Source organism: Cuculus canorus, chromosome 2 (assembly GCF_017976375.1).
Source record: "Cuculus canorus isolate bCucCan1 chromosome 2, bCucCan1.pri, whole genome shotgun sequence".
NCBI classification, from domain to species: domain Eukaryota; kingdom Metazoa; phylum Chordata; class Aves; order Cuculiformes; family Cuculidae; genus Cuculus; species Cuculus canorus.
Genome location: NC_071402.1, coordinates 108656406 through 109751492, shown reverse-complemented (window position 1 = coordinate 109751492; position 1095087 = coordinate 108656406). Strand labels below are relative to the sequence as shown.

At 39.6% G+C, this 1095087-nt stretch overlaps 8 protein-coding genes and 2 long non-coding RNA genes across 26 annotated transcripts; 5 read left to right on the top strand and 5 right to left on the bottom strand.

The window, feature by feature from the left end:
- Window positions 1-39326: 39326 nt before the first annotated feature.
- Window positions 39327-49813, bottom strand: LOC128851508 (uncharacterized). The gene is made up of 3 exons (XR_008448875.1): window positions 49751-49813; window positions 47411-47539; window positions 39327-43332 (listed from the first exon to the last, which is right to left on the bottom strand). It is a non-coding gene; the product is annotated as an uncharacterized LOC128851508 (long non-coding RNA).
- Window positions 49814-54517: 4704 nt separating this feature from the next.
- On the top strand, window positions 54518-77511 carry HERPUD2 (HERPUD family member 2). Of its 5 annotated transcripts, none has more exons than XM_054058207.1 (10): window positions 54518-54654; window positions 55369-55698; window positions 61357-61434; window positions 64757-64870; window positions 66974-67131; window positions 71181-71267; window positions 71892-72014; window positions 73552-73875; window positions 75117-75231; window positions 75562-77501. In XM_054058207.1, the coding sequence occupies exons 2-10, from the start codon at window positions 55552-55554 to the stop codon at window positions 75721-75723; spliced, it is 1308 nt and encodes a 435-aa protein (XP_053914182.1). In that variant the 5' UTR covers window positions 54518-54654; window positions 55369-55551; the 3' UTR covers window positions 75724-77501. The 5 variants fall into 5 exon arrangements, with proteins under 5 accessions (XP_053914182.1, XP_053914185.1, XP_053914187.1 ...); XM_054058209.1 differs by having other exon boundaries at window positions 54545-54654; window positions 55373-55698; XM_054058210.1 differs by lacking the exon at window positions 61357-61434 and having other exon boundaries at window positions 75562-77504.
- Window positions 77512-138790: 61279 nt separating this feature from the next.
- Window positions 138791-168561, top strand: LOC128851485 (uncharacterized). The gene is made up of 3 exons (XR_008448858.1): window positions 138791-143174; window positions 157907-158106; window positions 168462-168561. It is a non-coding gene; the product is annotated as an uncharacterized LOC128851485 (long non-coding RNA).
- A 120583-nt stretch (window positions 168562-289144) lies between these two features.
- TBX20 (T-box transcription factor 20) lies at window positions 289145-329301 on the top strand. Its single transcript, XM_009567849.2, has 8 exons — window positions 289145-289383; window positions 291411-291645; window positions 292780-292944; window positions 298160-298268; window positions 303785-303943; window positions 307340-307416; window positions 318712-318821; window positions 321964-329301. Exons 1-8 carry the CDS (start codon window positions 289257-289259, stop codon window positions 322302-322304), a joined length of 1323 nt encoding a protein of 440 aa, XP_009566144.2. The 5' UTR covers window positions 289145-289256; the 3' UTR covers window positions 322305-329301.
- Window positions 329302-349249: 19948 nt separating this feature from the next.
- Window positions 349250-397081, top strand: DPY19L1 (dpy-19 like C-mannosyltransferase 1). The gene is made up of 23 exons (XM_054059471.1): window positions 349250-349616; window positions 350871-350939; window positions 355766-355790; window positions 357048-357135; window positions 357738-357875; window positions 362410-362530; window positions 364157-364250; window positions 367538-367595; window positions 371061-371152; window positions 376026-376125; window positions 377402-377479; window positions 379455-379541; window positions 381021-381080; window positions 383591-383671; window positions 384427-384528; window positions 385265-385336; window positions 386738-386787; window positions 387906-387930; window positions 389046-389165; window positions 392216-392390; window positions 393200-393299; window positions 394684-394809; window positions 395814-397081. Exons 1-23 carry the CDS (start codon window positions 349418-349420, stop codon window positions 395968-395970), a joined length of 2217 nt encoding a protein of 738 aa, XP_053915446.1. The 5' UTR covers window positions 349250-349417; the 3' UTR covers window positions 395971-397081.
- A 25248-nt stretch (window positions 397082-422329) lies between these two features.
- Window positions 422330-483045, bottom strand: NPSR1 (neuropeptide S receptor 1). Its single transcript, XM_009567851.2, has 9 exons — window positions 482567-483045; window positions 469142-469274; window positions 444132-444235; window positions 443694-443787; window positions 439175-439376; window positions 429442-429518; window positions 427439-427528; window positions 425140-425320; window positions 422330-425019 (listed from the first exon to the last, which is right to left on the bottom strand). The coding sequence occupies exons 1-9, from the start codon at window positions 482711-482713 to the stop codon at window positions 424926-424928; spliced, it is 1122 nt and encodes a 373-aa protein (XP_009566146.2). The 5' UTR covers window positions 482714-483045; the 3' UTR covers window positions 422330-424925.
- A 77464-nt stretch (window positions 483046-560509) lies between these two features.
- On the bottom strand, window positions 560510-711890 carry BMPER (BMP binding endothelial regulator). Of its 5 annotated transcripts, none has more exons than XM_054059623.1 (15): window positions 711625-711890; window positions 709724-709809; window positions 686286-686385; window positions 675890-675972; window positions 674307-674397; window positions 673429-673511; window positions 634593-634692; window positions 631150-631259; window positions 630376-630516; window positions 628060-628164; window positions 622906-622951; window positions 613935-614264; window positions 607741-608077; window positions 570750-570880; window positions 560510-564655 (listed from the first exon to the last, which is right to left on the bottom strand). In XM_054059623.1, the coding sequence occupies exons 2-15, from the start codon at window positions 709736-709738 to the stop codon at window positions 564474-564476; spliced, it is 1854 nt and encodes a 617-aa protein (XP_053915598.1). In that variant the 5' UTR covers window positions 709739-709809; window positions 711625-711890; the 3' UTR covers window positions 560510-564473. The 5 variants fall into 5 exon arrangements, with proteins under 5 accessions (XP_053915598.1, XP_053915597.1, XP_009566140.2 ...); XM_054059622.1 differs by lacking the exon at window positions 711625-711890 and adding an exon at window positions 711273-711345; XM_009567845.2 differs by lacking the exon at window positions 711625-711890 and adding an exon at window positions 710575-710811.
- A 5685-nt stretch (window positions 711891-717575) lies between these two features.
- On the bottom strand, window positions 717576-1021191 carry BBS9 (Bardet-Biedl syndrome 9). Of its 3 annotated transcripts, none has more exons than XM_054059480.1 (23): window positions 1021051-1021191; window positions 1019239-1019359; window positions 1015564-1015714; window positions 1014302-1014366; window positions 1011803-1011916; window positions 991588-991762; window positions 986644-986728; window positions 984712-984895; window positions 983562-983691; window positions 964836-965017; window positions 961405-961481; window positions 959057-959110; window positions 957595-957697; window positions 956521-956625; window positions 954416-954430; window positions 950585-950725; window positions 948288-948383; window positions 943405-943577; window positions 941148-941300; window positions 888835-889017; window positions 869691-869913; window positions 839833-839943; window positions 717576-729365 (listed from the first exon to the last, which is right to left on the bottom strand). In XM_054059480.1, the coding sequence occupies exons 2-23, from the start codon at window positions 1019348-1019350 to the stop codon at window positions 729325-729327; spliced, it is 2673 nt and encodes an 890-aa protein (XP_053915455.1). In that variant the 5' UTR covers window positions 1019351-1019359; window positions 1021051-1021191; the 3' UTR covers window positions 717576-729324. The 3 variants fall into 3 exon arrangements, with proteins under 3 accessions (XP_053915455.1, XP_053915457.1, XP_053915456.1); XM_054059482.1 differs by lacking the exon at window positions 717576-729365 and adding an exon at window positions 733353-733425; XM_054059481.1 differs by lacking the exon at window positions 717576-729365 and adding an exon at window positions 758025-758192.
- A 307-nt stretch (window positions 1021192-1021498) lies between these two features.
- Window positions 1021499-1049725, top strand: NT5C3A (5'-nucleotidase, cytosolic IIIA). Of its 7 annotated transcripts, none has more exons than XM_054058686.1 (11): window positions 1021499-1021814; window positions 1022421-1022538; window positions 1036502-1036608; window positions 1044004-1044102; window positions 1044552-1044621; window positions 1045342-1045388; window positions 1045773-1045858; window positions 1046118-1046207; window positions 1047539-1047701; window positions 1048160-1048360; window positions 1049103-1049725. In XM_054058686.1, exons 1-11 carry the CDS (start codon window positions 1021677-1021679, stop codon window positions 1049202-1049204), a joined length of 1221 nt encoding a protein of 406 aa, XP_053914661.1. In that variant the 5' UTR covers window positions 1021499-1021676; the 3' UTR covers window positions 1049205-1049725. The 7 variants fall into 7 exon arrangements, with proteins under 7 accessions (XP_053914661.1, XP_053914664.1, XP_009566141.1 ...); XM_054058691.1 differs by lacking the exons at window positions 1021499-1021814; window positions 1022421-1022538 and adding exons at window positions 1036104-1036129; window positions 1039198-1039248; XM_054058689.1 differs by lacking the exon at window positions 1022421-1022538 and having other exon boundaries at window positions 1021500-1021821.
- A 6687-nt stretch (window positions 1049726-1056412) lies between these two features.
- Window positions 1056413-1077693, bottom strand: FKBP9 (FKBP prolyl isomerase 9). The gene is made up of 10 exons (XM_054059991.1): window positions 1077404-1077693; window positions 1072230-1072375; window positions 1071429-1071618; window positions 1070569-1070714; window positions 1069181-1069370; window positions 1066740-1066885; window positions 1065294-1065480; window positions 1063253-1063398; window positions 1059350-1059513; window positions 1056413-1058064 (listed from the first exon to the last, which is right to left on the bottom strand). Exons 1-10 carry the CDS (start codon window positions 1077616-1077618, stop codon window positions 1057882-1057884), a joined length of 1713 nt encoding a protein of 570 aa, XP_053915966.1. The 5' UTR covers window positions 1077619-1077693; the 3' UTR covers window positions 1056413-1057881.
- Between the last annotated feature and the right edge of the window lie 17394 nt (window positions 1077694-1095087).

The following is a 1095087-nucleotide window of genomic DNA, read 5'->3' as shown; positions in this document are numbered from 1 at the left end:
AAGCCCTGAGTTAATGTAAGAGACTAAGACACATTAAGATATAGGCAATCCACATTTTTAAAAATCCCTGAATTTTAAGAGTATGGAAATAACAATACAAAGGGGAAACTCATCAGCTCTAGGTGTAAAGTTAAACTTGAACTGAACATCTACAAACATGCTTCTCCTTTTGCTATTCAAAGTAAAGTGAAAATATCTGTCGAGTCAATAACATATGCTATAATCTGCAAAGTAGAAGCCTAGTACTGAAAGAAAGGAAATTAGCACTTTTATTCCCCCAAACAGGCATCAGCTGCAGACAGCAGTACCTACTGAAAGCCTTCTTTTATAGCAGGACAACTTGGCTTCCAAGTGCAAACTTAGGGTCTTGCCTATATTAGAAAAAATTAAAATTATCCTCAAAGTGCCAAAAAAAGAAAATAATTTACACGTGTAACCACAATTAAGAAATCAGGATGCCCTTCAATCCCTAGAAGCAAGCTGCTTGGGTCAATGATCTATAACTTGGATCACTGATCCAGTGAATGTGCTTTCAATTGAACTGTTCCTCAAAATCTCACCAGGCATACTGAGTCAGTATAGGTAACCAGTGATCTTTAGACTCTCCCTTTTTTCCTGTGCCAGATACTATCATCTTCTTTAACAGACACTGTTGAAACACACATGATGTCTAAAAGCAAAAGGATTCTGGAAGAAGTATTCCGCACTGTAAAAGATCAGAAAGAGCAGACGGTACAGTCCATCTGCTGAGGTACAGGCAGCATATCCAGGGGGAAAGCAGAAAACCAAAGAAAAACAAAGCAGATTTTGCAGGCACACTAGCAACCTTTAACTTGCCTGTTAGAAACAAATTCCCAGCCTTCAGAGCCAGGGTACAGTATAGAAGGGCATGCCCGAGCAAACTGTGCACAGACCGCAGCCACTACAGTGAACAGAGCCAGCACTGCAGTTCTTACATTGGCCAAAGATGTGCAAGAAAGCAGACGACGACAGGAAAATGAAGTCGGTTAACTATTTAGAAAAACAAAACTAATTATAGATAGTCAGGGGGAGGGAGGGAAAAAAAACAAACAAACATTAAAAAAGGCCAAAGCAGGTCCGCAAAACTACCGCACACAATATCAGAATATATTCTAGCCATGATGACTCTACAAAGCATTCAGGCCAGTTGCAAATATTAACAGTTTTTATGTAATAGCTCATCCGTCACTGGAATTAGCTACACAGCAAATTCCTTGAAGGAAAAGTAAACCTTTTTTGTGCATTTTAAATACAATCTATAAAGTACAGTAACACAATTTTAAAGCTTCTGTTTCTTTTCATGCATTTCCCCCTATATTCTGGCTTTAAAAAAAGCTTTGGCCTGCTTGCAGAAAGCAGCAAACCACCATCAGACAGCATCTGGCATCTAACTGAAATGATCAACACGAAATCAAATTTGACAGTAAAGTGTCCCATTATTTTCCACTCCATGAAGCAGAGTTCAAAACGACTACAGCAAGAAATGGCACAGGAGACAGGAAAGCTTGCAGAAAGAGGTCACCAAAATAACAAACTGGGAACTAGTGTCAGGAACAGCAGCAGATCAAACATCAACCACGCAACCCCTGGTGTGCCTACCACCACTTTTAATAGTAGTAGTAGAGTCTACCACTACTTCCTTCCTACCTCCTTCTTGGCTTTGCCATCATTGAATGTTTATTCCAATATAAACCCTGAGCCAAGGGTTGAAAGTTAGAAGTGTCAAGGAAAAATATTTTGTAAAGAAATTAACCAAAAAAAAAAAAACCCAAAACGCTAACAAATAAATCCCAAAATTGAGATATAAATAACAGATTTTAAAAGAATTTCAAAAAAACACACACGCACTACTTCCATCTCCTATGAAATCAATTAAATCATGGATTTGAAAAGAGCCATTTTTAAGGACAGAGATATCCTCCACAAACTAGGGGATGCCCTCAACCTGGAGACCATTTCAGGAGTCTTTGCACTGGAAACAGCAGAAAGACACAATAAAGCATACTAAGAAACACAAACTATCATGTTGTAATGTATCATTTAGTTTCTTTGACATTTCCTTTTAATCGAAGTTACTGTTAAGTATTTTTCAGCTCCTTCAGGTTCACCTTAAGGTGGCATTTTCCTTCAAAGTTTGCATACAGATCGGCCAGTTAACACAAAGGACTCAGCAGGCGGTGCTAAATTATGGGTCATAGGTTTAGATCTGTTTAAAAAAACAAAACCCCCAAACCAATTGGGTGAAGTCACAGCAAGAGCATCTTACATAAGCCCAAGCACAGGAGGGAATTTTTCAGGAAGCATGGATTCCTGCAATCCAACTGGCAACATTTCAGCAGAGGGACTCAGAAAAAGGCACCTGCAGGTGTGCACTCTGCTCTCCCTTCTGTTCTATGCCTTGAATACCAAGAGAAGTGAACTCCCCATCAATATATCCCATTCTCCTCATCAAGCAGTCATAAGGATGGCAGTACAAAAAACTGCATTGTTACCCTTGTAGCCTTAAGGGCTACAGATCTAGTAATATTTCTTGAACATGTAGATGCAGAAACACTAATGAGAGGTGAATCACTCATGGAGAAATACTGCAGTATGTTCAATGCAGCAAACTAAGCAAAGCGTGTTTGCCTTAAAACCATGAGAGAAATTACAGCATCTCACCTCTGGTGCTTCTGTTAACATGAGGAATTCTCATTTAAAGTAACTAAGGTGAAGGACTTTAATCATGCATTTCTTTATGGTGGATGCAACTTCTTCCCATATGGAAGCCATCTGTTTTTCTGTATATTCTCTTATTTTCCTATACCAGTTTTTATGCTGAACACCTCAAGCTCCTACTCACAGAAGGCTTCAGAAGAAGCCTGGCAGGTTTCACCAAGACATTTTGAGCTAAAATTTTCTGAGAAACAAGTCCTTGTCAATTTTAAGGGTTATTTTATTTTTGTGCTGCAGCAAACCAACCAGCACCCTAGAACAACGAAACCCAAGTACTTCTGAAAGTACTGATCCTTTTGTCTCAGATAAGCAATTTCTTTGGAAAAAATAAAATATATCTTAAGACTATCTCATCATTAACGAGCTGTTACCAAGCAATCATTTTAAACACATTTTTATGAAAAAAAGCATAGTGGTAGTTTAAAGTTAAGTTAGGGGGTTTTTTTACCACTTGAAGTGGGTTAGGTAATTTTCTACAGCATTCATTTCCCCCCATAACAGCATATTTTAATGACATCAAGAGACAGAAGTTAAGACTTCCAATCATAAACCAAATTTTCAGGGCACTCTGAAATAATGTTCATTTTTGTTTCAATACAACCCTTCTCCTATAAGATTCATCAAACTAACAGTGGACACCTTTAGGGATATTGTTACTTTAGTAACACTTGGGGTATTTCACATTTTAACTATTGCCACACCTGAGGAGTTCTGTATTTATAACATAAAAGAACTCTAGTGAGACCAAGAACATAGAAAATGAGACACAGATGCTATTTTAAAGAATTATGTAAACTAATAAAAACCTCTCCATGTGTTAAACTTCCATGTTTTGAAACACAGCTATCTGGGTACATTGTTTTTAATTGTCTTTATTTTAAGCTAGAGAGATACCACAGACAGATAGCTCCTATTATAATTACTGTTTAAGGAAGATAGTAAATAAAATGCAAGATTGTTTCCCTGCGGGTTGCAATGGCAACTAATACAAAAATATGGTCCCTACTGATAATAAAATGTATCTTCCAGGCTTAATATCAAGGTTATTACAATATATAATTGGCATAATTATCACTAATCTGTAGTATAAGTTAGCAGTCAGAAACCCTAACTTTTTATTTAATTTACTCAGTGTCAAGGAATTAATTTTTAAATTGGTATTTACAGCATACAATTTTCAAAGAGGAAGCCAACCCATCTGAGAGCATCCAGAACACCAGTGGTCTAGTTGCCTTGGATGACAAAACTAAAGACTGGGAGGACTAAGGCCACAGCTTGATAGTGAACCATCCCAGTGATCAACAGCAGCAAATCTGTCGGTTTCTCAACTTCCAAAGTACTTTTCGTTTTGGCTTTAGTAACAAAGCTGGCTGTGAAGGGCATGCATTACCATGAATACCAGCAGAGCAGCTCTCCTGCATGATTAGCCATAATAAATTCTGTAGTGGGAGTTAAAACCTCTCCATACCTGGCTGCCACAGCAGAGTATTTGATAGCCAAGATTCAGAAGAACAAGAAACTCAGAATTATTTTTGCTACCCACAACGACAATGACTTGAACGTACCAGAAGAGACTCACCTTTATCTAAGGGGATACTGGCTGTCTTGCAGGCATATTGCTAGGCAAGAGACCAGAGACACAAACCTAGGGCCTAGTGAAATTCATTCAGCAACTAGTTTAAAGGTCATCCATTGAACATTTCTTTGGAGTAGCTGTGTCTTAATCACTTTTGAAGTCTTCTCCGAAGTCAACTCTTGCATACTTTTGGACAAACAAGGTGTCAGTATCCCTCCATTACTAAGGTATTAACACTCAAAAAACTACACTCAGTCTGCATAAAATACTGAGCACTGATGTAATTTTGAACTCACAAGCTAAAAATTTCAACTATTTAAGGATTCAGTACACCACGAATCTCAAAGACCTTTTACACAGGCCCTGTTAAACACCTAAAAAGGAACAAACACCAGTCTTCTCAAAAATAAACTTCCTAATTAAATTCAAAAATGTTCATTAGGAAAAACTCCCTGCTGAAATTCCCAGCTTCCCTTGTAAGGGTTATAGGATGGGGGCTCATTATCACTACTTGTTCCTCCTTTCAAGCATCTAGTCTTCAGGTTTTGAACTTGTGACGTCAAGACATTCTTCTTTTAACTGATTAAAAAGGAGGTTCCTTTTATTCACAATCCCCAACTTCACAACACCTGAAAAGGGGCGGAACAACCATATCCTCTAGTTTTTGCCTCATTTCCTGTAAGCTTTTGTTCCCCATTGCTTCAGCCCTTACTTACAAATTGCAGGTTTCTTCCACTGCTCTGAAAACTTACAGGTTTGCAGATGCCGCCAGAATTGCAAATAAGAGCACTGAAGGTCAATACTTGGCACAGCTGAACAGCAGGAGATAACTGCGAGCTTCAATAACTAATACTGCAGCAGTCTGCAGGCTGTTCTCCTGTAAGTTCTCCCTCAACTAAGTGCCAAAAAAAACTAAAGAACACAGACAACAGCAGCAACAGGATGGCTTCCATTTACCCATCATCAAGAGATTACTTGGACCTTGATTTCACACCATCTGGCAAAACCTTCCAAGAGGAACCAATTTAATCTCAGATCTCGATTTATCAGCATACCTTCACTAACTACAGTTAGGAAGCGTTTATTTCCAGAAGCAGGGTGTGGGGGGAAGAAATAAGAAGATGGGCTTCTTGGCCTCATATTACTTCGGAAATTTTCACCATCCCAAACTCAAACCCATTCAGTTACATTTAAGCCAGCAGCTGGAACTCAGATTTTGAGTCACTTACTCTTGAGTTTGCGTTCCTGTTTTAAAAAGCTACAGAGAGCATTGGTAAGATTCCACAGCCAAAAAAAAAAAAAATCTTTGCTGTCATAAAGCTTCCAGAAAAGTTATATTTCTCCAGCAACAGCTTTTAATGTCTCATAACTGCTTTGTTTTTGACAGGTCAGCTAAAACTGGTATCTCAACTTAAACTTAAGATATCATGACAGTTTTGGTCCTGATCAGACCCTAAGACCCTCTGCAGCCATCATTAGCCAGGGCTTTGGTTTTGCACATGACTCAAGAAAGCTCTGATGCTAACACTAGTATTACCACAAACATCTTAGATAATGATACAACAGCAGATAATAAAAAGCAAGCCAGCTCACTCCTCCAGTGCCCATAGAGTAAATGACAGCAGCAGAAAACAAGAGCCATTAAACTTAGCTAAGGACAAACACAAGTGGACAAAGTTACCAGCTCAGTAGTGAGTGGAGAATACTACTACCTTCTTAACCACTAGCATTCATATCTCCAACATAAGAGGGTTTCCTCTTTCCCTATCTTAACCACTGGTGGAGTAGAAATAAACAAGTTGTGCAACTCGATCAACTACCATGTATCTCTTCTGCCCTGGGCACAGTACCACAACTTTCAGCCTACCTTAAGGTTCAGTGTAAGGAGTAGGAAGAGTAAAATCAAGCTCGCTTGTCTTTGAAGCGGTGCCACCCTGCACCAGCCTACAGAGGCACTAAACCAGGATTGTGCGTACCTGTCTGCCACTGGAATGGTTGACTCAAGTTTCATCTCTTGCCTAGAGCACACTTACACTTCTTTTATCACGCCAACACTTCTGTGATCCCATGATATGAAAGGTTCAGGGAACTCAAGTGATAGAAAGAAAATCAATCTTGGGGAAGAAAAATCAGGCAGCTCCTGTTAGTTTAGCTCCATGAACTGACTCACTGCCAGGTCAAAGAAGCAGCACAAGAAGGGTGAGGAGAGCAGCAGAATTGCCTCCTTTCAAGCAGCTGGCCAACAGATTCACACAGCAACTGTACTGCCAGGGGTGAGCTTAGGCTTCCCTTGCATCAGTTCTGGGAACCACATGGAGGCAGGGAACAAACCAGACTGGCTCACATAGCCAGATGAAAACTACTCTACCCCAAGGTTAATTTTCCTGTTACGCCAGCAAACTCATCGAATCATATCAGTATATGAACGCTACAGGTAACACAAAAGAGAGAAAAATACACAATCTGCTGCACTCCAGTTACACCAGCATAAGATATGGAACTGCATGATAACCATCTCTTAAGAAAGAACAAAAAGGAAAGTAGAGAATACCGTTTGAAAATACTGTTGGGCATACTGAAACTTCTGGAGAACTGTGACATAATTACACATACATGAGTGTAAAACACTCCAACTGCCCAACACTGCAAAAGGTATGATTTAAGCTTTATACCATCATTAACTTAAGCATTCTTGGCAATCTTGACCATTTCATTACACCAAATTTCATTTTAGTTAAAGTTCAACTTGAATCATTACATGAATGGTCTTTTAATGTATGAGGTATGAAAAGAGGTAATATTTCATACAATATTTTTCTAATAATCTGCCCACCCATAATATAGTGACAACCACTGGCAACAACACCAACATTCATGCCATCTTGCATTTTTCTCAGCATCACCTTAAGCATGACTTATAATACTTTTTCAGTCAAATGTCACACTAGAAATCCCACCATCAATGACTTCACTTCAGCTGCCTTTCCAAAAGGTCTCTTTGTAATAACATTACTGTATGATAGACTGATTTCTGCATACAGTAAGACTATTTTTATTAGAATTTGATAAACTGCTACTCTGTGGCTCAACATTCAACAACATTACACAGTGTGCCTTATATATCTAGTTTGCACTTCTCTTTTTCTCATCGCTGTTCCTGACATGCTTTACCCCAAAGCACTGGAAAAAGTTTAGTGTGTGGTATTCTCTGCTTTGGCAGCATGTTTTTAAGACCACTGTCACCTCTTGGTCATTTTTGTGGTCTAATGAAAAATGAGTGTAAACTACTACATATTTATTTTCTCTATCTCCAGGTCTCACATCTTTTGAGAGCATGATGCAATCTTTCACTTTAAAGAGCTCTATTTTAAAAATGCTGACACTAAACCTAGGTGCTGTATCTTAATATTGATTCACCTACAGCTACAGTGGGTCAAAAGAGGGAGAAATCTCCCTGACGTTTTAATCAATCCTCCCCCTGCTTGTAAGTTGTGTCATCTGTAATATTCAGGTTAAAAAAAAAAAAAAAGAACAAAAAAAAACCCAAGAAGCACACAAATGTTAAGAGTAAAACAGGCAAAAGAAAGTAATTAAAAACACCTACATCCTAAGACGTGATTTCAATGTTGACAAAAAAGATTCTAAATCTTCTGTGCTAAGAAATAATTCAGTTTTATTTTAGTTGCTTAAGTGCTTCTGAATGCAACACCCATAGTGTTATTGTTCTGTAATACAGCCTCCAAAATTATTTGCAAATGTACTCTGAACTATCATTGCATTACATGACAGAAATCTGGCATGAAAATGGCCACACAAAGAGCCATTTGAAAATAAGATACAGCTCTGGAGCCACTGAAGAACAGACTCCCCATAAGTAGTTTTAAGAAGGGCTACAGGGCAACACACTGCTCTGTGCAGCAGCCCTACCAGGCCACACACTGAAGTCAGTGTGCACCTGGTGCGTTTCTGCAAGGCAGATTTGGAAGCATGGAACAGCACTGATGCACAACAAGCAGAAGTAAGATAAGTGGCTTTTGTGGGAAGTCCAGGATGTACATCAGAATAAGGTTTAGTCAGGCGTGTGTTTTACATACCTCTAGCTCAAACTCTGTCAAAAGGAAAGTGGCAACATATTGTCTTCTCAAGTGCTTATGAGCCTACTGATTTGTCATGTAACACAAAGAATGTCATAACTTACAATAGCTTCACATCCATGCTTGTGCAGTGCAGCAAATACCTGGTTTTGCAGAAAAGCTGCATTAAACTAAAGCAGAAGGCAAACCTATAAGTTATGTAAGTAGATATTGATTTGTTTCTTTCCTATTAAAAAATAGCCTGACACACAAATAGAAAAGAGCTACCTAATGACATTAAAGAGCTATCATGATGCTACCATTAAACCAGGGCTGGAAAAAAGTCCAATTTTACTCACCTCCTGATATACAGGAAACTCACTCTGGCAAGGTGAACAAGAAGTCATTGGTTTCTGTGAACCAAGTTTCTGCCCCTCAAAGTTGAGAAATGTCTTTATGCCACCTATGCAAGACATCTATTCTATTAAAAATCAGTTCAGGATATTCAAACCCTCCTAGGGAATAGTTTGTGACTGCCTACAGTTTAACACTACCCTGAATTTGAATTACTAATTTAAACGAGACTTAACTAAACTACTTAAATGGTGACTAAATGCCATTCTAATTACAGAGAACACATTTGCAATTAACCAGCTTGTTACAGGAGCAAGAGCACCAACTCACAGAAAACAGAACGTCGCTCATACATATGCACTGCTGGTCTAGACAGGTTAAGTGAATAGTCTGGCAATAAATTAAAGCTAAAACTGTATGTCACACTACAGTTCTGAGTAGAAATCTCCTACACCTTCTTCAAGGCAAATTTTCCTTCAAAGACTTTCTGCTTAAAATCAGATTTTGACTCGATAGCCATTGTATTTTGTAACTACTTGTTGCCTTAATGGGTATTTTAAAGTAGTGTTAAAAACACCACCACAGCAGCAATGAGCTACTAGAAATGAAGAAGTTAAAAGTAGAACTATGAGCCTGACCCATGGAAGAGTAATGAAAAGTACCACTAAGCTGACAGCCAGTTAACAAAAAAAAAAAAAAAGAAGAGTTCTACTGTGCACGTTTAGACATTTTTATGCCAAAAGAAAGCAAATTCTATTGTATTTCACCTTACAAAGAAGACAAATCTGATCCTTTATTTCCACATAAGAGAAACAATCAAGTTTTTATCCCTATTTACACAAAACCACATTTGTTTGTCACACTGAGTATACATCTGAAGCACCATTTCACTGAAACTAGTCGCTTGTCCTTGTGGATAAACTGAAGGAAATGCTGTGAGCTATTATCAGCACACAGACTGACAGGGACAGTTCTGGGTGCATTTGCTTCAAGTTCAGAATAACCAAGTAGCAACTCCTTCTTCCATAGCAGCAAGTGCAGAAAAAGTGATGTCCTTGTATTTTCATTCAGGTTTCAACACAGACAAGGCAGTAACTGTAAAGTCATTTAAAGCAACGGCTTTTGGAAATCTGCTCTTCTAAGTAAAATTTTTATTTACTGGTTTTCATTATTCACATGTTAGCTTAAAAAAAAAAAAGTCATCTAAAGCCAGAAAGAAGTAATGCTCTTATGTTCACAAGTCACCCAGCCAAAGATGTCACAGAGCAAACAAGATAGAAAACTACAAATGAAGTAGGTATCGAGAAAAAGATGTTAAACACCACATAAAAATAATTTTCCCCAACTTCCTAATGTTTCAGCAGGCAAGAACTTTAAAATATACGTAGAAATAATTAAAAAGGAGAAACACTTTACAAAAATATTAGAAATTGAGCTCTTGCAGAAGAAGGCATAGTATACTATGGTCTAGCCAAGATATACAGCAGTGGCCCATCTAACATTCAAGGGAGCTGAGCCTTCGTATTCACACACGCTAAAATTTTTTTTGTCCTGATATTAATACAGACTGTAGGTATTTCTACATATGGAAGTGTTTCTTTCACTGAACACAACCTAAAGCCACTGTCAGTCAGAGGGAGATTCCAATAGCCAAGAAAAAACATTCAGTGAATGGGTGCTTCTGACAGCCTTCAGTTCACTGATTTCTCATCCGCAGGAGGCGGCACACAAACTGCATGCAGAAGATTCTTGAACGTTGCCTTTCACAGAATTATGTTTGTACATAACTGGTTCAGCGTGAAGTCAACAACTTCACGCTAAAATAAGTTTAGCTGCTTTTCCTTAAGTTGTGTCCTAAAAACCTTCATACATAACCAGTCCTTTTCCCCTGCCACCCTCCTCTCGGATTCATTTTGCAGGGCTGCTTGGCTACACACGGAGGGGATCCCACAGAAACTGCTCATCTGCTTTCACGCAGATTTCCGCCGAGGAGCCGCTGGTGAACTATAATTTTTAATGCTTTTTGTTTCCAAAACGCCCGGCCGGGGCAGGAGGCGGGCGAGGACCAGGCGCCCCGCGGAGGCGGCCACCGGCAAATAAAACCCAGACCCGAGCGGCACAAAGCCCTCCAACAAAAAAAAAGCAGCTCTCAAAAAAGGCAAAAGCTACCGAGGCGGGCAAGCGCGCCGCGGGGCCGTCGGCCCTCTCCCACTGCCACACACGCACACACCCACTCATCCATCCCTTTCCTCCCCTTCCTCCTTCTCCCGCCGCCGCCGCGATTTCAGTCCCACCCGCTTCTATCCCGCATATTTGAAGGCTGCTTTAATCCCTACAGCAAATTCCTCCCTCCCAAATTTGGGCGCAAAAGGACGGAAGGCGGAGGAGGGGTGGGAGGGGGAGAGGGAAGAGGGGTGGGAGGGGGAGAGGAGGGGAGAGGGATGGGAGGGGGAGAGGAGGGGAGAGGGATGGGAGGGGGAGAGGAGGGGAGAGGGATGGGAGGGGGAGAGGAGGGGAGAGGGATGGGAGGGGGAGAGGGAGGGGAGAGGGATGGGAGGGGGATGTGAAGGGGAGAGGGGGAAAGGAATGCAGGGGAGGGAGGAAGAGGGATGGAAGGGGGAAAGAGGGATGGGAGGGATGGAAGGGGGAAAGAGGGATGGGAGGGAAGGAAGGGGAAAGAGGGATGGGAGGGAAGGAAGGGGAAAGAGGGATGGGAGGGAAGGAAGGGAGAAAGAGGGATGGGAGGGAAGGAAGGGAGAAAGAGGGATGGGAGGGAAGGAAGGGAGAAAGAGGGATGGGAGGGAAGGAAGGGAGAAAGAGGGATGGGAGGGAAGGCAGGGAGAAAGAGGGATGGGAGGGAAGGCAGGGAGAAAGAGGGATGGGAGGGAAGGAAGGGGAAAGAGGGATGAAGGGGGGAAGGAAGGGGGAAAGAGGGATGAAGGGGGAAGGAAGGGGGAAAGAGGGATGAAGGGGGAAGGAAGGGGGAAAGAGGGATGAAGGGGGAAGGAAGGGGGAAAGAGGGATGAAGGGGGAAGGAAGGGGGAAAGAGGGATGAAGGGGGAAGGAAGGGGGAAAGAGGGATGAAGGGGGAAGGAAGGGGGAAGAGGGATGAAGGGGAAGGAAGGGGGAAAGAGGGATGAAGGGGAAGGAAGGGGGAAAGAGGGATGAAGGGGAAGGAAGGGGGAAAGAGGGATGAAGGGGGAAGGAAGGGGGAAAGAGGGATGAAGGGGAAGGAAGGGGGAAGAGGGATGAAGGGGGAAGGAAGGGGGAAAGAGGGAGGAAGGGGAAGGAAGGGGGAAAGAGGGAGGAAGGGGGGAAGGAAAGCTGGAAATGGGGTGGAATGGGGAAAATGCAGGGGTGGAAGGGGGGAATAGGGTGGAAGGGGGGGAGGAAAGGTGGGATGAAAGGGGAAAATGCGGGAGGGGCGGGAGGAAAGGGGGAAATGGGACGGAAAGGGGGGAGGAAAGGGGGAAATGGGATGGAGGGACGGGAGGAAAGGGGGAAGAGGGATGGGGAATGAGAGGGATGGTGGAGGAGGAATGAGGATGAGAATGGCAAGGGGAAAAAGCGAGGGAGAAGGAGCATCTCCGGCATTTTCGCTCCCCAGCTCCGTGCCCGCATTATACAATTTCGCCGAGGCAGGAAGTGACTGCAGGCAGGGGGGGAGGGAAAAGGGACGGGGCGAGGGGGCTGGAGCCGCAGCCGAGGAGGAGGAAGGCGTGCGGGGGGGGTATGGCGACGACAGGGACGGGGGCCCCGCCGCGGGGACGAGGGTCTCGGCGGTTCCCCCATCCCCCCCGGTCTGTCAGCGCCCCCCGCGCCTCGGCCCCGGGCTGGAGACTCACCCATGGTGCCGGGCGCTGCTGTGGCTGCTGCCGCTGGGCTGCGCGCCTGCCCTGCTCCCGCCCGCCCTCGGCGGCTCCGCGCGGGGCCGCCCCCTCCGCGCGCCTCCCGCCGCGCCGATTCACCAACGCCCGCTACGCCGATTGCGCACGGCGCCCGCGCTCCTTCGCCGCCTCCGCCTCGCTTCGAGCGCGCAGCGGGCGGCTTCCGGCTGGCCCCGCCCCGCGCTCCGCACACGTCTCTACCCCTCCCAGCCCCGGGCTCTTCACTGTTATTTCCTCCCGCTCCGTGTCAGAGGAAGGGGAAAAATGAAAAACAGGGACTCCTCGGCGGCCATTTAGAAACCGGGCACGCTCAGCGGCGCGAAAACTCTGCGGCTAGGCTTTGCCCGAAACAAAGATGTCCGCCGCGTGAGGCGGCTCCGGCGCCCCCGCTTTCTCCGGGGCTATTCTCGGAGCGCTGCTAGTGCGTAAGCGCCTTGCGGAGCGCCGTGAGCGCTGCGGCACCTTACGACATCTCCGCCCGCTCGCTTACGCAGTTGGCGTGCGAGGGGACGGCTGGAGAGGGAGGCACGTGGGGAGGCGCCGGGGGGGGCGCTGGGTTGAGAACCCGACGGCCGCCTTTTTCCCCGGGGAGTGTTGCGGGTGCCGGCCACGCGCCCCTCTTTCTGCTTCGGCCCTCCTTCTGCTTCGCCCCTCCGCCTACTGAGGGTCCCCGCGGCGGCGCCAGCCTCTCGCGTCCTGGCTCCGGTGTGCGCACCCCCCGAACGAGGCGCTTGGGTCCCATTCATTCATTCATTCATTCATCGCCGCCGCCCGGGGCTCTCTTCCCGCAGGACAGCCGGAACGTTCCCGCTGGCTCTTCCCGAGCCGAGCCGGTGCTTTCCCTACAAATGGGCCCGAAGCGTGGGCTTTTCTTGCTAGCAACTAGCGCGGCCAGCAGGTCGAGGGTGGCGGTTCTCTACCTGTCGTTGGGTCCCACTTGGAGTACTGTGTCCGATTCGGGAATCCCCAACATAAGGAGGATATGGAACTTTTGGAACGGGTCCAGAGGAGGGCTATGAAGATAATCAGAGGGCTGGAGCACCTCTGCTGCGAGTACAGGCTGAGGGAGTTGGGGTTGTTCAGCCTGGAGAGAGATTCCAGATAGACCTTAGAGCAGCTTCCAGCACCTGAGGGGGCTACAGGAAAGCTGGGGAGGGACTTTTTACAAAGGCTTGTAGTGACGGGATGAGGGGGAATGTCTTTAAGTTGGAAGGGGGGAAAATTGGATTGGACACTAGGAAGAAATTTTTCACTATGAGAGTGGTGAGGCACTGGCACACATTGCCCAGGGAAATTGTGGATGCCCCATCCCTGGAGGTGTTCAAGGCCAGGTTGGATGGGGCCTCAAGTAGCCTGGTCTAGTAGAACCTGTCCCTGACTATGGGGTTGGTACTGGATGGTCTTTAAAGATCCCTTCCAACCCAAACCACTCTATGATTCTGTGACTCTATTTTGTGCACAAGTACCCCCACGTGAATGAGAACTCATTTTCAAACAAATGAAATCTCATCTGCTGGCAGGTGCCAGATAAAACCCTGGAATAAAAGGCAAAGGGGTGCTCGTATGCACTAGGAGTCACTATGACAAGCCCTACTGCTCAGGCTGGTCTAGCACATCCTGAGATGTAGGCTCCTCTGAAATGCTGCTACAAGTCAGGGTAGAGTCCCCTGCCGTAAGGAGGTGACACTGGAAAAGGATGTATCCTTTTCTGTCTCCAAGAGAGGCAGAAAAATTACATCTGCCTTGCCTATTCCAGTACAACTCAACATTGTATTTGTTTTTTATCTCTGGGACAGGTATCTTTGGAGCCTTTTGAACTCTGGGGTATTTTATGTCCAAACTGAAATACTGGAGAGCCATATTTATAATTTACGATTTGAAACTTAATGTGTTTTCTTTTGTGTTGGGGATTTCCAGTTATTGTCTGTTCCTTGCCTTTTCTTTCATACAGGCACAGTGCACTTCTCTAATAGAGAAATGTACTTGGCCAAAAATGGTAAAATTATATGACTGTATCATTTGTTATATAATATTTGTTTCTGCCACTATTAAGAGTACATCTTAAGAGCATGCCCTCATGCTAGAAGGATAAAAATAGCCATTTTTATTTCAGCAGCAAAAGGGAAACGTCCTATATTGCAATATTTTTGTAGGCAAAATCATAGCAAAGCAGATGGGAGCGACAATGAAGATGTTAAGATTGTCTTTGCTTCTCACCAATTTCCATCCAATTTTCGTTTGTCTAATATTGGACTTTCTTTTTTTGTGTGCATTCAATAAACAAGCACTTTCTATGACAACGATGAAAATGCATCGTCTTTTCAGGAAGGTATGCAGCCTGCACAATGTGGTTCAGCAGTGTTTAAGAACTGGAAGTGTTACAATGTACTGTGGTTTTTGGATGCCCAAGGGAAAGAGATTTTTATTATCGTTGGTCGCAGAACTGCCAAATGTTATCTCATAATTCTGTCTTTCACAATGGATGAGGTAAGAAATAACCTTTTTTTTTCCAGTCTGGTTTGTTTAGGTGGTAATGTCCATGGCAATGAGATATAGCTACATTGCTTTCGTGGTTATCTGAATACCAAAAAGAGACATTTCACACCACAGAAGCTGTTCACTGAATACAAAATATGATCCCCACAGCTCTCCCATAAAAATACGTTGTGGAAAACTGAACAATACAAATAATACTTGTTTTCTTTCTTGTAGACTTTACTTCATGGATTGATCATTAGGAAAACAAAAGTGAGCTTGCACCTTTGAAATCCGCAAAACTAGCACAGGTTTAATGAGGAAGCGAGATACAAGCCAATGGGTTTTATGTGAGGTTAATGTCCCATTTTTCTGCGTTGTGAATAGCGGGCAGGGGGAGTTCTCTTTTCATACGGTAATTTACAGGGTTAGGAAGATTCTGCAAAATTGTGTTCATTTTGAGAAGAAATAAAGCAAATGCAAATAGGTCCCTGATGTTTCAAGAGTGCTGTGTTCTGTGTACGATATAATAAATCCAAACTTTTCCATTCCTGTAGTGAGCTGCTGTTCTTCCCTCAAAAGGAAAAGACTTTGCTAAATCTGTCACTAAACTTTAAAAGCCTGAACTCGACAAGTAAATTTCAGGGCTCTTTAGATTCTTTTGATTTGATTATTTTGAAAGAAGATACAGTTTTGTGACTGCTTTTTGTGAAATTAATAAAAAGGTCTGCAAACTTAAATGTAGACCACAACCTCCTGTAACTCAGATTCCATTTGTGTCCTTCTTGCCTTCAGATACAGGAGCAAAACCTACTCACCTTATTTACAAGATCTGCTAACTAGAGTTGCCGCCAGGTTGGTTCCCAACCAGCCTAGCCAGTTTCAGTGTCTTCTTGCCAGTGAGACATACCAAGACTATTTTGGTTTTGTTGTTTTGTGTTTCTTTTTAATGTAAGCAGATGTGACTCACTACATGAATTTGCACATAGTATTAACTCCACCATGAGATGTGGTACAATTACTGTGTTTGTACTGTGTTGACTTGCTCCTGTTTGGTAACTCCAGTACCTCCTGGGTTCGTGGGGCACGTGGTGCATCTCCAGACCAAGTCACACTAGCTCAGTCAGTCCAATGTATGCAGTATGCAGTTGAGCAGCTGTGCAAGTATGACAGATCTTTGCATACCAAGAGATACTTTGCCAAAGCAATCCATTTCATTACACCAACTGAACAAACTGATCTATTTGCAGATGTCCCTGCTCACTACAGGGAAGGGTGGACTAGGTAACCTTCATGGTCCCTTCCAATCCAAATCATTCTGTGATTCTATGATTTTAACTGGATGAAGTCCTAAACTCCCACTCCTGTAACCCAGCTCTTGCAAGATGGGAGGCTGAGGATGTTCAACATTAAATAATAAGTGCAGCATCCTCCTTGAACCCATCCTTAAATCTCAGATTTGCAGAAATGCCTACCAGCATCTTGACCACTCTTTGACCACTGTTCGTTGTGCTGACCAGAAATGTCTCCTGTTTATACTTTGTTGCCTCTTTGACATCTGTTGCCTTTCATATTAAATGATCTTTTTGTAAATGCTACCATTTTTCTTTGTTTGCTAGCACAAGAAATGGCCCAACACAGTAGTAACACAAATGCTAACAATTGTATGAGGCATCTGGTGTCGCATCTGATTGGGCCCTGATGTTTTGTCCATCAACCCTTTTCCTATTTTGAGATATACTGAGTCAGTAGGACCTCTTGTTTGAATAAAGGTTTCCAGAATCAGGCCTCTATTTGTGATGCTCTTCTGTGTGCCCAGGAGGGCTGTTATGTTACAGAAAACCCTTGCAACCTCACAAGTAGCACAGTAACCAACTATCCTCTCATTTTTACTGCCATCATGGCAGTAGTCTTTGGCTGCCACCTACAACATTATCCTATGAACATGCAAATAAAGCAACCTAAAATGTGTACCTCTTAGCCCCCTTTAAGTTTTGCCATTTGCTGTTTAAAAAAAATGCTCTGTAACAGCAAGAAAGAGCTATATTCATCAGCGAATGGTGATAAAATGCTGTAAAAGTTATGAACGCGGGCTTCTGTTGAACAATTGCTATGGGAAAAATACAGCATCTCTTGTTTTGTAGTGTGTTTACTGTATCGTCCTGGTATACATCCATTACTTCAATTATCTAAAGAAAGGGGCTTTGATAGATTACAACCCAATGATGTGATCCTTGTGAGAGGCACACACATGCACTTATTGTTTAAGGTAGAAAATGGTTGCTTTGTGCAGTTATAGTTGTGTAGCGGGAAATATAGATCAGTAGAAGGAGGAAGGCAGCCTAATCCTTAGTCATGTACTCATACCAATAACAATGACTTCCTTAAGTGAGGTGAGATGCAGCCCTCATGGTAGTTTCCTTCGTTCTTGTGAAGAACTCGCAGATTGGGAAACAGAGCAGATTTCTTGTAATGTAATTTTTTTCTTTTAATGTTTTTTGTAACTATGTAAAGAATGCACCACCTAATACGGTGTTTGTACAGCATTCACAGATGCGAGTCAGTGAGCTGACAGATTGAAAGGTGCATTTGCTATGCCAGGGATTTGGAGCCTGAAGCAAAGGCCTCTCTTGCCCTTCTGCCCCTCTGTTTGCAGGCAGAAGCAGCGACTGCTCAGATGACCAGGAGCAAGGCAATCGTACGAAGCACACGTCCTGTCATTCCAGTTCTCTGTTTGTTTATTTGTTAATAAGTAAACCCCACTGGGGCTGGGCAGGTCTTGGTAAATCCTTAAGAGGCTTTCTGTATAGCCAGAGGTGTAATCATTAATAACCACTGCTGTGGCCAGATGTATACTGGTGAACCATTGTGTCTAAGCAGAGTCTGGTGAGCGTGAAGAGTCTGCTCATACTGCCACTGCCGCAAGAGCAAGGCCTTCGCAGAGACGGGCTTAGTGCCTGTTTACATTAGCAAGTGCTTCCTAGGATAGGATAAGGTACTGCCGTCATACTTCGCGTATTGCATTAGAAAAAAAAATACTGACACAGGTAACATGATGTGGCATTTTATTACAATTTTTATTTAAGGAAAGGACTTACAGCCTCGAAAAGAAAAATATTTTTTCTTAAAATGAATTAATGAGCCTGAAATTTAAATGCTAGGCAGATGGGGGTTTTCATTTCAGAAATAAAATATAATAGAATAAATAGTAGTAAATACAGAATGAAAGCACATGAATTCTATATGTACAATAGCCAGTTCTATACTCTCTTTACTCATGTTGTAACATTGATTTTACCAAAAGTAAAGTCATTGAAGGGTTCTGATACGAAAATAAATACTGTGTACCCTGGGCTGCTGTGGTCCCAGCAGTCTAGCCTTATATTTTCCAGTTGTCCTCTTTTGATTAAAGGGCATCTACATCATCCTAAGAACACTGAGTCAGGCTTTGACCTTGCAAACTAAAGCGATAGTATGCCTAGTACTCGATATTAGACTTGAGGTAGCAGTATGCCACATCAAGGCCTTGGGTACAAATGTTTAAACTGTAGGGAAGTGTTGCAGATTGTGCTACTTACTGGCATTTTAACCACTTTTTCACTTTGTTCCATTTCCTTTACCTGTGAAAATGTGACTCTAGATCCCGACATGGTAATTGATCTACTTACAATTTGGAGTCCTCTCCAAATTCGTCCCAAAGCAAGGGGTCTCTCCCTTTGCACAGCAAGCTGGACCAGCCTGGACCCTGCTCCCTCTGGGTAGAGAGGTCCCAAGTCCAAGCTGTGCTTACTCTTCTGACCTGCACATGACCTGGCATCCACATCCACCCTTTGAGGCTGCACTTGGCACTTAAATGAATCAGTTAAGCAAAATGAATTGCTTATTTTGACCATCTCTTCACGGAGAGGGGAATTTAAACCTCCACACCTGTCTAATCTACCATGCATACACATGTAACTCACCCAAGGCAGTCAGACTATCCTTCCCACTTTTTTCCTGACCAGCTGCTTTGTATGAACAAAAATTATTGGTGCCTTGGCTTCCTGAAAATCACTTTTCAGTTATTCAGTTGCACTTTTCAATTTCAGATATTTTATTTGCTTTTGATCTTTAGGTTCCAGTTTAAAACTGGTCGAACCCTTGGGCTAAAATCAATGGATACAGTCTTTACAGTTCACTGCTTGGCTTTATCTACTGCTTATGTCAGAAGATGTCTTATTTGCACCTGTCTTTTGGGCTTTGGTGATAGTTTATCTAGCAGTAGGCATTAAGCTGAACATGCCTATGTATATAGCTATAATTAATCCAATAGAGGTACTCACTTGTCCCTTGCAACAAAAGGTGAAAGCAAACACCTATCAAAAAGTAAAAAAAAAACCTAAACCCTATGGGTTTTTTTAAGCCGTGTGTAAGGATTGGTGCCTGTTTACATGTGAAACTGACTGAAGACTACTGCCAGTGATGACGGTGGGAATTTTGCAGTTGGTTATACGATCTTCTACCTTCTAATCTTCTATATAATCTGTCTGTGATTAGGGGAAAAAAAATCTTAAAACTATGTTTTCTAAGAAGACCGTGCACAGGTAAAATATGAATGTAACAGTATAGAAATACTCAAAACACATTATAGTTCAATACAGTTCATTAAATCAGAGGTACATAATGTGGAAAATGCTGAAACTTAATTCAGATTACTTTTTCATATTTGTATTCTGGATTACAGCATGCTGAACTGCTTTTCTACATAAGGAGAACAGTACTTTGTGATTTTGCTATGATGACTAAGCAATACTAGAAACAGAGCATAGTTCTGAAAGACTCAGTTATGTAGACGTTTGGGATTCATAATGGAAGATAATGGTCTTTTTGATGATGAATCCACTATATAAGCCAAGAATATTTGAAGAGCTTCTTTCAAAATAGATCCATTAGTATAACCCAAGACATCCTTGGTCTTCCAGATAAGAAAAGGTCTCGTATTGTCATAATAACAGAAAGCTAGTGTTAGAGAGTTTTTTAAGAAATTATGTGATTGTTACAGAGACAAACTTCAGGTTCAGTTCTTCCACTGTATCATTTTAATGCAACATACATAATAATGTATAATCACATAATATCATAACATAATTTGTGTTAGTGTAGAAAAATTAAGGTCAGGGTTATTTACATAATATCATAGATGTATTTGATGAGGTCATTAAATGTCCTTGGACTAACTAGCAGAGTGGACTCTTTCTACACAGGGTGTTTTTAAGCTCCTTGCAAACACGTCTTGTATTTATTTCTTTTTTCCCTACCAGCTGCATGTAATGCCCAATGTTCTGTAAAAACTGTGGTTAAAAAAACTGTGGCTGAATATATGAGAAGCATGTACTGCTTGGTTATACATTAATAGTGCTTTTTGATAGTTAATCTTGTGCTCTACAGAGTGCATAGGAACAACTCTGTTATATAATATGCTAAATAAAACCACTTTATTTTATACCTGTAATGACTAGTTGCATGACTTTGCATTTTATGTATACACTAGTATTTGAAATGCCTCTGCCTGTTTTCAGATATTACTCATCTTCACCAAAGACATTGGGATAGAAGTAGTCTATTGGATATGACACTTGGTTACAGACTAGGTAGGGAACATTCTTTATTTCCTCGAAATATCTAGCTGAAAAATTGAGTGTTAGTGTAAGACAGTTCAGTTGTGTTGGAAGCAAATATTTGCAAATGTTATCCTTCTTTTAAAAGTGTTTTGACTACTTTTATAGCAAAAAGAATCATAGTATTTTTCTACCTATAGCATATTATTTCATAGGTCATGTAGTTACTGCTGTGTTGAGTAGCTGCTTGAAAATGTATTTCATTCCAGTTCGCAAGCCAGTGATCTCCCATTTTATATCAATTTATTTATTGATGTTTTTCTAGTTTAATGTATTTATCTCAACTATTTAAAATGTCTGCAAATATCCCCATCATAAGGGAATTCACTTGGCAGCGATATATAGTTATAAAAATCATAACTAGATAGTAAATTAATAGTTCGAGGCATAACTAAATATCAAATTAAAGTTAATATGTTTGGTAACAGCACAAGGTATTTAATATGAATATACCTCAACACCACTAATATTCTTCCCTGGAAAACCCTAGTTCTCAAAAAAAGTTTGTGTTGATGCGTTTGAGAGTTTGCTTCTGATATTTTAGAAGATGTCCCCCAAAAGAAACCCTTTCCCTGTGGTGGGTCAATCACCCTGTAATTCTGTTGTGCCTGAGTCCAGAAAGCAGAGGTAGCTATTGGATTTCTATATGAAAGAATTCGGGATCATTGCATTTTTATGATTATGGATCTATTAGTGCTATGGGCTGTCCATAGCAGATAAGTGGAAAAGTAACCCTTTAGAAGGATTCTTAGCTTGAGCCTATGCCTTTGGCAGAGAGCAGGCTAAAGCAGCATTCTTTAGCATTTAAAGCATGGACTTTCAAAAGATCTAGTGTATGTGCATGTAACTTCCAATGAATAAACAAGCTACTGGTTTTTGTAATGATATGTAATGGAATAAGATGGCTGAATACTTGCAGAGCATTTTTTGCAGCAGAACAGTATTTGTTTTTCTTGGGCTACAATTGGCAAAGAAGCCTTTTTCAGAGCATTCATAATTACCACAGCTATGAAAAACCTGTCCATTCAACTTAATGTCTTAGATGGACCCATTAGCTACTGATGTCTTGTTGCATAAATGCACACAGTTGCAAAAGTGACACAGGTTTTTAATGCAGGACATCTTAATCCATTGCGATAGCTACATGACTTCTCCTTCGAACACAGAGGGAAGCCTGTGCAATCAAGGGTATTTTAATTCCATATCTAAAGTTCAGCAAATGGAAGAGAGAGCACGGGAAGACTTAAATAAACCACAATGTGATAAATCATAACAAAGTACAAAATGAAAACATTTAGTTTATTTAGAGAATGTTCTCAAAGAATGGAATACATCAGTCTTGAACCAAAGCATACATTTATCCAGACTGCTGTTAATTCACAGTTTATTTATAAAATGATTCCATTTTTGATAACATCTGTACATGGCAAGGTGCCTAACCTCTGGGGCACAATGGGGAGAAGTTATTAAGCTAGCATCCTCCTTCCTCTTTATCTACAAGTGAAGAAGCTGGAAGGAATTGCAGTGTTATTCTGCTGACTGAACTCAGGCAGCAGCACCAGGTGGGTCTTACTAAATTCCACTCATCAAAGAAAAGACAGAGCTCCTCTAAAACGGAGACAACAGGAAATCTTGGGATAGGAGATTCCCAAACGGCCAACCAAAAGCAAGCTAGGTACAAGACCGTAGACCTGTTGCAATACAGTCAACACTTCGGCTTCAGTCATGGAGGAAACTAAACAACAGTAATCACATGAAGTGACAAAATTAAATCAGAAATTACCGTCTATGTTATTTGTCAATTTGAGGTAAAACACCAGCTGTTTATAGGCAGCACAAAACCTACTGTTATTATAATTCTGCTTTTCTCTCTGATTATTAGATGGGGAAAATACTAAAACATCATTTCTGTTTCTACAAATTTTTGGAAGAGCAGTGAGTGCTTATGAATAGAATGCAGCTATAAGATGAAATACTGACATGGACTAAAATAAAGTTATTAAAATGCGTTTTTCTGTACAGAAATTCCATTTGCTGTACATCACTGACAAATTTAGTACGGCTGAAAAAATATATCTGATTGGCCACAAAATGTTGTTCTGTAATAGTTATGACCTAAAATATATTTTTTACATTGGAAAAAATAACATATTGGTCATTTTGCCTGATAGATTTTACCACTTCCTGCCTGATTGTTGAGGAATTCAGAATGCTTTTTGGCCAACAAGAAATATGTCTACACTAGGGAATTTCTTGCTCTCCTTTCAGGAAACACAGCTACATTAGTGCTATTAATGCAAGCTTTCTCACCACTATTTATCTAATGCTGTCTGGCCTCCATCGCTTTTCTAGATCCCTCTTATCTGCTCCACAGTTGGCCTCTATCCTGCAATTAATTCCACTTGGTACAGAGGTTGGCAGTGTTCACTGTGGGGTCCCAGCCATTACAGATATCTGTACATAAACACGAAAGAGATAACAGTACCTGAGCTAGCAAATACCATGCCAGCAGCTTTCTCACATTTGCATGGAGATCAAATTGAACTCCTTCAGATACAGTTACACAAGGTGACCATATGAGCCTTTGGGGCAGAGCCCATGCAGTCCCAGGGAGATGATGGGGTCCCCATTCTCACTGGGGCATAATTAAAAAAGAAAGATGAGACCTGGCTGACCTGATTTCCATTAGCTGCTGCTGCCTTCTCTCAACATGAGCTGCAGAGATACTTCACTCTCCACCTTCAGCTGTTTGTTTGTTTCTAAATAAAATCTTTAATTTTCTAAAACGTAACAATTTTTTTTTTTAATAACAACACACTAGCAAACGTAAGGGTTTTTTTAAGACTTTTCTCTTCAGCAAATTGGCTTTCACTGAGCATTACACATGCTCCTGCTAAATAAATAAGGAGATAAAGAGCATTAAACTCATAAAACAATTGCTGTATTTTGCTGATGGTTGGCATCTCTGCAATACAGCTGCTTTTCCTGGACTTCTGGGAGTAGAAAAGGGACAATAGTGAGCTATGCAGTGTGACTGACATCTCTTCTACCACACCAATCTAAAGGCACACACATATTTACCCATACTCACCATCAGATCAGAGTAATTTCCATAGGCTTGATATCATCTTAAAAGATTTACTGTCACCCAATCAGAGGTCAATGGATGGTCAACGTAGGAGGTCACATGAGATGGTCTTAAGAAATTCTTTTGGCCATGCAGTCCATCACTGATTAGACAATCAACCTGTATCTGTCAGAACATGTCTTTTTTCTTAGTATCTAGTCTAACAGGTGCAGCTCTGCCTGTAAATAGCCCCAAACAGACAGCTGACCTTGCAATGAAACATTACAATCTATGATCATCAGAGGAAAGGACTCCTTGCTGAAGGCCATAAATGAAAGGAGAAGAATGTAGTGGCTTTGGGCTTTCTGCCCAAGCAGATAAACCTTGACTACTGTTGCGCCTTTGCTTTCTCAAGAAGCCCCAAGTGCTGTTTCTGATTGGAGAAGAAATAAGTCCTCTGCTGTGACCGTTGCCATTTGCTTTGGCTGTTCCAAGCTGGTGTTCACACCAAAGGCCAGCAGAACCAGGACCGAGTCCACAATGTAACTCCCTTCCATGTGCAATCCCCCATGCTGTTGTCCACGTGTGGCCTCTGATCACACTAGTCTGGTCCTAAGTGTTTCCTCCTCTGCTGCTGATTTGTGAAGGCTTTTCATTAGTCACACACAGTTTCCCAGTGTCTGAGTCCTGTGAGGAGCCCTCTGCATTAAAGTAGGTGTTGAAAAGGCGAGAGGCAACAGGAAGGTAATAAGTAACTGGGTGATGGTTAATTCAATTAGCCTTCGAGGAGCTAAGAGACAAGAAATCTCACACACTTAAAGCAGAAGTCACTCCTCAGGAAATCCTTATGGATCATTGTTCCTATGGAGCAGGAAAACAAGCCTCTCACAATAGAAAATATCTTCCCATCAGCAGCATTAGAAAATGATAAAGCAACCAAACTGTGGTAGAGTGAGTCATCACTCAACAATTTTTCTTCAGTGCTTTCTGAGCGATTGCTATCAAAGGTCATGGATTGCTAAGACAGAGTTTGGAGGCTCTGAGGTGGGAAGGGCCATCAGGAAGCCCTGACGCTGACAAAGATGCTTACTTCTAAATTTCAGTCAAGCTCAGAAGAAGAGTATCAGGGGAAAGATCCATCTTCCTTGTTCTAAAATAAAGGCTTGTGTTTTAGGAAATCTGAGGGAAGTGTTGTGGTTGCTATGGATAAAATATGTGTAGAGTCCAAAACTCAGAATTCACTCTTTCAGTAGCCAGAGAGCAAAGAAGACACAGAAAGGTAAAAGAGTGTAGTCCTGTCACATCTTCTGCTGAGACATTCAGTTCAAGGTTAACTCGAGGTTATGGTGCAGAAAGTAGCTTTGATTGCAGTGTTCTTCTGCCTGTTGTAATAATCTGGCCCTAACATCCTTCTAGTCTACCAAAGTGACTAAACTACAGAAGGTCTTAAAGCCATTATTCCTCTCCCTCTTCATTCTCTATTTGAACTGTCGAAGTAATTAATTTACCATGTGTAAATCTGTGATAGCAGGAGGAATTAAGTTCAAAAAAGGAAAACTGCGGCTTTCTACTTCATTTATCTTAAAACTAAAGTCCTGCAGTGTTTTCACATTCCTTTCCTTCCTACAGATGTAGGCTTGTCTAAAAACCCACCCTTTCCTAACATTCAGTTATCTCTGGTGTAGCACCATTGCCTGTAGCCACACTGAGAACAATTAAGATAAGACATCAGTGTTTTATCATGGTGTGGCCTAACCTTACTCAAAGTAAGTCTGGTTGATGTAGTAATAAAAAAAAATACCAACGCCTAACAGTACCTCTCCTGCCCTAAAGATCACATAGCTATCAATAGTCCAGCCACAAGGGAAGTCCCAACAATGGAAGACGTTATGAAGGAGAGTCCAGTGGAGGCTCGGGTTGTGGAGTTACATTGGAGCTGCAGGTATAAATACTGGAAATAAACTGGAACTTGATTTCATGTCCATTGTAATCCTGTCTTTCTGTGACAGAACTATGAAAAAATGATAGAAAAGTGCTCAAGTAGTGTTAATCAACCACTAATGACTTCCTGTGCTCTAGAGAATCAACGCCTTTCATGGAAGTCTCTTTGGCTCTTTTTTTCCTCAAGATTGCAGGGAGATTGTGTCATTTCTGTGTTTCATGGCAGTTTGATTCTCTGGGATTTCCCTCTGCAAGGGTAGAGCGACAGACTGTGCTCAGGTAGAGCTTCTATCCTGACAATGTCCAGACATGCTTCATACCCCTAATGAGATTATTTTCACTCTGTCTTAAGGGTATTTTAGGTCTTCACAGAAACTGGGTTTTAGCTGCATACCTTACAGGCATATTACATATATAAAGGCTGTTGTCGGCTGCATACAGTACTGCCTAAACTATGTGAGAAATACATAATGTGTGATAAACAGAAAGATGTGCTTGGGGTTTCAATCATTTTTCTTCTTAGTGAGGTATTTCAGGACTTCAACTAAACGCACGTCTTAGATCGGAGAAGCTTAGCAGGCTCAGAATACGTATATCCTCATTTCTCTTCATTACTACCAAAGCTGAGTAAAGTATCTTTATTGAGTCAATGTAAACAGCTCCTATTCAGCTCTCAGCCCTACAATCACAGTAGTGAGTGGGTTTTTTTCCTGCAGCTTTTTTTCTTTTTCGGAAGTAAGAACCTTCTTATGCCTGTTGATTTCATCATTCAGGAATTTAATTCAGCAGTCACCTTAAAAGGCCATTCATTTAGACATTAGGGAGGAGCGCATTTGCTTCCTCTGCAAAATGTGATGTCAAGGCTCCTATTTTTTCCCCCTCAATTCATCTTAAAATAGGAAATGCAGAAAGAGGAGGGTCCATAGTAGAACACAGTGCACATTTATATGGTCACCTAAATGAACAGGGTTGAAGGGCTCACAAGTGATAAGCTTCTTACTGAACGTGAGTACACTGGATGCTTTTTCTGAGGGTCACAGGTACAGAAAAAGGTGTACATATTTTGGCAGGGTGCTGATTCAAGCTTCTTAATTATCCAGCTAGAGAGATCAAAGAGCAAAAATAAGTTAGATGAAAGCTAGGTACTGGTGTGGCTGTAATTCCTCTCCTAACTATCTGGTTCCAAGATTACAATGATGTCAGGCTGTATCTGTCACAATTAACATGGGGAGGAGAAGCATAAAATAACAGCCTGTTCACTCTAGGCTTCACCAAAATAGTTTCTGTATAGATTTCTCCAAATGAAATCAGTTCTTGTAGGTGAGGCTGGTGGCTCCAGGTGTTATTAAAGCTGTCTGCACATCTCATTACAAAGCCTTGTTTCCCACCAGTTATAGCTTTGAGTTCAGCTCCTAGAATGGAGCCATTCAGAGCTGTCTGACTGCACTAGGTATGTACACATGGCTGTGCTTTTCAGATACAGGAGAAAAGTGAAACTTGTATCTTGCTCAGGTCAAAGGGATTTGGAGTGAGGTTTGGCTCTTGCAGTCAGGAGGTGTTGGGGGAGGAGGGAGAAGTGGTCTTTCTGAAAGGGCTCTCTTTTACCCTCCTTCAGCAAATTCAGCCACAGTTAGCTCAGGCAGAGAGAGGCCTTTTAAAAGTCTGCAGCTCACATATGTTCAACAGAAACCTTTACAGCCTCCCCAGTGATTTTGTCTGTCTTGAGCAAGCACCACTCCATGTTTAAGATTTCTTTCTCCCCCATGCAGTTGTCATAAGCCTCTGTGGCAGGTCACGCTTAGTGGTGAGGGTGGGTGGTGTGCACAGCATCCCCTGGCTGGCACTGGGGAGGAGAGAGAAAGCTGCTGGGGGCAAGGAGCTTCAGAGCAGTGGAAACTGGATCCGTAGGTGGCAGGACGAGTGGTTTAAATTAGCAGCAGAGATGGGGGAGAACGCTGATGCTGAAGCAAACTGCAAGGCAGAAGTCAGAAGGGAGCTGAGAAGAAAGCATCACATCTGGGGCGCGCAGGGAGTACTCATGAGTAGAGCCTGAGCCTGAACCCACGTGAGGTGGCATGGGAGAAAAGGAGATGAGCAGGAGGGACAGTGATTCTGAGCCAAGGAGAGGATAATGGTGCTAGTCCAGGCGACGAGTTGTACATAGGGCTGTTGTCTGCAGTCCACTTATCTTGGATTTGCTAGGGCCTAGGATTTGCTAAGCAAGAAGATTAGGACCGGGTGGGAGGTTTACAGAGTGGAGGTGAGGACTGGCTCAATCAGAAGTACAGGACTTAAAGCTGAGGACAAAGAGAAGATGTGGTGCGGATAAATTACCCCTGGGGTTTAAATGCTGCCTTGGACTCTGTGCCACTGCTCCAGAACGCCTTGCACATTGGGCAAACTTTGCATATGATTACCTGAAAGCTCCTGATTTCCCCAGTGATCAACATGATGCCTGGTGTAAGAAAACACTGAGTGTTCAGAGCTATAGCTAAAGTCAACAGGAGCTGTGTTTTTACTGTATACAAAGAAAAGTCAAGTGCTTAGAAGGATCACGTTTTAATATCTCAAACTGGATGACAAAATTAATGTATCTTTTCCTCCATTTTTCATCCACTCATCACATAGTTGTATATAAAAAAATCCATCAATATTTGTAAAGTACTCAGATTTTTTAAAGTCAAATGCCAGTAAATAAGTCTCTTGGAGAACAATTCTTCCTTCAGAGGAAAATAAAATAGTATTGCACAGTAAAGTCTGAAGCCTCATTAAACATCCAGGAGAACATAAATCATTGAACAGTTGCTTATTAGAGGGCCAGTTCTTGTTCTGTGTATTGGCTGAAGGAAAATTACTCTGAAGAAATAGTTAATGTGTCATGCTACTAGGAGCCTAGTCACCCATAGTAGTACTAATCGGAAAAATACCATCCATTTCTTTTCATCTAACAGTACTAGTGTAAAAGCAGAGGTTTTGAGCTTTCTTCACTTGTAGATCACTATAAACTTTGCAAAAGAAGAAGTCCCCTTGTCCCCTTGGATAGGGACAAGGCAACAGCTTGTTCTTGAGTTGCCTCTCCTGCAGCCCATGGAAGTGTGGATCCTTAGGAGTCTGTAGACCACATGTTGTAAACCACTGCCTCTGTATAGCTCACAAAAGAGAAAAAAAACCTGTTAAATCAATAATCATTCTCCATCTTTCCAGTAAAATGCCCTGGATAATAAAAAAGTGTATGAAACATTCAATACCTTGCTGCTAGCTGTATTCTTGAAAGAATGGAATGAGGGGTTTTGGGTTTTTTTTTGGCTTTGCCTTATCAGATGGTTTGCCTAAGACTCTTTCTCCATGTTTTCTTTGTTTTCTCTCCCTTTACTGCCACTGCCATATCTTGCATTTTTCTAGTCAATACTGTACCCCCAGTCTGGGTTAGGATAACAGTACACTAGCTCTTCTCTGCCAGTTTAGTCTAGCTCTTAAGGTAGGACTGCAATCTGTTTCAAAGGCTCACATACTCAATTTCCATTCCATTGCAAGTTGAAAGTGGTATCTGATTCTGCAAAATCAAACATTATGAAGGTGTTTCTCCTCAGAGTTTGAGAACTCTGTCACCGATGTGCAAGGATCTATAATTACAGCAATGTTCTCTTCCATCCACCACAGCTGTCTCTGGCAATGTTTCCTCTCATTAGAAAACTATCCTATAATTTAAGATTAGAACTGGAACATAAGGCAGTAATTGGCCTTTTCTGTTTGGGTCTCTGTAAAATTTATGTTGTCAAGCTGAGGCATTTGTTGTGCTTAAACCTTTCCACCCGTCGGCAATAGGTCTTTACTTGAACTTCATTTTGCTTTGCCTCATTTGCATCAGCAGTTCCCCCTAGTTTAAATACCGTGAGAGCTGGTTGTAGATGGCATTTACTTCAGGGAAGCATAAGCCTCTGATTTTCTTGATAATATTACAGCCACTGATGACTTTTTTTTTTTTTTTTTTTTTTTCCAGAACATCCAATATGCAGCTTTTTGCTCTGTCAGTGACTTGTGTCGCTTTCCCACTAAGTTATTCTGGCTGTGAAAATTATAGAAGGAGAATTGAAAGTGATGTAAAGTGATAGGTTTATTCAGTTTCTCGTTCTGAATATCTGCTCATCTCTGGAATATGGAACAAGGCACATCTTTCTTTATTCATTATCTTCTAAAATGACACATCTTTAAAAATTTTGTTAGTTCCATCTATGTGATATATGATTTTCCTGAGCTCAGAATATGTCACTGCTGCCTTTTTTATGGCAATCTTAGTAGTATAGGTGCTTCACTGGTGTTATAGGATGTAGCTCCCTACTCCTTTATTTCTGCTTCTTTGTTCTTCAAAGCCTTGAGCCCTGGCTACTCTTCTCTGAAAAACTCTGTGTTTGCTAGCAGAATTATAACAACACATAGATAATATAAATTTGCCAGTAAGCCCTTTTTAGATATTCATTTATTTTTATTTCAGTTTACAAAACATAAAAAGTGTGCATTCCAGGCTGTGAGCACATTTAACAAAGGATAGAAAAAGCAGACCAACCCCTAAGAGCTTTAGCAAACCACTAAGTTTTTCCCACGTGCCAGAGCTCTTAATCAGATTTTTCAAGACTAGCAGAGTGGGCTAAAGGGGCTCTGCGTGGGTGGTCTTGAGACTGAGGTCTAACACATGTAAAATGGGCTCACACCTCTTAAGCTGCTCGCTTCTCCAGTCTTTCTGCTTCTTGCCTCAGTGTCTGCATGGCAGAGGTGTGCACATAAATACACGTCTTGCTTCAGGTGTATGTGTAACATACACATATTGGGAATTATGCTGTGAGTAGCTACTCACTGCATTAGCTGATCCTGGTGTTTCCTGTTCCATCTTTCCTCCTGAACCACCAACAAGAAGTTACTTTTGCTTTTGCTTTACTGCCAACACATGACACAACACAAAAGATACATTTCAAAGTTTCACAGATAATTTATAATGATTTATTTCCTTTTATTCCAAGTTAGTGTGGATAAACATCTCTCCAGAAGACAAAACACTAAACGACATTCTGGTATTTGCCTTGACTTTCTGGGAGAGGTTGACTCCTACAAAGTGATCTGGAGCTTCATAGGAAGAAAAAAAAATCCATTTCTGAAAATCAAGCCTTTCTTTTAGAGAAACCCGTGCAGTTCCCATTTGATGTCTCTCTTCATGTGTTGCCAATGAGTAGGGATGGCCTGAGCCTGACTTTTGCTTTCTGATTATATTTGGTACACGTTTGCTTCCCTCATGGGCTGTGTTTTGAATGTGTTTGTTTAGTTTCTCGCTGTTTGCCATACTGCCTTCTTTATGCTTTCTGTCTGAGTTTGCTGCATATTTTTATGTCTTGCATCTGCACTCTGCTTTGCTCAGCTGGGTTTAGCATCCTGATTGTATGGGTATATGACCTTTCTGTCACTTTAACCTTTTGAGGGTTAGTGCTCTGTTGAAGAGACAGATTGCGGAGATGAAGTCCGAAAATTAAAACCCTAAAATAAAGTCCTACTGACAGCAAAAAGAAAATTAAAACAAAAAATGAACACAAAAAAAAATATAAATTAATAAAATGAATAAAATCAATAAAACAGGCACAGGATTAAAAAAGCTGCATAATTTCTTCCCATGGGCATAATCCAGAGGTTATTCAATAAAAGAATCATGTTTGAATATAAAAGAAATATTTATTGCATTGTATAATGACTGTGGGTTTTAGTTCAAGAAAAATATGAAAAATTCAGCTTTAGTAATGCACACCTTTTACAGGAATCCAAACATTTCTTAGCATGGTTTATGGCCATTGTGCAATATGTTCGTCTTATCTCTGGTAAAAGTCTGCAAGGTTTATCACCAGCTTTTGGCACAAATGAACTTAAGCTCTACCTGCTTTTCCACAGAAGATATCTGGGATCAGTGGGGTCATTCTAAAGATGAAAACTATCTGCTCTAGCTGCAGAAATATCTGAGAGGGTCATATTAGTTTTCTCCCTTGCTTCACATCCCCTCATGGAAAGCTATTTGTCAATATTTCTATCAATGGGATGTCACTTGATGAGGTACCTCAGATTTTTAAAATAAACAGTTATATATGTCTCATTGTCTGTATTGAACCTAGAATCATAGAACCATAGAATTATAGAATAGTTTGGGTTGGAAGGGACCTTAAAGATCATCCAGTTCCAATCCCTAAATCAGGCTGCCCCATCCAACCTGGCCTTGAACACCTCCAGGGATGGGGCATCCACAACCTCCCTGGGCAACCTGTTCCAGTGTCTCACCGCTCTCACAGTGAAGAAATTCTTCCTTATGTCTAGTCTAAATCTACTCCTCTCCAATTTATACCCGTTCCTCCTGGCCCTATCCCCACAAGCTTGTGTCAACATCACAATCATCCAACTGTAGCTAAGCCTGGGTATAGTGGATGTCAGAAGGAGTAAAGAAGCTAAGTCAAAATAAGTTTGAAGAAAAGATTAGTAGAGCTGACAGATGGTATAACACTTCAAGGAAATCACGACTTTCCCCTCCTTCCATCAGTTGCTAAGGAGAGATTATATATGAGAGAGTATCAAGAATATCAACATTCAAGTAATACTTAATTCTGGCCAATGTATGAACACCCATGAAGCCATGTTACATTACTTCCATTTTAATCCATCCTGCTTCTTGGGACTGCAGCATTCATCCCTGTGACTTTCTGTTTCTAAGATGGAAGATGGGAATGCTGTCTTTTAAACTGACTGGAAAGCTGCTCAGAAACATTAGCCAGTATGCCATGCAGTTATGAATCTTTTGAGCTGCAAAGGCAAATGGGAATGTGTCAGAACACATTTTCCTGGAGCTTAGTGACTCCACATTCAGTAGCTGCTCTAAACCAGAACAATGATCTTTCTCTTTTCAGCTTTCCACAAGATAGAGTTCAGCCCCATTAATGAGTGTATTTCCCTCCCTACCACTCCAAGGATACTTGCTGTGAGAGGATGATGTGATTGTCATGACTAAAATGAAACTCAGATAAGTTGAGGAGAAGGGGTGTGAAGAGCACACACTTGCTACAGAAATTCATCTGGCTAACAAAAAACCGCAGAAAATAATTGCTTGCTTTTCTTGAAAAAGATTGCAAGATGCATGTTGTTCACTCAGGCTTTAACTGGCTGAAGGGCAGAACTCAAAGGGTTGTAGTGAATGAGGCTACATCTGCCTGGCGACTGGTCACCAGCACTGTTCCTCAGCAGTCAATCCTACGGCCAGTTTTGTTCAATACTTTTATCAATGAACTGGATGCAGGAGTTCATTGCACCATTAGCAGACTTGGTGATGATACCAAACTGGGAGGTGCTGTTGTCTTTCTCAAGTGACAAAAGGCCTTGCAGAGGGATCTGAAAGATAGAGCAGTCATCAGTGGCATGAAACTGAACAAGAATGAATTCCAGATTCTGTACCTGGAATGGAGCACTGCCAGATTCAAGTATGAATTGAGAGAAGAGTGGCTGGAGAGTTGCCATGCAGAAAGGGCTCTGGGGTGCTGGTCAACAGCAGGCTCAATATGAGCCAGCAGTGCATCCTGGCATCCAAGAGGGCAAACTTCATTGTGGGGTGCATCAAACACAGCATGACAAGCTGGTCCGGCTGGTCAAAAGATTATCCTTCTGTATTCAGTGTTTGTACAGCCTCGCCTTAAGTATTGTGTGCAGCTCTGGGCTCTACGATTAAAAAAGTATATGACGATCCTTGAATGTGTCCAGAGGAGGACACCAAAGCCAGGAAAAGGGCTGGAAGGCATGTCCTCTGAGGAGCAGCTGAGGAGACAGGTTTGTCTAGTTTGGACAGAAGGAGGTTGAGGGGTGACCACACCGCTCTCTGCAGCTTCCTGAGGAGGGGAAGCCGAGACGGAGCTGTTGAGCTCTTCTCCCTGGTACCCAGAGCACCAGGGAAGGTTTAGACTGGTCAATAGGAAGCATTTCTTTACCAAAAAAAGTGGTCAAATCCTGCAACAGGCTTCCCAGATAGGTGGTTAATGCCCCAAGCCTGTCAGTGTTTAAGAGGCATTTGGAAAATGCCCTTAATACCATTCTTTAGCCTTTATTGAGCCCTGAAGCGATCAGGCAGTTGGACTAGAGATCCTTCTGGGTCCCTTCCAGGTGAACTGCGCTGGCTTATGCTCGTCTGTGCTAATGTATTCTTCTTCCTACCTCCTCTTCCCCTTGCAGTACATGCTGAGGAAATCGCTGATGCCACCTCTTCCCAGCCCTGCCTGAGCAGAAGGCATGGAATGGGCAGCCATGCCTCAGCCCGGGCATTGGCTCAGTCATGCTGTGGGAAAGAAGCACGGAGCCGCTGGTGGAGGAGACAGCTGCGGATCACCTTGAGGTAATTGGAGCATCTGACAAATTGGCAAAAAGCATGTGTGGAGTGCAGTTTTTGAAAGGCTCTCTATTCATCCAGTTGAGGTGGGTTTCCAGAGGACAGCAAACCTGCCCCATCTCTGGCACGAGTGAGGCCCAGTCTGAAGCACGATGTGCTCCTTCATTAAATGGTTCCAGATGTTGTTGAGGTGAGCAAGAGCTGTTGGTCAGGGTCCTGGCAGGGCTCACAGGCCTCCGTGGCTGGCCTTGTGCTCCCCTGGGACCCCGACCCTCACTGTCTCCTGCCAAGGGCCCAGGGGAGGTGGTGTCTCAGCTCAGCCCCTGCCTGAGCGATGCTGCAGGGGTGCCCGTCTCTGCCCCTGTGCCCTGGATGGACCTGGAGCGTGCATTGCAAAGAGCCTCTCTCCTGGATGGAGCCCTCAGTCCTAACTCAGAGCTTGTCCTGCATATCATTAGGTGTAGCATCACATAAACTTTCCCTTTTCCCATTTTTTTCCCCCCTTTCCCCCTCCTTTTCCCCTTTTTTCCCCTTCCCCTTTTTCCCCCTTCCCCCTTTTCCTTTTCCCCTTTTTTCCCCTTCCCCTTTTTCCTTTTCCCCTTTTCCCTGCTTTTCCCCTTTTCCCTTCTTTTCCCTTTTTCACCTTCTTTTCCCCTTTTCCACCTTCTTTTCCCCTTTTCCCCTTCTTTTCTCCTTTTCCCTCTCCCCTTGAGTCAACTAATAATGAGATTATTTGCCTGAAATGCCAGGAGATTTCATCTCCAAAATCTCTTTCAAGGACACATAAAACAAGCAATACAACTGGAAACGGGATTTTATTTTATGTACTTTTCTGTTATTTTTCTGACTCTCTTTCAGAGCCGATGGTCACAAGCATTAACACAATGCACATGCATAGCCAGGAACTGGCTGATGTGCTTTTTAGCTTGAAAAACATCCCTGGCAGCCTGGCAAAAGGCAAGCCATGGAGCTACAGAAAGTAGCAACAGGAATAGAGACCAAACAGTCCCTGTTTCCTGAAGAGCAAGAATGGGACAAATGAGGATCAGGAATGACCACACACACAGAAGAGAAGGAAGAATTAGTAGAAGTAATGTGTGGTACCATGTGATATTTTCCGAAGTCTAAGATGGATTGATGACAAGCATACTTTTTGCCTTCCAAAACTTGCTCCACCATGCGCGCTTCTTCGCCAGTGGTGCATGAAAAGCGCTCTCGTGCCTGTCCGGTGCTTGTATTGTAGGCAGGGAGGGCTGTAAAGTGTCAGCTCCTGATGGTGGGGCGAGCCTGGGCCCTTCCAAGCGTAAGGTGGTTTGCACGAGCAAGAACCCGTGGGGAAATGCAGCCAAGGGAAGAGCAGAGCTCACTCCTGCTGGAAATTTGCAACGGGCAAGAGAGCCAGAGAAAGCCCGGGCACAAGTGGTGCCTTGGGGATGCAAGAGCAGCGGGCAAGAAGCCAGCTGGAAAGGCTCAAAGGAGCCCTGACTAGGGGCTGTGCTCAATGCTACAGAGGAAAAGAAGCAATTCCCACGGGCCACCCTTGGGGCCTGCGCTGGGACTCTAAGAAAGATTCCTCCCCCCAGATGTGGGGCACGAGGGCCACGTGTGTGGAGCGTGAGCAGCAGGCACTCAGCCAAAACGGCCCAAAGAAGCCCTGGCGAGGGCCTGTGCTCAGTGCTGCAGAGGAAGGCAAAAAAAACCCGGGGACACTGGCTAGCTGACCGTGGGGAAAAAAAGCCTTCCTCCACCCAGCTGCAGGTCACGACAGGCCACCTTCGTGGTGCATGAGCAGCAGGCGGTGACCCAGCCACAGTGGACCAGAGGAGCCCTGACAAGTGGTCATGCTCAGTGCTGCAGAGGAAGGCAAAAAAACCCCAGGGACCAATCTGCCCTGGGGGAAAAAATTCCTTCCTGACCCCAGAGCTGGTGATGGGCTATTCCCTGAGCACGTGAGCAAGACCTGCTTCCTCATCCCACAGCCTGGTCACGCCTCCCAGGAGATGCCCAAGCCCTGGTCTCCCTCAACCTGGAGCCATATCAGGGATTTTCCAAGAGTAGCCTGATGCCCCTGGCCTGGTCGACCTTTTCTGATCCTCCTCCAAGTCCAATCTGACCTTCTGCCCATCTTGTGCCAATCCTCTTCTTGTCTCTGCTCTTCTGTTCCACTCTTCTCCTCTAGGTTCCTTGCTTCTACTCCACTCCTGTCCTTTTCTACATACCTCTGCTTCTCTGTTCCTATGTTTTCAGTGCTCTTTTGTCTTCCTCCATCCTTTACTGCTCTTCTGATCCCTTTCTCAATGCTCTGACCGTTCTTCTCACTTCTGATCTTAGCTTTGCATTCCTCTTGCTTCTTCTGTAGGCTCATCACTACTGCTCTGCTCATCTTTTCTGCCACCTGCTCCTCACTCTTGTCATTTTCTGTGGTCCATTGCTTCTCTGTTCACCTATTACCTGTAGTCCTCTCTGTGCTCCTACCTCCTCTCCTCTCCTCTCCTCTCCTCTCCTCTCCTCTCCTCTCCTCTCCTCTCCTCTCCTCTCCTCTCCTCTCCTCTCCTCTCCTCTCCTCTCCTCTTCAATCCTCTGCGGTCCTCTGCTTTCCTTCCTGCTCTCTTGCACTCCTCTCTGTGATTTTATCTGCTCCTTTTTGCTTTTCTGCATTCCTCTCTGCTCCTTCGTGCCCCTACCTGCACCTCTCTCCACTCCGACCTGCTCTTCTGCGCTGCAAGCTGTGCTCCGCTCTGGTCCTCTGCTCTCTTTCCTGTACTCCCTCCTGCACTCCTCTGTGTGGTTTTCTCTGCTCCATCATGCTCCTCTCTGCACTCGTACTTGCTCCTCCATGCTCTTACCTGCACTCCTCCCTTCTGTTCTGCTCTCCTCTCTGCTCTCCTCTCTGGGCCTCTGCTCTACTCTCTGTGCTCCTTCCTGCATTCCTCTGCACTTTTCTCTGCTCCTCTTTCCTCCTCTGCGTTCCTCTCTGCTCCTTTGTGCTCCTCCATGCTCCTCTCTGCACTCCTACCAGCTCTTCTGTGCTCCTATCTGCGCTCCTCGTTGCTACTCTGCTCTCCTCTCTGCACCCATCTCTGATGCTCTGCATTCCTCTCCAATCCTGTTCTCTCATTCCTGCACTTCTTCCTGCATTTTTCTTTGCTTTTCTCTGCTCCTGTTTGCTCCGCCGTGTAATTCTCTGGTCTTTCGTGCTCCTCTAAGTTTCTCTCTGTGCTCTTACTGAATCCTCTGTGCTCCTACTTGTGCTCCTCTTCGGTCCTCTGCTCTCTTTCCTGCTGTCTTTGCTGCACTCTCCTGCATGGTTCTATCTTCTCCTCTGTGTTCCTTTCTGCTATTTTGTGTTCCTCAATGCTCATCTCTGCACTCCTGCTGGCTCCTCCACGCACTTACCTGCACTCTTGCCTCCTGTTCTGCTCTCCTCTCTGCACTCCTCTCTGGTACTCTGCTCTACTCTCTATGCTCCTCCCTGCACTCCTTTCCACTTTTCTCTGCTTCTCTTTTCTTGTCTGCATTTCTCTCTGCTCCTTTGTGCTCCTCCATGCTCCTCTCTGCACTCCTGCCTATTCTTCTGTGCTCCCCTCTGTTCTCCCTTCTGTTCTCCCCTCTCCCACTATCAGTCCCCTCTTTGAGAAAGCATAAGCTACTATAAAAAAGAAGTTTTAAAACCTAAGATATGACAAAATAGAGTTTTAAAACTTAAACCCCAAAGTAACCTCAAATGCCATAAGAGTCTCTGAAAAATGAAAAGTACTATAAGAGACTGAAAAAGCCCAGCATCATCATGGATGAGTCTAAAATAACTGAAAACACCATAAAAGCCTCAGAAAATAGCCTAATATAATATGGGTCTAAAGACATTTAAAAGGCTGTCAGAGTCATAAAATAAATTAAAGCACCAGATGACTCTGAAAATAACATGAAGTAGTGTAAAAGAGTCAGAAAACAAACTAAAATATCATAAATCATCAAAAAACCTTCTTAAAACATCATTAAGGATTGTAAGAAAAACTCCTAAAATACCACAAAAGAGTGAGAGAGAGCATAAATACCATAGAAAAATCAAAATAACCTGAAAAGGGGGGCAAGAGCAGCAGGCAAGGAGCCATGTGAAAAGGCCCAGAGGAGCCCTGGCAAGGGGCTGTGCTCCAGAAACAAATCTCAGGGGCTGCTATTGGGGCCTTTGCTGGGACTCTAAGAAAGATTCCTCCCCCAGGATGTGGGGCACGAGGGCCACCTTTGTGGACAACAAGCAGCACGCACCCAGATAAAATGGACCAAAGGAGCCCTGGTAAGGGGTTGTGCTCAGGTCCCCTCAAAAAGGCATTCCTTTGCTCTCCAATCCTATCCAACTGAAGAAGCCTGAGAGCCTCAGGCACCTCCATGAGACAATGGTTCTCCTCACCTCCATCACCTTTGCCCAGCCTCTAACTGTCCTTCATCATTCCACTCCATGTAATTCCACTGGCATTTCTAGGACTCCCTCTCTGATGTGTTCAGGCTGCCTGCCTGGACAAGGTCTGGCAGCAGAGCACAGGCTGATGCCCATTTCTTTTCCCCCAAGGCATTGTGATATCTGCGCTGCCGGGTGACAGCCTTGAGACATGGAGGTGACTGGCCACCCCCATGTACAGCCCCATGTGCCCACTACCCTTCTACCCAGCATCCTTCAGAAGAAGGACTATGGTGTCCTCACTGCACTCCTTGCTGTGCTCCACTGCCCTCCTCTGTGCCCTTTGCTGCTTTTCACTGCTCCTTGCTGCAGTTCCCCATGCTCCTCTCTGCCCTGCTCTTCTGCACCCCTCTCCTCTAAAAATCCTGTCTAACTCATGATGTCCTTCTGCAAAGGCAGAGGATGTAATTTTTCTGGATTTTAGCATGGCTTTTGATAATGACCCTCTGAGCACTCTTCTGTACAACTGTGAGATGAGCAGATACGTGGCTGAAGGACAGGGCTGATGGCCTGTGATGAAAGGGGCTACATCTACCTGGCAACCCGTCACCAGCAAGGTACCTCAGACCTCAATGCTAGGGCCAGTTCTGTTCCATATTTTTATCAATGAACTGGATGCAGGAGTTGAATGCACCCCTAGGAAGTTTGCTGATGATACTGGCATGACATTTAACAAGAACAAGTCCTGAATTCTGCACCTGGGACAGAGTAATGCACAATAACGAACGAATTGCACAAATAGATTAAAAAAGGGTAGGACATAGAACTTGTGCTTGTGGAATGGCTCCTGCAGCAGGATTGGAATACTAGTGTAGCAGGGTTTTTTTTTGAAAAAGTAGTGGTAAAAGAAAGTTACTTTTAGTTTTGAGAGATTCCCTTGTGCAACAAATCCTCTGTATGTTATGAGCATGCAGAAGGGAGTGGTGCCATCGCAACAATACAATGAACCAGATGCGCTTGAGCTCTGGTCAAATTAAGATGCAGCCAAGAATTTTAAACATTATGCTACACATTCTGTCTAAAGAATTTCATAGCACACAGAAAAACTCTTCACTTGGTGAGAAGCTGTGATGTATTTCTAAAGCAAGAAATATCACAGACAGAGCTGTCACCAGTGAAAAACAATTTGGACTTAAGTGAAAGAAATGGTGAAAAAAAGATGATACGAAGCCATTATAGGATGGGGGTGGGGGTGGATGAGAAAGAAGAACAGGAAATGTTTATGTAGATAAAGGAAGCCTGCAAAACAACTACAACAGGGATCGTAGGAATTTCAATCAGGCTGTCACTGAGGGGAATTGTAATTAGGAAATATCAAATAACCGTAAAAAGCTGAAGACTTTACGTAGCCTTAAACTGTGTTTAGACAGTTTATGAATGTGCAACTACAGATAGAGAAGTAATGGCCTTAGAAAGCTCACATCCTGGCTTTTATCTCCAATTCCAAAATAATGCAGGTCTGAAAGGAACAGTTTATTGACCTTCTGGATCATACTACTAACTATTTTCTCAGGCCTTCTGCAGATGTCTGGGGGCTGGTATATTCACAAAGGATGCGGCTCATTTAACTTCTGGGATTGACTCTTGTCATGTCTGTGGAAGGCATGAACTATAAATTGTTGGGAAGTTGAACTTGCAAGCTCTGAGATGGTTAAGTGGCTGCATGTTCTTAAGTAAAATTGGAGTATATGATAGGCAATAACTAGTCAATTTTGGACATTGCAATATATACTACAAAAGTTTATTTCCATTTTCGGTTAAAAAAAAAAAAAGGTACAAAACTCATTCTGTTGCCAGCAGTACCATCTTGGTTTCTGTGAGGTTTAAATCCTCCACTACAAAAGTGCTGCTAAGAATGTAAGGCTTTGGCAAAATTTCTCTGTGTTGCAGCTGTAAGAAAGAACAGTTAAGTGAAAATTACTGGATGTTAGTCAGATGATGTTAAAGCATCAGGTCTGGCAGCATTGGTTTTCTATCCATTCCCAGCTTTTGCTTGCTTTCTGCTCAGGCTCTTTGCACCCTCTGCCCCACTGCAGGCCTTCTTTTGCATGGGGTTTCCATCTGATCCCTCCAGTTGCCACTCAAATGCCCTCGATGCTTGCCTTGTCCAAACCCATTGTGTTCTGTTGCGGGGCCAGCATAAAAGAGGTGGAAGTCCCCTCTGATGCGGAACTTAAGTAGACTCAAGGAACATCTTCTCATACTAGCAGGACTGCAGCCAGCAAATAAGAAGAGTTGCAAATATTTACAGGTGGTACTTCAAAGTGTGTTCATCTGAGAAGCCGAAGCTTTAAAATTTATTGTGTTAATAAAGAGTTAATCTTTGCAAAGATTAATCTGAACAAGCATCTGGTATGTTCTGATTCGTAGCACGCACGTCTGCTAGCATATTGTTCTGCACAACAAAAATCACTTTAAGATTAGCCCTGACTTCTTTCAGCGTTACTATTGTAACATGTATTATTCCTTTACATCTGCTTAAACGGATAACATACTTTTACAGTATTTTATCTTTTCTGGTCTTTATTTGTCCGGGTGAAAGATGATCTAACTTGATATTTCTCAAGACATAATTGTTGTGTCTGGAGTCATCCTTGTTTGTGCAACAGGGATTGTACTTGCAAGACTTGCAGGGGATTAGAGTGATTCACTAAGTTTTTCATGAAACCGTGGGAGAAAAATGCTGATACTTAATTCTACTTTCCTCTGTTTCCATGTGTATACTGGTCTCCAAAAGCTGTGCAGAGAGGTTTTCAAGAACAAATTCTAATCAAACCTTTTCCTAGCAAACTCTCATTAGCATCCTGTAGAAATGCCTGCTTTATGAGCCATTTCAGCAGTATCACACAACTGATTTCATAATCTCAAAACATATTTAATTAGCTGTGACAATCAAGCCAATTATTCTCCCATGGACCAACTTTTAGTTATCTTTGGTCGGCTTCCACTAAAAACATATTTGTGTCCCTTTGCTGTCAGCCAAAATATTTTTTGGAGTTCAGTATTATTTAGCTCACTAATTACTCTTTAACTTGCTTTTGCTTATTTTTACAAATTTCCCCCCCCCCCCAGTTTATTTATTTTTTTAAGGCTTACCACTTATTGTTTCTACTGATCTCTGGATCCATGAGCCTTAAGAGGCTCTGGGATATTTTTCCTATTTAAAATCCAAAATGAGACATTTCAGTTTCCTTTTTTCCCCAAAACCAATATTTTCTGCCAGCAATTCCCTCTTATACAACTGCTTAATTTTGTTTCCCCAACTCATAGAAATTCATGTTAAAAGAGGAGTAGAGGAGATTCTTTTGGCAGCCTGCCTGCTGAACTCTAGAAATGCCACTTCACATAGTCCATGCTTGGGATGGTTGAGTGAGTCCCAGAGTATATAGCTGGGAAGACAAACCTGTGGACTGAAGCTTGTTAATCTGAGGAGAGGGGAAGCCATCCTCTAAATTGCTTCATCCTGATCATCACATGCCTGTTTTATTCTGAGTGTTTCATCTTGGCAAAATAATTCATTCTTTTCACTGCTTCATTTGTTGGTCACTGTGATAACTCAGGGAGCGGGCACTAATGGTGCCCATGAATCTTATGACAGTGACATCCATCTACATAATAAGCATATTAAGATATGGCCTACAGACATCTATACAGTTATTAGATAGTAATGACTTTAGACCTATGCTTACCTGAGCATTCTTTAGGACAGGAATCTGCCTGGGAAAGGATGGGTGTTAGCCACTTCAAAACAAGACAATCCCAATAATACAACTGAGAAGTCCTTAAAGCATTTTAGCCTTTACTAAGTAAAATTAGTAAACTGCAAGTTTATACGCGATCTTTATATGGAAAATGCTAACATTCACGGCAGGTTTCCAGACGTCTGCCTCCCAACAGTTTTTAAAATCTAGGTCATTATATATAGGTGGCATCAGATAGGTCTCCAAGTTAGTCTCAGAATATTTTAAACAGCAAAATGGGTCAGCTTTCTTCAAAGCTTGTAACCATCTCACACAAGTTTTTCATATGCATACAGTCCCAGAAAGGTTAAATATCTCTCTTGACCCCTCATTGACTGTGAATTTTTAACGTTCCATGTTCTCATAGCTCTGTAAGGCAGCATTTTCTAGGTAAATTCCCCTGCTATTTCGATCTGTTTGCAGGCTTTTGCTATCCAGTATGAAACCTATGGCGATATAAACCAAACCATATTCCAGACCTCAGTCGTTCATTTCCACATGCTGTGCAGTCATTCCTTGACTGTAGGCATTTTCCACGAGCTGAAATGTTTTATGTGCCTCAGCCACAACTGTTCCTTTGATTTTGTTATTATTATTCTCCTCATTATATTGGCTCAGACTGGGAGTGAAACAACGCTTCCAAAAGGTGCCTCATGCCCTGTGTGCAATTTTATACATGCTTGCAAACAACCTTCAGACTGGTGAGCAACACACATTACTCAACCACAGAAGAGCGGAGGTGCGAGCTAGTGCAGTGCTGGAGAGGGCTGCTGGATGGATGCTGCTGGGAAGTAGCAAAGGGATTGATGGAGAGAGATGATTGCCACGGCTGATAGTTCTGTTGGTAGGGAAGCAAAGAGACATTGGACCCAGATGATTTCAGTGGCAGAAGGATGTTGTATGGGTAAGACACTGCTGGATAAGGAAAGCAGTGTATGTGCTGGATCTTGGACATTCTACAGGTAGAAGCTTCTTTACCTGTGGAGCAAAATATTAGAGGGGACCATGCCATAATTGTTTACAGACATGTCAGCTTGGGAACACTTATCCCGATTCCCTTGGCCGGGACCAGGTCCTCTGCTTAAGGGCATAACCCAATTACAGTCAGGATCCAATTATGTGCCTCAAGAATAGAGCCACAGGGGCCTCTAGCAGCCCCAAGACAGAATTACAATCGAAAAGCCTGCCACATTTTCCCACCACCAGCCTGAGCGCCTGAGAACAGAGCGGAAGGCCAGGCCAGAGTGAGAAGGTCGCCGCTAGCCTGAGTGAAATGCATGAGATTTGGCAGCTCGTTTGCTTTATGGGCTATTGAGATCCATAGTAACATTCCCACTGCTTTCAGGGGACTTCAGATCCTGCCTAGAGGCTGCTTTCCTTGTGCCATGACAGTACTCCAAGAACTCAGATAATATCACCACCTTCCGAACATAAACCCACCTACATCTGAAAGGTTTTACTATTTTATTGCTGAGATTTTCACATCTGCTGCTTATTTTCATATGCTTGCCCACAATTGCTGAATAATAAACTTGTCTCTTTTTTCATTTATTTCCATTGTGGCCAGTACAATCTTCTTGTGCCTGTTGCAAACTCCTCCACCACTAAACTCTTCTGACATCATGCTGGCTTGTGTTTTAGGGCAGAGAGGAAGAGGGTTTTGTGTGGTCATTTAATGCATGAGAAAACTCATGAATAGATTTTCTGGGTAACTGAAACGTTGTGTTGATCTGCGGAATAGAGAGTGCCCAGCACTGCAAGCTTCCTCCTGCTGTCCTGGCAGTCTTCTGCAATTCCAATTTGGTGTGACTGTTTTTTTGGAAGGAAAGAGTAGCTCGGACTTTGTCCTTATTCAATCTCATTGCTGGGCTAATCAATGAAGCAATTGTACTTTTTGGTGATGAGTCAGCCTGTTTTAAACTGACAGGAAACCATCCGCACCTACTATGGCTAGGCCACTAGGTGGGAGTGAGAAGGAAGCAGGACAGTGACTATGAAGATGGACCAGGTCTGAGCCCAAAACACAGCTAAAGAAACTCACAGCCCACTCTTAAAGAGCTGAAATACCCAGTTCCTCCATAATGGCTTATTTGTGATTTTGCAACCTGTTGCTGTGAAATAAAGGCAATTTCAAGAGCAGATGATAATCACTTCAGCTAAGTTGTATAGAAGCAACAGACAGACTCCTCACCTGAAGTAGCAAAAGGAGTTTGTGCAACTAACAAATAATTACATAAAAATAAATAAAGGTACAATATTGTGTGCAAATTGAACCATTTTAAAACAATAAAGTGCAAGGGTCTGCATATACTGTCAGTGGTTCCTTATATCCCTGGGGCAAGACACTCTCTTGACCATGGAAATGCAATTTTCTTCCCTGAAGATGGCAAGCAATACAGCCATCTACTGACTGACAAGGTTAACCACAATGTGTTTATGTGCTTGTCATTTAACTCACTATCCTAAAGTTGTGGAAAACTGGCTTTCAGCAGAAGCTAATTATGGAAGCACACACTTAATAGCTGGTTAGTAACTTGCTGACCCTCCTTATTACTCACTACTTTGACATCTGGTTAGGTAGCTGTGTATATAAGCACTCCAAAGCATGTGCCATATATTTCCCTGAGGGTAAGATGGCCTCACATCACGCAGTCAACATGAAAGGGCTCCATTCCCACATCTCTGCTGCTGTGCAGGGCTAAGAGAAAATCATAATCACCATGCATTTTGACTGACAAATTAAACAAGAATCTGTGATGTCTGTGGCTATCCTGTTCCATTTTTGACACTTCACATTGGTGTTTGCTCAACACTGATCACTTTGTAGAAGTCAGAGAAATACTTTGGACACAACCACAATGTTGACAAAGAAACCTGGCAAAACAAGGGGATGGCAGTCTGACTCAGGAATTATTCAGGATGTTTAACTGTGTTTAAGAGCTGGTCGTAGGTTGTATGATGATGCAAGCATTTGGAAATGGAGCCTGACATGCAATACTCTGTGCGTTACGCGACTTGAGGGCTCACATGTCCTAAGACCATGGAATCTTGCAGGAAGTCCATGTCTTGCCACAGAATCTCATTAGAACAAACTAATGAAAAACACTTCAAGTTCATACAACTATAATTAAAGATGCAAAAATGGAGAGGGAATGAAACTGGATGAAATACTGCTTCTAAACACAGTTGGTATTCCAGTAACACCTAGATCCTGAATGGATGTCAAGAAGTTCCCTTTTATCAGAAGGCTTTTGTAATCCTTGAAGGAAAATGAAGTGTTGGTTAATAATCATACAAAGCTCAGCAGTAACAGTGTATGTGTCAGCAAACTGAAATAAATACCAGGCATATCTGGTGCACAGGTAGCTGGCTGAGCGGTCCAAAAGGCACTCACAAAAACAGAGTGAGGCAGCAGACTACGTGTAAATATAAAACCGATCTTACACTGTTATGAAATGGCTGTAGGGATCAAGATTGATCAGAGCAACCGACTCTGTACCATGAGCCTCATGACAGCCCACAGAACATGGTTTTCATAAACGGTGAATGAAGTCCCACAATCCTCCTTAGGCTCGGGAGGAGTCAGGTAACCTGCAGTGCTGCTGTGAAAGCTCTAAACACTCAGTAGGCAAAGGCTGATGGCAACTGTTGGAGCTAGCTGACCTACATATACACATATGGATCCTACCCTTGCTGGAACTGGAGCATCCAGACTGACACAACTAAAACTTTTCTTTGAAGTGTGACTATGAGGGTATTGGACCTTTCTTCCTCGTGCAACCACTTCAGCAAGGCTTGAATGAAATTTTAACTATGTTTAATCCCTATTGCGTACATAACATACAGGCTGAAATCATCCTTTGCAATTTTTAGAACAACCAAAAACCAAGGCATCAAGAATGACAGGCAAAATGCCACTCCTAGGCAATTTTATTCTATCTTGCTATTGTAAATGAGACATTACTATAGATTATCAGAACATGGCATAAAGCTCACATTCGAGCAACAAGTATTTGAGACTTTAACCTGAGAGTCAAGACTCTCCTTATGATATTTAAGAACTTGTAGAAACTATGCTTCATAAAAGTATGCTATTTAACGGACAGAGATAAATATTATGCTATTATAAAATCTTATAGCTACAAGAATAGCATTTCAGGCTGAGAAGGTTACATTTTTCCAGAGTACAGATGTCGGGATGACACCTAAAAAGACAAACGTACAGAGAAGCATTTGGAAACAAAATATTTAGAAGCATTTGAAGGAAGCAAAACCTAAACCAGCTTCTTTCCACTCAAAACCAAATAAGAGTGTCATCACAACAGACATGAGACAATAGCTTAGACAGAACAAATACAAATATACAAAATATATGGCTTTCCAGAACAATTGGATCTAGTTTCTGTAAACACTATGTACATGAGTTGAATGCATTGAGTTTTCTGGGATCATTCATGTCTAAAGCTATTAGTTAGACTTTGTAAGTGCAGCAGTCATGTGCAGCAATATTTGCAAACCTGTAGGACTGGAGCTTAAAAAACGATAAATTCTTCTTGAAGAGTGAGGGTTTCTTTTCTATGAACTGGATAATACTTTGCCAGCATTTGGTCATTTCTGTTATTAATAATAATAAATCTTATATGTAAAGCTATAAAGCAGAGGCTGAGAAAAGATTAGACATTTCATAATCATTAGACTGGCAGTTCTTAAGATGTTTCTTCTTCCCCTTCGTGAAGGCATGTTCTCAGCCTTGCATTCTCTCCCAACAATTTGTGAATTATTTATATGGCTATTTTAAACCTATGCAGCAGTGACACAGGGCATATGGCAGTGGGGGAGAGAGAAATGCTGCGGGCAGTGCTGGGAGGGATAGGGCCAGGAGGCAATGGGAGGGATACTACCCGGAGGCAATGGGGAGGTACACTGCCAGCATACCAATGGCTACACCAAAGCTGGAAGCAGGGAGGAGCTGCCTTGCTAATTCCACTTATTGTGTTCTTCCTACCCTATTAACACCCTGACGTTTCTGCCATAACCCTGCTCCCAGTGACATCACCTGTGCCTTAGATGCCACTGGAAGAAGGCAATGGTGCTGGGCCATGCTGTGACCACAGTGTGGTGAAGAGGTCTTGGAACTTGCAGTGCTGCTCCGCCCTTTCCATTTCCTCACACTATGTCCCAGGAGCTGGGGAGGCATGTGGAGACAAAGAACACTGTAATGGTTAATGGAAGAGCAACCCTTTCTGTAATAAAAAGCTGGGTATTCACATCCATATCTTAATTCTTTCCATGGATGTCCTTTCTTGCCCTCACCCCCTACATTTTGTTCAAATAGAAAAAACAGTAATTTTGCTTCATGTCTAGGATTTCTGGATACCTAGAAACCTGACTGAAACTGCGATAGTGCATATCAAATGATGGCTGCCATAATAGATCGCCAGTGCAAATGCACAGATCAACTGCATTTCAAATGAATATAAATCTGAGGTATCTGGAGCATGTCACGCTTACTGCACAGGTGCTAGTTATCTGAGTATGTGCCGGAAATGCCTGTATCCACATTTCTGCCTGTGTTGTCCTGAGCAGAAATTACAGATACTGGCACAAACTTTACACAAGATAAGATAAAACACGTGTAAAATATCTGACAGAGCTCTGTATTGTAAATCAGCAACCTATCAGGTTTCAAAAGAACATTTAAGCATTAAAAATTCTGGCTACCATGAAGTCACTTGTTTTTTTTCCTAGGTTTCTAATCCTGAACACAGTCAGAGAAAAATTTAGACTATAGGAAGGAGTGATCTTTCCAATGACGGTAAATTTTACATTGCCATTGATCCAGATGAGTCCATCACTGCTTCTTGGAGGTGGAAGGGATGATATTCTTATAGGCAATGCCTCAACTTAGCTTGTATAGTGTCGAGAATAAAGCAGGCGTCTTTTCAGACTGCACTTGGGCAATTCTTAGATGAGGAAGAAGTTATTCCATTCCCCCTCCAAGTCACGTACTTCTCTAATAAAATCCTTGACACTACCTCCCCCACTGGGGTTTGGCAGTGCCCTGACGTACTAAGTTCCATGGGCTAATTATACACTATTGTAAAAAGAGCTAAGGAAAACAGTCACATTGGTTTTAACTTTGTGTGCTCTTAGCTTAATGAAATATCATTTTGTTCTCAAATTTATGAGCAATCCCTTAGGATTTATTATTTCTACAGTTACAGGACCTAGAACTCTGGGGCACCATACACTGTGCCAAGACATAATGCACAAATAAGCCCTGATTCTGTAGACAGTTATGCACCTTCCTCATTTCATACATATCCCTGAAGGACAGTGGGCTGCCTGCTCAGCCTCCAGCTAGGCACTGCAGAGAATGATCTCTGCCCCAGAAGGCTTATAACCCCAAAAGAACATCAAGGAAGTAACAGAAAACAAGGAAGCATTTAGAGTGAGGAATAATAATTCAGGTCTCAGTGACACTTCATCCTATATTACCCTGTCGGTGCCTGTGTAGAAACTGACTTCAATTTCTTTCATGTGGGCAGACTGGTAGTTCCCTTAATGTTAATGGGTCATCACATGAATAAAGAATGCTGTGGATGAAGGCAGAAGCTGGATCACAGCACTGATCTCCTCTGTAGCCTCTGGTGAGTAGTAAGGTCAAAGGCTTTTTCAAAGTTAAAAATCAATTATACTAGCAGATCTTCTTTTGTAGTAATGCCAGTTTGTCTCCAGTTTTTCTCGTTAGGGACTTAGAATTATATTAAATGTGAAAAGACAAGGAATTTGCTAAATGGAAACAGTATTTTTTACAAAGACGAATGCTCTTCTAAAAAAAATCATGACAGCTCCTGGTTTTGCTAGATTTCCCATGGCGATTGGAGCAATTTGTTTTAAACGAAATATGGTGTTTAAATTAAATATTAAATAGTATTTCTTTAGCATTCTGCAACAAAACAATTTATAGACATTTTAACAATGGTTTTGATAATTCTCTCAATGTTTAAAATAGATGAGAAATGATTGGAAAAATATGTCTACTTTGAACCCATACTTATGAAGAATTAATAGCACACAAAAAAGATTCCAGTTGCTAAATCTGTAAGCAAAAACACTCCACCTGTAAGACTCCATGCTGTATCTGTAAGTAAAAAGCCATTCTGTACAACCATAGTCCATATCTGAGATTAACTCAGAGATCTGATCTGAGACCATGTAACACAGCAGTCTAGCCCTTTTATAATGCAGTTTTAGAGGATAGGAAAGCTTCCTTCAAGTCCTGTTCCAGAAAGCTGCTGCTCACCTAAAACTTTTCTATCCCTGTGGCTGTTTAACCAGCATATTTACTGTTTGATTTTCTTTGAAACAATAGGATATCAAGACATTCTCTTACCTGTATATCTCTTTTGAAGCACCTCACATCTAAGAGGGAAAATTTATGGGTACCTGCTACTCCTCTTCAGTCTTGAAGATGTCATCAGGGCAAAAATATTTGCAGATGAATCACACTTTCATTTAACCATTTCAAGAAGTTATTCCTTAGACATGCGTCACCAACCAGATTCCCACCGCTAGAAACACTGCACCCAGTTGTGTTTTTTCAGTATTTTCAATAAAACTATCTTCACGCTTCTGCTAGAAACCAGATATTGATCTTGCAGGATTTTATTCCTGAAGTCAATTGTTGAAACTGCATAACCCAGACGTATTCATTCAAAGTCCAATCCATGTTGCAGTCCCTGCACCAGTCACCTGTCGCAGGCTGGTGGGGCCTTAAACTGCCACGTTCTGCACAGGTGATTTGCAAGAGAAAGCAAGTAGTGTTGTATTTCCCTCTCAGCCTGCTCCATTTGAATTCTCGGGTGCTAGAGAGGGGAAAGCTTATTAGCTTTCTTATTAGCTGTTATGTTTACAAGGTGTCTCTCTCTCTTTCTCTTAATAGATCCTTAGTTCTGGAATCTTTCAGTATTGTGGAATCCAAGACGGCTACCCTTTGTGATTTTTGATGGAAATTGGCCACTGGGCTTAAAGGCTAAGGGGAGGCTCAACTGGTGCATAAAGAAAGCCTCAGCCTGTAAGTCCTGACAAACAACTGAGAAGTCCATTATTATATATAAATACATATGCATTTCAGCTTGTTTGCTTATAGAAATATCAGGACTGACAAACTGTATACCTCTTGTTGAAAGACATGTAGTCAAACCTGTCTGTCAGTGTTGCTAATATGGCCACAAAAAGACTTCCAGAACCATCCACATGGCAATCCATTATGGAAACTCCTACAGTATTGCTGGGAATTAGCAAAATTTCTGATAGAGAAGAGATGATATGCACTTCCAGAGTGAGAAAACTCATGTGAACATGACCTTTCCCTTAGTTTTCTTCAGGAATAAACCTCTCCAGCTTCATGTATACAACTGAAGGCAGCACAAACAACAGAAACCCACTCTTTCCTCCTTGTACATCAAGTTTTACCAATCATTAAATGAAATGTAAATCCTGTGATTTAGAAAAAAAAAAGAAAAAATCCTGGCAGGGGCCAAGATACTGATTTTCTCAAAGCAGTTTGATCTGAAGAAGGAATGTGGGAATCCTTGTCACTGTTCCATGATAAGGCGGAGTTTTTAAAAAGCCTTGGAGAAAACTGATCTGTCTGAGCATACAGATTCTCAAGTTCTTTCTGGTTGTCATCCCACATACAGGTCAGTAATTTCACATGACCCCAACTATTAGTATAAATAGCAGAAGAGACTGGATTCGTTACTTAAAGTCCAGTTTGTAGCCTGTGTGATTTTCCTTCATGGTACAGTGCCTGGGCTGAGCCCTGCTTCACGCAGAGGAATGAAACAAAAAGGTGATCCATAATTTTTAGACTGTATGCTTACTACTCAGTCAGAAAACAAATAAGTAAATTCATAAATAAATAAAATTAAGAAACAGAGAAGATATTTTACTGGCAATAACTTGAGGTTTTGATCTATTCCAACTTGATAGATGGGTATCAGCACAGATTAATTGCACAATGTATCTTCTGTGCCCAACTTAGTTAAGGATTTAGAGATGCAGCATCCTATGTGCTCTGAAATTTCCCTTGGAGAGCCTAATGGCCGTATAAGAAGCCGCAGCTCTGAAATCAGATACCTGTTTTAGACATTTCAAGAGTCAGATGATCTTTCAGCCCTTCATAACATTTTAATGCATGGATTCTTTTTAAATAATTAATAAAGTTTTGGATTCCTAAAGATGATCTACCATAAGTTTTCCTCTGAACTACAGGGATGTCACAAGTATGCAAAAAGATTACTGTGGCTTTGTCAAGGAACGTCAAGTCAGACAAGAATAACATCATTTATTGCATGTTAAAATATTAAATTGTCTTTCAGTGCTATACTTTGCAATACTTCACAAACCTCACAATGTACTTTCATAATATGTTTTCTGGAACATAAACTCATGTCAAAGTGTTTTTACTAGGTTTTTAGTCCTAACATGAGATCACTGCAAGTGCAATTCTGACCCCCAATGGCCCGTGCACAGTACAGGGATTGGCTTATAGAGCTGGCACAGCAAACAGCTTCTAAAATGACAGCACAGAGGAGATCTTACTGTTCTTAAGTTGTGACTCTGGAGATTTCTTGGTCATTCCAAGTCTAGATTTTTTTAAAGTAGATAATGGGTCTGTTATAGAAATATTATGTGTATGTAGACTGTCAAATTGTCAAACAACAACATCCAACCCTCCTAAACGCAAAGTTTAAAACTTACCGTTTGCCTTGATTTTTGTGTATTAAGCCTTGCAAGTACGTGTCTAGCTGATCCACTTTGGTGCATCACCCCTTGCACAAATATTTGCCTAGTGCTTAGAAATTCCATTCTATTCTTGGAAATTCCTGGGAATTCCAAGTTACATGGCCTGGTAATGACAGCATGTTCAGAATTTCAAGTGCAAATAATTGTTTTTATATAACAAGGGAGGCAGCTGGGAAACCGATACGTCAATATTACGTTTGAAGGCGTTGTCAAGTACCTGTTGTCCACATTTACAATTTGATAAGACATCTCAAGGACAACAGGTGCTGTAGAAACACAGAGGTCCCATGTTCCACTTCAAACATGAGGTTTGTGAAGGAGCGGTTGTAGAGGAAAATAATTTGAAGCCAATAATCAGAAAAAGTATGACTATTTTCTCTGCTTTTGCAAATTTTCGTATTAGCTGATGTTTGCATCCAAGTTTTGTTTAAAAGGAAGAATTATGTGCTAACAATATTCCTTCACGCTCTTCTTTTTATCTTTCCCTGCAGACACTAGAGTTCACAGGGACCCCTCTTTATTAGCAAACTTTTTTGTGCCTCACTCATACCACAGAGCTTAATGAAAGCTATGATTCTTTAGCATTAAACGGACACTTCTTGAAAAATCAAATGCATCTGAAACTTTTGTGCCATCTGTAGTTACACACACCATTTCAAGACTGAAGCAAATAGAAGGAAAATATTGTTTCTTTTCAAAAGACAATTTGAATCTGAAGTATTTTTTATAAGTAATTTATTACTTTTATCAAGCAAACAAAGCAAACTTTTACAGCATAAATCTTTAGCAGAAGTATCATGAACTGATCTTTTCCCTTATTCAAAGTCATTTTATCTGTGAAACTCCAAGGTTATCCTTTAAACGGATTTTCTTCACAGAAACTGAAAATCACATAAGATGATTAGAAGTTTACAGCATTAACCTGGGACTTCCAAAACTTGATTTATGATTTTAGACAGGTCTTTTGTGCAACATAAGGGAAATCTTTTCCTATGCCTCAATTCTGGTTATAAAATGGTACTTCCTGACCTCACAAGGATGTCTCGGACAAATACAGAGGTGTTCATACACTATGGTGATGGAGGCAAGACACACAACAAGTTTTTAAGAAGTATTCAACCTTTTGAGACTGTCTTGTGAAGCAACATCTTGACAGAAGAAGCTGGCAGACACCCCACATCCTGTGTCACAGGCCTCCATCTACAGCCACAACCCCAGAGCCTGATGAAACCGAGGATGCCCATTTCATAGAATCACAGAATGGTTTGGGTTGGAAAGGACCTTAAAGATCATTTAATTCCAATTGCCCTTGCATAGGCAGGGACATCTCTCACCAAATCAGGCTGCTCAAGGCACCATCCAACCTAGCCTTGAACACTTCCAGGGATGGGGCACCCACAGCTTCCCTGGGCAACCTGTTCCCATGTCTCATCACTCCCACCGTGAAGAATTTCTTCCTAATGCCCAATATAAATCTTTCTACTTCCAACTTAAAGCCAATTCCCCCTTGTCCTATCACCACAGGCCCTTGTAAAGTCCCTCTACAGCTTTCTTGTAGGCCCCTTTCAAGTAAGTACTGGAAGGTTGCTATAACGTATCCTAGGAGCCTTCTCTTCTCCAGCCTGAACAACTCCCACTCTCTCAGCCTGCCTTCGTATGGGAGGTGCTCCAGCCCTCTGATCATCTTTGTAGCCCTCCTCTGGATCTGTTCCAACAGCTCCATATCCTTCTTATGTCATCCTTCTTATGGACACAATACTACAGGTGAGGTCTCATGAGACCAGAGTAGAGGGGAAAATCACGTCCCATGAGCTGCTGACCACACTTCCTTTGATGCAGCGCCAGGATGCGGATGGCCTTCTGGGCTGCCAGCATGCACTGCCCGCTCATGATGAGCTTCTTATCAATCACTGTAAAGTCGCTCTAAGGTCTCCTCGGAGCCTTTAAACAGCACTGTTCCCATGATGGGCCCTAATCCTTCCTAATATCTAATCTAAATCCCTCCTCTTTCACCTAAAACGGTTCTCCCTCATTTTGACCCTCCCCTGCCCCTTTAAGCCCTCCCGCCCCCGCTTTCCCCACGCACCGCCCCGGGTCCGCGCTTCCCTTCAAACCCGCCCCGCCAACACAGCTTTTCCTCCTCGTTTTCTTTAACCACGCCCCGGCAAAGCGCGGCCGGAGCTCGGCGCGGTCCCGCGGCAGCCACACGCCACCTCCCTCGCCGCCATAGCACCACTACGTCTTGACGTTAGTGCGTCATTACATCTTTACGTCGTTGCGTCATCCGTACCCCCTCCCGCCCCTGCGGCCGAGCGTGGCGCGCGCCCCGCGGGCGCCCCCCAGCGGCGCGCGCCGGGAGGCGCGCGAAGGGCGGGGGGGAAAGCGCGGGCGCTTCCGGTCTCCATTTTACGCCGCCGCCCGAGCCGGACGGAGGTCGGGGCGGCGCCGCCGCGCGCGGAGGGGCCCAGCCCGGGCGGCGCCATCGCGGTACCGACGGCCCTGCGGGTCCCCTTTGTCTGTGTGCGGGGCGGGGCCCGGCCCGGCGGCTGTGATTACCGGGGAGGGGGTCTGCGAGTGCGTGTGTCTGTGAGTGCGGGGAGGGAGTGTGAATGGGTCTGAGTGTGTGGGGAAGGGTTGCGAGTGTGTTTGTCAGTGTGTGTGTCTGTGAGTGTCTGTGTCTGTGAGAGTGTTTCTGTGAGTATTGGGAGGAGGCCTGAGTGTGTGGGGAAGGGCTGTGAGCGTGTGAGTGTGTGTGAGTGAGTGTGGGGAGGGGGTGTGAGTGTGTCTGAGTGTGCGTCAGGACTGAGTGTGTGTGTCAGTGTGGGGAGGGGCTCTGAGTGTGTGTGAGTCTGGGGAAGGGCTGTGAGTGTGTGCGTCTGTGTGAGTGTGCGGGTGTGTTTGTGAGTGCATCGGGAAGGGGTGTGTGTGAGTGTGTGCCTGAGAATGTGTGCAAGTGTCTGTGAGTGTGTCAGGAAGGGGTGGTGTATGAATGTGTTTGTGGGTGTGTATGGGAATGTCTCCGAGTGTGTGTGTCTGACTGTGCACACGCACCTGTGTGAGAATATGTCTCTGTGTGTGTGTGTATACACTAGTGGTTACTGGAGGTAGAGGGGGGACTGTGGTTCCTGGAGGGGGTGTGTGTACCTGTAGGTGATGTGCTGAGCTGTCTCTCTCTCTGCTTATTCCTCCCTCACCTGGCAGGCAGACCCCAGCTGCCACCCTGCCCACAGTGTGAGCACCAGGACCAAGATGGGCTCCCCCAGTTTCCCCAGGGAGTTCGCCCCCGGACGCTGAAGACCCACCTCCCTGGAGCACCTGGAGGTTCAAGCTTCATCTCCCTGGGAAGAAGAGAGGGGGTAGGGCTGCCCCCCCCCCCCAAGCAGCATGGACCAAAGCATTGTGGGTCAGCCCGTGACCCTCATCATTAAAGCTCCTAACCAGAAATACACCGACCAGACCATTAACTGCTTTATGGACTGGACTGTGGGCAAGCTAAAATCCCACCTCTCTAAAGTCTACCCCAGTAAGCCGGTGAGTTGTTGGCCAGCCCTTTTCCATCATCTTGTCAGTAAGACTGGTGTTGCAGTAACTTCTGGACAGTTGGTCAAGACTTTCCTTAGGTACTCTGCAAAATAAACAAGGAAGAGCCCTGACCCCAAAGAGCCGTCTATGCAAAGGGAATGGATAGTGCTCTGCCTTCAGGGAAGTTGGCAATATAAATAGCAGGTCTTTTGTGTGGTTTAAGAAGATCACAGCATGGGATCGTGGAAGGTGGTATCACCAAAGACGCCTAATGCTCTGTTTAACTTTTTTAGTAACTGGAATTTAGATATTTCAGTTAACTGAATTTAAGACAAATTTCTCTGAAAGAAAGGGTTCTGTCAAAAGTAATTACAGTGTAAGCAGTACAGTTAAAAGTTACCACCATTGAGGGAATTCACTGAGATATGAAACAGGTAGATGATTATTTGTAATATTATTTGAAAGATGCTATTGAGCAACCTCTCGTATTTCATTTTTTTGTTTGCTCTTTGAGAAGCTGATTGTTTTGAGATTGTGCTGAAAACTGCTTTCAGATGTCCTACAGACTTGTATGACAGTTGTGAATGTATTTTGAAACTTAAAGACCTATAGCTTTTTTGTTCCCTGAGGAAAATGTGGTTTATTTGCAAATTCTTTTAGGTTCTAAATTGGGCAGTTAAAAAGAGGCTATGAAAAACCACATGGATAGAAAGATAACCAGAAAGGTAATACAGTACCTGTGTAGAACAGCAGTCTTTTTAACGTTTGTTCCAGAAAGCTGTGTAAAGGGAGTGACTTTGCCTTAATGCTGCAGCAGCGTGTAGGGCCTAGACCTTGCTGTTGAAAACATTAGACAGAGGTTGCATTTATATTGTAAAGGGTTAGTATTCACTTAATTCAGTAGAAGAGTTATTGGCAGTGTTGATTTCTATTTTTTTTGAGGAGGGGAAAGTAAAACTAGTTTTGTGCCTCAAACAGGTTTTCTGCCTTTTGGAGAAGAAAAGCAGTCAACGGCATAGGTTGTGTCACTGGTACATTGAGTTCTGTGAAGCTGTATTTGAGAGTTTGTGGGTTTAGTTATTGCTGTGAGTAATTCTCTGCTAAGGGACCTTATATTCTGTGAAAGAAACAAATGTGTGACTTCAGTTGATTGATGCTGCTTCTTCCTTGCTGGAGTCTCCTCCAGTGGTGTATTTGTGTTTAAATACTAGTCTTCTGACTCATCCTGTGATCTTGCTAAATTTGGCTTCTAGGAAGAATCCTTAATGAACCAGAAGTTTTTATCTTGCACTGTCGGTTTTTAACCAGTGGTGTAATATTAAATTTCAGTTTCCTGGAACGTCTTTCTTCTGTTGAAAATTTAATTCCTCAACATGCTTCTTGTTATTAAGTGACTAGTTCAGAATCCCTAGAATTGTGCTGGGTTAAGGATCGTTGAGTTTCTTTAGCAAGAATTATTTTCAGGAGTTCAAATATAGTTTAGATTTACTCTACTTGTAATTGAATTAGTAACTGAACACAATATTTCTGTTTCTTAGAACTTTTCAAATTAAAGTAATAACATGGGAGGTGGGAGATGTTTAGTAAGATGTTTCCTATATATAGTAAAATTGGAATATGTATTTTTGGCTTGATATGTTTTTGACATTTAGCATCACTGCTTTTTCAAATTTCTTTAAATATTTGTTGCGATTTTAGGAGCTTCACTCCCCTATTTTTTCTTTTTAAATTAGATCAGTGTCAAAAGCTAGTCAATGGAATTTCTACATTCCCTGAAATTGTTAGGTACTGCAAATGGCTTCTGTTACAGTGCTATTTTGAGAGTGCAAGAATATGTCAGAACATAGATGCCCTATATGGGTATTGCTGTGTTCTTGAAATCAAAGGTGTAACGTAGAAATCTATTGCTGTCATTGCTGTACCCAGTCTTTCAAGTTTTCACAGGTGACTTGTGCCTCATTCTCCTATATGCATCTGTACGTTAGTCAGTGAACTGATGGTAACTGTAAATGTCGTTAAATTTACAACTTATTTCCTTAAGATATATATATTCCTTAATGGCTAAAATAGGCAAATGAGAAGTTAGGCCTCAAGGTTATTTGTGATTTTCACAGGTTAATTTGTCTAAATGCCTTAGGTAAGTATGTACAGATTTCAAGTACAGTCAGATTTAAATTGGTTTAGTTGTTTAATTAAAGTTGGTACCCTTACTCAAGGAAGTCACTGAGTAGGGTAAATGGGTTTAAAACAATGTTAAGTTAGTTTTTGGGTCTACACTAAGGTTTGTGTTTGTCAGTATTTTTGGACCAGTTTTTCATAGCTATAGTACTGCAGTCATAGTGTACCTAAATGAAATGTTTATTTAAGAAAAGAAAACTTGGGAGATCAGCCTGTGTCTCTCAGTCTGGCAGAACTTACATTAGATGCATCAACTCTTGCATCGATTACACCCATAAACATTAATTTAGAACTGCTGTTTCTCATTTCCTGTGATACCTGTCAATTAGCATGTACTTAGCCCACAGTTCTAACCAGATGTGGTTTTAGGATTTTTGTTTCCTGTGAAAGAGAGAGAGGCTGACCAAAATAATGGACATGTTTTTTAGTTGAAACGGGATAACTTTGAGATTGTCTTAACGTTTCTAAAGGAAGTGGCTGCATTAGCTTAGATTTGGTGGTTTTGGCAGTGTGCTGGGTGCAGCTAACTTGGACTAAGCGTTGCAGATGGAGTCTTGCTTGAAAAATAGAATCAAAAAACCTGATGAATTCTTAGTTTTTAAATGCATACCTTTTGCATTATGATCTGAAAACTGTCTTCCACCTCACTCTAAACTTTAGGTTCTAGAATAACTTGATTTGATGCTATGTAGTTGCTTCCGAAAATGGGGCCACACTAATAATAGGTTTTCTTAGGTCTTTTTCCATCTCAATTCAGTGTTTGGGCAAGCAGCATGCTGTTCCTTGAAGCAGGAGGTATTGTAGTGAACCTCCTCTGGCAGAGGATAAGTTGAATGCCTTTTCCGTTTGCTTTGGCACGTATGTGAGTTACTGTGTTTTCACATTTATCACCTCTTTGTCCATCCGCGTTTAAAGAAATCCTACATTTCAGAATTCCAAAATGGCTTTCACCCTGAGAATTGCAAGTGATAATCCTGTAGTGCACTGTTAGGTATTTAAGTTATGTAGGGAGGACTATGGAGTTTAAGACCTCGTCTTCCCCCATTAATTTTTCTAGCTTAATGTGATTAAAAGCACTCAGTGTATGTGTGCCCTTTTCTTCTTTTGTGGTTTTGTAGAGACCTGGAACACATTGCTGTGTGGTAGTGAAGCTATGTGGTAGTGAGCTTTGAGGGGTCATTTTAATCTGCAATTTCTTCTTTGTAAAGTATTCATATTAAAAAATAATTTGTACTTTTTGTATTATATTTGAGAAAGTACTTAATTAGATTGGGTTGGGGGGGGCTTTCATATGTAAGGTACTCAAGGGAAGAATCTGAATTTGACTGCTTTGAAAGTTATGAGTGGGACAGGCAAAACAGCACTCCATTGCCGTGTTGGAAGATAGTACAAAGATTTAGAGTTTGCAGAGTGGCTGTTGTTGTTTAGCTTGTTTTAACTGCTTGTCTGTTCTAATTAATCTCCAGATACTCTTATCTTGGGACCCAGAAGCAAGGCTTCTGCAACTTCAGTTGTGGCTCCCTTGGTCACTTTAAAGAATCAAGTTTATAATTTACAGGAAATGGAAGTTTTCTGTAATCTCGATGCGTGCTGCAGATTGTAGTATTTCTAAGAAGGCCTTTCCCAAATACAAAATGCAAATAAGCTTGGATTCCATTAGCAGTCTTTTTCTCCTTGAAAGGAGCAACCAGAATGATAAGAATGAAAGATACATGAGATATACAGGCATTTTTCCTTGTTGTTTTAAACATAAGTAGAAATAGGACAGCATTGATATTGAATTCATGAAAGTATTTTATCCATTGGAGATGCGAATAACTAGTTCCCTGTGTTGTGAGACATAGGAAAATAGTGTATTATATCACTGATTAAAAATATAGAAAAATATAGAAAATGATTCTTCAGTAGGAGAAACAGCTCTTACTATATGGAGCTGTTTGTGCACTCATTTTTTAAAAGAGTTATTTAATCATGAATAGGTAGTACGAGTTTGTGAGAAAAAGTCAAAGCAAAAGCTTCTTGAATTTAATGTGTACTTTTTATAATTATTTGCTTAGATTATAATTTTTTTCTGGTGATACGACTAGCTTTTTTCAGGGAAAAGAAGTTCTGGACTCTTCTAAGTTCTGCTGAGTTATTGGGAATCTGTAAGAGGCTATTGCAAGACAAGATCTCAAAACTTCTGTGAAAGCTTTTTCTAATCACAGAGATCTGCATCTCAGGGTATCTTTGTCTTAGTATAAGCATGAATTAGGCTGCAGAGTGGGCAACAGAAGGCTGGGTGAGAAAAAGGAGGGATGTTGTAAGACTAGCTGTTTGCACGATGGAGAAATTCTTTCAATAATTCACGCTGATAATGCGTATCTGTTGTAATGATGTTAGATTCCATTTAGCATTTGCTTATGTTAGTGCTTTCTTTCACATCATAAATGCTATTATTAATTTAGGATGCAAGAAGTAGTTAAACTGAAAATAGAAGACTGTCTTTAAAAAGTAGAATTCTCTTTAAAGCTCTTTCAATGAAAGAATATTTGGGAGCTTTTTTAAAAATAAAAACCAACCAAACACCAAAACCCGAACTGTTTATTTGCAGTTATGGTGTGCTAGTGACCTGCTAGTATTAAGTCTATTTAGAACTCTCTGACAGTACAAACTAAACAGAGTGGCATTAGAGTGTTTTTGTTTAACCAAGGAAGGTATGAATTGCTTTAGTGTAGTCAAGGTCTTGCTGTACATAGGCACCCCAAATGATTTTCTTTTAAAAATAATTTAATCATTATCTCTTATGTGTGAAATAGTTAAAAGTTCTTACCTTATGAATAGAGTATCATTTATTTTAATAATTTTTTTTTTTATTGCTAATGTATTTTAGACTGTGGGAGCCTAAGAACAGGTAAAATGCTTCCCCAAGTTTGAAGGCTACTTTAAAACAAAAAAAAAACCCAACCCCCTTTTTGCTGCTTTTTAGTGCTTTCCTCCTTTCTTCCTCTTGTGATATGGGTTTGGTTTTTTTGTGGTGGAGTGGGGGCCAGGGACTAATAACATAAATTTCATGTCAAAAAAGACTGAAATTTGTGCCTTCCTTCTGCATGTTTTAATTATCATTTCATCATTTTACTATTTTGGGGTTTTTTTCTTTGCCCCACTTACTTTTCCCTCTACCTTTTCAGCAAGTGCCTGGGAAGGGGAACATGGTAAAGAACAAACCCTCTTTAAAAGAAAGGAATTTTTGAATGTACTTGATAGTTGTCTTGAACAGGATTTGCCAGTCACATGTTTAATTGTTATGGTCCTCTTCGGTGTATAATAACAGAATTCTTTTTCAGAATTAATTTGCAAGTCAGGTTTGTGAAGCCTCTGTAAAGTTTTTAAGGCTGTTTCTTGGTGGTTGGAATAACAAGGGTTTTTCTCATCTGCACATGTTATCTCCAGCTGTATTATCTGTACAGCAGGAAAAAGCTAAATTCCTTTCTTTGTCCCATCTCCTAGTCTACAAAGGATCAGAGACTGGTGTATTCTGGCAGACTGCTTCCTGATCATCTGCAGCTGAAAGATGTTCTCAGAAAAGTAAGCTTTATATCAACACAGTATGATATTTGATGAAAACCCCTTTTTGGGAAATAGAAACTTAGATCTGTTTTATTTAGCGTTTTCATTGTTGTATTGAGAGATATAACTGTATAACGTTGTGTTCAGGAGAATGTATTTTCAAGTATCCCTTGTGTGTAAGATTCTGGTACTTGTGAATTGAGGTATGTTTCTGATTGCTGGGAGAGTAAGTAGGCTACGTAAGTCCCAAACAAGCGATATATAGTGTAGAGTGACTTCTTTGGACAGTTCCCACTAATGACCTAAGGAGAGTCATTTAACAGATTTCTGTTGGTTTAGGACATCATTTCATTTCTTCTATGTGCTTAAATCCAAGAACTTGCCTTAAAAACTTAACTTGCCCTAAAAATGACACTTGTGTAAGCTAAATTAAGGGTAATGTATTTATATGTAAAACCAGAATTATAAATTCCTAAGTGGTTTTGCTGGTGAAGCTATTTCTTTGTCCTGGTTTTATTTGTCACCTATCAGCTTTTCCTGATGGTGTCTGAAAGTTCTTGGCTTTTTTTTTTAATATTATTTTGTTTTCCTGTTTCATCTTGAAGAAAAATAGTTTTGCTAATCTATCTCTGGAATCTCCAGTCAACAGTTAAATGAATTCCAAATCCTGAATACGCATGGTATCTGATGTAGATCTTTAAATACATGCACTTTGTTCCCAGATTGGTTCAGATAGTTTGCACTGATGCTACCAAAAAATAGGGGCTTTGTTAAGTTAGTAAAGTTCTTAAAAACGTGTAGTATAAATTCATATTTAGGGCAGCTTATCAAGAACTTTGTTTCATTTTTGATAGAAGCAGAAAGCAATGTGTTATATATGTGGAGTAATCTTGAAACTCCTTGTAAACAGATCAGGATGCAGCAGTAGCAGTATTTGGAAGATACTCTAGATCATTAAACAATTATGCAGTTTTTAATCCTAGGTAATAGGTAAGCTTTGAAGCACAGAACCTGGTTGTTGGTAATGATACATTTTTAATGATGTATTAAGGTAAAAATCAATGTACAGACTGCAAGAGTGGGTTACATTTTAATATTAAGTATGGGTGATGGTCTCTAAAGGAGAATAGTGCCTTAGTGAAAGTGGGCAACTGAACTTCTGTGTTAAGTGTGAAGAAACCAACACAGAGGAATCTTGAGCAGACTGACACTATTGTTACTTTATAATATTCATGCTGAAATAGATTTTTATTCAGTTGAACTGCTTATCAAAAAAAATGATTGAAACTTCTTACTACATACAGGTTTGCTAGAAAACCACAGCTGAACTATTGTCAAGCATTGTATCTTGTACCACTTAAAAGGCCGTGAAAAATGCTTATATAACTTACCTCAAAGCTCCATTTGGCTTGTTAAGGACAAAATGAAGTCTGAATCTCTTGAATTTGCTTGGCCTGCTTACAGCAATCTAGCTCTAGGAAATGCTATTTCAAATTTTACTTAAGTACTAGAGGAGAAATTTTGCCAAAATAATGTCATCTTCTACCATACAGAGGCTGTAATTGACTTCAAAGACATTTTAGTAACTATAGGCCTTGGATTTCATTAAAGAAATTTAGTGAATTTAGAAACATTCTCATCATTTTTAAGCACAAAGTGAAAAATTGTGTTTGCAGAAGAGTATTTTTTGTGTTCAAGATTTTCAGCAAGGTATGATTAGTTTTTAAGTTCAATCTCATTCTCTGCCATATTTTTCCTACTTGATAAGCTACAAATTCCAAATGTTATCTGAGGATTTACCAAATCTCTCAGTTTAACTTTGTGATGCTTACTTTTTTGATACTGAGTAGTGTTGTTTCACTGATATAAAATACCTTGAGACTGTGAGTTGTGGCACTCTTCAAGCATAGTGATGTTTAACAGTTTATGTATAAGTAGAAATATATTACAATAAACACAGTGTGATTACTAAACTTTGAATAAAGCTGTACCTGTATGCTTACCAAGTAGTAATACCTAGCTTCTTTTGCCTAAGTGGATTAAGTTCCAGAAAGAGGGTAACTAATTATGTTAAAGGCTGTTAATGTGGTCAGAATGGTGATGTCTGTGTTCAGTGGTCTCTGATTAATTGCTTACTATCACTAGCCAGTAGGAAGCTATGCTTAGTGTAATAATGAAGGCTGTGCTTGGGACTAGAAACTGATACGTGCAAAGGAGTTCAAATGAGTGTAGATATGGATAGGCTATGCTAGCAGTAGTGCACAGTTGTGTATAAAAGCAGTAATCCAGTTCTCTTTATTTCTAAAGATTAAAACTTAAAAATGAATAACTGTATGTTTTAACATTTTTAATAGTTTAGAAAAAACTTCCAAGCCTGTTAGTTCTAAATGTCATCTCATTAAAAACTGCAGCTTGGTTGTAACGCGTGGATTTCAGAAGAGGACAAATTTTTTTTGTTGTTTTTCTTATTTAAGATTTGATTACTGAGGTAGGTATAGTGTGCAAACTAAACAGTCATAGCTGTTCTTGTTGCTGTGGCCATATAAGCTTCAAGCATGCTGATATAATGGGGTGTTTTCATTTGGTATGGTGAAATTGCTTCAGGTTGATGTTGTTTAGGCATCCATGGTTGGTGGGGGACATATTCACGAAGAACTGGTGTGAGCTGATTACTTGCATACTGATGTGACTTCAAGTGGTGCTTCCTCACTTTCAAATCTTTAGGAATACTCAAATCCCATCTAGTGCTTCAAATAGCATTCCCTGAGTGTGGAATATCTGTAGGTGCTCCTCAGTTGAGTGTCTGCAGGTTAGGCTTGGGTCAAGACTGCAGTGAGGTAGACTTAATGGTTAGGATATTTTTCATATCTTGGTCTGCCTGTGTAATTCCAGTGCCTACATTTTTTATTTAGTTTGATGCCTTTATTGAATAACACTCTTCATTAGAACTCAGTGCAGATATTAGCATTCTTAACTTTAGGGAAACTGAGCCCTGCAAAGGATTTGAGATTTTTCCAAAATACAAGGTAAAACTTATGATATGCTTCCTCATGTTTCTCTGTGTGATCTTCCATTGGTTCTGATGTGCTGCAGTTCTAGGGAAAACAATGTTAAGTGAATGTTCAGTGTATTATTGTGTACAATTGCTAAGAAAACATTGGTTGTGAAACAGTAGACTTCTCTTATGCTAGGCACAAGTTTTACTTTATGATCTCCCCTTTTTGTATAATGTTTCTCTACTAATTGCAAATGCAACTTTGAAAGTAGCTTTATAAGGACATTTTGCTTGTAAATTTCTCAAATATTGTTGCTTTAGCTCTGCAATTTCTTTAATTTTTAGCAAGATGAATATCATATGGTTCATCTGGTATGTACTTCCCGGACACCCCCAAGTTCTCCAAAACCCAGCACCAGTAGAGAAGGTCACGGAGCTTCAACCTCCAGCAGTAATTCTGTGAGTTTTTTCATGTACAGGACATGAATTTCTCCTACACTGAGGAAGCTTTCCAAGAATTTATCTTAATTTAAAAAATTTGACTGTAAAATGATGTGGTGAAAGTAGAGCATGCTGTATGAATTTGTACAGTTTGACTTCATTATTTAAGGGTGTCATTTTATTTAAAGAAAGGTGACCTTTCTTCAAATTGTAACACAATTATGTTTGCTAGATGATAAAGCACTACTTTTTCTAAGCTATTCTTTATTTTTAACACTTTATCAAAAAATACATTTTCCTTTCTCTGTAAGTCTCTGCATCTTTGGCAGAAATTGAGCAATGTAGTCAGCTTTTTTTTTAAAAAAAAAAAAAAAACCCTCCAAGTTCTGATTTGTTTCATGAAAATTCATACCACTGAAGAGAGACCAGTCAAATTAGTGCCTTTGCTGTGAGATGGATAGGTGGAGCTTGGCCGGCATTCATTCTACTTGACAGGAATCGACTGGTATTTAAGGAGTATCTTCAGGGCCGTCATAGTGTCTGTAAGATAGTGAGAAAGAGTGTTCTTAATGTTTTATTAGCCAAGTTGTTCACAGAACACTTGTGTAGGGTGTTTTGAGTCTTCCCCTCTTCAGGCTCTGTGCAAAAATGGTTGTGTTATTTCGTTCCGTTCTGTTTTAACAGAAAGGCAGTTAGTGTTTCTGTTGATGACTTGGTGGTCATCGCTGTAATTCTCTTAGCTTTTTCCAGAGCTGGCAGTATCACTAAGTGACCCTTGAGGGTTAGTTAGAAAGGAATGTATACAGTACTGTTGTAGGTGCTTTTCATCTGTGCTGTGTTGATCAGCACATACCCTTCCAGTAATAAGGTATCTGTTTTCATTCCTCTGGAGATAGGATACTGTTTCTGACTGCTGTCTGACAAACAGGAGCAGTTAAGCAGCAGTTGAAAGTGGACAGTGGTTACATTATCTTTTCAAAGGCTGTATTCTTGTCTCTTTGTAAGCAGGACATGGGGCCTCCTTTGTGATTTTAGTGCTTCATAGATGAGTTGTAAATGTCATATATAAATGACCATATTAATGACTACTTAAAGTAGTCATTATGCTCAGTGTTAGGTTCATAATACTTTGAAGGAAACAACCTAAACCCAAAGCTTGAATGGCCTTTATTCTTCCATTTGTTTTTTTTTTGTTGTTGTTTTTATTTCCGCCACTGTCTAGTGTTAAATTTTTCTTGTTTTCCTTTGTAGGGCAAATGTGATATGGATGTCTTAAGTAATTGCAGCTCCTCACTTCCTGAGTTGTCAAAGTTGAAGAGGATTTTCTACTGAGTAAACATTACAGTAATGCTTAGCAATAGGATATGGGGGTTTATTAAAACTAAAATAATGCATCTCAGTGGCCAAGTAGAAGTCTTGTTGTGGTGACAAATAATGTAGGAGAGTCAGCTGTTGTCCTGCTTACAGGGTTAAGTATTGATTTTGGAAAGCGTTGAGGGTCTGCCACGCTGGTTTTTAAAGTGTCTGGAAGCCTGAGTAGTTCCTTGCTACTTGCCTATTACCACCGTTTGCCCTCTCCCAGCAGTGAGCACAGCAGTTTGGATTGGGCAGATGGCATAGTGAAGGGGACGATGTATAGGAGAGTAGAAGGGGAAATTGAGGACAAGAGTAGAGGAATGGTGTTTTAAGCCACTGCAGACACAGCTGTCTCTGATTATAAAGTTGTATCCTGATGTTGTGGTTACTTTTGTTGATGGTAGCCACTAGAATTTTAGTTGCTGATGAATATTGTTTGGATTAAGCTTTAGTTTGATTCAGCTTTTTGAAACTTTGATTCCCAGTTACTTGTGGTTTTCTCTGGGAGCTATCAAATGTTGAGTCCTTCTGAAAATTTCCCTTTTTTTAGATGTGCACCTGAGTGCAATTTTGGATTTGTTTTCACTAAAGGCTTGCGAGAACCATTAAAACCACAGAAGACTTGCCTGGTGCTTATATTTTTAGAAAACATGTGACAAAACATTAAAGCAAATAGTTTTTTTTTGGTTTTTTTTAAAGACACAGTAGTAAATCTTTTAACTGTGGCAAAGAGATCTCCAACCTCAATTTTATTTATTTTTTAAGAATTTGGAACGTTCTGGATCAACTGCTGCCTCACCCACAAACCAAGAAGCTTCATCTACATCTTTGAACACTAGTGCAGATGGAGTGAGGCATCGTAACCTTCCACAAGCACAAAGCAATCCCATACTAAGCCACCAGTTCCCTTATTTAATGCAAGGGTAAGTGAGATTGAAGCAATCCTCAGCTTTTTGATAATCTTTAAAGTACTTTAAATGTTCAGCTACGATTGTTTTGTTCACAGCCTGCAAAATGATTTGTCTAGTTCAACTGGAAGCATAAGTCAGATTTAGGAACATTTTTAATATGAACATTAATGTTTTTAGCCAGGAGTCAAAGAGTAAGTGTTCTTGATGTTTCCCTTCAGGATGTTTTTTATTTTTTCTTCATGTTTTCTGCTCTCAGCTTTCAGTTAAATGCAGCTGTAGTATTTATCTAGTGGATGTAGTTAGTAATTTAACTGATAAAATTATTGCTTCTGGTTGCTTTTTCTAGTCTTTTGTTGTAATCATCAACACTAAATTCTTAAAAGAACATGATGGTTCTTAGTTTTTGACACAACAACTCTTCATATTGAGTTCAACTGTAGAAGTGATATGCAGGTGTTTTGAGTATGTATATGCACTTGTGTATCTACAACAGAATTTTTAGGCATTTTCATACATACCAAGGAAATGTAAACTATACGTTTCTAGATCAGTTCTGTTATTAGGTAATTTTCAAAACACTGGGGGTTTTTTTGTGCTTAAAAAGCAGCTTTAGGAATTTTTAACCTATGCAGTTTCTTAAACATTTTTTTATTATTTCATTCCAGTGGGAAAATGGGAGGGTAGTGTGTTCTGAGATGATAGCTGTTTCCCCAGGGAATGCCTTCAAGATTTCTTTTGGATAAGGCATTCTCCCTGTACTGTGTAGATTCTGGAGATTTTCTTTGGAGAATGTTAAAACAAAAAAACCCAACTTATGAACCTGATAACAGTAACAATTGTTTCTGTCACTTGAAAGAAAACAGATAGCAAGAACTGTCAAAAATTTGTTTAGTTTCAGTTCAATTTAAATGCTCTCTTCTTAAAGTTAACTTAGACTTTACTAGTCTGAATAGTTTTCATCCTGAATTCTTTCACATCCTTTTTGTTTATCTGAAATGTACTCTCAGCTCGGAAGGAATTGCCTTTGCAATGAGTGGAGCACTGAATGTTATTCTGACCACGTGCAACTTAAATAAAAATGGTAAATCTTTGTATTTAATATGGATTGAGAGAAGTGGATCTATAGACTGAGTTGCTGAGAGCTTGACATAAACGCTGCACGTATTTCAGCGTTTTCTGCCTTATCTGTAGTTTGATCACCCGGAATAGGTGCCTGTTTGTGGCTACAGTGCATTAGCAGTGCACCTAGATGGCATCTTTCGGTTCAGTGTGATCCAAAAGGAATCTAGATGGTGAGCCAAGAGCATTCTGTGGTGCAAACAAATCTGTAGTAAGAGGAAACGACTGGAGATGTGCTTCAGAAGTGCATTCCTGATCTGAACAGAAATGCCAAAATAAATGAATCCTAAATAATCCTCAGTCTTTTTTGTAGAAGTAATTTAATGGAAGGTTGTCAAAACTTAAGATAGATCTTTGCAGGCTGCTGGGCACTGGCTCTGCTCAATTCCAAATAGTCTGTGCCGGTGCCTGTTGTGGTCTGCTGTCTCCTTGAAAAAGCCTTTTTAATGCTTTCAGTAGTCTTCAGATTCACCTGTTTTTGCTTCAGGGCCCTGCTGCCTGTATTCCAGCAATATGAAATGCCTTCTCTTTTTTGGCTGCTTTATTAAACATCATTTGGGGCAATGAAACCTAGCTCTAAAGTAATTTATACATGGATTGAGACTTGTTGGGAACAGTGAAGATTTGTAGCTGAAATTTGCATTGCCTTATCCGTTTTTCTTACTGTTTCCTGAACAGACACTGTTATTCTAGCTGCATGATGAGCTATAGCCTCTGCTGTTAGGGAAGGGTGTCTCCATTGTTTGAAAGTGTATGTGAGGGTCAGTTTTCTTGAGTGTTTTGCAACATACACATTAATAATTTTTTCAGACAATAAGAAGAATGTTAGATGATCAAATGATGGTTTCGGTGGTTTATCAGTTCCCGGCACAAAGTTTTGTTGTGTGAATAGAATGTCCTTTGAGAAAACAGCTAATTTGGATTGTTAAAATATACAGAGAAAACAGTTTAAAACTTTCTGTTGATTTCAAGCTTATTTTGAGAAATAAATGTGTTTTTTTAAAAAAAACTAAACTTGAGGTTGGAGTGGGCAAGTAGTCCATGTACCAAGCTGATCTTTTGCTGTGGGAGAGCAAGCACAGCATTGTCTGCTCCTGTGCACTTCGTTGTGGATCAGTGCGCTGCTGTGCTACTATGCAGGTATAAACAGAACAGATGGGCTCAGTCCTGAACTGGCTTGCATTTCAGATTGGAGAGTATGTGGAAGCAGTAAACAGGCAGGAAACATCAAAGCAGTGAAATTACTTGTCAAGTGTGAGCAGCCCATCTAGTGAAATGTTTATGAATTGTGTACCTAGTAATGCTTGAAAGTGAAGAGCAAAATGACATACTGACAGCATGGAGTATGTTCTGGCACATAAATACTGTGCTTCATCAATAGCCTTTGCTCACTGTATTTTTTTGACTTGGCAAATAACATAGTGGAGAATATTGAAATATCACTTGAAGTTAATATCTCAGACACATATGTGGTGTACACTAAATGAGATCTCTTTGTGGGTCAAGGTCATTAAACAAATGCAGTTATTATCGTTCATGCATAAGACAGAGATTGAGCTTTTAATTCTGCATAAAACCCCTCCATTTTTCCACTAGCAGTGAGCAGTATCTTCATGGTGACACTAGGTAACTAGTCTGACCTTATCCTCAAATTGAATGCCACTTAGCTCGTTTTCAGTGTCTTCCATTGACCAAGAGAAGTAATTCTGAGCTTCCTAGGCAATTAAGGAGTAGCATGCATCTTACTTTTTCAAAATACTCTGAAGCTAACTCTTATCACTTGAACCTTAAAAACTGTTTTTTGAATTGCCTGACTGTTCTTCTTCTGCCTGTTTCTCCAATCTTGGAATGCCTGTGCATATCCAATTTGCTTCTCTGCTCTTTTGCTGTTGCTGCCATTCTTTTGAAACTCTGCTTTCTGCCTCTTTCTCCTTCTTTCGGAAAAAGATGAGGAGAAAGTGTGTGCTACTTCGGTTTTTCCTTCTAGCAGCAACCCAGTTTGCTTTGCTGAGAAGAGCTGCTTCCTTTGAAGAGGTTCTTCTCACTGAAATACGTTACACAGATTAGAGTTGTTCCCAAATTTCGTAAGCTAGTTGGGTAGCACTGCTTATTAGTGACTGAACTGGAGAAACAGGAGTGGTTGAACAGTGAGTGGCTTGCCTGTTTGCATCCCTGTATGTCATTCTACCTGCTTGAAGTTGAGACATTGCCCAGTGATTTCTCACCGTTCAGTACTTAACACCACCATGCAGAATATTTGGATCATCTTTATATTTTAAGGGTCATATGTTTTATGAGGGTCGGTGTCTAATGAATTTTGGAGGAGGCTTAGTTCTCAGTGTTTGCCAGTTCAGGTACAGAAAACCACTTTCTTATAGTTTGCAGCCATAAAGATAAAAGCATGACTGATGTTTTTCAGTAGGAGCTTGACAGTTTTGCTGTTCTAACACGTTAATTATGCAAAAATAGGTAGTATCAGCAGGGCTGCTGCTTCACCCTTGCAGATTTTGAAAGAAACCTAGACTACTGCCTGTGATTATCTGGGTTTTTATTTTGATATTGGGAAAGTAGTTTCTGTTTTCTCCCCCCACCCTCTGTAGGCTATTGTCAAAGCAGGTCATGACTAAACACAAACATAACAGTTGTAGCAAAGATAATGGAGTTGCATGACAGGCTCTTGTCCAGAATTATATTGAAATACTTACTCATGTGTAACATGAAAAAAGATTTTAATGTCTTCCTCCCATCTTTCTTTCTGGGCATGTCTTGTATATCTGAATGCCTGGTAGACTAATGAAATCTCTTGGTGATATCTTTGCAGGGAGTGCCTTACTTAGGGAACAGGTGTAGTCTGCAGTACAATTACAGCAGTCTCAGCTTTTGCTACCTGCAGTCTGAATAAACTTTTCTTCATGTTTTATACTCTCATGCTGTCCTGAAAGATGTCCTGGTTTACTACAGTTCACTACATCAAAATCTTTGGGGAAAGAGTTGGAAATCTTGCCAAAACATGCTATGTACTCTAGGAGGTAAGAGAGGCTAAGAAGTCTAAAAGCAGACAAAACCAAACCCAAAACTTATGTATAGGAGCTTTATGTCTCTTGCATGTGAACCAGAGTTAAAAGCCCATAGGAAAGAGAATCACTTCTGCTCAAAATGTTGAAGGGGGGAAAGTAAATCACAGCGTTCTTAGTTGCAGTCTTCAGAGGCTGTATCTGAAAGATTGTTTTTTCGCCTTTGCTCATGTTCGTTTCCTTGTGTCTTTGATTACAGTGGTATTTCAGGTATTGCTTCTAAAAGAAAGCCATAGAAGATAGCACTTTTAAGGGTGACTTCTGAACTTAAAAGGAATTTTATGGAAGAATTTCTGCAGTTACACACAATTTTGAAAAATTTTCTACATGTTTTTGTCCCAGAGTTGCAGCTAGCCTTCTAAGCACAAACACATAAATCTTCTTTCTGTAGAAATAACTTTGTTTATTAATTTCTTGATTAAACATATAGTGTTTTTTGGAATGGGTTGGATCTCGCTGCATGTGGTTTCAGTGTTGTTTCAGTGTGTTATTGTAGGGGGACAAATGAGAGGGAAAATGCTTGTATTTTGTAAATGTGGCAATTTAGAACTGAATATTTTTCTTTAAATCCTTTTCTAGCAATTTAGGCAACCAGTTTCCAGGCCAGGGTGTTCCTGCTGGCTTTTCTATGTATCCTGCATTCAGTCCCTTACAGATGATCTGGTGGCAACAAATGTATGCACGTCAGTACTACATGCAATAGTAAGTCTGCATTATCTTAGCTAGTACTGAGTTACGGTAATGAAAGAAAGGTATTAAAAACTTCGGTGTTGTTTGCAGGATCAAAATGTCTTTTATTTATCTTGTTTGACTGTGCTATATTACTCTAAGTTTTGTCCTGCAAATTTTTTTTCAATGACAAAGTGGAACGCCTACTGCATAAGGGCAAGGCTGTGGATGTAGTCGTCTTGGACTCCTGTAAAGCCTTTGACACAGTTTCTCACAGCATTCTGCTTAGGAAACTGGCTGCCTCTGGCCTGGACAGGCGCACACTCTCCTGGGTGAAAAACTGGTTGGATGACCGGGCCCAAAGAGTTATGGTAAATGGAGTTAAATCCAGTTGGAGGCTGGTCACAGGTGGTGTCCCCCAGGCCTCGGTGCTGACTCCAGCCCTGTTCAATGTCTTTATCAATAACCTGGATAGGGGGATCGAATGCACCCTAAGTAAGTTTGCGGACAACACTAAGCTGGGTGGAAGTGTCAATCTGCTGGAAGATAGGAAGGCTCTTCAAAGGGATCTGAACAGGCTGGACCACTGGGCTGAGACCAATGGCATGAGATTTAACAAGGCCAAATGCTGGGTCCTGCACTTGGGGCACAACAACCTTATGCAGTGCTACAGACTAGGAGAAGTCTGGCTAGAAAGCTGCCTAGAGGAGAAGGACCTGGGGGTGTTGTTTGACAGCCGACTGAACATGAGCCAGCAGTGTGTCCAGGTGGCCAAGAAGGCCAGTGGCATCTTGGCTTGTATCAGAAACGGCGTGACCAGCAGGTCCAGGGAGGCTATTCTGCCCCTGTACTCGGCACTGGTGAGACCCCACCTTGAATACTGTGTTCAATTCTGGGCCCCTCGCCCCAAGAAAGATATTGAGGCTCTGGAGCGTGTCCAGAGAAGAGCAATGAAGCTGGTGAAGGGGCTGGAGAACAAGTCTTATGAGGAGCGACTGAGAGAACTGGGGTTGTTTATCCTAGAGAAGAGGAGGCTGAGGGGAGACCTCATTGCTCTCTACAACTACCTGAAAAGAGGTTGTAGAGAGGAGGGAGCTGGCCTCTTCTTCCAAGTGTCGGGAGACAAGACTAGGGGAAATGGCCTGAAGCTCCGCCAGGGGAGGTTCAGGCTTGACATCAGAAAAAAATTTTTCATGGAAAGGGTCATTGGGCACTGGAATAGGCTGCCCAGGGAGGTGGTTGAGTCACCTTCCCTGGAGGTATTTAAAAGATGGATGGATGAGGTGCTCAGGGGCACATGGTTTAGTGGTTGATGGGAATGGTTGGACTCGATGATCCTGGAGGTCTTTTCCAACTGGGTCATTTTGTGATTCTGTGAAATCAAGAAATCCAGTTTTGGATTGGAATTAAATTAATGTATTAATACATAGATATTTAAGAGAAAATTCAGTTTCTTGAAGACGTATTGCATCTGAAACTTTTTTTTGTTAGTGTAGAAAAGAAGACAAGTAAGCTTAGAAATGGCTGGTGCATGTTTTCTGACAAAACAATTTTATCTTTGAATTTTTAGCCAAGCTGCTGTTTCAGCCCAAGCAACTCCCAGCACTGTGCCAGTGAGATCTGCAGTTGCCCAGCCCGTAAATTCAGAACGTGCTCCTGCAAATGAGCCCGCAGCAGCGCCAAATGTAGCCGTCCAGGAGAACAGGCCTGTAAACGCGAATGTTCAGATGAATGCACAGGGTGGCGCGGTGGTGAATGAGGAGGAATTCAACCGGGACTGGCTGGACTGGATGTACACGTTCTCTAGAGCAGCAATTCTGCTGAGCATTGTATACTTCTATTCTTCCTTCAGTCGATTTGTCATGGTAATGGGAGCCATGCTGCTGGTTTATTTGTGAGTACAACAGTTGAGTACAGCTGCAGATGTGATATGTGGAGTATGGTTCTAGTATATTATCCATTTAAACTGAAAAATTGTCCAAATGCAAGAGTTTAGGGCACTGTCTCTTGACAATCTGAGGTGGATGGGTGTATAAGTAATAAAAAAATAAACAAGCAGAGAAGCTGATATGAAAAAAATAATTCTCAAAACATTTTCACAGTAAGTTGGATACCACTTTTACCTGTGGCACGTGTTCTTAAATGATGGTGATCAGCAGATCAGTACTGTTGCAGAAATGTAGAATTTTGGCATGGAAATAGAGGAAGTGGAAGTGAGGGGAGGAAGAAAGTTCATAGAGGTCAGGCATATGCTTGTGTAAACTTAAAACACATACTTCTTGGATATGAAAAGAAAGTTGCAGAGCTAAACTAATTTGTGTTTCAAAAATAATGTATGGGATTTGTGCAGTAAATTGTGTTAGGCAGAGTTGAGGCAGTGCTACTGTATTGGTGGATACTGGGTCTGGTAGAATTGCGAGGACTTAATTTTTTTTTTTCATGATGCAACATAAAGACTTAAGTGTGCTCTCTGTTTTATTAAGAAATACTAATACTGTTGTCATCACTTCCCTTCATATATGGAAGTACCTTAGTGGTGTAGATTGAAATAGAAATCAGCAGTAATGCTTGATATTTTGGGCTGATATAATTTGTTGAGAGTTTCCTTACATTGTAGCTTCAGTCCTCACAATGACTGTTTTGTTTCTCATGCAGATACGATAGTCGAAATCAGAATATAGACACTTGAAAATGTAGGAGAGGCTTATTTAATTTACATTGGTAATGTGGTTCAAGCCTTAGCTGAAATTTACATTTATTTTTTCCACAGAAAATCAACTTTAAACTATGAAAATAAAGACTGCCTTTGAAAATTATATAAATTAAGTACGTAAAAATGGGGAGGAGACTCCAAAAAAGTATTGTAGATATTTAATCACTTAATCATGGTAAATTACTCATCTCCTGGAACACAGTGGTGTGAACAGGGCTCCTGAAACTTAAAGAACAGCTCTTAGCAAGGCCCACCATAACCCAGATGTCAAAGAATAGTCATTCAATCTAGAAGTAAGACTTGAAGAAAAATACACGTAGCTTCAGTACGTGAAGAATGTACTGCAGTAGCTAGCTGTAGCAGAAAAATATTTTTGTTCTTTTCAGAAGAGAGGTTTTCAACTATTCTGTTTCCTTACATAGACACCAAGCTGGATGGTTCCCCTTTAGACAAGAGGGAGGGCAGCAGCAGGCAGCCAATAACATGGAAGTAAACCGTGATGGGCAACATGCAAATAATCCTGATCTTGAAGAAATGGTAAGAGCAGATACGTCTTTTGAGATTCATGTATATATAAAGAATGCTGTAATGCCTGGACAGAAGGTCAGCTCTAATGAAATGTAGTTGGTTTAACCAGAAAGCTTTCAGAAATTGTCCTCACTGTTGTGCCTGCTGCTTAACCTCTGTGTTTTTCCAGTCTGACAAGTGCTGATTGTCTCTACTTCAGTCACAGACTTTCTTCATTCTAGTTGTTCTTCAGGAGGTTGTTCTGAGAGAAGTTACTTAATGTAGAAAGATATTGCTGCTTACCTTTTGTCAAAGCTCTGAAAAGAAGCAGTTGAATTGCTTCGATTTCTGTTTTTAAAGGAACGACTTATGGATGATGGCATTGATGAAGACAGTGGAGAAGATGCAGGTGAAGATGCTAATACAGAGCAACAGCCTGGATTCATGGCTTCTGCTTGGTCTTTTATTACAACCTTCTTCACATCACTCATCCCTGAAGGGCCTCCACAGGTTGGCAATTAAAGTGGAAAAGAAACTGTGCCAGGCAGCCTCAGTAGCCATATGTAGAAGTGGAGCAGATTCTAGAGTGTTTTAAATACAGTGCAATTTCTGAAAATTTATAATGTTCTCTTTGTTCATGGTGTACAAAAATGTGTATTTTTTTCTTTTGGCTTTCTCATGCATTCACTATTTTAAGCACAAGTGGACTACTAAATGCTTTCTTTAAGATTCTTCTTTTTCTGAAGAATGAAATGTAAAGATATTGGTCTTCCATGTTTTATTTTAATTTCAATGTATATTATACTGAGGCAAAAGGCTTGTACTTAATCTGCACCATTACCTCTTTAAAGAGCTGTTAAAAATATGAATGTTGATAGACGTTTCCAAACGCTACCAATTCATCTGAATAACTTCAGTGTATCTTGTGTTACTTTTATGCTGGGTATGAATTATCACTTGGGGTTTGGAGTTTGTCATTCCTGAAGGAATGCTGTGAAAACAAGGATTACATGTTAATGGTGTGTTGTCTTCATTCCACAAAATGCTAAGCGTCTTCTCATACATCTAGAAAACTAAAAGCTTTTTCTTGAGGTTATACTGAAGTTCATTAAATCTGGAGTTCTTTGACAGCTCTTCAAAGACAACTGACAGTGATGGGATGAATCTTAAATGTTTGATACATACAGTACTTTTTAAGAAAAATATAGCTGCACTGGGGGGAAAAACATGTACATTAGGGTTTTTTAATAAAAACTGTTGTGGTAACTCTTTTGGATGCTTATATGCATATTTGAATGCAAATAACTAAATAGTACATCATTAAGGATGAGGATGTGGTTGATTTGAGTGGAATAAAGTTATCATGGTGGCATTACTGATATTGACTAAAGTGGTATCTTTCTAGCAGAGCATACGCATATGGTATGATCATACAGGTATTATCTCAGCCGTAGGATATCTCTAGTCATAAACTTAATTAAGCTAATTAAAACCGAGAAAAGGAAAATTGTATATGAGATGATAACACAGTGCTACTGTCAGGTTTTCAGTTGCTTTCTTTAGATTTTAATCACAGTCAAGAAATTTCATTTGGTTTTGTTCCTAGTTCAGAAGTGTATTAGCTTCATCTATAGCTACCAGTGTGCAAAGACAAGACCACTAAGGCAAGGTTAAATAAGTATGTTTTATTGTTCAAATAACCTATTACACCCATGTACGTAAACTTATCAGATTATTGACTCATGAATTGGTGTCATCTCACTGAGCAGGAGAAGGAAATGGAGCATGGTGCTTAGACAATCAGAGTCGATAGGTACTGCACCTTCAGGGCCTCTCCAGTAAAAAGGTGTGCATGTAGTCCTTCTTCCCGCTTACCTGCCTAGCCCAGCTCCTTTTATCATCCTCGTGGGGACTGGAAAAGGGTTAGCAGCATCACCCGCCCCTTGCATGGCCAGCACATGAGCAGGCTCAGTGCCAGCTTGTTTGTCCCACACTAATAGTGATTACGACACCAGGACCTATTCCCATAACACCTTTCCTGGCTACTTGTTTGCTTTGGGCTCTGCTTCAAGGTCTTGTAAATACCAGGCAGTTCCAACCGCTTTTCTACTACTTTTTTTTATCTGTTTCCCTGCCTGTTCCTTGCCTAGTTAAGTACAAATAGTCACATACTTTCTCACCGCAAGCTGGCTAAAAGTTATTGCTTAAGCTAATTCACTACTTTAAAATTCAAATGTATGATACTTTATGTATATATATGTATATAATTTGTCTATACAGCATGTCCAACAATGGACCGATATTTATTATCTTTGATACATGCCACAGTGTGGTCTGTTGTTGGGACATTACAGTATTCAACTACTCTAAACTTATGTAGCATAATATTCAAGTGTACAATACTTTAATAATTTATATATATTATTTGTCTATATCGTGTCCCACAATGGACCATTATTTATTTTCTCTCATACAAGAAGTTATTATGTGCCATCTAACATAAAAATGGCTGCAAAGACTCTTATACAAAACAATAGAAAGCCTATCCAACTTACTAATTTCCCATTACAGGGCAAAGGTCTTAAATAGGTCTGAACAAGTGAGAAGTAGGGGTTTATTTTTTTGCTTGCTGAAGCTATGCAGTGAAGTTTTAGAACTTAAACTTTTCTTTGGGTTTATACTCCAAAACACCTGTTAAGATTTCTAGGTCTCAGTGAAAATTTGCTCTCGATTGGAAAGAATAAATTTGAACAATTGTTTCAATTTAAGCAGCTTAAATAGAATGCTTTTTGTGTAGCAAAATAATTCTCATTTACAAATCTATCAAGAGGGGAGAAATATAAATGCAAGTCTTACAAATATCAATTATTTTATTTGCTGTATAGGAAGCAATGATGACTAAATCATGTATAATTATTACGTTTTTACTCCCATGTTGCTATGAAGAGCTGCTCTCAATTTAGGTTCTTTACTACATAAACATAAAATGCTTAGACTTTGTCCTAGGTTTTTTTTTTTCTTATAATTAGGTGGATGGCTCTAATATGACTAACATATAGGAATTATTACAAAAATTTCAGGATTATTTGATAGAGGGTGCTCTATGACTTTTTTCTGTAATGCATCAAAGACATTGCATCTATTTGACCTATGCATTCAACCACTTCCCAAAAGTTCACTTTGTCTTGAGGATAGTGTATCTGTAACCTGTGCAATCACAATCTGCTGGTATCCAGCTGCTAACAATTTAAGTGCTTCTTGCTCTCATTATTTAGGTGTCTGTTTGTTTTCCTTGTTACTGGAGACAGTTGATGGTAGCTCGCTGCTGTTAGCAGACTAGATTAAGAAAGTTGCTTTTACAAATTAGGATTAGCAAATTAAAAAGTGTAGACTTGTCACTGCTTGTTCCTATTCAGACAAGAACAAATTGGTTTATAGGTTACACTCGTTCCAGTAATGAAATGGGAGAACCTAGGGGTTGGTTAGACATTGAGGGAGATATTCTGAGACTTTTAACCAGATCTTAGATGTGGAGCAATCAGCTGAATGAGGCGTGATTTCCACAAGAACATCTTAAGGACGCTGAACTTCCCAGCTTCCAGAACCATACCAAGATCTGAGCAAGAAAAAGCAAAAAGATGGTTGCTGAGGAAAACGAGTGAGAAATAAGAATAAGACACAGAGTTACTGAAAACTAATGAAAGAGTTGGAGGAAGAGGAAAGGCAATGGGAGGAGCAAAGATAAAAGAAGTTGTGATCATGAATTAAATATGAAGCAAGCGTCGAAGAGCAGATTGAGGTGAGAGGTATGGGGTTTTTTTTTTCCTTTTTAGAAAGAGCTTGATGAAAATTAGTTAGATTGGGTCTTTGTTTTAAGGGTTTCTGACCAGTTCAGGTGTAGAATTGGACAGCACGGATGATAGAAATGAAAACCCAATTGCTTTTTCTTAGCATATCCTTGTAGAAACTGTTGGTAGCATAAAGCAAAATACAATTGCATAGTACAGGGCTAGGCAAAGCTAGATGCTGAATCGTAGTGTAAGATTGAACAAAAGACATAAGGTTTAAGGGGAGCGTAGGATGTGCCTCCATATTAATGGTTCTATAGCCTATCTGTGCACCAGCCACTTTTGCAACTTTGAATAAAAAAAAAAAAGTGATTGGAATTGTTTCTTTACATTACAGGGATACATGAAATGATAGATGCCTTACGTTTAGAGGAGGTCTGTGTGTCTAGTAGTAAGTCTGTGCCAGCATCTGCAACAGCTCCACAGTGTATTAAGACAGAGACAGTCACACCAGAAACAGACACAAGGTCAAAGCATATTCCATCCATAATACTACTTGCTATGAAGAGACAGATGAGATGAGCAGTGCTGTTGCAGAAGACGTATGAAAAGAGCAACACATAGGGACTTTCTTGGTGACTTTTCAGTGCTTACTCTGAAAAATACTTTGAAACTGATGTACATCTGTACATACACCTGCACTGACTTCTTGGCCATGGTTTACATTGTGTTTAACAATGCTAGTGTTGGTTTAACATGTGTAACAAACTCAAACTGGAGAGTTCTTGGGTACAAAATAGCAGTCCAAAGGGATATCCTTTTTCTCCTGTGAACTTCTGAGCTTTATAGCTCTTCCTTTTGCCACTGTTGCATTTGGAGACCTTGACAGGCAGCACCACCTTGCCCTGTTGCCTCTAAATTCAGGTAATTCATGGAGAAATTATGACGTGGTGCTTCAGGAAAAGGCTGCTTCTTCAGACATTCCCCACTACCTTCTTACTATTGCAGCAGCAGAAGGGGAAAAATAAATACCATTGTGTGTGAGGTCTGTAATAGTAACAGTGCAAAATCACTTTGTTCCATCATAGGGTGTGACTAACCCTGTTTCTGCTGCTTGTTTAATGTACAACCTGAAAGGTTTTCTTTGTCATCTTTTGCAGTTGTTAAGAAAGAAGTTCAGAATTTAACCCAGCATGGTGACTGTGCACCCTTGACATGTTCTTCTTCTGGTTATGTGCAGGTGGGCATCTAGCCCAGCTGGATGTTCCTTTATTCATTAGATCGCAGGCCTGCATTTACTCTGGTGCAAGCTACCTCTCAAAGTATCCGGGTGATACTGTGCCTGAGAAGCTTTGGTGCTAGAGGTGTTCAGATTAACTGGATCAATGCCAGTGTGGTTTTGCGTGTGGGTCATGTCCTCTTCTATCAGATTGCAGTGTTAATACAGGATGTATGATGCAAGGTGGGAATGAGTTACTTTATCACTCACAGCAGTTGTTTGCTTCAGAGCTGCTGCTGGTCTGAATAGCGCAATAATACAAGGTAATAAATACATTTCATTATGATTCCCAGCCCAAAAAGAAGGATTTGTCCATTCTGCATGTCTCCATTGTCTTTAATTAAACTTTCATTTAATGCTTTTCTGTGTGGGCCTTGTGACAATGTAGTTTTTATGTGCCAATTCTGTAATAAAAATGGGCCTAAAATTTTTCAAAGCTGTGGGAAGAGTAAAAGGGGATGGATTATATTCCTAGAATTTCATTCAGACTTCTCATGAAAGACCTGGTGACGCTAGCTGGTGTTAACCTCATCCTTACACAGTTTTAGCTGTCCTAAAATGCGAAATTACTGATTGCTTGTGGAGTAGGGAGCTTGTACCAGGGAAACTGCAGTTGTAGTGATGAGGGCTCTGTGTGTGTACAAGTAGGACAGAACTTACAGAAAGACTGTTGACATTTTTTCCCAGCTTTGCAGAAATCCTGGGAGGGAGAGTCTAGGTGTGAGGAGTTTGTAGGATGGAAGTAAATTTGAGTTGTGGGTAGGTTTATTTTTAAAATATATATTTTGCATGTGTATGTGTTTTCTTTACCCTTTCAGAAAGATTGTGCTGACTTTAACTGCTGATTGGAAAGAAAAGCTGAAAGCTGGTGGCAACAAAAACGCCAGCAAATAAAATCCTTGAAGACTTGTTTTGGAGTTGTAGAAAGCAAGCATCCTTTACCAGGCCTGGGCAACATGAGGGAGTGATCTCCATCAATCGTGTGCAGACAGACAAGAGCTGGTTACAGAATATATTTCCCACTTATATGCATATGTATAATTTTCCCCAGAAATCTTATGCATATTCTATTACTTTCCAAGGACTAATTTTAATGTTACTATGAAGTTCGCAACAGACAAAAGTCTTGCTAATTTGGAGCTGGCTCCATCTCTCTGCTTGACCTTGCCTTTGAGATGACGAAGGACTCCAAACAGAGGTGAATACAGAAGAAGACACATCTGTTCAGCGCTGATCTCACAAGACATATCATCTTCAAAGGAGGAACAGTGTCTGGAAAAACACCGTTTGAAAGAAACCATGCTGTCAGAGGGACGTTCTGTCTGACTGTCAAAGAACACAATTACTTAGATGAAACCTAGCTGCTTTAGCTTAAACCAAAAATATTCCACTTTTTGTAATGGCAACTCCTTCTTGTATCGCTGTTATTTGATTTCAAGTTAGCGTGTTTGGGTCCCTTCCTTATAGAACATAGAACAGTTCAGATTGGAAGGGACCTTAAAGATCGTCTAGTTCCAACGCCTCTGCCATGGGCAGGGACGTGTTCAGCCACAGTAACGAAATCACCTCAGCGACGTGTAATGCGTTGCTGTAAAAACAAACGAGCAATTTGTCTCCGCGCTCTAATTCGTTAACCAGAGCTAATTAAGCGAGCTCTAGACGCACCGAGGCAGTGGCGCTGCTCCGGCGTACCGCTAGGTGGCGCCGCCGCCCAGCCCCGCGTTTGCTTCTCACGGCGCGGGGGGAGAGGTTGTTGGGTGCTTGTCTTCCTCCCGGCTGCTGCGTGGCTCTTGTGTGCTTGAAAGGGTGTTTTCTGCCGCTTTTAGCAGGTGTCTTTGCAAACTGCAGGCCTGGTGGTCACCTTCATGAGATAGGAGATGTTTTCAAGGAAAGCTCGCGCACCCTCAGCAAGTTTGCCGGTGTGATGCAGATGACACGCTGCAGGGAAGGGATGCTGTCCAGAGGATCCTTGACAGGCTTGAGAGGTCAACAAGGGCAAGTGCAAGGTCCTGCACCTGGGTCAGGGCAATCCAAGCACAATTATAGGCTGACTGGAGAATGGATGGAGGGTAGCCCTGAAGAGAAGGACTTGGGGCTGTTGGTGGATGAGAAGCTCAACACGAGCTGATGATGTGCACTTCTTGCAGCCCAGAAATCCAAGCGTATCCTGAGCTGCATCAAAATAAATGTGGCCAGCAGGATGAGGAAGGTGCTTCTGCCCCTCTACTCTACTCTTGTGAGACCTCACCTGGAGTACTATATTCGTTTCTGGAGTCCTCAGCACAGGAAGGACATGGATCTGCTAGAACAAGTCTCTACGAGGGCTATCAAGATGATCAGAGGGCTCGAGCAGAGGGCTGGAGTTGGGCTTGTTCAATCTGGAGAAAGCTCCAGGGAAACCTTAGTGATATTCCACTACTTAAAGGGGGCCTACAGGAGAGGTAGGGAAGCGGCTCTTTATCAGGGAGTGCAGGAATAGGACAAGGGGGAATGATTTTAAGCTGAAAGCAGGTAGATTTAGATTAGATATTAGGAAGAAATTTTTTACTGTGAAGCTGGTGAGGCACTGGAACAGGTTGCCCAGAGAAGTTGTGGATGCCCCATCGCTGCAGGTGTTCAAGACCAGGTTGGATGAGGCTATGAGCAACCAGATTGAGTGGGAGGTGTCCCTGCCCAGGGCAAGGAGGTTGGAACTGGATGATCTGTAAGGTCCCTTCCAACCCAAACCGTTCTATGATTCTGTGGTTCCGTGATTCTAAGGCTGGGTAGATTTTCTTTTAAAAAAAGCATCAATAGCCCAACCTTTTCTGCGGTACCCTCAGCAGAAGTGAGTTATTGCAGTTGGCACGAAGGCTGACCGATCTTCTCTACCACTAAGAGATGCAAGTCCTGCTTGAGATAAGTGGATGAAGTATTGCGAGAGAACTGTGAAATTGCTCCCATTGTTGTATCTCCTTTCTGGCTCGAGGGCTTCATATTCAAGGTTGTCTCCAAACAGTCGTGTCTGTAGCTTGCCTGTTCTGGAGCAGATTCTCACATTCAGATGCATGTGGTAGCGCTGCTGCTTCGTGAAGCACTGCTGTAAGAAGTTAGGCACCCTGCTGCCTTCATCTGGCTGAAAAAAACCAGCCGCCGGATTATGTGACATAGAGCTGGCTTTGGGCAATGTGGAATCATCAGCTTATTGAGTTGTGTGCTAGTTTTCCAACACTGCTGATATTTTTGGTGGTTTTTTTTCCTATGGCCTCAAGGATAGGGTGTAACACGTAAGTTACAGCACAAACCTCATTAATTCACATGAATGTGCCATTCTTGGTCTTGCTATGTCTTAATTTAATCTTCATACCTATTAATTTTAATGCAAATGACAGCATTCTTCTCGGTAGCAGCTTGATCTCCCTTTTTGTGACCGCAATTTAAAAACCTTCCACGTGTAAAATGTGAGACATAGTTTACAGTGTTAAAGTTTGGTTTTTTTGTTCTGACATTGCTTTGTTTTGCTGGGACTGGTGTAGGATGAAGTTGGGCCATGGTGAGAAATAGATGGTAAAGCTCAAGGAATATGTTGTGAGGAGGATCTGTTTGTTGGAAGAGTCTTTTCCTCTTTGCTGTGTGTTTGTAAGCATTTTGAGATATCTGATATCTGTGAAAGAAAGAGGCAGAACCTTAATATTTACTAAAGGGAAAAAACATCAGATTTTTTTTTCAACAAAGCTGAAGAACTTACAAGAAATTCTGGGTTATTATACAATAGGGTTGGGGTTTTTTTTTTTCAAATAAGAAATAATCAATGGCTATCTTTCCATTTCCATTCCATTGAACATGCCCAGGGTGATTTCTCTTTGGCTAGTGGAGTGGTTCATACTGGTTTGGGAGACTGTCTTTCAGTGTGGACAAAGATCCTGAGAAGAAAGGATCCTCACATTGCTGCTGAGAAGCTCTGTTTGGGCGTTGGTTTTTGTGATGCATTGAAAGTGCTGAATTATCACTTGGAAAAATCTTTGCTTCACCCTCTGCCCTTCTCTCCTCTCCTGGCAGTTCCATGATTTAAAGTTGTGTCAGGGCTATTGTGAAGAATTTGGCAATGTGAAATGCGGCTCATTGAGATGGAGGTTGTGAAAGCACCTTCTGTAAGATAGCAGGTTAAACTCAGTTTCTACATTTCTTGACATAATTACCTGTCATTGAGGATCTGCCGTGTCCCAACAATACAAAGAATAACAGGATCACAAGTACAAGTAAGTTTTTAAATCAGATGTTTGAGAGCACGAGTAGCATCATTGAAACAGGTTTCAGAGAGCTTTTTGTCTCCATAGAAGTACTGTGAGATTTTGCTTTGTCCTTAGGCTGAGAGCCTCTTGCTTTGGTACCCACATCACAGATGATACCACTTAATATTTTCTGGCTCTGGTGATGCTAAAAGACAAAGAAATTAGGTCAAGGAACATTAAGGATGAATTATCTTGATTTTCTAAGTTTAGCAGAAAACTGTAGAGTTTATTGCACTCCTGTCTGTGTAGAATTTTCCATTTTTGAGAGGAAAAATTGTAATTGCAAACATGGATAATGATCATCTCGAAAATAGATTTGGTTTTCATTTTAATGGCTAGACTAATGTTTTTGCCCATTGGAATTCAATAGCTATAGTGACCTTCCTTGTGAGGGCAACAGACCAACTCACTCTGTATAGTCATTATAGACACACATGCGCTCACTCACATTCAGTTACATGTGTATCTAAAGAGCTACTGTTTAGTTCAGTATAGCCTACTCAGGATCTGCTGCAAAATGTTGGGTATTTTTGTTTAGAAGAGGAATTGTGTATCCTAGACCGTGAGAGAGAATTAGAAGAGGAATTGTGTATCCTAGACCGTGAGAGAGAATTAGAAGAGGAATTGTGTATCCTAGACCGTGAGAGAGAATTTCAGCTTTTGACTGCAGTAAATGAACTGTCAGTTGCTGAGTTTCCATGAAGCTATCATGGTAGAAAGGTTTGGGTTAGAAGGGGCCTTAAAGATCATTCACTTCCAACCCCCTTGCCTTGGGCAGGGACACCTTCCACTAGATCAGGTTGCTCAAAGCCTCATCCAACTTGGCCTTGAACACCTCCAGGGATTAAGTATCCATGACTTCTTTGGGCAACCTGTTCCAGTGAGATGGAGCTGACCTCTGCAGAAGGTGGAGAGCAGGAGGGCCCAGCAGCCAGAGCCACGAGGATGCTGCAGTTCATTTTTTTTTAAAAGCAAACGAACAGAACAAAAGATGGCTCCTGAGATAACGGTGGAGGTGGTCTGAAGAAGAAATGTGGTTAGATGCCAGACCTGTGGGAGGAGTCTTTGTGACTGCAGAGATGGATAAGCAAAGCAAGCCAGTATTGGCCTGCTTGTGTTCTGAGGGTGTGTTTATATACAGTATGGCAGCCGGGTGCAAGAGTTACCAGCGAGTTACAGAACTGGACCTGTGAGTGCAAGACCTGAGAGTTGGTGGTGTCTGTGCACAAAGAGGAGAAAATGAGATACAAGGGGTACACTGGTAGATAAAGGAATACTGGAGCTGACAATTGTAAGTGCCTAAGTGCTATGCTTTTTGAGAGCAGAGTCAGGGAAGTGACCCAAAATATTAAAAAAGTCTATCTCAGGTAAGGACCAGCGCTTATGTACATGAAGAGTAATGTGTAATTATACAAACATTTCATTTTTTAAAAGATACAGTCATAGTGTCAAGGCCAGCAGGGTGTGACACAAAAGTGTAACTAACATTGTGACAGAGTCATATGGATTACTGGTGAAGGATCTCAGTGGGACTGCAAATACATTTTGGGAACAGAGATCATAAGAGAAAATCGTGTGTTCAAAGAGGTGCACTATTCAGGGAGGATTAATAAAGGTGAAGGTGTTGATAATTCTGTGTTCATGGTGTGACAGGTGGCAAAGAAACAAAAAGGGATAACACTCATCAAATAGACTCACTTTGGATTAAATATTTATGGGAAGGACGTTAAAAAAAAATAAATTAAAAATTTACTGGTCTAGTGTGGAGAGTCTTATTTGCAGGTATCCAGGCTTAGATTTAGAAAAAAGTGGGTTTTAATTATTAAATTTTATCTGGAAAATCTAGCTAGGGAAAACTGTAGCTAGGATTGTTAGGATCTAGGTAGTTTTATGTCCAACAGCTGGCAGGTTTCTTCAGTAGTCCCTGGTCCAATAGGAGTTGTCAGTACTGAAGGCTTATTCGTGATCAGCAGCGAGGATGTTACCAAAGAACTCTTTGAAAAAAAACAAACCAATTGCTTGGATTGACTGAGTGCCGGTAGAGTTCCTTTAAATCAAAAGGTGGTTAAATAAGACTAAGATGCTTTATTTCATGAGAGTAAACTTTGAGAGTAGTAACGAGTGGAGCAAGGGAGGCTAATAAGCTCAAAGACTTGGCTTTAGAGGAGTCTTGGAGCTGCTGACATCAAAAGCGCAGAACCTCTCAACTTTGAGTGAAGACAAAAGCTTTATAGAGAAATGCTGCAGAGGCAACTGGAACATGAAACATCATGTCTGGCAGAGCAGACTTTATGGTCCTTGGAGAGAATTTATTAGTTTAGATGGATAAGATAGGGAGGAATACAAAAGCTAGATAAAGAGATAACAGGAAGCTTTGCTGACAGGGGGATTACAGGGCTGGAGACATGTTTTTATACATAGCCTTGAGGGGAAAAATTCGTATTGAATAGTCCAATTCATGATCCTGCATAAAAACTAGCAGTGTTTTTAAGGATGAATTAATGTGGGCAGTCAGACGATAATGGGGTAATGTCTCTTTCCCTTGGGCTCTTCCAGTGGTAGGTTATATGTTGTGGTTACAGTCCTCGTAGGCAGAGCGCGTCTGTGGCCAGGCTCTGGAGTGCCAACGAAATCTGATGCTGACAAGAAGTTATGAGGCATCAGCAACACGAAGAGGATGGTGGTGTGCTTCAGCGAGGACTGGACTAATGAAGATGGAATGAAATGCAGCGATGTAAAGAGCTAGTTGAAGAAATCAGTGACTAATAACAAGAATTACTCTTACAAACCAAGAGCATGGCACTTGGAAAGAGCAAAGGAAGTACGCTGGGCATGTTGGATGATCAGTGGTTCACGAGGAGTCATAGGCACAAAATAACTAGGAAAAAACAATCTATGATCGTGGTGTCGTAAGGTAGCTCAGGTGAGTTATTGGCAGAAGGGAAGGAATTCTTAACTCCGCTCTTCAAGTTGTTAATGTGGAATGCTGTTTACAGTTCCAGTTTTCCATTTTCACCACAGATAATCTCCAAAGCGGAGTGGCATAGAGGGAAGAGACACATGGATGATAAGGAGAATTTAAATCATCTAAGGCAATGAAAGCTGAGAAATGATGAACGTTGCCTGTGAACACATCAAGGGGATAAACTCTGGCAGGAAGAATAGGTCTTTAATGTAAAGGGCAAAACTGGCCTAAAGGTGAATGGTTGTAAGCTCCAAGAAGTACATTTGAGCCAGAAGGTATTCCTAACCATGGAAGTGGTATCTTCTGAAGAAGAGCGATAGGGGTGAAGGCTGCATAGATCAGTGTGGTAATTCTAATGGTATATGCTGAGGTATAGGTTAATCTCCTATAGCTTAAAACACGGAGAATAGCTTTAACAAAGATTTCGCATGGAACTTGAACCATGATACCTAAACTGTTCAAGGTTAGAGCTTTTAGCAGAGGACAAACCTTTCAAAATGAATTCTTAGACTCTGGAAACAGGAGCGTCCAGTGAATTGCCCATTCTGCTGGACTGCCCATAAGCTACAGACAAGGGCTCTTGCACTCCTGCCACCATGTGCCTGGTCGTACAGGAGCTGTCTTCCCTGGGCATTGGTATGTCATTTGAGAGGCTACGGAGGTGATGGAGTCCTGGCTGTCAGACACAAATAAGAAAAGACATAGATAAGGAAAGACAAAGAAACTTAAGGGACAAGAAGGATGTAAAAATGCCATAATGAACTCGTGTGTCTTGAGAAAACCTCTAATCTAATGAGAATGGATTTTGTTTGAGAGATTGTACTGGTACAATTAATTATTCATGGCAGCGACATCGTTAGGATTTCATTTTGTTTAAAGGCCTCTAAGTGACTTGGAAAATTGGGTTAAGCTGAAGAGGAGTTGCAGGAGAGAGACAGGGGAAAGCTTTTCTTTTTATTGGTTTTGTCTAATATTTTCTAGATAGCTATTAGAAGTACAAGCACAAATTGCACTCAATCTCTAACATTCCTACATTAAATGTGGGCATAAATTTGAACAATGTAAGTATGAGATCCGGGCCAAATGGGAATCTAGATGGCTTTTTGCGGGATGAGTTAGATACCATTTTAGTGACCTACTGTCACTTGACGGGGACTTGCTATGTTTCAGTGCTGTACATTAACACCAGACTCTGATTGGTGGCTCCTCATCTGTGTTTCCAAACTTGGGCTCCCAAAGTCTCATGCAACGGGGTGAGGGGCTACATGGTCTTTCTGCTTGTCCTGCAGTAGCATAAGTGGGGGCACAAATAGAGAATCATGGAGGCATTGCCCTGAAATCTTTGCCTTTGTCTGGAGGTACATCCAGAACAATTTAGTCTTTTCCTTGCTGCAGTAGAAACCAAAGGCAGAAATGGTCCTAAAAAAATATTAGCAACCAGACCTCTCCTTCATGTTCAACAACTAAAGATCTTTCCACTTGACCACACCACCAAGTGGATTGCCTATATGGACAGACAAAAGTGCCTTCCTCTATGGCTTCCCTTTTCCCTGGAGGAGACAACCTGTACACCAGCCTGTGTGGGGCCACAGACAGCCCTGTACTATGGCCTGAGACGATGCGCCCCACAAGGCACAGTTTATGGGAACAAGGCAGGGATTACGCTTCTCTGGCCCCCTGGTAAACCTATACTTGATTCACAGATAGGTCACATAGAATGGTTTGGATTGGAAGGACCTTAAAGATCATTTGATCAGCCTTCAAGCTGCTAACACTTGTATGCTGTTGAGAAGATTTTTTTTTTCTCTCACACATGGATGCTTAGCCTGGGAACTATCCAGGCATTTGAGTGTTTAAAAAGTCTGGTTTTCTTTTTCTAATATTTATTTGTTCCTTCCCTTGTAATTCTCTCTGTTAACTCATGGACATCATTCAGGGACAGATTTAAATCGAAGCAGACAGACTCCAGTTCTGCTCTGTCCCTTGAACAGTGGAGATTTGTTTAAAAGCACTGTTGGGAGCACACTTGGTATGACTGGAATGCTCAGGGCTTTATTTTTCATTTTGCATCATGTGCAAAGTAACCCGGCTGTAGCTCAAGATGTTCACGTGGCCCTGGTGGTACAGTCTCTGCTTCAGTTAGCTGAGGGTTGTGTAAATTATTTAAAACAGCTTTACTAGGGATGCTCTCAAACAATGGACTGCCCACTGGAAGGAATGTAGGGGATGAAGATCATATGGACCGAGGCTTGGGGCCTTGGGAAATCACATTGGGCAATGGCTCTTAAAAATGAAAAAGCGTGTGTCCAAGTACTGGTCTGGATCCAGTTTCAGGCTCAGCCTGAAACCCAGAAACAATCACTGCCTTGCTTTGATGTCTGGAAGGGTTTGTTTCACAACTTTTATATCTAGCTGAGGCTGGGAGGGAAAAATCCCACTGAAATTTGCTAATGAAGATGAAGTCTCAATAAGACAATTGCCATTTGTCCTGCAATCCCAAAGTGTTGTCTTGCAAGACAATCCATAACAGCTCCAAGCTCCCATGCTCTGGGTCACCCGAAAACTAAGCTGGGCCACAGCAAGGTTTTGGCTGGCATGAGTGATATCACCTTAGTCAGTCCTGAAGAAGAAGGAAAAGCAGCAGCTGTTACTGGTTTGCTAAAGCTGTGGCTTGTCAGTGGCATCTCCCAGGTTGATGTTTTTGGGCATCTTATTGGAGCCGCCATCGCCAGGCTGGAAAGTAACAGCCCTGCAGCTCTCCCCAGCTCTCATGCACCTCCCTGCTGGTGGTCATTTCATCTATGAATCTGGGCATACAATTGCTTCCTAGGAGGGCTAGAGGCATTGCATGTCATATCTTCTTGAAGTGTGGAGTGCTTCTGATTGCCACTGCAATGTAAAAATGGGAAGAGTGCTCAACACCTCTCTGATGGAGGCTTTATAGAATAATGTGGCCTACTAAAGCATGTAGGCAAACATGTTATACTGGAGGTGAATTGCTTTCCAGTGAAGAGCTTGAGATATCTCAGCTCTAGATCTTCAGATGGTGCTCTGTTGGACACTGTTATCCCATGTTTTATGGTGTATATCACGTAAAGCTGGACATCTCTGCATCTTCTGTTAGTGTACTTAAGAATGCCTCTTTCCCTTCAGCTGCATCTAGGGAGGACCGTAAATGTCTTCTTCCTACAGTATCTCATCTTTATCAGTCTGAATAGGTGATTTTTTCAGGCTATGAAGCGTCTCACTCGATTCCTCAGGACCCTGCTCTTGCTGCTTGCCAAGAGGAAAACTTCTGCACTTTAAACACTGGGGCTCGCAACCTCTCCAAACTTCCAAGAGACCAAATGTGGCTGCAGCCTGAGTGTTTATTTAGACTTCAAGAAGAAAGAACCACGGAAGAAAAAAAAAATTCTATCCAAATAATATGACCTTTTCTCCTGATGACTTTTTGATGAGGATATTTTGGTGGCTAGACACTTGACTTTACAGTATGTAAATATTCGTTTTTCCATATGAGGAGAAAATTCAACTGAAATAAATTCAAGTCAATTTGGTACTCTCATTTCTCTCCTTTTAAAAAGCTCTCTATTATTTTTGCAGCTAAGTAATATGTGTTTGACTAACCCTTCATTTTTCCCATGGGTGACCTTGGATAAACACAATAATTTTAAAAATGGGGCTGAAAAGTAACTTCTCAATACAGTGATCCTAGCACAGAGCAATTATTTTATAATTTGTTGTCCGACGTGGCAAATGTAAAACTTAATCCTGTATGTGAAAGTTGACTGGTTAATCCTTAACTCATGAAAATTGTTTTCTTTTGGTACTGGTTTGCATAAACATGAAGTCCTCTTCCTGGGACTGTAGTGGCACAGTTCAAACTGTTGAAATGCAGCAATTCTTTTCTAATCATCTGTCATTTAATCTCTGTCATCCAGATTCTTGCTAAACAACGCTTCTGACAATGTCATTTATCTCCAATCCAATTTTTATCTAAGTGAATATCAAACTCCCTCTTCTTTTTATTGGAGCAGTGTGTTAGCAGATGGACAACAGCTTCGTTGAATCAGGGCAGTACAAGCACGTGTTGCTTTACAAACAGTTCCAAACTGCACCACCAGGTGTGTTGCGTTTGTATTTCTGGGCTCAGCTGACCTGTTAGCCTACATCAGAGAAACTGGCACACTTTGATCCTGTGGACTTCAGTGAGAACGAATACCTCCTTTCGTCTAGATTTAACTATTTTCTTCATTTGGAATGGATTTTGATATGTCCTCACCTTTGAGTATGTGTTTAAGAAGTCAACGCCTTCTTTTGGGAAAATGAGAGACTTTAGGGTCTTTCTTCTCTGTTCTTTGTAAGGAGAAACAGTAGTTCCTTCCACAAGGAAGTGAGGAGGGAACATCACATAGTCCTAGGGCAGGAATTTGTGCCTGCTTTAGTTCCTTTACAGGTCCCAACACTACTGTATATGTTTTTTGGTCTTTTTTCCCTAGCAAATCAGGGAAAAGCCCTTAGAAGGATGACAAAATGTGTTTGTTCTCAGAAGAAGAAACATTAGTCAGAGAAACTAATGGTATCTACTAAGCTCAGTTATCTAAAGATGAGATGACCTGAAACAGCATCAGCTTGGAGAAAGCTTGTTTCAAGCTACAGCTGATATGAATTAGCAGTGTCCCAGCAGGAGCCTATAGAAAGGCTGGGAACCTTACACAGCTGGTAGTAGAGGGTTTTATGTTGCTAAGTCTGTAAGGGGTTGTTTGGCTAGTTTGGTCTGGGTTACTCTCGTGAGTGTAAATGGTGACTGGCTCTAAAGGTCCTTGTTCTTGAGGACTGTGTTGATAAATACAAAGTTTGAGAGGGTTAAAGCTTCCTGAACGAGCAGTAAAATGTCATAGGCTGCTGGGGGGCTGCGTATGAAAAAATAGCTGCAAAGGACAAGGTGCTTTCTTTTCATGGATACTGTTTCTTTGATTTGGCCAGACTGGTGTGACTACAAAGTGAGTTATCTGGTGCTTAAGAGGTAAGTGGAAAACTGATTTGACTTCATGAAGACTGATAGGAGAGAGGGGAGTAAAAGCTTCAGTGAAGAGAAAGAGGATAAAATATAATACGCAGCCAAATGACTGAAGCTGAGCAGGGAAATACAAAGCCAAGACAAGATAAATGTTGGCAATCCTAAGCCTGAAGTCACTTTCTAAGACTTTCTGGAGGCAGGCACCTGCATGTCTAGTTCCCATCCCATCTCGGTGCGTCGAGTAGCTAGAAAATTCTTCAGGCATTCAAATTTTGTGCAGTGCCAGCAAGGAAAGGGGCAGCTGACAAAGCTTTGCTGGAGGCAATTCACTTTGGTTTAGCAGAGCTGGCTGCTAAAAGTTGCCATTAGCGAGCTCTGTTTTAGCCACCTCCTCTGCTAGGAATTGTGTTGCCTGTGCTGGACTGTTTGTGTGGTTCCCTCCCTCCTTCCCCTTGGCTTTTGCAGGGGTTGATGTTAGTTTGACATCACACCCCGGCAGTGATAAGCGTGTGTCTGCTTTTTTTTTTTTTTTTTTTTTTTTTAACTGGAGGTTGTTTAAATACATCAGTGAAACACTGTGTACTGGGGAACAGGAATAATAAACTTCTGAAAATTCTAGGCTCCTGGCTGGTGCCAGGGGAATGAGTGATGAAGGCTTTTGCCTGCATGTCCCAGCATTCACAAGACCCTCTTAATTTGATCCAGTGAAGTACGTGGGTCTTGGGTACAGTGGTGTAATTTTACAGATGTGAGATGACTTGTCTCATTTCTCCTACCACATGTCCCATGATATTGGGTGCAGAAGTGTTGGCTATTTGAGGGGTAGAAAAATGATTTAATGAATGTTCAAATTCACTATTTTTCCTCTAGCACTCCTGCTTGCTTAGTTCAATTAACACATGGGAAGGACTATGCAGTTTTGTGCCTGATTCCGAAAAAGTTTGAATGTAGACCTCCTCAGTGTTATTCCTCATAGCTAATGCTTTAGTATACAGATGAGTACCTATGTTGCTTCCTAATATTAGATGTTATTCTCCTAGTTTAGCGCACAGAGCTGGCTAGATTATTGTGCATTTTTCTACTCTTAGCAGCTAAATGTTTAGTCCTCAGAAAATGGTCCTCCTTCTGGGAGCCAATTCTTTTCACAGTTGGATTTCAAAGCTGAACTTCAAAGCTCCATAAAGGTTAGGAGTTGAGACCCATCTATATTAGATTGTAACAGCTGCTGAGTTTGAAGTACGCAACAGCTGTACTTGAGCCGTAAGCTGCCTGTCCAGGAACCAGCAGAATTTAGATCAGAGCTCAGCAGAGACTAAATGTTGAAATCCGGTTACTCAACTGAATTCTGTATTAGGGTACCTCCGCACCAGTTGCAGTTAAGGTAGTGACTGCAGTGTATGTGTAACACAGTCAGACATTCTTGAGTATCCCGTTAGGTGCTTAATACTCTCCAGGTTTTGGATTTGCATTATCTGAGTGCTTCTTGCGTTATAACCATGGTACTCTGAAGCCCCCAGAAACCTTTGCGAGGTTGATGTAAATCTTCAGACTGATTTTGGGTTTTCCTTCTAAAGTGAAAAGGCTGTGTAAATGAAATTTGTGTGTTTCTGGATGGTGTTTTTGCATTTCTGTTTGTTTTCCCCCCCCCAGTAATCAAGGCATGTACAAAAATACTCTGTATGCTGTTCTAATGTTGTGTGAGTGATCGTACGGTGAGAGGGAGGATGTTGCTGTCTGTGGCTGCACGGCCCAAAGGATGGAAGTCTCTCTGCATAGCAGCACCATGGAGGTTCCACATGGGCGGTCTTATCTGGTGCTGAAGAACGGACTCGTAGTCTGGTTTTGAAACAATAGCATTAAGCCAGACCTCTCTGAATATAACTTATATCCGGCCAAAATGCACTGACTGTCTTGTAAATTCAGCATGAATTTGTGCATGTGTGTGCCTGCCCCACTGTTTGTTCCACAGCAGGATTGGTACCCAGAAGGATAGTGGCCTAGATGGGTTTGAGTTACGTGCAAAGATAAGGGTAAACAAATGCATATACACTTCATTGGATCTGAATTGCTCTGCTAAAATATGGGCCACCTCTTTTGGAAATGCCATCAAACTGCTGCTCCTCTTAACTTTGTTAACAAAACCAGCTACAATATACTGAAAAAGGTTGTATGTTATTACTGTAGTTGAATGCATATTTCTGACTAAATTCCTTTAAATGGTTTATACCATGAACAGCTAAATGTTTGGTCCTTAAAAATAATTCTCCCTCTTGGAGTCAAATGCTTTCCTTTCAACACTCTCTCCCTCATACCAGGGTGAGGGTGGGATTCCCAGCCTTGGGCTCATCTGCAGCTCTAGACTGAAACTAAATACAATGCCCTGGGACCAAGTCCCATCATCTGCAGAAGCTGGACAGGAGGAAATGTTTCTTATGTTAGCTCAGCTTGTGGCCACACTGGGAAAATTTGTTTTCACACCAAACAATTGGCTGACTTCTCCCTTGGGGGGGGGAAAGGAGAATCAAGGATTGATCTCTGAGAGGAAAGATTTTACCTAAGCAATAACCCTTTTAAGAGGCACACTGTTATTTTTCAGTGGTTGTGTGAATACAGTACTTGCCTCCCTGAAACACAAGCACAAACATTATGCTAGTAGTGCCCTTCTGTGCACAAAATTAGAGTTCAGGAGACTTGCTTATATTTGCTTCTTGTTGTCTTTTAAATCATTGGACAAGTGGAGCAAGGCTTGTGCTGCATAACTTGCCTAGTTCTTACTCCTAGAATGTTAGTTTTGATGGTGCTGATGACAGGGTTTGGGTAACTTATGAAGCCCGGGGCTGTTTGCAAAGTGTTGCTCAGCATGCACTTTTGTTTCAGGTTGACTTCCAAGTTCAAAGAACAACGTATTTAAAATGATGGTTTGTAAACACCATGCACTCTCTTGATTATTTTTTTTAACTTATTTCCCCTGTGCAGTTCAGTGGTGTCTTGCCAGGAACAGCCTTTGTTTGGTTTGGTTTTTGACCTCCCATTGTGCAGGGAACCAAGAGCCCTCTTGGGGTCCTGTAGCTCAGCCTGGCACAAGTCTAAACACCGAGCGTGTCTCTGTGTGTGGTAATGAGACTGTCACTCTAGGCTTGTAAACCAACACCCATCAGGAACAGAAGGTGAATGCTTATTGTTGTGGCAAATATTGTGAGTGAAGTTTCCCCATCTCCCTCTTGAGTGATGAGAGAGGGCATTAGAGATGCTTGGTTTACTCCTGCGTGTATGTGGATTCTGCATGCCTGTGGATTTGCTATGTGTATTCTTTAGCCTTTTTTTCCTAAACAGTGTTGCAACTATGCCAGATATAAAGCAATAATTTGTGCATCTTTATACCCTTAATTTGGAGCAGCAAGAATTCCTGATTACTTGTGTTCTGGGCAAAGCCTTTGGCAGTGGAAATATATATTCTTCAGATGAACAGGATACCTGCTAACAACTGTCTCTGTGTGAATAAAAGTAACAGGATGATTGGGAAGTGTGACAATTTTTTTTTTCATTACCATGCATGACACCTTCCCAAAACTCCTCCTGCCGTGTTTTTCACTGGTTTTGGTAAAAACATTACTATTGTGTCTAGTCAATTGAGCTAGAAGAGAAAGCCTTATAGTGAATAGAGATTTTTAATTTTTCAGACTGTCAGAATTATCCTTGCCTTGTTAGAACAGAGATCACAGAGGAGTTGCTGGGTCTGGTCATGGCAAATAACTTCCAAGTAGCTACTTTCCACTTTTCAGTAACAGTTTTAGATTATCTTGTTGACTGACGGACAGCATAACCACTTCCAAACTCTAGATGGTAACCCTTAAAGAAGAAAATAATCTTGCATTGCCATATGAAAACTACTCTGACTTGAACATGGTTCTTGAGGTCTGGAATACTGAACTACAGCTCAATTCCAAAGTTCAAGCATTTGATGTAATGACTTATAAGAAAAATGTACATAGTCAAGAGTAACCAAGAGACGCACATATGGAAGCTGGCAAATGACTTCTGCCATTCTGCTTCTTGCTGGCAGTGAGTGAAAGTGCCTGTGTATGGCAAAGTGTTGAATACAGGTTGAATACTTATTCTGCAGTCACATCCAAATCTGTTCTTTTTTCCCTTTCAGGAGTGTATTTTTTATTTATTTTAATTTTTGCTAGTCTGTATGTATTCAATTTCTTCTCTCTTTCTTCTAAAGTCTGCTTAAGATGACCACAAACTACTGTTGAAAGAAAAGAAAGAGCTGAGTCAGTTGTTAACATTAATTGCCTGCTGTTTGATACCCTTGAGCTTATTGCCTAATGGAGTGTGTGTGGATTTTGGAGGACAAGAGGGATTGTGAAGGTTGGGTGGAATAAAATGGAAGACTCCCTGGAAATAAGATTTAGCTTTACGTTCTGCCTGAGGAGAGGAATAATGGAAAAACTTTTGGTTTTGATCAGTATCTTAGCCTATCTTGTCCACCAGTTTCTTTCCTTGCAATGACACTACCTGAAGTAAGCATTTTCTGAGTAAATCCATGTAATAATGCCAGTGGTTGATAGAATACAGCAGTGCCTAGTGTGATACTGGCATAGGGCTGGTTCTTTGACCATAGAGGTGGCTGAACACGTCCTGCCAGTTTATCTGTACCCCATCAAGTTCAGTGGGCAGTGGATCGACTGCAAAATGCTCCCCATCAGCACCTTTGGGTTTGCTCTCATTAAGGCTCTAGGAAGTTTGTTGATCTAACCAGATGACCAGATTTCAGAGAACTGCCGTTCTTGGAGCCGTATCTTTCTGGGGTGTCGAAATGTGGAAGTGCATCTACAATCAAGATGGCTGGAAATGGAAAGGGAATAGCACTTCTTGCAAATTTTAACTGAGGAAAGCACTACACTAAAAAGCGAAGTATCACTCTAGTAAATCTATGTGAGGTGATTTTACTAGACTTTTACCCGCAGTGGATTTTGTTAGGGCTTTGCTATAGCAAGTAATAATGCTTTCAAATTATTCGGGGGAAGAATACTGGGGGAAGAATGGCTGGAGAGCTGCACGGAAGAGAAGGACCTGGGGGTGCTGGTTGACAGCCGACTGAACATGAGCCAGCAGTGTGCCCAGGTGGCCAAGAAGGCCAATGGCATCTTGGCTTGTATCAGAAATGGGGTCACCAGCAGGTCCAGGGAGGTGATTCTCCCTCTGTACTCAGCACTGGTGAGACCGCACCTTGAATACTGTGTTCAGTTCTGGACCCCTCACCACAAGAAGGATGTTGAGGCTCTGGAGCGTGTCCAGAGAAGAGCAACAAAGCTGGTGAGGGGACTGGAGAACAAGTCTTACGAGGAGCGGCTGAGAGAGCTGGGGTTGTTTAGCCTGGAGAAGAGGAGGCTGAGGGGAGACCTTATTACTCTCTACAACTACCTGAAAGGAGGTTGTGGAGAGGAGGGAGCTGGCCTCTTCTCCCAAGTGACAGAGGACAGGACAAGAGGGAATGGCCTGAAGCTCCGTCAGGGAAGGTTCAGGTTGGATATCAGAAAAAAATTCTTCACAGTAAGAGTCATTGGGTACTGGAACAGGCTGCCCAGGGAGGTGGTCAAGTCACCTTCCCTGGAGGTGTTTAAGGAACGGGTGGATGAAGTGCTTAGGGACATGGTTTAGGGAGTGTTAGGAATGGTTGGACTCGATGATCCAATGGGTCCTTTCCAACCTTGTGATTCTGTGATTCTGTGAAATACAAGTACCACAACAAATTAGGCAATGCAGGACTGTTTACTGCCTCGGTTGGAAAGTAACTTTTGCCTATCTTGGTGAAAGTAAATGTACCGACCTGTTGATTGCACCAAGCAGTGGATATTTGTAGAGCAGTTAGAAGCCCCTTGCTGTTAAAGAAGGACGGGTTGTTGAGACACTGGAGAATTGTCACTTGTTCTGTGCCACCTACACCCAGCACTTGCTGTGAGATGGGAAGTGTGGTGTTGCAGAACAGTGTACGGGTGGTCTAATCCTGACACAAACTCTCTGTCTTCCAGCTTCTTCTGGATAGCAGGAAATGAGTTTTGGACAAATGAGGGCAGAAAGTTTGTCCCAGTGAGTTCTGCCAAACTCATGGCAACATAGCTTGTGGCTCTGCTTTCCTGAGTGTTGGGCTGAAGGCAGGTACGATGGTAGACTACGAGCTCTTCTAGGCAGCAGCTAGCTGGTGCCCTTTCTCGTGATGTGGGCAGAGACTTGCAGAGATGAACCTCCTGTTATAAGAAGAAATAGCTGTGTGTTTAACCCATGGGGAAGTCTGTTATTGCTAGCTCCTCTTTTGCTTTGACATTCAAGCCATAACCAAGTAAAATTCATAAAGTCAAGCAACCAAATGAACTTCAAACAACTTGTAGTGAATGCAGTGTTCAAAAGCATATTAACTTGAAACAACCCACACTAAATCTGACTTTTCCTTCTGAACATATGAATCCAGGTGGTGCAGATGGTTTTGATATGCAACTGTAAATGAATACCTAGTGGACACCAATTTGAAAATGAAAGTTTGGGTTGATCTGAACTTACACGCTGAGCATTGAAATGGAGTCAGAATTTGTATCTTGCTGTGGCTTCTGAAAATAAGTTGAATATTTGCTGTGGCCAGGCACCAGGAACGCCAACCATTAAACACAACTCCTTATAACTTGTTGCAGTCAGTTCAGTTAAACCTGACTCTTCGTACCCCTTTCCTCTTCCCTTTGCTACAGGAAGAGGCTGTAGTGGTAGTAAGCAGTGGAACAGGCCACATGTGCTAGCCATTAAATAGTCCAGCTGCTCGGACTGAAAATTCCAGATTTCAAGTAGCAGAAATCTAGATTTGGGTTGTCTAATTGTGTGCAGTTCCTCTACAGGAAATAATGTGCTCCCTCGCTAAGTGTAGTGTGGACATGTTTTAGGTTTGAACCTTGCTGGGGCACACTAGAACAGTTCCCTGAGAGAATGCCTGCTTTTGTAAAAACACAGCAGTCCTTTCAGGGATGTGTAGGAAGAGTATGTTTAAGCTGGCAGCTAACACTAGATTAGCCCTGCCTTGGATTTTCAGTGTGTTTAGATACCTACTTCTTCCTGCAGGCTCAATAGCTTTGAAATCTAGCCTAGAGTATCTTGAACTCTGCCCTAGATAAGAAAACTAAAGATAGCACTGAAATGTTCATTTTCTGTATATTTCTAAACTTAACCATATAAACTTCAACCTAGATAGATCATCGGTTCAGTGGCTTACAGCAAAATGTAATAAAATGAATAACTGTAGGCTTTAATATAATCTCACACAATTGTATTACTGCCCAATTACTTTTTTGACCTCTCTGGAGTCATGCTTCCCTTAAAATGCACACAGTCTGCAGTTCTGACTGTCCACTCGGCATCTTCTGTGTCAAACAAATCGATAACTCAAGTATTGCATTGTACCTCTTGCTCTTGTGTGTAGGAGCACAGCAGTGTGAAAGGTGGTGTGTGTTTTGGGCAAACAAGCGATCTAGTCAGTAGCTACAGGTGCTTGCGAAGTTTCTCAGGTCCAGGAGAATTCAGCTAGTTTATTTTCCTGAAATAATAAAGGAAATATGACAACTATATTCTGTCGGTGGGTGAGGTTTTTGAAGTCAGTAGGCTGTTCCTACTGCTAAGCTAAGGCTTCTGATCTAATTTTGTCACCTCCTTCAACAGCATATCCTGCCAACAGCACTAACAGGTATCTTCCCTGACTTTACACAATTATAGTGATGTATTCTCTGACTCTGATTTAGGATATGACTTCAGTATCTTCCTAGTTGTTTTCATCTTTGAAAATATTTTGTATGGATTGATGCTTGGAAGAGAAAGACATTAAGGCAGCAGCTGGTGCTGGAAAGCCTAAAAAAAGGCATCGGAGAGGTAGACTTTTGTCTGTGACTGTTTTGAAATGTGTTGTAGGATTTTTGTTAGCAAAGAGCCGTAAAGAGGAAATGAAAGTAGTTTATATGGACTAAGTGATTCTGGGCATCTTGCGTTAACATCCTGAGGGTTAAAGGTTCAAACTAGAGCTTAAAGGTCTGTGGGAACAGACTTAAGTGCTGAATACCCACAAATCATGCTGAGTTTATTATACTATGGAAGCAGAAGGAAAAAGAAAAAGAACAGCTCAGCAACTCACTTCATCAGACCTGGGGGAGACAAAAAAAAAAGCCCAGACCTGTATTAAGGGGTAGAAGCCACATACTGAAGTCTGGAAAATTGAGAATTGTGATGTGGCCTGAGAGCATTTGTATCTCAGAAGTGATGTTTTAATGCTAACTTGTTTCCAAATGCTAAGTCCCTTAATATGCTAGACCCTTCTAAAACTGCAACGAAGGGAGAAGTCTTTTAATTAAGAAAGGGGTAGTTATTTTGTGCAGACCTCTTTGGAATATGTAATGCATTTTATATTGGTGTGTATGTATAATATTCCTTTTCAACTTCAGCAGAGAATTTGAGTGCTTTGAAGACCTGCATTAAGCCTCATTACTGTCTCTGAAGCTATCCAGCTAGGAGTCAATACCCATAATCATAAAGGACAAGTCTTTGACATGTTGATATGTGGAGGTGCTCACACTGAAGTGGAATGTACCACTTGAGACACAAACTGTGTGGCAAAAGGTTTCAGGTTCACTGTTTGGGTGCCTCAGTCCAATCCAGTCTCCTGTGTTACTTTGAAACATGGTCCTGGGTGATGTTTGTTAGACAGCCTCTAATGGGAAGAGCGCTTCATGGAAGGGGCAAGGCCACTGGTAACATATCTCTATCTGCTGGCGTGGCTTCCTGTAATGTGAGTGTACGGCAGAAAGTGTAGGGTTGTTAGGAAGCAACGATGTCTTACTGAACAAATGCTTTCTAGTTCATTTAACTGCTTAAGTAAAATGTCTCAGGATGTTCTGGTTCGTAAAGCTACTATTACCTTTGCAGTTTTAAATTTTTTTAATCATCTTTCATTTACAGACAGAAGGGATCAACTGATATGCCAGCATTCAGTAATTTTCTGCCCTGGATATGAAAGGAGACACTAGACAGGAGACGTAGTGATAGACGTGGACTTCTAGATCAGTGGTGTTCTCATTGAGATTCTGAAAGCAAGAGCAAAGCATGAGGGCTGTGGATATCTCTTCAAGCTTTAGCTCTTTCCCAAATGAATAACGTAAAGGACAAGATTTGGGATGTACAGATGCCTTCGGTGTCTTCAGACAGCATTTCCTGAAACTTGCTCGCTTTTCCTCAGCTGTGAGAGTTGGTATTTTACAATACAGTGAAGAAAGAAAAGAAGATTTAAAATGAAAACAGCAGGGATGGTTACAGTGAAAGAGAAATATTAAATCTAGTTTAGAGCTGGGAGGAACCTTTGTTTTGCAGATTATTTTTTGGCTTTCAGCCTGATCCAGGAAACCACTTCTATCAAGAGAATGAAAGATTAAAGCCAGAAATTTAATTGCTTAAGAAAAAAGATTTACTGCCCATGAGACTCATTGGCATCCAAAATAATGTCTGTTCTCTAGCATACACTACATCTCAACCACGCTGAAAACTATTGCAGAGGGAAAAGAAATCCTTGCATCTCCAAGAGCAGGCTTCTAGTTCCACCACAAGAAAGTGATTTCTCAATACCACTGGAATGTGGTTTCTAGTACAGAATTTCTGTTTACAATATTCTGCTGTCATCTGGTGAATTTAGAGAATGAAACTAAAGGAGGAAATACTTTGTTATTATAGATCGAATAAATTAAGGCCTGGTTAGATGAATAGCTTGTTGAATTATCCATAAGATACTTTATATGAATGAGACATGAGGAAAAATAAAGTAGTATAAATGTTGCTTTTCTGGCTATTAGCATGTGATGTTTTTGTAGGACAGTGCCAAGAAGATAGCTCTTCTAGAGCAAAGCAGGACAGCCAAGAAGCTGTAGAAATGCCAATTCAGTATTTTCCAAGCTGTGCTTTTATTGCTGTGATTGTTAAGAAAAAGAAGGAAAAAAACAGTTTGGTTTTAGCATTTGCAAAAAAAAAACCCAGAAAACCCAAACGGAAACATCAACCCCACAGTACCTAGGTGTTAGGATTTTGTATTCTGAGTGAAAATGTTACCTTGCTGTAGACTGCCTGCCTAGTTGGACAAGGACTTTCCTTCTCTGAAGGGCAGCAGCAGAGGTAATGCAGCAAAAATCCTGAGCATTTTCTGTGCTTTCCTAAACTTTTGCATTATGAGAGCATCTGGAGCCTCTGGCAGAAACTGTGATCCCTCAAGAACTTTTTGGAGGTGTAGAGGGCACAGATGGAAAGCAGGAAGGAGAACTGCAGGATCGTGCAGCAGTGTGTGCATCTATTATGCTCAGTAGCTCTAAGGTCGATTTAGCACTAAAAACAGAGGTTCTGAACTCCCAGCACAGAGCTGTACAGGCTCAGCCACACAGTCTGTTTTCCCCTGTGCATTGGGAGAGAAGGCAGCAAATGGGCTCTGGAGGGAAGCTGGCTCCAGCGTGCCTCCGTTGGGGAGAACTGTGGTGGAGTGGAGCCTCTGGAAGATGAAGGGAAAAGGGGAGAATCTGTGCTCAGGGAATATTCCTGCTCCTGTGCCCATGGTTCAATCCTGACAAAGAAATGGATCAAAACCAGCACTGGGGTGAATGGCTAGACATCTTTAATCCATGGACGCATTGCCCTGGGGGAGTTTGTGTTTCAAATGTAGGCTGCTGCTTTTGTGCTTGTCACAGTAAAATCACTAACATCTTTTTGGCCACAACCTGTCCTAGAAATGGGTGATTTGGGGAAAAAAATACTGATGTTTGTGCCAGGCTAAGTCATCTGGTTTACCTATGCGTGTCCAAACACCAGTAATACCTTTAAAGCTATCTGTAGACACATGAAATACAAAAATATACCAAATGCTATACATGGGAAAGTGGTTGCCAAGAAATAATGACACTAATTATTTTCACTGGTTCTTTCTTTATTTTGGCTTGTCCACATCTGTGAGCCCGGAAACAAGTCAGACCCAGGCGATGTGTTGGAATTTGAATTTCAGATTAACCACCTTCTTGGCAGCCCTCTGGCAGTGTGCTTGCCTCATTAGCTGATGTATATTGTGGTTCTCTTGTGGACAGTACAAGTCAGAAGTGGCAGCAGAAGTTACCTTACCGAAAGTAACTTGGGAACAAGATCTTTCCTGGATTGGAAGGTGGAGGATTCTGATCTAATTTAAAAGTCAGGCATAAAAGAAAAAATAATGACAACTACCTGCTGAATCTTCCATTTCAGTATTCATTAGCGTGAGTGATTGTTCTCCCCACAGTTTCCCAGCTCAGCCAGACAAGCCTATCTGCTTCGTAATTAACAGACTAGTGTCTGGTGGCTGAAAAACTCTACTCATCTCACTGGTTAAGTGTTTCAGAAAAGCTTAAAGTTGAAAAAAAGCATAAACATCTGGGTTGCATTCCTTAAGTATCCTTGCATGTCCCGAGTAGAGAAAAGCAGAGTAGTTGGATAAGCTGGCGTCTGAAGGTTTAAAGACTTCTGGTTAGTGCTTTATAAGATATAACTTGGCATTTTCTTGCAATTATCACAGAACATATTTAATTCTGGACTGTATTTTCCTTCCCTCCTTCCTTTGAAGTTTTATTTCTTTTTTTTTTTTTTTTTGATATTGTTATGATTTAACTTGAGAACTGGTCTTATTTTTGAATATAGCAAGTTCTTCTAGTTTGGCTTTATGCCTAAAAGCAGGTACCAGGCATTTAAGTTAAGAGATAAAGCACTGCTGAGCTGATGTTTTCCTGCAGCCTGTTAGATCTTTCATCAAGAACAGTGGTACCTGAAACAGCTTTCTTCCTCCTAGAGCTGCAATGAGTGCCAGTATGTTTCCAAGGCTTTATCCCCTGTACCTGTTAAATAGCTTTGCTTTTCATGTGGCAGAGTTGTAGCAGAGGTTTCTTGCTCTGTATGATGTGTGTGAAGACACCAATTTCAGCAGGTTCCATAGTAAAATGTCAAGTGCTTTGTGAGGATGATGTGACATTGTAAATATAATAGCAAAGAGCATGTCAAAATTTCTCTGCGTGCAAAGAACATAGAAAGCTCTCAAGGGTGTGCAAAGCGTGTGCTCAGGGTGGTGCAGGAGTTACGATAATGTGGTCTCCTTGTTGCAGTGTACCAATACTTGCTGCTTTGCAGCATGTGTGCGCTGGATAGGTGTGACTTGTGGCATGTGCAAGAAAAGAGTCTTCCCAACCCCTCCTTCCTGCCTAATTTATTCCCTGATATTTAAGTGAGCTTAACCGTGGTCTTTGTGTTGTTTGAAGCTAAAGTGTTCCTGTGTGATTTCTTGGCTGTTGAAAACAGTTGGCATCCTCTAGCAAAGGCTCATTGGATTTTTAGACACTGAGGTTAGTGCTCTGAGCATGTAATAATACACCTTTCCTGGCATAAAGAATAAGATAATTGAATTAAACAAGAAAACATTAGCTTAGACCAGGTCATGAGGCAGAATGAAGGCTGAGCCAAATTTACTGATGTTTACGCCTGAGATGTGGTCACACTGACTGATGACAAACTTGCAACGACAGACAGCTGAAATCAATGACAGGCTTAGATGAAGCTCTTCTCTTGTAGCTGCTCTGCAATGGGGTTCCTTTTATTTGCCTGTCTCTGTCAAACAAAAGATGAAATAAGTGCATGGAGTTTGCTCCAGAAAGACACCCATGCTTCCCCCTCTGCCCCCCAGTCTCCTCAGTACTTGCTCAGCATATTCTTCTTAAGAGGAAAATTACTTCCCAGTTAGTCAGCTAAAAGATCTTTATTTGTTTATTCCATTTGACTGAACCATGGAGGTCTGGGGGGAAAGTTCAATGCTATGTTTTGGAAACAGGGCACGTGGTCTCTGCTTCTGCGAACAGGAGACTGGTACTGGATCGCTCTGTCCTGCCACTGGCGTCAAAAATAAGATTAAAGAGTGGCACTCAAATGTATCATGAAATGACCTGCTGAAAAGTCTCTTAAGTTCCCCAGAATTAAAATGATATGTGGCTGACGCCTTCACTTAAGTCTTAATGCACTGGGCAGTTGTCACTGACTAAATTCCTTCTGCTCCGATGTATCTTTAATAGTCCCCAAGGTTTTCCACCACCCAGTCTACTACTGCTATGGCCTCTTCACTGATGCCGGTGGGGTGCAAGCCTAGCCAAAAGCGGCCCTGAGAGATGGTAGCTGTGCTGCAGGTGCAGCTCTGTGGGACAAATTCCAGCTGCTGAGAGAAAGCCTTGAGGCACAAAGGGACAAGTGCAGAGATGCTTTCTGAGCACTTTTATACCTCAGTGAGGGCTGAGCCAGAAGCGCAGTATGTGCCTCCAAAAGAAGAGTGTTTGTCCTCCTTGTCAGGTGGCTTTACGATCCCATTTTTTGTTACTCTAGGGAATGATGAGCCCTTGGGCACTAATCGTGTTTGGGGTGGAGCAGAGAGATCCTATGGAAGTTACCTTCTGTGTCCGTGAGTCAGCAGGATAAACACCTTTGTGCTCTGCTCCTGAAACCTCTCTGAGACATCAGAAAGCCCCTCCTATCTTTTGGCAGGACTATTTACCATACGAAAACTACCATGGACACTCTAGATGGGATAAACTGTTCAAGACTACTGACCCCACCAGGGGATGGAGAAGGCTTGCTTGTGAGGTGCCTGCTCTGGGGCAGAGACTGCTATGAATCCCCTCTGACTTGGGGAAGTTGTGTGCAGGCAGCTGAGGAGTCTCAAGATTTCCTGAGGAGTCTGGGAGCTCCAAAAGTTGTGGCAGGATAGTCCATTGTGGATAAATCAAACTGAAATATTCCTTAGATGGAAAATAAGCACTCTCTTCCTTTGATATAGTGTGTCTAAGTGATTGGTTTTCACACTGGAGGAAGAAAACACTCTCAAAAAGTTAGATTTTGCAAGGAAAAGAAAAGCTGAGCTTTTCTTCTTTGGGGGTGTGATACCACAAAGGCCCTAAAAGATACATCAGCCAGCTGTGTGCTCACACTTCCCTTTGGAAGCGTCATTGCTTTCTTAAACTTTCTCAGATTGAAGCTTTTAAGGCTTTCTTAAGGACTGCAAACTTCTCTGTGCTTGGGCCTCTTACCAAAGAAGTTCCTTGGGGCTGGAGGATGTAAAGGGGGCTATTGTATTTCACGGTCATCTTGAAAATGGCTTGCAGCCCCATCAGCAATCCTGTTTGGAAAAGTTTAGGAGCAGTGCTGACCGTGATTGTCCAGCTGTCTTTATGCAGCACCTGCAAGATGTGTGGATGGGAGAGTAGGAAGAGGGGTTTAGAGAATTTGAGGCATGAAGAAAAGACATCTTAAGAGCAGATAAAACTGAGCTTTTTGGCTTTCCAGCTGTGTATGTTTTTGTTTATACTTATGCAGTATGCATATGTAAAAATTATTTGCAAAGATCCAATCAATTAAACAATGATCAAAGCAAGAAGGAAGCGGGCCCTGCCATCTGAACTAGAGGAAGGCAAAGGAAACTGCTTTTAGGACCATAATTTATGATATCCAACCGCTGTGAGGTTGAGTATCACGGATATCTTATTCACTAGTAGTGCTTGCTTGGTACCTATGATATTGCTTCTGACTTGAGTATGTCCACTTTGCCATTTACAGCTCTTTTTGAGAGGAATAAGACTTAGAGGATAGCTAAAATGCATATCCTTCCTGCTCTTTGAGTATGTGTTACAGGCATCCACTGACCACCCCAAAATGCATGGTACTTCCACGACTGGTGATGGGCAGCTGGGAAGTTCTTACAAATCTGAATGTAGTAGTGGAAACTGGAGCAGCCTCTGCTTTGCTGGAATGTTTCACAAAAATAGCTACAAGCTTCTGGGCTGTGATGTGTTAAAGATTTGCAGTCTGAAGCTCTCTGGTAGTCTCTTGGTGATGTTACCAGCAAAGGTCTCATTGAGCTCAAGTGGAGCGGGACAAGACCCAAGAGACGGATGGATCGTGAGAGGCCTTTGCTAAGCAAAGCTCAGGATGTCAATGCCTTGCAGATGCTAGGAAAGAATTGAGCAAAGGGATGAAAATGGAAAACCAAGAAGATCATGATATTGCTGGAGTGGAAAGTGTTATCTACGAAGAAATAAAAAATGCACAGTCAGCATTGCCAATCTAAACTAGACAGCTTTTGGAGCACATGAGAGCTGTGAGATGAACACCTGGCTAGAAGAAATGGCCTCAGACACGATGGCTGTTGGCCAAGCTCCAGCACGGGAATGAAGACTATAAATCAGAAAACTTTCTTACTGGTATCAGTGCCTGTGTAGAGTCACAGCAGTGTGCATTTCCCTGGATCGTGCAGGCATTGCTGATCCCAGGGTAGGTGGTCTGAGGCTTTCATTGTTCCTCTGACTCCAGTTGCCCTCCTCCTCCTGATGAGGCAGTTGGGGATTTATGGTGGGAGAGCAGTCCAAGAAACACTGCTAAACCAGCAGGGAAGCTTTCCTCAAGGCGTGATCTTCAGAGCAGCACAACAGAAACTCGGTGGCAAGGAGCCCTGGCTGCAGCTTCAGAAGCAGCTGTCCCTGTTTCCCAGCCTGTGCCCACCACGTGGCAGGACCCTGCTCATATCCTGCCTTGTCTCTCTGTCAGCATCTGGCAGAGCTGATCCCTTGTGGAGCAGCATTTAAAAATAATTAAAATATCATTCACCTCTGCTGGCTGAGGGATAATTAGGCTAATACAAGATTGACCACCTTTTCATTTTGGACAATTAGTATCTTTTCTCTTCACGAAGAAAATAATCATCTCCAACACTGTAGCAGTGTCCATGTGTTTCAGAGCTGAAACTGAGAAGAAACCAAGTGCAAATAATTAGCTCTAATCCCCTGATCGAAGATAATCAAATGTATATGGGGGAAAAGCTAAGCAAACTCTTCCTTTCCTACTAAATCTTATGAAATTTTTACTGGATTCAGTAAGACTAGGACCTGAAAAAATTAATTTGTGCAGTGGAGAATCTTTACCTGTAATGCTTCCTTTAAATTTTCTTTAATATATCCTCATTTTCTAGGCTTACCACCTTAATTTCTTGTTTCAAGCAAATATTTGGAAAATATGCATCGTCCTTCTAAGACTTGCTGCCTATCTAGAAGGGAAGATACATTATGCAGTTTTGCAACTTCAGTTTTCACTGACACTTTGACTGCTAACATATAGGTAGTTAAAATAGTTGATTGAGGATTTACCTTTCTTCTACATAGAAATTGAGTGTTACGTTTCTATAGGTAACTTCAGTTCTGGGAAGTCTGTTGACATAATTTTCTTTCCAGCACAGTTCCCACCCATAGACAAACCAAAAAAAAAAAAAACCAAAAAACCTCAGTGATTAATCTGCAAACAGGATGCGAGCAGCCTGCATTGCTTTCATGCGTTAGCTAAAATATTCCTGACAAATCCTATCCCTTTATCATCCTAATCCTCTGAGTCTGGAAGGAAAATGCAAAAACGTGTTCCAAATCAAAAGCACCCTCAGCCCTCTTTCTTGTTAACAACTTGCTTTTCAACATTGCATCGTCTCGGGGCGTTATTTGACTTAACATTGAGCTCCCATTAGTATATGCAGAACAGACAATTCAATTTACCATCTCTAGGGTCTCAGCTGACAATTATTCCCTTGACACAAACCAAATGGTTTGGGTTTGTGCGTGTGCACAAGATGCTTCTTACCACTGTACTTTCTCCCAGAGAACCACTCTGTTGCTCTTTGTTCTGGAAATGAGGACTTTTGAACCTGGGAAATCAAACCACCCAGGCGACGTGGTGTCTTGAGAAGTCATGGGCTGTACATCTCAAGCACAGTGCACTTCTGCTAGAGATACTGGCAGTGTAAGCTGTATTCTTATTTGCTTTATTAGTTTGTTTCCACTGTTGTTGCTGAAAAAGGGCAAAAGAATCAAAATCATGGATATTGTTTCCCAGAAAACACTTTATTATGGTTTTACTGTAGGACACAAAAGTCTTCTGTGTCTTTATCTGGCAAAATCCAGTGCTGCAGCCCAGTGCTTTGTATGTTATTGGACCCTGGGTCTGTCGCCCAGGCCTGGGGAAGCCTCTGGGAGGAGCAAACACCAGGGTAGAGTCTCCTTCAAGCCAGCCTGGCTTTGCTGAGGAGGATAAGAGAAGGGGAGCGAGACCTGGTGCACTGAGTGGGGCTTTTGCAGAGAGTTATCAATCAACAGCTGTAAACCCAGACTCCTTACAGCTGATAACAGATCTGCTCATTCAGCCCTGCAACTCATGCATGGAAAATCAAAGAAGATTGAAATCTGTTTAGAGAGAGGAGGGAAAAAAAACCTGCCAGCCTTCAGTAAACTCCAGACTACCAGAAAACTATCCTCAAGACGCAGTGTGTAGCATGGGAAGATTCATTTAGTGTTACTGCTTTTGAAGGTGCCTCTGCTGGTTATTGTTCTGTAACATAGAAAGTCCACTCGCCTTTTGCAGTGGGGTATTAGAAATATCTGTATTTGGGTTTTATGATTTGAGTTCTAGGTCAATACCAGTTAATAGAAATATTGATATTTCTTGAATTCCATTTGTTCATGAGCCCATGTTGCCTTAAAGCAAACTGGGGAGAGATGAGATTCCAACCTACTTTAATTTGGCCAACATTACTTTCAGTTTCTTGGTGTACCAGATCCTAAAAAGCTCACTAGTCTGTGAGACTACATGCAGCATTAAAACTAGCCACAAAAGACTTTATAGGGTTTTTTTAAAAAGTTTAATTTCTGCATTTATGTCTAAACTATTATAAAATGCATTATTTACTCTGGCTGCCTTTAGGATACCAAGTTTTTCTTTGCTTGGACGTACATAGTGGCTGCAGCCAGACTCTACATCAGAGCAAGAATCCCCTGTCTATCCTCCTCCCGCTCCCCCCAATATTTTTTTTCTTAAAGGAAGGAAATCTGGGCACATCCTATAAGCCAGAGCTGCTGTATGATCTGAGAAATCTGGATGTTGTGGGGATCAGGGGCCTGAAGGAATAGCATGGGGCATCCTAGTAAGAGTGCAGACCTTGAGCTTATGGTCATCCTGGAGCAGGGTCACAACGGATGTGCTGGCGGGAACGATGTACAAGAACAGCTTCTGTATGAGAAAATACTTGTGTTCTCCCTGAATGGGCAAACATCAAAGAGGTACTAGCAGGCCTGTACATCCAGGAAACGGGCTTAGACCTAGGATGGGAGTAAATCTATCTGTGGGAAGGGCGCCTCACAGGAGTCAAAGGGAGCATTGCTTTTGGGGAGGAAGCTATGTTCCAAAGACCAACCTTGCAGAACCTACCCAATTAACTTGCTAGAGAGGTCCTTCAAAAGCTAGTGGTGCTTAGCATCTTTCTGCAAGAGCTTAGCAGGTCCTGGGCTAGCAGTTTATGAAAGCCAGAGAGTGCTTTCTGGCTGAAAGGCACTAACTATGTGAACTCAATGTGAGTCATTATTGTTATGGTCCTTTCATGTTCTTACTCAAATCACTGATGCACCTTCTGTGTCCAGCTGACCAAGCAGTATTTCTTGCATTATAGGATTCTGATTCCACTGCCATTGTTAATGTTCATTACTTTCTTGGAGAGCTACAATTTCATTATTAATACATCAGTGTAATTGAGCACAGATTACATAAATGCATTTGTGAGCATTAGTTAAATATTAGTTTTAAGAACCAAGTATGCTTCCTCTGCCAACAGTATGTTCCTTCTTGTACAAATACTTTATGACTACAATTGCAAAAGTATATGGAAAAGGCTTTTATTGTCTTCAAAAAAATATAGCAAAGTAAATATTTGCTTACCCTCTCTTATTTCTGAGGAAAGTAAGCATTGAGAGTTTGACAGGTGGTTAACGTGACTGCTTGAATCTGTCCAATGATAATACCAGTAAAATAAAAAATGCTCTATTATCTTTCTGTGAGAATCAAAGGATGAGTTCCTAGTTTCTGATCTGTTCCAGTAATACAACCTGTGCCTGCTGTGTGGTGGTCTCCAACGTTGGTGGTCTGACTATTGCTCTCTCAAGGATTGGTATTGTTTGAGCAGAAGAGAGCCCACTGACTTACTTGTAACCGAGGCCCCCAGCTGATCAGTGGGAAAAGAGCAAGGTGATGACTGCACTTCATTGAATACCTAGTGGTGTCAATTTCTATTGGCAGATCCCGATGACTGTTCTCCAGTGCAGTTCTAGTGGCATCACGCCGGGCTAAAAGCTGACCTAGCTGCAAACGGATACCTGGTCCATGGGTGTGATGTAACCAAAGTATTGCTTTGCTGCTGCCAGATCTGACTGCAGCTGCCAGTGGATCAGGGAGGCTCCGAGCTGGTTTTGGTCAATCCTGTTATAATAGTGGTTGAGTCCTTGGAGTATCTTGGTGTGCTACCCTGTTGGGAGGCAGGTTTTTTTTTTTACAATGTCATCTTCACAGCTGTATAACCCAAGAGATTGCTGAGGCCAAATTACACAAAACCTCCTTCATGGTCCCAGACAGATGCTTACTGTGTGCCCAGGGAGCTGCCTCCCTCCCTGCTGGCCTGGTTGTCTGCAAAGGACAGAAGTCCTCTGTGGGACAGATAGGCATTCCACACACAGCTAGGTGTACCAGGGCTCTGCTGTCCTGCATAAATTCCTGGTGTCATCTTGCTCCATTATTATGAGTGAGACAGTCTCCCCTCTCAGTCTTCTCTCTTGAAACACAGTGGAAGGACTGGGCTGCTTTAGAGAGATCTCTAATGCTTCTCCCTTGGCCCATGCTTTCAAGTTCTCCTCTTAAAACTCGACCTTGTGAGTGTTACTTGGAAATTCTCCAAGCAGGAATCCTCTTGGTCTACCCAGGGAAACCTCAATGCTTGCACTGCTGCACTCAAGGGTCTTAACACATTGTTTGGGGACTTATTTAAAATGCAAAATGCAAGCAAGTTATCTCCTTCATAGATATTCATGGGACAGATACTTTGGTGGATTAAATTATTTTATACATTGTAAACATCAGGCTGATGGAGCTGAAGTGCTGAGGTCCTTTTCTAATCAGAGATACCAGATTAACTCGCTTTTAGTGTTTCAGGAACTCACTTACTCTTAATGAGTTTGCCATGATATAGGTCCGCAAATTTCCTGTCTAGCTTCTTTTGGCACTCTTAGATAAAAATGCCGTCTGGGAAGGGGATTTATTGGTTTTGAGATGATGTCCCTTCCTTATCACCTTGTTTTGCTGGCCCTGAGCTCATCACAAGATAGCACTACTTACCTAGATAGCATTAGTTTCTGTAAGACACAAATTGTGGAAAAATTAATTTAAACTACCTTGACCTTTTTACCCCTGTAAGATAGTTTTTTTTTTTTTCCCCTGTAGTAAAACCTCTTGCTAATGTAAAATGCTTATATATATATATATGAGCTGATATAAATATGTATGCATCCAACTAGCGAAAAAGTCTAGCTGCTTGCTTGTTATATTCTGCTCTGCTTCCACTGTAAATTCTGCCTCAGTTTTGTTATGGAAAGATTTATATTTTATATCCGTAGTTATTTTAAGAGAATCAATTTGGATCTTTGAACAGCATCTGTTGTTTTGTGGTAGGATGCCAACACCAGTGGCAGGGGAAGAAGGAGGGGGGTGTTCTGTGGCATAGTTTTCTTTTCAAACCCTTCAGCTCAACACACTTTCCACTATTTAACCTCATGAGAATGGCTGCCCCAGATGGACTGATGGGAGTTGATAGTGGGTGAAGCTTAGTTGAAACACCGTGGGTACTTCCCAGGATATCGAGAGGATGCTGCTCTCCATTTCTGCAGCTCGATGGGACCCTGGGAGATTGTAAAATGTTCTTGTGTCAAGATGGCATGAGAGAAATAAACACAAAAGCTTACTGCTGCAGGGGGGCGGGACTCTTCTTTGCACCCAGAAATGCAGGCAAAGGAGAAAAATTTGGAAACAAATGATTAATGGCTATAGAATCTGCCAGGGCTTGCAATGTGTGCATGTTTGCATGCGTTATGATAAGGCAACGTGGAGGACAGAGCTCATGATTAACCCTATGTGCATAAGCTCTAACAAGGGCATTTGAAATTTGTTCGAGACCTTTAGAACAAAACAATCCTGTGTTTTTCTGTAAACTCTATAGAAAATGCCTTACCCAGCAATATCAAGAAAAGACAAAATAGAAATATATTTCTTGTTCTAGAAATATATAGAAATATATATTCTATATATAGAAATATACAGGAGCAGTAGGATGGTTATTCCTTTATAGTCGTGCTCTGATATCGAGGGACGAGTGTATCCTGGGTTTAGTTGCCTGAATTGCATTCCTGCACAGATGTGTAGGACTGTGACGGTAGAAGTGCCGCTCCTTCTGTGAGCAAAGAAACCTTGTTGAAAAAATAAGGATTTTTTTCTGAAATATGTGGAGAAGGGATTATGCATGAATTGCGGGGGGACATAGCAATTTGCACTGATGCTCATAGCATCATTTATTAATAATATCAGCAATATATATATATTATAATTAGTAGAAGCAAATTTTAATTAGGCATCTATAGTTTTATCCAGATTTACTCTGTTGCTTATAGCTGACTTAAACTTGAAGGGACTCTTGGGCATTACACCTGAAAGTTAAAAAACAAGCACTACTGGAATTTTTAAAAAACACTTAAAGGGTGTGTGCCCTTTTAAACAGTGACATTTATCTCATGGTAACGCAGTCATGTGCTGCAGTGAAGTAGAAGGCTTTTTAAAGGAATATAAGCGATACGTGAGATGTAAAATGGTGCTTCTTCCAAATATCTCTTAAAAGCATTACCTTACTTTCCCTGCACTTGTGCTTTATTCCCATATGTTGGTATCGCCTCATGTTCCTTGCAGCGCAATGTTCCTCTGGTGTAGGAGACTGCTGGTTAATTGTTTTCAAGGGATGACTTTACAATGATTTTTCTTTCCTTTGTGTCTTCATAGCCAGAGCGAAGGAAGCTGGCACACAAGCAAAATTAATTTTTCCTTTACCTCTCTGTAAAATTTGTACTTGATGATCTCGTGTCTTCGTCAGTGCTGTGTTTTTACCACAGTGTCTTAATCCAAGCATTGGTCTCACTTTCACTTAGCGTCTGAGCGCCGATGAGCTGTCAACACTTGATGCTGTCCCTTTTGCTTCTTAGCCTCCCATTTCAGAGTAGAGTATTTGACTCTCTTGATGGCTTTAGACATCGGTTAGAGAGACAGGGTGATTTTTACAGGACTCTTTTAGATTAATATTCTGTATTTGTTGCCCTGCTAATGGAAGATGAGAGAGCCACATTGCCCCTATCCCAGTGTTCACAAGGGAAATTATCATCATGTCAAATTACAGCTGCTGACTCCTGCCAGACAATCCCTTGCCTTATCTTATCTATGTTTTTTAATGTCATGCTCATCATCATGGCATCTAAGTGCCTTAAAAGTTTTCCATTGCTTCAGAGGAAAGATGCATTTGTGGGTGTGTTAGTGGAAAACTTTCCCTGCTTGTGTTTATTCAATTGATCTCTGTGAACAACAGCAATAAAAGTTAAAGTGAAATAGGACTGAAAAAGTGACTTTCCAGTGAAACAACCTTTTACTTAACAAACCAGATCCTTATTGATATTTTGTCTGAAATATATCTTATGACTTTTCCTTCTGATATAGGGATGAGCTGGATTCTGCAGTGCTGCTGGCACCAGCAGTGGAGAGGAAGCAAGCACTGACATAAGCCTGTGCTGTGCTCCACTTCCTCGTCTCACAGTATTAATTTGCCATCTTCAGCTGACAGTCATCTCTAGTCTGGTTTGAAGCATTTGAAGCTTTTTGATTGCCAAGTAGATGGCACATTCATTGGAAATACAGCAGTTTGGCATCTGCATTCAAGTTTTACTTTGCTGTACATGTTGTAAGAAAACCTGATGCAAAGGCTGATATGTGTTAAATAGGCAATTTAAACTGGGAATTGCTGAGATGGCAAGAAGCCTGCAAGGGATTTCTCCTTCATGAATCACACTTCTGAGCAAGACCATTGTTTATATCTCATAAATGTTCTGGAATGTCAGTTGTCTCCAACTATTATCTAGTTTTCAAGCTGTAGAAAAAATATGAGAATTTAGAATAAGGATTGATATGTATGTGTGAATTTAGGCATGTGTTTCAGGATGTGTGAATACTGCCAATGCACTTCCTAGAGCAGATGTGTGTCACTAGCTGGTTTATGCTCCTCAGCTGACTCCTGTTCCTCAGTTCTCGGAGATCTGGCCTGGAGGTAGTCACTTGGCTGATGCTGGAGACCAAAGGATCACTTTCCAAGTGCTTCCTCAGCCCTTGTGGCACCTCTCAGCTTTCAGGTTCCTTGTACAACTCCTGGGAGATCAGATGCTGCCTGTGTACATGACAGAAAGACATCCTTTGTCTTTCTTAGAGATTTATGCTGTTGAGTCATGATGTCCTTATTTGCTGCCCAGCTCAGCAGCAGGCAGTCTGTGAGTGCTTTGATCCTCTCCTCACATCAGAGCTGATCCACTGAGATCCCTGTGTGATCTGACAGCTCTCCATGTTTTCACCCCTTGACCTAGAGCAGTGCTTGCAAAGTTGGAAGACCAAAAGCAAGGTTTTATCATTTTATTTTTTGCAACCATCTATGCTTGAGCCTATTTTCATGACTGTCATGTTATTTCCAGAGCTTCTCTCTTTGCTGTGGACGGTGTGGCTTGCACTTTTTGCTTTGGTGATAATTTGAAGCAGGGAAGGGTAGGATGGTGTGGGGAGAAGGGGGGCAGGCCAGAAGGGTAGATATTTCAAAGACACCTTGCTGTTCTGTGCGGCTGACATAGAAATTTCAAAGCAAACAGTAGTAGTGAAGGAAGATTCCCAAGTTAAAAAGGAATTGCAGTTAGCTCTTCCATCTTACTAAATCTCAGGGAGGAGGAGACAGAGGTGTTTTGGTGCCACTCAAAACATTTTCCTAACTCTCTTAACATCTTACTTAGATATCCGTGTTTGAGATTTCCTTTTCTGTATTTTAGCAACGTGCAAGCAATCTCAGTGTTTCATCTGCAAACTTCCGCGCTGTCAAAAATCAACTTGTTCTGCTGGTGTACTCAAAAAAGAAAAGAATTGCAACAAAACACAAGAGGGAGTGAGCTTGATTTGGCTTGTAGACTCTACTTCATCCCAGTCAAATGTAGTCAGCATAAAGCAAATAAACTGCAGCCGTGTGGGTTCTGCTATAGGAGCTGATGGTGTTGCCTTTGATCTTGGAATAAGTATGAACCTTCTGGACCTGACTCAGCAAGGTTCTCCTTCATGCGCTTAATAAAAAGCATGCAAGCCATCCTGTTGAAGTCAGTAAGATTATCCATATGCCTAAATTTAAGCACATGTTTAATTGTCCCGTTGAACTGTTAAAGAAGGAATATTTCCATCTCTCTTGGACAACATTGCTTAGACTTCCACTGAGCTATGCTACAGCAACTGTAGAAGTTGAGAGGAAATATAGAGGGTAAGAGATGTTTAAATGAGGTCCTCCCTCAGCAGCCCATTTTCTTGCTACTTAAGGCACAGTTGCTAAAGACTGTCTGATTGGCTTTGCTGTGTGCTGAAAGGTTGCTTCCTCTGAGCTTGTGCTCTAATTTCCTGCCTTGTAATTAGCTCTTCCACATGGTTACCCCAATGTGCGCAGCATGCAGTCATATGATGAGCTTATGCCATTGGACGTCCTCAGCAGGCAGAATCATAAGGCTGCACTTTAAATCCTTCCCTCCAGGTCTGCTGGACCATAATGCAGGCTGACAGTTGCGGAGGGGGCTGGCTGTTGAGAAATGACCCCTGAGTGCAGGCATTTGGCTGAATTCAGACAGAAAGGGATTACTCTGGTTGGGGAGGCATGGGGCACTTCTAATTGCAGTAGTTCCATTGTCAGTTTTTTTGAGAAGCACAGTGCCATGCCTTTGCCTGAAGAGCTGCAGCAGATGCAGCCTGCAGGAGGCTGGTCCTGCTTTGAGACGCTGCTGCCCTGGCACCTGTTGTGTGAGAGCTTCTGCAGCAGTCTGTGCTGAGGCATCCTTTCCCTTTTTTCCTCGAGGGAGGAAAAAAAGAAAGGAGAAGGATCTAGTGCTTAGGAGCAATGTCTGAGCATCTTGCTCTGGGAAATCAGATTCCCCTGTCTTTGTTTGTCCTCCAAAGAAGTGTAGAGATGATGCTGTGTCCTTGCAGGCAACTCCAGCCTCAGGCAGGGACCACGACCACCAGGTGTCCTGGTTGCTTGCTACTCGGTGTCCCTGTTGGTGTGGCTGTCTCTGGGGCGAGGGGACAGCTGTAGTTCCCCCCAGCTCATGAGAGGCATCAGGCAGCACTGATTTATTTATTAACTATTTATTTATTTGCCTCTCCATTGTGTCTCAAGGGCTAGGTTTTCATTCGGTGCAAATGTATGCCTCTCTACTGACTCCCATGAGTGGCACCTGAGAAGCTGAGAAGTGGTGACAGGAGAAATAACGAGGGTCATGACATGATTTTGTCAAATCTGGCTTGGACTGGGTTACATAGGTTCTCTCCACTCCAGGCCAACAGACTGAAATGGGCAGAGTTTGACTCCCAAGTTTTACAAAGCAAGATCTTCCCTTTCTTCGAGTGCCTGAGGTTCCCAATTAAAATCTTAACCTGAGGTGACAGGTGTAACTACATTGAATCTCTTTCTTCAGATTTCAAGAATACTTTCGTGCTATTTTATAGTTCATAAGGTTTTATTTTAAAGCTTCTCTTTTCAAAGCGGTACTTGGTGTCTTGTTGCATTTGTGTAAAAACAACTGGGAGCAAGACAACCTGAGCCATGGTAACAGGAGAGGTGATAAACACAAACAAGGTCAATCCCAAACTTTCAAATGATGTCAGATCAGCTTCCTGATGAGAAAAATGAAGAGGTGAGAGATGAGAGACTATCTACTTTAAGGCACCACCTGGACATGGTAAAGCATCTCATGGTGTTAGTTAAAACTACTTACAATTATTCCAATATGTTTTACAAAATATGCTTGAGGGTTAGCTACTTGTTGAAAGATGAAAGCTATCTATAAAGATTTTTCCATGCCAGGAGACTTGCACTGCAGTAGGCAGCTGTTTTGGCTTTTCTTTCAAAACTCCTTCCAAGTTGTGATTACTCGAGAGTAATCTCTGACCAAACCTGATACATCTGATCAACAGCAAATGCCTTATTTTAGTCCTGTTGATTTTTGAGTGAGCAGGCTATGAATTGTGTCCCTCTGCTCATGCCGTGTGTTGTGGTCCCACCAGGTGCTGCTCAAAGAGTCTGCTGTCCAGAGGAATGGCCATGAACCACTAGCTTGCAGAAGCAGCAGCCAATGCTGCAAGCCACGGTGGATTGAAGAATGGCTTTGTGAGCTTTGTGGCTGCTGGGACAGGGTGCTGAGTGGGCATCCCAAAGTGGGGTTTGGTTGGGGAGTGTCAGCTTAGATTGGACTTGCTTATTCCTTTGACTTCCAAATATGATCTTTGTCTTTCAAGCATGACCTATGGCCTTGAGTGTCTAATATGTCATTTTAAGTCAAAGGGAATGAGTCTTGGAGGTACATCATGTTAAAGGATGTATATGACTCCTTGCCAGTGAGTGGCAGCAGTCTTCTGCTTGCCTTGCCTTTCCACCATCACAAGAGCTTCTACCAGGGTGCAAGGACAACTCCTTCGCTGCCTGTTTCCAGCTCTGGTCACCTGGCTGTGTGCATTTCTCACACGTTCAAGTATGATAGTTCTCTGGTGACAACACCAACAGAGAAAGTAGCCCCCCTAGCTGTTGCTTTTCTGGTGTCATCTGCACAGGGTATTTGTTTGCAGAGAGGTTGCATTAACACTCCAATACTGCCTTAGACTAAGCAGACTAATAGACTCTTTCAACACCTTCGTAGCACTGCCTGCTGTGGTAATCATTCAGCGGTCATGGCTCTCTGCAAACAGCAGCACTGAACTCGCCTTTCAATTACCAGTTTATTGTTCTAAGATGTCTAGGGAGTGGAGTGGTGATAGCCATATGCCAATATGGCTGCGGACTGCTTGTGAAGTTCCTCGTGGGACACTGAGAGCGAAGCCAGGGGTCTGAGCAGTTCTCTTAGGCTGGTGACTGACAGCATCTGACATAGGCTTAAAATAACCCACCCCAGAAAAGAAAACATGTCCGTGTCCAAACAAAGAATTCTTAATATGTGAAAACTGAACTCAGAGGTGGGTGCTTGTATGTGGGAGTCAAGGTTGAGGTGTGTTGACCCACCAGGAAGCTCTGGATTTGGTGGTGCTGGCTCAGCGTGCTTGTAAGCAGGTCCTTCCAGTACTTAAGAACTTGGTTGCTTTGGGGTTTTGTGAAGCCACCACGAAACAACTAATTTTTTGCTGAAACTCAGAACTGAAGTGAGAACGGATCTTCACTTTGGGCTGACGAAAGCTGAGTCTTTCCTGATGTTGACATACCTCTGGCTAGAGAGGGTCTCACGCTGTAGCACTTGTCCTGGGCCAGTCCCCACAGCGATCCTGGGAGGAAAGCTGGGGCACAGAGACTGAAATAACAAGAACTAATCATCATGAAAACACATCTGCTGGATTCAGAGTGTGTATGCTTTGTAAAGTGTGACTGCTGTTACAGGCTATTAAAGAAAGCTCAGACTCTTCTACAGCGGTGGGAAACTGAGCTGCCTTGAAATATTCAGTTATGCCAGGAAAAAATAAAGACACAGAAGATTTTTCTGTGGCTCTAGAAATTTGAGAAAGTCTCTCCAAACTTTATTCACTACTTCTGAAATGTCCATACAAAGCAATTTAGCTTCTTATGACTGGATTGTTGAACAAGAATTGCTTCTAAATTTTTCTCCATTCACTAAGTAACTCCATCAAATATGGGTTGTTTTTTTTTCTTTTGCCTCTGCTCCCTGAATGTCTGTCTGTCTTTCTCATTTTCAGTGTTTCAAACGCATGTTGAGGGTGTCCATGCTAGCTTAGCAATTGGAAGGATGTATTGGAAATTGTCTTCTTGAATGGGTAAAGCAAGACATTGTCACTTTTATTGGTCAAAATACAGAATCATTCCTCCTCTTAGCAGGAAAATTTCCAAGAGAGAAGGAAGTTAAATTGGAAAGGGTGTGCATTTTAACCTGAAGCCTTGCTTGTGCAGTTATCTCTCATTCCTTGCTATTGCTGACTTGTGAAAAGGATAAATCTACCAACAGTAAGATCCTACTGGTAGCTTGCCTATTCCAAATTTTTCTCTTGTGCAGTTTAAGCATGAGAAGTAATTCCCTCCTGGGACTGCTTGGCGTCAGAAGCTTATTTTTGAGTGATGGGGGTTGGTGCTAGTCCTGGTGTATAACAAGCTGGTTGGTAAAATGTGTATGTTTTATCTGTCAACAACTGGAGTACTAGGCTTGGGATATTTGCGAAAAAGAGGAATATGAGCTGCAGGATTTGACTGGGGAAATGCCTTTTCATCCCTTCATATTCCAAAAATATTTGATGCCAAGATTTTAGTTTGAGAGCAGAGTTGTCCCTGTACAGGAGCAAGCGCAGTGCTGCGTAGGGTGGAGAGAGCAATGCAGAAGGAGAGGGCAGGTGAGGGATGACTGCTCTGACAGGGGATTAAGGATAACAAAGGAACTGCTGCTGCAAAAGTCTGCTGGCTTAGAGGGACCAAGCGGGTGAAGAAAAGGGTAAAAGAAAGGCCTATGGAAAGGAGAGAGGTTTAATTAGCGTTGTCTGAGAGACAGGAAGGGTCAGGACAGAAAAAGACGAGTAGAAAGCAATACCTGAAGATGTTCATGGTACATGGAGTCCAGGTTTTCTCAATGCTTTCTGACCCCAGTTCTGCCCTGGGCATCTTGGAAGATGCTGAGGATTCAGCTAGTGCCAACATGGGTCTGTTATGTGCTGGTAGATGGGTTAAGCTCCCATGCCCTTGGGATGTGGGGCCATGCTACAGTGCAGCTTGCTTAAGTATCTGGTAGCCCCTGAAGTATCCTGGGTAGCACAGAGTTTGTCCTTGGCTAATCAAGCTGACATCAACTGAGGTAGAATTGCTCTGCCAATGTCGCCACATTGTTCTTGACACCGTATGAATGACAGTGGAAAGCAGCATGGGATTGGTGTCTTGAAATAGGTCTGTGGAGAATAGATTGGAGGTAGGACCTATATACTACTGGTGTAATTCAATATATACTGTAACACCTTGCCTTGCTAATTCCTAGTTATGCAAAATCCATTAATTTTGTAGTAGAAACAACTGTGACGCAGTTGTTTTAAGTTTCCTCATACCAACTAAATTCCTGGCCTCAGGCTGGAAACAGAATCAGAGAAGTGTTGGGGTTGGAAGAGACCTTTGGAGATCATCTGATCCAATCCCCCTGCCAAAGCAGATTCACCTAGACCAGGTTGCACAGAAGTGTGTCCAGAAGGGTTTTGGTGTCTCCAGAGAAGGAGACTCTGCAACCTCTCCCGGTAGCCTGTTCCAATGCTCTCTCACCCTCCAAATAAAGAAGTTTTTCCTCACGTTTAGATGGAAATTCCTTTGTTCTTGTTTGTGCTCATTGCCTTTTGAAAACTGAACTGTAACACACAATCACAGTTTACTTCTAAGTTAATAAAATAATAATTTAATTATTAAATAATACAAATCCATTTTCCTGACTCTCAGAGGTTGTATCCTTGGTTCTGGTTACAGATGTAGGGTGGCTACTTGGTTCTCAGTAGGGTTGCCTGACATGATTTTTGGTATAAACCAAGCACTATGATGACGAGAGCTGATTTCCCACTTACGCTACAATATTGCTGCATTTAGTGGCATGGCTCTTTGAAAATACAGATCTGTACCTCACATCTCTCTCTGTATAGATTTTAGCTGTTTCTATGAAGAAAAAGCCTGGGGATATTAGGGAAATAAACTTTTATTCATGCTTACTTTAAAAAAGCTGCTGGAAAAAAATATTATTTTTGTTAAGCATCCCATTCCTGTTCAATTTCAGAAGAACTTTGCTTTTGAGTAGGTTTGGAAATGTCTGGTAGATGATGTGACTGAGTAGCATTTCCTGCCTCAAAAACCAGAATAGGTATATATCCTGAATTAACATTATGTTTGGCAAAACCTGAAAAAAAACCCCAGTCTTTCTTGCTATATAATGAGGCTGCATTCATGGGTGTGTGAAAACATCCATTAATATTTTTGTGAAATCTGTCTGCTACATGCATGTTATCCGTTTATGTGATCTAGCTAATACATATGCAAGAGGATGCAAAAAAAAAATGTAGAAATGAACCGAATGCACAAACATACTTCTAGTGACCTCAGTAAGAGAGACAAATCTGCTCTGTATTGAACAAACCATTTGGGAATGGCAGTGGTAGCAATACTTTGCTGCTCTGTGAGCAGAGATGTAAACAGGTGAGAGCTCACCTCCCTTGGCATGCTTTGCAGCCTAAAGCAACTCATTATTATGAACTGCGAGTGTCGTAGAAGCACATCAGCAGTACCGCCTAATAGCACGGTGCTCATTAGGGAATGCATTTTCCTTTTTGGGCTCTGGCAGGGAATTAATGCTTTATGCACTGTACATCTGATCACCATCCTGTTGTTTTATGTGGAAGCAGGACCAGAGTCCCATTTTACTACTAGCATGGCAATGAAGTCAAGAACTTTCAGAAAGGCTGAGTTTTGAGCCTTATTCAGAAGAATGTAATCCATAATGTTATCACCTTCATTTTTACTTCACTGTGGTCTGGATGGTCACAAAAGTAACAGGATTCCTTCACCTAATGGAAAGATACCTTGGCATGTTATAGAATCGTAGAATCATAGAAAAATTTGGGTTGGAAGGGACCTTAAAGATCATCTTAATTCCAACCACCTTGCCACATGGGCAGGGACACGTCCCACTAGATCAGGCTGCCCTAGGCCCCATCCAACCTGGCCTTGAGCACCTCCAGGGATGCGACATAATCTGACTTTGTCACAGAATATTTAAATTGTTTTCTCACCTTATATCATACGGGGAGGCTGCAGATTGCATCCGTGAAGCAAGATGTGAGCATTCAAACTCCACCCACTCTTTCTTTTCCCTGTTTAGGCAGTCCTGTTTGTGCAAGGAGTAGTCAGCAAAGAATGTCTGCGCGTGTAACTCTCTCCTCTTTGGTTGAATTACATCTAGGGGTGAATTTGGCTCATTGCACTTGTTTGGAAAGTCCCAAAGGGTAGCTCCACGTCATGGCTAGCACCTTCAGCCAATATCAATAGTGATTCTTACACCGTCAGCAAATTCTTCAGGAGGAGAGAATCACCCTTAGTCTGCATGCACATTACAAAGGAAGTTTTCGGCAGTGTGCAGCTGTAATCAGCAAAGCTCAGCTTGGCAATTTTAATCCCCTGCTGTCTAGTTTGAGCCTGCTTGTTATGCAGCTAGCATTCACTCAACATAATGGTTCCTACCTGCCAATGTGCTTTGAGGGATATTGTTAGCATTAAATTTGCCATTTACATTTTCATGTTTGACATAATTGAGGAATGAATGCTCTTATGAAAATTAAACTTGTGGTCCTCCTGGACTACTGTAACCCTGTTAAAATGTAATGCGATTCTTGATGCGTCTTCTTTAGGTTTTTATTAAATAGAATATCCGTATGACTAATTCCCCTGGCCTAAATGTAGGCTGGGAAGGAGCATTATTGATAGAGCTGAGCACAAATGGCCCTCTATACTCAGCCTCTAATGGCCTAATAATGCATTATACTTGAATCAGAAATACTTTGAGTTGTAGTGCTTATTGCCATTATTGAAAACACCTGGATGCTCCATTCATCAAGGTTACATCAAAATGGGCCCATTTGTTTATTAGTCTGTCAGTAAACATCTTTATTTAGTTTCATGTTCCTCTGATCTCAGTCACATCGGAGAGGACAAGACCATGTAGTGTATCTTTCTGTAGTTTGCTGTTATTAGTTTTCCCTGAAAAAGAAAGATAATGAAAAGTTTGGATGGCTTCATAAAGAAAACATTTTTCTTGGAAATTGTTGTCTTTTTTCTTTCCGTTTTAGAAGAGGAGCTTAAAGAAAAGCCATTGGGTATGTAGTCAGGATGACCAAATTGCAGAAACAAGCAGATTTGCCAGACTGAGATTTTTTTTTAAAGGGTGTTTTATGGCAGGCATCCTCCTCCAGAGTATTTTTCCCCCACTGCTACAGCTCTTCTCTGCCTGGTGTTGTTTGCTATGTGAGGGACAAGGATGTTAGGGGATGGGTGCAGCTGCTGGACGTCACCTGATTTCAAGGCCAGACATCTCACAGCAAGGGAACCTGTGCCTAGGCAGGCATGTTCTAGGAAAGAAGCTGCAACGTATCTCTGTATTTCTGTCAGTGGACATCCTACTTCATCGTAAACGTGCCACTTCATTGGTTTTGCACCTTTCCCTTCCCCCACTGGCAAAAGGATGAATTAATTTGTGTTTGTCAAGTGCTTTCAGGCTGGCTAGGGATGAAGGCAGTGGTTCCAGTTTCTAGTAAAGAGGAAAGAATTGTTGAAATATTTTGGCCCTGCAAAGCCCCTCCTCTCTCAGGGTAATTGTATTATTTTTAATTTGACAACAAATTTTAACTTTGACTATCTATGCAGTTTTTCTTCTGAAAGGGAAAACTTCAAATATGACATTTTTGATTGTCATTTCAAACCAGTGAAAAATATCAACATTTGAGAGTCAAATTTTTTTTTTCTCTTTTTTTTTGGCAATGTTTTGTTTTACATTCCCGGATAACAATTCTTTAGAATCTGCAGTTCTGTGGAGATTGAAGCTGGTAATCTGATGCAGAGCAGACAGCTCCAACATTGCTTTGGAGGTGAACCAAGCTCCAACTGAACTAAAGCTTTCCTTAGTTCAGGCAGGACAAGAAGGCGTTTTTCTTCAGGGTACCACATCACTCAGTATTGGATGCAAGCCATGAAGCATTTGTACTTTGGCTTTAAAGACAGGTGCACTCATGCATGTTATTGGCGTTTATGGTGAGGAGTTTAGTTATGCCACCTCAGCCCTGTTCCCTGTTGCTTAGGTAATATGTACTATATGTTAGATCTCAAGACACCTAGTCCATTCCCAGGTCTATGGTTGTACTATGACTCGTGCAATGCTGTCCCACCACTGGTGGTCAGATCAACACAAAAAGACTTCTAGGTGCAGGGAAATGGAGAAGGTCCCCGTTACAATGTGTGGGGTTCAGTAGGAGGTGTAGAACAATAGAAAGCAGAGCTCCTGTGAGCTTATCTGGGTTCATTTTCCAAGTAACTTGAAGAATATGAGTGATCCAAATGGCAGTCATACAAGGGATTGACTAGAAGATAACTGAGTCTTAATTTCTGAATTTTCTGCCTGTGCCATCCTACATGACCATCAGGGAAAAGAGTAAATATTTCTGTGGTCTGCTTGCAGAGGGTTTGCTCCTGATACAGTTCAATGGGTAAGTGCACTACTACCAGCAGCAGGCACATGATCTGGAACTAATGAATTGTTGTGATTGGTGTTTGAGGTATTCAGAAATACTAGGGCAGGTCAGTGGCTTTTTTGATGTTTGAAAACCATCAGGTTTGTGCTGACAAGGACAACTTTCATGTTCTACTCACCTGGAGGCTCTTCAAACCCACAAAGAGGGCAATGCTGTAAAACTGAACCTCAGCTTTAGTCTGGTGCTTGTGGTACATTCTCCAGTGCATCACCCTTCAGTGAGAGACTTGGAACCAGCCTTACAGGGGGGTGGTGGCTGCAGTTAAATGGGATTTGCACTGAAATATGCCATGTTACAATTCCCAGGCTGTCTGAACTAGGGCATTGTCAGATAGTAGAATTATTTGGCAATTCTGGCAGTATCTCTTTGAATCTCTTCTCCTTCTGAAAAAAAAAAAAGAGAAAATAATAAAAAAGGAGTAATAGTATTTTCCCATCTCACTGGGGAAATATTGATGTGCATGTTTATGGCAGCAAGTAAGAGGAATGCAGAGTGAGGAAAGATCAATGATAAGTTTCATATAGGATTTGGAGTTGCACATGAGCTGAGGCATTGGCCCACACTTCAGGGAACAAAAGAAATGCGGGGTTTGCATACTCAATAAAGCAGAGATCTGTAGCCGTATAACCCATATTTGGTCATATGGGTACAGGACAACATCAGTCTGAGTTGGGGAACACTTGCAAAATAGATGGTGTTAGCTGGTGTTACCGAAATGAATAGGAACTCACTCTTACGCCTTCTTGAACTTGCTATACGGAGCCTCTGGAGAACTGTTGCAGACTTAATTTCTCTATGCAGACTCCTCCTACTTCTCATCCATCCAACTTAAATTCTGGCAAGACACATTTCCTGGAGGTTCTTATTCTCTCATTGCAGTATGCTTTATTTTTGTGTAAGTGTATGGGGGACACAGCATAAAGAAGGCTGAGCAGCAAGACAGCTTATATGTTATGGTATAATTTGGTCAATCTACAACTGATCACAGTACATTTGGGCTATTGTTTTATTTTGCAATATGTATAATTTTGTTCAGAGAACAGCAAAAGAACTGGAAATTGAAACATTATAATCCTTAAAATGTATCGAAAGGAAAGAAAACCTTGCTCTGAACCCTAGCAAAAAAAAAAAAAAAAAAAAAATTGTATTAGTATTGGCTTCCTCCATGCTCACATCTATTGAGTTTCTTCAGTTATTAGGAGAAGCAGTGAATACTTGCAAACTAATCCACCTCTAAATCAATCTTCTCGTACAGCCATTCAGGATCAGTGAGCATAAGTTCATGATGTTGAAAGAGAGAATGATATGGCAAGATAAGAAGCAAGTGGTGCCACAGAGCAGTAAACAACTTGGAAACACCTGCTATCAATTACTGCTCTTTCTACAGCAATCAGTTTTATGGGAAAGTCTTGGAGAGATGAGCAAAGGACACCAGAGATCTTCAGCCACAACTCGGACAACATAGCTAAAGGGTAAATTAGCATTCATATTTAAAGAGAGGAAGGCTGAATGTTAGCATAAAACTGGTATGAAGATCTCTGATTCAGTGCCAGCCTTGCAAATGTTGTATAAGCACATGAGCCAGAATTCCCATGTCCCACTGCAGGCTGGACTTGCAGCAAAGCTCTGCTTACTCACTGACATGAGAAAAAGGACTCTAATGTCTCTGCATGCAAAATCCTGCCAACTTCTCCTCTAATTTGAAGGTACTTAAAATCTGTAAGAGCCTCAGATTTTATTCCAGAAGTTCACAGATATGTGAAAATTGTTTCTGGGTATGTGGAAATATACATCAGTCTGAGAGGTAGAAACAAACTAAACTTGAACAGACCATGTGAATTTAAGTACTTTACCCTTGTATGCATGCATAAACTGGGCAGGATGCTTATCGTTAGCTGTTCAAGATGTAAACAACAGAGAATCTGGTTTCTTGCTTGTTTGTATTCAAGCTAGTAGTGAAAACATTCACCCAGAAAGTTGGAGATCAGAGCTTCCTGGCTCAGAGTTGTGGGGAAGTCTGCTTTCCAGCTGGGATTTCCAGCCTGGCGCTGCCTCCTGCGAGTCAATACCCATGTGTTGAGTGTGATGCTTTCTTCTAGCCTTGCTGGCTGATCTGTCTGAAGATAAAGATCCAGCCTAGTGGCATGCCTCCCAGACAACAGGACCCTGAGCCTCACCAGCCTTTTCTGTGCAATTCACACTCGTGTCAGAAGAAGGTCAGAACTTAGAAGGTTTCTAGGGTCAGTCGTCCCCTGCTTTTGATAAGCAGAATAGCACCATACCTGCTGAACTGGAGGGAAAGCAGGACCATGACCTGGTGGTCAGAGACTTAATCCTGGTCTCTGCTGACTACCAAGGACTCCTTAGGTTAAACACACACTGGATGAAAAACAGACACTTCACTACCACCTCCCTGCTGGTTGTGCTCTGCGATGAAGTTGTGGCCTGGGCTGTTCCTTTCCAGAGTCTCATCTGGGAGGTGTGGGCTGCAAGTGGGCAGAAGAAAAACTTGCAAGGCATCCTTGTATTTTGTTGTGGCTGAGAATGGGGGTGAGGGGAACCCAAATCCCCCTTCTCACAGAGGATTTTGGGCAGAAGTGTGAATTACTGTATGCCTTGATGCTCTAAGGACAGGAGAACAGCAAAGCAAGCAGGGCTGGCTTAAATCTCGATGATGGAGGCTAAATTCTGTGGATGTTAGAGCTGATAGATGTTTTGCCTGTCATTTGTGACAGTCTCCAAACCCAATTTGATTGATGACTTCGCCAAAGCTGTGTGAGATAACTAGAGAGAGACTCTCCAGGAAGATGAAGGTGGATCTCGGATGTGCTGTTTTGGTACCCAGCTTCTGCTATGCTCACAGCGACAGTTATCCCTCTTATCAGGAAGCCCAAGGCATCGGATGGTGCCCTTTTTCCCGTCTCTGCTGACATTTTGCTGCCGGCAGCACTAGGTGGTGCTAAGAGACAGGCAGAGGGAAGCTCTGTCCCCGCGGTCCCCAGCGGTTCCATCCCGGGGACCCACCGGGGGAAGCGACAGCTGCCGGCTTCTCCCAGGGAAAAAAAAACTTGACCTGATCAGATCAAACCTGAGTAAATGAGAGTTCTAAAAATTGCTTTTCCTTCACTTATCTCGGGCTAGAAGGCATCTGGTTTGGCACAGGCAATTGGAGTGAATACAATTAAAATTGATTGAGTGCAAATGTTTTAATTGTATAATGTTCTTTCATTGATGATCTCAATGAACTAATTTAATTAGGGGTAATGGATGCTAAATGTCCCCAAACGTGTTCCCATTCAGCCATAATGGGTTCAAAATGTCTGAACAGGACTAAATAGCATGGGTCCATTTGCTATGCTTCCATTTAGGTGAAAACTTTTAAGGTGCTTTACTTGTAGTCTCCCTCTTCCTTTCTCTTCAGTACTTAAAGTTAGGGGGCCTACAAGAAAGCTAAGGAGAGGCTCATTATCAGGGAATGCAGTGACAGGAAGAAGGGCAAATGTTTTAAACTGAAAGAGTATAGATTTAGATTAGATGTTAGGAAGAAACTTTTTACGGTGAAGGTTGTTACGGTGAAGGTGGTGAGCCACTGGAACAGGTTGTTACGGTGAAGTCGTGGGTGCCCCATCCCTGGGGATGTTCAGGGTAAGGTTGGATAAGGCTTTGAGCAGGCTGATCCAGTGGGAGATGTCGTTGGTCATGTCAGGACGGGTTGGAACTGAATGATCTTTAAGGTGTCTTCCAACCCAAACCATTCTGATTCTTTCTCTTAGCTAAAAGAGTACAGGCTGCCAGCAGAGGACCTGGAGGCAGTACATTCAGGCGGGAGCTCAAAAGCTCCATTTATGCTGGGAATGCTGCAGGAGAACCTGGTCTGAATGGACTGAGTGGGCTGCAGGATGCAGCAATCTAAGGCCTGGCTGTATGGGAAGGTCCTGGCCAGAAGCATGATTCACAGTGAACACTTCTTGTGTTGGGATCTGTCTTAATTTGAAGCAAAGTATCCACATTCCAAAAGTCAAGAGGAAGATGAGTGTAGTACCTCCCTTGCCATCTTCCTGAGTGCAAGGCATACTCCTAAGCAGAAGAGCTGAGACTGCATCCCATTCTGGGTCCTGTGCCTAGGGTGACAATAAGGTATACTACACGGACTGGTGTGCTTGTGGCACAGTAGTGGAGCTCCCTAATTCATGTGGCAAGAGTGACACCTGCATCCATCTGTAGTGCAAGGGCACCTAGCAGCAGTCTCTCTTCCAGTTCCCTCAAAACTTCATTGAGGCTCATATGTGTTCCTCCCTTTGCCATTTTACTTACACATGCCATCATAGAATTGTTTGAGTTGGAAGGGACCTTAAAGATCGTCCAGTTCCAAGCCCCTGCCATGGGCAGGGACACCTTCCACTATATCAGGCTGCCCAAGGCCTCATCCAACCTGACCTTGAACACCTCCAGGGATGGGGGCATCCACAACTTCCCTGGGCAACCTGTGCCAGTGCCTCACCACCCTCATTGTGAAGAACTTTCTCCTTATGTCTAGTCTAGAGCCCTTCTCCAATTTATAGCCATTGCCCCTAGTTCTGTCACTACATGCCTTTGTAAAAGGTGCTTCCCCGGCTTTCTTGTTAGGCCCCCTTCAGGTACTGGAATGTCGCTATAAGGTCTCATTGGAGCCTTCTGTTCTCCGGGCTAAACAACCCCAACTCTCTCAGCCTGTCCTCATATCAGAGGTGCTCCAGCCCTCTGATCATCTTTGTAGCCCTCCTCTGGACCCGTTCGAACAGCACCATATCCTTCTTAGGTTGAGGATTCCAGAACTGGACACAATACTTCAGGTGGGCTCTCACAAGTGTGGAATAGAGGGACAGAATCACTACCCTTGACCTGCTGGCCACACTTCTTTTGATGCAGCCCAGGACACGGTTGGCATTCTGAGCTGTGAGCATGCATTGCCAGCTCATGTTGAACTTCTCATCAGTCATCGTCTGTGGGTCCATGAAGTTATGGGATTTTCTCTTCAACCTCAGGTCCATCCAGAGCATAGAGAGCTAGTGAAGTGGGGACTGTTCTGGCAACCAGTGGACCTATTTCCATACCCTCCTCTGGATGTGACTTAGTACGAAAATGTGACACATCTTCTATGTGCTCTTCCAGCTCCCAACTATTTTCAAGTCATATTTTTGAAGGCAGCTTGGGGGGACGGACTGGATGATGGTTTTTTGTGTATTTAGTAATTTGTGGTGGACTTTTATTTTTTCAGTACACATGAGTATGGAATCTTTATACCTTCTTATTAATTTCTAAGACAAGCTATTTCTGTAGTTCAAGGTTAGAAATCTGCTGTGGGTACAATTCTCTGCAAGAAAGACAGACTGGGCAAAGAAAACGAAGGCATTAAAATATTAAGTCACATTGCTGTGGACTTTCTATAATCTTACCGGAAATAATATTCCAGATCCAACAAACTTCTTTCTTTCAACCCTGTTTCCTTTGGCAGCCCCTTTCCAGCCCCATGCCAGCTGTAGCTCTGGACTCTCTGTCAACCCAAACACAAATCTTAGTCTAATTCACCAGCTACGATCCAAATCCACTGAGACAAAAGGAGACTGCCAGCATGAGCCTTTAATTATTATTTATTTAGATACTTTTGTAGGCACTCCAGGACTGTTGCTGCTAGTTTACTCGCTAGTAACCCTACTCCTAACCTTCAACTGTCCATAGGTCAGGGACTGCACTTCATCCCCTTCATCCCAAGCCATCTCTGTGCCTCAGATGAGGATCCTAACCTTAGCCATTCCTTTCTTTTCTACATCCCTTACTATTTCCTTCCTCCCCAGACAGTAGCTACAGGTTTTATGGTTCCTTCCACGTTCACCCAACCTAATGTTGGTTTATTTAGCAGTGTTCTATGGAAAACCCTTCAAATATATTGGGGCCTTTTTCTCCTAGGAAAGAGTAATGAAAGACCAATGATTACCTGTTTTGGAGACATCTTGCTAAGCAGTGCCTTGCTAAGCCATGTCTTGGTGAAACCCCTGCTTTGCTAAAGCAGATTATTTGGGGGTTTTGTGCTGCTTTTTTTCTCGTAAGAGTTAAGCTAAACTTTGGTTATAGCGGGGAGGAAGAGAATTAGCCAGCCACGTGGCACATGTCAGGAGTAAACCCACATGAGAAGCAAAACGTCCAGCAAAGCTTTTGGAGTGGCCTGAATCGTTCAGAAGATGTGTCTGACCCAGTGTCAGTCAGCAGCAGGTGGCTTCCAGCAATGGATATTCAGCAGTCTGCCTCCTGGTTTCATCTCCTTCAGGTTAGTCATAAATCTTAGTGACCTGTGAGGAGAAAACTAGAGAGAAGTGCACCACATTAGCAGCTGAGGACAGAAAATCAATACATAGCCCTAGTATACTGGCAATCGAGTAACTGGCTAGAAAAATATTTTTTCTATGCTGCTCTCTGGAAATGTTGAGGTTGCAATAAACTCTGAGAGCAGGCCATGAAAATAATTGGGGAGGAAGTTCCAGCCTTAAAACTCAGCAGACGAAAGTAATGCTGTGATTTGAATGTCTGCATTGTGATTTGAATTTATGTAGTTTGATCTAAATATGATTTACATATCTGACCAGTAAATAGCATAGATCTCTGTATACATTAAGACTATATTCACTGGATGCAAACACAAAACTTCAGTTGCTTCAGGGAACTCCTCAGTCTCGTACATTTTCCTCTGAGAACAACGGGATTAATTCTATGTAATCTAGTGTTTAACAATCACATGTGTTCATAGATCATTAAAGTCCATGATTTGCACTTGCCTTGAATTTTTTTCTTTTTCTCTTGTACCTATGCAGAAAAATGGAACTTCTGATCTTAGGGTACAGGATTGATCTCTACCCATCACACCTAGAAAATTTCAGGAAATGTCTTTGGTCAAAAAAAGAGAGAGACTAGTCAAAACAGATCAATCATCATTGCTTGTATACATAGGTAGTAGTGTTATTTCCTTTTAGTCTTAGGAATTACTCTAACTTAGTCACAGAAGTGATATTTAGGGCTCTTGTGTTGACCCATTTGACACCAACAGGAAACTAATTTTCCCATTTTGCTTGCACTGAGAGTTTCTCTTGTGCAAGACACTAGGGAAACACAAAGCAAAACCTAAAGGAAAGCTCTTTTAATAAATCTGCCATCAAAGTAACATGAATCAACCCTAAAACTACATGAGAAATTCCTATCCTGGCTGGCAGGTACTATTCATCTATGAAAAAAATCAAGTGGTGGACTACTGCAGCTTGCCCAGCTGTAAAGCAGGACAGAGTGGTGGGATAGTGCATCTCCCCACCCCAAAGTCTGCCTGTGCTATAGCATTGAAATGTAAACTGCTATAGCCAGACCCACATACTTCTTTGAATCTGCACTGATTTATTCCAGCTGAGTTTCTGTCCTTTTAAGGACGGTTAGGTATCAGCCTTTTTCTCCTGTCGTTCTTGACTTCATGAATGCCCACTCAGCACAGTGACTTAGTGTGGCAAGGAAAGTGCCTAGCAGCCAAGCTTTACGTACCAGGCTTCTTACTGTGCTACTTTGCACTAATATACTTGTAAGAGAAGAATCCAGTGGAGAGAACTCATGGAAAGAAACCCTCTCATGCCTGTTAGGGCTCCTTCTGTCTTCACCTACCCACACTGATGGCCGGTAAGGATCTGTTGCAGTCCTGCTCAGCTTGCATCAAACTGGCAGTCAGTGTGTGTGGAGCCAGCCATGAGCTCAGGCCTCAGTGTAGGGGTATCTCCTCAGGGTTGTGCAATGAGGGTTTGATTTGTGTGTTTGACTGAAGACCTCATCTGGCATTTTAGGAAACCTGAGACTTGGAGCCAGAGTGAGTCGTATGTGGGCCAGTCATGGAGGGGCAGAAAAGGCTGTCTCCCAGCTGCCTCACCGACTACTGACAACCTTCCCTAAGCACGTCAAGAGCTAGTTCCTTCCCCCACTTTCCAGCCTCTGCTTTTGCGCAAAGCAAAACACTAAAAGGGAGGGCACTACATGGGCTTACTGATCACTGGGAGGAGGAAGGATGGTAGTTTAGGGTAGGAGACGGGCAACCCTGCAGACCTCTTCCTCACAGATTTCCTCATCTACTCCTATTCCTTATAGTCCTTATACTGGAAGAACCTGGGAGAAAATATTACATGAGGTAAATGTGTCCTTGGGGTCCACAATGTTTTCTCAGAGATGAGCTGTTAAAAGGCATGGGAGTTTATCTAAGAGCTTTTATCTGGTGCAGATAATCCCTTAGATTACTTCTTCCTTCTTTTCTTGTTACTAGAAAGTAAATACCTTTAAGAAAAACCCCTTTCCCTGCACTTGTCCCAGATGTATATGTATATTTTTGTAAAGACAATATACCTACTATACAACTAACTTCCAGTTTTATGTTTTTCTTCTTTGTTTTCTCATTTAGATGATTAACTAGATACTTGTTTTTATTTTCGCATTACCTGAAGAAGATGCATGTTCTTTTTACAGAAAATCAGAGGCAAGTATCAAGCCTATCTACCATGAGTTTATCCCTGAAAGAATATTTTACTATCATCTGAAATTGTATAGCGTGCTATAAAAAACTAGACTAGACTAGACTGGAATAGAAATGTAAGTTAGATTTTTTTTGCCTATTGCTTTAGGAAGAAAGAAATAGTTGAGTGAAAGTTGTATGTTTTAACCAAGTTTAGGATACTAAGTGAAACAGGTCTTGGTATTTAATACTGCTTTCTTGACCTGTTTCACAGATTTGTGCCTTTAGAAGCCAATTGACTTTTATCAGTGGAGGTTTCTGGGAGTGAAGTGCTATTGTAGAAGTTAAAAAGGTACTATTGTAGAAGTTAAAATAGCTGCTACTCACTTTTATCAGAGAACAACCACAAAAGGGTCATAAACACATGTACAAATCTCAGCAATGATCTCATTTGCTAAACTTTGCCTACTCAAGTGCCTTTCTTTTAGCTGTAAGATCTGATTTTGTGCCATGTTTCAACAAAATATCTATTCTACACTGTTTTGGCACACCTTGAAAAGGAGTAAGTTCTCAGAAAAGTTCTCAGTAAGTCACCATTGAGCTGGAAATCAGTATCAAAGGGGCACTCCTCTGACTCTCATGGTATTTGATATTTTCACTAGTAACTTGGATAGTAGAGTAGAAAAAGTGCTCATTGAATTTCCGGGCAATGTGGAGCGAAGGATCATTGAAGATATGCTGGAGGAAGAATTGCAAAACCTACCTGAAGATTATGTTCTAGAGATCTCTCCGTCCTTTCCAGGTCCAGTTCCCCTTTTAGAGAGACTTGCTTGACGCCTACCACCTGCACAACGTCTACCACCTGCACCTTGCTTCCTCGCATACCTCTTGCCTGTGGTGGTGTCAGCCCCTGGGGAACAGTGCTCCACATCCACAACTCCGTTGCTTTTTTGGGCCTCCCAGTGGCTCTTTTCCCCCAGGTGGACTGATTTTAACCAAGAAGAGTAGTAGCAGGAATGCAAAGGTGCCATCCTGAAAGAGGAGATCCCCTTCCCTCCACCTGTTGAGGGTATGTGTGGTGGGCTGGATGAGTGGCAAGGCAAGGAGAAGGGGTTAAAGCAGCTTGTATTAAGCAATGTATAAATATGAGTCAGTGCAAAAGTTTTCCATGGTCTGAAAGTATATGTCAGCAAAGATAGATGGGGTGGATTGCTTACAGGCGCTCTGTAATGAGTTCAGTGGAAGCCTGGACAACTGCTTTAGACTTGATGCAACTTGTAGATAGTTAAAATTAACAGCAACATATCTCACCCTGTACGTATACATGGAAAGAACAGCCCTTGTCTGGGAAAGGTTACAGTCCATGTCTGATTGCCATGATATTTTTCTTTTAAACTCATTGCTAAAACAGAAGGGACAGCAACAAAATCCTTTCCAAAAAAAAAATCAAAATATCTTTCATGAGTCTTTGTTCTTAGATATAATTTGCCAAGGAGATTGGTGGACCCAAGTTGTCCTGTGCTAACAAGGCTCCAGGCAACCCATATACATGATGCTCCTTTCTAACCCTCCCATGCCATTCAGCTCCCACTGAATTCAATAACCATCTCATGAGGGGGCGTTGTTTGGTATCTCTGTGTCTGATATCTGAACCAGATGGAAGCTATAAAGTATGAGACACAACTATTGTTCTTTTTAACACAGAACTTGAGACTGTCTAGGCCAAGGGACATCTTTTCTACCCACGAAAGTCCTAGTTTCTTACATTATGACCTATATCAACAATATTAAACCTTGAAGCTATACTATTATTCTGGTGACTTTGTTCCATTGACTGTACAGTACACACAAAATTGCAGCATGCATTTAATGTAATTCCATTAGATTTAATTGAATTAAAAATATTATTAAATTCAGCCAAAGGTAAGTCTATGGAATTTTTTTCTAATAACTCAAAAAGCTCAAGTCTGGATGAGTTTAAAATAATAATCCTACAGGAGAACATGATTGAATAAGTAAGAACATACAAACATTTAGAAGTTCAGACAGATATGAAACTGAACTTTATATATCACGTAAATCAGTCATTACAGAAATGGAAATCAATTTAGGAGGGTTCACTCAACCTAATTTTTGCTCTGCTTTTAAGTATTTAAAGAAAGATTGATTTCGTGCCATTTTAATTGGCTTAATCCAGCTAAGTATGGAGGCCCCTATGTTAATGTAACAAAACATCCTTTATCAGCTGGCCATGGAGAAACTCCTAGAGATGTTTCCTTAAGTTTTAGCAGCCCCTGACACTGAAGACCTTATATCTTATATTTCCTTACATGGTATTTTAAGCAGCTGCTCTGCTACAGTTTCTTAGAACTTCCAGATACTCTACTCCAAATAGTCACTGTTTTCATGCAATGCTTATTTTCTTTCCTTTCTCTTTCCTTTAATGTCTTCTCAGCTGAAGACATGTAGTGGGACAGTCAAGCAATAGGAAAACGAATTAAAGAGATTTCAGTCATAAGAGCTTTTTTCCTGTGGAGGCAGACAGGTGATTAAGAGTCATTCTCTGTGCTGTTGGTGAGGCTGCAAATTTTTATCTACTGGTTGTTACAGTCACCAGCAGGAAGCTGAACATTAACTATTAAGTCCCCCCCAAAGTACAAGATGCTGCCTTTTTCCATTGTACAACAGGCGGGATGAGTTTTTTTGTGTCTTCCTTAGCTACTATGTTTGGTACAGCTTCCTTGGCACCTTGCATGTCTCTCCTATGGCATGTGCATGCCCAGGAAACTAAGTTGCAGAGGGCTGATGGAAAGGACCTGGGTGTGAAAAGATGGGGTGGGACCACAGCCTCAGACAGAGCCTGTCTGCTGGGTGTGTGTACAACATCTATACCAGTAAAAGCATCTTCCAGCAATTACTAGTAACTCTAATATGAGGATGTAGTCACTTGGAAACTAAGTTAGTTGTTGCTTTGGTTGAACGCTCATGGAATTGGTTTGCTAAAACTAGAACAGAAAAGAGCCGGAGACACTCTACACCTGATTCCCAAAACTGCTATTAAACATACTGTATTTCTGTAACCTTCAGCATGCTACTGGTAACACAGCATTTGGCTGGTCCTGCTGTTTTGCTGGTTGCACAGAATCACGTGTTTTTTTATTGGATCCAATTTCTTGCCAGACCAGAATGGCTTCCCCTGTAGATGGCTCTGTTTTCCTATGCAATTTTGGGAGTGCTGTGGCTTTAGAAATGCCACATGAACAAGATCGTTCTAGGGCTTTTTTTCCCCCCTTCCAGTGGGTGATATGTTCAGAAAGCATTTGTTTGGATAAGACACCATTTAACATACCAGTTCTGAAGACAGCTGAACTGTGAATAGTCAGCCAATTTCCACAGAAAATGATTTTTTGGTGCTTAATTTGGGACTGAAGTTTCAGAGGTGCCTGAGCACCTGGGAACTGTTTTTTTGAGATGCCCTGGGCTGCAGCAGTCGGTATCAAGCTACTATCTGAAGGATGAGGGTCTGCTGTAGTTTCCATGTTGTATCCCCCAACCTGCCATGGGTTTCACAACTACGTATGTCATTTTCAGTGGTACTAGATGACTAGGGTTAAGCAATTAACTTCAGCTTTTTGTGTGTGTGGAAAAAGGATGTCTTTCTGAGTAAGAAAAAGAAAAGAGGGAGAATTTTCACTCATTTCCTTCCTAGACCCTGCAGACCAGAAGCTGTTAGTGTGGGGTGAACTAGCATCATGACTGCTCACCGGTAGCAAAGATTGATTATCTAGTGAGATGCTGCATCCCTCTCCCTGGGCCCAGCAGCTCAGGTGCACCAGCATGACACAGCCACTAGGCTCTGAGAAGGCAGGTCCCTGCTGAGGAGATTTAAGGAGGAAGGTAGAGGGAAATTACCCTTGTGAGTCAATGGTACAGAGGGATTGTAATGTTAAATTACGGTGTTCAAGAACAGGCTTCCAAACTTCTGAACTATACACTGCATTTTGGCACTGACACTACACTGAGCTATCTATTCAATGCTTGCATGGAGTTCTATCTGTTCAGCAAATGTGATAACTCAGAGATACTGAAACTGGAGATTATCTCTTCTACTTTCCATCAATAGCAGGAACCCACACTGGATGAGCTGCTCTTGCTGAGTGCTGGGACTCCACATCAAGAGCTGCTGGCTGAGACCCACCTCCATGAAGAGGAAATGAAATCAGCAGCACAGTCATTGAAAAGAAACTTGGCAGAAAGTGCAATGGGAAGGTCTGGTAAGGTTACCTGAAACACACTGTGGGTATTGGGGCTGGAGAGGTGTGTGGGGGATGGATTTGACTACAGTTTCAAACTGATTATGAATCTGAAATGTGCCCTGAGTGGGGGTAAACCCCAAAGCATTGCCCCAAATACATAATGTATTTGAGGCTGAGCTTGTTCACGCTTGTTTGCAGATGTTGCTATTAACAAAGATCATTCCCACAGGCACTGTTTTCCTGATAACTCTGCACCAGTATAGAAAGAATAGATAATAGAAGGAATCTAGTTGTCTAAGCAGTGTAAGACTTTCTAAGGATTAAGGTATTGTAAATTTTATGTTACTTTTAAACAAATGTCTATAGAGACCTGAATGCCCAAGAACTTTTCAGAAAGGGCAAAGCAAATTATTAGAGGTTGGAGAGTATCCCATGATAGGAGAGATTACAAAGATTACAGCTATTTAGTTTAGTAAAGAGACTAATAAGAAGTGACATGCCAAAGGTATATAAAATAATGTATGGCAAAAAGAAGGTCAGCAGGTGCTCCTATTTATCCTGTCTTGTGAAAGAGGCACAGGAGGATACCTAATTAAATTAAAAGACAATAAATTTAAAACTGGTAAAGAAAATGCCCTTTTATGTCACATATAGTTAATCTGTGGAACTCACTGCCACAATAAATTATGGAGCTAAAGACTTTTAGTTGAATTCAAAAACCTATTAGATAGATAAAAAAAGACAGAATTGTCAAAAACATCCAAGTTCAGTTTTCAGAAGTAACTGAGGTTCTTATGCATAAAGAAACATAAGCACCATGCCAAACTCTTTACGTTAAATACTTGCTGGATAATACGTAGACCATCTTGACTGCAGAGGTCAGACTGCCAAGTTTACTCTTGCATTTTCTAATTAAAGAATTAGATTTTTTTGTTAAGCAGAACACCTGAGGCAAGAAAATGTTCCCTTTAGAGGCAACCTTGAAGCTCTGAGGTCAGTTGTGCTGTAAGGAGCATGGGACCCCCTCCGTCAGAGAAGGGATTTGGGCTTATATCTGTAATGTCTTTACTATGTTCTTGAGTTGCTATCCTACTCGTTTTAATATCTAGGCTGTCATGTGACTTCCTTATTTCTTGGAGAGCCTCATATTGCTGATGTATATAGGTGTGATATGGGCATCTCAATTCTCCCTTTCTCAGAACTCTGGCGTTCAAATTCCTAATTTGTGAAGCACAACTCAACATAGGCACAATGCAGACATCAAGCCAATATTGTGTTTCAATACAGATACATGAAACTGGGGAACCTGAAAATCAACCACAGGTGCTCAGAGAAGGCTGAATGGAGAGGACAGTGTTTGGTTTTGAATTTGTATTGCATTTTTGCTATTTATAATTCTGGATTTGATATCTTGGTTCTTCACTGGAGCTAGTCATATATATCTTAGATCTAAAAATAAGCTCTGAGTGCTTAAGTAAGCTTTTTAGAAAATGCTACTTTAAATGAGAATTCCGCTGTCACATCCATGCTATTCTAATGGAACCATGAGACAACTGAGGAGTAGCAGGAATCACGGCAATACAGGAGAAAACTTCCTCAGTTCTGTTGTTGTTTTCAGTGTCTACTTTATGCAACAGAGCTTGACTGCTGTGGAGCCAAGTGGTTTCAGATCTAAATGGGAAATGTGTTTCCTGATTCAGCCTCCACCAACACAATCAACAGTAGATGAACAACATGGAAAAAGAGATGTACACAAAAGTTAGGTGTTGCAGGGAGGACTGGGAGAGGTGAGATCAGTTTATGGCTTTTGCAACTGAACAGAATTTTGAATCTCTTCATTTCTGTGTTTAAATCATACATACTCCTTTTGTTCTGCAACTTTCTGTCATGATCATTTAGTGTACTAATACCAGGAAACAAGATCTTTCTACATGAATGTAGTTGTGTAACCACCAATGGGAATAGAAATAAGTGTAATTAAAAACAACTGGGATTTCTGCAGAGGCTGGAGGAACTTCAGTACTCAGCTCATTCTTGTTCTTCAAAATTCCACCTAAAACGTTATTGGCATGTGAATGAATAGCTAGATATTTTTAGTGATGCTATCATATACTATATTTGGTAATTCTGGACTCAGGATAAGTAAGGTTCTCACAGGTCATGATGTCCAGGCTCCTGGAATTTCAGGCAGTCACATCATATGTTCTTCATTTATTGGGCTGAGTTTTAAAACCAGTTAGGGTTTTTGCTCCCCACCTCATCACAGGACTTGAGTCTGTTCCAGAATTTGGCTAACCTGTTGGCTGGAGACTCTCCTGAAGCGTGAAACAGAGGACAAATAATAGTGACAATTAATGACAGACAGGACTACTTACAAGTTATCATGTGGTAGTCCATGAAAAATGAAAATATAGATGAAATATTGCTTTAGGATCACATCACGTGATACGTTTCCAGCAGAGGAGGGAAAACCAATAGCCCTGGGCAAGACTGAATGTGCAACGTTCAACCACGAAAGCATCAGTCATCAAGAAGCTCTCTACTGACATAATTTCTTAAGTAAATGCGTGTAAATTCTACTGAAACTCTGTACAAAGCTGGCTTTTATGTACACTAAACCAACAGACACATCTCATGTTCTTCTCTTCTACCACATACTGTTTGCTGTAGTTACAAAGAGGAAGAATTATCTCATCTCTTAGTCTTTGTCCTGCCAACCTAAAATACAAGAAGCACTGTTTATAAGTTAGACTCATTGTATCCAAACCACCTGTTTTGTGAACCTGACTAGTCTGAATAACTATTTATTTGCCATATAAATAGCCAGAACAAATTTTTTCACCTTCTTTAGAACAAATTTTTTTTCTGGTTTTGTTTGTATCCACCTTCATTTCAACTCCCTGAATTTGAATAAGTTGAGATCAAATTCAATTAAAAATATGATTAATGTCTGTGAGTTGATATGTTCAGTTCTGGGGCTGGCCCTAACACAAAGGACAATAACAGCCTAATTCTAGTTTATCTGGAGTACTCTGGCTTGTAATGGAAATGACAGACCTCTGGCAGTGTTGATGGATGCTCCAGCAATATATATTTCACCAATTATCTTTTTAAGATAAGAAACTTTCACTATTAGGAGAGCCTTCTCATTTTCTATGAAGGCTTGTCCCTTGATCTGAGATATTTCTGGGTTTGGGGAGACGAAGAAATGTTCTTAAGATTTGAATGCAGCCAATGGAAAAAATAATCTATTAGTATTTTGGTAAAGTTCAGCCCTGTCATAGCTAGGTGGCTGGTGATACTGGCATGACATTTAACAAGAACAAGTCCTGAATTCTGCACCTGGGACAGAGTAATGTCAGGTCCAAGCATAAACTGGAAGAGGAGTGGCTGGAGAGATGCCCTGCAGAAAGGGATCTGGGGGTGCTGGTTGACAGCAGGCTCAATGTGAGCCATCAGTGCATCCTGGTAGCCAAGAGGGCAAACCACAAACGGGGGCATATTAAAGACAGTGTGATCAGCTGGTCAAAGGAGGACATTATCTCACTGTATTTAGTATTAATGCAGTCTTGTCTTGAGTTTGCTGTGCAGTTCTGGGCCCCAAAATTTAAGGAGGATGTGAAGGTACTCAAACAGTCCCAAGGAAGGCACCAAAGCTGGGGAAAGGACTGGAAGGCATGTCCTCTGAGGAGCACCTCAGGACATGGGGTTTGCCCCGTGTGGAGAGGAGGCTGAGGGCTGACCTGATTGCTCTCTACAGCTTCCCGAGAAGGGGAAGTGGAGAGGGAGGTGCTGATCGCTTCTGCTTGGTACCCAGTGCCAGGCTGCATGGGAGTGTCTTAAAGCTGCGCCTGTCAGGGGAGGTTCGGCCTTGACGTGAGGAAACATTTCTTGACTGAGAGAGAGGTCAAACCTCGGAACAGGCTTCTTAGGGTGTTGGTCAATGCCTCATACCTGTCAGTGTTTAAGAGGCATTTGGAAAATGCCCTTAATACCATACTTTATCTTTTGCTGAGCCCTGAAGCGATCAGGCAGTTGGACTAGAGATCCTTCTGGGTCCCTTCCAGGTGGACTGCGCTGGCTTATGCTCGTCTGTGCTAATGTATTCTTCTTCCTACCTCCTCTTCCCCTTGCAATACATGCTGAGGAAATCGCTGATGCCACCTCTTCCCAGCCGCCCCGCCCCGAGCAGAAGGCATGGAATGGGCAGCCGTGCCTCAGCCCGGGCATTGGCTCAGTCATGCTGTGGGAAAGAAGCACGGAGCTGCTGGTGGAGGAGACAGCTGCGGATCACCTTGAGGTAATTGGAGCATCTGACAAATTGGCAAAAAGCATGTGTGGAGTGCAGTTTTTGAAAGGCTCTCTATTCATCCAGTTGAGGTGGGTTTCCAGAGGACAGCAAACCTGCCCCATCTCTGGCACGAGTGAGGCCCAGTCTGAAGCACGATGTGCTCCTTCATTAAATGGTTCCAGATGTTGTTGAGGTGAGCAAGAGCTGTTGGTCAGGGTCCTGGCAGGGCTCACAGGCCTCCGTGGCTGGCCTTGTGCTCCCCTGGGACCCCGACCCTCACTGTCTCCTGCCAAGGGCCCAGGGGAGGTGGTGTCTCAGCTCAGCCCAGGGCCCTCAGCCCCTGCCTGAGCGATGCTGCAGGGGTGCCCATCTCTGCCCCTGTGCCCTGGATGGGCCTGGAGCGTGCATTGCAAAGAGCATTTCTCCTGGATGGAGCCCTCAGTCCTAACTCAGAGCTTGTCCTGCATACCATTAAGTGTAGCACCACATAAACCTTCCTCTTCTTTTTCTTCTTCTTTTTCTTCTTCTTTTTCCTCTTCTTTTTCCTCTTCTTTTTCCTCTTCTTTTTCCTCTTCTTTTTCCTCTCCTTTTTCCTCTCCTTTTTCCTCTCCTTTTTCCTCTCCTTTTTCCTCTCCTTGTTCCCCTCCTTTTTCCCCTCCTTTTCCCCCCCTTTCCCCCCTTTCTCCCCACTTTACCCCCCTCCCCCCTCTTTCCCCCTCTTCCCCTTCTTTCCCCCTTCTTTCCCCCTTCTTTCCCCCTTCTTTCCCCCTTCTTTCCCCCTCCCTTCCCCCTCCCTTCCCCCTCCCTTCCCCCTCCCTTCCCCCCTCCCTTCCCCCCTCCCTTCCCCCCTCCCTTCCCCCCTCCCTTCCCCCCCTTCCCCCCTCCCTTCCCCCCTCCCTTCCCCCCTCCCTTCCCCCCTCCCTTCCCCCCTCCCTTCCCCCCTCCCTTCCCCCCTCCCTTCCCCCCTCCCTTCCCCCCTCCCTTCCCCCCTCCCTTTCCCCCCTCCCTTTCCCCTCTTCCTTTCCCCCCTCCCTTTCCCCCCTCCCTTTCCCCCCTCCCTTTCCCCCCTCCCTTTCCCCTCTTCCTTTCCCCCCTCCCTTTCCCCCCTCCCTTTCCCCCCTCCCTTTCCCCTCTCCCTTTCCCCCTCCCTTTTCCCCCCTCCCTTTTCCCCCCTCCCTTTCTCCCCTCCCTTTCCCCCCTCCCTTTTCCCCCCTCCCTTTTCCCCCCTCCCTTTTCCCCCCTCCCTTTTTCCCCCTCCCTTTTTCCCCCTCCCTTTTTCCCCCTCCCTTTTTCCCCCTCCCTTTTTCCCCCTTCCTTTTCCCCCCTCCCTTCCCCCCCTTTCCCCCTCTCCCTTCCCCCCTCTCCCTTCCCCCTCTCCCTTCCCCCTCTCCCTTCCCCCCTCTCCCTTCCCCCCTCTCCCTTTCCCCCCTCCCTTTCCCCCCTCCCTTTCCCCCCTCCCTTTCCCCTCTTCCTTTCCCCCCTCCCTTTCCCCCCTCCCTTTCCCCCCTCCCTTTCCCCTCTCCCTTTCCCCCTCCCTTTTCCCCCCTCCCTTTTCCCCCCTCCCTTTCTCCCCTCCCTTTCCCCCCTCCCTTTTCCCCCCTCCCTTTTCCCCCCTCCCTTTTCCCCCCTCCCTTTTTCCCCCTCCCTTTTTCCCCCTCCCTTTTCCCCCTCCCTTTTTCCCCCTCCCTTTTTCCCCCTTCCTTTTCCCCTCTCCCTTCCCCCCCCTTCCCCCTCTCCCTTCCCCCCTCTCCCTTCCCCCTCTCCCTTCCCCCTCTCCCTTCCCCCCTCTCCCTTCCCCCCTCTCCCTTTCCCCCCTCCCTTTCCCCCTCCCTTTTCCCCCCTCCCTTTTCCCCCCTCCCTTTTCCCCCCTCCCTTTTCCCCCTCCCTTTCCCCCTCCCTTTGCCCCCCTCCCTTTGCCCCCTCCCTTTCCTCCCTTTCTCCCACTTTTCCCCCCTTCCCCCCCTTTTCCTCCCTTTTCCCCCACCCCCTTTCCCCCCTTTCCCTCCTTTTCCCCTTTGCCCTCTCCCCTTCCCCTTATTTGACTCCACTTGAGTCAAATAGCAACAATATTCTTGGCCTGAAATGCCAGGAGATTTCAGCTCCAAAATCTCTTTCAAGGACACATAACACAAACAATACAAGTGGAAACGGGATTTTATTTTATGTTATTTTCTGATATTTTTCTGATTCTGTTTCAGAGCCGATGCTCACAAGCATTAACACAATGCACTCGGGTGGCCAGGAGCTGCCTAATGTGCTCTTCAGTTTAGCATGGAAAAACATCCCTGGCAGCCTGGCAAAAGGCAAGACATGGAGCTACAGAAAGTAGCAACAGGAATAGAGACCAAACTGTCCCTGTTTCCTCAAGAGCAAGAATGGGACAAATGAGGATCAGGAATGACCACACACATAGAAAAGAATGAAGAAGTAATAGTAGTAGTGCGTGGTACCATGTGATATTTTCCAAAGTCTAAGATGCATTGATGACAAGCATACTTTTTGCCTTCCAAAACCTGCTCCACCGTGCTTCTTCACCGGTGATGCATGATAAGCGCTCTCGTGCCTGTCCGGTGCTTGTATTGTAGGCAGGAAGGGCTGTAAAGTGTCAGCTCCTGATGGTGGGGCGAGCCTGGGGCCCTTCCAAGTGTAAGGTGGCTTGAACGAGCAAGAACCCGTGGGGAAATGCAGCCAAGGGAAGAGCAGAGCTCTCTCCTGCTGGAAACTTGCAATGGGCAAGAGAGCCAGAGAAGCCCCGGGCACAAGTGATGCCTTGGGGATGCAAGAGCAGCGGGCAAGAAGCCAGCTGGAAAGGCTCAAAGGAGCCCTGACTAGGGGCTGTGCTCAATGCTACAGAGGTAAAGAAGCAATTCCCACGGGCCACCCTTGGGGCCTGCGCTGGGACTCTAAGAAAGATTCCTCCCCCCAGATGTGGGGCACGAGGGCCATGTGCGTGGAGCGTGAGCAGCAGGCACTCAGCCAATACGGCCCAAAGAAGCCCTGGCGAGGGCCTGTGCTCAGTGCTGCAGAGGAAGGCAAAAAAACCCCGGGGACACTGGCTAGCCCACCGTGGGGAAAAAAAGCCTTCCTCCACCCAGCTGCAGGTCACGACAGGCCACCTTCGTGGTGCATGAGCAGCAGGCAGTGAGCCAGCCACAGTGGACCAGAGGAGCCCTGACAAGTGGTCATGCTCAGTGCTGCAGAGGAAGGCAAAAAACCCCCAGGGACCAGTGCCAATCTGCCCTGGGGGAAAAAATTCCTTCCTGACCCCAGAGCTGGCGATCGGCTATTCCCTGAGCATGTGAGCAAGACCTGCTTCCTCATCCCACAGCCTGGTCACGCCTCCCAGGAGATGCCCAAGCCCTGGTCTCCCTCAACCTGGACCCATGTCAGGGGGTTTCCAAGAGTGGCCTGATGCCCCTGGCCTGATCAAACTTCTCTGATCCTCCTCCAATTTCAATACGATCCTCAGCCAATCTTGTGCTAATCTTCTTCTTTGCTCCTCTGTTCCACTCTTCTCCTCTAGGCTCCTTTCTTCTGCTTGGCTCCTGTCCTTTTCTGCACACCTCTGCTTCTCTGTTCCTCTATTTCCGCTGCTCGTCTGTCTTCCTCTATCCTTCACTGCTCTTCTCATCCCTTTCTCAACGTTTTGACCCTTCTTCGCACTTCTGATCTTAGCTTTGCATTCCTCTTGCCTCTTCTCTAGGCTCGTCACTACTGCTCCACTTCTCTCCTGTGCCATCTGCTCCTCACTCTTGTTCTTTTCTGTTATCCATTGCTTCTCTGTTCCTCTGTTACCTGTACTCCTTTCTGGTACTTTGCTTTCCTCTCTGAGCTCCTCTCTTCTCCTCTGCAACCCTCTGTTTTCTTTCCTGCTGTCTTGCACTCTTCTCTGTGATCTTATCTGCTCCTTCCTTTCTGCTCCTCTGCATTCCTCTCTGCTCCTTCATCCTCTTACATTCTCCTCTCTGCACTCTTACCTGTTCTTCTGTGCTGCAAGCTGTGCTCCTCTCTCGTTCCTCTACTCTCTTTCTGTACTCCTTCCTGCATTCCTTTGCTCCTCTGCTCCATCATGTTCCTCAATGATCCTCTCTGCTCTTCCACTGGCTCCTTCACGCACTTACCTGCACTCCTGCCTCCTCTGTTTTCCTTCCTGCTGTCTTGCACTCCTCTCTGTGATCTTATCTGCTCCTTCCTTTCTGCTCCTCTGCATTCCTCTCTGCTCCTTCATCCTCTTACATTCTGCTCTCTGCACTCTTACCTGTTCTTCTGTGCTGCAAGCTGTGCTCCTCTCTCGTTCCTCTGCCCTCTTCTGTACTCCTTCCTGCATTCCGGTGTGGTTTTCTCTGACCATCTTTGCTCCTCTGTGTTCCTCTCTGCTCCATCATATTCCTCAGTGATCCTCTCTGCTCTTCCACTGGCTCCTCCATGCACTTACCTGCACTCCTGCCTCCTCTTCTGCTCTCCTCTCTGCACTCTTCTCTGGTACTCTGATTTCCTCTCTGTGCTCCTCTCTTCTCCTCTGCAATCCTCTGTTTTCCTTCCTGCTGTCTTGCACTCCTCTCTGTGATCTTATCTGCTCCTTCCTTTCTGCTCCTCTGCATTCCTCTCTGCTCCTTCATCCTCTTACATTCTGCTCTCTGCACTCTTACCTGTTCTTCTGTGCTGCAAGCTGTGCTCCTCTCTCGTTCCTCTGCCCTCTTTCTGTACTCCTTCCTGCATTCCGGTGTGGTTTTCTCTGACCATCTTTGCTCTTCTGTGTTTCTCTCTGCTCCATCATGTTCCTCAATGCTCCTCTCTGCTCTTCCACTGGCTCCTCCACGCACTTACCTGCACTCCTGCCTCCTCTTCTGCTCTCCTCTCTGCACTCTTCTCTGGTACTCTGCTTTCCTCTCTGTGCTCCTCTCTTCTCCTCTGCAATCCTCTGTTTTCCTTCCTGCTGTCTTGCACTCCTCTCTGTGATCTTATCTGCTCCTTCCTTTCTGCTCCTCTGCATTCCTCTCTGCTCCTTCATCCTCTTACATTCTGCTCTCTGCACTCTTACCTGTTCTTCTGTGCTGCAAGCTGTGCTCCTCTCTCGTTCCTCTGCCCTCTTTCTGTACTCCTTCCTGCATTCCGGTGTGGTTTTCTCTGACCATCTTTGCTCCTCTGTGTTTCTCTCTGCTCCATCATATTCCTCAATGCTCCTCTCTGCTCTTCCACTGGCTCCTCCATGCACTTACCTGCACTCCTGCCTCCTCTTCTGCTCTCCTCTCTGCACTCTTCTCTGGTACTCTGATTTCCTCTCTGTGCTCCTCTCTTCTCCTCTGCAATCCTCTGTTTTCCTTCCTGCTCTCTTGCACTCCTCTCTGTGATCTTATCTGCTCCTTCCTTTCTGCTCCTCTGCATTCCTCTCTGCTCCTTCATCCTCTTACATTCTGCTCTCTGCACTCTTACCTGTTCTTCTGTGCTGCAAGCTGTGCTCCTCTCTCGTTCCTCTGCCCTCTTTCTGTACTCCTTCCTGCATTCCGGTGTGGTTTTCTCTGACCATCTTTGCTCTTCTGTGTTTCTCTCTGCTCCATCATGTTCCTCAATGCTCCTCTCTGCTCTTCCACTGGCTCCTCCACGCACTTACCTGCACTCCTGCCTCCTCTTCTGCTCTCCTCTCTGCACTCTTCTCTGGTACTCTGCTTTCCTCTCTGTGCTCCTCTCTTCTCCTCTGCAATCCTCTGTTTTCCTTCCTGCTGTCTTGCACTCCTCTCTGTGATCTTATCTGCTCCTTCCTTTCTGCTCCTCTGCATTCCTCTCTGCTCCTTCATCCTCTTACATTCTGCTCTCTGCACTCTTACCTGTTCTTCTGTGCTGCAAGCTGTGCTCCTCTCTCGTTCCTCTGCCCTCTTTCTGTACTCCTTCCTGCATTCCGGTGTGGTTTTCTCTGACCATCTTTGCTCCTCTGTGTTCCTCTCTGCTCCATCATATTCCTCAATGCTCCTCTCTGCTCTTCCACTGGCTCCTCCATGCACTTACCTGCACTCCTGCCTCCTCTTCTGCTCTCCTCTCTGCACTCTTCTCTGGTACTCTGATTTCCTCTCTGTGCTCCTCTCTTCTCCTCTGCAATCCTCTGTTTTCCTTCCTGCTGTCTTGCACTCCTCTCTGTGATCTTATCTGCTCCTTCCTTTCTGCTCCTCTGCATTCCTCTCTGCTCCTTCATCCTCTTACATTCTGCTCTCTGCACTCTTACCTGTTCTTCTGTGCTGCAAGCTGTGCTCCTCTCTCGTTCCTCTGCCCTCTTTCTGTACTCCTTCCTGCATTCCGGTGTGGTTTTCTCTGACCATCTTTGCTCTTCTGTGTTTCTCTCTGCTCCATCATGTTCCTCAATGCTCCTCTCTGCTCTTCCACTGGCTCCTCCACGCACTTACCTGCACTCCTGCCTCCTCTTCTGCTCTCCTCTCTGCACTCTTCTCTGGTACTCTGCTTTCCTCTCTGTGCTCCTCTCTTCTCCTCTGCAATCCTCTGTTTTCCTTCCTGCTGTCTTGCACTCCTCTCTGTGATCTTATCTGCTCCTTCCTTTCTGCTCCTCTGCATTCCTCTCTGCTCCTTCATCCTCTTACATTCTGCTCTCTGCACTCTTACCTGTTCTTCTGTGCTGCAAGCTGTGCTCCTCTCTCGTTCCTCTGCCCTCTTTCTGTACTCCTTCCTGCATTCCGGTGTGGTTTTCTCTGACCATCTTTGCTCCTCTGTGTTCCTCTCTGCTCCATCATATTCCTCAATGCTCCTCTCTGCTCTTCCACTGGCTCCTCCATGCACTTACCTGCACTCCTGCCTCCTCTTCTGCTCTCCTCTCTGCACTCTTCTCTGGTACTCTGATTTCCTCTCTGTGCTCCTCTCTTCTCCTCTGCAATCCTCTGTTTTCCTTCCTGCTCTCTTGCACTCCTCTCTGTGATCTTATCTGCTCCTTCCTTTCTGCTCCTCTGCATTCCTCTCTGCTCCTTCATCCTCTTACATTCTGCTCTCTGCACTCTTACCTGTTCTTCTGTGCTGCAAGCTGTGCTCCTCTCTCGTTCCTCTGCCCTCTTTCTGTACTCCTTCCTGCATTCCGGTGTGGTTTTCTCTGACCATCTTTGCTCTTCTGTGTTTCTCTCTGCTCCATCATGTTCCTCAATGCTCCTCTCTGCTCTTCCACTGGCTCCTCCACGCACTTACCTGCACTCCTGCCTCCTCTTCTGCTCTCCTCTCTGCACTCTTCTCTGGTACTCTGCTTTCCTCTCTGTGCTCCTCTCTTCTCCTCTGCAATCCTCTGTTTTCCTTCCTGCTGTCTTGCACTCCTCTCTGTGATCTTATCTGCTCCTTCCTTTCTGCTCCTCTGCATTCCTCTCTGCTCCTTCATCCTCTTACATTCTGCTCTCTGCACTCTTACCTGTTCTTCTGTGCTGCAAGCTGTGCTCCTCTCTCGTTCCTCTGCCCTCTTTCTGTACTCCTTCCTGCATTCCGGTGTGGTTTTCTCTGACCATCTTTGCTCCTCTGTGTTCCTCTCTGCTCCATCATATTCCTCAATGCTCCTCTCTGCTCTTCCACTGGCTCCTCCATGCACTTACCTGCACTCCTGCCTCCTCTTCTGCTCTCCTCTCTGCACTCTTCTCTGGTACTCTGATTTCCTCTCTGTGCTCCTCTCTTCTCCTCTGCAATCCTCTGTTTTCCTTCCTGCTCTCTTGCACTCCTCTCTGTGATCTTATCTGCTCCTTCCTTTCTGCTCCTCTGCATTCCTCTCTGCTCCTTCATCCTCTTACATTCTGCTCTCTGCACTCTTACCTGTTCTTCTGTGCTGCAAGCTGTGCTCCTCTCTCGTTTCTCTGCCCTCTTTCTGTACTCCTTCCTGCATTCCGGTGTGGTTTTCTCTGACCATCTTTGCTCTTCTGTGTTTCTCTCTGCTCCATCATGTTCCTCAATGCTCCTCTCTGCTCTTCCACTGGCTCCTCCATGCACTTACCTGCACTCCTGCCTCCTCTTCTGCTCTCCTCTCTGCACTCTTCTCTGGTACTCTGCTTTCCTCTCTGTGCTCCTCTCTTCTCCTCTGCAATCCTCTGTTTTCCTTCCTGCTGTCTTGCACTCCTCTCTGTGATCTTATCTGCTCCTTCCTTTCTGCTCCTCTGCATTCCTCTCTGCTCCTTCATCCTCTTACATTCTGCTCTCTGCACTCTTACCTGTTCTTCTGTGCTGCAAGCTGTGATCCTCTCTCGTTTCTCTGCCCTCTTTCTGTACTCCTTCCTGCATTCGGTGTGGTTTTCTCTGACCATCTTTGCTCTTCTGTGTTTCTCTCTGCTCCATCATGTTCCTCAATGATCCTCTCTGTTCTTCCACTGGCTCCTCCACGCACTTACCTGCACTCCTGCCTCCTCTTCTGCTTTCCTCTCTGCACTATTCTCTGGTACTCTGCTTTCCTCTCTGTGCTCCTCTCTTCTCCTCTGCAATCCTCTGTTTTCCTTCCTGCTGTCTTGCACTCCTCTCTGTGATCTTATCTGCTCCTTCCTTTCTGCTCCTCTGCATTCCTCTCTGCTCCTTCATCCTCTTACATTCTGCTCTCTGCACTCTTACCTGTTCTTCTGTGCTGCAAGCTGTGATCCTCTCTCGTTTCTCTGCCCTCTTTCTGTACTCCTTCCTGCATTCCGGTGTGGTTTTCTCTGACCATCTTTGCTCTTCTGTGTTTCTCTCTGCTCCATCATGTTCCTCAATGATCCTCTCTGTTCTTCCACTGGCTCCTCCACGCACTTACCTGCACTCCTGCCTCCTCTTCTGCTTTCCTCTCTGCACTCTTCTCTGGTACTCTGATTTCCTCTCTGTGCTCCTCTCTTCTCCTCTGCAATCCTCTGTTTTCCTTCCTGCTCTCTTGCACTCCTCTCTGTGATCTTATCTGCTCCTTCCTTTCTGCTCCTCTGCATTCCTCTCTGCTCCTTCGTCCTCTTACATTCTGCTCTCTGCACTCTTACCTGTTCTTCTGTGCTGCAAGCTGTGCTCCTCTCTCGTTCCTCTGCCCTCTTTCTGTACTCCTTCCTGCATTCCTGTGTGGTTTTCTCTGACCATCTTTGCTCCTCTGTGTTCCTCTCTGCTCCATCATGTTCCTCAATGCTCCTCTCTGCTCTTCCACTGGCTCCTCCATGCACTTACCTGCACTCCTGCCTCTTCTGCTCTCCTCTCTGCACTCCTCTCTGGTCCTCTGCTCTACTCTCTATGCTCCTCCCTGCACTCCTTTCCACTTTTCTCTGCTTCTCTTTTCTTGTCTGCATTTTTCTCTGCTCCTTTGTGCTCCTCCATGCTCCTCTCTGCACTCCTGCCTATTCTTCTGTGCTCCCCTCTGTTCTCCCTTCTGTTCTCCCTTCTGTTCTCCCCTCTCCCACTATCAGTCCCCTCTTTGAGAAAGCATAAGCTACTATAAAAAAAGAAGTTTTAAAACCTAAGATATCACATAATAAAATTTTAAAACCTAAGCCACAAAATAACCTCAAATGCCATAAGAGTCTCTGAAAAATGAACTATAAGAGACTGAAAAAGCCCAGCATCATCATGGATGAGTCTAAAATAACTAAAAACACCGTAAGAGCCTCCGAAAATAGCCTAATATAATATAGTTCTAAAGACATTTAAAAGGCTATCAGAGTCATAAAATAAACTAAAACACCAGATGTCTCTGAAAATAACATGCAGTATTGTAAGAGTCAATAAACAAACAAATATTTTAAAGCAAGAAAACCTTCTTAAAACATCATGAAAGATTGTAAGAAAAAACCCTAAAATACCAGAAAAGAGTGAGAGATAGCATAAATACCATAGAAGAGTCAAAATAACCTGAAAAGGGGGGCAAGAGCAGCAGGCAAGGAGCCAGGTGAAAAGGCCAGAGGAGCCCTGGCAAGGGGCTGTGCTCCAGAAACAAATCTCAGGGGCTGCCGTTGGAGCCTGTGCTGGGACTCTAAGAAAGATTCCTCTCCCAGGATGTGGGGCGCAAGGGCCACCTTTGTGGACAACAAGCAGCACGCACCCAGATAAAATGGCCCAAAGGAGCCCTGGCAAGGGGTTGTGCTCAGGTCCCCTCAAAAAGGCATTCCTTTGCTCTCCAATCCTATCCAACTGAAGAAGCCTGAGAGCCTCAGGCACCTCCATGAGACAATGGTTCTCCTCATCTCCATCACCTTTGCCCAGCCTCTAACTGTCCTTCATCATTCCACTCCATGTAATTCCACTGGCATTTCTAGGACTTCCTCTCTGATGTGTTCAGGCTGCCTGCCTGAACAGGTCTGGTAGCAGAGCACAGGCTGATGCCCATTTCTTTTCCCCCAAGGCATTGTAACATCTGTGCTGCTGGGTGACAGCCTTGTTGACATGGAGGTGACTGGCCACCCCCATGTACAGCCCCATGTGCCCACTACCCTTCCATCCAGCATCCTTCGGAAGGACTATGGTGTCCTCACTGCACTCCTTGCTGTGCTCCCCTGCCCTCCTCTGTGCCCTTTACTGCTTTTCACTACTCCTTACTTCACTTCTCCCTGCTCCTCTCCACTCTGCTCTTCTGCACCCCTCTCCTCTAGGCTCTTCTCCACTCCTCTCAGCTCCTTTGCTTTTTTAGCTCCTCTGTCCTCCCCTGTCCTCCTCCTCTTTTCTGATCCGTTTCTCCCTGCTGCACCCTGCTGCTCCACTCTGCCCCTCTGTTCTCCTCTCTGCCCTCTTCCATGCTCCTCTCTCCTCTCAGCTCTTCTGTGCCACACTTCCCTAGGCTCCTCGCCTCTGCTCTGCTCCTGTCCTTTGCTGTCCAACTCTGTCCTCTATCCTCATGTACTCTTCTGATGCTCTTCTCCCTGTGGCTCTCCACCACTCCTGCTTCTGTCCTCTTCTGTGCTCTTCACTGCTTCTCTCTCTTCCGCTGAGCTACTTCCTATTTCTTTGCACTCCTCTGCTTCTCTCTGCATCTCTGTTCATATGCTCCTCCTCCTCTCCTCTATCCTCCACCTCTGTTCCTCCTTGCTGCTCCTCCTTAATGGTCCATTTCTCCTCATCTGTGTTCTGCTGTTCTTCTCTGCTCTCCACCCTGTTCCCCTCTGCTCTTCCTTCTGTTCTCCCCTCTCCCGCTATCAGTCCCCTCTTTCAAAAACCCTAAGCTACTATAAAAGAGTTTTAAAACCTAAGATACCACAAAAAAAAAAAGCTTTAAAACCTAAAGGCCACAAAAAACTGAAATACCATGAGAGCCTACGAAAAATGAAAAGTACTATAGGAGACTGAAAAAGCCCAACATCATCTTGAAAGGGTCTAACATAACTAAAAATACCATAATAGCATCAGAAAATAGCCTGATATAATATGGATCTAAAGAAATGTAAAAGGCTGTCAGAGTCATAAAATAAACTAAATCACCAGATGACTGAAAATAACATGAAATAGCGTAAAAGAGTCAGAAAACAACCTAAAACATCATAAAGCAAAAAACCCTCCTTTTAAAACATCATTAAAGATTGTAAGAAACACCCCTGAAAATGCCATAAAGAGAGATAGCGTAAATCCCTTCCAACTCAAATTATTCTATGATTCTATGATTCTGTGATTCCATGATAAATACCATAAAAGAGAAAATAACCTGAGAAGGAGGCAACAGCAGCAGGCAAGAATCCAGGTGAAAAGGCCCAGAGGAGACCTGGCAAGGGGCTGTGCTCAAGAAGGAGCTCCTATGGGCCACCCTTGGCACCTGCGCTGGGACTCTAAGAAAGATTCCTCCCCCCAGATGTGGGGCACGAGGGCCACGTTCGTGGAGCGTGAGCAGCAGGCACTCAGCCAAAACGGCCCAAAGAAGCCCTGTGCTCAGTGCTGCAGAGGAAGGCAAAAAAAATCCCAAACCCCGGGGACACTGGCTAGCCCACCGTGGGGAAAAAAAGCCTTCCTCCACCCAGCTGCAGGTCACGACAGGCCACCTTCGTGGTGCATGAGCAGCAGGCGGTGAGCCAGCCACAGTGGACCAGAGGAGCCCTGACAAGTGGTCATGCTCAGTGCTGCAGAGGAAGGCAAAAAAACCCCCAGGGACCAGTGCCAATCTGCCCTGGGGGAAAAAATTCCTTCCTGACCCCAGAGCTGGCGATCGGCTATTCCCTGAGCATGTGAGCAAGACATACCTTCTCCTCCCACCGGCTGGTCATGCCTCCCAGGAGATCCCCGAGCCCTGTTCTCCTTCATTTGGGTCTTCTGACGATGTTCCTCCGTGTAATTCCACTGGCATTCCAAGGACTTACTCTCCGATGCGTTCAGGCTACCTGCCCGGCCAGGTCTGCCCGCAGAACACAGGTCGATGTCAGTTTGTGTTGCCCTAGGGGACTGTAACATCCGCGTTGCCAAGGGACGCCCCCGCCCCCCGCTCCCCCTCGCGACCCCCCCCGCCTGCCCCCCCCCCCCCCCCCCCCCCCCCCCCCCCCCGCCGCAGATTGTGGCAGAAACCAGCGCTGCAGCCCAGAGACCACCTATATCAGGTGTCCCGTCTCTCTTCCAGAAATAATGTGCATGAGGCCCCACAGCAAGGAGGACGAGGGACACGAACCCTTTTCCAGGAGGATAAAAGGGGTTGGCTTTTGCAGCCACGAACCAGAGGAAAACCAGAGTGTACGCAGAGCCGTAGGCTGGGATGAATGGTGCCAAAATACCAACATGGGAATACCACAAGCTTTGTAAAACAATTGAGCAGAGGTGACACTGGTGTGGTGACAAGGTTGGTCATTGTCAGACCATGCTCAAAGCACAGCCAGGCAAACGAGGGGTCTTCCAAATGCCTGGAATTCATGGATAGCAAATGGTAGTTCAGGTGCTCTTCACAGAAGGGTGTATTACAGGTATATTACAATTACAACCAAAGAACAACAGCTATATACTCCCTTTTTTGTAGCCCTGTTAGCCAATCATGCTACTCCAGCAAGCATGGGGATGGAACCAGATGTTTTCTTGGAATAGAGGTCCCCACTGATGGGAAGCTGTCCAAAGATATTCCATTTTACAAGAAGGCTATGAGGGAAGACCGAGGAACCTGCAGAACTGTTACTCTGACCTTAATACCTGGGAAAATGGTGAAGAACCTCATACTGGTTGCTACAGAATGGCGCTCCATGGGGAGGAAGCTTTCATAATCTCCCAAGGTGGGCTCCAAAGGAGGCCTCTGGAGAATGTTTCTTCTTCTCTGTAGTGCTGAGCACAGCTCCTTGTCAGTGCTCCTCTGAGCGATTTTGGCTGGCTTCTTGACTGCTGCCCTTGCACCTCCAAGGCACATGCCCTGTCTCGCTCTGGCTCCCTTGCCATTGCAAGTTTGTAGTGGGAGCAAGCTCTGCTCTTTCCTTGGCTTCGTTTCCTCAGGGTTTCTTACCTGTGCAGAGCAGTCTGTGCTTACAAGGGCTCCAGGCTTGCTGCACCATTAGGAGCAAAACAGAGTAAGTTTTGTAAGACAAAAAGTATGCTTGTTATTGATATATGTCATGCTTTTGAAAATACTCCACAGTACCACACATTTCTTTTGTGTTTGTGGTTGGTCCTGATCCTCATTCTTCACATTCTTGCTCTTCAGGAAACAGGGTCCGCTTGGCCTGTATTCCTGCTGCTCCTTTCTGCAGCTCTGTGACCTTCTTTTGCCAGACTGCAATGGATGTATGTTCAAGCTAAACTGAAGAATGCATCAACCTGCTCCTGGTTACATATGCACATTGTTTTAATGCTTGTGAGCATTGGCTCTGAAATGGATTCAGACCTAAGAGCAGAGGCTGCTAAAGTGTGGCCTGTGGGTCACCTTGTATTTCTAGGAGACTTTCTGCATTTGCAGGGTGAAGCCAAAATCACAATTTTTTTCTCCTTTCTTTGTGAAAATGCAATGGAGTTGAAAATGAATTTCCAGTCTGAGGACTGCTAATGAGTGCCCAAATGACTCTTAAAATTTTCAGTGAAAATCTTTATGGAAAAACTTGCTTGAAAGAAATCAGACTATATCAATTTGCTTAGCTCTTTGCACAGAAGTTTGGACTTTGCATCTCTGGTAAGTATATACAAACAAAAAAAACTTCCTTCGTTACACGCCTTCAGAAGGATGCAGTAGGGGGGATGATGGAGCTGAGGATACCGAGATCACACCAGCACAGGAGCAGTATGACCTCGGGGAGAGAAGGCTGCCACAGAGGCACAGCAGACCTCCAGCTGCCTGCAAGGGGGGCGTACACGCCTGCTTCCCTGATGTGAGTTGCAGGAATCTTCCCCAATTTCACAGGTCACGTGAAGGTTTTTAGCCTGTAAGGGTTCCCACTGATGACCCTAAAGACACCACAAACCAACAGAGAAAAGATTACAGTTCTGTATTCTTTCTCCTTGTGATTTCTCTCTCCTATTCCTTTCTGACTTGTTCTGACTGGGAAGACTTGTTTCTCCATGGTTTTGAAAGGTGATCTTTCTTCTTAAAGGATCATGAGAGCAAAGGGTCAAATCGTTGCCTTGTTTTTGTTTTCCTCTTTGTATGTTGGATGCATTTGCTGGCTCCTATTCTGGAGCTGTGATTGGCATCAAAGCTGGCAGTGACAATTGTCTCTACTGATCTCTAGACTTCATTAAATTAGGTAGTTAACATTCAGAAAAAGGCTTTGCTGGTTTCTGCCAAAGTGAATTTCCTTGATTTCCTCTCCAGCCCTTTTTCCCCTCTGCCTGGCTCTGTTGAGGTTTTCTGAGCTGACACAAACCCGTAATGGCTTTTTTTTTTTATTTTCATGCAGATCTCCTTCCAGCTAGGGACTGAGGCAGAAGACCAAGGAAGGCAGGACTCAGGAGTGTGCTCTGACCCCGAGGGTTTGCACAGCCAGCCTTTGCCTTGCTGAGGGGTCAGGGCGTGCTGCTTCCCTTTTTTCCGAGCTTAACTCCTGCACCTGGAGAAAGAGAGGTTGTTTGCACCCTACAGTTCATGGAGGCCCTGCAGGTAAACATGTAGCACTTAATGCCTATGATTAGAAGAGAGTGAGAAGCAAGGTTCTTTTGCTCTGTACAAATAGGAATTTATTGCTTCTGTGATAAAACTGGGTTTAAAAATTTGTGCTGATGTTTTTTCTTTAGTATACTATTAAATTTCCACTGATTTTAAGACAGCCATGATGCAGTATTGAGAACCTTGCAGGCAGCAGGTTTCCTTTGATTCAGGAATGGGCCATAATTGTTCTGCCAACTATTTAGGGCTGGTGATGATATGGACATTTTCATTCTTGTCACCTCAAAGCTTGTTCGTGTCACTGACTCACAGGAGAATTATTGAAGTACTTTATAACTGTATGCGTGTTTCAGAGATCATTGAGAAGTTAGTGTACAACTTCATTACGAAAGGAAAGGTGGTATGCTGCTTTTACTGAAGTATACAAAAAACCCATGAAAAGAAAACCACCCCTGATCTTGCATTTGAAACTCTGTCTGCAGAGCTGTCACATGCGCAGGACAAAAGAGGCTAGATATCAGTCCTAGGTCTCAGCTTAGCAGTGCAAATCAGAATAGCAAATAGTAAAAACACTTCTTGAAATACATGCAGGGATCATGGCTTGCAATACAGTAGCTAAAAAAGATGCTTTTTTTGTTGTTGTTGATATGCTGTTTCGAATGAATATGGATATTGACAAGTAAGTGATGTAAATGCATAAACATAGAGAAACAAGAAAAATGGATCTTCCAGACAGATCTCCACATCCTCCAACACCTGCTTCAATCTGCAAAGCTGCAGTTTTTCATGCTTGTAACAGTGAGGTTTTAAAAATTACTGTTCAGTGTTTAATACTAATTAGCGTTTCTAAAAAGGTGGCTGCTTTATCTTTCTTAAACAGATCCACCTGACACCTTCCCACCTATTAAGCTAAGCACTGAGATATTGCTTATTCTCCATCCTCCATCCTCTATGTAAATGCTGCATGAGCACCGCCAACCTGACCACTGTTATTTTGACAGGCTTCTGTGTTTTTTCTACTCAATCTATGCTCACCATCTATAAGCACACGACAGAGGTATATGCATGTATTGACTGGGTAACATTAAAGTGACGTCCAAATTACAGGTGCTCTGTCTGAGTTGCCAAAATATAGGCTGATCTTTATATGCAATTTGGCTTCTTGCATATGGCTGTGATTTTTCTAGCATTATGTTAGCAGCCTGGAATACGCCAGATTACATCTAGTGCGTATGTGCTGGAGGTTCAACATTAGTGTGAAACTGAGGTGGCAACTGAGCAACTGGGTTAGGCTTTACAATTAATTTTAGCCTAATTTCTCACGGAAGAAAGGGGTAAACCATCCCACTTCATTGGCTGTACGTCTGTCTGTCCTGCCTCACCTCAGCTGCTTTCTGAACCTGTTGGCCTGATCTAATAGCAAAGTGAGATTATCTCCAGTTTAATTAATTAACGTAAACAGTGGACATAGTGGGAGAGAAATGGAAGACTGTGCTGGTGCCTTCCCTTAGAAGAAAAGCTGCTTGCTAGATGTGGGATAAACCTCCCCAGGGTGCAGTGCCTTTAGAAACCATGCTTTGGAGCTCCAGCCACACACTCCATTGTGTCTGCCCTCCCCATTCAGTGTCCGTGTACAGCCACAGTGGTGGCCAGAGACGTTCTCATGCAGATTTATGGATTGTATTACTATTGCACAGGTTACACAGATGCATCTTCAGTATTGCCATATTTGTACAGCAAGGACAATGCTGTTTACTGCTTTGACATCTATATGTTTGTTCTTATCCCATAACAGGGATGAGGCACACTGAGATAAACTTAACTTCAAAAAGCGAATGATTTGAGTGAGGTTGATGATGATTTTTTGTCGCTGCTATTTGTGCAAGGCTGTTGTAAGCGTCTTCCTTCAAAATTATCAAACTCTGTACTCAGGCAGGAGAGCAAGGATGAGTGATTTTGTGGCAACACAGTTATATATTCATTCCAACTGCTGATTGATCAGTGCTGTGTTACCCAAAACAAGGGGCAGTTTCTACCTATAAAGATGTATTATGGCAGCTTTGAACTGGGTTTTGTTGAGTGTGAAATATGTTACGTGTCTCTCTCTCAAATATTAAGCTGATCATTTTCTCTGTCAAAGAAATTGAAGGTGTCTTTTTGCCTAAAAAGAAGAAGAAATTGTCCCCAAGAGAGTAACAGGGGATCAATTTTTCAGCATGGGATTATATAGTTTGGCTGTATAGGCTTAAGGTTTTTAATTTGCTTACACATAGATAGACTTACTTGAGCTCTATACATCACCAGATCAATGCAAATCTATTTACTAGAAACTTGGGTCAATATTAAAAGAATTCCATTAACCAGCAATAAAGACCCTGGATTAATATGATTACTATAGGCTCTTACAAACACACAGAAAGGACCAAAGATTTTCTCCGTAATTATCTTCAACAATACTATTGTGGAAAGCCTTTCTCTGCTTCCTGTCTCTGGAAAAGTAAGAATGAAAAAGGAATGGAAGAGGCTGTATAGTTAGATTTGTTTGTTTCATTAATGTTACCTCTCTAGGTTAGCACCTCTAGTACACACTAATAGTGAATGCTTCTGCAGCTTCTGGTGGAGAAAGTGTGGACAGGCAGAAAGGGTTTGGGAAATTATTCCAGAGGAAGAAGAGAGAAGAAATCAATGGATTCTGAAGGACAGAAAGCCCATATGACATTTCTAGAAGATAAAGTTGATATTTTTATTTTATTTTTGGGATTTTTAGCCATGGTAGCTAGGGAAAAGAATAAATGTTTTGCTCTTATTGTTTTGAACAGCAATTCCCATATTGTGGTCCTACTGAATTAAATTTTGAAGGAATATTTTCCTATGACTGCAGGCCACAAATATGAAATCTGCAATGCTGAACATAATTCTGAGACCCATAATTTGGTAGTAGAAACTCAATATTGTCCTGTAAAATAATACCACTTTGAACAGAAAGTAGCATCTTTGTGTGTGTAATAGGTTTCTTCACTTATAAATAACAAGGAGACCATCAGCTAAAATGACCTTCCTTTTGTTAGATTAAACCTGGGCATTTGCAAACAAATTGCAAGCAGTGTGCATTAACAGTTTAAAACAGAGATTTGAATGCCTAACTCTCTTAAGCCGTCTTGGACATCCCCACCAAGGGGAACAGCAAAATGAGAATTGGCAAAAATAGGTATTGGGAGGGAGGAAATGGATGTAGCATCCCTGGCTGTCTGCATTGCACTGGCTGCAGACCGGTGGTGTCTTCGTGTCCATAGTTTCTACTAGAAACTTGTAATTAGAGGCCACATAGGACACATTTGTAATATTTACAAGCAACAGAATGAGATATAGAAAGGTTCTTTAGGCCAGCATGTCGCAAACCTTTGCTATGTATCCATTGCAAGGAATGAAAAACAGATTTTCAGATGGCATTTGAGGAAGAGGGAAGGATTGGAAGCATGAAATCATCAGAATGGATTGTAGAAATAGCCCCCAATTGTCCCAAAGGTGATGAACCAACCAAGCGAGGGAACTTTGGAAGGACTGAGGGCTCAGAATTTGTGACAGGACATTGTATTATTTGGAAAAGCAGTCTGTGAAACTTGCCACCATTTGACTGGGCTTGTGTACAAGAATGCCAGTGGTAGTTTTAAATACCAAGATTTTAAGTCCGGCCAGCAAAACCAACACCATCCCCATGTCAAGTTGCAGGTGCAGGTAAATGGTGCAGCAGTATCTGAATCCTTTCCCCAGCTTGGCTTGCTTGCTTGAAGGAACTGTATCTGTCCATACCAACCACAAAGCTCCTTTCTCCTAATGCAAGGTTGTGTTTCCTGTAGGGCAATTTACTGGTAGTTTTGCAGTTTTCTCTTTTCCAGCAAGCCTTGTCTCGTATAGACAAGACTTCGAGCGATGGACTTCCCGAGGCTAATTTAAGCGTTTTTCTATTCTTGCTCTGTAATCTTCAGCCTATATTTTGCTACTTTTTCTGCACTTCTTTAAAGAGAAACCTACTACTTTAGCCTTGTCCCCAACCACTGCTCTCTCAGAGCATCTTGGATTTGACCTTGAGAGATAAAATAAGCTCCTTGATGTTAACCCTTTTCTTTTTTTAAAAAAAAAAAAAGTATTTTAAAGCATTTCTATCTGCTTTCATCTCCTTACCTTGTACATTTACAGAGTAAGCTCCATAGGATGAAAACATTTCATAAACAGGTCTTATTCAAACCAGCTGCATTGTTTCAGAGAGAGTTGAATGAGCTGGATTTTACGTGGATTTAGGGAATATGCATGAGGAGCAAAGCTCTATTTCAAAGAAAATGCATTTTTCAAAAGTAGTTTTGAGGATTATGTATGTAACTTGTGAGTAGCAACTCATTCCTTCAATGACTGAGTTAAAACATGGCATATTACATCCTGGATGATACAGCTCTGGGTTTCATGGTAAGTTATCTGTCAGGCTGTGAGAAAGCATATTCTGGAGGTTTTTCACACTTCCCTAGCCCCATTGGTGCTGGGACTCAGGGTATCCTCCTGCAAAGTGCTAATGCAAAATGCATTGGCACTTGCTGGTGAGAGAGTTGGGTCTGTTGGTGCATGGGTCACTCATCCCTTTTCAGCCTTTGGGACACAGATCAAACCTTTTATGATAGAAGGAAAGAAGAGCAATAATTTTGCATCCACGATGCTGCACAATAACAGTATTTTTTTAAGCTGTTTCTCTGTTGTTTCTCCCATTTTTCTGTTGCTCGCATGGGTATCTTTCTGGTCCCAAGTAGGAAACTGATCTCTATAAATAAGAGCTGGAGAACTGATCTCTGTGTAGTGCTATTAAAATATTAGTATTGAAAATAGATGTATATGAGTAAGGTTAATTATGAAGATTTTAACAGCATTTGGGCAGCAGGGATTTTCTCTCTACGTGTTCGGGCCCCGAAGTAGGTGTTTTCTCACAGCAACAATAAAGGCTGTCCTGTAACAAGTTACAAACAGCTAAAAGGCTTATTTATCTGTTTCTTTCTTCTGCTGTTTCTAAGTGATTGCTTTAAGCAGTCTTTTCACTGGAAGGGTCTGATTTTTATGTGTTTATTTTTGAATCAAGCTGCTTTCATTCAGATTCCTTAACGTGGGTCTAGATAGCTTAGTTAACAACTTCATGTAACTGTCCTGATTGTCCTCATCCTGTGTTCACCTATTATACAGTAGCTTCCCAAATTCTGTGCAACTTAGGCTGAGAGAAAAAAACCTGAACCTGCAAGCAATGGTCTGCAATGTGAGTCCTGTCACTTTTATGAGATGGGACACTCTGACCTCAGAAACAGGGCTGTAATGACCATGAGGGCAGTGTGTTACCTGGGAAGGACTTATCTGAATTCAGTTAGTATGACTGAATACACGTATTGGATACTTCAAGGAGTTTTTATATATACACATATATATATATATATATAGGTATAAATAATGAATTATATAAATATATTACATATGTTGGAATAAATTCTAAGGTTTTGGAAGGACATTGCTAAAGGTATACTTCTTTATCCATGGCTAGACACCTAAATAGAAGTGAGCTGGACAAATAGCATCGTTTACGAACTGGGACTCTGCCACTTTATTGGCCTACTCTTGACTGCTTGTACTGTAGCAACATCCTCAAAGCTCCTCCAGGACTGGAGTGATAGGGCAGGGCAGATGTAAATGATTCATCATAGAGATTGCACCTTAAATGCCAGAGGATGACATTGTTCCAAAGTCCTACAATATTCCAATGTTCTAATGTTCCTACAATAACACTTGCTTGCTGAATAATGCTGTTTTAACAGAATCTAATTCTTGTGCATTGCCATCCAAACAGTAAACTAAGCAGATCAGAGACCTAAAGGCATTTTTGAAACTTTGCTGCCCAGAGGAGACTGCCATTTCTCTTTGTAGAAGAAATCAGTGTATTCAGACACTTTTTCTTTCCAAGTTGTAGCACAGCCTGCTTTATCTAATATAACCTTTAATGGAGCTCATTTTGATTCCTTAAGGACACTGTTCCTCATGTCAGTTATGTCTCATTGCTTGAGAATTTGTCCTGATAAACAGCACAAATATTACTGTGCTCGATTTCATTCCTTTATTTGTATTTTTCTCCCTTTGGACCACCTACACCCTTTCCAAAGAGCTCCAGAGGTCTGTGGAGGATGAAGATTGTTTTGTGAGCATGTTATTCCAGATATACTCTCTACCCGCAGAGGATGAAAAAAGTGTGATACAGTAAAAATTTACCTCCTGCTGTAGATTTTTAGGCAGTTCTGGAAGGATAATTACTACTCTGACATCACCTATCTAAGAATGCTGATTATTTAAACATTGTCCTCGGTAACTTTACCCCTTTTAGTTGTTTTCTGTCTACAAATGCTTTGTTTTTACTGTGTGTATGCATCTTGGAGAGAAGTTGAGTTTCTTTAAAATAGGTTTTAAAATATTTTTAATTTATTAAAACTTCATACTGAAAATATTTAAGAAAACAGAGTGACAGTGTGTGGGAGTGACTCCTTATGGTGTTAGGCATTATGGATTGATATAAAGGCCTTTTCTCACAGGAGAAAGTGAGACCTACTTCCCCAAAATGGAATTTTTAATCATGTGTGTTATTGTTTAATGAAAGGAAATGTTGTTGGGGTTTAAAAGAAATATCTTGTCAGAATACAGAGAGAGAAAAGAGGTGTAGCAAGTTGAAAGCTGTGGTTTGAGAGACAGCTAGAGGGGTACTACTGCCTGCACAAGGCTCGTACAAGAACACCTCAGCAGTGGGTTGAGGAGAAAAAGATACTATTGTTACTGGAGCTGGCAATTCTTGCTATTATTTGCTTTAGTTGTTTATTTCCCCCTTGAAAATACATTACATTTTCACTTGAGTACTTTGTTAACACTTGAATAATAAAGAAAGTGTCTTTTGCTTGAGAGGGTACCTGTAAGACTTAGCCATACAGAGAATAAAGTGGCCAAGATGTGCGCCAGCTGAATATAGATACTGGAAAGGATAATGTTCTTCACTAAGTGCTTTGTGCTTCTGGTTGAGAAGAACAGATACCATGAACCACTTTCTGCTGTTTGCATTGCTGCTTGAAGAGATTCTCACAGCCAACAGTTTCGTCGAAAGCTATGCTCATGTTCACAAATGCAACATGTGAAAGTGTATTAACAAATAACAATGCATGTATTCATAAACAGCCTGAGAAATTCAGTCATTTCTAATAGTTTTTCATTACATGTATGATTCTGTTTTCTTGCCTTCTGCTTATCTGATGGGGAAGATCTGTTGCATTACTGACACCGCAGTGCAGTCTCTTCCAGTCATTTGTCCTTGATCACCAGCAGACGTAGTAGAGTTCTTGGTCTTTTCTGGAGCTCGTGTCTATTATGAACCTGAAATGAGCACATTTTGGAATGTGCTGCTAAAATCATTGTCATGAGATCCGTTGTCTCAATACGCATATGCTGGGCACTCACCCTTCAAGCATTAGGCCTCAAGAGAGGTGGTCAGTCCTGTGTTCCTGTGTGGTAATCACAGAGCATCATCATCCATAATGTCCTTTTTGGGTTAGTGCCGCTCAGCACATTTATTTTGCTGTTAATCTTTTCATGTAACTCATCAAATTCATTAAAGCATTCAGTTGTCTGCCCACATGGTGTTTTCCTAGCTTTTCTGCACGAAGTTTAGAACAAACTGAAAAGACACTATGAGGGCAAAGCTTGCTCATGAGCCTACTGTTGTAAATCTAAGCTAATTTAATTGAAGCTAGGGTTGTTTCAGATGTGCCAAGCGCAGAACTGAGCTTCTGTTTTGCTGATTTTTTGAGTCTGGAATAAAATAGCAGTAGACCTTTTCTTTGTATGTGCAAATCAATTCGTTCTGATGAAGTCTGTTAAAAAAAAGAAAGTAAGCATTTTACAGTGGTTAGTTAGACTTCTCATCTCAATACCAGATTCTGCAAGTTTATGCTGGGTGGATAAACCCTTATGAGGCCACAGCAGTACTTGTTGATTAGTGAAGTGAACCAAATGAAAACTTCTTCCATATAAGAACTGGAACACTGGCAGCATATAAGCGAGTGGCTGCATTTTCCAGCCACAATAAAGGAAGGTACAGCAGATAACCAGATAGAACGAGCTGGTCGATCACCATTTGCTTATGAGAAACCTGGACCACTGTATGTAAGCCAAGGGTTCATCATCGGGTCCCAGTGGACAGAGCACACAGGTGGATGGATGTGCATCCCTAGCTGTGCGAGCTGTGACTTGGGGATCACTCTGCAAGAGCAAGTGAATGACCTGGGACACGTCCAGCTTCTGCCAGGGATCCTCTGGTTTAAGGAGGCTGGTGTTGATTTGTTTTATGTGAATCTAGACCTCAGTAGAACTGAGCAGTCCTTTTTGTGCCACTCTGCTGCCAGCACCAGAAGTTATATCACAGATATGGCACCGGAATGTGAAAAGAGCTGCCAGCTTTTGTAATGCAGCCATGGCTCTTGCTGGCTACTGCCTGTCTGCTTTTATCTCTGGCCCCTGTGCTTAGGTGAACTGAGAAATAAAGGCAGAATTCCTTAATTAAAAATAAATAAATGCATTTAAACAAACAAACAAACAAACATATTTGAAGTCTAATATTAATCAGAGGGAGTGTTTTTAATTCTGCCTTTTTATAATGGCAACAATCTCTGTACATAACCTCAGGCCTTTCTCTCTTCTCAAAATTTGGTCACTGAGCCAACTTTCCACCCGCACTTTTCTCACCTTTCCTAAAATTTCTCCTTCAGTGAGTACTGGCCCCTTGCAAGGCCTCTTCATCCAACCCCTGCACATGGACACAGGCTTCACTGCATCACTTCTGAACTGAAGTTCTGCCTTAGGGAACCATAACAAAGTCCACTATAAGCTGGGACCAGCTTTAGAGACCATCCTTCTCCTCCTCACAGCATGACCAGATGAACATGAGATGAGCTTAATGCCACAAACAAAATGTAAGGAACTCAGTGTGAACAGTTTTAATGCTAATTACAAGTGGTTTCAGAGACATATGTCTAATTTGGGACTTCATCTGGTCAAGGTGAACTTCAAGGCATTGTCCAGGTCTCTGTGGCTTTCACAGATTCTCCTTCTCACTTGTTAGTGCTGTACTTGTCCACAGGTTTGCTACGCTCTGCTGGCCGTCTCCAAGGAACACATGATCATTGCAGTGGCTTCAGCAACCCAAATAACTTCCTAGGTTAAAAGCTCAGGCTTCAGAGTTAAAATCTCCTTGGAGGGAGATTAAGCCTCCAGCTGCTGCAAAGCGCTTCTCTTTGCTTGCTGTGGAGGCCAGCGACATCTTCTGCTCACCAGCCCTTTTGCTGCTTCCCCCAAAGCCATCTGTGCACTGAAGGCCCATGTGGTGGTTGGGCTGTTCTGATCCCCTGGCATGACTCGCATGCCCACCTTGCTCCCCAGGCACTGCCGAACATCTGACACCGTAATTTCTTCTCTGTTTGACAAGGCTATTACCAGCCTGCACTGAAATTCTGGGCCCAGGTCTGTAATGTACGCACTCAGTTGTTTAAATCAGCCCCCAAGAGATCTCACCAGACCCATATCAGCAGGGTAAGCTACTGGGAGAATGGTTTCCTACCCCACCACCAGTTCCATCACTCATCTAATCCACCATGGATATAGTTAATATGAAATACTCACTGGATTTTAAGACGAGCTCTTCTGGGGAAAAGATGAGCCTTCATTTTTTTTAATATCTACCTTTCCAACATTAAAATATTATAAGAGCCTGGAAAGGTTCATGCTCATAGGACTGAGTATCAGGTATGCCCTTGTGCCTCCTTTCCACCAGAGCGAGAGGCAAGGAGCCGCAGGGCAGGCATGGAAAAACTGTCTCTCTTCCTCCTCCTTCCCCTCCTTCCGCACACTTCTCTTGATCTGCTGGTGGCTCCTAAAAGGATTAATTAGAAAGATGTGAGCAGGGGTTGGAACGTCAAAAAACAATCGTCACTTTCATATCTGACCCCTATCACCAGCTGCAGAATTAACAAATTGAATGTCGTCAGCAAACAGGAGTTGCAGATGATATGAAGTTCATTACTAGCAGCACAGGGCTTGTTTTCAAAGCCCAGTTTAAACAACTCTTGCTGATTAAATTCCTTGCAGGGGCTCCTGCCAGACACGTTTAGAAAATAGGGACATCTAACAACCCAATTTCCCTCCCTTTCTTTTCTTTTTTTTTACCCCTTTTTTTTTTTTTTTTTTTTTTTTTTTTTTTGTTTCTTAACATGTGCCAATTATTTGTCTCCTATCTGCAGGTACTGGCAAGTATCAGCGCTCTGGCCCCACTGTCTACAGCCTTATCCATTTGGCGCCTGCTCCAGCCCTCTCACATTACCAGCAGTGGGGTCTGTTTTCAACTGTGAAAAGCTGTGAGCACTACTCCATTCTGCCCCTCCTCCCACTGCAGCCTCCCTTTCCCCTTACCTTTTCTCCTTCTCACTCTTTGCTCCCAGGGGCTCCCTTCAAGAGCTGGGAAGCAAGAAAAAAAGTGCATGGTAACCTGCTAGACAGTGGCACTGGGGATTCACAACCTCACTACCCACTACCCACTACTGTGGCTGTGGCTGCTTTCACTGCACAGCCTGAGTGGATTGATCCTGCCGGGAGTCTCCATCTGGCTTATTGCGGCTCTCAGCACACTGCCTGCACAGGACCATCCAGAGCAGCTAGGAGTCCATTGGTTCAAGTTGCATGAGAGATCGTCTGCTGAGTGATCTGGGATGTGAGCAAGCAGACACGGTGGCTGTGGGATAAAACTCAGAGGTACTAGCTTAGCTTGTCTCTAGTTAAGCCATCTCCAGTTCAGGAGTCTGAACCTCAAATCTAAAATGCTTGCGAGTTGTTATTTTTCCCCCTTCCTAAGTCATTTTTTTTCCCCTTTTGTATTTGGTCATTTCACATTCCTCCCACTCAAGTATTTGGGATTTTTCTTCATTATTTCTCTAGGAAGTGAGGATGGAGTGATTGTGCTCTGGCTGTCCCAGTTCACCCCCACAGTAACTCCTGGACCTGATAGGTTGGGTGGGAAGCCCAGCTAGAAAAGGCCAGATCTCAGAGGAGAACTTTCAAGGGTGCCCAGGAGATGTTGTGGAAAATGCCTACTCTTTGGGGCCACATTGCACTAGGGCCCTGCTGTTCAAGAACCTTCCTTTTGGCAAACTTGCTCAGGAGAAAAATATAATAGATTATTGAAGAAAACTACTATGTAGCTATCTTTTTGATAGGGAAATATTGGTATCAGAGGCAGGAATACAGTGCAACCTTCAAAGAATCCTGTAACACAGCCGGGGCCTTTCTGTATCATCATTTTTTCCCATATGGGAAGTATTTTCTTTTCCAGCCATGGCAGTTTGGTCTTTGAAAGGATTGCTGAAGTTTTTCTACACATGAGAAACTGTCATAGAGATTTGCACACAACTCTGGGTGGTATTTTGGATTGGGGGTGTTTTGTGCAAGAAACAGCCCAGCATCGAGTTTTTAAATTTTCTTTGTCCTGCATAGGCCATCTCTCTGCCTCGTGGTAGTATTGACAGCTAATCACAAGTCATGAAACTGCCCCATATTTTTATTTACCCCTTTTTTTCCCCCTCATTTCCTCTCTGTGACCATCTCTGAGAGAGTTTTTTTATGGAAAATGGCTGATCTAGAGCAGCATTTCTAATTTGTACATCCCTCATCCCTAGACTTCTCACATTTCCATACACTTAGCTCTACAGTTTTTTATTTTGAAAAACTAAAAGCGTCTTCCAAAATTAATTAATTAGGTATTACTTCTTTTGTTATAATTCAGTGAATTCAATTAAAAAAAAGAACATTTTTCACTCCCAAAGTTTCTGCTGAAATATTTTTTTTTCCTTCTAACTGTAAAAAGAGGGTTTCTTTGTAGATATCTGTCAGTCACTAAGTCTCATTTTTGTGCGCATTAGATGCCTCCAAAGCATTATTCCAAAGCCCACATTTCAAGTTCAGTGCTTTACATGGGTTTCATTCCTCACCTGTGTGTGCTTGCACTGATTTCTGTTCAGCAACTGGACATGCAAGTACACAAAGCATTTCTAGCAGGCATGAAGTTATTTTTCAAAGAATCTGCCATGGCATGAGTTTGTTGCACTGCTGAGCAGCCAGCATGGGATAGCTGCAGTACATGAGGAGAAATCCACTACTAATGCAGCTTACACACACAGAAGTATAACTGCAGTATGAGCCTACGAGGAGACTTCCTTTCAAGTCTAGCTAAGCCTATAGGAGAAAGTGTATTCCAGATACTGGCTGTCACACTCAGCTAATTGGAAGGTAGTGACCCAATATTTTGTGCCAGCATTCAATTAATTCTAGGAAAATGAGAGAGTTAGCTTCATGCAGGAAGCCTGAGATTACACAAGTCCTTTGTGAAGTTCAGTTGGCAGTGGAGGGGTTGAAGTAACTTCCAGGAAGAGTTAACTCTGGATTGCGTGGACAGTCCCCAGGCCCCAGGATCTAGAAGATCCACTGTCTCTCTAGTACCAGTTGGCTGGTTTTCATCCTTTCCTACATCCCACTGTTGTTTTGAAAAAGCATTTTTAACTAGACTGGTGTGCCAACTGCAGGCTGTACCCCTTCGGGCAGTGCGCAAGGTGGTTTGCCTGCACATATGTCTGCTTGTGGCTCTTGGGAGAGCCTGTTTCAGTTGTTATTGAAAAGTGATTCAGACAAATTACAAGCTGCCTCACTCATGTTGGGGGGCAGCCTAAATCTTTGACATTCTCTTGCATTCATGAAGCAGCTCACACACTCTCATTGGCACCCAGTACCTCTGTGGGTTAGTTGGTCTCCAATCCATCAGTGGCTCCTTTGGCTATCAGTGAGAAAGAGAGTCTCAATCACTTAGCATCAGGGTACATTTTGGGCACCTTGGGGTCTCTGATAAAACAGTTGCTTTGATGTAAATTTTCTGGCTTCTTTTGATCTGTTTGCATCTTGCTGTTGAGCACCTTGCTTGTATCTATGCTATACCTTTTGCCAAAAGCACCATAGTGCTTTTGTAAGCTATTTTATTTGAAGAGGGGAAACCTGATGCAATTTACTTTGTGTTGTCCTGAGTGAAGGAGGGATCAAATGCTATGAGAGTGTTTCTCTTGTTCATGGTCTGAAGCCCTTATATGGTAGTGATTAGACAAAATTCTTTCTTGCATTATTTTCTCAGACTCTCACTAATCATACTTTTCTTAACTTCTAGTCTCCTCATGCTTTTTCCTTTCTATTTCTCTGACATTTACTTCTTCCAACAAAATCACAGCAACACTGTTTCAGCCCTGAACCTCTGCTGTTGCCCATTGCCACCTGAGTCTGTGTAAGTCATTGCTGGTTTCCCGGTGATCTGGCACACCGGAGAACTAACTACTGCTACTTTTCTGAATGCAGGCTGAGGATTAGGTCTCATAGCTGTGCTGATGTCTATCCTCCAGGGTTTTATGCTGGAGGATACATCAACACAAGCGATAACACTCGTCATGACACTCTGCTCCATTGGTGTTGCAATGCTTTTCCAGTCCCCCAGCAGAGGTCCAGACAGAACATCTGGGCCAAAGTATTCACATCTTATTTGCAGACTGTGTTAAAAGACTTCGCATTAAAGAATAAGTTAATGAGAATCTTGCTCCTCCCCATGCCTCTAATCTGGTAAAAGTCGTAAAGAAAAGTACTTGCAAGGAAATGCATTAAGCAGTCTTTATGAGCTGTGATACAGAGTGCAGTAAATCCTGTGGGTAGCCCTCTGGGCCTCCTGCAGGACAGTTCTTTATTGGGAAGGACACCACAGAAGTACCATTTTCTGTAGCTATATACAATACTGTAATAAGGTTAGCTCGTAGTAAAACTGTAATTAATGTCACATAGTATAAAGATTTACCATTTTCTCTAAGGACTTCTCCCCCAGGCAGCTTTCTTGCGTCATTCAGTAATCTAAATTAAAAAGACCCTGCCCATTCCCCGTGCTTTTGCTCCTTTTCTGTATGCTTGTTCCCAAAGATATTTGTCATGAGATGCCACTTCACCAGAGAGGGATTAGGAGGACATTATGCAACAATAGTGGCACTGCTTTCTTTGCCTCTTGGGTAAGAAATGAAACAGTATGTAACTTGTCTGGATTTTTTCTTTCTCTATTTAAATCTTCCACTGTGCATTTTCACACCAGACTGCCACGTTTCCCACATTCCTTATCACTGTGAGGTTGTTGTGACTTGCTCTCTGATATTACTGAGGAAACAATTATCCATGCTTCCTTCATTTACTCCACAAACAGGACTTCTATTGAAGGAGGGATGCAAGATGGTTTTCTTGACTGGTTTACATGGGCATCTTCTAAAGGGTTGGTGCTGGGGCTATGTCTAATTCTTGTAGAAACCCTGGTGCCTGGAGGTGTTTTAGTTGGGGAAAAGCAGAGAGCACCACAGTGCCTAGGTCACCACCCAGCACTTCCATCCATCTTTCCCCTCTCACTTCAAACACATGAGTGTATTACTGAATTATTTGTGCCCCGTTAATGAGAACTGTCTCCGAAGCTTACTGCAGTCAGCAAGAGACTTTTCAATGGTTTTCTTTTGGGACCAGTCCTGCTGTGATCTGAGTTTTGACCTAACTCAGCTAACTTAGCTGAAGTAGATAAGGGACCGCTCTTCCTTGAAGGCTACAGGAGCCACCCTGACTTTGTGTCAAAGGCAGAAATGCTCCTTGTGCTGTCTATGTAATGAAATCCCAAACTCCTGTAGATCTCAAGCTGAGCCATGCAAACCTTTTCTTTTGAAGCCTCAAACCAAGTAAAAGCCATCCATGCAACTATGCACAGAAATCAGAATGTGCTTCTTTCCACTTTCAGTACCACCATCCCTGGAATCAGGATTTGTGGTGGGTAGCTCTTATTTATAGCTGCTTCCCCGCATTTACCAACCAGGAAAAGTTCTTCCGGATGAAAAATATTCCTTGTTCTTTGATTACCCATACTGGCTAGGGTGAAAATGCTATAGAGGACATGCTTTGCTGCAGTGTAGCTAGAGAACAAGGAAAGGCTGCATCAGCCTTGCACCAGGTATTCAAGCTGAGATGACGACTGACAAAAACATGTCAAGGATTTTTTTAGCCTGTCTTACTCATTTCTGCCCTCTCAGTCCTGGACATTTGGGATGCCCAGGTTAATCACTTGCAAAGATTTTAGTTCAGACCCTTTGGATGCAGTCGTATGAATTGCACTTGTCCAGGTGATGTAATTGAGTGTGCAATCCTCTTGTTATCGTGTACTATAATACCCAGAAGTGGCAGATCACCTAGGCACATGGCAGGGCCCAGAAATATTGCCTGGCAATGCTGTTACTCTGTTGCAGGCTATCAAATTAATACACAGTTTGATTTTTCCATCTTACAGTATATTGCCTTGCACTGACCTGGTGGGAGGCAAGAAGAGGCAGCTGCAAATGACCATTTGCATCAAAAGCTCCCCAGTCACTCCCAATTAGAGCAGCCACATCTTTTCCTAGCTAATGAATTGCTCCCATCTGTGAAATTACAGCTACTCAGTTTTGTTTTGTTTAAATCACAACTGCAGGGCTCACGTGGCAGGCTGTCTGCTGCCTCCAGGTACCCGGCTCCTATGCCAGGATGCTGAGCCAAAGGCGAGAGCGATCACCATGGCTGTTGTTTTGTCATAGGCTGTTTGTCTGGGCCTTGACAAGGAGCATGCACAGAGCAACCCTGGCCTTGTGTGAACTGTCTGGGCAAAGAAGGGAATGGCTTCAGGGACCCATTGGAGACCCAGGGCTTGCCAGTCTGTGGTGAGTCAGTGGAGAAGCTTTTTGCGTAATGTTTCTCCAGTAGTTTGACCTATTGATTGCCAGGAGTCTCAATAAATTTAGATTGCTGGTTTGTGTCTGTGCTCCCTAAGCAGGGGTAGGACAATGATTAGCTGCAAAGATCAATAGGGGGAAGTCTTTTAATCGATCACATAAAATGTGTCCTTCGTCACTGATGGTGTGTTAATTGGGGTTTAATTCTTGAGGGGGCTTTCACCTGCCCCTCACAGTTTTCTTTCTGCTCTTGAAGCCTTTGTTGAGAAATCCAGGGTAGCTTGAAAGTTAGAAAGATGAGAATCAAGGCTTTACTAGTCTTGTAATGTTATTTCCACGGTAACGTGCTAGTCTCCGCATGAAAAAAATGCCTATCTGCATATTTCTAGAAAAGTTCTCTTTCAGTGACATTTGTCAACAGGATTATATTTAGCATCCTGTCACTCTAATATATTTCTTGGCCAAGGGATTCATAGCAGGATAGACTCGATGCCTGACTGCTCCGTGGCAGCCACTGGAGAGGCACAGGTCTCCAAGACACTGCTGGAGAGGTAGCAGCCCAGGACGCTGGGGTGCCTTGGTTCTCCCAAGGCAATGTATTATGTGGAGAGGCTTCCACCCATCCTCACATCTGCTCACTTTTGCTGATGCAGCTCTGCTTTGCAACCTTAGCTTTCACCTGCAGCTCAGATTTTGGGCAAGAAAGGGGTGACAAACTTTCATCCCACCCTTCACACTGGGAGAAGTTTAGGGAAAGCTGCCTTGATCAGAAGCACAGCCTGAAGCAGTAGCATCTTCCCTTTAGCCTATAAGGGCTGCAGTGCTGTTCTCAAAACACAGAGGTCTGAAAGGAAGAAAGCTAACTTTCTTTTTTGTAAGTATGTAAGATGCTTGTATTTATTTTTAGCTTTGGTGGGTTTTTTTTTATGAACAGATTGATTTCTTTTTATATAGTTTTTTTTTTTTTTTTTTGACATGGGAGTAGAATTCTGTTGTGAGAGGGAGAGATCCAATTTCTCCAGTGGCTGCCTCCCTCAACCCCTACATTCTCCTCTGTGTGACAGGCCCTGTGTCTGTAGCTGAGCTCTCACTGGGGTTGGGCTGAGGTGGGGGGACCTCACAGACTCCCTTTCCAGAGCAGTGGCTTATCCCAGCAATTAAACAGCTTTTCCAGAGGAAATCTTGTTGAGTCTGTGTGATAGGAACAAAGCCAAAGGTGAGAACTGAAGGATATGACATGCACTTTACCTTAAGTTCTACCGTGCTGTAACAGTGGACAGTTAAGTTTTACTATTTTGACCTGTCCAGCAAAGTCATCCCTGTGTTAGTCTGCTCCTTATGAACAAATTTAGGATCATTGACTGTCCTCACAGTCCCTCACCCCCATAAGGAAGATCTTAATTCTTTGGTTTCCTTTGGAACTTCTTAGTTCCAGCCTTGGCAAAATAAATCCTGTCACTGGCTGGAAAATAGAAGCAGCAGTATTCCAGCTAAAAGCTCTGGTGTTTTTTTAGTTGTGAATTCTTTAATCTCTTTTAACAGACAACATCTCTAGGACTATTGTACTACCTTCTTGCTAGTCTTCTGACAGGTCTTCTATTTAACTAAACAAATAAACATGTATATTTGCAGTATATATTGCAGTTATCCAGGATAATTGTACAGGGTATTTGTTATTCAGCAACCAGTATACAATTAATATTGAAAGATGATTGCAAACTATGTGATTGTATGCACATATAGAATTCTTGGATACAACCTCCATGAAATTTCCTTGTTGGAATTTATTGGACTAACTAATAAATATTTATACACAAATCCCAAATTCCTTCATGCTGCAAAGCATTTTGGGAGATGGATGGGTGAAGCAAAGCAGCAAAAGGAATCTCTGCTACCCCAAACACAGTCATCTCTTCCATAACTTTAAGGAGGGCCTGTGTGGGAACGAGACTTAGCTTTATGTGCTACCTCCATGGTTAAGCTGCTTTTTTTAGCTCTGCATCTCTCCCCTTTCCTTTCATAGAATCATAGAATCACTAGGTTGAAAAGACCACTAGGGTCATTGAGTCCTAGTGACTTGTGAAGGCTGTGAAATAAACAGCTGCAGTCTGTATACGCAGCCAGCACTGGGAGGAGAGACTGCACCAGTGCCATCTCCTTTTGAGGGCCTGGAAGTTTGGGGTGAAACCAAAGTATCTTCTGATTTCTGGCACAGGGGAGCTCTGTGTGGAGGTATCTTGGATGTTGACATAGTGTTCTCTGATTTGAAGTGGGCCTGGCTGGTGTGATCTTCAGACTCCTCTGTTCAATGCACAGCTACGGCATGTAATCCTCCAGAGAGAGGTTTTCCTTATCCCTTCCCCTAAGGAGCTTGGGGGGGGAAAGCTGATTTTTTTCTAATGCTTTCTTCTGTGATGGGATTAAGCAGGACCTGCTCCTTTAAAAAGTGTCCTATTCCCCATCATCCTCCCTCCTTCCAATTACAGCACTAATTTCAGTAATGGAGCATTAATGGAGTAATGGACTGCTGAAGCTGGCCTGAAGGAACTGTAGTGCTCAGCACAAATTGAGTAAATAAACCATATATTAGATTTCTAAACAATACTTTTAGTCTAGTCCCCAGGGAAAGAGACTTGTCAAGACTTACTTAAGTCAACCCAGCAAAAAATATGCAAAAGATCCACCCATTCATACCCCGGAAAATGGCACCAGTGGCCTGAAGCATCAGTGAATCTCTAACATAAATCCCTGCTATCCTCACAGAGGGAGCTTTGTGTTGTTTTCTTCTCCCAATTCCTCTTCTTTGATTTATTTATCAATAAGCAGCTGTTCCTATTTGTGTCTTGCTAGAGAGCTGTCCCTGTATGCTGGTAGACAGTGACTTGCAATTGTAAGGAAAGAGTTATCACAGAGCTGTACGAAGTAATGGATGAGAGTAGTGCTCTAAACAGTTTTCAGTCTGGGAAAGTCCTGATAATTTTTTTCTTCCAAAGGAAACAGCCCTCTGTCAACATTTTTATTACTATAAATTAAAAATAAGCTTTGCACTACCTCAGCCAAATAAATAGAAATGAGTTATGAAGTACTGACTATCCAGATTTAGCCCACTGGCATCAGGGTGACTAATTGTAATTTAGTTACTCTTGAATGCACAGGCTGCAGTCGAGGTTTTCCTAGGCAGCATGCAAGCAGGGTGAGAGCCAAATGTGGAAGATCGGGACTATGAAGCCAGGCAAAGGCACAGAGTAGCAAAATAACTTTTCCATGTCACTCTCCAGGTCAGCAGGAGAACCAGGGTAAAATCTAGGACTCAGACCAACATCATGTCTACAAGCAAACCTTTTGCATCTTGAAGGGGCAATCGTGAAAAGCCATAATTCCTACAAGGCAGCAGCTTGTGGGTATTCAACATCCCACAAGATGATTATTTACTTTCTGTGAGCTTCAGTGTGATCTGAGAGCAGTCTATTGAGCCTTTTTGGCAGAAATAAGCGAGTTTTTGTCTGCTTTTATTTCCTCCCAGCCCTGATGCAGTCAGGAGAAAGCGAAGAGGTCACTGTTTTTTCTTGTTCATAAATTTGATGCCATCACTCAGAACAAGCTAAACAATGGTAGCTTAAGCCTGAACTGAAAGAAAGAAGATTGCTTTGGTACTATAATCAGGCTGGAGGTGGGTTCTGAACCATAGCATTTTGTCAGGGGGAGTTTTATGCAGACATCATTAATCTGCTTCAGATTAATTCAGACACTTAGAACTTCGGCATGTTAAAATCACTCCCTCACTTGACCTTCGCATATAATGTGAACGAATCAAAATCCAGTGATATATACCAGACCAAGATGATGTAGTGTCTCTCAGGGCATAGTGCAGTGTTCTTTGCATTTCTTATTTTTATTTGGGAGCAATTTTGAGTGATATGTATAAAAAAAAGCATGTATACCATGCTGGTTATAATAATCTAGCAATTTTAGCCATTAAATCCTAAAATTTGCCTTTACAGCTCACTGGAATAGGTAGTTTCAGCATGTTCTAGATATGTAAAGGAACTGCAGCACTTTTTTATCTGTGTGGGAAGATTAACATATTACTCTGTAATTGTTAGGCACAAAACTAGGCAGGTCTCTAGAAGTGATGAGTTTATCGCTGCACACTCGCATTCGTGAGTATTGATTAAAGAGCTTGGAAGAAGTCTATGCACCATTTCAAATGGCATGCAAGAATCCCGTTTTAAGAAATTGACCTCTATAATATTTTCATTGAACTCGCAAGCCTCTTGTTTTCACAGCATTAATGCTCTTGAATCAAATTAGGCTGCTGACCTCCTTCCTCAATACCACCTTCTTCCAAGAGGAACAGCTCTACCTTATCCAGCTTGACAATACACTGCACCTGCAAACTTCAGATTCTCCTTTTATGTGGCTGCATTTATTTACTTCCTTGGTATGTCTTCCTGGAGAATGCTGGTGGTGCACAACTCTTCATCCTTCCTTGATGCATTTGCTCCTCCACCCCTGAGATCTGCCCATCCTTTTTCCTTGCCACTCCAAAGGTTTAGAAATCTATTTCCCTTCTCTAACACTCCCACCACTGAGATCAGATACTTCTCTGCTCTTCATCATGTCCCATCACTTTCTTCCCTAACTAATACTCTCATCTGGCTGCTTACCCCCTCTTCATCCAGTGCAATTATGTGAAAGTCTTACCCTTGTGAGTGCCCTGGATGCCACTTCCTCTTGCCTTGTTTGTCGTAATTTAAAATCGGCCTCACTTAAAACAGTTTACAAACGTTGTCTGGAGATTTCTTCTCCCAAATTTCAATGAGCTTCTTCACAGCTTACAGGTCTTAAATCTGCACTGTATGTGCATAGGTACAACAAATACAACATACATTTTCTTTGCTGATGTTTTCAGAAGGTCTATCAGCTGGGATATTGCTGGGAATTTTCAGCAAACACCAAATGTTCAGCCTCAGACAGCTGAGGTTTTACAAAGCAGATGAAAATAGAATTTTGTGATGAAAAAAATCAGGGAGCTTAAACAGCAGACTGGTGCTTGGTGGTTAATTCTTTGGCAACTGGAAATCACAGAGCTGCCAGATTTTCAGCATCATGCACAGAAATCAGAGTGTATTTGGATAACAACGCGCTTAAATGAATATGAATCAACTTTTTCAGTGAAAGGAATTCCAGAAGAAATATCCTACTTATGCCTTTAAATTCTGAGCTATTAAACTACACCTCTGTTTTCTATGCCTTTGTGATGTGTCTGTACACACTGACGAGGTGACAAAATGATGGCCCTGGAGCATGAAGATCCCAGCTTTCCCACTCTGTTTCCTATGTTTGGGAAGGAAAGGCAGCAGGGTTGTTAAGAAGAGCCAGTTGTAAAGGATGTTCTTCTGATATGGAGGTTTGTTTGGTGGACCTGATTTAGAGCTATCTGACATAATTGGGATCTGAGAAAAAACAGCCTTCTGCCCCTTCCCCATCAAGAAGTGTTTGCATTCAGATGGTGTTTTGGAATGTCATTCTGTTATTTTTTGGTTTTGCTTTGTGATATGAGACATTTAGCAATTGCCAGGATAAATACAGTTATATCTTAAGGGTGGCTGGGGTTTTTTTGGTTGGCTTTTTTTCTGAGAATTCCTAACTATTTTGTGAAACTCCCTGGATGTGGGGAGAGTCTCTCTTCAGCACCACTCCATTACTTAATATTCTTCCAGCTTTGTTAATTCCTTTTAGCCTATCTAAATTCTGCGTATCAAAGGTTTTTTTTTCTTCCTTCTGCTTCCTTCTGTTTCTTTCCAGTGGAGGATATGGGAAACTTCTGTAGGCTTTCTACGCAAGGTGGGTGTATTTTTTATTGTGCTCTAGCATCTCTGGGAGAGGAGACCAAGAGTAAGATACCTAGTATGCCTGGTTTGGTGTAAATGCATTGCTGCAATACGAGAATAATCTTTCAGACACTTCATGAGAGCTGTTTTGCCCAATCTCTTTGTCAGTGTGTGTTATTCTCATGGGGAAAGTTCAGATGGAAAAAAAATTTGTTGTTGATAGATGTTTGTGTATTCATTTTCACCCTTTTCCTGCCCCAAAAAACAGAAAATGTGTCCAGAAATAGATATTCCTGTAGAATAAATCAATCGGAACACAAGAAAACCCCTACAAACTTTGCAGGAAAACTTTAGCAGATTTGTAGCAAACCTAGCTTTACCAGTGTGACTAGGACAGCCCCCCTGGGATTGTGTCTACCTCTAATCCTTATTCTGGTCTTGGAGTTGAGATGTTTTACTTGTTTCAGCAGCATGTTCGGGTGCACAGGATATTTTTTTCTCCAAGACTAAATGGCTTATGTAAAAGAGGAGGAAGCAAAACAAGAGCATGTTTCTCAATTTGAGCCAGCATCTTCTCTGCCAGCTTGATCTGACTAGTGACCCCTATCAAGGGAAGACCTCCCCAAAAAGCAACCAGCATTAGTGCTGGCTGCCAACCTGAGAAAAATATGATGCTGGCCAGTTCTGCCTGCTGCTTCCCTCCGTTTCTCTGGTCCCTGCCAACCAGGCTGTTAAGACCAGGAAAAGCCACTGGGTAGGTGACAAGAGCCAAAGAATTTGCTGAATGTGTCGGGCTTGATAGCAGTCTCTCCTTGCCTATCACATTCCTCTGCCACAGGGCAGATGCATAGAATACGTCCCAGACCTTCCTCCCAGAGGGAGATAAGCCCTGGAGCCCTGCACAGAGTGGGGCTGCATGAGTTCTTTTCCCAACGTTATGTGAAATTGGCTCGTCTGCACTAGTGGCTATGGGCAGCTGGTTGGAAGTTTAGTTTTTTTTTTTTATTATTGAAAGAAAATGCTTCAGTAATACCCTGGCTGAGGTACTCGGTTACCCTGAAGGTAGCAGAGACCTGTGGGGGCATAATCCATGGGCCTGGCTCCACCACTGAGATATGGACTAGAAAACCACGTTGTGGCAAAGGAAAAGGAGGGCGTTAACATACACAATCCTGTGAAAGTTGCAGAATAGCTCTCCCGACCCCAGGTGGCTGCATGGCACCAAGCCATGGTAGGTGCAAGCTTGGGAGGGAAAGGTGATGTTGAAGTATGTGCTGTTATGTATTTCCTCAGGTTTTCCCTTGTTGGTAGAGTTGTGCTAGGACCACAGACTTGGCAGGCGTGATGGAAAGCTGTCTCCCCAGCAGCTCTCCAGGGATCTTCCTTGGCAGTTTGCCTGGTTCTGGGCACCGAGCACTGTGGTGAGGAGCTGAGCTCTTGCCAAGAAACATTGACTGTATCTGTGTAGACCCATGGAAGGCAAGGCAAAGGTCCTCAAACCTCCCTCACCATACTGGAAAAAGACATGAAGACAATGTGTCCTCATCTTACAAGCACTAATTAGCCAGGCGTGGCATTGCACCCACAGAATAAGGATCCATTGCTTCCAGGACTGAAGTGAGAGCCCCTGCATTCCATGGGGTCTCCAAATAGGTGGGACAGCTATGCTTTGTGCTGTCAAGACTCTCAAATTTTGCACAAAGTGGGCAGGCTTGAGCCTCAAAGTAAAGACACAGCAAGAGGTGGCCATTGTGAAAACGGTCTTTCTGATGTCATGATTCTGGAGTTCTGGCATTGTTTTTAATTTGTGCTGAAAAAAACCCCTAAATATCTGCATGAGATGAGTTTCCAAAATACAACAAACTAGAGAAGACTTGAAAATCTCTCTTAGCTGCTGTCGTGTTTCTTTACGCAAAAAAAAAAAAATTAAGCCTCCCAAAGGAAACACGGTACATGGAGTCTCATGGTACACATTGTATGGTGTGTATATCCCAGCCTCAAAAATAACTTTCAAAATCATTGGCTAGCAGTAAATAAACTTCTAAGATGTTTAATCCTTACAGGTTTCTGATTAGAGGATAGACAACCTATTTGTGCCCCAGCTGAGGGAAATGGTGAATTCAACCGTCTGTAGACACTAGAGATTTCAAAGGTGAACCCACCCCCCACCTTAGGAACCATTTCAGTCAAAATTTTCAGTTTATTAGACACCAAAAACCGCAACTACAAGATGCAAAACCACAGGAAACCAGTTTTCTTTGGTCCCAGTGCTTGCAGAGCTATAATTTCCTAAGAGACTGGCTCCCAGAAACCCCTGCATACTTTGATCCCTCAGTAGTAGTGCCTATAAATTTCCATTCTCTTTTTGGAGCCTGTAATGAATGGAGTTGTGGTCATGCATTGGAAAAGGACAAGAGGTTCCCTCTGCCATTACCTTCCCTTTTCTCATCACTCCTGGGTAAAAGGTAAGCCACAGATTAAGCGTGCTTTTCATTCACAGCAATTGTTTGCCTGAAATTCCTTCAAAAAATGATGCCTTTCATTCAATACTGTTATTGAGTTACTGCCATCATATATAAATATTCTCTGTTCTTCTGCTTAGGCAATGGGGAGAAATTAACAGTCAGTAGATGATATTTATTGTCAATGCTGTTTTCTGGGATTTGAGATGGGAAAAGGAGCCGACAGCTTCAGAGATGTCAGAGGTAATGTTATGGAGGGACAGTGTAAATCCTCACTTTTCCTCATCTTTCTTGCTTTCTTTCCCCGTTTCTTCTCTAGTTGCACCATCCAGCACACAGTCTATGTCAGGAGCTGAAAGAATTACCTCATGTCTCCTTCTTCCATCAGAATTGCATCTGGTTCTGGCCTTGCTTTAGAAAGTCCTTTGTGGTTTGAGCCTCTATTTTGCCCTGTGTGTCTGTTATGCTTTCATTTAGCAGGGTGCGGTTGAATTGCTAACACTCCTGTGCACTGCCACAGAAGAAGGGAGACTTCATGTGTCAGGACAGGAGCATTTCCCAACCACACTGCTGACTGGAGGAGCAAGGCAGGCTGAGCACTTTTAAATCTCATTTGCCAAGATTTTTCTTTCCCCATTGAGAATCCAAGCTAGAATCAGTCTTTGAAATAATTATGCTGTTTGTAGTAGCCTTATGTGGATATCTGTGAACCATGGTGGTGGACATGAAGTGTTTTCTTGATTTATCAACCTTTTGCATCACACAAGTATAGACATCTGTGATTTATGTATGTATTTATGTATTTAAAGAAGTCCATGTGTTGGTCACATGTTAATTTAGTTCTGCAGATCCTTGCAGTCTGGAAAAATGGGCCAAAATTTATCTGAAAAAGTCAGGTACTTGGAAAGCAGAAGTGGAAAGGCTAGTAGGGAGAGGAGGTAAGTGAAGCAGAGGGAGCCCTTAAACAAAAGAGCAGTCCTCACACTGCAACATGTATTTGTCTTTGATGCTGGCAGAGTTGTTCAGGCTCTACAGGAAGCTCTGCACTGTTGGAGGGCTGCTTTTAGCTGAGACACTGGACCCAGGTCCTATTTTTTCTGGCTCTAATGACTGTCCAGGAGGAAGTGAGAGATCCTATGACACTTTTTGGAAGACAAGGACACGATCCCAGTGCTGTGGATAAAGTTTCCTGTCTGGCAATGAAACACATTCGGCTCTGTGGATGGTATTAACAGGTGCCAGCATAAGGCTCTACAGGCTGTTTGTTAAGTCTGTGTAGTTCTCAGGTGGTCTTAAGTCAGGAAAGCTGCTTAGATGTTGGAGTTGCAGGATTTTTTTCCTCTTCCTTCACTTGGGAATTATTTATTACCCCTTTGGTTCTAGCATAAGTTTGGCTGAGCATAGAAAATTAATTATATCATCCAAAACAGCTTTTTAAGTCATGATATGAATGTAATTTGCTACAAAAAAGGGTTACATGCAAGCAATTGAACATAGGCTGTCTAGTGACATACATTTCCAGGAAGATCATGTAGAGCACCTGAAGCTAAGAAACTTTCTGTTGCACCAACTATAGAACTGACATAAATTAATACCTTGAGAATCTAGCTACCTATGGTTAGCCTTGAAAGAGACATCACAAAGGAGTCTGTGCCTGTGCAGGCTGAATTGTTGACTCTCATTTAAAGCATTTTGATGCCTCAAGTGAAGGTCATTCCTTTATTGTGTTTCTCCTTTTTGCAATTAGCTATAGATGATTTGTATGGAGCACAAAATATGAATAGCATTTCTGGAAATTAATATTGAGGTGGGTGGAAAGGAAGAACAAGAGAAACAAGCAGAAACTTATTTAACAGGCTGGCTGCTGAATGGTAGCAACATGGCTTGACTTGAAGCACTACTGCTTTTAGCATATGATTTATTGCTAATGCCCCTTCCCATGACTGGCCTTCAGCCTTTGATGTCAGTCAGCTCTGAATTAATTACTTAACAATGCAACGTGAAAGTGCAGTAGGTTTGGTTTATTCCCCATTCCTCCTTGAAATTGTTGTGTTAACTTGCCTTGTCCGTGTTTGCTCACTCTCTTGCCCTCCTCATGAAGCACCTTCTTATTCGTTCATTCAAAAAGGTAGGGGTCCTTAGGCACTCATTGTATTGGCTTATAATAAATGGAGCTTTTTAGCCAGGGCAAGCAAGGCTAATGTAGGAATGTAGAAGATCATATCTTGGGGGGAAAGTCAATATTAAGACGTACAATTGCTCCCATGGTATTGAAACAATTAGTTGATCTACATGCCAAATGACAGACCCCTTGATAACAAGGGATTATGTGTCCTGTCTTTCCAGGCTGTGCTCTGTTGGGGCTGCTCTGTGGGTCCCTCAGACAGAGATAATTTAATTAGTACAACAAAGACCAGGTCGATTTTAAAAAAAAAAAAGGAAAAAAAAAGAGGAGGGGAACTGGAGAGAGAGGCTGGAGGGAGGTGGATGTCAATGAGAAACAGGCTCTGGAAAAAGTTGCAGAGGAGTAGAGGAAAACTGGGAGTACAAGTTAACCATCAGTTTGGCTCCACAGACTTTGGAAATGCAGACACACCAGACTGTTGCCAGACAAACCCCAAATTAGCAAGTGCTTACAAGCCTTCACAAGCACTCATTCAATCATACTCTTGGAAAGGAGGGAGTTGAGGAAACAAGGTAGTGTTGGATTGAGTGGAAAGGAGGTGGCCTGGGCTTGGACTGGCACTCTGTTGCAAAATCACGGGCACCTGCTGCAAAAATGGCTTGCGAAAAAATGCTTTACCACAAAAAAAGCAACAACCCAGGAACAAACAAATCAAACCTACACTTTCCCCCTTTACTACCTCATGAAAAAAGGGCTTTGTTTTCTTTTCCAGCCAAAAGCTGAGGCTTGGGCCCAGCTGTAGGCAATGAAACTGTACTACCCATGCTAAGCATGAGGTGAATTGTTTTCCTGAGGAGAGGGTGAGGTTTCAAGAGGCTTCTCTGAGTGAAAGCCTGGTTTCTCCAACTGCCACAGTTATACCAAGGCTGATGCCCCTCACTGGCAGCTGTGCACAGATGAGTGGTTCTGAGGCACTGCAGGTTTTGGAGTCATTTTGAAATTACTAAGAGTCAACAGTCCCCTCTAAGCCTAGTATCCAGTGAGCATTTGTTGAAATAAGATCCTGGATGTAAGCCATGATATAGGCTTTTGCAGGTCCCGTATCTGCTCTGTCAGTGCATCCTATCAGCCTCATCAGCACAAAGTTCCCGATAGCTGTGATTGCCTTCAGCAAGACCTAAATAGATGGATGCTGGGATCTACACCCTCAGTGGGTGTAAACTGACCTGAACTTAGAAAAAAAAATCCTTTCTAAATGATGATGGTGTAGAAGAGAGTTACTTAGGCTCAGCACTGGACTTGTACCTGATATTTTTATATGACTTTCTGGCAACAAACTGTACTTGAAGATTTTTAACTTCATTTTTACTTTAAGATAGAGAGGCTGGATCTCAGCATACAGTTCGTGCGGGCTTTTCAGTTCCTTCCAGACTTTTCTTAAGGGTGGATCCCAGATTTGTCCTGTCCTTTATGACTATGTTTCCAAAGTTTAATTCAACTTTAATTCAACACCAACACACCTGAAGTACTTTGGTGGTTTAGTCTAGGATTTTGATGCTGTTCTCTCTCCAAGGCAAATTTTGCAATTGCTCAGCCATGCAAATGGGTGTGGGTGTCTTCAGGCTGTATAATCTGGTAAGCTAAGGGGACTGAATGGCTGAAAGAAGGCTCACACACATCTGGAAGTTGCTTTTTTTCTTAAGCATCATGAGGACAAGAAGTTCAGGCATTTTTGTACAGTTCCCCACTGACCCTTGAATACATGTCATCAGACCCAATCTTGTTGTCTTGGCAAGTATTCACACAAATGAGAGCATCTAACAATGGGGTCTTTCTTTTTGTAGCTTCCCTTTCCCTCTCCTCTTGTCCCTCGCTGCCTCCCTCTCCTACACTGGAGATAGAAAATTTGGAAACGGCAAGGATGAGATCACTGCTCTGCAAGGAGCGACAAGAAAACTGGCTGCACAATTTGGGGCTTTGCGTAGACTGTTCCCAGGGAGCAGATCTAATGTTATGTTTAATGTTTCCCTATCCGCAACTGCACAGAGACATCAGCACTTTGGAGACTATACTCAATAGCCGCTCGGGTAAGACTACAGATAAGGTCCAGAGATGAGGAGCCATCAAAACATGAATGTCTAGCACAGGCTTTGCATTCCTGGCTTTGCTGTACTTACTTTAATCACATGAGTTTATAAGCTGAAATTAGCAAGGCATGGAGTCATTACCCATTCTGGGGAAAGGCGCAGTCTGAGTTATGTTTGGGATGCTGTATGGGTCTGCATGTCCATCATTTCAGTTGAAAATATAGATAGGAGAGTTTATAAACAGCTTTTAGATTTGCACAATGCTTTAGAAACAAGTGAAAACAAATTACATTGTGGCAGTTGAACTGGGGACTCCAGATTTCCTATGGATTCCTGTGCCAGTGCTGCTGCGAAGCCTCAGTGTCAGGTTATTCCCCAAATATGTTTTCTAGGGTTTTCCCCTTCCTAGCACACTGCTGTTGAACGCACCTGAACCATTGGGTAAATGTCCATGTTGCCATGCCTGAGCTCTCCGTGTGCTCACAGCTGGTGGGGCAGATCCAAGAGCACCAGGTGTCTCTTGAATTTGTGCTGTAGCACATCCTTCAGCAGAAGTGCTAAGCACGTGTCCCACTTCTCCCTCCAGTCTTCAGCAGAACTGCAGGAATTTCCTGCACTGACCGTCTGGACTCAGATGTGTTTTTCCAACTGTGTGCTCTTTGTTTTCATTGAAATGGAATAAAAACAAAACAGCAGAAGGAAATTCAATAAAAATTACATTTGATAGACCCAGAAAAAAATTATTTTTTTAAAGAAAGACTACCATTTACAAGCACAGATGCAGACATTCCCCACTATCCCACTCCTGTTGAAAGTTCAAATTGAAATCACCCAGGAGTCAGTTTTTCATGTGTGGTTCTTTTTGCTTTATTATAATCAACAACAAGTCTGTCAGGGATTTTCTTAAGCATCCTGCCAATCCATAGTAACTTCTTCATGGTTTTCTTTCTAGTACTCTGCTTTACGTTATGGTTTCTGAGGTTTTGGAAAGTGTTGGAGACACTTATTATTTTCTGTCCATTGCACACAATAGCTGTCTAGCTGAGAGTTTAAGGTACCACTGCTAAATATCAAGAAGTCCTGCCTCGTTGGGGGGTGTTATGGCATTGATATCTGTTGGAGGGCCGCCATCTTTTGGACAGCCATCTGGGGAAAATGTGGGCTGCTGTGTATTGTAGTAAGCATTTGTATCAACTGAGGGCAAAGTGTTTAATTTCACCCATTTCTCTTTCTGCAAAACCTTGCATTTTGATGTGTGATATTTTTTTCTTGAACAATTTCACATCAAGTGATAATCATGAAAACTCCTCCTCCTCGCTTTGAGCAACATTTTTCAAGTTCAGTTCCTTGGTCTGGCAGATAGTGTAATTATCAATATAAGCTGTAGTAAATTACTATGCTATTTAACAATTACTTACAGTGCATTCCATGATCATTCAGTGCCTTGGGATATTGTGCATTCTGCCTAATTGCAGGTTTAACAAAAATATGTTGCGGTCATTATGCCATTATGTTATGGTAGTATAAAGAGCAGAATAGAGCAAATCAGATAAAGCTGAGTGAGACTTAACTGTCCACATGGGAATGTTAGGAACCTTGTCTCTCACCCTTGCAGGCCACAAAGATAATTTCCCGACTACTAAGTAGTAGTTGGTTTTAAAAAAAAAGAAATTGTTAGGCAGTGTCTCTGCACTCAGGGGAAATGTCTATCAGCAAAACTGATTAGAGATAAGGGTAAGCAGATGTCAAAACAGAAGACCACCAAAGAACTGACTTCCTGAAGTGAATGGGGAGAGATCCAGCAGGTAGTAAAAGTAGGGTAGGGTGGATTGCTGTGCCATGGCTGGGGGGCAATCCTGCCCTCCTTTCACTTCCAGGGAGAGTTTTGCTGGAAAAAAGGATGGCAAGATTGAATTCTATACTTTAAATGAGAAAAAAAGCCTGTTTTCTGCAGTCATTTTTCTGGGTGAACTTGCATGTGTGAGTGTGTGTTTGCGTTTATTCACAAACCGCTTATTTAATTTAATGATTGAATGGAAATTAAAAGTATTAGGGAGAACAAAGAAGTGTGAGAGGATATTCTGCAGAATTGCTTGCATTTCCTGTAACCATGGAGGAGCTGAATTTAGCTGAATTTTCTCTGTAGAAAAACCTTCACCATAATACCCAATTTTGTCACAGGCTTCACCTGAATTAAGTGTCCAGTTATAGGGCTACACAAGGTCTAGAAAAGGGTCAGTAAAGAAGCTTTGATGAAGCTACCATTGTAGAAGCAGTTCTGTGAATTTCAGTATGTAGTAAGAACAGAGAGGCTTTTTTAACATTTTATGGGGAAATTAACAAGGAAAAAAATCATGTTATGACATTAAATTATTTCTATGAATTTTTTAATAGTATTTCACATTCACCCTGCTCATCCTTAACTTCATACGTAGAGATGTAAAATGCCAGGATCCGTGCTCACCCCTCTTCTTTTATCCTCCCCTGCCAGCCAGAGAAGACCCTGCAGCACTACCCTGCCTTTTTTTTCAGACAGATGCCAGCACACATTGCAAAGGAGCTTCGGGCAACTTTTGCCAGCTAGCAGATAAGCCGTTTTAGCATCACCATGCAAGGCCTGTGTGAGAATTTTACCACTCAACTTTGCTCCTCCACCAAAGGAGGTGAGATGCTGCTGGCTGGGAAGGGCAGAGGGTGGAGTGTGATGCTCCTGCTCTCCCAGTCAGACTCCTGTCATACCACAGCAGCCACCCATGTGTCCTGAGGCACTCACATCAGGGTGTTAGGGGTAAGAAAAGGGAAGATTTTTGAGGTGTCGACCCTGCCTTAAGGCCCCACACGTTGCAGGTCAGGCTCTGAGTTTCACAACAGCCTTCCTGTTCCTAAAGCACATGAGGATGCTTGTCTCAGCAGGATTCCCAGCAAGAGACCTGGCATTGCTTAGGGCTGAGTCCAGCCCCATTTGCACTTACTTGAACCCACAGAGATTTTTTTCTGACTACTAGAGCTGCTTGGTTTCTGCATGGGTTTTCCGTGCTATCCACAACACACATAACTGACACCTCTGGTTCCTCCTGTGCGTAGGCCAGATAGAGCCCACAGGATACAGAGTCATCTTTGATGCAAGGACTGAAATGACTGCATGTTTTCCCTGTGACAGGATTAATTCTGTGATCCTCCAGGAACTGCACATACAAATAGCAAGAAGGATGCATTCAGGCAAAACCAGAGGCAGGAGAGCCCTAAATTAAAAAAGTGCTGTGTAGTAAGTTTGTTGTGTGATGAATCCTTACTCAGGCAAAGTCCTGTAAGAGAGGTCTGTCCTGGTGCCAATTTACAAGTCACAGAGTTGTAGAATCACTAGGTTGGAAAAGACCTTTGAGATCATCAGCTCCAACCGTACCTGTCCGCTACTAAATCATATCCCTAAGCACTTCATCTACCCATCTCTTCAATACCTCCCGGGATGGTGACTCAACCACCTCCCTGGGCAGCCTATGTCAGTGCTTGATAACCCTTTTGGTGAAGAAATTTTTCCTAACGTCCAATCTGACCCTCCCCTGGCACAGCTTGACACCATGCCCTCTCATCCTATCTCCTGTCACTTGGGCAAAGAGACCAACACCCACCTCTCTACAATCTCCTTTCACGTAGCTGAAACACAGAGATAAGGTCTCCCCTCCTATAAATGCCTTATAACTGCATTGTTAGAGAAAGCACTTTCCCAAAGCAGAAGGGGGTTTGCGTTATTGACCTCTGTGCCTGGGTCCCTCCTCTCCTCTTTGTGTCTCATGCTGTTGCAGGATTTCTTTATCTGATTTGGGGCATACTGGGAGTACTGTGACCCTTCGCTCAGCGCCCTAGTTCCAATCTCCTCCCACCAGGGTCACTGCCTACTCCCCTGCCACTCACTTGCCACTGCCTGCATGGAGTATGGTATATTCTTACCCACCTGTACTACCAGCCTGTCTCTCCCAAAGAGCACCAGGGACAAGTTAAGCAAACAGATCAGGCCAAACAGTGCTAGCAAGACACCACCAGTGAAGGTAACCGAATATGTGCTTTTTTTTTCTCTTTAGCCTTGGCATGAAAGGAGCTGGGAAAAGCCAGACAAATCCCAGGCAGATGCTTTGTGCGCTTTGACAGCGGCTTCAAACATCCGACAGGAAAATCTGCCTTGTTTTGCTGAAAGAGAGGCTAAATCAAACCAGCAGGTTATTGATCCTGAAACATGTTTGTCTATTCCACCAGTGCTGTGCTAAGTCAAGTCAGGGTAAATTACCTTGACTGCCCTTCTCAGGTCAGCCTGTACTTAACTTCTGCAGCAGTCGTGTATGTGTGGCCCCCATCTGATGCTCTCAACTAGTCAGATCTTCTTTGAAACTAGTAACTGGATTTATTCACATTGGTTGTTGTCCAGGAGCTGGTTCCAGGTTTTAGTATGCCTCTACAAGCCAGATGACTCCATCCTTCCCACCTCTGCAGTTCTGAGTGCCCACACTGCCACAGGAGAAGATTTATCCTGTCTCCACAAGCCCCTGTAGGAAACAAGGCGTCAGACCACAGGCTTCACCACGCCTGTGCATCTGGTGCAAGTGGAGGGGGAAGCTGTCCTGTTCCCAGGCACAACCTTCATCCTCGGCCTTTGCCAGCTTGTTCAAGGAAAAATGGGAACAGCAACAAAGATATTAGGGGAAAAATATATGCAAGCTATCTTTTTTTTTTTCATTTGCTGATGTTTTTTCTTTACAAAAAAGCAGAGTTTCATCCTTACTGCTTTTAGTATTAAAAGAGAAACTGATGAAAGCCACAATAGATTTGCTTCATCGGATAATGTAATACATCATTTAAAAGGTAACTTGCAAACAGTGGTCCTTGTCTAATGTCATTAACCATAACCTCTGCTTCTGCTCCCCCACCAAATCCCAGCCACTTTTAAAGAAATCTATCTTCTCAGCCAGCGATAAGTGATTTTTTTATCCATGTGATGCATCCAATAGTGAAATGAATTTCTCCTTTTACAAGGTATGACATTTTTTGCCATGAAGGAGGGTTTGATTGATTCAAGAAGTGTCCTAGATAATAGCAAGCTGACCAAGTATAAATTAGCCTGAATGTTGATGTAGAGGACTGTTTCTAAGTGGGTTAATGCCGTTCCTAATAAGGATGAGTAATGTTCTTTAAGTTGCTTCTTATAACACAACTACAATGTTATATTATTTTTCGATTCCTCGGTTTGGCAAATACTCACGTTTTTTTATTTCCCTTGGGGGAGGAATTGTCCATATGACCTGTGAAGCTTTGGTTTTTCTTAACGACTCAAGTTGAAAGCAAACAGTAGCAGCCTGCACCAAATATTGATCTGATCCTGGAAAGGGCTGGCCAGCTGCAGGCTGCTCTAAAGTAGAAGCTGTATGTGATTCAAACAGCCTTTTGATCAGGCTGCATTGCTTCCTGTCTTATTTGAGAGTGTGAAAATAGAGATCTGCATTGCTCATCTTGCCTTTGTTGTACAAGTGGAGAAAACCATGCATTCCTGATACACACTGTACAGGGTGCTTCTTCAGATATTATCACCATGCTGAGCCATGGCTTACCTGTTTTTTCTTCAAGCGATGCCCACTCAGGCGGAGCACAGGCTCAGTGGAGAGAGTCTACCACAAAGACATGGTCAGAAAAACAGTCATTGGACAGTCTTGCTCATTTATAAATAGTGAATAGGGATTTCATCCGTCTAGTGCTATCACTGGAAAGCCATGCACTTCTCTCCCACCTTTCTCTCTGGTTTGCCCAGAATGAGCAACTATGGTTCCATCACCTGTGCAGTTGCCATAACATATTCAACCTGCCCATAAAGGCAAGTCACATGCAGATCTGTTGCAGGTCTTCAGGTCCAGCCTAAAATGTGGGATGGTAGTGTCACTTCTCGAGGCCTTTCATACCTCAGGGACGCGTGAACATAATTTTCTCCCTATTGTGCAAAGGGAAACACGCCCACCATGAGCAGAATTCATGAGACAGACTCCACTTCCTTGCCTGCTTGGCTCTGCCTGAGTACATCAGGGCTGCAGGACCAGGAGCACTCCAACACAGTCACCTCTTGGTACCTCTGGGCATGCTTATCACCTCCTCTGTGTTTTGGAGGAATGAGCCTTTACACGTGTAACTCATTGATGATTGCTGTGGGCAGCCCAGAACCGTGCATGGCTCTGCCTCAGGCTCTTTCCCACCATCCAGATGTGTCGTGACCACAGGCTGGGACCAGCACCAGTCTGGAATTGCCTTTCTTCATTACAGCTGTTTTAGTGGAGACTACAGCTTCCGTAGGAGCAAATTGTCGGGATTTGGGAAATGCCAGACTGAATCAACTGGAAAAGCAAGAATATTTTTGTTGGCATTCCTACGTCATGACTTTAATGTTTAAGAAGCCTTTTCCACTCACTTACACTCAAAGACAGTTGATGCAATAAAAGCGCAGCTTTGCTCCAATCCACTCTGGATTCGCATAGTACTTTATTATTTTTAAGAGAAGCTGACTTACTTCCAAATTCATAGACCTGAGGCTGAATGAGCTAAATTTAAATACCAAAGTATGGGTATTTTACATTAAAAGCAATCTCATTTATTTTAGTTTAGTGTTTTCACATAGTTTTTCAAAGTTAATCTAGACCCACTGTACAAGAATGAGTGTTTTATTAATTTTTAAAAGAATTATAAGAAGCATATGTTTTAAAGCTTCATTCTGTAACATAGCAAAGTATACTTTAGATATATTTATTTACAAAATGGCCACATTAAAAGAAATTTTCATATGGAAAAATGTAGCAATATCAAGTGACAGTTACCGCAAAGTTTTAAAATATCTATATTAATGATATGGAGTGGAAAGGAAGAGGAAAAAAATTAAAAATTAAATGAGAAGAGGGGATATTTTTTTTAAGTGCTCAAAGTGAGCACATTTCCACTCCTATCACAAAGCCAGTGAAAGCACAGCATTCTACAGGATATTTTCATGAGGAATCAAAAAAAATTGTTGTGTGAATCAACTGAAATATCTCACCTGAAAATCCAGATCTTCATCTTGAAAAGGTGAGAAATGTTAACTTTGGTTTTGCTGTTCTGATCAGTTTTGGTTCATGTTACATTTTTGTTAAATGTAGTATGCAATGTGTATGTAACACACATAAAATAAGTATTTTACTATAATATAATAATGAAAGCCACACAAATATAAATGTGGCTGAAAACAAACTTGACAGTTTGTTTTCAAGATGACACTGAAACAAAACTTGACAGAAATTAATCAGATGTCTACTGATGAACAATCCTGTGAAATATCTTATGATTTGGAAAAAAAGCTTTTTTCTGTAAGAAAAAAACTTATCAGCATTTTATCAGCTCAAGGTTACCGTAAGTATCATTGAAAATTGTTACAGCTAATAAATAAACTATATTAGTACATCATCCTACTAGAATTAAATCAATAACTACCTCCGTTTGTCTAAGGAAAAATTCAAAGGAATTCTCAAAACATGATTTTTCACAGGTTTTCAGAGCTTAGAAAAAGTAAGCCTGGCTGCAACAGGAACCATCTAAAATAATTTATACAAGATGTATTGAAGAGATTTTATGTATATAGAAGGCATATGTTTTTTGCTCTGCTTTGACTGAGGAGCTGTTTTTTCCACAGGCATGTGTACTAATATTTTGAGGGTATGTTTATAATCTAAGGTCTTTACTAAGGGTGTGGGTATACTTTTTTGAGGAAGCACAAGTGATTAATTTTTTCTCCAAATTTGGGGAGAACATTGCTAAGATCAACAGGAAATTTACTTTCAAAATCCCTACAAAATTGGACCTATTTTGTCCAATACCTGTTGGACCTGTTACAGAGACTTAACCCATTAGCCTTGAAAACTATTAAGCTGAAGGCAAATCCCAAGTAAATGGTGATCATATCAGGAAAGCAACAAAACCATCAACACTGTTATTCCAGAGGTTTATTTCCTTGTCAAGGAACAAAGCTCCTTACTTCTCCCTGCAGAAGTTGTGTAACATTCTGCTCCATGAAGGCATACATTCCTGAAGACTGAAGGTCCTGAGAATGTCAAAAGCTCTTGAAAACAGGTCCAGCTTCCACTTTGCCAGACACTATGGCAAAGACTGCCCTGAGAGCTAATTTTGGGTAATGAGCAATCAGCAGGGGCAGAACATCCTGTAAGTATCTACAGTTGAACCCTCTTAAACAAGATTGGGATCACCCAAAGCTTTTGTCATGGGTGTTAATATGGTGATTAAAGTTTACAAGAGGCTGGTGGTTTTATTTTTGTCTTGTCACATGCATGGCAGCTAGGCGGGAAAGCTATCTTTGTGCATCAATGTTTAAGAGTCATAGGATGTTTCAGTCATCTACATGCAAAATGCAAGACATGCTTATGTAGCAATAACGGCTATATAAAATTAGTCATGGTTGTTTTACTAATGGTGTTGGGCAAAGATGTGGCAGCATACTCAGAAATGTTATTTGGATAAATGTACCTGAACTGAGACATCTGCTTTAGTCTGTCAGAGCATCTTGAAATAAAGTCTTCTGTTGCGTGTGAAATAGATATGCTCGTGGACGGTTGTAATGTGCAAATGTGTGCTCTATCACTGTGAGATATACCACTTCAGAGCTGGCAATGTCTGCTGACAGCCTTGTATACTAGCAGATCTTGTTGTCTTTTGTTACCTACACTTTTCCCTGAAAAACCCAACATGAAACCTACTATTTATATTTTCTGTGTAACTTGTTTGAGGGGGCAGGGACACACAGGAACTGACAACTTTTGGTAGGTGACCTACTCAACAAAATATGTAGGGTTGTTACTTCCACTTTCTGCTTCTGTTCTTTCTCACCTTTGTATTTAAAAGACTGTCTTGAACAGATAGGATCCTAAGTGAGTCTTATCGAGGTCAGAGCTTGTTGCTCTGGCACAAATTTGAATACGAAACTTGTAGATATCTGATTCCTAAACATCCTTGGAAGCCGTGTTTACCACCACATTAGCTTGTCTGTAATTGTGGTGAAATTTGTGCTTCCTTTGTTTCATTTCCATTTTTAAAAGATGCATCCAATTTAGTTTAATCTAATAAAAATTTAATTTAATTTAATCTAAATTTAAAAGGATTGTGTGAACAACCATTTTTGTTTTGTTTTGGATTTTGGTTTTTGGCTATTGAGTAAAAAGCTGAGAACAACTTAGGTTTTCGTGGTGATGAATTTATATATTTTCATTTTTATCCCTTAAAATGTTTGAAATTGAGTTACCCATTTCAGAAGAAATGAGTCTTTTTATTTGTTCCTTTTTTTTCAGTCAGAACCAAATGAAATCTCATGGCAAAGGTAGCTTATAACACGTCCTGCTATAATGGCCATTGTCACCAGAAAGGGTGCAGGGATATGGCACGGCTGGGGAAAGTGTTCTCTAGTTCAGTCCCTTGATTATGTTCCGCTATGTATAAAACACCTATTTTTTTGGGGAAGTGGCACTCATCTACATGTGGAGTGGGTTAGGAGAGGTATTTGTTTGGCGCCTGTCTCCTTCACCATGTAACGATTTCATACAGGGTGGAAAGCAACTGCAGAAAGTACTGAAAGATAATCTCTGCCTACATTAACCTATAATTTGGTAACTGGAATTTATATGATTCAAATGTGCTGAAGTTACAGGATAGATACCAAAGACAGCTTTCTTAAAAACCACTTGGTGAACTTGAGGGGATAAGTTCCTTGCACATATTGCTTGTCTATAGGCACTTTTGAAATGTTCACCCTTGATCCAATTGTTCACTCATAGGTTTCTATGTGCTGTTTGATATGTCCCCAGGGCACCACATCTGGGTTTCAGCTGCTGGTCACTTGGCCTGCATCTTCCATACTTTTATATCGTATCTACCAGTCTTACACTAACATCCCAAGTGCCCTGGGGCATGTTAGTTGGGTGCCTATGCAAGGGCAGTTGATTTGAGCCACTTCTGTCTTTTGAGTCTTGGAAACAACTATCTCTGTGTTTGAATGTTGGTGATCATTAGGCCTTGTCAGTCTCATTCTCTTTCTCATTCTATGTTCTATCTTGAGTCAGGCAATGATAAATTAATTGTCTAGGTTAACTTTATTAACTTTTTTATGTGTGCAGAGTATAAGCAAAGGGGTGACACTACCTCTCTGAAGCAAGGATTCTGTGGGCAGAATTGCAAATAAATAAGAAAGCAGCAAACCAGAAAGAATTTGTTATGCTATTTGTCCTAAAGTAGTTTATGGTTGTAAATATGTAGATTTTTATATAATAACTGCTGAAATTCTTTGTGTAAACATAGCCTGATGTGAGGGGGATGAAAAGCAATCAAGAAACTCAGTTTAGTAAACAGTTTCAGCAGATGTTCTTGAAGAACTGCTGAGATAGTGCTTCAAGCTCAGATCTGGGCTGGATCACAAGTTGTGGATGTATTTACCCGGGTGTTTGATATGCTTGGATGTACTATTAAGATCAGAGAGAACAGAAAGCAAAGAGGGAGAAGGTTACTTGTTTATCACAGAAAAGGAAGGATATATTTACAAGATGTTGACTCAAATGTTGAATTGTCTTGATAATTTTGTAGTAAGACTTCAGGACAGGGACAAAGTTTCTCCTATTTTGTGCCTAACTGCCAACCCCCTTCCTAGCTCAAAGGTGATCCCAGTTGTAAATCCATGCCCAGTTTAAAAAGATTGTAGGGGGAGATTTTTGTTTGCCTTTGTCATTTTGCTACTGTACATCAAAGATTAATGAATGATGAAAGGAAGGGTCTTGTTTCCAGGATGGATTTCTTTTTAATTTAATTCCGGTGTCACCGAACAGGATCCTGCCCATGTGTTCAGTGGGCAAAGTTACCTCTCAAAGTGATTCCTCTCTCTGCATTGTCCTCAGCGATGCATTGTACTCAAAGTTGCAAGCTGTTATCTGGCACACAGGAGGTGGCACTCTCCTTCTGATCTGACCCATCTACAATGGAGAGAGGTTACGTACCAGTACACGCTGTGGGGGGCAAACTGGCTGGAAAGTAGCTCTGCAGAGAAGGACCATTGGGTCCTGCTGGACAACAAGCTGGCCACAAGCCAGCAATGCACTGTCAGAGCGAAGGCCAATAGCATCCAGGGCTGAATTAGGGACGAGTGTTGCCAGCAGGATCCTTTCCCTCTACTCAAGCACTGCTGAGGCCACAGTTCTGGGGTATCCAGTACACGAGAGACGTGGACATGCTAGAGAGAGTCTAGCAAAGGGCCTCAAGGACTGTGAAGTGACTGTAGCACCTCACGTATGTGAAAAGGCTGACGGAACTGGGACTGTACAGCCTGGAGAAGAGTAGGCTTGAGGATTCTCATTGATATTTATAAATACCTGACAGGAGGGAATTAAGAAGACAGAGGCAGGCTCTTTTCAGTGGTGTCTGCTGCTAGGAACAGAGATGATGGACACATACTGAAACACAGGAGATTCCCTCATTCCCTCTGAACATCAGCAAGTGCTCTTTTACTGTGGGGGCGATGGATCACTGGCACAGGTTGACCAGAGAGATTGTGGACTCTCCATCCTTGGAGATATGCAAAACCTAAATGGATAGAATCCTGGCTAACTTGATCTAGATGACCCTGTTTGATCTGCAGGGACAGACCTCATGATCCCTGCCCCCACCAACCTGCACAGTTGTGTGGTTCTGTGAGAATGAGATCATGAGATCATGTGTCGTACTCTGTAGCTCTGAAGTGGAATACTTGCTTACTGTTGTGTGATAACTTGAAACTCAAAAAAAAAGGTGTTGCTTTCTTCTTTAGGAATAAAGCTGTTGGTTTAAAAACACTGCTGATATTATTTATTAGAAATTTGATATTTGCATCTGAAATAAATGGGTTCAATGATTATACATCTGAAGTTTAAATATTGGGCTATATTATGCCTTGCCATAAAATCCTGCTTTTCTAGAGAGGACTATCTTTCAACACCACCCCCAATGGTCTTCAAATTATTCTCTGCCCACCTTCTTTTTTAACCTCAAAGCCTGCTTTGCATGCGGCAAAGAAAGAGATATAGCTGATGAGTGCTGCCTCATTGCCAGCATGGATATGCACGTTCCATTGAGAGGACAGCAGATCTTCACACAGAAGGTCCATTGGCTCCCACAATCTTAGCCCAAAAGCTTAAATGCCAAAAAGGCTATTTGTAGCTGAAAGGGCTTGATTATCACAGATTCTGGGTGTACTTATCGCACATTAAATGTTCTGAAATGTGCTGAAATAGTCAGCAATTCTTGATAAAGAAGGTTTGTTGCGTCTTCTAAATCTGAGTGTGGTTTGGTAACATGAAAAGCTTTGCTGTGAAACACTCACTTATCCTTTCACTATGAACACGCTTGTGATCAGCAACTCTGAGCCATGAGCAATGGTCATATGTTTTTGAGTCCTTGTATGACAGCCACAAACACCAATAGTTATTAATGGTCTATAATAGCATATAGTAAAAGCGTGAAAAGTGAACCCAGAGGGAAGTCAACCATTAACTTCAGAAGCAGAAAAGCTTTTGAAGTTGGAAATTTGCTAGCTATGGAAGCTTCATCAACTCGTCATTATTTACAGTTTGCTCTCCAAATGTGATGCCAGTAAAAGGACAGAACAGCTGGAAAGAGAATGATTTTCTTGCCAGCTCTATGGACCTGATTACAAACACATGACCACATGGTATACAAAAGTGACAGGGTTAGCAAGTATGCTATGCTGAAGGTATATCACCAGTTGTATGGTTCCATCAGATGACAACACTTGCAAGTAACTAGTATTATAGGAAAAATTAAAAAGCCAGCCCTTGTGGCTTATTTTGCTCAGAAAGGAAATAGCACATCACATTCTTCCTTTCTATTATTATGAATAATTTGTTTTGGTATTGCGAAGTAAAGTATGTGATGCGTGTCTACATACACACAAATGCACATTAATATGTATTTGCACATGCACACGCCTGCGTGTATTTCTGTGGTACTGGTACATACAGAAGACTTTCTAAAAAGCATAGAAGACTTGGCCCAAATTATCTTGGCTGTGTGAAATAAATACTTTATAATATACTAAAAAAATAATGAAAAAACAGAAGCTCGTAAAGTGAAATATTAGGAATTGTGGCAGGATACATGCATTTGGTTATTAGATAACCTGCACTGCTTTTCAGAATGTGCAGAATTAATATCTGTTAGTTATTCGTTGTTTTTATATATATAATGTCAAAGTTCCTATAATTCGGATTACATTGTTTTCATGTTTGCCTTTCAAAAAGCAAACAAATAATAAGAAGAAAATAATAATTTGGTGTGCAATACAATAAGAAATACTGTGTTACTGGTTTGTGTTGCATCAAGGTGTGCAGTAAAGTTTGCAGTGCCTGCTATACTGCTCTCACCCTCTCATGCCATCAAAAACCACAGGGGAGTGTGATTTTTGTGATTACAAAGACTGCATTGCAACATTTTTGCAACTGATATGCTGGACAGAATGATGTGTATTTTTTGCTAATTTTATGCATCTTAAAAAGTAACAGCCGTTACAGACTTACATACACTCCTTTAACTATAAATTTGGGATTTAGAAGACAGAAATATTTCTGCTTGTTTCTCACTTCAAATCTTTTGCCATTCAGATACCTTCTTCAAACTTAATGTTATTATGTCATTTTCGCTCATGTTACAGATTGATTTTTGTAACTGCAACTGTACTGAAGTTACAACTGGTATTCAATTTACCTAAAATTAAATTGGAATCTTCCATACCCAAAGTTATCCCCAAAAACATAGCCAAAGTTAATAAAGCCATTGTAATGAATTGGTGCTTCGTTCAACAGTAATTTTAACAGCAGCACAAAGTTCCTTTGTGGATGCTATTTGGAAAAAGAACAAATGGCAGCAGCAGAGTTGCCTCCTTACGGTATACATAAATGTAGCAAAATCAATGACAAGCCAAGGAGAAAGAAAAAAAGCCATCAAGGGTTTGCGAATTCAGATATGGAAAATCCCACTTTTATCTCCGCCCTTCGTTAGTCGCTGCCCTCCATCCTTCTACCTTCCCTGCACATTTTGCAAGTGCCAGATCAACATCAGCCAAAGGATTTTTTCCACTTACATCTACTGTAGCTAACAGAGACGACAACAGCCTGTAATCTCTGTTAACGTAGCTCTGAGGAGCCTCAGTCAGGGATCCTGCAGCACTTGGGGTAATAGGAAGCATAGAGACAGTACCTCCATCTGCCTCAGAGCAGATGCAGCCCAAATACATGTCATGTATCTCACCCTGCAGACAGCTGCAGAAAATGGATCATGCCAGTGCTCGCATACTCAGCACCCAGTTGGCATCAACAGTGCCCTGGCCAATGGGGTGCCACGGGATGCAATGGGGGACCTGGTGATTCTCTGCTTCTGGTGTTAGCTGTAAGTTAGTATTTGAGTTAAGCTACTGAAAAAAAAAAAATAGCAGCCTGATTTTTTCAGGGGCGTCTGAGAAGGTTCAAGGTAAATTACGTATACCATTCACTACATGAAGTTAGATATGCAAGCCTGAGTAGTCCTAGATGCATGTTGTTAACCGATACCTGTACTTTCCTATTGACATCCATAGTGATATTTCAAGAAAAATAAGACTTCTGTACCCTCAGGCTCTGCTGTTTGTTTGGGTTCTTATTTTGTTTTGGCTTTCTGTGTTGTTCTCGTTTTTTTTATTTTCTGCTTTATATTGCCACATCCTCAAAAGATGTATACAATAGGCAAAACACCCACCCCTTGAAAGCTATTTATTTTCCTTCCATATGCGCATGCCCGCACTTAGTCATGCATCTATTTAATGTAAGCAGAGTAGGTAGGAAAAATAGCTGTAAGGGAGAATGTTGTGTTTTAAAATCATTGGAGACAGCAAAGTTATGCTCCCTCTCTTTAATAATAACAAGCCAGTGCTTATAACTCTTATCAAGCAGTCTGTGCAGTGTCTGCATCCTTTCACTAATTTCAACAAACCATCCCGAGGAGTGGGAAGATTAGCTGTGGGATTGTTTATTCTCTATGGAGTTATGGCCATGTTATCCTAGAGTGAGAGAAAGAGAAGGAAAATAAAATCTTGTTTGTATCTATATCATCTGTCCTGCAGTGAGAGAGAGTAAAACAAGGGATTTAAGATACAAGCAGATGCAGTGCTCTTCCTTGCAGTGCTTCCATCTTACAGGACTTTGCAACCTTTTGGGCTGCTTTCTGTACCCCGGTGGGCACAGCTGAGCATGAGCGGGTTCTCCTTTGAAGCAATCCACACCTGCATCTGTAGTTAAACATTTCCCTTTCACTGAAGAGTATTAATTAATGAGGAAAAAATCATTACTCGTGTGCATGTTGCCAGCTTACCTACAGCAGCCCAACCCCAAGCTCTGGCTCTGGCTCTGGTTCTTGCTCTTGTTAGGAAGCAAGAGAAATACTATGGCAACTCAGTCCTGGAAGAAAAACTGCTTTGCTCTCTGCAACCAGAGAAACTGCAGGATGAGGAATGTTGTGGCAACTGAGCAATCAGATCATTAAGCATCCCACAAAACTTTGCAGTGTCCTGTATTAATTTCATGGCAATTAATGCTTGTAATTATTGTGTGGGCATTAATTACATAATTGGTATTAACAGGAGAGAACCTCTGTTATTCATTTTTTGCTTTTAGGCTCAAAAATTTACTATTTCCTGTGTTTCATAGACACAGATTTGGACTCCAGAGCCTGGATGTTGAGTGTGGAGTTTCTGCAGGGGAGGAAGTAAAGGATATTTTGCGTTAAGTATTATGAGTGAATAGTTGACCTTTGTTTTTTTCTGTTTGATATCTGAACTAAGAAACCAGAAGGAAAAAATTGTTCAGGCTTAGCTTTGTCTTAGATAAAAAGGAGCTCGTTTTCTTTGTGGATTCTCTCTCACTTTCTGTGTGTCTATCTATGCATGCTTATGTGTGTGTGTGTGCACGCACACACACATGCAAATATACATCTTTTGGGCTTATAGTGCATGATTTTGGGGGGGATTCTTTTGTAACTGAAAAAGTGTGTTTGATTTTGAAATAAAATGGTATTTTGAATTGAAACCCAACTTTTTCAAAAGCTGAAATTCCTTTCCATGATTTCAAAAAGAAAACTTTTCAGATATCTGGATCTATTTTTTTCTGACCTTATTAGCTAAATTCCACAGGGGTTTATAGACAATTTTGGGCAATGTATAATTGCAAGTTTCAGTAATTACTTTTGTGTGAAAACTTTGCTAGACATACTATGAATAAAAATGATAAAGAATTCACAGCTATCTTTTTCGTGACAGATCTATAGACAAGACAGTGAAAGATAACTTTGAATTGGCTTTGAAATCATGGGGGAGGTTACACTACAAAAAGATATTGTAAACTATATATCAAGGGTAGTGTTGGGGGCAATCACAAATCAAAAGTACTAACAAGATAATAAGAAAATGGCTTTTTTTTGCTGCTAAACCTAATTGCACACATTTTTCTCTGTGAGCAACCTTGTTCTCTAGTTCTGCATTAGGTGCAATGCTCAGTGAATGAAACTATTGCAAAACTCTATTTAGCCCTGTCAACCAAGTTATGCCAGATTTTTTGCCAGTTTGAGGCTGAAAGTTTCATTTGGTCACACATTTGACCCCATAGAAATGCCACTTATATATGCACACTTGTATAAGCCAGACTGACTTTGGTATTTGTGTCTGGAAGTTATAGCTGAAACCTTTGCATTTTTTAGCCTTTTTTCTCTTTGCATTTTGCCAGCAAATAGGCTGTAGGCTAGAGGCCACTGCAAATGGGCTCTGCATCTGAGTCCCTGGCCAGCTGCTCTCACCCGTGACCCAGGCAGGAACAAGGGCCTGGGGAAGGAGCTGCAGAAAGTTGTACTTTTTAATTATTTTTCTTTGCCCTTGTATTGCTAAGGGAGTTTGTCTCAACCATGTTTATCTGGGGTGGAAGAGGAAGCTTGCAGGCAGCATGATGCATGGGCGGCGACTGCCGGCATGATGTCATGGCAAAAGGGAACAGAGCCCGGCTGTGTCGCATGAGCTGGGGAGGGAGATGCTGTGGCGCGGGGCAGCCACTTTATCAATTAGGTAATGTCTAGGGGAGATTTGGGGGGAATTTCATTACATTGTGTTGGTCCGTGCTGTTGATGTGTTACCAAACATCTGCGAGGGACCTTGAAGTTTCTTGGGAAATACAAGCTTGAGCTGAAACACGCCGCCATGACTGAGCAGAGGAAAGGAGTGGGGAAGGAGAAGAGTGATAACTTCCCTCCAAAACAAATTCCAGAAGGGCTTTGCCTTTGGTGGACTTCCCATTGTGATCTGGGGGAGACACTGCTATGTGCATCGTTCAGTGGAGATGGCAGGATGAAGTGTTGTTTATGTGCATCCAGCTACCCCTGTAACATACCTAGTGGTAAAGGACTGCTGATCCTGTTGAGCAGTCATCTTTAGAAAGCCCACTAAAACCCTTTGTAAAGTCTTGGGGAAATTTCCCCTCAGCTTTTCTCTTCAGGAAAGGACCAAAAAAACAAGAGATGTTCAAGAAATAAGATGGAAACATTGATGCCAGCCTATCCTTTGTAATCAGAAAGATAACTATTTGAAAGCAAACATATACCTAAGGACCAGCTTGATGCTGTTCTCTCTCCTATGAGAATATAATGGAACCATGAATAAATGACCTTGCTATCCCAATAATCCTATCAGGAAAGTATATAAGCAGCCCACCATTTGCTTTGCAAGATGGTGTGTGTCTCATGGCCAACATAAGCCACCCCACAGGCAGAATATACTGAGTGCCCACTCACCAAAGTCCATGTTCTGTAGATATTGCTACCCAGGGATGCTTCCAAATCATGGTTGAATTTGCTAACCTAAGTTAGGAGAAGCAGTGGAGGAGCAGAGCTCACCCCTGTGGTTTCTAATTCTGGCAGAGTTAAACAATGACTTGCAAACTCGTGCAAAGCCATGTGCCCCAACCCAAGAAGCTAGAAAATTGTTTTAATTATGCATTTTGCTTCTGCCAGCACAATGAGGACGTTTCCCCTCTTCCTGCGCGCCAGTGAGCGCCCAAGCAAGAGGGAGCAGCATGCCTGTGGGGCTACACAAGGGTTGGTCCCATGCCTGCCAAAACTCAGCATAAATCAGGATTAGTGCTGCAGCATCTGGGGAGCTGCGCCAGCAGCAAACTGACGCGAGAGGGAAATCAGGCCCTGCAGAACATGCTCCCCAAGTGACATGTTTATTCCTGCCAAGCTCCCATCTTTTATCCCCCAAACAGAGCCGCCTGGTAAGCCCCTCTAAGTCTCTGGTATGCTAAACTGATACGGGATCCCTGCTCTCACCCCACTGGAAGGAAAGTTGATGGAAAGAGATTGGTGCTATATATTTTGGTATCACTAGCCAAGGCCCTCACTGCCCATTCCAGCACCCCGAGGTGCTCTGCCATGGGGTCAGCTCTTTTTTTTGGCCCCAGGCACTGCCTGCAACCTGCTGATAGGGAGGGAAGGGAGGAGGGGAGGGTGATGGGAAACTGCTGAGCAGAGAAAATGCAGTCCTCCTCATCCTCCCTCCTCCCTGACTCGCCTGGAAGAAATTGATTTAGGAGCTTTTCTTAAGTAAAAATTTCATCATGAAAGAGCTTTCTTCCAAGAGCCGCTGAGAAATTGTCTCGCCCCCTCTCTTTTATTTATGTACATATATATGTATGTTTGTATATAGGACGATGCGGCCTTCCTGACCCAGGTGGCAGGTACTTGAACTAATGGGTTTATTTACTATCCTTGCCTGGAAAACAATATGCAGTTGTAGGGCTTAAGGTGGCACAAAAAAAATGACTGAAGTTGCCAAGTGCTTGAAAACTCCTGATGATGGATGAAGGATGATAACTTTGACTTTTCCTCCAAGGCTGGAAGGAATGCTAGGAGACACCAAGTATGTTTCTTAATGTGTTTTGCATTATAATTTCATGAAAAATCAAGGAAATTCACAGGCAAAGGGTTACCCTTAAAATCCATGGTGCTACTGAGCTAAGTTTTTGGGTTGCTTCTGAATCCATGCTTGCCTTTTTAGAGTTTAGATGCAAAACAAGGTCTGTGTCCCAAGTCTTGCTCTTATTTGCAGATGCCTAAGCAGGCCCCTTCTAAAGCAACCAGATGTCCCACCAAGGTATCAAGGAACTCTATGTCCTCTCCTGTGGAGGGCTTTATAGAGTCAAGGCTTCAATGTTCTGTGTTGCACCACGATATTTAAAATATATTTCTAAAAATCCCTTAGAAAAAAGTTTATTCAATTTGTAAAGAACATGTCAAACCCATAAGCAGGTCCAGGTCTATGAAATGTGAAGACATTCAAACTTCCCACGGTGATTTGTGGGTGGGGGGTCTTGCCACTCATAGAAAGCTACCCACTGGGGCATGAATAGAGACACTCAATGTTCAAAATCATAACAAGTTATAGGAATCCTTCACTGAACTAGACCCAGTAGATCTTACTGGAAAAAGGAAGTTTTCATTAGAAAAATCCCTATCTAGAACATTTCAAGAATGAGTATTTTTCTCTTTGGTCCCATAGAAAATTAAGACGATTCAGACTGTGGAAAGTTCTTCTTTCCCTTACCTTCTTGCGGTTTTCCAGTATTAGCCTAGCAGACAAGACTAAAAAAGTACAAAAAAAGTATATATTTTCCCCTACTTTATTCTGTTGGTTTTTCCTTGCTTGAAAGAAGTTTCAAGGTATTAACTCTTATTCCTTGATGAGAAAACGCTATAAATGTTCAAAGAAGATGTTTAAACTGAAAATGTTAGTCTCTTTGTTAAAATCTTACATTAAAAAATTATGTAAATATCTGCTTTCCTAGATAAAAAGAAAATAATGAGAGCAAAAACCTGCAGAAAGGTGAGCATACCATCAATACTGTGGAATGAATATCTTCCAAAATACCAAGTAATTTCAGAGCTTTTGGAAGATGAACTGTTTAACTTAACAAAAAATATTTCCTGAAAGAATTCATTGTCACTTAAGCCAGGTTTGTAAGGAAAGCATGCCATTGAAAATTACTTACCTCCAAGGTCAGTGCAAGAAACACAGAAATTAAATGCACTACTTTGTCAATAATTACTTGTTTAAGACAAAATAGTAGTACCTACTTTAACTAAATCATTCTGCCTTTGTAGTTGATTTTGTAAATGTATTATACTTTTTGTGAGTGTTTTAAGGAAGATGAGATTTAAATTGATGTACATAAGTAAAATCTAACCTGCAGCTCTCCTAGGAATTAATAGCCCTTTAAGATGCCTAGATATTGACACCAAAAGGTAGCTGGGATTAAAGCAGAGCATCCCCCCAGATAACAAGCAGGGGGTTCCCAAAGCTCAGATCCCTCCTTCTCCTTGTCTAGCACAGAAATGGTGGCAGCAGTTGTAACCACCCCCCTGCATAGCTCTTTGCCTCCTGGGGTGAGCGTATACAGGTTTCATGTGCACTTAGTGACTACATTCTTAGCAAGTATTTATTTTAAATCATCTACTTTTGTAAACTTCCTCGGCAGTAAATTCATTATTTGGACTAATTGGGGAGATTAAACATAAAAGAACCATGATATAGAACTCAGTAATGAAGACTCATGTTAGGGGAAGGTCTGATATTCTTTCATGGTGAAGTATCAACTCTGCAGGATATCAGCTCCTACAAAACAAACCAAATCGGACTGCAGAGCAGCTCACCCAGACAGATGTTGACTGAGACCCTGGGGACAAGAAGGACCAGAAAGAGGCATGTTAGAGGGCAGTAATAACATTTGGAAATGGCAGTTCATGACGCACTTCAGAAAAGATGGATGATGGTCTGAAAGACTGCCTAAAAAACATCCAGGAGTAGACACATATTACCCTGGCCTGGCTGCTTAGGCAGGAAAAGGAAGTGAGCCGAAGAGAAAACTGTAAAGATGACTTTCCAAAGAATTACCCTCTGTCTTATCAAATTCACAATCAGTATTGATACTTGGGTTCAAATACTGGGTTGAAATCTTGAAAAGAATATAAATAATGAAGATTTCTGAGGCCATGGAAATTAAAAAAGATAATTGCGTGGGAAAATTTGGGGAATTTTTCCGCTTTTTTCCAAGTAATGGATGGCTATTCTCTTCATTTCACAATAGATTTGGTTCTGTTTGATTCTTTTCTCTCTCAGAAGCCCTGTCAATAAACCAGAATCGGCGAGATTTCCCCTCTCTCTGTCCTCTGGAGCCTGGGTTTCCTGATGTACATGTTCCATTTGCAAGACTCTCATGTTCCACTGCAAACTCTCATGCTTGTACTTTCCTCAAAGACCACAGGAGTCACATGGACTTCGAAAACACTACTTGTAATAATAAAGCTGAGCCACAGAAGAGTTTCCAGAGCCTGGATCAAAATTGTGCTTTTGGTTTAAGAATGGTTAATATAGACATCTCAATATAAATATTTCTTAATCTTATTGCAAAACATTCAATATGTAAACAGTTTGCACACACATAAAGAAAGAGATAGATATAGGAGCAACTGATAAACAATCCCTTCCTGCCTGCTGTGAGGGAAGAGCTTGCACAAGCCCAAAAACCTTGCCAGCACTGCTTTCTTGACACAATCAATCGCTTCTTCTCCCTACCCTGTGCTGCCCATTAGAGAGCACATAGTGATTTCCTCGTGACAGAGGACAAGAAACATGACCCAGGATATACCGAAATGATATGCAAAATCTCTGTCCCACCTGATGCAGGAGAAAGAGAATCTCCTCCAGGTGTCTCATTGCATCAACACCCATCACCTGTGGGAGAACTCCCACCTAAAGGGGAGAGTAGGGCCCTCCCTGCTGGCCAGGCTTTAAGAAGGCTTTAAGAAGTTTGTGACAACTAGCCTTCATGTGACTTTTACCACAAAAAGCTTTCAGAACTTTGGATTGTTACCTATTGAGGTGAAGGGCTGTTGCTTGCTGTGGTGATGTTTGCCGATTTTGTCTAATTAGTCTAATGTGTGACAGTGGTGTGTTGGTTTCTCTCTTGCACATGACATCTAAACTATATTGCATATGTGCCTGGTACGTATTGTTCTACTATATTGTTACCATAGCTGAACACAAGTGGTAATACCAACATTTTATGCTCCTTGGCCCTGACCTTGGTGCAAGTACTAATGGTCGCCAAAAGTGTCAAAAAGTGATAAATGGACCATGAAATTCTACCTGCCTTTTACCTTTAGGCATAGGGAGCTCTCTTGCATACTTTCCACTTTCTTAGTGCAGTAGTATTACTCCAGTTAAGTTGGTCCTTTGTCAGTCTTATTAGGTCTTCTTAATTTAAATTATATTTTACATGATACAGGCCTGAAACTGTGGCTAGACCATTGCAATTTACGTGAAGCTCATTGGTGGTGGGTAGGATAGCTGTGAAATTTCTTATTTTCTAAGATGAATTCTTTTTTTAACCTTAAAAAAGCTATACCTCAATAAGAGGATAAAAAAAAAAAAAAGTCACCTTTATTTTCTTCCTCTTCCCAGATTTTCCAGAATTTCTTTGCCTTCCTGGTCCTATCTACCCCGTGCCTTGTAATGCTTTTGCCTATTGGCTTGTGTGTGTGTGTGTGTGTGTGCGCACATGCTTGCTGCAAATTTTTGTGTGTGCATATTTATATCTTGGTGGCTGTGTTGCCAAGGAGCTCTGAAAGAAAGCAGAGCTGAGATAACTTCTAATCCACCTTTCTGTGATAGTGTGGCGCAAGTGAAAAAAGCCAGGGGTCTTTCTCCACTCTAGCTATGCTCTAGGTTTGGTAGACTGGGGCCTTTAACGTGCACTTGGGACTTTGCTCTCTCCCTTTCTGTCTTAGGGCTAGAGCTTGGCAGAGGAGAAAGCAAATACCTGGGTGACTGGAAACTGCAGGCCTTTGCTCAAGGAAGATTTAGAAGTGCAACAAATATTTCTAGTTGTGTCTGGGCAGATGGCCACCATCTTGAGTCATCTGTGCCTGCTATCAAAGTGCTCTGTTTAGTTTTTCCTCATCCATCCTTGTGGAAAAGGGGTCATGGAGTTGGAGGGGTGCAAGCCCTGCCTAAGGTTCTGTTGCTTTCCTCAGTAAGAAAAGGGATGGACACGAAATGATTGTACCACCCTTCAGCAGTTCCTGATGTGCAAAAGTCTCTCTCCTTGGTTTCTGTTCCCTTGGAGGGTGTCTGGACTGTTTGCAGAGGCAGCAGGAATTCAAAACAGCCAACTCAAAGCAGAGCTGAGGCTTTCCTTAGCTCAGAAAGTGCCTGGGCTGCTGTAAAGTCTTGTTCGGCTATGAATGCCTTCCTGCCCCTTAGAAACTTTCAAGTAGAGAGAGACACGTTCAAGCTACAATCCTGATGCTTTTCCCATACTCTCCTAAAACTGGTTTGAAGCAGGCATTTTATGATGAAAACATTCTTCACCGCATAATTCCTGACTTGGCTCCTTCCGTATCTGTTACTTGTACGAAATATAATATATTTGCTGGTAGTGGGGACTTGCAGAGGTATTTTGCTGATATTGTCCCTGTGTAGCAAATAGAAAGAGACAGTTTGACAGAGAATCTTTGGAGGATAATTGACTTTTCATTTTGACAAGGGTTTCAATTAAGTGTGTTACTCTTCTCTGTCTTCTGGTTATTATGGATAATGGGCTGAATGTTCGCATGGTGTAACTGCATTAATGGCCTCAAACAAGATGTAAACATATGCAGCACCTTTTCAAGTTTTGTCATCCATAGGCTTTTTAGGGCATTCAGTGCTTTTGCCTTTTCCATCTGCATTTATTATCTGGTGGAGTTGGCCTGGCCTTTTGAAGCCTTATTAAACTCCAAAGGTTGATCTAGTATATGGAATGATTACTTGGCATCTGACATGTAGCATTTCTGATGGGCTGATACTGCTCTGTATTTTTTAATGTTTTTGAATGGATGGATGCCAATACAAAGGCAAGGCATCAGTTATTGGACTGGTTAATCACAACAAATATGGAAAGCAATAAACAAGGATAGGTGGCAATGGCATTGTACAGGCTACTGTGAGGCTTCAATCAAAAGGCTTCAGCAAGCCATGAAAGGGATTCCCTGTTTGGCCATTCTTGACATAAAGGATATGGCTTTCTTGAAAACATGACTTTTTCAGATTGAGAGAGCATGGGTTATTTATCACAAACATGAGTTACTATTTCTGATATTTTCTAACATTGAGGTATTTGGATTTGCAGACTTTCCACCAAATTGTCATTTAGGTTGTAATTTCCTACCCATATAACAGTTAAAGCATATTAAGAACAGCAAAATATGATCATGGACCTTCACACTGATTTTCCTGCCTGCTTCCTACAACAGGGGGCATCTGTACGTCTGTGCAATGGTTCTTGCAGTAGCTGTTAATGATATAAGATATCAGAGCTCTGTTATTGCTATTAGACTGCTAGAGGCATCCTCTGACAGGAGAAGAAAGGCAATACTTTGAGGTGCTGACTCCAGGCTCTAGCATGACAGTGTGTCTTCTCTTTACCCCTTCTGTTCCAAAATTGGTCCTGACACCTACTGCCTATGTGTCCACATCTACTCCTGTCTTTCTTGAGTCTCCTTTCCCATATGCATTCCTCATTCATTTGAGCTTCATCTTCCCCCTCCTTCCTCCTCTCTTCTTATTCATCCCCCTTCACCTTTGTCAGGCTGCTCATTCTTCTCTGCCAGAGCATTAACAAGGGGAGGGCACAGCACAGGCAGCTTCCTTGCTGTCAGCTCTCCTGTCTGGCTCCACAGAGACCCCAGATAGACAGAGGAAAAGACTGCAGGAAGAATGATTGCAAGAAACAGTTCACTTGGCCCTTTAGCCCTGGGATATTCTGTGGAGACAGCCTAATCTGGTTGAACGTAAGAACTGAGGGAGGTTAGAGCAAGGGACCATCAAGGATCTTTGCAGACAGGCTAATAGATTCCAGCTGAGCATTTGTGAACACTAATTTATTTTTGCAGGGGCTTCAAACTTGGACAGAGGCAGAAAGCACGTGCTTGATGAGACTACAAGCTACTTTCCAAGTGCTAAGCCTCTGTTTCCAAGAACAGGAGACCTTAGAGCTCTGCATGTGGTGGACAGATACCTCCTCACCAGCTCTCCATCACCAAATTTCAAAGGGAAGGGAAGACTTATCTGAGGAGAGAGCCCAGAAACACTTCAGCATAGCAAGTGAGCCTCCCACTAGAAAGGCAGCCTAGGCACACCTTACGACATTGCCCACAGGAAATTAGGAAAATTATTACCCTTTTGGTTTTAATTCTCTCTGCCTCTTTGTGGTTTCAGCAGGAGACCCTTCTCAATTTCATGTACTCCTTAGGTTTTCTATTCGCTTCTTTTTGGAGCCTGTTTCTAAGATATTTTAATGCAAGTCCCTAAGTTTCAGACCTTCAGACATTAAGGCAATGATGCAATTGCTTTGTGTCCTTTCAAAATTACAGTGCTGCTTGCCTGCACGATGCTAGTCTCCCATTCTCCTGTAGCTGTCATGGAGCTCTTGGGAAGTGACCAGCTCCTGCTTGGTTATCTCAAAGTCCATGCCTGTCTTCCTGCTCTTAGGTGAAGCAGCTATGCTGGTGGTGACTTGAGTCCTACCCTGCTTCTCTTCTCAAGTCCTCTGGTGAAGTCTGGTGCCCAAAGTCATCTGTTTATGCTGGTTATTGCTCTGCTAGTTGATGTGCTCACAGGATGAGAGTAACTTTCTATGCTGGTTATTGCTCTGCTAGTTGATGTGCTCACAGGATGAGAGTAACTTTCTGTGCAGGATATTGTAGATTAATGAGAAAAGGTTATGTTATGCGTTATCTGATCTGGGAATTTTTCTTACCAGTATATTGCGTTGGGGGTACTCTGGGGGCCGGCAGACTCTTACCTTTCTCGTTGCAAGTTTCAGTAGTCCTTTCTCTGAAAAAACATGGCTTTTCTGGGAGTTCCCTTGGACAGCTAAGGTCATTGTGATCTTTCTAGGGCTGTGAATCATATTAGTGCTACTCAGCTACCCAAGACAAGGAAGCAGTGACACTGCAGAGACAAATCTGGAGCCAGGGTTCTCCACATGACATCTTTCTCCAAACCTGCTTACTTTTTTTGTGGTTTATGGGATATGTTCTAGATCTCGAAAACTTTCAGAATGGAATTCAGTACTGTGAAGTAGAAAACTGAGGAATTGTTACATAGATTAGAATGGGAGAAAAGTGCAATATTTGTTAGAGGCTGGACACTAGGTCAGCTTAGAAAAATAAAAGAAAAGCTCTCCTTGGAATTTTTGACATCTGCCTGGTAGCTGGATCCATTTCTGCTTTAATAGCCTACACAGAGTGACACACTGCAAACACAACATTGTCACCTGAACAATTCACTCAACAGCTCACTGTGCTGTCAATCAGAGCAGACTAATTTCTCTCTTAAAAAATTTTTTTTATACCCCGTCATTTTTTTTTCTTTTGTCTCCAAGCCTTTGTTGATGTTGACAGCTCATCCTTTGCCCATCATTCATTCTGGCTACTGCAAACTTTGGAGAAAATAAAAAACCTGCTCCCCTAATCAGATTAGAAGGCCTGCAAATTGAATTCAGCCCCTCTCAGTGTCCCCTCAGCTGGCTGTCATTAGGAGCAAAGGCTGGCCCTTGGCAGAGGTCCAAACACCAGCTAACTGAATTTGAAATGCTGGAGTCCTGACAGGCCAACGAAGGTAATTGAAGACCTGTGGGGATCTTGTAAAATTTCAGGCAGTGGGGATTACACTGGGGGGATCTTTGGGACCCATCTGTAAAATGGGACAGGGCACTGAAAAGCAGCTCTTTTCATGGTTAATAAAGGCACAGACGAATAGAGGAAAAATATTGAAATGCAAAAATGAGGTTTTCAACATACTGACTCTTTTGCCCCCTTCTCCACCTCCATTTTGACTGAACGCCCAAATGCAAGTATCATTGATTTATACTTGTTCTGAAGTGTCCAGCATTGTGTAAACATGCTGAATTAGCAAATGCTGTTTCTGAATAATGTTGGTTTCTAATATTTTAAGAACTGAAAAGCAGAACTACACACTTGTGTTTGGATTTATATGCTGGAGCATCTTATCTTAGAGTTGTCTTGTTAACTCTTCCCTTCATAAAACTTAGTTTTTCGGTTTACATTGTTCTGCTTCAGCTGTGACCAGCTATATACCAGCAAAACGCTGTGTTGTCTTGGTCACAGATCTCTCCTACCATCACAATTTACTAAGTATACCAGTGCAGAGGGAAATTCTTCTTAGCTGGTGTTCCAGCACTTGTAAATACATAGCTTCATAAAAATGTTTTGGGTTTTATCCACATGCAAAAAGGTTCTGATGGGGAAAACATTAATCATTCAATCATGGAATTGTTTAATTTGGAAAAGACTTTTAAGATTATCAAGTCTGACCATAACCCTAACACTGCCAAGTTCACCACTAAACCATGTGCCTAAGCACCACATCTACACACCTTTTAAATCCCTCCAGGGATGATGACTCAACTATTTCCCTTGACAGCCTGTTCCGATGCTTGACAACCCTTTCAGTGAAGTAATTTTTTGTAATACCTAGTCTAGATCTTCCCTGGCACAACTTGAGGCCATTTCCTCTCTTCCTATTGTTCTCTACTTGGGAAAAGAGATCAACACTCGCTTCACTACAACCTCTTTTCAGTTAGTTGTAGAGAGCCTCCTCTTCACCAGACTAAACAGCATCAGTTCCCTCAGATATTTTGTTATAGATAAGACTTATTTTCTAGACCCTTCGCTAGATTTTTTTTTTTTTTTTTTGTCTTCTGTGGACACACTCCAGCACCTCAACATCTGTCTTGTGAGGGGCCCAAAACTAAACACAGTATTTGAGGTGCAGCCTCACTAGCACTGAGTGCAATCACTTCTGTGGTCCTGCTGGCCACACTGTTTCTTGTGTAAGCCAGAATGCTGTTTGCTGCCTTGGCCACCTGGGCACACTGCTGGTTCATATTCAGCCAGCTGTCAACAAACACCCCAGGTCTTTTTTTGCCAGGCAGCTTTCTGGCCACTTGTCCTAAAGCCTGCAGCAGTGCATGGGGTTATTATGACCCAAGCTCAAGACCTGATGCTTAGCCTTGTTGAACACCGTATAGCTGGCCTCAGCTCATTGACCCAGCCTGTCCAGATCCCTCTGCACAGCCTTCCTTCCCTCAAACAGATCAACACTCCTGCCCAATTTGATGTTGTCTCCAAACTTACTGAGGGGGTGCTTGATCTGCACGTCCAGATCATTGATAAAGATATTAATCAGAACTAACCCAAATACTAAGCCTTGAGGAACACCACTTGTGATTGGCTGCACACTGGATTTAACTTCATTCACCACAACTCTTTGGGTCCAGCCATCCAATCAGGTTTTACCCATCAAAGAGTATGCTCATCCAAGTCATGAGCAGCCAGTTTTTCCAGAAGAATGTTGAGGGAAATTGAGTCAAAGGTTTTACTGATATCTGTGCAGATGACATCTACAGTCTTTCCTTCATCTACTAAATGGGTCACCTTGCCACAGGAGGAGATTAGTCTAGTCAAGCGGGACCTGCCTTTCCTAAACCCATGCTCACTGTCTTGATTGCCTGATACATGATGGCACTCAAGATGATCAGCTCCATAACCTTATCTGGCACCAAGGTTAGGCTGACAAGCCTGTAGTTCCCTAGATCATCCTTCTGATCCTTTCTGTACATGGATGTCACATTTGCTAACCTCCAGCCAACTTCAGCCTCCCTGGCTAGCCAGTTCTGCTGATAAATGATGGAGAGTGCCTTCTGAGTGTTCTGGTCTGTCGATACGTATGGATCTAGGGTACTTTTAGTAAATTCTCCCACCAGAAGATAGATACCACAGCTCCTGCAGTTACACCAGTGAAATACATACATTGAAATGTTGAGTTAGCTCTGAGAAATAATGCTGCTACACAGAGCTGCAATGATTGAAGCTGACAGGCCTTTATAAAGGAGCCTCTGGTACACCTGATTCAAGCCCTGAAAAAACAAGACTGACTTCAGAAGAGTAAAGGGGGACCTAACTGGACTCCTGAACCTTTTTTCATCTAGGTGCAGCATGCAGAGCATGGAAGAGAAAATCTGATTTACGTGTAACTTTGATCTGTTTGGTATCACTTCAGTTAATTAATATATTAATTGCATCCTTGGATAAATGTCATAATGTTCATAGCTTTTAAAAATCTCTCTCTTTTCCCCTGCTCCATCCCCCAAGAGAGAGATGTTTTACGAAAGAAGGCTCTGTTCCTAGGTCTCCAGGGCTGACACACTTTCAGAACACTTCATCTGTTTCTCAGCCCAAGCCCAGCTGAATGCCACCTACACAATTTCAGCTGAGCTACTGGTGCATATTTGGTCTCTCACCATTTAGCACTGTTATCAGCTGCTTCAGCCTTCCATTCATCATTCAAAGTAAGTACAGTTTAGGAAACCAGAATAACACAACATACATTATAAGCAGTCTTCAGCTTCTGTAGACTTCCATAGCCCTAGGGAAGGCAAAGGAACTATGCTGATTTAAAATAAAATAAATTTCTAAGTCCTTGTTCTGTTTGTGCAGCAGCAGTATTATGGGTGGGACCAGAAATGTTACTGTTGCTGAAATTGTTGACCAAGGTCCAACTCTCAGTTGCCCATAATTTGCCAGGTTATATCCCCTTCCAGTACAAAAATGTTTGCTTTGTACTGGCTTAATATGATAATTGGGGATCTAAGACTTTTAGCATTTCAGATCATTTGTGTGGAAGACTGTGTGATGTTATGTGATATTCCCAGGAGGCGCTTCCTCAACTCTCCCTGTGATTTATAAGAGTTTAGCAATGTTGCTCTACTGATGGCTGCTGCATAGCTGGGCGTATAGCCTGTGTACTGAATGAGCTCTATGCAAGTGCACAGAGTTAAAGACGATGAAACATATTTACACGCGTGGGCTGATCAGAGGATCACATTGTAACCGCTTCGTAGTTTATGAAAGCGTAACTCTGTGATTCTCCTTATATGTCTGTTCCTTTCTATTTTATACTTCATGATGAGGGGTAACCTATTGTAGTGAGGTGTTGAAGGGAAGAAAGAAACCTGTTGGCTATCAGTTGGAGACAGTATATCTAATAAAAACAATTAGAAGTGCTGAACTTTGCTCTCTTTCTATAGGGAAAATGAATCATTCTGGAACATTTCTATCTATTGTAGGGCATCTGAATATTCTAGGTAAAAGTACAGGTTTCCAGTTAGATTTTTATTCTATTTTAAATTTTGAATTTATTTTCTGATAGAGTAATTAGGAATATAAAGTCCAGCTTTTTTCTGGCACGGATGGTGTGGAAAACTGTGGCTCTTAGCCACAGGTTTTTCTTTGGGGGAAACATCTTTAACGTAGTATGTGCAGAAGCCACATGATCTTCACCAGTAGTAGAAACCAACAAGGGGCATTTCAGGTGGCTTTTAATGATCTGACAGGACAGACATTTCAAGTCTCCAGAGCTTAATCTGCCACCATGAATTGCTGGGTTACATGGAAAATGAATTCTGCTAAACATCTTCAATACAGACAAAGAAGTCTCTACATAGTCCCAGAAACTCATTAATTCCCCTTTGTTCTGATAGATCCAAAAATCACTTCAGGATGACCACAAACGTCTAAAAGTAAGTTCAGGTAATTCTTGCTGGTGAAGACAGCTGTGTCCTTAAATTCACTACACTTGAAAGCCTGAGTTATAGCACTATAATGAGTGCTTTTCAGTACTCAAATGTGAAGACTTGCTTTCAAATAGCAGCATTGAGTAATGTGCCACAGCTTATCCCTGTACGAATGCACTGTATTGTTTTTTAGGAAAAAAAAATACAGAATTAAAACACAGCTTTTAAAACCTCTGGTACTCCAACTTGAATGAGAGACTTCTGATAAACTACACACGGTTAAAGTACCCTTTTTTGCTGTTGAGGCCAGACTGTGTGACTTCGAACTGTGAAATTGCCTACCTCTATATGACACTGCCTTCTGTAGATTACACTCTGCATCTAGATGAATACTGTTTATCTATAGCATCATGTAATTCATGCTTCTTTAGAAGAAAAACTTTCAGTCACTACTAAGGTTTTATGTAACAGGCTGCCATATAACTGTAAAATACTATTTGGGAAGATCAGTATCACACACAGAATCACACAGAATCACACAGAATCACAAGGTTGTAAAGGACCAAAGGTTGGAATTGGATCATCGAGTCCAACCATTCCTAACACTCCCTAAACCATGTCCCTAAGCACTTCATCCACCCGTTCCTTAAACACCTCCAGGGAAGGCGACTCGACCACCTCCCTGGGCAGCCTGTTCCAGTACCCAATGACTCTTACTGTGAAGAATTTTTTTCTGATATCCAACCTGAACCTCCCCTGATGGAGCTTCAGGCCATTCCCTCTTGTCCTGTCCCCTGTCACTGGATAAAGTAAAAGAGCATCTTCTTTTTCTTAAACATTGTTATTTTTGCCTTTCAATCTACTCCAGGCTCCTACGTTTAGGTTTGAGGAGAGCAACAGCCTTTTGAATGATATGAAGCTATCTCTACCCATACAGTCCACTACTACAACAGAAACACACAAAAAATAAATTTCTGAGGTGAAATTATTGGTCAGTAATGGCCAAAATCAAAAAGGGTGTGTGGAGGGGAGTAGACATGTAGGCTGTAAAAGAACTGTGGGAGGATTACGACGTGGGTGCAGTTGCAGTGCCCCTGTGGAGCAAAGGGGCTCCTGCCAAGCATAATGCAAATGCAGTACCTGACAGTTCCCAGTTCATCCTGGGATAACTAGTTGACATACATGTACAGCAGGTGGCATTTATGTTTCGTTCTTTGGACTGGTTGTGGTGCATGAGGTCTCGAGGTGAGGTGAGTTTAGATGGTTCGGGGATTTTTGTGCTTCCAGCTCTCTTTGTGGAGCTTGTCAGACTGAGATGCTCCTACTGTAAAGTGTACTCCAGCAAAAGGCTTGTCAGGAAGTTAATCTGTCATGAAACTACCTCTACAGCAAAAGTTATCCTAAATAGGAAACTGAAAGTCACTTTTTCAAGGGTTGTACTTGTTTCCTAATCCCTCTTCAAGCCTGCATCTTCCACTTGCACCAGTGCATTTTTATCTTCTAAATCTTGGGGCGTTTCTCATCTTATTATACTGCATTTGTAAAAGGCAACATCTTCAAAATGGCCTTGTGTGTGTTTGCTGTACAGCTGAGAGTGAAGCCTCACTTTGTGTAATGGTTTAATTATAATGTCAATGTGGATTCATTAGCATGACAGCTGTCACTGTAAATGGGTGAGCAGGGAGGCTTTTGGACCCCCTAGGGTCAGGGTAATTGATGTAGTGAACAGAATACTGTATTCACTGAACAATGGGACAGGTCTTCATTCTGACCTGGGAAGGGCAATCAGTGTAAGCGGGGAATCAATAACAGCTGAATTTTCATCCATGGTCAGATTGATTCAACCATGTTAACCTCCACGTGCAGATTATGTTCTGCTGGAGCCTGGGTGACTCTAGCACACCCCAAAGGAGGACGGGCAAATGCTGATGCTTTCATTTTTTATATATAAATCTTGAGCAGACACAGGAGCAGCTGCAGTTTTGCTCCATGACACTGATAAGAGGAAAAGAGGATATGCCTGAACATCTGGAGGCAGTTCTTTATATTTGTTTTGTCATTGCTTCCTCACGTATTTGTTTTGCCATTTCTTCCTCAGCTCTTACTCTTCTTGACATCTATTCTACAGCTAGTCTTCCCTTGCCAAGTCTTCCTCTGGAAAATGAGCTAATAGCACAGTATTGCTCATTTTCCTCAAAGAACTTTTCCCCCTGGGAGTAGCATAGTATTCATGCTGCCCTTTGCCCTGGTAAAGGCTTGTGCTCTTTGATACCTGCAACAGGCTTGGTCCTCTGCAGGCCCATCACAGAATTTCTGTAGATGTTTCTCCAAATGGAGGTTGTCTCATAATGACAATTGCTTCCTGTAAAGTTTGCTCATCTATTTGTTCTTGTCTTCTCAGTGTTACTTGTACATTTGACTAAATGCATAAGCCAATAAATACTGTTGGAAACTGCATGAGTTAAGAAAAATAAGGTGTTACTGTAGAATCTGTTGGTGTTTTCTATAACATTTGTTAGATAACATAAATAATAAATTCAGTCCTGTAAGGATGGAAAGTATTTCTTGAGTCAGGTAAAAAAAACTTGAAGAAAAGAAATTGAATAGATTGTACTACTTAAAGGCTGCACTGACATCACTGTCCTGAAGTATCTTTTCTTTCTTCCTTGACAGGGTAAGAAGTATCACCACCTTTCTTTCTTTCACTGAGAACTGGGAGAGATGTACAGAGACTTTCTTCTGTCCCTTTTTACCAAGCAAACCCCCATAATTTCCCATGAAAACAAAATATTCTTATTTGAAAATAACACCAGTACTAGGGACGTCTGATTGAAGTAGAAGTTCTGAGGTGAATGAAGTAGACCGCAACAACATTCACTGGGGAGCAGCTGGCAACACTTAGTGGACATTAAAGTGCCTAGTGAGATGGGAAGAGGAGCATGCATGATAGGGTACGGTAAATGACCACTGTGTCACTGACTCTTCTCTCACATTTAAAGTTTATGCAGCTATCAACTGTCCAAAGACTCTTGCTCATGAAAGAACATGGCTCAGCTCCCTCTTTGGGATTCACACACTCCCATGAATGTGTCCATGAAGGGCTGCACATGAGCCCTGGTCCAGCACTGCAAAGAGACTGAAGAAGGGAGAAGAGACTTGTAGTCGCGAAAAGGGGCTTCTTTAGAGCTCTTCCAGCGATTTGCTTCCAGCCACACCTGAAAGCGGGAATTACATGAGAAATCCATATGGTACATTTCCTCTCCATTAAAAACAAACTACAAGAAAATTTAACATTAAAAAATGATTTTGTATCTATCTTTCACATTTTCAGGCTTTCTTTGTATTTCTTAGCCTGAAGAATCTCAGGTATTGCTGGATGCTAAGACATACAGTGCAGAGCTCTTTATCTGCCCTCTTTGAATATTGGCACTGGATGTCAAGATCTTTCTGCTCTGCAGGGACATGAGGAATTTTGGTTAGGAGACTTTGACATCTGGGGAAAGGATAACAACAGCAGAGTTCTTCCTCCCCGTTGCCCACCAGACAAAGGTGGGATTGCTGAATACCACAGATCCCCTTTCCATCTGTCAAACTATTCCTGACAAGCCCGTACATTCAAGTACATCTGTTTACAACACAAGAAAGGTTGAAAAAAATTCTCTTCCCAAAGCTGAGATTGTTTGTTGCTTGACAAAAGGCACTGAGAAGGGCCAAAAAAACCCAGAGCCTCTCCTACCTTGCTTAACTTTTCAGGGGATGGGAGGAAAAATGGATTATCCGAGATACTATTGCAATGGGAGTACTGTATCTGGAATGACTGTCTCACTCCAGTCTTGCTGGTGGACTGGCTCAGTGATATGGTTGGTTGGGAAGGTGTTTCAATTCATCAACATTGTCTGTTTATGCTGGCTTCCAGGGCAATTGCAGTGTGGATAACTGCTTTTATTAGCTGGAAGTTTATTAGTAGAACTGGACTTCAGAAAAGGCAATTCATGGACAAGAATAAAAGTACTTCCAGCAGGAAGCAATGTTATGTGTGAGGTGCTGAATTCAAACCTACGAAGTAGTAAGCATAATTGCCTTGTAATTGAAGAAAAAGGGGTGGGGGGAAATGAAGCCAGGCACAATTTAATATCAGCAAACACCTTTTCCAAACACTGGGAAGAAGTGCTACTCCAGTTAGTTTGCTACAGGACAAAGGGCAACCACTGCAATAAATGAAGGTCCCCTAGCATGCATAGGGGCTGGGGGTGCGTGGAGTTAATTCAGTGATCAGAGGATTATTGCTCTGCTAAAAGGAAGCAACTTCCATGATGAAGCCAGACTTGTACAAGTCATAAAACAGGCACTCTTTCCACCTACGGTAGCAACGTTGCTTGAGTTTAACATTGTACATTCAAAATTTGTGTCTAAGATAGATATATTGTATATCAAGCTGCACCTAGTTAACATGTAACAGAGAATGAATAATATTGATAAAGGGTAGAGAAAGGAGAAAGTAGGTTGAGGGCACAATCATATTGGCTCCTGAGGAGGCTTGTGTACGCATACACGCGGTGTCGCCTCTGTTGGTTGCATAAGTGCTTTTAAAATAATTAAATTACTTCCATCAGAAGGAGGAGAGAGATGCTTGCATGATATAGGATTTGGGGAGGAGAGAGAGGGAGTAGGAAGGTTTGTTTTTGTGATTTAAAAATATCTATGGCTGTATTTATACCAGCCAGGGAAGTTGAGTCGCCAAGTCTTATAAGGCTTACAGAGGAAATGCAACACAAAGCAAGAAAAATATCTCTGGAAGCACTTTAGAATGAACTCCAGAAGAAAAAACAAATTCCGAATGCTGCATACTGTGTGGTCTTTAGAGGACTGCTTTGAGGGAGGGAAGAAGAAAGGCTGTATAAAATAAAAATGTACATGCATGTGCCTCCTGGTAAACTGGCCTGAAGTTTGTGAGCAAAAGCAAGAGATGTTTTGAACTTTTCATTTTATTTGTTCCTAGAAAGAAAGAAGAGGCGCTGCTGCAATAACCCTTTTCCTATGCTTCTGCTTTGAATAGTGTCAGGATTAAAGAGACCATATAGCAGGAGGAGATGTTTCAATTGAGGAAGAAAGGGGAGGAAGGGAGAATCCTCCTGTGAATAATTTCCAGTTTGCTGAGTAAGGCACTAAGAAGCCAGGGGACAGGTGCGGTGGGTTTGGTGATGAATGGTGCATCTAGAGCCTTTGCATGAGTGTAAGTGATAGAAGCAGCCTAGACTTGGGTTAGGGAGGTTTACAAGTTAACTACACTCCCTGTAGTATAAGTACTGAGGAGAGAAAGCAGTGGTGCACTTGATGATAGCGTACTTGTCTCCAGCTTTCAAGTATCAGTCTAGGAATTCGTGGGCCATTCAACCAGGTAGACACCCATGTGTTCTACGTCACTAGGACTACACACTGTGATGGGGTAAAGTCTGTCCAACTGTCCTTCTGCCTTTTCCCATCCCTGCTAAACCGTTTTGTGATTCATAACCACTTTGTCCTGCTGGTTTTGGTACCAGTCCAGGGAATAGTCTGGCTACAAATGAACGGTATTGTATGTTTTTGGATACTTCTGACAGTAGATGCATGTTTTTGAGAACAGTGACCATCTCGACCAGTCAAGAACAACTTGTCAAGTGAAAATTCTGTGCTAGAAGATCATAACTTGCCTAAATTCTTTTTTTACTTCACAAGGCAATAAAGTACCATCTCTAATAACTAGATTTTTTTAGCCTCCTGAGAAACTGTAATAATGTGAAAGAGAATTTCTTTAATATGCTTGTAATATCAAGTGATTTTTTTCCCTCAGCTTACAACCATCCATGGACTAGTACCTCTCTTCTCATCTTCCATGCAGCTAGCCATCAACAACAGAGCCTGCCACAGCTGACAGCTAAGGGAGCTGATGTGTAGCTGCAGCACTAGCGGCTCACATTTGGCACTTGCTATCCAGGGTTCTGCCACACTGCTGATCCATTGAAGAGGCTAACATAAGCCTCAGAAGCACGCCTAGCAAACCAGTCCTATGAACCAACCACATCAGTCCTGCTGTTTCGTTATTTGAATACCAAGTTCGATGTACAGCTGGCAGATTTATTTCATGATCTGTTTTCTTCTGACAGCAGCTATGGATTTAATGGAGTATATGACCTTTTTTTCTACATAAAGTGTCTAGTAAAATGTGTTTCTGGTGGTAAGATGGCCAGTATAATTTCACACAAGACATAAGCAGATTACAAAGAAATTCTAGTTAAAAAAAAGAATGTTATTCAAGTAACTACCGAACAGTACAAAAAATAAACAGATCTCCCTTTTTATTCAGACTTCTTCCAATACTGTGACCTCTATGAAAAGGACTCTTGCAATAGCAAAATCTGTGTTACATCAATATGTCCAAGTATACCTGCCCAAGGATCTGGATATGTAACCATATCAAACCTTACTCAGAGCTGGTGTTTAGACTCTGTTAAAAATAAAGCTAAGACCTTCTCTCCTAATGTCCTTCATTCTTCCTTAAGAGTCCTGTTTTCATTTCCCCCTGCTAGGCAATCTCCCTGAAATCCTGGGCACTGTCAAGAGAAATGATGACATGTCTTCTCTTGCAAGTAGACCAGAAGTCTGCGGTGGCAGAGTCAGAGCTGATTGCCTATCTTATCTCAAGTCGCTAGTCTCTAATTCAGGCTTTTGCAAACAACTACCAGTCCTGTTGTTTTTTTGTGGGTTTTTTTTTTTTTTTTCTGGAGCTACAGGCTAGTGTTCTAATGTACTGCTTTTCTGAGACTTTGCCTATCAAGGCTGTGAAAAAGCCTATTGCCTTATTGATCCCAGCTGGGAAGGACTCAAATAAAAATTCAAGGTTCAGGAAGCACAGAAGATGAGAGGGTGAAGGACAGGGGGGCCTTGTCTGTTATTCAGGACTTCTCTTTCTTGTATCCACCTCTGAAGCATGACAAGCCATGACTTATCAAATAGTAGATAAACTTCAAATCAAACAGAATTATTAATTTTGTTACATTAACTTTGGAGGTTTGCTTTGTCCTTGATTGGTGAGCTGGTGATGGTTATTTTAAAATATGTTCAATTTTTGATGTATAAAAGTTAAAGCAAAATCCATGGGGAAAAAAAATAAAGAACCATACTACTGAAGACAGACTTCCTTTGGCATTAACCAATTTTCTTCCTTTGTTGTGTTATGGAAGAGTTTTCAGAGTAATCTAGTATTAAGACCTTTCCATCCTCTGTGACCCATAGGCCGCACCCCAAGGATGACAGGCAAATAGTGTATGTCTGCATATCAAAGTACCACCTTATAGACATTCAGACAGTTTAGTTCAGCATTACATCTTTTCAATGCTACAGGGTGAGCAAATTGCTCCAAAATTTGTAAGACAGCTAAGTGGAACTTGCATGGTTTCATTTTCAGAAATGGTTGTGTATTTAGACTTCTTGGAGAGGTCACAGTCTGGCTGCTTAGAGAAAATGGTGTGACCAGCTGCCTTTCCTGGTAGAATCTACCTGAAACATAGAATCTGGTAAGAAGTAACAGACTACATGCTTTTATGGGTCCAGTCCATAAAACAGTCCCATTGTATGAACCTGTGGGCTGCAATACTAACTTTGGGCCCGTGCATCTTGGTATCTGCTTCTTACTCAAAAGGAAGACACTCGCCTTAGGAAAAAAGAAGGGGAGGGTGGGAAACTGCTGGCAGAGAGTGGAATAATTTTGCTTACTAGGAGATGATCACAGAAACTTCCTGCTGTCAGTCTTAGATTATTTCCTTATGCAGTAGTTCAAAGATGCTATGAAAATGGTAAACCAGCACGAGCAGTCTGGTAAGCATGATGAGCAACCTTCCCCATACATGTCTGTAGTAAGAACACTCTAGTGTATCCGGCTGGTGAATCTCAGACACATGCATCCATGCAGTTATAGTCAGCATAGTGTTGCAGCAGGGTGCTTTGTCCTGCTTGTTCATTCACCAGTCCAGCTCCAATATGTGCTGAAATCAAGTGATTTTGTGTCTCTTTTTTTTCTCAGAAATATAGTTAGAAAAACCTGCTCTCTCTAGCTTTTTAGACTTGGGTATTAATGTGAAGTCTAACATCAAGTTAACTTTTTTTTTTGTACATAATACTGCAATCAATACAGTGCCTAAAAGAAGCTCCATTGCAGAATGAAAAGCATCAAATTGCAGAGTTTGAATAGAGAATCTCTCCAACACAGGTGTACTTTTAGAAAGGCTGGGTTGTACTTACCTTAGCACATCAACCTCAAGGAAGAGCACTTTTGAAGTCCATCTTCCATGCGTCCCCACTTAGTGTGTTTTGGTTTGGCTTGTGAGGCAGTCTTGGAGGTTGCAAAGTGTGTTTTTTATGGATGAACTGAAAGCAGAGGGTGTGCGTCCTATGAACTCTAGCTAATGGGTTCTAAAATTTGGGGGAACTGGGAAAGGGTTAGACTGAAGCACTTCCTAAGTGGCAAGCAGTGTGGAAGCTGGATTCTCTACAGATCCCCCCCTACTGCAATGTTACCACTTGCTAATGCAGACCTGGCCTTGATTTTCTCTAAGATTTTAGCTTGCAGTGCATATTCTCTTCACTTGCTTCTGTTTTATTGCTTCAGTAATTTCACAGATCATTGAAACTTGACTGTCTCAATCCATGGGTTGGTTTTGGTTGGTCACTTTAGGCTTTCAGTGGCTTCTAGGGTTTGGCTGGCTTTTCTTTACCATACTTTCACCAGAAACTGGACATCATCTACAGCTTGTTTGGAAACTTATCAGTCTTCTGCTTCTACTACATCCCAAACTCTTTAATAGCTGCTTCTATATTGTAGTATTTGTTAATCGGTCAAATCTACTCTCTATCTAGCACAACATTTTTGTCTGCAGGCCTATCATGTGCCCAGTTGTGCAGGGAAACTTGCTCAAGGCAAAATCTCTGGTCAGGCAAAGCCACAAAGAAACTTAATGGTACATTTATCTGCTGATTTTTTTAGCTCATATAGGAAAAGCAAGGCCTGGTGGCTCTTACGCACAGGCTGTTTTTGTAAATAATACTATCAGTTTTGTGGCTTCTGAGGGAAGCTCTGCTGTGTTCTCAATTAAATATGTTTTCTGCTTAGTGCCAGACTTGAAATTCATAATGAAGTGTAACGTAAGATTTATTGCTGTGTTTGCATCATTATTTGATTTATTGTGATTTTACTGTGTTGCTTACTAATTTGGTATTGATTTATGCATAAAGGGTAGAATATTCACTAGGGACCACTATTAACCTAAGTCTTTTTCTATTGAAGTTTATGTAGGCTTAAATCTGCACTTAATACAGTGAATGAGTCTCACTACTGATGATGAGGAGTCTTACCAACAGTCAGCACTTCCTCAAAACCTTCCTTATTATAAATATGAATTCATTCTGTTTGCAGGCCTGCAAAAAAGTATGACCAGCCTTCTATCCCTATATCAACCTACTTCATAGCTACTACCTGTACACACTGCTGGGGTACCAATAATTAACACTTCACGAGTATGTAGTTCTAGCTGTTTTATTTCAAGCAAAGAAGCTAAAGCCTATAACTTTTGGCTTGAATCTCTTTTGCCAGTGCTGGCATAAGTGCAATATTTTACAAGCATGCTACTCATCAACTAGCCCTCTGATTTATGTTTCATTATCAAAAAAACTGAAACTGTTTAGATAATTCATGAGTGAGATACTGATGCCTTCTCTTTGTGAAATAAAAAAAAAAAAAAAGTAAGATCTATCAGCACGTAACATGACCATAAAATAAAGCACAGCCACAACATCACAAACCAGCACAACTGAATAACTGCAAACAACGTATTCAAAACCTGTCTTTCATTTCTAGTTCCTGTGGTACATCAGGGACGATTTCAGCTGCTCTCTGGTAAAAATAACATCAGCTCATGAAAAACTGGTGGAGAGAGGAGGATGCTTTTGTATTTTCACAGTCTTTCAACCAAAGAAATATGTTTTTTTGTAAGCAAAACTAGCTATTAATCCTTGAGCTGTCCCGGGATGGGTTTTGCCTGGGCTCTCTTGCCGTTGTAGCACACTGTCCTTACCTCACATTGTCCTTACCACACACCACCACGTGACTGCTGTGCAAAGAACTTTCCACTATTGCATTGTATTTTGTGTTCTATGACAACATCTACTAAGCTCAGAGAGGCACTGACTTGTGCCTGAAGTGCAAGCAGCTAATTTCATGGCCTCCATGGTGAGCCAAAGCCCATTGATGCCTTGGACAAGCAGTCCCCAGACCAGAAGGATCGGCACTTGCAACCACTCTGCCTGGCCTCTGATGACAGATGCCTGTCACTCAGAGGGCAGATAATGTGCTGGGGGTGACAGCTTGCTGTCCCTCCTCCGAGCCAGCTGCACCCAGGAGCTGGGTGTGTGTTGTGTCTTACCCCTGTCTCCTCTGGCCCAGCCAGGTGGAGAGGCTGCCAAGCATGACTGTGAGATTGGATGACTAGGGGTATTTCCTTCCCTCCAGGCAAAGGGAAAAATATTTCCAACTTGTTTTGCTAGTCCCACTCATACACAAACTGTTGCTCTTACTGGCAGGATCCTTCAAGCAACTTGTTTATCTTTATAATTAAGTTATTAGTTGGACAACATGTTTTGCTTGTTTTGGTCAGCTGGAACACAGGTCTTGATCCAGCCCCTAAAGGTAAAATGAGTATTGGTTTCAGACTAAGACCTGGGATATCAGAGATTTTAGTACCAGTGCGACACAGGCTATCCTGACCACAATTTCCTTCATCAAAAACCACCAAACTCAAACTCTTCCATTTTCTCTGTCTTGTTCTATTTACCGGAATATCTGAGTGCTTCTTCATGCCCTCATCCATCATCTTACAGATGCTTATATAGTAGTTATTCAAATAATTGCACTGGTTCATTTGCTGGACTTCAAGATGTTTGCTGGAGTACAGAAAAAACAAGGTTTGTATCTTCTGCTGTACGCAGGTGACTGAAAATGAGTCAACTAAAGCCTTCCTATGTATATTAAACCCTTGAAACCTTGTTAGATGAGTTTGGTTTAGAGAGCAAGGACCATGCACGGAGTCAAACACCTTCGTATTGTAGCATCTCATCAAAGTGTATTTGCACCATTACAGATAAGTAATTTAATGCCTGGTGTCAATCATGGCAACTGCTCTTCAGAGTAAAACTCCTGCAATTTAAATAGTCAAGAATAACTCCAAATGGCCACTGATCTAAAGACAAATAGTCCTTGAAATCACTCTGTGTGAGGAATATCACCACATGTGACACAGTCAGGCTCTGAAGAAAACCCAACAGCTGCCATGGGCTTCAGTAACTCAGAGGATGATATGCAAATTCAAGCTAAATGAGCAAAGACATGGAAAGAGACATTGTCACTAGGAGAATGGGAACTCAGAAATCTGTGGGAAAGTGCAAGCTTGCACCTGCTCATGCTTTGATTACATGTTTCTGATAGAAACAGGTAGGAATTTCTTTTGACTCAGAATTGATTAATTGAGATGTAAAACTAGAATCTGACGACATGTTACAGAAAATTCACTCTACGCATTCATTATCCCATGTTTTTTACATTTCCTCAGGACTGGACAAGTCTTACTAGCAGATGCTAGCAAATCAGGAGAAATCCTAGTGCCAGTGAATTCAAACTACTAGAAGCGTTGGTTATAAGCACTTTGGAGATACAAATATGCAGGTCAATGCACAGCCAAGCAGTGCATTTATCTGCACTGTAACAAAGACTGGAGTTAAGCTGTAAAGGTGATGAGGGCATTGAAGGGGTTCTGCCCTTATGCTGAGGTGGAGGTGTGAAGAAAATCCAACATGCCTGGTGGTGTTTGGATATGGGTTGCTGAGACAATGGCCCAGAGAGTGTGAAGGAGCGCCTGGGATCTAGCACTTCACTTCCCAGCTTGGCTGTAGGAGACAAAACCACAGGTTTTGAAGGTGGGTGCAAGGGCAAACAGTTTAAGACCTGCTTCTCATGGTGGAGTCAGTTAATGTGCTCTGGGTGATTTGGTGTAGTTTTCTCATTCAGTATGAGAAAAGCTCAGGCTGCTGTCCAAACACAGGTAGTAGTTCCAGTTACTGCACATGTAACTACCTGAGGACTGCAGCTTTCCATCCCAAAACATCTCGTTCCTTGCATTGCTTGGCACAGTATGATCCTCCTGACCTTACCAGTCTGTGCAGTCCCTTTGGTGAGTACATCTGCATTTTTCATCTTTTTCTTCCAGCTAAAACCAACTTGAAAATATTTTGGCACTTCCTCCTCCACAGTGAGAATTTGGCTGGTGTCTCTCTGGGAATAACTATCAGCCACTTGCAAAAGAGCCCAACATTTCTGAGCCTGCCTGTGAGCCAAAGCTTTTATCGGGGAAAGTTTAATTCTCTCTAGCTCTGCTGTGACTTCTTTTGCCTCTTGTTGTCTGTGCTGGACTAGATGGTGTGATTTAGAATTGATGCCTAAGAAGGGTCAGGGTGAAGGCATCTTCCCTGAGGGAGGTGGGCAGGGGACAGCCTGAATATGCTGTCTGTTCACATGCTGAAAGGGTGTGCTGGAGAAATACAGCCAGGAGCTTGGAAGAGGAGGGCTACCTTCATCACTGTGGTCCAGGCTATCAAGAGGATGACTGCCACCCTGCTGGGGCTGCACGGGTCACCTGCCCCTTCTTCCCCAGACTTCAGCTTCCCTCTCCTCAAAACTCATCTTCAAAGTCCTTTGTCCAGTTGAGCAGAGAAAGCTGTAAATCTGTACCCTTGTTTAGTGTGGCATGTACTCTGCTTCTAATCCAATTTCCCCTCTGTTTGTTCTCTGTACAGCCTCATTCAGCCTGACAGCTATTTAATAAACCTATTTGCTTTTCTTTGACATGAGGCAGAAGTGGTGGGTGTTGAAGAGCCATAAGGCCCTAGCGGACAATGAAACCCTTTCCCACTCAACACTCTTCCAGCTTAGGACAGATAAATAGTGTAGAACTGGGAAATTAACCCATCCTATCTTAAAAAAAAAAGAAAAGAAAGAAAGAAAGATAGACAAAGAAAGCAGTATTCACAGGCTGATCCACACTCAATTCAAGCTGATTGTTTCCTCCTCCTAAATGAGAAATTCTTTCTCTGCATTTTGGTGCACATCACACACAACTGTGAGATGACTAATGGTCATCTATACATTTTTTTGGCTCTATCACCAACAAGAAAGTAAATAATTCAGAAACTTTTGCATTTTAAAAAGTATCCCACCTAAGGTAGCAAGGAACTAAGTTGCTCTGAGAAGTTTAGAGAAACTAACCCATTAATTTACCCACTAGGAAGATATATTACAAAATGTCCAGTTTAGAAACCGTTCCATTTGGTTTTCATGAGTCATTTGTATGCTCACCTTTTTCTGTAAGCTTCTCCCCCAGAGTAAGTTTAGCAAGTGGAGCACTGCAGCAGGTATCTTTCATGCATATTCAATTTGCTTGCACATCCTCTCTTTAGAGAAACAAGTAGAAAAGGTTGGAACTCTTATGGGACATCTGGAAGACACACAGACTCTGCAGTGGTGAAGACGATAAAAGATTAAAATTTAACTGTATAGATATACTTAGGAGTGAGAAAAATTTTTCTTTTGAAAATAAATGCAGCAAAGATTTTAGCATACTAATGCTCTTAGTAGCTTTTTCTCTTTTAATGATCTGGCGTATAAATATCTCTTGGAATCATTTGGTTGGAAAAGACCTTTGCAGTCATCAGGTCCAACTGTACATGTACACTACAAAACCATATCCCTGAGCACCTCATCTACCTGTCTTTTAAATACCTCCAAGGATGGTGACTCGACCACCTCCCTGTGCAGCATGATCCAGTAACTGGTAACCCTTTTGGAGAAGAAACTTTTCCTGATGTCTAATCTGAACCTCCCCAGTGCATCTTGAGGCTGTTTTTTCTCATCGTATCACCTGTCGCTTGGGAGAAGAGACCAACACCCAGCTCTCTACAACCTTTCAGGTAGTTGTAAATAGTGATAAGGTCTCCCCTCAGCCTCCTCTTCTCCAGGCTAAACAACCCCAGTTCCCTCAGCCGCCTCTTATAAGGCTTGTTCTCCAGCCCCTTCACCAGCTTCGTTGCCCTTATCTGGACATGCTCCAGCACCTCAATGTCCTTCTTGTAGGGAAGTATGTATGTATGAAGTTCAAATTTCAACCACCTAAATTCCAGGGTAACGGACAAAAAAACAAATGTGGATTTTGAGGCTGCTTTTCTTTTGTATCTTGACTATTACACGGGTTTAGTGATGACCAAATGACAGATTAAGAAAGTAGACTATTCCTTGGCAATTATTGTAGCTATTTAAAACTGGCTAGCTTTTCTTAAATAGTCTGCTCAGTTGTTGCCTGTACATTTTCATTTTGGACCAGGGCCTTGCTGAAGCAGACGCTCTACAGAGACTCAGTAAAAGGAAGCAATATAGAACATCCTGCAGGAGCCATTCGTCTGACAACCCAACCTGAAAACAAAATACATTACAATTAGGAATCTGAATGATGTATGGACTTAGTTACTATTCTCCTTTTTCATTTTTTTTTATATATTGCATTATTTCTGATAGACAATGAGCAAATTAAATATGCCTTACCCATGTCTCTTTAAATTAACACAGCTGGTATTTTGATGCTTTTGACCTTTCCTTCAAAGCTATGTTTTCTAGTCTTGGCTTGCTCCCTCTGTACCCTCTTCTAGATTCCCCAGTCCACATCTCTTCTCGCAGCAGACCAGCAGTCTCCATACAGATTGCAGAGGAATATCGTGGTTCAGAAAGGGGAAGGTGCCCTAGGAAAAGAGGATGTATGGAAGGGTCTAGAAGCAGAAGAGGTTTTCAGAGAATGACCTCCAGCCCAGCTTTCCCCATCCTGGCTCCCTTTTCTCCTTCCCTTAAGCTGTTTTGTAACTATAAATGCATTTTGCCTGCACAGCTGAGAAATCACTACTTTTGCCTGAAGTATTGCACCTGGTACCTAACGCAATACTCCAGTGCAGCACTATCAGGGATACAGAGGGCACAGTGACATGCCAAACAGCCTACAGAGGCACATGTTGCTGCTTTCTGAGTAACCATCTTAAGCTCTAAGTCCCACCTCCTTTCCATCATGTTGCCTCAGCAGGTGGTTCCCAACTTGCATTTGCAACTTCAGTTCTTCCTGATTGCAATGTAAATTGCCCTACTGAGATATCATAACATCCCTATTGATTTCAAGAGAAACTAATATTTTTAGGACGTTATAAATGTACTTGGCAAATGATACCAATAGATATGTGTTCAAAGCGGCACCGATATTTTTCAATGGCATTGTCCACAAATACTCCTTATAAATATTCTTAGTCCTAGAGAGGATTTAGAAAGATACCTGAGAAGTATTCACTTCCAAATCCACAAGTACAACTATTCCAGGGCACGTATTTTTTTTTTTAAGTTGCTGAATTGTTTAATTTTTGTTACGAAGGAGGAAGATCAGCACCAGAGGAAGAGGTAATGCTGCTCCCTGATATCATGCAGGAGCTATATCAGCTGTGGCAGCACCTATACGCAGTGAAAGGCCAAGTGGCAAGCTGAAATATGTTAGAGAAAAGACTTGCTGGCAGATTGATGGAGAATGCTGACTTATTTCTGTAAACCACAATACAAAGGGAGTTAATCAAGATCAGGAGGGGCGTCTGTCTTCTTGAGAAGTTGCTTCCCGCTTCAATTAGCTGGTAGTTTAGGCAAACATACATAATGGTTAGCCCCTATCAGTCTGAGTGATGCCTTCTTGAGCAAATCCTACCTTCCTGCCTTCACTGAGTCTTTTGGTGGTGGTGGTGCTGGCAATTGGTAGACTTTGTCAGCAAGCCAATAAATCTTTATTGACAGACTCAGCTTCGTGTTTGGCTCAAATAGCATCCTCTCTTGAGGCAGAGAGGAAGAGGAGGACATATGCAGGCCCAGCATGTGCAATGTCTATCAGAGGGAATGGAAGTAATTTAATTTCTCTTTGTTTTATTGATTGTCACACTTTATGAGGGAGCTTGTGCGTGTCTCTGATGCTGGACTGGTCCCATTTGGGATGTGTTTTTTTCTCCCACTGTTTGTGTATTTGTCTAAAGTTTCCTCTCCTGGAGTGACCAACATCCTAATTCTGCACTGAAGTCTATGTGAGCTCTTTGAAGTAAAGCAACATCTTATAGAAAATTATGACAAAAAATCCCTAAAACTACTGATTAAGAGGGGAAAAAGGGCCTTCAGGCTTGCAAGCCTAGACAAAGGCAGACAATAAAACAAGTGGTAGAAAGGGTCGACTTTGTTAACCTTTTTACGGTAGTCTCTGATATTATCCAATATAGGTTACAGCCCTTGTGTTTTTCCCTCTCTGGATTTGGCAGACCTCTGCTCACAGGCTGCAGTAATGTGTTTTTCCACTGTCTATTCTCCAGATTTTGGTGTCATTCGGCATAATGAAACTTTGTGGATTTTCTTCCTGTTTGACAAATACCCTCTTATTGTTTTGGACCACAATGGAGGCTCTTTACAGCGAAAGCTCTCAGTAGTGGTGTGCAATACACTGACAAATTAAAGTATAGTTTCTTTACCTTGCAAAGAGTAAACTGAATGTTTTTTTTCTTCCCTTGTATCACCCTTTAATATCCCTTCCTCTTTCCCTCCTTCCTTCCCTTACACAACTCATTTTATGAAATCAATAGGCAGTCATCAAATTAGGAAATGTAGAAAGTGGTATGAATTAGGTCAGAACCTTCCCCTTTCCTACAGCCTATATTTGAGCTTGTTCATTATCAGGTATAAGATAGGTATTAGTAAAATCTCCTCGGAGGAATACCAGCTTGTAAGATAACTAGCTTGTTTTGGGCTGAGGGAAGGGTTTGAAGGTCTATTGTAGGAGAAGCTGGTGCAAATCTCTTATCTCTATCTCACTGGGAAATGCTGCACAAGGACAACATCAAGGTATTGCAGCAAACGAGTGTTTTGCAGATGGGGAGACAGAAGAACACTGCTGTGGCTGTGATGATCTGTCTTGTGACACAGATAGCTCTACAAGGGATGTCTTTGTGCATGTGCACTTTTGTGTGGCTCCATTGGGTATCTGCAGGAGCAAAGGGGCAAAAATCTCTTCTATCCTGCACATGGTGCCTTTTTCATTGCAGACCATAAAACAGAAATACCATCTTCTGGTGTTGGGCCCTTCTGGATGATGCATTTACAGTCTTGTGCTGAGCTTTCTTGGTAGCACCACAAACATTTTGGCCAGGTCAGTGTTCTTGTTGCTGCTGACAGACATAGGGGTCATGGAGGCGGTCTTGCAGTGAGCAATTCAGCCATAGCGGTGCCTCATTAATTGCCACTGCTAAATAGGATTGGGGGCCTGGGAGCCTGCAGGCTTGGCTCTTCCTTTCTTTACACCACACAGGTCAGGACCCACTTCACTGTGGATACTGGTGACACCAATATAACAGTTGCCCTGAGGGAAAATTAGGCCTTGAGTTTAATTTTCCTTAATGAATTCTTGATTGTTGGCTTGGGGAATATTTTCCACCCCCAACACCAGAGTAGTGTGCACCAGAAGGAGGTAAAAACACCAGATTAATTCTGCCCGCCTGGAAGAGAAGCTCCCTGCCAATGAGATTAAATTGTCACTGGCACTAGATGTTAACCCCAATCATATTTCTTTTCTGTCAGCAAAATATTCCCCTCTTGCCCTCTCTTATCTCCCAGCAAATCCTCATTCCAGCCCCAGCACTTTGTTACTGCCGGGAACATGGCAACCTCAGCTGAGCCACCTCCATGTCTCCCCATCCCACCTCTGCCCCAGTTGGAGGAGATCTTAGAACTAATTAGAGGCATTATTGCTTTGTGAAGGAGTGACATGGAGCTGCAAAGCCTTTGGTATGGTGTGGGGTGAAGCTTTTGGGACTATGATGGGTGCTAGTCATGCCGTGCCTGTACAGGCAGAAGAAACATCATCTGGGTCTGCAATGCCAGGTGGAGACCGTGTGAAAATCAAATTAAGCTCCTATTCAGCTCCCTTTGTAGGCTAGGGATAGGACAGCTATTTTCTGATGTGCATCAAGGCCACTTCATGCCTGGTGCTCTATAAACCCAATACAGATGTGTTTTGGGGACAACCCCTGTGTGTCAGCAGGACAAAATTGTCACAATAGCTTGCAGGAAGAGAAGCTTGCTTGAGAGGTGTTTGATTTGTGTTGGCAAGAAATGCAAGATAGCAGCTCTTTCATGAAACAGAACAGACAGCAGCATGCAGGCAGCTAGAAAATTCAGGCTTCAGACTCCAGAGTTTAAACTGGGAGCGAAACTTTTGAAATCCACTTTTTCCCCTTCAGCCATTTCCTTGTTAACACATTGACTGCAAAATACTGGCAATAGTCAAAAGGGCTGGCACAGCAGCACTTGAACACAGGACTCTCTATTATTTCAATTTTATGCCTTGGAGCAGCAAAGAATCAGCTAAAGCTTTGAAGCATCACGTAGTCCTTTGCTCAAATCGCTTTCTTCTGTTGGGAGGCTCTTTGGTGGAAGGCAATGATGAGCATGGCTCACTTAGATGCTGAGAAGGGCTAATGCACTGTTGCAGCTGGCAGGGTTTCTCTCTGCTGTAAAATGCCCACTCAATGCAATACCTCTGCAGTCCTACGGGACATCAGATTTATAGTGATTGTGTATTGCCATGTGCTGATAACGTTCTCCCAAGGGAAGTGTTAAACACAAATACATGCAAGCAACTTGAGATGACTCTTGTCATCATCAGAAACTAAGGGTAAAATACTTTGCAAGTGTAAGTTTGTAACCCTGGAAAGCAGCGACCAGCACAGTGCCCTTGAACACTTCTAGCAATTGCAAGGGGAGGGTCAAACATTCAGAGTAAGATTCAGAGTTGAAGATACAGCAACCTCAGACATCAGCTAAAGCCCCGCCGTGGACCTTTCTAATGTTATCTCCCCTGAACGCTAACCTCAGCCACCCCATGTTTGCCTTTCCCACGATAGCTCTAGAAGCAGCCTGGGGAGCAAGCGGTGGGGCTGCCCTGCGCGAGAGCTGGGCATTGCATGCTGCTTCCCAGTGAGGTGATGACTCCATCCTGCTTTTTGTTGCCCTTACCTCAGTGCCCAAACCAAAAAGTGTCACATTTTGATAAAAGGTAAACTTTACAAGAATCCCTTTCCTCTGAGAGGGTTGAAAAAGTTTTGCAGCTTGGCTTAGCTGAGGCTTTTGCTATCAGCTAGCAGAACTTGCAGCCTTTTCCTGCCTGACAGTTGCAGACAGGGAATTGCTGATAGCCAGTCTGAAATCTGCCTCTTGCTTTGAGTCAACTCCACAGCTACCTTGTCTGGTGCAGCTATAAGCTCTGGGAGATTTATATATTTAAAAGGGGGTTGGCAGGAGAGAAAAAAAGTCTGGCCTATCCCTCAGAATCCTATGGGACTGTGAGAGGAAGTGAACTGGAACCCATTTTCCTATTTCTTTCTTGACCTTATCCCAGAGCAGCCAGCCTATCTGTAAGTGGCAACTGTGGAAAATGTGCTCTGGCCACTTGGTGTGAAAGATAGGCAAGACTCCTAAAAAATCTTCTCCGCAGCTTATCACCTTTCTGCTGGCTCCACAGCAAACTAGTGCCCCAGTGCAGAAGGAAACTGGCTGTCTGTAAGGCTGGACAGGGCCTCATCAACAACTGATAAGCTCCTCTGTGAACATTCAGGCTCTTCAGGGTTTACTGTCCTTTCAAATACCACAGAAGCTCTTGCTGGGCAGATTCATACACATACATGTTTACATCAGTGCTGTTGATAGGTAATGTTTTGCATCTGATTCTCCCTTGCCCTTTCTGCTGTTTCAGGGACGCTGCTCCTGCTTTGTGTGGATGTAAATGCAATAGTCTGTGTAGCACGTTTTACAAAGTTGGAAAGAGGCATTAAAGATAATTCTTCTAGTTCCCTCATCATAATATAAAACTCCAAAAGTTCACCTTGCCACTGAAATAGTAGTAGAAATAGAATAACTAGCGGAGTGCATGTTATGGGAAGGAAAACAATGCCTGCAAGCAATTCAAAAAGCCTAGCTTATTTTTAACTGGGATAGTGAAAGTGTGATAAGCCTTTGCCCATGTTTCTTTTTCTGCTATAATTTCTGTAAAAGCAGAATGGTAGCACTTTGAAGAGCTGTCTTCCCAGTTTTAGGAAAGCAGTTGGATGACAAGAAGGCAAAAAGCAGATTAAAATATGCTGCTATGTGAGAGGGACAGAGGAATGCAAGGAGACAGTAAATAGGCAACACATTCCCTGAAATTCTGATTAATATTATGAAGATCAATGCTATAACAGAAGGCTTGATTTGGTCATTATGAAACTTTAAGTGAGAAAAAAAAAATCGTTGTTGCTTTGACAACAATATATGTGCCTGGTTTTTGGAGTTACCAGTTTGAAACCAAGGTTCTTTACAAGTAAATGGCTTATAAATCTGAATAGCTAACAATTAAACCAATTCTGTTTGATAAACAAGTAAACAATGCTACAATAAAAGACATAAGTTCTGCACAGGGCGTTTTCAATGCTAGATTGACACTGCAACCACAAAGCATCAGACCTTAGAAGTTTTATGCATTCAAATCCAGAAAATGCTAGCTAGAATAACCAGACACATGAGTTAAGGTCAAAATATGAGTATTTCTTTGCTTGAGAGACTGCAGATACTGGATGTGATTAGTTGTTAATGAAGAGAACTAAAAAAAATGGGAAAAGGGAAGACCATTATATGAGATGGAAACCCTGTTGAGAAAAGTTTAGTCTCAAAGACAACAGTCTGTGCACCAAGAATAACTGTACAGAAAAAGGACACAAATTGCTAATTATTGCTGGTAGTGCAATGCCAGCAATTTTCTTATGGCTCACATCAGTAAAATATGTGTCAATCCTTTCCGGGTTTGAGGTTTTTGTTTTAAAATAATAGGGATTCAAATGTAAGTGGCAATGTGTTTGTCTGACTGGAGGTGTAGTAAATAAGCTGAAGGAAACACAATGCAATCACTGGATAAAATGGATTCGCCATCATACCATGGCACTTCAAGGTGGTTTTGCAAAACTGCTATTACTGTCCTTCAGAGATCTTTGCTGCTACGAAGATGACAACATTTTAGTAAAAGTGCTTATGCTCTCACCATTACAGAAGCTAAGTCAGGCATGTGTTTTTATAGGTATTTAAATTGAATGTAATAATGAAAAATAAGAAGGAGATTGAAGAAGGAATTGGAAGGTTAAGCTGAAGTGAATGGATGTGTACTTCTGTATTACAAGCAAAAGGAGTATAATGTATTTTTATTACAAATTAGAGTGGTCAGTTTTAACGGGTGGTCTTTTCAGAAATGGATTTGGCTGGTGTGGTTGATTAAAGAAGCAGAATAACAGCGGTAGCTGTAGAGTCATGTTGGCTTTTTTGTATGTGATTTTTTTTTTTTTAATACCTCAAGATGTCTCCGACTCTCAGGTTGTACAGCTGCCCTTGTGTTGACTTAATGTAAAGTCACACTAAGTATCTTTATTCTATAGGGAGTTTTGTAGATTTAATTCAGAGTAAGACTTGGCATCCTGGCATGCATTCATTCTTTCAGATGACGAAATTAGTCTTACAATGATATCTCAGTAATGGGCAAAACGTAAGGTGAATGAGGGTAGAACAAGTAATCCCTTTTAGTCCCACGTTAATTCATCATCATACATAAATTTGCTAGCTGCCAAAGGGTCAAAAGGTAGTCCTTGTCTCCACCATTTCAATGGCGCATTCATTTTTTCTTGGTCTCAACAAAAACTAGCTAAAAGCATCTGTTACTCACTGGAAGTACATGGTGGTAGCAGTTTGGGTTCAGCCCCTTCATCATTATGTATATTAGATTGGAGTCTTACCAGAAACCTCCGAGAAAACACTAAGAGAAAGACAGTCTGTGCTCAAGTGTTGTAAAGCTGGCTTGCTGTTGGAGTACTCAGTAAACCAAAGTCTAGGTGGATGCCCGCTGGCAAGCACCATTTCCTAAAAATGTGTGGTCCCTCCATCCTCTTGAGAATGGAGAAACCCTCCTGATAAACCTGACATGCTCTCAGTCCCTCCTGAGCAAGGGAGCTGCTTGCCCCACAATGCACACCATATATACCACATGGGCATGTGGTCATACCACATTGCAATGCAGGCAGCCAAAGTGGTTTGTATTCTAACGGCCACAGATACGTGTCCCACCCTCCAGGACTGGCTGTGCTAATTAGGATCACGTGCAATTTTCCGGCAAACATTTTTCTAACTTTAATGCTAGAGGAAGTGTTTGGTGGTGTTTTCAGGTCATCTTTCCCTGTTATTCTCCATCTCAAAAAGCTCCAACTTTTCATCTATGTTCTTTTTTCTCTTATGAATCTCATGAATGCCCAACTGGCATTTCTGTGGTCCACTTTTTGCAGGTAAAACAACAATGTAGGGAAGTAATTTGGCAGCTTTAAGGTTACTTCTTAATGTCTCTAGTTAGAGCTGTACTTCTTGCAGGTGTAGGAAAGCATCTTGCCGTTCAATATAAACAAACATATCTGACTCATGCTTAGAGATGACTCCATGAAATCAACTCCCATCAAGCCCTTGCCTGCCCTTGTAGCAACAAAATAAAAATAAAGCATAATTAAGAAGTGTATTAAACCAAAAAGCCTTATAATACCAGTTTCAGCTAGCTGGGATGAAAATCATCCCTCTGGTGATCCACTGCCCTACAGCATAAGCAGTGCTCTCAAAAGGAAAACAAGAAAAAGAGTTGTTCAGCACTGCAAATTGCTGCCTCCCCTTCCATTTTTCTCCCTGTTGGGCAATAGCATATGGGGAAGCTGTGAATTTGTCCTCTGGCTATTAAAGTACTCCACTTCTCCCTTTAGACCAGTTACAACATTTATGAAGGCTGAAGTTTTATAGAAGAAAATTGTCCTGCTCCCTTGATGAGGGTGATCAATGTGTCTGCTGCTTTTTAAGAAGACAATAACTTATTAGATTAAGTCTGCCAAATGGGTATTTGGTTAGGGAGAGATGTTGTTTACTGCAGACATCTGATTGTTTGCTATGGTGTCCTGGCTGGTGTCAGGAACGATGGGGATCTGCTGTTTCGGGGAGAAAAGCACTGTTGAAGACTGACTCAACATCAGCATAGAAACCTCGTAAAATGGAGCTTTATTCAGTGTCCACTGAATAGTTTCACTGGCTTTTAATCATATTCAGAGGACTCTGTTTAATATCCTTTAAAGCAGATGACTCTTTCTAGTCTTCCTACTTAATTGAATGTATGCACTGTTATATTTATGTTACACTAAAATTTGCCTATATTATATAAGGTGAAGAAGAGCACACACATCTCCATTATCCCAGAACGCTAATGTCTAAACGGTAATCAATAAAACTGCTGAAGCAGGGGGTAGTCCTTTCCTCTGTGACTGCAGAGCCCTTACATGATGGGTACCAGCACCAGCAGGCAGTCTTACATGATACTGGCCTACTCCAGGGTAGAAGAAAAGTGTGTGTCAGGGCTGTAGGAACCAAGAAAACCAAGGGTCTGTATTTTGCTCTTCTTTCATCAAATCTCTGTTTTCCTGTTAGCCAGGTTAGGAGAAGTCAATGGCTTTGGTTGCTGGGTATCTTGCATTTTCATTGTGAGAGTGTGTTTATATGTGGTAGCGCTTAGGTTGTTTGCTCTCCCTTGTTCCTTTCTCCAGATGAAATATGGAACCACTGAAAGAATAGGACAAGTGTTTCTGGCGGGATTCAGAAAAGCCAGGTGAGGCTTAGCTTGCTGCCTCTTAGTAGACCCTTTCCCTGGTATGCAACAGGGTGATATTTTACTGCTGCTTGTCTCTGCTTTAGCATACTTCTACCTCTGGATGTTTTTCTTTCTTAGATTAATGTCAGTGAAAGACAGTGGTGTAGTTTTTAGTGTGTAACCAGAGAGCAGCTAAAAAGCTCTAGTTAGGGACAGAGTGAAAGTTGTTGGTTGGGATGAGTGGTGAACCTATTTTTTTGGCATCTGTCCTTTCAAGAAGAACACAGAATTGGAGGCATGATCTTAGGAGTAGTGATCCTAGTCCTAGTTGAATACAGGCAGGTGACATCCTCTGCCTGCCCTTGGCCTGCTGAAGTGAAGGAGTCTATTCATCTAAGACGTGTTTGACTAATGGTAGCGTAGCTGCACTATAGTAACCTACAGCAACTTGCACCTTCCTTAAGTACATATGTCTCCTGGAAAGCAGATGCAGAGTAGGAGCAGGACATTTGTGGAGATGCAGAGCAAGTCAGTGACCAAATGCACTGGGTGAGGGACTGAGTGCACAAGGTGCTGATCAGAGATATAGGGAAATCCAACAATCTGCTCCAGTGCTGCCACTCTCATGTCATGGTCCTGTGAGAATCTCAGCTGTTTTCTCCCTTCCTCCACCCTTCCTCTCTTTTTTTTTGCCCATTCAGAGCAAGAAGCAGGGACTAGAATAAGCAAGTCTTGACCCTGCCAGTGCTAATGATAATAGCAGAGATGACAGTTCAACCCATCACACCCTGTGTGATTTAAGGTAATTGTGAAGCGTTTGCATGTAGGAGTTGGGCTGGGAGAGGCATCCTCTGTGAAGATACATCTTTTTAAAATACCTGATGCTGGAAGGAATTTGATGTGCTCTGAAGGCAACATGCTTCGGTTGCTCTGAAGCATTTTTACGAGGCCTGGGATAAATCAGCTCTGGAAAGTAAGAGTTAGCAGCAATCAGAGGAGGGAGGGGGGGTTTATCCGGGACATATGAACTGCTGCAGACTGCAGTTTGCTATTGCAGTAATAACGTTCCAGAAAATATTTCTGTGGGTCCCACAGCAGTGATCCTTTGCCCTAACTGCAGAAAAAAAGAAACACATGGCCCTGGTGCCATGGAGGGTCTGGATCTGCTGTGCCCAGCAACTGACCATCAAGGAGGAGAGCCCTTCTGGCTTTGACTGGAGACTGTGGGGCTGATGCACTGGCTGCACAGGGCTCATTACCAAAAGGGTCAATGATGGCAGTAGCAAAGGTCAAACAGGAATGAGAAGAAGGAGGGGGTAGCAGAAAGAAAGGAGTCGTGGCAAGTGGCCCAATTCCAGCTCTAAAATGAGCTGCATTCAGACACACACACAAAATTATGTATTCCTAGCATATTGGACAAACATTCAAATGATAACAATGCTGTCTAGGATCCTCTGGACTATTGAGTGTCAGGAATGAAAAGTTTGGGATCTACAAGATACCTTAATTTTTCATTTTTAGAGGAGTTATGGGTGCTGCCCAGCCTGAGCAAAACCCATGCCCTCTTTTGAATACCTAGTCTCTCTTGTGTCATGAAATACACATTGATTGTGCTGTAAGGAGAGCACAGTTGATGATGAGGATGCTCATTGCAGAGGGGAGGGACCTGGTGGTATCCACAATAGCAGCTGTTATATACAATCTGCCGGGTGTTATGGAGGGAGCAAGTGACCACTTTCTAGAGTAGCCCAGGGCTTAATGCCAGGGATTGTAATCTAAGAGCTGAGGGGAAGGAGCCCAGCACGGACTGCTAGTCCTTGAGCTTCCACTTTCCTTGCATTCCCCCACCTCCAAACTTCTCACAGACAGGGAAAATGACAGTTCCTGTCACTTGAAGTCTGAGTACTCAGCAGCATCTTGTCCTACAAAGCCCCCAAAGTTTGTGGATCCAGAAATATATGTGCTTAGGAAATTTAATAGAGCTAAAACCTTCAGCCCTTATGCTGAAGTGATGGCCTTGGTGTGCATTTGTAACCAGCAGTGCTGAACTGCAGCCCAGGCCCCCTGGAAAACAGGGTGATCACGTACCAGAGGAGCTATCAGGAAAAGCAAGCTGTGACAATGATGTTTGGAAACCACTCTGGGATGGGATGGGATGAAAGACATGCTACAGATTAGGTATCTAATCAATCTATGTTTCCACACTGAGGCCATCATCTCAGGCCCCAGCTTCTGCACAAGTTAAAAGATCAACACGTGCTTCAGGTAAATCCTCAGACTCTTTGCTATAGCACTGCAGACTTTATTTTTATTTCGTTACTTGCTAGTGGTAAGCAAAGCCACTTTTATTCTATGTATATGATGCTGAACCAGATTCTTAGTGAGATAAACTTCTATTGCTTCACTGATGCAGACCAGCTGAGGAGATAGTCTGCTGTTTAGCAAGTTTTTATGTGAAAATATAATTTGGAAGCACCCTTTGGTATTTCCCCTGGTGCTGAGGATATTACATAGCAGGACTTATCTGAAGATTAGAGTTGAAGTCAGAATTTTTGAGCAACTCTTACAGCTGTGTTCTTTCTTACACAGTATAAAACGCATCTGCATTATTTTCGTTTTGGAGCAAACGTGAGCTTTATCAGACAATGTTGTCCATACTGGAGGGGAAGCCATCGGGGACAAGGAGATTTCTGCTTGTGTAACAATTTTGACGTGTCAAAACTGCAACTCTATCAGTTTTGGCAAGTGTGACTCAGACCTGTGGTGACTGGAAGTGGAGCATGAAAATTATAAGGAAAAGGCCTGGAACCCAACAAGATACTGCAGGATGACAGGCAGCTGTACTGGATGGGGATGTGGACACGCTCCCTGCTGGCATGTGGGATTCAAGTGGAAGAAGAGCTGATAAGTCCAGTGCAGCTGGTCCACTCGGGGCTGCCAGTGTCTGAACGAATAGCAAAATAAACATTTCGGCACTTGCATGTGTCTTCCTGGCCTGGAGATACCCTGTGGTGTACTTAATTAATTTGGGGTTAGGTTATTAGTGATTCTCTAGACCTACAGACTCCCATGAACGGATAGCATCTTCAGGTAGCTGTGTTTACTCAGTAGCCATTTCTTATGTAAAATGACTGAAAGATGTAAGTGTTCTCAAGTGAGGATAATCTACACTTGTACTGATCATGCAGCATCACCTTACTTCTTTCAGAGTACTCTGGTTTTGGTTCCTGTGGCCTTATAAGAGTGTGTTTCAAGACCTTTTTGCTAAAGACTCATAAATTACTTAAGCAAGGCCACTTAAATATGGTTCTTTGCATGCTGAAGCCGTTGCAAAATAGGTGTCTTCAGACCATAAATATGTGAGTTTAGGCTCAAGTTGTCTGAATTTCGGACACGGAAGACCTGGAACACTCTGTAAAGCTATCAATATTTACATATTAAATAGACAATCAGTAGCCACAAAGTGGGATAACTTAAACCAGTTAGCTTAACATCAGGCTCAGTTAAAATAATGAATGGTTTTCTACAAGGCTCAATTAATGAAACATTCAAGGACAGGCACAGAATTAATATCAGTCCTTAGATCAAAGCTGACGTCCTTCTCTGTTGAAATTACAGTGTTTATTTTTTAAAGAAGTAATACGATTTTGTAAGGCATCTATCACACTACTTTCTGCATGCCATTTGTCAGAAATAAATTAGCATTATATGTTGTAAATAAGCTATATATTAGATGGACTAAACCTTGAAGGTAAATGAGGAATTTTAATTGAATGTGGATTTTTCTAGTTTAGTTCAGTGGCAATTCGCATTTGACCTCACGGTTCAACATCTTTATCAGTAAGCTGAAGTAAAATCATAATCTGGAGATAAGGCAAAGACTGTCTGAATGGTAAAAGTCAGGAAAACGAAGCAGTGATATTAACTGGTCTGAATGACTTGGTAAGCACAACCTGGTGAAATGAAGTGGTACAATTAAATACCAGTTTTTATACCTTAGAATAAAAAATACAGACCTCATCTGCAAGAAAGGTGGCTGTACCTTTGAAAAGAAAAGGCTTTACTGGTTATATTGGACCAGAAGGAAAGCAAGAGATTGCAGTGTAATACTCCAGTAACATGTGCATGAATAAAGATGTTACTGAGCTCTGAGTTCATCTGTGGTTAGAACTGGTGAGAACGATACTGAAATACTGCATGTTCAGCAAGTTCTTCTTGTAAGGTGTATACCCAGAAAGCACAGAAATAGTTGTAAAAGAAAATCAAGGATTGGAGAGAAAATACTTAGAAGGAGCTTCCTGTGTGTGTTTATACTCCATAAAAGTCCTCCAGAGAGGTGTCTTCACAGGAAAAGAAGGCTGAACACCAAAGGGTTTTACAGTCCAATGAACCGAATCATAACCTGAATCTGTGGCTGGAAGCTGAAGTTGGTCAAATTAAGCTGAAAATAACACGTGTTTATATTAGAGTAAGTCTAATCAGTGAACACACTGAGGGGTGGTGGCGGGGGGAAGTGGATTCTCTGGCTCCTAAGGTCTTTACATCCAGACGGATGCCTTTCTAGAGACAGTCTTTAGCAAAACACAATTTATTGGACTCGATGCAAAGGTAACTTGGTGAAATGTAATGGCCTGTGATATATTGCAGGTCAGACTGGATGACAGAGTGGCCCCTCCTAGCTTAGAGCATTACAAATATATGAACACTTAAACTTTAGGAAATTATGACAGCAAGCTGTAATATTTTTCTCTGCTAAGATTTCCCCAAAGCTCCTAAATAAATCAAGTTATACTTACTTGCTAACCAGCATAGTACATGAACAGTTGTTTTTTTTTTAAAAAAGATATGTTGGGAATTTTTTAATCTTGCTTTTTGGAAGAATGGTTTATAAGATTTGGTGGGGTTATTTTTTTTCTTTTTTAAGCACAGTTAAGATACTCTAAAGCTAAAGCTTTCCAAGAGCAGGAAGAATCCATGTGTTGCACATTAGAACTCACCAGGCTATGTCACTTCGGTGTATTTGGCCTTTCAGAACACTTCCCACAGCAGTTTACACTTTTCACATGCCCTCACATAGGCTCTAACTTCAACTTTACTGTGCCGTAGGCTGTCCATACTCTCACAAATTTTATGTAAGATATAAGTTTTTGACAAAGCAGACTGATACAAGAATCATTCTCTGATAAGAGGGAACCGTTAACCTATAATTAACCTATACACTTCTCGCAACAGAGGCTGGGGTCAGGAATCACCTATTGTGTGCTTTCTCTTCTAGTTTGAAGTGATTGATCTTGCACATCCAGCTGCACCTTTGAGACTCTGTGTCTCAGGAGATGCTTTCCCTGACAGCATCTCCTTGCAATATTGTGTGGGAAAGAAGAGATGTTACATATAACTTGAGAAGAAGGTATTTGAGACCCTCATTGAGGAAGCAAGTGCTTAACTTTAAACAGGTGCTGAAGTCCATTAATGCAACATAAATAAATAATCTGTAGAAACATTGCAGCATATGCTTAAACATACCTCTGTGCTGCCAGTCCTAATGAGTTACAGCTTTGGTCTACTGAAGCACTTAAGGAGCTGTGCAATTCAAAGGGCAGGAGAAGTCCCTTGACTTTAATGGGGTTGTTTGTGTGCTCAAAACCATCTGCCTGCCTAAGTGCAGGACTGGAATAAAGTGCTCTGAAAAGCAAAAGGAAGAAAACTGGGAGAGCACAGTGAGCACACACCACTTATTTTGCAGTCCTGTATTTGCTTCTGACAGCAAATTGTTCCACAGGTCTTGGGGAGGATGGAGGCGTGCAAGGCCTTGGGATGCACTTTTCTTTTGGGAAGGACGGGGGACGCTGTTAGAGGAGGAAAAAACCTCAAAATTAAACAGTTTATAGTAATTTCAGGAGTAAATAAAACTCTAATCTTAGCTTGGTGGAAGCAGGAGTTTGCCTGAGATTCTAATGATCTCTGTGAGCAAGGAATTAACTTCCTTGTAAGTCCTTAGCCAATGGATTGATGGTTGCTTGGTTTCTTGCTAAAGAGAGAACAGTTGTGGATTCACTTCTTGCAATTCTTCCCTGGTTTCTCCTCTCTCCACCCTATAGTTTATATAATTATTTAAAAAGAAAAAAAGAAAAATTTGAAAAAAAAGTTTAGGTTTTTTTTTTCAGAGATTATTACTTCTAACACTGTGTTAACATAATCTCACAGCTGACTGAACACTACCCTCTGACCTTTCTTTCCTTGGGGACAGACTCAAGTTTAATTGACGTTTGTGTCTGTGAGCTCTGCTGAGGAGAGATTAGCAGTGGCTTAGCTAATTAGTATTTAAATGTCCACTAATGTTCCAATGGATTTGCCAATTACAATCTTATTTAAAATTGATTCAAAGATTTCTCTTTTTGGAAAAAAAAGTAGAGATGTCAGAGCTGATTCAATTTCTCAGAAGGATTAAAGAAAAAATCAAATCTGCTATCACAATCTTTTCAGTCATAGTAGAAGGCAAGGAAAATATTTTGAATTGTAAATGGCGCATATGTTTTTTGAGGTGTAAATATGTTTACTTCTCACTGCTGAGTTGAAATATTGGAGGAAGCAGAAGATCTTATTAGGACTGTCTGAAAATATTCACACTGTAATTAGTTATGTTGATATTCTGCTCTTCCAACAAAACCTTTATGGTTTTAAATACTAGAAGAATCTTCTTGATAAATTTAACATGTGACATTAAAATCATCCTTTTTGTAATAAAAGATATAAATGTCTTTAGTGTTGTTCATGTTGTATGTGGGAACACCTTCCACCCAGGCACTGAGTCCTATCTGTAACAGGTTTTAGCTAAGGAGTTTTCAGTTTCAAACTCAATTTGCAATTAACACAGTAAATGATGAAGGCAGCTTCTGGATGTGGAAAATCTTTACCTGATCAAAACAGGTGGAGCTTGTTACAAGCTGAAACCCTCATTCTGACTTCGTGGATGAGGGGAGGTAACATAAGCAGACACCTTCTTTTGAATCAACGTTCTTTCATCCCCTTTCCACTAATTTATTTCAGCACACAGAGTAAGTAATCAAATATACTAAAGCTGGATTAAAGTTTGAAACTTGGGGCCTTAAAGGCAGTCTTTAAAACCATCTCAGAAACTATCCATATACCCTAAACATACTTCATTTGACTCGTTTTCTATGATGTAAAGTCATAACCATAACCCATCAGGTTCAGTGGGAATTTGAGCCACTTAGAGGACACACACACTCTCTGCAAATGAAGCTGGTTTATTTGGAAATATAACCATGGATTTTGGAACTCGGGAACTGTAAGAAGTTATTGTCATGTGCATTAAATATTCAAGAATACTGGCATTGTGGGAGAGCCCAGGTTCATCAGCTTTCCATGATAGCTTCAGGTTAAGCATCTAAATTGAGCTTCAAGAACGTATAATTATTTGGGAGGGAGGTTGGCTTATGATTTAAAAAGTAGTTAATCGGTATCAGCGCAAAATTACTTTGTTTACTGCCTAATGAACAACCAAGAAAAGATGCTTTGCATTGAATTAGTGAAAAGATTGTTTTTAAATTAACCTGAAACAAACTGCCATTTCATTCTCAGATGTTTTGTTTAAACTTTGGCAGGTGAAAGGTAGCCCAAGTAACAGAACAAAATATATTCTTTCAGTATTCTTTCTTCTAAAGAACTTTGAAACTAATACCAATTTCAGATTTGTTGTAATTTACCAAGGTGTTTTTCTTCAGGTACTTTTTTCCTTGCTGAGGTCCATTTTCAAGAATTTGTGTAGCTTTTGGAAAGGGGCTGTAAAGTGCCTGTGTGATTGCCAGTCATCCCTGCCACCCCAAATCTAATGCCAAAACGCAGACACACCAACTCATTGGAGTCCTAAAGGTCAATATGTAGTTTTCCTATGAACCTCTTTGGAGGTCTCATTACACTTGAGGGTTTTTCACAGAATTTATTAGAAGCAATGCTTGGACTACAAAGGAAGAAGGAGTCACAAGAGCTCCTCTTCTCACTGCTGAGCAATGGTGCTATCTGTCCTCTATCTCTTCTCCCACCCACCATCTTTTGGTGTCCTCTTCCTCCACTCTTCTTCACCCTTATCTCATGGTCTCCGTGAGAGAAAGGGCAGTATGCTCAGGCTCACAGGATGCATTAGCACAGTTGTAAACAGCACATGGAGGACACAGACCTGGAGAGACCCAACCATGGATCACTAAAACTCTCTGCGGTCCCTGACCTACTTGAGATAACACACTTCATCTTTTCCAAACCATTCCCCTGGATCCCAAAAGCCATTAGTTACAGTTATCAGGGAAAGAGTTTGGTGCTGAGTTTGAGATATCTAACCGGAGACACAGGGAGAGCAAATTCAGAGAAAAAAATCACCTCCACATCCTATGGAGCTGTCTGACATCGAAAGGCCCCAGCCCTTGTGCTAGAAAATGGATGTCTGAGGTAGTCCCAGGACATCACCCTGCCTCCCCCAAACCCTGATACCATGGGTGTTAGAAAAAAGCTTTGATAGGGGAAAATGTAAACAGAGAAAGACATCTGGGGACTGTAGCCAACAACTGTTTTTCAGCACTGCAAGCCAAACCGCAGCCTAGGCACTGCAAGGAAGTTATTTGCTGGGGTCATGGCTCACTGTGGGGAACCAAATTGGGGCAAATATCTTCTGTCTCCACTGGCTGTTAGGGAATGGGAGCAGGGGCTAGGGCAGCAGCATTGCTTAGCAGCCCAGTCAGGCTTTGGGGAGGGGACACGACCCATTCCCAAATCTGCATGCCACCTCCTGATACTGTGAGTGCTGGAGGGAGAGTCTAAACTGATGATACCACATCCCTGCAGGAGCTGTGGGGCTGGTGGGATGTTGCATCGCACCCATGTGTCTTGCCCAGAGCCCACTGCTGGCAGGGGAGGGATGGCAGGATGGAGCACGGCATCCTGACCTCCTGGCAAAATCCCAGCTTGGCTTATGAATGCAATTACTATTGGGGGTGAGGGGGGGAAGGGGGGTGATGCAAATGTGATGTCAGTAGATGGAGAGCAACTGTGTGTGGCTGAAATGGAAATAAATGGAAATGGAACAATTTTCTGTAGCAAATTGACATCACTTGAGAACAGGTAGGAAAGAAGAAGTTAGACTGATTTTGGTTTGTTATTGCTTTTTTAAAAAGCATTTGCTGACAGTAGTAGGACATGTAATGTCTCATGCCTGTTCTGCTCATTGCCTTACAAAAGGCAATGGCCTTGCTGAGAAAACAGGAGATGGCTGTTTTTGCTAAAAGTGTATGTTATGGGAAATGAATAATGAAAGTAGGATCTCAGATGCTAGAAGCAAGATCGGTTTTATATTGTTTTGGCGTCTTTGTTCCCCAAAATATTTGTCCTATGGGAATAGTCAGGCCACTTCCTCTTTTCTTGCTTAATGTAACTTATTACGCTTAATGCTTTGTCGATAAGAGATGATTGGACGGAGTTCCTAACAGTACTGCAAGAAATGGGTCACTCTGTCTTGAGACTGGGCAGGAGGGGGATGACAGCTGTGTGAAGCAGCTCATCTGCACTATCAGGGGAAATTTATAAGGCTGTATAGCCAAATTTACTCCTAAGGAATAAACCCAGTAGGCACCCATGTAGCCTAAATCTGAGCTAGTAAAACAGAGGGTTCCTAAAAAGGAAATACAGTAAGAAGGTATTGAATTAAGTGCCAAATTGTGTGTAGTATCAATTAGCTAATTTAGCTGACACATCTTCAAGAGTACTGCCCAATCCTTTTTTATGGATGAAAGCTTTGCTTTTTGGTTCCACTAGGCTATGCCATGGAATTCCACTGCTCAGGTCAACCTCTACTTGTGGCAGCTGTCAGGCAACACATGCAATCAGAAAATAAACATTGCCCAGTCCATGGAATTAAAGGGAAAATGTGGAAAGGCAAAATATCCCTTCCGGCCTTTCAGCAAAGGCTGGTATATTTATAGTCAAACTCTTTTAGTTATAAAAGCAAGCACATTTCATTTTATGAAGGCAACAGGAAGGGAGAAAGCAGGAAGGGAGAAAGCAGAAAGGGTAACTGACAGATGGAGATCACCATCCTCTTAATTTTTGCTTTACAACACTGAAGTAAACTTGAAGTCACTTTTATCCACGGAAAGCCCAGCCTAAAGAACACTGAAGTTATCAACTCCTATTCAATTAAATTGTCTCTCAGTTGAAGAGACTTCCCATGTAACCTCAAATGAAACTTAAATCATCCTGAACTAGAAAAATGTCCTGGAATATTTCAGTCCATTGAAATTTGTGTGTGCCTGAACAGTGGTCTCCTGCATATGAAAGGTGGGCAGCTCCATCTCCAACATACTGCTGCGTACACATGTGTGCACCAAGTGCAGGGTACAGCATGGAAATAACCTCAGCTGGCTAAAACCATATGGTGTGGGGATGAAAGCTTGTAAAGGATGACCATTTTTTTTAGATAATTTCACAGAGATTTTCTGCTTGGCTGAAGGCACAAGGAAACTCCCTTGCTCAGTGTTTTGCACAGCCAAGTGTTAAATGACTTCATTTTGGAGCTGAACCTCAACCTCATAGCTGTTAATCTTCCTGATTAGTTAAGTCTTTGCTTTCTGTCAGAAGATCTAAAATCTGAGTGTCAATGATCAATGATCAGCACATGAAGATTTTCCGGCAGAGAAGAGTGCCTCCCCTTTTCCACCTCCTTCTCTCTGCTGCTGGAGGGAGGGAGCATCCTCTCTGTTATTTGCACTCCATGATTTGCTGACTGTACAACCAGCCTGAGCTGCAGGTATAGCCTTCTAACACTCACCTCCCAGCTCAACAAGGCTTTTACTCATGTACTCCTTGTTATTCATTTGTATCAAACACTACTGGCCAGAAAAGCTATGACTTCCTTGGGTATGTGATCGTATTAGCCCTAAGAACCTGGTATACTTGTTAAATGGAAATGGTGACATGAGGAGAACAGTCTTTGATGCCAAAAGCCAAAGGCAATTCCAGCTCTTATTTGTGTGTCATTGACAGAATTGACTTTCCCATTTCACCAGAGCCTAAATCCAGTCTTTAATGAACAGGACGTGGTCTTGTCTCTTAGGTGATTTTCCACCTTTGTAAGTAAGCTTTCTCCTCCTTAGACTCTGGTGCCACTGCTGCAGCCATCCTAGGAGGCGTACCATGGATCTGCAAAGTGAAAGACTCTTCCCTGCCAACCCTGTGCTGGCTGCTCCTTCACCCATCCTCAAAGCAATCCATACAGGCCTCCCAGATCTCCTCCCAAAGAACATAACCATAGCAGTCACCTGCTCATGTTGTCAGTCTTGCTTTCCAACAGCAAAGGAAGTGATATTCAATGAAGCAAAAAGATATTTTCTTCTTATGGCAGACTTCATGCCTTCTTGTCCATCAAACCTCTAAGCCAACTGCTGTCGACTGACACCTTAGTCACAGGGTATTAGTCAGTTTTCTCACTGAATGACTGGCAGATTTAGAAAATTAACCAGAAATAACAAAAAGGTGAACGAATAAGGCATTAGGATGATTAGTAGTCATGTTCCAAATATTCATATCAACAAAACTTTACTGGTGTAAATAGACCATTAACAACTAAAAGCGGAATGATAGAAATGTTGAAGAGAACAGCTGCTCAGAAGTCAAATGGGTGTTTTGCAACCTGGTCAAATAGATTGTAGAAAAGAAAAATCAACTCCCAATATACAGCAAGACTCTCTCCAACTACTCTTGTGATATACAAGTGTGAGAGAGCCAGTGAATGCAGAAGCTCATCTCCATGATTACTGTGACTAGTGATGATCCTGCTTTCAACCACAGTCACTCCATTGGATGCCTCTGTGAATAAGGCTGCCAGAAATCTTACTTACACAGTATGTAGAGCACCATTTCCCTTTGTGGACTCTTTCTTGCAGTTGATTCGCGTGGACCTGACCGAACCACAGTGGAGCTTTTGCAGAGCAGCTTCAGCCAAATTTGGAAGGCATACTTCTGGTTAATACTGGGATAGTTCACACAGAGGATAATGTTTGCACTGAATGTCAATGCACATTTTGGTTTGGTCGGGATAATACCTAGTCAGTGACCTTGTACAGCTCCAATTAGCTGATAACTGCCAGGGAGTCACATTCCTCGTTGTTAGGAGTGAACAAGACAATCATGGGAGAAAGGTAGCAATAATAGGAATAGCTAATTAGACTCTGAGCGATGCACAAGGCAGACAAGGGAGAGAGAGATGTGAGAATTCCTAGATGGTTTGGCTACAAGCTGAAGATCAAGTAAGGATCTGTAGCCAAGTTCACAGGTATAGGACTCAAGTAAAGGATTAATGCTCTTTGGGCACATTTACACTTTGCAACACTGCATCCTGGCAGTAATGCTCAGATAGGCACAGTCCCTGTGGCACCCCACAGCGTGATAGAGAGGTGACAGATCTGGCCCTGAAATGATGGTGTCTGGGTGCCTGCAGTGCCCTGCCTGACCCCACCACTCCACTGCTAGTGAAGGCAGAGGTCCTTCTCTGCCAGCAGGAGCCTGGTGATCTCCCACAAAAAATAGAAGTGCCCTTTTCCTTGTGCACTGGTGGCATATAAGGATTGGTACACCAGAGAGAGCTGGACCTCAGGTGTTTTGAGGAGGTATTAGGAAAGTGGCATGTTTTGTGGGAGCCAATTCCAGGACAATCAAGAGATGTGGAGTTCCCCTGGGGACTGTGTCTCCTGCAGCATATTAGTATCAGCAGCACAGATGTTCCTCAGACTGGAAAAGCCCTCTTTTTGATATACACGTTTTGAGGCACTGTTCACTGTTAAATATATAGATCTGTATAGAGCAAAAAATAATTTGGAGAACCCAAAGGAACTGTTTATACTGCCAAGATTTCTAGATGAGGGGAAATATTTTGGTCTAATCCTATTGCCACAGTCATGGCTTATACTTCCGGCATGATCATTCCAATTTCAATTTGTTGTATGTCACTCAGGAGAAAAATGTATACTTATTCCAGCTTAAATGTGCCTACATAAATATACAACCACAGTGGTATAATTCTCCTGAAATTATGAGGTTACTGACATGCTCTTCTACAATTTTCTTACCTGATGTCTTTTCTGTATGCTGCAGAAAATTCACTAACGTGGCATTTCTCTAAAAGTATTTGCTGTGAGCTGTATCCTGCTTTCACCAATCCTCCTAAAAATCTGGTGATTTCCATTAACGTTGCTAGAGCTGACCTGAACTTACATCTAGGCTGCATAATTGAATTTGACCCTCTGCATCTATAGGAAATGTGGTCTTCCCATGTACAACTTCAGGAGAACTGTATTTCCTGAACTGGATGGTGGGCATTCCAAGTGAAAATTAATGATTTTCCACTCCTTGGTGCTCTGCATGCCCTGGGCTAATCTCTGTGTCACAAGAGACTGGAGAAACAGCCTGGAAAGCCCCAGTGGTTTAGATTTCCAGCTCTGTGAAGCAAGGATGGCTTTTCGTTGTAAGTCTGCACAAGCTGTAATTGGAGGAGATCCCTGATTTTAGCAGAGAACTCGCAGTATGACTGTGAGACAGATACAATAAAGTGTAAGTCGTTAGGGAGAGAAGATAAAGCGCCACTTAAGGGAACCACTGACAGATGGGAGTGTGGCTCTGCAGCTCGGAGCAAGGAGAGGGTTGGGTGCTTGCCCCTTCTGCTGCTGAACCTCCTCACAATGCCTGGAGAATAAAAGCCTCATGGCATAATGGTGGTGGTGATGACAAGGGTAATAAGGCTCATGATAATAAGGACAAGCAGGGTTTCCATTTCCATTACCAGAGCAATCGATTGGGGTTTAAGTTTTTTTCTCTTTTTTTTTTTTTGGTCTGTGTCATCTAAAGCAAGTTCTGTAAGGGCCATGAGATAAAACCCTGAAAAAGGCCTTTAAAAAGGTCTTTGGAAGTGGTGTGGAATTTTAAAATCTAATCTGTAATTCAAAGAATGGAAACTAATATAATTGGTGAGCAGTCCATTTCCATTAGGAAGATACTGCCCAGTAGTTTCCTTTCAGGATAGGCTAGATTAAACATACAGGTGAATTCTTTTTTTTTTCTTTGTAGCTTCCCTCTCTAGGGGATCTGTGTTTGCACAGTAACAGATGCAGCTTTTGGCTTGTTGAACACACACATATATTTTACTTTCCAAGATGGAGAAAAAAAGTTGCTCATTTAATAGAGACAGTTTTAAAGCTGTTAGGGTCTCGAATCTGCCTAAATGGTTGAGAACTTGTGACATCTAAAAACTCTCAAAAGATGTGAATAAAACACCAGGCAGCTCCACCCTCTCCCGGCACATCAAGCTGGCAAGAAACAACACTGCAATGTGCCCCGTCTGCTGGTTCCCCATGGCACTCCTTTGCCAACACCAGTGACTACCCACTCTTGCAAGGAGATAAGGCAGCCCAGCAGAAGATTAACTAATAGCAGATTTCTCTGCTGTGACTGCCACCCTCTTATGGCCTCAGTTTGAGGCTGCACAAGCAAGGCAAAGGTAGAGACTATGAGAGGAGAGATATGGGATGCTTGGGGCCATGGAAGTGGCCAGGGGTCATCCTCGAGGGGCTGCTGGCAGAACAGTCAGTGTGAGTTGGTGGAATAACCTGGCTGCATTTCAAGGTAAAATCACATCTTTCTTCTCCAGGAGGTTGGAGCCATGGCTGAAACTGAAGTCCTTCAAAAATAATTCTTACCCATTACAGCTGGCTTTTTTTTAGAGCTAAAATTGTGAGTCAAAGATGCTTTTATGTCGAGATTTGTTTGAAATCACTCAGTGTGGTCCGTTTATTCTAGCCTGTGACTGAAAGGAGAGTGGTGCTGATGCATAATGATATTTGGGAACTTGAGGATGAACTTTGCTTCAAGCGCAAAATTTGTTCTCCATGCTCTAAAACCTGCTGCTCACGGCTATGAGATGTCCTAGATGATGCTCATGTACATTGCAATGCTCCGACTGCATGTCACACAGAAGGCAGTTGTTAGCTGTATCTTGTGAGAGTTTGTTAATGACGCATCTTGCTGTGTCTTCTCAAAAATGCAATATACATGTATATCGGTTAGGTGTTCCTGCAGCCAGTACGGTGTCTGGAGGAAAGAACTAGCAACTATTACTTATTTTTTCTCCCTCCACACTGTCAACTGACGAGATTGTATCTGGAAGAGCAAGCCTCAAGCAGATGAAATGAAAGAGAGGGAGGGAATTATTGGCTAAGGACACATCACATTAAAGTAATTATCTTGTCTCATTACAGTAAACAAAAGGCAACCTTTCTTAAGGTCTGTAGTTCAAGCAGGACTGGGCAGACATAAAAAATATTTTGTAGCATGGGATTTTTCCAAGGCACAGAGAAAAGAGAGTGCTTATCAGCTGAAAGAAAAGCTGAGAGCAAAGGGTATGGTGGGGATCTTGCATGGTCAAATAGAAATTTTATGCTTAAAAAAGATAATCTTATATGAAAAAAGTTCCCAAAGAAGCTTTAACGCTAAACCTTTACATGTAAAACTTGAGGCACCTATACAGAGAGGAATGAGGGAATTTGGTTGGGCAGAGCTGTATACTGTACCTGTAGACAAAACCCCACATTACGCATGCCTCCCACCTCATAACCCCCTTACACACATAGAGGTTTGCCTTACTGTCTTCCAGAAGACTGGAAAAAAAGGATCTACAGCATTTTCAATGGAAAACTTAGAAGCTGAGATTTCAATACAACTCAGGGAAGCTTAGAAGCCTTGCTTCCATTACATTCTGATAGGACTATCATGCCTCCATCAGTTGGATGCCCCTGGAAACCTCAAGCTGCAACATTTTATTGAAACCTCTTACACAAATCAAAAAAAATTTTTTTTTGCAATGCTCATTAAGCCCACACTTTTGCAACAGGTTATTTTTCCTCCTCTATGAAACTGTGACTTAATGCACAGTAATGGCATGTCAAAGGCAGCATTACAACCCCAGTCTTGAATGCAATGCTGTCTCCTGTCATGCGTGGAATGTAATTACCATTAAGGTTGAAAAATGAGGCAGATGAACAGTAGTGGCAGTTTTTCTCAAGTTTACATAAACACTGGCTGCAAGAAGAGGGCAGGAACATTAAAATCAAAGAGTTCATGTCACATCAGCGCTTTAAATCTCTAAGCGACTCCTTGAAAATCATCTGGCCTCGGTGAACACAAACAACCGATAAAAGCTTCAGTTAAGGTCTGCTCTTATCTGCTAATTTCAGGGCAGTCTTGCCCTTTACCCACTGTCCCTAGGAAAGTAGCGATTTTGGCACTTTCTTTTGGCTCGCTAAACTTTCCACTGTAGAAATAATAATAACTAGCTGAAAAGAAGTAGAAATGGAGTTGAAAGCGTTTGAAGAGGAAATCTCTTTATCTTCGCAGCTGTGGGGAAATGCTCCCTGTGCTTTGCCTGTGTGTTAATAGGTAAAGATTGGGTGATAGAGGGTACCGCTCCTCTCATTTCTAGTGCTCCCTGTCATCTCTTGGGCATAGAGCAGTAAAGCCTGACCCAAAAGCTCTTAGGAACATGGGCAGCATCTCTCTCTCTCACCAGCTTCCAATAAATCAGCAGGCTTTGTCTCCAAGTAGAAGCACCAGAAAATAGGAATGCCTTTGGAAGGAAGAACAAGCTGAGATGTTTTAAGGTATTTTTCCCTGAATTGTAGGGTTAGATTTTTCCTTGTGCTGAGTTAACAGCCAAAACCACAAGCCTGCAGGTTTCAGGTTTCATTAGGGACATGAAGTTCTCAACAGGTTTGCCAGAGGACGTTTCAAATGTAACTTTTCTGCATGAAATTGGGCTGATTTATTGTCTCTGTGGTTTTATTGAGTGGTTTTGGCTTCTGTTTTCTCTGATTTTTTTCATGTGAAACCTGACGGCTTAAGACGGGATCTGTTTTATGGCTTTGATGAATTGAAGTCTTCTCATCCCACTTCTCTTAATGGAGCAGCACTGTAAAACACTTTGGGTTCAAAACCCTGCAAACTTTGGTGCTGGTAGAAAAAATGGGTCACACATCTGTGTTTCCAGGATTGTCTGCACTGCTCTCCCCCTCCTTTTGCTGAGACTGGCTCTGGACATCAGGCTAGAGCCATTAACATGCAGCAACCCGAGCTAATTCAACCTATATCTTAGCATGGCCTTTTATTCCCCTAGCCCCCTTTGGCTGCTTCCTGGGCCAAGCAAGGATGGGAGCCATGCTCTGTCAGAACTTCTTTGTGCTGTGATGAAAAGGAAGAGAGAAGGAAGAGGGCAGGAAAAAAGAAAAGAAAATGGGCACTCCACTGGCAATCTGTTCTCCAAAACCCTACTAGGTCTTCATGGGAAGAGGTCATATGGTGGTCATCTCCCTGACAGCCATTTCTGCTGCCATTGCAGTCACCAGCTTCAGCACTTGAACATTTTCACTGAGCTTTTGTGAAAATGGTCCTCTTGGGTCCCATTGGGCTCAAAATGACTCAGGTTAGTTTGGTCTGTCTGGATATTGCAAGTGGCTGCAAATGGATTATCTACCAGTGACAGAAGAAACAATAAGGAAAACAAAGAAAAGTTCAATGCAATCTCACTTGTAGGTTTTGAAACCAGTACTCATTTGCCACAAAATAATCGTGTGTTTTTTTCATTAAATCATTGCCTTCGGTGGCACAAACATTTTTCTTTTTGAAGACTTTTTCCCACTTTACCTTGCTCATCATTTGTTTCTGAGCAAACAGAAATCTGTAAGTCCCAAATATTCTGGGAAAGAAAGAGAATAGTTTCCCCACTTCAAGTCTTTCAACTGAAGGTTCTAGATGAAGCCAAAGTGAATATTTCTTATAACACAGCTAAGTCTTGAAATATTTCTTTGTTCTTCTCTGTTTATCAGAATATGAATCTCTAGGTAAGCTAGAGATTACTTGCAGAAGCCCTCCTCACAAAGAACACGATTCGTGCCATGGCTCATCTCTTATTCTAAAAACACCTCTAAGCCCCTTAATTAATAAACATTTTGGGGTCTGTGCCATGGCAGAGCAAGTCTGGGGATGGTCACCAGGCTCAGCCAAGCGCCCAGGTCACTATATGAGTTCATGATGATAACACAGGTCCACAGCTGAGCCAGGATATCCCGTCCAGGGATCAGAGATGAGGATATACAAGACTAACCATGGACATACTGGCAACATACTCAGGCAGAGACCAGGAATGGGAACCTGGGCCTCACTGCTGCTTAAGAGGGAAGAGGGAACCTGCAGAGGCTTCTCAGGGCCAGATCTCCTCAATGGAGAAATGCACCCAGGGCCCTAGCACAGATACAGTCACCGTTTGAAGTTGCGGACAGGTGTTTGCAGTCCTAAACCCTGGAGAGTACTCTCAGCACTATAAAGCATTCAGGTATTCATGTTCCTTAGTGATAGCAATCAATATGAACAACTTCAACATTCATTGCCAGTGATCAGGCAGGACTTCATCTAACCATAACCCCAGGCAGGTGGGGGAAAATTCCATTCATTAAATATTAACTTAATTACATAGTTGGGATAAACGTATAAATGTAAAAAACACAGCACTCAAGTGGAGTAGAAAACACCCCAAGGGGCAAGTATTCTTCACTACAAGTGAGACAAAAACTGGATACTTCAGAAATGGTGAGAATGTTCTTGAGTGTACAATCCTTTTTGCAGTGTCACACAACTAAGCCAGACTTTTATCAAACCAGTCTGGTGATAAAAGCCTGGAATTGAGAAAATCAAATGGAAAAACTAAAAGTGGGAGAAAGGTGTTAATAAAGTCTAATATGTAATGTGCTGTGTGTGAGTTTTTAACAACGTTCTATATGTGGCCACAGAAAAAAATATGACAAGATTCTTCCACTAATACTTCACATCCTCATTGGTTGTCTTATTTATTTATGCTATGTTTTTCTGAATAAAAGCACTGAGGGTGGGCAAGAAGAGGTGGGAAAAGCAAAGAGGAGAAAGCAGAGACCACACTGGAAAACAAAAAAAATCTCCTCTGAGTATTTATCCTTTATGGAGCTCATTCTGCATGTCATTCCATGTGTGAAAACAAAATGCAGTTCTCCTGTTCCCCAAAGTATCAGTGGACAAAATGGGTTTGACTCATTTAAACCTAACAGAATGAGATCATTCAGATTTTTTCCTCATCCACTAAATTTTTCACTTTATTTCTATCCAGGTTAATTTATGTCTCTGTTTAGTTATAGGCAATTTGGCCGTTCGGTTTTGAACATCATATAAACCTTTGACCCTTGATCTGTTTCGATATGTTTAAAGAGATATGGTCTAGCAGCTAGAAAAGGTTTTATTTTAATTAACAGCTATATAAGAAGTTCTGAACTTTCCTAGCACAACAGTTGTAGGATTTGGACCACTGCTTCATGGTTAGCTCTGCCAGCTTGAGTGCAAAGCATACAGAAGGATGCGGTTAACTAGATAGCTCAAGCAGAAAGGGATAAGCTCCAAACTTGGAGGAAATTCTTACGCTGGGGATGATTTCTGTGCTCTTAAGGACAGCAGATGAGTCAACTTGCCTGTATCTCAGCAATTTGGCTCTGCACCTTTAATCAGATACAGAGAGTGAGTACAAAAAGAGGGATATTATGCTTTCGTGTATTTCTTTGAGTGAATTCTCTCCTGCCATGTTAGATGATTTCTGGATAGCTTCTTGCAAAGGTTTGAGTGATGGAGGTTTACTGGTATACATATTCAAAGGCAGTAATTTAGGAGTGACTTTGACATGACTAAACAGAAAATCTCTTTATGAAATGCTAGAGATGTTTGCACTTTCATTGTTCTAAATAGCAAAGATGTTGCCACGCAGCTTGTCTGAACAAATTGACCCAAGCTTGTAACATCTTCAACTTATATTTGTTGGTCTGATAAAAGAGAGTATCTTCTACAAAGACTGCCAAATTAGTACAATTCAGACCCTAAATATCAAACACTGGCAAAGGATTTTGTGTTAAATGAAAGATAACCTTCTGGAAATAAAGACAGCAACACTAAAACTTGTGAGATATTTTTAAAGGATGGGTATTTTTAAGGAAATTAGAAAAAAATGGCAAAACTAAACTTTTATCTATATTTGTTTCATTTGGGTTTATTAATCTGTATAATGTTTTAAACAAAGGACACTTAGAATACAGTTGTCTATTATACCACCTATAGATAAAAATCACAGAACAGTCCTTTTCCTGCTCTGTGCTCCTGCTTCAGTCCACATTGCTGTCCAGCACATGAGATGCCATGTCACACGCATGAGATTGTTTGTGGTACAGGACACTCAGCTGCAGTATCCTTTTTGCATACCTTATCTGTAATTATCTTTTTTTTAATTTGAGTATGGCATTGCACAGGTAAGATACTCCATTGCTCACTAGCAGCCAAAAGTTATTATTAAAAGGTTCAAGTATCCATTATTTGTCATTTTATCTAACAGTGAGTGAAACATAAATTATACAGAAACTTAGAGAAGATTCCCTCTCTCCTTAAACGCAGTTTGCACAAATGTCTATCTCCTCCATTTCCTGGGAGGTCATCCCTATCTTGCCGTTTGGAAAGATTAAATAAGTACAGCTCTTCTAGAAGGAAGAAATAAAATCAGATTCTTTGGTTCCACAGACAAGTGTCCTCAATTAACACTGACAGCTATTTAATTTCATTTAAAGTAGGTTGGTTTAAAATATGATTCTTATCTCTCCACCACAGGATGGACTAAGTCTCTCTTTTAGAGTCACCCAGCAATGGGTATTAGGGGAACTCGGTTCCATTTCTTTCTACGGAAACCTGAGCTCCATTAGCAAAATATAGATTTGAGCAGATACGGACCCAGCATCTGGCCTTTTAGAAATAAGATAAAACTGTGAGGAGGGAATTAGAGAAGATCCAAAGCCCATTTAAATCAATAGAGAGGCTCCATAAGCTTCAGCAGGTTCTGAATCCTGCTCAGAGAGAACAGAATTTGTTTAGCATAAAGGAAGGAACTGTTGTTTCACTAAGGCCTTGATTTTGTTTTTCTCTAAAACCTCTTCTTTCTCCCTCTAACAGTTACTGGCTGTCTTAAAGAAAATGAGCAGCAAGTGATACCATGGTGGAGAGGAGTGGATATTGCCCCCTCTAAGAAGGATGCACCTCATCATCTAACACACTGGTCCCACCCCAAATTTTGCTTGAATTTTCATTCAACAATATACTACTCTGTGTGTTAACCTAACCTAGAGTTGGTAGCCTAATAAAATCAACTGCTGCAAAAAAAAAGAAGTATTTGTTTTGAAAACATGTTTTCAAAGTAATGAATGCTGATATGCAGTGGTTTGGGCTCATTCAGTTTTGTAGGATTCTCATTTCTCAAACAGGTTGGTTTCATTTTTCTTTTCTTTTCTTTTTTTCTTTTCTTTTCTTTTCTTTTCTTTTCTTTTCTTTTCTTTTCTTTTCTTTTCTTTTCTTTTCTTTTCTTTTCTTTTCTTATTGGTAGAGACTTTTTATTAAAATACAAAATCTGAGGAAGCATAGGATTGAAAGAAAGATAAATACCTTTCTCAGCCAGCTCTAGACAGGTCTTCACAAAGTTTTAATTTAATGAAGTAAGAATAGCTGATGCTGAACTGGTTGCTAAGAAGGTGTCAGGTAGCGTATTTGGTTATATAAACTTGTTCTTTGTAGCAATAACAAAATAGGTTATCTTCAGGGATATTTAACTCCTGAAATGTAAAGCTTGAGGACACAGATATTAAATTAATGTTTGTTGAAATCTGCTGGGTAGTTTTACTGAACTTTGCTCAGTCAAAAGAAGTATCCAGGTCCTCAGCCGCTGGTCATTACATGTAGGGGCTTCACAGCAGCCCCCTAAAACGCCAGGAAAGCTATGAGAAACAGTCTCTGTTTCTACCAAGATGTGGGCACCACTGATGACAGTTCCAGCAAGCAAAAGCCACTGGGTTATCTCAGCTTAGACCACAGTTTGCCATTTGAGTAGTCCAGTTCTAGGTGACAAAGAGTTTTTTTCTTTATCACCAATGAAGATACAGAAGAACAGCTGTAGTACTGATTCAGCTTTTCTGGATAAGGTATATACAGCTATACAGAATTTAAAATCAGTACATAACGTCCCTCTAGCAGGTGTAGAACTACCACACCTGAATACCAAAGCACCCTCACTATACATGAGAGCATATCTGGGGTGAGGAACCTGCTCAGGGCTCTCAGGTGTTCCTGGTTTCCTTCTAGGTATTCTTGGGCAGGTGTTCTCCTTGCTAAAATGAACAGGGAAGAGTAAAGCAGTTGAGCGATGTGACTTTTTCCTTGTTAGTGAGTGAGTGGACTGGTTTGCTCCTGTTTATCCAGAGGTCCTTAGGCTGAAGCAGTACTAAAGAGAGAAGGGCCATGGAAAATAACTACTTGTTGGTTGGAGCTTGCAGTGGTGGATAGACAAGTAAGCAGATTCCTGAAATAACAGAGAAGAGGCACGACAGGGAGTGTAGCGCTAATAACTTCGCGAAATATCTAACTTTTCAGTGAGCAGTCACCTACCTATATGTTCATGCTTCTCGTATGAGACAGGCACCAGCATATAGATACTGCCACGATGCAGGTGTACACAGGGAGCATCTCCAAGGACAGTTACAGGCAGGTAAACTTTATTGCCTATGCTGCTTTTTCAACCTGTTACTGTGCCAACTTTTCGCTTTTAAAATTTTATCACGTGAAGTGCTTGCAAGCAGTGATGTTATGGTTTCTACAGCTGTGGTTAATAGTCTGTCCAGTGCTCCTGAGAACTGTTGGTTAAAATAGAAGTTGATTCTGTATGTTATAAAGTAGACTCCCATTCATTTAATGCAATTGAGTGTAGCACTGAGATTTAGGAAAGAATTGTCATTAACTGGAAGAGTAATAGATTTTCTGGACCTTGGAGTTAGAACTTTAATTGCATTATAATGATAAAATCATGCACCAGAGATGTTTCTGCTTTCTAGTCAGTGTTGGTATCATGCAACATACTCATCTTCTTACAATCCTTCCTTGTATACTTTTTTTTAGGATGTTTTTGATGCTGCTGATAGTTTTAAAAAGAGATTACTCTTGGGTTTTGATCTGATTGTTAAAGTTCCTAAGTCTTAATTGAAAAAAAAAACTAAAACAAACTCTAAAACTACTGGTAGGATTAAATTAGTTTTTTAACTAGAGTATTATAAGAGACAGAGACAAACACAAATGCTAAAGGGCTGTAGCTGAATTGATATGCTGCAGGGTAATTATCCTATGTGCCTACTTTTAAAGAGGATAATGCCTTTTCCTTGCTATCAGCCTTATACATGTTCTTCATGCATTTAGTAATCATGAATATAGACAGTAGGACACTACTAACAAGCTTTTGTAGCATTGTGTTTAAACAGTTAGGTGGAGATAAAGAAATAAAAAAAAATGTTGGCGAATAAGGGGTATAAAACTTTTTTTCGGACAACCATAAGCATAAGTTCTGCTTCGGTGAACCAGACAAGAAGATCCACATAGGTCAGTACTCTGTTCTGCTACTAGCTGGCAGAACAGTTAGGGAGAGATCCTTCTTCTCTAGCTTGCATACATTTATGATTTAAGAACTGTTGCTTCTTTAATATGTGCTGATGGATTTATCCTCTATGGATTTGCCTAATGAAACTTTTTTCATGCTCCTGGCCTTCACAGCCTTCTGGGAAGTAGGTCCCAGAATTTAATTATTTGTGTGGAAAAGTACTTCCCATCCTTTATTTCTAAGGTTGCTGTAGAATAATTTGATCGGGTGCCTCTTAGATTGTTTTGTGAGAAGCAAATGCCACCATCCACTTGTTTTTGCAGTAACATCCACCAGTTTTAGGCACAGTTACTCTTTAATATTGAGAAATTCTGCTTTATTGAAGAAAATTTTGTATCATGCATCTCTGATAGTAAATGTATAGGACTCTTATCTGTCTTTATATGTGCTTAAAGTCAAATTGCAACCACACAGTTTTTCAAGTAAATTGTGTCTGTTTTTTCCCCAATAACACTGTTATTACTTTACTCAGTTTTCTGTTTGTGCTGTGCTCTTCTACTTTATGCCTTACTTTGAAATGTATTTTCACATTTGTGAAAAATAAGACAATTTGGTGATTAAGACCATGTCATTTGTCTTAGGACACTACTTTATAACCATGAGAATTCTGACTCAATAAGGCTGAAGGTAAAACTATTGTAGACCGTAGCAGTAAATGAGCTAGTTCACAGCACTTCATCTTTGTGGGGAAAAAAAAAATATTAAACCAATGAAATATAGGTTTTGCACTTACAAAGATGAAATAATTTAGCTGCCTCTAAGTAAATTATTCCACTTGTTCCTTACTTGGGCCTTACCACAAATTACATTTAATAAACACACTTTCTCAGCCTCTTAGTTTAGTGGGGCAGCAATGCATTCAGGGCTATGTGGTGAGAAGCATCTCAAATGAGGTTTTTTTGATGAAAAACATTTAGACCAGTTGTCATGTCATACAAAGACTTGCATAAAACTGTGGTGCTGTGTTTAAAGGTGAGCTGTGAAGAAATTTCTGCCTCTCAGATTTCTTTGTGAGCTTTGCACGGCACCGGGTGTCCCTCCACCTGCCCCATCACCCTCTCCAAAGCCAGTTATGTCTTAAGTTGAGTTAAACCATAGCTATTAGTTAGCAAAGGTTGTGCTGCAGCTCCCCAGTCCCTTTACTCAGTGTGTTGCAATGTGTCTGCACCAAGGAGCCCTAGGACAGGTCTGGGGGTGTGGAATGGCTCCTTGAGACGGCAAGGAATGAGAATGGATGAAAAATAGTATTCTTCAGAATTTTCCTAATTGCCAGTACTTGAAAACTCTTTTCTGCACTTGCTAAAAATATGCTTCCTTGCATTTACTTTACGCTATTCTTTACAATGTAAGGATAGCAGAAACAGGCCTTTACAAATAAATGATTTTGTACATCAATGAACTACGCCACCTTTTCCTACATGGAGCGTTCGGGTGGTCTCAAAGACGTTGAGCATATTGAATTGGAAAATGGGGACTGGTATCACAGACTGGTATCACTACTGGTATCACAGTAGTTGTTTGTGCTAGTGGAGAGTGGGGATCAAAAGAAAGAAACAAACAGAAAGCTAAATAAAACCTCAAAAAGTACTCAAAAATGTTAATGATAACCAGCACTATTTTCAGGACTAATTCATTATTCCTTAGTATGAAACAGTGAAAGACAGAGAGCACAACAACAAGACAGGGAGCACAACATGCTTAGGAAATTCCAACTGGTCTGACCAATGAGCAAGAGGTTGGAAAGATTAGGATGTTTCCAGCTTTTTAGAGAGGGAGAGTGTCATGGTAGTCCATGAAAGAAAAAAAATAGATGGAGTTCTGTGTGTCCTGGACTCCTAATGAGGGTCTCCTTATCACTAGTTAAAGATAATCCCATCTCCTCCTGATTTAGCATGAAAGACTGGATGATGGGAACTCAAAGTCTTTTACTTTTCAATCCTCCTGTCCTAGAGCTCAAATACCCCCAGTGCTTCCAAGTTCTTTGACACTTTTCCAGCACGTTGCTCCCATTCTTTAAGCTCCTTTACCATTCCCAAACTGTTCCTATGCAGAATCTTCTCTTCCTTCACTCAGAACTATGACCTTTCACCACGATCTGCCATGAAGTCCTCTAAGTCTTCTCAACTCCCTTTCCTCACAAGGCCCATTCCGTATTGTGACAACCTTTGAATAAAATTGTCCGCAGCACTGTGTTTGGTAAGCTCTTTTGGTCTCTTCTCCTCCCTCCCAACAGTGATTATATCTGGTGACTAGGTTTTCAATTATTCACTCACAGATGTCTACAACGGAAGCCCTTATATGCTGAAATGTTCCTATAAGCCTAGCCCAAATAGAACCTTATTCTAATGAACAAAGAAAAATGGCAAGAATCCCCTCCTAACAGACAAGAGCTTGCAAGTTTGGGTGTGTGTACTTGTGAACATCTGGTAAAATGCAATTTGGTGATGAAAGCTTCCTTCACGTGGTCAAGTCCCAACAATATTACCCACTGTTTGGTCTAAACTTTTATTTCACCAAGTGTTACACTTCTGCTTTCAGTGACTTTGTACATCAATCAGTGGGCATGCCACACACACTGGTATTTCCAAGCTGAACAGGAAGGCTAAAGTTGCAAATTGCAGGTTGGAGACTCTACTGCCCCAATGATCTTTCCCCATTGTTGTGGCTAAGCTTGTTATTGTGGAATAACTATTGTTATGTCGACAAACCAAGCACTGGTCTGATGACCTCTGCAATATTAAGAGTGCTGTTTTCATGAGACTTATTTCAACAGACATTTGCAAATGACCTCGAACTGCAACAAAGATATCCTGCTGTTCTTTTGTGTTTTAGATGGTCTACATCTCACATGCATGATGCTGAAATAGACTCCTTCCCCAACAATCTCTGTGAAAATTGGATTGGTGTGTGTGTTCTGATGTGGCCCTAATGATGAGATCTAAACTGTTCTTCTCAAAGCTGTGTCAGAATTGTGCTTTATTACCCTTTGCCTTGTTTTGTTTCACATATGGGAAAGAGGGAAAAGGGGAGGGGGAAGAAACACTGTGCCACCTATACTCTGGTGGTTTTCTTTTAGCTGTTATCGTGAACTCTGGTACGTGGAGAGTCGTTATTACAGAAGTCGGAACTCTAGGACAGGAGGATACAAGTACCCAGTGCTCTGTCTTTTTGTATATATACTTGTATGTTTCTGATCACTTGATGCAACAGAAGCTTTTAAAAAGGGATGTGGCTGCACTCAAGTTAGCTGTACTCAATATGTGCTGCTGGAACATTGTCCAAACATGTAAGAATAGGATGCAAGCAACTGTTTCTTAACAGATGGGTAGGATGTTATCACTGCCTCTTAAAACTGCTTCAGAAAACTAAAGCATAATTTTGTATTTAAAAGGAAAAGTTGAAGGGGTGAGGCATAAGACTTGATTGAAGTCTCCATAAAGGTTCCCTGAGACAGGCTTTGGAATAAGGTCTCTGATCTGAATGCAGACTTGATATAGGACAGTCTTGATATATGGCACTCTGCAAGTCTCCTTTTAGCAAGCACTTCTTAAGGACACGCAGGGACAGGTGTCTCTTGGCTGAACAAGAGAGCCCACTGCTTTGGTTTTGAAGGATTGCACGCTTGGAGGGAATGGGTACACCAGGCATGACAGTTTGTGACCTCTTTCTTACATGCCTGTTACCTATTTTTAAAGAATTTTCTGTAATATGTTGCTAATGCAATAAAGATAAAGTTCTGCAGGAAAGTCTTCTGTCAGTCTGTGCTGATATGAATGCAGAGTGTTGATAAGCTAATATTCCCCTATTCAGACAAAATCTAGACCATGGAAAGTTGAGAGAACATCATTTAAATGAAAACAGGGCCTACTACAGATGCAGTCAGCAAGACTGAAGCTGTTTTGCTGCTGGTGTGCTGAAATAGAAACCTTGTGCTATCAAAGGATGAAAGCAAGGATGTTTTTTTACTTCCACTGTCATGCATGAAAAGTGCTTGAGGTGGATTTTTGCTATTCCTTTGGTTCCAAACTAGACATTCATCCACAGCAGTGCTAGATATAGTAGTAGAAGAACTAAATGGCCTGCTGTATGGCAGCCCTTAATACATATCCTTGTAGCAAGTTTGAAAGCCTGCCATTATCTTGAATTCCCGAAGGCTGAAAGACTGAGACAGTATTTTTCTTGTATGGTGTCACAACCAGGCAGGATGGAAGTAGAGAGTTACCCTCTACCACACCAACAGGCTATTGAAAAAGCAATGCAAAATTATTTTGAGCTGTTCTAGAGAAGTATTAATAAAAGTTAGGGGGTTTTTTTAATATTCATTAACCTCTAACTATGTCACAGGTTTTAAATTGGGTTGGACTCATGATAATGCTTTGCCTGTCTGAACTCTCTCTCCTTTCTCGTGTTTCTCCCACCTGTTTGTGGAGTACACAAGAGAGAGTACACTCTCTCTTCCTTACTTGGATAGGCTTGCTGAAAAGTGAAGCATATCCTAAGCAGAAATTTTTTTAAATGCCATATCTTGAAAGAAAATTTTAAAATTGCATTATGAGTGCTGTGTAAAGCCCTAAAACCCTTGTAATTTAGTAGTGACTTCTATCAGAAAGCTGATGTTTAGCATACTAAACTGATTAGTACATGTTCCCTGCATATCTCATAGACATTTCAAGCACTGGAACTTTGTAGATTGTCAGTAATTGCTTAGTTCTTGTCCAGCCAGTTGAGCTTCTGCAGAATTAATTTCTTTGGAGGTTGAAATGTTATATCTATATCCCTCCTACTTGCTTTTATTTCCATGCCATAAGGTAGACAGAGATATTATCTGTGCTGTGTCCAGAAATAAACTTTCCAGTTATCCAAATTCTGCTGAGCAGCAAACAAAGAACTGGAAGCTATATAGGTGTGTGCATAGGTGTTAAAGAATTAAATATGTATAATATATTTAATTGAAGGATGCTGGACAAAAGGAGCTGAGCAGATGATAATCACTACTAAACGTTTCCCGTAGAGATTGCTTGGGTTTCTTTTCTTCTTACTGTTAACATCAGAGTTAGGTCCTGTTCAGTCTTTACCTCTAAGACATGTTAGAGAGTTGAAGTCCTCCTGAGACCGTCTGGTCTGAAATCAGATCAAAAGAGTCCTTACTTGTCTGAAAACTGTCCTGTTTCCCTCCAATGTCTATGCAGAGTGTGTAGGAAAGTTTGATAGTTAAAGTTGTACAATGGCAACTTTTTCCAGTCAGGTTCTGAGGATGCTTATTTGCACACAGTGAATTCCAAGCTGACTTTCCCTGAAATAAGAAAGCTCTGGCTTTGCACTCCTGAACTCTTTTACTAAAATTAAAAGCATCAGAAATAAAAGAGGAAAAAGCCCAACCAACAAAATCAAAATCAATCTTCTCTCTTTTGCACAATTGTCATGCCTCGATTGTAAATTAGAATTTTAGGACTTCAGAAGGGAATGGAGCATTTGGCTGCCTTATTTCGTGCTAAATCAGAAATAGCGTAAGAGAGCATTTGTTTTGGAAGGAACAGAAGGGAGACTGCTTCACAGAAAACTGCCAGTTTTTTCCTGCCTTTGCAGCCAAGCTCTTGGGCCCCTTTCATCTCAGACCCAGCTATAATTATAACACCTGCTCTGGACCTACACTGAGCTGAGCTGACAAAGGTAGCAGTTTGCAGACCTGAGCATGCTGGAGTGTCTTAGCTTTTTGGAAGGCCCTGCTTTCTCTGGCCCAGATCCAATACACCACTTAGACATCTGCTTAACTTTAAGCATGTGAGTATCCCCTTTGAAGTCCTATGTATATTGTTTTGCTGTACTGAGGTCAATGAGCTCAGTACCTTGCAGGATTGAGCTCCTGAATGTCAGATTTGATTAAATTCTCCCCCTTTCTTCCCTCCTCCCCTCACAGCCTGAAAGCCTGACCAGAACTGAAACAGACTCAGCACAAAAAAAAAAGCAGCTGTTGGGAAGCGACCCTGGCTCAGCTGTGGTAGCTCAGTCTTGCAGATCTAACCAGAAGAAAAGCAGAACAAAAAATCCAACCAGAGATCTAGTTAAAAATTAAACTATCTACACTTTCCTAAGGGAGCTGCAGAATCTCAGCTAGAAGTGACTGCTTATCGTTCATGCTGCCTCTTCCCTCTCAAACTCAAATGGGATGACCACCTGTTTTATCTAAGTGGTAACTGCTCCTTGTTAATTGTGCTCCTTCTTTTTTTTCCTGAGACTCCAAAATGCGCTCTCCACAAACGGAATGAAGCCCACACCCTCTCCCAGTCTGTTCCTTGTCAATTCACATCAGTTTAAGGTCAGGAAAGCTAACTCGGAACAAGGCACTGCAGCATTTGAACTCAACCTTGCTTTCCCAAGGAACAAACTGACAATTAGTACAGGGATCAGCATCAAAAAAGAGCAACTCAGCGTGAAGCCTGTCTAATTAGTCATATGAACGGAGGGCTTCCCCTCCACTTCCTCGGGAACACATGCCTGTCAGATCTGATACAAAGAGACTTCTCTCCCTAACATAATACTGAAATTAGGTTGAGAACAGGTAGCCCTGTCTAAATCGCTTGTTTACACAATGGGAAGCTTAACTGCGATGTCTAGTTGCACGCTCATGTCCACAGTTGCAGCATGCTTATGACCATGGACTTTGCAAGTGATTGTAGGTTGTTTCTTTCTGTGTGAAACAGGGGGAAAAAATGGCATTGATCTTGTTGCTAATCTTCTCGATTTAATCACACTTCTTGTTTAGATGGAAAAATGAGCAAAGGGAAAAATTAGAGATGAAAGATGAATGACAGTCTCCTAATCTTGCAGAATTGTGCTGGTTGAGAGACTCCATGTGTCTGACTTCACTTTTCTTTTTTTAATTCATGAAAGAAAACATGCATTTATCTCTTAGAGTCTGCAAGACAAAAGAAGTAGCCATAAAACTTTATGATTACTGTTAATTTTTGCCATAGTATTTGGATATTGCCTAGCAGCTTGAGCTGAAATTAAGATCCTGTTGTAGTCATCCAGCGAATGCAAAAGACAATCAAAGCTCATGCAGTCTAATGGCTTGGCTATACAGGCACACACAGAAAAAACAAACCAAATGAACTAAAAGTGTATATTTTATGATTAGTTAACATCCATTTAAATTCCTGAGTCAAACTCCTAATTCGGGGTTTAAAAGTCCTCATTCCAATTCTATGGGATATACTTCAGAAGTGAAGCAAATGAGATTAAATAAAAGCTACTTTAAATATGTCCTGGCACTTTCCTGATATGGGCTGCAAAATATACGTGGCATGCTAGCAATTCTGAATTTTCATTTTGTTCTTGAACATAAGGTATGTTTTATACTGATGTGGTTTATTTCTGGAAGGAAAAAGTAATAAGCTACTCGACATAATGGGCTTTTGCATGGAGGTAACAAAACATCTGGGTAAAATCTGCATGCATATAATAAAGAAAAAATTACCCCCACCACTGCCACAGTTTTATCAGCGCATCTGCTGGGTCTTCATGAGGGTGATGTGATGTATTGAAACAGGTCCCTCAGCAGTGGTTTCCTTATAAATAGTAGCCTAGATTGGGTGCTGTTTTTTCCTTTCTTTTTTTTCTTTTTAATTTTGCTTTCTGATGCTAAAATGCTGTATGTCTTGGTTTCCCTGACACAACTCTCCCAACAGACAAACTCTGTTCCTTCCGCAGGGAGCTGCCAAACAGCCATTAAAGAAGCTTTGCTCCTGCAGGGTACTTCAGGCTGTTTGTTTCCAACAGGAGACTGACAGCTGCATCTCCAGATGTGGATTCCTGGCGTGACAGGAGAATTCCAGAACCAGTCCAGGCATCTGTATTCAGGTAGCTCCTTTGTATATACACCAAAAAGGAGCATAGATGTTTTCTGTTTGCTGTAGCACCAGGGTGAATCACAGGAGACATGCGTGCACTTCATACTGTGGCATTGTCCTTCCAGTACTTCCAAGGACAAAGCTGAAACAGTTTGTGTAGTTCTTCCTTTCCCACCTATCACGGTAAAACCCTTCTTTGCAAAGTACTTGATTTGTACCACTGAAAAGTGTGATAAAAGGCTTTTCATCATTATTTATTGTTATTACTATTAATGCAGAAGCACTGGCAACTGTAGCTTGAGCTAAGCACATGCGCATGAGGAGCACCACTATGCCGAAGCAGAAATGCCCAGAAATTGAGATTGTGCAACTGAGCTCTTTATTTCCTCACTTATTAGAGGCAGAAGGAAAAAAAGACTGATGATTTTTCTGCTATATACTGGGTGGCACAGAAGAAATGCCACATGCTTCTGTGAAGCTGCCTCTTTCTAATATTCAGATGAGCACACCCTGCTTCCTTCATTCAGATTCTCCATGTATTAACTAACTGAAATCAGAAGCTTTGTGGTTTTTGCAGCTCGTGTTTGAATAGACACTTGGTGGCAGACTTTCTCTGAAGAGTGCTGTCCTATAATGTAGCTGTTTTTCTAGAGTCCCTTTCTGTTATCTTTCCTAGTCCTTGGTGTGATGTGTTCTCACAAGCTGCCAGCCTTGTCTTCTGGCTTTTACAGCTCACCTGGAGAGCATGGGCTTCTGCTTTTAGGGAACAAACAAACAAAACATCTCTCTTACCTGCCAAGAAGAATAAAAGAATCAACAGCTACAGTATTCTGCAGGTTTCAGTGACCATCTTTGTGGTCCGAGCTCAGCAGAATTTCACTATATCGTGACGGTGCTGGAAGTTCTTCTCTTATGGACTTCTTGGGCCTCCTCTCTACTCTTGCATGCCTGCTTTCTAGAAGGCACAATACTACTCAGTGTTTATATATATATTCAACCGAACACCATCATTTTTTGCATCAGCTAGTCTTATTGATACATATTTCTGCCATACTCGCACATAGGGAAGAATCTCACTGTATATAAAAAAAAAAATAAGTATTTGTACTAGTACTAAGAAGATAATGTGCTTTATGATTTTTCCTCAGGGTATCATTCATGTCTTATGAATGGTGTTTACCCTGCTGCCGTTGTTATATGAATATTTGTCTAATACTATTGCTCAATCATAAAGCTTACATTTGCTTCCAGCAGAGTTCAGTGGTGTGAGCTGGCTAATACTATCTTCATTTCTATGTGAATCTGCATTAATGGCTTATTAAAAGAAGAATTGTGCATACATTGCCCTGAAGTTTTATAATGTTAAAAGGCACTCTTTTGCCTTCCTGTGCTGGCTGAAGATGATTGAAATGTGGAAAAAGTACAGACAGTACCCAATGCCTGTTTGACTTGTAGCTCTGATCATTTCTTCATGCTGCTTCTGCTAGCAGGTGCTTCAACAATGCAACAGGCTGCACAGGACTGAGCACAGGGAACAACACTAATGAGCACTGCAAAAGGGGAGCGAGAAAGAGAATGGTGGAACAGTCATATGTTACACGTCAAAGATACATGTCATATGACAAAGAACTGATAACTAGTTCACTGGTGCTTTTATTGCAGTTCCCCCAGCCCTCTAGGTAGTACTTTAATTAACAGTCTAGTCATCCAAAATTGTCTTTATTTTTCTGCTTGCTCTACTTAGTGAGTGTATTACAGCATTGGCTGCTCCACAACCCTCTGAGGACTTCTGTGAGGAGGAAAAGAAACAGCAGATTCTGTTCCCAAATGCTCTAAAGCTCTGTTTGAAACCAAAGAATGAGTCGAGCCTTCCTATCACTCACATGGGAAGGTTTCAGATGATATAATAGTGTCTTTTTCATCCTTTGCAGCTCTGGTTCAGGTCTGTTAGCCATTTCAGCTATGTCCCTCTGAGGGAACACTAGCGATGCTGCTGACTCACAAACGGCTCCACTTCCTTGACACATCGCAGTGACTGCAAAGAAAGCCTTTCTCCATGTGAGCCATGCTGCAGCTCAGCCTGGTTCTCATTATGTTCCTCTCCATACTGTTATACTTGTGCATAGATGCAGTACCCACCCAACTGGGGTCACGTCTGCTGCTAACAATCTGCTGACATATTAGATAAGTTATATGCGTTTCTTCACTGCTGCCAAGGGCAAAATATTCCCACATCTACAGTATTTCATTTTTTATTTTTTTTTTTTTAACCAGATGCTGATGAAGCTGCAAAAAGCAGGGGAAGTTCCTGAGTATTGTGCTCTTACCTTATTAATGTTGCCTGGTTTCCACCTCAGAAACATAGGATAAAAAACAACTGGGAAGTAGCACTCAGGAATTTTCTACTCAGCCTGTCCAAGGAGTCTTTTGCTTTTAGCTTCTTCCTACCCTCACCTGATGTGGACAGTACGCAATTTGTTTTCAATATCTCTTTTAATTGAAGGAGGTCTCATGTAATGTGTCACCTTTAGGACCTTCATCTTCAGCACTGAACACATGGGCAGTTTGCAAGACATCTCAATGTCTCTTCCAGAGTTTTTGACCCCAAAGCACTGTCTTTGTTTATGTAACAAAAACCAGATATGCTTTGCTATTGTGATATTACTATGAGGGAAAATATACTTGTTGCCTGTTTCTTAAAACTGGCTTCCTTAAGGAAATAAGGCTGAAACAATTCTGTCATCTGTCCATCCCACCCCTCCTCCAACAAAACTTCTGAACCTCTTGGCCAATTTCAATCTCACTTAAAAAGAAGGACAGGATGTCAGTGATACTAAATATATACTTGTTTGGTGAATATAGGCAACCTAATACGTGAGGTAGAGATTCGATTTATGCTTCCACTGATGGAAGAATTACAGCATGACTTGGTTCTTTTTCTTATTAGATAATTAATGATATAGCAAACTTTATCACAAAGTACATGGGTGACCAGCCTTCATATGGACCAGCCTGCTACTTTATGCAAAGTATTTCTTTTTTTTTATGTTGCTTTCAATAAATGCTTTTGAGAATTGTACCTAAATTTGCACATATTGCCTGCTCCATTGCATCATAGAGAAACAGCCTGGTCCTCAATAAACATAGTTTGTTTTAGTGGAATTTTAAATATAGTATGTATTAGTAGAATTGTTCCTCAAGCCTAGAAAGTGAGCCTGCTTTCCCATCACAGAATTTTGTGAGATCTGTCATGTTATTCCTTGCTTCAACTACATAAGTTTGTGCGATGTTTCTTTTGTCATCGACTTCCAACAAAAAAAAAAAAAAGGAAAAAAAAAGAAATCTAGTAAATTAAAATTATGCCAGAGGGGTTAAAATTAGCTTGTAGTACTCTCTCACATATAACAATTTACATCTCTTTCAGTCTCTGGCACTTGGATGACTAAAGCAACTTGTTAGGACCTTCAGCATAAGCCTTCCAACAGGACTGTACTTAGACGCGTCTAAAGATATTTGGTATCAGCATGGCACATTAACACAAAGTCTGCTGAACAGATAGTAAATCTGGTTTCAGTCTGTCTTCTGAAGAAGGGAACCCAGCTTTTGTAAAATCTGGGTTCCATATGCAGAGCCAGCTATGAAGTCTTTCCTTTCACAGGAAAAGCCTGCACCAGTGTCCTCAAGTTTCATCAACTCTATTATGTCTGTCATGTCCCTTCCTTCCTCCCAGGAGACTGAAAGTACCGGTGCTTTGGTCAGGCCTGCTTCTCCTTTACTAAAGTCAGATGATGATAAATAGTTTTTATGTCCCCACTACCTGTCAATAAACGGAGGCTCAGGGATAATACCATGGGTATGTTGCAAGAACTTAGGTGAAGAGCCTAGTGAGGAACTACAGCTTCTGGTGCCGGTCATATGAATCAATGAAGAAAATGTGACTGGACTATGGACAATCTATTAGTATAACTCACCCTTGGTTCGGCTGCAGAAGAGTTTGTTGTAATCCTTCTCCTTTGATTAATGGCTCCTCTCTGAGGAGAGGTTATTTTAAGATGCCAATAATTCAGTTCAAGAGTATGTTTAACTGCTGAAATTACTCCCTTTTTACTAGATCGCGTATGGCATGTTTCCTGTGGACAGCTGAGCTAAGTTCACCAGTAACTGAGTGTTAGCAAAGCTCCAGCTAAATGGTGGCTTAAGAATGTAAAATGGTGACGCACGGCAGGAAGAATATTGCAGAATGATCCCTGTTTATTAACCTCTCTGGATGCGGGGCTGAATGTGACGATGTTTTAGTTTTACCTCAGAGCTTACTCTTACTTACTCTGAAAGAGAGCTAGCATTTCACAGCAGAAATTGCTTTTCTTTAAAATAATTTAAAAGTAAAATGAGAGCCTAAGTGAGTTACAGATGTCAAGGACTGTAGGCTGCCAGTGATGGCTATAAGATAGGACGCAGATGACCTAGGCAGTGCTTGAGTAAACTGAAAATTCTTTTGTTTAAAAAGAAAGATAGGAAAGAGAAAAGATGGCTTTCAAAAGGGCTAACCCTTCCTTTCTTTCTCTGCATGTACAATTCCCTTCTCTGCACCTGCAGCCCGTGAACTTCTCATTTACATGCTTCAGATGCACTCAAAAATTGGTTGTTTTTGGTTCCAAATATTCTGTGAAAGCCCTTTCATTCCTGTAACAATTGCTTCTCCAGCATGAAGCATCCTTAAAAACACACACTTCTGTCAACAGAAAAAAAAAAAAAAAATGGGTAAGCAGTAGTGTTGCATTAGAAATCGCACTCTTGGTGCAATGTTTGTTTTTCCAGCCCCCATCACTGCATTCTACACCACTGTAGGTAGGACAAAAGCATGCTGCCACTGTAATTCCACCATTTCTGATATTGAAAGCACCAACCCATAACAGACACAAATTTTCAGGCAGAAGAGCACAGTCTAGAGACAGCCAAGAAAGACCAAGGTTAACATGTTATTCAAAACCATAGTCAGATTTTAGTGGAGAAGATGAGCAAAATAGTGGTCACCATTGTGCTTGTGACTGCAGTCTGTACCCATTCAGTCTTCCAGTGCTTAGGTCACACATTAGAGGGAGATCAGTCACTGTAGATTAGCACGTCATCCATTTTAGTGACAGCAGAACTAAGTAATACTCCCTTTCCTGCAGCAGTCGGTGGCTTGTCTAAAGACATTTCCAAATTCAATTGCTGTTGGGTTAATTCCTCTTCTCTTATATCATACTGCAAACTGGACAGCTGCCTCAGCTGGTGTCTGAATCTTCAATAGAGAAGAGGTCAGCGAAACTATTTTTCAACATTTAGCAGAAATCTACTGAAACTGTCAATTTTAGAAAGCTGATGGCAAGTTGTTTGACAGATGCCAAGTGGTAAGAGCCCAAAAATGCTATTGTGAATGTTTATTTGTGGGCATAATCTCCCCTGTCAAACTGAAGAAAAGGATGCCATGCAGGTTGCAAATATTAAGTGACGGATTTCATACAGCCTTTCTTTTGCTGAAAGCACGAGCGCATGTTAAATGTAGAAGTGCTCTTCTCAATCCCTAAGAACACATCAGTGCAAAAGGCTCGCAGCCCTTTGCAAACCAAACTTAGGAAAGAAAGGGTTCAAATATTGGTTGCTTTAATAATGAAAAATAGTTTAAAAGCTCTCTGAAATCTGACCTAACTGAATGCAATATTGTCATCAGCTGTTAGTGAGTAGGAACACCAGCTTTAAGAATAAACTCTATCTTCTTCCTTGTGAAAGCTCAGACAGAGTCTACAAATCAAGCTGTCTTCTGAATGCCTTGTTTCATAAGCAGTATTAATACCAGCTCTCTATATGGCACTTTTAATCAACTTAAGTTGACTCCAAAGCCTCTTGTATAGCAGGTTGATACCATTGTGCTCATTTTTAGGCAAAACAAAGCAGGAATGTAAAGCAGTTGCAGTTCTGGGGTAGAGTCTAAGACTGGTTAAATCCCAGTCTCATGCTCTTCTTGCCATCTCGTACTGATTGAGAGCAAAGATGTCATTGCCAGGGAAGAGTGAAGGCATCACCTAAAGTACAAAGCTGTCGTTATGACTGTAAAATTTCTCTTTTCTCAGCAGGTATTTCCATCCTTGAGACTTAGCACCAAATCTTCTCTCTCTCGGCCCTTTGGTATTAATTTTCTTTCCATTGTCAAGTATCAGATATGTCAGTTCATCTTGTTGGAATTAACCTTCATTTTCCCTTTTTTATATAAAATACCTCCTTCAAAGTACTGACTAAATTATGTCCAGGCTTTTTTCCCCTCACCTCTGGTACAGCCTACTGTCTGTCGTTACCTTTCTTTTACAGTGCCAGCCTCAGGTTTACTACCCACTTAGTAAATCCATATAATTTATTCAAGTAGGCTAAAGTGAATTTCCTTTTCAATTCTCATTTATTCTAGGCCCTTTTAGGACATCTACACTAATTGCAGTTAAAGGTTTTAGTATTTTGTGCACTGTATAAGGTAAATATCTTTCCACCGTATCACTTATATCTAAGTGTTTCAAACCTGAGAGACTAGGTTTGTCTTACCACTGACATTTGTAGCATTCCTAGTGCTAGAAAGAAAAATTTATTAAAACATTATTTCTTGTACTGTACTTTGGTAGCTGTCTTTGAAATTGAAAGGTGCACAACAAGGTCCTGTACTCCATACTTGCTCAAGGGCTTCTGTAAAAGAAAGAGGAATATAGACTGAGATATATAAAAAAGGGCTATACCATGAAATTTTAAAGAGAGCTCACTCATTTCAACTCGTGCTAGACCTAAGCTCTTGGTCAAATCCTTAACTTGCTGAAAACTGACCATGTAAAATATGCTTTTAAATTATATTATATTATTCCACCATATTTTTTAAATAATCTCCATTATGGAAAGTACTTCATTTTTTTTTACCTTGACTTCATATATAGATGGAATTACAGCATATGGCTTCAGGCTGATTTTCATCAATCATTTCATCAACGAAAAAGCTCTCAAAGAGAGGGGGGAAAAAAAAAACGACCAAGAGAAATTGTCTCGGCCTAAATTTAAGAGGCTACCATTGAGGCAAAGTAAGTCACTGGACTAACTGGGCTCGGCTTAGTCCAGACCTCAGCAGTGGGTAGGAGTGAAAGTATACCGTGTGCTCTCCTGACTGACAAATGATAATCAACAGCAGTAAGTCCGTGCAGCTTTGTTACTAATCATCAACTATGTTGTGGTGGGATTTGGCAGTACTGGACATACAGAAAGACTAATTCCAGCTCCAAAGAGCTTGCAACAAGCAACTTGGTCTACGTACTGCAGCTTCATCACCTTTCTGCTGTGAAGTGCTGTGTTAATTTCTATGAGACCCAGAAGACTAATTTATTTGAATTTTCATTACAGCATTTGTTATTGCTGAAAGCTTTAAGATCAACCGTGAATACTGTAACACAGTCACCCACTTAAGCTCTAAAACCAGCCTAAAAGTCCCCCAAGAGTCTTGGTAAGGCTGAACTGAAGTATTGGTTCAAGTTCTTCTCTGATCCGCACGAAATGAACTGTTAACTTTAAAGGGACCGGAATTTCACCACTGATGGCAACCTACCTGGCTTTTAGCCACATTTTGTGGTGCAAGTTCCAGGTTGATTGGTTTCCTCTCTTTGATATAACTAATGGAAGCAAGATGGGTTCTTCTGTGAACCCATGTGGGCAGGGCAGGGAGCGTTTAGCTTGTACAGTTTCCTTCACATTGCTGAAATGAAAACCTTTTCTGTGCCAGCCTTCCAGCAAAGAGTATGCCGAGAATTACACAAACTTGTGAACTGCTTTCCCCTGATGTTATTTACGACCATGTAATTTCAAATAAGCTTAGTTTCCCTCTGCAAGCTTAGTGATTGCCAGATAAATCAGCAGTATGTTATGGGTACTGAAATCTATTTTCCAAGCCCTAATCCTGAATACTTCTGAGACTGCAGGCTGGAAAAAAAAAAAAAAATCCTTTTCATGCCAGAACACCCCCAATCCTGTTCCCCGTACTGTTAAAATAAGCAAAAGCGATGCCTTTCACCACACCACGGTGTGGGAATGCTTCTCCCTCTGTCCTTACAGTGTGGAAATAAGCCAGAAATATCTGGCAGCCCCATCTGCGGTGCCTGATAGGTCCGGCAGCGTGGCCCTATCTGCACACACTAGGTTTCTGTGATCAGACAGAAGGCTAGAGCCATTTCTTGGTGACAGCAGCGTTGCTCCTAGACCATATAACATGTTTTATTACAAGCTGCTCTGTATGATCTGGGAGAGTTGTGAATCACAATGCTTCTTCTCACCTTCTGAGCTCACTAGGCCAGAAATGAAATTTTCTTTGTTCTACCGTCACTTTTTATCTCCTCATTTTCTCACTTTTTTTTCTTTTAGCATCCACTACTGAATTTTTTGGAAAGTGGCTGATAGTCTTTTTTTTTAATTCTTTCTACCATGAACCCTCAAAGTAGAACTCATTGTCTTTGGGCGTATTCCTGTTGCTGTATGTTCACAGAGAGAAACATGCAGACGTCAGCAGTTTCAAAGGCAGTCTCTAATTTTAGGTTCTTAGCTTTGGATATTTTGGGACAAAACTTTGGACACAACAAAAGGAGCGTCAATGAACTATAAATCTAGATTAATTAAGATTAAGTAAGTAGCACCCAAGACATCTCGAACCCGGGACTCAAAGCCAGAGACTACTCTATTAAAAAAAAAAAAAAAAAAAAAAAGTTCTGGCATTTGCCAGAAAATATTTTTTTCTTAGTTCTTGAGGTTTCTATCCTTCCCCACATTTCCCGCTATTCCTATTTTCATATCACTATTACAGGCAACTCTGAAATTCCCCTACCAATCCAAGGCCTGCAAAAGTCAAAGGAAAATACTGCCCTTTCTCATAATGTGCATGTGATCGTCTTAAAATTGAGTGCTATGTAATGTCTAAATTTTTTTTAAACAAAAACATGCTCCTTGAAACTTTTTATTTAGCTGAATTTGTTCTGAATACTTTTAATTGGCAGTGTATTGTTTATCACTATCTTTTAAATATGCAATTTCAAAACCTTTTAAATTGCAAACAAAAGACCTATTGAAATTCCAATCATACAATAAAGCTCGAAAGTGCTGATTTATCGTATGATCCTTGGAAAATCAAATATGAATTATGGAAAAAGTCAAGAAGGCCTGAAAGAAAATTAAATTAAAGCAGGTTCGCTTAAAATATCTGTTCACGATAAAGTGGGGGTTAAAAAAAAAGAAATTCAGATTGTTTCAGGAGCTGGAATACATTTTCCAAGCAGTTCTACTATGCAGTCACATCACTCTGTAGCCAGAGATTTGCTTCAACCAACAAAGAATTGCAGGGACAGGTCTCTCCAAAACTGCAAGCCCAAAATTTCTGGAAGACCAAAGTACCTGATCAAAGCATAGGGAACCATCGCAATCTTGCAGAATGCCAGGAGCTGCTGTTCCATCTTCAAGCCAAAAGTCAAGAATGAGCTCAGTCCTATCTCTAGGACAGACAAACACAAAGACGTACATATGTTCATCAGGATATGTAACTTCAGTGAGATTTCAACAGTCACGAACTAGAAGAGATTTTTTCAGATGCTCCAGCAAACAGCTTCCACATCACTGACATTTTTACATCTATAAAATGAGCACTGAAATATGGGAGTCCTGTTTTACATTAAAATTTTGGTCCAAAGAAATGGTTTCAGCTTACAGTAAGTCTTGTGCTGTGGCACATTGCAGGTTCCTTGTAGATTGTGGCAGATTGCGGCAGATTGAAGGTTCCTTCATGGGAGGCAAATAAGAAAAGCACTACTGTGCAAGTTCAACTCTAATTTACTGCAGATATGCTTGTTCAGATACGTACACCTACATGCACATACTTTTTATGTTGAATAATATTCCCATCCATTGAATAAGCAAGTCACATTTTACTATTTATAAAATTTCGAAGAGCATTCTGTGAGATGCTTTGTGGGTAAGGAAATTGAAACTTTCTTTTGTGTAAAGAAACCAAACAAACAGATCCTTCTGCCAGCCATTGCAATGCAGTCTCCTCCAACAAAGTAGCTGGACTGTGAATAGAAAATTTTGTATTCTAGACATTTTTTTTAAGACCCAAGAAGGAGCTTTTTTGAACCTATCCAACCCTCCAACATGCCAGCCTTTCTGCTTAGATCTGTCAGTTAATTTAATGCGTATTTCCTTTAATTCTGCAAAACTGGTGGAAGGGCTCTTAAAGACCTTGTTTTGAAATAAGCATTAATTGAATATAGTTGAATAATTGAAATAGGCTGTTAAAGATCACGGGGTTTTCTTGTAACACCATTGACTACCACTTTAAGCCCCCAAATCCAAAGCAGGTGGTTGGGGACTGCGGACCTGTGGCACATTGCACAGGTCTTGGCTGTTCTGGGTGCTGGTGGGGACGACTTATTTTGCTTTTGTCTTCAATTAGATGAAATTGGGAAAGCTGAGCGAGACAAACTTGCATGTTAGTTGATCTTAAAAAATAAGAAGGGCTCATGATCTCTAATACGTGTGATGCGAAAGGGGGCAGATGTCCTTTGCTGCAGGGAGGCAGGAAGGCCCTGGCTGCCTCTCTCTAGCCCATTTTGCTATGGGAAGCCCCACTTTGTCCCCGACCCCACTCTGGTCAAAGGAAGATCCCACCTCACCCACTGGGGCTGAATGAGATGCCAGCAGCCGGCATCCTCCTCCCGGGGGTGCAAATGCCTATGCTTGTCGGGGGGAAAGGAGGCTCTCTCCCTCCCACCGAAGCGGGGGACCCCTTCCCCACTGGGGGGAGACTCCTTGGTGGCCGCAGACCTCTGGTCCCTTGCCTGTTCTCTGCCCTCGGGGAAACAAGCCCGGCTGGCTAAAACGTGCTGCCTGCCTCGGGGACAAGCAATTTCCTTGGATAACGACCTTCGTGGACAATCGGAGTGCTAATAAACTCAGGGCAGCAGAAAAATAACGTTTCGTGCGTTCGTTGCAGCATTCTGGGTGGCTCATCTGAAAACCTAAAGAGATTTGGTAATATTTGAAATAAACGATCACGTCTGGAGTCTTGCATTGCTTGGTGGTGCTTCCAGTTACAGCTGCAGAGCGTTAGGAGGACAAACCCGTAGTGAAAAGGTTGTCAGTTTTTAGTGATTGTTTTAAACGGAGGGGAAAAAAAAAATGTGTGGAGTACCCCAACTCGGATATATATTTTAAAAATAAAAATATCATCGCTTCCATTAAACTTTAGGTTTATGTGGAAAATACAGTGTGTTTTCTAGACGTGAAAGGGGCAGTAAAGTGTAATCATATCCAGCTGACTTGCCGATGCGTGTATACACATAATCGCGCGTTTGAATAGGTGTTCATACGCTTACGGATACATCTATACTCGCACATTTGTAGCGTGTGTGCTTAAGCTTGCACCAAAAGCGGGTTTGCTCTATGGCTTTTGATCAGGGTGGATGTGATTGATGATCTCCCCGGCGGTGTCCCCGGTGCTCAGCGATGCCCAGCCGTTCGCTCTCTCCGCGGACAAAGACGTCTCCCGTTCAGAAGTGCAGCAGCCTGCAAAGTGTGAATAATTTTCAGCGAGGAGTTACACTAAGTGGGAAAGCTTTTAGCACATTATCCACTGGCAATTGGACTATAATCTAATTGTCAGCCCTCGGGTCTTAATAGAGCTTTTCTCTTTCCACCATTGGATTTGCATCTGGGAGATGCCTAATGGGTTTAAAATGCCTCGATTTTTGCTCCACTAAGCCACCTTCTCGGTGTAGGTGACATTGAGATGGTTTTGTTGTGAAATCGGATCTCGGGTACCTGGGCTCCTGCCTTGCTGCTGCTGCTCTTTTCGTGGAGCGAGGGCGAGGGGTTTGGATACTCCAGCCCCAAAACCAGCCCTGGCAGCTGGGGTTGTTCCAAAACCGGCGGGGCGGGAAGCGAGGGTGAATCCGGCGGAGAGATAGACCTCTATGCAGTATGATTATGTGCAGCAGAAGAGAAAAAACAAAAAAGGCCCCGAAATCAGAACCCGATGATCGCGTAAGGCTGCAGAGGAGCAGAGCCGGAGCAGAGTTGCCCTGTAGCCATCGCTTCGTTTAGCAGCGGTGAGCTAAAACTTGAATGGGCACTCTTGCCACCCTGCCCGAGCGAATAAACACCAATTTATTTAATTTAATTTAATTTTTTTTTTTTTTTTACGTAGGGCAAGCTGTTTTCATCTATAAATTGAGGGGAGAAGAAGAAGGCGAAGAATAATTTAACTCCTCCCCTCCCGAGGCGGGGATGCATTCAAGCCGAAAGCAGCACCGCAGGTTACCTTGCAGCGGGCGCTGCTGGCTAAAGGTTCCACCAGCTCCTTGGCAGCACCAGGAGGGAAGAGCTTAGGATGGGAAAGCAGCAGCGAGGGTCTCGGCAGCGGCACCCCACACCCGCAGGCTCTAGATACAGGAGAGGCTTTTGCCCTCCACACAGGCGACGGCTCCGGAGGGGAGACGGGGAGTAACGGAGGAGGAGGAGGGATGGGATGCAAATGTCAGGTTATCCCAGAGGCCGTCCAGGAGAGGAGCGGGTGTCAGCTCAGCTCGGTGCTCTGCGGGCAAACAGAAGCCGGTGCCGGGTTGTGGCACAGCCCCGGGGGTGCTGCCGAGGGGATGACTATGGATTTGCCCCCGCGGCGTGGGGGCTTTTGCGAGAGAAAGTGGGGGGGGGGGGAAGGGGGGAAGGGGGGGGAGGGAAGAGAGGTGGCCCCTCTCATCACTGCCCAAAAGCTGAACGTGATCCCCCGGCCGGTCTCCTCGCACCTCGCCCGCCGCTGCGGCAGCTCTTGTCACTTAAGCAAAGGCGCACCTGAAATTTCCCGTCCTGCTCGGTAGTTTTCCTGCGAGTTTCTGCAGATTTCTGTCCGTCGTGTCTCGTTCCCGTCGTGATTTTTTTGGCTAGGTGAGCAAAGGGCCGGGAAGAAGCGGTGTTCATCGTTTTCACGGGATCAGTTTTTCTCCTTTTGCTTTTCAGGGATCTCTGATGCCTGATACGTTTTGGAGGGGGGCTGCGAGACCCCTGTTTGAAATCTGACAGTGACACTGAGATCTGGTCGTGATTAAAACTGGTATCTGAACAAGCGCAAGGGGGTACGCAGGGATTACCGTCATGCTGTTTTTTGCCCGAGAACAAGACAGAGAGGAGCTCTTTAGGCAACGAACCGGGGAGGCGGGGAAGGTAGTTTGGAAGCATAATGAAACCTAATGAAATGGCTCTGCTGTGCCGGACTGGCACTAAGAGACTAACACCTGAATTTGCTAGATAGAAAACAAACTCTGCCGGTGTTTCGATGGCGTGTTATTTATATACGAATAAAGAAATAACGAAGGATTTAATTCAAACGGGTTCATACAAGGTAACTACCCTTCTCGGGTGCCACAGGGTTTATAACGCTGCTCTCGGAACCGGGAACAAGCGCTGTGTGCTCGGCTGCAGCGGGGATAGATGCTGGGGGGAACGGCAGGGAGAGACTGCCCCTGCTCCCATCCTGCTGGGTTTATTCATATCATCCCCTTGGGTGGGAAAGCAGAGGGGTACCAAGGGCGTTGGAGTAACAGTATGGTCCCCCGACACCTCTCCTGATTTGAAAGCCCTTCCATTCCCGGAGAGGGCCACGGGCAGGGGCAGCAGAGCAGTTCAGAGCTGGGTTCTCTCCCCTTCCCCACTCCGATTCCTGGATCCTCGTGTCTCCCCGGCTCGGCCCCGGCGGGGGAAAGAGCCGAAGCGAGAACCAGGGCTCCGGAGCCGAATTGCCCACGGGGAAAGAGGGGGGGCTAGATGTCTAGACAAGGCTCATTTCCTTATCGGAGGCGGAGCGAGGAGAAACTAATAAAATAACGATTCTCGTGGGACAGAGCGAAAAATTGCATGGCTTAACCGAGCAAAGAAGAGCCATCCCATGTGGACGGACCCCGTTTAAAACGAAATAAAACGAAGCCCCCGGGTTCTTTCCACCTCGACTTTTGAACTCCAAGGTACAAGCAGGGACCCGCAGGTCCACAAGGCCAATGTCCCTCCCAGGGGAGCAACCCCCTGCCCGCGGGCGAACCCCAGCCCCATTCCCGCTCCACGGCCTCGATGGCCCCTTCACCCCTCTCACCGCCCAGCGCTTCTTCTCGCCCAGCCAAAGGCAGGGACCGGTCGCACCTCGGGGCTGGAAATCCCGCGGCGAAGAGAAGCAGCAAGGGGTCCGGGTGCTGCCGCAGCTCCCGGGGCTCAGCCGATCCCCGCATGTCGGTGCTTTCCAGCGATCAGCACCGAAATATTCCCTGCCACTCGCTGCCCCCCTCCCTGCGCCCCGACGGGCCGGGGCAGTCTCTGCTAGGGACAGGTATCTTACGACCTGGCTGCTCGGAGACCGAGATAAGAAGGGGGAAAGGGAGAGCTTTTTTTTTTTTTTTTGGCAGGATCAGCGCTGTTATTTGGTTTTTTTTCTTATCCTCGTTTCCGCAGCGCGTAGAGGAGGTAGGAAACCAAAGGGGACTCGGGCATCACCAGCACTGGAAGGGTGAAGAGGATAATTCCTCAGGCAATTTGCACCCTCCCTTGTCTTCAGGCAGGCCGGACACTGCTTTTCAAGCAGATCCGAGGGAGCACAGGGCCGGAACCCCGGGACCCCCATCCCGCCGCCCTTCGAACGCCGGGAGCGGCCGCGGAGCAGGGCTGTCCCGCAGAGACACTGGGCGCTTGGAAGGAGGGATCTCTCTAGAAGTAGAGACTTCAAGTGATGTGGAGAGGGGTCTTTTCTGTTTCTTTTCTTGGGATGACCGTCTGGAGACTCGTTCGTCTCATTTTCTCCCTGTCTGCGAGGTGTCCTGGCTCCCCAGCAAAGGGGGCTGCCTGGGCTTTTCTCTGTTCCCTTCTCCCTCAGCTTACACTTTAGGATAAAGACCGGGCCCCCAGACCGCTGTGAACCACACTGAAATCCTCAGCCCTTCCCCAAACGCCTCAGACACTTCGAAATATGCACGTCTTGTTTGCGATTTAAAAAAAATAATAATCTATTCTGGCTATATATTCTATCTATTAGCAAATTCAGGTAAGAAAAGGGCAAACTACAGTTGGTTCTCACACATTTCAAAGCGATAAGGCACAACTTTGTGCTGCTCATTTCACCGGCTGTGAGGGGTGACCCGAATGATTATTTCTCCGTATTAATTAATTAGGTTCAGCAGTAACAGGAGCCGCACAGATCCGTACTTGACCGGGGGGAGTCCTTCCTGCAGCACATTTCGTGGCACAAGCCTGCTTATTAAAAGTCCCTCAGATTCTTTCCTAGATTTGGAAGCTGGCACGTTAGTGACAAATTTTCATGTCCTCGTGAGTCGTTTTAGCAAGCAAATATTTTCAGTCCTCTTTTTTTTTTTTTTTTTTCATTTAAAGGACTTTAGTTAAATTCTCCGGGTTTGTGTTTATCTATGTATATCTATCTATCTATCTATCTATCTATGTATCTATGTATCTATCTATCTATCTGATGTGCTTAAAAGAGTACTGGTGAGGAACTTAGATCACTGTCTTGGAATTATCTGCTCATTGGCACCATCAGCCCATCCCGTCTCTCTGTCTTACGTACTTGATATCTAGTTTGGTGGAAACAATAGAGTCATAGAATAGTTAGGGTTGGAAGAGACCTTAAAGATCATCTAGTCCCAATCCTTCTGCCATGGGCAGGGACATCCCATTAGATCAGGATGGAGTTGAAGAAAACTGTGACCAGTGGCCACTGGCTTGGATGGGATGGGAATCCAGCAAGGGTCTCAGCTGGAATCGGTGGGACCGAGTATATCTGTTTAAGATGACAGTATTTGGGAACCGATGAGGAAAAAACAAGTGCTCGATCAGCCTTAAAGAACTCTCTGCTCCAGCAGAAGGCACACAAGGACGAAAACGGGCTGCTTTAAAAAATCGCGTTTTATTATTATTATTATTATAATTATAATTATAATTTAAAATAGAAAATTGACACATCCACGAGAAAGAAAGAAAAAAACACAAACCAAAACCAAACACCACAAACCAAACTAAACCAAACCCAACCCAACCCAACTTTATTCCCCTCCTTTCGACCACCTATCCAAGGATTCTTGTCTCGAAAAGGTGACTAGTCTAGGGAGCAACCCCGGCCGTGTGGTCGCGCTCAGAGGAGGGGAGGGAAGCCGAGGGCTCTTCAGGGAGCGGGTCTGGGTTGCCCAAAGAGGGAGGGTAGGCAGGGACCCCCCTCCAAGAGCCAGCCGCCCCCTGCCCACCCCGCGGACGGGCAAAGCCCTCCCCTCTCTTCCTCCTCCTCCTCCTCCTGCCGCCTCCGCCCCCTCCTCCGCGGCCGGTCCGGGGCCCTTGACGTGTCCCGGCGCCGATTGGCCGCCGGCCGATAGGATCTCGGCGGCCCCGCGTTAAGGCGGGGGCAGGCGCAGCGCTGGGCGCAGAGCGCCCCGGTCCCCCCGCAGCGCTGCCCCCGCCGCTCGCCGAGCACAGCCGCCGGCTGGCCATGGAGTACACACCGCCCCCCAAGCCGCAGCTCTCCTCCCGGGCCAACGCCTTCTCCATCGCCGCCCTCATGTCGAGCGGCAGCTCGAAGGACAAGGAGTCCCCCGAGAGCACCATCAAGCCCCTGGGTGAGTGGGGACCGGGGTGTCCGTGGGGCGCCGAGCTCCCGTCCGTCTGTTCCCGATTAGCCTCCGGCTGCCGGGTCGGAGGCTTCGGGCTTCTCCCTGCCCGTAGGTTTTTTTTTTCCCTGCGGAAGAAAAAGCCGCACAGCGAAATCCAGTCGAGCCCCCCGCATCACTCACCGCCGTTTTCAGGCGAGGCGGTTTATAGCATAAACCATTCTCCAAATTCCTCCGGTTTAAATTATCCCGTCTGTTTATCCAGCTTCGCCGTTCGTAGAATAATCTCACACCCTCAGGTAGTTACGTTTCTCTTCGCTGGTACGGAATAAGCCTCTTAAATATTTGTTGCGAGTCATCTATGTTTTTTGAAGTCAACTAAGAGAGTCTCCGGTGTCGTGCGTAGGTTCACATTGGGTAGAAAAACTTGTAAGGAGACCTGAAATCCTCTTTGCTACGCAGCTACTCGCTGTAGGCTCGTACACACTGTTTTGCTCTACATCGACTGGGAGGACTTTTTGTAGTCATTCCTCGCGATTTTCTGGTGAGCGATTTCGCTTCTGTTCGGTTGCCTCGAATCAGATTCGCGGAGGCTTTAGAAAAGCATGAGCATCTTCTCCTCCACCCCCACAATTTCTGCGGGTTGTGATCCCTGCGTGTATCCAAGAGTTCGCAGAAAACTATATAAAAAAAATTTTAAATGAAAGTGTATTAGGCTTTCAGGATGCCAATGAACAACGTTACAGTCAAACTTAAAGGAATTTAGAAAAGGCAGCGCTCTCAACCTCTGCTCCATCTCATCAGTTGGCTCAAGGGACTTCACATAGTCCAAGGATTCATTGTAAACTGTATTTTTTAGTCTGGGAGATAACGTAGGCCGGGAATGTTGTAGTATACCCGTTTGACATATTTACACGGTCTTGTGTGAAACGTAGCTATTTTTTTCTTTTTCCTGTTTCCCCCTTTTTTTCCTCCTTAAGCTGCTTGCTCAATTAATTTCACAGTTGTTTTGTTTTGGTTTTTTTTTTTTTGAGTCGTTGCACGGCGCCGGTCAGTTAGAAACGGAGGGGAAATTTCTGCCTGTAACGCGGCCTTTATTAACCCGAGATCCGGGCGAAATCTTCCCCCGTAGGGATGGGGGGCGTTTGTGCGCATCCCTTTCCTTGGCGCCGGATCCTGGTGCCAGGGCAGAGCCCTCCGACAACTTCGCTCCCTATTGTCCTCTTCTTGGGCTGAAACTCCCAGGGGACCCTCTGGAGCCCCCGAAGCCCCTAGGGGTTCGCAGGAGGGGGTACCCAGCCGAGGCGGGCGGCCAGCACCCGCGGCAGTATCCGCACCCGCGCAGGTTGCGCTGTCGCGCGCATCTTCTTCCGGCGCTTGTGTCGCCGACGGAGCGTGTTCAGCTTCAGCAAACCGGCTGGAAGGCACGGTAGACCCGGTTTTCCGGGCGGGTGAGCCCGCACCCGGCGAAGCGTGGGTGTTAGGAGCTCGCTTCCCCGCGGAGCCTGCGCGGCCGCGCTCGGAATCTTCACTGCGGTGCGCACTTTGCCAGCGGGGCAATCGAAGAGAAGCCGCCCGCGCTCCCCAAGCAGTGACCCTCAGCCCTTCCCGGTTTAATGAGAGTTAGTGACCTTTCCGTGGACGCCTCGGTTAGCAGCGGGGACAGCGCGCAGGGCCCGCCCCGCGCCTCCTCGGAGCGCGTAAAACCCGGGCGGGGATGCTCCCCGCGCATCCCTCCCTTCCCCGCGCATCCCTTCCTCGGGATCCTTTCGGGACAGGCGCCGCTCCGGGCTCTTCCTGCAGCTTATCTCGGAAAAATCATCACCCTGCCCTCAAATAGTGAGCTGTTGCCTAAGAAACAGAGAGGATTTGCGGGTCCGAAAGGGGCAGCTGAACGATAAATTCCTGGGGTTTTTTTTTTTGTTGTTGTTGTTTGTTTGGGTTTTGGTTGGTTTTTTTTTTGGAACCTAGATTTTCTCGGTGGTAGCCTTCGTCCTGGCTGAATCCTCTCTCTTTTCCTCTCTCAAATCCCGCAGAACAATTCGTTGAGAAATCCTCTTGCGCCCAGCCTTTGAGTGACTTATCCAGCTTGGACCCTCACGGGGATTTTAGCACCAGCCCTTCGTCCCTGTGCACCGAACCCCTCATCCCCACCACCCCCATCATCCCCAGCGAGGAGATGGCCAAAATCTCCTGCAGCCTGGAGACCAAAGAGCTCTGGGACAAGTTTCACGAACTGGGTACCGAGATGATCATCACCAAATCCGGGAGGTAAGGCTGGGCAGGACCGGGATCCCTCCGGGGAAAGAGGGAGAAGCAAAACAAAATCCTACAGGTTTTTATTCTGGGAGAGCAGCACGGATGGGCTAAGGGAAAACGAGCGTGAATTGCAGCCCTTCGGAGGTTGCGGGAGGCTGAAATCAACCCTGCGGGTGGGTAGAAACATTGTTTGGGTCCCTCACGATGTGGTTTGTGGCTAAAAGCTCCTTCGTGCGCCACAGGGAATTTTTTTGCGGAGCTGGGTTGGTAAACACAGGAAAATGCGAGGTGATAGGGAAGTAATTCAGTCAAGGCTTGGTTTGGTTTGCTTCTTTCTCGGTTGCAAATAACGTGCAAAAGAATCCCAGGCTTTCCCGTCATCTCAAACCACGCCGTTTCTTCAGTGAGGCTTTCGCTTTAGGTCAGTCAAACGCAGTCCGGAGGAGGCAAATATCTTATCGGGTTTTGTGCGCCCCAAATTACTTGTTATTAATGTGGATCCCTGATGTTTTTGTTGTCTAAGTAGCAGTTAGAATGTATTTTTTCTTCTTCTTTTTTTTTTTTTTTAAAAAAAAGTATGTATAAAAACTTCAGTTTGAAGTTCAAATTCTTAAACTACGGCAAAATCTTACATTTTAAAGTTGCGCTTTGTCAAAATTCAAGCCAAGAAAGGAAAGTTTCGTTTTGAAAAATCCTCTCTGAAATATCGAGGGCAGGCTTAAAACAGTGCGCATCTGAATTATGTAAGAATATTAATGGAAATAATTCTTCAATATTTCCTTAACGCTGGTATGAACGCCATAAAAAAATTCCATGTTTAAGGACTTCTGTATCTTAGGTACAAATATTTCCTGAAATGGTTGTGTGCTTTTAACTAATAGGCAAAAGTATATTTCTCTTTTGCTTTTTTACTTTTACTGTTTTTTCTTTTTGCTTCCGAAAACTTGTTGAGATTTCAAGTTGCTATTTCTGTGCCCACAAGAGACAGAGGATTTAACTTCTATCGTGCTTAGGCAGAATCAATAAATACTTAATTTTTTTTCCCAGTGGCTTAAATTAGAATTCTTAATTTGAACAGCTTTTCAGAAGCCCTCTTATTTCCATTATCCATCCATGTATTTATTTTCTGCTTTGCCTTTATTTCAGGAGAATGTTTCCTACAATCAGGGTTTCCTTCTCAGGAGTGGACCCTGAAGCCAAGTACATTGTGTTAATGGATATAGTTCCTGTGGACAATAAAAGATATAGATATGCCTACCACAGGTCTTCCTGGTTAGTGGCTGGGAAAGCTGACCCTCCGCTCCCTGCAAGGTTTGTAGATTTTACTGCTGGTCTTTCTTTTATATTCTTACTTTTTTTTTTTTTTTCCTTCAAGAAATGCTTGCTGTTAATCTTTCCATGCTATTTACAAGCAGTGCTCTGAGATTTTTGAGTCCATCTTCAACAATGTTAACTGCAAAACTCTGATTAGTTTCTGTGATGTGGAATCGTGCCTCAAATCTCTGCTTGAGGTTTGATTAATCCTCAATGTTCCAAGGCATGCTGGATTTGGCTAAAGTATCTTTTTGTGTGTGTGTGTGTATATATATGTGTGTGTTTAAAAATTAAATTTGCCACAATTCGGATAAGAAAGCTTTAAATAAGAAAAGATATTGATTTGTTTCTTGGGTTTGCCCCCCTCTGGTATTTGATCTCATAACGAAAAGCAAAGCAAGCACCGCCAGCCAAATTCAAGTAGATATACTGCTTTACAGTTCAGTGCTGTTTATGCTTGAAAGTATATTGTTTTTTCATAACACATCTGGTGTAAGCTGACAAATAATTTTATTCTTGCTTTTAGTCATCTCTTTTAGCAGGCAAAGTACGAATCAGTTCTACAACAGTTGTTCGGGGTTTTTGTTTTTGATAAGAAATCATGACGTTTTCTGAGACTTTAGGAAAAAAAAAAAATCAAGTAAATTTCTCTTCTGTCCTCCCCCTTTTCTATACAGAAACAAAATGCTGTAGAAAATTAATTTCTAAAATCATTCTGCTTATGAAATTTATGGCTGACTCCGTCACCATCAGGAAACTGAGGCTACAGCATTAGGCTGTAAAGTAGAAGGGTGCTTCACCAGAGACGCATGCTACATCATATTCAGCCCAGCATTTCAGTACGTACTTAAGTTCTCAAGTCCAATAAGACTGAAGCACATGTCGAACGGCTTTGCTGAGTCAGAGCCGGAGATATGGAAATAACATGATGCCTCTCTGGCTTCAAAGAAACCTTCTGTGGACGGCTCTGTGCAGGCACACAGATCCGTACCAGGTGGCTTAGCCCAGGGTTGAGAACTTGCTTATTACAAAGTCAGAAATTAGAAGTGAAACACAAGAAATGGAAGCACATTTTTTCATGTGTGAATATAGGGACTAAATCCTGCACACTTTCCTCATATAATTAGTTTGACTGAGATCTTGCTGACTCTTGATCTCTAGAATGCAGCTCGGGAAGTAAACAAATAAAAAGCTCATGCAGAAAAGCTGTGATTAAAGACAGCAACCTACGAGTTATGTCTGCTTTGTTTTCATGGCCAAAAGCTCCTTCTTGCAATGTGGTTAACGTCTGAGGGCTTCATTTGACGTATTGTAATGGGCACTGATCAAAACCCAAAGTAAAAACGTGGATCCTGCTCCAAAACAGCCAACATCAAAAGAAGAAATAAGGGAAGGATGGAAATAGTTTTAAGGCAGGGTTCCCCCCTTCTTATTTTTCTGTTCAAGTGCCCTTTTGAATACTTTTGAAAAGGTGGCTAATTCACACTATCTAGCATAGACTCATTCAGTGGGGAAATACAAGAGTATGAAGCAAGAGATTGATCCCTGGAATAATTAGCAACTGCCCTACTGACTGTCTTAGAGCCAGGGTCAAACCTTCTTGGATCTTAATATTTATTATGGTTGGACATGGTTGTTCTTTAAGGTCCTCGGCAAGTCAGTGCCCTTATGTGCAAATGTATATCTGTGCTGTTTTATTTCCAGGATGTTTTCAGAATGCTTAGCCAAAAGACCGTGAGTCATAGCGCTGGCACAGATTACTTTTTCTTTGTATGAACAATACTTGCATATACATTCATGTACTTTCTGTTTCTTTTGCTCCTACTCGGTGAGGAAAAAGATGTCAAGAGGTTCAGCATGCCGATGTTTGCATTACTAGTGCTTTTTCTGGTGTTAATGCATCTTTTGAGGTGGGAAACCTCAGTCTTGCTCAAACGGATTAAAAGTAGTACTCCTCCCATCACAAAACAGGTTTGGTCCTGCTCTAGTAACAAGAGCTCTTAATGAAGTTATCATTCATGATTTCTTTTTCTCCAAACACTTGGTTTTAACTCTCGTTGCTTGAGGGATGTCAGGGAGGAGGGTAGGTGTGCTGAGTGCTTGGGCACTAGTATCAAGGTGCTAACACCCCACGTACATCACTGCCTGTATCTGCATAGGCACAACAGCATCAGGGGAATTATTCAGAAGTCACATTACGCATGGGTGTAAGACTTCGCAAGATTGAACCCATTAGGTGTCTTACTCTTTCCATCATAAAAATAACTTTCAACGCTAAGACGGGTTTTTTTTTTTTTCCAAAATTATTAAGTATTCTGTGATTCTGTTTGAAAGATTAGCCCTTTGGGGAACTTTCTATAAAACCCAGTTTTATCCCTATCTTCCTGCTGTCAACGTTTAAGACAAGCTTATGTTGCAACGAACACTTAAATAAAAATACTTTTCAGAGAGTCATTTGTGAATTTTCTCAAGTGCTGTCAGAGGAGAGAATTCCTATGAGATATTTAGTTTATTTTTTCGAATTGCTAAGACTGTGTGGAACATCAATTTAATAAACTTCAGTGCGTACCTTTTTCACTATTCTTCCTTTTTTGCCTCCTTTCTTTCACTCAAAAGTCTCTTTTATTTTTTTTACTGTATTTATCAACAATAATTTGTTTAATGAAGTTTTAGTGTTTCCATCCTTACAGAGAACTCTAGGTAAGAAACCTTTGAAAGATATTATATTTTGCATATTATTTGAGGCATTAAAGTACTTAAAAGCAGTATGCACAGGGCTTGTAGGACTAGATCAACTGTGAACCTAAATAGAAGGAGATAAGTGTCGCATTCCAAAATATGCAAGAAGGAGGCAGTACATAAACCTTGCATGTATCATGAAACATTATATACAACAGAGAAAATTCACATCCAAATATAGCTCTTAAAGCCTTTGTGAGTTGCAGTGAGCAGCCCCTCGCATCTGGCCGGCCTTAGGCGGCAAAGCCCATGCAAACTTCTGGGAGAGCCTTGTGTGCTGTGCCGGAATGTTCACATTTATTTCTCTAACTTGTTTGCTTGTGGGTCCTCATGGTATTGTTAACTTCTGCTTCAGAGGGTGATACATCTAATTTTCAACTCTCTTCTCTAAGGTGCACAAGCTCAGGCTGTAGAAGTGTGTGGATAGGTGTAGTTCACCAGGTGGAACCACATTCTGCAGTGAGACTGACAGCATGTAGCAAATTGGTAAAGAAAAGTGCAGTCTATTAATACTTTCATGTATCAAACATTTAGCTGCCCATCCTTCAGTGACTTCCTCATATCTCTCTGCTAGCATCCAGGCAATTCATAGTTTGAAAGCAGTGCCAAGCATTAACCATTTATGGTGTAAAACAATTGTGCTCGGCTTTTAGACACGTGAAAATCTTTACTCATTCCCCAGCACTTATGTGAAATAGTGTGGATCTTTGGTCCTGATTAAGCAAACCTGGCTGAGTCTGGCACTCTATGATCACGGTAAATATCATTAGCTATCCAGAAAGTCAAAATCAGGAGTTAGACTAAAAAAAAAATAAAAAAAAAAGAATATCACAGGGCTAACTGAAATGTTACAGGACATATTTGGGAACTTTAATGTTTTGATTCTCTAACTCATGGTTCTAAAGACTGTTATTTTAACAGTTTTGTTTTTTTTTTTACAGGAAGGCAAGGTTAATTTTCATGAGAGGTAAAATTCATTTGACACAACAGGATTCCAGGTCTTGGGTTCTCAGGCATATCATGATTTTTCATGAGCCTTGCAGTGCAATCAGCAGAGTTGACAGCAGTCAGGATGCCTGTATGTTAGGAATATTTTATTGCAACAGGAACCCTAGCTCAGTATCCCTCCCGTGGACATAGTTATACCAGCCAAACTGTGCTTTGGATCAAGTTAAGGAAAACATCCTGCACATCTGAAGCAAGCTGTGCCCGTAAGACTTTAGTTTCACTGTGTCTTGGGGATACTATTGGCAAAAATGGAGAATGCAGAATTGAATCTCCTTCTTTGAGCAACAGAGTTGTGCTCCTGGAAGTCTTTAGTACGGGCGTTCCTTGATTAAGGATCAGCGTAGTCTATCAGAGACTTAAACCTCGTCATTTAGTGTTTTTTCCATTCTCTTGCCTAACCAAAATTGTAGCTCAATAGCAACAAATGCTTATCTTTCTGACCTGGCATCTCAGCGCTGCCCCCCCCACCCGCCTGATGGGAAAAACTCTATCCATGTGGCTGAAGACATTACCCAAAATGAGAGTCAGGCCCTCAGTGAGTGATAACCGACACTGACAGCAGCAGAACGAGTTTGGTTTGCACTAGCTGAAGGTCTAGTTCAGCTCTTAATTCAGTATCACAAAAGAATGTCTTGAGTTAAATAATTTTCAGCAATACATCATTCCTGTAAAATCACTGTTTTTAAATAGCCAGGTACTTGTAATTAGTGTAGTCATAAAGTATATATCATTGTATCTACATGTCTTCCATGCTTCCTTTTCTTCTGCTTAATTTCCTAAGTGGTGTATTGTTAATTACAGACCTGCAATTAATTTTTCCATGTCAGACCACTGTGCTGGACTGCAGCCTTCAACCTCTTATAAACAGATGTCACCACAGCTAATATGTGATCGAGTGCAGGTTAAAATCATTATCACAGCTTAATGTTACATATAAAGACAAATGCATCTTTATCTACATTCCCCCATTATCTCTCTATGACACCATGTTTTTTCTCTCGGAGCTGTAGTCATTGTTATTTTAAGTGCTTGTTAGTACAGCTGTGGGGAAAGACATGATCGATTTTTCATTTGGGAAAAGACACAACAGCAAATGTTAGTTAATGTCTCCATTTTAGATAACTAGATAAAGTAATAGGTATGGTTAGAGAGCAATCTAGCACTTGGACATGGTATTCTTCATTATGTTCCACTGAATTAAACAACTCAAATAATCTGCTTCATTGTCTTTCTCTAATGGTCATACTTCAGGCATTCATTAATTTGGGGAAGAACGTGTGTGTCTTGTTTGAGTAGCAGCTCTGTATCACCCTAAGCTCTCAGGAAATTCATACCTGTAAAACCACCACTTATCGTGAAAGCAAGATATTGTGAGCTTTTTAATTTCATACAGAAGTAATGCCCCCACACAAGCCAAAAGGTGAGACTTTTTTTTATGAGCAGGCTTTATCCCTCTGTTTTTCAGGTTGTACGTGCACCCTGACTCGCCATTCACTGGAGAGCAACTGCTGAAGCAGATGGTGTCCTTTGAAAAAGTCAAACTCACCAACAATGAGCTGGATCAGCATGGCCATGTGAGTAGCCCTCCTTGTGGGAAACAGCAGAGGAACTGCTGAAGTGGAATCACTAGCTTGTGCCACAGGGCTGAGCTTGTGGGAGATAAACAGTAATGGGGAAAGGCTGCCGTGGCCCCCACGTTACACCTTTCTTGGCCCGCCTTTCAAACCGCAGTGCAGGACGACACTGAGCAAAGCTTAAACACGTTGGGGTTTAATCTCTGTTGTAGAGGAACAGGTGACTTCAGAAATCAGTTTTTTTTACCTTTCATAAGGTAGGGCTCAGGTCAGTGCAAGTACTCAAATTGTGCTCCTAATGCTGTCAGAAGCAGGACATCCACTGGGGACAAGTTCAGAGTGAGGACAAGCATCAAAGCAATGAAGAGAAGGAAGGCAGGTGAGCTTTTTGTTGTGCTTGTGCCCACATGTTCCTGTGACTTGGCAGTATGCTTTGCCACGTGCACTGGCTAGCAAGCTTGGATGCTTTTCTCTGTGTGTTTGGAAGCTCCCTCTCATTACAGCCAACCTGTTAGCACTGGGTCCGTCAATAAGAGATCTTGTACTTTCAGACTTTCAGCATGGCTACAGAGTCCGTAGAAAATACTGATGTGACACCAAAGCAAGGGCTGTTGAATTGTAAAAATAAGTGTGCCTCAGTTGCTCTCAGAATAACTGTAGGCTACCTGCAAGTCAAGGTGCCACAGAATGGACTTGGATCTTCAAAGGAGGCAGGTCCCGGCTCTAATTGGTACCAGTCTGTTGCCACAAGCCCTGAGGCTAGGAGCTGGTAAATGGGATGCAGAGGTGATAGTCATGAGCTCCTGATACGCTCCATCAGTGGGGACAACTCCTTCAGCAATCTGACTGTCTTATGGTAGATGGTTGGGTCCTGTCCCCTCCCCAAAGTTCCCGTGAAGTGCAAGACCAGCTACAGCTTTGTACCACCTCCAAATCACAAAAGTGTTTCCTCTGGGCTTGGTGATTCCCTAGAGGAAGGCTGAAGGAACAGAGGGACAGATTTGAAAGGGTTGTTGGCTTAGAATTGGTAATTAAGAATAATGAGTGCAAAGTAGTGTTAGTAAATGTGATGTTGGGAAGAGAGGAGTGATTTTGAATGCTGAACCATGTGTAGGGGTAACTAACTTCTAATGCTGAATAACTATGACATACACGGTATCAGAAATCTCTCCCCTAGTGTGGTATTTCTTACATCTCTGGATGGTGTGAGACAGGCTGTTTGTCTGAGCTGAGTTCTGTGCAAATGCTTCATATGCAAAAGACAATTTTTATTCATTTCAAGACCTAAAAATTGAACTACAGCCATGATAATTTAGAATACATCCTGGGAACAACAACAAGAAAAGTAGTTTAAAAGAAAAAAATGACAAAGCCCAGATAAATGCCTGTGTGGTGTTCTTTTGTAAAGTTCTGCCTGTGGGTATATTTTTCTTGAATCCAGTTCCCACTATTGCTCCCTTCCTGACTAGGAGGAGAATGTCTTTTCTTTTTTTTTTTTTTTTCCTCTCTCTTATTTCATAATCTGTAGAAGGGCAAAGCTGAAGATTTGTGGGCTCTATCACTGAGTGATGATAGAGCAGTATACGTGCGCACTTAAAAAGAAGCATTTTTCATCATAACAGGGGCCATGTGTGCCTCTAATAAAGGGCTTGCAGCAGTATATCGCAAACTAGTTAGGAGCAGTGCAGTTCCCAGAAGCCCAGATGAGTATAAAGAAGTAGTAGGTCTAAGAAGCTGTCGGGAACAGAGACGTGACGGAACAAGAAGATGTAATTGTCTCTGATACAGGCAGTAGCAGAAAATGAGCTGTAGCCTCTGAGATGTGGCCTCCTGATTAACTTTCCAAGAAGTGGAAGAGGTGGAACCCATTCTTTATGCAAAGGGTTTGGACAACCAAAAAGTCAGTGCAGTTTTGCATGTTCAGTGAAGAATAAGCCCTGAGGGCTCGATCCTGTATAGAGAGCTCTGTGACAGGTGTCACGACTCTGTGGAGCATTCCTTTTTAAATATTTTGTGGGCTTTTATGTTACAAATGAGGGTGTTGTTTTATGTGCCGCCTTATTGAATGTATGTAAATAACATCATTGCATCCCTAGTAGAATTAAGAAAAAAAAAATCATTCCTTGGAGCCTTTAAGGAGGGCTAACTGTGCTTTGACCAGAGGCATTTCTAAGCTCCCATGTACTAAGAGAAGGGGAGAATTGAAATGCCTCCTGAAACCTCTCCCTTCAGTTTGAAAGACCTGCTAAATTCTTAATTATATTTGATATGGCCTGTTGGTTCATGACAAAGTTTTAATGACCTAAAAGACACCTTTAAGTCCTAGTTATAGGTAGAGAAGCTGGATCCAACCTGATTCCAGTTTGTTCTAGTTCCTTGCTTTCTTCATCCTCCAGAAAACACTTTTGGTTTTTAAGGTAATTGTAGTGGTTTATTTGTAGGGTGGTTCATTTCCTGAAAAAGAATCTGAAGAGAAGAAGCATTTGTTTGTTTTCTCTTATCCTGAGACTTTTGGAGTTGACAAGCATCTCTGCTTGCGTATCTTCAGCAGTGTGCATAACCCCATAGTTACGTACGTTTTCTCTGCAAGCATTAGGAAGAAGTCTTATCTCTGTGTGCATGACATACAGCTTGCTCCATGGAAACACTTTCAGATCTCCTTACTAGAGGAAGGAAATGGCTTCTCCCTGGATTTTTACAGCCAAGCAACTAATTCCCATTTTTTTGATTGTGGAGCAGTTGTGATTATGATTTTTTTTTTTTTCCCAATTTCTGGTGATGTTTTTCACACAGACTGGTTTTTTTTAGGACTTTTGGTTGCACTTAGGTGAGGTGGTACTGTTTTTGGTTTATGGTGAGGTGAACCATGACTGTATACAGCATTGTAATTTCTTTTCTAGCATTTATGATAGCAAAATTCAACCACGTAAATCTTTGCAGAAATGAACACAAAGGCATTAAGATGACCAACAAGTAACTGTGAAAGCAGGCATTTCAAAATAGCCATAGGGAGTTATACCCTGGGTTCTTTTTTTAAAGTCAGCTTGGCAGATGTTAGGAACCTCCATGCTTTTAGAAAGCAAACTTTGCCTGGTAACACTCTTCTTCAGTGAATATGGAAGCCGCATTTACAGCATAGTTCCTGAACTCAAAGCTACCTCAGGGATTTTGCAGCTGGCATCCAGATTGCTTCTGGTCACCAGTCTGTAGCCAGTGGGAGCCAGATGCCTACAAACCTGCCTGACCTTACAGCAAAGAGGTTCCTGTAAGGATGGATTCTGGTCATCTCCCCTGCCGCAGGCTGTCATCACGAGGGCAGATGGGAGGGCTGGAGGCCTGTGACCACAATGTACTGCCAGTAAGCGTGTGCCGTGGGGGCTACTGTAAGTATATGTGCACCTGACATTTCTCTCAGGCATGCCAGCATGAGTATCACAGAGTTGGCATCTCGGATGTAATGATAGCTACACCGTGCAGGTAGGGAACGGCTTGGACTTTGAGACCACCCCTGGGGGCTACTCTGTGCAGGGCATCCTGTGTATCTAACTCCTTTCAGCTGTTTTGATGGTCCTAACATAAGAAGTTGCATGGATATTAAGAGGTATCTCTGCAGTATCCTGCTGACTTTATTATCAGTGAGTACTGCAATGCTGGCAGCCTGTTCAGGGATGCAGATGGAGCGTTAGAGACAAAGACCCTCACAAAACGGAAACAGTGACTTTAACCTTGGCCATGGGTCTTTTGTGACCTTCTGGCTGCATTTGGTACTTGTTTTGTACCTGAATGATCTTATTTGCCTCTGGCGGGAATGCACAGGTAGAGCATTGAGGCAAAGAATGTTGTGTTCCCTTCTGGTTTCAGAAAACTTTTATAAAGTATTATGTGGTCTTGTTTGAGAAATGGAGTTTCTTTATCACAATTTTTATTCACAGAGGAGTGAAAGGAAAGGGAATGTGTGGGAGCTGCTCTGTCACAGCCTTTTCCTCCTTCCGCTCGGCTGCTGCTCAGATGTAATGCCATAACATAGCCATGAAAGGCAATGGGAAGCACTGAGCTCTGTGGGCTAACCCCTCAGTAAGCTCCTCACCATGCATGTTATCATCCTTTAAAATGTCTTTTCCAGCTGCTCAGAGCAGCCCAAGTGAAAAGGCTGGTAAGACAAAATTTTACAAAGAAGGGAAAGGTGCTGAGGTTATTAATGGCAAGGTCAATGGCCGTTGTGTGTCTGAATATATAAATTAGTGAAGTGATTTGAGAAAGGACCTGAGGTGTTAAAAAAGGACATGCAGTGCTTCTCGGATGATGGTTCCCCATCACTGTAATGACTTTTGTTGCTGTGTGCCTCCCCCAAAGTCAGTGTGAATCAGAACAATATTTGGCACCAAAGGAGCAGTGAAGAATGCACTGATGGAAATTTTAGCCATGACAAAGCTGTATCTAAGCTCCCTGCTCCAATGCAATATGCAGCCTTTCTCATTGACTGAGTTAGCATGAAATACTGCACCAATTCTGCTGTGTTTCAGCTGAACTTCATGCTTTTTGAGGCATGCACATTAGCTATTCCAGATGTACAGAGCTGGCTGTAACGTCATTATGGCTCCTGCAAAATAGAACCACCCACACTACTGCCAATTTGGTCTTGTGACTGTGATTATATCCAAAACAAGGACTGGTGCGAGCTGAGCTCTGTATTTAATTCTTATATTGTAATACTGTGGTTAGAGGCAGCCAAACAGGCTTCCAGCCAGTGGTAACTAAAACTTGTGGGACTCTCGGTGTGATGCCAGTGAAGTCTGAAATTGGTTAGTTGTTACATTAGATTTAGAATTATCTTGGGAGCTCGTAAACAGTTATTAATTAGGATAAAATGGCAAAACGTGGTCATTTGGGGGTTCTGTACTGGTTTTCCTCCTTGCAGTCACTTTTGGTAGTCTGCGGTGAAGAGCATCTGTGAAGCAGTTTGCTTTAAAGGTTTGCCCCTGTAAAAAGGATCTGGGGAGTTTTTTTTTTGGTCACCTGCTTTGTGGTAGTGGTGTTTTTTTGTTGGGCTTTATTTTTTTTTTTTTTTTTTTTTTGGGGGGGTTTCTGGCTGTTCTCATTCTGCATCTGCATATTTTTACAAGCATGGATTCTCAATCATGAACTTTCAAGAATTACATATCTACATTTGCTGCTGACACCTGAAAACTGGGGCACATGCTAGCAATAGCAAATGCTGTATGTAAAATGCTTCACCTGTAGGAACAGGTATTTATTCTTAAAAACTGCGTACTCACCAGTGGCGTAGGAGTGAGAGGAGGAAACCAACTCCCGGGATACCTGCTTTTCCAGCTTCATTTTCTGGAACAGCTCAAAGGAGCCTGAGACGTTGCTCTGAAAATCAGCCCCTGGCTCGTTAGATTTCAGATGTCTCCCCTGCAGTGTTAATTGGATCTTGTTTCTCCCCTATGGTTTTATAGCCTTTGAGGGTTTTGTTAGCTGTCCTCTCAGGACAGTACCTTCTCACTTTCTTGCAGATTATTTTGAACTCCATGCACAAGTACCAGCCAAGGGTCCACATTATTAAGAAGAAGGATCACACAGCTTCTTTGCTAAATCTGAAATCGGAAGAGTTCAGGACATTTATCTTTCCAGAAACAGTTTTTACAGCTGTTACCGCCTACCAGAATCAATTGGTGAGTACAGTTGTGAATTTCCATGGACTTAAACTAAACCCTGTCCTGTTGAAAACTCCCTTTCCCCCAATCTAAACCAGGAAACTTTCTAATATAATCTACCTTTCCATGCCAATGTCTGTAGTGTCCTTGCCCAACCTAATTTATATTCAGGAGTAATTCTTACATATACGGATAATCCAACAAACTTCAAAGGGCCATAAGGGTTATTCATGGGACTGAAGATGACATGAAAGAAGCTTTCATTTGTCTTCCCTTCGTCTATACAAATCTGTTGGTATATTATCGTTTAGTCCTTTTCTAATTATAGCTCATTAAGGAACTCTTCTTATTTGCAGTGATCTTTCATGCCACAAGCTATTTGCTGAGATATTCTGGTTTGCATATGATGATTTCATGGGCTTAAAAAGTTGACTAATTAAGCTGTAAAGCTCAAACGTAAGGGAAATCACTCAGAGATATGCTTTTCAGAGGCTGCCCAGATTACATCCAGATGTTTGAACTTCAATTTGCATGCCAGTGAATAATATATACGAAATGGAGGAGATCATAACAATGGATTGCTAATGAGTAATTTTAGGATGTATATAAACAATCAGAGAGCAGGGGCTCTGCTTGACAGTGGATAGGGTTTTAACATTGAAGTCACTGGAAATATGTTGTTGGCTTCAGTGTGATGCAGAGTGTGCTTTAAGGGCTAAATGACTATGGCACTTTCTTATTATGAAGAAAAATAATTAATTTCTAAATGCTCCGAATAAAGTGAAACTACTATATGGGAGGCTAAAGAAGCTCTGAAGATAACAGTAGTAGTAAGTCGGTCCTTATGACAGATTCTCTATACTGCTTTAAGTCTTTAATACCAGAACATATTGATTTTAAACTCAGGTTTGTATCTGAATGCAGCAGAGAATGTATTCAGCACCTGGCTATCTCAAGAACATAATGTTTGGCCAGGCAGTTAGATTTTTCCACTTGACTTTCTGTGGAAACCAACAAAATAATGGGCACAAAACCAACCAAACTTGGAATTTATTTCTGTAAGATAGATTTGTGTTTACTGACAATATTTACAACAGAGATTTCTAAACTAACCTTCCCAAAGCACATACACTGAGTCCTCGAAAATTTCTCAATGGAATATCTCTGGAACCCCTAGAGGTTGATGCTGTCATTTTATTTATGACTAATGAAAATGGAGCCTTTTTTCATTTTTGCCATTTCTTTCAGAACTGTTTTAAGGGAGGGGTTGATTACATTTCTGGAGGTTATTAGATAAAAGCTAAATACATTACACTTTCAACAAACTATCTCATAATTTAAGATTTAAAGGGCATGCATTTATTTAAACAGTCAAACCACTGCCACAGAGTTGAATTGTAGGTCAGATTTCATTTTAAAATGCTTTCTAGCAGATGTTCTCCGATTGTGAGACAGTCTCTCAGGAAAAATATGGCCATAAATGACTGTGAGTCTCATCTGGCTTTGGTGGATACAGAAATTTCCTCTTGTGATGTCATACTAAATCTTTAATATTAGGAAAATAGAAGTTTGATTGGTGAAAATCCGCTCAGGAGATGAAGAGACATCCTTATTGTTCTGCAGTGTAGTTGGCTTGGAGTGCTGGTGACCTAAGTCAGTGGAACTAGTTAGACCTTGCCTTTTTTTTTCAAGGTAGTTTTCAAAATGCTACCATAAAAATATTTGTGTATATGAAGCACTACTACATCACTCTTTGCCATATGACCACTTCAAGGGCTTTATGGATATCTTGGGAGTAGGATGAGACAAGATCCTGTGACAAGGCTAGTGTTCACTGTAGTTTCCGTCATTTCAACCTCCATGAGGGGACAGCTTCAAACTCTCAGCCAGCACAGAGATCTCAAGCCATTTGACCAGCCCATAGGAACAACCAGTGAACTGGGTGTTTCCTGCTTAGTGACTCAAAGCAAGGACCTTTTTCAGACAGCTTGACCCTAATGGACCCAAAACACGGGGCAAGGAAGGTAGCAGCTTAGGGGTGCAGTGAGTTTCCCAGAGTAGTGGCTGCAGGAGCAGCCACTCAGCGCATCGTTCATGTACTGCAGACCAGTAATTAAATATTCAGGTTTTGTTTTGGTAAGCCTGCCCCTCCCTCTCTGTGTTTCCCTCCTAGAAGACCTCTTTCTCAGAATGAAAGGTGGGGTTCAATTGTCCGCTTTTATTTTAATTTTGGAGGAGAAGCCATTCCATCTTGAAATACCTTTGTTTGCTGAGAGCGTTTGATTGTTTGAGGATTTGGAAAAGATCCCCTTTCTTTCTGAGTCTCAAGGGCCAACTATTAAAACTGAGGTTGTGTCCTCTTCAGTACAGGCTTTTTATTTTTTGAGGAGAGCCAGGCTAATATAGCTGTTCAGTTGAAATGCTGAGACCTGTGGATTTTCATGGGCTTCGGTTAGATTTGGTGGCATTCACTGGCTTGCAGGACAAGTCCTGTGTTACCCTCATTAAGCTCTAATTCCCACTTACAGTTGTACTTTTAGAAGTACTAAGGCCAGAATATCAAAATATTGATGTCTCAGGTTTTACTCACCAAATCTCATTTTGTTGCACAACTAGAAAATATCAGGAGGGCAATTGTGTATTTTCTTCTTTATCCCCCAAAAATACACTGGAAGCCAGAACCTATGCCTGAAAAATGTCACTACAAAGTTAAGGGGAGCCCTGATGCTTTGGGGCAGAGGGACTCTCGATCAGTGGATTACTCTGGCAGAATGAAAAGGCTGACAGGGTGCGCTGGGCAGGTTGGTAGAAGGGAGGAGATTCTTCTGTTTTCCAGGACGGTAATAGTTTTAATGGGGTCATTCCTTTAACTCCTTTCTGGCATTTTAAATCTGAGTTCTCCCTACATTTTTCTTCCCTCCTTCCTTTCCTCAGCCTCTTTCCATGCAAAACCAGTTAAACTGTCCATCTGTGATGGCTGGTAGTTCTGGCTGAGGGCATTTGCATCTGCAGGAGGCAGCTCAGAATTTGGGCTCATACTAGTTGATGTGGAGCTCCATCAACGAGGCTCAGACTTCAGCAGGATGCTGTGTATCTCTCATGGGAAAGGCAACCTGATTCATGCTGTTAAAGTGTTTGGAAGCAGTAACGCTGTACGTGCGTGAGTTCTTCCTGCACTGTGTAACATGAAGGCTGAGCCCACTTTGCCCTTTAATTTTTGCATTACCGTATTTGTAATACACCTCAGTTTGCCTTTCTAGCTTTGCAGCATTTCAAGAGTAGCATGCGTGCACACACACAAGGCGCGTGGATAAAATTAGCATTGAAGTCAGGAGGATGGATTGGTTAACACTTTGTATGCTGCAATACCTTAACACTACATTCATGTTGCGTTGGTCTTTTCTGTGTTTTCAGATAACAAAGTTGAAAATTGACAGCAACCCTTTTGCTAAAGGATTCCGGGACTCTTCCAGACTCACTGATATCGAGAGGTAATGGGAACTTTCTGTTTACTTTCCATGCAGATAAGATAAAGGGAAGAGAGAGTTTGTAGGAAAAAGCATCCTTTCAACTCCTGAGAAGCTGTGCATTTTAACGTTATCTTCTTGCATACAGTAAGCCTCCTCCACCTCCTTTAAAAATACGTATAAACTTTATGAAGAAAGAGCTGGTTTGAGTTTTGACATCTGTTCCAGTTGGGACCAATAAATTCATCTTCCTGATGAATTCTTGAAGGGGGGGAGGGTCAGTTTTACAACTTCAGAATGAAAAGCTTTTTTCTTATCATGCCATTTAATCCTATTGAAGGCTGTGAATTGGGTCACTGCGAAACAAGGGCAGTGGTCCTGTGAAAAATATCTTTATAGCTCCGCACTGCTCCACACAGTGGAAAAGAGAGAGAGGAGCTTCCCAAAATACACTTTAGCAGTCCCAGACACTGAAGTCAGCAATTATTGCCATCAGGACAAATCCCATAACTCCCACTCTGACGACAAAGATGCCATTTTTGTTTCACCAAAATTGTACTGCAGGCTGCATCAGGGGAAAGCTTTATCTGGAAACTGTTGAGTTTTTTGTGTGTACATCTCATTACAAGCAACTGCTGCCACAGGGACAGAAGCATTAACCCATAGCTGAGTAGGAAATAAGCTTCCATTTGTTGGTAGCTTTCCAGCTCATCACATTTTTATGAGATAGTGTCAAATAGTTTAGCTGATGAAGCAAATTAAGCTGCTTGTGTCCTTTAGGCTGGATGAGAATTCAATGGAGATGGATATAGCTTATCCTAATCTTCTTAGGAGCACACAACCATGAAGGAGAGTTTGGAGAAGCCAAACCCCTCTATCTTTCTTTGTGGGGATATCCAGATGTATCTGAAGCAAGTTTTGTGGGTGCATGTAGGGGACAAACTGCTCAATGCACTCTTATCCATACAGCTAAAGAAAGTATTTACAGCATTTCAGAAGTATATCAATCTAAGCAGCTCCATGGCTGGGAAATAGGGGTGTAATTTTGTACCTTACTAGTAGCCAGATCATTAGTGATCCATTGAGTAATCGGGTGAAAGAACAGTAATTTGGGAGAGCAAGCTTGTCAACTGCAGTACACGCTCACAAAGTCAATAAATAGTCAAGAAAGGATCTGTAGGAAGAGAAGAGTTTGATTTTTCACATTTCAGCTTCCTTGTTTTACAGACAGGCAATATCAAATGACACAGCTTTGCAAGGGCTGAGACAGTCTGAATAGATAAGCTGGCAGAAAAACTTAGTTACCTCTGTGCAGATGAACCAACTATCGTAGTGCTGGATACGAAGGGAATTTTTCCAGAGGACATCTTATTATAACAGCACATGGCATGGAGTCAGAAATGCTGAGCTTAAACCGCAGTGCCCTTTTGTTTATTGATAAGTGTAAGAATAGAGACTGAGATAGGCAGCTTAGCCCACGGTTGAATGTTGCCGTGAAAGATAAGGTAGCCAAATGTGAAATGTACAATTAGTACATGAAATAGAAAGTGAAAAGCATTGAAATGACATTGAATCTCTAGATTTGAGAGTCCAAGTTTGGGTAAAGTTTTCTTTTGATTTGGGAAAGCTTAACACTGGTCAGGCAACAGCAGTATTAAATAAACCAAAAGCTGCTGCCTAACACATCAAATAATGAGACGGTAAAAGTGTTAACGGAGAAGAGGTAAGAGACTTCGAGGATTTCTAAAGTTATCTGACATGGTCTAGAAATATCAAGTTTTTTTTCAGTTCCAGCATCAAAATATTTAGGCAGATGAGAACATCATTCTCTGAGAGCCCACTGGTTCTATAGATTTCATCTTAGTACCAGCAAAACTACTTGGAGGAATCTGATATAAAGCAAAAGTAATAGCAAAGTGAGATATGACAGCAGGAAGGTTTTCTTGCTTGATGTCCGATGCAATATGCATTACAAGATGAAGGTGATACATTGAAAAGGACTGCATGACACTTGCTCTATCTAGGTGGAAACTTAGTTATTCCTATGAAATCAACTGTCTCAGGGAAATAACCATGCAGGCCAAATGCACATTTGCACAGTTCTCGAAAAGATAATATTTATCTAGAAGCTGTGAAAATACCTTCCGTGCGCTGCTTCCTAAGCACGCTTGCAGGTAGCATGTGCATACATAATCTGCAGTGCTGTGCAGTGATGCTAATGTAAAGCATCCTGTGATGTTAGGGCCAAGAGAGCACTCATTTATCGTGAGTTCCAGCTTTTCCGAATGACCTAAGTAGTGTGAAAGTGTACAGAGCTTTGTATTTCATTTCCAGGTATTTAAGCCTGCTTTTTCCTAAACAGCCTTTGGGGAGGGAAACAAATCAGATCAATTGATCTTTAGAGACCTAAAGAAATTAAATTAGTCTGGAGTCAGTTACTGCACTAAACCATCCAGTAATTGGATTGCTCCTTGTAACTGATTGAAAACAGCCTCTATCTGTAACAATATAGGGGGCTTTTCTTTATAGTAGATCTGAGAGAAAAACACATCTTTTTATGACATGATGACAGAAATTGCACTTTTTTAGCCTAATTGAATATGATTTTATAAATATGTGACTTTAACGATTTCAGGCTTCCCATTCTAGATTTACAGCCTCTGTGTAGGAAATTCAAGCTGCACATGCCTTTAGGATTAAATCTGTTCGCATTATACTTGTTAGAGTTAAAATAATACAAATAAAGGTAGTGAAACTTGCAGGATGGTGGAGGGGGCAGTCAATAGCACAGCTACTGAAGTGCCTGTATATTCTTTTGCTCCTACCTAAATACTTCACAATGGTTTCATTATACTGATAGCTATAAATGCGAAGCTTTTAACTATTGAAAAAAATCTTTGAGTTTGGTATGTACTGAATTTTCAGTAGGATATGAGATGCCTTCCACAACCAACTCTTTCCACACATTATTTGCAGTAATCGATTTATGGTAAGGGGGCAGAATTTATCTGGGGCTACTGTGATTTAGATAAGTTGCTGATTCACCTTTTGATCTTTTTATGTGGTGTTTGCATCTCTATTATAAAAAGACTGCAGTGGTTGTGATTGAAAAGCTGAATATTTAGCAGCAACTGTTAGAATGTGGCTCTTAGAGAACTGTGGTGTTGACTATGGAATGCCAAATGCAGTAATGTGGATGAATGTGATCATTTTTAACGGCAACCTTTGTGAAAAAAAGGCTGATGCAGGTTTTATGAGCAATTCATTGTGGAGATAGGCCTTAAGGGAACATCTTTATGCTTCTGCTTAAGAAAAAAAAATGCCAAAGCCAGGAAAGATGCAAAATCAGAACCCAACATGGTGTTTTTTTCTTATCTTGAGCCTGAATTTATGTTGTGCCTTTTAAAAATAAACATAAATAAATGAAAACATTGCAGTTAAATGTCATGCAAACAATGCCGTGAAAAATGTGATCATTTCATGAGTGCAAGTCAATGGAACTACTGAATTGTAAAATAATGATCAAACAAGAATTGACATACCATAATCCTAATTGGAGCATTGCTTGTGTATTTGATCCAGCTTGTGATAGGCAAGTTCAGGGTGTGGACTTTGAACTATTAAAGAGACCTAAGGAAGTAAAACCATTTTCACAAGTCCGATAATGGTTCTGGGAGGTGGGTACATACTTCAAGAGGCAATAGCTTAGGTAATGGAAAAGTATGGCTTCACACAAGTAATTTTAAGGCAGAGAAAGGAAAAATTGGGGGACGGGAGAAGTAAGAGAGCTGCATCCCAGCATGCCAGCTGTATTTGCATGGTAATCAGATTCTGAATTTCACCCTGAGGAACTTCATGTCTGAAATGTGGAAATACATTTTACCAGCTTACAAGGCTGTAAGCTAAACACATGCCAGTGACCGGATATGGGCACTGCCCTGTTGGAGTAGCAAAGCCATGTGCTTAATGTGTCCACAGCAATCCTCTTCTCCATCCCTTCCCTGCTCACCCCACTGTGCTACCCTCCTCCCCATTCCCACTTATTACTGCTGGTCTAGAAGAACTTCCCTGCGTCTTGAAAGCACCCTACTAACAATCAAAAATATATTCTTTCTACAGCCTACTCCCATATCTGTGGTTAAGTAGGGTTTTGTCATAGTTCTCCAACAAGTCAAATTCACTGGCTGATCTTATATCCTCAGCAAGTTCTCAGTCTGTGAATATTGGCAACTAGCCATGGGAGGTCAATCATCTCTGTTCATTTTGGGAGAAGTGAAATTCTTAATTTAGGGAGAAAAACACCAGAGACTCCAGTGCCTGAAAACTTGGTATCTGATGCCATTCCAGATGTGCTTATCTTAATACAGCCTCCAGCTGCTGCTCCAGACGGGTAGATGGATTGTCTGTATCTTCTGTATCATCTCTTCCATTGCAGATAGCTTGGATGTCTCAAGATATCTAGAAAACACTACCTGACTACATTTAGATACCTAAAACCTTCCCTTCAAACCTGGTTCCTCCAGCTCTGCTTACTGTTAGCCAGGCAACTGTTCTTCTTTTTCCAAGCAAACAGCCCTCCATGCCAGCTAAAATCTCTTCAGCTCCCAGGCTTTTAAGCACTCATATCCTGGCTCATTTTCCACTTATGTATTGTTATCTATATTTTTACTTGTGCAAAAAAATTTAGGAAGGTGTCATTTTGCTAGCATTTTCCACTCATCTCATGCAGATTTTGTGTGTGCATGAAGGGAGGGGTTGATGTCAGCTGAGACCCCTTGTTTCCACCTCAGGGGAAGTTTTCCAGGGACTTCTCATGGTCCCTGTTCCACAGCACTGCTGTGTCCTCACCTCTCGTCTTCTGCCTGGCAGTCAGAGAGAAATGGTTGCAGTCATAGGATCAAGTGGCACTCACATGGGGTTGGCTATGAGAGAGTTATATGTGTCGGTATATTTGGGGAAAAAATTATACAGAGAAAGAGCTTTGACATACATTTGCAAGTATGTTTTCATTTTTAACCAAGTTAGAGAAGAGAAATATAATCTTATCTGTTTTTTTTCCCCTATATAAATATAGCTCTTTTTCTCATTTTTATTTGCAGTTGAGAGAAGAGGAGTGGGTGTTTAATAACCTTATGCTCCTTCTTCATAAGCATCATTACTTTTCCCATATCATGGCTTCAATCAGGCCATGTGACCACCATGCATCCTATAGCATATTTTTTGTGAGGTCACCAGTATACACCACTTTGGAAATACACCCGTTCCTTCTCCCGCAATCATCAAAGCCTAGATTTTTCATAATATAATTTCTGTATCACTTCTTTCCTTAAATTGCATATATTCTTGGAGTACTGCAGCCATCCAGCACTTGCCCAAACGTTTTGATTTTGTGTGGAAGTGTTTGGTGGCTCTGTATCAGCTTTTGGGGCCAATTAAATGTCAGTTCATATGATCCAAGGAAGTTTCATGCGTCCTGGTTCTTCCATGACTGGAATTGCTTCTGCTCCAACACAGGCAATGCAGCAGAGCTACTTTGTTCTAGTTGAGGATTTGATCCATACCATGTCAGAGCTGAATTAGGTTCCTAAGGCCAGCCCGTACTATTTATCTACCAGTATAAGAGCAACTATGCGTAGCAAATTAATATGTCTATGTGTTTGTGCATATGTAAAATAGCAACTAAAATCCACAGGGACATGAAGGCCGAGCAATATATGAACAGTGGTTCTGACAATGTTGTTCACTTTTAACTGCTGTTGTGGAAATGTATTTGTTCCTCCTGGTGTGTTTTTATTTTTTTGGGGGGGAGGTTGTTTTGTTGTTGTTTTGGGGTTTTTTTTACAGGCTTGTTTTTAGCACTTGCGTCTTGGACAAATTAGTCATCTTTTCCCTTTAAAAAAAAAAAGTTCTACTACAGTGCAACTTCCGACAAGTTTATTTTTGTGCCTTCTCAGTCCATTTATTCCATCTGTCTTCACCTCACCTCACTTCTGATGTCTCTGTTATCTGGGCTTTCTTCCAAACACACTAACTGGCAGCTACAAAAAGAAGGAAACCTTTGAAATGCAGAACTAAAGAAGTCATTCAGGCTGCAAATTGATAATTCATACACTTTATATCCTGTTCTGTATTTTTCTTTGCGTTGAACTGAATGGCCAAGAAAAACATGATTGTTAGTTTTATAATTTTATTATTTTCCCTCTGTTAATTTTTTTTATTAGCATTGCCTTTTTTGTAAAGAAAAAGGAAAAAAAATTACCATGACACCAGGAACAGTGAGTGGATTCTGAGGATATCCTTACTTTTTTGCTTATCTATCATTTGAATAGTAAGGGCAGAAAGAGAAAACTCTTAACAGGTTGCTGTACTTTGCTTGGAAATTTGTACCTCTTGTAGTCATTTCTGATACTGTAACTTCTGCAGAAAATATGAGTTCAGAGTGCTTTGCTCTACCACCTGCTCTTTCTCACCATGGTCTGCATTTTGCATATTGTCTTCAAAGGAGGTTGACCCTGGCTCCCAGTGGAATATGTGGCTGCCTGTCACATCAGCTTGATCCTCTTTGGAGCCATGGTCTAGATCTAAGATGGATACCAGGTCTCTAGCAAGCTAGTTCTTGTTTAGCTTTTCTAATACCTTCTACCAAAACTAAATATATTGCCTCAAGCCTTCCCATCCCAAAGGGAGAAGGTAGGCTTCCTGTCTCTATCCCCTGGATGCACTCTCTGCTAAATTCTGGGAAAGTCCGTAGCTTTAGGTGCATGCAGGCATGTAGCAGCAGCAGTGTTGACAGTGCATTGAGGCCAGGTGGACCTTCATCCATATCAGCAGGGCTCGTGGTCATGTGCTCCAGAATTAGGGTCATGGTGACCACTGGGCTGCTTTGAACGAATGTTACTCAGCTGAAGCAAAAGGCACACAATAAGTGACATGAAGAATCATCAAAACATGCCTCCTTCAACCTACAAAGAAGCGTTGCCTTTTCATCTTTATTAAAGATCTTCCTCAGGGTAGTCTGGGATTTTACCAACTCCTGAGAAAATTTTTGTAATCTGGGTTGACAGCAAAAGGAAGCACTCATTCAGGTCTTCTTAGTTGCTACTCCGTTCAGCATTGTTTTCTACCATCTCCCAGTTCATATCCACCCTAAGATCTTGGGTTTAGTCTGTAAAATATTACTGAATCATTTGTCAGCTACATCAGGATTTTTGTATCTACTTTTGATCCTCTGAGACTACTCTGTACATACAGGGCACTGTTAAATAAACAAGGACAAAGACTCGGCCTGTAGCTGCAAGACATAAAGCATCCCTAGCTGGAAGTTTAGTTTTGGAGTCAGTTGCCTGCAAGAACAAGAGTGAAATGTTCAGTCAAGAGGTCAAAACTTGCAGAATGGCAAGAGGGTCCCTCTGGACCCTAAAACCTTACTAATTGAGAAATTCTTCCAACTCTTCATTTCCATAAATTCCTGGTTCAAAATTCACTGTTTTATTTATTGCATAAAGGAGAGAAACGCTTCATTCATAATAAGCAGAGGTTTGTTGAGAGGGTTGGGCTCAAGGTTTACTTCTGTCAGGACATAGATCATTTGGATCAGCCTGAGCTCCTTTTCTGTCTTACCTCTCCTCACATTTGTCCTGCCTCAGCATCTTCACTGTGGATGTGCTTGCCAATACGAGCTTAGTTTTGTTCTGTTTGGCACACAGTTCTTTTCCTCAGACAGGTTCAGCCCCTAACTTGCTCTTCTCCAGCCTGTCATCTGCTACTGTTATCCAGTTCTACAAATAGCACAGCTTAATCACAGTAATATATTATGCCTATGTGTGTGTTTTTCCTCTCCTCTGGGTATTTACAAGATATCTGTGAACTGAAGAGCAGTCTAGAAGACTGAAAATTGTTGGTAGACCACACAAAAGAATTTGACAGAAAGAAGACATCTTTTCTTTATCCAGCTGGCAGCTTGTGTTCTCTCAAAACAACGTTTATTGCTAATAGAAGAAACTGTGGAGCTCTAAGACACATTAAAAGGTAAAAATTGCTAGGTCTGAGTACTAGATAACAAGTGTCTGCTCACAAACTCTGTAACAGAAGTACAGAAGTTGAGCATTGAGTAACTGGAAGTAATTTTTATTTAGCCAGTTTAGTGTGAATCAGCTCTGAAAAAGACTAAAGGAAAGCTTTACAAAAAATCCACCATACTCTTCAGTTGCTAATTTTTTATTGAGCAGAATCATAAAATGGCAAATATTGATTTACTGTTCAGTAATTTCTAGAGTTACTTCCACAAATCCTTCAAACCACACTGAGATATCTGAAGATGTTGCCTGCAGAACTGTATAGTCAGTAAACTGTAATGTCTTTCCCTCTTAGTAGTAGTATTGTTATTAAAATATATTTGGAGTTCCAAAAATTTATTTTCTTGGTCCAGAGCACCATATTCTGGATATCCCAAACAGTTCACACTGCCTTAAACAGAATTTTCAGGAAAATTTTGAGATTGAAGTCCTTTTGGCTCCAGTTGACAAAAGGATATAATGAAGAACCTGTGTTTCAGATTGCCAGCTTTGTTCCATTTTGAGCTAGATCTCACAGGCACTTAAATCTTCATACACTTCTACTTTGGGTAATGTCCTAAAGCACCTCTGCCTTTAAAAGAGGGAGGAGGTTCACCTCCTCTTTCAAACCTATGTGGGTACTCCAGGTTTCTATAGATTAAATGAGTTGCAACCCCTTTCTTTTCCAAGAAGACTTGATCTCTGGGTGATGTGCTCTGAGCATGAAGTATTTGGGCACGGTGCAGAGGTCACCACCACTTTCCTTTGAAACTCAAAGGGAAGGAAAGATTAGGGTGCTTGTCCAGGATGAAGAAGACCTGAGTGCATACTTCAGCTCTTGTTTTTCTATCTTGAAGAAGCAGTGCTGGGTGAGATAACTCACAGATATACTTCATGAGTGGAGAAAATACACCACTTCCTGGTTTTCATTGTTTCCTTTTGCATGCTTAGGTGTTTCCTACTCAGCCCTCTGCATTTTGTAGGTCTGTTTGGAAGTTTAGATGCAATGTGTTGCATATGGAAAGAAGAATCTCCGCCTGAAGGCTGTGGGGACCAGGTGCCTAAATTCTGGTGTGAGTCTCAATGCTTTGTGCTCATGGTGTGAATCACGGTCTCAACCACTAAGGTGAAAAATTAGCGGAGTGTTGTGATTATAGCATAAACCACAAACGTGATTAAGCAAGATCAGCATATACGGTTTTGAATATTAAATTGCAACTCTGCAAGAGGAACCGCTTTGGTGAAATTAGTTGCTTTCCTTGATAAAAGTTTCCTCATTAGACAATTCCATCTGAATTTATTCCATCCATAAAATCCTTTTCTTCTTGTGCCAATGAATGACAATAATCTTGTAAAACCTTTAGCATATTGCCTGCAACGTTACAACATTAAAAATAAACAAATAAACCTACCACATAGCTTCCCAGTTTCAAGCTTTGCAGATTCAGGGTTCACTAAGAAGTCATCTTGTTTTTTTTCCTTTAAAAGAAGACAACCGTACAGAATAATAGAGTTCTCTGTCTAGCATACAAACCCATCTGGAAAGAATTTAGTCTGCAATAATTGTGGGCATTTGATTTAGCTTTAAATCCCTGTAGGTAATTCAAAGGTAAATTTATTGGAGTGAGTTTATCCCCAAACTGCCATTGGATCCAATGTTTTGGAGATTAATTTGGCCCACTGCAGTAAAACTAGAGCCTGCATTGTTTCTGTTGCATTAGGATATTATTACATGCTGTAATGTCTGTTGTTATAAGCAGATCTTTACTAGAAACAAAATCAATAGAGAATACAGACCATCACCTGAATCACATCTATTTTTCAGACCTTTAAATATCAGTAAGTCTTTGGTTATGAATATGTTTTCAGACTGTTATCTAAATCACTCAGACAATACCAGTCTAATTCCGTATTCTGCTGTTCTGCATTCATCAGAGATAGTGTTTTTGGCGAAGCAAAATTCCTTGCATTTCACATTCTGCTTCAGAGGAAAGAAAAAGTTTCAGGAGGCATTCGGCACGTAATGTAAACAATGTCATCTGTCTTTTTCTTTGTAAAATCTTCTTTGAGATAGCCCCAATATGCCTACTGTTTTCAATCACTTAAAAGGCAGTAATTAAATTATATCATCCTCTATGTAGGAACTGCCATTGCTTTCAGTCCACTTCCAGTCCGGATAGAAGTAAATCACTTTGATAAGATCCCCTTTTTATTTATTTTTTTCTGGGGAGACTAGCATAAGTAATGATGCCAGTGATAGACTAAGGACAAAATGACCATAATGGGCTTTCTGTAGGAAAGGAAAACATGTGCCATTGTGATTTATTGTGTTACTCGGAAAATGTTTTTCCTTGGAATTTCTGCAACAATCACACTCTCCAAGTGAAGGGCATTAACGAGTATGAATGGCCAAATGGTAAATGCAGACAAAACCTTTACTGAACATCAGAATTAAACACCTATCACTACTTAGATTTCTTAAACAGGAACAGAAGGTCAAAGCCATTTTGGAAATGTGCCTAGGTTGTATACATCTTTGGTATAATAACACCTACTTAATGGAAATGTGCAGGGAATGTGTAAGGTTGGCTCTTCCTTGTAAACTACTATGGCTAATCATGCAGATATGCCTTCCTTCTATTTAAAAGTTGTCTGAGTGACTTCAGTGCTTTGTGCCACCAGTGAGATGTGGGCCTGGCAGACACATATAACCTCCCAGAATAGACGTGGCACGAGATCAGTACTATCTGTAGATTTCCTGCTATGAAAAAACCTCGACTGATGCTGGTTAGAACATGGTTAGAGCCGAGCTGTCTGTGGACACATCTATTCTTGCCCCTGATTTCAGAAAAATGGGAGAGTACCATTTTGAAAGGAGTTGGACCACAGGTATCTCTTTGAACCCAGGTTGGTCACTGAGCAATAATAACCCCAGAGCTTGCATTTTCAAATTTATGAAGAGTGCTGGTCTTATATTCCTTGTCTGAGACCACATCCAGGAAATATAGTGAGAAGTTCACTCTACCTTGTCTCCTGAAGAAGCAGTACCACACAGGTAAGAGGTAATCAGCAAGTTAAAATACTGGAGGCTAAGTTTGATGTTTCCAGTGACATGCTATGGGGTAACATTTTTTCAACTAATTTAGAGAGTCTGTGTGAGAATGCTGTGATCTGGACAGGGAAAAGGCAGTTCATTGTGTTTAACCTAATGAATTAGGAGGCTGTTTGGGATGTGACTGATACAGTATCTTGTTTCCTTTCACAGAGAAAGTGTGGAGAGCCTTATCCAAAAGCATTCCTATGCCCGATCCCCTATTCGAACCTATGGAGGAGAAGATGATCTTGGAGATGACAGCCAGGCAACACAAAGCAGAGGTAGGAATATGTGTTCACGAGGTAAACTGTGGTGACCTAGTTATGCTTGAGAAAAGGAGGACCACAATCAGTACTGTGTTACTCTGAAGCATTTTTCTGGTGTGACTCTCTGACATGAAGTCCTATAATGAAAAAGAATACTTGTTACCTTACGGCTCATATCATCTGATATGCCCATGGCACTGGTGTGGATGGCTAGTTCAGGATCTTGGCAGCTCTAGAGATGCTTATACGAGGAGAACTGTCTGCTTCCACTTCAAGATGGCTGAAAAACAGGTACCTTCATTACCACGGTACAGAGAACAAGTTAATACTCCTCATCCCTTGGCAGGACTCACTAGCAGAGTCTCAGCATCATTTGTAAATTACTGCATAGATGTGCCATTTTCTGCCTCTCCAGCCTTCTGTGAATAGAAGACTTTGTTCTGACCACCCTCAACCTGTTTGTGGTTAACCTGCTTTGCCTCTACAGGAAGAAAAGTCCATAGCTCCCTGAAAAAAATTGATGTTTTAATTGTTATCCCTTGGTCTCTAAAAGGTGCATTTCCTGCTGTGGCAATTCACCTCAAATGCTTTATCAAATGATTTGTCTACTTTAGCAGTCACAAAAGTAGTACCAAAGCAGAGTTGTTCTTTGTGTTCATACTTGCTGGACAAATTGCATCTGTCCTAATTTGCCACTGGAAAGAACACGAACTTGTGTTGCATTATACTTTGCATGCTGACTTTGTGACCTGCCTGATAGGCAACAGCCTCTTGAAGTAAAGCAGTTCTATCTGCCTTCCGACTGGCTGTGCCCTTGTGTTGTCCTCTAACTTCATACAGTGTCGCTAAGATAAGAGCATTATTTCTGGTCATAAGCTCTTTGGACTTGTACAGGGAAAACACACTTATTTTTAACCACAAGCTGCTCTTCAGCAAAATGTGATTAGGTGGGCTTGTTCATACACGTCTGTTCCAAGAGCAGTTCCTTAGATTGCGGAGTTTCTGGAGCAACTCCTCGGCTGGTACAATGCCATCTTTTCACATACTTCTAGGGAATTACCTTGCTTCACATCAGCTTAGATCCTAGGCCAGCTATTGTTGAAGACAGCGTTAAATTTTTCCCTTGCCAGAAGTGCTCAGAGCAAGACACCTTCTCTCCAAGAATTACGTTTCTCCCTGGTGTAAGGAAGTAACAAAGAAAGGCTGCCACTGCTATTTATTTCTTCTTACATTCAGAGCATTCTCATCTCATCTGATTTCAGCCATCTAAAGACAGAAGTAGCTAGCCTTCAGTACTGTATTCCTCACAAGAAGTCTTATTCCAAAGGAATTAACAGATATGAAATATGTAAATCAAATTAAAACTCTTTAATGTGTAATAATAATACCTGGGTGCCTGTCCTCCAGCATCCACACACAGGATTCACAGTAGCCACCTGGAACAGAGCCAAATGTGAACCTTCTAGGCAGATCCATAATCACATCTCACTTTCCCTGCAGTGTAATAATGCTCAGGTATCCTCTGATTTGTAAAGGGTTTTGCTCTGATCTGCAAGTATGATGTTATCCTTATACTTTGGCTCTGGATCCTAACTTCTCAGAGGTTAGGATTTGGTTCAGTGATAGGGCCAGGATTTGGTTCAAGTCTGTTTCGGCTGCTGCTGAATTGACACAATTTCTCTTTCCTGTTACTGGGCCATTTTACTCATTTAATTAGGCAGAGGAGGAATTAATCAAGAATACCCCTTTTTCTGATTTTCAGAATGTATCCCTAAACAGATTTATAATTTTTTTTAAATGGTAATTTGCATTTTTTCTTTCTATTGTTGTTTTCTTATAGTTTTGGGTTGAGTCTGTGGCTCTGTTTAGTATACATATTTCAAGTGACTTTATCTTCACAGATAGATGTCTTAATATTTTTTCTTTTCACAGTTTGGATCAAGTGAATCTTGATCTTCTGGAATCTATCCAGAATCTTCTATCTTCTGGAATCAGACTAGTAACTGTTTTAAAATTTGTTGTCTCGGAATGTTTTGCAATACTGGCTCGAAGTTATATTTTGTCAAATATTCTTGCCAGTAAATTTGTTTCTTAAATAAGAATCATTTTCTAAATGGACAAAATTGGACAAGAAAGAAAATACAGAAGAGACATGGGTTGAGTTATTGTTTGAACAGGAATACAAAATAAGTTTATTTATAGAATTTTATTGCATTCGCCATTTCTAGAAATCAGACATCTGATGATGACCAGATGCATAGAGGAACTGCAGAGGTGAAGGGCAATATTGTCACCACATTATTTGAAAATGACCATGTATAATTATGCAAACAAATTGTCATTTCCCCAAAATTTTACTGTCAAAATAAAATAAGTAATTAATTCTAATTTTAAAAAAACTATTCCTTTTTTAATTGTTTTGCAATCTTCAGAGAAAAACTGTTCTAAAGAGGTAGAAGATTTGTGAAAATAATTTTTTTAATTTTTCACATTAAAAATATGCTATTTGGTCACAAGTTGCTAATTACCCTGGAGCAAGGTTTTAATGTTTGTGTGCATTTCACTTAGAACCCTACATGTCTTACTATGATTTAGAATTAGTGTTGTTTCTTAGAGTACTGTGTGCAGTTGGAAAAATAACAAATGTTTTGACATTTCAGAATTTTTTGTTTCTGTATTTTGGAAAAAGTCAGGTCACGCAGTGTTGTTTTTGCCAGACTGAAATTTTAGGAAAAAAATTAACCAATTCTGCTGTGGATCTGATGTCAAAAGCTACAAGCATGTCTTCGAAACAGGGATGTAACACATTGAGATTGCATGTCAGATACTTCAGTGTTTAGAAGTAGCATTACAAGATTATGCAGTGTTTAGTACCCAAAATGTCCAATGTTGCAAAGCTGGTTTTACTGTTCAAGGCACGGGAAACGACTTCTTAAAATAGTAATTCATCTGAGATGTAGTGATAAAGGACAGCAAGTGGCCAATAATAATGTATAGAAAGATATAAGGAGAGAGGAGTATTTGGGAAGTGTTTCCAATGACAACTTGTTATTAAGATCAGCCTTGCTGTGAAAGACACTTTTTCTCCCTTTCTGCTATTTTACCAGCTTTGTGTGTTGCAGTGCCAACGTCAGACATTCTTTCTCTTTACTTGCAGGGTCAGCCTTTACAACATCTGATAACCTGTCCCTCAGTTCCTGGGTGTCCTCCTCAACCAGTTTCCCTGGATTTCAGCATCCACAGTCTTTGAGCGCCCTGGGTACCAGCACTGCATCCATCGCTACACCCATTCCTCATCCAATCCAAGGATCTCTGCCTCCATACAGCCGCCTGGGAATGCCTCTTACACCCTCTGCTATAGCCAGCTCCATGCAAGGTAGTGGCCCCACTTTCCCTTCGTTTCACATGCCTAGGTACCATCATTATTTTCAGCAGGGTCCTTATGCAGCTATCCAGGGACTGCGTCACTCCTCTGCAGTGATGACGCCGTTTGTATGAGTCATGTAAGACAAGACATACACAAGATTTCAAATGTGCAAGTTTGGTATGAAAAATACAAGGGACCTTCCTGAAAGGCCTGTGGCAGGAGCCCTGAACTCGTAAAAAAACAGCTAAGAAAATGCATTATGGATATAGTTTCCTCCATTGAGGCAAGAAGAGAGCAGCTTGGAGCTTGGAGCTGCTCACAGATCTGTGTAATGCAGCTGAAATGGATCCCAAAATTCCCAGGACTTTTGGTCATGTGCAGCTTGTTCCAAAGGTGCATTATACCTAGTGGAAGGAGATTATGTTTATGCAGCAGTGTACAAATTAATTGTGTATAGATCTTTTTTCATATGCTAGAAGAATTCTGAACAAGGCAATACTCTTACTCATCTTCATCTCTTTTTGTGACTGATGAGCATCTAAATAGAAAAATGTGTTGCTATAACTTTGAGCATGTTTTAGGCTATCTCAGCACACATTTGCTGGGAACAGGACAAAGTCCACTGTCCTTTTTAAAAGACTGGCTTGTATTCACCAAAAGCAGTATTTCTTAGTTGCTACTATAATCTCAAAGAGAATATTATTAACAAGTTGTTCTTTCTTTCTTTGTTTCTTTCACAAAACACTTATTGGTTCGAAAAAAAGAACTGTGTTACAGGACTGTAACGGTAATGGTGTATTCTGTCCTTCAGTCTAAAAGAGAAGTTGGTCCTACATCCTGGGAGGAGAAATTTAACTGTATTTAAAGTCTAATGAAGGAAAATGTTGATCTGGGAAAATCTGTTACTTAAACTTAGAAACCAAAGATATAAAATCTTTGAATCAGTGATTGTTTATTCCTGTGCTTGCCACCGAAGACCTGTTTCTAGCTCCAAATGTGTACCAAGTTAACCAAATTTCAGGCTAGATCAGTCCATGGACTCTCTAGATCAAACTGTAAGCAATGGACTGGTATAAGATGAGTATCCTTCTACTTGTTGTGATATTCTTGCATTTGGTCATGGCTGTTATACGTAGTCTTTAGCCAGGAAAATGAGGGTTTTACTGCCTTTTTTCCATGTCCCAGTAGAATGGTGGAGTTTCCTTGGGAAAATACCAGTGCAGAACTTCACAGGGTTTTTTTTTTTCTTCATTCATTATCTGCCTTTTTTCACTTAGTAACTAGGGCTCTCATTCAGAGTGCTATCCACTTTTTCTAGTTATGTTAAGTCTGATGCAACATAGGAACTGCAAAGGTATAAGAAAAAATGACCTCTCTGCAGAGAGCTACCATGAATCCTTTGCACTGCTCAAAAACTGTACCAGTGTAGTGCTGGTTTTCTGCATGGCGGGGACTGGACTTTCACTGTCAGTAAGAAGTCAACAGAGTTTCTGTGTAGAGTTGCATCCAAGTTATCATTTATAACACATCTACTGATAAAAAAAGAACTAGCAATCCATCCTCATCTATTAAAGATCTGTGTAGAGCTGGAAAGCTGGAGCACAGAATGGACAACAGACTTTATTGGCACTGTTCTACTGTACTTTGACCGGTGTTTTGGTATTGTATGGTAAGAAGCAGAGTGCAGTACACTAAGACACCTACCTGCCCATCTCTGTGAAGTGCAAGGCAAGTCACATGCTTTTTTTCACCCATTGCCTTGTCTTACATGACCCATCACATAGAGCAATGACAACCTCCCAGGCTTTTCCCAGTTTCCACTGTAGGCCAGTACTTGCATCCCACAGATAAGGGTCACCTTTATATATAATATCCCAATAGCTAAATTCAAAGTATTGTCAAATTAGTTATTTCAATCACCTCAGCTATCTGCAGTATCATTCTAATTTCCCTTTACTCAATGTTGGACCTGCTGATAAAAAATTATGGGAGACAATTTGCAACTTCTGTGCTCTGTTTATTGATGAAAACAAAATTTTATTTACAGTTTTTGGGTTCGTATCTACTACACTGAGTTCCAAAAACTAATAGAATAGGCCAAGCTCTGCAGTATTTAAATGGCTTAGAATCAGACACTGAATTTGGCCTGATGTATCCAAATTCTAAGTTTTGCTCCAGGGTATCAGATTCACCTGAAAAGTGCTTTTTGTAAGGTTGCGTCTACTTATGACCCAATTTGGTATAAACCCCCTATTTTTCAGGAAATGAGATGATACTGGTTCCACAACAAGATAACTTAAACTACATATATGATTCCATAGGAATGAGAATTTTGGGAGAGATTTAGAGGCAGATTTTAATCCCTCTCCTTCAGTTGCTTTACTTCTGTTAGAGTTGTATGAAGGCCCTATGACAACAAGCACTAAAGCCTGTGGGGAAACTCTGTTTCTTTTATCTGTTTTCTTCTACAGCTCCATTAATTTATCTGGAGCTGCAGGGGATATGGTTAGGTTCAGAATTCAAGCCAGTAACCTTAATGCTGATGCTTCCATCAGGACATGGTCAAGTAAGTAGGCAGCTTTTACACAACTTCAAAAATTAGTTTGGAATAGGTGGGACAATTCAAGCACACTTCACAAGTCATATAAAGCCTGCGAGTACATTGACCTGTCCTCCCTTCATGAAGTCAATTAAGAGAAATAAACTCTTCAATCTCTTCAGCCCTGTCCCAGTTCCTGTTCTGAAAACGCCAATATTTGGTACACAGAAATGCCGCTGATACTATAGCAGAGAAAATTCTCCAGTTTCTTCTCAGAGAATGAAACTACAGGTTAACAACATTATTTACAAAAATATTAAATGCAAGACAAGTGCTTTTCACTATGAAAAATGTGATTTCCATCTGACAAAATATGGCATTATACTGTCCCTATCAAAAAACTTAAGGTCAATTCCTCATCCAATTCTCTGTGATGAGTTTCATACTGTAAATGATGCAGAACTACCTGCCAAAATCCACAGCTTGATCTCTTCAGTCAGATCAAGTCTCTCAGTGTGCTAATATAGGAGCTCTAAAGAAAAGACTAAAATCCAACTACAACCAGCCTTAGCATTGATTTCACAATTGGAAGAAAATGAATGTAAATTTGTAACTGATTGGTTAAAGAGTGAAATTTCTTTTCCTAAAAAAAAATAATAATCTGTACTACCTTGAAAATAACTCAATAATTTATTTAAGGAGTTGCTGTACTGCTGTCAAAATTATATCACTTTCAGGACAGAACATCTGTTGCTGGTAGAAGGTGTAGGAATGCCAAATACAATCTAGAGTATATTTTCCAGTATAATTCACATTTTCTGTCCCATGAGAAGTGCTCTTCACCTTTCTGAGACCTCTTGGCTGAGCAAACTGGTGCTGGTTTATGTTGCTGGAGTTTGTTGTAAAAAGGGTGGAGAGGATATGCCTGGATATGCTTTTCAAAGAGAATGATAAGACTGTCCTCCAAAGTGTTACAAGTTCTTTGGGGTGTTTTCTAGATTACCCTTTTATCCATAGATAGTCAACAGCCTCAGGTCTTTAGTCCAAATAAAAGCATCCTAAAGACTAACAAAGCTGACTTAGATGCATTTATCCGATTTCTTTTTTCTTCCAGTTTTGAAGCCCTGAAAGAAGTTAGATTTAAAAATCCCCATTTTAAATTTGGCTATTTAATTTGCAATGTTGCTTTACATGGCCTGAGGCATTGTCACAGATAAAAATACAATGTGTGGTACCCTTCTAGGTATAAATTGAAAAAAAAACCCAAACCATAGACCAAGTGGATGAGGTCAGAGTTTCTAATGTAAATCCTTCTTCATGAGTTCAAAGACAGTAAATTGTATGATAGTTAACATAACTTGGTAGTACAATCTACAAAATCCAGTTGCAAATTTTCTCCCAGGAGGCTTTATCCATGAAGGCCGGTACACTGCATGAGCGTGTACTCAGAAGAAGATGTTGCTGCTTCCAAGATCCAGCAAACACTAATGAGTATTTGAAAATGATCCTCTTTTTGAACTGAAAACATTTGGGCTGGCAACTTAATTATGCACGGCATCTTCTTTATGTGTGTGTAGGACAGGGAAACACAGATATTAATGAAAATTATTGCCAAAACTTGGGGAGCTTTCCAAAACTGTAAGCTAACATAAATTGCGGTAATTAACAGCGAGATGAAGGGTAAAACAAACAGTGAAATCAGTGTAAGACTTCGGGCTCTCTGAAGTAGTTGTGCCCACAGCGCTTATACTCATCATCTGCAAAGGGATGACATTCACTCACTGCAAGATTAATTTTGGTTTCAGCGAGATATTATTCTCACTGTTCTTTACAGAGCGTTTTCTGCTGCAGGAGATGTGGTTTCTTTACTAACCACTTGCTTGCTTGCCAGAGGATTTTATGTATTACTCTGTAATAAACTGTCCTTGCATATAATCTCTAGTTTATCAAATGACAACTTCTTTTTCTTTATTTTATCTTTTTAAAAGAAAACTAAGCAGTGATTTAAGTAAACTCTGAAGTAACTTTTAATGATAGTTTAAGGACAAAAAATACAGTTTGCTGTATTTTACCTTTAGCACATTTAAACAATCTTTTTTTTTATTGTACCTTCAGAAACATGAGGAAAGATTTGGTTTAAAAATAAGGAAGGTAAAAAACTGGATGTAACCTCTTTAACAGAATGTACCACAGTTCTGCTGTTTGCTGTGTTGACTTTGTTGTTTATAATGCATCGCGTGAGCACACTCACCATGTACTGAAGTGTGTGTTTGTGTGTATGGGGTGGGGGAAATCTTTTTATGGAAAAAGAAGTTATGAACATAAACTATGAAGCAACATCTAATGAAAAGTTTCTTTTTAAGTGCAATATATTTATTTCTGCTAGAAATATAATATCAACATTATGTAATATTTGAAGCATTAAATGTTATTTGTAAACAGCTTAAAATTATATATATATCACAAAAAAATGTACAGAAGTGCAAATGTGTGGATATTCAGTTTCTTTCATTAAAATATTGGGTGTTTTGATATATCATTCTTATTTAGCCAAATCTTTCTGCTTCTGTTGTTTTTCCTCCAACCAAGTTGCTGAGTGCAGCAGAACCAGGGATAAATTTTTCTGAGACCATACAAGGTGTTGGTAGGGCTGCTTGTCTGCAAAAGGTGATCTAAATCTTGGATCCATACAGAGTGATAAGTTTGTATATAGATACATAATTTTTTTTTAAAGTACTTTGAATCATATTCCAAAAAACTGCTGGCTTTGCCTCTAGAGCCCAAAGAAGTGGCTGAAATATGGGGATCCTAAGGATCTCCAAGATAACAGAGATCTCGGCAACATAGTCTAAGAACAAAGTGAAAAGGAATTAAGTCTGTTTAGTCCGTAGAAGTGAAAACTGTGGAAAGGTAAAACTTTAAAATACATGAAGAATATAAAGAAGGAAGGAATAAATTCCCCTCCCTATCTGCTGCAGGCTTTTATTCAATAGGAATTTATTTTAATTTTAATAGCATATATTAAATCAAGGAAGAGTTACCTGAGACATCTAAGATATTCAAAGAGGGACAGTGAAGCACAGCACTAGATTGCCTGAAGAGGATAAGGAGCAATGTCTGTCACTAGAAATCTTTGAGAACAGGTTGAACGTGCATCAGTCAAGAATTATATGATCAGAGGTAATCTTGCCTTGGGACAAACAAATGACGTCTTGAGGTGCTTCCAAGCTTTCTATATGAGAACCATCCCTTGAAGTAACTTCTGTTGCTCCAAAAGTTTTTTTTTTTAGACACCTGTAGTTTATCTTGTCCTCAAATTGAGTTCAGCTGCTGGGTCGTTTGCAGCTAGTTCACAAGAGTTGCTGGCTTACAAAGAAGCTCCACGGGACAGAGAGCTGCAAGGTTCTAAGGAGCAGCAGTAGCATCAGAAGTAGTAATGCCGTAATTTGGTTTTGTCTGTGAATGTAAGTAGGGAGGGAACAGCCTAAGGTAATTCAAATCTACTTTTAACTATGTTGAGTCGTACCATGAATTAATGTATCTCTTTTACATTTGGAATATATGAAGATGAGGACAGCTTGCAGAGTTGGTAACCGTCTATGCCTTTTGTCTCTGTATTATATTCTTATGTCAGCTTGGTAGCAAAACCTATGTACTCTCTCATAGATATTCAATGCTGTGAAAGTCATTTGCTTAACCTCAGGCCAGGGGGCTTTCTTGATTGCATGTAAAACTACGTGTGTGCATTGCCACTTTCCTGAATCAGAAATACTGCTTGTGTGCTGGTTTAAGATACAGTTATGCCAATGTTCACACTCAAATCAGCAGGCTTGCTTGCTTAAAGTTAAATCAGTGCTTATATATTTCAGTGGCTTTGCAACTGTAAAACTCCTTGTGCGTTGTAAATCAAGACCTTTGGGAAAAAAAGTCCATGCAACAAACACCTGCATAATTGGAGCCTTTATTTGCTATTGTCTAAAGAGAAACTAGGGGATTAAATAAAGTGATGTTTATGAACCGCCTCCCAGGAGGGTTGGTCTGAAGAGGCTGATGAGTAGTTATGATGACTGTAGGCTGCCTTGCTTTCACATTTAAAAAACATCTAGATTAGTACTTAAGTTACCCATCTTGGAGATAAGCAGTGCAGAAAACAAATGATTTGAAGACTGATGTTTTCTGAACTTCCTTTGCAGAAGCTTGATGAATGCACTGATTTAACGGTATGCTAGAGATATGGAGCAAGGAATGATATTTTGAATCACAAGTAAAAAGACCATTTCAAATACACATAAATTTTTAGATTATACGCTATCTCTTCAATATTAAAAAACTAACAGTAATTAACAATGATAATTCTAAGAAAAAAGACTTAAACTGTCAGTGATCTAATGCCCAAGATTTTTATTAAAGTTAGTAATTGATATCAGGGTTGGTTAGTGAGACTCTAGGGACCCTTGTGGGAACAACAGAAGCTGATTCTCCATAGTAGTAACTAGAGGGACTAAGAAAAACCTATGGGGATGCCTACCAGACAAGTTTGTCTTCTTTTTCTAAAGAGCAGAATGAGAACTTCTCTTAATGCTGAGAGCATTAGATAATTCACCACTGCAGTATTTTGGCTCTGTTAATATAAAATACAGTTTTACAAGCCGACCTAGCAAAATCTGGTGTTATTAAAGCTCTCTAGGTTGGAAAATAGGCTTAATACCAGGACTGCGTTGCCTAACTGTTTTTTTTTGGAATTAAAATCAAGTAACCATGCTGAATCGTTTTGGTCTACTAGTTGACTGAGTTGTTTTTATTCTCATTGTGAAGGCTGCCAGGAGTATGTGCAATAATTTTTGAGTGGCTTCAGATTTCTGTGTCTTAGAGAACCTCCTGGATTTGAGTCATGTTTTCACCAACTTCATGAGCATCTGCTTCAAAGTTCTTTGCTCTCCTGTGTTTCGAGAAGGATGATTAGCAGAAATGGTGATAAGTTGAATGATTCTCCTTCAGATATGCAGGGGACACTCAGCTAGCTCTTTGTTTTTATTCAGTCAGCTATTGCAGGGGAGTAGCTTGAGCAGTAAGCTGAATTAAAGACGGGCAAATCCTTGCAACTGAATCTATAATTGCTAATCTTTATTAAAAATAACACACCAAAAGGTGGAGATTATGTAGTTCCTTGAACAACTGCAGCTTTTATCTGTTTAGATGCTTAACTTCTAGTTAGTTGTTCTGAGAGATTCATAGAAGGGATGAATTATGTACCAAAAAACCCGTCTTTTACCTGTGTCTGTTATCTACTCTTCCAGAGGCAATGCATTGACGTCTCTATCACCTCAAACCAGAATTACTATTGTCCTTTTATCTGGGTCTCATCTTAAAGCATCTTAAAATGTCCTGAATGCGATAATATGGAATTGGATAAGTGTTGAGTGTCATCAGAATCTACTGTCTTTTTGAGTTCTCACAGAGCTGGAATAAGTTGTGATTCTTAGACTGATAGTCTGTGCTTAATAGGGGCTGCTGGAATTGCACTGCCTTCGATCAGGCACCTTTCTATGGAAAATCACTCCTTTCTGTACCTGCATTTTCATATGCTTTTGTGAAACGAGAATTCTATTGGTCTTCACTGGTGTTGTCTGGTGTGAAAGCTGATTGTGGAGAGAGCAGGTTTTTTTCTCTTTATCCTTCTCCCTGTCTTGAAGTCATGGTTGATACATAGTCACTTACAAATCTATTATTATTTCTTCTTGTGCTCTCTCATGCATTGAACCCAAGGCAGCCAAAAGAATTATTTTTATCTTGATGTAAATTGTTGGCTGTAAAATTTGCATTGATAAAATCTGAACATGTACCCAGGGCTTTGCAATGGCAGCCTTCAATTACCTTCCTCTGAATGTCAGAGCTTTTAGACTGGAGACACCAGTCATACTACTCATCTTCAATGATATTACAAATAAGTTAGTAGTACTCAGGAGATTTATCAGCCTCATTTTATTTAATAACTGCCTATTCAGTTAACATAGTCACCCCAAACAGTGCATTGCCAAAGGATGATTAGACTGTGGCTGATGGTTAAGGCCTTTGGCCTTCTTTGATCCTTCATTTTACAGTGCACTAGGAGCCTCGTGCGTTTATGTACGAAAATATAAAAGTCTAATACTTGTGCCCCTAATTTCCTTTACAGGGCTTTAAACGTTTTTCAGTTGTTCTTAAATGAATTATTATGTACTTAAATGAATAGCCTGCCTAGCACTTAGGAGAACTTGGCATGATTTCCAATAGTTTCGGACAGACAACTACTTGTGTTTTCAGCTGTAGAAAATGTTTTCTTCCCTACACGCCTGATGAGGGAAAAGAGTAACAAGAAATACTATAGACTGAGATTTCGAAGCCATTATGAATGTAGATGCACAGCTCCCATTAATTTTAGCAAGAATCCTGCTTCTAAGTCCTGTTTTGAAAGTCTTCACTATAGTGTGTGCTATTTTGAAAGGTTTATGTGTTTTTGGTCTTTTATCCAGAAACTAGCCTAAATGTTTATCATCTCTTCCTGAAATGGTATTTTCAAGCTTCTTTTGCTCCATGCCATAATGTCATGCTTTTGTTCTACTGTTCTCTCAACCCTGGCCAAACTGTTAGAGAACACATGGATATTTCCTTTTTATTTGCTACCTCAAGAGTGAGAACACTCGCCTAATATGCAGAGGTTAATTTATCTCTCTTTTGTTGTTGTTGTTTTAGTTTGGTTTTGAGGTTTGGGACATGTTTACTTTTGTGGATCCTCTTCTTAGGAGCTTAGTTCTTTTGTTCATTGCAGAAGAATAGCCTATCACACCTGTCTCAAAAGTCAGAGCTGCCATCTCAACAATATAGGCAAAACTGAATTATGCTACCCGAAATATGGAGGGTGGGCTGTCTTGTTGCAAAAGAAGCTGAGTGAAGTCAGAATGTAAAATTAAATGGAGAAGCAGAGGATCAGCCCATTCCTACTCCAGGCAGCAAGCGGTGCCCCCAGCCTTCTCCTGAGCAGCTGCTTTGCACATTCAGGTGCCTCCCACAGCAAAAGCAATACTTTTTGCTCTTCGGGGCTTTTGTATAGGCAGCAGTGCAGGCAGCAGGTTTGGGACTGGTTTGTCCCTCCTGCCCACCAACACATGGACTATTTGATGTTCAGGAAGTGCCTTGTCAGTTTATGCCTAGAGCTACTCAAGGCTGCAGATTCCCCTAGTGATCAAGGAGCCTAAAAACTAAGATCTGCAATGTTCAAGTCTCCCTCTCACACACAAAAACTTATGACTTAAAGTATTTTTAACACTTGAATTATTCTAGAAATATTCTGTGAATCCAGAGTGCAGCTGTGATGAGATGTACACTTTCACCAGAATGAACACACAGGAAAAACTAGAAAGACATAAATAGCAACCATCCGGATGCTACAGTAGAAATAAATTGGAAGCTGATCATAAGATTCAAGTGGATATTTAGAGTCAGTGTAAATAGAAATACCAAATTAAGCAAATAACATGTAATTTTGAGATGAATTGTTCTATGAGCCAAGCATAAAACTTCGCACTGACTATGTACCGTATGGTAACGGGAGACTAGTGGAGACATTTTAAAAACTAAAATCACATGAGAATTTGCAAGCCACAAAAAAGAATGCTTTACTAGAAGTCACGCATATAATATGATCATAAACAAAACTGCAGTATGGTTCAGAAATACAACTCTGTCTTGAGAAGAGGGTTTCCATTATCATGTAACACAGAGAAAAAACAGATCTTACATCCAAGTTTCAGCTATACCAGGGTCCTTATTGATGAAAACATTAAAAATCACCACTGTATGCATGCCTAAGCACAGGAAAAATGGATCCTAATTTTTGTGTTAGCACTGCTAGTTCCCTATTCACTGCTTTGGCTCTGGAGTATGTCCACATAAAATAACTTGCATGGCTGGGGCTAAACCAGTTATTCAAACACACAAAGACAACAAATGGGACGACAATAATAGATTTCTGCTTTATCTGTGATTCATGGCAAGGGCTGAGTATGCATCCAGATGGAGAAATTACTCGGAGAAGACTAAAAGGACCCCAGAAAAGGAAACGGAAAACTGTATATCATCTTCATTTAAGTAATGAAAGCCATAAGAATTAATAAGTGCACCAAGATGCTGGAAAAAAATTGAGAAGAGAAACAGAGTTCTGCAAAATTTCCCCCATCAGTTGAATATGACATAAATAATCTTAAAACGAACAATGACTTCATTTTTGTTTCTCTCCAACTTCACTGATGTTGAGTTAAGGAATGCCTTAAAATAGATTTTGCCATGTGAAGTTTCTTTGAAAACTAACACTTGCAAGAAGTGTTTTAAGCTTCTGAGGAAATCAAGGTTTTTTTTTTTTATAAAAATGCAAGCCTTTGCAAAAAAATGTTATGTAAGCCTGCACTTTTTCTTGTAAAGAAAGCCATGCTTCTTAAACATGATGAAGTTCAGGCACAAAACTGCTTCAGTAAGTGCTATGTATCTCTGTGACAGAAAGGACTGTAGCAGGGAGCTTGTTCATGAAACACAAATGTGGTTTTAGCTATTTTTATTGGATTTCCTTATTTGTATCTACAAGATGTTATAAACTAGTTGTTTTACTTTGCCCCACCCATCTTCGAGCTCTAAGGTGGGAGACTAATTTTAAAGTTGAATATGGGATTACTGCAATCCCCATAATCTAATTTTAAGACTAAAATATTGCATTTCAACATTAGGGCACCCTTTCCCTGCCCACTTCCCCAAGAGACCTCATGATTTTTATTTTGTAATTCTATTGTGATGTTCCACTGTTTTTCTTAACAGCATGGCCATCAGAAACAATATCATGAGAGCCTTGGCTTCCATTTAAAAAAAAAAAAAAAAAAAAAAAAAAGGAGAGGCAAGAGATAATATTTACTCCCAAATTCAGGATAAAAATATCTAAAATGTCTTTATGATTTCTGTTAGGTTATGATTTTTTCTTTAAACGTATTTGAGACTGGAAATAGTAGAAAAACTTTTGCTGATGTTGCTATGCCAGCAAGCACATTTATTTCTAGTAAAACTGATTTCACTTACATAACAAAAATAAACAGTGATGGCAAAATGACTTTTCTTCATTGACACTTTATACAGCTCTACTTGGGAATCTGAAATAATGGGCTTGTAGATGTTTTTTCATTGGCTTATGAATTGAAAAAATAGGGGAAAATTTAATTTGGAATGAATTGAAAATGCAAAAATCAAGTTTGGAGCAGCATAAAGGGCTGATTTAAAAGAAACGCAAGAAGAACCACAAATTTTCAGTAAATGTGCAGTGTTGTATTCACTGAAAATATTTGACTATGTCTTCAGATTAGTTATGACTCTTCCTTAACTTATTTATTTACATCAGTTTCGAAATCATAGAATCATAGAATTACTAGGTTGGAAAGGACCTACTGGATCATCCAGTCCAACCGTTCCTAACACTCCCTAAACCATGCCCCTCAGCAACTCATCCACCCATCCTTTAAACATCTCTAGGGAAGGTGACTCAACCACCTCCCTGGGCAGCCTGTGCCAGTGCTCAGTGACCCTTTCCGTGAAAATTTTTTTCCTGATGTCAAGCCTGAACCTCCCCTGGGGCAGCTTCAGGCCATTCCTCCTTGTCCTGTCCCCTGTCACTTGGGAGAAGAGACCTCCCTCCTCTCCACAACCTCCTTTCAGGTAGTTATAGAGAGTAATAAGGTCTCCCCTCAGCCTCCTCCAGGCTAAACAACCCCAGCTCTCTCAGTCGCTCCTCATAAGACTTGTTCTCCAGCCCCCTCACCAGCTTCGTTGCTCTTCTCTGGACACGCTCCAGAGCCTCAACACCCTTCTTGTGGTGAGGGGCCCAGAACTGAACACAGTACTCAAGGTGCGGTCTCACCAGTGCTGAGCACAAAGGGAGAATAACCTCCCTGGACCTGCTGGTCACACCGTTTCTGATACAAGCCAAGATGCCATTGGCCTTCTTGGCCGCCTGGGCACATTGCTGGCTCATGTTCAGTCAGCTGTCAACCAACACCCCCTCTAGGCAACTTTCTAGCCAGACTTCTCCTAGTCTGTAGCACTGCATAGGGTTGTTGTGCCCCAAGTGCACGACCCGGCATGAATGAAGCATTAAAACACTTTATCACCTATCAAAATAACTTTTTTGTTATATAGTGTGATATAGTTTCCTTTTTTTATTTCCAGGTGAAAAGCATTTGGTCTGAATTAGAAACTCATTTCAGTTTCAGGGAACCAGATCTTTCTTTTCAAGAAATGCAGTGATTGACTGAATTTGTGGCCATGTGGGGTCCTGTGTCACACTCCTTCACTTGAACATCTAATCCTCACGTTATTATATACTGCCATTCTATGATCCTTTTTTAATTGTTAGATGCCAAAAGAAGTTTCCAGAGAAAAAAAAAATGCACCCTGAGTACTGTAAAGGCTGGGACTGTATATAATTTCACACCCCGTTCTCTAGCTTGGGATGCTGTGATAGGTTTAGACCCTTTTTTGCACTGGCAAGATCAGTGCTTTGAGGGCCATTGCTCCTTCCCTACCACTAGCTTGCACTGCCGAGTGCTGACTGCTGGGAAATGGAGATGCTTTATGTGGCTGAGCTGCTGCAGCCCTGCCTTTTCCCACCAGCCTCCTTTTACAGGTAGAGATGTGGTTTCCTTTTGCACACTTTGCTTGAGGCCGCTCCACACCACAAGCCCGTTTCTCTGCCATGCTGCAGGTTGGAAGTGGTTGGAAGCTTTGCGCTGTACCAAGCCCAACTCACATCCACGCTGATGCCCACAGAATCATAGAATGCTTTGGGCTGGAAGGGACATTAAACATTACCCAGTTCTAACCCTCCCCTGACCTGGGCAGGGACACCTTCCACTGGACGAGGTTGCTCAAAGCTTCATCCAGCCTGGCTTTGAACACCTCCAGGGATGGGGCAGCCACGACTTCTCTGGGCAATTTGTTCCAGTACCTCACCACCCTCACGGTTAAAAAAAAATCTAATATCTAATCTAAATCTCCCCTTTTTCAGCTTAAAACCATTCTCCCTCATCCTACTACTGCAATCCCCGATAAAGAGCCCTTTCCCCAGCTTTCCTGTAAGTACTGGAAGATTGCTGTAAGGTCTGCGTGTGTGCATACAATTCTTTGCACAGATTTGCCCTCACAGCACAACCTTTCCATGAAACTTCAGAGCTCAGGGAAATGCTGCCAGGGCAGATGTCACCATCGGAGAACATTTTCACGGGGAGTAACTTGCAGAGAAGACCATTTCAGAGGAGGATGGAGTGTGCTGCACTAGACTGAGGGCACTTACCATCATTTCTTGATGGGCATCCGCGAATTTATCTTTTTTCCTCCTAATTTGTGTCCTAATGCCCAGCTTAATCTGAAGCTACGTAGACACTCGGGAAACAACTCTCATCTTTGTTTGTGATAAAAGCCTAACGGTCCTGGGGACAGCACCTGCCCCTTCCCCTCGGGTACCCGGGCACGGCGGTAAGAATCCTTCCCCTCTGCGGGCACCGCTGCGCTGCCTTTCACGGGCACCCTCTGCCCCCTGCCGGCGGCACAGCAAAAAGAAAAGGGAAAAGAAAGGCAAAAATCAGGAGGAAGGCAAAAAAAAAAAAAAAAAAAATTACTTGGTCTATCCAAAATTTTCCATCTGTCCCAGATGCTGCTACTGGTGTTCTCCAAACTCCCTTATTCCTGCTGGCTTCCACCCTCTGATGCCAAGCCCCTGCACCAATACTGCTGTTTTGGTTCTTCCCCCAGGAACATACTCTATCACTGTTGCAAAATTTTGTGCTCCTGCTTCAACAGTTTTTCGGGTAGCAATACCCATTTTTTCTCCCCCAGCACAATATGTAACCTACAGTCTGCTGTGAGTCCATCTTCTCAGATTTTCTACCAAGTCCTCAGGTATAAAATCCACATGGTTACTGAAAGGATGCTGGCCTGCATAAGCTACCTATTTGTGTTTCTGATTAGCCTTTTCTCTGGTTTGTTTTTTTATCTCGGTATTTTTTTTTATTTGTTTTCTACTTAGCGGTTGGATGGCATCCAGGCAGTTGCAAACTGTGCTATCTTTTTGGATTATGGATGGCATAATTTTTACTACTCCTATTTTCATTAAATATTAGTGTTGTCTATAATAAAAGCTGAGAAAAAGAATCAGCTAGTATCCATATGCATTACTCTTAATTTCTTCCCAGTAGATAAAACTGGTATACCAATCCACATCTTAACAAAGAAGTTATCTTCAAATACTTTTGCAACGTGTACTGAACACCACACCAGGCAGAAAATACACAGTCTGATTTTCACTTAAACAAAAGCCAGTTTATAATGCTCAGGAAGCCTTGCAAGACTTAAAGCAGATGTCTGCACCCACTTAAGGCTTTCTTTCTACACCAGAGTTGAATAACTGGATATTTGTTCAGAACTCGTTGTTGCCAAACCGGGTAAGACTATTACACCAAACACCTTACTAAGAGCAAAACTATGTAGATTAGATGTTTGCATGCATTTTCTTTTGTGGCAATAATTTTCATACATTTGCAGACCTTCACTTTGGGTCTCCGAAAGCATGCTGTCAGTAAGCTATAAAGAGACCTTGTGATTAGTTCTCTTGCAGTGGTATCAACATTTTATCCTCTTTTCCTTGCATTGTTTCCATAGATCTGAATTGTTATTAATACAGAATCCATCTGAATACAAACATCTTACTATCACAAAGTGCAGCTGTTGAATTAAGTTGAAATTGGCAACTGAATCTGGAATAATTAAACAAACTCATAATGACATATCCAGAAACTTATTTTTGTAGGTAACTGAGTGAAAATCGTGAGCTTAAAAATTTATTTTCATATCCAATCTTCATGATTTTGGATTCTACATTCAAGTGGACAATTTCTCCCAAAGAGAAATGGATTCATGGCCTGAAAGGGATAAATACAGACTCTGCTGGAGGATCAGAATGTCTCCGCTTGACTCCCTAGTGAAATGGGAATAAATCTTTCTACTGGAAATGCTGAAGTCAAGAGCAAATGCCTGCCATAGCCCTGTCATCTCTGAGAAGTAAAGATACATTCTTGACTGACCATGGAGTTTGAATTCCTCTTTTTTCTTCCAAGCCATCTTTGGAGACATTTTCAGAAACAGGAGGGCTAAATCCCAGGAAAGAAGATATTAATTCCAATAAAATTACAGAGACTGTAAGACAAGGATAAGGCTTCTTTGAAGAGTGAAGTAGACAGAGGACAGAAACCTGACAGTATTCATTGAGGTAAAACTTACAACAAGAGAAATGTAAGAAAAACTTGAAGATGCAGTTGCAGTCTCTTCATATAAGGTGTCTGTTGGTGTGAATTTCTTCACCTTCATTAGCTTTCCTTTTCTTCAAGTACAAGGGGTGCAATTCTCCTTTTTCAGACAATAGGGACAATGATGAAGAAGGATGAGAAGCATAGTCTCCACAAGACCTTTGAGACTAATTTGTGGAAGCCCTGAGGAGGAAGAAATGCCTAGAGTCAGTTCAAGAGAGGAAGGCAGCAAAAATCTATCACATGAGAGGCAGATGGACCCATTCTTGAATGTGGGTAATAGAACGGATATAATTTCATGAGAATGCAATGCTTATTGTATCCTGAGGTAAAGAATGTATATACAAGGGTGTCTTCTCAATCTCTTGAATTACACAAGAAAAAAAATAATTATGACTGATGGAGCTTTTATACAGTGCTTCAGAAATGGGAGACTTCAGGCCCTCTGACCAACTATAAGCAGCAGGTCAGGGGATCCAGGTCCTACGACCAAGGGTCTCTCTAGCATTTAGGTACTTCATTTCTACTGACAGCATTCCTTTAAAAACAACTGAAACGCTGAAAATAGGAGAATCTTTTTTAGAGTTAGGCCTCTGTTGCATTTGCACATTGAAGTGTTTTTTCCAATACAACTTTTCCTCCCTCTTTCCTTCTTTGTTCTGACTTTTCATTTTCTTCCTCAGTTATTGCCTGCTCCTCTCTAGTCTTGTTCCCCATACACAGATTATCCTCAATTCTACTAATTACATATTGTCACAACTCCCTTCCTTCATTGTAACCAACTCATTTCAGATCATCCACTGTACTTACAAAGTACATCACGGCAGACCCATTAGTGAAACTTTGGTGTCTCTTTAAGATCTGAGGTAGCTTTTGATAACAAACTCAGTATTTCCTCTTTCTTCTCCAGCTTGCCCATCTCAAAATAAAAGCCCAAGCAAATGTTACATGTCTGGTCCTGCTCTTCTGCTTCCAGAGTTCTTTTTCTTCTCTTGTTTGTTTTTGGGTTTTGATTTGTGTTTTGTGTGTGTGTGTTGGCCAAATTTCAAAGTACTGCCATATATTTCATTGTAGAAGACTGATAATCTCTGAGTTACACACAGCTTTCATGACAAATGACCATGGAACGGCAGCTCAGGATAAAAGTAGAATTTTCCTTGGTATGTTAGGAGCTGGGTGGTCTCTAGCTCACAACTGGGTCAGGGGATACTTGGGATGAAATTTTTTCATAAAGGCTCATTGAGGGATTAGCAGGTATATAATAAAAAGTAGGGCAGGAGGGGATCTTCAGAGATCACGTCCTTGGCTCAAGCCAAGGCCAGTTTCTAATTAAACTACCTCTGAAAGATGTTTATTGTATTTGCTTTTAAGAGCCTACGACAATGGAGATTCCATAGGCTCTCTAAAGAGTTCGATGCTTAACTATTCTTCCCTTAGAAATTGGCCCTAAGGTCTAACCTGACCCAGACTGTAATTTCAGCCCTTCACTCCTTATCCAGTGCTTCTGTCTCTTCTTGTAGCAATCTTTTGCTTATTTGAAAACTGATATTACATTGCTTCTGATTACTCTTCTCCAGAATGTTTTTCACACACTCCTTGCATAGACTTAAAGGCTTTTTTCTGCTGTCTGTACTTATGTGTTTGGTGGGGGAAAGTCTACTTTGCAACTACCATGGCTGATATATTATAAAATAAGAATGACAGCAAGGGATAAAGGAGATTAGGGAAAAATCCCTTCACTTCAATGGGTCCACATCTTTCCTGAGGTGCAGACACATTCCTTTAACTGAGATCTCACCAGTACTAGCTGGAGTCATTAGATTACTTCACAAGCAAGATATGAAACTCCTTTTCACATACTCCAGTGTAACATTTTGTTTTCCTATGGCTGCGCAACGCTGCTGACTGATTTCATTATAAAGTAAAAGTGTTTTTTTATCAGTTTACACTAGAGTAGGACAGTATAATTTATTTTGCATTTTTTCCTCTGCAGCTTTTCTAACAGTGCCAGCAATAAGGCTTATAATGACAGCTGAAATGTGGAGGTTCCATGCTGCTTGCAAAATGCACTTCTGCATATACACAGAGCATGTAAACGTGAAGTTGCTTTAGACCTGGTACGGATAGTTTGTGCGTTGTTAGTGAGCAATGAAGTTCTTTCACTTTGAAAGGTTGGTAGAATTTTTTCTAGGCATTGCATCAACAGGTGAGGAAAAAGCAAACCTTTCTAGACAGAAAACATCTTTTAAAAGTTTATCTCCTTTATCTAGTAGTCGTTCCGTATTTCTCTGCTCCCCTGAATGATCCTAACAAAGCGTGTTCTTGCACACCAAAACCAGCACTAAGAATTCACCACATCCAGCATACTTTTCTGCTGTTTGACATCTTTTTCTCTTTCCATTAAGTGGCAATTTTAAAAGCATCCTTCCTGTGAAATATTTCTTCAGAGAAACACTGGATTACAAGTAGATCACAATTTCCTTGCAGATCAGCCCTGGGGTGCGTTCTGGAGCCTCAGCTCTACTCAGTATCAGTGAAATTATCTGTGACTTTATGATGTGGCAGTTGAACTGAAAATATGTGTTGATAAAGGCATGTACATTTGAAATATGCCTTCCATGCCCAGCAGTGCTGTTTGATTATTAGTATTTTATAGATACTTTATACATACATGCATGCAAACACAAACTTATATATGTATATGTGTATACTTGAAAGTGCATTGCTTAGTGAACTCTCCTTATTTTGTTATCAGACTCGCATGAGAAAATAAGTGTTCAGGCTTCACCCCATCATCAATATATGCATTGATATGCATCATCAATATAATCTCTCCAAAAGGAAAATCTGCACTCCTACGTGTCATGCTACGGGAAATCATGCTACAAGATCTCCAACTAGGAAACAAGCTGTAGCACCTCGGGGAGCTAGAGTAGTTGTACCTGCCTTGGGAAACAATAAGTCAGTTGCTGCTCTCCGAGCAAAATGAGTAGTTCCATCAAGTTAAAAAAAATCCAGAATGTGAAACAAAGAGCATACTTTAATAAGAAGTGTTCCCTCTCTTACATAACTCTTCAGTGCTACCTGCTGCGTGCATCTTAAGCAGTGGGCCAAGCAAGGGATTTCTGTTGGCTATAGATGCTTCTTTTGATTTGAGTTCTCATCACTAAAACCAAAAGAATGTAGAATTTTCTAATAGTAGATGTAGGGTGGGCACAGCAGCCCATGTCCTGTGTGAAGTTAAATGGGGCTTTGAGGTGAGAGATCAAGTGTCACAACGGGTCTGTGGTTATGTGTGAGAGATGGGTTGGTGGAACGACAGGGATAGTTCCAGGCTTACTTGCAGGACAGTCTGTGGTGCTCCAGAAGATACTCAAAGGAGAGTAAAACAACTGATAGTACCCCAAATTACTCATGAAGAGAGTTGGTGAAGGCAAACATGAGCAGGAGAGAGGAGTTGGTAAAGAAATCTCCATATGTAACAGATGATTTGTATCTGCAAGAGTGGGAAGGATCACCAGGAGCGATACAAATCCTGTGGCAGGTATATTTATCTACAATTTGTACTTGAAACACACCTCCAGTTGTTCCTTCTATACATGTATATCAGAGCTCTTCCTTATGTGGAATTACTCAACATGTATAACTCAGGTGTGATCCAATCTCTGCACAGATCAGTGGTTTAATTTTAATTAACAGCAACTCTGTCAAAGCAGACTTATAATCAGCAAGAAAAGACTATGACCTGGCTAGCTTGTTTTCCCTCCAATCAACCAACCAATACTTTGCCTACTAGTCTAGATGAAAGTGTATCTTGAGATGGAAATAAATACGTTAATTCGGGGGTGGGGATGGGGAATGCTGTATATGGGGAATATATAAAGATATGGTCTATTTTTTTTTTTTAACCAAAATGAATGCAGAAATAAAGAGGGTGGCTTAGACAGCAGAGGGCACTGTGACCCCAAAGATGAGCTGCAAACGGCCATAGTTGTACCTATTTGTCAGCACATTTGATGGGACACAGGCAAATGCATTATTTCGGTTGAAAGGGAGCACCATTTGTTTCATAGTAGTTCGAAAGACCACAGTGGTGATGTGAAAAAGTAAGGCGGAGAGACTGATAGTTTGTGTAAAGCCTGTAAATGACCTATATTTCCACACAGAAAACTGAAAGGAAGGGACAAATTCTATCAAGTTGTTTGACATTGTGGCATATCTTAATGTTGTTGCAACACAGTCTTTAAAGTTTGACTTGGGTGCTGTTATTAGTAAGGTTTCAGAATATATGATGAAAGCACACAAATAGTCAGGATCGTGATCTGCAACAGATTGTCAAAAAGTTAAAAAGGGGAAGAAGGAGATAAGAGGTGAGGAGGGCATAAACTCTTCGTGTTAGTCACTAACTAGAACTCCATATGGGATTTCCAGATTTTTTTTGTGTAAAATTTGTATAATGTTTTTAGTTCTATGTGAGCATAAATTAAAGAGCTTGTAGCCTCGGTATAATTTTTTCTCCCTTTGATAAGGTCTCTGGCAAAAAGACAAGATTTACCAAGAAAAGATGCCCAGTGCCACTTGAAGTCACCGGGTTAGTTATCAGTTTGTGACAAAATATTCACCTTTTCTTAGTCATATACAGGAAGCAAATAACATTTCTAAGTTGTGGGTTTGTTTACCCTTTAAGGGGTGTTTAAGGTGTAGGATCAAGTTACCCCCGTTCCGGTCTGCTGTTTTGCTTATTTGGCCAAAGGTACTTTCTGTCACTGTCTGTGGGAAATTAATCTGCCTCTTCTCTACCTTTGCTAACCAGGGCAGTAAAGGATATGCCGAAATCCCCACTGAAATGAATATCAGGGTAAAACAAAGGGTGAAACAGAAATAAATATGCTAACATCTAAACAGTCAAACTTAGACCCTGCCACTGTTTCTGATACAGCTGTCTGTAAGTATTTCCCAGCGGTCCACAAGTTTCTCTCACTCTCTTGCCAAAGTAGATTTGCCAGTAAATGTCCAGCAATGCAGGTTTACTGACTCTGATATGGTAATGTATTTCAAGACCCCTACAGTTTCTCACATCTGGCAGCTCTGCCAGTTGTTAATTGAAAAGTTATTCTGTAAGGACTTCAGAGCGTTGCTTTTCTCATGTTTCTCTTCTGAGTCCATTGCTGGCCTTCCCATATTTCCACCATAAATGGTGCCCACATTCTCAATCTGGCATAGAGGGCATCTGCCATGAGATATAGTAAAAGCTCAGCCCATATTCACATGATCCTGTTCTGTTGTTGTCACTTAGCTCCTGCTTGTCGCTGCAAGCTGTTTCCTCCATCTTATGTGATGCATTTTTTGGCAGCAGCTTCTTAGAGATACCGGATAAACTCTGACTGCAAAAAGTGGAGCAAAACCATGGTGACTAATAAATCAGGTTAGGGTAACCTGGATCCATCACTTCCGCTTGTAATAATGAGCTCTGTGGTCCTGAGATAACTTGCTCTATAATTTCCTCCTCCAAAAGGAAGCATAATGAGATGCAGTTGCTGTGGCTGTGAATCATGGCATCTATGCCAAATTAGCATGACTACTCACCGTGGCCAAATGCCACACAGTGAGAATGTAGAGCGTACAGCAAGAGATCTTAATTTTGAAAGCTGTAAGGAGATTATATCATGCAGAGGAGTTTAAAGTCCTCGGAATGGTGAAGAACTACAGAAACATTCCAAGCCTCAGCTGGGAGGAGATAATCACACTCCATGTTATACGGGGCACTGGCAAATCTCCCAAATCAACTGCTCAATAGGGCAAGTGGATGGTTGTGCTGCTTTGATCGTTCAGTCTGCAGCAAAGGAAGGAAGGAAGGGTAACTGGAAATACGTTAGACCTATGAGATTCCTAGCGTAGTCCCCCAACTCCCCCAATATTCATAGTATTTCTTGTTCCTTTAACTAATTTTTTTCAGTGCTGCATAGAAGCATTTAAGGTAGTGTGAAAATGTTACTGGGAACTGAAAGCCAAGAAATCAGGAAAAGTCTAGTGGAGAGTAATGGGGTTTTCTGAGTCACTAATGTTCTTCAGTGTTATTCTGACAGCAGGAAGTTTGAGACTTACAATCATCTTTATAGAAACGAGGTAATTTCTGTGTCAAAGAAAGAAGGCTCTTTAGGACCTCTAGCTCTAAAAGTGTGGGGTTTTTTTTGTTATCAGGGTAGGCAAGCTGGGTAAATTGTTCTTGTTTGTTACTAGTAGAAACAAGATTTTGCTTGTATGAGAAGTTAGCAATACAGACACAGATGTTCCAGTTCTATATAGTTTAGCTATATAGGAAAAATGCAACTGTAATTGCTCCAGTTCCATATAGTTACACATATAGAGAGATAGTTAAAATGCAACTATGATTTTCAAAGTGAAAGAAGATGAATGTAAACAGCAATGTGCAAGGCAGAGATCAGATTACTGTATTAGTAACTCACGAGGAGCATATTTTCCCTCTTCAGGATACAGGCAATGTATGTTTAAACGAGTTAGCTCAAGGAGGTGGATATTTTTATCGTGCAGAAAGATAAATGGCCCCACAAAGCTGTTAAATAGGACAAGGTACACACTAACTTATTTGCCGCTACATTAAGCTGTTTCTTCCTGGCAGATTCTTTCACGTACAAACTCTGAGGGCAATCCTGATTCTTTACTTCTGTTGTAAGAACCTCCTTAGAATTCTGCACTTCTATTCAGCTTGATCTTCACAAGAGGTGGTCTTAGCTATTCCTGTTTTCATGAAGTTCTTTCCTTAGGTAAGAATTTTTCTGTTCTGTGACTGAAGCTCAAAGAGTATTAGTAATGAGTTAAGTCAGATATGGTCTTATGGTACAGAGTTCAAAATGTTCTAACCACCTGGCTAGTTACCTGAGGCTTTGAGATCTACATCTGTCAGCACTCAAAATGGCTAGTTTTTATTCTACATAGAGTATGGCTAAACAGGCAGTGGTCACACAATTGATTGCTAAAGATATATGCTTTCCAGATTATATCTTCATTGCATGCTAACCTTGGATTAAGCAAACCAAGGAAAGGAAGCCTGAAGTTCCTTCACTTGCTACAAGGCAGTCCTGCTATTATTAAGTCTGCTGCCGAATGTGTGAAAGTGTGGGAGATCAACAGAAACTCCGCAGAAGCAGAGCCTGGTCGTAGGTGGCAATGGCAGCATTGCCACAAAATCTGCAGAATATACTCTAAAGCAGTGCCACTGGAACAAAGCAGAGCAATACAAGAAACATTATTATAGATATAAAAAGGAAATTCCCTATGCAGGCTCTTATTCAGATCACCTTGGAGGAGAGAAGGGATTGGTATTGGTGGAAAACTGCAGAGGTCTCACTTCAGGCAACAGGAAGAGTGAGAGAACTGAGGGCAAGAAACAGTAGGAAGATGAGAATGAGTGGAGGAAAAGAGAGCAGGCTTTGGACTATTTGGTAACGAAGGGTGCATGCCCAGTGTCCTGAGGAATAAAAACTGCTAGAGAATATATAGGAACTGCCAAAGAAACATGTTTTACTTGCAGGGCCTGATACCTGTGAACTGTGAGTTATGTCCATGGACAGTGCATCACAAACACCACACATCTCAGCATCTGGAAATTGCTGGTATCTGGCAGAATGATTTCAAAATAAGAAGAGACGCCAGTGATCATGGAAAATGTGTGGTCAGAGATGGGAGAGACCTAGCAGAAACACACATGTTGTGGTCCAGGATTTGCTTTGCCCTGGGGCAGCAGAAAACATTAGAGCAACATCTTACAGATTTTGCTGCTCCTGGATAAAAGAAGTTAGGATGAGCTCATTAAGATGATACCTGTCCTATGGCCTTGTATATATCATTCTTTCTGTTATAAACAGCCAGGTATGTGCTAGATAACTGGAATCACTGCCTTTGCTGTGATGTGCAGGATTAGTAATGAGCTACTCTGTATGAAACAACATTGGAAACAAAAAGAGCACTTCCGGAAAAATGCGCAACTCCTGTGATGATATAAACCCAAGGTTTGTTTCTTACTACTTACGTCTCTTACAGATTGAAGCAAGTGCCATTTTATTTTTAGAGATGTACTGCTCTACTGCAGCTCTTTTGAAGTAGTGCTGACAGTTTTCTTTAGCAATTCATAGTTGGTGAATATGGGCACCTTTATGTTTAAGAATGTGATGTTCCGTCTTTGCATTCTTACAATAACTTCTAAAACCTCTAGTTTTTTAGTTTAGTAGTAAGTACCTTGGTAATCAGGTTCTTTGGGTGGTACCTTTTGAAATAAATTGCCTGAGGAGTTCTAATGAAACAAAAGAGCCTAAAGGTAATTGATTTGCTGCAGGCTGGAGCAGGTGCAGGTAATCTCAGTGGTCAAGCCATCCCACAGCAATCATTTGAAACTTAGTAATCTCAGCCCTTAAAGTTTCTTAGTGTTCCATGACCCTATTAATTTTGGCAAAAATTGAAAATAGGATTCAGGAGCTAAAAATCAGCAGAACATATCATTTTACTCTTGTTCTATACCAGTTACATGCAGAACTCCTTAACTACCTGGAGCCCGTACATTTCAATCACTCAGCCACCAATAATAGACTCCTTTGGTTACTAAATTTATGACAAGGCTGCATGTTAAAAATCAAATATTAAAAAGAGCAGATTGTGGAACTTTTTCTCCTGGGAAGCAGGTGGGAGAATAGTGTGTAGTCTTCAAACATTCAAATGGTGTTCTTTTTACGCTTTCATTTATATTTAGTATCTAATAAGCACAGATAAATGTTTCTTGGAATATTAAACTGCTACAGGTAATTCACATTGGAAGAAGGTCCTACATGCTTAGGAGATTGTTTTAGATAACTATATAAGCAGGTCAAATGAAAAATATTCTTTCTTCCTTATTCATTTTTTGAGATCCATGTAACACATGCTTTTTTTGCAATTATGTCTCCAAAACAGCTGAGGGTGAAATGATTTTTCGTCAACAAGGAACATGGAACCAGGAGAAGTTGTGAACACACAGGCGCTCTGTCAGTCCCATAGACTTGTTTGTTTTATCCAGCTGTACCTGCTTCTATCTTTATACCTCTACTGTGGTAACAAGCTTCCTACTCCCACAAAGACAGCAAAGGCTATCCGCTCCTCACACATTCATTACCTCAGTTAGCGTATCTGGACCAAAACTGGCTTCCTGTCCTAACAATATGCTGACTTTATCCTTATTAAACATAGTTTTAAAATACTATCTTAGTACAGTATTTGCTGCAAAAGGGTCAAACCTTGCATTTCACAGGATAAGAGTCATAAAAATAATTAGGAAAAGAGATTAAAATAACAACAGAAATCGTAAACACTTCAAAAAGTCATACGCCTGTTATGTCAGAGGAAAGGGGTAGAAAGGCCAGGAAAAAATAAGCAAAGAATTGAGTGGGAAGATGACACCAAGAAAACTCAAATGTGTAGAAAACTTGGGAGCAGAAATATATAGAGACACATGAATAGAGTGAGCAGGGTCAAAGAAAAGCCTGAAGAAAGCAATTAAGAGCAGTCAGGAGGCAAGGAATATCTGTGGTCAAGAAAGAACTTCCCATGGGAAAAAATGAGGAGGGGACAGAGAAAAAAAAGTGAAATGGATCTGTTTTGAGAGGTTTCAGTTGATGAAATGGTTATACTCTACTATATTTAATTAACATTATCAAACAGTGGTGATGAAATTAATACATCTCTATTGAATGAGCCACTGGCTGACCACCACTACATACGGTGCCAAGAAGCACATGCAGGAAGAGAATAGTTTGGCTATAGCTGGGACTATTTGGCAGCTGTGTTGTATATTCACGGCCCTTAAAAGAACAGCAATTCCAGCTGTTAGCGTGGAGACACTGTAATTGCTGCTGTGAGGTGCCGAGATGACCTCTCTAGAAGTTGTGAAATGAGATTTCAGGTCTTCAGGTTCCCTTGAGTACAGAGAAACGTTTTAGTGGGTTCCTTGTGGCCTTGTCCCACTGGGATTGCTGGGTGTCCAGCAGCCTGCTGAGCTCTCCAGCCCGTGGTGAAAGCCACATGGGTGTTGCCACATGGCTGGTACACGATAAGGCAAACCCACATTTAAAGGAGGTTGTAGTGAGGTGGATGTTGGTCTCATCTCCCAAGTGATAGGTAACAGGACAAAAGGGAACGGCCTCAATTTGTGCCAGTGGAGGTTCAGGTTGGATGTTAGGAAAATTTTCTTCACTGAAAAGAGTTACCGGGCACTAGCAGAGGCTGCCCTGGAGGTATTTAAGAGACAGGCAGATGAAGTGCTCAGGGATATGGTTTAGTAGCGGATAGGTTTGGTTGGACCTGATGATCTCAAAGGTCTCTTCAAATCCAGTGATTCTATGATTAAACTCCAAGGAGGAAGAGCTGTCTGGTGTGGCGGCCAAGTCCCTGGCACAGCTTCTGGCAGATGAAATTTTGGGAATCCAGCGGGTGAGAGAAAGATCTCCTGCCTTTCCGTCGTGGCCTTGGTTCAACAAAGACAATGCCTGCAAAGCTAAAAGGCTCAAGAACAGGCGAGGGAAAGGCAACGGAGACAAACACCATAGAAGAGAGACAAGGAGAGGAAACAGCACACGAGGAGGTCAGAGCCGGAGCACGGACAGCCCCGCCGCACGGGAGGGGGGCGGAAAGAGAGCAGCGGCAGGAGCTCCGCGAGTGGAGCTGGGGGGACGGAGAGGAGCAGCAGGAGCTCCGCGAGTGGAGCGGTGGGGAGGGAGAGAAGCAGCAGGAGCTCCGCGAGTGGAGCGGTGGGGAGGGAGAGAAGCAGCAGGAGCTCCGCGAGTGGAGCGGTGGGGAGGGAGAGAAGCAGCAGGAGCTCCGCGAGGGGGGAAGGAGAGGAAAGAGAGCAGCACAAACTCCGCCAGTGGAGCAGTGGAGCAGCAGAGAAGCAAAGCAACAGCAGCACGACCTCAGCACGCCACCAGCGGGGACGGGGGTGGGGGGGGGGAAGAAGTAGCACATCCGCTCCGCGCGGCCGCCAGGCCCCGGGGCGGTGCTTCCGCGAGGGGGGGCGGAGCGGGAGCGGGGCGGTTACCCACCGCCGAGCACCGCCCCCGCCCCACGTGGGCAGCCGGGCGGAGCGGACGGAGGCGCAGCCCGGCCCGGCCCATCCCGCAGGAGGAGTGCGTGGCCGCCCCTTTTGCCCCGTGGATCCAGCGATCCCGCCGGCTCCGCCTCCGCCCCCGTGCCCCCCGTTAGCCCTGCCCTGGGGGTGGGGGAACGGCCTCGTTGAGCACCGCCCCGCCCGGCTCCGGCGCGGTGTCCCGGCCCCGGCAGGGACTATGCGGAGATGTTCGTCCCGGCGCGAGGCAGGAACAAAGAGTCGCCGCCGCTCAAGCCCGGGCAGCAGCCGCAGCCGCAGCAGCCGCCGTGCCCCGTCAGGCAGGGAGCCCGCGCCATGCGGAGGGGGGGCGGCCGCCGGGGGGGCAGGAGCGACCCCCTGAGACCCTGCAGGGAGGGGTTGGCGGCCGACGGGGAGCGGCTGCGAGGTGAGGGAGGAGGGAGCTGCACCCTTCCACAGTATCCAGTCCTCTTCCCCAGCATCCAGACTTCCTCTTTCTCCCCCGCACCCGGTCTTCTCCTCTTTCCCAGCATGCCGACCTCTCTCTCCCCCGCACCCGGTCGTCCCCTGTCCCCCCCCGGCATCCAGACATCTCTGTCCCCCCCGCATCCAGTCCTCTCCTCTTTCCCAGCATCCTGATCTCTGCCCCCCCCAGCATCCAGTCCTCACCCCTGTCCCCCCAGCATCCACTCCCCCCTCTCCCGGGGGGAGCAGCCCATCAGCCCGGGGAGGTGGGACGGGGCTCGGTCGCGCTTCCTTCCACGTTTCTCGGCTCTCGGTTCTCTTGCCCCGCACAAGCAGCGGCGCCGAAGCTTCCCTCGCACAGGGGGAAGCTCCTCCTGAGCTGAGGAAAGGGAGCGCCGGGACGCCTTTCCTTGGGAAGGCAATGCTGGAGAGTGGGACGAAGCGACCACCCCCGTGGTCTCAGGGCGTTTGCCCGCGGGAGGGTGGCGGATTGTGGCTGGCACTGCGCGGGGCAGCGGCTGGATGCCATCCCCCCCCTGCCCGTTCTCCTCACGGGAGGAGGTTAAAAAGAAAAAGCTGATAAGCACACCACCCCCCGCGCAATTCCCCCCTTTTTCTCTGCGAAAGCCCCCGCTCCTTGCTCTGCGATAGACACCCCCCTGGTTTCTTGCTCAGCAAAAGAACCCTGCACTGCTATTGGCCCAACACAGGAGCAACGAGAGGGAAAAAGGTTTTTTCCCGCTTCAGCATCCTTTGGGGGAGATACGGAGCAATGTGCTGTTTGTGTTAACTAATTCCTGTTAAAACAGTCCCTCTAGCCGTGTTGACTAGCTTTGTTTATGGCGTTGTTATGACCACCTAATTTCTTGGTAGCACTTTGCTGAAAGGATGGAAGATCGCTTATTATTATTTTTAAGTCTGATTTTCTGCTTGAGCAAGTCTGTCATTTAACGTGGCTGTGAACAAATCGTCTTTTGACAGGTTATTTTGTGAATGTTATTTCAGGAAATAAAACCCTACTTTGCTTAGTTGCCTCAGTAGTCTGTCTGATGTTAAACGCTGTTATATGTACTTCACAATGTGCTGTGTGAAATTTCTTTCAGCAGTCTCAAAGTCAAGATTTTTAGAGAAAACTTATGCTGAGGAGATCTAACAGATTTCCTTTTTCAGAGGCTGTTCTTAATTAGTGCTTAAAATACTTGTTTTCTCTTGACAGTGTTTGTGGATGACAGAAAGGCCTTCACCATAAAAGCTAATAGCAAGATATGGCTCACTTTCCTTCTGGGTAAGTCGAAGGAATACGCCTGGGTAAAATACTGCTCTTAATACCTTTTTTTCCCTCTGGAATTGTAAACTGCATCAAAATGTACTCGATAATATAACTTGGAAAACAAAAAAAGCATAGCTTATGTTGAAAAGGGATAGAAAAAAACTTCCTACCTGGTAGTGTTTGTGAAGCTGTTATTGTAGCAGTTGATGTGGTATCAGAACGTTTGTAGGAAAATAGTTGTCCAGATGCTTATGGGTGTTTCCTATCCAGCTGTTAATTTTTGGGATAGGAGTGGATGGGAAGCAACTCTTAGTAAGTGGTGTAATTGGAACAGCTAGTTTTGGAAGGATTATGGGTGGACAGACACAGAACCGTAGGAGGATATACATTCAGTTGTTATCTTTGGGAATATTTTGTAGTAAATAATAAAATGGTTAATGGCTAAAGTCTTTTAAAAAAAGCATATAAAATGTTTGCAAAATTAAGTAAGAAATGCATTCCTAAAGCTAACAAATGTTAAATAATAGCAATTTTTTCAGATGTGCAATTAGATATGCTCTTAAAGGTATGCTCTATTAAAAGACTGTCAGGGTTTTCCAAAGATACTGGTACTATTAATCACACCACCAGCAGTCCCTATTGCAAAAGGGAGTTTTTTCAATTTGATAAATTACATTGTGAAGTAATAGCAGGGAAACAACACTTAGCTTACAAACTAATTGATGAATAAACTGTTCCTGGATTGCTTTGCTTACCTGTCTATTCAGCATTTCTTAATCTAGTAGTTACTTAAATGACATAGAAATGTTACACTGATAATCAAAATTGAAAAAATGCTTTCCTTTGAAATTTGAAAGCAACTTAGGTAGAGAGCTTTATAATTTCTGGTGTTTGGATTTGACCGTGAAACTTGGCTAACCAATTAAATACTTAAGTAAGCCATTTATATTTTAAATAGGAGTAAACCCATAATAGCACAATATGTAAAAACATAGTGTTTGCAGTAGCAAAAAATATACTAAGTATGAAATAGTGAGGTTTGGTTAGTTTTAGAGATATGAGTCTTTGTTGTTATTTTGCTTAAGCTTTAAGATCCAGATATTAAAAACAGAGGCTCACACAGTTGGAGCTAGTTTTGTTATAGTGTGTGGGGCTTTTTTCTCTTAAGAATTATTTCCAGTTTATGGGCAACAATAAAGTTGTTAGGTTTTCAAGGGCATTCTTGTACAGCACTTTGCCTATTATGTTGGGTTTTTTTTAATGACTATCAAATTGAGGTCTTATTCTTGAAAGCATCCTTTCTACATTGCACAGAATCTCACAATGAAACATCTTGACTAAGCTGCAGAAATAGGCAATGCTTGCACATTCCACATTGTTCCCAGTTCTGCTGTATTCCTACCTAGTCACTTTGGGGATACTTGCGAAGTATTAATCAGTTTCAAGTACATTTGACATTCTGTTGCATTGCAGTATCTCACCATTTGTTGTTCTCTTGGTAAATAAGTTCTGTATATTATGGCTTTATTCTTCAGTAATTAATTTCCAGAATTAGAATGCTTTTTATATGCCATTCGCAGTGCTTTTCTTAGAACAGAACATAGGCAAAACCAGGAAATCTGAAAAATAAACTATCAGACTTTACATAATAGCTGTAGTCTGCAAAAGTCTGATCATATGCTTCACTTTTAGGGATTCTTAGGCTGGATCAGAAAATGGCATCTTTGCGTTTAAGTACATAGTAGCTGTGTAAGTCTTCGTAGCATTAGGACTCTAATATTCCTCTCCTGTCCTTTCCTTCTTTCCCTTTCTGGTAAGGACATTAATGTGATCAAAGGATGGTAATTTAGGAGAGCTGATCTGCATGTTTTCCATCAGAAACTGGCTTAATGTGAGTCTGGATGCGTTCTGTTGAAAAATATCAATTTGGACTCATAGTGTATGTCTATGTATTGAGTGCTTTGTCTCTTGTGAATAATTACTTGAATTGCTATGTGATTATAAAAGCTTTTCATTTTATGCTTATGATAGAGTGATATTGTGAAGTCTTATAAAAATGTACGTGAAATTCTCCAAAATTACTGTGAATAGATTTACACGTAATGCATTGGCATTAAAGAAGATGTTTACCGAAGGGATGAATCACATTTAAATACATTGTTTTCTCTATGAAATAAGTGGTCTGTTTGAATCAGAAATGTAATTTCCATATTAATAGATAATTTATTTGCAACAATAAAATATTCCGTATTTTGCTTATTTGGAACCACATGAATTTGAGATCGTGAACAGAACTAGTGGCCAATGTGCATTTATTTTGACTTTACTGTATACACTTACCCAACATGTAATCTGTCTTAAAATTGATATTTTTTATAGCTGGGGTGTCTGTACTTGTAAATATATTTCATCATCTAATCTTATTTTACTGAGAAATGAAATAATCCTTTGTGCACATGTGAGACTTGGTAAATGATAACTAGTGTGGACTGCTCTGTTTTTTTCCACACAATTACTGCAAAATATATTTTTTTGTGGAATATTGTTTGCTGTGTTGCTGATATAGCTAATGTGCTTACCTGGAGTTCTATATCATATCCATATCTGCTTTTGTGAAAAAAGGGATTTGCAGCTCTCCATGAGAAGTTGTAGCACCTGAAACTTTCCTAAGAAATTAAATTCCACTTAATGTGAAATATTGGGAGCAATCCTTCGGTGATTAAGTACATGTGAAAACTTAAAGTTTTAAATGGAAGCTTGTGGTATTAGTTTTATAACTGAAATACAGGCTTCTCTTTGAGAAAAATACTTCAGTGACTGAAGTGGAGCTGAAAAACTTGAAGGAGGTTTCAGTGTGGTATTGTACCACCTCAACTACTACATGAGTTTGTTGGTGGTGACAGTGATAACAAGTACTGCCAGCAGCCGTCTTGTGCTGGCAATGATAACAAGTACTGCCAACAGCAGTGCTTCCAGGTTCCATGGTTTTGGGAATATCTACTAGGGCATGAAGTGTATGTTCAATCCACTCCTCTTTTTGTGTGAATTTAGTGTTTTTGCAGAGGAGGTGTTCTTTGCTTCTGCTGCTTTCCAGAAACAGACCACCGTACATGTGTAACAAGCAGTTGAACACGCGCACTTTCACTAACTCTCTGACTATATTCTACATCAGTGTGCAGGCATGTCATGTATATTTTACTGATGTGCAAGCAACTTGACGCATTCCGTGTTGTCACAGAGGCGACAGCTGTGCCTGAGTGTTTGTTGGCTGTAGGAGGTGTGTGCAGATCAGCTTCCTGGAGAAAGATGTGGTACACCTTTCTGGGTGTAAGCAGAGAGAGTGATTGTCCTTTTCTGTTTCTCTCTGCTCCTTGTAGCCTATTTGCATAAAAGGACTCTTCATAAAGATTTTCTTGGATTGAAGGCAACTAGTCAACTTGACCTTTCTACGGCAGAAATTCACTGTGTGCCTTGAGGGCAACCAAGACATCTTTAGTTTAGAAGAAGCGCTGTGGTTGCTCTAAATGCCTGTCCTTTATTCTTCACTCATGCTGACTTTGCTTCCATGGTGAGCTCTGGATATATTGTGAATGCTGCCCAAGCACAATAGAGTGGCTTGTGCTCTCTGTGGAACTTGTCATGCTCAAGAAGTCAGCAACCTAGACAATTTACCCACCACTTTATCATTGTTTGTCTTTTCCCTTTGTTCCTCACATTACCTCCCTTGTCCTGTACCTACATGACAACAGTGCAGATAATTTCTGCATGAGCAAATGGAATATTAATACATGGAGAGTGTACCTTTTTTTAGCAATTAGTCTTAATTGGATTTTAGTTGTTTGTCACAGTCCATTTGAATCTCCCAAATGTACAGGACAGTGCCCACTGTAAATTAAACTGTTTGATTAGATTGGTAGGAAAGAGAACAAATCTGACAAAGAAGGGCTCAGTTGACTTTGTACAGACTAGCCTAACATAGCAATTCACTAATTCATCATATAAAGTGTGAGGTTTTTATCTCACAAGTTCTCTAATAATTATACGACTCTACTTGTAACTCCTAATTTTGCACCTATGAGCAGAATGGTTACCTAGCCAGTGGTGGAAGTGCTCATGCTTCCTCTTCTATCATGATAAGGTGTCTCCTGTATCACACTGTCAAGTATGAAAGACCTGCTGGATCTGCTTTAAAAATTTTTGGAGTAAGCTGATGTATTTGTACATTATAGCCTTGAAGTTTGGTTTATACCATTTCTATCAGTTAGCAGATTCTGAAGAAACTGCTAGACAATCACTGTGTGAAGATTTTGGCTGCAGGAGACAGCAAGCTGCAGATGATAACGGCTGCATAATGACATTTTGCCCTTTCTGGCCACCGGGTTCTGCTTATGTGTTGCCCCTGCTTTGACCTCACAGCACTGGACCTAGTATACGTCACGCCTTAGTGTGAGCTGTGTGTTAGTCAAAGTCTGAGCAGGAATTGAGTGAAGAGTCACAGTAGGTATCTCAAATTGTTAAAAATTTATGCTTATTGAAAAAAATACTTATAATTCGGTTTTATTGTTGATAACTGAAGTAGGTGCAGTGGATTCTCATGAATCAACTTGAATGATGCAGGATATAGGTGGGAGCATTGCCTATTGCTGAATGCCATCGTAATTTAGATTTTCAAAGAGCTGGCCATAAAAGCTAATTCAGATATTCCTATTCTTCTGTTCCTCTGGAATCTGAGTACCTTATGTGTACCTCTGAAGTAGTACTGTAATTACTTAGAAGATCATGATTTTATGTTCAAGGATTTAAATATTTTAGTAACTTGACACCTTTTGTTTCCTTTACAGCTGCTATTGCAGGAGTCCTACATTGGTAAGATTACATTTATTGCTTGAGGGTAATATGATATTTTAATATAATCAAAATATCATTTTGATTTATATTTAGACAAGCTCTTGGGATAATTTATATTTAGATCTTTCCTCTCAAAACCGAACTGTTGCATCTAAGATGAATAATTTTGTTCTTGTGAAGCTGAGGTGGAAGATTGTTGCTTAACTGTAGAAATTCACATGCATTTCCACTAACAGACCTTTTTCACTCACTGTAAAAAGTGAAAGTCCAGGTAAATCCTTTCAACTTTCTCCTATGTTCTGCTTATTTAGATTCTACTCTAATTGCTTAGTTTTATGTCACTTTTCTCTAAACCCTCCAGAGAAATCTGGCCAATGTAAGAATGGCCTTTCAACTACTCTTTGTAAATGTAATCCTTGTGTTTTAGGTTCCATCCTAATCTTCACTCTTCCTTTTAGTAATATAGACTTGAAATAGGCTCCTATAGTGACTTTCACCAGCTGCTTTTGCAGAGATAAAAAGTAATAGCTTCTGCCGCTCTCATCTTATTTTCCCCAGTTCAAAAGGAACTACTGGTTTCTGGTAGTTTGTTTCTTGCAAATTCCTATTCAAAAGCAGTGTCATGCTCAGTGCTCTCTCCTTCTTTTTCCATCCTTTCTGGAGATGAAGCTTCTCTTGGAGGTTGCAAGTTTTGCCTCCAAAATTACTTGTATTTTTCATGCCTTTTTTTTCCTCCATGTAGTAGCGCCTTTTTTTTCCTCCATGTAGTAGCACCTTTTTTAAATACTCTTCTGACGGTAAGTGCATATATGTGTAATAGTAGATAACCACATTCAGATACAAGTCAGGGAAGATTTTTATTGATAAAATATACGTTACTTCTATGTGCACTGTTATTTTCACCAATTTTTAATCTGTGATTCTTTTCATTTGTCATATATTTGAAATTTATTTCCGAATATGTAGACTTGATAGTTTTAATAGGATTAAACTTTAAACTGTAGATCCTTAAATGTATGCATTTAAGGTGCATTAGAGTATTATATCTAGTTCTATAATAAAATTTTAAAAAAGTGTTCTATGGTTTCATATATTTTCCATTTAAAATAGTCTGAATAGGGGAAAACGTTAGTATTCTATAGAAGTAAATTAAAATAACAGTTTGTAAGTAGACTGAGTCTTCATTGAAAATTTTGCCAGCTATTCCTTGGTATATGTGGCTTAGTGCAGGTTCTAAAATATTTATTAAGTTTTAATCATTATTTTTTTTTACAGGTGTCACATAACAACCCTTTTTGAAAATGACCGACATTTTTCTCACCTATCAACGCTAGAAAGAGAAATGGCTTTTCGCACGGAAATGGTTAGATAAATTCTAATTAATGGTTAGAGAAATTCTGTCTCTAACCTTGGGCCTTCCAAAATATCTTAATACCTTATACATAAATAAATATATTGATATATAAGTTGCAATACACTTTTACATGCAGGCATTTGTGTCTTGCAGCTAATCACTATGATGTCTCTTCACAGTTCACTTAAAATATAGTTTAAAAATATGAATCTAGTGGACCTAAAATAATAAACTAGAAAAACCTTGTAGCATACTTTCAATTTTAGATGTGTTATGCAGCTTTTTAAAAAATAATTTTTAATTAATAAATGTTTGCATACATATATACACCTTGTGGCTGCTTGTATTTTGAGAGTTGTGAAATACTGTGCTAGTGCGTAGTTACCAGCCTAAATGATAGACTTCTGGATGTCCTATGAAACAAGGTGAAAGAAAACCAACATTCCAGTGGCAATAATAGAATAGATTTGAAAAACTAGGTAGTCGTCTTCGATGGTTTTGTCCTATTTGTTGTATTACAAAATTTACTTCAAAAATGAAGCTTGTATATGGCAGTCCATGAAGCAGAAGTGACCTCTTTGATTGTAAATTATGATTCTGCTCTCCATTAGGGCCTTTATTATTCTTACTTCAAGATCATTATTGAGGCACCATCGTTTTGGAACGGAGTGTGGTCAATTATGAATGACAGACTAACTGAATATCCTTTAGTGATCAACACCTTACAAAGGTTCAATCTTTACCCAGAGGTGAGATATTTTTTGAATATACCTTTGAATAAATACCTGTTTTCAATACCTTTGAATAAATCCTTGGTTGCTCTAGATTTGACTACAAATTTGTGAGTAATGTAACTCTGGAAAATATGGTTGTAAAATTACAGTGACTAATGAAGTGTTGCCTAAATACTTTATTTTAGTTCCAGATTTAATGAGAAAATTACTTCATGTATTGTGATCAATTCTCAGACTCTAAGTATGTTCAGTCAAATGTGAATACTCTCTAGATCTTAGTATTTCATGCCTTGAAGTTGCGATCCAACTCTGTCCTTCTTGTCTTTTCTTCTTTTCACTGAAAACAAGTAAGTTGCTGGCATTGTGTACTTCAGGAAATGTGTCACACGAAGTATCAGTAGTATGACTGTAATGTCTGCAGTGACACAGGTACTGAGTTTATTGGCTTGCATTTTGTATAGGACAGTGTACTAACGAATCATCAGAGTTCACCGTGGCCCTAAAATCCATGAATGGTGGTAGTTTACTTGCATGCTGTAGAAGAAATTCCTCTGTAGGACACTGACTGCTGTTGTTTTGTGTGTGCTTGATGTTAGACTTGTTACCTGGTTAGATTACATTACTTATCTGCTTTTTTTTTGTCACTAAACATGTCTTTGAAGTACAGAATGTTTGACTTTTCTCTGTCTTACAGTTTTGCCAGTGTGTCTCAAACATTTTGCAAAGTGCAAACTCCTTTAGTTAATGTATATTTCTGTAACTCCGTGGGTCAGCAACAGCTTATTTTTTGGAGAGACAAGGACTAATAATGGCTCTAATAGTGGGTACTAGGATTTATATCACTCCTCTGCTCTGTTGGAGCAGAGCTGCATTCAGGAGCTATATGTGCAGGAGTTCTTGGCATGCGTGTATTTATACAACTTGCATGTAGTGGTTTTATTTGCTTCTTAATTCCTTGCTCTGGAAGAACTAAATGCTAGATATGAGTGCTTTTTGTTATCCTTTCACTGGTTTGGGGTTTGTTTGGGGGATTTTTTTTGTGGGTGTTTTTGTAGCTTTGTTTTGGTTTTTTTTTTTTTTTTTTTTAACTTCAAGGGGATTACAGTTAAGTTCTAGAAATGCAACATTAGGAACACATGCCTTATTTGAATACCACAAAATTATTTTCTTTAGCTGAGAAAGATTTATTGACTTCAGCAATAGTCTGACTTGCAAAAATCAAAGGTTACTGGTCAAATTAACTTGCTCTTAGACCATCATCAATATCACCATGAAAGATGACCAAGTAAACTGGGAGCAATCAGATATAGCAGCTGACATTCTGTAATAATATTAGGCATATTAGGCAAATGTCTAGGCTTGTCTGTTTATTCAGAGTTTGCTAGGATCTGGCTCAGAAAAGTTGTTAGTAAGGTATGAATTCATTCATCTTTCCTGTGCGTATGTGGGCATGCAAAGCAGACAAATAGTCTCCTTTACTCCTTTTAGTAATTTGATGTCTAGCCTTCCTGTAAATAGGAGGGGGGCTTAAGTCTATTACTTGAGTTCTCTTGTTTCCACATAACTACATCTATAAAACTGTCAATAGGTGCAATTTGACATTTGAAGTATGTCCAAATTTATCTAATTTTACTTATGATTATAATGGGGCAGGGTGTGAGGAAGATGCTTATGGATTTATTTGTTGCCAGTGAAATTTATCTTTCTGATACTCGGTATCCAGTCTTATTTTCATGAAGTGTTTCCTTCTCTGTTTGATATTTTAAGATCTTTCTGGCTCTTTCAGCCCAATAGTAGCATTCGGGCTGAATTTTAATGAACTTTTTGTTTGCTTAGTGGATTTTAAAATTAACTGCATCAAAAGTAGCCTTGAAATCCAGTTACTAAATAGGATATTAAACTCGTTTAGAAAAGCGGAACTCACCTGCATGTATAGATGGTACTAGCCATGAAAACTTTAAAAGAAGGAAAAAAAAGGTAAAGTGAATCCATAGCAATCATGGCGTGTTCTATGTAAATTATAAATATAAGCAGTAAAACAAATCTGAAAAGCAACAAGTCAGTCTTTGTAGTTGTACAGTAATATAGTGCCAATAAAGTCTTGATTTCCCAGGTATTTGCTGCATAGTCAGGTAGTTCCAGTAGTTGTTCTTTTCATCTGTGATCCCTGATGCAAAATAGCAGAGATATAATGTGTTTATTTCTGTGGCAGAGAGATAATGTGTTAAGCTCACTCTATGGCTGTTCATCGTTACAGAACAATTGATACTTCTGTGTGTGGCAGTGATGATGAAAACTTGGGTTGGAGTGATGAGCATTTCATAGTGGGTGTTAAAGAGCTTGCTCAAAGGCATCTAGTAGAAGGGAATGATTTTTCTACATGTTTTTTTATGGTAAAGGACTGGCCTGGCCTGTAGAGATCTCCTGAGTCTAAGCACCGGTCTTTTGTTTTTCCAAATTTTGCATTTATTGTCTCATCTGATATGGGACAATAGAAATTAAAAAAATGCTATTGTGTTGTAGCTGACCTAGCAATTTTGTACTACTGATTTGCTTCCATTTTTATAACATGTCTACTGCTTCATTTAAGGTAGCTTTTGGCACGAAATATTTGTGTTTTGCATGAAGTACCTAACCTGGCACCTTTTTAGTCAGTGTTCTTGTGTGGTAACATCTGCAGCAGATGCAAGCTTTTGTGACATAAAAAAACTAAGTTGGTAAATGAATACTTTCTTTTGTGCTATATTGATTCAACAAAAGAACATTTTATATGGTTACTGTAATGTCACCTTCAGGGCTGGTAGTGCACATATGTTAGACACATGTCTCTAAGTTGCCCTATGCATTCTGTTGGCAGCTTACAAACCATTTTCAGATGATAAGAGGAGAGATTTAGATTTGGTTCCCCAGTCCCATTGTTGCTTATCTAGAGATGGGACAAGTGTCTGGTTCATGTACACATGTGTGCACGCTCAGAAGTGCCAGGGCACAGATGTTCAGAAAGCCTCCAGCAATTCAGAAAGGTGTGCTTTGCAGGACAGAACATTGAGGCAAGCAGTTAGCAGTTTTGGTCTAGAAAGATGTAGTTGTATTTTAAATATATTAAGATTTACATTGTGACAGTATAAAGAACACAGATGAAGTGAGCCATGGTAATTGGATCCCTGATATTAAAAATTATAGAATTACAGAACAGTCGAGATTGGAAAGGTTGTCTGTGAGTCTTAACACGCTGCTCCAAGGAGGGTGAAGTAGAGCAGGTTGCTCAGGCCCATCTCTGGTTTCACTGTGAATATCTCCACCTCTGGGCAACCTGTTCCACTGTTTGACCTCTCTCAAAGTAGAAGTTTTTCCTATGTATAAGTGGAATTTCTTGTATTTCAGCTTGCACTTATCATCTCTTGTCTTGTTAAACAAAAAAGAGTTTGTCTCAGTCATCTTTTCTTTATGTCCTTGTCTTGAGCAGCCCAGGACTGGACTCAGCCCTGGAAGTATGGTCTTAGCAGCACTGACTAGGGGGGAAAGATTGCCCTGGTGACATACAGCCAAGGGTACATTTGGGTTTTTCCTTGCCGATGTGATTTCTGCTTTGTAAATCCATGCAGACCTCTCCAATCACATTTTGTCCTTCGTATATTTGGAAGTTGTTTTCAGGAAGATAATACTCCATCATGTTTTCGGATATCAAGATGTAGTTTCCTATGCTTCCTTTTTGCCCTTCTTGAAGACAGAAGTGATGTAAAGAGTTTTACTAATTATATGTGGAAAGGAAAAAGGGTCCTTGTACATGTTTTCTGTGACACAGGGCTACGGCAGTTAATACTGCAGTGGTGAAAACATACTTCCAATCTGGGAATTCCAGGCTTATAACTTTCAAAGCAGCTCAACTGGAGTGGCCACATTACTTATTTATCAACTCTATAAAGTCAGCTATATCCTGACAAAATAATGTTATCTAGTGACTTTGCTGTGAGACGAGTCATCAGTTTTCTGTGTGTAAAATACTGGGTGGGTTTTTTTTTGTGTCAGGTGTTAAATTTAATTTGGTTATTGTTATAAGAACATTATGACCTTTGCATGGAAAATGGAAATGTTATCTTACATGGCATCTGGAAGCGATTTCTTATGCATGATTAAATTTAACCTATGAAAGTTTATCTGAGTAAAAATTCTAAGTTTTCATCCATTGATATTCTTGCCAGGTGGAAAAAAAATTAATTGGTTTTAGTGAATTTAATTTGGCTAACTGTCCTTTGTCAACAAGATCTAGGAATTTAACATCAGATAAAGAAATAATGGGGAACCTTCAGTAAATATTGAAATATATAATTTTTTCAAATATTGCAGTTTGCATGAGATTATTTTAGTGAATGCTTGGTCTGTGATGGATGCCTTTAGGAAATTATGGTCAAAATTGCTAAGTAGTTGAGATAAACTCTGAGTTTAAAAAAATCCTGGATGAGAGCCTGTTGTCATGAGAGGTTACCTTGGGCATTGAGCTAATCTTGAAGTTCCTTTTCAGAAACTTCAAATCCTGTTTTCCACCTAGGTGGTCCTTGCCAGCTGGTACCGCATGTATACTGCCATTATGGATTTCCTTGGTCTCCCGACAAAGATGTGTTGGACTGTAAACCGAGGAAAAGGGCTTAGTCCTGTTGAAAGCTGCGAGGGTGAGTTGTGTTTTATTCTAGTTTCTTCATGGAAGCATATTGTTGTAGCATTACGTGTTTCAGAAATCGTAAATATTCCTGTGTCACTGACATGCTTTCATTTGGCTAAGCCTGTGTTTTTGGCAGGTTCATAGAATAAGTGAGAAGCATAAAAAAATGATACTTTTATGAACATCAGGGGAGAGAATGTGCCCTTTGCTTCTTAGATAGTTCCTCCTACCTAGGGTGAATACTGCACTTCAAAACTTCACAGTTGGATTCTGAGCCTTCATAATGCTGGACTGTTATAAAGAATAGATGTCCTAAATGTAATTGGAGGCCACTGTGCAAGTATTAAATTCTCATAGCTTCTGTAGAATTCTCAGTATGTTCCAAGTTCCCGCATTGCAAAAACTTACCCTCTGTATTTCCTCCCCTAACTACAACTTGAGGTTGTAGGGTGGAAGGGGAGAAAAGTAACCACAAGGTTCCCTTTTGGAGAAACCTCGTTTAGTGATTCTGCTGAGAAGAGTCCTGTTCCTCTTGTGACTTACTATTCAGTATGAGAATTTTAATCTTATGCTTTGATTTTCTTGCCAAAGCTTGGAGGCTGCCACCTTTTTTGGGTTTTTTCCCCACGTTTAAGAATTTGGCTTATCAAGTAAGTATTAAGCAATAAAATAATCTTGCTGAGAAGTGCTTTTGAGATTTTCTACAGCTGGTTAAAGCTTGGTGATAGATGGTAGCTTGTGAAGTTGTTTCATTGTATCATTTAAAATGTCTTTGTGTGGTGACAAGTTAGTATTTTTCTTTCGCACAAAGGCTGTAAGAACCTTCTTCAGAGCTTGAATGATTCACTTTCTCTAATTTTGTCAGAAGCAATAAAGACTGAATAAATGTATAACGTTTCATTCCTGTTTCTTGTAAAAACAAAACCAAACCAACAAACCCACTAACTTTTGAGACTGCTGTGCTTGGTGAGCATGTCAGCTTACTTTAGAGAACTGTCTTGCTGTATTTTCAGCAATGGTGAATAATTATTTCTGCATACAAAACTATGAAGTTTGCTTTCTCTGTAATAAGTAAGGCTTCTTATGCTGTACTGCTGAGATTATTAGAGCCAGGAGGGTTTAAAGAAATAATAAGAAAGTGAATAACAGAAGTGTGAATGCAGAAGTGTGTTTGAATGAATAAATGGAAGACTTGCATTATTGGAGACTCTCTTGGCATCTAATAAAGCAAAGAAAGCAGAGAGAATCATGTGTGATATGTTTAAAGATGGATTTACTCCTGCAAGAGACGAGAAGTGAGAGTATAGGGAGTATAGACCTGTTCCCAAAAACTCTGTGAAGTCAAAACACAATCTGTAGAGAATGTTCTTAGAGATTCTTATGCCTTCCATACATCGTAGGGTTTTTTTCTGTACAGTTGGTACTTCCCTCTTGGTTTTTTCTGTTGCTGAGAAGCATAGTCTTCCGATTTAATCTCCACAAAAGTCTTGGTGACATTAAGTTTTTTTGATTGTCTCTTTCTGTAGATATACTAAGGTAGTACTCTGTGTGCTGTATTATACTGATTGTATGGTGATTTATAAGCAATATGATCTTTCTTCTGTATTTGACAGCCTGTTAACTGTTTGTTTGTTAGGGTTGGGGGACCCTGCTTCCTTTTATGTCGCTGTGATTTTTCTTTTGAATGGATTAATGATGTCGCTGTTCTTCATATATGGTACATACCTCAGGTAAGGCAGTTGAGACCGAGCTATTTAGTTGATATAGCTGTCAGTTTTTATATGAAATTTTAGATAGTGACTGCTAAAATATTTTTGTGGGGTGTTGCTTATTTGTTTGTACAGTAATAGTGCTTTTTATTACACATACGTTGTCACTGAAAAGTTAATGGAACAGAGAAGCTTTTTCCTATGATGATGCTGGAAAAATTGTGGAAAAATTTCAGTGAAGGGGTATCTTATTAATACCACTGGTTTGTGGATAAAACTAAATGCTGTACAGGTTTTAAACAGCTTTTGAGAAGTTTCTGCTCTTAAAATTATCAGTCTTACTAATTTTTAAACAAAGCTTGAATGACAGTATAAATTTAACCAAGACTGGAGTTTTCCCAATGCTTTGCCTCAAGTCGTGTTGCATGTCTTTCAATTTTAACTTAACTGAGAAGGCAAAATATTTTTTAAGATAACGTATTCTTTTGGAGATATGTATACACTTCCCTTTTTCTCTGAATTTCTGTTTTCAGTATCTGTCCTTAAATTTCAGGAACTGTAATACACATTCATACAAAAATAGACTCCACATTCAGCAGAACAACAGAAGTCGAAATATTTTTCTGTTTACCTCTATTTTCATTTTTTGATTTTGTAAAAAAGCAGAAGGCTGCTACGTTTTCTTCTAAGAGGTGTGATTGTTTTTCCCATCATTCCCTGGCTTCACTGTCTTGTGGTTTTTTTTTTTTTTTTTTACACCCCTCCACTCCCACCCCCCTGCTTTCTCTGAAGCATGTACAGGTAGTTCGAATAAAAAGTAGTAGTGGACAGGAGCTCATAATGTAAAGAGGAAGTTGCCTAGTGCAGCTGTTAGGTGTTTGAGGGTAAAGCATATATGTTTATATTCCTTGACATAAGAACTTAATGTCTCATGTTTTGAGGAAGCGGATAAACCTTGAATATTCTTATCCTTAACTTGTCATCTTTCTTTTAAGGGAGGTTTATGGAAACCTACATTTTATATATTAATGTCATTGAAAAATCAGTAAGGTCCTAATTTCTCAGTACTTTTCTTAGGCTTGGGTGGTGTTGGATGTAAATAACTGTCAAGTATTTATAATAATTCATTTTATAATATAGCTGATCTGCAATGTAGGTAGTCAAGATGACTAGAATATAAATGCAGTTTTTCTAGGATGTAAGACAGGGTGTAAGTGTTATGAAAAAAAATCAGGTGACTATGAAGTTTTCTGCAGGTAGGATTTTGATTTTATTCTGAAGAATGGTTGTACTTAGATACTAGATCTGGATGATTGCTTGGTCGTTGTGACTGTTCCAAGGTTACTGTTAGTCAAAGCAAGTCAGAAAATTTAGGCTTTTCCACAAAGTATGAAAAGTAAAAGAACTGAATCTGGAGTAATACAATTCTATTAAATTCTTCTAATGAAGTAGTTAATGTTATGAATTGGCATAAGTCTCCTTAATAAAGCTGACTTGTTTCTGCTTGGCATTTTTAAATGCTTTTTCGTAGCCTGACTCAGATTTATTTGATGGTCGGAAATCATCCTCTACTATTTTCTCTATCCTTTTTTTGCTGAATATGTTAGCAATAATCATCTCAGGCTTACATAATTTTTTTTTTTTTTTTAAGGAGTTAATCTACCAAAAAGCTAGTTGCTTTTCTTAGGACTAGTTGTTGTATAACTAGTGGTTTCTGTGTAGCTCCCTTAGCTGATTTCCCCACAAGGTTAGAAGATGCCTAGGCATACTGTGTCCCTGCCCTAGCACTCTGTGTATGGTCTTTTGTTATGCAAATGTACTTAGGAATCTTCTTATATGATACAAGTTAGTCTAAAGCTCTGGAGCATTCTGAGTGTAAGATAACTGAAGCAATATGCTGAGAACTCATGCCGTTTTTTAGGGTTTTTTTAATGGACAAAGGAATGGCATTGGGATGATAAGTACTTTATGCAACTGTAGAATTCCACCCACCTCCCCCCGCCTCTCTTTTCTTGTCAAGAGACATAATACTTAAGCTGAATGTCAAATACTGTGTCTTGAGGAATGACCGGTACATTTACCATATCTCCTTCTGACAGCACTTTTTCAGTATTTTGGTTTTTGCATGTTAATCAGCAATGAATTAAAGCGTTTCCCAGATGACTTGAAGCTTCAGCTTATTGTACACAGGGAGTCAAAAGACTACTACTTTCATTATTCCAGACCTGACTCTACTAGACAAAGTGTAACTGCGTAATCTGCAGTTGTTTAAAAATTACTAATTATTTTAGTTTACATCAAATTTAGGTTAAGTTTTGGATTATTTTTTATTAAACATGGGATAAGTGGGTTTCAACTGAAGGACATGTACTTCACCAGTTGTAGTATGATATGGAAATTTCAGTGCAAATAGTTATCCTTAAGCATTTCTATGCCAATATGAAAGATGAACTACTGTATCTCCTACATGGTAGCATTGTACTGTTGGAATATAACCAATCTAACACAACACTGTAAGTAACCCTTTGTGAAATAGGCTCAGTTCGCTTCCTTTTCTAGAAAAGACGCTGACAAGATGCATTTCCCTATTCTGTGCTACAGATTTACAGATTATAGGTCTTTCCTCATGTGGTAAAATAGTTGTCCCTTATAGAGGCTGATGGCTCTAAAGCTTAGAGCACGAGGCTGCTGAGGGGTGGCTGAGGGAGCTGGGGTTGTTTAGCCTGGAGAAGAGAAAGCTGAGGGAAGACCTTATCACTGTCTACAACCACCTGAAAGGAGGATGTAGGGAGGCAAGTGTTGGTCTCTTATTCCAAGTGACTACGCCATAGGATGAGAGGAATTGGCCTCAAGTTGCATCAGGGGAGGTTCAAATTGAGTATTGGGGAAAAACTCTTTACTGAAAGAGTGGCGAAGTATTGGAACACACTGCCCAAATAAGTGGTGGAGTCGCCGTCCCTGCAGATGTTCAGAAAAATGTGTAGATGTGGCACTTTGGGACCTGGTTTATTAGCGCGGTGATGTTGGCATGACAGTTGGACTTAATGATGGTAGAGGTCTTTTCCAACCTTAACGATTCTATGATTATGTGATATAAATAGTGGTTCACTCAGAAATAAATATTACCTGACTAACTTGCATTTTAGCGTTGTCTGTGCACTGTAGATTGCTCTCCCTTGATGCCTGAAATCATTCCACTATCTCGCAATAAACTTAGCTGTACATAAATGCTGCTTCACGTATTTTAAGCAGCATTGACCATTTTGAGATTCTGTTTTATCTATTTTTCCTGTTTTGTTTTTCCACAGTGGGAGCCGTCTAGGAGGCCTTGTTACAGTGATTTGTTTCTTTTTCAACCATGGAGAGGTAGGTCTCCCTCAACAACCACCCTGTTCCCCCTTTTCTTTTTTAAGCTTAAGCTAATTCTAATTTAATTAAAGATAGTGGTGTTGCCTGTCTATTAGGGGATGAATTTAAAGGGAATAAGACATTTTTGAAAGCAAAATAGGCTATGACTCAAAAATATATAGCACAGTCTAATATGTCACCTTAGATATTAAGAAAAAAATAATTTAGAAAGGGAACATATTGTAAAATGGTCCTGAGATTGAAAATGTAGTAGCACAATGACTTCAAGTTTCAAAACATCAAAATATTCTGGGTTTGTGCCCATCCGAGGCCTAATTGGGCTACATGTACCCTATAAAGAAGCTTCAAAAATGGAGAAGGTTTTCTTTAAATTGCTATATATTTTACCAGGAATTCATGAATACACAATTCATGAAAAGAAGGGCAAAGAAGCCTCTGTAGTACTGGTATACTATAGCCAGAATACACAAAATTTGGAAACTGTGTATGCATTCAGGGAGTTCCAATGCTAAACTTCTTTACTAAGTGGCATTGCAGGAAATAAAAAAGAAAAGAAACTGTCACTGAAAGCATCTCCCTGTGTACCCAGCTAATGATATTATGATATATGATATGATTAATATTCATATATTAGTATTTGTTTTATTTCACTTAAAATGCTGCTATACCATAAAGATTTTCTAGATGGAAACTGGCCACGTTAGGATTTTGTTAAGGGTTATATTTATGCTTTGTTTTCTTATTTTACTGAGCTGAACTTCATAGAAAACTCTGAGTAGTAAGAATGCATAGTTGCACGTAACAGAATCAAAGATGCTTCTATTCCTAGTGAACTTTGACAGTTTTCTTGTAAAACAAAAGTGTGTGTGATTAAATAGCTGTTTTACTTTTGAGTTTCATTCAAAATGTTTTTCTCCAAATGTCCTCCACAAAGAATGCTCACAAGTGGGTGTTAACTGCCTGGTCCAAACCAGGTAGAAGAATTACAGAGTTTCTAAACTTTTTTTGGTGCTATAAAAGGATGAATACAAAGTTTCATGTGGGTTTCCATTCTTCCTAGTGGCATTCTGAAGTGAATCGGGTGTTTTATCCTTTGCTAGGAAATACTGATAACAGAGTAGGCACAGTTTTGTGAAGTCTCTGAAGGTGATAAATTGTAACCTCAGAAAGGAGCAAGATTTAATGGTAGCAGTAATGAAAAGAAGAGTTTATTTTGTGGTGCCACAGGCAGTTCTCCAACCCATAGAAGAGTCTGTAGGAGAGCTTGTCTCTGTGGATGACTTGACTTAAGGGAACCACGGACTAGTGTATGCATTTTGGAGAATGGCATGAAATTAGGTATGCGTAGCTCTATATAGACTTAGTTTGGGCTTAGGCAGAGCTTAATTAGGGTGACCCTGATTTGGACTCAGCTGTATGGATTTCTGGAGAGCAATAGGACTTGGTTGCAGAGGTGCAGTGTTAGGTCTCATCTGACTCTTCGCATTGGTATTGTACCTAATGAAATAAGTTGGAGCTGTTTGAATTTGTCTATATAGAGTTATGGTAATGTATGTCGTTACATGTATGTAGGTGGTCCAGCTTCGCTGTGCATACTGTTGAATCTCATGAAGGGGATATGCATGCACACGTATGTGCATAAACCCCCTGTTTTATCTAACTCTTAAATATGTCTGGTTCTGCAGAAATCTCTTGCATCTGGTTCAACGGTATGTACAGTGGAGCTGGACCATTTGCTAAAACTTCGCTTTCCTTTTCTGGACTGATAGGACTGAGTTATGTGAGTAAGCCTGATCTGCAAGTCTTGGTATCTGAGACCTGATACTGTGTAAAAGTGGTTAGCCCTCTGGCATTGACCTGATGAACCTGAAGCAGCATGTTTTTATTTATGCTGGGATTGTGCTACTGCATTTTAATGATTTCAAGCTTAAGACAGATCTGATGTATTTATACCTGCAGCAAAGTTAGTTTACAGCCTTGATAAATCATCCATCAGATGACTGATTTTATTATTACATTCCAAATACAGAAAAATAGCATGGGCTACATTAGTCAATCCACTTTTAAGGTAATGCTTACTTTTTACTGTTGTATATACTCATCATTTCTTTCCTGTTTTTATCTCCTCCAGTATCAAAAGATTTAGTAAATGAAATGGTGCTGTAGTCTTGAAAAACAATCAAAAAGACCATACGACTTTAGAATAATCACAATTATATTTATTGCTAATAAAAGTAATTTTAAACTGATCACATCTGTGCAGTCAGCTGAAGACAACACATTAGTATATATATATATTTATGAAAAAATTGTTTTAATGGTAATCAGGGTGAAGCTTTTATGTAGAATGCTTTCAGATAGCAAGGACTGTTTGATTAATATTATGGGCTTCTGTACTTTGCGTTTGTTTTACACTATTTCTACCCATTTATTTTACATTATTAACATATTTGTAAAAGAACAAGAAAATAAGCAAGGAATTGTATAATGTTGATTCTAGTGACTTGGTAAAATAGTGTTTTAAAAGGTGGTTTTAAGATTATAGGAAGCAAGGAGAAGGAATACCCTGGCATAAAACATCCTGTAAGCTTTCATAGATTCATTATGGTCCATGTTAAGATGAACTACATTTATGTTCTGTAGTTGTAAAGAACCTACTTCTAATTTTAGTGCAAATCTATTGCTAGCCATTTTGAACCCAATTTTTTGTATGTCACAGTCATCCTGTAAAGTTGTAATTAATTTTTTGATGATCAGTGTCTGCAAGCACTTTATAAAGAGCTGAGTATAAGCACTGGAGATGACAGCTATAGCTAAGCCATTTACTGTGAACCCCAAGAAATTAGTGACCAATCTATTCAGTTGACTTCATTGTATTATGCTTTGGTTTATTAGGGTTAAAGAGTGAATTATCTAAGTTAGTATAAGCTCTGTAAGAGCTTAATTTCATGTGTTCAAATTTACTGTCCTGTTTTGGAGGGCAGCTTTAGATTTTACACTTTCTGTGCTGCTGCTAATAAAAATGTGAAATGTTTATAACCTCACAAACTAGCATAATGAAGAGTACTTTCATTCATCCTTCAGATCCTCTCCCCACACACTTTCTGCATCTACGTATTCCTGAATTTGAGAATGACTTTAGTTACCTGAATTAGTTGGCATCTGCTTTCCTGGCTTTGTTCTTGGATGTTCTCTAGCTGCCACATTTAATTTTGGAAAAGCAGTAAGCTATTTTAATTAAACAGTGCGTCATAGATACACCTCAAGTCTGGATGCCCCTTCCTTTTTCCTCCTCTTTTCTGCTTCCTAGATTGTTCTTTTTTAAGTTTGTGCGTAAAATCTCACATAGCATGGGTTCTGCTTTATTGAAGTATCTGTGGTTATTCATTGTGAAATACAAATGCATTGTTTTATGGAAATGTAGCAGCAAATGTTATCATCTAACCCAGTTCTTATTTTTAGTGCACTCGCGTCATGTGGACTCCACCTCTTCGTGAAAGTTTCTCATATCCATTCCTCGTGCTTCAGATGTTGCTTTTGACCTATATTCTCAGGTACCTCTCAATTTATACTTAGCTCTTTACAACAATTTAAAAAATTGAATGTCACAAGACATTTATTTGAATGCATTTATTTAAATATTTATTTAAGTTCCTCTGTGTGCTGTAGCAACGGTATCATTAACATAGAAATTTCCCCGTGGCTGTTACATTGCAGACACTGCACCAATGGAACTGCACTCATATTACTCACTAAAAGGAAAAGCTTTGCAACTTGAAAACATGATTAAACTAAAAATCAGAATTAGTGTGTTGGCAAATATGTATCTAAACTGAAAAAACCCAGAATTTTTGATTGATGTGATTTCCTTCCCATGAGAAACAAGGTGATACTCCATCAACTGGGTTTGTCCCTCTTACAGAGTGGTATGGTGATTACGCTTAGAATAAGCCTATGCTATGCAAGGGAGGATGCTATAGGCACCCATAAGATAGTATGCTTTTGCAGTTTTCTATGACTAATTAACTAGTTCAATGATTTATTGACATGTAATTACATTAATGCAGAGATGCTCTTGAGTTCATTGGCCCTGCTTTTCAGTGGTTGTTTCTGCCTTGCAACATGATTGTATTGTCTTGCTTCTGTTTTGAAAAATGAGTATTGTCTTTAATACTTGAGGGCTTTACCATCAGCAGCATTGCATCAGATTTGTGATATATTTATGGTTGGTTTAGCTGAACATTGTACTTGTAATCCCATATTTTCCTTTATTAGGTCATATTGATTTGCTATTGATGATTATACCACAGATACATTGTGTTCATCACTAACGTGGTTTTTAGGTGAGGAAAAAATATATGCCATCTAGAAAAATACGTTGAGGAATAGTTTGTAGAGTCACTGCTAGATTTCATGTTAGAAAAACACTTGTTCATTTAGTGCTAAATTGTGTGGTCAAGCGAAAAATAGGGAAATTACACTTTAAGTTAGGGTGATCAGAGAACATATATTTTATAGCTATAATTATGACACTTCTTGATTAGATAGATTCACTCCTGTTCTTCAGATCTTGGTACATAAAATAGTACTTTTGGCTTGCTTACTGATGAGAAGTAGGTATTTAATTGAAGCATTTCAGAGTGAGGTCCCAAAAAGGAGATAAAACACTTTACTTTCTGTTTTTCAGCTAAAATTCCTGCTTCAAGAGCAGCTCTGTTTTATGTATAGCAGCATTCCAATGAAATATAGGGCCTATCTTTGAAACAAAGATTAGAACTTAAATTTTCCATTATTTGTATCAGTTGTATTACATTTGAATAACGTATTACTTAATACCTTAGCCTAATGCTCAGCATGACTTCCAATAGTGGTTAATCTTGAGGGTTTGTAAAAGAAGCTGAAGAAAATTTTACAGAGTTTAGTGAGACTGCTGTGATCTGTTTGGTTTGGGTTTTACAAGAGAATATTTATGGTGTCTTCATCTGTTGGAGGCCACTTAGTGAAATTTGAAACATGACATGTTTGTGAAGTGAACTCAAAGCTAATACAGGATTAAATTAATAACGCTTATAGCAGGACATGGAAAATGGACTGTTTTTAGTTAAAGATGGGTTATATTTATTTGTCATTGTCTTCTGCCCTGAAACGTCACTCAGAATTGCTAGCAGACATTTGTGAAAAGTAAATATGGATAAAATGGGACAGAGGGGAGTGAACTCATTTTCAAATGCAGACTGTTCTTCCAGAGCCCAGAGAAGCAGCACAGGTCAGCAGGAGAGCAGCTGAAGAGAAACACAAATTATTTCCAGCCAGGAAGACAGCTTCATTGCGGGCCCGACTTAAGTGCCTCTGTGCAAACACACATAGCATGGAGAATAAACAAGAGGAGTTAGATGTGCGTGTGCCTGCAGGGTTATGATCTCATTGGCATCATGGAGATGTGGTGGGATGCATCCTATGATTGGAATGTTGGGATGGAGGTGTACAGGCTCTTCAGGAAGGACTGGCAGGAAAGATGAGGAGGGGGCTTTGCCCTCTATGTCAATGACCAGCTGGAGTGTGTGGAGCTCCATCTGGGGCTGGATAAGGAACTGACCAAGAGCCTGTGGTTAGGATTAAAGGGAAGGCAGGGAAAGGTGAGATTACAGTGGGGGTCTGCTACAGGCCACCAGACCAAGTAGAGCAAGCAGATGAAGGCCTCTGAAGACAGAGAGGAGCAGCCTCACATTCACAAGACCTGGTCCTCTTGGGGAACTTCAGCTAGCTCCATATCTGTTACAGGGGTAACACAGCGGAGCATAAACAATGCAGAAGATTTCTGGCATGCATTTACGATAACTTCTTTCTCCAAGTGGTAGAAGAGCCAACAAGGAGGGGTGCTATGCTGAACCTTGTTCTCACCAACAAGGAAGGGCTGATGGGGAATGTGAAACTTGAGGGAAACCTTGGCTGCAGTGACCATGAATTGGTGGAGTTCAAGATCCTTAGGGCAACAAGGAGGGCGTGCAGCAAGCTCACTACCCTGGACTTCAGGAGAGCGTATTTTGGCCTTTTCAGGGATATACTTGGTAGAGTAGCATGGGATAAAGCCCTGAAGGGGAGAGGGGCCCGAAAAAGCTGGTTAATTTTCAAGGATTACTTCTTCCAAGCTCAGGAGCGATGCATCCCAGCAAAGAGGAAGTCAGGCAAAAGTGCCAGGAGGCCTGCATGGACATGGTGGCCTGGCTTCTAGACACTTAAACTCAAAAAGCAAGCCTACAGAGGGTGGAAGGAAGGGCAGGTAGCCTGGGATGAATACAGAGAAATTGCCTGAGCAGCCAGAGTTCAGATTAGGAAAGCTAAAGCCCTGATAGAAGTAAATCTGGCCAAGTATGTGCAGTACAACAAGGAAAGCTTCTATGTCAGTGATAAAAGGAAGACTAAGGAAAATGTGGGCCTCCTCCAGAAGGAAACAAGGGACCTGATTGCCCAGGGTATGGAGAAGACTGAGGTACTTGATAACTTATTTTGCCTCAGTCGTCTTCAGCAAGAGCTCAAGCCACATGTCCAAGGTGCAGAAGGCAAAGGCAGAGGCTGGTAAATTGAAAAAGTGCCAGCTGTAGGAGAGGGTCGGGTTCAAGAACATCTGAGGAACCTGGAGGTGCACCTGAAGGTGCACAAGTCTGTGGGACCTGATGAGGTGCGTCCATGAGTGAACTGGTGGATGAAGTTGCTAAGCAGCTACCCGTCACACGTCTGTGCCTGGCAAGATCATGGAGAAGATCCTCCTGGAAACTGCTGAGGCACGTGGGAAATAGGGAGGTGATTGGTGATAGGCAGCATGGCTTCACTAAGGGCAAATCACGCCTGACAAATTTGGTGGCCTTCTACAACGGCATTTACGAATAAGGGAAGAGTAACTGACATCATCTACCTGGACTTGTGCAAAGCATTTGACACCGTCCCACGTGGCATTCTTGTCTCTAAATTGGAGAGACGTGGATTTGATGGATGCACCACTTAGTGGATAAGGAATTGGCTGGATGTTTGCACTCAAAAAGTTGTGGTCAGTGGCTCAGTGTTCAAGTGGAGACAGGTGACAAGTGGCATTCTGCAGGAGTCTATGTTGGGAGTGATATTTTTTAACATCTTTGTCGCAGATATTAACAGTGGAGTTGAGGGCAACCTCAGCAAGTTTGCTGAGGAAACCAAGCTGTGTGATGTGGTCAACATACTGGAGAGAAGTGAAGCCATCCAGAGGGACCTTGACAGGCTTGAGAGGTGGGTCTTTGTGAAACTCATGAAGTTCAACAAGGCCAACTGCAAGGTCTTGCACCTGCATTGGGGCAATCCCAAGCGAAAATACAGGCTGGACAGAGAATGGATTGAGAGCAGCCCTGAGAAGAAGGACTTGGGAGTGTTGGTTGATAAGAAGTTCAACATCACTCGGCAATGTGCACTTGCAGCCTAGAAAGCCAACTGTACACTGGGCTGTATCAAGGGAAATGTGACCAGCAAGTTGAAGGAGGTGATTCTGCCCCTCCACTCTGCTCTTGAGACCTCACCTGGAGTACTGTGTTCAGTTCTGTAGTCCTCAGCACAGGCAGGACATGAATCTGTTGTAGCCCTCCTCTGGACTTACTCTAAAGAGGATCAGAGGGCTGGAGCACTTCCTATACGAGGACAGGGTGAAAGAGTTGGCCTTGTTTAGAGCCCTGGAGAAGAGAAGGCTTCAGGGAGACCTTATAGCAACCTTCCAGTACTTAAAGGAGGCCTAGAGGATATCTGGGGAGGGGCTCTTTATCAGAGAGTGCAGGGATAGGTAGAGGAGGAGTTTTAAGCTGAAAGAAGGTAGCTATAGGTTAGATATTGGGAAGAAAGTTTTGACTGTGAGGGTGGTGAGGCCCTGGAACAGGTTGCCCAGAGAAGTCATGGATGCCTTGTCCCTGGAGGTGTTTGAGGCCAGGTTGGATGGGGCTTTGAGCAACCTGGGCTAGTGGAAGGTGTCTGTCCATGGCAGTCAGGTTGGAGCTAGATGATCTTTAAGGTCCCTTCCAATCCCAACCATTCCATGATTTTATAATAGTTGTGATCCCAGCTGAAATGGAAATGGTTGTGACCTGACTGTAGAGTTGTTACAAGGAGGTGAATCACTGCAAGTGACGTAGGTTGACCTGCTGTATTACATGCTGCTGGTAGAAGAACTTGATTGGTAATGAGCAGCTCATAAAGTAGTTAAGAAACATTAAGCACCAGAACTATTGTTTTGGAAAAAATGATGGAATATGGATGTTAGGTTTCCTTAAGTAGTGTTATTTGTAGTTGATCAACTTGCTAACTTCCCAGGTAACTTTGTTTTTGTTGCATTCTCTGTTATGCTTTTCAATAATATGCAAATGCCTGTGTAATTTTACTTACTGATGCCTATTCTGTCTCTTTTTCCCCAAGGATTCCGAGTATTAATACAGGAAGCTTGATTGCACTGTGTGTTTCTAATATCTTTTTCATGCTTCCCTGGCAGTTTGCTCAGTTTGTTCTTCTAACACAGGTAAGACCATATTCACCTCTAAATAGCCTCTTTGTCTTATCTAGGCAAATTGACTGCTTTGTATAGATAGCCATTGAATTCACAACTATAGCAATCCTTTCCTTTTAGCCAGATTTCACTCTTGCTGTCAGGAAAGATTCAGAGCATTTATCACATCAATATTTTTCCTGTCTTACATTTAGAAGGTGACCGTTTTGCACCACTCAGTCTCCTGTTTCTAGGACTAAAAAAATTTACATTTATCTTAATGGCAGCATCCAGCCTAAGATCAGTACATTAAAACAAGAAAAATCTTTGTATATTGAAGTACAAAAGTAAAAAAGGCATTGATCTTTAATCTCTTTAAGCTATTACAGATTTTTAAATTAAGCAATGTTTGCATGGCATGTAATATCTGGCATGATTTTGCATGATTTCCTATCTAATTTAATAAGCCCGTGAGCAGTGGCATTGTCTTACTGTCTGAGAGTTCGAACAGTTGAAGGAACTTGAGGTAGTGTTGAAATGTAGTAAATGGTAATGTGAGCAATAGAATATTGTCAAAGAGCATACATTTAGTGTTTAAGTTGATTGAAATGTAGCCTGTTGATTGAAATCCGTTTGTGTCTCCATACCTTTTCACTTTTCTGTCCTGCTTGAAGCAGATCTTGCTTGGTTTGAGTTGATAGTTTTGAACAATCATTGTATGCTGTGGTATGCAAATTTTGTAACCACAGAAGAGTAAGCCATTAAATTCTGTAAAATATTATGAGACACTCATTTCTATAATCTCTTTAAGATGCCGGGCCTGAAGCTTGAAATTACCAGTTCAATTCATAATTTCATTAATTTCCCACGTGACTTTAGGCAAGCTGCCTAATCAGTGAATCTCCTTTACCTTAGCCGCGAATTATGGTTGTTTCCATATTTTGCTGAAAAGTTAAGGTTAAAGAATGTTAATGAGCGACTTTTTGGTTTTGTTTTGTTTTGTTTTGTTTTAAAAATCTAAGGATGAAAGGTGATGTGTTAATGCTGTATTTTAGATGACTTGCAGTTTTGTAAAGCTGAATACTTATTTCTTAAATATTCGAGTATGTTTGATAATTGTTATTCAGAGCACCACAATAAGTTTTTTGAAAGAAACCATTATGAAATGCCTAAGTATTTACTTAGCAAAATACTAGGAATAAAGGTTAGTTTGATTGTTTGAATAATCAGTTTTGTATGAATGTGTGTTCAGCTAGAAAGAGTACACCACTGTGAATTATTTTAATTTCTCTTTCACTTTTGATTCTAGATAGCTTCCTTATTTGCTGTGTGTATTATGGGTTATATTGATTCCTGCAAATTACAGAAGATACTCACTGCTCATATGGTAATACTTCTTTTTGAAATCTTAAATCCCCTCAAACAGCTCAGAGCATCGAAAGAGACCATTTCTCTGAAGTGTTTTCCTTAGTTGCAAGGGGGTTGAAAAGATGCAATAATAAGAGATGGAGAGGCATGAATCTGAATATTAGATCTTATGTATATTTATATCACGGTGTCAGAAACTAGGATTTCTCTGTTGCACAGGGATTTTTGAACTCCAAAAATATTTTTGGCCTAAAAGATTTGTAGAAATATTTGCCTCTCCTTTCTGTCTCTGCTTATCATGTGGACTTAAAGATATAGCCTCAAGCAACAGACTAGGAAACATAGGAAGTAATAAAGTGTGAGTAATAAAAAGTTGAAAAGGCAGCGTTCATCTCATGCTGTAGGTTAGTACAAACAAAAAAATGAAATGTTAGTAAGTGAAAACTTATTGTCAGTAAGTCTTTGTCACTGGAGAAGAATCACAACTAAAATTGGATTTTGAAGACTACTATAGTCTTGACCTTGCAAAGATGTTGTGGTTGTAATATTTGAAGAAATGGAAAGGAAGACAAAGAAAATATTTTATTAGTCTCAGGAAAAACAATTTTTTCAAAAATGGTTGAGCAATTCAGCGAAGGAAGGAGATGATAAATGAAAGCCACTTAAGTTCTTGCATAATATATCTTAATTTCATTTTTAAAATTAAGATAATGATCAAGTTCTGCTACCAGGAATTTTGCTCTTAAAAATGAGATTACAGATTTAAATATTCAGGAAAAGGTAAACAACATTTTTGAAGAAATATAGTTGTCTTTAAAAATATATTTTTGCTGAAATTCTGCTATGCAAACTCAGTGAGCAAGAAGAGGATGTTTACCACAGGAAAGAAGCTTTGAGATAAATTGTATTTCATGGTTTCAAACATATTTTGAAATACAGTAAATGATAAATTAAAGGCAGTAGTTCTATGGAACTAATTTCTGATATAAACCCAGGACACCAAACACTTGCTCCCAGTCAGATAGACCCGGAAGATGTGCAAATAGGCTTTTGATTTAGTTATTTTTTGACGTGAGCAAGATGAAATAGTTCAGCCTTTTGACTTATGTCAATAGCTGCTAAGGTGTCCTAAGCCTATTTACAGATAGATAAACAATTATGTTATGTTACAGAGAAAGTATAATGAGGCTGGACAAACTGCTAGTCTTTGTTTTGTGATGTTTTTAATTTTTGCTTCCCTCCCCACTTTTCTGTGGAAAATGAGTCTAACTGTGTGAGAAGGGGCAGTAAAAAAGTCTTGATATTTTAAAAATAACTACAGTATTTTTCCTTATTCCTGTGTATAGAAGAACGCAGAGGCTGAACATTGATTTTGTTCTCCAAGTTAGAAAATGTAATTTAGCTTGCTCCCTCCTAAAAAGAAAACACAGTCGGAGATCATGATAGCAGATAAAAGTTGAATTTCAGCTTTGGTTTTCAACCTCATGTGGTTAAATGCCTGTGATCAAACACTCAGAGTTCTGGTTCATTGACTTTGGTAATGATTATATTTTACATAAATGCTTCTCAGTTTGGAAGAAAGAAAACAACAGCATTTTCATGTCTGTCCAAGATTCTGAAAGATAATAAAACAGGATAGAGAAATAAAACAATAATTTGAAAAAAAAAAAGAAAAAAAAGACTATGTTAGGAATAACTTCAAAATGTAGCTGTACGTGTAATGTAAGATGAATTAGTGGTATGATCAAGTCTTTTTGTCTATAAGTATTTTTAAATTATAAATTAAGATAATAGTCTACACTTGGCTACCTACTGCCATTAAGTCTTTATAATCAGTGTTTTCAGAACAGTTCTGTAACCTGATTATGAAGATTGCGCTTGCTGTGAAGTAGATGTTTTTAAATTTAAAGCTGTTGATACAAAGTAATTTCTACACTTGGGCAATTTTTATTTTTTCTGTTTTCAATTTAATTATTTTTATTTTCTTCTTTCAGGTGTCTCTTGTAGTGTGTTTTATTCTGATGTTTGGTAATTCGATGTTACTGACATCATATTATGCTGCATCTTTAGTAGTTATCTGGGTAAGTTGTTCAAAAATCATATGACATGCTATGACTGTAATGCTGTACTGTTGTGTATTTATGGATGAAAAATGTGAAACTGTTCCATTACCAGATAGTTGTGAAATCTTTCACATGACAAACAGAATTAGAACTTAAAGATATTTGGAGAATGCGTAAATACTAGTTTAAAGTATGTTTGTAAACCAAGATATTTTCTTAAGAAAAATTCAATTAAGGCTCATTTCTCTTGTTTTTATGAAAATACAGGATTTACCATGTGTGTATTTTTGACCAGAATAATTGTAAAACAAGAATATGACCAAGGAGGAGTTTGTTTTAAATGTTTCTTTATAGATTGTTAAACTGCAAATGCAGAACAAATCTCTAAAACGTATATAAAAATGGTTCTATACTATTTGAAACAGCTTAGTCATACTGCTATGCTAGGGAAATTATTCACTGAATACTCATCTCCTCGTCATTCACTATCTTAATTTCTCTTAAACAGGGAAAACAACACCCAACTTCTTTGAGTTCCATACTGTTTCTCTTAAGGGAATTATGCACACAGGAAATAAGGAGATAAGACTGTGTGAACAGATCTACTTTATCACTCTACAAATCATCTCAATTTCTGATTCTTTTTGTCTCTCCTAGAAGCTTGGTCAAGCTTAGTAATCTTTTTTTTCTTTGTTTATATTTTGTCCATAAAAAAAGAGTGGTAATCTTTTGCTTAGGCTAAGAATAAGCTGTCTTTGCAACTAGTATTTGCTGTAGTATAGTTTGCTTGTTATAAACCTACTCTAGTTTCTTGTAGCAGCTTGTAATTATATAGTAAGTACAGGTACCTTGAATTTTTTGCCTGTTTTCTGTTTTGGTAAAAATATTTATTGTTTGTCTGTTATTTGGGTGCACAGTGGCCTGTCATAGTTTCACATATGGACTGGGTTTCCGAAAGCTTTTAAGTTCATTCTCAGTTTTTCTTAATTCATCAAATTAAGGTGAATCTTCCTTTGCAGTAAAATGAGGAATATAATGTGAAACGGAAAAATACCAGCAACCCTTCTTAACCCCCATATCTGCTGCCTCATTTGAAAATTTTGTCTATGCTGCCTGTAATTTATTTGTTGCTTCAGACATATCTTGTCATTCATGGAAGCACACGTAATTCGGTTTCCCATTGGCTTTCATTTAAAGAAGCCTAGAACTTTATAATACAGAATCTTCCTTGTCAACGAGAAGAGTAGTCCTCCATTAATTTTATATAAACTACAGTAAAGAGTTTCTACATTGGCATGTTTTGCCAGTGCAGGGTTAAATCAGAATATTAGTCATTCATATTTCAGGTTGTATTAAATATGGATTTTTTTTTTTAATAAATGGCATTGTGGTACAATAGGCGCTTACCCAAATAATAAAACCTCCCACATGCAGGGTACTGGAATATCTTGTTGTTACTATATGATACCTGAAAATGTACATTCATTTTATTATTAGGGAATTCTTGAATTGAGTCCAAGAGTCTTGAAAAGCAGCAGAAGAGAAGTCTATGTTTGGGTAAGGAATTTCATATATTTTGAATTTCAGAAAAGAACTGTGACTTTTTCTTTCCCATTGTTTTAATGAAATACAGAAATAACTTCTGGCTTAGTTTCTAATAGTTGGAAATCAAGAAATATAGCTTACCTACTCCCTTTAAGTAAATTCTCCATATTCTCAGAAATTAATCTTGAATTGCTGAAGGGAGAAAGGGGTGTAAACATACATTTATATCAGAAAATTGAAATAGCTTTCAAATGGCAATACGTTTAATGTTAAATTTACAACTTAAACATATTTACAAAACCCAAGATCTGTATGAAAATCCCTTTAAAATAAAGGACAATTTAGAAAAGGCAAATAAAAGGCTAACAATGCTTGCAGAAATGGAGATTAAGATACTCCATTAAATATTCACTTAAGTGTGTCCCATATAATTTTTGGGAGATATTTTTTTATAACAACAGTAAGCAACTTATGTAACTAAATAAAGGAAGCAAGTTAAAGTAAAACACTGTATGGTGTGTGGATGGTGTTTCAGGGCAGTAGAAGTCATGTCTAAACACGAAGTGCGTCCCCAAAACTATGACAAACAATAAACTGTAGCACTGTATAAAACATGAGAAGCAACTTTGCTGCTTAAGTCATAATATTAACCTGTGACAACACCTGAAAAGGGAGCTTACTGAGATGATGCTTGGCTTAAGATGGGCCTTCTTATTAAATGAAAGGTAACCTGTTAGCAAAAATTGATGGAATTCATACAGTTATCATAAAGGAAGTAGAATATAAAGGAATTAAAAAATTTGCTTTTAACAAAGTGCAGTGCATGTATAACCTGCCAATCTAATTAGCCGTGGTCCCAGAGAAAATTACGTGTAGGCAAATCTCATGTCAATTCTTAAAAAAGAGATCTAAGGCATTTGTAGAATTGCAGACCAATAACTCTAACTTTTGTAAAAGAATAAAATTTTGAATAGAGATGAAGTTGTTAAGACTATATGTACGTGTGTATAATGAGATAGGTCCGAAACAGCTTTTGTGAAACAAAGCCGTGGCACACAAATCTAATCTGACTTCTTTGAAGGGTGTAGATAAGGGCCTGTGAGTGAATGTAATGCACTTGAATTTCAGAAACCTTTTGAGGAAGATATTAACTGGAACTATAAAGGAAAATAAGCTCCTTGGGGTAAGGTGTGAATGTTAGAAAGTAAGGAACAAAGGATGGGGTTAAATAGTAAGTTTCCAAGAGAAGACCACCACCCATCTAAATATGTAAAATAATTGCTCCTAAATAAGTCCTTTCCGCTCAGCAGAGAAATCTTGGTATTCTTATGAAAAGTTCTCTGAAAACATCAATTCTTTATTGAGCAGGCACCAAAAGGAAAATGCACGATGGAAGTCATGGAAAAGGAACTGCAGAGAAAGCAGAAAATATTTTTTTTTCTTTTGTAAATTCACTCATACAATATTGCATGCAGTCTCAGTCAATGTGTCTTACTTAAATAAAAAAATAAAAAGGATAGAATGCCTTCCCCCAAAATGTACTAATATGAAACTTAAGTAGAGAGAGTATGAAGATGTTATTAATGTAGAATTGTTAAATAACTGAGGTTTTAAAATAGGTTAGAATTCTACATCTTGTAAATTAAAGATAAATATGATAGGACCAGTGAATAGAAGCAGTTTATTTACTGCCCCTTATGCTAGAGAAAGATTCTGTGGGAGCAAAAAAAATACAGAGACATTTAGAAAAGGATTAGTTACCTCCTAGTTTCATTCACAGCCATTAAATGGAATGACTGAATACAACCCATCATCATGTGAAAATCCTGGTTACATTAGGGTAAAGATCAACTTTAATTTTGTTGTAATATTCTCTCTGAAAGCACCTGCTGCTGGTTCCAGACACAAGATACTGAGACATGTTGTCCTTTTTAGTTGATCTGGTTTTATGTAGAATTAGATAGATTAGATTGCAAAGAATTTAATCTTTCTGGTACAGAGATAAACATGATCTGTGACTAAAAGTAAAACATGATCTGTGACTAAATTACTGAAAGTAGTAATTGTACACATTTTCCTTATATTCCCTTGAAGTTCTAACTTGAGATTATCTGGAAGATGACACAAATCAGCAAATTCTGCCGAAGATTTGAATTACCGGACAGTACAACCTGATAATATGGTGGAGCTATTGGTGGGAAATAATCACTGCATGCTGGTGTATGCAAAAAAGATGGAATTGACCGTTAGGCTTGCCCCCATTTTTAACAGGGGCACTTTCTCTGCCACAGCATTGTGTGCGGTGGTACAGCTGTAGTATAAATCAGTTGCACAAAATTATTTCAACTGTAATAATAAGAAAAACTTAAAACACTCCAGTTTACTGAAGTTTGGAAGTGTAATTGGTTATAAATTACTTTACTTATTGCTGATAGCTAGTAGCTGATTTAATAAACCCTTTGGAAGAAAAGATTTCATTAAAAGTTTGAGATGTTTATTTCATTCTGCATATGTTTTTTAAGGTCATTGAAGGATGTGCCTGGTTGTTTGGAACAGTCACCCTGAAATACTTAACTTCTTTAGTCTTTGGAATAGCTGATGATGTAAGTTTTCTATCTGAGTGTCTGGTCAGTGTCTTTCAAAAATTTTGTACTTAATATTTTGATTTTGACGTCTCACTGATATGCTCTCCTGAAATTCTAAGTTTTGTTTTGCAGAAATGGGAGAGGGATTGCATATTTGCTTTCTCATTTATTATCACTTTGAGGTGTTATTACTAGTTTGTGAAAAGACAAATTTTTTACTATTGAATTAGTAAATGCTCTGTGTGTATGTTTTTAAATGTGAGTTTATCTTTCTTTATTTGGGATGTCTTCTACATATATCTCTTCTCCATTTACTTAATTTCTTGGTTCACTTACCTCTGAAGATAACTTTTAAGATAATTTTGAAATGCTTGTTGTAATTAGGACTTCCTGCTTCACTTCTGCACCTTCATTGTCAGGTTCTGCTGTTAAAAACTGTCTGCATGCTTGCATCAAGGGAGAAAAGAGGGAAAGCTCATAATGTAAAATATGAGTATGCAAAACTATACTCTTGTTGAACCCAGCTGCAATGGTAACACCCTTTTCCTGCTGCTTTCTGCTGTTTGCTGTCCAATCTGTGTTGTACTCAAAGATGTTATTTGACATACCAGAGACAGACTTTTGGTGCTCTGTTAGCAATATGATAAATGGTATAAACTTCTGTTCTAATTAAAAATATTTCTCATGTGCATTTAAATTGCTTTGTTGCAGAAAACAGGACAGGTTTTACTTACTACAGATTTGTTTTTCCCCCCCCTCGTATATCCTACTAGGCTCATATAGGAAATATATTAAAATCTAAATTTATTGGCTACAAGGATTTTGATACGTTAATGTATACCTGTGCTGCAGAGTTTGACTTCATGGAAAAAGAGGTAATTTGATCAAAATAGATGATTATGGAAGAGGGATTTTTTTGTGTTGTCTTATTTATAACTTAAAGCATCTGAGGGCAATAACATTCTACAGCCACCATAAGTTCAAGTGCTTATTCATGAAGTTGAAGGCATTAATGAACTTAGGCTAAATTTGTTTGGTTTTATTGCTTTTAAATGAACTAAAACCAAAGCAGTGTTTGATTTCTATCTAAGAAATGTGCTTGCTTGAATGAAAGAAGTGCTTGCTTAGGGATAAATGAAAGGTTACATTTCTATTAACTTAAGGTTTTATGTGGCTGTCAGTGACTGGTTTTGAGTATATGGAAAAGGTGCTGAGAGCTGCAAAGTTCTTGTTTGGTAAATTTAGACTACAGAAAGAGCATTGGAGCTTCTTGATGTGGCATTAGTAGACTTTAGTTCATCAGTATCTAGATATGTGTTTAGAACGTTTATAGGTTATTTAACCCATAGTACTCAAATTCTAAGGAGATACAATCTACTTAGCGTTTGGCTGGCTTGCCAAAGAACTGGTAATAGTTTACTAATGACCCTAGTACTATGGTTTCTGATGTGATTGCTGGGTGGAGTTTCTTTAAGCTTGCTTTGTTCGTGTTGAAAGTTTAAATTTACATTTTGCTTGAGGAAGAACTCTCTATATTGTTTTCTTTAAAATGACCATTGAAGTAATTATAGATGAATGGAAAGCAATTAATGCATTTTATTTCTATTATAGACTCCAGTAAGATATACAAAAACTCTCCTATTACCAGTTGTCCTCATGGTTTTGGGAGTAATCATCAAAAGGGTAAGTGATTTATTGAATCACCTTTAGCCTGAAAGTGATTTTTAGTTTTTTTTTGAAGGAATTGCTATTTATTTTGAGATGGGAAGACAGCAATGCAGTGGTTTAACCTTGGCTGACTCTCAGGTGCCCACCAAGCCATGCTCTTATTCCCAGTCCTCAGCAGAACTGGGGGGGAGGAGGTTGAAAAAACTCCTGAAAAATCTCATGGGTCAAGGTAAGAACAGGGAAATCATCCACTGATTTACTGTCATGAGCAAAGCAGGGAAGGTGAATTTATTGTCAATTCGAAGTCCAGTAGAATTGTGAGAAACAAAACCAAAATTAAAACCACCTTCTCATCCCTACCCCATTCTTTCCAGGCTCAGTGGGTCCCACTTGCAGGCTGCAGTTCTTTAAGAACTGCTCCAGCATGGGTCCTTTCCATGGAGTACAGTCCTTCAGGATCACAGCTCCTGCCAGAAAACCTGCTCCTGTGTGGGCTCCTCTCCACAAGCTGCAGTTCCTGTCAAGGAGCTTGCTCCTGCATGGTCTTTCCATGGGTTGCAGCTTCCTTCAGGACATGCCCACCTGCTCTGGCACAGGGTCCTCCACAAGCTACAGGGTATATATCTGTTCCATTAGTAGTCCATGGGCTCTAGGATGAAAACCTACATCACCACGGTCTTCTCCACAAGCTGCAGGGGAATTCCTCTGCCTCTGAAGCACCTCCTCCCCCTCCCTCACTGACCTTATTGTCTGCAGTGTTGTTTTTCCCACATTTTTCTCATTGTTCTCTCTTAAAGCTGCAGCACAATGTTTTTTACCTTGTCTTAAACGTGTCCTCAGCAGTCATCACTGATGTGTTCAGCTTTGGCCAGTGATACATCAGTTTTGGAGCTGGCTAGAACTATCTTTGACGTGGGCGCAGCCTCTGGTTTCTTCTCACCCTTGCAGCCCCCCTGCTACCAAAACCTTGCCATGTAAACCAAATACAATTAGATAAAACACAAATTTTAGAAAATGTTTGCTTAAAACTCTGTATTCTCTTTACATAGATGTTTGCAAAGGTCCGGTCCTGAGTCAGTGGTAAAACTTGCTTTGATGCTAAGCATCAAAAAAATTCCTACTGCTTAGCTGATCAGTACTATAACTGGTTTATAACTGTTTTTGTAAATTTGATTATGTATAATGTGTGTGAAAACAACTTACAGTTTACACAGGAACAGATGGGATAACTGCTAACTGCCTGGCTAATTAAACATCCTCAAAAAGAATTTCTAGCTAAAACATTGCATGTCTTTACCTTAGCATTATCTCAAAATAAGATTACCCAGGTGTATTTTAACTTAGCAAATGGAGAAGATGCTTTAAAATTCCTTTGAAAGTTTATTCATACTTTTTGTTGGCTCTTGTTTTCTTCAGGCAATTAAATATCTTATGTGGGCCTTATCTCAGGCAGGCCAACGTGAAAGGTAAATATTGTCTTGTTTTTAAATATAAAACTGAATTTTCTGCTGGCAGTTTATTTTTTTATTTGCTATATGCTGAATAATTCAGAGTTCTACATTATGTTGGCCCTTTTCAAAAGGGTGCGTTATATAGAGTGCTGAATAGCTTGCACGTACTGTATGTGCTGTTTATAGGACATCTAAAATTGTTTAGCTGCTGAACTTAGATGTAGACATCCTTAGCCCTCTTAGGACAAATTTTCTATTTGGTAATTTACTTTTCTGCTCTTTTCCTAAACCAATATTTATTTGTATGCCTGTTTGCTTTTCCGCTATAAATAGTGAATGAAAATTCTTTCCTCCCTATTATTTTTTTTCCAGGTTATAAAGGTAGCAGAGTTTCATCTTTAGGAAGGGATCCCAACTGTATTAATTTTATTTTCTGAATGTCTGTAATAAATGCTTTACCTGTCACAGACATTTGGCATCACTTGATCCTGTGCTCAAGAGCCATTGATTTCTCCAATTGAATGTTGTCATTTTCCTGATGCATGTTTTCACTTTGTTTGATTTTTCTTGATTTATCGCTAATCATTTCAGTGATCTCTGCTTTCTATGGTCTAGTGGCTGTTATCAGTATTTCAACACATGTGAGCAGGATTCAGCATCCTGTTATCAAATATGATTTTGGACAGCAACAAATATACGTTATTTTAACTCATTTAACATTTGTATTTCCTACTGAGAATCCAAAACTGACCTATGTAGTAGCTGAGTAAATGACTGACTCTTTTCTTGGTAACAGTGTCCTGCCACTCTTACATTCATGGAGTTTTATTCTCTTAAATAAGATCTCTATACAGAGATGATTACTGGGAGTAATTAAAAAGCTGCTAAAATTAATTTTCAAATTTCCCACTAGATACAGGAATTATGGAGGATAGTCACTGATTTGCTATATATTTCAAAGCTTGTTATAGCAGGGAAAAAAAATCTCTTTAGGTGCTAACTCGTTCTTACTGGATTAGTTCCATTGTCTAGAGCGACTATAGATGACTTCAAAGTGAAACCAATGCTTCTGTAGTACGTAAGCAGCAAATAATGTGACTTTTCTGGGGGATTTCTTTGGTTTTGTTTTTCAGAGAGGAACGTTTTAGCAATGGTGAGGTAAGATTCTCTTTCTGCACAATTTTACTTATATGTTAATGTGAATGCTCAATATTGAAATATAGATTGCAGTGGTCTGTTCCTGATGTGTGGTTTATTTGAAGGTAATTATTTGTGTCTTTTATTCCTTCTTCTTAAATGAAGTCCAGTACATTACCAGAATAACTCTGGAATGTTAAGCAAAAAAATATGTTAATTAAATGGTGGGGTGACAGTCCAACAGAGGAGTCTTTTGGACTTTTCCTGTAGCAGTGCAGAAAGACACTGAAATTATGCTGGACCTTCCATTTTCCCCTTACAGACTGAGAAGGAGATTTGGTTCCATCAATGGGGCTTCGCAGGACAGATAATGTTCAAGTTCTGATTTGAAATATACCATAATGAAAATGATTCTACACGTGCTTCTTTTCATAAAATTACACAAAAAGTATGACTGAATATCAACTTTCTTATGTGTTTTCTTTATTTACAATTAAGTCAGCAAGGACAATGCAAAACCTTCTTAACAGCAGTTCATTTGTGGTTTGTGCTGTTAGAGATGTATCACGCCACTCAAAACATGATAATCCATCAATTAAATAGAAGCATTGATTCAAAAAATGCTGCTGTGATTTAGAGCAGCACTTCCATAAGTAACAGATTCAAAGTCAGGAGTGGTCTGTGACATCTCTGCTTTTTAACCTTTTTTAACAATAGTAAAGCAAGCTGCCTGTAGTTGTGTTAGTACCAAGGATGATTTTATTTACTACTTTCATTATACTTAGATATTTCAGATGTTAAGAAGCAAGATCTCCTCACTTCTATAAAGAGGTTATGCAAGAAATTTTACATGTGTTATTGCCCGTTTTGTGTTTCGGAATCTTTTGCATAGCTAGCAGGTTCTCCAGGTCCTTTTGTTTTTATTGTTTATCTTCCTGTTGTTGCATACCTTGCTGTACTACATACACTTTAGAAAAAAAGATAACAGCAGGTCCTTATTGCTGTCTAAAATGTGAAGATCTTTACTCTGACTCTTTTTCAGACAAGCTTGCCATTTAAGCTATACTGAAAGTGATATTTAATGTTTAAGGCACAAATTAAATATGTTATTTTTATTATTTTTATTTCTTTTGTAGCTGGTATACCATGCGTTGCAGCTGTTGGCATACAGTGCCCTAGCAATTTTAATCATGAGACTAAAACTGTTTTTGACACCACATCTATGTGTTATGGCTTCCTTGGTGTGTTCAAAACAGGTAAGGTCTTTTTTTAATCCTGTACCTACCTCAGTACTTAGAGCATTACCTAGATATTTGTCCTAAAGCAAATTTCTGTGTGTGTAATTGCTGAATCTGAATGAACCAGTTAAAAATAAACCAGATTATATTGCCCGTCAAAAAATATGGTAACACAAGTTCCATTCTCCCCTCTCCCCAAATAAAACAAATGTTTTATGCAACTTGTCCAATTGCATTATTGTATAAGTTAATATGCTCTGTATTGAGCTTGGCAATAGGGAGACGTGCACTGTATTTTACTGTATTTACACACTTTTATGCCATTGTAAGTTTTTTATTGCCTATTAATTTTATCCAAACAGCATTTGACTTTTTTGCACTGTGTTTTCACAGCTCTTAAAGATCTTATTGCCTTGCATATTTTTTTGTATATTAATTCTTTCCAGAAATATAGTATTGAAGTCTTGCATGCTGAAAACATTTCAGCCTTAAAAGTCAAGTCAAATGCCTAACTCAGGTTTAATTTTCTTCTATTAATCATCTATATTAATCATCATAATTAATCATCTATAACATATTACTGGATTTTCTCTAGATATAGCAGATCTTAGAACTGGCTTTCCATGTTTCAGTGCCTGTGGTTTTAAGAAGTGAAGTTGATTGAATCTGTATGTAAATAGTTACTTTAGAAGCTTTGCAGTTGCAGCAGAAGTAGGGTAAGCAACCCTTTGTCTGGGAAACAGAGAAGGTGATAGATTGAAAACTGGCCAAATGGCTGGGACCAGAGAGGAGTGATCAGTTGTACGAAGTCTGGTTGAAGGCCAATAATAGCGATGTTCTCCAGGGGTCAGTACTAGGCCTAGTCCTGTTCACATCTTTGTCAGTTGTCTAAGTGATGGGGCAGAGCGTACCCTCAGCAAGTTTGCTGGTGGTACAGAACCAGGAGGAGTGGCTGATACACCAGACAAATATACTGCCATCCAGAGGGACCTCAACAGGCTGGAGAAATGGGCTGACAGAACTTCATGCAGTTGAACAAAGGAGAGTCCCAAAGTGCTGGACCTGGTGAGGAACAACTGTAGGCACCAGTACATGTTTCTGGAAAAGAACCTGGGGTTCTGGTGAACGCCAAGTTGAACATGAGCCAGCAATGTACACTTGCTGCGAAGACCAACAATGGTATCCTGGACTGCATTAGCAGGAGTGTTGCCAGGAGATTGGGAGGAGTGATCCTTCCCCTCTGCTCACCACTGTTGAGACCACAGCTGGAGTGCCTGGGTTAAGTTCTGGATTCCCCAGTGCAAGAGGGACATGGGCAATTGGAGAAAGGCCAGCAAAGGGCCATGTGGGTGATTAAAGAGCATCACTTCCATGAAGAAATGCTGAGAGCTAGAACTGTGTAGTCTGTAAAAGAGAAGACTCAGGGAAATCTTATAAATGTGTACAAATTCACAGGTCTTATTTCCCAGCTTCAATTTAGTTGTTGTGCTGGTGTTCTCTTAGGTGGTCTGGTTGTTGAAGTAATAGCAGTTACAATCTTGTTACATTTTTGTAAATGAACTTTCAGGTATTTGAGTAATTTGAAATGAAGTTGCTTTTCACAAATCAGAAAAGCAAAAAGAAAAAACTTTTGTTTTTTCTAACATTGGATTTCTAGCAAGCAATTACAATATAAATTAATAATTCTATCCAAAGTTAATTTGTTCTTCGTTCTTCTTGTTTTAACTGTGTGTTTCTAGGAGAAAACTGAGAGACTTTTTCTGTTATTGTTGAAAAATTTTTGTAGCCTTTTCCAGTGGGTGAAGCTTAGAACTAAAAATGTTTCTGTATTTTGTGCCGTAAGAAAAGGCCTCTCAGCTTTCTGAGAACTGAAAACCAAAAAAACCTCTGAACTGCTTTTGTTGCTATGTGGAGAGAAATGGTCTCTGAAAGACAGAAGAAATTGCCTTGCAACTGGTAATGCCTGGAAAATGAGCAGCTAGGAATAGTTTATATTAATATGTGTGCTCACACATAGCAATGTACAAATGAATTAATTTTCCTTTATTCTTCCAGACCTGCACAGAGTTCAGGCATATTTGGTATATTAACTTTCCATGGATAGTACTGCCATCCTTGCTAGAGTGTTTAGCAAGTCTTTAAGGATGAGAATAGAGTACACTGTATTTTGGAGAGGTGGCTACAGTGTTTTAATGATTAAAATAGTTCATAGCATGTATTATCTTTGTTAAAAACTACCTGTTTGGTGTAGTCAGCCTAGTGGAAGGTTTTACTGTGAAACTTCATTTTATCAGTTCATGCTTTAATTAAAAAAATGGGTAGGGTATATGAGTACATTTGAAATGTATGTATTTAGTGCAGGTTTGATATTTTTGAAATGTGAAGCCTTAGTTTTAATTAACAATAACTTGGGGGGAAAAAAAGTAATTCGTATTTTGTCTTATTTAAGGGTTAGGTCAGATGTGGATGAAGTAAAGTTTTCTTGCTCAACATAAACTTCAACTTAGCACAGTTGGTACTCCTTAACTATTCATTTCACATATTTATGAGTATTTGTTTAGAGCCTTCAGCAAAGTATATTTAGGAAAAAATACAAAGGCCACCTTTTTCAGTTCAAGAAAGGAAAGTGTAGGATATAAAGCAACACATAACCTTATATCCCCAAACTCTGCTTTTCTGATATATTTTTGGAAGCTTGCAGTACAATCTCTAGTACATATGCTACAGTTAGAAACTCTTGATGTAAATAGGAGATAAAATACTGTAAAAATGCAGTTAGCATTATTGAATCATCTTTACTTGCACAATCTGACATTTGAACTACAACTTTAAAAGCCGCATTAATGTGAATTTTCTTTTTATTGTAGAATTAAAAATATAATGCCCTGCATTCAGTAAATGTGAATACTGCTTATGAGGTCTCACTGAAGTTTAGTGGAGAAGCAATAGCAGATGTTTCATGTTGTAGTAATGTACATTAGCTTCCTTAAAGAGAAATAAAAATGAATTGTGCTGCATACAACATTACCGAAATGTTGTCTAGAAATTAATCGATTCTTGCATTTCAGTTGTTTGGATGGCTCTTCTGTAAAATCCAGCCCAGAACATTGGTTTTTGCTATTTTAGCATTGATGGCAATTGAGGGATCATCAAACCTTCAAACTCAGTGGAACATCATGGGAGAATTTAGCAATTTGCCACAGGAAGAACTTTTAGAGTGGATAAAAGTCAATACCAGACAAGGTAAACTGTTTAATAATGTATAATGTTCACCATTTACTGTGAGATGTAAATATAGAACTTGGTATGAGTGACTGCAGAGGTATTGCTGCTGTTTGTCTTTAACCTGTGACTATCCTAAAGCTATATTTTGCTCCACATAGAAGCTATCTCAAATGAAACAAACACCAAAACGTTGCTGCATTAGGCTCCAGGCTACCAGTCTGGAGGTTCCAGCCACTGGTGTAGTATTTCTACAACAAAAGTGGTTTTGCAGCGTCCAATTAAAATAGGTTTTTATTTAAATGATACTGGTCCTGTATGTGGGTCCATGATCATAATTTTGCTAGAAGAGAATTTGAAGTGTGTGTATGTTGTTTGCACCTATCCTTTGAGTAAAATCAATTAAAGTGTCAGAAGACCAGCTGGAAACCAAGTGGTTACATTTTTAGTGGGAAAATACTTTGAAGCCAAAGTGGTCTGAGATTTCATTGCTCATTTGACAATGCTGTAAGACGTGACAAATGAAAACTTGTTGTTATAACCAATACATTATTCTACTCATTCAAGAAAAATAAGATGTATTAAATCCCTCTTCTTAGATGTTTAGTTATCTAATGACTTATATTGAAATCCAGGTTTAAAGAAAAACCAAAACAAAACATAGTAGTTTTGTGCCTCTCCTGTTGGTGTCACATAAGGCCTTTTCAAAAAGAGTACCCTACACTCTTTATGTTTTTCTACAGGGTTGCTGTTTAGATACTTGAAGATTACTTCTCTGCTTTTGCTGCTTTATGCTTCGTTTCTTACATACCTTTCATTCTGTGTTTCAGATGCAGTTTTTGCAGGAGCAATGCCTACAATGGCAAGTGTTAAATTGTCTACCCTTCGTCCTATTGTAAATCATCCGCATTATGAAGATGCAGGATTAAGGTAAATTTTGAAGTTGGGGATTTATTTTTATTTGCTACTAATTCTCTTAGTGCTGGTAATATACACTAGGAATGGTATCATGTTGCTATCAAATGCTAAATTTATTAAAATCCCATGGAACTTGATATTTTTATTTTAATCAAATTTAAAGCACGTGCATTATATCTTGAGGATTTGTATTCATCAGAAAAGATGATATGGCTTCAAACCTATATACAAGCCAATGAGAATATAATAATGGAATTGGAATTAATGTGTAGTGTTGTTATGTCCTTTCTTCATTCTAGTTACTCATGATGTTGTAGACAGCCTGGATTTTTTTCTCAAGATAACCAATTTAATATTAGCTTTCTGTGATTGGTTGCCATTTTTTTTCCTAATATATCTAATTATTGAAATATCAAGACTAGTTGAAACTGAATTTTTTTTAATGGAATTACTGAGTTTTGTACTTTGTTATTTTCAAAATCAGGATATTTTTCTAAATTGAAATTGATTTATCTGAAGTGGTCCTGAATTTCTTGTTTTATTTTAGTATTGCAGCATCATTTTTGATAATTTGTAAAACTGGTGAAAGAAAACCACCACAAGAAAACAACAAGATAGGGATAAAGGAGCAAAAGGAGGGAGAGGTTTCATTTTACATGCTTTATGTCCTTAGTTCTGTGTCTGGCATGAACTGGCTTTAACTTTTGTTCAGCCCTGAATTGGTCAGGCAGTTGGACTAGATGATCATTGTAGGCCCCTTCCAACTGGAATATTCTATTCTGTTCTGTTCTTTTCTATTCTAACTACAAAAATACAGGACAGGGCATGTTTGGGAAAAATAAGCTATGAGTATCAGAAAATGAACAGGAGTTAACAACATCATGCTTTGCACAATCAAAAGAAGATATTACTGGGTAATAGAAAAAGGATCATGGTTTACAAGTGATGATTTTGCTTGATTTAGTGCAGGTAGACATCAGGTCTTGCACTCTGCATTTAAAAATGTCTGAACAAAGGCAATTAGCACGACCTTTTGGAAGGAGACTGGGTAGATGATTTCTTCTGATCACCTCCAGTCCAAGCAAGGTCATTTCTAGTCTTGAATATTTTATGGTGAATGCATTGCTTTGACATCTCTACACTTTCTATTCACCATAACCATGAATCTTGTTATAAAGTTGTCTTCTGCTACAGAAAAAAACAAGAGCTGTATACGTTGTTCTTGGAATCATTGCGTTTGTGAAGAAATAAACGCAAATGGCACTATTAATTTAAACTTTGTCTTAGCCTACTTGTCTTTTGAGATAAAAAGCCTTCTTGCGCAGTCTAAAGTTAATTGGTAGCTAACTTTTTGACTTTTTGTTGCTAGCTAACTTTCATATTACTCTTTTTGAAGGGCCAGAACTAAAGTAGTGTATTCCATGTACAGTCGAAAACCTGCAAAAGAAGTAAAAAGAGAACTGGTAAAACTAGGAGTGAATTACTACATTCTAGAAGAGTCACTGTGTGTAAGCAGAAAAAAGTAAGTAATCACAAGAATGATATGTCATGTGAATATGTAGTCTAGGATTCATATCAAGTAGTAGTTTTGAAATGTTGACTGTGCTTTATTGAAGTGTCCGAAATACATTTTTGTCCAGCCTCTGCAGGTATTGATAAGTATAATTAACTTTACCCTTATTAGCAACCTTGTGGGTTTTGTGTGCACCTGAAAAGCAATGTTATATGTATTTTTAAACATCACTGTGTAATACAGAAATTATTCACAAAGGAAACAAGTCATTATTCTATGATAGCATGTATAATGAAAGCTTAGTATGAATAGAAGGTACAGAGTACAAGGTAGTTTGAGCACCAAAATATTATGCTATACCTTTTTTTCCCCTTTTTGTTTTGGCCTTCAGAACATGACTAGTTTTGATTTTTTTTATTTTATTTTCTTTGCATTTAGAATAAAATGAAAAGGATCTGTTCTATGTCTTTGCTGTTATCTTTGACAAAATCAGGAAATTCTCAGTAATTTTAGCTTTGAAATATAACTGTACAGGGAATTGATGTTGGTTATGTGCCTTAATATAGAAAAGCAAGGAGTTTTTACATTTTAAAAAAAAAAACAACATTTTTTTCCCCTCAGTTTTCTAACTCCCCCTTTAGTTTATGAAATGTTTAGAAATGTTAGGAGTGTGAACACCTTCCATTTTATAGGAAGTTGTAAGGTTTCCTGGTAATGTGAATTGTTTAATTAGAGTTGTTTTATATGTTTCCTTCTCCAAATTAATTCCTATTAATTATGTAACTACAAAAAGCAGACAAATCTGTGCATTGACAATTGAGTTGTTTAAATTCCTTCTGTATATATTGATTTTGTAATCTGATAAGAATTTCTAGTGTAAAGACAAACTTAAAAAAAAATATAGATGGCACAATCGCATATTCATGGGGGGAGTTAGAAAACTGCGTTCAGCAAGCTGTATGTTTTTTGATAGCTTTCCTTCATTTCTCTTTTCATATTCATATATTTTCTAGGCCTGGTTGCAGTATGCCTGAAATTTGGGATGTTGAAGATCCTGCTAATAGTGGCAAAACTCCTTTATGTACCCTTATGAGCAAGGATTCCAGGCCATATTTCATCACAGTGTTTGAAAATAGCAATTACAGAGTCTTGAAGATTCCAAAGGAATGACATTTCAATGCAAAGAACCGTCAGTCTTTCAACTTTTTAAACTAGTAACTGTAAGAATTCTAAATCAGAAATACTTTTTCTACTAGACTTAAAATGGAAAAATGTGTATTATTTTTTTTTACCATTTTAAGTGAATTCTGATTATAGAAATATCTTAAACCTAACAGTTTGGATTTCTATTTCAGGGTCAGTCCCTTGAGATTTGCTATGCAAATGACTATATGTTTGCACATTTTATTTAACACTGATCCAAAAAGAGTTAAAAGTAGCTATGGAAAATAACTCCATTCTCAAAACCAATGATATTGTGAAATGGGACTGTCAGAATGACTTAGCAAAGCAAGTTTGTTTAAAGCTAGGAACAAAGGAATGGTGCTATAGCATCTGGCATCACATTTCTCATGTCAATTTCATTACCCATCTCCCTTCTGGACAAAGTGATAACAGAAATTCTCTTAAAATTCACATAGTTCCACTAGTCATGTCTGAGAGAAACACGTTTTCTTCTTTGAGAGGATTAAGAACATTTGTCATTTTGGATCACTTAACACATGCTTTTAAGCTTGCTTTTGAAATGGAAAAGTTTGTAGGCAGCCTTGAAACTTCATTTTTTAGGTGCATGTTCTTGCAATCTTACTGATGTTAAAAAAAGACTAATAAGGGTAATATTTGCAGTGAGCAATAGTTCAGCTTCTCAGTGTCCGAGGATTTTTAGCATTCTTATGCATTCAGAATGAGCTTGGCATATTACACATGAAATTTTTAAGGGAAAATGCTTTATTCAGGAAAAATCTGTCATAGCCTTAGGAAGATACTAAAGTAAATTCTTCACTGCCTTAACAAGACCTTCAGCGCCTAACTTAATAAGACATTACTTTCAAAATTTATGCCCTATTTTTTTCTCCATGTATTAGATGTTGCCTGGATTTTACCATCGTCATTAAAGGAAAATGAATTTTAACCCAGCTGTGATATGGGTATTTTCAGTTGTGTAGGTATAATTACTCCAACAATATTAGACTGGTTCTGCAGAATTTTCATCATCTTGGTGTCACACCAATATTATAAGTAATAAAGAATTTAGAAAATTTACTTTCCAAGATACCCAGTGCAAGGGTATCACCTTTTAGTCGTTTAAGACACCTTTTAGTCGTTTAAGTGACTTGATAGAATTTTTGTTTGTTTATTGCCATTGGCAGGTATCACAGTAATTGTGATTCTACAGTGTAGGACTTCTCCTAAAGTCTAATGTTTCTCTGTGTATCATTCACATTTTGGTTTTGTTTTGGCTCGTTTTTTTGCTCAGACATCAGTCTGTTGATTTGACTGGTCTTTTTAGCCCTGATAGCATCTAGCAATATCAGATGCTATAGGAATAGCATCCGTCATGCCTATAAGAGTATCAATTAAATGGAAATCTGTGATAAAGTAGTAGTGTAACAAGTGATCAGTATTATAAGACTCCTTATTTTTTTAAGAAGATCTGTTTTATTGAGAGGATAAGGGAGAATGGCTGAAAATGCATTAGCTTTTTAACTTTTACAGAACAGATTTTGGAAAAATTTCTATAAGGAAACAATTGCAAAAAGGGCTTTTGGGAAGTCACTTTTTAAAATGTTAATTGAATTCAAGGAAGCAGGAAAAAAATCTTTATATAAATATTGTGACTAGTGTTACAGCACAAAAAGGTACTGTATTTTTATGAAGTTTATGCCAACTGTTGACATGTACTTATGTGGATAAATAAAAAAGAAAAAAGATGGGAGTTGTTCTCATGTTTCTGATGAATGTCACGTTTCTGCTCTTACATCTGTTAAACTGAATTTTAATACAGTTGCCACAGCATATATGAATGAAGCTGAACCCTCAACTAAACAATACAAAGTAGTGCTTCAGATCATTAAATCAAACTCTTGCACGTCTTTCTGACCTCCTTTTTTTTTTTGAATATCAGTCCAGGAGTATTTTGAAAAGACAGTGAGAAAATGTCAAATACCTGTTTACATGCCAAGTGAACTTGGAAGGCAGCTCAAAATTGTTCTTTTTTTGTGCTAAGTTTCTACTCAGGCAATCAAGAACGAAGCCCAAATACTGGTAGAATGAAGAAACATTTGAAAGTTAAGGTTCACTTGGATAAAAATGTTCCTCATTTGGTGAGAAGGCTGTTATAAGTACATAGGCAGACCCTGTTTGTAAATTTTCAGCTTATGGTGAGCTTACGGTGATACTATCTCTCTCTTTCAACTGGTCTTAAACCCAAATAGTTATTGTCTTCTAATTTTAAGATGATAAAATCTAGTAATGGAAGAATAGGAAGTGGAAAAAATGTGATATATGATTGCTGGAAGAAACATGGGAATTCTTGAATTGTGTGTATCATGCTACTAATGTCTTGTGATCTCAGTAATTTGCTCTCAGTTCCAAAGGAAAGAATTTGAGTTTAACTAATACAACATCTTACACATAGGAACCCCATGTTAACATTATGCTTATTGCTCCAACTTGAACCAGAAAACAGAAGTTTGAGACTTTGTGGCTCTCACTAAAGTGGTTTTTCCTTTTGCAAGACCCTAATAAATAAATCTGTAACTCAAGTAAATTCATTTTTAAATTTGTGCTGGCCTTAACATAGTTTAGGCACAAGCCTGGAATACTTCCGTACTTGAAAACATTTTCTGTTATTCTAGTAATATTGGATCAGATAGGTTTGTCTGCTGGAATCTGAAATATTGCTAACTTTGAGTGCAATAAATTTCTTCAGTACAATGGGCACAATTACATTTTGCTATCAGTACTGACTTGCTCTCCATCATTCTCATGTACCTTTTTTTTTTTTTTTTTGCAATTCAGCCTAAACAGTGAAACTAAATCAGTCACTTGGATTTTCTTGATTAAGACATTGAGTTCCACAACACTGAACTTGCGCCAAGTGAAGTAAAGAAAACTCCTGCAGCCAAATCAAATATGTAAGGAACATTATAAGCACATGGTTGTAAGAAATCAGCATTGTTGAAAGCAATTACAAAATGCTAATTATGGCTTGGGACCTGTATTTTCAAATTGCATTGTTGTGTAGTTTCTATAAATCCTGTTCTTTCACCTCATTTAAGTTATGTGAAGGACTGCAGTAAAAAAATGTGGTATCTTTTAACCCTAAAGTATAAGGAGCTCCTGAATAATTTTGGTAGCTGGACAAAGGGATCGAAGTGCTAACTGATGGTAGTGCTTTTCTATGTAAGCCTTGTCATTGTACTATGAGGAAAGAGTAGGATGATAGATGTAGCGTGAAAGGATGACTTTACTATTTGCGTATTAATAACCTTTAAATGTTAAGGAATAACTTATTCCCTGAGTGAAATTGTCTGGGGATGTAAAATGGCATGCAGAACTCTAATGACTCTCTATGACTGAGAGCGGTGCAGAAACTGTTTGAGTAGTGAAACCTCTCAGCCTGGGAGTATCTGGGAGTATACAACATAAGCACTTGTATTTCAGTACAAAGTCAAAGTGAAACACTGTGATAAACGGTCCCAAGCAGAGCTTTAAGCTGACCTGTTGGGTTTGAGCAGAGGAGTAGAAGGATTTAGAGAGTAGGGGAGAATCTCCTCCCTTCTCAGCAAGTTGGCTTGTTTCTGATCTTGTGCTCTGATTCTCCATTATTGATGAAATTCATAGAGTGTATGGAATCATCAGTTTTTTGATGGGTTTATCATGCAGTTCAACAACTTTATTACTTCATGTTACAGCATGTATAGAACAATTATTGCCAGTAGACCATGAGACACTAGATACATAGAGAGTCAATAAATAGTACTAGTTTCATATCCAGCTTGATATCCTGAGTTTCAACAGCAATCAGTGATATCCTAGCATACTGATGCTAGCTGAGCCTTTGCATGAATATCGGGTCAACTTTCCTTGGCTTTGGATCTTGTACTTAGCTTAAGGACCTCCCCCGCCATGTCAGAACTGCACAGGAATTTATTTTTTGTAGAATTTCTCCTTTTCCTCTTGAGTAAGAATGTACTGATTGATTACTGTGTAAAATGACTGCAAATGAGAGAACTCTGTGGCCATTCTTCTACCCTGTTGAGATTATCAGTGTATAAATTGTTTCTTGAGTGCAAGCACCACTTGTTCTGTCCGTTTGGCAGGAAGGATATGGAAATGCTTATAAGATCTCATTTCAAGACAATACTGAGCCTGAAAGAAGACAACTTCTAAAGGGAAAACCTCTGTCCTTTTGATGTTCTTCTGGAAGGAAACAAGTCATCCGAGTTCATTCTTCAGGCTTGACCAAGCTTATGTTCAAAGCCCGTGCCCAAAATTCATACTTTCGTAACTAATTATCACTGTTTAGGCACCTAAGCAGTATCATCCTTCTGTTACTGAACAACTGGTTGCTCAGCTTCTGACTACACGTACCTAGGGTGTCTTAAGGTGCAGTTAGCAAACATTATTTGCAGACAGTTAGTGTTTTCCTGCAGATATCTGAGTTCTGGAAAAAAAAAAATCAATCCTTTTTTAAGCATTGGCTTTTATAGTTTAATTCTAAAAATTGAACTTTTTTTTTTTCTTATCTAAAGAAAGGTGGTAAAGGCTGAAAATACCCCAGAATAAGATGACCTCTATTTTGCCCTGAATTAGCTTTGTTATGGTGCTTGAATTACTGCCTTGCTTTGCTTTGATTTTGATTATGAAAATGTAATACATCTGTGTCTTGGAGAAGATAGCAATGGAAGGCAAAGTTAGACTTGAACTTAAAAGCTGAGTAGAGTAGAAATTCTCATGTTCCTGAAGTATTTTAGAGGCCATCCAACCCAAAACACAAGTTGTACAAAAGCACTAGTAGATATTTTCCTTTAACCTTCACATCCTTTGTTCTAGATCCTTGCTGGATTTAGCTGCAGCTATCAGCAGCTATCAGCAGCTACAGGCTGCTGCATACATGATCTTTGCTGTCATAGTCTTTGGCCATTTCTGTGTTATTATGTAATTTAAAAGGATGAAATAATTTGAGAAGGGGGAAATGTTAACAGAATGATAAAAAATAAGTTGTATTCCATGACTCCTTTATATAGCACTTTAATCTTAGAGTTTACTACCCTCAGTGCATAAAATCAATCAAATGTTACTCAGCAAGTGGTGCTGTCAGAATCTGTAACTAATTTTTAAATTAATGAGGTATTGGCTATTTACTTGAATATCTGCAGATTTGTCTTATCCGTTAGGTTTTTGCCTGAGTAGAAAGGGATTATAAACACACCCTTGAATTAGGAGCCTGTGACATGTATTTTCTTCCTTTGAACCCTCAATGTGCAGCTGAATTGATAATTGAATTTAGAAAGAAACCTGTCAGCACTGATGGTTTGGTTTGTAAGATTGTCCTTACGCATGAGGAAGTAGCAAAGCAATAATGTTCCAATTGAAATACATTGAAAAGCATAAATATTTGCACTGTCGAGGTGCAGCAGAATTGCCGAAAGGAAACATGGTTTCAATAAAGTCAGACTGTAGTAGGAGTGTGCTTTTCTGGGTTTTTTTTTCTGTGTTTTATTTCCTCTTATGCTGCTTTCACTTTGATGCTGGGAAGTGGGATAAAACTGAACAGGACAGAATTGAGCAAAATTGAAAAGCAAAATCGAGAAAGTGTTTGTCGCTTCCATACGCAACCTATTTTTTCTAAACCTTGTCAAAGTACTTGGCTTGTGCCAATGAACTAGGAGATGGAAGCTGTACATGTTAGCTGGTGTTCCTGTAGTCAGGTCATTTTCCATTGCTCTGCAATTCATTTATTAATGACTTAGAGCCTGGACTTATTACAAATTTAAACCCGAAGTACACACATCATCATCGTCATCATCAGGACCTCACAGAAATGGTAACAAGGACAGCTGGAGCAAAAAGAACCACATGTCATTTATGTTTGTTTGTATGGTCTGAAAATAACTTTCTTGGCTACAAACTCCATATGTAGCAGATCTCGACTAATTTCTGTGAAATTTCTGTCTAAACTATGGAGAGCGTGCTATGCTATGCTGTAATGATAGAAACTGAAGTGGAAGTATCACAGCTGTGATCAGACCATATGTGATCAGATCTTCAGTGTGGTCTTCAACTGCTGGTTTAGTAGGAGCGGGTTTTATTTTCAGCAAGGAATCAGCATGTTTGCTAACCTAATCAGCAAAAAGGTGTGTTTTACTGAAGAATTAGTTCAACCTACTATGAGTAAGAATGACAATGTGTTAGATCATAGTGATTGTTGCACTATATGTCCCATACTTTGACTGCGGTTTAAGAGTGCTATGGACAAAAGTACTGTATCATGGAGTAATCCTTCAAAAGGAGAGTAATCTGATCTGTCTAGTATATGTAAATAGGTAGAAAAGCACAGAAGAGGCGCACTGGGCATCAAAGTATTTCCATAACTGCTGCATTCAAAATACTCCTACTACTATTATATAGAAGACTACTTAGGACGCTTCTCAAGTTTGCAGCAGAAAAATGAGGCATTGTTGGGAACATAGGGATTAAACTTTAGCACAAAAGGGGTGAAGGAATGGTTTTTCAGAAGTCGTGAATGACTTTGTGTGCTTTCGTTCTGGGATGTGTCCTGGCCCAACTTCCAGGAAGAAATATTGGTCGAGTCAGTCACTTAGTACTGGCTACTTAAAGCAAGACTTTGAGGCTCAGATCTTAAAAGAAAGGCACATTTTAAAAGAAAAGGAGATAAACTGATATCCTACTAGTATCTTCCTGCAGGCTATCTGTATAACAATAGTTACAGTAAATCTTGGAAGTTTTTCAAGAAAGACATTTTTCATTTTAAAAAGGTTGTCTGATCCTCAGTGAGCACTTCTTCAAGCTGCTCGTGTGCTTTGAATGTAAGACTAGAGTTTGCTAATTGTTTTTTGCTGCCACATGAAGCACTCAGTTTGGATACACAACTGAGGGTGAACAGTACAGACACTGTATCAGTTTCTGGTCTCTTGATACCTTTTCATATTTTCTTCCTTATGGCCCCCCATGACTGTAGGCCACCCTTCACTATTGCAGCTTGAGTTGATAGCAGAGAACAAGTGAGCAGCGAGACCGTTTTAAGGTTAAAGGAGAAGGAGCCAAACTCTCTTACTGGCTTGTGTTTATCGCAGTGGCAGATGGTCATTGCAACAAATCCTTCAGAATGTTACTTGTATTCATGGAAGTAAACTCTGTAAATAATTTTTGTTGATGCCTGTGTGGCTACCTGATTCACAACTGTGAGGAAGAGGATGGTAGCAAGCAACCAGGCCATCGATAAGACAGTCAAAACTGGGAAGGCCGTGTACTATGACATAGGCTGTCACCATGGAGCATGCTGACCTGCCAGTGTTCAGTCAGATTTCATCTATCAGATATCACTGCCAGATAAGATGTCATTCAAATGCAGCACCTTTGGATGGTTGCCCTTTAGTCCACTCTTCCAACAGCCAGGAGTCCATTTTTCCTCAGGCTTTGTTTCATTAGCAGTTGGGTTCCGTTTCATCATTGGATGAAGTTCTTTTGTCTATGTATTAGCATGTGTGTTTGATTTTGGAAGAATATAGAAGAGCATAAACTAGTCTCTGACTGAGAAAGATTCAAAGGCTGAGGGGAAACACAGTGATCACACTCACTTAGAGAAAGGATCAAAGGTCACTACCAAATGTAATGGTTGCTCAGACTTTTCACCCATGGTACACTCACATACTTTGTCCTCGGAGTACATTTTGCCAGACAATGATTTTGGAAAGCTTTGACAATTTGAAAGGCTGTCTGCTCTCTGAGTACAGAGCCAGTGTCAAGGGTCCACAAGCTGCAGTTGCTGCTAGAAAGCGTGGCCTTCTGAGTCTCCCACCACCCTCTCCTTTGGTTAGCTGAGATGTTCGTGCAGCCACACAGGAAACTGGATATAAGAATTAGTTGAGATAATATTTACTGTGTTGCTAAGCTAACTTAAAGTGCTTGTGCAACATAAGCTTAGGAGTGGATGTGTGCTGATAAGAGCTGAGACCAGAACTTGAGGGAAATGTGCATGGTGGAAACCCTTAGCAAGCCTTCTAATAAACTTGCTCTATGTTACAAAGTCACAGCTTAATGCCTGAAGTTAGACTCGTTTGTTGTGAAAAGTGAGGTCTGGTTTTGATGTCAAAGTTGAGCATCTGTGAGACAAAGCGGTGTGAGATTCTAAATGCATCCTGAGTAGAGAACGGACCACAGCTGAATACCTCTGCCTCATCAGCACCTGAAAGGTCTTCTGTCGCAGAGAGAGAATTTCCACACTAAAGCTGCAGATTTGTTTTTTCCATCATTTAAAAAATTATGAATATTTCATGACAGCTGTTCAAGCTTATATTCAGATAAGAGAAGAGCATGACATAAGCTTGCATTGCAGGGTAAATCTATATTCATGTTTTAGATAGCCTGTGTAAGGTAAAGGTTTTGTTACTTTTATTTAGCCTCCCTTCACATTCTTCCTTAGATGTGAAAAGAAGTAAACAATTGTGCGATGCATGAAGGAAATCCTCAAACTGCAGAAATGGCTCAAAAGAGAGAGAACAAAGTTATCCCATTTTGTGCGTTGCCAATTGACAGCTCTGAAAACTCAGGAAGAAAAGCAAAGTGATTGAACCATGCCAAGTGCAACAGCAGTAAAATTCTTCTCTTGAGTTTGCTCATTTTCAGCTTGAACAACCAGAGATTTGGCAAAAGTTCAGGATAAAATTGCTGGGAAGTATGAGAATAAGTGTTTTGATTCTGGTATCTGCTTGTATTGGACAATCAAAGCAAGTAGACTTTGCATAGCTATAGGTTGTAGCCACCCATGTGACACAGGACAAGCATTAGATTCAGACTGATTGCCCTGGCACTGGTCAGCAATGTCTATCCTGGCATAAAAGTGTTTTTACTCAATCCCAGGTCTTGTAGGCTTTTAGCATTTGTTGTCTCAGACATTGAAGTGCTGAAAAGATAACAGCTGATTAGTACCCAGTGGCTGACCATATGGAGTGGGCCATATCCAGTACCCTCCTGTTGCACTGGAAGGACATACAGATGCCTGAAGGAGCCTTGCACATCCAGGACACTTGTCATCTGGAAATCCTGAATTACAGTGGTCTGGCTGAAAAACTGTGTAGATACTAACTGAGATCTGTTCGCTCTCTGGCAGCACAGTGGAGTATCTGCTAATCATCAGGAATGAAGCTCAGCCCAAGGAGGAATTTTGAAATACTGAGTTGACCGACTGCTCATTGTCAGCTTCAAATGATAGTCACGGTCCAAAATGGCTGGGGTTTGCTCTCAGTTCAAGGTTTGATATGCTATTATCCCAATTTATGTGCATGTTGGAGGTCTAGAAAATTATGTTCAATTTTTCTTGCCTTTTTGTATTCTCTACCTGTTTTTTCCATGGGTAACTTGAGAAAATTAGCTCATTTCCGTGTAAAAGTTCCTATGTTAAAATTCTGTCTTTTGTATCCTATATAACTAAATGAGATGCTAATATATAACTTAGAAAATAATTCTCACTTTAAATGGAAATGTAAAAATAAAGTATTTTTTACCATTCTGGAAACAGTCTAATTTGTTTTTCTTTGGATTTAGGCTCGTTACAAACCCCCTTTTTCTCAAGCACTGGTTTACAGCTAGAGACAGGGGGGTGTTTCAGGTATAAGTCTGAAACCTGCAGCACTGTGGTAATCCTTGGCAGGGTATTGCTGCCTGTATACAAATGAGGGTGGTACTGTTAAAGGGTTGAGAGTGTATCGACTCTGCAGTCAGGGATTTAAAGATTGTCGCTGGCATGAGAGCAGAGACACAAAGCTTTTATGTCAGTAGCTCAGATGACAAAAGAAAAGTGGCTGCAGCAATGCTAGTCCTGAGTGTTTAGGCAGATATATCTCTGAATTGGGGTGGTCTTGGGATCCTACCTGGTCAAATGAAAGATCACCTTGCATGCATCTGCATAGCCGTATTTGCATCTGTGATATTACACTGTCAGTGTGCTGGAGAGCAGACAGGTGCCTGGGCACAGCTAGGCTGTGTCGTAACCTCCTGCAACCCAAACAATGGCTGGGGATCATAGGTCTCCTATTTGAATTGCGAGGGAATTGCAAAGCACAGCCCATTCTCCGACCTCCAGTAATGTATATTTCAATGAAGGTAAAGAAACCATCTTGGACCCCCGCAGCAAACTCAGAGCAATGTGATGTCTTGCAGCAATGCAATTAAAGAGGAATTCAAAGTGTAGTCAAAGGTTATGCACTTTGCTTTCAGTAATGCAATAAAATAGAATTAAAAAGAGGCATAGAAATAGAAAGTATGTGTACTGGAATGAATATAATGGCATTTTGAAAAGGACAAAGGATTCCTCTGAATAATATTTAAAACTTACTATTGCAAATTGCTTGAAAGAATGAAAATGCCATTTTTAAAAGGTCAGAAATTGCATCAGAAATGTATTTAATATTTGAAGTTGATAAAGAAATCCACTTGTTACAGCCATGCTTCTGCCAGTGTTGCCTGGAACTTGCTTCCAGCTAAGGTCAGGGCAGTGGGACTGACCCTCTTGCTCTGCAGGTTAAGGTGCACCAGCCTGGATAATGACCCTTTCTGCACTTTTTTTATTAATGCAAGTGATTTGTGTAAGCTACTTGTTGAGCTGAACAATCCATCACTGCCCCGAGGAAATGCAAGGGGGAAAATCTAAGCATCCCATGTGAATTGCAGTCTACGTATTCTGAAGACATCTGGTTGGCATCCTTTTCCTTCAACCCAGCATGAAGCCTCTTAACAAGGTACCTGGCATTTCACTCACCTTGTTTTTATGCTTGTGGTCTCAGATTAGGGTTTTCCCTTACTTTCTGGAAGCTTTTTTGTGTGGTTGCAGGACATGCTGCATCTGTGGAGCTGGCAGGGTGCAGGAGAAACGGAGGCTTTCCTGTTGCAGGCAGCTCAGTATCCTGTACCTGAAGCTGATGGACTGAATTGGCATCTTGGTGCCCAGCTTGTCTCCATTCAAATATTCCCAAGCTTAAACATGGGTTTGGCACCAGTGGTGTTATATTGCGTGCCACCCTGTTAAGGTACCTTCCCTTCACGCCTGCTCTTAAGGCTTATAATCCTGAAGCAAATGTCCTAGGAAGTGCAGGAGGATGAGGTCTGAGAGATGGTAACGTGACTTTTTGTCAAAAAGGTAGTTAAGGGAACAAAGTCATATTTTGAAGTCCCCCCTTTAATTATAGCTGTGCTTGTGGTGATCAACCTGATGTATGGAGGGGCAGTGTCTGGTTACTTTGAAAAATGCAGCCAGTGAGAATCAACATTGTTCTGTTGGAAACATATTCATGCTCCTTCCTCTTCTCCCTTCTTTCCTGGCATCAGAGGAGAGCAGGCAAGCAGGGAATAAACCAGACACCCAAACTCAAAATCAAAGTTTCTCACCCAGAGAGGAGCAGCTTAGTGATTATGTCACAGACCCATGTTCTCTGGGACATTGTGGCCCCCCCATGTAAAATTTTCTATTTTTGTTGGCCCATCTTATTAGCCTTTTGCATGGTAATAAACTATATAATCTGGAAACTACATGTGTTGCAATTATCCTTTACTTTGTGGTTTATTTCTATCAGTTTTGTGAAATTTCAAAGCACAGTTACAGTGAGGGCTGAATAGTTGTTTCCGCTTTAAATGCCTATTAAGTAATTATAGTTACAGAAAGAGTATCAGTTTCTTTTCCTCTAAAGGTGTTATCCTGGTACGGCTGTTTTATCACTATCTTATTTTTGTTAATATATTTGGTCTTCTTAGATTAGTACTGACTTTAAAAAAGGTGTTGTTTTGTTTTTTTTCTATGCTATCGCAAGAGCAGAACAGGCATCATCTGCATGCTTGTCCTTGGGTAGAGAGTTCCTGGGGAGCATGGGTGGGTGGAACAAGCTACAGTGATACGTGTGGTTAGCACTAGACCAAGGAACTGAGGTAACAAGAAAGCTTTTGCCTGAGCTACTCAGAGTAAATTAGATAAAGCAGTCCTTGCAGGCTGATTGAAACACTAGTTGGTCACAGTGTTGATGAACCTTTGTTTGTGAGCTGATCGGGAAATTGCAGTTTTCCTTTTAGTAACTTTGAAAGCCTTCCCTCCCTCCTTCTTTCCTCCTGCTGTTATTTCACTCTAGTATTTCAGAGCTTGCTCATTGTGGCTGGTATTTCCAAATAAAACAAAGTCACGTTCAGCAACAGAGCAGATATTGTTTGCGAGTTTGCTGTGGAAAGAGTCATCCTAAATATCGCCAAGGTGGAGTTTCTTGTATCTTGTCTAAAAAAAAAAATAAAATTTTTTTTGCACTGCTTTGGAGACTTAGATGCCTATTGAACAAAAGGACTTGCCCATATTTTATTCAAGTACGGTCACATGCTTCTTTACCAGGACCTGTTAACGAAGGTAATGTTCAGTCAGAGAGCCTTGCAAGAGCTGCAATTCAGCCAAATTGTTTTGCACAAGCATGATTATCATGTGAATTTTATCACCAGAATGACAAAGCATTGCAAAAGACATTTCAATTAACTCAAGAGCAAACTAAACAAATCATACAGTCATGCCCAGACTGTCAACATATTTTACCAGTACCCTCCATTGGAGTGAACCCTCAAAGTCTTTTTGCACTTGAAATTTGGCAAGCAGATGTAACACATATCCCTGAATTTGGTAAACTTAAGTATGTTTGTGTTTCTGTTGATACTTTTTCTTCTTGTATTTATGCATCAGTACATACCCGTGAGAAAACTAAGGATGTACGTAGACATGGCCTTTGTGATCATGGGGGTGCAAAAAATTGTGAAAACTGACAATGGTGCAGCCTATGTATCACACATAATACATTTTTTCAACAATGGGAAATCCAAGATATCACTGGAATTCCCCATTCACCTACAGGGCAAGGAATTATTGGGCGAGCTCATAGTACTCTCAAGAATATATTGCAGAAACAAGAAAGGGAGAGCCTAGGATTATCCCCACAGGAATGCATAGCAAAAGCCTGCTATGTATTAGATTTTTTAAATCACTGGATGGAGGAGGGGCATCCTATATATTGACACTTTGATTCACACAAACAACATAAAGCTTGAGATAAGGCCCAAGCCATTGTGAAAAATTTGCAGACGAACCAATGTGAAGGACCTTTTCCGTTAATAACTTGGGGTAGAGGATATGCTTGTGTTTCTACAGGTTCCAGCCCAAGATGAGTGCCTTCTCGATGGGTCAAGCCTTCATTGTCACAATCACCAGCATCACTGGTGATGTGACGATAGCCACACCACTATGGATTCTGCCTCAACCTAAAACTAATATATAGGTGACTCTAGCTAATCAAACAGGACAGGACATGCTGTGCTTGTCACTATTCAGTCTGGGGAATCCTTTTACTACCTGCTTAGTAGGACAACCTGTTGACAACTGGCCTGTTCCCTCTGACAGATGGCGATTTGTGAACAGCAACTCTACCGATACAGTTGATCAGTTCAATAATTGGGTTGAATGGCTTCCAAAAGTGAACGTTGAACCACAAGAATTAGATTTGTTAGGATGTGTGAAAATGGATTATTGTGTGATTTTCAATTACGCAGATCTGTGGGCCTCATTTAAGGGATTGAGACCAGAGGATATGGATGCTAAACCTCATAAAGTTCAGCTGCTAAATGCTACATTGTCTGTATATAGAAATGTCACTACATAAATCATCACAAATGTTTCACACATGCTTATCAATTTGACTGCAATGATAATACAAAGTTTTGGAACACTGGTGAAATTGTAGCAGTATCTTAATTTATACCACAAGTGGCTGTGGGTAAAGCTTTGGGGGTGCTAAATAAACTTGGTTGTTGGCTAGCAAAACAGACTAATGCTCCTTCCCTATCACTGAGTTATTGTTAGATGCTGATTCTGTTAGACATGTTGTGCTTCAAAAGAGAGCTGCCATAGATTTTTTGCTATTAGCACAAGGTTATGGATGCCGAGATTTTGATGGACTTTGTTGCATGAATTTATCTGACCATTCAGAATCTATCCATAAGAGCATCAATAATATACAAGACGGAGTGCAAAAACTACGGCAAGATGATGGTTTTAATATTTTTTAAAACCTTTTTGGAGACTTTGGACCAACCATGTGGCTTAAAAGAATATTGCAAGTAGGATTAATGTGTTTAATGATTTTTATATGTATTTTTACTTGTATTCTGTGTTTGTTGAAAGTGATACAAAGTTTAATAGATCGCTCATTGAAACAAGCATTCTTTATAAACACAGAAGGGGTAGATGTGGGGATTTCCAGAGCAAGATCAAATATGTCAAAGGAGCGAGAGCAGCGTTGGGAGAAGGACAGTCTTACGCTTGTTGGAATAAAACTGTGGGATGAGGAAGCAAGAATTCAGTGCACACAACGAAGTGCATAGAGCATTGCAACATTGCTTAGATAAGTGTTTTAAATATGTAACCACTAGCTTTTGGAATGAGAAAGTTATCACTTACAGTGAAACTTGCGTTGCCTGCTGATACCAGTGGGAAAGTACCAAAATGTTATGTTAACAGTAAACAGGCACATGATCTGTTAGTTGATTGGTTTATAGGTATACACTAACAATTGTGATTGGATATAAGTTTTATAATTACTATATGATTTGTATCAAGAAGAATATAAAAGGACTCAGGCTGAGAATAAAGTTGTCTCGCTCTGCATCTCAGACTGAGTCTATGTTATTACAAGGTGCAACAGGAATTTGCTGTGGGAAGAGTTGTCTTAAGAGAGTTTTTTCCTGTAAATAACAGAAACTTGGGATTTGACTGACTGTCCTCATCTGTTTCAGGTGGGCTGACTTGGGTATACCCTTGAATGGCGGCTGGTAACCTGGCAGAGAGGTGACTCCCTTTCACTCTTCTCAATCCTTGCTGACAGAGGAAGGATTCAGCTTAAGGTCACTGTATAATTTGTAATGCTGGCTTTTTTCTTGTAATGGTGATGACCTGCCATTGTTCAGCTACTAAAATGTGTAAAATAGCAAGTATAGTAACAGTTGAATTACAGGGCACAGAGGTTTCACAAATGTCTGCACCAAACCTGACCATCCTCAGTGGTGGTTCATCAGCAGTGACTTTGTTCTTTAGGATTTGCAATGGCAAGTTCTGGTTAGGTGGAAGCAATAAACTTGTTGGCTAATTTGATGTCTTGTGCACTGGTTTGGTAACAGATGTACTCTGTGCAAAGTAATATTGGCTCACTTTGCGGAAGTGTGCAGTGGCATTGGGACCTGACTTTGTTTTGTAGGTTAGCCAGAGAGAGGTCTTAACTGGAGCACTCATGTCTCAGTTCATTTTGCACGTCTACAGGGTCAAGACATTGGCAGGGTACCCTCTGCATGTGAGGGAGGCAGGATTTTGGATAACATGAAGAGTTTGTTCCTGGTGCCTCCTGTTTTGTGTTAGGTAGAAATGTCTTATTTGCCTTCCCAGAGTGCGGGCAATTTTGCGCATAGAGTTGTGCACCTTTGCAGTGATCCTGTTGCGGATTTGCTTTGTCAGAGCTGCTGCAGTATGGACTCCCGCTGTCTTCCACAGCATGTCCACACCACCTCCCTGAATGCTAGTGGTTCTCAGAAATGGTCTGGCCAGGAACAAGCCTAACAAAAATAAAAGTTATCTTTCTGCCAGTCTGGTGATACCTCACATTAAGACTGGCTTCAGTAGCTGTGGGAAAATCCTTTGGTTTCAAACCCCATAGAGTCCTGTTACTCAAAGGACCTAACCAGATGTCAGCCTAAAATCTATGTTACAGGATGTCCACCCCTTCTTTCTCAGCATCCTTACCTGGTAAGTGCATGGAGGTGTATGTTGAATTGGCTGCTCTGTTTCTGCCTGTGGAAATAATGAAGCTGAAGAAACCAAAGTAACCTGAGGAAGGGAGATTTATTGAAGTACCACCAAGAGCTCAGCTCCTGCTTTCAGATACCTTCTGTTTGTAGAGATCATTGCCCAGAGAACAGTTAAGTGAGTATACTGTTAATAATTTGTTGTGATGGAGGATGAAGAAGAAGTTAGATAAACAAACTTTGTCATTCCGAGTTTGGGTGACATTTGGGAAATGCTAAATTAACCTTCAGAATGTTTCCAAATATCTTCTTTAGGGGAAAAAAAAAAGAATGAAAGTCAAAGACATTCAGTTTAGTTAACACTGACAATGAATAAGTGCATGTAAACAAATTCCCTCAAGCATTCATGAATGCATTTCCTCAGCTGCCAGTATTTCATCAGATAATGAATAATTTCCACATCTGTCTTATTGAACAAAAAAATACCATCATCTGAACTTGAAGGCGAAGAGGGAGCAATATATTTAAACTAAGCCTGGATGCAGTTGAACACAGAACAGTTATTCAAAAAGCACCCTGAATGCCCACAATGTTACCTTTCTGTTCCAATTAGAAATGAAAATATGGTTAATTCTGTTTTTTTTTTTTTGTTGAAAGTACAGCTTTGTTATTAGTCTGTGAGATTTCCAATTTCAGGTCTTAAAAAAATGAAAATGGAAATGAATGAAAAATAGGTTTACATTAACTGTTGTGAAAACCTTTACTAGATCACTTTGTGCTCATAGGTTCTGTGCTTGTACCCCACTCCATGAGGTGCTGATGCACAAGTTTCTTCTTTCAAAGAAAGGCTGACTCTTGAGGGTGGCTCAAGCTTGTTGAAGCCTCAGCATTGCTGGAGAAACTGTAGAGGGAACAGATTTTTCCTAGCTGCTCTGGGCACTGGGGTCCTGCATGTTGACAGTTCTCCCAAGGGCCAGCCTAGCCCATCACTGCTTGCTTCAGGCATCCTGGCACTTACAAAAGGGCAGTTGTCAAGTTTTTCTGAAGAACATCTCAATAGTCACAGTGGACCACTTTCCCCATGGGAATCTGCTAAATATACTGCCTTCAGGAGGGATTAATGCCCACTAATCCTCTCTTCAGGAGAAAAAAACCTGGAGTGTTGGCCAGACACAAATGAGCCAATTTACTTCTTCCCCCTTTCACTTCTTTTTTTAACAAATCCTTCTCAAAATTACAAAAGCAGATCCAAGCAATCACAGTGACTCAGCTGTAGAACTATAAGCAGTCCACATTGCAGATTAAATTTGCAATTGGTAATATTGTTGTGCTGCAGTGTGAAAACAAAAAATTACTCTCTTCCTTTCCGCTACACACAAAGTGCTGCATGCAAAGATTTACATGAAGACAGAGCAGTTGCTAGAAGAGGAGAGAGGGGAACCGATATCCCTGGATGATCTAAAGACCATCACTCCTGATGTCCTATTTTACCAGCTGAGTGATCATGGCTGGGTTTATCAGCAGAGGAAAAAGGAAATGGAGCTAAAAGCAATATATGACAGGGCATTCATTCACAGCTTTATGTTGCAGGGAAGGGAATTTCTTTCTGATCCCACCTGTGATTTTTTTTTTTTTACCTTCAAATATAGTAATCATGATATTTTTAATCCAAAACTCACCCATAGCTACAATAACTGCAGGTGCTGCTCATTTCAGTCAAGCATTGAAGAGTTTGCAAAAATTTAAACTGATTAAATGTTGGCATGGAATAATGAATCCCGAATAGTGATACACTAATTATAATCTTGCATTTACAGTGATTGTTTATGAACATGATTCTCTTTCTAATTGAATCTCGCTTGTTTGGCTATAGGACAAAATATATGAGTGCCGAGTCTATTCTATATCTCTCGTTTTTATAGCTCATTCCTGTCCTCTTAAGACAATTGTCCAAAGCAGTGAATAAGTGGTATCACAACATTTTCCAGATTCTAACGTCTTCCCACATAAGCTAAGCAATGTTTGTGTGTTCAGTTTGAACTCAAAGACAGAATTTCCACTGATGGCAGTAGGACCAGGAGATCTTCTTCATAGTCCTGCAAGTTTCTTCCTGCTACCTGCCTGTGGTTTTGTTCACATCTTGTATTACCATGCTCTGTTTCCTCTGTGTCCTGCTGGGATGAGGTTAGGAGTCTGCTTTACCCAGGCTGAAAATCTCATCCGTTGGTTTCCCTGTGCCACTTGAACATGTCCTAGAAGATGTCTGGGCATTTTACTCCTTTTGATTCAATGTAAACAATCAATGTTTTGACTTTGTTTGTATCTGAAGCAGGAAGGATGCAAAAACCAGCCTGGAAGCTGGCCAGCCATTTTGCCTTTGGTTCTTGTGTTTTCCAATACAGCCAACTATTGCTAGGAGAGGTTATGAAAAGCCATGAAGAATGTAACTTTGTCAAAGATTTTAAACTAAGGAAGTACTGTTGAATGATATTTATGAAATAGAAACTCCTCAGGTTTGATTAGAGGGCATAAAAAATGAAGAATGCATTATTTCTCATGGTAATCCCTTCTACCAGTTAAATGTTTTCACTGTTAAAATATGATCCTAATGTCTGACTTAATTAGTAGGTTTCAGCTTTATATTTCAGCTTTATATTTCTGATGTTTCATACCTTGCTTCCCTAAACTTAATATTCTTGGCACTGTGTTTTTTCTCCCTGTGAAAGTTCTTTGGTGCTGTTATTGGTAAGCTTGTTCTAAGCAAAAGAGATTGATCTTGACATTTCTTAGTGTGGGAGACTTCCTTCTAGATTCACTTATGGCTCTTTTTCTGGCAGCCTACCCAAGCTTTGTAAAAGCTTTTAGAAAAAGATGTTATTTCCACATCTGCCCTTCCTATTGTGTGTGGAAGGGCATAAAAAAAAAATCTCTTTTTTTTTTTCTTTTCTCTGATCCCTTTCAATCCCCTGATCACAGTGGGAGCTCATGTGCTGTTGTTCATTCTCTCTAGTTCCTTTCTAGTCTTGGGCTTTCCAGCCACAGCACTGTTTTCTCTAGACAGAGGCGACACTTCTTCTCCTTGATGCATATCGTGGTGTCTGCCTGTATTAAAATACCTTTTGTGCGTACTAAATTACTGAATGTCCTTGTCCGGCTTTTGTGAGCACTCAATCTTCATCTATGTTTATCTGTTTGCTATCTGCATAGTTTAGCAGAAGTGTTTTTCTTTATATTTCCAAATCAGCGATAAGCTTACTGAAGCAGATCAATATGATATTTCTGCACACTATTCTTGGCCTGCTTACAGGCTTCAGACTGTATAATGCTTGTTAGCAAAGTGGTTACGAGAGCCCTGGTTGAAGGGACCTTCAGTGGAAGGTGATTACTCAAAGCCTGATTCGCCTGCGCTGTCCTGGCAGAGGACACCTGCTGCCAGCCCTACCTGACCCCCACTAATCCCCACATTTCCCCCTATTATTTGTCTGAACAGCAAGTGGACCTGGAGTACTAGATGGAAGAAGAATCCCTGCCATCAGTAGGATATGAGGTGTATGCATGCTGCTGCACGGTGATGGGAGGATTTCTGATGCACTGTAAGCGAATTAAAGGGGCTGCAATGGGTTTATGGATTTAAAGGGGCAGGCAAAAGCCTTAAATGTGGGGGTCTGATATGCCAAAATGTCCTGCTACGGTTCTAACAGTAGCTAGGGGTTGCAGTAAACAAAATTTCCTGAGAGTCAATCTCTACAAGAGAAGTCTTTTTTTTCCCCACTCTCCATTTCAGCAATCCTTTAAAGGACTTAAAAGCAGCTTTAGAGCAGAAAAGCCACTTATGTCTGTGCTTGCAGGTATGCCACCTGAAATAATGTGAACCATAAATCACTTTAATAGATAGCAGCAAGAAGCTTCACAAATCCTCGTGATTCAAACTTCAGAGGAGGCTAATGTAGCAAATCAGAGGAGGAGGACTGGGAAACTGCAGTCATGAATTTTGTACTGGTGACTGAAAAGATCATGAATTGAATTCAGACAGTCACATAAAGGCTGTCAGTCAATAGAGCAGTGGTCACATGTTTAAAGGGTTCAGTGACTCCACTGGTGGACACACTATAGCATGACAATCATTTGTCCTTTAGTTAATTATCTGAGTCATATTAGCTTTGTGAAGGGGAGATAGAGTCATGAGGGGGTTTTATATACCATAGAAATATTAACGTCAGATTGCTATATCATGAATCTTAAAAAACAGTGTCTTGACAAGGAAAACACTTTTAGTCTGAAGCTCATGTTTTGTTCATCTCTTGTCCAAACCAACAGAGCAATCAGGCATGACAAGTGTTTTATCCAAAAGTCTTTACTAAAAGGTCAGATATCAGCAGTAGTGTAACCATGCCCCAGACATAAGGGTGGCAGACATGCAGAAGCAGTGTCCAAGGATGCAGATGCATGCAAAGGTATTCAAACTGGCTCTTAATACAAACCAGAGTGGCCCCTGACTTCTTTCCTGCAACCGAATATGTACACAAGAATGCTGTACGGAGATCTGCATGAATGTTGGGCTTGGATGTGGCTTTTAACTGTGAGTAAATCTTTCTTGGAGTTTTTCCAGTCCGATTCCTTCTCTCTCCAGAGTTGAGTTCAGGCAGCAGACATCAGCATATGTTACCAGTTACCTCACAGTAACCAGGGTTTTCCCAGGTTGCAAAGAGAAGATGGTAGTGACTTCCCAAACTCTTCATGAGGACCCTAGAACCTGCAAAATATTCCAGACCACTTTTGAAAGTCTATGACTTTTGGTCACACTCTGAGGGCAGGTGATCAAATTTTATTAAGGCTTGTGTCTATCAGGACCTCTGAAACAGGTCCCATGGATTTTGGACTGTTTAATCCCAGTTTGGATTTGGAAGAAGTGAAATTCAGCAGACTTCTGATCTTGAGTAAGGAGAGGCTTATGTTATCTTTTTGATTGCCTTTAGTTCCTATAGGTGTGACTCTAAGCATACTCAGTGATCCAGGAGTTATATTATACCACTGCTGATCCCATAAAAATATCAAGGATATGTTTGAGGCTCATGCAATGTCTTTGGAAAGACTCGTGTCCCATAGTGTCATCAAATACACTCTGTTTCGAGATTGTTGGTATTCTATGATTTTCATGTCTGGAGTGTAATTTGAATCTGCTAAACTTCAGTTGAGTATTAGGGCAGTCTTTCAGGTTATAGGAATGACCGCTGCTTCCAGGCAGCATGCGTTATTCCCCAGGCCTCTGCACCCCATCACCATTTAACTGATTCCTCCCATTCTATTTCTTAGGCTTTTCTTAGATAATTCTATGTCACCGTGCACTGTTTTCTCGCAACATTTTGTTTGGACAACCTGAAAGTCTCTGCAATTCTTTTTTAAATGTCAGTATGATTTGGGATGGCAGTTAAATCAGTTCAGTCCTGCCCAAAATACTAAATGTAAACATGTGAAATGACTCGTGTTCTCCTTGAACACAGCGAGCCAAATCAACTCCTACAGAAATCAGTGAGAAGAATCACACTGACTTGTGATAGAACTGGGCTGATCTACCAGTAACTTCTATTCATCACCCAACAGACCTCCTCTGACAATATCAACTGAAGTTCAGGCTGCTTTATATAAGAAAAGAAATTAAATTGATTAGATACCTTCAAAATATAGCGGCTTAATTACCTTCAGGCTTTTGCAAAGTCTCCATCTGGGTAGACTACTAATCTTTGCAATTATTCTCATAATTTTAAAATTATAATTATGCCTGTTTTCTGATGATTGATCATGGTTCAGAATGGCTCACACTTGTCTATTCCCTGATACATGGATGTAGGCCTGATCTGAAAAGTATCTTCAGTGGAGGTGATAAAGCCCTGCTGAGATACGTGAAGGGAGAATCTGGCTCAGAATAGTAAACAGGTTCAAACGTGTAATGCTGGGTTCCCAGCAGGCCCCTTCTGATATCTTACTGAGCCCCTGTGTGAGCTGTATCAACAACATGCCTCTGTACATTGTTAATTAAGTATCTCAGCCACACCTTTGGGATATGAGAAGAAAATCTGATGTAGTCGTGTAGCATGATATGTTGCAATGATTCTTGCCTACCACACAATGCTCTTTAAGCAAACCAAGGCAGAATGATACTACCCCTCTTGACTTAAACTCAATAAGAGGTCTCAAACCACATGAAAATCTTGGTGAGGCAGGGAACATAGACTGAAAAAGATGGCATCAACTGCACAAGGGTGCAAAAGCAAAGGCATCTCCAGTGAGGGTCTTACCCTTTGAAAAGGGAGTGATGAGATGATTCTGAGGTGCTCTCCACCACAGGGTGGATGCTAGGCGCCACACGGGAGAAGTCACCAGGAAAATGCTGTTTATCTTTCTTATTGGAGCTATTCTCATCCAAATGAGTGAATATTTATTTAGCACCTGGCTTTACAGCTCTGGGGTTTTCAGATGTGGGATGATACACCATGACCTTACATCAGCATATTGCCTAACCCTATGTTTATGGCCATGTTGAGATGCCTCTTCTATTTGTTCCAGAAGATTTTCTCTGTATGCAACCCCTTCAAAATCAAAGATTTCCTAAAAATAATATTTTCCTGCAGGAAGTTGTTTGACAATATTCCCAAATGGAGCTATACAGTGTCCCATGGACAAAACCCATTTAACAGATTGTTCTCTGGGGGATGTTAGGGGAGTTGCCAAGTATTCCTTAATGAGTGACCACATTTTACTTTTCTCTGTGACTTATCCTACATCCAAGGTATCTTATAAACAGCACAAAGCAGAGACATCTTTAGATTTTCATTTTGATGTCATATCAAAACTGAGCACAATTCTACCTACCTGATGTCTATGCAAGTCAGTAATTCCCCTGTCTAGGTTTTTAAAACTTCTTTTGGAGTAATAATTCTCTCTCAAATGAGGAGATTAGGCCATGAACTCCAAATGGGACTTAGTGACATTTTCCTACTTCATCACTTCAAAGCCTTTTGTCACTCTATGGTAACTCCATAAAGTACCTTTTTGCTTTTAGTGTGATCAAGGGAGTCTGACTTCTCTTTAATTTTCTGTGTAATGCATTTAAGAGACCCAAATCCTCTAAGTCAAGGACACTTTATTAATTTACAGCTACAAGAATTTTCCCTTTGGCATTAGTCTCTACTGCTCAGGAGGCGCAGTTTTGCAGTCATACCATGCATAAATGTATGCCAAATTACAGGCTCTTAATCACTTCTTTGTAAAACCATGAGCACATGTGAAGGTAGTTGAGTGGCAATCCAGCTATCAGGTGAGTAGACCCAGGTTGTCTGCAAACGGCCAAAGTGGCTGTAAGCTGCTGCTCCAACAAAAGGTTTTTGGGTGAGACCAATTAGTGTGAGCCAGTGTCTTGGGCAAAGAGAGGAGAGGATTATACATCAAAGACTAATGCCTCACCAGTGCTTGTGTAAACCTGAAAGCCTGAACACAATCTAAGAGGCCAGCAGCTACTTTCTACTATTCTGCGACCTGTGATGTGAGTCTGTTGGGCAGGGTTGGGGAGGGCATGCTCGTGTCTGAAAGTTAATTCTCTTTTCCAGCTCCATCAACTTAATTAAAGAAGATATTATCTCTTCAAATAAATGTACCCCACCGATATTCTTATCAGATCTCCTTGTTGCACCACTGCAAAGGCATGGCCATTAGCATGATTCAAAATGAGAGGAACTGGTCCCTGGTCCCCTTGAAAATTTTCCACAGAAAGTCCTGCTTTGCCTTGCATTTAGATCTCAATAAAAAGCCATAGCACAAACTAGGATGGTGCTTTCATTCCCCAAAAGCATGTTCCTGAGCCATGCAATAGGGTCTGGACAAGATGATCTCTGTGTCTGCTGCATTTATTCAAACTTTTTCTTGGTGGGATTACTCCAGGGGCCAGGGTTTGTTGCAGATTTATCATGTGTTTTAAGTTATTGTCTCCTGTTCTTCCTTTTCGCGTTGACATCTTTGTATTAATAGGCAGCAGAAATGCTTCTTTTCAGCTTTCCATTTTACCATCCCCAACAAGCTGAAATTTCAGGTCGTTCTTCTCCATGTCCTCTTTTTTTTTCTTTATTTTGTACAGAGTTGTCTCCACAGAGAGCAACACTGGTGGTAGTAAGACAGCCTTACCTCTTCTGACAAATGCTTCACCAGATATATATAGGACCAAACTAACCCTCTGACATCACAGGCCACATAGTTGTCACTAACTAGGCATTGTCTGGCTTGTGAACACACTCAAGGCTTACTTATCTTCAGATTTTTTGCACTTAATGAGTACCCAGTTTATAACAGAATTTCTCATAATTCATATAATTGATCATTAGCACACGGTATGGTACATTTCACCATGTTTCTGCTATTCCAGTTCTGAAGATCACCCAGTTCTATCTACATGTTGCCTCAGACTGTTCATTTTTATTGAATTTATTAAAGCTGCTGAATTTTGGCCCATTTTCATTTGCCTCCTTTGAGTCTAAATTAACAGTTAAGTTTCTAATTATGAACCACTATAACTAACCTAGTCACAAGAATCAGTGACATCTGTTTGTAAATTCATGCCTGTGTTTGTATTCCTAGACCTCTACCCCTGTATTTTATGTTTACTCAAAATAAGATGCCATCAAACATGACGAAAGATTATCTGATGAACCATTCACCTATAATGCTTATCTATATTGAACGCTGTGTAACGTAACTTACAATTTGCCAAGCAAAATGAAACATATTTTACCTTACTTTAAAAACTCCATTTAGTCCCCAAATAAATCATGTTCCTAAAGGTTGATAAATAAACTAAAATCTCTGCTCTTTAAAACACAAGGCTCGGGATTGGAAGGTAGAGATGGATAGCTTCTGCCCTTGTTTATTTTTATCTGTGGAATAATTCCTCTCTTGAAAGAAGGCACTTGTGCCTGTGGCTTATATACTTCTTTGCTGCGCTTTCTGCAATTTTTTTGTTTTGTAGTAGTTCTGTTTCAATCAAGTATTTCTGAAGAGTACATGCAATCCTCGTGAGGGCTAAAGTGAAGTGGCAGATAGTGTGATGCCTTCTGGGTTATTGTCTGAAACAAATCTGCACAAGCAGTGAGGTAGGGCTTTCTGACATGTAACTTGAGGCGTCTTGCCAGCAGGTGTATTCCTTGCAGAGAGAGTGTCAAGAGACTAATCTTAATTTTCCCAGGTCAGTGTTCCTCCAGCGTACTCAGCTGCTGAGAAATTCTCTGCCAAAGTCACTTTGAAAATGTTCTTTTTTTGCTTGAGTAATTTGTTCCTATGTTTTGAGGATGAGCCCGTGGTTTGTGAGAGGATTTTCCCAATTTCCTTCATCTTGTGATGTTAAGAAAATACAAAATCTTAACAGACACAAAGCTTTCTTGTATTTAAATGCCAGAACTTGAACTAAAGTAACTGCTAAACTCGCTTTTACTTCTCCTGTTCATGTTTCCTGCTTAGGTACTGCTATCAGTATGGGCCTGATGCTTGCAATAGCCTATACTCTAAAAACATATTGTGTAAGTCCACTTCCATAATGACATTTATGTGCATGATTCCCGCTGAACCAACTCATGTTTAAACATCTAGGTAGCTTGTAGAATATGGATCTTCATTCCTTCTTGCCTTGCAAGTCTTAGAGATGTATAAGAATTAATTTTTTTTGTTCTGTGGAAGATAAATCATGCTGTATCATATCAAAGGATCTGATTATATTTCTATGAAAGATATCTTTCAGCCCCTACACTCAACCCTAAAACCAACTAGGCAGTGGCTATATTTTGGGGTGGTTTTTTTTTGACTGATAATGTCTGCATCTCTCAGAGCTTGGTCAGCAGTGTGCAGGCAGATGTAAAATGCTTCTAGGTTGTCTTTTACCTTGCTGTTCTTCCATGGTTAGAATATGGAATATTGCATTCCTTTATTACAGTTTACCTACCCAGTGATTTGGATGTTAATTTTTGCTGTCATGCATCATTTTGTTCAAAGTAAAAATAAAAAAGGAGACAGAAATTTCAAAGGCAAAATAACAAAGAGGCAAAATACTGCTTCACACTTTTAGCAACAGATAGAAATCTGGACTGAGAGAACTGAACTTTAAATTACATCAGAAAAAGAGCAAGTTAAGTAGCCTTCTTGTTCAGATTTTATTTGAACCTGTCACAGAAAACACACATTTTCTATTCTCTTGAATTAATGTATTAGAAAAGTACCCTAGTCCTATGCTGTTTTATGTGACTTCTCTGGGGGAGGAGTATCTGATTTTTCATGCTTCCTGAGAATCTATAATTATACAGGGCTTTATCATCATACTGGATTTTACATCCTAACAGTCAGGCATACAAATATTTCTGGTTGCTGTGGGAATGTCAGAAGGATCTCACAGACACATCTTGAAATGTCAAAGCAAATTAAAAACACAGCTCCTCATGGGCTGCCATGGACAAACCAGCTGGGTTTCCTCTTCTTCTCTTCAGACTGTCTGTGCAATCAGACCTTGACACCGACTTTTACTACCTCGCCTCAAAGGTCTGGGGTCTTTCATAACAATGCTCTCCCAATTAAGCAACTAAACAATCAACAGATGTAGAGCAAGTTGCAAGCATGGAATAAGAGTAAGAAATTTAGAGTGAGATGAAGTTCCCCTACATCTCTCAAGAAGCAAAGGAGAGCCATGCAGATGTTTTCCAGACTAATGGAAAAACTCTGCTTTGCCTCTGTTTCTTTACAACAAACGTTTTGGAGAACATAAAAAGGTAGTAAAATACCATCTCTTGCACAGTGAGAAAGCAGGATAGAAAATCACATAAATTATTTATTTCTGTATTAAGGGCTTGGAAAGCATGCAGACAAAAGTAGTGTGAGGCCATCTAAACTGAGACATCTTCACATGAGGAAGCACATCACAAGGGCATCACAATCATGTCCAGAGGAAAAAATGATATGAATATCATGTAAATGGTACATAATTCAATAATGATTGAAACACATCTCTCCTCCCCGCCCCCTGTTTCTTTGAAAATAAATGAGTAAAGACTTCAAGGCTGGAGTCCTACATTTATTCATGCATTTATTTAATTTAGATGGGATAGTTCATGTAGTGACCCTAATGTAAATGTAAATTTCGGTGAGATCTCTGAGGCAAGTTAAATTTGCAAATCAAAGTACTCCTCACAAATGTTGTCTGATTTCCAGGTATTAAGGCAACAAATTCTATTAATTGTTCAAGAGTAGGTAGGGAGGGTATATGTACCAGATTAAAAAGTTAAAACCCAAATTCTGAATTACTATGCAGCTTAAACCAAGCAGTCCAAGCAGTTTGGGAAAGTGGTAACGTGCCCACAAGAAAATATATTGACTGGTTCTTATATGTAATTTATCTGAGGCAGCTGCTGTGAAGGCTAGTGTAGATTCATGGTCTTAATTAAGTTGTTATAAAAATTTAGACATAACAGAACTTCATAATAATAAAAAGAGAAACTGTATTTATTTTCCTATGAACATTAAACCCCCTTGATTTTATGTATCTCCTACTTAGGAAAGAAAGATTTTTGTAATATAGGAAATTATAAATAAATTTTATCCAGTTTCTGTTTTGCAGGGAACAAACTCATTGCAAAGGATCTTCATAACAGAAAAAAAACCTATTTAAACTGACTCCACTTATGTAAGAAAGCTGTTTTTACTGAGACGAAACAAACACATTTGCCATACAGCTGGTTAGAGTGTAATATCATAGAAACACTTTAAGTTGCTTTGCAGTAATATGGACATTCAAGCCAGTATCACCCAGTATCACTAAACCTGCCTAAGAACATTTCCTCTTAAGCTTAAAAACAGTGTGATGGGAGGGTACCCCAAGGGCAGGGGAAGGGGAAGCCCAGCTGCTTGGGGCACTGTGCAGCAAAGCTCTGCCTGATGACTGGTGCTCTGTGGACCCTACAAGGAGTTTATAAGACCAGACCATCAACAAGTAATTTTTTCTAAGCGTAATTTGAGTTGTATAGTTTCACCAAGATCTTCTGCCAGCTCTGAAATTGCCTAAATGTGTGTGTGGTTCTCTGCATTATTTAAGTGACGTGGATGATTTACATAGTGCACAAGTTGGGGAAATGCTGCTGTGTGGTGGCAAGATTGATCTTCACTGGTGAAGTGCCGCGAGTGGTGGCTCCCCATAGATGGAGTGAGTGCAGGGGCCCAGGTAGACTGCTCAGGGACCTTGCCACAGAAACATGTGAGGATCGGTGCACCTTATGCACCGCGAGGTCTGGGAGGGGTTGGCAAATGCTGCATTAATACAGTAGCCCAGAAACAAATGACTGTCCAGATGTGTCATGTGGCAGCCCTGCAGGGTCCCTGGGGTGCCACCAACACACCCCAATAGGACAGCAAAGAAACATCACAGAGGAAGGGGAGGATGATCTGCAGGAACAGTGCAGCTTGGGGGACTGGTGTGAGCTGAGCAGCGTGGTAAGGAGTGTTGGGAGGCAGTAACCCAGCCCTTCAGTCCCCTCTTTTCTGGGTATTACTTCATAAGTGGTCATATATGAAACTCAGATATAACTATGTAGAATGATGGTAGTGTGTTCTCCTTGGAAAAATGCCAGTGCTTTAAGTAGGGTCCTTGCTCTGCAATTACTTGCAAATTCTCTTGGTTAGTTATGTGAGCCATATGGTAGAGTAGATGGCTTTTAGCAACTCCTAAAAAAATATAGAGAAGACTCTGACTACACTTACACTTACATTGTTTTTTGCCATTTGGAATGCATAAATATTACAGCTTGCTAGAAAGCAGATGGCCAAAATGAGCCCCCACAGGAGTGGCATGCAAACTCCTTGGACCGAATTTGTCACTGGCAGTGTGCAATTGCTGAAGCTGCAGTGCTGATCCAAAATGTAAGTGCTGTTCAGCAGCAGTGAGGTGCAGGCTATTTCCAGTTGGTGTCCATCAGCTCATGGTGCTTGGGGCTTGTGGGGGACCTCTGCTTTCCTTGGTACATGTACCAGGATGGCTTTGTGGGGCATCATCTGTGCTAGATGTATTCTGGTTTGGACAGGACCTGCATCTCCCGCCCTCCATCACTCTTGTCCCGGAAAGTTCCCTCCAGCCTTCGTGTTCTTCTCTCCCTAAAAAAATAAGGAACGGTCAGAATGAAAACAGATGAAAATAGGTAGTAGGTTTAGTGACTGTATTTATGTTTTCCCTCCCTTCTTAGGGTAGTCAGAGCAACAGTAAAGCAGCAATACTCAAAAGGGGAGCAGAGATGGTTGCTGAAGAGGCAGTAGATGAGGGGGTTGATAGCGCTGTTCAAGGCTGGCAGGTTCTGAATGATCACGGATGCGTAAAAGCGCTCTTTGGTCTCAGGGAATACGTTGAAGTTGTCCAGGATATCAAAAAGAAAGTAAGGGCTCCAACAGAGAACAAATGCTGGAAGAGAGACAGAGAGAAGAAGAGCTTGACATTAGATAGTTTAGCTATTTACAGAGGTAATCACATACACGCAGAGAGACTGTCATAACACATATATATTTGTTCATCCAAAAAATATCCCCCTATTCAGGGTCTTATTTAAGAGAATAGGTATTAGACTGTGCTTTTATTTGTCTTGATTTTTGTTTTAATGCCCATAAAATATATTATGTATGCTCATCTAAGTGTTTAGAGTGCTCCCTCTAGACACATCAAGGCACTTTTGAATACTCGCAACACATAAGGGGTAAATAGGTAGCCAGTTAAAGCATCATCACTTATAGCGAAGCGCTCTTTAATGGTCCCCTGAGTGAGCAGCCAATCTAAATGTACACACCACCAAACTGCTGCTCTGTGACAGTGTTGCCTGCCACAGCCTCCTGTTGAAAAAGGGCTGTTAGACATCCAGGATCAAGGAGTGACTCCTTTTCACTTGACACTCCTTTCCCATGACAGTAGAACAATTTGTCATTTGGCATTCTCTCTGGAAGTGCTGTGTACATGATGCGTGCAGGAGGACACTCTAAACCCTCTATCGCAATCTGTGAGATGAATTTGGGGAAGAAGAGAGAGGACTGCATTGTTAAAAATCCCTACTTTTGTTCAGATGGAGAAATAAAAAGGCCACAGATACACCTCTATTTGCAGGTATAGGGGATGAATCTGGCCTTCACCAATTTCACAAAGGCTTTTTATTCAAGATTTATACAGAAATGCTGGGACAGGCAGCTCAATCAACTAATCTATAAATACCTGAGTTGCAAATGTACGTGTATCTGTGAAATCAGACACATGATCTCTCCCTGACCCAAATGAGACAGCAGAGTCACCCCATCCTTGCTTTCTTCTCACATTGATCGGTATTTCTTTGTTAGCAATTAGCTGAAGGCTCACTGAATGTGCACAGAAGAGTTAAACTCCCCTCCTGTTTTTTAGAGTGACTAAACTGGCAATGTTAATGCACAGATGCCAGCAAAATAGTGCTATGCATTGTCATTATATAGACAATGGCACTGACTACACAGAATTTTTAGTGTCTTTAAAGAAATTAATTAATATTGGGTACTTTATTCTGCATGTCAAGAGATGCTGGTTGCCTATCATCAAGGCCCTTTGAAGTCCTGTGCCTTCAGGTGAGATCTTGACATGCGGTAGCACTGGAATACTAGTTGCTTCTGACAAGAGCTTTCTTTGGTTGCCACACAGAGAAGTTCAGAAACAGGGAAGCTGTTCCTGGACTTCTGAAAATCATGAATCACTCTGGGCTCTCTCATGACTGTGGATGCCACCCCTGACCAGCGAGCTAAGCAACTCAGTAGTAGCTATTATCACAATATCATCCAATCTGAATTTTGTGAGGCTTTGGCTAGAGGATTGATCTCTTCTTTAGTGGTAGGGGATGGCTGTCAGTCCTTGGGAGTAAACAGCTTCAGTCACCTTCCTGCCTGTCTCCAGCAGCTAATCTGCTATCCAGCTATGTGATGCTGCCTTTGTTTATTGAAATAAAAATGTCAGCCTCTTAATTCCATCAGGATAATGTCATCTCCCTGGGAAACAGAGGACGCCTGCACTGAGTCATCTGCTGCATGGGTAGGAAAGGAGACCTTGTTCTTCCCATCTCAGCAGACAATGCACTGACATCGAATTCAATTGTTCTGCTTCCTTCACCTCTCTTTCCACTCCCTTGTACTGCCCCAGCGGCTAGCATGCCAAACATAGTCTCTAAGGCTAAAAGACAACTCAGTTGCCAAGTCTTTTGGCAACCCAGATGGGAAGGAAATGACCCCTTTCTTTGTTCCTTTTAGGCTATGTCTCTCCTTTACTTTCTTTCTTTCTACACGTGAGTGGCTGTGCATATAATTTCATTTGAGGCATGTGTCAGATGCCTAAAATAGGAGTCTGTCAGTCAGAGGAGAGGGGATGACAAAGTCAGAAGGCAAGTCAGGGAGTCTATGTAAAGCTTCTTCTTTCAGCCACCTACTGAACTACATCTGCTGATGACGGAGGGAGCTGAGGAAGACCAGCTCGCTAACATTAGCATCCTCCCTAGCTACCAGCTGTGGTTTTCTCACTTACCAAGGATAATTACGATGCTGTACTTGATTGCTTTCACTTTTGCCCTGGATATGAACCCACGACTGGTGTAGCCAGCAGAGGTTTTCCCACCTGGAGAAAGAACAGTTAAGCTAGTAAAAGAGGATGGCTGGTGCATGGTTGAGTCAGCGCATACCTCCACAGTCACTATGAAGACACATAGCCCATCCTTTCCTGGTGTCAGGCAGGACATCAGTAGTTCCTGAAATTTGGACACTTGCAAGCCTGTTCAAGGGGGACATTCAAAACCTGAACCATCAAAGGAAACACAGAAGAGATCTTCCTGAAGCATTGTAGGAGCTGAGTGTTCCTGATCCTTGACACTTAATAAGGAACACCACTGCTTACATGTCCAGAAATATCAATCTAATAAAAACCATGCGCCATCACAGTTACAAAAACACAAGCAGGGTGGTGTTACAGGGGTTGTTTTCTGAAAGGAGCTGGCAGAAAAGAGGAAAAACAACTTGGCAAGAGAGTCTACCTGTTTACTTTTAATTACATTTTGGTCAGAAGAATTTTTAAAAGCAACATACTCAATTCTCTTAACCTCTTACCCTTTGGATGCTTTGGGTAATCAGTCATGCATCTTACTCTTCGTGTTGACTCAGTAATGAAATACAAAATGCTGTTAGACTAGCTTTTCAGCAATGAAGCGTGGCTTGAATTGAGAAGCAAATTCTATTCAGTCTCACACCAAGGCTGGTTGATCTCATTTCCTCTGAAATCACACTAATGTCTCTGAGAATCAAGTTCTGTATTTGAATAACAGTACCAGCATGATTGCAATAATATGCCTGACTCCATTATTACTGTGAATTTGCTGTTCATGTTGCTGGGTCAGAATAATTAGGTTCACCATAGTGAATACACAAGAAGGTCATTTTTTATCAAAACATCTTTAAACTCTTGTAGTCCAAACTTAGGACTGGAATTTTGGTTAATGTAATTGGAAATAACTCTGTGCATGCAATTTCTTGCACCTCTTATAAAAACAACATATCAAGGCTGTGTAATTTGTAAAGAAAAAAAATTAAATAAATGGAATGAGGGATTGTTAACAGTGAAACATCCCATGTAGAAGCTTGACATTAGTTCATATATAATATTACTGGAAATCACTTGGTCAGTTATGGTGCAGAGTATACCTCCTGGATGAGGAGAATGACATTTTTTTCAAGAATGGTTAATACTGCTTGTGTCATGAAGGGAGGATCATTTGAAATGCATCCTGCTCAAGCTTTTCGAAGGAGTAAGACTTAGATTATAGTTGACAGATGTCAGGTTATAACATAGGGATATCTGAACATGTGCAACATCACATTAGGACATTTCCTTCTGTCTCAGACATGATCCATCATCCTGCTTCAGGCAAGTATCAGCGACTTAGTCCCACCTGGTTGCACCAACTGATTGTGTGCTCTTGCAGTCATATTGTGAAGCCCCTTAGAATGGGTTAAATGAATATATTTTACTTCATAACTAATAGGAAAGCCAGCTGACAAAGTGAGGATCTTGAAATGTTCTTTGCCAAAATAGCTCAGAAAGGTCTGAAAATATTTGTGGTCTTGGGGGTGGAAACCTCAATTCACTTCATGGCTTTCTGTAGCCAGGAATTTCTGAGCATTACCAAAATTCAAACTTTCAAGGGCATGTGGAAGCACAGCAAAAGTGTTATCTAAGTATATACTAGAGACATGGGCAGATTTCTAGGAATAGTGATTCTAAGTCCTAGAATAAGAATTTTCTACTTTTTAATTCTTTTCTCACAGATATTTACTATGATTTCTCTGAAGGGGGTTTAGTGTATAAAGAAAGAAGGCATATCATGTAGATAAGAGTTATGAATGAGCAATTACAGAAACTCCGTTCCCATCACAGTGAAGGGGGCCCATAGCAAGACGGCATATTCAGGCATTCCCTGATCTGGGAAGGAACAGCCAGATTCAAATCACCAAGCTGAAGACATGTGCGCTGAGACTCACCAGGGCAGCTGGATATGATGACAGCCTGAGCTTTGCTCTTCACCCAGATGGTTCGAATCACGATTGAGTATATGACACTACAGAAGGGAAAGAGTCATTTGTATTACGAGTAAATTTAACTGACATCCCAGTCATCTATGCTCTATGAATACACCTATCTATGTAAAAGGAGCTCATACAGATGATGGGACTGCATAGAAATAACAACAATGACGATGACGACAACAATAATAAATAAAATTTTACTCTCCCATAGTACTTTTCAGAAGCAGATCTGAAGAGTTTTCACTGTGAAGCCGTTATCATTGTCCTGGCTTTGCAGAAGTAAAATCTTCAGTTCAGAGGAATGCAATGATTTGTCCAAGATCTCGTAGACATGACTTCTTGGAATTTTGAGCTAGTGTAGGCCAAATCTGCCTGGGCATGAGCCCCAGCACACTAGCCCTGAAATGGGGGAAGCAAAAGGAGGGACCCACTTCTATTTTGGCATTACTTTATGAGCATGAAGCTGATGAATAAAATGGTTCCCTGGGGAATATGATAGGGGCAAGATCCATAAGAAATGCGGTTAAACACTATGGTGCTTACTCTCAGTTCCCAAAGTCCTGGGATGGAAATTGAGGAGGACAGAATTATCAGGTAGATGGGAAGAGTTAGATGATTCAAAACCAGTTCCACCACAATTTGCATAATTAGAGGGGAGTATATATGTACTTTTAATGGGAAAAATGAAAAGTGCCCTAGTTCACAATGACTTTGGACAGTTATGAGCTTTCTCTGGGTGATAACAAAGCTGGAATTCTATTTACTTAATATGCAATAGGTAATAATTCCTTTAAGCTGAAGAGCTATTTGAGCACACATATGGACGAGTATCTTACCTTTTCAGCAGTTTACATAAAAAATAATACCCCAAGACCTTACTCTGTCTGCCTTTTCTCCTGTAAGCACGGATAATGTGCAACCAAAATCACTAAGCAACAGCATAGTTTTGTCTGTTGTTTTCATTTTTTTTTAGTCCGCTAAGAAAGACAAAAATAATTTAAAAACATCTCAGCTAATGTACTCAGGTTGCCATGTTTTTCTGACGTAAAAACCAAACAGAAGTCATCATGTACTGTTTGCAATACACCACACTGTTTTAGGGGTCCTAGGGAGCCTGGCCTTTAACTGCCATAAACCTTAGAGGTGACCCTGTGAAAAAGGTGCCACTAGGGAGATTATTTCAGTATGTGTTATAGAAACAAAGTTGTGAGGTTTTTTTATTATCAAAAGAGACACTCTTATTAGAGCTTTCAAACTGACATACGAGCCTTTCCTACAAGACCCTCAGTCAAAGCAGTATTTGCGTGTCTTGGAGGTTTCCTTTCTGTGGGAGTTTGGTCCGTCTGTTTTCCACGCTCTTTAAGTGTGAGCTGGAAACTCTGGGTGCAGTCTGAGCAGTGCAGTAGAGCAGTAGTGCAGTTGTCTAGTGTAGGTTCTGTTGTGCATCTGCTGCAGACTGCAGCTCACCTTTCTCAATCCTTTCAGGCTCAGCACGGATCCCAGCTGACTTTGACACTATTCTTTTATCTCCTGGCTTTTCAAGAATCTGTTTATTTATCAGCTGGTGCACTTGCAAGTCTCTTTGAACTTTGTATTGACAATGGTGGAAAATTCATGTATCATTTCTCCTTTAATTATTCCAAAGAATAAGAATGTATTATAATGATAATTGTTGTCATCTCAAGAAAATATCCATCCAGCTCCTAAAAGCACTGTTTCTATTTTCTCCCTAGCCTGCAATCTCTAGCCTGGCTGTTTTATTTGCAGTTTAAACAATATCCCTTCTGATGCAGATCTGCGTGTGTCCAACAGGCACATTCAGAGTTGCCTAAGCATCAGGTTGAAGGAGCCTAGAACTGTAGTCAAAATACTCAGACTCCCTATTTGCAGTCAAGTGCCACAAGGATTGAATTATGAAGACAGATGCACCAGCTTTCCCTCTGACCCTAGAAATCCTGTCCATTTGCCTGCGGAGTCTTGTAGGAGCATCCCTTTCACTGGATGCAGTTATAGCATCTTTCTCCTTCATGGGTCCATCTAGGGACTTGAAGTCAGGCCCAGGAATATAGTTGATATTTCACATGTGACATTACATGCTGTTTCACTGGAAGCCTTAATTTACAGAAATCCTAGGAAAAGTTTAATTCCTGGCTTAATTCCAGTGGCTTCAAAAGTGCTGCCAACATAGTGGATTTATACTGGTGTTTTTGCCTCTGTTCGTTTCTTTTCTCCATAGCTGAGTCTACTGGAGACTTCCTTATCACGCGGGGACCAGAAGCGATGTAAAGCTGCTCAGGGTCGGTGTCAGGAAAGACAAGTCTCTTGTCATGCTAGGTACACCTCCTAGTGACTCTTTTGCCAGTCACAATTATGCTTTTATGCTTTGATCTCTCTGGGACTCCAGATCTTATTAATGCCTAATCTTTTTTTATTTTCTTTCTTTTCTCCCAGCTATGCTGGCATGGAGCAAGAAACTGGAGTTTCCAAAAATGTGTCACCCTAAGCTTAAGATCCTAAAAGGCATCTGCATGTGTTTCAAAGCCAAAAGAGTAAAAAGAGAGCATTTATGGCACAGAAGTTGTATTTTTCTTACAAGGGAAAAACTGGGGCTTAAGTTTTTTTCTTTTTTTCTTCAAAATGCATTTGTAGCTCCTTTCTTTCTGTAAGAGCCAGCTGAAGGAGGATGTTGTGGTTGATGACACTTAGAAGGAAGGGAAGACAGTCCCACTTGATGGAAAATAAAGTGGCAGTTGAGCAAAGAGTATCGGGGGACAAATGGAAACTGGTATTCAGATAGACAGGAGGTTCCTTGGCAATGGCCTGCACCGTTTTGACCTGACTGTAATCTGTTTCCTCGCTCTCGACATCAAGCGACTCAGTCTTCACTGCCAAGATGTAAAAGCACACTGTACACCTTGCCACCTATCTGATTGTTCAAAACACATAACATGCCTGCATGCTGCTTGTTCTTGTCTCCTCTGAAAGCACTGGGAGATGTGATGTGTAGTTCAGTAAGTCCAGATGTTGTTAAGTTTCTTTGTGCCTATAAGTGTGTAGGGCAGTGGTCTTCCTGTCCTCATTGGAGATTCTTGGGTGCTACATAAGCATCTACTGTAGTAATCTGAACGCATGCTATGATATTAAAATAGTTTATGAGTTGTCGTGGCCCATTATTTGCAGGTGAAAGACTAAAGAAAGAGAAGAAAGAGCTCAGGTGGAGTAGTCAAATCTGGATGGAAAACTAACCCCAAGCGGTTTTTAAGAAGGAGCTGCTCAGGCTCTGAAGACCACAGGATAGAAAGGACATGCTGTTGATCTGAAAATGAAGGGATTTTTCTAGCCTGTGTAAGAAGAATATCTGAAGAGGTGGCAGGAAAATACAATAATTAGGTTCAGATTATGGGTCTATCTCAGCAAATTAAAGTCATTACATCTCCAAAAGAAATTTAGATTGGTCCAGTTTCTGAAGGAAAAGGATGCGTGTTCATTCTAACGTGTTATTAGATAATGGTCTTGTTTAATATGACATCATCGGTAAATACAGCATTCTTTGTCCATGTAGTTTACTAACTTATGGTTAGTTATACAACTGCTACTGTGAAATAGTCCTTCTCCATCTTTATTTTTAATTCATAAATCACTTTTTTAAAAAATTAATGTCTTGTGATAAAGCTATGTATTGATATTAACAATCATAAGAGCTATTCATCTGCCCACCCTTGAAACACAGATTTTAATTTCTTTTTAAATAACTGATTGCATTATGACAGTGTCCCACCCAGCCTCAGTATTTACTAGTAAAATGAGCCTTTACCATGGCAAAAAGTACATTTAAGCTTCCAGCTAATTGCTTGTATTTATCATCTTGAATTGCCTATTGTTCCTCGGACTTTATTTGTGCAAAGTAATGCAGCTGCATTATGTTTTGCAGTAGTTAATTTACAGCACTATTTATCCAATGACAAAAGGCATATGTAACTTCATCTGAACAAACAATTGTAGGCATGTGTAATGGGTAAGTGAATAGATGGGTGCATTAAGTGAATTAGAACATATGTACAAGATTTTTTTATTTCTAAATGGAAATTGCAGGCAAAAATTATTGTGCTCTCTGATTCAAGCTCAAAAAACAACCTTTGGTATTTGTATTAATGGCATTTTTATTGCCTTTATTTGATTTAATTCAAACAAATATCTTTTATGCAATGCATATTTTATTTCATTGCAACGCCTTAAGTTTAGTTCTGTATTTTCTTTTTAACTGATTCTGTTTGTTCTCTTCTAATTATTTTTCTGCTGCTCTGAAGCAAATGTTCTTTTTAGAGTTTTGATTTTAAACAGCAGATGATATTTTTTCTCTGTGCTTCAAGAAGAACTTTTGCAATTTTTGGTAACCTGAATTTGGATTATATTAGACAGATGCCTATGTATTATATTTATCAGGTTAAAATACAAAAAATATGTTTGACAAGCATGAATAACTACAAAGGCTCTGGATTTCTGGATACTCAAGTGACAGAATATAACCACGGTTTGGTGCAGAGCAGCAAAACAGAATAGAAACCCGGTAAGCCCTCTGGTCCCCCCGTCACAGGACCTGAGAAGCCTAGGTGTGAATATTTGCAGGAGAGAAGTTTATAATGTGGATTTGACCCATATTTAACCTCAGTTCAGTAATCCTCTGGAGGTATTCAACATCAAAGATGTTGTTCGAGCTTTGCATGGCATATTTTTATGCAGGAGAAATGGATTTTGTCATAATGGATGATACTTGCCCCAGAATGGGAAGGAACTAATTACTGCAGGTTATCTAATTAATTTTTCTGAATTTTCTGGGATTTGGTACATTGACAATATCAGCTGCAGAAAAAAGCGATAGATTAAGAGGTAATAACAGGCCAAAGATGGAAGAACAGGCCAAATTTTTAAGAGCTATAAATAAGAACCAGATGCAAGATCTGTGGCTCTCCCCAACCAACACTGAGATAGTGGGAGGAAGAGACCTTTTACATGAAAAGAACATATCCTCACCTTTTCACAGCTCTCAAAGGTAACTGGTAAATATTAGGTCACAGCTTTTCATTCTCTTTTCATTATTTGTTCATTTGTATTCTAATCAGATAAAAAACTCGCCAGAAAGCCACAAGCTGTTTGATAACTGAGATTCTCCAGTTGTGAAGAAGTGCTAGGAACAGACCTCCCAAGTATTTACATATTTCAGGGCTGTTGCAGTTTTGTTCATATATTGCCTTTTTATATACATATTTAAAGAAAGAGACAGATTGTTATTTTCTTCTGGATTGTGTTTTGGCTTGGAATCTGTAGGGTTTGCTCACACCACGTCTGGGAGATTAGCTCATCAGTGGAAGAGTTTTCCAGACTGAGCATAAGGTTATCAGCTTAATAATTCATTCCATGGGCTGTGGTGTTATGAATAACACAACTCCTGTGAGTTAGTTGAAGGCTGTGTCAGGAACACATGAAATCAACTCTGCTGAGTGAGCTGAAGGATGGAGGAGAGAAGCTTAAAAGATGGTGGTACCTGGACTGTAGAAAGTAAAAACTGCTCAGCCAAAGCAGCATAAGTGTGGAATTAAGTCCTGCACCTGAAAAGTAAAATTTTATCCTTTGTATGCACTTCAGATGAACTGTGCCAGAAAAAGTGCTGTCATCAGTGAACTGCTTTGCTCTAGAGGTTAGGTTTTCAGCAGATTCAGGCAGCAGAACTAATTAAGAATTAACTCTGCCAGCTAGTGTCCCACATTGCATCAGGCACCTGCCATGCAGCTAAATCAGAGTGCTCCAACAGAGAAAATAAAGTGGCTGTGCAAACAAAATGAATTATTGCAGTAAAGGTCTTATTCTTTCCCTGTGTGCACACTGACTCTCTTCCTTAGTAAGTGTGGCACGTGCCTTGACTTCCAGTTTATTCATATTCCCAGCTTTTTAGATGCAGTCACACATTTATGGATTGTGTCTCCATTGTTGGCTTTTTTTAAATCACATCTTCAGCTAAAGGCCATTAAATAAAAAAAAATAATGAAATGACTTCCTTCATTTACTAAATAACACCTTTCATTTCTATAAGTAATCTTTTGCAGGGTAATGCACAACTGCAATGTATGTGATCTCCCTCACTCACCCCCATGAAAAAGCATCTCATTTGTCATCAAACCTACTGTGCATTTGAAAATATTCAGTGGAACAAAACTTCTGCAGAGAAATTAAGTCCCTGCAGAGGTTAACAACCATTCCTGCCATTTTTTAGCTGCAGACTGCTTACTGGAGTATTTATATGCTGCAGCCACATTAGGTGGATTAGCTTTAAACTCCTGGACTGCCAAGAAATTTTAAAGAAATAGATGTCACGCCTTGAGGCTATGTAGACAGATGTTTCACAGATGCATCAACTGGGAAGTTGCAACCTTCAGCTGTATGCTTGAAACTTGAAAAAACATTCTATAAAAATAAATATTTCTGTCCAAACTGCATGGTATTTGCTGATAATGTCTCTGCTGACCTTGCCCTGATGATAATCCTCTTTCTATATGGTTTTAGACTATTCTCTCTATTCTAAATCAAATAGTATCACTGACAACTAGAGATAAATGGGCACAAAAAAATCCTTCCCTGGCTCACCCTCCTTCCTTCCTCACAGAATCCAGTACCAGTTAGGACCTGTAAAGAATTCTACTTCTGCTGGCAAGGGTGTGAGAGCATTTGCCTTAGTGTACACTGAAACCAAAAACAAGCCCACAATGGGCATCGCTCTGTCCTATGGCTCTGAGGTCTATGTTTTTAACCTCGTGTCCTGCCATAAACTTCTCGTGTGAAAGTCGCTTAAGGTTAAAGTAGTAAAAATTTTAGGATGCTTTATTCATGTTGCAGCTGTCAGGGCAATCTCATGAATTTTCACTGACTTTCCCTCTCCCTCACGTCATCATTGCCTTCTTGCTTCTGGGGATTACTGTAAAGCGAGTCACAGAGCTGATCTGGTTTGAATATCTTCCTCTGGCAGGGAGGAGGGGAACATAATGTCAGCAGCTTTGAAATATCTGCTGTTATGTCTCTTGCCTTTTCTGTCCAAACAATTATATATATATGCCATGTAAAAAGAGGTGGCTGATCTGTTATAGAAAACATGCAAATCTCTAAGTTTGCATGTGAAAGAGATGTTTTACATACCTATGAAGTGACTCCTAACTGGACAGGGTGTGGGCCTTTTTCCTAACAGACTTAAGATGCTGGCTAGGATTTCCTGATTGTTAGCTACTTGAGAAGGTTCATAACAAAATATCTCTCATAGTAACAGTCAGCCTCAAAGTTTACTAGGGCCATTTCTTTGCACAGGTAAATTACTTTTAGTATCTTCTGTGTGCATTTATTATTTTGCTGCTAGTGCTGAGCTGCAGACCCATGTTTTTATTTACATATTCCCTGAAGTATTAGGAGACAGGCAAATATACAAAGAGAAAATATCTTGTCTAGCAAGGAAGAGCAACTGGATAATCTAGGAGTAATTATTCTCTATTGCTATCATGTCCTTTCTTCAAGGAGAATTTCTCATGATTTTATTTGTATATCTGTGCAAACTGGGACAAAACCAGAAGGACTAGTGAACTCAAGCATTACAAGGAAAATACAAAAATTGCCCCTTCTCCCTAAGGACCAACACTGGCCAATGTTGAATCTGTCTCAAAAACTCAGCTAGATGAGTTCAACCGCAAAGTTTCCAAGTTCCTAGGGTTTTGGTTCTATCAGAGATAAACTTGTTTCTATTAGATACTGTAGAACCTGATGTCTATGAACAAATAGTAAGAAACTTTAAGGCACAACTCAACTAGAAAGGAACTAAACCTATGACAGTGTTAACTGTTTAGCTTATTGTTTGAGGTGAATTAGAGTCAGTTTTGTGATTAACTCAGTTGGTGTAAGTAACTACATATTTCTGAAAGCTAAGTGTGTGCTTTTGAGACAGTGTTGTTCTCTAAAGTGATAATCCAGGGCATGGGTATGCAAAAAGGCCAATGCTTATACTTAACCAAGGCCATCTTCAAGCTGGCGGAAAAGGGGCTGCATCTGCGAGGAGAGGCGAATAAGGCTGGTGACCCTAAACTGACCAACAGAGTATACATTGTATTCGGTATAAAACTGAGAGATCACGAGGGTCTTGCTCTCTTCTGCAAAGTCCGACGTCCAGTGAGGACCTTGTCTGCCCAGTTGTTCCCAATTCCAGACCTGTACATTCCTGAATCCTGTTCCTGAGTCCGGTTCCCTCCTAGCTGTGGACCCATTCCCTCATGTCTGCTCTGCAGTATTTGTGGTGACATATAGTTATCAAGGGGTAGGGGCACAATCTCATATATTTGTATATATTTTATCACTTTCTAATTATTTTCATTATTATCATTATAATTTCATTAAAGCTGTAGTTCTACTTTCCAAGCTGTAAGCCTTTTTTTCCTCTCATTTCCCTCTCCCTATGCATAGAGGGGTTGGGGAGGAAAGGATTTTGGAAGCTTAACTGCCCCATTTTTAGCTGCCGATGTTTAGCTGGATGGGGCTAAACCGTGAAACTTATGTAGCCAGTCCTGTCATCACCTAGAAAAGATCACCCCCACATGTTCTCTCACCCAGGGTGCTAATGAGCGGGAAGCTAATGGAGACTTATGACTTGTCACCTGCTGGAAAAGCAGATGAACCAAGAGAAATGTCCAAGGGACATGTAAACATAGCTCCTCTCTCACAGCCCCAACAGCATGTCACCAAATTATGGGGAACAAAAGGAGTCTCAGCGTGCTGTCTTTGCCATTGAGAAGTGATGTACAGCAAGAAGTGCTATTATAACCATGCCACTGAAAGAGAATAAAAGGGAAAGAAGGGAAAGGAATATATCTGAGCTTGGAGAACAAGTTACTGACACTGACAGCTTTTCAAGACAGCTAAGAAACCTTGCTGCTCTTCTACATCAGTTTTTGAATGCTTGTTTGCATTATTATCTCCCCATGGCTGGATAATTTTTGTTTAACAGTGACTAATGGCAGCACCCCAGAGGGATGCAATAAAATTCACTGATCATCAAGCACAGTCTGGGGATATTGATCAATCTCAGTTTAAAAACAGATTCAGCTGTAGATCATCTTAGTGATTTTGTACAAATCAGTCACAAATACTTGCAGATCAGGTTTCCCATTGTAAAATGGGAAGATTTTTATTTATTCATATTTAGGAGTGGTTGGCTGCTTTAAATGCTTGGAGATTTCTTTCTGATCCTGGGAAAGAAACACTCTTCTAGTACTATGAACCTTGAGAGCACTTTAAGTTAATTTTAGTTTAATTAGTACCAAGTGTGGTTTCCTGTTCTTCTATTAAAACTGTGTTTTGTCTTAATAGCTAGACATTCTTACTGAATTTGTAAAGATACATTTCAAGTCTGAATCTGAGGAGGTAAGTGGACACACTTAAGAGATCCCGTCTTTTTTTCAGACAAAGTGTTTCTGCTCATTAATGCTGCATGGAGAACACCCTGTGTAAGTACAGTGACCCATGCATTGTGTGATAAAAACCGAAGTGACTCCAAGCCAGATGTGGAAATGAAATCGTAACAAATGAGTAGGAATTGAAGCATTAGCTGATTGCACGTTTGATAGCTTTCACCACACACTTGTTGACTGTGGTTCAGGCTTACCTGATAATGATCAAAGGAATGAAGTACACCAGGAAAGCCACCACTGTCATGTAAGGTATCCAGTAAGAGTCATCAGGCCAGAGAGCCCAACACTGTACTTCCCCATTGGAGAGCTGCCGTTTCCCAAAAATAATCAATGTCGGTATGGAAAACAGGAAAGAGAGGCTCCAAGCCACTCCAATAAGAACTTTCGCCTGTCTTTCTGTGGAACAGAATCAAAGAGATGTTATTAATGTAGGTATTGGCATGACTGAGAACCTGGGGCTGCAGCCGGCTGATGCTGAAAAGACTGCAAAGAGGAATGGAGATTTTATCTCTCTCTCACAATAAAAAGTCATGTTATTATGAGCTTGTATTTTACACTTTTTATTTAAAAATGCTAAGGGCCCATTACATCTGAAATGTTATGAGAAAGGCAGTAGTCAAGGTCAGCAAGTCAGAAACATGGGATGCATACGCTTTCTCTGTGGCACCAAGACAACCTGAATGAATGCAGAAGACCACAGGTCTGCCCTGCTACAGGGTCTTACAAAGCAGTGTTCAGTAGGAGACACAAAGACAGAAAAGAAGATGACATTGTGCTATAGATAACAGAAGCAGGCTGAGACTTGGAAGGGTAACGTGAAGCATAAATTAGGTTGGAGTGTACTGGATGTACTGGAGTGGGAAAATGCTCCCCTTGGAATGGTAATTAAACATTTTGATGCATACAAAGGCAGGAGCAATAGGACTGGGGGCAATGGCTATAAACTGGAGAGGGGGAGATTTAGATGAGACACAAGGAGGAACTTCTTCACGATGAGGGTGGTGAGGCACCGGCACAGGTTGCCCAGGGAAGCTGTGGATGCCCCATCCCTGGAGGTGTTCAAGGCCAGGTTGGATGGGGCCTTGGGCAGCCTAATCTAGTGGGAGGCGTCCCTGCCCATGGCCGGGGGACTGGAACGAGATAATCTTTAAGGTCCCTTCCAACTCAAACCATTCTGTGATTCTATGATTCTGTCTTGTAGCGAGAAATCTTGCAAAGCACTTTCTATTAGGAAAGAGAAAACACCTCTGTTCAGGATCAGGAAAAAACTGCACAGTGGGCTGCATTTATGTCCAACTGCAATGCTACTGCCCCAAAGAAACTTGGCCCTGGAAAGCCCAGGCTTCTCTTTCAATTCCCCATGGCATGGTGAGAGCTGAGCCCCACTCCAGACAATGGGAACATGCACAAGTCATGCTAAAGGTGGACTACCAACTATGAAATATGGTAAATATGGTATATGATGGTGGGCTGAAGGTATTCAGCTCTAATTTATCTAATGCAACAGACGTCAACTAGAAGATCCAGCTGAATCTCATGGTGAAGATCAGGAATGAAGAATCCCCAGACACTTTGGAAGTTGGGACTACGGCTTCCCTTTCATTTTTGCACTCCTCTGCTGCCAAGTGGGGAAAGCTAGTGGGAAATCAAATGTCTGATGGCACTCATGAAATTCTGTGAAAATCAATGGGTTGGAGTAAACAGCCCTGGGGCATTTGTTTTCACAAATCTGACTCTTCCAGCTGAAATCCGCACAGCTCTAGCTGAGAAGGCTGGGGAAGAACTCCTGATCTGTGGAGTACCAGTGAGTCTCAGCAGCACTTATTCCTTCTGAGTCAGATTATGAAAGGAACAGATGGGGAGAGATTTTTTGATCTGGTAAGCTTTGGTGCTGAAATAATTTATTGTCCTACAAAATATCAGAGATTGTGTGTGAAATAGAAAATCACTTTAAATTATGCATATCAAAAAGAACGTCTTTCCTCCTTGAAAGTCAAAAAAGCAATACAAAAGTGTGTGGGAGAAACATTCAAAAAGTAATTTTATCCTTTATAAAACATCAGTTGCAAATATTCACTTATCCTGCTCATTTTTAAATGCTACCCACGTTCAGTAAAATACAGGCTTGCTAATCTAGGGCTTAAGGGGACTCTGCTGACATTGACGTAAGTGAGAGAGTTAGATTAAGTCTATAAATATTGCACATGCAGAAGAGAACTGTAAAGTTTCCCAAAGCGTAACAGAATAAACTTAGCAAAAGGCATATTAAGAGTATGTTTTACAAATTATTTCTTGACAGTAAGGACTTTTAGATTGTGAGTTAGCTCCTTAAACAATATACATGCAATTCTCAGCTGGGCTCACGTGTCTATTTCTAAGGGGAAAGGATTATACTCGGATAATAGATTACTATATTTTTCGCACTGTGTAGCAACAGCCTTAATTTGAATAGAAGTGGGAAATTTGGGTTGGGCAGGTGGGCAGGAGTGTTATTTTATCTTTGTGCTTTATAAAACAGTAGCTACAAAGTTAATTTATTCTTGTTTTTAAATGTCCTTAGTATTTGGTAGAAAATGGCCTTGCTAGCCTAAAGGACTTCACAGGCAACTGACAGCATCAAGATAAGAAGGTTTTTGTTTTATCAGACTAATGTTAACTGGCTACCTCACGCGCAGGGTTTTTTTATTTTGCTAATTTTTTTTTAAATGCTCTAGCATATTCTAAGTGCCAGCAAACCATAGAACTAGAACTATATCAATTATATCAATTATATCAATTATATCAATTATATCAACTATATCAATTATAAAAGGAATCAAAGAAATAATCACTTTCAGACTATGATATTCTATTCAGCCAGTCTCAGTATTTTCCTTTAAAACCAATACTGCTCTTTAAAAGGAGTGTTTTTCATGTTGGGGTAGCCAAGACTAACACCCAGAGTTGGAGTGGAAGTCTCAGTTGAGAGCTCTGGCACTGACTTTCCTGAAGGATACTTTCATGTCACTGTCCCTGTTGCTCCACTTCCAATATCTGTGTGCTGCAGCACTGGTTTCATGCACATCTGCCTGCTCCCAGCAACATGTGATGGGGAGGCATCTCCTGCGAGGAGTTGTGCTGTTTGCTGCCATGAACAGCAATGCTATGTAATCCTTATATAAATAAGTGGCATTTTAAAATTGAATTTTAAATCTGGAGAGAGAGAGCTGTTCCAGAATCTCATTGATCCAATGGACCTTCGTGTCATCCGCAGCCCAAAGCCAAGCAAGGGACAATTTACCTCTACCGGGATTTTTCTTTTACTAAAGCAGTTCTATTGTTTATTTTCGATGCTGTTTGCATATATCTATCTATGGTGAAATATTTACAAAATGTCTTTACTATAACTGTTCAGTTTCTTTTCTTGTTGATCTTTATTTTGGGACTTTTTTTTAAAATTACCCTCCTTGCTATTGAATTAGGTACCTCATACAGTAAAAACATCAGGATTAGAATGTATAATTTTTCCATATCCATATCCTGCATTTTCTGTGGTCATTTTTGGATTTGGAAAGTAAGTATGAAATATTTAACTGTTTAAATTTGATTTCTTTGAAGCAATGCAAAGTACAGATTGTTAAAAAAAATTGCTGAAAGGCACTTGCTTTTTAACAGGACTTGAGGCTAGCAACTAAACAACAATTAACAAAAATTGTTCACATTTCCAAAGCAAAATGTTTGATTTCTTTTCCCAAAACTATATTTCAAGGCTACATGGAAACATAATTTTAAAAATCCTTAAGGAGAAACAACTGATTTATTTCTTGATTAAAGGATTTTAGGGGATCAGTGTTTCATTTTGAAAAGAAATTTGCCACAAGTTAACTCAGAACTGGTTTCAAAATTTCTCTGTGTCATCACCAATGACAAAGTTCTGTAAATCTCTGCACCACAGCCTGAGCTGCAATTGATCTATAGTTTTTTAAGACCAGAAAGGACCATTAATCTGATCCCTTGAATACAGAAGTCTGTCAAGAGCCATCATTATGCCAAACCAATAAGGATATTTGTGTCTGATTAAAGCACGTCTCTCAGAACTCATGGTTATTGTAACCGTTCCCCTTCCTCCCCACCTGCTATTTCTATTTATTCACTCAGTGCAGCACACTTAACATCCCACTTCAGGCTCTGTAGGAAAGAAATCATGTTCTTTAAACTGTACTGCTAAGCAGCCAAGCTTTATTTGAGTGCTACAAAAATAATAAATAGGAGAAATTATAAGAAACAATGCAACTTATATGCTATAGCTTTTGAAGTCTTCTTATCAAACTCTTGTGCGAATTCTCAGTACTGTGCTCTCTATCCAAGTTATTTTTAGTGTGCATGAATAGACAATACAGCTGTTGAAGCTCCTAGAGTCTGTACGGTTGCACAAAGAATAGCTTTTGTCCACGATAACCTTCTGAAAATGTGTGAAGATAATGAAAATCTCCATACTTTTAAAATGTCATTTCATTTTTTGCTAACACAATGCTTATAAATACTGCTGAGGGCTAAGTGCAACCTAATAAATCTTGAGACCACAGCTCCTTTGCCATTTGGAAAACTGTTACGGAGTCCAAATGTTGCTACAGCAGGAATGAATAATTCATGGCAACAAGGTTAAGAATTTAGGAACTAAAATAACTATACAATAACATGCATAACAACAGTAAAGCACAGAAATTCTCCTACCTCCTTGCAAGAACTTCATTGGGTAAACTATGGCATGATACCGGTCTATGCTTAGTGACACGAGGACATAAGTTGAGGCATATAGAAGGACCACCTGGGGCAGAAGGTATATGAGGCAGCAGTTGAGACTTGTTTATTGCAGAAAATGACATCAGCGAGTCACTGAACTAAGAATATTTGAAAACTTTTACTGAAAAAAATTTTAAAAAATTGTGTTTTCACCCATATCTTTTTCCTTTACCTTGTTCACAATATCTAAAATATTTAATATGCTTTAAATAAAAGTGTTTTTAATTTAAATGAACACTTTTAGCATTTAGCATTTAGCATTTCTCGTGCTACAAAAATGTCTATACACCACTTTTGTCAGGGTTTGTTGCTGTGGGGGCACAAAGTTATGTGAGCTTGGGCATACAGGGGAACAAGTGGTTTCTATACCTGGAAGTAGCGAACAATTCTGCAAACGATATCAGGAGCCATGAAATCTCCAGTGTAGCGCCAAATGATGTCCGTCATTATGTTTATGAGTCCTGTGAATGAATCTGCAACAAAAATTAACTGAAGAAGCATTAAAAGAAATAAACACACAACTGCAGGTGAACCACAAAGACAGGTATGACCTTCAGGATGTACCAGCTCCTCCAGTCTTGACTGACCAGTCAAAGATGATAGAGGAGCTGGGAAGACCTCAGAAAACACTTAATGTTTTGTGGTTTTATTTTCTTTTAATTTAAAGCCAATCCTGCAGCACGCCAGGCTTACCACCACCTGCTAAGTGCCCCCAGGTTTTCCATGAGGTGTGGATAAAATATAGTACTGGAGAAGGTGTACGTTACTGTGTAAGTGTATCAGTTTGATTCCAGCTGTGCCAAATATTGAAATATATAATGTCTTTTTTCCTTTGTCTTTTATTTCACTGTAAAAGGAAATAAGTTTCCTGTGAAAGCACCTGGGGGAAAATCAAATGCTGCTGAAGTTAGTGGAATTTTTGTCAGGATTTTATTCACAAACTTTATTATTTAATGACTAACCCTGCCCTGTCAGCTTAGAGTTAACCTACTTATGCCTGTACTTCTCCTGTAGTTTGCATTCACCAAAATAAATACACCTCAGGTCATCTTTTTTCTCTCTCTCTTTTTTTTTTTTTTTTTTTTAGAAAATCTGAGGGGATATTCCAGCATTTATTTTCTTTCTTATTGAACAAATGAGCACTCATGGTGCTGCAAGTTTTACAAAGGAATTGTAGAAGCCAGTACTGCTGTTGTACATATGGGCGATATTAAGTTTTGTCTTTAAAACCAAGATAATAAAAAAATTCTCTCCTTGGAGGACAGGATAAATGTTTTAAGTGGTGTACATGGAAGAAAACGTGTGTCAATCCAGTTTTCTGATGCTTCAAGTAACACAGCATGTTGCTCTTCTTACATGGATTACCACAAGGGCAAAGAGCAGGCTGGGAAAACATTTTGTGTGATTTGTCATGACAAAACCAAGTAATACAAAGAAATATCTTCAATCCATGTATAAAAAAATTAGAGTGGTGAGGTAAAATGTTTCATTTTTATGTCACCATTTTACACAGGTGCTGATCTCTACTCTCTGACAACAAATGATAGGACACAAGGGAGTGGCAGGAAGATGTGCCAGGGGAGGTTTAGGTTGGATATTAGGAAAAGGTTTTTCACCCAAAGGGTGATGGAACACTGGAACAGGCTACCCAGGGAAGCAGTCATGGTGCTGGGCCTGACAATATTCAAGAAGCATTTGGACAATGTTCTCAGACACATGGTGTGAATGTTGGGCTTGTCCTATGCAGGGATAGGAGTTGGACTCAATAATCCTTCTGGGTATTTCCCAACTCAGGATGCTCTGATTCATTCAAAAACTATCACTAAGGTTTACTGTAATAAAGGTATTCTAACCCCCATATCAGGTTTTGTTTTGAAATGTATGCATTTGGAAACAAGATACTTCAACAATTTCCAGACATTTTTTTTTTTTTGAGCAGTAAATGATTTGTACTAGTATTTCCAAGCAAGCAGGTATGGATTTGGCAAAATGAGTTTCTTATAAGTGTTTTGAAATTATAGATATTCCAGATATTCCTAGCTAGAAGTTGAGATCTCAGCTTAATACTCTAGAAGAAGCAACTTGTTTTGCTTCGTTGGAAACCTAGGATTAATTTTCTGCATCCACGGTTCTTTATCTCCTCTTTTTCTTCAATCTTTTATCCCCTCTTTTTCTTCAAGGCTCAGTTTGAGGTGGAATTAGAGCAGATATATCGTTGCTGTTGCATATAACTATATTGTCTCCCTCTTTATGATTTTATCATTCAATTAATTCTGGTTTGTTCTTTCCTCTCCTGGTGTCTCCCAATCTTGTTTTCTCTCTCTTTTCTCTTCCCCTCCCTCCAGAGGGAGACTGGATCAGAGATGACCTCCAGAAGGCCCCTCCAGCCAGCACTTCTGTGTTCTCTCCTCTCACACCTGCCCAAAGAAGGAGAAAATCATAGTTTGAAACTTTGCATTAAATGTTATTCATTGTTTAGCCCTATGAGGGCAAGGGATCTTTGTTCCTCTGGTGACTATAGTAGCTCTAAGACTTTATGGAAAAGACTGTAGGTATATATAATTATAGTAGTCTTTGAAGAAACCACAGAGTTTAAGGGTTTCAAAAAGTGAAATGCATCATCCAGCAATGGTTCGAAAGCAGCTTTTCCCCTTTCATTACTCCTGAATTATGGATTTATATTCTCTCTCTCCCCAGTAATGAAATATTCATTGGTTCAAAATAATACACATCAATAGAACTTCACCTCAGGGTATCTTCCAGCTTTTGATGGCCTGAGCATCTTTCAAGTAGGTGGTAAAAAGGAGAGGAGGAAGGCATGGGTGCTGCCTTCCATCCTACGCTCTCATTGCTCTCTAGAGGGAGGGAGAAGGGAAGGCATGTCAGCGGTCTCCTCATTTCCCTCTTCTCAGCACCATTTTGCCATTTCTTTCCAAGGCATTTGGAGAATGCTTTGGAGGTGCATCCTGCAGGTGAGGTGAGAGATGGTCCAGTGTGCTGATGGTCTCCAGCTTGCTGAGTTTGGAGCTGCCTCCTGGGTATAAGTAATTTGGGCAGGTCCAGAAGCACGCTTCCAGTGTATGCCCATATCAGCTTTTTAGTTTGTATCAGGACCACGATTCTAACCTGTGGATGGCCCCCATTCCACTGGCCCACATGATGGACAAAACACAAGGGAATGAGCCTTTGCCTCAGCTGATGCTCGACCTGGAGGTGCCCTCCAGGGGTGCCCCTCATGCACCCCACACCATGCAGTTGCCAGCCAGTGCCCAGGCTGAAGAAACATGGGGGAGTTTGCACAGATGAAACTTCACCCTTCACCCCCTCTAAAATTCATGGTGTGGATATCAGCTCTGTCTTTGTCATGCTGGAGGTCTGTTCCCGCTGCACAGCATCACCTATCAATATAGTTATAGCCTTAAGTGCTTTGAAAGCTACAGTGACATCTCAGAACTGTCTTTCCCTTGAAAGTATTTGGATGAGTTTTTCAGATGACTGTGGAGGCTTTTAAGCGAGGTTCAAACTTCACAGTTCCTTTGTGCTGTCAACCTCAGCTCCTATCTCCCATCAGTACATTTTGAGAGCTCTTTGTGTTGAGTTTCTGAATTGCTGTGAAGGGCTTAGCACAAACTCCTCCAAGCGCGTGCCCGCCCCTGAGCACAACACACACGTGTGTGCCAAAGCAGATGCAGCCAGCTGTCGGCCAAATTAGTTGGATTTCTCAATACCCCTTAACAATAGAAACATTCTCCCACATGACATTCTCATACTCTGCCGGTTTAAAAAAAATCTCTCCTGTCTTTTCGATCCTACCAAGGATGAGAACAAGTTTTCTCACTCCTTTGCTCTTCTATTGTCTGCTGCAAAAAGTGCTTCTCAACCCATCTCTTCAAAGGACCAAACTCTCTTAATCTGACCCAACTGCACACCTTTAGAGGATCTGTCATGTAAACACCCATTACTTTACACAGGGCCACAAGATTAATACTGTACCTTCTCAAGGTGGTCAGATAGCATGGAGGAAAAAATGCAGAAAGCTTACAAATTATGACAAGCAATTTGTGTTACTGCTCCCTGCTCTATACACTTTAATTTGTTGTTTCTATGCATCGTTTTCTGCTGTACATCTATTATTTACTCGTCAGTCAGAAAACTGATTACCCTTGTGCAAAGCATGCATGCAAGCTCCACAGATTAGTGCCCTGAATGTTCCTCATGGCCATTTCTTACTTTGTGTCTTTCTTCCTCCAGTTCCTTAAGTACATGATTTAGACAATGCTTCTCATTACTCTGTTGTCTTACTGCACATCACAGCTGCAATAATTAAACATCATGTTTTGCCACACCTTCACAACATTGCTTTGGCCTACAAACCCCTTTCACACAACACCCCAAGGTACCAGTGCTCTAGAACTGAGAGATAAATCATGAATTACCAGCAGAGCTATAGTCACTGCTGGATAAATCCTCCTCATCCATATAGCGTCTCAGATGCAATTATAGCCATGATGTTGAAAATCCTGATTTGTCATGCAATTTTAATCACAGTGACGGAGGTTAGCATTTAGAAGTTAGCTACTTTCAGTAGTGTGATCTCAGCAGATCGCATGTTCCCTGTTTGCTTTTGGCCAACCTACACCTTGTTTTGTATCACTGGATTACATCATTAGTATCCTAAGTAGTAAATGTCTGGTATTGGAAACCAACACAGCCGATGCATTACTCTAAATCTCTGTATCCTCGTTACTGCTGGTATTGACACTGCTCTTCACTAAGTTAGTGGCTTGTAAATTAGAGGCTTATATTCATCCACTGATGAATATTCCTGGTCCAAATGGCACCAAGCTAATTTCTGAAAACAGTGCTAATCAACCTTCATTTGTAACTGTGTGTGAGCTTGTCATTGCCACTGCTTACTTAATACTCTTTCTTTTTTTTAACAAAGAAGTGGTATGTGTACCATGGTTCTGTGTTTGCATTGCTAGGCAACTGCGTAGTTATAAAATCACCTAATTCCTCAGAAAAACAGGCAGAAAATCAATTAATGACATACATTCTCTTTTGACAGAAAACAAAAATACCAGCAAGCGATATTTTGTGACTTTTAACATAAGCCAAGTACATATTCACAAAATGATGCAGACAAAATGATTCCTTACTGAAGAAAAGACAACACTACTAGTGTGGTGGGAGTGGTAGCAGTTTGCTTTTGAGGAGAGATGGGGTTTATATAAACTAACTTAAAAGAAAAATTCATTGAGACTTCAATAATAAGGAAAAGCAGAGAGAGAGAGGGCGAGAGGAAAGATGGATTTGCCTGAGGTGCAAAGAAAAGGAAAAACAGCCTGTTGGGATGCGCACAACTTGAAGCTGCATGAACTGGGCAGGTCTGCAATTTCTCAGCTGCCTCCTCCCTATTGCCACCATGGTCTCAAGCAGTCCTCAGAGGAAGAACTACTATCTGCTTTTACAAACATGTCAGCATTTCAAAATGCAGCATTTTTAAACAGCATTTATCATAAAGATCAAGAAAATGACCGACGAGGAGCAAGCTCTTGTTCCTAGAGGAGACTGGAACATGCTGCACATAGTGCTACAGCATCTATAGCTGGGAAACAGGGCAGATACTGAAAGAACCTGTGAAAGTCCTGGTCCCTAAAAAACAATTTAATCCAAAATTTTGTGCCCCTTCTAACGCCTACCATTCTGTGATTGTGTGATTCTGTGAGCACAGGAACTGCTCAGGCGAGGAGATGATTAGAGCAGGTTGGGTGGTGGGCACTGCCTCTTATGACTGATGAGCACAAAAACGTTAAGAAAGAAAGCACTGCCATTGGAGAGGCAAATCTGAATGTGGCCTTGCTGTTGCTGTGACTGAGACAAATTTTTATGGCAAAAAAACATCCACAGAGATAGAAGTCCATTATAGAAAACAAATGGAGGTAATTAGCAATCTGGCATGGGAATAGAGACAAGTTACAACTGTCCCAGTTAAACTCTTCATAGAAATTCATTGACTTAATGGCATTGCAAAAGGGATGTACCTTGTGGAAGTTTCAGGATATTTCTTCTGTTACAACTAAGCAGGTTAAGAAAAAAATGTGTGCTACTAAGTCTGCAAGAAAATATATCTATCATTTGATTATTAGTACTGACACCACTTTTCCCATAACACACTAACCCTAAAGATGCTGGAAGTCTTTTCTGTCAGTAGTGGAAAGCAGATTGCTGGTAAACTGCAGTGAGTTAAAAAGCTCCACACGTCATCTCAGCTGCAGTTTGATCATTTTTTCCCCTGATGAGAACAGTCCTATTAGGTTGGATTTTGTGATCCATGACTTTTTGGCAAAGCTGTGCCTCTTACTGAAATTTCATCCCTCTTTTCATGTCGCTTACAGAGTGATTCCATTTTAACAAGGGATGTTTTGTTCCATTTTGTTGATGTCACAAAGCTGCACAAGTCACTGCAGCAGCAGTAACATTCTGTAAGGCAAGACAGGGAGTATGAGTTCCTTTTCAGGGCTGAGCCATTTCACATGGCTCATTTTTTTTTGGACCTCACCATGTGCTTGCCCATCACCTACCACTTCCCAAAGAGCACATCCTCTGGAAATATCAGAAGCAGCAGCTTACTAACATCTGCCTGCAGTGCAGTGATAGACCCTTAAAAGCAAAAATGGAATCACTGCCTGTTACACTACGTTACCATAAGGTCCTGTCTGTGGTTTCCGAAGTGATGAGGCAGCCATCCCCACTCTGCCTTTTCTACTCCGTATCATGCTTAATGTGCTATCAACTAACGAGAGTCAGTGCTGCAAACTTGCCGTGTAAGTTAATAAAATCCCTAGCTGATTTTGTTATAGACCTGAGAGTGCAAGCATTTAAATTTAAGTGTACTTCAAGCTCTTCAAGTAGAAGATTGGCTCAAGAACAGGCACATGGGAGAGAGAGGAGGAGAAGCTGCTCTACCTCCTGCAGACACCTCTGCAGCTCATTTCATTATGTCCTTACTCCCATTCTTTCCTTTATCGGTGCTTTCCACTGAGAACACTACACATGACTTTGCAAGTATTCACTGCACTAGAAATAATTTTATGACCATGCTAGCTTGAAAAAGTACCAACTCCCCTGCTCTCATTTGCCAGCTGATGGTGAAATAGGTTGTGTATCTGCTCTGGGCACCTATAAGACAAGATATTTTCAAGATACCTAGAACATACCTTTAAAAATTACATTTTAGCTCTTAAAACACTGATCTCTCAGGAGCTTGGTGCAGTGCCTTTCCACGTGGCTGCAGTGCAGCAAGGGCTGCATGTGGGACATGGACAGGTGCTAAGGGCCCAGAGGCAAGAGCTACCCTCACTCTTTCACCCTTTGACAGCCTATTTGCCCTCTTCGCAATCCCTGCTGGTGCATTTATCTGAGTTTGTGGTTGTAGCCCCTTACTCCTGCATTGCAGACTATCCCAGTATGATGTTGGAGATAGGGACAATGCAGGGGATGGCCGGCACCCTCGGGGGTTGCCATAAACCTGCCTACCCTGAATTTAACATTTTTAAAAGGGCTGACGTAGAGCAGATCTATTTGCACTTGGATGGTGCAAGGATCCTAGCTCTCTGTCAGGGAATCCTTGCAAAGTACGGAGAAGCACAAGCCAAAATTTGGGGTGCAGTAAACTGTGGGAAACCAGCAAGCACACCCACAAACACTCTGTTCTGCTTACTCCGGAGCACACAGGAGGCAGCATGTTTGCCACGTGTACAAACAATGTGTACTACACTGCTCTTGTGTGTTTTCTTCTTCAGGCCTGGCAGCTTGGAGCAGAACACAAAATGTAATGGAGGAAACAAAACCCATTTGAAAATTTTCAGGAGGAAACCTGCTCAGTCCCCCTGATAAAGCTTTGTGGATTGTTTTCAGTGGCAGAAGTGATGCCTTTTTTTTTCTGGCTTCTGGGACTGACAAGAAAATTTGTTGCACTGGGTGAGCATTTTATTTACTTATTGCATTTCTCGCATTTCTGCTCTGAGGTCCCCCTGCTCCTGAGATAAGGCAGACCCTCTTAGGCTAGGTGTTAAGGACTGAGGTAATGAGGCTCCAGCATTACTCTAGAGTTCATCCAGATTAAAAGATGAAGGGCCAAGAAAAGCATGTACTGCACATTAATAAGAAACAGCACTTAAAAGAGAGCTGGAGAGCAGGCTCCTAGAAACTGAAATTCAACATGCCTTGCCACTGTGAAAGGCATTAAGGTTTTATTTAATTCACCTTTGTTAATATTAATAAATCTCTTCCTACCACTCCTTCCCACCCCGCTCTTGCTGTGGGGATACAACTGGACTGGCACAGTGGCTAGACTTGTACCAGCAATGCTGCAGGTGGGATCATGGCACCTGCAAAAGCAGGGCAGGAGAACTAGAACATCAGTGGCACGTCAAATGCAGTGGAGGCCAAGCAAGGAGAAGGACTTGGCTTAGAATACCCTGTCATGCATGCCAGCAATGGTTTCAGTCATTCAGGAAAACCAGTTCCTCCTGCAAAGGTGAAAAACTCATTGGAGAATTGTTTCTTGTAAAATCAGGATGTATCACAAACCAATCAGGAAAGTAAAGGCAAATTATTTCCATTCAAATACCCCATTTTCTTCAGACCTCTGCTGATACTGTGATTTGGAATCAGCAGTTCTCCCTAGGGGGGGTATATGGGGGCAGATGAAGTTGGTGATAATTCTGAACGTTAGGACAAAGTTCTCACGTCTTATCTTGTGTTACTTAGGTGTAGATGAGACCATGGTCTACTAGATCATATATTATTTTCTTGTATGAAGTTGCTCAGTGGGAAATTCTGTGTAAAGAGAGAACTCTTTTGAATAGACCATCTAGAATCAGCTGAATATAGCTTCACACTGGAGTGTCAAGAGCACACAAAGAGTTTCAGCAACTGTTTACACAACTTACAGCAAACCTGCAAAACCCATAGTTAATATTCCTGGTTTATTGAGTCCTGCAGCCATAGATTTTGAAATGGGAATAAAGCTTCTTAAAGTATATGAACATATGACTCATGCATGCCCAAATTATTTAACTGTAGGGAAAGAATGCAACTCATTAACTGCCCTACTGTCCTTTGGGCAAAGCAGAACAGGTAGAAAGAATAAAACAGTGGGAGAAAAAAAAATCCTGCATAGGGAGGGAGGCTAGACTCACTGCATACACAGAAGATAAGCTCCTATGGATTGGCTTGTCTTCCCTACACACTGGATAACAAGCACATGCCTCCTCAAAGGGCATAGAAATCACGCCATTCATAATCCATTGCTTCTTAATTTATTGCAATTTATTGTACCTGTGGTTTTAGCATTTTTCCTGAAAAAACAAGTGCCGAACAAGTCCATTTTTTCAGTCCTTTCCCAACACCTTGTGTAGACTTTCTTTCATTTTCTCTCAAGCCCCCCTAACTGACCCTTTCTGGCAACTCTTTACCTCAAATATTTTAAGGACTGCATATTCATACCTTGGTAACAGCAGCAGTTGCATGATTATTCTCATCTAAAAGACTTGGACTATCCTGGGAATATTTTCTGTTGATGTAATTCAGGCATTCGGGTCCTTTAAGTCGCAAAATACCTGCCCTTCTTACTATCTGGTTTTAGTAGGCTCAGATTTTTTTGATGTAGATACTTTAATCTAAGTAGGAACGGTAAGAATAAAGCCTTCTTTCCTCCCTTGCAGCAACCTGTCAACCAGATTCCCATGATGTTCAAGCAGTAATATGATATACTGCAGCTCCATTTTTGTTCAACCGTAGGCTTGCAATTACAGAACAGTAGAAAAATATTCATTCCCATTTTTGTACCTGCTTTGTGTCCCCTGGTGTTTGCTGGTAGCATGAACAAAAACATACTGCTAAGATTCATTGGAGAATTGCCTTGTAAAATCATCACATGGAAAAGGTAGCACATATACTGAGCTGCTTTCCATTAAATATATTGCAATGCTGGAACAGGTTGAAGATTTTGTAATGTATGGTCTGGAGGACAGTCATATAATTTGGCTGAACTTGGCTGCAATGGGCTTCTAAGCATTTTGTCTTACTAGAACAACTAAGTCTCTGAAGTGCCATATGTGATATCTTTAACCTGAATTCCATAAATCCTATTAAACCTTTGTAAGCATTTGGTAACCAGCTAGGCAGTGGAGTTAAAGGAAGTGACTCTCCAGAGAAAACCTGTGAAGCATGTGAACGTGAGTCGTACGGATAGGCAGGTGAGGAAGTACTGCATGAAAATACTGGGTGTTTTGTCCTATGGCCCTTAGGAAAAATGAGAGAAAGAAAAAGTGTTCTGTGGTTGGTGGCACAAAGATAATCTAACTCAGGATAGTAAATAAATATCACTGCTTTAATATGCAACAAAAGAATAGAAAAATTCCTACTTTCCTAATGTAGCTTTTTGTTTCAGTGGCTTTAGTGCATGCAGAGGTTCTTTCCAGCATAATTTAATTCAATTGCAATTAGAAGTACTGCAACACAGATGATGGACTAAAAGGTGTTAATGATGTATTTGTACATCTCCTGTCAAAAGTTTAAAGTCAAGTCTTTTAACAAAAGCTAATGAGATCCTAAACAATGATTCCAAGTAAAGCATAGTCATTACGGCCATACTTCTGGCAGCATCGTTCCTGTGCAATGCTGTCTCTCAACACTTACTGCCAGCACACAAAGAAGCCAGGTAGAAAACTCCACGCATCTACCTTCATTTATCAACAGAAGTCAAATTCTCACATATAGTAGATATAAAATAAGTGTCCCTTCTGCCAGATTACAATCCTACCTGTACTTCCAGCAAGGATTCAAACAAGAATGATATAACATAGAGGCAATGTGTTTTCCAAGCAATTCAGAAAGAAAACGACTCTCCCCCTTCATGCTGAACTGTTGGACCCAAAGGATTACACAGCTCTGTCTTCCAAGCACATTTCATTAAAAACAGAAACAAACATAGCAGAACTGTCATTAGGATTTGAATGTCTGAAACAGAATGGAGGTAGGGAAACCATAATCAGTCCTTCAGGACCACAGAACAATTCTGCAGCTGTCAAAACATGAATTAAGCCTTCCTATAAATTGTCATAAATTGACACAGCAAAAGCTGACTGTTGCCAGTGTAAAAAACACATAGTTCAGTCCTTTGGCTGTCAAGTGCATCTACAAAGCATATTCAGGGCTGCCACCAGGACACAGGAAAGGTTATTGTACCAGCCAACCTAATGCTTGCTTTTGCTCTGGGGCCCGAAAGAAAACCCAGATTTCACCCACTCTTCATGTTTCCCTGTGCCACACCATGAGCACCAAGCGTGATAGGAAGATAAAATCAACTGTTCTTCTTGCATTCTGCCTTTGCCAATAAATGAGTTGTTTTGAAGAAATTTATGAAAACACATTAACCAATGTTTTGCTAGCCAGACTTAGAGATGTTGCTGCTCTGTTTTTTCCCAAAGCACATTACTAATATAAATAAAAGGTGTGTTTGCAACACCATGTCTGTGGGCTGTGGCACAACATGGACCTAATGCCTCAAAGGTTGGTGCAGCCAAGTCAGACCTCTCCGATAGCACTGGATGTGCACCCTCCTTCCCTAGGGTCCCAAGCAGTTCCAATTTAGACTGATATGTGGGCACAAAGAGTCCCTGCAACCTGCATGGAGTTGTGCTAAAATGGAAACAAGAGTGTTAAGAGACTTGGGATAAGATGTGATTTTTGGTTCAAGGGCTAAGCCAGCAAGGCATCTGTGTCAAGGTTGCAGTCCCAGACCAAAACTGAAACCACGGCACGCTAAAATCATAAACGAAATCAGTTTTTTTTTCAAAATGCTTGGCTTCCCTTCTTGACTTAAAAGGTCTGGGTATATCTGAGATGAATATCCAGAAATTTGATTTTCCCTGCAGGTACCTCAGTGAGATTGATGAGTGTAAAAAGCTAAAATTTAAAAGCTAAAATCAATTTATTTGTGCCTTTATCACATCGTCTCAGTCAGCATCCTAGCAAAGTTCTTCAGAAATTGGATGCCTTCTGAAATAGTGAACGAATATGAACTTCTGTATTTATTTACGATTCTCAACAAAAAATTAACTCTGTGGGAAACATACAGATCAAAGTGTCTTTCTTCACTTCTGAAGCCATGAATAGTGAACTGAAAAGAGATGTGAATATTTTTAGAAACCTCTTAGGAGAAATAGATAACGTAATTCACAGACTGTGTAAATCCAGCAATCTGATGAATTTATAAGATCACTGTCTTTTCAAGAACATTGTATGCAAAGCATAAAAAATGCATTGTGGAAACAATGTTTGCTGAAAACAATCCTAACCTGTGAAGCACTTATTTCAAAATGTATTTGATATACTAACGAGAGAGGGCTTACAGATACAAATGCAGACGCATAACGCTATCTTGCAAGGGTAGGTAGCCCAACAATTTGTGACATTTCAGGAAGATCAAATTAGTCCCAAGAAAGAGTAAAATATTTTGTTTGTGACATTATCTACACACAAAGAGGTCCAATAAAGGAACTCAAGAACATTTCTTTTTCCAGATCCTTTTAAATTTACATTGACGTTATAAACCACATAGGTGAAGCTCAGAGTTATTTAAAAGCCTACGTGTACAGGGTATGGTTTTGGAAGCACTGCTTTGATTTTCTGATGGATCTTGTTGAATCAAATTTTTTCCAGTTTCTTTGTAATGGCTGGGTAGAGCATTTGTAGAAATGCAATTGCGTATTGTAATTTCACTTTGATCACAGTCATTTTCTTTCTTGTGTTTCCCAAGCAGACTTCTAGAAAATACAGCAGTAATGGTATGCAGCAGTGGATATTGAACTGCTTGCAAACCACTCAGGCAGCTCATAAAAAAGTTATTAAAAGGAAAATGCCCTTTGTGCTCCTAACTTCTAAGCTATGCAAGCTGAAGTGCTTTAATACTTCTAATGCATTGCAATATATTGAGATGGGCTCTGTTAGAGTTAGTGATGTGGCTTTCCAGTTGACAGCTTGTGCTCTCCTGCCAGTCATTGGTTTGGTTTTACTCCGATTTTCCCTCCAGTTCAAGAAGACGGGTGTCTGGGTGTGGTTTGCTGGGTAGCTTAATGACTGGCAAGTGGCACATACATTCTTCCTGGAGTCATCTCTGATCTCCTCTACAGAAGCAACCTTCTCAGACCATGCTGAAGCATTTCCCTGGTACCAGTGAGTGTCCTCCTCCCAAACTACACAGGCTCTGAAGATGCGCAGTTCTGTGAAGGTGCTCTGGCTCACCTGCTAATGTGAGTCTGCCCCAAAAACTGGGGCTCTGGGAGGGCTATGAAGGCTATAGAAGGAAAGAGGATTTTTTTTTTTCCTTTTTGGTGTATTAGTGGAATATACTTTCCCTTTCATAGTGAATAAACTGTACTGCTTTCTTTTCCCACTCTCCACTACTCCCTTTCCCATCCTTCTCTCCCAGCTCTTAAATATTGATTCTTGATAATTTGATATGTTTGGTCTACATAGGGGAGTGAGTGTTCATCCCAGAAAGTGCACTTAAAAGTTATTTTCAGTGTTGGACTTCATGTTTCCACCATACCCAGAAGAAGATAATAGGCAATGATCTGAAATTTAATTTTAAGCAAGATAGCTGCACCACGCTACATGCCTTTGGAGATGGTGTGTATTTACAGTAAGCTAGCTTCAGAGTGAAATACATGTTTTTAATGTTATTGCTGACAGAAAATCCGTACTATCTCAAGCATACACTCACACTCTCCCACCGAAGACACAGTGCGAGACTCTTTCATGCTCATTTTAATCAACAACCTCTTTGCTCCAAGGCGTGAGAAGATGATAGCCAAGATTGAACCTCTGACTCATCCACTCTATGATCAGATCCCTGTTATCTGAAGTGTTACATGCACACATAACTCAAAACTTCGGTTTGAACAAGTTTTTGGTGTAGGAGATACAATAAGTTCTTTTGAGAAAAGCCAGAAGGGTGCAAAACAGTGTGTTGTTCCAGTTCACTTGCCAAGCTGCAAGTCCTAGCATCCCCATGCAGGGAAACTTAGAGACACTCCTAATTTACAGCCAGGTTGCAAAGCTACAGGACTCACTACTGATTTGTTTGTTTAAGAAGTTTCAGTGTTTGATTTTGTTGTGTTTGTAAGATTTTGCAGCATAATATTATGAGAGGACCCTTCAGAGAAAGTAGGTTGATGTGCAACTGATGTGGCTGACATTAATATTAGATTAGATGCCTTTGAAAAGCAAAGATATCAAGTGGGTAGTTTTATCGCTATCTTGTCTTATATGTATTAAAATTTCATAAGGTTTTCTGACTTAGAGCAATGGGATTTGCCACTAATAACTCTTTGACACAAAGATACTTCTTTGATAGGGAGTGTGAGTAACAGAATGCTGTAAAAACTCATCAGAGAAGATGATCAGAGACGGAAAATTCATACACTGCATGAGAGGATCAGTGCTGTAGTACAGTTTTCATGGGTCCCATGCAGCCGGTACTGTGAGGCTTACTCCAAATGGGTTGTGGCATCTAACAAACCCAGGATATAAAATGTGTCAGACTTGTTGCGTGCCCACATATGCTTCTGTTCAGGAAATCCAGGAACCCAAATTTAAATTGATTCTGTTAATGAAAGGTGGAAGAGGTGACACAGTATCCTATTTTTAGAGGAATGAACAAAACATTTAAAGACCGTCCGTTTTCCTGTGTTATGTAAAATGCTGGCCTCAGAAACAATGGCACTGGATCCCATCATAAGGCTGACAGGAAAAGCCATTTTGCTCTTCAGCCCTTTTAGAGGGGCTCTAATACCAGCTTCCATGAGCAAAGGTCCATAGGCTTGCAGTTCTTGAGTAAAGACTTTAAGAGAGAATGTCACTATCATTTTTATATATCTTACATGTTTCATTAAAACAGAAATGAAGATTGAGCAGGAAATTACATTTCTTATATTTCAGTTGTCTTATCAGAAATCACTGGAAAAACGCTTTCCTAACAAGCAGTATAAAATTACCATATTTAATATACCTTAAATTTGTTTCTGGTCTTAGTAGTAACATAGCAGTAACTTCAGCAATTGCATAACACATTAGAAAAACAGTGCTTATACAATCTCTGTCTGTCTCCATGTGCCATCAGTTTTTGGATTTCCTCCCTGCCTATGTGAGCTGGAAAGTGAAAATGGATACAAACCAGTTCTTTCACTCAAGACACCATCCATAGAACACCACTATTTTAAAATGTAGAGGTGTACTACTCATTTCTATATTTAGGGTTACACTAAAACCCCAGTAGATAAAAAAGCTGTCCTGGCTCAGCCAGTGGATGGGCTTTGATTTTTGCTGTCACCATCATTTCTTCACACATACACACACATAAAATACTGATTGCTTTTTTTCATTGTTTTTTTAGGAAATAAACATTTTTTGTCAAGCTTCTTTAGGTTCCTGTGTCTTCAAAGCAAACTGTTTCCTCATGCTGAAAACCTCTTATTTCCCACTTCTAATCTGCAGACTTCTGTTGTGTTCAGGTAATATTTTGTCTATTATTCTCCTTTATTATCTTACAATCAAAGTAGAAACATCTTGCAAGAAGAATTGCTTCTGTTCATTACCAGTAACCTCTCAGTCTAAGAAACTGGGGTGATCAACCAACTAGTGCTGCTTTTCAGGTCTATTATCTCTGTTCCTTAATAAGTAGCAAAAAGTCTGACTTTGAAGCAAAATGGGTTGTCCAGATGTAATTTCCATCCTATTCCTGTTCTCGTTAAGCAGGTCTTCAGACTTCCCTCTTTCTTGCCACTGTTTGCTTAAATTAGTAGGAGTGGAAAAATACATGACTTACCTGCTAGTTTCTTTTGAATTTCAGAGATTTCGCTATGGAGTTTACTCATCTCAGTTTAACACAGACGAAGCTTTTTTTTCTTTTGTGTGTGTATAAGTATATTATATAGGTGCAGAAACAGAATGAGCTGCTAAAATGCATCCGTATCTATATGCATCCTTCGGTAATTTCAGGTTGTTCTTTCTACAAACGCAGTGGGGCATGGCAGTTATCTGCATAGCAAAGGTTCACCTTTAAGGTTAATGATTCAGCTGAAGGGTTACTGCAAAGGTCTGGAATATCATTGGTCATTTAAGCTACAACTTCTTTCCAGACTCGCTTGAATAAGTGGTCTTTTGGGCAGAGCCCAGAAAATTTGAACAAATTCCAGATGGCCGTTTAGAAACAGAACTAAATGCAAAAGAAATAATCATGGGTTTTCTGTCAGGTAGCCTTTTGATATGCCTTTCTACTCTTAAAAGTAAATAAATAAGTAAGTGCTGAGAAATATCTTCTCTGCAAAACTTTGTATTTGCAGGTGGGTTTTGAGTCAGAGCCTTCTGAGGTATGATTGAAATGGTGGAAGATTAGGTTCTTAGCTGTCAAAGACAAATAGTAATCCTCACGTATTTGGTGTTGTACAAACACAAGAGGGATTTATACAGTCAATTTAGGGATTTAAATTAGGAATTGAATCCTTCTACACAAGCCAGTGAAATTCAAAGCAACTCAGTGTTTTCCTCTATTTGCTATACATGGAGCACAGGGAGAGTCATTATCTTACATATGTATCTTATATACCTATATGTCACATATCTTACATAGTGAGGTGTCAAAAATAGATGACATGAATAATACCTAAAATGAATACCAGCATGCAAGAACGCAGTCATGAAACTTAATCCAATTATCTCTGTGATAGTTACGTCCTATTCTGCTTCCCAGAACTGTTGTTGGGCTGCATGCTTTCTTTAGACTTCCTTCTACACACACAGCAAGAAGGTAACAGAGCATTTTCCTTCTACCCTCCCTACTAATAATGGTGCTGTATAAAGCAAAAGGTAGAAGGCCCTGAATAACTGAAACTCCCTCAGGTGAAGGTCATAAACCCCTTTGGTGACGCAGTTTGTCACCAAAGAACGCAACTGCCTACCTATAAAAGAAAGAAGCGTCTGAAGATAATTTGCCTGTTTCACATTTCACTAGACTAATTAGAAAAATTGCTAAGATTAGACTCACATTGTCCTTTTTGCTGTTTCTTTCAACTACCACATGGTCACTCTAGCATACACACCCAGACCAGATTTCATTTTTGTCTTTATGGCCCTCAAGTGCTGTAGTTGGCCAGGAAAACCTTTGTAATCTCCACACAGTCCTACTATTATCAGCAGAGCTGTGATGGCACAGTAATTTAGCTGCACAGTGCAGGTCTCCGCACAGGGTTAGAGAAATGACATTGAAGGTGAAAGGAGGAAGAAGGCTGCTAGCAAAAACTGTCTGAAAGGAAATGCTTTCATTTTAGTCACACAGAATTCTAGTCAGGTAAATCATTTGTATTCAAAAATTGGAAAAAATGACAGCTGCTTTTAAAATAATAGAAAGGGTAAATGTGGATCTCCTATGTGGAAATGTATAAGAGGAGAAGTGGAAACAAGTTTAGGTTGCCTTTGCCTGTTTAAAGGAGAAGATGGTGCCTTTGTATAAAGATGGAGCATCTAAGGTCCATTCATCATTTTTTAATCCCCTCAGAAATTACTTATAACAGAGGAAAAGCAAATAGACCAATTGATTTCATCTTAATTTAAAAATATATAACCTGGTGTGAATTTTGGAAGATAGGATTGTCACAAAATATTCCACTAATAATATTATTCCTATTGTGGGAGTGTCCAGAGGCACAAGCCTTAGGGATGGCATTCAAAGGTGACTTAGGAAGTCTGGTGCTTGCTTGTAATTTCAAACGTGCATGTACAGTACAAAGGATTAATCATTGTGTGTTATATTTAATGTATGTAGATGTACTGGAGCTAGTTCTTTTCTGCTTTAGAAACAGGGGAATGTGTGGACTAAAGCCTATTAAATCCTAAAAGTTATATAAAGAGAGACTCAAATTGTTTGTACAGGAATCCACACCTCTACTGAGAATAAGTTATGGCTCCACAAACTATAAGTTAAAAAAGACTTCTCTGGTTTAAGAGTGTTACAGTGACTGATGAAATGGGAGCATTTCATTGTTGTTGCTAAATTCTCAGGGTCCTGTGTGGTCCTGTACAAAAAAGCACATCACCATGTCCTATACGGAAATTGATACTGGAACTATTGGCAAGATAGGAGAGCGTGTCTGCTGTTTTGCAGTTGCAGAGGGGATATAGTTTATATCACAAGGCACTTTGAAAATCCCACTCTGAGCACCTACGGATGATGAATACACAAAATGTCCCCTCTCATAAAAATTTAGGACAGTATTTATGTGTTCGCCTTACCTGTGGGGATCTCATACTTGAAGCTATGCTGCTGAGTGTTTGTTTGCGGTCTGTAAGGGATCTGAAGACCACCACTCAGAAAGAACAGGCTGAAAAATGCTGGTTTAACGATGTCTGCCTAGTGAGTTGTGATTTGGGATTACAAACCATGAATCAAGGACATCTTGTTCCTGCATTTATAAGATTAAAGTAAGCTGTGTAAATGACAGTCATTACGGGGTTTTAAAGCAGATGACCATTCTTGCTTCCAGTAGCAGATTTGGAGAGCTCACCTGGACTTGTGTAAAGCATTTGACACTGCCTTGCATAACATATTGGCCTCTAAATTGGAGAGGCATGGATTTGATGGGTGGACCTCTCGGTGAATACAGAATTGGCTGGATGGTCACATTCAAAGTGCTGTGATCAATGGATCAATGTCCAAGTGGAGACCAGCAATGAGTGGAACTAAATTGCCAGAAATGGCAATGGATATCCAGTCTGGTTTGCCACTTGCTACCATGAGATACTGTAGGCAGTGACCACATTTTCCTTATCCTGTATTATGTCTCGGTATTTTGGAGAGTGCACTAATACACACCTAACTTAAAGTAAATCCCATGTTGTTTTCCAGTTACTGAATTAGTCCTCTTGGAAGAATCAGGATAGAAAATGATTAAACTAATGCCTCCATGCAATGAATTTTCTTATTCGCTCCCAGTTCTCCTGGAGAACTCAAAGTAGTTTCATAGGATGCACTGAATAAGTAATGTTAATACTGCTGTGCTTACTCCTGAAGACCAATTTTGCCCTTGATAAATTGATTCTCATTTATTCTGTGAACACAAAATGAACGGTAGAACTAAACGCTATAATTTCTCTAGCCTGCAGAGGAAAGTTGGATATAATCTATTTCTTCCCCCATTTTTCAAGCTGTGTGTACACTCAGATGCAGAGTTTTTGGACTTTCACCTAGGTGTTTGGGAATCAGGCTGCTTCCAAAATTGGGGGATTAAGATATCATTAAGTACTCTGGCAAATTTCAGTGTCTGTGCCCGAGGGAACATTAACAAATTACACTCTTCCTTCCTAATTTTGACATATCATTTTCAGTAGATATGGGAACACGTAGTGTAGAACATAGATGATCCATTAGCAGAGATCCTTTCTTCACCATAATTAATCACACTTTTAAGAGGTGTTAGTATATAATGAATATAAGAAATGCAGACATTCTTTCAGTTTTATCAAAGAACGCTGCAGTACAACTGCAACTTTCTCCAAGCTTTTTTTCTGCAGGTGGGATACAGATGCCTCTTCCCTTTCCTCAGATTTCATTTTTTTTCCCCAAAATTAGCAGAAAGTAGAGGTGTGGAAAGGGGAGAAAGCCACAGATTTCTGTGAATAGCTGAAATAAACTCTATTTCAGTTCAGTATTCTGCATTAAGTTTCTGTGTCTTGGGTAGACATTCACGTAAATCAGATGACAAGTTTCAGCCAAGACCAGCTGGCAAGGTGTAAGTTTTCCAGTATAGCTGGGAACTCAATGGCCTCTTAGGCTGCTAACAATCTACCTCCATTAAGATGACTTGCTGAGTTAGCTGCTAAAGGACTTACGCAATTAACTTCCAATGTTCATAATCACTGTGATGTCTAAGGTACTTGTAAAACTGATAAATTCCTATGTATGATTTCTCTGAAGTGGAGAAATATTACAAGTACCATCTTCCAGATGAAAAGCTGGAACAGAGACAATTATCTGTTAATATTGTTCTACATGTTAATTTTGGTAATGGCATTATTATATTAAATTTTTGTACAGATCAGGGAGTAACAAATCATCTTCATCCCTTCAAGTCAAATAGACAAGAAAGAAATAAATTGAAGGACAAGCACAGGCCATTAAATCGGGTAGTGCTGTAGTGGTTTTGGTGTAGAAAAATTCAATTAAAAAAGAAGGAAGTAAGAACAACTTCTAATGTGTTTATTCACGGTCATCTGTTGTAGTAGTAAAGTTTGATGCACCTATGTATTGCGCTTAACTAGCAGATTAGTTGGCAGACTCTGGCTTCAGCCATTTTATGGGCCCCTCACACCAAGAAGGATACTGAGGCTCTGGAGGGTGTCCAGAGAAGAGCAACAAAGCTGGTGAGGGGGCTGGAGAACAAGTCTTATGAGGAGCACCTGAGGGAACTGGGGTTGTTTAGCCTGGAGAAGAGGAGGCTGAGGGGAGACCTCGTTGCTCTCTACAACTACCTGAAAGGAGGTTGTGGAGAGGAGAGAGATGGCCTCTTCTCCCAAGTGACAGGGAACAGGACAAAGGGTCATATCCACCTATTTGCTCACAAAAACTGTAGCAAGTTTTCAGTATATTGACTTTTTACTAAACACTGAACTAAATGAGTACAGCTGCTAAAGGACTTCCTATGATTCAGCTTTTCAGGAGCAATGGAATAAGGTGGCAGTGATATAAAGAGACACTTTTAAAAATACTTTCTGTCTTTTTAATGACATTTTCAAGTAATCCCTTAGGATTTGGTATTTATGTGACAATTTAAACTGTAGCTAAATACTTTTACAGGTTGTCTTCTGTTTTTCTGTTTATATGTAAGCTACCATAGAAATTAGCTGACGTTCTTTTCATTTTCTTTTTTCATTATAGTCACAGCAATACCTAATTAAGCATGTATTTCCAATCAAGTCTGTCAGCCTATGGCTTGAAATTGGGCATGTAGTAAAGCGCCCTCATGTATTTCTATCCCTAACTACGAACAAAATTTAACATTATTCTTAGGGTAATGATTTTTGCTAAGTGGTGGAATAGAAAGGAATTCACAGAGCTAATGGTCATGATATTTCCAGCTCCAATTTTCCAGATGTTAATATTGGATAAAAAAAGCTCAATAAACTATGCACTTTTGTTCACTAAAAGGAATTTAAATGCCTTCCTCTGTCAATTGTAGTTGAAGTTGGATGAAGAATAATGTGAAGTAAAATACTTTTCAGCAGATATTTTTTAATGTATTGTCCAATTTGGTTTAGAATTGGTCAGATAATAACAGTTTTTACTGAATGAACTTTTTAGCCAATAAAAAGACATTTCTTGTTCAGTGTTTCTCAAACAAAAATTGTGTTTTATATATGTTCATGTCCACTGCTTTTGTGTTTTAAGAGCAGAGTTAAGAAGATCTTCATTTGGCAGAGTTGAGTAAAGTGATCTAAATGGATGTGAATGTGTGGACAAACCATATTAAATGAAAACAACCATATTTCACTTGAAAATTTGCAGTGTGATATAGAACCTGTGAGCTCACTTATCTGTCAGACCCACTGTTTGATCTTGAACCACTCGGTAAATTCAGTCAGAATCAAAAATCTTAAAGACACTAAGACTGCAAGTTATGTGAAACAGCATCAGGTAGGAGCAGATGTGGGAGGTTTCCTGCCAGGAGAGATTATACTTATGCCATGAGCATAACTTGAGCTAAACTCAGAAGAAATCTATTTCAAAAAAAGTGCTTATAAATACCCTCCTCACAGGTAATCTTCAGAGCTTATACTTTCTGAAAGAATAAATTGCCTTGGAGACAGAAATATGTAGGAAACTTAGCTTTAGTTTCAATATTCACAGACAAGTTTGTTCCTAAGAAAAACAATTTTACAAAAAACCTAACATGTCTGAAAGCAAACTGAACACAAGGCAAACATTACAATATTTCTCTTTGTTAAATTAGCTTATACTGAGTGATTAGTACCATTGTTCAACTCAGCTGTTAACTCTTAGCTGTTGTCCTAGTGCTTAATTCTCAGATAATTTCAAAGAGATTTATGCATGAACTAAACATGGACTTAAACACAGTACTGACACAGGCATTGTATAGGTATATATTTGATATGAAATATTCTGAATCCAGGCTTCTGCAACATCTTTAAGCACATTGAATTTGAAGGGATTACTCACATTCCTACAGTTCCCTGCACCCTTGAGCACTACATTGAATTATGGAGCAGTAAGGGATCAGCACGAGTCTTATCTCTGAATTTGCTGAGTGGGTTGAACCACTGAATTCTGTCGGTGTTGCAAGAAGCCTTAATCAGTTTGTTACTTCTCTCCTGCATCTGGTTTGGCAACAATGCTCGTTTCCTATTCATGTATTATGTACAATTTTTGTTGAGTACCTTGTTTATTCTAACACAATGGCTGTATTTTCATTTCATTTTGGGACTACATTAATGGTAAGACATGAGAACTGAGAACACTACTCAACTGTCAAGCCACAGATCAATAGACAAAAAGTTTTTAAATGGCTTCGAAATGCCTACCATTGATAAAACTATATCCATTATTCTTGTCTCTGCTACTGGGGTTAGAAATAATAAATATTTTAAGAATCTCAAAATAGAGGAAAGTAGTTAATATTGACTAAGCAGAAACTGTTCGCCAGGAGATTAGGCTTTAGTTGGCAGGATTTAAATATGCCTGGCATGTCAAAGCAATATGACAAGCCAGTGTTTTCATAATGTTCTGTGTCTACCTCATAACTTGTTTTGAAAAGATGATGACTGTTGCCAGCTTGCTTTGTTCTTATTAATATTATTGAAGATAAGAAAGTGAGATGGCTCCATTTCAGGAATTAAGTCATTTCTTTGTGCCAAATTACTGACAGGAACTCTTGGTGCAGGAAGATAAATTAGAGTTCTGACGCCTGCATCACAAAAAAGAAGTCAACATTGCTTGAAATAAGCCTTGCTTTTCAAGCTGGTGTTACTTCTTTTAACATTGCAGATGTGAATGTCAAGTGAGATTTCTATGTGAGTGTCTGTAATACAAAATTGAATAAACTGTTGAACTCAGGCATTTGAAGTTCTAATTTTAAAAGTCAGGGGTAATTTTAGGGGAGGTCAGAAGAATCGGCAAGTGGAATATGTGGACTTCAGTCAATACAGTAACATCAGCTGCATAGCACTATTTGCAGCCCACATCTAATGGAATATTTGCCTTTTTGTCTTTGCCACTGATCCTTCCAGTTCCTTCAAAACTACATTTACAATGCCTTTCCCTCCCTTCATGTAGACAGTATTTGAACCTCTAGTGAATAGCTCTCCATCTACCTCCATTCCAGTAAAAAAGTCAGCCTTTCCTATGAGTTCAAAATGGCAAAACTCTCACAAGTCCCTTACCCAACACAGTAGCAGTAGCCTCCTGCTAGTACAGCTCATGTGAACTAGAATTGCCCTGACACAACTTGATCCAGACACTTCTGTTTTCTTTTTGCTTTATTCCTTCGACCTGGACACTTGTGTCCTTATGCTGGTTCTTTCTACACTGCAGTAAATACAGCCGTTTTCTTCCTAGGACCATTTGGTGTTTAATTGAGTTCTTCCTATTAGGACCTATCTTCTAGTACCACACTACTGCATGTATTACCTATAGACAAGAGGCCTTTGTGCCCTCTGCACCAGATGTGCCCACAGTGTAATTTTTCCACCATTCTCTCTTACAAAGCCCATCTCATGATGGTTGCCCCTCTACTGTGCTTGCTGATGACGGTAGGTAAAAAATGGACAGCATCCATCTGGGGCTCAGTTGTCATTTTTCTTCTCGCCCACACTACTTCTTGACTGCCCACATTTTACCATCTTCTCCATATTCATCTGGGATTGGGAACTCTTTGAGCAGAATCTTCCTATTTTGAAACTTCTGTAAATGCTGTAATGCTTGATCGGTGATTGATGCTCTTGAACTGTGCTGTGAGGCTGCACCAACATGCCTTACCTGATGGAACATACCACTGGCATAGGAAGGAAGTGACATGAAATTCACAAATGCAACACGAAGCAAAGCCATTTATTACAGATGACTCACAGGCAAATATGAAAACCAGCCATCAGCACTTCAGAAGAGGTGCCACTGCAAACCTTCACCTTCTTAACTTGCAATAATACTTCCACCACGCGTAGTTACGGGCCAGTCCCTTTGCATCACTTTGCACACTTTAGTCTAACTGTTTCAAATGAGAGCAGTTCTTCAAACAAGACAAGCTCCTGGGCGATCATGGTTGAGACCATGAGCAGGAGTTCATTTACTTGCAAAGATTGCATGTTGCAAACTGGGGAGTGTAGTCCTTTGCTTTTCCAGTTTAAATAGAGATACCACAGACATCAAAGGAGGATGCAATATTTCTGGGAAGTGACACATTAAATAGCTCTTTAGTGGAAAAGTACTGTAAGTTCCACCCTATCTTACAAAAAAGCAACTGAAAGTATATAAATACATCCTATATACACAAACAGTACAACACAGCTGTCTTGTAAGCAGGGATTAGTAGCAGAACATTGTTACAGAAACAGTATTTATTTTCCCTTGGGAAAATTAAAACTCCACAAATTTTGTCCATTCAAGGCCACAGAGAAACAATGTGCTGCTTATGCTTGTTTCCATTCCCAGCTGCTGAAATATTGACATTTTTACAAACCATGTTTCTGTATGTTTTCCACTTTGCGTAAAAACTACAAAGTTCTTGGATCAGAATCTTTTCTTCGTTCAAAAAAATTAACCAAATGCATTCCTCTTCCACATTTACATTTTCATATCTCTTTGTTTGGTTAAACCAGAAAACATGAAGTGTTTTCCACTCTTCAATGTAAGAGTGTAAGTTATGGAGCAATTCAGTTATGAAGTACTTTAGAAAGGACTTTAGTAGAAAAACAAAAAGATTCATCTTAAATGAGTTTAATTTAAACAGTTCCGTGACAATAGATAGGGACATAACTTCTGGCAAAATCAGACTGGAAGATAAGATTCTGTGAAACCAAGGAGTTGCAGCTGCTGCATCTGACACAGACACTGCTATATCTAACAACATTTTTTTAGATCAGAGGCAGGCCAAGCCCTAAGCCATCCATCTGTCTTATGGGAAGCTGCAGCTGGACATGAGGTAGCAACTGAACTCTTCACCACTCAACTTGCATTTTCCTATTTGTCATTTTAATATTGATTCCTGTGCAGTTCAGATGCCCTTTGCCCTCCCAAACACTACCTGTGATTGCCAACTGTTTAACGAAGAAGGTCATTCGGGATTTCCTCTTCCTCCTCCAGGTAGAGAAGAGTACAATGGCGTTTCCAGTGATTGTGACAATAAAGAGAATCCAAAGAGTCACCAGCTGCTCTGTCTGTATTTGAGAGAATGAAAAAAAAGTGCATCGATAGATGGGTGGGTAGTGCTTTTTGTTAAGCCAGTCAGTTATCCTATTACAAATAAGATGAGAATGGAAAAAAGGGGTGAAGTGGGAGTTGTGCCAACTGACTTCTAATTACTTAGTCTTAAAGTTATTCCTGTCCTTTCAGAAAATACTTAACATGCATCACTGCTGGTTATGTTCATTCCAATTTGCTTTGCAGTGGCTGTACGTTCCTTCTATCTTCACAAAACCATTGGCATTGTCTGTGTTCAGCACTTAACACTAAAATGAGAGGCAGCCCTCAGTTTTCTTGTGTTGCTCCAGCAAGCTGTGAAATAACCAACTTTGTAAGGAGTATTGATAGATGAGCTCCTTTGGAGAAATGGGGAAAATAAATACTTCCCTCCCCAGCTCCAGTGAGTCTGAGTCATCTACAAGCCCTACAAAATTCAGATATCCACTCTACGATCGAGATGTGCACCAAGATTTTAAAAAAAGCATGACCCACTGTAAGGAAAATTGTGGATCAAGCAATACATGATGACAAAACGTCCCCTAGTGGTAGTGTGCATAAACAAAAGAAGAAAAAAAGTTAGTTATGCTCTCCAAGAATCAGGATCCTCTGGCTGCAAGACCAAGAGCATACGTATCCACATTCACTTATTTTTTGAGAGCACACCCAATCTTCTCTATCCTTTTGGCCTATCACAACCCATTTGGTCCTCACTAGATGCAGGATAGGGTTTTTTTTCCAGTGGCCTCTCTGTAGATTTCCCCTGTCCATGTGAGAGTGTGAAGTTTATGTTTTCTCCATAGCAGCCAGCCAGCTCTGAAATGGAGAAGCACTGAATCTGGTGAACATGGGGTCAGCTTGAAGAAAATATTCTGCATTTCCACAAAATTCTCACTTATAAAAAAACCTGTCCTGTGTGAATCTGTACCTAGGGGCACAAAGGAAGAGGGTTCTGCTGCTCTTTTGCAAAGGCAAGCAGAAGAGATGGGATTTTTTCACAGTAACAGTTAGGTTTGAAGATCATAGAGCAGAGGAGATCTGAAGAGAACAAGTTCAGATGTATCCAGCAGCAATAAGGTACATATTATTATTAGAGTCAAAGACAGAAAAAATGCACACATGTCTCAGCAGAAATGGTAGCTACAAAAGTAAACCCAGTTTCCATAAAGGATGCCTCTCCCAGAGCCTCCTGCTCCTGAGAAGACCCTTGACTTTGATGTTTCAGGAGGAGACAGTCCATATGAATGAAATACAGAAAAGCCTTCAGCCCCCTTCTCTACCTTCTTGTGGCTTTTCATTGTTTCAGATGCATTGATTGCCTGGATTCACATCCTAGCAACTGGGATGAGTTTTGGGTTATGTCAATGCAGTTGTTCGGGACTTCTGGTTCCTGACATCAAATCCATTATGTAGGAGCGAGTGGAAAATGGAGGAGAGAGGTAAGGGCTGTAGTTGAAGAGGGATCCCAGCAGCTGGCCCTACAGAACTGACCCCAAACCACTGTCCTGAGCAGGTAAAGGGACTGAGGCCATCAGTGAGACCCATGCCCACCTGACTGAGCTAATGATGGAGCAGAAGAAGTGGAGACCACTCATTAAAAGCATTTGACAACTACTAAAATATGACTTTGTCACGGGTGAGCAGGAACCAGAGCTCCTGCTGCCTACAAAGAGAAAAGAGCTAAGCTGTGACAACTGGGATGGAAGGTGAAATGACAGGAAAGGAGCAAGGGCAATGAGCCTCTTGCTCTGCTATGAGCTTTAGTGCCTCCTCAGCATTTAGACACCTCATGGTCAGCAGCTATGTTCCCTCCTGTACTCAGGGTCTACTTGTGGGAACCAGCTTCAGCTTTATTCTAGGTAGGTAGCCTCGTTAGCTTGTTGGTTATGTGGGCATGCAGGAAAAGCAAGACCTGGTGTATGAGCAATTTGAGACTGTACTCAGTAACTGAACCCAGAGATTAGCTTAAGCATACAATGAAGGTTGTGTTTAGATGGTTTCAGTTTTCCCAGCATACTAACTTTTGCCAGTGTAATCTACCATCTGCGTCTACTCTAAATTGTCATAGTACAGTCTAGATAATAGAAGTATCTCAGAGATGATTCATTCATTCTTCTACCTTGGGATGGCCACACTGATTATAGAGTGACCTAGATTAGACAAGTTTTGTGGGCTAGATGCTTAGCTTTTAACTAAAAAAACACCAAAACCCTCTCCCTTTTTTCAGTGTCTGCAAATCCCTTGAATTTCTGGGAAACAAACTTCCTTCAAAATGTGTGGCAGAGATGTGGTGGAACTACTTTTATGGGGATGCTTTTCTTTGTATAGGGATTGGAAAGAAGTGTCTGTTTGAAAGTCAATTTAAATTTTAAAAGGTACTATTTCACATCACTTTTGTCCTTGAAATCAGTGGGTTATTCACTGGGTGTAATTTGTCTTTTACATTTCAGAGAAGACCTTTTACCCATGGAGAAAGCTGAGGGGCAAGACTTGTTCCCATCTTCTCTGGTACAAAGTCAGGAAAGCATTTTCTTGAAAGACATTCTGTGTAGTCTTATACTGATATGGGTACAAACAGTACAAAGATCTGACACTCCATAAGCAACCTTCAAATGATTCCCGTGGTAGAAACAGGTATGGAGCAATAGAGACTGTGTTAGAGGGGTGTTTCCTCACCATAGGGAATATATAGTCAGTTTAAATCCCCTCCTGCCAAGTTAAAAAGCAGAGCTTAACAGTTAAGCAATTTTAGGGTAAGACTCCATGGAAAAATACAATTAAATCAGACTACAAAGACAACCTAAAAAGTGCAAAAGCTGAATACAGGAGAGGTAAGTTTGAAAGGCTATAGACACAGGAAATAAAACAAAGTTTCTATTAATCTATTTGTGGTAGCTGCCATTCAGAGAGAAGAGAAAAAGATCTCATTCTTGGAGATTAAGGAACTACAATAATAGGCAACTTAAATCACTGCAGCCTCTCTCAGTTTGTGTTAGCTTGCAGAATGAAAAATTCCGTGGTTCCATTCTTACGGTTATGGGATGCCCACCATGGTAAAGACCTTAATGGGGACTCAAATTAGATTTAAAAATGATCCTGATGAATTAGTAACATACACTGGAAAAAAAACAAGATACTATTCAACAAAGGAGAAGTGCAGGACTCCACAGTTCACTGGGTGTAGTCGCATCAGGTTGGGTGAGCCTACAAAACATACCCCCTGCCCACAGCACATAAAGTGCCACAGAAGTAGAGCATGATTTAATAACATCACCCTACAACGAGTGTGACAACCACTGTCGTGGGATTGACACTAGTCTTGTGTGCCTATAATACTTCCACTGTACCCAGCTCCTATCCTATGCCCACTCCCAGGTGTTGTGCTTTAGGAGAGATGCAGAGCAATGAGTCGACAGCAGTCTGGAGGATATAGCCAGGTGAAAAGACTAAATGAATTAAGTGGCTTAACCTAGCAAAAAGCAGAACGGAGGAAAACATGAATGTTTTGAAGACACAAAGAGCCTGACATAAAAAAGGAAAGGAATAATCTCTTCTTCAGATCCACTGCAGACTTGACAAAAACCGGTGAACCAAAACTGCAGCACAGAACTCAGGCTGATCATTTCTAAAAATTAACTTAAAAATATTCCATATGTATATAGAGTGATTGAATCAGTGAAGCATCCATCCAGTGAAGCAGACCAGTGAAAAGGTCTTAGAAGTAGCTATTAGGTTAGAGAGATACCTGATTGATCCTTGGACTTCATTCCAGTTACATTTTCTATAATTTCGTTTTATTCATCGCTTTAAGGTTACTTAGACATAAAAGTGTTTCATTTCATGTCTTGTTTGTTTATCAAACGAAAATTTTCTTTTTGTAACAACTTTCAGCAAAGTCATATACAAAAAACATTGTTTAATAACATGTTGTGCAGGCATCAGAGGCATTCTGGGTAAAAAGAAATATAATAAGATCTCCCAAAGCCCTGTGCAGAAGCTCGGGCAAGGGCTGCTTTTGCAATTCCCATTGCTAACTCCATTGCATTAGAATGTTGTGTGAGAGGCTCGTGTCATACACCAATTCTTTTAGATTAATGAAACTAAAGATGCTGGTGACTTAATTAAGGTCACAGAACAAATCAAAGCCAGGAGGAGTTCCTTGGCTTGACTACAACTGTTGCAGGCGCTGTTATTCCACAAGATTGCTGTGTTCAGAGCATGGAAGTGCTTGACATCTGGAGAGCATTTAACATTTTGTTAATTTGCTTTAAGATTAAAACCAGCTTCAGTCAATGGAGCAAGCCTCTTCATGGGTGAAATGTAAGCCAGAAAACCTGTCTGAAGATTCTGTGCATTTGCCTTTGCTTGTGGAAGAGGCTTGTTATTTTGCCTCTCTGACAAAATTTCTGAATCCATAGGCTACAATGTCTAGCAAGAGATGTATTCTGCTTTATATTTGAGACAAAGATCTTCCCTGCAAGCAGCTTTAATCAAGGCCATGGTTAAATTCTTTCAGAACCACTGGGAGACATTATGGTGCCATAATACCATCCCTCCTTCCACTTCTCCCCAACCAACCTACTTGTTCTCTCATTTCTTAGGATTTGTATCCCCTCTGTTGGCGGACACCAGCTTTGACTGTGGAACAGGGATATATCTGATGGCCCATCCCAATGGAGGAGCTGTTGCTCACGTCTGGAGGTGCAGAAGCTTTGCCTCATATCAGAGCAGCTCCCTAACGGAAGGAGAAGTTCAACTTCGAAAGGACAAAGAGCATTTGTACTTGAATGGGAAACCAATGTGAAACAGTTTTGTCCTAGCTGCTGAGACTAGGTAGGAAACAACCTGGAAAAAATAGGTTGCCATATAAGAAATGAACAAATAAACAGAAAAAAGAGGGAGAGGTACTCTGTTCCTGACGCGACTGGCTGGCCTCTTAGGAGGCCTATAGTGAATTCCTGTCCTTGTTGACCTGGTGCCTTGCTGCTCCTTAGCCTTGGTCACCTGGGTGAAGAAGACACACTGTTACTTCATATCACAGGTAGTGGCTTAAGTCTGAACAGCTTCTTTTTTCTGGTTGATTAAATTCTAGGAATATTCAAATGATCTTACTGCTTGTCTTTGGTTTAAAAATCATGTCTCTATTGTAGCAGCTGAAACTGTAAGAGAAATGTGATCACAGAGCAAGCCAAACAATTTTATAAGAATGTTCTTCTTAACAGGTAAGAGAAGATAAATCTCTTTGCTAAATTGGGGTACTGTCATGCTCGTGGTCAGGTTTGTCACTAGTACATTATGTTGCACTTTTTTAAAGTAGCGAAGAAAAAGAGAAAAGTATTTTTTCACCCTCTGAATTAATAATTTTAATTGCAGGCCATGCAAGAAAATGGAGTAGACCAGATTTGTATTTTCTGATCCTGTTGTAAAAGATCTAAAATGTTGAACTTTCAATACTGAAAATGTTCAGGACTGATTTGCAATTTTAGTAGTTCCCATTTAGGATGGGAAAAAAATCCAAACCAAACCAAACCAAACCAACCAAACAAACGAAAAAAAAAGAAATCTACAAAAAAAAACCCAAACCAGGAAGATAAATTTTCCTGAAGTAGAGAGGTGCCATGCAGCTTGACTGATCCCAGAGATTTACAGTCAGTTCACCTCTAAGGCAAATTGCACTTCGGACTGCAACACTGAAAGAAATCAAAGACAGACACTCATTGGTACAGTTCAGTTAAGGAGTCTTAGAGGTACTGGTACAACCCCTGATAGAATGCATAAAAATTTTTAAAATAAACAAGCTATGCAAAAAGAATTAAAACCTCCTCTGTCTCATAATGCCAGATTCCTTCACAGCAGAAACCCAAGAGGAGCCTTGTGGGGTCTAACTACTGCCTACAATTATCTTACAGGAGGGTGCAGAGAAGATAGGGTCTTAGAAGTCCGCAATGAAGATGGAGTCACTTAGAAGTGGGCAATGACAGGACGAGAGGCCACAAGCAGGAGTGGTAACACAGGACATTTTCATTAGATATCAGGAAAAAAATGTTCATCATGAGGGTGGTCAAAAGCTGGGATGGGAGCCCAGAGAGGCCATGGGATCTCCACCCTGGGAGATATAAACTTGAGTGGACACAGCCCCGAGCTATCCGGCATAGTTTGAATTTGCTTTTGAATGGCTGGTACAGGTGACCTCTAGAAGTCCTTCCCTACCCAAATTATTATGCACACATAAACATTTTCTTAAGACCTATTTTCTTAAGGAATGTACTTAAAACAGAAGATGCCCTTACAAATATAATCAGAAAAGCACTTTGCACAAGTTGTATATCATTTATTACTTTATAGAAACACGAACAACTGTTATTTGTGGGAAACTTTACATAAATTAAAACTTACCCTACAAGTCAAGAGTATGGGTGTAAAGTCTGTTAGCATGGGAATGACACAAACACATTAATTTGGGGGAAAAGAACTTAAAAAGCATAAGGTGGCATTTGTCTTATGGTTACACAGTGGTCTCAGATGAAGAATATCTGCCAGCTTAAAACATAAACTGGCAGAAGCAAAGTGTGATACCACTGAAGGGTTCATGACTATTGTTGGTTTTACCAGCTACTATATAGAGGTTCTTTACTACACAAAAATGAAAAAGCTTGGTTAAAATGCCAACTGGAAACATGCATATTTCTTCCTGTGCTGAAATATTCAATGTAAGGCAGGTTATGAAAAAAAGCAACAGAAATCTCTGTTGGTGTGTAGGTATGTTGCAGATGTGGTACACATACTTTAGTTTTAACTAGCAGTTCTGACTGTCCCAGACAGAACAAAGTAAGGGGCACTCAATATTTTACTGAAAGAAGGAAAGTGATGAGAACACTTAGGCAAGAAGTAAACAGTAAATGCTAGGCACCTGAATGTCAAAGTTCAAAAGATTAATTCAAACCACCTCTTAATGCTCAAGAAATCTCAGAAAAATAAAAAGGAAGGAAAATTTGGGGAAAATACCAGAAATGGCTGGATCACTCTTGATTTGTTTGCTGATAGACCTTGCCCCAGTGAGAAAGAAACACGCTAATAACTGGGAAGATCACTGAAATATTATGACCTAGTCATCAAAAGCAGCAGAAATTGTACTGACCATTCATGCCATACAAATGTGCTTTGAAAGGATGTTCTCCAACCAGCAAGGCAAAACTAAGATGTTTCCACACATTGTTCACATAACAATGTACCTGAAAATTTCTGAAAAGCAATTTGATTGACTCTGAAAAGCTCTGGGAAGATAAAGACTGAGAAAAGAGAAAGTTCAAAGCTAAACTCATATTTTGTCTTTGAAAGTGCTTCCACTATGACTGAATCTGAAGGACAGATTCATTTTGACAGGCAACAAGCCTGTTTTTTTGGTTTTTTTTTTTTGTAGCGTGACCTGGAATGGAGTCTGGTTCAAACTACATAAATGTTAGTTCAGCCCCAGGTTTGCCTCTGGGACTGCTGCTGCTGCTTTCCCATTCCAATGGAAATGGTCATGCCTGAATCTTATCTCCTTTGGCATATTGGCTGCTTTACTTAGATGATTTCTCACAGACTGGCATTGTTATCCTTTCAGCATGGCTACAGGTCATTCTGGTGATCCCGGGATGCATTGCCACGTGAGGCTGTCACAACACATCAGAGGTGCTGGCAACAGTCATATCCCCATGGGTCCTTATGGTTGGAGGAAGAGCACAGCTGGAAGGGATTTGAGCTGATGTTTTCTGTTTTGTCAAATTTGAGAAGCAGTTTTGCATGAGCTTGTGTCTATAAGTTTTTGCATTCATAGTCTGTGAGTGCTAATGTGTTATATAGAGGAAAAGTCTATAACATTTTCTCCCTTTTAGACTTAGAGAAACAGATAAGCTGATTCACTAAATCAGGACACTTTCTCGTGGAAAGGGGTAATTACGTTACCAAGATTACTTTCACTCACTGTTTTACCACGTTTCAAAAGTATCTACCATTTTTTTTTGTGAATTCCCGTTTTTTTAAACAGCGTATTTCTTAGCTCTGACATCACCATTCAGGGCAAGGCAAGGTTCTTTCAGTGTGCAAAATATAATGCATGCGAATTGCTGTGATCTTTCCAAGCTTAAACAACAGCCAGACAAATCACGTCCCCGCCCTGCCCCCAGATCCTCCATAGGTGTGACTGGGGTAGACGGGAAGATTTTCAGTCAGCAACAAAGGATAATAATTCTGTTTCGATAGCAGATAATTTACATTTGCCATTCTGCTGTGTTTTGGTATAAGATGGATAATAAATGGGGACAGTACTGTTGAATTATTGCAGGATTTTTACACCCATTGCAGCCTAACAAACTTCAACAGAAATACACAGATATCTCTGATTTTACTATCATCAGGAAAAATACATTTTTCATGGTGTATCTGTCTTTGTTTCGTAGAACATTTTCAGCATAAGGAGATACCGTTGGTTTACTCAATGTTCCAGCTGCAATCATATGATTTTGATAGCTATATTAACAGCTGTGAAATGCTGGTTTTTCTTAATCATAAAAGGGGTAAAATTATTAAGAATGCCTAATCTGAACAATTAAAATGTCTCAAAAAACTGGAAAAAATAATACATTCTAGGCATTATCTATAGCTGAGAGGCAGACACAAACCTTGAGGCTATGTGGACCATGGAGTATGAGGGATGCTAGTGTAAAGCCACAAATCAGTTGGCTCAGAGCTACCCCCAGTCAGGCTGTTATACAGCCAAATCACTTCTGTGTTGCATTTCAGCTACTGGATGAAGCCAGCTTAGCCAACAGCACTGCATTTTTTTTTCACAAGGAGATCACCTATTGTACTCTCAGCGCAGCATTTCAGGAATAGCAACAGTCATTATGGCATATTGCACAGACTGCCTACAGGAGTTCCCGACACCTTGTTTGTGTAGACTTAATTCTCCTCCTCTTCCCCTCACTGTAAGGCTGCAAAGTTACTTATTAATTATTTGATATGCTTATTTTTCTAAATTGTATGATTGAATTTTCAGAGATTACTCCAGAAATTTGACATCATCCATTATTATTTTCCTGTTATGTATTCAATGATGAGATGTTCTGTGAGTTTTGCTTGAAAATCAGAATGAACAATAGCATAGGCAAATGCTTTCTAGGAGATACAGAGACTCCTACATTTGGACAAAATTATAAGAACAGCAAGTTCTGGCTTAAACATCCTCTGAGAGTACCTGCAGCTAAATCCTTGTTACCTGATAGTCCTACAAAACAAGTCAGTGCAAACCTTTCAACATTTTGGGTTCCTCAGCTTTTTGCTGGAAATTTTAAGTCCTGACCTTCATAAACAGTTCTTAGATTTGTGCTTACTTTGGCATGGCTGTGCAAACCTGTTTAATATCTGGCCTACATGGGCTAAAACATATAGGTACTGGGAATGCTACAGTGTTGGGGGAGTACAGTCAGAGAGTCAAACACTCCTTCCTGAAACAAACCGGGGATTTAGACTACACACGTAAAATCATTTGTGATGGAGTCAATGTGAATGTTGTTTCTTCTGAGAGCTTTAGCATTTCATTGTCACTGCTGTAGTGATGCTGCATCACAGTGACCAGAGCTCATGGAGCCAGAGGGAGCGGGACATGTGGACAAGTGGTTGCAGTTCCCACTTGCCAGGGCAGAGATTGAGGTTCCCAAAAAACTTTGGATGTATACAACAAAACCTTTGGGTGCTGCTACACAGGTGAGGGCTAAACTCTACACATAAGAAAACAACATAGGGAAATGATCATAGAAGTCATCCAGTGCTCCTGGGAGGGAATACAGTCGCACTGAGAAACAAACAGCAGATGTGACTTTTCTCATTTTGAGCACCACAACCTTTACTTTGTTGCATAAAAGTAGGCCATTTCATTTCTCAGGAGACTTCTTATAAAAGACACGAGTCCTACTCCTCTCTGAGGATGAGCACACAGTGCTACCCTTGGGATGCTTTGGGGCTGTTGGGAGCGTTGCAAGGCGAAGTGCTTCTTCCAGCTCTGATGAAGCTTCCCAGCCCTGTGGGCAACTAGGTAAATCTACTCTGAGATTTCAACTTGTCTCCAGGCAGGTGTCTGGTTTGTATCTTGTCAGATTCACAGACTTAGAGGGTCCTAAACTAGGAGAAGACTACAGGTGTTGAGATTACTGTGTTTGGCATAGGGCAGTTGACACTTAGAGTCCTTTTACACACAAATTAAATACATATGGGAGAGATCGTAAAGGGATGCAATGAACGCTCCTTTGGCCTGGGAGATTGGAGCTGTAATTAATATCAATTTGCACATCTGTTCTGAATTTGGTGCTGACATAGCAAACAGGACTTCTGATGCTTGTGGTTTAAGACAATAAGCTACCTGAATGCCGCATGTGAAGACACCCAGGAAGAAATATGTTTTGGGCTTTCAGGGACCATTTGCAATAATATGACCTGAATGTACATGGGGAGAGCCACTGCCTTTGCCGTGGGAAGCACCAGCTCATCTTTCACACAGCATGGTGCATGGAGGTACCCAATCCTGCCCGAAAGGTTGTGACTCTGTGCCCCAAGAGCCAGTGTAGTTAGCACACATAGCTATGGCCCCAAAGCACTCTTCACTGGCAAAGCCTTGGCTAGTGGCTGGTCAAGGAGCTATGGTAATGACTACCCAAAGGGAAATGTGCATTCCTCCAAGTGGATGAAACGCTCCATTTCCCAGCCAAAAGAAAAAGAGAAGAAATCTAATTGAACTGGTAAAATGTTCTCTAATCTGAAGCACTGCAGGATTTAATTGTTGAGCTGTGAAGAGGAATAGAAAGACACTCAAATGCTTCTGAAGAAGGGAGCCTGGAAGCACTCACAGCTCATCCCATAACAGGAATTATTGGCATTGAAATTCTCTAAGGCACATTGTTTTACTTTTGTCACATTGCCACAAACAGTATAACACAGACACTACCTTAAGTGGGTACAGGCTGTCCTTCTGAAGCATGATAGGAAAAGAAGAAACCAGTGCATGCTGCTGTAGTTGAAGTAGTGAGATACACTGCACAGCTGTCATTGGGTAAAATCATTGAAAACCCTTAACACAGGAACTGTTCCACGTACTGCGTGAGTGTCACTCCCTTGTCTCCATTTATTGGCTTAGGAGAGGTTTTGCTATGACCACTTTGGTAAGATGGGTTGTGTCTGGATTTCCCAAGCAGAAATAACCTGTGTGTCCTGTCTTGGAATTCTGCAACCTGGTACATAGGCTCTGCAGTCAACCTGTATGTTATCTATTCACCCAGCCTGCCTTTACTGTCAGCTGTGGGCTTCAAAGTGTTTGAAAATCCCAATAAAAGGCCCTAACCCCATTTTGTAGCTACAATTTGACCACTGAGATCTGGTTTTCAATCCATTCAGCCCATTCCAGACTGAAACTTCATTACTTTAACTGCTCAACCGGACACTTGTGAAAAGGAAGAAGACCCTGCTCAGCTTGCTGGAGGGAGGAAGGACATAGTCATAATGTGGGCAACACTGGTAGAGGAGAGCCAACCAAGTCAGCAGGTATCTGCACCATCTTCCACATATGAGCTTTTATAGAGAGCTGAATAGCTGACAGGGACCCCATCTTCCCTCACTGTAGTCATCAGAGCAGGTGCTTTCTCCCTCTTTTCCTGAAGCAGCAGCAGCTGTCACATATCTCCAGAGTAAAAATATTTCCATACCTATCAACAGCTAGTAATTTCAGTGAAATCAGTGAACCTCCTTGCACAGTTCATGCCAGAGCTACACATAAAACTGAGGAGCACAAGTCTGACAAGAAGCTCTCAGCTAACAGAACCAAATTTCCTTTAGCAATGGAAAAGCATGCATGACTATCCATGGTTTCCTAATTGTTGTAATTTACTAAATCTCCCCTATTAAGGAGCATTTTTCTGCCTGAGGACTTTCTAATCACAGAATTAATTGTCAGTTTCACCATTATAAAATACTGCTTCCATGACATTGTTCAGATTTACAGCCATGAGTGTGGAGAGAAGGAAGGAGATAAAGAGAAAGTTGTTAAAAATACTTTGCTTGTTGCTTCTCCTTTTTTTCAAGACCATTTTTTGGAATCTGATGTGGAGAGAATAAAAAAAAAGAAAAAAAAAAGTTTTTCATCCTTGAAATCCCACATAAGAAACTACTGTCTTTTCAAGAAAGAAAAAGTATTAGCAACAAGTTAAAACAGACCCTCATTAGTTAGCAGTAGAACTACAGATCCACATTTTCCTTAAAATGGGTGGAAACCTATTATGATTCTACTGATTCCACTGGCATTGGACCAGGGCATTAACAATCTCACAGAAATCAAAATTACTCCTGAAGTTATCCTTTTTACCCAAAACATTGTCAAATGATGCAATTGCCCATATTTTTTTCCATCTGAAAGTGATCTCTTTAGTTCTGAGCTCCAGAAGGAATGACAGGGTACTCCTTGTCAGACTTTTTAATAACTTGAACTTAACTTGTACCATGTGCCACAACAGTAAAGTGACACATGGCATGTAGTACGAAATTAAACAACAACAGGCACAGAAGTCTGAAGGAAGGATGAATTTCAGCACCTCTTTCATCTTTTTCCTACAATCACATATTTCAAGTGCGCTGTTTGTTTGGGGCAATGAATGACTACACTTCACATGTCATTCAACAGCATTCATTACTGAATGATTCATCTGGTGCATGCTTAACAGCAGCCTTCAAGAAACACTGCATCCCCCACTCAAGTTAAAAGCAAACAAACACACCAACTCATTAGAATCTGCCCCCATGATTCAAAAAAAAACCCCAAACAATAAAACCAAAACCAACAAAAAACCCACTCGTGTACAATGTTTGTTGCACTGGAAAACTGAAAAGAAATCCCTCATGTCAAGATGATGGCTATAAGAAATTACATGAAAGATGTGTTAAACTAATACATTGATTAAAGATTCATGTATGATTACAGTACCTCTACAGAAAAACAGTAACATCTTCTCTTGGAAGGGGGTATAATTGGCTAAGACCTGAAAGTCTGAATTCTAATTCCTACAACTATATCGTTTTCCAGTAAATACCTCACACATACTATCCACTGTCTTTGCAGGGGGAAAAAAACCCCACGGCTGTCTGGGAAGAAAAGTTCAATAACCCTAGTTACCTCCCTATAGAGGTGCTGAAAATGCACCAAAGCTGCAAGCACTTGAGAAAAGTAATGCACGCTTTAAAAGAATACCTTAAAAGAATAGTAAAAGGATCCCCACTCCTCTTCTGTCACCACTTCAGTGAAAGTCACGGTTTCAGTGCAGGTGACAAGAGTAAGATCCAGCCAGCCGGTGCCTCCCTGGGAGCTGCTGCTGGCTGCTGTGGAGCCGACCTCCATCACTGGGTTTTGTTCGAGTTGTCTAGGTGCTTGTTTTTGTAAGAGTTAATGCAGCCAGGCTTCTCCTGTAAAAGCGCAGCAACAAAACCAGCTTCTCACTGCTCCACCACTGGCTACCAGAGGCATCGGGCTTCAGTGCAGCTGAGTGATAGTGAAGAAAAAAAAGCCAAGCTGTCATCATCCCTTTGAGCTTTCCTTCGGCACAACTCTGACGACAGACATCCACATGTTCTTTCCAGCAGCAGTCAGCAAGGAAGTCAGCACACGTGGACCTAGCCATGTGCCTTGTGGACTCTGGATTGCCTTGCACCTCAAGTTGTCATCTCTGGAGTCAGGAGCATCTGTAAAAGTGTGGATCTCCTCCTTGCGTTAAGTTCAGGAGCCTGGCTATCCCAGTCAGTGGCTTTGCTTACTCGCCCTAGCTCAGCCTGCTTTGGTTTTGATAACTTGTAGAATCAATATACAAGCATCAACATGCTGTCTTGTATTAGCAAAAACCTATTAAGTTTTCAGGCTTCAGCTATCACTGTTTCCCTATCAGTGTCTATCTGGCTTCTGAAGTTGTCTTTGCCAAGAAAAAAAAAAATCATAAATAGGTCATTCCAATTACCTTTGTAAAGACCTCAAATGTGCTACACAGCCAATACAAGCAGTGCTTTCTTCACCATACGGAGACCCTGTCTAGAAACGTAGGGCTTCTAGAGACAGCTAGTGTCACTTAGAGGCTCAAAGTCTCTTCAGAACAAGGTAATAAATTATCTTTCTACTCACTGGTTCTCCGAGTACCAGTCTCACCTACCCTTTGCTGACTTGGATGGTTTTGGATGTTTTTCCCCATCTCTTGTGGCATTACCCTGGGTTTACATTGAGATGGCAGATGAGAGTGTGTGCACTTCCCTGACCGGAGTGCAAAATCACACGTAAATCCAGAACTTCAGCCTTGTGGAGATGCTCTTCCTCGATACCAACACAATCCTAAGCAGAATGCGATGCATTTCACAGCCATGTCCCGACTCAATTTCCCATTAACTGTCCACAGCAGAACCCAGTCCTGTGTTTATGAATATACAAGCATGGGTGGCCATGGAGGAGCTCAGGAGGCATTAAACTCCTTGCTTGGGTCACCACAGTACACCATCTCCCCAGCTGCTGGAGCAGGGGTCTCCACGACATGCCCACAACATCTGTGCCCGTGGTCAACGACATAAGCAGCAAGAGAGAGGTGGCAGCAGGACCGTCCAGCTCCCAGGGCCAGTAATAGCAGGACATGGGGACACAAACAGTGACATTCAGGTCTAGGTTTTGACTCTGAACCCTCCCAAGTTGGGATTTGTCTGGATCTGGGACTTTGGACCAGGCTGTTTGAGGGACCAGAGAAACCTCTAAGTGTCCAAGCAATACTCGGGCCTCTCCAGGAGATGCTGGAGTCATTCAGAGGAGGGAATCAGTCCATGCCTATACAGATAATCAGTACCAGTCATGATGACAAGGGGTCAGTGCCCATACGCACCAGCGATCAATAATTAACAGCAGTGAATAATGCATAAGTTGGAATGTGATAAAAAGAAAAGTCCCAGAACCACTACGCTTTGCTGAAAACCATTGAGAAAATTCTCATCAATATATTATCTAAAAGAGAGGAGGAGTGCTTTTTGAAGTTTTTTCTGACTGATCACAGAGATTGACTCTGAACCTCTGCTATGAAGTATTTAGGTATACAAGACTCTTGAAAGCATCCTACCAGTTTTTTTGTTCTTCCTTCTTCTTGCTTTGCTTTCCTGTATTTACAGAATTCTCCTTCTTAGAGTTAAAATTTATTACCCCAAGTCTGAGGATTTTTTGGCAGTCTCATTCCTACAGAGCTGTTATGCTTGAACATATTACAGGCACTAAGAGGCTTTTCAGTAGTTACATCGCATGCCAGACCGTGCACAGCTCTCAGGACTAACCAAGAGTGACTCCTCTGGTGGCTTTGCCAGCCAGTGTACTTGCTCTAAGTAGTGCTTATGGGGCTATAAAAGGCTATACTGTGCACTCCAGCACTTTTCAGCCTATACAGGGATAATTTAAGTCTTCCATTTCTATTAACTTTTCTGTCTTTGAGTATTTCTCAGCTACTGTCACTGCCCTGGTTTGTTGATGGCTGATTTTGCTGAAATGCTGTTTTCTTTCCATATAGTCACCGAATCAGAAGCCACGGGCTATGGTACCACCTGCAGAATTAAACTAGTTTTCTAGGATAAAGCATCTTGATTTTAAATTTCTACAAAGTTATGCTAGCTCTCCGAAATTCGGGAGAAATGGTTCCCTCTCCCCACACTCTACTCACCACCTTGAGATCAATTGTTTGAATACCTCTGAAATGAATGGGGAAATAAAAGGCTTTAATGATTGAATCTCTAAAGCCTATTGTCAATATAGAATCCTAAGAATTCCTTTGTGGAGATGGAATAGCTGATTCCTACAATTGACTCCTTTGTTTTCCTCTAACAGGATGTTGAAAAGTCTCCAAGAAATTTCAGTTGCTGAAGAGATTAAGATAGTTTTACAGAGACTGAGTCTTCCCTCCACTTTAACACAAATTCTTTCAAATTATTATTCTAAGAGAATTTTTTTCTAATGTATAATAAACTTTGATGCGGCTTTCTTAACCTTTTTGAACAGCTTTTTATTTTAAACTCACACTTTAACATTGCACCACGGCATAAGCATGCTTCATAAGTAGCAAAGATTGAGTGAATTTGAAAACAATCTTTAAGCAAAAAAAATGGACTATTTGGAAGAAGAATAGAGAAAGACTCATTTTAGGGGCCACTTCATTGGTCATTCCCTTTATCTTGGTCTCAAGAGGTACACAAATTTAGATTTCTTAAATAAAGCCTTAAACCAAAGGACCAAGAAGCCTAAGAGCATAAATGGTTCCAGTGAAAGTGCAAGAGAATACTCTGCAGTTGCAGTGGGTAACAAAACTGATATTTTCCATATGCAGACTCAAGGTGGGAGGGAGAACTGCAACATATGTCTTCTATCTCCCCACAGTGGCATGATTTTCCTGACTGACAAGAAAAGGAAACCTTGTATAAATGCAGAACGTGAAATCAGGATATTGGTACAATGAGATAGTTGAAGGTAGGTGCTTCTAGGAAAATAAAGAAGAAATGAGTCAAAGTTTTTAAAGACTAGGTACAAAATAGTGATTTTGATTATTTAAGCCAGCAATTCCTCACGCAGAGACTCTGGTCTTTCATGCACAGCAGCTGTGAAACACAATAGACAGAGATGGGTCATTTTGCACACCACAGCATGTGGTGGGAGTGATACAGAGCCCTCTTTCCAGAAGCTGAACACCATTTGCAGTGCAGTTGCCAGTTTTGGCAGTGAAGGACCACTGGAGAGCTGCGTTCCTGCATCCCTTCTCCACTGTATAGGAGCAGGAATAGCACATTAGTATCAGATTCCTGTTGTCCAAGATAAGCTCATTTTCCTTTCACTTACAAACTGTTTAGCATGCATGCTGTTTTCTGTTGGCAATGTACCTCAAGAGGAGTGCAGACCTGTTCACCATGGGTAGGAGGTACCCAGACAATCTGAAGTGCTGCCCTCAGAGCCGAGATCAACCAAGGCTGTCCCCACAGCTGGGCTGTGGCTGGAAAGGGGTGCCCATGTTTCTGGTTTCTTGGAAGTCAGTGCCATGTGCGAAGCAAGGGAGTTCCATACGTGCCTTAGCTAAGATGTAACTATTCCCCCTACGTTTGCACATCACATTTTTACACTGTTTTTAGCCACTCCAGGTAGAGACAACATCAAGATTCTAAATCTTCAAAGACTTCGATGATCTTTTTTGAACTAAATATACAGTTTCTAGGTTTTTTTGACAGAAACCTCTAACTCCTGTTCTCCACCTTTCTGAATGAAATGGTTGTAACTTTAGATTTAGAGGGACACAGTAAGCTGGTTTCAACCTCACTCCCAAGCATTTTATTTCAGCATCCAGACACCTGGGAGCCTGGCAGCAGCGTGGTGAAACTGCTAATCTCAGCCTTTCCCAAGCTGCTTTTCGGGTTTTTTTTTTTGCAAGTGTGTGAATCTCAGCTACCAACAGCAGAGAATCCCAGGTTATGACTCTGTCCCAGCTGTGCCACACAGGTCACCTAGGGCCATAAGGCAAACAGCCTTCTGTGTTCACTGCTTCCCAGATTCCTGAGTCCCGGAGTTGGAGTTTGGCAGCTGGAGCTGAAGAGTCTTTCCCTTTCATGGAGAAATTTGTCCTTTATTTTCATCCAGAATCTGAACAAAGTTAATTTTGAAATAATAAAATCCTTCTTAAAATGAGATGACTGCTCTCTGCAGTCCAACATGCTCTCTGACCTGTCAGTGTCTATCCAGCTCTGAATCAGATCCCTGAACCACCAGCAATTGGAGGCTTCCTATTAATTTCAGTTATGAATCAGATCTTTTGCAAAAATCTAAATTTTACCTCTAGTAAAGTACTAGAATTGTAGAAGTCACAGATCATTTTTGTAACAGTAATGATAAAATATGAACACATTGTTTCTCTTCACATATATCTTAAACAAATTTAAAAAGATGATTTTTTTCACATCCTCATTACTGTTTGTAGTCTTAATTAAGATTGGTCCACTATACAAAAATGATACGCAGTCATTTATCTGTTTTTGCTAAGAAACTTCTGCAGAAGAATAAGCAATCCCTAAGGAATTATCTTTGAAAAGAAACCCAGAGATGAAGAAAACACATAGAGGAATGCAATTAAATCTGAATAGTTATGTTAGTGAAACTGTCAGACATCCTGAAATTTCAAATCCCTTCCCTCTGTTCCCCTCAATATAACCATCAAGAAAATGATATATTTGGCAAGGGCCTGATTCTCCATTCATTCAGCCTGTTGCAGAGCAGGATTGCTTCTTGTTCAGTGACTGGAATTGCAAATAGCTTTAGCAAAAAAAAAAAAAAAAGATCCAAGCCCCACGAACTGAAACAGACACCTGATAAATGTGCATTCTTATAAAATATTAAGGCAGTCAACACAGGCACTTGGAGTGTTCCTGCTTTTGCGGAGCGGAGTAGGTAGCCAACATGTACGGTATCCATCAGGTCCTGGCAAGTAGAGATTCCGGTAGATAGGTGGAATAATTTTGTAACTCACACCATCACCAGAAAGATTTTTGCTTCAAAATCTTGCTCTTCCTGTTGGCAGGGCACCATCTGCCCTTCTCAAAGCACTGGCACGTCCACTGCAGATGGAATGGGAAAGCAGCTCAGACATAAAGCTGCACTGCTAAATGGTAAAGGTAGTTTGAAGTGAGTCCTGGCTGGCTCCCAGCATGTGCAGCAGGTGTGCAGCCAGCCTGTCTGAACCCATCACCCAGCATACCACATGCTCATTAACGGGGCCATCACAGAGAACAAAATACCGGACACGTGTGTCCTCCTCCCTCAGCTTAAGTTCCCAGTTAATTACAAGGAACAAGAATGCACATTGAGAGGGGGGCAGAGAGAATGTGCAGATAAAGGTATTAATTCCCATTATGTTTACAATTGGCATCAGCAACTTGTTATGCATTTGTAGTCTTCTGAGCTACAAGCCAGAGCCTCAGTGTGGCCAGAGCTCTGTTTTGGTCTGGTTTTGGCCATTGGAGGAAAACCGAGTTCAAGGTTTTCACAAGCAGCTTTTTACAGTTTTTTAAATACCCATCAGTGACACATATTGTCTTTAACATATATAAATAGGAGTTATTTTCAATGTAGTATTCATATTGTTGCTTAAAAGCATTTTTTCTTCCCTTGCTCATGTTAAATTGAACCAAACTCAATTTAACAGGCAGTTGGACTAGATGATCATTGTAGGTCTCTTCCAACCTATCCTATCCTATCCTATCCTATCCTATCCTATCCTATCCTATCCTATCCTATCCTATCCTATCCTATCCTATCCTATCCTATCCTATCCCATCCCACTTCATTCTGTTCTAACCAATTCTTAGTCCATCTTAGACTTCAGCATATAGATACACATTGTATATCCGCTTTGGGAGGCAAATCCTTCTCTCTTGCCACTCCTCACCCACCCTGTCTGCTGCCTCTGGTTGTTGCACACAAGATATTGTTTCCATTATATCCATTGAAGCCTGCACTGATTTAGGAGTTTCTCCCCTGTTAGAATGCAGAGGGCACCTGGAGCTGATAAACCTCTCTCTTCCCCTGCAGCTGACGAAGAATAACCCAGCAGCTAAGACTTGGAGTTCACAGAAGATGTTAAATACCTTGCTCCTCTGCAAATTCCCATTCTAACCCTGACCAAGTGACCTCCTTTCCTGTAGGGAAGAGCTTTGTAAAGTGAAGGTGTGACATAAACCCATGCCCTTCTGGTTGTCATTCCTCATCCATCTGGTCTCTGCTCTCTACAAGGTTATCCTCGACCCTTTGGGTGCAAAGAGCTCTTGGAGTATTCACCTGATCATTCAACTATAATTTTTGACAGAGCCTCTGTTTAATAGGGGCCTAATCCTCTGTTTAATGAAGGACATACCCTTGCAGCACGACAGTACTTGAGTGCCAAACCTGAATCAAATAAATCAGCAGTGAGCTAAAACTCTGCTGAGCCTCCTTTGCAAAGCAGGGGTAGGCAAACCCACGCAGCAAGCAAGCTTTTTGTTTCATAGAAAACTGAACTTTTGCTATGGATTTCTGTTGGGTAGGAGATTTGAAAAAAATACAATGCTAGGAAAAGTTTAAAATTAAAGTTCAAAACACAGCAAAAAGCAACAACTACATTAGAACATGCTTTAATACTGTATCACCAGCATTAGTCTCAAATCAAATGGTACTACAGACGCTAGGGAGAGAAGAGGGTGGTGTAGAGAAATTAATCTAATCTATCAACACTAAAAGCTTGAAAAAAGGCCAGCACAAGCCAAAATGTAGGTCAAAAAACTTGAAGAACTCTGTGCCCATGGGGAGATAGGAGAATAAAAGAAAGTGTGGGAAGAAAATTTAAGATGTATGCATCCCAGTTCTTCTTTCTCTGGAAGAATTTGTATCCAAACTAATGAATGCACTCTGTCTTTTGGCCATGAGCAGCAGAGTGGAAATACAGATTTACAACAGAGGTGAAAAGCCGTTAGATGACTTGCAGGACTTTTTATTGCCAATTACAATTTCATGGCAGGGTTATTATTTATTAAATATAGAAGCAGCCAGTTGAATTCTAACTGCTCTTAGGCTTAATTCCACTCATAAAACAGCTGCAGAAATTATACAGCGCTAGAGGAAAAATACTTTTCAGTAGCAGTCTGCTTCTGACTGCCTGCACTTGCACACATGCACAGACATATAAAGAGAAATATAAAAAGCCACTATATAGAAGGGAAACGTTACACCCAATTTCTCTTTAATAAAGACAGAGGTAGAGTAAAATAAATGTACTGCTCTGCTACCACTAACAGGCACCCAACAAACATTTGAAAAGTTTAACTTTCTCAAGTATTTAAGCTCAGTTTTCCAGATACTCTTCACTCATTGCTCTCCCCTCCAAATGCAGTCAAAAAAACCCAAACTGTTAACAAACGAGATCTGTCCCAGGTCAGAATTGGTATGTAGGGAGTCAGAAGATAACATTGGCCATAATACTCGACTGTGTCTTAGGTCACTTCCTTAAAGGAGGATAATGTATGTTTTCAGGTAGCAAGAGGGATGAGTTACTCAAACCTCAGCAGTTTTGTGCCAGCACTTACTTTGGACTCAATAGGTTGCAGAGAAGGGGAAAGGAAGAAGGTCCAGAGAGAACTGAAGAAGTACTGAAGAATCTATCTCATCTTCATCAGACAGCTTGAGTGGATAGACTTTATTCCTTTGTTCATGCTGATGTGTGTCACTGCATATTTCCATGTATGTTTAATAACATATGTTGGTCAGAAAAACATTCCAGATCTAGTACATTACATAACAATTTTCATTTTAGTGTAAGACAAATAATACAGAAAAAACCCTACTCCAAGTTGGCTCTTCCTAGACTGGAATATAGAAGGAAATTACTCAGTCTTGTGTGATTCAAAATTTCATTTCCAAAATACCACAGTAATTTGCTAATACATTTTTGGGGCATACTTCTTTGAATATCATCTGGAATTTAGAATAACAAAGGCAGTCCATTAACATTCCTGATTACATTATGAAATATATTTTCATTTAAAAATGGAGAAATGGACTGCTATCATTTCCATTTCTGAACAAATAAAACCATTTTATTATGGTTCTGATCCAGTGAAGAAAAAGGAGAAAAACAGGGACCCTCCACATATTGACTTGGAAGCAGAAAGGACAGACAGTTCAAAGAATCTGTGCTGTTTGAAGAAGTACAAAATTTAGCAACCGACATAACACTTTGGATAAACTTGGTGCAAGTATGCCATCCCCTAGTGACTGAACACACAGCAAGTTATAACTAGGCAAATTAACTCAGTTCAGTATTTTTATGTTCTCACATTTGAATAGATTTTTGTGGCTCTTAGACTACCAGCATTTCAAGATGTGCATAATGATTTGGATACCTTACGCTAATGATTCTTTGCTCATCATTGTAAATCTGAGCTTTATGCTAAAAATGCTCAGAGAAATGTAAAATAGTTTGCTGTTTTCAGAATGGGTATAACTACACAATTGATCATATTACACCTTGGTAGCCTTTGCTAGATAAGGACAACCATTCTGTTCGCAGTGAATTATGGACAGATTGAACCCGGTCTTCATGTAAATAAATAGCCTGAAACCTCTGCAGCTCACAGCTTGTGCCCACATATTTAAGCTAATGATCTGGCTTGATGACTCCACCTGAGAAGAGGTTATTTCTTTCTTCATATGTATAAGTAAAGCTGATTTACTGTTTATACAGACAAAACAATAACTCCACTAGTTAGGCAAGAAACTTCCAGTCCTTGCCCAAACATACCTCTGAAACAGGTAATATTGTTCTCGCAATAAAACTATATATGTTAAAATAATGAGGAGCAGCTAGGAAACAGGAATGTCAAGTTTCCACTTCATAACAGTAGTGTGGGCAGGATATATAAAGTAGCAAATACAATACCCTATTAGTTAAAGTCATTAGAAATTAACCTGAAATCAGTGTGGGAGTTATTATTTGTTGCTTCTACTGCCCAGAGCCAAGTTTTCAGAATTTTTGAAAAGGCCAAAATTGTTGAAGAGTTCCTTAGTTTTTCTCTTTGTAACAGAAAAATAATTTGAGGAAAAAAATTGTTATGCATATACATGTGTATCAAAAGAGGGAGAGATTAAACGAAGGGAAAGCAAAACATCTCTGTCCTTGAAGCATTCATAGTTTTTGTAGAACAATTTGCTTTAGGAGAAAATAATGTTTCCTGTGGTTATAAGCATGCAGAATGATTCTAGACTTTATTTGAACTGCTGCTTGGGGATTAGATGAGGATTTAATATCTTTCTCAACGAAAGGATTAATTAAAGTCTCTTCTTTGGGAAGGTGATGAGCAGAATAATTTCATATGTATACAGAGCTTTTAATTTGTTTCTCTAAAGAAATAGTAAGTGTATGAAGATTTCTCATTTCATCTTTCCCTTTAAAAAAAACGAATAATTTTAGAATTTTTCATAGGAGCTACTGAAAGGATTTTAACATGTTTTTGAAATGTCAACAGAAATTTAATCATAGGAGTCTCCTCTAGAACACTTTGAAAATCTGTTGTTAGGAGCTAAGCAAATACTGCTTTGTTGTGGTTTAACCCCAGCCAGCAACTAAGCCCCACACAGCTGCTCACTCACACTCCCATAAGCTGGACGAGGGCGAGAATCAGAAGAGTAAAAGTGAAAAGACTCATGGGTTGAGATAAGGACAGAATATTAGGTAAAACAAAAGCCGTGAACACAAGCAAAGCAAAGCAAGGAATTCATTCGCTGCTTCCCACTGGTGAGTATGATGTCCTATGGTATGGGATATCCCTTTGGTCAGTTAGGGTCAGCTGTCCCAGCTGTGTCCCCTCCCATCTTCTTGTGCACCCACAGCCCACTTGCTGGCGGGTTGGGGTGAGAAGTAGAAAAAGTCTTGAGTCAGTGTAAGCACTGCTCAGTAGTAATGAAAATATCCCTGTATTATCAACACTGTTTCCAGCACAAATCCAAAACATGTCCTCATACTAGCTATTATAAAGAAAATTATCTCTATCCCTGCCAAAACCAGCACATATTTAAATTTTTTTTTCACTTTTTTTTCCATGCTTAACAGAGAAAAATTAGTTTGGAAGTCTATTGATCAGTTGACAGGCATAACTGCATTTCCCATTTCCGTGATGAACTTATGAAAAGTTTTGTTGCTTTTTTCATGAAAGTTTTTGATATTCATCAAAAAGCTGAAAAGTGCACACACACAATATTTTTTTGTTGGCAAAAATTTTAAGGTTTTGACATTTGTGGTGTAATTTCTTTCCTAATGCAAGCATTTCCATGACAAATATGTGTTTTCAAGAAAATGCCTGTGCTACATGAAAATAATTTTCATTAGTTCTTTCTTTTGTCCATATTTACTTGTTTATTTTAGGAATCAGCTGTTCCATTCTTTCTGATTCAAGTGCAATTCAGATCCTTTCATCATTAAAGCACAGTTATTATTAGCAAATCAGATTATTTGCTGAATCCGATATGAATGATGACAAAAGAATGATGTGATGTTTTTGGACAGGACTGTGATTTCACTTCATCTTAATAACATCTTACATTCAATCAACTCTGGAACAAGATCAGTGCTAACTTGGTTTAACTCCTTTATGTGCCCTGCATCTTTATTTTCTCTTCGGCAAACTGAAGACAACAGAAGTTCTTGATACTTGGACTGCCAAAAGAATAATGAAACTTTAACTCAAATGCAGTTGCATTACTAGTGTCTGCTTTAAAGCATGGCTTATAGGTGAATTGATAACTTCTTTGCTTAACAGTTCAAGTTTTTGTGCTTATTTTTTGAGCAAACATCCTGGAAGGATCACCCAAAGCCAGATATTCTAAATAGCCAGAATTCATTTTCTGATGCTTGGATGGTCCATATATCGATATTCAACTGTGATGACAATGTGTTTACCATCAGTCTAATCCCCAAACAATTACAAGAATGATATCCATCTCTCATTTTCACAGTAGGATTTATCTTAGCAAAGTAGTATTTACTCGCTCTCTCTAGCAGAATTATATTGCCCATTTGCAGGTTAATTGGAACACTTTTATATGAATTCTTGTGGCTGCTCTGAATGCACAGCTGCAAAGTTGAAGTGTCTATTCCGTTTCAGTTAACTGAAGGCACGTGCAAAGGATGCTTATCCTGAAATGCCTACAATTTAAGAGAACAGAAAAAGTAGGGATAGAGGCTGACAGGCTGCTGAGAGGATGTTCTTACTAATTTGCACTGATTTGTAGTATTTGTAGACTGTTCTTGTGGCACCCATGGAAGAAAAAAAGCAAGAAATTATTTCTGTGTTTACTCATTGTCCCTCTGTGCAATTACAGCTGTCCACACAGCTGCTGTTTAAACCATAGAATCATAGAATAGTTTGGGTTGGAAGGGATCTTAAAGGTCATCCAGTTCCAACCCCCCTGCCATGCGCAGGGACTCATCCCACCAGATCAGGCTGCCCAACGCTCCATCCACCCTGGCCTTGGACAGCTCCAGAGATGGGGCATTCACAACTTCCCTGGGCAACCTGTGCCAGTGCCTCACCACCCTCATTGGTGAGGTGAAGAAATTCCTCCTTATGTCTAGCCTAAATCTGCCCCTCTCCAGTTTATACCCACTGTCTCTCGTCCTATCACCACAAGCCTTTGTAAACAGTCCCTCTCCAGCTTTATTATAGCACCTTCAGGTACTGGAAGGTTGCTATAAGGTCTCCTCAGAGTCTTCTGTTCTCCAGGCTGAACAATCCCAACTCTCTCAGCCTGTCCTTGTATGGGAGGTGTTCCAGCCCTCTGATCATCCTTGTAGTCCTCCTCTTGACCTGTTCCAACAGCTCCTTATCCTCCTTTTGTTGAGGATTCCAGAACTGGACACAATACTCCAGATGAGGTCTCACAAGAGAGGAATAGAGAGGCAGCATCATCTCCCTTAAATGAATGACTGGATGAAAGAAAAATGGTCATTTTAGTAATAATAGGGAAATAACATGAAAAACCTTCTTTCCTTAAACTGCATTTTCCATCCAAAAGATCTTAATACATGTTTTTTTCTAAGATGCATTTCCAGTTATCACTCATCTTGCTATCAACCATCTGCCACTATAGCTAGCATCAGGCACTAGAAATAGCATCTGAACTTTGGTGAAATCTGTTCAGGTAAAATGCTTTTCAACAACTTCTGTTTAATTTACAGGAAGACGTGAATATGAGAGGCTGTGCTAAGTCACAGAAGAGTATGGAGGAGTATGAAATTATATTCACAGACCTTAGCAGCTGGTGTTTTAGAATATTCGGATGAAAACCCAACTAATATGGCCTGCCTCAGGGTCTGAAAGTCTGGAGATGGCTTTCAGCACCTTGTGTCAGAATTGACACAAATGAGAGCATCTCAGGGAAACCTGCTGGTGCCTAGAACCCTCCATTCTCTCTCTCCACAAAGCAGCAATCAACCACAGTTACTGTAAAAAAAAAAAAAAGAAAGGAAAAATAATTAAAAATCATCCAATACTTGTTTCATGTTAAAAGCACCAGTAGACTTGTCTGAATTGCCTCGGCACTGATTACCAAATAGTTAGCATACCAAAGACCAACATCTCTTAGACAGAGTGGAGCACGATCAGGTCCACTGATTTAAACACCACTCTTTGAGGAGTATTTGCTTGAACTTTATAAGGCAATCTTAGCCCATAATTTTATTATAGATCTTTTCTGAGGAGTTCAAGAAAGGATCAATGCCTTGCAATTTTACAGTCACTGCCATAGTCCTGCAAGATAAATATCGATTAACTGTTCCAGATTAAATATTTAATGTGATAAAATGCTTTTTTAAAGGTATGGAAGTGTGACTTGGTCATGCATTTTAATTATCCTTCAAGAAAGTCATGTCAGCATCTAATTTGTACTGTTCAAATCTTAGCATGCTCCAAAGACAAATCTCTTCTGTTTGAAGAAGGTTAAGATAGTCAAGGGAGCAGTTCAAATAATTAGGAATAGGTGAATTTAAAATCACTGTTCCATGCTGCCAGATAGATTAGAGTTCAAAGACTGAACAGTAAATTATACATATGTATAATATATAGGTACAATTTCTCATTCCAATTTTGTAATTGGAAAAAGAAGAAGAATGTATGTTTTATTAATTCATCACAGACTCTCTACATATTCAATCTTAGGTCAGCAATTACATTAAATAACTTATAGTGAAGTCTTTGGGGTGCCTGTTCAAAATTAACATGAGACTGTATGACATCATAGCATACTCATAGCTCAGTCTAGCTGAGATGGGGTGCATATGTCAGCTTTTATACCTCTTCTACTGCACTACTTCCTGGAACTATGCTAATAAACAGTGGGGAAAGGAGGTATGAACTCACTCACGCAGTGAAAAGAAAATTGAAAATTTCAGCTTTGTTGCTTCAGGTCAGGTAACTGTTTTTTCTAGTTTAATTAAGCATAGATGAAGTTATAATTTTTCAAGACTTCCAAAATCCATAAAACAAAATATCCCATGGGAAAAGTACCGAAGCAATAATTTCTCCAACCTTTTATTTTGGCTGAAATTCTTCGCAAAGTTGAATGCTACTTGTGAAGTCAGAAAATCATGAAATTTTACCATGCTGGCCTCTTACTAGCTCTTAGTGGTTTGCCTTTAGTCGAACCCAGACCTTAGCTGTGTGGCACTGCTTAGGAACACCACCCTTCAGCTCAGGGCAGAGGCGGACTATTTCTTCTCTTCCCTTCTGCTGCTGGTACCAACTGAGCTGACAGATAAAAACCCTAGATAATGGAGAGAGTGTAAAAGGGGGTCATATGCAGTCCTGCATGTACCCCAACAGCTTCAAGCTTTCCAGTTTAGGGAACAGTAGTGTAGGCTTAGGGAAGTAGTTTAACTGCAGGTAGGTTATGGCTTTAGCCACCACCTGCAGTGTAAACACTGTGCCTGGGTTTTTAAATGTTTTTTTTTACAGCATAAGACCATTAAACTGTGTTGGAATGTCCCCCCTGAATGCTATAAAGTGGATAAATAATGTGTTGGGCTATTTGTTGTTTCTGCATCTTTATTGCTGTCTTTCAGCTGGAAGAGTTAACCTGACAATTTAACACCAACAATTAAAATGAAACAGGTGAGTAACATCTAATTTCACAGCACGGAGCACCCTGAAGGCCACCCAAGATAATATGTGCTGGAGCAGTCTGCTTGTGAACTGCACTGCCTGAGTAGCCAGGTCCTGATAATTTCCTGGTGAAGATCATTCCTAGTGACACTTCATTAATGAACACATTGTGTTTAATATCTGCTGATAGGGTTTCAGTCGGGATGGAGAACTTGCTTGCAGGTCTGAGAAAAACAAATCCACTTTTGGAGGTGAATTGCCAAACTTGCTCTGGTATATCCTATGTATCTGTACAGTGGGGAAAAGGCAGTGCTGTATGACATTAAAATGAAGCATTGCACCCGTTGACCCTTAGCTTTCTTCTGGAAGCCAAAGTGAACACGATTTTTTTTCCCAGCTTACAGTGAAAGCTTGGTTTCATTTGCCAGCCTGAAGAGATGAGACTAAATTTCATTTGCACATAATCACTGTCTCATAACTATATTTAAAAAAAAACCCCAATAACACAGCTGTTCTGTAGCACAACTTTTTTTTGTAAGATACATCCATGTTACCAAAATCAATGAGTTTCCCAGGAGCACACTGCCACAATCAGGTGTAAGAAATTCTGAAAATCGCAGCTTGCAAGCAGCTGATCGGATTCTAGTATTTTGCAGTATGTAACACTTTTTTTCCTCAAATAGCTTTTAAAAGACCACTGTAACTCCACACATACTCTGAAAATAAAGCACATAGTACAGGACCTAGACTTGAAAAGTCAGAAATGAGCTGCTCACTATGTGTGAGCCATCCTGCTTGTTTCCAAATTCAAGTGGAAGTTTGCAGACAAAACCAGCATTTAAAACACAGGTAGGTCTTATGGTTTGCCTTGAAAAGTAAATCAGGGTTTGACTAAGTATCCGTGATGGTAGGGAGGAGGATCTTGAGAAAGAGCTAGTACTCCATGATTCTTATCACAGAAAAAGAGAATGAAAACTAAATATGCTGATGTTTAAAAATCAGCAATAGTACTCATCTAGCCAGATCCCAGCATCCCTAGAAGGAGCCCCACATGCTGCCCATTGGAACCAGCAGAAACTTCCCTACAAGTGCAGGAGGCAGTAGAATGGGTTTCTCAAGGTGATTGTGGGTGACTGCTACTCCACATGGTTCCAGCAGGAATTTGGAGTTGAGACAAAACTGAAAAAATTACATGAAGCTCAACGGAGTATTAGCAACACTACTGCAGGGCTGTCCCACAGCATTGAATTTTCCACTGCCTCGTATCCATGAGATATGGCAATACCTTCAAGTATTTCCAGCTGCTGCACAGACACATCTCATTATCCTACCTTGAAATGGAGTAAGTTAGAAAGCAGAATTTCTAGCTCACAGAAACCTTCCTCCCTTCACTCCCACAACCCTTATTCTTCCACTTTGCCCTTCCAAACTTTTCTATAAATTGATAAGTCAAAGATCTGAAAGGACTCTTCTCAGAGTGATTTTTGAGAACCAAAAAAATTCAGGAGCTTTCAGTTACCTAAACTAAAACAGGTTCTGAAAGACCTGATGTGATTCGGCAGGAACTGTCTGAGATTGAGAACAAATACACTGAGCCTGATGTGTAAGAGATCCAGTACTTCAAATAAATCGCTGCCTTTTGATAAAAGAGAATCCTGCCTCCTGCTTTGCCAGCAGCTGTTTTGTTCAAGTTCTTTCAGTCAGTAATGATCCTTCATCCTGTTCACAACATATCGATGACATACAAGGCAGTGTCTCCTAAATCAGGGCTTTACTGGTAACATCTGCTTATTTCTAGATCCTATTCAGTGCAGTGATAAACCAACTTTGTGCAATTATGAATTCACAAGTGGACTTAAGCTTTCCACCTCTGTTCTCCAGCACCCTATATGACACCCAGTCAGGTAGTCTCCATGTATAGCCAGAAGAAGAAACACAGTGTTGCATAAACCATAGCTACGTTTACAAGTTCTGTATTCTCATTTGCAAGAAAACTAAAATTTACAGCCTCTCCTATAACTGTAGGTAGACATCACATTTCCACCTACCAAGACAAGCTCTCCATCCAAAGACACATCTGCGTCTTCCCTCTTCAGTGTTTTCAAATACTTATTACAGCCATTCCTATTCAATAAAACCTTTCTCAGCAAAAGAAAAAATAATGCCATTGAATAGAAGATATGATATGTAAAGTGAACATTATTAAGCACCTTATTCAAGCATTAATCTTTAACCTTCACAAATGTAGTGACAACATACAATGGTATTTGCTGGAGGCAACTGTTCTTTCATACTCACACAACAGCGTTATTTATAGCAGCAGTGAGCATCTGAACAACAAAGGAGCATGAAAGGTAGCGATGAAAGATGAATTGTAACCAGCAATAAATCAGACAGTACTGAATTTTTGAATGCTGAAGAAACGGAGGCCACTTGAAAATAACATTGTGATGCAGCAAAAACTCTTTAAAATATGCTTAATGCTAAGTACATATTTTTTTCTTACTGAAGTAGTGAAATTGAATATTTTATTCAGAATTAAGAATGTTCTTAACTGCTCTGTATAGTCAGGATCTAAAGGAGGATGACATTTATGATTATTTCCATTCAAGTCTAGAAGATGAACAACATTTTCAGGGAAATTCATAAAGCCATCAAACACATCGCAGTCAATAACAACAAATATCACCGACAGAATAAACTCTATTGCCATTCATTTCTGATTGAATAAATGGCATTCCTGTAAGCAAGCATTTTTCACTTTCTGCTAAAGTGCTTTTGCTCAAGAAAAACTGCTCAGGAGGCTTAAATGTATCTAGGAGCTGTTACAGGTAAACCTTTCTCCTTCACCCTTCATTTTCACGCAACACTAGAGCACCAATTCAAGAGACTCAGGAATGAAACGTTGAATTCATTATCTTTGTTCTCAGTCTTTGCAGACTACATTTGATATTCATTTATATAAGATTCTTTAATATTTGTATATATGTGCATGTGTGTGTGAATTTCCTTAGCCTTAAAGAAAAATTTAAGGATTTTTCAAAAAAAAAATTCTGTATTCAGCAGTTTCATTTAAGAAGTGCTGTTCATCATGCCATTAGGATTTGAACTTTCCAATATTTAGCGCAGTTATTTTACTCAAATAATTACTTTTTCACTGATTTAAAATAAAAACCTGCTATAGTAAAAATGATCAAAATCTTAGGGTATGCGGCCTACACAAAGACATGAAAAAACTTTTTAATCAGGAGAGGAAATGAGTGAAGAAAGAATGGAAACAGTCTTCAAATCTGTTAACAAGGGATGGGACAAAACATTACAGAGATAAATTGCAGAAAGGATTTTGAAGTAGGTATTAGGAACAAAAAAAAATAAAAATCTCTAATTGTAGGTTAGAGGAAAGCACTGAGTCAGATTGTCTGGGGATGTAACGGAACCCTTTCCCAGGGGCTTTTCTAGTCTGGTTAATGGAATGTGGATGAAGAAGGGTTTAGGAATAAATTTGTCTTGCCACACGGGTAGGAGGAGACCAATCATTTGAAATGTCATTCATCCATACTTTTTCTAATTCTAGGGTAAAAGCTAAGTAGAATGTATTAGAGAAAAAGAGAATAGAGGAGAAATCATTCTAGTTTCTCTATGTCAGCCTGCAGAGTCAGGTGCTACATTGTTTTTGTATGGTTGTGGCTCGCCACTGTACCCGTATGATGCACACATTTTTATCACCTCAGCAGCAGGAATCAGCTTCTTAGATGCCCTAGAGTCTACAGCACACTACATGGAGCTAGCACAGGCTGAGACACAGATCACTTAACAGACATCTAAAGCCACTAGGTAATTTCCATTTATTAAGATAAATGCAAATGCACCTGCTCTGCCTTAGTGAAAGTTTACTCTTTGCTCAAGAGGGACCATAGATTTCATTCTCATTTTTGTATACATACATGCTTTGGCTTAACAAAACTACCTACTGCTATTGGGTTTTGGTAATGTAAAGTAATGCATCTGTCTGCGGGAAGCAATATTTGATACAACAGAGAGCATCCTTCTTTATTAAATTAGTTTCAGCCTGAGCCTATAATAATGTGACTGCATCTTTCCAATGAAAGCCATTTGACTCATACTCGCTCTTTAAATGCAGAGAATCCGAGCAGCTGCAGAGGTCAGCATTGAAGTGTGAGTCATAAAAAGGAGTTTCAAACTCAGTTATGCAATGAATCTGAGCATATAGCCTCCTTTGCACAGAAATAAAGCAGAACTTTATTGAAAAAATGAGAAATGGCTAGAAGGAGAAAACTGCTTTCTAGTCTTTGATGTAAGTCACTGGTCTTTTTCAATCTGAAGACACCATAAAAGTTTTCCAGTGAAACTGTATATCCTTTTCAGTGAATTTAAGCCTCTGCTGGTAGCTTTGCTTTGCATAGTACTCCCACTGATCCCTTAGAAGTTGAAAAACACAGGCATATGTGAATCCCCTGAATCCAGTGCAGTTTAAAAGGGAATAAAAATTATGTTCTTCACAAGCCTTCTTCACAAGCTCGTAATTACCTAGCTGTTCTGATTATAATTAAGGAAAGTGCATCCTGCTTTGTGTAAATAATCTAGAACAGACAACCTTCTACCCTCAAAGACATGACACCAAAGTGTGTAAAGACATGAGTATTTCAGAGTAGAAACAGGCTGTAAATAAGGTTTCTGTTGATAGTTTTTCCAATGTACTCATACTAAATTCATTTCACAATGTTTTTAGGCTACCATTCAAATATCCACTGAAGCCAGTGATATTGACATTAATGAAGAATAAAGACCAACTAGTTGCATTTTAGCATATTTTCAGTTTTCTGTGAACAAATAGCTAAAGACCAATAAATACTAGTCAATTTGCACATCTACCCTACTCTAGGTACTTCTCTAGTTGATTTATTACATCTGAAAGTACAACTACTCCTCTTAAAATAATTACAGCAAGGTTTGCTTAATTAAGTGTGGGAATCTGTAGGATTTTGGGCATTGATGTCTGGAACCTTGTCTGCAACTTTGGAAATAATCCAATGAAGCATTCAGAAGGGCTTTTGTAATGAGCAGAAAAGTCCACATTTCAAGTATCAGACATTATCTCTCCACCAGTTGGTGCTTTGATCAGTCCTTTACACCAATACTACAGAAGTGATGTAAAACACAGCCAGAACCGTATGGTACCTATTTTTACATGCTTTGAACAGCTGTGCAAGACAACATACTGCAAAGAGAAGACAATACGATTTGTTGTATCCTCGTCTGGAGCTTTTAAGCATCAATTTATTATTTATGGCAAGCTGTAAAATTATCTGTCCTTGGCAGTTCTAACTTAATCGAAATTACATACATGAAGTGACACTGCTCAGCAGTTGACCTTCCCGCAAGTAGGGCATACCTGAGACATATTGATTTTAATTTAATAAATAGTATTTTATTTTCCAGTAGGAGAAATGTTAAAATAATTTTCTCCAGTGTATCTCAGGATACACCTTATATGTGATGCCATTTTATTTAAATGTCACTACCTATGTACATATTTGGTTTTTTTTACCCAGAACCAGCACAGAAATATTAGAGATCATTATAGAAGTATTTCATTTTTAGAGGGAATGCTGTTCATAGCAAAAATATGATGGGCTCCTAATCCTTGTTTGCTGAATTTCTCCATCTTGCACAGAAGGGGACGTGCTTTCCTAACCCTTTTGACATCTTTAGCGATTCATTTCAAATTGAATCAATTTAGAGCTTTTCCATTCACATACTGGATAGGAATCTAAATGGAGCAAAACTCTAGTTTCATATCCAAGACACAAATTCTACTCATAAATCTTCCGTCTTTCAATCTGTGTTTTGTGCTACAGCAAATCAGCTTCACAAGTACTTCCTTTCCTCCTTTTTTTTTATAAAAAAAGCTATTTTAGTCCATCTAGGTCTTTTCTGTTTAAGCAAACAGCTCCATTATTCTTCAAGGTCTTTTCATGGGTAACCGTTTTCATGGGTTTTTTTGCTCTTCCTTTCTAGATCTTGTCAGAGATCTAGAATAAAAACATAAATTGTCTTCTAACAATAAGAAAATTTAAAGGGCTTGCTGAAATCTACGAAAAATCTCCCACCAAATTCAGCAGAGTGATAATTTAATACTCCGAGAGAAAAACAGTTTTTCTAGTATTGCTTTATGTCCATGAACAGTCTCAGCTTGTAGACTTCTCCACTTAAACCAGTAACGGGCTCTGGTCTGAAAAATATTAGTTTCCCATGACAAAACTCAAACAAAATCAACCATTAAAACCAATAAAATACTTCAAGCCACTATTTAATAATAGTTAATGTATTGCTTACAGCAATGACTGTGCATTTCACAACTTCCCTCTCCTACTTTCACCTGGTAGAGTTACCGCACAGTAATAACTTATGCGTTCTCTGATGATATAGGGATTCTCTTCATTTTGTTCTTGGACAGCTGTAAAAGACATTATTATTGATGGACCTGCTCCCTCACCTTTTTTTGCTAAGGGGGATCACATAGTCTGCAGCCCCTTAAAGACCTTTATATACATCTGCTGCTGCATTGGCACCCACTATCCTTAGTGAAGGTGCATCCCATACCAGAACTTCTCTTCATAGATATTAGAAAGTCCTAGCTTCTAACCTTTGCCTTGCCATAATGTTGTTATTATACAGTTGCTAATGGCCAAAGACAGTTTTCCACAAGAACAGTACAACTATTCAGGTACAGGTTTTTTATTAGGGAAAAACCAACTTCAGTAGCATTTTAGTTTCCCCACAACTCACAGCAGTTTTAGAACCTCTTCATCAGAGATCTTTAATTTTTCATGAAACCAAATAACAAAGTTGTTGCATCACTAATATCTCATGTAATATAATATTTCTAAAAATTTAAATTTTGACTATTTTTATAGCATTTCTTAAATAGTTTCTTATTTTACAATAGATTTTTTGCAGTTCTTCACAATTTGTCTCTATCTTTGTAACCAGTGTATAACTTCTCACATTTACCTTTCCCAAAGAACAAGACGTACTGTTATTCGGCTTCCCTTTTCCTATTTTGTTCTCCTTTTCTTTCTGAAATTCAGAGAAAGAAAGACCACAATGAAAACAGTATTTACAGAAAAAGGCACTGTGTTTTTAAAATAGAACTATGTTTCTGCCATTAATTCAAAAGCTACCAAGACATAACTTTAAAATTTCATCTAAATCTAACATCATGAAGTACTATCTTTTCAGCTGAATTCTTGACCAGTTCACTTATTGAGTTTCTTCATAAGCTTAGTACTTGAAAGAAATTTTAAGATAAACCTATGTAGCAATACCCCCCTGCAGTAAAGAAACAGAACATATCCACATAGATTCTGTCTAATCACATTATATTTTCAGTATTTTTTTCAAAAGAGGTCTTGCTACACCAGTAGTGTGGGGCTAAGAACACAGCAAAGAAGCATGTTTTACTTTCAGGTTTTCATTGTGACGTTACTTTTGGAGTAATTTTATTTTCCCATTCTTTTTTCTTTCTCATTGTACTACTCGTTCACCTAGGGGGAGAAAAGCTACATTTCTAAAATCATCTTTCACAACACTTGTCCTCTACCTATTACTTTATTTACTAAACACGTTGATGAAGTCAAGCAACCAGAAGTTAATTGCAAACATTTATTCAGTAATTTAAACAGTAAACACTTAAATAGTAACATTTAAACAGTAAAAAAGCAACATTTCTAAGTTAAACTGACCTACTCAACTTACCCTGGGATAAACCACGTAAAACTCATGAAATTTTCAGAATTCAGTCCCTCAGACTGAGTCATCAGGTTCCTGGTTTCTCAAGAACTTTGCTTTGTCCCACTTCTAATGAAAGCCAACGCTTTTTAATGAACAAGTAAACTTGCCCTGAGTAGCCTTGACATCATAGCTTTGGTTCAATTTAAGAGTAGAGCTTCAGAACTTAGCTGCTTAAAAGTTGATCTTCTCATTAAATCTTTATGGTATGCACAGAGCATGCAAGTCGATTGTCATGCAAATTTAGCTTAGTTTATTATAAATGAAATAATGTCTTATGAAACTGCTACATAGTTTTCTCATTTTGTATACCAAATGCAAAAAAAAATGTTTCGTCATTATTCCCTCCTTTTCCACTTCCTCCAAATTCACTGATATGAGCAAATCAGTCAATAGGCAGTTTATTTATATGCTGATGTAATGGCACGAGAAAGGGAAATGTTAATGCTCTGCATTCCCTGGTACATTTCAGCTTCAGTCTTCCTCCTGTTTTCGCTTACAACTCTACTAAGTAGTTTTCAAGACTTTTCAAATGAGGACTGCTTGAGAGGCATGATACCTCTCCCTTTCCTTTCATGGATGCTTTTTGGCTATTTAGTCATTCCCTCCATCTACCCATTTTAAACTTCTAACATGGATGCCATCAGCTGCTGAAACTGTCACCGCTTAGAGTTCCTGAATTTTACCTCATCTTCTGTTCAAGGGAACGTGTTTTTAATACAGCCCTAAATGCCACACTGGACCAATCTGAAGTGACAGAGGTAACTCATCCTTTCAAGGAACACATTCCTGCCAATGGCAGAGAAAGACATATCTTTCCAACAGCTTTCCAAGGGCTGTTTCTAAATATTCTGCTTGGAGACAAAACCTTATGGTTCACAGAGAGCCCACCACCCTAGAGCAGTCTATTCCTGAAGGACCCTGTGGAACAGATCCATGTTGGAGCAGTTCTTTAAGAACTGCAGCCCATAGGAAGAAACCACATTGGAGCAGTTTGTGAAGGTTTCCTGTGTGTGGGACCCCATAGGTCCTGCTGGAGCAGGGGAAACATGTGAGGAGGAAGGAGCAGCAGAAATGAAAGGTTATCAACCGTCTATAAAGCCTATTTCCCATCCTGTGTGCTACTTGGGGAGTGGGAGGGAAATGGAAGAGTCAGGAGTGAAGTTAGGCATGTGGACAATGGGGTGGAGAGTGGGGGAAAGGTGGTTTTAGTTTATTTCTCACTATCTTCCTCTGTTACCCACTGATAATAAATCATAGAATCATAACATAGTTTGGGTTGGAAGGGACCTTAAAGAACATCTAGTTCCAAATCCCCCGCCATGGACAGGGACATCTTTCACTGGATCAGGTTGCTCAAAGCCTCATCCACCCTGACCTTGAACACCTCCAGGAATGGGGCATTGACAACTTCTCTGGGCAACATGTGCCAGTGGCTCACCACCCTCACAGTAAAAAATTTCTTACTAATGTTTTATCTAAATCTACCCTCTTTCAGCTTAAAACCACCCCCCTTCTTCCTGTCCCTGACTTGCCTGATAAAGGGCCTCCTCCTCAGCTTTCTTGTAGGCCCATCTAAGTACTGGAAGGCTGCTATAAGATCTCCCCAGAGCCTTCTCTTCTCCAGGCTAAATAAGCCAAACTCTCTCAGCCTGTCCTCATTTGGGAGGTGCTCCAGCATCATCTTTGTGGCCCTCCTCTGCAATCGCTTTAACAGATTTGTGTCTTCCCTGTGTTGAGGACTCCAGAAATGAATGCAGTACTCCAAGTGAGGTCTCATGATAGTGCAGTAGAGGCAGAGAATCACCTCCCTTGAATCAATTGAATTACTGTGCTCATGTTGAGTCTGTTTTACCCATGACAGTGGCCAGTAAGTGACCTCCTTGTCCTTATCTTGACCCACGAGCTTTTTCATCATATTTTTTAATTCCTGCTGAGGATAGGGAATGGAGTGGCTTGCTGGGCAACTGGCAGTCAGTCAAGGTCAACTGACTATGTGTAGAGAGAGGAGTGGAGAGGGGTGGAAGAATCCTGCTTTGATTGGAGAGTCATCTAGAGATGCATAGGGCTCCTTTTCTCTATTTTTTTCTCTGGTCAGTCCCTGGTAAAGCTGCAAATGTGCTGGTGAGTCTTTTAAAACTTAGCTTCCTTGCTGTTTGTTTCTTTAGACAGCAAATTTTAAAATATATAATCTAAGAAAATTGGTCTGAAACAAAAATAAACAGGTTCATTGAACAAACCATTTGATCAACCTAGTAAAATTCAGCTATTCCTACTTAGCATTCTTTATTTTTTCTTTTTTGTGACTTTCTCTTTACATATTCGAGTGTCCCTAAACACCAATATTTGACTCTCCACCTGTGATGGAAAGGACAAACTCCTGGAAGGCAGCAAAAGCGCACCAAACCACAGCTCCATCCTGATGGAGGTTGTGCCTTGCAGAGAGGCATAATAAAACCAGATGTGCTAAATCATTTAATGACCTTGAAAGAGAAGCAAGGGTCCTCTCTGTGTTATGTCAAGTACTTTTGGAAAAGTAATATAGTTAAAATAACCTTTAATTTTGAGAGAAGCAGCAGCACTTAAATTTTACTAGGAATTTGGTAGAGGCCACAGATATGACCTCTGCCTCACACACCGGTCTGCATGATTGAAGGGATGCTGGTTGAACCAGCCAGGAGGTGTGCTGCATTCTTAGTTAATGTGTGTTACCATTGCCAAGTAACATAAATTAAGTGCAATAGTCAAATACTGCCATAAGTCAACAGCTCCCCTCCAGCTAGCCATCAATCTTGAAATAAGTTGCTGAGAATAAAACACAATCTTTTCATCATTTCTCTACAACTGAATATTGCTTTATTCCTTCTTCTCCACTCTATTTCTTTTTCCTCCCACCCCACTATGGGCAAAAATTTTTGCTGCTCTGTCACCATTTCTTTAACACTAGGCAATCTGTCATCATTTCTTTAGCACTAAGTCAACCGCTACTACTCTCAGTCAAATGTTTTGGTATGTTACTCCCTAATCAGCTGGAAGAAGCTGGAGTCAGGCGCTCCAAGTGTTTCCTTCCTTCTCCTGCCACGGTCTACCAAACTAGCTGTGCTTAAATGATCCAGGGCTGTGCAAGTTTTGAGTTACTTGTCTCAGGCATTCAGAAGGAACATGTCTCTGTGCTCCCCTATATAAAATGAAGTTAGAGGGAAGAGGGCAGGTTGTCCTCCTGGTCTGCAGAGCTCTGCAACTTTTCAACCTAAGGGCCACAGGCAAGCCCAGATTTGGAAGAATAAAATTAAAAAAAATGGAAAAACATTTATGGATTCTCAAAATACACAAACTCCCATTGGCTTCAACGAAAATGCAGAGATATGCTTATACACCATGACAGGCAAAGAGCTTTGTGAAAGTTACGCAAGATATGTGAAGTGCTCTGTGAGCTTTGTATGGTGGCACTACGTAAGTGCAATCAGCAGGAGACATCTTACCTCTACTGAAGTCAATAACGCAGTTTCCACAGGAGAGCAATAGTTGCCAGGATGTCTTGAGCCAGATTATCCAGAAGCTGGGCTAATAAAATATGGCTTGGACTCTCAGAAGGGAAGAAAGAGTTTAATAATTATTTATTTAAGTTCAATTCAGGCTTTAGTTCATTCATATATAATGGATTCAGGTTCAGCACCTATTCAACGCACCAAGAAAGAGAGATGGAATTTAAAATGGAAATATTAGAGGTCTTTTGTCTGTTTTTTAATTTCATGAGTTACAAGACTTTTGCAAGCATAATTAAGTAGCCTGCTACAATATATTTTTTATTTGTGTAGTTGTTGAGACCTCAGAAAGACTCATATCACTAGATGACAGTAACATGTATTTACACAGCTGGACTAGACAGAACAATTTTTGCTAACAGATACTATGTGATGTCATTTCAGTGGTGGCCACAGAGAGTTAGCGTGGCTTCTTGTTTATTGAGATTTAGTCCATCTGCCACGCATTGGTCAGATTTTTCTTCAGAACATTTGCCTATCCAGATCTCTGTAGAGTTCATGAAATCTTAAAAATGGAAGAAAGAAATTCCAGTTCTTCATCTGTACTTTCAAGGTCAGGTATGTTTAACATTTATTCTATGATGCAATTATTTTTGTTTTCTGAGCAAAGGATGTCTCTCCATTTATGTGACAAAACGCTATGCTACCATTGCCCAAATTTGAGAGTAGGACTGTGACCACTATAAAACACATATGTTCAGACAGTGTTTGCTCTTCATCTTTATAAAGCTTCAGGAGAAAAACAAACTAATGGTTAGAGCTGACCTTTTACTGCAATACCATGAGGGTCCCCATAGCACTCTTCTCATTGGAGAAACTTTTTATGTAGCAGTCAGGTGTTTATATGATGGCAGAAATTAACAGGCTTAAAGAGTTGCTTAAACATAATTAATTTGAATGTAGATCAAAATAAAAAGGCTTTAAGCCTGCCTTCCTAAAAAAAATAAAACCTATGTAATCACATTCTCTATCTTTCCGATTTCCCATACCTTTGGAGTCCACCAGCAACTTGCAGTAACACATGGCAGAGTGCTGGATGTGTCCAGGATATTAAGATCCTACAATTTCGTGAATATCAGCTGTAGAAAGCACTGGTATGATGACAGGAGACGCACAAAGGAAAATACTTTTTTTTTATGCTGGAATGATTTTCCATTTTCCTGGGCAACAACAGGCCCCCCAATATATACCCACAGGCATGCACACACCAAAGCCACCAAAATGCATGCTACAGCCACCAAAATGCATGAACAAGCTATTGCACATGGTTGCTTCTGCACACCCAATGGTGCATGAAACCAGAAGGGAACATAGGGAGGCCAGTGTAGTATGGTATGTCAGTATACAGTATACAGCATACAGTACGGTATTTCAGAATTTTTTTTAGGCAGACATACATATCATGCCTTAGGAGAGTTTGCACTAGTTTAAACTTTGAAAAACAAAGGAAAAAGCCTCCCTTTTACTGTAAATGCATCATTTTTAATGTGCAGAGAACATTCTGTCCTGCAACAGCACATTTATTTATTTCTTCTCTTCCTGAGGCAAAATGCTCAATCAGTAAAATTTACCTTCCCTTAATTTTTGTTGATGGTAATGCCCATTGTCACTGTTCTTATGTATCTCAAGTCTTTGTAGTTTTCAGCATTTAGTCAAAGTTTCAACTCCTAACAGTACAGGGTCAGTTATTTTGCAGGGTACTGATTTGTAAATGCCTAGAGAGATCAAATCTAGAAGAGGACACAGGACATTCACTGCACATTTGTGGTAATGACTATGAAATACAAAAAAAATAATCATGAAATACAAAGCTTGTGTTGCAGTAGCCTTCTTGGGTATGGATGTAACTGAGAACATGTTGTTGAAGGAAGAAGTTTGTTGTTGAAGCATTTCAAAGAAAGGCAAGTGCAGCAGATTTCTCAGGTTGATCTATTTGAGTGAGTCTTCACACTGACAGACTGCTGCTCTGGTTGCCTCACTTAACCACTGCATTTGTTTCTTTACTTTAGCACTGTCATATCTCAAAGAAATTTCTGGAGAATGTTTTTAACATTCTCTCCCTGACTGCAGCTCAACTATTGCTGTAACATACACTGCAAGTAACATTTTTTTAATTAAGCAGAGGCAGGACAGATGTCTACTTACTTCTTCAGAGAACTGAATTAAGAGTAGCAATGTGTTTTTTGACAAATAACAGTAAAAGGCCTGAAACACTGCACAGCAGTCTTGATATGTGCATGGTCCTGGTCCACCCACCTCAAAACCCAGTGCTGTACACAAGATTTCTCCTACTCTTGCATGGATATCCTTCTCCAAGGAAGTGGATTAAGTGAAAAATTCGCTCTCTGGTGCCCCCCAAAAGGCAAGGGGTGGCCAAGTCCTTTTCTACACCACCTCCATTCCATTTGTCACTCTTAGCATAGCTATAAAAAGCACTCTTTACTAGATGTTATTAAAGAAAAAACAAACAACACTGTAAGAAACACTAAAAACCACTTTCAAGCATTTGAAGCACTTTCTACTGCTTTGAAGTTTTTTTTTTAATATATCTGAAAGATTCTCCTTTACACATACAAACTTGGGCAGACAGTTTCTTTCTGGTTTAGATTTGGTAGATCTGCTGTGGTTCAAATAGAAGCATGTGTTCTGACTGATTTTCTTCTTTAACCCCTTGATGGATAGCAAGCTCAGGAGCATTTGAGAACAGCTTCTAATGCCATGACTCACTGAGACCTGGATAAAGGGTGGGTCTTTAATTTCAGCAGCCTCATCAAGGTTATCTCAGGCAAACAACCACCTCCTCCCCAGCCCTGCAGGCAGCTCGTTCAGTGCCACATTAAACTGCGTCTCTCCAAACTCACCACTTAATTAAGTCATGCAGCATCCTACCTGCTATACCAGTAGCATATACCCAGGTTTGCTGCCTGAACAGTTCTCATGTTCACCTTCCTCAAAGAACAGCCTAGACTCACCCCAACAACCTGCTTGCAGAAGTGTCAGTTCCTCAAAGGAACCTGGGGTCCCATGAGCACACAGTACAGTAACTCTCTCTCATCTGTCCCCCTGTCCTTGGCAAGCCTGCACTCCCTTTGAGGTTGGGGCAGCTTACAGAGGCCTCCTCAGCTCTTCACAGCTCTGCTGCAATGTTCCTCCTAGCCCAGAGGTTCTTGGCACAGCCTGACCTGTTCCCAGCTGGATTTTTCTCCAACTGTCCTCTCTTCTCTCTGGCCGCTCCAACAACCTTCTGGGAACACACTCCCTCAGGGGACTTCTGCCCCCCTGCCCCAGGGAACATTTGCCAGACGCAAGGCCACTACAATATAACACTAATGACAATATGACACTATAACTGTCAAAGTCCAGCTGCTGCATTGGATCTACTGGGGACAATGCCACCACATTCAAACTCATACTTTGTTGAGGTCCTGCACTATGCTTATCAGAAGTCAATATTGGACAAAAGCTCTGTGTCTTTTTGTTTGCTTTTCACAAGCCATGCTGCCTATCAAAATTTCTATATGATCACTTTACTGAACGGCTTTAATCAAAGGAGTGCTTCTATTAACAAGTTTATTGAGTTGGTTTGTGTTTGGTTTAAATCATTTAAATACTACCTGTGAGCAATGTATTTCCTCTAGCATCAGAAATAAAAACTATTATCCTGCTTCAAATAGTTATTTTTAAATTCTTTCCATTGTGCTGATCATGAAAAGACTTCTCCAATATAGATCAATATTGCACAAGATTCCCTGCACCATACACATTTTGAGTTACTCTTCCCTTGAGACAGTAGGAGCACAAGACACTGCAGATATCTGGGGGGGGGGGGGGAACACACGACGACGGGGCAAAGAAAACTGTCTTTTGCAGTAATCTACTCTTATTGACCTAAGTGTGTATGAATTTCTCCTATTTAATGTGTGTCCTATCTAATATGTATGTTTTTCTCAGTCTCTTGGTGCTCTGCAAGTATTTGAGCCACAGAAGCTGCATAAAAGGAATTGTTACACAAATGCTTACCCACTAGCCACAATTAGTATACTAATTATCTGCCCATCTCTCACTGACAAAGGATTCTACATCATCAATCCCCTTTAACCAGTCTTCCCTCAAGACCGTCTTCACCTGTAGGACCTTATGTACACAATTTCTAGCATGTTTCAACAGCATCTAGGAGGGTCCTGCTGTAACTACCCAAGAGAGAAGCCAGATCATAGCTCCTGTCTGCATATATTTAATCAAATCTTCAAACACTTCATCCTGCATTTTCCCATTAGTTAAAATGCTTCATTTCATTAAGCACACAGTCGAGCCTCAGTCATTACCAGCAGCATGTGTTCTACTCAAACCATGTGTATTCAATTGCTATTTTTGGCCATTTCCAGCCTTCACATTCCCAGTGCACAACATTGCAGGCATCTCACGGAGAACTCTTGGTTTTCTGACAGACTACAAAATCTCAGTCATTAGTCTATTATCTGCCTGTTCACCAGTTGCACTCCCAACAGTCATGCTCCATTACCTCATCCATATTGCTATAATAATTCGCCTCCCTGTTTACAGGCACGTGTAACATTGCTATAACATGCATGTTTCTCAAGTGAAATTCCAGGCAAATAAAAATGGGTGCAATGTATCCAAACCTAATGCACAGGCAGGAACATAATCATCATTTGACCTCTGTATTGGATAATGCACTTCTGTCAGTAAGGAATACAACACTGTCTTTATTTTGATGGCATTTGACATTTAGAACATGATACTAAAGAAGAAACCAAATATATAAATATATTTACTAGTTTATAAAAATATCTACTTTTAGCTGAATTTTTCTCTTTTTTTTTTTTTTTTTTTTTTAGTGTGCCTCAACAGCTCTGTATCAGGAAACAGAATTTGAAGGGTCGTTAAATCCTGTCCTCTGCTCTTGCAGGAACATCATACTATTCCTTTCAGAAAATATTATCCAGCTCTGTCTTAGAATTGGGGGTTTTGACTCCACTGCCATGAGAGAGCCAGTTGTGAACCTCACATTTTTAATGCAATGGAATCCAATTTGCATGTTAAGTTTATACATGGCTTTTTAATACCCACTTGTTTCAGTGTCACCATTGTCATTTCATTTAGGTTTGTCCTTCTGACCAGGAAATTAATGATCTCGAGTATTTACAGCCATTATGGCCTACCAAGTTTTTATACCATTTTGCTAACCAAACCACGGTCTTTTAATATCCTTTACAAGAACATTAGGCTCCCTGTTCCCTGCATCACCCCTCTGTGACTGTCCCTACTTGAGTTCATCTTTCAAGAAGAATGACCAGAAATTTACAAAGATGTCCAGGTAAGGTCTCACAGCGTCTCATTCCATGACCCAAGCTACTTCCCTGTCTCTGTTGAAAAGCGATTCCTGACACTAGCTTAATTATCTCGAGGGTGGGTGGCTAACTTCACCTTTTTCAAGTTACCATATGGTGACTGAACCATTCCAAATTTCTGCATGAGACCCTGGCTTTACATATGTCATTAGCAAAACCCTGCTGAACTTCCAGTAGGAAAACAATTTTACATTTTGAATCCTGATCAGCGCCTTCAGCTTCTTCCCATAACTCGGACCACAACACACAAGGAAGAAAACTTCTGTAATCATGCACAAAACTCTGGCAAGCTCAGCACAAAAGCATCACTTCTCTCCTGCATCCCATTCACCTCCATCAGATCTTACATGTTTGGAAGGCTGTTCTTCACACCTACTCACCTTCAGCAGAGGGAGAAAAAAAAAAGACTATATAAAACAGATGAAAGCTTCAGTTAAGAAATGCTTGTAGGTGTTTGAGCTTGAGCTTCTGCTCCACAGGAAAGTACAATTAAAGTTGATCCATTTGCTTCTGGATCACAGTTCTATAAGACCCCCTTGGCAATTTCATTGTAGAAACACCACCACAGAAAAGAAGCCATAATTTTCTTCCTCTGGCAAATTTCATTAAATGCAGATTCTCTTCCCCATATGTCTTAAGAAATTCAGTTTTCACACGCTCTTAATGATACATGAATAAAAATAGTAAGCTTGCATTCAAGCAACCCATCTATGTGGGCTCTTGGACTACAGCATATTGGCCTTTTTAAAAAAAACAACATGCACAATGGGTTTTATTATGAGCTAAATAAAGTTCTTGAGTCATAACTGGACATTTAGCTTGAGAAATGGAAAATTTAGCTGCCTTTGCCAGCACTGTGATAAGAAAAAAATGAGACATCTGTAGAGCTCTGAGATTTCTGCAGCAGCTTCCTAAACTACTTATTACAAATAAAGGACAGGCTGAAAAATATCACAGGTACATCTATGTTTGCCTTTTGGGTCAGCTCAAGACTGCACTTTTGAAGTGAACTTCCCAAATTTCCTCACTTGTTCTGATTCACATGGCTGAGTAGTCTTGGAGTACACAAACTCCATGTCTTTTGAAAGAAATGTATCTGGAAGAAGCTATCCATCACTAGTCCCTGTGGCACTCCAGTTGCTGATGGACATGCATACTCTAATCCAATGTATATCTCCCTGAAATGTGTGTATCTTGGATGTTGGGCTTTCTGTGCCAGCTGTTTTGCTCTACAGGTCCACTCCTACTGGTTCACTGTACTTAATAATGCAGGTGGACAACGCAGGTCAAAGCAAATGTAGGGCTTCTCAGACACGTCCTTCTACTGCAATAGTTTCATCACTATGAAGTTTCAGAAGTTTCAGGGCTGGAATTCAGCTATGCCTCAAAACTTTTGGATATTTCTTCAAACACATCTGTGCCTCTTAAGGCAGCAGAATGCGGCTAAAAATACTGTATGCATTTACTTACTTGCTAGAAATATGATGTTTCTGCTGGAGGTAACATAATGCAGTCTCTTCTGCTGTTAGAGCAATTCTCCTTCCATGCCTGGCTGGAAACCAGTGAGGAAAAGCAATAAATGCAAAGCAATAAATTAACATCCCTCAATGAACTAAAGTGTGTCTCTTTGGCTACAATGAATCCTATAATACACAGTGAAGTTAGAAATGCATAAGCCTGTGCTCCTTTTGGCCTAAGCTGAAAAATGTGTTCTTGTGAATTACCAAGGATCAGCCTGAAGTCTTCAAATGCTGAGAAGACTCTGTCTGTTGTAGACAGCCTATTCACTCACGGAAAACTCTGAGCATCCTTTTGGGTTGTACTGTGTCACTTTTTGGACTGCAAGGCTCAGAGGGATGAATGTATGATCTGCTGGATGTAACACCACGGCAGGGACACTTCTATAAGAGATCGATTTGCAGCAGTTTCTGGGGTGAAGCAGTACAGCGGCTTAGTAGCGTACAGCAAAAAGCAACAGCTGGGAGTAAGCAGTACAGGCTGATAATCCTTAGAAGACTCAGAAAAGTAGTGTTATAAGGCACTTTTAATACTACCAATGTGCCGAATTCAAAGCAGAAGTAAGGCTCATTTAAGCAAGGCTTAATGCTCAAAGGGATGAATATATGGTCTGGTGGGTGTAATACCATGTCAGGGACACTTCTATCAGAGATCAATGTGCAGCAGTTTCTAGAGTGCAGCTTAGTAACACACAGCAAAAAGCAACAGCTGGGAGCAAACAGTACAGCCTGATAATCCTTGGGAGAAAGGCTCAGAAAAGCAGCATTATAAGACACTCTTAATACGGCCAAATGCAAAGCAGAAGTAAAGACTTATTCATTTAAGCAAGAGAATACAAATATAACCACATATAAGCAGCGCACCCCTATTATTCCATCCTATCCTGTCACACACACTCACAGGCTATGGCTACATGCATCTACCCCCAGCCAAGAATGGTCTCCAAATAGATATTATTATGTACTACCACCTTGAAATGCATTGATTTGATCAAGGAAGTTAATAATAGAAACCAAATCCTTTAGCAAATTTCAACCTAATTTACTGACAGTATGTTACCCACAAACATCCTTAAACCCCAGAATATTGATGGTTCCGTGAGTCTTGCAAACATTAGAGGTGCTGCCAGGGCCTTGAGGGCATGAACAACCCTTCCTGTCCCTGTTTGACCTCTCCAGTGGACATCCCTGCCGCTGCCTTTGGCCTGGGATCCAATTTTACCCTGTACCATGGTGTGTAGCAGTGCCAATCTCCAGCTTCCCACAGCCCTGCCCTGTCTGGCCATGGGATCCACTGATCCTGTCCCCAACCCATGGGCTGAGGTTCCAGACTGGCCCCAGCCCTTCCCCATCCCCACTGAGGTGCCCAGCACCCCAGGCTGGAGCCCTCCGTGATGCCCCAGCCCCAAGGACCAGCCACCCTGGCAGCACACTGAGACCTGCATGTATTTCCCATCCCTGTGCTGAGCACTCTTCACTCACAGTCAGGGACTGACTCCAGATGGCTCATGCAAATGACTTTTACTCCCTGGCAGAGCTCTCAGGGTCCTCTATGAATACTGCTGCTATAAATGCATTTGCTAGTACATCTTTGCAAGATTACTTTCACAGCAGGGCCATGTGTCCCTTTGTACAGCACGTGATAAAATTTCTTAAAATAGCTGCACTAAACATAAATGCATGGGTATGTTTACAAAACATTGAAACCACAAATACAAACGTAAAAAAGTCAAATTCAAGCCACTGGGTCCAGCCAAATATCATCTATCTGAAAATAAGTATCCAAAAGATTGAAAAAAAAAAAAAATCACCTCTTTCACATCTCAGAACTCACTGTATAAAGACAAGGAAGAGAGGAAAGCTTTCCACAAATGAAATTTGGATGTCAGTCTGAGAAACCCGTAGTACACAGGGTGCTTTTGTTTTCGCTATTCAGCCTGAGCTACCTGGGAGGAATCTAATTCTCCAGGAGCAAGTGCTGCCAAATGTAGAGAATTAGGTCCTTTTAAAATGTAATCCTAAATGCAATCCACATGGTTCAGAAAGCACTCATCATTTCTGAAAAAAACTGGTTTTGTTATCAAAGATCTTGACAACAGTACAACGTAAAGGACACAAGTAAAGTTACTCTCTGGATGGCAGAACCATTAATTTAGTAAAATACTTACAGGTATCTAATCTTCTTTCAGCTAATAACATAAAAGTGGCCATGCCAGATCATGCCAAACATCCACCTAGCCTCATATTCTGCTTCTGAGCATGGTCAAAATTGAAACCAGAAACAGACAGGTCAAGCAAAGAACAATATTTCTCCTTTGCACTCTTTCAGCTTTCAGAAATTTGTAGCTCCAGGACTTGGTAGCATCACCAAAATGGTGGCTGAGTAAAGGTTGCCTATTTGTATACATCTTGAATAAAAGCAAAGGTATCTATCAGAATGCTGCACAAGAGCTTTGCCGCAAAGTAAAGCTTTTTACAAAGTCTGTGGTAGGATGCACTCCAAGGAAACAGCTTTTGATCAAATTATCAGGTTCACTAAGTAGTGAAACAGATGAACGTATTAAAAGACTTATTGGGAAACAAGACCCAGCTACTTTGTATTTAATTTCCTCACAAAATTTATATTTAGCCATCGCTCTTTACAGTTCTCCTGTTATAATTAGTACATGTAATTGGGGAAAAAGAAATATTTTTGGCAGGTCTTTATGAGAAGATATTTCTAAACCAATGAGTATCAAAGCAATGGTGGCAGGGTGGAAGAAACAAGGGGACTTTTCCCGTGATAAGTCTGGAGCCTCAGCCCAGAGATAGCCAAATGTCCATGGACAGATAGGATCTGTAGGAGACACCACTTTTATCATGTCACTTGACGTTCTCCTCCACCCCACCTCTGCTGCCTCCGGCTTTTCTTAGTGAGTTCCTAGCAGCATGCTTGAAGGAAATATCCATCAGCCCATTTTGAAGGCAGGAAAATGAGTTGTCCTTTGAACTGCCAGTATCTGACAGGATTATAGTAGCTGAAAAAGAGTCTTTAGGTGGAAAGTGGAGAAACATTTCACGGAAGAGTTGCCTCCAAATTAATAGTGTCTGCACCAAAAAGCATACAAGAAAGAGTGAAAGTTACCTTAAATCAAAACTGTATCCTGGGGAGAATGTGCCAAGTCTCTGCTTTAACAATCCCATACAGCTCCCGTGAAGCCATTCCCAGCTGGATAAGGACCGGGCACAGGAAACCAGACAAACATTTCTTTTCCTGCAGAGACCTGCATAGCTCCCAGCAGCCTGGACCACATCAAATACCCATTTAAACAATGCCTCAGCAAAACCTTCAAACAGGTAGAGGAAAAGCAAGCTGATAAACATGCAAGACTAGAGGCACAGGCCATGGCTTATGTCAGGCTAATTTATCAGATGTTAATACTTAAGTACTCTGTCTTTCAAACATTCCTTCAAAATGTAGCCCTTCTTTCTCAAGTCAGAACACCTCAGGTACAGTAACTGCAGGATCGGGTCCTGAGCACTGCAGTCAGACAAGCCCTATTCTGCATTTTTTTTAGATGAAGGGACTGCAAACAAAGCTTGTCTTGAATGAGACAAACAACGATCAAAAATGCTACCTTTTCCTACTCCAAGGTCTGGTAAATATGCCTAACTAGAAGACAGATAACTAGTTTGTGTATTACTCTTTCTATTAAAAAATGGCATTTTTAAGATAATAAGCAGTATTTAGAGACAAATCTTTAGGCTTATAGCACCAAGGAAAGAAAATTAAATATATGCAAACACGGGGTTTAAATCTGCCATACTAACTTAAGCTTTTAAATATTAATCTACCTATCCCAGTGTATTTCTTTCTACTACAATAATTTTATTTACCTCCATCTTGTTATTTATAAATCAGTAGGTAACCAAGGGATACCATGCAAAGGAATTTGTTTCAAGGAGGTGAATGCACTGTTAATCCCTAATCTTGATTACCAGTGATATGCTTCTGCAAGACTGCATTCATACGTGGGAGGAACAGCCAGTTTGCTCTCTTCTGTGTAGTTTCACCTATTTGCTTAAAGGTAGGATAAACAGTCTGTAGAAGACTAAAAGTGATACAGATGAATGCAAGGATATTTTAAAGGCAAAGGAAAGCTTCATGCAGGTACGATCTACCTATACCAGCCCTCCAGACAGCCAGAAAACGGGCAGAAGGCTAAACCTATGTCTGCAACATCAAGTAATGTGAACCATGGGGGCAGACCTGTAGAGTGAAACACTTGGTGCTGAGGACCTAATTTCCAGACTGTGCTGTGCCTGGTTTTATTTTCAAATTGTTTCTAGTCTGGACTCCTGGTGTGGAAGCCCATTTGCAGCTGAAGTGCTGCACTCCAGCCCATCTTCTACTTTAATTTCATTTCAAACAATGCAGCTCATAAGCTCTGAGACCACTCCATGGTACAAAACAAAGCTCGGTAAGTGTGTGCAACCAGGAGGTTCATTTCAAAACTGTTCTCTGATCCAAACAAAAACATTAATCTAAGTGCACCCTCAGTGTTTAATTGATGCTACCGAAAAAGCAGCTTTAGTCCATGAAATGCTATGTGACAATGGAAAAAGGGGGAAGGAAAGAGGGGGTGGACAAGAGAAATACACTTAGAAGTCTGGCCAAATTTCAAATTTTTCTACCAAGAACTGAAGAACTAATCAAACAGGTCATAACGGTACCATATATCTTTTCTTCCACTCAGCTGTCCAGCCCTTTTTTCCTTGTCATTTATTACGTTAACTATTGGTTGCACTTTATATAGAAAAATCACACTGGATTTCAAGCATTTGAAGACTGTCGGGGCACAGCCAAGGGAGAATAAGATTACTTTCGGTAATAACACTGGAGGAAAGGAGCATCTAATTCTCCACCAGAAAGAAGAGCTTTTAAAGTAAAAGATGATATTGGATTGAGAGCAAAAAGGCACAAAATGGCAGCAAGTAAACAGAGTCTGGAAAAACAGGTTTATAATCATCAGGGAATTGAAACTGTGGAACTAGTTTCCAGTAGAACACAGGAGATGAATTTTCAGGTGAAATTCAATCATTATCTAAAGGAAATTGCTGGATATAGCTACCTACAATGCTGGACTACCATCAGAAAGTCCCTCCCCATTCCATAACGACTGCTTTAAATCCCAAATTCGATAAAGGCCACAAAGGAACATTCACCTCCATGCAGAAGGAAATGAACCTTCTGCTCTCACACAAGAAGGGTGGTGGGTTTGCATCCTGTCTGGATGAGCATTAAGGACAGTCAAAGCAGCAGCAATAGACAGAAGTCTCCATATCTTAAAAGTCATTGGCCCCTTCTTTGTCATATAGATATATGATCATGGGCTCAGCTCTACTTTTAGACATACATCTCTCACTACACAGTTTATTGCTCTGGCTTGCCAAGAAGCAGAGATTACTATCTTTGGAAAAGACGCTATTGTCCTGTGAACGCACAAATTAGTTTCCTTTTCCACTGTAAACTACCACATATGTGTTAAGTTTTATTTCCTTTCATGGTGTGTTCAAGCAGTATTTCCTGAAAATTTCCAGTCTCCTACTTGCTTCCAAATGCCCATATTCTTGAGTTTTAACTATATGGAAAACAACTAAATACTGCATTTATATATATTAAAAAGCAATAGTTCATTAACGATTTGTTGCAGTGTTGCTTTGGAATTGGAAAGAGATCTGCTGTTGTGCTTGGAATTAAGAAGATGCACTAGACTGTTATTATAGATATATTTTGCACTTCTTGTAAATGCCAATTATATGAAAGTAAAAAAAAAACAAGCCAAAAAAGTTGAAAATTATTTTCTGTATTGTAGTATTTCAAAGGGATATATTGACAGCCCCTGTGAGATAACAGACAAAAAGAGCAAACTAGGAATCACTAATAGGTTTGGTCTGTAGTAAATGTCAGAAAGAAGTCAAAACACAAAAGACATCAGCTGAACCATGACAAGCTTCTACTCTTGCTATCTCACTTTTCTAAACTGCTTCTCTTTATCATCCTGGGTTAATTCAGCTATTGCATACACACACATTAGCACACAAAGCCCCAGATTCCCGTGCTTTGGTCAAGGCAAAAAAATGAAGAAATATATTAATATTTCTTATATTGTGTTTTATATACAAATGAAATGTTTCACTAACAAGGGGTCTTCTACTGTTTTTTCAAGTGCACACTAGGATAGGCTTTGAAGAAGAAGGCAGTTTTGAAACAAAATGTTGCAATGCTTTGCTTCAAGAAGATCCACAGTCCTTACGCTCTCATTTTTCTTTTTGCTTGTGGCTAAAACTATTCATTGACTACTGCACAAATTCTTTCAGCCAGCCTGAAATACACTATTTTTAAAATGAAAAGACTATTCATCCCAAAATTTTCACCAAAGCCCATATAGACATACACAGTGCTAATACACTAATACCACAGACCTTGCGATCTCTTTGTGAGCACCTTTTGCATCTATGGCAAGGTAGCAACTAACTACTCAGCTATGGTGATACAATATTGCAATCCCTCTCCTCTCCCTTTAAGGGAAAAAGGAGATTTTTGAGGAGAAAACCTTACAGGTATCTTCAGAGTCATATCAGAACGACATAAGTACTCAAAGAGATTGTTGCCATCATAGTTATGACCTCATCAGTTATGATTCTCAACATACTTTTTGTAACCATTTGCATTAACATTCAGCTGTATGTAGATGTTTGTCTCAGTTTCGGATTTCATTACTTTCTTTCTCTGTGTCTCCTTCTTCCTAAAGAATTAGAATCAAACTAATGTGCATCATTTCCTATGTACGCTCACGCTTTTATCTTCTTGCTTTTAACTACCTTTCCTCCTCACTTCCATAACTGCTTATCATTTATCATTTGAAAAGACATTTACGCTTTTAAGAAGCCATAGCATTTACTGGCACCATTATCTGCACAGCTTTTTGTCCAGCATTAATATTCATATTTACAGCCCAACATTTGTTTTATTCCCCATAGTAGTGGAAAAAACATATGCAAGAGAGCTCCCTGGGGAGAAAAAAAGGATGTGTGAGTGTCTCTGTGTGTATGTGAGCGTAAAATGAGCCATGAATATGGGTGAGCACAGGCAAGCTTCTCATAGCCTCTGGTTACAGGGACATTGAAACCTTTCTACCCCCTGTGGCTGATGATGTGCCTCCTTCCACTGACTACCTATTCTTGCTCCTGACCTATACACAATGGGGCCCAAATCCTTGTGGCATGTGGCTTGCTACATGGAGGTGACTCTTTGCTAGCAGCTTCATGAACTGGTAGTTCTCAAAATACTTTCCAAGGGTGGAGACACAGGACTAGAAAAGAGAGGTAAGGTATCTGTGGCTTTGTGCCAGCTCATGTGCTTGGGCAGAACCCTGGTTGTCCTGGTGCTGAGCCCCATGCCTCAGGAACTGGGCAACATTATCCAGTATTTCCTCCAGTCCACTGAGAGGAGACTCCTCACACCACTGGTCCACTTCTCTGACACACAAAAGTATAGGCGATCTCCACAGCAGTCTCAGAACAAACTCTGATGTTTGTTGTGAAGTGCTACTATACACAATTCCCTTCTTCATCGCTCACATTTAGTTGCATAATTCCAGCCCATGTCTGTAACACAATTATTCTAATGAACTAGAAAATCCTATTTTTTTCTGAGCTGGCTACTCAATGTGAATGCCATAAGCCCAATAAACGTTCAAAGGCAGCAATACAATCTACATATCATTTTTATGTCTACTTGTAATGCTTAAATAATGGTCTCATTTTCAATAGTGACATCATAGCAGATTCGTAAAGGCTCTCCTGTGCTTTAGGCCTCACATATGCTCCTATCAGACATCTTTGAAATAAGGAGGCACAGAAGTCTCATTAAAAATAACTGGAACTGAGCATATAGATACTTCAGAAAAAACTTCCAATACCTACCTATATCTATAAGCATCTAAATATCTTTAAAATCTGGGGTGAAGCAAACACAAGTAATTCATATTTTCTGCCATTTTTATTTTTAATAAAAGTGATGTTATTTCTGCTGATCCCATTGGTCCTTTCAGTGACCAAATGCCAAGAACAGCAAATTCTAAAGTAGTGCTGTGAAGGTGGGACGGAGCAGCACCAAAAACTTGCCTAATGAAAGCTTGTCCTAACCCAACGCTTAAAGAAGACAGAGTAACCAGACCTTTCCCCCTGCCTTATTATCCTGCCTGCACCAGCCCTGCAATATTCAGGAGTGTCACCTGAACCCAAACTACTGTCTTATGACCTGTTGTTGGTCTAACTTTTGATGTCTGAAGTGGGTCAGATTGCTTGGATTCCATTGATAATCCTAATAATTGTCCGTATGTGTCTAATTGTCAGCACTGACAGATACCTGCAGGCTTTTGGATCAAATTACACTAGGATGATTTGAGAAAAGTAATTTGCAATTAGTAATTCTAATTTGCTTATGCTCAATTCCACCAGCCTTGACAGAGGAAGAAGAAAATCTTTTACAGGGGGCAGATTTTCACTTATTTCTAATTAACAGCTCTTTGCTACAGGAAAGTTTCAGTAGCATTGCCTGTAGCACCTAAGAGTTAGTAACACACCTTGTCTCCAGGGCTGTACTAATTTCTAGAGGCCCTTCTTTCTAAGCTGACCCAGAAGCACGCAAGCAGAGCACAATGCTCATATTACTCCATTTTAAGAGACCCCAAGTACAAATTCATTCAAAAGAAAGGAATACTAATAGGTTGATTGATGTTAACAAACAAGTTAATCACACTGTTGAGGAAGGACAGAGAAGCAAGTTTTAATCTTTCTTCAGGAAGAAGCCAAGAGCTCAGCTTACAAATGTCTACTGCCCATGGTGGCTACTGCTCTGCGAGCATGCTGCCCCACTTCTGCACAGTAGCTCCAGCTGTGTTATAATGATCTGTAGGTAGCTGGTCTTGGAAAACATCAGCTAACCTTCCTGAGCTGCTGCCAAAAAAAGTTGTTGCTCTACTTCTGTCAAGAGAATCCTACCAGTTTTCATAAGAGTTCAGCACCAAACAATTCCTTGTGGCTCCAAAACTTGGCAAGTGGCCACAATATTCTTTCTTCAGAATATTTACCAACAACATACTGCAGTGGTGGTTAGATGCACATATCCACGTTAAAGCTTAGCTTTCTCACTGCAGAACTGTTGTGGACAGTCTAGCTGGGAACCGATCAGCCCAGTGAATCCTGCCTAGCAGTATTGTCTTCAATATTTGAACAGTTCCACTAGCTAACACAGAGCTTTGAGACTGGACTCTTAAAATTATTTATCTCAGCCTTTGCAAGTGGATTTGCTATTAAGTAAGTTCATATTTGTTCTCTCATCTTCCCAATCAATTTAATATTCTTGTAGTAAGATAGATTTAAAACCAACCTGGTATCTAGCCCTTCATTCTAGTTTTATTTCATTTGCTTCCCCACACCCTTCCTCAGTCGGGAAATGAATTTTTCAAGCTCAACTTCCTGTAATCACTAAAGCATATGCCACAGTGTAAGCTGCAATGCAAAACAAAGTGTGTATTCACAATATTCAGAAAAACAAATACATAAAATGAACATATGTTTCCTTTCAGAGACTTCATAGCTTATTTGACTACCTTTGCATTTACCTTGGCTTTTTAAAACCATCCATCTGAGACATTCCAATGCACAGAGCTCGCAGCCTTTAGGATGTCCAACTTCGCACATCTTAGAGGGATGAATAAATTATCTCCCTTTCATAAGACCAACATAAAGACAGATTAAGTATTCTTGTATTGCACAACAGAAATGTACAGCATTTCAGGGAATCAAACGTTCATTCTGCCATACAACTACTCATTAAACTACAGTACACCTGCACCTCTGGTTGTACGGATCGCCTGCTTGTGCAGATGTATATTTAAAAATACTTAGTATCTCCTTTTAGCTTAATAGCCTTGAAAAGTCCCCTTTTCCACTACTAACACTCCTGCTTTACACCAGTGCCAGGTATATCTGCAGTTATCTTGCCATAACTAAACTATTCCCAAAGCAACTTCTCCTGTAATGGTTTAGCTTGAAAATTGTGGTTTTGAGAGTGAAAGACAAACTTCTGTGCCCAAAAGTCCTTCCCACATTTTTTCTCTTCACCTGTTCATACAAACCTTTCTTAAGACCTTCATAATGGTAATAAACCACTAACTGCTACACTATTCTCTACTAGAAGAAAAAAATGAAGCTGAAATCAAATCCTGAGATCCAAAAATTGAACTGCAGAAAAAACCCTAAGTCTAGAGTTGAACTCAGCATTTGTTCCTTCACCTCCTAGGTAGCCTGTACCCGAACTCCCATGACGAAAGCACATGGAAAAAGCACCATTTATCTGCCATAGAGATTAGAACTAAATGAGCACTCTTTCCATGTCAGTTCTGTATTTAAAATCCATCCCTGTTTACCTCTCTTATAGCCCTGCACCACCACGTTGAAGTCTGCTGATTGACTGAACTACTTATTTTTATGTCTTCAAAGCCAAGGCCTTTGCCTGTCAGGATGAAATTACCTCCAGCCTATCACATTTACCATTCTCATCTCTTACATACTGTTGTTTAGTATGTTCTCAGCCTCAAATAATCTATCTACTTACTTGCAGGTATCCGGATCAGGAAATCCAACCCTTACATTGTATTAAAATAGCACTTCTCATCTCTAGTAGTCTGTGTTTGAAAGGCCAGGCTTCACTGAATTATATTAGCACCCAAAATAGTGGCAATAATTGAATACTAATATCTCCATTCAGATAAGGCAAGGGTGAGACTAAGACCACTGAGCTGCTGGGATTTTTTTTGATGATGTTGCTGATGGATTTGTACAAACTCCTATATTGATTTTGAAAATCTGTAAAAGCTGGTTTTCAGTGAAGAAGAAAGAGAAGAGAAGAGAAGAGAAGAGAAGAGAAGAGAAGAGAAGAGAAGAGAAGAGAAGAGAAGAGAAGAGAAGAGAAGAAGGGAAGGAAGGAAGGAAGGAAGGAAGGAAGGAAGGAAGGAAGGAAGGAAGGAAGGAAGGAAGGAAGGAAGGAAGGAAGGAAGGAAAAGGAAGGAAGGAAGGAAGGAAGGAAGGAAGGAAGGAAGGAAGGAAGGAAGGAAGGAAGGAAGGAAGGAAGGAAGGAAGGAAGGAAGGAAGGAAAAGGAAGAACGTTAGTTTTATGGAAAATCCTCCCCCCCTTCTAGGATGTATTGTATCACTCTTGAAATTGCTTTTCTCTGCCTAACCAAGGGAGAAAGTCCAGACGACAACTAAAACTGGACACCTAGCTTTTAAATGCTAAGTTGAAGATTAGCCTGTTCCTTGGATTCAGAGCAACTCATTCCTGCCAGATCAGCTAAAGAAAGAAATAGAATCATAGAATCATAGAATGACTAGGTTGGAAGGGACCCATGGGATCATAGAGTCCAACCATTCCTAACCCTCCTTAAACCATGCCCCTAAGCACTTCATCCACCCGTTCCTTAAACACCTCCAGGGAAGGTGAATCGACCACCTCCCTGGGCAGCCTGTTCCAGTGCCTGATGACTCTTTCCGTAATTTTTTTTTTTCTGATATCCAGCCTGAACCTCCCCTGACGGAGCTTCAGGCCATTCCCTCTTGTACTGTCCTCTGTCACTTGGGAGAAGAGGCCAGCTCCCTCCTCTCCACAACCTCCTTTCAGGTAGTTGTAGAGAGTAATAAGGTCTCCCCTCAACCTCCTCTTCTCCTCTCACTTTACAGCACTCTCAGCCGCAGTGCTGTAAAAAACAGGAATGACACTACCTACTAGAAAGAAGGTCATGTGACAGATTGGCAGTTTTCTTGTTTCCTGTTTATTCCATGACAATACTGACAGAGGGAGTGGAAAGAAAAATACTGTGGTCAGCTAAGCCAGAGAAAGAGCAGACATTTCACTGTTATGAAAAGGAGAGCATGAAGTAAAGAGAGTGCCAAAATAAAGAGAGGAATCTGGCAACAGACCACATGCAATGAGGGTTCATAAAAAATACAGTTTTAAAAAATTAAAATCAAATCTAAACATTAAATATGCACGCAATTCTGTTATTTTTTTTTCTCATCCATTCACAATGATGCAGCTGTTCTGGTGAAGCAAATAATGTCAAAGGAAAAGGACTGTGGAAACCCTCTCCCAAAAGGCAGGTTTAACATCGGAAAAAAAAGAGCTGACATCTAGTTGAAATCTCTGATTAGAGGTCTGCTTCCCTAGTCTGAAGTGGTCATGGCGATCCAAGCCCTAGGCCCAGACACTATGGGTGCACACGAAGGCTGTCAACATCCCTTAACTGCTCTGAGAGCCTGACTTCTTTCCCCCAACACATACAGCAAGAACAACTGCCACCGCAAAAGAGCTCTGCCAAAAACATATTGGGTTGACTGGCTCGCTTACCTCCTCCTGTGATTTTAATCTCACTTTTTTTTCAAACTAAGCAGAATCCTCTTGGTTTCAGCAGGGACCAGATGAATCCCATTCAAGAGAGCAGTATCTGAGTGTTAAACATCTGCCTTTCCCAAGTTAGCCTAATAAAATATAAAAGAGCGTAGGGGACATTTATTCAAGTAAAGAGTGTTTCTTTGGTTATAGGTGTTGCAGCTGCTTCAAGACTATCTAGAAATTAACTGTTCAGAAATTGGATAACACCAATTAGCACTCCAGAAATGTAATGTGCAATCTGCCACCATGACCAGGAACTGGATACTTCAAGAAACAGCAGTTTACACAGAGCTGCAGCTGCATACAACACCAGCATTCTCCTGCAACGGGCAAACATTTGGGGTTTATATTTTAAGCCTTTGAACTTCATGAAGACACAGAAGCAGAGATATCAAAACACCTTAGCTCAAGTTGTTGCAACTACTTAAATTGACTTCAAGCATCTGTTAAATCTGTTCTGAAACTACCTCATTACTTAAAAATCACAGCTGGGTTATCACCTCCCCCTGATGCACACAAAGACACTCAGGGGCACTAAGCTATATTTAAAAGCCCCCATGGACTTGCAGAAGAACCCTGTGGCAGGCAGAGACAGGGAAGAACACAACAGGAGTTCCCAGGGTCCATAACACGGGTGAGCCATAGACAGGCTTGATCCACAGTTTTGTTTCCTTTTGGACATGCAATGTTTCTGAGCTTTTTGTCAGGTGCACAACCTAATGAATTTATCTTTCTGCATTAATAAACAGGGCAGGATGCTGGATAGATTTGTGACCTTTGCCCATTGTGACTTGAGTGAGATAAAATCAGTAGTACTGCTAAACTCTCATTATTTTTCAAGATTCATCATGATATTTTTTTACATAGAACTTTGAATCATAGAAGCATAGAATCACAGAATCATAGAATAGTTTGTGTTGGAAATGGCCTTAAATATCATCCAGTTCCAACCCCCCTGACTTGGGCAGGGACACCTCCCACCAGATCAGGCTGCCCAAGGCCCCATCCAGCCTGGTCTTGAGCACCTCCAGGGATGGGGCAGCCACAGCTTCCCTGGGCAACCTGTGCCAGGGCCTCACCACTCTCATGGTGAAGAAATTCTTCCTTATGTCTAGTTTAAATCTGCCTCTCCCCAGTTTATACCCATTGCCCCTAGTCCTATCGCTACAAGCCTTTGTAAAAAGTCCCTCTCCAGCTTTCTTGTAGCCCCTTCAAGTACTGGAACTTCATAGAAACGTGAAAAGTGGGAACATTTGGAAATGATAAAATCTATGAAAGAAGTGTATTTCTTAGTCTCTGATTCAGGTAACAGCTTTAGGTCCTGGTTGTATTTTCAGACTTCAATTTTTATCATAATCTAAGAAATAAAATTAATCTGTAATTGTGATTTTCATGTAATAACATGAATCCAGCTGCTAGAACTTGAAAAATCTCACCCAATATCACAAGACTAAAGATTTTAAAAGAGAGGCCAGTCAGTTTACCATAGACAACATTGGTTGGGCTCCTGAGCCAAGCACTGCTGCTCTATTAGGGAACTCCTCTGCCTTTAAGTACCCAGTCCTGGCAGAGAGACGTTTCTTGGTAATAATACGCTAGATAAAATTTCTTCTTCAAAAGAGATGTCTCCATTGGATATTAGCAACTTTTTCATGACTGATGTACTAGGAAAATCTGTTTAATTAAATTCTTGTGCCAAATACTGAGTTGTTATCTAGTCCAGGAAGGATATTAAGATTGCATTATAATGATCTGTCATAAAAACCTTTTTCCTGAACTCATAAATTCCTGGCAGTTCTAGATCTTAAATCTAGTTTTTCAAAAGATTTTCAGAACAGCTATATTTGAGTTAGACTGTTTAACACACAGAATCCCCACCACCAGCATTTCAAATAAATTTAATGTAAAAATAAATGAAATGTGGCATATTTATCTTGTTCATATAGAAGCCAAGTCAAGAAAGGTACTAAATCAGCCTGAATACAAGTCTGTTTAGGACTGATTATTTCCTTTATGTTATTATTACACCTATGCAAACTTCTGGACTTCAGCAGAGTCAATTTAGTCTATGACTGATAATGAAAACTCCGTTCCAGTGGAGCCCAATACAAACAATCTGTTGTCAGTCATTCTATTCTCTACAGGTCTAGGTCACCCCTTATAGCAATTGCTGCCCTGAACTGCTTCACTGCAAGGATTCAAGGTCCAAAGTGATAATGATGAGCACAAGCAGATATTCAAAACAGGTAAATTCACCCAAGAGTTGAAAGCTCGTCTTCTATTAGTTCACTCACTTTCTCAGATACTCAGGGCTGCATTTCCTTCTTTTCAGAGCACAAGGCAGAAGCTAATTTAGTAAGAAAATAAGGCGTTACTTTACCTACCTTCTACAAGCTAGAATGGTCCCAGACTACTCTGACTTGTACCAGGAGCAAACGACATCTCACCTAGCAGCAGGGAGCTCGTCGAAGGTGCTGAGAGCCGCTTCTGCATCTCTGCCCATCATGTGCAACAGTCACGCTCCCTGGGTAATCTTCTGGCCATTATTGCTCACTCAGATGCTAACGTTTCTAATACCACTTTTTCAGTCAAAGGTGATTTAAGTAAGGGGGCCTCATTCCTGCAATGTATTTCCCTGCAAGGTAGCAAAGGCTGTTTGCATTTCCATGCCATCTGGAAAAGGTTTCTGGAGACTGAGTATGACCTTGTACATTAATGACACTAAGTGGTAAAGTGTAAAAAGCAAACACACATGTATGCAAAACCATGCCTGCACTTCAGGCTTCAAAAAAATGGAGAGTTTAACGGTTAATAGGAGAAACTTCTCAGATTAACCTGCAGTTCTTTAAAGAATTACTAAAAGAAGGAACTAACAGATAATAAGAATGAAAAGTTTCCAACTGTCCAGCTGAAATCCAGCACACTCTCTTCGCATGACATTGTACAACCTGATATTTATAAGCATTCCCAAAACAGTTTGTGGGGCAGCAAACCTGGAAATACTAACAAACACTGTTTACCTCTCACTGTCCCCCCGTGTTTATTCTGCTCAATTTTTCGATTACCAAAACTATATTTAGGTTTTGAGGCATTTTGCATGCACAGAAAGTCTCACTGGAGCTGGAAGCATGTTCGCTTAATTGAATCTGCCTGACAGATGTGACGCAGTAAGATAACGAATAAGCAGTTGACAGATGTCTACGTTATGTACACACACATATTAGGAACCAGGGACATGGTTTTCCTGCTATGGAAAACAGAGAGTGAGCAGCTAATTGGAGCTGAGCTTGGCATTGTTGCAGATATGTGCTTTTTAAGATAATGACATAGTCTGAGTCTAGGGAGAATTCTGGGGAAGTTCCAGACGCCAGCTGAATAAATTAACACCATTAGTTACTCACCGCTGCTGGAAAGGGCTTTCACTTCCCACTTGGGCCACACAGCCCTCCTATCTCCCTTGCAGAGGCTCAGGCACTTGCTGCACCTCTCCAGGCCAGGGTTCAGCAGATAGTGGAAGCAGGGCAGGGGCTCCCTGCTGCCAAAAGGGAATGATGCCACATTGCCTTTATTGCTCTCCAGCTCATCACCTCTACATGGCTGCCCATAAGGTCTCACTGCCTCCCCACTCAGCTCTGCCACTCCTCAGGCTCTTCCAGGAGCAATTTCAGCTCTTTCAACAGTAAGCTTTGCAACAATATGGCACATAGAAGATGCCACTCTGGCTGCAAACTGCAGCAATTATTTTATCCCTCTTATTCTTTGCCAGTGAGCACTGATGGGATGTTCTGCAATTACCACCAGAGACAACAGAACAGTACAAAGAGGGATTGATAGGGTGCCATTACAGGTGGTGCTGGCAATGGAATTTTGACTGGCAAGTGCTGTAAACCCAGCATCCCAGTGCTATATATCATTATGCAAACTCAAGTGTCACAGGAATCAGGCTTAGGCAAGGACTGCAGATGAAGGCAATATTTTAAACATCACCAACAACATGATAGGGTCCTCAATATTTTCACAGAAATTTAAGAGCTTAGATGAAAACTACCAAAGGGAGTATGGTTATTGTTGTACCTGGTAAAAGCTTCTCCACACGATTATCTAAACAGTGGTGTTCTGACTCTTGCTGTGCAAAAACAATGCCCATATACCTGCAGTCCATACATCATTTCACTGTGTGCCAGTCCAGAATTTCCTCTGGGACTCTTAGCAGGACTCAGATCCTATACCAGTTTTTATACCAAAGGCATGAGAAACTTGGAGCTCCTCCTGACGTTCTGACTTTCAATTAAAATTGGAAACCAATAAGAAATTCAAAGTGGAAAAATAAAAATTAGCTGTGCATCTGCAGCAATCAATGCTAAAATTTATGTGGACAGAGGCTGTGATGGGCTGATCTGTTTCCCATATGCTTCAGGAAGTGGATCTGACTCGATGCCACCCACATCTTAGTACTCCCAACTGCTCACTGCCTCCATCAGCCTCATGAGGATCAGGAGGTGCTTGGCACCTGGCGGAGCAGCACAGCCACTATTGAAGAAGACACAAGAGAAAATGGGTGGCGTACTTCCTTCCATGCCAGATTAGACATTTGGCATATGACTTGCAAAAGCCATGTGTCCTCCTGTAAGGATACATAATTCCCCCTAAACCAAGCAAATAAACAAAACAGCAAAAGCAAGAGAAGAATACAATCTCCTTTTCTTTTTTTTCAGATGGGAAACTAGCAGAAAGATATTAGACCGGTACCAGGACCTTTTGTGCACAAAACTAAATCCCCATCTCAGTCTTCTGCACAATGTAATCCTTCCTCACACCTGTCTGTTTTGGAAGCTGTAAATCCCAAGAAAAACCAACACTAACAAAAGGAGAGAGCTGTTAGTGGGTGCGCAAGAGGTAGAGCAGGAGTGTACGATTTTTACTGCTTTCCCCATCCGGAGAGAAAATGGAAGTCGCTATTACATAATCCCATGAAAGGCAGGTGAGAAACACAGCCTGTCCTTGATAACCTTGCTTCCACCTGGTGTCTATGTCATCTTGTGCTTTTGCATCTGTGGGTTAGAGGGAGATGTGGCTTTGTGAGTTTATGGTCTTAGAAGATCACTCTCTGTGGGACGTTCCTGTGGGACACCATGTTATCTGAAGGATCCACATTAACTATGCATGGAGAAGCATACACTCACTTCACAATGCCATGGTAGGAACGCAAGAATTAACATCAGACCAAGGTACTGAGATTCCTACTCCTGTATCTGTATCCACACTTATATATAGGCATATACATATGTGTATACCTATACTGATAGACACATTTCTATTACAAAATTGGCCTAAACCTTTAAAGTTTGTAAATTGTTTCTAAATCTCAGTCATAATCTGAATCGGGGTTTATCAACTATTTGGTCATCAGCACTTTCAGCTGCCAATTTTTTCTATGGTTTTCTACTTGAAGCTAATACAAAAAGCTAATACAAAAGATTGATCAAAGTTTGATCACAGTTGATAAAAAATGGTTCTGTGTCAAGTTTAAGCTTTGCAAAACCTATGCAAGACACAGATCCAACGCATGTTTCTGTCCAGAATGTTGTACTAGGCCATTAAGGCAATTGAAATGGTACAGTTACATCAAATGACACAGAAGCTCAAGGAAATTGGCACACTCACTTCAAATCAAAGAAATGCTGAATCACATAAGCCCAAACCTAATTATCAAACAGCTGTATAACATCACTTTGTGCTGTTTACTGATAGCATCACAGAGTAAATTAACAAAGATTAAGGAGTTTCCTTATCAGTCCCCAAAAATCTCATTTTGGTGTGTCAAGCACTTTAACACTTAAATAACCCTGTTTAGGCTGGATATTAGGAAAACATTCTTTTCTCAGAGGGTGATGGAGCACTGGAACAGACTCCCCAGGAAAACAGTCATGGCACCAAGCTTGACGGCATTCAAGAAGCATTTGGACCATGCCCTCAGACACTTGGTGTGAATTTGGGGGTTGCAGGGAGAGGATTTGGACTCAATGATCCTTGTGGGTCTCTTCCAACTTAGGACATTCTATGATGCTATGATTCTGTGATTCTATAATGACAGACTCTGACTGTAGTAATTAATTGACATTTGCATAAATGTCATCTAAAATGTTTTTGCTGTGTTCTGAGATTAATAGAATGGAAAGATATAAACTGGCACTTTGTAAAATTGTTTTTAAAGCTTGGTAGCATCAGGAATTAATATTCTTCAAAACAGCAAGTTATTATCAATTTCTCAAGTGAAAATTTGATAGTAAAACAATAGTATATGTTAAAATGTAGATACCACAATAAAATATGCATGCACTTTCCCTGTTGCATTTCTAGAAGGGACTTCAATCATGTTGGCATATTTGCAATATGTAATCATTTTTTTTTTAATTTGACACGAATCAGTAGAATTCTTTCTGTGAGTAAAGGATTTGCACTAAAACAGTTCTAATTAAATGTTTTGTGAATATGTGCACAGTTAGAATAGTCATTGAGTATTAAGAGCCTTATAATTAGGATTTTGCAAGTGATAAGCAGACATGCCTTGGGGCTTTCTGGAAAAGTCAAATGATAGCGAAGCATAGATAAGATGACATTTTCTCTCTCAGAACTGTCCCACTCTGACAAGAACCCCAGTCTTAAAAAGGGTTAGCTTAACTCATCTCCCATTGAATTTGACAGACAATAGGTAATCAATAGAACACCACAGAGAAGAAAAAAGTGAAATTGGCACTCACCAGACTTGCCAACAGCAAAATGCCACCCAGAAGTTGCCTGTAGTGGCTAGCAGGAAGTAATGAGTGGGCTCAGAGACACTAATTTCTGAAAACCCATGTCCCCATCTGGTTTTGCACATGCAGCACTGTAACAGCAGGTAGCCTCCAGCTGTATTTCTTGGCAACCATTCAACCTGTCAACTGGAGGCTGTACACCTGGTGCTAGAAGATCAATTTAAAATGCCAGCATGCTGTCAACTGCCAAATTTGTGTTGTCAGTTGTGAAAAATCCACCCAACATAACTTTTTTTCAATTTAAAATTCTATATATATTTTTTTTTAAAAAAACCACCAACCATACAGTAGCAGTGAATGGAAGAGAAGGAAATGTAGTTCAACACGTAGTACAGCATCCTTCCTGCTCTCCCAGTGCCTGCCTCTCTGACAGGCACAGACTTTCTACAGTTTAGGGGTTTTTATATTTTAGATGAAATTTCCAATTACAGAAATCACAGATCTATGAAACCAGTAATTATCGTTACGGTTTTGCTTCTCAGAGTACACTTTTATATCCACTGATCACCCACTTCATAGATAATAATATAAAACATTGAAGTAGCTGATTGAAGGATACTACTTCTATATGAGCCAGATGCTGCTGGGCTTACAGCTTCCACAGCCTGGGAGATACTTTGAGGCAGCTGCCGATTTAATCTCCATCGAATGGCCTCATGTATTTGTGGGGACACAGTAAAATGGCTTTGCTAATCACCTTTGGCATAGTACTCTTTCATAACCTGTGTGAGACCTTTGATATATATGACAGATCTCATTTCCATGTCCCAGAACCAACAGGGAAGAAATATATGCATTTCCAGTGATGACATGAGAGTTTTGATGAGATTATGGATAAGAGGAAACTTCAGAAAAAGGAATTTTATGCAAAATTCCATAATAAGGAGAGCAGTAGGTAAAAATGCTACTGCTGTAAAGATGCCGCAGCTCTGGTCAGCAATATCTTCTTGCCTAAAAAGATGCATTCAATGCATAAGTCCTTTTTGCCTGGATATTATTATTGTTTCTGTCTCTCTGGTAACTTTCAGGTTGCACAACAAAAAAAAGACATGGAAACTATGTAGACAAACTTTCACATCACATATTGCTCCAAGGACTGTCTAGTCAGGCAGACCAGAAGTCATTACCTCCTGGACTAATAATTAATAATCATCTGCATGATATTTTCATTTTGAAGGCACCCTACAATCTATTTAATCCTCATAAATACTAGAAATTACAAAACACACAGAAAAGAAAAAAGTTTATTTGAATAGTAAGGAAATTGAAGGAAGAATAAAGAATTTCACTCAGTAGTCAGAAGGAAATCCATGCAGAGTTTCCTAATAAGAGTCTTCTATCATACTTATTTCTGAATACCAAAAAGTTCATATTTTAAAGACAGTTAGGGTATTAAAAGTTTAGCAAAACACAGAGAATCTTTTAACAGCCAGAGAACTGAGATGCTTAAACTGATCAGTATTTCAGAATATTTAGATTTCTTCTTTCAAAAAATCTCTTTTAGCTGGTGAAGAAAAAAAAGGTATATGATGATTCATAAGGGCACAAGAAGGGCATCTGATTTACATCTCTTGTCTGCAGAGCACTGACTGGAGCCTTGGCACCAAAGTCAAGGACAAAAATAGTGAAAAACGCCAAGGGCAAAAGCAGTCAAAGTCTTCATTTTTCTTCAAAAATGTTATGTGTCAAATCAAGTGCACAATCTCTATTAATAAAAAAAAGTTTCAACATCTGTTAATACAGAGAAATATTAAAACTTAACCTTGTGAAAACAATTGTCAGTCAACAGGACAACAAATCCCTGCAACTCACTGGTAGCAGAACTATTTCCTGATAAGACTGATTTTTTAATTTTTTTTTTACTCAAATACTGCAATATTTTGGAAGCCACAACATAGCATTTCTATAAGTTACATGAGGGAAAGAAGCAATTCCCTAAAGACTGCAGCGCAGGTGTAATGCCAAAACAAAGAAATGAGCAAAGAAACATGCACTAGTTCGTGGCCAGAAATAGCATTTCTTGAAGCATTCCCTATGTATAAGAGAAAGAAATACTAAATTATAATGTAATGAGGATTTATATCATGGATTATTCGTATTTCTTAATATTAATAATTGTTATTATTATTATTCTCACCATGATCATCATCCAAGATGAAAGTGAACAAACATTTGTCTCCAAAATCATGTCAGAAGAGACGCTTGTCTCTTCCCAGAGAAGGTCAGCAAAATCCAGTAAAGGCTGTGGTGTTGCACAAGAAAAACTGGCAGAAAGTCAGCTGTTTTCAAATATTATTAGATCAAATGTGCACAGGAGTAGCTGCTGGCAATAAGGTCAGTTAATGCAGAGCACTCTGCATTTATACTCTTGGTCTCTCCTATCCTCCAAAGAGAGGAAGCCCCATCTATACCGTCTACTGAGAGTGGGTCCTGATCCAAGCTAGCCTCTGGCGCTTACTCAGCAATTGTTTTGGAGAGCACTGCTTGCCACAAATAGCTGTCAAAGAACTCCCTATGAATTTAACAGTACTACAGTTAATCTACAGTACCCAAGACTCATCCTTGGCACTATACACTCGTAACCAACCACCTTCCTGTGTAATCAGTGTCTGATTATGAAATAAATCCGCAACTTCTTGCTTAGATGGTATTTATCTTGGATGATATGACCAGTTTTAGCAGTATTAGGCTCTACCATAGATCTAAAGGTCTCTCAGTGAATTTATTTTTCCAAAAATCATGTTAATGACTCCTTTGAATATAGGGTAAAAAAAAAAGTCTTCTTTGGTCATTTTAAAAATGTTTTATAAATAGACTTCATCTGATTTTTTTCAACAAGATTTGATAATATAGAACAAGTTTCAGCCCCTCTCCTTAGAGCAAGATTTCCAGATTCGCTTTGTTAATATGGAATCAGTGAAGTTGACAGGAAATTCATACCTTGCTTGGGAGAGGGGTTCTTCCATGGTTTGATGGCTAAGTTGAGCTCACCATTCAGAGGGTGAAGGGGGCTATCCAACCTGTCAACAGCTTAGAAAGTCCCCATCACAATACTATTTACTCCTTCCTAATATAAATCTCAAATGTCAGCAGCTACAAAGCCCTTAGACAGTGGATGGCTCCCACACTGAGAACTCTCCTTCCATGTCCAGGAAATCTCATCCTCTCTGAAGCCCATCCAATTTTCTACCTAGGAAACAAACAGCTGCATTCCCATACAGCAGAACACAGCACAGCACCTCTTCCATATGAAATTTAACAGACATGTAAAGGGAATTCCAACTTCAAATCACAGGGGAGAGGGGAGTAAGTCTGGAGCATGTCTTCATCTTCTATGAAAGAAGGTATTTCACTCTTTTAACTGCCAAAGATCTGTATTAAAATAAAGAATCCTCTGATATACCTAACACTTAACATCTTTCCCTCCTCAAACGTGTCTAACAGAAAGCAGATCTAGTACTGTAATCTTTTTTTCTTTTTTTTTTTGCTTTCTTTAACAGTGATTTCTTTTATTCAATATTCTATTAGGGGAAGACGACAATAATGGATGACTTCTGTGAACACAGACAATGTTTTTTATGTTTCCAATCCATACACAGCAATACCCTACTTTAACTGTAGGAAGCCTATAATGCCTCTGGCAAGCCATTTAGTCTTCTGGACAGACTCCAGAATTCCTTTGCACTTAGCATCTAAAACTACACTAATCAAAAATCTTCATTTTCCATCCCCTTTTAGTCTGAGCTCATTAACAATCTTGTACGATTGAGCTACCTCTGCTCCCATGACAAGCCAGTGCAGTCCTGATATGACAGAACAAGAACTTACCCTCCACAACTGGCATAAGCTGATCTAGCCCCAAGTACTGTCAGCAAACTCCTCCTAGGTGAATGAATTCGGATTTGCGGCCAAGTTCTCAATCATAAGCTAAACGTATAAGCTGGGGGCAGTGCTGTGCACCACAATTCAGTTGTGCTTTCTTATCTTCTTAGTGCTAATTGCACCACAAGTCCTCACAAGCAGGAGCTTGAGCCAGACATGCTGGTGCTACAGAGAAGACCCTTTCCAAATGCAATGCAGAAAGCCAGACAGTCTGCTTCCACTTACTTCCATTTGCATACAAGTTTATATTACTAAGTCATAGAAAACCTTGAGCAACAACTAACCACCCCCTAACCAACATTCATGTGTGTTGAGAGTAACCAAAATCACTTAAGTTGCAGAGGCATAAACTTTGCGTTTAGCAAAAGGCAAGTGTTCTTCTTGTATGGAGACCTCAATTTGTGGAGCATGTGGCCTCTAACATCCTGTGTTAAAATTTTATTTGTACACATGAAAAAAGTCAGTGACCTTTTTCCTTTTAGTATGGTTATTTATACTGCCTTTCAGGTACTCTGCCAGCCTATTACTCTACCCTAGAGCTAAAAAAAAACAAACAAGAAACACCTAGACCTGGGCAGATATACATCCAGTTTACTAGGCACTTCCTTTCTTCTGGTAAATGTTCTACAAAACAGCAGCAACCGATCTACAGGCAGCAAACACAAAGGAAAGATGCACGTTCCCCCTGTGTAATATATTACTCATCGCAAGATGATCACGCACTCAAGGAAGACTGTAGTACACCCTCATCTGATTTGTGTTTAATCTACATAAATAAAGAAAAAAATCACAACTACAAATGTCATGGTAATTACTTTACAAGTCGAGATTGGGAGTTTGAGAATATAAACGCATGACCATTAAAACCTTTCTGATAGAAAATGCATTCTTCTGCATAAACATTGTCTTTGTATTAGGGCTGAGAGATTAGGTGGTACTTTTTCTCTCACTGTGCAAGAATACCCTTCCCAGTGTTGCTCAGGACGTGTCAGTCATCTGTGAAAGCTGCATTACTGTGCAAGATTTATAAGCTTAGCACAGACAACCCTGCCATCACCCTCTTCCTCCATCAGAAACAAGGGAAAACAACCCAAAAATTCTTGAAAAGCGTGTGAATTCGTGCTTGAGAAATGTGGTCCTTCAGCATACCTGTTCACACCCTCCAGGTTTATCTTAGCCAAAGTCAGACAAGAAATGTCATTCAGAAGCAACATAAATCAGGAATCTTAAGACTGAGATTTCTTATTTCAGTATGAAAGGCAACAGTAATTTGACAGATCTGTAGATTTTTTTAGTACTCTGGGAAAATTCATTTCTGCCATTTTGTTACCATTATTTAAGGTACCCTTGGAGATGAGAGAGGGAGAGAGAAAGATCTAAAGTTTATCTAAGATATATTTACCACCCCATCTCATCACCACACACACCACAGTATATGCATTTCACTATTTTAATATGCCTTGAAAAATGGTCCATTCTTAAATTAAGACAGCTGATAAATGTCAGCTGTTATTTACCAGAATTTTACTATTGTCTTCTTTAAACTCAACACTGCAGTTTCATGGCAGAGCAAATAGACATTACTGACCTTAAAAGGTTTATTTTAAGCATATTCGTTTGTATGAGGTTCCTTTAGAAAGAAATCGCAGCATTAGGGAAGACATATTTTTGTGATAAAAGACAAACACGTTATGCGTGTTTCCAAGCAGAGACACCAGGGTGCATCTGTACCGCACAGGTCCTCCAGTTTTGGAAAGTCTTTACAAAGATTCTGCCAATGGAGAAAAGCACTATGAAGAGCTGCTGAGAAATCTAGGGGAGAAAAAAGGAGCAGTCACTTGTGTACCTGTGAGGATGAATGAAGAAAATTTTGCAAGCTGCTGGGCTATTTGAACATTCACTAACACACTCAATAATTCAGATTGCATTTTTTTCTTCATCAAAATCATTACATTTAGCCAGTTTTTCATCCCATGCCAACTCCAAATCCATTTTTATTCTAAGGCATTCAAAACTTCAAGGAGAGCATGACTAACAAATTATTGTTAGAACAGCAAGCCTCTTACAGCAACCAAAAACCTTGAACATATTTCTCCCGAAGGAGAAGTGGAAAACAGCAACGAAATCTGCTGGGAAAGAAGAAAGCAACAACAGCAGGAGTTTTTAGTTTAAGCACAAAGCATCAGTGTTAAACATTTGATAAGTCTTATGGTTTTGTTCTGAAAATAGACTAGAAGGAGTGGTTTTGTGCATGACTAGTCCCACAGCAAATAAATTCATGCTTAAAAATGTAGCTTATGCACAGATGGCTGCAGAACAATTACTCCATATTAGTGTTTCTCATTCCATATTAAACTTCTGACGTATCAGGAACTCCTTCTTCTCCCACTCTGAAGATTTCTCAGAGAGATTTTATTGCATCATTAGTTCAATAATTAGGACATAGTTGCATTGTATTGAACCTCACTTTGTTTCTGCAAATGCATAATAGTTCTCGTCTTTTTTAATTCTATTTCCTTTTCTTTCCTCTAACAAAGTTACAACTTTCTGGTACTGGTAAGAAACTAGGGAGTTATATGCACTTAGCAGTACAACTGCCTGCTTGCTGTCCACGCACATCATCTAGATGAAACAAAAAAAAAAAAAAAAAAAAGAAAAGAGAATAGCTAGGCTATCTATTTGCAGTTTAAATGGTAGATATTTCAAGATGCCATAGATTAACAGTAGCCTTTGGTTTTAGTATGTGTTCCATTCATTCAGCTTGATGAGGTATGCTTAGCCTGTAATGAGGACACACCAGACACACTCTCAAAAGGATTCCACTCCTGGAAACAGATACGGTAATTCTAACAAAACACAGAGCTGACAGTCAGATTGCAGTCGTTTCAGCTCAGATACAGTTTACAATCAAGGAACAATTACTGACACAAGCAGCCTTGAATAGATAGACTCATTGTCTCTTGTTCCTTCCTAGAACTTTGTGAAAAGTAATACTTTTCTTTTAGTGCTATGACGCCATTTAATTCTAGACTGCTTCACTTTTTGTGTCAAAATTTAAATTGAATTGCAAAAAGATACATTCAGTTATGGAATTCTTTTTTTAAATTCAGTTTTCAATTATCAGTACTGTTCTGGGCACACAATCAAGTCATGTCAGTGACTTTTCTTCCATGTCTTCAAATTATAATTATACTTAAGTGCTGGTTGCCCCACCTATGATGTTCTCTCCTTTTATGATAATTCTTTGACATAAGAATGATATGTAGATTTAAAAGGCACATGGAAAATTGCATCCTTTCACAGTTTTTTTTAAAGCTACACTAATACAGTTTATTCTCCAAGACAGTGTTATCAAGTAGTGTTTTGTGTTTTTAAAAATGAGTTATTTGAGATGAGATTTGAAAATAAAATATCTATTTAGCTATTTATACCTTCATCACAATGCTGTCTTTCCTCTCCCATTTCTCAAGGAATTTGAGCACTAAACTCATGTTTGATTATCACCTGATATAGCTCTTCTCTGACCCAGCTGGATATTCACTCAGACAACTGAACCTTTACCTGTGAGTAACCCAGATACCCTCCTGCCATGGTAGACATTAACGTACCAGATTATGACGTGCATCTCATATATTGCAAAATACATAAATGACACCACACTGGCATAGGAGGCAGATCTGCTGGAGGAAAAAGCCACCTCACAGAGGCTCCTCAACAACCTAAAAAAGCAGTCCAACAAGACCTGCATGAGGTTTAGTGAAGATAAATGTCAGATCCTGTATCTGGTAAGCAGTAATCCCACACAGCAGTAGAGGGAATGTCTGACTGATGCATCGTAGCGTGCCCTGATGCATGGCAACCTGAATATGTGTCAGCAGTGCATCCTTGCAGCAGTGAAAGTAAACATTGTCATGGGCTACACCAACAAGAGTACAGCCCGCTAATCAACGGCTGTGATTATTCCAGCCCATTTAGCACATTTAGACATACCTCTAATACTGAGTCTAGGTTTGGTCTCTCTAGTTCAAGGAAGACATCAAAAAATTGTAGATGGTCCACTGGAAGACCACCACAAGATGATGAGAGGGTCAGAGAACTTGACAAGATTGAAGAAATCGAGTCAGCTCAGCCTAGAGAACGGAAGGCTTGGAGACAATCTAATCACACTCTTCCAATGCCTGAAACTTATCACAGAGGAGATGCAGGAACTGCCTTCACAAGGATGCACAGTGACAGAAAGGAAGCAAAAGGTGCAAACAGCCCCAGAAGAAATTTTGCATGGATATGGAAAAAAAATTGCACCATGAGAAAAAAAAAAAATTGGAATAGGTTGCCCTATGGGATCTCCCTTGCTGGAAATAGAAAGATGTAACACGGACCTGGATAACCCAGTTCAAGACCCTGCTTTCAACAAAAGATTGGACTGTACAGTCTCCAGAAGTCCTTGACAATCTGGACTTTCATATGGTTCATATGGTAGTCTGCAATACTACACAGCTCTGCTGACCGGTCTGTGTTGAAACCTGACAGAAGTAAACATGGGAGATTAAAATTCTGCAAAGAAATAAGCATCAAAAGCAAGATGCTGCTGTTCCCATCTTTAACCAGGAAGATTAAGTTCTTTGGTATGAACAAATACTTATTGTTACTATTTATGGCATTCACTACCCAGTTACTTGCAATACAGCGTTAGAAACAGACCAGTAACGATATAGAAATTGCCCCATAGCTCAGAATAAAGCAGTTTATGACTTTAAGTACAAAAAATATTTAAATACTTTCTCACTTTCCCCCTTTCGCTGCCTGTGAAAATCTGTGTCACATCTACTTCTTTTTGTGATTGCTATCTTCAACTTTCAGCGGTTTGGGATTGTTCTGAAACAAGTATGGAGTAGGCTGTTTGGGGCCCCATCTTCAACTGCGACAGAATGGTCACCCTGTCTGCCAGGCTGAGCATTGCACAAGTTGCATGACATCCCCGTCACCTTGCCTGCACACTGCCAGAGTCAGGAATCCTAAGAGGGAAAGAAAAGTTTGGGACGGGGGAAGCAGAATAATTTAAACAGGTTAAAGAGATAGTTCCGTACAAGAATATCACTACTTACAGAGTTCCCATGTCTGCTAGCTGTAGAAAAGTATATCAAGAGGTTTTTGGCCAAGTGAAAAGAAAAGAAATACTGTGACAGCTATTTGTATGCCTTTGGACCAGCAGTGCCTAGATGATAATCTCCTAGCTGTTCCTGCTCCCTAGCTATGCCCTGATTTTTAGAGATCCAGTTTGGATGCACCACTTCTTCCCCTAATTCTATATAGAGTGTAGATACCCTGCAGCAGGTACCACCAGTTCTCTCACAGGGCTGGTTACACACATTACTTTCATAAATACTCAGGCATCGTAATGCCTATGTCCTCTCATCGGTTTAGGCACTCTTTGGGAGCTGCTTAGCTTTTTCATCAACGACATAATATTTAGCTGTCTGCTAAAAAATTAAATGCAAAAGAAAGGAATTTTTTCTGCTGAAATACATGTTCTTCCTCCCAACTAAAAGTGGTTTCAGCCCTGGAGAGAAAAAACTCAAATATCGAACTGCCAACATTATTTTCAATTCACAGTTCAGCTTAAAAACACTGCTTCTGAAGATCAGGACAGAACTTTTATGCATCAATTTTACCATTAAAAAAAAAAAAAAAACAGAAAAACCCAAAATCAATGACAACAGCAAAACAAAACAAAACCAGAAACCTCACATTCTGCCCCTAATTAATTCCTGAGAGCAACTATATCTCCTTTTATCATTGAAAATACTCTTCAGTACTACTTATATAAGTTAGAAAGGAAGCATCACCCTTTCTTCAAAACCATTTATCTAGAGTGTTTCCAGAGCAGTGAAAAACCCTCTGGTTCCTGGTTTCGTACATAACAGGGCTTTCAGGAGAGGAAAGAACTCAAATCCTTTTTTCCTGCCCCAGACTGACACGGATGTCAACGCAATGTGTTTACCGTCTTCAACGTGAAAACATTGTCTCTACTCCCTCTAGTGGCTGTCCTGTGTAAAGCGAATATTCCCCACTGACGTCCAAAGAGAACCTTTATTATCGCTGAAGTTACTCTGAAATAAAGCATGGAAGCATTTCCAGGTATTGAAAAACAGGATGTCATCAAGTATCTAAGGACTTTTCCTCTCCTTAGAAGTTGCAAGGGGACAGCAGCAACTAACTAGACTTTTCCTGGAGCTGGCAGGTGCAAGCCATGTACAGGAAAACACTGTCCCGCAAGAAGCAGAACGTGCAGATGTCATTTTCCTTTGGATCTGCATCCTTCACCTCTGCACAGCTCTTCACAAAGCCATCAGAGCTCCTCTCCCTCGTGCACACACACAATCCTCCCCATCTTGGTCCCTTACGAACGGCAGAGGCACAGCAGAAGGAAGCATATGCTTTGGCTTGCCTTTTGGTTTATTTTCTATTTTGCCGACATAACACAGAAAACAAACATAAGAATAAAAAAAGAAATCTTAGAAGATCTTTCAGAATGCCAAATCTGAAAGTAGGAGATTTTATGGGGAAAAAAATATCACCTTCTCCTACCTGCCTGATGAGTATCGGGCATTATTCTTTGACCAGATATACTCTCCACTGATGAAATTCTGACTGGTTTAACTGATCAAAGTAAATGACAAAGCTCTCACTGAAATCTTTGCCTTCTTATGAAGAGGAAATGGTGAGGTAAGTGATACAAAACTAAAACTTCTAATTGGAAGCACAGCATTGATTTGTGTGATCATTTTAAACTGTTTCTGAGTCAAAATTTAGCTTCCTTCCCCCTCCTACTAGGAAAAGAGTTAGAAAAGCATGCCATGCATGTAAGTCACTACGAGATGAAGTAATGGCAGCAGTTATTTATAAAATACATTGTGTTTTTCCCAAATTTTGTAAAACTATGGCTTAGACCAAAGTTCCATTGAAAACATCTTTGCAGCTGATTGAATAGTTTGAAAAGTCATCTCATAAAGATGCTCGGTTTAAGAGGGCTTAATACATGCTTTTAGAATAGGAAAAATTACAGGCTGCTTTTAAAAAATAGCTGTATCAAGAACATACTCATTTTCTTCTACATTTTGGTGTTAGTCCATCATTATCTCCTCATAGAAAAGGCAATTCATATTAAAGCAATATATTGAACAATCTTCCATTTTTGTGATTTTATTATCATTAGGTCACTTTTAAAATTTGGGGGGGGGATCTTTTTGCTTCTGGTGTCTCAGTGTGGTTCACTCTCTAGAGGCTCCAGGACCTACTGCACCTCTCACCTGCAAGAGGAAGGCACTGCTGTGCACAAACCCAAAACCAGAGAGGAGAAGGTCTGATGGCTGTCACAGAATTCCAGCAACAGTGACACCAGAAGAGGGATTTATTTAAACTTTCAAAGTGACTAAAAAAAGCCCCAGTAACGTCTTTCACAAAGAAAATGTGACAAACCATTAGGAATCTTCTTCTAAACAGCATACATTCAAGCTATGAAAAGGTATTTGCCATTTAGCCTGCACAGACAAGATACTAAGTTAGTGAAATGTTGTAAAAACACAAGTCAGCACACTAGCAAGTCTGAATGTCAAGAATCAAATAAAAATAGAAATGTTCCACAAGCAAAGTGGTGACAATTATAGCATATCTCATTAGTTACAGACCATGGGGCTCTTTCATGAGCTAAACGTAGGAAATGCTAAGGTGAATTTGAGACATTCAGTCACAGAAAACAAACTAAATGATCAGAAAGATGAAATAGAAAGTGATACAGCCTTAAATATAGATTTCTATCTTTCAAAATTACTGTTATTCTGACCTTTTAAAGAGACTTAGACACCTGTAGATTTAAGACTGAAAAAAAAATTAAACAGAACAAAACCAGAGCACAGTCTCCATCATATCTCCCAATTATTTTTAATTCTTCTTCATGAACCAGGAATTCACGGCAGGGTACAATCTGACTGTATGCTGACATCAGAAAAAAAAGGAGAGCTGGAAGAGTTTCCCAACAAACAGAACAAAGAGACTGCTGGATATCAACAACTGTGAGAGAGCCTGTGGGGATTCAGGTCTCTGAAGCCCACAAGAGACAAATCACGGTTACTCGGAGCTAACTCTGAACCAAAACACGAAGACACCATCAATTTCCTCTTCAGACCATAACTGAGAGAAACTTTCACTGAAATCAGCAGGAAACTGTCATAAATTAAAGGCTGAGTAGTAAATTTATGCCTCAAAACCTGGTTCACTAAAGGAAATAATACCGTGATCTGCCATTTACACAGAATAGGTAGAAAATACATACATGTATATACACATACACACACACATATACACTCAGTTATACTTTTACTACTGAATGGAGGCACTCCAGTGTAACTGGCACATATGAATATTTTGTGAAAGAATCCTCCACTGTAATTACAGGCAAAAATAAATCTTTTAAACTGGTACTTTGAAATGCTCTGTATGTTTTGCTGTAAAAGCCAGACTACTGGGGGTTAAAAAATATGTTTCGATTTTAGTGATATTTTTAAAGCAAAAGATGATTCCTGTTGTCAAAATGGAGTTTTTAATTTTGGAGAGATCCGCTTTTGGAAAGAGTACGCTGTTACAATGCTTTGCATATATTAATGTAAATCACAGATGCTAGCGAGAATTAAAAAAAAACCCTGTTCCCAGAGAGATTAATCCAAAATGAAAATTTATTCTGCACTGAGTTAAATAGGTTATACTGGGTCCTTCTTTGCTGATCACAAATAAATTAAACTGTAATTCTGGATTATAAATTTCCTGTGTTCTTATAACGGTGCTATGTGGTTTGTTATTTAGATGCTCTAGTATTTCTGGGGAATGCTTGTTATGTTTTCTCATATACTACATATGTACACCTCCCTCAAATGTACATTTTCCAACAGCTTTGGATCAAACAGGAACAACTTATAAGGAAAGATTTGTTTACAACTGTAGCTAAGTCAGCTGAGACTTGAAAGACCAACCTAACTAGACCAAAGTTTAGCAAGATACCACTGACAGGGGTTGTTGGGTTTTTCTCAGTTATTCTTTGTGACTCCAGTTGCCACTTAAGGCTATAGTTTCCATGATAACACATGGGGAGGGGTCATCATGCTGCTAAACTAGAGAAAATCTAAGCTAGCTTTCTAGGAGACTGCCCTAAGCATTGTTACAGCTGAAGAAAAAAAAAAAAAGCGTAGCAAAGCATTAAGGAATCATTACTGGAACATGGTTTAGAAAAGCCATTCCCAGCAAAGCCCCTTGACACTATCTTTATGCACATGCATTTGCCAAAACAAATAAATAAAAATAAATGTACACATGGTAACCGCTTCATTCAGGAAATCAGTTTTTCTTCTAATTCAGACATTTCACTGTTCATAGCAGCCCTCCCTGATAGTGCCTTTTGGATGAAAATAAAAATATTCACATTGCAATGCTATAACACCCCTCCACCTCTACAGAAGCACTTATGGAAAATTTGTCCATCTGTATAATACAACCTTTTCTTTTCCCCCTTAAGGGGAAAAACACCCGGCAACTCACATTTTGATACATATTTGCAGTGACCCTGAGCTGAAAGAAAATGAAAATGTGCTGTAGCAGGTAGATTTACAATTGCTGGTCAAAACACTCTGAAACTAAAATTACAAGTACATTGTCTGGCTAGGAAGACAGTTTTCTCCCCTGTGAGGCTTCTGCTCAAGCTCTGAATTTCAAACCAGAACAGCAGCTGAGACCTGCAGACACAGCTGGAAAATCAGACAGCAAAGTCTGTGAATAAATGGGGAAATAAAATCTTATTAATCAAGAGAGAAGATTGAGTTTTATTCAATGTAACCAGAATTTTAACAAAATTCACTCCAGATTAAAATTTGGGTAAAAGAGGCATTGTTAATTTCTTGCCAGGGCCTTCAAATAAAAATGGTTGAGCTCGACACGGGAGAGGAATCCTAAGCAAGCTGAGAGAAATCGCTTGTATTTTCAGACCAGTGGGTGAAGATGAGCCCAGTAATTATTTTGCACGCCCGGATGGAAATCGTAGCAAAGCAGATCACAATAATCAAGAGAGAAGATGATGAATTTTAGCTCTGGGGACAGGTGAGGAGAAAAAAGCAAAGCATTATCACAGCAGGAACCAGTTCTGTATGAACAGACAGTGGAAACGCAAACTGCTTTATAAGGAGATACTGGCAAAACACGCCCTCATTCTGTCTCTCAATTAAAGGCTGTGGGACCTTCCTTGACTCTCAATGAGTCACGGTGGTGGCTGTGGGGCAGGCTGGTGGGGTTGCTCTGCTGGCATAGGGTGGTGCTGAGCTGTCGGCGGGACATCGGTCTGCCTTGATGCTGTATTTGGGGGGCTGATGAGGGCACAGCCACTGTGCTGGCATGGCTTCTTGCAGGTTTCAGAGCACACAGCCTTCTGCTGGCTGGTGGGGCTGCAGTTGGGTGTCAGCAGGTGCTGCATGCCATCCTGCTGCTCTATGCCACTTAGAAGAACCTGTCTTTGTCCTGCAGCTCTTCTGCTGAATGATGGGCGCAGACCTCACACAGCTGTGAAGGGAATGCCATGCCCCTGGCACAGGGCTGGATGCCATCATTGGTTACATCTAATGGGTGGAAGTGTGCACACCTCTGCCAGGACTGCAAATGACCCAGGCTACAATGAGCAACTGTGCTGACCACTACCACCTGGAGAGCACCAAGGAGGAAGGTGTTCCTGAGTTAGTGTGCTATGCATAGCATGCATCATTCCTTCAGCAGACTTACCTTACTTCACATAGCATCCTGCACCCTTGGGGGTGGTGATTGATGAGAAGCTCAACATGAGCAGACAATGCACACTCTAAGCCCAGAAGGCCAACCGTAGCCTGGGCTGCATCCAAAGGAGCGTGGCCAGCAAGTCGAGGGAGGTGGTTCTGCCCCTCTATTCCTCTCTTGTGAGACCTCATGTGGAGTACTGTGTCCAGATCTGGAATCCTCAACAAAAGAAGGATATGGAGCTGTTGGAACAAGTCCAGAGGAGGGCTACAAGGATGATCAAAGGGCTAGAGCGCTTCTGCTATAAGGACAGGCTGAGAGAGTTGGGCTTGTTCAGCCTGGAGAAGAGAAGGCTCCGAGAAGATCTTATAGAGACCTTCCAGTACCTGAAGGGGCTACAAGAAAGCTGGGGAGGGACTTTTTACAAGGCTTGAAGTGATAGGACTAGGGGTAGTGGGTATAAACTGGCGAGGGGCAGATTTAAACTAGACATAAGGAAAAATTTCTTAACCATGAGAGTAGTGGGCACTGGAACAGTTTACCTAGGGAAGTTCTGGAGGCCCCATCCCTGGAGGTGTTCAAGGCCAGGGTGGATGGGGCCTTGAGTACCCTGATCTAGTGGGAGGTGTCCCTGCCCATGGTGGGGGGGGTTGGAACTGGATGATCTTTAAGGTCCCTTCCAACCCAAACTATTCTATGATTCTATGAACTCTTCATCTGCTGGAAGAAATCCCTGCAGTGAAATGCTTGCTGAACTGAGAGCTGCCATTTCTTGAGACATGGCTATCTTTGACTCACAGTCCTCAAAGAAAAAAGACTTGTACACTTGAGCTATAGCTGAGGATACAAACTTCAAAATAGACTCCCTTAGCTTATTACCTTCAAAGCAAAATGGTCTGTGCTTTGTTTGTCTGTGGTATAGCAGCAGGGTATTAAAAACAAATGGACATGTTAAAAGAGTGTCTTTGGAGCTGGATCTAAACTTCTTGATTCTAATTCAGAGCTGCCTGTAGAAACTGCATGGAATCAGCCCCACAGGAGAATAAGCTGGATTTTTTCCATTAAGTTTTCATCACACCATTGTCCAGATCTGGCTTTGTTGTTCAGGCTACTTTGAAGACGAATTCGTATCTGCTTTCCATCCAAATGGAGTGCTGCCCCTTAAACTAGGAAATATTGGGAGTAGTCAATACTGCTTTAGGGAAGTAATACTGATTTATGTAAATAGATTATTTGACTAATAACAGTGTTTAAAATAAACAAAACAAACTGGAGGCCTTTGCTTTTTTAAAAAGTAGTCTTACAGACTTTTGGTTTTATCTTACTGATTGTCCTGCTGATAGATAATCATGAAGGAAGGGTCTGGAAATGTTCCTTCATAGTCTTTTTAGAAAGTACTTATACAAAGCCATCATGTCCACAATGGACACTATTACAGCACTGATCTGAGGCAGAACCGTGAGCTAGCTAGCTAGCTAGTCTCCCATCCTCCTCTCAAACTGAGTCGTAGCCAGTAAACCCAAAAGACAAAGTCGCAACCGTGCGAGCTGATGAGAGACCATGCAAAAGAAAGTGATGCGTTAGTGTCTGTGAAAGGAAACCTTAGGCTTGGAAGGGTTGCAGGAGACACATTTGGAACAACAGAGCTCTAAAACTATTGTTCTAATGATTCCTGATCATATTGTACCCCTTGCAGGGATAAGATTATTGTTTTGACAGATCAGGTACATTCATAAGCTGCAGAGAGAGCCCTGGATGGTTTGCTGGTCAATAATAAAAGTAGCTAAAGGACTATTATCAGCTGATACCAGCAGGTAGGGTTTCTAGTATTTCACTCACTGGAGATATGCTAGAAATAGATAATGCGAACTTAGGCTACTAAGCATCTAGTCTAAACATCTGCTTTTATTTATTTTAAGAATTAGTTCTTAAGCAGTTACCCACAACAAGAAGCTTTGCTTCTTAGAAATTGGTTGCATAGGTCATGTTTGTCTGGCTGGAGTAAGGAGTTACTGTTTTCAGTACTGTAGTCCTGCTTACACACAGACAGCAGAAAGTAGTTTTTCTAAATACAATACAGTGTGGAAAAAGTCTTCCAAGAAGTCCTTGAGCAACACTAGCTCTTCTTACCCCTCTTCAGTCTCACTCTCACATTGCCTTTGCTTGCTGTTCTCTCACTTTTGGATTCTTGTGACACACAACTGCAATGAGATCAGTGCCTTGCTGCCAGTTTGCAAGGACCACGATAAAGTTCCTGCTCAGATTTTAATCATGCCATTCCACGCCTTGGGATGGTGATTCCTGTTGATCCAATTGACACTAAACAAAAATATGTAATTGCATTTCTGTTTTATCTGAATAAGAAGTACGTGGCATACCTGTTAGTGTCAATGAGAGCTGAGCTTGGATGTAGACTGAATGTCAACCACTCACACAGCTTTACAGGATGCCTCAAGAGCCAGTTCAGTGTTCAAAGTAGTAGATGTAAGAGTTCATTTCTATATTAGGTCTCCAAACCAGCTGGAGGTTACAAGAGCTTGACTTCACTGATACAAGTCACTTTCTTTCAGTTTAACAGTGGTAGAGGTAAACTCAAACATAACAGCAACTCTTAAGTCTTTAAATGATATAACAGAATACCTTCTGCTTCTGGGGATACTCTTATTGCACCCAACTCCAAGTTAGCATTTTCGCTTTTGAAAACGTGGGGTAAATTTGTGAAACCTAGCTATATTTAGGCAAGCATAATGGAGACCTACTTTCTAAATAACAAAAGTCCTTTTATACCATCTTTCTAAATTTCACCTGCAGCCAAACAGTTTCCCCCCTCAGTGTCCGAATACACTTTTCCCTGGCTAAGGAGACAGGTTTTAGACAAGTAGCGACACTGCAACCTACGTTGGTTTCGCTCTCAGTTTTTCATTATTTTCATTGTAAACGGTGGCACTAAATACACCTCCCTTTAGATGGAGAGCAGCTTTGAATTTTCCTAAATATGAAATTCTAGAGCACAAGTGCTGATCAGCTACTGGTAGATATAGCACTAAAATTTGTTCCTTTCAGCTTCATCAGGGATTTGCTCAGTGTTTCTTCTTGTGTTATTTTAGTCTTAACCATTCCTTGAAGCAGTTCTGTGGAAAGCCAGATCTACATTTCTGTTCAGCTCACATTGAAATGTTGCTGACAGTGGTAGGGACAGAAGGCAGGAGGACTCTGGCTCAAGGTGTGACTCTCTCCTGATTACTTTGGTAGAGAAACACTGTCGTCCTCCATACTAGAAAGGGATATTCTGATTTTGGGAAGAAATAAGAAATTGCCTTTAGTGTTAAAATGGACAATGCATTCTGCATAATATGATAGAGTCATAGTGATCCTACTTCTGTGCCTTCCCCCATCACACCTTTATACACACACATATGTGCACACTTGGGCTAATGTGACTCAGTGCCTGAGATCACAACATTTACACGACTGGCTAAATAATGTTTTCTTACTGTGGCCCATAAAAGATTTTTTTTTTTTTTTTTTGCAGGCTGCTTTAGAATTTGCCCAATACTCTGCAAAATGGGACTGATAAAAGGAGGGTAGATGCTATGCATTTGTGACAGATTAATATACTAAAGAATCTCTTTCCTACAGTTTTATAATTGCAATGAAGTTGCAACTTAAGCAACAGTCTGCTACCCAAGTTTGTTTTAAAATACTTCCGGTTTAAATTTGGCTTTCTCAGCAGTAAGCAAGTTAAAATGAGAGCTGTATTGATTATTGCCTCAGCAGTGCTATGATCTGCTCGCAGTTGCCTGTGGAGAACAGAAATTTAAACAAAGGAAGAAGGTGGGCCAACAGCTGCAGATGGTGGTTAAACAGACACTGAGTTGCACACAGGCTCCAAGAAATATTGGCTGTAATCGCTTACTCCTCAAAATGTACTTGGGATCATTAAACAGAGGCTCCTTTAATTGTCTGTTGTTATAATGGTTTCAGAGAGCGCTTGGCCATTTCTGTTTGGCTATACCTCAGACAAATTCATATCATTTCCTATTGCCCATAAAGAATCATGCCGTCATATGCCGGAGACATGTTCTCATTCCCTCTTCAGCCCTAGAGCAAGGAACAAGAGCCTCTTAACACAGCTTGCTCATATAAGGTCCTGATAGATCTTCAGCCTTTTTGCTGAATTGGTGGCAGGGATCTGAGTCATTAATGGACCACTCACCTTTCCTCTACAACCTGGACTATGGCTTTGTTTAATCAGCAAAGCTGTTTGGTTTTTTTTCCCTATGTGGACTAGTAGGTATGATTCATAACATCTCATGGAACCATGTATTTTCATAGTTAAACTGATCAGGCTCATATTTGAAATCACTTGGTCTTTGAACCCCAGCAAATCCACTGCAGAAGTGAGACTTCTACATTCAAGTCCAACTGGCAGGTCATCATGTGCATCCCTAAGCAGATGTGGTGGAAAAGTATCCAATTCATGTGTTCAAGCTCTTAAATAAATCTTAACACCAGCACTAGGCCTGCAGCTGCATTAACTTGACTTAAAAGCTGGCTTGCCTTTAAAACTGCTGCAGGCAATGATGAGGACTGCATCTCCCACAGCTGTGCATAAGATGTATGGGTTCCCTATCCCATTCCACCGATGGCCAATAGTCTCAGTTCTAATAGGAAATCAAGTTTTGACCCTGAATTAGAGAAACTGGGCAGCACTGTGTTGTGACTGGCTATTTAGCAGGCAAACAAAGCATTGAAAATTGCTCCATTCTTTTGCACCCAGAGATTTTAGACAAATTATGTGGGCATGAAAAGACTTCTCAATAGGTTTTGCATGGGTGTTGTTACAGCTTACAGCTAAGTACCCTTCAGGGTTAAGAGGAGATTCCACAAGATTGGGGTTGACACACCACTACTGAAGGCTGATGTAAATGTTTGTATTCGTACTGTTTGACCTTATCAATGTTTGTGCAAGAGGAATTTCTCTCTCTAATATGTTCACTGCGAGCCCTCTCATCAGTGATGAAAAGAATGCAGTTTTATGTTAAAAGAAATTATGCTTTTTTTGGAAAAAAAGCAGGTCTCTAAAAGTGTAAAGCTTAGTTGAAACCTTACTAAGCATGTCAGTAAATTCTCTACCTTTCTGACTCATTGCCACCCTTCATACTACTCCCTTAGCTCACAGTAGCTTATACTTCTATATAGTGACAGCTGCCTTATTAGAGATAAATCTAGAAGTTTTGACACTGCAGAATGTAAATAGCGCCTCAGAGTCACGACACCTTTCTTATCTCACTAATAAGATACTAAGAAATGAAAGAGTGACGCAAGTTCTGTTTGAGTCTCAAGACAGGTCACACCCACACTGAGAAAACATTGTCCAGAGCCACAGCACAGGCTCATCTGTTGGTGCTACCAGAAAGAAACCTTCTTTCACTGACAGGTGTACGAATGGGAGTTTGGGAACATTGGACTAGTTCTTATCACTTCATTTTCTTCATACTCTTTTGTCCATGTGGAAAGCAGTAATTGGGACACTGGATCTTTCCTACTAGTTAAGTAAACCATGATGAAGTTGGAGGCAAAGGGCGATGTTTCTCTAAAGAGAAACAATCCTGCTATTGCTTAACTCCTTTCCAAATGTATTGTTCCTTGTAGCACACAAGAGAGTGTTTTGGAAGAACCGTTGTATCCCCAGCCTTCAAACACTGTGCACATTGTGTATACTGAAGTAAGCCAATCCCGTTGGGAACCTTCCATTCAAATTGCTGTTTTCTCAATTAGAAAAGAGCAGGAAGCATGATTAAAATTCAAATTGCAGGCTTTGCTGTTTTCAGGCATTGCTTTTAAAGCATATTTGTTAAGCACCATCTGCTGTACATTCAGAAAATAGCAACCAAAATTGCTGTTCTTCCCAGCTTCTCAATGAAATTAAAATCATTTAAATTTTGTCTACTGCCAAATACATAATTTCACCTCTAGACTGTTAAAACTGCATTTATATAGTCCTCCAACTGCATTATCTATGTACAGTTACATATAGACCACAGACTGGGACAGACACTTGGGGGGAGAAACTGTGTTGCAAAACATCATGACCCAGAACAGGACAGTAGAAGAAGATGGGGAAATAATAGTGATGTTGAGCCTGCTTTCCAGATGTAGTAAACAAAACAGGATGAATACAATTGAAGAGAAAGCATTGCCTTTCAAGGGCAAATTTAATGTGTGGTAACTGCAGGACATGATGATAGAAACATGAATCAGTTCAAAATGCTAAATAGAGACTACTAGCTTTTTAGTATGGTTTAATGAGCAGCATTATTATTACCAATACTTCAGACCACCCCAACTCTATTGATGGTGAACTGTAAGTGATGAAGAAAAGTACTCTAATTCTTAGCTTGAATTAAGTGAATAGTCTGAAAAGTGTAAATAAATCTTGAGATTGTATACATGAAAAACAGCCACACGGTTTGTTCCTCAGCCTCTGTGTAAGGCCTTTCTTCCCTATTTTTCATAATATATTTTTTTACCATTTTAATGAAAAAAACGCTTGCCAGAAGTTGTCCAGTTCACACACAAGCAGGGAGGGAAGGATTGTACCTGTGATGTGCAAGGCACAGTCTGCTCAAAAAACCAAGGCAGCAGAGGTCGAGGAGCCTAGGCCTCAGAGATTCTCTGTTGGAGCTCCTTTTCCTCTTTTCCTCTCCTCCCTCTCCCCTTCCTTACTACCCTTGTACCCCATCTGCTCATCGTGCCTTAAAGGAGTTTCTCATTTTGTACCTCTGCTTCCATCTCAGGACATTTGTTGCCCAGCTGCGTAACCCACCACTAAACGTGAGCATGGTAGGTTTATGGTAGGTTTATGGTAGGTTTATGGTAGGACCCAAAAACCACATGCTGGAGTGGGCAGTGGGTGAGGCAGGGATGGCAGCAGGTAATGTTTTGGGGGTCAAGGCTGAACACCATCCTGAAGCCAAGCATTGTAGCCAGGTCTTGCCTAGGGGTTTCCTATGTAAAGCTGGACATTTTTGGTGCTGTGTCCTAGACATTGAGGGTCAGAGCATTGGTAGCTGGAAGAGATGCCCATGGGACCTCTACTCTGCCCCCTCAAACAGTGCAAGTACTCTGAAAAAGGTCAGTCTGTAACACCCTCATGCTGGGCAGACAAAATGTTGACTATTTTTGAGCTTAATTATGCCAAGAGCCAAATGAAGTCTGGAAAGAGAGGAGTGGAGATAAAGTCTGTAACTGCACACTGCTTGAGAGGAAAATTAATGTTGCAGCATTGTTGCTGAGCAGGTTGCATCCAAAATGGGTAGGAACAATAATACTGTCACCACTGAGTGGTAATTTGGGGTAAAACTTACGTGTGACTGTTAAAGTAGTCATCTGGTGTGCTACCATGAATGCCTAGATCACCCAGCCTTTGAACTACCGATCTTGTCACCTCTGCCATGCCCTCATATTCCAGTAATGGAACAAAGACTGGTGAGACAAGTCTGCCCTCGCGAAAATGAGCATTCAGTGTCTCACAATACTGAAGCAGGCTGTGACTACAGACTTCACATCAATAAACTTAGTACAGACCAAGCAAGGAGTCTCATGGCTTGCGGCACCAGTACTCCTATGAATTTAAAGCAAAGAAAAAGTCCTGAATGTCTTACCTTCTATGCTCTCCTCATCTTGGTCAAGGAGGGAGAAATCCACCAAAGAAGGTTGTCTTTTCACTCAGCACAGAGCAAGGCCTGCTCTCAGCCCTGGCCTTTTGAGTTCATGACCTACTTACCCTTTCAGACGTAGGGCAGGTTCCTAGCAAAAAAAATATAAATTGTGAAGCCTAATCTGGAGCCCAATGGACACTAGCAGAAGCCCTGCTCAAACACAGATCAGTGGATTTCTAACAAATTGTTCCTAAAGTTTCTGTTTATTTGTAAAGCATTATCATTTCTGTTCCATCAGTGGGTAAATTAAGGCAAATAACAGTGAAGTAACTTGGCCAACTCATAATACATAAATGAGTCATGACCTGAACAAAGGGTCTCAAAATCACAGCTCCAAATCACAGGTAAAAGTAAAGGAAAACAGTTTGCATGGTTTCTCCTTCCCCTCCCAAGAAATAACAGTATTTAACATCAGTTTTTAGGAGAACACAGTATCTGGCATTGTGTGGGAGTTGTTGCTTTTCTGAGTCAGACTTTACACATCAGAACAGCAGTTTTCACAGAGAGCAATGAAATAATCACACATCAATATTTATCTGCATAAAGATAATAAACACTAAGTTTATATGGCAATAAATAATGTCTTTACAAACAGTCATCACAACCGTACTTTTACAAAATTATATTAGTACAATATTCTTGCAAAAACTGTATAGACACTTAAAGACGTCACATCAAAGCTGCTGCACAGTTTTGCAGTTCTGTAAGATACATGAAACTACATAATCATTTAAAATTCAACAAAAGTATAAACTGAGATATATCGAAGACAGAAATTTAGTAACATTTTAAATAGATTATGTATTTACATGAATTCATCTTAGGTGGAAATTGTTAAAAATATAACACGAGTAAGCAAAGCAATTCTAAACACTAAAACGTAAACATTCTGCAGTGATGCTCTTAACACTACAGAGCATTCCCCCCAAATTGTACACAGAATATTTCAAGTAACCCATCCATATATCAATGACATTTCATATATGTGATACATACTGTAATTTTCCTGCAGATTCTCTTCTCCTTGATCATTTGCAGGAAACAGTTAATGAGAATGAACAAGAAATGAAAAAAATAAATAAATAAAAACATATCTTGTCTTTTGACATATCTATGGGTTCCTTTAGACTTATTCTTGATAGACATCAATATGAAGAAAGTCAGGGCTGTACATCAGAAATTGCGGGGTCCAAATGCTTGCAAATTTACACTCCAGGCTAGCAAACAAACATTCAGATGCCTAAGATGGGAGAAGTACCCTTTCCCAAGATGCAGTGGCATTTTAACTGTAGAATTACATCAGCACATACTCACTTTTGGGTTTTAATGCATATTCTGTGCAACCCAATCAAGTGATTTCTATGGATTTTGAATGCCACTCAATAATACTCATTAAAGAAGTTGGATGCTTGAACTAAATATTTTTTAAAAAACTTTAATTTCTACATTATCTTTTTTCATCAGTTTCTATAGTCACTCTTCCTTTTTCCTTATTAACAACATTTATCAAAAATATTGTGAAAGCAAGTTAAGTACAATAAATTACTCCCCCTCCATTTAATAAATTGTGATCTCTTGTAGCAAATTATTTATACTGATTTGGGCTGCAGGTGCTTTTATTTTAATACAGTGCTATCAGAGTTTTATACTGAACTACAGCTAGAAGCAATTTGAAGTCTAATAATCGAGGGCAGCCACTCCAGGACTGTGGATTACTTCCACAGCTATAAAGCCTCGATAGTGCTAGCATGACCTTAAACCAGTTTAAAACTAGTATAGCTAGCAACACTTCACTCACTGAAATTGTTGCTTACTTTCACCAGTGCAAAAGAAAAAAAAATGTCAAGTCCAGTATGTCCCTTTCTTTTAACAATAACAAGAAAAAAAATAGGGTATGAAATTGCAATGTAATGTAACAAATTATTACGTTGACACTGGAAATCAATAGCAAAATTTTCCCCATCTTCTCCATCTTCTAAACTCTTAAATCAAAAGGCTTCAAAAAAAGCCTTGACTTCTATGATGTTGTAGCAGTATATAGCAGCATGATCATAAAATAGATCTATGTCTAGAAATTATGAAGAAATATGAAATATCATGAGGTTTAATATCTGATCCTGCCAGATGCTGAACTCTCTGGCCCTGGCTCAGCAAACCATTTAAGCACGCAGTTAGAAGTCAGCATGCACTTGCTCCATTGAAGCAAATGAGGTTATTCAAAGTTTGAGCACATAGCTAAGTGCTTTGAATGATTGGGTTATTAAAGTACCAACCACTTACTGCCAGAGTATAAGGTTAAATTAGCGCTATAAACAGGCTGTTGCATAGCTATCCATTATGAGGACTACATACCATTCTTTGAAGCCTAGTTTGAGTCGTATCTTGACCAATGGATAAGAAAAAAACGTGGGTCTGTCTGGGCAGGAAATTCCTACATTCCCATCATTTCACTTTCATATGCAAAACCAAATTATATTGATGCCCAGATACAAGCATCACTTAGGGAAACAAAAAGTACCATCAATGATAATGGTAATTATACATTATCACCCCTCTCTCACCACACATACACACTCCATTAGAGCAAAACTCCTCCTGTATGCAGGGCTAGCATTAACTCATAACTCACAGTGAAAAGGGTAAAGTCATGCAAGTAGCAAATGCTACTCGTCATATTTAACATTGCTTAGAGTTTCGAAGATGCTGCTTGATGCCGACCAACGTTGCTACCTGGAAAAAGCAGTGTTGTTGGAAAGAAAACTTGTTCCCTCTTACTAGTAGGGGAATTTTGCAGTGTTCCTTCATCTCAGCCCTGCAAAAAAGATCCCTTTCCTTAACTTTGGCGACTTCTGCTGTGATTTAAGGATTGTGAGAAAAGCAGGAATACAAGCTCATAACTTTATTTTAGTTACAGATTTCTATACCTACCAATATACACCTGTTTCATTCAGATCTCAACATATGATTTGCCTGTGGTTGGTTTGGGATTTTGGGGTCACAGGTGGGGGTGTTTTTTTGCTCAGGAAGTATGGGCATAATTTGCCTTTGTCAGAGAACATTTTCAGTTTAGTTCTTACCATTTAGAGGGAAAATATTCACGTTGAAAAAAAATCTGTTACTCCTTTCTCATTTGCCTCTTACCCTTAATCATTCAAACACAGTGCCATGGCTGTCTGACGGATCAAGAACTACCTCGTGTTCATAAAAGAACCTTATTTTGTTGTTATAGACTCTGGGACTCAGGTGCTTAGGTGTCATGGTGAATATTGCACTAGAAATACTATTTTGTGCAACAACATTTACACAGAAAGAGGAATTCTCTAACGGCAGCACAGTTAGGCCTTTGTCCTTAACTATTTGCAATGGCAGACCAGAAAAGTTTCTGTATGAAAGCAGAAGCGTCTCCTTCACCACAGGCCTTTCTACGATGGTAAAATCAGGGATAGCAGAACAAGGATTTTATCAGCATTATGTGATGTAAAATTCCTGTTTGTCAAATACTGAGACCTTGGCATAAGGCACGTTTGGTCAGGACTAAAATATCACAAACACCTCAGCATTTCAGTGCTACATGCTCCTGACTGCCTGTTTCCAGCCTGTCCAGCTGCAAATGCATGGGCTGTTATTCTCATATCTGTTAGCTCGGATATAACCTTGTCTACTTTGATGAAGGGAAAAAAAAAGTAGCCCTGTACAGTCACTCAAGATCAGTCCAGCCATTGCAAATGTCAGGTTTTGTCAGTGGGAAGCCAAGCAGTGTCAAACTCTATTCGAATCCTGTGTTCAAAAAAAAGCAGAAAAGTCTCTGATGAGAACTTACTCTTTTAGGATACCTACTGGAAACTACTTGGGAGGATATTAAGAATCTTTTCATTTTATGCTCCTAGTGCATACTTTATTCTGTAGAAGAAAGGTATTCTTGGAAGATGTGGGAGCATCTACAGAGCCTTGGGTTACAACTCAGTGCTCTGCTTGGCTATGACTTGTCTCCATAGTTTATAAAATTCAATATATATGACAAAAACAGACTGAATTGAAAGTAAATTAGGAGGAAGCAAATGTATTTGACCTCCATATATGTCAACTAAAACCTAACTTTGAAGTGATGACAACATGGGAGATATGGGAAAACCTGATGCAAAGCAAACCTGAGTAGATTGGTAAAATACCAGCTGACATTCCCCGTGACATATGGCATTTTTGAACACTTTCTATCCATAAACTTAGAAAACATGCATAAACTCAGAGACTCATTTCCCCAGTGAAGTACAGAATATTAATTACTTGCCAGGGAACACATAGCAGGTTAATGGCGAAGCTATTGATCCAAGGCTTTCTTTAATTCCATCCTTTGGATTATAGAGTTGTTTCTCAGACTTTCCTTTGGATCATTCTTTGGTTGGTACCTCCTTTCTTTAAAATATGTTTAATTTTATAAATCGCCACAAGTTTTATGCACAGATTGATGTAAGCATAATCAAGACCAAAACTTAGACAACCATCAGTTTTGCATGGCAAATATACCATATGGATTATCAATCTTATGTTATTAATAAAAGCACATTATTGCATACTAAACACATTTAGCATACTAAAATTGGATTATCAGTCAATTTTGTAAAAAAATAAATCTCCAGTGATAGGCAGGAAGTTTTTAGCTCTAGCTTTGAAAATCCTGGAAGAGGAGAGGAAAACAGGAGAGTGGAGTGTGACAGCCCCACCTGGGACTATCTGGTCTGAATAGCTCGGTGGGACACAGAATAACTACAGACATGGATATAAAACCTATGCCAAATTGAAAATTGGGCACATTTTCTAGAAAAGCAAAGCTCTTTTACCTTAGACTATGAATGCGAACTAAGCAGCAGTTACTGTTGCCTTCAAAATGGCAGAGTTCAAAAGGAAAACCTCTACAACACCATAAGGGCACAATTGGAGAGTTTAGGGGTAAAACCACATTCCTCTCTTCCTCAGTATACATCACCAAAGGAAAAAGCAGGGGGGCTACCCTTAATTAGGCAGATGTGAAAAAGCTAAACCGAGGAATGAATCCTCATTTTCAGATGACCTGTAGGTCAGGTTTCAAACCCAACCATTTTAAGATTTCAAAATAGAGTTCCTCCTACAGATAGACTGAGTCACCTCTTCACCTACTGTCAAGTAAGCATTGAGACAGCTGGAGGGCTCTCCCTTCAACTTTCACTCACCGTCATCAATCAGTAGAAGAAAAGGGAAGGACAGGTCTGTATACCACATATTGCAATTCACTTTGCCTGTATTTTTATTTTGCAAACACTGAGCAGTAAGTAATGAAAATCTATCAGTAGTGAAAATCTACCCTAAACTAGAGCTGAGTGTAAATAACCTTTTTAATGGTTTAGACCCCATGTCTCAGCATCAAAAGCTCAAAGGATGAAATGTTCTTTGGTCTAACTGATGCTTTAAATTACTTTAATGACTGCCATTTTATGTTTTAACTCCTTGGACCAATGGCAATTGTTCTAAATTCCAGATTTCCTTTCAATTATCACATGAGCCACATAAAACTTTTTTAGTTTCCTGCTCTGATGGGATCTGCATATTCACAATGTTGCTTCCCACTCCACTTGTGTATGTGGCTTCAAAACCCTCTCTGCCAGGAAAAAAAAAAATATTTGATTGTTCCAAGAAAATGAACACAAAAGGGACATAAAAAGATCAAGCTGACTTTATTTAAAATTTGGACAAATGTACGTAGAACACTCCTGGCATTATTTGCCTAGCTTTTTTTTAACACTGTGATGGCGCAGCATTTTTGATGCCTAAGCTAATTAGGCTCACTCAGAATTTCCCTCCAGGATGGAATTGCAGACAGGTTTGTATAACCAAAGTGCGTTACCCAAGTGCGTAACCAAAGTTACCATTCACTGTAAACTCAGATCCTGTGAAACTTCCTGTACAGTGAAGCATTAATGGAGAAAATTATTCAAAGCATTACAATGTGCAATTTCAATACAAGGCATAATGGAAGTAGGTGGGTGAGAGGTTATTACTTCGTTATAAACCTAAATCACGTGCCCAAAGATTACAGTCATCTCCAGAGACTATTCCTTCAGGCTCTACAAGAGGTTTGTCAGTGGAAGAAAAATACCCACCCCCGTTCAGGGCTGAGAAACTTCTATGGCTTTTTTAACAGTTTCTAATGAAATCCTATATTATTACTTTTCCCTTGGGAGACTTCAAAAGTTATGAAAACTTCACAGAGCCCGAATGTTCGTAAACTTCAAGAAAAAGACCAGTAAGGAAATAAATTGCAGTTCCCAATTAGCATTTGACACTCTCTACTGGTTTTTGTTTGGTTTTTTTTTTTGATGGGGTGAATTTGTCTGTCTTCTAAACCATGCTGATAAATTAAATGAGTTACTAAACCTGGCACCTTTTAATGCTTTAAGGCACACTGAAATCAAACACTCCAATCCACAGTGGGATTTGCTTTCTGCATAATATCTAGGGGAAATATGAAAGAAACACAGCAGTTTCAAACATGTTAAAGGGGATAATATGTACATGGATATTTTCTTCAGGCTCCTCATTGTGTATTCACAGCTACTGCCAAATACAACAACAGAGATGGGGTATTAGGACACGAAATGGGAAGTGGTCAAATTTTCAGTGCAAGCTGTTGGGTGCCGAATGCTTTGGAAAATCTGCCCCCCTGACTCTCTGGTCCCATTCCAGAAAGAAATATCTCTATGCTGGCAGTTGGCCAGCCAACTTTGGAAATCCTTCTGCACAGTTATTTCAGTAAAGCATAAAAGCCGATCCCCAGCTTTCTCTGCCTGATTAAGCACTGTCACCAATCACTATACAGCTCTAAGGTATGCATGAAATACTCCTAGATAAATCCTCCATCTCTAGAGAAATGTGTTTCCTGTACAACTGTAAATCCAGGTTCTGTGTTGAAACTAATCCAGTCTGGCAGTACTATGGCCCTAGAAAAGTTTTCTTAGAAATGACAAACATGCAATGGCAAAGTCATCCAATCTTTTCATGCCACTATATTATATTAAAAACACCTCGTTTATTTATACAATGACTTACAGATCAGGGTCCTAGAAATAATAATACATAAACTTTATAGCAAAAAATATACATATAATAATTCATCCTTCTATGGTATATAGAAATTATGCATATTTGTGTGTGTGGACATATAAATATATGGGTTGTACTTACGTTTAGGGCACTTGTGTATAGATATGTGTGTCTACATACACACACACACTATATATTTATATATCTTGCTAGGTGGCATGTGTGTATACATAAGCACACATAAATACACACACAGGAGCATATTTACACTCTGTGAGTAGATGTGTACTTTGTAGAATCTGCACACAAATAGCTGGAGTCCTTCACTGGCTGCGAGCATCAAAGGTCAGTGACCACCCACCCACGTTAGTGTCCGCAGAAAGAGAACCAATGTCATCGCTGTGGGCACAGGACTGGCTTGATGCATCTTCCTTTGTGAAGAACTAGATTTGCGGGACAGTGGCACCCTGCAACGCAGGGCTTGTTGCATGGGCCAATCTCGTTCCAGTTGTCACATGTTTTGACACATCCTGGACCACAGGTATCATAAACTGCACCGTGTTTACACTGGGTTGCTGAAAGGCAGTTAAAAGGAACAAAATATGCATATTATACAGAGTCCCACAAGGAAAGTAACACATCTGTTCGCTTGGTTTCTACTGCGAATATCAGAAAGCACATTTTGGTACAACAATAATCTGTAGGAAAAAACTGCTTGTAAAGAGATTCTACTATATTAAATGCAACACTATGTTACATCACAAATTAGCAAAATTCCTAGCTAAAAGGCATCAAGTTCCTAGCAGTCTTGAATTTTTTTTGAACATTTTAACATATATAAAGCTTTGGCAAGGTCTCTACACTTTATATTTAATGCTTAACTTTGTTTATTTATTTGTTACAATGTCTTTTATCAAAGATTCCTGAGACATCTACAGGGACAGACAGTTATTATCAGTCCTACTCCTACAGAAAGAAGAGAAGGGAGAAGCATTCATCACATCAGACTTTCTGTTCCCAAGATTATACTTTCAATACTGCATACTGCGGCAAATCAAAACAAAGCTGTTAATTCAGCAGCACCATTTCTAAACCAAACATTTTTTTCAAAAAAAAAAAAAATCAATTATTTCTATGCATTATGCTATTTTTCCAAAGGATCACTGAGAATGAGGATTCTTGTACTTAATGATTCCAGTATCTATTCATTGATTTATGTAGTTGACAGTTCAATGCATTTCCAACATAAGAGACCACTGAAAGCTCCGCTAAAAGCACTACATCCCCTTCAAATCAATATTTAAACTCTTAACATTTTATATCCTGCCTTTTTAGTATGGAGAATAATACATTGTTCGATAGCAAATAAAAGCCTGTTATTCTTTCTAACAGCTGTGCTGATGGCAAAAACAAGTACTGATAAAACAGTTTCTAGATGGCGAGGGACTCTCAAGCATCCAGAATCATCTCTTGCTATTTACAGAGAGGTGGTTGCATTAAGAAGGTTTCTTCTGTTTTGAGAGAAATTGAAAGTACAGAATTTTTAAAGAACCGGTCTGTTACAGGCAGAAAAATGCCTGTTTGTTGTAAGGAGTGGCCTCAGAGAGCAATTACAGTACTGTTATTATTCATAAAGAGAAAATAGGCAGAAATTGATTGATTAAATATGTGTAAGAGTGTTACACAGAGGATGGAAGTCTTAGTGCTAAGACACCATAAATTTAAGAGGTTCCTCTCAACCAGTGATCTGCAAAATAGCACCAGCTTCTTGCAGGATTACTTCTTACGCATTTTATGGCATTTATACACTTGTGAAAAGCATCCGTGAAGAAGGAATTCCAGCAAGAACACACAAGAAGTTCTCAGGACACAGATATTAAATAAGAAAACAAAAAAATGGAAAAATTGGATAGTACAGCAGAAAATTACCCTAGAGTTACAGAGAATCAACAGTTGAATATTTAGATAGATACTAGATATTAAGTAGATATTAGGGGTAGAGCAGTTTTCAAGATTGGCTTATTCTGCATGTGAGCATAGATCTTTTGAGAACTTTCATGCACATGGAAGAAGGCACAAACAAAAGGAATAACTAAAACAAAATTCAAATGAAACAGGAAATTTAGAAGGTGGAAAAACATTGGAAAAACATGCAAGCACTAGTGAGCATACAGTAAAATGTTAGGTTCACAAAAAACTCTGCAGTTACATAAAATGTTAAGAATAGAGACTGAATCTGTATAAGAAGGAAAATGAAAATGTACAGAGTTTCCAGGAGCTTTGCAAACAACATATTAGCTGTCGAGAAGAGCAGACCAAGATGTTCTAAGACAGTTCATGATTATCCACACACAACATTAATTATCTTAAGGGGACTGTTAACTAGAAGCTTTTGTCCCTCCTCTCTGAAAATGAGTTTCTCTAATTGACCAACCCCAAACTCAAACATTAGGCTTCAGTACACGCAGTTTCCATATAAAAAGGTCTGCAGGCTTCAGTTTTGAGGCTGCCCAGGTTTCACCCCTCAAAGCTTCAATGCAGTAATAGCCATCCCATTTATTCCGCCTGAACTTTGTTTGATGCCTCAGCCAGTGAGTTTGAGGAAAGTTGACCGAGGCCTCCTTTCCACCTCCCCATCTCTGCCCCAGACACATAAAAATATATTACAGGCTGCCCTCATCCAGCCACGGCGCCTGTAAGTAGTTCCCAGCTCTGCTGTACCACACATGGATGTGGCATGTCAAAACACCTCCTTCTCCTTCAGAAGATGGAGTCTGTATACAGAAAATATGATTAATTTGGTTTCTGCTGTAGGAAATCTATAATGGCATTATTAATTTGCTGTCAAGGGAAAAATCAGAAAAGTACAACAGCTGCTGTTTAAGTGCCCTGGATGGCTTTTGTTGTTGAGGGCTTCAGTTGTTAACGTAGTGCAATTGATCAAAAACATTCCACTTTATCAACAGTATAAAAAATAAAAATAAAGACATTCTGCAGCAGGCTTCCCAGGGACTGCTGAAATGTATCAGTACCATGTAAACATGGAAAACAGAAGTGATGCCTTTGCACCCATCTTTCAAGGCAAATTCCTCTCCTAAAGAACTGAGCTCTGTTAGTAATCACTTCCTTAGTGGACTAGCAAAAAAAAAAAAAAATCGAAAACCCAACCCCAAAGTACAAAAGTTACTAATAATACTGCATTTTGCAACGTTACCAGTCCCAACAGGATTTTTCCACTCTTCTTCTAGAACATGTGTTTGGCATGACAGATGTGAGCTTCCTCAGACCGCTTTCTGAGCTGGTGGGATGATAGCCAGCTCCAGACCAGAAACCATACAGCCACATAAATACAGCACTGTGCCTGAGCTAATAAACCCTGCCTAATAAGGCTATACAGTTTTCAGACCAGAGCTGGTTTATTCCAGCCAGTTTGGTAGTTTCACAGAGAAGGCCTGTATCTGTCTGTGCCTGTCTTTGTAGACAGGGCCATAATTATTTAGGCAGAATTCTTGTTCCTCAACACAAAAGCCAAAATACCTAGCACAGAACTGCTGAAGGATTCCCTTGGTGGATGATATCTGGTAAGTTGAATTCCACATAAATTTCTGAGCTAATATTTGTAAATCAATGAATCATCCTGCTGCTTCTGTTGGTGTTTGGGCTTTCGAGGTATTTTCTAGTACTTTCAAACTGTCACTTGTGGTCCTTGTAGTTCACAACAACTCCTTCTAACTTAGTAGAAGGCACTAGATCTGGGCACTGACCTTCTAATGACACACTTGTACTAATTCTTTCAACCTTCATTTTTTAGTGAACTTCCACTGAAAAGTCACAATAGCATTCTGATATACATCCACATAGAATAAAGATATTAAAGGAAAGCACCATATAACAGGAGAAAAGACTGACTTTGGTCAGAAAATTTCACAGCAGAGAAGAGGGTATGCAGGAGAGAAGAGTCAAAATCAGATACACACTCACTCTCCTCTAGTTCAACCAATCATACAGGAAAAAGAGAAAATTATTCAGTTTTTATGAGGCTGCTGGATCATGTCAGCTCATCAGCGCTACCATGTCCACTCTGCGCTTTATTATAGTCTGTGCCTTCTTGCCTCTGTAGCCATGCCCTACCTCATGCTCATGGTAGGGAGTTATTGCCATCTGCCATCCTTGAATATTTTTTCTCTCAGTGCCCTCAGAAATTCAGTGTTAAATCACTGTGGTCCAAGGCCTCTCACCACTTCAGTTTACTTAATTTCATTTTATGAACTGCTTGCTTAGCCTTTCTTGGGCTAAAAAAAAAAATCTTTTTTCTATTTCATTTCCTTTTCAGATCTCCTCCTTCCATTTGTATCCTTTCCTTTCCCTCTTGCATGTATCAGATATTTCTTCTTTCCCACACACTGGATCTCCAGTTTTGTTTTTTTTTACCTTCTCCTTCACACATCATATTTCTTTCCTGTTTCCAACCCCCTAAAGAGGGTCTCACTCCCCACTACTTCCCATGGAAACCCATATTCCTTTCCAAACCCTCTCAGTTCCCATGCAGATCTCACCAGCCCTGTCCTACTGTAACCATTTTCCTTACGTACTACTTTCTTCTATTCACTTCTCTGGTTAAACAACAGCTGACATTCCCCTTATAGAGCCAAGCTCAAAGGACAGAAAACCTTGAGCAGCAGTATTTCATGAAGGACTTAGAGGAGGATGTGCTGTTGCACTGTGGGAGGAGGAAGAAGAGCATATAGGAAGCAGGACATGTAATTCAGCCTCCTGAGCACCCCGTTTGGCTGGGCCTCCAGACAACACAATCTTCCTAAAGATTACAAAAATGAGCTAAGACTTCATAGCAGTCAGGGTAGAGAAACTGGCAACCACACAAGATCTGTCTTTATTACACACAAAAGAATAATTAAAACCTGACTTTACTAATAAATAGACTCCATTTTAATCAGAATACAGCTCTTCCAAGTATCCTACCAGCTATGAAATGTCAAGCAGGAAATGAAACTCACAGAACACTAAAGTTTTATTATGGATATATTATTTCATACCCAAGAACTTTTAGCCATAATTAGGACACAATAATTGTAACTACAAGTTTTGGGGAGAAAAAAGTAAGTTAAACATGAAAATTTTGATGCTGGACTCTGGTAACACATGGATTTCAGTGGATGCACTTAATTATTACTGTACAATTTGCTATAGAAGACGGTGCTATATAGAAGACGGTGCTACTTGTTTGACATTGGATGGTTAAGTAAGAGTTTGAGGTACATGACCATATACAGCTTATCTACATTTTCTGCTTAACAAGATTTCCGCTTTGCCTTTAAAAGTCTGCACTGAGACTCGGGTGTATTTAAACACTTCTTTCATTAGCTTTAACGGAAGATGTGTATTTAAATCCCTTCATAATGTTTTCTCAAGGACTGTTTTTGTCTTAGAAACTTTTCTTTTCTTTGGTAAAATGCCAGAAAAAAAATGTGAAAAGAAGCTTCAATTAGTTAAGTTGTGATATGCCAACACTTGTATAAACTCCTTAAGGCAGAGACTTGAGTTTTTATTCTTTTTACAGCATCTTTCAATTGAGGTCTCAGTCTGAAGTGCTTTGGTCAGAAAAAAAAAAGGTCAGCATGCTCGTTTCAGGTTCTGCATGGATCTGCTACTAGATCAATAGATTAAAATTACATACGTTATTAGTGCTGTCTGAGACCACATCCTTGAATACTCCTTTCACTGAGTGACACTCTGTTTGGATTGTTCTCTTCCTTTGTAAGAAAAAAACACAAGCCTTTCGGGAACGGTCAATCAAATGTAATTTGCTTTGTCACTCACCCATCCCTGCTATTGTGCCTTCAACAGAAAAGGAAATTGAAGTTGAGAGAGTAGACCCTGAACCACACACAATCATCAAAATGGACCACAGAGTAATAGCTCTTTGACTAGCACTCAGTATCCTTCCATAACTTTTTTTTCCAACTTCTCTCAATTGCTTTACATAAATCTGAATACATTTCCAGGCAAATCGATGCCATTATAGAACGTCCTAAATTAATGAGACCATCATCAGGGGAAATATTCATCTACAATATTGCATTTTACCTCAAGTGCCCATGACCACAGGCCACCATTTCTCATGGAAACAATTATTCACAATTACTCAAAATTAATGCAGTCCTAATCACATGGAGAATCTAGTCCAAGTACCAGAATTAATGCAGATTTGCATTTTAATATTCCCATTAAACACCTTCTCTCTTCTTCCCTTCTTGACCCTACAGCAATCGTATCTTGCATGTTGTCTCAGGAAATGTAACTGTGCTTTAACAGGAGGTCAAAAGAGTTTAAACATCATCTGTAATCAACTGTTTACATATACTGAAAGAAAAAGGCATATAATTCTTCCTAGAAGAATTAAGAAAATTAAGATAGCTGGCATTAAAGGTGAAAAGTTTTGTAACAAAATAAACATATCTAACATCTGATGGTTGAATATCTTTCCTCATAAGGCCTTTCTCCATAACTCAGAATGCAGCTTCACTGCTGGTGCAACCCCAGCTCCTTTTTTCCAGTTCTTTTTTTGACACTCCATATTTGATCAGTAATCAGATAGTAGCCTATTAACGTATGCACTGGCTTACAAAGAAGCAGTCCCAAACCGCTTACCTGCACAGCTCTGCTCTGGTACCCAATGGACTTTCAGCCCTTCCCTCTGACAGGCTCGGGCATACGCCAGGAATGACTCGCAGTAGCAGTTTTTATGGACTGGGCACTCACACATGTCTGTCACGCAGGACCTGCAGAACAAAGCCCCAAAACAAATGAGCAAGGAAAGATTTGGCAGATATCTCTCCGTGATTTGGATTCATCTACTTTCCACTTGTGCGGAACTCAATGCCACAGCAAGTTGTGTTAAACAGCAATAAAGTTAAATATGTGCCTACTGCCAAATCCTAAGGGCTCGTCTATTTCTGATGTCTTTCTCTGCTGTAGAGAATGCTCAAGAGCACCAAAGAGAGAACCATAGGAAAACAGGTAGGTGAGAAGATCCAGGAAAGATCAGGCAGCAATGGCTGAGACCACAGTGGGAGAAGGCAAACTCCATTTTTGCAATGATTTTGTGTCAACACGAAATAAAGAGTTCTTTCTTATTCCCTTGAAAGTAATAATTTAATAATATTATCAATAGTAACAGCAGCAGTGTTAAATTGGTGACATGCAGGCTGATGCACGTGCCCTTCCATACAATAGACGAGAAATGGTGCCTTCACTCTGGCTTGCCTCCAGCTTCTCTCCACTTTGAAGGAACCAAAGCAGCTATATGCCTGTTTTCCCAGCAGCATCACTACTAAATGCCAGACTTTAAGATACTCCAAAGGAGCAGGAGTTATGCAACGTAACTGAGCAGTTCTCATGCTAGGAAATCCCTCAGGCAGTTGTTAATACCACCACCTTCTTCCATTGCCTAAGATGGAATCACCACAAAACACGGCAGGGAGCAAAGCTGTTAACATGGCCCTAAGTGAAACTGCCACTGTGTATGTCACCACTGTATTTCAAGTTAGCTCATCCAGAATGTGTGCCCATTTGGCACAGACCTAAAATACAACTGGTGAGAGCTGATGGATTTGCAGTCAGCATTTTCTGCGTATGCAAAATGCTTAAACACTTCTGCAAGTGCAGCAATTCAAATTCAGAAATGCTGAGTATCTGCTCTTCTTCAAAATCATTCGAAGGTAGGGACAAGGCATGGAGAAAACATATTCGATCCTCTGAAAATCAGGCTCTCAGTTCTTCTGCTTTCCACGCAGAGTGTGCTCTGTGCTTGCACCTTGGCTGTCAATGGGCAGGAGCCCCCTGCTCCAATGTACATTCAGCAACTTCTCCATTCCTGAGGGGACAGGGCAATATTTGTGAGAGACAAAAATCCTCCAGAATGACCAAGGGCTGAAGCGAAAAATGAGCTCTCTGTTAACTGTTCTTGCTGTGGAAAAAAAATTTGATTGTCTTTAGGAGAAGGATGGATATAGGCCTAATTTTCTGGAAACTTCCCCCACAGCTGAACAGCAAATAATCAGCAGGCCCATAAAATGTTTTTGAAACATTGGGAACCCTTTATTTAAAACTAGGAGAGAAGATTATTGGCCCTTTGAACACAGACAAGCTTGTTTCCGCATATCCGACGGTGCCCCTGAAAGAGGAGCATATCCCTTTGCCAAAGTCCCTGGCTATTTCAGTTGTTAAACCTGACAGTTCTGCCTGACATTTCCATGAGCAATTAATCATTTTTACTCTCAGTGGACACCCCAACATGAAAGTACCTAAAAATTTACTGTGACAAATAAGCAACATAAATGGTAATGTAAAAGGGTTACCTGTCCTATGCTTACCAGTTTAGATAGATTAACACAGATAAACAGAATTTAAACAGATAAATAGAATTGCTTTGGATCAAATATATAACATAGTCATATTTACAGATCTTTGATTTCCATTTGAAATAAGTTTACTTTCTAGAGACAAAGCAATTTTATTTCACTTTAGTTTCATGGTAGGTCCCTTTACATCTTTCCCAGTAACAGATGTTGCTGTATGGGTATCGTAACTGATAGGCAGCAAGGAACAGATTAGCACAACATGTTTGGCATTGTTTGATGTTGTTAGCTGATAAAAGACCTCATATAAGAACAGAGGGTCACCTTTTTATGTGACACACTAAATAACTTTACACTGTTTCTGTTGGCCACAATGTGCCTGTGATCTTTTGCTAGCATCCTGGCAGCAGGCATCATTCCACATACCCTATGCCATTTAGGAGGTCTATGTCTCATTTTACAGTGAAGTAAATGCTTGTTTGCTATTGTAGCAAATTATTATCACAAGAAGAGTCTAATAATAATCTCCGCAAGTAGAGTCCGTTATCAAGATACCATCTCATCATCTTTTTGTTTCTATGCTATCCTCCTTTGCATTTTACTGCTCTCCAATACAATTTAGTTATTATAAATGACCACAGTGTTTAGAAATGCTTGCCAGTGCCAGGTTGGCTATGTGTTCACTGACTCCCTGCCTTAGAAATTATAACATCCTAAACCTGATGTTCTTCCTCTGCTTTTGAAAGCATAAATGCATTTTTTACCATTGCTCAGAAGGAGATGCAACCTCCTGCACTGAGTCAACGCATCTACAGCTACTTCAGGTGCTTACATCAGGTCAGGAAAACTCCAGGCTTACTATCAATCACCCAGCTTTTTCAATCATTATGTTTGTGGCAAGGCTAGCATTCACCCTGACAAAGTCTGGGCATGGTCTGGAGGATTAGCGAGGCTGGGGCACTGTTCCCAGTCTGCAGGAGGGCAGCCACACTCTGTAACAGTTCAGAGAATTTAGATTCTACATGCACATGAGCAGCATAATGCTATTAGCCCTTGGCACTAAAATGGCCTTGGACATCCAGACAGGCTCCAGAGCAAACTATCCCTACTTTGGCTGAAATCAGCACTATTTGCTACAGTATTCAGCATGGCTGTCCTCTAAGCAAAGTAGCCTGCCATGTGCAACACAAACAGTCCTCTGATTCATTGCACACCTAATTGCTTGTGTAATTTTTATTTTCCTAAAGTGTTTAATCCTCATGACAGCTGCTAGGCTCAAGCCCTAGGCTTGGCTGAGGAGCATTCATCAGCTTGTGGTGATTTTATTAATTAATTACAATTGCTAATTATTGTAAGGTTTAATTAATTATGGTTAAATAAAAAAAAAAAATGAGAGTAAATGAAATTATATTCACAACTGCCAAGCTTAGTAAATCAAAATAAAACCTTTTTTCTCCTAATGAAATTCCTTGCTGGCAAGTTTAACACATTAATATTAATTGCAGCTAGATGTATTGTCAGCTAGGGGAGAGCAGACTTTTTATATCACTTCTGAAATCAGCAGGGAGCAGGTATGTGGTTTGATAGCCACCATAAGAGTCAAAGGGCAATTCTGGGAAAGGACATGGAAGCAAAAGATGTCTATCCCCTTGGGGCTGTCTGGTGAGGAGGAGCTGGCAATGGCCTATGGCCAAGCTTTGACCCTGGGTCTATAGTATTTTCAAAAGTGTTTACTTCTTGCATTTAATTACATTTCCCACAGTTATTGCTGTTACAGTTGTATTAGAGGACTATTACAGGGTGCTTGACTAGGTAAATTTAAAAACTGATTCTTGTGTGAAAAAGATTCTTGTTTTCATCTTGAAAAAATCTTTGTTATCCACATAGCAGGTTGGGTTTTTCACCTCTCCAGCGATACATTTCAAAAATTACTCTCTGCTACCCCAGATTTTGCCTCCTCTTCAGTCCTTCTTTGAATCCAATAAATAGATTTGGTGACACTAACTCCATGTGGGTAGAGGCTTATCAGTACTCCAATTCAACTGGACTGTTCAAACAATAGAAAAAAGCCCTTTTAGTCAAACTTTGGAATTATGCTGATAATGAAGCCACAAGTTACCATACTGCACACTAAGGGAAACTTTGAGTCTTCCCAGGAATTGTGACTCTTTGCCAAGACAAAAACATTTCCTTAAATGAAGTGAAATTGAGAATATCAGATGCTTAAACATCAAAACATTATCGTCACATAGAAATAATCCTACAGGAAGACTGCAGTGCAAGTTACTCATAAAATGAAGCCATTTAATCAGCTATGGAAATACACATGATACTTCAAGCAGCCTTATCTCTGCCCTCAGTGAAATCGTATAGAGATGCAATGATGTGGTGGTCCAAAAGAAAATTACATTTCTTTTAAGGACATACTTACATTTCTGAAAAATACTTGGTTGTGATGGTGCACTTATCTGGAGTCCCTGTTCTGAATAAGCACCCGAAAGCAGCCAGCCCCTCAGTCCTCAACCTGTACCAAGTGCTTCACTGTGATTCCTTTTGATGCCATCTATGCTGCCTGCAGTATGTGTGTCAGAGATGGTGCTAATTGGGTGTGTATAATTGCAAACTGTTGCAAGGGGAAATCCATGAAAGTAAAGGCATCCGGCAGCTGTGTGACACACCCTCGAATGAGACAGACGCACACACACACTCTGCTTCCATATCTTCAAAGCTAACAGGATGAGTACAGTCCTTCAGCAACAGCCCTTTTTCACATTAAACCATGGAAAGTCTCCAAGTCCCACAAAGGGCAAAGAACCAAGTCCTGTGCTACATTCACTATTAAAAAGAAGAAGAAGAAAAGATCACAGCAATGAAGCATATAGACTTAGTACGTGCCATGTGAGAATGAAAATGCAGATGTTCACTTGCTGAACATCAGCAGTTCCTTTTTCTTTGCAGTACACACAAATCCAAAACCAGAACCAGCCATATTGGAAGGGACTGTTTCTTCTTTGCATTTTACTTTCCACATTTCACAACAGGAGTGTGATTCAGTGAATTTTTCAAAGCTTTTGGTACCTTGAAGAAGTGGCTTTACACGAACAGAAAACATGAATGTTTTCCTCTTTGCACCAAGCAGATCTCAACAGACTTTACAAAAGCAGTTAGTGCACAACTACATGCATTTTATGTATGGGAACAGGCCTCAGGCAGTGAAGGAGTTTGTCCCCTATACCTTGGACAAGCTGTACACAAGCTGCAAACTCCAAAGCCTGAAAGGTCATCTGCCTAGAAAGGAGGATTGATTTCCAGCCCCATCATCCTGTGAGACAGATTTCTTGGAGTAACTTCTTTTTGAGTATGCCAAATCGGAGTTGTAGTACAAGCTTGGCCTAGTTTAGCAATGGATATGGAAATAGCCATATTCTACACAATGTTATCACACTGGGGTGCTCACAGTTCAGCAGCAACACTCAGGATTTATTTTTCTTGATCCAAAATTAGACCTCTTTTCTCTTCCTCTACAGGAAAAATAAAAGCCAATAGCTTCTGTCAGTAGTTATGTTGTTACAAGAAAATTTGGACTGCTTTTCCTGCAAAGTTTCAATGAGCTGCTACTATTTATGGCCCCAGCTAAAGAAGTCATTTCACAAGGTAAGAAGATGAGAAAATGAACCATATTCCAATGTATAATGGAAAGGCTCAGGCTCGCCTGCATGTGCCTATTTAATTTATGCAGAGCTGGAGACTTTCTACGGCTTTGAGGCTTGAGATAATTTTCTCTTTCTCCAGAATTTACTAATACAAACCCAATAGCAGTGAATAACTCATGAGGAAGGTAATTTTGGAGGCTGCTGAAAACGCAGAAGCCTTTACATGTATTGAGTATTTGTTCAAAGCACCTGCCTGGGGAACAGACTGTTCACGCAGCAAAGGCAGTCATTTTCAAGGATCATTTCTTCCAAGACCAGGTTACTATATCTACACTCCCTTTGTGCTTTTCCCACACATCTTAACAATGGTAACATTGCCTTAAATAAAGGATCTAATAAAGGCATCCTTAACAAAGTTAAATCACCAGTGCCCTGACCTGTTTTTACCTTAAGTGAGAAAGTGCCCAGAAAAAGAGGCAGGCAGCATGCATGCACTTTGTACTGGAGACTCCCACACAGTACAAGAACTCCCACACTGCTGAATGGGCTCCAAAAAACCCCTAAAAATGTGGGAGCAGAAAGGGAACTCACAGCTCATCTTTGGTGAGCAGTGCACAGCAAATCAAATGCAGGCATACGCTTTCCGTAAGGAAATCTCATTCCTATAATGAGAGCGTTGGCCATAATGCTTTAGAATATCAGAGTTATTTTTGGCCAGTCGCAGAGGAGGAGTTTGCAGCAGTAGGCATTTGAATCATGCATTCAAATCCCTGATTTTATGCAAACTGGAGTCAACCTTGGACTGTATTGCCCCACAGAGCCAAGCAGGAGGAAATGATAGTGTGTGCAACTCCACCAAAGGACAAGAGCTGCATGCGATCTAAGATTTCTAGGACATAGTAGTCACGTTACACACACATTGAAAAGTCCTAATTTAACCATCGTTCCTACTCCAGATATAGAATTGGCATTCAGAGATAATTAAACAGAATCACACAAAATATCCACATTCATCCCTGCCTGGCCAAGGCATCCTTCCAAAGCAGTTATTTAGAGGAGTTCAGTCAACTTGGGAAAACAATGTTTTAAATGCAAGTGGTAATTATTGCTGGTAATTTCCAACAAAGCAGGGACAGACAGCAATTCAATTTTGATTTCTTTGAATATCCAGCTCCTTTAGAAATAGTAAGAACTCATACTTTCCCCATAAAGGGTAAGCAAAAATGGTATTTTCCAGATACTGAATTGAAGGTCCATGCAGACCCCTGAAAAAGCCTACTGTGCTGCACAATATCACCACAAGCCTATACTATGTGCTGCTAAAAGTATTATCCAAAAGCTTTTGGAAAATGCCAAAGAAGAGTGTTCTATGTGTATTTTTAACCTTTATACAAAGGGCATGCTGTGCCAGAATTGTGTTTTATTGCCTTAACCAACATTACCCGCAAGAATATAGTAAAAAGAACAATGAAACATTCTGGAACATATTCTAAAACTGCATAAAATTATAATTCTCAGGGCAGCATTACCCCGAGACCATATTTATAATCTCTATGAATATGTAGTAGCAGTGGTAAAGGCACTTAAAAGGAGGGAAGGAGGAAGAACCAAATAAAGAACAAAACAGCACAGCATCGTTCACCACTTCTTTCTTCACGATAATTCTACTAATGTGTCAAGTAGGCTTTTTCTATCTTGTGCTTGGATCCTTACAGGCATCTGTGTCTTTAAATGTTCTTTCTGGTCCTGAGAAAGGCAAGGCTGGTGAAAATCTCTCTCTGGGGAAATAGCTGAACCATGAGTGAGGAAGACAATGAAGTCCCATGCTGGGCTCCAAAAACATCTGGTATGACTCTGAATACTTCCTAGAGCTGAAGGTTACAGTACAGTCAAGCAGCTGACTTGCTACCATTAAAGAAAGTGTATTTTTGCTCAAGAAACTTCAATAAAATATGGAAATGCCATTCACAACCATGGAAGAACTGACTCATTGCACTTCCACTCACTTTTAGAAAGTGGGAGAGAGTTTTCACCTCCTCTTCTTCTGTTTCATTTGTGTTGGCCATGCAGGGTTTAAACTCTAAAGTCCTGGCATTTGAAATAAATGTCTGCATGCATGAGAACTCAAGTGGTTTGATTTTGAGTCCTTATGTACCATACAGCCTGAAGTGAAACAGTTAAAAACCACTTCTCTGTGTACATTACGTACAACTTCATATACAGAATTATTGGAGCGAAGAGGACATATATTGTAAGTTGCTTAACCCATTTCAAACAAGTTCCCAGTATCACAATGAAATGTACCCACCAAAAAAATGCTTACTCTTACTCGCTTACTTGAGCCATGTACATACAATTTGTTCCACTTTCTTTGGTGAGATTACTGCAAAAAGGATTTGGCTGCCTGTATGTTGTATGATCTGTGGTTTGTGTATCTGGCTGGAAAACAGAAGGAACATAGTAACTCTGCTCAAGAACAGGCTGTTTCCAAACTCATTATAAAGACGCCATTTGCAATAAGAAGTTTAGACCATCAAGGAGATACAGAGGCAAATTTAAGAATATCACCTGGAACCTAACACTGAAGAATGAAAAGCTGGAATCTGTTTTCCAAAGGCATGTATTTCTTTAGTTAATTAATATCCACAGTCACCCACTTAGAAATATGCATCACATAATAGATAAAGATGACAGTAGTTGTATGTCTAATCCTACCTGGTATGGCTTATCATGCATTTCTGCAAAGCTTTCCAGAAAAAAAAAAACCACACCTCTTTGTTATCGGAAAGGAAGTCACCTGCTAAGGGCTTTTCTACCATAAATCCTATTTTTCAGAAGCCCGGTAGCAGAAGGTGTACAATATATGTACTCATCACTGATTCCCTGTGGGAGAGTGTTTTGACCAAACTGACCTACTTTGTATTTCCAGAAGCCAACTGCTTCCCCTCAGTGGCCACAATATAGACAAATTTCTAAATTCCATGACTTCTTGTTTTGAATTTCTTAAACCAATAAGATTCCTTATTATTTATCCTGTCCTGACATAACGCAGCAGTATTCAAGCTACTTAACTGACTACATCATACTGGTATTTCAGATGTGTACATCAAGCCTTTCTTATGAGATGAATAGAAATAGTGGCTGACTTAGCAGACCTTCTCAATATCCATACTAGTACTTCTACATTTTCATTCAGGTCACTGTGTGCACATGGTTAGCTTAGCACCTACACTGCTAATATGAATTTGCCTTATGAGAGAGTCACTCCATGATAATGGAATTTACAGTGTCCTCTGGTATAGCTGCCATGGAAAAAACCATCATAATTTTGAGCTTTTGCATTACATAATTAACATAAAATTTTATCTTATTCCTCATGTCTAGACTTGATTTTTAAAGAAGAGCCCAGCCAGTCCCCAGTTCTTCAGGCACAAGTGGAGACTAAACTGTCATATCTTATCTAAAGAGAGGGGAAAAACAGTCATTTCAATTCAATTTCAGAAAGACAGACATGTTTTAATATCTAACTTTACAGCATTGAAAGGGTACTTTCAATCAACAGCTAACCATAGTTATTATGTTTCATACAGTGCAAAAGAACATGGCATAGACCAAATCAATCTAATATGACTGCATTGACTTTCACTCTAGCAGACAGAGAGCCCATTAGTGTATTCTGTGTGACAGTCCTCATTTGAGAAAAGCCAGATGTTTTTCAGAAGCTTATAAACATCCTAGATAGAACCTCAAAAATTATTGAGAGATTCTGAAGTCATGGCCCTGCAGAAACATAAACCATATATATATATATGCCAATCACATGTTGCTATAGTCATGAGATAGACATATAAAATAACACAAGATTTAAAACTCCAAAAATAAAAATTCAAAACAGATCGTATCCTTCTATCTACCAACAAAATATATCGTGGTCCTGCTATGCTATCTGTCATAAAAATATGTCATATCCACTAACAAGCACAATAAGAACAAGAAGCAGGAAATATTTCCAAAGTGTAAACATAAACTGAAGTCATCTTCAGCTTTTGAAGATTATTCATTGTATATATTTCCACGGAGGTCTTGAGATATAATAATAAACAGGCTGGCTAGTTTAGAAACTCACATTCTTAAACTCTGCAGAGCCCTCTCCCTGGATTAACCCATGTAAAATTAACTTCAATCAAGCTTATTTTTCCTCTAGGTGGCTGCAGAGCATTTAAAAAGTTGCTGCCTCCAGAAGGAAAATGAAAGAGAGCAAGGGAAAAAGCAGATAGGAGACCACTACTCAGAGAACAGCTTTCCTCCTCATTTTGCTCCCTTTACAAACCAAGAGCCAAAATCTCATTTCAGCAAAGTCAGACTCACTGAGCATGCCACCCTTCCAGACTGTCACATCCTCACAGAGCATTTCATCTCAGAGGTCTCCCTGTTTGTTCTTCACTAAAGATTACTGCTAAAACCAGGGTTTGCAAAAAGTAGTGGAGGAGCCAGCTTCCCTGAATGGAAACACTCAAAAAACCACTCTGCTCCTCGGTTAAGGGCTTCCTATGTGGTCCTAGCTCAGACCCATACAAAGACATAGGCACATAAAGTATGATTTAGGCAGAATTCAAACACCCAAATGCAAAACTGCAGTCTTGGTTTGGTTGTCCTGATTCCAGGAAGACTGACTTTTTCATGCTGGATACTTAGTTCCTGCCTTTACACTTCCTCAGACACCTCTGCTTTTGTTCTGCATGCTCTCAAGACCGCATGGACATCGGCAGGCATCCCAAAAGTGAGGTTTCCCTGCCCACTGAAGAGGACTATCTTAAAAGAGCAGCAGCGATGCCATGGTCCCATTTAAGATTCAATAGAACAGAGGGAGAGGGTAGGCATAACAGTTTAACAGTGATACAGGACTCTGCCAGGAGGCAGAGACCTGGTTTCTGGTCTCTGGTCAGTTTGACCGAGCATGCTACTTCATATGCAGAAAGCTTTGGACAAAAGATGCTCCGCATACTACCACAGTTCTTGAACCTTCCTGAGTGAAATATCTCAATTGCAAAACACTGCACAAAGCCTGAAAATACAGTGGATGAAATGCCGTCTCCAGTGAAATTGATCGGTATTTTCCTACTGACAAGGACACAGAAGCCAAGACTCAGAACTCTCATCAGCTTTTTTTTTTTTTTTTTTTGTTTGAGTTCTGTATTTCAAGGCTTTAAAGGATCCAGTCTTTTTCAGGACACAGCAAAACATTAAATTCAGGCTTCCTTAATTAAAATGCTATGAATTAAAATTTCCTGTACTAGACACAGAGACTGTATGACATATCAGCCTGGCCTGGGAGCCACAGGAACCGGCAAGGATGTTATAAAGTCAGAATGACCTATTTCTGGGTGAGGTGGGATGAGATGGTGTGAGCAGATGGAGCCAAGGTTTGTTCTCCTTCATGACAAGCTTACCTTTCAGTGTGTTGGTTTGGGCACAGTCATTTCCTTGGCTAAATACAAAGAGAGCTCTGATGTGAATCAGCAGTTCCTAAAGAGAAATGCTGTCCATGATCATGAACAGACCCTCCTTATCACAGAATAATCATGATTACGGGTTATTTTCCTGCTCACCTGTGGGTGATACCCAGCAGCAAAGATGCTAACATAAATTCTGGGCTTTGTTTTGTATACAAAATCCTAAACATCTGATTTTGCCTCTTTTTGGAGACTCTATGGAGCAGATCAATGCCACCTTGAGCATGCTGCCTGATGGAGCCACAAAGCCATTAATTCCCTCTCCATCACTTTTTACTCCACAGAATTATCCCTGGCCTCCCCACAGAAGCAGCGAAGAGATCTCGGAGCTATACCAGTTTGTTACGAAGTTTGCTGTCAAACTTAGCAGTGGTTGCAATTCTTCATTAAACATTTCTCACTAGCAAAGTTTGTGGGTAGAAATTGTCAGCACTGAGTGTGCCTTTCAGTATTCAGAAAAAGGGAGACAGCACAGCTGCAGAGAAGCAGCCCATACAGCATGACTCCTGAAGAAGCCCAGCTGATAGGAGAGGGAAATCCCAGAAGGCAATATGGAATGAAAAGCTGTTGTTGGAAGTTACACAGGATTCATGTTCTCTATGAGTCCTCAGGAACCCCGATATTTGCTGTCCATGCCTCTGGGAGGCCACTGATTTCTTCCCACTGAGGTGAGCATGTGGCATTCGCTCAGTAGTTTTCTGCTCCCATGGATCTTTCCACAGGTGGGGAGCCTGGGGGCCCATATGAAAGCATGAGCGGATTAGCTTTGTCATAACAAAGATCGTGTTTTTGTGCCAGTAAGGAAAAAAAGAGGGAGCAGGGAAAGCATAAAATAGAGTGTATGATATATAGAAGGAAAATTGGGTTTTAATAGAATCTTTTCAAAGTTTTCCATTAAACTTAGGTCGCTCGCAGTGCAAGTTTTGGAACGTAGCTCCTTCATCCCCTTAGGATGGTCTGGTTTTATTACATTAGTAAGGAAGCCCAGCTTACTCCTAGCAGAGCTACTGTATGAAACACTTCAATCTCAAGCCAAAGTGGCAGGAGTAAAAGCCTCTCCTGATTGATTTTCAGCCAGTATTCTAGGGCCAGTGATTTAATGAGATTTTTATGATGTGCAAAAGAAACTTTTGTTACCAAGCAATAGTAAATCACAAATGATCACATCATAATGAATGAGATTATATAGATCCAAATGTTACCCATATGATGGCAAGATTTCAGCTGAGATACCTAACAAGAAGGAGTAAAGGAATATATCAGAAGAGGGAAGGAGGTAGTTGTCATAATTAAGGGCAGATAAACTGAGCAATGAAATAACATTAGAAGCTTCTCCTTCCTTCTGTCCCTCTTTCCTCCCCTCCCTTCCTGCTCCCTCTCCCATTTCAGTGATGCAGGCACATGAATATTAGAAATAGCTGCACTGAAAGAAGAGAAATAACTGCAGTAACAGCAGTCCTAGAAAAAAAAAAGATGGTGATCTGGACAAGTGGAAGTACCATTAGCCTGTGCCCTTGGAGTAGGTAATGGTGGGAAAGTAACTTGGAGTAAATCCTGTTACACATATCTGTAGCAATTTTTACAGTTTAGAGACATTAGGGAGGCAGAATGAAAGATATGTCTACCAAGATCAACCCGAAGAAAAGACGAGACGCTTCAGTAGGATCGCAGGAGTGTAAAGAAACTTGTATATATCTCCATAAACCATATTAGTACTTTGTGTTAAAAGTAGCTATGGTCTCCAGGGGTGCCATTTAGAAGAATTCATGAACACTGGCAAATTGTTACATTAAATTTAAAAATCAGTGGAAATGACAAAGGCTTTAAGGTGCAATTCACCTCACAATGTAGCCACTCTAATCCTTTCAAGGTGTCTCACCTTCAGATATATCTTTCCTGGGCAAAGACTGAGCCTTCTGCTTTGATTTATGATTAATTCTGCAGAAAGTGCTACAGAAAGTGAGGTGGCTTCTCCTTGCTTTCTGAAGTTATTTATCTGGATGCAGTCAGCTTTAAGCCTCTGCTTTGTCATATTTTCTCTCAGAAGTGTTTGGCCAGAACTCATTCCTCTGAGTTGCAAGATGGTGGCTCTTCAACATGCTGTTGAGAGAGATCCCTTCTTCAAAATACTTCAGAAGAAGCAACCCACTATATTATACCAAATTCACTCTGTTTTCCATGTGAGTCTTGTAAATAAACTCTATGTTAACCAGAACCTGTACCATTCTGCTGTACTTCCTCTGTGTGTGTGCATGTGCATATAAAGATTTGCTTCTTTTTTGCTCCTAGATCAGTAATGCAGTAGGCTATGCATTGCACTTCAGGTTAGGCAAAAGTCTTGTTTATTCAGTTGCCCTTGTATTGCATTGGATATCTTGCCATTTGCTGGAATTACAGCAAAAGAAGAGGAACATTCTCTCACCAGATAGGTTGATGAAATCATATAGCACCTCTGTGTAGATTGTTCACATGTTCAGCACATTTCACATGGATGTCAGCTGCAGTCAGATCTTAGCTTTCTCCACTTACAAGGAAAGAATAGCACCATACGTGCAGAAATTAGAATTTCATATTATCTGGAAATCTTCTCAGAGAGATTATATTGTTGTGAGTGGCAAGCCCAGGGGCTCTTACAGATCCCTTTATGTAACAGTAGCAGCAGCCACGGAAAGAAAGAACCAAGAGGCAATGAAGTTCTTGATCCCATCTGGGCAAAGGGTACAAAGGGAATCATCACGTCTGCATGAAGAGAGTGATGCTGATGGAGAATTAACAGAAGAGACAGAGTCCCCAGAGGCAAACACTGTGGGAATGAGTAAAAGCCACAGAAGGAAATGGAGGCTAAAGAAAAAGGCCCACAGTAAATATCTGCAGATGCTGTTGTTTGCAGTGGGGGCTGAACCAACAGGTATGTAGTCACACACTCATGCAGCACCTACTAGCTTTGGGGGAATAAAAGATAAAAAAATTCCAGCCTCACCAGTGGAAGGTTATTCTTTTTAAGATCAAAAGTCAAGCAGTAATAAAATCTGTGCCAAAAAGCATAAGCAGAGGAGGTTGTGCATGCTCACTCATGAACATTTGCATTAAGAAGCCACTTAAGTAACCATGCAACAGCATGGAAGAAACATCTGCAGCATGTAGACCACCAGCTGTGCAGTAATAATACTTTGAATATCCAGAGTGCCTTTCATCTGAATACTGCAAAGCATTTTCCAAACAAATTAAGCTTCACAACACCACTGTGAACTTCTTATTTAATGGTAGGATTATTTCATCCAGCATCAAAATACTGTTGATGCCAAAATGAAAAGTAACACCTGCTTATCATCTCACAGAAAAGTTGTTCAATTTTCATGATGGGAAGTGACAAAAAGGCTGCAGTTAAGTTAAAGTGCAGGAAGACTCAGGGTGGTCAGAATTAAATGTCTGAAAATGAAACTCAGGAAAATAAGTGTATTGCCCCCTCCTTTACTTTTTCATACAAACTGTCACATTATTATATGCTCACATGCTGTTACTTTTTGGTCTTTAATTGGGAAAAGAACTTCCTTGGGTATATACTTCTAGGGGCGTCTACAGATGTGCTCAGAAGTACAGAAAAATACCTTTCTTGGCTGTGTACTCCCAATAAAATGTACTGCTGTGCATTGTAAATAGCTCTCCTTTGTACTCCTTCAGATCTGTTTTCATAAAGCATCCTGATGATTATAGCACAGCACTGCCTTCCAAGGCAGCATGCCATCTAGCAAGTCCTAAAACAAATTTCTTGCTCTGTGCACTTTAAGCCCCACAAAGCATTTTATGTAAGCAGCATTTTGACCTGACTCTACCAAGTTATTGAGACCCGACTGTCTGTTTCTCAAGAGCAAAGTGAAAGGCTGGAGAGCATGACACTTGAAGACAGGAAATATTACAGACACCCTATTATGATTTCCTCCCTCTGCTTCTTAATACACTCACCTTTCAATCCCATTGAAATGTTAGTGGAGGAAGCAGTTTGATGGGGAAGCTGTAGCAGCGAAGCAGGCTGGTTCTTTATCAAATGACACTCAGTAGTGGCAGAACAACATATAATACTGTATGGGACAAATTTTCCTGAACTGTGCAAACCTAGACAAACACACATCTTTAAAACTTAAGCTTTCTAAGGGTAGCAATGAGATTCTAATCTGTGCTTGACACTAGCACCCTAGGGTCTTAAACTATGAATTAGGCTTTTTGATGTTACAACAATTTTGATGTTAAATAAAAAAAGCAGGTAGGAGTTAGAAACGACTAATTAAGTTTCTAAGAAATTGTTAAATGTGTTTGGGTATTAAACAAATAGCTCTAACTTTGGCTAAAGAGTATATTTTAAGCATTTCTACATTCACCATCTCTGAGCTTGTCCCAGCTGGGCATGTGGTGGTTAACCTCAGGCCAGCTTTTCCCTTCTCTCAAAAAGCTGGTTACAGGACGACATGACCTGGCATGAGAAAAGAAGGCTCTTTCATGGTTAAGATTTTCCAGAAACAGTTGGTGTTGGTATAACTCCATCCCTGTTGAAGCCCAGGGTAAAATTCTGTTTGTCTGCAATGCCAGGTATGGTTGGCCAGCACCAGCTGCTTTTGACGTCTCATCCTACATGGCCAGCTCTGAAAAAGTTCTCTCATACTCACATACTGACTTTCCTCCAGAAAGAGCTGTTTCTTTTCTCCATGGATGCAACTGAAGCACATATGCCAAGTTGCTCACTATACCGCCAGGACTGACTACTTCATTTCATATAAACCATAAAATGGCATTAATTACTTGGGGAGAATAAAATGTTCCCTTTCAGTGTGTACGTTCATTCATTTTTCTCTTGTATGCTGGTTTTGCCCGTTCATTTCATATAGGATTTTCCTTAGCCATATTTCAAAATAGTGAATAGGAGGATTAAATCCTAAAAAAAAAAAAGATATCAGTTTCAGTTCTATCATGTGTAGGATAAGCAGTTCATCTGCTTTTTGATATATGATCTTGAGCTGGCCACACGCTGTGACCCATTTAGAATGACAATAGTAAAGTGTGAGGGACTTTGAAAGGTTTCTGTCCACAGGACTATCAACATTCGTTACCGACACTTACTTCCATTTTTTCCATCACAACACTTGAATTCTGTTTTGTGTTTCAGTTCAGATAAACCTCAGAGCTCAGAGGGTAACAAAGCTGAGACCTAAGCCATACACGACCTCCTACTAGCCAGATGAAACGATAGCATTGCATTGTTTCCACAGGACAAGGACAAGAACCAAAATCTCCAATTCCAGATCTGACATCTGTTCCAATTTAGTAACAAACTAAACTCATTCTCCATCCCCCATACGCATACCCACACATACACACAATGGAACACTCAGTTTTAAGGACATTTGCCTCTGGATTTGGATCCATGTTAGGCCACTTCTAGTTTCCAGACACAACCATAAATCAGTCCAGTTTCACTAGAAAGAGCAGAGATTCATGGAGAGCCCCAGGCAAGGATCTCTACCCAACTTCCCTAGCCCCAAATTTGGCTCTGCAGTAATACATTATATTTATTTTCAGCAGTGGAATAATATCACATGCGATCATAGGCTTGGCAGTCACAATTTATGAGATTGTTCCCCCTAGCTCTCCTACATCTGGCCCTTCACAGGGCTTATATCTATCTTCAGAAATCATACGAAAACTGTGTCTTCTTCCAAGTCTGCTTTGAACCCCCTCTGTTCAAAGCAGAAAATGAAATATGGTAGTAAGAGGGACAAGAAGAGCTATGAGAGACAGCAAAGCGGAGCCTCTGGTCTGGGGACACCAGAGACCATGAATCTGCCTAACTGCATAGCTAGACTCCGTTCTTTCTGCCCAGCTGTGGAGCAGTTTGGCCCATCAGCATCATGGTGCTGAGGTCAAAGCATCTTTCAGTTAGGCACGCAGTCTCTCAGTTTGGGAGGTTTGGCAGGGAGTCATTGTGGTCTCATAGCTAGCTAACCTCAGGCCTTGACTTTCCTGCTTTTGTGGTGAATGTCAGATAAAGGAGTCCTCCTGCCTCTTTCTTGCCTCAGTCACCCCTTCTCACCTCAGAAAGCGCTCTTCTCTCTTTGCTTTATATTCAAATAGAATCCAAAAGTTGAGGAAATCAGAAATACATTGCTGATGTGCTCTAAAGATTGCAAACTGCAAATTAGGGAGGGAGCTGGTCACCCACAAATGCATTGCAGTTTTGCACCATGAGGTTAATATCCAATCTACTACTTGGTGGGTTTTATGCCAAGCAGAAGCTGCAATGATAGCAAGCAGACCAGAATGCCTGAAACCAGCAGGTAAGCCTCAGAAGCCTTTCATTTTCCCATGGTCTGTTTTCATACTTCATTTCACACACAAGTACATGGGCAATTTGGAGCCTCAAAAGTGAATGAATAGCACAAGTCAAAGCACTGTAAAAAATATTTACAGCCTCAAAGCATAACTACATTCATGTGCTAATACAGTAAATATTTTTAAAATCAAAGTAGCTTGAAATGCCATTTTCCCCTGTATGTTTCCTGCTAAGCTTATGCAGCTTGTGTGCTTTTAACTTGAGAAAAATCCTAAGTTTTGTATTTGCAGAACATTGGCAGGGTGAGAGCCTTGGCATTAAAAGCTCCTATTTAACAAGGAATGAAGTGAAGCAATGTATTTCCTCAAAGTATTGACAGTGATCCTGCTCTCCAGATGAGGAATGACTCCAGCATCTTTACATAGATTCAGCTGAGGATACCGCTTTTCTGCTAATCATTTACATAAATGTCTAATAGCAGAGGGAAGTCAACATCTCATTTAATGCAACTTGCATACTGCTCACTGAATGCAAACAGCTTTCAGCCCCGGGCTCAATTCAAACCAGAGGCAGTTGTTAAATTATTTGCATTGATGGTCAGATATCACATTTGTGGGGGTAGAAGATAGAAATGATGCCAAGCCTTAAGTTTGTTCTTTGCAAGTTCAAGGCAATGGGTATATCCAAACAAGGAACTTCTACCTTACCCTTAGGGACCCAGTTATGGGGAGGCAAGGGGTTGGTGACAATTTGGGAAGTGATCTGTCCCACATAACACACGACTCATCAACAGCAGGGAAAGAATGGCAGATCTGGCTCTGACCCCACCTGTCGTCCTTTCCATAGCTCTGCTGCACAAGGTGCTTCATTGTTATCGAGCCTATGCCTCAGAACAACTCTGCATGGTAGGTGGAGCCTCTCTCTAATTTTTTATTTTCACTTAGAGTGCATTCCCGAGGTGAGGGTGAACAAAAGGTACAGATCACACCCTGTGACCACAGTGATATACAAGTCGTGCTTCTGGAATACGCATTCTTCCTAGGGCTTCCTCTGATGCTGCCTGGAGCACAGCAGACATGCTATCTGGCTTTTCAAAATACCAACCCTCTGCAAGAGACTTCAAAAAGTCTGCTGCATGTGAATTCCAAAAGCAGTAGGGAATATGTGCAGAGGTGGAAGATACCCCTGCCTCATCACCATTAGCATATTGCTTGTCTAGTATTGACCAGATGTTCTAAACCTATACTTTCCTGGCCCAAGGTCTTGGCTCTGTCATTTTAGATTCCGGTCTGAGCTATCCAGGTCAAAAATGGGGTCATAAGGGATGACTTCCAAAATGGAGAGTGTGTCATGACAACAGAAGAAACAAGTGCTGTCCTATACTATAACCTGAAACAAAACAGCAGCAGTTTTCCAGCAACTTCGTGAAAAATCTGTTGAAATGACTAGACTCCATCAGTCATGATGACAATCCCAGCACTTATTTTCTTTTTCCTGTTTTCTGTGCACTAAAGTGACCCAGAGATGTTTTTCCATTCATGAAATGCACAAGGAAATATCAGGTTAAAGGCTGGAAAGAAGAACTTGCCTAGGAGCAACGCTTCTTTACTGTTATAATTATTTATAATTATTGTTAATATTATTTTATTGCCAAAAGAAATAGCTCTATGGGTTTATGCAGCAGAAGTTGCAGGCCCTATGATTCATTGCACGCAGTTGCACAGCACTCTAGGGTAGGCTTAAAACACACTTCTGTATTAATCCTGAATAGACATGTCAACCTGCACGAACAATTTCCTGGGGTGACCTCAAGCGATCGTCTCACCTGCAGTGAGACTGATGAAAACTGTGCCATTAAGGTCTGACCCTGAGCTGATGTAAAGTGGAGGAGAGCTATAGAAATTGCCCATGCCACAGGCTCGTACTTAGAGCATCCTCTGCAGCCAGTAACAACTGGCAACATACTGTCTTAGCTCTCTGCGTGCACTGCACCAGAAAGGCACAGTCCCAGTAAAGACATACATTTACACAGGAACAGTAAAACTAAATCTCTGCATTTAGATATCCCATTTGCATTGTCAATCACACTCATGGTCTTACCTCCAGGGAACTTCCAACTGCTTCATATTCCGATTAGAGCGCAAATTCCTAAAACATGAAGCAAATACCTCTGCCCCCTGGAGCAGCCCAATTCCCAGAAACCTACATAGGAAAACCCATGGCACTCTAAAAGACCACATGACAGTTCTGAATCTTTTCATTCTAAATCCACTTTTATTGCTGTTTCCAACCATCACAGGAATCACAATATGAGTCAGAAAATGCAGACACTAGAGATCAGCTAAGTGGCAAATACCTTTCGCTTGTGAGTTGCAGATCAAGCACCCAGCTGCTGCCCTCAGCACTGGACTCTACCCCCAGCTCATAGGGACTCCAAAATCTGGTGCTAACCTCACTGCTCCAGTCATAAAAGTGAAAAAGGTGCCAAATCGAGTCTCTACAGCCTGCCTCTCCATCTTGACTTCCACAAAACACATTCTCTAGCAATGCTACCATAAGCTCAACAGAGAGTATTGATGTCTCACAGCTGTTGGGTTCAATAGAGACTTAAACCCAGCAGAGCAAGCCCCTCCACAAGCACATTTCTGCTTTCTGCCACTAATTGGGTATCAAAGACAAAGAGAAAACCCCAGTGCTGAGACAACAGATAAGCTGCTAGGAAATTTCAAACTGCTCCAAGCATGACGGACAATGGAAACCATGATGTAAAGTTCAGAAGGTCACTGCTTCAAAATCTCTTCCTAAATAAAGATTTTTGTTATGGTTTTTCTTTTGCAAGCATGCATAAATAGTTAGAGCACCAGAGAAAGACAGAGAAAGTTGGAAGCATAAAAGAGATTCAAAATAAATTTTAAAGTACTTTTTGCCTGGGTCGTTCAGGCACATGTTTTCAGCCTTTGGTACAATGTATGCATCTGCAAAACTCTGCACCAATGGACATGGAACTGGTATAAATGGCTGTCCATGTCCTGCACAGCTGATAACCCACCTGTGCCATAAGGTCAGTGGAGCTGGACAGACCCTACAGTAGCACATGCAAACCATTTAGGGGGTTCATTCTGAATTTGGAGGCTTTATCCTCACATTTTAAGACTTTTTAAGAAAAGCTCACATTTTAAGACTTTGACTGAGGTATCCCTGGGCTACTTCATAGGTGACAAAGGGCAGAGCATCTCTCATTCATAGAATCACAGAATGACTAGGTTGGAAGGGACTCACTGGGTCATTGAGTCCAACCATTCACCCAGCTCCAAAACACTAGCCCGAAGGTATAAAAGGAATTTTATGCTTACTAACAAATCCAGAGATTAAAAATTAAAGCCCTTGACCACCTGAAGAAAAGGGATTACTTGCAATGTAACTCTGGTCTTTGTGTCTAACTGGACTACAGTTAAGTATCACCACACTGCTTGCAGGTTACCTATTTAGTGTCATAATAAAACAGAAAATATTACACTAAAGTGGGTACTGTTCTTCTTAATTAGGACTGGATCACTTTTCTATTAAGCAAGGAAAAAAAAATCCCAACAAAATACCTCTGTGTTTTTTTGCCAAAAGCTGTGTGGTCTGCTTTGACAAAGGTCCTCCAGGAGCTCCACACAAGCTAAGACACCAAATTTAAGATATTTTGTCTTGTGCAATTTGGATATAGACTTAGTTTTTTTCAGAAGTAAAATAGAAACATGGCACTGTTTTAGCCCCACGTGTTTTCCTCTCTCCTCATGTTGTTTCATGGCAGCTTTCTGTATTTAAACGCTATCACACATGGAAACCCATCTCTTATGATAACCCACAATCATTAATGTGACTCTCCAAATCAAACTCATATAAGAATCTTGTGGAATCACGACAACAGAGAGCAGATTCGGAGATGGTCCAAACAACCAGCATGGCTACACTGCTGAGAGAGCTGTCAGTCAGAACGTCACTTCTAATCCCACTGGCTGTAAATACATAATCTGCTAACTGGCTGTGAAAGAGTTCTTGATGGACTGTCAAAATATTTGCCCATAATTCATTGTGTAGATCACAGCAGAGATTACCTCTCATGAGGTGATGAGCTGAAGCTCCTCTAAAATACAGAGCAAAACCAGAGCACTGTTTTCAGGAAAATCAACTCATAATGGAAATGAAGGAGGAGAGACCAACAGATCCTCTCTTCCTTACGCCTACCACATGTGCACTTCCAATGTGGAGTCCTCTGATAAAGAATGAAATTACTTGTGGGTAGGAAATTACAAAGGGCAATCAAAATTATATTAAACTTTCTCACGGATTTTCTCTAGTGTTTTCTGCAACACAAATGTCAGAAGATTAATTGCACAGATGCAACAATAACCACAATTGCTTCCCAATGAACATTCATTACAGCAACACTGCAGGTTCCTCTCTACTACCACAGCATTTTTCCATGGTATCTACTGAGAGAGCCAGGCCTCCCTACAGTTGGGGAGGAGAAAACCTATGCTATCTGCCAGAAAGAGACAAAGGGAGACATCATACAACTATGGACTACAATGCACTTTATGCTGCTAAGGGAGAGTTCTTTCTTCCCCATTTAAATTAGTATCAAACTCATGACACTATTTCTGACTTCAAAATATTATCAGTGAAAGGAGAAACAGGTTAACAAGATTAGCCATAGAAATGTTTCCATACACTCAACTACATGACTGTGTTCTTATACAGATGCTAAAAACCTCACACAAGGGTTTTCACTGGAGCCCATCAACAACTAATCACCCACGCAGCTGCTTGTTGCTGCCAACAAAATGCTTATCTAATTGCAGTCTGAACCACTGTGTTTACCACACACATTCAAGTGAGAAGGTGAGTGATCTGTTCAGGCTACCTCCATTTTAGGGACAAGACTGTGACCTCACTCATTTTTTCTGGGCTGTTCCCAATATGCTTCTTTTTTCCGAGTGACTATCAAAGTTCTCAGAACAGTGGGAAGAAGATCTCCTCCTGGGCATCATAGGAGCTTAGGATGTGTCAGATAAATGCATCAAAAAGGAGATTATTCTTGAACACTAAAAACCCATTAGAAATATATATGACAGCCCCAAGGCAGGGTGACATTAGCATCCCTCCTCTGGGGCTGCTAGACAAACAGCTCATATTTTACTCAGAGTGAAAAAATCACACGCACTGGTTCTCTGACACTCTTTAATCCTAACACAGCTGCAAGCTTCTTTCAGCAGAGAAACCTTCTGGGTGAATGTGACCTTTGGATAAATCCTTGCATGTTCTCTGTGGTGGTATTTATTGTTATAGTCAGGCTAATGATTCACTTAGTGAACAGCCCTGGGAAGGATCATTTTTTCTAGCAGCCTCACAGCCCTGTAAACGTGTTCCTCCATCATTGTTACACCTGAATTGCAAAAGGGGAAAACAAAGGGTAAACCAAAAAAACAAGACATTCTTTCACACTTTCATTTGAACTACTGCACAGGAAGACAGCCTTCACTTTTACAAGATATATAAGAGAACACTAAAAATTTTTAGTGTTGAGACAACTGGCTTCTGGTAGACTCTGTGCAAAGTTATTGCTGTTTTCTGGAAACACTAGCTGCCAGGGCATAAAGTGGTTTCCTGAGCCAAAAGGACAAGTTAGGCATCACTGCACTTGCAGAACATTCCTATTCAAAGCAGGCAGTGGATGCTACAAGAGAGGACAAAACCAATACGAGTCTTGAAAATTAAAATACATGTCTCTCTGCCAGCTTTCAGAAATATCATTAATCTTAAGATAAAGTTGGTTTTCTTGCAGCTGACACTTGGTATCACAAAAAATGTTTCTGTTCCTGCATCACCTAAGCTCAGCAAACCTCTCTGGGTCATTCCACACTCAGCTCACAACACAACCCTTTTGCTGAGCCACCAAGAAGCCTAAATTCAGTCTGAACATGTAATTTGACAGGCTCCAAGTTACCACAGAAAGGAAGTGTCAAAAACGTCTGGCTACACTACTTCTCTGGGGCTAACTGTTGAATGGGTTATTGGGCTACTTTGTGAAATACAATTCTGTCTAGAGCCCTGAGATTTGAACCAGCCCTGCTCTTGCCACTCAACAAAGGGTGAGTCAAAGAGTTGGTTCATGTCAAACTGGAAGGCTTTCTCACATCTGAATGGAAAGCGGTCTTAAGAATTTTATTAGTACCTTAAGCTTGAAAATGAAGGATGCTGCCAGTCTCAAGCCAGCATCTGCAAGAGATTAATTTCTTAGAGACTGTTAAAAAAATAGCACTCTTCAGATCTGTAGCAATGTATATAATTCAGGCAACAGTCAGAAGCAAAAATACATGTGCTGTATATGTAGGAGTGAAAGTCACGTAATATGTTGGTTTATGAGACCAGGCTCTGATCTCTGACTTTCCTGGCTCAAACTCTCTCCTCTTCAGGCACTTGATGTTTTTAAATGATAAAACTTGTAACACAAAAACAAGAGCAGTCATAATCTGGAATGAGTACCACTGTATTTTCTTGATTCTCAGGAAGCAATAGCCCATGTTACAAAAGTCACCAGATTGTTTGCAGTTATTCAGGTTGATACCAACTGTGGACTTCAAGGAGTTGTGCTGTCATAGACCAAGATGAAAATATAACAGTAGGACACCATATAAATCCTTGTTGCTGCTATTCATATGGTACACAGTCAACACACAATGGTCCCTCCCTTAGGCTACCAATCCAGCGTTTTCATGCACTCTTCATAAGCCCAACAACTATATGTCAAAGGGGCACATCCACAATTAAAAGGCTCTTCAAAGCAACACAGTAATGCTAATTTCTGTAAGGCATTGTAACAAATATTATAACTAACTTTGGAGTCATTCTGAAAGTGGAAGAAACCAGTTCCTGCCCTTGGAAAAGCTTGCTATTGGATGTCTACACCATGCAACCTTCTGTTTTCAGTCAACATCCAGACTTGGAAGGCCTTAGGGAAAAAGAAAGCTTAGTTTCCCCTCAGTCAATATTGGTTCTCAAGTCAATAAATCCTAATATTGACCACAACATAGAAACCATTAACTGTGTAATATCTTTTTCTGGGTTTTAATTATAAACACTGAGGAAATTTGTCAACCCCTGACTTCCTAGTCATATGGAAAAGCTTTTAAACATTCTGCACGGACCACTGTCAATCAGGCACATCACAGTTATGATACTGAAAACATACTCCACAAGTTCTCCAAGCATGTACACAGAATTTTAACCTAGGCATGACTTTGAACCCAGCGCCTGCATCTGCTGTGAGGATGGTGAACGTAATACAGAGCATCTTTTTTACATTGCAAGAGTTATTTTCAGTGCCACAGTTAAATTTCCTCTGACCATATAAAACTGTAACTTCCATAGATAGGGAATGCTGACAAAAATTCCTGCGGTATTCCATAACTAAAAAGCATTCCTGGCCAAGTACTTTATCATTTAGAAAGAAATATGATCAGCACTGAAAAAGAAAAAAAAAAAAAAAGAGAAATAAGAGACAGGTGAAGGAAATTCTTGGGGCTACAAGACAGTGTACAGTTTGCATGCAACTGATAAAGAGAACCATGCAGTGTGAATTCCTCACCTCAAAAACCAGATGGGAATCCTGGCCAGGGTTATCGCCTGGCTACCCTGTAACCCAGGCTATGGCTACAGAATAGATCATGTCAAGTCAGGTAGCAGCCCAGATGACATGGGAGAAAGCATGAGCTCATGAGAGAATATGCTGCCAGAAAAGTTTGTTCTCTCATTACCTCTCTGCTGCCAGGTTTTGTATTATCTCACCTGGCCATGCAAAGTATGCATTTCACAGGTGCCTGCTAACTGCTTTCTACATCTGCAGGGGATGGATGGACAACAGTTCAAAATGACTGTCTAGAGATCAAACTAACCAGAAAGACAAATTATCTGGGTATCAGTACAGGTGAGTTAAAGGAGAGCTGGAAGATGAACAAAATATCCCTCACTAAGGGCTGAAATGTCTGTGTGCTGTATTTCAGTTTTGTGCTTGTGGGTACTTTTGAAATCATATATTCATTATTAATGGTTGCAGTGAAGACCAGGGCCTTCTGAAAAGTGTGGAATCATGAAGCAAACAGTAGGAACTATGTATTTCATATGCTGACAAAACAGCCTAATTAATGTCTAGAACCTGAGGGCAAGTTAACAACCTTAATGACAGATAAAAGAGCCACTTTTTTTTTGTGGGATCTATGTAGTTCTTCTCTGATTACAGAACAAACTTCAACCCCTTTAAGTGATCTTGGTGATCCTTCTCTATATTGTCTGCAAATCATCTTTGCCTTTAGAAACAAGTCCAAGAAGTTTATTTAGGAAGAAATTTTTCATGATGAGGGTGGTGAGGCCCTGGCACAGGTTGCCCAGGGAAGTTGTGGATGCCCCATCCCTGGAGGTGTTGAAAGCTAAGCTGGATGGGGCCTTGAGCAGCTTGATGCAGTGGGAGGTGTCCCTGCCCATGGCAGGCGGGTTGGAATTAGATGATCTTTAAGGTCCCTTCCAACTCAAACCATTCTATGATTCTATGATTCTTCATGAAGTTTGTGAGCCTTTTTGAAAAAAAAAATCTATACTCACAGCAAATCCTGAAATCTTTTAAATTTTATGTCATCCTTTGAAGACATCCACGATATCTATGATCTATGTCGCTACCGTGCCACGATGAAAAATATCCCTCCAGAGAGTATGGAATTTTTTTTCATGAATGATCGGCTGAGAAATCAGTACAGCGGAGAAGAATACATAGACAGATAGATGAGCTGCATGACAAAAATGGGCTTTCAAACCTCAGCCAAATCCTTGATATATGAAAACAGAGTATGGGAGTTTTCTTGCATATTGACAACTCCTGCTCCAAAAAACAAGTCTTTTATAGTACATGCCTCAATCCATTGCTAGGTTTTGATTGGTTTAAGGTTCTTTCTTGCCAAATACACATTGCTGCATGAAGTGTTATGATGTTGTCAGCTAACTGTGCCTTACAGGAGCAGAGAAGATTTAGAACTTTCTTTAAAAGACTAGCAACACTTCCTTCTGAAAGTTTGAGAAGAATTTGTACTTTGACAAGAATAAGACAATATGCTTCTTGTGCATGTGAAAGCTCTTAAATCCTATCAGAAGGACATGAGCTTGAAGCCAGGAACCAGGCACTTTCACGTTTTAATCCCAAATCTGCTCTTGGCTCTCTGCACAGCAAAGAACTCTTTCTTCATTTCAACAACTTTAAACCAGGTTGCAGTGAGAATTAAATGTTTACACTGCAATTTGAAAATGTAAAGTGCTAAGAAGGAGCACGTAGGAAATGAACTTTGTAAACCTTTTCCATGCTGCCATGGTATCCACCATCCTCAACAGCCTCTTACTTCATGTGCTCACGGACTACATAACCTTAAGGACTCACTCTTTGTAAACTACATACCTCACTTGAGAGCTGATGTACAAAATTCAGCTGTCTGAATACCTTAACACTTACGACAGCTTCCTCTGGACTGATCATAAGAGAAATGACTTGTTATTAATTTTCACATGCTGAATTTATTTTAGCTTTTATGTTTCAGGAATTTTATATAAACAGAATATTAGTTGTAGGAGTACCCAGGAATGCAAGAAAACATATGGCTGTAACTCCCTTCAGTATCCCAGCACATTCCCCACCAATTTTAATTTCAACTGGCTTAAGTGGGGGAGTCAGGGAGAGACTTAAATGCTCTCATCATCTGCATATCATAATGAAGAGGAGAAATCACAGTACTTTTCCTCATATATGTGGAGCCCTCCATTTGGGTGAAAATATAACCCGACTGTTCCCTTTGGAGAAGGGACTGTTCATGGTGTATTTTGGATCCAGTGGCATTTTAGCTTTACCTCTGTTCCAGGATGGCACTGGTCTTGAGACCAGTCTCAACAGTTTAAACAGCGGGTGAACCTGACACACATACTTAGGCATCCAGCCTGTGCAGCATACTTTACCCAAGACTATGTATTGGAGTAGTAAATATTTTAAATGGATAAATACATATTCCTATATAGGCACAAGTACTTTCACCCGTTCTTGCTCTATTCCCCACGAGCCTGCTCTTTTCTCTGGTGTTGTGATGCCCTAGGGTACAATAATCCTCAGGTGCCATGATGTGCCACGGAGGTCACAAGTTGTATCTTTCATCCCCCAAGCCCTCATGAGCACTGGCCCTGCCTCATACAGTTTGTGTAGGACCCATGTACTTGCAGTTAAATGAGGGCTGCACCTGCCCCTCACACTGCAAGTGCCTGGTACTTGATCTCTCTTGCTCCCAGTGCTCCACAGCCCAAGGAGCGAACATTTTGCAGGTTGACCAGCAGCAGTAGACGTCTCCCAATACAGCTTGTGCTGCACTTGTTTGCGAGGCTGTGTAAATCATCAGTGATGTTATATGCTGATTCTTTCATGTGCTGTGAGGACCAAAAGAAAAACGAGGCTTGAGTAATTAACAGAAGTTAATTGTTTTACACACTAGCACTCTACACACTTGAGAGAGCAAGCGTGGAGTATGGGACCTTCATACACCTATCAATACAGCGAGCCATTATGGGACAGATAGGAGATGAGCAGACTTGTCTTTACCCTGGATTGCAACTTAATACCACAGACAGCTAGTAAAAAGCTGACATAATTCAAAGGACCTTGGAGATCTTGAAAACTAGCAACACCCCAGATTTTTTTGATGCCCTGCAAGATTTAGGAAACAACAGCAAAGATGAAGGAAAAAAACTTGAGCTATTAAAAACACCCATAAGAAAGCTTTCAGTTAAATATAACCTACCGAAAGTCTCCAAAATGAACCCTTCACATGCAGCAAGTCAGCTCCAAACAACAGCGAGAGCAAGCTCAATAAGCTGCTCGGAGCTGTCAAAATCTCCCTAAAGCACACTTTCTACAGAAAAGGTTTTTTGTGCTGGTCACAGCTCATGCCCTGCTTTGTCTCGTTATCCTGCCAGAAGCATAAATGAACTCATAAGAATAACAGAAGGATTAGGTTAGGCTTATTTTTAAAACATTTCCCACAAATTCGTCTCATTTGCCTGCTTATAAACACCCTCGCTCATCTTTGCTGTGTGTCTAATTAGGCAGGATATACTGCAGGTGGCTTAAACTAGGAGCTGAAATATAGTAGCTTTGCAGTTATGCATGTTAAAGGAAAGGTAATTAAAATTTCATGCTGTGAGATGTAAACTGATCATCTCAAGAGCCTGAAAGGGATTTCTCCACCATATATGACATGACATAGTGGCCAACTACATTATGGGTAGGTTTCCTCTTCCTTGCAACACTTATTAGCCTCTGCCCAAAGCAGAATATGAGATCTGATAGGTTGGCTTCTTGAATTATTTATTCACAGAAATAGACATATGGCCATCAGCTAACCATCTCTGGGTTTTATCTAAAATCAATACCACAGTAAAGCTTGAAGCATAAAAAGCTAAAATTAAATTAAAACAGACTAGCAAAGAAAGCCTAAGAGACTAAACAGAGGTCTTGGATTTTGTAGCAGCTGTAGTTAAAATACTGTGGTACCTGACAGAGATACACGGTGGTTTCCTCTGATGATGCGGACAACTTCTCTGAATTGCATCCCTCCAAAATACAGAGTTTATTTTCACAGCTAAAAAGAATACTTCAGTATAGCAAGTATTTTTGCTTTGGGAATGGATCAAGTTGCACCAAATGGCAGGTGGAGTCTTTCAAAACATTTCCACAAGGGAGGAGATCTCTGTGCTCTTCCACCAGTCCCTCCCTACACCTGGTCTTCTCTTCTTTTTTAAAAATCATGCATTGTATTATATTACTGAAACATCAAGAGTGTTTTCCAGAATGTGAAAGGGCCTTTTCCAAAAAATTTTATGAGTCTATGCAACAGGGATGTGCTTGTATTTTGCCATGATAGTCCTAGCATATACTCATGCTTACTGTGAAATAGTGGCACTTTTTAGATTGCAGCTTTAATAAGGATATTTGAGATGGGGAACTCTATAATAAAGAAGTTATGTCTAAGGCATGTTTAAAAGCTTATCATACAAATTTTGAAAAATGTGAGGTACAGCAGAGCTAGCATTGCAGACCTTTTTCTACAAATTTCTTACAGTCGAGAGGAATGAACCACTGGTGAAATCAAGTTAGTGAAACACAGAAAGGATCTCTGTTACCTGTGGCCAGACAAATGATGTCTTCTGCCTTGGAAAGCCACCCTGGGAACAAACAGGCAAGCAGAAAGGATCTGGGAGCCTCAATCTGAATGTATTTCACTTTGTCTACTCCAGTAAAGAATGGACCTGCTGTCTCTGAACCAGCTGAAGCTTTCTTATATCAACTGTGATACAGCAAATGGTCGGAAGACTAACTAAAAACTACTAACCGATGCAACAGATTAGTGCAAGAAACCTGCATGGGACAAGAACAGTCACAATGATGAAAACCTGTCACCTACATATAGCAAAATTCCCACTGACTTCGATGAATCAGGATTTAATCCCATGATTCTAAGGAATTGTAGAAAACAAAACAAAACCACCCTACCAAACCTCTGCTGAAGATAATCCAGGAACAACAAGTTCTGATAATGTAGTCTATATTGACAAATAAGAAATGCATTTATAGTATCCTGCTTTTCTGTCAGATGTCTGCCTTTCTCCTCCCTTTCCCACAGTGCCTGCCATCCTTCGGGGTCATGTTTGCCTCAGTCAAACTGACCTTACACTTTCATATACAGAGTCTCACATCTGCCAGACACTAGGCAATGAGGAAGACATATTTGGTTATGAAACACCTGACTTGAATTTCATTGAGCCAGGTAATAAACCAGAAAGAAATTAAGTTTTACCAGGCAGAAGCAAGCTGTTGTACCAAGTCTCTATATACGTGCATGCATCCTAATCACAAATTGAGTTCTTTACTGCAAAAGAGAGAAAAGAAGCCTCATATCGCATTGCAACCAGTAGCAAATAACATCTCATTTAGTGTAAAAGGACAGCATCAAGTAGTGTTGTGATCATATAATTAGATAAGAACAATAAACACATTCCAAACGTGCCATCCTTTGAAGGAAAAGAAACTTCCCTGGGTTTTAATCACAGAGTAGTGCGCTACTTATCTGGTTTTCCTATTAAAAAAATATCTCCTTGTTACAAAAAAATCATAAAGTTTCCATATAGGGAAGCACAAAGCAGGTCATCAGGGAAGCATGCGCTTCTCAGCTGGAAGCAAACCATGGATGGTCCCAGGTGAATGGTGCCTATCCAACACCACAGTCTTGTCAGATTTTGGAGACCTCTCCACCCTCATCCCCCACCATTCCCAATACCTCAACAGGAAAGGAGACATCTGTGAATCCTCTGGCACTGCTTCAATGTTTTACAGCTGTAATAACCACTGATACAAAGAGAAGAATGTTTTCTAGCCTCAAATTCCTGAGGTACTTTGCTAAAGAGACACAAGTGGATGGGTCTTGGTTATGTGAAAAATACCTCACCAGAGGCAGGGATGTGGGGGAAAGACAAAGAGGAACAATCTGCAGATAACTGAGCTCAGCTTGGCTTCAGATTTATCTTTTCTGACCATTCAACCTATTTGTCCAAATCCACATTTCTAATCCTTAAATCTAAACAGTACTTTTCTGGCAGCTTGCACTCACTCTTCGATACATCAGATGAAAAATACGTCAAGGAGGAGGCTTAAAACAGTGGTGATCTACAGACTTTTATATATTTTTGTATATATTTATATTTATACATATACACATACACGAGGGGGATAGAGGGAGTCAGCACTCCTTAACATCAGCATACAGGTAGTAAAGTTTGATGCTTGTTGCTAGAAATCTCAAAGGGCATCAGACACCACAAAGTCTGTTTTCTCCCACTTGTTAGGACTGTCAGTCACCAGCAGTGTAAGTCACAGTCTCTGTTACCTGAATCTCAGTGAGTTCACCATGGCTTTATACAAGATGTCCAGGCTGACATTTAGAAGTGGTTTAGGGAATAATATCAATTCATTCAGAGGCATAAAATAAAGGCAGCAGGCAACCTGACCAGATACGTATAGAGAACATGTTCCCAAGGACCAGTGTTCTTGCAGGGTTTGAAAATACCAGCTCTCCTAGTGGCTACGCATTTAGGCTTAGTCCTTTCCACATTTCTACAATGCAGATCTGCAAAGGATCACCTTAAGTAAATAGAATTATATAAAGCACAGTATTTCTCTACAGAAAGCCTGAATTATTAAGCACTTAACAATGCAAGCCACAAAAGCTTCAGCGGTAACTTCAAATGGATGGGAGACTCAAAGATGCTGAACAGAGCAGACTGGAAAGTGGAGCATCTAGCTCATCGGAAACTTAAGTCCTGGTGTATATTTGCTTAAAAAAATATAATTATTATTTCAAGTATTTTAAATTCCTTTCTAACCAAGAGCCCCCTGGGTTGTACAGCTGCTCAGTGACAATTTGCCCAAGAAGCTGAGTAAATTGTTTCATCCTGAGCTCCTCTTTGCTGTGGTTACACTGTTGGTTATGCTAGTACTCGGCCTCAGGGCCAGCTTTGGGCAGGCGGTCTGACAGGTACAGGAGCATCCATCTCTACTTTAGCACAAAGGCAAGTGGGAGCAACAGACCCTGCTCTGTGCCGGGTCTGTGAGGGAACCAGCCACAGCTTCACACATCAGTCCTTTTTTTTTGAGCCAATACCGCTAGCCAAAGTGGGAAACAGGCCAGCTCTCCTCTGGGGTGGGTGGAAAGACACATGTGGAAGCTGGTGCAGAGGCCGGGAAAGGAGTCACCCTGGTAAGCAGTCAGAGCTGGAGCTGCCCTTCGGTTACACCACAGATGAGCCATGGACCAGCCCAGCCTCAGCTGGAGCACTGCAGGCGACTGCTGTGCCCACATGCAGAGCCAGGACCAGAAAACCTCATAGGGAGAATTTTGCAATAGGCACCCTTGGCAGCACACAGAAGGCTCCAGAGATGCCAGTTCCACTGACCCCTTTAATATTTGAAACAGGCTCTTCTGAAGTCATTTTTCAGCCTACATTTCTTTTGCGCTGTCCTACTGAGTGAACATAAGGGCATAACCACATGAATTTTACAGCTGTAGGACATCATTGTTAACAGGGGAAAAAAAACCTTCAGACCTTCTGCTTCAAAGCCACAAACTGTTGATTCCCATCTTTTAAATAGAGCTCATAATTAACTTAGCAATGCTACAGCTCACATGCTCTCTGCAGCCATTCACGGCATATCTGTCAAACAATAACAGGGAGCTGACAGATTACACAACATTGCAATTTATGCTCTAACTCTAAACAATAATATTTTCTCTAGTTAAGTTGAAATTTTTAGAGAAACTGCAAGACTGCAGCAGTTAACTGCATAAAGTTAATTGGTTAACTGAAATAGAAATCTATTAACTGATTAACCGAGAGCTAAGAGGAAGTAATGTGAGCACAGTCACAGGAAGCATTTGAGACAAGAATTGCAATAAAGTTATTTGCAATTCCTGAATGTATTTGATTAACAGATTCAAACAAATGAGGCTGTTACTATGTTAATTACTTCTTGCCATAAAATACTGTCTATGATTAAATTCAAGTGTTTGAGGGAATAACATATCTCTTAGTACAATTACAAAAGAGAAAAAGAGTAATTAATTATTTGGTATGCTGTTGTCTGTTACAAATGTAATAATAATTATAATAATAGCAACAATAAGAAAAGTATATAGTAATAATAGGAAGAAGAACAACAATAAAAAGACTTGTCACAAGAGATAGGAGCACAAATTTTCCCATCTCAAATCACAAAATCTACTGCATGGTAAAAGCAAGATATTGAATATTTTTTCCAAAGTTATGGCAGTACTGAGAGTTTTGAGAAATGTCTAACTAGTCATCTATGAATTCAGCTGCTACATAGATGTAGGTGGGTGATCTACTGATACCATGTTGATGTTACATTCCAAATCTGTTGGTGATACCAAACCATTAAAAAAACCCTACTAGAAGGCAACAGATGCTAATGAGGGCAGGTGTTATTAGGAATACTAGTCCTGTGTCTTCCATTACAGTATCTCCTGCAGCTGAACTTGTCCCAGTATTGAGCAGCGTTGCTGTGCCTCTCTCACTGTGGTCCCTATAGCCTTGTTTGATGCTGCCTGCTCTCGCGTCTCCCAAGGAAGCTTATCGAGAGGCATCAGCCGTGGCCAAGCAAAGCAGGCATGAGGGCACACTGAGTACCTGACCCCCATGCCACACTGCTTCCTGGCCTCACCAGGGCTGAAGTAACCTCCAGATCCCTGCTCCAGGATAACTCTTGAAGATACACAATGAGATTAGCCATAGGGTAGGTCTTGGTGAGTACAGAAAGTCATCTTGTCCTTCTTCAAGTCCCTTAAACTCCCAAAATCTTCAACCAAGAGCTTAAGTAGGAACATAGTATTTCTTGATAATGTGACAGAGCTTTTTCTGTTAACAGCAGCACGAGAAATTAAGAGAGTATCACCTATTTTTAGAGCTGTTTATACTCAAGAACAGCTTCAGGAATCTCACTGCAAGCTTTATTGCACACACAAAGTATCCCCTTTAAAAACATGCTACCAAACAATCTTGGTAACTTTTTCTCTTTTCTGGTAAGGATTAATCCAGGTCTCTTAGCCATATTAAAATATCAAAACAGACAAGTGGTAATGGTGATGACTGTCACTGCTAATCTCTTCTTCACCAAGACTTTACCAAAACCTCCTGGAAATTCAAAATCATTTCCCTGCTTAACGAACTTGCTTCCAGAAAGCTGAACCATAAGGCATATTTTTAGAGTATTATTCATGAGTACTGAGCAACTAGCAAAGCATTAAATACAAACAAAAAAATACTAATCCAAAACTAAACAAACCAAACCACAATTAAAAGGCCATGAAATTTGTCTAGTTACAAAACGAGGAATTAACATAGTGGTATAAAATTAGATGTTAAAATTGTTAGTTTGCAGTCTGGACTATTTCAAAATTCTTTTTCGGCTCTTATAATGTGCTTTCTTCTACCATGCACTTTGCAGAGAAACACAAGTCACTAAAGCCACAACATCAAAAAAAGAAGGGCTAAGGGCAAGGCGCACAACCATTACTCCCAAGGTGTCACAGATCTATCCATTTTTTCACTCCACAACCATGCAGATAGATCTTTACTCTTTTAAACATTAACCATATCCTTTTCACCTAACAATAATGACAATCTTGCTGCGTGTTCTTTGGACAGCTAACAAAAGGAGAAACTACAGCTGTAAAAAGAATGAGACAAAATGAATCTGAGACCTCTTCACAGAAATATCCTCAGTAACACAATGTCAGACAAATGTTTGCAATGCATTGTTCTCTGCTTTTTTGGGTATTTGGAGAAAACACACCCTAATTTGTAATGTTCCTGCTGAGTTTATTTCTGCTTCTGAGAATTCTTACCAACAGCAGGTCAGCACAAGAGCAGCATAATGAAAATGAGGCAATGTTGATAATACAGGCAAGAACAACTAAGAAAGTTTAAGTCTTGAGAACGCAGTATTTTGAATGGGAAAATTCCATAATGCGGAATATTGGAGAGTAAAAACTGAGAAGCTATTCCATTCAATGAGGATGTGAATAGAAAAATGAAAGAGCCTGACCCTAACATTCTGCCTCTTTGCTTGTCTTACTGCTAGGAGCTTGTCCCTAGTCAGAAAAGAAGAATTAGAACAATTTTAGTTAAGCCTAGCCTGAAATTAGAAAACACTGACTAAATATGCTTTTCTAAAAGACCTCCATAAAAAGCTGTAATTACTAATTTAATTCTCTTTTAACAGTAGTTTACATTTTCTGCAGGACATCACTAATTATGCATTCTTTGAAAAAAATTAATGAAAAATGCAAATCTCTCAAATACTCATATTTATACTTATACACACACACATGCACATGTGCATTTGTATATGCAAAGATTTATGTTAGAAGGGTTCCCAGAACAATCTTGAATGTGTGTCCCATAATTACCACTTTCTTGAGGGAATTTCCTATTGTGAAAAATGGCCATATTCATTGAATAAATTGCTTGCTACGACTTTGTCATTAACAAGGAATAGCATTCTATTAATCACCAAGATTTAATTTTAATTTATATTTTATCCTTGATTCCTCCGTTGGGAGCTGAGCATTCTAACAACTGGCCATATCTAAATGGAAACAAACAAACAGCTACTTCTGACAGAATATGATGGTCATTTAAACATAAAGTTTCCTTAGGGAAAAATAGAGTTTTCTACAAAAGAACATAATCAAATTAAATACTTCTTTTCATTGTCTTTCCAGGACAAGCAGAAGACATCATTTTAAAGAAACAAAAATGCTTGATGGTAATTCCTGTGTGCAAGCATGTAGAGATTTTTTTTTTCTAGCTGCTGTAGCCAAAATATAAATCATTTTCTGCTGTGGTGTCAGGAAGTGTATTGCACTAAATTAATCATGAGCTACTTTAAAAAAGGCACCAAAAATTCACTGCAAAATGAAACAAATCTCTCTGTGCCTGTTTTCCATTTGCATTGTCATCACTTACCTTTAGAAGTAAGATGGGAATGTTGCTGAAATGCATTCAACAGACCCTGTGTGTGTGTTAGCATCTCTAGTGCTCTCTGCTTGCCTCCAGCCATCAGGAAAAAGAAAGTATTATAACCTGCACACAATATAATCTTCATTCTTTGCCAGGCTCCTAGCACACGGATACATTATAGCAAACTAAATGCACAAGCGCATAGACTACAAGCCAAGCTGTGTGTCTTCTAGCATTTCCCAGTCCTAGATGCATTCTACTAGGGTAGATAAAAGTCTTTCTGTCTCATTATAAAAGAAGAGGAAAGGCAATTCATAAGGGAAATGGAGTCATTTTAGAAAGCTTTTCCTAATAAGCCCAATAGTTCAGCAGATGTGCACAAGTGGGGAAATCTGGGAAGGCAGAGATCAGGCAGCTCCATCAGACAACTGTGGCTCGGCTTGCTTTTATCTTTTATGTCAGGCAATCAAAAGAAAAGCCAGTTTTATTTACTGAGTAAGGGGCAAATAAACTCATCCAATTAAAGAACAGAAGTGATGTCTCTGTGGTTTAGGCTAAAAACATTTTAAAGGTAAAAAATCTGAATTAATTCACTCAGACGAGGCTTCTAGATCCTTGTCTGTCTTCCTTTGCTCCCAGGGCAGGATGGGCACACACTGAACTTTTTGTTAACTCTCTCCTTTCAAACCCTCAACCCACAAACTACACTAGCAATTAATATCCTTGTTTTAATAAAGTCATTTTCAAATGCTTCTGGGAAGACACATTTCTGTGGACCACAAGCAACAAGCAATTAAAGTCAGCCTCAACTTTACAGTTGACTTGGAAATCAGAAAGAGCTTACCAAAATGTTTTGAAATCTCTCCCCTCTCTCAGAGTCTCCAAAACTACTTCTTATCTAACTGATCACAAGCCCACCTGCCATTTTCACTCTTGGCTGCTAAAGTCTTTATTAGATCAGAACCATCATCTTCTAGCTCCTGACTCGGAAAAGCTCACCATAATGTTACTCCAAGTCTGAAGTAACTCTTAGCAAAAGCAGCACAAACCAGATGCTACTGAAATTGGGTCAACTGTGTGGGTTTTCTCCCCATACAGTAACTTACTAAATCACTCTGAGCAAGCCACACTTACCTGTAAAATGTGGTATAATCCACCGTTGAATGACAGCTCTGAAACTCCCATGCTTTGAGCTTCTGGCATTCCCGGTGAGCTCGGAGTTTCACCCTCACTGTCCCATGACAGAGTTCAGGCACAGGTTTTCTCTGTGGGCGGCTGCAGAACTCATTGGACTCCACACGCCAGGATTCGGCAAAGTCATCCACATCAAACTTAAAATTCCCATCCCCTCCAATCATGTCATCTCTCTTGTGCCCATTGTAATTGCCACACAGACCACAGAGTTTGCTTTTCAGATGCGGTGCAGCCATGACTTCCACAAAACTGTCTCCATCCCATGAGATTTCCAAGCCTAATAAAGAGATTAGACAGAAGCACACAGGAAAAAAAAAATAAAAAGAGAGCGAGAGAGAAGAAATTGAGGATAACAACAAACTGCGCCTTATGTTTGTGAAACAGTGTTCTTGGGAACCTAAACAAAGCCATTAGCTTCCTTCTGATAATGCTGTTAGAGTTCTGTATACTTCCCCGTAAGCGCCTCTGGCAAGTACAGTGTTTCTTAAATCAGAGTCAATTACAATATAGTCATGTCCTCTCTGTTTGTTTTTGTTCCTCCTTACTAATGAATGGGTTTAACTTAAAAAATCTGGAGCCAAGGCAGATCTACTCTCAACATTGAAAGAAAGCTCTTGCAAAATTCTGCAAATTTTATTTGCTAGGGCAAATTTCTAGCCGATTTTGCAGGGGGCCAAGAATTTCAGCCATTGTCACCAAGTGCACAGGTCATGGGTGTACAAAGGCGTCTATGCCTCATTACCTTCCACCAGTGACGACCTTACAGAAAACATCTTTTTCTTTCCAGCAAAGCTGATATTGATCACTCATTTGGATGAATACATTGTTCCAATACAAGTACCTTTTTTATGTGAGTAAAAAGAGTTAAAAAGATGACCGCAAAGATATGTCAGATGGGTAGAACTGTTTTAAGAACGCATGCTGAACTGGATTCAAAGTGTTCATTTAAAAGGCGTTAATTACGAACTCTTTGAAGTTGCCTTCATAAGTCAGCAACACTGAGGAAAAACGGTAAACATCTAACCTTCATCTACTGGTTGAGATGTCTGCTACGATCTGGTTTACAATAAGGTAAAACTAGCACACCTAGCACGTCAAAATCAAAATTGATTTCTGTGGGTGAAATCTATTTTTTCTTTCTGTAGCCATCTAAAAGGCAGGTGTTTGGCTCAAGTCAAGTCTGTGCCCTCTCTTTGATGGAAAGAAATATACGAGTCTGGGTGACAACTTGGGTGTCTAATGCAGAGGGAATAAACTGCCTTCTGAATGCCTTTCTGTTTCCAGTGATACCCTAGAGGGTCCAGAGATCAGGTTAAGACTAAATTTCTAGTTTTTACTTGTGTGATTATAAATTAAACTAATTCCATCTTTTGAGAAGTAAATAAGTATTTCATAAGGGAAAGTAATTTTGCTATCATATGGAATAAAAACACCAAGAATCACTGCTGCTTAACTCCTACATCAAAATGGCCTTCCTTTTAATTATTTCCAATGTCTGATGAGTGCTACTACTTCACATCTCTACAGTAACCCTGCATCTGATGATCACAAATAATTTGCTGATGTTAATTTATTCCCATAAAGTACCTATGTGAAGCAGTTACTTAAGGATAAACAGAGGAATCGGATTTAAACAGTATAGTCCAGCTTCTACCCTCTCCTCCTTGCCTGGCCAAGATTACCAAACAGCATCATTCCGCAGTGCAATACCAGGGTCTCCATCCAGCTTTCTGCATTTTCTGTGTGGGCTGAATTAGCACCACCCTTTCCTTTTGTAAATCAGTGCTTGTCACTATGTGATCCATATCCTGACTTATCCTCATGTAAGTAATCAACATACCAGTGACTCAGTTCAAAGCTGAAATTCTTTTAGCAACACATCCCATTGTTTCCTATGACAATTCCTACCCATGTTACAGAGAAACAGAGTAAGGCTCAAACAGCAATTCCAGCTACAGGCGGGGTGTTTTGCCACCGGTACATACTGTCCTGGCACTTATGTGATTTACACCTTGTCACCAAGAGAATGGGAAATGATTTACCCAGCAAGGTTATACAGACAATTCTGTATCACTGGACAGTACAGTCTACCGTATCATGTTTTATTATTACTACAGGTTAGCAATGAAAGCACAACTATGTCCTGATCTGACAATGCCTGAAAGCAGCTTCAAATTATCTAATAAACGCAGCATGGATAGGGCCACTGTGTCCTTCTCTAAAGGTAGTTTACACCCAGACAACTGAGAAATTGTGTAAGACTACAATTGTTAACAATGCCAGCACAGTGGCAAGGAGGCAAACTGCCTTTTAGGCTGCTTCATACATTATCCTTGCTGAACAAATCCAAACTCCAGTTGTCTTTGCTTCTAACAACGCTGAACAAAACAAAACACAGCTTGATTTGCAGACACCAGATTAACATCGCCATGCTGGCATTTAGAAAAACCTCACCATTAATTTATAAACCAAGATTTCTTCAGACTTGAGAATCCTATAAACTTTCTCAAAGCTTGAAACATCAAGATCCAAATTCTCAGAGAGCTCTCTTCAGAAAATGACCCCACTTTTTAACACAATATTCAACTGCTTCCCCAATCAAGTTCCCTCAGAAGCTGCCGACATTAAGTAGAATCACAAAAGAATGGTTCCATCTTAGTTTTCCTTTTACAATTTTTTTTTCTCAAGCTAAGACTTACCATTTTCAGTGAAAACAGTCACGTTCATTATTAAAGGTTAACTCTAAAATTATCCTGAATATTTGTGTATCCTCTGTGAAAGTTGAGTTAACCTACTCATTATACATAGTTCTCTGCCCTCTAGGTACGCAGACAAGAATAACGTGAAATTACGTCTTTTCACCTCAGTATATAAAAATGCAGATTTTTAAATCTAGAGATTCCTGCTTTGATTACTGGATTTGAGTCAAGAGACTCACAGTCTAAGCACCACAAAAGGATGCATTTTCCTCTAGCTGGGTATTGTTTACATACCCTATATTCTGCTGTAATTGCTCAGACGGAAGGGTAATTTCTAGCTTTGACGAACAGCCTAAAGGTTTCTGCCCATAATGGAGTTTATTCCATTTTGGGGTAATGAGAAAGGGTATTTACTCCTACACACATGATAATTCTGTTGGAGCCTGATGGCACTGTGCAGTGTGTGCATTTTTGTTTGTTCACAAGCAGAAAATTCAGTTGGTTTCTGTAAACCAACAAGGGCTGTGACAGATGGGATTATGCTACAGAGCAATGTTTGAAACAGTTTCCTTGGCAGACAGAAATTGTTTGGAAGAGTTTCTTGGTGCCTATATCTCTCTTTTCCTTCCCTCCCAAAACAGATGAGTTTCCCATTCACTTGGACAAGGATCAGAATCCAGGAGATGTGAAGTCAAAAGATGCAACATCTGCCCCATCTGGGGATGTGCAGAAAAGGAATATTCTCTGAGTTACTTTTTAGGGTTTTCTCATTTTCCCCTTTCTCTGAAGGATGGTAAACTAACTTGTTGCTTGATTTCTTAACTTCGCACATGATATGCTTTACTGCATTTAAAAAAAAGCCTAATCCTTCTGGATTTATGCATCACACACTGCAATCCCCATGCTGGGAACTCACATCAATTGTTCTGCATGATATTTCATGGTAAAGACATACTCAAGAACTGATGGGCCACTCTTCCCTGAAGATTTAGTGCCAAAGCACTACAGAAAATATCAGCAAAGTGACTTTATGCAAAAGATCAGCACAGAAACAACAACCACAACGAGACAGACAGATAAGCAACAGCCCTCTGCTCTATCATCTATTTAACACACAAATTTTAGACAAGTACCACCATCCCAACTACACCCATGATGAGCTACCTGCAAGCGCAGGGTGCCAGAACTGCTGCTGTATGGCATCCAGGGCTACAGCTGATGAGGAATTTAGCATCAAAACAGGTTTTCACTGGAAAATGCCAATTCATCAGAACTGAAATGCTTCAGGGAGACATATTGGATTCAATGAACTTCCAACACAGCACAGGCAAGGCTCCAAGCTGGTTTCCTGCCAGCTCGCCTGGTGGGCTGCCTGGAAGCCTGGACTCTCAGGGTATGCAACTCCAGGGCAGCCTTGCCATGCGGATTGCCCTGTATCCAGTGACTACAAGGCTTCCTGAAGCTTTGGGCTCCCCTGTTTTACCCAGGGCTCAGCTCCCAGCTCTGTAAAAGAAAAACTGAAAGTCGTGGGAATGCTGGATAAGCTGTAAGCACCAGACCCTGCACTTCCCAACCCAGTTCTACTTTGAATTTTACTTCTAATGCAGTGGTTTTGCTTATTTTTCATTCCTTCCTCATTCCTCTTCTTTTTTCACCCTACACTGGGAAAGCACGTATTTTTTAAAAGATCCATGTTTCATTCTGAAACAGAGAAAATTCTCCATTTTTCTCCCCCTGGCACTCAGAATTTCCTGTGGAACAAAAAGTCTGTCTTTAAACCAGTTCTACTCAGCACATTCCTGCTCTCTACAGCCTCTCTGCTTCTTGTCCTCTCCCAGCAAAATGGAGCCGTGCTGTTCTGTGGCTTTCCATGCCTTACTTGCTGAGGAAAGGAGGACTTGGCCCATCATGCTGCATTCAGTGAGAGAAATCTGATCCTGCTCCGTTAAGGGGAGGAATTATTTAGGCTATAATTTGCAGTGATTACACACTGTTTGGTATGTTGTCATAGGCCATGTTTGCCCTCCCTCTGCCAACACATAGACAAGGATGCATGTAGCCAATTGTTAGGTCTGCACCAGAGACAAAGAGAATAGCAGCAGGATTAGCTGTCATTCATCTTCAGTTGAAAACCTTTCCTTGGCCTGTGGTTGGCTAATGAAATCCACATCGACAGAATTCACAGCATTCAGCTGGCTGCAAAGAGAAAGCCTCAAGATGCTTTTAATTAGATGTTATGAATAATGGTCAACTTGTGTGCGTTTTACAGACAGCCACAAAAATCTGCATTGCCACTTTGAGGAATGAGCCCAGAGCTGGGATCCACATTATGCAGACTTAAATTTCCAGGGGCTATACGAACAGGTGTCTAAATTCTCAGCTCAACAGTGGGTGCTAGTATCCCTTTTGAAAAAAAAAAAGATGCCAGATTATGAGTATGACTATGCGTCACACCTGTGACCATATCACTCCATAAGAAAGACTGGTTTCACTGCTTTCACATAGCATTTAATTGAATTAACAGTAAATAGTATTCTCACTGAAACAGTACTTCACTGTGTAAGGGAAATCTCTCAGGACTACAGTAGTACCTAACACATGCTAATGAGGAAGTTTTAAACTTCCCCTTGGTATTTATCTATGCAAGGCTACTATAGTTTCAGAACAGTTTATCAAAACAATGTCAGCCCTCTGGTTTAGCATTTTGACAACTAATGTATTTTCTAGGACTCAAAAGACATGAGACCCTGCTATCTCCCCTCTTTGTTTCTACAAATAAGGTACCAGATTCTCTGAAGTTTCTTATTCCTTTTTACTTCTAGTGCTGTGGACTTTCTGTCCCTTGCAGACAAATCCTTACTCAAGCACAAAGCAAGCCTAACAAGACAGCACTGAACAGCAAATTAGGCCTTGGTTTTCAAACCAAGATCTCCATTTTTCTGAGTAGCTGCAGTGAAATGTGTCTGTAATTCCACAACTTAAACTCATTCCAGCCATTAGTCACTATGATTTTATATTATGGCTGACTTAGACTGTAAGGTATGTTGCTGCAACTGGGGAAAAAAATGAAAGTTACATGTAAGAACTGATGTCCTCTCTGTGCTTAACTGTAAGTATCAAACAATGACCCCTGCATAAGCCACTCGTAAGTTACCAGAAGTAAAAATCATGACACATTTGTCTATACAGGCAGTTAATTGTCACCTGCAGAATAAAACCTTCTTCAGCAGACGTTCTGCAAAGTCTTGAAACTCATAGCTGGGATCTCTCTCTGTTTGTGGTCTGCAGGGGTTTTGAAAGCTACTTGGGTACATCAGAGCTCTGAAGTACATTTATTACCACTATCATGGTTCTCTTTTTACTGACTGCTGTTCATGTTGCACTTAAGAAGTTCTTCTGGGAAAATACACACACACATGCACACATTTGCCCTACCTGCTTTGGTTGTCACTTTCAGCAAATAACCATCCAAATCGATCTGAAATTGTGGTGTCTCGCAAGGTAGTGAGATACGGGTCCCATTCCACTTCACTGTGAGGTGCTGCTGGAGGCTGATAGTACTTCTGCCCAACACAAGGTCCACTGACTTTGTCCAGGAGAAAGAACGTGTCCGACGGGCATCGTTTTTTACCAGCACCTGGAAGGGCGAGGCAGAGGAGGAGCAGTCTTTTGTCAAAACGTACTGACATGTTCCCTGAAAGTTAAATGTCCGTCCATCAAAAGTGTTGTAGTGAGGGTCTCCAAATACAGTGCAAACTCCAGGCTCTGCAGGTGAGTGAGAAACAAAAGCACCATATCAGGATCAATCAACGTTTAAAAAAAGCAGTAGATAAGACTTAAGAGGATGCCACTCTCACCTAATCTATCTGCCCTACACGGCAGATTTCGCTGATGCCTACTAGGAATACACATTTTTGAAAAACAGTAGCTTCAGGGCCTTAGTAGAAGTCTTTCCCAAAACAGGTGGGAACCAAAGGCCAATTGATCCTTGCGGCAGCATAGGAGGGCTAACCTGTAGCTCGGAACAAAAGACACATCTTCCAATCTATGTGTTTGTCCCTTAACCATAATGTACCACCTAAACAGTTTAGTTTATTACAATGCCTGTGAAATTGTTCCAATAATTTCATTTCCAGAAAACACAAGACCCACAAGCAGAGCCCTGTGCTCCCAGAGCCCACATGTCTCTGGAGACATGTGATGGGAGCCTTCCCAACTAGCTTCAGTTTTCCAAACATGAAATGCCTAGTCTAAGCAATTCATCCAGTCTCCCTCTCACTGACAACAAGAGATAGACATGACTAGAAAGTCTTTCATCTCGCCAGTTTTAGACATTTCTTTTAATATGTGGGGACTTAGTCTCTGGAGGAGCCTGTCTTTCTCCTGCCAGCTCTGGGAGCAGAAACAAGTATCTAAGACTATAGGCGTTCCTCTCAGTTAAATCCCCCTGCCTTGAGCTCAGACACTTAAGTTGTATTATGGGAGCAATGCCTATTCTACTAACAGAAGCAGAATTCCAAATCTCACATGTATATTTTTGAGGCTAATTTTAACATCCCCAGTTAGGCAAGGGAGTTCCCCCAAAATGAAAAGCTGTTAGACCATTTTAACAGGACCTGGTTCTGTGTGCATTTTACATAGACACACTTATAAATATTGAAAATTTATAAACTAGGTATATTTTTCCCAAATTGTCTGTAGAACTAGCATCTTTATTTGATGTTAAGAGCTTCTATATATGCTGTCTATACACAACTGACTTATAGCAGCTATCATTACCAAGCTACCAAATAAAAGCCTGTTGCATGTGACTAGCATGACGCAAAAACTCTCTGAGAGTGTGGTATCTCTACCAATCATTTGCATCATTAAAAATAGAAGATTTCTTATTGCTTTCTGTAGTCATATGCACCTCCAAGAAGCCACAGATGAAAGGCACAATGTTTCCACACTCATGTCAATGGTGTAGAGTTACCCTGCAGTTACCTGGCAATTGGCTGAACTGCCTCTCAATCAGAGAGCAGCAATTTATTTGCTTTGCAGCCTTCTGGTATAACAATGGGTCCTAACCACATCTCATTGCTGCTGTTCCTGGAAGAAGGAGTCTCAAGTCACAGAAATGCACACTGCTACTACCAGCTGGATACCCATGGGCTGAGCCTGCTTTTGAGGGGGGCAAGGGACATCATGCAGTAACAAGATTTGACTCAGTAATCAGAGAGCTGTGAACTGCACCAATTAAAAAAAAAATAAAACCAAAAACAAACCTCACAAAATAGAACCAAATCCAACCAAGGAGGGGGAGAAACAGAGTATACAATTTGTTCACTGAAAAAAAAAACCTAACTTACAATACCTCTCCTGAAAAGGCAGCTAAAAAAGACAAATTCAAACCTACAAAAAAGAAGGGGACATGGATATTATGGAGAAGAAGCAAGGAATTCATTCAGTGGAGTGCAATGCAGCTCTGGCTATGCAATACACCTTTCTCAGCAGGGTTTATGCTAAAGTGGCTATAATGTTGTTTTTCTCCAGAGAAAGAGCATCCAAAGATACCCACATGGAGACACAGAAAACAGGGCTGAAGGGGACCTCAGGAGACATTACCTTTTCCTTCTTCATCTGTAATTCAGAATCACCTGTACCTATGTCAGTCCTGACAGACGTTTGCCTAACCTGCCCTTGAAGAGCAGTAGTAACAGCAACTCCATGGCCACCTCTGCGGTGCTCAGCTGTCCTTACTGCAAGTAAGGTCTTCCTATGCAGTGCCATCACAGAGGTGGTACCTGGGAGATTTGTATTCTACCCCTAACTTGCCACATTAATGCTTCTTTAACTAAGTCAGTAACCAGTCCTGGCATCATTATTATGCCTCTTTACTATGTCTGGCAACTAGGAACCAAAACTTTCAACTTCTCAAGGGCGTCATGTTGACAGCCCCTTTACAATTCAACACGAACCACATTTGATCAACACCTCTGCAAATCAGGCCCAATGGACTTTAAGAAGAGCCTGAAAACCAAGATACTTAGACAGTTCCTTTAAAAACACGCACTTCTTTGCATCTCATTTTCCTCATTGATACCAAAGAGGACATAAGTAACTGTTTTCCAAAGTTCATAAAAAGATTAGTTGATTCTTCATAAACTGGCAGGAAATGTATAGATTTTAATTGCAATAATAAGTTTTACCAAAGGGGAAAAAAAAATCTGTAGATTTTATATGGCAACTGTCTGACTTTACCATTACGAAATCTCACAAAATCTTACTAAGATGTTTCTGACTTCCTTACTCACGTTACTATCTGCATGATTAATATTAAGATACATTTTATTATCTGCTCAGATGCTATGTAATTTTTTCAGGCTTTAATTTTTCTTTAAACATAATGACAACTTTTCTGGAAACAAGGAAACAAAAATATCAGCCAAAACATGAGCGAAGATTTCAGAGGACAGAACTGGTTTTTATCTGTATTTGTAGAGGCCAAGAACGTGGACATGTTACACATGTTATTAACTAACATATCAGGAGGGGGAGGCTGGTTCTTCACCTAAGCAAGTGGCTAAGAGGCAAGACATGAGAGGAAAAAACATAATTTAGAGATGTGCAACTAAAATTGATAGTACCAGTGGGATCCAAAGGAAATATTTATTTTTAATTTCTAATGTGTTATGCAGAGTAATGTTGTTTTATGTTATGTTACATCGTGTCACATCACATGTCAACTTGATGCAGTGCAGTTAAAATAAAAAAAAGAATGTGTTTTGGACTGCATAGCTGAACGTCTGATCCAAATTTCGCTGTTTTCTTTAATAAGCAAGGAAATGGGGCAGGGAAAAAAATCTACCTAAAAACATTCTGAATAACTGATTCTCTGATATCACTGCATAAAACATTCTTGAAAGGTTTGCTAAAATTGCAGGGTTTTAAAAAAGATCCACACCCCGAAAGAGTGTGTGCGATAACTCGGGCACTGCCAGTAGGAAGAACTGGTTGGCCTAGAAATAAACCTTAAATACTGGGTGTAACAAGACTGCAAAAGACAGACAACATGAAAAGAGTTCCTGCCACACTTAGGATTTGGGTGTTTTATGGTTTGCATCTTTCCCCTCTGCTCCCTCCCTTCTAAAACAAAACAAACCAGTCATTCTTTTTGGCTGTTTCTGAAATCTATTCGAAGCACCAGTCCTATAGTTAGGATCATGTGTGACTTGGTCCTCTGTCAGGAGAGGTGTTGCTGCATCACCAGAGTGATGTTCCCCAGTGCTGGAGTATGAATTTTGCTTGTGCTAACACTATCTAGACACATGGGTGAAGGTTCTTTCCCCTTTTTCCCTACAGTAAATTGTTCCCAGATTATTGCAGATACTCGTAGTGCCTCTCAGCTGTCTACAGCAGGGTTAGAAAAGGGCAATTATATACAATACTTCCCTCTAAGACTTCACCAGCTTACAACTATTTTCAGTTTAGGAACTTTCTGAAGTAGGCATGGTTTCTCTTCACTTAGTAACCTTCGACAGACTTTTCTGTGAATTTGTTCCATCTCCCCTTGAATGCAAAAATGTTTTTAGTGTCCATCCTTGGGCAAAGTGCATGAAATCCCACAGCTTGTTTTGAACCTGCCATTCATGATCTTTGATGTTTTCTTCTACTCATCTACGCATGAACATGAAAGAAAATATACCCATTCCCTCTCTGACCCTGAAAAACAGACTTTTTCAAAGGACAACTTCAGAGCTATGTTCAGGAGGCTGTGATTTGCAAAGCGCCTAAGGCACTCAACTTTGATTAAACATTACTGGGAAATAATACAAACATCTCTAAACCTCTTTTGGAAATCATACATTCAGGCTCCCAAATCAATATTCAAACTTCTGGCTTTCATAAAGGCTTCTGGGAGCTCAGCAGTTGTCACATTTGTTTTTTAAGCAACTAAATATGGACTTCACACTTCTACAATTGACAATCTTAATCTGTGAGTGATTCATGCAGTTTGCTCATCTTCCACCTAAGGCTCTATAGCTTACTTGCAAACTAATAATAACAGTATTTAGGTGCTAAAGTGAATACTATACAACTCTTGGCATGCTTTCATTTACAAATCATGTCCCCAACTCAAAAGAAATAATGACTTTCATTAGAAAAGGTAACTGGGAAGCTGAAAAAACAACAGCAAGGAAAAGAATATTTTAACATTCCCCAAGTTGTAATGTATTCTCATAAGGGGAAAAAAAAAAAGTAGTTTATGAAATTACGACCTTTTTTGCCAATATAGAGGAATAAAAGTCTGAAAGACAACTTATTTCTAGTAAGTAGTATGCTGAGTAAAGGTAAGAAGACCTTACTGAAATAAATGGTTGCCACGAAGTACCTTTCTGCCTTCCACCCACTACACAGTATTTAGCCTTTCTAGAAAGGTGATATATGGATATCACATGGTGGAGGCCAGACAGACAGTTACCACACAGATCCTGATCAGCTAGAGAGCATGAGCGTATTGGCTGGGCTATTAGCACACTTGCAGTTCCAGAGCGACCACAGGACATATTGTCTCTAGCTGGGTTTATTATTTGTTGGGATATAAAGGAAATGGGACACAAATCCATAGGAAACCAGGCTCTGTTAGCTCTGGTGCTCAAGGAATAGCTTGTTTTATTTTTTCAGGAGATCAGAGCAGTCAATTGAAGTCCAAGATGTCCAGATGTCTGGTCACACTCTTCTGGGTTTGTAGCTACTTAAGAGTGGCCAAGAAAAATATACTTTAAATTATAACTAAAATTGGTTTGGACACTTTCTAAGTAAGGAGAGGGAGGAAAAAATACAAGTTTACTAGTTAAGGGTGTTCTGGTTGCACACCTATAATTCAAAAAGATCTCAGCTTTTTAAAAATAAAACGAAACTTTGAATGCAATTAGCCCCTATGCTGAATTAAGCCCTAAATCAAACAGAACACATTATTAACTTTTGAAAATAGCATAGAATTTCATTAGCTTTTCTGTAAAAAATTCATAGCCATAGAGCACTTTCCTCATAACTGCTGCACAGTGCAGCTTGATATAATACACATTACAAGGTGTGGTGTCAAAAACTCCACAGGAGTCTTTATGGTCTATTTCATAAGTAAAATAGCTATTCCAATTTGTCCAAATACATATTTATACAGTAGACCATCATGTCTGAAATGGCCAAGGAGGTAAATCATGAACAGCATTCTAGTATGAATAAACAATTACAGTCTTTTCATTTATGTATTTCTCCGTGGCAAGGAAATCATTCACGGAACAGGACCACCGGGGCCTACGCGGTCCTTTAGTCCCAACTCCCTGCTCTCAGAGGTACCTACAATGCACAACCGCACCTTTTTTTTCTTCTTTAACTTTTATTTTTCAGTATTTCTATAAGAACACATAAAAAGGATGCAGGAGCAGGTGAAAGTACCAAACTTTCACTCCTAAGACTAGGTATAAATGCCCTTGAATTTGGTTTAGCTCCATTGGTGATTTTGTCAATTAAGAAAAGCTGCACAATGATTTGTGAGGAACAAAAATTTCTGACCCAAAAGAGTCCTTTACTCTAAAATTAATCATGTGTACCACTCGACCTAGATGACACGCAGTCCGCTCTGAAAACAACTTCATCTATAACGTCTCACCATGGCTTGGGTAAGACTATATTAGGATTATTGATCATGATTAAAATATACCTGTCTGGCTGCAGCAGGAACCTTTCATACTGCATGCTGAAACTTCAGCAAGGCCTATCAATTCTTCTCTGGCAAGAACAAAGATTTAACCCCCACTGTAAATTCCCATCTTTGTCTGGAGTTGAGAGCAGTCTGTTACTGTTACTTGAATTCAGGTTTAGCGTTTTCTTTTTTTATTATGAAAATGACCTTGGTCTAACATAGGATTACTAATTTATGGAATTGACGTCAGTGGTGACTTTTCTAAATCAAGTCCAAAAGAGTACATTTCATTACATTTTTACAGCAGGATAAACTACACTGTTGAATTTTCCACTGGTATGACCACTGTGTTTAATTAGTGATAACTGTACACCAGCCATGGAGCTTAAACAGCAACATGCCAAAACTAACCACAGTCAACTTCAGCAACAGTAGACAAAAGGGACTCTTCGGCCCTTTAGGAGACGAGGTACTTTTTTTCTCTGCAACAAACTGCTTTGAAAATAATCCTTTGATTATTTTTTTTTTTTTCAGTTTAAAGTGTATCCTTTAACAACGTGACTGGGTTTGACCCACTTCATAGAAATTGGCTGCATTTAAACTGTACTCAAAGCTCTCCGGTGTACAGTATGTTCTTGTACCTCCTATGTTGTTTTTACTTTGGAAAATTAATATCTGCTGGACTGCCAGAAATGTCTGGTGTGTTATTATGTGGAGAGAGGATCAACATGAGTGGGTGGGTGAGGGAAAGGGCTGTGCACATACATCTTATCTCATCAGAAATTGGCCGAAGCAGCAAAATTTCTAATTATTATCTGAAATCCTTATGCCTTTTGCCTCTCTTATGTCCTGATAAGATTTACAGCACTTCTGGCACAAAGGTGGAAACAGTTCCTGCAACTGTTAAAACGCTAATGACTACCACTGCTGTATGACAGTGGGCATTTAAATTACATTACCTGATAAAAGCTGGGAACAGCCTCTTAACAGTAAAAGCTTAGAATCAGTTCAGCATCAGCTCTCCTCAGTATACTAAATGGGCTCCAGTTGAGACATCTCTCCAAAAAAAAGCACCCCTCTGTTACACGTGCAACAGAAGAGCATGCCACTGCAGGACAGTGCAATGCAAACTGGATCCATAAGAAGAGGCTAAGGGAGTAAGGTGATTTATCATGAAGGCTTCAGGGAGCCTGAAGAGCAGTTTGCCAGTGCCTAGAAGTAGGTTACTGGGACGATGGAGCCAGGCTCTTCACAGATCTGTGTGGCAGGAGGACAAGCAACAACAGTGTGCCCTTAATATCCGGTCTTAGAGCATAATGATATAATCAAGTAGTTCTGATTTTTAGGTAACCTGACTCCCAGATTAGTTATTTTTACTTTGATGAAATCTATTTTTGCCTCCTTCTCCCATGAAAAAATCATCACAAGTCATCATTTCCTAGCAGCATTTCTGAAGGAGTCACTGTACTGTCTTCTTTTTAACCCCTTACGTAGAGGGTTTTTCTTCCGCCTCTCATGTTATAAAAGGACCCATGGGAAAGGTTAAATGAGATGGAAACATAAAACCACAGGCAAGACAGAGATCGATAGATTCATTACACTAATGACACGTCATGTTCAAGCAGAACAGCAGAGGTCTATGCAAATTTCTTCTCCACTGAAACTGAACTAACATGAAATCAACTGCTGGTCACTTAAATCCCCTTTAATTTCTCCCTCTGCTCAGTATTATTACAAGTGTTTCTGAGGTTGCCACTTGCATTTAATTTCATTTTTACTCTGAAGACTTCCAAACTAGATTTATCGTAAGTTACATGTTTCAAAATAATTGAGCTGCAGAATGGAAAAACAAGTACTTAGCATATGGAGTTTATACAATGCAACAGCACCCACAATTGAGTCAACCAGCAAAACCAATTTGATTTTAGACAAAAGAATAGGAAACACTCTCCTCAAAAAACTGTTTCCTCTTTCAGAAGCCTTGCTATAAATCATGAAACCCCATTTTAGCAGTCTGTCCCTATTTGGTAAAATACTTAAACATGTCCTGAAGGAAATACGTAATTGTATCCTGTTAACTTCAGTGAAGCAGGTCTCTCCGTTGATAAATAGGACAAGCTTAAAGATAAGTGTTTGTGTAAGTGCTTTGCTGACTAGGAGAGAACACAAGTAATGTCATAAGATGATCATTCTGAAGTAAAGGGATAAAAAGGTGGTGGTAGAGCTAAACAACATACAGGCAGAAGGAGAGCTTTCTAATGTACTTTCCTCTGCTGCCCCAGGCTGTGTCTCAGATTTCTGCACACCTTTTTTCAGCTCTTACAAATCATGTGTAAAGGTGTTGGATTATATACACACAGAGCTGGGCTGTTATTTACAGGTATAAAAGGTGCCCAGTCCTAAAAGTTACAAGTCTATTCATTTGCTTATTTTATTACCTACAAATTTCACAAGCCAACTACACCCTTCAAAAAGCAGCACCTCAGATTTGACAGAAATAGTGTCATTTGGAGAAAAAATGAAATAAAATAAAAATAAAATACCCAGGCATATTATTTTGAATTTACAGATTTATAGGAGGCAAAATCTGTAGCCAGCAATAATCACTTGCCCTTTAGTCACCTCTAAAAAGAAGGCAGAAAAGCAAACATACTTCTACTGTATTTATTTTCTTTGAAAGAATAAAAAGTATTTAAAGTATGTGAAGAAATGACTTACTTTCAGTGCAAATAGGACAGCATCCTTTTCTGTTCAGGATTTTACCCTAATTGGGAGAAAGACAGGCTGATTTAATGAAAGAGTTTTTGGAGCAATGACTGTTATGTTGTAAGGCTGGATAAGCCTTTGAAAATAGTTCAAGTTGTGTTTGAACTCAATGCCCTGGTTACAGCTTCAAATATCAGGTGCTAAAAACAGACAGAACTATTCAAAGAGCTTCCTGGCAGTCTTATAAGAAATGAACTACTAAAAGGGTTCTCTGTTACCACTTTTCTCTTTAGAGAGAGTGTGAGAGAATTTTGGACTCATGTATTCATGGATATCTAAAGCAGACTAGTCATGGGGTTAACAAGATCTCTACCCTCTCCCTCACCTCCCAAAATATATACAATACATTTCCTATGCACACCTTTTTAGTCACCACATAGAGTGTGCTCTGCTCCACACTTCCCCCACATCATCCATTTTTCCTTCAAAAATGAAGGAAGGAGTGAGGCACTAGTAGAGATCTAGCCTGGTGAGATTTCTTTCATGGCTAAATCTTGTGGTATTTCTCACCAATTCATATTACCAGTCATGGACCAGTCTCCCCAGTGAAGTCAGTGGGCACACATCCAAGGACATGCAACATCTAAAAGCAAGTAATTTGGTTTAATTATAGTAGCATGGACAAAAGATTTCAGTCTTTATTTACCAGACTGCCCAGGTCAATTTTATTTATGGCTGTGTCTTATACAAGGCTGGCTAGAAGCAGGAGGTATGTCTCTGTGTTTTCATGCTCCTTTTCATTCTTCATCAAATTAAAAGATGTTGTATCTGATTTTACTTAAATTCCCTAAAGCTAACCATCAAGCTAGAGAATAAGCCTGGAAAATTTCAGACTGAAAGATGTGTTTTTCCAAGTAAAAACTGGCGTGAGTTGTAATAGAACTTACGGTGATATTGGAACTCGCCCCGCATACAGGGAAAGAAGAGGCATATGGAGCTGTGCTGCTCCCTAGACCAACCCTTTGCTCTAACTGTAGCTGAACATAGAGAAAGTCCCCTCTGCGGGATCACTGCCCCAGTTCCTCAACAAGCAGGCGAGCAAGGAGTGGCCAGCAAGAGTGAGCAAATGGAGCTGTGCTATTCTGCCAAATCAATGTTCTCAATAGTGCAGAAAAGCTCATGAAAACAGGCCAGGTCTATGCAGATAGTGGGGAAGTGGGTACAAGCAGCAAGTCCTATCGCTGTCTGCCTTCCATTCTGCTTACTGTGCTGCCAATTTTTGACAATGTAGGGAAATGAACTCCAAGTATCTGCCAGCAGACTGGTGTGGAGCACACTCCATTCTGCTTGTGCTTGACATACCCAGATGGCATGAGTGAGAGCTTGGTGATGAGTGTGCTCAGGCTCATCATCCGTAGGGCATGTAAGCTTGTCTTTGAATGTGCACCTGCATGTAAACAGACTTGCAGCACACCCGGATTTGAGAAAAAGGCTGGATCACAGTTTCACTGGCAGTGTGGGCAGTGCTTAGATGCTTGTGTGACATCTGGCCCTAGAGCAAAAAGAATAGCAAAGGACCAGGCTGCAATAAGGAGACCTACCAAGCACCTGCTAGGACAAAACACATTAAAGGAGGAATTGTTAAAACTACACAAATATTCAGAGATGGGCAACACTTATTTGTACAAATGGAGGTTGTGCGGCTAAATGCCACACACCGTACTGCATGGCCTTACCTCTCCGTTTCAATAAAAGAGTTGAAATCATCAGCAGAGTTGGAAGTGGCAAGAATTCAAGTGAAATTGGAATCTCCAAGGCAGCCTGCTGAGGCTGGTTACTTGAGCCACCATGTTGGCCCAAGATCCTGTTTTTGTCTTGTAGAATAAGGAAACCCATTATTGCTAACATGTGCTGCAAGAGTTCGTTAGCATTGAGGGTTCCCTTAGGAGTGGGCTAAGTGATGTGATCCCATTTTTCCCTATGAATATTTATAATCAGACCACATTTGAGTCTATTTATTTTCTCAGATTTTTCTTCTTTTTTTATGAGGTTTTCAATTTTATGTCTGAGGTTTTTATTTTCTATTTTTTTAAGGCAAGACTAATTGAGGGGGGGAAGGGAGTTGTTTGGTTGTGCAATAGCAACAGCTGTTGTTTTTTTGTGCCTCATTTGGCAGTAGAGTAAAACCAGCAACTTTTTGTTTGTAATAATAACAGATGTGTATAACATTAAATGCAGTCTGTGCTAGAGATGGGAGAACGTGTTCTGAATAAATTTTCAACTCACTTGAAGTTCACGGGTTCAAAATTTACCTACATAATGGAACTCTGCAAATGTCTTCAGATGTTGTGAATTTAATTCTGTTAACTTTTGCACAACCTTGGAGCTCAGAAAAGGCTGTGTGTTGTAAAATTCACCAGACTCTCCTTTAGCAGTACAAAAAGAAACATGTCCATGACCACTGACCATTACCACAGTCTTACATTTCTAGTGGGGAATGCAAAGGCATAAGGAGAGGAGTGAGGCAGAAAATGATAAGGATGGGTAATTGGAAAGGCACAAGGCAAGAAAGAGGCTGGAGCAGCGCTAGGGCAAGAGAATAGCAAAACAGGTAAGTAAAGGTCTAAAGGATCTCTAAAACTCAGTCTTGCCAAGTGTTGAGATTACTCTGCTTCTATGAAGTATTTAAGCATGTGTTTAAGTTTAAGCACACATGGAGGGCCTACTAACTTCAGCAGGACAGGACACATGCTTAATAGGTTTGCTGGATAGGGGCCAGTGTGTACTGCACCTTGCAGGCTGACATTCCAGGTAACTGAGAGAGGGAATGTCTATGTCGAGTTAGTGGTCAGAAAGTAAAAAACAGTAAACACAAGCCACAAGGCTCACTAAAAGCCCAAGAAGGACTGATTTTACTATAAATGTGACAGGAGAGATTGAATTTGATAGGCATTCCCTCCACTGCAGATGAAAAGCAACTAAGACAGACACTTCCTGTAATTAATGATACAAGATTACACGCTCAAAAAAGAAAGGAATAGAAGAAACAGAAATGTGCATAGCCCTGCTGAGAAAATAAGATAAATGACAGAAACAGTCTTTGAAAATATTTCAGCCTGCCACTAGCACATTGAAAAATACAAATGGTTTCGCTTTGAAACACATCCTTTTAAGAAATGATTGGCCAAAATCTAGGTTGGTAAAGCAAACAATATTCAGTCACCAAAAAACACACATCACACAAAGTGCATTGACTGCATGATAAAGCACTGAAGTCAAGGAATAATACTCTAATTTCCTTGTGAATCTTCAGTCCTTTCACATTCAGTTGTGTGTATCATAACACAGTTTTAATGAAATAACTTTATGGGGCCTGACACCCTAAGGGACACTAAACAGCCTTCCATAGCAGTCTTCAATAGCCAGTAGAGACTGCTTACTGCCAAAAATATTGTGAAGAGTGAAAAGAAACGGAGTTCAAACCCCTACAGTTTGCAAAGACAGCAGCATAATTCTATACATGATGTCTAGACTTTCATTATCAAAATCAGTAATATATCTTTATCTTGAACAATGTGGTGTGTTTAATTAATGTTTATAGATTTGTGACAGTATATCTCATCAAAAGGAGCAAAGCGCAGATGAAAAGTAAAAGATTTAAATCCATTAGCATACATTATTTGCTTTAAAATTACTTGATGTCCACTTGGAATAGGAAAATAAATCTCACTCTAGAGCTTACATTCTTTCTCCTGCTTGTCCTTCCAATTCAGCTTGGAAGAGCAGAAATGTAATCTGTATCTGCAGAGGAGGGTGGGTTCGCATGCAGTTTGTTGCAGACTCCATGTTAAGGCTAGGAGCAGGTTGATTGGTTAAATACTGGAGGGAATAGTGCTGTATGGTAACAAAACTGATCTTTTCAGCCCTAAGGAACTGGACTTTGCCTGAGAATTAAACTCTGAGGTCTAGCGCAATTTAGGACTTCACGTTAACTTTGGGACAAATTGTGTACTAACACTGAATGAGTTCATCAGTCAGACAGTTATTCTGCAGCAGAATTGTGGACGGTGCGTTTTTACTCACCACCGTTTTTGTTTTAGAAGCCACTTCAACTGATGTTGTTAAGATGTATGCAACAAGTCACATGAGTTCCATTAACAGAACTGCCCTCTGCAGTGAGTGCCAGAGTGACAGGAAAATGATGTCCCCTCTTCTAAGGATGCAAGCATCACTTTTGTAGCCCACTATCACAGCAGAACAGGGAGCAACAAGGTACAAGTTCACTATTCTACTACCACTTCTGACTGTTGAAAGTTCACACGTACAAGATTTTACAAACTAGAGTTTGTCATTTAAAATTTTACACCTAGGTGTCTGTGACTCATATTTTCCCCACTGGCTTCCAGGATGGAGAAGGAAACGCTGAGAAGGTGTAATGCTAATGACTTGGCTCTCTCTTCAGCAGTTCTGTTCAAAGATCTACCCCTACATGAGGTGCTATTTAGAGCTCCCTCTTCTGAATGCTTGAGCCATTAAACCAAAATATTTTGTCAGTGACAGAAATTCAAGAAACAAAGGCTGACTTTAGCTCAAAGTTTCAGGTAATGCTAATTTTTGAAGCAATTAAGTAAAGTTACAATTATGCCACTCTTTGGGTTCACTTCAGAATTTCAAATAAAAAATACTTAGGCTGAAGCCTCAGAGAAAGCAGCGTGGTTTGACTGAAATCATTTGCTTTGCCTTGTATAATTTACATTTTCAACCAAGTATTAAGCCTGATTTGCACTGAGAAACTCAGGTACAACAACGTCCTGCAGTTTGCCATAACAATACCCATGCTGTTGAAATAGTAACATGGTCATTGCACCACTCTATAAAGCTATTAAATATATGTGAAAGAGATGTTCTGGTGCAGATACTTGGGACAGAGAAAGTTAAAGGGAAGAGGGGAAAAGGAGCGCAGAGTATTCAGAGCAAGGGCAGAGCCAGGAAGACCATATTCAGGGCAGCACACTTGGGAAATGCCAACCTCAATTAATATGCCAGAGGATCCCTTCTTTCCAATTGGTATGCCCTACTGCCATGCACACACTTCCATGAAACACTGAAGAAGATAACGGTGGAGAAAAAGAAGAGAAGAAAGCTCTGTTCTTTTAAAAAACTCACATGAGGACAGCTGCTGACTGGAATGCACTGTTTCTTGCGACACTCTGTCTTGCCTTTCACACAAGCACAGATGGTGCAGTTCACAGAGGACCACATCTCTCCATCCTGCAAAAATGGAACATGATATAGTATCAGCTGGGGTGGCAACAGGAAGCTATTTCAGCAATGTATCATTGCACAAGAAAACTATGACTTTCCCTGTTGGCACTGTGTCATTGTTTAGTCTAAAGTATTTTGAAGTGTCTGTCCATGGCCAGTTGGATCAAAGATAAAGATCAAATTCAGCAGGGTTTTCTTCCCTTTGGCCCTCATATTTGCATTTTTCATTAGTGTCCTGATTATTTGCATTGTTTTCTCTCCAGTAAGTGTATGAGGATCACACCTACCACAAATTTTCATCTAAGCTCACATAATTGGAAAAACCTGATTCATTGGGTTGAGTGATGTCTTTAAGTTGTTGCATGTGAAAGTATTTGATTAAGATGTCAACATATAGTGAATTTATTCCCAGATGCAGCATCATTTTGACTTAGGGCAAGAACAGTCAAATAATGAATTCTAATTTAGATTACTTACAGCACTTTCACATATACTTGATCTGCTAAACATCTGAAAATGTTTAGAAGATATGCAGTGCTCAAATTCTCACATGCAGAGCAGGTAAGACAGTCAATGTATGGCTCTTGAAGTATTAGGTGCAAAGCAAAATATGCCTCTTGGTCCTGTCCCTACTTACTTGGGAAAGATTGCCTGAGGAACTGCCCTGACTCCTTTTTATATAGTGCTGCATTTGCCAAATGTGGTTCCTAAAACATTCTGTCTCATCCACTTACAGTCTTGCACTAGCCCGCTTAGAGCCAATATGTGCATGCTTTCTGTTTGCAGGGCTGCTGAAAAGGAAGGATGAGGATAGACCTGACAGAAGCAGGCAGTCCAACCAGACAGCTGTGAACAATTATGTGCCCACCTCAACATGATGTTCTGACCAGAGAGAAAAACAGATTAAATTTGAAATGCCATGGAACCTAACTTATTCAGTTCAACATGCTTGGTCAAAGAACTGTCTCTCCCCTATCTTTGGTTTCCAGGCCATCTTACAATTGCCTGGTGTTCCTGATGCAGCACGTGTTCTTGTGGGCCTCTAATGACTTCTTTCCAAGCATCTTCTAAGGTACCAGAACATATCATAGCAGACTGCCCGCAGTTACACAGATTTTTTTGTCTCACAGCTGTTCCCATTCTACCTACGTTAGATCATTAACTTCAACAGAGTGATGCTGGATTTACCTTCTGCACATGAGGCCAGAAATGGGTGTACTGTCCCGTTATTTTTTCTTGCTCCATATAGTACTTAGTAATATAATAAAATCTTCACAAGAAGCAGAATATTTTAGTTGGGTGCCTTAAGAAGCAGCCATTTGTTCCTGAAGCACAATAGCACCAGTGTGAAAGTGCCAATCAGATGGAGTATAGCCTCAGCATACAGTAGGTTCACATGTAATTTCCAGAATAAACACTTCAGCTATGTACACAAAAGATGGAATAAATGGGAAGCAATTCTGGCTGAGCAAACCAAGTATTCACAAAGGATTTAACATTTGATCTGATTCAAGGGTCTCTTAATTCACAGATGGCCTATGAGGTGACAGAATCTTTTTCTGACACAGTGTGAAAAAAGCCACACCACTTGGAAAAACAAATAGGTTTTTAGTAATAGCTGAAGCGTTCTGCAGGGAATCCCTTGTGATTTGAAAACATTGGGTGAGAGGCCAGTAAGTAACAGTTATGACATGGCTGTCCCAATATAAGATGTCAGGGGTACTGTCCTCAGCAGAGACACGAAATGTAGTAAATCAAGATGAGTAACTTTCAGCCAAGATGAACTTCATACAGCTCCTGCTGGCTCAGCTATAGAAAAGGCTCTTTCACTCAGCAGATAAGGCCTACATACCAGTCAGAATATCTTCTCTGTGAATATCAGCATTTGTTTGGAAAAGCAGAACATTACTGCCTCTTACTAAAAATGCATTACTTGTCATGAAATGGCAGTTTGAATGTCTGCATATGGAGAGGGACACAACATGTCACATCAAGAAGGGACTAATCTTTAACTGCTGTGTATCAGCAGAATTTACACAAACTAAGAAAAGAAACAGATGGCAAATTTTGCAAAGCTTTGCCTCCGAGTTATTCCATCATCAACCAGGATGGTGAGTATTCTGCTAAAAAACAAGCCACAATACTAATTTACAATAAAGTCATGCTGTTTCAGTTATTACAATGGCATCTATTTTTGAGCCACACCTAAAACTGTACCTGGAAGACCTTATTCCCAAACTTGCACACTTTCACTTCCTCAGGAGAGATATATGAGACACACTCCTTGCAGCATTGGTCTGTGTTTTTATTGCATTCACCAGGAAGTAAGCACCTCTTCTTACATATCACCGTTGAATCCTAGGTAAAAGGACAAAAGGAAATAATGAAATTATCACCAAGAGGTTTGACCTCCTGTGTGTCCTTACCATAACTTTTCTGCTTGCAGTCATTGCATCCACCCAAGCTACAGCCCAACGATTTGAATATGTCATCTCAAAGAAAATAAAAATTATTTACTAGATTAAGGGAATCTTTCATGGTCTGAGAAGATAAAGCCCAGCTTGTACTTCTGTTGGCCTGCAAAATCTTACTGTTTTGGTGATACTCTCACATTTTGTGCCTAGGTGCAAAAATGCAAGTAGTCACAGTCATGCTAGAGGAACTAAAAAAACCCACTGCCCTTCAGCAGAGGTGTGCTATTCACCATTTAGAACACCTCTTCCACTGTAATGCAAACTTAAATGGGTTTGCATAATTTGTGTAACTTTATTTTGCATCACATTGAGTCATTGAGTCAGGCATCGTTTCTCAGCTGAGGCAGTCAGTAACTTTTTAAACTTTGCTAACACAATTGCAAGTGCTCTTTGCATCAGATTCTTGGGGACCACACAAGATGCCAAAGAACAGTATCCGGGCTTACAGCTGCACAGCCTTACAAATTACTGCTAAGCCAGACAACCAGTACGCCATACCAAAGCACTGTGGACTCACCTTGCATGTACACATTGTGCAGTTGTCATAAATAAATGAGGATCCATTATCATATACATTGCTGTGAAAGAGGCAGCTTCCAAATGGGAGGTCAAACACTTTCCTCTGTCCTGAATATAAATAAACAGTAATAGAAACAGAATGTGGTTGAAAAGATGCCATGTTGTCAACAATAATAGTAGGGCTTATTGTCACCAGACCAAATTCATGTGCAATGTGTCATTTGCTATGTGTTTCCATTTTGGCGTGAAAAAAAAAAATGTACTTTTAACAGTTCACTGTTCTTCTAGCACACATTCATCTGTACAAATTCTACCGTGGGAGGGAACATAAATATGATTTATGGCATGTTTTTATTGGAAAAATCTTTCTTCTCCTTCTCATCATAAAGTGTGCAGTGTAGCTAAAGGAATAAAAAGTAAGCACTGCAAACTCTTAGGGTAGGTACACTTAAACTAGTTTAAACAGTCTTTAACTTACTGCAATAACTTATCAAATAAAGCAGCCTTAACTGGTTTTAGCATATCTACCTCAGGGGTTCACAGCAGCCAAACTTAATCAACTCAGTGACACCGATGCAAAAAAGAACCATAGTTGTTGTCCAGTTTCATTAAGATAACTTGGTGTACCGTGTTCACGCAAGCCCCCAGGAAATACAGGCATTTGCATCATTTATGAGCAGAATGAGGGTAACACAAGATATTTAGTTTCCATAACCCATAAAATATCTGGATTTCATGAGAGCAAGGCAGGTTTTAGAGCACTATACAAGGCAGCATCAATACCAAATGCTTCCTGAAGTTTTGCAATCCTGCAAGTACTTTCAGGTCACAGCTGCAATACACTTTGCAGTTCTGCAGGCTTCTCTTATTCCTCAGCCTGTTTCCTAGTAGGTTATTTTAAACAAGTGACCATTGTAATACATAAACATACTCTTTACAAAAACTCACATGAAATCACTAAGGTTATCTTCTTAGTTTTTTTATACTTTCCTCTGTTTATTTTTGGTGGTAGCCAACTAATATGTTCTTTTATGAGTGGCTGCCAGTCTCCTGGCTCATCATTTCTGAGGTCTGTTGTTAAATGGGCATCGATTCCAGTGTAGGGAATAGCCACTATGAGTACATAAAACAAGTCACTAAGTACTAGGCAAATACTTTAGCTCTCAAATCACCAGGTCTTGGCACAATGTGATCCTTCCCTTTTCAATAATTCTTGATAAATGTTGAACAGCTTTTTAAAAAGTTCCATTTTCCTCTGAGATATAGGCAAACAAAAGGATAAGCACACAGCAAAATCCATTTAATTTGCCTTGTGGTTTTACAAAGCTAATGTTAAAATAACTATTAACTAAAAGTCAAGAAATAATTGCTGTTGTTCAGTTAGACATAATTTGAACACCTTTCTTTTGCAAATTAGCTACTCTGGACTAAACTGTGCTGGCATAACCAGCCTTCCTTTTACTGAATGTTCATCTTTCTGAAAAGTCTTAATTTCTCTTGCTGGACTGATAAACAAAAACATTCGAGGATGCTCAGTAGCCCTAAATGGAACTGCTCTACATCCATGCACTACTTATGGGCAAAGCCCAGCCATAGTTCCACCTGTAACAACACTTCTACTGCTCTATGTGGAGCCAGGACTTCAATCACATAACTTATGTCAACAAGTGAACAGAAGTCTAGTTCTATCTTACACCCCCTTGCCATGCCTTGCAAACCACCCAGCACAATTCCGGGTGGCCAACTCAGTTCAAATAGTTGGTAAAAAGCCACTGACAAAGGAGTTACCACTTTAAAAGATGTGATGGTGAAGATATTGTGTTAATGGTCAGCTTTGCTGGCTCATAACCACTAGTTAAACTAATAATTCAAGTCCCAGTAGAGTCCACTGCATTCTTCTAAACTACATACGCTGAGTATCAGGAATTCAATTGCAGGGAGGTCCTCCACGTGATACTTTAAAAACCATGTCTCAGCATCCCTGTAAATGTTTCTCTTTCCCAACTGCCATGCAGCACGCTACACATCCCTTGGCTCTAACTCGGCTCCAAAACTTTTAACACTTCCCTGGGAACAGACATTATCTATTCACAGGTACATGACATGTCTTAGAGCAAAGACTGCACAAAATGAAAATCATTATTATTAGTGAACTCATTTACAGGCATTTCTGGGAGGGGAAAAAAAGAATCTGAAAAAAGAATCCCCATGAAGGAGTAAAAAATTATAGTTGTGTTTTGAATGCCTAAATCAAAGAGGGGAAGGTTGAGTTGGGAAAAGCATGGGGTGGAGAGGACAACGAGGACAACGGGATTTTACAGACAGAAAGCAAAAATGTCCTCAGCCAAAACAGAAGCTCAGTGATTGAACTGTTCTCCTCTTCATTTAATTCCTCTAGTGTATTACTCTCTAGTGCTGCAGTTATATGTTCCAGGCAGATATTTATTTGTAGCAATTCACAGTTAGCAAATAAATACATTCAGGTTTGTTTTGAGCTGTCAAAAATGTTAAGTATTAAAGCTAGAAATCTCTATGGCTAGCTGCCTCCAAGGCCAGGCCCCTCTGTATCCCTAACCTAGCCCTGGAAACAGACTTTGGATAGTAGTAAAGATAAGATCAAATGGATAGAAAGTTTCTGTTGAAGAACTGTGAATTATCAGCTCTGAAAATTTTCCAAACCTAGTTATAACCTCATAGACCAAATTAAAGTTAATTTACTTAGTAGATTGTAAGTGCTCCTTGTTTATGAAATAGAGAAATATGCTGAGAAAAGTCAATTTGTGGGATCTGCGGTCATGGTAGGATCTAAATAAGGGCTTTCAAAGTCACTGCCTTCCTTGGCCTGACTTGGAAGAACTAGCCCTTCTTAGAGGTATCTGACTTACTCCTCTAAAATGCATTGGAAAGACATAATTGAAAATATTCCTGGCTGAAACTGTGATTCCACCTTAAGAAGGCAACCATGAGCCAGACTCCTGGGTCCCTGTCCTCTGTGGCAACAGCTTCTAAGAATGCAATTTCAGTCCAGAAGGTTCCTCTGACCTGCATTTCCTCAAAACCAAGAATGCAAATGCACACTTGAATGAAAATAAGAGGGTAAGCCTTTTTTTGTGGCAAATTCCAACGAAACATTTCTTCCCACTTCAACCTCCTTTGTAGAACATGTAAAGAAGGTGGGAATCATCTCTATTTTTAACTCTCTAAGTTAGCCAACTGGTCTATGCTCAAATGTTCTTATGCAGCTGCTTACTCAGTACCACTCAAAATCATCCTGCATACTGATCCTAATTACCTGTTTAAACCTATAGATTAAGAACTCCACTAAGCACTGTCTCTTCCATCTCCTAGAATTTAGCAGTATTGTGAAATACTGGTATAAAAGATGCTATTCAGAAAAATATCATACCAGTTACAAAATTTCCAGGGGAAAAAACCACTCACCTAAGCATTTGGGGCAACACTGTCCAGCAGGAATGTGACTGAGGTGCTGAGGACATGAGAGAATGGGGCAGACTTCTTGGATGCACTGTGTCATGCCACCCTGAAGGAAAACAGACTAAGTTAGAAAAAAATAAAGCAGCATGGCAAGTAGAAATACACACACAGATTGGTAACAAGTTTTGAAAACCCTTGGCCAAAGAAGTATTTGCCAAAGGAAATTTCTGCTTGCATAGATGTAAAAGGAATGTGCACAACTGTCCTGTAACACTTTCTATATTGCTTGCAGAAACCTTGGATTATTTATATGTTTTCATTCTCTCAAGCAATGATTGTAATAGCTGAAGAAACAGTAGTTATTGAGCAATTTTTTATATTATTCTTCACCTCCTATGCCATGCCCTTATAGGCTTGTCTGGGAGAGGGATTAAGAGCTGAAGCAAGATGATAGCAGGTGTTCTTGTACAAGGTCCATGACCTCAGAAACCAAATAAGCCAAAATCACTTAAGAAAGTACATTCTTTTTAGCCTCCAAGTCCAACTATGCAAATCCAGAAAGTCTGCTTTCTTCAGAGGACTGAAATCCAAGAGGGTATACGAAATTTTGAGAATGAATGTGGCAAAAAATAAGAAAAAAATAAGCAACCTGGTGTATCAATGAATAGCAGAAACAGAGAGAGGCAAAAAGCACAGCAAAGATGAAAACACAGAATAGAAGTTTAAGCTTAAGTCAGTCAAAAGAGACCTTTGTTCTCATTCTGCTCTGTTGCCTGATTACTTCACCATGCTCACAGAATACTGAGTGTTTAGTTCTGGACACTCTACCAACATGTGCTCCATATGCACGAGGTCCAGGTTGTTAAACTTTAAAAATCAGTCCATCTTTGTCTTAGCAAGAGAAGTCAGCCCTTTTCATCTAACTGCCCTCTATTATTTATCACTCAGAGCTGCAGGCACATCCCAACAGTAAGCTTTGTATTCCTGGATGCTGTGATGGAAGACTTATGAACAGTCTCCCCCCACCTACACACTGGATGTCTCTCGGCGCTCCCTGGGGAAAGATGGAAAAAGCTGTTCATTTTCAAGAGCTCTGTGTCTGAAATGATGGTATGCCATTCCACTCCTAATGGCCTCAGTGAATCATGTAAAAGCTTTTACATACAGGCAGACCCACATATACACTATTATACAGAAAATAACATACCGACTGTACCCTCGTTCTATAATAAGTTTTCAGGCACTGAAGTCTACCTGCCCCATGGGGCTACCAAAGCATCCTGAATGCACATGGCTAAGGACTGCTCGTAATTCTTTCACTGCGGCATGCAGGAACACAGAGTTTATTGTGGGTTTAAATGACTGCTCTAAATTAAGGGTCAGAACAGAAACTTTACAAAACAAAATGAATTCTTCACTGATGTTCCTTATGATGCTCAGGGAATAGCTCTGTAAGAAGAGACACAAGTGCAGAATGAAAGGGAAAATACCAAAGAAGGGCTTTCTGAAGCAACACCATCATTCAACCCAGGGAATAAGGCTAAGAGAAGACAAAATTCAAACTTTGGTGACAACTCAGCAAATGGGAAAGCAGAGCACAGAGACCTCAGATAGTCTGGTGACAGGATCATAGATACAACCACGGAAGATAAAGCAATGCTTTAACACATGGTGAGCACAGGTCCATTCTATCCTATGTCTCAATTGCTCTGAAGCCTTGCTTCTCTGACAGATTGAATCAAAGCTCAGGCTTAGCACATTATTGAGACATTGCCTTTGCAGCCTGTTGTATAGATGTATATTTTTAAATCCAAAATGCCATGGATGATAGGAAATATTTGTTCTTTTCAGTCTTTTGTTTATTGCTCCTTTTTTACCTTTTTTACTGGCCCCTTCTCTGCACAAATCTAAGTCCAGTTGCATCTCCCCTTTTATGCCACTGCTACCCCTGCTTCCAGCTGTAATACTGCTTTTAACATCTAACTATTTTCTAGCTTCCTGCTGCCCCAGATAGGCTCTGCCAGATTTGAGTATCATGTCAGGGTGCAAGTTCAAAAACAGCCTGAAACAAATCAACATGTACCATTTAAGGCAAGAATAATTCTACTTGCCCTACAGAGCTTAGAGAGATAGCCCACTGGGCACTGCAAAGAAATGTCCAAAACCTACACAACATCTTTGTTTTATTAAAAGCCTCACAATTCAAAAGTCACAAAGCATTCAGAATACCAGCATTAGCTAGTGCTGCCAGTGATTTAAACTGCATGGAAAAAAAGCTGCATAGAAAAAAAAAAACAGTGCAACAGAAGTTCAATAAAAAAAATCAAGGGAAAAAAGTAAGTCTGGAAAGCTAAAAGATTGGCTTTGGATGACCTAGGCCACAGTGGGAACTGCACAGTAAACACCTTGCCTTCTCCACCTCCCAATTACATCTACAGCTTTTAGCTCACATTTCCCTGTTAAGCAGAACACCTCCCAGGCAGCCAGAATATTCCATGTCTGAAGCAACATCTTCCAGTAAAATCAAACCTGAACTGGAAGCCAGCACAGACCAATAAAGTACAAGCGACATCTGCTTCCTGTGAGAAATGCAATTCAAGAGCTAAGCAAATAAATCCTTGAGCAACGTGAAGCTTTAATCAGAGGATGCTGCTGCAGTTCACAGTCCTCTAGAGGTAACAGATTTTCTAAGATATCTACAGTCTACAATGAAAAGATTCACTTTCCACTTCAGAGACAAAAGAAACCCACTATAAGTCCGGCTGCCAGCTCTTACCTGCAAAACAAGAGTCTCCCTGGCACTGGCTCAGAGAGTGGTATGGGCTGAGATCTCATCTCAATAGCAGCTTTCTCAAGAGACAGAAGAGAGGGGAAGATGAAATACCACTTTTCCTCCTCTCTCACAAGAGGTCCATCTTTGAGAAAGACAGATGAGTCTTTCCGAAAACAAAGACATGGAGCTAGTCTAGCTACCCATTCATCTACTTCTGCCAAGCCCCCACCTCTAATATGATACTTCACTGTTCAATGAGGACACAAGGAACGTAGTAGAGTTGGGAGACCATTCAGGCTGTGGTTGACTTTGCTGGACACACTGGATGAAGGATAGAGTGCAGTTTCTGGGCAGGCTACTCACATGCCTGGTGCGCAGCATGTATGCAGCTTGTGTGCTAGGACAGACAGAGAGAGGAATGTCTGCAGAAAAAAAATGTCTGTCCAAAATCTCCTCAAAAGTTGGGTGCCTGCTGCAATTAACCTCCAAGAGCTCTGGGCTTATTCTACCATGAAGGGAAGAACAGTGACCATTGGCAGCAGAGCTGCCCTTGTCATAAGCAGATCTTGAAAACACTCATGAAATCTCAGGAGGAGAGAGGTTTCCATTCTCCCAATTTTTTTGCTACTGATAAATGTCTAAACATAATAATATTTTATATAGATGATATTAAATGTTAAAGGTTAACTTCGGTATTATCAAGAACTATGTTTTTTGTGGGCATCTCATTTTCCATTTCACTTCTATGCTTTATCTCTGTGCTTTACTGAAGCTATAAATCATCTAAAAGACTCCTCCCTAGTTTTGCCCTATGTTCACCTTGTGCTCAAAAGATTCTGCTAATCCTCCAACAGAAGAAAAATTTCCATTGCTTTTGCAGAACATTTTGTCTAAGTGCTGGCATTGGGATTCAGCTCACAGAGAATTGTAGGCATTCATTTTTAACTTTCATTCTAGAAGTGTGGAAAGTTTCATTTGCTAACAGTGAGGCTATCCTTAAAAGGGAAAAAAAAATATAAAGAAATATCAACACAACATTTCTCTCAACTCCAGAATACATATTCCAGATATTTAGAGCAAGGTCAGATGCACACTGTAGCCTCCACAGGGGTTGCTGTAAGAACTAAGACAGATGTTCAAAGTTGTCTCCAGCTATGAATAAAGATTTTACACAATCAGCATGGGAAAAAACCTTTGAAACTTCAACAGGGTCACTATTGAGCAAGTCTGCCCCACGCCAGTGGCAAGAGAAACCAAATTAACACACAATTGTATGACTCACTGCCTTCAAACACTCTAGCTCAGTGCAGGTGACTACAGCCACTATGAACAAATTAAGAGACATTACGCATTTTGTGATGCCAATGGCATAAAGGCAATGGATAGAAATCTGCAGATAACAAGACAGACATATTATTTGAGATTCAAATAATGATAAGTATTACCATTCTGGAGAAAAAAGATTAAGGCATGCCAGAACTTTAATTTTATACACCATATTTGCTGATGTCTGTAAGGCTTCCTACATGAATTGGACAGTGTGCTGGCTTGCATACGCTTGTTGGCCACCAGGAGCTCTGTCTGACATAATAATTACTGTGTGATAGTAAAGAATTTCACTACCTCCCAAAAGTGTGCTAAATTCATAAAATATATGAGCAACATCCCCTATGCAAACATCTTCAAGACATCCCTGGAATAACATGCTTGCAAACCCATAAGATGATACATAGTTACTGATGTGTCATGTTAAGTAATCATGTAAGCAGACTTCAGGCACACAATTGAGAGGGTACCATATTTAGACTTTGGAATTTGGAAATAAAATAGGTGCTCTCTCCCAAAGCAGACAAAAGACACACTGGTTCTTCTAAGAATGCTGGTGCAGTATGCAGCAGACATCCTCTTGGAGGAACTTTACCCTTACACAGTATTTCAGGGTCCCTGAAACAGCCATGTCATGCACAGTGAAAGTTCCCTGGAAGTATCACCTGAGGGAGAAGGTTTTCAGGAAATGCACAAAGTAGTGAAACAGTTTTCCACGTAAGCACAAACGGTAAAACAAGCCAGAGCTTCCCACATCCCTGCAGCCTGATCTGTTGTCTAGACTAGGATTTTAAAAATGCTTCTTTAGAAAGTATTGGATAAAATCCAGAATAGGGAGATGTTGAGCTTCAGTTCAAAACAACAGTTATTTATACTGCCTTGCATGCACTAGATCTTTTAACTCTGGATCTAGATCTCAAATCCTATTTTAGCTAGGATAATAGCTTTAGAAAGTGGTCCTAGTGACTGTCTAAAGTGGTGTCCTAATAACTGTATATTGAGCAAATGCTCTAAAGAGCTCTTCTTTGTTTTAGTACCAGATCATGCCGACGAGAGTGGATATAAAATATTGTCTTAAATGTCTCAAATATTAGCTAAAATCTACACAGATTAGAAATGGTAAATTGAAAGATTCTTACAAATAAATTTCTAGAGCAAACTCTGGAGCAAAGAAAAGGCACAATTCTTAAACTATTGTTTCCTTCTGTTTTCTCTCAGCCTGATGCAAAGGCATTCCTTGACACAGCCAAGAGATGCCTAAAGAACTCCATCAATTCCTAGCAGAGAAGAGTTTGGTTCCACCACTTCTCCCTTCATGTGCATCCTTCTGATATGAGTATATAGGTACAGTGTGTCATCCACAAACCATAGTAATAAGAAATTTCAATCATTTGCCTATAAATAATGTAAATGCAGCTCTCCGAGCTCTTAGCTAATCGCAAGTGCAGTTGCAAAGTGTCACAGTTAGAATATCGTGACCTAAAACCAGGAACCAAAAAGCCTCAGTCTTTTGGAATTAATTTATACATGGGTGTATCCATCTGATGAGGAATTATCTAAATTACCCATTACTTAGTAACTTAAGAAAGGATGAAGCCTCTAAAATACTGTCATGCTTTCCACCAATCAAATGCCATGTGTACAAAGTGACTTATGTCAATTCAGTCTTGCCATCTATTAAACTTCTTGAGAGTCACATTTCCTGGGATTACTTGGATGAAGAAAAGAAATTTTCTCTTTTTCAGAGGGAAGTGGGGTGCTGTGTTTGCTTGCAAATGCATATCTCAAATACCACAGCATCCCCTGACAGACTAAAGTACGCTGTTCGGGGGCATGTTCCTCCACTTCAAAATCAGACTGCTGCTGAACCTGGTTCTTTCAAGTCTCTAAACACAGTTCATACTGACACTCCTCTGTGAGGAGGTGAAGGACAGGGGTATTTACTGCCTTGGGTGAAAGTGAACATTCTGGAAAATAAAATCTTGGGATGCACAGTAGCTTTCTTTAGGTATGCACAGGCAGAGACACTGCTCCTAAAATTCCACAGTTGCTGTAACTGCAGAAGGGCTCCTCAGGGAAGGTCACGCGGTGCTCTGCTCTCAGCTGGGGGACTCAGGGCAACCGGCACTTGGTCATATTTCTCCAGTCTAATAGCGCTGTGCAGAAGTGTTGCTGGGATTATAGTGCATCTGGCTTCACAATCTAGCTAAAATTAAATCACTCACTGACCCAATAGCCTAGCTGCGGAGCCTAGCAGCTGAACAGCCAGCAGCCCTCTCCCCTCCAGGGCTTACTCACTGAGCAGTTGGCTCTGTTGAAAGTGATGTTGTAAACAGTCCCTCTTCACTCGGAGGCCCCAAAAGGTTTAATTGTGATGTGTAGTTTTCCCCTTTCAAGCTGATTTCCTAAGGAAAGAAGGCTTATGCAGGCACAAACCACATTCACTTGCAGCTTGTGCATCCCTGATCAGCTCCACCCACAAATGATCAAGGGATTCCTCTGAAAAAGGTAGACAGAGATAAAACAGCAAGAATCAAACTGACATTAAGATCTCAAGCATATTAAGTTCCTACAAGCTTTGTCAAAACCAGACTGCTGCAGAGAGTAGAGAACCCCCAATTTCTTTCCTTAGAAGGGACACCAGAAAGCATCCCACAGTGTCAGGCAGAAGCTGGACATACAGGCAGCATCCCCCCGACTTTCTGCCTTTCACCTGGTGCTTGTTCATGGAGGTGCTGGAGGAAAGCTCAGATTATTGCAGTTAAGGCACATAAAGGAGCAAGGTCCACACATCTATAGAAACGGAGCTTTGTTACTTCTGCTGCTCCTGAAACATCTCTATTCCTAGATTAGCAGGGGCTATGGGACATAAAAAGGTCTGTCCCCCATACTTATTGCACTGTTCCCATGAGATGAGGCATTTTTCTTCCTGTCTTTCTTATTTAGCTTTGGTTTGGTTTGGGTTTTCCCTAGTTCCTACATGGATTTAACGATATCTGTGTTCCAGACTGGCCCACAACTATGCCAAGTGCTGGGTGCTCTCAGCTGGAGCCCACATACTTTTTCTGCTTTGGGAGCTGGATTTTATAGATCCTTCTCTTGGAGAGTTCAACTCCTCAGGCTTTTTCCAGGGGCAGATCCATGTCTCTCAACAAATCTCTCCTGCAAGCAGAAATAATGTGTCCCACAAATTATTCTGTCTTTCATTAGGTACTCTTTAATGTTGCTGAAGTTACATGCATAAGGCAGAGCTTTCAACTCTGTAACATAAGTGCCTAGTCCTTCTTCTGCTAAGTAATCAACAGTTTCTCTCCACACCTCAGAGACATTTGGATTCACATTGCACGTCAAATACCTTTGTGAGCAGTTTAATTATCCCAGGCAGTACTTCCAGCCAGAGAGCATCACTTACTTATCAGAATTTTTTTCCCAGCAAGAGAGTATCTAAAAAGCTATCTTCATTTTCTCAACGTTACTGACAATGCTTAATGCTACACAGCAGGTTAGTCTTTGCTTTCAGCATGGAGATGATTTGCCACCATCTCGAATCCAGCTTTTCCTCTAGTCTGAATGCTTTCAGATCAGCTCCATCACTTCCTGCCATTTCACACAATTATTAATCAAACTCTCTTCCTTGCTGCAGGTCTCATTAAACTGATTGCTACCACTTAGCCTTATATAGTCCATGCTGGGTTGTAAAAGGCTTCAGACTTCTGAAATTAAATCTAGCTCTTTATTAATAGATTGCTGCTTAACAGAAATGCTACAATGAAAGGTACCACTGCACATACCCTCCACGTCTTGGTTTTTCCCATAAATGAGACATCCTTCTATAGGCTATGATACCACCTCTAAATCTCCCTGTGAGTTGCTGCACAAGGCACACTCAAATAGCACCAAGTCACCTCTTCAAATGCTCCTAAGGAAAATGGGGACAGGAATCTAGCGCCGTACAGCACTAACCACAGCACAATGCCTTTCTATCATGCTGGAAGTTAGAAGTCACATACCTGGTGGAAGAGGTGGAATTCGAAACAGGATGCAAGCAAGGACTGCACCAAAGGTCATGCAAATCAGTGGGAGTCTTTCCATTGATTTTCAGTCTGCTTTGGATGACAGTACTTTCAACGAAAGTCCCAGAAGTCCAGGCAACGGTGAAAAATGAGCCACTATAAGCAAGAATGGGCCAGGAAGGCAGCCCCATGCTGCAGAAAGGGGCAGAGTTCTCCCCCACAGGAGTAAACTCCACCACAGGAGTAAAGAGCGGCAGCTTCTTGGGGACAGCAGAAGGGAAGCAAAGACATTGGCAAGGAAACAATTCTGGCATGCCACTGCAGGACAAAGTTCAGCTATTTGTGATAAATTTAGCTGTTACACCAGCGGTCTCCAGTGACTATGGAAGCTTTGCTGTGAGCCACATGATTATTTATTTCTCTTCTAAAAAGAACTGTTACTATGAAAAATTGCAATAGAACATGTTATGCTGGAAACTGTGGCCAGAAAAACTATTAAAAACCACTAAAAAGCTTCTTCAGCTTATTCATGTCCCATCCCAGATAATAAGAAATTTAGGGTTAAATCCAAGGGACTTTCCTAACTTCAGTTATTAGAAGCAGAGCAGTAGCTCTGTAAAGCAGGTCCTGGCTTCTTGCAGCCATGACTCTTCCCCTGAATCAGCTGGAGGCTGCTTTGTTTTCATTGGCATCAAGAACACATGAAGCACAGTCCAGTGGGTGTACAGTTGTGTATACACCACTAGTGCATTTGCATAATGTTTCAAAGTCCTAGCCCAGTGCTTGCAAAATCATAGTCACTGCCACAATGTATTTATATAAATAGCACTTGCTTTTCGTAAGATAAACTTGCACAAATATTTTCCTTATTTTTTTCTTTTCCTGCAGCATGAGCTTTGTGATAGTACCTTATGAGATTTTCTTGCCATGTCCTACAGTAAACGGTATTCCTATAAACCCCAGACTTTGGCAGCTATTGGCAACTACCTTCACCCTCACTTCCAATTCCCACATTACAGCACAGTACTGGCCTCCATTCTGAGAGCAGCTTTTCCTTCTGAATAGTCCATTTGCAGAGATACACAGTTATTAAATCCATTCAGTGTCCCCAGTGTGTTCCTTGCACACACACAATACTAGTACCATTGTGGTCCTGAGAAAGGTGACAATTCTGACTCTCACTTCATCATCATTCTTTAAAACACTTGGTCATGACAAGAAACTACAGATGTATCCGCACAACTTTCTTTGCCTCAGAGCGTTAGTTTTAAATAATTCCCCCCAAGTAATCTGCAGGAATAAATTACAAGACTTGAGTGAATTAAATCTCTGTACACTCAAGTTTTGACATCTGGCATCTAGATATAAAATAAAGGCTTTATTTTAAGCAGTGCAGATACTTTCTCATGGACGATATGAACTTAATTTCATCACAGAGTTTGAAGCTTCTTTTTTGGAAGTGCAAATGTATAAATAAGTTTAATAAAACCAGCTATGGTTGTTCTTGGAAGAGAAAAAAAAAGAACACAATTTAGAAGAAGGTGCCTATACACCTGAATTTGGAAAAGTTGTCACTAGGTCAAAGCCTGCCAGAATAGCCCACACCAAGTCACTGTTCCATTCACAAGTAAAAAGAACAAATCTCCTTCAGTGATTCAGGCAATGAGGTATTGGAGAGGTTGAGACTTAATCCTTCACTGGCTCTTTCTACAATTTATGGATGCCCTTGCCTGAGGGTTTCATGATAAAGCACATTGATATCTGTAGAGCATCCAAGGTAAAATAAATCATACTATTGTAGTAGTAGTAAGGATATTACTTCTAGCTTTTTACAAAACCTATATGCATGCACATACTCTCCTTAAATGTTATGTATACTGCTGAGGTAACCTCAGGAAATATAGGATTACATACGCACTGCTTCCTTAATGCATCCATCAAAGGGTTTCATTAACAGGAGATCCTGTTTGTCCTAAGCAGTTAGCAAAGAGAGTTAAAAATACATTTTAAGGTGTTATGCAGACTTCAGCACAAGAGAGTGCTAAACTATAGCTCATTCAGAGGTTTTCTTGGAAATAAAGTTTTAGGAAAACTAGGCTACCTTTATGAAACCAGTCAGTTATGGAACTGTTCCTACAGGGAAACAGTCACAGGGGTAGCTCCAGTCTATCTGACATGGCACAGGATTAGACTCACTGTAGGTCAACAGTACTTATCTATAGTAATATTCCTAATACAACAGTGAACAATGCCATCGCTTTTTACTACCCAGAGCTGTCCCTCCCTGGGGAGACGGCTTGAGATCCACGGAAAGTAACACATTTTAGTCTTAAACCCAAGCCTGAGCAAGAAGTGCTGAGGAATCTGCAGCTCTCCAGGAATAGCTTTGGGAAGCACTTTGATTAGGAATCATTTACAAGTCACAGCTCCACTACCACTTCCTCCTTCCTCCAGGAGTAATGACTTACAGAAGCACTGGCAGCAAAATCTGATATTTCCCAGTCTTGACTAGCAAGAATGACAGGGGAATCACAGATTTTCTCTCCTTCCCAGCTTGCAAACCATCTGCACATGCATGGGTCCAGGGTGGATGAAACCCTAAGAAGTCCGTTCCTCCCTCACACCCCTACATGGACCATGACATATGCTCAGGTTTCCTCTGTCTTCTATTTTTTTCCCAAAAAGTTCATATATCCAGCTACTGCTGTTAATTTCTGTGTGGGATCCTGTGGCTAACTGCTGGCTTCTCATTGGCAGCAAAGCATTAGTAAAAGGCTGATGCCCAGATCTATAAAGATCATAGATTCCTCAGGGACAGATTAGGCGTGATGTAGAACTCACAAAAATATGGTTTTAACTAGGCACCCGCAGCACATCAGAGCTGGCTCTATTTTGGCCAGATCAGCTCTTCTGGCACCTGCCTGAAGGCTCGCAGCTGTTCTTGTTCTGGATCAGCATCATTATGACAAGCCAACCAACACGGCACTTATCTCTGAGCCAAGCTCACATGACATTCACAAACTGGATAGTCTTTTATCTACTTTTTTTTCCTTCGTGAGGCCATATACATACGCCATGTTCAGGCCACATGGCTAACTTCATTGAAAAAGACTGCCAGAAGAGTTCGAAATACTTGTATGTTCCTTTCCAATAACATCTTGCTAACCAAAGTACTTCATAACAGAGGCACAGCCCAAGGCAAAGGCACTCCACCGTCCTCCTGATAAAACACCAGCACCAAGCAGTCAAAAATTATAAGATACATATGAAACCACTAGGTTGTCTAGAAAGAAGGATTACATTTCTAGACCCTAATGATGAGGCCAGAAATCCCAAAGGAAGAATTTTTCAGATTCTGGGACTTCTCACACAGGAAGATCTTTCTGCATTTTGCATTTCAGAAAATACTTACATTGTATTAAGACTAAGAATGGAAGTCACATCACATGCAATTGAAAATGCAAATTACAAACCATGCTCATATTTAGGCTACTGCCTGATCATCAAAAGCTATTAGTATTCCCAGGAGAGATAAGAAGTAAGCAAAGAAAATTTGAGTTTGGTTGCAAATGTGTCTCCTTGGCCCTATTAAGTCTCCTTGGCACATAACTAATGACATAAAATGGTCTTAAAATCAGTGTAAACTGACTCATTAAAGATTCCCATAGGCAAGAGAATCATCCATTTCTTATGCATAGGATTTGTTGAACTACTGGAAAGAGGTTAAGTTAATTAGCAGAGCAAAGACATTTCAAAAAATGTGAATTCATTGTATTGTAACCTTCATCCCACAGGCAGAGAACTTCGATAACTTACTTCTCCAAAAGTTCTAGTCTTTTTTTCCCCTACTTTTCATTTTCTTAATGTGGTCCTGAGATTGCAATCCACAATTCCCTCCTCAGCAAGTTTTCAGCATTTGCCGTTCTCAGTTCTCAGCTGTATGCACTTCCAGCTATTAACCTTCCCTCTACTCACACTGCCCTTGAAGGGATGTTTTCAGATACTGTGAGAAAGTGTCATTTGAAATTATTCTAAAGCAGAGAACAGGTACACAAACTCCAACCTGTTATTGTAAATTAACACTAAGGGCAGCTATACCTTTTAAAACGATACAATATTTTTTACTATTTAAAAAACAGGCCCATCATATAAAGCGGTTGCCATGTTTATTTAGATAAGTGCTCCTCCACTTTTTTAAGTGGAGGCTGATGACAGATGTGTTTTTAAGGCAAAAATATTAACTCTAGAAATGTCAGCATCTGCTTCTTTTCAGCATAGCCTTACAGATTCACACATCATTTTTCATCCACAAGGAGAGTTTCTTTTTTCTTGCAGAAATCTAAAAACATGGGTGTAAATTACTGGTCCCAAGGCCTGACAGTTTTACTAGCATGTCACTGGTGCTACGCATGCCATGTCTGATTAAACATAGAGAGTGACTGGTTTCCATGGCCCACCCCTTGTAGGATGAGGAAGGCTTGCAATTACCCTCAAGAATTTTCCACCTGACTGCTCCATTTCTTTGCTAAAGTTATGAGATGCCATACAAAAGCACTGTAAGTAGTTCCAGGGGTTACTGGAAAGAGAGAAAAAAACCCCATTCAGATCTACTGAATTCAAGGAATCTAGCCTTCTATTTCCTTGTATTCAGTACAGTAATTGTGCTTTTAATCATGTAAATAATACTATTAGTTGATATAGCAGATTAAGCCCTATATCTTACGCGCTACATCCATGCAAAGAACAGCTCCTGCATCTTTATACCCTACATCACAGAGGAGCTCTGTGGTACTCACATTGCCTCCCAGAGAAATGTACCCCAAAAAAAAAAAATGGCTCAAGGATAATTATGTAAAATCGAGCCATGAACAGGCATAGGAAAAAATGGCAATTAGAAGGTTGCTGTTAACCATCAGCAATTCAAGACAAACCATCTTCCAATTAGTGACCACTTAGAGTGAATTAGAGCTGTAAGAATGGACCACACTAGCTAAGAAGTCCCTCTGGGCTAAATTTACATTTCACTAGCCTGTGCCACCTGAGACCCAGTGACTATCCAAGACATTTCCATAGCACTGGCAGACACAATAAAGGATTTACCACTGGACACCCGTACATTCCCAGCACAACAGCCAGCAGCCAGGTGCGCTACTCAATGGCACAAAAATGCCCATGTTGAATAACTAAAAGCTGTCCTACCCTGAATGGTAGCTGTTCTCCACAGCTGGCTATCTTCACTTCCGACTATGCTCAGGTTGTTTCCCCAAATATTTTAGTGACAATAAGACCCCTCCAGCATGGCTGCACAAAAAGATGCTGACAAATCTCCTTATTTCAATATTTGGAGCTGGTCAGAGATGAGACGTTGCTTCTGGCTTACCTGCAGGCCACACTGACTTCTTAGCATACCCGTACCTAGGTCTAATGATATGTCCCAGAAAAGGCAGTCCAGAATCTGAGGCCTTGCCCACATTCATTACAGTGCTTATATGTAGGAGCACTATTGCTAAATGACTTAACAAACTTTTCCCAGTTCTCCTTGGAGTGGGGTAATGCAGATCTTCTTCTATAAAAGTAATGTGTTTACACAGGTACAAACAATGTTCTGCAGACTTCAAACATAAACAAAAAAAGCCAAAAGACCGAGTTCTTGCCTGAGTAGCTTTATGATCTAAATAGATACCCCAAAACCAGGGACAAATGGGAAGCACATTAACAAAAAGGGAAGCACCTTAACAAAAGTGCAACTGTAGCTTTCCTGTAAGCTTTACAATTTCTTTGTTTGTTTACATGCTTTCTGCAATTTATCCTGCCTTTGCTCCTTAGCAAAAGCATATTTTTGCAGATGGGGCTAAAAATAACTGACAGAAACAGATATAGGATGACAGAAACAGAGGACAAAACAAATGTTGCCAAGTGAGCCTGTATAAGGTCTTTGCACTTCTGTGTCCAAATTAAATTGATATTAGAGTAGATATCATTAAGGGCTTTCCGTTTTTCTCTTTTCTGTAGATGACAGGCACTTCTGTTATTTGCTATGCTTTATATTCCTGAACTCCTAATTTTTAGGATCAATCAAGTATTTAATCTAAAAAAATATGTTATTTTGACTGACACTAAGATGGTACTTTTTCCACAACACCAGGGGAGTCCGACTGGCAACTCCATTTTGTTTGTAGTTCAAAGACTCTACAGGGATTTTATTTTCAAAATAATTCCACTATTTCTTTAGGAGAAAATATTTTTTCTCTCACGCACTTTCAGAGTGCAGAAAAAGATAGGTTTGAATTTTTTGCCAGGATAAGCTTAACTCGGCCAAATTGTGTACACTTTTAAGTCCTGCTTAGGTTTTGCAAAACATCGTATTTTGAGAAGATTACATAAAAAGGTTTTTTTCAACTCAGAGACTTACATTTCTCCCAAGGCCTCTGTAAAAATCATGCAATAAGCCTGTCCAGGTGGTAACCTGCAAGTGCAAACTGTCTTCCCCAGCACTAATTAGGACTTATGCAAAAGGAAAACCAAACCAGATTTATTCCTGCCTTTCAAAGAAGGAACGTTTAGCAGAGATTTTCAGTAGCTGAAGATGGCCACCACCTTCCATGTGCCAGACATTCTCCAACAGGCATTAGAGAGGTGTCCTAGGAGAGGCAGCTCTTGCTTTGACACAGGCATGACATGGCTTCTTCCTTAGATATAAATTAAGTAGAAACAGCAAAATAGGGATGAAGAGAATTTCCTTCTAGGAGGCATCCCTCAAAATACTGCCTATTCTTGCCACGACTTTTAAGAAAGTACATGTATCAGAAGCAGGAGAATTGTCTTTTAAATGAAAACACAAAAGAAAATGCATCATTCTCTCTTGATAAAAACACTACAATTTGTGTGTATGTGTGAGACCTCGCTTCTCTACCCACTTCTGTGTTAAATGATCTGGAGTAATAAAAATAAATGTAAAGAAAAAGGAATTAGTTTGCAATTTCATCTTTCTGCCAGCCCTCCTCCGAAGTGTGAAACACTTGCTTAGGAAGGGCTCCTCTTCAAAGCTAAATGAAATATTCTCTGTATTATCCCTTCCATCCATAGCCCTCTCAATTTCTTAATTAATTTTACTGCTGCTTTCAAAGTCTTCTCCAAGTTGGCCTAAATCCCTTCAGACTGCATATTAGTGTTAGCAACAGAAGATATATTACTGCTCTTTCTTTTTCTCCACCTCTTTCTGAAAGGAAGCAAGGAAGGATGATCAGTTGTGTTATCACTCTAGAGTACGAGGCAACTACTGTATCTGAGGCAAACTCTGGACTCCTCATGTTTAAGTCTTATATACACAACTAACTTGATAGATGCTACGTTTGGGTTTTCTTTTTTTCTTTTTTTTTTTCCCCTAGCAAATCCTAAAGGAGTCACTCTATCCCATACTAATTTTATTAAGTCAAGAAAGGTCTGAATAATGTTTCTTTTTTTCTTCCTTCTTTCCAGCTAAAATGCAAAGCTCAGAGAAATTCAACTTAGATTTAAAAAGCACCAGAATTCTCACATAGATACACTGACTCTGTGAGCCATAAGCAATTCAGAAGGTTCCTGGAATGCATTGATGGTAACTTCCTTCTTCAAGTGACAGAAGAGCTGACAAGAAGGGGTGTTATGCCAGACCTTTTTCTCACCAACGAAGGGCTGTTGGGGACTGTGAAGCTCGAGGGAAGCCTTGGCTGCAGTGACCATGAATTGGTGGGATTCAAGATCCATAGGGCAGCAAGCAGGGTGCGCAGCAAGCTCACTACGCTGGACTTCAGGAGAGCGGACTTTGGCCTCTTCAGGGATCTGCTTGGTAGGGTAGCATGGGATAAAGCCCTGGAGGGGAGAGGGGCCCAAGCAAACTGGTTAATATTCAAGGATCACTTTCTTCAAGCTCGGGAGCAATGCAACCCAGCAAAGAGGAAGCCAGACAAAAGCACCAAGAGGCCTGCATGGAAGAACAATGAACTCCTGGACAATCTTAAACTCACAAAGGAAGCCTAGAGAGGATGGAAGCAAGGGCAGGTAGCGTGGAAGGAATACAGAGAAATTGTCCAAGCAACCAGGAATCAGGGTAGGAAAGCTAATTTTCTGATAGAATTAAATCTGTCCAAGGATGTCAAGGATAAGAAAAGCTCCTATAGTTACGTTGGTGATAAAAAGAAGAGTAGGGAAAACGTGGGCCTTCTCCAGAAGGAGATGGGAGACCTGGTTTCCCTGAATACAGAGAAGGCTGAGGTACTCAATGACTTTTTTTGCCTCAGTCTTCACTGGCAAGGGCTGAAGCCACACCGGCCAAGTTGCAGAAGGCAGAGGCAGGGACTAGGAGATCAAACCGCCCACTGCAGGAAAGGATCAGGTGTGAGACTGTTTAAGGAATCTGAAGGTGCACAAGTCCATGAGACCTGATCAGGCCTGAGAGGTGGGCCTGTGCAAATTTCATGAAGTTCAATAAGGCCAAGTGCAAGGTCCTGCACCTGAGTCAGGACAAACCCAAGCACAAATATATGCTGCGCAGCGAACAGATTAAGGGTAGCCCTGGAGAAAAGTACTTAGAGGAGCTGGTGGATGAAAAGCTTACCAGGAGCCAGCAATGTGTGCTTGAGGGCCAGAAAGCCAACTGTATCCTGGGCTGCATCAAAAGAAGTCTGACTAGCAGGTGGAGGGAAGTGATTCTTCCCACCTACTCTGCTCTTCTGAACCTCATCTGGAGTATTGCATTCAGTTCTGGAGTCCTCAGCACAGGAAAGACATGAATCTGTTAGAGCATGCCCAGAGTAGGATCACAAAGATGATCGGAGAGCTTGAGAACCTCCCATACGAGGACAGGCTGAGAGGGTTGGGCTTACAGGAAAGATTGGTAGGGAGTCTTTACCAGATAACGTAGTGATAGGACGAGGGGTAATGTTTTTAAACTGAAACAGGGTAGATTTAGATTACATATTAGGAAGACATTTTTTACTGCGAGGATGGTGAGGCATTTGAACAGGTTGCCTAGAGAAGTTGTACATGCCCCATCCCTGAGGGTGTTCAAGGCCAGGTTGGATGAGGCTTTGAGCAACCTGATAAAGTGCAAGATGTCCCTGCCCATGGCAGGGGGATTGGAACTGGATGATCTTTAAGGCCCCTTCCAACTCAAACCGTTCTATGACTATGATTCTATGAAAAAGCATGTCTTTTTTCCTCAGAGTGAAACTTTTAAATTACAATCAGGGTTTCAGAGTGGTATTAGAGCAACATATAATGAATCAGAAATCCAATATTTCCAGCTTTTTTTTTTAAATGCAGCAAAAAAATGAAAAAAAATTGCCTGCAGTATACATCAAAGAGAATTACTAAAGCTCATACCCATCAAGAATCAGAAGAACCAAGAGCATCATAAAATCAACTGTTCACATATTTTTAAAGCAACATTTTACTTGTGACATTTCAAAGGTAAAAAAGCAGTTCCTCCTTTTCTTGTTCCCGATACTGATGTTCAAAAAGAAATCTGCAACTTCCACTTCTCCATGTTTCTAATCCACTAAGACTGTTTATAAATAATTCCTTTATAAGGAGAATTTCATCAGATGGAAGTGAAATAAATGGAATGAAAAGGATGGAAACTCTTCTCTAAATAAGGCTCATTTGGAATTGAAATTCAAAAATTCAAAGACTTGAATTGAGACACGCTGTTGGGAATCTGTTGCAGAACAGCCTGTGTGGTTCTTCCTTGTTAGGAATCTCAAGCACTGGCAAAAGTTCCTCTCCAATTCATCCTTGCGTCTTTTCTTTCAGTTGAAAAGAGAATTTCTAATGAACCCTTTTGTTTCTCTGATTCCTCTTGGAAATCCAAAGGTCCCTCAGTTCTGCAAACCTGGAAGGAGAAATTTTGCCTCTCATACATAGCCAGAAAGTGCAGCTCACAGAAACATGCCGGAATGCAAAGCTCACACAGGTCACAAATGCTGGTAAAGAACAACCGTCCAAGACGGAACACAGGCTGTGCTAGCACTCAGTGGACACTTAAAAGCTGGGATCTGATAAGACAATGTGACTTCTACCACAACTGAAATGCTGTGTTTCTCTCCTTTTCCCCTTTCTCTTTCTGTGAGCCTTTCCCTCCCCATCTTCAGGGATTTGTGTTCTTCACAGAAATATTTTTCTTTTGTGAACTGCCATTTTCATCTCATGTCACAGATCCGATTCCCCTTACCTGGCTTGTCTTCCCCCCTCATAGTTGCACTACAGACCTTATGAATCTGTTCATCCAGTAGTGAGGTGAAGTGACCTGTGGCAGCACTGTCTTGCAGTGTTTTCACCATGGGGTTCTCAGTGATGGGTTCCCAGAAAGCTTTCCTCAACAAAAGGATGGCTGGGAACTGAGCTGCATCCAGCCCCATGGCTAGCCCCAGCCAAGTCCTCCCTGGTGTGCGTTGCCACACCAGACCTCTGTTTTCTTTCACTCAACTGTCTGTTCCCCAAGAGCCAAATTAGGCAAGACCATTATACAGCTTCACAGAAGTGGCTGAAATCTGTGGGTTTAATTAGAAAAATGTTTCCCCTTTACACAGGAGATTTATTCTGAGAATCTCCAAATGCCTATGGCAAGGAACCAGAATCTGACAACCTTGTGCCCAGCCTTTTCCAGAAGGCAGCTACCCACTCCGCTCAAGGGAATGCTGAGTGCAGGTGCCTTTGGATGGTCTGTCACTCAGGTGGAGAACTCACAACGTCAAACGCTGAAAGCAAACACAGCTCCTCCAATGTCCCATCACTACAACAAGGTCCTCCATACTCAGCACTGGGCTTCCTTAGAGCTTCTAAGACAGGTTTGCTTTGAGTTGTGGATGTAAGGAATAAACAATAACCTAATTTTAATCTTACAGAGGGGCCTAAGAAAAAGAGAATAAGTCAGAGAAGACCTGAGTGAGATTCAATACCTGAACAAGGCCTCCAGCAATTCAAAAAAGTAAGGACCATAAAAGATGGTTAAAAACAACATTCACCTAATCCCTGACCAACACAAGTGAAAGGATAGGTGTGAATAAGGATGGCAGTTGTGACTCTAAGACCACCAGCTGATGGTTGCCTTCCAGACCTTAGTGTTGTCAATTGAAGTCAATCCCATACCCAGAGATCTGCTAAGGAGATGGGGTTATATGAGCTTCAGGTAAAGGCAGTCAGGTTATCTCAAGCCATCTATATCAGCTGCTTGAGCATATGTTGCTGACTTTGCCTGAAGCCCATTTAGCAAGTGCTTTCTGGCACCTTTCCACTGGTGGAGCTCATGAGGCAGGAATGTATGCAAGATGGGAATACCAAACATCTGGGGATGCTAACATCTTAACCAGCACAGCTGCCGGCAAATTGAACATCTGTCTGTTGCCCAGGTCTCCTTTCGCAAAGTAACATGCTCTCTCTCTCAGGCTCATCTGAGGACAATACAAGTATCTGCTCCCTCAATAGGAAAATCCCTTGTCCCTGGTTAAGTTTGTCTACGGTATAAATTATCCCATGCAATCATCCGTGTTGACACAGCTAGGTGACTTTGGATATCAAAGCTAACTTGAGCATACTGCAGTGTCAAGCATACTTAAGTTTTTTATTGCAAGTTTCAGTGTAAATGAGCCACAATAAAACTTCGAAGAAACAGCACCAAGCACAATATTCTCTATGACTTTTTTAGCATGACATATATATTAGATAACAACAATGCAATTTCCTAACTACTATTTCCTAAAGACATGATACATTGTTTAGTTCATAAAATTTAAACATTTTTCTACCCAGTAATTAAATAAGTTGTCAAGCATCTCACTCGTACATAAGCAAAGTCATTGTTTATGAACTGTTTGGGGTCTGCTCTGAAGCACTGTTGAGAATTTGGCAAGCCTCTTAGACCCAACTAACAGTATCTTGTATACTCCATCTGCACTGACTCATGCATCATGCAGAAGGAAGTGCTACCATAGTTGGAGGACATTTGTTAAGATAGAGAGAATTCCAGACTTAGGAAATTCAGAGCTCCAGAGCAGATTTTAACTCCCATGCCAGTCCTGCTTGAGAATGCAAACAGCATTACAGCATTGCTACTGCAACAGCAGTATAGGGCAGAAGGGAAACGCTTACCACCCAGGGCTTACCAGGAATCTTTCCAGTCTGGAAATTTCCTGTTCTCACGTCTCTCAGGCACTGCTGGCTCCATCCAGCATGAAATTACCACTAGTCCTGCCTGTCTCTCACAGTAGTTTATTTCATTCCAAGGTGCAATCAATTCTTATTTCACTTCGATTCACACATTCCTACTGGTGATGTCTTTAGGCTCTCCCATTCTCATGACACCAACAAGTGACTGTCTTGCTTTTACTAGCCAACAAAGTTTTCAAAGAACTGTGTCTGGAGAGGGACTTCCTGCCTGAGAAAACAAGAAGCTACTTCTCTCTCTGGCTGCTCCACTACTGTTTCTACCAAATCCTGTTCAGCTTCCCAAGCAAATGCACTTCTGCCTGTTTGCCTCCTGCCTGTTCTGCCTCCCCTCCCTGTATGGCACAGCTCAGAGCGTCTCTCAATTCCCTTCCACTACTGCAAATTACATAGAAATGACATGCTCTCCACCAACACAGAAAGACAAACACATTCATGCTCTGTTTTATTTCCATACTTGGCTAATCTCTGCTACTGCTCCTGATGGTCTGCATTGCAGGAGGAGTGCTAGGGAAAAAAGTAACCATTCTTTTACCAAATACCTCTGTATAATGATTTGTACTTCTAATACATTTCCTGTGTTTTGAGAATTTTCTGTGTTTCAGGGAAAGGTAAATAAATCCAGCAACTCACATGAGTGTTCTATTTTTGACAGTTCTCAAGGATATCAGATTAATGGACAATGTTCAGTATCATGAAAATACCGTGCAAGAAAGGGAAAAGCCATGCTCCCTGGGAAAATGCATAGAGTTTAAGTGTTCCAGCATGAAATGTCTTTTGCTGCTTTCCTGCTGGCTCTTTGCCTGCCTTCATGTGTGGAGAAAGGATAAGGTGTGAAGCCAGATCAAGCTTCCTCTTCTGTCTCCAACAGGACAAGCCACAATCAAGGAAACAGCATTGCGAATAAGCCCTCGATACAGATGCTTTTCAAGAAAGCAGGACGGGCAGTCCCAGCGGAAGGTGAACTCACATTTAAGCTTGGCTGGCCACATGCCCATTTTCTCCAGAGAAGGTGTTACCGGTCCAGGGATATAGCTGTAGTTAAAGTTATATGGACATTTCCCCACTTCCTAAAATTTTTCTTCATTAGGTTTTCCACTAAAGTAACACAAAAACATTCATCTCATTTTTAACAGCTACAAATAATGTGTTCCACCATCCACAGCTGAATTCAAGAAAGTTCATTTATAATTTTTCATCCTGTTCCTCTCACAACTGGCATATCTGTTAGGACATTTCCTTCAATGTAAGGCAATGCTCTGCTTGCAGGATACAAACTCATAGAACTTGTCTAGCTAGCCCAACATCTGTATGTCACATTCTCTCCTTAAAATCGTAAGTGCTTTTCAAAGCCTGTATATACCAGAGTTTTCTCAGTTATTGCTGGTCACTGGAAGACATTCCTTCCTCTCCTAGTTTTTGGAACATAGTCTCTGTAAGCAACCCAAGAAGGTGTGGCTGAAGCAAACACTGCCATGCTCTGGCTACCCTTCAGTAGCTTATTGGAGAGCTGGCACTCACTAAGAGCATCCCATTATCCTAGTCAAAGGACCCCCCACTGTACAGTAAACGTGTACCACATCACTCAGAAACAGCCATGTCAGCTAGAGAAAACAAAGGTCAAAAGACTGTGTTTACTTACAAGTACAAACTGGCAGTAGTGAAGTAAAGATTAAAAACATAACCCAAATCCATGATTAAGCTTTTAGTATATAACAAATGATCCTCCTTAGCTGCCCCAACATGTCAGGCACCTTTCATTTCTCCTAAATTAAGCCATTCTCCCTCTGCATCCTGAGGACAGACTCTGTAGCTTCTACTGCTTGAGGTGCCGCTGGCCTCCAACCCTCTGCCTACTCAGAGCAGCAGGCAGGCCTAGAGCAAAACCCATCACACTTCTTACTACATTCAAACCTAAAACACCTTCAGCCCTCTGACTCTTTGTAACTGCACAATGGGACTGTACATAAAGCTGCAGGGATTAACTCAATCTGACCTACACAGGGTTTTATGTTGATATTTCTACTTTGCTTTTTAATTAGCACGGTCCTGGTCTCAATATCTTTCACAGTCATCTGAAGAAATTGTGGTAAAACTTCATATATTGGATTAGGAGGAATATTAAATGAACATCATCCTATAGCAACTGCTGGAGACAAGCCACTTGCCCAAAAGAATCTTTCTTCTGCCTCAGTCTGCAGATCCTTATGCCTGAACAGGCAAACAGAGGATTCAGACATACAAAGCACTTGAACAGGTTAGTGTAGCAACATGCATAATGGACAGGTGTCTGTAACAGTCCTAGAGACCACAAAGGCACAGGTTAAGTAGTCCAAAATATATCTTTATAAATAGTCAATTGCAAGTGAATCAGCGATGACTCAAAAAACAACCCTCTGTCCCCTTGTGAGAAGTCAAGAATACAGCAGCCAGGGTTGTCCCAACAGAAACTCAGATGGGTAGTTTTTACCCAGGATCAGCAAGTCATTCTCTGCTATAGGGAAAAGGAGAGGAATAAAGGGAAAAAGAAAGAAAATGTTTCTATTTTATTCTACACGTCTACTACACTGTCCCCAAGCCCCTCCTTTCAGAGATAAGGGAAATAAAATGTGAATGGGAATCACTAGAGCATAGAACACTTTTCCTTCTAAACATAATAGTACTTCACATAGGTCCTTCTAATTATTTACTTTATGAGGTGGATTCTCCTGTTAGTCAGCCTAAAAGAACAAGAGGAGTAGGTGCCTGCTGGCCCTGCTGCCCCTTACATCTAAAAGAGGAAGACCCACCACCCCAGAACCTGGTTTCTATTTACTGGGTTGTTTACAGAAGTCTCCAGTCTCCTACTTCCTTCCCAGCGTTGCAAAAGCATAAGTATTGGCAAGTTTGAGGTTGCGGCTTACATTTGTTCCCTACATGTTGTCTTCAGCGGTGATATAAACACCAACTAGCTAACCAATGCAGGATTGTGGCTACCAACCTACCATCTTCTAAACAAAGCACACTACTCAGTAACCCACTCATTCCGTGGCTTTGTCAGCTCACTTCACCGCATGGGCACACCTTACACGTCAAATTAGACAAAAAAGGAAGGTAAATTGAGTGTGAATAACCCTGCAGCAAAGCTGCCACATCCTGATAACCCCTGCAAGTAGGCAGAGATGCTGTGCTGAGCAGTGCTAGCTGCAGCAGCTGCTTGGGAGTCTGCTGTGTGCACAAAGACATGTCAGAGCTCTTAACACATTGTGAGCTAATGACTGGTGATTTCATTTATCTTCATTCCAATCATAAATAACAACTCAAACTTAGCACTTGCAGCTGACTGGACTCCAACTCAATACTGCCTTTTTTAACTCCCCAGCAAAGCACAACTGTTTAGCTTTCCTTTCTTTGTAGTCTCTTATTTTAATTAGGCTGAAACGCGAAAGCCATGTCATTCCAGTAATGCAAACTTTTTATCAAATTGCATATGCAAAAGTGTATTTCAAAAACTCCACTGTCACCAGAAATCAAATCCAACAGTTTCACCCTGCTGGCCCAAGTTTCATTACCACAGAAATTACTATGGGCAGAGGCAAAAGTATAGAACAGGAGTAGCATTAAAAGGCAACACTCAAGCACCTACATGGTAACATCATCAGCTAGGAAGTCAGCTCTAACACAAAAAAACATTGAGTAGTTTCAAGTTCTAGGAAATTCTGTTTAATTTGGGTTTTTACTGTATGCAGAAACAGAGCTGATGGAACCTCTGAATATGGTTCTCATTAAATGTCTGTTATTAAGATTAATTGTCTATTTAGTCATAGTTGGCCATTTTGCTGCTTAGGAGTTTCTGAACTCGGGGACAGCCCATCAGGCTCCTTGTAACACTTCACGACGCCTTTCTCCTGGCACAGTTATCTCCACTTGGGGTAAACCTCTCCTTTCGTATCACTCCAAACTAAATTTCACTTTCTGCAGCCCTATCTGCTTCTAGACAGAGGAAGCAAACACCCTCCAGGGAGGCTCGCTGGCAAGCGAGTCAAAACCTCCCCACTCCCCATGCAGCCCAGTGCTTCCCTGCAAGCAGCTCCACCAGGGCCAGGGGACAATTTGGTGGCCGTCTCCCCTGCTGCTTGCCTACCACTTCTTGGCGATGGATCTTGTGCGCACCTTGGTGCAACACATAGAATGTCCTGATTTGGCAGGGACCCACAAGGATAGTCGAGCCCAGCTCCCCCCATTCCAGTGCTCCATCACCCTCCGAAGAACCATTTCCAAATACCCAGTCTAAACCTTCCCTGGCATATCTTCCTGCCATTCCCTCCGGTCAACAAGGTAAAGAGAGAGATCAGCACCGGCTCCTCCTGCTGCCCTTATGAGGAAACAGTAGATTGTGCTGAGGTCTCCCCTCAGTCGCCTCTTCTCCGGGCTGATCCGATCAAGTGACTTCATATGGCTTTCCCTCTAAACATTTAACCAACTTTGTGGCCTTCCTCTGGGCACTATCCAGTAACTTGATATCCTTTTCATGCTGTGGTGTCCAAACCTGCACACAATACTCAGGGTGGGGCCGCAGCAGTGTGGAGTAGAGTGGGACAATTGCCTCCTTCAACTGGCTGGCAATGCCATGTTTAATGCACCCCAGGACATGGCTGTCTCATGTTCAACTTGCTGTTGACCAGAACCCCAAATCCCTTTCCGCAGGGCTGCTCTCCAGCCTCTCACTACCCAGTCTGTATGTGCATCCAGGGTTGCTCTGTCCCAGGTGCAAAACCTATCAGTTGCCCTTGTTGAACTTTATGTGGTTGGTGATTGCCCAGCTCTCCCACTTGTCCAGATCCCATCTCCTCGTAAAGCCTGACCAGGACGGAGCCAACCAAGGCACATCTTGGGTAACCATGTCAAACCTCATGCAAACCTCATGAGGTTCTACAAGGCCAAGTGGAAAGTCCTACACCTGAGTCAGGGCAATCCCCAATTTCAACACAGGATGGGGGATGATGTGATTGAGAGTGGCCCTGCAGAAAAAGATTTGGGGGTTGATAAGTAGCTGGACATGAACCACCAGCGTGCAGTCTCGGCCCAGAAAGCCAACTGTATCCTGGGCTGCATCCAAAGAAGCGTGGCCAGCAGGTCGAGGGAAGTGATTCTGCCCTTCTATTCCTCTCTTCTGAGACCTCATCTGGAGTATTGTGTCCAGTTCTGGAATCCTCAACAAAAGAAGGATAAGGAGCTGTTGGAACAGGTCAAGAGGAGGACTACAGGGATGATCAGAGGGCTGGAGCACCTCCCACACAAGGACAAGCTGAGAAAGTTGGGTTTGTTCAGCCTGGAGAAGAGAAGGCTCCAAGGAGACCTTAAAGCGACCTTCCAGTACCTGAAGGGACTACAGGAAAACTGGGGAGGGACTTTTTACAAAGGCTTGTAGTGATAGGACTGGGGGCAATGGGTATAAACTGGAGAGGGGCGGATTTAGACTAGACATGAGGAGGAATTTCTTCACGATGAGGGTGGTGAGGCACTGGCACAGGTTGCCCAGGAAAGTTGTGGATGCCCCATCCCTGGAGGTGTTCAAGGCCAGGTTGGATGGGGCCTTGGGCAGCCTGATATAGTGGGACGTGTCCCTGCCCATGGATGAGGAGTTGGAACCATATGACCTTTAAGGTCCCTTCCAACTCCAAATGTTCTATGATTCTATGAAACCATGATGGGAAGAAGCTCAGCCATTTTAACAAATCAGGCTTCACCAAAGAAGTTTTAGCTCCCTGACTGCCTTCTCTCTTTATGTTTCCTGGACTTTTTTTGAAAAATTTGCAGTTACAAACCTAATTCCATACAGGTTTTAAGATGACCACTTAGAATCATAGAATCACCAGGTTGGAAAGGACCCACTGGATCATCAAGTCCAACCATTCCTAACACTCCCTTAAACCATGCCCCTAAGCACTTCATCCACCCATTCTTTAAACACCTCTGGGGAAGGTGACTTGACCACCTCCCTGGGCAGCCTGTTCCAGTTCCCGATGACTCTTTCCGTGAAGAATTTTTTTCTGATATCCAGCCTGAACCTCCCCTGGTGGAGCTTCAGGCCATTCCCCCTTGTCCTGTCCTCAGTCACTTGGGAGAAGAGGCCAGCTCCCTCCTGTCCACAACCTCCTTTCAGGTAGTTGCAGAGAGCGATAAGGTCTCCCCTCAGCCTCCTCCAGGCTAAACAACCTCAGCTCTCTCAGCCGCTCCTCATAAGACTTGTTCTCCAGCCTCCTCACCAGCTTCGTTGCTCTTCTCTGGACACGCTCCAGAGCCTCAACACCCTTCTTGTGGTGAGGGGCCCAGAACTGAACACAGTACTCAAGGTGCTCTCTTAAACAGCTCCCCTCCCCGGCTCCCCTTCTGCCCCACTCCCCGCCGCCAGGTGGCGCCGGGCAACAGCGCGGAGCCCCCACCTCACACAGCACTTTTTTTTTTGCAATAAGAGAAAACAATCCGTTTCGACTAAAATTTCCGTGTGGCCTCCAAGCCATTACGCAAGATGTTACTGTAAAGTTTGCCAGTATTTGCTCCTGAGTGTCAACACAGTAAGTTACAAACACAGGACACAATCCCAGTTAACACCAGTGAAATGAACGTAATTAAGCCAGGAAAGCGCAGGTCGTGCGTGATTATGTGCAAAACAACTTTGTTTTGCAAAATTTAGAGATAGCACACGGCAATCTCCGAAGACAGCATCCTGCTGTTTTGACAGAGCTCCAGCAATAGGTGATAAAATTATGGAGTGAATTTAATTAGTTGCTGATTTTCATACCACCCAAACCAGATTCCATTTTTATGAACAAAGCTATCTCAACTTTATCATAGAAAACAACATTCATTTTAATATTTGTAACCTTTCAAGTCCAGCACTGCTTAATTCAGATAAAAGGAGGAGACATCAAGTCTAAGTGAAATCAGGTTTAAAAGGGCTAGAACCAACTAGGGACAGGGCTTCAAAGCCAGTGATGTTAAGACTTTCTCACTCTGCTATGAGGAGATGGTATTCAGCACTGTCTTATTTGAGGCCATTTAGATTTTGGAACCTAAAAGCCAAAACTAAGAGCACAATCATCAGCTACCATGTTTGAAAATTTCCATCCTGGTTTTCTTTTTTTTCCCATTGCTTTCTTTCTGCAGTGAAATGGTGAAACTCTGAGTACTCCAAATAAAAATTAATTTCTGTCAACAAACTGGAAAGAAACGTCTTGATAATATTTCATAGGGCTGACAGGTCCTCATTCTGGTGTTCTGCCCGTTGAAGACAAATTGTCACGCTCCTACATATTTTCAACATATTGATCCTGATTTATTAAACTGGTAATTTTGCAAGCTATTACATAAGATTAAATTTTATCCAAATTACTGTTCAGCATTGGGGAAGTAGGGGAGTGGAGTTTAATACATTTGATATTATGCACTACTCAGAGATTGTGTGCTTAAATACCTTTTAATTAACAATATTAGATTTTTGTTTATTCTGTAGCTGAACCACAAATATGCTTGTTGGCATTCTAGACATGAATATTTAAGGCTATTTTGATTGGGCATGTATGGTATGCTATATTTTTTTTTTAGTTTTCCTTCTATGGGCAAGTGTCATCCCTAGGATAAAGTCTTCCACCTGAGAAAAGTGTATATGAATTTCAAATGAGATTTTAGAAATTATTTTTGTGATACTGACTTAAAAGCTCCAACTCCCATTATGGTTGGTTTACTTTACTTGCAGGAGCACAAACAGTCATCATGCACTGGAACAGCCTGCCCAAGGAGGTGGTTGAGTCACCTAAAAGACGGGTAGACAAGGTACTCAAGGACGTGGTTTAGTGGCAGATCGGAAGGGTTGGACTCGATGATCTAAGAGGTCTTTTCCAACTTAGTGATTGTATGATAAATCCTGTACACCAGGAATCATGAATTCTTTTTTTGCCTTTACTTTAATCTGCCCACTTCCAGGACGCCTTATGTGTGCTTCCCCACTTTAATAAATATAAGTATTTATAAAAAGGTATAATTCAAAATGATGAAGAGATGAAAGAATTTGTGAGGAGCTGGAAATTGCAATTTTTAGCTCTTTATCATCTGGATAACCCTGTGTTTTCATGGGCAAGCTGGCACCTTTGCCTGCTTTAACAGCTACAGGATCCCAACGAGTTCGAGCCCTGCCTGCTCCCCTTGGAGCACTGTGTGCTTTACACATTGTTTTGAAACCACTACGTCATGAAGAAAAAAATTATTCCCTAAACACGATTTGGCTCCCCTCCACTGGACCTTGTTGCATCCTGAGAAGGGAACATCCTCTCTGTTTGAAACCCATTGTCCTACATGAAAAATCAGACAGGAACCAAAAATTTATTCTAATCACAGTACACCAGGCTACCCACTAAAGTCTAAAGAGCAGTATCAGGGAACAAGAAGCAAAATCCAAGTCTGCTTTGGGAATTCTGCCACCTTCTATTTCCGTAAGTTTGAATAAAGTCTGAGATAAAGGATTTCCCAGAGTCTGACAGCAATGAGACACAGCCAGATAAGATATTTAGAAATAGAAACACAGGCATTCTTTATGAAAACTGCAAAAAGTACTTTTGGTCATCAGATGTATTAAAAGTATGCTTATTAGCCTCTCGTCTGACACAGAGAAATACTGCCAAAACTGTCTCAGGGGCAAAACAACAAATATGCTACACATTGATGATGATATTTCTGTTGATGTACAAGCATGTTTCTTTTCCCTCCATCTCTCCTAGCCCTCAAATTACCCTGTAACTTACTCCTCATTTCAAATAATTGCTTGCTGTTACCTCTGCTGCACTGAATACTCAGAAAGCAAGAATGTGTCCTACAAACACCATAAACACTTAAGCTTCAAGCAATGCCCGTTTGAACATGGCATAAAACCCCACAACCCATACTTCAGAAGGCAGAGCTATTACTGCTGACCACGAGGAATGTAACAACACCACAGGGAAAGAAAATGCCTCCCTGGCTTGGTTTCCACTAGGTGTCAACTTTTATGGGTCCTATTCTCATTTACCTACTTTATAAAATGCTGGGTAAAAACCGGGTTCACAGTCAAAAAAGACAAAGTCAAAAGTATCAGATGCTGTGCAAGTACTGCTGATAAGAGACTTCACATGTGCATGTCGACTACAAAGAAAAGTGGATAGTAGCAGATATTATAGACATGATTTTTTTCCCTCTCTGCATGGTCCCAGATGTGTACATACCCATACTTGATGAAGTGCAGCACTAAAAAACCTAGATGGGAGGAACAGTAATTGCAGGAACCTTGGGGAATAAAACTGACCTCAAAAGACAGAAAGCAGGGCAGTTCAGCTGTCTGCTGAAAGAATAAATAGTGCATCAGCAACTGAGATTGCTAGGAAGATTTGCTATTCAGCTGCATCCAGGAGAAAGAAAGTTATGCTGCAACTAGGAGAGGTGGCAGAGAACAAACTAAGTGCTGAAAAGCACAAAATCCTTAGACTTCTTGGAATTAATTATTTTCACATATATTGCCTCTTTTTCAAATTTCTGTTCAGCACATTGAATACTTGGTTGTAAGGCAGAGGATGCGAAAAAGAATAAGTCTCTCCTCATTGTTATGCTCTCAGAGTTGAGGCCAGCTCTGTCTTTTCCTGTGAAGAAAGATACTGTTGGCAAGGGCACATTAGCTTCCGTCCTACTCTCAGAAATCTCCTGGTCCTGTGTTCTGGAGAAAGAAAAGAAAAAAGGAAAAAGAAACCGCACAAAGCATGCAAGCTACTCAAATCCTTTGGGGATCTTGACGCCTCAAACATCAGACCTGACCATGCTTGAAATCTGGACTTTGCACTTTCAATTGCATTGGCTCTGACAGCCAAGTAGAGGTAATAGAGACATTTCCATTTCAATGACTTGAGCACAAAATATTGAGTAATGCTGCTAAACTCCAGTTTAAATATACACCACCCCATCCCCCATCCACTTTCTGAAGAAAATCTCAATGCTTCATTACAAAGCTTCAGGCAGAGAACTGAAAACTTGGAGTTTTCAATGAAGCTTGGGATTGTCAAGTTTAATGGTGTTCTAGTCATGTTTGGGACAGAAGTTTAGGCACTGTGGGAGCATGGCTTACTGGAAGAAAGTTAAGATATCCAGGCAATTTCTATCATTAGAGCTTGAAATCATTTTTAAGGACTCATCTTTCATATTCAAGCACCTAGAGTGGAGCTGGCAGCCTGCATTCCACAGGTGACTCTAACCCCTGGGATGCCTGCAAGTATTTCTGCATCTTTCCCTCAATACGTGCCCACCGCAGAGCACCAAAGATATAATGATAGATTGGTTCCTAGTCAAATTTTATTTCTGACAGGTTAAAGGCTGAATTAGACACTGTCATGTCTCACAGCACTTTTCCCCCCCTTTCCTGTTTCTGATATCTATTTTGACAGCCAATGAATTATTCTGTCTATCCTGCTCTCAGCCTAACAGGATGAGCTGTATAAAAAATATACAGTCTGTCACAATCCTGCAAGTAATTTTCTGGGTATCATTTCCCTCCCCTCGACTATCCAATCTGTTTGTCTCTCATCATTAAATAAGGCAACAAAAGTAATAAAGATGTTCATTAATATCTAAAAAGTTGATGGAATTCAAGGAGCGTTGCCTCACCTTTCTCTATGTCTGAGTAGTTGTAAGAAATGTTTATTTATCACATATCACAGCTGGAGAATAGTTTATCTGGCAAGGATGGAAGCTTGCTCCCCCCCATCTGTACAAAATGCTTCCGTGGAAGTAAACAAAAGCAATGCTCTAGGTTGCAGTGCAAAGAGAAAGGAAAATCTAGGCTGACTGATAGCAAGTCAAGATGGAATTTGGCAGTCACACTAGACCTCAACAGCAATTCAAACTTAATGTTCCCGTTTCACTTTACGTGTTCTACAGAAGACATGAAGTATATACAAAGTCAACAGCTACAGCATTATTAACTACAAAAATATATTACCCAAAGTGATACATAAATTAGACTTAAGAGATTAAAAAAAAAACCCAAAACCTAAACCCCTACATGTAACCATGAATTGCCTCCAATCTTTAGTCTTTACTTGTTTTTTTTTTTGCTTTTGAAAATCCAGAGAGAGGAAAACAAGTAGATGTAACACAGTTAATTAAGCTCCCGTGTAAATTCATTTAGCAGGACTGTGCATAGTAAAAGATCTTGTCTCAGGATACAGAGGACTGCATGCAAGTTTAAAATCATTAACTGTTATCCAATAACCACCCTCAAAACTGTGACAGCCAAGTTTAAATAAACTGAAAAGTTGACAAACATGAAAGCCAAGCACTTCTACTCGTCTCAGCCTTTCCTTAGACCTAACACCAGCCAGAAGGGTCTTGGAGTCTCCATAAAATGTTTGGCAAACAAAGGCCCTGTTAATTGACAAGCTATTGCTTTTACTGCTTCCTACCACAACTTGTGGGAATCTTTTAAACCCGAATCAATTCTGCCCACAAGTGTTCCCACGAGATGCCACACACATTCCTATTTGAAGCCACTTACAAGAAGTGCTACAGCCATCTCACATAAAACCTTTGTCTTCACCAGGCACTTCTGAAACCACTTCATCCCCTGCTGGCCAGTATGTTCTTTGTTTGTTTGTTTGCTTACTTTAACCAGGTTCTTTGTTTTCTACCATCTTAACGCTTTGTTTTCCCTCCAAGATAGTTCCTTGCCTTTGCAAGGATTTATAATAGAGATGTTTGCAGCCTTCATTGCAGCTCAATGCTAATAAAAAATACTCCCCTCATCAGAGGCTGCCTGTTAACAGCTCTCCTCCTTTATTGTTAAAGTTCTGTGTACTTAATTCTTCTTTGTCAATAAGTACAATCAATCTCAGCATGTTAATTAGGAAAAGTTTAATGAGACAAGGGACAGACACCTGACCGCATAAGGTCGGTTCCCTTGCTGTCAAGAACAACAGCAACTTAGACTATACATACAAGCCTTTATTATCGCCATTTAATAGTCAACCTGCATTATGTTTTTTCTTTACATGCATTAGGAATGAGAACCCCGTCCTGCTCTGTAGACTCATTTCATTTAAATGATAAGAAGTCCTGGAAACCCTTTCTCTCTACTGCAAGAGGTTGTTCATGCAATGCCGGGTTTGTTAATCAGCATTTACTTACGCCTGTCAGGTACCCAAGAAGTTTTAAGTCTTCCATAGCTTCTAGTATCACTTAATTTATTAATCATCGCAATGACACCTTGGATTATCAAACTGGAATCACAGTCTCTGTCTAAACAAGAGCAGCATCCCTCCCACCAATTCTGCAGCGTTTCCACCTTTCCAGCAGGAAAAATTCCTCACAGAAATGTGCTAAATCGCCTTTTTATCTTTCTTGACATTATTTTTCCACACTCTTTTCTCTTGAGGACAGGAATAGATGTTCTTATGATGCAAAGCACAATGGGTAGTCATTTTTGACTGTTGGCCATAGACACCGTCTCAGAAATAACAACAACTGGGTAGTCCTACCTATGTGAAACAATGGAGAAGGAAGAACAGCATAAGGTAGACCCCTTTGACTGCACAGCCAGAAGAGCGTGGAGCATGCTGAAGGACAGCAGGTAAATTTGAACCGAATCTTGAAGGGCAGGAGGTATAAGCAAAGGACTCTGAGGAAGGAAGAGCTATGAAAAAGATGTTGCGTGTAGAGGGCACACTTCAGGAAAGGGCTCAATACCTTGGCTTCCCTGGAAATGTGCCCAAACTGGGCACAGTCTCTTGCTGCACAGAAGACTCCTTCAAGCCTTACCAAAATTAAAAGAGTTTCTGCAGCCTGAACTGGGAACAAATTCAAACTAGATAAGCTAGAAACCTCTGCAGCTAAGAGAAATGTAGGATGAAATTCAAATATCCACAGACAGAAAAAAGGGGACCTTGCCACAGAAAGATGCTTTCTAAAGTCTGAGATTTGAAGTGCTTATGAATACAAATCATTTACAGTGAATTCAATTACACTGAATACAATTACAGAGTGAATTGTGCCCACCTGCATTGCTGCTCCAGAGTTTACTTGCATTTTAGAAAAGCTGTGATTAATTTTATTAAAATTATTTTTAACTTTTTCTCCAAGGAGAGAAAACATTTTAAGAGAAAATGTTTGCATTTTTGAGGGAAATGAAAATAAAGATTAAAAATGGCTATGCATGTCAATGAGATAAAAGAAAAACACTTACATTGTTTTCTAACCACAATTTTTCTATAATGTCCTAACTATTTTTTTTTAACTTTCATATTCCCAAAACTAAAGGAATTTAGTATTTCTGACATGGCACATATAGTGTAGAATCCCCATGCAAGTGTGTATACTTCTGAAGTCTGAAGAAAGTCAGATAAAGAAAGAATAAATAACAGGACACTATGTCCATATGCTGCATTATTTTTCTTGCTGAAATTCAGCACGTACGAAGTCCTCGCTCTTCTACATCAACCTGCACAGCCATACTTCTTCAGCTGCCTGGAAGATTGTGATTTTTAGTAGGCTAGTCATAAAACCACATCTTCTAGCCTTGAAAAAAATCTCAAACTTATGGGATGTTCTCAGAGAGACATGGTGAGCACCCCTCCATACCCCATTTCTGAATGCATACTGCTTTCCATTTATATCCACCCATAAGTCAATTGCTTCTACTTACGTCACTAACTTTGTGAAAGTGAACACTCCTCCTACCAAAAGACCTAACTCTTGGCTTTTCCACTCCTGACTACAATACTTTGTCTACATTTCTTAGCCCCCAAAGTTGAGGCAGATGGTATCTGTAGGAGTTTGGACCTGAATCAAAGCAACTGCAGTACATGGAAATTTGGGAATATTGGTGTGTTGCACTGCACCGAGGATAGAAATTTGAATTTGGACACAGCTTCTGGTACCAGACTTCACTAAGGACACATTTAATTGCATGTTCTCTTGAGTTTCCCAGTAGACTGGAATAGCTCCCTCGTAGCCCATTTTGGTGGCAACATATTTTAGCAGCTCCCAATATCTGCTAAAGCCAAGTCATTAAAGCAGTATGGGGTGCTTTATCACCCAGCTGACGGCAGGAGTGGGATCCTCTCAGCTATCTTCAGCCATCTCAGAGGCCAAGGAGCCAAGTAGGCTCCTGCTGTAGTTAGTGGAGGAAGATAGGCATCTGCAGAGAGTAATCCACCCCACATCTCTCTCTCTATTAGCTGAAGAGAAGCCCAGATAAGTAGCTCAGACCAGACACATTACTCTGAATAGCTAGAGCTAGACAAGATGAATTCCACCCTCTGTGCCCAAAACACTAACATATGTAGTTTCTCATTACTTATCACAGTTGCAACGCCTGTTACTCATTGATTTAGGAACAGATTTCCTCGGTGTGATTTCCTTTTCTTTGTGCAAAACTTCCATTATGCAGTTTTTACACCCTAGCACTCAGGCATATAAGTGACAAGACATTTCCTGCATAGACCCACTCGTACACCTGCAGTCCAGGACCTGTGTGCGTCTTGAGTCTCTCTGAGCACGCCTGAGCAGTGGTGTAAAAGCCCCCAGTGATGCAAAGAGATTGAGCCGAGAATGCTTTTAAATTCAGCTCTCCGGGGGCCCCAAGCCCCCATGCTCTGTTTCCAAACATTTGGGTTTCACCTGCTTCAAATTGTTTATAAGAGCAGCTAAGAAGCAAAATTATGCTGTTTGGGGACAAAACATTTGTGGCTGTCCCGCCAATGGTCATCCCCATGACATGCCTCCCTGCAGGACAGACAGACGGTGCAACCCTTCCCACTCCCAGCCCTCGGCCACCCCAGCAATGCAGAAATCCAGCCTCCAAACATTTCCCAAGCGGGTCTGCTCCCCTTGTCCCCACAGGGGTCTGGAAGAAGACAGGTCCTGGACTGCAGTGTCTCCATAGTGCTGCGCACTCTCAGCATGGTGGTACTCCATACCGCTGCATGCTTCGCATGCCAAAACATGCAGTGCCCATGGTCTGGGTAACAGCAGTGTGAGTCAGAAAGGGCTGGTTATGAGTTTGGATACTACCATTTAAAGATAAGCTTCTCCATGGTTACTGCTCTCACGCAAGGTCACTTTCCTGCCAAACCTCCTCCTCTTCTTTCCTGGCTCTCTCTCTTTCCCCCTCCACTATTTTTTTTTCCAAACATGCTACATCAAAAGAGAAAATGAAAACATTTAAGATAATCACAGTCTGACTATTTTAATGCAGGCTGTAGGAAAGGAAACATGTAAGCCAAGTGCTCTCACTGTGCAAGCAGAAACACACTCTCGATCTCATAAAAGTAGTATCTGAGAAATAACACTTGATTAAAGCAGCCAGTCCTTCATTTAAGTAGGTGCTTATGGTAGGGAAAACATCCAAGGTTTCTCTAGAACAGGCTCTTGGCCTATCACAAAAAGCAGGAACAGGCCAGACAGATGAATTATTGTGAGACAGCTGGGTTTCAGCCGGGGTGTGAGGAGATCCCTATTATCCCGTCCACCTTTCTTACACAAATGCCTCTCCCCAGAGAAACCAAGTCATTAAAAGCCAGATCATTCGCTCCTGACAGGCAATATGCATTGAGTGAGAGGTGATACATTTTCATTTTCAGCAAGAAATCTTAGTCACCCCAAGGAATGGCTCACTCAGGAGAGCGGTAATGGAATACAGAGCCTTTCATCTTCACCTCACCCCTGCAAGCGCAGCCTGGATCAGTAGCAACCCAAAAATTGTTAGCTAATGGGTTGTTTTGGTGAACTCCATGAAATGAATCTGGTGGGTTTGGTCCAGTTTTCAGTAGACAATAACTAGAACCACACATGGTGTTAAACAAACCCCACATTAACGAGTTGAGTGAACGGTGGTTAAGGACTGAGTGAATCACCCATGAGCACCCATGCCGCTGCTTTCCCTACCCTTCAGGGCCAAGGAGCAGAAGTTAAGCCCTGCAATTTGCCAGCCTGCTCCACTGATACAGGGATCCCTAACACATAGGATCCCCATTTTGTCCTCATTTGCAGAAGCAGTGTGTGTTAAAACAACGGAAAAAAAAAATCTTAGCAACCATTTCATATTCTTCGGGAGTTTAACAATATCTAGTAGGCACTGGTTTCAGCTGAAAATATCACAACCTTGAACTACCAAAGAGCTTTCCAAGGAATGGACCCAACAGCCCAGGCTTGCTCATGTGTGCTGACTTTTGAGTGCATCATTTTGCAATGTTAAAGTTCCTTTTTTTTTGTAAGAAATTCTTCATTTCAATACATTTAGTGAGCACAGGACAATCCTACATCTCTCCAGGAAAACAACCACAGCCATTCCTCTTTACTTTCTTCCCATTCAGTGCTGCCTGTAGTCCCAGCTTGAGCTACCCTTGGGATGGTGATGACCTATGGAGTCCAGAATAAGCCATCATTACAAAAGCTTGCTTCCAAATAAAATGCAGAATTCATCCTGAAGTAAGAGCAGCTTGCATCCTTATGCCACCACCACAAACATCTTGGCAATAATTTGTGCCACTTCCTCTGCTGCATTTTCACTAAAGAGTTACAATTTGGATTCCCAGAAGAAATCTAATTTGAGGTGAAGAGCTACCACTCAACTCTTAAAACCTGCACAAGTTACAGCATATCACACACAAGCCTGTTCTCATCACATCTCATGACTAGATAAGTATCTTTAAATAAGACATCCACCAATTGCTTAGATAAGAGATCCACTGGAGACACATTCCCAAAAGGGAATGGATGTAAAGCAGGCAGCAAATTACTATCAAAGCCCTGAGGATGGCCCCCCCTTATTTACTTCAAATTCAAATTACACAGGAATTAGCATGGGTCCAAATTCTGAAAGAAACAGGCAAGATGGTAAAAAAAAGGCTCTGCAGAGAGAGGGAAGGGAAGTCAGGTGTGTCATATACACAGATGGCCTTTGTTTTGCTGTCAGTAACATTCAGAAGTAGCGCTGGACATTTTATATAGATGTCATTAGGATCCAAATACCATCTTTTTCAGACACGATCACTAAGCCTCTTCCTTCTCTAAAGTAGCTAGGACTGGCAACTGTCAAGGAGAGACCCCCAGATCTGACCCTAATTCCTATATTTCTTCATAGTGTTCTCCCTAAATATCTCCCACTTCCCATGCTTTTCTCGGCACAGTTGCTTTTGTTACTTATGGAACAAAGGGAAGTTCATCAAGGAGATATTGGCACACCAACAACTAGGCAATAGGCAGTATCTGTACAGTACTTAGCAAAGAGCAAAGCACAGCCTGAAGAGACTCCAGCATGTCTCCACAGACTTCTCAACCAGACCTGCCTTCCCCTGAGGAACATGACTAAGGAAAGCTGGAGTCTGAAGCTGAAGTTGAGAGGGAGACCCACCGAATACAAAGGCAGCAATGTGCCTCTGCCTAGGACAGGAGGCATTCAGCACAGCAGAAGCCCAGGGTATATATGATGTGTGAGATGTGTGACAGCATATTTTCTTTATTACAGGATTAAACTTAAAAATAGCCTGCAAACAAAATGACCTGAGCACCCTAACTCATCCACAGTAGTGGTGATGATTTAGTGTAAATTAATTTTGTAGATTACTAGGATTTTTTCCCACAAGAGTCCAAGTTCTCTGCAGCATTGCCATTAAATATGTGTGTGTCTATGTATAAATACATATTAATTTTGTAGTTCTGCCTTTCTCTCCTTCCTTTCTTAGTCTACTTTCACACTGCAGGAGAGCTGTATCTGATATTGACTGAATTCTTGTCTTTCTACTGAAGTGTAAAGTTCCTCCACCTCGCATTTTCTGCTGATAACCAACCCATCAATTGCAACAAAAGCAGTGATTTGAACTTTGCATTTTACTGGTCTCATATATCACACCAATGAAGTCAAAGTTATCTGTCCCAACCCATGCAGCATTATCTTTTTAACTTAATCGAAGTGAAAGAGAAGCCTGTGCTTATTACCCAAAGGATACAATTATTACTTCCTCTCTATATTGTTGCTAGTCAAGGCTAAAATCCAAGATATGACCTTTTCATTACTCATCAAGCCAAAATCCATCTGGGACAGCCTAAGGAGACTGCCCTCATCCTTTCCCTCAGTAATTCAGAGCAAAGGCCCTTGCTGCGTACAGCTAAAAGGAATCCTTGAGAAAGACTGGTTTAAGGAAGCATCTAATAAATGTTGATCAGCAGATGAAACCCAAAAGCTTTCTGACTCCTCTGCATGATACCATCACTAAGTATTACTAATTTAACACATTGGCCCTCTCCCAGATATCCTGCTCTATCTGCATACAGTGTAAGGTCACAAAAAAGATTATAAACTCCAAATATGAGTGATATAATGTATTAGTGCAGTAAAATCTTCAATAGAAACCTGAACTCCAAGAGCAGAATGCGTAATAGTGTTGAATTCCTTATATTTTTCGCTTTGTTACAGCAATAACAACATGCCTTTTGAAGTTCACACAAGGAGATACAATGCCAAAAGGCAAATACTTACAATACAAGAGCACTTGGTACATTTGTTTCCTTCAGGCCTAAATTCTTCCCCTTCATTGTAATGTCTCCCTTCAAATATACAACCTGGAAAATAACATTTAAATAACTTTAGCTCAGGATAACCTTTGTGCTGTAATACATCCTACCACAGGACAATTTGAAAATCAAATACTACCACCCTACCCATTATGGATCGCTTCAAAAGCCTTTACAAAGGCCCTTTTTTGGAGAAAGAAAGCATCCTTCTATGGCAGACAAATCTGCACCAGAAAAGTTAAGACTAAGTCAGGTCTTCTACTAAAAGTGGCTTTGAAACACTTTTCTAAATGGTTTGCTTTTTACTACTCATACTTACTCTCTAGGTTTATATTAGAAGTTGGCAGAAATTGTAACAACTTAGAATATAATAAATATCAGAACTGAAGCACTATGCAGGCACCACTGCAAAACTTCTCTTACATTCAAATTAGCTTATAATACCATGGTGATTTGCCACTGTGCTTCACAAAGGCAACCCATCTCCGCTCCCCTTCAAAAAGTGAGTTTCCTTTGGTTTTAGGACTGATCTTATACTTCCCCTTGTAGCAAAATCCCAGTCATCAACCAGGCAAATGCAGGTGACAGATCCTCTGAAAAATGCCATAAATATGTACATGGATATTGCCATGCACTATTGCCTATGCATCCCCTAGTCTGCATGTCCTCTAGTAAAAAATACTAACTATGCTCGTGTCACTTACTGCACTGTGAGCCGCCAGTCCACATTTTAGTAACCTGTCAGGTATAACGGAGAAGCTAGAGGCAACCTCCCAGGTAATGATGGTTATCATTAGAAATATAGTTGCACATGTGGAACAGCATCTTCCTGTGAAATCTCACCTGGACACACAGGACAACACATTCCCGTAAGTTTGGAAGGGTTTTTGCAATGAACAACACATTGTACCTCCGACTCCACTATCACTCCTTCCTGAAAAAGAAGCAGATCAGACTTGTACATTAATAGCACTATTGTTGCTTTAACAAGCAAAAATCTGCAATTATCGGTTGTACAATTAAACCACTGGATTTCAAAATCTCTTTCCTTTCTGTATCTGCTGCCTGGTATCAGAATTCCAGTTAATCCACAGTCAAAAGATCCACTTGAGCCTCCCTGACTCCAGACACAGGATTTGCCTTAAAATGCATGAGGTAAGAAACCAAGCACCTTCTTAGGAAAAGGAATCCTGCTTTATCAGGACTCCTTAGCCTCAGTAATCTGCTATGCAGCTCTGGTGAAAACAGGCCAGACACAAGGCATTCTCATCCCTCTCCCCTTGGAAGAAAAAAGACTTAGAAAGCAGATAAAAGCGTCTTGTTCTGTAGAGGGGAGACACTTATCTTTGATGCTTTGCCTGATAAGTATTAGTAAATTAACATTTCCTGTACTTCTTGTTGGAGAAGTCAAGAGTCCTCCTGAACAAATCTGGGTGTGAGGATCTCTACACAAAAGGCTGATACTTTTTGTGATGATTGCAGCATAGCATCTGGAGGCAAGGGAAATCCGTTTATTAAATGTGTGGGTCTAGGGTAAACAGGATCACCCAGTTTGTGCATTTAGACACTGTGACAGGCAATAAAGAATTGCTTATTTCCTGTAGCTAGTAGTTATCAGAGCATCTAAATTCAAGCTGTGAGTATCTTTTATTAAAGTACAAGGATACACAATCCTGCTTCTCCAACTTCATTCTTCTCAGTGCATTTGTCTTTAAAATCATGGGTAGTTTTTGTAGAGCAGAAGTGTCACAGAACGAAAAAAACCTTGAAACCCCTTTTTCTTGTTTGTAGAAGCTCTTCGTATTCATTCTTCTCTCCTATTTCCAACAGCTGCAATTCTTAGTTGCTGTCTGAGTGTTATTATTAAAACTGGATCAAATTATCAACAAAAATTGCCAATATAGTCACAGACAAACTAAAATTACCCACATAATTACTTGTTTTGTGATTGAAAATCACATAGTCTTGCAAATGTTACAGTTGCAGCTAGGCAAGATACCAAAAACACTAGTGTTAACAATGCAGAGCACCAGGAAAAGATATGTTTGTGGGTTTCTCTTAAAGAACATCCCAGGTAAAACCCATGGACACACATAGGTGAAAATGTCCAATTACTAAAATAATAATTTGTATCTCACAAAAGGCTTAGCATGCTGAGAGGACTTATGTCAAGGTCAAGACACCAGGAAATGGCACGGGTACGTATCTGTCCTTCAGCAATATTTGGGTATCACGGTACTCAAGTCATATAAAACCTAGTCTGATGAATGTTTGGTTTTAGCTGGCCACATCTGAATGAATTTAAACTACTTTAAATGCAAAGGATGTACTGTGTTTTGAGTATAAAATATTCAGGATAGAAAAGGCTCAGAATTTCATAGGAAAAGGTTGCGACCCAATTAGCATGACGCTGATGCCATCCTTACCTGGCACTGGTATGTAACACAGGGATTGCTAGGGAGGTGCCATTTCATTGAACTGTTGTATGCATTTCCTTCGAAACTGCAATCTAGAAGAGACAGAACACATCAGTCCGGCTGAAGACAATGATTCCATGGGAGGCTACTGATGAGGACCACAGAGCAGCATCCTGAATGTGCCCCATCCTGTTCCCTGGGTTAACAAAAGAGGTAGAGCTGAGAACTGGGACGGACAAGAGGGGTCATACTCTGGAGGGCTGACAGCATCACCTCCCAGAAGTCTGCTCCTGGTGTATGACTGGCCAAACTCCTTAAAACGTTCAACCACTCGAGATCAACCAGCCTTTATGTGGGTGGTGAATTCATGAGTGGACAAATTGTGGAGTTCCACAGGGTTTAGCTTCATATATCTCGTCTTATACTACAACTTTGGTAACAGAAAATAGATTGGTTTGCCCATGCACAGAATCAGCACACAATTTTTCTTTTGTGCAAAATTAAGTTTCACTGAGGTGTTTGGAAAAAAAAAACAAACCAAACTTTAATTTTCACATTTTTTACTACATGTTCCTACTAGTTTCCCTTCCCACTCTTTCATTGTTTTGAAAAGAATAAAATAACTCACCAGAAAAGAAGAAACAGAAAAGACATATTAAGTGGAAATAAAATATTTGTTTAAGAGACTTAGTTTATTAATACAAAATTAGTTGAATTAAAATTAAGTCTTTGGAGAGCTAAAGTGTCTCTGAAAAAAACTAAATCTTACAAGAAACATATACCCCATTTTCTGCAGGAACGATGCCCATTTTCCATATACTGCTATGAGGGTTTTTTTCCAGTCTATTTTATGCAAAACGAGCTTGATCAACGAGCCCATGAAACCAACAAGAGTCTTGCCAGAGACTTTCAAACATACATATACATAGAGTCACCAAGCACAAGACTACCATCAATCAAATGATGCCCATGGCACCGTTCTCCTCTCATACCCCACCTCAGCAGCTGCTCCAAGTCTTTCTCTGCTGTGTAGGGTACACTGTCTTGAACTGCTTTGGGATACGTTTTATGGCCTTCTGAAAATCAAGGCAAGTTATCAGCCCTACATCAGGTAATCTTTGAGCCCCCTGTGTAAGAAAACTTGAGGGTCACAGCACGGATCTGCTGAGGAACTTAATATGCCCACAAAATTATTTTTTATTCTACCCCAAATTTAGAAGATATCTGATATACAGAGATCATATACAAATGTGTTAACTGCCTCCATTTAAGATCTTAACCAACAGAAGGCTTGCACTTCAGGATTTAAGTCGGTAGTCAGGCATTTTTCCAGGCTAAGTACAGAGCAACACAAGAGAAATCTGCAAACGCTGTGGCCATTCCACGTACCTAAGCTGAAACAGGTATGTTTTTAAAAGAGTTGATCAGTAGTCTAAGAGCTGGCTGAGACAGTTTAATCTTGGACAAATATTGCAAGGTACAAAGTATACATCTGAATCTCACTTTTTTAAAAATAGCAAAGTCCCTATGAAGTGTTTTCAAATAATTAAAACATCTTGAGATTTCTCAGCATATTGATGAAGTTCTGTGTGAGCTCTTATAGCACAAGGCAACATGTCAAAAGAGAAACGTGGAGCCCTATACTCCTCTTAAGCATTTAGAGGACCTGTTCTGAAAAACACAAAGCTAATTTTGTAGCAGTCACTGCCCACTGCAAATTCCGATAAGTAGCAGAGCCTGTTCAACGAATTTTGGCATCCTGAAGTTGCAGAAACCCAGACCCTACTGGCATACTGGTCCCAGCCAGAGAGAGCTAATGTGTGTGCTTGACACTCAAGATGGAACAAGCTGTGTTGTTAAACGTCTTTCTGTGTTTTTTACTGTATGGGTCTGCTATCTTCAGCACCATGCAAAATCAAGAGCCAGATTGGAAACCACTACTGACTGCAAAATGCCTTGCATATTTGCTCACCAATTATGTTCTTTAATTTGAAGCATTTTCTCTGTAAGAAAGTTAAAGTTTCTGGGCTGAGCTGCCTGTACAGATGTGCATATTAAAATGAAATTTTCACTTCAAGGATTAGTCTGGTTGAGAAAGCAGGAAGGGAGTGCATTTGTGCGGCCACAATGCTCTTGCTCGCAGTGCATATCCAAGTCATACTACAAAATCCTCTGCCCAGCAGCACCAGCTGTTTTCCCTGTGCAAAGCAGCAAGGGAGAAGCTGAATTCCACCTATGCACAAGTCACTTCTGTCACTGATATGTGGTGCTGGAAGCACTGGGGCATAGCACACCAGAAGTAACTACGGCAGGGAGAGCTTGCAGGCAGCAACAGGGAAATTTCAAAATGGAGATCAGGGCTGAAAAGTCTCAGAAGCATTGGAGATACTGGTCCCGAGCTTTGGCATGGGCCAGCAAGTTGAATAAGGGAGTCAGAGCAGCAGTGTACGGCGTGGTGGGAGCTGGATTTCATCAGATGCTCAGTTGAAGAAAACAGTACAAAGGAAGGGGAGAGCTAACCAGTAGCACAGGCAGGGTGGGCAAGAGCTGTGGGAAGGCTGAAGGTCAGGCAAACTGAAGACAGGACAGGAAAGGAAGTACTTTACAATCTCCAGGTGAGATTTTTTAACCTGTACCTGACCAGAGGTGTGCCCTGACATTCTGCCCTTTGTATGCCCCAGAGCTACACCCATTGCTCACTCTTCAAAAGGAAAAGGAAACAAAGCCCTGCATACCACCTAGTTTTTCTGAGCCTTACTTTCAATGTGCAAATCCCTCAGCAGACACGTGCAAACATATACCCGCACTTTCCTAGCCCACCTATGCATAGCATGGAAGTCTATGAGTCTCACCTAAACTCAGCCGAGTTGAAACTCTCTTGCCTCCATACATTAACTCACTTGAGTCATTTGAGCTCATCCATGATGAAAGTTCCACCATATTTGGCTGGGCAAGAAGTAGTCACTAAACATCTTTTGTCCATAGGCATCAACAAAGTCCCAGACGCCAATTTCTACAACTGAGTTCAGCAAAACATACTTCAAATTCTCAAAAGCTATTTTAATTCCCTTTGGGAATATTACTATGTCAAACTACTGTCTCCATCTGTCATGTGATAGGGAGAGCAGGAGAAAAGAATAAATCAAGAAAGATTGGAGCTTAGTCCTTAAATGCCATTCACTTTCTTCTGCTTGAATACATACTTAAAACAAAACTTTAATAGAAATGGTTATGGAGGTTTTCAAGAGGGGAACCCAAAAAGCCTGAGAATCTTCTAAGAAACACATGAAAGTAACAGATTTGACATTAATAGGTATATTTGATCTTGTGACATATACCCCATAAGGAAAACTTTTAGATTCCACATGCAGAAGGAAGATAAAGAGCAAGGGTCTATATCAATTTTAAGGGATCTAAGGTGATTTATATCAGTCAAGGAGTGTGTCCTAATTTCTTAGTCTTTCCTGTTTCTTTCTTTAAGAATAGCTGGTGTTTTATTAATGTAAAATATTAACTTTTGGTTAGTTGTAGGTTTTGTTCCTATTGCCTCCTTCAACCCAAATAGTTCAGATAAGTCCTGAATAAACATCCAAGCTGAATGTTGCTTATCTGAATCAAACCAAACCACTGAATACTTTGAAGTCAACCAATTGTTGTATATGCACTGGAAACTGCTAATTACCTTCTAGTCACCTCATAAAGACAAAATGATCCTCTATACTTGAATCACATCTGCATAAAAAAATTATGTTAAAATAGTTAAAACACTTCTAACATACTAATTTATCTACTTTGTTTCAATGTCGTGCAAGCCTTACTTGAGCACCTCAGTTTCAAACACAATAAACCAATCTTTGGCTGATATAATTTGAAAGGGAGCAATTTAATTCAAAAGCAAGCATCCTTACACAGAACTGGACTGGAACAATCAAAGAGGCAAATTATAGCAGATTTTGCTATTGCTGTGTGGACAGGTTGATAATCAGGAAGCCATTTGTCTTTCCAAATCTAGTAACATTGCTAAATGACCCTTTTTACTTCCCCAGACACCCCAGCACAGAGCAGTATCACGAAGATAGGGAAATTGCCTGTAAAAGACAGTTTAGTAGTGCTAAAGCTCAATCAGTGTCCTCAGGAGTTCATTAAAAACAAGCCTTTATTACTCAATTTGACATTGCCTAATAATATTCCGGAAGAGATTTTTGCTTATTTTAGGCTAATGAGAATTTTATAGACAAGTCATTTCCGCATTCTCCCAAGAGAAAGTGATAGATTGGTGCACAATAGGCTGGCTCCCCATCCCTCATTTCTTCAGCATCTTTCTTTTCCAATTAAGTTTTATTCTTGATTTCTCTCCACGTTCTGTTTAGAAAAGTAACCTCTCTATTGAAAATAAACATTAGAAAAAAAGAAAACAGTCAGAAGACATGTTTTATTTAGTGTTTGATAAATTGATCCTCAGGGAGGTATCTAGGCATGCTAACACTACAAACCAGTTTGAACAAAAAAAAACCCCAAAACCCCAAACAAAACAAACGGAAAAAAAAAACCAATAACTTGCACATTCTGCAGTATTTCCCTGGCATTAGCCAAAATAAAAGAACTGTGAGTCACACATATACCTATTATAAAATATGTTTTCACATGTCTCAGTGATGGTAAAGCCACTGACAGCTACTAGAAAATTAAACTTCCTGTTGAGTAACCCTGGTCTTCATTTGTCAACACAGAAGCATGAAAATATATACAAAATCTCCCATGCTTACGAAGTCTAACTCTAAACAGTGAAAATCTGACTCCTTCCTCTGTAACCAAGTACAATCAAACCAATTTGCAGCTAAGCCATCATAATTACGATGCCCAAGGGATGTGAGGCGCGGAAGCAGCATAAAGGGCATACAACAGCACAGAGTAAAATGGCCATGGGGGCAAGCTATACAGAGTTCACAGGCATATGATGCAAAGTTGCCTACATTCGCTGAGCAAATACCAGCAGAAACAAAGACATTAACTCCTCCTGGTGCTTTGGGTTTGTTCCCTGCTCCCCACTGGAACCAAATTTCACCTCCACAAATGACTTGTGTTTCACCAACACACATATATAAGGGGAAAAAGTAATTCTGCAGGGTCCAGAAGAACCTCACAATCCCGAATGCCATATAGAGCTGCATTGAATACTGAGCTATTAATGAATGTGCTTGCCAAGCCTTGCAGATGGAGAACTGTGACCTCTCATGGCTGTGAGGGGTGTCATGAATAATGTTGCTTCACGGCAATAATTACCATTGCCATTTAGACCCAGTTCCCTCATATCAGCAAAATCATGGAATATCAGTACAGCTTATAGCTTCAAAGTTAAATAGTAAAATAAATTCTTATTTCAGTCTTAAGTGTACTAATATGTGTACTGTGTAACACAAGAATGTTGCATAAAGCCTCCATCCTAGTCTTCAGTGTCTTTCTTACTTGCTGCACTGGACACAATAACCACACACAAGCGCACAAGCGCATCCATGTATTGCCACAGAGGTCGCACCCTGTTTTCTAATACAAGAGTACTGAACAAGCTTTCTGTGGCTGTAAAAGTGTGGGTGACTGATGTTTGATGTTTGACTGCAAAAGTATTTATGACAAGACCGTTCATAAGTTTCTTAGGTAAATGAAGAATTATAGTAATCAAGGCATCAAGAAAATCTGAAATTTGAAGCACTACTGAATGCTATAATATATATTGGATATTCAAGGGATATGAAATGTACGTCTTTGTAAAAAACAGTTCATTCAGAGGAAGTGAGAGAGAATTTCTTGGGCATAACCAGACGTAACCAAAGCTGACACCATGATGATACTGGGTGATACTACCCTTAGTGGTTACATGTCACTGCATCAAAATCCTGCCCTTTACTTGAAATACAAAGCTTGAAGCTGAATGTACACTGAGACAAATCTGTACCTTCAGCCTCAAGAACCAGAGCTAGAGCACATTATCAAGAGACTGAGAAGCAGTGAAAAAGGCTGAGAGGAAAGTTAGACTTGATTATGTCCCCAGACCCTCTCTTTCCATAACCACTCTCTCAGATTCTAGGACTGTATTATTCAGATGAAGGTGAAACAGATTTCAGTAGGAAAATATATTTTGATCTTCCCAGCCCATTACCCCACTATCCACGTATTAGGTTGCATCCTTGTCTCTGGAAGCTTGCCTTAGGACATGAGGATGGGCTGCAAGCTATAGCGTCCTATCAGGGCCCCATACAAAGTAATCGCACACACACATACAGCGTGGCATTAAACTGGTATCAAGTATCTCATATTAGGGGTGTCCACTGGCAAACAAAGTGCCAAATGTATGTATGGTCTCTGCAGGGTGTTCATTGAGTAGCCAGAATGCTGATAAACTCATAACCTCCCTCTAACTGCCTTTGCAAACCAGCTTTAATAGTTGAAATTGGCTGCAATCCTCAAAGATAATATTTGATACCTTTTCCAAGAAACGCACAATTAACTATGATAGCTTTGGATATTCAATATTCGGAGGAACTAGTTCTGCTTTTTCCTGGGCTGTGATTCCTTTTTTCTGCTCCAGATCACTGAAGCATAGCACATAAACCACTATGATCATTAATTAATTTAAAAAAAAAAAAAAACAAAAACAAAACACCACAACAAAAAATCCCACAGTAACTCTCAAAAGTTCACAAGGGAAGAAATAGCAAAATTTCACTTGGGAAAGTGAAGGAAACTTCAGAACAACAAATTGTATCTGTTTTAACAAATAACGACCAATTTTGTCTTTGCACATCCATGTAAGATTCAGATTCTTAGGATAAAAGGGTAGAATATGGGACACAATTTTAGAAATGCAAACTTTATGCAGCCCTGAGCTGGTAATACCACTTCTTCAGAGAACAGATAGCTTACTACAAGAGGTCTAGAAACATCCATGTCCAAGTGACAGGTCTTCATCTAATTAGGTAAGAAAATGCTGCCAAATCTATTTCTATAATCTCAATGATCTCATATGTTTTCATTAAACATATTAAATAAAATGAGATGGAAAGTGGCCTATTTATTCTATTCTAAAGTAATAAGAGGGCTTAATTTTTTACTATTTTCAAAATTAATAGTATGCTAGAGGTATACAGTAAGTATCTGTCAGAACAATCTCACTGGAAGATTTCACTACTATACTTACTGCTTTGCATACTCCTTGTAGCAGGGAACTCGCATCATGGGCCCACATTTCTCTGTTCCTGACTTTGCACAAACACACAGCAAAAGAGAGCCTTGCCCCACCAACTTCACTATGCAAGGTCCTATGGGCTTGAAGTCAAGAATAGTGTTAAAACACATTGGTAGTCTGGAGGATTAAAATTTTAAGTAAAACCAATTTCTTGGATACGTTAGGAATAACATGCTGTTTCCACCATAGTGAATTTTCTGACCGCAAAAGCTATAGTTGCTGCTGTATCTTACTTTATTGTTTATGAAGAAATATTTTTAAAAATGCTAGAAGTCATCTAAGTAGCATGCAATTACCCAAATGGAAGCAAAAGAGTTATACTCAGCACAAACCATTTGCAGGAAAATATTCTCTACCAACAATTCAGTTCCTTCTGTATGCGAAACTGTAAATACAGGAGTTCAGCCGGATGCACTGTTGCAGGCATACAGTCTTTCTTCATTTCAGCATACTAGTTTGCTGTGAGGGCACTGGTTTTATATACCCAGTCCTCATGCACTCCTCAGAATAGAATAAAATATCCTGGCAGCAGTGTCACAAATGACTCATGAGTGGTGGTTTCCTTCCTACACAGGCCAATTCTGGAAACATACCCTTTGGTCTTAATTTTATCCTCCTTATGTTGTACTCAAATGACAGCAGCCATTCATTCGTTCTTTCGTTCATTCATTCTTCACAAGGTAGAGAGACGAGAAGCTATCAAAGATTGCTGGCAAGAGCCCGTAAGGCCTGATTAATTTTTTCTAGGCTTTGGGAAGGAAGCCAAGAAAAAAGCCATCAGGTTCTGATGTCTTTCCTTTGTAACATTTTGTTCGTGTTTAGATGAAATGCAAGCAGTAAAAAAAAAAAAAAAAAAAAAAAATTAAAAAAATCCCTGTTTTCCTTTTCCTGCTTGCATTCCCTATGGGCACTCTGGCAGCTTGACAAAATAGTAACTGAGAACAAGTGCTGCAGGGCCAAGTCCCGGCTGCAGCTGAGCTCTGTGTGGGGAGTGTTCAGGAGCTGAGACACCAAAGAGAGAGTAGCTGAAGTGCTATGCAGCCAGGCTGGTGTTTGCACCCTTGATTCCCAAAATACTCCCCACGGGACACCCATATTGGGTTTTGCATGGAACAAAGCAGGAGGTTCAGCAGCGTTCAAAGCAGCCAGAGAGCAAGCAGCTTCCCTAGGAATAAAGGTGGTTCCGACAGCATCTTCCCATGGCACCTGAACAACCTGGTGATAATCTGAGGCGTCAGAACTGCTTTAATTTTACAGGTGAATATCTAGCTTTACCTTTCAGAAAGAGCGGGGAAAAAACTTTCAGAAATTTCACGTTTACCTTGAAAATGAAGCCCTCAAAAGGCTTTAAAAAAAAAGAATAAGAAAACCCTGAAATTTGAAGGTGTTCTTGCATTTGAAAACCACAGGTTTTCCCTTCTAGAAACCTACTGAGAGTTGAACTGATCCTGCTACAGAAGTGTCTTTTATAACACTGTGAAACAATTGTTAATATGTAATTGTCAACTATGGTTGAATAAACTACAGTTAAATGGTCAAACCTATTAATAATGTTCTGTAAGAATTCACCCCAGTTCAGGACAAACAGAATATCTTATAAGGAATCTGAATTACAAATTCTATCTAATGATAATAGTCCATGTACACTAACATCTGTATCAACTTTCAAACATTAATCTTCTTTATTTCAGAATCATTTTGTATCCATATGTGTACATATGCACACGTATGTATGTACAATTTTCATGCAATTAAGGAACAATGCATTCCTTTATCAAAATGGAGAATCAGTCTCTAGTCTAATAAAAAATTGTTTAGGAATCTTTTGCTATAAAGCTGACACCAAACACAATTTAACAAAATAAATAAAAGAGATTTATTTTATATAAAACTTGTAACTACAAATTCTTAGTGTGTCAGTGAAGCATTAATTTGTTTCTCAGTGTATTTCCTTTTCTTTTTGGTGTCAGACTTTTAGACAAATCATAGAATCAGGGCTTGCTAAACCTATTCCAAAATTGCACCACAGAAGCAAATCATGAGCACAGCAGCTAACACACCTCTGCAAAGACCCAGGGAAAAAACATACCTATCACATGTCTCTTCCATCTAAATCTAAGGTGTAATCAGTTTTCCTGCATTTGTATTTCCTCTGGGAAGGCAATAAATGCTTGCACTTAGCAACAATTTATCCTACCCTATCTTCCTTTTCAAACTACTCTATCGCCACTGGGGAATTAAACAACAGAAGAAAAAATAAAGAAAAATAAAGCTGTCTGAAATGGACATTCACCACCTCACTGACTGCATCAGCAAGTTCCTCAACAAAATTAATGTTTTAGAGCATATTACTTACTGCATAGATATAAAAAAAGACAAAGTTTCAACTTCATCTTTTTCTACATTTTTCACGTGAATAAGAATGGTAGTTACATGCCAGGCACGCTTATACAGTTAAATAATTTTTTTTATTTATTTTATAAGTAGGTCATTCTAAAGAGCTTGAAATACATAGTGTTGATCAAGAAATAAATAGTGCTCAGATTAGTGCCTATTTTGGTTTTAATAAAAAGGTCCATGATATTATTATTTGAATCAGGGAGTACTTAGTAAAATGAATAGAATCATAGAATCATTTATGTTGGAAAAGACCTTTAAGATCATCGAGTGCAACTCTTAACTTAGCACTGCCAGTTTGGTTGGTTGTTTCTAGTATGGGGAGAATAAAAATAGTCACGGATAAGTACTCTGCTCTTCATTACTCAGAAGCATTATTCATATTCTGTTTAAACCCAAAAAGTTTAAGGAATTCCTATTGACCGGTGACTACTAACAGATTGATTTTTACCTAAAATATTTCTGATAAAGTTAGAATAGGAGCAATCTCTCAAAAGACTGACAGCATACCAGTGAAGTACAACAAAGATGTATTTCTAAAGCATTTTCATTGCGCAAGAATTACAATTACAGTATGAATATGTGAATTTATGCATCTCCACCAGCTTTGGAAATACACCGATTTTGTTGTTATTGCTGCCCTTTTCAAACCTCTGGGGTCAGCCAAGTCTCAGCTGAGAAGCTTCCAACTTTAGCCTGCCCCTGACAACATGTGTTTGAACTGATAGTAGTTTTAAGATTCAAACAACAGGAAGGGAATCGCACCTTTGCAATGCTCACAGCAAGCTCCTCTCTGCTTAATGACAAGAGCACAGTCCTTGGAGAGCACTGGACACTTTTCTCTTTTGCATGTCACTTCCTTATTCTGGAAAAAAAAAAAAAAAGAAAAAAGAAAAAAAAAAAGAGATAAAAGCTACTGCAAGCAAACCAAATCCACAGCTCCATTTCTTGCAATTCAGGAAAACAAAAAAGTTGAGGCTAGCAATCTGCTCTCTTGCTTCAGGAGAGATCCCTGTAATTCCAAACACCTTTTTTCCCTTGCAATAATGGAGAAGACAGTCTCTAAATCACCCAGGAGCCGAAGTAAATTATGTTTAAACTCCACATAGACAGTAACTCATGACTGCTACACATCACAGAAGACGTGCCCCACTGAAGAAAAACACTTTACTTAAATGAATGACTAGCTAGATGATGCACTTGTTAAAATATCCTTAGAGTCATGAGGTGCTGCCCCATGAACCACACAGTTCACAAATTGTTACTCATAGTGACAAAAGGACAGACGGCTGAGGAAGAAGTGGCAGCTTCAGAGACAACGGAATTCTCTGCCACTGCTGAAAGTAATTTTTAGATAGCAGTGCTACCTAGCTACCCAGAGGTCATTCAAAAGAGGCTCCTGTATAATAAACTAGAAAAGAGACTACCATAATTCATCTTGCTTCCCAAAATGCTGAGAATTGTTGAAAGAACACAAGCAGCCGGAAGGCAGAATCACTGAATATTATAGTGTCATCTCTACGACAAAAGGCTGGTGATGGCCGAGCCAAAGATGACACTGACCACATTAATGAATGTCACTAGAGGATGTGCGGCAGCAGGCAAGAGAAATTTTCCATTTCTAGGCTGGCTTGCCCCTTCTTCTTCTGGTGACACTGCCTTGAAACAAGGGCAGAAAACAAACACTTTGGGTGTTTCTTTCAGTAAAATTTTGCTACTTGAAATTCCTAACTTAAAGTAGCCCTCTGAAGTGAACCCCACCTATAATTAGTAGCTCAGTTCATTAAGTGACACAGGTGGCCTTTTATTAGATGCAAGCAGCCATCTCACCCAATCTTATGACTTAATTAGAGACCAAAAAATCAAAAGGCTAGAAAAATGTAAATCATAAAAGTAAAGGAAAAGAAACAGTGCTTTCAGCCTCTTTCTTTTGCTCCCTGTGGCCTTATTCAGGGTGCCTGTGAAGGATAACACACAGCTTTTATTACACTCCAGCTTTTTGTCTAAAATCAGACGTTTATTTTCTTCAAAGTCACTGCCTGATCTGATGGGAGCTATAAAGCCACTTCAATCTTATCAGTGTAAATGAGGAGTCACTCTCACCAAGCCAGTGTGAAATCAGCAAATGAGAATCAGGCCCTAAAGCGCAGCTGCAGTGGCACAAACAACTACTGTAAAAAGCCAGGTCACTGCTAGTCAATGCTACGTGCTGGCTGCTCTGCATCACTCCAGCGTTACAGAACAATCATAAATGCAATTTAACTGGTGAGTTAAACTGAATTTATGTCAGGTCTCTACCTTGGACTGGCACAAAACAGACACAGCACAGCAGCACAACTGGCTCAATAATGACCTTTTAGAACATAGGGCAAAATCCTGACTCCCTTTATGTGAACATAGTGCCTCCTGACTTTGCCACCTTTAAAGGCTGTTGAAGGGCAGCAGAATCAAGCTCACCAAATCAACTACACACAGTCTGTATATGAAAGAGTTCTGCTAAGATCTGATTCTCTTTAATAAGGGTTTGCTCAAGGAAAGCCTTAATAAGCCTAGTGGCCCTGTTGCCTCTCTCTGTTTGAAAATCTTCTGCATAGTGAAAGTGGGTTTGAAGGAAGGGAAAAATCCAGTTTAGAGTACATTCTTTTGGAGAATATGACTTCTACGTGAGGTGCACATCTTGGCCTTGTGGGCCAAACTAGCTGGGTATGACCCAAATCAGAGGGTTCAGCAGGCAGCTACCTGTCAGACACCCTTTTCAAAGGGAAAAATCATCATTACGGATGGCAGAGAGATGAACAAGGAGTACAACACAGCTCCATATTTCCCTTTGTTCCCTGATTCCCAGGAAACTACTGGGGCAAATGTTTCATGCAGGCCAGCTTCCCAGCCGGCTTCTCACACTCTCCCCCTGAGCTGTGGCTGCCTCCCTCTGCCCTCAGGTATATCCAGATCACATCAATCAGGAATCTTCCCCGCTAATGACAAGTTTGGTACCATTGATGCAGACGAATTTGGATGTTGCTCCTCCTCCCTTATCAACAGCAACACTGTCCAAACTAAAGACCTGCACTACAAGTAAGGATGGAACTAACGGAAAGAGAAAGCAAAACTGAGCTGGGCTGTACAACCTAGTGGATGGAGCTTTCCTGAGAGGAAAGATTATGGACTTCATGTCCTGGTGCCAAGAGCTGTTTTACATTAAGCAGCTGTTCCATGTAAAGCAAGTTAGTGGCCTATGGTGCAGCAATGGGAAGTGGGGAGTCCTCCCCCTAAGAAGGGATCTTAAGCAGTAGGCGACAGATTCATATTTCCTTTCTTTATCCCAGTAGACCTTGAACTACTTGCTACTCAGTGGCCCAGATTCAGCAGAAGAGGGGCTTGTTCCTCATGCTCCCAAAAGCCACTGGTCCCAACAGCGAAGATGCTTGCGGGGAAAGCAGGACGCAAATCTTTCAATTGCCTTTGGACATGGAGGGCATCAAGCCTGGACACTGTCTCAAAGGTGAGTTGTTACAGCACAGTGCTAAAAGGTGGGCAGGAGGTGCCACACTCACCATTCCCATCTCCCTCTTTTTTTTTTCTTCTTTTTTAAAGAAAAGAGCAAGATCAGCTCTGTCCCTTGCAACTAAGGTGTCCCTTTGATGAATCCCAGGTAAACAGAGTGAGTCTTTGCCAGCAAGAGAAAGGCAGCTAAGCACTTAAGTGGGGTGGGATCTGATGTTCCCCGTCTCTAGCTTGTATTACAGGCAAGCCCCAGACACCACTGAAAGTGGCTCTTTCAAATGGCACCCCCAGGTAAGTAACTCCCTGATATAAGAGCTGGGCTGCTCTTCCAGGGTGCAAGGAACAGTACTGCTCAAGGCTGCACCTCCTGCAGCTTTTGGGGGCTTTTTGCTGAACAAATATACAGCAGAGCCACCTTTGCAACACACTGGCCCTGCATAGTCTTCTCAGCAAAATCCCTGTGGTAGTACACAGAGGTGAGCACAGCTCTGGGGAAGCACAGCACTTGCCTCTTGCTTCTTCTGGGACTGTGTTGAATACTGACATTCTTTCTGAAACTCCTGTTATCTCAGTGCTGCATCTTGTAGAAAACTAGGCCAGCAGATGTGGAGGAAGGGGTTAATGTACCATGCTGATCAATCATAGAATAGCAGCAGATAAAACAGGGCTGGTAAATCATTGTTTAGTCTATTGCAGTCAGGCATTATCCAGTGCAGATCTCCTAGGCCCACTGGGAAGTAAAAGTATGAAGATAATACAAAGAGCAATTGTCACCAGGAACTCTTTTTTTCCCTTCACCATCGTCCAATATGCTCCTGTAAATGTCTACTGTCCATCTGCTCGATTCAATTTTGTTGCCTCCTTTCCTCTTACTTCACAAGGCCAATGCAGAGCAATTAGGCAATGCTAAAGAACAAATGGACTTTAGCAACAAATTATTTCCTTCCAAATGTGTCCCCCCTTACTCCCAGTAATCATAACATTTCATTCCTTGTCCCAACCATACATTTTAAAAGCTGCTAAGTAGCTACATGAAGGAGAGCTGTATTACCAAACCTCCATCCGAGTTGTCAACAGCGTCTCTGGAGCTGTTGAAAGCTCTCAGATACTTTGATTTTTGCCGTTCTTAGGAGAAAACTTCTTAGATGGCAACATTCAGAAGCCAACAGTTATGGGAGAGTGGGGGATTTTTCTTCCTTTTCTTTAAAGGACATGCACTCTGGCACCAAGAAGTGCGGAAGAGACACATGGCTCATAAATACATAAACCATTTGCTAAATCAGAAACCTGGGAGTCAGTCAAAATCCATAATACGATCCCAAGATTCATAATAAATAACCTTTAATTATAGTCCTGCACAATAGTTATTTTAAACAGATGGTTTATAGATTCACATCTGGGAATTTTTTTTTTTTTTTAATTTAGTGCTCAGGCACACACAGAAAAGGAGAGAACCTCAGCTGAGTTTTTTATTAGTGCTGGAAAAATACATATTTTTTTAAAAGAGGTCAGGCTGATCCAGAACAATGCTGCCACAGCTGACGCAACTCCCCAGTCAGCGCTCCACTCAGCAAAGGGTTTATGCTGCAATCCCAGACTCCCTCAGAAAGGACAATTTAGAGAAGTGCCGGACGATCACCCCAGATGCCTCTCCTGCGCTCACCAATCCTGACTGGTGAAGAACTTGCTTTTTAATACATTTGGGGAAAGATAAGAAACTTTTGTTGGATGCCCATGTTTCTCACCTTTCCCATCCTTTAGCAGTGGGAACCAAAGGTCCCCCTAACTTGGCATACAAAGGGGATGTTAAATTCCCATGCAGGAGAGATACACTAAGCAAACCTAATACCAGTGTTACTGCTTCGGGTTAAGTTTACTACAACCTTCTCTCAACGCAAGTTGTTCACCTTCCACATACACATCCTATTTTTACCTTCCATCAAAGAACTCTGCATAAAATAGCCCAATCTGGTGACAAAATATATCAAACTAATGGCCTTAAACTCATGTGGTACAGCTAAATAAAATGCCATCATGAAAAGAAAAAGAAAAAAAAAACCCACAAAAAAGAAATCTGAATATTTGGCAGAGGTCTTGGAGAGGACGTGTGCCAAACCACTGCTTGGAAGCTACAGCCAACTTTCTACAGGGTTCCCCACCGGGCTTCTGCCGGCTCACAGCAGCCACCAGGAGGATGGCTCTTTTCAACCTGGATTTGGCTTGGAAGAGGAAACAAAAATTCAGGAATCCGCTTAATTTCTTCAGGGCTGCACCCAGGAGTGTCTCCACCAGCAAGTCCACTTTTGTGCTCTCAGCTAGCTGCTGAAGAACTTGCAGATGTGGGTTCTTAGGGGACTAGACTGCCTTTTTTTTTTTGTCTTTTCCTTTTTATGTATCAAAACCACTATTAGGAGGCTTGCACTGCATTTCTGATATCCTGAGGTTATGATCTATTTATATTGAATAGGAAAAATATTTCTTAAAGGTTTTTTTTTAACAAAAAAAGGCTGTGGAGAGAAAAATAATAAAAGCAACAGGGACAGATTAGGTAGATACACAAACTACCATTAATGGCTAATCCTGAAAACATTAATTTTTTTACCACCATTTATCACAGTCCCATTAACTCCCAGTAACTCTGATAAGACTGCTCACCAAGTAGTTCAGAGTGTCCTTAAATTTCTGCCAGGAGGAGCCTGCGGAATCATCCTCCAAAACAATAACAATTTTCAAACAATGGCAAAAGTTACCCCTGGGGAATTTGGGATGCAGCTTTTAAATGTGCACATATGACCTTAGAAGAAGAAAAAGCCATTTAAAATAAATGAAACAAGTGCACTCGAGTCACCTAGGCAACATCTCCACTGCAAGGCAGACTCAAACCCACGTTCTCCAGCCATGCTACTGGCTCTCTGCACACGGCCAGAGCATCCTCTTGGGTGTGCACAGAACTATGCTCAGTCTGCACAGGCCACAGGAGCAAAGGTTTGGGTCAGTGCTGGCCACAGGCTCTGTCTCTCAGCAAAGCATGCAAGCACTGGGCTCCCAAGTATATGCCTGCACCTATGCTTACATGCAGATAATGCCAGTGTTGGGCCAACTTGAACTTGAAAACAGGCTCAGACACATGCATAACTCAAGGTCTAGACAAATCCTGAGGCACTTTCCGAAAATACTACCCTTACTCCTTTGGCACTCCCACCTGGAACTTGCCATCTTAGGTCTGATTTACAAACTTCCCTTTAATTGGTGGAGTCGATGCAAACAAGAAATCCCTGCTAATACTGTGAGACTGCTGTCTTCCATGAGCATTTCTCTGCCTGAGCAAGAGCTGCACAATTTGGCTTCAGGGAGGAGACAACACTCCCCAAGGAGACATGTTTGCAGACATTTCAAACCACTGTCAAGATAGATGAGGAAAAAAGTCTCATTTCCCTTGTTCCCTTACAATCATGGGGGGTGATGTCCTTGCAAAAACAAATTTTGTAGGTACAAGAAGAAAAATGGTTTATCCTGTATGTGTGTTCTTAAATTCAAGGTAAAAAAAATATTTCCCTAAGAACCAAGGTCTGTTTTCTACAGTTCTCTCTGTTTACCCACATAAACCCACAAACACCAAGGCATATGCTTCACCCCACAGATAGAAGTCCAATTATTTTAAGCATGTCTTCAATTTCAATGGCACAGCTGACAGGACTGAAGCCAAACACATGCTTCAGTACTTTCAGTACTAGATTCTTGCCCATGGCACAGCGACTTCAGCATGAACTGCGTTAGAAGAAAATGACAGTATTTCATCAGGAACAAAATATGACAGTTCAGTACACAGAGTTTCTCTTTCCTTTTTTGAGCAGAGCACTTGGTAGCCTCTGATTTATCCCCTCATCCTTTTAATCTCTTTAGCTCATCTGGCCTCTCTGAGGGTGAGCAGGGAGCAGTCTACAGCTCTCCCTGTGGCAATGCTCAGCCAGCATCAACTTCTCTCCCTTCATAATTCCCATAATTCCAGCTCTCCCCCCACCATCCCACCCTAGGAAAGATGATTAAAACAAAAGCCCTGTTGAAAGATGACACCGAATTTCACTGCAAACGGGTATTCCCCACTGCTGTGAGAAAGGCATGAGTATGTGCAAGTCATTCAGGACACATCACTCATAACCCCTGAGAAGACTTTTTATTTTCACTGTGCTTAATGATGTTCACCAGCATGAGGAAAGTGACCTCAGTGGCCTGCTGCAATCCTGATGCTCCCTGACAGCAGCCTGCTTGTACTACTGCGTGGTAAAAAGAAAGCACTTTCTTCCTCTTATATTTGTTTGAGTTAATGCAACTGCTGAGGCTGAAGCTGGGATCAGACGTCCCAGACACCACATAAGCACATACAAGGAGTACATACCTGCTCCAGTGAGCTTATTGACAATGATACAGCCAACAAAATGACCATAATTGCAGATTAAGTCAGCAAGAAAGCCAGAGCAAAATCCAGACCACTTAGCTCTCAGTCTCCCTGCCTCCACCTCAAACTCCAAGTGCCACTTTGGTCGAGAGCTCTTCAACTGTAAAGTCAATGGCAAAACTATTTTATCTGTCAACAGAATGACAAGGTGGTCTTCTAGCATTAGGATACATGGCCTTCACAGATTCCCAGCAATTCATACTGTAGTCTGAAGAACTACACACAGTAATCCAGGAGGCAGTTTCAGCAAAGAAGCACACACTGGGGTTCCTGCGGAAGACCACGTCTTTGCATTCCATGAGATTCATGCACTTAAAATTCACAGCCTTTTATGCTTCCTGTGTTTTGAAATAAACAAAAAAAAATGGTTTCTACTTTGTAAATAAAGAATTCATATTAACTATCAGACATTTAAATCTGATGTCAATACCTAAGAAAACAGTAGTTACTGGCAATACCTGTCAATTTGAAGCCCAGAGTGCAAACTCGTACCCAGGCTGCTGGAAAAGGTTACAGCTCACTGACCCAACCCTATAAGCTTATGAACTACCTGTTGCTGGATGTTCCTAGTCACTCAGACCAGCCAGCAAAACTTTCCAGATGATTGCAGAACAAATCATTTTGAGCTAAATGAGTGATCTTGAAAGCATGGTCCAGCCTAGCCCGGTTTACCCTGACTGAAGCTGATGGGGCAGGATTCATTCTCCCAGAGAAGTGATGGGCCGCTGAGGGACATAAAATCTTCTGATCCAGAGGCCACCCATACACAGCTGAAGTCAGCAGATGTGGAACAGCATCAGTGGCCTGAGTGTATTACCCACAGGAGCATGCTGACCCCATTTAAGTGCCATAGGATGGCCCGGAAAAGGGCTCATATCATCTCCAACTCAAACTGGTCTGAAAATACTCAAAGTAAATTCTAGCCAAAAAAATTGTTGAAGATGGCACTAATGAATTGTCAAGCTGATTTTATAACAAGTAAAGCAGATTGCGCAGCATGCTTAAAATAAATTATTAAATCATTTGAATTTAACAAATTTTAGAGCAAGCCATGATGTTGTGTCCTGACCCATCTCAAAAATTAACTCTGTCCCATCCAAAGAGCCTCCTAACAATATTCTACTTTTGTTTCTTAGCTACTGCCATCCTAGTCCAACAGACTGTTCTGCTTATTTTCCAGTAGATATTGCCATAGAGAGAAAAAAACAAAACCATTAAGCATTTTTAAAAGTACATCAAAATCCGAGTCCATCACTTCAGAATTCCTAATTTTGCATGACACAACTATGTCGTCTGTTACAAACTGAATACTCACCAACAGTAACTTTTGTTCTACTGCTGTGAAGTAAAACTTCATTTGATGGGCTATATCTACAAATATATTATCCAAGCAATAGTTACCTGTTGCCTTCTTTCCTGCCTTCTCTGTCTGAAGTCTGCTTACTCAAACTTAACACTGAAGATCTAGGCAGTGGCAAATGCTCTAGTCTGGGGCTTGAGACTGTTCTAAAAACTTTGAACAAAGCAGCCCTTGAGGCCATCCATGTACTTCTTAAAGAGTTTAAAAAGCCCAATGGGCCTCCTAACTTACTCTGCACCAAGTCATATCCCATGAAGAAACTCACTTTTGTACAACACAAAAACAGGGCTAGATTAAAGAAAAAGGAAGAAAAAAAAGCAAGGTCCCCTGCTGCTCTGTCTGGCCAGAATCATGTCTTTTACTGCCCATATCCTCTAAAGAAACGATGCTCTCATGATATATTACCCTAATACATCACCAAGTGACAGTTTTCTCATGATACTGTATCCTCAAAGATGTGATGCATGCCAGAAGCAGCAACAGGAGATCTCAGCTGGGGGAGGAAAGGAGAAGGGCTTTTTATTTTCTTCCACATTTTCAATCTGCACTTTGGTTTTTTTAATGTTATTTTGTCAGGAAAATCCCCGTCAATCCCATCTTCATAATCCAGAAGACTCCTAGAAGTTTCATAGGCGTAGCATAGCTTTTCAACTGGAAAGCACCACCAAAAAAAAAAAAAACAAAAAAACAAAAAACAAAACCCTCTTCATTTAATTGAAGCAAGTTTTGAAGTAGGACCAAAACGCTTGAGGAACAACAACAAAATAAAAATAGTAGCCCAAAAGAAAGCAACAAGAGTCTGTTTTCTATTATAAAATTATTTAGGCAAGAGGCCTCCAGACACTGCTGTTTTAATGAACTTGCAAGAAATCTGAGCGCTGACCCCACATTTGTTTTCTTATGTGATCTTGCCTGTGCTACACAGTGGTATTAGAAAAAGAAGTTAGGTTAGTCACGGCAGTCTGCAGCTCCCTGCTTGTCAGTCTGCTGAGAGGAGCAGAGAAGAGAGAAGAGTGGGAAGAAATAAGGACCAAGAGCATTTCAGGCAGGAATTCTAGAAGGGTGCAAAAGCTTTCAGGGTCTTTTAATGCTGCCTTCAACTTACAGGGACTCACGGCTTTTTGCTGCATCTGCTCCAAGCCAGTAAAATCTTGAAGGGACAGCCAGGAATCCTAACTTATGGACAACTCATGGCAGCAGTCCTCCTCAAGCAGGCTTCATCCAGTTGGTGCCAGCAAGAGAAGGCTAAAGGCCATGGGAGAATTTAGAAGAAAAACTTATGCCACAATGATGTTTAATTTGACACATCTCATCTCTATGAGTTTCTACTTTGTATCTATTTAAACTTCTGATGGGTGCAAAGCTTCCATCAGATGCAAATAAGGAAGGTGGAATCAACTTTTCTTTGTTGTGATCAACCGCTTTAGACTGTGACTTTGAAAGCTTCAGTCAAAGCTGTAGCTACTAGGAAAAAAAAACATCTTTTGACTTGTGAACTAAGCAAAAGTGATATGGAAGTCATTGAGAGGAAACAAAAAGCCAAAGCTGTCAAAGTCACTTTCGCAGTCCTTGAGCTGACTTTGAGCATATTTTGCGGCCTGGCCCTTGCTGCTTTTGGGTGAGATGTAGCAGCCTTCATTCACAGCAGTGATCACTTAGCCACATGGCTATACCACTGCAGTCAATGAAACCACCCACGCAAGTTCAGAGTTTTGAGCCGAGCTCTTCAGCGCAGACACATGCACAATGCCCAATGTACTGGGTAGACCCAGTTAATTAAACAGTTATTTTTAAATGTTGCCCTGGAAAGAAGTTTGTTGTCCAAAATAAGAAACTAATATTGCACAACTACTTTCTGCTTGAAAAATCCAGTGGATAAAACATGTTTTTGCATAATCATAGCCCTGCAGGGACAGTTCTCACTTCTGAAAAGCAAATTCCCTTCTTTCTGTTTTGCACATGTACAAACAAACAGATTCTGGTATGTCCAAAGCCTGTGAATCTCAACTATAATAATACATTGAATAGAAGCCATACAAGCAGATTTTAACTCAGCCTGTGTTCCCTTCACTCCTTGTTTTCCTCTGCCCCATTTGCTCTGCTGGAAGTAAAAAAAATACCTGTTTCTGACAAGTAAATGGAGCTGACATTAGAGTGAAGCTATAAGGTGAACAGGGTATGTGCAAGCCATTTGTCATCTTGACAAAGTGATTTTCAGTCACCAGTGGGACACTTTAAAGACATCTGAATGGCTGGCCTTGACCACCAGCATTTCTTACAGCTTACAAAGGGACCCAAGGGACGAAGAACACAACCTGCTTTTGGAAGCGACTCCTGCAGTGGTACCTCTTGATAGATGTAAAGGCAGTGTGATATATCAGGTGCCATTAAGATCTTTGCTAGCAGGTTATATTTACATAAGTATGGCGCGCAGATAGCATCTTGTTAACCCAATTAATGAGACTCAAATGTCAGGAAAGGGATTATGCCTGGCTGGAAATCCACAGTGCTTGTGAGGCAGCCAGAGATGACTTCATTGTGTGGGACAGCACTGTTCTCTTTTAAGAGAAAAAAATCAAGCAGCAACGCTACTACCTGGGCAGCTGGGGAGAAAATACAAGGGAGGTAGAAAGACGGTCTGAAATCCAAAGATTTCACACCTTTAGCATAAGATGGGCTTTTTATGATGAGAGACTCAAGTGCCATGTAAAAATGAGAACCTGTGGCTGAACCAAAGAAAACTAAAAAGTGTCTAGCTGAGGTCTTCGAAAGTTAATTTTATATTAACTGTACCTTCCTGTGCAGTACCAGAAGGCTCTCATTGCCAAGTCACAGCTCAGTCTGGGTTGGAAGAGGAACACCGTTTCATCCAGCCTGTCCACAGCGCTGCGTTTTACATAGGCAATTGAAATGCTTTTCTCTAGCCTAAAGAAGAGCAGGAAATTTCCCAACCAAGATGGGATCACTAATTTCTGCACCTATTACTCTTGATGTACTTTACAATAAACTTCTCTCCCACAACCTCCAACCACTAAGCTGCATGACATAAGAGCAGATGCTCCCATCACCCAGAGTCAGAGCAGTGAATCCTGAAGGCCACAGAATAATGTATTTGGCCTCAAAAACAGAGAGAGGGGGTTAGGGTACAACATGGGACTCAGCAGCTCCTGTCAGCTCTCTGCTCAGCATGCTGGCTGTAAGAAATCATAGAATCATAGAATAGTTTGGGTTGGAAGGGACTCTAAAGATCATCTAATTCCAAACCCTCTGCCATGGGCAGGGACACCTCCCACTACATCAAGGTGCCCAAGGCCCCATCCAACCTGGCCTTGAACACCTCCAGCGATGGGGCATCCACAGCTTCCCTGGGCAACCTGTCTTAGTGCCTCACCACTTTCATCTTGAAGAAATTCCTCCTCATGTCTAGTCTAAATCCTCCCCTCACCAGTTTATACCCATTGCCCCTAGTCCTATCACTACAATCCCTGTTCTGAGTCGTTTTCTCAGTGAAGGAGACAAGAGAGTTATCAAGGGCTGCTTGGCCCAACTGCCCAACCTAAGCACTACTCAGTGGGTTAACCTAAATCTTTTGACGGCGACAATACTTTACGGTCACAGTCACAAGTTGTCCACAAACAAGCAGCAGTAATATTCAACACCAGAAGATGCTTAAAATCCTTTTAGACCTCTGGTTCAAAAGTAATACATAGTTCTCCTGGAGTCATATCACATCCTTGTTGTCTCAACTAAAGCTCTGTCTCGCCAGTAGTTTTGGTGCTGTCTTGTATGTTAGAGGTAATGACCAGCAAACAGGCTGGAGCTGCCTACCCATCCCTCCACATGACTGCATGCCAACAAACCTTGCTTTTGTTGCAGGTGATTTGTTGGTGTTTTTTCCCTTTTCAGCTCACTCCTTTGCATGTTTCCATGTGTGGACTGGTTTAATTATGCCAAGAAACCTAATGGCATCAAAGACAGGCATTTTATACTAAAAAGATTGTATACAGTTTTTGGCACCAAATATGTACCCTTTGTGTAATAACAAGTATATAAACCCACTCAAATTTCTTACTACCATTACCTAGAGTTCTAGATATTTTTAAATTTCCACTTCAGGTTGATTTTGAGGTCACATAGTTTTTGCTTGAGGACTGGAAACCTTGCCAAGTTAAATCAGACATAGAGACATTTTTCCAGAAGCTATACAAATTGCACACTTCTGTTTCCTCCATGTTTCCATGTTAAACAAGCTCCAATTCAGTACCAGTGAACTATGCTGTATCTTAGATGTCCACATCAGCAAGTTTCTCCAGAAACGCTTAATGCATTTAGATCATATATAAGCTATGCCTCAAGCACGCATTTGTTGAAAAGGTTTCTTACACTACTGCACTGTCAACATTTTAATGTATAATGATTTTAATTGTCCAGCATTTTTTCTCCGCTCCTTTTACAAACAATCCATCCACCAACCCTCAGTTTACAGGCTAAAAAAGCTTGCATGCTTTGCATTCTGCCTGCCAACATAATTTTAATCGTTTATTTTAATAAAAAGCATTTGCCAGATTGAATCACTGATCCACCTAACTGAGTTAACTGCTCCAGCTCTCCCTAGAACTGTGTATTTGGGTGGGAGGGTAAAATGCTAAACATGACAATAATCAGCTTTGCTCTGCCATATACAGAAAAAAAATACTCTATGTCACAAGCAAATGATCAACAGTCTCCCTGTAGCAGGAAAGCCTGCTGCTCTTATCAGTATTTTCGGTCCTACAGGCAATCCTTCAGCTAATAGCTTTATCTCAAGCCTAGCCACCCTGCCTGGCTCCCTCCTGCCCCGCTGATTTCCAAGCAGCACAAGCCGAAGGTGTCTCACTAACTGGTACAATCAGATCAAAACCACTAGGTAGTCTTAGACCAATCATTTATCAGCTGTTCCCCATCTCTCCCAAACCATGCCTCAACTGCTCATCGCCATCCAGACAGAAAAAAGGAGGAGACAGCATCAGAACAATCAAGGTCTATTATTCTTCAGCCACTAAGAAATCACCAGACAAACCAGGAAAACAGATGCAAATGTATGACTCTAGTCTGGCCATCAGAATACATTTTGATGGTTCCAAACATTCGGGAACATCCAATTCTCATTGAAGCCACTTAATATAATTGAATATAAAGATATCAGGAACAGCTAAAAAGGGCAAAACAAGGAAGCATAACCCAAAACACACAACTTCTAGCCTATGAGCTTTCAGAAACTTGATTTTCCTCACCAGGGTTCTACCACATATTGGCTTGCATTCTCCCAGATAATGCAGAGATGCTGCTCCCATTCCTTAAGTGAGAGCTTTAGCTACTAAAGAGAAGGTGAGCCATACTGTGGCCATCCAGAGGAAGAAGCAACTGGCCCCGCAACCTACAGGGGAGCCAGGAGTTACACTGAACACCTTAGCAGCCCAGGGCTAAGCAATATCTTCTTTTTTTTTTTTTTTTCTGTGAAGTAGAAATAGCAGTCTTCAGCTTCTCAAGTCTGGCACATTGAAGCCAACACAGTGCTTGGCACACAGAAATTTAAAATTGCAAAAGAAGCGACGAATTTGTACTAAATAGCTGATTTACAGGAAGTTTCAACACTGCGGGTTGGGGTTTATGCACACATAAGGCAGTATCGCTACTGTGTGACCAACCACAAATGCAATACATGAAGTAGACCTGCTCTGGAGCAAAATGCAGTGTAACCATCTAAGCACAGCTCTAGGGCAATGTTACAGATGACCTGATTCAATCTTTACCATTGAAGCTTTGCAAAAAGGTTTACTTAAAACAGGGACTCGTAAAAACTGAGCCCTCAGTTTGTCAGGGAAAAGATCAGGTCTTTTGAATCATTTTTCCAAATGGCATTTTATGACGTTTGCATCCTTTGCGCTCACAAGAACAAACAGATCTCCAATACTAATGTTATTTAATACTACTGCCTTTTCCTGTAGCACTTTATAGTACTGTACATGCTTTCCTCTCTGAAAAATCTAAGATACAATACAGAAAATTAAAACTACAGTCAGGCAGCTAATGTGTATAACGGGTGAATAAGTATAGAGGATGCAAATCCTAGATGACCCACAAAAACATTATTTTTTCAGTGAGGTGGTGGTACACAGTCCTAGTTTAACAGCCCATTTTGGACCACTGTCTAGAGCAAGTGGATTCCCAACACAGAAGTGAAATGCAAGAAAAAGGCAGGAAAAGAGTCTAATAAATAAAAGGGAGAGACGAACAAAAAGTATCTCCAGGTCTTAGCACACAAAGTCAGCTCCTAGGGAGGACAACAGATGGGGACCACGCTGTACTTGGACCCAGAGCTCAGCACTTGATTAAGTTGGATGCAAAACCCTGCACAGAGATCAGTCAGACAAATGGTCAGACTTAGGAAATTTTTAGCTGCAGCTTAATGTATAAGATGAAGAGGCCAAGAGGCCTCAGAGGAAGTAATTACAGCAGTTATTAGGTACAATATAAGCAAGTACCAGTATGATAGTCATTTTAATAGCAATGTTACAGGTAAAAGCTTTTATAAAATATTGTTTTTCCTTCACAATGGCCTTTTATGTTGCCATAAGCTCAATATAAAAAGGTTATATTTTCATTTGATTTTTGGTTGTTGCTTAATATTTTTCTTCCCTCAAAAATTTCTATTAAATTACGATGGGGAAATAAAACCAGATATTTGGTGGAGAAAAAAAAAATCTATTTTTATATAGCAGCACAAAGCAGAACAGCAGAAGTACTGACACTGTGAACCATTCACTTACAGGACTATAATTCTTAAAAAGACCGTTAACAACTCAATGGAAGAAACTTGAAAGCTAATAAAAACTATATACAGGTAACTGTATGCTTTTAAAATGCCATTTTGATATTGGACCAGGTCTTTAATAATGTTTTTCTTATTGGCAATAAAAAGGTACCTCAACTTAGACTGATCCATTTTGCACTTATTGTAGACACATTCCAAAGACATTTGCAACGTATATTACATTTTTCCATTTAGTTTATGGCATTTTTGTGCCCTCCATATTTTTCCACATATTATTTATACATTTTAAATATGTTCTTTATGTGTTTGAGTTCTCTGATCCTTTGGTTACGCCAGAGAGAATCTCACTTCCACATTTGATGGATTGGATGCTACAGTGACATATCACCAGCTCACTCCCAGGAGGGTTTTACCAAGATCTATAAGCAGTTCAGCACTAGGTGTATATGCATGTTTGCTCAGTGCAGCTGACTATGTTAGAAATGCACAAGTAGTGAACTCTTCACTACCCCATGCAGTCTAAGAACAAGATGAAATAGCTTCTTCAAGCCCGCCTGTTTCCAGAAAGGCTTCATCATAAGTTGTCACATATGACTGTGCACCATCTCTCCAAGCTAAAGGTCATTATAAAGCACAGAAAACTGAAGGCAAACATACCTGCATGGGGACATGGCACAAGAAGGCAGCTCTGGGACGTGAAGAAAAGTGCAGAAAGTGGACTTCATGAGGCCCACAGATGGCACAGGCACAACAACCACCTATACACTCTGTACTCATTCCTCAGAGAAGAAAATTAGATGAGCTGTTGCACAAGGTATGACTTGGCCATGGTAGCCATATCCGTATATCGGACTAAACTGACTTGAACAATACCTCAATACTGCTGTTGAAAACTTAAGAGGATCAAGCCAGAGCAACCATCTTCTACCATAGACAGTTTGTGTTTCATGCTCAGACAGATCAAAGTATTTTCTTACGGGTGTTGCATGAATTACGAACAAGTACTACTGAAGCTACCTGAATCACCCTTAAGGAGAGCCTATCAAGACAATCACCTCTACAGTAGTAATTAGCCAGTTCTTGATTCAATTAACTTCTCCCTTGCAAAACCATCTTCACGTGTGTGTATATAGATATAGATATATATACACATTGTTTTTTGGTCCCACATATGGGATGCCCAGATGCATGAAACATGGAGTTATAACTAGGTTTTTTTTGTTTTCAGGGTTGGTTTTTGTGGTGTGAGGTGTTGCGGGTTTTTTGTTTAAGAGATGGCATATACATCTGTATTTTTTTTAAATTGGATCAAAACTAATAAAGCTTTCATCATGTTGGAGCACGTTTATGTTCCAGGAGCCCTCCATACACCAATGAAAACAACATTCTCTTTTAGGGCGAAAACCACCAGTACACTACTGTACCATAGGCTTTTTTGTCTCTTTGTTTGATATTTTTCTGGGTGAAGAAAAAGCTGATTTTATTACACAGTAATAAAGATCAAGAATATTTGAACTGAAAGATGATGCAGCCTTGGTAGATTCTGTAGTTGATGTGTTTAAACTATTGAAATTAAATTAAATAAAATAGGTATGAAAATTTTTTTGATAATTTTTCTTTTAATATGCACTACTCCACTAAAAGTCATCTGGGCTGCATTATACCTTGACACAACAACAATTGAATCCTGATGTACTAAAATACTGCCATCTTCACTGAACATGTGTCAAACATTTGCTCTCAGGCTAGCTATGAGCATTCAACTTATTTATTGTGCCACAGAAATCAACTAAGCTATAGGTAAAGAACCCTGACAAATCTAATAGTTTTCTCGCTTTAGCCTGCAATGAGGAGATTTTTTTTTGCAGGGCTGCAGGGAGAACCAAGGGTACAGGTGACTTCTTCCATATTTTGGTTTGCTTGCACTTGGTTATGCCCTTCCGTCAGTTAAGCTGGGTAGAACACTAGATTTTATAATGATGAATTTAACATAACTTTTTATGAGCAAAGGTAAAATTCTACATTGTACATTTGGATTTAAAAGCGGAAACTTAAACTACAGAATGATGTTTCATGCTGAATAAAACATATGCCAAGCAAAGCTCTGATTTGTAGTTTCCTGAGCTCTTGTCTCCAAACTTTTCTCAGGTTTCCAACACTTGCTTACACTTTCTGGCTCACATTTACTTCCTTCTGTTCTGGATTTAGGTGATAAAAGGTTGAGACATATGATTACCACTCCTCAGGTGCAGTTGGCAAGTTTGAGGCACAAGCATGAGGGAAGTGGGAGGGAAAAAGGTGGGGGAAATGGCACTGGTTTAAATGTGGTTTGTCAAGATCACTGGCTTTTATCAACTGTTTCTTAACACAACTCACTTTGTTCTAAAGTACCCTGAAAAAATAAAAAAATAATAATAAGAGACCTTTTCTCCCCACAAAGAACAGATAAAAAATAAAACCCCTCATTCTTCTGAAGAAATAGAAAAAGGTCTTGTAACATGAAGGCCACTGTTAGCTGAGGTATACTTATCTATTTCCTTGGAGTTCCTGCCTTCTCACCTGTCCCTTTCAGCAGGCATTCTTGGTACACTCATTTTAAAACTTCAGACACCACTGGCCCATGGATAGGTTATTCTTGGATCTCTGCTTGCTTCTGGCAAGGTGTTTGGGGTTCATGCAGATGATGATAAACGAGCATGAAATGACATGGCTCTCCTCACCACCACTGGCACCACCACCTGTCATCGTTGTCACTGCTGAGCTCATCTAACCTTCAAAAAACTCAGCACTCAGAAGTTTAACTCAGGCTAAGTTAATTATGTGGGGGTTTTACATTCTCATCCTATAATTATGCACAGGTTCTCATTTCACCTATTTCCGATGGACTGTAGCATTTTTATGGCTTTTCCACATGCGTGTTGAAGTACGTATTTCTTTAAAGCAAGTGCCATAACATCAGATGTGAGCCTACTTCTATTTTGAGTTTTAGATACCTTCCAGCCAAAAAGCTGTACCAACAAAAACTCTTGCTGCACTTGATCATTTACCGTACTTGTACCAGAGCTGAACTTAAACATTCCATGCCTATTTTATATGCCGAGACCCATATAAAAGAAATCTAACCAGAAGTTCTCCCAATATTCTCTTAATAGCATTTTCCCCCTAACATTTTAAAATCTTCAATACATATCTGTGCTACAAAAAGTCCAAAACTTCGCAAAATGGGGTAAGTTTTCCCATTTAGGAAGTCTTCATTCCCCTAACAGAAATTCACCCATGCGTCTACTACCCTCAGCCTAAAACTTTCACATCTGAAATACAAAGACCTGACTCTGTCATACATGACATGTTTGGGTTCCTCAGACTGCACAAGGTGTTTGAAATTCTCCTACGTGTTGAAATAAAATCATTTTTCCGCACATATATGTGAGTATATTTTTAGAAAAAAGTTTTTGCGTTAGGCAATGTAGTAATAATCACTTGTGGTCTTAAAGCATTTAATAACTGGAATAAAAGAATCTATTTCTCAAACCAAATCAATATAATTCTATTACGCATAATATCAAGATTATGTATCTTTATCTATAATCACCATGCCAATTCAGACAAGTTCCTTAAAACCCAAACTTTTTTTTCTATCAACTTCACTACCCACAGTTTCACTATTCCGGTTTTCAGAAAACGGCAGGACATGATACTTTCTAATTATTGACCACTAAGCACAAATTAATCTCACATCACATGTTTTCTAACATCCTTTTTTGTACTGTCAAGGATCACATCAATATCTGAAGTAAGTTTCCCTTTTTTTGACAGGTTTTTTTCTTCACAGGGTTGTTTTACTTAGTCCTTGTTACTGCCTTTCACATCTAGCATTTCCTTCCAGCTGTTCACCTTCATCTGATACAGAGCTTGCTGCAGCTTAGAGCATTTTCCATTCCTTCCATCGGAGAAGTCTTTATCAATAAAGACTTGCATGGTTGCAATGGGCTGTTCAGCCATGGTGTACTACACTGGCACTTCTCAAGTAGGCCTACCTGAACTTTCTACGTGACCTAGCTTCAGAACAACAGTTTCCCAGTGCAACTTCTGCGTTTCGGTTTAACCCACTAGCTCTAAGGACTAAGGATGCAAGTGCTTTCTCCACTCTGTCTAACAGCGTATAAGGTGAACGCATGAGAAAGCAGGTATTTGCAGTTTGCCTCCAGCCCTGCTTTGTGCTGTTTCAGTATCTCAAACCCTACGAAACGCCCGGTGGCGTGGTAGCTTCCCGGAGACAGCGCATCTCCTTGGAGGTGTGGAACCACAGACATTCAGAGTGGAAGTAGACAGAAGACCAAAGCACACTAGCTTTAACAGCACTTCACCGACAGCAACAGCAAGTCATAAATCACAGTTCTCAGAACTCTGGATCATGAAATCAGGCTTTGCTCATCCATGCCTTTGAACAAGCTCAGGAGAGTAGACACACCAAAATCCTGACATGTGTACAGCCTACATGTTGTCAGAGAGACAAAAAAGAAAATGACTTCACACTGTGACTATACCACCCATATCCACTTGTAAAGTGAAAGTGCATGAAGCGAGAAGGGATGGCTTTGTAGTCAAGCCATTAGACCAGGAGTTAGGAGACCCGAGCTTTCAACACAGTCCTACAAGAAATTCCCTGTGGATAAACCACAGTTTTTCTTTGACTTTAATGTTTTTCTCTAAAAAAAAATAAAAAAAATAAAAAAGCCAATTCTTGCAGTCAGCTGTAATTTATGATCAGTTCTTTGGAGATCAAATTCATCCATGGTTATTAAGTGCTTAGAGATTATTAGTTGAACAGCAATATACCATTGCTAAAGTGTTGTAATTGTAAAAGCTCACATTGAAACTGCTGTCTTACAGATGTTTAAAATGACCAATTTATGGACATTATTAGGACCATAAAGTAGGGACTCACAAATTAGGGAACTCCAGATTTTAGCCACAGTCACTTGCTCGGCTGGTAGCTCTTGCATATAGAACTACGCTGTACATTTACACACACACTTTTAGCCTTTCCTGTTTCCTTATATTAAAAGGTAAGCATCACTGCTGTTCCATGCACTCCACACTTCATCTTGAAAAACAGGGAAGTCCAAAGAAGAGTTATCTCATGGTGGGTGCAGTGCCTTTTTTATTAGAAAAACACTACCTATACTTCAGAAGTTAATTACTTACTACGTGCTATATAAGAAATTTCCAGCACATGTCCCCTAGTCACTAGAACTTCTCTTTCCACGTGTTACAGAAGATGCTCAAGAATGAACTCATCTTGTTCAGTAGCTAGACGTGGCTGTCTCCAGGAGACCACCACCCGTGTTCCTTTTGTGTTCAAGATTCAGGGCTTTGTATTACCAATAACACTAAAACACGAGCTAGATGAATTGCTAAAGCAGCACCTCCAGAAGCCTGTGTCTGCTCAACCTGCCTTGTTCTTTTTCCTGTCATGAAATTCTCTACACCCTGTCTCTACTAATCAATGAGAAAAGACAACTTCTGGGTTTTGTCTTCCTACCAGGACTTCTCAGTGGTGTAAGGGGAATTGGATTTCTAATTGATCTTTGCAGTCTTTGTTGCATTATTGCAACTCACTCATAATTTCTAGTTATTACCACATTTGCTCCTAGAATACTACCCCTTGCTTTGCCCTAACAATTGATTTAGCCTGTTAAGAGAAAGCTAAAGACTGCTTGGCTTATGCTGCCTGCCTCTTTCCCACTTGCTAGGATACATCTCTGTGCTTCGCAGGACAGAACCTGCAGAGTCAGTTCTGTCAGACACTCGATGATTTTGTTCCAGCATTTCAGTTCTGTCTCCTCTCATTTGCGAGACGGGAAACTCCTGGAAGGGAGTTAGTTATATATTCTTCTTACCCGAGCTGTTCAGATTTCCATAGTTTGCGCAGTTATTTACGGCAGCTTGCAGTCATGGAAATGTATCACTGCTAGGGGAGACCTGCCATATTCCAATCCAGTATTTCAGTTACTCACTTTACTAGTGTATTTTAATGCAAGTGCCCTCAGTTGATTCTGTGTCCTCTCCTTTGGATATTGCTGGACAGCAATTTCTTCCTTCCTAGAACAGCTGACCAAGCTCTGTTTTTCAGTTTCTCACTTCTTATGATATGAACATCTATCAGGTTTGCCCTTGAAGAGTATGATCAGTCTTCCAGATAAAGTTCCTCATTGAATCACTATTAAACAATCAATACTTACAGTTGGATGTAAGGAAACCTGGTTCTCTCCTCCCTACTGGTCACAAATCACCACATAGTTTGTTTTGTTTCTGCTCTCCCCAGACCTCTTAAAATTGATCTTTTCCCTTGCATCAGGCCTGAACAAAGATTTCATCAGTAGGCTGGCCAATAAGTCATTGTGATGCTGCACAGTATTAGACTCAGTATCTCCAGACTTGTTTCTTTCTCCTCTACCGGGTCTCCCAGGTTCCAACTCAAGAAACAGAGATCATATTTATCCTTTGGCAGAAATAAAACAGAGCGTATCCAGTGCAGGTAACAGCAGTTACTTGCTAGGCATCTGTGCTCTTAATAAAACATAGTGTCCTCCTTGCACAGAAAGAAGCCAAATGCCCTCAGCTGGCATTTCAATAAAGTAAGCCTTTCGAACAGCAGAGATTTAGCGTTCTAACATACAATGTTTTTTTGCAGTTCTTCATGTTCATGCACTAAAAGGGTGTTCATTGATTTAACAAAGCCAAAGTCTAGAGAGATCTATAAATACAAGTATTTTACTCTGATGCATTATTGCCCTGATGCCCAAGACTGAACTTCTGCTCCTTCACAGATAAATTGCTTCCTCGCTGGTTAACACCAGCTTCCATTAGCAAGAGTGGTGGCAGACATACTTGGGAAGGTGATCCATGATAAAAAACAGCTCCAAGTCTTTTTTCGTTTTCCCTTTGATTTCATTACTCACCACATCCCATGCTCCTCCTTTCCCCTTCCCCCTCTACCCAGAAGAATCAATAATTTATTAATTATCACTATTAGCTAAAAAGTTATCGAGTCTTACTTAAAATCCGTTAAACTCAGAGCAGCAATAAACACTGACCTTGGGGGGCTCAACATCAGGTTCCTACAGTTGCCCAAACTGCCTTCTTAAAGGCAGTCTGAAACAATTCTTTAAGTCTTTTATAGACTCATAATAATGCTGGCTAACGCTAATAATATTAATAGCAATAACAGAAGCAGAAGGAGAGGGTGTTTTGATATTTCAGTCCTAAAGTAGAACATATTCTGTGCATTCAGATACTCTATAACTCCCAAAATGTAAAACGTAGTGCCTTCTGGTCTATACTTTCCTTTGCATTCAACAGCAAATTAAGGTTTATGGCTTTCTTTTAAACATACTGTAGCAAGTTTTATTTAGAACAACTCTTTTTCAATATCTGCTAAGCCTTCACTTGTCCAGCTGAATTGCTCCCAAAAATGCTTAACTCTGAAGCAGACTTAGAAGGAAAGGGAATGTTTCTCCCCAAAATGTGTATAAGTTAGCAACGTTATTAACTACAGAATTCCCAGCACAGCAGGCAGTGTCATCCTTGGAACAAAGTGCTCTGATGAAAGCATCACTTGTGCTTTCACTGTTGTCTTATTCCAGAGTGTGTAGTCACATCACAGCCTTCACCTTGCACCCTCGTGCAGCTCCTCAGCCATTGCCATGCGAAACTAAGCATGAGGGAGCTTGAAGCAGCAGCATTTCCAGCCCTTTCACCCTCTTTGCTGAGACTTTCGCGTGCACCTCTGACTTTGTGAAAACAGTTCTCCCTCCAAATTCACATGGTGGATGCGGTTTCACAATGTCATATTAAAGTCATGTACAACTTCGTGCCCAAGAGTCTTAAAGTCAAAGAAATGATTGCCAGATCGTGGATTGGATTACTTTCCATTAGCTCAGCTCTGAGATAACCTTGTGTTACATAAAAGCAACCAAGATTTGATTATGTGAAATATTCCTCTTTCAGTGCTGTTACTTTTAGCACAGGCCTGAATGTTCTTATTATCTTAAATCTAAACTTACCAGGCAAACACACATTATACAAGGGTTGTCTGTGATAAACGGTATCTGTAGAATTTCCCCTTCATTTTCACATTTTGCAACGGATCCTGAAACAGCAATAGAAAGGTAAAATTATTGATGTATTCCAATTCTCCCAGCTGGTTTTGGAAACTGCCCTTGTCAAACTGACATTTAGCTCCTGCTCCATTCCTAGCCTTCAATTTTAAATTTAACCTGGTTTAAGCAATGAAGGATGTCGAGCATTTCTACAAGATTCCAAAGGGAACTGGGCAATGCCTGGCCTTTCATTGCCGCACAAACCTAGACTTTCTTTGTGCCCCAGTTATAGCAAAGAAGGACGCTTTTTCTCTTCTCGGATGACGTGTGGAGAATAATGAGTACTCCATGCAAAGCAGGATACTTCCGTAACAACAGATCCGGATAGCACCAAAATCAGCAGAAAGCTGTCCATGCCACTCTGAGGACTTGGACCAGGAATGCCGCACGAACCCTAAACCAAAACTCCTTTGAACGCCTGACAGCCAGTTGGCAAATTAGTCGAAATTAGCAGTCTGACTGTCAAACGGAATCAAATTAGAAACGCCTTTACGGCCCTAGCGCTGATTAGCCGGTATCGTGTCATGTTGGAATCGCTTTCTCCAAATCTAATGGCTCTACGCTCGCACTAGAAATTGACTCAATGTTTCCCAGATAGCAGGAAAACGTAACTCTGGAAGGCAGGCGAAAGGGGAGTAAAAGAATGAAAAAGGGGGGAGCAGGAGAGGCATGGACCAAAAAGGAGCAAGAAGGAGGGCGTCCCTGCGGGGTCCCGGCGGCAGGTGGGCACCGCGCATCCTCCGCGTCCCCCTTACCTGTGAGCAGGGAGGAGCCCAGCGCCCCGGGGACCCAGAGGGCACCCAGCAGGACGGCAGCGGCCGCCGGGACGAGGAGCGGAGCCGCCGGGAGCATCGTCCCGGGGATGCGGCTGGGCAGCGTGCGGGGGGAGGTGGAGCCCGGCAGCCCCGACCCCCGGCAGAGGGACGGGAGACGCTGTCCCACCGGGGGAGGGGACCGTGGGTCCGGGGAAAGCAGCCGTGGGCCCCGCACCCCCTCTTTCCATCGCCCCCCTCCCCTGCCCTCATCCCTACTTATACCTTCCTCTCCCCATAGTCCCTCCTCCGGCCCCCCCGGCGCTCGCACGGGCTGCCAGACCCAGACCCCGTGTCCCTGCCGGGAGATGCCCGGCCACTCCCTCCCCAGCACCGCCCGGGCCGGGGGGAGCGGGCGGCGACCGAGGAGAGGGGGAGGAAAGAAGAAGAAGAGGTAAAAGGGGAGCAGGAGGGGAGCGAGCGCCGATCCCGGCACGGGAGGGTTCGTCCCGGCTGGTGTCGGTGCCGCTCGAGCCCGCGGGCAGCGAGAGGGGAGGGCAGGACGGACCGGGGCTGCGCTCCCCGCCCGGGGACACCGCATCCCCGCCCGCCTCCCCCCGCGCTCCCGGCAGCAGCGGCACGAATTCCCGGAGCCGCCGCTTCCCGAGACCCTGCCCTCCCCCCCGAGCCTCGTTACCCACCCGTAGGGGCTTGCTCGGGCCTCCTCGCCCCGTCCCGAGGCTGCCTCTCCCACTCCATCGATGCCGCCTATCCTCATCCATCGCGGCTCCCTCTCCTACTCCATCGAGGCTGCCTCTCCCTCATCCATCTCGGCTCCCTCTCCCACTCCATCGAGGCTGCCTATCCTCATCCATCGCGGCTACCGCTCCCACTCCATCGAGGCTTCCTATCCTCATCCGTCGCGGTTCCCTCTCCCCATCCTTAGGGGCTCCCTCTCCCCCATCCATCAGGGCAGCCCAAGGGTTGCCCGAGGGTCTGGGGAGCAATAAGGTGACAGCCAGCGGGGCCGCTCTCTCCTTCCCTGAGCCTGACCTGCCGTGTGGTTCCATCACTCCCAGGTGGGGCTGTAGCCTTCGCAGCTCCTCCCGAACGCTTGGCCTTTACATATCCACGCTTTGCTGTCCTGGGTATAAACACAGGGAATATCAGCTATAGACATCACCGAAACTGAGCTTTTGCACACAGAAATATGCATATGGCTTGGAGGGGGTGACACTTGTGGCGTGTGGCAGGAGGTTTGTCTTTGACAGATCTTCCCAAGCCTGTTTTACAAATCGTTTTCCTTCAAACTGTGATGTTTCATTTGAGGAAATGAATGCTCTCTGAAATAAACTAGGCTGATGACAAGCTGAGAAATGTCTTCAGATTTATACACGTCCTCGTTTTCTTTCTGTCTTTGGCGGGTGGGTGTGAGCTGCTGTTTCGAAAGAGCTTACAGTAGTGGCAAATCAGGTGCATAGCAGACTGGTACATACAGGACTACTTGAAATACATTCCACTTCCCAGTGAAATGCAAGTTAATTAGATTTGCATCTTCATTTTAAGAGTAAAACCTCAAAGCCAAAGCCTCTGTATGCCTACATCTTTGATCTAAAAAGTAAGGTATCTACACCTCATTTGCTATGCAATTTGTCCCCTACTTTGGGTAGGAAGCAGAAGTCCTAAAATAGCTAAAACTGCACCTATGACAGGGACTATGAAAAACTGGTAAACTTGTAGACATCACTAGCAAAATCTCTCTCTCTATGAGAAAAGAAAGCCTACTTTTTTCTTTTCTTCCACCCTCAGTCTGTACAGGTTGAAGCTGCACAGGCAAATATGATAATTTAGATGCCATTAAAAGGGTTTTGTACTCCCTAAACATACAAATCGTATATAAAATTCGCTCCACATTATACTGAATACATAACAAACGTAGTACATAAATATAATGCGTATAACCTAGATATATTTTGGGGGCACAAATTTTGTCTTCATGATTCCCTGCATTTTAAACACAGATGACACTGTAGAGGTGCATATCATTATGCAGTACTCCAGAAGAGATTTGCATGTGTCCAAATGTTTTTCCCATTGGAAAGATGTACCAAATCTTTTGGCAAACTCTCATTCTTTTACTTCTCTATCTGTAATTAGTGGCTATGTTTCCCTTTTCTAATACCAGTGCAGCCACAGCCCTTCTAAAGCAACAGCCGTAGGGGAAAAAAAAAATCTATCCTAATAATTTCTCAAGTGACAACTACAATAGTAGAGTACTTATTGCGTGCATTGAATCTTCTCTTCATGATGGTTTAAAAATCATTAAATATTAATGTCACCCTGTGTGAGAAACATACAAATCGCAATGAGGGCATCAAATAACAATTCAGGCATCGAAATAGCAGCAGGGAACTTGCTAAAATACTCTGAAAATACAAAAGGTTTCATCATATTTATAAAATGAAGACAGGAGGTGACAGCAGCTGAACTTCACACTCAAGTCCTGCTATTATTCAGTTAACAAGAACACGTAATGAAATGAAATGACACCTAAGGCAGGGCAGTTACAGACAATACACACAGACTTGGTAGGTAGTTTTACTTTGCCTGTGGAATAAAACATGATTGTCAGTAAAGCACCTTCAACACAGTAATTAGGCCTAACACTTACCACTGAAATAACATCTGCAGGATGAGAATGTTGTCTATACCGTGAGCTCACTGGGTCCATGCCTCCATGTTATGGTAGCATCAGTACTGGGGTGAGCCCATCTTCATTGCTTGAAACACTTGCTGAAATGGGACTTCAGGCCCCTCAGTACCATCCCTGCACAGGCTGGTAACTGCCTAGTAGACTGCCCTGCTGAGGACTTGTGCTGTCTCTGAGCCTCCCGATGCCCTGGTTCTCTATCTCCCCTCTCATTGGGAAAGAGGGAAGACGCTCATTGTTAGCAGCAACCTCTGTTTCTTCCTGGTATTGATAATGGTGACATGTCCTGGAGAAAGATTGCTCTCTCATTTAAATCTCTCATGAAGTAAAATCCAGCCAAGGAGGGAAATATGGCATTTTAATCCTCTCCCATCTTAGTTTCACCCATTCAGTGCTACAAGTGTGAGGTTTGTCTCAGCTTTTTAGCTCTCCCTTACCCTGTCTCCCAAGTCTACCTTATCAGATGTTAGCATCCTTTCTGGTAGTAATACCACACCAAGTACAGTTTCCCTTTTGCATCCCTCTTTTAAAAGATACTTCATTTTCTACGCAACATTCAAAGCAATGATAATTTTAGGAAAATCAGAGGGTCATGCTGAGGGTATCCTGCTATTGGATACACTCAGTGACTTCGTTATATGCCAGCAGATAAATCAGAAGTCATGTCATTAAAAACCTCACCTCTTTTGTATAAGCATTAACACAGTATTAGTTCTAGTTATGGGTCAGCCTGGGCTCATCCAGCTTGACAGCGTGGTAGCTGTTCACAAATACCACTGTGTATGTAATTCAGCTCCTGCACCAGTGATGCTTTACCAGCAGTCAGCTATAAAATGTCAGCCATTAGTTGTCTATAATAAAGATGCAGCTCAGCACCCACCTAAAAACAAATAAACACCTTTGTGGTTAACAATAGTAGCAATGAAGAAAAGAGTGATCACATTTATACCTTCCTCCATGATTATCTGTCTTGACTGGTAAGTCAAAATCACTCGAAGGCCCATTCTTCATGGGCTATAGGAGTCTTCCAGAAGCAGAAGAAGGCAATGAGTCGCTAGAATTCACACGTATTTTCTTCTATTCGGGAAATTGACTCTTCTAGGTCTTAGGGACAGGTCTTCCCAAGGGTCCCTTATCACGCAAGAAAGCGTGCAATAAATGTTCTACATAGTGTACACATCGGCACTAGGAATGTCCCTGCTTTTATTACTTTTATGTCGCTATGCATTATTTTAATGCTGTTTCTTTGTATTTATACAACTTCTCAGAATAAAGAAGAAAATGTCTCTGATAAACATTGTATTGAAGGCTATGTAAATTGGCACAACTCTCTCAGTTCTCTTTTGCTAAATGACTATGCATTTACAAGACACTGACGGTGGTTTGCATATCAGGTTGAGCTTACACATTTCTATTGTTTCTATTCACTTTACTGGAGATAAAGAACTCTCGATCCAATAACTTGCAAAACAAAAAAGAAGGTATTACACATTTGCCATTAGTTGGACGCAAGGTCCAACTACAACCCTGAAAATTCTTGTAAAGACACCTGTAATTTGGCAAAGTATTTCATTATCATAGTGCATCAGCATACAGCAGTTGGGAAGTTCTGTAGTAGCTTATAGGGTCACAATGGCAACATCACACTTCTATGCAGGAAAGCAGGTCAGAGCTGCTCTACTGTTCATCCTTCAGTGGCTGATCAGGTCTTCACAGTTCAGTCATACCGAGATGAGCTGCAGCCTTTCAAACGTTTACATATGTTCATTCATTTCTGTGCTTAATCCTGTTTTAAAGTTAAGAGCATCTACCAGTGTGAACAAACAGTATTCCTTCCATGGCCACTTTTCCTCCAGGAGATAATGTTAACAAACTTTGAGACTAGCCTGAATATATCAAAGAGGTGCTCCTGACAGAGCTCCTCTACTACAAAATATTCAGAAAACTAGATGGATGTAAATGAGGTCTGGATGCCACAGTGAGAAGTTTTAAAACTGTAACAGGATTAAAATGACATATGGTCAAAGTCTTTAAATAAAAGGAAAGTACAAGAAAGTATCTAAAAGTTACAGTAAGACTTGCTTAAATAAATGTTTATAAATTTTATCAAACAACTCATCATTTTGACAGTTTTCCATAAACCCCTGGAACATGCAAAGCATTTAATTTATTTGTGGCAAGATAAAAATAATAAGTAACTTTTTTAGAAGTTTATTAACATAGAATGTCCTGGCACAGTCAAACTTACATATTTCCATTGTTTAAATTAAAACTTCTAAGAGCTCAAAAAAGTTAGCTTTACCAAAGAGAGTTTCTGATTGCAAAAGTCTTCAAAATGATCCTCATCATCTGTATTCATACAAATGCAAACCAAATGAACGGAGCATAAACTAAACTGGATATAAATGCTAGCAGCACCTTAAACTGAAAAATACTTGTATGCAGCGGAAAATATCACTCCAATATGGAGACCACAGGCTGCTGTTGTAGTCCTTATCAAATATGCTAAAACAACAACAAAAAAGTAACTTATAACAGAAATGCTGATGCTGACTTAACTATGGGATTCCCAGCAGACACTAATCAAGAGGCCACAGGCCAAGCAAACAGAGTAAAGTGGCATATGCTCGTGCTCCTCTTTGTTTCTTCACTGCTGTAAAGTGTTTGTCTTCCAGAGATAATAAAAATTATTTTGTGTGAGTTATGTGTTTTTGTGTTAGGTTTACCCTTGAACATCTGCTGTGTCTGATAAACGATAAGAGCTAGTGAAATCATGTGTAGAGTGACATACACGAGTTATTTCTTTGTTTCCAGTTGCGAGACAAACAAAAAACTGCATTTTATCTGGCTTCTGCAATTAGCTAATCCATGCAACAAACAAGGAGTACTTGAAAAAAACTTTATAGAGTGGAAGAGTGATGATTGCAGATGAGGATGGACCCTCTCTGTGCTACCAACAGCTGCCCTGCATGCACAGAAATTCTTCATCTCGCCCCTTACTCCAGTCCCCCCAAAGAAAGACATATTTATTTCACCTGAAGATTTTTCCCTCTAGCCAGGATCCAGTTCAAAAGCAGCTGCCTCTACCAAGCACAGAAAGGGAAAGAAAGACTTGCTTTTTTTTGCTAAAAGACAAGTTTCCAATGGCGTGCATGCTGTAAGATCATCGCTTCACCTACTGAGACTCTACCCAGTGAGTTCATTCCCTCTGCTACCGTTTCTGTTTTACAGCAGAATTTCTCGTAGGACTTATTTCAAATGACAACTAAAGGCTTAAAAAAATCAGAGGTGGGGTTTAAGGAATGAAATACATCGAGTCGAAGCCTCCTCTCCTTTACATGGGTGCCCTCATTCACACTGAAATGAGTGAAAGGAGACTAAGGGCCATTAATTTTAAGTCATCTATAATAAAAAGTTACAGCTCGTCGACAATGGTAGGTGAAAAAGACAAGCTGCTGTATGGAGCAGCTGCTGGCAGGCGGCAGTGTTGGGAGAGCAGAGCCCTGCAGCCACAGAGCAGGAATGAGCTGGAGCCGCTTTCCACAACTAACCTGCATCGCAGATCTGGTTATAGCGATCTAATCCATGTGTGCTGATGTCTTGCTCCTACATGAGCAAAATGCTCTCTTGGTTTGTTCTCAGCATGTACTTTTTCTTTTCGCTCATCTGGCTTTGGCTGTACAGGACATTCACTTTTAATGTCCCTGCAATTAGAACAACATCTTATTTTATATGGAAAGAAAACAAAAGATAGTTTTACAAAGAATTCCTATTTATTGTTATTTTCCAGAGACAATGCTTAAGCACTTTACTATTTCCTTACAAATACTGGCTACGAATATTACAGCTAGTATAGGTAAGAAATCCTCCCTGTTATTTCTTCTTGGCTTCTGATTTCAATGAAGCACACTCGATTAAGAATGAATACCCAGTCTGTCCTACTGGCTGACAGTACCACACAGAGAGAGAGCAATGAACTGACAATCACCAGGAGTCTTTTTCAGCTCCAGTTGTCAGAATATGTTCAGATGATATACATGAGCAAATTGGGAAAATCCTGATCTGTTGAAACTTCTGCTAGTTAAGCAGCTTCATAGTGAGTAACATAGCCATTATTAAAGAAGCAATACGACAATATTTAACAGTTACACTTACCTGCCCACTGATCTGACTAATTATACCTAGGTATTTTGCATGTACTTCAACCCAAAACTCAGGAAGAGTACACACACACACACACAAAAAAAGCAGAAATAAGCAAGTATAACAGCAACAACAAAGTAGAAGTTCATTTTGCTACCAGTTCACCCAGGTCAGATTAATCTCAGACCTTCACCAAAAAGAAAACACACAGTCACTTGAGCAAGTGAAAAAAATGTGCTTCCAGGAGGCAGTGTAGTTCACCTATGTGCCTCTCAGCTATCTAAGTTTCTTTTGGGGGGGATGAGAGCATCATTAAATGTGCCAGGGGTGAGCTTTCGGTGTCATTACACAGATCTGCAGGGGGGTTCTGCCAAATCCCCAAGTTCTCTGACAGTAGCGTGCCTCGAAATACATCATTTAGAAGTGTGAGGTGAACAGAGACAGGGAATAGTATTTACTTTGGGAAAGTATCAGTCACATGTCTTCTATATATTAGCATGTTAAACCCAAGAGAGCCAGCTGAATTAGTTGTGACCAAAGAAAAAAATTAATCAACAGTTTTAAGTCTTCACATAAATTTAAATATGTATTTACATGTGGTGTACACTATTTATTTTAGGTATCTTTAAATGTAGACTCTGAAGTCTCAAGGCAGTGGCTGGCAGGTATTCTAACATACAGAACGATATCTTGTGAGAGTCTGGTGGTGATAAACTTTTCAGAACAGAATTTGTGGCTTTGGGGGTTTGGGGTTTTAATTAAGCTAGTCTGAAAAACAGCATGGAGCTACAGCTTTACCAAGTCACTTAAAATTCAAACTGGCTTTAATATTGTTAAGTTTTGAGGAAATTGAAGTCAGTCCTTATGGCTGTGGTGCAGTCTATATCAGTACCGCAGTCAGATAATAAATAAAACAGCTATTATTTAAAAAAAAACCCAAACAACATTACAGTGCTGGAAGTACTTTGGAAAGTGCTCACAGTGCCAATTTAGACCCTCCTCCAGGAAACATAGACACATCAGCGTAGCTCAACTAGGTCAATCGGAGTATTTACCTATGGGCAGGAAGGCCCTTCTGTAAGCATTTGTTGCAGCAGGTCACCAGAGGAAGCCACTGAAAAGCAGAGCAACTACAGAGCTGGGATGTCCCTGTGCTCAGGTTCACTCTCTGTTGGGTTACTCAAGGAACAGGTGCATTCTCCAAAGGGAGCTGCATCTCCTGGGGACCCCAGGAGGAGAAATTTGGGTCCAAAGCCTCTGAAAGAGGCAGCACTAAGTGCTGTGCACACAGCCAGCCACAGCCCTGGGCCAGCAGGGTCGTGGTTCCAGAAGTAGTCAAGGATAGCCAGTGGCTGTCAGTGTCTAGGGTATCCCAGGCTTTTCTTGGGAGGGAGAAGTTTCGTGGAAGCCAGAATTAAGGAAACCCAGTTTTGAAAAACTGGAAAACCCTGGAGAAAAGGCCTGAGTCCACCCTGATACTTACAGACTGCACCAAGGCAGTTGCCCTCACAGCATGAGACCAGGCTCCGTGACTTGGCTGCCTGCTGGCATGTGGGGTGACATGCATGGTGCGGAGCACGTGCAGGATAAAGACCCAAACCTTTGCCTAGGAGATCATCCATGATGGTATTTCTTAACTTTCACAATTACTTTCTTAGATGGACTTGTTTTGAAGCACATATTTACCTTCACAAACTTTCATATTAAAAAAAGAAAAAAACATCAAATAATAAATCACAGGACTGGGAGTTTCACTGCCCCACAGTGAAGCTGCTTTCAGTTCTGTTGTGGGAGGATCAATGAAAGCAACTGAACTTCTTAAAGATAATTTCTCTCCATCTTTATTCAAAACCAAAAAGTCATCCCCACGCTCCAAATGATGATGAATTGACAACTGAGCCTTCCACAAAGTGACAATACAGGCAATCTGTTAGAGGAAGTAACATCGTGAGGACTAGTCAGTTCCACGTTTTGCTTTTGGATCCACTTCAACTGGGTGAATAAACAGTATGATTCTCAAAATACAGGAATTTTGCTGCTATGAAGCACTCGGAGGACAACAATCAAGCCTCAGCTTCATAATGATAGGATTTAAAAAAAATGGCCATTTATTTTAAAATAGTCTCTGTGGTTTGTAAAGCTGTTTCTGCAGAGTGCACAGAGGATAGAATGTGCATACTTTCGCAGGCTTTCGGCTGCTGGCCCAAGTGCAGGAAAGGATTAAGACAAGACAGTTCAAATTTACATGATGCAAACTAGAAGAAATGAGGAAGAAAAGATGGCTCTGAAAGCTATACTTTGTTTTCTCCTAGAAGAGGTGTAATGCTAACTAAGTATTTCTTTGCAGCTAGCAGGATCCAGCCAGATTGCAAAGGTATGAGCACGGGAGCAGCCAAACAATAGCTCTATTCACCCGCAACCAAATTCTCCAAATGTGGAGCCTCACTTTCTGGGTTCCCAGACTGAGCCACAAGCCTCAGGTTTAATTGGGGTATCAAAAAAATGAGCACAAACCAAATTATCAGTTGGTTTTGATAATGCAGGCCTTAGCAGGGCGAAGGACGGGGGCTGAGCCAAGCCTAGCAGAGATAGTGTGGTACATTAACCCGAAGATATCCCCATGGGCACACAGCGAAGATGAAGAGAGATGTGAGACTCTGCAAGGAGAGGCAAAAAACTATTATACTGGTTTATGAGTAATTTCTAAACACCACCTGGTGCTACAGTTTACAAAGGGTGGAAAATATATAAAGGGGAGCCAAATGACGCCTCTAATGTGAGCCAGGCTGAGGCACAAAGCCGGGGGAATCCACGGTGAGTGTTGAGGGATGCTGGCACAGCCTGACTACAGATGCAGCCGCTGCTGGAATCGTATGCTGGAGTAGGAAATTTACCCTTCAGAAGTTAAACTAAGCAACCCTACACAGGAGAGTCTGTGCACATGCCTGGAAGAGAAGGAGAAGGGGGAAAGGGATAGTGCATTGCTCTGGGGCTGCCCAAGCATGCTGTTAGAACCTTGCCAACCCCATTTTTAGTTTGTCCTAGTTGAGAGTCAAACCCACAGTTTTCTCACAACATAAGCCACATGACCAACAGTCTAGCCCCGAGTTATAATGAAGTAGGTACAAGAAATTGAGGAGAAGATGGGTGCTCTTTTCTTCTGCCCTCTGGATGGTTTGTTGGTTTTTTTTTTTTTCTGAACAATAATGTCCTCTGGCCACTCTGGTGACTAAGTTTACCATTTTGGAAACAGCTCTACCACACCCACTGGATGCTGAATCAGTGCAAGTTATACAACCTCACTATTTACAGGTGGTTTGATCTGTTTGCCTCTGCCGTGCTGCTCATTTTACTTGTAGTACTGCACAGCTGGTTTTGAAGGAGAGCTAGCTATCAACAGGGGGAAAAGTGATATGGAGAAGGATTAACTTGTCTTTAAACTTGGTGACTGTGGGAGCACCTACAAATTTATAGCAGCAAGGCAATGACCAGAGGAAGGAAAGAATGAATATCAGTCAGAAGTCATCACTGAAGTGATTTGGTAACAAACCTCTATGCAAAAAGTCACAGTGCATGCAGGTTTCCATAAATGTTACCACAAAGCCTCCTCCAGCTCTACTATAGTAACCCAAATAAATAACATACAGACAAATGCCCAAGCTCATTTCCTAGCTCAGCCACATAGGGATGGACAAGCTAGCTAGTCTGAGACCTAAGAAGCCTAACTCAGCTAAGCACTCAGGGTTCGGATTTGTCTACTAGATATCTCCAAAGGACAGAGAAGGTGGAAGAGCATTTGTAGAAATTGCTTCTCTGGCCAGTACAATAAACCTGAGCAAGTAGGACCACACTGTATTTTTGTGCCTATCAGTTTTTGTGCAATCAAAGTCGCTAACCTGAAGGTAGGAAGCTCACCAAGCTTTAGCTCACCAGGTCAGGCAATTAGGTCCCCTCTTGGCATGCTGTAAAGTGGAAACCAAAACTCAGGGCCAGGTTTGAAAAAGCTGATCTTAATGAGAAGCAAGAAAGGTTAAATGTACAAACTCTGTTACTCATTGGGATTTATTTGCTGTGTTCTAATTTTAACTTTAGTTAGCCCAATAAAAGGTATCACATCACCGTCTGGGTAGCTGTCATACAAAAAACAATGCAGCTACCAACTTTCCCCTGTTGGATGACATACTTGGGTAGGCGCCCTTTAAAAAAAACTTCTAGAACACATTTGGTTTTCCATTCACTATTTTCCTGATGCAGAAAGCAATGTTATTCATCCCAGAGAAGAATAACTACATTGTATTTCAAAGATTTAACCAAAATACTCATTTTTCTGCAAGTTTTCCTTCTTTCAGGATTTTAAAACACATCTACAAAGTGGCTGCTGGACAAAATCATCAATTTATGGTTAATGGGATCTGGTAGAAAAAAAGAAGCAATAAGGAAAAGAAATGAATGACGTGATTGCAAGAGTGACTGCTATCTACAAATATGTGGATGACAAGAAGGATTAAAAGCAAAGGAAAGGACTCCTCTCCCCATGAGATGAGTTAATGAATGCTGGATGTGGAATGACTGTTAAAAAAAGAGATGAAAGTAGAAAAATAAAATCAATTCTTAGTGCACTGTGTGCCATCCACAGTCTACAGCCACCAAAACATTCACAACTCTCTTCCACCTTGTTTTTGCCAACCTCACCTGTAGCACTTGCACAGGTGGCCACCCTTTACCTTCTCCAGTCCTGTTTGCCTGCAGCGAGGAAATATCATCCACTTCTGCTCGGACCTTGCTTGCCTCTGACTCTTGATTCGCAGTGGTGTGGGACTAGATTGGTACTACTGACAGTGCAATGATAATACATTAGCTATTCCAAAAGACCAGTCACATTGCCCATATTCTTCTTTGGTTGTTTGGCCACAAAAACATTCATTTTCATTCCTCTTTTGCCTATGTTAAACTGGTTGTTATCACTACATCCATCCCTAGTGCCTGACTATCAAATACCCGAATGTACTAATCCCAGCAGCACAGTCTTACCTAGGTGAGGTAGGATTCCTCTTCTCAGGAGAATACATTTCTCTGAGGCAGCTGGCGTGGGAGTTTTAGGACATGATCCTGCTGGGAATCCAGCTCTTTGGGTCACCTCTTTCTCCTCCCAGGCCTTCTAGTCAGAAGGGGCAAATCCTTACAACTGAAATACTGTTGCCCAAAGCAATGGGGAAACACTCCCCTCAAGTTAGACACCTTCTGACCACTTTTGGGACTTGCTAAAGCAGCTGTCCAGTGTCACGATGAAAGATAGGTGTCATGCCACCACGAAATATCCAGTTAAAGCTGGCACAAGGCACTCAAATACGCTGCCAAGAGAAACTCTCTTTGTTGCTACTGGATCAGAAGCAATCATACCACGTTAACCAAGTTGTATTCTCATCAGTTCCTAGTTACAGTCATTGCTCAAGCAGAAGGAAGACACTATACATCCAGACAGCTGGAAAAAAAGCAGTTCCTGTTATATATGTAGCAACTTGACTGTTCTCCAATATTTATGGATCCCAAATGCCTTCACTTCATTATACCATCAGGGAAAGAAAAAGTACAATAATCCCCTCTATGTCTCTTGTAATTGAATCTAACCATGATTATAATATATTGTGGGCACTTGAAGTAACTATTAATTATTGAATGCTTGCTTCATAATGAATTGAAATATCATCTGCTATAGACCAGCTTCTTCATATATTCTCTAACACTTCCAAGATGCTGTGGAACTGGTCTATCCTTTTAAATGAATAAAGTAATGAAATCAATACAATAAAAACTCATTTCTTTCCCAAACACACTGCAGACTTTGCAATCTGGTCTCATCAGATTTAGCAAAGTAAGGAGGACTGGTCCAAGTCATCCTTGGACCAAAACCCTTGTTGTTTTCTAAGATCATCTAAGAATAGCACCTATGCTACATTCATTAACAATGATAAAATGTCTCAGTATAATGAGACTGGAGGTGCCAATTTTTGAATAGTACATGAAATTCAGGAAATAGGAATAACAATAATGATGTCAATTTAGAGAAACCATGGCAACTTTTTAAAAGATAGAGAGCCAAACCTACTGTTGATCAAATGCCAAATTAAGTAAGTGCATTCCTCCTAATAGAACATGTCCTGGAAATACTTCCCTTCCACACTCTCCTCTCTTGGTTGGGAAGCAGAAGGGGAGCACACTGCTCATTGCTTGATTTCCTAAACTATTTAATAGTGCTGCTTTGTTTATGAAAAGCTGCCATAGATCATCCTGAGAGTGACTTTATCTCATAAGCGGCTGAAGAAACATGTATAACATGGTCTGTTTTGGTTTTTTTTTCTGCAAGGGCCTGTTTCACATGTAGCATCACTCTCCACAGAGTAGCAACCCCTTCTGGAGTGGAATGCAGCAGCTATTTAATTAATACTGACCAGATAACTCTCACTCATATTGTGTTTTGGGAATAGTACCTTTTGGAACAATCCTTGTAATTTATTACATCATCTAGCTAGGAGTTTAACCGTTCTTATATTTCATCTTATTACAAAATGCAGCCATGAATAGAAGAGTATGGGTGCTCCCCTGTCAAAATCAATGGCAAAATCCTCAGTTAAATTCAGCGAAAGTAGATTTGGGCCTCTAATCAGGTTACAGTAATGACTCAGGATGACTGACCCCCTTCAAGATTTCTGATCAGGCAACAGCTTACATAATCGGAACAGCTTTTATCTTGTTTCTGCAGCTGAATACTGCAGAATGTCAGCCTGCGTCCAGCTGGAGCTTTGGTGGAGGGTGAGCTATGACCATTCCCGCTTAGGGAGAATTCCAAGTCTCTATTCTGCTTATAAAGATGAATCAAAATATCTTATCAAACACTGCTATCATTTTCATCTGGAGTCTTTAATGTTCTTGCCAAAAATATTTTCCAAAACAAATATTTTTTATGAAGAGAGTGTAGTGTTAAAGTGATGCTTGCAAACAAGTGAATAATACAATATGCTTATGCTATATCAAATGGAAAATACTCCCATTAGAGCTAACATCAATTTACATGCTGTAGCCCAAGGGTGTGGATCTCCTCCAGGGCTCCTGGTTACTTTTATGATTTTTTTCCTGCTATAAAAATGAGATTTTGCTCAATTCTTTATTTTTAGGCATGATGGTGGATACTGTTCAATGCAGCAAGTTCATCTGCAAGCATGGATGCTTCATATGAACATAGTAAATCTAGAGCACATGACAATGCATGCAAAGGTAACGTTAACCTACAATGGGGGTATATGAAAATATAATGGTATTTTAGTCCCTTTCCTACTTCCAACAACAAGAAACTCTTGGAAAATACCACAGTATTTTAAAACAATTATACTTCTTTAAATGTGCTTATGCTGCATAGATGTAAAGACATAGAGATCAGTACACATTGTCAGAGAATACCAGGTCACATTACTTAACCGGGTTATGCTTCTATCCCATAATTAGCTAAATCACTTGTTACACACTTAGCACTAAGAGAAGTGCTAAGTGTTTCTGCTGTGAACTTCTGGTCTCTCAGATAAAGCATATTCCCCCAAATTATCAGCTTCTATACAGCAAACAGCTCACTATCTTGCAAAGGAGAAGAACAGAAATAACCATCCCTGATGCTATTGACCATTTTAAGAATTTTCAAGACGGGTCAGAAAAGTAGAGAGGAGTTTCAGACTCTAAACCAAGCAATGCTTTTCAGTCTTTATATGAATATCAAATTTGTGTTGAACTTGGTCTATTGCAATATTAGAATAAATCCTCATGGAAACAAGACATTCAAAACCACTTCTAGTCTGGGTGACTGTTGCTAATTATAAACTCAGCCCTGCAGACCTACAGCAAGTGCCTAGGCCTGCCAGTTGTTTCAACAGGACCTGAGGGCATTCCGTTCCCTCAAGAGGATCAAGGCTCACAAACCATCGGAAAGCTATGCAAACTTTACCTTTGAGCTGCAAAAGAACTATGTGACCTGCGAATAGCATATGAAGGTACCACATAAATACTGGAGTAACCTCACGCTATAAGGGAGCAAATGAACAAAGAAGCATGCTGTCAAGGGGTGACAACAAAGAAGGCTGTGGGGAAATCAAGGCTAATTTCAAATAAAGAAGCAGTACAGAAGCTTGGTTTCAGGAGTATGTCATATATTTTACAGCACCTTTGCAGTAGTTTTTTTAATAGATTCTTTACAAACAGGATATTCTGATAAGAAGGAAAGATACTTATTTAATATGATGCATACCCTGTATTTTTTTTATGCTGGAAGGACTTCACATAGAAATACAATCTCTGCTCAGCAAACTTCAGTTTATGACAGTAAATTACTTTCTATAAGCAATACAAGAATATTGAAATTTATCTCTAATGCTTGCTCTAGAGTAGAGGCTGAAAAATAGAAAAAGACAAGACATTATAAAGTGAAACCCAGGCCCCTGAAAGTAATGTTGCTTTTCTGTGTCATAGTTTAATAATAGTTGGACAGAAGAATCAATCCGGGGCTGGAAACCACAGTCCTAGTTTGAACTCAGCATTGTGTTCAAAGCCCAAAAGATCAACAGAGCCCAGACCTCCAGATTTTGGTCATCAGTGGTAATTGTTTTAATCTGTTTTTCTAAACTGCAACAGCACAAAAACAAAATGAAAGAAAAGCCCTTGGACAATACCACTCAGAAAACAAAATCTACCAAGAAAATAAACTCTAGAATTACCTGCTTAACAGAAAAAAAGTATCTATTTTACATTAGGACTTATTTTAGAAAATGCATTTCAAAGTGCTATAGCACAAATATAATGAAGTCGCCATGACTCACAGTGTGGTTTTCAAAATGCCACAAAATTCCACTTAGATATATGTATACAAATCTAATTTCAATAAAATAATCATTTAAAATTCATTTTTATCTGTGAGACATCTAAACATATAACATTCTCCTCGAATACCAAAATATTTAAGCTGCATACTTAAGCTCAGAAAGTAACGTACGAGTTCTCATATGAGTAATCATTTTGAAGAATTAGTCATTAGGTCTCTAGATAGGACATTTATATTAATGACTTGACTTGAAAATATTGTGATCTGATAATTAACAGAACAGCTGACCAGGCATTGTGCTAAAATCCTGTTCAGAATAGTTTGATGGCCCAGCAATGTCTCTCTTGCCCTGAAAAACAGTCAATGAGAACCAAACATTCAGTCCCCTCCAAACTAGCAATGTTTCCTTACATTTTTCAGTTGGCCAACTCTCTTGACTTCAAAATTTCCTGTAATCAGCCTATTTTTTTCCCAGCAAAAAGAACTTTCTTAAAAATTCAAACTACATTTGAGAACTGCTACGAATTACTTTAGAATATTTCCTCTTATACTGCTGCATAAATGACTATATTTCAATGACTTCCTTCCTCTGAATTAGATGGACTATTTGGCATTGGGGAAAACTAAGTAATTTTTACTCAATGTAACTATATTTCTCTTTTAAATCCTGATGATACTATCAAGTATTGCAATTTAGTGCAATATACAAAGAGGTCATACATTACTACTATAGACAATTCTACCTTTTCTTTTTCTCTTTATTACCAGCATGGTTTCCCCTTTCTGTAAAACTGTTCTCATGAGACTTCATTTTACAAAGCATGGAGCAGAAAAGGCAAATGAGAGGGCTTCTGAGCCTCACATCTCAAAATGACAGAAAACAACTTAAGTAAGAGTGGATGATATAATTGACCTGAGTGCCTACTTGTTAGTTACCCTAAACTCCCAATGAAGCTCTGAGCACTGGGATCACATTCAATAATGGTAATTATGACAGAGTAATATATTTCATAGAACTATCACAGTAGTGTACTTTCCAGCTATATTATATGCCTTTAGTTTAGACTTCTTTGGTCCAGGATTCTACACCTTTATGGGATGGACTTTCAGTAGTAACTGTGGTTGGGTCTTCTAGATTACCTAGTAGCTGCTGACAAGAGAACAAAAGAAGATTTGAGATCTATAGTTAAAGTTTAAGCCTAATAGCTACAGTAATTGATTCGTTCTCCATGGATTTTCTTTGGTCACTGAGGTGTGCACAGAGACTACAGGAGATTATTTTATTGTGCAATTTTCGCAGCGCAGCAGGGTACCTTGACAATGGGTTGGATACTACTCTCCTGACAAAAACCACGGGGAAGGGATCAGAGCGAAGAAAACTCAGCCAGCAGAATCGCTCCATAACAAGCAGGGGGTAGGATTTTTCATTCCTGGGAAAACAGCAAGATTTCTGGCCCTACAGCTTGTAGATATCTGAGGTTTCCTGGGGGACAGTCCTAGACATATCAGAAGCTTTACCCAGTCCCTGGTCACTTAGCTCTATTTAATAGCTAACACGTTGAAAAAGGCTCCATGAAAAATGGTTACATCATGTTTACTGAGCCAGAGGGTTAAGTAGCAGATGCACAGGTAGTACAAAGCTGGTTTTGTTTCGGGGGTGGATGCAAAGTGGTTAAAAATAGATACGGTGATGATGCAAGTTGATGGCTTAAGACATCTTGAAATATGTCATCTGCTTTTCATCCACAGACCAAGCCTAGCACAGACTATAGCAACTGTCACAACCTCTGCTGAAATACCACAAAAGTGAGTTGGAGGGACCTCTTCTACAGCTAGAACAGGAGTTGGTGAAGCCCTTTTGAGGAGACCAACAGGAGCATGGGATGCAGAGATGGTTTGTGTAATTGCATCCACCAGAAATTAAGCTGAAATCAGAAGTGCTTTTTGTCTTGCCATCCAAGACTGCAAATTGTATTTTGGTATGAACAAGCAATAGTCAGGAGAGGCCTTATTAAGACACTATTTTTTACACTTGATTCAGGTCTCGGTTATTTTTAGTCCTGAGTATCTTTTACTGATATCTCTACTCACTCTCAGGAACCCAGACATGAGCCCGAGGCTTCCAAATGCTAAGCTAAGGTCCTCTTAAAGGTCACCTCAGTTGCTGGGTGTTGCATTTCAAGCACCTTGCATGGACCCAACTTTTGTTAGGCAATACTCAGCACTTTCTAAAAACCCAACCCTCAAAGCACCCTCCAAATGAATTAATAAAAATTAAGGCACTCAAAAATTGCTAGTTACTTTTGAAGATCTTACCCATAACTAGAACAAACTGGCAAGATAAACAGAAACCACAGATAACCATAAAAAGAACCATGTGTTGCTGTGTTCAAGATACCTACAGTGTAAACTTTATTCACATTCATAGCAACATAGTTAATGGCAAAAGGCTTTGCCCTTTATGTCCAGTAACCATATTTTACTCTATCTCTAGAGAGCAGGAGTCTGTATAAGCAATGAGAGGGGGGTAAAAAGGGTTGATGGATTACCAGTTTTCCTTCTAGTGGTGAATTCAGCTGTCTGGAATTGTGAATGTTAGTACAGGAGGAAACGAGATAATTATCTTTTGTCAAAACTGTGATATAACAAATGTTAATGTAATCTCAAAGGGAGGTACAGTTCAGAATATCTTTTTAAAAAAAGATAAAACATATCCTGAAATAAAGGTTGCTTTTAACTATGTGTAAGTAGTCTTTGATCAATCAACTGAATCCTTAGAAAGGGCTGATATATTGCAAAACATAACACAACACCCTTACCACAGTTGGGTAAGTGCTTAAACTTTGGTCACAGGAAGGACGCTAGAAGATGGCAGGGAGACCCAACCAAAATTATTAGAATAGAACTTTTTTGTATATATTAACACAGTCCTTTCCTTCTGGAAGCTGCAATCAGTACAGAGTAAAATGTTATGGTACTGCTGCATTATAAATGCATTTGACATCAGATAGAAATTCCTCCTGAGGGTCATCTTCAGATTTCATGGCTTTTCTGCTTCCTCTGCTACATCCTCAGACAAACCTATAAAGCAGAAAAAAAGATGCTTAAGAATTCAGTGTACTTGGCAACTACATGTACTATATTGTTGATTCCATCAGTTTGTAAAAGCCTTGGTTATAGCTGGAGGAAACAATTTATTACATGCAAAACATGATAAAAATGCATAACTTGCATAACTTGCAAATTCAAGTACTCACAAGTTTAGAAAATATAAAAAATTAAGGCAACAGGGGCATTTTACATCAGCTGTGTTATACATATAATGGATAATACAGTCTAAGTTATAAAATCATGGACTACTTCTGCATCAGAATGATAGAGAAGAAGTGAGCATATGATCTGAGACACAGTTACTCCAATCTACTTGCATTTTGCCTTCTTCTTTTTCTAGGTAGAACAAATTGCAAGACAATAGAAAATTAAGCTCCAAAACCTCATTAACAAGGATTTTATTTTTATATAAGACTAACACTTTGGGCAAGGGGAAAATAGGAAAACCCCTGTATTGAAGATAAAATTCTGCCAAGAGTATAAGTCTCCTGTTTTCATAGATCAGTTCAAGAGGTGACTCCATCTTGGATTGGATATTAATTTTTGCAGTAATGAACCTGACAGAATTGGAAAAGTGTGTAGAAAACTTTTTAATGTTGCTTGGGAGAAAAGAAGAGTGGATAATCACACAAATTTTTATATGCATGTACTTGCATGACTTAAAGTGATTATTTAACCCAGCAGTTTCTTACATGTCCACTCTCAGTTTAGGTTGAAAATTATTTAACTTAAATCCTTTTCTAATGAATGTAAGGCAATCCAAAATAAATTAGATCTCCAAATGACTTATGAATAATAATAAAAAAAGACACAGCTTTTACTGGTTTCGGTGGGGAGAGGGGCTGTGGGTTTTTTTTGTTCGTTGGTATTTTTTTTCCTTCACAAGCACATACTCAGTGAAGTGAAATGATCCAGCACATTGGCAGAATAAAACCTGATCAACCCAAGCCATTGGTCACCTGTAAGCCCAACTGCCTTCATAATCACGTTCACACAGAGTTTAGCACCAACAATCTATATAACTTTAAAAGAACATGCCTTCATTTATATCCATGCAATTCCACGTAAACAACAAAATCTAGACTTACTTTTCAGTTTTTATTTTACACCATCAATGTTGTTTGGTGCATGGGGATTTCTGTATTTACAATGGTTTTCATGGCTGATGGTACTAAACTGAAAAATTTTTTCTCAAACCTTGAGACTGAAAGAAAGCATCAGTAAAGCTAACAGAGCAGGAGATCAAGGATAAAATCACCAAGATACAAAAGACTAAAGCAGTAAAGTTTCAGCAACAGCTGGAAGCCCAAGGCTCCCTAGGAGCTAAGAAGCTCCCCTTACTGAAGTTTCTACCTTTTTTTCTTTTTAAAGATCAATTAAAAATACCATGTTGAGAGCTGACTTCGGTTTACAAAGGTCAGCCCTCAAATGGTAGTTCTTTTGTTCAAAACTCTTGTCACATAGCACATGCTGGGATGCCAAAGGGACCAGCAGCAGGTCCCGTGTTGTTTCATTAATAATCTAGGGGAACGAGGTAAGCAGTATGATAATGAAATGTGCGGATTATAAAACACCAAGATGAGCTACAAATGCTGGAAAGGAGAATGAAATATTGCTCTAGGACTAAGAGATTAACAAGGCTGAGGCAAGATAAAAGGAGATACCACTTGAAATACATCATGGAAATAACAGTCTCAAACGCAGATACTTGCTGAGGAAAGCCCTGCAGAAGTAGTACAGTGGAAAAAGCTGTTAAAGACATGCATTTGGAGTGAAATACCCCACGTAGCTCAACGCAGCACAAGCCGCTGCAGAGCTTACAGCTAATACTGTTCCTGACTATATGGCCTTGTTGAGATCACATCTGGAGCTGTTTACAGCTCTGTACTACATAAAAAGATACTGGAGAATACCTTACTTTCCCACCATAAACAAGGAAAGGAGTTTGCAGGAATTATGAAAGTGGTTTCTACATACATTGAGACTGACTTCTTACAAATAAGCCTTGCATCTATTTCTACAAACTGCTATGCCGAACTGGGCAATGTGAATTGTTACTTTCAAGCTCATGAAAAACAGTGGATCCGCTAAACCTAATGGATTAACTCTAAATACAGGCTGGCAGAACTGAAGCAATATAGCAGAATTTACCTTAATTTCACACAACTTTGCCTGACAGCACTATACACAGCTATAGGGAACCTAGAATACTTCTGCCTAGATCAAAGAACTATCACATGAGTAAATTGTGGGAGAGGTGAGCTAACAGGTGAGGTACAGACTGCAGCTATTTTTATTGTGTAACTTCAAAATCGGAGGCAGTATGAAAAGATGGCTTGCAATAATCAGCCTTCCTACCTCTACCCTGTATTTTTAAAACATGTAATATTTATTAGTCATTTAGGAGAACAACATTAATTTCACATCAATCTAATTGACACGTGCTATATCATAGTAGGTGAGATGACTAACATCAGAGAGCTTTCTCATCAGAATATTCTGACAAGCTTAGGCAGATGCTAAGAAATACAGGGTATGCACTTGACAATTCTGTAGATTAAGGCACCTTTACCTTACTTCATCAGGAAAAAAAGCTTTTTTTCCATCCTTATATCCCCCATTATGAAGTTCTCAATGTTTCATTTTATAGATCAGAAATAATATTGGAATTATTACTGGAATAATACTAGTCTGAGCACACACTTCAACAAATGTACATTAGAAGGTTTACATGTGTATTTATCAATACAGTTACAAACTGGGAAGCTGCTTTTGAAAAAATCATGATGAGTTTTAACTCCTCTGCAACAGGCAACCCCAGGAGTTTTTGGAGGAAAGTTTTCAAAACAAAGTGAAACTATATGATTAAATTAATATCCTGATTAGTTACATGAGATTGCTTGTATATGAAGTCAAAACCAGATTTCACCTTCAGTTACTTAAATACCTCAAATTGGTTTGTGTATGTGTCAATCAGAGCACGTTAGTGCCCTCATGAAAGTAGCTTCTATTCTATATAATAGAATACTTCAGTTGTGTTAATTTGCCTCTTGAAAAGCATGACTTAATGCATACATATCATTGAGTCACAGAAATTTCAATTGTAGATCAAAACGTATTTTTGACTCTTGAAAACAGAAAGTTTGAAGAAAATCAGTTACAGTGACAGAAGCACCATAGACAACACCCCCAACTTTCCTGGAATTTTTATTCATGCAGCTAGAGGGAAAAAAAAAACAATGAACATTTAAAGGGAGGGATGATATTTAAGCATGATGGCAGAAGGGAGGAGAAAGGCTTGTTTTCTGTAGTCATAAATTGTTCACACTAAGCATGATGGTGTAAGGTTTAAAGATACTGAGGTTAAAAAATCAGGCAATGGAAGAAACTGCCCACGAAGGTGGCTGAGTAAAGTATTTGAGAGGTTTACAAAGATGAGGTAGATGAAATCCTAGTGGGGATTAGTGAAGAGGAAGATATACAGGCTTTGAACTGGATGACCTAAAGGATCTTCTCCAGTCCTATCATTTATGCTGCTATGATTCATCGTAAGGAGAACATTTTGGACTCTTATGAATTACTGGCTGAGTTTCCTGGATACTATTGTACATTAGTCTACTCTGAAGCATGCATAAAACTAAGTCAAAGTTGGCTTTGAAGCGTTTGATCTACAATATTCAACGCTTCCCAGTCTTTTTTCATACAATGACTCAGAAAAAGGGCTGTTATAACAAGACAATCTGAACTCAAAATAACTTTTGTTAAGTTAGAGAAGGGAGGCACCCCTTTCTTTAGCTATTCCCAACTAAAAGAGGAAAAAAACACTCCATCTTATGGCCTGATGGTCAATACTGCTATTTCTAGACCTGAAATAAAACAGCTTTAGAACAAACTACAGCTTTAGAGTAAAACTGGTTTTCATAAAATTTTGGATCCAAAACTAAATATTCAACTCACCAAAGTTAGTAACCCTTCTTGCTTATGTTAACAAAAGATGACAGGTTTTTCCCAGCACCTTCAAGTCACATTTCTGAAAATCATGATAATTTTCTTTTTAAGAACTTCATTTATTCATTGCAAATAATTTTCATTTTCTTTATAAACTGCTTGAGGAAACACATAGAGTTTTCTTTTTCTTAGCATATAATCTTTGTTCTGTGGACACAATCCAAATATTCTTTTCAGAAAGTTTATGAAAGTAACATTATCTTGCTTATTCCAAGCAAACTGACACAGTTTAGCTTGGAATGCAAAAGGGATTAGTGTAAAATCATCAACTCCAATGCGGTGCAAAAGATTGATCATCAGGACAGACAAGATACAAACTTTCCTTCACTGCTTTAACGGAAGAAACTGTACTAGGCCAGTATATATCACTTCTATATCACATTTTATGGAACAATAATCTGAGAGTGAGCCTTAGCACTACCTCCCAAGTCACCAGGGAGTCACCGATCACTGCATAGATAATTTAAAAATTATCAGAGTTTTGTATCAGAAAGGGGAGTGATGGTAGCTGAATGAGTGGGAAGGACGAACTGACTCATTCATTGAAGAAAAGTGTAAACCAAATAAATGTGGTTTTTGTTTAGGAAGTAGTGAGACTGATAGTAAGGACTTCACTCAGCAAACTTTCCTTTGTCCCAAGGGACCATATACATCACAGGACGGATAATGTGAGACAATCATTTCCATCACTCACTCTTAAATATGCCCCCTACTAACTGTAACTAACATGACAAGTGCCACCTATATGAAGCTATCAATAGTTAAGTCTCTGAACTGCCACAAAATAGCAGGGACAGAAGCTCTTACCCTGGGGATAGCAGGGTCTTATTCCCAAAAAACTTAAAAAACCTTGCTAAAAAAAACTGTAAGCGATAGAGTTCAGACTCCTACATTTATAATACTGCAAAGTTTCTCCACTTTCTTTAGGTCTGCCTTCTGCTTTATATTTGGAAAATGCCTATGTTTCTAATGTAAAATTACCAAATTTGAACATCAAGAAAAACATCCAGTGACATAATCAAAAATTCCCAAGGCACACAGCTCCTTCTTCTATTGACCCCAATCACATACATACATATACACATACACTCATGAACATACACACTGCTGCAATAAGCACATTCTGTAAGAAACAAGGAGCTGCCAAAACACTGAACCTAGCTTACATTTATAGATAGCAAGAAGGAGATAAGAGCAAGAGAAATGGGATGCTGGTTAGTTTGAAGCAATGTAGAGCTCTGTAAACAGCACTCCAATAATAATATTCCAAGCTCCATTCAGGAACAAGAACAACAAAAAAATGCAAAAGCTATTACAGAGCAAATTAAATATTCTTGCAGGAAGAGAAGTTCCTAAAAGAACAGTTATCTCTCTGCAATGAAGTTGTTGATCATTACTGTGGGAAATGGAATTTCAACGAAGCCAAAACTTTCAGTGAAAAATGCCCGTTTTTTCCAAATACCTGGCTTATCACAATCACCTATTAAATCGTAGATATTTTTCTAGCAAAGCTTACACATTTTTTTGAGAAATGGTTGTTTTCACTTAGAGATGATCACAAGAAGGAGTCACAAATGACACATTTCAGATGGAACAGCTATTTCTTGTCAGGAAGTAAGACCTTAAAAATAAGTTTGTTTTTCAGTGGACAAACCTTCCTTCTCTTTAATTAGCTATCGACTTTTGTTAGGGCAGTAAATTGATTCAGTGGCTTCTAAGGCAAACACGCACAATTCAAATCTAAAACAAAACTAATTATGGCCACAAAAAAGTCAATGCTTCAATTTATTCTTTGTCATACTTATATCTTCCCATTCACTACAGCTCAAAATCCTACCAAGCTTTTGAGAAACGTTGCCTCTCTAATAATTTGTCAGAAAAAAAATTAGGTATTTGGGCCATATGCACTGAAATTAAGACAGATTACACTATATTAAAAGTGTAGGGGGTTTTGCGTAGATATAACTCTTTGCTTTTTCCTGGGGAGAAGTAATGCCATAGCAATCAGTCTTTTGCCTGCTTGATTTGTTGTGCTGTTTTGTTGACTTCCCAGACAGCCAGACCAACCAGCCAGCTGACTATTAACAAAGCCTTTATCTTCACAGACAAGTGATCACCATGACAGTTAGCCAAAACTCCAGGGGTAGGTTAGCTTCAGGGTAAGATTTTCCACCATTTTCATATCAATGGCAGTGAATTCTACTCCTGGTGACAATCACCTAGTGTCTGCCTGCAGGAAGGTCTAAGATCCCTCAGGGATATTTTATAAAAATATATAATAGTTAATTTCTACTCCTATAAGTTCGCTGCAGTTCATAATTGATGTCTGAAGACCTACAACCTCCTTTTTAGTATAACTTCAAACATTCCTCATCTACCTATATAACTTTAAATAATACTGACCAAACTTCTCAGCTGAGATGTTTTTCCCTACAAAAATGCAAATGTAGGTCAAACAAACCATTGGTCAAAGTTCTGCTGAATTTACCAGATCAATTTGTCTAAAAAAAGTAAAAAAGTACAGAATTTTTTATATTTTCAAAGTCTTCTGAATTTTCATTTCACACTGAAGTATTGCAAATAAACCTCGTTGAATATAATGTTGGATATTAAGTCTAAGCAAAATACTTTATGTGAGAAGAATAAAGAAATCTGAATCAATTATTGGAGATTTTCCCAAAATAACAAATTTTCTGTTTTTTTGCTTCAAGTCAGAAACTTAAAACCAAGTTATTCATAAAGCTCTACTCTTGTTAGTGTGTAACTGTATCTTAAGTCAAAATAGTGCAGTTATCTTTTTAATATGCATGATTCAATTGTTAAAGTGAAGCTTTCAACGCTTAGCTACAAAACATACATGCAAAGTATGTGTGGCTTTATCCAACACCAGTCAAACACAAAATAAAAAGTACATTAGGTTTATAGAGGGAAAAACACCCCCATCTTTTTACAAATAGTTGGATACAGACTTGCATTTAGGGCCTGTGTTGTGCTTCTTGTGCAAGCTTATCTTGTATCGCCACAAAACAACTTAGTGGCTTGATACATAAACATCAGTTTCTCCAGTACAGATTTCCAACATTTCCAACATTCTTTACAGCCTCTGGTACACCCAAGTCCACGGTTCTTCAGTACCACAGAGACACAACAAAGCATGAGAAATTCCAAAAGGAACAGTGTAAAGAATTGTATAATTTTGTGGAAAACACAAGATAGAGGAGAAAGAGAAATAGAAAAGCCAAAGGCAAAGCAACATTAGGAATTTACGACAACAGAGATATAAAGAAGGATCAAGAAGCTGAAGTCAAGGAAATGGATATTCAAGGCTCCTTTAATATCATGTATTCTCCTAAGGGAAATGGTGGAAGCCACATGGCCTATGACATTTGAAAACTAGCACCACAGTGAAGACAACAGTTCTGGTGGTGTCAGGGAGATGGTCTAGTAGATATGACAGGAGTTTTCCACTTCTAATTCCTATTATCATACAACAGATCTGAGGTGCTACAAATTCCTAAGTGTTTTGTAATATTCACAGAGACATCAGCTTTTGCTTCCCATCAAGTATTCAGCAACTGAATACTCTTCAATATGTTACTCCTTTTAACAATGGAACACTACAGAGCAAATGATAAAATCACATTAAAAATTTCCATGGATTCTTCTGGAAATAACATACAACAGGATTTTACCATTTGATGTCATTTTTCCTTTGGAGTCTTGTGGGAAAAAGACATTGGTAGAGAGGCAAGTTTGAGGAAAAATGTGTTTAAAAAAAACAAAGGAAAAAGAATACTTCTGTGTAATACTTTCCAATCTTGAATTTCACACATTCCTTTTAAGCTACAGTATATAAGAAAAATGTTCTAAGAGTCTTTTTCCAAATGCAAACTTTTGATAAGTCTCAGTGTTGGCTTAAAAGCAAAAGAACAAAATAAAAAGAGCCTGTATTAAATTAACAGATGAAATTTCTTCTAAATGGACACATAACTCCTATTTCTCACCAAAAATCTGTATCTGCTTGGGGGGTTTAGTTTGAGTGAGGTTTTGTTTGTTTGCTTTTATTGTTTATTTATAAACCTTATCTTTACAAATGCAAAAATACTTTTGGGTCAATAGAGGAGTAATGCAACAGCAGTTTGTATGTTTTATCTGATACATATTCTAAACTGTCTTAGTATCTCTCCGTACCAAAGACCTGTAATGCACTGCTCCTTATTCCCATGACATCAATTTTGTCTCTTTTAGATGGGAATTACTCCCTGCTACACCCCTGAATGTTTCCAGGCACATCTTGACCTTAATAGCTATAATGACAATTTCAGTATTATGAACAAAAATTGTAAAGCTACTCAGATTTAATGATCTGGTTAAGAATTCCTTCAGGTACAAATCTGTGCATTTATGAACAACAGCTAGAAAGTTCTAGGCCTGCCAATCTCACACCAAAATCACCAGACCCAGAGGGAGAGGAGCACTTTGTAGTACTAAGCCTTTTAGCACCTCCAGAAAGAGTAGTGGAAGTCAACATGCCTGCATCTACGGCTTGGAATTATAAAAGCAGCAGTTTTAAATGTATTATGGATTTTTCTCATGGGCTCAGGAAGCAATAAAAAATAAGTATATTCAGACTGCAGGAGAGCAATATAGCTTTCATCATTCTATGACTTTCTATGACTTCAGGGAAAACATTGTCTACTTTTACAGACAGGCTATTTGGTGCTACAAATTTTCAGGAGACGTCACTGCTATGGGATTCCCACAACAAATGCAGGTTATGCTCAAATTACTGTATTCTACAAGAAAGCTACTCAAAAAAGAAATTTATCATGTAAATGGTTAGCACAACACAACTAACTGTCCTTGAGCACAGGTTTCTTATTGAACTGGACACTAACAATGCTAGGAAGAGCAAAAAATTTCATTCTGGTGGTCATGTAATGTTAAGATTATTTCTTCATTGACTAATAAAGTGTCGGAACAAAGCTAAGAAAGCAAAGACAGATACACTAAATCAGAAAAAGAAAAAATCTAATAAGGTAAACAATTTCCAGAAAATACACTGAAATACAGTGATAAGGAGATCCTTAGTTGTGCAGTGTTTGAATTTATCAATTACTTCGTAGTTCTTTCCAAGTTTGGAAGAAGTTTAAATATCATAAGCGGCTTAGAACATTCAGAAACAAACCGCTAAATCCCAACATAGTTAAAGGGTATGCCACAAATAGTTAAAAAAAAGGTCCTTGATTTAAGGTCAGGTATTGTGAACACTTGCTGTGGTTTATGCATAAGTAATTCCACTGAACTTAAGGAGTCCTACAGGAATTCTCAAACATGTAAATGCTTGCAGAAGCAGAGCTTAGTTTTCATATTATAGTGGTTTTAAGCTGCTGACTGATTTTCTCTTTCTATTCTTATAGGATCAATTAAATATTATCAATTAATGCAAACAAATAATCTTTTGAAGTACGAAATTCCAGTTCCCAGACTCTGCTATTGTGCATAAATAGTGGAGAAAGAGCCATCTTTGGAGTTACTTTAGTTCTACTCTGCCCTTCATCCACCTGAAACAGCTTAAACACAGTTCAGTCATGCTTGAAGGTAACCTACCTGATGGAGGAACCTCACGGGCTTCTTTATACTCTCATTCAACTTATTGCTGTTCTATACTTGATGCATGCAAAGGCCATGTGCCTGAGCCTGAAGACAGTATCTAGGCCACTATTAACTCTTTATTTATGTAAGCAATAATATATGACATCAAGGTTTTCACAAGCCACCTTGAAGTCATGAGCCAGAGTTTTAAGACCTAAGTGTACCAGTTCAGAAAGTAGCCAACTACTTATGCATGATGTTTAATAAGCTCCAATTCCAGCTCAGAAAACTGTCTCCAGTCCCTTAAGCACATGAACAATTGAGATCAGTGGAACTGAATGCTTCATATCTGTGTTCAAGTTACTTATGTAAGTTAGGTACATGAACAAGTGCTGCCTTAAAGAATCTAAGGTTAGCCTTTAATGCTTTCTTAAATAATGCCCCCAAATTCTCTGATGCTGCTATAACACATTATTTCAACCTATACTCCAAAGTAGTGATATCAATGTATTTATGTATTTCAATATTATTTCAAACTTAACCTTGCTAGAATATTGATTTTGGAAATTTTGGAAATTTATTTCTTTCCAATCTTAGAAACATGACAGTGGGTTTGTGTATATTTTTTTTTTTCCTTTTCTCCTCTCCTTTTCAGTTTTCCTAAGGATCTCTAAAACTCTGGCATAAAAGAACTGTGAAAAAAAAAATCTACATTAACGTTCTGAATGAAATATAAAGTGCTAATGAAAATGCAAATGCTCATTTAGTAACAAAAAGGAAATGAGTTTTTTTTAGAAAAATATTTTGCATTTTACTGTTCACATGGTGACGCCACCCAGGGAAATATCTAATCATATATTGCATTTAACTCAATACAATTTTGTTTAAAACTTTCTTAGGAAATAGATGCTTTTCTGTCTACAACGTGCTCTCAGAGGAGTCTCTGCTTTTACACATGGCATTTCTGATCTCTCACTGCAGGAGAGCGTTACATCAAAAGTTCACAAAGATCTCCAAAAGCTCCACTGGAGCCTCTAAGGTGACAGTTTGGGCAAAAATGGAAAGAGAGATAGGTTACCGGAAAGATTCTGTCATTGCACAAGTGAAATCTAAATACAGTAGAAGGAGATTTATCAAAATGTAGACACAGCCCCACTGTGCCTGCCCATTATCTCCTTCTGCTAGGATCTTGCCACAGGCCGGATGCTATTGCTTTTCTCCCAGTGCATTCCCAGTTTAGAGGTCTTGTTGCTGTAATCAGGGATTCTGTTGGAAGAATCACATATAAGATGTTTTGAAAGGAGCTGTGTGGTAAGATAACGATAATTTTTGGGTTTAACCCTTACTTGGAATAGTGTGTAAGAGTGCTTATGATCTGTCATTCATGAAGTCATTGTCTGCAGCCCATGCAACTACATTAAACAGAAAAATAAACATCATCCTTACAGTATTTTCAGCTAGAGGTGCAAAGATACTATTATCTGCAGGACATGCGCTAGAAGAACTAGAACTACATGATTGTGAAAGCATGAAAAACTCTCATGCAATGGTGCATAAAGATGAGAAATAGAGGACCAAATTGTAGTTTTAACAAAATTAAACTATAGATGATGAACCAGAAAACAGTAACATGTATAAACAGCAATGTAGCAAAGTTTCAAATACACTAGTTGAAGTATCATCTTATCCTTCTCTCATGCCTTTTGGAAGGCAGTAACACAGAAGCACTTCTGAAATAGGTCCAGGTATTAGCATCTCATTTAATGGGTTGCAGCAAGGACTACCAAGTAGCTTGAGAAGACAGTTCCTTTAAGCATGGTGGAATAGTCTCCTGGCTCACACTTAACACAGCCAGATCCTGTCCACCCACACAGGAGAATTCAAATTGTGCTGTCAGTATTTGTATGAAGGATTCCATAAGCATTACCAGACTGAGTCACTGTGTAGTAGCTTGGAACCAAGTTACAGATTTAAAAAAGAATGAGCTATTCTCATATCTATGACACATCACGCATGGGATGACAAGTTAAATGACTTCATGTTTGTAAAACTAAACTGGCTCCTACTCAGACCTATCTTCAGCGATGCAACACCACCAATTCCCATTCAAACCAAGACTGTTTTGAATGACTTCCTAGAAATACTTGTAATATTTCTTTACCTTCCATATTCCAGGATCAAAACATTCTCTTCCTTTACTCTTTTTCTTAGATCTAATCTAGAAATCACTTTATGTAGCATACGATGCCATCATCACAGGACAATACACAAATATGGGACATATCAAGCCTCATCTGTTTTTTTCCAGGCTCTTCCAGGACAGACAGAAATATATGAAGAGGAGAATGAAGTTTGAATATGGTTTGAAATAAATAATTTATCTTTGTGAGATTTTTCTCTGTCATTTTGACATACTGAGCTCTATGACTGGCCTCAGTTATCTTAAAGGTCTTTTCCAACCTAAATGATTCTATGATCAGTGCAGTCTATCTCAGACTCTGGGTGAAGATTTTTGTAAATGCAAATAAATAATTTTAATTAACTTAACTGGCTGATAGAAATACTATAAGGCTCTACAACACACCTTAAAGGCATGTGCTCATTTGTCCACAAGGTACATCATCTACTTTCTTAATCAATGAGTACTCAAATCATGACAGGAACTGGCATTGGGCTTTGGGGTGGGAACAAAAAGTGACACACAAAGCTCAATGTGATTATGAGTCAACTGAAGTCATGAGTCAACAGCAGACTGTTGCTGATTGACTCTGCCTCACCAGTAAGTGTTACTTCAGCCATTAATGCTGATTGCTGTACGGCTGTAGGGACACGCATGCCTGCCAAGGTACATAACAAAATATCCAAACCAAACTGAAATCTGCCAGATTCTGAAAATATCACATAACACCCCACTCTGTATCTGCAACAGCATCCAAAGTAATGTTTGGGAGAGCTGACCACGACCACACCCATCCCTATGTCTGCAGTACAGCCTGAAGGTTTTTCATTGACGGCCATTGCACTTAATCATTCAAAGTGATCCTTGGCTATTTGATTGCTGTGATTTAATACAGTAATAACAATAATCCAGACTATGCTTAAACCACTCACAGTACTTCCAAAACTGTTTATTAGCATTGGCTTCTGCTTTACTAGCTATTTTCAACACCCTTAATACTGAAGTTCCTCCTCTGGCACCTCTGAGAAGGCCAAGACTATATGAAAAAGGCAGCCTTATTTTTTGTTTGACTGAGTATTTGATAACTGCACTTAACAGTTTATTTATTTAACCTCAGCTCAGGCTAAAGCCATCTAAAATGCCCTGTGCATTGTAACTTTAGGTCCAAGACAGAACTGAATACAGAACACAGTCTCTTTCATCTCTCTCTTGAAATGATATTCAGTAGCTCGCCTTCAAGGCTATCATTTAATAATCATATACTTTTATTGCAATCATAGTCTGAAAATGCAGGTCCCCATGCTCAAGATCCCTCAGCAGAGTATCAGACATATCAGAGGATTTCTGTCACGCTTTCACTAAATCTTCTCTTTGAGCTAGTACTTTCCAACTAGCAACTGAAACTGTTTCCGAAGACCCTCAGAATGGGAAGCTCATCACTGGCAGTCTATTCTAATATATTTTTTCAACACAAATAACACTTTCGATGGACTGAAATAACTTCTTTCTTAATGTATGAGTTTCATCCTTCTTAACATTAGAATTTGCAGGAACTGAATGCATAATTTAAGACTTACATCCCAACATTTTACGGAGAAGTCATTAAGATTACAGAAAGAAAAAGGCATTTCCCCTTAAAAGTAGGTTTTCAACAACAGGCAAGGCACAAGAGCAATATACAACAAAATGATTGGTCTATTGAACATAAAATATCTCTAATTTGTTTTCTGAAAAATGTTATCAGACTGCTTAATGTATGCACTAATACTTTTATCAGTGTTTCTATAAAACTTATATAACTGTTTGTCTACACAAATACATGAAAGGCAGAAGTATGCAGCCTTTCACTTATACACAATATGAAAGAACAGCATTTCTCTAACAGACTTTTTTACTGTAAATCAAATGCTCATAAAACAGTGGAATTGAAAGCAGGTGGGACACAGTACAAGGGTTTCTCATCATTCTAAACATACAGTTCAGCTCACTCAAATAATAAAACCTCCACGCTTATTCACTCTTGTACTTTTCTTAAAGCTAGGCCACTCAATTGTGCCAAATAATGTGTTGTCCAACTTGGACTAAACTGAGAACACTAAGCTCATTTTCCTAGTGAGCTGTGCTGCATTTGTATGACATCTACATTACAAACAGACATTATCTATAAGAAAAAAAACTAAAACTTTCTATTGTCAGCACTGTTTCAAATTTTTTGTATTACTGGTAAAATCTTGAAGGATAACATGATTGAGATTAACAATTCAGAAGAACATTATTATCATGATGTAAATATACCCCCATGATCATATATAATTAGGTAATTGTGTACATACATATATTCACTCTGCCAAATTCTGCACTATCTCCATTATTTATATTTGATCTGATAGCTGGAAGACACTCCTCAGACCATTTTCTTTAAAACTGTAAACAGTAGATAGCATCATTCTTTACAGTCCTTAAAGATTAACAAGTTGCTAACAAAACTTTTACCACACTCATTTTTTGCTAACTTAAAAGTAAGATGATAAAAATGTAGCTTGCATCTCATTATGCTGAATTGTAACAGTGAGAAAGAAAAACAAAGAAGATAAAGTAGGGGTTTATACAATAAATCTCCTGATAGCTGAACTTGTTGAGATAAAATAAAGGCTATAAATCAACTTGAAATAGTAGGTATTATTAAAAAGTTCGGGTGACTTCCTGGTGTCTTCTTTTCCTCTCATATTTTCATAATAATATTTTAAATTTGGCTCGTGGCTGGTATCAAACACTGAAATGAGGAATGACAGTAACAACAGCTTTTTTCCTTTGAAATTTGACTTTCCAAGGAGTGGAACTGTGATCCAAATTTGAAAGGCAATTCTTCTGAGGTCTGTATAAAACTTTGAAGAGCTGTGAGGCCAGAATAATGAAATCAGAATTTTAAGTCTGATTGTCAGTATTGGACAAATATATATGCTCTGAACTGTGCAAAGTCTGTCATTGCCACTCAGTTCTGGAAGTGGAATGCTTGCTTTATGGAAAATGTTGGTATTTGCCATAGGTTTTCAAGCTATATCAAAATATGGAAATATAACAAAGAATGTAACTTCTCACTAAGCTGCAGCTTAACAATGGCACCATAAAACAAGCAGTGGTTATGAAGAACAACAGAAATAATGATGTCTCATTTACAATCCTGATTCCTATTCCCTATTTCTATCATACATACTTCTCCCACAGTTTTCCCAGCTAAGCCCACCTATGTTCCCTCTCACTTCACCTTAGCTACCCTTCACATCCACTAATTTCCTCCTGAGCAAGAGGTGCAGATTAGGCTGGTTTTGAGGTAAAGGTGTACTTATTCAAGATCACATCAAATGCAACAGGTAACTGTTAAATTCCTGATTGAGCTTTCCCCTAGTAATCTGAACATTTCCTTTACACGCATCTGACAACTTAATGAATTTTTTATGAAATTATATGTTTTTTGAGATGTTTATCTCTTTCCAAAGTATATCAGACTACTCCATAGGAGTGCAACAAGGGTTGAGAGAGAAGAACAGGAGACATCCCTTATGATTACATAAGGTTTCAAAGCAATTGAAAATGAAAGGCATTATTGTTAGATACAAAGTAACTGGACATAACCAGATATTTTTATATTACAGTTTTGAGAGTCTCCAGTTCAGCAAATTCAAATGTCCCATTTCAATACGTCCAATTGCTTCATGCCAAATAAAAATTGATGCATTTTCAGCTTGGTTTCCTGCAATCCATCTGACATGCACTGAAGTTGAGCAAAAAATCTTTACATAAACTAATTCATTAGAGGGGGAAAAAAGGCAATATTGTTGATTTTCCTTGGATAAGAGTAGCTTTAAATGAGAAATTTTGGAGAATCAAAAAACACTCAAAATGAAAAGACCACACCCTGACATTTAATTATATACTCTACTAGGAAAACAGTCTATAAGGAAGCACTTCTAAGTAAGAGGCTTGTATTAATTTAAAAAATAACCCTATGATTTATACCACCAGTTAGCTTTATAAAATGCCATATGTTAAAAAGCAAACATAATTAAAAAAGCAGGGTGAATTCAATACCTCTAAAAATGCCTTCCTGGTTGTAAAAGTTCTGTAGAAAGATGATACTGAAATCTGCATCATTTGAAGGGCTAAAGAAAATGCTCTTTAAGTGGAGATGCCTGTTTTCAGCCCTGGATTTCCAAGGAACAGAACACAGGGCTCATTAATGCAGGCTCTGTCCCATACAGGTGTGATCAACACGTTGGCAGGACCCCAGCAGACACCTCCAAGCACATGTATAAACTCAGTGCCAGTGCTGAACTCTCTACTGCCTGCTCTGAGCACAGCACTGCTGGGCTTCAGAAGTGACCAAGAGGGGTGTGATCCTTCTTCACATCTTTCTGGCCTTGGACCTCTCCCAAGGCATGGACAAGATTGCTACAAAACTGGTGGAAACCAGTATTTTTGTGGGCTGCTGCCCACGGAATAAAGAAGACAGGAATCTATGGCAAGAATGCTTCTTAATAAGGGTTTGCAAAAACAGGTGTTTAGTTTCAAAAGGAAATAATCAATAATAATCATAGTAATGTGTAACTATTTTTACACATAGTTCTGGATGAAGTACCGAGGCAAGGGCCTCATCCTCACAAGGATAAGAATGGTGGGGGATTCTTTCAGCTGGTAGCACACAACCCTCAACCACCAAAGTGACTTTTTAATGGAACACTGGGGAAAGGAAGATGTGGTTATGTATCTGGCACATGCACATCAAACACAGAGTACTTCTGTGCTGGAGAAACTCTCCATTGGGAACCCACAAAAAACCTGCTGGAGCTAAACCAAGCAGAATTTGACTATTTTAAAGGAATATCGGGTATTATTAAGCAACCTTTAGAATCCTGCTCCTCACTGGGGCACACCACTTAAGAAAACATGGCATGGCAACATGAAAACATATCCCAGCAACTTCACTGTTCACAGACTTTAAAGATCAGAAGGGCTTAGACTATGATGATCTAAATACAACCATCTAGTTGGATGCCTGGAATAATACAAAATACAGAATTTCACCCAATAATTTACTCAACAAGCCTCTAACTTCAAGTTGAGCTTTTTGATGTAAAAACTTCAAGAGAAGAATGAATTACATCTGTAAGGAAGTTAATCCTCTCTGCCTAAAATTTGTCCCTTATTTCTAGGTCCAAATTATTCTTACTTCGGCTTCCAGCCACGTACATGTGCAATACATTGGCTCCAAAATCATTATCTGTTTTTTTCATTCTCTAATTTACATCAAGCAAAACACAAGAGGAAGTAAAAAAATAGCTGTAATATGCACATTACAGAGCACTTAATCTCATGTCTAGTGTCATACAAAGTAAGAGATAATGATCTTGAACATAACACCCATTGTCTACTGGAATTGTCATTGCTTGGATAGCGAATTCAGTTCACCAGTTCTAGAAGGATTAAGTCTAGGTAAAGCACGTATCTGAGCAAACTATGCCTAACTCAGAGAGTTTCCCCATTTGTCAGGGAGCGTTTATGGAATGACAGAGACAGAAATGACACACATTACACTGAATGCTTTTGCAGTTTCAGCAGATTTTTCTCCACAGGATACATAATAGTCTGGTGGACTTTTCTCTCTTTTTTTCAAAGTATATTTAAAAGCCAGATGACTTATGCAAAAAGCTTTGCCTTATTACGTCACTCTACTCCCAGATAATTTTCTTCATAAAATAGCAGTATATTTTTTCAAAACAAATCTGCTTCTCTTGCCATAACTATGGAATAGGGTCTCAGTCCTCTGCGGTCTCTCAGTCACTGGAAGACTGGAGTGGAGATGCTAAGGGTCTTGGCAAACTGAATCTGTGTTTTATAAAATAAAAACTTGTGCTCTGCACATTGAAACTTCATGCCAGAAACATCCCTACTGATTAGGACACTGATGTCTTCTTCAGCATAAGGCACTTGGCAGACATAATTCCCCAGAAGCCTTCAAATTTTAGTGCAATAACACAGTAATAATGGTGGAACAAGCTTCTTGTTAAGAAAGATTCACACTTTATCAACAAAGAAGAGATTGTGAAGCTCTGAGGAGAAGTGTGTAGAGAGATCAAGACAAAGTGCACATCCCTTCAATGTCCCAAAAATGCCATTCGAGCACAAGGTAGGAAAACAAATAGTATGGGAATACAATTGCATCAAACTGCCTCAGTACTGTAAGAGGGAAAGGGATGACCACAGTTTTAAACTGTTTCTGAACTAGGGGTGGTTTCTCCCTCACCTCTGATGGAGGACACTGTGCAAGGACACTGTCCAAGGGCACAGGCTGGCAGTGAAATCTTCAGTCAGGTTTGCAAGATGAAATGGCACACAGGAACAGAGCAACACAAGTTGAAACAGAGCTTTCTGTGGGACACTGGCTGAGCCAAGGTAGCAGAATTCGAAGTGTAAACACAAAATTTCAGAAAAATATCATTTTACCATGTTCATCAGCAAACCAAGAACAATACCAGGAACACAGTTACATCCACATCTACGTCATCTTTTACTAAAGCCTCAAGCCCTAAAGCCATTCCTGGCAGCTGCTCTGCACAAGTTAGCATTACAGACTAAAGACAACAGTTTCATAATTCACACGTAGACAGACACTGGGACTAAGGTCCCTGATCGGGTCATCCAGCTGAAAATCAACACGCTACTGTTGCTTTGTTTCTAACCACTTCCTGACTATAGCTTAGCTGTTTAGTCTTTCACCACCTGGTTTGTATTTGATTTGCAAAAATAAAAATAAACAATCTCCCCAAAGAACAACAAGAATATTGAATAGTATGCAGTTTGTGACCAAAGAGGCTAGAAACTGAGGCAATACATTCTCTGATACCTAAGCCACAGGTCAGATTGGTTGCCAGCTAAGCCAATATTTCTGGTTTGAAGCATCTGTTCAACTCTCTCAAACAATAAGAAAAAGATTTGTTCCATCACTGAAATAGAAACCCAAATTTAAGAACGGCTGTGTAAATAAAGCAGAAGCTCACTCAAAACCAATGACCCAAAGGCCAGATATTTCTGGAATATAAAGAAAACTGACCTGAGAAGAGGTCTTGAAGTTTGAAGCTATTAAATTCTACTGATTCCCTTCAATATAAGGTATACACAGAAATAAAAAATGTCTGAAATATAAAATTTAAGAACATACTGAATTTTTTTCAGATTTCTGTGGATAGAAATAATTTTTTATCATTAACAGGCATCTGCTGAATTAAAAATCAGGGATTCCTGTTTTTTTCTAGTAAATAATATTGTATTTTTATTGCATATAATTGTATGTAATACTGTAATGTCCTAAATAGTTTGTAAATAAGTCAATCAATTGTAACACTTTATGGTTGTTTCATCTCTTTTAATTTTAATTTATCAGCTTTTAATTAATTTTGGGATTAGCTCTTCCTATGCAATTAAGCTTCAGGCTTTAAGCAAAATCTATATATTCCAAATGCCTGAAAGGAATGCTTCTGTTGAACACCTTCCTATTTTCTTATGCCCCAAATCAGCTGAACATCTTGTTCCCCATCTACCAATTCTAATTTCCAATTAGCCAATCCGCATAGAAAAATCTGTTCTCTGGCAATGACTACACTTATTTTCACACTGAATAGCAGAAAAATTAAAAACAAACAATCAAACAAAAATCTGTTGAGTTTCAATTGTACATGTTCATATGTTGCCAATACCACAGCACTAAACCAGGGACTAATTTACATCTATGCTTACCTTTTAGCATACATATGTTTCCATTTAATCATTATCCAATTTTTTAGCATAGATTGGGTAACTCCTGCTTCTCATTTAATTTTGTGCCTTGTGTTTCTGCCTAAACCCAAACCTTTCTTTACCTTCGAGAAAAAAAGTCTTTAAAAATTTACTTGGATAGAAGCACAGGAATGGCCTAAAATCCTACTTAGCCCAATAGCCACCGTTTGATAGCAATCCAAAGTAGATACTTCGGTAGTGTGCAAAAAGTAAAGAGCAAATACAAAATGATGTCTAACTTCCTGGACTCCACACATGGAAAGTTTCCTGAGCTAGAAGTTAGTGTTACACCTTTGTAGGTAGTAGATCTCAACTGATTTTTCTTTCATAAATTAATCTCATTGTTGAACCAGTTTGGGTTTCCACAAGATCCTGTGGGAAGGTGTTCTACAATTTATATGCCATGTACACCTCCTCCCCCCCTTTTTTTAACCTGCTGCCTGATATTTCACTCAGTGGCCCGAATTTTAGTATTTTGAGAGCCACTGAACAACCCCTCCTGACCTCCTCCACATCATTCAATATTTTCTATGTCTCCATCATATCATCTCATACCTCATTCACCACTCTTCTATTCTAGAAAATGCTACCATGATACATCTTGTCTTTAGCTTAAAATTTGTCCTTCGGATCCACCTTCTCCCTCTTCTTTGCTTTTGTCATCTATACGGACTATGACCATGATCTCACCTGTTCACTAACATATCCTCTACGTGTCTTGCTAAGTCTATCACATCTGCACACTGATCTCCTACCTCAAGCAGGAATTCGTTCCTCTGGTCAATTGGTCACAGCTGAATAAAATGAGTTTTTTTTCCAGTCAGACTCAGTTCCAGAAAGACTTCCAGTCACATATTCTTCCCTCCACCTGAAGGTGTGGGAGAAGATACCATAGGTGCGGACAACATTTCTGTTTGTGAAAGGCCCCATTGTTCAAGCAGGTGAGAGACATCCGATACTGAAATAGCTAGATTGGTTTCTTGCACCCTTTCAGACACCATGCCTCCACCACTGCCCCTCAGGTGCCAAATTCCTGCTAGCAGAACGTCCTCATTCATGAGTGTCACAAGTACAAACAGAACTAGCAAAATAAATGAGATTCATAACTGAATCTAATCCCCAAACTGTGACAGAAGCCATTAAAGTAATCCCTTATCTGTCAGGGCTGTGTTCCACTTCCTCTGCACATTCCCCACCTAAAAGAGCAGAGATGAGTAGAGTAGTTCAGTTGTGGGAAGTGGCTGGCATGGAAGGAAGTTCCAGCTGAGCTCATAATAGAAACCACCTGCCTCTTGGTTAAGACAGAACAGAATTTCTCATGTTCCCTCTACTCGTAGTACTTCTTGTAACTACTACTTACTTACAAGACAGGAGATTTTCAATGTCATTTAAAAAAGAAAGGCAGTTTAGAAAGAAAAATTTATATGAAGTTAAAAAAAAAAATCAAGAGTACTTTTTTTAATTGGTACACTTAGGATCTTGGTGTGTTAGTGAAACAAACCACACATAATTGAGATGCAAATCATGAGAAAAACAGAAATAGAAAGCTAAGTGTTATTACAGCAATTTCTTTTTGTATCAAGATAACATCACTATTGCAGACAGTGAGAAAGAAATTCCTCAGGCTTTCAAGTGCCAATGTGTTGCTGACCTATGAATGTCTTAACTCAGGTTCTCAAACCAAGTACTGAGCAGCACTGGCAAGAGTCCTTTCTCTCTGTCCACATCAGTTATGTTTTCTAACCTAGGTAAAAGTCACGCAGGCCATGTTGAAAATAAAAATTCCATAAACTGTTACTTTTCAAAGTAAAATAACCACAAACAAGTACATTGCAGCAACGGAAAAATGCTTTGTTATGTGTCTAAGGCTTTGCTAAAAGCTGGTTCAATGCACTAGCTCAATTTCGAAGGCAAATGCTAAAACATCTACCAGAAACAGCAGTCCATCTTTCTATTTTCTTTTGCATCATAATGTAATTTGAAAGGAAAAGCATACCTCACACTATGATTCCATTAGATATTACAAGCACAACTGGGATGGACCAGTATAGTACTTGCATGATAAGCTTCCAAAGAAAAAGATGCCAGCCAGTCCACTACTGATGATAGAACAGATTAAATGCTCCACTCTTTAAATCAATATGAAACTATCAAAGCATAAAAGTAATAAAAAAAATGTTTATTAGACAGGACACCGCATTGACTTGAGCATCACAGCACTATGAGCTAAGTCATGATTAGGCAAAGATCATTTCGGGGGAGCTAAAACCAAGTTCCTAGGCCCTCACAGCCATCAGAAAGATAGTGGAATGTAGCCTAGAACTAAGAAGGAAAGTGACAAACAGATATGCTGTCTAACCAGAATCACCCTGCAGTCTCAGTTGGATACAGTATTTTCTTCATGCTCTCTCCTGAACTGTTGTGTAGTGTTGCTATGTACTATTAAATACTTACCGCATTCCACCCCAGGGGTGGCTCTGTTTCAGTGCTGGGTGAAGTGATCCTTCTTTAAACATTACTTAGCTCACAAGAGTGCTGTGAAACTTAATTAAATTAATGCCTGTAAAGTGCTTTGAGGTTCTCAGATGAAAGGTGCTATAGAAATCCAAAGTACTATTAGTGTTTTTAAGGACGGGCAAAGCAATTTGGATAAACTGGAAAACCTACATAAATATTCCCTCAAAGGAAAAGTTTTTTTTGCAGTTCCAGTTAACCTATTGTTTATTTTTGTTTTAATTTTTAAAACTTTTATGATACCTGACTTCAACTTCAATTGGAATAACCATTTTACAACTACACACAAACTATAATGCTGCCTCATTTGTATGCTGCCTCTTATTTTCACCTGTGCTTAAAAAGGCACAGTCATGCTTCAAACTACACTGTTCTCAAAGATCAGAGCCACCTTCCTATCTGTGGTCCATTACAAAGACAACTTTATTAAATTAAAAAAAAACCAAACAGGTGTCAGATATTCAGTGAATCTACTACAGTTACAGAATTAGCAATCAACTTGTTGGAGAGTTAGATCCAGTCTCTAACTATATAGAGCAACAAGAAGTTGAAATGAAAACACAAGATCTAAGTACCATCATCTTGATTCTGCACACAAAAGAAACAATAGCTCTCAGAGAAGAAACAATAGCTTGGAGAGATGAGGTTTTCCCCTCAGTCTCCATGACTGCCTTTGGAATAATACTGTTGTTTGTATGACCGAACTAGGACACTCTTCGTTCTTCTTTTTTAAATAAATATACAAATAAAATTCAAAAAAACATATAAATATTCTGTTTCCATGCAAAGAGGGCAGCCCTTTTAAATGACACATAGCTGAGGAGCACATAATAAAAGCATTTCTAGGAAGTGCAAGCACAGAGTATTATTAAAATCATGTTACAACACGTAAAACTTATATCAAGCAGAAGTCAATTAAACCCCTGAAAACTCATGAAAATGCTTGTTATCGTGAAATTCCCTGCTCAGTTTCCAAATTAAAGCAATATGAAAAAATATCCTAAACAGAAAAACTGCAGGAACGGAGCTTTCAATTCTTTTGAGATTTGTCCCTCACCATTTATTTCCTTTGCAGTCTGGAACTGAGGGGAGGAATTCTGCAACTCCATCACCTGCAAGAGAGTACCAGGGGATGTGGGTACATAAAATGGTATTGCTACTCCACTTCAGTATCACTTTATTCAATGCAGACTGAGAGGAATTTTTATTGATTCAGTGCACTTTGGGGGCTTGGTATCTAGTTACAGGTTGTATAACACTAGTGTGAGAGGACATTTTTAACCTTGAGTATACATGCCGGCTTAAGACTACTTTTATGTTATGAGGTAACTATACAGGAACAGAGAAGGCTGTGGTCTAAAAGAAGTCCCAATCTCTGCCCTATATATATTCACCATAATTGCCAACTATATATAAAAATATATGTTTGGTTTGGCTAAAAACACACACAATACATGTATTCTTTTGAGAGAATACAATAGCATCAACAAAAGTAATATCTTACACTAATATCTTACACAAAGGAAGAGTATAACACATCAAATGTTGCCCAAATATGAAACTGCAATTCAGCAAGCAAATAAATATCCCATCAGTCTAGAGAAATCTGGTGACTGCACTATATGCATATACACCAGAACATTACATGCTACAACTTCTCTGGTAAACTGGCTCTACCAGAGTCTTGCACACATTCTCCTTCCCTGTGTTGCCTACCATCATGCACTGGGAACCATCCATAGAGGGATTTCCATTCATTCAGTGAAGCCAAAACCCCACCCCAAGACATTCCCCTCATTTATATCTCCACATGTTCACTACATCTACTTTCAAATACCTATCCATTCTGAAAACTATACCAGTTATTTCCCTGTTGCCTTCTCTCTGGAAGCTGTCTGGTATTAATAATCATCTTTGTAAAACAGCAATTCCTCCTCAATTCCTTGCATGCATGGAACTTCTCGAGTGTTGTGCATATCTCCTTGTTTTCTGCCCTGGATTATAGTTCAGTAAAATCTTCAGAATCACTCTTTCAGTTCCCTTAAAAATTACACACATTTTAAGTGGAATCCCTCTTACTTCAGTGGGATCACCATCTTTCCAGAAGAACTCAGGACCTAGTTATTTTGCGTATCTGAAACCCCTGTATTACTGCAATATTCTAGCTGTATTTTGCTCTGCTGTAACTTTTCTTTCTGTACTTCTCCCTCTTAAATAATATGCATTCCTTACAGAGACCTAAAATTATCTCCCACAGCTATTCCTGAAAAAAAGTGTTTTTTGCAATTTAATACAACTAGTATTTATATCACACCTTGCATCCAAAAAGATTGAAGAACTTTACATTTAGTTTTACCATATCTCCGTGAACTGCCTCTTTATTTACAGCTCTCTTCCCTCTGGGCAAGTAAGTCTATATCCACATTAGAGAACCAGAATCCTATGCAGCAGGGACCAGAAAAGGCTATGGGCACAGCTTCACCCTTGGCTGAATCTCATCTAAGTATGGGCTGCAGCCCAGAATGAAGGTCCACCCTTCCTCCTCCTCCCTCCTCTTGGGTCTCTGCAAACAGGGCTCACACAGCCAAATTGTGGAACAGATTCAGCTGAAAATAGACTCTTTTCTTTTGTCAGGTTGCTAACTGTCTCTTAGCTCAGCTGACTATCCCACCACACAAGCACTGGTAGTATTACCACAAGGCAGGAAAAACACGTGGGTGAGAAGCAAGCACAGCTCCTGCTCCTTTCAACAGGCACTTGAACTTAATATTGTTCAGATAATTGTAGAACTGCAGCCACAGTGTAGAGAGAGGCAAGACAGCTTCTCTAAGGAGCCACTAGTACACAATGGTATCCAAACTTTGCTCCCACACCAACCTCTGTCTTATCTCCTGTCTCTTATTCCAGCTGATTGTTTACATTCCTTCCTTGTGCTGGTGATGAGGCCCATCCGAGTTCACAACTGAATCAACATGTAATCCCACGGAAAACTAAACCGGCAAAAACTGTACAAACATTTTTTTTTTCCTGATGGTTAAGTTAACAAAGTACTAGCACATGGGCAAGGCAGGCGGGGTGGGCTCCAGAGCTGGTGGGCAGAAACAGGAGAAAGAAAGGAGAACAATCCCATTTTCCCAGCAATGAGTGATCCTAGATCAGTTCAGTCTTCTTACATAACTCCTAACAGTATAGTGTTATAGTTATAGTCCTTACATAACACTTAACGACTTCTGTAAAGGGTCACAGCTAGAGAGTTGCAAGAATTAACCTGGAAATATGTACTACCCATCTAGTGCTGTACTTGCAAACACTTCAGACCTTTATCTCAAATAGCCTGAAAGACCTCGTCTTCCTCATTGTTTGCCAATATTCACCGACTTTCTACTTTCTTTCTCAGTCTCTCAAGGTTTTAATATCTACAATTCACCTGTTAAGCTCTATTGACTGCTTACTGACTCCCAAATTCCCGTTACCCAAACTCTGAATCACAATGATCTCTGTGTATTAATCCCCTTCACCTTCTTTAGCATTTTTACCTGTCACACAAATTCTTCACAATATTTCTCATAGTACAAAATGCTCTCCCCCTTTTATTTTTTTCTTCACCAGAAATGGAATTTTGCCAGATTTACCTTCCACTTACAAACATGTCTGCCCTTAATAGATCTCTGAATTCCAGTCTTCCCCTTTGAGTTAGCTCTCAGTAGAATGAATTTTTTTTTTTCTGCTAGGAAAGAAGGGCCATCTCTTTCCAAATCCAAGACCAGGCAGCAGTTGTGTTGTACCCATTGACATAAACTCACAGAAAACAGAATCCCGTTCCCAGAGCATAACACATAAAAGTCAATAAAGACCATACAGCTACCAACAGTTACATTTAGTGTAACTGAGAGCTATCATAGTCATTCAGTTGTCTCCACGATCAAATACATTATAAGCATCACACTATAAATAAATTTTAAATTGTATTTCACCTTCTGACTATCAGCTCTCCATTGTATATTCAGATATAATTAGACTGAGTTAACGGACAGAACAGAAACCAAGCAATATCCTCAGTAGAAGAACCTGATCTCATAAGGTTCTGAGGGCCCAGAAGTCCAATGCTATTAATATAAGTGAGGGTACCAACAGAGCAGTAAATACATGTTCTGTCTCAACAACAAACCAGCGGTGACATATTGAACAAAGTCTATGTGCCACTCTATAGAAATGTAATTTTCAGGAATGCAGGCCTCTTCAGAGAATGAGATGTATGTTTCTTTAAAATAAGAGAAGAAAAGTTTTGTTTTTTTTTTTTTTATTTTTAATGCAAGAACACAATATGTGTCATAATTTTAGGACCTCTTTTTCACATCAGGGCACATTTAGTTTACTGTGATTTCTTACAGAAATGGTCATGCAAAGAAAGACAATACCAAGGAGAATATGGTTCCTGCCTTTGGCTTAAGAAGCCTCCGAAAGCCATTACGACTAAAAGGACAAATTGGCTATTCTGTCAACAAAGTAAGAAGTCGACTAGTCTTGTTATGAGATGAGCAAAGATGAAATGTGATGAATATGCAGCTGATGAAGGAAATGTATAGTGAAAACTCTTCAGGATGGCACTCAGTCTGCTAGCAGAGGGCTCTGCATTGCCAGCTGCCAGAGCTCAAACAAAGCCTTTGATGAAATCACAACTACCCTTGTCTCTGTTTCACAAAAAAAAAAAAAAAAAAAGAGAGACTGTGGACAGTTTAATTATCACAGAACCATTACCATCAGCAGCAGTTTCATAATCTTGAAATGCTGCCATTCTCAAAAGCCATTTACCCTCCAAAAAAAAAAAAAAATAAAGAATCCTTAAAACACAAGAGACTATCATACCGTCCAAACAATAGAGCAATTCTTATAAAATCAGACGCCATAACCAATTATTCAAAACAAAAACACACCCCCCCTCCTTATTTTTAAATAAGGGAACAAAGGATGTAAACTTTATCCAGAAATATTAGATTTTAAAAGGAGTAAAAATATCCAAAAATTAAAACAGATGAACACTGTAGACTTGCCTTTCTTTCATGTCTGTACATGCACAAAACTGATTCTGTGTTGGAGGAATGAGTACATACACTGTTCGTGTTCCTAACAAATGCAATGAAAAGTAATAAGTAATAAAAGCAAACTCTGTGGGAGCTTTTTTGGTCACTTTTGCTTACATTTCAAAGGAACTGCCTGCTTCATTCACACTCTATCGTATTTAGGTTAATCAAACTGTATTTTATTTCCTCTTTGGCACCTATAAAGATTGTACTGATATAGTGCCTATTAAGATAAGTGTTTCAATGTTCTTTCTTCTTGCCATTAGTCAGAATTTCCTAATGCTGATATTTTGGCAGGAAGATGGAGGAAGCAGTTACAAATGCAAGTGATTAGCATGTGTGCGAGTGCCTTGACACACAGTTTTGGTCACTTACTAATACAAATACTGAGCTGGCCTAAGGGCATCTTTGTGTCATTTTCCATTAATAGAAAAATATGAACTCTTTGTAACAAGTTGCTACTAAGCATTATTTCCTTGACTTCTATTGAGTTAACTTTTCAAACATCTGATGTTTGTTATTCATTTTGTACAGCGTTTGGACATTCTAAAAACCTCAGTAATCAAAGCAATATGCGCATTGAAGAATGTTCTTTTTGTTAGTCTATACTGGTCATATATCAATCATCTGACTATACAGAGACTGGAGTAAGTTCCGCTTATTTTTCTTTTATGAGACAGATCCATATGTAACAATTATGCATGCAAATAGTGCCCAAACGCATGGGAAAAAAAACTACACAAAGTGATAGATGGCAAAATCCTCATCCAGTTGACTTGAGCAGGGCCAAAGTTACATTCCTAAAATTTTGGCTTAAATCATCCTGTTTGAAAAGGTAAAAGGAATCTAAAATGATGGAGTTTATGAAGAGGGGGCTCTGAGACTGGAATAAAACTACAGCGCCAAAAAAGGAAGACAAGCTAGCCAGCTAGAGCGGAACTGCTGCATGAAAAGCACAAGCAGAGCTGGAAGTCTGAAAGGACAGGGCAAAAGCAATGAAGTGAGGATGAACATAGGTGACACAGGCAGGAGACAGTAGTTAATAGAGGCAAATAAAACCAGCGGCTGTCCATAAAGTAAGTGTAGAAGGGATGTATCTAGTTTAGACTACATTTCATTAGACATAACTGAGCAGGAGGAATATTAGTTATCAAAAGGGGTCCTGGACTACCAGGGGCGGCTCAGGAGAGGTGCTATAAGCGGGTCATCCGCATGTTTGATCTGAGCCTGAAGTGGGCATGCAGGCCGGACTTTTCACTTTTGATATCCCTGTACTTAAAAAGTAGAGGTAGTACTATGGGCACTTTAGAGGTCTGCATGGTACGTATGGGTAATGGATGCAGTAAAGGTAAGCAGAACTAGCCCAAGGCTTTAAAAAACCCAAGCGACAGTAGCAGACTACTGAAGAAGGCAGGCTTGTACCTGGAGGCTGTGAACACCAAAAGTAGCGGCTCCTGTTTCTAAGGTGGCTGACCTGCATTAAGATTCAAATAAATACTTCAGAATAAATCCAAAAGGATTTCTGCTGCTACTGGAGGGCCCTGGGATTTGTGGTCACCTAGTGTCCAAGAGAATGTTTCTCTGGCTGACCTGAAATGAGAACAAGGCAGAAAAGTTATTTTTGCTTCATTTTTCTGAGCTGGCTGCTTTTTCTGGACTCTCTTAAACCGGAAGCAAAACTGTATAAAACTGCTTCTACAAAAATACATCAGTAGGAATCCACAGAAATAGGTTACCATAACGAAGACATGCCTTCCTTGATTTTAGACTGGTATCTTCTAGCTGCATTGGAGGAGGAAGAATGCTTCTTCTTCTTCTTTCTTAAATACCTGATTTGCCCCCCAGCAAACAGAAAATAACATATAAAGTCATTTGGGAAAGGTGTGCCGCACTATGTACGTTACCTTTGTGGGACACCTAACAGCCCTATTATTATGAGGAATAACTGAAGATAGCTTTAGCTCATATCCTCATCCAAGCAAGTTCTGAACAGTCAGCAATACGGGGAACTCAAAAGTCATTTCAGTGATGTCTGCTTCCATTGCCAGTACAACTTTCAACTCTGCCTCTAGCAAAATAACCATGTTTAGGAGCAAAACATTTTAAACTCTATCGAGTTTTACCGGGAGAAAAATCAATCCCTTCACTTCCATAGAATCTGTCAGGGAAGGGATAAATTACAAAACAAATTCTAGATGTAATTAGAGTTCAAGTGAGGTGAACTAGTAAACCAGCAAGGTACCACTAACATCCTACAAGACATTTCCATGAAGTCTACCTTCCCCCCACCCTTGGAAGACACACAAAAAGGCTGTTTAAACAGCATGCAGAACCCTAACTATGTTCTGAACACAGTCAAACACTTCAGAGGTTCAGTGGCTGCCACCACACAAACAGGGAGAACAGACTGGTGTGGCGAGCATCACCTGCAAGAGGCTTGGGATACTCTGCTTGGAAGACTAATTGGCTCTAAGTTGCATCAGAGGGCATACAAATGTGTGCATGCCTGTGTGTATTTGTGGGCACACAGAAGTGTCAGGTATAGATACAAAAGCTTTTCTTAGTACTTTACTAAATGCATAAATCTTTACCTTTCTATAGGAGCTAAAACACAGTGCACAAAATATCTCAACCATGCTGACAACAACGAATTTAAGGAAGTAAAATAATATAACCTAATGTAGGTGAAACAATCTACACTATCAGTCTTCTCCAGAGTTCAGATATATATTAGCTGAACTTACAGACAGGAGGAAGAAAGATTATTCAGAAAGATATAACAACAGAACAAACACATAAGAAAATACACGTCTTTGGTGCAGGATTTGGCATAAAACTGAAAGGAGGGAAAAACGCCACCAAACATTGTCGACAGAACAGAAATGTATTTAACACTTCTTCGATTTTACATAAATAGCAAACTTATTCTATGAAGATTTATTACACTAATTCCACTAGATTATTTATTTTAAATGAGGTATTTAAATCAATTCACAAATAGATTGTTCCATGCCAACTTGGACAGTTCACAGGCACTGTACAAGGATTTTAACATAGTAGCCTTTTTGGCAGGGGAGAAGAAATAGTCGTGTTTACCCTTCCCCACCAAAAAAGGCTTTTCTATATGAACTCAAATCCAGGGTGACAGCTCATCTCTCCCTAAATCTAAGCATGTTTTTTTAAAAAGCCTATGAAATTATAAAGAGTTAAGAATTATATACAAAATAAAAATATGACAGAAAGGGAAGCTTTCATCTCTCATGGAAGCAAAGACTGTTTTTGTTGATACATATGGAAAAAATTAGGCCCAATTATATGTTGTGCTTTGGCACTGGGGTTCCAACTTCACCACAGGCTTATTTTTTTCACAGATATACCATTACAGCCAATTCTACCCTTGAACATTTGAACTCAAACCTTGTAACACAGGCATTTTTGTTGCTAGATTACTTGTAGCCTGGATGAAATGCTCTGTGTTACCATTGTACTATATTTAGAGGTTAGAAAAGGGTTATCTGTATAGATTCCAGAGAACATATATTCAGAAAAATATAATAAGCTTAAAACATTTTGTGAATAAAGCACACTTTATTGCAGCATAATTTCTCATTTTCTAAATTAGATTGTGAATTACAGTCCGTGGTACCATGAGCTAAATATTCACTCAAATGACGTTTTTAGTACAGCAAACCCATTTTATTTCATGTGATAAATCTTTGAATGAAGATAGTTGCTTTTGCACATTAAAAGGTGACACGGCTACTGAGAAGAACAAGTCTAGCTAATACTTCAGGTGAGAAATCTTTGCTGATAAAAGGAGAAAGTGTCAAGAGTTTCAGAACTCTTTTGCTACAACAGCCAATCCGCACATTGACCAAGACAACACAGTATCTGGCACAGACGTGTCAATGCTCTTTCCCCTGAGCCTTTTCAAAGAAATAGAATCTCCTTAGCCAGTGTGGGGTTAAAAAGTGTCTTCTCTGATTTCATAAATGTGGGATGTGGAGGATCCATCAGTCCTTTACTCCACAAATGAGACAACCGAGTTAAAGCCTACAGCCAAAACATGTGATCCCTATGTAAAACAAAATACAAATACTAATATTTGCCCTCTGCCCTCTCCTAAATTAATGTAACTGTTAATATTTGGAATCAGACAAGCAAAGTCAAAACTCCTGAGAAAGATAAGGTGCAAAAAATGGAAAATGCAAAGACTCATCTTCATGACTGAGTGACAAAAAAAACCAAACAACCAAGCCTGCCGCTTGGGAACAAAGGCTTCTATATTCATTATAGACTCCATTTCATAGGGACTGAAGCCAGAACAGAATGTCAGATCAAGTGGTCTGACCACCTTAATATTGAAACCATCCAGGTTCAACCAGGTATGTCTGTATTGATAGTAACACAAAACTTATGTTTGGCAAAAAGTTAGCTTTCTGAAATGCATCTCGTTTTCATACAAACCCAACAAAAATGCAGACTTTAACTACTAATTACCTCTTGATAGAAGAAACCTCAATAAAAGATTCAAATTCCCAAAATTCAAAACAGTGAGTCAGGCTCCAGAATTCATGACACTAACCTTAAAAATAAAAATGTTAAAAAATAATATTAGGGTGTTTTACTTTTGTTTTCTCATTCCTCAGCTATTAATGCAAATCTTTCTACAACCAGAATTTCTAAGAAAACATGGGTTTAATGCCAAGATGGATGGGGCCTTGGGCAGCCTGATCTAGTGGGAAGTCCCTGACGATGGCAGGGGGGTTGGAACTAGATGATCTTTAAGGTCCCTTCCAACCCTAGCTATTCTATGATTCTATGATTAATGTGGAAGTTGACGTATTTTTCAAACTCGTTGTGTTCATGAGCTGAAGGTCTTACTGAAGCTTAAGATTTTGCAAGACATACAAGCAAGAGTGAGCAACATCATCAATACTTTAGGCACCGCTAACTGGTATCCACTTGCAAAAATGCATATCACCTATGAAAAAACGCACAGAGGAGCAGTTAATGAAAAGTTGTGCTCCCGTTCCTGAAGAGGAAACTCTAACAGTCAAGGGAACAACAGAAAGGACAAGAAGGGAAAAATATATGAAAAGTGTGAAGTTTACAGGTTAGGATTGCTACAATAATTCTATTAATCACCATCGTACAGAGAACAATTAATAATACCTGAAAATAAATGTCTTAAAATTGTAATCAACAGTCTACTTCTGAATGCCTTGGGAAAAAAAAAACCCCAAATTTTTGTTACAGTCCTTCAGCTCTTTTGGAAAAAGTATAGTAGTTTACAAATCAAAACAGTTTGAAAAAGCACTAGTCCTAGTTAATACATAAGCATCTCTGTAACAAGCATCCTTACATAAGTTTGATTTTATTTTTTAAAGTGAACAGAGAACGCAAAGTCACAGCTATCTTAAAAATCTGCATTAAATAGATCTGCCTGAAATATCTATTAAGATCATTAGTCACATCTGGACTAAAGTACAAGCTTCCCAAAGATCACAGACATAAGTAAAGGTGGCCAGGCTGTCTATAACATGGAAGAATGAAATGCCAGAGCACGCAAGCCATCAACCATCTATCTGTGATACTCCCTAAATGCCTAATATACCTCAATATATAATAATGTCACCTAACTGAAATAATATAATTGGTTCTTCCTGTACTTAGGCAAGAATGAACATCATACACAGAAAACAGAGAAGGACACTAAAACCAAATGTAAAGGACAAAGGAGAAATATTCAACAGAAACATAACACATGTAGTGAATATTAATAACTTGAGGTATTGTGGCTTGTGGAAAAGGATACTGAATTTTTCCCATTATGTAGCAAAGGCTGCAGCAGAACCTGAAAAGGATTGTTTTCAAACAGATTCATCTTTGATAACTACATAAGTACAACAGGAAAAATTTCTGCAGATTCAGATTGGTTTTAACTAAAACTTGAAATGACTGCAAGTTCTCCAAGAATCAGTAAACCATGTATCCTAAATAAAGTTTACCTTATCACTTTAAAAATAATGAGAGGAAAAGTGAAAGTGAATAAATGTATCTGTCTTTGTCCAGTCTTTGGTGACAAACACACCAGAAACACTTTTTCCTAATGCCTGTAAAGGACAGGTAAGCCATTTTCTTTCTTGAAAATTAACATTGTCTGAGAATGTTAACAACAGAAATCATCAATAGTATTAAGCAGAATATGAACTTAAATGGTTTATTTAAAATGAGCTCGAGCCATCTTGAAAATACCAAAGATGCTTTTGTAAATACAGTGCTCCTGCCAGTCTCTTACAGGAAAATACAGCTACTGTTGATATCTACAATCTTGACAGTATGGATAATCACATTGTGATAAGATCATGTAGTCTGGGCACTGCAAAATTACATAGTTCTGTAGTCTGCTACATTCTTGTCATTACAGGCACAAAGTTAGCGTAAGCTGCAAATTCTGAAGCAACATAGCAGTCACTTTTGGAGCAATACTCCTATCAGGCTGATGATACCACTTTTTCTCTGGATTACCCAAATCAAATTTGTAACTAAAACCAGAGTCTGATAAGATGATCTGGATATGAACTTTAATATAAAATTTTAGAGCTGGTGCTTATAAAGCAGCAGAATAAGTACAAGATGAACAGGGGAGTAAAAATGAAAGATATGGTCTTTTCATACATCTATTCTTTCCAATTTTCTTATATTCCAGTTTTCCGATTTTCTAATACCTCTATTAAGGAGTTTATACTTCCATAAACTTTTGGCTATCCTAAATTAGAAAAGTTATCCAAAATGAAGAAGCAATTGCATCAAGACAAAAATATTAAAATTAATTATTATATATTTGACAGAGTACACAAAATTTCAAAGAATAAAGAAACTCACATTTTCTGTTTTCTCAAATAACATTTGATAAGCTTTATGAGGGGAGTATTTTTAACACCCTGGTGGCACACTCTACCATCATCTTATTTCCAAAAGGAGACCTTCCTCAAGGACATTCATCCAATCGTGGCTTATGTGCTTTTTTTCCTCAGTCTTAAATAAATTCACTCTCACTTTCTTAAACACCACTATATACTTAGGCACTCTGGAAACAATTCACTGCAATCCTTTTCCTTTCCTCTGTCTCCACAGAGAATTATGCAGGTCACAGTTTTAAAGAAAACACAGTTTATGAGTCAAAAAGACTGTCTGGGGAAATACAAAGTAGGTGACAGATTTGTAATACAATATGGAACTTGCATGTGGGTACATAGGAACATATAGGTTAAATTATTGCTTGATGGATTTCCCATGGCAGTGAAATATATGCAGACATTCTGACCTTTTAAAAGTTGGCTCATTGGTACATTGGTGCTGAAAAACAATCATTAAAAATTATTTTCTGCAGTAAACAGATGGCTCACCTTTGCAAAGGAGCTTTCAGGTGTTCAAGGGCATGGATAATGACTCCTATATTTCCTTATGTCCCACCTGCTGCTCATGAGGTAAGGAAAAAAGGAAAAATAACCGGAGTGACCCTAACTCTGACTAGACTCTTGCTGTTAGACAGCCTTTTGGGCACAGAACAGGTACATCTAATTTATGGCAGCTATTAGGAGAACAATTTTGAACACCACAGAGAAGCAGACAGACTTATGCTGCTCACGAATGTTAGGCCATCTAAATCTCTGTTAAGTCAGTAAGAGGCAATCTGAGAAAGTAACATATTTTTACTGGACATATCTTTTGGGAGTTTTGCCTGAGTAGCATTACTTCTCTTTAGCCAGAGCCTGAAGCCAAAATTTAGCATCTTTAGGGTATTTCTACTACAAAGACGAAATTATGAAAGTCGCATGTGTCTTTGAAGCAATTTTACACTAGTAAGGTTATTTGCCTTTCCCACAGGATTGGCTCTGATCTTAGCTCATTCTTTGCTTTCTTCCGAGCCTGTGTTTTCATAATGTCATATCCCATGATTCTATGTGGGCTCACTTTATTAAATCTTTCTGCCTCCTTCATATATTTCCACAAAGAGTGAAGGCTTACCAGGATTTTTGTTGGGCATCCCTGTGAAGATACAGTACCAAGGAAAACCTACAAGCCTGTCACGGATTCTCAGTGGTCTTTGGGACCACTGGCTTGTGCCACTTCGTTGCCACTTCTACTGCCACCAACACCAGAATAAACTCTCTCCACTGACGCCACATTCATTTACTTGCTTGGACATACATGCAAACAACATTCAAGAAAACCTCTTAGTCCATAAACACTTTGCTGCAAGTTAAATTTAAGTGGCAAAATACGTCTGTATTTTGACGGAGAACAGCTTCACCTCACCCCAGTTGACTCCATAAAAGTTTTACTGCTTCTTACGCAAAAACCAAACACAAAGTGATGGGTTTGGCATTTAAGTTTTTGACTGGATTCAATGAATTGTTGAGGTATGCACACACTTTTTAAGATCACAGTTTTAGTGTAAAATAAGGAGAAATATAATTATCCTAAATTCACACAAATAAAATTGGATGCACCACGCAGCTACAAAATGCAGCAGTTGCTGTCAACAAGATGATGACCATAGTTGAGGCTGAAATTATAGCAGACAACTTAAAAACCCAATTCTAAGATACTTTCTGTCTTCCAAGATGTTCACTGGAGCTTAGACCCCCTCACAATAAAAAACAGAAAACACTGGAGCAGTTTTTAGCCAAATACTATGATTTCACTGAAATTGACTGAAATATGGACCTAACAAGAAGGATGTTTGGGGAATTTACAGGGAAGTGACAGATTACAAACATCTAATTTTAAAATGAATTCTATATCCTTTCAATGTTTAGTATCAGTAATATATTTTTCCATATTCTACTTATTTTCTACTTAAAATATCTACACACACACATACATAAAAGCAATGTTTTGGTCATGGATTTACTAATTCTTCGAAGTAGAAAAAGTCCTTTTTTAAGCTAACACCACTTCTTTGGTGTGGCTTTGGTACAAGACTACCTAACTAATCATTTCATTTTAATGATGCAATGAAAATACCACAAGGCTGTCCTTACAGTCCTAATTACTCCTAAGGAGATCTAAGGGGATACTTTAGGATATATTCATCCTGCACTCTGTAAACCATAAATTCAATTAGCAAGCTATACGTTCATACTTTGATTAATATATGTTAGACAAATTAATTCTTCATTAGTGACAGGTGTACTAAATACTTCAGTCCTGTTTGTGCCAGCTGCTACACTAATTATGATTTATTCCAGTGATTAATTTTAAGACTTTGATGTAATGTAAGATTACTGTTGAGTAGCAAATAGGAGTGAAATTTAACAGTGTGTGTATATATATATAATTTTCAAGAAGTTAATACCAACAAGTCTATCTGTCTTAAATAAAAAAAAATACTGACTTTTTCCATCTAGCAAATGTCCAACCTAGATGTAAGAGTCAAATTTTAACCATCGTACTTTTTTTATCTCTTGGTTTATTCTCTCAAGTTAAGCATTTTTCTATGTACCAAATATCCTGTCTTCCTGTCTTCCAGATTTAAGTTGTATTTAATTTCACAAGGCTGCACACAAAAGGAGAAGTTTAAACATTCTAAATGATGAAATTAGATCCTTAGGAATTTCTGAGGCAATTAAAAAAAACTATGTCCCAAATATAGAGCTTTATAGGCTTGGTCTAAATTCTTCTCTGAAGAATTGTTAAAATAATTGTCTTCCTTCCAAACTTCCTCCTTTCAGGAGGAGCTTGAATATGCAGTTAAAAATCAGCAGGCTGATTGTTAAGTAGAATATTCAAGATTGACGTTGACAACTACATTATTCAAGACTAACATTCTTAAAGTAGGCTTGCCTTTTCTGAGTCTTCTTTTAACCTGTCAAAGAAAGAAACGGTGGGTTCTGGTTCATTTCACTGCAAGTGCATAGAAGCTGCATTATTTCACTGTCCACCAGCACAGATTTCTTTTTCTTTTGTATTCTATTTATAAATGAAAACAGATGAACTCAATAAAACTTAAGAAGCCTACAGAATTATGGCTTCCTTTATTCTAGTGGTAAAGAAGTTTATACATAATTGGCACATAATATTATCCAGTGGTTTAAACTTTTTCTTGAACACAAGAAAGGAACCATTCTGTTTAAAAACCTGATGGTTTCATTTCAGTGTAAAGCCATCATATTTTCTGATTATAAATGTGAACTGACTAAACAGCATTGACTGCTTGATACTCAGGAAAGCTTCCCTATTTCAGTCTCAAACCTAAAGTACAGACCAGGACAGCGCATGAAGACAACCAGTAGCTTATCAATAATAAAGACAGGGTGGCTTAAAATGATGGAGGCCAAATTCTCCTTTCACATTAATGATATCAGGAAATCGAATTGCCTTTAATGGAGAGCAGAACTTTGCCCTCTCTTATGCCAATACAGTATTAGTGAAACATACCTCTCTATACATTTTCACAGTTATATGTCAAGTGTTATTTGAGGTATATATTAAACTGTAACGGTTTGATTTCCTGCCAGCACTTAGATGGCAACAACTGCTTTGTATTTTCATTTGGTTATTTCTGGGTCAAACAATGAATTATTAAACCTTTTATGTGCTTGATAAGCAATTAATAAATTGCTTATCTAAAAAGCAATAAAGTCACTAAAAAGTGACTGACACAAATATATGGCAGTGGAATGCATTTCTGAGACACTAATAAAGCAAAAGATAAACACAAAAGGTCCTCCACACTAGCTCCAGAACACGGACCAGATCTTCAGCTCACATAAAATCAGCACAAGTCCACTGACTTCAGTAGAATGGCACTGATTTTACACACAATGGGTTTCCTTCTTTTTAGTAGAGGCACTATTTCTTTCAAAGCATTACTCCACTACAAATACAACACACTAACAATATTAATGTTTCATTTGTAACCAGCTATAGGTTTATCTAGCAATTGACTTTATTATATTGGCAGGGGTCGGGGAATAGGATCCAGCTCACCTAATGGAAATCATGAAAAAAAATAGGCATCCACTTTGATATAGTAAAACAGACTCCTCTGATAGATAATGTCTTCAGAAAGGAATTCACAACCAGAGATTAATCCATTGCCTCATGCAAGACATCCATCTTGAAGCAGGATGATGTTTCATTCTAACCTACTTTTCTGCATATTCTAAAGCTTAAGTAGCTAGCACTGATCACAGACACAACTTTGAAACTGTAATGGTGAAAAGTCCTTGATTTAGCTGGCTCTTATTTCTTTTTCTTCAGCTTACTTGGAACTGAAAGATTAATTAATCACAGTGCAGAACATACACATTATCTGATTCTTTGCTACACTGTGAACAAACTAAGGTTGATCAATAGTCTACTTTTTTAAAAAACTGTGGAATTATATGAGTTGGAAATAGACAGGATGTGCAGCACGTACATTTTTCAACCCATCACTGAAGAAAAGTCCGTTTAAGATCTCAAAGCAGTACTGTTTCCATCTTAAACTACAATATACTCAAAACACATAGCTGCCTCAAAAAAATAAAATGGGAACAGATTATACATTACAATGCAGTCATTTGCTTGAAGTTCTTTCCATCACAACAAGATCATATGGAATCACTTTTCCCTTGTTAATCTCTCTCATAATTAAAAAGAAATTAATTTTGGAAAATTTTAACTGTACCAGTGCATTTGTGTGGATGATTACAGAAAGCCCCCTTTCAAGTCATTTAGGTCATTCAGTCAAAGACACGGTGGTTTATGACACACACCCTGTTTTGTGCTGTATCTTGCAAAAAAATATTATTCATACAAAGTTTATAATAAGATACTTTCAACACTATGACAATAAACATTGCTAACAAATGTTCTATAATTAGCAAGGACATTGTTCCACCTTACGCTAGCCACCAGTCTTGCAGAAAAAAATTCTCTTCTTAAATAAAAAACAATTCTAAACCCATATTTTGAAGATCATTTTGTAAAACTACTTGGAAATGAAAATCACCACAGAAGCAGATAAAAGACACGAGTAGCATTAAACACCTCAGGTCTTCTGTTACAGACTAAATTCATAAAAGGGAACAGAGGACGACAAAAATGCCTCCAAGTACGACATTCACTTGGAAATGAAAGTCTCCAGTTCAAGTTGTGAACTCCACAATTTCTCCAGATCCCTGAGCATTCCATACCTATCACTCTATTGGTGGTTTACCCACCATCAGCAACCATTCTTGTTTGATAATTAAAATTCACTGAAGCAAGGATGTGAAGTCATGAATCTCCACTTCTTAAGATAACTCAATGGCACAACCCTTTACCGTGGGCTTTCCCTGTCTTAATTTATTTCAAGTGAAGCAATTCCAGTAGGAAAGACTGAAAAATGATCATTCCAAACTTATCTGTATGTCTGCTGGTACAAAGACATTCATCTGTGTCTTAAGAGAGCCACAATCATGCCTCTGCTTAGATCAGTGAATAAATATCAATTATTAAAACACACAGGCAATTTAAATTGATTTTTCTCACTAAAATTACTTTGAAACTAAAAAGTGAACTGGACAGAAACAATAATTAGGATGATATAATCTACTGAAGGCATTTAATTAAGCAGGCATAGCTTGCTTTAGTATAGGTGAACCAATCAACCAATCCCATCCCTCAGCTTCTGCTCACAGGGTAAGAGATCCAGCCTCGACCACCTGAACTCACTTCAGTTCACTGATCCCTTCACATACTGGAGGCAGTACCTGCACGTGGTCTAACAGGTGCAAAATAAAGGGTGAAAATCTGTTCTCTCAACCTACAGGCCATGCTTCTGCCCATAGGGGCCAGGTGCTGGTCTCCATCACTGCTGGGGGCTAATGCTCAGCAACCTGCCCAACCCCTGCAGCCCCTTCCCACAGAGCTGCTCCCCAGCCAGCCACGCCTCAGTATCACTCTAAGGGGTTAATCCTTCCCAGCTGCAGCACTTTGCACTTATCCTTGCTGAATTTAATGAACATTCCTATTGGCCCTTTCCTCCAGCCTGCAGGGGCCGTGTTGAATGACAGCCCTGGACTTGAGGATATCAACTGGTCACCCCAACTTCACGTGGTGCACACCTGATGAGACTGCACCTCATTACCTCCTTCTGCTGGATGATACAAATGTTCAATAGTGTTAAGTCACAGATAGACCTTATTTGTGACTGACCTCCAGGTACAGTATGACCCACTACTACCCTCTGAGCCCAACTATTTAAGCTGCTATTTGCTTATCCACATTTCTCCCTCTACAGACGACGAGGCCCCAACCTGGATACCCTTGCTTTTGAATTGTTATAGTGCAGAGTATGTTCTCATGTCAAGTCTTCAGTTTTATTCTTCATAACTCCTAAATTGCAAATGGTACAAAGGAGATTTAAGACATGAAAGACAAAGCTTCTTTAAGGAATTTATCTTGCTAATGCACTATACAACATAATCTATATTTCAATTTATGACACCTCATTTGGATAATTAATGTCTTTAAAGTATTTCTTCAATTTCCTTCACCGCTTTCCATTTTTATAGTTTAGGTTGCATTATCTTAATAATATTGTACTGTGCTGTTCTATTTAAAATATGACCACTGCCACAGCAATTAAGTACGTGTAGTCGTAGTAACCAAACTGAGCTGGGAAGAAACTAAGTCTGACACGTGAGAAGCAGCATAATTTGGTTCAGTAGATTTAGGTTATATCCCTTTAATACTTAAAAAACTGTCTGGGTTGATATGCAGGTTGCATTATAACAAGTTGCACATCTGTTTTATCAGAGATTTTGTCTGAAAATATTTAATATTTAGACCATAATTTCCTTTCAGTTTGAATGACTTTGATTCTTTTTCCAGCAAAACTATGATATCAGCATCATGCAAACAAAGCAGCTAAATAAATCTACAGTAAATGTCCTATTTTAGGGAAAATTTTCAGTTTATTAAGAACCTCAAAGCACAACATACTATATTCTATGTATTTTCAACAAGAAAATTCCATTCCCACCCCCCTAAAAAATACCGATGGTAACATTTCTTTGAACACCTGGAAGGCTATCAATGATTTAATGGTTTTATCAGGAATCTTAATCCCTCCTGAATTTATTTTAAGCACTCTTCTGATTAGATAATCCAGACTGCACGAAAGCTCCATTTGCTCTCTTTGTTCACATGAAAAATCTTTACAGCAGTAGAGAGTACATTCTCGTTAACTAGAGAAAGATGGAGCCAATGAAATAAGCTCGGAGATCCACTGAAAGAATATCCTTGTTTTCAGTTAGACACAAGGAAAGACTTAAATTGGGGTTGAGGAGGCATCATGGAAAAGTTAACATTATCAAACAATTGACATTTGGTTCCATTATAAACTTCGGCAAACACAGCCAAGTGGTAGTTAATCTGCTTCTTATTGGGAATGTAACTTCAACTTTTTTGATCAGCCATGTTAAACATATGATAATTTTAGCATAACAAAAAGATTACCTATATTTTTGTACTTGACTCAGTCACTATGCACATAAGAATGGTGTAAGACTCCAAACAAAAAACCCAAATGGATTTCTTTGGCAAATTGAAACATTTGTCTGCCTTCTTGGTTTTAGAGAGTTACTACCTTCTTTCTGACATTACCTATAATAAGGCCAAATGAAGAAACAGACCTCTGATCTCCTGATTGAATTGGAAATAATTGCTTTTTCTTCTTTGTACAAATATTTGGGTGGTTCTTTAGCTCAGACGCTAAGAAGAAAATAATTAAAAAAAGAATGATTTTGAGAGGGTCTTTGATCCCACCAGTAACTAAAAGCGAGGTCAAAAGCACAATCCAGAAAGTCATGAGCTTCCTGGTGGTTTTTTGAAAGAAAGCATCCTTAAAAGAGGAGGGAGAAGAATCAGTCAGGAATCTACAGAAGTCATTCTCAGATGAATGAGAGCTGTCTGGAACTAGAAATAGGGCCACGAGACAACAAATTCCTAGAGAAAGTAAAAGCATTTCTGTGTATTCCTTGGGAGACAGAAAGACTACCTTTCTAAGATAATTAGTTCAGCTATAACAAGTCTGCAAAACGCAGAAGCCACTGAATATTACCCAGATGTAAAGAATTCCTCTTCAGAAGAGAAACCCCCAGCTCCTCCATCTAGTCTGTTTTTCAGCCTAGAAAGAAACTACAGATGCTTAGAGAACAAACTCTCAACCCAGCTCTGGCCACCAGGAACAAGCTGAAATCCCAAGAAAAATAAAGTAAACTGACGCATTCAAGACCTTTCAAAATGTCAGCTAAGATGGAAACAAGATTCAATTACTACTATTACTCTTTGTATTGTAGCCACATCCTTAATGAAAATCTGCCTAACCCTCTGCAGCATCTGGACAATATTCAGCCAACAAGTTGAAATTACTATAAACATTAATACTCACTTCATCTTATGTCATTGATATAACTGGCCTATGGGATTCACTGCCACAAGAGGAAGAGATTAACAGAATTTCCAGATACATTAGTCTTCTGTAATCTAAATACCCAAAACTACACAAATATTAAGATTAATCAATGCGATTATGCTTCTGTTCAAAGCTACTGAATGAGTAAAGGTTCTTCTGATCAAACACCAAGTTAGGTTCTTTGTATTCTACTTTGATCATGAATCATACCTGACTGCTTCAGTCTCATCTTCCATCATTCAACCTCTACTTGTTTTCACAATTCATGTATCATTTGGCTGCACTTTACAGTAGATGATGAATCATATCTGCTTCTGTCTTACCACATGGTATCCAGGTTGCTGGGAAAAAAAGATTACTCAGGAGTGCAGACCACAGAATTAAAAGAGTAAGTGTCTTGGATTTTTTTGTCAGAAACATTACATGAAAGCCAGAGATGGGCAGGTCACAGTAGGAAAACAAGCTAATTTGGTTCTAAGTCAGAGGGCTTTGAATGTTGTATAACAACCATTGTAAACCACAGCTGGCACCCTACATGCAAGTGATTCTATGAGTCACCATCCTAATAATTCAATTTGAAATATTTGAAAAATCTGGGATAGATACACTTACATGCACTAAAGTCACAACAGCATAAAGCTAGCAACATGATCAATAAAATAAAGCAGGAGCCTCTAGGCTCATCTGCACATATCCAGATTGAAAATAATGCAGTTACAATTTGAACTCTATGCCAGAGATGGGTAAGTCATTCTCCCCTGTCTCTACTTTCATAAAGAGGTGGTAATTTCAGCACTCAACAATGCTCTGCAAAGGAATTTCCAAAAATACCACCACAGGCTCATACATCACTGCCTAACACAGGATGTGCTTAATGATCATCAACGTACCTACCTTCCATTAACACCTTCCTTTAACTGCTCAATTTGCTAGCATATGATTCATTAGTGTCAGAAAAATGTCTTGAAATGTTCTAAGATAATTCAAATTATTATTATAATTGGCATCAGCCTAGGCTACATTCACTTTTCCACAGCGAACTGTGAGCATCAGATGTGGTTTAGAAGTCATACATTTCTGGATAGAGGTATGAAAAATACAACACTTTTCTGTGACTTTAACTGGCTTCCTGGTTTGGTTCTGTAAGAAGTTTGTGCTCTGGCTAGGATGAGCCACAGCACTTTTCTCTGCCAGGATCCTATGACATATTCAGCACCTTCAATTCCTATGAAGTTGACAGCACTTTGACCTTCAACTTCATGTCACCTTCAGCAAAACATTTAGGAGGTTCAAGAGTAGTTGCTGTTTATTTCCTTTCTCTCTCATGAAAATGATAATGCCAAATCATCCTGTCGGGCTTGCAGCCCTGGATGTTATCAAGAACTTCCTGAAGTTTTTCCATCATGTTGTTTTGCCTTCTTTGAAGAACACAAACAGAAATTCTGCCTTGAAGGTGAACAGCTCTGCTGATCCCTTCCAGCAATTTCTGTAAAAAGTTCAAAAACATTCAAATTTGCTTTTTTAAAGTCACTCACTACCCTTTCCATAAGGAAAAATAAATAATCTTCACTAATGACCACTAATCATCATATTGGATTAAAAAAAAATTCTCAAGTCCGTTTTTCCTTTGATTTTGTCTTTGGGGAATTGGTTCCAGTTAATACATAGCACACCCCTCCCTTGGCTAACCAGCATTGTCTGGAGGTGATTTATCCAACTGCCATTACTTAGGTAATTTGCCATGTATCATTATACAGTTGACCAGTGATTTGGGAGTCCCAGCAGTATCTCTGGGACGTAAAACTAGTGAGAACCTACTATATGAAAGCTGGAGTTATTATACTGCTCCTCTCTGAGCTATTTAAGCTACTTTTAGGAGACCCTGGAGCTTGCTCCTTAAAGCGCAGTATTTATTTTCCATGACAGTTACAGACTTAAAAGCTCAGGGCCAGATCCAAAGACTCCTGTAGTCAATGGCAAACTTTCTACTGTTTTCCTTTGCATTAAGGCTTCGTACACCATTCACAAAAGTTACAGCCACAACAGGACCCTGTTTTAAAGACATAAATGATAGTTCATAAGGTGTGAGCTTTTACACTTACCCCTACTGCTGCTAACAGCTGGGGAGAGTAAGAATATGCCGCACAGCTACTGCCAACTCACAAACCTGTACGTAGGAAGCAAGAAGACCCTTGACTTCAAGTCCTCAATGTAACAATTTGGAATCAGTTTGGTCTCTTGTTCTTTCTCTAATAAAGGATTCATTTGTGAGGATGCCTTTTTTTTTTAAAAAAAATGTATTCTATAGATTTGAGTTGCAAACAGAAATATGTGAGTTGCAATGGCAGATTAAAAAGTCATTTTCCTTCTAACTGTTCAAGATTTTATGGATGGAGCCATTTCTACACAAAGTTCACAAGTATCAGCTCTGACTTCCTACTTATAAGAACTCTTATCAAAAAAACCCCAAAAAAAGGCATGTACTCAGACCACTCAGGAAAAAAGTACATGGCTTCTGCAAATTATCCTAATCTGCAAACTAAGGATTTTGAAATAGATACAGCCTACATACAAACATTTTACTCTCTGATATACGAAAAGTTAAAGCAACATTAGACATGCTGTATACCAAAATGATTGTGAATATAATTTTTCTATAGTACAAAGGCAGTTTACAGAGCCCTGAATCTGATTTATCCATTGGGTTTGCTTCATACTTAAAATCTCATGCTGTACATTTAAAACATCTGTTGTTCTGAATGTTCTTAGCAACAAGGAGGGAACAAAATCCAAACCCAAGATCATAATATGGCTAAATTACTCCTCAGTTTTACTTTTATATAAAGCTGCCTTTATAAGGGGTTTATAAGCCAGAGAAAGTTTGTCTCATTACCAAAAGGAAACGAACATACCCCTTGAAATGACTAAGACTATATTTAAAGCACAGATTCTCATCAGACTGAGAGGTGGCCCTTTCAGTAGCTAGAACTGAGCACTTATGTAAATGAAAGGCTATCAAAATAATAAAACATAACAAATAATCTCAAAGATTTCGGCCCTTTAACTACGATAGAAATTAATCTGGTTTTAAAATAGTAAATAGGAATTCTCCTCTGTCTCAGAAATGGTACAATTCCCTTCAAGGCCAAGCATAAAAGGTTCTATCTTTTTTTTCTAATATAGACATATAGTGCAAGCTAAAAAACTGAAAGTACTTTTAGAGCTAAATAAAAACAAGAAGAGCAATAAAAACTTATGAAAAAGTAATCTGCCTTCCCCCAAGAACAGAATGTTAAAAAAAGGAAAAAAAATTTAACAAAGTACAGAATAAGATTAAGTATGAATTTCATGTATGCAGATTTATATTTTTCATATAACAGAACAAAAGCAAGCTCCTAAAATATTTTTATTATCTATTTCCAGATCAGGCACGCCCCGGACTTTATCTTGGCTCTAAAGCTAGCTGTAGGCTCTTTTGACTTGAATATCTTTGTTTCACACCTGCCTTACAACAGCGATATATGTTTAAGTTATTACATTATGCACATGTTCATATGACATGCCAGAAGTTGATGTTTCTGATCTGTAAAGAAAACAATTGCTTCCTATTACCAGTTAACCAATATATTGTGTGTATAAGTGCACTACAGCACAACTGCTGGGAAATTATATGCATCACATACACCTTTTTGACCAGCGCCAACATTTTCCCCTGTGTCTAAACTTTTATATTCTACTTGTACAAATTCTTCTGAGGATTCCTCTACCTTAATTGTCCCACAAACCAGCTCTAAGCACACCTTCGGCACAGCAGCTGCAGACAATCCCTTTTGAAGAATTCCACAAGAAGGTCAGCTATGCTTGTTAAGATATTTAAGGTGTCTGTTCTATTTAAACCATGTTAAAAAAAATAATTGAATGAAGTCTAGTAAGAGAGAACAATTCCACATAAATGAAAAACATGTGGAAATGTTCAATAGGTCAACTATGTAAAAACGTGTTATATACTGTGTTTATTGGCATTTTATTCACAGACAAGGCTGGCATTAGTGTTTTATTGATATCCTGGTGAAAAGCATGTTAATTTAAGGGTTGCAACCCCCTTTTCTCTGCATTTTAATGGAGACCACATAATAGCATCGTAACATACAATTATTTTCAAAACATTAACTTGCACTTAATTTACACTATATTTTGATTGTAAATGACTTCTGGTTTTGTATGCAGACTTATTTGCAGGTGACCTGTCCATATATGCCATTCCCATTCATATGCCGTATGATAATTTCTCAACTTTGAGACTGAGATTATATTATAGATCCAAAAACCAGATTGCTACATTATCCATATTATACTCCAGGCTTATCTTCAGTCAAAAGTGCTGGATATTTTACCACAACTAATTAAACAATGTAATCAAAATAATAGAGGGTCTGACTTCTTTGTGCCTGGGAACATTCAAAATTCATCCAAAAGCAACTACATTAGATCTAAACAAAGGAAAAAGCTATCACATAGCAAAGACCTTGAGGGTACAACAGACACAACTACACCAACTTAAGATAGGGGAAAACTTGTGCTCTTAAATAATCTTTGCTTTCAGTGAAATTAAGGACATGATTGTGAATAAAATCAGATTTAGGCATAGTGGTGTATTAAAGCCTCTATTTCTTGCTTCATTAGGAGGGGGGGGGTTAACCACCCTGCATTCAACAGACTTGTTGAGGAGCTTTGGTCACCTGAAGTCCTATGCAACCTCTTTTAAGGTCTGATAAGATGACTTTTTTAATGTTTTATCTGAAAGCAATCCACATTTACATAGTTCTGGGACTGTAACGATGCATCACATTATATTCATGTTTGCCCCTAGAAACCACACATAGTAAACAGTTAGGTACCACTAGGTACCAGTTAGGAATATTGGTACAACTTATAGTATTCACTTTAAAGTGTCACCTCGGTAACTGTCCTTATGCAGCAATACCACTAATGAATTTAAGGAACTGTAAGTCCTATCGGGAATGCATGAGCAACTATGGCAGGAAGTTGTTAGCTGCTGGGCTCACAACTTGGAAATCTGCTTTCCATTTACACCTGCTCCAGCCAGAGTCTGTAGACCAGAAATAAACTTTTGATTAAAGTTGGGAGGTGTAATAGTAGGTAGGATTGTAAAATATGGGAAAACATTTGTGGGTTATGTCCTTTCTCAGACACTATTTATTTAAGAAGCAACCATGGATACTGGATTGTTTGTTTCTAAAATCAATAGGCATGCATGGTACAAAGGGTCAAATCCAATGAGAGAGGTACCTGTCATATAATTGATATTATACACTGATATACTGGCTATCTCTGCTTCTATCCATGATAAACATGTTTACTATATATAAAATAGGTTATAAAACTGCAATATTTGTATTAACTAGAGAAACAATATTGGACCATTTTGTTTTACGTTTACTAGTTTTAGACTTGAAATAAAATTTTCATCTAAATACAAAAAAAATCAAGTGAAAATAAAAGCACCTTTCATCACAGAAAGTACTTTATTGTGCAATTTCAAAAATCCTGTTTTGCAACTGATATGAGCAAGAAGAAAATCAGTACTAAAACAAGGTAATTTTCAAACCATGCCTCTACTTTTTAATGGCTAATATAGTACCTTCAATGAATGTGGGAGGAGAGAGATATACATCTTTTCTAGTTTTTCAAGTTTAAGACCATCTTCTATGCATAATTAATTCCATTTTCATTATATCCAAATAATAGTATTTTATTTCAAGGGTATAAAATGATGTTAATCTCCCCTTCCTCCTCCTGCTTATTTTAAAGAGAAGTTATTTATCTAGGATGTTACCTTTTTTAAATTATGCTTAATATCTACTACAAGAATTGAATAATAAATCCATATTATCTGTTTCTTCTTCAAGCTTTCCAGTTTTTAGAACATTTTTCCACCCCATAAATATGACATACGTACACAACACTTTTGAATATCAAATAAGGAGATGCCAAGTAAAAAGAAAGGTATTCTAGATAAAACAAAAATCCTGCACAAGCTACTGAAACTACCCTCAAGAAAGTATTAGGCATGTGATGCACATAGGCAGCAAAGAGGAGACTGATAGGATTATTTACACCAGTGTTGATGCATACATATCATTTCAGTACAGAAAAAAAAAAGTAATCCAAGGATAACAGGATTTTTCCCATGCTAGGCTTCAGAACTTGAGTGGTATTGATCACTTAATCCCTACATGGCTAGTTCAATATTTCAGGGTCAGATGAAGTTTCACACAGGACTCCCTATGTGTTACTCTCTGCTCCACAGTAAAACGTATCTAATTTGTCCCTTTCTCCTCCCCTTTCTTCCTTCTGTTGAACAAAAGCTGAGACAATTTCAAATCTCAAAGAACTTGGGAAAAATAGAACTTGATGAAAACACTGCAGCCAGCTGAGTTTCAAATGGCTTCCTGATACTGCCTACTTGGATTTCTTTTCCTCCTCTCCTTGCCCAGTAACAAAATCACATGCAACAGTTTTATTACTTCTGTCAGAAAATAATTTGGGAAGGTGCATACTTTCCAGCTGCTTTATTAACCTAGGACATCGGAAATATGGCATTTCAGGATATCTCAAGGATCAAGTCATGGTCTGAACGTACCTAAGCTCCTCCTTAACTAAGTGTCATTAGGTTTTTCAAAATTTGTGTGATTCTCCAATATTATGATCCAATAACTTTGCTGTACTGAATCAATTTGGATGTCCTTAGGCTCCTTTTTAAACAAGTACTTAGTCTCTTACTCACCTGTAGCTCTACATGTATAGACAAACCAACATAGACTCTGCAGAATGGGGAAGAAAAAAGACAAATTTCAAGGAGAAGGAGAGAAACGACAAAAATGAGAAGATTCACCAGTCCAAGAAGCCAGAGCTGTTTACTTTCCTTTTATATGAACATTTTAAATGCTATGTAAAAACAGACAAACATTTTGAATATTACAAAACTCCTAATGAAATTCAGTTTGGGAAAACTCAGTGGCCAAGATGAATGACCAGCCTTCTTATGACACACATTTAATTAAATGAACACGCTTCTATATAGAAATGTACTTGCAAAAAGGATTCCATTGAGAGTCACCGTTCAACAAACTTGACTATGAAATTTGAAATGCAAGAGACATTTCAACAGAGGAACAAAGATGAAGATACTAAACGCCACCCGTGAGGAGAGAATGATGCATATGAAAGAGAAAACAAAGAAACTGAAGTTGGTGGAATTTTTCAGAGACTCAATGAAAACAATGTAAAAGTGGGGCAGATAATAGGAAGAGCCATGTAGTTCAATTACATGGAGCAAGAGTTGGTACAAGGCGTATTATTTACAACAGCATTCTGAAGACTGAAACTCCACAAGCTTACTTTCTGGGATTTGATCTGAACAAGATTTTCAAAAGCACTTAAAAGCAACTCTGCTCCTTCTGAATAAAAAACCAAAACTCACCTAACTCTTGAAAACACACCAGCTCTCGAAGCAAGCATTTAAAACACATTTTATTTCTTACCATTTCCATTCAACTCATTTACATGGGGAACTGGGGAACTGCAAGAACTTTTGGTCACCTTATCAGAAGATATAAAAAAATACAGCTACTGGGAATAGGAAACCTCATAATGAAAAGCATGATGCACAGCTAAAAACTCTAAACCCAAATTATTTTCCCTAAACATCTGGCTTTCTTTTGTGGGATTTTGTGTCCATAGTAATAAATAAGTCAGGTTTTGGAGTGCCAGTTTATTAAGTATTTAAAAATGGTTAAGCTACAGCAGCTGCCTGAATCTCACAGCATGTCCAAATCTACCAAATGTTCCCTGTTGGTAACAGTATATTCAAATACAAGTATTACTATTATGGATTGATACTAATCAACACAAGGTTTAATTTTAAATGGGCCTTAAAAATCCACTTCCTTCCCTTACCATTTGCTATTTATTTTTTAGCTACTGAGTATTCCTGGACAGTTAGCAAAAATCTTAAACATTTCATCACTTTGCAGTACTGTTGAAGGCTTTGGATGTAAAAGTACAATATTTCTGAATTAAAGCTACTTTTCTGGAATCAAATAAGTAAATACATACCACAGCTGTATATTTTTCTTTTCAAACTTTCATTTTAGTTCATCTGCACTGAGGCAGAGGAACAATGAATGAACAGGCTTGTAATGTCACCATGCCTACTACTTGCTCTCCTGAATAGATTTTTCACTCTTACAAGTCTATGAAGATGATCAAAACCAAAATATTTTGCATTTTTTTTTATATAAAATATACAGACTACTCCTCTGAAACTAGGCAATGTTCACAATCAACTAATTAGGATATTTTGAACCTTTGGGCATTCTAGGAGTATTATTGCTTTAAAAGAAACCTTTGGGTAGTAGAAGGACAACTGAATTGTTAATGACATTTGCTATAGAAAATCATCACATATCAGGTGCAGCCTGGAGAAGGAAAAGAAGTTAACTACAGAGTTATGAGAGCTCTTGTTTAACAGCAAACAGCTGTAGACAGTTCCCACAGTCTATTTATCAGTTTGGCTGGGAATTATAATTCAGTCTATTACCATGACTGTATTGTATAAACTAATTTTGTTTCCAGTTGCTTGGACGTGAAGTAAGGAAGTCATTGAAGAGAGAGCTCTTCAAGAATAGCTGCATATGAACACTATAATGACCAAAAGAGGAAAAGGTCTGTTGTATGCACATGACAGAAATAAGAAGACATATAAAAATACAACCATTTCTACTTTAGCAAAATATACAAACCTCTTGGAATATTCCAGTGTCATTGACTAGCCCTTCTCAAAATTAGAAACAAGACCTGATGAAGGTGGGGCTATTTTTGGAGACCCGAATAACCTATTGAAAAGATGACCACTGTCTTCTGCCCATGACATGACTAAACCTAACCCAATATAATGATTTCAAGCAGTATGTTGCAGTATGCATTCCAGTATTTGACTTGTGAATGGAATTCCTTTGCCTGATATTTTTTGTTGTGAGATAAGGATGACAAAATAATTCAAGTTAAAACAAAAGTTTTCTTTCAATAAGTATTTAATAACTAAGAATTCTTAGAAAATACTTTTCTAATCCAAAACACAGCTGCAACAAAACTGAGTAACATAACTAAGTGGAACTGTACTTTTCCTCCAAGAGACATTGACACAACTGCTTTTCAGATTTTGAGCTGAATTTGTTGTGATGTATTACTAGAAAAATCAAAGTTTGGAGCATAATGGCTATAAACTGGAGAAGGGCAGATTTAGACTAGACATAAGGAGGAATCTCTTCACGATGAGAGTGGTGAGGCACTGGCACAGGTTGCCCAGGGAAGCTGTGGCTGCCCCATCCCTGGAGGTGTTCAAGGCCAGGTTGGATGGGGCCTTGAGCAGCCTGATCTAGTGGGACGTGTCCCTGCCCACACCAGGAAGGTTGGAACTGGATGATCTTTCAGGTCCCTTCCAACCCAAACTATTCTATGATTCTATAAGCAATATATACTAACTTATTTGTAACTCAGAATGGGTGCAAAAAAATATTGTAATTATTGAATATATTGAAATTATTCAATATATTTCACAGCATCACAAGAGCAATTGACCTGAACTAGTTTAACAGGTTTCTATTCTATTCAATGCTATCAAAAGCATTACATTTTGAAAAGTGCTATTCTGCAAGTTTTGGCTTCCTCTATAATGAATTTCAAATCAGCCACAAGTTTTCTATACCATTCCATGTATCATTTTTAAAAGCACGAGAAATAGAGACTAGTTATCCAAAACTAGTAAATCTATTAGCCAGAATCAGATTGGATAAGAAAGAATCACCTAAATAATTATAAGCAACCTGAATTGAGACACTGTTTCTTCAATTCTACGTGGTTTTCTTGATATGTGCTCTGTAAGCCCTTATTTCAGTAAAGAAAGTTGATCTTTCCTGAAACACTTGCCCATACTCACCTCAATCCTTCTCACCAGAAATGCCCACCTTATCCAAATTTGCTTATGATCTGCTTGCTTAACCTATTCCAGACAAAACAACTGAGGTTAACTTAAGAATTTCAATGCTAGGTTTCTGCTAAGCAAGATCGTTTTGTCTGATGCAATTTAGACAGAATTCAGCAATTAGCTCCACTCAGAAATCTAAATTGTTGCTAATCTCAGACAGGGGGGGAAAAGGGGGCGGAGGGACTATGTGTATCTGTGGAAAGGTTACAGATTATCTCTTTTACTGGCAAGCAGAATATGAAAGACTGGATGGTGTGACCTAAAGCATTAAGACAATTGAATTTGTGGAGTCTCATAATGTGTGTTTCAGGGAATAGAAATCTTTGGGAAAGAAAGCCTGTCTAGATTGGTTAAGTCATCAGATGCAAAGTGTTAGAATTGCTGGTCTTGTTTCCCTGTTTAATCTCTTGTTGAAAGAGTCCCCAAGGCACTCTTTAATTGTGTTTATACAGCAAAGCTATGATATATCACATGTGGCAGTACAACAATATTTTTGAGGCTGATTATATAGGCTTGTATAGCTCTGATTAAGGTACTTCTCCTGTTCTAATTTTACAGCTACACTCTTGAATTTTCTTGTGAACTTAGATCTGAATGCTTACAAAATTCGCTATCACACAATTAAAAAATACTAGCAAAAAATAGATCTGGTTTAGTATCATTTGAATTGCATTTCTTTTACATGATTATATTAAAAGAAGATTTCATTCCAATGTCTTCCATGCATTTACTGCATGTACCTCCACAAACTAAAGCAAGGCTATTCCCCTGGTGATCACCTACTCAGGTGGCACAGGACTCAAGAGTAACTGCAAGCCTGCGCAGAGACTTAATTCTACACAACTTGAGAAAAGCAGATTGCAGTTGTTTTGTCTTTTACCCACTTGTTACCATGCTGCACAGTTTCCAAGCACAAATGAGATGACTAGCATCAATTATATTCTTTAATCATAGTAGATTCAATTCTCAGACTATCATGTGTGAACTACCGTACGAAGAAAATCATAGAATAGTTTGGGTTGGAAGGAACCTTGAAGATCATCTAGTTCCAAACCTCCTGCCACGGGCAGGGAAATGCTCCTTTCTTTTGTAAAGCCTGACAGATAAGACTTGGGGGGGTTGCAAGGGTAAGTTTGTTTGTTATGATTTCTTAATATTTGTGTAATTTAGCATTGTTCAGAGGAGTCCTTGTTCTCGCCAAGAAAAGCCCTCTAATGCTTTCCTTTGCAAATGTAAGGTGAATGTTTCAGATGGCAATCAAACAAATTCAGGTTATTTTACAAATATTTTTAGAAGAAACAGCAATTAAAATTTGCTCCATAATGCCGGAGTACAATGAGGTGCATTTGAAGCTGCAAACTCAGGAAAAAAATATCAGTTCCCAATAAACGCATGAGTTAGCATTCATGTTGCAGCATTGCTGTAGGAAAAATGAGAGGATAACCAAATTGAAGCCCGCAAACAGAAATAGTCTGAAGAAAGAAAATATGTTGGGTTTAACTCCTATAAATAAACCCTATACACAGCAAAACAAAACATTGATTTTTACAAGCAAGGAAAAGACATCTCAAGCCTCAAAAGTGGAAATAATAATACATTTGTAAAAAAATGTCAGGTCTTGTTTGTGAGTCGAAGCTAACAGGGCCCTGTAAAATCTTGTTTATATCTATTTTATGCACAAATATATCCACTTTTATATGTTTAGAAATGTTTATAGTTAACCTAATACTATATACTATGCAAGTAGACTGTGAATTCAGTTCAGCAGTGTTAAGGACTTCTTTCATCTATTCAGAATTTACACAATAAACACATTCACACTGGATTGTTCAGTGTGTATTCACCTTTTCTGAATGTTAAGTATTTTCTTGAGATACAGTTGAATAGCAAACAAGGTATGTAAGCAAGTGAAAGCTACTCGGGCATGTTCTGCTTCGCTGATTTAGGGATTGCATATGTGGCAGGAGTCAGGTCTCCAATTCATTCTTTTCACTTTTAAATTATGCTATTTCAAGTAAAATTTATAGACACCAAAAAACAAGCCAACATGAAACATTTCTGTTCAAAAGATCCCATACAGCCTGTGAAGAGACCTCCAAAACCTGCAATCAGTATTATGCCCCACACGTGTCAGACAGCAGTAGAAACCCATCAACAGTTAATCCTAATTGGTTTGCATTAGGTTCTGCCACTGCCAGAACGCATTTGAAGTCAGACGTGCTTGTTTGCATGCATACTCTGTGCCTATGCTACTTTCCTACTGAGACAGAACATATCAAAGTCTTAGCACACTATTTTCAAAAGCGGTTTAATAAAAGCAAATGAGCCAGTGCCTTTTTCTAAAAGAAACAGTACTCGGTGCCCAAATTCCATTACATTTCAAAGGAATTTAAAAGCTAAACTCCCCTAAGGTCTTTAACATAGGTTAGCTACATACCATTTATCAAAACAGTAACTATTTGATCCCTACTTGTGTAAAAAAAGATGGGCGCCAAGAGGCAGCTTCAGCATCTTAAAAGGCAGTGATTTACATATATCAATTTAACCTTATATACGGTGCCTCCACAGTCATTACCTAATAACTACTTTATTGCTTCCTGACAGGGGCCTCCTCCACTGTACCATAGCCATTAAATAATACACTTGGGCTCCCACACCTCTTCCACACCACGAGTCTATCACTGGATCACTAACCAAGCAGTTGTCATCCCAAGATGGTAAGAGTTCAGACAAAAAAAAAGAAAAAAAAACCTGAAGACTAGAACAAGTATCTTTTCAAAAGAACTTGGGAGAATTTTCATGGAGTGGTAGGTGCACCCAAAACAATTTTTTTATATACTGACTTCATAACTGTAACAACAGTCTTAACACTGTACACTGCCTCTGAGGGAAGGAGATATTCAACAAACCAATGCTCACATGTTTTCAGGATACTTTCCTACTGTGCCTAAGCATGGTTCTTCAATGCCACCTACCTAACTCTTCATTCTTCAATTCGGCAGTTCTTACATTCTGTAGGATAAGGAGCTGCCATTCTTATCACCCGAACAGTAAAGGCATGCAATGTTTAACACAAAAGCAAAGAAAGCAAATATAAGAGACAGCTATTCCCTCAGTATACGTCAGCAAGAAAGAAACCAACAGCAGAACCTAGAGGTTGACCTCATGTTATTTTGTAACATAAGCACTTTCCACCCAAAGGGCAAAAGTCAAGGAGGGTTTGATTGTGGAGTCAAAATAGTCCTACCACTCTGTTATTTTAGCCTCCCTTTCTTCCTCCTGATTATTCCACTCAACATAACCTACAGCATTTAGTGATAAACCTTCTGGCACACAATTTATAGAGAAACAACACTTGACTCTATTTCAGCTACTTATCTTTTTAAACAGTCAAAAGAAAAAAACCCTACTATATATAGTGACTCCTTAGTGTCTAGCCTAACCCCACCCTCCCATGTTTTTTGTATGTGCATGGAACATGAAAGTTTTCAGCAGACCAATAGAGAACAGTGCACTTTCCCAAAGGGATATAGTAGACACTTTTTCATAGAACTGAAGGCAGCTTGTAATGCATGGTTGACCATGAAAAGTAACTGTGAAGGGATCAAGTGTCTCTGCCTGTACTGAAGAACCTAAAACCATTAACTTTATGCCATTAATTAATAATTAGTGCGTACTTGCATGTGGTTCAAACAACACAAAGATTCTAAGAATAATTTAAAGCAATAACCACAACTTATGTTTAAAATTAGACAAGTATAAGAAAAGTAAAGGGGAAGTAAAAAAATTACTAAGTAAGGAAACAACTTTCTTATTCTCTGGGAAACACAAGTGACCGACGTATGGAATAAATCATGGAGAATATGAAAGGTATTTATAATTACTTTGTCAACCGGTGGCAGCAATTATTTTCCCAAAGGAATACCTCTAATATTGTTATATGATTATCTTACATATCATACTATTAACTGGCATAGCCATTCTGAATTTATAAACAGACAAATTAATGCACACAAGATAACACTTAAAAAATTTACGTTTTTAAGTACAAATATTTGTAATGCACCCCAGCACTAACTAAACTAACCGAATATTTCCAATTCAGACTTTTAAAATATCAAAATGTTATTCCACCACTGATACAACCAGTGATCAAATATAAGTCACTTTCCCCTCAAAACTTAATTTTTAGACCAATGCTGACTACCATCTCAGATTGGAGACACAGCTTTTGATGGAGTCATACAAAGTTCATACATAGTGCTGCATTTTGGTTTCTCTTTTTGTGTTAATAACACTATCAAGAAAGAGCTGAAGGACCTCGAAGAAGGTGTGAAGGAGCTAGTGAACACTGGATTGCAAAAAAAAAAATTAATACCTATTCTGGCCTGCATTCTGGAAAGAGAGTGGACGGGCAAATTGCTCTCATACATCTCAGCCAAAAGCCAATGTGTGATGTGCTAATAAAAATGACACTTCCTAATGCACTGAGGATTACAATTTAAACCACAGAAAGCAGAGGAAGAGTTATAAGAAATAAACCCAGAGAAACATAATATGAAATGTCATCAATATTTTAGAAATTTCAAATATTTCCATATTTTTTAATTTGTTGTTTTTCTGGAGAAGAAAAGGAGAAAAAAGGCTTTATTCCATATACTATAACCCTTCTCCTGTTATAGGTACCCTTGCATCTTTCTCAGCCTGTATCTGCTTATTTTCTAGACAAAATTTTCTTTTTTTTAATCACTTACCACAAAACAATAAAAAAGGCCATAGAAAAATCTGGACTTACACATCTTCAAAATATGTCAGAAAGGAAAATATCAATAAGAAAGAATAATATCAGCTAATTCCAACTGTGGGTTCTGCATGCCTACACATGGATGGCACATGCGTCTATAAGAACTTAACCTGATTTTTGTATAACAGGCTGAGTTTGCAGAACTGACATTTACAAAATCTGTGGTTTGCTGTTTTTTATAATAGGAAAATGGATCATGTTTCATTTAGAAATTTTCATTAGACTACTCCTAGAAGATGATCCTACCAGTTTATTCTAAAGTACAAAAAAAAAAAAAGTCTTTAAGGAAACACTTTTTATTTGTTTAGATTTAAACTAGCCTTTAATCAGTATCTCCCAAGTGGTCTCAAAACCCAACTTGTTCATCATCTATGGTCAACATATGGTGACTACTGAAGTTGACCATAAAAAAATTAATCAAATTAAGCGTACTTGAGAGATGTCTGCCTTCTGAGAGCACATAATCGAGTGCTTTCTGCAAGGGTTCTGCAACACAGATCTCCTATCTGCTTTTCATAGCTTTCTGAGACAATTGAAGGACAATATAATACAAGGATAATGCTTTCCTAAAACAACTATACAGAAAGCGCACCTACAAATAGTGGCAATAACTTGACTTGGCTCTGACATCAATAGGAGTGAGTATTCTCGTGTGCTGGCCATATGCAGGCTGCGTAACAGCATTAGAACTACGAACAAATAGCCAGGGGACTCATTTATAGCTGTTTTTGCAGATGAGACAATTTAATATGAGGATCCATGGGGTGCATGGCTGTAAATCGTTGACTGAAAATTACACACAGAGATAGAAAGCAATGGAATTATTGCAATACTTTGAGCCTAACAATGAACATCTTAGAGCTCCTACAGAATCAGCACAGGGTGCCAAAGACATAAATCAGTAGCCTGAATGAAACTGAAAAAGAAAATGTTTTATTTGTGTATAAACACAAGAAAGGATGACTTAATTAGAGATAAAAACCCTTGCTATATGCAGTTGATTTACAAGGGGTTTTCATCTATGAGACGATAGTATTTTGCATTACATTTCTCTGCAATAAAGGGCATGAGCTATCCTTCACTACTACAGTAAGTACAATATTACTTCAAAGGGTTTAAGAAAGGTACATTTGATTATATCCCTTAGATAGCCCATAAAGTAAAACAACACTTATTGCCATTTCACTAATCTCAACAATCCTGCCTCCCTAAGTATCTCAATAAGGTAGGCAGGCTCACCACTACTTTAGCACAGCTTTACCAGAAAAAGACTGCCATGAATTTCCTACTGCTAAGACAAAAACATTTTATGATATTACATAGCATATTTGAAAGAGTTCACAGTACTAATTTATAAACCATGATTTAATATATTTATACAAGATGACCACACCTTTATAGAACAGAAGCATAAGTGTCTGTTCAATTCAGTCCTGTCCACAAGCCTTTTCAGTGATCTGGAGAAGTCTTTAAAATCTAAAAAAAAAGACTAAAAAGTCTTTAAAACCGCTCCTGTGGTCTATGTTCTCCTGGGGTGGAAGATTGTGCAAGTATTCTGAAGAACAGGATGCCTTCAAGACCCAGAACTTGATATTTCTATTTCTCCGAGTTCAGGCTAGCCACTTACCTGCTCAGGAGCAACAAGGTCAAGCTCCTTCCAACCATACTTCCTTAGCAGCACCAGTCTCATGACAACGTCTTAAGGGCAGGTGAGATCAACAAACCCGTGGGCCAGGCAGCATAACCGTGTTGCAGGTAAGAGAGTCTAGGATGTTGTCAAAGTTTTCTTTGCAAGGTTGTGACTGTGTTACACTGGAATCAACACTAAAGGTGATCAACACCAAAGCTCAACAGATGGCAAATCTAGCCTTCCTGCGCAGAGCAGGTGCAGAAAGAACCTCCGTTCCACTTATACTCCTGTGCCACAACCTGTGGCATAAAACGTCAGCAACATCTAAACATAAAGCACACGGTGAATAAGTGTCAGGCAGAAGTTAGGCTACTTATATTTCTTGCTGAACCCCCAAACTTAAGTAATTAAGCCTCTGTTGAGGTGACAGAGTCAAGTTTCTCCACAGTGTAATTAAGAAATGTTTACATGATAAACAGAAGCTTGTAGTAACAGCTAGTACTATAACCTACTAGGATTTAGGCAGCACGTGTAACTGAGTAAGGCACATGTGTGCATTTACCCTCTCCCAACACCAGCCTAGAGGACACATCAGTTTTGAAGAAGCAGGAGACAGGAATCAGTTCCTTTTTAAGACTGCATCAAAACCACGCTGTGTTCCTCTCAAAACACTAAAATGCAGTCTGCTGGCAATTTTTAACTCTGAACCTCCTCCTCCAGGACACACTAGGCATTCTACAGCTTCTAAAGCAGTATCTTTCCAGAAGTATTATCAGAACACAGCTTTTACCTGCCCTCCCCCAAATGGAGTAGCGATTCGGCTGCAGAATAGCGAGGCTTAAAGCAAGCTGAAAACACTGCTTTGCATGCACATAAACACTGACCCCTTGTATTGCATTGTCTTCTCTATTTCCACTTCCTCGGGTTTTGCCCTCTGACTAAAAGCTCAGGCAAAGGCTGCCGTGCCGCTCTCCATTTTTACAGCATCTACTATAACAGGGTCACAGCCTGTGAAATGAATTCCAGTGCACTACAACACTTTAAACAATCACCACCAACAGGCCTGTCAGAGCAAATTAACTAAGTATATTTTGGCGATGCATGGTTCCCAATTGCTTCTCAAGCGGTTTCTCTTACTGACTTATAAAATCCTGTTTTCCACAATGAATTAGATGGCTGTTACTGCAAATTATTGAAATTCTGCTTATGCAAAACACTTCATGGGCCACCTCTGCTGGTGCAAACTGAAAGCCTCAACAGAACAATAAGAACGATTTATATCACCATCTGCCCCTTTTCCCACATCAAACTCGGTCCTCCTCAAAAACACTGCAGTCATGAGTCTGTGACTCAATCCACTTTCATACCTGAACTCTTCAGTCCTGAGGAAAAAAAGTATCTATTAGGGTTGGAATCAGGTATGCTTAGTGAACTTCTCTATTGTACCTTGACACTGTACATGCCTGTGGGTGGTCCTAGTTGGATGGGAGGGTGGAACTGGGAGAGGCATGGTTACAACTTCCTCTCCACTCCTCTGCTACTCGCAAAGCCATCCTTATGTTTCAACCATGAGACAGAAATGGATGGACTACACAGGACCTCACTGGCACTTACAAGATTTTTCCCAGCAGTCGCTGTTTGCTGCCGCTTGGTCTAGACACAAAGAATTTAAGAAGTTTCCTTGTAACCCCCATGGGAAATGGCCAACTGTGAAAAGTGCTGGAATTTCCTGATAACCACAGTGTCCTGCCTTGTATTTTAGAGTAAACAATTTTGACAGCAATAGTGCTCCAGAAGTAGACTTTACCAGTTTGCTGCAGCCACAGATAACTCCTACCTGCTTTTCGCTTTTCCTCACTATGGGAACTGATATGCGTACCATGAGCTGCTCAAGACACACATAAACATTCCCACAGTTACAAAAGCAAAAACATAAATAAAAGAGAACATAGAGCAAAGCAGGATTATTTCAAAAGTTTATGGCCATTCTTATTCTGTCTTTCATTGCACATTCTTATGACAAATACTGCAATCAATACTCTCTTCAGCTTATTTTCATAGAGTAATTACACTAAAGTAAGATTTTATGTATTGTATAAAATCATGAATAGGAAAAAATATTTGAAGTATACATCTCTCTTAGCTCACCTTTACTCAAGCTACAGGCAGTCATAACACTAGCTTTATGACTTCTCTTTTTAAATCAACATAGACTCCGCACTGTACAGCTAGAAAGACCAAGACATACAATAACCTCAAATACACCCACTTCATACCTGTACATATCTTGCAACAATAATAATAATGTCTAGATTTATAAAATCAGAAATAAGAAATGTATATTACATTATTTTTAGCTATATCCTCACCGCTACCTTTATCGAAGTCTGAAAGGAAATATTTAAATGTTTAGTGAAAATTATTTTTACGTGAGGAAGACAATGTCAGGCCATGAACTAAAAAAAAACACCTTCATGCCACCTACCCCACAATACACTTGCACTTCTTCTTAACTAAACCCCACAGAATTTCAGAAAGGATTGACTTCCTCATAAGATTCCAGAGATGAGTGATTAGTTCAAGTAGCTGCGTGTTTAACCATCATACAACTGAACCTGGTAAGATGAGCACTAGCTATGGTGACACACTCTTACATATTGTCTGTTCTTTCAATCTGATATATTCAGAATTTGTTAAAACCATAATTCAGAACTCCAGAGAACTCCTATAGGTCCATCCATCAAGCCTGATTAGCTTGCAAAAAAAAAAAAAACAATGGTGGGGGAATGGCAGCTACCGAAGACAAGTATAAAGGCAGGTCAGAAAGCAATAAAGCCCCATATCAAAGAAAATCAGCTGGCTACAGCTACTTGCTGTTATTCTCTAGCAACATGGTAATGTCCCTCTTTCACTGGAACTAAATCCAACTCCTCTATCACATTTTTCCAAACTAAACTTCAAGAGCTAGCTATAAATGTCAAGCAGCAGACTCACAGCAAGTGAAAGGCGATCGTAGCATCAAATGGACACAAATGCTTACAATCATCAACTGTTTCTGGGGGATGAGGGTTGCAGGCCATCAGCTACAACTGGTCACACTGGCCAAAGACAGATGAATGGAGTTGGAAGATGCCTGTAAAGTATCTTGGTATGGCTTTGTTGGAACAGGCGTAATAAAAGATGGAAACCTAATGGCTAAAAGAGGCCAAAAATAAGAGAGAAGAGATATATACAAACCAGGTTCACACTTCTGATCACTTTTAGCTGGACTAAGCCAGACAGCTCATCTCAAATTATGTTATACTACAGTGGCATTTCTGTGAAGTCCAAATCCAGACCCTGGTGTCTAATTAATAGTGCCAGACACACCAAGTCACTCATGCCTTCTGTCAGGCTGTTAAAACGTGCTACAGGTCTCAGACCTGGCCCAGGAGAAGTTTTATTTGACTGCCTGAGCCAGCAAAGGTGGCAGGCAGCGAGTGTGCACTGATGTGTCTGTCACAAGGAGAAGTTGAGTCACTGTTCACCTTGCCAGCTGGATTCAAAGGCTAGTTTAATAAACTGGTTCACTTCAGTCATCATGCCTGGTTGCTGCTGGCACAAAATGCTTTCATCTCTAAATGTCACAGGCAGGTTAGTGCAGCTCTTTATTTATTTATTTATTTTTTTACTAGGTGAATAGAAATGTGGAAATTCCAGCTACAAAACCCCAGAATGAAAGAGAGCAGAAAAAAAAAAAAATCTACTTTTGACATTATTTGTTGCCGGCATAAACTGGCTCCATGATTCTAGCTCCACATTAGGAAAGGGAAGCAACAAAAATAAGCCTGTCCTCTGTGGTCAGTTATAACTTCTGAAATCTTGGAATTATTTTCAGCACAAGTTCATTCTGCAAAGGTTTTCTTGGAACAGGTCAAGGAAATATCCGGCAAGGAAGTAACTTCTTGTCAGACAACCTGAAGAAACATGTCCAGACAAGTGAGAGGTAACTAAATCATTGCTTGCCAGGAAAGTTGCTTGTAAATGCCACTGGAAATCCTACAGAAATGCATAATTCGTACTGCCTCATCGTTTGCTACAGTCCTTCTCTGGTTGAGGTTGGTCAGTTTTGAACTATATTGCACTACAGGAAAAGAACTGATCTCTAGACGGGTATAAATGCTATTTAGACCTCGTTCAGAGCTTTTTAACCAGATCTCAATGTGATACCGGCAAGCATTCATCTTTTTGTATCACAAATAGGAACTGCAAGGTCAGCAACAAGATTTTCAGGAAGAATTTACTTACTTTGCTTCCATTCATTAAGGATACAGGTCAGATGTGTCTCTTGACTGCTCTGCCTTACTCATTGTCTCACTAAAGACTACTGGGCCTTCACAAGGCTGTTTCTAAGATTTGAATATTGCCAAGAGGGCTAAACCGCTTCAATGTACATTAGGGAGAGAGTAAGGAACTTGTGTATTGTAACATTTCAGTTCTATCTGGAGCTGAGATTCAATGAGGTTTTGTTCCTTTGTGACAAAAGCTATTTCCTTAAAAATATAAAAGCAGTGTAACTTTACGTGGACAACCACAAGTGTAACAAGATAAACAGTTAGAGCCATTCACAGTGTCACTGCCAGACTAGACAGTCATGCAAAATACTATGTCCTGTCTCACCAGGCTCATTATATAACCATACAGAAAACAAAACAGGACTTGAGTCAGTATTTTCTGCCAGGAAAAATACTACATGGCTTAGCAGCTACAGAGGACAGGCAACTGTGAATTCAAAGACAAAGTAAAAATTATGTGATTCAGGATATAAATGTCTCCTTTAAAAGTGCTGGAGTGAGATTGAGTCAAGCGGTTCAGCCAGCTCATGGCCTGATGCATTAACAGGGTTATTGGAGGTGACTAATGCCAGGTTTGTACCTAAGAGTAGGAAATACAAGCATGTTTACATGCCTGCCTCGGTGCCTTCTTGGACAGCACATCAGACCTTTAAGTGACTTTCTAATTTCTCTTTCCTAGACCTGCCTGCACATCAAAACCTTTGACTGCCATTTCTTTTGTTAATATTATGATAATCCACGTTAATTCAATTATGTTGCTTTATACAAATAGTTTACTTTAAAATGATTGCACTAAATTTTCACCTCACTAAACACTGTGGGGATTTAGGTACCGCATTTTAATCAAACAGGCCAACTGTAATGAGAGCTGAGAGACGCACAAATCAAATATAATGAACAGAAACATGATGAAAAACCCCAAGCCCAACATTCTTCTTAATTATTTGTGCAATAAAAATATGCTAACATAATTTCTGTCATAGAAGCAATGAATTTTGCTCCGCTCTACAGCTGGAGATTAGGACCATAATAGCCACCTTTCTAACCAAATTCCTTTGGAGTTTCCTGATAAGCAAATATGGGCCACCTTAACATAAGTGAAAGTTTTTTTGTTAGATACTGGTAGCCAGATACTGACTTCACTTTTCTAGAAACTCAGAAAAACAGTTTACCATGTGGCAGCCTGAGGTAGAACACCAGATTGCAAACCTTAAGCTCTACTAAAGTTTTAGTGATGATACAAAGCAGCACTTGGATGTCACGTGTAACATATATAAAAAACATTACATTACATTTATCTCAGGAAAAAAAGGCAGGTACGTAGGTCATTAACTGCCTTCTCTTGGTATTTTACAAAAAAGTAGCAACTGGCTATACATTCCAATGCAGAAGCTGACTTACACTGGTAGCAGATAATCAATAGTAGATAACAATTCCTGTAATAGTAGAGAAAAGTTTTAGAATAACAATTGGCTGATGAAGCAACAAAAGCAGAGTTAGGCTTTGAAGACTACAGACTAGAAATGTAAAATGTCAGAGCTAATTGCAAAGATTTTTGAAACAGGATCTTTGCAGGGTTTACATGTAAGACACATAATAAAACCAGCATGGTCTAACAAACAAAAGAGTGAGATTCAAGGTAAGAAAATTGTGTATTTTAGTCCCAGATTCCTCCTTAAACTTATTCAATTCCTATAATGTGTCTGCTTTACTTCCTCTGTGTGCCCATTACCTGCATCACCGTCGTGCTTTGCTGACCAATGAATCTATGAAATGCTTAGGCTCAGATCTGCAGAATGATCATGCAAAAGTCTCTTGCGGATAGGTGCAACTACTCCTTTCCCGCTCACTTGCAATCCTGATTTACATATCTGTCTCTCGCAAAACACTGTCCAATTCTGCTGAAGACATTCTGCATCAAGGAGTGAACATCATTCCTGGGACAGGAAATAAGGCAGAGGAACAAGCAGCTACCTGGCACATCCACAGACACTGCAGAAAATGAATCAGAGTACTCAAGTATTGTTCTTCATAAATCTGTGCATCATTTCTGTGGCACAAATAACGCTACAGTTGAAAGAAGACAGAAATTGATTCAGAGACTCCTCCAAAGAGACTAGCACTAGCACTAGCTGCTTTGGGTACCTGCACAAAGCATCTAGAGATACTGAAATGGACTGGCAATCTGCAGTTGGCAGATGTCCTTAAACAAAGATAGTTAAAATTTTGGGGGCTTCTCAGCCCCTCCTTTCCTAAATTTCAGAGATGGACCACGTAAAACATTTGCTTGATTTTGGGGTGATCAGTTTGTGCAGCTGGAAGTAATTTTTACGCAAGAATTCAAAAATAAATGGCTGCACCTCTTCCACCACCTAAGGGGCTCTAAAGGATACAGGAAATGTGAGATTGCCAGTTTGATGACTTCTGCAACTACCACTATTGAAAGCAATTTCGTGAGGCTTAGCTTTAGATTTTGGTCTACATAATCAATCACCTTTCCTTTGTTTTGTCTCTCAAACCATTTTCCTATCAGGAGATCCAGCATTCAAGTCGTAACACCTGAGCAGATGGAAATAGTAAAAAAGACAGCAAAAATGGGTAAAACATGAATGTGATTCAGATGCCTTAGGTAGTTTTCAAGATCACAGAAAGCCACAATATGAAACTCTTTCTTCCAAAGAAAATGTAATTTCCAGCACTTCTCACTGTTACAAATGTAGTATTTTCTGTCTACCACAGTGACCATTTCCCACCTTAGTAAAATACTGATTTTAAAATTAAAAAACTTTGTAGTAATTAAGGGTTTAAAGTGCTAAAACTGATTGGGATAGATCCACACAACATATTTTATAGTGTGCAAAACACAGAGAAAATACCAACATAAAAAAAATCATGCTACTGTATTATTTATCTACTTCCGATTAATTCTGACAATAAGCATCATTTGTATCCCTGTGGACCTAATATTTTCAGAGAATTAAACCAAACAAAAAGCCGCGTGACACTTGTCAGTTTATTAGAACAAAAAAGACCCATGGATTTCATTATGAAAGAGGAAAGTCATCAAAAGTTATCAGGATTTGATTAAGCTTTTTTTTTGACCAAAAACTTACCCCCTTGACCTTTTCTTTTCCTGTACTCGCAAGACTGTTATTCCATACAAAATATTTCTTGCAAATGCTCAAATTTCCTAAAGACTACTGGACTGGATTTTTTTTTTTTTTTACAGTTAGAAAAGTCAGGAATCTGCATGCAATTATATTGCATAAAAGCAGTAGAATGTTAGTAAATTATTTTCCTTCTGCCCACTCCACTAAAAAAGTTATTTTCTGCATATCATTAGATATATCTATTTAGATGTATATTGATGTAAAATTATTTTGTAAATTACCTTACTTCCAGTATCCCCACGCTAGCAGCTGAATGAATAGGCAGAGAAGATGTTGCCATTCTCTTTAGTGACATAATATTCCACAGGATTTATTTCCACTATACCTTCGTTTTTCTTAGCGATGCTTATGCTAGTAAACACTGTTAACGTTATATTCAATATATTTAGCACAGCTTCTGCTAAATTGCTAAGCCAATGAGTAAATACTAGGAAAAGAAAAGAATGAACAGCTAGAAAATTAAAACAAAAGAAACCATGGTCCAGTGAACTCTGGCTTTGCTTTAAATACATTAGCAAATATGTACCTTAGCTCCTCATTTCTCTCACATTTCATAAAGCAGTATTAACCCCTTCCCTTTGGTTGTGGGTGGGAGCTCAGTGCAGTGATAAGGTATGTTCAAAACCAGACTTCAATGAGTTAACTTTTCTTCAACAAAGGTGAAGAGTTTTGCTGACCCAGTACAAGTCGGCTTGAATAAAATTCAATTCTGCTGTAGTCAACAGGAAAGTAGGAAGGAAAATAGGATTTAACAAACAAAGCATAAAAAGTCCACAGCAGGAAATCATTATTTGGGCAATTGTTCACTTTGTTAAGAGACTGGACTGTATTAATATCTATCAGGACATACTGCTGTGTTTGTGGTTTCTCTTTAGTGCTAGCCTAATTAGCTACAAAGTATGTCTACTCTAATTAGTTACAAAGTGGTCATAGAGGCAAGCAAAATCTTCAATTGTGTGAGGTTTCCGAAGAATACAGAATACATATGTCATTGATGCATAATCTGGCACCAGCTTATTCTGGTTAAAGTTTGAGTGGCTGACTAGAATTAAATCAATACTAAAGGAAGCTCAGAATAACAATAGAAGTGGTTTACAGAAATAGTTTCACTGACCATTGCAGCTGCTATGGATTAGGCATGTTAAACGGTTCAGTTCAAGTTAATATTTTTAGTATAGATACACAGCAATAATTGCAGCCACAGTATTCTTCCTGCATGTTTGCAGTTACAAGCATTCTAGGAAGACACCTAACATTGATCCAAGTTACCATTCTACCTTTATCAATTTCAGTCATGCTTCTCACTACAAGAAGGTTAAACTAAAATGCATTAAAATATAATATTAAAATATATATGTGTGTGCGTGTGTGTGTATGTGATACTAAAGTTAAGAAACAGATCTGTAGATAAAAATCCTGTAAATTGCTGCGGAAAAGCCTGACATTCTATAGGGTTTTACAGATCACAGAGCCTTACTCATACAGTGATCATAAGCATTATATCATGAGACATAATGAGCTATCAATAATAACCACTGAAGAAGGTAATACCAATGATGTTTGCACTGGAACAGTTCCTTAGCTTTCGTAAGTATGAGAGCTGTCACAAACCAGTTTCTTTAATGCATTCTGAAGGTTCTGGATACAAATCAGCATCACAGGCAGAACACGCACCTCACGATTTTAGCTCCTCTTTTTCTACATAAAGAGAAATATTTCCCTGGCTGTCTGCCTTACTCAAGCTTCTTTGAAGCCACCTTAAAAGCTACAGTCAGGCTTTGAGAAGTGAACTTTTGGTTACAAACTGCAGGTGGTGAGGTTAAGAAAAGGCTTGCAACACAACACGGCTCAACGTTTTCTCAGACTCAGACAACTTAGATCAACATGAACGCAGTAGAGTGATGCCAATTTACATTGGTTGTGAATACAATTCAATGGTTTGTATTGAAGAAAGATTTTGATTTACTTGTTTTAGGATGGGAGTGTGGCCCTGCCAAACACTATTTCCCAATACTGCAGATGCTTAAATGACACACATGCTGAATACATCACTCTGATCCATTCATTTATCATCTTTTATGGAATTTGAGGAATTTATTAGGGCCACTTTCTTTTAACATTTTATCCAGTTCACAGGGCATCTGTTACTCAGAAGAAAACTGGAAAAGGTCAGTATGCACAGCGAGCTATTGCAAAATGCATTTTATGCATTGCATTTCACTCTTGCCCCAATAATTCCCCTTTCCCAACTGTCATATTTCAGAAAATGTGGGTAATTTTTATATCTGACACTTGGTAGGACTATCATTTGTCTGCGTTCACAGTACTATGTTTTGACCACTTTTCAAAGTGTAGGATCAAATCCAGTGTCTGGGAACACTTCTAATCTCCTCTAGACAAGTGTCGTGATGACATGTCAGAAACTGGTGCAAGGCTCCTTGTAGCAGTTAAGCTTCATATAAAACCAGTCTGGGAATACGCCGTGTCTCCTCTGCTTTTCAACTCTCAGCTAGCCTTACATTTGGAAAGTCTCAACCTAAGCAGCCCTGGGCTTTAGATCTACATAGAGCCGGTGGCTCTGTTTGCTTCCATAAATAACACGGAGGAGTTGCACTAGTATGCCTGTTCACTCTCAACCACAATTTTTAAAAAATGAAGTGCATAATATTAATTATGTCTGCTTTGGCATGCTGCACAGCTCCAAAACCCCTTTGAGTTTACTAATCTATGTGTCACAACAGTGCAGGAGTTTCCAAACGTTTACATAGATTACTGGATTATACTATCAAACATATATTTATTAAGATTCTGTTTCAAGAAATAACAATTTAACTCTAAAATAATTATTGTCAGTTTTAGTCTCTGCTAATTTGAAACCAGTTTCAGGTATGTACATGAACAGAGATTCTGTTGGAGTTACGTGCAATTTACAGATTCATAAAATCTCTCACATGAGTCTGAGAGATAAACCAGGTTGTTTGTAATAACCTGGATTTACAGAACAGAATTTGGTCTGCTAATTGTGAAAGGTTATCTTTTATATTGTACTTACACCTATTGCCTTTTTTTGAGACAATCCATTCTAAAACTAACAACCCAACACTCACCTTTACACAAGATTGCAATTCATTGGGGTAATCTTAAGCATGAATTACAAAGCATTAAACACTTGGCTTCTACAAATTGTTATTTATTTTAATTTCAGGTACTTGAATAACATCTCAGTGCACTGAATTCTCCTCGTAGATGCCATGATATTTATGAAAGAATTTTGCACGACAAATTCACAAAATAATATTGCAAGCTTTGTCAGTCAGGGCCCAAGTACTACAGATACCAAACATTCATTCTAATTATTAAAAGAAGAGTATGATACGTATGATACAATCTACGCAAACTTTTCATATTCAATTTATTATCATCTCCTCTAACTTGTAATATTTGTGGACTAATTCATGCACTGGTTATAATTATTCTGTTAAAAAGAGGACTCATAAGGCCCCACTATGGCTTTCTTTGAACCACATGCAAATTTTTTCATCTACCAAGCTCATGCTGTACTGCCTCCTATATTCAGAGTATAGAAAACTCTCTTCCTGCACTAACACTGTGAAATTTAATCCTTCTCCATTGTTATCTCTTAGAAAGCAAGAAGCATGATCCTTGTCTTCATAAATTTCACTCACTGTTTCCTCATATCACATTTTTCATTGGAAGTCTTATAAATACAAAACCTTTTTGAGACCAAAACATCAAAAACCCACAAAACCCTACCAGCAACAAAGCTCGCCTTATTTGGCGTCATCTTGATCTTCTCTGTTTATCAGTACTTTCAATCTTCTCCCTCAACCAACATAAGACATTTAAACAAAAAAAGTGCCTTAAATCTTTTGGTAGGCAAAAATAATTATTGCAATGCATTACTCCTGTTATATACAAAAAGCAATGCAACAATTACTTCATTTGTTAGGAAGAGGTTAACACCACTCTGTGAGCTCCTTGTAGAGCTCCAGCAGTTACAACATGTCTTTGTGTAATGTATCAGCATTCCTGAATTTTTGTGGAAAGGGGGGGGGGGGGAAATCAATATTAAAAATCAGAGAACTGGAACCTTTACATGAAATACAGTTTTGTTCCTACCACAAAGCTAAGTGCTTTTGATTTTTCTGAACTTCTCAATCATGTGTGACCAAAGAATTCTACGCAATTAATTATGTTTGCCTTCTATGTTAATGAAAAGCCAACAGGCATAATTTATAGAAGCTGGGAACCAAACACCAAAAAAAAGTCATAAAAAAGCCATAGGAGTCTTTAATGGGACAGTCCTCACTATCTAAATGGAACTGTTACACAATATTTTTCTGTCAAATTTATTAGGTTTTGTTTGAATATGTTTGACTTCACAATGATGTTTGTACAAAAATTCCAAGGAACAAAACCATTAAATATCAATAAAAATTAAACAAATGAATGGTCACAATAAAAACAAGGAGTCTGTAGAAGACTCCATTTTCTTTTAAAGGTGGTATTAGGCTTAAATCTCAGCTATAAAGATCTTAACACAGTGTCCCTCTTTTACAAAGATGGATTTCAATATTTTGTATTCTTTTTAGCTTTTATGTTGCTACTCCTCAGCACAATGACTTCCACCAAAATAACCATCATCCTCTTTCTATAGTGACAGAGAGAGGCTTCCTCCAGAGTCAAGAATTGAAGCAGCAGTGGAAAATAACAGAAGCTCTGAATCCTAGGCCAGAAGCATCAACAAGAAGCACTTCCCTTAGCTGTGCAACTTCAAAGTATATGTAGCTGTATATATTTTGTAGTGTTGTGTTGTGTCTGTGTCCATTCTCCCCCCATGGATAAATGAGATTGTATAGTAAATATTCTATTGAAAAAACAAAGCTAGGAACAGAAAATAGGGGGGTTTACCCTGTTAGTTCTTTTGGGGCATACTATTTGCTTCTTATGTATAACAATCAGCTTTTTATATAATCAGGAAGAATCCTCTCTCATCCTTTTAAAATCAACATACTTCATTTGAGTTTGCCTACGTCTTACAAATACTGTTACTAGACTACCACTCTATGTGTTAACCTGTCACTGTAAGTACCGTGCAATCTATGGGCTTATCTTCTCTGCAAAATTAATTGAGCAATTAATCTGAAGTTGCTCCTGTTCTGAGTCATGTCTATACACAAGATCTTTCATATGACAATACAACTTGCTTGAGATGTATTAACATAGATTTCCAAATAAAACAATTATTCTGTACATCTGAAGAATTGATTTTCCAAAGTAGCCTCAGTAACTAAACCTGAAGCTAACACAGGCAAGAAAACTTTGAGCAAATGGTGCATACAATATTCACATTTACCTCACCAGGTCCCTGAAAATATTTAATTTGCTTCCAAATTACTTCAGGGGAGGGGGGGGGGAAGGATATTGACAGAATATAAATCTTAGATCTTAACCAAAATATTCAAGTCATGATAAGTTTGAAGGTATGTATCGGGAAAATGTTAACAAATTATCAATAACACAATTTTACTCTATCCTGTTCCAAATTACTCACAAGGGGTAAGGTAAGATTGCTTACGTGCTATTTGTGTAAGCAGAGGAATAAAATAGTTCCTACTTTCTTTGAAAACAATTCCACGAGCTGGATCTCATTCCCAAGGAAAGCGTGATCAAAGTGTTTGACAAATGAGCTGGTTAGATGGCACAAAAACATTTTACCTATAATAACAACTAAATAATCAGTGCAGTTGGGAAAGAGTTCTTTTGAACAATCCAATCCTCCACTTCTTAAAATCAGTAACTGAAAAATGTGTCCTATCTATTTTTTACTGCAATATGCTTTATGAATCATGAAACAACGTATTGATTTGGAGAGGAGCTGTTATGAAATCCATTGCTGAATTTAATAAGGTAATTCATTGGATCCTACACTGCTTGTAGCAATTATTACGCAATGCAAATCCAGAAACAAACTTCTGTTCACCTTTTCTTCTAGCTAACCTACTACCTTTTGGGGTTTCCTGTTTGCCTGTGGTAGGTCTGCTCAGAGGCTACAAAGAAAACAAGCTAGGAGAAGTGTACTCCTCACTTGGATAGCAGTCTTTTTTCACCTGAGCACAGTTCCCGTGGTAAGCTATTTTTCTTCTTTACAAACATTTTAACATAAAAGCCTACTTCTCAAGGTCAATCATAATAAATTCATCCTCTGGGTTCCAAGAAGACGTACAGGGAAAGACTTGTTTGACAGGCAGTCAAAAATAATTGAATAATTTTCATAAACAACTGAATGAAAGGAAGCACTGATATTACAAGACTGGAAGTTACAAAGTAGTTTTGTGGGGTTTTTTTTCCACTTGTTAAGTTTTACAAGGAAAATTCCTTGGAAAAAAAAAAAAAAAGATAATCATGAAAGAAATATTGTCAGGCATTTGCTTCCTGTACAGCATCTAAGAGTTAAAACCATTAATTTCTATAGCAATGACAGCAGTTAAGTCTTTAGACACATCTGAAAGCCTCACTAGTTTCATACAAAACGTATAAGAAACTCCATACATCTTACACTTAACTATGACATTAATCCCATGATGATTAAACAGATTAGGAATGGAGAACAATTACATAATTCAAAATGTTCATTTCATATGTGGTCATATTCAGTACTGATGGTATAAAGATCCTGATGACTTTAACCAATGTACCCATGGACAAGTGACCAACGCCATAAAAAAAAATCTGTGCAGAATTTGACAGGCTTTTTTTGGCATTTCTATCATATTTAATTACATTTCTCTCAGATTTCTATGGGAAGATTCAAATCTGCACTGACTTCTATTGATGTCTTCAGTCATGTTTACAACAAACAGAGCTATTAGATCTCTCTGGAAATTTTAGGTATTAACTCTCATTAAATTTTACAGAACTTTACATTAGGAGCCTGGACACTAGCAAATATGTTGACAACCTTGGAGGCCAAAAATTAAAATACCTTTATATGCTTTGATTTAGTTTCTCAAACACAGGACAGACATATCATGACAATGTGGCATGAAGGAATCTGCACCACTATTGTGTCTGATTTTGCTTTTCTTTGGAATACACAGTTAAACAGACAATGAAGTAATAACATGGGCTCTGTAGTGACTGCTTTAGCAACCTACTGAACTGTCAAAAAATAAGATCTTCACGATTTGGAATCAGTTTATAAAACCCCATAGTAAATAACCAATTTTTCTCTACCCTGTACCAAATTCTTCTATAGGACAGTTCATGAACATTATGCAAATGTAACCTCCAATACAAATTAAGCACAAACCTAACTCATCAAGGACAGTTTATCTTGTCATAACGAAAAAATCCAGTGCATGTAAGATCACATGCTATTCATTATAACTTCTCTGAAATGAAATTCCATATTATTGTTAGACTGCCATATCTAGTATCTAATTTATTTATTGATGATAAACAATGTGAATTAATAGTAAATACAATACTCAAAGTGTAGATTTTGCTAAGGTACCTTCTGCAGTTAAAGTCTGCAATGACTTGCACACAAGAAGCCTTTCAACTGAATTCCAGTCAGGATTCTACTGTGCTATGCAAAGCTTCATGATCACAAAGTTAACATTGTTTCTCTGTGTGCAAAAATATTTTTTTTAATGTGAAAAGGTAATATAATACTGTAATAGCCTAGAAAAATCCTGTTCTTCTAAGCTCTTTCTTTACCAATACAAGAAAAAATCCCCTCCTCTGTTTTAATCATCTCAATGTAAAAAGAATATCAACATCAAATAGGCTCATTTAAATATAATTGACACTTTCACCATTTTCTTAAATATAGAAATTAAAGGAAATTAATGCTATCCTTGAATAGGAAAGTAGATCTCTATGGTTAACATAACCAAGGAATTTTAATCATTTCTGATCTGGTCAAACTGTCATTCAGGGTCCTTTCTCACAATCAGCGATCAGAAGAATGAAGCTCCTGGTCAATTACCTTATGCAAATACTCTAGATGGCCGAACGTTATCTTACAGTTGACCGTCTTCTCATTAAAAGAGCGTGATTTGCTCATGCACCTTTGATGCTCTGACAGAAAGACTAAAAAGATTCAGTGATTGAAATCAATGCTAATAAAAAGAGAATTGGAAGACATACGTATGTGATGCATTTCTTACTTTAATTCAGTTTTATCATCTTTCTTGATATTAAACTCTGAGTTATCAATCTTAAAATAAAATTTATTTTTGCTAAGACAGAATTACATGTACAAACTTGATATACATGAAGCTCAAATTATTCTTTCCTACATAGCTGGAACCAAGTAAAGCAGTAAATGAAGCATGATCAACAAGAAGACAAAGAAAAACATGAAAAGCTCATTTCTGATGACCGCAGCTATCATATGTCTACCTGCAAATGCAGATAAACAGCTTGGTGGGTAGAATTTTCAAAAAGTAATCAGTGTTATCCTAAGGATGGTCATATTTAAATAAAATAAAATTTCACCTTTCTTTAGTCTGAAGACGATAAACAACCAGTTACGAAAGTATGAGACAGCTCGCAGGTTTTCAAAGCTCATGAAGTAACTACTTCTTTTACTGGCTCATTTTCATTTTTCAATCAGACACAGATAAAACGCTGAATGACTTAGAAATCTAGTAGCAGTAAGGGCAAGTATTCACACTCTTGACCTGTTTATCAGAGCTTTTTAACATAAATATCAAATATTATGCAGCTGTAAATTAGCTCTTATTGATCAGCCTGCAAAGAAAAACCTCCTAAAAGGGGGGAGGGGAAGTAAACATAGAAAAATGTTTTATATTAACTTCTTTCACACAACAAACAAGTAAAGTTTGGAAGCCTGTTTGTAGTTAACTACCCTCCTCACTTTGACTTTTTAATAGCAAAAGTGAAACACAACCTGTACAAAGAATCTTTCTATAAATGTTCCTCCCCAGGCTGACTGTTAGTGAGAATTTAGTACAAGGACATTTTCTGCAGTTTACGCAATGACGACTCAAAGCATTGTATCTCTGTTAAACTGACTTTCTATTTATTGCTAAAATCTACAGAGGAGACTGATTTTGGAGACTGACTGTAGACAAAGAGAAACTCTTTCCACTCTGTTATTGAAAAAGTCTTGCCTTCTACATCTCCCATTTGATCCAGATGATCTTATAGCTAATTAAGCTGTCACTGTACACACACTGTGTCTATCATACGCCTAAGTAGCAGAAAATTGCTAAGGGCTAAACTATTTACAATCACGATCCTTTTTCTTTCCTGAAAGAAAACACTGTGGCACTACGTAATTGTTTTACAATGTCTGTTGCTGAAGATTTCACAAGGAAGGTACAAGTTAGTGTGGAGAGCTGTTGTCTGTAAAGGGAGTAAGGTTACAGATCAACAAGCAAATTTTACCCAATTTTCACAGTCATCAAGGGGGCAGTTTCAGTAACCCTTTATCAGTAAAACTTTGCCTAAAAAATACAGCAATTTTCCAGTTTCAAAGAATTTTCCCCTTGTCTGTCCCAACAGCTTCACTCCTTCTCAGAAATCTGGCCAGTGCTGCTGGCTTTAATTTTAGAACTCTGCTAATTTACTTGTTAAAAATACTACTTCTGTCTTAATACTGTGCATTTTGAAAAGTTGCCCATTCTGTAGCACTTGGAGAAATGTATGTGGAAAGAAAAAAAAAAGTAATTAGAATTATTCAGTGCCATGCGCTGAACAGGACCAGAAATTTAATACTGTGACAGCAGACTGTTTCAGAAATAAATCCACACACTCTCTGGTGATACGTAAACTTGTCGCCTCATCATTATACATTTTCTTCTTCAAAGCAGATATCACATTTGTTCCCAGGTTTTTAACATCAAAGACAGTAGGTCAAATTAGTCCCTAGTGTAACTCACGGATACTGGCCCCGTGTCTTATTCCCTGAGGAAAGTACTATTCCAAAACATACATTTAATTAATATCCTCTCTCATAGAATCCTACAAGGCTTTTAAACTTTTTCTTGTGGCATACTCTTTGCAACTAATGTAAGTCAATACAAAGGCCCCATCTATTCTAGTGTTTTATTAGTGTTAGGAAATCATTCTAACATGTATGTTTAAAGATGTTTCCACAAGCACATGAATAACACAGAGTGACCACTCAACAGTGGAATTATGAAACGAACCTAAAGCAAAACCAAGGAAGTAGCTTTATGATCTGTGACGGGGTATGGAAAAGTTATGGAGGAGAAGCAGCAATGCCTCAAAGCAGATAAAACTGGGTACAGGGGGAAAAAAAAATACTGAAGCATTTATCCTATATCACCCACAAATCAAAGGCAAAGTTCCTATTAGCTAACATTACATAGGATCAAGCTTTTCATTAAGATGTATGAAGTCCTTTAAGGGCTCTAAATCAGAAATTGTTATAGAATCGACTTAAGCATATACTTAAAAGTCTTCCTGAAAAAAAATCACCTCGGGTGTACACATAAACAAAGGGAAGATATGGTGTTTTTCCTCAGCCAGACCTCACATGAAGATAATAGCAGCCAGGAAGGGAAAAGTGAATGAAAGTGTAATAGAGAGGAGTAATATAATCTCATAACTGCACTTCAATGCTCAAAATCAAAATTAGGCAAACCAGATAAATAAAGACTCAGGCTTCAGTGAATGCTTGTCTTAAAAATCCTTTAACTGCCTCTGCAACCATTTACCCTTTCTAGTTCTGAACTGAAGTGCAGTGGTGATCAACAGAGAGACATACGAACATTTTAGGTTATAATTCACAAATGTGTGTATTTTCAAAGAAGTTTCCCTGACAAAGAAAATTAAATACTCCCTGACACATAGACTCAATGGTTAGAAATAAGTCAAACTCATTAAGAATTAAAAAAACCAAGATTATAAAGCCAATCATAAAAGCAAACAAGAGATGACAGGATATGACCTCTGAATGGGACTCCTCTGAAGTGTTTGGACTATGAAATAACAAAAGAAAAAAGCACACAGGAGAAACTCCATAATCTGAAAAAAAACAGCATTAGCCCACTTAGTCTCCAAATACTGTTACATAGAAGAAAGGGAAGAAGAGAGCACCCATAAACTTCAGTTCATATCTAGGCAAGTTACATGAGTTTGTAATCTTCACCTTGAGCAGAAGAATAAGGTGAGGTTACATTTTTAAAAGAAAAATCATATAAATGTTAACTCACTATATGCTGTTAAAAGATGTTTCCAAAACCTACTACAAAATCACTCAGCTCCCTCAATTACCTAGAATGTTGATCTTTAGGACCAGAGATTCACATAAAAAAGATTACTGTAGGACCATATGACCAAACCCAATGCTCTTAGCAAGATATTTGCCAGATGAAGCTAACACCAAGTGTAGAAAAACTGCTAAAACTTTTGGTTCTTGGACCTCATTCTCTGCCTCATTCTTCTGCTGAACAGAATCACTAGCCATGCTAATGCAAATGCCTTGGATTACAAAGCACACATGATGTCAGAGAAACCTCAAATGTCTGGAATTCATCTTCTGAAAGCATTTTAAATGACATCTCATTTTCCACAGTTGATAAGAATCCGACTAATAAATATGCACTTAATATAATATGCACTTTGTGGTGTGATGTGATCTTCCAGTAGGAAGGTCATGCCAAACATTCCATATTTCATTATATTTTCATGTGTGCAGCCTTTTTACTTTAGAAAAATTCTACTTATGTTGTACTATATTTTCAGCTGCTAAGATTCCTAAAGTACAATGTGATTTCTGAGAAAGAAATTAGAAGTAGTAAGAGCTTGAAAATAAAATGAAGCTGGTACCTTTAAAATCTCTTTCCAAAATTTAAGTTATCTTGCAACACACCCCCAGATCTTAGCACAATCCACTTTGAAATAATTGATCACTTGCAAAACCATTATAAGATACAGTATTTACATGCTTCTGCAATATAAACTGGGGTAATTTATTGTGCACACTGTTAATTTTCAGTTTTCAAAAATTTTTAAATGAAAAAAAGCCCACCCGAACAGCACTCCAAATCACTCTTACCCCAAATGTATTTTGCAGAGAAAGCTTCCTCAGTACAATGGAAAACAACTGGAAATCAAGGGTCTAGGAATAGTCTCCTTTTCAAGGGATAAGATTTCTGAATTTATCTTTAGCTTTTGTTCAATTAGAAATTCAACAGCAGCTTCCGAAGATCAGAGTAGATTGATTAACCTAACCATACTGCAGCCAAAGGGAAAGTACTCCAAACTACTTCAAGGGAAGAAACTTTCAGTCCTGGTAAGAAGTATTACCCCACAAGCAGTTCCCCTGGTCAGCAACTATGCAACCAGCACTAAGATGTGGTAGAATAACTAGTTATGCAGCTCTCTTCAATTCTAAAGGGATAGCTGTGCTTATTTGGCTTAAAACATGATTTATATGACAGTATTTTGGACACTAAAAATTAATTCTGATCCTGACTTTGTGTGACCTTGTGTGAATCTCAGACTCCATACACCTCAGCTCCTCTTATACTAAAATGAACACAGCATAACTTACACACCAATATAAATCTTCTTAGATGAAAGGCATTCTGCAACGTAAGTGCAAAATCTTGTTATTTATTAAAGAAGGCTTCTACCGCAGCCCCTCACTTAATGTTTTTAGGGCCACCCTTTACCTTTAAATCTAGCAAGACAGTTATTGATCAATGACCACATCACCTCTATCAGAAATATAAAAGCAATATCAACATGCCTGTGCCTGACAATCAGCCATCTTAAACAATGACTTGCGTAATTTAACCTATTTATCCTAATGTACCCCCACTTTAGTAGTCTTAAATGGATACACTTACATTAGCCAACCCTAGTTCCTGTGGGTGGTACACTGGTGGTACTGGTGAGGGGCCCTCGACTATAGTTTGAGAGCTACCCAGAGGTTATTGCACAGTTCAGTTCTCTCTTCATCACATTTAAGTTTTCCAATTAATTGCAAACAAAGGTTCACATTTCCAACCCAACAGGTAGGACTAAAAAGTAAAATATTGCCATAATCCACACCACACTTATAGTCGCCACCCTATTAGATTTTATAGGAATCTGTGTCTTGTAGACGGCAAAGGGGTGACTTCTTTAGAAATTACTTTATCTTGGCAAGCAAGTAATAAAAAGCAAGATATTTAGCTAGAAAGTAACAATCTACCTGGAGCAGCTCATATTTATCCAAGAGTTGATATAGTTAATAATAAAATGTAGATCAGCTATGAATAAAATACACCGTCCACTGCTAATACACTAAAACGAAAGAATGATAAATGCTTGCTGACTGAAAATCGTTACATAGCATTAGATAAACTGATTGAAATAAGTAAACGGTCACAATATGACAGGAGCAAGCTGTTGCGTCTGAAACACAAGGACAGATTTTTAACATGACAATAAATTTTGACTAGAATGCACATAAATGAGTTTTTCATCCATCACCAAAAAAATTTGTTACAAGCAATAACCAACTACATATTAAATATAAAATACTGACAAAAAAGTGAGTTTAAGAGACATAAGAATGGCAAAAGCAGTTTCTATGACAGTGGAAATAAATTAAATTAAAAACAACCAATCCAAAATACAGTTCCTTTCCCTATGCCAAGTAATAAACCCACACATACATTATTCTGAATTTAAACAAACAAACACAGCTCTGCAACTCCCCATAGCCGTCTCTGTAGAAGAGTAGCCTTTTTTTTTTTTTCCTAACAGATGTAAAGTTATCTTATCCTAAAACAAACATAATATTTGAGGTATGTCCTAATGGCGAATCTAAAGTCTAAGAAGAATCTCTAAATCCTACGAAGCCTAAAGGAAAATCAAAGCTTCAAGGTGCAATAGAGCTGTTGAAGACATTTCTTCTACTGTATATTCTATCCTACTTTGTAAACAGCAGTATCTGCTTTATTTACAGACTGACATTATCAAATATAGTATCTGACTATACACAGAATATTACCAAAAAGGAAGCAAAATCACAGTACAAATCACTGCTTTTAAAAGCCAGCCTAGCCTTAAATCAGGTATATTGATAGTTTTTAAGCAAATATACTTCTGCATCCTAGTGTCCTACATTTTGCTGAAAGCACTTGTATCCCACAAATATCACAGGCAGCACTGCGAGGGTAAATTAAATGTGTAAGAATTTGTAAGAAACAGAGACAGCCTATGCTTAGTTAAACACCCTATGTCCCGTTGTTACTATGAAGTATGTTACTAGAAGTCCCACCACAGTCCCCCACAGCAGACCTCACTGCTTTTAGCTCTCCTTTATGCCATATTTTCTTCCTTGCCCTCTGGTACATTTCTGGAGCAGAGATATCTGCTACCTCTCTAAAGAATCAGAGACTAATAGTTCAGCATCCAGAGATTAGTAAGAAAATTTTGCTGTCTTCAATAACACAGGAGTTGCTTAAGTACAGTCTTTCAAGAGTTTCAGTGTTTAAATGAAGCAAAATAAACCCAGAATTTGCAAGATGATCTAAAAAATATTACCCTTTATTTAGCAAATGAGATTTACATACCCTGTATGCAATCATCTGTATGACCTTCACAGCCTCTATTTTCTCCCCTTCCTGAGAGTTCAGCAGGTCTAAACGAGATGTCTATGGCATACCCACAAGCCCCTTTCTTTTCCTACAACATCACGTTGCTCTGAGTTTTGTCTTCTCTCTAAAGTACTCAGTAGAAAAGTTATCTTTGTTAAAGTTGCTGTTCATCAAGCAGATGACCCTTGATCACCTTAATTGTATGGATCTGTTCAATACTGATTAAAATCAATGTTGATGAAAATCATAATTCACAGAAGCACTTCAGAAAAAGAGCACAGGCTTGTTTATAATTCAACACTGGGGGAAAAAAAAGAACGAGCTTTCAGCCATTTTTTTTCAACAAATGTGTTCATCTTTGAAACAGTTATAAATTTATATATATATAACTAGATGGACATGTTCTCTACACTTGCCCATCTTTTCTTTCAATATGAGCATCTTAACCAGAGACTCAAAATACAACTTTTTTCATTGCTAGTACTGTACCATGAGCCTGGAATTCTATCCCAAGACTCAGAGAAAGGAGGAGAGGATGCAAGCAGCCTTACAACAGAAATGAAATTTGCCACGTGATAGAAGTATATGCAGTATATCTCCCCAATCTCAAACTGGTACGCACAAACTGCAGATATACATAGTCCCTACGGAAAGCTTTTAAAGTTTTGCAGGAGCTGCAAATAGCAGCAAGGTCTAAAGCAAAGCCAAGGAACACTTGGAACATCTGAGAAACTGAATGTCAACACAATATCACTTATGAAAGTATGCAGTGAATTCTGAGAAGCTGCCTCACAAGTCCCAGTTCAACCAATTGCTTCAGCAGGAGTCTTAACTGCTTTTCCTGCTACTCTTCTTCTTGAAACAGCTCTCTTTTGACCAGTGAGTGAAAAGCAACAGCCAGTGCAAATCTCCTAATCCCTCAACTCAGGACATTTAAACAGACAGTGTTGTCACGAACAGTGTAATTCATTAATTTCCATTAAAGAACTTCCCTTCTTTAATTATTTTTTCAAAGAAAGTTGACAACAGTAACACACACACACACATACTCTGAAATTCATAAACAGACACATGGGCAGGAATTCTGTCAGTAAGCTGTCGCTAGGCTCAGTGAAGAACTGAGAATCGGATGATAGCAGGAGGTTGCCCATCAACAGAAGGAAACTCTTCTCCATACTAAAATGTTCACCTTTTAGTTCAGTATGAATTTCTGTTGATTGTGATAGTTATTGTTTCAAATATTTAATACTGGAGTTCAGAGGAACCCAAGGACATATAGAGGACCTGCACATACAAAAGGACTGTTCCAGCCTTAAACTCCAGCTCAGTGAATGAAATAAATCACATGTGTAAATTCAGTCCTACTCAGTACAGCAGTTCACTGATATTAAATCACATTCTGGAAAAACACTGACTTCAGTGGCCTGTATATCACAATTATCACATTAAAACAGGCGACAAAAGAATTAGATCCCCATGTGGGTATTTCCATCATAAAAAGTATGCCAGCAGCTTCAGTGGTTTAAATGCCATTATGAGCACAGATAATTGAAAAATCTGGTCCCTGTTCATTTGTACAATAAATATTAGACTATAAAATGGGATTTTCTCATAATTGTTAGCTAGTAAACAGCTGCTTGTTCTGGGTTTTTTTATGTGGTTGCTACTGTTTCCAACATTTGATGTATTTTTTTTTATTTATTTTCAACTACTTTACAGTTGTAGGAGGAATTACTAGATAAATATCACAATTTTAAGAAAAACTGACAGTAGGGCTTACAGAATCATACCAATGACAAAATGCAGTCAACTCAATCTCATTTAGTTGGACTGAAGAATATCCAATATATTGACATCTGATAAAAAATATAATTCAGTAAAAATTATTCAATCTGACCAAAATCTGTAATTTATTTTATGAAATCACAGAATCACAGAATCACAAGGTTGGAAAGGACCCATTGGATCATCGAGTCCAACCATTCCTAACACTCCCTAAACCATGTCCCTAAGCACTTCATCCACCCGTTCCTTAAACACCTCCAGGGAAGGTGACTCGACCACCTCCCTGGGCAGCCTGTTCCAGTACCCAATGACTCTTACTGTGAAGAATTTTTTTCTGATATCCAACCTGAACCTCCCCTGACGGAGCTTCAGGCCATTCCCTCTTGTCCTGTCCAATGTGATGACATAACAAGCAGATGAGACTTAAAGCAAACTTCATCTACTGAATTCTGCTTCATTAAAAAACACTGAACAATTTTTTGAGGCTGAAAGCTCCGGCATTTTTCTCACACAGAAAACTCTTTTAGTTTCTAGTTCACAGGTTCCTCAAATTATGTCATTACCAAGCATGAAGGAAAGCATAAGTTGTTTCAGAAGATCTATAGATGTGGCCAATATCTATAGGATATACACGGAATGGAAAAGTCTTTTTGAGGAAACTGAAAACATTCATTCTTCATTTGCCATTAAAACCAAATACAGCCCCCGGAGAAGTTGGCTTTGTTTTTTAACCTCTAACTCCTAGTAAGGATGTAGCCCCACTCGGATAAAAGGATTGCAGTTAAGAAGTGGTACTATAACCTTCCCATTGACTGACATGCAAATTGTGCCAAAAGATGCTAAAACCGAGTCTTTTCCAAGTACTTCCCTTTTCTCACTATGAACCCCTAAAAATTAAAACATCTTATAACTAAAGACAATAAACAGGCAACAAAAGGTGAGTTGGCAAAAGATCAGCAGGAGGACTCCATAATAGTCTCTGAGTCTGTTCAAGTAACTTCAAGACCTGGTTTATCTCTCTATTTACTTCGGTTTCCAACAGCCCAATACTATCTTTTGCTTAAACATATAATTCCACACTCTATAATATGGTCTTTCTTTTAACCTTCTCAGACATACAGAAATGTGGGTTGCTTAGTTGAACACACAACCATAAAATCAGACAAGACATCCATAACTGATGAGATAAGCTAAAAGTATACCCGCCCAATTCACTTCTTTTAGGCAGAAAGATAAAATCTGTTCTTCAAACTGAAAGTCAGTACCATACAACATAAAACTTGCACTAGAATTTGTTTAAAAGATAATTTATCTGAGCATATCTTGAACCTAAACAGAGTAGATTTAGAGAAAAATTATATATTTGTTAGTTTTGCCACAGATGTCATTACTTGTGGGAATATAATTGTCAAGGAATATACAGAAGTTACAGTCAAACCTCAAGCACATGGCTTCTCGCAAAAGGCTGTAGTGTCAAGTGTTTTGACTACATAGCATTTCCTGAATGAATGGGAACATAAGACCTTTTTACTGATACAAAACTATAAATATGAAAATACATTATGTTGGAATTATGAAAACAGCAGTGTTGACGGGAACAAATATACGTTAAGGATTACTTAGATGATTTTTTTTTTTTAATATTCTACATAGAGCATCCATTCAGCAACATATCACATATGCATCAAGGATAAAGAGAGGATGAGAGAAAGTTATACTGTCCAGAGCTATAGAAAAGTTTTTATTGTATGTTAAATCCACCAGCAGCATAGAGTTTTAGCTGCTACAAAAATTCAAACAAGCCCTTCAACTGACTTGCACATGAGCAGGACCACCACCTCCAACTAATTCATGTTGCTTCCTAAGCACTTATAAAAAAATGGTTATCTATTTTACCTATGGATTTTTTGCTTATCCCCGAATGTAGTTAATTTTTTTCCACATAATAATATTGTATATGACCATAGAGTCTCTTAGTGCTTTATTTCTAAGTCCACTGGCCTACTTTTCAGAAAGCAGATTGGTCAGCCTAAAAAATGAGTCTGAAATAAGACCAAAATAAAAAAGACACATTCAAACCACAAGAACTATTAGTTCTGCTTGTCAGCTAGCTTTTAATAGTTTTTAAAAGTCTAATTTTGAAGTTGTGTGAGGACTAGCTGGAAAAAAACCACGAACTATAACTTATCAGGAAAAACACAAAGAAATGTAAGCTATCTTGAGTGATTCTCAACAGCTGTATTTGAAAAACAGAATCAGGACTGCAAGTGTATAAACTCTGATGAAGACACTGATTTATTTTTAAGTATGTTGTACTTGGAAAATCATTATAAACCAAAACAAGGCAGAGCTCAGCAATGGAAAAGAAGCTAAAAGAAATCCATATGGGTTTCGTCTTTTCACATTTTTTCCCCAGACAAATTCTGCTGCTCTCACTGTTCTTTTCTCTGTCCTAAACTGAATTCTTCTCTCTCTCTTGTACTCCTGCCACCATCAATATGGACCTCAGAGTTGCTAATCTCTCTCTTTCCCTTTCTTAGAGATAATTATCCATCTGCTTGTCATTCAGATTCTTTCCAAAAGTCCTTTTCTTCAACAACACTCCACAGACATATGCATTCTTGTGTACATGCAGGACAAACTCAAATCCAGGGAAAATTAGGTGCTCAAGTGTACTTGTGAACTTGGATCTGAAAGATCAGGCTGGAAAAACAAGAGATAACAACACAGTAGTAAATTTATTCTACAGCTTGGATGACCAATGTACTGAAAGTTGAATTGGAATTGTGGTACAGATCCAGAAGTACCTCCCCTCAGGAATCTCTTAACATCAGGGCTGAAATACCAAGAAGCGCATGTCTGGTGTTAGAATGCAATCCTGGTCATTTGCCTACATAGCCGATGGACACAGAAAAATATCTTCCAAGTAGAGGGTCCAAAACCCCAAAAAGCTGTGTGTACAGCCACTAAGAACAGCCAGTAGGAAACTGTACTTCACATGTGTTGGAGCTTCATCCCTCTTCTTCTAGAAAAAGCATGACTGCTTATCAAATGTCTCCAGTTGGAGTGGATCAGGGGCACAAGTCTCCACTAAACACAGGCACCTTAATAAACACGGTTGTCTCTTTGTAAAACTCCCTTCTTGTGTTTTTTTGGGTTTTTTTTTTAGTATATGTAGCTATCATGCCTGCTCTGAAATAGATGGTGTGGGCACATTTTAATAATACTCAGGGAACACAACCAGGAATATTCAGGCATATCCCCACTTACTTGGTAAAAGGCAGTGAAAGCGAGGTGGACTTTTAGTCCAACACATATCCTTAGTACATTTAATGCATTTCTACATCTAAGGTAGAGTATCATTATTATTGTTTCATATGATTTCTGCCCATTCTTTCTAAGTCCAATTTCCAATTTTAAACACTGAAACAGGTGTTTCAAATCTTGCCTTTAGAAACAGGACACTGTGAAAGCAATCTCAGTTCAGTACAGCATCGCGAAGACTTTGTGATCTAATAAACAGAAGAACTACTGAATATTTTCATTTAAAAATAAAGATCCAAGTTGTTCTTTACCAAAATATTATTAACAAATGTATAATTTCATGATGTAACAACAAAGAACTTCTATATGTTTAAAGACATAGAGACACAATTATGAAAGGAAAAGGGATCATAAAACTAGGTTTCTAAAAAAAAATGAACGCTGGCTTTATCAAAGAATATAGACTGTACAATAAAAAGACTAAAAAAAAAAAAAACAAAAAAAAACCAAGTGAAAACAACATCTTTCCTCAGTAAGAAATTCTCTGTGGGATCTCAGCTAACATTTAGCTGTAACTGCAGTCCCCACCTTCAAAATCCATGGCATTGCCTATGTAAAAACAGCCAGCAATTGGCATTGATGCAGCCTGCAGCCCAATGAACAGTAATCTGGTATTCAGAAAGGAAGATGACTGAGCAAGACAGTAGAGGAAAAGTAATTCCAGCAAAAAGTTGAAGATACTGGGCTTTTTCTCGGCAACCTACTTCTGTACCTCAGGAGAAAGCTCCTTTCCTGCCTACTTAAGTAACAGCAACAGACATGCACAAACAATGACAAGACTAGAAACCGCGTAAAATTTTGCCTCAGCATGATACTTATGGGCTATATAAAAGCATCAGGGTATGAGACGGGCAGACAGTAGGTGCTATATGTTGGGAAATGCCAAGCACTGCATGCAAAGTACTAAGAGACTACAGCTTCTGCTGAAATAATTTGCAGGCACTCGGGATCTTGCCTCTGGTTGTGCACTGCCAGCTGTTACACAACACATTCCTGGAACAAGATCAGCATAAATGAGCAATGCTATGTTTAGTGAGGGACATAATGGGTTATGAATCAGAAGCACTGAAGACAAGAAGCTATTATCTTTTTTTTAAAAAAGATCTATTTCCAACATGTACTAAACACACTAGTAAAACAGTGACTGCAACTTTGAAAATATCACTGCAAACATTTATTCCACTTAACATTCCACCTGTATGACAGAAAACAAAAATATGTGAATACAAATGGAAAGTAAAAATATGCCACAGTTAAATATACCACACACAGAGACCTTTTCATGAAACATTATCAGCCAAAATAAGAAATGTCAAAAAACATAACGTCAGTGAAATCCACTAATAAAATTAAATTTCACCAAGGTTCAAGCCAGAGGACACAGCAATAAAACCTTGGTAAAAAAAATTACACTATGCTTTAGAAAAAAATCAGAAGGAGAAAAGTGAATAACATTTTTTATTTTTATTTCAACCTAGACTATTTCGATTTAATAGAGTTCTTTTTACAATTAACTGGAGAATCAAATTAAGGGGTTTAGTCATCTAACTACCTAGTAGGCAGGTGCAATCAAGTGGCTAGGCGACTAAATCTCAAAATACAGCTCTGCAATTAAACAGCAGACATAAATTTGTCCCTCAAAATTACAACTTATCTTTGAAAAGCACCCCTTGAGGGAAGAAGAAGAAGAGGAAAATAAGAGAGAGTTCCTTATACTTCCTCTAAGACTTGTAAAGTAACTGATCTTTATACTTCATTGCCAGAAGGCTTTTTGGTTAGCACAGAATTTGGAACAAACAAACAAAATAACTTAAAATGAAAAGGACTTGTGGGAGGTACACTAGTAACAGGTATGCTTTTTTCAGTTCCCTTTAATCTGCCATATACCTTTATAATTAGAAAGATCTGATCCAAGTGAGTCAAATTAATCCACAAATCCGATTAAAGAAAAACTCTAATTGAGGTTTCTACTCTCTGTTCTGTGGATCAAGTTATTAAATTACTTTTGCCTATACCATCATAGATGATACAAGTTCTACTTTAAAGCCAGAAGCTTCATAAAACCATGAGGTTTTTTTCAGAAGTCTCTCGACAAGTTAAAACACATGCACCATCCAACCTGACCAATGTGAAGTGAAGGTAAACCAAAAAAAAAAAACCAAAAAAACCCACCCTCTTTAACTAGCCCTCAAATTTCTGTAAAAACCATGAAGTTATATAGTGGGAGGAATTATCAAGTCAATTTGGTTACTTATTCCTTCCTAGGTCTTGATGTAGGCCTGATCTACGTCTTTAACTTCTGCCCATGCTAAGTGGGTAAATCACAGTAATTTGCAGCATGCATTAAGATAACTGAACATGGTGAAGAGGAAACATACAAAATGATTTTATGTATAGAACATAATCTTGTCAAGGAAGCAGTACACAACAGACACCTCACAGTGGGGTTTTTTTTTCACACAATGAGTTTAAGAAAAACTGAACTGCAAGAATACTTACAAAAAAATAAGGCAGGTTTTGTCCTACCCTTCATTTTAAAAAAAAACAGTTTTATATACTTCACCAAAACATAACAGAACACCACAAATTCATGGTACATTGTGTAAGAACAACTATGAATGCTGCACTTCAAAACGATTCAAAAAACACACCTTAAGAGCACAGATCTCTAGTGGTAGTGAAGGGCTTTGGCTTAAAAATACTTCTATGTTTAAACCAAAAAGCAGAGAATAAATGTTTACCTGACAAACTAAAAGATCAGAACTAGCTCAAGGTCTCAGTTCTGCAAAACACCTGCCTATGAATAGCACCACCACCTAGACATCGAAGCTCTTGTCATAGCTGTATGACCACTGCCAAAAATAAGAATATAATTTTGTTACAACATATGAATATCCTGTTTGTAATATAAAAACCATGCAGATAAATAGTTAAATGAGAAGTGGCTACACATATATAATTGATCCTAGGAGATTATACAGTGAATCTTGTTCTTTTTTTTTTTTTTTTTTTAAAGTATGCTACTTTCTTTATCCTGCAGAGCACAATAAGAGAATATAAAGCTACACAAAACTTTGATTCGGGTAAGAGACAAGTAAGTTAAAAGATATTCAGACCTTGTGCTGATGAGACATCACTCTTTTGAGAAAATGCTTAGCTTATCAGACAAACATCTAAGGGAGACTGCCCTTGAATATGCACTTTTTCCTAAGATAATTTCTGTTTACAGAAAAAAAAAACCCATGTTGGAATCAGTGGGTTTTAGTTGCATAAATCTAGTGAGACACAGGTGTACCAAAGAAATAAGTTTAAATCAGACTGAGAAACTAACAGTTAATAGTCTAGAGAAGCAGAAAAGAGAAGAAAAGTAGTTACGGTACATATTTTATAGACTGACCTTCTTCTCTAAGTGTTAAAAAAACCAGGTAGATGTTACTCAAACAGCAGATAAGTGACTATTCCAGTGGTTACTCACACCCTTGGGATACTGCAAGCATGAACAGGCCTACAGCTAAAATTTCAGTGGGGTTCAGCGGCATTAAAGAGTGAAGAAGGTTTATGCAAAGTGACAGTCCTAGATAAGGAGCATGGTCACTCTCGTCCCCACCTGAACTGCTGCAGATTGCTTTATATATAGGTGTCAATGGATAGATGTTGTACCTATACCTCCACACCTAGGCAGAGATCTCACAAATCTCACTCCTTGGCCTCCTAGGAAAGGAGATAAGGGCTCTGAAAATGAAACTCGGGCAGGGAAAGCTTTTATGTAAATGATATTGTGGATCAAGCTAAATCAAAGTTTGTGCTGGTCAGAAAAACAATATCCCTATAAAACAAGGTAATGCGAATAAAACTACTTTCTAGTAAGAACCATTGAAAAATCCAAACCACACGAAAACGCTTTGCAAAACCCAATTAATATTCTAGAAATTTGGCAACTACTGAGTAACCTACTCTTTCTTAAACAGTACATCGCTCCTGAAGCACCCTGAGCATGTTATTAGGCGTTCATTTCATTGACGGATAAGTGTAATCTGACTGCAAAATTTTGCACCTGAGCAACAAAATAAGCAGCTAATTACGTTAAGATTTTCAAGATTTCTCATAGCATTTGGCTAGAGTAAAACTCCTCTCAGAATGAAACAACTCTTAAATTTCATTTTCTCCTGATATTTGTAATCTGTGGATAAATATATAGGTCTATACACTAAAAAGATGATTCAGCATGCAACGTAGTTCACTTTTATTTTGCTTATAGCGAAGATGTATCCATTGAATGAAAAATATAAATGGGACTGTTGCATGAAGACCAAGACTAACCTGACTGTATTCAGTAGCATGCATTCACAAGACACAACAAAATGTTGATCAGTTTTTGCTAAGTCTGTTTCATAGTCTTCTAAGAGAAAAGTTATGGAGGGCAGTAAAATGTAAACTAAACCAAGGATCAAGGATAGTCAGAAATAAGTTTTTATCAAAAAGACATATTTCTAGTTTTGCAAAACTTGATCATGGATCACACTGTAGGTATCGCTCAGACAATCAAAAATTCAGCTTATGGTTCATTCCACTGAACTAACACATTAGTGAAAAACACATTTGTCCAGTTCTTCACATGGTACGGTAGCCCTTATCAGCAAAGGATGTTTAATTTTTTTTTAAACTGGCATTGCTCTAGATTTCTACACAAAAGCCACCTACAACAGGGCAGTATAAAGCACTGATAGATGGCTTTAAATTGGAGAAGGGCAGATTTAGACTAGACATAAGGAGGAATTTCTTCACTATGAGAATGGTGAGGTACTGGCACAGGTTGCCCAGAGAAGCTGTGGCTGCCCCATTCCTGGAGGTGTACAAGGCCAGGTTGGATGGGGCCTTGGGCAGCCTGATCTAGCGGGAGGTGTCCCTGCCTATGGCAGGAGGGGTGGAACTGGATGATCCTTAAGATTCCTTCCAACCCCAACTATTCTATGATTCTATGAAAAAATATCCTTTAGTGCATCACAATGTAGCAACATTTCTTATTCCAACTATGGAGCAAAAAATAAGTACGTAGGTTAGAACAGTGAGGTTTCAGATTAAAATACTTTTCAACTTCTAGTAGAATGTGGGAACTCATAAATAGGCTCCATACTTTAATGGTCTGTAACAGGAAATATTCAGTCAAAAAAAGTACTGGAAGACAAAATATTCTAGAGAAAAGCAATTCCATCTGCAATTACCATCAGAATATAAGCTAAAATAGCATAGGCAGAATTTGAATATTTTACTAAGAACCCAATTTCTGAAATGCTTTACTCAAATATGAGGAAAAATTGAACTGCATGTTTGGTTAATTCTATTGCCTATACCAGTGACATATACTGGGTGCATCTACATTACAACTGAAGTTTGAAACACATATGAGGTTTTGAGGTCATTCCCACTTTCTATACTTTGGTTCATATGTCATGGAACAGTCTCAAAGAATACAGATGAGACTCCTTTTAGATAGAGCAGCACTAGAAAATGTAATTCAACCACTAATGGAGTCCACTGGACCAGATTAGAGAGAGTTGGAAGTGAAACACCCTGAAATATAGATATGTGAATATCAAATTCTTCACAAACTATTTCCTTCCACAAATGTTGGGGGTTTCTTTTTGCCCTGCACTGTTTAGCATAGCCATTACAACCACTGTTTAGACCACAAATTATGCCTACTGTCATACAGTTCCACTTGCAGAGTAAACTACATAAACAGCACTGAACCTGTTGCTTTTCCCTGCTCTTTGGCATCTGACCTTAAAGAACGCTTAGCCTCCACAGCCCCAAGCAGACAGAGATAACCTGCTGATGTTACATTTCTGCAAACCTAGTAAAAGAGCCTAAGCAATATTGATTCTGAAATAGGCAACTGCACTTTGCCAATCCTCATCTTTTAACTGGCACAAACATTTCTGCAGCTGTGCTGAGAACTGGATCAGAGAACTGCTTGAGGAGAAAGCAGCAAAATGTGCAATGGCATGAGAAGTCTTGAAGGAAAGACACTGAGTCATGAATGCTAGAACCTAGAGCTTCCTCAAGTGCCATGTGGCTCCCTGCATGGCCTTCAGGAACACTGAATTGCAACATTGAATTGCCATATGCAGGCATACAGGTAAGCCCTAGATGATCCACGGAAAGATACAGGTATCTTTATTAGTTCTTCAGTTAATTCTTCAGAGAAATTAACTTTCTTCATTAACCACCTAGAAGCTTAGGCTGCTAACGTAGGTGGAGTGAATGACCAAGCTTGAAACAAAAGGTCATCTTTTCAGATACTGAAATACTTCGTTAGGGGCCTGAAGTAAGCAGTCAAAATATAACTCTTCATGCTTGATGTAAAGTGTGTTTAATTCAAAACAAAGCCTATGAGTAGTATCAATGATCTTGATTGTATATATATCTATACACAATGTTAGCAAAGAGTAACCGATAGCAATATTCAAACTAATTTAAGAAAATATTATGCCTTCTACTTGCTCTGTACTGAACAGTGAAGTCAGTGGAAAAAAACTCTGACTTTTGGATTCACTGGAGGCAGGAGAAAATTGCCTTGCCTTTTTCTTATTTTACACTACTAGGGATCTGGTGATGTTGACCTTTGGAGAAAGCAAAAGGCTGCTTATTTCCAATTCTAATAGATTAAGTCAATAAACTGAATACCTGGATAAACATTCCAATTAAATATCAGTAGTTCTACATAAATCTTATACAGATCCAGACGTGGAAGTCAAAGCTACACAGGCACAAACCTTCAAATAATAAATTATATCTAAAATAACTCAGAAGTTCATTCCAGAAGAGATTTAAAATATTCATAATCTAATAAGATATTTTTGTTTAAAGGTTTCATGAATGAAATGTAAGATATTGGCAGCTTTGCCTCATTCCACTGCTGTGAGCTCAGTAGAATTAAACGGACAAAGGTGGGTGGACACATATTCCACTTCACATAAACATAAGAAGTAGGAGTGTCTTACATGCATGGGTAGCACAGTTTTCTTTATTCTACCGTATGCTTAGTAATGCACTTGGCTAAATGTACTTTCAGGTTTCAAATACACCACTTAAGCATATTAGAGCTCTGCAAGTGCTACAAAGGTGGAAAAGCTCATACTTTCCTATTCACACCCTTTTTCTCTTGGATCAATCTCATCAGTTATACTCAAACAAAACTGCACTACTTGAGTTTTGTATTGCATCGCCAGTGTTGGTGGTCTTAAAGTTCCACTCCCATCAAACCTCCCTGCAGGTAATTAGTTGCCATTTTTTCCCTTCTCTGTTGAACACCTAGTTTTTAACACATCATCTAAAAGCATGGCAATGATTTGAGACATCACAGAAGAAACAAAGAGCAAGATATTAAGTTTGAAATGTAGCTCTGTCTTAAAACGCTTTACTGGATGAGAGAGTGGGGGAGCAGGCGCTTGTAGGTAATTTTCTGCATTTTGTTACTTAAAAATCATAATTTTAATTTTATTTCTCTTTAGTTTTTAAAAAATATTCCCTTAGTGTTGTTAATCCCTCACTGGCCTAATAGATATCAAAAGTTGCTATCGGATATCTCTTATATAGGTCAAGATTTAACCATACTGAAAATCAATTCAGAGTTTGTTCATTCTTTGGAAAACCGGACTTCATAACTGATCAATATATTTTATCTTTTTATTCTATATATCATTTATGTATAAATTAATGATCAAATAATTTTAAAGCATCAGCAGGTTGATCTATATTAAGACTCCTCTAATCGCAACATAGCATAGATTCATAGAATAGTTTGAGTTGGAAGGGACCTTAAAGATCATCCAGTTCTAAGCCCCTGGTGTAGGCACAGACATCTCCCACTAGATCAGGCTGCCCAAGGCCCCATCCAACCTGGCCTTGAACACCTTCAGGGATGGGGCATCCACAGCTTCCCTGGGCAACCTGTGCCAGTGCAGACTGTTTCTGATGTTGCCTGAACTGACACTGCCCTTAAATAAATTAATATGCCCAATGTAAGCTGAGCAAGAGAAAAGATTTGCGCCTGTGCCACAATTACCTTTCTAGTCTCAATGGTTCTATCATCAAAACACATGACAAACCAGTTTGCTTATCATTGTTCCAGTATTGGAATTCCTCTGTTCTTTCAGCAAAGGCGAATCAATTATCAAAAGACATTTTCTTTACAATTGGTCATAAATCTGTGTTGGAAAACAAAGTAAAATTTTTACAAACTTCTCAAATTCAGATTAATATGAGACCAATTGCCTCTTGCCAGAACAACTCAAATACACTAACTCCAGTTTCTACCAGACTGGCAGGTCGAAATACATGTTATATCACATGACAAGCAGATAGGCAAATATTATTCTGGGAGAAAAGAGATGCACAAAGTAAGGGTGTGTAGCTCATTTATCCAGAGATTCCTGTGGAAAGTTTTGTGGATTATTTTACAGATCTATACGAAGACAGCAGATCTCTTGGGATCTCTCTCATCCTGAGCCTGTTAAGTCTACTTGAAGCAGTAGCTGCCAAGAATAGTCTCCCCTGAAACTGTTACTTACAACAAGATCAGGCAATGTGCATTACTTAATGTACATTGCAGAACTTAAACCCCAGCCTGTTTGCTGTAAAAACAGAGATCTCTTTTTGTGGTATTCTAGAACTATCACCATGGTTCTGCAGTAAGGACAGCAATCTAGCAAAATCATAGTCCAAAGATCTACAATGGCTTTAAAAAAAAAAAAAAAAAATCTATCTCAAGAACTCAATTATTTTTCTGTGGTGCAAATAATGGTGACCAAGCATGCTTGAAACACCTACTTTCAGAGAGTTAGCAGAATATTTCACTATTCAGGATTTCAGGAAGAGAAGGCAAGAGGGAGTCCAGTTTTGTAACATTAGAACCAAGTACTTCTCAAAGTTGGTACAGTGGAAATTACAATACAAACTTTAGCACTCAGGTTGCTTTTTAAACACACAAACAAATAAATAAATAAGTAAATTATAGCCTGTCTCTCCCAGAACTGCATGGCAGTCAACAGGGAAACCATGGAAGATGACTACTTTGAAAAGTACTGAAATCACAGATAATTCAGAGACCAAATAACTGTTGACAGGAAAAAAAAAAAATCATTTGTGTTTCAAGTGGTGATTTCAGTGGAAGACTTTTTGAGAGTCAGAGAATGGTTTATAATGCCTACTTTATCCTATATGAATTTTTAAATTCCTACATGAACTTGAACCATCATCTTCCACAAATATATTCCCACTGATATGCACAAATAAATCTGAAAACATTTTCTGGTTCTCTAGACTGAGCAACATGCGTACTTAACATTTCAGTTGGCTACTTTTTCATTATTTATTAAAAATTGTATTATATATTACTATTGCTTGTGTTCTGTGACACTGTAAATGACTTAGACTTTTATTTTAGGAGCAAATAAACAAAATCAGTTTTACACACAAACTTGTGAGTTGTGCTTTTAACTGCTGTCTCTGTTGCTTTATTTGTGTAAACTGCCTACGTGTAAGCTGCCTATGTGTAAACTCCTGAGTGCATCAACATCAATTCTCATTTGCTCTTCTAGAGAACAAGTTCAGGGATGTAACCTGGTAGAATACCATTCTTTTGGGCAACAGGAACTGTGAAGCAATGCTCAGTTTTGTAGGGAATGGCAACCTTGATAGGCATTGACCTAAACTGTTGTAGAAATGATCCTGAATTTGAAAGAAGAAATAAATATGTAGTAAATACAAATAAGGCAAAATTCAGTTTGTAGATTATGTACTCTAATCACTGACCAAATTAATGAAACCCTGCTATAATCATTTCAACTACCTTTATCTACATATAATACAACAATGTTTAAGTGCTGCCTATATCTGTTCTTTAAAATTCAGGAATATCCTACACTCTCTCTGAGAAACAGTGACCTAATTCTTCTTAACACAATTCAGACTACAAAATCACAGAACTGAATAGCAAAGCAGTGGTGATATTTGGACAGGAAATCCAGCAGTCCTGATCACCCTTGCCTTCATAATTACCAATAACCATTAACACCTTCTCCATCTCTACACAATAGTACAGGCTGAGCACTGAAATGAATACATTATTCTCCAGGAAGACAAAAGGATTCCAAGATTGGAGAATGAAAGGAGAAAGTTGGAGCAGGAGAGGAATCACTCCAAAATGAAGCCGATGAACAGAAAAAAACAATCTGACATACAGATCTTAAGGGTTACCACAGGAGATGGGGATGCAGTTACTGGAAAAATAAATCAGTTTTGGCTAAATAGCCTATGTTTTCTAGATTGTCTTTCCATTAAAGTACTCAATATAGGTCATGATATATTACTTGACTATAAGTATCAAATACTGAGGATCCAGAGAAGAAACAGTGAAATACAGGACACGATACATTACTTTAAGTCACTGCATAATTGTCAGAACAGTAGTCCCAAAAGCAAATGAAATTCAACAGAAGTTCTTGAGTTGTCCACATTTATTGTATTACAATGTGTATCAGACAGCTCCTCTGAAAAATCCTTTTAACAAAGGGATATGAAAAGAAAGAATGGTAATTTAATTTTAGACCATTCCAGATTGATTTCTAGTCCGTGCTCAGATGCCTGGATTTCAGCCAGAATAAAAATTGTATTTTAGACAAAATGAAGTAACACAGCCCATGAGCAGTTTATTATCCTAAAGTTTAGCTGTTAGCTATAAATATTCCAAAATGTTAAAACTGCTGCTCAAGGGTATTTATGTGTTGGCTTAGCTTCACGCTCATGATGGAGTCTTGACCTATTCTCCATTTGACAAAACCAAATGCTAAGGAGGTTAGGAAAAGCAGCTGTCCTAATATGACATTTTTTTCAGGCTTACAACCAATTTAACTCCAAGAAAGACCAAACACAGTTGATAGAGAAAGACTACAGGGCATTTTCACTTTGTCTACTATACTCCCTTGTGAGTCTAGTGAGACTACATGTACTTAGCGGTGCATGTGCTTAAGAACTTTGTTGGATTAGGTCCTGTGTCCACAATTACAGAGCTGTGATAAAATTGCCAAGAAAAAGCATAAATGAGTTCTGGCATGATGGATAGTGAACATAAGAATGAAGAGGCTCTCCATCATACACAAACCACCTTCCATGGCATAAAAATAAACTAATATTTCCAGTACTGGTTCATTATATAACGTAACTCAAAATAACTTTATAATTCCAACTAATTAGGCTTAGTACATGATTTAAAAAATTCTAATGGTACTCTGGGTTCTTTCCTCAGTGCTCCTATTTATTAAGGGTTTGAATGTGCTTCAGCTACTGTGGCTGTAAGTCACATAGCAGCATAAACCAATGTAAGCTAGGGTAGTTGCGGCTTCCCTGTTCCCTTCTCCTTCCTCAAAAAACCGCTCATGCTCCTGCAATTATGTGGTGAATGATCCAGGAAGCTGATCAAGTCAAAAGCTAGAACACAAATTCATGTTTTACTTAATCTGATACATCTATGGCCTGTTGCCACAATGGACAGTCATGTTCTCCTCCATGCATCGTGATGCACTTACCACTGTAGAACTAGCAGCTTTGTACCTGTAGACCCAGTTACAACTTCCTGACCCCATAAAATAGCAACCTTTCATTTTGATGGTCTAATTATAATTGAGAAAGACTAAGGTAAAAGAAAAGTTTTAACCATATTTGCAGCAAGATTTCGATCATTTCAGCTCCCTAAAACTGCCTTACCACATGCTCATGTAAAGAGCAGTGCTGGCACCAGCAAACAGCCAAATGTTTGGTGGTTGTGAGGAAGAGAAGATAAAGCTGTGGCAATTGCCCTGATTCAAGCGATAGCTCATTCAGATACAATCAATTTAGTTTTAAGTTAGCTAACTTTGGTCCTGCTAGCAGCTCAGCTATGCAAAAGTTATCTTTTCAGGCACATTTTGCAATGAGCACTGAGAAAAAGTTGCAGGGATTGTTTGCTTAATGCTGCGAGCAATGCAAGCCAGATGAAAAGCATCCACATGTTTTTAATCAGGCTTTTCACAACTACAAACTTCGCTGGATTACAACAACAGGGGAGAAAACTAATACCCGAGTGACATGGAACTTTTAGTGTATTTTCTATTTCTCTCATTTTCTACTATGCTATGTTCCTCTATACTCTGCTCCTACCCTGCTTCTTTTTCTTCTTCCCCACCTGCAATGATAGGAGATGCTAATCTCAAAGGGACAAGGTTTTAGTATTCATACACACACACTCTCTGCAAAAAACAACCTAACATTTACCGGAATATTAAACACACCAGAATAAAGCCACAAAAGAACAAAATTTTCTTCATAAACAGAGCCATAGGAGAGTTCTAGCTCTGCTTAAGTGCATACAATTTTGGTATTTTTAATTCCTGACTTTCACATTTAAGGTTTTCTCGAATGTGATCAGAGATCACATCAAAATCCAAGTTACAACATTTTGCTAACACTCCTTTCCAGAAAACAAGCTTAGCTTCTAAATTTAAAGTATTATTCCCTAGGGTGCTAATACATAGCTAGGGTATTGCACAGCACTACACAGCTCATCACTCTGTCCATGACACTCAGGGTATTAGACTTGAAGACAGATATGACATCTATGAGCCAAAATACATTAAAAAAAACCCAGATTCAATTTATTATTAACATGAAGGGGCAAGGGCAACCTCAAGAGAGAAATTCTAATGACAACTAAATTAAGTAACAGTTCACATTTAAGTAGTATCTTATTTGCTGTCTTACTCGACAGGACCTATCTGTTGAGCTGAAAAGTAATGTGGCCTAACTAATGTCACAAATTTTTTTACTCTATTTAGGAAACGTAGCTAGTTAAGGAATTACAGGGTTTCTTTTGTGGTTCACCTTGGCACAGCACATTTGTTTTGAGGGTAGCAGGAAAGGAAACAGACCTAGCTGTAACACCACTCCAGGTATCACATCCTATGCTGCTAAGCGTTTTGGAACAACTTTCCATTTTTCCCACTGAAACAGAACCAAAGTTTGAAACCAAAGTCTGCACTAGGAAATACAGTCTATTTTTCCATGTACCTTATATTACCAAAGGCCTAAACTTTATTCGCCTTGTGCACTGGCATACTGCTTACTAAAACTAAGGCACGGGTATAAAGTTACTTATGCGGTAATACAGAGTGGTAAGACACATCAGCACTACCTTTTGCAGCATGAGTATTACTGTTCATGTGTTCCAGTAGCTATTACAAAATTCAGCACTTACTTACAATGTTTTTTATTCATTCCTATTGTACTTTAGCCTCGTATCCTATTTTTGGAAGCATTGCAGTACACTTAATAGTGAACACCACAACCAGAGGAAGACAGAATTACTCTAACAGGTGAAAAGACAAAAGGATACTCTGCGGCGTATGACAATACAAAATAATTCAGAATTAGAATATGCTTAGCAGAGATGGCTGATAAGTATTTGATGAGGCTGACAATACCTACCTCAGGGCAGGCGATGAGCACTGTTGAAACTGTTGATTTTAATAATGAAGGCTTCTGCTCTGCTGTTGCTTATCCCTTTTGTGGAAGTCTTAAGTGTAATAATGTTTGGTCCCAAGGCACCAAACAATCCTTTAACTTAATCCAACTACCCTCACTCAATGTGGTGAACTTGAATCAATTCTCAAACCCTAACTCTGTAAATTCTGTTATTGTAACTGATGTGTCCCTCCATCAGAAAACGGCAGAAGACCTGCATTGACTGTAATCAAACTTACAAAGTCTTTAACTACTAAATTTTAGTTCTCCACTGAAGTTGGAAGTATGAGACATTGACGCATTAGGGACAACTTGGTCACATGTGCTGCATCTCACAGCCACAGGTCAAGAACTAAAGAGTTTGTGAAGGCCATCAGCTACGCCAATTGTGACAGCATGCAGAGGTGGGGCCCCAAAAGATATGACCATTAAAAACAGAATTTGGTCTTCTGTAAATTAGGCATACATTCAGACTGGGGAACTGCATCATCAAGCATCCAGAAAACTGCTGAAGAGCTCTTAACAATACTGCATACAAATATAAAATAGGAATTTTACTGCCCATTTCAAGTGACCAGTTTTAAAACCTACAGCCAGCACGATCAAAATGTGTACTGCTCCAGCATACAAAGTGAGAACAACTTTGAGTCTTCAAGTCTCTTCTGAGACATGTCAACCCTAGTATCACAGCAACACCTAACTGTACAAACATGGAAATCCTATTGCCTCTATAGAAAAGCTGTGAGCTGTAGAACCTTCATGGTGCAGTAGCATTTTGAATATTTCATTTTAATAATTAAGAGGAAAAAATTGCTGATGTCAACTCTGGAAATGTTTCAGTACTGTTCAGAGTATTATTTAAGTAAGACAATATCTTCCGGCATTATACATCACCCATAATACCAAAAACGTCCATTCGTTGACAATTCAAAGCTCTAGCAAGGCTCCGAAGTGGCTTATAATGGCACTGATAATTTCCACAAAATGATATGGAAAACCTATTTGCAATTCCAGTAACACTCTCCAACAAAGATCATGTGGGAATGTGCTCCCTCATTTCAGGTGTGTCAGCAGTTCTTTAAAGAGTCAATATTTCCATTCAAATCCCTTATTTTTCAAGAGCCTGCAGAGTCAGCCCTCAGGGAGAAAGAAGTGATAGCAGCCGTTTCAGGTGCTTTCACGCAATCTTGTATCTCAAAATCAGATTTTTTTCTTTTTTCTGAAAAAAGTTTAAGTCATTACCTCATACTATGGATGGCTGCCTTCTGGAATTGGTAGGGGAGAAAGGGGCGCAAGACACTAAAAGTACTTCTAAAAGAAGATATTTTGGAAAATAACCTCTAACACCTCCACAATGTCATTTTTTTCCACCAAACAGTTCCTAAGACCTAGAGCTAATCTCCCTTTGGTGGCCAATGTTGACAAGCTATAAAGTGAATCTTGGCTTTTTGTGTAACCTGGAAAAAACACTTGGAAAACCATTTTAGAGCCTCATCCTGGATTTATCAAAGAATTACATTGCATTAACTCTAAGATTCTGTGAAACTTAGCAAAACAGTTTGAGGACAAAAGTAACCTTTATTATATGTAGCCTGACTTTTACATACAACATAAGCCACACAATTCCAACTCCAAGTTTCTGCATTGGAAAAATTCCTCCTTTGGGGGCTCAAAGAGTTTTTTGGATTTCCTAAAACTTTCTGTACTGGTTTTCAGCAGCACCGGAGGTCTTAACGTGGAGTGCTTTGCTCCATTTTGTGCTATTTAACTTCTTACTTTTAATTACCTCTTTTAAATAAAAATGGATGTTAGAAGCCAAAAGTATCTGTACTCTCCCCTGCCTGTCAACCTTGCTGTCCAGGGTCATGAGTGGCTAACTAGGATCCAATAATATACCTGTCAGCCACTAAATCCTTCTTGGCTGGGAAAGCTGAGAGGGCATTCAAATAATACTTTGATGAGTTTCTCTCCTTTTATTCTTTTTTTTATTATTATTTTTTAATACTACCTAATTAGATAGAACAGTTTTGTTTTGGTTTTTTTTTTTTTATTTCTCAGAGACTGCCAAGACCATATAGGAGCCATTAACACAAATACACATAAAGAGTCATTAGGAGAAAGGAAATTTTGTAGACACACTTCTATAACATCAAGAAAGTAGCACAGATATCTGCACACTATCTCACTGGCCAACAAAGATCTGACAAAAGAAGTGAAGCCAGGAATAATACACTAATCCAAACAACATATGAAATTCAAAGCTATCCACGTTCTGAACAAAATGATGATTTTCCAGTTAAACAAAAAAATAGGTATAAAAGTTTGTGTAGAAGAACTGGAGAGACAGTAAAGCATTAGGAGGGAAAACAGATGTCTTGATAAACAAGGCTTACTGTGTATTGAAAAAGAAACAAATTCACCATAGAGAAAACAATAGCCAACAGTTACTATCTCCTAGAAAAAGGCACTGGATATATTTGCAGTGTGCACTTTAGATGGTAACACTTGATATGATGGAGAAAACAACTGGTGTGAGGAAACAAAAATGACACAAGAAATTTTACAAACACCAGTAAGGAAAACAGACCATTAACCTTCACCTTCACACAGGAAAACTAAGTAGCTGCAAATAACAGAAAAGGCAGACTAGTTTCTGTCCTGCCCATCTTTACTGGCAGAGGACAACCGAGGGAATGAATACTAGTTACAGACAATCATCTATTTCTCTTAAGCTCATGCAAAATAGCTGCCAAAGAAATATGAAAAACAACATGTAGTCACATAAAAAGCTTTTATATTTCTCTATATTTTATTCCTTCCACTATGCTGTAGTTCCCCTTTCTTGCATACAAGACTTATTTAGAATTTGCAGCAATGCATTAACTTTGATTTTTGTTTTATTCCATATTTAGCATGCCCTTTTTACTCAACCTGTCTTCTAGGCACTTCTTATCTTCGATTATCCATCATCAGTTCTCATGTTCAGGACTTCATAAAAATAAGGAAAAGCTTTTTTATATATTTCAAAAAGCTTTGGATATGGTCATGAGTGTGTTATGCCTTGCATCACTCTTCACTGCTTCCTTAACTGCAACAATAGCAACCATTTGCTAATAATTTTAAGTGTGCCCTTGAATTCTCAAATCATAAAAGTGCTTTAAACAAACAATTTTTTCCATTAAAGCCACTGAATTTGAAGGAAAAGGTTCAGGCTCTCTACACCATGACTTGTTCATTTCATACCTTTCTTCTGTGATCTCATAGCTATTTCTGAGACAACTCACGAGGAAGAACATAAGGTCCCCCTCAGTTCTTTGTTTCATTGACAGTCACGAAACAAACCAGAATTAGTCAGACGTTTTAACCGCTGAAAGGAAAAATTATGTAAAACACTACCACAACCATTGGTATGGGGCAAAACCACAGAGACTGATCTCTACCCACAGCAGTAGATAATATACATTATAATATACTTGAATCTGCAAATATTAGAACATAAATAAGACGTGCTATGTTGTCATGTGTTATATTACGTTTCATAGGAGATGTATATACAAGCTCCTGCTAAAAAAGAAACTGCACTTCATTTGGTATTGACTTAATGAAGGAATTCTCACATTAATCTCTTAAGCTGCACTGCTCTTTAGAAAAACAGACTCTGTGGAAATGAAAATCTCCACAAATCTCTTCAGCTCTCTCCAGAAAAATAGGCTTTCTGTAGCCCAGTGGCTTTCGTTGCACCTTTTCTTGTGGAAACAATTAGCTTAGCAATTTTCAAGTATTAGGTGGGCCCAGCTGCAGGCTCCTGGTATCTTTCCTATTATATAGCCATGTCCATAGAGAAAGAAACAAGGTTCTAGTCTCATAGCACTACAATATATCAGTGGGAAATACATAAGTGAGCTATTGATAAGGTAAGGTCTTCAAGGAGATTTCACTTTCCTGAACCCACCACAGGTTTTGGCATTTTTGCCAGATTTGTTTCTAATTCAAGAGTCTTCATTAGCTCAAGGAAAAATACTGTGTCACAACTCACTTTTCAACATGCTTGAAACTGAACTCAAACTGCCAGAAGCACATGTACCCCCCCCTCAGATAAGCCCTGTTGATTGGCCCTTCAATGATTTTCAAAAAATAAGTCTGAAGTGAGACCTGTTGTTCTTACTTTGGTCATGAGTGTAGAAACTAAACTTCGGACAGAAGTTCAGGTTCAAAACTGTGGCCACGGACAGCTGAAAAGCCTGCATTGCCAACAATACTGATTCATCCAACTGATTGTTTCGAAAGCTCATTATGGGCATGAAAACCTTTTCCAGACAGCACGTACCTTTTTCCAAAATGATCTTTAGCTTAATCTACACATTTCCCTCTTGTTTAATCTCATGTACAATACAGTTAGTATTAAGCTTGGCTTCTGTCCTATTATACTGTCTAACCTGAAAAAAAATAATTGCTTGGCTCTGTACATTGAAAATATTGTTGCTGTAATTGGCAAGTATATCAGTATCCAAAAGATTACCAGCATAGCAAACAATGATTATTACAATAACAGTAGTAAGGCCATCTGTATCTTACGTGTGCGCGTGTTCAAAATTTAGTGCATTTCTTAGTCCAATCTATAAATAATATAAAGTCTGATCTAGAGCAAACAGAAATATTTCATAGATCTGTTTCAGAATTTTTACAGCATATTAAACACTCTGCAAAACAAATTCAAGGATATGGCTCTGCTCATTTGTGTAGTTAAAAGATAATATTTAGATCAGTACAGTACCAAAATGAACAGACTCAGCAGAAAGCTAGCAACAATTTCTATCCAAAAGATCTTTACCATCTAACTGTGTACAAAGCCAAGTGTTTAGGGATATCCCTTTCTAAAAATCAAACAAATTCAACCCTATTGCAAAACTTCATCTTATATTACATCACTTTCTGATGAGCTTCTTAAAGATGGCAGCGTCACACAGTTGTGCATTCATGTAAATCATGATTTTTAAGAAAAATTAAGCACGCAGCTAAATTTAAATGTATCACTAGACTCTTTAAAGAAAAATTGCTGAAATCTTGTTTAGTAAGTATCTCTGTAGGCTGGAATCATATGATAGTTCCTGAAACTGTAATGGCACAATGAAGAGAGCAATCTTTGATCATAAGGGTAAAGTTGAAAGACCCACTTAAACAGCACCTACAACAACTACATGAACATTGTCATGCAATGCTGTAGATAAAGTAATAAATAAAATTAATATAATACACCAAGTAAAACTTGTAGGAAAAGTTGTGTAGCTGTGCAACGTCTGGGTGCAACTTTCAAGGGCGTTTTGAAAATTTGGCTCAGAATGTCTTGTTTTATTGGAGTTCATAGCTCAACCTCACAGTCATTTATGTATAATTGCCTGTGTATTTAAGCAAAAGTAATAAGCCAGATGCTTCAAATTAAAAACAGTTAAAAAATTTATTCCAATACATAAATATAAATACTGAAGCAGTTTTTGGTCTTAGCTGCTACAGTATTAAATTATGAAAGTTTATTTACTTTACTAAATGTAACCATACAAGATGAGAGCTTTGAAATTTAATCTTTAAGTTGTCTAAATATTTGCATGACAGCAAAATACAAAGAATTTAACTAAAAACAGTGGCAGCACAGTAGCGAGTGCAAATGCCAAACTTTTGGGTTTGTTTGGTCTCATGAATAGCTTCTCAGAAATATTGGTATTTAAACAATAAATGCAAATAGTGGGTCATTCTCTAAGTTGCTCTCTCAGTAAGAGACAGTGACTATTCAAATATATTCCTTAAATATTTGAGACTCTCTTCATTTAGACAGATAATATACACGACAGATTTCAGGATCTTTGCTGAAAAATTCTGCCAGGAAGAGCAAGTCTTACAAGTTGTGAAAATGCCAACAGCTGCATGACATGACACTTTACAAATCTGTCTCCCAGTGTTATAAAATCTTGAACAACTAAGGAAAATACAAAGTAATTTGCACCACTGTTCCACTGAAGAAACCCTAACCCACAACCAAAAAGACAAAGATCTACTTTTTGGCCCAATCATTCTTTGATTCATACTAATTTTTCAACCAATTTTTCCACCAACTTAGTGGAGTTACCCACGATTTACCAGCACAAAACTCTGAAAACTCATAAAAATCATAAAAGAGCAACCAGATCCTTTCTGTCTAAAACACTCAGTAGGAATATTGGTTAGAAAAATACATTTTAGGAAGTTCTCTTTCATAGTAAGTAGCATGCAGCAGTAGGATATGCGGAATACAGAATACTTACACTTCAAGGGCTACATCCCAATAAATACATATCAACATTTTATCCTAAAGCTTATCATTAGCACAGTTTAACTGTTCAGAAAAAAAAGTTGGTTTAAGGTTGTTCACCTGGGAAAACTGTGCTGCTCTGTTCTCACTCTAACCAAAACACCAAGATCAAAGTCAGCAGGTAAAGATTTATCTCGCTAACATTACGCCTCCAAATACAACGTGCACAGACTCATTGCCTTGAGAGGGTAAGCAAGAAGAATTATTTTCCATTCACCAGGAAAAGAATGTTCAAGGGAGTACTTTTGTACCCACTCAGAGCAAAAGCTGTTGGCAAGAAGCTACTCATATAACTACAATAATATCATTAATTTCCAAATATCATGAACCTGATCCCATTTTTTACTATAGAAACACAACTTGGATTAAAAAAAAAAAAAACACAAAAAACAAAACAAAAAAAAACCAAAAAAAAAACCCAAAGAAAAAACTCAATGTGAACTATTTCAGCAACAAATAGAAAAACATCATTGAATTTATCCTCCAAAGAGACTCTGCGATTGGGCCAGTACCATTTATTCTCTCCTTGTCCAGGCTTGCAGATGTCACTTTCTGCTGTTCGAAGTAACTATTCCAAATAAAGCCAAAAGCCTTATTGACATGCTTAGCAGCTGCCTGGAAAATCTCACTACAATATATTGTACAAGCTAACTTGCAAGCCTGTGGCAGGATGCAACCCTACAGCATACTTTTTCATAGCAAAGCATAGTCTTCCAGGTCTTAGTCCCTCATTTCCCTCACAGTTCTGTGCATAGCTCATACAATGTACTTGAGCCAGTGACCTCTTTCCAAGGTCTACGTCTACTCAAGAAATTCGAAAGGTTTTTAAACATTCTCATCTCATGTGCAAAGAGCATACTAGTGTATGATGCAGTGACTGGTAGTCATCTCAATACACTACATACCACATCTCACTAGCAAGAAATTAGCAAACTTTTATACTTCCTAGGAGTAGCAAGAGTTTCATGTAAATTCACTGCTGAATAGTTATTTTGAGTTCAGGTAAATTCTACAGCCAGGGTTCAATGACATAGTATCACAGGTAGACTGCCAGCAATACTGGAGTTAGCAAGCTCAAGACTAACTGAATATCATCTATGCAAGCAGCAATCACAGCAGTAATAATGCAGAAACAGAGAACTCAAAGAGTCTGGCACAGAATTCAAGTCTTCCCTTGATCTTTGAGGCTTCCTCCTTTGCTTATCATTTCTCTATGTTCCAGCATTTGTCTTCAGCAGATTTATACAGACAAGCAATTTAACTATGAGCAATGGTGTCCAAGTACAGCACACCTCTGAGAGGACTTCCTTCCTTGTTTCTCATTAGGGAACGCCCACTACTTCCTGAGGGGACCTTTGTGATTCACTTCTTTTTAATAAATAAGGCACTTCCTTTTGCTTTGGTTTTCTACCTCTATGATTGTAGTTTTGACAACTGCCTGAGTTTTGCCCTAATCCATCGTGCTGTATCAGCAGGAGAAATCAGAGCTTAACCTTTGTTCTGATATAGATATAGAGGTGTTCCCGCTAAAGCAGTTTCATTATAGAATTCAACCTGTACAAACTCCTGTTGATAAGATTTAGTCTGGCACCAGATGGAGCAAGCACATAACCACACTTCTGACACCATTTCAAGGGGATAGTAATCTGTTGCCTTCAGATGAAGTTTTCCCATGACCTACAGAATTCTTTGAAACATTTTATTCCCTTGATTTCAAACTTCCTCTGTGAATACAGTCCGTTACTAGACATGTTTCTCTTTAAGTTTCCTGCACACAGATATCGGCCATTGTGCACATGTTCACGCTAAACTAGAGCTGAAGAGACCCTGATTTTTCTCTTTGGTTTTGAGCTACTTGGTGTTGTAGTTTCAATCTCTTTTCACTTATTTAAACCTCTATCATTAAATTGTGGGACTTTTTTTGTTAAAGAACATTAAGAAGCTTAGGCACGGCACATCAGTTCAGATGATACAGCCCAATGAAAAATATTAACCAAATGCAGGAACCTCTCTAAAGCCACTATAATTTTACATTGCCATTAAACTACCTCTACAGCTAGAGATGTGAATAACAAAAGCCATCGACAAGAAAAAGACAAAACCTCCCCACGTATTATAATCAAAACCTTGAACTCCCTCAGGAACTGAAGGAAGATACACTAAGAAAAAGAATTTTTACTCTGCTTTGTCCCTTTTTTCCTCTTCTTTGTCCCTTTTTTTTCTCTTTTTGACTGGATATAGTTAAATTAAATGCAAACTCATAAAAAAAGACACGTAAGATGCAACAAACATTCTTTGAGGGCTCATTGTAATCAATGTGGTCTTGCTGCAGTCTCTGGTGCCTAAGCAAGAACTCAGGCCAAAAATATCATGTACAGAAAAACATTGCAATGCTGTGATTTCATGCCTAATGTTACCTTATGGTTTAAGTAGCTCCCTTGGCTCCTACGCTTGTAGCAATTAGAATTTCCAGACAGCTCAGTGGCAGATATTCTAGGCGTTCTCTATATTGCAGCACCAACTGGCAGATGGCAGTCAGTTTTTAAAGCGAATGAATTAAATTCACTGGTATAACACATGGTTGTAAACCTAAAGACATTTTTAAAGCCTTCAAAGTTTTCATTCTGCTCTTTATAGTTAAAAAGCAACAACAGCCAGCTATACAATATTAAGTCTCATTTTTTATCATGGGATAAGACTTACAGTAGGATATGCAGGTATGAATACAGTTCTACACTATTCCTCTTGTGCTAGTCTTTCCAGCAATAAGGTTATTTAAACATAACAGAATACTATCTACTGAAGAATAAATATATGCTTGATCAGAAGAATGGAGCAACAGGCAAGGAGGGACTGCCTGCCACATGTTCTTGATGAATTAGTCTTGTTGCCTGAAGTTGGAATTTTATCTGGATTGTATCCTACATCAGAGAGATTATATACTTTTCCATTATCAGGAGGGTATTTAATATATCCAGGTGACAAAGGTTAAACTATACGTATGTTAACTTTGACAGCTTCCCTTCTTCTTGTGACTTGAAGTCCATGAGGACAGAAAGTGATTAGCACTCCAGAAAAGTGAGAGCTCTAGGCCTTCAGTGGATTTCACAGGTCATTTCTGTGAGTAGACACATTTTGGACATTAAGTTACACTACAGCATTATCACACATTGCTGTATTACCTGTCATTCTTCCCTGTCTACTATTAAATCTGCTGATGTAAATTCTGCTATTGCAATTAACCATGTATTCCAATCCCCTGCCTGCCTGCACAACAGTTAGCTGAGCAAACAAGCAGCTCAATGCATTTTAAATGCACAATTAACTGTTTTTTGCAGATGAATAAGAACTATTACTGGTTGCAAACACTAAGTTGCTCTTCTTAACTTCAATACCCATCTATAGTGAACACACCTTTACAAACAACATTCAAATACATTTAAAAATACATACCCCCTAGGACAAAATCATACAATAAAGAGGGAAAGAGGAGTGAAGGCTCAACATAGTAAACAAAAAGGGAAGTAGCTGCAGTTATATCCTGAGAGCTTACCAGGCACTTCATTAAACTGCAATGCACTACTTTATAACTCTGCTTTTAAAATATGTTAACACTATATCACAGTTCCCGGCAGCATGAAGTCTTTCCAGAAAATATGTCATCACTGTATGCAGCATATTTTATAGCCAGTATAATTTCATTTGATTATATCCAATGATATTTTTCTGAAATTCTAGGAAGTCTCCCCGCAAAAGATAAGTAGCAACCATATTTTAATCAGCTGGCACAAAGTCTAAGCACCAAAAAAAAAAAAGCCTTTATTACACCAAAATGTCCTCAGTTTCATTTTGCCTCTGTGAAAGAGCTTTATGAATAAAACCTGCAAGAGTCTCATTCAAGTATTATGCAGCACAAAACTTTCAACTGTGAAGTTATTTAACTCCAAGACTAATTTCTGCAGTTCAACTTATCCTGATAGAAGAAGCTGAAGAAGCTCACAATCCTACACATTGTACTATTATTGTAAGAAAATATAAAAATTATGTTAACAAAGCCTGAAATACATGTTATTTGTTTCGTATGTCCACAAGCATTGTATAAAGACACCTCTAAGTAAAACAACATAATTTTCTTTTCTTACCAGGCTTGGATTTCTGCTTCACGATTTGCCCATGACTGGGTAACGTTTGTGTGGAGCCTGGTATAACCATTCTGTCCTCTAAATCAGACTCTGGGATTGTAGTACAGCCACCTAGATGAAAATGGAAGAACCTTAGCCTAGTGTTTATGTAACAAAACAAATTCACCAGTACATAATTAAGGAAAAGAGGTGATAATCTAGCCAGCAGAAACATAAAAATGAAACGGTCTTCACTTTCACTTCACAGAAATGTTTGTTGAAGAAAACTATTATCATTGTTTAGAAGGCTGATTATGCCTTAATGACTTCTCTCTACTACTTATACTGCTTTGAAAAAAGTACGAATGTATTAAGACCAAAGAATATTTAAAAATCGTTGCACACAAAAGATGGAAATAATGCAATTTGTGTTAAAGATCAGATTACTGGGAGCTAGTAATTAAAGTAACTAAGTGTGAATGAAATAACTTCACAAAGTCAACTCAGCTTTTGCAACCGTTAGCTTGCTACAGAGAATGACATGACGATATCTTATGGATGGGCTATTAAATACAGTATTTTTATTACTTAGTGCTAGAGATACAGAAACATAGGGACATTTTCATCATCCAATAACACAGCACTAGCAATGCCTTAGTCAAGTGATAGTAACATGCATGGCATTACAGATTCTTGTATTTTCCAACATTGCTTTCCAAGTAGTTCATTACAGAATACAATTACTTATAGCCTTCTCTTCAAATACGTTTAAATGCTTACGTTTAAAATACAAAGAGACTGATAATCTAGTAGTGGTATCATCTGAAGACAACCACAGTAGCTTGTAGTAAAATAAGATTATGTCAATTTATTTCAAAATAGCTGTGATCAGCACATTGGAAGATTTGTAACTATTCCACAGCAAAAACAGGGCCTCACAGAAAGCACATTGCCAACAACGTAGTGCACAGCTGAGCTGCATTTCTTTCCCATAGCCCTCTCAGGATCACTATGAGCAAGCAAACAAATCCATGTAGTTGTCTATTGTGTTCTGAAAGCATGTTTATAAACAGCACATCAGCTCCCAATGGAGTACCCAGACCTTTACCTTGGAGCTGTTCTATTTTGAAAATAAATATTCTGCTGTAAGCCCCATAACCAGTGCATCCAACTTGCAGCAACACAAACTATTCTCTCCTTACAAACTATACAAGTAAAGTAATTAAAAATGAGGTTGCATCCCCAAACAGGAGAGCTGCAGTTCATCCAGCAGCTGCGGAAGCACTGGCAAAGAAATGCACACTGTCCTGCAGAAATCTACCACACTATCTAGGCTAGGGTAAAGCACGACAGTTGCAGTGAATCCTGTGAAAACAACAACTCCTATCAGATGAAGAACTGATACAGCATCCTTTGTTCCTAAGGAAGAGGAAAGACACAAGGGTCCAGTTACTCCCTGACAATAAAATATAAGATGCATCATGGTTTCCTGTTTGATTTAGAGCAAGCAATTTTTTTCCAGTTGAAAGGAAGGTTAGGAGTGAACATGTCAGCAATGTGCAGACTTATGACCCATGACAGCTTCAGATATTTAGGATACTTGCTATGAAACTGAAGGAGAAAATGGGAAATTAGAAAAATGTCTTCATATTGAAATACTGTAACACTGGGGCAAGGTCTGACATTGAACTAACTATAAATGCACCTACACCCTAAATGAAAATAAATATAAGTAAATTAATACTTCTGTTCCCATTTGCAAATTGTGACTAAAATGTGAACTGTGAGAATTGATGAAATGGAAACCACTGCTTTAAAAGTCAATTTAGATATTTTTCATTCCTGTTCTTCAGATAAAATCTATCCTATTAAATAGTAATCTGTAAGTGCAGGGTACAAAATTAAGGTTTCTTGCACAAAAGAACTATTAAGAATGGCATCACACATTTTAAAAGGCTTTATAACGTTTTCTAATAGCATCAGTGGAAACTCACCAAGTCAATTAGCAAGTATTGAATTTTTACATGGAAACAAAAGAACTTTTACAATGTTCACTTAGAAATTCTGTGACTTACAGAGCCTTGAGAACTGATGGCTTTCAATACCAAAATATTTCATTAGTCATCAATGCTGATAGTAATTGAATAGGAATCGGAAAAGGTCTATTTGCCCTTAAGTATAACACGTTACTTGCTGAAAGGAAGCAAGACTTCCTGCTCTTGATTTTGATGTGAGAGATTTGTTAAGATTTCCTTTTCATCTGATACCATCACAAGTAACAAAAATGAAAAGCAAAATTCACTCCTTCCATAACTTTATTTTCTTGACAGAGAATTGCAAGGACTGAAATGTTACCAGTGTTAGACTATGTTACATAAAAAGAAAATGTAGACAGAATACACAGAGCAATAGTATCAGCATCAATATTAAAATTAGCAATTATTCCTTACTTAAGCAAGGATACCAGTAGCTGTTTCCTGTGAATTGTTTATTAGATAACTGTTGTTTCATAAGGGCATTCCATGTGCTGAGAACACTGTTCTCAGTGGGGCAGGATTTCATGAGGACTCGGGGGTCGGGGAATTAACTAAATTAATGACCAGAGAAGAAAATAATATGTTATATTTTAACTCCTTTGAGGCAATGAGGCTTCCACGATCAAGGCATTTGTGCCCCCATATTACTACTATGTTCGTTTTCTAACACAAGTATTATCTTCTAACTGAAGAAGCTACTAGAATTTTTTGAACTATGTCCCTTAGCTTGTTCAAATGCTTAGGGCTACAGGCAGGGTGACAAACCTGCATCAGCCTAAGTGGTATCTGCTTCTTCCAATGGAACTAATGGTAAAGTCTGTTTTCTTACTCTAGTAGGCACAGGTGCCCATCCTTAAGATAACAATGAATATTCCTGACAACATGCTATGATTCCCCACAGGAAGAAAGGAGTGAAGACCACGCTAAGACAATTATCCCACTGACAGAACTGAAAGTTCAAGGTAAATTGTAAACTTTCACTGGACTAAAACAGAAACTGTATAAGGCACAAATCTACACCACTGAATACTTAAACCACAGTAGACCAGGATTTTGCAGTTCTAAAACATTTTCTGGCTCAGAAGGACAGCTATCTGTAAAAAATAAACCTTTCCTGCTAGGACTCTAAACTTTTTCATTTCATACTGCAGGGGTGCTACTGACGGTATCTACCCTCACTTCTCTGGTCAGAGACTAGCAGAACTTTTACTTCCAGCAAAAAAACCTCTTTGAATTCCTGTACATCTCTGTATACATTTCAAAAAGTATCCACTGCATGTCCATTTTAGCAAGCATTTAAAATTTCTATGAACCTGTAATGCTAATAGAAATCACAGTGGCAGAATAATTCACATTCATTCATAATTAAGTGAATACTACAGATCAGAAAAGTGAAATATTTAATGGAAAAAAAGGGAAAAAAGAGGCAGGAATAGTAGTACATAAATCTACACATTGGAAATGATCCAAGTTGAGAAGTTCTCCAGATGTCAGTCTGTAAATAGTGCTTCATAAAATTAATTTCCCCACTAATTGTTGGCAGGAATAATATCTAGAATGTGTTATTACATTTGACCCACTCTTTTCCCCTTTTCTGTCTTTTCTTGTCTGACATCACAGATCTTTTATCAGTTGTGATAAATTCAAGAAATGTAAGCTTTGGTCAGCAAAGCTGTTTGATAGGATACAACACATATAAAATTACACTCAAGCTAATTGCGAACTTTGTTCACCAAAGGAAATGAGACTTCTTTTGTTTATTTTCACTACATCTGTTTTTGTAACACATTTGGTTATTAACTTGGAAAAAGACACCCACACCCAAAAGAAACACAGACATTTAATACATATTGAACAAAAATTAACTACTGACAGGTTCCTATCACCATGTTTTCACACATTTTAACATGGCACTAGAAGTTGAAAAACAGGAAAACAAAAGTAGTATATGTCTAAAAAATGAAAAGGAACTTTGAGGGAAAGACTATTTGGGTTTTCTCTTTCTCTTCCACTCAATCATAATCTTAACTATGCATAAAGTTTCCATTTTCCTCTAAAATTAATATTTACAAGAGTCTACAGAAAGGAAAAAAAGCTTCCTGAGCAGTCTCTGGCAGTCAGAGAGTCAAAACGGGAGCAGGAAGCTCTCTTAAAAGCAGGTTTTGTCATCCATGTGTATACCTTTATGAAACAGATATAATCTAAAGAGCAAAATTATTTAGAATCATAGAATAGTTTAGGTTGGAAGGGACCTTAAAGATCATCTAATTCCACCCCCCCTGCCATGGGCAGAGATTCCAAAACTAAATGCAAAATCATGTTCATCTGGGTTTTCTATGCTGTCCGTAAGTTTTAGGAAAGCATATACTAAAAATGCAGTCTTAAGGCATTGGAGATTATTCTCTCCAAAACAGAGTTAATTGATTACTTCTACTGATTCTACCAGCTTCATTTACCCAAATCCTGTAAATTTTATTAGAAACAGCCCATCAGAAAATAGCTTGTCTGTTGAAGTAAACACTGCATGAAGGCTTTGTAGATAGGTAGTGCTATTGCTGCTTCCTAGAAGGAAGATAAATAATACTATCTATAGAAGAAAACAATAAATAACTGAGTGTGTGATGAGGTCCAGGGAACATTTATTCACATACCAGGTCTGGATTAGAGTCTGTCGTTTGAATATATACATTTCAGGAATGCAAGCATATGTTGGGGGAGACGGGAGAGAATTTCAACTGGTTCAGAAGAACAGACAACTATTTACCTTCAAGGAGATTGAGTCATATTGCTCTATGCAAAACATTGTTCACAAGCTCTTAACAATAAGAGAAAACTCAGTAATGCAGGTGAGTGAAAATAGGATTTTTGTCCCAGCTGTGAACATGAAATAAGATAATGCAATTTTCTACATGAGGCCTTATTGGGCAGATTCTTTCGAATGTTTGAGACAGCCTTGATGGAACAGTAGTCATTCTGAAACAGTTGACGAGGGGCGTATTTCTAATACAGATCAGAAACTGAATGAAATCAAATGAAAAACATTTGAGATGTACACTAATGCATGACTTCGGGTAAGAGAATACAGGAACAAAAACTATTGACATCAGATATACAGTGGATAACAGAAGCCAGTGAACTAGTAACTGGGATTTGAATGTAGGTACTGAATGTGTTGCAAAATTAAAGTGGTGGAGTTATATTCCTTAGTACTATTGTGATGTGCTACTGAAAAGGCAGTATACAGAACTGGTCTATTTGAAAAAGGATTATAAAGTAGTTTAATACACAGAACATGTAATTTTAGCTACAGAATATCAATAATAAATTCCAATAGCAATTGCAGTTGCTTTAATATTATGAGATGAATTAATATTATCAGAAATGGGAGTGTTATGGAAATGAAAGAAGAGCCAAAACCCACACAAGTAAGCGAAGGATGATAAAGTAAAAAGCTCCTGTGTGATGACTACAAAAAGGTGAATGCAATTCTGAAATGCACCTGACAATATTCCAAGGAAGGATCAAGAAAGCAGTAATACTAATGAACAAGGCATCTAGAATACTGTGTTCAATTCTTGTTACCATGCTCATGACATGTTAAATAAAGCTGAAAAATTTCAGCTAAAGGTTACTAAGATGATGTAGGAATCACTTACTTCATTGACATGTGAGCACACAACCAGTCTTGCTTACCTAAAAGGACTAAAAATGGAACAGACTGATCTTTACCAATAATGCAATTGGGCCAGAAATCCTTAGCATCTGGCAAAATAAGACATGCTTAGAACAAGAAAGAATTGATCTGAAATTAATTTTATTTGAAATTAAGTTTCCGTATACCAAGAGAGAAAGGGCTTTGAACTACATCTGAACAGAAATAATAGAGGTAAACAAATCATAGAATAGTTTGGGTTGGAAGAGACTTTAAAAATCATCCAGTTCCAATATCCCTGCCATGGGCAGGGACATCCCACTAAAGCAGGCTGCCCAAGGCCCCATCCAACCTGGTCTTGAACACCTCCAGGGATGGGGCAGCCACAACTTCCCTAAGCAACCTGTTTCAGTGTCTCACCACTCTCATAGTGAAGAAATTCTTCCTAATGCCCAGTCTAAGTCTGCCCCTCTCCAGTTTATACCCATTGCCCCTCATCCTATCACCACAAGCCTTTATGAATAGCCCCTCCCTAGTTTTCCTGTAGGCTCCCTTCAGGTACTGGAAGGTCGCTATAAGATCTCCTCGGAGCCTTATCTTCTCCAGGCTGAACAAGCCCAACTCTCTCACAGCCTGTCCTCGTAGGGAAGGTGCTCCAGCCTTCCCATCATCTTTGTAGCCCTCCTATGGACCCATTCCAAAAGCTCCATATCCTTCTTACATTGAAGATTCCAGAACTGGACACAATACTCCAGATGAGGTCTCACAACAGAGCAACAGTGGGGCAGGATCCCTGCTGGCCATGCTTGTTTTGATGCAGCCCAGGATACCGTTGGCCTTTTGGGCTGCAAGCGCACATTGCTGGCTCATGTCAAGCTTCTCATCAACCAGCACCCCCAAGTCCTTCTCTGCAGGGCTGCTCTCAATCACATCATCCCCCATCCTGTATCGAAATCGGGGATTGCCCTGACCCAAGTGTAGGGCCTTGCACTTGGCATTGTTGAACCTCATGAGGTTCACACAGGCCCACTTATCCAGCCTGTCCAGGTCCCTCTGGATGACATCCCATCCTTCCGGTGTCGCAACTACACCACTAAGCTCAGTGTTATCTGCAAACTTGCTGAGGCTGCACTGAATCTCACTGTCAATATCATTGATAAAGATATTGAACAGTACCAGTCCCAGTACAGACCCCTGAGGGACACCCCTGTCACGGATCTCCATCTGGACACTGAGCCATTGACCATTACTCTTTGAATATAACCATCCAGCTAGTTTCTTATCCACCTTACTGTCCATCCATCAAATTCATCTCTCTCCAATTTAGAGAGAAGGATGTTGTGGAGGACCACGTCAAAGGCTTTACCAAAGTCTAGATAGATCACATCCATTGGTTTACTCATGTCCGCTGCTGCGTTGACCCCATCATAGAAAGACACCAAGTTGGTCAGACAGGACTTGCCCATGGTGAAGCCGTGCTGGCTGCCATTAATCACCTCCTTGTCCTCCATGTGCTTTAGCATAGCTTCTAAGAGTATCTGTTCCATGATCATCCCAGGCACAGAAGTGAGGCTGACTGGTCAGTAGTTATCAGGATTGTCTTTTCTACCCTTTTTAAAAATAGGCACATTACCCTTCTTCCAGTCACCAGGGACTCCTCCTGAATACCATGACTTTTCAGATATCATGAAGAGCAGCTTGGCAACCACATCTGCCAATTCCCTCAGGACTCTGGGATGCATCTCATCAGGTCTCATGGACTTACATATGTTCAGGTTCCTCAGGTGTTCGCGAACCTAATCCTCCTCTACTGTGGGAAGGGGTCTACCCTCCTGGCAGGGGGTATTTAAGTATTTATGATCAGAAAAAATGTATTTATGAATGAGATGAGGTTAACTTTTTCTAACACAGAGATGGAATTTCTAAGCAAGGCTTTTCCTTTTTTTCCTCTTCTCTCCCCTCCAAATAGAAAGTATAGGCAATACGGGACAAAACAGATACAGAATTTTCCATGTGTATTCCGAATTAATCCAAACGCCTATTATGTAATTATGATTAGTTATCTAATCATTAGGGCATTAATGAATTACTATTTTCTATTTATCTAACAATATTTTCACTGCATTTAAAGTGAACATGAGACACCACACAAAATCTAGGTAATTTAATGAGCTGTAGTAAGTAAATAATCAGTTCACAATGGAAAATAAAAAATATAAATATTTTGGGACCAAAGCATCATTAACAATATTTCATTAAAAAAAAACAGCAGTGGTATTGTAAAGACTTCAGAATATCTAGTTTTGAAAATTCTGGTTCCCAGAAGTATTTGGCAAGCAAATTTCCTAAATTTATATTTGGAGAGACGCTGGACTATAAAATGCCAAGTGCTGAAACTTAATACAAGTAATCAGACACTGTATTTTTAAGAGAGTAATGAACTAGTCTCCATTCTTCTGTATCTCCAGATACTACTTAGAAATAAGCAACTCAAGTGACAAAATATACACGGATACAAGCATCCTCTTTTAATCTTACTGAAATAAACCCAGTAAACACCTATCTGGTGCCTTTCCAAGATAAACACTATATAGATTCATAGGGAATTGGAAGTCTAGGAATCAGAGTACTCATAAGAGAGAAAGAGAATTCTTTTCTTTTATAATACAGAATTTCTCTCCCACACTTGAAATGCAATCCCTGCTGAAAATACTTTTCTGTTAATTTCATCAAAGACAGTACATTGTTTTCATGTATTTTAAATTTCTATTTCTCAATTATACCCAAATATCAGATTCGTCCAAAACACGTGAAACCTGAGTAACATTGTATTTGGTCTAAAAAAAGGCACTTCTACTTAGTGACCAACTATGATTTTTATTAATTGTACTAAGAGCCAAGAACTGATCAAAATATAATAACCCATCTTTGATCCAATACTGCAATAAGAAACACACATTATTCACTTTTATTTTAATCCCACTAGCATTTAATATTTCACTTACTCTGCATTCCACTGACCAAATAAATCCAGGTATTTTCTTATGCTACCTAAATCTTTTATGATATTAAAGTCTCTAGGAATGATTTTTAGAAAGAACCAAAAAAGGCAACTTTGGTTCCATTTAGCATCATAATGACACTCAATTAACCTAGTTTATTTGGAGGAAATTAGCACAGAACTGTACATAATACCATAAAATTACATTTTATCCTGCAGACAGAATTTTATCCCTACCAGAATTTTTTACTCTACAAACTGCAGAAAGTTTCATTAATTCACTTGTACCACACCTATATTGGTGTAAATCATGTAGTTTTACTAACATCTACAGTGTTCAAATGTTACAAATATGACACAACTGAAAGATAAAAGAGATATTCCATTACTGAAGTTACACTGGATCTTTACTCTTGTTTAAGGATGAAGGATGTAATTCATAGAAGCAAACAGTTTGTATAGTATCTGCTGCAAGTATTTTCAGGAGTCAGGAGATCAGCGTGCTTCATGTGATAAACCTTAAAGAGAACTAACTTTACAGAACGGCCAAGTACCTTTCTACCAAACACAAAGTACCTGAAGATATGAGAAACCATGCTCCTGAAAACCTCTAATAACTTGAAAGAACTTTGGCACTGAACTTTTCAGAGAGGAGGAAAAGAATCCATTTGGCTAAAGTCATCAAATGAATTACATCCACTATAAGATTATGGATATTCAGGGAGAACTGTGTTCAAATCCAATCTGCTTTTTTTGGTAAAAAAGCAAGGTCTGTTTTTACAATAAAATGCTATGCCTGAAACAAAGTAGCTTTTTATACGGGAAGGCACAGGATTAACTGTTCTGCTTCATCTTATTTAAAAGCTGACATTGCTGCTACTGTCCAAGATGATAAATAAAGTAAGTGACATAGCAAGTACAATACCAAGATGCTCTCAGTCAGCCACTTTTATTATGCCTTATGCTTATTTAATTCTTTCAATCAATTCTCTAAGTTTAACCTGACTGAGACAAGAAGTTACTCATTTAAAAAAAAAAAAAAAAAAAACCAAACCAAAAACACAACTATTTTTGAAACCATGATTGCATACCCTGACATCTGTCAAAGTACAAAGTGAAAGTTGTATGGAAAAGGTAGCCCTACTTCTCTTCCCATCCAAATCATATTTTTCTTGGGTTTGTACTTTAGTAGATGCTAAAGAAAGTCTATGTCAAATCAAACATAAATCTTGTAATGCGTAGTTTAAATAAAACTTAATTTAGAAACGTCTGTCTCATCTGAAAGGAAGCTATAGAAAGCAATCTAAAGACTACAGGATTAAATACATTATGCAAAATAGAACTAAAAGTACCTGGCAAAAAAAAAAAATACAGAGACAAATTATTTGAAACAACAGAATTTTACAGATTGCTTTGCACAATCACACCAATCAAGAAAAAAAAAAGAGGAAACAAGTTTAGAGTTGCTTTTTACTGAACTGTATATTGTTCCATACCTGCATACATCCTTTCTTTAAAAGTAAAAATATGTTTCTCCTGAATGAACTGAATTTTCAGCTGCAGCTTTGCAACTATTTCAAGCCAGTCATGCAAGTTTTCAACAAAATACAAAGTTCAGTCTATCATCCCATTTTTTTGGTCCCCATTATCTCCACCGTGTTGGCACAAAGGTACACCCGAAGGTGTGTGATACATCAGATCTAGACACTCATCTAGCTGAAAATACAACAGTAAAATGCTAAAAGGCTAATCATGCAAATCACAAAAGAATTTGTTGCAAGGGACTTCAGGAGGTCACTTAATCTAACATCCTAATCAGAGCAGGTCCAGCTAGACCAGGTTGCTCTGGGGCTTACCAAAAGAAGTTCTAAATGTCTACAAAACAGATTTCACCACCTTTCTGGGCAACTTCTTCCTGTATTTGACACAGAATAAGAGATTTTACCACGTTGTAAGTCACACAAATTCCCGCTGCTCTGACTTACCCCACTTCCTTTCTTACTATCATCAGGCACCTTTAAGAAGTCTGAGGCCCCATCCCAGACTCACAATTCTCCATTTTTAGACTTGAAAACAGGAAAAAAAATAACACCAGCAATACAGCACAAGTATGTACAGAGGAGGAGGCACTCCGTTCCACATAAGTGCAGGATTTCAATACTTCTGCAGTAACTACAACACAGTATATATTACATGGCATGTCTAAAGAGGAACAGAGTTTACCCACACTTCACTTTGTGCCAGTGAGAAAGCTGGTGATACAAGATTCAGCGAAAGAAATGTCTTCCAATAGATGTAGTAGCCAAAACAAAGCTCTTGGGCATTCAGCAAGAAGAGGACGGGCCTGACCAAAGGGTCTTTTAGCATAATGCCTAACATCAAAATGAAGTAATGATGCAAAGTAATGGAAGTGTCAAAAACTGGAGGGGTGGGGTGGGGGGTGTCCTCATTTAAATTAGGGACCAAAATCATAGGCTTATTGTGTACCACTGCACTCTGACCTTCTTTGAGTGTAATCAAAAAATCTCTTCTGGTCAATAATCTTACCTAATATACACATGCTTCATAATTTTGCAGCAACGAAGCTCGTGAAGGGGCTGGAGAACAAGTCTTACGAGGAGCGGCTGAGAGAACTGGGGTTGTTTAGCCTGGAGAAGAGGAGGCTGAGGGGAGACCTTATTACTCTCTACAACTACCTAAAAGGAGGTTGTGGAGAGGAGGGAGCTGGCCTCTTCTCCCAAGTGACAGGGGACAGGACAAGAGGGAATGGCCTGAAGCTCCGCCAGGGGAAAAAAATTCTTCACAGAAAGAGTCATTGGGCACTGGAACAGGCTGCCCAGGGAGGTGGTCAAGTCGCCTTCCCTGGAGGTGTTTAAGGAACGGGTGGATGAAGTGCTGAGGGACATGGTTTAGGGAGTGTTAGGAATGGTTGGACTCGATGATCCAGTGGGTCCTTTCCAACCTGGTGATTCTGTGTGATTCTGTGTGTGATTTTGTTCACAGGAAAAAAACAGCAACATGACTGGGTCTCAGTTTCAATGTCTTTCCTATGATCCATAACTGAAATAATAAATGAGACCTTATGCATAAGAACCTGTCACTTAAAGACAAATTTTGTAACACAACTCATATCTAGCATTTACTATCTACAGTATCTACCCTACAGAATTTCTGAAGACTTTCTAAGTTTGATTAACAAAACATCTGATCCTCTATTTGCCTCAAATATACCATTTTCCCTAAAGCTGAGTATGGAAACATCAACCTTTCCTTAACTGTGAAGCTGAACATTTCAGACTTCCTAAATAGTAAAACATTTCTCTCATTTACAGTGACATTAATCTTCAGGTTTATTTTCAAGGAGAGTAGAGTGACACTTAAGTGACAGACTTATCAATATAGAGACTTTTCAGCAACAAGCTAGGCTCGTTCATAAAAGCCATAAGCAGTCTTGATAGTAATTAGAGCTTCAAACTATAGTAAAGAATTTCCCAAGGTCTAAGACACATTTTTGTAGTTCATAACCAATCTGAATAACATTATACCCACGTGTGGTGGGTTGACCATGACTGGATGCCAGGTGCCCACTGGGCCACTCCACCACTACCCCTCCTCAAATGGACAGGGGAGAAAAAACATAATGAAAGTCTCATGGGTCAAGATAAGGACAGGGAGACATCACCCACCAATTACCATCACGAGCGAAAGGGACTCGACTTGGGGAAATTAATTTTACTTATTGTCAACCAAACTAGAGTAAGGTGATGAGAAATAAACCCAAAACTTAAAACATCTTCCCCCCACGCCTCCCTTCTTTCCAGGCACACACTTCTGATTTTCTCTACCTCCTCTCTGACAGTGGCACAGGGGAACTGGGGTTGCAGTCAGCTCATCAAATGTAGTTTCTGCTGTTCCTTCCCCCTCACACTCTTCTCTTTCTCCAGCATGGGGTCCCACCTATTGGCTACAGCTCTTCACAAACTGCTCCAGGGTGGCTCCTTTCCATGTGTTCTTTCCATGGGCACAGTTCTTCAGAATCAGACTGCTCCAGCATGGGTCCCCCACAGGATCACAAGTCCTGCCATCGAACCTGCTCCAGAACAGGTTCCTCTCTCCACGGGTTCACAGGTCTTGTCAGGAGCCTGTTCCAGCCTGGGGTTTCCACAGGTTCACAGACTCGGCATATGCACCTCCATTGGCTGCAAGTGGTTATCTGCTCCACTGTTAACCATCACAGGCTGAAGAGGGACAACCTGCCTGCCCGTCATCTTCCCCACGGGATGCAGGGGAATATCTGCTCTGGCACCTGGAGCACCTCCTCCCATCCTTCTTCTCTGGCTTTGGTGCCTGCAGAGTTGTTTCTCTCACAAGTTCTCACTCTTCTCTTCTGGCTGCTGCTGCACATGGCTTTTTCCTCCCTTCAATACGTTATCCCAGAGGTGTTACCATCATCGCTGATGGGCTTGGCCTTCACCATCAGTGGGTCCATCTTGGAGATGGATGGCATTGGCTCTATCGGACATAGGGAGGCTTCTAGCAGCCTCTCACAGAGCCACTCCTGTAGCCTCCCCCCCCATCCAAACCTTGTCATGCAAACTCATACACAGAACTAGACAAAAAGTACATACTAGAATCCCTAAATGCAGGCTATAAAGGCTAATTGGTTTGGAAGGTCAAGTTAAACATTATTTGAAATTGGCTTCTACTGTCTAAAATAATTCTCAAATTAAGATAGACTTTTGCAAATGTGCATATGCGTTAAATTATTTGGTGGACTTTTCCCTATCAACCTACTGATTAAAATAGCATCACAGCTGCTGCTCTTCTTATGCTCCAGCAATGTCACTCCTTCTTTACCAGTTATTTTTAAATTCCACCTCTTCTTTCTTTAAACGTTCTAGCCACAGCATTAACATATCATGTTTGCTTTCCTTCTCTACTTGTACATCACTTGAAAGAGATCAACTTAAGTCCAAATAACTGTATCTGAGCAGCAAACCAAATATCACCTAACCATAGTTTGCTGCCATCAAACCTATGATCTTTCATGTTTACTTCTTTTGACAATATTTCAACAAAAGTTTAGTAACAGCATGAGCAATTTCTTAGTCCTTACAATGTGGACAATATCTAAAGTTATGTTGAATATTTTAGAGTCAAACTGACTACAAATGCTATCAAATACCACCATCTTCGTATCATTAGACAGCAGAAATACTTCATATGAAAAAATCAATTACATCTTTTTGACCAATTTCTTTTTGTCTCATTTTATACCAACTTTTACTCTGACAGCACCAAAATTAATCCTGACCTCAGTAAGACCCACACTCCTTAATTAAAAGAAATAATTTGATGGGAGATAATTTCTATAGAAAAAACACCCACAAACCACATACCCCGCCCTCCACAAAAAATCCCACTATGTAAACATCATGCTATTTAATTGCATTAAAAATCTCTGCTTTTATAAAGAATTCATTGTGTACCCAACCTCAATGAATGTCTGTGGCATTCTGATTCTTTTGCCTACTTAAAATGTGTGAAACACACTGTAAGCTGTCTTGGCTCCCCTCCATAAAATAAGCTTAGTGATTTCATACACGGAATGACCAAAGGGCAAGGATACATTTCATTGATTTAAAAAAAGTGTTTTCTGCCCCTTTGCTTTGATTTGGTCATGTCTACAGTACTAGGTAAAGCAGAGCAACAGCAGCCTGCCTTGAGAGTGAAGGAATTCATGTTGAGGATTCAGTGTCAGTGTCCACTCTGATCATGTTTAAAAGGTTTTTAACTCTGATCTGTTCTGAAACTTCAGATTTTGCTCAAAATTTCATATTCAACAAATAGGTCCCATCAGGTCAATATACCCACTTCCTCGTGTGAAAATTATTAAATCAGACAAGAATCGAGAATACAATACATCCCTAAACACACGAGGAGTACATGACAATACATTATGAGGTTTAAAGACCTGAGAAAGCTTATTTTAATTCAGTAGTCATTTCAACATGTTCATGAAATTTTCTTCTACGTATAACTAACCACCAATTCCCAGATGGATTCATTAATAACTTTAAATGTAAGATAAAGTGATTAAATTATTATTATTATAACTTTTATGAAACACTACAACACTTACAGTAAGACACTAGCTATACTTCCTTCATATATAGACAAATTGTTACAAGTACTAAACAAGAAGCTCTGTTCACAGAGTATAGACATTCCCTTTCTGAATAACCCCAAACAAAAAGAGAACTTGTAAAAGACATTGTCTAGATAATGATTCACCTAAATAGAGTTACTGAAATCCAGATTTAGTTTCCGTTATGTAGTCAAATGGTCTGCAGGTATAATATCTTCAGTTGGCACCAGGCTTAATGCGTCTTTATTGATCTGCCCATAGCTTAAGTGCACACGTAAGGATATGGATTGTAAAAAAATTCTTGCTATCGATTACTGATTATGGAAATACAATACATCTTGCAGCAGGCACCTGCACTTTCTCTAACGTGAAATGTCACTTACAGCAGAGTGTTCACTGTATCCTGTGAATTCTCTAACACTTGTGGTATTTTCTATACATCAGCTAAATGGCTCAATTTGTTAAGCACCAATTACACAACAGGCCTTCTCTGTTACAGCCTATGGTATAAGCGATAACTTATCATTAGATTCTTTGTATTTAGGTTGCATCAACAGTAATGTAAAATTATGATTGTATAATAACAAGGTCCATTCATATTTTTCATATTTCTTGTCTTCCCCAAGAGATCCTTAGTTTCTCCTCAGCTGTAGAGGTGCATCTTCTGTACCTTCCTTTTTGTCCAAACACTGAAGGAAGACCCAACTGAAACAAACTTAAACTCTGACAGTACTTTTAGAAGTCTGCTTCAGAGTCTGCTCTCATTCGTTTTGCTAAATTGGAAGGTTATCAACCACTACATGAGCATGAGGGGAACAGCAACAAGCAGGAGAAATCCTGACTAAATTAAGTCAATGGCAATACTCTCAGCAACTTCAATGGGGCCAGGATTTCACCATTATCTTGTTGATCACAACACTTATTTCACTGTTCAGACGGACCAGACTGCTGTGCCTGCCAAGAATGTCTTAATACAATCTACCATGGTCAGTTTTAATTGAATATACCTCTATATTCCTTTTTCATTCTACCAAGGTAAACTGTTGACTTGCCAAAAATTTTATAATTTACAAACAGCATCCACAAAGATCTTTCTTTCATCTTAGAAAAGAGCCTGATGTATCAAAGCTCTCCTTAGCATAACCTTACTACTAGTCTGCAAATGAATACTTATCGCCCCTTCACCACTGGTTAACAGCCACTAACATTCATAGCTGCTCAAGAGGCATACGTGCATTAAAAATGAATGGTTTTAACTAAGAAATGAAGGCTTCCTTGGTTTGGCAACATTCTGTTGCAGAAATCTTCATATTTTTCAGTGAATCACAAAATATACACCGGAAGGAATATCTTCTATATAGCATGAACTCAAATTCAAAGTAGACTAACCACGAACATTATAAATGAACAACTCTTGTATTTCCTCACAGTGCTTACAGTACACAATGTAACTACACTAACCAAAATGATCTCATGTATATGTAATTCAATAGCCAGGGAGAATCAAGTTATCCACATGAGAATCAATTTTACACTGAACTAGAACAAATCTCTGTTTTCAATGTGCTGCAAAGACAAGCAAAAATAAAGGCTCTCTTTTGACACAGATATCAGTACTTATTATTTTGAATTATTGGAGAAATCTGTTGCAAGACTGTACAACAAGCATTTTTCCCCTGACAAGTAATTAATGAAATAATCAAGTAGAACTGGTTAATTTGTTCTCCTCGGACCAGGTATCACAAAGAAATAATTCTGCCAATACGCTGACTGCGTAGAGAAACGTGGCAGTTGTTTACTGCCACAAGCATTGTAAGAACCTGTCTTACTCTGAGAAAGGCTTTTAGGATAGATCCCAGGAGCATAGGAAAATCCTATCTATAATATGGAATATGGCCCTTACTAGATCTTGACCTCGTTAATCACTTCATCATACCTGGCTGGATTCTACTTTACATTACTCCATAGAATTTCCTTCTTTTCAACAACTTATGGTAGAACATAATCAGACCCAGGATATCTAACATTTATTCGACTAACTTTAATCTCCTGTGTCGCTCCTGTCACCTTATTGTCTGATTTCTCAATGACCCAATCCAAATAAGAATGTCAATTTATAACTTCATTTATAGATCCCCAAACAGCAACCTAATACCCCTAATGACTACTCTGGTTATAAGAAACTCTCTCCATTTTAGAAAAGATAAAACCCCAAAATTACTAATTCTTATCTATTTAAATAGATTTTAAAATTGGAAGGAAACAGTCTGATCATTTAGCAAGACTCTACTCTGAAGTGTCCTCCACAAATTCCTATATGTAATTCAAGCATCCATTTATTTCTAAGCTGCTTTCAAGAATGTCACTGGCAATTATTTTTGTTTAAAAAAACCCTGTTTCTTTTTAAAAAGTGCTAGAAGAAACACGTGCTTATCAGTATGCTGATAGAGTTTTAAGATAACTGTGAAAGATTTCTCAATGTAGCTATAAAATTTAATATAGTTCACCACCACATAACTTACATTAAAAAAGGTTGTTCAGAATATTTATTACCCTCTAGTTGCTCTATTTCTGTTCAGCCATCCATTTGAATTGAGGCATCCTTCATCATTCATATACATCAGACCTTCTCTTTGATCTCTAATGGTAAATTTAAAGGCTGAGCAAAAGTTCTTTGAAACACTGTGTGGCACAGCTGCTTATTGTTACATAGAAGACAGTAGGTCATTAAAATTGAAACTCAATTAATATAGTGGAACATCCCCCTAATCATATCCCAACTTTGAAGTAATACCCCTTTCGGTGATATCTCTAATTTACAGTTAACTAGGTTTCTTCAACTGGAATAACAGTCAAGCTTTGCTTAAGGTCAGAATTAATAAAGTGCATCTTTCATCAAAAAACAGAGAGCTATTGGCAATGCACCCTGCTGTGGTATTTGCACTTATAATACACAGCAAACGCCCAACAGATACATACAGCCTACCACATTCATCACACAAAACTCAACAAGCCTGTGGTTTCTAGGGGTTTGCTGAAGGGTTTTATAATCCTTTAAGAAAGTACTTTAGCAGTTATTAGCTAACTACACATCATTTTTCCATTAGTGCTTTACACATTCTAATTAGCAAGGAATGAGCTAAATCTTTGCCTCGAAGTGTAACCGGATCAAAATGAAACCTTTAGGATTCAAGCTAATGTAGCTTTTCACTTTTGCTTGCCCCCTTATCAGCACTGTGGTTCAGCCAGTGACACAATTGAAAAAAAAGGACTAGTTTAAAGAATTTTCAAATCTGCCAGTGCCATGAAGCACCTCAAGTTTTATTTCATTATATTTTCCAGCTCAAATCCCAGACCAAAGTGTTAGAGATGCATAATCTGAATAAACACAGAGCAAGGGAAACATGAATTTATGGACTTTCATTTACTATATGAACACTAGTTGAACTATCCATACCATTTTCGTGAGTAGACAAACAGTTGACCGCTCACAAAAAGTGGAACAGTCATAAACATGATCGGTCTTCCAAAATTATCTTATTCTTTCAAAATTAAGAAAAGAAATCTGCAAGTTCCATACTAATTACATACAAATCTATAACAAGGCATTCAGATTCAGGAAGACGTCACCCTTTTTCTCACTATGAAAAAGACATGTAGGCCATGTGAAGGCAACTCACAAGGTAGCTACCAAGGAGCTTTATTGCAGTCAGATCTACTTCTATCTGAGCTGAAGGTCATCACTCAAAAAGAAAAGGAAAAATAGTAAAAAAATTGAGGGTGATTCTATACCACATTGACTGCCACCCATAATCCAAGATGCTACCTTAAAATGCCACTATTTCAATCTTAAGATGATGAGCAAAGGTACGAGCTATCCTTGCAGACAAATGGGCTGCATCCCATACTCTCTAAAACCCAGCCTGTCCAAGCATATCTACTCCAAGTCTGGCGATCCAACCACCCAGGCTGTGGAAACCGCCCTGTGTTACCAGATGGATCTGGCTGCATAATACGTTCCCTGAAGTCCAAAAGCTCTCTCACAAATCAGTCTAGTTAAACTTAGGGAATGATTCTTCAATTGCAGTGTAGATTTCCATTGTAGAAGAAAAAAAAAAAAAAAATAGGACAGGCTCTCTGAAACTCACAACCCAAGAATGTCATTTTGAGCTTTGTTACATGTAGTTATGCATTTTAAAAATAATCTAGTATAGAATTTGTCATGCTTAGACTAAGACCCAAGGCCATTTCTGCTTCAAATGTTAAAGCCACTCTTTTACCTACTAAAGTTATAAGACCTTCCAAACTATTTTTTGTTGTTGTTTCAAAAAAAAGCATTGGGAACTTTTCTGTGTGCAACTCAAAACCAGCTGTATTTTGCAAGTGAAAACTTTCCAAGTGGCTGGCTCTACGCAGACTTTTGGCAAATCTATTTGAAAAATTGAAAACTGGGGGCCTGAGCCAAAGCTTACTGAACTCTATGGAAAAACTCCCATAGATTTCATCAGCATTTGGATTAGGACCTAAAAAAGTCTGAAGTAATTGAAAAATCAGTCCTATATGTACAAAATACAAAATTTTCACTAGGTTTAGATTTATTAGACTCCTTTACGGTAGTGTGGAAGAGCAAATACATTATAAGTGGTGTTAGTGATGTACATATAGTTTTGCACTATTAATTCACCACAGAGTTCCACAGACTCATTCATGTTACTTACACTGCCTACATAATAAAAAAGATTAAATCAATCCCACATACATCAACACCTTTAGATAATTTTAAAAAGACATGAATACTGAGAAAAAATATTATCTCTATCAGGTAGGTTGTTCTTGAAACATCCCAGAAAACCAAAATTTAAAGGAACCAAGGGAAGGAAAACTGTTAAATGGAAATCCAAAGTATGACTGGACATACAAGACTTATTCCTCATTAGTAACATACCTTAAATAAAAGGACTATCCTATGTGAATAAAGTTTTGCTTTATTTAAAAACAGATTACATAATTTGTACAGGATCTTAAAATTACTATCTGGGTTTTACTTTTTCTAATTTTTTACTTTCTATTATTCAGTCTTCTGAAATGGAAGGTCAGAGGCTGCACTCTTTCTCCTTTAGCAACACTTTTTCCACAGTTTTGAACCATTTGCTTATTGGTGCGGATTTTAGAAGTTTATTTCTACTTGTGTTCTCTTAAGGACTGAAGCAATATAGAAGTAAAGCCCAGTGACAAGCACAATCATTATAGGAAATTCTTTCAACTGACAATTATTTTCACCAAAAGCTTACCCCAACTTTATGAATCATTTGTGACCACTTATACTTAAGTAGGACATATTAAAATTTAATGGATTTCAATGCAAAGAGCCAGCAATAGGATTGTACACACCAAGGCACTAATGTGTTGATCCTAACTGTACTTAGATGAGGCAAGTTGGAATTGCAATGCTGCCAACTAAATTTCATAGTTCAACAAATGAATTAATCCCAAATCTCAAGCGGGATTTCTTTTTTATTCATTATGCATGACATTTTCCTCTTTAAATTACTCATTTTTTTTAAATATGTTATTGCTTTAGCCTTCTTAACCTTTGTACTCCTTCACTCTGTAGTTTTTGCCAGCTGTTATATCAATTAAGGAGGGGAGATTTTCCCAACAAAATAAAAACCTTTTCACAACCCTGCACAGAATTGTGTTTTGTTACTCTTCCATCTTGTTTTGTCCCTTTACAAAACACTGGAATCTTGGAATGTTCAGAAAGAAAAAAAAAATATTTTCTATCAGTGCCTTCTTTTCAATAAAAAACCCCAAACATTTATTTCAATACTTTGCCATTCTTTATGCCCTGAAAATTAATGACTCAGAGAACTATCATTTGAGTCTAGCAGAGTGATGAAATTTGACTGAATTCATTAAAAGCAAAGACTACCTCAGATGTTCTTCCTCATTCTCTTCCCATGCTGATATTCAGATTTCCATTTTCACCACTCAGAATTATATAAGAACAGGCTGCAAAGGCAAACTGTCTCACTATAATCTATTAATCTGTAACCTGTGTTTCAAAAATCCAACTGTATGTAGGAGTTACAACACAGGACCGCAAGGCATATTTGAATTCTATTTATACACGTGTTATTGGTTCATGGAATGACCTCAGGAAAGTCACTTAACTTCTGAATAGTTCACCTTTCCTTTCCATAGAAATAAATAACCAAAATTACTAAAACAATAGAAGTAAAAGTTTGAAAGAGTAAAGAAAGTTAAAATGGAAAACAAGTTTCAAAGAGTAAAGATTCACACTGGAGAGCCAAACAATGTTTCTGGCTCAACCAAGCTGTTTTTAAACTTTTCTTGAGCAACAATGAAATCTTGTTGCTCTACACACTCCCAAAATTCTCCCTAATGATTTGCTACTCCCCTTCCTTTTCACTTAATCAGCTTTATGGGGCAAAGGCAATATTTTAGTCTAAAAAATGGAACACAAATAATTAGTTTAAAATATTTGATATATAACTACTTGCTTATATCTAGACTTCTATATTAAGATAGAACCGTTCATCATGAACAACTGATAATAGCTTCTGCAAAAATATTTTAAATGTGGAGGACTAGAAATCACATTAAAGTTGTAGCACTGTATCATGTTCTTTTATACCCTATATCATGTCTTCTTATTAGCTGGCATGAAACAATGCAACAGAAGCGCATGACAGTGCTAGGGGCTGTAACAGCTATGACAACTTCTTTGTTCTTATTATCATCCTTAGGTGATTATCATCTGCAATTATATGAAGAGAAGAAAGTTATATTTAAACTGGCACAATAGCTCAGGCATGCAGAGCTGCATAAATTGGATACAAAAGTACACAACAATCATGTTGTTCACGGATTTAGTTTCCATTACACCCTTGCTAAAATCTTATTGCCTGACAGATCCACACTAGTACAGGAGTTTCTCTGTAGTTACTGCTTTAGGCCACCCAGTGTGACAGGAAAAGGGTCTTCCTACCCTTTTATTGCTCTAGTGATAGAGTTACTTGCTCCAGCTATCACAGTGCAGGAACAGGAACAGTGCATATTGTTGCATCGACATCAGAAGATAGAGTATAGAGAAGGAAATCACTGAAGCATAATGTAGAAAGGAGAAATATACTAAATAATTGATGAAAAAATAAAAAACAAAGCAGAGCCATAGCAGTAGCCTTAATAGAAGGAAGACCTACAAAGAGAAGATAAGAAATATACATTTTACCAAATGTCTTTTTGCCTTAAGGCTGTCAGAAAAGTATGGGAAGTTTGAAGAAAACCTGATATAGTGATGATAGATCTGTTTTGGTTTCAATGCAAATAGTACAGAAGTTCCCACAGAGAAATTTTTGTCTCAGTACGGGAACCCCAGCTTCTACAGGCATAAAAGATTAAAAACATACAATTGTTACAAAGCAAACATAGATTAACTTTCAAATCAGATAAATATGTCTATAAGTTTTGAGCACTTAAGAAAATGAAGGTTAATGAACATGATACTTCAGTGATAATACATATATATACATATAAAACCGAATAAATTTAGACAGCAATTGTAATACAAATTGTATCTTTCTGTTTAAATTTTCTGATACATGAAAAAAAAAATCCTTTTTCATTCTTTGTAAAAAACACTCTTCCTGGGGGAAACAGTCTTTCAAGGTACTCACTGATCAACCTATACGATTTCTAGGAAGCTAGAAAAGATGAGTTAAGAGTTTTCATTGCAACAGTTAAAGTGAGTTAATGTCAATTTCAAACTTAAGGGCCTGAGCCAACAAATCCATAGGAAAGAATTGGCATGCAGTGTTTTATAAATGTACTTTAAAAGCCTTTAGGTACATTTAAGAAAAAAAAAAAAAGTCCTCAACAAACTGGTTTTCAATAAGAAACAGTCACTTTTAATAAGGCTTAGACTCCTGAGATCACAGATGCTTACCAAAGTCCTCTAGGCACTTTTGTAAATGGTACTGTCTCATGAAATAGTGGAAACAAGTGAGGAACACCTTGCAAAAGACGGATAAAATGCTGAATCTCATTCGGTCAATGACAGTTCTCACTGACCTTGGTCTACTACCACTTCCATCAATCAGTACCACCCAGTCTTCAGGTGCATAAAATCCTTGCAAGTACTTGCAGCAAGTTTTGCAAATAAAACTTTACTTTCACTTTTCCTTACATAGATTTAAAAAGCATCGTAAAAAAGCTTTATGAATACCCAATATATTCAAACTAAAATAAGAAAAAAATATAAAAGCATTATTTGAAGGGCTACTGAAGCGGAAAATGTAGTTTAGTATTTTATTGCTACAGAAAACACACAGGAAGTATCTTAAGGGAGAATCGCATTCATAACGGATTGTAGTCCTCTGTGAAGATAAACATTGGATTTGTGTCACATCTACGGGAGAAAAACATATCAGCAATTTTTATACATTTCTTTGTGCCAGTATGGAGAGGCCGTCAAAGCATCATGATGTTGGGCTCACAATAGTTAAGTTACAGGAAAAGTTTTCAAACCACGATCCTTCAGCCTCCAGTGATTTTGAGAATATCTGCTGGTAGCTGAAAAGCATTGTCTAGTCCTCAGGGCTGACTTCTGTGCCCTCTTCAGGCTGCTAAATAACTGTTGAATAATTTTAAAATATATGATTCTAACATATCTAGGCTAAAAATTACTGTAGTTGCTACTGAGATAACATTACCATGACAAACAGGAGATTGGAATCTGTGCAAGTACAAAAGACAGGCATTGACAAGATGTTTTGTGCTGAGTCCACACTATGAAAGTAGTCCGAGAATATCTGACTTATACACCCTGCTCCTTTCCTCTAATGACCAATGACGAGTTGATAATTAACAGTGTAAGAGAGGAATTTGCAACAGATAAAATTCTATTTTTTTTTGATTGAACAAACTATTACTAATGTTTACAATCTACTCACTCTGTACTAAGAACTTCACAGCAATCTTTACATCTTTTTAATATATACGTGTAAGTATATATAAAAATGAGTATTGCTCTTTCAGGAACTTAAACCCACATGTTTTTCCAATTAGTCCTGACATTCTCCTCCAGTTTAGCAGCATGTAAACAGAGAGCTCCTTAAGGAATATGACACATTCTGTTGCATCCCAGTTTTCCAGCTAAGAGCACAGCTTCAAAATGGGTGATATTCACTCACAGATATCACTACAGAATTTTGACAGTTTTTTATAAGCTTACAAAAGAATAAAAAATCCTAGAAAAACTTCTGTCTTCCAAAGCACGACTTTGAATACATTCTGGGTACATATATATATTTAATGTGGTAAAGAACACTGTTTAAAGTTAACATTTACCAATTCATAATATGAATGATTGAACCATGATTATACAAAGCAGAATTATAATCAACTTGATAAAGTAAAAAAAGCTATAACAACAAGGTGTCAAGTAAAGTATATACTACCATGCTTAGGAAAGCAACATCCTAGGTATTAATATAGAATGGGAAACATCTGGTTAGACAGCAAAAGTGTTAAGAAAGGATTTGGAGTCTGAGACAGAGCAGAGCATTGCAGGCACCCTGCTATAGATTAAAAGAAAAGCATTTCATTTTGGAAAGAAAACTCTAAGAATTGAGAATCATCATGAAAAAAAGACTGAGATAATTTAGTCTCAACTAGTATAAAAAAAAAAAAGGTTACTGAAGGCATGTACTAAAAATTTTCCAACGCTTTAAACATTATAAAGAACACCATTAATTGCCACCTTCATCTTGAAGAGCCACAATAAACCAGTTTAATCTGCAGGAAAGACAACATACATTAAATATTAGCCTTTCTATAAGGACACTAAGCTATCACATAAGCTACCAAGATATATTGTTCAACTTTGTCCAAGGTGTTTAAGAGTTTAGATAAACTTTGACACTGATATGCTGGACATATTAACCCCACTGCAACACAAAGAAAAAAAACTAGATGGGCAGTTGGTTGACTTCTCGCTCTACCTTTACATAAATCTTACACTGACACAAAATTATTTGCAAAATCTATATTTTGGGTGTAAAATATTCCTACTTTTCCTTATACTTTCAGTTCTGAAGACTCAGTTGGCCAGAGGAGACAAGTCTTTGGCACTCCACACATTTCAGTGGCACAGTACTCAGTAACTGATTTCAGGTTAAACAATAGTTTCGCTACCACTACAGTTATATTGAAAACTATGTAAGTAAATCATGCCAAAGCACAATACAAAGACCTCCTAAGCACACAAAAAGAGAAAAAAAAAAATGATACTGAAGTCCTATTAAAGAAAAACTAAGTCCTAAAACAGGAATAAAAACCCTTGCTTGAGCTAAGTCTGATACAGGTGTCATTTGCACACCAGGAACTACTATAAGAAAAGCAGGACCACATTCTATCCAAAGAGTAGCTGAGATAACCAAAATATAGATTAGGCAAACTGCAAACGAGCTCAAATCAATCAGACTGACACCTGAACAAGTCTTCAAACAGCCACAGCTGACACTGCTTAAGGTTTTCAAAGCAATCCTGCAGAACACACAGGTATGATAAGAGATCTTTAAAAGCTTCAGAACTAATTCACTGCAGGTAATCAGGATTTATGCTATAAACTCTCACAGCCATTAAGTCCAATACATAAGCACTTGGGTGGTCTACAGCACCTTTCCCCAGCACTTCCCTGGCATTGACCCACACTTTGGTTTGGCTCCTCTCACTAAGCCCCTCACACCATTCCTCTCATCCAAGCATTTACCCATTGCCAAAGGCAACATAGTACATGATACAGCCTGATGTGGCTTACAGTTATAACCATATTTAGCCAATGATTCTGATTAACTTTTAATCATCCTTTTAAGAACATGCTACATACTGGAAAATTATCATGTCCCTCCTCAAAATTCTCTTTTTCCCTCAGAAGAAACAAAAAGCAAAATTGTTGTAATTATTTATATTTCTGTGCTCTTCTCTGAACTCTATCCAATTTGCTTAAGATTTTCCTAAGTTGTCTCACCATGTAATTTCAACCAAATCTCTCTCATGAAGAATAGAACGAAATAAATATATCTCCTCTTTGAAGTCATATAACGACACCCCAAATTTGGAGTTTGCCTTTAACAGTATCATATTGCTGAATTTTATTCAGCTGCTGGTCTGCTATAACCCCCAGTAGTCTCTCCTATAGCAAGAGTGCTCAAGAAATTATTTCCCAGTTTTTAGTTTATCTGATTCTTACTTGCTTCAGTCCTTAGCATTTGCCTTCAGTGAAAATTGTCTTACTGACTTCAGATCCCTCCTTTAATTTATCAAGATCAGAGTTATTGCTCTTTCAATGTGCTTGAAACTACTTTGCTAGCTTGTTGCAAAACCACAATTTTAACATTCATGCTCCATATTCCATCACTGGAGCCATTAAAGAAAATAATGAACAAAACCAGACCCAGCAGATACCACAACATACCTCTAACATATGCTCCTGGGATAACTACAAATACTGAGAACTTTTTTCTGAAGGCGTCTTTAAAATAGCTGTACACTTAAAGATAATCATCAGCTTTTCAATGTGGCTTCAAGGCAATTTCTCTAACTTTCAGGGTTCATCTTGAGCATATCAAATATAGTTTCTAGAAATCCAGCTTACAGTTACAGTGCTGCAATGCCAGAAGGGTCCTAGGCACTTTAAACAATTTTGTAAAAGTTAGTTGCTATAGGAAAAGGACCTTCCACCACTAAGAAAAAGAATAGGCTTCAGGAAAAGAAAAGACCCTCAACCTATTGACAGTTACGTTAGTGAACAATTATAGGACAATCTTTGGCTTAGCTTGGAGCTTAAACATCCTGAAGAACTTTCCTTTATGTTAATATCCAATATTTAAGCAGAAATCCTTGGGTACAAATTTAATTCACATCATCTCCCTCTTCATGTATAGCTCTACTTCTTCTACTCTACCTGTTCCTGTTCTCTCAGGACTGGGAGAATGAGTTTCTCTATTCTATAGGCGTTTTCAAAGAGCTTTTTACTCAATGGCATATGGTTATTTTGTATAATGTTTTCCTTTTATAAGGCATCATTCTCAGTTTCTTCCTAGTGTAGTCTGAAAGGTATTTTTAGTTGGAAATAAGAGTGAGGCAAATTTCTTGATTATCCCCACTAACTGCACTGTGTTCACATTGAGGAATTGACTTGGGCATACAAATTTGTTTCTTTTCGGTGGATCTAACTGAATGGTGAATCCAAGGAATACACCTAAAGCACCCTGACTGCTAATGGAGGATCAGTACATCAGACAGGAAAAGAGCTTCAAACCCCATCTGAAACACATGGATGACCTCAAGTCATGTTGCCGGCCTCAATTACTTCCCTCTGAAGATCTGCTACTAACACACCATGCTACTTGCCAATGCAGGGATAGCCAAAGAACATCCAAACAGGTGAAAAAAGAGACAGGTTTAAACTGTCTCAGTAATGTCTTTATTCTCACAAGAATGCCCCCAGTTTTCTCCAGTCTGTCCAAAGACCCACACAGTTTTGAAGTATACAGCCCATCCTCCTAGAGAGTAACTACTTAAATACTATGCCATTCTAAACATTTGGCAGAAGTATATATCTATAATGAACCTGTCCCAAAAATGAAGATGAAGTTTCTTACTTTTCAGCTCTTCCATACTTTTCCAAACCCCATATTCTCTCAACAGTTAATAGGTAAATGCATAAGTGTACAGACCCCTTTATAAAGGCTTCAGGTTGAAGTTTTCATGAAAATAAGAAAGTTGTATTAGGTTTTATACTTTCCTGAAATTATACCTTCTTACGACACTTGAAGTGTTAGCCTAGTTAGGTCATAATTGTGATTCTTAATTAGGCAATTGGATGTTCAAAAGGACCACATGCTTGATTCAGCAAATTGAAAAGTAAAATGATTTATTTTGGCATCTGTATTTGGATTACAGATTTTAATTCTTTTCTGCTGTAATCATGGTCAAAAGGCATTTCAAGTACAGCTAAAACAGTTTTTGTTGGGTGGGACATTGCAATACCAGGTCTCAAATAGCTCCTTACAGGTATTGCATTTTTCACTATTCATGTGAAATGGTAATGCTGGTCCCACATACCATCAATACATGACCAACAGTCAAATATCTTACGCTTTGCTTGGAATATACTGCTTTTTCATATTATTTTTATTTGAGAGGTAGCATAACTGTCTACCCATACCACAACAGTAAAAACTACGCTAGTGCATATCATTCATGCCTTCTCGGTGTTATTTTTGCCTCATGTAGCAGAAAGTAGCAAGGTTAACATTTCTTTAAATTTTAATCTTGCTACATGCAGCATGGAGAGCACAACCAGACCACTTTCCCAAGGTCCTTCATCAAGACCAAAATTTCTGGTAACTTGCTTAAAATTTTTAAAAATTTTGCTTTTTTTCCCAAGAGAATTAATCATTCCCAAACTGAAGAGTTCCCTGAACCTGATAACACTGGTCATTTGGACAGGTAGAAGTGAATTTCTTTATTAAATCAATTCACCTTATAAGCTTAGGTGAAAGCGATGAATTGCAGCTTTTTACACCTTTTCAAAATTCTCAGAATGAAAACAATGTCTATATAATCTTTTCAAAGTTTGACAAATGAAATATCCTTAACACATATTTTAGTCTTGCAAAGAAATACTAACAAAAATTTTAAAACGAATTTCACACTTCTTGTCTCACTTCTTCACTTCACATGATTATCAGTCCAGATACACGTGTAGTATAACACTAAAGAAAAATTATATATATAGTTTCTATCATTGCACAGTCTGCAGCTGTTTTACTAAACCATATAAAGTAGCACACACAAAAGAGGGCTGTGCACAGTAATAACACGGACTTCTGAGTTGCTGTAATATTGCACAGGCCATTCACATTATATTAAGCAGAAATAAAATTATTCTTTGTAATCTAAGAAAACAAAATACCAAAAATCAAGATACTGCCCTAACACAACTCCAAACTTGATCAAAAACAACAGCTATGAAGACAAATAATAAACAAAAATTTTAAGCATAAACTGTACATACAATGCATAACTTTGCCTACAGATGTGAAGACTGCTGTAGGTGAAGGAGATAACTGACTATAGTGATATTATGTGGTCTAGGAAACTATGAAGCTGAATGAACATCCAACCCAAACCTAAAGTAGGAAGCTGGGGGGGAAAAAAAAATGTTTTCAAGTAAGCAGGAGGATCTGATGGTTTTTAGGAGACTGCCTAGCTCACTAGAGAAAAAAGGTAGGAAGAAAATGTCTTCTAACAGTACAAAGATGCCAGCCTTCAGACTCTAAAGAAAAGGTGTGGCCTTGAACTCACTGTTACTGGAAATCAAGAATGTAGAAAAGGATGTAAATAAAATTTCTTTTAAAAAAAATTGTATTTCCACGACATTCATTTAAATCTTTGCACAATGTTGTAATCTCTACATTCCTCTTCCAAATGAGAAATATTATTCAACACATACTTATATTCATTTTATCTTTAATTTCATGCTGTAAGATAACACCCCGCTCACGAGAACTTTCTAAAAGTTTCAGATTTTTTTATTCACTACTTTAGAATTAGTCGTATGCACGTGCCATAATGTCAGTAATGTAACCATAATCATTCTTCTATGAAGAAAGTAAGACTTTTCACTTCTCCCTTTTCCATAGCCTTAGAAATGCACACGTGTATACATTTAATTGGAAAGTGCAAAGAAATAAGTGATAAGGCTTTTAAAACACAAAGATGACCATCTGGGGTTCATTTGCTGTGCCTATGCAGTTAAGAGCAACACTGAGATAAAACAGATTTAAAATTATCTTATTACCTAGTTCATTTTACTGGTCAGTGACAAAGTCAACATTTGATTTACACAACCATTAAAAACAAACTGCTAACATAATCAAATGCATACAATCTTCAATTTTAATATGCCAATATGTATTTTGTATTATGAACATACACTTCATGTCTCACCTGGAATGACAGCAGCTTGCTGAGCGGCTGTGTCCGTACTTAAGGAAAGGCGACCACCTTTGGCCAATCTATCACAAAAAAGGGTGATGTTCTTCTTCAGTCTGCTAGTATCTTTGGGCATGCTCAACTGGGTGCTGAGAGTCAGGGCCTGTTCCTTAGAGCTCTTTGACAAACAAGTTCTTAACAAGTAAGAAATGGCAGCATCCACAGTTTCTTCCCAACCCTGAATTAAATAAAAGGAAATTAAATAAAATTAGGTGAACTGTAATATGATATAGCATATTAAAAACAAAGTAACAAATCAAGGACTAAGAATTCTCAAATTATACTGATACATAAAATATAATTTTGAGGTTAATGAGTGTCATGAACACCCTGTTCTTCAGCTTGTACAAAAACTTCCCCAGCAAGCCTGGAAAAAAAAAAAAACCAAACTTGGCCCAAACTGACAGAGAAACATGATTTCAATAACAATAACAACACACGAACAGTATGTGACATCACAGTTAAATTCGGTAACTATATTAATAACTAAAATCCAGAAGTTCCTGGATGTGACATTTCGAATTAAGAGCAGAACTGCGATGTAAATACAAACACAATATGCAGTATAGGAAATTATGCTGATGATATGTCATCAAGACCACAGGGGAAGAAAAGGTAACCGATTACAGGTAGCCAGTTTGGAATTGCTAAGATCCTGACAATAAGCCAATGGCACAGAACATGGTGACTACAACACAAAGCTACAGATATTCAGTATTCATATATCAGACCACATAACTTTGTTACGCTACCCAAAGCCTTAGCACAGTTGTGTCAGTGCTCTGATGAACTGGGACATAGATTTCTAACAGCATAGTGTGAAGCTGTAGACATTTATGAGAAGAGCAGCTTAGTAATCAGTTCAGTTAAAACAAGCAGCTATCTATGGAAAAGCTCAGAGGAAGAAAAGCAGTATTCAGAGTCATATTCAGTACACACACTTCCACAAAATGAAGTGTTTACTCCTGCAAATAACACTCTGTAAAAACAAGTAAGTTTCTTTTCACGAGGCACCTCAAAAAGCATCTTGAAAATTAGGTTTGAGTTTGCAATCCATACTATGGTTTTCAGTAACATGAACAAAACAGACTTTTTCAGATAAGAATGCCACGTAGCCAAAGTCTTATTATTTGTGACAAGGTTATTAGGTTAATATATAAAATCTAATATATGACATCTAACCCATTTATGCGGTATGCAATGCAGAATTGACTCTTCTAGAAGCTTTCTGTAATCTTTAATTACACTCTATGATGAGACTATGCAATTAATCCAAAGTCTCTATAATGAATGAGCCTCTATGTCAGTCACAAAGTCTGCTCATGTCTTTTCATTACAATCTTGCAGAGCTTGGACAGAATTAGCAACTAATATAAAGGGCTTTGTGGTCTGCTTACTTCAGGACTCGGAATATCCCTTGGTGTTCAGCCACCTGTAAGCAAGTTTTAAATACGTTCTGCCTACATGTACAGGGAAATAATATTCAATCACTGCAGTATTAGTAGCTGCTCTCTTTTAACACTCCTGACTGGTTGGAGCTTACTGTAGCAACAGTCTTTATTGACTTCAGAAGTTTCAAGGCTCCATTCTGAAGCCACCCAACTCTATCCGTCACTATGCTAACAGAAGGTAACACCAAGGTAGCTCTTTACATGGTGATTACTCAGTCAGAACAAAAAGAAAACTCAAGTATCCTGTTGCACTTAATACAACTCCACAGTCTTCAGTTTTTAAGCTCCTCTCATGATGCATTCTATTCAACTGAAAATGCTCTGCTGAACAACAAAATCAATTACCTATCCAAATTTCCGTGATTCAGTAAGTGAAACACCACTGGTCCCAGTTTTAAAAAATGATGGTGTCAACCCTGAGGGAGTCAGCTGTCAAGCAACTAAGGTTCACGAATTTCTTTTACTAGATACATATGGCTTTTGTGAAGGCTACAGTACTACTTTTGACACTCAGAGAAGCAAAGGCCGACCTCGTTCCTTCTTAAGAACAGCTCCAGGACAGATGCTTACTAGTGGTCAAGTATATTAGCGAGACCACATAGTTAAAAGCAATTCATCCTGGTCCAAACAAACTACTCTTACTAGTTTTCTGGAAGTGTGCTGTATGTGTATAAAATGTTTACATTTTGCAGATGAACAGGATCAATTAGTAGGGTTTTCTTCGTCAACATTTGCCTTTCCTGACTTCAGAACAATGACAATATTAACCTACTGTCTTATCTGGATTTCCCCCAAAAAACACACGTAAATTACAAAAACCGTGCCACTCAATCAATGTTGTGGGAGCTTAACATTTTTCAAATATTCTAGAATGAGTCCATTTGAGTGTAATCCATCCACTGACCTGTGATGGTGACAGGAAACAATCCATTCTGCAGCCAATTTAAAGAGGTTAATGAGCTGGTAAATGCTGTCTACATTCCAACATACTGGGCAATGAAACTTAATATGTACAAAGCATCAAAAACAGTCAAGACAGGTACTCCTAATTATAGTACAACTCATGAGAAATAAGAAAATACAAACATAGGAATCTTGAGTTTCACTAAAAGACAAAAAAATCACATGATTAACTGGTGTCAGTATACAGTAGCTGAGAAGCTGGCTAACATATACCTCCAAATAAGTTATAAAAAGGCAGGCAAAAGGAATATTTAAATAAGGAGACTGAAATACAAGCTAAGGAAAGTCAGGAAATTAAACATGGCTAGTATTCTGTCCTTGGCTCACACAGGTATGTTTTACTTTGTACCATGTCCTTAACATTTTCCAGCCCTTGTTCTTGTATTTAATTTCCATGTAAAACTTGTTTTTCAGTAGACCATAAAACTGTCTTCTCCAAATCAAGGAATGTTGACCTAGCAAGTCCAGTCAAATCCAAAGCAGCCTTTATGATCACTGAAAGAATACACAAAACTACCTCTACATGAAAAAAAAAGGTTAAGGGAAATCTGCTGAGGTGATTTTATACAACTAAGAACTAATAGCCACAAATAAGACTGCATTTGTCAGCAATTTTTATGGTGCAAGAGGAGAACTGAAGGAACAAGAAAAATTATCCACCCCTCATGCATCAAAAAAGCTAAAAGGTGTTTGAAAATGAACATCTTCTAGTCTGTAGCCTACAGTAAAGAATGATTCTACAGCTACACTTGTAATATTCACTAACGGCTTTATGTAGAGTGTTCTGCATATTTGAGGTCTGAACGGAACATCTTGAACATAAGTGTGATACCAGTAATCCACCATCCTCTGGCCAGCAAGTGTTGCCATAGCTGCCAAAACAAATGTGAGTCAAGATTCACAGAAAGAGGTATGATTAAATCATGCAAATTCTTTACGTTGACTCTTCACAGGCATGCATTACAATTTTTCTCTTCTATGTAACAGGTAGAGATTGGCACTCTCTTTTCACCAAATCATATAAACTGCAGGAGTCTGAAGACTAAAGATAGATGATATCAGTAGATAAGCAATTAAGATTGTACTAATACATATCACTTATATTGTATATAAATGCTATCATTAAGGATCCTCAAGTGCCATCGCATATCTGAGTGTAATTGTGATTATACATTCAGTCTCAGATTTAATCTAGGATACCTAGGTTTAATCTAGGGTACCTAATTTTTTGAAAGATTTTTAGGTTCTACCATTTGTGAAACAAGAAGAAACCTCCAAAATTATGTTACCTGCAGGGTAAATAACTAACCTATTGTTATTCTAAAATTCTAGAGGATAAAACCGGAGGCCCATCCAGCATGTGACATCTCAAACTGCAGATTGTCAGGCTGTAGAAAGGGCTTCTGATCCTGCAACACAATATGCAGGTGGGGAATGAGGTTACCAGTGAAATACGAGGGCAGGCCCTCTTAGGAGGCAAGACTCCATTCTCCAAGAGTTTAGCTGGTGAACAGACAAGGTTAACTATACATAAAAAGGGGTAGTATTTGGGAGCAGGATTTCAATATTGCTGTTAAGATGCATAGGACACGCATGTTGTTAAGATGCATTAGATGGAGAAGCGTGAGATACCTGTTGTCAGATTTGATAGGTTAACTCATATAATTTCACTTCTTAATACATTTATACTGTGTAACTGTCCACAAGCATTTTCTTGAGGTTTTAGATTCCTCTTGCCTCCACCAACAGCGTAACCCATAAATCACGGGAAGTTAATGAAGTGAAAGATGAAGTACTGATTGAGGTAAGTTGCTCCTACTGAGGTCCAGTCAAAATCCTATCTAGCCGCACAACAGAGAAGTTTACAGAAGTTGGTTTCCACTGAAAAAACATACACAAATATAAGTCCAGGTTCTAAAGACATTAAAGAACCTCAAACACTGTGTTCAGTTTGGGGCTCCTCACTACAAGAAGGATGCCAAAATGCTGGAACGTGTCCAGAGAAGAACAACCAAGTTGGTGAAGGGCTTACAGCACAAGCCTCAGAGGAGCGGCTGAGGGAGCTGGAATTCTTTAGTCTGGAGAAAAGCAGACTGACAGAAGGCCTTAATACTCTCTACAACTACATAAAAGGAGGTTAGAGCAAGGTGGGCATTGGTCTCTTCTCCCTGGTAGCTACTGACAGGACAAGGGGAAGTGGCCTCAAGACGTGCCAAGGGAGATTTAAGTTGGATATCAGGAGGAATTTCTTAACTGAAAGGGTTGTCAAGCCTTGGAACAGGCTGCCCAGGGGAGTGGTTGAGTAACCATCCCCGGAGTTGTTTAAGAGACAAGTAGATGCCATACTTCGGGAGATGGTCTAGTGGCAGACCTGGTAGGGATGGACAGACAGCTGGACTCCACGATCTTAAAGTTCTTTCCCAACTGAAATGATTCTGTGATTCAATAATGCAATTTCACTTGGAAAAAAAACTGAGAAACTGAACAGCTTCTGCTGCAAACATTGCGCTGGAATTTCTGAAGGGTATAGGGGTTTTGCTTCATGTTTCTCTTCAAACAGGAATGAACTACTCCCAAGACAAGCAAGATCTATTAAATATGAGAAAGAATCAAATAGATAACAGTACAGCATATTCTGTCACATCACTTCTAACAACAACAAAAATTTAGGATATTTTACCTGCAAGTTTTATTACATGCACTTTCTCTGAAAAATAAAAGCACTTAGTACTTTTTAACTGAAAATCTCCAACAAACTTTACCAAATTTTAGGCTGTACTTAAATAGACAATGAATAAACTGAAAGCCCATCTTCCCACGTATTTTTTAATATTAGACTTCATTAAATTTGTTCTGAGATCTCAAAGGTTTTGACACACAAACCACTGATTTAGCTAATGGCAAACGCATCTAGACAGACAAGTCAAACCTCATCTAATTGATGAACTCTTTAGACAGATTTACTGGACTAATCATTGAGAAACAGTGGGCATCAAAGCTATGACTTACAAGGATAGCCTACAGGACCATCTCTAAAACCTAAGCAAATACTATTAAATATTATCAAACCTTCTGAAATTATGAAATCACTAGTGTTCATCAAGTTGTACATGGACCAGACTGTAGCAACCAGTCAAACAGCTATGTGGCTTTGCAGAAACAGTCTGATAAGTACTTTTTGTTAAATCCCTATTCTGAAAAGTTAAAAATTAACATTACTTTAAGTATGTATATTTACGTAACACTTTTGCTAGAGTAATCTTGTGAGCTAGATTTTGTCCTGGAAGAAACACCTGTAATAGATGTAAATACACAGATTAACTTTCAGATAGTTCTCAGGCTTTAAAAAGAACATGCACGCATAAGCAAAGAAAAGATGCCTTTCTGGGATACAGAACGGACCTTTGGGATATACTGAGAATGAACGCTCAGACTTTATGACACAACATTTCCTTTTCCAAAATGGGAAATAAGTCATAGATGCCTACAGAAATCTGTACAGAGTGGTACTTGCTGATAAATCCCTTCTTAAGATTAAAGCACAAAAAAAATCATTTTAAATCCTTGACATAAGATGTCCGAGACAGGAAACTGCATCATCACTGTGAGAAGATTAGATTAAAATAAATCTACCACCTAGGGCACAGTTTATCCAACCTGGAGGTAACCTGGAAAGGGTTTCTGGGTAGGAAAAGTGTGCTTTATAGAGAGAATACCTGGAGATGTAAGCAGAAAAAAAGTGAATCCTGTAAGAGCACAGAAATATTGCAGGGCTGAGGGTATGCCAAGGAAAGGGTGGGTTGGACAATGCAGAAAGGTGAAAAAAGGGACTGTTGGGCAAGTAAGTTTGAGAACAATTGGTTTATGGAGTCAACAGAACTCCAGCAATTGTGGAAAATTTAGTTAGAGAGCTACTAATTAATAACATTTGTCCTAAGTGTAAATAAATCATTCTAGCAGCACATCAGTCAAGCTTGTTCTAAGATTCTTCCCAAGCTGTGTTTGTGAGCCAGAGAAATATTTGATTCTATATCTTAAGAAGACTCTCTTAAAACACCTGAATTTACTTTGAAAGCCTTTATTATATTATTCCTAAGGCAACAGCCATTTTTCAAGCTGCCTATGAAGTCATTTATCCTGGAGTGATAGCCAAGACAGCTCCAAAAGAATTTAAATGCAACGTGAAACATACTGCAAAAACTATGCAAAATTGATGCAAGCCAAATTAAGGGAATTCTTACAGTTGTTAACTCAGGAATTTGCCTGGATATATCTTATTTCTCAATTTTAGTCATAGTAATGATTTCATCAGCTCTCAAAAATGTTAGAATACTTGGCAGGTCACCTTACTGAACGACAACCTTGGCATTTATGCTTATCCAAACCACGAAAGAAGAGGTTTCTATATCTGAAAGCACCGTATATGCTAATTCACAAGAAACAGCAGCCATGTGTCTCTCAACACTTTGCTTTTACGATGATTAAAAAAAAATTATTACATACAAAGTGGTTATCCACTAATCCAGGGACTACTGAATTGGTAGTCTCCAACACAGGCAGAGACCATTAGTAAATATCGCCAGGATTTCACCACGCTACCCGTCGATCTAACCCAAATTCTTCAAGCAAATTCTGCATTTCTAACTGACATATAAACTGGAGAGAGGCAGATTTAGACTAGACACAGGGAGGAATTTCTTCACTATGAGAGTAGTGAGGCACTGGCACAGGTTGCCCAGGGAAGCTGTGGATGCTCCACCCCTGGAGGTGTTCCAGGCCTTGGAATGGGGCCTTGGGCAGCCTGATCTAGTGGGAGGTGCCCCTGCCCATGGCAGGGGGGTTGCCAGGCAAGGTCCCTTCCAACCCAAACTATTCTATGATTCTATTTGTCTCAAACAGGAGATAACAGCCACAGCATCCATGAATGCAACATTTGCCTATTCTACCAGAAATGGAGCTAACAAACTTTGCTTGTTAGTGTCCCTGAAAAATCAGTGCTAAAAATGAATTTATAAGGCACTTAAGAGACTTTTTGAACAGCAACTGAATAAAACAAAAGAAACAGCCAAGAAAATAGACTCTATATTTAAATAGCACTGAGAAAAAATTGCAGTAAAATATTCCTAAAGTCTTAAGGTATTAAACTATGAACAGTCTCAAGACATGGTGTATTTTTTTAAGATGCAGATGACTTAGTTGAAGAATTATCCTCGTAACAATATAAGAACAGTTTACTTCAACTAAGGCATTCAAAACATCAGTCACAGATTAGAGTCTTCTACCATTCACTTTTGTAGAAAAATAAAATAAAACACAAGACAAAAGAAAAACCCAAAATCTCCATTTATATAAGTAAGAAAAGCTACCTCTGGAACACCTGAAAAGCAGGGAAATGGTAAAATCCTGCATACTGGTGTGATTCAAGTCTGATGAAAATCCAGACAAATGACTCAAGCTTAAATACATTCCAAGTCTATTAACTGTCTAGGAGGGACATTTGTAGTGAGCACACAAAAGAAAAGGTGCCAACTGAAATTCTCATAATAATCCTGCTCTCTTTAATCATCTCTTCCTTTAAATCAAGTAGTATGAGAGATACACATAATAACTCATCCAATTTTATTTCTATTAGCATTTAGAATAACTCAGCTCTAATCGGAATTTGCAGATGGATGAAAGCAATATCAAAGAGAAGACATAGTTCAACACCCAAGACAAGGTAAGAGACAGAACAACTAAAGTGAAGAAAATTAACAACGTACGTAGATTCTAGAATAAGATTTCAAAATAGCAAATGAATCAATTTCATTTTAATTCAAGTAAAGAATTTTTTGGAAAAAAACATCATCTGCGAGATGATAATCTGATGTCTTAATCTATTGTCGCTACTTTCAAAGAATAGTTTGGGTTGGAAGGGACCTTAAAGATCATCCAGTTCCAACACCCCTGCCATGGGCAGAGACATCCCACTGGATCAGGCTGCCCAAAGCCCCATCCAACCTGGCCTTGAACACCTCCAGGGATGCGGCATCCACAACTTCCCTAAGCAACCTGTTCCAGTGTCTCACCACTCTCACAGTGAAGAAATTCTTCCTAATGTCTAGTCTAAATCTGCCCCTCTCCAGTTTATACCCATTGCCCCTAGTCCTATCACCACAAGTCTTTATGAATAGTTCTTCTTCAGCTTTCTTGTAGGCCCCTTTCAAGTACTAGAAGGTTGCCATAAGATCTCCTCGGAGCCTTCATTCTCCAGGCTGAACAAGCCCAACTCTCTCAGCTTGTCCTTGTATGGGAGGTGCTCCAGCCCTCCAATCATCTTTGTAGCCCTCCTCTGGACTCGTTCCAAAAGCTCCATATCCTTTATACATTGAGGATTCCAGAACTGGACACAGTACTCCAGATGACGTCTCACAAGAGAGGAATAGAGGGGCAGAATCACTTCCCTCGCCCTGCAGGCCACGCTTCCTTCGATGTAGCCCAGGATATGGTTGGCCTTCTGGGCTGCAAGCGCACATTGCCGGCTCATGTCGAGCTTCTCATCAACCAACACGCCCAAGTCCTTCTCTGCAGGGCTGTTCTCAATCACATCATCTCCCGTCAGGTACTGAAAACAGGGATTGCCCCAACCCAGGTGTAGGACCTTACACTTGGCCTTGTTGAACCTCAGGAGGTTCTCAGAGGCCCACTTCTCCAGTACGTTCAGTTCCCTCCAGATGACATCCTGTCCTTCCGGTGTGGCAACTACACCATTCAGCTTGGTGTCATCTGCAAACTTGCTGAGGGTGCACTCAATCTCTCTGTCAATATCATTGATAAAGATACAGCACCGGTCCCAGTATGGACCCCTGAGGGACACCACTTGTCTCCCTTATAGACATTGAAATCTCATTAAGGATTTGGACTTACCATACTTGCCTACTTTGAACAAATTATAATTTATTTAAAACATGAGGGATAAAAGACAAACACAAAATCCAAGGAAGTGGATGGTCCTCTGACCATAATCTGTCATTCTCCTGATCAATGAAGCTTTGTAAGGATCCTGATAGAACAGATATTTAAGGTATAAAAGATAAAAGAGTCTATGAACAAAACCAAACACAAAGTACAGAAAGGAATCAAGACTTATACAGGAAATTGTATGAGATGTCTATATAATATTTATTGAGCTAGTCTGAGTATAGCACAACACATCTGCGAAGAGCTATTTAACAATAGCTGTTCTTGTTAGCAACTATTTTCAAGGTACTTCAGAGCATCTGTTTCAAATACTAGTATCTCATATTCTAGATTACAAATATCAAGTAGTAGATTGCAAAAGAAAAAATCCTTTGTGAATAAGGGCTTTTTTAAAAAAAGTCTAAGATACACTTGTCATTTTTGCACAGCTGTGCTGTAATTGCCAGTGACAACAGAAACAGCAGCTTCATCCATTCAGTGTAGAAATATTCATTTAATAGAAACTCCAGCAGCATAAACAACCCTCTACAAGAACTTCTCATTCTGAGTTCTGCTCAGTAAACCTATATTGATATCCTATGGCAACTTCACCTGAAAGAAATATATATGTCAAATTCTTGCCTGAGAAGTACACTTGCCATCTAAAAGTTTAGTCTTTCTCTAGTATTTTGCCCTCCGAGGCACAACTCACAAATTACTGAGCACTTCTGTACTAAATAAAGACTAATAGTTTTTGGAGGATTCTTTTCAATGGACATTTAACTCTGATTACTGTAGCCAAAATTTCACACTGGCCGCGTCCTTTAGGATCAGATGTTCTCCATTTGTACAAAAAGACTTTCAAAATTAGGTTATCATTAGGTCAGGATTAGATTAGAATTAGAGCGGGGTTTTTTTCCTTGACAAATAATGTATCTGTATTGCTAAACTCCTCTTTCAGATTGTCTCAAATCACAAAATTGGAACAATACAAAGTGTGTCCTAACAACTCTTTTTATTATTTTGTTGTCAAAATTATGAAGATCTTTAAGCCAGAGTGGGTAAGAGGAGGAGAAGAGGACATGTTTTTCAACAGATAAATTCTAAGTATACAATTGCACAGTTACTCCTCTGGCAACACTTGTTTGTTGTTATACAAATACATCCCGTATGGAATCATGAAAGTTCATACTCATCAGGGGTTTCTGCAAAAGCCATTCCTGAATCCTGAATTTTTGAGGGTTTTTCTTTTGTCTTCATTTTGTTTTTAACTCGATTTCTTACAACCACTGATCCCTCTCCGGGAAGTGATGAAAGAAACTCCTGACTGCGCTACATAAAGGCAGTGGTTTGGCTTCTTTGTTGCCAGCTCCACAAGTCTGTTGTTTTGCTTTTGAGCACTGAAATCACCTAAGGCTTTATCTTTCTTTTCCTCAAGAACTTTCCACCAGTTAGCTAGAAAAACTGAGGTGCTGTTTGGGTCTTGAAGATGCAGTCAAAGCTGTCTGCAGGCATGTAAACACATTGGGAGTCATGAACCCTGCTGAAGAATGCTATACACCCAACAGCAGGTCTGCCATACATGAGTTCTATCACTTCAGTGAGGTTCAGTGAGATAATTTTGGATTCAGGGAAAAGGAATCAGACCTTGCTATACTTAGTCTGGATAAAAGAAGTAGAGGAAACATATGCTAAAAAAAGCTTCTGAGGCACCTCACTGTGTTTCAGCCAATATTTTATTTTCATATCAGTGTCAGACTTGAGGAGGGACTTCTTTTATTATGATATCCTTTATTAGGTTACCAACATAAGATGCTATGAAAGCCTGACAAATGTGTTTGTGTTTCCAAAAGCTACGAAATACAGAACCATGCCCACTGAAATATTTCAGCTCTGAAAAAAAACCCCACAATTTAACAAAAAGCCTGCTTTGTATTTAAGTTCTTAAGTGCTTAGATGTACACACCATTAACTTTAAACTCAGCTCTGTTACTTCAAATTCTGGAATTTCTGTTTTCCCAAAATGCAAAGGTGAGGACAATGAGGACAGTGGCAAACTGGACTTGCATGTTTATAGGATAGCAAATGTTCAAGCTTCTGCTAGAATTATTGGGGTTTTGCTAGAATTATTGGGCTTGAGACACTAGCTTGGGCAAAGGTCATTAACACCTTCGCTGTTTGTACCGCCTTGACTTATGACCAAATGCCTGTTCTGTTTCTAAAGTATTGTATTGGGTTTGTGCGGCAAGGTTTTGGTAGTTGGAGGATGGCTATCGGGGTAGCTCCTGTGAGAAGCTGCTAGAAGCTTCCCCTGTGTCCAACAGAACCAATGCCAGCTGACTCCAAGACCTGTCGCTGACCAAGGCTGAACCCCTCAGCAACGGTAGCAGCACCTCTGCGATAACATATTGAAGAAGGGGTGGAGTGGTGGAAACTGTGCAACAGCAACTGCAGCCAGAAAAGAAGAGTGAGAACATGTGAGAGAAATGACTCTGCAGACAGCAAGGTCAGTGAAGAAGGAGGGGGAGTTATTTTCTGGGATCTTTTAAAAGGATTCACACAACGTCTTCTCACACTACCTAGCAATATCTTTGTAAATTCCATTAAACAAATTATACAGCACCATAAAATGTAAACAATTATCTAATAATGACTAAAAAATGCTACCTTACGATTGCAATTTAGAACCACAAACAGCCATCAACAAATTCGGAACCAAAAGCAGTAATATCACAACTGTTTTTCCCCCACCCCCATGAACAAAGATTGGATAGTTTGGTGATTAGATTGTGACAAAACCTCTCATAAACATTTCTGACAAAAATGTCAGATTTGGAAAGAATTATTAATTTAGCTGCATCTCATTAAGTTATATAGTCAATATAAATAGAGAGCTTCATAAAATTATTGGGAGTATCTTTATCATACTTTGTCAGACAATGTCATGATACGTGGTTGGCTTTTTTTAACCGGACACTAACAATGCATTACAGTATTTAGAATAGTATCATAGATTTGGACTGATGTAAGACAATCAGAAGATAAACCCAATATTAAATATATAAGTTTTCAGACTACAAACCCTGTCCTATTGTGTAATATAAAGGCCATACACTAATAATGCTGAAACTGCATTTTTTTGGTACATAAGTAATTTCAGCAGAAGTTCACAATCATTCATAAATCACATAACATTTCTAAAACACTAGGAAAATACTTCTCAATACATAGCAAATATTTGCACATCTTTCAATTAGGGCACAACATCAAGGGAATTCTCCACTGACTATCAGCTGCTTTAAAGGAAAAACCCCAAAGAAATAGTCACTGATATTGAGTTTTAAGACCTTTCGGTGAACAACACTGTCATAACCACTATAATGCATCACTCTCGTCATTGAGCAGTTTAGATGACAACTGATCTGAACTCCTGGTATGCAGTACATATTTTGTAATTATTACTAAACTAAAATATTTTACCTTCTCTTTGTACCCAAACTAGATAAATCACACTACCCTAACAGAGATAAAGTTTAGACCCCATCACAATATTACATAGAGAAAGATGTCTGATAAAAGCAGCTTATTTTATCTATCAAACAAAGAGTAAGTCTCTAGGGACAACTGTAATACTTTGTCAAATATCAAAGCTAGTTTTCAAGGAGATAATACATGCTGGAGGCAAGCTATTCACAGCAGAACACAGTTCTGCCTTGATTAATTTACTGTAAGAAATAAGATCCCTGAGTAGGCCTCTGCTCAAAACAGAGACAGCCCACTGAATATGAACTTCAGTATCTCTAACACTGTCAGAATAAACAAAGTGATAGATCAAGTTAAATACAAAATTAATTTCCAAATTTTTTTAAATACATCAAATCAACAGTTATGTCAGATTCTCCATTAGAATAAGGTTTGTACCAGGGCTGAACACTTGCTCTGAGCAATTCCAGGGAATACAATTAAACAAGACAAGAATACAATTCTTTCCGTCCTTGAAACTTTTACAATTCAAAATGCACATCAAAATCTATTTCTGCATAATTTTGCTTAATAATTTCATGCCACCTGGAAGAAAAAGAGAAAACTTTCTTTTTTGAAAAGCAGTACTATTATTAACCAGCAGAAGTGAACCTTTTAAAATAATAAAAATCTTATGTCCTCTTCTTACTAGCCACTGCAAAAACTGCAAATCACAATCAGGCTTCTGTTGCTAGCCCTTTTAAGTGGGAAGCATCAGATAAAGATATATTACAGATTTTAATTGACACGCAAATAGTTTAAACAGCCCACACTAAGCCTTTCTTTTTTAGACCTACAAAACATAGGCACTTCTCTATTCCGGGTAGAGAATTTATTGTGAAGAATCACATGAACTCAGGAACAGATGAAGACCACTAGATAGTGATGTAACTTGCCTCCAACTTGCTATGTTTGCCATAACCCACTGTCTTATCAGTAAATAAAACTAACTACAGGAAGAGAACGATTCACAATCATTTAAAAGAACTGTGATAGTGCTTAAAGTAGTGGTGATACCATCACCTAGCCCTTCCTTCCCCCAAATTATTTGCCACAAACATTTGATCTTTTGTTTCTAGACGTTATAAAATTGACAAGTAATCAAGCAGTTTGAAGCCCTGCTTTTAAAGAATCACAAGTAAAAGGAAAGTAGAAATGGTTGCACTCCAGTTTGCAGTGACTTAAGAGGCTTTACAATCACATGTCCTTCTCGCCACCTCTGGTGTTCTCTGGTCCTCTTTAAAGCAGGCTAGCAGACAAAGTGCTGAGCAGGTGAGAAAAGGCTGGTACTTGAGCCATGCTCTTACTTCTCTTACTCTCCACTTTGGGTCACATAACATGCCTGAGCGAAGGATGCTGATAGGATCCAGGCAACACTACTCCTTTTTTAACCTCTGCCCCTCATACTGGACGGTCCTCGCGCAGGGAGAAGTGGGAATCTTATTTGTTCACCTTTATCTTTCCGTCAATTAACAATCCTATGCTGCCCTGAACAAGCTCTAAACTTCAGACTAGGCAGACTAGCTCCTTCCTTTTATTTTGGTCATTAAAGCTTTATAAACCCACTAGTTTTGTTTTTTGTTTTGGCTTTTTTTTTTTTTTCACACTTCTATTAGATTTAGATGCTCAGCTGTACCAGAGTCTTTCTGAATGGTTCTGTTGCACAACCTTGATTCCAACAGGAAGACGATTTATTAGTTTTGATTTTTGAAAGAAGACAGTGAACATCATTTAATGTAAAGTATGATTCCCAGCTGGAAAAAATAAAAAGGCTTACTTTAAGCTTCATTATCTAACTTGTTTCCAGAAAGAGGAAGAGGATGGCTGGGGAGGAAATAATGTATCTGCTATAAACTTGTCTGTTCACAGACCTAAAGAATATGACTGTAAGGAAAACTGGTTCCAAGTTACCAGCTGTCACAGCTCATTGCCTTGTGCTGGCTGGGGAGCGTGGGGGTGGGGGTGGTATTGGTTTATTGGGGTTTGAGTTTTTCTTATTTTGTTTGAGAAAATTTAGAAGTATTTACAAAATATCAGAAGATAATTTGTACTGGCCTATGGCAAACCATCAAATGTAAAATATTTCAGCCTGTTTTTAAATATTCCAGGCTGTTTCACAGGTGGAGCTTTGCATTTGAAAAATGCAAAGAGTAGTTAGAACGACAAGCCGCATATAAAAAATATACGTCGCCAAAGACATAATTATTAGCTCAAAGCTTCAACTGTACTAAAAAGTAATTGAAAAAAATCAAGAAAAAGTTGACTACTGTCAGTCTTGACAGAATTAAGCCTCCTGGAATTATGGAAATAACCTTCCCTTTAATCTTGAGAACTTTCACTCAGTAAAAGATTTTTTTCCACAAAAGGGTATTTTCCACTTCATTCAAGAACTCTACAGTAAAATCCATCTGCTACCACACATAAAACCTAGCAGGCTATCTAGTCTTTCCCCAGCGACTGATCTTTTTCTGGTGATTTACATTCAGATCATCTTCTTACAGAAAGCACAGACACTCCTATGACTCTGACTAGGTACTTCATGATTTTCTTCTGACACTGTCTTTTTCATAAGTGCCTTAACGTATATTTTTCTACTTTATCTAATCAACACTGTAAAGTAGTAAATTTATAGTCACTAATTTAATTACACTAGATCATAGAGTCACTTAAAAATATACACTTTCACCTTCATTATTTTTCTTCAAAACTACAACGTCAATAAGAAATCAGGATTGAATATAGACATTTAATTGGTTGGTACAGTTCCAAACATAAATAAAAGGAGATGAAAATGTATTTCCTCAATGTCCATTTTATAGTTGTTAACTATAGTGTCACAAATGTGACTATAATAAGAAAGGGATGATTCTGAGCAAGGAAACACCCGTATATCGTTATTTGGTAACATCATGAGAACCATGAAAATATTTATTCTACAGCAAAGACACTATTGATGCCTACAATTAATGTGAGGGTCCTCCATCAGTCCTAAAGTTAATGTTCGTATTGACAGACATTTTTTTCCCTTTGTAATACCTTAAACAAAGAAAGCATTAATAGCTTAATGATCAGATATAAGAGTCATCAGCCAGTCCAGATGCCATGCAAGCATTATATCAAAAGTACCACATGTAGCATCAAGATCCCTTTGAACCCTTTTAATTAGTCTGGATAAATTCCCCCCTTTCCCAAAAGGATTTCCTATTGTAAACATATGCTTTATCACAAACTCAGCATTTTTCAGATATCTTTTCCATCGAGATAATTCAGCTTAGTAAACTTAATGACAAACCATCCTTTAAAAAGTTCCTTGATGTTTTCATTTTTCAGACTTTATACTATTCAAACTTTCATCAGTCCCTGTTATAAGCTAATAACAAATAGATTAGTCTTCCAGAACAGTCACCAACTCTCCAGAAAAAAAAATGAATTGTGCAATAAAATCTCTGATACATCATTAATATTATTACTGCGATCATAGACTCTTTTGTCTAACAACAAAAAAATAGTTTTCCACCATGTATTTCAACAGACAGCAAAACACAGGATTCAAAATCATACATTTTTAAGTATAGTTAGTATGGAGTTGTAACACTATGCTCTGAAATACTGACAACATAAACTTCCATACTTCGAACATGAGTTTAATTTTAGTCCCATGGCAACATAGTACATTGGGACAAAATTGCACACAACATCAATGTGAATTAGATTAACTTTTATTCAGTTTTCGCATCACTTTCTTAAGACCTCTTAGATTAAGGTCTCATTCAATTTCTGGCATTATACTTCTCAGACTGTAGAATTCATGAAAGAATCACTGAAAAAGGGGACTGTCCTTGTATTTCCAATACTAAACAAGAGCAACCATTTTATAGTCAGTGCAATCAAAGTAATACTATTTAGGTGCTAGTTAGAAGTTTACTGCTGGAAATAAAATACGATGTCAAATAGCTGTTATTCTCAGGAAATACACATATTTACAGTATTACTTCTGTTATATCTTTGTAGATGAGAAAAAAAATTACATGTTTTAGAGAAAAGTTTGCTGCAACAGAAACCATTTAGCAGTTTGAGAAAGAAATGGTGACAACTGGAACACAAAACTCCACTTTTCTACTTTCTATATATCTAACTGGAGCGATTGCCAGATTGAGAAAACAAGATCCAATCTGTTCTAAATGGAATGGCACGTATAAGAATAATGTTGATATTATGGCCAGAGAAGCATTTCTTATTACAGTAACAGTATATTCTAAACATTTCCCTTTAATTAAAAAAACACTTCCATAGTTTAATGTTCACAAGGCAGAAAACATTCTGGAGACATAGACTGCATCCAAACTGTCTGCTAACACATTCCTCCAAATAAAATTACAACAAACCATTGTGAAGAATTGTTTGAAGAGTAAATAAAAATTATTCAGAATATTTTCTTTCACTAGTGTTCCTCCTAGCTGCTTGCAGGGAAACCTGAACACTAGCTAGGAGCTTCTGTCTGTAAATATCATTGGTATGCCAGAAGATTTTCCCCTTTCCTGCCTAAACTTCTCCTTAAATTACATTCAGATTTCTGTGGTACCATAACAACTTCAATATGGCACGTACTGCAGTACTTTGTAAAGGTTTCATTTCCATTTCCACCTCCAGTTATTGCTGGTTTACATTTTTAATCCTGGCTGCTCTGCAGGATGTATATCTTTTACAATATTTATGTGAGGTCTTACAGCCTTAACATGGAATATTGTTAACTGCTATATCAAAACCACACCAGTATATACACTGAAGAGATACCCTGTATTGTAAGCTATGCAACAGATTTCACAATGTTTTATCAAAACATATGTCAAAGCAACACAGTTCCTGATGGCAAAATAAAAGTCAGTCATGCAAAAAAATGGTTGTTTGGGCTTTTATGAGATTAATACGAACTTTCTTACAATTCCATTCATGGGAATGCATATTCATTTGTACAGCTTCATTTTTTAAGTTTAAAAAAAAAAAAGGAAAAAAATCCAAAACAAATCTTAACAAAACTGGTTTACTATGCCTGCTATGGGTCAATATCATGTAAAACGCCAAAACACTTTTTTCCCCTCCCAGGCGGAAATTGCAAATGATTTCAGATTCACTTGGAACCCAGAACAAGCTTTCTAAATGGCCGCAAACCATTCTAAGTATTTTGGGTATGTAAGAAAATCTGGATTCACTGTATGTTGCAAAAACCCTAATCAGAACACAATAAGCAAGATGAATGTGTACTTCGGGAATTCTTATATTTTATTCTACAGAAGTCATTTGTGGAAAGTCATACCCAATAGTTCGGATACCCAAAAGAAACTGTTGAGACATATTAAAGTCAGAGTTTATTTCTCTACTAAACTGTGGTACGCTATATTTAAGTACTTTGTTCTAGAACCCAGCAAAATATCTGGACTTGAAACTAACTGAATATGAACTCTAGTTGTTCTGCACTCAGAACATTCCTTAATTCAGCTGAAGCAGTGTTCAGCTAGGGACCTTAGGTGAAGATAGAATACAGCATTATCTTTCTAAACATTTGGACCATTCTCCAAGTTTTGTGCACAAATTCACTTAGTCACACTCACTAAATCAGAGCAGAATTTGCAAGATACGTGCACAATGCAGGACTACTGAGGGCACCGTATGGAAACCGTATTATCCATTCACAGTATCTTCTTTGTATAACTTCCATCCATTATAAAAACCAATGTGCAAACACTGAAGACAAAGCATGACAAACGCTTAATTAAAGCGATTAAATATACTGTTTTAGCATGTGTACATGTCTACATTTGATAGTACTACTGGAATGTGTGAGTATGAGTACACATGTATGTATATTATATAGCTTTTATATTAGAGTCTTCAAAAAATTTGGGCTATTCTGTTTGTGCTAACAACTGCAGAGAAGCTAAGGCCAGCTAAACTTATGTGAGACACTCTTATTTGACTTGATAAGGAAGGATTAAGCGGAAGTTAAAAGTAATAACCCATATACTATAATGAAACATTTTATAATAGACCTCTACATTCCCACTTTCCTTTGAAATCAAGGTAGGTTGTATCAAGCACCTACTTAATAAGGCAACTAAATGACTTAAAAGGACAGACTTCAGCAAAGTACATAGGGAAATATGTAAATTTAAGCACCTAAAGCTTTGTCAACTAGCATTTTTTGAGCAGCTCTTACAGATTCTTACCAGCTCTTGTGTATCTTCTGCTAATGGCAAAAATGTAGCTTCCAGAATAGCAACTTGATCAGTGCTGAGCTTCTGCCACAAACTAATCAGCATAATAACCAGATGGGTGGCACTTTTCAACTTTGTGAATGCCTGGAACACGTTGGCTTGATTTTCTTCTGCTGCATCTGCTAGAGCTATTACCTGCAAAAATTACAAACGTCTGTTAAGTATAATTTTACCATCCATGAACACTCAACACTGAAATTACCTTTGGCACACTCCTGTTTTCCTTTAGAAGATCCTGAGGAATTCTGTTTTCCACAAACACAAACCATAGAGTACTAAATGAGTTATCATTTATCTAGATTTTTCTTTTGCATACCCAAGGCAATTTCAAGTCCACATGGCAAAGGGGTTAATCTAGCTCCTACAATCAGTGTAGAAAGCATTCTGTTTAGACCATATTCTTAAGGCATTCCTGAAACTGATCTCCCATCACATCACATAACACATGACGACAAACTAACTTTCAGTTTTATAACACACAAGACACTAATCCATATATCACTAGCAAGACTACCGTATTAATCAAAACCAACAAACTGATTTTATGCAATTAAAAATGCAGTGTATAATTATTTTCACATGAACATATCTACCATCTGTTATTTTACAAACTCAAACATACTCTGCATGTTTTGCACTAGTTGCCTCAGCTTTTATGCCAAAATGTAAAAATTATGGTCTATGTCTATGAAAGGCAATTCCACTTTAACTGCCAGACATCATAAAATGATTTTCAAAATAAAATAAAATGGCAGATTCACTTCTTGTAAGATGGTAAGATAGTTTTGTTGAGTACTTCAAGATGGTGAAAAACAGAAGAGTTACTATACAATATTCTATTCAGTTCAGAAATAGCTTGTCATTGTATATAATGTCATCCACTTACAGCACTACAAAAATTGATGTTTTGACAAACATTGCTATAAATGTCTTCTTTCTCGAAAGACAGTGTTTAGACATTTTCCACCACTGGTGAAAAGTGACCATGACAGTGATTTCAATATTCGATATCTATCATTTCAATATGACAAGAAGAGATTTTCCATGGTGTTTGCACTGGATTAACTTCAACTAAAGGAAAGGAACAGAGGTTAGGTGTTTATCCAATGAAAGCACAACTTACAAAACCTGTTTTCGTGAATGCCACTACAAGTTGCCTGAATAATACTTGGCTTACAGCAATGCTGATTATCTTCTTTGTCATTTAAATCAACACAAAGCACCTCTCAAACACTTTCTCTGTTTATTTATCTGCAAAATGGGGTAATAGGTGCTTGACTGGAGTTCTAAAAAGCTTCACAGAAATGCAGTTAAAATGTAATTAGTATTACAACAAAATTTACGAAGTAGAACTTGCAGAGCTTGATCCATTAACATTTGGCAACAGCAGGAAAATGAAAATACTATACTATGCATCTTCAGCCGGGAAACAAAGCCAACCAGCTGTTAGCATTTGGTGGAGGAAAACTATTTTTAATCTGCAATGCTGGCATTAGAGATGTGTGTGTGTTCCCTCCAAGCCCCCATATGACTGGGAAGATAAAGAAAACAGAATTTTAGGGAACTATAAATATGAAGCATTTCAAACAAAATGTGTTGATAGCTTTTGTTTTAGATTTTAAAATGTAATGCTTCCAAATAAAATGAAGAACCCACAGGACACTCAGGACTCCAAACACTACATAAATCAGAGTCAAGTAACAAAACAAAACAAAACAAAGGCCCAGCCAATCATGCAAAGGAAAAGCATGAAATGAATCCCAAATAGTGAAAAACAACATGACATAGTTTGGTTAGAGGAAAGTAACAATTATAAAAGACTTTTCACCTGGTACAATCGTGCCTGCAAACAGTTTGCTTAGACCAAAACTCCGATGGTCATCATACCTCATGTTCTGCACAAAGTGGGGCTCCCTGTTGCAGTTAAAGGTGACAAAGCAACTCAATGCTGTATCCTACATCAGTTGCATCTGACCAATGCAAACAGTAACTGCATGGACTACACAGCTTCACCTCTCTGAGAAGACGAGCAACAACAGTAGACAAGTTCTCCTCAGTCTGACATGTGGCTTCAAGTATCTAATCACCTTTCCTGTACAATACACATTTGAGAATTTTGGGAAGAAAAATATGCTAAGATTAATTTAACACACATCAGTACGTGTCCTATAATAGCATGACTGGGTGGGATAGTGCAATGGATATATTCAGAATTCCTGGAATTCGTAATATAGGCAAGCTGGCTGTATCCTATTATGGATAACACTCAGCTAACATCAACTTTGCTGAAGAAGCGGATAAATACAGTTGTACCTGTGTGACAACTTCCCGAACCTCACTTACACAACAAACGTAAAGGACAACTTGTCTGAGACATTAACGAATTCCTAGGTGGTCTCTCACTCTGAGCTATATTTCAACTTACACTGTGCTGTATACCTTTGAAGCATAAATTACATAAAGAGAAGTAACTGATGTGGCCTTTTACCTTAAGGATCCTTCATTTCAGAATCTGCTTTCTTTCCACTTTATAACCATAAACAAAGGAGATGCTCACCTTTTCATACGCTACAGACGTAAAACAAATTTCTTAGTAGTCTCAAACAATACCTAATGTACCAAGCCTATACATTATTTCAAAAGCAGCCTCATAAAAAACCCTCAAAAGTACAACTGCTAAAAAGTTTCTCTCTGGTATAAAATTTTACAGTTCTGAAGGCACAATAATACAACACAAATATTGGTGACAGGCATATGTCTCCAAGACAGCAGTGCAGTCTTAGAGTGTTGCAGGTCACTGAAACACATAACAATTATTTCTTTACACAACTGCACGTACACAAGTTCTACTTTCACTTGCAAAGAAACCAAAGAGGGAAAAAACATTTCTAAGTAATAATTATTCTGTTAATAGATCAAGAAGTGACTTAGTATATCTTTCTGATATCTGGAATATCCAGGATAACACAATACTAATTACCATACCGTAATGTAGGCACAGACAGTCATTGTTTTAAAAAGACCTATACCACAGGTAGAAAAAAACAATGTCAGAACAGCACTCTGAGATATGCTGAGAACCGAAAGCCAAAGCAACACAGAACGCAGCTGGAACGGACTAAAGATACTTTGACAATATAAGATTGCACAGTAAATACTTGGGGGGGGGGGGGAGGGGGAAGTGGTGGATCTTTCCTCACAGAGGAAAATTATTCTAAACATTTCCCAGGACAACAGCTATAAATTTTAGAAGCATTCTGGGGTTCTTCGTTAAAACACTTGCAGAATTTAAGGATTAATATCTTCTAAAAACATGACATGCACAGTTTTGTTCTTTTACTTTCACCTGAACATTACCTCTAATTGTATTTTACAACGGCTGAAAGAAATAAAGAATCCATGCCCTTTGCAAACTGCGATCCTAGACTCTTCAGGCTTAGTCATGCTTTCTCCACTATTTCCCAACTATATCTTTAGTTCTCACAGTAGTTGTTCAATTTGTCTAGTTAAGATCTATCATATCATCTTTCTAAATAAATATAAAGTACCAAAACAAAGAACTCTCTCCCTGTCTCACGTTTTCACAGGGTAGATGGAAAAAGGAAAAATACATTGCAATTGGCAGTCCCAAGTGGCCCTTTGGATGCAAAGATGCAACTATTTTAGACTAACTGGAAACTATCAAGTAAAAAGTCCATCTATATTGCATAAGGCCTATCATTGTCTATTTAACATTTTCTTCTCCTTCTTTAATGTTATAAAGCTTTGAAACAAAGAAAGCTAAACATAAGTTTTTCAAACCTTCTTTCTAAAATCAGTGGAAGAAAGGAGAGTGACCGATGCTTGAAAGACTTAACAGGTACTGGAATTGGTTTGAAAGTACAGTACTGAACATGTATTTTTACAACTGACCAAAACTTGCTTTTCATTTACATTTTTTTTGTTTAAATGTTTCTGACTAAATTCTTGCCCCAATGCACCTACATACAGCACAGTACAGGCCAGTTAGGTTATCAGTGGAAGCATGCGTGAAAGTAAAAGGAAAATAAGAACTATTTCCTAAATTAAAATAATATTTCAGATTTTTACTAAATTTCATAGTCATGGTTGCAAAGATAGAGGTGACAATCCAGAAGTGCTTTTATAATCTTGAGAACTTCACCCTTCAACACTATTAACAGAATGTGACTGGAATAATTTTCAAGCACAGAGCATTTCTCATGTTTTCAGTCTTACATGTTCAAGCAGAAAGATTTCTCTCCATGCTTATTTCATTGGTAAGCAGACCTTATAAGATATCAAGCATTTGAAAACTGTCAACTAATGGTGATTCAAGTGTTTAAAATAGTCAGATTTCTCCATTATTAGTAAATAATTATGTAAATTTATGTAAAGTTTATGTAAAGATATTTTTTAGAGCGTTGTTTAATATCCAGCAATAACTTCAAAATTACTAATCCCTCTTGAAAAAGGTTTGCAACATACCCACTCGTGTATAGTCAGACAAGTTCTTCGGGGCAATAATAAACATCACTCTCAGGCTTATTCCAATAATAAAAAAACCACACAAATACAATTAAAAAAAAAAGAAAATGCTGCCTTATTAGCTGGCTTAGGAGTTGAAGGAAACTTTGAAACAATAAAGGACAAGAAATGAGTATGAAGTCCTAATGAGCTTTCTTTTGAGCTGGCAGTATATTTTCTTGGAGTCCCTAACACCACTGGGACTGACAACTTTCACATGTTTTATGCCATAGTCTAAAATGGAGAACCGGAAATGTGACTGACAATTTGTTTTTCTTTTTTTAAAACAGCCAAGAAAAACATAACTGTCTACCACTAGCAAAAGTTTAGCCAAATAGTCTTACTCTCACCTAGTTCTATCACACTGTACAGCTTCTAGTAAATAAGAAGTTATCTTCATTTTTAGCAGAAATTAAGTTTGATTAAAGCAGAAGTTTGGCATTTAAGGAATATAGAATCTCTTTACATTTCATCCATAGCACTTAGGAGAAAGTCTTCTATACAATATTTGTTAAAATATTAAAATTAACATCAGAAATGTAATTATTGTGCAATGGACACAGAGATGATTAATCACCAAGACTACTATGTATTCCATAGTAAATTAATCCATCTTCTAAACCTTGGTTTCAAAAGAGCCATTTTCTATACAGGGTTATACAAGCAAAACCAAAGATCACAAGCTCACAAGTGTCTTTTCTTCGGCAATAATTTATTGTAAGGTACATAATTGATCCTATGCCTTCTAACTATTTTTAAACAAAATTACATCTTCATAAAGTAGAATTCTAATGCATGTAAAGCAAAAACAAAAACAGAGTTGAAAAATGCTAGGATTTCTGCTTGTTGATTCCCATTGCAACATCTACTATTATTCTATTTCACCCTTTCCAACACCCTTTCCTTGCTTTAGACAAGGAAATATAATCCAGTTGCTAGATCTAACTAAATATTTTTCTCGTGGTTTTAAAAGGTCTCCATCACATATCCTAGTTCACATAGAACATATAAGCATTTAAAGTCAAATAATTTTTCCTTACAAGCCCCTTTGTTTAGTTTGCACACATGGCATGCAGCCACATAAAAGAGCTAAGATACAGCAAACAAAACCTTTAAAACAGATAAGACAACATAAGTGATAATATAAATTTAATAATTAATACAATCCTGAATGTCCCTTATTCCAGGAGTAAACTTTTTTTTTTTACAGGCAACTCTCAAAGCAGTGTCCAACATAACAAAACAGTCATTAGCAGCCTGATTCCCTGTGCAGACCATCTCACTCAACAAATATTGTGCACACAGCTTTTGACAGGTGACTAAAGCTTTATGGAATGCAGGCAAAGATATCTATGTCAGAGAGTGATCTTTATCAAACACTCCGTCACCAGAAAGAATAACCGTGTCACTCTCGCAAAGGAGGGCTTCTAAATGCTGTGTCGTTCCCATAGTGCTGCAATGGGTATGTGAGAGCACACACTGGGATTAAGTACCTCGGGCCACAATTATCTGATCCTTGCAAGAATGCCTCAGCTAGAGCTAACCATGACCACAGGTTTTTGAAACTGTGTCACAGGTCCACCGGGACAACAAAGCATCACTTCAGGAGACACTGAATACTCAACTTTCAAGTGAAGCCCAACATGACCCCAAAAGGAGAAGACTACAGAGATATGAAAGAGGTTGCAGCACTACAACCCACACTTCATCTGGATGCAACCAGCAACCTCCCAAAATTCTATTGCCTCATATGATTAAAGTTAGTTTATTGATCTTCACCAGTTACTACTGTAGTGATCTGTGACTCTGGAAACTAGAAAGGCCAGATTAATGAAATATTCAAGATTGCAAAGGAAGTTGTGTGGTTTTGTTTACTTCTATGTTATTTCCACAACAGAATTATCATTGACAGCTCCACTGCACCTCTAACTGGAATTTGCACAAAGCAGTGTTCTCTATAAGCACATCACAGGTTACAGATTAAAATGGCAACCAACTCAAACACTCTATAAAAGCCAAGTGCACGCACTGTTTAAATTCAGAATCCTCTTTTGAGAGTTCACATGTAACAAACCTGTGTTTTATCTCCACAAACCAAGCGGAGGTAAAAGTGAGTTATTACTACAAAGAGTCACACAGCATCTATTTTATTAGACTTTAAGAACTAGTGACAATGATGTTAATTTTTTTATGAAGTAATTACCATTTCAACTACTGACAGACACAATAGTATGAAAATGAACAATTCAAAGGGAAAAAGAGATTGCTACCCTTTTCATTTCTCCTCTTCAGAGCACTCAATCAGAAAACACGCTACTGCTTTGTCTTCATGAGTCTCCATTCTCCCAGCTTTTATCTACACCACTATAATCTGTTTTAACTAGGAAGGGTTTTTGATGATTATTTCATGGGTTCAGAACTCCAGGCACCTGAGCGCATTAAATAAAATGACTTGATTGTCAATACATTCAAAACCAAATTGAAACCCTGACAGATCAATCTCACTATCCGCTATAGTAAATCTGTATTTTGACTGGACACAGTTTTGAAACAAGCTATGCCACTAAAATCAAGCAAGACAACAACCTAGTTAGCTCTACATTACAAATTATTATGATCCAATTAAAGGAAGAATATTAATATTCCCCTAAGTCTAAATTCTTCATATGCATAAATCAATGTTGACAATTATTTTGTTAGCAATATTAATGTAGTAGTAAAAAACTGCTTGTTTGCACCACTGTTGAAAGTTTACTAGTTTTATTTAAACACATCTTAGCGTTTTTTATTGCTGCCTGTTGTTATCTAAGCTTCCTTGTTTAAATCCACAGTAACAGAAAAGAAAAACTACTCTTGTCTCCAGTATTTCTTCCATCTGTTGTAAGGATTACAGTTAAGATTATTTTAAATGATGAATTTACTTCCCTCTATTTGCTTGATTTTTTTTTAAAAAAAGGTTTAGCAATTTTGAGAAGACAGATAAATTAGTATGGTCAATATCTGACACTTGACCTCCTCTTGATAATCTATATCTACAAGTAAATATTGTAGCCAGTTTTGCATGTGAGCAATTTCTTATTTGGTGTAACTACTAAACATGAGGATGGGACAAAAAAACTTTTTCTTCAAGGAAGGCTAAAAACATTCCAAAATATATATAATAATGTTCCAATACATTTAGAAGCAAGTCTACATTATAAAATCCAAATTTAAAAGCAGAGTTATAAAATTAGTAGCTTATCTGATTGAAATAACATCTGGTACAAATTACATAAAACCCAAGAAGCCAGTGAGTTACAATGAAAGCTTTACTTACCCCTTCAAAACAAAAGTTCCATTTAAGCATAGGGATGTGCTAAGTAACACACAGATATGTCACAGAATCTCTAGTAGTCAATGAATATTAAAAACAGAGTTTCACTGTGAAACTGTGGTTGAATTGGCAGCAATGTATAAAAAATACAGCCAAACATGATCTAAATGGAGACAGAGAGGTGGAGAGCTTCATTTATATCACCAAATATATGGTATTATGTAATGATGACCAAAAAAGTTATTTTACAACAAAGGAACAAATGTTAAACAGTGAAGCTACATGCTTTGTATATTAAAATAAGCTGTGAAACAAAACAAACATTTAAAAAAAATATAACAGGGGCCTCATCCTGGAAATTTCTAACTGTATTTCATTTCAACAGGATCTGTGGATGGCCAGGAAATCAAAAGAGACCCATTAGATCCTACTCCTGCAAAGATTTATGTCCAGTGAAGCTCAGGTAAAATCAAGTATCTGCTAACTCCAGTGGGAATGTTGTATTGTTTCAGTAAAGGCAGGATTTCATCCTGCCACTAATTTCAGTGTGATTCATCATATGTACCTCATGGCGAAAAAAGCATTTGCAGCATGTTTGATATCAGGTGATAAGTGTAGATTTCAAAATCTAGAATAAATCCACAAACCATTGCTTCCCAGAAAGTACATAGCAAAAAACATCTCCTAAAGCGAATTCATGTCATGTTTATATTTTACCATAAGAATGAAAAACAATAAAAATTGTGGCAAACACATCTTTAAAAGGTTAATAAAAATCAAATTAAATTAACACATACTACAGATATTTTTCCATCTGTATAGGTGAATATGGAGCCATTTTAGCAAGTTCTGTTCAAACATCTTTAGCAGTACAAGTATCAATATCAAGCAAATCTGCAAGCCAGTCAAGACAGTGTAGTATTAAGCTAAATTCCAAGCCATTACATTTACCCACCCAATCTCCTTCGTGATTTTGGCACTTCTCATTTATACTGAAACACCTGGAAAATTCCAGACCTCTTCATTGAGGCTGGCTAGCATATAATTTAAAAGTATAAAATTAGTACAATTAGATTAAAAAAACACATTAAAAAACATTGTGGTTGCTAGCACAGTGTCTGAGAGTAACAACGAGACTCAGAAAAATTAAATGAAAAGAGTATGTTCTGAAAACAAATTCTAAACATAGCAATCAATGAAAATAGATAGCAGGTTAATTAGAAGCTCAAATTAAACTACAATACTAATTTCAGGATATCTCTCATTAAATTACTTTCTATTTTGAGACACTTTATAGGATTTCTCTATTATTAGTACAATCTTGAGAACATGTGCCAGAACACTTGGAAATAAAATGGGCTTCTCAAGTCAAACTGCAAGGGCCACAAAACACAATAATTGATTGCTTGAATACCTTGCCTTTGAATTACAAGTTTTCCATAATTTCTTCTATGTTTTGTTCTGAAAAGACAATCATTCAAGGAAACAAAGAAGGAACCACCTTAAGTAGCATTACAGTGTATTCAGTGGCAACTCTTCAGGTGGTGATCAAAAGAACACATATTTTTAGGTCACTGAATTCGTTGTGCTGCAGATAATGGCCAGTATTGCTCATTCTTCTTCACACCTGGAACCGCACCTTCTAACTCTTTTTTTCTCAAACTGATAAATTAAGAATTCCCAACTGAAACACTGCTAATTCACAAGCACAAAGCCCACAGGAACAGAATATGGTGCAGTTTTCTTTACAGGCACACCTGCCCTAGCCACACAATAAACACAGGCAGTGCATTCTGCCAGTTAAACCTAGGAGTTAGAACTCAAGCAGAAAGCAAGAAGCAAAACCAGAATAAACAAATGGGGTTTTTTCCCCAAACTGGTTCATCTTGCATTCAAAATAAGACAAGCTGCAAAACCAGCAATTACTTTAGTAAAGTAAATTTTAGTGTGTAAAAATTATTTTCTAATAACATTGTTCTGACAAATTGAGTATGTCTCACCATAGGCTATGAATACGTGTCCAATAAAGCAAATGCCAACATTATACATGCATGTATATAGTTACAGGATTGGGATTCTATTATAATAGATATAATATATAGATATAATATATAATTCTATAATTATAATTATAATATCCTGTGTTGTTCTCCTGCTGCACTTCTAAATATAGCTGAAGCTATATGGCTTTCTAACAGTCATTTCAAAATACATTGTTTAATGATGCGCTTACAATTTCTTAGGCTGTGAGAAATGTCATGAAAAAACAGTTCAAAACTGGCAGTACAGACAAAAGTCCTTCACCCACGTTTTTGGAAATAAGACTTTTTCCTCTTCCTTCAGTACAGCAACTACTAACTCCACTCACATCCCATATTGTTGTTTATTCCCCTTAAAATAAAAGTAAAGTTAGGAGAGCTAACGGACTGATTAAAGAAATTTCTTCCAATATGCTTAGCACCAATTCTCTACTGAAAGAACAGCTGTGCAGCAAAGGTGCTAAATGTTGAAATAAACACATCCTTTACCTAGCCTCACTACCAATGTAGCCTGGTATGCTGACGGAAAAGCAAGATAGTTCAGGCCAACCTGGAGTTAAAAGGAGAAATAATCCCTCACCTTCAAAAGGCTGCAGAGACATACTCAAAAATATTCAAAGTTCAATTCAGCTCTATTTTCTAGAAGAAAGCCACTTTTTCCATGAAGGAAGAAAGTGCTAAACACCCTACCATCAAAAGCACAAGAATTAATGCATTTATATTGCAGCCTTTCATGCAAACATCTCATTCCTCAACTTCTCCTTTATTCTAACAGGCAGCTGAGTCTATGGAGGGGATGGGACGAGATGTGTAAAGCCTTTTTTAAATCCTACTGGCCTAGACTAAGATTCCCACTGGTATTGCTAGAAGGAGGAAAGTAGAGAAAAGAGACAGAGCAAGTGTCAGGTATGCTTCAGTATCTGAAATGTGATAATTAACCTTGTATCTTCCTCTGTTTTAAATCTAGAAAAGCTTCCTCATTGTCTGAGCAGTTTATGGATGGTCCTACTGCATAACATTTGGATTAACAACTAGTACCTTCAGTTATGAAGAACAGGAAAGAGCTCATTTTTCAACACTAGTATATAACCACATGCAAACACACCCCATCAAATTAGTAACAAATGGTCTTACTGATTTCAGCTGAGATAGACTTTCTGATAAGAAAAGATTTTCCTTTCAAAAAAACCTCGATTTAAATACTTGCCTTGTTCCCCTGATGTAATACAGCTGAAGTTCATGCCCTACTTCAGTCAAATCTAATAGTTTTAACTTAATTTCACCCATTACTGGTCATAACAAGATGTATTCAAAAGGGTATTTATGTTTGCTTTATTCTATTGCATCAAAGTTAGGAAAATACATCTGGGGAGCGTACATTCTAGCCATTCTGCGGACCAAAAATCCAGATAAACGTTTTGTCTAGAGGGATGACTAAATAAGTTGGCCAAATGTCAGAACAAATTCACTTTGATGTTTCAAGTTGGTGGAGCTCAGAAACATGACCTAAATTACAGAATTACATCCACTGAAAGAGTAGCAACCATCTCTTCCCTTAGCATCTGCTGGGGGAAAAAAAAAACCAACACATTTGCTATCAATGATAGCAGAATTTAACATGAATAAAAAGGTAGTAACCTAAGGAAAATATTTCTCTGCTTTCACTTATATTCATGAATAGTTCATATTCAGACTTTTTCAGGATCATCTCCAGTACTTGCCTCCAGTGTCACTAAAAATGCCTCAGAGTCTGCTTAGGAGCCTGTAGAGAAGGAAGGCATTCGAGATCCACATCGCAGGTGCACATGACTGAACTCAGACTGCATAGCCAGGTTCCACGTAAGCAATACCTTCAGAGTGATGCTGAGCCACTTGTCAAAGTTCATGATGAAAACATATAAAAATTGATAAAATCTGTATCAGGCACAGCACTAACTGACTGAGCTCCATCGATCACGTATGAAAGAAAACAGCTGGTGTGTTAAATGATAGGACTGGACAAAATTACTGAGCACCATTCCTGTGGGAAGAAGTAAACCTGCTGTGTAACGAGAATATGAACCAAACATTATGTTCTTTTCTAAATAGAAAATTTCTAGGGAAAAATATAAAAGAAAAATCATTTCCCAAAGGAAATAACTCCTCTGCAAAGCTTACTGTTAAAGGAACTGGAAGAATAAATGTCAGCTACCCTCACAGCAAAAAAAACATGAAGAACTAGGAAGATATGCAGCCTTCCTTTTTTTTTTTTTGAGCGGATACAAGAACATAGCTGTTTAAAACAGATTGAGATCCACAAAGACAAATTCTAAGATGAGGTGGCCCTTAATTGCCCTTAATTTCCTCTGTCAACTATGGAGGCAACATTGCCTTTTCTTTTAAACAACAGCACTTTCAGGAATTCTAAGTTCTATAAATGAAAATCACTTTTGTGAATCTTGCTTACCCACAGCACAATGAAGCAAACCCCACCTATTCAGGAGATACGCACAGATGACTTTTAGCAGTAAGTACTGTAATAAAACATATGAGGCATAGTATCAAATCATCCCATTAGAGTCAATCTTAATTATCAATAAATGCCTTCCCCTTAACTTTATTGAAATAAGCAACTGAATAAAAGATTTTAAGCAAGCTTTTGCTATTAGCTGAAATATTCCAGTAAAGATGTATTGTTGTGCCTCACCATACCACATATCGGGACTGCCTTAAAGGTCATCTCTCCTTTACATCAGTTCAACTCTCTTCTTCCTTAAAAACAGCTATAAAAGTTGGAGGACATTACAAATCTTAATTTTTACTATCCTTAATACAGCATTTGTAGGCACGAGTTACTGATCATACCTTGAGTACTACTGAGACAGGCTAAGAGTAAAATTTCTGCAATACATATGCTAATGAATAGCATCTTTTCCCACTGTTCATAATACTACAAGACAAAAGCAAAATATAGAGAACAGCCACTTTTATGTCACCAGAACAATTTTTCACATTTCTATTAAAAGCAAAGTACTGAATTTAAGGGAAAATTCTGAAAAACAGTAACATTACACTGCACTAAGCATTGAAGGATCTTGTTGGAATTTTTTACACTTACAAATTAACAAAGTATAGTAACCAATTTTGTAATCTATATATTGTTAATTTCCTATACAGACACAATTAATTCTACATGAGGGTTATTTCCAACCTTTTACTACCATTTGGATCTCTTTCCACTACTTCCTACAAGGAAGTCTTTCAGTTAAAGGCACGAGTTCTTTCTCAAATAACAGAAAAGGAGAACTAAACACATACTGAGGATTCCTCAACGAGCAGGTTGAATCTGTACAAGCTCACCTAACAAAACTTTAACTAGCACTTTACAGCAACTGTATGTTACAGTTGGCACATCACTTGCTCGATTAGCGTTCCTCATCTCAGTAGAATGACTGAACTGCCAACATAGTGAGCCAGGAGAAGGCATTTCAAAAAAGGATTAATTACCTGTATCCCTAAATTAAGTGTTTCTGAAAATCTCACTCTTCTTCAAAAGCACGTTTGCAGAAATCAGCTATCACTACCTTATTCTGTTGTAAAAAATAAAGTTATCCCCAAGACTATCAGGTCACTTGGCACTTAAGGCAAGAGAATAGAGCAATGGCTGCATCACACCATTTACCAGCCATCCTGTTCTGAACGTCAGAGACACATCTCTGATAATTTCATAGGATCAAATACAAACCTATCCACGATATGGTGAGGTTCCATGTTTGAAAACTCCTGTTTTAGTGAGACAATCTGTCTCCTACTACAGGAATCTACCCTTCCTCTCTTTATCCACTCCTCTTCTATATTCCCCTGAAGGACAACAGATGTCTTTTGAGGTGTGTCCGCATCAAGGCATGAATGCTCAGAGTCAGGTTTTCATCTGACAGCAAAAGCATAATGCCCAGAGTAAACTGAAAAAGGAGAACAGGAGTAACTGAACAGTTCAAAGCATATTACATGCTGTTACTCACCACAACTTTTTCTTTCACATAGTAGCATAATAGTAAAGACACAAAATTCCCAACACTTCCTTTAACTGTGAATAGTAACATATTTTAAATCTGCAAAAGCAGCCAAGAAAGTGGTCCAATCTAAATTAACCACAGACATTTTAGTTCCCTTAAGAACAAAATTTTAGTACATTTGGTTTTGGATTCATCATCTACATGGCTTGAAAGTCAAATAATTCTGACTATAAGTAAACTCAAGGCTTTACCTTGCAATGGTTAAGAATATTTCTTTTCCCACTGAAACAAGTCCAACTTAAATCTATATTTAGATTTAAGTTGGACTTAAATCTATATACCACATATTTCTGTATAAAACATAAAATACAGTTTAAAAATGATCAACATAAACCCAAAGCAAACAAGTATCTTTTCTTGGGGCTCAGGTGGTTAAAGCATCATGCTTAAGAAAACACGGATATGAGAGTTGTTGTTTGGACTCTTGAGGCCTCATCCACAGAAAACAAAATTCAACTGATGTGTGAATAAGGACAGCACATAAACATATTGAAGTTATTTTAAGTTGTTTTCCATTTTCTATGCCCTAGTACTAAAAAGGCTACAGGTAAAACAGTATTTTGCAAGGGAGGCAAATGATTTCAGTAAAAATCGTCATTCTCTGTTTGAACCCGAGGCTTTATCACAGATAACAATACACCAAATTCACATACTAAGCAAGTTTTGAAACAGAATATTGTACATTGTAGACTCAACTACAATATGTATCTGTACTATAATAAACAGAAGTATTAACAAGACTTAAACCCTGTAGTTCAGAATACACCTTAGGTGCCTCTGGTAAATGAGGGTCACAGTGTTGCTATGTGTCAAGCTATACATGAAAGGGCTTATATGTTCATTAGGAAGTTATTGCTTCAGAAAAATCTCAGTGATAGAGTTAAGATTAAAGTAAAATTAACCACAAGTTGAGGAAAAAAAAAACCCAAAACATTATATCCTGCAGTTATCTTTTCTAGTATGTGCTGAACATTGTAAAATTAATTCAGTTTAAGTAAATTTATTAAAGTATATGCAGGTCAAACTTCATAGTCTTTTCTTCTTTCCACAAATCTAAGCCATGGATTTTTCTCTCCACAGTTGTTCTATAGTAGATCTGTAAAAATTAAATATTAACCAACTATAAATAATTGACCCTACATTAATAAAGCCAGAAATTTTCCTGAAGTCAAAGAAAGCTTTGTCACCGACTTCAGCATAACTGAGATCTTACACATGGAAAAATCTAATGCAAAATATAAACTTGCTAGTAAAATACAATTCCTCCAATTTACAATTCCAAATCTTCATTGTATAATTATATATAGATAAAATAATAAATATAATAAATAATTTTAAAAGCTAATATATATTCCCATTCTTAAATGGTCGTTTTCTGCTTATGGATAAAACATATTCAGCTGCCATGACTTGTAACAATACTCACAGAAACAGAAAACCTGAAACTGCCCTGAACTTTATCTGTTACCCCAATGTAATAATTCATTTCATAAAAAGCGGCTCCATATTAAATGAAAAAATTCTTTTCCCTTAAGTTAATATTTATAATTTTCAACATTTGAAGATCACTGCGGTTATCAAGAGTTATTATCAGAGCACTGATGGACAAAATCTCTTTCAGAACAGCAAGGGGTACTTCTGACAGTAATTATCCCTGCTAAGTGGGAACTGCCCTTTTTCATTTAGTGAGTGCTCCTCTTATCTGTTTTTCTCCATGTTATATCAGACAGTGCCTCTCTCAGTTCAGCTGCTGCTTCATTTAACAGTCTTATTCCTCCATAATCACTTGTTTTCTTTTCAGATAACTTCAAATTTTTAACATGTTTCAACTGGGTATTTCTCAGTTTATTTCTTTATTATCAATATATGAAAATATTGCAAAGGTGAGGGGTTTTGGTCACTTTATGTAACTTCTAATAGTAGATAAGGAGCACATTTTACTTATGAAAGGATGTCAATATATTATTTTTCGTTTAGGTTTCACAATGATTCTACAAAAAGGTATTACTTGAATTACTTGAATCTGTAATCCATGCAACACTGTCATTTTAGTACCTTTTCCTTTATCGTCAGGTACCCTCAATCTTCCCTGTCCTTTTGTGGTAATATTGCAAAATAATACCCATAAGAAACAGTAGAAATGGGAGGCAAACTACGTAGTTATCAGCAATGGCAGTTACAAAACAAAATCCTGAACATACAGCTTTTTACTTAACCACTGCATAATTAAATTCAACAGCATATAATGAATATCTTTTGAATAATTTAAACTAAACATATAATTACAGAAATATAAATAAAAATCTTGCATCTTTCCATAAATTTGTATCAATTATTATTGATTATACTATACTTCCACAGAATTTTTTAAGAGAATTTCGTTTCAGTCATTCTGTTATTTTACCTAGCATTAATGTCAGGCCAAAAACGTCACAGTCAGTCACCTTTTAATTCATTTGAACATCAGTTTTACCTAGTTCTCTGGAACCACCCTGCTTTGTCACCTCTTATTAGCCTTACTTGTACAGGTAACTGTCCAAACCTTTAACATTTTTACATATGAGCTAAACTGTGGATTTTAAAAGGTTTATAGTATTGTTTATTCTCCTTTATGACTACTGGAAAATATTACATCACTTGATAGGAACACAATTTTTCCCTGTAGATCAATGAAGAATATACATTCAACATTTCTCCGTCTTGAAGTTATTTTCACATCATAGTTGGGGAATAAAAAAAAAAAAAAAAATCAACTAGGTAACACTTCTAATGGAAAAAAAAAAAGCTTCCAATATGAACGCACCAGCCTCAGGTAAGTGGAACTTTTCAGATTCTTGAAGATTTAAATGCAAACCATATTCCAATATCTCTGTTTGTGGAACAGCCCCCTCATACTGACCCTTATACATACATTTCAAACTCATCAGAAGAAAGCTGGAGGAAAAATATGCTATTAACTAATTAACTTAAATAGGCAGGGGATCAAGCAGATTTCTTTCCTATTGTGCTGTGATCTTTTGTCCCTATCTTCTGTTCTCAATCTGACTGATACTGCTTCAAGACACATACATAACTGCTGGAAAGAAAACCCACACCTGCACTAAACTTACTTAGAGCTTTTCCTTTAATCTGTGTCACAAATGTAATTATGACAACTACAATAGTTGTTAATATTATAATTTCTTTTTTCCCTTCACTCGTCTCTGCTTCAAAAACATTTAATGCCACAAGTCAATAAGCAAAACATCAGCAATCTTGCTTTAGTTTAAACCAAAGAAGCAATTTACAACTCATTTTTTAAGGAGTTCAATTTACATACACAGAAAATGTAGATTTTATTAGCACCGTGTTCTTAGATTTCATATGATTGAAAACTATCTCAGTAGGTACACAGATATTTTAGTACATAAACACATTGTGAAATGTGTTTGAAAGCACCAGTGGCATTTATGACTATAATACTGATATGTTTGTCAATTTGCTACAAAATGATTGTACTATGAGAAAAGGTCTTCGGTAGCCATAAGTAAACTTTCCACTATATTTTACATTATTCAAGCTCCTGCTTATATTGCAAAAGCTTCGTGTAAACTGGAAGCATGCAGGCAGTTGTGTTCCACAGTAACACAGGATTGCTCAACAGGTTGCTTCTCAGTAAGGGTCAGATTTTTCTCATAATGTATGTCCCTCTAAATTGGCTGGGACACTAGTTTTACAGAGGATTTGTCATGGGATGATTTGCAGGATTCAACCACTAAGGATTTCTGCGTTGTATTCTCCGCAGCTAGGGGGAACACAGTATAGGATATTTGTAGAATAAGATATGTTGAGAGAGAGACAATATACAAATTCTCTCCATATGGAGAATATGTATAGTCTATATATAACACAGAAAATTATATTTTTATGGACATCTTCTCTGCGGAAAACTATCCTCTCGAGAAAGCAATTAGCATTTAATTTGAGCAACTCTCAGGCAAAACACGAGACTTCTCCATCTGGTCCTATTGCTACTAATTTTTAGGAGTCAAACTAGTAAAGAGCTTTTCCTTGTATCCCATTATTTTATTGATGTTCAAGTAATTGGTGATCTGACAATAAGCACCAATATACCTGTCAAAACAAACACATTCTACCCCATAACTGAAAAGTTCATACATTAACACATGGTGCCATGTACTATGTGGGTAGCAATAAAAGCCAGTAGTTGAATGGTCTTTATTTGAATTGTTAATCTGTCTGATTTCTACTCTGGTTTGTTATGCTTCATAAGTCTTAGATAAGGGTCTTCTGTTAATAAAACATATACTTTGATTTTGTTTAAGTTAATTTAATTGTCATATATATACACTATTGTACTAAGACTTAAGGGCAGGTTTTGGACTGTTTCCATAAGTGGCATCAGTTCCTCATCAAAAATTTTGCATACAAGCTTACTTACAAAGAATAAGTTGATTTAAAATGCATAGAATGCGTAAAATGTATCCAAAGTATAAAGCACAAAATGTGCATCATTATAGGCTAAAGTACAACTCTTCATCAGATTATTTAAGTGTGCAGCAAAGATTTTTTTTTGCAAATATGTAAGAATCTGTGCAACACTTTAGAAAAAAGACAACTTTGCAAGAAACGGTCCTCCAAGCCCATGAGGTTAATGTGAACGGTAAATACATTCCCATCAGCATAAGATGACTTTTCTTGTTTCTAACTGCGTTTCTATGTCTTCGTCAAGGAAAGGAAAATTCAGTCTCATTAAACTGACAAACTCTTTACAGCCACCTGGTTCTGATGAACAGCAATACATCCACATGAAAAATGTCAGTGAACACGGAATAATACGTTGTGCATTCTGTCCTCCAAAGTCAAATGTACATGCAAATAAAGCCTTGAAATGGTTCAAGAAAGCAATTTCTACTACTGCATATTAAAATGCAAATTGCAGGAGATTAGTCTAATAACTCACAACTGGCGACCTTAAAATAATTTGCTTCTAATCCCCACTTAATTTAAAATCAAATCTTTTAATAAACAGAATCTTTATCAACTTTTTTCCCCATCAACATTTTACCCCTTAACACCTAAACTATTTTTCTACCATGTAGATTTGATGTTATTTCCCTTCAATAGAAATTGAGCAAAGGTTGCCCCTCTACTACCAAAGAAACAGAATATTTTTTTACTGAAGTCTTTTCTCTATGCATTCAACAGACTTGGGTACGATTTTTAATCTTTATCTCAGGTAAAGAATTTGATTTGGTAGAAACGTTACAATCACTGCACCTCAGGTAGAGAAGAGCACAATGTCACTAAGCACATTTTTGTCTTTGTCCTAGTTAGTACTATTAAGACCTTTTGAATGAGTATTTTAACAAGTATATTCTTGATTATGCACCTTTATCTTAGCTTGTCAACAAGCTCTGCTCCCCATGGAAACAAACAATAAAAGACTAACTTGACATCTTTAACAAAGGCTCTGTCCTTCAAAGACACTAGGGGTGAAGGAGCAATTTAATTAAGATAGGAAAACAAGCTGCCAATCAGATTTTAAAACACCATTCATTAGATGGGTTAATAGATAAAAAGAGAGCCACAATTTCTGGAATCCAATCTCTTTCACTGCTGCGAGCAATACCTCACTGAACATGAACTGCTAAAAGGATTGACATAATATATTTTGGGGGAGGGAAGGATTAGAAACATTCACATATTCCAGTGAATCACTCTGCCATAATGCTTGCAAAGTAACTCTGGTGCGTTCCCCTTGGGCAAACACCTGTTTACGAATCAGGACATATCATTAAAAGTGACTTCACCTTCTTTTATGCTCCATGCCAAATTCAGTGCAACTCATTTGGGTTATGCCAGACCAGCATTCCATTCCCATGTTCCGGACAATTAATTGCAACCTTCAGTTTGACTACTTATCTAAGGTGTTTAAAGCAATACGTGAATACAGGGAAAGAGACAGGAACAGTTTTCAGATTTTCCTCCCAAAGAAATGGTGCCACTAGCTTAGTTAATACAAACACACCCTCAAAACCTAAGAATGAATGAGGCAAGTTATTAACTCACAAAATGTAGAGCACTTCTCATTGATGATGTCATATGACTTTATAGAGAAACCTTTCTTAAATATCAAAAGATAAACAAACATGTCAGCACAGAGTGGAGAAAATATCCTGCCCTGAAAATTAATCAAAGGACTAAAAAAAGCCTTTTGTCATCAACAACATTTTTGCCAAATTTGGGGCTGCAATTTTTTCTGCAGAGATTTAGGTTTTGCTGAAAATTTTTAACCAACTCTAAGAAATCATACAAACACAAAATGACAATGTATTTATTCCTTCAAACAACATAATTGTGGTGAATGGAATTAAATCTAGCTGGTCACAAGTGCTGTTCCTGAGGGCTCAATGTTGGGGCCAGTTCTTTTTAATACCTTTATCAACAACCTGGACAAAGGAATCGGGTGCACCTTCAATAAGTTTGCAGAAGACACCAAGTTGGGAGGGAGCATTGAGGGATCTGGACAGGCTGGATCAATGGGCCAAGGCCAATTGACTGGGGGTCAAAAATGCTAAGTGCAAGGTCCTGCACTTGGGCCACAACAACCCCATGCAAAACTACAGGCTGTAGAAAAATGACTGGAAAGCTGCCTGGCGGAAAAGGACCTGCAGGTGCTGGTCAAGAACATGAGCCAGCAGTGTGCCCAGGTGGCCAAGAAGGACAACAGCATTCTAGCTTGTATCAGAAATGGTGTGGCCAGCAGGACCAGGGAAATGATCATCCCCTTGTACTCAGCGCTGGTGAGGCTGCACCTCAAATACTGTGTTCAGTTTTGGGCCACTCACTACAAGAAAGTCACTGAAGTGCTGGAGCATGTCCAGAGGAGACCAACAAAGCTGGTGAAGGTTCTGGAGCACAAGTCTATGAGGAGCAGCTGAGGGAACTGGGACTGTTTATCCTGGAGAAGAAGAGGCTGAAGGGAAACCTTATCACAGCCTACAACTACCTGAAACGAGGCTGCAGCAAGGCACGTACGTGTTGGTCTCTTCTCCCAAGGAACAAGCAATAGAACAAAGGGTAACATGACCTGAAGTTCTGCCAGAGGAGGTTTAAACCGGATACTATGAAATATTCCTTCACTGAGAGGGTTGTTAAGTACTGGAACAGGCTGCCCAGGGAAGTGGCGGAGTTACTGTCCCTGGAGGTATTTAAAAGATGTGTCGCTGTAGCACTTAGGGACACACTTAGGGACTTGGCAGTGTTAGGTTTATCATTGGACCTGATGATCTTAAAGGTCTTTCCCAATCTAAACACTTCTATGTGTCTACTAAAAGCCATCTGTGCAAAACGAGAAACCTAAATCAGTAATATGCAGGCTAATTAAGTACTGTAGATTGATGTTCAAATGCACTAAATTTGGAGGATATGAATACTGTGCCCAGATGAAAGTTTGTTGTTATTTGCAGTATCTAAATAAGGTATAGGAACCTACAGCAGAGTATGTAAAATTGAAAGTGTAAAGAACAGTACCTTTAATATAAAAAAATATTCACCCATCTGACATCTATTACCATAGATTCTCATTTTTATTATTGCCATCAGTGATCTCTTTTGATTGTGTTGAGTAACTGGAGATAAGTGGCTAGAAAGAACACTATAAAAACTGATGGTACATTATAAACACACAGGGTTTTTTTGTAGCGGACCACATCCACAGATGTTCGCTTTCTGCTAACACACAGTAAGCATACCATTTAAGTCAAAATAGGGTTAACTTCCTACATCACTTGCTCCAGCATCAGAGACCTCAAAGCAGCACAGCCTGTGCCTATAAGCTTCCCTACTAGTCTCTACCATCTCAGTGAGCACAGAATGCTCTGCCTTGTACCTGCTGGACTGCCCCAAACAGGGCCCAAGAGCTGTTCCACAGCACACAAAGCATGCAAGTAATCCCAGCTGCCAGGATCTCAACATGCTCTAGAGGACTTTTAAGAGATATGCTAGCACGCCATCCGCCCAAGCTCTTTTTGAGAGAGTGCTGGAATCTCTCTTTAAAGGCAATATGACACAGGGCTTGTAACTCGATACTCCACCAACCTAGAGTAATTCCGAGTGAAACAAACACTTCAGAGTCTATGACAACCAAACAGAAGGCACAGGTTTCCCACAGTATGCCTCTAACAGTCTAGACTGGTCCTTTTTCTGGTGCTACATTATAAGAGGCAAGATCTAAATGTGCTAGCTAATGCTTTTCTCAAGTTTTAAGCAAGGCCTAAGTCAGACAGACGTAAGGACGGCGCATTCAACATTACTATTAAGACAGTATACTGATCTAAATAACAAATATTTACATTCAGATTCTTTATTTATTAATGGAAATATAAATTTTTAAAACATTTTTTTAAACCTGAAAAAACTATTTCAAGGCTATTTCTTAGGAGCACATGATAAAATAAATCATCAAAAGGATTAAGATGAATTAATTCTACAGTGTGTTCTCAATAGTATATACATGACAGTTCCCTGGTATGTTTCCAAAATATTTCATAATTATAGTCAAATCAGGGAAATATTTACCTCATATATTAAGCTTGTAATGAAAATTTTTTGCTTGGGTTGTGATACTACCAAAAGAACGGAAACTTCTTTAAAGAAATTTACTTTTATGGAAGTATGAGTACTTTCAACAGATTCCAATTTTTCACATCTCCTTCTCTACCCTAGACAAACTAGAAAATTTACATGTCTGTGTCCAAATAAAGTAAGGGTGACTATGACTGACTGGTCCTACTGCCTTCATAGTCTTTTTGAAAAGCTAAGAAATACATGTATGAAAAACTAGACCAAAGTAACCAGGACTTTTCTTGCTCATTATTTCAGACAGTCATCTTATTTCAGGAGAGTGGCCAATTGCCAGTTTACTTGGAATCTGACATAACCAATACCAGGCAGGTATGATCGTCCCATCACTCTAGAAACCTTGATACAGAAGTTCAATTGCAGCTTACTCAACATCAGATAATTAATCTCGATTCTTATAACTTAAGACGGGTAAGTTTCAAAAGATATGATGTCTAGGTGCCTCAAATTAACATAACCGTTACTTATTTGAAGGCACCAGTATGAGATTTTAAAACTGAGCTAAAATATTTTGAGGCCAGGGGAATCTTTTGAGACAGTATTCTTACGCCTGTGTAAGAAAATGTAAGAAAAACTCCTCTCATTCTGGATACAGATGGCAGGTCTACCTCAAGTGACTGGAATCAGTCCTAAGGGAGCCCCTCAACAGAAGGGTAACACTCTTTCAAATAAGACATTGTATCCAACTGCGCAAGACCTTGAAAAACATCTCAGCACAAAGTATAATTCTTTAGTCCAAAATTTTGTGCTTATTAAACACTCCTTCATCATCGTAGACTAGAATTGATTGTATGTGAAGCCAGGAGCAATGCACATAAAGGGTAGCCTGAGAGTAGCAACTTCTAACGCCAGTATAGACACCACCACACCATGTCTCAATGCACTATGCATTAGTTGAGCTTACAGTACCTCTGCATCATACATCAAAAGTTAAAAAAAAAAAAAGGAGGATCTCTCATTTCAGAAAAAACACTTCTTATTTGTAATTTAAATTAGAGACTGAAGGTTCTTTTCTGAGTTGTCACCTCAACTGGAGAAGTCCCCTCATGCTTGTCCTTAACCCTAACCTCCAGACGCTGCATCTTTGAAGCTTATTAGACACAGAGGTCTACCACTACCATCTTTTGAAATAGAGTACTACAGCAAGGATGTAGACTCTTCTTTCATAAGATCTGTTTAACAGCTTAAATACATGAATTTATCTCTACCACTGAGCATCTGAAAAATATTGTTTCCCTCCTGCAGCTCCGACTTCAATATTAGGGAAAACGTTTCTCCTTGTTTTCTGATAGCTACTTTGTAACATTAAAGAGGGAAATCACATGCACTTAATTTTGTTTCAGCAGCTCTAATTATTAGACGATAAGGGCACTTTCAGAAACGATGGGAATTAGTGAATCTTGAGGAATGCATCACTCACAGAATGAAGTTCCAGTAATAAATGTCACTTGGATGTGTTCTCAGAGATTATCAGTAAATTCAGCAAATGTAAAGGAGGATCCAGTAGGAAATTAAATGGGCCTGTCCTGAATAGTACATTTCACATGTTCATTAGTCACCTACAGCACAGAATAAAAAAACGCACCCAGACACTAACACACATCACCACATCATGAGGGCATATTAAAAAACAGGATTAAACTTTCAAATAATTCTGAAAAACTTAAGGTTTAAAAACTTTGCTATGCAACATAAGGAAAGATAACTATTGCACTTAAGCAAAAATATCTAAGCTTTTAACATAGAGTAGGATATATCTAGTTACATAGCAGATCTGCAGAGAAAGATCTCGGCACTACAGCAAATCAAAGTCTGAAAGCAATTTAATGGTATCCTGCTGCTGCAAAGAAAAACCTACCAACAGCATTGTGCAATGTATAAACAGTGACTGCGTATATACACATAAAATAAACTTTTTATAAAAACTGAAAGCATTGTTCTGTTTTGCTGGAAGTAAGTCACCACAAGAGGACTAAATATTAAAATGAAAGACTCTATTTACTACCATTAATCATTTCCATGCCATTCCATATGAAGCTTTTCCCTCTAGATTTTCTTTCTGATACCTATGGATAATTTGTTGTGCTATCATTAGAGAAAATTTACTTGCAAAAAGATAGAACACATATTTGCATTTTAGATTAATGAGCTGGGGGGACACAACTAGATCTTTTACTTATACAGGTCAATTGCAGATTACTACAACAGCCAGGAGATATAATTGTTTTGCTATCTGCCTCCAAGAATTACACTAAGTATTCCTGAAGTGGACACAGCACAAAGAATTTAAACCAAAACAATTTATCTTACTCTTTGCTAGTTACAAATACAAATACCTTCAGCAATTGTTTTCATAAAAAGTGGCAAATCAAAAAAACTTCTGTAAAAAAAACCCAGTATTTCTTTAAAAGTAATTTCACACATCATCTATAAACATGATCATGTAATTATAGAAGATCAGAATGTAAAAATTCTTTAAGTAACTTACTACATTATAGATTTGAAAGATAGCACCAATACCTTGGAATAATGCAAAAGAAATGAAGGGTCCCATTCTGCAACGTGGCTGAGCTTTGTGCATTAGTGCATTGTCACCGTTCAGCAGAAGTGAACTAAGCCACTTACACTTAGTTTTCTGAAGCCACAATAATCACGTAGCTAGTCCAAATTTATCTAGTCTCAGGGGTGGGTACTCAATCATGACCATACATAGGTATTTCATGAGTAACTGCTATTTCTATAACCTCCTAGAAGGATCTCAAACAAATCTAAGAAGGTAAGTACAGGCAGCACAGGATTCTCTAGCCACTAGATGAACAAGTCAGCCAGGTGCAAGTCAGCTCTAGTCCAGAAAATTTAGTAAAGTGTTTTTAGCACTATGCTAAGCCAAAAAGCCTAGGCACAGCATTTCACACCACGACTTCAGAATTGCTGCATGACCAGAATAAAATCATACCAGCCTGCAACAAATTCATAGACAAAACCTACCAAAAACCGAATTCTCACAGGATCATTTCTGATACTGACACAGTATTGTTGGAAAGCCAAGGATCTCGCCCAATAGATCTAATGCTGAGATGTTAAATACATACAATTGCAATCTTAATTTCAGCTCACATCTGCTCATTGTTACCATAGGAAGAAAATGGCTCTGTTGAAAAACAAGTGCTTCAGCTCTGGACTCAGCTCTGCCATCAATGCCTCATGTGCTAAATAACTAGAATAGAATCTCACACCTCAGTCTCAAATGACAGATAAAAATTACAATGCTAATTACCCAAAAAAGAACACTGTTCCACCACATTCTGCCAAATTATGTAATGTATTAGGTCTAAACAGAAGAAAGTACAACATGCAACTTGGATGGCGTGCAGCCATGTCTCCATTGGCCATGAAGGCATGGCTATCCCACCTGTTTTATTAGGAACACTTCACTCACATGTAAAACATCTGAAATATTCTAGAAATCAAACTGGATTTACGCAGCAAGAGGTATTCTACAGTTATCTTTATAACCTCTGTGTTTTTTATATATATATATATATATATACACACAAATATATATAGATATGCACACTCTGTATACTATAATACACAGTATATTAATATACATCCATATATATCAGCTATATTAAATGAGGAATACATGTATTTCCTATGCACTTTCACAAAATTGTTGTGAAATTATCTGAAAACTTTAAACAGTTCTCCTGATTTTTTTCTTTCTAATTTTCCTATTTAACAGGGCACACCGCCTACACTAAACAGAATCAGCCCTTTTCAACAAGTGCCAAAGCAGCGTTATAATACAGATTTTTCAGAAGTGAACTGTAGCATAATGCAACTAATATGCATAGAGCACACTCTCTCAGGACTAGTATTCTGCTGCCAGAACAAGGGAGGCCCACTTATTGAGCTGACCTCCCATCCTGAGAGGTATTAGGACTCCTCCTCAAACTACCAAGTCTCAATCCTGGCACAACTCCAATACTGCACTCGTTTCATAAATGTGCTTTCAGAGCCAAGACATCTGTGTACTTCAGCGACATGCAAGTTATAAAAGGAGTGTTTATATCCAACTTCAGTATAATGTGAAAATTTAGCAGCCACAAGACAGCTTTATACAGCGACTGGACATTACTTAAAGGCTTCATTGTACTTCCAATGACAGTACTCAGCAAAATAACTAGAACTCTATAAATTACTCAGAATTTATTCTAATAATTACTAAAATCTTCTGGGTTTATAAATAAGATGGCCCAAGCATCAGAAAACATGGCAGGAGGCCTGAAGACTGATTTAATATTTATCCCCACTGACCAGTACTTCTCATTATCATTGTTCGCTGCAGGAAACAAGAAAGTAAGCTTTGAATCATACAAAATGTAGAGCTGCAGCTGCTGAGCTGCACAGCTTTCTGGGTGTGCTTTCTCCCAGGGGTCGATTCTCCAATGGGGTAACCTGACAGGACTGAACTTCTTTCATGCTCATGAACCCCTATTCCTGACATGGCATTTAATGACTTTTGTTTCTGTTCCACTGCAGTTCAGTCTTCCTACGTGTATCATTCACTCTGGTAAACTCAAACTAGCAAACACCATGTACATTCAAATATTTTCCCAGTGCTTTGAAATGAATGAAAAAACAGTATTTTCAAATATCTGCCTAGCTCTCCCAGATAATAATGGTACATACTGCTTGCCTACAGTCACTTGTCTTCCAAAGAAAGCTGGACACACACAAAGCAACTTATACACACAGAATGCATTACAGTGTTTTTAAAAAGCCACTGCTACAAGCTAAGAAAGCAAATATGTTTTACCACCACTCTTCATCATCTGAATTTGTGTGGAAAAGTAATGATTGCTAGTAGAGATGCCTAGGTAAAAACCATATTGCAGAAGGAATGCATGAGTAAGGATGGAAGAAAACATCTGAAAAAAAAGCACAATTTGTATCTAATCTTCCAGGGAAGACGGTCCAACATTCCATAAGAACCATGCCCACTCTGCTTGTTACTTTCATGCTCCTGACCTCATTTGCTAAAAAATTCCATTTTAAATTCTTAAATATGTAATTTATTAAAAGGTATAGTGAAATGTGCAGGAGTACACTTTTAAATAAGTGAAGAATAGTGTAGTGCCAGGACTTTAGCAATTTGATAGAATAATCTACATAATCTTTGCTGACTGCAAGTCATTTTACAGTCTACTATTATCAATCACACTTCCCTACATTTGCTTTTCTTTTAAGGCTTTTAAAGCCAGATTCACTGGGACTTTGACTCATTTTTCAGTAGTAACAAGAAAAGCAGAAGCATGCAGTATCATTTTGGAAAGGTCTGTTGATGCTTTATTTCCTCAGAACAGCTAGAAGTACATTCCTCTTCCCCCTTTCACCTCAGATTCCCACTGCTGCTTGGATCTTCCCATGACCCTCTACAAATGTGCCCAGAATTTCCTGTACGGTGGCTTTCATGCTCCCCCGCATGCTTTCTTTCACCGCACAGCCTCTTGTACTCCTTCATTAATATACACCCAATACACCACTCCAATGGACAAATATCCAAAAGGATAAAGCAAGTCCAGTATAAGCATTTTACATAGATTGGCATTTCAGGCAATATAAGTTTAAAATATAAGATTTTGACCATAATTCTTAGTAAAGTTTGCTAGCAAATGTTGCCAAATAAACAGTCTTTTTCAGATGGCTTACAAATTTTGGCAGGTCTCAATTTTTTTCTCACCACACTTTACTCACTGTAAGGCAGGATGGTAAACTCTGTCCTTTCCTCAAACAATGAAATAAAATCCCCATCTTAAATGTGTAATTCAGCTCCACCTTAATTGCAAAGCTGCAACTGGCTCCTTAAAATGTTTTATGCCCTTTCCAGATATGTCCAGGGCTAAGGCAAGTACAAATAAATTCAGAATTCTTTGAGAATACAATATTTAAATACAGTACACAAAGCTTCTTCTGTGGAGCTGAGGTCAATACTCAATACACTACATTTTCTGAGACAGCTCTACCGCCTCCTTTCCATAAAGCCTTACTTGTAGAGGGGGGAAAAAATGCATTTTCCTGTCAAAGAGCTCATCTGCTAGCACTGCAATGAATACGACATTTTTAACTACAAGATGAATGTAGTGTGAAATGAACACAGGTATCTATGATCCTCCCAGCTCTAACTGCAGTTGCGTTATGAATATTAAAATAAACATCTGGATTCCCTTTAGAAATAAGCTGGGAAGGGAACGCTGTGTTGAGAATAGTGGACTGGGAACAAGGATTCAGCCTTAATTCTAACGCAAGAAAATACTTTTTACACAGTTTCTGTATCTTTAATGAATACAAAAACATACCTACATAACAGCTTGAAAGATAGAATTAATAGAGAAAAGCAGATTTTAAAATTTTCATTTTGCAGAATATTCAGCATTTTTAATCTCGATGCAAACACATAGTATTAAAAATATTACACTAGAATTTTCAAAGCTGTTCCATTTTTCAGCCATTTAATTTTCAGAGGTTTGAGTTTTGAAATGCTCTCAACGTGGACAAAACAAAATCATTTTAACAGCAAAATATTAAGAGTGGAAAATAATACTTCAATTGTACCTTTCCAATCTTCTCCTTTAGTCTTGGGAATTCCAAATCAATTTAAATTTCAATTGGAACAAGAAATTTTTACATATGGTCCATACAGAAAGTGATTGAACAGAATATTCTGACAACTACAAATAATTTTGAAAACCTGGAAACTGCCTAACACTAGATAACATTTTAGTGACTTGGTATTTTCTGATGAAAAAAGAGCTGTAACGAACTCCAGAATAATGAACGATGCTATGTGTATAAGGAAAACACAAAAAGCACAAAAGACTAGTTAAATGTGGTAGAAGAAAAGAAAGCAGATAAAGTAAGAGCAAGATAAAGAAAAAGAAAGAGCCAGATCTGCAGTAGACATTCAGGATGCCAGAAAGAAGCGGCTCCTGGACATCTAGATTTGTAAGTGTTAAAAGACAAATTAAAATAAAATTGTAGAAGAAAGTACAATGCAAGTAAGAAAATTACTTCCAATTCAGGCCCAAAATATAACTACTCTTCCCAGATGACAACCAGTGCTATGAAAGCAGTGAAAAGTACCTTTAGGCATGCTCTCAACAACCTTGAGCTGGAACAACTAATATGGTAACAGTAATAGTTTTAAAAACAGGAATAGTACAGTTTCTCCTACTATTTCACCCATAAGGCTCTATAGCATAGTCTCAAAATATTTGCCTTTTCCTTCAAGAAAAAGAAACCCAAATGAACATAAGCTATAACAAACCCTCAGCAAAGCTCAATTACTCCCAAATCTCTTCATGAGCAAACTTAGTTCAATTCTTCTAATAGTGCTCTACTGCTTCCTTAGAATTTATTAACAACCCTCACAACGATCTGGTTTGTGCCTCTGAGTGGAATATCAATTGCCACATCAGAAAACTGATGCTTGTGTTGAACTGAACATTTTTGTTCATCAGTCTTCTTCCCACTACTTAAACATCCCACAAGCTTGTAATGTGAAATTTGTGAAGACACAGAAAATTCTATTGTCTTACGGTTACAGGTTTATGACTTCACCACTAAAATCAACCAGAGGTTTAAATAAATTATGGAACAGGAGTCACATGTGGATCTTAAGCTACATTTGAAGAAATAATCAACAGTCCTGGAAGAGAGCATCCCATGAACAAAATGATGTAACACTGTCGATCAAGATTTTACATATGGAGGATGAATTTCATAGATTAATCTGCTGATGTTGTTTTTCTAATGTTTCACACAGCTGACAGCCTTTCACTTTAGTACCTTTGATCTAGAATGTATAAGGATTAAAATTTACCAAGTAAACCTAGTAGAAATATAACTGAACTATAGAACTATAACACACTAAAATACACAGCGATACATTGAGGCCAAAACAAAATTTGTTCCTGTTGGTAGATTTTTTCCTACCTTTTTTTAATTATCAGTGAGATGGTTAGTTTGTTTATTTTTTTCCAAGTGGAATTGCAAAGTATGTGGACAAAGATCTCAAAGAGGATTATCAACTCCAACAAATAAAAAGGGTCTTGAAAAGAATATTTCAAATATTAATATGGAGCATAGTTCACAAAATTTACACAAAAATAATGTTTCAACGGGAATACATAGTTGAAAAACTGAGAAAAGAAAGAAAGGCAGATGGAGAAATAATTTCCGAATAAAGCAAAAATTATTAATTTTACTCAGTATTATTAAAGAAAGATTTAGACTCATTGTCTCAAGAAGTAAGTCCTCTTATTGCACTATCATTTGCACAGAGCATTTACTGCTTACACTGCACTTCTAGTGCACACGTGCCAGTAACATTTACACACTGAAGTGTAAAAACTTAAGATTGTAAAAGCTATCACAGTAAAGCTGAAAATACATCCAGATCTTCTAGTACCAGATCTCATAGTATACTTACTGGATCACACTGCCCACAATGCAAGTAATTACATGTGATTTAAATCCTAAGCATCCAAATGATAGAGACTGCCTGCTAGACCTAATTATTCATTTTCAACTGTTGTGTGATCAGTTTGAAGCAAGCAAGGAAAATCTGGCCCTAAGTGTATTAAACTTGAAAGAAAAGAGCAACTGTTCACTGAATGAGCCCAGAATTATAATTCTGGTAAATTCCCTTGTTGTTAGTTGATATCTGCTGAAAACATACTGATCGGGTTTGTATGCAATCAGTTTGCGTTACACTAGTTTTCACCTTCCTTGAGCTGGGAATAATTAATACACAAATTCCTTTGACACAGACAAACACAAGCAATGTATTCTAACAGAGGCAGCCCATAGGCATCTCCACTTCCACACCAGCAATCATACCGCTTGCATGGCCTTGCCTTTACCTGAAAGTGTAGCGAGGTCTCCTGGGACCACTGTTCCTTATTGACTGTAGAAAAAATAAAGAGTTGTTTCCTTGTTTTCCTACCCTTTAATAGTTTGAATAACCAAAAGATAAAATATCTTCTACAGATGGTGTCTGCCCAGGACACTGCACCTGGGTTGGAGGTGCATTTTATGCTACACCGCCTGAGGTTCCCAACATCTAGAGAGACATAATACTATCTACGCTGATTACAGTGTTAGCTCCAATAAACAGCATTGTGAATGACACCTTACAGAGCCCGAGTGCCTTTTCTTACTAGGATCACACCTGATCAGCAGCTTCCAGTGCAAATCAACAACTTATGCCTACAATAACTCTCTTATCATTCTCCTGGCTTATCATGCTGTAGCTGGTCAGCCCACGGTAGCCTGGAGCTCTACAGTAGCTCCTGCCGCCCACTAACAACTCAGAAAGCCAAATCCAGGCCAGAGTCTAATTGAAGCCGCATATCTCTACACCAGACCCTTTACACAGGGGTTAAAGCACTGCCCTAGGAAATACGATACCAGGTCCCAACCATACTTTTTTCCTATGAAGCTTCCTGATCATTGGGATGAAAAGACCCCAAGATGGGACCCTCCAAACTCAGACCTAAATGAAGTAAGGAATGCAAAATTTACAATGTCAAAAATAAAGACTATAACTGCAAGCCAGTGAGGAAAAATATCTTATAAACCACTGAGATGTTTGGCTCTAGCCAGAATAAATTCTTTCGCCATAACTGTCCTACTAACAGAAATGCATTTAGATGTAACTACTCTTACGAAGGTCCTCATTCTATCTTATTTATCCCTTAAAATCTTGAGGGTTTTGGCCATCTCTCATCTCAGTTTTTCAGAACCGTGGTAGTCAGTTCGGTTGATCTGTAAGCTTCCCATTTCTCAGATGGCCCTACTGACTTTGCTCAGGCTCTCCCGGTCTCCAAATAAACAGGGTTTCACAGATGCCAATCATTTCTCCTTCATGGCATACCCACCTTAAAGGATGGGGAATTTTTTTAAGTATCTGTGCTAGGAAGAGACTGTTTCATCATTTACACAACTGTTTTAAAAAAGGAAAACATTTGAGAAAAACATTCTTCAAACTTTTATTTCCATGTCATTCCACATATTAAGTATTAAGGAACGAAGATATTTTAAAATTATTCTTCATTCATCTGTCTAGAGATTCTGACAGCTTTTACAGCCTGAATTCTCAGAATACTGAATGGAGAAGTTCAATTTTTCAGAGAAAAAAAATGAAATCTTAAGTATTCACATAACCAGACCAGGCTCAAATCATTCAATACATGAACAGACTGAATTTGATGGACATTATGCTGGGCCTATTGCACACACATACAAAAAAAAAATCCTGTACTAATGTCAAAGAAGCAAATAAAGATTCAAACAAGGAACAACTTTTTCTTTTCTTTGTACTAGCATTAGGCAGAACTTCTGTTATCTGAACCATACTAAGTAGCTGGCTTTAGCACATATTTAAACCAGTTCTACATACAACAATTTATATGATCAAAATTATACCCACAGGATCATACATGTGGACCAAAATACCAGACTATTTTATCTGAAGGTTGGTTTTAATTCCGTTGTTATTTTTTTAATGTAATCGGTTTGGTTATTTGGCTCTTCTAAAGACTTTAACTAGCAGGAAAACAAAGACGTAATACAAGGACTAAAAATAAACCAGTTCTGGAAAAGGTTCTGCCTTTCACAATTTTGTTTATAGGTCTACAGTACATTCACAACTGTCATTGCATTGGGGGCAGGAAGGGGGAACAACATCTGAGTAGTATCAATAAGGTGCTGTTGTTCACTCTGTCTTGTCACTAAATGTGAAGTGAGATCTGAACCACAGCACAAGTCGCTGTACAAAGACTCTTCACACAAGATTACCACTGCAGAATTCCACATAATGTTGGCATTGCTAATGGGATGAAACTAGAACAGTATGAATAATACATTACATGAACCAATCAATGTTACACAGTAATGGACTGACGGAAAATAAATACTCTTCATGAAAACCAAGGAAGAACTTTCAAACACAAATATTTTATGATTATTCATTTATTATCTTTACTAGATGAAAAGAATCAACTGTGACAAAAGTGTAAAGGCAGCATAAATGTTGCTTTATCTTTACCAAATATTTATTATTACTTTGAAGCATGACTAGCTTCTGTACTTGCTGAGTTTTCTTCCCCTCCATACTCCATTCCCCTCCCAATCAGGACATAAAATCTAAAACACTCACTCCTTTTTAAACCATTTCTAGGCCTCTATAAATCTATTACTTGGACTTAAAAAAACTAAGACAAAGTACTACGTGTAAAAATCATTTGTCTCATTTTGACTTAAAGTTCAGATTCTTTTCCTTTCTTTGGCGTTTCATCTTAATCAGCTTTTCTTCAAAGTACAACCCTACTATATTCTTCCAGCCCTCAGCCTTCCTGAACATATTTTCTTACCCAATAGCAATGGCCATTCACACACATGTACCTCGCCTGAGCTAAGATCAATCTTCTTTCCCCATCTCAGTGATAACTATATGCAGAGAGTGCTTTGCTACACAATACTTTAAAACAGTCTGCATCCACCCCTCTTTTAGGCTTCACAAATCCATCCAAAACTCAGATCTTCGTCCCTACTGGCCCATGAACAGTCAGACTCTGTGTAGACCATAAATACCCCCTACTAGCTGCAGTGCCTGGAAAAGTAAAAACGAAGGCTGCAAACGGTCTGGTATCATAACAAAGACAGCTCTGTATTCCAGGGCCGTGAATCTCTTCTCTTTCTCTGCATGCAGGGGCATACAGTTTGCATCATCACTGAATAAAAAAAAAAACACAGGCACATCATATTCTCTTCAAGTTATCACTCCATCTTCTCTTTTCCTCATCTCAAAAAACCTCAGCGAGTGTGCTCTTTCTAGCCACTATCGTAACATTCTTCCCATTAGCTGTATTTTTTAAACCTTCATTCTAATCCTCACACAAAGTGGCTCTCAAACACTAACGACTTCTTCATACATTAATTTCAGAACCAACCTACCGACTCCTATCATGACAATTATCAAGGCATAATTATCATCTCAAAGTCTCAATTCAAAAATCTTCTACGTATCTTCAGGTTCTATTATTATTATTAAATCTTTGCAACAACACCTCTATCTTGGCTATCTATAAACTCTGCAAGTTTTTCAAATTGTGATTTCAGATCTACCTGTGGTCTTCATAGCAGTATCCATGAAGCAACCAGCAACTAAACAAAAAAAAACCCTACCTACACAGAAATCCCACTCAGTTGGCAGGTATACAGCTGGACCTGCCAGAAGTCAAAGTCAGAAGCCAGCTCCTGAGTGCTGTCAGTGCCAATTTAAAATATCAATTTATACAGCATCATAGCAATGCTTCTCTAAAACAACAAGATGCTGTTCGTCCATATTCTAAGCACGTCAGTTTGTATCTTCTCTTGTTTCCAACTCCCAAACAGCAGGGGGAAATATACAAATAATATCAAATCAGTGTGAAGGTACCTGTTACGTTAAAAAAAGGACAGAGAAATACTGTCTTAGATTGTATGATGTCTGAGGCAAGGATTGGTATTTCAAGTTTAGACTGCCTGCAGAGAAGGGTTCCAACTCAAGTTTGGTCAGGCTGCCAGCACAAATGAAATCTAAAGATAAAGAATACTGTAGAAAAGCCCTAAAATTAGTCATTGCTACATGTTCCACACTATTCAGAGAGAATTTTAAACTTTTCATTATGATCCTTATGACCTATATTTGTTGACCACTTTTTCTTTAGTTTATCAAGACCAATTATGTGCTCTGTAAAATTAACCATCCTTTTCACAGAATAATGACCATTCCAACAATCAAATTTTCTTATTGTTGAGTGATTCTTAAATGTATCCTCCTTCATTTTCCTTTAGGTAAAGTCCTTCCAAAGCTCAGGGAAGAAAAATACTAGATAAGCTTTGCACTGTTCTTGCTCTGTTAGGATTTCCTGGTATGGGAAAGATCAGTAACTAATTCCCTTCAGGCTACAAACTGAGACAGAGCCAAAAATTTACACAAAAAAAAACGGTATTAGAAAAGCTAGTAAATGAACCCAGAATCATTTTATTCTGTAACAGCTTTCCTAAACACCTCCATGTTCCTATCACTTTCACCTTCATCCCAAGGATGTTAGCTTTGTTAAACTCAAAACCTCTCTAGGATTTGGTGCACTGACATAGCAAGTATTTCAGGGAAAAAAAAGAAAAATTAAACCTTTATTCTGTGCTTCCACGGTATCCAACACAGTGGCTGCCTTCAGCCTAACTGGAGTCCACAGGTACTCCAGAAATTTAGAGTTAGTTCACACCACATTAAAGATCCTGATCACAACCAAACCCAGTTTTTTTCAACTTAAATAGAAACTTACTTTTACTGTCATGTGAGAGATTCAAGGTTATAGTAAGAGATTATAGTCCAGCATATATCAGAGGCTGTTACCACCAGCTGCTAGAGCCAGAGTACATGGAAAATTGGGCAACTGTTGGTTGCAGCAGACTGGAATGCTGCGACAACCTCCTAAAAGCCTGCTCTGATTTCTCTCCCAAACAAACATTCATACACCTTCAGCATGGCAACATTAGTTCCTCCACAGGCTACTTTTCTCATTGTGCCCTGGGAAATTGTCCTCACCTGACCAGTGAGGAGGAGGAGGAAGAGACTAGTGCAACATGTAATACTCTGTACCTCTATTGAGCAAAGGTGTTAGAAAAGGGCCACTTGTGGCAAGAGGAGAAGGGAACGCACTCAAGGATGGGAGAGCGTACTTGGAGATGATGGGTCTCCAGTGCCCACAAATGACTGGATGAGGATCTCAGACTCTCTCACCCTCAGTCTCTCATTTGACCTGCTCATGTTGATTAATGAGCTGAGAATGAACTTGTCTGGGATCGTTTCCCAATTTAACTTTGGCAGTGCAAGGCATTTTCAAAACCAGGATCAGGAAGACAAAGGGATCAGGCTGCAACTCAAACACTGAAAATATAAGCCTGCTTAGGGCTCTAAATCCAGATTCTGACATGGGAACAACACTAGAAACTATTAGCAAAAACGTATGGCTTTATTCAAATTATATTTATTTTAACAGATGGCTTAAGGAAACCTACATTCCTTTGAGATTTCATAAGAAATATTTTAAATATCCATTTTAATTTTCAGTTTCTGAATATATATATATTCATTTCTTTCTTAGCTAAGGATGTAGGTCTTATTAATATGTTTTAAGACTAAATTTCCTCTCTTCAGCTTCTGAAAACTACTACTGGCTTTAATGCTATAAAAAACTATACGTTGACATGGTCTCTTCAGTATTCTTTTATATTGCTAACATCCAGCAAAGGTATGCCTATATGAAGAAAAAATATCTTAGAGTGAGCTTACATGCAGACGTATAAGGAACAAGCAAGAGTCACTTGGCATCACTGGCAATTTTCCCCAAGATTAAACTAGAAGACTGACTCAAATCATATACATTACCCAGAAACCAGTATTTGAACGCTGCTCCTATTTACGCTTCTGAGTGTCAAGGTAAATATATAATCTCTTCCTAATGGTGTCATTTAAAATAAGACTTTAAAAGGCTAAAGTTTTTTGCATGTTACGGTGAAAGAAAAGCCAAAAAAATGTCTTGCTAACTCATAAGCAACCAAGCGGGAAGGGGGGGGGGAAGCCTTGAAAATATCAGTAACTAAAACTATAAAAGGCAGGGGAGCCTATTACCTTAAGAATGGGGAACAAGTGAAAAATCCTGAATTGTAATCTGAACTCTTCCATGAGCTTGCAGTCCAGCCTCAGATAAATTACTAACCAGTAGCACTTAGCACTTACAATTCAAAGTTCTGCTTCTATTTAACAAGGATGCTTGAGAGATCTCAGGCTTATTGACTATGCATTAACACTTCTTTAATGATTATTTTCATAGTAAATTCTACCAATATGTCAGAGCTGCAGAAAGAAAAACCTGCAGAAAAAACTTAACTAAACCACCATCTTCTCATACAGTTCCTCCATGATTTATTTGGTATTTCATGAATTATGAGCTCCTTATCTAAGTTCTTCCTTTATTACAATGCATCAACTCTTTACAGAAAAGCTAAACATATTTACAATATCTGTCTTTTGCTGCACTCTGCTGGAACAATCCATTTTTCCAACTGAAAGCAACATTGTTCCACACGCAACGCTAAAGTTAACAAGAGAGGCAAAAATTCAGGAATCTTATTTCTTGTAAAAATGTACTCTTTTGGAGCACATGTATTTTTCAAACCAAAATTTAAACATTTAAATCCATATCCAGCTGAACTAATAAAGTGGCCTATTGCCAAAGATAGAGCATCTGAAACAGTCCTAGACAGAACAGGATTAAAAAGGGCTCCCTACAGCTCAGAATAAAACTACAACAAATGAAGTGCCTCAATAAGGCATTGAAAAGCCTCTTGAAACCCAGATTGGAAGAGTCCAAACTTGCACACATCATTTTAACTATCTTTCACATGATAAACACACTATTTTTAAAAAGCAATATATGCACAGAAATCCAATCCCCTCCACTTGGTCACTGATCAAAATATGAAGAAATGGAGAGACGACATAGGTTATTATTGAACAGTCACAGAAATTTAGACAAGACTTTCAATATCTCCCAAAAAACCACAACAATTAGTGGACATTCTAGGAAATTTTAAAATTTATAGTCGCATTTGTTTCATTAAAAAATAAAGGAACTTACCTGGGCTAGAGAATAGACCTCAGCTTGTGTTAACAGTCAGAGCTATTAACTCCCATGATAATTCTTTCTGGCTGAGGATCTGCTCCAGAATCACTTAAACATGCTATACAAATTAAATGTATCCTCCTACTAGAATCATGCACCTGTGATCAAAACAAAGGGTTATGGCTTTTTTCTTTCCTTTCCCCGGCTCCCTGAGAGTAAACTCCTTCACAGTGACCATAAACTTCAAAAAAAATTTTTTTGAAAGGGAAGTAAATAACACAGATGCAACAGAACAGAAATGTCACAGGCTTGTTCTAACAGTCTTTGGAGGGCAATGAAGAAAAGCTTTCACTCTTAGACCTGTCTTGGGAGTTGCAAATACAGATGTTGGCACCAGTCCCAGAACAAAAAGCATACTTTTCGATTTTTACTAATACCTGCTAAACTTGTATCTTGGCATTTTTGCTTGGAAAGAAAATTAAGGAATAAACCTTCTTAATGCTTTGTAATCCACATAAATCTCAAAAACTCTTCTCGAGGAAAGGCTTCTACAGATTTTTTTTTTTTTTTTTTTTGCAAAGAACAACAAGGCCTCTTAGGCAGTCATTGCCTTTACTGATTGCCTTGCTGAATTCAAAACAAGAAATGCAGGCAATAATCAACAAATCACTCAAAGGATCACATAGTAAAGTAATGGTTTCAGAGCTTACAGATAAGAGAATATACGAACAGTGATGTAGGAAACAAAATATGAAAAGGTGTGTTCAGAAAAACTGTTTACTTCAAAGCTGAGTGCTGAGCCTAAAATCAGACAGGCCAACTGGTTTCTCTGTAAATGCACTGCTAGTATTACCTACTCACTACCTTAAAAAAAATTAATAAAATAGATACCAGAAATCGATAGGAACAAATTTATACACTAGAGGCCAAATGTTTCTCTACTCCATAAATGTGTTTCCCACAGGAAAAAAAACATGTAAGCAAGATGAAGACTTGTATCAATGTGGTTTTCTCCATTTGTTTCTGGTGCCTTCATTAAAAATAAAAGGTCAGTAATATCACAATAACAAATATAAATGGAGAGTAATACTTCAAACTGTAACCATGCCAGTGTGCAATTTTTAACCCACAAAGTAAGAAAACATATGGGAAGAATGAGTGAAGGAACTTTTTGGAGACACTGCGCTTCCAAAAGCAAATGAACAGTGCAGGCAACTTAAGAACCAGATAAGGAGAGCAGTAGCTAAGTACTGAGTAGAAATCAAGTCAGATACACAAATCTGTTGTAGGCAAGCTTCCACTAATGTGGCTTTCAGGGGGTGTGAATAAGAAGAAAATAAGTAGGCTATCTTTACATATGATAGGGAATTTCACACCATGGAATTCTAACTAATTGCAATTATAAACAACAATCTCTTCACATTTTTATAAAAATAAAAAAAACAGCAAAAGATAAAGCAAAATAAAATGCAAAACTACCATCTAGTAGATATGAATAAAATAAAGACCATTAAGTCAACCTGTAAGCTGTTCATAATTCCTGCAGCTCATAATTTCTGCATACAATAAAAAGAAAAACAGAGACAAACAGGAGAAGGACAATTCAACAGATGTTTTAATGAATCACATTCCTTGCAATTCTGATCAAAAAATACAGCGTTCTTCCCAAACAGAGGCAAAAATCTGAAAGATATCAAGTAATTTGCTTCATGTTTATTTCTACAGTAAAAAAAGACAAGAAACTGAGTGTCTCAGATGCTCATAAAAGCCAAAAGGAATAAATGTAGCTAGAAGACATACAACATATTGAGACACAATAGGCTTTTTGAAAACTTTTTTTTTTAGACAGACTTTCAATTGCCTATTGGAATGTAACCAACAGCTAATGCATGATGAAATGCTCATTAAGGAGAAATGAAAAAATAAGGAAAATGCAAAAAAGTTTACTTTTCCACGAGCAAAGCAGAGAATTTTCTCAAAACTCTGAAACCCCATTCAAACTAGAACAGAGGCAAGGTCTACTGTTTTGTTTAACATGACAAATCTAATTAGCTAGCAAATATTTAACCAACAGCTAGAGGTTGCTCTTTAAGTACTAAATAATGAGACGTAATTAAGGTAGCAAAGGCAAAAGGTTACTAATTTAGGGCATTTCTATGGTGTAGTGTTTAAATTATAGGTTTTATACAAAACGCATGGGCCAATGCACAAGAAAAAAAATCCAATTTTAACGGAATGCAGAACAAATTAACATTTTAACATTATAATACTGCTCAATTGTATAATGGGATTTTGCTAAGTGTCACAGAACAGAAAATAAAAGTAACACTCCAAGGTATGCTTGTTAACCTCTTCAAGCTAAATATATTACAATCCTACTGACAGCAGTAAACAGACGCATTGTAACATGAAAGACTCTGAATTCAAAGGCCTTTAATAGGTGTTGCTTTTTCTAAGTAGATTGGTCTTAAGAGTATAAACAATGAACAAGATAAAAACTATGTTTTCCATACCAAATACTTTCAAGTTTCCTAAAGGGAAATCGAATGATTGCTTTAAAAATGGCATTTAAAAAATCCAGTTCCTGTGATATATAATGCTTTTTTTTTCCCCACTTCCTCTTTCCATGTTTCAGAAATTTAGCCTGGCAAGTATAGTCTTCAGCACCCATACATAATGTTTTCTAGGCTTTTTGGAAAAATAGTCATTCATCCAACAAGAGACTCAAACAAACAGTTTTAAGAGGTCTAAAAAATACCAAGTCTGTACCCATAATAAATGGCCAATATTAAAAGAAAAAATTGGTAGCCACAAAATTTTGTCAAAGAACCCAAGGCAAGTAGAATGGGCAGAACATTATATTTAAGACTTAAAATAATACCTCTGTAGGTATGATACTCATCATTACTCTCTTCTGCCTTCCTGACTTCTGATCCCCTCAGTTCATCACACTAACTTTTCCGGCATTAACCACCTTCTTCCTTTTCATGCAGCTTTAAATTATCCACAACAGAATAAAAGCTCCACAATGCAGAAATACCTGCTGTGTAGAAGTTAGTAGTTAAGCACAACTGAAACATAAAATACACCTATTGAGATGCCAACTAGCAAGAATAAATGGAGATGAAAGGTCTTATCCCTTTTGTTTTTTGTCGGTTTACAGGTTTAACCAACAGTTCAGCTCCAACATAAACTGTACCTTTTAATAAACAGATCTAAATTGGGAGAATGACCACACAAGCTATAGTTTTGCTCAGGGGTTAGAGGCTAGCACAGCAGCTCTAAGCTCACTGCAAGGAAAATCACACAAAGAAAAGAAATTATAGGTAGATAGACAGATAGTTTGGTGGGGGGTTTTTTAAGTGTCGATACTATTTTTCACTTTATTTTTCCTTCAGGAATCTATAGTCCACTACTTTACTGCCTCTGGTAAACAATACCAAGCAGAATCCTAACTCAGTCGATGGGGAGTGTGCAACAAATACGTAAGCAGTATTAGATGTACTGGCGAGAGCAAGAGACTGATGACCTGAGGTCTATTTCCACCTCTGATGCTGATCTATAGGGTAGACCAAAGGTCTATACAGTCATTTTGGGCCAGCCATCATCAGTGAGTGACTAAATGAAATGTCACATTTGCAAGAGCAACCAAGATCAACAGAACAGTGATTCAGATGTTCTGATGATAATTTAATTTATTCAGTTAATTCATCACATCTGGACCATTCAATTACAATCAGCAATTTCACAAAAATCACATATCCAAACCTGCAAAGCAACCATTGTATCTTCCACCATGTGTGTTCACAAGTTCTCAGCTGTATACCTTTTATGCCTCAAACGCTTTTGTATGGCGTAATAACAGGGCAGTATAGAAAACCTTCTATGGAGCATAAAAAAGTGTTTTCCATGCTTCTATAAAGATGGTACCAATTTTTCGTACTCAAGTTTTGATTACACTACTGCCTAGTAGCACTTCCTCTCTTGCCTGTGGATTATGTTTCTCCCACTCTAAGAGCCTGACAGTGATTTAAGCTTCAGCACAGGTATCTGATATTTCAGATTAGCAGACAGGACATTTCTTTCAAAGAAATAACACTTATGAGTACTCCTTTCTTTGGGGACTTGTAGCCAAATGGTTCCAATTTCATTCATTCGGTTCCTTGTAGAAAGCCCTCATATACAGTCGGATGAGCCCACGTAAGGCTGAGGGTGCAAGATCTAAAGCTACAAAGGTACCTTACTTTTCCCTTTCAAAAACGCACTAGTCAATGAAACAAAAGTTACAAGAAGTGCCAAAGAATGTTTATGTCACAGGAAGTGACAAAAATCACTTCCTGTCATATATACCAGAGGGTATAATCTGCCCCGTGCCCCTGAGGACTCAATCAAAGTTCAGGGAATCTTCTAATAGGTCACATTGGTGCAACAGTTCTAAAGTGGGAACTGCATCCGGGAGGGGAATAAATAAAATCACATCTCTTATCCTTTAGTGATTTGAACAGAGCAGTGGGCTATTCACAGGTTCAAGGAGGATAAATTCAGTAGATAGAGCTGTATGACACAGCATGGTGTAGATGAAAGCCTCCGTTGAGGAAAATGTGACAGGCCAGCCTAAATGCAGTCTAGCAAACCCCGGTTGAGGTGCTTTGTGCTACATCTACATACACAAGGACATTCTACTTCCAACTTCTTTTTCTTGTGATGGCTGTATTGTTTCCAGCTTTTACATGCATCTAACTCCCTCCACAAAACTACTTTCCTAAGATATGAGCAATTTTACCCATTTGTCCGGCAAACTGAAGCAAAGATATATCCAATATATAGAAACATAGAATCGTTCAAGTTGGAAGGGTCCTTAAAGATCATTCAGTTCCAATTCCCCTGCCATGGGCAGGCACACCTTCCACTAAATCAGGTTGCTTAACACACCTCATTCAACCTGGCCTTGAACACCTCCAGGGACAGGGCATCCATGATTCTCTGGGCAACCTGTTCCAGCACCCTCACAGGGAAAAAATTTCTTCCTAACATCTAATCAAATCTCCCCCTTTCAGCTTAAAACCATTGCACCTCATCCTATCATTGCACTGCCTAATCAAGAAATCCTCCCCAGCTTTCCTGTAAGCACTCTTTTAAGTACTGGATGGCTGCTATAAGGTCTGCCTGGAGCCTTCTCTTCCCTGAGCTGAAGAAGCCCAACTCTCTCAGCCTGTCCTTGTATAGGAGGTGCTCCAGCCCTCTGATCATCTTCATGGCCCTCCTCTGGACATGCTCTAACAGATCCACATCCTTCCTACGCTGAGGATTCCAGAACTGAACACAGAACTCCAGGTGAGGTCTCACAAGACCAGAGTAGAGGGGCGGAATCACCTCCTTCGACACGCTGGTCACATTTCTTCGGATGCAGACCAGGATACGGTTGGCTTTCTGGGCTGCAAGCGCACATCGCCGGCTCATGTTGAGTTTCTCATGTATCCCCTAGTGGAGCAAGTAATTGCTGCCACAGACCAAAATACAGAAGAGTTGTGCCAGGAATCCCGATATATGCTTCTCAAGCACAGCTAAATACTTTCAGACATTTTCAGAATACATCTTCTTGTAAAAAGGGGCTTTGATGACATTGTGAGTATTCCACTGTTAAAGTTAAATAAGTCTTAGGGAAATTGAAATTTGAACACAAGTAAAATAGAGAATTTTTAATTATATGTAACAGCCAATAAGCTACTTTTAGTGGCTATGAAAAAACTACATTTAGCAGAAACAGCAATAAAACAAGAGAAGTTAAATATAACTCCTCCAAAGAACGGCATATTTATTCAAGCCAAAAGGAGCTAATTTATACTCTGGGTGTAGTTCATACTGACATTATCTGGGGAAAATGACTATTACAGGAGCGGATGTGATATATAGCCTTTGAGTCATGCGTGATAAACCCTAATGGTTTTGCTTTGAGGTAAAAGTCCTTACTAATCAAGTAATGAATCATTCCCAAAATGTCGAGTTCCTGAGGCCATGTGTGTCAGAAGTGCGACTCTAGAGAGCATACTCAATCATTAATGATTACTTTTGAGATTTTTATCAACTGATTAATAAGCAAGGAAAGAAGTTAAGGGGCTTGAACAAAGAGTTAATGGACCTTTAACAACATTCCATGTGTTTTAGTGAATAGAACATAATGAGTTTTATTTGCCACTGGCCACAAACCACCAACGATCAAAGTGCTCCACACATTGCTAGTGTTAAAATAATGCAAGGAATAGTGCTTACAGTTTCAAAAGATTAGAAAATTAAGTTTACTTTAAAAATTGTTATGTCCATACTTATTTCTTATTACACCTATGTAATAGATTAGAGATTAGAAATAAAGAGCCTACCTTCCTAAATGAGTAGATGGAATAAGGTAAGGAGAGAAAAGGGAAGATGTTTTTCTCTTTTAGTGTATTATGTGCAGGACCTGTTGATATCAGCTATCACAGAAGTAAAATTCTGGCTTTTAGGATACACAATTCTAAAAAGACATTCAGGAACAATTTGGAAGACTAAAATGAAGACATGATCAATTATGTGTACATACACATATACAGGCATTCACGCATGTACACAAACATACATCCTTTTGTACTACCACCTATAAATTATTTATGCCTAAGGAGGGCAAAGACATTTGTCTTCAATATACTCTTCATCTCCTTGCTGAAATCATTGTGGAAATGTCAAAAGAAATTACGCCATCTAACAACATGAAACCACCAACAATTACTAACCTGGAGTGTTTCCAGCTCCCTGAAAGAAAGAAAGAAAGAAAGAAAGAAAGAAAGAAAGAAAGAAAGAACGAACGAACGTACGGAGGTCAGTTCAGTCATGTGAGTATGCAATCAAGTCCCAGAAAGAACAGACTCAAAAAATCAAATGGGAAAGTGCCATTTGATGTCTGGGGGAATTTTATTCTGAGAGCAGAGTAAAACAGGAAACAGAGGCAAAGAGGGGACATGGTGCTTCCTTTCAAAAGGAAAGACAAGATCCAAATCTCTTGCCCAATAAGTTAGAATCTTCAAATTAGGGAGCTCCATTTTCCACAGAGATGTATTTCTCATGCTATCCAAAACAAAAACACACACGCACGTTTAAAAATTCCTTTGCAGAACTGTAATTTACTCTAAACATCAAATACACACACCTTCAAGTAGTGGGGAAATTCAGTATCAGGAACTGGACCAAGCTGGAAAAGCTGTCACCAGTTTGAGTCAACTGGACTCCAGGAAACTCTGAGCAATAGAAATACCAGATACGCTATTGAACCTAGAGCATGTGACTAGAGACTGAAAGAGAGAGCACCTGCAACTCTGCTTGTCACAGCACCCAACAGCACAGAAAAACGTTAGAACAGATCTGCAGAGAAGGCGGTGGACAGTCATAGAACTGTTCCACGCCAACTGAAATACAGGAGACTGTGAACCATCTCCAACTGGGAGCCACATAACTACATTAGTGTAGTGCTATGAAGAAGTATATTAGTATGGGTTTTGCTCAACATTGACACAGCTGTAAAGCTTCCAGACGGCATCACATTCATATCTAGCTGGTGTTGAATGCAGGCAAAGCAGATGCATGATGATGTCCCCAGGCACAAAGGCAAGCCCTTAAACACTGGTCCAGAAACCCATGACTTACAAACCAAGCTCTCTGGAGTAATGGCAGTTTAAATCAGCTACAGATCTGTTCTGAAAACTGATCAAAAGTGTTAGACAAGAAGGACAAAATATGCTTACGTTTAGATATTTGCCAACTGTTAATCGGAATATTGGTTTTCATTTGAAGTGCTGAAATTTCAGTGAGGAAATAATATGATTCAGAAGATAATTCGGAATCAATAGTCATCTCAATCATGATAACGATTTACATACACAACTAATTTTGCCTGCTAAGGTCAAATACTACAAAGTGGACAAAAACTGGCACATGAGGTTTCAATACTCTTTCTTGATCACAAACCACAATAAAAGAGAGACATAACAAGCATGATAACAGCAGCCGGGTGAAAACTACTCACAATTCTCTTGTTAACCAAGATGTGCTCAAAGGAATTCTAACTAAGTTCCTTTAAGTTTTGTCCAAAATTCAGATTAATTACCATTCTGCTGAAATGTCAAGAAACATAAATATTTACTGCATTTCCTGCGGCCTCCAAATTATGTCCAAGGATACAAAAGACTTAGTTTTTTTTCATACGTTTAACTTTGAAAGTTTATTGTATCATAGCTTTCTCTTTTTGGATGCTTTTCTAAGAAAAAATATGTTTAGTTAACACTTTAACATGAGCTGAATGCTCTTTTTGTGTGCATGTTTTTGAGTAAATGTAAACAAATCTTCAAGTCAGATCCTACAGGCTTTGCTCTCATTTCTTTTTTCTTTCTTTGAGAAAAAGAATGCTACAAAGTTAGCTTTAGATTTGCTTATTTAAATGTGAATGCCCAAGATGGCCAACTAACGCCCAGGGCTGTGTATGTGAGGGACAGCTCAGACCGAATACCTCAGGGAAAACACATACCCTTATACACGGATAATGCTCACTCAGTCACAGGCAACAAATTCCTACACAGTTTACTGCTGTGTAAAGAATTAAAGTGGATCCTCCTGACGGACTTGGCTTCCTTATTCTAAGTGAGGAGTCACAGTATCTCTACCTGGAAGCAATTGTGTTTATTGACCACTTCCAACAGACTTTTGGTGAAATACTACAATTACTGTCAAGCACTGCTAGCAATAAGAGAGATAAACAGTATAGCAATGCTGAAGGGAGAACAGATGAGGGAGATGACACTGAAAAAAACAACTGTAGGAATTGTGTTTGTTCATAGTCCCTGTAAATAGTAACCTATGAGCACTTCCTGAAATCTGAAAGACTATTTTAATACGTTTCCCCTTGTTTCAAAGCAGAGTTTTTAAGTGAAAAATTCCTTAGCACGTGAATCTCTTCAAGCTGCAATTCATATGCAGTACTCAGAAGAACTAAGACCATGACCAACCAAGATAAATACAAACCACACACTAAACGACAACAGAATGAACCGGACAATTTCGAGTTCTCTACAGATCAAGATCTGAAAATTGTGTTGAAAGCCACTTCACTGCTGCTTACAGTCAAATATTTCTGTGAGACTGGTTATTCAATAATAATATAAATAAGATGACAATGACAGAATAGCTGAATTAGGAGATAATAAAGAGAACAAAGTTTCAGCATCAATTAGTTCCAGCAGTTCTGTTTAGGAAAGCATTAGGTCCTCTAACTAATGGTAAGACACACTCAAATTTAAAGTCTACCTTAAAGTAAGAAAATCTAAAATGTATCACCAATCAAAAATAAATACCTACTGTTGCAGAGCATGCAGTTATTAGGCCTAGATGTCTTCAGGTTATGCAACTGTGCTGACTATTTATGTCAGACTCATTCTGTCGGTCTATTCCTAGTAAGTGTTGTTTCCAATGACTACAAAAAATTTTACAGTGACAGGAAGATTGCCCTATATATTTTTTAGTTTAGCAGACTAGGAGGGAAGAGAGACTATTAATATTTGTACTAAGACAGGGAATAACATCCATCTTGTCCAGACAGGGCACTACTGTCAGTCAGCACTAGTGCACTGGCTTGACAGTGTACAAACAAGCAACTGAGAGGGGAGGTGCTGAGGCCACCAGTAAAGGTTGAGATGTCAGCATTAGAAAGCACAAGTGAGCTGGTGGTTTTACAGAGTGAAGATGAGGAAGCCTCAGAACATGCAGAAACCTGAGGTACTGTGCAACAGAGGCATCAAAGAACAGGAAGGGAGCCATGATTACTAATCACAGAATCACAAAATGGTTTAGATTGGAAAAGACCTTTAAGAGCATAGAGTCCAACCATACATCTAACACTGCCAACCCTACCAATAAATCATGTCTCTAAGTGTCACATCTACATGCCTTTTAAGTACCTCCAAGGATGGTGACTCCACCACTTCCCTGGATAGACTGCTGCAATGCCTCACAGCCCTCAGTGAGGTAATATTTCCTAATAGCTAATCTAAACCTCCCCTGGTGCAACTTGAGGCTGTTTAATCTCATCCTATCACTTCCTACTTGGAAGGAGAGACCAACACCCACCTCACTACAACCTCCTTTTAGGTAGTTGTTAACAGTGATAAGGTCTCCCCTGAGCTTCTTTTCTCCAAGCTAAACAGCCCCATTCCCCTCAGCCACTTCTCGATGGAAGTATGGGGATATAGGACAAATTTGTTAGCCTCATGATTTGTCTTATTGTAATACAATGCAAAGTAGAAGCGATTTCTTTTTTGTTATGCTTTTTGTAAAATTGAACTGTTCGATCTTGCCTCAGATTCATGTTTTTCATACTTAAAATTGGTTAATCAACAGCTAGCACCCAAGGAGAACTTCACCCCACATTTGAAAATTCATTCTTCCTCCTCTTTCCCTAAAAGAATGTAACTGCAATAGTCTTCTAAACACGGTTACAGAGTTAAACACAGCTTACAACTAGACACAACTAGTATTTCTTAGATTCACTAGGATAAAATTCATGTGGGTTGAAATAAGAAATTGAACTGGTTTTTATGACACTTGCTAATTCCAGCTCGTACCTGGAAACCCAAATAATCCATGTCAAGAGTGAACAGGTGAACATTATAATTCTGGGGCAAGCACCTGCAGCTACTGCCAAACTATGTTTTTGTTTAATATGACAGAACACACGTTGTAGAGATTAAAGATCATTAAATTACATTTTCAAACAATAATATGTCTCTAGTAGGTGACCATTATACAAAGTACATGCTGTTTACCAACAGCTATCATAAAATTTATTGTAATTTCATTTCATATCTGAGTCCTTTAAACTACAAAACATCTATACAGTCTCAACTACTGTTCAACTGGTTTTAAATTTATTTAATTAAATTCCTTTCTTAGAACAAGAGCTAGTAGCATGTCCAATCGCACTGGTAATTTTTTAATCAGAGATCAACAAATTAATTCATAGGCATACAAACAGCATCTATTGCAAATTAATTTTCCATTATTTTCACAGCACCTTCCTACAAATCATTCCTAAATGTCATAAGAATAACATTTCCTTTTTCTAAAATATAAGACTGCTACATACATAACTGCTTTTCTTTTCCTTCCAAAATGGAACACCTGTTAACACTCATTCAAATCTATTTAGACCTATGACATTGCTTCAGAAAGACAAACTCTAGAAGAAAACGTTAAACAGGACTATAAAACCAAAAGCAAGCTTTTCATCACTGCACACACTAATGCCTCCTTATATGCTTCTCTGCTATTGTGAATACAAAAAATAAGGCTAAAGTTTCCTTATAATAAGCCCGTTAGTAATTTTACTGTATCACTAAATGCATCCTGTCTTGTTGGTAACGTACAAGGACCAATAAAAAAAATTTAGTTCATAAATAGAAAAGCTTTTAACCAGAGAATCAAATGCAAACTGATTACTTTTCTTTGGTTTGGTATCTATTAAGTTTGACACACATTGTACATCTACCTGCATAGCGTACAAACACGATTTTCACTCAAAGCTGTAAATCCGAAAATTAACATTTACTTCAGTTTTAAAATTCAAACCAGTTCAGCAATTCATAACAATTTCCAGAAGGGCAAAGAAACTGTAAGAGTAAGTTTAAAATAGGTATGGATAAAACCTAGGCAATGAAAAGACATAAGTTGAATATTCACCAATATTTGATTTGTACATAAAGTTTCTGTGAAGAGCCTTTTAAATATCTGCTGTATAACTGTTCTGATGCAAGGAAATAAGGGAAACAATAGTTGGCACCTTTATATCCCTGTGGATTTGGAGAGGTTATATAATTACAGCTTCAATTTAAAAGTACCCTAAGCTATAATAGTTTTTCTATTAAGAATTTAACTCATATAGAGCCCAGGTCCTGGAGATTGTGGGTCAAAAAGAATAATAAAATCACAGTACTCATACTAACTGGAAACTCCTTCCTAGTCTAGATGAAAAGGTTTGGAATACGCTATAAAAACAAAACATCTGCAAAACTCCATGTAAAAAGTAACAAAACCTTCCTTTGTACGTAACAATTACTTTGGTGAAAAGTGAGGGGATAAAGCAATGCAAATTTTTCTTTTCACATTACAAAAATATTTAATATGAGGGAGGAGATAATTCTTAGACAACGGTAAAAGAATTTTTTTTTTCCTAACAGATTATTTTATTGCAGGATTTACCATATTTTTTTACTACAAAACCCCTTAAAATTTCTACAGTACTTATTCAGAGTTCAAACCAAATTCCACTGAAAAAAATAAGTCATTCCACTATGAGTCTGCAGGGTATGGATCATCATTCTTCACTGAATGTATTCTGCATTAGAAAAACAACTAACACAACCACGGTGCTCAAAATAGGCAACTGTTGAAAAGGAAAAATAGAGACAATTTGTTTTAACAATTCTCCTGAAAAGCAGTATTCTCAGAAGAACAATCATATTAATCCCAATGTCAATAAGGCTACACACTTAAAAGTTTTCGGAGTGAGACTTTATACTATCCATATCCATCTGGCCTCATTATTCCTTTACTGAAAACACATTTATCATCTTCTGAATACTTAGATACACTTGCTCAAACAAAGACAGAACAGTATACTAAATTAAAGAAAACAATGTCTTTTTTAATATAGGACGTGCATCATTGAGCAATTTCATTTCATCCACATACCAAAGAGACAATATTAAATCCTACCACACCTCTTACTTTCAAAGCAACACATGCAGCATTGAGGTCTCTACAGCAATTACTATTCTACTACACTTTTGTTTGTACTAGCAATAACAATATTTCTTTGCTGCAAGGGGATTCACAGAACAAAAAAAAATGACAAATGAAATCTACCACAAAAAATGTAGGCTTTCCTAAAACAAAGTTTTAACGAATGTGGAAAAAAATCTAAGTAATCTTTTAAAATGAGAAATCTTTTCCTCATTTTCCTTCCAACTACACAAATTCTAAATAAAAGTTGTTTACAATAGTAATTGTTAAGAAAAGCACATATTAAATTTTGGGTTGAAGGACCTATACAATAAGCTTCTGCAATATGCATCTATTTCAACTACCATATTTTTGTCATATTCACAGAACTCATCTTTTAATTCAATTGCATAAGAAAACTGCCAAACGCATCCTGGTTGCTTTTAACCTGAAAGGCAACAGTTCTAGACAGCAAAAGCAGACTCAAGAGACTCACTTTTGTTTATCTTTAGTGCTATTTATTCATGTCCTTTAAACATGTTAAAGAATCACCCATCTATCACAACAACATGTAGTATTTCTTAAAGTAAACAAAAAACCTACACTTTCAAACTTGTACCATCTTATAGTTAACTCGTTTTATTCCTTGTGTACTTCCAGCATGGCAATAGTTTAGGAATGACTTTTTTGTTTTTTTAGAACATTGTTCTTCTACAGCTATCACATTCTGAAATGATTAGAACATAAAATCCGCACAAGGAAGGACATGGTCAGCCTCAGACAATTTTGTTGTGAATGTTAGACCAGCCAAACCATTCCACCAGTTTACAGTGTACCATAAAATATTTACACAAGCTATGAACTATAAAATATTTTCACATGAACTATAAAATATTTACACTATCAACATCAGTTAGGAAAGAATGATGTGCTGTCAAGATGGTGTGACCCAGGAGTAAAGATTTTGTGGTCACAGATTAAATAAAACTATTGCAAATCATCTGGAAAGTTACAGGGAATATTAGGTTAAACAAATTACTGCTTCCTGGTCTCTTGGATGGTAAATGTAACCAGGAAAGCATAGCTTATATGATTTAAGCTAAGTTTTACCAACAACATAAAGAAAGTTTAGGCTTAATCAAACTGTACTGACCTCTCTGAATGTTCCTTCTAGCAAAGTGTCCAGATGTTGAAGAGGAGCAGGAGTTTTGTCTTTGAATCGTGTCAGCAGTCGCCGCTCAATAGCTCGAAACTGTACAGCCCTTTCAGATAACAGCTCCTGAAATTTTTCAGCATTCAAACGTAGCTGCAATTTAAGGGTTTTCAACAATTGAGATTAAGGATCACATACATCATGTATGCACATTCAAAAATTAAATGGGAGAATGACAGTAGAATTTTAGGGAGAGCGTATATTATTCAAATATGATCATGTCGTTTATACCAGTTTCATATTTCACACTCCTCGTGAAGCTTACTGACATTTTCAAGAATTTTCATTTGATTTGAAATCAAAACTAACTGTCAGCAGCGACAATGATCTGTGAAAATGCTTAAATATCTCATCAAGAAGCCTAATAACAAGGGAGAAATTTTACCATCAGGTTTTCAAGACTTCTTTGTGGTTTGGTGTGCTGCTTATGATATATACATACAGTGTACTGTACTGACTTGAGACTCATTGTAGAAGAAAGCAGATGATTATTCCTTAAGCATGAACAGAAGTTTTAAATCCTGCACTGTTTGAATGATTGTCTTTTTCTGAGGGTTTTTCCTTTTATACATACTGACCAGTTATAGCAACAAACTTTCTTGAAATGTTCACAAAACTTTTAGCAACATTGTACATCAAATGCCCAGATAATAAGAATTCTTATTTTATCTTTTGATCACCTTACCATTTTCCAGCAAATGCCTCTAAAAGAAATCACTAAATATAGGTGAGTATTTCAAAAAGCTGGGACTCCTCTGTACAGCTGACACGCTGTAATTAGCAGAAGTTAATAAGAACAGACATTAGGACACACAGCTTTGCAGATGTGATCATTATGACACACATGCCTTTTAAAGTGCTCCAAAATATGGAGAAAGTGTTTCCTAAATTTTTTTTAAAAAGATTATATTTAAAAATAAGCAAACATACCATTTTGTCAGTACATGATTATGAAGGACAGTCCACGAGAATTATGAGAAACACTGTGGAGCTTTTCTAGTAGTAGGAGGAAAAAAAAATGACATCTCAGGTAATATTCTCCCAAGCTTGCCAAAAAGTGTGTGATGAAACTAACAAGGATGGGAGAATTAAGATCCCCTTGACAGATCATTTGTTCCTTTTAAGACGACATAATTATAGTAAAATTTCAGGAACTTAAAAATACCCAGCTGCAACATAGTTAGAGTCTAAATTAGCATTACAGCAATCACATCTATATTTCAAATATCAATGCATTTAGGCTTGTGGCACAATCTAATAAAGCCTATGTCCAAGATATTTCCAGAATACCAGTCACTGAAAGAACCCGAAACTTTTCTAATTTCAAATTAGTTTAACTACTCAGGAGCTCGAGAAATAGATCCAAATCTAGGCTGACGTCCTAAAAAATCCATGTGATTATGGCACCAACTCACAGAAAAATCGGCAGCATGGAGGAACATCCAACAGCTTTTCTCACTTACATACCTATGTTGCTTTGTTTGCCCGTTAGAGGAGTTTAACAGAAAATTTCAAATAGCTACTCTCTTTTTTTACTTGAAAGATAGGGGGAGGGAATGCCTATATTATATTTTATTAGCTATTTCTACAAGCTAGCTAAACTCTTGGAGATTTTTTACAGTTGTCTGCATGACCAACCTGAAAAAAGTAATTGCCTGTATTTTTTATCTGCTCTGGTAAACATCCTTGAGCCTCCAATGTTACTTCTACAAGGCCAGTCATTTTTTTAATACCTGAAGGGACTTCTTACACAATTATCAGGATGATTCAAGGGGAAAAAAGTGCTCATGGCTTCATTATTACAGAAGCGTAAAGCAGCCTATAACCAAGGCCAAATTTTGGAAACAATTTTACAATTAACATGATGTTAGTGAATGAAGAAGCCACGTCTTCTGCACAGGTAGTAAGCAGAAGGGCAAATACTAGTACCATCATCTGTGTCATTTGCAGGCTACACACTAGCTCCTTGTGCTCTGCTAATCACAAGGGCTGTTTCAGAGGCAAGGCATACTCTACATGTTAAAAACTAAATGATTACATTTTTTCAGTACCCATTTAGATGCCACTTTCTGTTTTCTGAAAGTTAAACATCTGTAATAACTATAGTCATTGTATAATCTGATTAATCATAGTACTAACATCCAAACAGTTTTTTTAATTAGCAGAACATTAACAACTCACACAGTATGCAATATACCTCAAAATGTCGATCAATTAGTTCAAAATATTCTTGCAGGGGAATTGAACCAGAAAAGGTACATGCAAAATCTTTGCAGTTTTGCTTCTTGAAATGTTCTTCGAGTCGAAGCGTGAGCTCTTTCGTTATCAGCCAAAGGTCTTCTAACTGATCACTCTGGATCCTATATCGTTCTTTGAAAACAAGAACAAAAACAAGACTAATAAACACACATAAGCCACATACATCATACAACATAGTTCAGGTAATACACAAATTTAACTTGCTGACTGTATCCAAAGTCTATACGAGATTTTTGTAAGAGATACATGTCACTAGCGTTAAAGAAATACTTGTATTTTATTTATATCTGTCCTAAATACTCTTTCTTTTATTCTACCTTTACAGGCAGTTTTGTAGCACAATACGAAAGTATTTACTGCTTCGGGACTACTTACTTCAGAATATGAGCCTGTTCACGAAGAACAAAAAGCTATGAAGAACTATCATAATAAACAAGCAAGATAATTACTGTATGATATCAAGTTCTTAACAACAGGCTGTCTGCAATGCTCTGCCATAGCTCAACCTTAGTAAACTCTTCTGAAAGCTGAAGGCAGAATCAGGCTCAATTCACTTTGGACCATGACAGAAGTATAGCATCCTAAGCAACTGGTAACAGTAGTAACAAACCAACTCCAATCCACCTGAAATCATGAACGTCCGCTGGAAATTATTATTGAGTTCTTAGATATTACACTCCATACAATTTTTATTACAACTGGACTTCCTAAGGTATCTTCTAGTAGGTAAAATATTGCTCTAGTCATAGAAACAATATTCAGTTTTGATAGTGCTGTTCTTCACTCTAGATACAGTTAATATCATTAAAAGGTGATTTTTATCCATCTACACACTATGGCTTTGTAAAAAAAAAAAAAGGCTTAGTGCAGAAATGAGTGTGTCAATATGAAAAAAAAACAGTGAAAAAGCAGTGAAAAAAAAAACAGATTCTCTTAGCTAGTGTTACCTGTCCCAGCAAATATGTTTCTTATCATATTGTGGTGAATTTCAAATTATCAAGATAGTTGGATGAATTTTTATTTGTTGCTTCTAGTCCACATTGGTACAATCCTCTCTTTGGTTTCCAGAAAATCAGACTTAACTAAATGTTGACAGGAAATTATTGTGGAAATTCATAGTAGCATTTTAATTTTTTTTTTCCAGACAAACAGTATCAAACAACAGTTCTTTATTTCTTTTCACTACTCATCTACCAATAGCATATCCAAAAGAATAGCTAGAAATGCAGCTATGAGGAAAAAAGATTTGCTGGAGTTTGATACAAAATAGTTCTTTTTTCCACTTGTTAACAAGGTTCACAGTAAATCAAATTAACTAGAATTCTTTAGAACTTGAATGTACTTATTCAAAATTTTCTCAACATTAGTAATTCAAGATTGTTTGACATTACCACTGGCAGCATTCCCAGGATACGTATTTCAATGAATAGAGAATGACAAATTCTGTTTACAGTGTAACAGGAAAGAGGCAAGTTTTATTTAAAAACATGCCTGTTAAAGAAAAGAACACCATCTGCTAAAGATAACATTCAACCTAATATCCATTTTTTAAACATTCACAATGTAATGGCTGGAGTTAGTTGCAAGTATCATCATGGCTCGCCTTAAGTGATTTTTCCTTGAGGGAAATTAGCTCAGATGTTTTCAGGCCAAATCAACAGTCATTCCATTTATAATTGACATATCTAATACATTAATGTTTTAAAATGGATAAAACTAATTTCCTCCAAAATGCATATTTAGTTTCCATACATTGTTTGTTGGTCAATACAAACACAATCTAATTTTACCATTGCCTGAGTATAAAGCCTAACAGTCATTTGCTTTCCATGATCTTCCAGCTCTCAAAAATGATAAATTAGATTTAGAAACTGTATGAAACAGACAATATTTAGTTGTACTAAACACAAGTTTTAAAAAGAAACACAGTGAGAAAAAATATAAAATAACCGTCCTTCTGCTCATCCAGTGCTTTTATAATCGTTAACCAACTTGTGCTAGCTTTTTGTTAAAATAAGCTCTGTTACAGAAAATTACAACAGATATTCAGAAAATTCTCAAACAGAGAAGTAGAAGACTGAGGAGCACTACTAGGTTTACACAGGTTACAAAAGCTTTTAGCACTACAATAGGTTGTCCAACTAGCATAACCTGCATTAAGAATGGTTGCCCTGCCAGTAGGTTACCTGAAGAAAGTCTAGACGACTTAGTTCACTTCTCAGCTAGGAAACCCATATCAGCAAAAACCAGCCATAATTAGCAGTCAAATCTTCTTTACACTTTGATTAGATGGTTTAAAAAAAAAAAAATTAGCAAAAACAACTTAATCTGCCTGGCGCAAGCTTCTTTTTTATATGCATAAACTGTCAAAACGAACTTTAGGCTGCGCTTCTTTGCAGCAGTATTTTTGAAAGGCCAAAGTAACATCTTCAGTTACACCCTGTTTAAAATGGTTTAGCTAATAAAATTAGAAACAAATGTGTCATTCATGTTTACAGCTTCAGCAGCTAAATGCAACTGAACCTGGAGACTTCTATTCCTAAATGCAGTTCTTCCCATTCAGAACTTCAGGTTCATTTGATAAGGGATATGGAAAAAAAATGCCCTCTTCCATTGTTTGAGATTAACTTCTTTCATGGAAAACCAGAAACAAGGATTGATCAGTGACAACAAACTTCTTTACTTATCTGAAACACCACTAGTCACTATTTATCTACACATACAGTTTTCTTTTTGAAGAATATTTCCACAATTTCCACATTATGTTGCATAAGAACTTTTACTATAAAAGTATAAACTCAGTGTTAAACTACACAGCAGAAAAAGGACCTCTTAAATAATACATAATGCCATCTGCATTCATTAGTTCCATAAAAGATCAATCCAATTAAGCACAATCATTGGTAGAATTTCATTATACTAAAAAAAAAAGATTTTATATTATGGATAGTCTCTGTTCATAAGCATATTCTGAGTTATGCTTCAGTACCAGACCTTTTATGGATTTTTTGTGTTTAAAATAAGTTCTACTTAGGTAACATTTCAAATAAGCAACCTCGCCCTAAGAAATTCTGTAACCAATCCAATGCATGCAGTGGATGCTGGAAACAGTCTGCTAACATAGAAAGCGGCATCAAAAAACTCAATGTTTCCTAAAGTAAGGATTCCCAGACACAAGAAATGAGTGGTCACACTAAAAGAAACAGATATTTTGAATCTCCTTTGTAAAGTGAACTTCACAAGTAAAGCAGTGTGGGAAAGTTTATAGTAAGACTGCAAGCGTCATTCCTAGCCAGTGAATAAACAAACCTGAGAGGAAAAGCCAGAAGGGGTTGGGATGGAGGTATTAAAAGTTATAGCCTCACTGGAAGCTGAAATACATTCATTACACAGACCCAAATTTGTCCCTTACACAGCATCAGATTTATCAACTATGCAAAACCAAGTGCAAATGAAAGATCTGAACTGTAATCCAGAAAAAACAATTATTTATAAATCCTTTAAATTCCTTAGTTTTTAGAAACTATCATTGCACATCCAATTAGTTTAAACTCTTTAAGATCTACTATTTAAACAAATATTGAAAACAAACTAATAATAAACCAGCACACAAATACTGCATACACAAACCGATACAAATGGATATGAACCTTAGAAATGTACGGTGATTCTCGGTACAATGAAAGTTACAGTCCAGATGGTTTCTGTTTTTAACACATATGATTACATTAGAAAAAGGTATTAAATATTATCTCATAGCTCAGCGCTGACGCCACCAATATTTACATAACCCATCATGAATACTGATTTTTTAAAACAGTGAGGCAGATTATTTCTGTGACAAACGAATTTCACATCAACAAACTAGCTTCTGATTTCTCACTCAGAACAGTTGTCATAAAACATCCACACGGTGTTCCATTTGAACTCTGCAATGCGCAATAGGTACTCTAGTTTTTCAGTTTGTTAGTCTGCTGTGTTAAATGAAGATTTTGTGCTCTGCTGGCATGGAAAACGCTAAACACAATTGAACTGATTTGGTTCCAAGGCACATGCTAAGAAAGAGTTTGCAAGTTGAGTAGTTATAAAGGACGAGACCATTAACTCTCCAAAACAAAGGGAAGAAGTCTTTTTTAAAGAGCATAAGCTTACAGGTGGTTGCAACATGACTAAATCCACAAACTGCCCTATACAAGAGATGCTGGACCAGGTAACAGCGTATCTACACACATGTTCATACACTCCATAAATATAATAGGAAGGATAGTAAACCCATAATCCTATACTTAAAGATATACAGGCATCTAAAGATAGAGACAGGCATTTACTAAGGGGTCGTGAAGCAAGTAAGTAAAGACTGATGCCTAATTGAAGTCAAGGATTACTGAAAATCATTGGAGGATTAGAAACCTGCTTTTTAATCCCTTTCAAAAATTCCAGTAGATGACTACTTCCAAACACAGGTGTTGAAATACCTTTGAGAAGAAAAGATGGGTTTTTTCCATTATTACAATGAATGTATTAATTCAGGAATAAAAACATTGCTAAAAACTTGACAAAAATTCAATGTCTGCAGAGACTTTTCACTGTAGTATTCTATATTTTGAGCATGGTTTTTGTTTTGTTATAAAATTTTGTTCCCCCCCCCCCCCCCAACATAATTAGATACTTGACAGGGGATAAGAAACAGTTAACACTTTGAAACTCCTGTGTTAATTCTCACACAATGATTGTCCTTCTTTGTATGATCCACATTCTCATTTTGTACATAAATTAACTGACAATCAGTATTAATTTTACATTAATACCAATAGCACTTACGTGATGTTTTTGAAGCAAGAAGAGTGGTTTTTGAACCAGTTAAAAACTGAAATCCCAGAACATTTGCCTGGTCTTCCTCAGACGGATCAGCAAAGTCTGAAAGAGAAAGATAAATACAGTTTTCTGTAATTTGACACAATTTCTAAAATACAACAAACCTCTGGCCACATCTGGGACCATATCAATGTTTGCACAACTCATTTGGGAGAGGCAATTTCAATGAGACTGCTCCCCTTCTTAGGGTTCAGAAGTAAAGAACATCAGCAGCAGTTTGGTACACCCTCCCTTTATTCTCAGGTGGAAGCTGAACCACACACTTGTTCTTCCTCAGCCTGGAAAGAAGAGGTAGATTTCTCAGAGGTTCAGTCTGTACCATCTAACAAGAACTGTGATTAGTATACAACTCAAAGACTATTGCTTCTTACCGGATCCAGGGTCATCTTTAATTCAGACACTTATGCAAAAGTTATGCGGATTTATAACGAAAGTGTTTAAGTGCACCCTCTTTTCAGCTTTGAGCACAGAGCACAGCAAACACCTAGCTTGCTAAAACTAGCTACCCTGCGAAGCCCATGCATGCCCACCTTTCTCTTCATTCTACGTAGCCGATTATACCAGATTAAAAGCTCAATTTTAGAGTACCATATTTTAAAAATTACTTCATGTCATCTCTTCTCCCAACATTCCCCTAAAAACAAAACAAAACAGCGTAGAAGAGATACTATTTTTATTGAGTACACCAAGAATCCGAAGTTTCTTCAACAAACCACATCATAAACTGCATACTTTCCCAGTCTTCATCACTGAAAAGGGGATGAAAAGGAATCAGAAGACATTACAATGCCTTCTTCTGGAACATATCAGGCCTATGCTTTCTGTTATATTTTCAATGGTACATCCCTAGGAAAAAATAAAATACAATGCTCAATTTTGAAAGTGTTAGCACTTAGCCATGACGGAAGCCTATGATTAAAACCCAAAAATACAGACCTGTGAAAAAAGTTTCTCTGTGTCAAGTATTACACAGTACATCCATTTGTGAGAAAAGGTGTACTTATCCTCAAAGTGAAGAAAACTACACTACCAAAAAACCTCAATCATGTGTACTCCACTGCTGTCAAACAAAAGTAGTACATAAGCTTCTCAAAAAAAGATGAAACTCCACCTTAAAAAATATCATATTAAAGTTCTTGGCCCATAAAGCTCTCAGAAAACTGTTCCAGAACCTTAGCCTTCTGACATTCAGAAACTTAATCATTGCCAGATTCAACTTATTCACAATCACTTTACAAGCTCTGTTTACTCATTTCTTCTTGTGCTAATATGATCATCTAGATCCATGATAGAGTCACAAAATATTTACTGAAGACAAATGTATTCCCTTCTTTTTCCCTGTGTTTTATAAAGCTAAATGAGTCACTTTCTTTTAATCCTCCTCCTCAAATCCCTAGATAATGTTCATTGCCTTTTTCTACACTTTTGAGTTTGAATCAATTTTTATTTAATATCAGCAACCAGCACGCAGCGTGCCAGTGCATAGTAACATGATATGAGTTTCCTGCATGGAAACATTCTGTCTAATGCATTCTCAGTTCTTATTTGTTTGGTCATGATTGTATCACGTCGTACCACACAGTATTCATGCAGTAACTTCCACCTCCTCTACTTCTGCCAAATTATGAGCACATTATTACAGCAGAAATTATTTTCATAATATTACACTTCATAATATTCTATTTAATTCTTCTTTTTCCAGTCCTAAATGGCACCTAATTCCTCCTCCACACTATTTTAATATTCTCCTGAATATAAAGAGTAGCTTAGGTTTGTGTATCGGAAAATATTGCTAAGTAAATGTCTTCTTTTTGGTCCAAGAAGGCTAATGAAACTATTAAATAAGATCAGCTCCAGACTGATATCAAGAACTCCACAAATCTTCTTCCAGAGCAACTATACCCCTTTACATACAATGTTTAGCCCTTTTCCTTTGCCCTGCTTATTTTTATTTTTTTTAAATGAATGCCCACATTTTCCCCATTTTACCACCACTGACGTAATTTTATGTAAAATGATACATAGAAATTAGATCTGTATCATGCCCTCTGTGTAAAGAAAGGTTTTACGAGAGACGGTTATACTAGCTCAGGTGGATTATTATCGAAATATTACATTATCGTTTCTTTCAAAATATACATTTGAAACATTCTAACATTAGCTTTGTTAATTAACATGTTACTTCACACAGTCAAACAATGTGTTCCCAGCACATTTTCTGTTCTAGACATTTAAAAACCTACCTGGAAAAATGGTGAGAAAACTGACAGGAGGTTTATTGGTATCAATAGTTAGCTTGTGGTTTGCTGCTTTTGAAGGTTGAGCTGGAAAGCAAATTAACCGCAAAGGCAGCCTGAAGTTACACTGTGCAACTTTTGGTATCCCTAGAACGAAAGAACACAATCACCTTTCATATCCATATACTGAATACAATATTCTTTATACTGATGTCCTCAAAGACGTATAGAAAGATATTTTTAACGTGATTAAGGAATGTGTTAAAACTATTTAAAATTATCAAGTTTTGTTAAATTTTCCACCTAAAAATATCAATACTTTCAATTACCTTTTCAAGTGAATGGGAAAGCACAAGTTATTAGCCAAACCCACTGCACACCTGTATTTATACATATTAACATGCACTGAAGATGAATATTTTATTTAATGCTCTAAACAAGAAATTCTACTATAACATAGATGACAGTGGCACGATTACCTCTGATGTTTCAAATACAAAATTGAGGCGTGTATGTTTTCTTCAGGATTACCACAAACCAAAATCTTTTCAAGAACACAAGCACTCTTTCTTTTTTCCCCACACTCTTAAATAAGAGTGCAACCTGCACATCATGTCAGAGGCTTCAAAAATTACACACTTAGTAGAGATTATTACCCAAATGTATACTAAATTCTATCTTTCAACTCATCACATCATAAGAGAACAGAACTGTAGAACAAACTGACTATGGACTTTGGTATGGGGATCTAATAGCATATGCAATTTTATCAGAACGGTGCAAAATAAAAGATGAAATTTTAACACTCTTTGGAAAACGTTTATTAGAACGTGACAAAAATTTACTCAAATAGAGATATTTTTTAAAATTGTTGGCATGTCAGAAACTACCCAGGATGTTCTATTTGAAACTCTTTTGGCATCAGCAGTCTTCCGTGTGCCCAGCTCCTACCTCCCTGACACTAAGTGATCAGCAACCTCATTGATGGTGCACAGCAGTACTAAACCAATCCTCTTGTACCCCAAAGCCACTCAAAACTAAACCCTTGCTCTTATGGGCAGCCAGATTATGCGGTTTCTGAAAAGAAATTTTTTGTGAAGCACTAACAGGGAACCTTGTTTTGTTTGTTTACAGACCTCACTACAGGCACCAACACTCATTGAGAAGTGTATTAATGTCTTAACAACTATCACTCGTTCTCTCTCAAATAACCCACAAAACTCAGACATTAACCCAAACACTCACCTCAGAAGAATTTAACAAAGTACATTTTTAGAGAGAATCAAGTAAGTTACAGTCATGGAGTATATGGATAAAGGAAAGTCATGAAACAGTTACACAGAAGTGTTCAGTCAGGTAAGCTTAGCAGTTCAGTATAAAAATAGATCTCAACCATTTAATAGTCACCCAAGCAAGACTTTTTGCTAACAATTTTGTTTGTTTGCTGCTTCATGGATCACCTGCAATGAAAAATTATTTCTAAGAGTCATCTCAAGGGAAACACGTTACTAAAAGGCTCAGATTCATCCCTCTGGTTGTCAGTTCATTAGCTCTTTTGGCTGGCTGATAATGCCTCCAAGTAACTACTGTGCAGCAGCTTGTAAAAAACCAAAATCAATGGAAAACAAGCCAAAAACTTTAGACAGGTCCTCAAAACAAGGATACCCCTGGGGACCAAGGGAAATTCCCGAAAAATACTTGACAAACCTATGACTTAAGAACGATTCACTCAGCTCCATCTTCATGATCTGGTGGGAAAATTATTTTCTTGATGACACCATAACACAGACATCTTACTACTGAACTTAAATATGGAGACTTATCAAGAGGAAAAAATTAGTGACAAAACTAGCCAAAAAGATTTTGAAATACTTTCATATTTAAAACAAGATGTTTTCCTTCTTGTTTCAAATCAGCTTTTCCCAGATAGTCTGCTCTTAGTCTGCCTCAAAATAAAAATAATTTTTCAGTATTTCAGACAAAGGTCAAATCAAAATTAAATCAAATAGTATCTGGCTTTGGGAGGGAAGATTTCTAGTTGATGAGTCCGAAACAGCTATATATGAGAAAACCAAAACACAAAGCTGCAACAAAATTTATCACTACAGTGAAAAAGTGTTTCTGGGAAATGCTTTCAGAATATTTCAGAATTTCAAATGGTAGTAAAGAAATACAAAGCAGTAGCAAAGTATAGGAGCCAGGACTTCCTCAAACTTTTGATTTTAAGTCTAGTAATACACCTCACTTCATCTAGAGTTGTGCTATATTGCACAATCCACAAATTTAGCACCGTAATAAAGAAAAAAAAAGTGAAAAAAATCAGATTCTCTTCTAATCTGAAATACAACCAAAATTTTGTAATATTATCTCATAAGTTACCACTATTTAAAGGCATACTATGTACTTACCTGATTAAAGTAATAGTTACATACACTGTAGTTATCATTTTACTTCCAAATTACTCATGCATTCATCTTAATTATATTTGAAATATAACATTGATGTACATGCTAAAAAAAAATTGAAGTTCAGATCTCTGTTTCAGTATGCTAAACATTCAGAGAATTCATGCTTTTTCTAGTATAGACAACCATGAATTTAACTAGTCCAGTGCACCTCATAGCAACCCAAATAAATGTTGTTCCAGATACTTCTACAAAGTAGAAGCATTGTGTTTTTATCTTTTGTAGAAATTTCTTAAAACAAAATCCAAATCTTCTATTAGAGTGCTAACCCTTCAAATTATAGACTTCATTTTAATATAGTTTATATAGCAGAAATCTGACACATGGTGACAGCTACTCTTGCCAAGAGCAGTATTTTATCGAGAAGGTTCAAGCATCTACTTCCTGTACTGCACCTCAAGGTCCCCTGAGATACCCAGAAACCAGAAAAGTGAGGGAACTATTAACACAGTTATCTATTTTTTTAACTTCACTTAGTATGCTGATAAGACCATAAGTATTGATAAACAAGACTCAAATATACATACGTTTATAAGCAAAACTTCTGTTTATAAAACCACAAAATTGAAAACAGTTAACCCTAAATCTATGACAAGCAACTTCTTCCCCCTCCCTAAACCACAATGGTTTTGTACTCGTCTATAGAAGTATTTTAGTAAGATATCTCCTACAAGAACTGTATCTTTTCCAAAGACACATTGCAAAATTACCCTTCTCCCTTTTCAGTCTACCGATACATAGCTAACCTTCCAGTCCTGTTTTTTCTTTTATTTGTGTCCTTTTGCAAGCATCGTATCTACCACAACCACAGCTAAGTTTCGTACTGCTAGCATTATCAGTTAGAAAGCAGTCTTTTAGCCTTGAATAGTGTTTCCAAAAGAAATCAGAAAGAAGAGATGTTAAATGACACCATTCCCAGAGCTAGTCAGTTCAAACAGCATAGCATTAGCTACAAATCCTTAATAGTTGTTTCAAAAAAATCTATAATTTAGCTGCCTAAGTTCTTCTGAAACTTAAAAAACATAGCTACAAATATGTTAAAAAAAAAACCATACGATTGTGCTTTACCTTTCCATTCTCAGTGCACAAAGGATTTAATATTTCACAAAATTCCTAGCTACATATGAGAAAGTGCAATATACTTCTCCAAGTAATGTCTTTACTACTTCCTTTTTTCCCCATGGGTAATTGTCTTCTTGTGTCTAAACCTCATTTACTCAAATAGTCACAACTCCATAGCATCAAACCAAGAATAATAAAGAACTTACAGAAATAATAGGTAAAATAACAGCTCCCTTCCAAATCTGCTTTGTTCAGCATAAGCTGTCACTCATTAAACCATTCAAACTCAGCATTTCTTCCGTTTACTCACCTTCGGGATTGAGCTCTACCATATATCCAGCAATGGGAAAAAAGCAGAAAAAAAAAAAAAAAAGAACACATAAGATGCTACTCAAATAATTAAAAAAGGAAATATAGTAATACATCTTAAAGAACTTAAACCACATCTGTTAAGTAGACAATACACAGGGACAAAAACAGACACAAGACCACATTCATCAATAGTGCAATCCCACCCAACTGAGTGACTCATTAACCTTCAGCTCTATGAACCCCAAAGATACACTGAAGTCTGATCTGGCCATAAATACAGATATCTTAAAAAACTACAGAGGAAAAAGTCTCTCTGCAGATAGAATGAAGTCACAAAGGCCCTTAATACTTGTTTACTAATATATTACACTAAAAGATTTGATTGCCTTGTACAAGCATCATTAGTATTTGTATGTAATTTAATGGAATTATGCCCTTCTAATAATTTAAATTAATATCAAAAAATTTAGCAAGATCTTGATCTTACAACTTTATTTATAAGTCTTCTAAATTCTACCATGAAAGGTAAGTTTCAAAATCTCTTCTATAATTCCCTTGTTCTGTTAGACATCATGTCTTCTGGGGATTTTTTTTTAATTGTATATAAACTATCAAACGTACTTAAGATACAAGATTTCTTAACTTCTCTAACCAAAAGGCTTGCAAAATCCAACCTAATATCTGAAAAAGAAGCATAAGTTTAACTAGTATCACCTGAAAGACATAATACATTCATTTGCCAGTAAGAAATACCCTTTAAGTTTGATACCTTGGTCTTGCAAAGCAAAACCACAGAAGCAAGACCAGAAAAAGACAAAGCAAGCTTACAAAATCAGATCCAAGATCCTCAAAAGTACATTATTTATACAGTTGTACCACAAAACCTGTCTAAAGCCACATCACCAAATTGGACACTTATGAAGGTACAACACATCATTCACAAGGAATAAGCAGTCAGAGTCACAGCGCAGAGGGACTGAAGCTGTATTAGCTGTTTCTGCAGGCTCTTAAGAAAGAGGGAGGAGCATTCTTTCCTCTCCCACCCTCTGCACATACCTGCAATCCTCGTCTAAAAAAAGTAAGATCAAGTTCTTTAAAAGTATGAGTTTCAGTTTTGTCTAGAAATATCACAGCCTAGACTACCATCATAATCACTATGTTTGAAGTGAAAAGTGAAGTAAATGCTTAAATAAGTGTCTACATAGGATAAGGTAACTCAAAACTACCACCCTTCTTCACAGAAGCCCTAACTCCATGTGCATTTCTTTGACACCAGACTACACCATGCCACCTTTCCCTTTATTGCTAGCACAGTTCTGTGTTTGCACATTGAACCAAAGCAGGAAATTTGGCTGAGAAATAACTGTTGATTGTATGAGCACAACCAGGGAGGAGGTGCAGGAGCAAAGCCAAGTAGTGAGAAGTGAAGAGCAGGCAGCTTAAACTGGTTAATGCTGCATTTAATTTAACTTGGAAGTCCTGACTAAATACAGTTTCTCAGTAGCCTGACACATTCACAAGGGTGTGTGTATAAAACTAAGCTAATCAGTCTTAAGTTACCAATAACAGGGTAAATTTACATATTCTATCACTAGGGTCCTTAGGGCATTATAAAACTGAACAACATACTGGTTCTAAACAGATAAACTATCCCAAAGGAATAGAAACTATGTTCAGCTTTTAAAAGGGAAGTGAGAAATAATAATTCTCAATGCTTATGCAAATCTCCTCCTCTTTGGGAGGCAGTGATTGTCACATTTGTTGGCAGCCCAGAAGGCTGTATAGTCATAGATATAATTAACTTCTCGCTCTAAGAGGTGGTCCCTTAAAGAGCAGAACTGAAGTAAATCGATAGGACAGGGTGGGAAAGCTCGTACAGCTGTTTCCCAAGCCATTAGCATATGATTTTACCTCCTTAAGACCAATTGTATAACTTAACAATGCTACATAAAATACTAACTAAAACAGAAGATTAGACTCTAATACACATTATTTTTTTAATTACTACTGCCTTCAATGTATTTCAAAAGAATATTTATAAGAAACATGTAAATAAAAAGACCTCAAAAAAGGCAAATCAATTTGAAACCTCCAGTGGCTTACCTGTTGCTATATCATATGAAACAAAACAATTTCCTTCCAATTCCGATGGAGAACAATTCCCCTTCATAAAGACAGACAGGACCACAGTTTCTGATGAATCTGGTTCTAAAAACAATACAAAATTAAATCAAGTAATAGGAGCATCCAAATGAAACCAACATACATTCTAGCAGTTTGAGAAATATTCAACTTAAATATGATAGCTCTTTCTATCAATTCATGTTTATCAAATCACTTGTTTTTTTCAAACGCTTTTTTAAAAAATCCATAACTTGTAAAAGGCAAACTAGACTTTCCACCCTATAACTACCTTGAAGTATAACCAAGAAAACAAATGACCACACTAAGCACAGAATATAAAAACAAATGCAGATTTGTGTTATGATTTTAGTATTTTACAAATCTATTAGCCTTTTTCTCCTGTCACATGTTGAGAAAACATACAAACTGTCCTTTGAGATGAGAGCAGCCTCAGTAAACCGGTTTCAACAGGGACCATTACTGTACATTTTGGAGCATAAAAAGTCTGCAGTCACAATTGAGGCAGCAAGATGCACTACCCTGGTCTTCAGCTTCATTTGATCTTCAAGGCAATTTTATCTGCTGCCTGATCAACAGAGTTGGAAAAAGGCTAGAATCACCAAACCACTGACGCTAAGCTAGAAGCACATGCTAGACTGTCCACAAGCAAACAAGCTCTCTGTCCCTGCTTTTAGCTCAGCACTGTCATTTCTACATAGATAGAATTTCCAGCAAAAGAAAACACCCCAGCAAAAGCACCACAGAACAACTGATTTATCTTTTTTTTTCTCCATCATGAATCTGCCACCCTGCCTCTTCTCACCTGCCATGCATCATATCATAATCAAGGAAGCAACTCCATTCCTTTCTACTTCATCTTCCTCCACCAAGCAGCATCCAGAAGCTGCAGAGTTCAGGCAAGGCAAACTTGTAATTGCTTTAACTGCAGTGTATCTGCAACAATGCACTCAGTAGAGGCTGGGCTATACCTTTCAAACATCCTCAGAAAAAGTAATATGATACCATAGCTGTAATGGTACTATAATAATTTACCTAAATCATCAAAGACGAACTGGTCGCAGGTCACTGCTAATGGAGCTTGTACACATACTGCCAGGTTTGGTTTCTGCGCAGTCACTTTGCTCTGTATTGTTATCTAAATCAAGCGATATACAGAAGTATTTAAAGGAGCAACAAATTAATCTATTTATAACAGAAAACAAACATAACCAGCAAAAACACAAAAACACACTTCAGAATTTGTAATCAAGAGAGCGACATTTAAAGTTAGTGGCAAACGCCATTTCAGTGCATTTCTCAATTATATTTGGCTTTCTTCTCCATATAGAAAGCCAAAGTAAAAAATCCTCTTATCCAGAAACTTCTGCGAAAAGTACCTAATTTTAGTAAAACTTTTCTGACAGGCCTGTCATTGGTGCAAAATTAAACCTAAAAATTAAGTTTTAATATTAAAAAGTGTCACAAATTCAGGAAGTTGCCTGCAGAATTTTTGGATACAACAACCACTGTTACAATAGCCAAGTAACACTCATTAGTAACATTATCCTCTTGTCAGAAAACATGTAAGATATAGATATATACTGGTTGCAGTTGTGCAATTCAAGAAAATATTTAATTTTAAAATTTTACCATAATTGTTCTCAGCTTGTCAAAAATCAGTGGTTAGGTTCAAATTAGTCTGACAGGAGTCACATGCAACTACAATGTACAATTATTTCTTAGTTTTATAAGAACCAATGTCTATATATTTAAGAGTTGAATCCATTAATTAAAAGGACTTTTCCATAAAGCACAATTAAATTAGAATGCAGACATATGAAGATCAGACAAATGAACTTACCCCTGAATGCATAATTCCCACATTTGCTATTTTTGTCTCATTAAAAGGTATAAGATGCATAAACAAGAAAACAGAATGCAGAATTATAAAGTCTCCCATGCTCATTTTAAATAGTGTTTGCCATTGGCCTTACAATAGCAAAAATGAGCAGATAAGGGAAAAAAATTGGGTGTTCCCAATACTGAAACAACTCTCACAGAGGTCTACAATGATGTTAAATTTCAGATCAAGTTTTCCTAGTGTTTTTTTCACTAGCAAAAGCTATGAAAGTCTTTTGACAAAAGAAAGTCTGGTTTTGTTTACTGGCAACTAAAAAGGCAGCTGAAGATAACAAAATTCACATTTTGAGTAACCAAATGTGTATTCTCTTCGAAAAGTGTTGGAAAAATTATTCTTATAATTCAAAAATAACTTCATTACATCCTAATAATGGTTTTGTGTTTGCTTCTCGATAAGCCTATAAAACAATAAAACTCCTATCACTTTCTGACTTCAGCAGAAGACTTGCTAGAAAGACACCTTGTTGTACTAAGGGAAAATAGACATAAGCAGATATTGAAGTTCAAACTTTACTTATTTTCATAAGGAATACCCAGAAAGTGACAAGTTTGTTAAAATTTACCACTATTCAAATGCTACTATCTGACACAGTACCTTTACTGTGACCGATGGTACTGCCTCTGCTTTTACCTCACTGTCAATGGCTTGCTGTGAAGAAAAAGAGAGATGAAAACAGAGTAAATTCAATATTACACATGAATGAGTGAGTACAATGAACACAGTATTACTTTCCTACCATCAACTTAGTAAACAGGGAATTAACAGTAAAGGACTTATCATTCCTATGACAGATTAAAATACACAAATTTCTCAGTTCCTTCTGAAAATGTAATGCCTCTGTTTGAAACTGCCTGCAAAAAGGATAGCAAAGGTTCACGAACGTTGTATTTATAAGGAACTAATGCACTCTGATGAATATATTAATATTTGAAACTGCTTTGTTTGGCATATTACTTTCCACTGTGTGTTTATTTAAATCGTGGTAATGCCTTCTGTTATTCAGTAGGGAAAGGTGACTTCTAATCTGCCAATATATTATATACACACCATAGTATATTCTGTAAAATTATCACATACTATCTTATAATGAGAAATAGATTTTCAACTTCAAAAGAAAATTATAGCAGTCATCTTGCTACTCCTGCTAATTTCTATTTCAACAGGCAATTCCATCTAATTCAAAAGTCATCTTGACCTTGCAGCCTATTTTAATATCTTACTTCATGCTTATATTTCATTTTGCAACAGGTCAATCCCTACAGTTTAAGAAAAAGTTCCCATTTGTTTAAACTACTCTATTTTAAAGAAACGCTTAACTTCTGCTATAATACCAAATTATCGACTTGAACTTATACTTTCTCATGATAAAAGAGAAATTTAAGAACAATCTAACGTCCTCAACCCACCCTCCCCTTCATCCCAACATGCCAGCATAAGGCCCGCCTCTGCAAAGCTCCTAATAAGTTAAGAAGTTGATAGGCTTTCTGGGCTCTAAAAAACAGGACTTTCATTTGTACATTGTGCATCTTTTTTAGTTCCTTTCATATTGGCTTGTCACGCCCACTGTCTCTAGCAACCAGTGGCTGATACTGAAGCAACAGCAGGGGTCCAAAGAGATTGATCCTTACCATATTCAGAAATCAGCTCGACTTCCTGGATAGGGGCCATACACAGGTGGGGATGTTAAATAACCAGAATGGTCCTCCACTTGCTAATCCAATCCACTTGAATACATTTAAACCCTCTTTACTTTCACCACAGACATCGCTACTTAAATCTTTTCAGAATTGCAGAAGTAGTATCTGCATGCCTGTAGGTTCCAAAAATCACTGCAGAAGCCCTAAAGTTGTTCCCACATTTGCGGTATTGATACTTCTCCATGAAGCATCTCCTCAGACTTTTCCTTTCCAGGTGGCTACTGAAGGAGCCCCCAGGAAGGCCCACCACACAGGAAACAAAGATATATGGACAGCCTTGGGAAATAAAGATTCAAGGCCACAGTTCATTTGATGTATTGAGTTACTTATGTATGAAACAGACCATTTGCACGTGGAAGGTTGAATGAATGAGCATAGCAGCATTAGAGCATTCCATGAACCTAACAGTTAAGTGATGTGAGCAGATTATCACAGCTAGCCAACACCATGTCACACTGTCCTTTTTTCCACAGACAAACGTTAGGACGCTAGCACCCATTATAAAGAGGTCCTTTTATCAACGAATAATAGTAGTAGAAGTAGCAGTAGCGATAGCAACAGTTGAAATAAGTATACTGGATATATACATAAAAGTATTAAAAAGCATCTCCTTGTGTATTTTTTAAACACTAAGTAGCCCTGAAAATCAGGTTTGCAGACATTAGTGGCCAGAAATTACTAATTACAAATGTTCTAGTGCAATGAGTACATTCTGAAATGTTAAAGTGAAAAGTTCTAAGAGACAGTATACACTTAATTTGAATTACTTTTTATAAACTACATATCTATACAAGATGAATAAACTAATTAGACTACAGCAACAGAGAATATTGAATGATGCTTTGCCAGAAGATTATTTCTTACAATGCATCTATAAGTGGTTCATATATTCTATCTTTAAAACATCCGCAGGGTGACACTTCTACTGTTCCCCCACAGAATTAACCATTTACCATTAAGAATTCTCACCACTACAAAGTTATTCTAGATCCAAAGTTCTCATTCACTTATGTTTGCTTAGCCAAGAATCCAAACATGCCCAGACAGAAGAGACTAAATAATTGTAATAATTCTGGTTAAAATCATTAACAATAGTGCACTTTAATTGATAGAAAACTGAGGGCTCTGCAGAAGTTCAGTCTCACAAATATGAATATGTAGTAATCGCTACCCATGATCAATCATTATTTCTTCAAGTATGAAACAATGTTTTCAAAGTAATTTCCTTTTTATATGGGTACATACAGATTCTGCATCCAAATCGGGTGAAACTTCTGCTGTGACAACTAGATCTCTGTGTTTTTCAGATCTCGGCAAAATATCTGAAAGAAAAAGTAAATCAGCTCTTCTTTTACAAACACAGAGCTACATTTCTAAGAATACAATTTCAACAGCACTGAGTTTCAAACTTACATCATTACATCTAATAGTGCAAAAGGAAAAAGGAAGAATGCATATAATTTTTGACCAGAGAAACTTCCTAATTTTAAATGATTTCTCCAGACAACCTAAACCTGGATCTCATCCTGGATTTCTGATATATCTATGAAAAAGGATTTAGCTTTAGATGCATTCCATAACAATATTTTACACCTACTATTCATGACGTTCAGAGACTACAATGAATTTTTAAACTTTTGTCATCATATGCATATATTAACATATCCATAATAAACAACATCTCCAAAATACACACATGTCTCATGGCACTTTCATCTAAATAATTTGGTAGTAAATGTTAGACACAGAAAGATTCTGTGTCTAATAATGTAAATTTGAAATACATTTTAGAAATTCTTCATAAGAAGGTATATGAAAGACTTATATACAGAACATTATATGGGGCTTGGCTACAATACATTACCTGATGATTTCCAGGACTATCAACGCACAAGGCAAAGAATGCTATGAATTCATTTAAATCCATGATATAAAACCATATGCAGATTCACAGATGTAAAAAAAGTTGTAAGGATTAAAAGTTAGGCACTTCAACAATACCATGAGGAATTACATAATCTTCTCTTAAGAGTCCAGAAGTCCAGCTCTAAGGCATTTGTATTTTTCTGAAAAGCATTTTTATTTTTAAATACTAAAAGCAACAGAAAAAGAAAAACCCGCAAAAGAAATGTATAGTTCCTAAAGTAACTAATAGTAAAGACTTAATGTAAAGGGGAAATTAGCATATTAATTGAATAATTGAGAGCATGAGCACATTGAGAAAGCTCCAAGAATTTTACTACCCACAGGGTCCTGAAAATGACCCAGAACTAGTAGGCAGCACATTACCTCCTTCTAACAAGAAGGTCAATGGAAAAGATTTTGTTGAGGACAAAAAAATAAGTCTGTATTTTCTTGTGCTCAGAGAAAAATGCTTCCCCTTACTACAAGGAAAAAAAGTAAAATCAAAACATGTTCCTCCAACACCACCTACCAAAGAAGCCCAGGCCTGTTTCATACTGCTACAATCGCACTCAACTGGTTCTGCCAATTACACACAACTCAACACGATCCATTCCACCCACACAGATAGAAAAATATCTTCCCGTTTCATCCCTTCTTAGCCATTTCTCTTCAGGTTGCTTCTTCAAGCAAACTATGATGCAACTTCTGTCATACAGTCATTTTTCCATTACAAACAGGACAGAGAGGACAACTAAAGTTTATATATGTATCAGCTTTTTGTATTAAACAGAGCCAAAACACCTATGTTTAATCACTTATTTCATCCAGACTGATGCAAGTAATATTAAATTTAAGTTAGTAATTTAAGTTAACAGTTAAGATTTTAAAATATTTCATCAGTTTATAATGTAAATCCTTATTCTTCAAAATGTATAAAACAGCTTAATTCAACAGTTTAATGGTCAGCACTGGACAGAAATACAAGACATTTATGGAAATAACTACTCTGAGGGGTTTTTTATATGATGACCTAATTCTAAATACCGTCCACGTTTGGAAGTCAAAATGAAACAAAGTATTTCCATGTAAGGGTAGATATTTTCAAAACAGCACAAGCTACTACTGCACAAAGGTGAATCCAAAAGACAGAAAAGTCAATGGCTCATTTTAAAGATCAGGTTTAGGAGTAACTTAATGGTCACCAACGTTCAGAAGTGTTTTGTATTCAACCAGCCATGATTAGCAGTTCTCTTAAGACTTAGCTAAAGTTCAAAAAAAAAAAAAGGCAAAATTAAACAGAGCCAAAATATCCAGAACTAAAAGGCATTCTTCTTAAGTAAAATGTTTTGTTGTAAAAAAAGGTTTTCTCACAAGCTTTACATCCACTTAGAGCCAAAGACATCAATAAAGTATCTCTCCAGAATAAAAAGAGCATTCACGAAAACTCATCTGAAGACACCACAGCAGCACCTTAGATTACATTAGAAAGACTGAGGAAGAAAAAAAATAAGAGGAAGAGAGAATGGGAAAAGATCAACAATAATCATAGTGAACTTGTCAATCATACCATTGCAGTTATTACAGAAGTTATAAAGGACAGCTATGCTTACATTCTCTCTCTCTAGATCTTCCACACAATGAATTAAAGTTAATTAAAAAAAAAAAAACAACCATTTTTTCTTTCCTTTGGTTATGATAGCCAGACAAAACTGCCAAATACTTATAAAGAAGGGCTATAGTAAAAATCAATGGAATTTACACATATTTATATGCTTAAACAACCAATTACTGGATTTGTGAAATTAAAAAAATGATTGTCATCTATCACAATAATAGACAAAGTCACATGCAATTACAAAACAGAAATCTTTCCCGTGTAGAATCATGCTTACAAATGCAGACAAATAATTTCTTTATTTCCAGATATTTCAAGTGTGAGCTTTTTTTTTTCATACAGAATGCTACAACTATTACTTTAATGGATTTTAAGAACATGCTGGCTATTGGTTGTTTCTGTTTGTCAAAGATTTTTACGTGGCCTCCTGTAAAATCACACGCTTCCAATTCCCTGTGCAAGTTAGACACTGTTTTAAAACACAAGCTCGAAGTATCTCTGTAGGAAAAATGTGCCCTTACTTGAACAAAATTAATGCAAGTTATTAGCAATGTGCATAAATATTAGGTTTTTTTAACATGATCAGTTATTAGGGTTTTGATATCTCTCACTATGTTCTTGAAATACAATTGCTTTTGAAAGCAGTTAAAGCAACAGAAAAGTTGCATTTATAATAATCATTCTTTATTAACTGCATGACTTAAAAAGCTGCTTGTAACAATAAAAACAGAATTCAGCAATACTTTTGCCCCTTCTGAATTCTAAGTATATCAGACTATTGCTGTGAAATTCCTTAAGCCTCCTTGCCTTTGGGTAGTACATGAACTGTCGTTTTTTTTCCTCTGGATCCTCGCACCAGTGAGAATTATCTGCAACCTGACATAAATATATTGGAAATTCCAAGAGGCATTTTGTCAATACAAAGACCCTGTATCCGAGGGCTTTACAATTTAGTACTTCGTGTGTACTATTTGTTTATTAAACCCTAAACTTTATTAAACCCTAAACTTTATTAAACCCTAAACTTTATTTAATATTACATTTCCTACAGAAATGTAATTACAGGTAAAGTATGAAAACAAAACAAAATATTTTAAACTGCTCAAAGGAAAGTTAGTTAAAAATATGCACAACTACAGAAGAGGGAGATGTATACCTTGTGTTGTTGTGGCTTCTCTGATGATTTTCTGAAGCTTTTTCATTTCAGCATCATACTCTTCATAGTTTACTTCCCTAGATTCAACCCTAGGAGCCTGGAAGACTGAAGGATCAGTTCCAAGGTAGGAACACTGAAGATGCCCATCATCACTTAGAGTGACTATAACACCCTGCAAGTCTCTGCATAAAAAAAATTAAAGCTCATTAAGAAATAGAGAAGATTCACAGAAAAAATAGCATTCAACTTTATGCTGCTTCTACTGTTCCATCTACAAAAACAGTAGAACTTCGTGGGTTTAATGAGATTCTTCGACCAAAAGAAAACAGCATTTATTCTTCAATTCATATGTGCTTATTTATATTAATCCCACTTACTGCAATCATACCTAAGAACAAATCCGTGCTAGACAGATGACTAAAACATCGCCTAAGTATCTCAGAATCCATATAATCAAGACAGGTTAAAGAAGGGATCACAACAAACAAGCCAGTATACAGTACAGTTGTAACCTTTTTTATTCACAAATTGTTACTTGAATTTTTTTGAAGTACAAATATTCACATTGGTATGCAGGAAGAGGAATTAGCCAAATGGAACACCAAGTAAGGAAAGGATGCATTAGAGGAAATCACGAACAGATGGAACATGTTCACAGTGAAGACAGCAGTAGGATTTCAATGGCATCAGTAGCTCCTCTAACCCATTCTTTGGCTGCTCCTGCATCTACTGTGCTCGTTTCAAACCCTGACTGGCTCTTCCCTACAGTATCTTTCTACAAGGAAACCAAATGGATCCAGAAGACCCTTTACACTGCTCTGGATCAGTACAAATCAGTGGTTTATTAGCTACACTATCATCTCTTTTCTCCTGAGGAAACAGTAATTCAGTGAACTTTGTTCTACAAAAATCTCACTCATTTTTCTTATCTGATCATGTACCAGGAAAATGCAGGATTTATGAAAGTATTTAACAAATTATGAGACAACAGGGAGTACTGCCAACATTTTGCTTAACTTGACGGTTATTCCTAAACAGAAAAGGAGCTGAACAGTAAAACAAGACTAGCACAGATGTTAATAGCAGAAGTTAGGAGAAAGATAACTTGAATTTTTATTTTTAAAATGCTTACTCTTCATTAAACTCAAAGGTTGTATTTATTCTCATGAACATGAGGTGACACGTTCATGACAGTAATTTGCTCTTATTCCATACTTAGTATATCTTCCAGTAGACACTCTTTGCGTGAAATATGACTGTCATATAAAGCAAAGAGATCAAAATTAACTCTTAGATATAAAACCTAATTTTGAAAAGAAAAGCTAATACACTATCCTACTAATTAAACCCATATAAAACATTTAATTTATATAAGTGTTCAAGCTATAATTCATGAAAAACTAATAAAAAATCTTTTATCTTACATAGCTGATACCTTTCAAGCACATCCTCTAGTAAAATCTTCATTAAAAGCAGGCAGATATATGAAAAAAAAAAAAAAAACAGGATTCTCTCCAGTTTCCTATGTAGCCTTGTAGCATGACTCCAGTACACGCATCCTGGAAGCCTCATTCCAAACTTTACCAGGGTAATAGTAATTAGAAGGCATACAGGTGTCACAGATTAATTTTGATAACTGATCATACAATTGAAAAGTCCAAAATGCCTGGCCACAATCCCAGTGTTGGTCTCACAACTGTAATCAAATATTCTGGAAAAACTATACTGTAACTGAGATCATCTGAACTCTGTGCAGTCACATTGAACTAAATACAGAAATTAAGACCTCACTGGGCACTATATGAATAAGTAGTTGCTGCAGATAAGTTTGAGCTTTCTCTTTTTATCAAAAGTAATTTTTACTCAGTGAACAAAATAAACTCCTGGTTGAACTATGAATATTTGGAAACTGGTTGGGAGTGGTTTTGGACTATAAGTATGCCCAGTTTGTCTCTCACTGCAGGTGGAACATGCATACACTCAGGTTAAATAGAAACAGTCTTCTCTTTTAGGAACACTGTCCTGACTGCCACAGTTATCACCAGAATTTTCAATATATATTAACATTCACTACAAAAGCTAAGGGAACTGTAATATGAAACTGCCTTTATGAGCACAATAAGGCTGGATATACCAAGCCTCTCCAGCAATTATTTTAAGAAAATACACCAGAAGACTTAGTACTGACTTTCAACTTACATATCCAGTACCGGTGTTAACAGCCATCCTGGGAATGTGATGACCTATTTGTGACCTGTAAACTTAGGGCTTGCATCTGTTATTTCTTACAAATCGTAAACTCAATCCAAAGTGAGAGGAAGTGGAACTAAGTATGAGTCCTGGTTTCTCTGGCTGTCTGAATGTTTGTTGCCAACTACAGTTGGTTTCCTCACTCAAGACCGGGTCTATTGTTGGAATCACATGCAGAACTGTTCATCCTAGTTTTCTTATGTCCAAAAAGCTCTGTACAACACACATCTGTGGTATATTTACAGAACTCTAGATGGCACATGGAACAAATACATTGGGATAACCCTCAGACCTGTATACAAACAACATGAGTAGACAGACTATTATGAATACTTGGACCACAACACAGTCTTGGTAAAGCATGCAAATAACACCTAATGATAGGAAGCCACTTAATGCCTGCCAAGTGTTTGCAAAGAACTTTGCCAGACTGGCCATGGGCCAGTCTAAAAAGGGGATGTTGTTGAAGCAGGTGCGACCATGCTATCAAATATACTGCCCCACACTCAGCTATTTAGTTACAGCAAATAATAAAGTCACTGAAAAAGGGGGGACAAGACAAACTGCATCATGAGCTCGTTCCATAACTGGAGAAAGAAAACTGACACCTGAAAACAAGACAATTCCTAAAATTCTTCATCTTTGGACCACCTTAAAATTTCCTTACTGAGGCTACAAATCTATTAAGCTAAGGAAAGATTCATGAGGACATTTGAGTGTAAATCAAAAGGGTATGAAGAAATATAGCTACACTGCCAGTAATAAAACTTTGATGATATATTACTAAAATATAATACATTCAAAAGTGGTTTGTAAATACAGTCCTTCCTACATATATTTAAGCTGACAGTTATCTGCAGGTAATCAGTCTATCAAATGAAACCAACTTAAACCAATGAAGTGATTTTCCTATATAAATTAAGCTTCTCTCACCTTCTAAGTTTATGTCAGCATTACAGAAAGGACATTCAAAAACTCTGTCTTAAACCAAATTTAATTGCAACCAACTATGCTGCTAGTCACAACATCCCTTAAGACTGCACTAGCTCGGAGACAAATGCATTAGTTTAAGAAAGTACCATTACAAATGACACTTTTCTTTTGCCTCAGTTAATGTTCTGCGGGATCCTAAGAAGATTGTTCAACATGAGACAAATACAAATATTAAGAAGCCTTTTTCAGTAATCTTTTCTTGTTAAAGCTGTCTGTGAATTTGTACATCAATAGAAACAATAAGAAAAATATGGGTAACCAGTTCTAGCATATAATTTAAAATAAATTAATTTCTCTGGTGGAATGTTGTCAGACAGTCAAGATTGCTTTATTTTCTCAAGCTTTTATGACAGTGGTTAAAGACAGCAGGGGGAAGGGGAGCATATTTAACAGTTTTATAGCAGTTTCCCCACAGCTACTGCACTCATACAATATCCCTACAAATACCATTACTTCATTTGGCACATTTTGCACACAATCTGGAATTTCAATTACTTGTTATATTTCTTTTATTGTAAACTATTTTTTTTTTTACTATATATCACACAACAGTCAAAGTAATAGCAAATCTAAGGGGAGACTTTAACAGTGAGGAACTCAAAGAATGAAACAAATTATTCTTGTATCTAAAATAACTTTACAGTATAAAGCAACTCCTACACACATATGGTAATAATTTGAAAAACTATCTTTTATTGGATTCTGGGTAATAATAATGGCATATGCTTTTTGTAGGTATTCTCTTAGTAAACAGACTGTTCACAATATAATTCTTGATGAAATTAAAATGCTTTGCATGTTTCCAGCTATATAATACCAAATTGATCATGCAAACAATTGACTCAGAAGTTGAATCTGTACTTCTGAGTTCTACTTTAGTAACACAAGCTAAGTCTTGGACAACTGTTAGGACAAAGTCTTGTTATTGACAAGCTATAATTATTTATATACATAATAGCACATAAAACCTCTACCTCAATTTAAGAGATAGTCTGAATTGATATTACTCATACCAATCATTTTAGAAAATAAGATGTTCTGCAATACTACTTTCAGTCCCTTATTGATAATGTATTATTTATAAACTGCTAAATTAGGAAACATATTTCTGAATTGTGCTTAAGCATTTTGAATCCAATTCTCTCATCATTCTATCATCTTCTGAAGTAACTACATGCAAGACCATAACTACAATAGCACTTTTTAGTTCAGTGCTTTTGAAACCCCAAATTGTTCTGAGTTTCACTACCGTTTCAATTTCACTTTAACTACAACTATGTGAAGTATTTGATAAAATGCTGAAGGAAGAACAGATTAGGAGTAACAAACTAAAAGCATTTTCTACCACAGACTAATGGAAGTAAAAGTCGAAAGCCTATCTTCTTCCTATTAAACACACTCTAATATCAGACCTTCAACTGAACACTTACAATATACCTGGTGTGACTCAGTGCCAGCTACCACCAATTTTTAACTGGTTTTGAGTATCTGTAGAGCACCCTCGCACTCCTTTGAAAACTCTTCCCTCATTGAAAGAATCTTTAATTTTACAACAAAAGTAATATCTGTATGTGTAAGAATTAGCTGTTCTGCTAATACACATGAAAACAAATCATCTATCTGCTCTCAGAAATTAGAATTCTTTTAAGGCTGTTTATATTATGTATTTAACACAGACTGCATACTCTGCAGAGAGCATGCAAACATATAGTGTAAATATAATGCTCAATTATAACTATTTAACAGTATGAAATTATATTGAATGTCACTGAGTGGTCAATAATTTGTGCTGTTGCTTTAGAGAAAAGCATTCTTCATCTTTTCCATCTGTATGACAGTTTAGGATTGCTGATCTTAACAAAACACGAGACACAAATCTTATTAAAGAAATTATGAAAAACACATAAGAGGAAGACGGAAATGAAACATGATTACATCTTGATAAACAGTGGAAAAGCAGTTAAAAAAAACAGAAGTTATGACTAGAAGAACAGGTCAACAACTATACTCTCTTTTGAGGACTCAAATCAGAACTGAATAAAACATGAATTTCATAGAATCACAGAACAGTTTGGGTTGGAAGGGACCTTAAGATCTTCTAGTTCCAAGCCCCCTGAGATGGACAGGGACACCTCCCACAAGATCAGGGTGCCCAAAGGCCCCATCCAACCTGGCCCTGATCACCTCCAGGGATGGGGCATCCACAACTTTACTGGGCAACCTGTGCCACTGCCTCACCACTCTCATCGTGAAGAAATTCCTCCTCTTGTCTAGTCTAAATCTGCCCCCTCCAGTTTATACCCATTCCCCCTCACCCTATCGCTTCATGCCTTTGTAAGAAGTCCCTCCCCAGCTTTCTTGTAGCCCCTTCAGGTCGCTGTAATATCTGCTCTTAGCCTTCTCTTCTCCAGGCTGAACAACCCCAACTCTCTCAGCCTGTACTCGTATGGGAGGTGCTCCAGCCCTCTGATCATCTTTGTAGCCCTCCTCTGGACCCGTTCCAACAGCTCCATATGCCTCTTACATTGAGGATTCCAGAACCAGACACAATACTCTAGGTGAGGTCTCACTAGAGAGTAATACAGGGCAGAATCACCTCCCTTGACCTGCTGGCCACGCTTCTTTTGATGCAGTCCAGGATACAGTTGGCCTTCTGGGCTGCAAGCTACTCATCAACCAGCACCCACAAGACCTTCTCTGCAGGGCTGCTCTCAATCACATCATCCCCCATCCTCTATTGAAATCAGAGACTTGCCCTGACCCAGGTGTAGGACCTTGCACTCCACCTTGTTGAACCTCATGAGGTTCTCAGAGGCCCACTTCTCCAGCCAGCCCAGGTCCCTCTGGATGACATCCTGTCCTTCTGGTGTGGCAACTGCACCACTCAGCTTGGTGTCACCTGCAAACCTGCTGAGGTTGATACCATTCTGAGTGTCTGAAGGATTCTCAGTTTCAAGCCTTTTCTAGCACTTTCTGCCCGGGAGTGAAGACATTTTCACCGGCACCTTTACATGGCAATATCACATAGCAAACCAGCAGACAGCAAACCAGTACCTTACTGTATGGCAAATCCAGACAACTCTTCACCTTGTGTAGCTTTCTCTTTGAAAGAGACTCTTTGCCTAAAAGGCCCAACACTATCCAATCACCAACTAAAAAGGAGCATCTTCCACCAAACAACATAATAAAAAAAAAAAAAGCAATTCGAAATGAATTGTTTCTAATTTTACTACCAAGTTAACAACAAACACTAAAAATTAAGTTTGTGTCAGGGATCCTTTCTGCCAGACCACTACTGCCACCTGCAGGGCAGCACAAAGCAGTTTGCGAGGGTGAGCCAAGCAGCACAGCCTTCACACAGCACAGCTCTAAAAGCTACCATTTCACATGAAATGAAACAGGGTGGGTTTTTGTTAATAGCGTTCGTATAATAGCTTGAAAGCTTAAATGTAAGGGAATTTTAACAGGTTAAGATTTAACAATGCATGCAGAGGAACAGACTCCCAGGCACTGCATCCTCTTCAGGGAACACAGATATGATACAGGCAGGCTAAACACACAATCTAAGCTCATGCTACAAACTAGATATAAAATTCATTTTTATCTGAAGGATTGACCAATTACTTACTTGGTCTTTAAATCAAAACTATTTCAAAGCAGTAAAGGTTTATTAAAAATTAGCCAGCTGCATAAAATGCAAATTTTAGTTAAAATTAGTGTTTGTCACAAAGCAGAATAAAAATAGAATATTCAGAGTGATGACACAGGCCTCCAGAAATATATGATCCTGATTTAGGCAAGAAAAGGTAAAGAGCTCTGAAGTACAGTATATTCAAGGACAAGTCTGTAACTTCCACGTTGCTTTTCTTTTTATCACAGTTCTGTATCTAAGACACTTAGTGGTCTTACCCGAATTGAAAATGAATGTGAACACTTATAAGAAAACCTGATTACTTTAAACGAGAGTGCAGTCCCTAAATCAGAGTTCCAAATAACAGGAAACCAGAGAAATTACATTGTGATTTCATTTATGATAATACCAGTGTTAGCAGTAATAAAGAAATTGAGACCAACTGTGACATCTCCATGCTTCATTCCACCTTAGAGCTACATCGAGATGTATGTATTTCTTCACTTTCATCTCCTTTGCCTGAAGTATAAGATCTGTTTCAAGGCCAGAATCCCTCACTGGCAGACAGGTATACAGCAGCTTCCAAAGGCTCAAAGGCTATGCCAAAAGATAGCGCCTACAGTATCATGGAGGGGACCTCAAAAGTTTATCCTTCATCTGCACCTCCTCTTCTCTCACTTCAAGATAGTGGTTAGAGTGCATCTCACTCCAGGCTGGAGAAGTCCCTAGCATCTCTGCTTCCAACAATAAAGAAATACAAGGTACTATACAGATAAAATCTACACTCTACTAAGTTTATTGTTTTAGATAAAGCTAATACTTAAATGTTGGCTTCATACAAGCTAATATTAGACAGTATGCAAGGCAAATTAGACTACCTGCAGACTACAAAGAGGCTAACGAGATGTGTCTTTACCACAGATCTATTCTGAAAGGACTGAACAATTACATAACTTTAAAAACATTGCACTCAAATTAATTTCCATCTCTTTCTCCTCACAGTTTGACAGTGATGCTCCTGCAAGCTTCAAAATTCACTAGCATTTCAGTCAAAAAGGTGTGTACGCTATTACTTTTATCAATACTTATCATTATCTCTTCACCCAGTCTTGAAAAGAACAAGCTGCTCTTTAAAAGCATCTCTGGCACATTGCATTACTAGCTGGCTCTTGTCACCACAGCTTAACACAAATATCCCACCTGCTGAAAAAATGTCCTTCACGTTAATAGTGTAATAATCAAGACCTTCAAAATAAACAGCTATAGACTGTCCATAATGACTGTTTTTCAAACAGATGTCCAGCATTTCCACGGGCAGAGCAAGTTACAGATTCACAAAATCATAGAATGTCCTGAGATGGAAGGGACTCACAAGAATAATTGAGTCCAACTCCTGTCCCTGCATAGGACAACCCCAAAATTCACACTATGCATCTGAGGATGTTGACCAAATGTGTCTTGAATATTGTCAGGCTTGGCACCGTGAACTCCAGCCTACTGCTCAATACCCAACTCTTAAGACTGAGTTCAGAACCTGACACAGTTCTACTCTCACAACATGAACAGGCACAGAGAAATTGCAGGTTAGCAAAAAAAACTCATGGTATTTGTTTAAAAGTGAGTATTTTAATTACTAGAAGGGGGGTTACTTGCCTTCTTGTTCTTGAGCAGTTAGAATTTCCAGTTTTAAGGCTTTCTTTAGAAAGAGCAGGAATATTTCAAGTGTTATTCTAAAGTAAAATAAAACCCTTACAAAATCATTTGACTATAAAAAGTAGGCTTTTTGAAAAAGCAAATAAGTGACATGCAATAAAATTAGGAGAACTGGCAATATGGGCATGTGCCTAATATCATACAGTAAATACCAACTGAAAGTAACTTGACAGAAAGGCTAGTCATGAATCACAGTATACACTGGACATAATATTTGGCACATCTATGTTTTTTGCAGGATTAGATCCTGCTAAGATAAAAGAAATACATATTCATATTTTATGCTAAGCTACATACATTATCTCTTCAGAAGACCTTTGAAAAGGTAATATATTGTCCTGCCACCTCTTGACAACCCTATAGCAATTTAGTAATGAAAAACAAAGGCGATAATTTTTCTTTTTCTTAAAAATATTTCTCTAAAATGCAATTATGTTTAAGCAGAAAGATTCTAGAATTCTCTGCATTTAACTTCTCAGATCAAGCAATATTCTTACAGAACACTCAAATAAAAATTTATATATACATATACACATATATAACTGTTCATACTGTCCATCATAACTGCCATTGCTTCTATTACAGTATTACTATACACAGAAGAAGGAAAAATCTTTCAACAAACTATAAAGTTTGATTCCAGCAGTTTTCTTTCCATAAAACCATGTAATAAGTGCTAAGTTTTGCTGGTTTTATATGTAAGTTTTGCCATTTTTATACGGTAATTCTTTAACAGTTGTGGTACCTGTGATGATGTCAGTTATAGTAAGGAGTAACAGATGGGCTGGAATAAAGAACAAAGTATTTTCAAGGATCTGGATAGCTAAGAAATTAAATGAAAGGGGATTTATTTTGACCCCACCCACTATTACCCTATATGTGATTGCCTTTTTACACCACATATACTGAATTCAACTATAATATTTCTTCTTTTTTTTTTTTTTTCCAGTTACATTCATTTCCTGTTGCCTTTCCACTGTTTGGAGAGCCCAGCTACACAAAGTATGTTCATCTAACCACCCAATGGACTATGATTCTGTGCCAGAGAACAAGTTATACTTTCGAGTTCATATTTGGACCAGACCAATAATTTCACACTTGCAAAATGATAGCAGATTTAAGTTTTCTTAAAAAAAAATCAGAAGCTGAAACTTCATAAAGCATATTTTCAACCAAGAGCTATACATCAGAATTCCAAACCCCAATCTTCTGATTCATGTACCTCATTTAAATTAAATTGATGAGTCTGTTGAGTTACACATGTGTCCAAATATGGGAATTAATCCTGTTTCAAAACAACTGTAAAATTCTTGTTTGGTGTTGGGAGTAAAGATGAGACTTTTTTTAAAAATACAAGAAACACAATGTATCTTTCAGTATTTTGCTGCCCTTCAAAATGTGAAACAAAATCCTGAAGTGCAGCAGCACACATCACTGGGCTTATGTTGCAGGTACACTGGAAATCATGCAGGGACAATCTTATTGGTCAAAGTCACCAGAGAAATATTATTGGCCTTGCAGTCAAGCTGCAGACTAATGGGGAGAAGTGGACAGGAACAGAGTACTGGAATTCACAGTAAGCTACTAAGCCATAAAAACCACCCAATTATTACTCACATATTGCTTCGAACCTAGTGTTAAAGCATGAGGAACTTTTGCAGGCATTCATTCTTGCTCATATTGTCCTCAAACAGTCAAGGCCAAGAATAACACTGACAGTTCAAAGGTGGCACAACAGACTACCAAGCAAAAAAAATTTCCCACTGTGGTGGGTTTGACCTTCGGTAGGTGCCAAGTGCTCCCCAAGCTATTCAGCAGGACAGGGGAGAGAAAATATAACAAAAGGCTCATGGGTCGAGATAAGGACAGGGAGAGATCACTCACCGATTACTGTCACAGGCAAAATAGACACAACTCAGGGAAATTAATTTAATTTATTACCAATTAAATTAGAGTAGAGTGATGAGGAATAAAATAAAAACTTTAAACAACTTCCCCCCACTCCTCACTTTTTCCCAGGCTCAATTTCACTCCCAGTTTCTCTACCGCCAGCAGCACAGGGGGATGGGCAATGGGAGTTGAAGTCCCATGTTGTTTCTGCTGCTCCTTCCTCTTCACACTCTTCCCTTGCTCCAGTATGCGGCCCTTACCATGGGAGACAGCCCTCCATGAACTTCTCCAATGTGGGTCCTTGCCACAGGCAGCAGTTTTTCATAAACTGCACCAGGGTGAGTCCTTTCCACAGGGTGCAGTCTTTCAGGAACAGACTGCTCCACCGTGGGCCCCCCACGGGATCAAAAGTTCTGCCAGTGAACCTGCTCCAGCATGGGCTCCTCTCTCCACAGGGCCACAGGCCCTGCCAGGAGCCTGCTCCAGTGCGGACTTCCCACAGGGTCCCAGACTCCTTCAAGCACATCCACCTGCTCTGGTGTGGGGCCCTCCAAGAGCTGCAGGTGGACATCTGCTCTACCATTAACCACCATGGGTTCACTCACCTTGGTGTCTGCAGCACTGTTTCTCACAAATTCTCGCACCTCTTTCCACCTGCAAGAGTGCAGGGTTTTTTTCTCTCCTTCTTAAATATGATATCCCAGAGATGCTACCACCATCACTGATGGGCTTAGCCTTGGCCAGCAGCAGGTCTATCTTGAAGCCAGCTGGCATTGACTCTACTGGATTTAGGGGAAGCTTCTAGCAGCTCCTAACAGAAGTCACCCCTGTTGCCCCCCTACTACCAAAACCTTGCCACACAAACCCAAAATACCTCCTTTTATCAGTAAGTACCCTTAAATGGTCATCTCTGGTTATGAAGAATGAATGCCACATGCCATGTACTACTACATGCAAAATACAAAGGCCAAAGACACGTTGCAAGAAAATCATTACCTTAAAGCAAAACAGGCTAGATAACTAAAAAGCACCATACACATCTTTTTACACTACTCCTGTTAGTATATTACATATGCTTTTATTAAAAAAGACGCAAGAAAAAGGAAGAAAGGCAGGTAGGAGTAAAAGGATAACTCAGCACATAGCAAGATACTATTGCTTAAGTACATTAGAAATCATTATCTCCAAAATTGAATTGTAAGTATTTAAAGATACTGTAAAATAGTCTCTTGTAATGCAACTGTGCGCCTATAACACAAGTGGGGATTTTCCAAAAGACAGGAAAACCCAGTAGCCGCAGCTATCAGCACAACATGGGACAACACAAAAATTCAAACAGCCATTAACATCATTACATAGAAACTTAATTCTCAGTCCTTCGTTAGTCAAATAGTCCCTGCTTCTTTATTATTTCTGCAAGGGGAAGAAGGGCTCATACAAGATCAACATAAAATATTTTAGACTTAATAAATTACTTTGTCTTAAAAGTAGTACAAAAATTGGACACTACTACAGCATCTTAAGTCAATAACTTTGAGGTCATTCAGTAAGCTGCAGTATCATATTTCCTGCATCTCAACCTACACAATGCAACTTTGAATTTATTACTTAAGTCCATGAAAAGGAATTGGTTGAATGGTCACATCAGCAGGGCAGAGGTCCGTGGCTCCATGTCCAGATGGAGATCCATGACAAGTGGTTTCCCTCAGGAGTCTGTACTGGGACCAGTGCTGTTTAATATTTTCATTAACAATACAGACAGCAAGATCAACTGCACCCTCAGCAAGTTTGCAGATGACACCACACTGAGTGGTATAGATGACACACCAGAAGGACGGGATGTCATCCAGAGGGACTTGGACAGGCTGGAGAAGTGGGCTCACATGAACATCAAGAACATTCAACAAGGCCAAGTGCAAGATCCTACACCTGGGTCAGGTCAATCCCCGTTTTCAATACAGGATGGGGGATGATGCAATTGAGAGAGACCCTGCAGAGAAGGGCTTGGAGGTGCTTGTCGTTGAGAAGCTCGACATGAGCCAGCAACGTGCGCTCGCAGCCCAGAAGGCCAACCATATTCTGGGCTGCATCAAAAGAAGCCTGGCCAGCAGGTCGAGGGAGGTGATTCTACCCCTGCATTCCTCTCTTGTGAGACCTCATCTGGAGTATTGTGTCCAGATCTGGGGCCTCAGCACAGGAAGGACATGAAGTTGTTGGAACAGGTCCAGAGGAGTGCCATGAAGATGATCAGAGGGCTGAAGCACCTCTACTATGAGGACAGGCTGAGAGAGTTGGGCTTGTTCAGCCTGGAGGAGAGAAGGCTCCAGGAAGACCTTATAGCGACCTTCCAGAACTTAAAGACAGGTTACACGAAAGCTAGGGACAGACTTTTTAGCAAGGACTGTTGTGATAGGACAAAGGAGTAATGGTTTTAAACTAAGGGCAGATAGATTTAGACTGGATATAAGCAAGGAATTTCTTACAGTGAGGGTAGTGAAACACTGACACAGGTTGCCGAGGGAAGTAGTTGAGGCCCCATCCCTTGAAACATTCAAGATCAGATTGGATGGGGCTCTGAACAACCTGATCTAGTGGAAGATGTCCCTGCTTCTGCAGAGGGGTTGGACTAGATGACCTGTAAAGGTTCCTTCCAACCTAAAGCATTCTATGATTCACTAGAATCCATATTCAAACACATAACAGTGCAAGTCAAAATACAAACACAAATAGCTTATGGATAGCTGGCTTTAACAGATGCCTGACAAATACGTTAATATGCGATGCAATCTTAATAGGCTGGTGGTTCACAACACTAAAGGTAAGAGTTCAGGCATGACCCCTATAGTCAAGCAGGCAGTGATCACACTTGGAGAAGCAATAACAAAAAAAAAAAACCCAAAACCTAAGTCAATTTCAAATACTGTAGTCAGTTGTAGCAATTAGCAGAAAGTCACTTTTTTATTGCGAACTGAGCAAAACAGAATCTGTGCTGAAAAAATGGAACCCTGTGATATTTTTATGGTGTTATTCCTCAGGATAAACCTAGGTAGACTTGAAGTTCATAAAGAGTTACAGTGTGGAGAAAGCTTACTATATCACCCTGCTCGGTATTCTGAACATAAAAAGTCTACTTCTATTTCCTGGCTTTTCAACAGTTATTTCTGTTTAAAAAGAAAACTATTTCCCCCGCCATCTCAAATAATAAAATCTATTTACTAGTTTAACTCAAGCTAAAACATTGGGTTCTGGAAATCTAATATTTTAAGAAACTCAGAAATTCTTATTCTTTAGAAGTGATAAATTACTTCTGGACAAAAAAATCCTCTCCAGACTGCTTTATATTTCCTCTTCAGAAATGATGCTGTTATATTACTAACTAAAATTATACTTAACTGTCAAATAAATGAAAGTGAAAGCAAGTATTGTAGTAACTTTCACCAACTTGCCCATACCTGTCAACCCCTTGTAATAAAACGAACTACACATTTTACAAGGCATATGTGTCTTTTTGTGGGTTATTTGCTTCAAGAATCTTTCTTCCACAAAGAACAGTCATTCTGCTCACAGATATAGTACACATAAATGCTCACAAATCAATGTTGGTTCCCATATTCTAATTTCCAGACACAGCTCCTAAAAGTACACGGCACCACATATGCAAAGTATCCAATTACCTATAGATAAGCACTACAGGCAGACCTAAAGCTTTGTCTTCTAGGTATTTCTAATTAAGTTTCAATGTAGCTGAAGATGAAAATATTCTTAATTTGAACACAATGTTCACTGATAAGCTGATGCCTAAAGTTGTAAGAGCTCTCAATAGATTAAATGAGGAGGGAAGAATTCTCTCGCTACACACCCTCTAAAGCCCAGGAGAAGGCTGGTTTACTATTAGAACTGTGCCTGCTATTAAATTCCACATAAAATCAACATTTTTTTGCCCTATAGATATCACCAGACTTATTTCTTGATGGATAGCCAAAAGCACAATGAACTAAAACTAGGGACAACATGAAATATTGACTTGGAAAAAAAAAAAAAAAGAAGTATTTGAAGAAGTTGTAAGTGTATTTCAATTCAAAAGAAAAAAAGTCAGACTAACTTTCATTCACAAGCTTATCAGGTATAACTTGAAGGCTGTATACAAACAAAACCAAGTAGTAAAATCAAACCTAGTAAACTTTAAACATGTCCAGAAGAAACAAAGTCTCTGTTTTCAAGGCTTCATGCGTACCTATTGCAAAACCAAGTTTTGTAACTTGGAAGTGATCAAAACAGAAATCCCTTTCCTACAACTATGATAATGCTTTATCTATGTGGTTTTAACTCAACCCACAGCAGCATTTCAAATTTCTGTGATGGAAACATCCCCGAGGCGAGCAATACGAGCTATTTTGCTTCAGACTGAATGCACCTCAACGTAATGTTCTAGTTTAAGGCCAGCCAGGTCACAGTAATACTTAGTGCAATCAATCGGTCATTAAAACACAGTACTCTTAGGAACAGCTTTGCCAAGTGAATTAGTGCCAAATAAACAGAAAAGTAGTTGTCTAAGTATTTCAACCTACTCCAAGGACCTTTTATGGTCAGGCATATGGAGACAGGATAACTCAGGCACAGAAAAACAAATACAACTTGTGATAGGCCCTTAAAAAGTGATTTTCTGCTACTTTCTGAACAAGTTATTTGAGATGATTCAGACAAACATAATCTGCCTTTTTGGTGGGGGAGTATTAAGTCACATGCCTTTACAGGCTCAAATCCCTGCCAATAGGAAAAAAATTACTTTTATATGAGGTGCTTTAGTTAACAAGAACTTGAAACAGCTTTGTAGGAACCATATTCTTACAAGCTCACTCACAACACAATTATGTGAATTATGAGTAGGGGAGACAAAAGAAAATCTAACACATCTCAACTATCAAAATGTGACAAATTCATACAATTGATAATCTATGAACATAAGAGATATTGCTCATTAAATTCCCTTTGCAAAGGAGATGTGCAGGCACAAGGAAGGTCTTAGAGAAGTGACCTCTGGTGAAACAAAAAAATGGAAACTAATGAGCAAGAAAAAATGGAATGGGTTTTGAATTCAGTGCTAAGATCTTTCTATAATTGTGGTGGATACAAAGCAAATACTGCTACTCACAACTACCATTTCAACACTGAAAATTTGAGAGAAATAGGAATTCTTGTAATTCCTTTGTGTAACTTCCCAGATTTCAGCTGTCCTAACTGCAACAGACAGTTTCTCTTCAAAACACTCTAGAATAGGGTTTGTTTTTTTTTTTATCTTTGGGGGTCTTTTTAATCAACTCAGGCAAAACACCTAAATCGTTTCTTTCACAAGTTTCAGCTTCAGTGAGAAAGTTTTTGCATAGCCTTAACTTTAAGGATGACAACATAGGGCATGCAAAAATGTAACTGTCCAAGCAGGCTTATCGATGGGAAGACAAATTTGTGCTGAAACAAAGTCCTACACAGTTCAAATTAATCCAGAATGTCAATGTAAGTGGATTTGCCTCTGAAGCAATCCAGGCAGCATTAAACATGTAGGAGACCCTTTGACATTAAAACAATGTCATAAACAGTTATTAAGTATTATACATTAACAGAAGTAGAACAAACTTCTAACAAAATAAAAGACAAACTTCGTTAACAATGATTAGAATTGAACTTTCAGTTCAGTGATCACAGTTATAGAGATCTTCAGGTAAAACCTAGAATAAGGTAAACTCAAATTTTTGCCTGTAGTTCAAGTTTATGATATCAAGCTTTTATAAGGAAATTTTCAATTTCCTCAAAGAGTGCTCACGTTTTAAGAGAGGGCAAAAAAGTGTAATTCAACAGCTTAAAAATACAGCAGCTTTAGAGTGCAGATGCCTCACCAAAAACGTTACAAGTAACCACTTTTGGTTTTACTTTCCTGTTTCTCAAAGTGTGAAGGAAATTAAGCAGTTTATGCTGGAATTTAATCCCAAATGTTGTAGTATATTATCATTATTTACATACTGCTATTGCAGAAGGAAAAGATTGCATTTCACATTCTTGTAAGAGGAAAAACCATTTCACAAAGAAAAAGCAGGGACACGCTCTAGAAACATAAGTTACTTAGCTGCAATTCTCTAAAGCACTTGAATAGCTGATCTTAGAAGATCACCAAGATTACAGGATAAAGCATATGACTGCCTTTATGAGGCAATCACTATCTCTGCCTCAAGAGGACTTATATAAAATAGCTTCTAATAGCTTTCTTATATGGCAAATTAATGCTACACATCAGAAATAATAGACATTATGCCAACAAGAAAATGCAGATAAACATACATGACCTGTAGAAACTGCTTTCAAAATGCTCCTTTTACTTTCTAAGTACCATTGCAATAAAAGTGGAAAGGATGTGAAAGTAATTAATTGACATACGTCATATGTAAGGCACTTCAATCTCTCAGCAGTGTAGGATTAACAACTCTATGCTTATTAAAGCACTTAATATTATTTATGTTACAGTAGTGCCCAAAGGCCCCAGCTGAAACTGAGGCCTCTCTTGAGTGAAGTATCAGAAAATCATCATCACACTGAGTCAGAGAATTCCCTTTCAAAACATTCAAAACCAAAAAACACACATTCTTTGTTTAAGCCAAATTGTTACTTCTACAACTTTTACTACAGTTTTTGCCATTTATTTTTAATGTCAGAAAGAAGTAAAAGAATACCGCGTGTTTTTAAACAGAAAGCCAGAAACAGCACATATGAAAACACATATGCCCTAGATTTCTCCCTGCCTTTTAGGCCATTTGGTCTATTCACATAGACATCCCTTTATTTACCAGTACCTGGTAAAGAAGAATTTAAAGAGGTTTGTGTAATTAGATTGCTGTCTCTCCATCTTCTGCAGAACTAAAACCCAAACCGAACCCTGGCATTAATGGGTCTGTGGGAATTCTGAATCCAATTAGCAAAATGATCTGGCACAGATTAGTAGACTCTCAAAATTCTCACTAAGATCAAGTACTGAGTGTTAAACTTCACATCGAACAGGCAGAACCTGCATAAACTTCTTAGAGGCATTACCGAAATAGATGACTCAATAAGATGAGTTTCCAAACAAATAATTGTATGTATTAGTACAATCTGCTGTTGTAAAAATCAATGCCCTTTTCAATTTTTTTCTGACACAAATATTTTTTCCTAACTTCCAAGGCTGCACTGCCATATCCTGCATAATTAACTTTTGGTTTATACTAAGTAGCCCACCGAGATTATTCATTATAATTTACTTGTAAGACCTGTTGGATGAAAGCTAGCACAACTCTCTCCAGAGAGTCTAAAAAAATTAAATTGCAACTAAACGATCCTAATGTAACCATTAGTACCAAACAAAACACAAATATGCCTCAGATTATTCTGCATAAATAATGATAGTCAGATGTTGCATTTTCATCTGTTACAAGATGGTCAAGTATTCCACTGCCCAGTGTATGTTGGCACAACAGCCAGAAGCCTGCTGGAGATCAGAAGTAATTTACCTGACAGAGACCGTTCTAGTGCATCGCATATGGCCACAGGCACTGGGCAGCCAGCACCTACCACAGCTCTGCTGGCACACAGCACAGGCATAAACCGGATTGTAAAAAACATTACATGAACTTTTCCGTAGTTGTTCAATGACAGACACAGTAGAAATTATCAACATGTCATAATCTCTCTACACTCAATCCCCATCCAACCAGTTTCTCGCTGACCTGTCATATGTATATGTTACAAAAGGTGGTCTCTTGCAGTGCAATCCTGAGCAATTTAAACGGTTTCTTAATTTCCACAGTTTAACACTGGAGTTGAATAATCTGTTCCACCAAATCATGTCTGGAATTCAAATACTCTTAAATCCTTAATAGAGAGCAGATTTTCAGTTAGATTCCCTATCTTCCTGTCTCAGAGAAGGATCCTACCAGATTGCAAAACTTCACTTTTCATTCTTTTAAAGAAGAAACTATTCCACTGGAGGCATGAGACCCCAGGTTCTACCTTCCCTCAAGAAAAACAGAAATCTAAAGCATAGTAACACAATTCTAGTATTCGTCTACAATTAACAGTATGCTCATTAATTAAATCAATATTTTATGAAACAAAGAAATAACACTCTGAATTTGCCTTTTCATAAGTGAGCTTTTTTGTTACACACCTCAGGACTGTTTGTTAGGATCTACAAGCAAGTTTCATAACTGGAAATTAATCTTACTTACTGTAAATTTGCTACTTTTACTGATACAGGAATGTGGGGAAGTTGAGCGGCCCATTTCAGTGTAACATCTTGATAAACATTCAATATCTTATTATGGTTTCCAACTAGAGTGTTTATTGTTCCTTCTTTCACTGTTAAAGACATAAAACCAGTTTTAAGATAAAAGCTTTGCAAATGTCAGTACTCTCAGATCATCACACTTTTTTCTTTTCTTTTTAAGCTATTACTTGTTATAAATTAATTTAGTATAAATGAAGTGTCAGAAGTTATGACAGTTACATTGACAATAACAAAGGATTTATGTGATTAATTATGAATACCAATTCCAATTGCATACTACATAACACATACCACAACTTTCCAAGGTTCTATCCATGTTTGGTAATTTAAGACATGACAATGAATCATAATTGCTGTCTTAGCAATTATGATAGCTAGGATAGATGTAACAGGATATATATTCATTAAATATCAGCTACTTATACTCTTCATTAATTCATTGACCTGTGAATACTGATTAAAGATGTATGTATTTATAGATTTTATTTATAATATAATTTAAATCAAAGTATAAAATGTGAAGATTGTTAAGATCATACCTGTTAAGTCCAAAATGACATTTTAAGTCTCAAATAAGACACGGCATCAAAAATTTATCAGATAGTTTTTAAAACATTAGTGTAGAATAGCTATGAAGAATCTGTAGTTTTATAATGGCATCCAACCAAGTTGCTTCCATACAATGTAAGTTAGTTTTATCTCCAAACAGCAGAATTCACTTGATTTTTTAACTATCAGTAAATGACAGAAGGTCCTCAAACACTAGCTTACTTTTCCAAAAACCTCTCATTCTTCCACATTTGCGGCTTTGGTTAAACTTATTCAAATACTAGACAAGCACCTCAACTTGGTGATGAGAAAATACCTATTTAGATTCTAAAGCTAATGACAGTTCACACTAAGTAACATTTGAAAACAACCTGCTTCATCCAACAAGAGAGTTCTGATCACACATATTTTCTACATATCAACACCTTATTCAGAAAAATATACTTATTCAGTGAAAAAAAAAAAACAAAACAAAAAAATCCCAAATACTTAGCTGTAAAAGTAACCAAGCTAAAGTTAAGTTGAATTTTCCTTTTACAAACCTGAACAATAAGGGATGAAGCAACTCGGACTGTAATCGAGCTTTTTCATGAATCGAATTTGCCCATTATCCTTAAGGCAAAAGAAGTTTCTCTCACCAAGCACAAAAACAGAAGTCACTGCCTGATCAAAGGAGGCAATACGTATATCCAGTGCTTGTTCTCCGATGTTTAAAACCCAATCCACCTTCAAAAGAAAAAAACACGCTTCAGAGATCAGTTGACAGCTGTATATTAAAGACAAAATTTTTATAGAGAAGTCTTAGAACTCATCACGTTCCCTGAATATCATTAACATAGACAGAAAAGTAAAATCAAGGTTGTCTTTCTGAATGAGAAAATATTAGTTATCCTTTTATTTTGAAGATGGTGACTTTCCTTATTGTGAGTAAAGCAACAAAAACACCATCCACCTTTGGAAGCAGTCATGAATTGATGGTTATGCAGTTCACTTAATTATATTTGTATTTTAAAATACACATTCCATTCAAAATTAAAATGTTTTGTACTTCAACTACTAAATCCAAGAATAGATTATTAGAATCATTTAAATCTGCCTCTGCACATGTCCTTAGATATTAAAGGCAAAGTGAGAGACTAAAAGATGGTCATTTATTCTATGAATAATGGGAAAACAGATAATGTTTTAGGTAAGTCAATATTCATACTTGTAGCCATTAAGGTAAACCCTCCAATCTGAATAATGTTTGTGTATATGACAGCTTCTCTACTTTTCCAACTACATACCTCAATACAACAAGAAAATACTTACAAATCCCACCTTACCTATATTGTTAACATCTTTAAACAATACTACCACTTATTGATACATTTTATTGGTTTATTTCAGTTCCTCTGAGAAATTTTAACTGATTCACACATGTAAAAATTGCTTTAGACTGCTACCAAGATGGGTAAACCGAAATTCAGAATTTCTGAAGTCAAAAAATATCCAAGTTCAACTGTTAGCATTTGCTATATGAACAGTATCAATTATTTTGCTTAAAGAAGACAGAATGTGTTGGTAAACATACTGGCAGATCCGACATATGAAGCTGGAAGTGCCACCTTAAAAGTCGAAATGGAAAAAATGCTAGACTTATTACATCTGTCTCCATGTGTGCTTCTCATTTCAGATTTTTAAAAGTATTTAATTTGTAGGATATGTGGTGAAGCTTCCAAATTTCTTATTTAAAAACTATGCCTTCTCCTAATTCAATATGTAGTATTCTGATTGACTTATAGTTTGAAAAAATTCTATGATTAGCTACTGGAAGGAACATGCTCTCCCAATATTTTAGTGTAAAACCTGAAATATGCTGAATCTAGCATTTTATGCAGTATATTTAGCAGACAAGTAATTCTACTGCAGGACTACAGAGAATTAAATTCTCCTCCTTTTAACAGGAAGCAGCTCAAATATTAAACAACTCGGGTACAGGGACATCCTGAAGACAATTGAATCCACAGGTTTTTGACAAAGAGAGTCCAGGATACTGACTATCTATGGAAATATTTTTCACCGCTGAGTTTCCTCAAAGTACAAAGGGTCCCCCAAGTAGAATGACATTAATTTTTTAAGTCCAATATATAGTCACAAACAGATTTAAACTAAAAACATGAGCGACATTTCAGATGTACCTATTTATCTATTTTACTATAGTTTAGTCTCTGTATTACAAATAATTATTTGCAGTACACAGTTCTATTTTTTTCCCCCTCCTTAGAACAGCAGTGAGTTTTAAGACCTAACCTTAAGATTTCTTTGGGCCTCAGTTGTTTAACTGAAATCTACTGGAGTCTTTCCATTTCCTTTAAAGGCAATTGGATCAGGTCCTTTGTCAGCAGAAAATGTTTCCATTTGTTACTTAGCATTGGTCTTTTTAACATGTATGCAGTGTACCATACAGGTTATGTAAAATAAACAGGTTTTACCGCAAGCCTTTTTCCAGAACTATGTTTTTGCTGTTCTGTTTCTTGTCTTTCATCAGAATCTGTCGCAAATGCCAGCACTTGGTATCTGTTATAGGAAGTTTAAAAAAGTAAAATAATAAAATATATCTTCGTAGTCAATGCCCTTACACTGAGTGAAAACAAAACATAATTATTATATTATGAGTACACTTACACAGTGAAAGTGTGGTCTAAAAGAATTGTTAGAAAGCCTACTGCAACACATCTATCATGAGCAAAGATGTTAAAATAAATATCACTGTACAATAACTGCTAAGTGTAAAGGCAGAAATTAAAACAAATATTTCTATTCAGATTTTATCTGGTGTTAAGTCGAATTTAACAGCAAAAAAATATTAAAGGATAGGAGTTTAGGCCACAAGGAAGACAGAAGCAAGAGACCAACATATTTTTAAACTGTGAAATTAGGATTAGAATAAAAAAAACCATTTTTTGTTTTTATTAAGCTTTTTTTAAAAAAAAAAAAACTTACTAAGCTACCCTGAAATACAGTCTGCTATATCTAACAGTTACATTCTCAAGCACAGACATTAAGTAAACTAAGTGGTTCCATTCCACAGATAACAGTGAGCTGGCATCAGCAGGTGACACATCTAGCAAAAGATGGGAGGTTTGTGGGTTTGGGTTTCAGAATTTCATAACTGCCAACTAACTATACTAAGAAAAAATGGCAATGAAAACAAAAGATGTCAACTGCCATCAAAGCTCCACATATCTATGTGTCCTCATTTACACCTATGTAATCCTCAGTGTTCAAACTCTGTCTTCATTGACTCTCCTGTAACTACTTCTTTCCTGAATTTGTGCTGGTGTCCTAACTTACTGAACTACGCTGTTTCAAATGTATGCACATTAGGTAATCTGTAAAATACTAGTTTCCTACAAAAGTGAAATAAACAATAGCAAAAAGAAAAAAAATAGCATTCAGTTCTAGAAGCCATGGAATATCATCAGCTTATATGCTCAAACAAATACAATTCTGAATGTTCCAACTCAAGTCTAACAAATAAAAATATGTATTTTTGTATACTGTCAAAGTCATACATTTAAAATGATGACACCAGGAGCCAACACATTTCAGATGCAGGTATTGTGGAGCTCATCACTGAAGGATTTTAGTTTCTAAAATCATTTACTTACAGAAGTAAACTATGTACTTGGAGTAAGGTCATGTCTTCAAGCGTCCTCTATGTGGATAAATTCAGTTTTTCAGTTTCACACATTTAGAAGAGAAGTTGCAGATTCTGAACTAATAACATTTTCCATTTTCAACATATTTTATTGATAGTCTTGGCTAGCATATTATAATTTTATTAACTAATCAGGGACCATTACACAGTTTTCAAACCAAAATCCCACTGAAGAGGAACATGTATTGGTGTTTAAGTACCATGACCTGTATACGAGCCTTTTGTCACAAAAAACTCAAGCCACAGTCAACCAACACAAACTCTCAATTTAGCTATCACATAAAGTATGCAATCATTTAAGTTAGAGGCATTTTACTTATAGATTTTGAAAGAATCCAGAATCAACACAGGAAATACTGCTTTCAAATTAAGGCATGGGTCTGTATGAGGTACAAGAAGATTATTAATTTGGAATTGCGCAACTTGTTATGCTAAAAAACACTAGATAAAACTGCTATATTTTTCACTTACTATAATTAAAAAAAAATCTTTAATACAACTATAAAAATAAACTCTTCTCTCCTTACCATGTCTATTTCCTTCACTTTAGAAAGATTACTTAACTGTATTCTAATGTCCTAATACTTCAGACAGACACTAGAGATTGGAATGCCACAGTGTCTTAACGCTTGGCACCAAAGACCAGTAAGCAGAATCGAAGTTAAGAATTCCTTTAAAACTACACCTTCCTACAATCAAGATAGCACACTTGCGAATTAATGACAGACTTGAGGAAAATATTCAGCCACATTTGTTGTAAATTCCAAGAATCTAAATATAATGAAAGCACAGGAGATATTAATTTTAAGAAAAATATTTATTTCCTACCAATATTAATAAATTCTATTTTGATTTATTTCTTAGAAAATATATAAATTTTCTATTACATTATTTTTACTTGCAGCATATATATCTTCTCCTGTATTAAGAAAACAATACATACTGTCTGTTATCTGCTCATGGAATATTCAGAATCTAAAAACCATATGATCAAGCTTAGGCAGCATAATAAAAAGAGTACTGCTTGAGAAATCCAGGTAATAGAGCAGGGTAATGTGACAAAGCATTGTGTTAGATGAACATTCCTCCAATCAGATTCCTAATACAGTACAATCTATAAAAAGTGGCATTCTTATTTTCTTTGATATGATAAACTCTGAAAAGATCCTTAATTTACTTTTCTCTCCATTCCTCCAGCTTGATGGATTCCTCTAAATGGTAGCCCTATCCTATTTATATTAGCCACTTCCTACAATGTGGCATCATTCTTGAATTTTAGGACATGCGTTCTGTCTTACTGTCCATGATAAAGATGTTAAAGAAATAATAGTTCTGATGTTCCTCGTCTCAGCTACTGAGGAACATCACTCATCTCTGGCTGCTAGTTAGAACTGTGGACAACTACTACCCTGTAAGGCTTACAGCTCTGCCCTTCTTCCATCCATGTTTTAGTTCCTTTTTTTTTTTTTTTTTTAGCACGGGTAGCTGCTCTGCCCCAAACACCACATCCCCCCAATTTACTGCTAGTGACATAGATTCAAAAAGCCTAAGAGTAGACTTTTTCAGTTTTAATGGAGAAGCAATGAGACAAAGCAAGTATTAAGTTCCCTGATCTTTTCACACCTTTGTTAAAGTTCCCCAGTCTGTTCAGTAGCGGGGCAATTTCCCGCTACTGGATCTACCTTTTTACGTCTGAAGTATCTGTGGAAGTCCTTGTTCTTCATTCTCTCTGCCATCAGAAAATCTAACTGAGCTTATGTCTTCCCAATCCCATCCCCTACATGTCCACATAATGTTTTATATTCCTACTTAGTCGGTCATTTTAACTTCCATCTCATACATTTCCTTTTTCCATTTGAACTCAGGAGCTACTGGTCCAATCAAACTGCCTTCTGCTACTTCTTATTTTCTTGAACATTGAAATGGATTGTATTTTCCTCACTTCTCTCAGGATCTTAATCTATGTCACCTCGTGGTCACTGCAGTTCATGTCTGCAACAATCAACAGCACGAGCCAACTATCACTTCTCCAAACATCCCTTTCTTCTTTCTGATTTGTGGATTCATCCTCCCTAGACAGGCTGTCTAGTACCTGCATCAAAAAAGTTTTCCCTAATGCACCTCGGAAACCTGCCACATTGCAGAAGTGTGTTATGTTATCCTTCCAGCAGATATTTGTCTTGCATGAGAACAAGCACCTGCAATTAGGAAACTTTTTGTTTAAATAAGGCTTCATATCAGATAATCAACAATGTCCCCTTCCTCAGGCACCCATCTGATTCTAAATAGATGGATGCTTGACATGCTCTTAAAATGATGGTTCCATAAAACAATCCCATGTATTCAAGATGTTCCTCCATGGTGAATACAAATGTCCCCCGTCTGTCTTTTCTTCTTGAAGAGCCTGGAGTCATCAATCACAGCACCTTAGTCATGCAAGATACTCTGTCACACCTCTAACCGCACACACAACTTCCAGTTTCTCCTTTTTGCTGCCAAGGCTGGAGGTGTTTGTAAACATGCAATTAATACACGCCCTCACTTCCTCTAAGGCATTATGAAACCATCCCTCTTTATGCAATGGACTCATATCCTATAACATCACTCACATGCTGAATTTAGCACCTATCCCTCAATCTGGCAATCAAGGAGGTTAATAAGTCTCCTCTGATGCTTTGTCAGGTGGATTCCATCTCTCCCCACCAGCCCTTATTCCTTTGAGAGGATCCTATTATCACAAAAGTGAAAGGCCTTTCTCAAACGTCTTACAAAAACTGAATAGATCCATCAGACTAAGACCTATTGGCATAAAAATTAGAATCCCATCAAAACAACTGGAATGAACATCTTGTTAAGCAGTATAGTGCAAACAACACAGAAAGCACAGATTAGACGGAACCAAAGCAGGGAAAAAACTAGCACTTGCAGGACAACGTGACGTGCCTTAATAAGCTAGTAAACTTAACACATTTACACAAATAAAATAGGACCATAAAGTTGCCAGGACACACCATATGCTTTCTTCTGTGACTATAGAGACAGTAATCACTCAACAACAGACTCAGACTCACTGAGGTTGGAAAAGACCTTTAAGATCATAGAGTCCAATCATAAACCTAACACTGCCAAGTTCACCATTAAACCGTGTCCCTAAGAAACACATCATCATGTCTTTTAAATACCTTCAGGGATGGTGCCTCAACTGCTGCCCTGGGCAGCCCCTTCCAATTCTTGACAACTCCTTCCGTGAAGAAATTTTTTCTGATATCTAATCTAAACCTCCTCTGGTGCAACTTGAGGCTGTTTCATCTCATCCTATCACTTGTTACTTGGGAGAAAAGACTAACACTCGCTTCATTACAACCTCCTTACAGGTAGCTGTAGAGAGTTATAAGGTCTCCCCTCAGACTCCCCTTCTCCAGGCTAGAGAACCCCAGTCCCCTCAGCTGCTCCTCCTAAAACCTGTGCTCCAAACTCTTCACTAGCTTCATTGCCCTTATTGTTCATGTCTCCTTGTCAATGTCTTTCAGGTAGTAAAAGGCCCAAAACTGAATATATACATTTTATTTTTCTTCTTTCCCGCAACTACCTACCACCTGCTTTGGGATACAATATTAGAAAAGGCAACAAAACTCAGACATGACTACTTTTAATTTGCTTACATACTAAATAACAGTACCAAAATATGCTATAATTACTGAACATTAACACATACTTGTAGCACTCAACTTGTCGACAAGAAGAGACTGTAATGAAAGAATCTGTCCGAGAGCTGTACGTCAAGGGACCAGGCAGAAGAAAACCAGGTAAAAAACGGCCAAAAGCATAGCTTTCCTGTTCAAACAACATTAGCATCCCATCCATGGACTGTATGCATATCAAATCTCGACCTAAAGAAAGAAAAAAAAAAGAAACAAAGGAAACAAATCAATGTTATTTAAATAGTTTCAATCCTAAAATTGCTAGTAAATTAAATTTGTACTCATAAGTAATCCTAGCAAAATTAAATTCATTTTAATTTACAGAAGTGTTTACTATGAGGAAGTCCACTAAATATTCCAACCTCAATAAAAGCTTATTTACTAAAATAAATAAACTAGATTTTGGAGGGGGAAATAACATTCAAAATATATTAAGAGCAAATAAAGAGTTAGATATTGTATTTCAATACAAAATTCTTGAAGATATAACTATTACCATTTCAGTTTCAAGAAATTTAATTATAATTTCTTTTAATTTAAATGGCGTCCTACATACATAAATGCTCACTTCAAAAAAAAAATAGAACAAGCTGTCAGATTGTTGTTATGTAAAATAAACACTGAAAGGTAAAAAAAGTAAGTGGGCTTTACAGTGTCAGTGTAAAATAAACAATGAATAGTTTACTGTGAATTAAGCAATATTGGATAAAATTAAAGATGAGTAAGACTGAGAGGGAAAAAAATAAATTTCAAAATAAGTTTCAATACTCCCAAAACCCCAAATTATTCTGGTTCTTAAATGTCTATACAAGTCTTAAATGTCTTACAAGCAGTCATAACAACTGTGGTTTAAACATAATGTATTCCACTCTTTCAAGTCTACTTGAGCAACATAACAGGAATTCCCATAAGGATGTATTGTTGTGCAAATAATACACTGGTAATGTTTTCCACACTTTCCATTCACGTTTTCTCTCTTCAAGGAAAGAAAAAACAAAACAGGCCCACTCAGAGTTACCAGTAAGACGAAAAAAAACAAATTAAAAACAACAACTGGGAGTAAATTACTTCAAGCCTTGTCCATGATTCAGCAGTCTCAAGACATGACTGAAAACATGACTTGTCATGCCTCAAGTACAGCAATCTAAATTCTAAGTCTCATTTTAAAGATTTTGAGATCAGAAGGTTGTTATCTAGTTAGCATTTCATATGCAAGGGTAACAATTCAAACAATATTTTGCATGCATTCAAAATGAAAGCTATACCAGTAAGACCTGCACCTTCTGAAGTTGATGTATTTCTTCTGAATTCAGAGATAAGCCAAACACAACATGAAATACTTGTAATTCAGAATGTCTATTCACCTCCATTAAAATACTCCATTTTGTCTCAGGAATGATTCTTTACGCATGGAGGACCCAAACACATTGTTTGTTCGCTAAGCTCTATCCTCAATCCTTTAAGAACTGTTTTCTAATATATGAAGGTGATGCAAAACAAAAATAGACTAAATCATTCTTACACTTAAGGGTAACAGGTCAAAGAGATATTCAGTATCTGGGAAAAAAAGCAACAAATGTAAAGCACAGTGCAAAACATTGTTCATCTTCACTATGATTCTTCATAGAATCTTTAACTCTTAAAAATAAATAGTAGTGCAATAGACCAGCAGAACATCATGTTACTGTCCTTGTGATCAAAACATGCAATAAAAATACAGCTTAGGGTAAGAAGCAAAACAAAACGAAGCAAAATAAAGCAAGCTGGGTCCTTTCCACTTGCCTTCCCTCATCCCTTTTACAGATTTTCCTATTCTAAAAATCATGTTCTCCCCTCCTTCCTTCCAGATTCCACACGTGTTTTATAAACCCTGTTGCAAATATCAACCATTTGATAGGAAAGACATATGAAAATTTAACTCCTGTCATTCATTTAGTAGAGGCAAAGCTGAATCTCTCAGTCACTAGTGAAAAAGCTGACATACTTCAATCCTTCACATCAATGATTATACAGTAAAATAATTTCAACAGCATAATTTCAGGAACACCGGTGGCATTTCAAACACTTAATCACAACACATCTTTCTTCCCATATGCTCTACGGAAACCTTTTCTGAAAAACTTAAGGTCATTCTTAATTAATGGAGTCTTGTTGGGTTTGTCTGTTTAAGAACTCATAAAGTACATCCATTTTGAGGGATAACATTAACTGACAATAACAAATACTTAAATTTTGCATTAGCAAGGTAGTAATAGCATTTCCAATTGACAAATTCATAAATTAAAATATAGAAAACAATTTTATTCGATATTAGAAAAATCTCTTAGCCCTTATTAAACACGAGAGGAGTACTCCATTGATCAAGAATCCTTGGCGGCTTTGAAAAGAAACATAGCTGAGAAACAATGAAACTCATCTTTTAAAGCTGCAAAGTGTCAGAATCTATACTAATAAACTAAAATGTTATACAAAAGCAATTCAATGTGGAATTCATTAAAGTACTGTTCAAAAGTAGTCAGACAGATTTTAACTGTTACTGAAGTCAAACTAATATATCTTTTGTGTTTTTTCTACTACTGCAAGTGAGAAAAACTAAATATATAGTCTTTATAGTAGCTTATTAAACCTGTGACCACCTTTCATTAGCAACTCCAATTTGATGATTTAAGTTTCAAAAGTTTATAACACTCTGAAGTTTGTAGCACTACACTAGAAACTTGAAACATTTTAAGTGTTTCCTTTTCTATGTGTAGATTAAACTCATACAGCCTTCTGGGAAATGTAAACTCTCTACTTCTGTTAACAGCAAATGAAATTGACTAAATGCAATCATTTTTCTGAGAATTATGGGTTAGAAGCAGATCTCCAAAAGCATTTTCTAAAGCAAGACCAATTGTTTTAGAGCTATAATTTTCCTAGGATTTTCTAAACAGACTTTTTAAATTATAAGGCAGGGTCTAGGGCTTCTGTTCAACCTTAGAATTTATTGCTTATAAAATCAGAAACATATTCTACAGTATACAAGCACATTAGATATGCATATATACACACACCTTTCAAATGTGCCCAACTAGTACATCTCCTCTGAAATTACTTGTACGAAGCAGCTTGATTAAGCCTTTATCATTTACCCTCTTAAATATTCTTCATAGGACAGATTACAGAATTGTCTGGTTTATTCGTAACTTGTAGCTGACGTTCTGCACCTGAAATACATGGTATTCAAGAGGGTACAGCAGCTACTGATCGTATTCTGAATGAACATTTGGTTTGCTGCTTATACTGACTCTCTGAAACACTAGCCAAGAACACTGCTATGACTTTATACACCTATGATTCAGAAATTAATGAGAGTGATCTCTAAATAAGTACCTTACACACTTCAGTTAAAAAATAGAGCAAGATGCATATGTGAAATTGGAAGTTATTTAGCATTAAGGTTCCCACAATCCTGCTTTTCCTCACTACAGCTGACACAATCAACTACTATTAGCGTAAATTAAAAAAAAAGTAATATATTCATAAAAGAACTGTAGCAATTATACAAGTTCAAAGAGTATCACTTGATACTCTTACACACTAAAGCTATGATGAGACAAATGAGCAAAACCAATCTAATGCTTTGCTACTCGTGGCAGCAGCAGTCCTGCTCACCTCCTTCCTTTTAGGGCTCCAGCTTCCCTTGCTCTAGTCACACAGTTCCTCCCCACTGCCAAGCCAGATTTGCTACTTACCTGACAGCCATTAAGCTGAAAGTAGGACACCATCCTGAATTTGTAATCTTTTTAAAAAGTTTCATATGAAGGAATCACAGCCTTACATAAATTATTCCATACAAGCACAGCAACTCCCAGGGGTGACCTGGAAAGGATGAAGCATGACATGGCTCCAGGGGTGATGTTTAAGGGCATGAGTTTTTCCTCACTGGTTTTCCTCTTGGATCCTGCTGAGGAAGGAGAAGGGCACGAGGAAGACAGGATATACCCTGTTGGCCAACTGCAGGTATCTGCAGCAGAGTTTCATTTTATGGTCATATGGCCCTCCTTGAGGATTGACAGCTGCTTGGAAGAGATAGGATCCCCTGATTAAATCCAGCAGAAGTATCTTTGCCAACAGGCTTGCAAAACTCAGTAAGAGCAATTTACATTAGGAATGACAAGGAAGGGAGAGACTTTGAGACAATCAAGTGAAAGAGCAGTAGATAGGCGGCAGCGACATGCCCTGAGAAGACGTGAGCAAAAGGCACATAGCAATCAACAACACAGGGCTGAAATGGAACTTCAGGAACAGGAATCTAAGTAAGGAAGTACCCATGGAACAGTAATCTTATGGAGAAAGCTCTCATAGCCTTTCTGAGTGCCTCTGAAATGTTTCTACTGCACACACAGTATGGGGAAAAAACTGAAGGAACTGGAAGTTATAGGGCTCTGATCTCACTAGGATCACACAGACACACGGGAATAGCTCACATGAGTGGAGTGCTACAATGGATGCTTTTAGACATATAGGAAGGGCAGGCCAGGATGGTGATGAGGAGTTGTCCTTTTAGCAAAAGACCACCCCAAATGCATAGAGTTCTGCCTGGGGACCAATGATGAGCCAGTCAGGAGCTTAACAGTCAGGATTATTGAGCAGACCAATATGCAGGGTCTGCCATAGGCCACCTAATCAGGAAAACGTAGATTAGCCAACTTTCAGACAACTGGTAGAAGCTTCATACTGGGTGGCTCATGGGGGACTTGAGCCACCCTGGCACAAGAAATCTAGGAGGTTTCTGTAACACGTTTACGAAAATTTTCCAACTCAGGTGACTGATGAGCCAACCAGGAGAGGTGCTCTGCTGGACCTGATACTTACAGGCAGAGAAGGATGTGAAGGCTGGAGCAGAGCCTTGGCTACAGTGACTATGAGATGGTTAGGAGGATGATCAGCCTAAGTTCAGGTGCATAAGAGGCATGAGCAGGGCATAAAACAGGACCACAGCCCTAGACTTAAAGAGAGCAAACATTAGCCTCTCCATGATCTGCCTGAGTATCTAATGGGATATGGCCCTGGAGAAAAAAGAGGTCCAAGAAAGCTAGTTGAATACTGAAGTATTCACTTTCAAGTTCAGAACCAGTCCATCACAGTTCCACTTCTATTTTACATCTTTCTCAAGAATACAGCCCTGTAAGTCTAGGTATAGAGAGTCTTCAACTCCCCTTCTATAGTTTCCTATGAATTTCTCTACCATCAGAAGTGTGCTACAGAATAAATCTGCATTTGACTGCCCCATTTCCAGAAACTTAACTTTCAATGACTAGCTTCAGTGGAACTCCCTGCTACATAAAACCTGAAGACAAAAATATTACAGCTATCAGCTTGAAAAACTTTTCTTAAGGGCATGGTAGTAGAACACATTAATATTTTGTTTAAGGCTGCTTATTTTTCATCTTTGCTTCCTGAGAAAGTTATAGATAGAACCAGGGGAAAAGAATAAAATTGTGCATAAAATAATTCACAAAAATATTATAACAGTAATTATGTTTACCTTTTTGCCATGCTGCTATTCTACTGTTTTTAGAAGTTCTAAAAAAAGTTTATATTGTTTGATATATCATACAATTTAAAGTAAAAGACATGAACTGTAAAGTGAATGCCCTTACTAACACAGAATTCTTATATATTTTGTAATAGAATTAAAATTCAGGTACTTCTGTTCATACTCGTGCTTGTGGATAGCTTATAAAAATGACCTTCAGGATTTAAGCTTGTCTAAAATATAAAATTTAGTTATTAATCTCTAGTCTTTGGCTATAATTCATATGCAGTGGTAATCTAGTAGATATATTACAATTCAAATAGCAAAAGAAAGTAAAGGTCAGTAGAGGTGTTGAGGCGTTACTGCTTAAGTAACAAGTAGCAATAGCTCCTGCTGTCATGTAGATTACAAATATCAATCTTGTTCTTACCAATTTCATTACCTCGTGAAAATGATGAATAGAAGAACTATAGCACATTCTGCAATATATATGAAGCTACATTTCATTTCAGACATGGAAGCATTCACCTTTAACATTCATAATCACTAATCATACACAAATATTATTGATAAAATATCTCCTGTTTTAAGAGCTGTGATATGATTGAATATGACATGACATAATATGACAAGTTATTTAGAGGACTCCAATTATCTCCAAGCATACTGCAGTACTAAACCGTACTGTCTGAAGAAAGAAATATACTTCAGGCACCTAAGAATGAATAAGTAATCATTCTTTTGCCTTTGAGAGCACAGCATCACTTCTTAATACACCTACCACTTCATTCATCATATTTGTGTTGTTTCTTACTCAGTAATTTTCAAATTTGGATTTTAACTAGCTTGTACTAGTGGATCAAACTCCAGTTATCTAAACCATTACATGTAAAGTATAATTAAAGAAAATTAAATTGTGTATGATCTCTTATTTCCCAGCTTTTTATAGGTCATCTTATTTCCTCTGGCCATTTGTTTTTAATGTGTAGCTTGCAAATGAAGTTTTTATGTTTCACTTTAAGAAATTCAGTCTTCCGAAAGCTCAGCCAGAAATGTCCATTTCAAAAAAGCTTACTGCTGCCAGTTGGCTTTGCCAGTGACATATTTATAAAGTGAAAATATAACCCACAGTGTTTTCTGCAGATCAGGTGGAATCACTTAGTGTACTCTACACAGTTTCAACAGCTTGTGCCTCAAGAGGAATGTCTCTCAGCCAGAAAGCGTTACTTTTAAGCACAAGTCCAGCTACTGTTGTTTTGCAGTTCTGTTATTCTAGCACGATATAAATATATTTACGTCACAGTTTTAAACCACAACATATTTTTAGAGCTAATGCAAAGCCAAAATGAGAGGCAGGTGGTAGCTCTTCGAAATAAGCTTCTAATTAAAGCTATTTTGGAGCTCAATTTTTTTGCATGTTGATGATTTCCTCTACTCTGAGCCTCCCCTCTGGCATAAAATCATTTTCATAAAAATTGCATTATGTAATCACAAGGCCTGAGCACCATGTGAAATCATGCAATGAAAACTACAGTATCAAATGGGATAAATTAGAAATTAGAAAAAGCTTCATAAAGTTACAGATTTCAGTGAGACGTCAGCAGAGGTAACTTTACTGCCTTCACTGGCAATCAAAAGCTTCAGTCAAAAGTCTGGTATGGAAGGAAGTGTCAATGAAATAAAATTAAAAGATAAGTTGGCATTTATAAGATACCCAGGAATCTAAAAGCTCTTTAACAATACATGGGAAATGTTTTCCTAATTTAACAACAGAAAAGTTAAATCCATGGTGCACTGGCCAGTGAAGCAATGTACACAAACTGTAGTCCAACACAATGGGACAGAAATTAGTGTCCTGACTGGAAATATGGTTTTCCTTCATTGTTGAAATCTGATGTCCAAATTTTCTCCCAGCACAGAAGACAAAGCCTCCTCTAGTTCAAACCATTTTGGAGAATTCAACTTGCTGCTGAGTGAAGCTCCTATAGCAAAACAGATCTGGGTCAACTTCAAGCACTTCAGGAACTGTTTCTGACTAACGGAAAAACCATTTGAAAATACATTGGGCAGTTCTTAAAACAATGTATGCCTACGAGCAAGCAAGTCTTCAGCTACTTCCCTAACCCACAGCAGGAAGCGTATGTCAATGTACATTGAGAAAGAACTCCGAATTGACTAGCGTGATGATCTGGTGGCTGCTCATTGTATTTACTACAGAAGGGATCAAAGTTCAGGACTTCAGCTGTAAAGGACCTGACAGCACTGCCAAGGCAGTGCAATACCCTGAACACACATAAAGAGAAGGAAAAACACCCTGCATCGCTCAATGTTAATGCATGTACCCTTCCCAAACAATACACAAAGTGTGCATATGCTCCACCTGAGATTTACTAAGTGCTTTTCTGCTGGAATTGAAAAATCACTCCAACAGGAAGGAAATAAAAATAGAGAAGTGGATAGGAGTTCAAAAGAAACTAAGGAAAGTGTTTAAGGAAAGCACTAAACCCTTATTCTACTGATGGTAGCTTTAATTATTTTCTAATCCCTTCCAGATATTAAAGTACTGCGGTAAAACACGTTCATAAGTCCCAGAACAAGAGATGCTCTTTCTGCAACAGCCCACTCTGTAAGAAGCCTCCCTGGTCAAGACACCAGGGAGGTAAATGCAGTCAAAGCTGCCATGAGAAAAAGAAGCTTTTTTTTTTTTTTCAGCCAACATTCTGTTTTGTCTCTAGCTAACCTTTTAAGATTTCTGCCACCATAAAGCATAAAGATTTTAGACAGAATGGGAATACTGAACTGTTAAGTATCTCCAAAGGCCAATCAGCCCTCACTCGCACAATCAGTCCTTTAGAGATCTGTGATATACTCCTTTATTCTTGATCCGACTGTTACTACAGAAGATGACATAGTTAAAATGACGCAACTTGGAAATGATTCCATTAAACCTTACATTGACTTGAGGTGGTGGAAGAACCCTTAGGAAAAACACTAGTATGGCTCAAAGGAGCACAAAACACTGACATCCAATACACAGGTTCAAAATGTATCACAGCTGCAACATCCAGCACACAGAAGTTCCTACCGAAAGAAACCTGGTATTTGGCACTGTGTAGACATGGGAGGTAAAGTCTCCCCAAAAAAATTATAAAATGTGTTTATTACAACCTTCGTATTAAGCAAAGAATTTTTCCCACATTCAAAATTACAGTGCAAGAGGTAGTCTCGGAAAAAATATTCAGGCAGCTGTGAAGCAGCAGCTTCACATAGTTGTTCTTTTTACAATACAGCAGATTAATTACAGAGAGTATAAATCGAATGGGTCTTGAAAAATGACCATTGAAAAATTAATATGTGCATGGTACAATGGCTGTATGCATAGATTAGCCTAAATAATGATTCTTAAAGAAATGGTAGAATTCTTTTTCCTTAAATTGTTTCTTGCCCTAACTTGGTCAGTAACTTCTTTTTAAGCCCTGGATACTGCAGGTACTTTCTTTGAAGCCCCTGCATTCATAGAGGTCTTACAATACTGATGTATACTTTTTCTGCAGAAGGTAGGAGAAAGGCTCTCTACTCTGAGAGCCTTTCCAGTGACAACGGGCCCTCTTCTGAAGCTATACACATATGATACATTATAAAAATATTATAGAACTTCTTACTGAACTAGCTAATCTCCCACAAATAAAAGTGAAATAAAGACAAGTACTGTCAGCAGCTGGCCATCCAAATCAATAGCTTTTGACTGAGGAGTTATTTAAGGCACATGGATGTTTTTAAAGAATCAAAAATCAACAGCAGATCTTTCACTGAGCTCAATTGAAGTTGAATATAGGCCCTATTTTGCAATATTTTAGGTACTTTCAAAAGTTATCAGCAACATCTTAAGTCACCATCATGCACTAAATCTACCGTCTTTTAAATTCCATTTAAGACAGACCAGCAAACATAAAACCAAACAGAACAACAAAATCCCTCTGTTAAAACCCAGTGAAACCCCTCTTTTTCTCAAACTTCTCCTTTTCTAGTCTCTTTAGAGTAAGAAACTTCATGATTTCTAAGCATTTCCCAAAGCACTTTGACTCTTTAATAATTTTTGATAGAGAACTGTTGAAAATATTTGCCAAAGAACGCTTTCTGAAATAACTGAATTCACATCCACAGAACTCCTTAAAAATAGTTGTTAATAAAATCTAAACTCATTTGTCTACATATATCCTAGGCTAGTAACCATCATACAGAAAGGACTAACTCTTACTTTGTGGTCAAATAAGTCAGTGAATTATGTCTCTATCAAAAAAAAAAACCAACCCAAAACTCACCATCCCTATTAATTTCCTTGTTGGCAATCTCAGGAAAAACAGCATAGATTTAACAAGCAGGAATAATTTTTTATCTTGTATTTTAAGACTGTTGGAAGCACACTGCAAATACTCAAATGATCTTATTACTATGCCACTAACCTTGCAAAATATTATTTTCTACTCTTGCAGGAAAGCAAGTTGACACGTTTTCATTCCAATCAATCATCACACTAAAGAGCAGTTGCATACATTTTATTTCTGCTGTAATCCTTCCACGTCTTTTTTATCCATTATAGTCGCCAAATACATTTTGGGGAGGGGGAAGTATTCATATTTATCTTTATTAAAAACCACGCTTATAATCAAGACTTAGTCATGTTATATAAATTGAAAAGTTTAGCAAGGCTGCAGCATTATTTCTTTAAGTTATGAACACCTTATACAAGGGGCAACAGAGCAGGCAATCACAGCAATGCATGGTGAAGTTACAGATTAATTTTGTTTAAAAAATTAAGTTCTAATCCAATTACTCAAAATTTTCTTTTTGCTCTGTTAAACTTCCTTTGTGCCAGATTGCTTTTTTTAAACTCCTTGGAACTCTCCTGTTCCCCTAAAACTTTAAAACTTCACCACTTGAAATGACAGCATTGTACAGCACCAGTCCTTAAACTTCCAGTTGGGAGAGGCTCTGCTACTTAGTAAGAATTACGGTTAATCTAAGCTCAAGTCCCACTGACCAAAGCTTGAATTGCCACCCAGGGGAAAATACGGCAGCACTACACAACACAAGTATATAAAATTAAGTCTAGCAAAAGGTTTTTTTTTTTTTCCAGATTCTTGAACTTCTAGTTATCTGGTGACACTTTAACTCTTATTCATCTTACACTTTAAGACTTATTCATCTGCATATGCACAGCTGTCCAAGTTTCCAAACGATAAACCTATTAATAAGGACTAGAACAAGTTGTGACCATGATCAACACCAACTGGGTACCACAAAACTGTAATTCTCCTCATGAATCTGAGGTAAAATTACCTTGTCACGTTTTTACTGATCTTTATCTCCTGTTGCTAGTCTTCCCTTACACTCCTGTACAGGCAAACTATTGCCTTTGCTTTGCATTCTTTTCTGTGTTTGGAGTATACAGTCAAACCTGCTCACCACTACCTTATTAGGTACTTATTAGAACTTATTTCTCCAAGAAAATCTCTCTTGAATTACATAGTAAAGTGATTTCTAACAGGAATGATTTGCACCAAACCGAATAACTGAAAGTACAATTAATAGAAAGCATCATATCTTATCATAGAATCATAGAAACTCAACCACCTAGTTCCCAAGCCCCTGCCACAGGCAGGGGTACCTTCTCCTAGATCAGGTTGCTCAAAGCCCCATCCAACTTGGCCTTGAAGATACATTTCAGCCCTCTAGGAAAAGCAACTGTCAAGGGTTTGGCGACCTTCCAAATAAATTTCTATAAGTTAGAGACTTTTTTGTAATGGAATAGTCACAGATGAATGCTAGAAAAATAAACAAAAGCTCTATACACAAATTTCTGAAAAATCCTCTTAGAAGATGAAAGAGACTAAATGGAAACTAAAACTGCCTTCTTTTGGATGAAAAAAGTATGGAGCAACAAACAAATCTGATAGACAAATACATCCACATGAAATGCCAGAAAATCTAATAAGAAAATGCATATGTAAATAATAAAGCTGTACATAGGTTTGAAGTAACAGAAAATTCATCATGCTAAGCTATTTATTAAACAGGGTAATAATATATAATGCATTTCCAAACTTTAGAGACAGCTTCTCTAAACTTCAGTGAAACATCTGATATGATCTCAGACAATTGTCTCACAGGAAACCAGAGAATGGCAGGCAATAGCACTAAGAAGAAGAAGAATCTAGGGATTAGAGCAGGATGATGAACTAAATACGAGTCAACAATAAGTCACCAAAAAGACAAATGCAAGACTGGGTCATTATTAATATACGTGCACTATTAAAAACATATGAGGTAATTATTGTTCTGCTTGGCACTCGCTGATTCTTGGCAAGAGTACTGCAGAAGCCATAACCCCACACGCAAAATACAAAATATTTTATATTACCAGCACACAATGACTGCACATATTTGAGTAACATACTTCAACAAAAGAAATTAGAAAAAGCATCGCATAAAAATCTATCAAAGTTTTGCAAAACAAGTCTTTCACTTTCATACAAACTGCTCCCAAAGTTACATATTTCTACAACTGGTTTACTTCATTTTAATTAGTGCTTTGTTTAAATAAATGCAGATTAAAAGATATATCTGACAATTTATAACTCAAGTTCTCACATACTGAAGGCAATGGGTGTTTTTACTTCAGTTAGGCTATGATCTTAGTCATTACTGTTAAGTTAAGTTGAGGAAGAGGAAAAGAAAGGGATGGTAAGAGATTCAGAGATCATTTTCCTTGATTTTTTTTCCATTCAGATGTTTAATCTAGAGAAGAAGTTCTAACTCCATTATTTTTAAAAAGCAATGGAGAGTTTCCAAAGTTACATGAGAAACTACTCAGGAGTAGTCATCAGCAGGTCTATTCCATGAAAAAACTGAGGAAGACCAAGCCTTTCAAACAATCTGCCGTGATCCAGAAGCAATTTAACAGGAAGGTAGCTGTTAAACATTCTGCTGCCTAATAGAACTATCCAATAAATCAAAGTCCAAATTTATACTGCTGCTGTATTTAAACATAGTCATAAGAATCATTTAACCTTACGGCATAAAACTCAGCTGATAATTTTTTTCTGACTAACACCTAATAAAATTCATTCTTGCAGAATTGTGGAAAAGTTAAGCACAGTCTACCCTTATTATAAAGTTTCCTGTTACAAGGTTGCATGGTTTACACATATGTTGTATCTCATTATTAAAACAATTCCTCCGTATAGCACCCTCTTTGTTGTAACACTCAAACACGATTTGCCTCTAGGCCAGTGCTATAATAAATGTAAAATGAATTCGCAGCCATTTGCTAAGAAAAAGATAGGTTCAAGGTATTTTCACACTTCTTGCTTGTAACTTTTTCACGTCAAAGCTGTATTTTCTTTTTTTCCTTCCCTTTGCTATTGTTTTATTATTTCCTTTTATTGGTCCGGTATCCATTGAACAACTTCAAATAAATCTTAACTATTCTGGAAGCCAACTTGAGGCTTTAAGGTTTCAGATTAAAAAAGTAAATTCCTAAACCTGTGCATTATTAGGAGGATCCAATTCTAAATCATTTATCAACTCATTTGAAGAGGTTATGTAAAAACAGGATTAATTCACTGATTATTGAACTATTAGACAATGCCGACGTATTCTGTGGAACCACATAAAACAGTAACATTGTTTTTGCAGTGAAAATAAAAAGCTATTATCTATAAGTCAACTTCACTCAAACATATCTCTGCAACTAAGAAAGCAAAGTTACTAAACTATGCTTTCCCTTTGTCACTAACTAAAATAAGTATTCTATTCAAGAGTAACCCAAGAGTTTGTCTGTCCCACTGGTAAACTACCAATATGTTGCTTCTTTAGTTTTTAAGCAGAAGGCAAAATATTAATAACACATAAATTGAAAAAGAAAAATGGAAGTGTTGAGAATATTCATGCATTAACATACCATTTACACTCTGGAGAACAATCACAGAACTCAACCGGCACCTGGAAAAACTCATCCTCCTCTTTATATACAGTCCTCAAGCGTAGAATTTCAGTATTCACTCCTTATACACTGTTGTTTGTTCATACATGAGCTGCTATCCTGCCCACCACTTAGTCTAATGCACAACTGACCACGGGAAATTTATGTCACAATCTGTAAAGCTACATAAGCTTCAAGTAACAGTGGTTTTGTTTTTACTTTAAAGCTCTTCTGCATTCTTTGTATCATTTCAGCAGAAATTTATTGCATACACTTTCCTCAAATGTAAGTCACATCTGACCCAAGGCAAACAAGGCAAAGAATGAAATTGTGGCCTGATCCGCATGGTTTTACACAGCAGTAGTAAGGGTACTTTTCTTTTAGTACACGAGAGCCAAATACCATCATTTCTCATAAGCTGGCTCCATCCAAATCAGTAAATCTCTCTCTTTATTATAAGAGCAGTCAGGCACAAGTAGTGTATTGACTCTTTCTCAAGACGTAGAAGGACTTAGCCTGACGGCTACAAGCCAGCTGAGTTGTAATCCATTCAACAGAAACCGCTAATGTAGGAATAAGAGTGATTTTCCAATTTACTGTCTCTTTCTCAGATTTCTCCAAGGGCAAGACAATACACCATATCTAAATACTCTCAATGTGAATACGACAAAGTCAAGGCACAGGACAGAGTTCAGTTCTAGATGTTGCAGGTACAAAATTAAGATAATGCAGCACTGATTAGCTAAACATCACGTTAAAAAAACTTAACTATGAACTAACATGAATTTATTTACCCCAAGTTAAAAACTAGTTTTGCCTAATGCCAATTGCCTGCAAATCTTCTATTGTGCCAATATGCAAACTCATGATTCCTAAGTAAGAAGTTGATCATCGAATCTCAACTATCTCCGAGTGATCATCCATCTATAAGGAGTTTTAATATAACCACTTGAGGATGGTTTACTCCTGTTGTTTCAGATAACTGAAGTGAACACTGGTAAACTAACCAACATTTCTTCACAGCTAGAACAGATCCAATTCAGCATTTTTTTATCATAATTAAAAGAACTAGACCCAAGAGATACAAAGTCTACCAACAAGAATACAAACTACATGATTTGGGTGGAAATGTAAACAAAAAGTTAAGAATGAAACCAAACTATAATCAAATTATGCCAATCACTTGATTTAATAATGGCTCAAGATCTACTCTCTACATACTTAGCATGGAAAAAGAAGTTCTCACTGTTTCATGATACATTGTTCTAACTTTATTAAGATTAAACAATATGCAGAATATTGCTTAAGACAACTATTTCTAGATTAATAGCATGTTTATGCCTTAAAAACTGAACTGGAGGTACACTGCCGCATAAAGAAGAGTAAGAAAGAAAATTAATTCTTATGTTAGGCACTATATTCAAGTCAGTTGCTTCAGTCCATTCCATTTTTTTAACAATCTCAAAATATGCAACTCACCAGCAACTTTCTTTCAGCAGTGACTTTGAATCAGACAAATATTCCATTATTTAGGGTTTACCAGCCCAGTAAAACATTTTAAATTATTTACTTGTCCTCAAAAATCCTGATCCTTCACAGAAGACATTTGAGAGATGCTATACCGTATGCAAACTAGAATTCCAAAGCAGCACATCTCACACTGTCTAGCACACACACTGTTGTAAAATCAGCACAGCTGCCTCTGCAGCACGCATCAACCACAGCAGAGTAAGAATATCCTTGCTCACATAAGAAACACTCAACTCACCTTTGATAGACAGGGTAATAAGAAGAAAGCTTTGCTTTCAGGTAACCAAAGATTCCAAACAAGCCTAGGAAGCTCAATGACTTTCTCACTTCTCTCCCAAAGAAAAATATAAATCAGAGTTTGGCAAACTCTACTCCTGCTATTACAAACTGATCAGATTCATTAACATAATCTTACCCTATAGCTTGACACTTGACTGACTTATATTCTTACGAAGACCCAGAATGACATACTACAGATATGAAAACAGAAAATAGTCTCCAAGATACTGTAAGCTATCAGCAACCATCACTTCATAAAATGAAAGCTGAATTGTTAATACAGCAATCTCTGGTTGCATAATTGCATGAGACCTGACTGTATAAAAATTAAATGATTAAATAGGTTGCATAAAGTAAAATTTTATAGACTTGAGTCCTCACCACAGACAAGGGTGCAACACAAACCATAGAAGTGTATGCTTTTTCACTTTCATTTTCTTTAGAAAAAATAGACCAAAAAAGCTTACAGTAGAGTCACCTAAAATTCTTTAAATTTTACATTTGAAATAAAACATGATGACTGTACAGCCTCTTCATTACTTAAGGGCTGTGACATTTTGTGGCTAGGTTAGGAGTTCACTTGGTTGAAAAACAGTGTTCAGCACTAGTAATTCATGGTTTTATCATGAATCATCCTTTCTAAAAAGACCCATATGCTAGAATAAGAGCACTGTAGGACAAACTCAACTTACAGCTCTAAGACAGTGAGGAAGAGTCCAGAAATACGAAAAGCAGATATATGCATTCTACATAACAAAGGCAATGAATCCAATTTAAGTTCAATTTTTGAAAGTCTGTAGTAACAATACAGAATATTTTCAATATAAAATGATTAGCTGATCTTCCTATGTCACTTCTTAACAGTTTCATGTTTTCATTTTAGCACTAGTGTTCAGAGACAGCAAGGAATAAACATAGAGGTAAAGCAGCAAAAGAATGCAGAGTTCTGTTTTATAATCCTTCCCTTTGCTACAGATTTTTAAAATTGTAAGTAAGTCACAACTAACTCTCCCTACATTGTGCTTGATTTATATATTCATCTTTGCAGGATTATTCCATTTACTTTTTTTAAAACATTTCCATTAGCTTTGTTTAGGTATCTACATAAACATGTAAGGGACTTCCCTGTTATTTCTCACATTCCTGGACCCTTATAGTTTTTTCCCCAAGTTCTACAATCAACAGAAAACACTTTGTTTCAATTGAATAAAACACTTCAAGCTATAAAAGTTTTCAGAAAGTGCTTTTGTTTTCTATACTTCATTAAGTCTTGCAGTAAATACACCTGTAGAATCAGTTGAAGTACAAATGCAGCTTTAGAGGCGCTGCCTACTACACAATAACTGTAATGAGAGGACCATCTAGTGGTGACAACTGTAACTCACACCCTGCTGTTTTAAAGACATACGAGCACTGTTAATCTGTGCAAGCCACTGGATGACTGTTCTTGGGGGTTTTTTATTCCATAGCTTTAAGAATTTCTTTACTTTAAATTTCTACCTTCTATGATGTGACTAAATAAATTCGTTTGTTCATTGTCTTCATCTGTTTCTGTTACAAGAACATCTATGTCAATTCTTCCACATGCAGAATTTTCTTATAGCATCAAATCATTACTCTACAGACACTAGCAAGCATTAATCTACCAGCAACTAGGCTACAAAATAGGTTCATTTACATCACAGTTCTATCCTCAGAGATATCTATAATACCTTTTTTTCTTAATACAAAAGACTGAAAAATCACCAGTTGAGAAATTACAGTTGCACTTGGCATGTTTTACATCTCCATCACATCAGCTCAACGGTTACAGTTTAACAGACCAGATGACACCATAACAACGATCTAAGACTGCTTCAAACCAGCAGGGTCAGGAGAGCAAAAACATACACCCGGGGAAGCTGACTGAGAATGTGATACACATCTAGTGCTGTTTGTTTCTATATTTTTCTATATTATTATTATATGTTTTCTATATTATTCTAACAACTTCAAAGACATTCTTCCCCAGCTACCACAGTAATAGATGCTGTGAGAAATCATCCTCCCTAATGAAGCTGCAGAGAGCAGGGACAGGAAGTGCTTTATGTAAGCACACATTTAACTACAAACAGCTGAAGGAAGCTTAGTAGAGCTTCATAACCAAACCAAAACATAAAACAGTAGTAAAGCATTTGCCTCTAACAGCTATTCTGCTTAAGTTTTGAAAAGCTCTGATAGGACCCTACATCAAACAATGTTCAAGAGAAAAATTTCATATAGTTTCTTCTTAAAGAGAGGCATTCTAAAGACTAAGCTCCTTTGTAAATAAGAGAACCAGGTTCTACACCAATACAATTTAAAGCAAATTTCAATATTATGAAAAACGAAAGTTTGGTCTGAATAAATCTCTACTTCTGCAGCCCTGTAAGGATCTGAAGGGAACTGCAGGATTTTCTGGAACTCACAAAGTTAAAGAACTGCTGGACTGAAACAGAGCTCCCTTCTGTACCTTCATGAACACCTTGCTGCTTACTTATGTAACTGTTCCCTGATTTTAGCAGTAGTCACCCAGCCTTAGACTTCTGTTCTAGCCCGTTTTATGCATCTCTCACAACCCTACCTTCCCCATCCCACACTACAGAAGGTACTTCAGGAAAAGAGAACACGTTCAAGCTCTTTCCCCACGGAGTTCTCTATAAAGCAGGTGGCAGCAGTCAGGAAGAGGCAAGCCTCATACCTTCTTCACTCTTCAGCCTTCCTTTTTCAAAAGAAATTGAAACTTTTTCCAAAGGAACAAGCGGAGGCCACCACAGAGGCAGGTGTAGGATGGGAAATACAGACTGTGCTAACTTAACATACCAATTTTCAAAACTGAATATGCAACCTTCCAGCATAAAGAGCACTTAGCATCTCAGTTAAGGCCACAGCTGTAGAGGCCCACCAGACAGCACAGAATGCATCTGCACATGAGTAGAAATCATATTATCAATGATTGCAGAAAAAGTCTGAATGCCACAGGCAAGTATTTTATCTGAGATAAGAGCAAGCAGTAGCAAACTGATCATTTTCAGCGCCATCTATTAAACTGACAAGGAAGTTGTGTGGAAGAAGACCAATAAAAAAAGAAGCATAGCATTAACTAGAATCCAAATGACCGCTCATCCCAAGAAAGGATATCAGTATAAAATAGTGTACACAAACTCAATCCTATTTTTCTTTTTCCAGTGTTACGTGGTATAGCTGGGTAGAAACCTTCCTTACTACTGAAGGCATAGCATTAAAACCGCCTTAAAAAAAAAAAAAAAGCATAATCTTCAGCAGAGAAATCTGAGCAAGATTGAGCAACTTCATAAATCAAGTGCTCTGTGTCAACTCCTGCAGCTTTCTTTGCTTCTTCAGATAAAAGATTATGTTCCAGGAGGACTTACATTCACCCTCTTCTCTAACACTCCCACAACATGCTTTCCCTGTATGCATGGTTTCCCCCTTCTGTTCAATTGCCATTCTCCTGTGCCTGCTTCAGTAGCTCTGTAAACATTACCTCTGAAGCACCTCTTTCACCTTCACATTGTTTCAAGGATGCTTGAGTACAGGAATAAGAGACACATTCATCACAGCAGTAACAGAAGGCAATAAATACAAAAACTCTCCCTGCATTAGTTCACTTCTAGAATGTGGTGTAGAGGTCAGGCTGTCAGCAATCCAAGTGCACTGCTGTACGCTTAAAGTACTGCCACCACCATGTATTAACCACTGCTAAAGGCAAAGAGACTGTTGGCAGATAACTGGCAAGAATTCAAGAGAAGCCTGTGGAAGCCAGATAATTGAAAAATAAATATTTATTTATTTACAGGCTTTCAATTGCAGCCCAGAACATCTGCCAGAGATACACACAGATAGTATGGTAGGCCAGATCAGGACAGGCGTCCATTTCAAATTTACAACGCTTGGTAGACCTCCCTTATGGTTCACTCTGGCTGGTCTTGCAAGACAGAAATAAAATCTCAATACTTTCATTCACAAGCTTCAAGAAGAGATCAGGATATTAAAGGTGATACTTGAAAAACCTGAAATAGATTCACTGTAAAAGGCTAGGGGCAAGATTAAAAGTGACAAGAAATCCAATCACAGAGAAGAAAGCCACATAAAAAGGACATTCAGCCCAGGAAATCTACAAAAAAGAGCATCCTTTCATTTCCCCAACAGAACATTCTCCAGTGTCCATTTTGCCTATTTCCGTGATGCTCCAATATGTACCTTAGCAGCCTGAAAATTCACTATAATTTTCCTAGATTCAGGTCTTAAACAGAAAGCTTCTTCATCGTATGGCATGAATGTGTTATCTATGACAAACACAAATCTCTGCCTTCCTTTTTTATTAACATTTTTGGCACCTCAAAACAAGACTTCAGTTCATTCTTTTTCCACAGCAATAGACACTAATCCACTGTTATGCTTTTCCAATCAAAGTTTAAATTCTTTTTTAAAAGTCTGCACTACATATCTTTAAAGACAATTGATACTTCAGGTTCAGGGAAAGAAGATGTTATTGTTTGGGGTTTTTTTGCCCAGGATAAACAAGCTGCAGAAAAGCAAAACAGAATTAAAGCATTTAAGAAAACAATTATTTCAGATGTTAAAGTATTTTACAAGGGAAGGAACAGGGTTTTGTAAAGTTTTTTTAATACCAACATTATCCTTGTAAATTCATATCCCATTCAAAAGGTGAGGAAACAATTATTCCGCATTTAATATTCTTTGCCTCATTTCACTTCAGGTTTTCTCTATATGCATTCGATAAAAGGTACCGTCATTTATAGAAAGATGGCTTCCTCCAGACAGAAGTATTATGTTGCATTTCAAAATTTAAGTTACTCCTCAACTGTTCACAGTTAAACAACTAATAATAAAGTATATGGAACACACAGCTTACCTTTTACACCACCAAATGGACCGTAAGTCATATTACAAGCAGTTCTCTGTAGATTGTGCTCATACATCAGTTTAATCTGATACTGATTCCCATGTTCCACATTTCCTAGAGTTCCTACAAAAAATGAATACATATTTCCATCTTTGATCCATGCAATGTGGAAGAAATAAAAAAGTACCAGTTTAAACAACCTGAAAAAACTGCAACTTACTCCTACTGACTTTGAGATACAAAGGCACACAGTGCTGCTTTCCTTACAAAAAAATTACCAAGCTACAAAATTCCAGATGGTGGGAACCAGAAATAAGGTCTCAATATACTAAATATGGTATAAAGAATTAGCAGAAGGCTGGGATTTTATTACTTAAATGTATTTTTCTTCATGTTAGACACAACTCAAAGATCAGGAAAAAGCCTGCTTAAAGGGGAATTCTTATGATTCTCTAGACATTCAGTAAATATTATATATCCAACAGCCAGCCTCAGCTGTAAGTCTTTGTCGCAAATTAAGATGCAGCTAGTCGTTAGCTAAAATTTGACAAAGCTATGCTTTGAGCACGTTTTTAGGGCTAATTTATCACCTGCCTTTATTCTGTCTGAAATTCAATGCAGTGATGAACAATGCAAAGATAAGAGACAAACATGTGGTAATAAAAATAATTTTGATGTATATCACATTCTCCAAAAAGGTCTGCAAGAACTTTAATTTCCTGACTCCTTCAGGGAACTAGCAAGAATTCAAAAAGTCTCTCGAAACAAAGTGATGTTAAAACTCCCCTTTCGATAACCAAAAGTCTTTCCTGCATCCCATGAAGAAACAAAGTTCTTCATCACGTCGAATAACACTTAAAGACTAATAATAGCAAGCTAGAAAAGAAAATGAGAACAGTCACATCAGCAGGGGAAAGGGTGTTTCAAGTGAATGATATGCAAGCTAAATCCTACCGCAGCTTTAAGTATACAACATCTTAAACAATATGCTATGAAAGATTTGTAGCTTATGTTAACCTTTTAGGCAATTTCTCCAACTAAAATCCCATATAGCTTTTAAGCGCTTAGCCCTAAAGCAGGATAGGAACAGAAACGAGGGGGAAAGCCCTGGCTGGATAAATAACTAGCTAAGTAGCAGTACCAGAGGAAAAACCAAGTTAGAAAGTAGTCCGTCTGTGTATACTGACTTTAACGCAACACCCCAGGTCATACTTCAGTCAGCCCTGAAGTGTGCCTTTCATTTGTCAAGGAGAAGCAGAATAGTTATTTTACTATGAACACCAGATACGTCAACATGTACAAAGCAAGTAAACATCTCACTTCGTGAACGTATCATTTGCCATGGAAGCATAAAGAAATAATGATAATTGTTTCTCTAAGTAGCTTGTTCAAAGTACCTATTTGACAACAGGAATTACCATTACAAAATGAATGCTTACAAATTAGTATGAAAAGTCTAAGATTCCAAAACTTTACTTTTATTATTACTTATATGTTTAAGCCATTTAGATCAACCAGCAAATTATAAAAAGAATCTAGAAAAGAATTCTAGATTGACTTATTGTTGTATGCCATAAATGCAAATTTTGAATAATAAAAAATTCTAATTTCAAATTCTAATAGTTCTAGTAAAAATTGTACCAGTAGGCTACAATCCTAAGACATAAGCACTGTTAGAGAGAATGAGAAGTATGAAAACTGCAGTACATCACGCACCAACAAAGATCAATTTTACAGGTATCCCCAGATAAGATAACTAGAATGCAAAAAGAACCTGGAGAGAGGCACGCGTTTGTGACCTATCTGCCTACAGGGCTGTGAAGAGGAAGCAAACATCTCCTACAAGAAAATCATGCTCTTATAATGAAAGGAGCTACAGCTGTCTCTGCACAGAGAAAATAAACAATGTATAGTTGCCTCCTGAATTTTGAAAATAGGAATACAACCAACACGTCTCTCAAATCTGTGCTTTGCTTTAAGCATATAATAGAGACAATTCAATGTATAGAATAAGTATTTTGTGACATTCCTCCTTACATACCAACAGAATACAGCATTTAGAATTTCCAGATAAAGGCAGTAGCGGAAAGAGGATTTAAGAAAAAACATAACAGTTTCATTTTCTTAACAGTATTAACCTTCTGTGTTCTCTTGGGCTACATTACCAATTTTCTGGCTTTCTAAGAAATTCTCTGGATGTTTCAGTTTAGAAATAATTGTGATTGTTTTATTTGTAAAGAGCTAAGTAAGTTGTCATATAACAACCATTTGTTCATTAGCATGCTGAACAGTAACACCACTCCTAAAACTGTAATGAGAACTAGTTGTTCACAAGCACTACCAACTATAGAACATCACGGGAAATATCTAGAATTACTAACGTTTCCTCTTCATACATGAGTTTGAGTGAGAGAATATGACTGCAGCTCCTCAGGGATAATGAGCAAACACTATATATACCAAGTTTAACATTAATCCAGAACACACTTAAAATCACTGTAAACTAACCTGAAACTGCATATACACAGAGTTTTCGGCAATGCAACACAGCCAGATGAAGTCCTTCAGTACCACTGCAAAAAAAGGTAAAAAAGCACTGTTTTCAGATGAATTTTATCCTGTATACATTTTACATGGAATTTAAGTAACATGTTGAAATCACTCTTAGATGTGGGCTGAATCCAAACATGTAGGTGATAGATGCTAGCATAAAAATCAAGAAGTACCAATGTTCCAAAATTCATGCTAACTTATTTTAAGGTAATTTCAAAATTAAAATAAAACCTTTCAGAACTCATTTCTAAAATAAAGCTCTCCTAAGTAGATTCTCTTACAGCCAATTGAATAAGTGCTCTTAAAGGACTCACTTTAATTTTTAATTTATCTTCTAATACTGCAGCATGAACTTTATTCTAAAAAATAAGAGAAAAACATGGGAAAGAGTGTGCTTCAAGACCAAAGGTCACAAGCTGAAAGGCCTACATCAGTTGGAAACTGTTCTTTTACTCAAGTACTCAAGGAGTGACCCTGTGCAGGAATTATAACGTCTTATCCTGTGAAATGATCCAAAACATTTTCTGTAGTTACAGCACAGGAACTTTCTCTAAGGAAGTACTACTTATGTTTGAGAGAAGAAGAATGTGAATTTAGGATTCTAAGTTTATAACCTCTCTCGTAGCTTCATTAATTTAGGCTCCATGCAGGTAGTACTGAATTTTAAATAAGTAATGTATGTGGCTGAGTAATACTTGTTTGGGGGGATGATCCTGATATCCATTTCTTTCTTGCTCTCATTTGTAAAATCAAGTTCTCCTACATAGATTCTCTTATAGCCACTTAAATATAAGGCCTTTTCCTCAGAGTCATAGTATCACTCCACTATCTGGCCACTTATTTCCACTAAATTCACTGGAATTATAGATCTTCAGTCTTCTATCAAACCCAAAACAGCTGCCCAGCATTATGATCATAAAAAGTTACTCAAGTTTTCTTAACAACTAAAAAAAACTTTCAATACCAGGTTTTTCCCATTCTACTAACTTCTAAAAATATCATAGGTAAAAAATGTGATTATCTTCCATATATATACTAAGTAAAACAATCTCTCCTATCAAGACGATCCAAAAAAGCAGATCAAATGCATACTACAGTATTCATAGACGTGCTTGACAGCGATCCATCTAGAAACTGAAAACTCACCCTCCAAAACAAAGAAAGAAAATCACATGTAAACCTTAAATAAACAGCAACACAGACTGCTGTTGACTTACGAAACAAATTTTCCCACTTCCACCTGTAGTATTGGTTCTCGTAACTGCACTTCCAAGAGCAAGTCTTCAGGTTGTACTCCATCTCCAGGTTTCACAGGATGTGGATTAAAGATCCGGAGATATCCCATATAACTGCCCACAATAATTTTATCTACAAAATAAAAAAATATTAACCAAAGGAAACTACAGAATACAATAGCACACATGGAATTCAATCTGTGGCAGAAGTGTTTCAAAGAATATCCTAAAAGCATAGAATGTTTACGTGATTCAGTTAATGTTGGTTATACTCTGTCTTCTAGGTTAAGCCTCGCAATTAGCTTTTTTGCAAATGCATGAAAATCTATCAGCAAAGGGTTAAAAATGTATAATTAACATGGTGGTGATGCTGACCATTGCTACTATTCCATTATTTCAAATTTATGTTCATTTTTCTTAGAAAGCCCAATTCTAGTTTAAGAGTACTTCAAACTTTCACCTTCTACATCTTGGATTTGTGCAAGCATGTATCACACACCAGCAGAAGCCTGAAAGTTTGAAATTGGGACCAATGACGTTTATCTAAATGCAAACTAAAGCTGGATAATTACTGCCTCAGGTCAACAAAGCTAGGTCTTGAGATCACCCGCTCAAGACAGATTCATTATCTCAAAGAGTCAGAGTTATTTTGGAATAATACTTGGAACTTAAGCAAGTAGTCATTTGGTTGTGAGGGAATAACAAAAAATTATTAATGAAAAAACCCAAACCCCGTGCCTCCCATGATAACCAACAAACTCAAGTTGCTTGTCAGTACTTATTTCCTCTAGATACGACTCATCGTATCAATGGAGATCAAAATCAAAACCAATAAAACCTGTCCACAAATCAGGAAAACATATAAGTACTCCTAAACCAAATTCACCAGGCTCTAAAGGCTTGGCACAGTTCCACAGGACACCACAACAAAAGCTCAGAACAGCTGCTTGCTTCCTCTCTTCTTCAGCCACAAAAAACTTGCAGACCCAAGGTCCTCATTCAGAAAATACTGTCTTCTCCACTCTCATCTTTTCTCAGTTCGATAACAGGTATTCCATTAGCAGTAAACTAAATCCACTTTAGTTATTAATTCCTTAAAAATACTTAGGTTTAACTGAGGACATTTTGACACATGGTTAGGCAACTGGACCTAGTCTGTTCACTTCTGGTCCTGAACTCTGGAAGAAAAAGAGCCCAGACTAAAACCAAAAAGAAAATATAACATTGAAAAAGTAAATAGAACAGCAGACTACTACTACCATGACACTGTTTAAGTCTTGCGTTTATATCGATTATATTTTTTTTCCACTAGGAAAACACTAATCTGAACTCCAGCAGAATCTGGGAGGTTTTGATCATGGGATGGTCTATGAGACCCAAGGCTTGCTGGCAACAGATGGGGCATATCTGTCTCAAAGGGGGAAAAGAATCTTTGCATAGGAGCTAGCAGAGCTCACTGAAAGTTTTAAACCAGATTTGAAGGGGAAAGGGATAAAACTAGGCTCATTAGAAATAAGCCTGGAGGTGACATACCAATGTTTGAGGTACACTGTGCTAGAAAGGTTCTTCAGTCTGCTGTCTCAGGGAAGACAGGGGGTGGAGATCCAGACAGTAGCAAAGACTCAAGGCTTATTAACGTGTTAGAAATCACAGGACAGTCTGAGAACAGTCACACGTGAATTAGGACTTTGCCAAAATAATGGTGGCAGGATCAATAGGCCAACTGAACTGCATCCATGCCAATGCACACAGCACGGACAACAAACAAGACAAGGTGGAAGCCATCGTGCAGCTGGAAAACTGTGATATAGTTGCAATCACAGAAACATGATGGGATGACACACAACTGGAGTACTGCAATGGATGGTTATGAACTCTTCAGAAGGTATAAGCAAGGTAGGAGAGGTGGTGGGGTAGCCCTGTATGTTAGGGCGTGTTTTCACTGCCTAGAGCTTGATGATGGTGATCACAGAATCATAGAATCACCAGGTTGGAAAAGACCTCTTGGATCACAGAGTCCACCCATTTCTATCTGCCACTAAACCACGTCCCCGAGCAGGGAAGTCAAATCTTTATGGTTAAGAATCATGGGAAAGGCCAACAAGGAAGACAGTACGGTGATAGTCTGTTATAGATCCCCCCAATCAGGATTGAAAAGACAGATGAAGTGTTCTGTAGCTGGAATAAGCCTCAAGATTGATAGCTTATCTTCTCACAGGGGCTCAGGAAAGCAAATGATGTACTGCCCCTGGAGGTATTTAAAATATGCATAGATGTGGTTCTTAAGGACATGGTTTAGTGGTGGACTTGGAACTGAAAGTTCTTTTCCAACCTCAATAAGTCTGTAATTCTATTAATTTCTACTGAAAAAGGCTGTACAATGAAACAGCAGCAGCCTAACTGTGTTCAAATCCTCCTGAAAATGGATAAACTAAAATAAAAATTATTTTAAAATATTATGCCAATGGTGAAATCAAACTCAAGTACCTCTACTGAGCAAAGACAGAGCTCCAAGATGAGCCTGTGTATCAGAGTAAGATCCCAAATATTTATTTTAAAAATATACACACACACAAACCACCGCAAATATGTTCTCAAACACATCACTTCAGTTTCATACTATATTTCCACATTAGTACTGATTACATGGACAAGCAACTCAAGCAGAGTCACTGTTACAGTTTAGCCCCAGCCTGGCTTGACTAGCAGCTAAACACAAGCAGTTGTGATGCCAAATCCTCCTTCCAGCCAGCTCTCCCACAATGAAAGAAAAAAGGGAAATGGGATTAGAAAAAAGGCAGGACAACTGAGCCAAAATGACTAACAGAGTATTCCATCCCATACAAAACTGAGGGATCACAAGCTCTCTTCTTTGATGGTCAATATCTAGCAAGGACCTCATCTGTTTATTTTGCCCTGATCCTGAATCTGTGAGTTCCCAAACCAAGTTCCTGAGTCCAGCTCCCTCGTCACCGAGTACAGTTCGTGGCCTTTTCCTCATGCCTGCTCTGCAGCATCTGTGGTGACATAGTCATCGAGGTGGAAGAAGGCTGCAACCTGTATATTTGTAATTTTTTATTATTATTATTACCATTTTCATTATTGTTTCATTAAAGTTTAATTAATTTTAGTTTCCAACCCACAAGTCTTTTTTCTCTCATTTCCCTTTCCCCTTGCCGGGAGAAGGCGGGGCGCGGTGGCATTGGGATTACAACTGCTCACATTTAGATGCCAATCAAGCTGGCTAGGACTAAACCATGACAGTCACTTCTTTCAATGGCCCTTTATTTTCTAGGCATAAAATGTTGTTTTTCAGAATTCTTAGCTTAGCAGCTCTTACCTTTTTCCCCTGCTAAGTTTTTTCAACAACTTATGATATGTGTTTGCTCCCATGACTAACTGAAAATGTTCTGTATTAAAGATATCTACCACTGAGGGAATAAGACAAGAGAGAAATTACTACTGAACACAAGAAAGAATTATGATGTTTAGAGACTTACAAATGAAAAAAAAAAGAAAAATTGCATTGAATTTGTCTTCTTAAGCCTACAAGAACACATTAAAGACAGAAGGCTAGCTAGTCATCTAGCCTGGGTAACAAGCTTTCAAAGCAAACCTGCAGCTTAAAAGTCAGCAACCATGTAATTCCAAATTTACCTTGTCCGCTGCCACTATTATCAACATCAGCAACACACAGACAGCCTTGGTCAAATTCTTCCTTTTCTCCAAGTACGGTGGACCACCAGTCTCTAGCTTTAAACAACGACATCCTACTTTACTGAAAGGGAAATAGACCATTGTTAAAGTATATACCAACACACACACAACTTTTTATACAAACAACAACTTCTTTGTTAGCAACAGCTTTTATTGAGTAAATTCCACCTCTTAGCTTCACTTTGCTCTGTTGTGAGCTGAATAAATGTAAACTTCAGGTTTCTTGGGTTTATAGTTAGTTATGTAGTTCAGAAAACAACCTTAGGAAACTTCTTGTCGGTAGTTTACAAATTAGTTGTGACACTGCTAGTTATATGAAGGGGGGGAAACGAAGCAGCTCTTTTTAAACTGTTAAGAGCCTTCTGTAACAAGCACTAAGAAAATAATTTTTCAAAGCCACAGGACCAAGGTTTTCTGTTACCAAGGAGCATCCGGAGAAACAGATTCTGATGAAAGAATTAAATGAAGACATAAACAGGCAACATCAAAACTTCCACCAAGTAATCCCTTAGAGATGCCCTAGTGACATGACTAAAGAACTCGGTCAGATAGAGCACAAATCAGCTTTTCTGCTTGCTACCTGCTGCTATTTTAAGAAGGGGCAAGGGAGGGAAGAGAAAGAGGAGACTTAATCCTTTTGTAGGCAGCTTCACAATAATGTTACCCTAGTTTGAACCTCCCAGCTCCATGCCTGTGCCTGAACACACGCAACCCCTCAGCCCGGGGAGGAGATGGGGGGCTGCCAGGCAGCAACCAGTCACAGAATCATAGAATAGTTTGGGTTAGAAGGGACCTTAAAGATCATCCAGTTCCAACTCTCCTGCCATGGGCAGAGACATCCCACGAGATCAGGCTGCCCAAGGCCCCATCCAACCTGGCCTTGAACACTTTCAGGGATGGGGTATCCACAACTTCCTTGGGCAACCTGTGCCAGTGCCTCACCACTCTCATCGTAAAGAAATTCTTTCTTATCAAGTGGTAACTGCACCACTCAGCTGGGTGTCATCTGCAAACTTGCTGAGGGTGCACTTAATCTTGCTGCCAACATCATTGATGAAGATATTGAACAGTACCAGTCCCAGTATGGACCCCTAAGGGACACCACTGTCACAGATCTCCATCTGGACTTTGAGTCATTGACCACTACTCTCATGACCATCCTCCCATCAAATCCGTATCTCTCCAATTCAGAGAGAAGGATGCTGTGGAAGACTGTATCAAAGGCTTTCCAGAAGTCTAGACAGATCACATCCGTCGGTTTACCCACGTCCACTGCTGCGGTTACCCCATCAAAGAAAGCCACTTAAGTTGGTCATTCAGGACTTGCCCCTAGTGAAGCCACGTTGGCTGCTTCTAATCACCTCCATGTCCACTAATCACCAGTCCCGCAGTTCTCCCCGGGAAGAAGGAAAAAAGACGGGGACACCCCTTGTCACCCTTTGGAGCAAACGCAGCCCGCAAGCCTGCGCCTTTCCTCTTTAAGGAAAGCAGCCTCCAGCAAATAAAAACAGTTATTCTGTCCCCTCAGGTGGTTACCGTCGTTATGCCAGCCAGGCAAGCGCTGCAGCCCAGCGCAGGGGGGCGACAGCACAGCCCTCCCCTCCCTCGCCGAGCGCCGCCGAGGCTGCAGCACGCCCGCCCGAGCCCCGAGGGGCTGCAGCCTCCCCTTGACTCCCGCGGGAGCCGCGGGGCTGCAGCCTCTCCGTGCCCCGCCAGAGCTGCGAGCTGCTCCGCGGCCGCAGCCTCCCTTACCCCGCGGTGGCTCCGCTCTCCGGGGCGGCTTACGGCGAAGCGAAAGGCGAGGCACAGTCCCACAGCACTACACGCCCGTCTCCATCGCCTCAACCATCCCCGCGCCCCCTTTCGCCGCGCTGCGCTCCGCGCCGAGCCCTGGGAAATGTAGTTTAGGCAGCGGCACAGCGGCCCGATGGACTCTACCATTTCTTCCTGTGTTAGGGGGGATACTCATTCCTTCGCGTTCCCTAAGGAAAAGCCGAGCTTCTCTGCTGGTGACTTACGTTTCCAAAGCCCTTCACAGAAAACGCTCACCCACGACAGGAGGACTACCTGCAACTCCCTATTCCCACCAGCTGTTCCCTTTTCCTCTACCCTTTCCCTGCTCACCCCCTTTTTTACCCCCCCTCGGATGTGGTACGGCCGGCCGGCCCACGCGCACGTGACCTCTGGCGGGGGGCTGTCGGCGGGGCACGTGTGGCGGGGGTGGGCGCTGCGGGTGCCGTCGGTGTCGGGTTGTTCGGGCGGCGCTGGGAGGGGCTCTGCCCTTCCTTCGGCTAACGCAGGGTTGGGGTAGACCGCCTGCCTCGCTTCCCCGCTTCCCGACTCCTTTGCCGTGCTCCCCCTCCCCGCTGTGAGCTGCCATGGACAGGACGGCGGTGGCAAAGATGGGAGCGGTGGCGAGCGCCAGCGTGTGCGCCCTGGTCGGCGGGGTGGTGCTGGCACAGTACATCTTCACCATGAAGAAGAAGACGGGCAGGAAGACCAAGATCATCGAGATGGTAAGAGGTTGGTGAAGAGGCTGAAAGCCTGTCTCCTTCCCCTCGGATTGGCTTCAGATACACGGCGCTCTGACAGACCAGCCCCTTCCCCAGAGCCCACCAGTCCCTTCTTCACGTGTGCTCCCTACGGATCCTCCTGCAGGCCGTCCGGTTGCTGGCTGGCACCTAAAGTTCAGATAGATCTGTTCTGCAGGTGTGCGGAGCTGTCTGTGTCGCGTGTCCTTTTCCTTGAAGGTGAAGGGGCAGAGAGGGATTGTTGAGCCCAGTTCCTCATGGTAAGGACAGGCTGGAGGCAGGCACAACCGTTCCCCCACAGCGTGATTTGCCAGCACTAGAAGTGCCTGTTCTGTCCTGTCCCATAGGTGTTTGGCCCGTAGAAGCCTATGCTACAGGTCTTGCTGGTGATTGAAAAGCTTCCTTGTAACATGCTTAAAACGGTTGTGTGTATTCAGCCATCAGTTCAAACTGGAAAGTAATGTCTGTTTACAGATACTGTAAAAGGCAGATGGAGCTCACTCTCTACTGCCCTTATTAAACTTGTTCTGTAGAGTATTCTTTAAAAATAATAACCTGCTCTTTCCCCTCACGCTTTCTCCTGACACACAGCGCTCTGCCAGATCAGCCCCTTGCCCAGAGCCCACCAGTCCCTTCTCCTTCACGTGTGCTCCCTACGGATCCTCCTGCAGGCTGTCCGGCTGCTGGCTGGCACCTAAAGTTCAGATAGGTCTGTTCTGCAGGTGTGCGGGGCTGTCTGTGTCGTATGTCCCTTTCCCTGGAGGTGAAGGCAGAGAAGGGGTGTTGAGCCCAGTTGCTGAGGACAGGCTGGAGGCAGGCACAGCCATTTTCCAAAAGCATGATTTGCCAGCACTAGAAGTGCCTGTTCTGTCCTGTCCCATAGGTGTTTGGCCCATAGGTGCCTATGCTATAGGTCTTGCTGGTGATTTAAAAGTCTCCTTGTAACATATTTAGAAGTGGGGGTTGTCTTCAACCATCAGTTCAAACTGGGAAGCAGTGTTTGTTTACTGATAGTATAAAAAGCAGATGAAGCTCTCTCTGCTGTCCTTGTTAAACTTGGTATTCAGGGTATTAATTTAAATACCTGTCCTTCGGTAACTGGGTGGTAAAAGGTCTTTGTTTAGACAATATGCTGATTATCTTGAAATCCTGCAAATTTTGATTTTTTATTATTTGGACTCCACTGTACTGAAGAACTAAACTGAAATCCTCATGTCACTTGATGTTATCCAGTGGGTATTTTGTGATCTCCTCTGCAAAACCTTACTAAAAAGCTCAGCTATTACTTTTTTAATTACACGTGGAGATATAGATTTTGCTAAGAACAAGGATTCTGCTTGGATATTGTGAGCTGACTACTCACTTGGCCATGTGACACAACGCTTGCCAGTGAAAGTCATACAGTGCAGTCTGTGATAATGTGAGTCCAGACAAGAATTCCACTGTGTGTTTTTACTAATAATAGAGTCATCGTACCTACTGTTGAAAAAATATTTGAATGCTGTTTCTACTCATCAGTCACATCATTCAACAGTTTGGAGGGGAATGTCTAGCTTTTTCTGTGAGCCCACTCAGAACGGCTTGTGGGAGAGCAGAAAGTTTGGACTGCCACTTTAGAGAGGTTTTAGATGTTTCTAAAAAGCGCTCTGTACTCTAAGCAGGTTTTTGCGAAACTGATTTGAAAACTTAGATTGGCATAACACTGGTTATGATGTAATAATGATGTAATACTGTAACTTACTTCAGGGTTCTGTAGACAGTAAAACATTTAAAAGCCTCATCATACAAACACTTAAAAGGCAGATCCAATAGTTTCACTAACTCCTATTCACAGTATCCCATTTGAACTGCAGTTCAGAAAGTACCTAATAATTGCTAAAGACGTATTAACTTTCTGTACAATGTTTAAACGGTATTTTGGCTGGAAACACTCTTAACTTTTACCTTTGTTGCAAAGATTTTGCCTTTAGTAGGGAAAAAAAGTCATTACCAATTTTGAACTGATTTTTGGTAAGTGAATTTTTTAAGTATATACTTCAGATAACACTTTCAGGGCTTTGTTCTTGGACACAAATCTGTGATCCTAAATAGATACTTCCAAAAATTCTGCTTTTATGATCAGAGCTTTTCTCAACTTTAAATTGCAAGGGGAAAATAATGCTCATCCAAAGCATGTCAACTTTTTCCTATGGAAACATTTTGCCAACTGGATGCAACCTGTTAATGCTGTCTGCTCACTTAGCTAGCACTTAAACCAAAGTTAGCAGCTCCCTCAGGTAACAGAAATCTTTAGATCATGAGGTGCAAATCTTCTTTCTTCCTTAAGGAGTATTTTCAGTGGATACACATAATCAGGCTGTGAAGTTTCTTTGAAATAAGTGAAACAGTTATGTAAACCACACCAAGGAGATTAGTTTGTCAAATAAGGGTGAAAATGTGTTTGTTTGTTTTACTTGAATATGTTGCACTCTGGAGAACTTCCTGGAGTAGTTTTATCCACCAGTGAGTGGATTCAACATTTGTCATTAACAATGCGCTGTATCTGTTTTAGTCTATCACCAGAGAGACCTTTCTTTGAGCTTTGGGGAGAAGGTGCTCTTTTCCGGTCTGTAATTTAGTGCAAGTTAGGTTGGTGGTAGGGAACAATACTGCTTTATTGAAATGTACTTTTTTCCTAATACACAGGTATACCAGGCTGGTCTTCTGTGTTGCATTAAAATTACAGGATTGTTCTTGTGTTTTCAGCAGATCTTTGGGGAACATTATGCTTTGGTTTTATATCCTCATAAGACTCAGAATTATCTTGATTTATAACTTCTATGAAAATCAGTAGGCGGCCTGTTCACAGTTACGTGACTTATTTATCTGACTTTAATTCTCACCAATGAAATATCGTTTCATTTTAGTTAACTACAGCAATATTTTTACTTTTTTTTAGTTAAAATAAAATTAGGTGACTGTAAGACCCAGATGTAAGGAAAAAGCCGAATTATAGCCATGTTTAAATGCTATAAAGGCAGTGTCCTTTACAAATCAAATAGAATATCTGTAAGACAAGTTAATATTGGTGATTATTATCCCAAGAATGTTGAATATGAAGAAGAGTGCAAAGGGTTCTCAAGCACTGTGAAAAATTTAAGGGTAATCAGGTTTCCTTTTTAAATAATAAAAATATCTATCTTACATTTCAGTAGATGAACTCTAGCAATGTAATTAACCTGGTACACAAATTTAAGCTTAATAAAGTCACCATAAAAATACTGCATCTTATTTGGAAATTTTAAGCAAAATTTTAAGTTTGGAATTAAAGTATTAATATTGTGCCTTTGCTGACCGTCTGAAGTTTCCAAATACAGAGTTTCCCTTAGGCATTGATAAATGTAAACAGAGTTACTTAGCTCCACTTCTGATGTAACAGAGGTATTGGTAGTAAATATAAAGACAGTCATGTAAAATTTTACTCTCTGTGTTAAGAAACAACTGTTTCTCAAAGCCTTCTGTATTACTTTACACAGCCAAATTTCCATGTCTGTGAAACTGGAAAAGTATTCCTAGAGTTATATGCAGGTAAAAGCCACAGGGTTGCAAACTTTAATTTAAATAAATTAACAATTAATTAGATTCTTGAAGTAACTTATTAGATAATATTTGATAACTACTTTCAAAAGAGATTAACCCTTACAGTAGCACTCAATCTTTTAGATTTCTCAAGAACTGGACAAGCTTGCAATGAAGCTGTGGATCTTTATATAATAAATCAATTCTGCTGACGCTAGAATTCAATTTCTTGCTTACTGTTTGCAAAGCCTTCTAGAAACTCAGCAGAAAAAAAATATTCACAAAGCAGAGTGAAAAATGTTGCCTATGTCTTCTGAAAACATTCATCTGTAAGGAATAGCTCATGTTAACTAAAGTATGGAACAAATGTAAGAAAAGCCATTTAATGGAGTAATGGTATTTTTTGTTGTTTGTCTCTTTCATAAACAAATTTATTGGACCTTGGATTTTTTAAGCAGCCTGTTCCTCACTCTTTAGTTCTGGGGCTTTTTATTGTATTTATTTTATGATGATGAGAAACGTAATATAGCTGGTTGAAAACAGAATAGCAGAATACCTTATACCTTAAACTTATTTTCTCAAGTTTGTTGCGCAGAAAACTGGGCAAACGCTTAGTTACATTTGTCTATTTCTCCATTCTGCCCCTGAAGTGAGATCTAATTACCTTCAAAAGACAGACTTTGTATCAAATTTCAACAGTGGCAGATTAAAAATCAGCTCAGAAAGAAGTTTCTCATCTTAGAGGAAACCTTTCAAGCAGCCATTGTTAGATGTTTCTAGCCAGTTTCCTTTTTAATACATAGCGGGAGAGGAAGAAATGCATAGCTTTCTGCAGCATTAGAATTTACCCAGACAGAAATAGGCAAATGAATGAGAAGTTAGGTGACTGCTGTTAACCTACTTTCCTAAGAAATAAAGGAACATATTCAATGAGCATGACTTCCACAGGGTTTGTGTGGGGAGATTTTTTTATTACTATTATTTTCTTTAACTTGCTTATCTCTGTTGAGACTGGATTCTTGTTTCATAGGGCATCTCAGAGTATTTGTGCTACAGATGAGGGATACAGACCTTTACAACTGGCAGTAATCACCACTCCACTTATTTGTTCTTGCCCTTGTTGGTAGTAACTAGTTGTTATAGTGACTGTGGCATTTAGGCTGGCATGAGACATGGATGACCTTCAAGTGAAGGATGAAATAAAGGAGTACGTAAAATGTAGCATAGATGTGACTAGATTCAAGAATCTAAACGGCTAGCAGTTGTAACTCCTTTGGGTAAATGCAATCCTTTACAAACACGAGGAAGAGTTCAAGCCTCAGCAAACTGGAAACAATAAAAGGGAATGGAAAAATGATGGACTCTCTAAAAATCACCACTCGGGGACATTGTTGCGTTCTAGGTATTGCAGTGATAATCTTTAAAATGTCATGACCTTGACAGCTATCTGGTGTTGTGGTCCATGTGGGAATAATAGTATTCCAAAAGAATAATGCTGTGATATGGACATAAGTAGTGAAAAGTGAAAGAACTCCTGGGACCTAATACTGCCCCTACTTATTGATGTGTGACTGAGAGTCCTCGCTAGGGGATAGAGTATTATAATAATTTTTAGAATATTAAAATTCTAGAACCAAGTTAAATTTGATAATAGTACTGGAGGTATCATATCAAAATTTCTATAAAACTTGGTTTTTGTTTAGGCTGTATTCCTCAATAGAAAAATCAAATTGACAGAGTGATGAACATGAGTATTACTAAAACAAGGTTGTGTTGCCTTCAGGCTTTTTTGCACAGATAGTTGTAATTTATAATATCCTAGAATGTGATTTGTAAAGCAAGTTTACACAGGCCAGGAGAAACACTTTTAGGCGTAGTGCATGTTGATACAACTTGCTTGATACTAGTCATAGGTTTTTATTCTCACTGTAAAATAATTCAGCTGGAAATTTTAAAAATTTGGATCCTAGGAGAAAAAAACAGACTCAGTGTCTGTTTTCTTCTAGAACTGTTAAGAATCAAAAAGTAGTCTACTATGCAGATTATGTCTGTAGTAAAATTTTACTTTCTCTGGTGTAATAAGCTGATCCTACAATATAACCATCTGTTACATTGTTAATTTTCTGAAATTGCTACTGTGTGGGGTTTTTTTTTGGTCAGTAGGTCTTGAAACATATACTCCTACAAGGAATACTTATGGGAAGATCAATTAAATGTTCAATTCTGCATCAGTTTCTTTAGAACTGGTTCATCCCAGTCATAACAGTTGTCAAGAACATGATGACGAACTACACCTGAAGACTGAGCTCCAAGTAGTAATAAAAGTAAATGTTACAATATGATATATAGTAGGCGTAGGCTCAGAAGAGCTTGTTTGCTAATTTGTGTTATCTTTTGTATGAAGTCTTTCTCCAAGAGAGAAAAGCAGTCCTTCGGTGAATCATACTGCTCTAGGATATGTTTACCTTTTCATAAATGCTCGGTATGTGCTAAGTTATATTTTCAAGTGATTTCTTTCCTATTTGTAATAATTCTTGATTGATTATTGGTTGAGATATAATGGCATCTGTTCTATTACATTATTTTTTCAGATTAAGGCCAGTAGGAAGTACTGAAACTATTAAACGTGACCTTTAACTATCAAGCAACTTAAGCAATGAGAAAGTTTTTTAATTGTCTGGGTATACATATCATTGCAAATTTGTTCAAGTTGCATAGCATTTCATCAGTTGGTCTTTTGTTAACAAGAGCTTTCAAGTTTTATAAAAAAATATCAAAATTGATCAATATAGTCTCTTAAGAAACCCAAAGTGTGGCTCCATGCATTTGTAGACTGGACATTACTTTCTGTAAATTTAATAGGAATTTTAAATGTACCTGTAAATGTAAAAATGTCACAGTTTGTGTAAGTCTGGAAACTTTTTAAAAATACCTTAACTTTTGGAAGTTCTTTCCGTTAAAAGGTAAGAAGCACCTATGCTATTTTTTTTCCATTTGAATTAATTGCATAATGCAAAACACATAATGTTTTTCTATGTTGGCTATTTCAAATTAACATTAATAGCCTTCAAGCCATCAGCCCCCTTTCTTTCTATGTGTACATACACAAGCACATTTTGTGCAAGTATACTAAAGCATACTCTTCACTTGTTATGAAGAGTAAGTGATGGAGAGAGTTTAAAAAAATATATTGGAAGAGAAGCATGCTGTTAGATTTTACTGCTATAATCTGGTTCATTTGTCAGATGGTATTTAATCTTCAAGATTTAAATTTTAGCTAGCTGATCTGCAGCAGACAGTGCAGAGCAGCAGGTGGCACTAGTGTGAATTCTGTGTCGTTTTGCATGATAGATCTTTGAAGATGGATATACGCTTTTTCATGGGGAACCTCTCATTGAAGAAATCGTGTCCCACTACAGCTGGCATTTCTTGGCCACTACCTGACTCCAGGTCAGACACATACAACTGAATCACTCCTTCATGCAGAGGGCCTAGAGCAGTAGTTATGTCTCTGCTGCTTGTTAGATGCTCAGCACTGAAATTTGGTTGATCTCATCACATGCTAAGTGCAATTGAGAGGCAGGAATAGCTCCACAACTATTCTTCCTCGCCTCATTTCCTAAGCAGCATGAAAAGAGATATAAGGACAGATGAGACTGGGCAAGTGAGTTGGGTACTGTCATGGAACTGTCATGGAGGATGTGGAAATCAAAAGTTAGGCCATGAAGTCTAACTTTTCCCCTGGACTTCTTGCAGTAACATTACTGTGTAGAAGTTGATTTATAGTGACTTTTTCTTCCTGGAGCAGAATTCTTCATGTAGCAGTTATATTGACCAGTTGCTGAACGTCAGCTGTTTTCTCTTGCTCAAAAGTAATCTATCTCCAAGAGTCAGCTGCTGTAAAACATCGGAGAAGTTGTGATGATTACAGTAGGCAGATTTTTAGTCCTATGTCAATCACACAGCAGCTTGACTGACACTCAAGTCATCATGCTGTTACCTTTAAAATGAGCATTTGGAAGCTGTATTACATCTTTAGACGTAACAGATTAATTTTTCAAGGAGTTTAAAGAAGGGTCTGTACTCCAAGAGATCCTAACAGTTGAAAACTGAACTAGTCTCTGTGGGTAATTTTAAGTGAAATACTGCATTAGCACTACATTCTTCCATCAGAATTGTAGCTTCTGGTAATGCATTGTAGATTAAACTTTGTCCTGCAGACTTTGCTTTCAAAGTAAGTCCCGCAACTTCACCATTCAAGGGTCAGAGTTTATTTGATCTAGATACAGCATTCTTAGGCTTAGTGAAAAAAAATCTGAGCAGATGGGTTTTTTCTTAGAAGCAGATAAGAGAAGAAGAGGAGCAGCAGCAACTGCTTCAGTCCAGGCCTTGAGCTTAATGCAAGTTCCATTCTAGATAGTGTTACATGGGAAACTTCTAGGGAAATAAAGATTTCTTTTAGGTTCTTTCAATGCATGTACATGTAGATACATACAGGATATTTAATTATAAAAAGTGTACATGTAAATGTACGATTTGGGAGAAAAATAGTATAGGTCATCAAAATTATGCTATTATGCTATTATGTAAGGTGAGCTTTTGCACACCTGATAGCGAATTAAGAATTTATAAATATATCACAATATCTACATATTACCAGTTTGTAGAATTCTATACTATTTGCCTAGGTATTTTGAAGAAGGATTAGTTGTACTAACCTGTAAGCATTCTTTTAGAAAGCCTTAGGTTCTGTGTAATATGAAGGGGAAGTAGATCTTTCAGATAGCCAGACTCATCATATATTCTGTTACCATAGCAGTATTAAAGGAAAATGAGAGTACCACTCAAATTCAAGAATTCCAATTTGTCAAAAAAATTATTTTCTGTGTCTGTGCTCTCTGAAGAAGAACCTCTATGAAAAAGGAAGGATGGGGGGGGAAAAAGATACATGAAATTAAACTGAAGCACTATCATGAAGAGTGAATGGTTCTCCCTGTCATCACGTGTAACAAACAGGGAGTGTTAACTTACCTTCCATGAAAGATTTTGTCCAATAAAAATAGTATGATCTGTCTAGCAAAACACAGTATTATCTGTCTAGGGGTGGTCTATAGCAGAGGCCCAGGGAAAGCATAAGAAAGGGACAAGTTGTCATGATTCTTTTTCCAGAATGATTTCCCAGCCTCCAGCAGCTTGTATTTCAGAGAGACTGTCTGTAATGTAAGACGAGATTTTTTTCATGTTGTTATGCAGTATCCTTTTAAGGCTGTGTAAACTTACAGTATCACCAGAAAGGAATTCCACATCTTACTACTTTACTTGTGTGACCTGCAGGTGACTTCTTTCATTTGTTTTGAATGTACCTCCTGTTAATTTTAGTTGATGACCTCTACTTCTTATACTGGGAGAGACAGTGAACAATCTTTCCTTAGAAACATTTTCTATGCCATCCTGCCATTTCTTTTCCAAGCTGAAGATTTATATTAAATTAAAGTGTTCATTTTATGGAAGCTTTTCATATCATGGCTCATCGTTACTGCCCTTCTCAAGGCCTTTTCCACTTCTGCTTTATCGTCTGTAAAGTAGGGGAACCAGAACTGCACTTGGTATTTAAGTTGCAAGTGCATAATGGATTTATAAAGAAGGCTAAAAGCATTGGTAAGAATAGACACCAGTGTAATTTAAGTATGAAAGGCAAGACAAAAAGGTTCAGTTTCCTTCTGCTCTGGATTGACTGAGTGTCATAACCTTGATTTCTATTTTTTTTCCCAATTCATGTACTTTAGAACCTATTTGTAAAATATAAGAATAATAAAATAACTTTTTCGTGTTGATCTGAGGAGGGTAGGAGAGGAATGGTTAATAAAAAAACTTAAGATAAAATTATGGCTCAGATAGGATGTCATTTATAGTCTGGTATATCCAAGCTATGCGGTTATTGACTGAAGATCACTGGATTATTTCCAGACACTTAGTGACTACTAAACAATTCATAATTGTTTAAAATATAATTTTTTTATTTTTTTTTTTAACCTACCAGTTTCAAAGGTTAATTTTCTCCAAAGCAAAGAGTGGAAGCAAAGCACAGAGATGATGTGATCCCCCTAACATACAATCAGGGACAAAAGACTACTGCCCTGAGCTGTATTCATTCAATACCTGAATCTTCAGAGCTGGTTCTGTGTGTTTTATACCCCATATATTCTCTCAGACAGAGAGAATTTTTGCCTGGAGTAATAATCGATAGGAGGAGATTACATGAAATACTGGAAATTCAGGCCTTGATAACTATTAGTTCCTCATAGACTTCTATAGAGGATTAGAGGTATTGCTTAAAGTGTCAGTTTCTAGTACCACAATTGTTACAATTCTTTGTGAGTTTTGTAATGTGCAACAGTATCTCTGTGTTTGAGAAATATGTCTTTGGTTAACATGTAAGCCTATCAAAACCTCTTTGCCCTATGTTCTATTACCTGGACTTCAAGATACTAAGTTAGCAATGTATTGAGCTTGCCTTCAGTCATGCTTTCTTCCGAGACTCAAAATGTCTATTCATCTATCACCAGCAGAGCTCTTTGCTTTTAAAGTGATTTTGTGCTTACAAGAGCACAAAGGAGTGTAAGGGACAACAATGCTGCAGTAATCTTTTATTCTCTCATCTGAACAATCATCTCCATATAGAATTGCAAGTCATAGCTTCCCGTGTTTCAAATTGATGCTAAAAACTCGATTCATTTTAGATTCCCAGAACTTTAGAAACTGGCTTAAAAAAAAACAAACCACAAACCCCCTTCTGATTCTGACCTCATTATAGACTTTCATAGAACAAACACCTTGAGAGATCATTAAACCAGAATAATTTATCTCACTGCATGACCTTAACACAAGCTAATCATTGTTTTTGTCCACTGCTTAAAACCTTTGCTTATTCCTAATGAAACTGATGATCAATCCCATTCTTAAAACATGCAGTTGTCTTGCTGAACTAAAATGTGTCTCTGTGTAGCCTTATTTTTTAAATCACTGGCAGTGGTTTTATGAAGAGAACCATTTTTCAGTAAGTGCAACATCATAGTGATTGTTGTATTAAACACAAGACTAAGCACCTAAGTAGTATAACTGTTCTTTATACAATTGAGTGTATGCGTTAGCACTGAACTGGGTTGAGTATAGTCATAAATGGTCAGACTAGAGATGATCACCAGTTTTTGCTTGTATGGTAGAGAATGATTGATCTCTAATCAGATCTAGAAAATTTCTGTCAAACAAAATAATTAAGTATTTCTAGTGATATAATGTTTATGTCCTCTAATCTGTTAAAAATATTAAAAGCTATTGCTGGAACCAGTATGCTGATCATTAACTCAGTTAACTAGAGCATGAATAAAGATCGTGTTTGAATTAAATTCTCTTACGCTTCTTCCTTTCTTCTGCTTGGCTTTGTTACTTGGGTGCTATGGTTCAGTTAGCTTTCCCTGTCTGGTGGAGATTATATCAAGTAGTCTGTTTTGGAAAATATGTACAAAAGCAAAATTAGAAAACAAATACAGTTCCTTAATGTTTAAAATTGATCCCTGCAATAAAACAAGGTATTACTCAAGTAAATTTGGGCAGTATGCTAGATATACAGGAATATATTCGTAGTCATTCAGTTGCAGCAGGCTCACAAACAAGAATGAAGGGTGGTAAGCTCTGGAAAAGCTACTAGCTAATGTTTATACTGCAGACAGGATTCAGCCACCTCTAATTTTTGTAGCAAATATTCTAATTAATAGAAATAACTCTTAAATATGGCCTCTTTCATGATCTTTAAAAGTTGATGTCAGTTTAGTTGAAGTATTCAGATTTTTACTTAAGCAAGTAAGTGGAACATTTTTTACATAACTTATCTGTGTTGTGTTTGTTTCTTTCCACAAATAGGTGCAACTTAGGGCAGAGGTTCTAAGGACTGGTAGAACCAGTTTTTCTTTGCTTCAAACTAAGACTTCCAGTGTTTCGCACTCTTTGGGGGCATCTTGGATCTCTACAAACAAAATTCACCTAACATAACATGATATAAAGTTTAATCTTTTCCTAGTCTGACCTGAATGACAAATTATCTGATGTTTTAAGTGTTGATCTTTTTGTTTTCTCTCTCAGTTTTTCTGCGTAGAATATTCTGCAGTTGAGATATGGCCCTCAGCCAAAGAGAAGGTTAAAATAAAACCTATCTGTTGAAATAGCTATACCTCTGTAGTTCATGGTTCTTAAAATATATTTAAATGACCTTCGGTATTGTGAGAGTATAAATGTCGTGCTGGACTGTGTTTCTCTCTTTAAAAAAGAGATGGTAATTTTACTTCATTGTTTATCTGAAGTTAAACACTAAACAAAATGCTCAATTGACTCAAATCAGCACTAACAACACAGTCAGTAGTAGTTATTGTAATTAAAGTATTGGACACAAAGGATTCTTACAGTTGCAAAGACAGACTTCCTTGTTTTGTAGATGAGGAGTTTCATATACGACATTTTCATTAAAGTGAAAGTACATCGTTACCGGAGATATGTCGATATTTTTCTAAGAATTAGGTGCTGGCTATATGAATATTCACAGAAATTTTGCTCACATCATTTTCTAGCGCTTCCACTAACAACATAATAATTAATTTGAGATGCTTACTAATTAGTCTTGTATACCAAAAATTAGTCTGTAAAAGTTGGACTTAATTTCTGTAACTCTTTTCTTCAATCTTAAATCATATATAAATTTAAAAAAAAACACCATATTTTTTTTGTTTCCTCAACTAGTGTTTCCCCAATAAAGAGCAAGCTAAATTTATTTAAATTCTTGATAGCATTAGTATTAATTTTCTCACTGATTTACATCTGAGAAGTACCAAAATATCAAGCCAGACCCACCACATCCCAGTCTCATATCTGTGAGGTTCACAGGACTCATTTATATCAGTACCATTGTGACCTTTGAAGTATATGAAAGCTCAAAGACAGGTACTTTGCGAATTGAATGTATAAAGTGGTGCTTTTACCCAAACTATATGATTTATATAGAAAGCATATTTTACTTCATTGTTCATAAGAGTTTTTGAAATTCGAAATCCAGCACTGACTTAAGCCACAGCTTTTTGTTGTTTAAATAATTCATATGTATTCAAGATACTGCATTATACGCAGCTTTCCCAAACATTATTATGGATATGTTATCAACTAAAAGCACACTAAATACATTAAAGTGCTATAAAAGGTGATATTCCCTGTATGTTACCTATTGCAACAGTGTACAAATGCTATAATAAGTAGATTAATAGGAGCTATGAATCCTGGCAAATACCAATGACAAGTTTGATTTACTAAATATAGCCTTCACAGGGATTATGTTGTATTTTGAACATACCTTTCAAGCTGTTTTACTGCTTTGGGGTACAGCAGACCTTAACATGTACGTTTTGGGGGATCTTGTTCAGTTCTGAAAGGATGGATGTTAATGAAAGTTGCAGGTTCTGTATCAGCTGAAGCATTCACTATTTGTTCCATCGGGTCAAAACACGTAGGACACAACTAAAAAAAATGAAAGTACTCTGAGTAGGTCAGAGTCTGAGGAACCCTGACAGAATACATACTAGCCTAGAGTTGGAATGCAGACACAAAACAGATGGATCCACTGTACCATTCAGAAAAAGCCCATTGATGTTTTTAAATGTAGAAAACCCTCACATCATCCTTAAAAGGAAATTTGCATAACTAATTAATTTCTAGAATCCTGGAAGTGTGTAGGAGGGTTATAGCATTAGGGGGGTTGTATGTGCTAGACTACTAACCTGCCCTTGACTCAATTATGACAATTATACTCGTCACATTCATGGCCACCTATGAATTGGCTTGATGTTTGCGGTTAGTTCTCACAGCCTCAAATAGTGATAATAAACCTAAAGTTGGACATGAAATATGGGTGACTTAAGAAAGCTTGCACTGTTGCTGTGGAAGGAGTTTACATGACACCTCCAAGCATTTACACAACTTGAAAGTGTAAATAAAATTAGACAATACTTCATCCTCTCACAGTAAAAAAAGATTCTTTCTAAGTATGTCTTCTGTGTCACCTACTTGGCTGTCTTTGATCAGGCAACATGCTTGGTGACAAACTTCTGAAAGCATGTTGAGTCGCCTTGTCTCTCAAAAATCCTGACAAACAAGCCTTCTTGATTTCCTGTTTCAGTATCACCGAGATAATTAAAGTCAAAGCAATGATTAATTAAGTAATTAATTTCCTGCTTCTACACAAATACATGCAGGCTGCCTTGTAAACATTAGGGAGACACTCTCAATGAGCTGTAAGAAAGTTGCCTACAACAGGAAATCCTAAAATAGTTGGAAAGATCTAGTAAAAAGGGTTAAAAAGTAACAAAGTAGTAAACTTCTGCTTTGGAAAACAAGTGCCTTCCTCTGTTAGAGCAGTCCAAATTTGCTTGCTGCATCCCTGAAAGCTGTTCATTCAGCGAAGGTCAAAGGTTTTGTTGTTGATATACCAGCTGATCATCTGTAAGCCTGTCAGGCTGTACTGCTGAGCATAACAAACTGCTGTGCATTGCTGATGTGCGTCACAGGACCCTGGGGTTTTGCACGGGGATTAGTCAGGCTGTATTTGGAAACGCCCTCAACTGCACCTTGTGCTGCTATATTAGTGTTTCTCAAGCAAGAGGAATTTTCTTTTGCTTCTGCAGCGGCTCCTGCAAAACCCTCTGGTAAGTGTGCGCAGCTTCTATCAACAGTACTGACTCTGTGTTCTGCCTGCATTTCTAAGCCAATTGTGAGGTTAGGCTTTACTTACAGTTGTTTATTGTGACAAACTGTATTATTGAAACAAAAATTTGATAGCGCAGATTTGGCAACAGCACTGAAGGGATAAATATATTTACCAGTTTTTATCGAATAGATTAATTCAACTTAAATGTTCCTTTACTTTTAAATATGTATCAGAGAAGTGTGGGTATTTTCAGAGGGACATAGCTATGTACCATGCATGTCTGCTTTTATTTCTATACAGCAGGAATAGCAAAGATTACATAATATAGCACACCAGTTCTTAAAAGGATTTGGTTGGTTTTTGTTGGCAGCCTGTATGCAAGCCCTGCGTCTCTGGACTCTGCTTGCCACCTATGCTGTTGCAGTAGGACAAAATCAAGGACAGAAGAATCAAGAGTGCCCTAAGCTCAACGCACAGGTACTCTCCTTTAAAAGCACAACAGGAAATACTGTTGTCATGTTTTCTGTTAAAGCTTGCTCTCCAGAATTTTTTATATGATGGGTTTTTCCAGACAAACTATCAGAATCCAGCATGTGAAGTGTGAAAATATGTAAATAAAGAAACAAAATAAACCAAGAAAAAATAGTTTTTATATGCATCCTATTCCATTTCTTAAAATTGCTTACGTAGTGAAGCCACCTCCAGTTATGTTGTTAACCGGTGCTGGATATCTAGCTTTGCAGCATGTTATCAAGCAACTGGGAAGATATTAAGTGTTCTGTTGTTTCAGTTCCATAATAACATTTGGCTATTTAGTAGTCCTAAGGCTATTTCTTGGCAAAACTATCAGAAGAGTAATTTAGTAATTACTAGTTAGCGTATTTCTTACTGCATTTAAGTTTACATCATATGATTATAATATTATTATTTTGGGTTTGGTAATTATAAATTAATAAATATATGTCCTGAGCTCAGGTTATGCCAGCAGACTACACGATCACTAGTACAGTTCTCCTGACTAGCTGCACATAATGGAGTGACTGATATGACTACACTTGCGTCTAGTAGCTTTTAATGTTCCTCTCTAAAAGATAAGCCTACTAACATCTGGGGCTGCTAAAAAACCCCTCTATTGGACTCATGGTCCAAAATTCAAATTGTCTGACAATGCTTTATATATACATGAGCATATGAGCGCATGTAGCTACGTATAAGCATATACAGATGGAGGAAAAGATACGCACACACTCTCTTTCTGTGGTTTTTGTTATGGCTCCCCCGCTCCTTCAAATTCATACATTGTAAATAGCAGGAATTACGAAGAAGCTTGCATGCTGTTCAAAAGATTTTTTTCGTAAGCTTTGTTTACTAGAGTAAACAGATGGAAGAAATGTTCTGAAATAATAGCAAAAAGAAAAATGAAGTAGAAAATAATATATAAATGTAAGTTAAGGAATGCACCCCTTTTCTTTATAATTTCCCAAACTTACTTTCTGCCACCAAGAACACCAAAACCAGTTTTCTGTTGCTTGCTAGGATATCACCTGTCACAGCTATAAGTAATGCCATGCCCTACCTTTTTTTGGTACGTGTCCATAAGTAAGTATATGTGATAGTTAGTCTCAGACGTTGGAACTGTTCATCTGCAGTTCCCAAAATAAATTTTATTTATTCCCGCTTTATACTCTTTAACTTGGAAGCTGTCACCATAGACTAGAAATACAGTAATTGAATCTTATCTGTTTTATGTCTATGCATTTTTCCTTGTTCAGAAGTAACATTAATAGTTCCCTCTCCTTGCCAGCCCACCCTTGTGTGTCCTCTGTAAGAAAAGCTAGTAGATTTGCAACCCAGTCTAGTCTAGGGCAGGTTTACCAACAAAGTATAAAAAGGGGAATTGTGTGATAATTGAAATCCACAGACTGTCAATAGTATTATGGCTAGTTCTTATTCATTGTCTTATCACTTTATGATAGTATGGGCATCCAAAATTTTGTGGAATTTTTTTAATATGTTTGTAGGTGTGAGAACAGTTCTTTAGAATTACTGACACCTAAAAAAGCACTCTGTCAGTCATTGAGAATTATAGAGAAGATCGCTTAAAATTTTATCCAGCCATAATGCACAGTGTTTTCTTAGCAATGCTTTTTGGGAGTCATCCATACTTGATTAGTCTTTGCAAAATAAGAAAACTTTGTGTTTGCGAAGTAGTATAGGCTTACAGGGTATCAGTATACAAGTACTTTGCCCCATTTTTTTGTCTTTGGGCGAAGCATTACTTAGCAGACTCATGATGATAACCTCTTATATTTTTAGTTATTACTAGTAATATTTCAAGCTGTGTATCCAGATTTGATACTGAAATGAGCTGTATCTCCATGTAGTTGAGATAGCAAGTCATTCAGCAGTTCATTCTTACCAACTTAAAATTACAGGTAGTGAAAACAACAAAAGGTCCCACAGTTGTGCTTTATATAAAGTTTCCTTTTATAATGGATCTTTTTTTTTTTCCTATCTTTTTTTTTTAATTGTGGGGACTTACATTGTTGTTTTACTGCATAGGGGGAGGGAAATAGCTGCTTTACCTTAGTAGACTCAAAAGTTCAGTGTAATCACCTTAGTAGATTCAAAAGTTCAGTGTGATCTTAACTTCAGAATATGACATTACACCTTGAGCACACGATCAGTTATTAATTCCCAAGGATATCTAATTGGAAATGCCTGCTACAGCAGCTGTGAATTCACTTAGATACCTGCCTTTCATTTTAGTGATTATGACTAACTCTTGTTTTATAATTGAACTAATGTGGCATTGCCTTAGGCACACAGTCTCAAATACTAAGAGTACAATATATACAAGCAGCACCCAGACACAAAATAAAAGCAGCTCTGTTTGCATTCCTGCTATCCAATTGTATTTAAGAAACTTTTATTTCAAACTAGAATTCAATTCAGTCTTTTCCTCTTTATTTCACTCAGCTACACAGATGCACGTCTCATGTACTAAATAGACTTGTAATTTTCAGAACTATCCTTGTTGTGAATGACCCATTCTGTGGTTTGTAGGACTGGGGAATTTCCAAACCTGCGTGAATCCATTACTGTTCATTCATCAAGGTATGACTATATCATTGTTAGCTACAAAAGAATTTCCTACATCCTTATTCCATTTACCTGCTATCACAAACAAGCAGCTGTTTTTTTCCTTTCTATAAAACCAATTAAGGTCAACCTTTAAAATAATTTTTTTCAGTTTTGTTCTTCTTGCTTCTCTTTGAAGTCTCTTTAAAAATCTCAGGGACTAGAAACTTAAATGTATTTGTGGCCAGCGTATATGCCAGCCACTAATTACCTTTGGGAGTTGTCATCTTCTAACTTGTGTTTTTGAAAGAGATACCAACCTTCAGTAACGCACAGATGTCCTTGGTAAGAAAGCAAAACTCTTCTCACACTTCCATTAAAAGACAGAACAAATAGGAGCACTTAAGTGATTCAATATGATTTATTTCAGATGTCACAATGAAATATTAATTCCTTTTCCTCTGCTTATATAGTTTTAGTTCTGTATATAGAAGCTTCTTGCTCTGAAAAGCTTTCTTGCTTTTTTCAGGTGTTGTGGAGATTGTTTGGCTGTTTCTCCATGTGTTCTTCCCAGTCAACTCATGCACCAGAATTTTGTGTCTTTTGTGTATACTGATTTGACCCCTAGTGGTTTCTTAAACAATTAATAGAAATGTAGATTTTATCAAATTGACTGAACTTTTCTTATTAGCATTTTTTCACTCTTTATTCTCTCATTTGTCTTATCTGTTCTTTCCAACTTGAATCTGTTTGTCTCTTTCAGCTCTGAACAATGGCAAATAAGTAGCAAAAAAAGACAGCTAGACTGGGCAGAAGTGTAAGAAAATGAAGGTGACAGTTTGCCAGAACACTGGTGGACTGCTTATTAGACAGTTTCATTTGCTTCTAATACAATAATGATAAAGCCTAAATAAAAGAATTGCTACTCAATGTTCAGTTCCAAATTTGAACACAAGGAATTAGTGATGGGGACAGGGGCTGTGTCAGCTAACTATATTTGTCTAAGGCTTCATCAGATGCCATATCCATAATGAAGATTTGGGTTTGCCTATGAAAGTGCCTGTGAGACTGAAGTTGTATGGCTTGTACTCACTGCAGAATACTTTTTTTTCCCCCCTAAATTAAGTACTCTTCTGTTGACTTGTGTCAAAATTGTGTGAAAATGAAAGATCTGTTAGAAATAAATGAAATTTAAAGCCGATCTTGAGTAGGAGTATCAGCTTACAACATCAAAGCAGGAAGCTTTCATCATACTTAAAATCTTAGGCAAGGTCTTGTTTAACATCATCTACTGAAGTGTTTAGTAAGGAGGTTTTTCCTCGGGCTGTCTTACCAAAGGCCTCATTCTGGAATAGAACAGTAACAAGCAATCCAGCTTTACTCATACAGTCTCTCCCTCTGATCTCTTCCATCTCCCCAAACGTCTGTTCTGTTTAAGTCAGTTATATTAGGAAGTCTGTTGCTTAGCATCCAAGTAAACCAAATAATGTTAGAACTGTTTCTTACAAAAGCATGTGTTTGGATTTAACCTTTTTTATTTGCATTCCAAGTCTAAAAACACGTATGTAATTTGCCTCCTGAAAGTCAAAGGAATTAGTTTAGTCAATATATAGTGAAAAAAAAATGCAAAACAGAGTCAAATTGCTTTATCTTTCATTATAGAGAAAAAATCCCGTATACACACCAAACAAGTAGTAAGGTTACTTTTGTTCACCAGCACTGTATAACGTACAAAAGAAATACAATAAAATGCCTTTAAGGAGCAGCAAATTGTTCAAATTTTATTTTGTGAATCTAGATCTGCTGATAATTGTGAATAAATATCTATAAATGCTTTGTAAATATGTTTTGCAAAAGACTAGGGAATTCTTTAATGGATATTTTTCAGGAATTTTACCACTCATTGGCTTGGCGCAGCTGATAGTTGGAGGCCAAACCTCTTTTGAATTTGCTGTGCTAATAAAAGTAATGAGGCACTGCAACCACACAGAGAACAACTGTCTTGGTTTAGGAGGTACCACTTTTACAGAAAATGTCTTTGCCACTAGATAGCAAAGGAAAACCTTAAGTCTTAAAAACTAAGTGAACTGAATCTAGTTTGTTTCCTTATGAGACTTACAAAACAAAGAAGTAGTAAATAGCCTGTCGTGACTTAAGAATTTTTTGCAAGATCATCTGGTATGGGTGAAATTATTTCAATGGGTCGAAAACCTTGGAAAATTAGCAAAGACTCGTGATTAGGGTTTTAGAAGGATTTCTGTTTTCTTTTCTTATTAGTGTCTTTGAGGATATCAGCCAGAAAGCAGCAGTAAGCATAGTGGGAGTTATAATTATTTGTTACATTGAAAAAAAAGGAGCACTCATGTGGGAGAAAAGATGCAATTCAGCAAGACTAAATGTAAAATTTAGCACTTTTTGCAGCTACCAGTTTTTGCCTGTGAGTAATATTGAAGAATATTTGGTCATAACCAATTGCGTTTGAATTGTTATCACCATGTTATTTCTAACAAAGTAAGCATATTCAAATTCATACACAAAGATATCTGAAGACATGGGCTACAGCAGCTCTTCAGCTGAGGCCTGAACAGAGCAGAGCAGAAAGGTTATACCCACAGTTCTGGATACTGTGTTTCAAGAAAAATATGGTTCAAATGGATGGGACAGGACAACACCAAGAATTGTCAGAGGTTTAGGAAATTGTGCTCTACAAAAGGAAATTGAAGAAACTGGGATCCTTTAGTTCTGGAAGAAGGGAAAAATAACCAGTGAGCACTTTTGAAAAAGAATACTTTCCTCCAAGTTCAGTGACCTAATATTACGGTAAGGAAGGTCAAATAGAGATTAAGCAAACTTTTCTGAACATAAAGATAGTTGAGGACTAAAATACGGCTGAAGAAAATGAGGAATATGTGACTGGAGGTTTTGAAGAATTGGTTAGACAAGTACCTCTCAAGAATGATGTAGCTGTAATAGTTTGCTCTTCCCTGAGGGCAGAGTGGACTGGAGCTGATATTTAAAGGTACCTCCAGCTCCTTCTTTTCCCCGTAATGTTTTTCCATTACAAAAACATGTTGTTTGCAAGACTTGAAAATGTCTCAAATGAGAACCTAATTGCAATTTGACTGCAAGTCCATTGTTGCTAATAAACAAAAGGCTGAGTAGCATCAAGAGCAGGAAGAAAAGAGTATTGTGTGACGTTTTAACAATTAGTGGTTTGACAACTCTGGTTCCAGAAGTGTGTCCAGAAGTGGAAATAGAAGTTGCCTTTTTTTTTTTTTTTTTAGATTAGCTTATTGCAGCAAAGTTTACATGCTATGTATAAGAAGAGGAAAACTGAATGATCAGAATGTGAAACATAATTCCTAGCATTTCATCATCTCTGAAGTTCTATATACAGAAAATAAAATTTACTTCTCTTAAATGTCCATGTAGACAGATGGTAAATGTCTGATGCCTTTGCTCTAGAAAAAGTCCATACATAGAATCGTGGAATGGTTGGAAGGGACCTTTACAGGTCATCTAGTCCAGCCCCTCTGCAGCGAGCAGGGACATCGTCCGCTAGATCTGGTTGCTCAGAGCCCCATCCAGCCTGGCCTTGAATGTTTCCAGGAATGGGATTTCTATCATCTCTCTGGGAAACCTGTTCCAATGTTTCACCACCCTCAGTGTAAAAAAATTTCTTCCTGGATTTAGTCTAAATCCACCCTCTTTTAGTTTAAAATCATTATCCCTTTCCTATTGCAGCAAAACCTGCTAAAAAAGTTTGTCCCCATCATTCCTTGAGGCCGCCTTTAAGTATTGAAAGGCCACAATAAGGTCTCCCTGGAGCCTTCTCTTCTCCAGACTGAACAACCCCAACTGTCTCAGCCTTTCCTTATAGGAAAGATGTTCCATCTGTCTGTTTATTTTCATGGCCCTCCTCTGGACCCGCTCTGACAGGTCCATGGTTTTGCTTTCCTCTGTTGAGGGCTCCAGGGCTGAAGATAATTATAAAGGAAGGAGATATATACTAATTTGGGACATTTCTGTCAATAGGTATGTCTTTTACCATTTCTGCAAGATTGAAGAGAAAATTTTAGATTAAGCAAAGGCTTGGGAAGGAGGGTGTTGTTTTGAGAGAGATAAGGGATTTGTCATTTTGTTTCCTTTTTTACCAAATTCAGCATTTATAATAATATTCAATAAGTACTTTTCATTCAAAAGGAACATATGGTGTGACAACAAGTGTTATTTCAAAAGTGTGCAGTAAAATAGGTAATGGAAAACAATTGATGAACTGGCTAGGCAGCAGGAATTACTGTCCAGCCTTGTTGTATTGGAGTACTCTGTTGACACATGCAATGTTCTCAACAAAACAACAGGTGTCTAAAATCAGCCTGTCTTCTTCTCCTGTGCTGAAACTTCAAGGGCGTACCAGTTGCACAAAGAGCTAGCTTTAAGGTTCACCATCTCCTAGTGACATACCTGAACCGCAAATAAATCCCATGTCCTGTTTATATAAATCTCCCTTATTTCCTACAAACACTTACCTTTTCAGTGTCAGCTTCTTGAACAATTTGATATTATCAAAAGAAATTAAAACAGACAGTGAAAGCAAAGAGAATGTGTATAATCATCATCACTTAATACATCCAGAGTGTTTTCCGTTGCTTCTTACTCTTAACTTCCCTTCTTGTCCTATCACATGAAACTGTTTATAAATGCAGAGCTTCCAATCTGATGGATAGCGGGTATTATCTGGTAAGTTTTCCTGTGTAAGTATATTTCTGTCTTGGTTCTTACTCTTCGTAGATGCCAGAATTTCAGAAGAAGACTGTCCATATTAAGGACCCAGGGAGAGTAGAGGAGATTATTTGTGGCCTCATCAAAGGTGGAGCTGCCAAACTTCAGGTAAAGATAGTAGAATGTGTAACCGTTTTGGAATGAAAGCAATCATGATTGTTGCTCTATGCCAAAAAAAAGTTAAGAATATGTATACGTAACAGAAGTTAGTCTTCAAGAAATGTCCAAAACTTAAAACATCTGTTAACTCTTTTAATAGGCCTTGTTGATTCAACTGTAATTCAGCCAGACACTAGTTAAGTAAATGATATAAACATATAAGCTTAGTATTCAGGAAATAGGCTTACCAAAAGAATTAGAAAAACTGTTTTGTTAGAAAAAAGATACTCTTACGGGATATTCCGACTTACATTACAATAGTTCAATAAAATAGGGAGATTTCTGTGACACATATGCTACTCAGCAGCAACTATGGTTGATCATTCAGAATTTCTAGCCATTCTTTATTTTGTCCCTCCGTGTTGTAAGACAGTTTTGCTTTTTCTTTCTTTAAATAGATTATTACAGATTTTGATATGACATTAAGTAGATTTTCCTACAATGGAAAAAGATGTCCAACTTGTCATAGTGAGTACTTATTTTTTTTTTTAAATACAGATTGGTTTGTTTGCTCCTTTTAATTTTTCCTAGATTTCAATTTTGTATCCAATTTATTCCCTAACATGTGAGATTTAAATTGACTTGTTACCTAGCCTGTACATCCTAATGAAGAAGTAGTCTAGTGACTGTCATTATATGTGTTTTTATGTATATATATATTAATCACAGTCTGTGTGAATTAAAATCAGGTATGCTGTCATTCACAATTGAAACATTAAGTTCTGAGCTGTAAGATATTTGGGCTAGACATGGTAGGGTTGACTTTTATTTGTCAAGAGCCCATAATAGTTGTGAGACCTGCAGGAACTAGATAGTAAACTCCTCAGAATTCTTGATATTTTTGTCATGTAGCATTTTAGTACAAAGAGAAACTATTTACTAATGAAGTGGGAATGCTGAAACACATAGGATGCCTCATGATGATTTCATAAACAGTTAGATCTCAAAAAACAGATAAGAGAGCTTGTAATTGCCCTTTTAATTCAAAGATGAGGAGAATGACAGTAATAAACCTTCATGCTTATGAAGAAAAATGTGCTTTTCACTGGTTGTTGGTAAGAAAAGTTCTGAGGAAACATAATGGTATGTCATCAAATATTGTCATCTATGCCATTTACTGTATTGTAGAGCAAAGTAAAAGCAATATACCATCCATTTAACACTTCCTTTTTTTACCACCCCCCCCAGACATCATTGATAACTCCAAGCTCATCACAGAGGAATGTCGGAAAAAGGTAAATAGAAAATCTACTTGCTGTTGGTTTGTTGTACCGACACATGGCTGTACTGTGTGTTGAGCTACGCAGAACCATGAGATGGGATACTTTCAAATCCTTAGAGCTCTCTTTAGGAGAGCTGACTGGAAGACATCCCATCACTAATAGAAGTGAACAGAAATATTTGTATTGTTGATAATAGCACATAGTTCAGTTTTAACAGCATCCACTTTTTCTTCTTAGATTTATTTACAAGCTAACTCTTTGTTCAAAGGCATTTCAGATTCCATTTTATCTAAGTAATGTAATCAGAATGAAGAAAGTTATTTTGATTGGTCAGATCAAATACCAAGTGTTATTTTCTAAAAATACGTTAAACATCTGGTCTTTTTTTCCCTTCAGTTATTGCAGCTGAAAGAAACCTATTATGCAATTGAAATTGATCCAGCTCTCACTATTGAGGAAAAATATCCATATATGGTAGAATGGTAAGAGACACCTCCCATCTTCAAACTGTACTAAAATTAGATTTAGTAAGTTTTTTAAAGTAAACAAATGGCAGCAATTCGTATCTAGGTAATGCATTAATTTAATTAATCTTTTTGAGTGTTGTGCAACAACAGTTTTTGCTTTGCTGTTAACTTGAATGATAAAGAACTAACCATATAGGATGCTTTTCAACGTGAGATTTAATGAAAGGTGAATCTTAATAAGACGATTTCAACCCATTTTTTGTTTATATTCTAGGTACAATAAATCTCATGCACTACTCATTGAACAAGGCTTACAAAAGGATAAGTTTGCTGAAATTGTGAGAGAATCTGATGTTATGCTGAAGTGAGTTCCTTTCGATTTGAACAATACTGTTTTAGAGCATTTCCTGTAGATTCCTAATGGTGGAGAGGGAGAGAAGATAAAAGGGGAAAAAAAAAATGAAGCCCACATTCCTTAGAATGCGACACCTTAATCTTGGAACTTGGAATCTTGCTCCCACTTTATTGATATGTTGTAGCTAAATGCCTACAGTGATCAGATTGTATAAACTAGAGATCTGAAACTTTTTTTCAGTCCCGTCTCTACAAGCTTAATTTCTGTAGACTTTTATCCTCTTGAAATTCTACAGGTATCTCTGTGTTCTTTTTTTAAGAGGAACAGAGAGTTCAACTTTGTTCCTTTGAAAAACATTCCCTGTTTTAGTTTCATCTGAGACAAAAATGCAGCGACTTGAGGAATATGTTTCATATGTTGTATTAAAATATTGTTCTGCCGCTGAAGGCGAACTTAAAAGCCAGCAAAATTCTTGCTTTAAAGGAGAAGGGAGCTACAGCACATTTCATAATCTCCAAAACTGACTGTAAATTTTGGGCTACTGAAACAGGATGTTAGAACTTCACTCACAGAAGCAGTTGTTTATCATACTGACTAAATTCTTATCTTTCGCAAAACAGACGAGCACACCTTCTCTGCCTGTTTGATAACCTAAGTCCATGTGGGTTGAATCTTAATTTTAGCCTTTTAAAGGGTAAAATTTAGCTTTAAAGGCTAAAATTCTTTTAAAAGCTTTCATAATAAGAATTTTTTTTAAAAAGAATGTAAACTTCTACCAATCATTGTCTGTGCATAGAAAGTATAGAGATAATATTATCTTGTTCCTGGAATACTGTACATAATTTTAATTGGGCATTGAAAACTAAAAAGTTTTCAGGAAAGAGTGATAATAAATGTTTTCAGGGTTTAAAAACAAAACAGAATTTTGTTTATGATAGTAACCCTATAGAAAGTCAAATGTTTAAGCAAGGAAGATTAAAAGGAGATGTACAGCCTAATAGTAGTTAGAGTTTTATTCGTTGCTTGCTTGTTCCGGGGTGCTTGCAGAAAGGAGAAGTGTTTTTCAACCTTTAAAACTTTTAAGATCATTTTGGAGAAAAAATTACACAGACCAAGACCAACTAGCTTGCTTGATGCAGCAGTTTCCTGCTAAAACCACATGTTGTGTTAGGGTAATGACTCCTGCTGACATGAAAAGGTGAGGCAAAGGAAAAAAAGTCTAATGTTCAGGGAAAATTAATTATCTTTTCCAAAGATGACATGAATGTCTTCTGAAAACTCAGACTTTTCTTGGATTTCTTTATTTGAGATTTGATGTGTATTCACATTCTGTGTTGCAGAGAAGGATATGAGAACTTCTTTGATAAGCTCAGTGAACATAATATCCCCGTGTTCATATTTTCTGCTGGGATTGGAGACATTCTTGAGGAAGTTATCCACCAGGCTGGGGTCTACCATTCTAATGTCAAAGTGGTTTCCAATTTCATGGATTTTGATGAAAATGTACGTATGACATAACACATTCTTATCAAACATGACTTTCTGTGTGTTCAGTAGCTGTTAATATATACATTACAAGATGAAAATTGTAATGGAACAGATGTAGCGATCTGCCCTGTCACATAGAAAATGAGAAGTGCATACTCAGCACTCTCCCAGGCAAAAAAGAGGATAACAGTTCAAACACTGTTAGCTTGATTGACTGAGATACCATTCATTTCCTTTAATGACAACCTCACACTCATATGTACTCCTTCTCCAAGCAGGAAGAATCACTGTCTGTCTTGTCTTAACAATGCTGTTACAGTCATTATGCTATTTAATACTAATTTATCGTGATCATCATTAGAGCTTACATAGTTGAATGTTACTTCGAGAGTAATATTACCTGTTCCATTTTAGATTCTGTCTTGTCTATATGATACTAGAATAACTCCAGTGGTTGGGTTTTTTTTAAACAGGGAATATTAAAAGGGTTTAAAGGAGAATTGATTCATGTTTACAACAAACATGATGGTGCCTTGAAGAATACAGAGTACTTCAAACAATTGAAAGACAACAGTAATATCATCTTGCTGGGTGATTCCCAAGGAGATTTGAGCATGGCAGATGGAGTAGCAAATGTTGAACACATTCTTAAGATCGGCTATCTCAATGATAAGGTAAGCAGCCTCATAACCTTGTGAATGTTGAGCAAAATACTGTAAGCTAGTAACAGGTTCATTATAATAAGCTTCAGATATCAAACCAAGTGTTTGGCCCATGTTTATTTAGAGATTCAAAACATTTTTTATTTATTTCTTGCCTTGAAGTTGGTTTTCTAACCCATGAGCTACAAAACCATAAATGTGAAATTGCGTTTTTTTTGTATTGAACTACTTCTGAAAAAGTATTTTTTTGAGAAGATGTAGAGACTAGAGAAATTAATTCTCTTAAATTCCTGTGGCTCCTTCCTTTCAATACTGGATTGATAATTGAGCAAAATAATAATAATCCTCCAAAATAGAAAGTTAGGCAGTGTGTCTATTTTTTTTGGTTTTGTTTTTGTTTTTTTTTTTGAGAAGTTATAATGCACATCTGTTTGGATTCAGGAGAGAGAAAACTTGAGTTTTCTATTTCTCTCTGCCTTTCAGGAAGCTGAGGCAGTAGTTTTCCTTTCAGTATCTCTGTGTGCAAGATCCTGGAATAAATGTGAGCTATTATATCCTGTAATGCACATACAGTTACATCAGGCTACTCCCGCTCTGTAGTCCTGTGAAATTCACTCCTAGGAGCAATATATATTTGCATGGCTTGTTCCCTGAATTTGGTGGAAAGACAGGGCAATATTTTAATGACAAAACTTCTTTCAATAACTAATTTCAAAACTAAGTGGGTCTTTGTCTCTATCCCTCCTGCAATCAGGTAGATGAGCTTTTGGAAAAATACATGGACTCTTACGATATTGTCTTGGTGAAAGATGAATCCCTGGAAGTTGCCAACTCTATCCTACAGAAAATCCTGTAAATTGCAGTCTCAAGTCACTCCATTCCTTCCAGAAGGCAACTGAACAGAAGAGCACATGTGTGCTATCTGAGATGTGTTTATTACTCATTTACAGAACTGTTTAATTTAATTAAAAACTTTTGTCTTCATTTTGGTGTTTTGAAATACACATGGTATCCATTGTCAACTAGAAGCTCCTTTTACTGCTCTTACGCTGTTCTTTATCGTCTCACACTCCTGTTGTAACTAGATTTAAATTGGATTTGTAAATGTGATAAACTGCTGCTGATGGGATACTGTGGTTCACTGTCTTTTAATCGGGCATTTCTGAAGAGCATTTTAGAAAACGTGGCTATTTTGTAAAATTGAAGATGTAAACGTTCTGTGAATAACCAGTGTGCACATTTGTGTTACCACTTCTTTCAAAAGAAGATACTTCAGTCTCAGCTGTACTTTGAAGGATCTTACTCATATACTACAGACTTTCACAGAAGTTTTTCATACATATATTTTTCTTCAGTAAAAATGCTTTATTCACTCAATTCAAGCGAAGTGTTTCTTAATAGATCTTAGTATCATTACAAAATATCCTGTATTGTTACTGTTTCTTCATCCTCTGTGGAAGAAGAAGAATGTTTTAGGTTTGTATATCTGAGTTAAAGTTTCTCATCTCTGTAACAACAGAGAGTTTCACAAGCTAGTAGTACACAGCCATAACTTCAGTCCCTTTTCAGATCTTATTTTGTGCACTACTCCACTTCTAGCCTGCTGTTTCACCTCAAAGCTAGCATGCCTCATCTAAAATAATTTCTCTGGGAATTCTCAGTGAGCTACTCCAGACACAGAAAATCAAAACAAAGCTAGATCTTAATCTTGGATTTAAAAATCTGACTTAGCCATCTCACAAAATCAAGTTTTCTTGCTATCAGCCCCATGCCTCAGAAGCACTTAAAGAACTTCTCCAGACTGGATTTAGGTCACATTCCCTCTCTCTGCGAATTGCAAGCACAAGTATCAGTGCAGCATCTAAGCTCTTCTAGAATCATAGAATTGTTTCGCTGGAAAAGACCTTTGAGATTATAATAGTGTCCACCCATAGCTGTCCACTACTAAACCATATCCCTGAGCACCTCATCTACTCATCTTTTAGATACCTCCAGGGATGGTGACTCAACCACTTCCTTGGGCAGCCTCTTCCAGTTCTAGCTTCATTGTGCATGACCACTATTTAAACATCTACTGCATCTTCAGAAAGTATTTTCCTTGTACTGAACACATTACACTACTTCTCAGCATCATGTACAGAATGGTATAGATGAATACAGCTGCAGCTTTAGAAGCTTACTCTGATAACATTGCTGGAGAAGTTAAAGATGGTGATGTGACCCTGATCCTAAGAGGTCTCAGCTGTACTAGCTCTATTCATTAATAAAATAGAGGCAGTCATACAACTTCCCTAACATGCAATATAGTCCCTCTTCCCCTTTACTTTCTTTTATACACAGCTGGAACTGTGTAAATCTTCCATTCCCTGAGGAGTTGTAATGAAAATATGGGAGAGCCTGGATCTGCATTCTCTCCCACCAGCAAGTACCGCACAGCTGAAGGAATGGCCTCTGCCCTGTCCAGGGCAGTGGTCTGTTATCTAAATTCTGACTCGGTAGCACCAGTTATATTTTTTTCCAAATCAGCAGACTTGCATCTGTTACCACACCTACTGGAACTTTTCCAGGAAGGCAAGATGGGGGGGTTAGTTTCCTTGCCCCACCTCCACGCCCTCTGCAGTAAACAAATTCAATCATCCCCATATTTTGAGTGCACGGCAGAGGCTCAGTGCACAATCTGAAGTAGTGTGAGTGCCGTTTTATAATCACATTGCACACGGTGCACCAGCAGGGAACTGCTGAGCACAGGGACCTGTCAGAAATTCCAGTCTGCATCTTAACAGGCAAAGACTGCTTGAGGGATGATGTCCTTTTATACAGTCTACAGTCATGTAATTCCCTACTTCTGGCACGGGGCAGCTAGATCCCCAGAAGCGGAAGCCTTAGAAGCCACCCATTTGAGCAGAAAACCACTTAAAACCATAACACAACTGAAGAGAGGACAGTGTTTTGGCTGCGTTCCGTTTGAAAGCCATGACTCAGGCAGCAGCAGACTGGAAGATCTGAAAGCGCCCTGGCAGTGCCAGTGACAGGAGGAGATGGGGGCAGCAGCTGTCTCAGCAATGGCATGCCGAGAGCCTGTCAGCCAAAGCTAGAAGACGGGGAGAGCTTAAATACAGTAGTGACAGCTGCTGAGTCAGCAGGAGCAAGACCTGCTATTCACCCTCTCGCCTGCAACACACACCCCCCCCACACACACACACACGATCAAGCACCCAGCAGCAGCTCCTGATGCAGCTGATGTGTCACTGACTGGAGCCAACACTTGGGTGAGTGGGAGACACGGCACGGAACAGGCTGAAGGTGAGAAGGACTTGTGGCAGTGAGGCTGAGCAGGGCAGGTGCTGCAGCTCTGGGAGGTGCAGGGTGAGCAGCTGCCTAGGGTAGGAGTCACAGGCAAGGACAGCAGGTTTGGGTGTAGCAGATACCCTTGGAGCAGCCAGGGATAGCAGCTCTCTGTACAAGTTGTCACAGAAGAGCAGGAGGAAGTGTATTAGAACATGCCAACCATAGTGGGAAAGGAGGAGCAGGAAGAATGGTCCTCAATGCACAAGGTACACACTTCCTCCCTTTCCTCTCCTGCCTGATGTGCCATTGAGCCAACCTTCACACCCAGTCCCCATGGCTTCTCTCCCCGCCCTCTGATTTGCCTGGGCCAGGGAGTATGGCAGAACAGTCATAATGCAAAACTGTAAGGAAGAGAGCAGCCTTCTCCACAGTCATCTTCTGCCAAGGCCACACTTCCAGCACCACTGGCAAGATAAGCAGGACGTGTCCCTGCAGGACATCAGCATGAGCTGCCCGTCAGCAATGTGGGCATGGCATGGCTCTTTGGGAATGCCGCAGTGTTTGCAGACGAGGTCAGCAGGCACAATTTCTTGGTCTACATTTTGCATTTTAGGCACCTACAGAATTTAAGTTAGCCGAGCTAATATCAAGTTTTTAGCGGGGGGGGGGGGGGGGGGGGGCATTGGTGGATTTTGCATTTTTTTTTAAACAAGCAATTGTGCTGGCCCATTTGTCATGGCTGCCAAGTAGAAGTCCAAAAGGCAAAGGCCTTCTGAAAAAACACCAAGGTGCTTGGATGCAGTGCTTACTCAGCCAGTCTCCAGGGGCTCTTAGCAAGGGGATAATTACCAGGCATTACTCCCAAAGTTTACACTGGGACAAGATTTTCCATTTACAGGCGGGTTACTTTTGGAATGCAGATAACATTTAGAGTATGTGAAAACTGGCTGAGAGCCACAGCTCCACAGCACAAGGTGTGACAGCAACACACTCTGGCACAAGATCATTCTTGCTACAAGCACGATGGCTTTCCCTGGCCATCCCAGCATCGCTTAAAAGTTGGGGGCACTTCTGTTTTCCTTGTAGAGCACTTCTGAGAGGCGGGACCATTCCCAATGTTCTCATCTAACTTGCCTCAGGATTTCACACGAGCCCATCGATCGTCCTCCCAGTTTTCCTCACCAACCCCGCAGGAAGCGAGCCATCGCTCCCTCAGTGCGATGAGGATCTCATTGTTCAACCCACCCTCAATTAAACCATCACACACACACGCACACACATATAGAAAAGCACATGCAGAGCACTATGGAAAAGGATTAGGCAGCATCTTTAAAAGGTGTTACCAAAACAGATATCCAACTAGATCTTAATCTGAGTTACTGAAATCAGTATCCAGCCTGCCTACCTGCCAAGCATTATCAGAAGTGGTCACATGAGGGTTTCCCAGCTACATGGGCACTTAAGAGTCGTTGCTTTGGTAGAGGATTTCAGATCAAACAACTGTCTCTCAAGCATTGTATAAGGAAGATTTTCAAATTTCACCTCAGAGCAGACAGACAACGAGGTCTGAGTTAAAAAAACCTACATAGCACTGTACAGGTTATCAGTATCCTTTCATCATCTCACATCCCACTGCCAACCATAACTCTTCCTTACATGATAGTTCAAGGAGAACACAAGATGTGTTTTTAGATATCTTCCACTTTTTCAAAATCCCATCTTTTCATTGCTGGTCTGTTGGCTAGAAATAAGAATGGATACCATCAGTGACCCCTCCAAACCCATGAGCAAAATTAATGGCAAACAAAGTTAACACCACAGCTATGGGTTGAACCATCCTTCCCCAGCAAATCTAATTCTTGTGATTGCTATCCAGATTCTGCACTCAGTTTTAAGAAAGACATACTACTCACAGCACATCTTTCTAAGTCAAATTTCTAACCAGAAACATTTTGCAACTCTACAAGTATATTTCATTTATGAATCAGTTTGGAAAGAAAGATATCACATATTTCCCAGGCCATTTTGCCATAGCTAAAACAGTATTTCTAAAGTCAAAAAGCAACATTAGATGAATTTGTTATTTTTTTTCTCCCCCTCTACTCACAATGTCTGTTCTGTCTGTAGCACATGTCCAAGGTCAAGCATTTGGGACCTTTATTTAGCTAAAAATGTTTCCTCCTTCTGAGTGGGTGTTGCTACCAGCTCAAATGTCCTGCTGCTGTCAAACACATACTAATAGTCCTGAACTGAGCCAAAACCTTGCCCCAAGTACTAGCGAAAGATGCCATTTTTAAGCTTAAAGAAAAATCAAAATAGTTTTTCACGCAGAAAAAAAAAAATGTTTGAGTTCAACAACTGCAAAAAATACTAGCTCTAATTATGATTTTTTTAAACATAGTTTTAACAAAAGCATGTAGAACATACAGACATATACAACAGAAAGTATCTCTGGTCAAATTGGGGCAGAAGAGCTCAAAATTTTTTATAAATACCTAGATTATTTCGAGTACACCCCCACATTCCTTTCCACTGAGCCTCTGACAATCCAGGAGGCAATTGCCAACCTTTCCTGCAGGCAGCTTCCTTTCCTCCACCAGCTGGCTAGTAAGAGCCAGGTGCCCAGCTCAGAAAACTGCACCTGACTGTTTGATGAGGGGAGTGGCAGCAGTTTGATTTTGGGGAGTCTCTCATTAGCTAAGCCATCTGTTTTCATCCAGCAGTTGATCCTTCAAGAGTTACCATGTCTTTTTCTAAATAAGTTATCTCTGTGAAGTATGTAAGAAATTATCTAACTAGATACTTTCTAATATTTATTATCTATCTAAATAGATACTTTCTGCATTAAAAAATCCTATTATACACTTCTAAGGTAGGAAATATTTCCCTTATCTCTATACTCACCATAGGCCACCCTCTCTACCAGGATGGTGACGCAGAGAGATATATTTATCACTGGAGATGCAGGAGCTGTGCTGAGTTCTCCCAGTCCAAACCAGCACAATTTCACTCCCCAGCCACTCCCTGCTGACCCCCGGCTCTGGGTTGGTTCATTGGCAAGCAGAGAGCCCTCGAGGTCAACAATTGAGACATTCAATCTAAATACAGCCCTTTTTTGGCCAGGAGCTTTCCTTTGAGGGAAGACCCAAGAGCTGCCAACAGAAAGGCATAGAACTGGGCAGGCTCTACACATGCAATCAAAAATTCTGGATTTTATGCAGTTTAGCTGAACGCAGCCAGGTAAGTCTGGCCTGTTGCCTTCGCGTAGGCAAGCAGATACTCCGTGTAAATATAATTATTTTGCAGAAAGCTTTTCCATTTATTCTCTGCTTTCTCAAAAGTTGCATTCTCATTTCCAAAATGGCAGCCTCCAGACTCTGGCGGGGGGGATGCATCAAGGAGGCAACAAAAACTTCCTCTTGACAGACAAGCATCACTGGCTCACAAGCCGTGTTTGCTGTGGCCTAGGGAGCAATGGAATGAGAATGGCAGATGTACTTACCCTAGCTGGAGGCACTGGTAAAGTTGTACCCGCTATCCCATCACTGATGTGCTCTTCCAAAAAAATCCAGCACGGTGATCTTTGGGATTACTAGCTGGATTACCAGTTGACAGCACTTCCATGCGTGCTGCTGCCCCTTGTCCTGTACCTGCCCTGCAGTACAGCTCTGCTGTCCTGGTTTACTAGGAACGCTTCAGCTTAGCTCCTGGGAACCACCTGGAATGATCCTCTGTGCAAAAAGAGCTGTTCACTGAGGCTTCCTCAGATGAAACAATTCTGGGTATCCCGAAGACTCACTTGGTTTTTTGAGAGGCTATGTATAAGAACAGAGCAAGGAGCTGTTTTCACACTGAGGACTACTCATGGCAGCACTCAAATCACAGCTGGCTTCCAGCTCCTTATCTCAGCTCCGTAAGCGTGCAGAAGCCAAGCGTGTGAATCCCAGTGACATGCAAGCAACCTACTTCAAATAAAAACAAGGAGATGGTAACGCTTCTAAGGAGTCCTTCAGGTAATAAACATTTCATAGAATCACTAGGTTGGAAGAGGCCCACTGGGTCATCAAGTCCAACCATTCCTAACACTCCCTAAACCATGGCTCTCAGCACCTCATCCACCTGTCCCTTAAACACCTTTAGGGAAGGTGACTCAACCACCTCCCTGGGCAGCCTATTCCAGGCCCAATGACTCTTTCCATGAAAAATTTTCTCCTGGTGTCAAGCCTCAACCTCCCCTGGCGTAGCTTGAGGCCATTCCCTCTTGTCCTGTTCCCTGTCACTTGGGAGAAGAGGCCAGCTCCCTCCTCTCCACAATCTCCTTTCAGGTAGTTGAAGAGAGCAATAAGGTCTCCCCTCAGCCTCCTCTTCTCCAGACTAAACAACCCCAGCTCTCTCAGCTGCTCCTCATAAGACTTGTTCTCCAGCCCCCTCACCAGCTTCATTGCTCTTCTTTGCCAGCTGAGAAAACTATCACCCTTTCAACTATCACAGCTGATGGGATGGGTAATTTAGGGAACCCCTAAGGCAAAAAAATATTTCACTTCACCAGTGTGAAGTCCTAAACCAAACTCTTTTTATTGTGGTTTTAGTCTCAGTCATTTTGAATCAAATAATCATAGTTTAATACATTTTTCCTAAAGATCAGTAGCAGTATTGAACGCACTCAGGATAAGCCTTCTATGTGCACAAGAGCAGCAGTGCAGGAAGGGTAATTACTTCTACTCAGATTCCCCATCCAATGGAATGCCAGGGAAAAAAAGAAACTTTACAGTAACAGTTGGTCAATGTTTTATTTAATGAAAAAATCAGTTATCCCACATTTACTGGTATCAAACTAAAAAAAAATATTTCACTGCATTTTCTAAACAACTCTATCAAAACCCAATACAAAATGTTTCCATCCAATTAAAATATCAGTTTTTAAAAAGAGCATCTTGGGGAGTTTACAACCTATAGGTACAGATCAAGAAAAGCAAGAATCCAGACAAAAAGCATGTAACGGAAACACAACTCCCTTTTTTCAACATTGTCACACTATATGTATTTGTGCTCTTTATGTGTAGCCTAGCGAAGGGGAAATCACAAAGCCTTCCAGAAAAACACTTCTGTTTACTGTATTTTCCATTAAACAGCTTGCTACATTTATAGCTCTAATGGCCGATTGTCTCAGGAGCTCGCATAATCTAAACAGCACTCCCAGGCCTTATTTTGTATTGAGGGATAGGCCAGAACATTTGCAGGCATAAACAGATGGGTCTGCTTCTTGATCCTATCACTGCCTTGTTGTTTATTCGCTGTGCCAGACTGCTCTGCTGCATAAGCTCTAAGTACTTACTCCTTAGTCTAACAATTCCCAAAGGAACAGGCAGAAGCCCAACATAAAATCAATCTTATTCAGTATTTATGACAGCATTTGAACCCCATAACGCTAATATTTAAAGTCTAACAAAACTATAAATAAGGTTGCAACAAGAAAGGTTTGGGAATCATTGATCAGAACACTGTTTCAACAGGCCAGCAAGAAGGATTGAGGTTCTTAATTAAATACAATATAGATGGCAGCAACCTTTTATTCTGTAAGGTAGAAACCCAACACGTACAAGGTAACAGTTGTAGGCCCATACAGTTTAATTCACAGCTTGCAGAAGTTTTGCAATGGCATACTTATCATTTGCATGCTCTGCAATTTCCAGATCAGAGCTCCTGCTGGCAAATATTTGTATGAGTTTGTTCTGTTACCAGAAAGAGTGCTCACACCTTCTGAAAGGAACTGGGCTCCATGTCTGACAATTTTTACAGGTTATCTTCACGGGGAATATTTTTCTGTTTTGTTCTCCCATGCAAATATTTCTCATACAGAAGGTTGTTTTTAAAACTCTTTTAAAAGCACTCAGTAAGTTTTCTCCCTACCATTCATCCATCCATGTGACTGTGCATTGTTCAATGACAACTTCTAATCTTTAGCACAAAACCTAACCACGTGGGTGACACTGCCATGTATGGCAGTACATTCTTTATCTGTTTATACATCCTGTCTTGAGGCACTTAACAGTTTTTTCAAATATACCTAACAATTCCAACCAAAAACTTCTTCCTATTTTAACAGCCTGCCAGCACACCAGCACAGGCAGACATAGGCTACCTAGCTGAGTGCTAACCTTTCAGGAACATGCTTGCCAAAACCTCTTCCAGTACACGCATTTTAACAGTAGGTCAGCTCAGGACTCTTCTTTTTTTTCTTAGCTTTACAGTTCATCATGTTCCTCTTTGGCCTCCTGGTCTTTCAGCTTGAATTCTTCAGCAGTAACTTTACCATTTCCATCTCGGTCTTGATTGGTGAACATGTTCTTAACAATCTTTTCAAAATCAAAACCAGGAGCCAGTTTTCCTTTGCCGGAATCGACTTGAGCTCGAATGTACTCTGAAAACTAGGCAGAGAGTAAAGAGGAGAAAACAGCTCACAGTGAAACAATGTTGAATTTTGCATGCCCATACAAGAAACTCACACTATAAAACTGACATCCACCTGCATCTTGCAAGAAATAACACATAAGAAAAGAGAATGAAACACAGAAAAGAGACTTTGAGTATCAGAATACCATACTGCTGTCTGGCCAAAAGCAGAAAGTCCACAGTCAAACACAATTTTTCCAGTTACTGTTATTTCTGGTGCTATCGGTTAAATAAGCTTCAGCAAGGAGAGCCATTTCTGACATTCATTTACACCTTTTAGGCCAAGCATCCACTTATATCTCCTTGGCTTCTCTTTCTCCTCCTTGACAGGTGACCAGAAGGATGTGGATATCACCAGTCACATCCCACCTCACTCATTTCTCTAGACTAAAAGCTCTTTTCCTTGCAAGGACAGAGGTGGAGGTAAACACAAGAGAGAAGATGGAGAAAGAAGGAAAACAAAGAGGTGGAAGAGAGTGCTAGAAAGAGGGGAAAACAAGAGTTTGATTTTACCCCATTGGCTTGTTAAAATGCTGGAAGGCATCTCATGCTGTTCCACAGATCCACAGCCTGCACCCTGCGAGCTGCAGACAGTTCTACTGTAACAGGCAAGGATAGAAAACAATAGAGGAAGGTGATAAAGAAGACTAAAGAATAGAAGAAAAGCATAGAACTTTTCAGAAGAAAACACTACGGAGATTTGTATTATCAGAGATGGTGTGGCAAAGGGAAGTGGATTTCAGTTAGGATGCCCAATGACATTGTCACATTGCAGATTTTGAAAGCAAGCAAGGGCAAGGAGACTCCTTCACCCAGCACACCATTCACCCACAGAAGGAGCAGCCACAGGTATTGCCAGGCTCCCAAGGGATTAGTCAGTACCTTGATGCACCGCTGCAGGCTCAGCTTTGGCTTAAGAATTCACCATAAACCTCTGATTAACAGACACTGTGAAGGCTGACAGGATGTCCACTGAATGATCACTGAATACTCACTCTGGCTCTTAACACCCATGTCCTAAGTAACCTGCTGTTGATCACAGCAGGAGACCACAACAGGAAATGGTCTTTAACAGTATGCTTTTTCTTTTATTTCTTTTTGGCTCCGTCTCTAAAGCTAAATAACCATGTTTTAACTGACAAGCTGCCTTTCTGTTAACTTCACAACAAACACCAGAGGAGGAGAGGCTCCATTCTCCAACATCTGACTTAACAGTGGTAGGAGAAAACCACTGCAAGTGTATTCATTGCCTCAGCTTACCTCCTCCAAAAGAACCTCTCCATCGCGATTCTTGTCTATTTCTTCAAAAAGATTGGGAGAGACTTCTCCATTCCACACAAACATGTATCCTTCAGGCAAGCCAGACACCAGTTCCACCAGTTCAATGTCGAAAACTAATACAGCACTACCAGGCACTTCTCCTTCTGTCACAACAAATGACAAAGAGGGGTATTTATCATCACCTACATTGAAGAATAGATTCCCTTTTAATCCATAATCAAATTTCTCTTTCTGCTCCATCAGGTTCTCTACTGCAGTTCCCAAGCTCAATGATCTCAAGCCCACCAAATATTCCTGTTCACTTCACCAGAAGTGATTAAAAGATAAAGGAAGTTTTCATAATAAAACTGCATCTTTTTTTTACTTCCAAAGTTAAAAAACTGTGGGAATTAATAGATTTCCCTTTATCTCACCAATATACCGTGTATCAGGATGCTACTGACAGACTCAACAGTGTTGGAACAGCTGGGGATGCTACCTCAATGAAACCATGGAAGGGCTTTCATTTATTATTGAAAAAGAAAATTGAGGTCACCTCTAACTTCAGTCCAGCGGCAAACAAGCAATCTCTTCAGATAGCTGGGTAGGCACCAAAACACTAACACTCTTGCCATGTTCCAGGCCATTTGTATCGAATGCAATTTGAACAATAGGTAATGCCTACGACAGGTCAAGTTTATCACATTTTTTAAACACAGCAGAATTTTTAATGTTATTACGAACTTTTCAATTTATTATAACTATCCAATTTTATATAATAGTATAAAATTTTCCATATATAATACTCCTAATTTTTCATGGAAGGCAGATACAAGTGAAAATGCTTGTTTATCTCTTATCACAAACTGATTCTCCATTAAGCTTGGCATGACAAGCCAAGGCCCAACTAGAATTAAAACTCGCTAAGTCTGTGAAAGACAACAAAAAGTCTTTCTACAAGTACATTAACAGGAAAAGGAGGACGAGGGAGAATATCCAGTCTCTATTGGATGCAGAAGGAATAACAGTGACAGGGGATAAGGACAAGGCTGAGGTACTTAATGCCTTCTTCGCCTCAGTCTTTAATAGCAAAGAAAGTTCTTCCTTCTGTTTACAAATCCAAGAGTTAGAGGGGCAGAATGAGGCTCCCGTGATCCAAGAGGAGGCGGTTAGAGACTTGCTTGCCCAGCTAGACGCCCACAAGTCTATGGGGCCGGATGGGATCCACCCAAGAGTATTGAAGGAGCTGGCGGATGTCCTTTCCAAACCCCTATCCATCATCTTCCAGAGGTCCTGGCTGACTGGGGAAGTTCCACTAGACTGGAGGCTGGCTGATGTTGTGCCCATATACAAGAAGGGTTGCAGAGAGGATCCGGGGAACTACAGGCCTGTCAGTCTCACTTCAGTGCCAGGGAAAGTCATGGAACAGGTGATCTTGAGTGCTATCATGAAGCACATGCAAGAGAACCGGGTGATCAGGCCCAGTCAACATGGGTTTACAAAAGGCAGATCTTGCCAAACTAACCTGATCACCTTCTATGACAAAATCACTCGACTACTGGATGGGGGAAAGGCTGTGGATGTAGTCTTCTTGGACTTCAGTAAAGCCTTTGACACAGTTTCTCACAGCATTCTGCTTCAGAAACTGTCAGCCTCTGGCCTGGACAGGCGCACACTCTCCTGGGTTGAAAACTGGTTGGATGGCCGGGCCCAGAGAGTGGTGGTCAATGGAGTTAACTCCAGCTGGAGGCCAGTCACAAGTGGAGTTCCTCAGGGCTCAGTACTGGGTCCAGCTCTCTTCAATGTCTTTATCAATGACCTGGATGAAGGCATCGAGTGCACCCTTAGCAAGTTTGCAGATGACACTAAGCTGGGAGGAAGTGTCGATCTGCTGGAGGGTAGGGAGGCTCTGCAAAGGGATCTGAACAGGCTGGACTGCTGGGCCGAGACCAATGGGATGAGGTTTAACAAGGCCAAATGCCGGGTCCTGCACTTGGGGCACAACAACCCTATGCAGCGCTACAGACTGGGGGAAGAATGGCTGGAGAGCTGCACGGAAGAGAAGGACCTGGGGGTGCTGGTTGACAGCCGACTGAACATGAGCCAGCAGTGTGCCCAGGTGGCCAAGAAGGCCAACGGCATCTTGGCTTGTATCAGAAATGGGGTCACCAGCAGGTCCAGGGAGGTTATTCTCCCTCTGTACTCAGCACTGGTGAGAACGCACCTTGAGTACTGTGTTCAGTTCTGGGCCCCTCACCACAAGAAGGATGTTGAGGCTCTGGAGCGTGTCCAGAGAAGAGCAACAAAGCTGGTGAGGGGGCTGGAGAACAAGTCTTATGAGGAGCGGCTGAGAGAGCTGGGGTTGTTTAGCCTGGAGAAGAGGAGGCTGAGGGGAGACCTTATTACTCTCTACAACTACCTGAAAGGAGGTTGTGGAGAGGAGGGTGCTGGCCTCTTCTCCCAGGTGACAGGGGACAGGACAAGAGGGAATGGCCTGAAGCTCCGTCAGGGGAGGTTCAGGTTGGATATCAGAAAAAAATTCTTCACAGTAAGAGTCATTGGGTACTGGAACAGGCTGCCCAGGGAGGTGGTCGAGTCGCCTTCCCTGGAGGTGTTTAAGGAACGGGTGGATGAAGTGCTTAGGGACATGGTTTAGGGAGTGTTAGGAATGGTTGGACTCGATGATCCAATGGGTCCTTTCCAACCTTGTGATTCTGTGATTCTGTGATTCTGTGATTCTGTAACAAGCCTGATAAACAGTCTTTATAAAATACAAACTGCTCTGGAGCTATGCAAATAACACAGCAACCTATGAAACTGTTTGCATGCATAGAGTTTGTTGATCATAAAATCATAGAATAGTTTGGGTTGGAAGGGACCTTAAAGATCATCCCGTTCCAACCCCCCTGCCATGGGCAGGGACACCTCCCACCAGACCAGCCTGTCCAAGGCCCCATCCAACCTGGCCTTTAACACCTCCAGGGATGGGGCAGCCATAACTTCCCTGGGCAACCTGTGCCAGTGCCTCACCACCCTCATGGTGAAGAAATTCCTCCTTATGTCTAATCCAAATCTGCCCCTCTCCAGCTTATACCCATTGCCTCTCATCTTATCACTATAAGCCTTTGTAAAAAGTTCCTCCCCAGCTTTCTTGTAGGCCCCCTTCAGGTACTGGACTCTTCTGGGTGATCTCCCAACAAGACTCCTTTCCCTCAAGTCTTCTAACACAGAAGGCCAGCAACAACCACACATACTGGGAGATGAGAGTTCTTGTCAGTTCCATAATGTTCCTTTTATTACTGTTGTCCCTTTCATTAAAAAGTTATAAGCCTCCATGCTCTACTGGAGAGCAAAATGCCTTAAATCTATTGGTGCTGGGGTTTCAACAGCACCAAGTCATTGTTTCGCATCTCACACTCAGTTAATGCAGTTTCTGAATTTGGAGTTTTATTTGAATTGCTAACATATTAGTGTTGAACAGTCCCCTGAACAGTCCCTTGTTTCCTGAATACAATTTGCATGTCCAAGCATGAGTACCCAATTCCCTAACACGGAGAACAGTGTTTACATCCCTCTGCAACACCAGAGTGCCTGGAGCTTTCCACTTTGTCAAAACAGCATTACTGGGGGCGCGTGTTCCCTTTTGTGCTGGGATGGTCTTTATGTTGGCCACAGTAACAGTATGACTTAAAACACAACACAGACTATGTTCAATTCATTGGGGGATGAGGGGGTCTAAATTAATGACATTAAATGAAAAAAAACTAAAATAAAATCCCATTCAATCAGGTAAGAGTTACTCACCTTATGTCCTCATGCCTAGCATGTAACAAAACACGCTAGCTTGTGTTTCAGTTCCTCAAGAGATGCTAAGTAGGTGTGCAATAGGTTTCACTCACTTACCAACTCCATCTTCTCCATAACCAAGATGAGGTGGAATAACGACTGTTCGTCGCTCCCCAACACACATATCTTGAAGGCCCATGTCCATCCCCACCACCACCTGTCCGGATCCCAGAACTATGTTGTAGGTCTTGCCAAGGCTGTGTCTGGAGGTGTGGTTGGGGACAAAAATAGAAAAAAAGGTCAACATACAGTAGAGAACTTCTGTTGTTCAAAATTAACACAGACACAGCAGTTCCTAGTTAGTGCCCTGTCATTGCCAAAAATTAAGTTCATGCCCAATGCTCTGTTCTACCAAGCAACTACATGAAGTTGTTCTTCAAGGTAGTAAGTTACAGCCAGTACCAAACAGAATTGTCCCTGCTGTTAACAAGTCCTTTGGTACTAAAATTACAGGCTTCTTGAATGAAATCCAATTAAAATCCTTCACCCTACCAACTAAACCCCCCAAAGTATTTTTTCTCAAAATAAGGGCTTTTGCCTTTCCCATATTTTTAACCACAGAAGTTGGACTTTCTAGTAGATATAAAAACTCCAGATGTACATTTGTCCCAGAACTACCACCCAATATGGAACTGGGTGCATCCACATGGACCAGTCATCCCTTAATGAAAACATTCACTATAATGTAGCATTCACCTAACAGATTGGATGCCTAACAGATTCACCTAACTACTACCACTCCTACTACACCATATTATGCTCTGAATTATACCTTCCCGCTGGTGGCTCATTTCTAAAATTAGAAATTATCATGAGTTAAAACCACAGAAGCTAAACGTGCATTGTGAGTCTAAAAGCAGAATGTGCAGTGTTACGACTTGGTATCCAGTATGTGTCCTAACAGCAGGACCCTTTCTCTGTCGGTCTCTTCTTTGGTTATTTGGCTTGGCTGCACCTTTGCAGGGCATGCTTGTACAACAGAGTACTATTTGGAAAGAAAACAATTCAGTGGCTAGGAGGTCAGCCTTAAAATTAGGAGCACAAGATCCATGATCTTTGACTCTCTATGAACTGCTTTGAATAAGACAGTCTCAACACCCCTTGGGTCCTGCTACAAAATGTGAATTGAGCATTCCTGCCGTATATAAGTGTTTTGAATCCAAACATGTTACTTGCCGACAGCATCACATCATGTGCTTCAATGTAAGCCAGCCATTCAGCTCTGCAAGCTATTGTGTACACTGTGAAAACTATGAACTGCTTCTTACATTAATTATAACCTGTTTAAAAATAGCTTTTCCCAATTCCCTTTCCAAAAATAAAACATAATTTAGATGACTTGCGCTATCCAAAAGATGAAGGCAGCAAGAAAGCTACAAGTATTCTTGCGGTTGCAGTGAACAGCACAATGAACTCACTCAAGTTCTAGATGAGACAGACTGGAGCAAATTCTGCTTCCCTCGTAAACCTACCACCAACAGGGAGGAGAAGAGAGTCACAATCAAGCTCTCTTGATGCTTTCTCTATGCTGACACTTAACTGCAACACTACCATACAGGAAAACTAGCCACCCATATGTGGTACAAACATGATGGTGACCATTTACTATAAATCACACTCAAGTTAGCTTTCACAAGACTACACTGAGTAACCCTACCAGACCTCACTCAGGAGGACCAAATCAGTGCAGAGTGAAAACCATATCCAAGAAATCGAATAAAATTGCACAGTTCATTCATGCAGAGCCCTGTGCTGTTCTAGTGTGATTGGCCCAGACACCTGAATCAGCCCATCTAAACAGACTGCTATGCAGACAACCTGTTTTGTCACTACACCATTTGAACTGTTTTCCAGCACACTCCTACATCCTCTTTGTTCCCAGTTTCCTAATTTTGCTATGACAGATTGTCTTTTTCTCTTCCTCCTCCTCTATATTTTAGACAGAGACATAAAAAGAAAAATACATTCTATAGAAATACTCTTTTTTTTTTTACTTTAAAAATTCTTTATTCCCCACCAGCCCACTCTGCAGGTAATTCAACCTGCTCTCACAGCTTCTAGGGATGTTTTCATTTTCTTTACCACATGATATACTTACGTTGAGTCTAACAAAGTACCATCCAGGAGCGAAGCATTGTAGTGATATTTCAAGTAATCTCCCTTCTTACTCAGTACGGTGCAGTTGGGAGGTTTGTAGTTTACAGTAATGCTGACTGAATCTGAGGGATTGTGGAAGTCAACCACGTGGATGTCAAAGACCAGCACTGCAGATCCTGGAATCTTTCCTAAATAGGAAGCAAATTAGCCAAGTAAGAGAAAGAAAAGGTACCCAAACAGGCTTATGATTACCAGATACTGCATCCTGTAGGAACACATATTCGCACTGTGTCTGCTGTTGAGTCATTTTGCTCTTGTTGTTCAGAATTAAAAGGATTACATCTTCTCCGTGTGCAACAGATGCAAGCTGCATCCTACATAGGAAACAGAACTAGTGGAAAAGCACTAAACACAGTTCAACAACAAAGGAAAAAAATTTCATTATTCTGAATTTGAAAATTATGCAGAAATGAAGCAATAACCGTTTGTTTCCTGTGACCACCCTAAATAACCAATTCGTGTTTCGTGTACCAATTTATTATTGATCATCAGAATTGTCATATGACTTATCATGCTTCGAGGAATGCCTTATGTCTAAAAGGCTATGTTTCCTTAAAATGTCCTGATAGCAAGCAACTTCCACCTCAGCCTTCCAGCACAACGTGCAGTCGCATTACCAGGACTGACAAACACGCTCAGGCCCAGGAATGGGGTTTGTTGGTAGAGGAGTCTAATTCCCTAATCAACAGCACAGAATTTGCATTCCCAGAAGCGAGGCTTCTCTTCTAAGTCAGTTTTTCCAAGTAACATCCTAGGAGGTGCCTTTTGAAACATCAGCCAAGGACCATGATTAGCTAGAAGGGTTATCATATTCAGCATCTCACAGCAGCCTTTTTAGGTACTAATGAGTTGTGCCAATGGAATCTTAATTTTATGTTATACATAGATACTTTGCTGTTCTATGCATCCACTGTTTACAGAGGTGGCTTAGGAGTCCACAAAATCTGTAGCTGTGGAAGGAATGGGAGAGAAACTTAATACAAGGAATTCCTTTAGCATACAGGGCTTGTTATGACACACAGAGGAAGGAAGATCTCACACTGCAGAGCTCCTGGCATCCAAGCACCAGTCTGTCTGAAACACTGATTATACAAACAAGTTCAAGTCACCAAGAACCAAGTCTGCCTGAAACACTAATTATCCAGATAATTTCAGGTCACCAATTACATGTGACATAGTCCTGCATTCTTATTGTCCTAGCTATTTAGTTAATTAAAACAATTTTGCAAATCCCAGGTGTAATCATGTTGGTTGCATGCCCACAAAACAATGGACTAATTCATAAGCCTTTCAAATGCCAAAAATAAACGGAACTACACACAGATGCACTAAACAATAAAGGAAACATCAATTATTATGGAAGACTGGAATGAAAAGTCAAGCTCACCTCTTCCTTCTTCTCCATATCCAAGATGAGGGGGGATTATTATTCTTCTTTTTTCACCAGTGCATACACCTAGCAAACCTTCATCCATTCCAGCAATCACATAACCTTTCCCAACATAGGTGTCATATGTACGATTTCGTGAATAGCTATGGAAAATATTTGCTTTTTAGCAATGGCAGGTGTAATTAGAATCTTGAAATAGGTCTGCAACACAATCCTTAAGCCAGTTAAGGTCAAACACACAATTATCCAGCACCTGAGAGGCACAGCGCAATTTCGACATTCAATGACTCTACGCCACCAAGTTTCATCAGTCAGTGATGCATGTGTCATTATTAACCAGGACTGGGACACCGGCAAGGAAACAGCTTATCTGTAAATGCATTTCCACCATATCTCAAAAGAAAATCTGACCTATTTATGTATTTTAGACCAAACTGAAAACATGTTTTGATAAGTAACTAAAAAAAATTAGTTTGCTCCTTTAATTTTTCCTCTGCCCCGAGTCTACTTTAATAAGTGCTTATCATCTAGATATAGTTCATGTTCATTTTCATGAGATACCCTTCAGGCTATCTCATTTTGCAACCACAGCTATGCAGTTCAACTACTACAAGCAGGACATGGGATAAGTAGGTTCCCCTGGGATGCAGAGAATTAAGGTGAGTCATGAAAACAAAACAGTATCAATACTATCCTCTCCCTTCCAAACCACACCAATCACTTATACACAGGTTGAAGGATCTGCTTCAACACCTAATGACACAATGAAACAAGCCTACAACAACAAATCATGTTTATTACAAAGATATGTCTGCCTTCTGCCTTTTTCCAAGGCATGTTTCGTGAAGGCACAACCCAAGGAAGGGAAGGCAGAAGATTTTAATTCACCTTTACAAGGTAAGTCTGGGAAAGAGCAAGACCAGCACAGCCCCTGATGTAATTCACAGGTTTATTCAACTGTTCTAAGTCCAGACAGCTCTGGGTGAACTGCTTAGGGGCTGTTCTGCAACTGAAGAGCAGAGTTAAAAAATGAAGGAAAATATTATTTTCTCAACCCCAGCCATTCACAGTACTTTTGGCACATTCCTTGTACTAGTGAGGATTTTTTTCCTGGCCAGCTCCAAGGCTGTCAATAATTATCGTCAGCTGCTCTACTTCTTCACAGATGCTTGTTAGGTATTGGCCTTTGTTGTAAATTCTGCAGAAAGCTGGATACTCTAACGAATAAACTCTCTTAACAACTCTCAGTGCTTCAGAATGATTTAGAAGATGCTGTCTACAAAGCATTTTTTACTATTTATTAACAACAACCTTAATACAAGCACTACAGCCGTTCTCAAAAATTGTTTCATGACTATAGATCATACTCATTTTTATCCCAAAAAAAAAGAGATTCTGGATAGATGAACAGTGGATAACCTTTAAGTTCTTAATTTACAAGTTTTCTTAAGCTGTAAAGTAAGACCTACAGTGATGGCGCTGATGCAAATCTCCTGCTTTCAATCCTCCCACAAAGCTGAATGGGGAGGTCAAGGTTGATTCTGAACCTCAATTCAATTATATGACATACAATTCCCTGACTCCTCCTTATAGGAAGTAGCACACACGGCATACCACACCGCTTATGTTTGCAAACCGATTTTGATCCTCAGCTTGCAGCAGCTGTAGTACTACTAAACATTTTTCCATGAGTTTATTTGGTAAGGCATTTCAAAATGGCTCATTTTCAACTTTTTTGAGCTACTTGTGCCAGCCATTCTGAATGCTGGAGTGGGAAAGCGAAGTAGTGCCCATGAAAGAGCAAATGAAAGTGATGGGAAGCTTCAAGAGTATATCTTGAAAGAAAATCTGACCTATTTATTTATTTTAGACTAAACAGAAAACATCATATAATTCTGTACACAACACTCATGTGCCCGGAGAGTTTTGAATCCAATGCAACAGCAATCCCTTTTCCTTTACTGCAGAAACCCCATTGCTGAATTCAGTCTTGAAAGACACTAGCCTTCAAAATGCAAACTGTTTTCAAGTACAAATGGCAAGTCTTGAGATTAACCTTAAACTAGCCACTAGCACACTGACTCACAATTCTCAGAGCATAAGAGGAAATCATATTTATTTTCACTCTTCAGTAGCACTACCTATTTGGCAGATAAACTCTACGGGGCAGAGCGTTCAGGCATGTGTGCTTAAAGTTCACACAGCTTCACCAGGTGGATCACCACCCCTAGATGGCGTCTGTGACACTGTCATAACACAAAATCGGTCTTCCTTCCCACGGTGAAAAGTTTTCTGTGAGTTTTTTAACGGAAGATTCCAACTCCACTCAAAAAATTCAGAAAGGAAGGAAAAGCAAAGCACTGTATTTGGGTATATTATGGACAAGACAAACGAGCCAAACTGGAAATGGGGTCTGTAGCACTGAACAGTTTGGTTACCTGGAATCAAACAATGTGCCATCCAGAAGTGTGCCATTGTAATGGTATCGGAGAAAGTCTCCTGTTTGGCTTCTCCGCTCACAAGATTCGGGCACTTGCTGGTTCTCAATAGTAATACCATCTTTGGGGTTATGGAGATCTAACAAAACCACATCAAATACAAGGGAAGCTTGGCCAGGGATCTCCTTACCTACAAAAGTGTTAGAACAGAATACTGGTAAGAAACAGCAGGTGTTCTGGAAGGATCTTAAACAAGTTTGTTGAAGAAAAGTAACATACTGCCTAATGTCAGGCACCTCCCCTTCAAAAATAAATTAGTATATTCTGTTTCTAGACAGTCATTTTTTGTTTCATGTGTGGGTTTGTCACTCAATTCTCCAATAAAATTATTTAATTCTGTTCCTATTGGGATAGCACGGCCTCACTGAAAACAACAGCCTCTTCAAGAGCACCAATCTTAAGTTAATATACTCAAGCTGTATCTGAGCTGCTTGGTTCTGCCCATCAGTATTTCCAACACAATTCATAAAAGTGCATAAAATAACCATTAGAACACAAATTTGCTACATTTGCTCTTCCCATCCTGTTAGTATCAAAACAGGAGACCACACAATGGAAGCCGAAGAAGTGTGAATTGGAGTACCTCAGTGAAAAAATACCTTTCCACCAACACACAAATTACAGTGTGTGTGTCTTTGACTGAGAACCACTGAGCTCAAGATCTTGGCAAAATCTGAAAACATAACTCCATAAAATTTTGTTATCCATGGAGATGGCTGTCACAGTTAACTATAATGACGTTGTGGAAGGGATATGAAACCTTGCACATAACAGAAACATCCTTAAATGCCAGACCAGAGGAAGAATTTGAAGTCCCAAAACATACGTAACAGACCCATCATTTAGCATGGGGACCTCTATGTATGACCTGCAGGCTGCACACAGTCTCAAAGGACGATTAACCTATCTACCACTAGGGCACTGGTTGCAAAAACAAGAACAAAACTGTACCTAAAAAACTTCCTTCTTTTCCTAAAAGTTTTTTGCTCTCTGTGGCAGTCGTTGAAAGAATCATGCAGTCACCTGACTTGAGTTTTTGGAGTCATTAAATATTAATCACAGATTATATTCTCTGAATGAAATAAAAATTCAGTGTATAAAGACTACAACTGTAGCAACAATATGGCTGTTAAACAACTTACTGTTTAAATTCTTAAAAAACATCTTGTACTTTTTAATTGGTCCAATCACATACACAATACATTTTGAACCTCTCCTTCCATCACTTTGTTCCATCTGTCTGAAGTGGTAATAATGCTACCCATAAATTACATAACGCTCCTTTTAAAGATAGATGACTTGGATTAAAAAAAAAGATTAACTTTTACCATCTCCTTCTTCTCCGTATGCCAGGAAAGGTGGTATTGTGATAATGCGCTTCTCGCCTACACACATTCCCAACAGACCCTGGTCCATACCAGGAATCAGCCATCCAATTCCCACATAGGTATCATAAGTTCGCATCCGATTATGGCTAAAAAGAAGAAAAACCAAAAACAAAACAAAAAAACAAGCTCATAAACAAATGTCAGACAGCCACAGGAAAGAACAATACTAATCTTCAAAAGCCACAGGCCATGCACGATATAAATCACGGCTTGCTGCTTCAAAAACGTTGCTCCTTGATTTACCAAGGGCTGACTGGGGAGTGTTTTCCAGAGTGCTTAGCTATTTCAGGAACCTAATAGAGGTTTTGAAAACTGGCTCAAAGGCAGCTGTTATTGAAGCATCATTTTCTGCCAAAATTTAATGAATTACACGTGCTGTAAATTTACAATCTCGGTATGAAAGTATTAGTAGCTCAATTTCATTATGTATTCTGCTTAGTTTATAAAGCTTGTATGTAACTTCAATAGCTATGCTGCAGTGGTTATTGAAATTTTTAGCTGACTGCAATAAATGTGATACAGGGAACGGAATTTAAAATAAAAAAAGGGATCTGGGCTGGTAATGCCAATGTAGAAATAAGGTATTGGTTTATCGATATGAATCAGCACTGCTGTCCCATAATCCCTGATTAAATTACTGACACTTATATCATGCTATCAAGATACATCAAGCTCTCATTCCTTTTGCTTCTGGGCAATTAGCATTAATTATTATACCAGTGAAGGGAGAGTAAATGATGGATGTAAATGACATCAGATATCTATTAAAATACACAAAGAAAGACAACCCAGTCATGTACCTTGAATCAAACAGGGTCCCATCTAGGAATGTTCCATTATAATGATATCGTATAAAGTCAGACACCTGGACTGTCCGAGAACATTTCTCAGGTTTGAAGTAAGTCTGAACCTGCACTTCATCCTCTGAGTTCCAAAGGTCTATCAGGAGCACATCGAAATGGAGCTCAGAGTTGGGGGGTATCACACCAGCTGCAAAACCAAACCCACACAATCAGGTTTTATTTCCCTTCTTCTACAAGGCACCAGTAAAAAGCAAACCAACCCACATATACCCTGAAAAGAACACATAATACACATCTTACTGCATATTACACTGATATCCCTCTGGCCCCTTGTCACTGTTGCAGCTACTTAAGGGGGGCAAACTGTCCATCAAGCAAACTGATTTTGATTTAGCATTTGTTGCCTCTATTAGTCTGTAGAGCAAAGCTACTTTCAGCACTGACACAGACCTTGTGCAGCATTGCAACGCCAAAACACAATAACTATTTAACAGCGAGGTACACACAAATAGTTAATTTCATTAGCAAGGTTCCTTGGCTGAAGGTCCTCTACAGTAAATAGCTCTTCCTTTCACTAACTCTTCCTTCTGCACACAGAGGCAGCCTGGAGCAATTAGCTAGGTCATAGGCTTAACAAACATGCCTGAGCAGGGGAGAACTTCTGTGAGACACGCTACTTGCAATTTCTACCCTTTTCTTCTATGACTCCATACTTGCAATTTCTACACTTTCCTTCTATGATTCCATTTTCTATCTGCTCTGCTGAACCACTTGCACGACAGGCTCTCCTGTACTTACGGACTCCTTCACTTCCATAGGCGAGCTGGGGGGGAATTTTCACAAACCGCCGCTCATTCACACACATGCCGACCAGAGCTTTGTCCATCCCAGCAATGAGTTGACCCTTTCCCACAAACACGTTAAATGTGGATCCCCTGTCATAGCTAAAGGGGGAAAAGCAGACAAAAAAAATGTTAGTGGTTCATTTACCCACATTTTCACAAATTTTTGAGAAATTAACTGTACCTTGTCTCCCACTCGTCCTGTTAGTCTAACTTTGCGGCGGGAGAAGGGGCAAATCCAAATGTTTCTGAGACGTCAACCCAACTCCTTCTGTTCACTGCTCACCATCTATCTGAAACACGTTCTAGCAGCACGCTATGTATACTGTGGGCACCTGAATTCCGCAACTACAAGTAGCTGATTTACACACTAATACTACAAGTAGCACTGAAAAATCACAGACAAGAAATAAAAATTAAACACTATTACAAGATATGACAGGATAACTGGCTCCCATAGGATCACAGCATATTGCTTTTGGTGAGAAACACCATAAAAACCGTACATGAGATCGATAAGCTTTGTGACGCGAGATATCACGTCAGGGATTCTCTGTGGGAGAAGAGGAAAGGGAAAAACATGCCTTTTCGAGTAAGAGCTGTGATATTTGCCAGTTGGTTATTTATTTTCTCCATCTGGTTACTTATTTTCTTCTCCAGATTCCCAGCTCTCACGTCATTACAATTTAAATAGCAAAAAAATAGAGACGTACTTTAAACAAGTTTGCCAGATCCAGAATCAAGACAACGAGCTAAATGGTCTTCCACTCTCATCATATAGGAAAATTTGAAAGGTAAAAGAAATTATGCTTAAACGATAATGAAGTTTTCTACAGACAGCCACAGCAGAACACTAACATTAGCTTACGTGGTTAGTTTGACCACCTTAAATCCTCACAATGACTGCACTTTGCTGTGCCTGCATTACTGCTGATATTTAATTTCTTTTAAGTGACCTATAAACACATGGCAGGATACATTTAAAAAGCTTTGTGCCTAGTTTTAAGCTTTTCCTGCTTCCACTTTTTCAAATTCCTTTTATAATTGAAAAGACTTCCCCACGCAAGCTCCCAGCCCCACCCCAGACAAAAGGCAGCACTGGAAAAAAAAAAAATCATTAAAAAAAAGGCTTGTGCCTCTTCGCCTGCTAAAGTATTCTGGAAAGCAGCCAGTAGCTAGATATCGCTAGGGAAATGATGTCAAACTTTCCTTCTAAAACTGTACACATCACTTCCACAACATACTGAGCCTCCCAACAGTCCCAGAGCCTTGAACCCCTCAAATATTTTACTGAGTGAGCTCGCTGTTTACTCCATAATTTTTTTTTCTGGCAAATATTTCTCCTAAAATAGACAACTCTCTGTACAGACCATTCACTTTTGGTTGCACAAATACTCCTACTCCCAAGCAAAATGGAAAATATTTAAATTAGCTCCTGACAAATTCTATTGTACAGATAAAACCATAATTAAGGTGTTAAGACTAATAACTTAATAGGCTCTAGGAAACCCAAAAAAGTAATGTTTTGTAGCAGTTGATGAATCTTGGCAATACATCCAGGATAGACTTAAAATAGGAGAGATTTTTTTGCCAAAAATAAACCTACTGCTAAGAAAACATTGATGCTAAGCAGAGAACAGAACAAAGCAGTGAACAGATCATGCGGCTTTGCAGGACTGACTTTGCAGATTCCTTAAAACTACGCAAAACTAGTTTCCATTAGAGGAATTTACCAAATTCACAGCACACAACTAGGCAATTAAATCCAGACCTAAAAATACAAATCTTTTCATGGAATTAAAAATGCAAACACTGACAGGGGAAAAAAAAGAACAAACAGGCACATTAGTTAATTTATATGACACAGTCATGATCAGTGAGACTGTCAACATCCTGTTAACAAGAAGAGCTGTACTGCTACCTTCTACTTGTGAATACAGAAAAATAATTTTAAAGCTCAAGAACATTTTCAGCAGCTGAAGAAGAAACAAAGTAAAACTGCCCTTAATTCAACACCCAGAGTATTTTCTAGACCAATTTCATAGTAGAGTTTGACTAAACTGATTCTGCGAAGCACTTCCATAAACTTAAAAAAAAAACCAAAACAGGTAGCAACTCTGACAGGTAGAAAAAAGGGCTTTCTAATAGGCTAATTTTAGTATAAATTGACTGTCTTTAACTTGTCTGCAGGGAACACTAAAGATTTCGTGGTAGCTGCTGCAAAATATTTCTTCCTTTAACCTAGAGAATATAAAAGCCTTCAATTTTTCCATTGTCTTAACATGACAGGCCACTGTCATTAATCTTAAAAAGAGAACATAGCAAATGACAAAAATGTATGTCAATATGAGCTGCCGTCCAGGAAAAAAGATGAGCTGAACAAATCTGACTTCCTGCAATCTTTTGAAATGAAGACAGCCATACAAATACTCAAGTTAAAGTAGATTATCATCATTATTATTTATTTATTGATATAAACACTGTACAGTTCATGAAATCATAGAACAGTCTGCATTGGAAGGATATCTAGTCCATCTTCCCTGTAATGGGCAGAGACATCTTCAAATAGTTCAGGTTGGTCAGAGTCTTGTCCAACCTGACCTTGAATGTTTCCAGGGATGGGACATCTACCACCTCTCTGGGCCTGTTCCTGCCCCAAATAATTCAGAGCCAAATGGCAAAGAACTTGGAATTAAACCAGAGCCAAATGGCAAAGAACTTGGAATTAAACCAGAGCCAACACCTGGGAAGCCCCTCCCAAGTGTTCTGCTTCAGTGCAGCAATTTGCTGGTACAACTCAGGGTACAAGCAAGCCCCAAAAATCTAATCTGCAGAAATCTGAAACACATTTCTGAACATATGGCTGGTTTTCCAATCATTGCATATTTGTAAAATTAGCGGTGAGGATGCTGCCTTTCTTCCAGTGTCCTCACATCTCCAGTGAAGACTTATTTTCCGAGACTATCCATTGCCAATTAATTCCCTGTCCTTGCAGTGCTTTTTCACTGGAACTGCACCGATGTCAGCTGAAGTGCCAGAAGTGCTGGTGAAGTGGCACCACCAACAGTCAGCTCCAGAGGAAGAGCTGAGCTTACTTGCTTACTTTAAAAGGACAATTAGTTTCCTTAGGCTGCAGATTTTCCTTGAAGCACAAGGAAGATTACCAGGATTACTGACAATACATTCTGCTTTTTCTTTCCGAACAATATTTTGCTCAGTGGCAATGAACGAAGAAAGAAAAAACAAATATAAGGCACCAGTAGCAACCTTTACAATCCCTTGATCCCACTATTTAGGCTTCCTGATCCCAAAATAACAGCAGGAAAGTGGCCAGACGCTTGACTGTACACAGGTCACATCTATTCAAGGGTAACTTATCCAAAAATGTCTCTGTAAGCATAGCCTGTTAATTCTTGTATTTCTGGTGAATATAATGATTCAGAAATATTTGCATTCTAGGAGGTCTAAGCCTGGAGAAGACATCTGAAGCATACAGGAAGAAACAGGCTGGAAATCACCAAATACTGTGAGTGACTGCAACATCATACATGCTCCCATTACTAGGCTAACCTAATATCCTTCGGGCCTTCCTGTCTCTTGGAGCAGAAAACTCCTGGTCGACACCTTAAGAGGACCAGATGGAAGAACACGGTGCATATTAATCAGGGCACAAACTGCTGTGAAGCAGACCCAGCCCCTGCAGAGCTCTTGCCCCCAGTCCCTCAGTCCCAGACCCTTTCCTGTTTCAAAGACATCGAATCATTGAACGGTTTGGGTTAGAAGGGACCTTAAAGATCATCCAGCTCCAAGCTCCTGCCATGGGCCAGGACACCTTCCACTCAGTCAGACTGCTCATAGCCTCATCCAAGCTGATCTTGTACACCTCCACGGATGGGGGCAACCATGACTCCTCTGGGCAACCTCTTCCAGTGCCTCGCCACCCTCACAGTAAAAAATTTCTTCTTAATATCTAATCTAAATCTCCCTTCTTCCAGCTTCAAACCGTTACCTCTTGTCCCATCACCGCACTCCCTGATAAAAGATCCCCGATAAAGATCCACATCTTCCCATAGTGGCCTGGACCCCCCGTGCTCTCTCTTGTACAGCACTGCCCAGCTTGTCACTGACCTGCTTCCAAATGGCCACCCCAATTGGGCACACGCACCATAGCGTGATGCAGACAGGCGGAGCAGCAGGACCTGAACAGAACCTCAATAGCCACCATCTCTAAATACCCACAAAAACACACTCCCACGGGGAACAGCACCTCCCGCTCCCCTTCTCTCCTCAAAGCACACTCTCACATCACCCAAACCCCAAGGGGGCTGTAACTATAAGCCTGAGGGGTGCTAAAACCATGAAGCCGAGGGAGCTGCACCCATAAAACCGAGGGGGGAGAGGGGGGAAGGTTACACCCATTGACCCAGGGTGGTGGGCTGCACCCACGGACCAGGGTCGGGGGGCTGCATCCAAGGACTTGGGGGTGGGGGGAGGGGAAGATGCACCCTGGGATCCGGAGGGAGGGATGCACCCTTGAACCAAGGTGGGGGGGGCTGCACCCATAAAATCAAGGGGTAGGGGGACTACACCCATGGACCAAGGGGAAGGGGGATGCACCCATAAAACTAGGTGGAAGGCTGCACCCACAGACCCGAGGGGGGGCTGCAACCATAAAACCCCGGGGGAGTCTGCACCCATGGACCAGAGAGGGGGCTGTAACCATAAAAACGGGGTTAGCTGGGGTGCACGCATAAAAACAGGGAGGATGCACCCATAAAACAGGGGGAGGAGGGATGCACCCATAAAACCGGGGGAAGAGGGATGCACCCATGGAGCAGAGGTGGGGGGAGCTGCACTCATGGACCAGAGGGGTGGCATGCACCCATAAAATCAGGGAGGCTGCACCGATGGACCAGGAGGAGGAGGGATGCACCCATAAAACCGGGGAGGAGCGGGGGAGGGGGGGGCCTGCACCCATGAAGCAGAGGAGGGGCTGCAGCCATAAAAACGGGGAGGCTGCACCTATGAACCAGAGGGAAAGCTGCACCCATGGACCAGGGCGGGAGGGGTTGCACCCACGATTCCGAGCCGGGGGGGGGGAGGGGGGGAAGGCTGCACGCCAAGTCAGACCTGGAGTCGAAGCGTGTGCCGTCGGGGAAGGCTCCGAGGTAGTGGTAGCGCACGAAGTCCCCCGGCCGCACGGCCCGCGGGCAGCTGTCGGGCACGAAGCGCCGCTCCAGCCGCAGCCCCTCGCCCTCGGCGGGCACGGGCGGCGCCTGGCAGGCGGCCCAGCCCTGCAGCAGCGCCGGCAGCAGCAGCAGCGCCCCGCACCCCGCGCCCCGCATCGAGCAGCCAGGGGAATGATGCCCCCTTCCTTCCCTCCCTCCCGCTTCCTTTTCCCCGCTCCTCCCGCGGCGGCGAACTTGCTAACGTGGAGGGGCCGCGGGGAGGAGCAGCCGCGGCATCGCCGCCCCCCGGCGCCACGTGGCGGTGCGGGACCCCGCGAGGGATGGATGGGGCACAAGCACCAAAACGCCGGGAAATAAGGTCCATTCGACCCCCTGCGATGAAACGGCAGGAATCTTGCACGGCACCGATATGCTCCGAGCTCAAGCCTTTTGAATCCACCCCAGTGGAAAACGACTGAACCTCTATTTCCATGCTGCTGAGACCAAAAATGCTGGCAAATAATCATGGAATCAAAGAATAGTTAGGGTTGGAAGGGACCTTAAAGATCAACCAGTCCCAAACCCCCCGACATAGGCAGGGACACCTCCCACTGGATCAGGCTGCCCAAGGCCCCATCCAACCTGGCCTTGAACACCTCCAGGGATGGGGCAGCCACAGCTTCCCTGGGCAACCTGTGCCAGTGTCTCACCACCTTTATCATAAAGAAATTCCTCCTTATGTCTGGTCTAAATCTGCCCCTCTCCAGTTTATACACAGTGACCCCTGTCCTATCACCGCAAGCCTTTATGAACAGCCCCTCCCCATCTTTCTCGTAGCCCCTTCAGGTACTGGAAGGTCGCTATAAGGTCTCCTCGGAGCCTTCTCTTCTCCAGGCTGAACAACCCCAACTCTCTCAGCCTGTCCTCGTATGGGAGGTGCTCCAGCCCTCTGATCATCTTTGTAGCCCTCCTCTGGACCCATTCCAACAGCTCCGTATTGTTCTTATGTTGAGGATTCCAGAATGGGACACGATACTCCAGATGAGGCCTCACAAGAGAGGAATAGAGGGGCAGAATCACTTCCCTCGACCTGCTGGCCAGGCTTCTTTGGATGCAGCCCAGGATACGGTTGGCCCTCTGGCCTGCGAGCACACTTTGCTGGCCCACGTCGAGCATCTAATAAACTCTCTAACACTCGTTTTGGAGTTTGAGAAATCAAGTGCCCTTTTGAGGCCTGGGCAACATGAGGCAGTGACTCCATCACTTCCCTGGGCAGCCTGTTCCAGTACTTCAACTACTCTTTTGGGAAAGGAATTTTTCCTAATGCCCAATCTAAATGTCCAGTGTGACAACTTGAGGCCATTTCTTCTCATCCATTTATTTCTTCTTGTCCTCTTACTTGTTCCTTGGGAGAAGAGACCAACACCCACCTCGCTATAACCTCCTTTCAGGCAGTTTTAGACAGTGATAAGGTCTCCCCTCAGCCTCCTCTTCTCCGGGCTAAACAACCCTTATTTCCCTCAGCCGCTCCTCATAAAACCTGTTCTCCAGACCCTTATTTCTCTGGACTTAAAAGTAGATATCAAGTTTATTAAGATCCAAATAGAAAGCAGGTGCCACATAGAGAACATACACTGAGAAAATGCACGGACTTGGGAGTTAAATGCCCAGTCACTATGAAATGGTCTTTATAAAATTAATGAGTGCTATTTAGTACATTTCATTACTAAGACATCTTTACTTTCACTTGGAAAGGGGGAAAAAAAACATGTTCTTGTGAACCTTCTTTTTATTCCATTTTTATTCCACTGTCAATGAAACAGCATAAACCCTTCACAGCACCAGGAGCTCAGATCTCAAACCTTTTTAATCCACTGTAGTGGAAACCTCTACTTCTATGTTGCTGACACCAAAAAATGCTGGCAAATAAACTCTCTAATACTCGTTTTGGAGTTTTAGCAAACAAGCACCCTTTATCAAGCCTGGGCAACATGAGGAGTGATCTTCATCAATCCTGTGCAGTGAGACAATAGCTGGAACAGAATGTATTTCCCACTTAGGTGCATATGGATAAATTCTCCCAGAAATCTTATGCATGTTCTGTTATTTCCACGGATTCATTTTAATGTTATTATGAACTTCACAACAGTCAAAACTCTTGCTAATTTGGAGCTGGCTCCAGCTCTGCCTGATTTTGCATTTGAGATGGGGAAAGACTGCAAACAGGTGATTGCAGAGGAGACGTCTGTTCAGCACTGATCACACCTCACACAAGACTTTATTGTCTCTGGAGACTGAACAGTGTCTGGAAAAACACTGCTTGAAAGAAAACATGCTATCAGGGGACCATTCTGTCTGAATTTCAAAAAATACAATTACTTAGATGAAACTTCACTTTAGCTTAAATAAAAAATATTCCACCTTTTGTAATAGTAACTTCTTCTCATATCAAGAGTTGGGGTTGGTCAGCCTCAAGAAGGCTCCAGGGAGACCTTATAGCAGCCTTGCAGTACTTAAAAGTTTGCCTACAGGAAACCTTGGGAAGGGTTTCTTTATAAGGGAGTGCAGGGCTAGAAAAAGGGGTAACAGTTTTAAGATGAAAGAGGGGAGATTAAGGTTAGATATTAGGAAGAAATATTTTCCTGTGAGGGTAGTGAGGCACTGGAACAGGTTGCTCAGAGAAGCTGTAGAAGACCCATCCCTGGAGTTGTTCCAAGATCAGGTTGGATGAGGCTTTGAGCAACCTGGTCTAGGGGAAGGTGTCCCTGCTCATGGCAGGTGGGCTGGAACTGGATGATCTTTATGGCCCTTTCCAACCCAAACCATTCTGTCAATCTATGATTTTATGATTAATGAGCAGCGATCAGTCACAGAGCTCTGCATTAGGGCATGTTGCTGCTGTGCTGGCACCAGGGCACTAGACTCCATGCATGACTTCAAGATTTAAAATCCCATGGCAAATGTTCCATTTTAGATTACAACTCCACAGATACAAATTTGTGCTGGCACACCAGTGCTGCCATAGGTATTTGCAACACCCTGCCAGGGAAACTTTGCAAGTGATGCATTAAAAAATGACCTGACAAGCGTCTTGAAAGACACCAGTGTTCCAGTCAGCCAGCTACCTCCTTTCACCTCTCCCATGCATCTTCTTCATGCCAGTGAGGAGGAACTTTGGTTTCTTCTGGGCTATTCTAACTGGTTTTGGTGTACAAGCATGGAAAAGCTAAGCGTTTGCATGTGAAGCATCAAACTGAACAAGATTAATGTCCAAAAAGTTGGATTCGTTACGCAGTATGCAAAGAGCCAATCTCACATGCCAAGTCAAGACATTGATTTTATTTCAGTATTGTGAAGTCTAGGTGTTCAGCGGCTTTCCAGCACATCTGACTGGAGCCTTTGTGCTCTATTTATTATACAAGTTACAAAGTGAATGCATGCCAAGTACTTCCCTCTACAAATAACTGGTCAGTGATTTACATAAAGTTACAGGTGATTGTATCATGCAAGTTTTCTACTATGCATATTCAGTGAGTAGGGGTCTGCTCCTGGAGGCAGAGAGCTTTCTACTGGGAGATATGGTTTTGTATGTATATGACCGTATAATGAGGCAGTTCGTCTAAGGACACTTTTCTACTATATTTCTCTGCCAAATTGGCAATCGTGATGACAAGGTCTGATTTAATACATCCTTCTTCGGTCCAGATGTCCAAGACGTTCCTTACATCAGATTATGAGTCCTTTGATCTTTTACTTAGTACAAGTACTATCACTCTATTTAATATAAATAAACATTAGTCCCTTACTGATTACTATCAAAGTGCTTAGAACAGTGAGTGAACTTACACTTGAAGTTGTATTATTTAACTTGACGTTAAATTCACTGCTTTAAAAAAAAATAATTGTAGTAAAAAGTAATAACTTGAAGTTAAATAATACAATTATTTTTTAAAAAGGAGTGAATTTTTTGGCAGCAGGTTTGGGGCAACAAAAGAAACCACTAAAACCAGGGCAGCTCATGTGTCAATAAATGCCGAGCATTGCAGTTGGGAAGATGAGGGCTCACAGGCCCAGCTCCCCATTCTCTGTGCATCTGCCATCCAGCTCTAACACCCAGCAACAGAAGAGATGCAGCCAAATCAAGTGTTGTTAAAGTACTTTCAAAAACGCTCGTGTAGAATATTGATGTATTGTTAGGAAATGGTTCTTGCTCAATGACCTAACCAGTGAAAAAAGCTAACAACTCAGGCAGCTATTTGAAGATAACCAGATTTGCGGTTACAAATCACATCCTCCTTCCAACAACAGTCAAACTGCACGTTCGAAATCAGCCCTGCAAAGCGCCATTTAAATAAGCCGTGTAAATAGTCTGGTAGTTGCCTTGATTTAAATAGCTTATTTTGATGTTGGTTTGTATGGACATGCTTTATTTTCTCAAGGAGAACTCGTCGCTCACCATTGGAGTATGTTGATAGAACCAACATAAAGATAAAGCTCACCCTGCATTTGGCATTTCTTGTTGCCAGGCAGTGACACAGCCTTTATTTATGTACCTTTGTTTAAGAATTTCTGTGTTTTCAAAACAATTCCTTGGAGTGTTACTGTTTATGCAGTTTTGTACCCATTACTCATCATCCCTCCCAATAACTGTTCTCCACTTCTAACGTAACTAACTGCCTTAAGACCGCTGTAGGTGTTACCAGTTTTATTAACTCCTAAAAGAACCACCTGTCTGTTCTGTGTTACAAAACCTGTGTGCTTCATGCCTCCACTCCAAAGATCAAGATAGTTATCAGCCAGGCAGATGTGGTTGCTTTCTGTACTCCTAGTTTTGTTCACGGAGCATAAAGGTAGCAGAATGCAAAAGCTATCCAGCATTTTCCTTAGAAATGTCATTTTTAACATTTTGCTATTTTTTTCAAAGCACACAGACAGACACACACACAAAATAAACTCTTATTTATGTGCCAGTTTGTTCAAATACTAATCCAGCTTCCCAGGAAGCATTTTGAGGATGCTGATCACTATCAGTTCACTTGTTCTTCAGTCATCCCAAAACACAGCAATGACTAATACAGTGTGAACAGGCAGATAAGCACAGACATGCATAAAGCTCCTAGAGAAGCTGGTCCTGGAGGGAGGATTATCCTTCCTAGGCTTAAAAACACAGTAGAGCTGAAGTCCATTCTCTCTCTGAAAACTTAGCTTCCAGGAATGCCACAGGTCAGACGTTAAATGGGGATTAAGGAGCTGGGATTCATGCCTTTGCACCACCTTTTGGAGGATGCTGTGTGCCTCATGCAATCTTCAATTCTAGCTTTGGGCAACACTATATCAAACTGAACTATATCTCAAGGATTCAATGCTGTTCCCAAGTTCTTTGGATGGCAAGGAATTAAAATGCTAGCTCTCATTCTCTACCTGTGTATCACAGCAGCATTACTATTTGAGCTTATCATGCAGAGGAGAAATTCAAGAGCTCAAGTGACAAGAAGGCACGGAAATTCTTTCATGTGCCACTGGTACAAATCGTGTCTGAGAAGCACTGAAAAAAAGCTGAGGAGCACGCTGATGAGTCATTTCACATAAAGATTAGTTTATGGTAACATGGAAAAAGGAAATAAATCCACAGCTTGAATATGAGGTAGGCAAGATACCACTTGTGTGTAACTCTGAGGTGCTGTTCTGCTCCTTGGGATGTGCATGAAGCGAAGTGGCAGACAGTCATGAGATATTGGGCCTAATGTAAATTGAAATGTTTGCAACACACTTGGTCACATAAACACAGGAGAGGTTGAGACTAGTGAAATGTACTGCTGAGTAGCCACTGGACTTACCCAGTACTTAACCACTAACTGTTCTCAATTACCCATCATAGAGACAAGATTACAGGCCCCAAGATTCAGTCTCTGGATGCCTAAAAGACAAATTGTGTTTTGATATGGAGGTTTTCTAAAAAGGTAGCATATCAAGACAGAAAAATATAGAGTGGGTTTGCAATGCTTTCTAAATATCAATTATATATCAAGAAAAACAGAGGCAATCCTTTCTTAGAAAGAATATGTCAAATGCTGCATATCTTGAAATCATAGCAGGCACATTTAGAGAAAACTCAGATACCAGAAGTAAAAAAGTGAGACCAATGGGAAACACAGTTTGAACCGATATAAAATCCATTTTTTTTTTTTAAAAAAAATCAATCTGCTTTTAATCAGTAGGTAATATTCAGAAAGATCACAGTGTAATGCTGGTGTTGGCTTATGCAGTTATGTGATAAATTCAGAATCTGAGATTCTGAAACACTGTGACACAGAGCTCTTCACAGAGAGTCAGGCTGGGTTATCAGCCACCTCAACAGGCTATATGATATGCAGAATTTATTCTGGTTTATTACTGGTAGTGGTTTAGCAGTAAACACAGAAGTGCTCAGAGCATGAGGGAATGGATATAATTTAAATTGCTGATACTGTAGGTAAATTTCATTTACTCTAATTCAACTTCAGTTTATTTCTACTCCAACCACTAGAGATGTTCTAGTGGAAGTCAAACAAGTAGCAGATAACCCCATGAACAAGAACCCTCTTCCAGACCCTGCTGTGCCAGGAAAAAGTCTTATGTGCCCCCAGGTACTCAGCAAATCCCCTGTTGGAGGTCATAGCATAATGACACACATCAACAGAGCTATCTTAATTAGTGCTTATCAGCCTGTCATTCCAAATGTTGTTATCCAAGTGATTTAGCAAATCTAGCTCATTTTGACACAGGTTAGACAGTACTTACAAAAGCACACAGCCACTAGAGATGAGGCAATAGCTCCCACCAGCCAAACACAAGGGGAGCCAGCTCACTGCTGTCCTCCACCAACACCGTTGCTGTTTGCAAGGTAAACAAGATGCCAAAAGCATAAACCTAGATGGCACACTTCTGAGGCACCAGTCATGCCTTCTTTTGTGTTTGCCTTGCAACTGCTATAGTCTTTATGCTACTAGAAACAAACAAATAATTGTAGTAAGGCAACACTGGGCAAAACTATTTTTAATGACTCTAGAATGATGGTGTTGGCCTCAGTGTAGATGTGCCAGTGTAAAATTGCAAAAAAACTACTGTGTGCATTCAATGTTTCCTATCACCTCTCACAATATTTAAAAACTGCCTATTTCCATTCAATGTTCATGCATTTATCAGGCAATATATATTTGTGTATGTGTTAAATATGAAAATGCCATTATTCTTGTTTCACAAAAAGGAAAGGGATTTCAGATCTAAATACTCTTGAAAATAGAGACCAGAAAGATTAAAACTCACTATTTCAGAAAAGCTGAACTTTCTACCTAAGTATGAAAATCAGTTACCAGATTTTCAGAAAAAGTCATCTATGGAGGGGTTAAAATTTAAAAAAACTGGTCATAAGTGATCTACCTCATGTAACATAAGTAGCTGGAGACAAACAGGAAAATGTGCTGGGTAACTATTTATTAAAACCCATGCGAACTAAAACATATGCTACATATATTGCAGGTACCTACAAAGTCAGAGAATGGCTGCGAAACAATGGAGTGCTTATACTAAGCTGCAGAAAGACTCGGATATTTCTACCAAAGGATACATGTGGTTAAGCCACAGGTTTTCAGGCTGTGGATTTCTATAGGCTTGTGCACAAGCGGCAAGGAAGCCTGCTGGACATTGGCCTAAATTCCTAATGAGTGGGGGTTTGCATCTGCAACAGAAATGATCCGGGAGACTGCACACCAAAAAAAAAAAAAAAAAAGTAGAAAAACAGCGAGCTAAGCTTCAGCTTTTTCCCATACAAAATTTGGAAACCAGCGAGTCTGGTTGAACTTTCACGTGCAGCCTGCACAATGTCAAAACTATGTTACTCAAACTTTGCAGAAATTACTTGTTCCAGCAACAAAGATCCCACAGGTCTTCCTAAGCCTATTCAAAACAAATACAATCCAAAAATTGATAGTTTGCCTATGGAAAGGGTCTTCACTGAGTCAAAAGGGAAGGCTGAAGCATTGTAAATTTATTTGAAGACTGAAAAACTTCCCCACATGCAGCACAGACCCTAAGGTCTAAAAAGTAAATGGTTACAATTAGGTAAGTAATCTAATGTTACCAAGTTTTATCACGCCTGTTTTGTACACTGTCTGCTAGAACTCCATTATTAAAAAATAATCATGTTTTTTTCCAACATTCTTTTAAACAAAGCTGTGTTAATAAAGTTGGTTTGTAAATTAGGTGTGGACTGTGACTCCCACCCAGAAAGACAGAACCCTTTTATCCAAGCTCAAGTCTACCCCCACCCCCACATTATAATGTAGCATTTTGCCTATAAAATGCCTTCTGGAAGCTGTATGTGCTGGGAGAAGAGGAAAGGTTACTCTGCAAACATCTTGGCATAAAACGAACTGGGTAAACTTTCCTGAAATGTAAGGGTATCTGTTTTACAAGAAGGAAAAGTAGCCTGTGTTTTGAAATGAGCACACCGCCTGCCTGTCTTGGGTAAAAGGATTATTTGTAGAGGTGAACTGAAAAGAGGCAAGTTAGGTCAGTCACTTCTTTACATACCAGCACTGTAGCTCCCAGTGGCCACTGCCTAAGCAAACTGGAAACAGGACATTTTTGTTATTTTTCCCCTCCTTCACCAATATTGATATGTTAAACCCCCGGGAACTGCCCAAAGTCTATAGGTGTTACAGAATAGCGCTCAGTGGTTCTTATAAGTGAATGTAAGTGTTAAAGCAGTTGCTTGTCATGGGTCCAGTGCAAGAAGATCACTGCAATCATTCCCCTAGTTATTAAGAACATAATGACTCGTGCATGAGTTATTTACATTTTACATCCGGAGAGAGAAAAAGCCATGTATTTAGACTCTCAACACTTCACTTCTACTAGAGATTTCAGCAGTCTTTTGGAAGCAAATTCACATGGACACACAGGACACTAACATCATTTCTGAACTTGTTTTTAAAAGAAAAAGATCCATCTGTGGAGCAACTATAGGGTGATATTCCAATAACCTCTTCCAGCCATCTGATTTGTTTACTAAAGGACAGTTTCAGGCCCAGGCTTACAAAACAGGGTGTTTTCACATCCCACAACCTTCTTTAGGTGTTTGCGTAGAGCTGGTAAGATCATACAGCGTGCTGGGCATGTTTTTATCTCGTTCCTGTTTTGCTGGACTGTTGCAGCACAGGTCACAGCCTTTGTTGCCTGTCTCCTTCACCAATTGTTGCAGCCAAGTTTTATCTATTTGTCTTCATGTTTAGGGTCCAGACCAAACATCCCAAGCAATCTGTGTGGACTAAAGAAACAATCAGTACATGTAAAGCCAAGAATTAAAGCTTTAGCAAATGAAAGAGTTGTTATGAGTCCAGTTACAATCATGCTAAGACATATAGTCCAAAGTAGCCTATTACTGCAGCTCATTCAAAAATGACATAATTAAAACCACTATACATGAACAGTGTTATCTATGCCTTTCTCTGGTATCATGCTTACCCTTCCACTGGGCTCAAAAGTCAATAACACCAGTCTTCTTTAGAAAAACCAAGGGTTCATTATAGTAAATTGTTAGCATCCCAAGTTCTTTGCTATGATTACACTGCTAATAGTTAGGATTTCTTCTTTGTTGCTAGGAGGAGAATGATGTGCATTTCTTCCTCCTCACTTTAGATCTTCTTGGAGTCATTTTTATACATTTGTTAAGTCTGTTAACTTATTCTTTCTTTGTTGGCTCAAAGATCTGGGTTATATCTCCTTTTACTCCATGTTATAGGTTTTACTATGTTGCAGACTTGTTCTTTGTTCTGTTTGTTAACCCCAAAAATCGATTCACTCAACTTCTAAAGCTTCATTTCCTTAGTGACCTGTGGTTGACAGCTTGTGTCTACAACCCGGAGGCTTCTGTTATTTCCCTGTACTTGAATTTTCAAGGCCTCCACAGTTATGTTGTATTTTGGGAGTCCCAAAATGCCCTGTTTTTTCCCCATAGCCTTCAAGATAATTTAACTAATGTTTTCTTAACACAATCTAACCACCTGTAGTCAACATCTACTTATTTTGGCAATATTACTGGAACATTATTAAAATTGCTTTACAACTGGGCAGAACACCACTCATTTCTGAGTTTATTCAAGCATGATGAAAAAGCACTGCACAAGGCTGGCAGGAGAAAACCCTATTAAGGATGCGAAATTGATTCCTGACATATAGGAGCACACACCATCCACGAATCTGCCTAAATACAGATTGGACTGGGAAATAACGTGGGTTTTATATCTATAATGAGTTATCTATCCTTGCATTTCTACATCTATATAACTACAGATGACAGTAAACTTCAGGCAAAAGTAACTATAAGGGAGTGTTCCTGGATGTCTTTCATAGCAAAACTAAAATAGTGGAATAAAAATATAAATGCTTCTAGCCCACCATTAGAAAACATTATTTTTGTGTGTTTTGCATGAATTTCATCAGTGTGACATCAGAATTCCTTTCTCATTCCTGTCAGAGACACTCCTGGGTCAACTTGCTTAACTAGTCCTTGCTTCACTGCGGTACTGCTATTATGCCAGTCTTTCTATGTCACCCTCAGACAGGGAAAGGTCTGGAACTGTGAGTTTCCATTAATTTATTTTCAGTTACCTAGAAAGAAGGTCTTGATAGCCTGACACATGGCAAGCATTTCAAGCTTAAAGAGCTGCGAACTTTGGAGAGTTTGGAAAAAAATACCATTAAATGGAAATAGCTGCTGTGCAAGGAACTAACTGATCAGCTATTTTAATAAGAGAAAGTCACCTTCCTAGTTAATAGAGGTGGCAAGCAGAACGAAGAGTCTTAACCTTTTTAGATTGTATTTTTCATCACTTTTGTTTCTGCAGTTTTTGTGACCCACTCAGAAATGCTGGAGCCTTTTTAGTCAACTCAGTTGGTGTTCCACTGGAAAGTTGGCAACTCAGGGCAGATACTGGCACTGAAGCTGAATTTGCTTATTTTACTCAATATGCCAGGCATCATTTAAATGGGAACTGTTTTATCAGTCACTACATTATGGAATTTTAGGAGGCAAAATTCAGGAAAGAAATCTGCTTTTGCAAGGGAAAAGTTCTTCCAAATTGATCACTGATTTAAGAATATACCCAGAGTTCAGAAGGAGGAATTTCCTGCAGCTATGAAAAAAAACCAAAACTGGCTACCAAGCAAAGAATCTGGCCTCGATCCCTACTGAAGTCAGTAACAAAATGCCTGCCAATTTTGATGACAGTAAGACTACAGCCGTTAGGGGTTAAGCAGCAGTATATATAGATTTAAAATATGAGGAATATCCAGTCTGGAATAATTATCATCCCTCTAAAAACAGGGTCAAATTGCAATGGTCCTGGCTTAACCTCTAATTTGTCAAAAACAGATAAATAGACAATTATGGATTTCATTACATCTGGCTGTTTCTTATGAAATCAAAGTCCTGCTCACTCAGCTTGGGCACAAGTGATCCCACAAAGGATGGTATGTTTTGTAAGTAGTTGGACACTGTCCAAGGGTTGTGAGCCAAAATCTCCCTTTCCTACTGCTGTTATATAACGTTCTGTTAGCATCCGAGTGCTCCTACTACTTACATAGTTCCTAAATGTGCCCAGTCCTTACTCAGGCGAAGTCCCTTGAGGGCTTCATAAAGCTGTGCATCAGTAATGATGTACTTGGGGCTTTCTATTAACAGAAGAGACACCATGTCAGTGCTTTGATGTTCTTCTGCACAGTTTTCCTGAAGGCTTGCCCTGTAGACATTTACAGAGTCTTGAACACTGACAGGACCAGGATTGTACAAAAGGCAGCTGTAGCCATCATGTTCTTTCAGACATTTGCTCCCTCACTCTGTTTACGCTATAAGGTATAGCAGCAAGCACCACATTAAAGGTTCATGTGTGTAGGAACAATTTTCACTGCTGAGCAGTGCCGTTGAAATTAATCCAATAAGCTGGAAGTACAAGCACAATATTGTCACCTGGTGCAGTGGTGCTAATCAAGGGAGAACTGGGCTCCGGCCCCTGCCTAGATTATTGATTTTGTACCTTACAGAAAGCAGTACAGTTTACAGTGTTGGGATTGGCACCCCTCTTAGTGTACCCACAGCTAAGTTCAAACACACTTTTTCCTTCTGAACCTATAAATCTCAAATATTTTTCTTTACAACTTCCAAAGAGGGGAACGCGAATGCTGACCCCCATGAACACAGGCATCAGTCTGATGCTTAGGGTATTTTTTCCTGGTGAGACAGAAGCCACCGACACTGAATACCTAGACTGAGAAGGGAAATGAATCCAAGTCTCTCATTTTCCAATTGTTAGGCTACTATGCAAAAGAAACTGGCAGCATTACCACTTCAAAGAAAACGTTTCATTTCTCTGTAAGAAAGGATGTCAGCACCTCTTTTCACAGCTGAGGCTCCCAAGTGGATAGAAGTGTCACTGCTGTTCTAAGGAAGCCTTCCTTGAGGTCAGAAATGGTCCAGATATCAGACTTACTTTATTCTGTTTCCTATCAGCTAGCTTAAAGCAGCCACAGGCTGGTTGTGCTGGATTGCTTTGCTCAGCCTGCTGCTTCTTCTGGATCCCATTAGGAGGTGCTTAACTTCCCATGGAGCTTAACAGGAGTTCTGGATTCCTCTCCTGTGCGCAATATCTAACCCATAATCAGAAACAGATCCTGGCCCAGAGCTCTACGCAGCCAAAAATGGAGAAAAACAGATTGCCTGACATCCCACCAGGGTTACGCTCTCACAGACACACTGATGCCCATAAGATGACATAGCTGCAAATTAATTTGGCCCCAGTATTATCGCTCATAGTTAAAACATTCAGCTGCTTATAAAAAAAATAAAGTTGTAGTGAATATTATGAAACACATGGGCCTTTCAGATGCTTCATGTTGCAACAGCAATTACAATGTTTCTGCTTATATGTTTTGGTGAAGCTGGAATTACAGTACCATGACGGTCAGCCCTTATGATAAGACAACATTTTCCCAAAATTTAATGTATTGAAAAGTCCAAAGCACTACATTCATATAAAAGGAAAAAAAAAAAACAACCCAAAACCAACTTCAAACAAATACCTTGCTAAGTACAAGTAACCAGATCCTATTCAGCTAGGAGAAAACTTTTAAATAAAAGATTTAAGCAAGTTACAGATACTGAGGATCTTTGCTCCAGAATAAATAGAACTGAAAATAACCATTACACTTTTTCTACTCCCTCCTTCTTCACAATTCATTTTGGTTTGATATTTCCTAAGGACTGACATGAAAGCAATTGTCTCCCTGGGTAAGTGTACAACAGTCACAGGAACCCAGAGCTTTTCTAAGCAAAGGAGGAAAGAGAAACTTTGGAGCTACCTACACTTTTAAATAGCCTCCTACTAAAAATAGGAGGTAAAAAAATCTGATGTTGCAGGTAGGTACTGTGAGCTGGGTAATAAAGCGATAAAATTCATTTCTAAGACAGATGAGGAAATCCACTAGAAAACTATTTGTGTCAAACCAAAGAAAGAACACATGAAAACCACTGTGACTGAGCGGATCATAGAATCATAGAATGGTTTGGGTCAGAAGGGACCTCAAAGATCGTCCAGTTCCAAGCTCCCTGCCATGGGCAGGGACACATCCCACTAGACCAGGCTGCCCAAGGCCCCATCCAACCTGGCCCTGCACACCTCCAGAGACAGGGCATCCATAGCTTTCCTGGGCAACCTATGCCAGTGCCTCACCACCCTCATCACAAAGAATTTCTTCTTAATGTCTAATTTAAATCTTTCCCCTTCCAATTTAAAGCCATTCCCCCTCAGCCTATCACTACATGTCCTTGTAAAAAGTCCCTCCCCAGCCTTCTTGTAGGCCCCCCACTTCAGGTACAGGAAGGCCACCATAAGGTATCCAGATTCAGGTACCTATTTAATTTTGCCTTCTGTGTGCCCCATTAAGTTACTGTGGTAAAGAGTATTACACAAATGCTCTGATCTGCCCAGAAATTAGGGTGTAGACATGCAAGCCACCAGGATGCAAAGAACACAGCCAAGCTCTCATTGACTTAACAGTAAGAGAAGGACAATATACCATGATCTGTCCTTCTGCCTCTACTTACAATGCCACACTTCTCTTGAGACTCTGCACTTAGTTCCTGAACATGTGCCAATTATTCTCTCAAGGCTGAAGTAATTGAATCTGAGGTCATCTAGGTCAGGCTCTTACCTGCTCCAAACTGGCAGAACTCTTCTTACTTCAGCCAAGTTAGGACAGTCAAGGGTGTAGGAAAGCAAGACTGCCATTCATAAACTGGAAACTCTCCATCTTAAAATTAATTAGGTTTTCTGTCACTGTCCTAACATGCTGTGGGAAGTTGTTCCAGAGACTGACTATGCTGTGGGTTTGAAAACATGAAGTAAAAAGGCACTTGTAAATAGTAAAATAACACTGGAACAAAAGGGCGCTAAAATAGTCCATTATATCACTTGAATTTGGTGCCAAAATAAAGTCTCAATTTAGTAGGCATCAGCCCAGCTGGCACTTAACTTTTAGTAACTATTGTCATTACTCTAAATAGAGTGAAAAATTGACACTGTGCCTCACTTAGGTTCCTTCAGATATTTTAAATGTAATTATGACACCTCAAAATATTTCTCCTTCCTCACTTGTTGCTTGAAGGTACGTGGCCATGTAAAGGATCAGTTGTGATATGACATACTAGCAGTGTCACAGCAGCAAATCCCTTAGCCTCCAGCAAACATCAAGTCATCTGCTTTACTTGCTCGATGGTGGATTACCACATTACCTTGAATTTACCTCATACTATGTGTAGACACACAGATATTTAACTCAGATTAGCAAATTTTACCTCTGAGCCCTTAGACCAGATGTCTTCATTGAGTTCTGCGCCTCAGGATAACTGCATGGTCTGATGATATTAAGAGGTGGCAGCAACTCAGCTTCTTCTTCACAGATTAGGTACAAAGAAAGGCTACTAATAAAATACAAAAAAAGCCCACAGATAATCACAAGCAAGCTACAGCCCCATGGGATGAACAAAAAAGTGTTTCTCACAACTTACTTGCCTCTGCATGACATCTCAGCCTGATGGGGATGTTGGAATTTATGAAGCGCAGAAGCTGGGGTTTTTTTGAGAAGTATAACTGCAAGATTATGCCATTTTCCTTCTGAGTGCTGTTATGTGGTAGAATGGCCACTGCATTCTTTCCATGGCCACTAAACCTATGAAATTTGGTTGGAGATAAAAATCTTTATCAATATTATAAATTAGCAGCAGGACATGCAAAAGCTAAAATTCAAAATAAGCACTGAATCCTTGCAAAACAGCATGACAGAAATAACTGGACAAAACCAGTTTCCCAGGATCTGAAGTTACAATGGCAGCCACCTAGCTGAATGCAAGTGAGAAATAAGAGATGTGATCTTTCATCCCAAGACTGATATTCCCTTGTAAAATATAAGGTTTTCAATGACAGTTTTCATCTTATTGCATTTTAGAACCACAGGTGATGTAATAGTAATGAACAGCAAACAGCATACTTTGCCTCTGATACACACTTGAAGCACTGATATGATCAGTTAAAATCACCTTCAGTTCCTAGACTTTGAAGATACATTTTTTTTGTGTTTCACTGGGCTCTTAAGCAACCCCAGAAATCTCACGTGCCCTTGAACTTCTGTGGGAGGCTAAAGTAACAATTTTAGCTTTGCTTTCCCAGCCCTGACCTACCTCCATTCCTCATCCTGCAACAGAAAGCTGATGGCTGGGGCAGGAACTGGCAAAACTCTGCAGCAGGTTCAGCCCTCTCATACACTGCAAAAGAGGGAGATGCCATTGCTCGTCAAGCAGTTTGGATTCAGCAGCATGGCCCCAGCCAGGCCTCCCTGGGACTGTGGCTAGACACTGCCCCAAAACCAACGTGTACCCCCTGTGGCATCAACCCACTCGTAAAACAAAGGAAAATAAAACCAAACCCAACTGGTGCCTTCTGGGTGCAGCAAGAGGTGGTCATAGAATCGTTAAGGTTGGTAAAGACCTCTAAGATCATAGAGTCCAACCATCAACACAACACCAATATGCCTACTAAATCATGTCTCAATGTGCCACATCTACAAGTTCTTTGAACACCTCCAGGGATGGCGACTCCACCACTTCCCTGGGCAGACTATTGCAATGCTTCACTGCTCTTTCAGTATAGATTTTTTTCCTAATATTCAATCCAAACCTCCCCTGGCACAACCTGAGGCCATTTCCTCTCATCCTATCACTTGTTACTTGGTCCTGACCTTCTTCCTCCATCTGCATGCATTTCAGCCTCTGGCAAGCATGGCCTGTGCCCACCATAATGGGGTCTCTCCTAGCACACCCAGCTACCATCCCCTGCTCCTGCATGCCCTTCAGCTGCATCCCCAAGGTCTTGGTGAGGGAGGTGACCCCCTTGCCACTGCCAGGGCTGTCATGCGCTCAGCCTGCCTCTCCTCCTTGGGCCACCAGCTCCCTGACACCTCTTGGCCAGCCCATCACCATATTCCCCCTCCAGCTCCAGTGTGTAAATGTTTGTAGTGCCGAGGTGCTTTTTCTTAAATAACAGTGTTTTGAGGGTGCTACACTCAACACACTTTTTAATTCCCGGAAACATTATTCTTAATCCTTGTGAGCTCACCAGGCGTGTGCAGGTCAACCAGAGGATCAGGCCCAGCTGGTATGGGTTCGTGATCTCCTTCTATAACCAGATGACCTGCCTAGTGTACGAGGGAAGGGCTGTGGATGTTATTTATCTGGACTTCAGTAAAGCCTTTGACACTGTCTCCCACAGCATTCTAGAGAAGCTGGCAGCTCATAGCTTAGACAGGTGCACTCTTCACTGAGTAAAAAATTGACTGGATGGCCAAGCTCAAAGAGTTGTGGTGAACAGACTTAAATCCAGCTGGCGGCCAGTCACAATTGGTTTTCCCCAGGGCTCAGTGCTGGGGCCAGTCTTGTTTAATACCTTTCAACAATGTCAAGTGCAATAATACCTTTCAACAATGTCAAGTGCAAGGTCCTGCACCTGGGTCGGGTAATCCACGGTTTCAATACAGGATGGAGGACGATGTGATTGAGAGCTGCCTTGTGGAGAAAGACTTAGGGATGCTGGTTGATGAGAAGCTTGACATGAGCCAGCAACGTGTGTTCACAGCCCAGAAGGCCAACCGTATCCTGGGCTGCATCCAAAGAGCCATGGCCAGCAGGTTGAGGAAGGTGATTCTGCCCCTCTATTCCTCTCTTGTGAGACCTCATCTGGAATACTGTGTCCAATTCTGGAATCATCAACATAAGAAGGATATGGAGCTTTTGGAATGGGTCCAGAGGAGGGCTACAAAGATGATCAGAGGGCTGGAGCACCTCCCATACGAGGACAGGCTGAGAGAGTTGGGGTTGTTCAGCCTGGAGAAGAGAAGGCTCTGGGGAGATCTTATTGTGACCTCTCAGTACCTGAAGGGGCTACAAGAAAGCTGGAGAGGGGCTGTTCACAAAGGCTTGTAGTGATAGGACTGGGGAATGGGTATAAACTGGAGAGAGGCAGATTTAGACTAAAGGAAGAATTTCTTCACATTGAGGGT

Excerpts from the sequence above, each read along its gene's own strand:
- FKBP9 (XM_054059991.1), bottom strand. The coding sequence starts at position 1,077,618 with ATGCGGGGCGCGGGGTGCGGGGCGCTGCTGCTGCTGCCGGCGCTGCTG. Across the intron at positions 1,070,715-1,071,428 it reads GGGACCCTGTTTGATTCAAG|CCATAATCGGATGCGAACTT; the intron begins GTACATGACTGG and ends TCTTCTTTTTAG. Across the intron at positions 1,063,399-1,065,293 it reads GGTACTTTGTTAGACTCAAC|ACACAGCCTTGGCAAGACCT; the intron begins GTAAGTATATCA and ends CCACACCTCCAG.
- BMPER (XM_009567845.2), bottom strand. The coding sequence starts at position 710,671 with ATGCTCCCGGCGGCTCCGCTCCTCGTCCCGGCGGCCGCTGCCGTCCTG. Across the intron at positions 673,512-674,306 it reads GTGTTGTCCTGTGTGTCCAG|GTTGTATATTTGAAGGGAGA; the intron begins GTGAGATTTCAC and ends GTTATTTTCCAG. Across the intron at positions 631,260-634,592 it reads GTGTTGCCCCAAATGCTTAG|GACAGAGGAAAGTGTTTGAC; the intron begins GTGAGTGGTTTT and ends ATTTATATTCAG.
- TBX20 (XM_009567849.2), top strand. The coding sequence starts at position 289,257 with ATGGAGTACACACCGCCCCCCAAGCCGCAGCTCTCCTCCCGGGCCAAC. Across the intron at positions 298,269-303,784 it reads AGCTGGATCAGCATGGCCAT|ATTATTTTGAACTCCATGCA; the intron begins GTGAGTAGCCCT and ends ACTTTCTTGCAG. Across the intron at positions 307,417-318,711 it reads AGACTCACTGATATCGAGAG|AGAAAGTGTGGAGAGCCTTA; the intron begins GTAATGGGAACT and ends TTCCTTTCACAG.
- HERPUD2 (XM_054058207.1), top strand. The coding sequence starts at position 55,552 with ATGGACCAAAGCATTGTGGGTCAGCCCGTGACCCTCATCATTAAAGCT. Across the intron at positions 71,268-71,891 it reads CATGCTATGTACTCTAGGAG|CAATTTAGGCAACCAGTTTC; the intron begins GTAAGAGAGGCT and ends ATCCTTTTCTAG. Across the intron at positions 73,876-75,116 it reads GCCATGCTGCTGGTTTATTT|ACACCAAGCTGGATGGTTCC; the intron begins GTGAGTACAACA and ends TTCCTTACATAG.
- DPY19L1 (XM_054059471.1), top strand. The coding sequence starts at position 349,418 with ATGTTCGTCCCGGCGCGAGGCAGGAACAAAGAGTCGCCGCCGCTCAAG. Across the intron at positions 357,136-357,737 it reads TGGCTTTTCGCACGGAAATG|GGCCTTTATTATTCTTACTT; the intron begins GTTAGATAAATT and ends GCTCTCCATTAG. Across the intron at positions 392,391-393,199 it reads AAAAGTCAATACCAGACAAG|ATGCAGTTTTTGCAGGAGCA; the intron begins GTAAACTGTTTA and ends TCTGTGTTTCAG.
- BBS9 (XM_054059480.1), bottom strand. The coding sequence starts at position 1,019,350 with ATGTCGTTGTTTAAAGCTAGAGACTGGTGGTCCACCGTACTTGGAGAA. Across the intron at positions 991,763-1,011,802 it reads TCCATTTGGTGGTGTAAAAG|GTCGAGATTTGATATGCATA; the intron begins GTAAGCTGTGTG and ends TTCTTTCTTTAG. Across the intron at positions 959,111-961,404 it reads CCGATTTGGATGCAGAATCT|CAAGCCATTGACAGTGAGGT; the intron begins GTATGTACCCAT and ends TTTTCTTCACAG.
- NPSR1 (XM_009567851.2), bottom strand. The coding sequence starts at position 482,713 with ATGGAGGTCGGCTCCACAGCAGCCAGCAGCAGCTCCCAGGGAGGCACC. Across the intron at positions 469,275-482,566 it reads CCTTTTACTATTCTTTTAAG|ACAGAGCAGCTGGTGACTCT; the intron begins GTATTCTTTTAA and ends TCTCAAATACAG. Across the intron at positions 427,529-429,441 it reads CATCATATCCAGCTGCCCTG|GTGGGAAAACCTCTGCTGGC; the intron begins GTGAGTCTCAGC and ends TTCTTTCTCCAG.
- NT5C3A (XM_054058686.1), top strand. The coding sequence starts at position 1,021,677 with ATGGACAGGACGGCGGTGGCAAAGATGGGAGCGGTGGCGAGCGCCAGC. Across the intron at positions 1,022,539-1,036,501 it reads GGCACCTAAAGTTCAGATAG|CCTGTATGCAAGCCCTGCGT; the intron begins GTCTGTTCTGCA and ends TTTTGTTGGCAG. Across the intron at positions 1,046,208-1,047,538 it reads GAATCTGATGTTATGCTGAA|AGAAGGATATGAGAACTTCT; the intron begins GTGAGTTCCTTT and ends TCTGTGTTGCAG.